The sequence below is a fragment of the Anomalospiza imberbis genome, chromosome 4 (genome assembly GCF_031753505.1).
Source record: "Anomalospiza imberbis isolate Cuckoo-Finch-1a 21T00152 chromosome 4, ASM3175350v1, whole genome shotgun sequence".
Lineage (NCBI taxonomy): Eukaryota > Metazoa > Chordata > Aves > Passeriformes > Viduidae > Anomalospiza > Anomalospiza imberbis.
In genome coordinates this window covers 71,767,643-72,894,124 of record NC_089684.1, presented here as the reverse complement: position 1 = coordinate 72,894,124, position 1,126,482 = coordinate 71,767,643, and the positions used below count along the sequence as shown (strand labels likewise).

Below are 1,126,482 nucleotides of genomic sequence, written 5' to 3'. Positions count from 1 at the left end.
TGACCTCCCAGTTCTCCTCCAAAACCCTCCGTAAATTCGGGTGATGTGCTTCCATAAACTTTCCATCCAGGTTCCCACGCCTCCTTCACCGTGGTGCTCTGGTCCCTCACCACCATTCCCTGCTGCTTCCCCCAGCTCTAATCCCCACGGCCCGGCGAGTGACCCTGTTTTAGGGAGCCAAGCAGCAGAGCCTGGCTCCTTCATCTTTATGATGTTAAGTGAGCATCATTTTTCACTGCCTCCATTTCATGCATGGAGTACCTGAGACACAAAATGTGAAGTGACATCTTCAGGTTCCCCAGTAATCAACTGACCAATGGAGTAGGGACAGCTTCCCTTCCCTTCCCTTCCCTTCCCTTCCCTTCCCTTCCCTTCCCTTCCCTTCCCTTCCCTTCCCTTCCCTTCCCTTCCCTTCCCTTCCCTTCCCTTCCCTTCCCTTCCCTTCCCTTCCCTGGCTCCCTGGATGACTCAGGGATGACCAGGACACTTTCCCCACCCCTCCCAGGCAGTGCTTTTGGATATTTGCCGAGAGAGCTTTTTCCCACTGCTGGCTCAGATATTTTCACTGAACAGGTATTTGAATGGTCTGGGAAGTTTGTATTTTTTCCCGCTGGAGCTGTTCAGGGTTCTTAACTTGCATTTCCTCGTGGCATCACCTCATTAATCCTTCCTGCAAAGGAACTGCACACTTTTATTTTTCAGGAGTAAAACAGAGAAGGGAAATAATTCATACAGCCATTTGTAGGTGCTATATATCAAACAGAAAAAGTCAAGAAAGTACTTTTTATTTTCTTTTTTCCTTTTTTTTTCTTCCCACTTGGCAAATCAAAAGGAAAGTGTGATCCTTGGCCTTCCTCCCCGGCCTTCCTCTCCTTTTGAAAGCTTCTACCATGTTCCAGTCTGGAACTATCCATTTAACAGTCCTCTGCCAGAATTGAAAAGTTGTAAACACATGAATGTCTCTAGCAACTGTATTTCACACCCAAAATGAGCTACTCTGTGGGGAAAAAGAAAATGTTAATAAAGCCTCATTTGGAGTAAAGAACATTGCTCTGGAGCTGGGTTTTTTGATTTCTTTAAGAAGAGTATGATTATGTTTAAGCAAATTTCAAGCTGAAATTGCACTGAGCTGCAGTTGAAACATCAACTGGGAAACTGGGGAAATGATTGGATTTTTCTGCTTATTATTATTTTTAATTATTTTGCAGATTCTTTTCAGTGTTCTATTTTTGAAGTGGCTGTTTGTCCAGGGAAAAAAAAATCACTGGAACATATGTGAGTTTTAGTGGGGTTTTTAACAAATGAAAAAAATATTTTCCTTGGAAAATGTCTTTGCCTCCCTCAGGAATGAGGAATTCTGGTGCTCTTGGACCAAAGGAGGTGACCTGAGCCACATCACATCGAGGAGGGGATGGGTTTAGCTCAGTGTCCCACCTCACACGAGAGAGCTGGCATGTGAGGACTTGCTTTCCCTGGCTCTGTCTTGTCCCTTCTTGAGGTCTGAGCAGTAGGAAATCCTTCCTTTTGGTCAAACCAGGGAAGCTGCATGGAATTCCTGCATGCTCACAGCCACAGCCGGAGGAACAGCATGGAGACTGCCTTGGTGTCACCTCTTGGGCTGAGCACAAGCTGCAGCCTCCCCTCTGGACAAGGGGAGGCTGCCAAGGAATCAGTGCAATGAAAGCATCATTTCTTCCTAAGTCTGAAGAGGAAGAAAAGAAATGGGAGGTTTGGGGACGTGGAAAGTCCAGGCACAGACAACCCCCACCGGCCGTCCCAGCAGGGAGGCATTTCCTGCCTTCTGTAATTACTCGTGGGACAACCAGGACAGACAAGAGTTGCACTGGGAAAAGCTGCCCAGAAAAGATCCTACAGATCCTGTGGGGAGAGAGGAACCATTGTTCCCTGCTGCCTCATTCATCAGAGCTGGGCTCTCTCCTCCTCCTCTCCAGGGTGGGTGCTGGGATGAGTGAAGTAAAGCCTCTCCTTCCAACCCCCAAAAGGCACCTGCTCCCTTTCTGTGCAAATGAGTCAAGGTATTGATCAGTCAGCTGGAAAAATATCCCATTGGTGCTCCTGTTAGACCTATCCCAAAAAGCTGCTCCCCAGAGCTCCAGACAACAGATTTAGCAAAGGCAATGAAAGAAAGGATTGTTTGGGTAGGTCCATGGAGAAATCACTGGGCAGAGAAAGAAAATAAAATATGCTGATTAAAAGAAATGCACTTGTGAGAGTGAAACTGGTCCCACTGGAAACTGAGGACAATTTGGAGTGTGCTCTCGAGTCAGGTCGCTGTGCAGGACCCTGCCATGCACAATGCCATGGCAGGAGATGGTCCCCAACTCCCAAACCAGCCGTGGGAGCAAGGCAAGAGAGCTGCAGTGCCACTTTCCATGGGCGGTGAGGTGACAGCTGAGAGCAGCCACCCTCTTCTGACCTGGAGAAGCTGCTGGGACCTGCACCCCCCTCCTGCTGGGACCTGCATCCCCTGCTGGGACCTGCATCCTGCTCCTGGGATCTGCATCCCCCTGCTGGGACCTGCATCCCCCTCCTGCTGGGATGTGCATCCCCTGCTCTGGGACCTGCATCCCCTGCTCTGGGACCTGCATCCCCCTCCTGGGACCTGCATCCCCCCTCTCCTGGGACCTGCATCCCTCTCCTGGGACCTGCATCCCTCTCCTAGGACCTGCATCCCCTGCTCTGGGACCTGCATCCCCCTCCTGGGACCTGCATCCCCCTCCTGGGACCTGCATCCCCCCTCTCCTGGGACCTGCATCCCCTGCTGCTCGGGCCCCAGCTCACCTGATCTGCAGCACCTCTCTGGTCAGGTGGTGTTGCTCCTGATTGAAGGAGGGGCAGGAGGAGGGTCCTGGCTCTGGCCTGTCAGCTGTTTGTGAGGGTGGAGGAGCTGTGAACTGAAACCTGGGGGTTGTGTTCAGGAACTTATCCTCTTGCTCCTCTTTATTGCTTGCAGATGTGTTCTTATGGGACCCTCTCATTGCTGAACTTCTGGAACACTTCAGCCTCTGAAACTGGACTGAGTGGAGGGTAGGAGAGTTGCTTGTTAGCATTTAGGATCAAATAAAACCAAAGCAAGCCCCAGTAACTGCAGCTGCTGTGAAACCTTTTCAGGAATATCTTCATTCTCCCAAGGACCCTGGAGGGTCCCAGCACCTGAAGGGTGTGTAAACTCACTGCCAGGCAGGTTTGACTTGCCATGGCTTGCAATAATTTTGATGTTTCCAAATGGAAAAGGGAATTTGAGTGGTGTAATGACCCCAATTTCCCTGTACTCTTGATATATTCATTCAGGGGATACCTCAAAAGGACAAAATGGAAGCTGGACAGACACTGTCCAGAAATGAAGGAAGAATCATGGTTCATACCCAGTTTTGTGTTTGCCTTGGTGTCTGTAAAATCCCTTAGAAAAAAATCAATGTGACAGCTTTGCTTTCTGTAATATGAACCACCGAAGACGGTGGAAAATGCAAAGTGCGCTGAGAAAGAAAATGTGCTGAGAAATGAGAATTATAGATTCACGGGATGGTTCAGGGTGGAAGGGCCCTTAAAGCCCATCCTGTTCCAGCCCCTGACACCTTCCAGTGTCCCAGAGCACTCCAAGCCCCGTCCAGCCTGGCCTTGAACACCTGATTTGTTTAAGATTTGCCATAACAATTTTGGCTCCCAAGATGGAAATTAAGTTCCAATGAAAAACCTCCATGAAATGTAGCAGGAGCTGAATATCTCACAGAAGACCTCAAGATACAGGATGACATAGTACAGAATCTGAAGTCACGAACCTGCAAGTGAACGTTTCCTTGAAAAGGGCCCTCATAAACCCTTTCTCTGCCAGATGGAATTCCCAGTGAGCCAGGGCAGGATGAACTGGCCTTGGGCACACGTGGACTGGGGGGAGCATCTCTGCTGACATGGAAACGCTGGAGGCACCACGCCCAGGTGCAGGATGTGCTTTAAAGCACCTGAGCCTCTGAAAAATCAAACCACCCACTGCTGGAGGCTTCCTGCTCATCAGCCCTTGTGAAGCGGGGAGGAGGAAGGACTATTTTGGGGAACATCCCTGGGCTAGACAGGACCAGCAGCATGCTGTCCCTGCCAGGGTGTGACACCGTGTCTGGTCCAGCTCCCAGTTCCTGAGATGGAACCACTTCTAAATCCACTTAAGATGTGCTAACAGCCCTGTCAACAGCAGCTCGCCAAGCTGTGTGGCTTTCTCTGGGCTGCAGTAGCCTTGGTAACTCTCAGGGAAAAAAATAACCTAATTTTCTCTTTCATCCATAAGCTGAACCCTTTAATTTGCTTTCAAGTGAATTAAACATAAGCCTCCATTTTTCTAATTCCTTTGTCCTAATTTAAAAGTACTGACATTTATCAAAGGAGTTTTCTGGATTCCCCATTTGCAGCTCATTGTTTTAGTATTTTTTAAATAAACCAGCGACTGTTTTTTTTATTGCTGAAATGCTTTCCTTCCCTCCTCCTTTTGTTAATAACAAGGGGATATTGTTCTCAATCCTAAACTTTCTCTAATGACCTGGAGAGCAGCCTGTGTCCTGCTGCATTATCCAGGTGCTCATAACTGGCTCATAACTGAGATTTGCCATCATTGTCCTGGGTAATGCAGGAGCATCCTCGAGGGCACAGAGCCTCGTTCAGCTGTCCCCAGGGCACTTCCACCCCTCGGTATTGAACACCCAGTGACCCACAGTTCATCCCACGGAGGTATGAGAGGTACCAGGTGCTGGAGAACAGCCCCAGCGTTATGAAAACAGTGATACAGCAGCACCAACCTGATTGCATTTCCAGAAACAGCAGCTGCTTGAACAACTTTCACCCTGAAATGTGGGTTTGGCACCCTTGTTCCTTTCTGAAAGGGAAATTTCACTTGTTCTGTGTCTGCACATCACCCACATTGAAACCGTCCTCTCGGAGTCAAGAGGAGCATAAGCACAGCACAAAATACAGCACAAAATACAGCACAAAATACAGCCTGGGGCAAAGGATCACCTGCCCCGTGCTGGGAGAGCCTCCTGCAAAGCCTGAGCATTTGCTTTCACACTTGTTTTTCTTTTGGGGTGGCTGGGATGGTCTCGAGGCTGATGGACAGCCCTGGGGAGCAGAGCCCTCTGTTTGTCCTCTGCCTGGAGGGCTGTCGCCGGAAACATTTCCCACACGGCTGTGCTGGCACTCCCAGAGCTCTGCTGGAAGGACAAGGGGACGAAGTGCACCCATCAGGAGATGACAGCTCTTCTGCAGACAGCGTTATTCATTCCAGCACCAGGCTGTTTTTCAGTGGCTCGTGACAAATCTCCATTTCCCCTCAGAATTATGGGTTGTATTTTCCTTTGCTTTCTGACCCTGATAGCCCTTCCACCATGCATTAAGTTATCTCAGAGCATCTGATCTCCCGTCAGTGTTAATCTTGGGTCTGGGCGTTTGGGGAGGAATGATGGGAAGTGTTTAGCACAGACCCAATTCCACAGCCTTTCGTGACTTGGTCCAGTCAAGGTCAGCTCCAGAGGCTTGCACTCTGCCAGCATTCCTGTCTGCTTGGAGACCTCCCTGCCTGCGCTGAGGGCTAAGGAGATCACCATTAAAACCAAGATTGGCTAAAACAGAATTATACTTTGAAAACCTGGGGAACGTAGGGGTGTACTTGGCTCAGGAAGGGGACTAGGTGTCAGCAGAAGTTACTTTGGATGTGGGGAGGAATGAAATTGAAAGCAATTTTAAACTATGATTTTCTCATCTTTTTGCTGGGATTTGGAAGTATTTCCATAAAAGCTTCTCCCTCTTCTGCCTGGCCCAGCGTGGGGCACAGCCTTCCCCTCCTGCAGGCACTGAGCCTTCCCCGTGCCGAGCCTTGCCGCGGTGCCTCTGCCCTGGCTGGAATGACAAATGGACTTAGAGCTGTCTGGTACTGGAACTGCTCTCAGGGGAGGGGTTAAAACTGGGACTAAAGGCAGCTGCCCCAGCAAGGAGCTCGTTCCATAAAGTGGGAAAATGGAGCTTAGAGCAAACCTGGAATGACAGAATCCTCCAGGATGGAAAATCGCTCTGAGCCCATCCAGCCCAATCACTCCCAGCCCTGCCAGGGCCACCACTGCCCCATGTCCCCAAGTGCCACAGCCCCAGGGCTTTGAAATCCCTCTGGGACGGGCACTCCAAACCTCCCTGGGCACTGCCAAGGCCTGATCCCCCTTTCCATGGGGAAATTCCTGCTGATGCCCACCCTGGGGCTCCCCTGGCCCAGCCTGAGGCCGTTCCCTCTCCTCCTGTCCCTGTTCCCTGGAGCACAGCCCGACCCCCCCGGCTGTCCCCTCCTGGCAGGAGCTGTGCAGAGCCACAAGGTCCCCCCTGAGCCTCCTTTGCTCCAGGCTGAGCCCCTTCCCAGCTCCCTCAGGAACTCTCCAGCCCCTTCCCAGCTCCCTCAGGAACTCTCCAGCCCCTTCCCAGCTCCCTCAGGAACTCTCCAGCCCCTTCCCAGCTCCCTCAGCCACTCCTGGGGCTCCAAACCCTTCCCCAAATTTCCTGATTTCCACTGGCAGTAGCTTGGGTGCAGCCCCTCAGTGCAGAGGAGTGGAAGAAGAGCTGAGCATGGGACCTTTGATTTCCCTCTGATTTCCCTCTGATTTCTATTATTGCATTGCTCCTGAATCCATCTCAGTTGCCTATTGTGAGGAATTGAACTTTAAAAGGAAAAATCAGCACGTTGTTTTTCAGTGAACGTCTGTCCTTCATTCCCTGGTGGACATTTTCTGTTGAGATGCTTACAAATAAGAAAGTTTTCTTTATAGACTTAGAAAATACCCTTTTAAAAGTAAAGTAAGGTTTCAGTCTCTTCTGGCAGCAATTAAGAATACAGGGTATTGTGCCTTTGAAAATTGAGCCTCTTATTTAACTGTCTAAATAGAGATTTCATTTTCCTGCTTTTGGCACCTAAGCTTGAAAATTTTCTTCTTACAGATGAAAACAGAACATTATAGAAATTGAGTCTGTGGCATTTTTATTCTGCTTTGTGAGGGAGAAAAAAAATGAGGAAGATAATTTATCAGTATTTGCACCTCTATTGTAACCCCTTTGAACCAAAATCCCTCATAAATGTCAGCTCTGGATCACTCTGGATATACCAAAGAGGCTGATTTTAGTGCAGACCCAGAGCAGCCAACCCATGGAAGCGGGCAGGAGCTGCCCGAGCTGTTTCCCCCAGCTCCTGTTCCCGGGAGCCGTCAGCACAGCTGTGCAGCACATTGGGAGCAATAAATGAGGAAAGGCCTCTAAGATCAGCCAGCCCAGCCACCCCAGCACTGCCACCTCTGCCCCACGTCCCCAACTGCCACATCCTCAGGGCTGGGAAATCCCTCCGGGGACCTCAGGGGTCTTCTCCAACCTCACAGGTTCTGTGGATTCCTCCTCCCACTATGGAGTCCCCAGTGCTTTGGAGCAGGCTCTAACTCTTCCTCCAGATGTGCCCAGCAAGGAGCTGATCTCCAGATGTGCCCATGGTGCTGATCTCCAGATGTGCCCAGCAAGGAGCTGATCTCCAGATGTGCCCAGCAAGGAGCTGATCTCCAGATGTGGCCAGGGTGCTGATCTCCAAATGTGCCCAGCAAGGAGCTGATCTCCAGATGTGCCCAGGGTGCTGATCTCCAGGTGTGCCCAGCAAGGAGCTGATCTCCAGGTGTGCCCAGCAAGGAGCTGATCTCCAGATGTGCTCAGATGTGCTGAACTCAGGGGGGTCTTCAGACACCCCTGGAGCTGGGTTAGCAAGGCAAGCGCAGGCAGCACCGTGGTGTGGCCCCCCTGTGCATCCCCTCAGCCTCTCGCCTCCATCTCCGTGCACCCCAGGGCACTTCTTTCATGGCAAAGGAATGTTTGGGCTCTGCTGACACCACGGGGTGCAGGCTGGAGGAGCAGTGGCCCCTCAGGGGCTCTCACTGCACCGTGGTTCCAGGGTCCCCCCTTCCAGGCAGGGGTTTGCTCCAGGGCTGGTGAAGGGGGTGGTGTGGGGTGGGACTGGGGGTTACAGGAGCCAGGGAGGGTGACAGTGGCAGTGGCAGTGGCAGTGGCAGTGGGAAAACAGGGATGGGGCTGCCGCTGGTAAATGTGCTCCCCAGCAGGGATGCATTGCTGTGTCTGTGTGCTGTGTTGGGTTTTATTCCTCAGGGCCGATTTAATGAAGAAAACTCCAGCATGGAAAAGGAAATGCAAGCGCGGAGGGAGATGCCTCTGGTGCTGGAGGAGGATGAGGTGGTCCTCAGAAGTGTTTCCGTGGCTGTGGTTATTGGACAGGCCGTGGAATGCGGGGTTGCCAAAACCCTTGGAGGTTCCAGCGGCTGGTGCCTCTTCCCAGCCGAGCTTTCCTGAACGGGGAACACCCTTCCCTGGAGCTGCCTGGAAAATCCGCCTGTTCCCAGAGCCAAGGCTCCCATAGCCGGCGAATCCCTGTAATTACCATAATCTGCTGTCGATTAGATCGGATAGCTCTGTTATCACTGTTAATAACAACTAATTAGTGAGGCTGTCACAGGGAGTGCTTCTGTAAGGGAAGGGTTTTGTCCTTAACTTCTCCTAAAGGCTCTGTTTTACATCCTAGGGACGTCTGGCTTCAAGGGCACTCAGTGACTTCCAGTCCCTTGCACTGTAGTGGAAATACTCCCTAAAACTGCCAGCAGGGCAGGAAAACAGGAGCTGGGATGGAAAATGCAGCAGGGTGCAGGCAGCCCTGGAGAGATGCAGGGCAGGTGGAGGAGGAAGGGTTGAGAAGGTGGAATAAAAGGGCAAAGAATTATCTCTTCTTCACAAAGCTGCTCCCAGCTGGAATGGCTGGAGCTGGAGCAAGGCAGGTTTAGGTTGGATTTTAGGGAAATGGTCTTCCCCCAGAGGGTGCTGGCACTGCCCAGGCTCCCCAGGGAATGGGCACGGCCCCGAGGCTGCCAGAGCTCCAGGAGCCTTGGGACAGCACTGCCAGGGATGCCCAGGGTGGGATTCTGGGGGTCTGGGCAGGGACAGGGGCTGGGCTGGGTGACTCTGGTGGGTCCCTCCCAACTCAGGATAATCCATGGTTCTGTGCTAAGTTCAAAACTCCCTTCACATCTCAAAAGAATCCTATGAGTTCCTCCATGGCTCAAACCCTCCATAAACTAGAGCTGCTTTGTCAGGAGAGGAGAGCATTGGAAAGGAGCTGGTTGCTCATCCCGTGTCCTGGCATGGGTGACTTTGCAACGGGAGACCTCAGGAGCTCCCCTGAGTTTTGGTTTGGGGTTCACACTCTCAGTACTGCTGCAGCAGGGGCAGGGGTTAAGATGTTGAAGATGCTTAGAGGAAAAGGTAGCAAATAAATATACCCTTGGATCCTTTTCCTTCATGTAAAAGAAGATAATTAGGGTCTGCTTCGTGTCACGGCTGGATGAGACGTGGCCCTCTCCTCTCACAAGCCGTTATTGAGATAGAAGCAAGACTACCAAAATAAAACTCCTTCCATGCTCTGATCCCTGCCGAACCAGCCCCTTTGCTCCTGAGAAGCAAAACCGCTCCAGGATCCATCAGCGGTGCTTATCGGCTGGAACTCCCCCTTATCAACGGCCTCAATCGCCCTGGCAGTGAGTGCCTTTGCTTTCCAGTGTTTGATAAATAATCCAAATCTTCACGGTCTCTCTTTTAATTCGAGCAGCAGCAATGTCGTGGGGTGATGGACAGTCCCGTGAGGACCTTGCTGGGGTGGTCCCACGCTGCTGGCAGGCTCAGAGGCGACTCTGGCTCACTTTGTGCTCGGCCGCTGCCACTCCCGGGAGCTTGGCATCTGGGCTCATCTCTAAGACAAAAGAAGGGCTGGTCCTAAAAGCTTCCTTAATGGATGTTTGGTACTTTGCAAAGGAAAATGGTTGTGTTAAAGATGCCACAGGGGATGAGCTTTGGTTCTGTCCTTTAATCTTCCTCCTTTCCCCCTGCCCTTAAATCTGCTGCCGGCTGTCACCTGCAGGCGACATTCTGCCTCCCAGGCCGGAGAGGGAGCAGTGTCTCATCGCGGAAGGTACATTTTGTAACGCTCAAAGCACTGGCCTAGCGTCCCTCCCTTTGCTTTGGCACGCGGGGATTGACCTCCTCGGAGCCCTCACTGCTGCGCCCACAGCCTGCCTCAGTTTCCCCGGCTGAAAAACGAGTAGTGCTCGGGAGAGGTGCCAGGGACCTGAGAATTACTTGGGGGTAAGAAACCACGACATGGAACGTGCTTCTGCAGGAACACAAACACGTGTTCTGTGCTCGTTTATAAACCCTTTTCCTTCCCAGGACTCGTGGTCCACGTTCCCGTCACACATCTCTGGGGCAGCACACGCACGTGTCTGTGGGAGAGGCAGATGTTGGCAGTGCCTGTGCCTGCTGAGACAAGTGGCAGCAAGGAGCCCCATGGCCAGGAGTGTTCCCTGCTCCCACAGCTCCGGGGTGTGCCCGGGGTGTGCCCGGGGTGTGTCGAAGGTCTGCCCGGGGTGCGCCTGGGGTGTGCCCGGGGTGTGTCTAAGGTGTGCCTGGCGTGCGCCGGGGGATGTGCCTGGGGTGTGCCTGCCCTGGCAAACACAAGGCTGGAACTCCAAACACGTGTCAGGCTGATTGCTGGGGACAGGCACTGACATTTCCCTCCGAGTGAGAGGGGAGGAGCAGGGGGTTTAGGGTTCAGCTCCTCTTGTCCCAGGTTATGTCCGCATCTGCTCCCATGAGCTGTGTCTTCCTAGCTCCCCTGGCTCTGAAGAGCAGCAGCTGGGTGTGGTGTTATATTTTACAGCTGGGAGCAGGGACCTCCATGCAGACAGCCACGGGCTGGCCATGGGGCTGTCCCCTGGCTCTGCAAGGGCTGCTGATCTCTGTGCAGGACTGATCTCTGTGCTAGACTCTGATCTCTGTGCTGGACTGATCTCTGTGCTAGGCTGATCTCTGTGCTAGGCTGATCTCTGTGCTGGACTGATCTCTGTGCAGGACTGATCTCTGTGCTAGGCTGATCTCTGTGCTGGACTGATCTCTGTGCTAGGCTTATCTCTGTGCTAGGCTGATCTCTGTGCTGGACTCTGATCTCTGTGCTGGACTGATCTCTGTGCTGGACTGATCTCTGTGCTAGGCTTATCTCTGTGCTAGGCTGATCTCTGTGCTGGACTGATCTCTGTGCTGGACTGATCTGTGTGCTAGGCTGATCTCTGTACTGGACTGATCTCTGTGCTGGACTGATCTCTGTGCTAGGCTGATCTCTGTGCTGGACTGATCTCTGTGCTAGGCTGATCTGTGTGCTAGGCTGATCTCTGTGCTGGACTGATCTCTGTGCTGGACTGATCTCTGTACTGGACTGATCTCTGTACTGGACTCTGATCTCTGTGCTGGACTGATCTCTGTGCTAAGCTCTGATCTATGTGCTGGACTCGTGCCCATCACAAGTCAGCAGCAGCAATGTTTGGTGTCCAGGGCTGTCTGTCCTTCTCCTGCGGGGCAACCCCCTCTGCAGGAGCTGTGTCAGAGGTGTTTCACTGGTTCTGGTCTCAGCCTCACAACACCAGGTCCTGCAAACATGAACAAGGCTGTTATATGACCTGCCCACACAGGGCTGGGACGAGGTAGTGGCTTTGACAGAAATGGAGATTTCACAGAATCACAGAACAGTTTGGCTTGGGAGGGACCTCAAAGAGCACCTTGTTCCACCCCCTGCCGTGGGCAGGGAACCTTCCACCGGAAAGTACAAGGCCACGGCTCCATGGGAGCTGGTTTCCAGCATGCATTTACATTTTTACAGAAACCCCTTCCAAAAACCAGCAGCCCAGACTGCTGTCTCTGTTGCTAATGCACAAATCAGGAGGGGCTGGATCGTGCTGGCATTTCTGCCCCGAGCAGACAGGCAGATGTTCCAGCTGCAGAGTCAGCAGCAGCAGCCAAAGCTGTGCCCGAGGGAGGGGAGATTTCCTGGGGTGAAGAGCTCCTCCATGCACACTTTCAGTCGCAGGCTACAAAGAGAGAGCTTTCAGGTACTGATTTGATGCCATCAGGTGCCCGATTTTCCATCTGCCAGGCGTGGACAGCCGAGTGTTGTGTCTGTGGTTGCACAGGCTTTCAGGATGCTGCCAAGGACTCTGAAACTCGAGAGCTCCCCGGGGCTGCCTCCTCTCCTCTGATCCCGGGGCCAGGCACATGCTACAGCTGCACTTATGGCCAGGGAAGAGCTGGCCCCACTGCTGGAACCAGGCATGGAGCAAAGGCACAGGGATGGCATCTCCAGCTGCACCCACAGAGTCCCGTGGGACCAGAGCTGGGCTCACACCCTGCAGATCACTGCAGGAGAGGGGTTTCAGACTGACAGAGCAGGGTTAGGTGGGATAGCAGGACAGCTTCTTCCCTGGGATGGTGTGAGGCCCCGGCACAGGGTGCCCAGAGCAGCTGTAGCTGCCCCTGGATCCCTGGCAGTGCCCAAGGACAGGCTGGACACTGGGGCTGGGAGCTCCTGGGACAGTGGGAGGAGTCCCTGCCATGGCAGGGGTAGCACTGGTGGATCATTAAAGTCCCTTCCAACTCAAACTGTTCTATGATTCTGTAATCCCAGAAGTCCTACATGATGCTCAGGTGGGTCCTTTGTGGGGAACAGCTGGGAGCTGTGGGGCCTGGAGGCCGTGCTGGCGTGGGAAGGTGCCTCAGCAGCAGGGTGAGGAGCACTGCAAGCCCAGCTCAGCCCCGTGCTGGGAACAGATTCATTTACTTTGGACTCAGTCGAAGGTTGGACTGGATGATCTTGGAGGTCCTGTCCAGCCTTAGGAATTCTGTGATTCTCTTTAACCAAGTCTTGGGATGGTACAATCCAGCAGGGAACTGAGTTCCATTCTCATTTGGATCATCTGCACCTGAGGTCTTGGTAGGACTGGGTCTCTGCCTGGCCCCCAGTCAACCCAGTCTGACTCTCCTGGGCTGGGACATGCTGGAGCCAACCCACAAAACCATCCCAGAGCAGACAGCCTTCCTGTGCACGTTCCTCCTGTCACACACCTGTCCTCCCTTTCACTAGCCAGCAGTGAAAAACCAAATTTCAGAAGGAAATTCACTGCACAAGTTGGATTTGTCCTGATGGAATGTTCTGGCACCTTTGATGCTCTTTGAAGCATCATTGCAGGAGAGGAGGGAGGTGTTTCCAGCAGAATTCAGATCCAAGCTTCAAATCAAGTTACATTTCAAAGTGCTCAGATCTTGTCTTGGATTAGGAGGAATTTGGGTCTGCCCTTAGCAGCTGTCTCAACAATTTGGAGAATTCTGCACCAGAAATTGGTATCGATTTCAAACAGATTTTTCACACCTCTCCAGGGCCTTGATGTTGGTGCCATCTATTGATTCATTATCTCAGAGGGTGTAAGAACAGCCCAGATGAAGGTTTGAACTGAAACTTTTGAGACCACTTCCAAGTTCTCTAAGATATTCCAAGACATTGACCTTACCAGCCTTTAAGGTGGATATGGTTAGCAAATGTTTTGTTCTTTCCTGAAAACAGAGATAAAATCAAAACAGAAGAGCTTCTGTTCTTTCAAGGATAAAAAAAAAAATCAACCTTTCACTGAACCCAGTGTATAGTGAGGTTTTGGCAAAAAAAGCTTCCCCAGGTTCAATCTTCAATGAGCAATGCATTTTCAAAGGAAGCAGACACTTTCCACACACACCAAAAAGAAAAAGAAAAAAAAAAAAAAAAAAAAAGAAGTAAACTGTTCCATTCCCCTCAGTCCACTTAGAAATGATATAATTGTATATATTTTAGCAGCTTTCCCCTGGATACACTGCCACTTTTTAACTTACTAAATCACTTTCCAGGAGAAATACTGCCAAACTCTGCTTTTCTTAAATCCTCACTGCACAGGCTTCTTCCTCCGGAGTCAAGGGATCAGAGGATGGACGGATGGATGGATGATGGATGGATGGATGGATGGATGATGGATGGATGGATGGATGGATGGATGGATGGATGGATAGATGGATGGATGGATGGATAGATGGATGGATGGATGGATGGATGGATGATGATGGATGGATGGAGGGATGGATGATGGATGATGGATGGATGGATGGACGGAGGGATGGATGATGGATGGATGGATGGATGGATGGATGGATGATGGATGGATGATGGATGGATGGATGGATGGATGGATGGATAGATGGATGGATGGATGGATAGATGGATGGATGGATGGATGGATGGATGATGGATGGATGGATGGATGGATGATGGATGGATGATGGATGGATGGATGGATGGATGGATGGATAGATGGATGGATGGATGGATGGATGGATGGATGGATGGATGATGATGGATGGATGGATGATGGATGGATGGATGGATGGATGGATGGATGGATGATGGATGGATGATGGATGATGGATGGATGGATGGATGGATGATGGATGGATGGATGGATGGATGGATGGATGATGGATGGATGGATGGATGGATGATGATGGATGGATGATGGATGGATGGATGGATGGATGGATGATGGATGGATGGATGGATGGATGGATGGATGGATGATGGATGGATGGATGATGATGGATGGATGATGGATGGATGGATGGATGGATGGAGGGATAGATGGATGGATGGATGATGGATGATGGAGGGATGGATGGATGGATGGATGGATGATGGATGGATGGATGAATGGAGGGATGGATGGATGGATGGATGGATGAATGGATGGATGATGGATGGATGGATGAATGGATGGATGATGGATGGATGGATGAATGGAGGGATGGATGGATGGATGGATGGATGAATGGATGGATGATGGATGGATGGATGGATGGATGGATGAATAGATGGATGATGGATGATGGATGGATGGATGATGGATGATGGATGGATGATGGATGGATGGATGGATGGATGGATGGATGGATGAATGGATGGATGATGGATGATGGATGGATGGATGGATGGATGGATGGATGATGGATGATGGATGGATGGATGATGGATGGATGGATGATGGATGATGGATGATGGATGATGGATGGATGGATGGATGGATGGATGGATGATGGATGGATGGATGGATGACGGATGTCAGAGCTGCTTCCATTCACCGTTAGGTGCCCAGGGCATGGCACTCCAGATCCCTCCTCTGGCACAGAACACTTCCCACACTTCTGCCAAGCCTGTGCACAGGTCTGTTCCTTTGCTGACTTTTAAGCCTTAAGCTGAGGGAGCTCAGGGCTGGATGGGATCTTGGGAATAAGGAATTCCTGGCTGGGAGGGTGGGGAGGGGCTGCGCTGGAATTCCCAGAGCAGCTGTGGCTGCCCTTGGATCCCTGGCAGTGCCCAAGTCCAGGCTGGACATCAGGCTGGGAGCAGCCTGGGACTGTGGGAGGTGTCCCTGCCATGGCAGGGGTAGAACAAGAGCATTTTTTAAGTCCCTTCCAAGCCAAACCATCGTGTGATTCCCTGCCCTTGTGATCCCTCTGACTGCAGCACATGCCTGTGCCCTGTATCCTCTCCCGCAGTGTGACTTGTGGTGTGACTCCTTCAGAGAGCACTTTCCATTTTATTAGAGGAGATACTTCCATTTCATTAACCAGGACATTCTCTGAGTTTGTTTTGTTTAAAACCACAGCATGCTAGACCTTGCTCTGTGCTCTCCAGTTGGTGTTTCCAATAAACACTCCAAAAGTGAGGGAGAGCATTATTATCCAGGCCTTTATTCTCTCCCATTTACTCTCACAGCTTTTAAATTACATGTTGTGTGGCTTTCCTCCAGGGAAGCACTGGAGGATGTTCTTTGCTTCCCCTGACAATTATAATATATCCCCTTGTAGTTCATCTCCCGCTGGGCTGGGCCACAGGCACAGCTTCCTAGCCCAGGAGTTCATCAGACGTGGTGATTTTCCACCTGCTCCAGGAGGCCAGGCAAATTTGGGGATGGATGTCCACAGAGGAGCTGCAGTTATTTTCTCTCCCCTGTACTTCTAAAGATCCTTTTGTGCTTGAAAGGGAAGGTGCTCTGCTCTCCCCCTGCTCATCCTGTGGCACCATTCAGCGGAGTCTGACAGGACAAGGGGGAATGGCTTCAGCTGGAGGAGGGGAGATTTAGGTTGGATATTAGGGAGAGATTTTTCCCTCTGTGGGGAAGAACCCTGGCACAGGGCACCCAGAGCAGCTGTGGCTGCCCTGGATCCCTGGCAGTGTCCCAGGCCAGGCTGGACATTGGGGCTGGGAGCAGCCTGGGACAGTAGGAGGTGTCCCTGCCATGGCAGGGGTGGGATGGGATCATCTTTAGGGTCCCTTCCATCCCAAACCCTTCCATAATTTGATGACTCTCCACTCCAGACTCTGTACTCTGGACTAATTGTGGTTCTCATCAGAAACTCTGGTTCCTCTGACAAGGACCTTCCTTCTGCTTAATTCTTCCTCTGGTTGGAGCCTTGTCCAGCTCCCTGCTCCAGTGGAAAAGGCATGAGGTGGGAAAGGCAGGAGATGATGGGAAAGGCAGGAGATGCTCCCATGTGCAGCACAGGCTACACGGCCCTGGCGTGGGAGCCCCTTTGCCCTGCAGTGGTGTTGGAGGAAGGTTTCCTACAGCAAACAAGTTGCTTGTCCTGAGTCTGTAGCAGTGCCAGCTGGCCCCAGATGGCTCACATCTCCTATTTATCTGATTTTATGCTGCCTGACCTCCATCTCCCTCCCCCATTTCTGGAAAACAATAAATCAGGATTCAGTGTTGCCTGTATAATGAGCACTAGGCCTGATTTCTTGGCTGGGGTCAGTGGCTGTGCATCCCCCAGCTCTGCTGGAGCCCAGGGTGAGCACCAGCCCCTTCCCCCTGCCCTTCCTGGTCCTCCCTGTGAGCCTGTGAAATGAAATGTTTGTGGGAAAAGATGTCTCTCTTTTCCTCCTTCTCTGTGACAGACAATACAGGAGAGCAATTTTCCCAAAGTGTTCTCTAGAACAGCACAGAGTATGGATTGATTAGTTTGCAACTTTTTTTCATGGTGCAGCTGCCCAGAAATCAGGCTGAGAGCAGGGGTGGGACTGTGCAGCTCACAGCCTCGGTGAAGAGAATTGCTGCCTGCTTAGCTGCTCTTTCCTCCAAAGATCTTCTCTTGCTGTGCTGTCCCTCTGGTCCTGCAGAAGAAACTGTTTCCCTAGGCCGTTGTTTTGGTTGATTTTTATTCATTTTTTCTCTTTTTTGTATCTGTATGTGGTGAGGGCAAGGTGTGGAGTGTGGTTTCAATGCCAAGGTGACAGACAGAGAATAGAGGACTCTCCAGGGAACCCAAACATATGAGGAAAGGAGATCCCAGGCTGTTCAAATTTCAGTGCTAACAGCCCCAACACGTGTCAGGGTCTACAGGGGAGATTCACTGTGGAGTTTTGCGCTGGAAATCTTCTCTTTCCACCTTTGCACCAGCACAGCTGGGAGCCAGCAGCTCCCTGTTGGTGTGCTGGGGAGGTGTTTGCACCATCATCTCCCAATGGCAATGTGCTGCCTTGGACGTGCTCCACCTCTAGGGAACTGTCAGAGAATCCCAGGGTTTGGGTGGGAAGGATCTCAGAGATCCTCCAGTGCCACCCCTGCCATGGCAGGGACACCTCCCACAGTCCCAGGCTGCTCCAACTCCAGTGTCCAGCCTGGCCTTGGGCACTGCCAGGGATCCAGGGGCAGCCACAGCTGCTCTGGGCACCTGTGCCAGGGCCTCACACCCTGACAGGGAACAATTCCTAATTCCCAGTGTCCCATCCAGCCCTGCCCTCTGGCAGTGGGAGCCGTTCCCTGTGTCCTGCATTCCAGCCTCTTGTAAAAAAAGTCTCTCTGCTTTGAAGGTGGCTGAAAAGAAATGTTTTCAGGAGTTTCTGGGAGAAGGAGGAAAGGGAAGAGCAGAAAGAGGCAGAAATAACCGCAGTCCTTCAGGAGACAGGCAGTGGGGGATGTGTGGCTGTGGCAGCCTGGGGTGGACAACAGGGACACGCTGCAGGTCACGGGAATCTGCAAGGCAGGGGCTCCACGTCCACCACTGACACGGGGCCACAGTTCAAACCTTCTGGCCTTTTGTTTGTAGCAGTTTTTGGATGGGGCTGCCCAGCAGATTCCGGGCCAGCCCCTGCAGGAGGAGTTGCAGATCTGACCAGGAAACAGAAACAATTCAACAGCTCCTGTGGGGAGAGGCACACAGAGCCTGCAGCTCCGGGATGGGCTGGGGCGGGATCGTGGGACGGGATGATGGGATGGGATGGGGTGGGATAGGATGGGATGGTGGGATGGGATAATGGGATGGGATAACGGGATGGGATGGTGGGATAATGGGATAACGGGATGGGATGGTGGGATAATGGGATAATGGGATGGGATGGGATAATGGGATAATGGGATGGGATAATGGGATGGGATAATGGGATGGGATGGGATGGGATGGGATGGGATAATGGCATGGCATGGCATGGCACGGCATGGCATGGCATGGCACGGCACGGCATGGCACGGCATGGCACGGCATGGCACGGCATGGCACAGCGTGGCATGGGGTGCTATTGGCAGGGATGATGCTCAGGGATGATGCTCAGGGAGCTGATGTGAGCTGAGATTTCCCCCCGGTGCTTCTCCTGCTCTGGAAGGGAGCAGGGTGGCCATGCCTGGAGCCCACTCATTGCAGCCAGCCCGGGGCTCTGTCCTCATCCTTCCCACAGCCAGCCCCTCGTCCCAGGGCTCTCTCCAGCCCTGTCCATCTCCCAAGCACAGATGTGCTTCCAGCTACATCCCCAGTGGATCTGAGACCTGCCAGCATGCAGGAAACTGCTCAGAAGTTCAGAAGGAATTTATTTTTTTCTCACATCTTCATGTTTTCAATTACTCTCTATAAGCACAGACTATTTATAATCAGGAGAAGGTGATCAACCCACGCCCCCAGGAGATGCAGCCTGGTTCAGAGCAAGGTTCAGAGCTTGTGAATAATTTTTTTCAGGCCCCTGATTTTACTGGAATCAATGAAAAACAACTAAAGTAAGTCAAGCCCAACTATTTCCCCTCTTATTTTCAGAGAAATGAAAAAAGATGGAAAAAAGATCTTTTGGGGTCAACCCAAAATATTTCCCTTTTCCTGCTAATTAAATTTTTTACTTAATTTTCAAGTTTTTAAAAATAACCAGGCCCGCTATGAAAGAAATTCCACTTTCAGATGACAAATGGAAGCTGAAAGGTTTTGCTTTGAAAGTGCTCTGGTGTTTCTGATGTGAAACATAAGACAGGTTGAAAAGAAATATTTTGACATTACACTTCCATCATCACCTTACTTTCATTTTCAGTTCAAACCATCAGCTACCCTCAGCCCATATTCTCCAGTAACCCACAGCCCCCACCCCTCCACTTCTAGCTGAATTCACTCCCAGTGAAAAATGCTCCACAGGTCTCTAGACAGCGTCTGGTCCCAGCTGGTCAACGACTGCTTTTAATTTCTGCTGTCTTCCCTTGGATTTTGCTGGTCACCAGCAATGGCAAGGACAGCTGTAATTTGGGGGTTGCAGCCCAAAATGAGAGGCAGAAGACTCTCATTAGGCCATAAAGAGATCCCAAAGACATTATTTTGTGGCACTTGGTGTCTGAACACGAGCCCACGGGTGGGCCATGCCCAGCACGTCATTCCCAGTGATTTGAGGCTGAAGGATACTGCTAGGAGTAAGAATTTTCCAGCAGCAGAGGACCTTACCTCTAGCACTGGGATTTCCCAGGCCATGAGGAAGTGTATCTTTGTTAGTCCTGGCCTTGCAATGGCCCCAGGTTTTCTCAGCTCGCACTTTAAATGAGCTGTGATCAATTAAAAGCTCTGCTCACTGCTTACCCAAAGAACATATAAATCTTCAGAGTCTGCTTTTCCCTTCTGGACTGCCTTTGGAAGACTGAAAATAAATCCAGTGCCATTTCTAAATATTTTCTGTCTCTGTGTTCCCAAGCTCAGATGAGTCTGACGGCTCTGGAAGCTGCAAGGAAAGAACCAGAGCAGACCAGAAATCGTGGGAGAAAATTTTCACCTCTTAGCACCTTTGAAGGGAAAATATTCCTTCTGGTTTTCTTCTGATTTTAGACAAGTGTGGGCTTTTGGGGGGACCAACGGGAGGGTTCCAGCACTGTTACTGTTGAAATCCAGCTGTAAAGACACAAGGAAACATCACACTCACCTGAGAAGGTTTGAACTCTGTACAGGAGGTCCAGAAACATCCATGGAGCAGGTTCAAATTCACTTTGAAGGCTGGGGGATAGGATTCTCCTGCCTGGGAGTGCATCTTCCTGATGGGTGGCTCCAAACAAAAGCTGCTGGGCGGACAAGATGGAGCTTGCCCAGCAGTTTTCCTTCCATGGCACATCCAGGACCACACTCTCCCAGCATCCCAGGCTGTCAGGGAGGTGCTTTGGAAAACGTCCCACATGCACTTAACCCAAATCAATCTGTGCTGGACTGCCTTCCTCGTGTTAATCGAGTCACTGGAGACGTGGAGCCAAATGTGGGGCACGGCCTGTGCTCGCCAGGGAGGGAAGGACATTCTTCTTTCTCTCAGGATGTTTGAATAGAGGAGTACAGAGGAAAGAAAGAGAAAACAATTTCTATTTTTGTTCTTTGTTTTTCTTATGTGGAATGTGTTTGGAGAATTGTTTACCTGGGGTGATTGCTTGGTTGGATTCTGGTGAGGATTGTTTGAGCTGATGGCCAATCCAACCCACCTGTGGCTGCACTCCCAGAGAGGGTCAGGAGTTGTGAGGAGTTAGATATGGTAGTTAGAAAAAGCAGGTTTGTAGTTGTAGTATCTTCCATTATATAGTATACTAATGTATTATAGCAGAGTTATAATAAAGAAATCATTCAGCCTTGTGAACTGGAGTCACACATCAGCATTTCTTCCCACCGGCTCCACCGGCATTTACAATACCTGCCCTTGCCAGACAGCCCTCCCTGGCACTGCTGGGTGCTCCAGGGCTGCAGGCCTGGTGATGCCAGGGCCCTTTCCAGCCTGAATGATTCCAGGACCCCTGGGTTTGGAGCAGCCCCCATGGCTGCCCAGGCAGTGCTGTCCCCACACCAGCTGTGCTGTCTGGGGTTGGGACTCCCCACCAGGAGGAAATGCACCCAGGAATTTCTGCCCTCCTCTGACCCAGGCTTCAGAGGCACCCACAGCCCCGAGGGCTGCCCCTCAGGCAGAGGGTGAAACCCTTTCCTTTGCAGACAAGGATTGTCTTCTGAAGCTCAGAACAAGTTGTTGCTCCTCCACTTAGATCCTCATCTTGTTGGTGCCCCTATTTTTGAGAGCTGCTGGACTCCCAGAATTATGGAAGTATGGGATGGTTTGTGTTGGAAGGGGCCTTAGATATCTCCTACTTCCAACCCCTTCCACCGTCCCAGGCTGCTCCAACCCCAATGTCCAACCTGGCCTTGGGCACTGCCAGGGATCCAGGGGCAGCCACAGCTGCTCTGTGCCAGGGCCTCCCCACCCTCACAGCCAATAATTTCTTCCTAATGTCCAATCTAAATCTACTCTCCTTAAGTTCAAAGCCATTCCCTGTGTCCTGTCCCTGCAGGCCTTGTCCCCAGTCCCTCTCCAGCTCTCCTGGAGCCCCTCCAGGCCCTTCAAGGGGCTCTGAGCTCTGCCTGGAGCCTTCCCTTCTCCAGGGGAACATTCCCAGCTCTCCCAGAGCAGCGGGGCTCCGGCCCAAAATCCTAGGCCATAATAAGAACAGTAGTGTCCTGTTTTCAGGGTAACTCTGCTGGTCAGGATCCTACCCCAGACCCCACCCAGGCCAGTCAAGGAGAATTGCTTGATTTACATCAGTTGATAATCCCAACTGGTGTCTAAAAGCAGAGGAAAGAGGCAAAGTTCCATAAAACCAGAGCTGGATGCCTGGAAAACCCATTAAAAACCCTCAAACTACAATGGATAATGAATCCTTCGTTGGCCGTAATGTCTGCGTAACCCAGTGGGCAGCTGACATCACATTTATCTTCCAAATGTTACCTCTGGTCCCTTAAAACACATTATCAGCACAGATTTGTGTTGCTGGAGAACTGGAAACATAAACAGTGCAATTAAAATCTTTATCAGTCAGACAATGCTGGGGAATTGAAGCCCTGAGCTGAGCCCGTCCATCTCCAGCGATGGCCCCGAAGATGCCCTGCAGGAACAGCTCTGCGAGGCAGCCTGGAAAACACAGTGCTTGTGCTGCTGGCCAGTTAATTGTGGGTTACAGCGGCTTTTTGTCGTTGTTGTGGTGCTGGTTTGGGTTTTTTCTCTTTCCCTCAGCACTGGAAATTCATTAGTCACAGGGGCGGGAGGTTAAACGGCACTGCGTGCAGAGCGTGGTTTATTTTAGGTTGCACAAGCTTCACAGAATTTCTGCCTAATGCTTTTGCATTCTCTCCTGCCCTCTCCTCCTCCTTTCCATTATTCTTGTCAGTCTAACAACTAACAAGACTGATCTCAGTGCTTCCTGATCCCTGCTCCCCCTCTCAGCTCTGCCTTTACAGTTCTTTTCATTGTAACGCAGCTGAACAGAAAAGATTCAGAGGCACAAAGGCTCGGAGGGATTTGCTTCCAGGCAGTGTGCCCCGAGGCACAGGTGTCTGTGTCCTTGAAACCTCACCCACACTGAGGAAATGTGGGATCTCAAACTGCCCTTCCAACCCATGCACCCACTGCCCGTGCTGCACCTCTGCCTGGCACTGGGGTTCATCCCCTGGCAGTGCAGGAGTTAGCGGGGGCAGCAGGTCCCACCAGATGGCATCTGACCCCTGGTGCCTCTTTCACAGCAGAATTGTGGTCTTGGCTCTGCATTTGTATTCTTGTTGCTTTTTTTGTGAGCCTCACAGTGATGTTGGTGTGTCCTTCCTTCCTATGCACCCTGTAATTATGTTCATTTGGATTCACAGCATTTCAGGTCTTCAAAACTTAAAATCTCTGAGACTTTAAATGGGTGCTCACATCTCCATCCAAATTAGCCGCCCACCTCCATTCCCGATCCAGGCAGCAAAATGGATATTTCAGGAATGGCTTGTCCCATCCTGAGTAAACTCCTAAACCAAACCGGGTGCCTCACAGCCTGTTTGTCTCCCTGGAGCACCAAAGGAGCCCAGGGCACTGCCTCTGCTGGAGCTGCAGACCTGAGTCAGAAAAATCCCAGACTGCTTTGGGTGGGAAGGGACCTCAAAGCCCACCCAGTGCCACCCTGCCATGGTAGGGACACCTCCCACTGCCCCAGGCTGCTCCCAGCCCCAGTGTCCAGCCTGGCCTTGGATTCCAGGAACGGGGCATCAACAAACACCTGTTGTTGTTGTCCCCTCTCTATGGTGATTTACACCAACCAACATCCTCACCTCGGGGCATGGAAAGGACTCAGAGAAATTCGAGTTTTTGTTTTACAGCAGGAATAACTATTTGGCATAAATTAACCTGGGTGACCACAAGCCATGGACATTCTCCTCTGGAAAATGTTCTTGAGGAAGCAAACTGGGGAGGGAGATGGATGGGAGAACAGTTAGAGGCCAGCCATGCACTCCATCAAGCCTAAAGGAATGAGCTGTCATAGGGATATATGGGGAGAGGGACACTGCTCAGTAAATTAAGGCCCTGCCAGCCCTTGACTCCACTCCAAAGTGCTAATTGGAAAGCCTTCAGCTCCTGCTGTCCCCAGAGAGCCGTGTCTCCATCCCGCCTGCCCTCCCAGCTCAGCTCGGAGACGTCAGCCCTGCTGCTCGGGCTTTTCCCGGAGCAGCCTCAGGAGGGTGAGGACAGAGGAAATGTGTGTTCTTTGCTTCGCCACGGCTCTTCTGGGCTCTGCCAGGCCTGAGTGGGAGCACCCAGAGGAAAGGCTGCTCCTTGGCTGGTGGCAGGGCTGTGTCTCACCACAGAAGTTGTGCCACTGGGTCACACTGGAGGTGCTGGTGGTGGCTGGTGGCAGAGTTACGCCTGGGAGAGAGGCTTTGGCCTCATTACACCTATGGAATAAACACTGAAATTTCACTCTCTTAATTACAGCTCTAACTGATTCCACTGTTACTGATTAAGTACCAATTATGCAGATTTACTGCAGCCTGTGGCATTGTCTGCATCCAGCATCTGACGGCCCAGAATTGCTCCTATTAACCATTAAGGTGATATCTGAGATACTGCTCCTTCTTGATTAACTGGCAGGGGAAGCTCGGCTACGGGCAGGAAAGGCCTGACTTTCTAACAGTGGCTACTTTGATAGTTGGATCCATCTTGGTCCATAAAATCTTCTTGTTTCCTTCAGAGGACACTGAAATCTTTGACACAGGGTGGGTGCAGTCCCAAGCCTGTTTGAGTGTAGCAATCCATCAGAGCTGGGCCTGGAGAGGTCATTACTGCTCCACTTACTCTGCACTCCCTTGGAGAGAGAGAAACCACTTGCACTCTCTTCTGTGGGAGACACAAAAACTTGGCAATGTGCATTTTTATATCATTTCAGAATGGAAATGCACAGGTGCTCTGGAGTTATTGGAAAGGCTCTCCCTCCCCGGAGGTAAAATGTGATCACCTTGTTCAAGCCTGGCCAAGAAATGCAGACAAATCCTGTGCCTCTTCCAAGAGAGCCCCAAGAGCTACAATTGCCTGAAGAAATTGGGAGTACAGCTCTTCGCCATGACCCAGTAGTAACAATTGAAGAATATTTTCCTCTCAGTTCAGACCCATCTCATCTGTAGCTTTGAGCAATCTAAAGTTTTCTTACCAAGTTATTGTAATTCCACCATTTTGAAACGCTTTCCCTGTGGCCTCTTAGAAAACGAGCATTTTTGGTACCTCAGCGTTCATCGAAATAAGAGAGAGAGATTTTCATGCTGTACAAGAGAGGCATGGGGACAAAGCCACCCCCGTGGGATGGGCACAGACAGGAGTGGGGAAAGCATCCACTCACACGTGAGGCTGTGCCAGAGTGCCCAGCTGCTCAAAGGGATGTTGGATTAACAGGGACCGGGTTGCTTGGCTCTGCTGCTGAGGAGAGGGGTAAACAGTGCTCCAGAGAACAGAGGGAGAGCGCTGCTGCTGCTGCTGCTGCTGCTGTGCAACAGCAGGGAGGGCTGGGGAGAGGCAGCTGAACGCCACTGCAGAGTGCTCTGAGCTCACAGCACCTTCACAGGGAGGCATTCAGCCCTTCTGCAAGGTCTGGCAGTAAGTGAAGAGAGCTGAAGGAAAGGAAGGGTGAGCTGAGCCCTTCAGGGTGTCTCAAGCACCAAACTCCAGAATTGCTGGGACCCTGGAAATGACCTCCAGGTGACAACCACCATAAAATATACACTAATCAGACTAATAAATTAGAGATAATCAAGGTAGCCTCAAAAATCTTCCATGACATCTGTGAAGCTACTCCTGGTTTTCACCCTGGAGTAGAAGGATCAGACCCAAACCCTGCAAAGCTGAGCTGTGCAGCTGTGCCCATCACACACATCCCAACAGAAGGAAGGTACATCCTCTGACCAGGGACAGGACCAGGGAATGCTGGAGCTGGGCCAGGGAGGGTCAGGCTGGATAAAAGGAAAGGTTCTTCCTCCAGAAGGTGCTGGCACTGCCCAGGCTCCCCAAGGAATGGGCACGGCCCCGAGGTTGCCAGAGCTCCAGGAGCGCTGCCAGGGATGCCCAGGTTGGGATTTTGGGGGTCTGGGCAGGGCCTGGGGTTGGATTTGATGATCCCTGTGGATCCCTTTCAGCTCAGAATACTCTGTGATTCTCTGCAGACAAACCTCACCCCGGACCATCTGTGTCTTGTCACAGTTCTCAACACAGCAACATCTCAGAACAGCATCTTTGGCTGCCCCTTGGTCCCTGAGCTGCTGCCATCCCAGCCCCGGGGTCAGCACGGTGACAAGCTGCTGTCACCACTGGGCTGCAGATGCAGAGCCTGGCTGGGTGTGAAGCTGGACAGCCCCCCCTGCTCAGCACGGCCCAGGGGGCTCTGCAGGGCTGGGGGCTCTGCAGGGCTGGGGGCTCTGCAGGGCTGGGGCTCTGGGGGCTCTGCAGGGCTGGGGCTTAGCGTGAGGCACATCCCACTCCTGGACAGCCACGCTGCTGCTGGGCCTGGGACATCACCCGGCTGGCCCCTGACTGAGTACTACACTTGGCTTTTAATTACTGCTGCAATTAGCACTGGTTTCTTGGCTCCCTTCCGTGCAGCCTTGCAGGGAGCAGCAGCTCTGCAGCCGCTGCTGTGGGCTCGCCGTGCAGGAGGGGACGTGCCCACAGCTCCAGGGCGGTGGAGACAAGGAGGAGAAATGAGCTGGCATGAGAACCAAGGAAAGTGGTAGAAGTGCCAAGGAGCCTGTTCAGGGACCCAAAGTGACTTGAGAGAGCTGGGCAGCCTTTGTGCAGCTGCTCACATTTCACCTGAACACAGGGACAGGGATAAAATCACAGAATCGGAGAACAGTTTGGGTGGAAGGAACTTTTATAGGTCACCTAATCCAACTTCCTTGCCATGCACAGGGACATCTTCAGCTAAACCAGGTTGCTCAGAGCCCTGTCCAGCCTCACCTGGAATGTTTGCAGGGGTGGGGCAGCCACCACCACACTGGGCCAATGGCTGCAGTGTTTTATCACCCTCACTGTAAAAACTTCTGAAGAGCTGATCTAAACTGACCTCGTTTTGTGTAAAGCCATCACGCCTTGTCCAGTCAGTGTGTGCTGGAAAGCACTGCCCATTGCTCTCACTAGCAGCTCTGTGATGATGCAGTCTCAGGGTTTGTTCCCTCCCCTGGGAAGAGGAGTTCAGACCTCCCCTTTTGGGAAGGTCTGATGTCCATGAAGGTCTCAGAGGAGTGCTGCTGCCAAAGCCACAGCCCAGGCAGGGGTGGGATGCCATGCCATGCCATGCCATGCCATGCCATGCCATGCCATGCCATGACATGCCATGCCATCCACGCCATGCCATGCCATGCCATCCATGCCATGCCATGCCATGCCATCCATGCCATGCCATGCCATCCATGCCATGCCATCCACGCCATGCCATCCATGCCATGCCATCCATGCCATGCCATGCCGTGCCATGCCATGCCATGCCATCCACGCCATGCCATGCCGTGCCATGCCATGCCATGCTATGCCATCCATGCCATGCCATGCTATGCCATCCACACCATGCCATGCCATGCCATCCATGCCATGCCATCCAGGCCATGCCATGCTATGCCATCCACGCCATGCCATGCCATGCCATCCACGCCATGCCATGCCATGACATCCATGCCATGCCATGCCATGCCATGCCATGCCATGCCATGCCATGCCATGCCATGCCATCCACACCATGCCATGCCGTGCCATGCCATCCATGCCATGCCATCCAGGCCATGCCATGCTATGCCATCCACGCCATGCCATGCCATGCCATGCCATCCACGCCATGCCATGCCATGCCATCCACACCATGCCATGCCGTGCCATGCCATGCCATGCTATGCCATCCATGCCATGCCCTGCTATGCCATCCACACCATGCCATGCCATGCCATCCATGCCATGCCATGCCATGCCATGCCACGCCATGCCATGCCATGCCATCCACGCCATGCCATCCACGCCATGCCATGCCATGCCATGCCATGCCATCCCATCCATGCCAAGCCATGCCATGCCATGCCATCCACGCCATGCCATGCCATGCCATGCCATTCATGCCATGCCATGCCATGCCATGCCATGACATCCACACCATGCCATGCCATGCCATGCCATTCATGCCATGCCATGCCATGCCATGCCATGCCATGCCATGCTATCCATGCCATGCCATGCCATGCCATGCCATGCCATGCCATGCCACCCCTGCCTGGGCTTTGGCACCCAGCCTGGGCAGTCAGGCAGTGCTGATGCACCGAGTGCTGCTCCCAAGGCCCCGAGGGGACGTGGACTCAGATCCCCCAAACCATGGCCCCAGGCCTCAGCAGGCTGTGGAGGAGGAGCATCCTTGGCTATCTTCCTCTGTTTTCGTGCTGAGGACCTTCCCAGGCTTTCTGGGCTCTGTCCAGATCTTCTCTGCCATTGCCCAGGGCTGCTCCTGGGTGGTCCTTGCCCAAAACCAGTCCCAAAACTGGGGCTACAGAGGCTCCTGCAGGAAAACACGGCCTTGTGCAAGGGCTGTCTGCAAACACAGCCCTGCAGAAACTTTGCCCTCAGCCCTGAGAAGGTCCAAAGCTGTGACACTAATCACTGTCACCAGGTCAGCTATGCCAAAAATGCGATTTACACCGCGAAACACGTGAGAGCCTGAAGTGGGCAGTGCTGTGGGTGGGACACCTTTCCACTGCCAGTGATTTATCAGCTCCCACCTGCACCCTGTTTGTTAGGATTTAAGAACTGCTGCTCCACTCAGTACTGACCACAGCCTGGTGCTGACCACAGCCTGGTGCTGACCACAGCCTGGTAGTGACCACAGCCTTGTGCTGAACACAGCCTTGTGCTGAACACAGCCTTGTGCTGACCAGAGCCTTGGTCACGGGACCCAGGCTGTCCCTCAGATCTTCTTCGTGACAGATCTGACTCTGAGGCTTTACTGCCATTTCCTAGATGTGTCCTGCAGCACATAAAGGGTTACTGTGCAGCCAAGGAGCTCGTGGTGGGGCAAGGGCAGACAGGGAAAGCATTAATCACGAGGAAAAATGTGAGGAATGTCACCCTCTGCAAAATCAAGCCCTTGTTATCAGTTTGAAAGATGACCATTCTCGGGAGGCCTGGGGTGTGCTTCCTGCCCAGTCCTCCATCAAGCCAGCACCAGTGGCACCTCTGTCCCTGGGACTGGGCACTCCCACAGCCCTTGTCACCCTCCAGGACAGGTCAGAGACCTCCCTGCCCCTCAGTTGTCCTGGGACCCTGCAGGAACGGGCAGCCTCAAAGAGCAGGGTCACAGCACGGCAGGGAAAGCACCAGCATGGTGGGAGGGCTGGCTTCTGCAGGGACTGGGGACACTGGGAACAGGGAACACTGTGGAGAGTGAGGAGAGAGTGCTGGCTCCGTGCAGGAGAAGAAGAGAAGAGAAGAGAAGAGAAGAGAAGAGAAGAGAAGAGAAGAGAAGAGAAGAGAAGAGAAGAGAAGAGAAGAGAAGAGAAGAGAAGAGAAGAGAAGAGAAGAGAAGAGAAGAGAAGAGAAGGCAGAGCAATGATGAGGAGCTGGGTGGGGTTGTGGGGCAGCTCCCGTGGGAAGGAACAGAGTTCCCAAGGGCCAGAGGAAGGTCACACCAGTAATGTGCTTCTGAGTCAGTTCCAAAGCCTTCTGTTCCCTGAAATCCAACCAGGTCTCCCTTATCTGAATTAGTTTAGTTCGTGGTTGGACGGGAGCATCCCTGCAATACAAGCAGCTACAGCAACAAGGACAATACAGGTGTCCTCATATGAAAGAAGGATAACCCTGAACAATTCCAGGCATGCAGAGGACCTTGAAAGGGCCCAGAATCACAGAACTGTTTGGGTGGCAGGGGCTTTTAAAGGCCATCCAACTCACCCCCTTGTCATGGGCAGGGACAGCTTCCACTGAACCAGCCTGGCCTTGGGCACTGCCAGGGGTGGGGCAGGCACTTGTTGTCAGTAGGAACAGAAATGACACAGTTTCCAGTACATTCCACATTCCACCTGGAATTCCAGTCAGTTCTACACCTCTGTCCCACATGTCCAAACACAACCTCAGATCTGTTCCTCCTGAGAGCTGCAGCTCTTGCAGCCCACCAAGGGCTCCTGTTGTGGTGGCTGCTGCAGGTTTCCCTGCAGGAGGTTAAGGAAGGACATCTACAAGGGAAGCTCTCCCTGTGGCCATGTTTCTGTCCATTCCAACTGCTGGAGAGCAAAAATCCATCCCCTGTCTGGAGGTGTGGTGTTCAGTGCTCTGGGTGAGCACCGAGCAGAGGCAGCTCAGGCTGGACAGGGCCGGGAGCAGCCTGGGGCAGTGGGAGGTGTCCCTGCCATGGCAGCGGTGGCACTGGATGGTCCCTCCCAACCCAAACCATTCCATGGCTCTGTGCAGTGCTCTGATTCCTTCTCTGCACTCACCATCAGGTGGCAGAAGGAGCTCCTCACTCTCCGAGGTCCCTTTTCACAGAGGGGACAGGGAGAGATGCTGCATTTGCTGCTGGAAAGGTTTTTCCTGGTGGGAGCTTCACCCAGTTCCACAATTTCTACAAAACACTTGTTATAGCGCTGAGGATAAAGGTGTTTGAAAAGCCAAACTGTGTCCCCTGGCTCCTTTGAGGCCACACAAGTCCCAACTTGTAAATGAAGAAATTGAGACACAGATTTTGGAATCATGGAATGGTTTGGGTTGGAGGGACCTTAAAGCCCATCCAGTGCCACCCCTGCCATGGGCAGGGACACCTCCCACTGCAGCAGGATGCTCCAGGCCCTGCCCCGCCTGGCCTGGAATGGTTCCAGGGGTGGGCATCCTCTTCCATGCCTGTCATCCAAGCTCTTGGAGCACTTTGTTCCTCTGTGGACTTCGGTGAAGCCAACATTTGTTTTGCAACAGCAGAGACTTTTACAGCCAGAGACACGAGGGCAGAAATGCAGCATTGTTCTGGTGTGGACCCTGAATCCCAGCCCCAGGCTGGTGATGTGGGGATTTATGCACCTTCCACACGTGGGAGATCAGGGATGACTATTCCCAGGACAGTTCCCTTGAAATAGCACCAACCTATGTGTGAAGCTGGCAGCAAAGAAATTACCTTCAAGGATTGGAAAAGGCTGAGACACAAACATCTCCATCCTTGGGGGCTTTCAGGACCAGCCTGGACAAAGCCCTGACCAGGCTGGTCTGATCCTGTAACTGAGCCTGCTTTGGACAGGAGGTTGGGCTGGGAAAGTCCTGAGGCCCCTTCCTGCAAACAAACCTGTGACCCTGTGTGTCACGAGCACAAAAACCTCCCTGTGGCCTCTCTGCTCCGAGCACAGCTCTGAGCAGAACCTGGAGAGCCTTTCCCTGCTCCACGTCCTGCTGGGCCAAGCATGGAGTCTTTGAGGAGCCATTGGCTGCTGGGCTGAGCGAGCCGAGGATGAGTGCTGCACAACGTTTGGTCTGGTGGGAGAAGCTGATGTGGGTTGGTTTCCTTTCTCACCAGGAAAATCACTATAGCTGGAAGCATGCAAAGAAAATGGAAAGGGCTCCCCAAAGCTGATGATTTACTTTGTGGATTAATATAATTACAGATTTTTTTTTTTTCAGAGAGAATTTTACATCTTCACTCCTTTATGAGAGAGATTTGCCATAAAAAAACAAGTGTGAAGTCAAAGGAACAAAGGCTTGTCTGTTCTGATTTATCCAAGTGGAATTGGGCTTGGAGCATTGCACAACTGGTCAGTTTTTCTTGTGTGGTATTGCAAACATTTTGATATTTATTCTGTGTGGATTGTTTGTGATATTGGACCACTTTAGTGAAATTACCATGCAAAAACATTGACTGTGTGAATTTTCAAATTGTGATGCTTTCCAACTGCACAGATCTTCTGTATTCAGTGACCCCAAATGGCCAAAAGCAGCTTTCACATCTCATTGGGAATCACAGTGATCCAGAACTGAGAAAAATTGATGAGAAAATTGATTTTAACTGAATTTCAGTGGAGAATAATCCAAAGAAGCATTCTCCTTTTGCACTGGCACTCCCCTCTGGGTCTGCCAGCTCCTCTTGGAAGTGTTTATTCCCAGGTTTGCTTTATGTGCTACCCTTTTCACCTCTACAGAAGCTCAAGGGACATCTGACATTCCCTTGTGTTGCCTGAGCCAAATCCCACCACCCTGAAGATAATTTTTTTACCTTCTTCAATCCAAATGTTCTTCAATGTATTGATTTTCTGCACTTCATTCAAGAGAAGACCAGATGTCAACACCAGGGAAATCCTTCAGAAGGTGAAACTTCCCGCTCTTGAATCCTCATTAATTAACTTTCCCTTTTGTCTTCCTCCCCACACCTGATTTAGTAACTGGGCACTGAAGGATGAAACTCCTGCCAGTCCTGTTGTGATGGGTCCCAGGCTGTGATGGGGCCATGAAGCCCCATCCTGGTCCTGAGTTCCACCAGGCTGGCATCAGGGCAGGAGATTTTGAAGCCTGCAGAGAGGACTTGGACCTGCCCATTTTATCCTGTGGTTCTGGCTCAGCCAGCCCTGGGTGCCTGGAGCAGAGGACCCAGCTCCTCTTTGTGGGTTCCAGTGCTGCTCTCACCCGCAGCCTGAGGGCCAGGAGCTTCCCAGAACACGGCAGGAGTTGAGGAACCTGGAGAAATTTGTGTAAACCTGGCTGCATTTCTGCAGGATCTAGGCTCCTGGGTTCCTCTGGCTCCCTTTGAAGGTTTCAGCCTCTAACAAATTAATTGCAAAACATCATTTAAAGCACCCTACAGCCCACCCTCAGCAGAGGTCACAGGATGTCTGTCACTGCAGCAGCTGAGGATCTGACCCAAGGACAATTTGCTTTGTTTCGGGGAAAAATTCCTTCCTGAGCACTTCAAACAGCCGAGCCCTGGGCTTTAAATCCACTCAATTACCTCCGGCACAAGCATCCCTCAGCCACAGAGCAGCCTTAGAAAAGGTGCAGGAAAAGTTCCCCGAGTCCAAAATGAATTTCAAGAAGCCAGGGCTGCAGAGCAGATCATTAGACTCACTGCTGCGTTGCCTCATTCCTGCCATAGCTTTTGCACTTTCCAGCAGCTGCTTCTGTCGGGGGAGACACCTCCATCCCCAGCAGGGCTGCAGGACAGAAATTTGGACAGCCAGCCCTGCCTGTGTGACCAGCCTGCTGTGCCCTAATTGCAATCTGCCATCCCGGGCAAACGGGCTGATTTGTTCACATAAAGACAGCCCTGAAAGCAGCTGGCCCCAGATGGAAATGATTCTGCCTCCAAAGCCGCTGTGGAAGCTGCAATTTGTGCCCGTCGCTGAGTTTTATTAAAAGCTCCCCTGGACTCCCTCGTATCGTTATCAGAGCAGGCTCTGGGGCACTTCTCCTGCAGAGCCAGCAGAGCTGCCTCAGAGCTGGAACAAGCAGCGGGTTTGGGGAAGGTTCAGCAGGGTTTGGGAAAGCTAAAGGCACGCTCACAGGCTGCTGCTTTAGAACAGCTCTCACACAGATCAGCTGCTTGCCTGAACAGCTCTTATTCCAGATTTGGGGATTAAATCCCCACCAGCCGTGCCTCAGTGGACTCGTCCCAGGAGAGCCTGTACCTGCACCATCAGAATTACAGAGTCATCAGGGCTGTGAGCTCTAACATTGGGACAGCCAACAACACGAGGATGAGGTGCTCAGAGACAGGGGCTGCCCCTTGGCACTGAGGGTTAGGGTTGGCCTTGATCTCCGGGGGTTTTCCAGCCTTGATGATTCTGATTCTCAGGTTCTCCCTGACAGCCTCATCCCGTGACTGATCCCTGCCATCCCCCAGTGCCGAGGGATCCCAGGTCTGATCTCTGCTTTGCACATCCTCTCATCCCCTCCCTACTCCTGTCTGCCTTCTTTTTCTTTCTCCCTTGGTGGTGTTTTCTCTCATCTGCCCTTCAATTTTCCCTTCATCTTCCTGTTCCACATCTCATAAAGCTTTTGTCAGTAAATGGTGACTGCTCAGGTAACTACTACAAAATAAAGCTTTGGAAAAACATCTGAACTCTGTCTTGGGGACAGCAAAGAAACTTCTGAGTATTCCAATTTACCCTTGAGCCAAAAATAAAGAAGCCTGCAGATGCAAGAGCTGGTATTTTCTTCATTGCGGGGCACAGACCCTGGAGGGACTGGAGGTCTGATCCCACCCCAGATAGGAAATGTGCTCAAGTTATACAGGCTCCACCACGCAGCTCTGCCCCTGTGCCCTTCCCCGAGGGATCTCATGGATCCAGGGGGGTGAAAGCCACGGAGAGGAAAGGGGGTGCTGAGGTGACTGGCCAGAAATGCACAATTCCAGTTCCTGACAGCTCTTCCCGGTGCGGGGTGCTGGGGTGGTGCTGGAGGACGTGCCCACAGGGCCATGTGCCACATCTGCACGTTTCTGATCAGCTCCTTGGCCTCTGGCTTGCTCTTGTCACCCTCTCCCACAGCCCTGAGGGATGTTTGTTACCCCTGGAGCTCTGGCTGTAGGATCCGTGCGGGGAGCACTGGGGAGGATCCAACACTGGGCACACGGATGGGACAGCTCTGGTCTGGACGTTTGGGCTGTGGCAGAATGACAATGCCAGTGCCCAGCTGTGCCAGAGGAGCCTGGCAGGAGCTGCGGCTCTGATGGCAGATGGCAGGAGGGGTCATTAACAATTAACGGGCCCGGGCAGGTAATGAGCAGGATGGAGCTGCGGTGGGGCCAGGTCCCTGTCCCAACACTTCCTGTACCCACATCCATCCCTGCCACCTCCCTGTGCCCATCCACCCCTGTTCCCACATCCACCCCTGTACCCATCCACCCCTGTGCCTGCATCCGCCCCTGTGCCCACATCCATTCCCTCTCACCACCCTGTGCCCACATCCACCCCTGTGCCCATCCATCCCTGTGCCCACATCCACCCCTGTGCCCATTCATCCCTGTGCCCATCCACCCCTGTGCCCATCCATCCCTGTACCCATCCACCCCTGTGCCCACATCCACCCCTGTGCCCATCCATCCCTGTGCCCACATCCACCCCTGTGCCCATCCATCCCTGTGCCCACATCCACCCCTGTGCCCATCCATCCCTGTGCCCATCCATCCCTGTGCCCACATCCACCCCTGTGCCCATCCATCCCTGTGCCCATCCATCCCTGTGCCCACATCCACCCCTGTGCCCATTCATCCCTGTGCCCATCCATCCCTGTGCCCACATCCGCCCCTGTGCCCATCCATCCCTGTGCCCATCCATCCCTGTACCCATCCATCCCTGTGCCCACATCCACCCCTGTGCCCATCCATCCCTGTGCCCACATCCACCCCTGTGCCCATCCATCCCTGTGCCCATCCATCCCTGTGCCCACATCCACCCCTGTGCCCATTCATCCCTGTGCCCATCCATCCCTGTGCCCACATCCACCCCTGTGCCAATTCATCCCTGTGCCCATCCATCCCTGTGCCCATCCATCCCTGTGCCCACATCCACCCCTGTGCCCACATCCACCCCTGTACCCATCCATCCCTGTGCCCACATCCGCCCCTGTGCCCATTCATCCCTGTGCCCATCCATCCCTGTGCCCACATCCACCCCTGTGCCCATCCATCCCTGTGCCCACATCCACCCCTGTGCCCATTCATCCCTGTGCCCATTCATCCCTGTGCCCATCCATCCCTGTGCCCACATCCACCCCTGTGCCCATTCATCCCTGTGCCCATTCATCCCTGTACCCATCCATCCCTGTGCCCACATCCACCCCTGTGCCCATTCATCCCTGTGCCCACATCCGCCCCTGTGCCCATCCATCCCTGTGCCCATCCATCCCTGTGCCCACATCCACCCCTGTTCCCACATCCACCCCTGTACCCATCCATCCCTGTGCCCACATCCACCCCTGTACCCATCCATCCCTGTGCCCACATCCACCCCTATGCCCACATCCGCCCCTGTGCCCATTCATCCCTGTACCCATCCATCCCTGTGCCCACATCCACCCCTGTGCCCATTCATCCCTGTGCCCATCCATCCCTGTGCCCACATCCGCCCCTGTGCCCATTCATCCCTGTACCCATCCATCCCTGTGCCCACATCCACCCCTGTGCCCATTCATCCCTGTGCCCATCCATCCCTGTGCCCACATCCATCCCTGTACCCACATCCATTCCCTCTCACCTCCCTGTGCCCATCCACCCCTGTGCCCATCCATCCCTGTGCCCACACCCGTCCCTGTTCCCTCCCTCTCTGCCTGGCACGGGGAGTGCCCTTCCTTCTCCCGAGCACGGGTGGAGTGGCCGTGCTTGGCTCCCGCCGCTGGCGGAGCCAATTAGCGCTAATTGGGCGGCACCGGGGGCGCACACTGCGGGCAGGAGGGGTGGGCACTCCGAGGCTTGGCAGGTTTCTTTCTTCCTCTGCTTGAAAATGCAGAAATGCGTGCGAGGGCTGCGACTTCCAGCAGGACGTTTTCTCAGGATGGGACTTTTATTCCAGCAATAAATAAATAAATACCAAACTCTCCCGATGAGCCACTGAGTGGAGAAGCTGTGCTCAGAGGAGGAGAGGTGCAGATTGATGCCTCGCATTTCCCATGGAGCAACAAGGAAACCTTTGGAGTGCCAAAAATAAGTGAGAAGCTCTTAGATTAGACAACATTATTTAGCCCTCAGACTCACAGGACTGGATTTCACCCCTCCAGCATTTGAGATGGTTCTGTCTTCTCCTCCCGTCAATGTGTGTGTCATTCCATTTCCTGGGGAAGGACGTTAGAGATCTGGGTGCATATGTCTTGTTTTGTGCATTGTCATTATTTTTATTGCCATCACACCAGTGTTCTGACCTCCAGTGCCTCTCCATTGCTCTAAGCACGTCCCAGATTTATGTGCTGCACATGGAAGTGCTTTGTTCTGCAGCCCCTGTGGCCCAGATGGCCGCGTTGTGATGGGCTGTGAAGTTTAGGGGCGCTCGGGGAGCTCCAGCAACTTTTGTGCCGTTGCATTCTAAACTCTCCCGTGGTAACCTTCACAGCCCTGACTGCCAGGTTTGAGTGGCACGGTGCCTGCGCACAGCAGACTCAAACTTCCTGGTGTTTGTTTAAGGAAGAAGCTCCAGATTCACGGAGTGCCCCTGGCGATGCAGGAGCGCCGCAGGGGCAGCTCTAGAGCAGGGCTGCTCATCCTACACGTGGCTTAGACAAGGTATTTCCAAGCTGCATTTCATCCCCTGGTGCTGGGATCTTGATAGGAGGGGGAATGATTGCACAGGTGATGGGGACGCTGATGGGGAAATAGCTGGGATGTAAAACTCCTTGTTTGAAACCCATCTGCAACAGCAAAGACAAATTGCAAACCTGCCTGAAAAAGCAGGTTGGTTATTGATAAAGAGGCGAGAGGGGATTCCCAGGAACTGTGAACAGACACAGCACAAATCAACCTCCCAGTGCTGAGCTGCAGGGGAGGCTAAAAAATCCACTAACAAATTTTGGAACTGGAAATTGCAGAATTGATGAAGTAACGTGGAGTAAATGATGGGTCCCTTTCTAAAGAAAAGGGGAAAGTGCTGGGAAGGATCTGCTGTGAGGGAAGGAACTCACGTCTCTCTGCCTCTTCTTTGGCCAGCCCAGGTGCTTTAAAAGATGCTTCCTGCTTTTTCAACAGCTGTGGGAAGAATGATGGCATCCTGTATCCAGGCATGTGCAATCCAGCCAAGCTCAGGAATTCAGGATGACTGCACGAGTGGCACCCCCTTCCAGACTGCTGAAAGTAAAGGGAAAGAAAGAAACTCTAAAGCAAGAATAAAAAAGCAAATGTCACAAAAAAAAAAAAAAAAAAAAACAAACAAAAAAAAAACCAACCAACCAAACAAAAAAAGCAGTCATTGAAAAAGAAGAGTGATTCTGGCAATTGTAACTGCAACTAATGGAACAAGTATTGAGCAAAATAAATTCCTACACAGTGGATAAAGAAAGGGAGACCAGCTGAAACCCACAAGCATATGCCCAAGTACATAAAGAGTAAATCTCAGCAGAGAAATTTGTTGCCTATTTTTAGCTGAAACTATTAGTGGATAAAGAGTTTCTGTTTGGATTTTATTAAAACCCTTACAGCCCTGCTCTCAGGATGAATTCAAATTCGTGTTGCTCGGCCAAGCTGCAATGGAGGGAAACTGGGGTGTGAAATGAAACTGGGGTTCAGCATCCCCGAGCCTTGCAGAGGCACAGAACGGCCCTGGGGACAAGAAGGGGGTGAGGGAGACCAGGGACAGCAAGGATGAGTCCTGGGGTTCAGAGAAGGGCACATCCTCACAGGAATGTGCCAGGCTGCTGGGGAAGAGATAAATGGGGGTCCAGCTCCTTTGTGTAGCTCCTGCTGAAGCCCCTGGGACACTCCTGCTCCTTTTCCAGCCCTGAAGGGAAGCCCTGCTGTCCCTGGAGGGAAGGGAAGTCCTGCTGCACCCCAGCACAGCTCTCAGGCCCTCCCAGCCCTCCCAGCTCTCCCCGTCCCAGCACAGCCACGCTGTCAGTGTGAGCAAACCCGCGGGCAGTGATTTCCCTGGGCTGGCATCCCCAGCCCTGCTCTGCTTCCAGCCCCACCTCGGGGCACTGCTGGGATGTTGGGAAGCTCCAGGGGTCTCAGCCAGGCTGTGCTCAGTGCCTGGGGGTGAGCTCTGCCTGCCTGCACTGCTGGGCTGCCCCTTTCCATGTGAGCCCATGCTCCTGGAGCAGCTGAGGGGCTCGGGCAGGGCTCACCCCACCCCAAACAAGGGATCAGTCATCATCCCAGTGACTCCCCCAAACCCAGAGCACGTGGAGACACCTGCCCCTCCTGCTGGTTCATCTCGTGGTCTCTCACCCTGTGAGCTGGGACAGTCCTCCAGGTGAGGCCATCAAAGTCCTGTGTCCTGGGTGTCCCAGAGTCCCGTGTCCCCTGTGCTGCCAGCCAGAGCTCCACAGGTGTGTCAGACACCCCAGGGCTTCTCAAGGGACACCAGACACCTTTCCATGGGCAGCTCAACCTCAATTCTGCTGATTTCTCTGTAGATGCCTTGGTTTCCTCCAGGCTATAAATGTGCTGGATTCCTTGTAGAGAATCACAGGATCAGTGAGGTTGAAAAAGAGCTCCAGGATCATCCACCCATGCAAGGAAACACCCCCACGCCCACCAAACCATCTGACAAAGGGCCAGACCCTCTCACTTCTCAAACCCTGCCAGGGATGGTGACTCCCCCCTGCCCTGGGAGCCCGTTCCAAGCCTGGCCACTCTTCCAGCAGGGAAGAGTTCCTGCTGTCCATCCTGAGCCTCCCCTGGTGCAGCCTGAGCCAAGTCGGGGGTCCTGTCACCAACCCCCCTCGGGCTGCTCCCCAGCTCCGGCTTTCCTGAGGAGCTTTCCCCAGGGCCCTGAGGGGAAGCAGCACTGCCAGCAGCTCTCCCTGTCACTCCAGCAGGGACCCAGGATGGACGCACGGGGCACACGGAGAGATTAAAAGCAGAGGCTCCAAGTCAGAGACGTTTTAAAAATGTGTGTGCTCAAGTAAAGGACTTTTTAATGTTTTAATAACAAATATTACAAGATATTTTTCTCCATGCCCAGTGCCTGCTGAGCCATCATGCTGAGCCTGTATTTATGGCACTGTAAAGCACAATGAAGGCAGCAGCACTAGGAATACTAATAGCCTCCAGTTTATTACACTAAGGCTGAGTGCTTCATTTTAATTGCATGGAAACATTTAATTTGTTAGATGAGGTGTCATGTAGTTTTCCTCAGGCACCAGTAACTCATATCCACACTGGGACAATCGAACAATCTAAGGGAGGCTTTAAAATTAAATGGATTTTACTATTTCTTACCTTGTTGGGGTGTGTGGGTGGCCAGACTCTTGGACCTTGTAGAATTAAAATATTTTTTACTCTTTTTTGGAAGACTTGGTTGGGGTAACCCAGCCCAAAGGCACAAAGCATTTGGTGTCCCCATCTCTCCACATGGCCCGAGGAGGTTCCTGCCTGTCCCTGGTGCCTGAACCTGCTGGTGTGGCCAACCAGGGGCCCTTGGCTGCAGCCAGGGAGACCCATTTTGGGGTGGGAAGGGTGGAATTCAGAGCACAGCTGATCAGTGGGCTGGTTGTGGGGCTGCGTTTGGGTTTTGTTGGCACGGGGCTGCAACACAGGCTAGGGTTTGTGTTCCTGCTGAGCTCCCCCAGAGCCGAGGCCTTTCCTGCCCCTGGGGCCACTCTGGGGAGGGGACAAGGCCAGGACTGGGGATCCTGACTGACCCAAGGGACGTTCCAGACCTTGTGATGTCATTGTCAGCATGTAAAGAGGGGGAAGAAGGAGCAGGGGGAGACATTTGGAGTGATGGGGTTTGTGCCCCCAGGTGACAGCTCGGTGGGAAGGGCCCTGCTCTCCTGGAGGTGCTGAGCACCTGCCATTGGGAAGGGGTCTCTTCATTCCTTGTTATCCTTTGCTTGTGTTTGTGGTTTTTGTGTTCCCTGTTAAACTGCCTTTACCTCAGCCTGCCAGTTCTCCAGCTTTTACCCTCCTGATTCTCCTGGTCCCTGGTGGGAGTGAGGGAGGGGCTGCGAGGGGCTGGGGCTGCTGGGTCACACCTGCACACCCTGTCCTGCCTCCCCTCAGCCTCCCCAGCACTGTTCTGAGCAGTTATGGTGGCAACACCTAAGGAGAGAAAGGGAAAGAAAACCCAACTGAGCAGGAATGGGTTTCACAGAATCAGGGAATCATGGAATGGGTTGGGAGGGACCTTAAATCCCATCCCATTCCACCCCTGCCATGGCAGGGACACCTCCCACTGTCCCAGGGTGCCCCAAGCCCCAGGGGCAGCCACAGCTGCTCTGGGCAGCAGAGGAACAGTGACATTAAAAGACAGAGTCCAGTTAATGTTCTAAAGTGATACCAGACCAGGACGTGACAGAAAAACGGGCATTTTGTGAAAAGAATTCATTCAAGAAATAAAAAGGAAGGTTGCCAGTGCGTCCCATGTGGCAAAGGAGCAGAGGAAAATGAGGGTTGTTTGGAAGGAGTTTGGAGCTGGAGGTTGTTTGGAGCTGGTTCTATCAAAGCAAGGATGGCAGCTGCTTTCCTCTGCACACACACGTGCCCAAACAGGGATGGTGAGCGTGGAGCAGTGCCTGAGTCAGCACAGTTTCATTTAGGGGCTGCAGCTCAGCCTGGGATTCATCCTCACGTGCTGATCCCACATGTTGGGCCAGCGGCGTTAAAAAGCTTCCTAATGGAAGTGCAAAGTGATGGGTAAGTGCACGAGAGGTAAGGCTGCAAGAGCTCTGCAAAGCCAGTGGTAAATACCTTATCACTGCAGGTTTGCAGGGAGATAGGACTTATCTAAGATATGCTGCAGCTCAGCTCCCACTTTATGGGCTCAGTGCTGTCATGTCCGTGCTATGGAAGAATAATTCTCCCAGCAGGAATTACTGGGGAAGAGGAATATTATGCAGAAGAGGAGACTCTGCTGTCCTTAATATCCACATTATGGCCTTGGAGGCAGCGAGGAGCTGCCGTGGCAATGAGCAAACAGAGCAGCGGCACACACGGGGGAAGCCATGTGTTAGTGACAAATGTCCTGGCCAAGTCCCACCACTTCCAGTTACTCTGGGCCTTTGGAAAGGCAGGATTGGGAGGGAGGAGAGGCCCTGGCACAGGTGCTCAGAGCAGCTGTGGCTGCCCTGGATCCCTGGCAGTGTCCCAGGCCAGGCTGGACACTGGGGCTGGAGCAGCCTGGGACAGTGGGAGGTGTCCCTGCCATGGCAGGGGTGGCACTGGAGGGTCTTTAAGGTCCCTTCCATCCCAAACCATTCCATGACTCTGTGAGGACTTGCACATGACAAAAACCATGAGGCCAGTGGTGTAAAAACAGGGGATGCATAAGAAATTCTCATCCTGTGGTCACATTGCCTCAAAAGAAGAGAGTCACTGGGAGGGGGTGAGGAAGGATTTTTGCACCACTAAAGGTGTTGCAGTAAGAGCTGAGAAAGCTGAGAAGGGCTTCTCCATCAGCAGCTGCTGGAACAAACCTCTTCCAAAGTGTCAGTGACTGTTTTTCGAGTGTGCATTTCCTGGGGATGCTCCTGGCTACAGAATCTAGAGCTGCACAAAGGGGCTGCCCAGGCAGCAGCCAGGCTGGCCCCGGGCTGGGGATCTGGTTGGATTTGGGAGGCTAAACGAGGCCCTGTATGTGGATGGCAGTGGGCTCCCAGTCACTGCTCCCACACCCAGAGTGACAGCTCATGCTGAGCTGTGCGCAGATTCTGGGAACTTCTACTCCGATTTTGGAATTGCCCCAAAAACCCAATTTCAAATTTATCTTCTGACTTGAAGCATGACCTTTATGATGTCCCCTCTCTGCAGTACTGGCTGAGGATCTCTGCCCCTGTCCTGTAGGATGTGAGCACAGGAGCTCCTGCAGGCACCAAAAATTCCTCTGGTGCTGCCCAAGCAGGCCCGACCATGGGAAGGAAGGAGCTGGCAGCCCAGAGGCACCAGGGATGGGACTGAAGTCAGCTGGAGATGCATTGTCCCACTTACCTCTCCTGGAGGCCCCAGCTCCCAATCCTCAGGTCTGTCCCTGCTTTCAGACTCCTGAAAGTGACAGAAAGGCCAAGAACATTCACAAGGTCATCACTGAATAATTGTGAATAATCAGCAACCCTGGGAAAATCACGGGTCACTGGCAGGGAACTGAGGAGCAGAAAGAGACAAAAAAAAGAGTTGGAATTAATTATTTCCCAGACATTTATCACTACTTTATTGTTGCTAAAATGAATATCAGGTGATGAATTATTGTTCATGAACAGCCCAGAAAAAACTCAGTAGCCAACAATTTGTAATTTCTACACCTCTAGAAAGCCGTGACTCTGAGCAATGACACACTAAATCCTTCACTGCTGCCAAAGGAACGTTGTCCTGTTCCTTCTCCCCACTCGTGTTCCTGCTGTCCAGCTGCAGCTCCTGGGCTCTCTGGGATCTCATTTGGCTCCTCAGCTCAGCAGAAACCAGCAATTTTCTGATCTCCTCAGATGACAGAACTTACTTGGCTTTCAGATGTTATATTCCATCACGAAACAGAAGGATGCTCTGAGACAAGCACTGTGTCCTTCACTGCTGCTGTCCCAGGTTAGTTTTGGCCAGGGCAGGCTGTTGGACTGCGGGGTCATTCTGGGTGAAGTCAGAGCAGAGTCCTGTCCACCAAACTCCTGGGACAGGAGGCCCCTTCCAGCTCCAGGTTCCTCCCACACCAGCCCCGAGGAGCCCCTCAGGTCCTTGAGGGAGTGCAGTGGTGCCAGGCACAGGGCAAAGGATCCTCCTGTTATCCCAGCAGAGGGCACAGGATCCTCCTGTTATCCCAGCAGAGGGCACAGGATCCTCCTGTTATCCCAGCACAGGATCCTCCTGTTATCCCAGCACAGGGCACAGGATCCTCCTGTTATCCCAGCAGAGGGCACAGGATCCTCCTGTTATCCCAGCACAGGATCCTCCTGTTATCCCAGCACAGGGCACAGGATCCTCCTGTAATCCCAGCACGGGATCCTCCTGTTATCCCAGCAGAGGGCACAGGATCCTCCTGTAATCCCAGCAGAGGGCACAGGATCCTCCTGTAATCCCAGCACAGGATCCTCCTGTTATCCCAGCACGGGATCCTCCTGTTATCCCAGCACAGGATCCTCCTGTTATCCCAGCAGAGGGCACAGGATCCTCCTGTTATCCCAGCACAGGATCCTCCTGTAATCCCAGCACGGGATCCTCCTGTAATCCCAGCAGAGGGCACAGGATCCTCCTGTAATCCCAGCAGAGGGCACAGGATCCTCCTGTAATCCCAGCAGAGGGCACAGGATCCTCCTGTAATCCCAGCACAGGGCACAGGATCCTCCTGTAATCCCAGCAGAGGGCACAGGATCCTCCTGTAATCCCAGCACAGGGCACAGGATCCTCCTGTAATCCCAGCACAGGGCACAGGATCCTCCTGTAATCCCAGCACAGGGCACAGGATCCTCCTGTAATCCCAGCACGGGATCCTCCTGTTATCCCAGTAGTGTGGCATCTCTGTTATCCCAGAGCTCTGTCAGTGGATCTCTCTGTTATCCCAGGGCTCTGGCAGTGGATCTCTGTTATCCCAGGGCTCTGGCAGTGGATCTCTGTTATCCCAGGGCAGTGGCAGTGGATCTCTCTGTTATCCCAGGGCTGTGGCAGTGGATCTCTCTGTTATCCCAGGCACAGAAGACACACAGGCTGTTCATCAGGATCTGGAGTGTCAGGACAAGGGGGAAAGGAGTCAAACTGAAGGAGGGTGGATTTTGATTGGATACTGGGCAGGAATTGTTCCCTGGGAGGGTGTGAGGCCCTGGCACAGGTGCCCAGGGTAGCTGGGGCTGTCCCTGGATCCCTGGCAGTGCCCAAGGCCGGGTTGGACACTGGGGCTTGGAGCAGCCTGGAACAGTGGGAGGTGTCCCTGCCATGGCAGGGGTGGCACTGGGTGGGCTCTGAGGTCCCTCCTGACCCAAACCATTCTGGGATTCTCTTTATGAATCTCACTATGGGCATCTAATTCCATAACTCTTGACCAAACTAATTTGTAGCTGTCCTCTTAGCAATTAATGAATTTATAATAGAAGAATAATTTTCCTCTTTATGCGAAAACCAGCATGTTCAGATGGGGGGGGCGGGGAGGCTCTTTTTTCTGAGGGAAAGACAAAGGTGCTTTGTGCCTGATTTGAATTTCAGACAAACATTTAACAGATCACTTTGCTTTCCCAAACCACAGTGCAAGCTCTAAGAGCAGCTAAATTGCTATAAATTAAAGTTAAATGTCAAAAAGGCAAAGATGTGCAGGAATGCAGGAGACTATCTCGGTGCAATCGGGGTTGTTACTGAGCTGCTTTTATCCACTTTGCTTGCATAGAGTTAAGTGCTCTTCCTGGAAAAGGGGACTTTTTTTTCCTGTCTATTTTTATGTAAGGCCCAACCCCCAGTTCCACTGAAATAGGACGTCATAATTTCTCATTTTCAAATATCATCAGGGAAAGAATTGTGATTGTCCACTCATTGTGCTTATCATTTCAGTGGAGTTCTGCAGCCTGTTCTTGGTGAAATGCCATCCCTTGGCTAGAGCAGGCATCACCCTGCTCAGTAAAAGAGAAATTAAGGTGCCATTTCTACCTGTGCTGAGTCGTTGGCCTCTGTGGGAGGGGAGTAATGAAATCCCCGCTTCTTCTGACACTTTAAATAGAAAATAGAAGGGGAAATGCAGTGTGAGGTCGGTGTGACAGACAAGAAAACAAGGCTCAGTGTTCCAACAGCAATGCATGGCTCCAGCAAGGCCAGGCTGCCCTGGGCCTGCCCGCTGTGCCCAGCTGTCCCCAGCCCCAGTGTCCCCACCCTGCAGGGCCCCGAGCTGGCTGTGCACGGAGCAGGGGACGTGTCCCCAGCGCTGCCCTGCCCTGCAGAGCCCTGCTCTGAGCCCGCAGTGTCCCCAGCCCAGGGCACCTCTCAGCAGGGCTGCTCTCGGGGAAGGGGCTCGCTCTGCAGCGCAGCACGGGCTGTGGAACGGGGAAAGCAAAGTCTGCCCTGCTGGCTTTGGGGGTCCTGCCTGTCGCCTAACCCTGGGTGCCCTTCTGCAGCAACGGCACCCCAGCCCACGGCCGGGAGAGGCACCACAGGGAAGAGGCTGCAACTGGAGCAGCTCAGAGCAAGGGATTTCATCACAGGGGTGGAAAAACTGACACAGGGTGCACAGAGAAGCTGCGGCTGCCCCATCCCTGCACACATCCAGGGTCAGGCTGGGCTCTGAGCACCCTGGGCTACTGGAAGGTGCCGCGGGCCATGGCAGGGGGTTGGACAGACGGCTTGTAAAGGTCCCTCCAGTCAAGTCCAGTGCAGTCCAATCCAGTCCAATCCAGTCCAGTCCAGTCCAGTGCAGTCCAGTCCAGTCCAGTCCAGTCCAGTCCAATCCAATCCAATCCAGTCCAGTCCAATCCAGTCCAGTCTAATCCAATCCAGTCCAATCCAATCCAGTCCAGTCCAATCCAATCCAATCCAATCCAGTCCAGTCCAATTCAATCCAGTCTAGTCCAATCCAGTCCAGTCCAATCCAATCCAATCCAATCCAATCCAGTCCAGTCCAGTCCAGTCCAGTCCAGTCCAATCTAATCCAGTCCAGTCCAGTCCAATCCAGACCAGTCCAATCCAGTCCAGTCCAGTCCAATCCAGTCCAGTCCAGTCCAATCCAATCCAATCCAGTCCAGTCCAGTCCAATCCAGTCCAGTCCAATCCAGTCCAGTCCAGTCCAGTCCAATCCAGTCCAGTCCAATCCAATCCAATCCAATCCAATCCAGTCCAGTCCAATCCAGTCCAGTCCAATCCAGTCCAGTCCAGTCCAGTCCAATCCAGTCCAATCCAGTCCAGTCCAGTCCAGTCCAGTCCAATCCAATCAAATCCAGTCCAGTCCAGTCCAGTCCAGTCCAGTCCAATCCAGTCCAGTCCAGTCCAGTCCAATCCAGTCCAGTCCAGTCCAGTCCAGTCCAATCCAATCCAATCCAGTCCAATCTAATCCAGTCCAGTCCAGTCCAGTCCAATCCAATCCAATCCAGTCCAGTCCAGTCCAATCCAATCCAGTCCAATCCAATCCAATCCAGTCCAATCCAATCCAATCCAGTCCAGTCCAATCCAATCCAGTCCAATCCAGTCCAGTCCAGTCCAATCCAATCCATTCCAGTCCAGTCCAATCCAGTCCAGTCCAATCCAATCCAGTCCAGTCCAGTCCAGTCCTGTCCAGTCCAATCCAATCCAATCCAGTCCAATCCAATCCAATCCAATCCAGTCCAGTCCAGTCCAATCCAATCCAATCCAATCCAGTCCAATCCAGTCCAGTCCAGTCCAGTCCAATCCAATCCAGTCCAGTCCAGTCCAGTCCAATCCAATCCAATCCAATCCAGTCCAGTCCAGTCCAGTCCAGTCCTGTCCAGTCCAATCCAATCCAGTCCAGTCCAGTCCAGTCCAGTCCAATCCAATCCAGTCCAATCCAGTCCAGTCCAGTCCAGTCCAAACCATGATTGTCTGACTGTACAGGGCAGGCACTGCTGTTTTAGCATTCCCGTGTGGGGCAGAGCAGGCAGAGGCAGTGGCAGCCCCGTGTCACTGACCCTTGTCACTGCTCCCGAGGCTGCCCTGAGCCCTGAGCCTTGCTGCACGTTCACAGCTGTGACCTGGGCTCACACAGGGCTGCCTGCTTTGGGCAGGGTTTGGAAACCCCAGGAAGGACAAAAGCTGTGCACAGGAACCGTGTGGGGTGTGAGGCCTGCTCCTGGCTCTGGGACAGGACAAACCCTGGGTGAAAGCTCCCTGCCAGGGCTCAGGGTGAGCCAACACGGCAGGAGGATTCCTCCCAGAGAATCCTGGATCTCACACTTTGGGCTCTCACCTGATGGGAGTGTCTCTGCAAATGTTCGGTGAAGGATGTGCTTATTTTTCCAGGTTGGACTCCTAAGGAAATCAGCCCTTTGTAACTGAAATATCTGCCTGGCTGTCTTAGTCCACCTTCTTAACTTTTGAACCTGCTGACAAACCACAGACAATTTTTCTGTCCCGAAGACCTTCATCTTCTGCAATGTTTATGAAGAAATGTACCTGGGTTAAACACACTCTGGTGCTGCCACTGCTCTCCACCCTCTTTGCCCCCACCCTTCAGGGGTTTGTGGCATCAACAGGAGCCCAGGAGCCCCTGCAGGCTGAGCAGTGCCAGCCCAGGCAGGGCTGCCCCAGTGCCTTGGCCATCTCTGTGGCTCCACAGCCTCTCCTGAGGAAGCAGCTTTGCCTCAGTTTCTCCCTAGCTGCACTTGCACATCCTTTGACTTTGCTGTAAGGGTTTAAATGAACCCTTTGGATGAGCCAAAAAGCCTCCCGAGGTAGTCAAGAACAAACTGCTGCTCCCAAACTTCACGTTCTGCCTGGCAGTGGCGATGTCTGTGCCATCCCACAAGGAGGAGGGTCCCTACTGGGTTCCTTGGGCAATCCTAAACTGAAAGGCCCAACATGGGGTCTGCAGAGGGGACCAGGAGCTTCCTCTGCACTTCCCACAGGCTCGTTTGATGTGTTCAGGATCCCTGTTCCAACCCCAAATCAAACCTCTATTAAAAATCCCCTGGAAGAGCAACTTCCCTTGCTCTGTACCCTCTCCTTCTCCAGTGCCTCAGTTTCCTCCCAGCACCTTCAATCTCTGCTCAGGATGTGCCCCAAGTCCAGTCTGGAGATTTGTTTCAGGATGCTGCCTCCAGGACTGATTTTCCTGCAGGAAAAGGTGGGGGTGGGAGTGTGGGGTTTTTGGTTTTCCCACTGTGTGCCTCCATGTGCCCTGGGCTGGTCCAGCTCCCTGCACCAGCCCTGCCCAAGCTCTCTGCATCCCCAGGGACCTCAGACCTCTGTGGGCAGAAGCCAAAAGGAAAACAGTGCAGAGGAAATGTGCTCCTGTGCAGCAGCAGCAGGTTGATTTATGAGCCAGTCATCCATGACATGAAGGCTCACGAAGTTCAGAAATCGCTGGCCCGAGAGTTTGGAGGCCGAGGAGGTGGGGGCTGCATCCAGCTCACAAAGGGACACAGACTGGGACAAGGACCCTGCCAGCTCCGTGGGCAGCTGAGCCGGGGCAGTGCCTGCAGGACTGCTCCTGGCAGCTCCTCCCTCCTGCCCTGGCAGAGTGCTGTGCTGCTTTCAGCACTTCGAACCTTCGTGCTTTTCATTGCAGAATTGCCATTTTTGCATTTACCTGCTTCTTCCAGAAACAAAAATAAATACTGTTCCCCCTATACATGCATACATGAATATATATATATAAATATATGCACTCACACACACATATATGTTACACCTCATAAAATTCCCAGAGAAGCCTCCAGCAGGATTGATTGAAACAGGCAATTTCGTAGAAAGCTGCAAAGTTCTTCCCTGAATCAGTGAGTCATGATGCCCTATAAAGCACGCACTAAAACGTCATAATGACCTACTGCTATTATTTCTTCCTTAAATCTTCCCGGGGAGAGGAGCAGGAGTTTGCAGAGGGAGGGCAGGAGGGGCTGAGCTGGAAGGCTCTGCTTCGCTCACAGCCCCATGGTTTGGGCTCAGGGGGGAGGCAGGACATCTGTCTGTGGCCACTTGGTCACTTGGTTGCACTGCTAGGAACAGAACAGCTCAGCTCTCAGCAGCCTTTGACGTTCAGCTCATCATTTCACTGGCTCAGAGGGGAGGAGGTGTCGTGGGGGAGAGCAGGACCTGCCCCAGCCCAGAGCCCCCAGGCCTGGGCTGATCCCAAGGAAAGGTGGGAATTGTGTCCCCGTGTCCCCCAGGTGAGAGCCCACCTGCAGAGCTGCCCCAGCCCTGGGGCCAGCAGCAGGAGGACGTGGAGCTGCTGGAGAGAGCCCAGAGGAGGCCCCGGAGCTGCTCCAGGGCTGGAGCCAGGCTGGGAGAGCTGGGAATGTTCCCCTGGAGAAGGGAAGGCTCCAGGCAGAGCTCAGAGCCCCTTGCAGGGCCTGGAGGGGCTCCAGGAGAGCTGGAGAGGGACTGGGGACAAGGGACAGAGGGACAGGCTGGAATTCCCAGAGCAGCTGTGGCTGCCCCTGGATCCCTGGCAGTGCCCAAGGCCAGGCTGGACACTGGGGCTTGGAGCAGCCTGGGGCAGTGGGAGGTGTCCCTGCCATGGCAGGGATGGAATGAGGTGACTCTGAAGTCCTGTCCACCCCAAACCATTCCACGATTCCGCGGTTCAGACTAGGGAAGAGACAACTGAGGGAAAAGCAATTCCCACCTAAGCCTGCCCTCGGGCAGTGGGAGCCCATTGTCCCTGTGCTGCCCCTGGCCACAGGCACAGCCCCTTCCTGCTGCCCACACCGGGCATCTGCCCCTGGCCACAGGCACAGCCCCTTCCTGCTGCCCACACCGGGCATCTGCCCCTGGCCACAGGCACAGCCCCTTCCTGCTGCCCACACCGGGCATCTGCCCCTGGCCACCGGCACAGCCCCTTCCTGCTGCCCACACCGGGCATCTGCCCCTGGCCACAGGCACAGCCCCTTCCTGCTGCCCACACCGGGCATCTGCCCCTGGCCACAGGCACAGCCCCTTCCTGCTGCCCACACCGGGCATCTGCCCCTGGCCACCGGCACAGCCCCTTCCTGCTGCCCACACCGGGCATCTGCCCCTGGCCACAGGCACAGCCCCTTCCTGCTGCCCACACCGGGCATCTGCCCCTGGCCACAGGCACAGCCCCTTCCTGCTGCCCACACCGGGCATCTGCCCCTGGCCACCGGCACAGCCCCTTCCTGCTGCCCACACCGGGCATCTGCCCCTGGCCACCGGCACAGCCCCTTCCTGCTGCCCACACCGGGCATCTGCCCCTGGCCACAGGCACAGCCCCTTCCTGCTGCCCACACCGGGCATCTGCCCCTGGCCACAGGCACAGCCCCTTCCTGCTGCCCACACCGGGCATCTGCCCCTGGCCACAGGCACAGCCCCTTCCTGCTGCCCACACCGGGCATCTGCCCCTGGCCACAGGCACAGCCCCTTCCTGCTGCCCACACCGGGCATCTGCCCGCTCCCAGTCTGGCATTCCGGCTGCCACCGGTCCAGGCACGGACGCCGTGATCCCCGAGGCAGCCCGGGCAGGGCAGGGGACTGGGGAGCCTGTTGCGGGTTCTCAGGGGGTGCTCTGTGGGTGCACCCGTCGTTCTGGACCGTCCCGGGTCCATGCCTGGGCTCTGTGTGGGTTTTTATGAGCAGACACAGCACGTTCAGCAGGACTGACACCACAGATGTGCAGAGCCATGCAGGAGCATAGATGTCACTGGGATGAGACACAAGGACACAGGGACGATGGAAGCCCTGCGATATGGAAGATGAATAGCATCCAGACAATTTATTTTTTAACTTAATTTTTGGTGTCCAGATCCAGTTATTGACTTCCTAGCATGAGAGAGCAGACTGAAGTCCGTGACGTGCGGGTACTCGTGATGCTGCCAGTTAAACACGTTTGTGAGTCTTTGCAGGACTAAAGGCTCCAGAAGCACAAGAAATTTATCAATACAGATATAATAATTTAAAAAATTTCTTTCAAGACCTTCCCCTCCCCCCCAAATAAAATGCTCTACTGGTTTGTTTGTTTTATTTTTGATCAAACTCTGGTTTTGTTGTCAGCATTGCTGAACGTCTTGAATTTCCTTTGATGGGATTGAAAAGCTGTTTCCAAAAGGAAAAAAAAAAAAAGACAGAAAAACTTTCCAGTGCTGCCTTCTTTATTCCTGACTTAATTACACAGTAAACAAAGCAGATTTATTTCTGAGCACACCTGTATTATTTCTGGAGAGCTGTTGAGCATCTGTGAAATGAACAGATTGTCTCCTCTTTTTCAATAAAGAAGCCCCGAAGCAGAGCACGCAGGGCTCCTGTGTGTCATCATCCACAAGGCAGCAGCTCCTCTGTTCGGATCCAGCTCTTCAAACTCTTCTCCAGGGGCAGGAACGGCACCAGGAGACGCGAGCGGGACGAGGCTGTGTCTCAGGGCTTTTCATTGCGGCAGTCAGGAGTTCTGACTGAAACGGGGCGCTCGGGGAGCTCGGGTACATCCTCTGCTGTCTGATGGCTTGGAGATCACAGCCACAGGATGCCAGGCTGGCTCAGCATCGTCATTGGACACGAAATGAGTATACAGAACCTTGGTGAGTTTAAAGGAGAAAAAGAGAGTGTCTTATTTGAACATTTGCTATTTATAGAATTTTAAAGGTGACCGTGGATTGGAGGATGGAATTACCACCTCCCCAACCACACTGGTCTAAAGATCAATTAATCATTTCTCTCTACTCACAGAGAAATATGTAAACTATTCTATTTCTACATGAAACTGTGTGGGAACTCTGACTCTCAAATGTGTAAACACTATCAGAAGGCTAAAGAAGTTTGATGAGAACTTTAACGCTTTCAAAAGAACTATAAAAGAAAACACTTTTAAAAAACAGGGCAACAGCTCAGGTGGGAGGGAGCACAGCTGTCACCTGGTGCCACCTCTGTGCTCCAGCAGCGCCATCCCAGAGCTCAGGGCACAGCAGGGTGTGCTCACAGCCCTGCAATGTCCCCAGGCAGGGACACCCCACAGCCTCTGCTCCATCTGCCCAGGGCTGGCACTGCCCAGGGCAGGAGCTCTGCCTCCTGGGCAGGGGCAGCTCCTGGGCTCAGGCCCTGCCCGGGGCTCTGGGGCCATCGCTGGGCCTGGAGCAGAGAGCAGAGCCTGGAACTACTCTGCTCTCCCTGCACACAGGGACAGACAGGGACAGACTGGGACAGACAGACAGACTGGGACAGACTGGGACAGACAGACTGGGACAAACAGGGACAGACTGGGACACACATGGACAGACAGGGACACACAGGGACAGACTGACACAGCCAGGGACACACAGGGACAGACGGGGGACACAGGGACAGACAGACAGGGACACACGGGGACAGCCAGGGCTGAGGCCCCTCTCACTGGGGCTCCTCTCCCGGCTGAGCAGCCCCGGCTCCCCCAGCCTGTCCATGACCATGCAGAGGATGAACCTCTGGGCCTCAGCAATAAAAAGGCTCTCAGCTGCCCAGCTGGGTGTTTTCATTAAGTCCAAATGAGTTTAATGCATTCACAGTTTAATATATTGAAGATGCTCCCTTTGGTTGAAATTATCAAATTATCAAAAGCTGTAGTCCAAGAAAAAGATGTGCAGACAGACACAGGGAGGAGGGAGGCAGCACAGCTGCCTGAGCTGAATGCCTTCAGGAAACCAGGTCCAGAACAGGGGCATGCTGCTGCACTTGGGCCATGGCAGGGACACCTCCCACTGTCCCAGGCTGCTCCCAGCCCCGGTGTCCAGCCTGGCCTTGGGCACTGCCAGGGACAGGGAGAACATCCATGATGAAATCCTTTCCAGCCCCTCACTAGCACTCATCAAACACAATCAGCTGTACACTGTCCAGCTGATGATGAAGCTCATCACCATGGGGATTTACAGCACAGGAGCTCTTTAGGGCGCTGAATTTGGCCATCACTGTTTGGGTCAAGTAATTTTTAACTTCTGCACCAGCAAAAGACTCTCTAGAGCTTTATTGTCCCTTCCTCCCCATCAGAGCTGCTGATGATGTGAGGAAGAGCACTTTACGTGGGCTGGTGCCAGGTCAGCCCGAGCAGTCTGCTCCTCCACAAAGGCAGGCTCGTGGGTGCAGGAGGATGAGGCAGAAATGCAGCAAAGAGTTAAAGGACATGAAAGCCCTTCCAGCACAGCTTAGTGCACACAGGCAGAGCAATTGGGAAGCGAGCACATTACTGCCTGAGTGAGTGACCCGGAACGTCATCATGACACATCACTATTGTTCCCCTGCAGAATATTTCCTTTGGGAGTGAAATGAGTGAGGAACGAGTTCCCAAACGGTTGCTAACAAGGAAAAAAAAAAAAAAAAAGAATTGGGGAAGGGGAGAATAAAAGGGAGAAAGGAGCCCAGAAAGGCTTCACAGGCTAAGAGCAAATTACTCTGCAATTCAGCGAGCGATTTCATGGACATGCTGCAGGGATAATGCATTCTGAGTGGCTAGAATTTCATTTAATTCCACTTCATTGTTGAGCATCTTTTCCAGTGGTTTTATGACTGAACACTGTGTGCCCATTTTCCTTGTTCCTAATCTGGCTTTTTGACAGTCACAGTGGATAGACGTGTTCGTGTTTGTTTGTGTGACGCCCCTTCTGTCCTGAGACACGAGCACTGAAAGGAAAATGTTCCCAAATGAACCTTAATTTCTCCACAATTACTGTTTAGGCTGGTGACTGAAGGTTTTTGTCTCTGCTGTGCTTCCAGGCTGTCAGTCACTCATGGATCAATTAATTGATCCACCAATCCATTTTTCTACCTTGCAGAAATGCCTGCAGCTGTCTCCAGTGACCGAGGGGGCACAAAGCTCTGAGGACCTCAGCTCAATGGCATGTGCACTGCTCCAGAAGGAGCTCTGGGACAGCCTGGCTGGAAATCGGGGGGATCTCTCCGTTTTCTGTAGCTTCCTCATGAAGCCAGAAGAAACCTCAAGTACTCTGGGCACATTAACAGAGTTATTGAATGGTTTGGGTTGGAAAGGACCTTAAAAACTGTCTGTTCCCCCTGCCATGGCAGGGACACCTCCCACTGTCCCAGGCTGCTCCAGCCCCAGTGTCCAACCTGGCCTGGGACACTGCCAGGGATCCAGGGGCAGCCCCAGCTGCTCTGGGCACCCTGTGCCAGGGCCTCACACCCTGCCAGGGAGCAATTCCCAATTCCCAAGATCCCATCCAGCCTTGCCCTCTGGCAGTGGGAGCCATTCCCTGTGTCCTGTCCCTCCAGGCCCTTGTAAGGAGTGCAATTTTCTGGACCAGTCCTGGACCATTTGTATCTGCCATAGTGCCACCAGCTGGAAACATCAAATTATTCCATTTTTGTAGCCTTTTTGTTTTATTCTCTTCTCTTTCTGTGGTGGCTGGATCAACCTGGTTTCCTTGGCAATAGCAGTGTGACAGCAAAATTGTCCCAAGTTATTTTTCTCTTGGATTAGTTCCATCTTTGGAAGGTCTTTTTCTTACAGAGAAGGACGGGGAGCTTCTTGGAACATGTTAATTCCTATTTGCTTCCCAAAAAGTCATCTTTGGGAATTAAACTGCCCCTCTTCCCTTGGCTGTGGGCTGTCCGTGCTGGGGGAGCGACGGCTGGAGAGGAGCAGTGCCATCACAGGGCTGCTGTCCCTCCAGGAGGGAGCGGCCACGGAGACAGGACAATGCTCAGGTCTGTCTGGATGAGACATTTCTCATGCAACTGGGGATAATTGAGTGTTTTCTTGTGCAGCCCCATCTGCCCGTGGCCACTGTTCTCTCCTGCTTTATAATTAGCTCTTGCACTGTTGCAAGGACTGATTTGTCATTCTGTCTTTGTACCATTTCCAGCTCTGATACAAAGCACATCTCCATGTAAAACCACGATTTGCAGATCAAGTGAAAGGACAGCCTGACCTAAAATCCCATCTTGGCCCCGTGGTAAAACGAAGGCAACAATTACAAATAAAAGGACAACAGAGGAAGAACAGAACTGGGAAGATGGTAATTAGCACAAATGAGAAGCTGTGAAATTCAAATAGTTCGCCCAGAAAACTAAAGGCATCAAGGAAAGTCCCAGGAATGAAGAATTGTAGAGCATGGTAAAACCACAAGGGATCTCAGCAATGACATTTGGCTCTTTGGTGGTGGAGGAGAAGAAAGTAATAACCTGTTCTCCAGCCTCAGTATGTTCTCACCTTCCTCTCCCAGTTTTAAAATTAAAATAAGATTTATTTGTATTTCATAAATATGATTGGGAATAATTACCAAGGACGATATTAAGAAAATACTGGGAATGAGTTTGTTTAAAAATTATTAGGTCATTTTAATGCACTTACAATGTTGGCTGAGGGGGAGTCTGCACAGGAATGTAGGAAACCCCACGTGGCTCAACAAGATCTTGTTCTGTGAGTAAATCTATTACTGGCCATGACAGGGACAGGAAGGATTTTACACAGACAATTTCAAAGGTACCCGTGGAGATTTAAAGAATGCAGTCTGTGTTAGGGAATAGGGTTAAGGGGTCTTGGCAAGCAAGCAGAGCACCAGAAATTCCACCGAGGGGCTGCAGCAAACACATCGACAGAGACCCCAGAGAAAATGAGGAGGGAGCTGAAATTAGGAAAGGAGAAACATCTGCTTCAATGAGACACCACTGGGACTGAGATGATGCACCAGCCAGTTGGCTGCTGTCAGCTTTAAAAAGGAATTTGGGGAAGGATCAGAAGAGAGTCCAAAAAAAAATGTGTAAGAAAAACTACTGGAGATCTGGAGAAAGTGCCTTGCACTGAGACTTTCACATCCAGTATGCTTATAAAAGAAAGTTTATAAAAGAAAAAAAAAAAAAAAAGAAGATGGAGAGGTGACTAATTTGATTAAAGTGTGTAAGTACTTTCATAGGGAGAGAATTGTGGTTAGCAAAGTAGTCTTTAATCTTGTGGAGAAAGGAATATTTATGACTGGAAGTGGAATCCTGTCATATTCAAATAGAAATAATTTTAACAGAGTGATGGGCCAGGTGAAGGCAGTGCCATGGAAAGTGCTGCATCTCTCTGCTGCTGAAGGATTTCAAATCAGGACTGAATTTCTTCCTCAAAGAGTCACTTTTGATTTCAGCCTTTCAGTCTGTTGCTAGCCAGCTAAATGCAGTAACAAATCGGAGGTCACGTGGAATGGTCAGCGGTCCTCGGAGCCTGGAAGCACACCAACAGCACCGTGCTCCAGGGTTTGGCTGTTCCCTGGAACTCTGAGGTGTCAGGACTGGGCTCAGGTGCTCCCCTCCCAGCCACCCTCTCTGACCTCTGTGTGTCACATCCAAGAGCCTGGCCAGAGCGGGGACATCTCAGCTGAGGGAACTGCATTGCTCAGCCTCGGGAAGAGAAGCTTGGGGTGATCTTACTGCAGCCTTTCAGTGCCTGAGGAGGAGCTACCAGAGAGACACCTTGGGCAAGGGGACAGGACAGGCGGGAATTGCTTCAGAGTGACAGAGAGAAGCTTTAGAGGAGATATTGGGCAGGAATTGTTCCCTTGGAGGGTGTGAGGCCCTGGCACAGGGTGCCCAGAGCAGCTGTGGCTGCCCCTGGATCCCTGGCAGTGCCCAAGGCCAGGCTGGACACTGGGGCTGGAGCAGCCTGGGACAGTGGGAAGTGTCCCTGCCATGGCAGGGGTGCCACTGGGTGGGATTTAAGGACCTTTCCAACCCAAACCATTCTCTGATTCACTGATAAAAAACAACCTGACAAGCTGCATTGAGTGGTCTGGCCCACTTCATCCAGCGTGGCCTTTGTCATTCCTGGGGCTTGGGGGACAGCCCAGAGGATTTTCCCTCGACGAGATGGCTTTGATGGAAGGACACCCAATGGCACCTTTCCCAGGACATAAATTCTGCACGGGTGTGAGCACAGCTCTGCCCCAGGGGCTGAGGCTCCGAGGGCTGCTACACCAGGGTGGGGATGTGAAGGTCGTGAAGGGCAAAGGTGGAAATGGAAAACTGTTCCTGCCCTGCTGGCAGAGTTTGGAGGAGGTGTCCAAGCAAGTGGCAGTCAGAGGACACGTGGTGTGCTTCCCGGCACTCTCGGGAGAGCCCCTGGGAGCCCCACGGCCCCTCGGAGTCCTGTTCCAGCCCTGCTCACCCCAGGAGGCTGAACCCAGCACAGAGGGGGAGCCGAGCTGCCAGCTGGGACCTGGAGCTGCCTGCATCCACGATGTGAGTGTCATCTCACTGAAGCAGAAAATAGGAACGTGTTGAGCCATCACGTGGCCTCCTGCAAAGATTGAAGTGCTACCAGGGGTTTCTATTTGTGTGCATCTCCTCATTTCCTAATTATCATGTTTTCCCCCCGGTCCTTTCAGCAACAAATAAATAAATACCTAAATGTTCCCATGCCTGGAATAAGAGCTGGAGCGTCTCTTTAGCCCACAGCCCTTCTCTGGAATCCACAAGGCTCGGGCTGGCACCGGTGACCATGGTTTGAATTAAAAATATGTAGAAGGGAATTTAAAATCACTGGGCCAGATCATCAGCTGCTGCAAGTCAGTGAAGACCAGCTAAAGCCAACACAACCACAATTATTTCGATTAAGCAGTGAGATCTGACTGTATGCAAAAGAAGCCATGCCCATCCTCACTCATACCTCCGAGCTCTCACTATTTGCTGTCCTCTGCAGTAAGAGAGGTTAATTATCATCATCTGGAAGCACTGGGGTGAAATTAAATAAAGCAGAATTTAGGAGGCATGTCAGGAGCTGTAGCTCTGCTAGCACAGCATATTCTCACCAGGAAAGGGAGGGATGGCTGATCACCTGGGTCAGGGAAACGTGGGGTGCTCAAAGGGCTGGGAAAGATGCTGCAAGGAGCAGCACCTCTCCATCCTGGGAAGGAGATCTGGGATCTAGATGAGCTGCTCCAGTTCTTTGATCCCTTGTTTCTGAGTGATCGCATTTCCCAGTGGGAGTGCTGAGCAGGGCACAGGCTATCTGAATTATTATCCAAGCAAACACTCTCATTCTCAAAATCTGGGAAGTTTTCCAGCTTAATTAACATTAACATTTGTTTTCACGAAGCCGTCTGTCAATGTGCCACCAGAAGCACTAAATATGAGCTCTGAGCACACACACGGGTAGGTAGCAATCCAGGTGGAGCATGGAGCTTCATCTCCCAGCTTTGTTCCTTACAAGGTTTGTTCTCCTCTGCTCTGTAAATCATCCCCTCCTCGAGCTGCAGCAGCCTCTCCCTCGACACGTGGTCTCATTGGAAGCTAATGACCAAACATGCTGTAACATCCTCGCCTCAGCTGCACCCAGACACCAGCCCTGATTGCCTCGTGCTGGTACTGGTACAGGTGCTGGTGCTGGTACTGGTACTGGTACTGGTGCTGGTACTGGTGCTGGTACTGGTGCTGGCGCTGGCGCTGGCGCCGGCACTGGCTAGAAAGGCAAGGCAAAAGGAAGATGGATTTCACGTGGCATTCTGTCCCAGTTCTCCTGCCAGATCTGTTCAAATGCAGATTTCTTATATATCACAGAATCCTAGAATGGTTTAGGTTTAGAATGGTTTAGAAGGAATTTTAAATCCCACCCAGTGCCACCCCTGCCAGGGCAGGGACACCTCCCACCGTCCCAGGCTGCTCCCAGCCCCAATGTCCAACCTGGCCTGGGGCACTGCCAGGGATCCAGGGGCAGCCACAGCTGCTCTGGGCACCCTGTGCCAGGGCCTCCCCATCCTGCGCAGTGAATGCACAGGGATTAATTCTTCATCTTCTTGGGGTCTTTTTTCCCTTGGCCACCTTTGGTGACAATCAGTACTCAAGGGACGGTGAGACAGTGACTGAGTCCACTGCAGAAGGGGGCTGAGATTGGCCAGGTGGAGGAACAGGGACACAAAGTGGGACAGGTCACAGCTGTGGAAAATGACACCAGGATTTCCAGTGCTGACACAGTCACAGCCCCACCCTCAGAGCTGACATGGCTGCACATCCGTTGGGCAATTTCCTGCATCCCCCTGGAGAAGCTTTAACCTTGTCCGAATGACACACCGACACTGGCCTCACCCCCCAGGACAGCCTCCAAATGTTGTGGCTGGATGGGGCTCCAGGCAGCCTGGGGCACTGGGAGGTGTCCCTGCCCACGGCAGGGGCTGCAGCTGGGTGGGTTTTAAGGTCCCTTCCAACCCAACCCCTTCTGTGACCCTGTGATTCTGTTTCTCCCCTGAACGAGCTGCTCCTGGGGAAGCTGTATGAGACAGATTCTTCCCCATCTCTGAGCCTGCTCCACCTTCTCTTTGCTCTGTTTAAAAGGCCAATTCATTTCTTCTGTCCCCAGCAACAAATAGGGTCTTCCTCATTGCTGGGTGTATGGTCTGAATCCTGGACCACACCCGATCCCTTCCCCTGGTTCACCTGAGCCCAGCAGAAACCTCCCACAGATCCCAAGGGTTTGGCACGTGATTTCAAGGTCAGAGTTCCTCCAGTTCCTCGGAGTCAACCTCTCCCTTCTGCTTGAGCCTCCCATGTGGAAAAGGCCCCACAATAACTTGGTCCCAGCCGTGGCTGTGGCAGGAAAGGGCAGAGTGAAGAGCTCAGGCACAGGCATGGGGCATTGCCTTGGGTGGTCTCCCTCACCTGGGCCAGGTGAGTCACACCTGTGCAGGCTGGGAGCTCTGAGCCCATTTCCATGTGGAGGAGGTGGCTCCTCTGGGGCCCCGAGCCTGGGGCTGGGCTGGGAGCGGGGCTGCCCCTCCATCCTCTGCTTGGCAACAGAAGGAAAGGTTGGCATGGCAACTTCTTCTGACGAGGGAAAGGTTGTTCGAAAGGGACTGGGATCAGCTGTTGTCTTGTCCACTGAGAGAGGGACAAGAAGGAGCGCAGCTTAATTTGAATTAAAAAAGCCCGTCGGGGCTGTGAGTGCTCAGTGTTCCACAGGGAAGCGTGGCACCAGGCTGGCGGGGAGGCCACAGTTTCCTCACGGCAGCGTTTGACGTGTGGGCAGGATAAAGCTGCCAGGGCTGCTCTAGATTCACTCAACCCCGCCAGTGCAGAGCCTTGAGTGGGGCCTTGTCTGGATGCTATTTCGGCTTCAAGGGCTCCTCAGGACCTTGAGCTCTTCTCTCTTTGCATCAGCACACAAGAATCTCTTCATTTCCCAGCTGTTCCCTGGCTCTGCCATGCTGCTGTCAGAGGCCATCAGATCTCTGCACTCACACGTCCTGCCCCCTGCTCTAACGCCCTGCCCTGTCTTATTGCCCCACTTCTGCCTTTGTTCTTCAAATTCCCGAAGAACAGCTCGGCTAGTCCCAGTTTTCCTAGCTGAATCCTCCTCATTCCAAGGAATCACAGAATCACAGAGTCACACACAGAGTCACAGAGCCAGAGAATCATAGAATGGTTTGGGTTGGAAGGGACCTTAGGGATCATCCAGTTCCAGCCCCCTCAATGTCCGCTAGGTCAGGAGTTTACCAGCTCCTAAATCAAACCAGGAGCCATCTCTCGTGCACGCAATCCGTCCTTCTTTCTCCTCCTCCTACAGGACATCCTGCAATTACCAGCCTGAACTACACTGGCTGGCTGCTCTTGGAACCTGAAATATTTCTACCTCACAGTTCCAAATTTGGGATTAGAAATGAATCTTTGGGGCAAGATAAGAGATGACAGCTGAAGGATCCCACCCTTAGTGAACACATACTGATAGATGGGATTCTTAGGGAATTTTAACTCTTCTCCATCAGTTTGAAATCTCTGGGGCTCTGAATTCACCTTGCCTCTGTCTTTCAGCTACAATATCCAGAGTGAACAGCAATTATCCAGAAAAAGAGGGATCATCTCCCTGCAGCTGCAGGGCACTCCTGGTGTTGAATGCATTCCAAATGAACACAAAGAAATGTGGAAAACAAGTCAGGGACACTCTGGCAACTGAATTCACCCCAGCACAGGCCTCCCTTGTGCCCTGTTCTGTGAGCTGAGCTCTGTTTGAAATCCCATTAATCTGGAGAACATCCTTACACTGGGGGTTTAGATTTGGGGTCCTTTGCAACTGCCCCTGGACACTCCATGCCTTTTCTTAGCCCATTGTTCCACCTGTTCTCAGTCCATCTGGGGCTCCCTGGGTGAGGCGGGGTCTGCTGTGCTGGTTCTGAAAGCAGAAATTCTGAGAGATCTCAGCCTGGCCTCAGGGGCACTTCTGGGCCAAAGAACGGAGAACAGCAGATTTTGGAATGAAATTCCTTTGGACACCTCCGTGGGGCCAGGAGGAACCTCACACTGAAAACATCAGGCCACAAGGAAAAATAGGAAAAGTAACCATGAAGAATTTCCACTGGAGGTTTAGACTTTAACAAGCACAACGTTGGTAGCAGCTGTTTCCAGTAGGACAAAGAAAGGATCAGGATGGTGCTTGCTTTGGGGAAGGAAGGCAGAATTCATGGAATCACAGAATGGTCTGGGTTGAGAGCAACCTTGGAGATCACCTAGTTCCAACCCCTGCCATTCCAACGTATTATTTAACTTCCCCTTGTTAAAAAAAGTAAAACAAAACCCACAAAACCACAAGGCAGAATCTCGATCTCCCCACAAAATAAATAATAGAAACAAGCAAACCTCAAACCTCTCTGATCCCAGCACAGAATCTCAGCCTGCTACACTGTTGGATTTAAATATCAAGAATATTCAGTGCATCAATAACAAAATATAATCCATGTTATTTCATCTGACAATGCACAGAGGACAAAAATAGAAAGGCCCGCTCCATTAAGCTTTGCATCTCCAACTGCACTGAAATTATAATCAACAGCTTCTTCAGGGCAGGGGGGGAACAAAGGAAGGCAGAAGGAAAAAAAGTACATGTTGGGGTTTTTTTTCCCCATGTCACTTAGAAGAATACATTTCCAGCCCATTTCTACCCCCCTGCACACGGTGCTTTGCTGAATTCGGGGGTCTTGGCCAAACCCTCTCATTTTGCAGCGCTGCACTGGAGCTGCAAGCCAGGAGCAGGAATGCAGCACAGCACCCACAGCTCCCTGTGATCCACTCCCCTGCCCTGCCTGTGCCAGCTCCCCGGGGGCAGAGCAGCCGCAGGGAAAGCCTGGGCTCAATCCCACACAGCCCCAGCCGTGGGCCAGGAGGGCTCAGCGTGGGAGGTGTTAGGACAGGTGCAGGGCGCAGGGCCCTGACCTCCAGCCTGATCTCTGCACTGACCCTTCAGGTCTCCCCTCTCCTTCTGAGGCCAGGGTAAGATGTCACTGGTCCCTTCTGGTGGCTTTCCAGGGAGATTTTCAGTGTCCGCAGAGTATTTCCATCTTCTGCTATTTTTGGTTTTTTTGTTTTTTCTACTAGCCAGAAATGGTTGAGTCACCATTTTAAAAGACAAAATTTTGTGAAAAATCAAACCAATGAACCAACAAACAGAGAGTTTGCAATGACAATTTTATTAGTTTTTCCTGGCATGATCTCACCCCTGGGATGTAGAAAACAGGAGCTAACTTCTCTGAGCAAAGCAAACTAGAAAAGTTTAGAGAAATCAGTTGCTCCATGCTGCTTTCTTTGGAGCGTGTCTATAATCCCCAAACTCCTTCTCCAGGTTCCCCAGGTTCCCTGCAGCTACAGAATCTGAGTCCTGTTATTACTTTTTTTTTTCATCATTGATTTATGTAAATTAAATAGGAAGAAATACCAGCACTCCAGCCAAAAAGAGAAATGCCTCTTTTACAGGCTTAATATTTCACACCGAATATTCATCCTTCCCTGTGAGCAACTTCTTTCTCGGCCTCTCACATTATATTTTTACCGATAGCATTAAATGCTGAATGTAGGCAATATCTTTGATATATGGACAATTTACAACACACACAGAGAGCCTTGACAAGACTCTTTTTCCCTTCTTTATCATCTTGTTCATAAATTCCAGCTGCTCCAGGCAGGGGCTCAGCGAGGAGGGCTCAGGCCGTGAGCGTGGCCCGGGTGTGACAGAGAGCCAGGGCAGCTGCACAGACCTCCTGGGCACACTGAGGCACCTTCCCTGGCACCTGGGGCTTGTTTGCAGCCTCACAGGGCAGTTGGAACTTTTTGCAGTGTCCTCCTGAGCGCTTTTCTTTTTTGGGGCCGGGGATCAGGGTGGGGGAAGGAACTGGGATGAACTGGTGCAGGAGCAGCCACACCAAAGGCTCCTCCAGCCCAGCCGCAGCCACAGACTCCTGTAGCTGGTGACAGACAGCAGCTGCCACCTGAGGAGACCTCAGGAAGGTTCTCAGGGACTGGGGGACTTTGCTGTGCTCCAAGGACAGCCCTGACAAGCTGCTGCTCCTTGTGCCACCAATCTGGGATGGCTGCAGTCCATTGCAAGCCCAGCCTCGCATGTCCTGTCCCCCTTTTCCCCATTTACACCCCATGTACACCACAGGCAAGTGCCAGACGTGCCTGTGCAGAATGAGCAGAGCTGACAACTTTCCTCCAGCACCAGAACAAGGAGAGCTGTGGGCTCTGTCAGGCTGATGCAGGAGAGGACGGGGCTGTGTCCCTGAGTGACCCCAGAGTGCTCAGCCAGGGCTGGAGGTGTCTCCAGCATTCCAGCAGTGCCCAAAACGCTTGGACACAGAGCTGGGACTGACTCTGAGGTCTCTCCACTTGAGGGTGGTGCTGGTGGAGCCCTCCTGGCCTGTCTCCTCCAGCTCCCTCCGAGTTCAGCACAGAGGCCATGGGCAGAGGACACAGAGGGGGAGCTTAACCTTCCTACGAGGGTGAGGAGGGAGCGTGCTCCCCTCCACTTCAGAGGGGAAAAGCACCTGGAAAGAACTGAAATGGCTGAAAGCCAAGGAGGAGAGGGACAGATCAATTTTGAGTTTCCTCCTGCTCCTCCTATTCCTCATTCTTCTTCTTCTTTTTTCCTTGGGCTCTCGAGCAGCCCGGCCTTGTGGAAGGTGTCCCATGGCAGGGGGTTGAAAGCAGATGAGCTTTAAGTCCCTTCCAGTCCACACCACTCCGTGATTCTCTGATTCCCTGACTGAAACCCTCCCCAGGGTGGCAGTAGCAGCAGAATGAGCACTCAGCAATTGCCACCAGGCGCGGGGTGCTGGCAATGGGGCTCCAGAGGCCGAGTCCCGGTGTGTGAACTGAAAACACCTGGAATTTTGTTCTGAAACGCTCAGCCTGCCCTGCGTGGCTGCTGCTCTGGAAATGCAGCCCTCTCAGCTGGCAGTGTCCCAGCACACAGGGCAGGGCCCACAACGGTGGCACAGCTCCGCAGGCTGCTCCTGGCGCCTGGAAAAGGCCCTGTCCTGTCCTGGACAGGGGACACACAGCTTCCATGCCTGCCCAGCTGGGTTGCAGCTTTTGGTCACAGCCTGTTCCTAGAGGATCATTTCAGAAGACAGCACTACATGTGTTGGTGGTAAATTGTTTAGTGCTGAATTAATCTCACTCTTCATGCATCTGTAGTCATTTTCTGCTGGCTGTAAGCAGCATTTCTGTGCATAATTGTGTATTACCCCCCGGGGCCAGTTACAAACAGAGCTCCTGTTTAAAACAGAGCTGTTAATCTGCTTGCCTTTTTTTGTTTTTCAAGTTGCAGGTCAATGCACACCTGTTATAAAACATCTGTACGGAATCCCAGCAGCCCCTCCGTGCTCTCTGAAGGCCTGGGTCCTGCCTGGCTCCTGGATCACAGTTCTGGAGCTGTTGTGGATTAGGATAAACACAATGTCAACACTGACATCTTTGGCACAGACTTTCCTACAAAACAATTGCCTGATTGCTCCGTGTCTAAACCTCCTTCCACATGGCTGCTCCCACGGATGGATGATCTGCCCCCAGCCGGGCCCAGAGTCCTCCTGTGCAGGTGAAATGCTCAGGCAAAGGGAGCCCGCAGCCCTTTGCTGGTTAATGAAGATGCACTGGTGTCAAGCAGCTAAGAATGGTGGTGCTCACACTGAGGGCTGGAGCTGCAGGAAAGGAGGAACTTTCCTCTCTTGTTCCCAGCCCCTGCTGGGTCCTTCAGGGTCCCAGGGTCTATCACCTTGTTTCCAACCTGAGCCTGGAGCAGGAATATCCTCTCTAAGAACTTCATACTTTTCCACCAGAAATGAATGCTTGGTAGCCAAAAATCTGGGGCATGCAGCACTGAACAGCGTGATAGAAAAAACTCAGGTTTTTTTCCCCCACTGTGTATCAAACCCTAAAGTGAATCCATAACACTCTGGGCTTTCTTCCCTGGGACCACAGCTGCCAAGCTGCTTCATCGCCTGCCACCCACACAGGGCTTTCTCTGAGCTCCAGATCCCGTGCCAAAGCAGGCAGTGGACAAACACAGTCACAAAATCACAGGATGTCTGGGCTGGAAGGGACCTTAGAGATAACCATGGGCAGGGACCCCTCCCACTGTCCCAGGCTGCTCCAAGCCCCAAGTCCAACCTGGCCTTGGGCACTGCCAGGGATCCAGGGTGCCACAGCTGCTCTGGGCAAAAGCCACAAAGGGCCCTTGAATGTGTAACTTGTCCATCTGGTGCCTTCCACGATGAAGACACTTTTTAATGTTTCATCTGTAGGAAAGGGATCCTTCAGCACAGAACTCCCCTGGGCTGTAGACTGCACTTGATGGTCAGAGTCGCCTGGAGTTCACAAATTTAACTCCAAAAGGGCAAATACAGAGCTTGTTACCACGGAAAATGTTGCCTCCAATTCCTTGACCCTTCTCACAGCCCCATGGGTGCTTCTGCTTCCCCTCTCCCCTGCCGGCCTCATGTTCTGGCATGAGCCAGAAGCATGAATTCATTCAGAAGCAAAAGACTTTAATTCCATTAGTGCTAAAATCCCTTGTAGAGGCAAACCCAGTAGACAAAAGAGGAGCTGAGGATTGGGAAGTCGGGATCAGCCTTCGTGGTGACTCATGGGACTCATGACAACACATCAGTGCACAATAAAATGTCACACCATGAAAAATCCTCATTGTCTGGCCATAAATCCTTCTCCCAGCTGGATTGTCTCCCCATCTTCTGCCCTGCTAAAGGCCAGGAGCTGCTGAGGCTCACTCGGAGAGGTCCCTGGACCATGTGCACTGCAGGAAGGGAGCCAATACCCTCCGTGCTGGGGCTCTGGTGGGATCCGGGGTGGCATTTCTGTGGAGCTGGAGCTGGCACTCGCAGTGTCCCGCAATGGAGAGGCACAGCAGGTGCCTGACTCCACGGTACAGCTGAGGAGCACGAGGAGGGCTCTGCACTCACTGCCCCTGCTGGGCTCAGCGCTCTGCTGGTGTTCCATGGGAGCATGGAGCAGCTGGAGCAGCAGCTGGAGCAGGGAGCTCCTGGGGCTGGAGTGTCCTGGCCTTGGGCACTCACAGAGGACACAGAAGGACACACAGAGGACACAGACGTCCCTCCCTGGGCTCCTTGGGTGGCTGCTGCAGCACAGAAGGTCCCTGTTCCTCTCCAGTTGTGCTCCCAGGCAGGCCGGTTTGGGAAGGGGGTGCTGAGACACCAGAGCTGTGCTGTGGCCTGCAATGGCCTGGGATCAGCATTCCCTGGGCATCTGCAGATCCAGCACCTCGGCTTCAGCACGAACTGCAGCGGGTCCTTGTGGCCCATCCCGAGCCACAGCAGAAAAGTCACCTGGGAGTTGGTTTTCCTTGCAGGAGAGAGGGAAAGGTGGTGGGAACGTGGCCATTCCCGTCCTCGGAGCAAAGAACGAGGCCAGTGCTGAGAGGGACACTGTTACTGGAGAGAGGCACACTGTCACTGGAGAGAGGGACACTGTCACATGGAGAAAGGGACACTGTCACTGGAGAGAGGGACACTGTCACTGGAGAGAGGCACACTGTCACTGGTGAGAGGCACACTGTCACATGGAGAGAGGGACACTGTCACTGGAGAGAGGGACACTGTCACATGGAGAGAGGGACACTGTCACATGGAGAAAGGGACACTGTCACATGGAGAGAGGGACACTGTCACTGGAGAAAGGGACACTGTCACATGGAGAGAGGGACACTGTCACATGGAGAAAGGGACACTGTCACATGGAGAAAGGGACACTGTCACTGGAGAAAGGGACACTGTCACATGGAGAGAGGGACACTGTCACATGGAGAGAGGGACACTGTCACTGGAGAAAGGGACACCGTTACTGGTGAGAGGCACACTGTCACATGGAGAGAGGGACACTGTCACATGGAGAGAGGGACACTGTCACATGGAGAGAGGGACACTGTCACATGGAGAAAGGGACACTGTCACATGGAGAGAGGGACACTGTCACATGGAGAAAGGGACACCGTTACTGGTGAGAGGCACACTGTCACATGGAGAGAGGGACACTGTCACATGGAGAAAGGGACACTGTCACATGGAGAGAGGGACACTGTCACTGGTGAGAGGCACACTGTCACATGGAGAGAGGGACACTGTCACTGGAGAAAGGGACACTGTCACATGGAGAAAGGGACACTGTCACTGGTGAGAGGCACATTGTCACTGGAGAGAGGCACACTGTCACTGGAGAGAGGCACACTGTCACTGGAGAGAGGGACACTGTCACATGGAGAAAGGGACACTGTCTCTGGTGACAGGGACACTGTCACATGGAGAGAGGGACACCGTCACTGGTGACAGGGACACTGTCACTGGTGAGACAGACACTGCCACGTGGTGGGAACTGGACTCCAAGGCCACAGCAGGACATGGCCTCAGCCCCACTGCTGCCTGGCACAGCCACGTTGCAGAGCGCACAGGGGTCTCTCAAACATCGTCATCAGGCCAGGGGCTGTCTCCCCGGGCACAAAACCATCTTCCTCCCTGCGGAGATGTGTGGTGGGACTGGCCAGGTGTCCCCAGGCTGTGCCTCCACGCTGGACAGAAGCACAGCTGCTTGCAGCCACAGCAGCAGCCGCTCTTGGCTCTACAGGCACCGCTATGAAGAAGCAGCGGCCAGGCTGGCAGCACAGCCCTTCTCTCTGGGGTCCTGGACACTGCCACGGAGTTTGCCGTGACCAAAGGAGGTTGTGTGCAAGGAAATCCTTTGGGACTGCTGCCTGCAGGCAGCGAGATTCTTCTTCTCCCACTGAAATCACCCGAAGCTTTTTCACTGCCATGGTAGAAGCCAGGATCAGGCCATGAAAAACAAATTTTTCCTTTGGATGATTTGAGCCTAAGTAAAAACTGCTTTATTCCATCCCTGTGGGGTGAAGAGCCCCAACTCCATCTGGGGTGCTGGAAGAGATTGCATTTCCATTTCACGGAGAAACCATCCTAAAATAGTCCAGGGAACAACTGCAGCATGGGGAATTCCCATCTCAGCCCAGATGTTTCTCATACTCAGCCCTTGCTCTGGCTGCCTGGTGGCATTCAGCTGCCCAGGAGCTTTCCATCTTGTGCTTGGATGAACACGTCATTGCCCATCTGAATGCCTGGTAGCCAAAACCTTGGGACGTGCAGCACTGAACAGTGGGATGGAACAACCTTCACCTGCTGCAAGCTCCTGGTCATGCCTCTAGTGAGGACAGATGTGACCTGTCCAGCTGTTTTGGGACAGGGCTCCCCAAAACACCCACACACAGACCCAGAGGTCAGAGCTAAACAGAGCTGCTGCTTTTTTATTTCATCCACCAAATAAAACTGATGTTCTACAACTGCTTCCCACCGTTCCCACAGTGGAAGAATCACCTGGTCTGTGTTGAGCGGATCATTCTTGAAACCAGCCTTGGACCTTGCAGTCACACAGGGGCTCAGGAGGGCATTTTCACCCCATTTCAGTGTGCTGCAGAAAACCTTTAGATTTATGTGGCACGAGAATGAAATGTCTCCTTTTGTGCCTGGTCTTCATTGCATTTGTGATATGAAGAAGTGACTTCATGGTGATTTCTGTCTCAAGCGACATTTTTCTTTCCTGTGCACATGGCAGGAGCCAAGTGGGATCTCCAGACTTTAAGGTGCATTGTGAGCTGACTTTGCTGAAGGATTTTGTCTCCCAAAACGCAAAAGACTTTTCTTTCCTGCCTGAGCTATGTGATGCTCTGTGAGAATCAAGGGCTGATTGTGCTGTGGTGCAGTTCAGGAGCAAGGTCAAGAGCCCAGAGAGGGCAGTGGGCAAAGCAGCATCCTCAGGAATGTGTCCAATGACCAAACACAGATCATCAGAGGACGTGGCTTCCAGCAGAAGGCTGGGAAACATGGCAATGAGCTCCAGATAAAGCATCTTCATTTGGGAATTGAAGTGGACTGAAATTCCCGAAGCCAAACACTGGCATATCTGGGTTTCTGGGAATTACTAGGATGAAGAAAAATTTGGAGTGGCAATGCTTTTGACCCAGTTTGCAGGAGAAAGCCAGTGTTGGTCTTTTCCTGGGGAGGGGAAGGAATTCTCCATTCTTTTCTGCTGAAAGGAGCCTTGACACTTCAGAATGGGTGCAGGATCCCTCAGTTTCTGAAGAGGGGGTCTGTAAGCACTGGCAGTGGAGGCTTGGAGCATTTGTCCCCCAGGGTTGCCCTTCCTCCACTCCTTTTGTTCTCCTGCCTCTGAAAATTCAGAGCCTGACTGCAGCTCCCAGCCAGCTGATCTCCTTATCCCTCTGCACCACAATCTGAAGAGCTCTCACTTCAGATTCGTGTTCCCGAGCAGGTCCTCGCAGACAGTGATAAATCACCCCTTCACCCTTGTTCACACACCGGCAGCACGGCCTCCCACCCTCAGGTGTGTCCTCCCCGCTCCTGCCGTCCCCACCCACACACCTGCCGCTGCTGGGGCTCTGCCCAAGCTGTGTCCAGGGACAGAGCTTCCTTCAGGAGCAGAGGGAGCTGAGCTGTGTCCAGGGACAGAGCTTCCTTCAGGAGCAGAGGGAGCTGAGCTGTGTCCAGGGACAGAGCTTCCTTCAGGAGCAGAGGGACCTGAGCTGTGTCCAGGGACAGAGCTTCCTTCAGGAGCAGAGGGACGTGAGCTGTGTCCAGGGACAGAGCTTCCTTCAGGAGCAGAGGGACCTGAGCTGTGTCCAGGGACAGAGCTTCCTTCAGGAGCAGAGGGACCTGAGCTGTGTCCAGGGAAAAGCTTCCTTCAGGAGCAGAGGGACCTGAGCTGTGTCCAGGGAAAAGCTTCCTTCAGGAGCAGAGGGACCTGAGCTGTGTCCAGGGAAAAGCTTCCTTCAGGAGCAGAGGGACCTGAGCTGTGTCCAGGGAAAAGCTTCCTTCAGGAGCAGAGGGACCTGAGCTGTGTCCAGGGAAAAGCTTCCTTCAGGAGCAGAGGGACCTGAGCTGTGTCCAGGGAAAAGCTTCCTTCAGGAGCAGAGGCAGAGGGAACTGAGCCCAGCCAGGGCCCTGTGCCCCCGGGTGTCCCTGGGCTGCTGCTGCTGCTCCCAGCTGCCAGCACACATTGCCTGGGTGCTGCTTCTCCTCACATTCAGTGTAAGATCCTCCACCATTCCTCTCCAAGTCCCACTCATCTCTCCCTTCTCCAAAAGGGCACCTAAAACTCTCCTCTCCCTCTCCCTCTCCCTCTCCCTCTCCCTCTCCCTCTCCCTCTCCCTCTCCCTCTCCCTCTCCCTCTCCCATCCTCTCTCCCTCTCCCGTCCTCTCTCCTCCAGACACACTGCCTGGAAGGGCCCAAGGGTGTTGGAGTGATGAGGGTGACAAGGTTGATGCAGTGATTGCACTGGGATGGGAAGAGTTGATTCTATTTCATGGCAGGAGAGGTGGTCTAGAAGATCCCTTGGGTCCTAATTTCTGAGCTGGTGTGAGATTCCAGCCCTTAGTCAATACAGAGATGGAAGGGAGCCCTGGGAAGGGGTAGAGACCTTCCCCTGGCACTGTGGAGAAACCTGACAGGTTTCTGCCTCACTCAATGTGCCCTGGAGTAATTTCTGGCAGTTGTCCTGCCCTGGTGGCACATCCTCTCCCTTTTCTCTGGCCCAAGCTCACAGGAGTGTGTCGCCCTGATTTTTTAAGGTTTTCTAAAGCCTTCTGAGTTTACATTCTTGTAGCAAACTTTCTCACACACTTTCTGTAAACAACCTATTGTTTTGCATTCCTTCATAGAGGCGGGGAAATTTAATGGACTGGCAGTTTGTCCAGTGTTGTTGGAGAGGTGGCACGTTCACCCTCCAATCCACTGGCACCTTTGGAGAACTAGAAATTATTGTAGTCAGAGGAAATAAATTAGTCTCTTAATCGTGACCAAAGCTGAGTGCAACGTTTTTCCTTGTGTCCTCTGGTGATAGGAGTGAGCTCCAGACAAGCCTTACAGCCGTTCCTCTGTCCCTGCTCCTCCCCTCCTGCTGCCAGGGCTGGGCAGCAGCACCCCCGGGTACCTGATCCGTCGTGTCCCAAGGACCACGGAACGCTGCAGACACGCGGTTTGGCAGGCACACAGTTTGTGGTGATTGGCAGCGGGGCTGGCCCAGCCCCATCCCCAGTGGTGCAGCTGTGAGGAGCAGGTGAGCAGCACTGACAGCGATGGCACACGGAGTGCCCAGGTGTGCTGGGCAACCTCACAGGGCACAGAGGGCACACAGGGCAGGGCGGGAACGGGAGGTGATGGAAGGCTGGGCTGGAGAACAGGAGGGGCAGATACTTCACAGAATCACTGGGCTGGAAGAGACCTTCAGGATCATCGAGTCCAGCCCAGCCCCAGCACCTGAACTCAACCCTGGCACCCAGTGCCACATCCAGGCTTTGTTAAACACACCCAGGGATGGGGACTCCTCCACCTCCCCAGGCAGCCATTCCAGAACTTTATCACCTTTCTGTAAATAACTTTTTCCTAATTCCCAGCCTCTATTTCCCTTGGTGCAGCTCGAGGCTGTGCCCTCTGGTTCTGTCAGTTCCTGGAGACAGAGCCCAGCCCCAGCTGCCCACAGCCACCTTTCAGGAGCTCTGGAGAGTGCTGAGGTCACCCCCGAGTCTCCTTCTCTCCAGGCTGAGCACCCCCAGCTCCCCCAGCCGTTCCTCACAGGGTTTGTGTTCCCAGCCCCTCTCCAGCCTCGTTGTCCCCTCTGGATGAGCTCAAACATCTCAAAGTCCTTCCCAAACTGAGGGCACAGCACTGGGCACAGCCCTCGAGGTGTGCCCTCAGCAGTGCCCAGTGCAGGGGCGGAATGACCTCCCTGCTCATTCCTGAAGCTTTCTGAAGTGGAAATGATGTTGCTCTGCATGGGTTGAAGCTTTCTGGTATTGTCTGGTGATACTCTGGGTATCGTGGCCGTCTCAGCTGTGACAGAACGTGGTGAGAGCTGGGACCAGAGGCTGCCAGAGAGCAAAGTGCTCTTCGGGGAGATGAAGCTGTTCCACTTCCCCATTCCAGCTGACAGCTGGAGCAGAGCCAGGACAGCAGTGTGTTGGTGTGTGTCTGCATTCCAGGCGGGCTCTGACACACTCCATCAGTGTTAGCTCTGCCCACGGAGGAGAAAGGTCCCTTTCAGTCTGAGGAAGGACTGATCCGAGTGCACAGGACTTGGTGGGGATGAACGAAGGAAAAAAGTGGTGCTTGGGAAAGGGAAAAGGCTGCTTTGTGTCTGGGCTGGGAGCAGCAGCAAAGGCAGCCTGTCAGCTTCAATGAGCAGCTTCATTCGGAGGGAACTGTTTATGGCTCCTTCTAATTGCTGTAATATTCCTGCCACTGCCACAATGCTTTTTGAGCTGCTTCACTTGCTCTGACAAATCAGCTGCCAGGAGGAGAGAAAACAGTGAAGTAAATAATGTAAGCAATGAAGGAAAGGGTGACTGATCCTGCTGATCTCCCTGCTCTGCTCTCTGCTGCCAGCAAGGTCCAAATGGCACACAGGGACTGGCCCATCCCACCAAGAACTGGCCCTGTAACCTCCAGCTGTGGCCACTCTGCTGGCTCACTCCCATGCAGTGCATCTCTAGGTTAATCACAGAATCAGGGAGTCACTGGGGTTGGAAAAGACCTCCAAGGTCATTGAGTCCAACCTGTGACTGATCCTTACCTTGTGAAGCAGCCCAGAGCACCGAGTGCCACATCCAGGTGTTCCTGGGACACCTCCAGGGATGGGGACTCCAAACCTCCCTGGGCAGCCCCTGCCAGTGCCCATTCGACCCCTTTCCGTAGGAAATCCTGCTGATGCCCACCCTGGGGCTCCCCTGGCCCAGCCTGAGGCCGTTCCCTCTCCTCCTGTCCCTGTTCCCTGGAGCACAGCCCGACCCCCCCGGCTGTCCCCTCCTGGCAGGAGCTGTGCAGAGCCACAAGGTCCCCCCTGAGTCTCCTTTGCTCCAGGCTGAGCCCCTTCCCAGCTCCCTCAGCCCCTCCTGGGGTTCTAGACCCTTCCCCAGCTCTGTAGTCACACTGAGCTCTCCCAGCTGTGCACTGTCCCTGGGATTCCCACATTCCTACAGGATGTGGTCCTGGGGAAAATAAACTCGTGTTCACTGCCAAAATCTCCTTCCTAATTTATCAATGTTCAAAAGAGAGTTTCTGAAAATCTAGGGGCTCATTTTAGGTGTCTAAAGCTATCTTTCCTCAGTTTGGAAATCCAAATTCCACAAACTTGTAGTTGGTGGGGCTCAGTGTCTTGGATTAGTAATCTCTGAGGCATGGATGGATGTCTCCATGAAATATCCGTGGACTGGGGGGACGGATGTGTGTGAACCCTTCGTTGGGACAGCAGTGAACCAGCAGATCACAGCAGCAGCGGGCCAGCTGCCCCATCAGCTTGGCTACTGGTTTAACAGCACCATAAAATATTTCCAGTCCATGGTTGGATAGCTGGGAGACAAAAAAAGAACATCTTCCTTCTTCCCAATACCTGGAGACTGTTGGATGCTCAAGAGTATCATCCCTTCATCCTCAGAAAGAAACTTTTCAGTCCCCAAACCTTTGAAGAAAATTGCAAATCCATTTCTTATTATTCAAGACTGCAGAAAAGATTTGTTCTGTTGAGATTTGATGGGAAGAGCTCTCAGGAAGCACACGGGGCTCTCATCACTCCGACCACACTGACTGGAGAGTGTGGTGGCAGTAAAAAGCCTTTGAACTCCCCGCTGCTAATTAGACTTGTTTGGCCTATTGTGCTTAACGAGGGTATTGTCTGCAAATTGCTGCCGGTGGCCTTTTATCTCGCAGCAAGGATAAAGTGCCTTTCCTGAGGCACGGGTGGAAGCGTTGACACCGTCTGATGTCTCTGCAGGTGGAATCCTGAGGGTTCGGCTGGACGCAGCCTTGGGGCACAGCACGGGAGCAGAAGGGATGTCAAGAACCCAAACACCGTGGAGTTCTTACAGCGTTCATTCCCTTTTCCCTCCTCCCTTTTTGGAGCCAAGGGGAGCGGGGTTTTGGAGGTCAAGCCCTTTGGGAAATCCCAGCTCCGGAGCTGAGGAAGCAGCTGCCTCCTCCTTTAAAGGCTCCGAGGTTCAAGGCTGTTGTCCCCAAAGGGCACGGGGTCCAGGACCAGTCATTCCCATTTTCCCTGCGCGTCCCAGCCTCTGGTTGAGCTGGGACAGGACAGCATAAGAGGAGGGATGTCTCCCTGCCCTGAAACTCTGATCCTTGTCCCGATCAGAGCTCCTGTGACTGCAATCCCGCCTGTGCCAGGTGCTGGTGACATTTTCAGGGATCTGAACTTCTCTTCAGCCTCATGGGCAATGAGGTTTGGGCTGCCCCAGCCCGAGCCAGGGAGACTGCACGTGCCACCAGCTGAGCCGATCCCTTCTGGCCCGCCTGGCATCCAGCAGCAAGAGATGCACATCCCAGATGTGTTCTGGGCAGACCTGGTGGGACAAGGCACGGGAGTGCCCTAAGGAGAGCTGAGGATGGATACTGTGATGGAACAGCTGGAGTGCAGTGTCAGGGGACAGCACACATCTCCCACTTCCCATGGACAATAACAGCCTGGCACTGGGGGGTGAACACCCCAGAGCCCCCTGTCCCCTGCCCAGAGGGCCAGGCCTGGCAGGGACAGCCCCTGGCAGGGACAGCCCCTGGCACAGAGAGTGGTGAACACCCCAGAGCCCCCTGTCCCCTGCCCAGAGGCCAGCTCTGTGGTGAGCTGCTCCTTCCAGGCACGGAAACAACTCGTGGCTCTGGGTCGCTCCTGTGCCTGCTGCTGCCACTCGTGGAGTGGGACAGGGAACTCCTGGGAGGTCCCTGCACCCCAGGACAAGGAAAGGCAAAGCCCAAGGTGTCTGTGGTCTCTGCTGGTGGTGCAGGAAGAGAGGACCTGAGGATTCTTTTGTCTCTGCAATGCAGTTCTTGATCTGGAATTGAATCCCACCCTCCCTCCCTTCAGCTGAGCAAGTAGGGGGTGTGTCAAAACTTTTAAAAAGAGGGGAAGAGTCAGATGGAGGAAGTTAATGCTGCTTGTCTTTCTGAAAATATGGCTCAGCCTGGGAATGAAGGGAAGGATTGTTTGGGTGCCTGCAACCCAAGGCACTGCATGGAGTGTGGCACAAACACTCCTTTTAATGCCAGACATGACCCGGCCTCTCACCCCTCTGTCCCACAGCGGGGGTGACATTTCAGGCCAGTGTGTGACAGAGATCCCTCTGTGACCACAGTGCTCGGTCACAGGAGCACAGAACACAGGAACTGAACAGAGGAACACACACAGGAGCACAGAAACACAGGAACAGACAGAACACAGGAGCACAGAACACAGGAACAGAGGAATACAGAACACAGGAGCACAGATCATGGAACACAAACACAGGAACATAATACAGAACACAGGAACAGAGAACACGGGAACAGGACAGAGGAACACACACAGGAGCACAGAAACACAGGAGTACAGGAGCACAGAACACAGGAACGGGACAGAGGAACACACACAGGAGCACAGAACACAGGAACAGAACACGGGAACGGGGCAGAGGAACACACACAGGAGCACAGAACACAGGAACAGAACATGGGAATGGGGCAGAGGAACACACACAGGAGCACAGCAACACAGGAATACAGGAGCACAGAACACAGGAACAGAGAACACGGGAACGGGACAGAGGAACACACACAGGAGCACAGCAACACAGGAACAGAACACGGGAACGGGACAGAGGAACACACACAGGAGCACAGCAACACAGGAGTACAGGAGCACAGAACACAGGAACGGGACAGAGGAACACACACAGGAGCACAGCAACACAGGAATACAGGAGCACAGAACACAGGAAGAGTGAACACAGGACACACAGAATACAGAACACAGAACATCCACCCTGCAGCACCCAGAGCTCCCTGTGAGGCCTCAGCTGCACAGGCACTGGGGAAACGCTGCTGCTGCTGCTGCTGTGGCTGCAAGCTTCCCCCACGGCCACACACAGCTCATCGGTCATTTGATCACTGCCGCATATTCTTTTTACTCTCTCCCTGAGAGGTGCTGAGATCAGGAGCAGCATTCAGGTGTTATTTCCTCCCCAAAGCCAGCGGGGATCAGGCTGGGCTGAGCGAGGCCCTGCAGCCCTCAGCTGGGGCTGCTGGAGGCTCTGCAGACACCAGGGACACCAGCAGTGTCCCCCCTGTCCCCAGTTGTCCCCAGTCCCTGTGGGACCCTTCCTGCAGCCTCCTTGCAGCCACGGTGAGGGCTGGGAGCTGCTGGACCCCAGCTGGGCCACAGGGCCTGGGGCACAGGGAATAGGGATGCCTTGTGAGGCTGCCCTGGAGCAGAGGCTGGGCAGAGTTACAGGATAAAGCAGGGATTTATCAAAAGGATCTCCTCCATGGATCCACCTTGGGCAGCACCAGAGCCCAGCCAGGGCTGCACCCAAGATGAACCCAAATGGTCCCAAAATGCACGAGCGCTCCCGGGGGCTCTCGCTGTGATCAGCTCTGCTCCATTGGCACTTTGGAGTTCATTGTCCCATTCCAGCTTTAGCCCATGCAGTCCCATCCTGCTTGTTTTTCTCTCTCCAGCCCACCTTGTTTGTGCTCCTGGGCTGAGATTTGGATCATTTGTCCTTGGTCCCCAGCTGGAGAAGGAATTGTTTTGTCTTCCTGCTCTGTGCAGAGAGCTCACCATCCCACAATATGAAACCCAGACCCACACACTAAAGCAGCACAGAATCTGAAAAAAAATAAAAGCTAAAACCTGAGGCATCAATAGCAATGTTTTGCCTTGGAAAGGACCGTCAAATCACCTGGATTCCAACTGTCTGCCATGGCAGGGACACTGCCACTGTCCCAGGCTGCTCCAAAGCCCATCCAGCCTGGCCCTGGACACTGCCAGGGATCCTGGAGCTTATCTGGGCACCCTGAGCCAGGGCCTTACACCCTCCCAGGGAGCAAATCCCTCCCAATATCCCATGGAACCCTCTCCTGTCTTTGATAGGACTCACGCTCCAGAGAACTGATGGTGTAGTTATTAAGAGCCCAGTTGGAGAATCTCTCTTGGAAGGTTTCACCTATCCAGCAGTAGAACAGCATTAAATAAAATAAACAAGTGGAAAAATTGGCATTTCTGTCCTGGGGTAAGTTCTGATGTTTCCTGTTTTGAGTCAGAACACAAACCTAAGTTTTAAAGAAAACTAAGTAATTTTTTTTTTAAGGAGCAAAACTCCTATTTACTTTTTTCCCCCCATAGAAATAACAAAATGTTTCACCTCAGCCTCTTCTTCAGTGAAGTGAAAACATCTGACAGGTCAGAATTGAAGTTCTGGGATTGTTGGTTGGAACAGCCCCAAATGCCACTCCTGTCACCCACTTGTCATGGTTCCAGGACTGGGCTTCTCAGCCCATTTTTTACGTTTACCTGTGGTTGGGTTCATGTCACCTTGTCACAGGGCAAGCAGTCAATGCCCAGGTGTGTGTCCGTGTGTCCATGCAGAACTCCTTCCTCTCATCTGGGCGTTTTACATACATTCCCATACATTTCCATACCCTAATATCCCAGGGATATTTTACATACATTCACTTTTGGCCATGGATTTTCACATTCAGATCAAGCCAAATCCAATTCCTCTGAGTACATCCCAGACAAAGTCCTGTAGAACCACATGGGAATTTTATAGCTGGAAGTGATTTACAAAATCGGAGTGGGTTTGATTTCCTGTCCTTTCCAGCTGCCCTGGCTGCCACTGGAGTGCTGCCAGCCCTGAAACATGCAGACATCAAGAGCTGCTCAGAGTTTGAGGCATTGTGTGTCCTTTTCCACGGGGGATGCAGGCACAGGCGGAGGAGGCAGACAATGAGCTGAGGGAAAGCCTTGGGAGGGTGAAGGAGGGCTCCTGGCTGGGCCCTGGCTCTGGGCACTCGTTGGACTGCTCATGGACTGTTCCTTCTCCCTCCGGGGATTTACTCACTAAAAGGAATTGCTGGCAGTTCTCTCACCACACTTACTTGTTAAAATAGGCTGAGCTATAAATATTTACCTTCCTTTTTATTGCATCTGAGGAATTTCCAGCTCTCTGCAAATGTGGATGTTTATCCATAAGAGCACAGTACATCCAGGGTGCTCTCAGCTCACCCAGCCCTGTCCCTGGCTGGCCCAGATGACCCCGGAATCTGGGCCTTTATGGTTCAGCTCTCATTGAGAACTCAGCAGCTGTGCCTGGGAGGGGGGACTGCGGCTGTAGATGCCCAGAGCAGGGCTGGAGATGTCTCCAAACCCCAGGGGACGAGAGGCACCAAACTTTAACTCACTGCTGAGCGCTGGAGGAGCTGGAGCTGCTGCTGCAGGAGCAGGAGCTGAGAGCACAGAGGATCTGTGCCCTGGCTGGGCACAGCATCTCTGAGTACTGTGGGGATGCCACTGCCTGCGGGGCTCGTGGACGTGGACTCACACAGTCATGGAATGCTTCGGCTTGGAAGGACCTCAGAGCCCACCCAGTGCCACCCCTGCCATGGCAGGGACACCTCCCACGGTCCCAGCTGGATCCAACCCCAGTGTCCAACCTGGCCGTGGGCACTGCCAGGGATCCAGGGCAGCCACAGCTGCTCTGGGAATTCCAGCCTGTCCCTCTGTCCCTTGTCCCCAGTCCCTCTCCAGCTCTCCTGGAGCCCCTCCAGGCCCTGCCAGGGCCTCTGAGCTCTGCCTGGAGCCTTCCCTTCTCCAGGGGAACATTCCCAGCTCTCCCAGCCTGGCTCCAGCCCTGGAGCAGCTCCAGGGCCTCCTCTGGGCTCTCTCCACAGCTCCAGGTTCTCCTGATGCTGTGCTCCCGGAGCTGTGCTCCACGAACCCAGCTGTGTATTTCCAAATCCATGCTTTCCTCAGTCCCAGCCCTGAAGGCACCGCTGTGGTGCGTGCAGGAATGGGCTGTTATGTGGGATTGTGGCAGGGGGGCAGGAGAACAAGAGGAGGGTGTTTTTTTGGGAAAGCTCACTGATGTTGGAACAAATCAGAGTCTTGATGCTCCTTCCCTGCTTTGCAAAGCGATTACTCTGCTTTAGAACCATTTGTTCTCCTTTGATTTGTCTCCAGCCTTGCTTTGGGGGGGAACTTTATGGAATTTTACTGCCTCATATAACACTTATCGCTGGCAATCAATATTGATTTTAACATAATGTTTTGTTTTAAGACTCCTTTTGTTGTTTTGCATTCATTCTGCATGTTAATAAGGTTTATAAAATCCATGATATTTTCTCCTTTCGTGAAATCTTATTGGGATAATTACCCTGCTCTGCTGACAGATCGTTGTGCCTGAATTATATAAAGAGCACCACTGTTATCTGCTTTCCTTTCATCTCGTGAGGGATGCTCTCCCACCTTGATGTGGTGTGTGTGTGTGAATGCAGAGTAAATACTGACAAACTGCTCCTCTGCAACCTTATTTACTTCTAGTCCTCCTGGAGAAGAAACTCCCAAATACCACCCTGTGGTTCCAGCAGTGGGACCTTTGCTGGAAGCAGGAAATCCAGCCAGTGAGAAGGGATAATGGCCAAGCCTTGGGGCCAGGGAGGCGCAGGGATGTGTGATCCACACCAGCAGAGCGCAGAAACCTCTGCCCAGCTCTGCAGTGAGAGGGAAGTGTCCTGGGAAAGCCCTTCCTGCTGAAGGCTCTGTCACGGGGTGATGTCCAGGAGTCCTTGATCCTTCTGCTTTCTGGCTGTGCCTGGGACACAGAGCACTCTGATGCTCTCCTGCCTTGCTCATGCACGAGTTGGGCTCCAAGTCCAGTGATGTCTCTTCACTTTTGGGATCACTAAATCACAGCTGTGGGGGTGTCCCAGCCCTGCACTGTGCCCCCCTCTCTCCTGTGTGGGACCCCAGGGTGTTTCCCAGGCTCCTTTCCAGGAGCTGGACAAGACAAGTCCCCTCACATCTGCCCTGGAGGGATGCTGAAGCAGGAACCCAAGACCTGGAGCTGTTTGAGACCTGCACTCAGTTCTCAAAGCCATGGGAGGGAAAGGGAAGGCTGGGAGACCTGAGGTCCTTTCCAGCCCTAGTGGTCCTGTGGTTCTGTGCATGGCAGTGAGCAGGGATGATCCCAGAAAGTGGACGGTTACAGGATGAGATGGAAAAGCAAGAGCAGGACTGTGTCTGACAGCCTAAAGGCTGACCCTAATTAACATCATGGAAAGAGAACTCCCTGGGCCGGGAGCTGGCTGCTCACTGTGGCAGGATGGATTTGTCAAACTCTGAATTATTTCTTCTTTCTCTCCTTTCTCGGGGTTGATGCCTCCAGACAATCATCTCCCTATGAATCAGACTACCAAAGTCATTGCTCCTGGGAATCTCTCCTGCAAATGCAGAGCACAGAAAAGATTTGGCTTTCTTCTCATCTTCCTCAGACCCCCCACCCCCTACAAATTCTCCCTGTGCTCTGTCACAGAGTGCACTGAACCCACAGACAGCTGTGATTCCCGAGCTCCCAGAGACACAGCGAGGTAGAAATGTAATAGATAAAACTGTCCTGCTTTTGGATAATCCCCAGCAAACAGCACTTTCCTTAATCCCTCACAGGATGCCGTATTGTGTGTCTGGGCTTTAGCTGCTGTTCCCAGGCATTTGCTCCTCAGTTATTAAGCACGGATCACTGGTAAGTGGCTGGTCCTGCAGAAAACAGCCCCACGAGAGCAGCACTGGCACCACACAGCCCAGGGCTTTCCAGATGTGACGGGGCAGAGCTGAGCACCTCTCTGGGACCAGTCTGGCAGCCTGGGCTCCCTTGCCAAGGCTCCAGTTTGCCTCTGCCGTGCTGGGCAGCACCAGCCACAATCAGGAATGAAGCAAACTGGCTGCAAGTTAAATCCAGCTGGGAATCGGTCACCAGTGGTGTCCACCAGGGCTCAGAACCAGGGCCAGTTCTGTTTGACATCTGTCAAGGGAGCCGAGGGCACCCTCAGTCGGTTTGTGGATCTGCTGGAGAGCAGAAGGTCTGCAGAGGGGTCTGGGCTGAGGCCAGCAGGGTGAGGCTCAGCACAGCCCCGAGTCCTGCCGCTGGCTCACAGCAAGCCCTGCAGCTCCAGGCTGGGGCACAGCGCTGGGAAAGGCCCTGGGCTGCTCTGACAGCAGCTGGACAGCAGCCCAGGTGGGCAACAGGCCACTGGCCCCTGGGCTGACCAGGAGCAGTGTCCAGCAGGGAAAGGAAGGGACTGTCCCCCTGTGCTGGCACTGCTGGGGGCACACCTCGAGTGCTGTGTCCGGTTCTGAGTTCAGGAAGGACCCGGAGGGGCTGGAGCGTGGCCAGGGCAGGGAACGGAGCTGGGAAGGGGCTGGAGAATTCCTGAGGGAGCTGGGAAGGGGCTCAGCCTGGAGCAAAGGAGGCTCGGGGGGGACCTTGTGGCTCTGCACAACTTGAGTGACACACCCTGCTCCTTGGGGGACACACCCTGCTCTCTAGAGGACACACCCTGCTCCTTGGGGGACACACCCTCTTCCTTGGGGGACACACCCTGCTCCTTGAATGACACACCCTGCTCCTTGTGTGACACATCCTGCTCCTTGGGGGACACACCCTGCTCTCTAGGGGACACACCCTGCTCCTTGGGAGACACACCCCGCAGAGCACCTGGGCTTTAGGGACAGCACGTGGCTCCTGTGGTGCTGTTTCCCAGCCCCCATTACTGGATGGTTCAAGTGACAGGCGTTCACCAAGTTCTTCTCCAACGGGGAGACAGAACAATCCGGAAGGTTCTGCTGCCTGCTCCACAGAGCCAGGTCCAGAGGAACCCTGGCAGGCAGGAGAAAGCGGCCAACAGGAACCTCAGGAAGGTCATCAGGAGAGGCCAAAGTGCCACCCGTGGGGAGGAACGAGCCCTGGCACCAGAATGTGCAGGAGGCCACCCAGCTGTGCAGGAGCGGGCCTGGGGGCTGGAGGGCACGCAGGGGACCCTGAGCCAGCAGCGCTGGAGGCACAGGGTGCCTGGGCTGACACAAAGCAGGGCCAGCAGGTCAGGGAGGGCACCCTGCCCCTCTGCACAGCTCTGCTGGGGCCTCACCTGCAGCCCTGACCTGGGACCAGTTCAGCTCCCCAGGACCACACAGACCCAGACCTCGGTGTCTTGAAGAACAGACAGGATTTGGAAAATTCCCCAGGTGTGAGGACAGCTGGAAGCCAGGCAGTGCTTCTCTGGGATTTCCATTTCTCCTGGGACAATGCGGACAATTTTTCATCTACGTTGCAGGGGATGGCTGTTGGGAGGGAGCCCACAGTGTGTGATCACTTCTCTGGAGCTGGAGGGAAGTGTGATTGTGGAAAACGCAGGAACCAAGGTGGTCCAAGAGCAGGAACCAGACAAATCCCACTCTCAACCCAACACAAGCCCACATCCCAGTGGAAGTCTGTCCCTCAGCCAGGAACTGAAACTGTCCCCTCTACCCTTAGGAACACAAAAAACCAACATTTTAAAAAGCCCTCCCTCTTCTTGGAGCTGAAAATGTGCCAGTTTGTGTGTGCCAGCCACGATTTCAACTTCTCCCCTCAGTGGCTGGAAAGTGCTAATATTTTTGGCTCTGTCCCAGCTGACCTGACCTTGCTGACATCCTACATCCCATGAAAACCCTCCTGCAGATCTACACTGCTGATAGTGCCAGAAAAAAGCCTGGAAGGGGAAGGAGGAGAGCGATGAGGAGGGAAGAGAAAGGAATGATTAAACAAAGCAATAGCCAGGCACCCACATAAAAATCTATCTGGGTGATGAAGCTGCAATAAATGTGGCACATCAGAGCTTCCGTATAAATGGTCAGGGTAAAATATATTTTTATAGATATGAAAGAGTAGTTTAAAAATTACTCTGAACCCACCTCCCTCCCCCAACAAAAGAAGAAAAAATTGTCCAAAGTGTAGCAGGCTATTGATTTTTTATAAGTCAGGGACAAATTTATTGGAGAGAAAAGTTCATTATTTAGTAATCCCACAGCTCAATCTGCTCTGCTGGCCATTAACCCTCAACAGCTCCCATGATAAACTCCCCGTGAACTCTCCATGTGCTGCCTCAATGAGCTGCAGATGGATTTTGCTGAGGGCCCGTGCACCTTGCCTGGATGTTCATTGTGGTTTTGCTGACACAGGGCTCAGCTTCTGGGGCGCAGAGCAGTGTCCCTGCCCACCCTGGCTGCCCCCAGCCCCTGCCAAGCCCCCTCACTCCTCCATCCCCCCTGTGTCTCCCCTCTGTGCTGACTGGGAAATAAAGGCTGAGGGCCACTTGCAGATGCATTAATTGCACTGACTCCCTTGATTTCCCCCCACTTCTTAATTGAATTGATATCAGCAATTCCTGAAGTACAAATATGTGGGAAAAGGAGCTTTTCCATAATTATCTTGGCACCACTGGTGCTTGGTGGCCTTGTGAGTGCCGTTGCATAGGTAAATCCGAGTGTGTGCAGCTGCACACTGTTCAGTTACTCTGAACTTACACAGCAGTGCAAGGCTCCGTAGTAGGGTGATGTTGCAGCTCAGTGCAAGAGCCCCAGTATTTTTCTGACCCTGTTCTATATTTCAAATAACATGGGAAATGCTGTGCCACAAGACTCAGGGCAAAATAACATTAAACACTACTTTTCTTATCCAATGACATTTTCTATCCACCTTGCACAGATGGAAAGCTCTGCTGTGGGGAAAGGTTTGCTGGGAATAAGGCACGAGAAGCAGAATTATAAAAAATCGTGCTGTGAAATCATGAGGGGAGGTAAAATCTATTTGCCTTGTATGTGAAATCTATCTTGGTAAGTCATTTGATAGAGTAGATGAATTGCTCATTGGAGGCAGCTGGAAACACAGAGTGTGAAGGAAAGAAATAATTGAAACCAGCCCTCGTCAACATCGAGGGGGAGGGAAATGATGTGCTCGGGAAAGGTCCTGATCACGTGGTGACCGCAGGCAGGTCACAAAGCTCAGGGCAGCTGGTGGAAAAGCAGCTATTGCTGCACTTACCCTTCGCTGTCACTCCGTAAATCGGGGCTCGTTGGGCATTCCCACTTCCCAGGGACTCCAGGCACTGATCCCCCCCGGGACTGATGGAGCTGCTTTTGCCCAGAGCCAGGAACGCAGCACCCGAGAGCAGGACACAGGTGTGCAGATAAACGGTCATTAATTAATTGAGTCACAGCTAATGACTGAGTGCAGGCTGTGTCAGGAGCAGAGCTTGCAGCAGGATCTCACCGTGTGTCTGGTGCTTGAGCGGTGTAATTTATTAATTAGTGCTGATGGGTTTTGGGGGTGCACAGGAGCAGCACTCAGCGCTCCCCGAGGGGCAGGACAGTTGCCAGCTGCACAAAAGCCACCTGAACCAGGTGGGATAAGCAGAGTTCAGAACAGGGTATTCCTGGGCTTGTGCTTCGGCAGGCACCAGCAGCCCACCCAGGGGCTCTCTGGATGAGGTTATTCCCGTTATCCCAGCTCCATGCACCCAGAGGATGAGCCATGGGGAAGAAGCTACAGCCTGAGTGATCACACTGTTTCCAGGAATAAAAATGTACAGTCAGAAGGGACACCTTATGCTTTAGGGGGCCAACCATAGGATCAGGAAGAGGTGAGAAATTTATTTTGTAACTAATATGAAATGACAGAGCCCCAGAATGGTTTGGAAGGAGCCTTAAAGCCCGTCTGGTTCACCCCCTGCCATGGGCAGGAACGCCTGGCTCCAAGCCCTGTCCAACCTGGCCTTGAATGTGTCTTAAAAATGCATCATGTCCACCGTCCCTGGAGACCCAGAGTTTAAAAGTCGCATTTCTGAGGAGGTTCAGACTTTTCCTCCCTGCACTAAGGAAGCAGGGATTTGGGGCAGGAAAGGTAAGAAATGCCCATTAATGGGGAATTTTCCAGTCTGGGGACATGCATGTCACAACACACAGAAGACCTTGCAGGTCTGTCAGGTGAGTAGATCAAGAGGGTGTAAAAACCTTTCTGTCCCTCTCACCTTGCCTGGTGTGGAGGGCAAGGGAACCCAAGAGGACCAGAGGGAAACTGCCACCAAATAAAACACCACCACCAAATGGCCTCTGTGCTTTAATAAAGCATCTTGTCATGTGTGCAAACAAATCACTCCCCCAGGGCGCTGAACTCACCTCCTAAACACCTGCCCAGAGGTCTCTCAGGTGTAAAAACTAGCAGGGCTCGGTGTTGGGAGGTCATTTATTTATGTGCTGGTGAATTCTGAGCCGTGTACAACAAAAGCCTGTGGGAAAAGTGATTCTGAGCAGGTCTTTGAGCTCTCTCTGTGCCAGAATTCTGTGGTTCTGCTGAGGGCAGTGCTTCACACAGCCAACACCCCCAGGGAGACCAAAACCACCGAAAGGGGCTGGGAAACAGCGCAGCCCAGCCTGATCCCCTCGGGGGCTGCAGGGAGGGCAGGAGTGCCCCGGGGGGACACAGGGACAGGGACCTTCCTGCCCCGGGCCATCCCAGCAGCCCCTTACTGTGGGAGTCCAGGACACCCCTCTGGCTGCCCTGGCTGTCTCCAGACCCTGGCAGGGGGCTCAGAGACCCTGGCACCAAGTCAAAAACAGCTGTGGCTTCCATTCTAGCCTGTGGAAAAAGCTGTCAACTCTGTGTGAGGAATTACAAGCCACAAGGGTTTGAGTAGTGTGGTAGTTGAGTTAACACAGGGTGGAAAATAGAATTTTGGGTTTTTAGAATGGGGTTCAGCAGGTCAAGATGGAGGGATTTGGGCATGTCCTGGCCTTCTTCTCCTTCTCCTTGCCCTCCATGTCTCGCTGTGATGGTGACACTTTTCTATTGGTTTAAGGCACACACACACTATCCAACATAAATGACAGATATTGGCACGTTGTTGTAAACACGGCACACGGAGTTTTTGGTATAAAATGTGAACACCACCCTGAGGGCAGACAGAATGCCATGGCCGACCTGCTGGACAGAGCTCAGCAGGGCAGAGACAGAATGTTCTGGATAAGAGAAAATGAACAACCTTGAGAAGCCGACCCTGCGGAACCAGACTCCTCCTCTGGCTGCATGGGCTGGGAAACGAGGACTTTTACACTCTTGGGGTCGTCCCAACACCCAGACCCCGAGACCTTACAGCCTTGGGATGGGATGGGATGGGATGGGATGGGATGGGATGGGATGGGATGGGAGACCTGATGCCTGCCTGAGAGCTGGTAAAAAGCAAAGAGCTCTGGGCTGTAGCTGCTGTTTCAGCTAACTCCAAGGCAGAAGCAGGTAAAACAAGGGGAGGAATTCAGTCTGGCTGCAAAAGTGAGGAGCACTGGGACTGGATTTTCCTAAAAGCAGTGTTTTTTTCCTGGCAAAGCTCTTGGTTATGCCTCAGCCTCACCACGGCCAGCTGTTCTTTTCTCTGCACCCACAGCACCAACACAAGTCCCTCTCCAAAGGCTTGGATGCAGCCTTGGATCCGGGAGGCTCCGCAGCATCCCGGGGTGCAGGGACAGCCTTTGACATCAGCGAGGTGACACCGGGGCTGGGCCAGGCCCCCCCGGCTGTGCCCTAGCTCGACAAGTTAACAGAGCTTTGCCAATCTGCAGAGACATGCCAGACTCCAGGACTGAGCAGGGTTTATCCAGGTCATTTCCTTCCCAGCCTGCCAGGGGCCGGCACAGCTTTTCCTCTGCCGGCAGCGCTGCCCACATTTGCAGCTGTCTCCCAGGAGTAAGGCAAAAACTTTCCAATCCTCCCTGTGCTTCCAGGGTCAGGGAGATGAAAAGGACTCCTGAAAAGTGCCCAGGAATGAGGAAAAGGGAACAGAAAGCTGGTTTTGGGAGGACTTGGGCTGAAGAGGCTTCAAAAGAAGAAATCTCTTTACCTTTAGGGCTTTTGGAAATAAAAAGAGTACACAAAACTCTTTTATGGGGGGACTTCGGTTTTTGAGTTTTTCAAGTAAGAATCTGTTTGTTTTTTGGTCTTTTGGGCAGACTTTTGGATTTCTTTCACTTTTGAACTGGAGACTGTATCATCCAATAGTTGGAGTGGATCCTGGGCATGTTTTAGAGAGGAGTAAGACACATCATATCTTTACCTAAAGGAGACACTTGATCATCAACCAAATTAATGTAATAATATCTCAACATTTGCACAACAAGATGTGTCTTGGTTAAGCCAGGCCAAGAGCAGTTGTGAGGCCAGGGGACCTTTTCACTCCATGCAGGTTCAGCCCCAGGGCCTGGGAGAGGTTCAGCTTGGTTGGGGAACACATTCCCCCAGTCCAGGACACAATTCTGTGCTGGTGGAAGCCTTTACCAGCCCCCAGCGTGTTTCAGTTTTTGAGGAATAAACAAATCAGCACAGCTGTGTCTCACAGGAGCTGACTGGCAGCCTTTAAATCTCCTTCAATGGCAGCGAGGGAGCTGAGCTTAAATGGCACAAAAAGCCAAGATTTGTGGTCCTTGCAAGACTTGTGATTTATTGCCCAGAGACACAGAAAAGACTTTTTTTCATCCCACTCCTTATTAAGTTCCTCCATTGACTGCTCGTTAAATTTTGCCTGGGAATTGCTCAGAATAAACACTTAAATCTCCAACAGAATATTGAATAACATCTTTCCAAGAAGCATAAATAAAGCAGATCCAGGTCTGCAGCCATCTGCGTGCAGTCACAAAGTGTTTGTGCTTCGAGCCCTGGTCCCGTGAACTTCACGATGTCATTTGTTTGGAGATGCATCAGACACCAGAGTTCCTCCTGAAGCCACCAGCGCTGGCTCAAAGTGGAGATGACAGTGATGGTTTGTGACTGACGGCCCTGCAGGGCAGGACAGGCTGTGGCTGGAACGAAGGAGTTTGTGGTTACTTGTCTCTGTTTATTGACAGACAGACAAAGGGCCAGAGAACGCTGATCCCCAGGGCGGATGGATTGTGGAGAGATGGAATTCGGTGTTTTACTGCAGCTCCCGCTCCAGACATCCCCCAGCTCTGCTCTTCAGCCTCCCTCGAAGAGCTCCCATTTCCATCAAAGAGCTCCCATCCCCACCCAAGAGCTCCCATTTCCACCAACCAGATCCCATTCCCACCAAACAGATCCCATTCCCACCCAAGAGCTCCCATTCCCATGGCACCCGAGGCTCCCTCCCAAGGCCTCCGCACAGCTTCCAGCAGGACACACGGACAGAGCACAGACATCCTCCAGGGCCATGGCCCGGGCAGGAAGGGCCCAGAGAGCCTCCAAAAGCCCAGCAAGGGCTGAACAGAGAAGGCTTGTGAAGAAATCAAGAGATGCAACACCGTGTGTTATAATGGAGAGACCTTTACTCCTGAAAACCCTGGCCTGGCTGCCCGGGGCAGGGCTGGAGTGCCCATCCCTGAGGGATTTCACAGCCCTGTGGATGTGGCACTTGGGGACAAGGGACAGTGGTGGCAGTGCTGGGGATGGTTGGACTCGATGATCTCAGAGAGCTTCTCCAACCTCAATTTTTCTGTATTTCTGTGACTCCAGAGACCTCTTGGAGAAGGAGGCAGGAATGGGATGGTGAAGGACATCCCCCAGCAGTGCCCCTCGTCCCTGGGTGAGGGTTCCCCTGTGCAGGGAGCAGCGAGCTGAGCATCTCTGCCTTTAACTGGGACATTGGGAGGTGTCCCTGCCCATGGCAGGGCTGGCACTGGATGGGCTTTGAGGTCCCTTCCATTCCAGACAATCCTGGAATTCCATGATGATCCTCCAGACTAGCCCGGTACTACTGCAAAACAAAGAGTTAAACAAGAAAGGAAGGACTTGGCAGCAGAAATGCATTATATTGACTGTATTTGTGTGGAAATGCAGAGATGTGCGTTGTGGGTTTGCACCCACAACCTTTGAACAGATTTTAGCTCATGAAGTGTCTCAAAAATCCCTTAAAGTGTCTCAAAATCCTGTGTCATGGCTGTCAGGGAAATGGAGAGACTTTTCCTCCTCCTCTTCCTCCTCCTCCTCCTCCTCCCAGCAGGGCTGTGCTGGGCAGTCACCAGCACTGGGATCTGGCTGCTCCAGTGTGGGGGCTCATCCCAGCATCCCCCCTGGCACCCCTGCTTCTTACTGGGGAGGGAATGTCAGGGGCATTGCTGGACCCGGCTGCTGGGGCCAGGCCTGGGAAGAATTCACAGCTCTGTCTGTGTGATTTCTAGTGGACAGTCTAGAACGTTCCGTGACAAAACCTCGGCTATTTTTGATCATCATTTGCTGCTGTCAGCAGGCTGGCTCTGTGTGGGTGGGTGTTACAGAAAGGACAAAAATCACTCCGCTCTCCCCATGGTTTTTCCCAGTTTGTGATTTTCCCTGGTTTATTTTAGTTTCCTTTTGACATATCAATCCTAGTTTATGGGGGGAAAAAACGCAGAAAAATAAATATTTTCACCTTTCCATGATGTTTTTTGGCTGACTGCAGTGCTGGAGGTGGTGTGGTCTGGGACTGACTGCTTTGCACGGAGGGTGCAGAGGGAAAACTTCATCCTCCCCTTCCCACTGCAAGAGTCCCAAAGTGTGAACAAGGGACAGTCACCTCTGCCAAGCCCCACCACCATTCACAGAGGGCTCCTGTTGTTGTCTGGTTGGCTGAAGGTGAGTTTCAGGAAATTTCCTGCATTTGATAACGCTTCTGCACTTTGATCCTCATGAGCACACTGGTTTGGGAGGCATTTGTAGGACCACACCAAGGCAACCCAAAGGAAATCCTTCAGGAAACTGTTCCAGGTTTCTGGGGCACTTTCAAATGAGGATTTCCACATCAGTACCTTTAAATTCCAGGAAGGCTGTTGAGGAAGGGAGTAATTTGAATTTTCACTCATGGCTAATTATAGATGGAGTGAGCTGAAGAGAAGATGTTGAATGAAGATCATGGAATGGGTTGGGTTGGAAGGGACCTTAAAGCCCATCCAGTGTCCCCCCTGCCATGGGCAGGGACACCTCCACTGTCCCAGGCTGCTTCAGCTCTGTCCAGCCTGGCCTTGGACACTGCCAGGGGCAGCCACAGCTGCCCTGGATCCCTGTGCCAGGGCCTGCCCACCCTCCCAGCCAGGAATTCCTTCCAATATCCCATCCACCCCTGCCCTCTGGCAGTGGGAAGCCATTCCCTGTGTCCTGGAACTACAGAGATGAGAGAGGGTGGTCAGGAAAGGATTGAAGGTGAGGAGGGGTTTCTCAGACTCATGGAAAAAGAGTGTGGGATAATCCATACCCATCTCATTTCAGGGGAAGATGTTCTGCGCTCCAGCTCCCAGAGATGGATTTCCCACCCTTCCTCCGAGACCTTTGCTCTACCTTCAACTTTGTCTACTCCAAAGCCCTGAAATAAGTGTTTTCCCACACGCTTTCCCAAGAACACTTCCTGCTTCTGCGAGCTCTGGCTCCAGCTCAGCCAAAAGATGATGTGAGCAGCTTTCCTGGTGCTGGGCTCTTCCAGCCTCTGCTCCTCCTGCTGCATGGGATGGAGCAGCAAAGGGGAAACGCAGACTGGGGAAGAGAAGGGAAGCTGGGGAGTATCTCCAAAGCTCAAAGCTGATTTTAAAAATGTTTGGGTTTGAGTCCTGGGCACCCATTCAGGATGGCTCTGCTCTTGTTTGGATGGGGTGGCCCCTCTGTGTTTGTTGGGATCAGTGCACTAATGAAGGCTGGAAGGGAAACAAATGCAAGAACAAATGCTGGGAAAGCCTTTTATGCATCTAATGACACTTAATTTCCATAGTAAATGCCTAATGCTTAACGAGTGTTTTATTCTTTCCCAATTTACATATTTATCGTTAACTTTGGTGGCTGCTCCTGAGTAATTAGCCGTCTGTTAAAAAGGAGCCTGTGAACTTTCCAACCACATGCTCATCCCAGTGGTGGGGAAAAAAACCCAAACAAACCTTGGGCACTTCTTTTAGAGAAACATTTGATTACAGGTTGTTGAAAGAAAGTCGGGGGGAAAAAAAGAGAAGGGTTTTGCATAATGAATAAAACACAAGGGAGAAAAAACTGGGACAAAATTACACTGGGACTCAATGTGAAGGGAATTTCCCAGTCAGGAGAGTATTTGCCAGTCCCTCTGGGGAAAGGTCCCAAACTGCCCAGCCACTGCAACACACCAGTTGTGGGGCGTGCTGGAGTCGTGTTCATGCACATTTTCCAAAACCAGAAAGGGCAGAAGCCCTGGAATTCAAGATCTTTCCCCATCAAAAGGCAGGGAAATATCTGAGAGCAGGACAGTGGCCCAGAGAAATCACCAGAGCAATCAGAGAGGGGGGTGTCCCTGGCCATAAATCCTGGCAGAAAATCGTAGCATCAAACCTTTTTATTTTGCTGTGAATAAATAAAAATGAAAATTAAGAGTTAAAACTAAGTGTAGAGAGAATCCTTTGGAGAGATATTTGCTGAAACACACCCTGAACATTCCTGCTGATAACAGCATTCAGGAAAGGCCAGCTCTGTGCCTTGGAGCCAGCTTGAGTTCCAGGCAGATATTAACCAAGCCATTCGTGGTGCTGGCCCATAACCTTGGTACCAAACACCATAATTGGCTGTTTAACCTTTATCTTGATCACATAAACTGCTCCTGCTCTTCTTTTTCCCAAGATTTGCCTGTGGCTGAAGTCTGCAGAAAATGGCAAATTCAATTTGTATGCATGTGTATAATGTTTGCATGTGCATTTAGGCCAGGGGCCGTCACCCAGCATCAGATCAATGAACCAGAGCCCTCTGAACTCCTGCTATCAGCACTGGTAAGAGCAGAGGCAGCTGATGGAATCAGAGCCCTCTGAACTGCTATCAGCACTGGTATCTGCAGAGGCAGCTGATGGAATCAGAGCCCTCTGAACTGCTATCAGCACTGATATCTGCAGAGGCAGCTGATGGAATCAGAGCCCTCTGAACTGCTATCAGCACTGCTATCAGCAGAGGCAGCTGATGGAATCAGAGCCCTCCGAACTGCTATCAGCACTGCTATCAGCAGAGGCAGCTGATGGAATCAGAGCCCTCTGAGCTGTTATCAGCCCTGATATCTGCAGAGGCAGCTGATGGAATCAGAGCCCTCCGAACTGCTATCAGCACTGATATCTGCAGAGGCAGCTGATGGAATCAGAGCCCTCTGAACTGCTATCAGCACTGCTATCAGCAGAGGCAGCTGATGGTTGCCGAGTTCCCCACTCAGTGCCCATTCCCAGTGTCGGTCCCTAGCTGAGGCTGGTCCAGGTGTTGAGGTCCTGCCTGGATTCCTGCCATGGACCAAAGGCTCTGAGGGACTGGACAGACCTGTCCCTGGAGCCATCCTGTTTCCAGGAGAAGGGCAGGGGTTGCTGTGACCTCATGTTACAGAGGTGAGGCACGCTGTTCTGAGGAAAGGCTCAGGTTTATTCCCAATCCCACTGTACAGAGCTTTATAAATATATCATGCCTATCGCTAATTGCTCAGCAATGGGCTGTACCCTGTAATGATTGGTCAGTGCTGGCAAGTGTCTGGGTTTAGATTTTGTTTGCATTTCTTCTCTTTGATGGTTTAGAATAGTTTATATAGGTGCAAGTAACAGTCTCGGTCCCAGAATTCTTTCTCAGGGAAACAGGTTGTTATTCACTGTTATAGGATTCCATTTTCCTGAAAGGTTGACAGATTTCTCACAGGTACCGTTGAATCAAGTTAGATTCAGTCTGGGAGGCTTTAAGAGGCCTGCTGTTTAGCCACCACAGGCAAGGAGCTCCTGCTAAGGGTCAGGAGATCCCCCAAGGTGGATTTTGACTTCTTGAGAACCCCCCTTGGCCACCGTGTCCAGCCATCGCCCCCGGGGTGGGTGTGACCCTGAGCAGGCTCAGACACTGCTGATTCCAGCACCTCCGTGGCTCCAGTGCTTGGAAAAATCCCTTGGTGTTCCTCCCAAGGCTCCTGGCACCCCCTGGGCCTGCCACAGAGCTGAATGACAGCAGGAGCTCCTGTATTCATCCCAATAGTCACAGAGACATGGAACCAGGCAATCCCAGAATGGGTTGGGTCGCAATGGACCTTCAAGACCATCTCATCCCACAGCCCAGAGCAGCTGGGGCTGCCCCTGGATCCCTGGCAGTGCCCCAGGCCAGGTTGGACACTGGGGCTGGGAGCAGCCTGGGACAGTGGGAGGTGTCCCTGCCATGGCAGGGGTGGCCCTGGGTGGGCTTTAAGTTCCCACCCAACCCAAGCCAACCCATCCCATGGCTCTGTGGTGAGAGCACAGCTCAGAGAGGGAACAGGAGCCTTTGCCTCAGCGGAGCAGAGAAGCTCCTGCAGTGACAGCACCACTCACATTTCCCAGACTTTGCAGTTTGCCACATTCTGGGGTCTTTAAGTTGGTAACTTCACAAAAAAAGGAGAAGTTGAGGAAAGTACAAATGAGTTTTACCTCGATTTTAATGACTATAATTTTCTCTTGTAACGGTAATTTCAGTAATTAATGGCTGCATTCTTCTATTGTTGCAGTATTTGGAGATGACACAAAATGAGCAAGTGTTTTTGTGTCAGTGACAAAAGGAGAAGATTAGCTGGTGAATGCTGATAGGAAATGTTTGGTGGGAGGAATAAGCAAGGAAGGACTGATAACAAGTTTGGTGGCATTGTTTCTTTGCTGTATTATCTCTATTTTACTGCGAGGGAACTGCAGCAAGAACAATGATCTGATGGGAGCCTGAAAACCCCCTCCTCCTCCAAGGAGCTGGGTGGTTCCAGTACCTGGATGGACACTGGGACAGTTACACCCAAAAAGTGCTGTCACAGCTGGGACTGTGGCACTGGGCTGATTTAAAAGGTCTCAGCTCAAACCTTGGCCTTTCCCAGATTTTACAGCAGATCAGTCAAACTCTTGTCCTGTGTTTAGTGGAGAGAACAGTCCCTTCTTTCCTGGTTCCATGAGAGGCCCCCAGAAAGGCCGTGCTGTCCTTGTGCTTTGACAAATCTTGGTCAATGGAATCTCACCACAGTTGAGTTTTTTGTGGTTTGTGGGGTTGTTTTTTTTAAATTTCAAATGAAATCTCCAACATATTTTGATAGTAAGAATACTAATAACAGTTAATAACAGTACTCATATGTGTCAGCTCCTGGGATTCCTGCCCAGAGGTGCAGGAATGATGTGTCCCGTGGCAGGCTGCATTTCCCAGGGGATTTACCTGGAATAAGTGGTGCTGTGAAGGCAGGGCTGAGCAGGGAGCTGTCCCCTGGCCACTCTGCTCACACAGAACCGACTGCCCCAAGGGCTCTGCCCTCCAAAGTGTCCCTGAGCCCCTGTGGGTGAGCACCCTCTGCACCCCGGGCTTGGCACTGCTGGTGTTCCCAGCCTACATTAGCTCATCTCCACAGAACATCTCCTGACCTGGGTTCTGAGGGCAGGGGTGCAATGAAATCCATACTTCAGCCGCAACCTTCACAGGAAAACACACATTACTTCATACATCCCTGCTCCCAGGATGGAGCCATCGGCTCACAGCCCCCCTCTGGAAGCACAGTGAGGTTTATTTTGTGATTAATGTATTCACCTCTGCATTTCACTGGGCGAGGTTGAGTTTCACATGGTGACAGTCGGGATTTTCCCCTCTTTTTCCTGCCAGCTGATTTCTCATTGTTCAGCGCCCTCCACTCGTTCTTTGCCAGCGAGGGAGGATGTTCATGACTGTGTAATCTCTGTCCCTTCTCTTGGACCAGGGACTTGACTCAAGGCTTTTTGTACCTGCCCTTGATGCTGCTTAGTCCCAGCTGCAGTGTCTGCCCCTGCCAGGCTGACCTGTCCCAAAGGTCACAGGAGCTGGGCACACAGAGGGGCCAGGGCTTTGGCTCCAGACATGGCAAAGAGAAGCATTTGAGCACTGCTTTCACACCAGAGCTTTTTCCAGGGCTCAGAGACCAGCCTCAGCTGGTGACTTAGAAATTACCCATGGGGTTACCTTAAAAATAGGTCCTTTGCTTTGGTTTGAGGGATGTGAATCCCTGAAATCCCCGATGTCTCCTTATTGAGGAGGCTGATCTGTGCTTTGCCTTTGCCAAAGTGTTTTTTGTGTGGCCGTGCTCACCCTGCAGCTGCTGGGATGGAGATGTCCCTGCAAAACCCAACCTTGGGACGGCAGCTGAGGAGGTGGCATGGCTGAGGTGCCACCAAGGAGGCAGAGCCTGGCACAGCCCCTCCTCTGACCTGGTCACTGGGCAGGGATTTGCGGAGCAGCTCTCCCTGGCTGGAGAGGAGCGGAAGCCTCTGCTCCATCCTTCCACATTCCGGGTTTTGGCCACTCCACGGGGAGCATTTGGTTCAGCACAGGAGGGCCACAGGGACTGTGTCACATCCAGCCAGGTGTGTCACCTGCCAGGAGTTCTTCCCAGTGCTGGCCACGCTCCACTCCTGACTGAGAAACCCATCCTGGCTCCCAGCAGCACCTGCTGGCTGCCTCCTCCACACTCACTGCTGGTCACGGTGGAGGAGCCCTCAGGTCTGCTCCAGTCAGTTCACCTGGTTGGCTTGACTCACAGGCCCTGCTCTTCCTCCTCCAGGGCAGGAACCCGGCTGCTCCCTTCCAAAAACTCTGAGCAGCAGCTGCACTCCAGCCTCCAGGCTCCTCACGGGCCAGGAGAGCTCTGCCTGCCCTGGGCTCTCCTTGCTTGGCCTCCCCATTACCCTGGGGCCCAGCTCTGAGTTCGAGATTGACCAGATGGAAAACAGTCATTGATTGTGGCATCTTCTGCTGGAGACAGGATTCCATGGACCCAGGAACAGGATACTTGGCTTGCACCAAGAGGGGAATTTGAGGTGAGAGGAGGAGACTGCACATTTTAACTCCAGAGCTGATTTATCCCATCCTTTCTGCACTACAAAAACTTCCTTCTGCTAACCAGAGCTTGTTCTTCCCCTTGGAATGGTGAGGTTGGAAGTCCAAGCCAGAGAGTGGTGACGTTACTTAAATATTGCTTCCATCTGGGTTTCCCCTTAGGACCGCAGAGCCATGGAATGGGCTAGGTTGGAAGGGCCATTAAAGGTCATCCCACACCTTCCCCTACCCCAGCCTGGCCTGGGACACTGCCAGGGGCTGGGGTGGCTCTGGGTTGGCAGCAGCAGGAAGGGAAAGGTGCCCCTTGTCTTTCATTGCCAGGGATGTTCCCTCATTTCCCCGGCCCGGGGTCTCCATCCTGCTCTGCTGGAAATGCTCAGGAAGGGCCTCACACTCAACTCTTGTGTGGCTCAGAGCAGCACCTTGGAGACAGAGCGGGCGGGGCAGCAGTGGGAGGGAGCAGCAGGAGAGGGGAGAGGCAGGAATTCCTTCCTGCAGAATCCTGCAGGGTCCAACACCACCAAGAACCACCTGGGCAAGGTGTAAATGTGGGGGGTGGTCCTGGGGGGGCACAGAACCTCTATGAGCCTCACAGAACCCGTGTAAACCTCACAGAACCTCTGTGTGCCTCACAGAACCTATGTAAGCCTGATAGAACCTCTGTAAACCTGATAGAACCTCAGCGATCCTCACTGAACCCCTGTAAACCTCACAGAACCTGTGTAAATCTCACAGAACCTCTGTGAGCCTCACAGAACCTGTGTAAGACTGATAGAACCTCTGTGAACCTCACAGGACCCCTGTGAACCTCACAGAACCCCTGTAAATCTCACAGAACCCCAGTGAACCGCACAGAACCTGTGTAAACCTCACAGAACCCCTGTAAATATCATAAAACCTCTGTAAACATCACAGAACCCCTGTGAACCTCACAGAAACTGTGTGAACCTCACAGAACATCCGTGAACCTCAGAGAACCCCTGTGAACCTCACAGAACATCCGTGAACCTCACAGAACATCCATGAACCTCACAGAACCCCTGTGAACCTCACAGAACATCCGTGAACCTCACAGAACATCCATGAACCTCACAGAACATCCGTGAACCTCACAGAACACCTGTGAACCTCACAGAACATCCGTGAACCTCACAGAACATCCATGAACCTCACAGAACATCCGTGAACCTCACAGAACCCCTGTGAACCTCACAGAACATCCGTGAACCTCACAGAACATCCGTGAACCTCACAGAACCCCTGTGAACCTCACAGAACATCCATGAACCTCACAGAACATCCGTGAACCTCACAGAACACCTGTGAACCTCACAGAACATCCGTGAACCTCACAGAACCCCTGTGAACCTCACAGAACATCCGTGAACCTCACAGAACACCTGTGAACCTCACAGAACATCCGTGAACCTCACAGAACACCTGTGAACCTCACAGAACATCCGTGAACCTCACAGAACATCCATGAACCTCACAGAACATCCGTGAACCTCACAGAACCCCTGTGAACCTCACAGAACATCCGTGAACCTCACAGAACATCCGTGAACCTCAGAGAACCCCTGTGAACCTCACAGAACATCCATGAACCTCACAGAACATCCGTGAACCTCACAGAACATCCGTGAACCTCACAGAACATCCGTGAACCTCACAGAACATCCGTGAACCTCACAGAACCCCTGTGAACCTCACAGAACATCCGTGAACCTCACAGAACCCCTGTGAACCTCACAGAACATCCGTGAACCTCACAGAACCCCTGTGAACCTCACAGAACCCCTGTGAACCTCACAGAACATCCGTGAACCTCACAGAACATCCGTGAACCTCACAGAACCCCTGTGAACCTCACAGAACATCCGTGAACCTCACAGAACATCCGTGAACCTCAGAGAACCCCTGTGAACCTCACAGAACATCCGTGAACCTCACAGAACCCCTGTGAACCTCACAGAACATCCGTGAACCTCACAGAACATCCGTGAACCTCAGAGAACCCCTGTGAACCTCACAGAACATCCGTGAACCTCACAGAACATCCGTGAACCTCAGAGAACCCCTGTGAACCTCACAGAACATCCGTGAACCTCACAGAACATCTGTGAACCTCACAGAACATCCATGAACCTCACAGAACACCTGTGAACCTCACAGAACATCCGTGAATCTCACAGAACATCCGTGAACCTCACAGAACATCCGTGAACCTCACAGAACATCCGTGAACCTCACAGAACCCCTGTGAACCTCACAGAACATCCGTGAACCTCACAGAACATCCGTGAACCTCACAGAACCCCTGTGAACCTCACAGAACCCCTGTGAACCTCACAGAACATCCGTGAACCTCACAGAACATCCGTGAATCTCACAGAACATCCGTGAACCTCACAGAACATCCGTGAACCTCACAGAACATCCATGAACCTCACAGAACATCCGTGAACCTCACAGAACCCCTGTGAACCTCACAGAACATCCGTGAACCTCACAGAACCCCTGTGAACCTCACAGAACATCCGTGAACCTCACAGAACATCCGTGAACCTCAGAGAACCCCTGTGAACCTCACAGAACATCCGTGAACCTCACAGAACATCCGTGAACCTCAGAGAACCCCTGTGAACCTCACAGAACATCCGTGAACCTCACAGAACATCTGTGAACCTCACAGAACATCCGTGAACCTCACAGAACATCCGTGAACCTCAGAGAACCCCTGTGAACCTCACAGAACATCCGTGAACCTCACAGAACCCCTGTGAACCTCACAGAACATCCGTGAACCTCACAGAACATCCGTGAACCTCACAGAACATCCATGAACCTCACAGAACATCCGTGAACCTCACAGAACATCCGTGAATCTCACAGAACATCCATGAACCTCACAGAACATCCGTGAATCTCACAGAACATCCGTGAACCTCACAGAACATCCGTGAACCTCACAGAACCCCTGTGAACCTCACAGAACATCCGTGAACCTCACAGAACCGCTGTGAACCTCACAGAACCCCTGTGAACCTCACAGAACATCCGTGAACCTCAGAGAACCCCTGTGAACCTCACAGAACATCCGTGAACCTCACAGAACATCCGTGAACCTCACAGAACCCCTGTGAACCTCACAGAACATCCGTGAACCTCACAGAACATCCATGAACCTCACAGAACATCCGTGAATCTCACAGAACATCCGTGAACCTCACAGAACATCCGTGAACCTCACAGAACATCCGTGAACCTCACAGAACATCCGTGAACCTCACAGAACACCTGTGAACCTCACAGAACATCCGTGAACCTCACAGAACATCCATGAACCTCACAGAACCCCTGTGAACCTCACAGAACATCCGTGAACCTCACAGAACATCCGTGAACCTCACAGAACATCCGTGAACCTCAGAGAACCCCTGTGAACCTCACAGAACATCCGTGAACCTCACAGAACATCCGTGAACCTCACAGAACCCCTGTGAACCTCACAGAACATCCGTGAACCTCACAGAACATCCATGAACCTCACAGAACATCCGTGAACCTCACAGAACACCTGTGAACCTCACAGAACATCCGTGAACCTCACAGAACATCCGTGAACCTCAGAGAACCCCTGTGAACCTCACAGAACATCCGTGAACCTCACAGAACATCCGTGAACCTCACAGAACATCCGTGAACCTCACAGAACCCCTGTGAACCTCACAGAACATCCGTGAACCTCACAGAACCCCTGTGAACCTCACAGAACATCCGTGAACCTCACAGAACATCCGTGAATCTCACAGAACCCCTGTGAACCTCACAGAACATCCGTGAACCTCACAGAACATCCGTGAACCGCACAGAACATCCGTGAACCTCACAGAACCCCTGTGAACCTCACAGAACCCCTGTGAACCTCACAGAACATCCATGAACCTCACAGAACATCCGTGAACCTCACAGAACCCCTGTGAACCTCACAGAACCCCTGTGAACCTCACAGAACATCCATGAACCTCACAGAACATCCGTGAATCTCACAGAACATCCGTGAACCTCACAGAACATCCAGGAACCTCACAGAACATCCGTGAACCTCACAGAACACCTGTGAACCTCACAGAACATCCGTGAACCTCACAGAACATCCATGAACCTCACAGAACCCCTGTGAACCTCACAGAACATCCGTGAACCTCACAGAACATCCGTGAACCTCACAGAACATCCGTGAACCTCAGAGAACCCCTGTGAACCTCACAGAACATCCGTGAACCTCACAGAACATCCGTGAACCTCACAGAACCCCTGTGAACCTCACAGAACATCCGTGAACCTCACAGAACATCCATGAACCTCACAGAACATCCGTGAACCTCACAGAACACCTGTGAACCTCACAGAACATCCGTGAACCTCACAGAACATCCATGAACCTCACAGAACCCCTGTGAACCTCACAGAACATCCGTGAACCTCACAGAACATCCGTGAACCTCACAGAACATCCGTGAACCTCACAGAACATCCGTGAACCTCAGAGAACCCCTGTGAACCTCACAGAACATCCGTGAACCTCACAGAACATCCGTGAACCTCACAGAACATCCATGAACCTCACAGAACATCCGTGAACCTCACAGAACCCCTGTGAACCTCACAGAACATCCGTGAACCTCACAGAACATCCGTGAACCTCAGAGAACCCCTGTGAACCTCACAGAACATCCGTGAACCTCACAGAACATCCGTGAACCTCAGAGAACCCCTGTGAACCTCACAGAACATCCGTGAACCTCACAGAACATCTGTGAACCTCACAGAACATCCGTGAACCTCACAGAACATCCGTGAACCTCAGAGAACCCCTGTGAACCTCACAGAACATCCGTGAACCTCACAGAACATCCGTGAACCTCAGAGAACCCCTGTGAACCTCACAGAACATCCGTGAACCTCACAGAACATCTGTGAACCTCACAGAACATCCATGAACCTCACAGAACATCCGTGAATCTCACAGAACATCCATGAACCTCACAGAACATCCGTGAACCTCACAGAACATCCGTGAACCTCACAGAACATCCGTGAACCTCACAGAACCCCTGTGAACCTCACAGAACATCCGTGAACCGCACAGAACATCCGTGAACCTCACAGAACCCCTGTGAACCTCACAGAACATCCGTGAACCTCACAGAACATCCGTGAACCTCACAGAACCCCTGTGAACCTCACAGAACCCCTGTGAACCTCACAGAACATCCGTGAACCTCACAGAACCCCTGTGAACCTCACAGAACCCCTGTGAACCTCACAGAACATCCGTGAACCTCAGAGAACCCCTGTGAACCTCACAGAACATCCGTGAACCTCACAGAACATCCGTGAACCTCACAGAACCCCTGTGAACCTCACAGAACATCCGTGAACCTCACAGAACATCCATGAACCTCACAGAACATCCGTGAATCTCACAGAACATCCGTGAACCTCACAGAACATCCAGGAACCTCACAGAACATCCGTGAACCTCACAGAACCCCTGTGAACCTCACAGAACCTCTGCAAGAGTGGTCCCAGGCCAGGGCTGGTTTAAGCAAACGCTTCCCTCCCCTCTCCTGTCCTAGGCCTTTGCAAAGGAAGTGTGAAATCATCTTGCACACCCGGTCTGGAGCACAGAGCCCCAGGGTTCAGCTGAGGAGCCCGGGGTGTGGCGTGGAGAGGGGCAGGATGGGCACTGCTGGGAGCCTGGAGAAGGAGGGGATGAATCCAGAGCCATTTCCATCCCACAGTGGCACTGCAACTGCAGCTCCCCGTGGCAGCCATGGGAGAAAAATGTGGGGGTGTAGTCCCAGCTTTTAAAAACTGTTCTGTTCTCCCACAAACAAAATACGGAAAAAACCCTAAATAATGCGCTTGATTGTGAGTTGAGCCAAACCTGTAATAAACCCTTAGTTGTCTCTGCTTTTTCTAAAAATACAAGCTAATAGAGGTCAAATTTGAAATATCACTTCAAACCTCCAAAAAGGAAGGATTTTGTGCTGAAATTAGAAATCAAAATCCATTTCACATCCTTCCCAAAAAAATTCCCATCTTCGCCGTGTGCTTTTAACCAAAATGTTTTGCTAAGCCCAGCCAGAATGAACAAGCATTTCTGGTCAGCCTGAATAGATTTTATTCCTTTTCATCCAGGAAGATAAAATATTCTACCAAATGTATTCATTTATTTATTATGCATTTTGGCTGTAAATACAAATGCTGCTTTATGCCCACCAAAAAGCACAAGCTATCATTTAAAAAAAAAATGTTTATATTAACACTGGAAGTTGGGCGTAGTGCCTAGCAGAGAAAAGAATGTCAATTACCCACACAAATAGCTTTCCAAATCTCCCAGTGCTGCTTTCTGCATGAGCAGTTCGATTCAGAGAAATTAGAGATGGGAAAAGATCTTATTAGAGCTTCTCATCTCCATCTCTGCTCGCAAAGCTTTGTCCCCCACTGGGTGTTTTCCAGTTAGGTTTGCCCAGCCTGGATTTTAAATGATGGGGGTCTCTGGGGTAGCCTGGATTTTTTTTTTCCCCCTACAAATATATCTTCATTAGCAAGCAGAAATAGTGAAATTCTGCTCTGAAAAACCTTGACTCAGAGCCAGGTGTCAGTAAAAAGTCTCTCACCTGCAGTCAAGGTGCAGAAACTGCGAGCCAGCAGAGCCTGGCCTTGGCTTTGCAGCCCCAAAGGCCTGGAGATGATGTCCCCACCATCCCTGCGTGGCTTGTCAGGGCTAGGATGGACAAGGATGATGTCCCCACCATCCCTGGGTGGCCTGTCAGGGCTGGGATGGACAAGGATGATGTCCCCACCATCCCTGGGTGGCCTGGCAGGGACAGGGATGGACAGGTTTGGGTTGCTGCTCTTCCTCCAAACTCTTTTCCCTCTGCTTTGTTAGTGCTGAAAATGCTCTCCTGGTGTCACGGGGTTCCATCCAGGGGCTCCCTGTCCCTCTCCTTGTCCCTGCCCTGTCCCATCCTTGTCCTATCCCTGTCTTGTCCATGTCTGTGCCCTGCCCTGTCCCTGTCCCTGCCCAGCCCTGTGGGGCTCAGGGGCTCTGGGTGTCTGTGGGAGGTTCTGCCCCACCAGGGGCTGGGCTCTGACCCCTGCTGAGCTTCCCACGGAGCACGGGTACCATGGACACCACAGACACCATGGACACCATGGGTACCACAGACACCATGGACACCACCGACACCATGGAAACCACAGGCAACATGGGCACCATGGACACCACAGGCAACATGGGCACCATGGACATCATGGGCACCATGGACAACACAGGCACCACAGACACCATGGATACCACAGACACCATGGACACCATGGGCACCATGGACATCACGGGCACCACGGACACCATGGACACCACAGGCACCACGGGCACCATGGACAACTCAGGCGCCATGGACCATGGACAACACAGACACCATGGACACCATGGACACCACAGGCACCACAGACACCATGGACACCACAGACACCATGGACACCACAGGAACCACAGACACCATGGACACCACAGACACCATGGACACCATGGACACCACAGGCACCACAGACACGATGGACACCACAGACACCATGGACACCACAGGAACCACAGACACCATGGACACCACGGGCATCATGGACACCATGGGCACCATGGACAACTCAGGCGCCATGGACACCACAGGCACCACGGGCACCATGGACACCACAGGCACCATGGACACTATGGACACCACAGACACCATGGACACCACGGGCACCGCAGGCACCATGGGCACCATGGACAACTCAGGTGCCATGGACACTATGGACACCACAGACACCATGGGCACCGCAGGCACCATGGGCACCATGGACACCACAGGCACCATGGACACTATGGACACCACAGACACCATGGGCACCGCAGGCACCATGGGCACCATGGACACCACTGACACCATGGGCAGGATGGACACCACAGCCCCATGGACACCATGGACACCACAGCCCCATGGACACCAGAGCCCCATGGACACCATGGACACTGTGGACACCACCGACACCACAGTCCCATGGGGCTCCTTGAGAAGGATGAGGACCTGATTAGCATTGAAGACAGAGGGATCAGTAACCAGTAGGAAACCAGATACCAAGAGCTGTGTAACCTGGGACCAGTGAGCACTGAACCAATGGACTTCCCTGGGTCTTGGCTGTATAAATGTGGACCTTATCTGTGTGATCAGAGTGATCTCCTGGGGCAGGCCTTTATCTGTGTGATCACAGGGATCTGATCTCCTGGGGCAGGCCCTTATCTGTGTGATCACAGGGATCTCCTCCTCTCCAGACACAGCAGCAGCAGCTGTGACAAAGAAGATTTCCTAGGCATGGTTTCTCATTTGGGCCCACACTCAGCAATTCCGCTGCTGCTTTCATGCAGATTTCAGGGAATCATGGAAGCATTTGGGTTGGAAGGGACCTTTAAAGGGCATCTAGACCAAGTCCCTGCAATGAGCAGCAGCATTCTCACCTGGACCAGGCTGCTCAGAGCCACATCCAACCTGACCTTGAATGTTTCCAGGGATGGGGCGGCCTCAGCTTCTCTGGGCCAGTGTTTCACCACCTCATTGTAAAAACGTCCTCCTCATATCTAATCTAAATGGATAACGAGTTTAACCATCCCCCTTGCCCTGTCCCAGCAGGCCCTGCTGGAAGGTTCCTCCCAGGTGTTCCCCACAGGAGGGGGTTGTGCTTCAGGGGCACGGAGGATCCTGAAGCCCTGGTCCCTGCCAGAAGTGTTGGACCCCAGAGACACCAGAACTGCCCAGCTGCCCCAGTTCAGGGCCCCTCAAGCTGCTTGGGGGTCAGCTGAGACCCTTCGGTTACAGAGTCTGTGCACCTGAACACCATCCCTGGCCCCACAGGTGCCTCCTGCTCTGGGCTGGAGCTCCAGAGCAGGACACCAGAGCAGTGCCAGGCCTGTGAAGAGCCAGTGGGAACTCCTGCCAGGCTGGGGAGTCTGAACCCAGCTCTGCCAGGGGCAACAACCTCATTTTGGGGAGGCAACGTTTGTCAAGTCCCTCACGAGCTCAGCTGAGCCCTGCTGCTTCCCCTGCCTTCTGCAAGAGCGTGTCCAAAAGCCACTCTGGGAGCTGAGCTGGGCTAGCTCAGTACCACCACTCGAGATGTTCATTCTGGGTTTAAGGCCCATTTGTCCTGCCTCCCTTTCTTGGCTGGGGCTGGCTGGGAGTGCAGGAAGCCCATCCTGGTGTGGGGACCCCTGTCAGCCTCGCTGGAACCATCTCACCAGTGCTCACAAGAGGATTTGAGAGGCCTTTTCAAAGCTCAGTCCCTCTGCGAGTGTAAGTCGTTCATACAAAGAGCCCTGTGAAGTGTCTCTGGTTGATCCTGTCAGAGGTGCAGGCTCCCATCACCCTGGGGTGGGCACCCAGCTCTGCTGCAGCCTCCCCAGGCGTTTGTGGGTGCAGCAGGGTCCATCCTTCCGTGGCTCGGTGGGTCCCAGCCGAGCCCCGCTCAGCCCATGCACGTCTCTAACAGGGATGCTCTGGCTTTGCCCGTGTGCCACATGCCCTGCCCTTCACTGCTCTGCAAACCATGCCGTGTGCCCAGCCCGGCCCTGCTGCACCCCCAGTCCGTGCCTGGCCCTTCCCCAGCGAGTGTGACAGCTCTGTCACAGCGGGCATCTGCTCCTGCAGCTCCTGCAGCTCCTGCAGCTCCTGCAGCTCCTGCAGCTCCTGCAGCTCCAGTTACCCAGCGAGCTGTGACAGTGACTGGCAGAGAGCTGGAGCCCTGCCCGGCCCGCCAGGCACCTCAGCACCACCTGTCTGCCCTGGCACCTCTGGGACAGGGGCTGCTTGGGGTCACTGCAGAGCCCTGGGGCTGTTTGGGGTCACTGGGGCTGTTTGGGGTCACTGCAGAGCCATGGGGCTGTTTGGGGTCACTGGGGCTGTTTGGGGTCACTGCAGAGCCATGGGGCTGTTTGGGGTCACTGCAGAGCCCTGGGGCTGCTCGGGGTCACTGGGGCTGCTCGGGGTCACTGCAGAGCCCTGGAGCTGTTTGGGGTCACTGCAGAGCCCTGGGGCTGTTTGGGGTCACTGGGGCTGTTTGGGGTCACTGCAGACCCTGGGGCTGTTTGGGGTCACTGGGGCTGTTTGGGGTCACTGGGGCTGTTTGGGGTCACTGCAGAGCCCTGGAGCTGTTTGGGGTCACTGCAGGCCCTGGGGCTGTTTGGGGTCACTGGGGCTGTTTGGGGTCACTGGGGCTGTTTGGGGTCACTGCAGACCCTGGGGCTGTTTGGGGTCACTGGGGCTGTTTGGGGTCACTGCAGACCCTGGGGCTGTTTGGGGTCACTGGGGCTGTTTGGGGTCACTGCAGACCCTGGGGCTGTTTGGGGTCACTGCAGACCCTGGGGCTGTTTGGGGTCACTGGGGCTGTTTGGGGTCACTGCAGAGCCCTGGGGCTGTTTGGGGTCACTGGGGCTGTTTGGGGTCACTGCAGACCCTGGGGCTGTTTGGGGTCACTGGGGCTGTTTGGGGTCACTGGGGCTGTTTGGGGTCCCTGCAGACCCTGGGGCTGTTTGGGGTCCCTGCAGACCCTGGGGCTGTTTGGGGTCACTGGGGCTGTTTGGGGTCACTGCAGACCCTGGGGCTGTTTGGGGTCACTGGGGCTGTTTGGGGTCCCTGCAGACCCTGGGGCTGTTTGGGGTCACTGGGGCTGTTTGGGGTCACTGCAGGCCCTGGGGCTGTTGGGGTCACTGCGGGCCCTGCTGCACTCAGAGCCAGAGGCTTGGGAGGCTCCATCAGCCGGGCTCTGGGGTCACAGGGCCCCACTGGGCAGATCTCACAAGGGGACGCTGACAGAACCCCCAGCAGCTGGTCCAGTCCCTAACCCCACACGTGCCCTGCCCTGGTCCCCAGCCCTGCAGGACCCAGCAGTGTCCCCTCGGTGAGCACACTGTCCCTTCCCCCAGGCTGGCCTCGGCCAGGACCCAGCTTTCCTGGAGCGAGGGGAGCCTGCAGAGCGTCTGTGCCCCAGAGCCACAGCAAACGCCGCGGATCCAGCCCTGGCACCCATTCCAGGCTCCGTCACCTTCCTGCTGGGAAACCTGGGGCAATCCGCCCCTTCTCTTCCCTCCCAGCACCTACTGTGGCACAGACACACCTTGGGGAACCTCTGGGGGCTCTTCTGGAAGTGGAAGATGAGTCCCAGGCTCCTCAGAGATTCCAATTATTTTCTCCTCACCCCGAGAAAAGAACTGTACAGAGGCTCAGGGACGGGATATTGCAGCCAGCTGCCCTGGGCTCCAGAGTGGCTCCTTCTCTAGAGGGTCATTGCTGTGTCTCTGAGTGTCCCATGGCCCTGTGACACCTGGCCAGGTGGAAAAGCAAATGTGTCATTTCCCACCCCCGATCATCTTTCCCTAATGTCCCATTTATTTACCATTGTTTTATTCCTCTCCAATTAATTCCTATCCCTCACTTGATTTCACTTTTTAATTCTCTTATTCCTTTTTAATAACTTACAGTCTTGCTAAATGACTGAGGAACTCAGGGATAGGAGTATTATTTTTTTTAATAATCCATTTTATTGCTGCTCCTCATTTCACATTCACCTGCTGTACTCTGATGTAACCCAGGAGTGGATTTTCCCATTTGCAGCCCCTGCTCACAGCCAAGATTCATAAATCTGAGAAGGAAAATGAAAATAGCAATAATAATAACAATGATAATAATAGTAATAACAACCACAAGAGTAGATAAAGCTGGAGCAGCCTGAAGGCAGGGAAGTGTCTGTGAACACCAGCGCTGAGAGCTGAGGTTGGCCATGGATTGATCCAGAGGTTTGTAAATGTGAACATCCTCCACTGCACTCTGGAGCAGAATTTATTCATCACATCCCAGGCACCTGAGCTCTTCTGCACCACGGAGTCCTGCAGGAGCTGCTGGCAGAGACCTGGGGCAGTGCCCGAGGGTCTGCCAGGACGTGGAAATCAGGGATTGGGCCTGTGGCACCACATGGGGCAGAGATGTGGGGACTTCCAACTACCCAGCCTCATCCAAGCCTTCATCCTCCTCCAACAGCAGCCAGGGCCAGCCAGGCCAGCTCTGGGGTGGCAGCAGGGCCGGGGCAGTGCCCGTCCCTGTGCCGGCACTGCTGGGGCACCTCCAGTGCTGGGGCAGCTCTGGAGAGCCCTGGAGGGGCTGGAGCGTGGCCAGGGCAGGGAACGGAGCTGGGAAGGGGCTGGAGAATTCCTGAGGGAGCTGGGAAGGGGCTGGAGAGTTCCTGAGGGAGCTGGGAAGGAGCTGGAGAGTTCCTGAGGGAGCTGGGAAGGGGCTGGAGAGTTCCTGAGGGAGCTGGGAAGGGGCTGGAGAGTTCCTGAGGGAGCTGGGAAGGAGCTGGAGAGTTCCTGAGGGAGCTGGGAAGGGGCTCAGCCTGGAGCAAAGGAGGCTCAGGGGGGACCTTGTGGCTCTGCACAGCTCCTGCCAGGAGGGGACAGCCGGGGGGGTCGGGCTCTGCTCCAGGGAACAGGAACAGGAGGAGAGGGAACGGCCTCAGGGGAGCCTCGGGGTGGGCACTGGGGACATTCCTCATGGGAAGGGCTGCCCAGCCCTGGCACAGCTGCCCAGGGCAGGGCTGGAGTCCCCATCCCCACAGGGATTTCAAAGCTGTGTGGATGTGGCCCTTGGGGACATGGACAGTGGTGGCCCTGGCAGTGCTGGGGGTGGTTGGACTCGATCTCAGAGGGCTTTTCCAACCTCCGTGATTCCATGATTCTGGCTCTATAAAACATCTTGCAAATGCCTGCACTGACCTCCAGGCGAGGGGACAAACCTCAGCACGGCGATGTCACCAGCCCACAGACAGCCAGACCCACACCTGGGGGATTTCTCCCTCCCAGCACAGCTCAGAACAGACAGAGCTCAGCTCCTGCCGGCTCTGCTGCCCTGGAGCACCTTTGCAGCTGCTCTGAGCACTGCTGGACATCCCTTCCCTTCTCCTCGCAGGGTTACCACCTGGGTGGGAAGGAGCCTGCGAACATTCCTGAGGGCACGGCAGGTTTTTATGGCTGCTGTTATTATGCCCATTATTCTACTCAAACGTGGTTATTGGCTCATTAGTATTTAAATCAGCTGATAACACAGCGAGAGATATTCCTCCTGCCAGAGCCGGCCCCGCAGGCCGGGGTTATAATGGGGCCAGCTGATGCCATTTGTGGCCACCAAGCTGGGATTTTAGCCCGCACAAGTGGCGGGGCAGGGCCGTGCCTGGGGGGACATTTGCATTTTGCCGGCACGAAGGGAGGGCTAGGAGCTGGGAATGAGCTGGGAGGGGGCAGCACCCGCGGACTGTCGGCTTTGTGGCCGGGGCAGCCCTGGGGCAGCGCCAGGAGCACGGCAGGAAGGGCTGCGAGCAGCTCTTTGAGGGTGGATAATGAGCCACGCGGCGCAGGGCTGCTAAAAGCGGGGCAGAGGGAGAGGTGGGGGTGTTTAGGGCTGGGCAGACGGAGAAGGGGCTCGTTCTCTCCCTCCCTGTACTTCCACACCCTTTATTTAGACACTTGATTTGGCCCTTTGTGAGGAGGAAAGAGAACAGCAAATTACAGACTCCCACTGGAGAGCTGCCTTGTGAATTTGCCACCTTTTGTGCGGGCTGAAGGACTTTCAGGTCTTTACCTTAGAAATGAGAATTGAGCCTCGTTTTTGTGCCTGCAGGCTGCTGCAGCCCCGGGCGGGGTGTCCTTGCAGCGATGGGTGCCACAGGTCGGGCAGAGCTGCTTCCATGTGCAGGTGGGATGGGAGCTCTGACAGGGGGTCCGCCCATGGTTTATGGTGAGACCTTTGGGAAGGGGGACCCTGTAGGGCCTCTTCCCATCCCTTCCCTGAGCCCCTCTGGCAGCACGGCAGGACCTTCCCCCCTTGTTCTGTCGGGCAGATGTGGCCTCGTGGGCTCCCCGTCTCCAGGGCTGGAGGTCCCAACAGAATTTGGTGTCTGAGGGAGTTCTGGGATTGGACCCAGTAAAGGCAGAGATGCTCAGCTCGCTGCTCCCTGCACAGGGGAACCCTCACCCAGGGACGAGGGGCACTGCTGGGGGATGTCCTTCACCATCCCGTTCCTGCCTCCTTCTCCAAGAGGTCTCTGGAGTCACAGAAGTACAGAGGTACAGAAGTACAGAAATAAATACAGACATACAGAAATACAGAAATAAATACAGACATACAGAAATATGGAGGCACAGAAATACAGAACCATTGGAAAGGCCCTCGAAGGTCGCCAAGTCCGACCTCCCCCAGCAGTGCCAAGGCCAGCACTGCCCCGTGTCCCCACGTGCCACATCTGCACGTTCTGGGTGCCCGCAGGGATGGGGGCAGCCCTGCCCTGGGCAGCTGGGCCAGGCCGTGCCGGTGTGATAAGCACGTACCAAATGTGACAGCAGGGAGTGGGATGAGCAGGGTGAATGACCTGGGGGTGGTTTTGCTCTCCCCAGGATCCTGGCCGCGGCTGTGTCACCAGCAGAGCCCTCCCTGTGCCGCGCCTGGGGGCAGCTGGGGCACACGGAGAGGAGAGGCCACGGCCACAGCCCCGGAGCAGCCCCGAAGGAGCCAGAGGTGAATCTCACTGCCCTGCACAGGAGACATCTCTGCACCAGTCCAGAGGAACATAAACCCATCCCGAGAAAAAGCAGCCATCAGTTACCCCGCTGGAAAGCTCTGCGTTTCCATAAGAAAGGCTCCTGCTCCTCCTGATTCCTCGGATTCTATTTGCAGCCTTTTCTCTGCTCTGGGAAATAAGCTGTTCCGTTTTAATTGGCAGAATTGCAGAAATAACTTGTTTAAATGCATTTTGGGCTCAGAATAAAACCCAAAGAATAGAACAAAATTAAAAATGCAGCATTACCCCTGTCCCCCCTTTTCAAATCAGAAAAAAATATATTTCCGGATGCACAGTGATAGGATATTATTCTTTTCCTATCTCAGAGGAAAGGTTTCAGCTTGTTGCTTCCCTCCCCTCATTTTAACTGTACAGTAATCATCGCATTTTTGCTAAATTTTGAAATGGAGCAGCACTGGAAAATGAAAATGAAAAATCAAATTATTCCACGTGACAAAATTATTACAATTGAACTGCTGTGCCTGTTCAGAATAATTTTTTTTTAATGGGGAAAAAAATCCTCTAAGTGGCTTTTGATCAAATGGCTGGAGAACTGGTTGCTGAGATCTTTGCTCGGGCCAAATCTCCATTTTCGATATAATCAGCTGTTTGACCCGGCACCGTTCCACGTGCTGGAGCCGCCCTCGTGCCCCGGGTCCCTGGGAAGGTTCGGGAAGGAACCTGCCCGGCGGGATGTGCCGTTCCTGGGCCTTTCCGTGCTCCTTTGCTGTTCTCACATCGTCTGGGAGACAAGCGCCTCCCGTCAGCGGGACCCCTGCGGGGACAGCGGGGACAGCGGGACCCCTGCGGGGACAGCGGGGACAGCGGGACCCCTGCGGGGACAGCGGGACCCCTGCGGGGACAGCGGGACCCCTGCGGGGACAGCGGGGACAGAGGGAACCCTGTGGGGACAGGGGGGACAGCGGGAGCCCTGCGGGGACAGCGGGGACAGCAGGACCCCTGCGGGGACAGCGGGACCCCTGCGGGGACAGCGGGACCCCTGCGGGGACAGCGGGGACAGCGGGAGCCCTGCGGGGACAGCGGGGACAGCGGGACCCCTGCGGGGACAGCGGGAACCCTGCGGGGACAGCGGGGACAGCGGGGACAGCGGGGACAGCGGAAACTCTGTGGGGACAGCGGGGACAGCGGGACCCCTATGGGGACAGCGGGGACAGCGGGAGCCCTGTGGGGACAGCGGGGACAGCGGGAGCCCTGCGGGGACAGCGGAACCCCTGTGGGGACAGCGGGGACAGCGGGAACTCTGTGGGGACAGCGGGAACCCTGCGGGGACAGCGGGGACAGCGGGAGCCCTGTGGGGACAGCGGGGACAGCGGGAACTCTGTGGGGACAGCGGGACCCCTGCGGGGACAGCGGGACCCCTGTGGGGACAGCGGGGACAGCGGGAACTCTGTGGGGACAGCGGGGACAGCGGGAACTCTGTGGGGACAGCGGGAACCCTGCGGGGACAGCGGGGACAGCGGGAGCCCTGTGGGGACAGCGGGGACAGCGGGACCCCTGCGGGGACAGCGGAACCCCTGTGGGGACAGCGGGGACAGCGGGACCCCTGCGGGGACAGCGGGGACAGCAGGACCCCTGCGGGGACAGCGGGACCCCTGTGGGGACAGCGGGGACAGCGGGAGCCCTGCGGGGACAGCGGGGACAGCGGGGACAGCGGGAGCCCTGTGGGGACAGCGGGGACAGCGGGAGCCCTGTGGGGACAGCGGGGACAGCGGGGACAGCAGGACCCCTGCGGGGACAGCGGGACCCCTGCGGGGACAGCGGGGACAGCGGGACCCCTGCGGGGACAACGGGGACAGCGGGACCCCTGCGGGGACAACGGGGACAGAGGGAACCCTGTGGGGACAGCGGGGACAGCGGGAACTCTGTGGGGACAGCGGGGACAGCGGGAGCCCTGCGGGGACAGCGGGGACAGCGGGAGCCCTGCGGGGACAGAGGGAACCCTGTGGGGACAGCGGGACCTCTGCAGGGACAGCGGGGACAGCGAGAACCCTGGGGGGGACAGCGAGAACCCTGGGGGGACAGCGGGAACCCTGGGTTCGCTTCTCGGGTTCGATTCCCGGTTTCGGTTCCCGTGAGCCGTGCTGCTGCTCTCAGCACGTGGAGGGAGGGCTGGGACACTCGGATATCCAGGACATCCAGGGCACCCAGACACCCAGGACACCCGGGACACCCAGGATACTCAGGACACTCGGGGCACCCGGGACACCCAGGATACTCAGGACACTCGGGGCACCCGGGACACCCGGGACACCCGGGACACCCGGGACACCCAGGACACCCGGGACACCCAGGCCGGAGCTGCCCAGCCTCGCTGACCCTCCCGGCCAGCCCCAGGACAGGGGCACAGCGGGGGCTGCAGATGGGTCACGGGAGGAGTGCTCCGGGGACCTGGGGACAGGCGGGGACAGCCCAGAGGGACGGGACAGAGCGTGGGGGGCCCGGAGCCCCCCGGAGCCCCACAGGGAAGGAGCTCGTTTGTCAACAGCAGCCTCTGATCGCCCCATTCCTGCGGAAGATAAAATGGGCAAAGTAATGGGTATTTACTCTTCTCCGCTCGTGTACACAACAAAATTGTGTTTCTTTTAATGGGAGCTCCGTGCTAATTGCCGTCATTAACAGAGTGGGGCTTTAAGCTGCACAACGTCTCTCTCCCAGGCTGCGTGTGATGCGCCGCCTCTCTGCTCTCAGCTCTCTCCCAGATGCCCCTCCTTGGACAGGATCTGAGCCTGTCGCCCTGGGCCACCCTCCCCAGAAGCCTTTCTGGCGTCCCCCCGCAGCCTCCCCAGCGCCGGGCGTGCCCGCAGCTCCGCGGGGAGCGGAGGACGCCGGTGCGCTCCCGGACGGAGCTGCCGCCGATGCGGGTCTGTCTGTCTGTCTGTCTGTCTGTCTGTCAGCGGCGGCACGTCCTGCCAGCAGCATATGCCACGGCAGATGGCACCGGCTCCAGCCAGCGAGGCGGGGACATCACTGCAGAGCTGCCCTGCCTGCACAGAGCCGCGATGTTGTGGGGACGGGCTGGAGATGAAGCGGGAGAAGGAGCAAGAACGGGAAATGAGCTGAACTCCGAGTGCCTCCATCGTCCAGAACCTGCCCAGGGCAGCTGGAGCGAGGCCAGGGCAGGGAACGGAGCTGGGAAGGGGCTGGAGAGTTCCTGAGGGAGCTGGGAAGGGGCTGGAGAGTTCCTGAGGGAGCTGGGAAGGGGCTGGAGAGTTCCTGAGGGAGCTGGGAAGGGGCTGGAGAGTTCCTGAGGGAGCTGGGAAGGGGCTGGAGAGTTCCTGAGGGAGCTGGGAAGGGGCTCAGCCTGGAGCAAAGGAGGCTCAGGGGGGACCTTGTGGCTCTGCACAGCTCCTGCCAGGAGGGGACAGCCGGGGGGATCGGGCTGTGCTCCAGGGAACAGGGACAGGAGGAGAGGGAACGGCCTCAGGGGAGCCTCGGGGTGGGCACCAGGAAGGTCTGGAGCCAAACTTCCCTCAGGTTGCAGTGTGGAGAGGGATCATTAGCATTCTCCACCAGCCGGGCAGAGGTTGGACGCTGATCTCACAATAGTTCAGTGCATCCAATTTACAATGCAATTACATTTTAATAAGCTGTGACCCCTGGGCCGGGACCTGCCACCTGCCACCGAGATGCAGCACTGACCCAGCCTCGCCCACGGGGGATGTGCTGCAGCCCGGGAGGGGACAGTGCCTGGGTTTGTGTTTATATGAAATATAACCTGTGCTGACGTCCAGCCTGGCAGTAGCCTGACTCAACTTCCCTCAGCTCTGATACAGGTCTCGGTCCTGGCCTTGGGAAGATGCTGCAGAGCCTTGGAAAGTCCTTTGGCTCCTCTCCCTCCAGCCTGGCAGGGAAATGAGCCTCCTTGGGATAAGGGAAAAGTGAGAAAAAACAAAATGTTACACACCCTCATCTGTCCCTGCGCTGAGCTGGGCTGAGAGCAGCTCCAAGGGGCTTCACCCTTCACAGCTCTGACTGCTGCAAGCATTAAAAAAGAAATAAAAAATCATCCATAATCCCCAATGACAAATTCCAGAGAGGGTCAGATTCCTTTCTAAGGATGAACCGAGGGGTTTTATGATCACACTGCCTTATTACACACGGCTCCCTGTAGTGTCACACGCATCCTAAGAACCAATTTGCTGTGTAACTCGCTCTCTCCAGCAACATTAGGAGCAAAATAACTTCTAAATATCCTTTCACAGCCAGAACTGCTGCTTTTGTGGTAAACCTTTGCCTGGTGGCATTCAGGAAACTCATCCTCGCAGAAGGGCCAGAGCATCCAAGCAGTGCTGAGGAGGGAAGAGGGGTTTTGTGGCCTTTTCCTGGGAATAAAGGCTGAATGCCTCATTTATTTTGTGATGGGAAAGTGCTCGGAGCCTCTGAGCCTGCTGGCTGCAGCAAAGGTGGCATGAGGCTCCTGCTTGAGTTTTGACAAGTGACTTCCATCTGCAGTAGAGTCTCTGGCTTAAAGGCAGAGAGCCAGTTGGTCCCCTTCCCTCTTCCCATCCCCCTCTCCCTTTCTTCTTTCCTCTTTCCCCTCCACCTTTTTTCTTTCCCCTTTCCCATCCCCCTTCCCTTTTCTCATCCCCCCTCTCCCTTTTCCCCTTTTCCCTCCCCCTTCTGCCCGTTTGGAGGTTTTCTTCCAAATTTGCCCTAAACCTCAGGACACTTCCCCTTCCCCAGGTACTTCATGGAGCAAATTCACTTCTTCTGGGAACAAGCCACGAGGTCCACACTGGAGAGAAGTGATGGGAGCAGCAGGGAAGGCAAGAGCAGGCGGGAGGCACCGGGCACCTCATCCCAGTGACCTTTATTTCCACGGTGCAGCCCCACACGTGGCGCTTGGCAGTTGATTTTGCTTCAAAGGGGGACAGTTGGTGTATGGGGAAAGGGGATTTTCTTCCTGGGGTCTCCTGTGCCAGGAGGGAGCTGTGGAGCAGCGACTCGGAGCCTGTAAGGATCCGTTTCACCTCCCTTTGTATTCCCTCCCTTTGGCTTTATTTATTTGTTTTATCTCCAGTTTCCTTTCTTATGGAGCTCTCAGCCTCCTCTTTCTTCCTTTTCTTCCTTCTTTTCTAATTCATGCCTTCAAAGACACCTTTGGCAGAGAGGGGAGACAATCCCAGGGAAATTTCCTTCTTTATTTCCAGGCTTGTTCAGAAAAGAAGAGGGAGTGGGGAGAGAGAAACCCCAGCACGAAAACCCCTGGAAAGCTGCTCCTGCTGCTTCTGGGAATGGCAGGGGAGCCTTATCTGGCCTTGCACACAAGGCAGGAGAGCCCGAGCCTTGTGGAGTGCAATAAGGAACACAGCGCCTAATGGAAAAATCATTTGCTTGTAGCATTTAATTAAACATGTAAATTTATGAACGGCCCTGAAATCATCAAATTAAAAGGCAGAGCTGTCATGAATTTTGATTCTGTTTCCTCCACGGGCTTTCCCTCCATCATCCCCCCCTCGCTCTGCCTTTAACCAGAGGTGGCACCTGGGGACGGCCGAGTGTGTCCTGGGGGTGTCCTGGGGGTGTCCTGGGGGTGTCCCCGGTTGTGACGCACACCCAGGCTGCTTTGTTCCCTGCACTCCCGAGGGAATGACTTCCTGCTGCTGCTCCAAGGAGCGGGTTTGTGCTCCTTCCCTGCAGGGCAAGCAGGGAGCAGGGGCACCCAGGCTGCCACTGCCTCACCCGCAGCCTGGGTGGGGGCAGCACGTCCCTGGAGATCGGGTACAGCCACTCTCCCTGGCAGTTCCAGGGTCCCCACACCTGCCCACCCGCGGTGCCATCCTGCACCTGGAGGCTGAACTGGGACACTGGCATCGTGGCACAAGGAGCGCTTTCCCGAGGCTGGCACTGCTCACTGGGAATCTCTGGCCACCCCCAAGTGCCACCGCCCCCCTCAGGGCTGGGGTGCGGGGGGTGACCTTGTCACAGCCAGCTGATGAGTTTGGCCTGTCTGCTTTGCAGCTGACCAGGCAGAGCCTGGAGCTGCCTCCCCCTTCCCATGCCCAGCTCAGCTTTTGGGTTGGATGCCTGGCCTTGGGGTGAACAATCCCCACTGATCCTTTCAGCCTTGCACAGTCCCAGCTGGTGCAGAGCAGCAAAGGCTCTTTCCCAGCCCAAACTTCACTTTTCTCTGTCCTCACCTCTGACTGGTCCCTGCCAGGCCTGCACTGGGTGTTCAGAGGGCAGAGCAGAATTGGTTTTCCCGGCTCAGTGCAGGGATAGATGAGGGTATGTAGCATTTTGGGGAGTTCACCCTGTCCCTGTGCAGGGACAGCAGAGCCCCGTGGCAGCAGAAATGGGTACTGAGCTCCAGGGGAAAGAATATCAGGGAGAAGGAGCAAACTGGGTAACCGAAGGTGGATTTAGTGAGGAAAGGGCCGATGTGCTGGGGTTTGTACAAGGCAGCAGTGAGATGGATTCATCCATCAATCCACGGCCATGGCTTTGTCCATCACAGCCAGCCTTGCAGAGAACACAGGGCTGTGAGCATTTTAATGCCTTTTTACTGCAGTCCAGTCTCAGCTGGGGTGGCACCTGTGCCTGTAAGGTGGCCTCAGTCCCCCAGACATCCTCAGCCCCCACAGCAGGGCCACCTCTGCGTGTGCATTGTGAGCTAGCAGTGAGGAATATCTGGAGATTTGGGCAGGTTCCTTTAAAAGTCCTCAGTTTCCTTAAAAACCCCTCAGTGAGTGGCTGCAGGACATCCCTGCAGCAGGTGCCTCAGCACTTGCAGCTCTGGGATGCAAAGACAATCCCAGGCCAGGGGGTCTCCGCTGTCCCGAGAGCGAAGCTGAGCCCACGCTTCACCTGTGTGCCCAGAAAAGGCTGGATTGCTTCTCCTGCCTTGCCAGGCTGGGTCGGATCTGCAGTGAGCAGGTCAGGAGGTGCACAGTCCCTCCCGGTGCGGCCCTGGCAGCTGGGACACGGAGGGAGCACAGCCCCGGAGGGAGGGACAGCCCTCGCCCTCTGCTCCCAGCTGGAAGCCGGAGATGCTCCAGCGGATTCCCAGCTGCATGGTACCCTCCGGTTCCCCTTCAGCTTGTTTGCACACCTGGCTGAGGCAGGGAGGAGGAAAGTGTCCTGGGAAGCACAGGGACACATTTATCCTGCCGAGCGGCTGCCCTGACACTCTGGAGAGCAGCGAGTGGGAAGGGGCGTCCTGTCCTCCTGCTCACTCCTGTCCCTGCCTCTCCAGAGACCAGCAGAGCTCCAGCTGTGCAAATGAAACCAAGAGACTTAATAACGTTTTAATGCACGCTCTTAGCATTGAGGGTTGTTTTTCCCCTCCTTGCTTTCCCTTTGATGGTGATAAATGAAGGGGATGTCATTTGCTTGTACAGCTGCGAGGCCGGGCCTTTGGAGAGGGACGGAGGAAGAGGGAGATTATTTTATCAGGGACTTGAAAAGGCATGGAGCAGTACCAGGGGTGTGCTGGTTCCTGGAGACTCCAATCAGTCACTGTCCCACCTGGCAGCCCTCTCAGCAGCGAGGGAAGTCTTCATGGGATGAAGAGCCCTCCTGGGATGAAAGCTCACTGCCCGCGATCCCAGCCTGACCCGAGCTGCTTGGGGCAATGTGGAGAACACAAAGCTGCTCAGGAGCATCTGCCAGGGGGCAACTGTGCCCCCCAGGTGGGCAACTGTGCCCCCCAGGGCCAGGAGCCTTGGCCTCCACATGCTCCTGAGCTCTGGGAGAGGCGAAGGACAGGAGAGGCTACAGGAGGCGGCTGTGGAGCAGAGCTCAGCACCGCCTGCTGCAGTGAGCGCAGAGCAGGCACCAGGGTGGCCAGAGGGATGGAGCAGCTCTGCTGGGAGGAAAGGCTGGCATTGTTCACGTGAGTTTGTGGGCAGCTCTCTGACGGCTCCCCTGACAGGGGGAAACCCTCTTGAAGCAGTTCTTTGATAGGAAAAGCAGACACACAGGACTTTTTCGGTCTTCAGGTTTTTTGCACACCGAGCCCAGCAAGCGCTCGCTGCCCTGCGTGGGCAGAGTCTGTGTGAGGAGTGATTGCATCCCCCCGCCAAATGAAACACCCTCACGCACTCAGCCTGTCCTTCCCCCTGCACAGCCCGTTCTCTCTCCGAGCCCTTGCTGGCTCTGTTTGTTTGGAGAGTTCCCGGCTCGGTGTTCAGCACACGCAGGCTCAGCACACCCGGCCAGGACAGGCTCTGTTAGGCCGAGCAGGCAGAGAGATGTCCGCAGGCTCAGCCCCGGAGCTGCGTCTCAGCATCCCTGTGTCACACCTGTCACATTCCCATGTCACACCTGTCACATTCCTGTGCCACACCTGTCACATTCCCGCCCGTGTCATACCTGTCACATTCCCGTGTCACACCTGTCACATCCCCGTGTCATACCTGTCAGATTCCCATGTCACACCTGTCACATTCCCGTGCTGTACCTGTCACATTCCCGTGTCATACCTGTCACATTCCCATGTCACACCTGTCACATTCCCGTGTCATACCTGTCACATTCCTGTGCCACACCTGTCACATTCCCGCCCGTGTCATACCTGTCACATTCCCGTGTCACACCTGTCACATTCCCGCCCGTGTCATACCTGTCACATTCCCGTGTCACACCTGTCACATTCCCGTGCTGTACCTGTCACATTCCCGTGCTGTACCTGTCACATTCCCTGTTGTACCTGTCACATTCCCGTGACACACCTGTCACATTCCCGTGTCACACCTGTCACATTCCCGTGCTGTACCTGTCACATTCCCGTGCTGTACCTGTCACATTCCCGTGTCACACCTGTCACATTCCCGTGCTGTACCTGTCACATTCCCTGTTGTACCTGTCACATTCCCGTGTCACACCTGTCACATTCCCCTGCTGTACCTGTCACATTCCATGCTGTACCTGTCACATTCCTGTGCTGTACCTGTCACATTCCCGTGCTGTACCTGTCACATTCCATGCTGTACCTGTCACATTCCTGTGCTGTACCTGTCACATTCCCATGCTGTACCTGTCACATTCCCTGTTGTACCTGTCACATTCCTGTGCTGTACCTGTCACATTCCATGCTGTACCTGTCACATTCCCGTGCTGTACCTGTCACATTCCCTGTTGTACCTGTCACATTCCATGCTGTACCTGTCACATTCCCATGCTGTACCTGTCACATTCCCGTGTCACACCTGTCACATTCCCGTGCTGTACCTGTCACATTCCCTGTTGTACCTGTCACATTCCATGCTGTACCTGTCACATTCCCATGCTGTACCTGTCACATTCCCGTGCTGTACCTGTCACATTCCCGTGTCACACCTGTCACATTCCCGTGCTGTACCTGTCACATTCCCATGCTGTACCTGTCACATTCCCGTGCTGTACCTGTCACATTCCCGTGTCACACCTGTCACATTCCCGTGCTGTACCTGTCACATTCCATGCTGTACCTGTCACATTCCCGTGCTGTACCTGTCACATTCCATGCTGTACCTGTCACATTCCTGTGCTGTACCTGTCACATTCCCATGCTGTACCTGTCACATTCCCTGTTGTACCTGTCACATTCCCGTGCTGTACCTGTCACATTCCATGCTGTACCTGTCACATTCCTGTGCTGTACCTGTCACATTCCCATGCTGTACCTGTCACATTCCCTGTTGTACCTGTCACATTCCATGCTGTACCTGTCACATTCCATGCTGTACCTGTCACATTCCCGTGCTGTACCTGTCACATTCCCTGTTGTACCTGTCACATTCCATGCTGTACCTGTCACATTCCCATGCTGTACCTGTCACATTCCCGTGTCACACCTGTCACATTCCCGTGCTGTACCTGTCACATTCCCGTGTCACACCTGTCACATTCCCGTGCTGTACCTGTCACATTCCCTGGTGTACCTGTCACACCCCACGGGTGGCTCCAGCCCCACAGGGACCCCGGGACGTGCTGTTCTGGGGAAATGCTCCCAGTTGTGACTGAGGCACGGGGGAACAGGGAGGGCACCTGTCCCTGTCTGCCTCGGGCCCTGTGAGCCACCAAAAGGGGCAAAAACTCCTTTGAGGGCTGCAAGGATGTCCCAGGCAGGGGCTCTGCCAGGATCCACTGCAGCCATTAAAACCAGGCTGGGGGAAAGCCAGGAGAGACCGGGAACAGCCCGAGGGGCTGCAGCATGAGCAGGAGAGACCGGGATCAGGAGAGATCAGGATCAGGAGAGACCAGGAACAGCCCGAGGGGCTGCAGCATGAGCAGGAGAGACCGGGATCAGGAGAGACCAGGATCAGGAGAGACCAGGAACAGCCCGAGGGGCTGCAGCATGAGCAGAAGAGACCAGGATCAGGAGAGACCAGGATCAGAGGAGTCCAGGATCAGGAGAGACTGGGATCAGGAGAGACCAGGAACAGCCCGAGGGGCTGCAGCATGAGCAGGAGAGACCGGGATCAGGAGAGACCAGGATCAGAGGAGTCCAGGATCAGGAGAGACTGGGATCAGGAGAGACCAGGAACAGCCCGAGGGGCTGCAGGCTTACCCCGGGTCAGATCAGCTGAGGACAGCTGTTAGTCTGGGCTTGGTGCAGGGCAAACAGCTCCGTGCACCTCATGGCCAGGAGCCAGATCAGCAGGGACCTGCCAGGCAATGCCCTGGGGAGCCACCCAGCTCCTCTGCCCCGAATTCTTCCCATCTAGAGCCTGTTCTTCTCTTTTGCTCCATTCCGTGAAGCCCCCTCAGCTCCTGCTTTGGTTGCCAGAGCAGAAATGCTAAAGCCAGGCCTGGGGGAGCAGGGAGGGGGAGGATGTGGTGAAGGGCAGGGTCCGGGGACACCTCAGGGTGGCACAGGGGTGTTGGGGAAGTCACAGAGGGGTCACAGCCCCAGAGGGGCACACAGGGGGAGCTGAGGAGGGGGATGAGGGTGGGACTGAGGAAACCCCTGGTTCAGCCAAACCTCCTCTCCAAACCTCTGCCAGCCTTCATCAGCTCCCCTCAGCCTTCAGAACAGCTTAGTGTGGAAACAACCAAGCTGGGACGAATTTTTCCCTCTTTCTACTTTTTGTGCAGAGCTGCCAAGGCTGCTTGGAGCTGCAGACCCTTCCCAAAATGAGAGTAAGTGTGATGTGTGCTGAAAACAAGTCCTTCCTTGCAGGCTGGCTTTGTCCTAGCTAAGCTAAGCTTAACAGCTACTAAATGTTAGAACTGCTCCCCTGCAAGTTTTGGGAGACCAAGCACCACTTTTCCTCTGGGAGCTGAGGCAATAAATGTCAAAACCCTCCACAGTTCCCTAAGTGCTGAAGGCGTTTGCTGCCACACTCCACCCTGCTTCCAAACCCAGTTCTGAAGTCACCTGTTTTCAATGTGGTCTCCTAATTCTGGAACCTGCGCTACACTGGCTTACTTAAAAAAAAAAATCACCTTTCTTTTACATCCTTTTCTCACAAAAAAAAAAAAAAAAAAAAAAAAAGGCTTTCACTGCTTCCAGCAAAGAGAAGGTGGCAGAGAGTTTCTAATTCTGAAGCTGTCAGCTCCTTTGTTTCTGTGGCAGCTGGAGCAAGGCAGAGTGACAAGGATCTGGGAGGCAGTGTGGCTGAAAGCTGTGTCTGAGCCAGCAGTTTCTACTTGGTAATAATATTTATAATTGGTTGGCTCTTATTAGAGGGAGGCAGAAAGAAAATCAAAAGGTTGAAAGTCTTGTCTGGAGATTCTAACATTGTTGAGTGCCAAGCAATCTTCCATCATGGGGGGCTTTTATTGAGGAGAGGAGAGGAGAGGAGAGGAGAGGAGAGGAGAGGAGAGGAGAGGAGAGGAGAGGAGAGGAGAGGAGAGGAGAGGAGAGGAGAGGAGAGGAGAGGAGAGGAGAGGAGAGGAGAGGAGAGGAGAGGAGAGGAGAGGAGAGGAGAGGAGAGGAGAGGAGAGGAGAGGAGAGGAGAGGAGAGGAGAGGAGAGGAGAGGAGAGGAGAGGAGAGGAGAGGAGAGGAGAGGAGAGGAGAGGAGAGGAGAGGAGAGGAGGAGCTGCTGGGTGAGAATGGAATGGGTTCACTGTTTGGTTCCTTGCCCTCCTTTTCAGCATCCTGCTCCTGCCAGGCCAGGCTGGTTCAAAGCCCAGAGCATTGCTCTGAACTGAGCAGGAGTCCCTGGGCCCAGCCCCAGAATTGTGTTGTCACACAGGGAAACGGGGCCAGCGCTCCCGGGTGGGTCAGGGAGGAAGGGCATCAAAGGGAGCTGTGCCAGTGGGGAGCCTGGCAGGCACAAAAGGCTCCCTCTGAAGGTATTTTGGGAGATCAAGGGTACCCGGAGTGCTGCACTCCTCAGCAGCAGAGCATCCTTTGTGTGCCCAGCTCTGCCCCACCTGCCTCGCAGTGCTGCACACGAGCTGGGACAGTGACCTTGTCCCTGCCAGCCCTGTGACACACTGCACCTGATACTGAAACGACAGAACGGCCATGGGGAAGAACTGGGGATGGGTAAAGGTTTTGTAGAGCCAGACCTCTGGAAAGGGAAGTGGAGGGCTCACACCCGAGGCAGGAGCGTCTCCACCCCAGTTCTGGGGGCGCAGCAGCACAGGGGGCAGGGTGGGCCCAACCCCCTCAGCCAGGGCACTCTGCTGCTCCAAGGCTTTGCCCTCCGGCTCTGGAGCTGCTGGGGATGCAGGACATGGATGGTCACACATGGAGAATAATCAGCAACACTCATTTCCCATGGAAAGCTGGCTGGGAACTGACCCTGAGCTGGCTCTGCTTGAGTCCCCCCGGCACAGGAGCACAGACACGTCCCTGCCCTCGCCTTGGCACCCTGGAATCCTTCCACTGCCAGAGCAGCCTCTCCCTTCGGGACAGGAGCTGCCCCCGTGGCTTTGTGCAGCAGGAGGTGCCTGCTCAGGGCACTGCCCCACGCTGTTCAGAAGCACCTGTGAATTTCCAGGGAGGTCAGGAAGGCTCTGTGCAGGGCAGGGCTCTTGCTGTCCAGGTGCACGAGCCTGGCCGTGAAGCTGCAGCCATTCCCACAGACAGCTGCTGGGATTGGCCTTCAGGCTTCCTCCTGCTGCTTCCCCATGTCCTCACGGCCCCAGTGCCTCGCTGGTGCCTCTGTCTGCTCCCCCAGCCCTGCTGAGGACCTGCATGAGGGCCTGAGCGGGGATCCAGGCTGCCACAGCACCCGCCCCTCCTGGCCCAGGTGGAAAGGGGACCGTGTCTGCACCTTTCTGTCTCCAGAACCCTCCTGCTTGCTTGCTTCCAGCTCCTGCGTCAGGATCCTGGTTTACTACCCACCCATGCCGTGTAGAGCCAGGAGGAATCTGTGCCCTGCAGGGGCAGAGCCAGAGCAGGGTCCCCGTGCTGCTCCCACTGAGCTGGCATGTCCTGTGGGAGGGCCCAGAGACCACCACGAGGAATGAAAACCACAATTGACCCAGAGACCACCACGAGGAATGACAAACCATGATCAACCCCAGAGATCACCACGAGGAATGAAAACCACAACTGACCCAGAGATCACCACGAGGAATGAAAACCACAACTGACCCAGAGATCACCACGAGGAATGACAAACCATGATCAACCCCAGAGATCACCACGAGGAATGAAAACCACAACTGACCCAGAGATCACAACAAGGAATGAAAACCATGGCTGACCCAGAGATCACCACGAGGAATGAAAACCACAATTGACCCAGAGATCACCACGAGGAATGAAAACCACAACTGACCCAGAGATCACCACGAGGAATGACAAACCGTGATCAACCCCAGAGATCACCACGAGGAATGAAAACCACAACTGACCCAGAGATCACCACGAGGAGTGAAAACCACAACTGACCCAGAGATCACCACGAGGAATGAAAACCACAACTGACCCAGAGATCACCACGAGGAATGAAAAACAGAGATCACCACAAGGAATGACAAACCGTTATTGATCCAGAGATCACCACGAGGAATGACAAACCGTTATTGATCCAGAGATCACAACGAGGAATGACAAACCATGATTACCCCAGAGACCACCACGAGGAATGACAAACCATGATTACCCCAGAGACCACCACGAGGAATGACAAACCATGATTACCCCAGAGATCACAAAACTATGATTGACCCAGAGATCAGAACGAGGAATGAAAACCACGACTAGGATGAGTCACATCTCATCTGCAAGTTTATGGTGTTGGGACACCCAGGGAGAGACACAACCTTGGCAAAGCATCTGAATCAAACAGGACTTTGCACCTGCCCTGCCACTGTCACGGGTATTTGAGTGTCCCCTCTGCACACCTGGCCACACCTGACCACACCCATGGCCACACCCACACCCACTGCAGCCTCCCCTTTCCCTTACACCATCCTAGCTTTTCCCAGGCCACTCCAGCTGGTCCTGTGCCCTGGATCCCAGAGTGGGGGTGCCAAGAGGAGCCAGCAGTGCAGGAGGGAGGGCTGGGGACCCTCCAGGGCTCCGAAGTGTCACAGCTGAGGGGGACAGGGCCTTCCTGCCCTGCCTGGAGCTGGAGCAGGGCTGTGGGGCTGAATCCAGCCCCGGCTGGGACCTGGATCTGGGCCTGGATCAGGCAGGGTTGGCCCTTCCTGCCCCTGTGGCACGGTGAGGACAAAGGGAGGGCTCAGCCAGCTACCCAAGGATGGCTCTGGCAGCTGCTCGGCCTCAAAGCAATGAAGGTCCCTCTCTCTGCTCTGGGTGAACTCTGACTTCTGCATTGACAGGAGGGAGTCTCAGTTTCCCCTTCAGCCAGAGCAGCCTGAAATAGCTGGCAGTGATCTGGCTCTCCCCAGGCTCCCTCAGGAATGGCAGCGCTGCTTTTGCACCGCCACCAGTGGCTCTGCCCGTGGCTCTCCCAAGGGCTGTGTCCTCCAGAAACCCCGGGAGGGGAGGAGGAGGGAGGGCTTTGGTTTTTAACTTTGCTGGAGCCCCCCAGAGGCTGTGCTGACACAGGTTTTCTGGAGAAGTCCTCCCAAAATCCTGAGCAGACCAAATGAGTTTTGTCCTGCTCCTTCGTAGTGTTACAGTATAAAGCCAAAACTGTTTTCCTCTCTGCTGGAAGGAATTATTTCCTAATTATATATGAGGAAGAAATCCTTCTCTGTGAGGGTGGGCAGGCCCTGGCACAGGTGCCCAGAGCAGCTGTGGCTGCCCCTGGATCCCTGGCAGTGCCCAGGGCCAGGCTGGACACTGGGGCTGGGAGCAGCCTGGGACAGTGGGAGGTGTCCCTGCCATGGCAGGGGTGGCACTGGGTGGGATTTATGGTCTCTTCCCACCCAGACCATTCTGGGATACTAAATAAAGCCATAAAGCCCCACTCCCAGCCCTACAGAGAGGAGCAGCACCTTCCAGAACAAATGGCAGGACACTGGGGATGTCCTGTAGGAACTGCTGCTCCCTTCTGGAACCCCTCCCTCCCACCCCTCCTGTCTCTGCCTCCCAGCAGAGGGGAGTCTGTGCTGGAGCTGGAAATGAGTCCAAGATGCATGGAGCCCGCGGGGAATGAACTCCAGCACAGCACAGGCTCTTTGATGGGTGCAGCCACCCCCCGAGCAGCTCTGGGTCAGCTCTCCACAGGCAGAGGGAAAGGTCCCTTCCCAAAGCCTGAGGCAAAGCAATTGAAGGATTCAAGCATTTAAGAGATTTTCTGCAAAGATTTTCACTTCGATTGACCTTTAAAAGGCCAATTCTGAGGCCTTTGTGGCTAAAGCTGATCAGTGGGGGACACCATTAGCACTTATTTACTTTCTTTTCTTTTATTTATTTTTTTACCCCATGGTTTCCCAAAATGACTCTTCAAACTCCCCAATCCCAGCCTCACATGAACCACATGGACAAAAGCAGTCAGTGACTCAGGAGCTGATGTTTTCACTCCGTGTGCCCCCAGTGCAGCTCCCCTCCATCCCCTCAGCCTCAGACAAAAAGATCCCTGCCCAGCGTCCCTTTCCCAGCCCAGCTCACACCCAGCGCTGCTGGATCCAAACCCCGGCCCTGGAGCACAGGGCTCGTGGCTCCCTGTGGCCAGAGCAGCTCAGGACATGCCAGGAGCGCTGTCCTGGGGGTGTCCTGAGGGTGTCCTGGGGTGGCGTCCCCTCCTCAGGGGAAGGGACTGCAGGGCAGGAGCAGCTGGCACCTCTCGCTGCAGCATTTCAGGGATTTGTCATGGCAGCACATTAAACTTCTTGAAGCTTCCCAAACCCTCCAGCACCCAGGGCTAATCCAGCTAATTCCACATGGCATGAATTAAGGTACAGGAAAATAGGTGGATTCCATCCATCCATCCATCCATCCATCCATCCATCCATCCATCCATCCATCCATCCATCATCCATCCACCATCCATCCATCATCCATCCATCCATCCCTCCATCCATTCATCCATCCATCCATCCATCCATCCCTCCATCCATCCCTCCATCCATCATCCATCCATCATCCATCCATCCATCCATCCATCCATCCCTCCATCCATCCATCCATCCATCCATCCATCCATCCATCCATCCATCCCTCCCTCCATCCATCCATCCATCCATCCATCCATCCATCCATCCATCCATCCATCCATCATCCATCCATCATCCATCCATCATCCACCCATCCATCCATCCCTCCATCCATCCATCATCCATCCATCATCCATCCATCCATCCATCCCTCCATCCATCCATCCATCCATCCATCCATCCATCCCTCCATCCATCATCCATCCATCCATCCATCCATCCACAAGAAGTATCGTTCTGTGATAAACACCAAGGGCCAGCCCGAGACCGGACCCTTCCTGGTTCCCAGGAGGAGTTGCTGGTTGTCCCCGATACCTGAGCGGGATGGCAGCCCTGCTGTGCTGCAGCAGAGCCACAGCTCCATCCTGAGCTCCGTGTGCTTCCGTGTGCCTCTGAGAGCCACCTGCACATGCCTGCCAGCCCTGGCACTGGCCAGGGCAGGAACCATCTGGTCCCCGAGGGAAGATCGCTCCTGCCGGCTCTGTAGGGCCGGGAATTCCATGCCAGCAGCTCTCTGGTCCTTCTTCCCATCCATCTCCATGAGCATCGTGGCCTTGCAATCACCCTCATACTGGTCAGCACTGTCAGCCTGTGTATTTATACCTGAATTAGAATTACATCAAAATATATACAGTATCTACATAAATAGACATAGAAATATACATATTTATATATAAAGCCGAGGGAAAGATTCCTTCCTTAGAGCCTAAAATGCTCCCTAAGGAGCTACTCCCATCCTGCTGGTCTGCTCGCGTTGTACCTCTGCTAATGAATTAAGGATTTTGTAAGCTGAAAGGGCAGAAGTGTTGGCACCAAGTAAATCACCTTATCTTCCCCAGCTGAGAGCACAGACAACAGGTGAGCTGTGGAAAATCATACAAAAGATGTATTGATTTCTCTTTTTTTAATTCCTTTTCCCACTTTCCCACCTCCCAGCTGGTGCCAACGAGGAGATAAGAGCTGCCAGGACTTCTGAAGGGATGAGTCACCTTCTTTCAAGCCTCTGGGGCTTGACTTTAAAAAATCAGCGAAAGAAAAGCCTCAGCCAAGAGAAAACAAGTGTCAACGGGAGAAAAGGCTCCCCAGAGTGCAAGCTGGAGCTCCAGCAGTGAGGGGTGCGAGGGAGATGTCCTGAGGGGAGCAGAGGGAACGGAGCAGTTCCGTGTGCAGGGGGTTAAAGCCTGGCTCTGTCCCAGGCTCCTGCTCCATCCCAGGCTCACAGATCCCCTGCACACCCCCTGAGCCTGAATTTTGGCAGCCTGAAGGGTCAGGGCAGGAAGCACAGCCAGCCCTGGCTCAGTGCCCAGGCAACAGCAGCTGGGTGTTTCCTGCCCTGGGTCAGGGGGAAAACGTCCCAGCTGGAGCATCCCTGCGGCGTGGGACAGCCTGGCCGTGGGGTCAGGGTCCAGCAGGAGAGGTGCCTGAGGAGTGTGGAGCTCGTGTCCCGTGGCAAGAGGGGCAGGCAGCTGTGGCAGGGCTGCTGGCAGAGGGCAGGGAAGGACGTTGGTTCCATCGGCTCCCTCGGCTCCCTTGGCTCCCTTTGCCTTCACCCGCGGTCGCTCCGCAGCCCCTGGGCACCGCTCGGCGGCAGGGCCTGACTCACAGGGGCTCTGAGGAAGCCTTTTCCCTCTCCCAGGGCCCTGGTGACTCACGGGGCCGTGGGCACCCAGGCTCCCTGCCCTGCTTTCCCCTCGGGAAGGGCAAGGGAAGGATGCTGCCTTGGGCCCGTATCCTCCAGCCCAGCACTGCACCCAGATCTGCGCTCGTTGGCCCTTTCCCTGCAGGCTCAGCAGTCCCAGCTGCTTTGGACCATTCTGCTGCCACTTCCTCACGAGTCTCCTCTCATTTCCCTCAACAGCTGCCCAAAGCAAGTGCTGGATATGATCAGTCCTTGCTCCAAATCACCCGACGCTGCTGGAGCCCTGGAGGTCCAGCCTCGTCTCCCGTTGTCTGTCCTTGACATTCCCAGCCCCGCAGCCTCCCGGGGTCAGGGCATCCAGCACGTCTTTGCTCGGGGATTTTGCCTGTGTGTGTGGAAGTGTGGATGTCCTGACATGGCTCCAAGCTGTGACACTTCCACCCTTCCCAAGAGCTGTGCAGCACTGGATGGGATCAGCCTGGATGGGATCAGCCTGGTTGGGATCAGCCTTCCCAGGTGTCCCACCCCTCCCAGGAGCCACTGGATGGGGTCAGATGGCACCAGCCTCCCCAGGTAAACCCCAGCAAACTCAGTGCCTTCATCTCTCCTTGTGCAGGACGTGGCACCAGGAGTTCTCTACCTAACTCGTGGAATCTCCTGGGCTGGGAGGGCCCCAGGAGGCTCATCCAGTGCAGCTCCTGCCCTGCACAGGCACCCCAGCAACCCCAGGCTGTCCTGTCCAAACGCTGCTGGGAACACTGAGCCCCAGAGCCAGCAGATTTAGGACAGCCATTGTACACTGGGAATCTTCTGCCCCACAGACGTGCCAGCATTTCAGGCTGTGGTTTCATGGGAGACTCCAAAGCACAGAATGGAAATCCTTGAACAGAGGGACAGACAGAGGGAAAGCTCTGCAGCTTCAGGGGCTGCTCCCGTCCCCAGGTTCGGATCTAAATAAAATACACTGAGGCAGAGCCTCAATCACACATTTCCTAGCAGTGCTCATTATCACAGCATCAGAGTATGTCACAACCCATTAATTAACTAATCTTCCTGTCCTTTGAGTACATTATCCCTACTTAAAAATGGAGATTTGAGGTTCAGAGAGATTAAAACCCAAAGTTTCCAGGAATGCTGATTGCTCTGTACTGCACATGATGGGAGTGCTAAGCAAAGCACATCAGGGGTGCTGCCTCCTTCCCCTTCTGTGGTACCAATTATTCTATTTCCCATTTCTCCCCCTTTCCACTTTTCTTTCTGACCCTTTTTTTTTTTACATTCACCTTTTTGCCTGCATTAGGTCTCTTAGACAAACCTCCCCCAACATCCCCTGTCCTCCTGGCATTTGTGGCCCTTAGGCTTGAGCTTGAACGGGGGGATGTGGCAGGTCCGGGTGGACCCAGGGCCAGCAGTGGTCACAGCTGTGACCTGCGGGTGACCTGCTGAGCTCTCACTGCTGCTGAGGCACTTCTCTCTCTTCATAGTGGCATCCCTCAGTCCTGGATCAGACATCTCTGTTGGTTGTTTAAAACCCTTGGCATTTAAACTATCCCAGGGTGCAGCAGAGAGAAGGGAAGAGGAGAAGCTGGCAGCTCTGGCTCCGAGCACAGTGAGCAGAAGGGGCAGCACAGGTGAGCCCAGTGCAGCCCTGCTGGGATGGCTCTGAGCACTGCTCTGAACCCCCTGCCCCATCTCAGGCTCCCCACAGCTGGCCCTGGTGCATCTCCTCACAGGCTGGGTGCTGCAAGCCAAAATCTTCCTCCCTGCATACCTCTGGAGAGCTGTCCCCACCTTAGGAAAAGCAGCCTGAGAGATGGCAATGCCATGTCCCAGAAAATGCCCAGAGTTCAGAAGCGACCCTCTCCACGTGTGCCTGTTTGTCGGACCCCCTGCCCCACCAAAGACAAGGGAAATCCCCCGGAGCAGTCTGACCCTGGGCTGGGAAATGAGCCCCCAAGTGCTGTGTGCCAGCAGAACTGCCCCAGTTATCCAAACACCCCTCCCCAGGTGATTTTACATCCCAGGGAGGTGGTGTTATCCAACAGCAATCATCAGCTAAACAGCTTCAATTGCCTATGAAATGGAGAAATTCCCAAATGGGAGTGCAATCTGGGAAGCACTTTCTGATGGATGTTTAATGGGAATATTGACTATCTAGGCTTTTCTGCCTAATCAGTGCAGTGGATTTATGTGAATGTTCATTGTTCAGCCCTCAGTGTCATCAGGCAGCTCTGCCTTGATTATGGTGATTGATTCTGCTCTGCTGCTGTCCGTAACAGCCTTGAGCTGGTTCAATTACCTCTCAGCTCCCTCCCCAAAAAATCACCTGCATTTGGGACTTCATAGATTTTTCAGAAGAGCATGAAAAAATCCATCAGGATCATTTTCTCCGACCTGGCCCCGGAGCTTTGTGCACTAATCCCCACCTCAGCTCCACTAACAGGGATCAAAGGAGAATCCCTGCGTTTGAACCGCGCCCGGCCCGGCGCTGGGGAGCACGGCATGGCCTGGCTGCTGTGCCACCAGCAATCCCCTCCCTGCCTAAAGCAGGCACCTCGTCCTGCTCTGATCCTCCTGGCTCCAGCTCCCAGCCGCTCTCTCTTGTTACACTTCTGTCTGCAGGGCCAGAAATCCTCTGACTTCGATTTCTGCTCGCCTTAGTCTCTCCTTAATCCTCTCTTTGTTAAGCTAAACACACCAAGATCCCGGAGCTTCTCGCAATAAGCAGGTTTCCAATCCTTTAAGCATTTGCTTGGCTCTTCCCTCCACCCTCCCCAGTCACCTGTTGATCCCAGCCTGGACAGAGCCTTCCTGCAGCAGAGCTCTGCCAGCAGCAGGGCGATCCAGCCTCCCTTTTCCACTAAAACATCCCTTGTTTGTAAGGCCAAGGATGCCCCAAGCCCGTTTAGTCCCAGGAGCTCCTGGTCAGCCGTGGGAACTTGTGCAGCTTCTGCTCCTTGGAAAAGGCTCTGGAAGCATGGCCAGAGCCCAGAGCTGAGCCCACGTGCTGCCCAGACTCTCGGGGGGTCTGACACCTTCTGTGACAGCTCCTGCTCCGTGGCTCCACTGCCTCTGGTCCCTCCCACACGCTGCATGGGCTATGGCCAGGGGAAACGGCCTCAGGTGGCACCAGGGATGGCTTAGGGTGGATATTAGGAAAACTCCTTCGTGCAAAGGGTGGGCAGGGATTGGAACAGAGTGTCCCGTGCTGGAGTCACCATCCCTGGAGATGTCCCAAAGCCTTTGGACGTGGCACCTGGGGACAGTGGTGAACACGGTGGGTTCAGGGCTTGACTTGGGGATCTCAAAGGTGATTTCCAACCTTTAGGATTCATGGAGTGACAGGACAAGAGGGATGGCTTTAAACTGGAAAAGAGTAGGTGGGAAAAAAAAATCTTTATTGTGAGGGTGTGAGGCCCTGGGTGGAATTCTCAGAGCAGCTGTGGCTGCCCCTGGATCCCTGGCAGTGCCCAAGGCCAGGCTGGACACTGGGGCTTGGAGCAGCCTGGGACAGTGGGAGGTGTCCCTGCCATGGCAGGGGTGGCACTGGATGGGATTTGAGGTCACTTCCAACCCAAACCATTCCATGATTCTCCATCTGCTGGGCCATCTAAATGCCTCTCCAGACCCAGAAATGTTTTAAGATGGGTAAGTGCCTCTAAACTGGACTCCCACCTTTGGGCTTTTCTCTCCCACGAAGACCAGCCCAGCAGTGACCTCACGGTCCCGGAGCAGCTCCCGGTGCTGTGCAGAGCCACACTTGTCCAGACTGGGTCCCACAGAGACCTGTCCTCATAAAACTCCGTATCACAGTCAGGCAGCCTCTGCTGAATTCCTCTTTTCCAGTGAGTACATGTGGCTACACAGGATCCTGCTCCCCAGCTGACCCTTGTCCCTGTCACCCCGGGCTGGCACAGCCTTCAGAGAGTTAAACCTCTTGCAAAAGCACATTTCCCTGCCAAGGCTGGCTCTGGCAGCGGGTGCCAGTGCTCCCATTGAGCTGTCACACACCAGATGAGACCCTCTCCCGCAGCACTGCCAACGTCCTGCTTTCCTGAGTGTTCAGAGCTCTCAGTCCTTGGCACGCATTTGACACCTTCCTGTCTCCAAAGGAATGTGGGCCAGAGCCTCGCCGTGGATGGAGAGGAGAGGGGGAGTTTTTGATGCAGAAATATCCCTGGATGGATGGCCCAGCTGAACTGGAAATCTGGGCACCAGGGAATGGCTCAAACACAGCTCTCAGCCTGGGTTTGAGCACAGTTACACACAGGGATGGTCCCCAGGCTTCCAGCCAGTGATCCTTCATGGAATCGTGGAATCATGCAATGGGTTGGGTGGAAAGGGACCTCCAAGCCCACCCAGTGCCACCCCTGCCATGGAGGGACACCTCCCACTGTCCCAGGCTGCTCCAAGTCCCGTCCAGCCTGGCCTGGGACACTGCCAGGGCTGGGAAATGCTCTTTACTTCCCCAGAATCCATGGCAATCCAACAGAATGTAACGACCAGAACCCATCTTTTTACCACCTGAAACATTGGTGCTCTTGTTTTCTTCTTGATTTCAAGAAGCTCCAAGATTTAAAGGAAAATCAGCTCCAAGGTGAGGCTCACAGATCAAATTTTGGCACCTGAAATTCAGGAACGCCCCTTAAACTGCTGCAAAGTCCCCTCAGGCACTGGAGGGATGTCAGCACCCTCAGGAGAGACGAGCTCAGGCTGGGATCATTCAGCCTGGCTCCTTTCAGTCTTTTCCAGGTGGATGTGTCCCTGCTGTGGGGCCTGGGACCGGATGGTGTTTGAGGTCCCTGTCAGCCCAGCCCGTTCCATGGTTCTGTGAGATGTCCCTCAGCAGCTGAGGGGTGTAAGGCGGGCTCAGCAGATGGAACCTTTTCCACATCCCCCTTCCCTGTCCGGACAGGACCCATTTTCCTGCCTGTGTCTGATGAGGAGTCAGGCAAATCTTCTTCTCCTCAGTGGCTGGATTTGGGAAAGAGTTAAAAAACATGGCTCTGTCTCAGGCTGCCCATGTGATTTTTTAACAAGTTTTATCAGGCCAGAGATTTCAAAGAGCTCAGTTCCTGTTAGAAACACCAAAAAAAAAAAAAAAAAAAGAGCCAGATTTGTTCCTGACCACGAGGCATCTGGCAAGTCCTGCTGTGACATGAAGAGACAGACCTTCAAAGGGGCTGGTGGAGATCCAGCCCTTCCTCACCCCAGGGCTTCTCTCCCTTCATCCAAAAGCAGAAAGCAGCTTCAGATCACCGAGGTGTTCTGAGACCAGATTGACAAACATCCCCTGCAATCCTTGTCAGTGGAGGAAGGAAAGCAGATGAGAGATTTGGCTGGACAGATGGAGAGATTTTCCACTTCTCTGTTACAGTCCTTGTAGCGATGGCAAAAGGATTTTGTTCTGAGCAGAAAACATTGAAAGAAATATTCCCCCCAGCATTTCCCTTTAGGTTCTGGGAGAACTTGGCAGCAGCAGGACAAAGGCTGTCCTGAGCACAATGCCAGCATGCAGCCCCTGGTGTCCCAGCCCAGCAGTGTGCATGCATTTCCCAGCCTCAGAACGCTTCTTCCCAAGGAACGTTCCCCGTCCCCTTCACTCCCTGTGCCTTCACCCTGCTGACACCCAGCTCAGCGAGGTTTCTGCTCTTGGGACCTCCACAGGGAGACTTTGTCCTGTTGTTGTGGTCCTGACATGGTCAAGTCACCTCCGGGGCATGACAAGGCAGCCCTTGGGCATCAGGAGATCATCCCACAGCGTGCCAAGTCTGCTCCTCTCCCTGAGTGGTGTGGCAAGAGGAAAGGACCTGTCTCACCAAGCAAAAAATTGCCTTGCAAGGCCCCTGCTAAGCTGAGCTTGGGGTTGATGAAGTGTGGAAGAGTGACCAAAACCCACGCTGTGTCCGAGATCTGCTGAGGAGCTGTGATTTCACAAGTGAAAAACTGCTTTAACTCATTTTTAAAGAAATGCTGAGAAGCCCGAGGAGCTGATCCGTGCTGTGGAAAGACAGGTTTTACACCCAGAGAGGTACAGATGCCTGTAGTTCAGACCTCCCAGTGCTGCCCACTACCAGAGCTTACCTGCAGCAACTTCTAACTCTGCAAAGCTCCGATCAGATAATCCCAACATTCCCACACAGGCTGCTTTACCTTGGCTTGACCTCACCCTCAGCACCCGCCCCGCTGTTTGCAGAGCGAGGTTAAAGGAGCATCTCCGGGATTGCCTGGATCCATCCATCTCCCTGCAACAGGGAGTCAAGGGGAAAGCAGAGTGGGACCAGCTGCTGGAGCTGGCTCGGGGTGTGCAGTGGGGGGGAGGCAGATTGCCCAGCCAGCCTGTCCCAGATTTGTGCTTTACAGCCTGAGCTCTGCTGCTGCTGCTTGTGGCAGGTTTTCTTTCAGCTGAGACAGACATGGAGGGCACGAGCAGAGTCCTGTGGTGTTGGTAACCCTGCTGCTGGCACAGCACTGCTCCTCTCCTGGCTCTGGAGGGCTTCACCTTTTAATGCCAAACCCCAGCTCCAGGTCTGGGCACATCTGAAATGGCTTCATCTCCTCTGAGCTGGCTGGGGGTCAGGAGCTGGGGAGCCAGGTGTGCCGCGTGCTGGGATGGGGCTTGTGGCAAGGTGGGGGGTGCACTGGGACCCCGAGCAGAGGAGGGTGTGGGTGTCCCTGCTCTGCACAAGCCCCGCCAGCAGCTGCTGCTGGAAGCTGGATTTTCTCCCAGTGCCTGTCACCTTCTGTCCTTGTGTCACACTGGCACACGGCTCCTCTGAGGGTGTTCTGCCATCCCCGTGAGCCTGGTCCTAAACCCTGCCTGCTTTGGGCTCTTCCACACACTCTGCATCCAAATGTGTGGATCTCAAAGCTGCTGCTGCTGCTTTTCTGCCCCCATTCCCTGTTTTCCATCTCATTCCAACTCCCTGCAGCGTTTCACTGCTCTGTTCCCCAGAGCAGCTGTGGCTGCCCCTGGATCCCTGGCAGTGCCCAAGGCCAAGCTGGACAGGGCCTGGAGCAGCCTGGGATGGTGGAAGGTGTCCCTGCCCTGGCAGGGGCAGCACTGGGCAGTCTTTAGCCCTCCCAGCCCAAACCATTCTGGGATTCTGGGATTCAGCTTCCAGTTCTGCACATCAGAGCATCTGCCTGCTCTGCTAAACAGGGATAAGAGTTTTGCCAAAGCCTAGTGAATATTTCTCCTAAGCCTTCAGCATCCTGACACTCACACCACCATTATTTATGCTGCAGAGTGGAAAGGCAGGCAGGATTTTAATGGAAACATCCTCTAATCCATCTGCACGAGCATTTCCAGCTCTGTACTTTTCGGCAGCCCAGCTCTCCCTACCACGGACAGCCCAACACTCAGCACCTCCCACGCTGAGGCTGAGAGCCAGAATAACTCTCCCAGATGGCCAAATGCCAAGGAAGAGGGTATTTGTAATGGGAAGGGAGAGGAAAAACTGCTCCTGTCAGGAGCAATCCGGCTGCCCTTCCCATCCCCGGCGAGCAGCCACGCTCAGGTGAGCCCGGGAGGAAGGGGCTGCTGCTGCCTGCCAGGCGTGATTCCTGCCTCCCTCAGTGGGACAGCTGCCGGGAAGGACAGCAGGACACGGCCCCGGAGCTGCCAGATAACCTGTGCTGCAGCAGGGCGCAGGGAGGGGTGCTGCTCGGGGTGCAGGAGCTGCACTTCCAGCCGGGGCCGCCTGGGATCACGAGGCGTTTGGTCCAGAAGAATCCAGAGGTTATCCAGCCTGTGAGCAGATCCTCAGGGGTGTAAGCAGCCAAACATCCCAGGAAATCCAGAGACTCTCGCTGAGCTTTAGCCCAAGCAAAGCCCCTCAGAACTCGGCAGAGAAGAGTGCCCTGCCCCAGGTCATATCCCAGCTCTGCCCAGCACAGGGGGAATCACTTCTTCAGATGCCAGAGAGCAGAGACCCAGAGCCCGCTGAGAGAACCAGCGATTTGATAAGTGTTGAAACACGCTGTCCCCTGAAAGGAAATGGGAAAACCACGAGACTGTGGAGAAGCAGGACGGGATTCCTACGGGGGGAGCTTGCTTTGTGAGGAGAGGGTTTCTGTCAGCAGCCAGCCAGAAGCTCAGCGGTTCCACTCTGGACCAGTAGTCCTTGTCCTTCAGAGGTCTCCCTGTAATGGAGAAGGAGTCACTTAAAATAACATTAGGGCAGCGACAACAGCACCAATTTGCCTGATAAAGCCTTTATCCTAATCTTGACAGGAGCTGACAATTGGTGTCATTCCGAGTTAGCAGCGCTGAGCTGCAGCCCAAGTCCTGCTGGAAGCTCTGAGCTGCAGCTCCTGGAGGGATTTACCGCGTTGGAAGCTTGTGCAAAACACAGAAACTCTGTTTTCCCAGTCTTGCTTTTCCAGAGTCCCTGGCAGAAGAATTGGATATTGGGCAGGAATTGTTCCCTGGCAGGGTGGGCAGGCCCTGGCACAGGGTGCCCAGAGCAGCTGGGGCTGCCCCTGGATCCCTGGCAGTGTCCCAGGCCAGGCTGGACACTGGGGCTGGAGCAGCCTGGGACAGTGGGAGGTGTCCCTGCCATGGCAGGGGTGAATTAAATTGTCTTTGGGGTCCTTTGCAACCCAAACCCTCCTGAGGTTCTGTGCAAAGCCAGGTGGATGTGCATCCACGGGGACACAGAGGGAACACAGGGCCCCAGGAGGGACCTGCTCTGCCAAGGAGCCTCTGCAGGTTCCTGTGATGTGAAACACGGCCCTGTTTGTGTTGTCCCCCCACCTCTGTGTGCCATCCATCCCTTTGCAGGTAGACAGCTGAAAGTGGGTCAGATTCATCTAAGTGTGGACAAATGAGTCCCGCTCCGAGTGCCAGCTCCTGTCATGTGCAATTCCCCCTCGTCCCCGCTCTGCCTCGCCCAGAGCCGGTGCGCAGCCTGCAGACACGGCTGTTCTCCCTGAACTGCCTGGTTTTCACTCGCCTCTTCTGCTCTCACTGGGCATGCTGCAGACAGGCAGCTGCCCAGGGAAGGGCCTGGCTGGTGTCCACAGGCTGCAGCAGCTGAGCCACAGGAGCCTGCCACTTCTGCAGGGTCTCCAGCCCAAGGGGCAGCGCGGTGGGAGCGAGCCCCAGCGTGGCTCCCGGAGGCTCCTCTCAGCTCCACGGGCCAGGTGTGGCCCCCGCTCCTCATGGTCCTGCCTGGCAGGAGCCCAGATGTGCCAGGGCAGCTGGGAATTAAAACACCACAAGAGTTCGGGTTGGAAGGGCTGCGGGAGGTGGCCCTACCCCTGCAGGGGCTGGAACTGCTTGGGTTTAAGGTCCCTTCTGACCGAGCCCGTGTGGGGTTTTCTGCTTCTGTGACCTTTAAAGCCCAGCGTGACAGCGGCAGGGGGAGGGAAGGGATTTGGGAGGCAGACCCAGCCACAGGAGAGCCTGTGCCACCTGCCCCAGCTGCAGCAGGAGGGGACAGTGGCCACCCCGAGGTGGCAGGATCTCTGCAGGGCTGGGGGCAGCCCTGGCGTGCAAAGCAGCCTTTGCCAGGACCCCCAGCCCAGGGTGTCCCAGCCCAGGGCACGGGGTGCCCTCCCCTCCCCGGGATGGAGGCAGGAGAGGCTCCAGGGCTGCTCTGGGGCACCAAACACGGGGGGAAGGAGAAGGGGAAGGGAGGGGATGGGAGGGGAGGGGTGCCACCTGTCCCACTCAAGGCAGGTGCTGATATCAGCACCACACCCCCCCAGAGGGACAGGGAACACCCTGCAGGGCTCCCCTCACACCTGTGCCTCACCTCTGGGCAGCAAAAGGAGCAGCATTGCCCCCATCACCCTCTCAGAACCTCCTGTGCTGCTGAATGTCCCCACCTTGGCTTGTCCTCTGCTGAATGTCCCCACCCTGGCTTGTCCTCTGCTGCAATATCTAGTTCTGCAGCTCTGCCACCCTCTGCCCAGCCCGCCTCCTCCTCAGGCCCACAAAACAACACCAAGGGCTCATTTTTGCTGTGACATTTTCAGGCATTTTGCTGCCAGTGGAGACTGAAAAGTGACCAGCACAGATTTAATTGTGCTGGTGGGCTGCTCTTACATCAAGGCCTGAGTTCTCTTCACAATGAGCCTCTAAAGGCTCTGTGGGAGGCACAGCGGGCTCAGCAAAGGGCACTTAAAAGCTCAGGGCCCACTCCCCAATTATGGTAAGGAGGGGCAGCATCTGGGCCGGCAGGGCTGCTGCTCAGGAGGCTTCTCCCGGCTCACCGTGGCTTTGCTCTGAACTGCCCCTCGAGCCCTGCGGGTGGATGCTGTGCAGGACAGGGGCTCCTGCTCCCCAGGGTTTCATGGCAGCTGCTTTCTGCCTCTGCCCTGAGCTCTCCTCCTGCCGTCATTCAGGCGATGCTCTAACTGCAGGAGCAGGTGATGGTCACCTGTCCTCTCCAAAGGGCACAAATGGGACGTGATGCTGCTCCATCTCCCTCGCCCCCAAACTGGCATTTAGGAACTAAAGCAGGGGTGCGTTTGAGTCTGAAAAGGTCTTTTCACTCAACGAGGCCCAAGCAGATCCTGTGCTGAGAAATCAGTGCCACAGCAATAACAAAAACACGAGAGCCACCATCCTCTCCCAAATCACCAGCTTAAGGTTAAAGTCTTTGTGCAAAGACCCAGAGTGTGTGTTGCTCATCAGTCTGCTCATATTTAAGTTGCTTGAGGGCTCACTTTTCAGCTTTCCTCCATAATTACAAGAGTTTTCACAAATTAATTACAGAGAGGAAAGGAAAAAAAAAAAAAAGCATAATCATGTTAAGTGCTGGAAGTGGGTGCTGAAATATTCCTGATGAACTCTGCTGCCAGTTGAGGGCTCCTCTAAGGGTTTGGACAGAAGGAACTTATGCCCAAACGTAAATTCATGTCCAGCACAGCTTTTGGATCCCTCTTTTCCTTGGGGTGATCTCTGTCTTGTGGCAGAGACCTTTGCACACGTCCCATGTGCAGACACAAGCCCTGGAATTTGGAAAACTGTTTGTTGTCCTGGAGCTTTCCCTGTGTTCACGAGCCAGGGGATCCATCCTGCCCTTTGGTGGTGCCTGGCCCAGGGACACCCACCCACCCCTGGGCTCCCGCCGCAGCTCAGTGTCCTCACACACCTGTGGGCTTGTGGCACCTGCAGTGGTAATTCACCTGTCGAATGTCATGATCATTCCCAAGCAAATTCAGAGCCTGGGGAGGGCCTGGCGGTGCTGTGGGCATGGCTGCTCCGTCAGCAGCCCAGGTTGCAGGGCTGGGGAGCCCCAGGATCCTTCTGGAAACCACTGGGGACACAGAGGGGACACGGCCGGGAGCACCCTCATCCCTGGGCCAGAGCACACTGACCCCACAGCTCCCCTTCCCTTCCCTGGGCCAGAGCACACTGACCCCAGAGCTCCCCTTCCCTTCCCTTCCCTTCCCTTCCCTTCCCTTCCCTTCCCTTCCCTTCCCTTCCCTTCCCTTCCCTTCCCTTCCCTTCCCTTCCCTTCCCTTCCCTTCCCTTCCCTTCCCTTCCCTTCCCTTCCCTTCCCTTCCCTTCCCTTCCCTTCCCTTCCCTTCCCTTCCCTTCCCTTCCCTTCCCTTCCCTTCCCTTCCCTTCCCTTCCCTTCCCTTCCCTTCCCTTCCCTTCCCTTCCCTTCCCTGGGACACACAGGGACACAGGGACACACAGACACAGGGACACACAGACAGACACACAGACACACGGACACACAGACACATGGACACACAGACACACACACACACACACACACACACACACACGGACACACAGACACAGGGACACACACACAGACACACAGACACACAGACACACACACACACACACACACATGGACACACACACAGACACACAGGGACACACAGACACATGGACACACACACAGACACACAGACACACACAGACACACACATGGACACACAGACACATGGACACACAGACACAGGGACACACACAGAGGCACACCCACACCCCCTCCACATCTCCCTCTCTTACTGAAGGTGTTTTCCAAGCCCTGCAGGGCCGAGGGAAGAGCCCAGGGCAGGGAAGGCTGGGCACGCTCAGGGAGCGCACGCCAAAGCCTTCGTGGAAGGCTGCAAGGAGCTGGGCTGGCACGCAGGGAGGAGGGAAGGACGGAGGGTGGGCTGCAGAGTCACCCCTGCCCCCGGGAAACGCTCTGCTCCAGGGCACGTTCCGCTCGGGTCATTGCGTGCAACAATCTGGGTTCCAGGCACCCAGCAGCCAAGTGATGGAGCCCCATCTTTTCCTGGGGAGGCTCTGTGTGAGATCCCCGAGCAGCCCTGCCCAGCACCGGGCTGCTCACAGCAGAGCTGCTTTTCCAGCCTGGCACATTTTCCACGCAGGAAAGGGACTCAAAGCCTTGGCTGACCTCAGCTTCTGCCAACAGGTGGGAGACGTGCCCAAGGGATCCACGAGCTCCCACTGTGACCCTCAGTGACCCACAAGGAAGCACCGAGGCCACCGCCAAGGTGGAGGCCACAGGAGAACCAGAGCCTGGCAGAACATCCTGCAGACACAGGGCAGCCCGGGGAGACAGGAGGACAGCAGCAATCCCTGGGCAGGGCAATCTGGGTGGGCAGAGGTATGTAAATGAGATATGGGGATTAAATTCGTTATCCAGAGGGTGTGATGCCCTGGCACAGGTGCCCAGAGCAGCTGGGGCTGCCCCTGGATCCCTGGCAGTGTCCCAGGCCAGGCTGGACACTGGGCTCGGAGCAGCCTGGGGCAGTGGGAGGTGTCCCTGCCATGGCAGGGGAGAATCTGGGTGGGCTTTGAGGTCCCTTCCCACCCAAACCATCCCATGATCCTGTAGCGCTGTCCAAGGTGTCACCAGCACAGGCTCCCAGCGTGATGGTGATGTGAGGATGGTGATGGTGATGAAGATGGTGTGAGCTTTCCATGCCAAGGCAGGGCTTTTGCAAGGAGAGGCCCAGCCATGCCAGGGAATGCAGCAGCAGGGTCACAGTGCCAGGGCCGTGCCCCCTGTGCTGGACAAAGGAGATTCACAGGGAACTCTGTCACCGAGAGCGAGAACAGAGAGGGCAGTGATGGGGACGTGGGAATGCGCCCAGGGCCTGGCAGCTCAGGCTGGGCTGATGTCAGAGGAAGGCTGAGGGTGGCTGGGGCATGCAGTGAGAGCCCTCATTAAGGGCAGAAATGTGGCACCACTTGTCAGCTGTCAGACAGAGAGAGAACGAGATCCTGAGGGCAGAGGTTGGAGCAAAACAAAAATCAAAGCAGAAATTACAGGCAGCTGCTCTTTCCCTGGCAAGGGCACACAACTGTGGATCAGATTCCACAGAATTCACAGAACCACCAGGTTGGAAGAGACCTTCAGGATCATCGAGTCCAGCCCAGCCCCAGCACCTGAACTCAACCCTGGCACCCAGTGCCACATCCAGGCTTTGTTAAACACCCCCAGGGATGGGGACTCCACCACCTCCCCGGGCAGCCATTCCAGAACTTTATCACCTTTCTGTAAATAACTTTTTCCTAATTCCCAGCCTCTATTTCCCTTGGTGCAGCTCGAGGCTGTGCCCTCTGGTTCTGTCAGTTCCTGGAGACAGAGCCCAGCCCCAGCTGCCCACAGCCACCTTTCAGGAGCTCTGGAGAGTGCTGAGGTCACCCCCGAGTCTCCTTCTCTCCAGGCTGAGCACCCCCAGCTCCCCCAGCCGTTCCTCACAGGGTTTGTGTTCCCAGCCCCTCTCCAGCCTCGTTGTCCCCTCTGGATGAGCTCAAACATCTCAAAGTCCTTCCCAAACTGAGGGGCCAGCACTGGGCACAGCCCTCGAGGTGTGCCCTCAGCAGTGCCCAGTGCAGGGGCAGAGTAACCTCCCTGCTCCTGCTGGCCACACCATTCCTGGTACGGGCCAGGAGCCATTGGCCTTCTTGGCCACCAGGGCTCACTGCTGGCTCCTGTTCAGTGGCTGGGCTGGATGTGCAAGGATGGGCTGGATGTCCCTGCCCAGGGCAGGGGGACTGGGATGATCTTTGAGGTCTCTTCCAACCCAACCCGCTCTGGGAGTCCGTGATCCCTGGAAGACCATTCCCAGTATCCCCCGGCTCTCAGTGCTCTCGTGAACAGTTTGGACACCTCCGGAGAGCTTTTAAATGCAATTTATTTTCCCTTCAGATGAAGCCAGGATTGAATACTGGAAGGAGAGGAGAAGGTTGGGGAGGAGCAAGGGGTGCATCCCGAACAAATCCCTGCTGGCTCTGGTTGTTATGTGGAGTTGGGCTGCATCTGTCACATCTGATTAGATTGTGTTGTCCTTTTTTATCTCCCTGATCTATGCTATGATTCTTCTGGTTTTATGTGACATTTCCTTGGCAATAGAACTGCTTGGATTAGATATTCAGAGTGTTTCCCTCACCATAAAATATCCAAATTGCAAAGGGTTATTTATTTGCACAGTTATGTTTTGCTTTGTCTTTTTGTTTATTTTTAATGTTGCTTTTTTATGCCTTTTTTTGTGTTCTGGTGCTGCTTGTAAAGAGGATCCATGTGGCTTTTTGCATTAAAAATGTCATTGAGTTAAACTTAGAGCAGGGCTACCAAGTTTGTACTTGGGCAAGGACATATTTGGATTTTGATGTTCCAGGAACTGTGTCTCCCTTTTCTTGGCCTGGTGTCAGTAATTCCAGTAAATTCACAGAGTCTTTTTAGAGAACCATGGAATGTTTGGCTTTGAAGGGACCTTAAAAATCACCTCAAGCAGGGACACCTTCCACTAGACCAGGTGCCCAGCCTGGCCTTGGACACTTGCAGGGATGGGGCAGCCAGATGCTCTGGGCACCCTGTGCCAGGGCCTTTTAGGTCAAAACGTTCAGGGGAGGAAAAATCCCACCCAAAATGAGCATTGTCCACCCCTGACTCTGCTGCAAGGTCCCTGGGCTCTATCGTGACTTGAGAAAAAACAGCTGGGAATGGTGACAGACAGCAGGGGCTGCTGTTCTCAGCCTGACACCTCCAGGGGCTGCTGTTCTCCAACCTGTGACACCTCCAGGGGCTGCTGTTCTCAGCCTGACACCTCCAGGGGCTGCTGTTCTCCAACCTGTGACACCTCCAGGAGCTGCTGTTCTCCAACCTGTGACACCTCCAGGGGCTGCTGTTCTCCAACCTGTGACACCTCCAGGGGCTGCTGTTCTCCAACCTGTGACACCTCCAGGGGCTGCTGTTCTCCAACCTGTGACACCTCCAGGGGCTGCTGTTCTCAGCCTGACACCTCCAGGGGCTGCTGTTCTCCAACCTGTGACACCTCCAGGGGCTGCTGTTCTCCAACCTGTGACACCTCCAGGGGCTGCTGTTCTCCAACCTGTGACACCTCCAGGGGCTGCTGTTCTCCAACCTGTGACACCTCCAGGGGCTGCTGTTCTCAGCCTGACACCTCCAGGGGCTGCTGTTCTCCAACCTGTGACACCTCCAGGGGCTGCTGTTCTCCAACCTGTGACACCTCCAGGGGCTGCTGTTCTCCAACCTGTAACACCTCCAGGAGCTGCTGTTCCCCAGCCTGACACCTCCAGGGGCTGCTGTTCTCCAAATTGTGACATCTCCAGGGGCTGGTGTTCTCCAAGGGATGGTGTTCTCCAATCTGTGACTCCTCCAGGGGCTGATGTTCCCCAAGCTCTGATCTCTCCAGGGGCTGATCTTCTCCAAACTGTGATCTCTCCAGGGGCTGGTGTTCTCCAGGCTGTGATACCTCCATGACTCAGCAGTTCTGGACTGCTGGATCTCCAGGACATTCCATGGTTCCATGGCTTCACACATGGTCCTTTCCCCCCAGCACAGGCATTGCCTCCTCCTGCTCTCCATGTCCCCAGCACCCCCCTGAGTGTCAGGGACACTTCACCCTGCTGTAGTGGCCCAGCTCCTGGCCAGCTCTGTCCGTGGCTGTCACCCCTGGAGTATGAGTTACCCTCATCCCACCAGCAGAGACCTCCACCACTGTTCCTCTGAGATCCCCCTCATCCCCAGTTTGTGTTTCTGGGTTCCTGCAGGCTCCTCTGTCCCTGGCACGTTGTGAAGGCTCACACAGCCTGCCACAAGGCCAGTGCTGGGCAGGGCTGAGCTGAGCAGCACAGCTGGGGTTTGGTGTCCGTGGGATCCTGTGGGACTGCTGGCAAAGCCCTCCAGCCCCAGGAAACAGCCTGGCTCAGCTAAACTCGGCTCACAAACCACCAAGGAGGAGTTCATCCCTGCCAGGGGCAGAGGGCTGGGATGGGTGATCTCTGGGGTCCCTTCCAACCCAAACCACGCTGAGCTTCTGTGTGGCTTCTGGGGGTGCTGCTGAGGTCCACATTCCTGCAGAGAGCAGCTCAGCTGCAGGAGCCCAGCAGGGGAGGAGGTGACATCCCTTCCCTGTCCCGTGGCCCATGGCAGGCCAGCTCGAGGGCTGCTGGGGACCAGGAAGTGAAGGGTGTCAGGAGAATGGTGGGACAAGTGTCCCCACTGTCCCTGTCTCTCACACCCCCAGGACCAAACACTGCCCTGTGGGTGACGCCTGGCAGTTCCCTCCACGGGCCTGACCGCAGCCCACCAGACCTGGTCACAGCTCTGTGCCAGCAGAACCTTTGCCCATTTTCTTCCAGGATCAGCAGGGATGAAAGTGCCCTGTTAAACACCAACTTTGTGCCTGCGTGTGCATGCGCTCAGAAGATAAATATAATCCCTGGGACCGAGTGGCTAATAAAGTCCTTTCTGGAGTCTGCTGATTATCCCCACGGAGGTGAATCCATGCTGATGAATTAGCAATGGATTGTTGGAGTAGTCCTGGGTCCTGTCTGCTGAGACAATTTTCCTGCTGAGGTAACAAGTGTTTGCCAAGCCAAACATCCAACAGCCTCATCTTTGTCTCTTTGTGTGCAAGAGAACAATTCCCAGCTCCCTCACCAACCCCTGGCCATGGCGAGGGGATGGCCGAAAGGCTGAGCTGGTTTGAGTGCCTGGAAAGAGCGGCTGGGTAAAGATTTTCATCTCAGCTGGAGCACAAGGCACGTTAAACAAACCCCAGCAGTGATGGGCAGAGCCCTCGGGGCCAGCCCTGTCCCTGCTCTTGTCCAAGGACACCTTGGGCCTGAGCTCAGAGATGTCACCTGGGCTCTGGACAGGTGACAGGGACATAACGACAGCCGCGGTGTTGGCAACCCCGTAACACCACCAGGGAGCCCCCGGCCCGTGTGGGACAAACCTCTGGGAGCAGAGCAGGAACCACGTCTGAGAAGCAAGGGCTGAGCCCTGCAGCGCTCAGACTGTTCACGGCAGGGAGCTGGGGGCACACAGCCAGCCCCGGGGGGACCGGACAGCAGGGACAGGGACAGGGACAGGGACAGGGACAGGGACAGCAGGGACAGGACAGCAGGGACAGGGACAGGGACAGGGACAGGGACAGCAGGGACAGGACAGCAGGGATGGGGACAGGACAGCAGGGACAGGACAGCAGGGACAGGGACAGCAGGGACAGCAGGGACAGGACAGCAGGGACAGGGACAGGGACAGCAGGGACAGGACAGCAGGGACAGCAGGGACAGGGACAGGACAGCAGGGATGGGGACAGGACAGCAGGGACAGCAGGGACAGCAGGGACAGGACAGCAGGGACAGGGACAGGGACAGCAGGGACAGGGACAGGGACAGCAGGGACAGGACAGCAGGGACAGGTCAGCAGGGACAGCAGGGACAGGGACAGGCACAGGACAGCAGGGACAGGGACAGCAGGGACAGGGACAGCAGGGCCAGCAGGGACAGGACAGCAGGGACAGGGACAGGGACAGCAGGGACAGGACAGCAGGGACAGGACAGCAGGGACAGCAGGGACAGGGACAGGGACAGGACAGCAGGGACAGGTCAGCAGGGACAGCAGGGACAGGGACAGGCACAGGACAGCAGGGACAGGGACAGCAGGGACAGGGACAGCAGGGACAGGGACAGGACAGCAGGGACAGGGACAGCAGGGCCAGCAGGGACAGGACAGCAGGGACAGGGCCAGGGACAGGGACAGGACAGCAGGGACAGGGCCAGGGACAGGGACAGGACAGCAGGGCCAGCAGGGACAGGGCCAGCAGGGACAGGGCCAGGAGCAGCAGGGCAGGGAAGGAGCTGCAGACGAGTTTGGCAGCGCAGCACATCCCTGCAAAGCCATGCAGAGCAGCAGCAGAGCCGGGGCTGCCCCGCTCCTGCTCCCACGCAGGGCTGCAATGAATGTTCTGCCCCAGGACTGGACACACCCCGCAGCTCCCGGGATGAGCAGGGCAAGGGGAATTCAAACCCTTCCCACTGGAAAGCCCCTTCCTGAGCCCTGCCTGGCCCTGAGCTCACCACCCGGCTGTTCAGTGGCTCTTGTGGGTGACTTACGGAAATGGTATTTTACAGACAGGATTTTTCTCCACTTAACAAATTCTTTGCCTTTGTATGGCCCTAAACCAATGCTGAATCCACACAGTCTCTCTTGTCGTTCCAAAGGATGCTTAAAGCTTTCCAGGCTGCACCCCAAAACCTCACTGCTGTCACCGGGGCTGCCAGGCTTGAAGGGCTGTGCCAGGTGTGAGCACCTGGGCCTGTCCCCAGCCAAGGGTTCCCCGGGCTGGTGACAGCCTGGGCTCACTGCTCAGGTCTGCCTGAGTGCCACATTCCCCCCTGGCACTTCCCCAGCCCAGTTCCCTGGGCTGGAGCCAGAGAAGGCTCCCTGAAACAGGAGGCCACGTGAGAAGACAAAGGATGGAGCACACGGTGTGGGGCAGAGCTGTGGAACAGCTCTGGGAGTGCTCCATGATCCGTTTTCCCACTCTGGATGTCGCCAGGCTGGCTGTGGAAGGACAGCGAGCCAGGGTGTCCCAGCCCTGAGCCGGGGCATGCAGCATTCCCTGCTAGCCCAGGGCTGTGGCAGCATTTGCATTTAGATGGGAACAGTTATGAACTCAAACAGCCTTTTGGCACCACAGCTGCGGCTCACAGCTGCTCCTTGATGGAAAAAGGTCCCTTCTGGTGGTCACACCTCCACGGGGCACTGCAGTCCTTGGGTGTCTTCCCCCCTTCCTCCAAATAAAAGCGTGGGCTGGAGGTGCCAGACAGCACAAAATTCCCTGTGCAATTCCCCTTTCCTCACTCCAGTCTCAGCTCTGACAGATGGGGGGGAGGGGGAGACTGCCCCCAGCCCCTGGCCAGGAGCCTTTCTGTGTGAGGGGGGCTCCAGGCAGGGGCTGAACGAGACCCAGGACAGGGCAGTGCTGTACATCATCCACAGGGGCACAGCTTCCCTGGGCTGCAGGCACAGAATGCTTTGGAACCCTAAAGACAATTTAATCCCACCCCTGCCACGGCAGGGACACCTTCCACTGTCCCAGGCTGCCCCAACCCCAGTGTCCAGCCTGGCCTTGGGCACTGCCAGGGGTCCAGGGGCAGCCCCAGCTGCTCTGGGCACCTGTGCCAGGGCCTCACACCCTCCCAGCCAGGAATTCCTTCCCAAAATCCCATCTAAGCCTGCAGTGGAAGCCACTCCTGTCTCTCCAGATTTCTTGTGCCAGTCCTGGTGCAATCCCCCCTGGATCTCCCTCCGTGCAGGGACCCTTCAGCTCAGACACCCCTGGACGTCCCAAATGCCACCACACATCTGCCTGTCAGGACACGAGGCAAGCCCTTAACAAACACCCCCTGGGTCCAGCTGAGCCTGGGTGAGCTCCCGAGGGAGCAGAACTCCCAGATTCCCTGGACTACCCCGACCACTCCAGCAAAGTCCCTAACCCATGCCTTGCCCTGACAGATGGACACCTCTGCAAGGACAGACATGCTGGGGTGTGAACCTGGAGCTGAATCTCCCCTGGAGAGCTTTTGACATGAAAGAAAATGAAATGATCAGTTTAAACACTCTCTGTACGACCACAGAATTGTTTAGGTTGGAAAAGACCTCAAAGCCTGAGTCCAGCCATTCACTGCCAGGACCCAGCAGCACCAACAGCCTTTGTGCAGCACCTGGGGTGGCCTTGGTGGCTTTGTGACTGGGGGGACGCAGAGACAGCCTCAGGAAGGGCAGCTCAGACCCCCCGGTCACCCATCCCTCCCTTGGTGCCAGTGCTGGGACATCCCACTGATGCTCTGCCAGCTCTGGGGCTCCACAGGACCCCAGGGTCACTGTCCTCGCCCCTAAAGGGCCAGCCCCGTGCAGCTGAAAGGTTTTCTGCTGAATCTCAGGATGGAGGGAGCCCCCACTGCCCACTCCTGGAGCTGGGGGAGGGATAGAAGCCAAGCATCCCACACAGGACTTGAGCAGGGACACGGATCCTGTGGTTCCCTCTGCAGGAAGTGCCCCCTGCCCCTTGCAGATCCACTGCTGATTTGTTTACCAAGCCAATTTCAACACTAATATTAACCAGTATTAGGCTCTTGACAGGGATGGGTTTTTCCCCTTCAGTGGTGAAATTGGATGTGAATTTTGAATTTTCCAGTCAATTGAGCAAGCTGAGCACTGGTGATGCAACAGGCCCTGTAACGTGTGCGTGTTTTATTCCATTTTTCCTTGAGGGGTCTGTATCAGAACAGACACAAGGAAAGGATGAAAAGAATGGGAGATACTGTAAATTACAGGATCAGTCCTTAGGGGATTCTGAAATCATTTCCAGGTTATTTTCCTTTGCATCCTGGGTTATCCCAGGGTCCCTCTAAGCAGTGGTATTCCTGTCATTTCAAACCTGTCAGGACTGAGGGCTGGGAGGCAAAAGGGCTCAGACAGAACTGGAGGAGCAGAGTTAGTTGGAAATGGGACCCTTGCTCAGCAGCAGCCACCAGGAAATGGCCGTTCTGGGATGGAAATTTCAGTCTTTCCCATGAAACCAGGAGTCCTGGGTCAGGCTTCGGAGCTCGGGAGCAGTCCTGGAAATCCTGGATTTAGGAGGGGTCATGGCAAACCTGGAGCTCAGACCTGAACTGGGGTAACCCCTCTCCAAACACGAGCCTGTTTGGCCACTTTCCACGGAGCCAGCCCCATGCCAAGGAGCCCTCCAGCAGCAGTGGATGTTCCCCCGTGACAAACCCCATCCACACCCCCTGGAGCAGGACTCCAGCAGCCCCAGGGTGAGGAGCAGCCCAGGGCTGGTCCTCGCCTGGCCCTGCAGAGCTCCAGCAGCACAGGCCGGCAGCAGGGAGCTGGCCTGGCTCTGAGCAGGCTGTAAATCTGCCTTTGGGCAGCCAGGCTTTATTCACCATATGCTCCTTCCCCACACGGCGTGCTTCCTGCGAGGCAGGATTTGCAGCAGGAGCAGCCTGGGGAGCAGCAGATGGGCACGAGCAGCAGACAGGACGGGCACAGCTCTGCCAGGGCTCAGAGCTCCTCACCCTGCTCAGGACTCCTTCCTCCACTGTGCGCTTCAGCTTCCAGCCCAAATGTGAGCCAGGTGTGACCAGCACTGGCAGAGTGCAGAGGAAAGTTGTTTTCCTCTGCCCAGAACAGTGTGACAGTCCCCACCTCTTGGGGTCCGAATGTTGGGATGACCCCAAGAGTGCAAAAGTCCTCGTTGCCCAGCCCGTGCAGCCAGAGGAGGAGTCTGAGTGCACAGGGTTGTCTTCTCAAGGTTGTTCATTTTCCCTTATCCAGAACATTCTGTCTCTGCCCTGCTGAGCTCTGTCCAGCAGGTCGGCCATGGCATTCTGTCTGCCCTCAGGGCGGTGTTCACATTTTATACCCAAAACTCCGTGTGCCATGTTTACAACAACGTGCCAATATCTGTCATTTATGTTGGACAGTGTGTCTGTACCTTAAACCAACAGAAAAGTGTCACCATCACAGCGAGACATGGAGGGCAAGGAGAAGGAGAAGAAGGTCAGGACACGCCCAAATTCCTCCATCTTGTACCCCCTGAACCCCATTCTAAAAACCCAAAATTCTACTTTTCCACCCTGTGTTAACTCAACTACCACACTACTCAAACCCTTGTGGCTTGCAATTCCTCACACAGAGTTGGCAGCTTTTTCCACGGGCTAAAATTGAAGCCACAGCTGTTTTTGACTTGGTGCCAAGGTCTCTGAGTCCCCTGCCAGGGTCTGGAGATAGCCAGGGCAGCCAGAGGGATGTCCTGGACTCCCACACCCAGCCTGATCAGGGCTTTGCAGGAGCTCTGCTTTGGGATGTCCCTACAACAGACAGGGGCTGATTTCCTATTTTGAACCAGACTTTTGATGCCCAAGGAGCGATTGTGACTGAAAGGCTGCCCTCAGGTTTCGCATTTCTTTCTGTCCTCGTGATAGAACCGGGACTTTAGGATTTCCAGTCTCCCCAGTTCCCTCCTGCCTCACTCTGGCCATTCAGGATAGGCTCCCAGCTCAGACATTTTCCCCCTTCCCTTGCAAGGGTTAACAGTGAATCACCTGTGAGTTCACAATAAATCACCTGTGAGCTGGAGGCTCTCACTCCCAGAACCTGTTCCGAGGGGCCTGCTGCCAGAGCTGGAACACGTTTGTGTGCCAGCTCCCAGGCATGTCCCGGGGATCCGGAGTCACGGCGAATTTGCTGTGCTCCTGCAGGGCTGGCAGCGAGCGCTCACCCCGGCTGTGCAGCAAAGGTCCCGCTCCCAGCCGGGCTGCAGCAGGGACACGCTCATTTCCCAGCTCACGCGGGGTGTCATCGCTTTATTAAACCCCAGACAGGCCTGACACCTTGGTGACAGAATATAATTTCCCTAACCAAGTGTCTTGACACCAAAAATTAGGCTAAATTGCATTATTTTAAAGGAGCAGATGGGAATGCTAAACATTTGCCCAGGGAAAAGCTCGGACTGCCACAGCCCACGGTGCCAGCACGGGGCTCCTGCTGGGCCCTTCAGCCAGGGCAGGAGCTGCAGGCAAAGCCCATCCTCGTGTTCCTTCCCGAGGAGCAGCCTGGCTCCTTCCCAAGCCAGCCGGGGGGTGCTGGGGACGAGGGCAGGTTTGCAGCATCCCGGGATCATGGAGGCTGGACAATCCCTCCAAGGCCACCCAGTCCCAGCTGTGCCCGATCCCCCCGTGTCCCCAGACCAGGGTGTCACACCCAGGCTTCCCTGGCACCTCCAGGGATGAGCACTCCAACCTCCCCAGGCAGCCCCTGCCATGGCCTGAGCCCCCTTCCATGGGGAGTCCCTGAGGAAACGGGGACACAGCAGCTGTGCACACGGGAAGGGAAGGGAAGGTGACAAATCTCTGTCACCCCTGCAGGTCCCAGCAGAGGCACAGCCGAGGGAAGGACACCAGGCCAGAGGTGGAATCCCTGCCCAGGGCTCTCTGCCACCCCTGGCTCTGAGGCTCCTTTGCCAGCTGGGCTCTCCACACCCAGAGCTGCCCAGGCCAGCTCTGACCCCAGCCAGGCTGCACTGGAGCACTGCTGAGCTCCAGAACCTGGGAAAGCCCCCGAGTTTGCCAAACCTGCCTCAGTCTGCCCTGGAGCTGCTTGGAGCTGGCTCCAGCGAGGAGCAGTGGCAGTGACACCCATGCTGACACTCCAGGACTTCCCCTGGACAGCGAGGCTGTCACAGCTTGGATTTTACAGTGGCACTTCTTGGGATGCTTTCCAAACGGTCAATGTGCCTTTGAATTTGGGCTCCATATCCAACTGTCACATCCACACTTTGGAGAAGGATGACACATTTGACCCTCTGAACACTCTCTTGTTCCATGTCCAAGGTTCCTCATCCCTGATCTGAAACACCACCAACAGGAAGTCTCTGCACAAATCAAACCACCCAAAAACTCCGGGTAATTTCTATAAATGCAAACCCAAGTGCAAAATGGAACAGATTGGGCAATTTCTGCACACTCAGGAAACAGAAATGCAAGGAGTTTTTAAGAAACAGTTGGGGAGAAAGCAATCAAAAAGACAACATCAACAACAACAACAAAAAAAGAGATGTAGATGTGGGAAAAAAATTGGTGTGCTGGAAATGGCAGCGTTTAGCTGGAAAGGAGCCCCCCAGGAGAGCAAACAGATAATGCTGAGGGAGGAGGAGATGGGGAAGCAGCAACAGAGAGGGAAAGCAGCAAAGAGGCTGAGCTGGGGGAAGAGAGTGAGAGCCACGGAAGCAGCAGAGAGAGCACAAACCATCGTTAATTAGGGGAGCAAACAGAAATAATGAGCAGCAAATTGCAGGGAGCTTTGGCAATTAGCAGCACGGGATGCACTGCTCCTGCACAGGCAGGCTCCAGCACAGCCTCCCCTGCAGGGAGCTGGGCTCGGGTGCTCTGCAGGACACCAGGGCAGGGTGGGCACTGCTGGCACAGCTGGCACAGCTGGCACAGCTGTGTCACCAGAGGGGACAGCTGGGCAACACAAAGAGGCTGAAGAATGTGGGTGGCAAAGGATTTCAGGGGAGCACTCCAGTTTGATAATGCTGAGTAAGGTATGTGTGCATCTGATGTGCTGGGAAGGAATTCCTGGCTGGGAGGGTGGGCAGGGGCTGGGCTGGAATTCCCAGAGCAGCTGGGGCTGCCCCTGGATCCCTGGCAGTGCTCAAGGCCAGGTTGGACACTGGGGCTGGGAGCAGCCTGGGACAGTGGGAGGTGTCCCCATGGCAGGGGTGGCACTGGCTGGGATTTGAGGTCCCTCCGACCCAACTCAAGGCATCCCAGGATTCTGGAATTCCAAGCACACCTGTGCCAGGTCAGTCAGCTCTGGGTGCTGGTGCTCACCATCAGCTCAGCTGCGTTTGAGGGTGCTGCAGGACCTTGCTTCTGTCCCAGCTGCCTGGGGCGATCCCAGCCCCAAGGCTGAGCCTGGCCTGCCTGGAAGGCAGAGGGGCTGTCCCTTCCCTTCCTGCCCCAAGAGGGAACTCCCAGCAAAGGGAATCCCTGGGGGTTGAGAGTGGCTGAGCACAGCTCCCCGGGGGGGTTTAACCCACTGACCTCCGAGCCCACCCTTGGACATCTCCAGGGGTCATCCAAGGGTCTGAGTCCCACTGCAGGATTTGGAATCAGAGGACAGGTCAGGTTGGGAAAGCCCTCTAAGCTCACCAAGTCCAACCATTCCCAGCACTGGCAGGGCCACCACTGACCCTGTCCCGAAGTGCCACATCCACTGGGCTTTGAATTTCCCCCAGGGATGGGCACTCCAGCCCTGCCCCAGGCAGCTGGGCCAGGGATGGGCAGCAATTTTGGCAAAAGAAATGTTTCCCAGTATGTATCGTAAACCTTCCCTGGTGCAACTTGAGGTCATTTCCTCATGGAGAGGGAAGCCAGGCCCCTGATTCCTGAGTGCCTGGCAATCTTGGAGCCAGCAGGAATGCAAATCCTTCCTGTGCTCCTGCCAGTCCCTGAGCAGAATAACCAACTCAGCCTCTCCCTCTCAGCTGACGCCTCCCAGGTGTGCCCAGCCGGTCAAACACCAGCAGAGGTCCCTGGAAGAGCCAGGTGAGATCCTGCCCTGGTGCAGGGAGCAGTGCAGGGAGCAGTGCAGGGAGCAGTGCAGGGAGCAGGGATCCTGCCCTGGTGCAGGGAGCAGTGCAGGGAGCAGGGATCCTGCCCTGGTGCAGGGAGCAGTGCAGGGAGCAGGGATCCTGCCCTGGTGCAGGGAGCAGTGCAGGGAGCAGGGATCCTGCCCTGGTGCAGGGAGCAGTGCAGGGAGCAGGGATCCTGCCCTGGTGCAGGGAGCAGTGCAGGGAGCAGTGCAGGGAGCAGGGATCCTGCCCTGGTGCAGGGAGCAGTGCAGGGAGCAGGGATCCTGCCCTGGTGCAGGGAGCAGTGCAGGGAGCAGGGATCCTGCCCTGGTGCAGGGAGCAGTGCAGGGAGCAGTGCAGGGAGCAGGGATCCTGCCCTGGTGCAGGGAGCAGTGCAGGGAGCATAGCCTGCTCAGGTCCATCCCTGCGGTGTCACTGCCGTGGGGGCAGCAGGAGATGGCTCTGGACAGGAGAATCCCCTCCCAGGGCAGTTCCAGAGGCCCCATCTGGGAGGTAAATGGGGGAAGGGAAGGGCTGGGGGTGAAAGGGAGGGGGAAAACCAGAGCCTGGAGCATGAACAGAGCAGGGAACAGGCAGGGGGCAGTGCCAGGGGTGGGACCTGCTGAGCCCGGACAGGGGGCTGGACACAGGGCTGGACATGGGACTGGACACAGCTGGACATGGAGCTGGTCACAGAGGTGGACACAGAGCTGGACACAGAGCCTGAACACAGGGCTGGACACCGAGATAGACACAGGGCTGGACACTGAGATGGACACAGAACTGGACACAGCACGGGACCAGCTGCTCCAGAGGGGCAGCTGGGATTTACAGGGGGAAGGCAGCAAATGGCAGAGGGTTTTTAGCAGGCCTGGGCACAGAAATGACCTAAGGAGCCTAAATCTGTTCTGGAGTACATCTGGGCACCTGCATTGGTTTTTCATTCATATTTCCAAGCTCTTTTTCCCAACTGTCAGCAGTGCAGGCACAGGCCATGGAACAACCTTTAGCTCCTGCAGAGCTGAAGGAAAATAAACCAAACAAATCAAAGAGTCCTCTTGAAACCCATTGGGCTGGGACACAACTGAGTGAAATATTTATGACAGAGTTCCTCCATCAAAAGGGCAAGAGGAAAACATGAGCTGAAGCAATGGGTAAGGAGCAGAGGAAGGATCTGTCAGTCTGGTGGAGCCAAATAGAATTTCAGATGCAAACACACAGGTGTTTGAAAACATCTCGGTGTGATTTTGTTTGCTTGGGAGAGCTCTCCTATTTCATCTTTTCTTGTTCTTGTGCTTGGAATTATTGAAGTGTCCAGGACAATTCTTGTAAGTCAAATACGAGTCCTATGCCTTTCACTTCCTCAAAGAAACATTTTCACCAGTTAAAAATGAGGGGAATTCAACTCAGGCCCAGCTGAAGGCACATCTTATTGTCTGTAAATCTTGGCAAAACACAAAGCTTTCCATTTGAAGCTCAATTCTATTTTTTTATCGGTATTATTCTGGGGGAACAGTGGAAACCCCACTTCTGCCTGTTAGCCCATGGACCTGGGAAATAATTCCTCCTGCAGAACCAGAGCACCCCTGACAGTGAGAACCCTCCCACGCTGGAGAGCAGAATCTGAACCTCACGTCTGTGCCAGGTATTTATTGGTTACCATCCTTTGTTTTACCTCCTTAGCTGACTTTTCTCCTGCTCCTCTCTCACAGGTGCCATTCATTTCTCAGTGAAACATTTCATTCAGGAGCAATGAATTCTTTTTTTGGGATAAATGGCTGTCACTGTCTCCTCTCAGCAGCAATTAAAGCTCTCAGCATCCCAGGTGATGAGCAGTTCGTGCCTCTTGTCACGGGTAACAAGTCCTTCTGGGGAAGGAGCTGACTGAAATTCCACTGCCAGGAGCCAGAGCCAGCTCCTGGATCCTCCCAGGGAAAGGCACTGGGATCCCCCAGCCCGCTGTTCCTGGGCTGCAGAGACTGATGCCTTAGGATTTTAGCTTTTATATTTTCATATGTTGTAACCCTGCCATTCTTTAGTGCGTAACTCTGAACTCCACACACCGTGTGAGCTGCTGCCTCCCCATTTTGGGCAGACACAACAATTCCTCTCCAGGCCTGGGAACCAAGGACACCTCACTGCCTCAGCCCAGAGATGGAAACAAAAGTGAGCTGGGGGCAGCAAACTTGGGGTAAATGACTTCATGGCCTGAAGCTGGAATTGGAAGATGAACCCCAATATGCAAATGGACCAAAGTTATAAAAGTGTGCAAACCCGTGACCTGTGGTCCATTTTTTGGGTGTAGTCCCCGGGGCCTGGGAATGGACTGGCCACATTCCCTTCAGGATCACCCCTCCATGCAGCACGGAGCCCCAGCCTGGCACAAACCCCTCATGCCCTCTGCCCCTCACTCTGCCTGTGGGGGAGCATCCCCCGGAGCTTGGGATGCAGGGACCCCCCTCCTTGTTCCCATTCCAGTTCAGTTCCTTATTCTCATTCCCATTCAGCTCCTCGTTCTCATTCCCGTTCTCATTCCCGTTCAGCTCCTCATTTCCATTCCCATTCATCTCCTCATTCCCATTCCCATTGCCGTTCTGTTCCTCATTCCCATTCCCGTTCAGCTCCTCATTCTCATTCCCATTCAGCTCCTTGTTCTCGTTCCCATTCCATTCCTCGTTCCCTCCTATTCCTGTTCTGTTCCTCATTCCCATTCCCATTCAGCTCCTCGTTCTCATTCCCGTTCCCATTCCCGTTCCCATTCCCGTTCCCATTCCCATTCCCATTCCCATTCAGCTCCTCATTCCCATTCCCTTTCCCATTCCCATTCAGCTCCTCATTCCCATTCCTGTTCCCATTCCTATTCCCATTCCTATTCAGCTCCTCATTCCCATTCCCATTCCCATTCCCGTTCCCATTCAGCTCCTCATTCCCATTCCCGTTCCCATTCCCATTCAGCTCCTTGTTCCCATTCAGGTCCTCATTCCCATTCCCTTTCCCATTCCCATTCAGCTCCTCATTCCCATTCCCATTCCCATTCCCATTCCCGTTCCCATTCAGCTCCTCATTCCCATTCCCGTTCCCGTTCCCGTTCAGCTGCACATGCTGAAGAAGCAGAGCCTGGCCCTGGCAGTGGATCCCTTCCAAAGCAGTCAGAGCACAATAAAACCCTCCCAGTACGGAGGGGCCAAAGCCGGGAGCTGTTGCCTTTATTTGCATCGTTGTTGATCCCGAGCAGCGGAGCACTGATGTGGCTGTGCTTTCACTGCACAGGCACAGGAGATGTTGAGTTGCATCCTTGAGAGCAGGAAGATTAGGCCCAATTACACATTGGCTGCTCTCCCCGTCCACAGCTCCCGTTCCAGCTGTGCTGGAATTGCAGAGCTGCCCTGGCAGTCACTGGAGGTGGCAGTTGTCAGCACTGATGGGTCACCAGGCCAGAGCCACCTGCACGGGACGGGGCACGGCTCTGCCACGGAGGGGCAGAGGGGTTCTGTGCAGGGGTGTGCGGTGGGTGAGGAACGCCACGGCTCACCCTCACAGTTAAAGGATAAACACTCTGTGTATGTTAAGAGAATTTCTGTAGATGTATAGTTACGTTTCCCCTCCCCCTTGTGAAGCGATACACGGAATAAATAAATAAATAGACTCCACGACCTGGGGTAGTTGTGAAGTGGGTATGTATTGTCAGCGCCCAGCACAGGTGAGATACCTTTCTGAAAACCTGTGCCCCGAGCCTCGGTCCGACCCACGCCTTTATTCCCAAAGGTGTTCCATATGCAACACATTACCCAACCTGCCATGCACATTCAGCCCCTGGCCCCGCCTGGCCTCGCCTCTCATGCTAAATAGGTCCACGCCCTTCTGGGCACGCGTGGTTTGCTGTGGTGGTCGTGCGGGGGTCTCTCGGTGGTCGTGAGGCTGAAGATTGTGGTCTTCCTTATGACTGAACTTTTGAACTTTTCCTCTCTGCACGTGTGCTTTTGGTCCTTTGGTGCTTATCTTGAGTCCGTCTTTTGGTCTTGACAGGCTTGGAGACAGAGGAACTTCTTTATCTGGGTTCTTTGCCTCCTCTGGTATTGTTCTTTATGCAAGAAGCTTCAGAGATTTGCATTTTCCTACACCCTTTGTACCATGGCAGAGGTTTCTTAAGTAAAAGGTTAAAATTCAACACATAACTCTACGAGCTAAAATTTAAATGCTTAATTCACTTTGTTAACTCAAGTGAACTCCAAAAATCTCTATTTCACTTGCGCTGTTACCAGGGGATGCCCTCAGCGGTCAGCACATTTGGGAGGGTTGGCTTGTTCCTGTGGCAGTGCCTGACCTCCAACCAAGCCGTGAGGAGGGGATCTCCAGGACTGGACAGCGACGAAGACGACGATTGACAAGGCTTTGGGAGGGGTTAGAGTATAAAAGGCAGAAAAGCCATTGTGTGGGTGAGCACATGGTGACTGAATCCTTTGCTCCTGGTGCTGTATTATTTTCTTTATTCAGTCTTCTGTTGTATTTTTGATAAGGTTTTGATAAACCTTCTAAATGTTCTGGAAGTGAGTGTCATTTCTCACAGGTGGAGCAGATGGAAGTTCACCCGGCCCACGAGGGCTCGTCCCCATTCCCTGGGCCACGTCCCCAGGGAGGCCACACAAAACAGGGAGGTGCCACACACCCCAAGGGGAGCATCCAGCTCCACATCCCGGACTTCCAGCCCTGGGGGGACAAACCCAGCACATTTCCTCCCTCAAACCAGCCGTGAGCTTCACAAATCACAGCCCGCCCCTCCTTCCCTCCTTCCTTGCCGTGCCTGGCCTCAGACAGCCCAGACTAAGCAGTTCCCTTGCCAGGGACACAATTCTAGTGCCCCTTGGGCTGTCTGGAGTCTGGGCTGGCGTCGGCAAAGGGCCAGAGGAGGAGGAGGAGGAGGAGGAGGAGGAAGGGTCAGGAAGGGAGGGAGAAGGGGAAGAAGAGAGAAGTGAGCAAAGCATTGTGCACTAGAGCAGGCAACAGCTGCTGCTGTGGAATACGGGTGGAAAGGAGCCAGCACGAGGGATGGATCTTGCTCTCTGGCCTTCCCACATGGAGGGAAGAAGGAACCATTGGTGGAGGGTCTGGGAAAGAAAATTAAAGTCCAGGTGGTGAGGCTGGGTGAGGGCAGCCTGCATCAACCTGGCAAAGGCGGCACCTGGTCTTGCTCAGCTTCCTAAGGAAAACAAATCCTCTGCCCTCCTGAAATGCTGTTTTGGGGTGCTGGGGGGACAGGCTGGGATCCACACACGGCCTGGAGCTGGGCAGTGACAGAGGGGGCTGGATGCACTCAGGATTTGGGGCTCAGGGGTCTATTTGGGTGGAAATCTGTGCTGCGTCCATCACCTTTCTCACCCCTCCAGGCTGGATATCTGTGCCCAGGCAGGTGGGGATTGCTCGGGTGACACCATCCTGCCTGCGCACAGGAAACACCAGGGATGACTCCCCATCCCTGGAAATGCTCCAGGCCAGGGTGGATGGGGCTTGCACAAACCTGGGATAGGGGAAGGTGTCCCTGCCCATGGCAGGGGGTGGCACTGGGTGGGCTCTAAGGTCCCTTCCAATCCATTCTCTGAATCCATGATTCCCTGGGCAAGCTGGGACGGTGGCCCCTCACCCCACCTGTGCAGGGGCTGAGCTCTCCTGGGGCATGGGACCCCCCTCAGCAATCTGCTCCTCCATCTCTCTGCTGATTCCTTCCACAGAGAACCTTTCCCTCTTCCCCTGCAGCCCCCAGCCTGGGTGGAAGGAGATGTCCTGCTGTATAACCAGCATTTCCCTGCCCACACACCGGGGATCTCTTGCTCCCAGCAGGGCAGAACAGAATCTCAGTCCTCTCCAGCCTTCCAGGTGATGTCTTTAAGCTCCTGTCCCCCCAGTCAGAAAGGGGGCTTTGCTGAACAGCTGCTGCTCCTTCCACACCTCATCTGCTCGGAGATCATCCCTTGGGATGCACAAGGACAACCAGGGAAGGGGCCCAGCCAGCCGGGTTTGGGGAAGGCCCTGAGAGGCTGGAGTGAGGCCAGGGCAGGGAAGAAGAGTAGATAAAGCTGGAGCAGCCTGAAGGCAGGGAAGTGTCTGTGAACACCAGCACTGAGAGCTGAGGTTGGCCATGGATTGATCCAGAGGTTTGTAAATGTGAACATCCTCCACTGCACTCTGGAGCAGAATTTATTCATCACATCCCAGGCACCTGAGCTCTTCTGCACCACGGAGTCCTGCAGGAGCTGCTGGCAGAGACCTGGGGCAGTGCCCGAGGGTCTGCCAGGACGTGGAAATCAGGGATTGGGCCTGTGGCACCACATGGGGCAGAGATGTGGGGACTTCCAACTACCCAGCCTCATCCAAGCCTTCATCCTCCTCCAACAGCAGCCAGGGCCAGCCAGGCCAGCTCTGGGGTGGCAGCAGGGCCAGGGCAGTGCCCGTCCCTGTGCTGGCACTGCTGGGGCACCTCCAGTGCTGGGGCAGCTCTGGAGAGCCCTGGAGGGGCTGGAGCGTGGCCAGGGCAGGGAACGGAGCTGGGAAGGGGCTGGAGAGTTCCTGAGGGAGCTGGGAAGGGGCTGGAGAGTTCCTGAGGGAGCTGGGAAGGGGCTGGAGAATTCCTGAGGGAGCTGGGAAGGGGCTGGAGAGTTCCTGAGGGAGCTGGGAAGGGGCTGGAGAGTTCCTGAGGGAGCTGGGAAGGGGCTGGAGAGTTCCTGAGGGAGCTGGGAAGGGGCTCAGCCTGGAGCAAAGGAGGCTCAGGGGGGACCTTGTGGCTCTGCACAGCTCCTGCCAGGAGGGGACAGCCGGAGGGGTCGGGCTGTGCTCCAGGGAACAGGGACAGGAGGAGAGGGAACGGCCTCAGGGGAGCCTCGGGGTGGGCACTGGGAACATTCCTACATGGAAAGGGTGGTCAGGCCTTGGCAGTGCCCAGGGAGGTTTGGGGTGCCCACCCCCGAGGGATTTCAGAGCCCTGTGCTGTGGCACTGGGGGACGTGGGGCACTGCTGAGGCAACACTGGGCTCAATGTTTGGCTCAGAGGGATTTTCCAACCAAACCAATTCCATGTTTCTCTTTACTCTTCTCCTTCCACAATTTGCCCACAAGCTTCTCTCCATGCCTCTCTCTGTGTCCTCCAGAGGTTCCTCACCTACATATTCCTGGGACTTGTGGTTTTCTACAGATCTGATTTTTAAAGGCCAGGTTTTCCTAAATCCATCCCGTGGTCCAGCTGCACCCACTTGTCACAGACAGGTTCACCTCCCCCTCCTCCCTCAGGTACCAGCTTGGCCTCTGTCCCTTCTTCTGCCACCGTGGCACCCCAGGGAGGTAGGAAATAAAAGGAAATCCAGGCACATTCTCCATTTTCCCTCCTCAGTTTGATCCTGTCTGAGTTGCCATTTTTCAAACATCCTGCAACACCAGAAGGAAATCAATTTTCCAGGGGTGAGACCTGGATTTCTCTGCTGCGTCCACTCTTTGTTCCACGCTGTCAGGAGAAGCCAAGGAGATTTCAGGGCTCTTTGTGGCTCCTTTCCAGCCACATCCTGCCAGGGTTACTTCACTTTTCACTCCGCAGCCCGGGGGAACCGAGCTGTCACCAATTAACACCCTTTTCTCACACTTCTCCTGACGGCAGGAAAAGCAGGAACAGACACCGTGGGTTTGTTTTCCCTGTGCAAACAGAGAAACTCTCCCAGCTCAGCCCCACCACGGCTGAGCGAATGGATCTGTTTTCCACAATGGCCACAGAAAAACTGGAAGTGCAACCAGAAACTCCCTCAGCGAGGAGGCCCGGAGGCAAGGACCAGCTTCAGTTCCACACCAAATCAGCTTCCTCATCATAAAAAATAACAGTAGGGTGGCACTTATGGGATGCTGTGAGTGTTCCGAGGGCCTCCATCCATCGAGGAAAATATTCCCAACAGGGGAGGAACCCGCACCAGCCATGGAGGGGCCTGGGGGTGCAGAGGGAGCTGCTGGGTGCCCCAGGCTGGGGTGGGAGCACGGGAACCCTCCGGTGGAACAGGGAAGGGCACGGCCTGGAGGAGGAGGGAAGGCTTTGGAGAAGGGATGGGGATGAGAAGTCCATGGCTTTGAGGAGGAGCCAACAGCTGTGACAGGCGTTGTCCTGGCTGGGGGGAACATTTGGGGGCTAACGGGACCTGGAGAGCTGCCATGGCTTTAACCCCCAGCTGGGCAGTGCCCACAGCTGTGCCCAGCAGGCACAGCTGCACCTCTCCGGAAATCATGGAATATCCTGCGCTGGAAGGGACCCACGGGGATCATCAGCCCAGCTCCTGCCCAGGCCACCCAGCAACCCCGCCCCGTGCCCCAAGCACAGCTCAGTGGGAGCCAGTGGGCTCTGGGTGCGGCAGGAAAATCGCCTTTTCCTCCGGACCAGAGCTGGGGGTTTGCAAAGGGTTCTCTTCTGGCTGGCTTTCTGGGATCCTGTCCTCCAGCATCCGCCCGGGAAAAGGAGCCTGGCTGCTGAGTCTGGCTGAGTTCCACCCCGAGCACCTTCTGCCCCTGCCCAGGTGTGCACACCTGGCTCAGAGATCACAGACAGGACCAGGAAATCCCAGCAGGGCTCGTGGGGCAGCATTTCTGCACCTCGGCGTGGCAGCAGCCATGGGCATCCTGGGCCAGGGGAGCTGCTGAGAAAAGCTCTGTGATTAAGTGATTGAACTGAAAAAAACCTTCCTTTGGACCTATCCCAAAGCTGTACTTTTCCATTTTTCACTGGCAAATCATTGCAACAAAATAAACCCATTTTGTTTATGTGGGAACTTCTTCCCATTTAAAATAAATACTTTTGTGTTTCAAGCTGAAGTGAAACAAGGGAAATATTGCTTCAAACAGAGACATCAAATGGGTTTTTTGGGGGAAAAAAGGTAAATTGAAGCTTTTGTCTTTCAAAATTGTCTGGTTTGGTTATTTCAACCCAAACAAGGGACTGAGATTGATATAAAACCACAGCATGTTGCAGGTGACCTGAAAGTGGATCTGCCAGTGTAAAAAGTTCCAGGTGAAAATGTTTTCCTGGCTCCACAACAATTGGTTCCTGAGCAGAATTAGGATTTAAAGCCTGGGCCACACAGTTTATTCCACTCCCCCCAAACCCAGTGCAATCCTCTTGGAACACGACGGGGGAGGAGGAGAAGGGGGGCAGGGAAATCTGCAGGGGAAAGAAAGGAGCAGATACAGAAGGCTCTGCTATCCACTTAACTTGAAAATGAGGAAGAAAGCGGGTTGGAACAGGACAATTAGAGCCCGAGAATCACAGACCTTTCCAAAACGGAGAGACAGCAGGGGGAATTAATGGACAGAAATGCAACCCAGTAATTAATTGATAAATGGCATTAGAGAGTTTTCTAAAGAAGGAGAGGCCAACGTGACTTATCTTCCCCGAGGCAGGAGACAATTTCTCCCTCCTTTCACCTTGCAGATAAGGACAGAGAAGGGGGAATCTTCCCTTTGGAGGCTCAGGAGGAATCTGGAAGGTGAAGACAAAAGCAGAAGGCCCCAGCTGCAGCCCAGGGGCAGTGAGGGAGGAGCAGCTGCAGCCTGGAACCACCCCATGGAGCAATTCCTCCTGCAGGGATGGGGCAAAGGGGGGGAAATGGAGCAAATCCTGCAGCAGAGGCAGCGGGGTCACACCTGTAGGAAGAGAGGGACCCGGGCTGGGCTCGCCCTCCCGGGCACTGGGGCAGCTCTGCAGCGGGGAGAGCACGTCCTGTCCTGAGAGCAGCTGCCCTGGACCATGGGCTCCCCTGGGCAGGGCAAAGGCAGCTCTGGGCTCTCCAGCTGCCCCCGGGCAGCTGCCAGCTGTCCCCCGTGCCTGGCCCAGCCACGGAGCTGCTGTCACCTCCTGAGATGTCCCACCAGTGCCTCTGGCCCCAGAGGTGCCCAGCGGTGCAGAAATGATTTTTTCAAGGCTGAATAAGCCCAATAACTGAGACACTTCCCTCCTGCCCTGCCAGACCCTCGGTGCTACCAGCCACGCTGGAGCCCTAAGGAGGATCCCCTGGGATGGGAACAGAAATCCCAGAGGTGGAGTGCCACCGCTCCTGTCACAGCCAGGGCTCAGCCAGGGCTCAGCTCAGTCACCTGGATCAGGTGCTCTGTGTCATCCCAAAGGTGAGCAGGACCCCTCCCACTGTCCCAGGTGCTCCAAGCCCTGTCCAGCCTGGCCTTGGGCAGTGCCAGGGATCCAGGGGCAGCCCCAGCTGCTGTGGGCACCTGTGCCAGGGCCTCACACCCTCACAGGGAACAATTCCTGCCCAATTTCCAACCTAAACCTTCCTTCTTTTACTTGAGGCAATTCCCCCTTGATTTTCCCTCCCTGCCCTTGCCAAAGGCCCCTCTCCTGGTCTCTTGCAGCCCCTCTAGGTCCTGGAAGGTGCTGGCAGGAGTCCCCAGAGCCTTCTCTCCTGCAGGCTGGAGAAGAGAGCCTGGCTTCTCGGCTCCCAGGCCCGCTGGGCGGCTCTCCGTTCCTCTCATGAACAAAGGAGCAATTCCCAGGCAGGCAGTCTGGGAGGATGTGCACAGCAGCCCCTGGAGCAGGTCACCCCTCATCCAGGGACAGCTGAAATCGTGCACAGGGCACTTGTGGCTCGGCTGGCCCCGCCACGGCTCCTGAGCTCTGTCCAGAGCACAGCCCTGTCATTTAGATTCCATTAAAGCAAAACTCCTGTCCATGCTGGGGAGGGAAGGGAGAGGAGGGGGACTTGGTGTCCTTGAGGCTGTGCAGTCTCACGGAATGACAGGAGGCAGAGCGAGGCACAGCTGCCCCCAAACCCATCCCGTGGTGTGAGAGCTCAGCACTGATCCAGGAGCCCAGCCCTGCTCCCCCAAACCCATCCCGTGGTGTGAGAGCTCAGCTGAGCTCCAGGAGCCCAGCCCTGCTCCCCCAAACCCATCCCGTGGTGTGAGAGCTCAGCACTTTTCAGGAGCCCAGCCCTGCTCCCCCAAACCCATCCCGTGGTGTGAGAGCTCAGCACTTTTCAGGAGCCCAGCCCTGCTCCCCCAAACCCATCCCGTGGTGTGAGAGCTCAGCTGAGCTCCAGGAGCCCAGCCCTGCTCCCCCAAACCCATCCCGTGGGGTGAGAGCTCAGCTGAGCTCCAGGAGCCCAGCCCTGCTCCCCCAGCCTGCAGAGCCCAGGGCAGCGCTGGCACTAAACTCATTCCAGCATTCAGCATTTCTAATTATATCACTTCTAAACCTGCTCAGGCTTCCTCCACCAGCCAGGGCCTGGAGGGGCTCCAGGAGAGCTGGAGAGGGACTGGGGACAAGGGACAGAGGGACAGGACCCAGGGAATGGCTCCCACTGGGAAAGGGGAGATTGGGCTGGGATCTTGGCAAGGAATTCCTGGCTGGGAGGGTGGGGAGGGGCTGGGCTGGAATTCCCAGAGCAGCTGTGGGTGCCCCTGGATCCCTGGCAGTGTCCCAGGCCAGGTTGGACACTGGGATTGGATCCATCTGGGACAGTGGGAGGTGTCCCTGCCCAGGGATTGGTGGCACTGGGTGGGGTTTGAGGTCCTTTCCCACCCAACCATTCCCTGATCCCATGAAAGGGGCAGGAGCAGCTGGATGTGTGGGGCTGCCCAGGCACAGCTGTGCAGGTCCTGCAGCAGATCCCAGCTGGAATCACCAGAGCTCCATCCATCCGCAGGCCAGGGCCCGTTCCGAGCCAGGCAGGGACGCTCCAGTCCCAGAGAGCACCGAGGGGCTCGAGGCTCAGGGGAGCAGATCCTGCAGCATTGTGGGGGTGTCACTCAGCCCCGTGCCTGCCGCTCGCTGCCAGGGCTGTCACAGTCCGTGGCTGCTTTGCTTTTATCATCAGCTGCCACGTCGGGGCTGGCTCCGAGCCGAGCCGCGGGGGGATCGCAGGCACGGCTGCCTCGATTGGCGCTGTGCTTGGAAACCTTCCTGCATCTTCTTCAAACTCATTCTCCTTTGCTTCTGCTTAGAAAGGGGAAGGGAGGAAAAGCACACAACAAAATAAAACCCAGAAAGAGCTCCAGCCAAGGGAACATCAAAGGAACTGAGCTGTTTTCGGCGCTGCTGTAAAAAAGAAAATCATGCAAAGACAAACTGCACGAGTGATGATAATAAAGTGCCTGGGAACAGAGCCCTGCAGAGGGCTTGACTCAGGCCTGAGATGTTTGCAGCACAAAAGCTTCACATGTGCTCAGTCCTCCCGGGAAAGGCTCTGCTGAGGAGCCAGGAATGGTTTGGAGCTCAAAGAATGACTAAGCTTTGTCTTACAGCCACGGCTTTTCTTCCTGCAAAGGGCAGCCAGGGGCACAAACCCCAACAGAACGGAGCAGAAGGGAAAACAGCGGAAAAAACCCACCTGGATTTGTGAGATGGGGAGCAAATGAGGCTGAGGTTCACTCAGCCAAGTCAGCAGAGTGGCCTTTGGTCACCTGAGGTCCAGCTGAGAGCAGGTCCCTCCTGTCACACAGGGGTGGCACCTGGAGCCTGTCCTGTGTGTGTGAGCTGCTGGATTCACCCAGCCTGACCCATCCCAGGGCACGCTCCCCCAGCACAGGCTCCACGCACCCGGCCCTGGGGATAACTGATGGCGTCAGCTGATGGAGCCCTGCACACCCTCGCTGCCACTGTGCCACGTGCTGTCCTGCACTGTCACCTCTGCCCTGCTGCTTCCTGCCCCGCTCCTGCCAGCACAGCCCTGCTGTGAGTGCAGGCGGCTGAGCCCACACCTGCTGGGAACCAGCCCCAGTCTGGATCCCGTTCAGATGGGGACAACCTGTCAGGAGCCATTGCTCAAGGACAAAGGGTGGTGCTTTCAGCAAGCCCCAGTCCCTGGCTACTCACAGCTGTCCCCGGCAAGCCCCTCGCAGTTTGGCAGCAGCAGCCACTGGGGAGAGGGCCCAGGAAAGAGCTCTGAGATGTTTCTGGGGACAGTAATTTGGTTTGTCTTTGCTAATTAGGCCAGAAGAGCTCCCCCTTCAATTATAAACCTCATCTGCTGGCAGGATCTCGACAGCTGGTCTGGAGCCACATTGTGGGATTTCCACCCCACTTCTACATTCCCAAACTTCCTCATTTTCTTCTTGGGAATGGTTTGGTTTGATTCTCTCTGGATGGGATTCTGAGCAGCCTGGTCCAGTGGAAGGTGTTGAGCTCCCCTGGTGCTGCTGGAACGGGAATGTCCCGGAGCTCTCCTCATAGGAATGTCCCCGAGCTCCCCTGGTGCTGCTGGAACCGGAATGTCCCCAAGCTCTCCTCACAGGAATGTCCCCGAGCTCCCCTGGTGCTGCTGGAACAGGAATGTCCCGGAGCTCTCCTCACAGGAATGTCCCCGAGCTCCCCTGGTGCTGCTGGAACGGGAATGTCCCGGAGCTCTCCTCACAGGAATGTCCCCGAGCTCCCCTGGTGCTGCTGGAACGGGAATGTCCCCAAGCTCTCCTCACAGGAATGTCCCCGAGCTCCCCTGGTGCTGCTGGAACGGGAATGTCCCCAAGCTCTCCTCACAGGAATGTCCCTAAGCTCCCCTGGTGCTGCTGGAACAGGAATGTCCCGGAGCTCTCCTCACAGGAATGTCCCCGAGCTCCCCTGGTGCTGCTGGAACGGGAATGTCCCGGAGCTCTCCTCACAGGAATGTCCCTAAGCTCCCCTGGTGCTGCTGGAACAGGAATGTCCCGGAGCTCTCCTCACAGGAATGTCCCCGAAATCCCCTGGTGCTGCTGGAATGGGAATGTCCCCAAGCTCTCCTCACAGGAATGTCCCCAAAATCCCCTGGTGCTGCTGGAACGGGAATGTCCCCGAGCTCTCCTCGTGTGCTGGCACAGAAATGTCCCCGAGCTCACGTCACGGGAGTGTCCCCGAGCTCCCCTCACAGCTCTGGGGCACGGAAGGCGCTCCTTTGGGAGCCCTGGCAGTCAGGAGATCAGGCACGGCCTGGGGGCAGCACCTCGGGCTCTGGCACCTCAGCTCTGCCCAGCTCCTCGGGCTCTGACATGTGCTCTGTGCCATCACAAAGGGATTTTTCTCCTGCTCTCCGTGCCCACGGAGGAGCTGATGCAGAGAGCTCCAACCCAGCTGTGCCTTGTAATTCCATTTTTGATGGGCCCGTCCGTGGCTCGAGGAGGGAGCTGCCAGCCCTGCATGGCAGGGATGGCTGGAGAGAGCAATCCCCTCCTGCCAAAGCCACACGCAGCAGAAAGCGAGAACAGGAGCGGAGGGTGACGAATGGCCCAAGTTCCCCGGCTGCAGGAGCCTCTTCATTAACCGCTCCACTGCTTTTCCCCGTTCCTCTTTGATTTTCTTCCTGTGGCTCTGTGCATGTGGCTGCCTGCCTGCAGCTCCGTGTGCCCAGGATGTGCTGCCTGCCTGGGGCTGGGTGCTCCCGCTCCAGGTGTCCGTCCCCCTCACCTCCTCCAGCCCAGGATGCTGCAGGAAGGGAGAAAAATAAAAGGGAAGAGGAAATTAAAAATAAAGGAAAAGAAGGATGAGAAAATAAAAGGAATTGTTCAGAAATCATTTGGCAGCACGCTCAGGCACGGGGTGGGGTTGTTGGCGTGTCCTGCACAGGGCAGCAGTTGGGCTGGATGATCCTGCATGATCCAACTCTGGATATTCCGTGGTTTTACAGCCCACATCAGCAACGTCACCTTGTCCTGCACCCGGGGGACAGAGCCTGCCTGGGCCAGGACGCCACAGCAAACTGGGCAAACTGGGGCAGCTCCCAGCTCGGGCTCTGGGGAGCCAGGAGGAAACTTCTTGTCCCGAGGTGCTTCCCAGAGTGCCCAGCAGAGCCTCAGCTGCTGCAGCTCCCCGGGACCACCGGGACCCCCCTGTCCCCCATCACCTGGCCCTGCTCCGTGCCCCTCCTCAGCCCTGGCACACCCTGAGGCTGGCAGAGGGCCCTGGGGTGGGTCAGCGCAGGTGGGACAGGAGGACTGGAGACTCCGTTTGACATCTGAGGGGAGCCAAGGCCTGGAAAAGGGGAATCAAGGTGTGGAGAGGGGAACCAAGGCAGGGAGACAGAGACAACATCTGCCTGAGATAGAGGAGATCCTAAAGAGCTTCAGTGGTGGGGGACAGAGACCCCTGAACGGCCAGGGAGGTGCAGGCACAGAATCCTGGAATGGTTTGGGTGGGAAGGGACCTCACATCCCACCCAGTGCCACCCCTGCCATGGCAGGGACACCTCCCACTGTCCCAGATGGATCCAGCCCCAATGTCCAACCTGGCCTGGGACACTGCCAGGGATCCAGGGACAGCCACAGCTGCTCTGGGAATTCCAGCCCAGCCCCTCCCCACCTCCCAGCCAGGAATTCCTTGCCAAGATCCCAGCCCAATCTCCCCTTTCCCAGTGGGAGCCATTCCCTGGGTCCTGTCCCTCTGTCCCTTGTCCCCAGTCCCTCTCCAGCTCTCCTGGAGCCCCTCCAGGCCCTGCAAGGGGCTCTGAGCTCTGCCTGGAGCCTTCCGTTCTCCAGGGGAACACTCCCAGCTCTGCCTGCACTTGATGAAAGAAGGGTCCGCAGAGACGAGCCGGCAGCCCAGGGCAGCTGAGGATTTTAGTGGGTTTGTAAATGCCGGGGCAGGGGAGAAGGCTCAAGCAGGAAAGCCGCACTTGAGGAGCCGGTCCCCGGCAGTCCCAGCAAGCCCGAGGAGGCTGAGCAGAGCATCCGTGGCCATCTGCTGCCATCTAGAGCCACCCGGGCACCCGGACGGCTCCCGGAGCCACGGCCCAAGCCCTGGCCGGCCGGCGGGGGTGCGGCCGCAGGGACACAGCCGCTGCACCCCTGGCACCGCCCGCTCCGCAGAGAGCCGGGCCGCAGCCCTGACCCATGGGACAGAGTCCCTGGGAGACAGGGACAGAGCCCCACACCCCTGCCCGAGCAGGGAGCCAGCCGGGAGCCCAGGGACGGCAGCTGGGCCGGGCTGGGATGGGGATGGGCTGGGGATGGGATGGGATGGGATGGGATGGGATGGGGATGGGGATGGGGATGGGGATGGGGATGGGATGGGGATGGGGATGGGATGGGGATGGGGATGGGGATGGGGATGGGATGGGATGGGATGGGGATGGGATGGGATGGGATGGGATGGGATGGGATGGGATGGGATGGGATGGGGATTGGGATGGGGATGGGGATGGGCCGGGCTGGGATGGGCAGAGCCCCGGGCCAGCCCTGCTGTGCAGCAGCCCTGATGCACAAAGGGGGCTCTGCCCACCCCTCCCCAGCCTGAAGAGCTCAGCCTGAGCCCCCAGATCCAGTGTGACAGAGTGACCCAGCGTGACAGTGTGACCCAGTGTGACAATGTGATCCAGTGTGGCAGAGTGTGACAGTGTAACAGAGTGGCCCAGTGTGACACAGTGTGACCCAGAGTGACAGAGTGTGACCCAGCCCAGAGCTCTGAGTGCCACATCCAGGCCTTCCTTGGACACCTCCAGGGATGGGCACCCCACCACTGCCCGGGCAGCCCCTTCCAGGGCCTGACCAGCCCTTCCATGGAGAAATTCCTCCTGGAAGTGCTGCAGGGAAGACCCAGGCACCAGACCAACAACTTCAAAACAAAGCCCGAGGTTAAGGACAGCTTGGGTTAAGGCAGCCTCACCCACAAGCAGCAGCCACCTGTTCTGTGGTACTGGGGACAATGGAACACCAGAGCAGCTGCCCGAGGGCTCTCCCTGAACCTACAGCATGGCTGGACACGTCCCAGGAGGGTTTCTCCCAGCTCAGATGGGATCTGACAGGTCACACCCAGCTGGATCCCAGGTTTGCGGGACCCTGGGATCTGCTTGCTGTGGTGTGGGCAGAGCCCAGGAGATCCCCTGGTGTCTGAAGGCTCAGGGGACAGGGAGCAAGAAAAGATCCAGAGGAGCCAGGGGACTTTTCAAAGTCTTTGTTGTCATCTCAGACCCTGATCGAGCCGCAGGTCAAGTCACAGGAAAGTGGCACAAACTGTGCAGGTCAACAGCACCTTGGACGGAGGGTTGGGAGGCCCTGCCAAGAATCCCTTTGTCAAACCTCACAACAGCCCTGTGAGGTAGGAAACACCCCCGACGGGGGACTGAGGCACAGAGAAATGCAGTGGCTTGGCCAAGGCTTGGGACAAGCCAGTGGCACGGGCAGGAGTTTTCCTGCTCTTGTTCCCCGCTCCTGGCTCCTTCCCCTTGGAGTGTGAGTGGCTCCTGGAGCCTCTGCTGGGCTTGGCCCAGGAGCAGGGAACAGGCAACGTTGTGAGGGCTCCCGAGCCTCTCAAAAGCACCCTGGGAAGCAGCTGCCACCAGCACTTGGGGCATTCAAACCTTCCCAGACAGTTTCTCCTTCCAGGTGACCCCAGGATCGTCACCGCTTTTCCTTGTGCAATCGGGCAGGAGGTCAGGAGGAGCCTGAGAACTTGGATCCTTCATGGAAATGTCCCAGCACCGCATGGCCCAGCCCAAACTGGGCACCAGGTTTCTGTCCTGGCAGACGTCCCCCCAGGACGATGCCCAGTGCAGAGCTGCAGCGGCAGCGGCTGGGGGCTCGCAGGCCTGGAGGAGGAGGAGGAGGAGGAGGAGGAGGAGGAGGTAGCTGCAAGGACATCATGTTGTCACCAGCATCTTCCGTCGGTGGGGACGGTCACTTCCCCCAGTCACCCCATCCCAGCCCGTGTGCAATGTCACAAGAACTGAAGCTGGGAGGGAAATCGGGCAGGAAGCAGTGCCAAGAGCTGTGGTGGGATCTCTGTCATGGAAGCCCCACCTGCAACCAGCCCCTGGTCCAGCCGTGGTACCGATGTCCCCTCTCCACCCCACCACTACAGTTTGTGTGCTGAATACAAATTCTGTCTTACAAAAATAGTCCTCTGGTATCAAAAGGGTTACTAAAACAAGAGGAACAGGAGAGCCCTGTGGCCACAGCAGTGCAAATCAGGAGAGCCAGCTCAGGAAGGGTGGGTCAGGTGTCCTGGGATTGTCACTTCTTTGAGGAGAAGGAGGTGGATTGGACTTTGATGGCTGGGACTGGCCTGGAGCAAGAGGAAACAGAAAGGAGACAACTGGTTTGAGTGCAGGCACCCACCAGCTCCACCAGCACCTTCCCCAGCTCAGGAGCTCCTCCATGGACACGGCCCCGAGTGTGGCTGTCAGGAGTGGATCCCCTGAGGCCCCGCTGCCCCACACTCAGAGGAGTCAGCAGTGCAGCAGAGCTGGGAGCAGGAGTGGCACTCTAAAGGACTTGGACTTTATCTCCCAACTCCGAACTGCAAAACCCACATCCTCCATTCCCTGGGGCACAGGTGCCCTTGCTGGGGTGCCCAGAGGGACCATGTCCTGCTCATCCAGGAGCCCCTGGGAAGGTGGATTGATCCTCATCTCCCAGCCCAGTGCTTGCCCAAAGCCACCCCACCACAGGGCTCTATAAATGTCCTCTACTCACCTCTGAGGTGGCATCGGTCTGCAGGAGGAAGATGAGAGAGCATCAGCATCCGTCCCTTCAGTCCCTCATCCCCAGCAGCCCCAAGAGGTCCCTCCAGGCTCTGGGCTGGGAGGCCAGGGGCACTCCCAAGGGGTGGCATCTCCCTCCCTTGGCACCTTCCACCACCCTGGCCACCCTCTGCCACCCTTGGCCACTCCATGGAGTGGTGGCTGCAGCCCTTTGGGGTGTCCCTCCCGCGGGACCCCCAGTGCCCCCCAGCTGCACCCCAGCTCTGGGGACACCCAGCTCCTCCCTGCTCACTTGAACGGCCTCGTGGGGTGGCTCGAGCCACGCGTGCCCGCCACGCTGAGGTTGGTAGGAGGGACCATGACCAGCAGGGTCTGTCCGTGGGCAGGGGGCAGCTCCTTGGCCAGGAGGGGACTCCCCGGCAGCGGCCGGCGCGGGGGTTGGTGCTTTGGGACCACCTGGGATCACACAGGGCACAGGCACAGACAAAGCCCTTAGAGGAACATCCAGGGAGCCCCTACAAACCTCCCTCCCCCTGCAGAGCTGAGATGCTGCGAAGCACAGAACGCCAAAAAAAACCCCAAAAACCCCAAAAAACCTTAAAACACCCTCAGATGTGACGTGCTTCCTGCAATGTTAGCACAGGTCCAGCCTCAGGGGCTGAGACAGCTCCTCAGCAGAGCCCAGCCCGAGCCCAGGAGCCTCCCTGGGTCCGGAGGGACAGAGCCAGCAGAGCTCACCTGTGGGCTCCTCACGGGGCTGCAGGGAAGAGGTTTCCTCGGAGGAGGCAGCTTGGCCTGGGAGGCGCCGGCTTTGGTGGGGACCAGGGGAGATTTGCTGGCTGGGGGAGGGGGCCTGGCGGGTTTGGGGTCTCTGGGGCGGGGGGGGATGGAGTGGGGAGCCGGGCGAAGGGGGTGCACGACGTTGACGGGCTGAGAGCCGGGCGGGGCAGCGCCGGGTTTGGGGAGGAACGCGGTCCGTGGGCCCTGCTGCGGGGAGAGAAGGAGAAAAGCACAGCTGGGGGAACATCCTTGGGCTGCCTTCTCCTGGGTGCTGAGCAGCAGATGTCCCCTCCAGGCCTGGGCTCCAGGGAGCTGCAGGACAACTGGCACCACCTTCTGGGACCACCACTCGCACCATCCCACCCAAAAGCTGAACGTGTTCAGTGGTGAACCTGGCAGCGTTGATGGCTGGATTTGATGGTCTTAGATATGGACATTAGAGGGCATTCCCAGCCTTCCTGATTCTGTTGGTTCTGTGTTTGCTCCTCACTGATCCATGGGAACACACAGGCATGAGAAAGGTGCTGGAGACCCAGAGCAGGGTCAGCTCTGCTGAATCCACACCAGATTTCCAGCAGATGGGAGACATCCAAAAAACCTGAATTCTACCTAAATTCAGCCCTGGTGCCCAAAAAGCACCAATGCAGGTTAAAAGTTAAAAATTCACTGAAGTGTGGTACAGGATAAATAAAATAACTGGAAAATGAGGGAATAACCAAATGAAGGAATAACCAAACCTGCAGGAGCCAAGAGCAATGACCCGAGAGGGAAGAACAGGACACCATGAATCAAACTACAAAGCCAAAGATCAACTTTGTTGGAATTTTGGGCTCATTATCATCAGAAAATACCACAACCCACCCTCCCTCAACACAGGGCTGTGATCATCCCTCACTCCCATCTATCCCTTTTCCATATGGGAAATTTCCCAGTGGAGGCTCTTGGTGATCACCAGGGGAGTTTGAGCTCAACAAACTCAGTTTTAGGAGGGATGAGCAGACATGAGGCAGGACCAGCACAGGGCACCAGGGCTTGCCCAGTGCCTGGGAGCAGATGTGATATCCACAGGCTTCACATCCCAGCAGGGAATCAGACCTGGCAGCTGAGTTATCCCTAACCTTAGCGAGTTATCACTGACCTTAGTGGGGTGGCTGGAGGCTGAAATGTTCCTCAGGGTGAAAGCAGCTTTGGGATGGGCACTGCTCGACTTCCGACCCATGGATTTGCTCCTGCCGGGAATCAGGGACATGGCAAAATAAAGCAACCAGGGGAGCACCAGCTGCCTCATAAACAGTGCCCTGTCTCAATTAACTCCTCATTAACAGCCAGTCCTCTCTGCTGGGGAGAAGGGGTGGTCAGTGTGGGACAGGGATGGTCAGTGTGGGATAGGGATGGTCAGTCTGGGATAGGGATGGTCAGTGTGGGACAGGGGTGGTCAGTGTGGGACAGGGATGGTCAGTGTGGGACAGGGATGGTCAGTCTAGGATAGGGATGGTCAGTCTGGGATAGGGATGATCAGTGTGGGACAGGGGTGGTCAGTGTGGGACAGGGATGGTCAGTCTGGGATAGGGATGATCAGTGTGGGACAGGGGTGGTCAGTGTGGGACAGGGATGGTCAGTGTGGGACAGGGGTGGTCAGTGTGGGACAGGGGTGGTCAGTGTGGGACAGGGATGATCAGTGTGGGACAGGGGTGGTCAGTGTGGGACAGGGATGATCAGTGTGGGACAGCGATGGTCAGCGTGGGACAGCGATGGTCAGTGTGGGACAGGGATGGTCAGTCTGGGATAGGGATGATCAGTGTGGGACAGCGATGGTCAGTCTGGGATAGGGACGGTCAAGTGTGGGACGGGGGTGGTCAGTCTGGGACAGGGGTGGTCAGTGTGGGACGGGGGTGGTCAGTCTGGGACAGGGATGGTCAGTGTGGGACAGGGGTGGTCAGTGTGGGACAGGGATGATCAGTGTGGGACAGGGATGGTCAGTGTGGGACAGGGATGGTCAGTCTAGGACAGGGATGGTCAGTGTGGGACAGCGATGGTCAGTCTGGGATAGGGACGGTCAGTCTGGGACAGGGGTGGTCAGTCTGGGACAGGGATGGTCAGTGTGGGACAGGGATGGTCAGTGTGGGACGGGGGTGGTCAGTCTGGGACAGCGATGGTCAGTGTGGGATAGGGATGGTCAGTGTGGGACAGGGATGATCAGTGTGGGACAGGGATGATCAGTGTGGGACGGGGGTGGTCAGTGTGGGACAGGGATGGTCAGTGTGGGACAGGGATGATCAGTGTGGGACGGGGGTGGTCAGTGTGGGACAGGGATGGTCAGTGTGGGACAGGGATGATCAGTGTGGGACGGGGGTGGTCAGTGTGGGACAGGGATGGTCAGTGTGGGACGGGGGTGGTCAGTGTGGGACAGGGATGGTCAGTGTGGGACAGGGATGATCAGTGTGGGACGGGGGTGGTCAGTATGGGACAGGGATGGTCAGTGTGGGACAGGGATGGTCAGTGTGGGACAGGGATGGTCAGTGTGGGACAGCGATGGTCAGTGTGGGACAGGGATGGTTAGTGTGGGACAGCGATGGTCAGTGTGGGACAGGGGTGGTCAGTGTGGGACAGGGATGGTCAGTGTGGGACAGGGATGGTCAGTCTGGGACAGGGATGGTCAGTCTGGGATAGGGATGGTCAGTGTGGGACAGGGATGGTCAGTGTGGGACAGGGATGGTCAGTGTGGGACAGCGATGGTCAGTGTGGGACAGGGATGGTCAGTCTGGGATAGGGATGGTCAGTGTGGGACAGGGATGGTCAGTCTGGGGTAGGGATGGTCAGTGTGGGACAGGGATGGTCAGTGTGGGACAGGGATGGTCAGTCTGGGACAGGGATGGTCAGTGTGGGACAGGGATGGTCAGTCTGGGACAGGGGTGGTCAGTGTGGGACAGGGATGGTCAGTCTGGGACAGGGGTGGTCAATCTGGGACAGGGATGGTCAGTGTGGGACAGGGATGGTCAGTGTGGGACAGGGATGGTCAGTCTGGGATAGGGATGATCAGTCTGGGACAGGGGTGGTCAGTCTGGGATAGGGATGATCAGTCTGGGACAGGGGTGGTCAGTCTGGGACAGGGATGGTCAGTGTGGGACAGGGATGGTCAGTCTGGGATAGGGATGGTCAGTGTGGGACAGGGGTGGTCAGTCTGGGACAGGGGTGGTCAGTGTGGGACAGGGGTGGTCAGTCTGGGACAGGGATGGTCAGTGTGGGACAGGGGTGGTCAGTCTGCGATGGGCAACCTTCAAGGAATGAGAATTCTCCTTGACACCAGGCCACCTCCACCCCTCCCTGGGACTGTCCTGTTTGGAGGACCATCCATGTGCTGGGCTCCAGGACCCGCTGAGAGCCTTGGGTTTCCAGGACAAAGCTGCTGAGACCCCAGAGCAGGTCTCACTGCGGAGCAGGGTCTGTGCAGCTCTCCGGCCCCTGCCCGGCTGGGTGAAGCAGGTCCCAGACTGCACTGGGTGCTCAGGAGAGGAGGGCTTGCCCCACACACCTGCAGGCCCCCCTGAGCCTGGTCTCCTCGATGCACCTGCTGAGCAGGGAGTTCTCCTGCCGGTACCAGTAGTAGATGCTCAGCACCAGGGCGGGCAGCAGGAACAGGAAGATGACGACGAGGGCGATCGCGACGGACTCGTGGTCTGGCAGGGGAAGCACAGGGACACGTGAGGGGCTGGGACAGCCACCGGCCTCTGGCCTGGCTCGATGGACGTGGTGACCCCATCTGCCCATTCCTGGTCAGCCGAGCTGGAGACATCCCTGCTGCTCCCACCTCCAGGAAGGGAACGGGCCCTCAGTGGCCTCTGATGGCAATGGGTGGCCACCAACCAGCCAGAGCTGGGCACAGACGGTGGGGCTGCCTGGAGAGGCCCCACGCAGCCCCTCTGGAAGCACCCAACCCTCCCTTGGCACCTCAGGGCACCGGGGACAAGCTGTGACTCACTGTGGCTCTGCACGGGGCCACTGTCCACGCTGCCACCCAGGCCCGGCTTCTCGCAGAACGGGGGGGCCCAGCCGGGCTCACAGTGACAGTTCTTGTTGCTGTTGCAGACCTGGGGACACAGGAGAGGCTTGGACACCAGCAGGGATGTGTGGCAATGATGGTCCATAGGGCAGGAATGAACAGATGGTGACACAAATCTTCACCCTGACAATGCTCCCCCTTGGACATCACAGGATCCTGGAATGGTTTGGGTGGGAAGGACCTCAGAGCCCACCCAGTGCCACCCCTGCCATGGCAGTGACACCTCCCACTGTCCCAGGCTGCTCCCAGCCCTGTCCAACCTGGCCTGGGACACTGCCAGGGATCCAGGGACAGCCACAGCTGCTCTGGGCACCTGTGCCAGGGCCTGCCCACCCTGCCAGGGAACAATTTCTGCCCAGTATCCCATCTACATCTCTTCTTTCAGTTTGAAGCCATTCCCCATGTCCTGTCACTATCTGCCCATGTAAAAATCACTCTCCCTCTTTTTTATAAGCCCCTTTTAGTGCAGAAGATCTCTCCTGAACCTTCTCGTCTCCAGGCTGACCAGCTCCAGCTCTGAGAGCCTTAACCATGCTGGGCAGAACAAAGGGTAGCTGTGGATGTTTTACCTGTCACAAAAGGGTAAATCACAAAAGGACAGATGTTTTATCTGTCACATCCATAACCCAGCAGGAGTTCCCACAGCAGTTCCTGTTGCCTCATCTGACAAAGCCCTGCACTCCACAGAGCTCAAACCTCTGAAACCTTTCAGCTTTGGAGAGCTGAACTGAGAACTTTGGTGTCTCCTCCCACTCCCTGAACAATTTCCCTGCCTTTCTGCCGTCCCAGTTCTCCTTCCAACTCTTGTTTGGTTCTCAGGGGGACCAGGCAGCTGCTCTGAGCTCCAAACACTCTCCAGCTCAAATCAGACCCTGATCCAAGTTTTGCAGATGGTCCTTGCACCACAAACAATCTTCTTCCTCTCACTTGGACACGGGTGAGCCAAGGTCCCAGCCCAGCCCCACCTGGAGCTGCGGCACGGGACAGGCCTGAAAGGCACAAATGCCCTGGGTCACAGGGCCCATCCCCGCGGGAGACGTTTGGTCTGACTCCAAGCCTGCCCCTCATCCCTGCTTTGCCAGCAGCGGCTCACCCCGTGGCCGTGGCAGCGGGACACGCACTTCTCCAGCTCAAACAGGGACGCGTTCTGGCACCGGCGGTCCTTGCACACCTGGGAGGGACACGAGGGGCTGCGGTCAGAGAGGGACCCGGGAGCGGGGACTGCTGGGGGTTCTCCAAAGGATTTGACTGTTGGAAAATGCGGGGTGGTGAAATTGCATGGTTCCAGCCAAGGGATTCCACTCCCAGTCCCTATCCAGGGCCCAGCCACCACCACTCCCAGCCCACCTGCCAGCTCCTGGAGAAACCATTTCCCATTTGGCCCTAAAACCCAGGCACTGGCCAAAATAAACAATGCTGGATTTCAAAACCGGCCATATTTCCTCATGAAAATGTCACTGTTTTGGCCTTCCCAAAGAAAATTTCACTGTTAAAGTGCCAAACAGGTGAAGGCTGCGTCTCCACAGCCAACTCTCTCTGGAACACATCCCTCTTCCCTGTCCTCCACCAGCCTCTGCCCTTTCTCAGCTCAACTGGCCCTCTCCAAAGTCCTTGAGGTGCAGGGGCTGCAGAGACCAATGCCCAGTTAGCACTGGATTTGTCACGTTGATTCCTGGCAGAGATCTCCTGTTTCCTCTGGGAAGCAGTCTTCTCACAGGAGGAAGCCTCATCCATCAAATCCTGGGGCAATTCCCACTGGGGTTGCTCCACTCTGAACCGATTTGGTGAAGAAGCTTGGAGGGCACAGAGAACAATTTGGTGGCCTAAACACGACTGCACACCTGGTGATGCCCACAAATGCCCCGGGTGAGGAGAACCTGGTGGCCTACAAACACCTGGTGGCAGCAGCTGAGGTGTCACCGAGACAACGTCTGCAGGTGGGGAAGGAACCGCTCCCAGGGCCTGGCCGAGACGCAGGGCACACCCTGGAGCTGGGTCAGAGCCCAGAGAAGGTGCCCAGGGCAGGAAGGGGCACTCACCATGCCATCTCCGCACTTGGTGCCCGTCAGGACCAGCCCGGGGTCGGACAGGTCCTCCTGGTCGTCCTTGGCACTGTAGACGAAGGTGCCCCGGCACTTGACCTCGCGGCCCTTGAAGCGGATCGTGGTGTCGATGGACACCGTGTTGGTGCCCTGCGGCTTCTTGGCAGAGCTCTGGCACTGGATCTTCCCACACATGGCATCCCTGCAGCGGGCACGGCCGAGGGGAGCTGGGACAGGGGGACAGCGGCCCCCCAGCCCCACCATCCCACACCCGTGGGGTCATTCCCACTGCCTTTATGGCCACGCTGGAGAGGCTCAGCAGGTAAATCATGGACAGCACAGAAACGATGGGGGGATACAGCCAGGGGAGGAGAGGCTCTAACATCCCTGGAATCACTGGGAACACCGGAGAGCACACACTCCCTGAACAGCATCTCCGCCTGGCACTGCCTTTGATTTCCCATCAGGCTGGGCTGGGAGCTGCTCGTGGTGGGACAACAGGATCACAGGATGGCTTGGGCTGGAAAACCCCTCGAGATCACCCAGTCCCAGCTCCCAGCAGCGATGGGGACAGAGCCCGGGAGGACCTGGTGGCTTCCTCAGTACAAAACAGGGCTGCCCCAAGGGCTGATGCCTGAGGCTGAGGCAGGGCCCTCCCCGTGGCGTGGCAGGGGTGGCAGGAGCAGCCGTGGGTGCGGGAGGGGACACGGGGGACACCGCCAGCGCTGCGCCCACCTCTTGTCACACTTGACGTAGCGGCCCTGGCTGTCCTTGCCGCAGTTGCCGTAGGTGTTCCCGGCCATGTTCACGTCCTGGAAACAGGCGTCGGGCGCCGGCCACGCTCCTGCACACAGGGAGAGCTCTGGGCACGGCGGGCAGCAGGCAGGGGCCCCAGGCAGGAGCAGCAGGGGATGCCCATGCAGGGACCCCGAGAGCAGGAGCAGCAGGGGATGCTTATGCAGAAAACACCGTGGAAAGGTCTCCCAAGAGCTGCTGCTGTGTGTGCCAGGACAGGGACAGGAGGGATTAAATCCCCATTTTTCTGGAGTCTTGTGGAGGATTTTGGTCAGAGAATGGTTTGGGTTGGAAGAGACCTTAAACCCACTTGGTGCTACCCCTGCCATGGCAGGGACACCTCCCACTGTCCCAGGCTGCTCCAAGCCCAGTGTCCAGCCTGGCCTGGGACATCCAGGGGGTCCAGGGCAGCCCCAGCTGCTCTGGGCACCTGTGCCAGGGCCTCCATGCAGCACCCCCAGCCCCACGGGCAGGGCCCCGGGGACCCCCAGGCTGGTGCTGCGAGGGGAGGGGTTCAGGCGGGGCCGGGACTGACCTGGCCCCCAGAGCTGCACGCACTGCTGCTGGTGGGTCATGCACATGCCGTTGCTGCAGTAGGCCTCGCCGCGGGCGCAGGAGGAGCCGTCCAGCAGGTACACGTTGGCCGGGCAGTACGGGGAGGCGCCCGTGCAGAATTCCGGCAGGTCGCAGGAGCCCGCGGCTTCCCGGCACATGGTCCCGGCCACCTTCAGCTGCAGGGGGACACGGGACATCGGCATACACTGGGGACAGGCGGCACTGGCGGTGCCTCCTGGCACAGCTGGCGGCTGCCACATCTGGCAGGTCCCTGGGAGGCTCTGGGGGCTGGCAGGGTACAGGGACACACTCCTCAGCTGGACCTCGGCCACCAAGCTGCCAGAGGGAGTTCTCCTGGAGACGGGGTTTGGAAAAGGGCCTGGAGGGACAGGACACAGGGAATGGCTCCCACTGCCATGGGGCAGGGCTGGATGGGATATTGGGAATTAGGAATTGTTCCCAGGCAGGGTGTGAGGCCCTGGCACAGGGTGCCCAGAGCAGCTGGGGCTGCCCCTGGATCCCTGGCAGTGCCCAAGGCCAGAATGGACATTGGGCTTGGAGCAGCCTGGGACAGTGGGAGGTGTCCCTGCCATGGCAGGGTGGCACTGGGTGGGCTTTGAGGTCCCTTCCAGCCCAGCCCATTCCATGATTCTCCTGCAGACACGAGGTTACACACAAACCCTGCTCACCGGGCACAGGGAGCGTGTCCTTACGGACAAACAGCACGGGAGCCCCAAGGGAACAGCAGGGCCGGGTCTGGATCTCATCCCATGGGCACGGGGTGGGCAGGCTGGGGTCTCACCTTGCAGCTGTGGCAGCAGTCGCCGTGGGCACACTGGGCCCCCTCCTTGAGCGTGCAGTTGTGAGCGTTGCAGCAGGGGTTGGTGCATTCCTGCATGGAGAGGACAGCTCCGTGGGCAGCGGCTCCATCCCCCCAGCGCTGCCCCAGCCCCTTCTCCACCCAGCCCACCACTGCCCTTCTCATCCTGCAAGTGGGGAAACTGAGGCACAGAGGGCAGGGGGAAGTCAAGGAGAAAGTTGGGACTGGGATAAATGGACTCAGGAAGGTGGGACTGGGAAAAGCCCTTGGGATGGAATCCCTGTGGTGACAGCAAACGCTTCCCTTGGAAATGCCCTATGCAGGAATTCCCTCAGCTGAGGTGGGCTGCAGGAGGACCCCTCTGTGCCTCCACCTCCCAGGAGTGTCCCTCTGTCCCTCACCCCCCAGGAGTGTCCGTCCCTCTGTCCCTCACCTCCCAGGAGGGTCACACTGCCCCTCACCTCTCAGGAGCACCCCCTGTCCCTGCGTGTCCCAGGAGCACCCCCTGTCCCTGCGTGTCCCAGGAGCACCCCCTGTACCTCCACCTCCCCGCAGTCACAGTCCTCTCCCTCCTCCCGGAAGCCGTTGCCGCATTTCCGTGCCACCACCAGGTCCTTGGTGTCGGGCAGGTTGAAGAGGCACATTCCCCCTCCCTTCTGGAAGTAGTTCTCCAGCTGCCTCTTGCTGCAAGAGCTGAACACGCGGGGGAAGGGGTGCCTGTGTGGGACACAGCGGGAGCGCAGGGAAGGGGGGAGCAGGGCCGGGAGAAGGTGGGAAATCAGTGAGAACTGGGAATTCAGGCCACGGACAAACCGGCACAAACCCTCCCAAGAGCAGATTCCCCACTGTTCACTGAGGCCAGGAACATCTGCCACCCCAGCTGGCACAGCCAGACCAACAGCCAGGGGACAGTTGTGAACCCCAAATCCTCAGGAACGGGATGGGGGGCAGGCAGAGCCTCTGTCCATCACCCCTGGGACATCAACCCCCCCTGCACCCCTCCTGAGGCTGGCACCCCCCAGGTGCGAGCCCCAGCCCGCAGATGCCAGCTCAGCACTGCTGCAGATGTCACCTCTGCCCTGGGACACCGCAGAGCCCCCCGAGCCACCCACAGGGCAGGTCCCCACACCTGCAGGGCCCTCTGCTCCCCACCCAGCCCACAGCAAACCCCTTCCTGTTCTCACTGAACCACAGCAGGAAACACCACCTGCGCCACTGAAACACCCCACAGCTGAGATGGGTGAGAATCACTTAAAATTAGAGAAATATGGAAAAGAAACACCAAAAAGAACCCAGAGAGCAGAAAAAAATAAAAGTCATAGCCTACAATGTGTAGGAACTCAGTAAGGAACTGAGGGACAGAAGAAACACTCATTTTCTACAGAACCTCTGAGCAAGATTCTTCTCTAATTTCACCTTCTGTGGGGTTTCAGTGGTTTATGAAGAAGAAGGAAGCACTTCCTCCTTCTTCGAAACAGTTTCATTTCCTCTTAAAGCTGAAAAATATTTTCCTATCAGGACATCTCATTCTCAAGATGACTCAGAGGACATTTTATAAAAGTGGTTTTGAAATCTCTTGAGCTGAAGGAAACCTGTAAGTGCCTGTGGGTCATGGAGGCTGAGCAAGCCAAGGTACCCTATATGTATTTATATATATTCAATACATGGCTGTGCAAACAGGGACAGGCTGAACACAGTCAGAAATGTGCTTTTCCCCACCACAATCCGCCCAGGCAGAGGTTAAATCCTGTGGGATCAACGCCAGGGTCTGGCAGCCCTGAAACCACAAGTGGGGTCCCACTGCTCCTTCCTAATTGGAAGAGCAGGTGGGTTCAAACAACGGGGAAAACCGGCTGCTTTTCTTCAGGGCAGGCATATCTGGGATGAGTGTGAACTCAGGAGGTGGAAAACCCAAAGGGGGAAGGACTCTGGAAAGGAAACTGGCACCAACCACACGGATTATGAAACCCACCCAGTGCCACCCCTGCCATGGCAGGGACACCTCCCACTGTCCCAGCTGGATCCAGCCCCAATGTCCAACCTGGCCTGGGACACTGCCAGGGATCCAGGGACAGCCACAGCTGCTCTGGGAATTCCAGCCCAGCCCCTCCCCACCCTCCCAGCCAGGAATTCCTTGCCAAGATCCCAGCCCAATCTCCCCTTTCCCAGTGGGAGCCATTCCCTGGGTCCTGTCCCTCTGTCCCTTGTCCCCAGTCCCTCTCCAGCTCTCCTGGAGCCCCTCCAGGCCCTGCAAGGGGCTCTGAGCTCTGCCTGGAGCCTTCCCTTCTCCAGGGGAACATTCCCAGCTCTCCCAACCTGTTCCCAGAGCAGAGGTGACAACATTCCGTGCCCGCTCCCACCCGCACACAGCACCACAGCCCGCTGGGGCTTTGGGGACACTCCCAGGGCACTGGGGACACAGCCCAGGGCCAGCACCGCTCACCCCGTGGCTGCTGCCATGACACAGCCGCCCTGCTCCGGGGTGGCCTCCACGCAGCAGCCCTTGGTGTCGTGGACCATGCCGAAGTTGTGGCCGATCTCGTGGGCCATGGTGGCGGCGGCTCCGATGGGCTGCTCCGCGTGGTCCTGCCCAGGGAGGGACGTGTCACCACAGCCACCAGCGAGGGACAGGGCTGACCCAGAGCAGGGAGTGGGGCTGGGCACGTGGAGGGACCACACAGCCCCAGGATGCAGCTGGGTGCCATGGCAGGAGGGGTTGGAGGAAGGGTCGTGGCAGCAGGGGGGTTTGGTCTCCTGATAGTCCCGTGTGGGACTGGTGGGAAGCTCTTGGCTGGAGCCAACTGCTTAAAACCCAGGACACATCCCAAGCCCCAGGAACATGGGTGCCCCCCACCACTCTTCCCAGGGATCAAGGGTCACCAAGGCCACCGTGACCAGCCCATCATGCCCAGGGCCACCATCAGGAGGAGGAGAAGTTATCTGGGCAGAGATGACCCCAGAAATCCAGAGAACAGAAGCAGGGAACAGGCAGGGGCTCCTCAGCACGAGGGACAGGAGCAGCACAGGAGATCCCAGCACTGCTGCCAGCGGGGAGCTGGGGGTGGGAGATCTTTGGCAGCCCCTTCTCACCCCCTGTGCCAGCACCTGAGGGGGTCAGGAGCTACAGCATCATCCAGCATCGTCCCCCACCTTCGGGCTGCACCCCAACCCCACGCCCAGCCTCAGGGGCTGCTGGCCCAACCTCAGGGGCTGCTCCTCCAACCCCAAGGAGAAGTCCACCAGGCCGGGGTGGCACAGGGACCCCCAGCCGCCCTTACCACGCTGACCCCTCCGGAGTTATCGGTGCTGCACATCCCCTCCAGCGGGGCCATTCCGATGGTGGTGCCCCCAAAGGTCTTCCCTCTGCCCGGGCAGGAGAACAGGGGCCACTTCAGCACTGGGGGGGTCAGGAGTGCCCAGCCCCAGCTGGGAGCCCCCGCCCGGTGTCCCCAGCCCAGGGACCCACGTCAGCAGCTGGGCGTTGTCGTGCTTCTTGCGCGCCCTCAGCGACTTCTTCCACTGCAGGAAGGCCCAGAGCGTGGCGTTGGCGTCGCTGCTCACCGCGCACTGGTCCCGCTCCGTCCACACCTCCAGCCCGATCAGGGCCACCTTGATGTTCAGCAGCCTGTAAAACTGCAGGGGGGCACAGGTGGAGGGCGTGGGCACTGGGATTCCCTGGGCACCCTCCCTCCCTGGTGTGGCGTTACCGCCGGTGGGCTGTCACCCTGTTCTGTTGAAAGTTTTAAAGTTCTTCTGAGAGCTTTCTATACCTTCTAGTGTTTACATATTTCTAGTAGAATTCTCACACACTGTCATGTAAATAATAATTGTTTTACATTCCTCTTTGCGAGAAGAGAAATTTGATAAACTGTTAGTTTAATCAGTGTAGTTAGAGAAGTAGCAATTTCATCCTCCAATCCACTGTCACTTTTAGAATTCTATATATTACAAGATCAAAAACAAAGTTCCCTCCTGTTACTCTTTTCCCCTCTTTTCCACCCAGAGTACGTGTGTCAGTTATTTTGTGTCGCAGCGCGACAGTGGCTCTTCAGGTTTCCCTCCGGCTGTGTGGCTCCAGAACACACCCGACCCACATCCACCTGCAAGGATGGGCTCCACAGGCACAGGTGTGGGCACAGGAGCCAGTCAGGGTGGACGAGGACATTCAGTGACAACACCTCAGTGTGTCCCTTCTTAGCCAAAGATGATCCCAGGCAGGGGCCAGCGAACGCTTCCCTGCTGAGCTCGGCCCACGGGTGACAAAGCCCTTCCCACCACGTGCTCAGAGAACTCCTGAACTCCTTCATGGGTGGCCAAGCCCTGGCACAGCTGCCCAGGAGAGGGGTGGAGTCCCCATCCCTGAAGGGATTTAAAGTCACGTGCATGTGGCACTTGGGGACAGGCTCAGTGGCGGCCTTGGCAGTGCTGGGGAGCGATCGGACTCGAAGGACTTAAAGACCCTTTCTGACCTTAACGATTCCATAATTCTGTGATTCCTTGCCCTGGTGACATGGGGACAGTCCCTGAGGGCCACACAAGGGCCTGGCAGGTCCCTCACCTTGTCCACGTAGTTTGCGATCTCCATGATGCGCTGCTTGGTGTGGCCCAGGTTGAGGTTCTGGTTCCTGTACTGGAGAGAGATGAGGATGGGGAAGGGTCATGGGGTAAATCCAGGGTGAAGACAGAGAGGGACCCTGGTTTTCTGGCCCCCCAGCACTCACCAGGGTGTGATCAGCAACGATGAAGAGCTCCATGTACTTCATGGTCCTCCAGGCATCCCTCCTGGCCTGCAGGCAGACACAGGGCTCAGCAAAGAGGGGCAGCCCTTGGCTCTGGGCACCCTCCGGACACCACAGAGCTGCTCAGGAGGGACAGCTGAGAGGGGAAACTGAGGCCCAAGGTGACAGAGAACATGTGGGTGGCTCCAAATGACCTCACGTCATATCCCACACCGTAAGATGCAGCACCAAGACCCAAGCCAAGCATCCTCTGGGGTCTCCTGCCCAAACTCAAGCCACGCAAGCCACCCACACAGATGCTCCCACCCCACCTGCCTTCCCAGCTGCCGGGCACATGGGAGCTGTCAGCAGTGCCAAGATCCCCTCCCAGCCCTCTGCCTGTCCCCAGACAGATCCTGCATGGATTTACCCATGAGAATTTACCTCTGAGGAGTTACCCAAGTGGGTTCATCCATGAGGATTCACCCGTGAGGATTCACCCATGAGGATTCACCCGTGAGGATTCACCCCCGAGGATTCACCCGTGAGGATTTACCCGTGGGTGCTGTGGCTGGAAGAGCTGGGCGATGCCAGCGATGGAGCTGCCCAGGTCCTGGCCGTGCCCACAGGTGCCTCCCGGCATGGGCAGGTGCTCTGCTCGCTGGATGAGGTGGAGGCCTGGCTCAGGGGTCCCCAGGGGGCTCAGGTAGTAGCTGGTGTTGCTGCTCAGCACTATGAGGCCCCTGGGAATGGGAACAGCCCCGATGGCTCCCGTGGTGCTTCCGCCCGGGCTCCCCCAGCCCAGAGGCCCCACAAACCCGTGGCACATCAGCCTGGTCCGTACCCGAGCTGGGAGCAGGGACAAGAGCTGGAGATCTCTGCCCAAACAGCCCCAGGGACAAATAAACCCTGGGCAGCAAAACCTCCCCCCTTCAGAGCACGGAGCAAAGCTCGGTCTGGGACAGCTGCTCTGGGGTGCAGGGACTTGGCCCCCCAGGGATAAAATTCCAGGGAATAAGCTCATGCTGCCAGAAATATGGTCCCTGCCCCAGCCTGCCCAGTCCTGGGGCTGGGTGAAGGGTGGGAAAAGGACAAGATGGGAGCCATGGGAAAATCAGTCCCATGAACCATTTGGAGTGCGGCTAGCAGGAGCACTGGTGCTGCTCCAGGTGGTCCCAAAGGGGATCCCTGCAGAGAGAGGGAGCAGTGGATCCATCCCACCTTTTGTCAGCTCCACAACCCACCGACCCTGCCTTCCTCTAATCCCAATTCCCCCCATACCCTGCTCCTTCCTCCATTCCCTACTCCTTCCTTCCCCCATTCCCTTTTCTTTCCCTCATTCCCTGTTCCCCATTCCCCATTCCCCCATTCCCTGTCCCCCATTCTGTTTCCCCATTCCCTGTTCCCCCATTCCATATTCCCCATTCCCTGTTCCCCCATTCTGTATTCCCCCATTCCCCGTTCCCCCATTCCCTGTTCCCCCATTCCCTTTTCCTTCCCCCATTCCCCGTTCCCCATTCCCTGTTCCCCATTCCCCATTCCCTGTTCCCCCATTCCCTGCTCCCCTATTCCCTTTTCCTTCCCCCATTCCCTATTCCCCATTCCCTGTCCCCCATACCGTATTCCCGAGCAGGTGCTGAGTACGACCCAGGAGCGGCGGTGGCCGCGGACGTGGCCGTGGTAGTGACAGTGCTCCTGGAGAGAGACAGGGAAGGGACCTTCCTGAGCGGGCTGGGAGCGGGCTGGGACCCGCCTGCTGCTCCCAGAAAAGCACCCTATTCCATCTCCCCCATTCCATCTCCCCCATTCCATCTCCCCCATTCCATCTCCCTTCTCCCTTCCCTTCTCCGTTTCCTTCTCCGTTTCCCAGCCAGGCGAGCGGTGTCCCCGCACCGGGAGCGGGAGGAGCCGGGGTCAGCCCGGGACACCGCCCGGCGCCCGGCGCGGCGCTGGCACGGTGAGAGGAGGCCGGCGGGGCCATGGGGGCCGGTGTGCGGTGTTTTGGGGCCGGTGTGCGGTGTTTTGGGGCCGGTGTGCGGTGTTTTGGGGCCGAGGCGCTGTCCCGGGGCCAGCAGCCGCAGGAGCCGAGTGCCGCCGCGTTCCCGCTGCCGCCGGGAAGCTGCCGGGGAAAGTCCCCCGCCCCCGGGACGGTGCGGCTCCGTCCCGAGTGCCCAAACCCCGAAAGGCGGAGGGGAGCGCCCCGGCACCCACCGTGTGGTTGGGGGTCTCCGTCACGGGCTGTCCCTGCTCGCTGTAGTGCGTCTCCGTGTAGCCCGGGGCCAGCAGCCTGCGGGGGAGAGCGGCGACAGGAGCCGGCAGCTGCTCCAGGGCTCCCGGCACAGCAACGCACCGAACCGCTGAGCCGGGCCCGGCGGGGCCACCCGCACATCCCCTGAGCCGGGCTGAGCCACCCGCACATCCCCTGAGCCCCCTGAACCACCCACACATCCCCTGAGCCCCCTGAACCATCCGCACATCCCCTGAGCCCCCTGAACCACCCACACATCCCCTGAGCCCCCTGAACCATCCACACATCCCCTGAGCCCCCTGAACCGGGCTGGGCCACCCGCACATCCCCTGAGCCCCCTGAACCATCCACACATCCCCTGAGCCCCCTGAACCACCCGCACATCCCCTGAGCCCCCTGAACCACCCGCACACCCCCTGAGCCCCCTGAGCCATCCACACATCCCCTGAGCCCCCTGAACCACCTGCACATCCCCTGAGCCCCCTGAACCACCCACACATCCCCTGAGCCCCCTGAACCATCCACACATCCCCTGAGCCCCCTGAACCGGGCTGGGCCACCCGCACATCCCCTGAGCCCCCTGAACCATCCACACATCCCCTGAGCCCCCTGAACCGGGCTGGGCCACCCACACATCCCCTGAGCCCCCTGAACCATCCACACATCCCCTGAGCCCCCTGAACCACCCGCACATCCCCTGAGCCGGGCTGAGCCACCCGCACATCCCCTGAGCCCCCTGAACCATCCACACATCCCCTGAGCCCCCTGAACCACTCGCACATCCCCTGAGCCCCCTGAACCACCCACACATCCCCTGAGCCCCCTGAACCATCCACACATCCCCTGAGCCCCCTGAACCACCCGCACATCCCCTGAGCCCCCTGAACCATCCACACATCCCCTGAGCCCCCTGAGCCACCCGCACATCCCCTGAGCCCCCTGAACCATCCACACATCCCCTGAGCCCCCTGAGCCACCCGCACATCCCCTGAGCCCCCTGAACCATCCACACATCCCCTGAGCCCCCTGAACCATCCACACATCCCCTGAGCCCCCTGAACCGGGCTGGGCCACCCACACATCCCCTGAGCCCCCTGAACCATCCACACATCCCCTGAGCCCCCTGAGCCACCCGCACATCCCCTGAGCCCCCTGAACCATCCGCACATCCCCTGAGCCCCCTGAACCACCCGCACATCCCCTGAGCACCCTGAACCATCCACACATCCCCTGAGCCCCCTGAGACACCCACACATCCCCTGAGCCCCCTGAACCACCCACACATCTCCTGAGCCCCCTGAACCGGGCTGGGCCACCCACACATCCCCTGAGCCCCCTGAACCATCCACACATCCCCTGAGCCCCCTGAACCATCCACACATCCCCTGAGCCCCCTGAACCGGGCTGGGCCACCCACACATCCCCTGAGCCCCCTGAACCATCCACACATCCCCTGAGCCCCCTGAACCACCCGCACATCCCCTGAGCCCCCTGAACCATCCACACATCCCCTGAGCCCCCTGAGCCATCCACACATCCCCTGAGCCCCCTGAGCCACCCGCACATCCCCTGAGCCCCCTGAACCGGGCTGGGCCACCCACACATCCCCTGAGCCCCCTGAACCATCCACACATCCCCTGAGCCCCCTGAACCATCCACACATCCCCTGAGCCCCCTGAACCACCCACACATCCCCTGAGCCCCCTGAACCATCCACACATCCCCTGAGCCCCCTGAACCATCCACACATCCCCTGAGCCCCCTGAACCATCCACACATCCCCTGAGCCCCCTGAACCATCCACACATCCCCTGAACCACCTGCACATCCCCTGAGCCCCCCTGAACCAAGCTGAGCCATCCACACACCCCCTGAGCCCCTGTCACTGCTGTGACCCCAACCAGAGGCTGCCCATGGCCAGCAGGGACAGGGATGGCAGCAGGGACAGTCCAACGTCCTCGGCAAGGACGGGGTGCCAAAACCGGGGTGCCCAAACTGCCCTGGGGTGCTGCTCTGGGATGGGGCAGTCCGGCTGCCCACCCACTCCCTCCCAGGGACCCTGGGGACCACCTTGTCCCAGCAGTGACAAACAGCCAGGGGGGTGACAAACAGCCAGGGGGGTGACAGCTTCTCCACAGGGACCAAGCCCCAGGGATAAAGCCCCAGGGAGGGGCATCCTGCTGGGGGCCAGCCCAGCTGGGGCCCTGGGAGGTTTGGAGTCTTTGACACTGCCCTGGACACATCACTGCACTCCCAGCACAGCGAGGGGGACGCTCCAGAGGCAACATCCAACAAAGGGGGCGTGGGGACCCCAAAAATATTGAGGTGACTGTGAGAGAGCTCAGGCTGCTTTTAGGAAGCTGCACCCCTGCCTTTACCCTCTGCCTCAGCTTCCCCCAGCTATGGCCACCTCCTCCCGGGGCTGGTCCAGGCATGACTCGACCCATGCCATGCCATCCCATGCCATCCCATGCCATCCCATGCCATCCCATGCCATCCCATGCCATCCCATCCCTTCCTGCTGCAGGGAAGAGCCAGAACCAAGCTGACAGCTGGAGAGCACGTGGGGTGGGGAGCTGGGGGGTTAGGCTGGAGTGAGCCCAGGGGTGACAGGAGAGAGAGGAGAAGGAGAAGGAGACGATGAAGATGATGAAAACGAAAAAGAAGAAAAAGGCAAAAAATATGAAGAAGACGAAAAAGAAGACGAAAAAGAAGACGAAATAGAAGATGAAAAAGAAGACGAAAAAGAAAAAGAAAAAGAAGATGAAAAAGAAGACGAAAAAGAAGACGAAAAAGATGGGTTTTCCTGCATTGCCCAGATCTGTGTGGCCTTGCCCAGATCCCAGGGTGATGGGTATCTGCTGGAAGCCTGCAGTCCCCAGGGGATGGCAGGGCACCCCTGGGGTAGCAGGGCCCCGTGGGGATGGCAGGGCCCCGTGGGGATGGCAGGTCCCAGGGGATGGCAGGTCCTCATGGGATGGCAGGGCACCCCTGGGGTGGCAGGGCCCCGTGGGGATGGCAGGTCCCATGGGATGGCAGGTCCTCATGGGATGGCAGGTCCCAGGGGATGGCAGGTCCTCATGGGATGGCAGGTCCCAGGGGATGGCAGGTCCTCATGGGATGGCAGGGCACCCCTGGGGTGGCAGGGCCCCGTGGAAGGACAGCACCCCTGCAGGGGCTCAGCCACCCAGAGAAGGACAAAAGGGCCAGGTTTCCCCTGCGCTCAGTTTAGCTCTCGGTTTTGGGGTTTGGCCCCGTCCCAAAGGTTAAATTCTGCAGAAGAGAGAAGACAGCAGCGCTCCCAGAATAGCCCTCCCGCCTCTCGCTTTCTGCTTTGCAGCCAGCGTGGCCCCAGAAATGTCACTGTGGGCACGTCTGTGGCTTCCCAGCCTCCTGTGAGCGGGTGCTGGCACCAGGGACTGCAGTCACAGCTCAGACAGGAGACAGCAGCTCAGTCTGGCTCCTGCCAGGGACACGTGGGGGCTGGCAAGGCAAGGGCCTGGCCAGCGCGGGGACACGGGGACAGGGTGGGGACAGGGACGGCACAGGTGGGCTGAGGACACGGGAAAGGCAAATCCCCCGGCCATGCCCAGGGAACGGGGCTGGGATGGCTGAGCCGGCCACATCCCAGGCTGAGCCCAGAGCACGGAATGTCCCCTCCAGGCAGGGCAGAGGCCCTGGGGAAGGGAGGGCAGGATGAGCCTTCTCCACCAAACAGGGCGAGGAAACACGCCCAGGATGCTCCTGGAGACCGAGCAGATCCCCCAGTGCCAGGAGAAAGATCTGAGGTCTAGCCCGGCCTCAATGGCCCAGGGGCTCACGGGGCTGAGGCAGCAGTTTGGATGTCCCCACGCTGTGTCCCCACGCTGTCCCCGCAGCCAGTCCTGGGTGCTGTGGACTGCTCTGGGTGCTCAGGTCCCCTTTGTGCCACCATCCCCCAGCTCACGCAGAGCTCACCCTCCTGCCCCCAGAGCCCCCAGAGCCCCCCGGGCTGCCCCTCTCCCTCCTGCCCCCTCTCCAGCAGGGCAGAGTGGCACCGAGCTGAGCCAGGGGCAGCAGAGGACACTCCAGGGTGGCCTGGAGCACACCAGAGCCAGGGCTAAGCTCTGCTCATCAGCTTTCAACCCCACCACCAACCCCAGTGCCCACAGCCCTCAAATGTGCAGAGGGACCCCCAGTTCCCCTTCCTGCACACCAGAAGCTCCCCTGCTGCCACTGGGGGCCCTGGGGGACACCGTGGGGGCTGGGTTTGGACCCCAACAGCAGCAGGAACGGGATTCTGCCAGGACCAGCCTCCCACAGCTGCTGGGGAGAGGCAGCAGCAGAAGCAGAGGGGTCAGCTGTGCCCTGCTCACCACGGGGACACAAACCCACCAAGGGACAGAGAACGGGGGCTGCCCCGGCCCTGCAAGTGTCCAAGGCCAGGCTGAACAGGGCCTGGAGCAGGTCCCAGGGGATGGCAGGTCCCTGCCATGGGTGTCCCTGCCCATGACAGGGGTGGCACTGCATCTTCAAGGTCCCTGCCAACCCAAAGCACTCTGGGATTCTGTAGAATGCCACGAGGTCTCAGGCAGAGGGACAAGGAGGCAGGGCAGATGGACACAAGTTCTGTCCTTGTCCCAGGGCTGGGTGAGTGGCACAGGGGACAGGTGCTGCTGCTGCCACCTGCATCCAAACTGAACCAGGGAAGGAGCCCAGAAAGAGGTGACCAAGGTGGCAAAAGGAGCATTTCAGCCCAAATGGAGCCACACCGGGCTGTCCCTTCCCCTGCTGGACAGGGTGGCCACAACACTGCCAGTCCAGGTGGGGCCCTGGCAGGGATCCCCAGTGTCCCCTCCCAGTCCCAGCCCTGACACTCACTGGTTCCTCTCCAGCACCAGCACGAGCTCTTTGCCCTCGGCCGTCACAGCCACCTCTGCCCGGGCAGGTGCCGGCACCTGCAGGGAAAGGAGGGAACGGGGTCAGCAAAGATCCCAGTGCCAGAACCTTCCTCTGCTCCCAGCTCCAGGGGCATCCCCGCCTCTCCTCCCTGCGTCTGCTCCACCCACTGCGCCCCTGCCACGGGGAAGGTGATCTCCGTGAATTCCCAGCCAGCAGGGATAACAGAGCATTCACAGGACATTCGGGGATGAGGCAGCAAGTCCCAACTCTGCTGGCAGCTTCCCCAGGGAAAGGCAGCCAGGGAGAGCAGGACGGGACCCGGGACGAGGAGCGGCGCCAGGAGCATCCTGAGCAGGGCCTCTGTGTGCTCCACCCACCGCGGCTCTGCCTCCCTGCAGAGGCTGATCCAGGGAAAGGGGCCTCAGCCCTGGGAGGGTCGGTACCCACGTGCACCCTGGGGGGGATGGAAATCACCACCAACGCCCCGGGCACCGGATGAGGGCCGTTAAAAATACCTCAGAATAGCGGGCAGAGAAAGGAAACACTGACTCAGCTTCCCCAGGATGCCGGTGGTTTTACTCATTCCCTCTCTTCGGAGGGAGTTCAGTGGAAACCTGGCTTTGGATCCAGTCCAGCTCGGCCCAGCTGTGTGTGACAGGACGGGCCAGAGCCCCGAAGTGCTGCCCTTCCCTGTGTCCCCACACCCGTGCCCAGCGCTGGCGACACCGAAGGCATGGCCCTGCCTGCTGGCCACGGCCTGGACTGGCCCTGAGGTCCCCTCAGTCTGTCCCCACCCATGAGGCACACAGGGAGCCCAGGGGGCTGCCAGCCCCACGGGCCCCCATCACCTGGCCATGGCCACGGGCCTGGTGTGGTTTTCCCGGCTCTGGAGGGAAAGGGGACAGAGGAAGGAGCTGTCCCCACCAGGCCCCGGCTCTGGCTGCTCTTGGCATCACAACTCTGCAGCTGGAACACAAGGAACGCAACAGGGAGGGGGCAGAGCCGGGTGATTCACGGCTTGGGATGAAACAGAGGTTAAATCCCATTTCCCTAATTCCTATGGAGCTGGCTGTGCTGTTGCTCCTTCTGCAGCCCAGCCCCCCACCACACACCCTGGGTATGGGGGAGACCGGGGGAGCCCCGGCCGGACAGCCCCAGGGGACCCTCACCCTGAACTCGGGACAAAGCGTTTCGGGGTGCAGAGCAGCATTTTGGGGTGCCAGCACTGCTGCCCCAGCGCTGGGGTTTGTGCTCCCAGGGTGCAGCTCCGGCACATCCACCCCAAAGGCAGCTCCAGGGCTGGGCATCCCAGAAAGCTGCTCAGACTGCCCGTGGGGTGGCTGTGCTCCGAGGAGCCCCGCGGGGCCGGGCTCAGTTCCAGGGGACAGCGAGGTGCTGCTCCCGCCAGGCGGGATGCGGGAATGGAGCCGGGATAGAGCCGGGATGGAGCCGGAAAACGGGGATGGAGCCGGGATAGAGCCGGGATGGAGCCGGAAAACGGGGATGGAGCCGGGAATGGAGTCAGGATGGAGCCGGGAACGAGGATGGAGCCGGGAATGGAGTCAGGATGGAGCCGGGAACGAGGATGGAGCCGGGATGGAGCCGGGAATGGAGTCAGGATGGAGCCGGGAACGAGAATGGAGCCGGGATGGAGCCGGGAATGGAGTCAGGATGGAGCCGGGAACGAGGATGGAGCCGGGATGGAGCCGGGAATGGAGTCAGGATGGAGCCGGGAACGAGGATGGAGCCGGGATGGAGCCGGGAAACGGGGATGGAGCCGGGGATGGGGATGGAGCCGGGACGGGGATGGAGCCGGGGATGGGGATGGAGCCGGGGATGGGGATGGAGCCGGGAAACGGGGATGGAACCGGGACGGGGATGGAGCCGGGGATTGGGATGGAACCGGGACGGGGATGGAGCCGGGGATTGGGATGGAACCGGGACGGGGATGGAGCCGGGCATTGGGATGGAGCCGGGACGGGGATGGAGCCGGGGATTGGGATGGAACCGGGATGGGGATGGAGCCGGGCATTGGGATGGAGCCGGGGATGGGGATGGAGCCGGGAAACGGGGATGGAGCTGCAGCCGGGCTGGCTGAGCCCCGCTCCGCCCCCGGCCCCGTCTGCCCAGCTCCAAAAAAGGCGAGCAGCCACAGCGCCCTAAGAAAACAGCCCCAGAGCAGAGGGAGGCGAGGCCCCGGCTCCGACACTTCCCGGCGAGGCCCCCCGGGCCGGCCGCGGCCGCGGCAGGGCCCCGGTGCCCGGCCCGACCGGGGCCCCGCGGAGCCGCCAGGCAGCCGGGCAGGGGCTCCATCCCCTCCTCCGGCGGCGCTGGGAACAGGCGGTATTTTTGGAACATGATCTTGTACAAACATCGCTCTCTGGCCAAACATGGTCTGTACATTTTTCTTGCCGTTTCCCTCCTTTCCCCCGCCTCTTGCCCTCCCTTTTTTTTTTCTCCCCGTCTCTGATCTCCCCAGCGCCCGCTCCCTGCAGCCCTCTCCTCCTCCTCCTCCTCCCCAAGTCCCGGCCGGCTCCTTCCCGGTTTAGAATTCCCCAGCAATTACTCCCTGCCTCGACTCGAGAGCCGTTACTGGCAAAATGCTCTTTCCCAGCTGCCGTCTTAAAGGGACACGTGCGTGTCCAGGGTTCTCCCGGCACTGGCAGCTCCCATCCCATCTCCCGGGCTGCCAAAGGCTGGAAAACAAACGGCTGCTGGTGGGACGTGCTTCCCCTCCCCGTGAGGGGATGCACCACAAGCTCTCCTCTTCCCCGTGCCTCAGTTTCCTCTGAGAGCTCCTGGACGGACAGTGGGGAGCAGGGGATGGATCCTGGCTGCAGCTGGGACGGGCCCAGCGCAGCTCCTGGAGGGATCAGCAGCAGTAAAAATAGGGAAAGAGGAATGTGGGCAGCACTTGTGCCAGGCAGGGGTCCAGCACCAGCTCTGAGGCCAGGCAAGGTGACTGCACTGATTGAACACTGCTCCTCGTGCCTCGGGCGTGCCAGGGAGCTGGGCCCCAGCACTCCTGCCCGGATCTGCACTGGGAACGATCCAGGATCAGCTCCTTCCTGTGCTCCAGCATCTTCCAGTTCCAATATCATCCTCGGCTCCAGCATCATTCCAAGGCCCAGCATCATCCTGGATTCCAGGATTCCCAACTCCAGCATCATCCTGGATTCCAGAACATTCCCAGCATCATCCCAGGTTCCAATATCGTCCCTGGTTCCAGCATCATTCCAAGGCCCAGCATCCTCCAGGGCTCCAGCATCACCCCAGGTTCCAATATCAGCCTGGGCTGAAGCAATTTATCAGGTGTCAGCATCATCCCAAGGTCCAGCATCATCCTGGATTCCAGGATTCCTAACTCCAGCATCATCCTGGATTCCAGGACATTCCCAACTCCAGCATCACGCCAGGTTCCAATACCATCCCAGGCTCCAGCATCATCCCGGGCTCTGCCATTGTCTCAGGCTCCAGCATCATCCCAAACTGCAGCACAATCCTGTGCTCCAGCACTGTCCTGGGCTCCAGCACATTCCAAGCTCCAGCAACATCCCAAACATCAGCATCATCCCAGGCTCCGATGTAATCCCACGCTTCAGCATCACCCCAGCACATTCCAAGCTCCAGCATCATTCAAGGCTCCAGCATCACGCCAGGCTCCAGCATCATCATCCTGGGCTCCAGCACATCCCAAGATCCAGCATCATCATCCTGGGCTCCACCACCTCCCAGGCTCCAGCATCCTCCTGGGTCCCAGCAGCCCTCACAGGTTCCAGCATCGTCCTGGGCTCCAGCCCCTTGCCAGGCTCCTCTTGCTCCCCCATCTCCTTCCTCCAGCCCCCACGGACAGAGCGCCCCAGTCCTTGCCGAGGCTGCAGGCAGCACCTTCTCTCAGCCCTGGCTGCAGGTGCAGGTGGGGGCCCCCGTCCAGGACATCCCAGCACAGCCAGTCCCACAGGGGCTGGAATGATGGAATTGCAGCTGGGATGACTCTGCCCTGGCCAGGCCCCAGCCCGTGGCTGGCCCAGGGACCCTCCAGGTCCAGCTCGAGTCTGGATTTATTTTTCACTCCATTGATGGGAAAAACCCCAAGGCTCTTTGCAGAGGGCCAAGGGGGTTGAGCTGCTCTTCCCCATTTCCCCACAGCTCCCGGCCATCCTGCTCATCCAGGCTGCCTCCATCCCTGCTGGGAAGCTCCTGCTCCAGGAGAGTGGCTCAGGGAGCACCAAGTTCCCCAGGAAATCACCCAAGCCAAGTCCCAGAGCTCGGCTCCATCTGCTGAGACAGCTCCCACACGTCCCGAGCCCCTGTGGAAGCTCCCAGAGCCCGGATGTGACGGGGAGGACACGTGAGGGATGGAGGTTACCAGGAGATGCTCCGTGGAGGAGTTGATGATGGGATTTGCAGCTGCTGGAGCAGCTGGGCCGTGCCAGGGCCTCCCCAGGCAGGCGGGTGCCAGCGCCGAGCCTGGAGGAGCACGGCCAGGGGATTCAGCACTCGGCCAGCACCGGCGGCAGCACCCATGGACGAGCCTCTGGCTCTGCCTGCTGCTCTCTGGAAAAGCATCCCTGGGAGTCAGGAATGAGGGCAGCAGGCCCTGCAGGCAGGGACAGGGCTTGGGCTGGTTCACAGCAAACCTGGCAGGGTTTGCTCAGTGCAGCCACACCCGGCACAGGGAAAGGGAAAAGGGGAAAAGAAGGGGAAAAAGGAAAGGGGGAAAAGAGGGGGAAAAGAGGGGGAAAAGGGGGAAAATGGAAAAGAAGGGGGGAAAGGGGGAAAAGGGAAAAGAAGGGGGAAAAGGAAAAGGGGGAAAAAGGGAAACGGGGAAAAGAGGGGGGAAAAGGGAAAAGAAGGGGAAAAGGGAGCAGGGCAGGGAAGTGCCCTTGGCACCTGCGGCACACCCCAAACCACCTTGGGCAGCCTGATCCTCCTCTCCCCTCTCCTCCCCTCCTGCTCCAGGGCAGGGCCGGGACCTCCCCGCGGTGTGCAGAGAGCCCGGAGGGGCCGAGGACGGGAGTCCCCCCCCCGACAGCACGGAGTGCTCCAGCTCGCAGGAGTGCTCCAGCTCGCAGCCCGTTCAGCAGGGAGGAGGAAGGGAATGGCCACCCCGGGACAGGGAGACACCTCCCGAGGTGTGAGGGGAGGCAGTGGGTGGAAGGAAGCTCCATCGGTGCCAAGGGCTGTCCCTGCACAGGGATGGGATGCCAGAGGCCTGGATGGAAGCTGAGGAGCTCCTGTGCCTGGGCACTCCTCGGCCCTCAAGATCCCAGAAGGGTTTGGAATGGAAGAGACCTTCAAGAGCATCTCATCCCACCCCTGCCATGGCAGGGACACCTCCCAGTGCCCCAGGCTGCTCCCAGCCCCAGTGTCCAGCCTGGCCCTGGGCACTGCCAGGGATCCAGGGGCAGCCCCAGCTGCTCTGGGCACCTGTGCCAGGGCCTCACACCCTCCCAGCCAGGAACTGCTTGCCAATATCCCATGCAGCCCTGCCCTCTGGCAGTGGGAAGCCATTGCAGCAAGAGACCCGCACCTGGGAGAAAGCAATTCCAAGGGGAAGGGAAAGAGGCAGGGGGGAGCCCCAGGGCTGAGCAGGCTCCGCGGTGGGACAGGGCACTCCCCTCCCCCAGGGCTGCACGCCGGGGGATGCCCAGGGCAGAGGGCTGGGTACCACCCCATTTCCGTCTCCGGAGGGCTGGGAAAGCCCCGCGTCAGCCCGGGCAGCCTTTGCCCCCCGCCCCCGGGCAGGAGCAGGAGGAGCAGGCTGCGGGCAGCTCCCGCCCGGCCAGCGCTGCCGCGGGAGCGGTTTGCAGCCCGGGTCCCCACGGCCTCTCCCGAATGACTTCCACGCGTGCCGGGAGCGCGGGGAGCTCGGCCCGAACAACGGCAGGGAAGGGGGCAGGGGGCAGGGGGCAGGGGGCAGGGCCACCCAGCGCTGCCCGCCCGCACACGATGGCACCGCGGGGCCACCGGCACCCTCCTGCCGCTGGCCCGACCTCGCTGCGGGGGGACGGGAGACACGGCGATGTCCCCAGGGGGCGTGGGACACCCGGAGCATCCCAGCGCCGCACGAGGAGCAGCCCCGGGGCAGGGATGCAGGAGCCCGGGGGTCACCGGGCTGGAAGCCACCATCCCGCGGGCTGGGATGCTGCCTCCGGGCAGAGCGGGCTGCTGGCCTCCCCACGGACGTGTTTATTTCCAGCATCTTTGCTGGAGGGCAGGAGGAGACGGGGTGGGGACACAACGGACTCAATTGATCCTGAAACTAGGAGCGTCAGCAGTAGCGGGGCAAAAGGGCCGGGGTGGGGCTCTGCCCCGTCCCCTGCCTGGCTGCCCCATCCCTCCCCCACAGAGCCTCCCCGCTGCAGCACCGAGCACGGCCCTCTCCCCTCCTTCCCCTGCCGGGAACAGGAGGCTCCTTGTTCCAGCCTGGCTGGGGCTGCAGGCACGGCAGATGCCAGCAAACACGGCGGGACCTGCGCGGCCACCCCGGAGCCCCCCGGGCTCCGCAGCCCCCGGAATGCCCCGGCTGCGGTTGGCACCCCCTGGGGCTCCGGGGCGTTGGCAGGAGCAGAAATAAACCTGCCCTGCCGTGTGTTCCCATCTCAAATGGCTTCCAGCTTAAATATAGACGGAGCCGGGGCTGCCCGCCGGGGAGGGGACATTTCTCCAGGGAGGGGACATTTCTCCAGGGAGGGGACATTTCTCCAGGCCGAGCACAGCACCCACTCGGGCCCCTCAGCTCCTGCAGGAGCAGCCAGCCCAGGTTCCCCTGGAAAAGGCACGGCCCGGCCCCTGGAAGAGCCAGGGCAGCACAAACCCCCCTCCCGAGCCCAGCTGGCTCCGCCTTTGGCATCTCCTGGAGCAAGGAGGGCTGGCTTGGACCATCTCAGGTGAGATGCCACCAGAGGCCCCTCCCAGCAGAGTCTTCTCAGCTCTGCTCCCAAGCAGAGCAGCCCCTCGGAGCCGTCTGAATCAGAGCTGGAAGGGCTGGACCTGCCCAAAGGAGCCCCCAGCCCCTCCCGGAGGGCAAGGGGCCAAGCCCCGGCCAGGGTGGCCACAGGCACTTCATCCAGGGATGTGGGGACAGCAGGGGTGGCAGGGAGGGGGTGACAGCCCTGGGAGGAGCCGTCCTCTGCTCCCTGCAGGGCAGAGATCTGGCAGCACTTTCCCTTGGCTGCTCCTCCGATCCCAGCCAAACCAGGAGCTGACAGATCACCTCCGGCTCCTCTCTCCGAGCTCTCCAGCTCCCTTCCACTCACCCTGCAGCTCCTGGCCATCCTCCTCCTGCCCAGCACTCATTAACACCATGTTTAATTAACTCACAGCTGCATCCTCTGCTTTTCCTCTTCATCACCTGAGGGTGGTGATGGATCCTGAAACTCCCCAGTCTGCCCAGGGATCCTGAAATCCACCCCCTGCTCTTAGATCCTGAAATCCACACCCTGCCCGTGGATCCTGAAATCCACCCCCTGCTCATAGATCCTGAAATCCACACCCTGCCCATGGATCCTGAAATCCACACCCTGCCCATGGATCTGAAATTCCAGACCCTGCTCATAGATCCTGAAATCCACACCCTGCCCATGGATCTGAAATTCCAGACCCTGCCCATGGATCTGAAATCCACACCCTGCCCATGGATCTGAAATTCCAGACCCTGCCCATGGATCTGAAATCCACACCCTTTCCATGGATCTGAAATTCCACACCCTGCCCATGGATCCTGCAGCTCCACACCCTGCCCATGGATCTGAAATTCCAGACCCTGCCCATGGATCTGAAATCCACACCCTGCCCATGGATCTGAAATTCCACACCCTGCCCATGGATCCTGCAGCTCCACACCCTGCTCAGGAACCCTGAAATCCACACCCTGCCCATGGATCCTGAAATCCACACCCTGCCCATGGATCTGAAATTCCACACCCTGCCCATGGATCCTGCAGCTCCACACCCTGCTCAGGAACCCTGAAATCCACACCCTGCCCATGGATCCTGAAATCCACACCCTGCCCATGGATCCTGAAATCCACACCCTGCCCATGGATCTGAAATTCCACACCCTGCCCATGGATCCTGAAATCCACACCCTGCCCATGGATCTGAAATTCCAGACCCTGCCCATGGATCTGAAATCCACACCCTGCCCATGGATCCTGAAATCCACACCCTGCCCATGGATCCTGCAGGCTCACGGCCTCCATGGTGTCCCACCAGGAGGACTCTGGGCAGAGGAGGGAGCTGGAGCAGCTGTGCCCTTACCTGCTCCTGCAGGCTGACGGCTCTCCGGGCACGGCCCCCCAGGAGCCAGTGTGGGGTGACCCGTTCTCCGAGGGACAGTGGCCCTGGGGAAGAGAAGACCTGCTGAACAGACCCTGTGAGAGCACAGGGAACTTGGGAAGGGACAGAGCTGAGCACCAGCATCCAGAGCCTCCTCTCGGGTGTTTCAGGGCATGCACACCAGCACAAAGGCAGTGTCACCCCCTCCCCAGCCCAGCCCCTCACCTCTGGCTCAGCCTTCATCCTGGAAGGCTCCCAGGAGCACTGCTCCCCCCCAGGTCCCAGAACAGGGGCCTAAATCCCCTGAATCTCCACGCTGGAGAAGCAGCTGGCATGTGGGAGATGTGGCTGCTCTGGATCCCTGGGATGTCCCAGGCCAGGCTGGACACTGGGGCTGGGAGCAGCCTGGGACAGCAGGAGGTGCCCCTGCCATGGCAGGGGTGGCCCTGGAGGGGCTTGGAGGTCCCTTCCAACCCAAACTGCTCCATGGCTCTGTGATTTGGGGGAAGTGTGGTTCCATCGCCCCAAATCCAGCCACGCCCTTTGCAGCCAGGGCTGGGCTGGGCAGGAGCAGGAGCAGGGACAGGGACAGGAGCAGGGACAGGAGCAGGGACAGGAGCAGGGACAGTGACAGGGACAGGAGCAGGGGCAGGAGCAGGGGCAGGGACAGGAGCAGGGACAGGGACAGGAGCAGGAGCAGGGACAGGGACAGGAGCAGGAGCAGGGACAGGGACAGGGACAGGAGCAGGGACAGGAGCAGGGACAGGGACAGGAGCAGGGACAGGGACAGGGGTAGAGAGCAGGGACAGGAGCAGGAGCAGGGACAGGAGCAGGAGCAGGGAGCAGGGACAGGAGCAGGGGAGCTGGGAGGGCTGTGGCTCGTCAGGGTTTGTCTGAGCTATCCCAGCCCCCCCAGGCAGGCAGCACAAGCCATTCCTTGGCTCCAGACAAGGCGGACAGACTTTCTAAGATTATTTCTTTCCTAAACAATGTGGCTGGATTTGACTGCAGCACAGGGAGCAGCCACTGATGACTTAAGCCTGGATGACAACAGAACAAAAAATTAAAATCTGAAGCTGCTGCAGAGAGGGGACGAGGCTGAACAAAAATGTCAAGGGTTGGGCCACCTTGCCAAGCCAAATGTTGTCAGGGAGGGCTTGGATGGAATTATCTTCCCCAGCGAAGTTATTTACTCAGAGAGTGGAATAGCAGGGCTCGGGGCTCTGTGATTTTATAGGCTTGTTTGGGTTCCTGCAGAGATCCAGGGCTTTGGCTCGAGGGAAGATGAAGTTATTGAAAAGACAAAAGGAAAACAAAGGTGGAGTTATGGGCTGGGAACTGCTGCTGGAGCTTTTTGGGATCAGGTCACCCCGCCCGGCCACCTTTGTCCCCCGGGAGGGCCCGGCACTATCGCCAGAGGTATTTAATCAGTTCCATTAAATACAGCATGGAATCAGATTCCAGGAATAGCTGCAGATAAGGGGTGGCACCATCCCAGCTTCCTTCTCCTCACCTCCTCCCAAAGCGGGAGCCAAGCCCTCCACCCCAGCCACACACGAGCTCATTTTCCGTGGGGAAACTGAGGCACGGAGTCAGCCACGCCGGGGGAGCAGCTCCGGTGGGGTTTGGTGCCCTACCACTTCAGAGCAAAGGAATAAATCCCACTCTCTTGAATTCCCACAGGGAGGAGGGCAGGGAGCTGCTGCCGGCCCCGGCCCCAGCTCTCTCCCACGCCGGCTGCGGAGAGGATGGGACACGAGGGGCGGCTCTGCTGGGCTGGGCTTCGGGCCACGTCCCAAAAATCCCTCAGCGAGGAGATTTAAGAGACAAGATTTAAGTTAACGATAGTTTAAATTTCCCACTGTTTTGTTTGTAGTTTTTGCTGGGAATCTGAGAGACTCGGAGCACGAGACGGGGCCTCCAAAATCTAACTCAAATAAACCCAAATGTAGCACAGAAAGGGTTTCCCACACCCCCTCCCCTTCCCTTGATTTCCTGGAAAACACTCGTTCCAGCCCTTTTTGGGAACGTTGTGGGGAGCAGCGCTGCTTTGGCGTTTGGGATGTTGGCACCCCGAGCTGTGGGGCTGGGGGAGCCCCGAAGGAGCCCTGCAGAGCCCGGGATCCCACTGGAGCGGGCAGCTTTCCCTTCTCCTCTCTTTATCCAGGCAGAGTTTTGGCCCCACCGCCCTCCCTGCTCCTCTCCCAGCTGCACGGCTCCCTTGGAGTAGCTGGAAAACTTCTCTGAGCAGCAGCCGAGAGCCCAGCAAAGCTCGGAAGTGAAAAAAAAAAATAATAACAAAAAATGTGCTCTGGGTAGAGAAACATCGGCTCTGACTTGGAATGGTTGGGGAAGGAAATAGGGATGAGGAAGAGGCTGCAGGCGGCCGAAGGGAAACTGGCACCCCCCTCTCCTCCTCCGGCTCCCATTTAAAACGTGATAGGAGCCTCTGGGGAAAATCTGTATTTCCTCACTAATGGAACGAGCCACGTTTCACGGCGAAACCCGCAGGGCAGCCCAAACCCCGAGCTCCTTCCCGAGAGTCACGGGCGGGAGCTGCCACGGCACCGGGGCTCTGAGCCGGCCCGGAGCTCCGGGGGTGAGAGCCGGCCCCGTCCCTGTGCCGGGGGTGCCGGACCCCAGCCCATCCCTCCCCGGCCAGCGGGACCCTGCGGGGCCGCGCCGAGCGCGGAGCGCCGGGACGGCGGCGGAGCCGCGGAGCGCGGGGTCTGGGGGCTGCCGGGGGCACGGGGGAGCGAGCGCAGCCAGAGCCCCCATCCCATCCCATCCCATCCCATCCCCACTGCTATCCCATCCCATCCCCACCGCTATCCCATCCCATCCCATCCCACCGCTATCCCATCCCACCCCATCCCCACCCCGCGCCCCCAGCCCCCCTTACCTGCCGGCCCCGCCCGTCCCCGCGGGGGGAGCCCCAGCAGGACCCCCAGGAGGGCGAGGCGGAGCCCCCAGCCCTTGGCCGAGCCCCGGCGGGGCCCGGGGGGGCCCGGCCCGGCCATGCCGCCGCTCCCGGGCTGTCACCGCCCCGACTCGGCGCCTCAGGCCCGACCTCCTCCTCTTTATGCCGTCGGGTCCCTCCCCCGCCGCGGAGCCCCGAGCGCGGCCGGCCCGGCCGGGGGGCGGCGGGGAGGGGGCGGCTTTGTTCGCCCTTATTTATTGCTGTGTTTCTTGGCCCGGCCCGGCCGCTTAATGAGAACCAGACCCGCGGCTCGGCGGCTCCCAGGCTTCCCCCGCCTGCCGCGGCTCCATCCATCATCTGTCATCCATCCATCCATCCATCCATCCATCCATCCATCCATCCATCCATCCATCCACCATCAATCCATCCATCATCCATCCATCCATCCATCCATCATCAATCCATCCATCCATCATCCATCCATCCATCCATCCCTCCATCCATCCATCCATCCATCCACCATCCATCCATCCCTCCATCCCTCCATTATCCATCCATCCATCCATCCACCCATCATCCATCCATCCACCCATCAACCATCATCCATCCATCATCCATCCATCATCCATCCATCCACCATCAATCCATCCATCATCCATCCATTATCCATCCATCCATCCATCCACCCATCATCCATCCATCCACCCATCAACCATCATCCATCCATCATCCATCCATCCATCATCCATTCATCCAGCCATCCATCATCCATACCTCCATCATCCATCCATCCATCATCCATCCATCCATCCATCATCCATCCATCCAACCATCCGTCCATCCATCCGTCCATCATCCATCCATCCATCATCCATCATCCATCCATCCATCCATCCGTCCGTCCATCCATCCATCCATCATCCATCCATCATCCATCTATCCATCATCCATCCATCCATCCATCCATCCATCCATCATCCATCTATCCATCATCCATCCATCCATCCATCTATCCATCATCCATCCATCCATCCATCCATCATCCATCATCCATCCATCCATCCATCAATCCATCATCCATCATCCATCCATCCATCATCCATCCATCTATCATCCATCATCCATCATCCATCCATCCATCATCCATCCATCCAACCATCCGTCCATCCATCCATCCATCCGTCCATCCATCCATCCATCCATCCATCCATCCGTCCATCATCCATCCATCCATCCCCACCACCGCTTCCCCCTCTTTCCTGCCTGAGGAAAGCCCACAGGCTGCCTGCACAAGGAGACAGGGAAAAGTGATTAAAGCAATTAAATAACTCCACATTTCCCACCCCTGAGACTCCTCTGTGATCCTCAATCTGCTCCACAGTTGTTGTTATTGTTAATATTAATTATATTGATTATTAACATCAGTATTTTATATTAATTAATAACATTACTTAATGCTATTAATTGTAGAATCACAGAAGGGTCTGAGTGGAAGGGACCTTAAAGCCCAGCCAGTGCCACCCCTGCCATGGGCAGGGACACCCCCACTGTCCCAGGCTGCTCCAGCCTGGCCTTGCTCACTTCCAGGGATGGGTTTTATTGACATCATCAACCCAGAGCCATCGGAGCAGGAGCAGGGAGCGTGGGGAAGAGGGAGTGAGTGCTCACTTCCCTTCCTGCAGCCACGCCCAGCCCCTCGGGGAGCTTCCCTGGGGCCAGCCAACTCTGCCTGCCACATCCATGCAAGGATTCATCAATAGTTATTAAAATCCCAACAGCAATATTGATTAACGGTAGTAATTAAAGCCTTGGAAATGATTTTATCCTGACAACGGGGACAGCTTCCAGGCCCCCTACGCAGAGTGCTGCAGGGACCTCTGGCCCAAGGTGGCTCTGGGGACCTTGGGGAAGGCACAGGGGACTTTCCTGGGGTTTCCTGCACAAAAGACAAATGGACAGAGCAGAGCCGTGGCAGCAGCAGTCAGAGCCCTGCTGGCACCAAACACGTTGGGGTGCTGTGAGCGGGGCCCTCGGGTGCACCCCGCAGGTGCAAACACCTGGATGGAGGTGGGGGCTTCCCCAGCACCTGCGAGCCCCCACGGCCCCCAGCCCTCCCCAGCTGGGTCAGTGGCACTGAGCTGCCCCTCCTGCCACCACGAGCCCTCCCCAAGCACCTTGGGGAGCCTCTGGGGAGAAATTCCTCCCTGTGAGGGGCTGAGGCCCTGGCACAGGTGCCCAGAGCAGCTGTGGCTGCCCTGGATCCCTGGCAGTGCCCAAGGCCAGGCTGGACACTGGGGCTGGAGCACTGGGACAGTGGGAGGTGTCCCTGCCGTGGCAGGGGTGGCACTGGATGGGATTCCATGGACTTCTGCCTTTCCTGGGCCCCTCTGCACAGCCACAGGTCCCCCTGAAGCTTCAACCCACCCTGCAGGTCCTGCCAGCTCCAGGAGAGGACACATGAGAGGACAAATGCTCCAAAACCCAGTCCCTGCCAAGAGGGACTGTGGAAGTGTGGTGGGAACCTGAGGGCACGGCTGGGAATCAGCAGCCTGGCACAAATGGGACAGATCCCAGGGCACAGACGGGACAGATCCCAGGACACAGACAGGACAGATCCCAGGGCACAGATCAGGACAGATTCCAGGGCACAGACAGGACAGATCCCAAGGCACAGACAGGACAGATCCCAGGGCACAGATCAGGACAGATCCCAGGGCACAGACGGGAGAGATCCCAAGGCACAGACAGGACAGATCCCAAGGCACAGACGGGACAGATCCCAGGGCACAGACGGGACAGATCCCAGGGCACAGACAGGACAGATCTCAGGGCACAAACGGGACAAATCCCAGGGCACAGATCAGGACAGATCCCAGGGCACAGATCAGGACAGATCCCAGGGCACAAACGGGACACATCCCAGGGCACAGATCAGGACAGATCCCAGGGCACAGACAGGACAGATTCCAGGGCACAAATGGCACAGATCCCAGGGCACAGATCAGGACAGATCCCAGGGCACAGACAGGACAGATCCCAGGGCACAAACGGGACAGATCCCAGGACACAGATCAGGACTGATCCCAGGGCACAGATCAGGACTGATCCCAGGGCACAGATCAGGACAGATCCCAGGGCACAGACAGGACAGATCCCAGGGCACAAACGGGACAGATCCCAGGGCACAAACGGGACAAATCCCAGGACACAGGACAGATCCCAGGGCACAGACAGGACAGATCCCAGGACACAGATCAGGACAGATCCCAGGACACAGATCAGGACTGATCCCAGGGCACAGATCAGGACTGATCCCAGGACACAAACGGGACAGACAAAAATGGGATAGATCCCAGAACACAGACAGGACAGATCCCAAGGCACAGATCAGGACTGATCCCAAGGCACAGATCAGGACACATCCCAGGACACAGATCAGGACTGATCCCAGGGCACAGATGGGACACATCCCAGGACACAGACGGGACCGGTGTCCCCAGCAGAGCGTGGCCTCGCTGCTCCTCCCCAGAGTGGGACAGTTCTCCTCGCCCTCCCCTCCGGCGGGCAGGAGTGCCCCTGCCTCCCACCAGGAATGTCAGCCGGCTGTGGGGCCTGGCCAAGCCGGGCTGGGAGCAGCAGCTGGGGCTGGGCAGAGTTATAAAAGGCCTTTTTGTGGGCAGGAGCCGGCGCTGGCCCCTGGCCCCTGTCACCAGCACAGGCGGCAGCTGCACCCAGCCCGGGACAGGGGAGTGAGCCCAGGGCAGAGGGGAGTGCTGGGAGAACCCAGAGCTGGAATCACCCAGAGCTGGGAGCACCCAGAGCTGGGAGCACCCAGAGCTGGAATCACCCAGAACTGGGGTCACCCAGAGCTGGAATCACCCAGAGCTGGGAGCACCCAGAGCTGGGAGCACCCAGAGCTGGAATCACCCAGAGCTGGGGTCACCCAGAGCTGGGAGCACCCAGAGCTGGAATCACCCAGAGCTGGGAGCACCCAGAGCTGGGAGCACCCAGAGCTGGAATCACCCAGAGCTGGGAGCACCCAGAGCTGGAATCACCCAGAACTGGGGTCACCCAGAGCTGGGCTCACCCAGAGCTGGGGTCACCCAGAGCTGGGAGCACCCAGAGCTGGGAGCACCCAGAGCTGGAATCACCCAGAGCTGGGAGCACCCAGAGCTGGGGTCACCCAGAGCTGGGGTCACCCAGAGCTGGGAGCACCCAGAGCTGGAATCACCCAGAGCTGGGAGCACCCAGAGCTGGGAGCACCCAGAGCTGGGAGCACCCAGAGCTGGGAGCACCCAGAGCTGGAATCACCCAGAGCTGGGAGCACCCAGAGCTGGGAGCACCCAGAGCTGGAATCACCCAGAGCTGGGAGCACCCAGAGCTGGGAGCACCCAGAGCTGGGCTCACCCAGAGCTGGGAGCACCCAGAGCTGGAATCACCCAGAGCTGGGGTCACCCAGAGCTGGGAGCACCCAGAGCTGGAATCACCCAGAGCTGGGAGCACCCAGAGCTGGAATCACCCAGAGCTGGGAGCACCCAGAGCTGGAATCACCCAGAGCTGGGAGCACCCAGAGCTGGAATCACCCAGAGCTGGGGTCACCCAGAGCCTGGGGTCACCCAGGGCCTGCGGTCACCCAGGGCCTGGGGTCACCCAGAGCCTGGGGTCACCCAGGGCCTGGGGTCACCCAGAGCTGGAATCACCCAGAGCTGGGAGCATCCAGAGCTGGGAGCACCCAGAGCTGGGGTCACCCAGAGCTGGAATCACCCAGAGCTGGGGTCACCCAGAGCTGGGAGCACCCAGAGCTGGGGTCACCCAGAGCTGGGAGCACCCAGGGCCTGGGGTCACAGACAGGAGAGGCCCCGGGGCTCTGGCTGCAGGGCTGCTCCCCCTCCCAGGCACTCCCTGTCCCCAGCACAAGGACATGGGCACGGGAGGGTGACCCTGGGCAGCCACAGCCTGGGCCTTCCTCAGCTCAAGCTCCATCACCCCTAACGTGGCACAGGTCCCTCTGCGAGGGACGCCCTCAGGTGTGACAGTCACAGAATCAGGGCATCGTTGGGGTGGGAAAAGATCTCCAGGATCACCAAGTCCAAGCTGTGCCTCATCCCCTCCTTTGCACCAGCCCAGAGCTCTGGGTGCCACCTCCAGGGATGGGGACTCCACCATTGCCTTGGGAAGACCCTTCCCAAGAACTTTTCCATGAGGAAATTTTCCCAATAGCCAACCAACACCCCGAGGCTCCCCTGAGGCCGTTCCCTCTCCTCCTGTCCCTGTTCCCTGGATTTGAGAAGCCCCTTCTCCCTAGGAAGGCTCTCACAAGTGTCCTCATCCCCCTGGAATCTGAGCTCCTTCCAGGAGCATTAATCAGCGTGGCTTCCATTTGTCACGCCGAGGTCGCTCACCCTCCCGCAGGGTCCCATTTGGCCGGGAGAATTCACTTTATCTGCTGATGTAGGGAGAAAAATATTACTAAAAGCTTGACTTTAAACCTTGCTCGTGTGAAAGAGCCGGGCCTTTCCCGTTTCCAGCCAGATTCCCGCCCCAGGCTGAATTCCTGCCCCCGGCCAGCGCTGACTTCAGCTGGCCCCAAGAGCAGTCACGGGCTCATGAAGGCAGCACAAAGGAAACAATATATTAAAATCTGCTTCACTGGATTAAAGTGGGATCTGCACTAATGAACAGCCAGTCAGGAAGTCATGTCTTCCTCAGGGAATTGTTTCAGGAAAAGTGAATTATAATCCAGGATGCACTCACGGAAAGAACGGGATGGACTTTGGGGTGGGCTGATGTAAATAAAGCCCATAATCCATCTAATTTTAGGTGCCAGTGCAGGGGGTGGGCCTGCATGGTCTTTAAGGTCCCTTGCAATCCAAACCATCCTGGAATTCTGGAAGTGGTTTCCTCACCTGCTTTGGCACAAATCCTTCATCTTCTCTCCAAAGCCTTCCTGTGGTGCTCTCAGTGACAAAACAAATGGGCCAAGAGAAATCCTGGGAAGAGTCCCCAGCAGGCACCCACGGCAGACAGGCCACGTCCAGGCAGAGGGACAGACTGGGGAACCTCCTTTCCCAAGAAAATCGGGCACCTGAGCCGTGTTTCACATCATCACTGCAATGCATTGCCATGGAAACCCTCCCAGAGCCCAGCAACCACAGACGAGCCCCAGACACCCACCCAAGCCCCAGAGACCCTGGTGGAAGAGGGGTTCTCCAGGGGAGGGGTTCCAAAACCCCCAAACCAGCTGGAGAGGGGTTCCAAAAACCCCCAAACCAGCTGGAGAGGGATTCCAAAACTCCCAAACCAGCTGGAGAGGGGTTCCAAAACACCCAAACCAGCTGGAGAGGGATTCCAAAACACCCAAACCAGCTGGAGAGGGGTTCCAAAACACCCAAACCAGCTGGAGAGGGATTCCAAAACACCCAAACCAGCTGGAGAAGGGTTCCAAAACACCCAAACCAGCTGGAGAGGGGTTCCAAAACCCCCAAACCAACTGGAGAGGGGTTCCAAAAACCCCTAAACCAGCTGGAGAGGGGTTCTCCAGGGGAGGGGTTCCAAAACCCCCAAACCAGCTGGAGAGGGGTTCCAAAAACCCCCAAACCAGCTGGAGAGGGGTTCCAAAACACCCAAACCAGCTGGAGAGGGGTTCTCCATGGGAGGGGTTCCAAAAACCCCAAACCAGCTGGAGAGGGGTTCCAAAACACCCAAACCAACTGGAGAGGGGTTCCAAAACCCCCAAACCAGCTGGAGAGGGATTACAAAAACTCCCAAACCAGCTGGAGAGGGATTACAAAACACCCAAACCAGCTGGAGAGGGGTTCTCCAGGGGAGCGGTTCCAAAACCCCCAAACCAGCTGGAGAGGGGTTCTCCAGGGGAGCGGTTCCAAAACCCCCAAACCAGCTGGAGAGGGGTTCTCCAGGGGAGGGGTTCCAAAACACCCAAACCAGCTGGAGAGGGGTTCCAAAACCCCCAAACCAGCTGGAGAGGGGTTCTCCAGGGGAGGGGTTCCAAAACCCCCAAACCAGCTGGAAAGGGGTTCTCCATAGGAAGGACTCCAAAAACCCCCACAGGGCTGCCCCCACAGAGGAGGATCAGGGCTGATTCCCTCGGGATGGAATTTACAGCACAAAGGAAGAAGCGGAAGGTGCTTCTGAAGGGAAAAAAAGCCTCTCATTTTAAAATAAAGCACATTTCAAGGCAAAAGGTGGATTTTTACACCTCTTTTCCATCTCATCCAGGAGGTTTCCCAGCTGCAGGTCAGGCTGTGGACACACGTGTCCTACACAGCAATCCCTGGGGGGTGCTGCTGATCAAAGGACAATTCTGAATAGCTGAGAACACAAATCTCTCGACAGCATAGGAAAAACCCAGTCCTGCCCTAATTCCACTTCCAGAGCTCTGCTGAACTTACCCTAAAAGTCTCTGTGTCCAGTAGATTTGGAGGGGATGACTCCACTCTGGAATCAGCACAAGGCAAGCACAATTTCCTGAGTTTTTGGAAAGCAGCTTGGCGTGCTGGGAGCTGTGCCTGCAAATGTCACCAGCCTCCTTCCCCAGAGCTGTAAACACTGGCAGCTCTGCATCGCCAGGAGCTCCAGCCCACCTGAGAGCAGGGCCAGATCCCCATGGAGACACCAGGGCAGGCTGGATGGGATCACCCCCACCCGCAGCTCTGGGGGGAAATTTCATCACCCAAAGGTTTGTCCAGCCTGGCACAGCCCTGGAGCCCCCATCCTCGGAGGGATTTCACAGCCCTGTGCTTGTGGCACGGCTCAGGAGTGGCCCTGGCAGTGCTGGGGGAACGCTGGGCTTGATCTCAGAGGGATTTTGGAGCAGCAAGGCCCCCAAGCTCCCTTTGTGTCTCCTCACTGAAAGTCAAAAGCACAAATAAGCAGCTGAGTGGCCTTGAACGAGCTCCCAGTGAGGCAGGATCTCGTTAGGGCTCCAGCTCCCCCAGTCTCTTGTCCCAGGGAACAAATCTGTCCCTGTGTGCTCAGGAATCCACCAGAGCCTCAGCCCCTGCAGCCTCAGCACCTTTTGCTTCATTTCCAGCCACAGTAAAATTCCAAAGGCAAGGCAGCAATTCCATTCCACCTGATCCCAGGGCAGGGGAAGGAGCAAATTCCAGCTCAGGGCCAGGCTGGACAGGGCAGGGGGTGGCACTGGGTCCCTTCAACCCAAACCAGGCTGATACTGTGATAAACAGGTAAAATTGGATTTGGGGAGGTGGGAAGGTCTGGGAAGATGAGCCACAGTCTGAGCTGATTTATCCCAGCCATGGGATGGTGTTATTTGTAATCTGCACTTTAACTTCCATTTCTGAGACCAGACCAGATCAGGGAATCCTGCAATGGTTTGGGTTAAAGGGACCCTAAATCCCATCCAGAGTCACCCTGCTATGGCAGGGACACCTCCCACTGTCCCAGGTGGATCCAACCTGGCCTGGGACACTGCCAGGGATCCAGGGACAGCCACAGCTGCTCTGGGAATTCCAGCCCAGCCCCTCCCCACCCTCCCAGCCAGGAATTCCTTGCCAAGATCCCAGCCCAATCTCCCCTTTCCCAGTGGGAGCCATTCCCTGGGTCCCGTCCCTCTGTCCCTTGTCCCTTGTCCCTCTCCAGCTCTCCTGGAGCCCCTCCAGGCCCTGGAGGGTCTCTCCAGAACCTTCCCCCTCCAGTGGTGCCCAGCCCTCCCAGCACTGGGTGTTCCCTCCCAGCTGTTTCTGAGCTGAATTGCCACACACATCTGAGGCAGAGAACATAGGAAGCCACAGCTCACACCCTCTCTGCTTTCCTCAGATGTCTTTTCCTGTTTATCCATCCCATGAACTGCTCAGTGATGGTCCGACGAAACTGAGACTTGAGCACTTCACAAACCTCATCTGTCCCCTGCATCTTCTCAGTGATGCTGGCCCAGGGCACAGCAGGGACCCTGGCAGGACAAACCATCTAAAAAAGGGGATGCTCCCAGGAAGGCCTGAAAGCTCCCACCATCACCACAAGTGTCTCTGCTCAGCCCCTCCTGGTCCCCACACAAACACAGCTGCAACAGTTATTACAACTCAGCTGCTTTATTGAAGTACAAAACACAACAAGTGAATTTTCTACACGGAGACAGGAATTTAAAAAATTTAAAATAATCCTCGTTAAAACCCATTGAAAATAAATATATAAAACTGCTATTCCAATCAGGGAGTTATAAATATATTACGAACCAAGTTTTTCCAGATTCTGTTTCCTCTGCAAGCGCCTAACACCACTATAAAACCCCAGCTATTTATTTAAACCCCTGACACTCCCCCCAGATCACTGTTCTTACGCAGGGCAGGATCGAGCAGTACAGAAGTGGCCCAGGAGCACGACGTGGGGCTGCAGAAGCCTTCCCTGCCCTCTCCCTGTGCCAGCACGTGCTGCTGTGTGTGCTCAGCCCAGCCTGGCTCAGGTCCTCCCGTCAGCTCCAGGTCACCTTCTTCCCCAGGACACAGCTGGTGACTTTCTGAGGGAAAGACAGAGGGACACAGGTGAGTTTTAGTGCTCTGGAAACTAAAATTGCTGAGCACAGGTTCTCTGCACAGATTGTCAGGGAATCCCGGAGGGGTTTGGCTGGGAAGGGCCCTTCAAGCCCACCCAGTGCCACCCCTGCCATGGCAGGGACACCTCCCCCCGTCCCAATGTCCAGCCTGGCATCAAGGGGCAATAAACACCCCAGAATGGGAATTGCAACTGCAATATAAGTTATAAAATAATTCGTGCTAAATGAAATTAAAACCCACAGCATCCTGTGTACTAAAACCAGTGCCGGGCGACAAGCAAGCTAAGTGTTAGAAATCCAAAACACCAGGAAGACACTGTCCCCAGAGATGTCTATTCCAAGGGATTTGTCCTCTGACCAGACCCCAGCTGGAGGCATTTCTGATGGGCATCAGCAGCAGCAACAGACCAAGTGATAGAGATTCAAACACCAGGAAGACACTGTCCCCAGAGATGGCTATTCCAAGGGATTTCTCTGGTCTGACTAGAGCCCAGCAGGAGGCATTCTGATAGGCATCAGCAGAAGCTTATCCCGGAGATTTTCACCTGACAGGATTCCAGGAAAGCCCGATGACATGCTAAAGGAGATCCCCTTCCAAAGCTCGAGGGACTGCATAGAAATGGACCCCTTAGGACTGAGCCTCGGAGAGCCACGGGGACTTTGGTGCCACAGAGGCCAAGTCCCGGGTCTCCCCGACACCGATCGCCTGGCTCAGAGTGGAATCGTTGGTTTTCTTTTTTTTTCCCAAATTTACACTTTGATCATGTAATAACTTCCTTTAATGATTGCATCGGAGCATTCAGGTGTAACATAAACCCCCAGGACAATTGAGGCAGCCCAGCAGCTGCTCCCTGGGAACACCAGGATGTCCCTGTGGAGGCTGCAGTGGGATGGCCAGGGCCAGGCCAGAGACTGTCCCCGGAACGGGCTGGGACCATTCCCCAGCAGGAGGAAGAGGCTCCTGGAGCACGTGTGCCCAGCTGGGATGGCTCGGGAGAGGCCTCAGGAGAGCAGCAGAGCTCCAGGCAGAGCCCAGCCAGGCTGGGGGTACAGAGAGTGCCTTCACGTCAACCCGTGCAGCTGTGGTTATGAAACGTGTGGAGCACGGCCACGGGACACCGACAGAGATGAGCTCCAGTAAACAACCGAGGAAAGCATGGAAGAAGGCTTTTGAGCCAATCTTTTGTTGGCAAATAACAATTACAAGCCTTAAGCTGGTTTGTGATAAGGACTTCTGAATTATAACCTTAGAATGTTGCTTAGCACTAAGGATTTCAAACTGCAGCTTTAGAATGTACAAAGGATTGAAACAGAAAGGAAGGGACCCTATCCCAAGCTCCTGGAGAAGGAAGATGGACATCAAGATTGCTGATTAGTGACTTCAAAAGGGGAAGCTGGACATCACTACCATAGATTAATGGTCCCAGAAAACAGAAGTTGGAGCCCACCATCTGGACACGCATCCTGGGATGCACACAACAGGGTACAGAAACTGGAAAGGAACCAAACATCACCATCACAGATTTACGATCCTGGAGTATAGAATTGTGAGGTTAAAGGTAGAAATGGAAACTGCCAAAGGCTCACGTGGAAACTGGGAAAAGCTGATGAATATGCATGAATATGATCCCTAAACACCAGCAAGCCCAACAAGCGGCGTGCAGTCGGAGGGGAGAACCCCCACCACTGCACCCAGCGCTGTCTTTGCTCATGCCTTACCATATTAACTAATAAATTGAATGGCTGCTTGATCTACTGGCTGAGTCAAGCTCCTCATTCCTAACAAAGGGAAATCTGCACGCCCCTGAGAGCAGCACAGGCCAGGCAAAGCCCCCCCGAAGGAGCTGGAGACGCCTGGTGGGCCCGTGAAGAGCCAGGGCACAGCAGAGCCAACACACAGCACCGCTCTGGGAGCCCTGGCTGTGCCCGCAGGGTGTGCCGGGTCCCTGCAGCCCCCAGCAGGCAGGCAGGGACTCCAGAAGGTTCCCCCAGAGGCTCCCAGGCCGGCTGCTTCCCCCGTGGGGCAGTGACAGCTCGTGGTGCGCCAGCCTCGGGCAGCACATCCCCAAACCTGCGGGAAATCCAGGTTTACTCCTCAGGGCCGGGCTCTGCCTCACGGGGTACAGGAGTCATCCACCACCCGCTGCTCCCGTTCACTCTAATTTACTGGAATCACTAACTCACTCCACCTCGTGGAAAAGCCTCAGTAATGGACGAATCAAACTCGGAAAATCCATTTCTGCTTCACTGGGCTGAACGTTCTGACTGCTGCTGCCATCAGACCAGAATCGGTTCCCACTACAGAGTGCAAAATTCCAGGGCACTCCCCGTCCCCTGATCTGACTGGGATGATTTTATGCTCTATTTGAAATTAAAAGCACTAAAGCAAAGGGCTGCTGGGACAGAACATCAGCCCAGATCCACGTGCACCTCGTGACAAAAATAACTTTGCTACCTTAATAAAGAGAAGTATTGAACAATGTCAGAGATTAAGAATGTCTGTGCACTCCAGCCCAGGGATTTTTATGGCTCCAGTTCTAGGTGGGCCCATGTTGTTTCCCCCTCAGGATCATTCTCGCTCAGTGCCAAAAAACTTATTATTTTTCTCTTTCCCCTCAGTGAGCTGCCCCAAACTGTCACAGAAATGCCTTGGGAGCAGCCCTGACAGCCCCTCACTTCCCAGAGCCCTGCAGGGATATTTGCACTCTGCTTCACTAAAGGGAACCAGATTTTGTTCATATAGATTCACTAACTTGGGGTCTTGTTTTCAGTCAAATAAACTCAGCTGCATCTCCTCCCTCAGCCTGGACACTGAGATTGTCCCTCACTGGCAGTGTCCCAGGCCAGGCTGGACACTGGGGCTTGGGGCAGCCTGGGACAGTGGGAGCTGTCCCTGCCATGGCAGGGCTGGGATGGGATTTATTCATTCATTGCTTCCTTTCCCAAAATTTAATCATACCCTGTGAGCCCTCAAAGCCTTGGGGAAGGGGCTGGAGAGTTCCTGAGGGAGCTGGGAAGGGGCTCAGCCTGGAGCAAAGGAGGCTCAGGGGGGACCTTGTGGCTCTGCACAGCTCCTGCCAGGAGGGGACAGCCGGGGGGCTGTGCTCCAGGGAACAGGGACAGGAGGAGAGGGAACGGCCTCAGGGGAGCCTCGGGGTGGGCATCAGCAGCAATTTCCCCATGGAAAGGGGGGGTCAGGCCTTGGAAGTGCCCAGGGAGGTTTGGGGTGCCCATCCCTGTGGCCCCTGGGGACATGGGCAGTGGTGGGGATGGTTGGACTGGGTGGGCTCAGAGGGGTTTTCCATCCTGAGTGACTCCGTGGCTCTGGTTTTTGGGACAGGCCCGTGGTGGTCAGGGCACCCAGGGGCTGTGCCCAGCCCCACACGGAGCTGTGCCTCCCTGTGCCATGTTTTCCCTGGAAAAATGCCAAAGGAGCTGCTCCCTGCAGGCTCACTGGGGCTCCTCAGGGACAGCAGAGCAGCTCTGCCCCTGCTGCTCCACACCAGCCCTTCCCAGCACTGGCACAGATCCCTGCAGCAGCCTGGGCCAGGGGGATCCTTCAGTGCCACAGCCCCATCCCACACCTCATGGAGCCCCTGCAGCAGCTCCTTCCTCCCTTCCTTCCTTCCCCCAAAGCTCTTGTCTCATTTCTGGAGTCATTCCACAAAATCTGTGGTTTGTTTTTCAGGCACACTCAAGAAACTGGTGCTCTCAGCCCATCCTCACCAAACCATTCCCTGATTTACAGCAGCTTTTCTGCACCAGCACGGAGAACTAAAGCATTGGAATTCTTTACTGCCATGAATCATCACCTCCCTTCCAATCAAACCCATATTTATCTGCAAAAGTTCTGATCCTATTTCCTCCCTGCTCCCAGCCCACTCTGCCACTCCAAGTCAGTGACTGCCAGAACTCATTAATTCATCAGATTTTACTGTACCAGCATCTGGAATTCTCAGACCAGGGAAGAAAATTGTCCTGAAAATACCCTGCCCAAGTATAGCAACAAATTAAAGTCTTTCTAGTGGTAAATCCCCCAAATTAAAGTAGGAAGATGTCTTGCAGAATACATTAGAAGTGCTGACTTCCAAAATCCAATGACTGCTGTTCCCAACAAATACCCAAGCCTATTATTCCAGCTCTGGAATACTCCAGGAAAGGAGTTGTTCCAGCCAGGAGTTTAACACTAAAACTGAAGTGCATGTTTAAGATCCAGAGTTTAAAGAAAAAGCCAGTTTTAGTTTCAGTGCTTGTCCATGCTCAGGGACACTGGTTTATCCCTCAGCTTCCCAGACAGGGGTCCTGGCTGAGCAGGGCCAGTGCTGGACAAACAGAAACTGCTGGAATCCTCAGAGGTAACCTTCCACCAGGACTGCAAGGTTTAGACTGGATAAATTAAGGATGACTCCAGGCTTTGTTAGGCACAGCTGGGAAGTTGGCTGGGAATTCCCTGAGCCAAATCCATCCACAGCCAGGGCACAGGAGAGCAAACCCAGCAGCCTCAAGGACACTTGTCCTTCCTGGGATGTGCTCCAAGACCCCTCTGTTCCACCCCAGGCCCTGCACAAGCCCAGTTTTGTAGAGCTGAGCACTCCCAGCTTTGCAGGGCTGAGCACTCCCAGCTTTGCAGGGCTGAGCACTCCCAGCTTTGCAGGGCTGAGCACTCAGTTTTGTAGGGCTGAGCATTCCCAGCTTTGCAGGGCTGAGCACTCCCAGCTTTGCAGGGCTGAGCACTCCCAGCTTTGCAGGGCTGAGCATTCCCAGCTTTGCGGGCTGAGCACTCCCAGTTTTGTGGGCTGAGCACTCCCAGCTTTGTAGAGCTGAGCATTCCCAGTTTTGTAGAGCTGAGCACTCAGTTTTGTAGGGCTGAGCACTCCCAGCTTTGCAGGGCTGAGCATTCCCAGTTTTGTAGGGCTGAGCACTCACAGTTTTGTGGGCTGAGCACTCCCAGCTTTGTAGAGCTGAGCATTCCCAGTTTTGTGAGCTGAGCACTCCCAGCTTTGCAGGGCTGAGCACTCCCAGCTTTGCAGGGCTGAGCACTCCCAGTTTTGTAGAGCTGAGCACTCCCAGCTTTGCAGGGCTGAGCACTCCCAGCTTTGCAGGGCTGAGCACTCCCAGTTTTGTAGAGCTGAGCACTCCCAGCTTTGCAGGGCTGAGCATTCCCAGCTTTGCAGGGCTGAGCATTCCCAGCTTTGTGAGCTGAGCATTCCCAGTTTTGTAGGGCTGAGCACTCACAGTTTTGTAGGGCTGAGCACTCACAGTTTTGTAGAGCTGAGCACTCACAGTTTTGTAGGGCTGAGCACTCACAGTTTTGCAGGGCTGAGCACTCCCAGCTTTGCAGGGCTGAGCATTCCCAGTTTTGTAGAGCTGAGCACTCCCAGTTTTGTAGAGCTGAGCATTCACAGTTTTGTAGAGCTGAGCACTCCCAGTTTTGTAGAGCTGAGCACTCACAGTTTTGTAGAGCTGTGCCCTCAGGCGGTAGGAGCTGTACTCCAGCCTCCTCTGCTCCTCCTCCCTCTTCCTCCTCACCTCGGGGAGCTGCTCGTACATCCTGGCGGGAGAGGGAAGGCAAAACCAGCGGTTTGAAACTGGCTGACACTAAAAACCACAGCTGTTGTACACAAGGAGAAATATTATAACAGAAAAGCCCTATAAAATATGGTTTAGGCCCTTTAGCTAAACCAGCAGCTAGCTTGTAAGTTCTTATGTGAAAAAAAATTACCATGAGAATCAAGTTTGCATAACAACTTGTAAAAAAAAGTAATAACAAAAGAGCTGTCCTAGGAGAATCTACAGAGACAAAATGTAAACACCTGAAGAAAAAAAGTCTGAACACATAGACACATAAGCACCTTCTAAGCAATAAACTGAGTGTTAAGAAGGTTACTAACCAGTTAGAGCCAAACATGTCTTTAAAAACTGTATAAATATGAGCTTTATTTATGTATATTTATTTCTATATTTATATTATTTCTATATTTGTATATTTGCTTTATTTATTTATTTAAATATGAGCTTCTTTCTTCCTGCATGAAGAAACTGAGTCCCGTCTGCTTTACTGCAACACACACCCTCTGCTTTATCCCCACATCCCTAGGGGCTGCTGGCCAAGCACATCCCTGACAAAACACAAAAAACACAACAAAATGTGTTTGCAGTTTGCTGGTGTCCCACTGTGGAATCCACAGCAGCACTGAGCCTGGGAATTCCTGGCCCTGGCACCCCTGCCCTGGCACACCTGCCCTGGCCCTGGCACACCTCCCTTTCCCCTGGAACACCTCTCCTGCCCCTGGCACACCTCTCCTGGCCCTGGCACACCTCTCCTGGCCCTGGCACACCCCTCCCCTGGCCCTGGAACACCTCTCCTGCCCCTGGCACACCCCTCCCCTGGCCCTGGAACACCTCTCCTGCCCCTGGCACACCTCCCCTGGCCCTAGCACACCTCCCTTTCCCCTGGAACACCTCTCCTGCCCCTGGCACCCCTCTCCTGGCCCTGGAACACCTCCCCTGGCCCTGGAACACCTCTCCTGCCCCTGGCACACCTCTCCTGCCCCTGGCACACCTCTCCTGCCCCTGGCACCCCTCTCCTGCCCCTGGCACACCTCTCCTGGCCCTGGAACACCTCCCTTGCCCCTGGAACACCTCCCTTGGCCCTGGAACACCTCCCTGGCCCTGGAACACCTCCCTGGCCCTGGAACACCTCCCTTGCCCCTGGAACACCCCTCCCCTGGCCCTGGCACCCCTCCCCTGGCCCTGGCACCCCTCCCCAGAGCAGCACCTGTAGCTCTGCCCTGCTGTGGTGACCCAGCTGGAGCTCAGTGTCCCCCGTGCCCCCAGGCCAGGACACCCTCCAGCCACGGCAGGAGTTCAGCACAGCAACCACCTCGCTGGAGCTTTTTAGGCATTCCCAAAATTTCAGTGCTTTCAGTAGTGTTGCCCTGCCTTGTCTTCTCCTGTGCTGATGCTTCCCCAAGTTTTCCTTCAATGCTGGAATGGTTTGGGTTGGAAGGACCTCAAAGCCCATCCAGTGCCACCCCTGCCATGGCAGGGACACCTTCCCCAGACACCCTAAGAATACTCTTAAATGCTAAAAGTCATTCAAATGTATGATGAAAAGTCATTAAAATCCTTAAAAACCACCAAGGGGTTGTTTTATGCATTGGGTGCTGCAGTAGGTGTTCTGTGGATCACAGAGAAACCGAGGTTGGCAGAAACCTCCGGAGGCCACCAAGCTCCTGCTCAAAGCAGGGCTCATTCCAAGGCTGGATCAGGCTGCTCAGGCCTCATCCCACCAGGCTGTGATTATTTCCAAGGCTCTGCCACCTCTGTGGGTCCTGGCCCAGCACTTCCCCTTCCGTTCACAGCAAAATTCAGCAGCAGTGCACTCCCCTTTTCTATTTTCCCTTCCCACGCCCTCTGCAGCACAGCTGCTCCAGAGGGTAAATCCCTGTGAGTGTGCTGGGCATTGCAGAGATGAATTCCTGCAGTCAGAAATAAGACAAACCCCATCCTAAGGTGGTTTTTCCAAGGGTAAAACTCTCTGTATTCCCTTGGGGTGATTATTTCTATAGAAAGCCTCTTCCTTTGGGGAAATGCTGCCTCACGGCTGCCCAATTACCCACTTTGTTAATTTGTGAGCTTCCTCAGATGCTCCAGGGTCCCCCAGCCCATTCCCTCTCCACGTGGCACCCAGTTTGCTGTGGATGGCTGACACTGCAGCACAATCCTCAGCTTTAGCTACAGAAATGATTTTCCAAAATTATTTTGCTTCTTGGAACTTCTACGTAGGACATTTCTCCCTCTGCTAAGGCACCTGCATTTTTCACTGGAAAAGCTGAATTATTTGCACACCCAGTTCTTTGACTGCAGACAGGATTCAAAGCTCTTCCCTACCCAGGGTACTGATCCACCTGAAATAAAATTCCCTGAGCTTTACCTTTTAGATCTTTGAAACATTTCATGCTTGGGAATTGCTCTTCTTTTTTCTTTCATCAGGAAACCTGAACGGAAAATTTTGACATAAGGGAACAATGAACGAGTTTGTTACTGCAACAATGTGAGTCCTTTGTAAGTTTTACAGAAGTTTTTACAAAAACCTCTTTATAAGATCTTACAGACAACAGGGTTAAGTAACTGTAATGCCTTTAGGAGAAATAAATAATAAATAAATAAATATGTTTGGAGTTTTTCATGAACGGGACGGGACTGCTGGGTATGTTCCTTGAGCCTTACTGCAGCATCAGCCTCATGACATGGTTGAGACAATTGAAAGACAGCAACAGCTCATGTGCTGCCAGCAGCAGCCAAAGATTTGTCACAGAGCATTTATAAAACTTCCCAGCCAAGAGCACATTGCTAAAGCTCACAGACAGTTGTTCTAGCCAGTCACTACAAGCACACGTACACCTGCTGCACACAATGCCTGCTAGCATGCTTTCTAGTACAACACACAACGCTGCATTATTTTTTAAAACTTAGAAGCTTAAAACCTTCTACCATCGTGCTAAGCATATTTTCCTGCAGTCTTAAGGTCTATCTTAGCCAAGTCTAAAACTCAAGCTATTGTTTCATGTCCTTGCTTGCTGTACTATTGTAACTTTTCTACTTTTGGACTTTGCAGCTAGTTCTAATTTCTCTGCTCTTTCTGTTTCTAAGGCCTGCTTTCCCAGTTTTCTGAAAATCTTACCTTTACAATTCCTCACATTTCCCCCTCTCAGTACAACCACAAAGAAACTCTCTTAACTTTGTTGCTTATTGACTGCCTTGTGTTACATAGCTCTACTATAATAGCTATTTCTTTTTGCTCGTTTGAATCGCCTCTCTTGCTTGCTCTAAGCGTTGCTATTTTACACCACAGCAACTTTAATGCTGCAAAAGATCTGGTCTGTTCAAAGGATGAAAGTCAAATCCAGTAGTAGTTACTATTTGCTGTTCTAATAAGTCTCGTCTGTTCCAAGGCCTTAATTCAAAGCCTGCATCGATGTCTGCACTTGCATCCACTGCCTCTGTAAGATCTTGAGAACTTTCTGTGATTCCATTTCCTGAAATCTGCACTGCAAGAAGCGCGCAAAGCTAGCCAGCACCAGCGTCAACACTCGATTTCACTCCGTACTCCATTTCACACTTCCTACCTCCACTATTTCCACAAATAAATACACCCTGAAGCACAATGCGGAGTTCACTCAACCAGAGAACTCAAAGCAGACCCCTGAAGTACCTCGGCTGGACACCGGGTGATTTGCGGTCCTGCAGTCCTTTCTCCTCCCTGCAGGCTGCAGCAGCTGTTGGGGTGGCAGCAGCTGCTCCCTCTGGGGTGGCAGTTTGTCCCCCTGGGGTGGCAGCAGTTTGTCCCTCTGGGCCTTGTGGAGCCTCCTCTCCTCGCGGAGCAGCCGCAGGTGCCGCAGGCGCTGGCCCGAGCGCGAGATGAAATCGGGGCGGTGCAGGGCCAGGGCCTCCTGAGGGGACACAAACAGACCCTGCCTGGCCAAGCTGGGGCTGGCAGCTGCAGGGGAGCCCCAGAACATCCACCACGAACCCCAAAGCATGGGAAAAATCCCATCACAACACTGGGTATCACATAAAACTCCTGTTCTTAACGCTGGGTATGTGCCCGGAGGCCAGCAGCCTCTGAGCCTCTGGTTTCCCAGTGTGGAAATCAGCTGGCCAGAAAGGAAAAAACCCTAAAATAGTATGAAAGAATAATAAAAACTCCTTTTGATCTGATACAGTGTACACATCAGTACTGTTTCTGCGTGGAAGCAAGTGGTGGGACGTTCTGTCAGCTCCATCCCCCTGGCTCCCAGAGCCAAGGGTTCAATCCCTGTAGTATCAGACCAAGCCAAATACTGGGGGAATAACTTCAGTATTCTGGGAAAGCCAGATTGCCACGAGCATCCCATGGTTTGGCCCCTGTGGAGGCCCCAGCAGTGCCTGGGTGCAGGGTGGCCTCACCTGCAGCGTGAGCTTGCCCAGGGGCTGCCCCAGCCCCCTGCCAGCCCCCGCTCCCTGGCCCGGGCTGGGCTGCTCCTCCCAGTTCTTCTCCCGCAGGGGCTCTCTCCAAGGCTTCGTGCTGCTCCAGGGCTCAAACCAGGCTGGCCCAGGGCCAGGAGTGGCACTGCACTGGTTTTCTTTCCTCCATTCACATTCCAAGCCCTCTGCTGGGACGAGCCACGGAGTCCCTGTTAGAAGGGCACAGAAGAGAAAGAAGATTTGAGGCAATTCCTGTGCCTGTTGTCCATCCCAAGCCATGGTCCTTTATTCCTGCAGGAATCCCAGAGGCTGAGGGGACAACAAAGAGCTGGGAGGGGACACAGCCAGGAGAGGTGATGCCAGCTGACCCAAGGGGGATCCCAGATCATGGTCAGGAGACAGCTGAGGGAAGAGGAAGGGGAGCACTTGGAATGATGGTGCTTTGACCTCCCAAGTCACATCAGGCACAGTGGAGCTCTCCTGGGGATGGGAAAGTGGGTAGGGCCTCTCTAGGGTCCCTCCAGTGTCTACAAGGGTTCCAAGGAGGCTGCAGAAGGACCTGGGACAAGGGGAAACGGTCTGAAGCTAAAGGAGGGCAGGCTGACAGCAGACATGGGGAAGGAACTGTTCCCTGGGAGGGGCTGAGGCCCTGGCACAGGTGCCCAGAGCAGCTGGGGCTGCCCCTGGATCCCTGGCAGTGTCCCAGGCCAGGCTGGACACTGGGGCTGGGAGCTCCTGGCACAGTGGGAGGTGTCCCTGCCATGGCAGGGGTGGCACTGGGTGGGATTTAAGATCCCTTCCAACCCAACCCACTCCAGGATTCTCCAAGTGGAGAATGAATGCCTTGTCTGGCTGTGCTCGTGTGGCTTTTCCTTTCCCTATTATCCTGTCTCTATCCCAATCCAGTGGTCTCTCCCCCCTGCCCCACATCCCGTGGGAAGGGAAGGACCAGGGGGCTCAGGTGCAGCTGGGGTTTAACCACAGCAGTGCCAACGCTGCAGCAAGCCCTCACTGCAGCTCAGTTCCAGGGGAATTTCTGTAGGAAACACCTTGGGCACGTTCAAGAGAACTCCTCCCCCAGGTGCCCCAATACCAGCAAATCTTTATCAAACGCCACTTTTGAAAGGCCCGGAATTGTTCATTTTCCAGGTTTCTCTCCATGGAAAGAACAGCTGTTTACCAGCAATCACAGATTTTTAAGGAGCCTTTCTGCTGGCCTAAGCCTTGTGGCTCTTCATCCATGTTTTGGAAGACCACATGTTTTCCATCTCCCAGATGTTCGACACGTCTCTAGGAATTCAGTTACTCACAGCTTACACACACAATGATGTGAAAACATCAGCTGGGATTCTGAGCATATATTCTGAATTTTCTAAATTAAACTCTTATGAGAGAGAATGATCAGTCCCCACAACAAAACAGAGATGAGTAAGGGAAATATTTTTAAACATTTAATTGTGACGTTGTGAATAGTGGCAGGAATTTAAGAGACAAAAAAATTTAAGAGACCAAAACTAAAGTTACAGGAGATGGATGGACAACCAGAGAGCTCTCTGCACGAGAACTGAAAAGAACTAACTGATAAATAAATACACATAAACCTATTGCAAAACTTAATGCATATGCAACAGGCTAAGGGACAAAAAGGAAGTTCAGACTCTCAAAGCGCACGCATACCTTTAGAAATGACTCTGCCTGTGCCCAGTGCTATACTAAACACACCACTTCTCAACTTTAATTAGCTGAAGAGTCATCTGTCCTTACCCCAGTGTGTGTGCTGGGCTCTCCTGGCTCCCGCCCTTTGGCACGAGATGCTCTTGGGGAAGGTCGTGTCCACCACCACCACGGACCACAGCCCTGTCCTGGGTGTCCCCAGCCCTGTCCTGGTTGTCCCCAGCCCTGTCCCAGGTGTCCCCAGCCCTGTCCTGGGTGTCCCTAGCCCTGTCCCAGGTGTCCCCAGCCCTGTCCTGGGTGTCCCCAGCCCTGCTGTGAGTGTCCCCAGCCCTGTCCTGGGTGTCCCCAGCCCTGCTGTGAGTGTCCCCAGCCCTGTCCTGGGTGTCCCCAGCCCTGCCCCGGGTGTCCACAGCCCTGACCCGGGTGTCCACAGCCCTGACCCGGGTGTCCCCAGCCCTGTCCTGGGTGTCCCCAGCCCTGTCCCGGGTGTCCCCAGCCCTGCCCCGGGTGTCCCCAGACCTGCTGTGAGTGTCCCCAGCCCTGTCCTGGGTGTCCCCAGCCCTGTCCCAGGTGTCCCCAGCCCTGCTGTGAGTGTCCCCAGCCCTGCCCTGGGTGTCCCCAGCCCTGCTGTGAGTGTCCCCAGCCCTGTCCTGGGTATCCCCAGCCCTGCCCCGGGTGTCCCCAGCCCTGCCCCGGGTGTCCCCAGCCCTGCCCTGGGTGTCCCGAGCCCTGCTGCGAGTGTCCCCAGCCCTGTCCTGGGTATCCCCAGCCCTGTCCTGGGTGTCCCCAGCCCTGTCCTGGGTGTCCCCGGCCCTGTCCTGGGTGTCCCCAGCCCTGCCCCGGGTGTCCCCAGCCCTGTCCTGGGTGTCCCCAGCCCTGCTGTGAGTATTCCCAGCCCTGTCCCGGGTGTCCCCAGCCCTGCCATGGGTGTCCCCAGCCCTGTCCCGGGTGTCCCCAGCCCTGCTGTGAGTATTCCCAGCCCTGTCCTGGGTGTCCCCAGCCCTGCCGTGGGTGTCCCCAGCCCTGCCCTGGGTGTCCCCAGCCCTGCCCCGGGTGTCCCCAGCCCTGTCCTGGGTGTCCCCAGCCCTGTCCCGGGTGTCTCCAGCCCTGTCCTTGGTGTCCCCAGCCCTGCCCCGGGTGTCCCCAGCCCTGTCCCGGGTGTCCCCAGCCCTGCTGTGGGTGTCCCCAGTCCTGTCCTGGGTGTCCCCAGCCCTGTCCCGGGTGTCCCCAGCCCTGCTGTGGGTGTCCCCAGTCCTGTCCTGGGTGTCCCCAGCCCTGACCGGGGTGTCCCCAGCCCTGACCGGGGTGTCCCCAGCCCTGCTGTGAGTGTCCCCAGCCCTGCCCTGGGTGTCCCCAGCCCTGTCCCGGGTGTCCCCAGCCCTGCCCCGGGTGTCCCCAGCCCTGCCCCGGGTGCTGACCTTGCTGGAAGCGCAGCCTGCTCCTCCTGGTCCGTGTGTCCGTCAGGAGCCTGCCCGGCTGTGCCCAGGGCTGCTGCCAGGCTCGGCCCTGGCCCGGCCCCGGGGGCTCCCGCAGCTGCTGGCTGCTCCTGGGCGTGGGGAAGGTCACCCCAACATCCCGGGTGTTCTTCCTGGTGGCACTGCTGACGATCTCCAGGTCTCCTGGAATGGACACCAAGCAGGGACGTCTCACTGCCCTGTGCCAGGGCAGGGAATGACCCCACTCCCGCTCAGAGTGAAGAATCACGAGCTTCACCCACCTCCAACGGTCCAAACCTTTCACATTGCCACTTCCCCAAACCAAGGAGAGTTTCCAGTGGCTGGGGATGGTTACTGCATGTTAATCTGTGTGAAATTAAAACCAAATACCCCAAGCAAAGTATACATTTATCTGGGGGTGGGAATTCAACTGGAATTAACTCTGCCCTATGAAAATCCTTCCCTGATTCAATCCGCTTGCACACAAGAAGTAATAAATAAATAATTGCTGTATCTGATGAATAAAACAGGGCCATTACTCAATGTGATGATGGGGAGTTGGCGTGGAAATGAAAGCAATGAAGAAACTGCTAATTGCCACCAGAAAAAGCCCAACTGCAGAACTGCACCAGGCCAGGAGCAGCTCGGGACTGAAATAGAATTTAACACCCAAAATATTCCCAGGAAGAGAGCACAGAACACTGCAGTTGCCTTCTGAAATAGCATATGCCTACAAAACCCATTCTGGGAGGAACAGATGCCTTGGGGAAAAAAACAATAGATTAAAAAAGGCAGCTCACCTTTGCCATTGAAATGGAGCAGAAGCCGAGGTTAATAAACTTACAAGAGAGAAAACTGGTTTTTAAAGCAGCCCAAGAATGGCAATTGAACAGCTCATGTTCACTGGACACATCACCCTCCCCTGACAGCACCCGAAGTGAATTTGGAGGGTGCTGCCTGTACAGACACCAGGAACACCCAGACTGTGGAGAACGGGTTCCAAAGACAGGAGAGGCAGGAGGAGCCCAGGGAAGTGTGGAATTCAGGGCCTCACCTGCCTGGATCCCTTTGTTCAGCATCCGTGCCCGTCGCTTGCTGCTGAGGGCAGAGCTGGGCCCCCAGGAACTGCTGCTGGCACAGGTGGAATCCGAGGAAAAGGGGATGGTGCTCTGAAAAACAGGCAAGAGAACAGAAATTCCTGAAATTCCAAGCAAAATGAGCAGCAAACAGGATTTAAACAGGAAAGAGTCGTTGCTTTTCTGTTGCCCTGATTTTTTAAGGTTTTCTAAAGCCTTCTGAGTTTACATTCTTGTAGCAAACTTTCTCACACACTTTCTGTAAACAACCTATTGTTTTGCATTCCTTCACAGAGGCGGGGAAATTTGATGTACTGGCAGTTTGTCCAGTGTTGTTGGAGAGGTGGCACGTTCACCCTCCAATCCACTGGCACCTTTGGAGAACTAGAAATGCTGGAGTTAGAAAAATAAACTTGGCTTTTTACCTTAACAATAGCAACAGCTCGCGTCCTACAGTAACACTTTTCCCTTGTTGTACCTCGGTTCTGGTGCTGTTAATGCTGAGCCCAGGCTGATCTGTCCCACCGCTCTCACAAAACCCAGCCCTGCTCCACCCTGTGCACTTCCAGCAGCCCCGCTTGGTACATCATTAAAAAGCACATTATTTACATCAGAAAAGCACATTACTTCTGCGGGAAGAGCTCACTGGCATCAGAGTCAGGACAGCTCTGGGCATCCTCCAACCCCACTTGGGGCTGTTCAGCTGAAGGCAGAGCTCAGAGCCCTTGCAGGGCCTGGAGGGGCTCCAGGAGAGCTGCAGAGGGACTGGGGACAAGGGACAGGACCCAGGGAACGGCTTCCACTGCCAGAGCACAGGGATGGATGGGAATTTGGAACTGTTCCCTGGGAGGGTGGGGAGGCACCTGGAATTCTCAGCTCTTTAAAGAAAAAATGTCCACAACCAGCCAGACAAAACAATGTACACATTTTTACAAGACCAACAGCAGGGAAACTCCGAGAATTGTATGGATCCTTGCCCAGGGATGTCCTGGCTGGAATTTGCATCAGAAAGGTGTTCCCCTTTCGAAGCAGGGGAAGCTCCCTCACCACAGAGTCCCCCAGGTGGGAGAAATTAAACTCCATAAATCCAAGAAACAGGAGGGACGAGGGGAGTGTCACACCTTCATTCACACCAAGCCAGGTGTGAAAGCTGCAGGGCTGGACACAGCTTGGAGATCACACATGAACTGCAGTTAATAAAGCCATCAAAAAGCAGGAATGCTGGCCCGAGCCTTGGCTCTGTGCAGCACAGGAGGGCTGGGGCTTTACTAACACCAGTGACCTGGCAGCACCTCCAGGCTCCCCACACACCCTGAGAGTCCTGCAGCTCCCCCGAGCTCCAGCTCCAGTCACACAACCGCAGTCAGGAGCCTGGAGAAAATTAACTGGTGTCCTGTGAGTAACCCCCAACAGCAGCCACCATGGAAGCGCAGAGGCCTCCTCTTTATTCCCCGTTACTGCAGCTCTTTCACCCCAAACAAAACTTCACTTCAGTACTAGGAGGAGGCAATTTTGGCTCTCATAAACCTGTTTTTCTTTAATCTGCTGTAACTATCTCAGCTCCAGGAGAGGCACAGATGCCGGGATATGGCTTCTCTTTCAGATAATAGAACATGCGAACATTTGAATCCTGAACGTGTGAATTTGAATTACGTGCTCGGCAAAAATGTGCAAAACCAGGGAGAAAAACCCCGAAATATCCCGAAATATCCCCTTCCCCTGCACGTGCCGCGCTGAACAGCAGCAGCCAGCAGCCTGGGCAGTGCCAGGAATGCTCCTGTTTGGATGGAATGTTCCCTGCTCCCCAGATGGCAGCTCCGGAGGGACGGGGAGGAAAACCTGGGGTGGCTCTGGAGCTGGAAACACAGAAAGCTGGAAGCAGGTTTTCTGGAAGCAGAGCTGACAATGGGCTGCCAGAAAGCTGAGCTCCCAATGCAGCATTCCCACCAGGACTGGGGCAGGGATCTCTCTGGGAGCTGGGCTCCTGCTGGGAACGGAGATCTGCCTCGGAACCAGACATCTGCACTAAAAGCACAAATAAATCTTGACTTTTCCTCAGCTAAACAGCCCAGAAGTGACCAAAATCAGAATTTCAAATTAAATTTGCTATTTTGCCATCTATTTTCTCTCACTCCTTATTTGAGGAGGGTCACGTGTGTCCTCAGATGGGTTTTTAAAAGAGTGTTTCACCAGCAGATAAAAAATGTGAGTTTCTAAAGCCATGGGGGTTCAATGAGCCTTTAAAGGGTTTATTCCCCATCGCATTCGTTCCATTTGTCATCTCACAGGTGATTTAACAGGTAAAAAAAAAATCAGATTTGGGTTTAAGGTTCAACAGACCCTGAAAAATTCATCTTGTGACTGGAACATGGAATAAAATCATCTTCTAAATTCTACAAGCGTGCCAGAAATGTTGCATCCTAATGCTGGTGCTCTCGCTAATAGTCTTAATATTGCAAAGTTCAGGACAGTTTTATTTAACCTTCAAATAAATGTTATGAATAAAAATATTAAATAAAATAATTTTAAACCATTCTTCACCTTCAAAAAGATTGTTTCTCCCCCAGATTTGTTTCATTATTTGCATTATTTCTCATTATTTCATCATTCATTGGCTTATTTGACAAACAGACTTGGGAGTTGTTTCTACAAAATAAAATAGCTAATTTAAATTAAATTTGGTAGAAATGATGTCAGTTCCACTTTCATCTGGAAATACAAAAAAGCAAAGAAGTAATTCAATATTCCTCACTTGCTCTGTGCTTTCCAGCATTCCTGCGTACCACAGAACCCCCAAACTCTGTAATTCCCTACTAAAATCACCAAATCCAGGCTGAGTCCCTCTTTAAGAACATTTCCATTTCTCCTGCCAAGGGCAACAGCCAACTTCACCTGAAGGAATTATTCCCTCCCCTTTCATACATCTGCACTGCAGAGTTCTCATCTGGAACTCCCAGCTCTTTAAAGAAAAAATGTCCACAACCAGCCAGACAAAACAATGTACACATTTTTACAAGACCAACAGCAGGGAAACTCCAAGAATTGTATGGATCCTTGCCCAGGGATGTCCTGGCTGGAATCTGCATCAGATTCACAAGGTTGGGCACTGCCCAAGGCAGAGCCTGCAGGTACGGGGAGGAGCAGCATCCGTCCCCAAGGGAATGAAGCAAGGAAAGGCAGCAAGGGAATGTCCCCAAGGGAATGAAGCAAGGAAAGGCAGCAAGGGAATGTCCCCAAGGGAATGAAGACAAGGAAAGCCAGCAAGGGAATGTCCCCAAGGGAATGAAGACAAGGAAAGCCAGCAAGGGAATGTCCCCAAGGGAATGAAGCAAGGAAAGCAAGCCCAAAGCGAGCCAGCTGGGGTTTTGCCAGCCTGAGCCACTGCCCTGGCTCCTGCAGACTCATTCCTCGGCCGGGGCTGCTCCCAGGGAAGGCAGAAGCCTCCCCTGCACACAGGTTCTCAGCGAGTGCCCGCTCCCGGAGCCGGGCACAGCGGAACTCCCGTGGGGAAGGTGCAGGGCTCGGGGAGCTCTTACCTGGCTCTTGCCGAGACTCTGAGCAGCTCCCTGGGGACGTCCCGCAGCCCCTGCTCCTCCGCTCTCTTCATGCCACTCCTCGGAGCGGCTCTTCTGCTGGCTGATGGCACGGTAGAGCCGGGCCAGCCTCGGGGACAGCCTCGGGGACAGCTGTGGGGACAGCTGTGGGGACAGCTGTGGGGCCGAGCTCGGGCTGTCCGTGCCTGGAGCCAGCCCCAGCCTGTGCTGTCCGAAGGCCCGGAGCAGCCTGGCCGTGTCGATGGTGGACAGGGACAGGGAGCTGCCGTCCCCGGAGGCAGGAGAGGTGTCCGGCCACGCCGAGCCGCTGCAGCTGCTGGGCTCTCCGCTCAGCCTGGACTCCGAGGAGCTGTCACTCGGGATTCCCGGGTGCTGCTGCTCCTCCGGAGCCCTGCTCAGGTGCTGGCTCACCCGGTGGCCCGGCCCGGCTGCCCTGAGCTGCCCCGGGCTGCTGCTGCCACGGCTCACCCGCGGCCCCCGTCCCACTCGCGCTCCCTCCGGCTCCGCGCTGCGCCCAGACCTGGCTCTTCCTGCCAGCCCAGCTCCTGGCTGCTCCCTCGCCCGCCTCTCCTCCTCGGGAGTCTTCTCCCCAGCTGCTGGGGCCGCCAGGGCGTGCCTGACAGGGTTCTGCAGGAGCCTGGCCAGCCGATCCAGGCGCTGCACGAGGGACAGCTGGCCGCTGCGGCCGAGCTGCTGCTCTCTGCCCTGGCGCTGCAGGAAGCTCGCCCACAGCTCGTCCAGGCTGCCCCCGGCACAGCCCCTGTGCCGCGGCGCCTTCGCCGCGCTCTCATCCAGGCGAGCTGTGCTTCCCCGAGGCCCAGGACCGCTGCCGGCAGCCCCGTTCCCCAAGGACGCCCTGGCACCCGGCTCCTCGCTCCCGCTGTCGTCGGCCTCTGCAGCGAGGGCACAGAAGCGCCGCGCCGTGTCCCGGGGGGCAGCCCCCGAGGAGGGCGCGCCGTGCCCAGCTCCGTGCCAGGAGGGCGCCCTGGCATCCCAGCAGCTCTCCCCGGCGGGCGCACGGACGCCGCGGCAGCGCTCTGCACGCCTGGAGCCGTCGGGCAGCTCTGCAAGACAGAAAACACCGGAATGTTTTGTTGCTCTGCTCGACGCGGAGGATTTTCATCCCACAACACGGCAGAGGGTTAAAAGCAGGGTCGCCGAGCCCACTCCTGAACGCGGTGAACCTGGAGATGCGGTCTGAGCATCATTAAAGTCACATAAACAAATATTTTCTATCTTTTGCCACATGGAATCCAAGAGAATATTCCATCCAAGTGAATCTGGGGAGGACTCTAATTCCACCTCAGGGAACTGCCCCGACCAACCCTGAACTGAGCCTTTGTTTGGTCATGGAAGGGACCCCAAAGCCCATCCAGTGCCACGGGCAGGGACAGCTCCCACTGTCCCAGGGTGCTCCAATTCCCATCCAGCCTGGCCCTGGACACGGCAGGGATGGGGATGCCCTGGCCATCCGTGAAACACACACAGCACGGATGTTTTGGACCACTCTCCAAAACTGCTTTAAAGTGATTTTTGATATAACGTAAAGACTGTCAAGTTTTAAAATGTGTTTTGTGTTTTCTGTAGAAAGGACTGGGTGGTTGGATCTCCTCTCTTCCCAGCCCAGGGGCTGTGGTGGAACACAGAGATCACGGATGCTGCAGCCAGGCCCAGCCTCACTGACTCTGGGAGTGCAGGAATTTTTCTTCCCATACAAGGGCAATGTTTATAAACTTGTGTAAGAGGCTTCCTCCACATCCTCCTGACAAATGAGATCAGGCTTGGGAATGCCAGGCAGAACTTTGCTATTCCTGGCTTTTTAGAAAGTTACCAAGAAATGGAAGGAATGTAAACAGGCAAAAAATAAAAATAAGTTTGTATAGAGAAACTTTTTTTTTAAAAAAAATACATAACTTGCATAATTTTAAGCTCTAGACAAGCTCTGTGGGTAGAGGTAATCTTTTATTAGATCATCTAAAAATACAGTTGAAGAAGTCAGGGAAGATTTAAGACATGCAAGTCTTTCTTCTGAAAGCTACTTTAAAGTTCCAGTTGCACTGCTTTCACAAAAGATTCTTTCTCCTTACAGTTCTTTTCTTACCTGGGCCTTTAGACTATCACAGCAATAAAAAAATTGTTAGGAGATAATTTTATATTAACACTTTTGTTCCCTTCTCATTTTTATCTGGGTTATTGATGCTGCAGCCTTACGTAGTCATTGAAATTTTCCTCTGCAAATAAAAATTGTCTTCTGGAAACACCAAAATCTCTCCAGTCTGAGAGGAAAAGTTGCAAAGAAAAAGACCCCATGTGAAGTGAAAAATGAAAATAATCAGATGGAAACCCTATCAACACAACAGGACAAAGTCCTGACAGGAACCGTCAGCGCAGCAGCTGCTGCAGGAGAGATGCAGCACACGGAACGGCCAGGCTCCAGCATCCGTGAGCAGGGATGGAAACCCAGCAGCAGCCACTCACAGGCACAGCCTGAGCTGGACAAAGCGACCATGAGGATTGTGTGCCACACACAGAGCCAGCGTGGCACCCAGGGCTGGGCCCAGCCGGACGCCCTGGGGCAGCAGCCTGAGCAACCACAGCCTGGAGAGCAACACTGACCTTCCTCCTCCTCCTGAGCAACCACAGCCCGGAGAGCAACACTGACCTTCCTCCTCCTCAGCAACCACAGCCTGGAGAGCAACACTGACCTTCCTCCTCCTCCTGAGCAACCACAGCCCGGAGAGCAACACTGACCTTCCTCCTCCTCAGCAACCACAGCCTGGAGAGCAACACTGACCTTCCTCCTCCTCCTCCTGAGCAACCACAGCCCGGAGAGCAACACTGACCTTCCTCCTCCTCCTGAGCAACCACAGCCTGGAGAGCAACACTGACCTTCCTCCTCCTCAGCAACCACAGCCCGGAGAGCAACACTGACCTTCCTCCTCCTCCTCAGCAACCACAGCCTGGAGAGCAAACCCTGACCTTCCTCCTCCTCCTGAGCAACCACAGCCTGGAGAGCAAACCCTGACCTTCCTCCTCCTCAGCAACCACAGCCTGGAGAGCAGACCCTGACCTTCCTCCTCCTCCTGAGCAACCACAGCCTGGAGAGCAAACCCTGACCTTCCTCCTCCTTCTCCTCAGCAACCACAGCCTGGAGAGCAACACTGACCTTCCTCCTCCTCCTCAGCAACCACAGCCTGGAGAGCAAACCCTGACCTTCCTCCTCCTCCTGAGCAACCACAGCCCGGAGAGCAACACTGACCTTCCTCCTCCTCAGCAACCACAGCCTGGAGAGCAAACCCTGACCTTCCTCCTCCTCCTGAGCAACCACAGCCTGGAGAGCAAACCCTGACCTTCCTCCTCCTCCTGAGCAACCACAGCCTGGAGAGCAACACTGACCTTCCTCCTCCTCCTGAGCAACCACAGCCTGGAGAGCAAACCCTGACCTTCCTCCTCCTCAGCAACCACAGCCTGGAGAGCAGACCCTGACCTTCCTCCTCCTCAGCAACCACAGCCTGGAGAGCAAACCCTGACCTTCCTCCTCCTCCTCAGCAACCACAGCCTGGAGAGCAAACCCTGACCTTCCTCCTCCTCCTGAGCAACCACAGCCCGGAGAGCAAACCCTGACCTTCCTCCTCCTCCTGAGCAACCACAGCCCGGAGAGCAAACCCTGACCTTCCTCCTCCTCCTGAGCAACCACAGCCCGGAGAGCAACACTGACCTTCCTCCTCCTCCTCAGCAACCACAGCCTGGAGAGCAGACCCTGACCCTCCTCCTCCTCCTGAGCAACCACAGCCTGGAGAGCAGACCCTGACCTTCCTCCTCCTCCTGAGCAACCACAGCCTGGAGAGCAGACCCTGACCTTCCTCCTCCCAGGCAGCTCCTCCAGACAGGCAGGGCAGGGGCAGGGCAGGGACAGGGACAGGGCAGGGACACAGGACAGGGTCAGGGACAGCAGCACACCGAGCTGCAGCTCGGGGACGTGCGGGGCACAGAGGAACCTGATGTGACATCCCAGGACAGTCCCAGCCCAGCCCAGGGAATCCCAGCCACAGGGGGTTCCTGACAACTCCTGGAGACACAGGAATGCCAGCAAATACCGATGGCCAAGTTTTCCATGGAATCCTGCAATGGCTTGGGTTGGAGGGATCTGAAATCCCATCCAGTGCCACCCCTGCCATGGGCAGAGACACCTGCCACTGTCCCAGGCTGCTCCAGCCCTGTGCAGCCTGGCCTGGGACACTCCAGGGATGCAGAGTCTAGAGGCTCCCAGGGAAACCTGGATTTTATCAGTCAGGGAGAAGCAGAAAGGCAGGAGGAGAAAACAAAGTCAAATTTACCATTTTTGGCAGACTGTCAGCAATGCCACCAGAACCATGGATCCTGAATGTCAAATCTTTTGCTCTGACTTCCTTCACGTGTATGAACACACAGAAACAATTACAAAATCAAATCCACATTCTAATTACCTGAAGACTGTTCCAGCGGCGTCCTGTGCTCCTCAGGCCAGGCCAGCTTAGGCCCGTGAGCATGGATTGTCCCTCTGTGCTGGGCAGCTGCCCTGGCTGCAGGGGGATCACCCCCCACACCCAGCACTCGGGCCAGGATCCCTGCAGGAGCATCCTCTGAGCCTGCACAGAGAGAGCAGTGAGTGCAAAGGAAGAGCAGACACAGAAATGCCACAATTCACCAGCACTCAGGAGCCCTGGCAGTGCCCAGGCCAGGCTGGACAGGGCTGGGAGCACCGGGGACAGTGGGAGGTGTCCCTGCCACAGCAGGGTGGAAAGGGATGGTCTTTAAGGTCCTCCCAACCAAACCATTCCGTGACTCATGAGCCTATCCCTGTCTCAAGGTTAGAAACCTTGAGCTGTCCCCACCAATTTCTCATCCTTGCCAGCCCCACCTGGCTACATCCCATGGACTTCCTGCACTCAGCTCCCTCAGCTGCCTCCCTGAGCTGAGCCCTGAGTGCAGCAGGGACTGGGGAAAAACAAAATGTATTTTTCCATCCTGCTGTATGTTTTCCTAGAACCTTGTGCTGCTTCATTTGCATAGTGAATTTTTATATATGGCATCGTCATTTCTGCAAAACAACAGATTTGTATCACATTTGTTTCTCTCGTTTTGGACACGTTTCCCCAGATAAACCTGAAAAAGGTCAAGAGCAGGGACACCTAAACCATGGCCAGCACAATTTGTGGCTGCAGTGACTGATCTGGGCACTTTTGGCACTGTTGGATCAGCCTGATCCCTTGGTTCACCACTGCTGGAATTCAGGAACTGGACATCTCTAAGATGAGTTTCATCTACAGACAAAACTTTCAATATTAAAAAGCTCTGAGTGGAACCAACCTGCAAATAAAACCTGTGATAACCTGTAATAAAAACCTGTAATAAACCCAGTGGTCTGTTCTTTCCAGGAAAAGCGGCAGAGATCTGAAAGGATCCCAAGTGAGCAGCAATTCCCAGAGGAAAGCAAGGGATGTAAACATGAGTTCTGCTCCTTTTCACTGCCAGAAAGGGGCAGAAACCCCCCTTGCAGCCCAGAGGAGGAGAGCAGAGCCTGCAGGCAGGAGCTGCCACATGGTCACAGATAATTCAGCACAGGATGGCAGCCAGCCTGACAGAGGGTGCAGTACCTGAGCGGGAGCTGGCTGTGCTGGCCTCGGGCTCCCCTGGGGACACGGTGGCTCCTGCTTTCTGGAAGGGCACATAGTACATGCCAGAGCTTCCCGAGGGCTTGTAGGGCAGCAGCAGGGGCTGGGCTGGGGGGGCAAGGCAAACAGTGAGCAGGAGCCAGGCTGGAAACCCCTCATGCGACAGGGCAGGGCCTGGGCAGGCTGCTCAAGCCTGAGGAATACCCTGTTCCTTAGCCAAATGGATTGCTATTTCATTAGCTAAATTCAATTAATTGAATTTTTTAATCCCCACCCACAGGTAGAAGGTTACCATCCCTCACCTGGAAAAACAGCTTCACCTGTTCACTATTAAAACTGTGATCAGGGTGGCAAACAGTGACTTACAGAAAGATTTCCTGTAGCCACCGAGATCCAGCTGATCCCAGTTTGAGGGAATCATTTTAAAGGAGCAGGGATTTGTCCCTCAAGTCAATAAAAGCAACAACAGAGCCCCAGCCCGGTACCAAACACCACTGGGGTGGGAAACCCTGTGAACATCCACGTCCCTCTGCTGACAGATGCCCCAAACCCTGCACAGTTCTCTGTTTTATTCTATTTAAAGCAGCAAGGTGCAGATTTCCCCCTGATTTTTTGGTGTTATCTTGACTAGAGAGTAAATCAGTAATCAGATCCAGCTCTCACTGAACTCCAAGTGAATCAAATGGAATCATCTACACACCAACACCAGGAAATATTCTCCAACCACACCTGGACATGATTGATTCAGTTCTAGAGAAACCTGAACTGAATCCCAACTCTATCCACACAAATCCCTCCTGACAGGGCTGAAAAACCCAAGTTTAAGGGTGGGGTTTCTCCTCTCATATGAGCAACTTCAAATATCCCAATTATCTCAAGGATGCTATTTCCACAGAAAAGCTGGGTTTGGTTTTGGGCTTTCACATTTATCAACACAAATTCAAGTGCACAGACACCCAGAAGACAGGAATTTGCCCACCTGGCTGCCTTGGGAAGGGGGGAATCTCCTTGTGGGATGGAGCTGTGATCCCAGGAGCTTCAGGGGCACTGGGGAGCGATGGCTGCTGGGCAGGGCTTCCCCCCTCCTGGGGATCAACAGGGATTTCTGCAGGACCTTCCGTGGTGATCTGGGTGGCAGCATCACAAGTCCTCGTGCCAGGTTTTGCAGCAGGGGCAGAGCTGGGGGTGCCCTGTGCACCCTGAGCCCCCGAGCCCCGGAGCTGGGCTCTGGCCCTGCCCTGCAGCAGCAGCTCCTGCCTGGGGGACGGCACCCGGCTGGGATCTGCTGGGGCCACTGGCTCAGCTGAGCTGGGATCCTCTGCAATACCCTCAGCAGGAGGGAATTTAGGAACACCTTCCACTGAAGCCTCTGGAGCTGCTTTTAAAGTCACTGCCTCAGCCTTCCCGCGAGGTTTGTCCCACACCTGGATCCCGCTGCCAGCACTCCTGACCCTGGAGGGGAGGGTGATGTGCACACAGCTCAGGAACCTCCTCACTGGTGACAAGGGAGCCCCAGGCGTGGTGGATAAAGCCTCATGTGCAGGGAAAGGGTCAGCAGGACCCAGCTGCTCCCTCACAGGCTCTTCTGGCACGAGAGGTGGCTCATCAGGGCTGTTCCTGCCCTCTGCCAGCACCTCACCAGGGCCCTTCAGCACAGCCCTGTGTGCAGCGGGACCTGGGCCCCGTGAGCTCTCGGGGAGCTGAGAGTGGCCAGCTGGGATCTGCCTCTGCTGGGTGTGGCCAGCTGGGATCTGCCTCTGCTGGCCAGCTGGGATCTGCTCCTGCTGGGTGTGGCCAGGTGGGATCTGCTCCTGCTGGGTGTGGCCAGCTGGGATCTGCCTCTGCTGGGTGTGGCCAGCTGGGATCTGCTCCTGCTGGGTGTGGGCGGCTGGGATCTGCTCCTGCTGGCCAGCTGGGATCTGCCTCTGCTGGCCAGGTGGGATCTGCTCCTGCTGGGTGTGGCCAGGTGGGATCTGCCTCTGCTGGCCAGGTGGGATCTGCTCCTGCTGGGTGTGGCCAGGTGGGATCTGCCTCTGCTGGCCAGGTGGGATCTGCTCCTGCTGGGTGTGGCCAGGTGGGATCTGCCTCTGCTGGGTGTGGCCAGCTGGGATCTGCCTCTGCTGGCCAGGTGGGATCTGCCTCTGCTGGGTGTGGCCAGCTGGGATCTGCTCCTGTTGGCCAGGTGGGATCTGCTCCTGCTGGGTGTGGCCAGCTGGGATCTGCTCCTGCTGGGTGTGGCCAGCTGGGATCTGCCTCTGCTGGGTGTGGCCAGCTGGGATCTGCTCCTGCTGGGTGTGGGCGGCTGGGATCTGCTCCTGCTGGCCAGCTGGGATCTGCTCCTGCTGGCCAGGTGGGATCTGCTCCTGTTGGCCAGGTGGGATCTGCTCCTGCTGGGTGTGGCCAGCTGGGATCTGCTCCTGCTGGGTGTGGCCAGCTGGGATCTGCTCCTGCTGGCCAGCTGGGATCTGCTCCTGCTGGCCAGGTGGGATCTGCTCCTGCTGGGTGTGGCCAGCTGGGATCTGCCCCTGCTGGGATGGGCTCAGAGCGGGGTGCTCCATGGATGCCCGTGTCTCCTGGCTGACCCCCGAGCTGCAGCCGAGCCCCCCGGCCGTGGCACTCCGTGTGTCCCCCTCGGGCACACCTGCAGGCACACACGGGGGCTGCTCTGCACTCAGGCTCTGTCTCTTCCCAGCGTGGATGCTCCCAGGCTGCTGGGCTGTTTCCTGAGGAGCTGCAGGGCCAGGAGGAACCTCAGCAGCAGCACCAAAGGCAGCCAGCACGGGGCTGGGGGGACCGCCCTGTCTGACAGCTCTGGCCCAGGGCTCTGTGCCCAGCCTCTCCTCCCCAGGCAGGATCCCCCCCAGCCCGGCCCTGGCCAGGCTCTGGGAGCACAGGCTGATGGAGGAGCTCGGCTTGCCCGGCTCCCCCCAGCCCTGCCCCAGCTCCAGGGCTGGCAGGGACAGCTCCCCGTGGGCACGGGGGGCAGCTGCAGGGCTCCCTGCACTGGGATCCCGTGCCAGAGGGGCACGGAGCTCTGCCATGGCACTGGGGTGCCCAACGGCCAGGGGCTGGTGGTGCACTTGCAGCTCAGCAGCACTGCAGGGCTTCAGCTGCACGTCCTGCAGCTCAGCAGCACGGCAGGGCTTCAGCTGCACGTCCTGCAGCTCAGCAGCACGGCAGGGCTTCAGCTGCACGTCCTGCAGCTCAGCAGCACGGCAGGGCTTCAGCTGCACGTCCTGCAGCTCAGCAGCACGGCAGGGCTTCAGCTGCACGTCCTGCAGCTCAGCAGCACGGCAGGGCTTCAGCTGCACGTCCTGCAGCTCAGCAGCACGGCAGGGCTTCAGCTGCACGGCCTGCAGCTCAGCAGCACGGCAGGGCTTCAGCTGCACGTCCTGCAGCAGGGAGCAGTCCCAGGGATCAGCTCTAGGCAGTGGAGCTGCTGGTGGGGAGCTGGGCTGGAGGAGCTCCCGAGTCCTGGAGAGCTGTCCATGAGTCCTGGCGAGCTGTCCATGAGTCCTGGAGAGCTGTCCCTGCCTGTCCCTGGGACACCTGGCAGCCTGGACACGCTCCAGGTCCTGCTCCTGCTTCCTCAGATACTCAGAGGCTGCTTCCAACCCACAGAGCCAGGGATCCTGAAAAACAGCACAGTTCAGGGGGGTGAAGTGGAGAACATCCCACCCTGGCCAAACCTGGACAGGAGAAGCCAAAGATGAGAGCTGTCACCAAGCAAGAGTTTGTCATCAGGCAGGGAGGGAACCCAGCTGGTAAGGAATTAATTAAGCTTTATCCTGTTGAAGTGCCAAGTGACCATCCCCAGGCATTTCCCAGGGCCAGTGCCGGTCCCAGCCCACGGGAGGGGCTGCCCTGGAGCACAGCAGCAGCAGCACTCACCTGAGCTGAGATCTCCTCACCTGATCTGCCCTGACTGAACAGAGCCATCCCAGAGCTGTTCCCAGCCCTGGCAGGGGAGACTGGCCTGGGATCTTGGCAAGGAATTCCTGGCTGGGAGGGTGGGCAGGGGCTGGGCTGGAATTCCCAGAGCAGCTGTGGCTGCCCCTGGATCCCTGGCAGTGTCCCAGGCCAGGCTGGACACTGGGAGCAGCCTGGGGCAGTGGGAGCTGTCCCTGCCCCTGCACACCCCGTGCCAGGAGCAGCAGCTCTGCCACCACTGCCCCTCAGGTCTGCTCCATGGGGCATCTGGGGCAGGACAGGACACACACACAGTTCCGTGGGGATCAGCCCTCCCATCCCCAGGTCCCCACGTGTGTGGGGTTCAGGCCACCACCCTCCTGTGCACAGAACTTCTGCAGTGGCCTCAAGCTGCACCAGAGGACGTTTAGAAAGGATCTTAGGAAAATTTCTCCCTGGAAAGGGCTCCCGGGCATTGGAACAGGGAACTGGTGGTGTCACCATCCCTGGAATTGCACAAAAATGTGTGCATGAGGCACTTGAGATACTCTGGTGCTAAACACAGTGGTGCAGGTTGATGGTTGGACTTGAAGATCTTGGAAGCCTTTTCCAACCTGAATGATTCCATGATTCCAACCATCACCATAAATCTATTCATTCAAGTGCAACCCAGAATTCCAACACTTCCACTGAAGAGAGTAAATCTGAGATAAATGTGCTGCCATGGAGATGGGCCAGATAAGCTGAATTAGAGAAAAAAGACACAAAAATCTGGGTTATATTTGCTTTTTCCTACTGGTTGGGCCAACTGTGGAAGCAGCAGAGTGTATTCCAGTCATGAAGCACCACGGGTCCCTGGGTGATTACATCCCCATCAACCACTGGGAATTTGGCAACAAAAAGCAGTGGGAAGCACTTTTGGTGTAAAGCAAACATACAAGCAAGTATTTCACAAGAGCTTTCCCAGCCTTTCTCCATCCCAGATATCCTGACAGCAGCAACTACTCCAGCAGGGCCTGGATCACTACCCCACTTTTCTATCCCTTTATGGATCTTAAGGCAACAAATGGGTTTATCTGGCATTTCCTCCAGCCAGGGGGGCCTGTGGAAGAGCACAGGGCCAGGGGCAGAGCTGTGCCAGCACAGGGATGATCCCAAGCCTTCTCCTCCCTGCACCACGTGCCAGTTCAACGGCCTGAGGTAATCCAGAGCAACTCCCACCAGCGAGAGCAGGCACAGAAGTTGTGATAAACTCATCTTCCCAAGCCTTTCACATGTTTTATTGTGCCTGTTATGTGTCATCCTTCCAAAAAAGCTCCCTGTGCCATATGATCCACAGGAGCCTGCAGAGCAAATTTAGAGCTACAACTCCGTGAACTTCCTGGAGAAGCGAGAAAGCTCAAGGAGTGGAAAAGTACAGCAGGGAGTGGAGGAAAACACTGCACCAAGGGGGAAGGACTCACAGGGAAGGGAAGAGGGAGCATCTGGCACCCTAAAATAAGGTGGGGAGATCAGGTCCTCAGTTTAGGAGGAAAATCCTGAGGGTGAAGATGCTGGAATTGTGTTTACATCCAACAGCAGCTCCAAACCTGCCATGGCAGGGACACCTCCCACTGTCCCAGCTGGATCCAACCCCAATGTCCAACCTGGCCTTGGACACTGCCAGGGATCCAGGGGCAGCCACAGCTGCTCTGGGAATTCCAGCCCAGCCCCTCCCCACCCTCCCAGCCAGGAATTCCTTGCCAAGATCCCAGCCCAATCTCCCCTTTCCCAGTGGGAGCCATTCCCTGGGTCCTGTCCCTCTGTTCCTTGTCCCCAGTCCCTCTCCAGCTCTCCTGGAGCCCCTCCAGGGACTCTGAGGATTCCCTGGTTTTTTCCCTTCTCCAGGGGAACATTCCCAGCTCTCCCAGCCTGCTCATGTTGACTGTTCCAGGGGTTTTGAGCACTCCAGGCCATGTTTGTAACCCCTTGCTGTGCCCACCCCAGGCTCCTCCTGGACCCTCTGCTCAGGCAGACGTGGGAAACCCACAGGACTTTCCCTGCCTGTGGCAAACGGCTCCCAGAGACCCTCAACTGCCTCAAAAGGTGGAAAATCTTCCCAAGAACACATCCCAGAGAACTTCCCCAGGGTCCTGCTCCCTTCTCTGCCCTCAGAGTTCACACACTTCCCGTGGCAAACAAGAAAATGCCAAGAAAATCCAGTGGCACCTGAACTCCTGGAGCTGTCACCTCTGAGAAGGAGAGGCAGAGGCTGACCATTCCCAAAGAACATCCAGCAAACCTGCCCCACGGGCACTACACAGAGATCCTGCTGGAGGAGTTGTTTGCTTGAGCTGTAGGAACAGCTTGTCTTCCTCAGTCTTAAAAGTTTAGGAGAAGGAAAATGTCTTTTCCTAATCTCTGTTCTCTTCTTTTTAAGTCCATGCATGGCACTTTGGCTCTAAAACTTCCACCCTTGTTGTACACAGCCGTTCCCATCACATTTACAGCAGAATATTTTGCCTGGCTGTGTTTTTTTCCGTGCAATAGTTCTGAACAATCTGTATTTTTCAGTGACAGTGTTTGTCTTGGAGGGAAAAGTACATTTATCTTAAGTACAATAAAAAAAACCCCAGTGACCTTCACTCTGCAAATTCAAACCTTTTTTTTATCTCAATTTAAAAACATTGCAGTGCAAAAGTATTTTCGAGATCAAAGCACGAGGTGCTGTGGTTGAACTAAAGCAATTCCTCGGGAGCTTGGTTTGCCACATTCTGGTGAATTTCTGCTTACCCTAAATGGGGATAAAACAATCCCCAGCTGACACTGAGTCACTGAAAGGTAAAATCAGGGTTCCACACTGCACAGTGTTCATTTCAGGGACAAAGCTGTGACCAAGCAAAATCTAAATGCTGGGGGGGGGAAAAAGCTTTGATGCCTCTGGTTTTGTATTTGTGTTTTGTTTCTCTGTTTTAAGAAATCTGAAATTTAAGAAATGTGAAGTTCTAAAATATAAAATAATATTTATAATACTATTATATAGTAAATGTTTTATATTAAATATAATATATAACATTAAATTATATATTAAATTATATATATTATATATTCTATAAAAGGTATTATCGCATATTTATAATTTATTTATATAATAATTATTAATAAAATAGTCACTTTCTTTTTCCCCAGCTGCCCAGAGATTCCACCAGTCCAGGAACACCTGGGAAGTCTGGCCTGAGGGCTTTTGGGAGCTGCTGTGTCTCCTCCCAGCACTGCTGCTCCAGAGAGGCTCTGAACACAGAGCACTCCTAAAGCACTGACTGTCACTCCTGCTAATGCAGGGCTTTTAATTAAAACAAACAAACCAACCCTGCCGCTTTTCCCGGGAGGCAGGCGGGCTGCAGGAGAAAACAGGAAAAAAATCAAGGGAAAAAAATAAAGAGGAAGCTCTTCCTAAAGCTCAGGGCACTTGGCTGAACCACCCGTCCCCAAAAACCTTGCCCTAATCACCCTGGAGAGCAGAGCAGTGCCAGAAATGGCATTTAAAGTGAACACAAAGGTAACACCCGCCTGCTCAGACAAACTGCAGCCCAGACATGCGTTTTGTAATGAACTAGAAACACTCCAGAGGAGATGCCCCAACCAGGGCAGCTCCAGGGCACGTTCCCCCAGACAGTCAGAGCTGCAGAGCCTGAACCTCCTCAGCCCTGAGCCCGCCCCAGCCCAGCACAGACACCCCCACGCTCCCACAGACCCTTCCCAGCTCTGCTGGAGAGCATCCTGCGACCAGCACTCCCTGACTGCCCAGCATCCCCCCTGCAGGAGCCTGGAGCCCCCCTTCCCTTCCCTTCCCTTCCCTTCCCTTCCCTTCCCTTCCCTTCCCTTCCCTTCCCTTCCCTTCCCTTCCCTTCCCTTCCCTTCCCTTCCCTTCCCTTCCCTTCCCTTCCCTTCCCTTCCCTTCCCTTCCCTTCCCTTCCCTTTTGAGTTTCAAAGTTCTTCTACAAGTTCCTATGCCTTTTACATATTTCAGCTGAGTTTTCTCACACTGCTCCTATAAATAATGATTGTTTTGCTTTCTTCTTTGTGGGTGGAGAATTGACGGACTGTTGGTTTGGCCAGTGTGGTTGGAGAGGTGGCAGTTTCACCCTCCAATCCACTGTCACTTTTGCTACTCTATATATACTGGAGTCAGAAAATAAAGTTCACTGGTTTAAGTTATTTTTCTTTCCTTTTGCATCTGTTTCTGTGAGTTATTTCGTGTTGCAGTGTGGCGCTGCCCTGCCCTCTGCCCCAGCACGGGGGCAGTCCCAGCTCCCCCCCGCCCCAGGAGCCCCCCAAACCCAGCTCCTGTGGGAGTGCCACAAACACTGCCAGTGCCCCAGGGTGCCCCGTGCACAGCCAGCTCCGGCCACACCGGGAGGAGTCTCCCAGGCACCACCAGCACCTGCACAGGCATTCTGTGCAAGGCATTCCTCCAGCCAACCCAGAGCCAGGAGCTTTGGGCACTTTCCCACAGCAACACCAGTTCTCCTCCCACACCCCTGTCCTTCACGCCTTCCTCTGGGACATCTGCAGCTGAGTGCCACCTCCAGGGCCCAACCACCCCAAACCGCCTGGGAAAAGCAGAAGAATCCCCTAAACCCCCCCCAGGGCAGGGGCAGCAGCGTTCCCCCGACCTGAGCTGCTTTGTACCTCGGCTTGTGCAGGTTTCCTGGGCTCTGGGAGCAGCTCTGCCTCGATTCCCTCCATCCCGAGCTGGGTCTCTTCATCCCAGTCTGGCCCACACTCCTGGGACTGGCTGGCCAGTTTCAGCTTCACCCAGGCTGCCAAAAACACAAAGCAGCAGAGCTTTCCTTTCCCATGTCATGTACAAGAACAGTTTTTAACTTGAAGTCAAAGCTGTGCGTTTCTGCTTGGCCCAGCTGAGAGAACAAAGACCACACCAAATTCAGAGCTCCTGGAATGAATGACCAGGAATACAATGGCAAATGGCTCCTTGAATGGTTTCTTTGGAGAGATGGATGCAAGACTCCTTCCCGGTTCTGTCATCCTCACAGTCTCAGGCACAAGTCAGAGCTCACTCAAACAATCCCTTCCCACAGTCCTGACTTAAAAACTGTGTGGACAAAACGATCCCTTACAGTGATATCAGGAAAATAAGCTTTTCAAACTGGAAAAGCCCAATTCTACCCAATTCTGTCACAGCACAGAAGATTCCCCAGGGTCCTGCTCCCTTCTCTGCCCTCAGAGTTCACACACTTCCCGTGGCAAACAAGAAAATGCCAAGAAAATCCAGTGGCACCTGAACTCCGGGAGCTGTCACCTCTGAGAAGGAGAGGCAGAGGATGACCATTCCCAAAGAACATCCAGCAAACCTGCCCCACGGGCACTACACAGAGATCCTGCTGGAAGTCAGAAGATCCCTGGGAAGTGTCCCTCACTGAAGCCCTGTCCATCAAAGCTTCTCATTCTCATACACTACACAACAAATAAATATAATCAATATAATCCCCTTCAGGCAGGGAGCGGCCTCATCCCATCACTTCTCAGCAACCCCTGATGTGCCAAAGCCAGCCCAGGACATGCCAAAGCCACACCAGGACGTGCCAAACCCACCCAGGACGTACCAAACCCACCCAGGATGTACCAAACCCACCCAGGACGTACCAAACCCACCCAGAACGTACAAAACCCACCCAGAACGTACCAAACCCACCCAGGATGTACCAAACCGACCCAGGATGTACCAAACCCACCCAGAACGTACCAAACCCACCCAGGATGTACCAAACCCACCCAGGACGTACCAAACCCACCCAGAACGTACCAAACCCACCCAGGATGTACCAAACCCACCAAGGACGTGCCAAAGCCAGCCCAGGCGTTCTCACCTCGGATCTTCCTCTCGTGCTCCTCAGCACTCCTCAGGAGGTGGCTGGCAGGGATCCCAGGGGAGGCAGTGCCCAGGAGGCTGCGGACACGGGCTGCCAGGGAGTCACCGCTGCTGCTGCCGCTGCCCGCCCGGCTCCTGGCACTGCCAGCCCCGGGCAGGCTGCTCTGGAACCCCCCCGGGGCACTGCCAGCCCCGGGCAGGCTGCTCTGGAACCCCCCCGGGGCACTGCCAGCCCCGGGCAGGCTGCTCTGGAACCCCCCCAGGGCACTGCCAGCCCCGGGCAGGCTGCTCTGGAACCCCCCCAAGGCACTGCCAGCCCCGGGCAGGCTGCTCTGGAACCCCCCCGGGGCACTGCCAGCCCCGGGCAGGCTGCTCTGGAACCCCCCCAAGGCACTGCCAGCCCCGGGCAGGCTGCTCTGGAACCCCCCCAAGGCACTGCCAGCCCCGGGCAGGCTGCTCTGGAACCCCCCCAGGGCACTGCCAGCCCCAGGCAGGCTGCTCTGGAACCCTCCCGGGGCACTGCCAGCCCCGGGCAGGCTGCTCTGGAACCCCCCCGGGGCACTGCCAGCCCCGGGCAGGCTGCTCTGGAACCCCCCCAGGGCACTGCCAGCCCCGGGCAGGCTGCTCTGGAACCCCCCCCGGGCACTGCCCAGCTGCCAGGAGCGCCCAGGGCTCCGCAGCAGGCTCCTGACACGGGCGCTGAGGGAATCCCCACTGCTGCTGTCCTCGCTGCCCCCCGTCCCTGCTGCCCTCCCAGGCTGGGACAGGGAGCCCCGGGAGCCCCCCAGGCCAGCAGGGACGCTGCCCAGGGGCTGCCGGGGAGGAGCGTGGCCCAGCTCGGGAGCGGTGCCCGCGCTCAGGCGGCTGCTGGCACCGCTCCGTGCCAGCCCCACAGGGGCAGCCTGGCTCCTGCCCGGGGTCACGCCGCTGCACCCTTCTGGCTCCGACCTCCCCGTGGATCTCCCCGTCCCTGGCTCCGGGGCCATTCCCCTCAGCCCTTCCCTGCGCTGGGAACCGACAGCCAGAGGATGTCCCCATGGCAGCTGGCGGCTGGCAGGACGCAGAGGATGCATCCCCAGCCCCTGTCCCTGCGCACCCCTCTGGGTCACGGCCTCATCCCACGACAGTCTGTTCTGCAGCTCAGGGATCCGCTCCTGGCCCAACCTGGCATCCTTGGGATCCTCCTCCGTCCCACCCAGCCCCGGGGGAGACTCGCCCGGCTCTCTGCAGGAGGCCGTGGGCCGGGCAGGACGGCCCCGGCTGGCAGAGAGACCCTCTGCCTGTGCCAGCAGCTCCCGGAGCTCCTGCAGGGCCCCAGGTGCCATCAGGGAATGCCCTCCCTGCCCCTGGCTGCTGTCACTTCCCCCACCAGAGCTCTGGGATGCTCTGTCCAGCTCCAGGTCACTCCCAGCCCCGGACAAAGCCCCCACAGCCCATCCCTGCCCGCTGCTGCCCCAGCTCCTGGACTCGGGGGCAGCAAGGGCACCCCGAGCCCTTCTGCCCCCAACGCGGGGACCCCCGCCCGAGGAGCAGCCGGGCACGTCCTGCTCTGCCCCAGCAGCTCCAGGGGACACCTCTGCACCCCGGGCTGGGCCACCTGGGGCAGCCACCTCCAGCTGGGGGCCTGGCACAGCGCCCTGGCTGGCTGGGTGCTCCCCAGAGAGCCTGGGGGAGCTGGGACAGAGCTCCCAGGGGGACAGCAGCTCCTGCTCCGAGCCAGCCTGGGAGCCCACGGCCAGGGACACGCTCAGGGGGGACACATCCGAGCCAGCCTGGGAGCCCACGGCCAGGGACACGCTCAGGGGGGACACATCCGAGCCAAAGCTTGCCTGGGACATCTCAAAGGCTGGCAGCAATGCACCTGCAAAGGAACAGAACACAAATCAGCATCTGGAGGCTCCAGAACCCAGGAAACGTCCCTTCCTGTGCTGCAGGGCACACAAAGGGAGGGAAGAACTGGGAAATATTTAAGGTGTGTTCTTAGGATGAGACCTGGACCAAGCTTTCCATGAGAACTGTCTCCTGAAAGAAATCTCAGGAGTACTTCAGATAAATATCAAACAAAATACAAACTTATCAGAGAATTATGGAATATCTTGAGTTGGACGGGATCATCCATCCAGCCCCTGGCCCTGCACAATCCCACCCTGTGCATCCCCAGGAGCAGTGGCTAAACCCTCCTGGAGCTCTGGCAGGGCTGGGTGTTACGAAGCTATGCTAATTTGGATAATGATGATGATGATGATGATGGGGGTATGGATTTAGGAACAAATCTGGTCAGTTACAAAAACACTGACAGCATTTCGTCACACTGAACACACCAAGAAGTGCCAGAATGCAGAAGAAACCAAGCATTATTCCTCTCCCAAGAAGAAAAAGTCTGGTCCCATTCCCTCAATTCCCTCAGTCCCAAGGTACGAACCACTTCCTTCTGAAGGACTCTTGGAAAAGGGAAATAAAGGGAGTGAAGGAAGGCCCCGGCACGCCGAGGGTTTCACACCTTCTGTGCCAAAAAGCACCGACGCCCAGGAAAACACGACATCGACCCGAGACCCCAGAGAAAGCTTCCAGAATGGAATGATACAACTCAGCTTAGGAGGGTATCGTTTAAATAAAGCACCCAACTCCACAGAGCAAAAAAACTCGGAACTGAGAGTTTTAGCAATATGTAGTAAACTTTTACATAAATCATAAAAATGTATAATAAAGTTTTAGTAATATATAGTAATTACAGTATTATGTAGTATTATAAGCAAATTATATAGTAATTTTGTATATATATTAGTATATATTTTAGTATATATATTATACTATATTAGTACATATATTATATTAGTATATATTAGTATATATATTAGCATAGATTAGTGTATATACTACATTTGTATTATAACACTATATTAGTATATATATTATATTAGTATATATCATAATACTATATAACTACAGTATTACAAGCAAACTATATAGTGTTATATAGTATTTAGTCATATATATAAACAAAATAAGGTTTCAAACAGTAACTAATCCTTCTTCACAAGTTTAAGTAATATCAGGTAAATAAATTTAAAAGTCCAGACTACAATCCACGAATAATTAGTTATTAATAACAACCTAACCCAACAATTATTATTTATTAACTAATTATAATTATAATTAGTTATATAATAATATATGATTTATTATTAATAGTATTATCTATATAATAATATTATAATTTCATGTAATATAGTATATACTAATATATAGCAATTATAATTAGTTATATAATAATATATATCACATATTATTATTATTTATATAACAATATAATAATAATGTCATGTAATAGAGTATATAATAATATTATATAGTAATGATATATAACCATTATAATTAGTTATTAATAATAACATAACCCAATAATTATTATTTCTTAACTAATTATAATTAGCGATACATATAATATTTATAATTAATTGTATAGTAATATATAACATATTAGTAATATTATTGGATCTATAGTAATATAACCTAATACTGTAATGCAGTGCTAATGTTACACAGCACTAATATACAATTATAATTAAACCCCGCCCCCCCCGGAGCCCCCATACCCTGAGCCTGCGGGGGGACCCTGGCCAGGGTGTGCAGGGGGGGCTGCAGGCTCCTGAGCTGCCAGGGGGAGAACTCCAGCTCCCGCAGGGGCCCGCGGGGCACGAAGGGCGCCAGGATGGTGCCGGGGGACTGCTCGATGCCCAGGTTCCGCAGGTACACCTGGGGAAACAGGAGACGTCACCCCTCGGGGCAGGGATGGACCCAGAGCCCTCCTGCCCCACGCTGGGCACCCAGCCGTGAGCACTGGGCTCCCAGGGACCTGAGCTCCAGCCTCAGCTGCTGGAAACCCCATTTCCCCTCAAACTCAAACACAAAGTCAAACCCAAACAGAAACACACACACAAAGTCAAACACACACTCAAACTCAAACACACACTCAAACTCAAACACACACTCAAACTCAATCTCAATCTCAAACACAAGCACATACACAAACTCAAACACACAAAAACAAACTCAAACACACACACAAACTCAAACAGAAACACACACACAAACACAAAGTCAAACACACACTCAAACACACACTCAAACAATCTCAATCTCAAACACAAACACACACTCAAACACAAACTCAAACACACAAAAACAAACTCAAACACACACTCAAACTCAAACATAAACACACAAACACAAACTCAAACTCAAACACAAACTCAAACACACAAAAACAAACTCAAACACACACACAAAGTCAAACACAAAAACACAAACTCAAACACAAACACAAACTCACACACACAAACTCAAACACACAAGAACAAACTCAAACACAAACTCAAACACACAAACTCAAACTCAAACACACAAACACAAACTCAAACACACAAACTCAAACACAAACACAAACTCAAACACAAACTCAAACACACAAACAAACTCAAACACAAACACAAACTCACACACACAAACTCAAACACAAACTCAAACACAAACACCCAAAAACAAGCTCAAACACAAAAACAAATTCAAACACAAACACACAAAAACAAACTCAAACACAAACTCAAACACACACACAAACTCAAACTCGAACACGAACCCAGACTCAAACTCACACCCAAACCCACACCCAAACCCAAACTCAAACACAAAGGTTTGGGTTCAAAGCCTTCTCCCTCTCCAGACAGCTGCTGCTCTGGAAACACTGGCAGGCTCGGGAATTCCAGGCAGCAGCAGGGAAGCTCCACATTTTTTAGGACAAGTTTGGCCAAATCTTCTGGGCAAATAGCTGGGAGCACTTTTGTCAGAGCTGGTTTACACACAGATGTTATATGCAAGAAAAAAAACAGCCAAAATTTTCCATGACTTCATCACCTGTAGGGCAAATTAATTTCAACTCATCCCCTCTATGTCCTAAACTAGCCAGGAAAATGAAATAAATTACCTTACACATCATAGCCAGCTCCATTTCCTATGACTTTATTACAAACTTCCACATTAACAGCTGGGGAAGTGACCTGATCTCCTTTACCTTCCAGAGATTTATGGGAGCAGCATTGCTCAGAACTAGGCTGGAGAGCGTGTAATTATAGCCAGGAGCAGAAGTCATCTCCCTGGCTCATGAATTTCATTTCCAACACCCTCCCTCCAATATTTATATTTGTTTCACCACGGGGTTTGCAAAGACAACAGAGGGAAAAGAGCTTCCAGAGCACATTCCCGAAGACCTGGGGATTACGGAGTCATCTTGTGCGAGGAGCAGCCTCTTACTCAGAGGACAGTTCCGTGTTTGTCGTGACCATAAATCTGCATCTCATCTGCTCCACCACTCCCAGCTGTTAATGCCCTGAAGGTGCTGCACAGTGCTCTCCCCTGGCTCCAGCCCCAGCCAGGGAGGAACCTGCATCAGCCAGGCAGGACAGAGAGGAGGGAAGGGATGAAGAGGCTCTGAAGGTCCTTCAGGAGGAACACATCAAGAATTCAGAACTGGGGCCTCAGAAACGGGAACAAAGTGAAAAAGCAGAGTGAGAAAATCACAGCAAAAGAAGAAATTTCATTTCCAGGGAGTCGGGTTGGGTTTGCTGCTCCTGCAGAGCTGGGGGGGAGCTCAGCTCCCCTCACTCAGCACCTGAACCTCACGTTTGGACAAGGAGAGCCTGACCTTTGAGAAAGCCACCAACTGTCCCTTCTCTCTCCTCCTGCTCCCCTGATGTCACATTAAGCCTTTTTCTGACCCAGAGATGGGGCAACTGAGAGGTGTTTAAAGCCTTTTACTGCATTTTCAGTCTCATGAGAAGGGTGAGACAATACAGATGTTATAATTCACACCATCACAATCAGAAGTTACTATTTCCTAATTACAATATAAGTGTTTCTTGGCCTATCAGCTTTAGCCACCCCATGCTGTAAATGCCTTAAAGCCAGTCATCCAAAATTACCCCTTGTGGGTCCCACTGCAAAGCATCTTTCAGAGTTCTGTTTCTCCAGAGTATCTAGTTTTATTTGTGAGGCCATCCTTTGAAAGTTGTTTCCAGCTCCACTTCTCTCCCAGCAATGTCTGTCCCATTCCATGGCACGTGTAAGTCAGCATTTCTTATCTCAAGGTTTGCACACTGTGTGAGCCTTCTGCCAGGCTTTGAGAACTCTCTCATATTATTTGAGAATTCTCTCATATAAATCCATTTCCCACACCCTGACACTCAGCTACCCCTGGGAAAGACAAGAGACCTTTCCCCTATCCAACCCTGTCTTTGTCCATGCTAAATGTTACTAAAAGTTATTTTTCCACCTCTATTTAAGCTAAGCTGAACCAGCAGCATGGATGAAATTCACTGTAGCACAACCCTGTGCAAAATCATTTGTTTTGGCTTTGTATTGATTAGATCCTCTCCTAAAAGAGCAGTGGGGCAAAATGGAAAAGTGAAAAACAAATGGAAAACTCTGAAGAACGGAAAACTCTGAAAAAAACATATAACTGAAAAAAAAAGGATAATTCTGGGAAAAGAAATGGTTAACTCTGGGAAAAAAAAATTGCTAATTCTGGAACCAGAGTTTGAATCAGAACCAAACTTACCGGGATCCTTTCTTCAATATCCAGCTCTTCTTTCTTGGGAGTCTCCAGTGCTGCTCCAGGGGGGATGGGGCTGCTCCCTCCTGCACTGGGGCAGGGCCTGGGCACCACCAGGGCCCCCTGAGGCTCCCCAGGACCAACAGGACAACTCAACCTCTCCAAGGAAATGGCTCCTAAGCCGTCCAGGATATCGTCACCACTGGGAATACTGAGGCTGAGGGACTGATCTCCCTTCTGCTCACAATCCTGGTGCTCATCAGCTGCGGAGCTCCCGTCCTTTTTAAGGCGCTGAGCAACACTGGACACAAGCACACCTGGGGCTGAGCTTCGCCTCGTGGTGCTCTGCACATCTTCAGCACGAGATCTGGAAGCCACCTTTTGCGTGGTGGAGCTGCCAGAGCCACCCAGAGCAGGAGTGCCCTGCCCTGGGGTCCCTCCAGCCAGGGCTCTGCTCCTGCTGCAAACGCTCACGGCGCTCTCGGACTGGGATCTGCTCAGAGCCGGGGCGAGCAGCAGCGCTGGGGCGGGGAAATGCAAACTCCCCAGAGATCCCGTCCTCCTGCAGGCAGGAGCAGCACAGCCCTCGGCATCTCCGAGGCTGCTCTGGACTGATAAAACACAGCTCCGCGCCCTGGGAGGGGCACCGGAGGCTTTCCTTGCAGGAGGAAATCCACCTGGGACACGTGAGCTGGTGGCATCAGGACCCTGCTGTGGCTGGCCCACGTTCCAGGCTCCCATCTTCTCCAGGAAGCCCAGCGAGGGGAAGGACTGGATCCTGCCAGGGCGGGGGGACTCCAGCTGCAGGGACTCCAGACGTGCACAGGTTTCTTCCACAGCTCTCCGGGAAGGCTGCTGCTCCCCAGGGGATCCAGGGCCAGGGGACTCCCCTGGGGCCGCTTCATTGCAACAGGAAGGAGAGGCCTGGAGGTCCGAAGGGATCCCCGGGACTCCAGCGCGCCCTTCTGCCTCCGCAGCTTTCTTGAGGAACGCCCCTGGAGTGGACTGGAAGTCGGGATGAGCCAGGTGCAGGGAGAAGGAGCCCTCACCTCCCAGACTGAAGGAAGGGGAGATCTCTGTGGCTTTGTGTCCCCTCTCGATGGAGCAGTCGGAGGCAGTCAGCTCACCCCTGCTCCCCGCGGGCTCTGCCCGCCCTGGGGAATGCCCAGGGCACGGGGCAGCGTCCTGGGGCTGGCTGGGTGGCACAGCAGGGACCAGCCTCCCTGCTGGCTGCTGCTGGGCCAGGAGAGCTCCCTGCAGCTCCCGAGGAGCAGCCGTGAGCCCCAGCCCCTGGGAGCCCCTGAGCTGCACCCCACGCTCCTGCAGCGCTCCTCCGCCTGCCTCGGAAGCTGCCGCACAGAGAACACCTCGAGCACCCGAGTCTGCAGCACGGCCTTTCCTCAGGACATCACAGAAATCATCTGGCAAACCAAGCTCAGGCACCTTCTTTCCTTTTTCCAGCTTCTCCAGGGCTCCTGCTCCACTCCCAGCCACTTTCACCTTGTCCTGCTGCATCCCCCTTTCACTTTTCTCTGAGAATTTGGTCAGTGCAGTTCTATAGGAGGAGTTTCCCGAGGAGGAAGAGGAGGAGGAGGAGGAGGATTCCTCCTGCCCTGGGGACTCCTCGTTCCCCTCTGACAGCTCAGAGCCAGCAGCTGGGCCATCGCTGTCCTGGGAGCAGTGACCACAGGAGCGGTCAGAGGAGTGTCCATCCTTCCCAGCTGCGCTCCAGGGCTGCTCCAGCCCCTTCCCCAGCCCCTCCTCTGGAGCTGGGGGTGCTGGATCCCCCCTGCCCCGGGGGCCCGGTGCCTCCTGCTGGGTGCCACTGTCCCCACTGTGCCCCCGGCTGCCCAGGGGCTCCCCAGACTCGGGAGCAGCTCCAGGACCCGCCTGTCCCACGGGCTGGGAGTGCTGGGATGGACTGGGAAGGGCTGGGCCCCTCAGGGAGGCACTGCCATGGACGTGGGGAGGCTCTGAATGCTCCAGGGATGCTCCAGAAACATCCGGGATTCCCCTGCAAGAAAAGTGAATTTCTGATCATTTCCTTTATTTCAGCATCTCTGGTTTAAATCGGAGGCAAAAGAACTTCAGTGACAACTGGGGGTTAGCAATATTCACACAAATACCCATAAATGCATCCCCTAAAGGGGCAAAACCTGAAGGAATGCAAAGAAATAGCAGAATCTCCTATAAAACAAAGGCTCAAAAACAATATAATAATAATAATATCAATTTTTACTTAGCATGACAATATTTTTCAACCTGTTTAGGACTGAAACATTTTTTACTGACAGGCTGCAATTAGTTACACAAATAAATAAAATTAGCTAAGTAAAATATGCAGCATGTACTTACACTATCTCAGCTTGCCTGTGATTTTTTTCTTATAAATCACCTAATTCAGTTCATGATATCAATTATTTTTTAAAGGACATAAAAGCAGCCAGGTCTCAGATAAGCAACAAATTCCTATCAAGTTCTAATTCTCATATTGGGGATTGCTTAATTAGTAGTTCTTTTATATTAAACATACCATCAAATCCTAATAAATATTACTCCATGCAAGCAGAGCACCCCGAAATGAAGGTGACCAAGCCTTTTACTGGAACAGCTTTCTTTATGCATTTTAACCCCAAATTTGTACTGTAAATTACACTCATGGCTTCAGCACATACAAACCACAACACTGTCCAGGTATGCTTTACTCCTGTAGACACAGAAACCTGATCTTTGCCCCCAAAACTTCATGAAGTTTATTCCAGAGTCTAAGACGGTGAAGAGGGTGGAGTTCTTAATTTTCCCATTTTCCCCAGGTACCTCAGCATGACAAGCTCAGAAGAGCCTGGTCCTGCTCTTCCCTTGCTCAAACTCTTCTGAAGGCAAAATCCAGAGGTGCCTTCTCTCCACACACCCCCCAAACCCCCCATTTCTGAGCCCAGACCCTGCCATTATCCATTACCCAGTGCAGAACCAGCCAGGGGAAAGGAACAGCCCCAGGAACCCCATCCCACCTCAGGGGAAGGAAATCCATCTGGGATCCCTGCAGGAACGTCTCAGCCAGGGCTGGGCTCAGCAGCAGGGGCAGGCAGGGGGAGAATCTGCTCTCCTGGACATCTGGGAGAGAGAAAACACCAGCAGGGCACTGAGAGCTGGCAGCAAGCCTCACAGCCCCAAGACACCCAAAGATCCCGGCCCCACATCCCCAAAGATCCCGGTGCCACATCCCCAAAGATCCCGGCCCCACATCCCCAAAGGTCCCGGCCCCACATCCCCAAAGATCCCGGCCCCACATCCCCAAAGATCCCGGCGCTACATCCCCACATCCCCAAAGATCCCGGCGCTACATCCCCACATCCCCAAAGATCCCAGCGCCACATCCCCAAAGATCCCGGCCTCACAGTCCCAAAGATCCGGGCCCCACATCCCCAAAGATCCCGGCCCCACATCCCCACATCCCCAAAGATCCCGGCCCCACATCCCCAAAGGTCCCGGCCCCACATCCCCAAAGGTCCCGGCCCCACATCCCCAAGCACCCTGGCGCCACATCCCCAAAGATCCCAGCCTCACAGTCCCAAAGATCCCGGCCCCACATCCCCAAAGACCCGGGCCCCACGTCCCCACGCACCCCAGCCCCACATCCCACAGACCCCCGCTGCAGGGAAGGGGAGGGAACCCCACTCCTAAATCCCTGGAGCCTCCTCCCTCCGGGATTAAATTCAGCTTTCTCAGCCTGTACCAAACCCAGGTCTCCAACCCCTGGCACTGCCATCCCAAACTTATCCCAAATTTCCTTCTGTGCCATCCCCACCCCGCCGCAGCCCAGCCAGCACCTCCCTGCTGGTTTCCAGCTGGGATCACATAGGATTTGATCCCATCACCTCTCACTGTACAACCCAGGACCCCACAGGTGCCTTCCCTGCTCTGTTTTCCGTTAACCCTGGCTCCAGCAAAGGCTCTGTGCCATTGTTTTCCTGAGGGATTCAAGCTGAAGTAATAATCAAACCCAGCAGAGTGATGGTTGCTGCAGCAATTTTAGTTTCTATCCTACATTTCTTTGCTCTTTGGGGTACTTGGTGGTTTTTTTTCCAGTTCATTGCTTACAAAAACAAATGCAAATTGTTCATACCACGAGAATAAAACAACTCTAATATATATGGAATTATCTGTGGGGTTTAGAGATAACTGTATGCTTGGGGGGGGGGTTTCCTTTTTTGAACTCTAAACTGGTGTCTGAGAAGTGTAAATAACTACAGACATGTCTGAGGGGTGCAGAACAATACTCCCAGTATTCTAAGCAAGCCTTTATTTTTAAAGGGAAAGAGCTATTTGTGGTCAAGGGAGTGACTTCCTAACCCAGAAATGCCATTTATTTAATTTAGGCTCATTAGTTTCCAACCACTCAGACAAGCCACAGTCTGCAGCACTTAGAGGAGCACAATCACATCAGAAAAATGAGCATTTCACACAAAAAAATCCAGTTTTCATTCCATCAGCTCCAGCCCAAGGCACCTCCACCCACACTGCATCACCTGACCAGGGGCAGCCAACCACAAGGCAACCTTGCCTATTAATTTTTAACCTAATACTTGCAATTAACATTTTTTAATTACTTTAGAAATCTAGGTAGTGAGAGGATACTCAGCCAGATAGAATAACTGAATTTGCAATACAAAATATGTCTAAAGTGCTTTTTTGGAGGCTTAGAGAAAGGAAATGAGCTTAAAAACTAGGTGTAAATAGCTATTCCTGAGCATTGTGACAGCAGGAGGAATCCCAGAGGGCTCAATCCACGCTGGAAAGCAGAGCTGGATGGCAAAATTAATCCTGACACACGTGGAAATGTGAAAAAGGAGAGGAGCAAACGGCAGCGCAGAGGGAGCCGAGCCAAGGAAGGAAGTACCAAGGTCAGGAAAACTCGTTTGTAACTCAGCAGCTCCTCAGAGCCCTGCTCCAGCACCAGCACAGCCAAAGTGGGGTTAAACGGGGCAGCCCTGATGGGAGCAGTGGGACTGGGGCAGTGATGGGAACAGTGGGATTGGGGCAGAGGTGGGAACAGTGGGACTGGGGCAGAGGTGGGAACAGGGGAGCAGAGATGGGAGCAGTGGGACTGGGGCAGTGATGGGAACAGTGGGATTGGGGCAGTGATGGGAACAGGGGAGCAGAGATGGGAACAGGGGAGCAGAGATGGGAACAGTGGGATTGGGGCAGAGGTGGGAACAGGGGAGCAGAGATGGGAACAGTGGGACTGGGGCAGAGGTGGGAACAGTGGGATTGGGGCAGAGGTGGGAACAGTGGGACTGGGGCAGTGATGGGAACAGTGGGACTGGGGCAGTGATGGGAACAGGGGAGCAGAGATGGGAGCAGTGGGACTGGGGCAGAGGTGGGAACAGGGGAGCAGAGATGGGAACAGTGGGAGTGGGGCAGAGGTGGGAGCAGTGGGACTGGGGCAGAGGTGGGAACAGGGGAGCAGAGATGGGAACAGTGGGAGCAGTGATGGGAACAGTGGGATTGGGGCAGTGATGGGAACAGTGGGATTGGGGCAGTGATGGGAACAGGGGAGCAGAGATGGGAGCAGTGGGACTGGGGCAGTGATGGGAACAGGGGAGCAGAGATGGGAACAGTGGGACTGGGGCAGGGGTGGGAACAGTGGGATTGGGGCAGTGATGGGAACAGTGGGATTGGGGCAGTGATGGGAACAGTGGGACTGGGGCAGTGATGGGATTGGGGCAGTGATGGGAACAGTGGGATTGGGGCAGGGAGGGGATTGGGATTGGGGCAGTGAAGGGATTGGGGCAGAGGTGGGAACAGTGGGATTGGGGCAGAGATGGGATTGGGTCAGTGATGGGATCTAATCACTCTGAATCCTGATTTAAAACCAGGAGCAGGAGCCTGGGCTGATGTCCCACACGCTCCCCTCAAACACACAGAGAACGGAGGGGTTTGTTCAGGGCTGGCACGGACAGAGCCTGCCCTTTCCATTCCCAATTCCCAGCAACTGACTGGGAGCACACAGGATTTCCAGGGCCTTTGGCCCACCTGGCACACGTTTCCTCCAGGAATTTGTCCCTGTTACGCTTGGGAATACTGAGCAGATTCATCTGCATACAGAATTGCATTAAGGATGCAAACCAGTGTTTTTTAAGAAACACTAAGCAAGTTGGAATCTGAGCTCTCTCAGCTCTGTCAGATGGACTTTTCCCCCTCCCAAATCTTGTTTTCTATTTAAAATGGCATTAGTGAGCAAATAATAATAATTGCAGTTATCAAATCAGACTTGTCAGCTCCCATCATGACACACTTCATGTGGCAGAACTGGCACCTTATTTTTAGTCATGCAAGAAAGGAGGAAAACAAGCCTTTCTGATTCCAGCTTAACTTCTCCACTTTGAATGAAAATGTATTTTCAAGCTAAATTGAAAAGCAGGAGTGATTAAAGAAAAGGTTTTTCCACACACAAAATAAAAAAAATAGGGTGTGCTTTGCAAATGAAGAAACAAAGAGGACTAAGGGAGGGAGCAGAAAATAACTGGGGAAAAAAGCTGTCAAAAGCAGATGTTGCCAATCTTTTGTGTACATGGATCAATAAAGAAGATGTGCATACACACACCCCATAAATCACAACATTTGGCTGATAAATGAGTGCTTTCAGCTCTGTTATACCAACAAAAACCTAAGTGCCACTCGACATTTGTTTTAAGGAACTCAAACAGATGAAAAAGTGACTGAACATTCCCCATGAGCAGGGAACTCTCACGGCACCGAGGCCCCTCAAAGCCATTCCTTCCCTGCCCTACAGGGAACTCCAGAAACCCCAAACTCCTCCAGAGAAGCTCGAGGATGAGGCAGGGATTTGCCAGGCCACAAAATACTCAGTGCAGACCTTCAGCAGAGGGCAGGGAGGGGAGGGCAGTGTCCCAGGCCAGGCTGGGCACTGGGAGCACCCTGGGATGGTGGGAGGTGTCCCTGCCACGGATGGGGGGGCCCTGGATGGGCTTTGAGCCCCTCCAACCCAAACCATTCCTGTCCCAACCCATTCCCAACCCAAACCATCCCCAGCTCAACCATTCCCAACCCAACCCATTCCCAAGCCAAACCATCCCCAGCTCAACCATTCCCAACCCAACCCATTCCCAACCCAAACCATCCCCAGCTCAACCTTCCCCAGCCCAAGCCATTCCCAACCCAAACCATCCCCAGCTCAACCATTCCCAACCCAACCCATTCCCAACCCAAACCATCCCCAGCTCAACCTTCCCCAGCCCAACCCATTCCCAACCCAAACCATCCCCAGCTCAACCATTCCCAACCCAACCCATTCCCAACCCAAACCATCCCCAGCTCAACCTTCCCCAGCCCAAGCCATTCCCAGCTCAACCATTCCCAACCCAACCCATTCCCAACCCAAACCATCCCCAGCTCAACCATTCCCAAGCCAAACCATCCCCAGCTCAACCTTCCCCAGCCCAAGCCATTCCCCTCAGCCAGAGCAGCCTGAGGGGATGCAGCAGGAACCAGCAGGACAAGGAAAATCACTCATTTCAGGATCAGACCTCACACACCAAACACCTGCAGAGCTGTGCCCTCACACTGGGATCCCTCACCTGCTCCCTGGCTTCTCCCATGACTACTCCAGTTTTGCCATGTGGCAGGGATCTGCTGGGGCTGACAGCTCCACCTTCCCCAGGGATTCCAGGGATCTGCTGGGGCTGACAGCTCCACCTTCCCCAGGGATTCCAGGGATCTGCTGGGGCTGACAGCTCCACCTTCCCCAGGGATTCCAGGGATCTGCTGGGGCTGACAGCTCCACCTTCCCAGGGGTTCCCCTCAGAACTGGGGTGGTGAGAGCTGGCTTGAAGCAGCAGATGATGACAGGGCCAGGAGAGCAGGGTGAGGGAAAAAAGGGACAGGAAAAGGAAAGGAAGAGGCAGGAAAGTTGAGATTTCCAGCAGCCACGCTCTCCATGGAAATGCACCCTTGCAGCTCGCTCCCTGCAGTGGAGAGGCACCTCAAGGAGCTCAATAAAGAGCATTTCACAGGGCTACAGACCTCATTTGGTGATTATATAACAGAATCAGCTATTCTATAAACCCCAAACACAGCCCTGTCCCAGGCTCTCCCTCCTTTGGCTTTTCCACCTCTCACAGCACACAAACCTCCTGTCTGCCAGTGCCTGCCTTTCCTCTGGGGACAGAAATCCTGGGGCACATTTGGGATGCTCAGGAGGGACCCTGGGGCACATTTGGGGTGCCCAGGAGGGATCCTACAGAAGGCACATTTGGGATGCTCAGGGTGGATCCTGGGGCAGGCACATTTGGGATGCTCAGGAGGGACCCTGGGGCACATTTGGGGTGCTCAGGACAGGTCCTGGAGCACATCTGAGATGCCCAGGAGGGACCCTGGGGCACATTTGGGGTGCCCAGGAGGGACCCTGGTGCAGGTACATTTGGGATGCCCAGGAGGGACCCTGGGGCACATTTGGGGTGCCCAGGAGGGACCCTGGGGCACATTTGGGGTGCCCAGGAGGGCTCAGGTCGCTGTGCTCAGCCTGAGGCAGGCCTGGAGCAGCAGCCTGGGCTGGAAGCAGGCAGTGACGTCGGTGCTGCTGTCCCCGAGCTCCTCGTGCCAAAACTGGGATTCTTCCTGCTGTCACTCTGAAGGCCAAAAGCCTCCTCAGAGGAGTTCAGCAGGCAGGCAAAGCTGGGCCTGTGACTTGTTCTCCCAGCCTGCTGACAAGTCTGAATGCCACCGTCAAGCTGCCATTTGGGGGATAAAAAAGGAAGGCAAAACAAAAACAAAGCCCAGGCTCTGTCAAGCTGTTCCACGGAGCAGCAGGAGCACTTGAGTACAACTGTCATTGTCACTCCTCCCCTCCTGACATGAAATCCAAGACACTTTTTGAGGAGGAGAAGAGAAATAAGTGAGTATTGCAGCTATGGCTTCCTTCCCCCTCGCCTCTCCTCCCGTACCTGGGGATTCAGAGCACACACAAAGCCTGCAGCACATCTCTGGAGAGCAGCAGATGAAACAGCAGAGGAGAGGCTTCTCACAGCTTTTAGCACACCACAGAGCCTTCTGCTTGCTCCCTAATTCCAGCTGCACTGGAAACATAAAGCTGGACAAATATCAAGAAGTTTTCCTTGATTAAATGGCTTCCAGTTGTGCAAACAGCAACGCTGGGGGAAAGGGCTGTAAAACACCTGAAACCAGGAATCCTGCCCAGAAGATGGGCAGGGACAAGGCACGGCCAGCCCTCCACTTTCCAAGATCTCTCCTGAACCTCACTTTCCTTCAAACATGGGGATTTGTTCACTATCCACCAGCTCCCTGTGATGCACACGCAGCTTTTAACCACCACGCTGCCTGCAGACCCAACTCTGAGGCACCCCAGGATGGCTTCCATTCCATGAAGGAGAAAAGCCCTCCAAAACCATCTCCCAGGTAGCTGCAGATGTTCGGCTGGCAGCAGCTCCCTGGTGCTGTGAATGAACTCAGCCATGAGCAGCCTGTGCTGTGCCCCCTCTCCCTGTCCCCTCAGTGCCTGCCCTGCTTGTGTGAAACAAACCTGGCAGGAGGTGCCAACAGGAACCTTTGGATCCACAAGTTACCAAAAGCCAATTTAATCCCTGCAGGAAATGTTACAGGAGACACCAGGGACGGCCCTCAGGGTGACACCCACAGTGGCAGGGACTGAGCCTCAGAGGCTTTGGGATGAAGCAGAATCCACCCAAGATGTTCCTTCTCCTCTCGCAGGCTCCTTCACCAAGGATGGAGCAAAATCATCTCGAAAACTGATGAAAATCACCAAGAACTTTGCATTAAAAAAAATAAAAGTCAAATTCATAAACCCCTCAGGAGCTGCGAGGAGGGAATCCCCAAGGCAATTTTAAGTCCATGCCCTTCAAGGGGTGTTTAACTCCCAAACAAAACCCCAGAAGCAGCTGCACACAGGCAAGTGGCACGGGGAATGGCAAATGGCACAGCTGAACCTGCAGTTAACTGTAAGCACAGAAGGTTTGTGTAAAAATATCACAGCTGTATTTGCTGCCTCTCAGTAATTGTGTTTGTTTGCGAAGAAACACCACCGGTGCAGGGACAGGCACCTTCATCCACCAACTCCAGGCACCTGGAAAGGCGAGTCACCAAAGGAATATCCTCGTGGGCACGGGAACTGCTGGCTCTGCAGAGGGGTCAGTGCAAGAAGAAGCACCCTGGGCTGAGAAACTGCATTTTCAGCTTGTGTTGGACCAGGATGCTCTGGCTCCAGGGGGAAATGAATGCAACCAAGGAAGCACAAAGGTGAAATATTAAATGCTGGAGTTTCTCAAGCCTTCTCTGACCGACCTGCTGGGATGGGGTGTGAGGAGGAGCAGAGGGGCAGGGACCTTGGCTGGAGTCAGTGTCAGAGCTGGAAGTCTCAGCAGCAGCAACAGGAACTGCACCCAAACCCAAGGGTAGCAATGAGGAACAAAAACCACGGAATGGCCCGGGTGGAAGGGGTTTTAAAGATACTTCAAAGCTATTTCGTTCCTCCCCCTGCCATGGACACCTTCCCTGGCCAGCCTGGCCTTGGGCACTGCCAGGGGTGCAAGCTGCACTCAGGTCCCTTCTGAACTCCACCGGAAAACACGGCAAAGGAGGAAACCTGCCACAAAAGGAACCTGCTCATGGCAGAAGACCCAGGGAAGGCACTCAAACCCTGCACCTCATCTTGAGGAGGCTTGGACAACAGCACCACATCAAGTACCCTTTGCAAAGCCCATTTCTCACAGGAGTAAGGCCAAATGCAGGCTGGGGTTGACTGAGCAGTGCAACACTCCTCGTGCGGCAACCCCTTTGCACATACCCAGCGGGGAGGCAGGGGCTGGAGCTCCAGAAGCTTCTGCTGAGGGCAGCAGCCCTTCCTCCAGCGTGGGCAGCTCGGACAGGTCCCTCCTGGCACAGCTCAGGCCCAGCTTTGTGTCCCAGGAGCAGCTGCTCTCCAGCTCTGCTACCAGCCAGAACCACGGCTCCTGGGGAGGAAACAGTGCCCCATCATCATCATCATCATCATCATCTTCATCAACCACGGCTCCTGGGGAGGAAACAGTGCCCCATCATCATCATCATCATCATCATCATCATCATCAACTACGGCTCCTGGGGAGGAAACAGTGCCCCATCATCATCATCATCATCTTCATCATCATCATCATCATCATCATCAACAACCACGGCTCCTGGGGAGGAAACAGTGCCCCATCATCATCATCATCCTCATCATCAACCACGGCTCCTAGGGGAGGAAACAGTGCCCCATCATCATCATCATCATCATCATCATCATCATAAACTACGGCTCCTAGGGGAGGAAACAGTGCCCCATCATCATCATCATCATCATCATCATCATCATCATCCACAGCTCCTGGGGAGGAAACACTGCTCCATCACCATCATCATCCACAGCTCCTGGGGAGGAAACACTGCTCCATCACCATCATCATCCACAGCTCCTGGGGAGGAAACACTGCTCCATCACCATCATCATCCACAGCTCCTAGGGGAGGAAACACTGCTCCATCACCATCATCATCCACAGCTCCTAGGGGAGGAAACACTGCTCCATCATCATCATCATCCACAGCTCCTGGGGAGGAAACACTGCTCCATCACCATCATCATCCACAGCTCCTAGGGGAGGAAACACTGCTCCATCACCATCATCATCCACAGCTCCTGGGGAGGAAACACTGCTCCATCACCATCATCATCCACAGCTCCTGGGGAGGAAACACTGCTCCATCATCATCATCATCACCTGTGAGACTGAGACAAGCAACCACTGACTCTGAACGGGTTTCCTACACCAACACTCAGCTGGAGTGTGAAAGGCCCAAGAGTCATTAATGATGGCAGGAAGTCATTAATGACGGCAGGAAGTCATTAATGATGGCAGGAAGTCATTAATGATGGCAGGAAGTCATTAATGATGGCAGGAGGTCCTCAATGACGGCAGGAGGTCATGGAAGTCGTCAATGACAGCTCCCAGGATCTCTGGGAGCCCAGCACTGCCCTGCTGCAGCTGCTCTGCCTTTGGAGGCACTGCCAGGGGCTGCAGCTCCTCTCTGCTGCTGTACCAGCCAGAACTTTGGCACTGGCAGCTGGAAATCCAGCTCTCTTCTTCAGACCAGGCTGATAACGCTCAGCCTTTCCACACCTGAGGGCTGAGGGAATTCTCAGAGCAATTCAACCTTTGGCAGCACATCCAGCACACCAGGTGTGGGAAATGGATTTTTTTTTTCTGTTCAAGAGAGAGGGGGAAATGGATTTGTAGAGTTCTCAAAGCCTGGCAGAAGGCTCACACAGTGTGCAAACCTTGAGATAAGAAATGCTGACTTACACGTGCCATGGAATGGGACAGACATTGCTGGGAGAGAAGTGGAGCTGGAAACAACTTTCAAAGGATGGCCTCACAAATAAAACTAGATACTCTGGAGAAACAGAACTCTGAAAGATGCTTTGCAGTGGGGCCCACAAGGGGTAATTTTGGATGACTGGCTTTAAGGCATTTACAGCATGGGGTGGCTAAAGCTGATAGGCCAAGAAAGGCTTAGTGTGTATTGTAATTAGGAAATAGTTGCTGATAATAATTGTAACATCTGTATTTTCTCACCCTTCTCATGAGACTGAAAATGGAATAAAAGGCTTTAAACACCTCTCAGTTGCCCCATCTCTGGGTCAGAAAAAGGCTTAATCCAACACCAGGTAGCAGGGGAAGCTGCCCTGAGCTCAGGGAAATTCCTGCCCTCTGGCAGCCTGGGGAGCCAGCACTGAACAGCTTTTCTGAACACCCAGAGCCAGCAGGCTCTCACCCATGGACCATCCCCGGGCAAGCAGCAGCTCTGGGACACAGAAACGTGGCAGGAACGGAGCTGGCAGCCTGAAAACCCCTGGAGACAAGCACTGGGGAATGTCAGGGAGGCTGAAGTGACGTGGGGACAGCAGAAGCCAAGGCTGCCAGGCTGAAGAGGATGTCCCAGAACGACTGAGAGAACACAGAACACAGAGCTGTGCCAAGGGAAATGCAACTCAAAATCCAGCCTTTCAGCCTGCTCTCCTGCAATGTGAGCCTTCCCTCCCAGAGGAGCTGACCTGTCACCTGGCTCTGCTCCACCCTGAGGCACTGCAAAGCTGGGGGATGGCAGTAACAGCTGAAGGTGTGTTAAAATCTATCTCAAAACTGCTCCTCCATACTGGAATTCAGCAAGGTGAGTCCACTCTTGGCCATTTGCTAATGCAATTTTGTTTCCCAATACAAAACATCTGAAAAAAAAGAAACTAGAGCCATCACAAATGAACCTTCACCCACCTTCCTTTTTCCTTTTTCTCCAAGTTCCAATGCACCTGGTGTTGAAAAATGCCATAAACCCCATCATCTGAGCAGGTTTCTTCTGCCCACAGAATCATATTTTAGTCTTTTAGCAAAGTATTTCTGTATAGAATGAAAAAATAATAGTGACAATTCACTATCAACTGCAAGAATATTTCTGGGAGAGGGAATTTCATTTCAACAATGAAATGGGCAAGTGGGGATGGAACAGGATTACAGAAGAATAAGGAGCTGAGCTTCTACTTCAGGCAATTTCTTCTCCAGAAACATTCCCTCTTCACTCCCTCTTCCGAACACCCCTCTGCACTTCCAGCTTCCCAAAGCCACCCAGCTCCCAGCAGGATTTGGAAGAGGCTGGGCCAGCCCTGTTTTGGGGAAGCAGAGCCAACCGAGTGCAGATTTCTCTGCAGAAGTGCTGAGGAAATGCTAATGAAAGAGTCCCTCCACACAGCCAGCTCCAGAGCACTGCTCCACCCCAGGGAGCTCCCAGAGGCTCTGGGTCAGCAGCAGCAGGAGCAGGAGGGCTCCAGGCAGCTCCAGAGCAGCCCTGGGAGCTCACAGCCCCTCCCTGCCCGGACCCAGGCAGCACCAACACCCACCCTGCTCTCCCAGGCACAGAGCAGCACCAGCACAGCTGTCCCCGAGCCCTCTGAGCCACCAGGACGCACACCGGCCATGGAACGCCCCAAAATCCCACTTCCCTCTGCCACCAGGATGCACAGTGTTCCAAAATCCCATTTCCCTCTGCCAACAGGACACACACCGTCCATGGAACGCCCCAAAATCCCATTTATCTCTGCCACCAGGACGCACACTGTCCATGGAATGCTCCAAAATCCCATTTATCTCTGCCACCAGGACGCACACTGTCCATGGAATGCTCCAAAATCCCATTTATCTCTGCCACCAGGACGCACACTGTCCATGGAACGCCCCAAAATCCCATTTCCCTCTGCCACCAGGATGCACAATGTTCCAAAATCCCATTTCCCTCTGCCACCAGGACACACACTGTCCATGGAACGCCCCAAAATCCCATTTCCCTCTGCCACCAGGACACACACTGTCCATGGAACGCTCCAAAATCCCATTTCCCTCTGCCACCAGGATGCACACCGGCCATGGAACGCCCCAAAATCCCATTTCCCTCTGCCACCAGGATGCACAATGTTCCAAAATCCCATTTCCCTCTGCCACCAGGATGCACACTGTCCATGGAATGCCCCAAAATCCCATTTCCCTCTGCCACCAGGACTCACACCGTCCATGGAACGCCCCAAAATCCCATTTCCCTCTGCCACCAGGACGTACACTGTCCATGGAACGCTCCAAAATCCCATTTCCCTCTGCCACCAGGACGCACACCGCACACTGTCCATGGAACACCCCAAAATCCCATTTCCCTCTGCCAACAGGATGCACACTGTCCATGGAACGCCCCAAAATCCCACTTTTCTCTGCCACCAGGATGCACACTCTCCATGGAATGCCCCAAAATCCCATTTATCTCTGCCACCAGGATGCACAATGCCCCAAATTCCCATTTCCCTCTGCCACCAGGATGCACACTGTCCATGGAACGCCCCAAAATCCCATTTCCCTCTGCCAACAGGACACACACTGTCCATGGAACACCCCAAAATCCCATTTCCCTCTGCCCACACGTGGTGAGGGACAAACACAGAGAACAGCCAGGAGCCAAGGGCTCTCCAGCTGGAGTGAGCAGGTGAAATCAGACCTGCAATAAACGTCTGTATCACCATCAGGGAATGGGTGCCTGCTGCAGGAGCTGATCCCAGCAGGAGCTGATCCCAGCAGGTGCTGTCGCTGCCAAAGCCCCATGAACATGAAGGGGTCTGCACCCGACTGCAGACACAGGATGTTTATGGAGCTAATTCCTGATCAATCAGAATTCAGAAGGGTTTGCAGCATGCACCTCACAGGTCTAAGCAGGAAATACCCTTGTTTTTGTTTAAGGAAGGAGAAAACACAGAGGATGACTGAGAATACAAAACACTCCAGCTCCATCCAGGTTTGTCAATTCCCATTTCCACCTCAGTTTGTCACCATTTCTTATCCAAATGCCCCCAAAGTCCAGAACTGCCTGCAATGCTCCTGGGGGTGGCAGGGGAAGAGGGCTGGTTTGGGGCTGGGTGGTGGAAGGGAGATAAAGATAAATAAAGAAAGGAATGCATCTGTAATTAGTCAGGAATTCTCCAGGGCACCACGGTCCACAGAAAGCACCTGCAGCATTACACCCAAAAACTGCATGTGAAAGGAAACTTCACCATCAATTCTGACCCTAAAAAACCAGCACCCAACGAGCCAAAAGCTCTAAAATCAGGGAGCGAGCCCAGCACCCCAGCCTGGAGCAGCCACCTGCAAACATCAGCAGAAGCAGCAGCTCCCCCAGCCCAGTGTGGGTATCCAAACTGATCAGCCCTTGGACACGTCACGGGAACCGTGCCCATGGTCCCCAGACTGGTTTAGTCACTGGCAGGGACTGGGACAAGGGACAGAGGGACAGGACTCAGGGAATGGCTCCCACTGGGAAAGGGGAGACTGGGCTGGGATCTTGGCAAGGAATTCCTGGCTGGGAGGGTGGGCAGGGGCTGGGCTGGAATTCCCAGAGCAGCTGTGGCTGTCCCTGGACCCCTGGCAGTGTCCAAGGCCAGGCTGGACATTGGGGTTGGATCCACCTGGGACAGTGGGAGGTGTCCCTGCCATGGCACGGGTGGCACTGGGTGGGATTTAGGGTCCCTTCCACCCAAACCATTCTGGGATTCTACAGCACCAATGTATTCCATAAAATCATCCCAGGAAGAAGCTAAAGCTCCTTTGGCATTTACTCTTCCAACATTTCCTTCAAAGAAAGCAAAGTGCCAAGTTTTACCCAAGCTTTGCCTTCATCCAGCCCTGCATTCATCCCAAGGGGATGCTCTGCAGAGGAGCAAAAGCCACGCTTGAGCCACTGAAGTAAGAGGATCATGGAACCCTCGATCCCTGAGGCTGGAAAAGCTCTCCTGTGCCCAATGCCCCCCTGTCCCCAGCCCAGAGCTCTGAGTGCCACCTCCAGCCCTTCCCTGGACACCTCCAGGGATGGGGGCTCCACCAGAACCTCAAGCAACGCTCGTCCCCTCCTGGACACTTCCCACCCAGCCTCAGCTGTGCTTTCCCAAGCTCCAGGGGCAGCTCCCTGGATAAAGCAGCCAGGAATAATCCCTGCTTTGCAGGGGCCTGCCAGGGGAGCAGCAGCACACTCTGCTGCCTTATTCCAGCTTTAATCCCCATTCCAGAGAGCACCACTGAGGAAACAACCTGGGTAAGAAGTTGCCCCATGGTAGCACTGGGTGTACCAGGGCCCACAGCGAGGCAGCTGCAAGCAGGAGGAAAGACTTACTAAACCAGTGTAATCATCTCTGAGGGCTCCCACATAATTTAAATCCAATGAAGAAAATTTAACAACGTTTTTCCTCCTGAAATTCAATACGTGGCTTCTGCTGCTAAATACATAAAGAGGGGTAAAGACAGAAATAAACTGAACAACTACAGCCACCCCCACAGCACACAGTGCCATGAATTAGAGCTGGAAAAGCAGCTCTGAACCCAGGCTGCAGTTCAGGGACAGAAATATTAATGTTATGGGTTTTGAACTACTGCCAACGTCCAGGTTAGTCCTCCTCATGTTATTCTGCCCCACAGACCTCTGAAAATACCCCACAGCAGAACAAAGCAAAAACCCAGGGAGAGAAGGGAAGGGGATCTCCCCAGGTGAGTGATGGCAAGGACCTGATCTGCCAGGACATCAGAAACTCTGATTCCTGCCTGCACCCGAGTGCAGCCCCAGCCCAGCCCCATTAACCCCACAGGCACACGTGCCTCCAACACTGCCAGGGACTGAGCCCAGCACTGCCTGGGCAGCCTGCCCCAGCCTGACAACCCTTTCTGGGAAGGAATCTTCCCCAATTTCCAACCCACACCTGCCCTGGCACCGCCTGGAGCTGCTCCCTCCTCCCTGGTGTTTGCCACACGGGACGCTCCAGCTGCTCTGCACTTGGCCATTGCTTCCTGCCCAAACTGAACGAGGCAGGAACTTCAGTCTGGGTAAGCTGCCTTGGGAAGCCCAGGGATTGCTGCACAAAAGCAGATCAGAATTTGCCCATCTGCTGGTGGTGGTGCCGTGGTGGCAGCAGGGGATGGGTGGTTTGGGTCTGGAGAGCACTGCGGGCACCCCAGTCATGGCTGGAGCGAGGTACAGCTTCAGCAGGTTGAGTACCAGAGTTAGTATCAGCACAAATCAGAGCTCAGTGAAGCTAAACGAACCTTTCCAGCCTGGCCTGGCTTTTCCCTGGCCCCTAGTGCAGTGAGAGCCCGGGGCCACTGGGAGTCAGCAGCCACTGCTGCAGGGCAGGGACAGGGACAAACAGGAACTCACCTGGCAACCAGGGATCCGCTGGGAGCACCAGGGATCCAGCTGGGAGCACCAGGGATCCAGCTGGGAGCACCAGGGATCTGCCTGGAACACCAGGGATCCGCCTGGGAGCACCAGGGATCTGCCTGGAACACCAGGGATCTGCCTGGAACACCAGGGATCCGCCTGGGAGCACCAGGGATCCAGCTGGGAGCACCAGGGATCTGCCTGGGGACACCAGGGATCCAGCTGGGAGCACCAGGGATCCTCCTGGGAGCACCAGGGATCCTCCTGGGAGCACCAGGGATCCAGCTGGAACACCAGGGATCCAGCTGGGAGCACCAGGGATCCAGCTGGAACACCAGGGATCCAGCTGGGAGCACCAGGGATCCAGCTGGGAGCACCAGGGATCCAGCTGGAACACCAGGGATCCAGCTGGAACACCAGGGATCCAGCTGGGAGCACCAGGGATCCAGCTGGGAGCACCAGGGATCCAGCTGCTCTGCCCCGGGGACTGCAGACCTGCAGGTCCCACCCCTGTGCACCTGCAGGACCCCTCCTCTGCCTTCTCCAAGCCCGGCTGTGGCAGGGAAGCAGCACTGCCTCCTCCTCCTCCTGCCAGCCCAGCCTCGTGCCCTCTGTGCCCGCCCTGCCTGCCCCGGGGCTCCCCCAGCTCAGGCCACCCTGCTGGCCTGTCCCTTGTCCCAAACAGGAGGCAGGGATGCTCCCCTCCAGCTGCCAGTGCTGCTCTGGTGGATGCAGCCTGAGGCAGAGGGGCACTGCCGCCTCCCCCTGAGCTCAGGTGCCAGGATTTCACCCCTGGGGAGCAAGGCTCTGCACTCCCCACGGCCAAAGCCCAGGGCTGCTCCGGGGCCGTCACTCCAGCTGGCCAGTCCCTGTGAACGGCAGCCCTGCCCTCCAGCCTGGCACTGTCCCCAGCTGTCCCCCAGAGCCCAGCACAACCCCCTGGCACTGCCCAGCACCGGCCCACGGGCTGGGCCAGCGCTACAGGACCTGGGGCTTGGAGCAGCTGGCCACGCTGCCCTTCCTGGAAAAGACCCCAACATCTCCTGTCCTGCAGTGACCCCAACATCTCCTGTCCTGCAGTGACCACAGACATCTCCTGTCCTGCAGTGACCCCAACATCCCCTGTCCTGCAGTGACCACAGACATCTCCTGTCCTGCAGTGACCCCAACATCCCCTGTCCTGCAGTGACCCCAACATCTCCTGTCCTGCAGTGACCCCAACATCTCCTGTCCTGCAGTGACCCCAACATCCCCTGTCCTGCAGTGACCCCAACATCTCCTGTCCTGCAGTGACCCCAACATCCCCTGTCCTGCAGTGACCCCAACATCTCCTGTCCTGCAGTGACCCCAACATCTCCTGTCCTGCAGCGACCCCAACATCTCCTGTCCTGCAGTGACCACAGACATCTCCTGTCCTGCAGTGACCACAGACATCTCCTGTCCTGCAGTGACCCCAACATCTCCTGTCCTGCAGTGACCACAGACATCTCCTGTCCTGCAGTGACCCCAGACATCTCCTGTCCTGCAGTGACCACAGACATCTCCTGTCCTGCAGTGACCCCAACATCTCCTGTCCTGCAGTGACCCCAACATCCCCTGTCCTGCAGTGACCCCAACTTCTCCTGTCCTGCAGTGACCCCAACATCTCCTGTCCTGCAGTGACCACAGACATCTCCTGTCCTGTAGTGACCCCAACATCTCCTGTCCTGCAGTGACCACAGACATCTCCTGTCCTGTAGTGACCCCAACATCCCCTGTCCTGCAGTGACCCCAGACATCTCCTGTCCTGCAGTGACCACAGACATCTCCTGTCCTGCAGTGACCACAGACATCTCCTGTCCTGCAGTGACCCCAACATCTCCTGTCCTGCAGTGACCACAGACATCTCCTGTCCTGCAGTGACCCCAACATCCCCTGTCCTGCAGTGACCCCAGACATCTCCTGTCCTGCAGTGACCCCAACATCTCCTGTCCTGCAGTGACCCCAACTTCTCCTGTCCTGCAGTGACCCCAACATCTCCCACTCATCACCACCTTCCAAAGAGCACTGAGAGGCCTTTTGTGACACCAGCCATCCCAGCACCCCCAGACACACCAGCCCAGCCCTGTCCCTGGGCTCCATCCCTGCCCAGCCCTGTCCCTGGGCTCCGTCCCTGCCCAGCCCTGTCCCTGGGCTCCGTCCCTGCCCAGCCCTGTCCCTGGGCTCCGTCCAGTTTATCCCAGCTCCCTTTCCAGAGCCTCCACCCCACGTCACCCCGAACTCCTCTCCAGGCACACAGGGCAGGGAGGAACATTTCGAAGCACTGTGGGGTTACCTCACTTCTGTCCAACTGAAGCTGCATTCCTCCTTCTGTCCATTCTGAACTGCTTATTTTGGGTTTCATGCAGCAGCTCAGTCAGAAGGGGCCTTGAAGGATCAGCTGCTTCAGCCTCCTGTGGGAAGGGAGCCCAGCTCCCAAGGAGAAGCACACAGCAGAGGTAACAGTGCTGCAGCACCCATGGCTGATAACCAAAGCCAGGAACTTCCCTCCACCATCAGCCCCTTCCTGGCTCGCTGCAAACCAAATTTAGAGTCACCCAGGGCAGCTTTGCCATCAGGTTTCCATTCCTGTGCAAAGCCCCCTTAACTGCCTGCTGCCCAAATCTCACCTCCAACATGAACATTTAACAGCATTTCTGAGTTACTTCATGGAGTGAGAAACCACCCCTCCTTCACAGGCTCAGCTTTGGACCACCGAAAAAGCCCTGACTATCCCCTGATCTTTCATTTATGCTTTATTTAAACCATAACTACAAGAGCTGCATTTTGCATCCCACTGTCCTGGGATGTTTTTAGGAAAAATGCTCGTTCCTATGTCTTTTCCACCACTGAAATAAAAGGTACCTCTGTCAGCAGGCACCTTAGTTTGCTACTCCTACTTACCTTCAAAAAAGAAAAAGCAGAAAGTAAAATTTCAAGGAATTATGGACATTCTGGCACGTAGCCACCATTTTGCAGCATTTAAGAATGAAAACCAGAAACCTGATCCTCCTGGGCCTCATTTGTCACACTCAGGTTTAGCTAAATGTAGAATCAAAAACTTGTTAGGGCAGGGCTTAAATCATCCTCAGCATCAAAAGTAAACTGAGAGAGGAAACGGCCAAAGCTGATAAAGGTAGAAATGGTATAAGCAGTCAGGAGCCTCATTCTGTGGGCTGCAGAATTCCTCCCCCTGTTACACTCTGATGCCCAGAACACCTTTAAATTACCATAAACTGGGACATCACTCTCAGCCTCTCCTCAGCCGGCAAAAGCTTGAGGGAAGTGTTGAGAAGTTTTTTAAGCCAATTTGAACCCCAGTCCACTGCAAATCTGTGCTGGCTTCTGTCACAGCGTGTGACAAAATACCCCAGAGGCCAGGACAGGTGAGCAGGGCACAGCAGCACAGGTGACTCCTGATTGCTGCTGGGCTTGGTCCTTTGGATACCCCTGGGAAACTCCAGCCTGAAGCTCCCAACAGAGGAGACTTTCTGCAGCGAGCTGAAATCATCCCAGAATGAACAGGAGGGCACAGCAGAGGTGTCAGAGCAGCCACCCTGGGCAGCAGAGGCTGCTCTGGCTGCACCTGCAGCCCCAGGGGAGCAGCAGGGCTCAGCTCCAGCTGGGATTGCCAGGGCTCAGCTCGGGTTGTCAGAGCAGCACTCACAGCCAGGGCAAAACAAACACACAGGGGACAACGGCCACCAGGGAACAGCAGCACCTGGCACCCAAAACGGCCCAAAGAAACTGGCCTGGGCTGAGCAGGACCGAGTGACACAGAACCAGGAGGGGAACTCACTGCTCTACACCACCACAGCCTGGAACCCCGGTGCCTGGGGAACTGCCCTGTAGCAGCACTCACAGCAAGGTCATTTCTGTTTAAATGCATGGCAGAGCAAGCAGCAGTGCAAGACCCAGCCCTGCTGCCCAGTGGCAAGCTGTCCTTCCTGAAAATTCCCTTTAAATGCATGGCAGAGCAAGCAGCAGTGCAAGACCCAGCCCTGCTGCCCTTCCTGAGGACGCCCAGGGAGCCTCCTGCTGCAGAAGGCTGATGCAAGCTGCACTAAGCCTCCACTGAGCTCCATGGCCATCAAAGTCACACTTGCCTTTAGGATGTCCCACTTATTCCCATGGCTGTTCCCATCCTCTGTTCCAGCTTTTGTTACTTGTCCTGGTAAGACTGAACCTGCACCGGCCTGTCCTTCCTCCAGGGAATGCTTCCAGAAGTTGATAAGGCATCTACCTCAGGTTTCCACGTGGCTGCTGCACCTCTGAGCCCCTTCCTGGCTCTGGGGCTGTCACACCTTGGGACTTTTCCCTCTGAGAGCAGGGGGACAGCTACCACCAAGTGCCAGAACACTGCACCACCACAGCAAGGACCTGCCCAATGCTCCCACAAGGTGCCAGCTCAGCAGGACACTGGTTCCTGCATGGCTGTGATGGGACACCATTCCCAGAGATCTCCTCCCAGCTTCCAGCAGGGATCAGAGCACAGCTGAGTGCACAGAGCCCTCCACGGAGAAAAGAAGGCTCCAGGGAGACCTCCTGCACCTCCCAGTACTTAAAGGTGGCCTTTAAAAAAGAACAACAACTTTTTACACTGGCAGATACTGAAAAGACAAGGGGGAAGTGATGTGAATTAAAAGCTGGGAGATGTAGATGAAACTTTGGGAATAAATCTTTCCCTGGCAGGCAGGCAGGCCCTGGCACAGCCGGGGCTGCCCCTGGACCCCTGGCAGGATGGAGACTGAGGTCGGAGCAGCCCGGGCAGCGGGAGGTGTCCCTGCCACGGCAGGGGTGGCTCTGGGTGGGATCGGAGGGGATCCCGTGCTGTGATTCCATGAGCGCAGCCCTGCCCCGCTCTCCGCAGTCAGCGACTCCGCCAGCTGCACCCCCCTGTCCGCGGGGCAGCACCCGGCCCCGGGGAACCGAGCAGCTCACAGCGGTTCAATTAGGTATAAACAATCAGCACAAAGCCGAACACACCGCCTTCTCCAACACAGCGGGGGAGTCCGCAGCCAGCGGGACTCTCCCGGGACAGAGCGGGGCACGGAGGGACCGGGAGGAGCACGGAGGGACCGGGGGGGAGCACGGAGGGGACCGGGGGGGAGCACGGAGGGGACCGGGGGGGAGCACGGAGGGGACCGGGGGGGGAGCACGGAGGGGACCGGGGGGGGAGCACGGAGGGACCGGGGGGGAGCACGGAGGGGACCGGGGGGGGAGCACGGAGGGGACCGGGGGGGAGCACGGAGGGGACCGGGGGGGGAGCACGGAGGGGACCGGGGGGGGAGCACGGAGGGGACCGGGGGGGAGCACGGAGGGGACCGGGGGGGGAGCACGGAGGGGACCGGGGGGGGAGCACGGAGGGGACCGGGGGGGAGCACGGAGGGGACCGGGGGGGGAGCACGGAGGGGACCGGGGGGGAGCACGGAGGGGACCGGGGGGGGAGCACGGAGGGGACCGGGGGGGGAGCACGGAGGGACCGGGGCGGCCTCGGGCCCTGCTGGGGAGCCGGGAAAGGCTCGGGCCAACCCCTTTATCGGGGCGGTAGTGACCCCTTAAGAGCCCTTTGACGGGGCAGGAGGTGACACCGGCCGGCGGCCCCAGCCCCAGCAGGGTGAGGACCCAGCGGACACGGGGACACACATACACACACAGAGGGACACACGGACACACATACACACACGGACACACATACACACGTGCACACCCAGAGGGACACACACATACATACGTACACACACACACGCAACGGCTCCGGTCGGTGAGCGGCTGCTCCCGCCCGCCCGACCCCATGCTCACCTGCGCCTGCTGCTCCTCCTGCGGCTGCCGGCCGTGCTCCATGGCGGCGGGCCGGGCCGGGCCGGGCCGGGCCGTGTGTCCCCGCCGGTGTCCGTGTGTCCCGCCTGTGTCCGTGTGTCCCGGCCTGTGTCCGTGTGTCCCGCCTGTGTCCGTGTGTCCCGTCTGTGTCCGTGTGTCCCCGTCTGTGTCCGTGTGTCCCGTCTGTGTCCGTGTGTCCCGCCGGTGTCCGTGTGTCCCCGGCTGTGTCCGTGTGTCCCGCCTCTGTCCGTGTGTCCCGCCTGTGTCCGTGTGTCCCGCCTCTGTCCGTGTGTCCCGCTCTCCGCCGGGGCCGCGCGGTCGCCAGGCTCTCGCGCCCGCCCCGCGCGCGCACGCGCCGGGGCCGCCCCCTCCCCGCGCCGCCATTGGTCAGCGAGGGGGAGGGGCCGGGGCGCGAGCCCCCGCCTCCCGCGCGCCGATTGGCGGGCGGGGAGCGGCGGGGCGGGGCTGCGGGGGCGCGCGCGCGCGCGGGTTTTGGCGGGCAGCGGAAAGGGCCCGGATGGAGCGGGGGGCGGGGCCGGCGGGGACCGAGAGGGAGCGTGAGGGACCGAGAGGGAACCGTGAGGGACCGAGAGGGACCGTGAGGGAGCGTGAGGGAGCGTGAGGGAACCGTGGGGCCGGAGCGGAGCGGAGCTGCCCTGCCCTGCCCTACCGGGGCACGGAGAGCTCCCGCTGCCCGGGGAGCTGCGCCCAGCCCGGCCGGGACACTGCCAGCGATCCGGGGGCAGCCGCCGCCGCCGCCAACCTGTGCCAGGAAAAGCTCCCCCGTCATATCCGCTCTAACGGGATCGCAGGAGCGCTGGGGCGGGAGAAGCGCTCCGCCCCACCGAGTCCCAGCTGTGGCCGATCCCACCGTGCCACCAGCCCAGAGCTGTGAGTGCCACCTCCAGCCCTTCCCCGGACACCTCCCGGGATGGGCACTCCGGGCTCGGCCCCTGCCAACATGCAGTCACCCCTCCTGAGAATAAACCCTTCCTGATGTTTGTCCCCCTGTCCTAACCCTGCCCTCTGGCACCGGGAGCCATTCCCTGGGTCCTGTCCCTCCGTCCCTTGTCCCCAGTCCCTCTCCAGCCCTCCCGGAGCCCCTTGGTGCTGGGTGGACACTGAAGTCCCACATCAGGCGTTTTGAGGCAGCCCCGGTGAGGGCAGGAAGTGAGTGGGATTTTCCTACGTGGGAATTCCATTCAACGCGGCCCAGCCCTCCAGCAGGAGTGCGGGTCCCTGGTGGTCGGTCAGGAACCACTGCCCAGCGGGTTGGAAGCACAGACTCCAAGTCTGGGGAGATGCTCCGTAGTCTGGGCAGGTGGGGAAGATGGGCAGAACCTCTCCATGGACACCTTTAGAGCTGTGTGTCAGTCCTGCATGGCTTCCTGATCCCTGACATCCTCCATGGCTTCCTGATCCCTGACATCCTCCATGGCTTCCTGATCTCTGACATCCTCCATGGCTTCCTCATCCATGAAATCCTCCATATACCTGATCCCTGATATCCTCCATGGCTTCCTGATCCATGAAATCCTCCATAATTCCTGATCCTTGTCATCCTGCATTGCTTCCTGATCCCTGAAATCCTCCATAATTCCTGATCCCTGAAATCCTCCATAACTCCTGATCCCTGAAATCCTCCATAATTCCCGATCCCTGCCATCCTGCATTGCTTCCTGATCCCTACAATCCTGCATCTCTTCCTCATCCCTGAAATCCTCTGTACTTCCAGATCCCTGCCATCCCCCATGGCTTCCCTTCAGGTGCCCAGAGGGAAGGAGGAGCTCTGCCTTCCCCTGACTCAGCCTGATCCACACCCTGCTCCAGTGGGAGGTGTCCCTGCCCGTGACAAGGGGCTTGGGGCTGGATGGATTTTAGGGTCCCTTCATCCCAAGCCATGCCATGGTTCCCTGATTTGTGATATTGCTCTCCCTGAGGCAGTCACTCGCTGGTTACCATTCCGTGTTTCAGCTGGTGCCAGCAAGACCACAGGAGGAATTTCCAGTTAAAACCAGGATTTTGATTTCTTTCCTATGGCATTTGGCTGCCCTGAAGCTCAGGGCAGGTGACAGCTGAGGTAGCAGGGGCAGCTTGGTGACCTGACACTGCCAGCCATGCCTGGGGCAGGGACAGGAGCCCCTGGGCCATGGGCTGTGACACTGCCAGCCCCAGAGCAGGGACAGGAGCCCCTGGGCCATGGGCTGTGACACTGCCAGCCATGCCTGGGGCAGGGACAGGAGCCCCAAAGCCATGGGCTGTGACACTGCCAGCCCCAGAGCAGGGACAGGAGCCCCAAAGCCATGGGCTGTGACACTGCCAGCCCTGCCTGGAGAAGGGACAGGAGCCCCAAAGCCATGGGCTGTGACACTGCCAGCCCCAGAGCAGGGACAGGAGCCCCAAAGCCATGGGCTGTGACACTGCCAGCCCTGCCTGGAGAAGGGACAGGAGCCCCAAAGCCATGGGCTGTGACACTGCCAGCCCCAGAGCAGGGACAGGAGCCCCAAAGCCATGGGCTGTGACACTGCCAGCCCTGCCTGGAGAAGGGACAGGAGCCCCAAAGCCATGGGCTGTGACACTGCCAGCCCCAGAGCAGGGACAGGAGCCCCAGAGCCATGGGCTGTGACACTGCCAGCCCCAGAGCAGTGACAGGAGCCCCAGAGCCATGGGCTGTGACACTGCCAGCCCCAGAGCAGGGACAGGAGCCCCAAAGCCATGGGCTGTGACACTGCCAGCCCCAGAGCAGGGACAGGAGCCCTGGGCCATGGGCTGTGACACTGCCAGCCCTGCCTGGAGCAGGGACAGGAGCCCTGGGCCATGGGCTGTGACACTGCCAGCCCTGCCTGGAGCAGGGACAGGAGCCCCAAAGCCATGGGCTGTGACACTGCCAGCCCTGCCTGGAGAAGGGACAGGAGCCCCAAAGCCATGGGCTGTGACACTGCCAGCCCTGCCTGGGGCAGGGACAGGAGCCCCAGAGCCATGGGCTGTGACACTGCCAGCCCCAGAGCAGTGACAGGAGCCCTGGGCCATGGGCTGTGACACTGCCAGCCCCAGAGCAGTGACAGGAGCCCCAGAGCCATGGGCTGTGACACTGCCAGCCCCAGAGCAGGGACAGGAGCCCCAAAGCCATGGGCTGTGACACTGCCAGCCCCAGAGCAGGGACAGGAGCCCCAAAGCCATGGGCTGTGACACTGCCAGCCCTGCCTGGAGAAGGGACAGGAGCCCCAAAGCCATGGGCTGTGACACTGCCAGCCCCAGAGCAGGGACAGGAGCCCCAAAGCCATGGGCTGTGACACTGCCAGCCCTGCCTGGAGAAGGGACAGGAGCCCCAAAGCCATGGGCTGTGACACTGCCAGCCCCAGAGCAGGGACAGGAGCCCCAGAGCCATGGGCTGTGACACTGCCAGCCCCAGAGCAGTGACAGGAGCCCCAGAGCCATGGGCTGTGACACTGCCAGCCCCAGAGCAGGGACAGGAGCCCCAAAGCCATGGGCTGTGACACTGCCAGCCCCAGAGCAGGGACAGGAGCCCTGGGCCATGGGCTGTGACACTGCCAGCCCCAGAGCAGGGACAGGAGCCCTGGGCCATGGGCTGTGACACTGCCAGCCCTGCCTGGAGCAGGGACAGGAGCCCCAAAGCCATGGGCTGTGACACTGCCAGCCCCAGAGCAGGGACAGGAGCCCCAAAGCCATGGGCTGTGACACTGCCAGCCCCAGAGCAGGGACAGGAGCCCCAAAGCCATGGGCTGTGACACTGCCAGCCCCAGAGCAGGGTCAGGAGCCCCTGGGCCATGGGCTGTGACACTGCCAGCCCCAGAGCAGGGACAGGAGCCCCAAAGCCATGGGCTGTGACACTGCCAGCCCCAGAGCAGGGACAGGAGCCCCAAAGCCATGGGCTGTGACACTGCCAGCCCCAGAGCAGGGACAGGAGCCCCAAAGCCATGGGCTGTGACACTGCCAGCCCCAGAGCAGGGACAGGAGCCCCAAAGCCATGGGCTGTGACACTGCCAGCCCCAGAGCAGGGACAGGAGCCCCAAAGCCATGGGCTGTGACACTGCCAGCCCCAGAGCAGGGACAGGAGCCCCAAAGCCATGGGCTGTGACACTGCCAGCCCCAGAGCAGGGACAGGAGCCCCAAAGCCATGGGCTGTGACACTGCCAGCCCCAGAGCAGGGACAGGAGCCCCAGAGCCATGGGCTGTGACACTGCCAGCCCCAGAGCAGGGACAGGAGCCCCAGAGCCATGGGCTGTGACACTGCCAGCCATGCCTGGGGCAGGGACAGGAGCCCCAAAGCCATGGGCTGTGACACTGCCAGCCCCAGAGCAGGGACAGGAGCCCCAAAGCCATGGGCTGTGACACTGCCAGCCCCGGGCAGGGTCAGGGGCCCCGGGCCGTGCAGGTTCCAGTGGCAGCGGCTCTGTCACTCTCTCCGGTCCCCAAGCTCCATCTCAGCAGCTGACCTCTCCTGCTGAGGTATCCGCTGTGCATCCAGCTGTGCCCACGGGTCAGCCCCGGCCTGCCAGCTCTCTGCCCACACAATCAATAGCTGCACCAGTTTGCGCCCTCCACGAGCAGGGGAGCTGAAGTAACTGGAAGATAAAGGTCCTTCCACAGCATTTCCTTCTCCTGAGGTCTTTATTCTGCTCAGAGCAGCTATCTGCCCTGGATCCAGCAGAACATCTCCCAGAAGGCAGCGTCTGCACTGGCTGTGCAGTGATTTGGGTGTTATTTTTCAGCACTAGATAAGTGTGAATGCTCAAATACAGCAAGGCAAACATTCCTTAAAATAATTAAGCTCAAATACAGCAAGGCAAACATTCCTTAAAATAATTAAGCTGCTGACAAGAAAATACGGCTTGATATTCAGTCCCATCTCCTGTTCCAAATCCAATTAAATGTGTTCGGCTCAGCCTGTCCCGGTGCTTGTTTATCCACATCCTTAAAAACCGTCCCCTCGGAAGTGATGGGAGAGGCTAGAGGGAGCAGCACCCATGGGGGTCACCGGCCGGGGGAGAGGAGAGGCAGCGATCCCGCTGCAAATCCCGCTGGGAGAGGCGGCAACCCCACGCTTTATCCCCCTGGCAGGCCGAGGAGGGCTGTGCTGCGTGCCAGCGCCGCTTGGAGCAGCTGAGCGCAGCTGTGGTGCTGAGAACAGCTCCGAATGTCACCTGGCAGCAGCCTGCCAAGCGCTGCCGGTGACTGAAGGGCTCCTCTCGTCACACAAGCCCGAAATTCTGTCACTGCCTTTATTTTTAGCAATTCACAGGCAGGGAGGGGAGGAGGAAGGGTTGGCTGAATGTTTATCGCTCGCACATCACACAGGAAGCTGTTCACATTTTTATTAATTGACTAACAATATCCAGAGACTTACTCAGGCTGAGATGGAATATGCTCAAATCCTTTCCAGTAAAATGTCACTTGATATGAAAATGGCAGAGGAATTTTTAGAAAGGCCATCGCTGGGGAAGATTCTTGGAGAGAGAAGAACCTGCCTTCCCCCAAAACTCTGTCAACCTCAGGGGCTTTTAAAGGTGACATGTAGTATATTAAAATACAGGGATTGATTAATGTGCTAATTGCAGGGGAGAATATAAAATACAATCGTGACTTCAAATACCTTGGAAAAAAGGAATGCTTGAACATTAGGCCGTGGCTGGTGCCAGTGACATGTTAATTGCCAAGTTTTCAACGTGAGGATTTCTAAGCTCCACGGTGGTTGGAAACTCATCATTACTGGGATCTGATCAACAGGATTCCTCAGCTGCTCTGGAAAACAAACCTCAGCTGGTTTAGTGTCCGTGTATCTCAGTATCAGGTAACTTAGGAACATTTACACCTGACCGAGCTTTTTCCCCTGCTTTGTGATTGAAAAAATAGATGTGGTTCCACGTGAGAGATCCAGGTAACCTCTACATCCAGCTCCCGTTAAAAAAATGGAGAGGAAGAGGCAAGTGAGGGGAGATGAAGTGTGTCAGGAGGGCGGGCAGTGAGGAGCCAGCGAGTGCTGGCACAGCAGCAGTGATGAGGCAGGAGATTCAATTAGCGAGGGGCAGGGGGAGTTCCCAGCTGAAGGAGGAGCTGGGTGTGTATTACCCGTGCTCACTCTGGGGCTGCAGGACACGAAACCAGGAATTAGGAGAGGATGCTGCTGACAGGCAGAGCTCCTGAGCAGAGCGCAGGCTCGGGGAGGAAAAAGCAGAAAAAAGGGAACGAAAGCATGAATGGGGAGGCTGTGCTCCGTGCTGGGAACGCTGGGACACAGCAGCACAGGGCAGCCCGGCCTGGGGAGGATTCCAGGCAAGCTGGGAGCACATCCTTCCCTGGCTGCCTGCAGCAGCAGCAGCAAAGTGCCCTGCTTGCTGCAGTCCGAAGGCTGCAGGGTTTATTGGCTGATTTCAGCTAAATCACATTGAGGGATAAACGGAATCTGGGCTTAGCTGAGGTTTCTGAGCCGAAAAGAGCAAATCGGGATTAAACCAGGAAAACAGTTTAATGGGATAGACTGACCTGAGGAGCTGGGCTCAGCATCCCTCCACTGGCTCACCCTGGGGAATTGAAGGGGCAATGGCAGCTGCCTGGCAGTCCATAGCAGGGGATAGGATCATGGAGTGGTTTGGGGTGGAAAAGACCTTAAAAACCACCCAGTGCCACCCCTGCCATGGCAGGGACACCTCCCACTGCCCCAGGCTGCTCCAAGCCCTGTCCAGCCAGGGGGAAAGTGACTCAGAGGGTGCAGTCTGTGAGGGGACACAGCTCCTTCCAGTGAGCCCAGAAGGTGCCCAGGAAAATCACCCACCTGCTTTAGCTACTCTGGTAAGATGCCCAAAATTAGGGTAAATAGACACAGCTCTTGGGAAGCTGGATCTAGAGAAAGCTTGGGATTCCTTCGTGTGAATGGTGTGTGAGTTGTTTAAAATTTTATTCCATGTGCAGTGATGATAGCCCTGTATTGGCAAGGCCTGGACCTGGGGGGAAAACACCCTCCAGGAGGGGCCTGGGGATAAACAGGGAGCCTAAGAGAGAGAGCAAGAGGACACATCCCCAAATGAAGCTTTACCCTGAGGGCCAGCAGGCTCCGGGTGCAGTCTGGGGTGTGAAAGTGTGTCCTGGTTTGTCAAACCAGGACAAAGTGTCAGCTGGGATGGGAGAAGGAACTCCAGCACTCTCCTGGGTAATGCTGAGCCCCGATTCCAGACAAAAGGGGAACTCTGGCGCTCCTCCTGTGACCCAAAGTGAGCTGGGAGCTGCTCTGAAACAGCTGGCCTGACATCCAGCACAGCCCCTGCCACAGCTTCGGGACAGGTGTCTTGACTCATGTCTTATGCAATCCCTCTCCTCCCCAGGAAGCGAGAAGGAACCGATTAAATCTGCCCACACAGCGTCTCTAATGCCTGAGCTGAAAGTGGTGGGGAAGTATGATGGATATATGAATCCCTTCCCCAGGTTTTCGGGCAAATCAGGGGAAAAGTTCCTTCAAAAAATGTACAGCTAATTATGGATTTTCCAGCTGCGATAATGTTTGAAGGTCTAAGTCTTTAATTAAATCAGAGGTTTACGAGTGAACATTCCTGGTAGGAGTCTGTAGGGAGTAGCCTTTGAATTGGTAAATCAGCTCCTGAATAAACCAGTTGTCAAGCTGAAACGCTGCGTTCCCTGAGTTCTGTGCTAAGTTTAAACAAGAAAATAACTGAATTTCGTGGAGATGAAAAATGGCAGTGCTGGGAACTGGAGATTTTCTCTCACCCTCAGGTGCTGTGTAGCTCCTGCAGAACATTTTCTGTCTGTGCCACCCCATCAGTTGCTGCCACTGCTCCAGCAGTGGAATACTTTGTGCTCCATCAGCCCCTGCTCTCTGTGCTGCCCCAGCTGCCACAGACACATCCACGGCCCCTGATCCCCTGGGAGGGTGGGCAGGCCCTGGCACAGGTGCCCAGAGCAGCTGGGGCTGCCCCTGGATCCCTGGCAGTGCCCAAGGCCAGGCTGGACGGAGCTTGGAGCACCCTGGCACAGTGGAAAGTGTCCCTGCCATGGCAGGGGTGGCCCTGGATGGTGTTTGAAGTCTCTTCCAACCCAAACCATTGCATGATTCTTTAATTGTACTGGAGCATTTCAGGCACTTCAGACCCAGATGTGCCAGGACTGCCCACGTCCTCAGTCTGACCTCCCTGATCCAGCCTGCAGCAGCATCAGGGCTCTGGGCTGGGCCTGGGGAAGCCACAGCATCTGTTTTCTATCTCTTTTATAGCTCTTTTATACCTGTTTTCTATCTGTTTTATACCTGTTTTATATCTGTTTTATTGTTTAATGCCTGGAACATTGACAAGTGTTGAGTTTCCAGCGTGTTCTTCCCTCACAGCCTGACCAGGCCGCCCGTCACTCCTGTGCCCTGGTGGCGCTCAGAGCTGCAGAGCACACTTTGGGCTGAGTTCCCTGAGTTCTGGAGCCAGCTGCTCTCTGTCCTCACTGACCGTCAGCCCACGGGCAGCGTGTCCATAATGGCCATTGAGCAGCGTGTCCATAATGGCCACATCAGCAGTGTGGCTTCTGTGCTCAGCCTTCTCCCCTCTGCCTCGTGCCCTCTCTTGGGCCCCTTCTACCTCTGACTGCCCTGTCCTTCTCCGAGTGTCCCAGTCGCAGCTCAGCCCTGGAAGCTCTGCTCCATGTCCCGTGCTGAGAACGTAGCTGGATTGGAGCACGGAGCTATGGAAAGTTCAATCCCCCGAGCACAGACTAATCCGAATGTGGCTGTGTGAGCTCTCTTTGTAATCTGTGGGGGAAAAAGCAGAGTCTTTTAGGGCATGAGTCAGCTAATCTGTTTTAGTCTCTATTTTGGGAGGAGATGAAGCATGTCCTCAAATTCGCTGTTCTTCTCTGTTGACTTCAAAGAGAGCCCAACGTGACTTGCTGGAATGGAGGTGTCTGTGCAAGGAAAGTCTATCTTTGGGCAGATGGATCTCACATTGAAGGGGAAGGGTGACTTCATCCATCATCTATGCATTCTTTTGAGGGATCCACTCAATTTCAAGCTCTGCTTCCTGGCTGAGGCACTGCTCACTCCTCGGGGTCCCTTTCTTTGCTCTGCTTCTTGCCAAGGACAGGATCTCAACTACAACTCCCAAGGATTTATGGACAACATCTGTCTGGTGACCCTTCCCTGCCCTCCAGTGCCTCCCACTCTTCTCCTCCTGATGTGAGAGTTTCCTGATGCTCCCACCCTTCCCTCAAGCACCTCACACCGTCTCCTCGGCTCTCCCGTTCATCCCTTCCCTGCTCTGCCCCACAGCCCATCCGTGACCGAGAATTTCTCCTCACAGTCACACTTAGGTTCTCTCATGGCCAAAGGCCTCCACTCTGAGCCCCACCTGACCCCTCCATTCCTGCCCCAGCCTCCTGTCTCCCCTCCAAGCTCCCTGAGCACAGGGAACATTGCTGCCACACGCTGAGGAGTTCCAGGGCTTGGCAAATCCACCTGCATCAGACTGCTCAGGACTTTGTCCAGTGAAGTTCTGAGTACCTCCAAGGACGGACATACCAAGCCTGTCCAGGATTCTTCCAGTTCCCGTCCCTTCCAGGAGCTAAGGAATGCTCATTCCAGAGTCCCTCATGAAAGTTAAATCAATAAAAGATTAAAAAGTTAAATCTCAAAACCAGCTTCATCCTCACCTTCCTTGAGCTGTGAGTCACTTCCAGAGCTTGAAGTCTTGTCCTTCTCTGGAATCTTCTTTTTCTCAAGTGCCTCCTTAGGGCAGATGCCTTCGGTGTGGGCTTTGGAGGATTTTCTCTCCCCTTTAGGAGCTGGAAGAGAGCTGGACCTGCCCAGGCCGTGTGTGCTGGGACCCAGACCCCCCAGGCCTGGGCTGATCCCAAAGGAAAGGGGGGAATTGTGTCCCTGTGCCCCTCAGGTGAGAGCCCACCTGCAGAGCTGCCCCAGCCCTGGGGCCAGCAGCAGGAGGACGTGGAGCTGCTGGAGAGAGCCCAGAGGAGGTCCCGGAGCTGCTCCAGGGCTGGAGCCAGGCTGGGAGAGCTGGGAATGTTCCCCTGGAGAAGGGAAGGCTCCAGGCAGAGCTCAGAGCCCCTGGCAGGGCCTGGAGGGGCTCCAGGAGAGCTGGAGAGGGACTGGGGACAAGGGACAGAGGGACAGGACTCAGGGAATGGCTCCCACTGGGAAAGGGGAGATTGGGCTGGGATCTTGGCAAGGAATTCCTGGCTGGGAGGGTGGGGAGGGGCTGGGCTGGAATTGCCAGAGCAGCTGTGGCTGCCCCTGGATCCCTGGCAGTGCCCAAGGCCAGGCTGGACACTGGGGCTGGGAGCAGGCTGGCATGGTGGCAGGTTGGCAGAGGGTTGGAAGTGCCTGGTCCTTGGGGTGCCTTCCATCAGCCCTTCCCTGGTTCCCCAGCAGCCCCAGGCTCTGCTCTGCTCCCCCCGTTCCCTCCGTGCTGCTCCAGCCCCTCCTGCCCTTCCCCAGTCCCCGCTGTGCTGCCATTCCTGCAGGAGTCCCGGGGAGCAGAGCTGCCTGCCCTCCCCGTCCCCTCCCTGCTCCATCTGTCCGGGCCCATCTGTTCTGCTCCTCTGTGAGACACAGACTGTGCTTTTTCCTTCTGGCCCTGAGCAGCCAGGGCTGCAGCCTGGCCTGGCCGGGAGCTAACGGGCACCTTCATGAGGAAATCCAGTAAAGAAACCATTATTTTATATCATTTCTACAGAAATGAGAGTTCCTCTCATCGAACCCGCCCCAGTGGGGGCCTGCATGAGAAAGAAGAGAAGCCTTGGATTTGTCCAAGACTTGACCTCCCCAAATCCTCCCCAGCGTAACGAGTGACTACCTCAGTTTTAACCATCTGATCATGCTGAAATTGCCAAAGTTATAATTATAAACCTCCAAAGTAAGAGCAATAACGTGCAACTGGAGCTCATTTTCAGACTTGGCTGAGAAAAGGCTGTAACCAGACTGAGCAATTTTAATTTAGGTAAATTAAGGGTTTAAATTTAGCCTGGTAACTAAAATCCCACAAATCACAAACCATCGCCCTGTGTTAATTGCATGAGTATCCTCTTACTATTTCTTGGTTTCTGACCAGTCAGAAAATCCTCATCCCAGTATTAGTCATGGATGTCTGGGAACTTGTAATATTTTACATTGTGTTTCTTTCTTTCTTCATGGAAAGGTATTTTATTGCTTTACTCTTAAAGTACAGTACAGGGCTATTTTGGGGCAGAAACCTTTAAAATTAACTGAGTTTTTATACTTTGTAAAAATGAGACCTACCTGAGGAACTATTTCAGTGCTCATTCTTCAATTTAGTACTGAGTACCTGAAGCAGCAAAAGATTTTGCTCTTAATCATACTAATGAACTTGATTATTTTAGGAACCCAGGCTGCCAAGCAGGTTATCTATTTCAGTCTGTGACTGCATCACAAATTAACAGAGCAATTAAAGCAAACGTGGAGCCAATAACAAATGTGTGAAGGGTTTCACAGCTGGGGTGAGTGGGTGGGCAGGGGCTCTGCTGTGAGAGCAGCAGAGTCCCAGGAAGGGGTTTCAGAGGAACCAGTTGTCCCATTTGGTCATTCCCAGTGCAGGAACGAAGGAGATGGGATTTCCTTGCACAGAAGTTAGACTTGTGAGATGCTTTCTACATGGACTATTTCTTTTATTCTCTCTTGAAGGGGTAATGGCTTTAAACTGAAAGAGGGAAGGTTTAAATGGGATATTGGGAAGGAATTCCTCTTGTGAGGGGCTGAGGCCCTGGCACAGGTGCCCAGAGCAGCTGGGGCTGCCCCTGGATCCCTGGCAGTGCCCAGGGCCAGGCTGGACACTGGGACTGGGAGCAGCCTGGGGCAGTGGGAGGTGTCCCTGCCATGGCAGGGGTGGCCCTGGGTGGGCTCTGAGGTCCCTCCCAAGCCAGGCCATTCCCCAATGCAATAATTAGGAAGAGTTCCTGTGGCTCCCACAGTGGGAATGCAGGGGAAGCTGCTCCCTAAAGCTTGGTTTGGTGGTGAAGCAAAACTTCCCAGGACTTTTGAACAGCCAAAGTCCCTGGAGAGGTGACTGTCCCCATCCCAGACCGGAGCCGCTCCTCGTCCCGGGCTGTGGTGGGTAAGTGAATAACAAAACCTCCTCCTCCCCTTGGACAGCGCTCAGCACTCTGCTGCTGGCCGGGACTTTACAGCCACAAGACATAAATATTGACTTTATTGTTGGATTTCTCTGGAGTTAATCTGTATCCAAAATGTAAAACATTTCTGGCATACGTACCCATAAATATGGAATCATGGAATGGTTTGGGTTGGAAGGGACCTTAAATCCCCTTAAAGGCACAGCTGCTCTGGGCACCCTGTGCCAGGGGCTGCCCACCCTCCCGGGGAACAATTCCTGCCCAGTATCCCATCCATCCCTGCCCCCTGGCAGTTCACGCTCACGAATTCCACCCAGCTCTCCTGGCAGAGTCCCCTGGGCTCTGCAGACATCGGCGTCTCCTGCAGCTCAGAGCCCAGAGCAGGGAGCCTGAGCTGTGCTCTTCCTGCCCACAGGGCAGCACCCACCTGTATCCCTCAGGCAGCATTTACGTGGCAGTTCCAGTGACCCTCCAACATCTCCAGAAGGTAAGAGAGGAAATCATCCTCCTCCACCACAGCAGTTCCCAGCTGTAATGAAGGAATTCCTGCTGGGGAATGGGGAATGGGGAATGTTCCCATGGCAGTTTCCTCCTCACAGCCCCAGCTCCCCTGGAGCTCTGCCCGAGCCCAGAGCCTGCAGGGCTGGGGGCAGGGATCTCCAGGCCTCAGCCATCCTTGTTCTAAACCATTCCTGCCCATCTCACGCCTCAGATGGATCCCAGAGTTTTCCACCTGGGCTCTGAGCTGCCCAGGAAGAGCTGGGTTACTCACCCGTGCCAGAGAGGTGATGAGCGCTCCTAGCACTCCGTGCTGGGCTGCCAACCTTGAGCTGAAGGGTGATGAAAGAAAGATGAGAGGAAAGGAAATGTGAGATGATTGATAAAAATATAATTCCGCCGATAATTCCATCTGTCAGACTAATAACTCGCTCGTAATTTTTTTTAATAATAATTACTCCTGCTTACATAACAGCTCCTATACATGGCTTTTAAAGTCGTTTGTAAGTATTAATTAAAGCCCAAAGCAGCTGTGTGAGGCAGGTGGGAATTCTCATCCCCTCTCCCTGTCACCACTCCCGCGTTCCACAGGCAGGGAAGCCGGCAGGGCTGGCTGCAGGTGAAATGCAGATTGCACCCAAAAGCCAGGCCCAGATCCCAGTTTGGCCATCCCCACCCAGCGGCACTTTGGCTGTGCTGCCCCAGCCTTTCCGTGCTCTCCCTTTGATACAGAAACCAATCTAAAATGGGGACTGATTTTAAAAGTGCATTTCATTTCTCTCCTGCCTGTTCCCATCCCAGGCTGGGACTTCCACACCCCTGTCAGAGCTGCCAGCGGGAAGCCGTGGTGGGGACGTGTGCTCTGAGTGTGGGGGTGTGAACCAACACCTGGCAGGTGTCACCTGTCCGTCCTCATCCCTGGGCTGCCGCAGAGCGCCTGGGCTCGGCTCCCTTGGAAACCAGGCTCAGGTGCCTGCACCCCTCTGCTGCTCGCCCTCCACACCTGAAAGGAACAGAGCAATACCTGGGAGCCTTGGGCAGCTTCAGCCACGGCCACGAAGATGAGGAGGAGTGATGGACAAAGATGGGACGTTCAGCTGGAGCACAGGAGACTGAGGGCAGAGCTCAGCGCGGCAGCTCCCACCTCTGGGACAGGGACAGGGAACGCTGGAGCTGGGCCAGGGAGGGTCAGGCTGGATAAAAGGAAAGGTTCTTCTTTCCCAGAGGGTGCTGGCACTGCCCAGGGTGCTAGGCACGGCCCCGAGGCTGCCAGAGCTCCAGGAGCCTTTGGACAGCGCTGCCAGGGGTGCCCAGGGTGGGATTTTGGGTGTCTGGGCAGGGCCTGCGGTGGCACTGGATGATCCCTGTGGGACTCTCCCAGCTGAGGATTTTCTATCATTTTATAACCCAAATGTTGTGAATGTCCCGAGCATGGGAAGATTTTTGTAGAGTCTCTTAATGAGAGCCCTAGGAGTTTTCAGGGGACCCAAGTCAGAGCTGCAGCTCTGCAGGACCTCAGACTTCCCTGGTCTCCCTAGCACTGCCCCCTGTTCACTGCCCTGTCCATCCCCACCTGCCTGGGCTGACATTCTCTCATCTCCCAGACAATTCCTTATGTGAGAAGTTGCCCTTTCCACCCCCATCTCCTTCTCAGCCCCTCTTTCCCTCCGTTGCCCTTTTCCCTCTTGGGTTCCCGTTCCCTGAGGTGCCCACGATGTGCCAGCCCCAACCCGAGCTCTCTGGCAGTGACTAAAGGGGCTGAGCTCTGAGTCACTGCTCCTGGCTCAGCTCGGATCCAGCACCACGTCACTGCTGGATCAGTTACAGCAGGAATTCCAGGAGCTGTGTCCCCTCGGTGGCTTTTCCAGCTGCCATTTTTGGCTACGGGATCACCTGGGATGTGCCAGTGGAAAATCAGCTCTGCTAGCCTGAGTGCTGTGGGTGTACGGGACTTTTCAGCAATTCTGTCACCAGGGTTTCTGTGCCTTCCCACCTGTGAGGGAAGATGCCCTTGGCTGACCTGCTTGTCATCCACCCTGCTGGGATTTTAGAAGCTCTTTTGAAAATCCCTGTGACCTGAATTTGGGGGTTTCTGTAGCAGAACAAAGCCCAGGTCTGGAAGAGCCTGGAATCCCGGGAATTACCTGGAAAGGAGAAGTCCCTGCCCTTTGGGACCTTTCCCTGCTGCAATGGAGCTGAGCCATAAGGGTCACAATGTCCAAGGGACAGAGCAGGGCAGGCAGGGACCAGCGCAGCTGCACAGAGGGGGCTGTGCCCTTCAGGGAGTCCCAGGATGCCTGGGTGGGAAGGGACCCTAAATCCCACCCAGTGCCACCCCTGCCATGGGGACACCTCCCACTGTCCCAGGCTGCTCCGAGCCCAGTGTCCAGCCCGGCCCTGGGCACTGCCAGGGATCCAGGGACAGCCCCAGCTGCTCTGGGAATTCCAGCCCAGCTTCTCCCCACCCTCCCACAGAACCTCACAGAACCACCAGGTTGGAAGAGACCTTCAGAATCATTAAGTCCAGCCCAGCCCCAACACCTGAACTCAACCCTGGCACCCAGTGCCACATCCAGGCTTTGTTAAACACACCCAGGGATGGGGACTCCACCACCTCCCCGGGCAGCCATTCCAGAACTTTATCACCTTTCTGTAAATAACTTTTTCCTAATTCCCAGCCTCTATTTCCCTTGGTGCAGCTCGAGGCTGTGCCCTCTGGTTCTGTCAGTTCCTGGAGACAGAGCCCAGCCCCAGCTGGCCACAGCCACCTTTCAGGAGCTCTGGAGAGTGCTGAGGTCACCCCCGAGTCTCCTTCTCTCCAGCCTGAGCACCCCCAGCTCCCCCAGCCGTTCCTCACAGGGTTTGTGTTCCCAGCCCCTCTCCAGCCTCGTTGTCCGCTCTGGATGAGCTCAAACATCTCAAAGTCCTTCCCAAACTGAGGGCACAGCACTGGGCACAGTTCCAGCCAGGAATTCCTTGCCAAGATCCCAGCCCAATCTCCCCTTTCCCAGTGGGAGCCATTCCCTGGGTCCTGTCCCTCTGTCCCTTGTCCCCAGTCCCTCTCCTGCTCTCCTGGAGCCCCTCCAGGCCCTGCAAAGCCCCAGTCCTGCTGGTACAGAAGGGAAATGTTTGCAGTGATGTTTCCTGGATGTGAGGCTGATTTGTTGTGCCCTGTATGGACAGCCTGCTGCTGGCTCCTCCTGCTCCAGCTGCTCATTAAGGCATCCTGGCTTTTCCCTTTTCCAACACCTCCTTCCAGCTCCTCAGAACTTTTGCCACACTAGAATTGTTTGGACAAGTATTTTCTGGGACAAAGTTCCTCCACACCTGATATTTTGTGTAACGTTTTTGATAAAAGGGTTCAGTGGTTTTTCAGGAACGAAAGGAGGAGGAAATGAATGTTGTTTTGCCAAATTAGAAAATGTTTTGGAGTGCTCTCTAATGTGGACACCTATCCCAGGAAAATCCAGCTGAACATCTTTGGAAAACCTGGCTTTTCTCCTTGCTCACCCGGTCCAGTGGCAGGTGTCCCTGCCACGGCAGGGGTCAGGATGAGATGGGCATTTAGGTCCCTTCCAAGCCAAGCCATCCCGTTACTCCCCAGGACTGAAGCGTGGTGATTCTGTGATAACGCCAGCAAACACAGGCGTCCTGCACTGAGCACAAAAGGCTCTGAACATCCCTGGGGAGCCACAGCCTCAGCGTGGCTCTTCCAGGGAAGGTAACTCAGCACCAGCCAGCTCCCTGAGTCAGCTCCTCCGTGCCAGATGGCTCCAGGGCCTGCCTTGGCCCTCTGATTCTGAGGAAATGAGAATGTATTCCCTGTTTTCCATGACCTTAACCATGACAAAGGGGAAGTGAAACCTGGCAGTTAACAAACGTTCCAGGCTCGGCTCAGGCAGGAGCCTGACACCTGGAAAGCAGCCCAGCATTTTGTGGAGCGCACAGAGAACCAGCAAACATTGTCCATCGCCTCATTCCCGAGTGCAGGGAGAGGCTGCAGTCACCAGGAGAAAATGCCCACTCACCACCTCCGCTGTCACTCCTTCAAAGCCTTGCACCACGGGAAGGTCACAGCAGCGCCAGCAAAATGTGACCTCATTTCATCTCCTGCAAACCAGGCACGTGTCTTCCTTGGAAATCCTCGAGCTTCCAGTGCTTCCTGGGATTTACAGCTTTTATGATCAGTGTTTGAAGATGAAGTCAAAAAAGTGAGGGAAAACAAGAAGAAAATGCCATGTGGATGTAAAAATAGAAAATACTTAAATGTACTGTACCAGAACCGGTTGTTTCAGAGCTAAGAGTAAATAGTCATGAGCATATTCAGACCCTGAGGACACAGGGATTATGCCTTGGACAAAGCAGGAAATTCAGAAAATGGGTATTTCCTGAGAAATCAACTGTATTTCTTCCACTGGGAAAAGAGGAAAGGAGAATTTCCACCAGTCAGTCACCGAGGAAACACAACTGTGCACAGCACCAAATGTCTGTGTGTGTGAAGTCAGAGGCAGCGCAGCATCATCCTAGGTGGTCAGGGCTGGAATGGATGGTGGACATCACCCAGATGTTCAGCCAGGTCCTTTCCCCTTAGGAGTGAGCATGGTCAGCCAGGTCCTTTCCCTTTGTGGAGTGAGGATGGTCAGCCAGGTCCTTTCCCCTTAGGAGTGAGGATGGTCAGCCAGGTCCTTTCCCTTTGTGGAGTGAGGATGGTCAGCCAGGTCCTTTCCCTTTGTGGAGTGAGCATGGTCAGCCAGGTCCTTTCCCTTTGTGGAGTGAGGATGGTCAGCCAGGTCCTTTCCCTTTGTGGAGTGAGCATGGTCAGCCAGGTCCTTTCCCTTTGTGGAGTGAGGATGGTCAGCCAGGTCCTTTCCCTTTGTGGAGTGAGGATGTTCAGCCAGGTCCTTTCCCCTTAGGAGTGAGGATGGTCAGCCAGGTCCTTTCCCTTTGTGGAGTGAGGATGGTCAGCCAGGTCCTTTCCCCTTAGGAGTGAGGATGGTCAGCCAGGTCCTTTCCCCTTAGGAGTGAGGATGGTCAGCCAGGTCCTTTCCCCTTAGGAGTGAGCATGGTCAGCCAGGTCCTTTCCCCTTAGGAGTGAGGATGGTCAGCCAGGTCCTTTCCCCTTAGGAGTGAGGATGGTCAGCCAGGTCCTTTCCCTTTGTGAACTGAGGATGGTCAGCCAGGTCCTTTCCCTTTGTGAACTGAGGATGTTCAGCCAGGTCCTTTCCCTTTGTGAACTGAGGATGGTCAGCCAGGTCCTTTCCCTTTGTGGAGTGAGGATGGTCAGCCAGGTCCTTTCCCCTTAGGAGTGAGGATGGTCAGCCAGGTCCTTTCCCTTTGTGGAGTGAGGATGGTCAGCCAGGTCCTTTCCCCTTAGGAGTGAGGATGGTCAGCCAGGTCCTTTCCCTTTGTGGAGTGAGGATGGTCAGCCAGGTCCTTTCCCTTTGTGGAGTGAGGATGGTCAGCCAGGTCCTTTCCCCTTAGGAGTGAGCATGGTCAGCCAGGTCCTTTCCCTTTGTGGAGTGAGCATGGTCAGCCAGGTCCTTTCCCTTTGTGGAGTGAGCATGGTCAGCCAGGTCCTTTCCCCTTAGGGGTGAGGATGGTCAGCCAGGTCCTTTCCCCTGGAGGACCAAGGCACATCCAGGAGCGAGACAGTCCTGATTTCATCAGCAGAGCGCTCGGGGCGGGTCCTGCCCTGCTGGGGAGAGTGATCCCAGCGGCCCTGGGATCAGCCCTTGCACTGGAGCTGAAATCCCTGCAGGAAAGGGCATTCCCAGTGCGGTGGGACACATGCACTGTGCCACTGAGCTGGCTGGCTGTGTCCCAGGATCCTGACACCCCCCACAGCTCCCAGCCACCCTGGTGCTCAGGGATGCAGAGGAGCAGAGGGATGGGGCAGGGCCTGGCCAGGATTCCCTGCATCAGGAGCTGGGATGGAGCCAGAGCATGGGAGAGACACGAGCCAGGACTTCCAGAGGATTTCCCAGTTCAGATAAAGCCTCTGTTTGCCACAGAGGGACTGCCTAACCCAGATTCTGGGAATCACAACAGCCAGGGCTGAGGGCGAGCTCTGCTCCCAGACCTGAGAGCAGAAAGCATTTTAAAAATGGGAAATACAATTCTTTTCTTTCTAAGCAGACCCAGCAATCTGGGGAGTCGCCTTTGTGTTACCTGAACGCTTTGGGTCCACAGCTCTGACTGAATCCTCGTTTCTGGGTATTTCCCTGTCTGTAAGGGAGGGAAATGTTTGTTTTTCACAGAGAGTCATTGATTTGGTGATTTTTCCCTGGGCAAAGGTTCAAAGGGCCAGCACTAATAAAGGTGATCAAGCTTTAGAAGTGTCTCCCCTCAGGAGCATCGCTTTTTATTTTTATTTATCTATTGTCCCAGAATTCCTTGAAGCAGACTCAGCTCCTTCTCCTGTTTATTTTTAGTTGTGAACTGGAGCAGGGAAGGAGAAATCAGCGTGAGTTGAGCCTGCATCTGTCATCCCTGGCTGTCCCATCACCCCAGACCCGTGTCTGTGTCCTGCCTGCATCCAGCAGCTCCTCCAGCGGCCACATCCCACTTTCCCCAGGACAGCAGTGGCACAAGGGAGCTCAAAGAAGGAGCTTTACAGCATCAACAGGCTCCAGCACTGCCCTTAATCCAGCGCCAGGTTCTCCTGCCTGGGGTTTCAACGGAGACACACTGTGCTTCGTGCTAATTCTGTTTATTTGTGTTGGGCAGAGGGCAGCGAGGGCCAGGCCCTGCTCTGTCCTTGTGGGGTGACCCAGGAGTCCCCCTGAAATCCTTGCAACCCAGGAGTCCCCCTGGAGCCACCCAGCCTTTGAGCTCTGGGCACAAAGCAGGGGGACAAGAGCATTCCCTTCTCCCTCCTGGAGATCTGATCGGGGCTTGGAGCTCCGGGTCTGCCCGGAGAGGAGAGTCCTGGAGAGCACCTGGGAGCAAACCTGTGCTGTGCCATGGTCTGCTGGGAGCTGGAGAGCTCCTGAGGGAGCTGGGAAGGGGCTGGAGAGTTCCTGAGGGAGCTGGGAAGGGGCTGGAGAGTTCCTGAGGGAGCTGGGAAGGGGCTGGAGAGTTCCTGAGGGAGCTGGGAAGGGGCTGGAGAGTTCCTGAGGGAGCTGGGAAGGGGCTGGAGAGCTCCTGAGGGAGCTGGGAAGGGGCTGGAGAGTTCCTGAGGGAGCTGGGAAGGGGCTGGAGAGCTCCTGAGGGAGCTGGGAAGGGGCTGGAGAGTTCCTGAGGGAGCTGGGAAGGGGCTGGAGAGTTCCTGAGGGAGCTGGGAAGGGGCTGGAGAGTTCCTGAGGGAGCTGGGAAGGGGCTGGAGAGTTCCTGAGGGAGCTGGCAAGGGGCTGGAGAGTTCCTGAGGGAGCTGGGAAGGGGCTCAGCCTGGAGCAAAGGAGGCTCAGGGGGGACCTTGTGGCTCTGCACAGCTCCTGCCAGGAGGGGACAGCCGGGGGGGTCGGGCTGTGCTCCAGGGAACAGGGACGGGAGGAGAGGGAACGGCCTCAGGGGAGCCTCGGGGTGGACACCAGCAGGAATTTTCTATGGAAAGGGTGGTCAGGCCTTGGGATTGCCCAGGACAGGGCTGGAGTCCCCATCCCCGGGGGGATTTCGCACCCTGTGGATGTAGCCCTTGGGGACATGGGGCAGTGGTGGCAGTGCTGGGGGACTCCACAGTCTTGGGGGGCTCTTCCAACAGAAACATTCCCATGATTCCAGCCCCAGAGCCCGGAGGGTGCTCAGTGTGTGAGCACAGCAGGAGGAGCTGGAGCAGCCCAGGGACATCTCCTTGTCCCAGCACCGCAGGGATGGGGACAGGTCCTGGAGCAGGGTCCGTCACTCCGAGTCCAGCTGAGGACAGATCCAGCCACCTTCCTCACCCCATGGGACTGTGGGGTAAGAAATGCCCTCTGGCATTTACACTTCCAGCTTTTCCGCTCTCCCCGGGCTTGGGCAGCCCAGTGGAGTGAGAGGGGAAATTCTGCTCCTCTCGTGGCTGAACTACAGAACAGATTTAATTTGTGTTCATTTACGTCCCACACTAGAGCTCAGAGTTTTCCTAATTACACACCAAAGCAGCTCATTTGAGGAGTTCCATGAATGTCCCTGCACTCCCAACCTTTGGCATGAATATCATTGAGTTTTGTTAACATAATTAATGCTGAAGAAAAGGACTGCTCCTGGATTCTGGAGTTGAGTCAGGATCACAACACTGCAGCCACAAGCAATCAGTCAGGGCTGGCTGGAGGACCTGCCGTGGTTAGCAGCCTTCAGATTTGGAGGAGGAATTGATGGCACAGAGCTGCCTTCGGAGCCTGATGGGTTTATTGCATGGAGAGCAGAGTTAATAAATCTCCCTGCTGCTCTGATTAACGATTCTGGAGAGCGTCTCTCCGCATTCTTGGAAGCTTTCCTGAAAAGGAGCAATGAGCTGGTCAGGGAAGCAAATAACTCTCACAAATGAAAAGCTGTTGGATAAATTCATTTCCGAGCGGGGCCAGGTGCGTGTTCCCTCCTTGTGGTCCTGGGGGGGTCCATGGGCACCACGGAAACGGTGCTTGGCATGTTCAGGGGCGTTCTGACCAGCCTGCAGGACCTGGCACATCCCCCTCGAGTCTGTGCAGGAGCTTCCTGCTCATTCCCAGGCCGACCTCGGTTCCCAGTAATCCCCGTGGGCACTGGAAAACTGGGTGTGGAAACTGGATGGCTGCCCGGGCAAGGTGGGGACAAAGCCACCTGGAGGCTTTTTCCTGTCCCAGGGTGAGGAAAGGGCTCCTCCCCGTCTGGCCAGCTCAGCTTTTGTGCCCTGTCCCTCGCCAGGGGCTGATTCCGATGGTTCCTTAAGGAACTCCTTGATCTGATTGTGGGGCTGGCCTTGGCGTCTCGCCCTGTGTGAGTGTCCCTGAGCACCTCGGTGTCCCCGCACACCTGGGCCATCCCTGCACACCTCGGTGTCCCAAACACCTCAGTGTCCCCGCACACCTCATTGTCCCTGAGCACCTCCATGTCCCCGCACCCCTGGGCCATCCCTGCACACATCATTGTCCCCACACCCCTGGGCCATCCCAGCACACCTCAGTGTCCCCAAAACGCCTCTGCCATCCCAACACACCTGTGCCATCCCCTCACACCTCATTGTCCCCACACACCGGTGCCACCCCAGCACTTCTCACCTTCTCTCCTGGCAGCCCCAGGGCCCCGAGCCCCTGCCTGCCCCAAAAGCCCTGCCCCAAAAGCGATGCCCAGCTGGGTCCTGCCCCAAAAGCCCTGCCCCAAAAGCCGTGCCCAGCTGGGTCCTGTCCCAAAAGCCCTGCCCCAAAAGCCGTGCCCAGCTGGGTCCTGCCCCAAAAGCCCTGCCCCAAAAGCCGTGCCCAGCTGGGTCCTGCCCCAAAAGCCCTGCCCCAAAAGCCGTGCCCAGCTGGGTCCTGTCCGATGGGGCCGAGCAGGAGGAGGCAGGGAGGACACACAGCCCTGGTGGTTTGCATCCACGGGGGGCACTGGGGTGCCTGCAGCTAATTAGGAGCCTAACGAGGCCCAGGGCTCGCTGGGGAGCTTCAGCTGAAAACTAAAAAATTAAAGTTCAGTGTTTTGCTCCGGGCTTTTTCTAAATAAAGCAGTCCAGTGATTTGGTTAAAAACATGGTTTATTTAAAAATATGCACAATTTGTTTAGAGGTGATTAAAACCAGCGTGAGATAAATGAAGAAAGACCTATTTGGGGCTCAATGAATCATTTCATTCAATCTGAAAGTCATGGAAATGCTTGCAGCTTCCCAGTCATTCCATCAAGGCACACAAACTCTTAGGATAAAAGGTGGTCTTAGAAAGAAGGTGAGAAAACGGTCCCCTCCAGTTTCTGACTTTGCTGGAGCCAGATCCTGGCGTTGCTGGGAGCCCTGGCCTCGGCCCCGTGCTCGCCCTGGGCCGGTCCATCGTCCTGCCCTGACGGCTGTGTGCAAAACCACACAGAAACCAGCGGGGTTAGGGTGTGTGGGGAAGGAGCAGCCCCGCTCCTGCTCCCTCTGGCTGCTGCCAGGGCTGCCACAATTAGCGCCGTGCCTTTAGTCTGGGCTGGCATTTGCTTATTTGGGGGGCAGCAGGGATTATTTCTGACTGGTGCCTGTTTTTAGGAGCGCTGCCTTGCCAAGCTGCTCTGCCATTCCTGTAGTCAGTGTCACTCCAGAACTGCAGGCTGCAGCCACATTTCAGGGGTTTTACCCCAAAATCAGCGCTTGGGGTAAGAAAGCAAGCACGCAGGAGCAGGAATCCGTGAATTGCAGGGGCAGGGAGAGCTGTGGTGGCCAGCAGAGCGCCCGGAGGATGTGCAGAGGTGCAGCAACCTAAAACCAGGAGGGAGATAACCATCCAGCCTGGCCTGCGCCTGGCCCGGGCTCTGAAATTCCAGCCTCGTGGCCAGCAATTAAAAATAAAGAGCCCCTTTTGGCAGGCATTCCACAGAGCCTCACGTGCTGAATCTGCTGAGGCTGCCCGGGCACGCCTGAGGAAAATCCTCCCTGGACAAACCCCTGGAGCGTCCCTCCCCCTGCCCAGGGCTGGGGACAGCGGGAGGGGGCCGTGAGCCCCCGGGCCAGCTCTGCAGCGTGTCTCCCGTGCCCTGGAGCATCCTCTGCAGCACCAGCAGCAGCACCGGGGAGCCGCTGGGCCTGGGCCAGTTGCCATGGCAATGCCGAGCTCTGCCTTCTTCTGGAAGTTCCCCGGGAAGGGGAGACGGATGGAGCAGGAGAGGGAGGGCAGGGAGACGAGATCCGCACTCCAGAGGGATGGATGGGATCTTGGGAATAAGGAATTCCTGGCTGGGAGGGTGGGGAGGGGCTGGGCTGGAATTCCCAGAGCAGCTGGGGCTGCCCCTGGATCCCTGGCAGTGCCCGAGGCCAGGCTGGACCCTGGGGTTGGAGCAGCCTGGGGCAGTGGGAGCTGTCCCTGCCCCACTGGATGGGGTTTAATGTCCCTTCCCAGCCCAAATCATTCTGGGATTCTCCGATCCAGTGTCCCATCCCTGAGCTCTCCGTGGCCACCCCAGCAGGAATCACTGTCACCGTGTGCCACCCAGCCCCTGGGACATCCATGGCCAGCTCCCAGAGCTTGGAAAGCTGCTCCTTCCCTTCTCCATCCCGAGACCTGGCAGAGGCAGCTCTGGGTGCTCACTGAAGGGTTTGGGCTCTGGGCCTGGCTTTGGTGTGGCTTCGGTGGGGGTGGCACAAAGGAGATGCTTCTGGGAGGCGGGAAGGGAATTCCAGGGTTGGGTGCAGCCCCCAGACAGCAGCTGCTGAGCCGTGGGTGCTGCAGGGCCCCTTTGGGTGCCCTCCCCTGCCCCTCGTGCCACGGGGGGGATCAGCAGCACTTCCACGGGAGATTCCTTTAAAATCCCTTTGAAACAGAATAAAATTCCTTTAAAATGCCATCGGCTGCTCCGCCCCCTCTGCAGAGCAAACCTGGGCAGGGGCAGAGATTCCAAGGGACGCTGTTCCACGAGGGATGGACGTGCTGGGGAGGTGGGAAGTGCCGGGGGTTGCTGTCTTTCCCTCAGCTTCCAGGGCCAAAAACCACTTTGGAATTCCAGCAGCATCCTCTGGAATACTGAGGAGCAGCGGCTCAGAGCCAACAGAGCTTGTCTTGTCCGTGGGAGAAGCCTTGGAGGGGCTGCGTGTTCCAGCAGGGAATCTCCCAGCTCTGCCCAGCAGCACAGAGGGGTTCTGCTGCCCAGGAGGGGGGCACTGAGCAGCCTGGATCCAGCACACACCCACGGCTCGGAGGCTCTTCTGAACCTGCAGGGCTGGGAACGCTCCAAAGGCACAGAAACAGGGATTTCTTCACACCTAAAACCTGCATCACCCCCCAGCACAGGAGATGGAGAGTGCTCCAAGAGGAGTCAGTGGGAAGATGCCCTGAGGAGCACTGAATGTGGGGCATGGGGTGCCCGAGCCATGAACATTCAAGCCTGGGGAAAACATCTGGGATTTACACCTTTCCCCAGCTGCCTGTGGGCTCTGGGCACACGGCCCCGAGTTTGGGTGCCAACCCTCAGCCCATCCCTTTGGAAAAATGAATTCCAGTCTCACATCAGCACTGCCCATCTCTGCCCCTGCCTGGGGCTCACGTTCCAGTGGGAAAAGCTATTCCAGAGCTTCCCCCGGCTCCTCTCTGACTCGTGGCAAGGCAAGGTGGGAGAAAGAGGATGATTCTCCTCCTTTCCATGGTAGATTCTCCCTTAAGCAGGGCTGGGAGTCCTGGGAGCATCCAACCCCTGCCAAAACCTGCCGGGTTATAACCAAGCCAGGCCTCCAAAGATGAAAACCGGGGGAGAAACCAGACAGAGCCAAGAACTGGGGCTGGATTTCCATGCTGGAGCCCTGGCTGGCAGCACGGACGGGAACTGGAAGGGAAGAAGGCTGCTGTGCCATTGCAATGGGGTGGTGGCAGCACAAAGGTGACCCTGGGGCCCAGCTGGCCCCGCTCCGGGCCAGCAGGAGCAGCGAGGAGCTGGCCAGGCAGGACCCGGAGGTGGGCAGGAGCCCAGGGCGGGCGGGCGGTGCCAGCCGGGTGCAGATGGCCGCACCGGGGGAGCCCGTGGAGCGTTCGGGGGGGCTGGAGCCGCCTGAGCCCCTGGAAAGCCCAGAGACCCCCAACTCCATCTGGGGCACAGCCAGCCCCTGCTCTGGGGGCGTTCTGCTGCCCCACGGACGCTCCCAGCTCAAGGCAGGAGCCCAAATCCCTGTGCCCGGCTGGCCTGGGCTGGGAGCTGCCCCACGGACACCGAGGAGCTGCCCCACGGACACCGAGGAGCTGCCCCATGGACAGCGAGGAGCTGCCCCACGGACACCGGGGAGCTGCCCCACGGACAGCGAGGAGCTGCCCCACGGACAGCGAGGAGCTGCCCCATGGACACGGGGGAGCTGCCCCACGGACAGCGAGGAGCTGCCCCATGGACACGGGGGAGCTGCCCCACGGACACGGGGGAGCTGCCCCACGGACACCGGGGAGCTGCCCCAGCGCTTCCCACACCCAACCACCTCGGCCAAAGCCTCCTGCAGCATCTCCGGGGCCGGGGAAAGAGAGGGAACCCCAAAAGCCCGGCAGAGCCCGAGCCTGGTCCCCCGGGGTGGGAGCGGCGAGGGGAGCTGGACACGGCACGGATTTCCTCCTGCTCCTTGTGACGACACAATTCCCCCCAGGAAGGCAGGCCCGCCTCCTCTGCAGCCAGGAGCCCCTTCTGGCACGGGGATGCGGTGCCAGCGCCCGAGCCAGCCTTGGCTCGGCCGCGGTCACGTTTGCCCGTTACCTCATGCGTGGTGTCACCTCCACGGCCACCCCGCTCCCGTCCCAGAGGGTCACTCCAAACTGGCTCGGGGCTTGTCATAAAAAGCATAACATAAAAAGCTGTTCGACAGAAGTCTCTGTTTATGTCGGGTTTAAAGGATGAAAGCATTCATCCAGGGGAGCTGGGGACACCAGGCTGGGCCTCTGCAGCCACTCCTGCACAGGTTGATAAACCACACAATGGTGGTTGATTTTCTCCCCTGGGCAGCTGAGCCACTGCCACTATTTCAGGACCAGCTGTGAGGGTGAGGGGAGGTTTATGAGAGCTGCCCCTGTGGCTGTGGCAGGGAGGCTCCCATGGTGCTGTCCCAAAGGGGGGACAGTGTTTTCTGTGGAAGGGGAGCTGCTGGCAGCAGAGCTATCCCAGGGTGTGCATGGCAAAGACCCAGACTGGAGATCCTGCACATCCTCTGGCGTCCCTGACAGGCCACACGGGCACAGCCAAATCAGCCAGAGTGCTCGAGGCCTGCTGGCCCCAGTGGTGCAGCCAAGGAGAGGTGGGGAAGAGATCCAGGACCCCCAGGTCCATCCCTCTCAGCAGGCCGGGCTTGTCTTCAGGGGCCACAGGGGAATATTTCCAACCTGGCCACCATCCTGGTCCCCATGATGTCCTGAAGCTCCAAATTCCAGGGTCACTGAGCACTGCAGGGTGAAGTTTTGCCTTCAGTTTACTGAAACCCATGGTCTGGCCATTGCCCTGGGCTCCCCTCATCTCCTGTGAGGAGCCAAACGGGGAATGATGGGATGCCACTGAACACTTCCACTCTCTGGTCATTGCCTGCATCTCTCCATCCCCTCTTTTATTTCCAGCCCGACCCTCGACCCTCGGGGCTCTCTCTTCTCTCTCTCTTCTCATTCCCTGAATGCCCAGGGGGGGTTCGTTCCTCCTTGCCTCTGTGCCGGGGCTCTGGGTGCGATTGCAGAGGCAGCAGCTACCCCCAGTGAGGGGAGGTGCTGCGAGACACAAATCCCGGGGATCTGCCCAAGGTGAGGCCGTGACTCATCCTGGAGCCAGGAATAGCTCGGGAGCAGAGCCCTTCACCTGCTGCTGCCGGCTGGGCCCCGGGCACGGCCCTGGCCATGGGCACAGCCCCAGCACACCTGGGGCACAGCCCCAGCACATCTGGCCTGCCAGCAGGGCTGGGAGCACTTGGAGGCAGGAAACACGCATTTCGGGAGGCCAGGGAGGGGCCCCTCCTCTTCTCCAGCTCCTCCGCATGCACAGCCCCCCTCCTGCACGCCGAGCTCACCTGAGCTGCTGTGTGCTGTAGAAACAGCGGGTTTGCACCCCAAATACTTGTCTGAACATCCTTCACCGCGGGTTTGAGCCCAGCAGCCAAAATGCTCGGAGCAAACCTTCCCCTCCCCACCCCGACCGTGCCGGAGGCCGGTGACAACCCGCTCCCCACAGCATCCCTGCCTGTCCAGGAGCGGCTCCAAGGCAATGCTGAAATCTCCGAGCAGCCGAGCAGGGCAGGCAGCACGGCCAGGCCGGCTCCCCGCAGAGCCTTCGCCCCGGCAGGGCTGAGGATGCTCGGGGGCGGAGGCGCTGCCAGGATCCCTCCCGATCCTGCCGAGCCCGCTCGGAAAGCTTGCCCCTGGGAGCCGGTGGGGTTTGCAGCACGGATCTGCCTTCCGCAGCCCATCTCGAGCCTGCCTCACGCCAGGCTGGGTGGGAGCCCTGCGCTGGGATGGCTGAGCGCTGGAGGGAGGCAGCTCCTCACAGCCTTTGCCTTCTCCTCCCGGCCGCTCGCTCTGCCGCAGGAGGAGCCGGCATCCACCCCCCGCTCCGCATCCCGCAGCCGCGACAGGCCGGCACAAAGTATCGCAAAATCCGGCCGGGAGAGGAGCGGAGGGGAGGGAAGGGGGGAGGAAGAGCAAGTCCGGCACCTTTGGCGCTTCTAGAAGGAGCAAGAGCAACAAAAGGGGGAAAAAATAGCACAGGGCGAAGGAGAGCCTGGGGAGATGCAAATCCGAGAGAGGAGCAGCCCACGGTGGGACAGGAGCCAAGGCTGCGGAGCAAGGGCCGGAGCCGCGGGGATGCCCCGCAGCCTCCCCGAAACCGGGGCAAAGCAAAGGCTGCGAGCGCAGGCTCCTTCCTGCGCACCCGGGGCTTGCACACGCGTGTGCACACCCGCCTGGGGCCGCGGCTGCGGGAGGGGATGCTGGGCGCACCGAGCAGCAGAGATTTGTTAAAAATATCGCGATTATTAGTTAAAAAGAGAGAAGGAAGGGGGGGAAATGAAAAACAGAGCGAGAGAAAGGGGGGAGGGGAGGAGGGAAGGGAGAGGGAAGGGGCATCGCGTCACGGGAGAGATTTCCTTATTGGGACTCCCTAGCCTACATCCTGAGTCCATATATGGGCATTTACGTCACGGCAGCCTCACTGGGGACTCCAGAAATGGCTGCGGCGGAAGGTCGGAGCAGCCCCGCTCCCGCTATAAAGGGGGCGGCGGGGAGGGAGCGCCGGGTGTCCGCTCGGGCTGCGCCGCCGCCGGGCCCTGCCTGCCCCCCCCGCCCCGGCCCTGCCCCCGCAGCGCCCCCGCAGCGCCCGGGGCCCCCGCCCCAGCACCCCCCGCACTGCCCCAAGCACCCCAGAGCATCACCTGGAGGGTCCCCGGCACCTGCCCCGAGCATCCCTCGGACGAGTCCGGGCTCCCCGAGCGTGGCCCGGCTCATCCCCGAGCATCGCTCGGATCGGTGCGGGCACCCCGAGCGTTCCCAGCTCATCCCGGGCTCGCCCCGAGCATCCCCGGGCTCGCCTGCAGCATCTCCCGCCTCGGCCCTGAGCATCCACCGGCTCTCCCTGGGCATTCCCCGGCTCATCCCGAGCGCCTCCCGGCTCTCCCCGAGCATCCCCGGCTCGTGCCAGCCCTGCCCCCCTGCTCCGGCCGCGGCTCCAGGGAAGATGCTCAACGTTATGGATTTCTCCTGCCCGGATCCGCTTTACTCCAAGTACGAGGAGAGCTGCGAGATGAAAACCGGAGACCTGCAGGGCTTGGGGCAGCCTGAGCAGCAACTTCTGGCAGAGGCCGATTTCCTTGGAGGTAAGGGCGGGCGGGAGCCGGGCAGGGATGAGGGACCCCGCTGGGAATGATCGCTGCATCCAGGAATCGGGAACCTTCCCCTCCTCCGCCCTCAGCCCCGGCCTGGCGGTTCAGCAGTCCCCGCTAGCTCAGGGCGGGGGTCCTGAGGGTCCCGCTGGGGGAGGGGGATGAATCCCAGGGCTCCCTGTGCGGTTTCAGGGATGGAGACCTCGCAGTGACGCAACAGCTCCCGCTGCTCCCTGCATCCCGCCCCCCAGCCCCGCATCCCTCCAGCCCTCTCACCACCGTCTCCTCTGTTTCCCAGGTGAGCTGCTGGGTGTCCCCGGCAGCGGCGGGGCCGTGGATTACTCCCTGCTGGGCAGCCAGCCCTCCCCTTCCCTCAGCTACACCGGCAGCTTCTTCATCAAGGCGGTACCGGAGCACCCGCAGGACCAGGAATCCCTCTTCAACCTGATGTCAGGGATCCTGGGCATCTCCCCCTTCGCTTCCCCCGAGGGCCACCAGAGGCACCTGGACGCTCTTTACCCCTGTCCCGAGGTGGCTCAGAGCCAGCTGGACCTGTACTCGTCGTGCCAGCCCGAGATGAACGGATCCAGTCCAGCCCCGTTCCCGGAGCCGGGCTACGGCGCCTTCGCCGCGGCCGAGGGCGCTCAGCCCCTGCAGGCGCAGCCCGCGCTGGGAAACACCTCCCAGTGCTTCTTCCAGCCCAAGCTCCTGGACAGCAAGCAGGACATCAAGCTGTCCTCGGGCTCCCCGACCCTGGACAAGTTCAAATCCACCTGTGCCCAGTGGGAGCCCATCTCCCAGCAGCACCAGGCCTACTTGCCCGCTGGCTTCCACTCTCCCGAAGGCTTCCCGGCCGCCGAGAGCGGCCAGGGGCTGTTCCACCCGCTGGGCTCCAAGATGGAGAGCGTCTTGTCCGTCAGCTGCCAGCCGGAGCTCGGCAGCCTGGCAGAGGACGCCGCCTGCTTTGGAACCCATCTGGGCTTCGGCTGCGAGCCAGAGAACTTCTCAGCCCGCGGGGACTTCGCCGACAGCAAGATCCACAACATCGCCGCGCCGTTAATGCCGGACTTCGACGCCTCCCTGGCCCAGCCCGAGGTCCTGCCGGGCCTGATGGGCTCCGCCGAGCTCCTCCATCCTCACCCCTCTCCTTCCGTGCCCCCCACGGACTTTCTGGGCCACCCCACGCCCTCCTCGCTGCCCTCCCTGCTGCCCGCCAACCCTCCCGCGCTGGCCGAGCCCAAGAAGAAGACGCGGCGCAGCAAGTGCTCCTCCAAGTGCTTCTGCCCCAAGCCCCACGAGAAGGCGTTCGCCTGCCCCGTGGAGAACTGCATCCGCAGCTTCGCCCGCTCCGACGAGCTCAACCGGCACCTGCGCATCCACACGGGCCACAAGCCCTTCCAGTGCCGCATCTGCCTGCGCAACTTCAGCCGCAGCGACCACCTCACCACGCACATCCGCACCCACACGGGCGAGAAGCCCTTCTCCTGCGACACCTGCGGCCGCCGCTTCGCCCGCAGCGACGAGAAGAAGCGCCACAGCAAGGTGCACCTCAAGCAGAAAGCCCGGACCGAGGAGAAGCTCAAGGGCTTGGGGTTCTTCTCGGTGGGGCTCTCCTTCGGGACACTCTGAACCTCCGGCCGGAGCGCTGGCAGGCGGCGTTTCCCGAGGTCCCCCGAGCGTCTCGCGGGAGAGCCGGGGTGGGAGCTCCCTCCCGGGTGGCCCCGGAGGAGAGGCGGCGGCGGAGCAGCAGAGCGCCCCGCGGGAGGCGAGGCGATGCCGCGGGGCCGCTCCCTGCGGGGATGGCGTGGGGCAGCCCCGGCCGGCCGGAGCCATCTCCGCACCGCGGGGACTGAGCCACCTCACAGCTCCTGTTGCGAGGAGGGGGAAGGAGAGCCCGTGTACAGACAGAAATCACCACCCAGGTGGGTGTTGTGGACACTCGGCGTTCGTGGCGCCCGGCTGTGATTTCCCAAGCCAGCACTTCGCAGGATGTTCCTGCCTGGAGATTTCCCGGCCCGCACGGTCGGGGCTGCGGCTGCTCCCGTCCTTTCTCCCCAGGGAGAGAGACCCCACCGGGCTCTGGCAACTGGTGCTGACAGGCCCTTGGGAAAGGTGATTTCATTATTATTATTATTATTATTATTATTATTATTATTATGTTTGTAAAAAGAAAAGGCCTCTATCAGGAATATTTCAAATTTGTGTCTATTTTTCTAATTAAAGATTTGAGCCGATCCAAGCCCTCGCTGAGGTTGCTTTCTGCCTTTCCATCCTGTATTTCCGTTGGCTTTTTGACCTCTGCTGCTGCATTTTGGGAAAAAAGGTGCTTCCATAATTAGCAGGGCAAAAAAAAAATCCATCCGTGCAGAAAGCTCCTGAGCATCCCCAAACCCCAGGTGGGAGCTCATCCCAGGAGGAGTGTTTCATCCCGGGGCAGAGCAGGGATGCCTGCTCCTGTGCTGGGCCTCCCTCCAAACACAGGATGTGGCTCTGGTTTGTTCTGATGGGATCTGCCCCTCTCCTGTGGGGACCCCAAAGCCCAGCCCAGAGCCCCCATTCCAGGATCCTGGTTCCCAGTGCGATGTGGATGTCCCCTCCCACAGCTCACCCTCAGGAAATGGGATGAGGTCCCCGTTCCCCATTTCCAGCCTGGCTCAGCCCCAGGGTTGGAGAGATCCAGGCAGGATGGGGACCCCTGCACAAAGACAGGCTGTTTACTCCCTCCCTTTTGGGATTTTAGATGGCAGAGGGATGCTGGTTCCCCTCTCCTGGGAATGGCCGGGGGCTGGATGGCACAGGAGACGCTGCTGCAGCCAGGAATGTCCCTCCCATGGAAGAACCTCCCTCTTCTGGTGGTTAAAAATCAGTCACAATCACGAAATCCCAAAATCTCATCCTTCCAGGGGAGATGCTTTGGTCTCCTTAATCAGGAGAAGGTGCCTGTGGCAATGGGGGCGGCAGGGCCAGGGCCATTGTCATGGATGCTCAGGTGATTTAGGGGCATGCTCCTTTGCTGGCAGAGGCAGGGAAGGGGCACAGCTGCAATCTGCTCTTTCCTTTTCTGATGGATTTTGTCCCCTCCGGTAGCCCTGGAGGGGGGGATCTGGCCCCCAGCCATATTATGAAGGAGACAAGGGTAACCCTGTCTTATTCCCTCATGCCCCTCAGCCCTTTGTCAACATGTGGGCTGGAGCATTCTGGCCCTAAACACCTGTAATCCCAGCAAATCCAGGCTCCCAGTAATCCCAGCAAATCCAGTGTCCCAGGAATCCCAGTAGAACCCAGTGTGCCAGCAGAATCCAGTGTCCCAGGTGTCCCAGCAGAACCCAGTGCCCCAGGTGTCCCAGCAGAACCCAGGGTCCCGGGTGTCCCCGAGGAATCCGAGCTTGGAGAGGCTGGTCCAGCTGTCCCGAGCAGAACCCGAGGGTGTGGAAGCCCTGTGGAGTTGGGGTGGGAAGCTGGGCAGGGCATGGGGGGTTGGTAGCAGAGATGGGATGTGGGAAGGGGCCAGGAGGAAACCTGTCTGAGGGGAAAATCCTAAATTTCCCCTCAGATGTGTCCCTAAAATTTCACACCCCGATAGCACCCACGGGTGCTCGTGACCCTTGGGTGAACCCTCCCAGCGTGTGGGAGCCTAATCCTGAGCCAGGACCACACCAAGGGGTGCAGGTGACCCCGGACACCCAGGAAAACCTTTTCTGGGGGGGGAAAGGTTCTTCTGGGGGGACAGCCCAGCTTTTGTGGTCAATAAGGACCCCAGGTTTCCTTTGGGGAGGGCCTGGGTTGCCCCTCTCTGGGGGATGCCAGATCCCGCCGGGCAGCAGAGCCGAGCTCTCCCTGCACCGCTGGCCATGAATGATGCAGGAGGCCTTGATTAATACCCCTCAGGAAACCGTCAATAATTGATGTGAGCCTGGAAGCTCTGCAGAGGCACCGCTCCAGCCTTGGCCCTCTGCTCCTCTGGCCAGCGCTGCCAGGGAGGAGGGAGGGATGGGACGCACCCCAGAGCCTCCCCACAGCCCCCCTATAGCCTCCCCACAGCCACTCCACAGCCATCCCACAGCTGCCCACCCCATGCCCACCCCGCAGAGAGGAAACACGGCAGTGCTGGATGCCTTTGGCACGGGCACCAGGCTGAGGGGCTCAGGAGCTGGATCGGGATCGAGCCAGGCTTAAACCAGAGCGCTCAGGGACCATCTGGGGATCGAGGCAGGGCCCAAACCTGGATGCTCAGGGGTTCAGTCAGGACCAAGGCAGGGATTAACCAGGGCAGCCTTGGGCCAGGTCAGGACCAAGGTGGGAACCAGCCCAGGGTGATCTGCGACTGGACTGGGACCAGAGCAGGGGTCGTGGGGACCACCCGGGGACCAGACCGGGGCATTCTGGTACCAGAGCAGGACCAAGCTGGGAACCAAGCCAGGGTACTGGGCGACTGGACCGGGATCAAGCCAGGGATTAAGCCAGGATGATCAGGTTCCAGCTCAGGACCCAGCCAGGGACCAAGGCAGGGTGTCAGGGACTGGAGCAGGACCAGGGCAGGGACACAGCCAGCGTGCTCAGGGACACAATCAGGACTGAGACAGAATGCTCGGGGACTCAAATGGGATCAAGCCAGGGATGAAGCCAGGATGACAGGGACTGTCCTGGGACCAAGCCCATGTCCTGGCACCTGTGTGTCCAGCCCGGGACGGGGCAGAAGCAGCGCAGGTGCCCAGGCTGGGCACACGCCCAGCACTACAATCCCCGGGGAGGATTCTCCGGGGGATCCCGGCCAGGAGCTGCCAGGGGCGGTGGGGACAAGGGGGTCTGGGCCCGGGGGCTGCCATGGCAGCCGTGTTCGTGGGGAGACAGGCAGAGGGAGCTGTGCGGGAAGAACCGGCGGCGAGGCAGCCCCGGCTCCGGCTGCAGGGGAGGAGGCGGCTGCCGGCGCTCGCCCTCCGCCCTCCTCCATCCCTGCATCCCTCCCTCGCTCGCCATGCTGAGCCCGCGCTGAGCCCCAGCGCCCCGGGGACCGCCATCCCCAGGGTGCCCAGAACCGCCACCCTCACACCCCGCCGGGGCCTTCAGCCTCGGCCTCCTTCCTTCCTCCTCCCCCGCCTCCTCCTCCTCCTCCCCCCACCCCGCAGCCACCACCCTCCCTCCCTCCCTCCCTCCCTCCTTCCCCAGGGCCTGCCTGGCATGGAGGTGCTGGCCGCGGGGAGCCGGGTGCTTCCCGCGGGCTGCATCCCTCGTGCCCCGCATCCCTGTGCCCGCATCCCCCGTGCCCCACATCCCCCCGCCCCGGCACAGCCCTGAGCCGCTCGGCAGCCGCCTCCTTTGTGCGGCGGAGCGGCTGTGCGGGCTCCGTCCCCCTCCGCACCCCCCGGCTCGGGGGTGGCCCGCGGGCGAGCGGGAGAGATGCTGCCCTCGCCGGAGGAGCCCAGCGCGGGAGGTCGGCAGCCCGAAGCAGGTATGGGGCGGCAGGGGATGGGATAGAGCGCGGATGGTGCCCTGGGAGGCGGCCGCTTGTCCCCAGGATGCTCCTCACCCAGGGCCCCCGGGAGCGGGGGGACGCAGCGGGGACAAAGCCGCTGCCAGGATGTGAGGACGGACCCGCCGCTCCCTGCTCCAGGGGCTGGGGGGCAAAAAATTCATCCGGATTTTCATGCCCACCTCCCCCGAGCCCTCTATGCCTCGGCCCCAGCCGTCATCGCCCACCACGGTGCTCCCACCCCGCTGGAGCGCCGGGGAAGGATGGGACCAGCGAGGCGGGCATCAGCCTACACCCCGGCATCACCCTCCACCCTGGCATCACCCTCCATCCCGGCATCACCCCCCATCCCGGCATCACCCTCCACCCTGGCATCACCCTCCACCCTGGCATCACCCTCCACCCTGGCATCACCCTCCACCCTGGCATCAGCCTGCACCCCGGCATCACCCTGCACCCTGGCATCACCCTCCATCCCGGCATCACCCTCCACCCTGGCATCACCCCCCATCCCGGCATCAGCCTACACCCCGGCATCACCCTGCACCCTGGCATCACCCTGCACCCCGGCATCACCCTCCACCCCGGCATCACCCTGCACCCCGGCATCACCCTCCACCCCGGCATCACCCCCCATCCGGCATCACCCTGCACCCTGGCATCACCCTCCATCCCGACATCACCCTGCACCCCGGCATCACCCCCCATCCGGCATCACCCTGCACCCCGCAGCAGCCCCCACCAGCTCTCCTCTCCATCCCCCCTCCCTCTCCAGCCAAGCAGGGGAGCTGCCTGCCGCTGGTGTTTTTTGGTGGGTGGGTGGGCAGAAGAACGTTAGACAATGCGAAGGAAGGCTCCATGATGGATCGCAGGTGGCGGCGCTGGAGCAGCCCGGGGATGCTGCAATCCCGGCGGTCGGCAGTGTTTCCCGGCTCCGGATGCCTGTGGGTTTTATTAGCGTAGTAATGGCTCCACGAACCATTCCCTCAAATCCTGCTTGTTGCCGTGGAGATGGGAGTGAGGAGAGGTTTGCGGCCGAGGTAGGACCTGCCCAGGACAAGGAGCGGGCTCCGTGTGCTTCCTGATCCACCTGGGCCAGATCCTGCCTTGGATTTCGGCTGGGAAATTCGGGCTGAGGCTGCTCGGGCACCTCGGGAGTCGTGGGCAGGGATCCAGGCCTGAGGCACCACGGCACGATTCCCCATCCCTGCGCTGGAAAAGCGCTTTCTCATCCCCCCGGCAGCGGCCGAAGTTGCCGGACGTGCTTTGTGCTTGCCGCGGTTCGGGTTCCGGCCAGGCCGAGCCGGCGGTCGCCCAGGTGGGGTTGGTGTGGGAGGGTGTGCTTGGTAACGACCCCAAAATGCAGCCAAGCGGGTCACAAACCCTCCCGGCTCATCCTGGGTTTATTTCTGGCGTGGATTTCTTGCCGTTGCTGATTTTTCCCTTAAAAAATGGTTTCCCAGCCTCGTGGCCTGGTTGTCCCTCTGAGGGGATGCTGAGCCACCAGGGATGCTGCCCTGGGGACCAGCAGGGATGGATGGAGGTTCCGTGGCAGTTCAGGGCTCACCAAGTGGTGGTTATGGGATGCAGGAGGGCTCTGAGGGCTTTTAGGGTGGTGGGAAGAGCCCTTTGTGGGATATTGCAGAGGGATGAGCAGGGGACACTCCCACACATGGGTGCCCTCAGTAAAAGCATGGCCGTTTTCAAGTTTGAATGACAAATGAATGAAAAATGAAAGTATTGTGCCCTGAGGTGTGTTTGAGCCCTCGAGGCTGGAGGGGACCTCGGCAGCCTCCCAGGGTGGGTTTTCACTGGTTTATCCCATTTCACAAGGGTGGGGTTTCCCCCAGTGATGCTGTGGAGGATTTAGTGAGTGGGGAATGAATCAGGTCCCACAGGGGCCCTCGTCCACCCAGGCAGGAGAGGCCACCGTGTCCCCTGCACTGGACAGCCCAGGGATGAATGAGCACTCTTGGGATGAATCCCTTTCCAGGATTCATGGGCTGATCCAGCAGGAGTGGCTTGGCCTTCTCTTGGAGGGAGATCCCAGCACCTGCTCCTGGTGTCGGGCACGGGGATGGTCCCGGCCCTTGGGGACCCCTGATGCTGCAAGAGAGCAAAAGGGTCACCCCTGCCACCTCCTGTGACAAGCTCAGGGTGGAGGGGGGGAGATTCCCATGGGATGTGCACCTTCCTGGTGGCTGTGCTTCCCCAGATGGCTGTGAACCTTCCCAAGGGGTGGGAGGTCTTCCCAGCCGTTACGGATCTTCCCAAGGGTTCGTAGAACCATGGGATCATTCAGGTTGGAAAAGCCCTCTGAGATCATCGAATCCAGGAGCTGTGGAACTTCCCAAGGGCTGTGCAGCTTTCCAAAAGCTGTGGAGCTTCCCAAAAGCTGTGGGTCTTCACGAGGGTTGGGGAACTTCCCATTGGCTCTGGAGCTTCCCAGGGCTCTGCACATTCCCAGGGCTCTGCACCCTCTTTAGCACCATGTGCCCTTCCAAGGGATGCACGAGGGTGGGAAGAACACGGGAGGGTGGGAAGGAGGCACAGAGGGCACCCAGAAGAAGGACCAAGGAGAGATTTTTGGGGACCCCCCAACCCCCATATCGCTGACCCCCATCTCTTCCAGCGCCCGGCGCCGCTCGATGCTGACGCCCCCCCAGGACTGCCGGATCCCCCCCGTTCCATCCCGGGCCGTCCCCACGCCATGTCCCAGTGGAGCCGCCACCCCTCTGCCGGGGGCTCCCCGGCCAGCCCCGCGCGTCCCCGGAGCCTCGGCGCCGCGCCATGAGCGGGGCCCCGCGCGCGCCCCGCGCCGGGGAGCAGAGCTGAGGGATGGCCTCGCTGGACCTGCCCTACCGGTGCCCGCGCTGCGGCGAGCACAAGCGCTTCCGCAGCCTGTCCTCGCTGCGCGCGCACCTGGAGTACAACCACACCTATGAGACCCTCTACGTGCTCTCCAAGACCAACAGCATCTGCGACGCCGCCGTGTTCCCGCTGGCCGCCGACGGGGCTCTGCTGACCCCGGCCGCCCGCAGGGACTACTTTGAGAGCACCTCCTTCCAGGGCAAGGACCAGCGCTTCTCCTGCGACCTGGTCCCCGCCGACGAGCTGGAGCCGGCCCCGTCCTCGTCGCCCTCGCCCCGCTATGTCCACGAGATCGAGATCCCGCTGACCGAGATCTTCACCCGGGGCAAGGCCGTGGCGCCTGCGCCCGTCCCGCCGGCCGCCATGGACTCGGCCTACGAGGAGGGCCTGGCCCGCCTCAAGATCCGCGCCTTCGAGAAGCTGGAGGTGGACAAGAGGCTGGAGAAGCTGACGGAGGAGGTGGAGCAGAAGATCGCCTCGCAGGTGGGCCGGCTCCAGGTGGAGCTGGACCGCAAGAGCTCGGAGCTGGAGAAGGCCAAGCAGGAGAGCCTGCGGCTGAGCCGGGAGAAGCAGGAGCTGGAGGACCGGGCGTCGGAGCTGTCCCGCCAGGTGGACGTCAGCGTGGAGATGCTGGCGTCCCTCAAGCAGGACCTGGTGCAGAAGGAGCAGGAGCTCACCCGGAAGCAGCAGTGAGTCCTTTGTCCCTGTCCCAGCTGTGGGGTGGGAGGAAAGGGGTGCCTGGCAGTGAGTCCTGGAGAACCTGTGGCTGATCCATCCCTGGAGGGGTTCAAGGCCAGGTTGGACAGGGTTTGGAGCAGTGGGGAATAGTGGAAGTTGTCCCTGCCCATGGTAGGGGATGGAATGAGAAGAGCTTTGGGGTCTCTTCCAATCCAAACAATTCCATGAGTCCAGAGGAGCCCAAGACCACCAAGCCCTCAGGGCCAGGGCTCAGGCACAGCCCCTTGGTGATGGCCATCAGCATCCTCCCTTATCAGGTTCTGCATCTTCCCCACCCACTCAGTGTCCACACAGACCTGGGCCCCTCCATGGCTGGGTCATGGCGAGACAGACCATGTCCCAGGTGGGCCACCAGTGCTCCCAGGACATGGCCGGGCTGGGGATCACCGAGCCACAGACTGGTTGGGGTTGAAGGAACCTCAAATCCCACCTCGTTGCCACCCCCTGCCGTGGCTGTGCTAAATTCCAGGTTTTTCTCCCAGAGGGAGGGTGGGGCAGCCCGAGCAGTGCCACCTCCATTTGCTGTTAAGCATGTGGCACTGCCATCCTCATTTCCACCCCATATTCCCCACTCAGCACCCCCTGCCCACCCCAAGGCTGCTCCTGAGCTTCCCTCCAGTCCAGCGCTGGGTCATTCTGCCCATTGGTGCTGTCCAAGCAAACCAGACCTCGCTGCTAAGGAGTTTGAGCAAATCTGGAGGGGCTCGAGTCTGTGAGGAGTTTGTGGGGGACAGGCATGGCTGTGCTGGGCTGGGAGCACCGCTGGGATTTCTGAAGGAATCGCTTTGATTCCCATCATCCTCTGCACGTTTGTGAATGACTTTGACTCCAAAATAATGACCTGGCTCAGAAACTGGGCTCCCAGGATGGGGGATGGCCTGGGTGAGGAGCAGGGTGACCCTGGGGCTAAATAAGGACACCCCCAGGTGTGGGGGCACGTTTGTGGGACAGGCAATGAGGGGTTTGGGGGCTGCCTCGTGGGTGTTGTTCAGGGACAGCTTGGGGATGTGTGGTGAGGGAATTAAGGACACCAGCATGGATGAGTCTGGAGCAGGGCCTGGAGACAGCTCGGCAGGGTAAATAGAGGGTCAAATGTCTCTTGGTGGAACCTGGGCAATGTTACCACCTAAAACCCTGGGTTTATGCCCCAAAACTGCCTCCTGGACCTCCCATTCCTTAGAGAAACCCTCCCACCCCTCAACCATCCCCATCAGTCCCCAGACTCCTCCACCCCAAGGGACAAAATCCCTTGTGAGGTTGCAGGAAGAGCATGGGAAGCGCTGGTGGTGGGAGAAGGTTTTCTCCTGGACGTGAGGAAGTCATCAGAAATCATTTTAATCAGCAAAGCCTTCCCTGAAAACATTGTGGGGACATTTCCCAGCCCTGCCAGCTCCAAGACACCATGACACCATGTCCTCCTGGGAGACCTTTGGCTCCTGGGCTCTGTTTCCTCTGCCAGGAGTGTTTTTCCACCCAGTCTATGGGAATGAGAGGGAGGCAGGTGATAACCATCAGCATCACCTTACAGCTGCTGCCCAGCTCCACATTTGCCTTCCAAATCCCCTGGGGCCCCTTCTAGGATCCTTCCCAGAGCATCCCCAGAGCTCCCAGGCTCTGCCTGCAAGCAGCAGGTGGGGGAGAAATTAACTGATAATTAATTGGTGATTAATTGGTAATTGATAGCCAGCAGTGGGAATTATGTCACTAAGAGCTGCCCCCTCCTTTTCCTTCGTGCTTCTGAGCAGATCATTGTGTCCAGGTGTCCGAGGTCAGTGTGCACGGTCAGGTTTGGTGTCCAGGTGTGCACAGCCAGGGCTCTGAGGTCAGGTGTGTGTGGTTGTGTTTCTCTGGTCAGCTTGGTGTGTCTGGGTGTGCCTGGTCCAGTGTCCGGGGTCAGGTGTGCCCCAGACAGGCGTGCAAAGCTGGGTTTGTGCCTCTCCAGGGGTTCCTGGATGCTGAGGGCAGGTGTGTGCAGCTCTGTGGGTGTGTGTGCACCACCAGCAGTGCAGGTGTGAGCAGCTCTGCCTGTGCCTGGGGTGTGTTCACGTGGATGCTCGTGGGGCTGTGGAATGGTTTGGGTGGGAAGGGACCTTAAAGCCCCTCCAGTGCCACCCCTGCCATGGCAGGGACACCTCCCACTGTCCCAGGCTGCTCCAGCCCAGTGTCCAACCTGACCTTGGGCACCGCCAGGGATCCAGGGGCAGCCACAGCTGCTCTGGGCACCCTGTGCCAGGGCCTGCCCACCCTCCTGATGCTGCCTGTCCGTGCATGCTGGTTGTGCCAATGCTCTGTGTGTGTGCCACATGCCACGCTCTGTGTGTGTGCCATGCTGAGTGTTGTGCTCTCCTGGGGCCGTGTGGGGCACCCAGGTGTGCAGGACAGGGCTCTGTGTGTGTGTGTGTGTGCCATGCTGAGTGCTGGGTTTGTGCTGTCCTGGGGCCGTGTGGGGCACCCAGGTGTGCAGGACAGGGCTCTGTGTGTGTGTGTGTGTGCCATGCTGAGTGCTGGGTTTGTGCTGTCCTGGGGCCGTGTGGGGCACCCAGGTGTGCAGGACAGGGCTCTGTGTGTGTGTGTGCCATGCTGAGTGCTGGGTTTGTGCTGTCCTGGGGCCGTGTGGGGCACCCAGGTGTGCAGGACAGGGCTCTGTGTGTGTGTGTGCCATGCTGAGTGCTGGGTTTGTGCTGTCCTGGGGCCGTGTGGGGCACCCAGGTGTGCAGGACAGGGCTCTGTGTGTGTGTGTGCCTGTCCATGTGTGCCTGTCCGTGTGTGTGTGCCATGCTCTGTGTGTGTGTGTGTACCTGGTGCACACCTGGGTGTTCCTGGAGCAGGTTGGTGTGCAGGGGTGTGGTGGCCACGTGTGTTTGGGCCGTGTGGCCTCACCGGTGTGTCTGTGCCGGTGTCCGTGTGTGCTTCCCTGGTTTTTGGGGAGCGGATGAGGACAGCGGGTGTTTGTGCTGGGCTGGGGTCAGCTCAGGTCACAGAGCTACTGTCACACATTTTGGGGGAAACAGCCCTGCTGCAGCCTCAGAGCTCTGGCGCACCTGCTAATTAATGTGTTAATGAGGGAGCCGGGGCCCTGCAACCATCGGGCTGAGCAGGGCTTAAGGATGTCACTGCCATCCTCCTCCCTCACGCTGTCACACCATCATCATCCTCTCCCCTCTGCTCCATCGTGCTCAGGAGCCTGACTCCAGTCCTGGCAGTGATGGATGAGGTGCTGGCGATGTCACCTCACCCCTAAAACAAGGTGGCAACACCCCCCTGCACGCTGGGAGCATCCCTTCATCCCTGTCCTGCCCGAACCCATCCCTGGGGCCACCTGGGCTGGCACAGACCCAGACCAGGCTGAGGCTGGAACAATCCAGGTGTGCTCGGGCGTGTCCCAGCCGGACACAGGGCTGGAGGGGACGGGTAGGCAGCCCTGGGGTGTCACCGCGGGTCCCTGTGCCAGGGAGGTGCTGCAGATCGACCAGTTCCTGAAGGAGACGGCGGCGCGCGAGGCCAACGCCAAGGTGCGGCTGCAGCACTTCATCGAGGAGCTGCTGGACCGCGCCGACCGCGCCGAGAAGCAGCTCCAGATCATCAGCAGCAGCTGCGGCACCACCCCCAACGGCAGCCTGGGACGCTGCGGCACCCCGGCCACCAAGGCCATCGCCAGAGCGGTACCTCTGCGGGCACAGGCACGGCACGGCTTCGGGAGTGCGCCCGGGGCTGCGGGAGTGCGCCCGGGGCTGCGGGAATGCGCCCGGGGCTGCGGGAATTCACCCGGGGCTTCGGGAATTCACCCTCTGCTTCGGGAATTCACCCTCTGCTTCGGGAGTGCGCCCGGGGCTGCGAGAATTCACCCTCTGCTTCGGGAATTCACCCTCTGCTTCGAGAATTCACCCTCTGCTTCGGGAGTGCGCCCGGGGCTTCGGGAATTCACCCTCTGCTTCGAGAATTCACCCTCTGCTTCGGGAGTGCGCCCGGGGCTTCGGGGATTCACCCTCTGCTTCGGGAGTGCGCCCGGGGCTTCGGGGATTCACCCTCTGCTTCGGGAATTCACCCGGGGCTTCAGGAATGTGCCCGGGGCTTCGGGGATTCACCCTCTTCTTCGGGAATTCACCCTCTGCTTCGGGAATGCGCCTGGGGCTTCCCTAATGCAGCCCCGGCTTCAGGAGCGCGACCCGGCTCTCTGCAGGGCCGAGCGGGGCGGTGCAGGGTCCTCATCTCCTTCCCAACGGAATGGGGAATCCTGGGTGGGGGTCCCAAAGAGAAGTTGTTTCTCCGTGGGGCGGTGCTCCCGTGGCGCTGGGTGATGCTGGAGGTGCTGCTCTGCATCCCGCTGGGTGAGGGCGTCCCCCCAAAACGCAGCTGGCGCCGGTGGGGTAGCGGGGTGCTCTCCCTGGGCCGCACCGTGCACACGCTGGGTCGTGCCACGTTGGCTCCTCTTGTCCCCTGTCCCTGCAGAGAGAGCGGCACCCGGGGCCGGGGGTAGCCGTGCACGGTCCCTACGGCGTGTCCAACCAGCGCTCCTCCTCCAGCACCGGGTGAGTGCCCGGCCCTGCCGCCTCTCTGGGATTTTACCGGGATGACGGGAAGGGGATGCGAGCCCTGAGCCGGGACATCCCCGTCCCCAGGGCCTCGAGCCGGGCCAAGGCCGTGTCGCAGAGCTCGGGCTGCTACGACAGCGACAGCGCGGAGCCGTGTCCCACGGACGACACGGCCGAGGGACACCCGTACGCGGCGCGGGACGCGCGGGGCTCGGGGCTGCGCCGCCAGGCCATCCAGAACTGGCACCGCCGGCCCTACCGCAACAGCACCGAGGGCGAGGAGGGCGACGTGTCCGACGTGGGCTCCCGCACCACCGAGTCGGAGGCCGAGGGCTGGGAGCCGGAGGCGCCGGGATCCGCCGCGTCCCGACCCCCCGGCAGCTGCCGCCTGACGGGTGAGGGCACCGCGGGTTCTCCGGGCCGGGAGGCGGAGGGTGGGGCAGTTGGAAGCTGTGGCACGGGGATGCAGCTTCCCTTACCCGCTGCTCTCCCCGCGCGCCAGTGGCCACCGACGCTGGGTGTCCCACGGCCAGGCCCGAGGGGGCCGGGGGCAAGGTGTGCCGGCTGGAGCGGGGCAGCCCGGGCCACTCCAGCGAGGTCATCAGCCCCGAGATCCTCAAGATGCGGGCGGCTCTCTTCTGCATCTTCACCTACCTGGACACCAAGACCCTGCTGCGCGCAGCCGAGGTGTGCAAGGACTGGAAGTTCGTGGCCCGACACCCGGCCGTGTGGACACGGGTGCTGCTGGAGAACGCCAGGGTCTCCTCCAAGGTACTGGGGAGGGGGTGGCACCGCCTGGGACGCGGCCTTTCTTCCAGAAGGGCAAAGCTGGGTGAGCATCTCCCTGGTGGCCGGGATGGTTGTGCCATTACGGTCATGGGGGACACAGGTGGGCACTTGCTCCGCTGCTGGAGGTGCACAGGTGAATTCTGGAGGAGAAGAGGTCACGCAGGCACAGGTTTCCATGTGCTTTTGTGGTCACGCCCATGATTCTGTGGTCACGCCCATTAATTTGTGGCACATGCTCTGCTGTGGCCTAGTATGTGCATCTCCACACATTTCTGCCACGTGTGTGCACGGGGGTGGGTGGTCTGGGACGTGCTGGGGTGTCCCTTCCGGTGAGTGCCACCCCTGTGCCCCAGTTCCTGGCCATGCTGTCCCAGTGGTGCACCCAGATGCATTCCCTCACCCTCCAAAACCTGAAGCCGCGCCAGCGGGGCAAGAAGGAGAGCAAGGAGGATTACATGAAGAGCACACGGTGAGTCCCCGTGTCCCTCTGTCCCCGTGTCCCCCTCCCACAGACGGAGCTGCTGCTGCAGCTCCCTGAGCCCCAACACCCGTTTCCACGATGAACTCCAGGGCACGCTGGCCCCCGCTGTGGGATTTGGGTGTCCTGGAGCCACGGGTGCCCGTGGGACGTGTCACCCTGGTGGGCTGGCCACAGGGAGGGTGAGCATGGGCTCCTGTGCCTGACCCTGGCTCCCTCCTGGCAGGGGCTGCCTGGAAGCGGGGCTGGAGTCCCTGCTGAAGGCGACGGGCAGCAACCTGCTGATCCTGCGCATCTCGCACTGCCCCAACGTGCTGACCGACCGCTCGCTCTGGCTGGCCAGCTGCTACTGCCGGGCCCTGCAGGCCGTCACCTACCGGTAAGGACGGCCACCAGCGCCGCCACAGCACGGGGACGCGGCTGGGAGCACCCGCGGGCTGTGCCGAGACCGCCCCCGTTCCCTGGCGGAGCGCAGCCCACCCGCCCGCGTGCAAAGGACCTGCCCGGCCACGGCCTCGCCCCAGCGGCAGCCCCGGTGTCCCCAGGGCCAGCTGTCCCTGCAGCTCCCATCCCTGCCAGGTTGTTCCCATGCAGGTGATTCACTTCCAGCTCCACTCCCATCATCCCGTTGCTGATCTCATCCCGGCTGGAGGCATGACCGGGGTCTTGGCAAGGAGGCACCACTTTGTGGTAGAGAAGGGCGAGGTGGAGGTGCCCAGCGAGGTCCCACCTGGCTGTCACCCCCGCTGAATGATCCTAGTGGAGAGAAGAGGCTGGGGGTCGCTCTCTCCTGGGAGGGAGGAACAGCTCTGCCAAGGGAGAGCTAAGATTCAGCTTGGACACCTTGCCTGAGGTCAAGGACACAAGACTCATGATGATCCTGGAGGAGGTCACAGGTCCTGGAGGGCATCACTGGCCACTCTTTAGTTTTGGCTACCTGTGGAGACAGCATTGGCCTTCCCTCCACCCTCCAGGAGGATGATCCTTGCTCTGCTGCACCTGCAGACAACCACCTCAGCCTTGGTGTCTGTTCCACCTGGTCCTCATCCAGCCAGGACAGGGAATCCTCCAGGTGGGAAAGCACATCCAGCCACTCCCCTGGTGTGACCCCCGGGAGCTCAGAGCCGGCTCTGACCCACACCACGAGACAGGAGACAGCGCAGAGCTGCCAGGTTGAACTCCAAGGCTGCTCCTTTGGCTGTTCCAAGGGCAGCAGAGCGAGCCCGAGCACTCCTGGCACGTCCTGAGCTGTGCCTGTGGCTCACGCTCTGATTAACCTGCTGCTCTTGGCACCCTGCCCCAGCACACATGTGTGAGGCACTCGAGATAACACCCAGCCTTACTTTTAGGCTTGCCTGAAGTTCTCAAGTGGGACATTTAGACTTGGGAAGCGTGGCCTCTGTCCCTGGAAGGCTCCTGGTGGGGTGGCACAGCCTGGGGACTGTTTGGGCTGGTGGCATCAGGGTGATGCTCTCTGGCACCTCTCCTCGGAGCTGGGCTCCACCCCAGCTCACGACAAACCCACACCTGCCCCAGTCCCTGCCCGGGTCCCGCAGTGTCCCAGAGCCCTTCCTGGTACCTCCAAAGACACCAAGGAGGAGCCACGGCAAAGCCCTGCAGGGACATCTGGCCAAGAGCCACCTACAGCCACAGTGGCACAGCCACAGAGCAGGGAGAGGCCACCATGCAGCCCCTGCCCCTGGCTGGGGTGTCCCTCCCCCCCGGCACTGTCCCCATCCTGGCCAGGCAGGTGGCAAGGGACACCAAGCCAGTGTGACCTGCAGGGATGGGGACAGGTTCTGTCCCCTGCAGGGACACACGGCCTGGCAGTCTCAGCCAGTCACTTGTCACCTTGGCATGTGGAAGATGCACCTCCAGCCCCTTCCACGTTCAACCTCTCCTTCACCCCTCCTGCCCCTCTTCACCCCCAGAACCTTCCAGAACCTTCATCCCTCCTGCCCCTCTTCACCCCCAGAACCTTCCAGAACCTTCATCCCTCCTGCCCCTCTTCACCTCCAGAACCTTCCAGAACCTTCATCCCTCCTGCCCCTCTTCACCCCCAGAACCTTCCAGAACCTTCATCCCTCCTGCCCCTCTTCGCCCCCAGAACCTTCCAGAACCTTCATCCTTCCTGCCCCTCTTCACCTCCAGCCCCTTCCAGAACCTTTATCCCTCCTGCCCCTCTTCACCTCCAGAACCTTCCAGAACCTTCATCCCTCCTGCCCCTCTTCACCCCCAAAACCTTCCAGAACCTTCATCCTTCCTGCCCCTCTTCACCTCCAGCCCCTTCCAGAACCTTCATCCCTCCTGCCCCTCTTCACCCCCAAAACCTTCCAGAACCTTCATCCCTCCTGCCCCTCTTTGCCCCCAGCCCCAGCTGCTGCCCCTGCTGCCGTGCCCATCCACAGGCACCATTCCAGATGGGAATGCCTCCAGCCCGGAGCACAGGGCCCTGCCTGCTCCAGGGGCAGTCCCGGGCTGTAAACCATGGCCAGACCGATAGCTCTGGGTGCTCCAGGGAGCTCCTGGGGGGATGCAGAGCCAGCCCAGGGGTGGCACCGCTGCTGCCGGGGCCATCACGTGTCCCCTGTGTTGTTGCAGGAGCTCCACGGACCCTGTGGGCCACGAAGTGATCTGGGCCCTCGGAGCAGGCTGCAGGGACATCATCTCCCTGCAGGTCGCACCTCTGCATCCCTGGTAAGGCCTGGAACCACAGAATGGGCTGGGCGGGAAGGGACCCTACATCCCCTCCAGTGCCACCCCTGCCGTGGCAGGGACATGTCCCACTGTCCCAGGCTGCTCCAGCCCTGTCCAGCCTGGCCTGGAACACTGCCGGGGTGGAACTGGGTCACGAGGAGGCCACGCTGAGTGTGAGGGGCACCACTGAGCTGGAACGGAATGGGGTGCCAGAACCTGATTTGCTGTGGGGGACCTCGGTGGGATGGGCAGCAGTTCTGGAGCCCAGCCCTGGGACGGGAGCTCAGCCCATCCCTCCTTGTGCAAACTGGGAGCTGCTGGGTGTCTGCACCTCCGTGCTGAGCCAGGAATGTTCCAGGGAGGCTGCTCACAAGGAGATGAAAGGGATCTGCAGTGGGTCTGGGAGGTGGCACTGAACATCAAAGGCCTGTGTGAGCTCTCATTGCTCAGCAGCAGCCGCCCTGGAGGGCCTGGATGTGGTTGAAAGGGTGTCCCTGGTTAGGGGGGCCACAGCAGCTGCTCTCATTTTGGGAAAGCATTCTGGGGATGTGCTGGTGGAGTCTCATCTCCACCCCACAGTGCTTGGGTGCTCAGGAGCTGAGCAGGACACTCAGCTCTGTGCCTCAGGACAGTCTCCTGGGCGTTGTTCATGGCCTTGTCACCCCCAGGGGATGTCACCCGCAGGGGATGTCACCCCCAGGGGATGTCACCCCCTGTGTCACGGCCTGGCGGCTCCTGTCTGCCCTGGGGGAGCAGCACGTGCCACGTGGCTTCTCCACCTGAGAGGCCCAGGCCCTGCTGCTGCTTTGCTCCCTGCAAACAACAGAGTTCAGGGCCTGATTTGGGTCTCCAAGGCTGGAATGATTTGGGTTGGAAGAAACCTTCAACACTGTCCAGTGCCACCCCTGCCATGGCAGGGACACCTCCCACTGTCCGAGGCTGCTCCAGCCCCAGTGTCCAGCCTGGCCTGGGACACTGCCAGGGATCCAGGGGCAGCCCCAGCTGCTCTGGGCAAGGTTTGGGGTGCTGGGCACACGGAGCTGCCCTGTCCCAGTGGCAGCACAGCCTGGGGTGGTGCCCATGCGGGGACACCCCAGGGTGACGCCCGGGCTGGTGGGGTGGGAGAGCTCCCAGTGCACCCCGTCCCAGGGGTGCCTGGGGGGGCTGAGCGGCCGTGCCCCCCCAGCTGTTGCCCCTCGTGTCCCCAGCCAGCAGCCGACGCGCTTCAGCAACCGCTGCCTGCAGATGATCGGGCGCTGCTGGCCCCACCTGCGGGCACTGGGCGTCGGAGGGGCCGGCTGCGGCGTGCAGGGCCTGGCCTCCCTAGGTAGGCACTGCTCGGCTCACACTGCGGCTCTCTGGGCTTGGGAAGGGTCTCTGGGGCCACCCACCCACCCTGTGCCCAGTGCCCACCGTGTCCCCAGCCCAGCACTCGGGATCATGGGTCACTGGGCTTGGGAAGGATCTCTGGGGCCACCAACCCACCCTGTGCCCAGTGCCCACCGTGTCCCCAGCCCAGCACCCGGGACCACGGGTCACAGAACGGGTCCCTGGGCTTGGGAAGGATCTCTGGGACCACCAACCCACCCTGTGCCCAGTGCCCACCGTGTCCCCAGCCCAGCACTCAGGATCGCGGGTGACAGAACGGGTCACTGGGCATGGAAAAGGTCTCTGGGATTGCCAAGTCCACCATGTGCCCAATCCCCCTGTGTCACCAGCCTGGGGCCACTGAGTGCCACCTCCAGGCATTCCCTGGACACCTGCAGGGGTGGGGACTCCAGCCCTCCCCGGGCACCACTCCCTCCTCCTCTGATGGGACAAGGAGAGGGCAGGGAGATGCTCCCTGGGGTCTCCGTGGAGAAGCCCACCCATCCCAAGCTCCATAGGTGCTCCCTGCCCCCCTTGTGCCACCCATCCGTCCCAGCCCCCGTCCCCTGGGCTGCCCTGGTCCCTTCCCCGTGGTGCTGACGGCCGTGTCCCCGCAGCCCGGAACTGCATGAGGCTGCAGGTGCTGGAGCTGGACCACGTGGCCGAGATCAACCAGGAGGTGGCTGCCGAGGTGTGCCGGGAGGGCCTCAAGGGGCTGGAGATGCTGGTGCTGACGTCCACCCCGGTGACCCCCAAAGCCCTGCTGCACTTCAACAGTGAGTAGCGGTGCCAGGACCTGGCAGCCAGATCCACGGAGCACGGCAGCCTCCCAGCCCCACCCACGGGAGCTGCTGGCACTGGGAGGTGCTGGGAGCTCTGTTGGGGAAGAGGGGATCCAGGTTCCCCCACCAGGGACGGGCCGAGGAGAGCTGATCTTGCCTTGGGCCACGGGAAGGTCGGAGACGCTCCCTCCATGGTCCCCGGGGTAACCCAGGCCTCTGTGGCTGTGACACACCTGAGCCTGGGTCACGCCGCTGGCTGAAGTCAGTGGCCGGGGTGGGTGGTCCACAGCCTCAGGGGGGCCTGTCCTGGTGGCCACAGCTTGGGTGACCGTGGCTGGACCTGCTGGGAGCCCACCCCTGTGGATGGCAGAGGCAGGGTCCCCAAGGGAGCAGGAGGACACCATCCCACAGCCCGTGGTCCTCCCCGCAGAGACCCTGGCCAGGCCTCCTCCATCCTCAGGGTGAGGAGTCCCCACACCCAGGTGGCCTTGAGGAGCACAGGGTGGGATCTGGGGTCCCGGCTGGCCGTGGGGAGGCTCCCGTCCCCAGGTGAGGCGATCCAGGTGGTGTCTGTGCCCCCAGGTGTGTGCCGCAACCTGAAGTCCATCGTGGTGCAGGTGGGGATTGTAGACTACTTCAAGGAGCCCCACAGCCCCGAGGCCAGGAAGATGTTTGAAGAAATGGTGAACAAACTCCAGGTAAAGGACCCCAGTCCCAGCTCACACGAGTGTCACCAGCCCTGTGTCCTTGCCGTGGCAGGGATCAGAAATGCTCCCCCTCTCCCTCCCTTGCCTCTTTCCTTCCCAAGGCAGGGACTGGGGAGGATGTTCCCCCTCTCCATCCTCACCCCGTGTCTTCCCTGAGGCAGGGATTGGAGATATCCCACCATCCTTCCCTTGCCCTGTGTCCTTCCAGGGGCAGAGATTCCCTTCTCCCTTCCTCATCCCAAGGCAGGGATTTGAGGTGTTCCCCCCTCTCCCTCCCTTCCCCTGTGTCCTTCCCAAGGCAGGGGTTTGAGGAGTTCTTTGTGTTTCCCATTCCCTGTGCTTCCCTCACCCTGCATCCTTCCCATGGCAGGATTTGGGGCATTCCCCCTTTCCCTCCCTCACCCTGGCAGGATTTGGGGCATTCCCCCTTTCCCTCTCTCACCCTGGCAGGATTTGGGGCATTCCCCCTTTTCCTTTCTCACCCTGGCAGGATTTGGGGCATTCCCCCTTTCCCTCCCTCACCCTGGCAGGATTTGGGGGGCTCCCCCTTTCCCTCCCTCACCCTGGCAGGATTTGGGGCGTTCCCCCTTTCCCTCCCTCACCCTGGCAGGATTTGGGGCGTTCCCCCTTTCCCTCCCTCACCCTGGCAGGATTTGGGGCGTTCCCCCTTTCCCTCCCTCACCCTGGCAGGATTTGGGGCGTTCCCCCTTTCCCTCCCTCACCCTGGCAGGATTTGGGGCGTTCCCCCTTTCCCTCCCTCACCCTGGCAGGATTTGGGGGGCTCCCCCTTTCCCTCCCTCACCCTGGCAGGATTTGGGGCGTTCCCCCTTTCCCTCCCTCACCCTGGCAGGATTTGGGGTGTTCCCCCTTTCCCTCCCTCACCCTGGCAGGATTTGGGGGGCTCCCCCTTTCCCCCTCTCCCCACGGAGCAGTGGCCCTGCTGGCTCCCCCCAACCCCGCCGTCTGCTCCTCTTCCAGGCCCTGAGGAAAAGACCCGGCTTCTCCAAGATCTTACACATCAAGGTGGAAGGAGGCTGTTAGCCCTCCAGGGACCCCGGAGCACATTCCCCGCTCTGCCCGGCGGAGCCCGAGGCCCCCGAGACCAAACGCAGGCCGGGGCCGGGGCGGGGACCCCGGCTCAGCACCAGGAACCCCAAACTCTCGCAAGCCTTCGGGACCGGCGGCCGGGGCTGTCCCGGGGCCGCTCGCGGGCGAGAAGGTGCTACTGAAGGACCATTTTTGGCTGCCCCACGAGCCAGGGCTCTTTCCCAGGAGGGAAGACGGCTTTGAAGGCCAAGGACACGTGTTTGGGGGAGGCTGTTCCGCAGAACTCTGTCTGGGGGTCTCTGAGCGCCGGAGCATGGCCCGGCCCGGCCCGGGGGCTCTTGGCTGGGCTCGGCCCCCGCAGCCCCGGCCTGTCCGCGGGGTGGGGAGGGGCTGTTCTCCCCCGGCATTCCCGCAGGGTTTCCGCTCCTTTTCATTTGGGATTTGACAGAGGGGCAGCCAAACCCGGGGAAACGCTCCCAGAAACCAGCAGCCACCACAGCACAAGCCCAGGAGCAGAGCTGCACCCCGGGGGCGCTGGGAGCCAGAGGACACCAGGAGAGATGGGCGCTCTTCCAGAGGTCTCCAGCCTCACTTCCTCTCCACCAAAACCCTCCTGCCAAGGCAATAAACCATCTCCAAAATCCTCATCCACCAGGAAACGGGTCACGCTCCTGTCCCCACCATCCACACCCAGACTCCATCCGGGGTCAGTTGTCCCATGTGGAGAGAGAGACTGTCACGGGACACCCACGTTTGCCTTCCCAAGCAGCCTGAAGGAGAAGCCCTGGCCAGATTATCCTGAAATTATCCTGGGAAAAGCACCAACCAACAGCCCTGGCTGACCCTTATCTACAGCCACCATTTTCTAAATATGATTTTTCTTCTGAGTGTCCTCTGCCTGCAAGGACATCATCATCCCCAAAATATCCTTTTTCCATGGGAAAAGGCTTTGGAAAACATCCAGCAGGGTCAAGCATCTCCATCCTCCACCCTGGGGAGAAGGTACCAGGAGGTGCCCCTGGGACTGGGGACACCCATCAGAGCACTGCCAGCAGTGGGGACACCCCAGCCTTACCCACAGCCCCAGCCCCACGGGGCTGAGCGGAGAGGAAGCGACTGGAAAAGTGGATTTGGGGCTTTTCCCTCTTCTCTGGGCCAGCGCCGGAGGTTTTGGTGCCTGCTGGCCAGCATGGCTGTGAGGGGACACCTCGCAGAGCCCGTCCACTCCCCAGCCCTCCTGGAGCGATGGGCTCACGTGGAGCGGCCCTCGGGAGGGACCGGGCTGCAGATCCAGCACCACGTCCCTCACCTACGGCACAAGAGCTGCCGACCCCAGCTGGGGCTGCCACACAGCCCGTGGGGATCCCCAGAGCGAGGAAAATCACCCCCAAATGGCCGAGGCTGGTGTGGCTCTGGAGGCAGCTCCCACATTTCCAACCCCACCTCGAGACCCTTCAGCCACCCTTCATCCCACCTGCGCTGCCTGCTCCGAAACCGGGCCAGGGTTTTGTGGCCATGGCCCCTGTGGGAAGCAGCCCTGCTCCCCCTCCCATGCAGCTTTCCAGGAGAAGGCTGTCCCTGAATGCACAAAATGTGGGAGCCTGAAAAAGCCTGCGAGAAACTCCTGCACCCCCACGTCCCACGGATGAGCTCCCGGCAGCGGGACCAGCTCCCTGCCATGCCCACCGTGGGTTTACCTCCACCCCGGGGAGCCTGGGACACTCCTAATCCAGGGGCAAGAGGAGCAAGGGATGCCCCGACCAGCAAAAAACCACCCAGCAGAGCCACCAGCCCCGGGGACCATCCGGCCCCATGCAGGAGCGTGGCCCAGTGGAGATGGCACCACCTCAGTGCCGGGACTTGTGGAATTCCCTTAGAAACAAAAACAAAACAAAGTACGTATTTATTTCTATAAAGAGAAGAAGGAAAAAAAAAAAAAGATTTTAAAGGAAAATTATATACTCAGCATGTTTATACACTCTATGCTTAAAGACTCTCGTGGCCCAGAGTGGTGGCCCAAGCCTGGAGGAGGCTGCTCCGGGTTTGCCGGTGCCTGGAGCCTCTCCCGGCTCCTCGGGCCGTGGGGAAGGTCAGGATGAGGTGATGGAAAGAGGGGAGGTGCGAGGACTCTCAGAGAAGCCTTCTGTGCCAGCGGGGGCAGTGGCTGCGTGTGTGGGGACTCTGTGACATCCCCACCCCTCCGCTGGCCCCGGGGCTGTGGAAGTCACGGCAGGACCCTCACCTGGACTCGGTGCTTTGGTGCATCCCCAAGACCAGATCAAACTGCCACCTCTCCTTGGGGCATTCCCGAAAAACCCAGCTCAGCAAAGCCACCTTTTTCCAAAAATCCTCTGATGACACAAGACCTTGAGCGGGTTCGAGGATTAGAAGATGGAAAGTGGGGGTTTCTCCCTGTTTGGCTTGGGCTTGAATGGATCCCTTCCTCATCCTCCTCCTCGGCTGGGGATGGAGGCGGCTGGCACAGGGACAGGAGTGGTGGGAAGGAGGACCCTCCTGGAGGCTCCTAATTGCCCAGCTTGTTAACGAGCTCATTAAGGGCTCTGAAATGTCAGACGGATCCTGCCCCTGCTGCTTTCTGTGCCCCGTCCCGCAGGAGTGCGGCCCCCCAAGGCCCATTCCCACGGGAGCTCCGCCAGGGTCCATCCCCTGGCCCTGGATTCACCCCTGGCACACGGAGCCTCAGCCCCATTTCCTCTGGAAGTGATGGGAACGCCCAGAAATGCCGAATGTCCTGGGAAAGCCTTCAGACCACGCAGCGCGTTCAGCTCAGCCCCTGAGAAGTGCCAGAGGGGCTCTGCGATGACAATCCCAGTAAAGTCCACGGATCCGGGGACAGGGTTGGGGTCACGGCGATGGCCAGAGCTGGCAGGGCTGGATGGACGGTGGTTCCGAGCCTGGCTCCTGCAGGGCCAGTTCAGGGGAGATTTATTCCTCTGCTAAGGCGTTTTCCCAAAGTTCCCCCGTGGCTGACGTTGCCAGCATTCCCCTTCACGTGAGTTTGGGCGCTGGTCAGGGATCTCAAGAGGAACATCACCAAAGGCAGCTCGGGGACCAAAGCCATCCCAAATCCTGGTTCTGTGTCTCCCTCCTGCTGGATTTCACTCGTTCCCATCACTCCAAGCCCCAGGAGCTGTGGGGATCAGGGGCCTCCTCCTGCCTTATCCCTCTGCCTTGGGGCTCCAGGGTGTCAGGGACTGAGGGAAAAGGGACCCCCCGGCTGGCTCTGCCCCACGAGGATTTTAAACCTCTTTGTCCCTCTTCTTGCCATGTGTCCTGGTCCCTGCTGCCACCAAGGGCATGGCCATGGCAGGGGCTTGTCTGGATCCCCCAAAAGAGCCTGGATTTAGGGAAAACAGACCAAAAACAAACCCAGGAGAAGTGTTGGCAATGGCTCCTAAAGTGGTTAACAGATGTTTTCCTTCAGCTTTTAGGGGAGGTCCCAGCCCAAGAGCTGGAGCATTGCTTCAGCCTCATTTTGGGGTGAGAAACAGCAGGTTGGGGTGGAGCAAAAGCATTTGGGAATTGGTGCCAAATGAGAAAGTGCTTCAAAAGGGAAAAGATCCCAGGGAGCAGGGAGATTTTGGGAAGCAGAGGTGGTTTGTTGTGATTGAAGCATTGCAGGGTGTTGTGAGGTGGTGACGGACCTTTCCCATGAGCGGGAGGCAAAGTAATCCCTGGGGAGGGTGGGAGAGCACTGAGGAAAAGCTGCTGCTGCAGCGAGGAGGGAAAACTGCCCAAAAGCAAGGAAACAAAAAAGGAATTTTCTAATGCAGCCTCGGGATTGAGCCCCGTGGAGGGGAACGAGGCAGGTTGGGGCCGGGGACAAGTGGGTGCAATGGTGTGGGGCAGTTTTTGGGATGCAAGAGGTAATGCACAGTTGCTTTGAGATAATCAGAGGAGATAATCAGTGCAGAGAATAGAGATATATAAATCAGGAACTGGAATCATTCCCTACAGCCCTGGACGGCAGCGGTGTACAGCGACCTCCCCTCCCCAGAGGTTCCCGTGGCCTCCCAAGTTATTTTTTTACCTCTCTATAAATTTAGGTCTATTTTAGTCTTTCCGCAGCGATGTGCCAGTGTCTGGAGAACCAAACGTCCCCTTCTGCCCCCACCCCGTGGTCCCTTGACGCTAAACCGGGCCCTGGTGCGAGAGCTGCCGGAGCAGTTCTGGGGGCAGCGCAGGGATGGGGCAGGGCCGGAGCCGGGGCTCGGGGCAGCAGAACCGGCTCCGGCCAGCAGCCCGCGGGTTTAGCACTTTGGTCGGAACTCTCACCTGTAGACGCACTTTGATGTTGTTGCTTTGAAACTTTGGCAAGTGTAAACAATGTGTATTTAAAGAATTACAGAGGAACGAGCCCCAGCGAAGCGTGTAAAGAGCTATTTTATGATTCGGTGTTGAATAAAGACTCTGGAGATCGAGCTGGGTTTTCACTCTCCCGGGGGTCGCACTGGACCCACACCAGTGAGACCAGCTGCCGCTTGGGGCCTACTGGAAGTGTCCTCCTGACTCCCTCTGCAGGTCCCTGGGCTCCACTGGTCTGGCATCATGGGGCATGGCGACAAAGGGGGATACAGGGACCAAGGGGGGCAGCATGGGGGGAGCACTGAGGGGGGAGGCCCTGGCACAGGGGTCCCAGAGAAGCTGTGCCTGCCCCTGGGTTCCTGAAGTGTCCAAGGCCAGGCTGGATGGGGCTTGGAGCCCCCCGGGACAGTGGAAGGTGTCCCTGGCTGACCTTTATGGTCCCTTCTAACCCAAACCATCCCGTGATTCTGTATTTCTTTCACTGTCCTCCTCCTCCTCACTTGTAACCCACCAGACCCAAGTCTCCCCATGTTCTCCCAGCACCATTTTCCTCTCTGAGTCCCCCCAAATGCCTGGATCCATCCTTGGAGCCCCTTGGAGCTGCCACACAGCTGCTGCCCTGAACCTTCTTCCATGAAGCAAAATGGAAAATGAAAATGCCCCATTGAGCAGAAGCCAATTAAAATGTCACTGAGCAATATCGAAGAGTTTCAAGCACACACAGAGGTGCTCCATCCTAGGAGCACTCCTGCCAAGTGCCTGGAGTCTGCCCTGCTCTGCAGCACAGCACCTGCTTTGAAACGGGCCAAAAACCAGCCTGAAAGGCTCATTTTTAACCCTGGTGCAGAACGAAGTAGAGAACAGAGGACAAGCCCAATCTGCCACTGAGACAAACTCGTTTTATTGTGCTGGAGCCTGGCTTCAAACTGCCCAGCAGAACAAAACACAAACCAGTATAAATAGGCCCCAAAGCCCTCCCTGCGCTGCCTCCAGCCTGGGGGAGGGAATGGTCTGGAGGAGGGAAGCGTCCTGAGGAGGGAACACTCCCACGGAGAAAAGCTCCCAGGGAGGGAAGGCTCCTGAGGAGGGAATGGTGTGGAGGAGGGAAGGGTCCTGAGGAGGGAACACTCCTGGGGAGGGAATGGTCTGGAGGAGGGAAGGGTCCTGAGGAGGGAACACTCCCAGGGAGGGAAGGCTCCTGAGGAGGGAATGGTGTGGAGGAGGGAAGGGTCCTGAGGAGGGAACACTCCCGGGGAGGGAATGGTCTGGAGGAGGGAAGGGTCCTGAGGAGGGAACGCTCCCAAGGAGGGAATGCCCAGGCCAGTGAGGCAGCGCTGGGCAGGGCAGGGCAGCTCCAGGGCTGCAGCTGCCAGCGCCAGGAGCCGCTGGTGCCCGCGGCCAGCCCGGGGCTGCCGAGCCCTGGCAAGGGGAAGGAGCAGCCGCCGATTCCAGCGAGCACTCAGTGGTTGTGGGGCCGGGCCCGGCCGCGGCCGCGGGGAGCAGCGGCGGCGTCCACGGAGGAGCGGGGGTTGCGGATGGTCTCGTCCACGGACACGATGAGGCACGCGGCCTCCGAGGCGGCCGTCAGCGCGTTGATGCGCACCACGGCCGGCTCCCACACGCACGCCGAGAAATTGTCAGCTATGTCCTCGTTGGTCACGTCCACGCCGTACCACATCCCGCCCTGCGGGACAGAGGGACAGGATCAGTGCCATGTCCTGCCCTGGAGGACAGAGGGACAGGATCAGTGCCACATCCTGCCCTGCAGGACAGAGGGACAGGATCAGTGCCACATCCCGCCCTGCGGGACAGAGGGACAGGATCAGTGCCACATCCCGCCCTGCAGGACAGAGGGACAGGATCAGTGCCACATCCCGCTCTGGGGGACAGAGGGACAGAGGGACAGGATCAGTGCCACATCCTGCCCTGGAGGACAGAGGGACAGGATCAGTGCCACATCCCGCCCTGGAGGACAGAGGGACAGGATCAGTGCCACATCCCGCCCTGCGGGACAGAGGGACAGGATCAGTGCCACATCCCGCTCTGGGGGACAGAGGGACAGAGGGACAGGATCAGTGCCACATCCCGCCCTGCAGGACAGAGGGACAGGATCAGTGCCACATCCCGCCCTGCGGGACAGAGGGACAGGATCAGTGCCACATCCCGCCCTGGAGGACAGAGGGACAGGATCAGTGCCACATCCTGCCCTGGAGGACAGAGGGACAGGATCAGTGCCACATCCTGCCCTGGAGGACAGAGGGACAGGATCAGTGCCACATCCTGCCCTGGAGGACAGAGGGACAGGATCAGTGCCACATCCTGCCCTGGAGGACAGAGGGACAGGATCAGTGCCACATCCCGCTCTGGGGGACAGAGGGACAGAGGGACAGGATCAGTGCCACAACCCGCCCTGGAGGACAGAGGGACAGAGGGACAGGATCAGTGCCACATCCTGCCCTGGAGGACAGAGGGACAGGATCAGTGCCACAACCCGCTCTGGGGGACAGAGGGACAGAGGGACAGGATCAGTGCCACATCCTGCCCTGGAGGACAGAGGGACAGAGGGACAGGATCAGTGCCACATCCTGCCCTGCAGGACAGAGGGACAGGATCAGTGCCACATCCTGCCCTGGAGGACAGAGGGACAGGATCAGTGCCACAACCCGCTCTGGGGGACAGAGGGACAGAGGGACAGGATCAGTGCCACATCCTGCCCTGGAGGACAGAGGGACAGAGGGACAGGATCAGTGCCACATCCTGCCCTGCAGGACAGAGGGACAGGATCAGTGCCACATCCTGCCCTGCAGGACAGAGGGACAGGATCAGTGCCACATCCTGCCCTGCAGGACAGAGGGACAGGATCAGTTTCACATCCCACTCTGGGGGACAGAGGGACAGAGGGACAGGATCAGTGCCACATCCCGCTCTGGGGGACAGAGGGACAGGATCAGTGCCACATCCCGCTCTGGGGGACAGAGGGACAGGATCAGTGCCACATCCCGCCCTGCGGGACAGAGGGACAGGATCAGTGCCACATCCTGCCCTGCAGGACAGAGGGACAGGATCAGTGGCACATCCTGCCCTGCAGGACAGAGGGACAGGATCAGTGCCACATCCTGCCCTGGAGGACAGAGGGAGAGAGGCACAAAGGGATCAGCACCCCATCCCACCCTGTGACGACAGAGGGGACAAAGGGGACAGGGATTGGTCAGGGGCTGGGTGGGACTTGGGGCAAGCCTGGGAGGGAAGGCCAAGCAAGGTGAAGGGAGAGGCTGGAGCCTCCCTCACATTCTGCTGTGAAGGAAAACACAAAAAATCCAAACTGAGCTGTCTTTGCTTTCAGCCACCAGTGCCAGCGGTGCCTGATGAAGAGGAGGCTCCGTCCAGTTTAGGATCACAGAGTCACCGAGGCTGGAAAAGCCCTCCCAGACCATGCAGTCCAAGCTGTGCCTGATGCCCACCTTGTCCCCAGCCCAGAGCTCTGAGTGCCACCTCCAGAGATGGGGACTCCAAACCTCCTGGGGCAGCCCCTTCCATGAAGCTGCAGAAGCCTCACAGGCCTGACTCCCCCTCTGCTGCTGCCTCAGTGCCCAGGTTTTGCACCCTCATTTTGGGGCACTCCCCCGGCCCCACCACCAGAAGCAGGGTGAAACGTGCTGGGAGTGACAGAACCCAAGGGGCAACCTCCAAGCCCTGGAGCTGGGATCTCCACAAGAACAGCACTCAGGACCTTCAGCCTGCAGCTCCTGTGCAAAATGCTCAGCTCAGCCAACCCTGCACTCTGCTTCCTTTAACGTTTAACACAGCAGCTCCTTCCTGAGAAATGATGTGTTTTTAAGGAGCAAATCAGAACTCCCAGCTCAGGAAGTCACCTGACAGCTGGGATCAAAGGGAAAACAGCTCCTTTCCATTTATAGCAACCTGTGCCAGGCCCACAGCTGATGTGATATGAACATGGCGTTTCATCAAAGGGGACACGGCTCCAACACGGCTCAGCTGAGCTCCCCCAGCTCTGACAGGCTCCAGGAGGGAACTCGAGAGAGCAATCACACGCACTGCCTCTGGGATGCCCAGTGTCTTAGGCTGAAAGATGTGGCTGGGGGTGTGTATTCCACCTGTCAGGGGTGGGGCAGGTATCTGCTGTTCACTGGGCACTTTTCTTTATCTCTCCACAGCCAATCCTCCCTCCAGGAGATTTCTTCTGTTCATGGGCCTTTAATTATTAATTAACTTCTGTTCATAACCAGTGAGTGTCCCTGCACGGCTGAGAAAATTCCATCATCCCATGGGGAGATGCTCCACCCAGGGGAGGAGCCAAGCATTCCTACCTGGATCCAATCTGATATCATCTGGAGCCAAGCATTCCTACCTGGATACAATCTGATATCATCTGGAGCCAAGCATTCCTACCTGGATCCAATCTGATATAACCTGGAGCCAAGCATTCCTACCTGGATACAATCTGACCTTGGAACACCACAGCAGCCTTTGCCCACTGCATTCCCAGAGGAGCAGCTTTCTTCCCCACTGCATTCCCAGAGGAGCAGCTTTCTTCCCCACTGCATTCCCAGAGGAGCAGCTTTCTTCTCCACTGCATTCCCAGAGGAAGCCCAGGCCCATCCCCACCAGCCCTGGAGCTTCAGAGGAAAACTCCAGCCTTGTGCAGGATCCCTGCTCCAGCAGAAGCACAGCTGGCACTGCAGGAGGGCTGAGCCACCATGGGATGGGACTGCTGCCACCAGCCTGACCCACGGGCTGCCAGGGCTGCTCTGACTCTGGCAGCGTTGGTTTTGTTTGTTTGTACTATTGCATTTGTATTTTTAGTTTTCCTAGTAAAGAACTGTTATTCCTGTTCCCATACCTTTGCCTGACAGCCCCCTAATTTCATAATTATAATAACTGGGAGGGGTTTACATTTTCCATTTCAGGGGAGGCTCCTGCCTTCCCCAGCAGACACCTGGCTTCTCAAACCCAGAGAGCGGGCCCTACCTGGGCGTGCTTGGCTCGCAGCTTGTTGAGGATGTTGGTGGCGTCGAAGCCGGCGTTGTCGCAGAGCTGCCGGGGGATGATCTCCAGGGCCTTGGCGTAGGCGCCGATCAGCAGCTGCTGCTTGCCCGGGATGGTGCGCGAGTAGTCCCGCAGGAACTTGGAGAGCTCCATCTCGATGGCCCCGCCGCCCGCCACCACCGAGTCGTTCTGCAGGGACACGGCACAGCACAGGGGCTGTCAGGGCGCTGCAGGCACGGCAATCCAGAGCGCTGGCTGGCCACGGCAACCCACAGCCCTGCCAGCCCACAGCCCTGCCAGCCCATGGCAACCCACAGCCCTGCCAGCCCCAGCCCTGCCAGCCCATGGCAATCCACGGCCCTGCCAGCCCCAGCCCCAGCCCTGCCAGCCCGTGGCAATCCACAGCCCTGGTGCTGCTGTCCCTGGGACTGTCTGACAGCAGAGGCAGGGACATGCCAAGAACCTCCAGTGGCAGCTCCAGCAGCTCAGCCCAGCTGTGCACAGGATAAAGGGGGGTTTGGGGACACCACACCCAAAGGGAGGGATGGCAGCTCACAGCCAACTCGGGCCAGGGAAACATCCTCACTTCCATAAAGCGTCCAAAACTAAAGATAATGGCGGCAGCACCTTGCAGCTCAGTTCTGCTGCTTTTCCAGGAGAGAGATCAGGACGTTCTTTGTAAAAGTAACAGCTCCAAAACTCCTGATGTGCTTCTCCCCGCAGGACATGCAGCCTCAGAGCTGCTCTTAACCAGAAGCCCTTCCTACAGCGACACGTTTTTGTGTAACCCAGAAACAGCCAGAGCTTGGCAGCGTCACCCAGGATCAAACACACATCCAGAGAGCCCTTGGACTTCTCCTGGTGCCCCCGGCCAGCCCTCAGAGCCAGGGGACTGTCATGCCCTCAGACTGGGCACCAAGAGAGGGGCTCTATGGGCATGGACACACATGTGCCATCTCCTGAAGATGCGCCCAGCACAGCCAGGAAACCGTTCCCTTTAGGGGGAAGGATGGAGCAAGCACGAGGTGCAGCTGCACAGAAGTGCAGGCAGAACCCAGGCATGCCTGGAGAGCAGCTGCCAACGCTGCCAAAGGCACGCTGAGCCGGCCCAGGAACTGCACTTGAGCGAATCCACGAGATGTGCTCACTCTGCAGAGCCCCCAGCCAAGCCCTGCTGTGTGAGGAGGTTTCCAGCAGCTCTGGCCGTGCCAGGGCACAATGCCCTGGCAGGGCAGGTGGCAGGCTCACCTTGATGGCCCTCCTGACGATCATGATGGCGTCGTGCAGGGAGCGCTCCGTCTCCTCCATGAACTGCTCGGCGCCCCCGCGCAGGATGATGGTGCACGTCTTGGCCTTGGGGCAGCCCGTGAAGAAGTTGTACCTGCCACAGGGAGGGTGTGGGCATGCAGGAGCTGCCGCTGGCCAGGCAGCGTGGGAACAGAGCCGGCCCTGCACGCCTGGCAGCCCCAGCGGATCCTGGGCCGAGGAGGAGCAGAGCCAGGGAACACACGAGGGACGTTCCAGATAATCCAGGAAAATCCCTTCTCTTCCTGCTGCAGGGATCGCCCCGAACTGGTGCTCCCAGTTTGCACTTGGCAGCAGCCAGCCCCAAACAGGACTGCTCCTCCAGCAACTGGAAGGACCCCAGCATACTGTCCCCAGCTTCTCCTGCACTGACAGGGAAGTGTCAAGCTGGAACATCACAGAAGTGCCACAAGCCACCCCAAAATGTGGTGGTTTTCCATTACAAATTCAACAGTACCTCTGTGCTTTTTACAAGGCACTGCAGAATAAACGTATGTTTTTAAAAGCTTTTACAAGAGGTAGGATCTCAATGAAATCTTGCTCCTGCCCCCTCCCTAGCCTCAAAAAGCAGCTTCTGGCAACAATAAAATATACATTTTGTAACAACCTTGTTTCCATCTCAACAGTTTGAGAGATGTTGACCCTCCCAATGCTTTGATCCCACCTTTTCCACCTGCTACGAGAGGGCTTGCACAGCACCTCAGGTTTGCAGCTGGTGTTCTTACCTCTCTCCCCCAATCTGGGTCTCCTCAAAGAGCTCACAGCGGCCCAGCACATCATCGGACAGGGCATTGACACTGGTCTGGATGGATCCCCCACAGGCCTGCACGGAATGGGCACAAACACGGGATTACCACTGCTGACAACCCACACCGACCTCCCAGCAGGCTCCACTCCTCAGGGACAGCCCAGCTGTTGAGTTGGTGCAAACCCATCCTGCAGATTCAGGAAAACCCTTCTCCCTCCCTCCCCTCTCATGGACCCAGGCCAACTCTTGACAGTGAAATAAGCCTATGCAGCTTCAAGGTGCTGACTCAGAGGCTCCAGAGTCCAGGAGATACACAAAGAAAGCTCAGGGAAAAAACCACTCATGATGGAACAGGGAAAAACTCAGGAAAATAAACCTCTACTGAGGCAGTGATCAGATCTTTACAAATAACACCAGGCTGTCAGGGTGTGACTGCTCACCCACCACGGAACAGACTTGTCCTTTCAAACCCTTGTGAGGAGCAGTGAGATCAGCGTGCAGCTGCTGGGGACTGCCCAGCCTGGGGTGTCAGAACTGACTCCAAAGGCTTTCCTCCAAGCCAGGGGAGCTCACCATCATGGTCCTCTTGAGATCCTCGTCCGGGACGCGGCCGGCACAGAACATGTCCCTGTCTGCGAAGTACTGCGTGGCCACGTCCCCAATGGGGAGCTTGGACAGGACCACCTTGGCTCCTGACTTGTGGATCTTGTCCAGTTTGTCATACAGGATGTTCCACTCTGCATCCACGATGGCCTGGTAATCCTGGCAGGAGGACAGGGGACAGGTGTTCCTGTGCCGGGGCTGCCCCAGGTGCAGCCCTGGCCCAGAGCTGCTCCCGGCACTGCAGGCAGGAGGGCCCTGCTCCATGGCACTGCCCAAATGGCTGCTTCAACCCCAGGGGCTCCTGCAGCTCCCCAGGCACTGCTGGATGAGCTGTCCCTGCAAGGCCACTTGTTACACCTAAGGCAGTCACCCCAGAGCTGGTGGCTCAGCACAGCTGGGGCACAGTGACAGCTCACAAACGTGTCCTGACCCTGCTGCGCTTCCCAGAGTGCTGGACCCTCATTGCCACAGGGCAGCACAGCCCACCAGGTGTTTCCAAAGGTGAAGGATGGGCAGGAGGCAAACTCATTTATCATGGACTGGTTTGGGTAGGAAGGGACCTTTTAAAGGTCATCCAGTGCCACCCCTGCCATGGCAGGGACACCTCCCACTGTCCCAGATGGATCCAAGCCCAGTGTCCAACCTGGCCTGGGACACTGCCAGGGATCCAGGGGCAGCCACAGCAAATCTGGGAATTCCAGCCCAGCCCCTCCCCACCCTCCCAGCCAGGAATTCCTTGCCAAGATCCCAGCCCAATCTCCCCTTTCCCAGTGGAAGCCATTCCCTGTGTCCTGTCCCTCTGTCCCTTGTCCCCAGTCCCTCTCCAGCTCTCCTGGAGCCCCTCCAGGCCCTGCAAGGGGCTCTGAGCTCTGCCTGGAGCCTTCCCTTCTCCAGGGGAACATTCCCAGCTCTCCCAGCCTGGCTCCAGCCCTCTCAGCACCTCTGTGCCCTCCCATCTCATCCTTCCCCAGGGGATGGGCAGCCCCAGGGGTCACAGGGACGGGGAAGCAGGCCAGGCTCCCCTGTGGCTCTTACCTCCACCGTGTTGACTCTGACCTCGGCGTTGTCCTTCTCGGCTTTCAGCTCCAGCTCCACGTTGAGCAGGGCAATTTTGGGGGACTGGTACTTCTTGGGCTGCATCTCAAACCCAGCGTAGGAGAAGGTTTTCTTAAAGGCAACTCCAGCCACCAGCTGTGAGTCCTGGAACACAGGGATTTGCCTCAGGCTCAGCGCCCAAGGCTTTCTGCACAGGGTTAATAACAACTCCCACAGGACACTCCCTGCTTCCAGAGGCCTCATTTACCAAGCCTTCCCAGCACTGCCTCCTTTGATTAACCCACTTCTAGAGGAAATAAGCAGCAAGAATTTCTTTCAGCTCACAAGAGCAGCTTCCTCTCTATCCCTCAAAACTCCACAGCCAAGAATTCCTCACACAACCTTAAGATCAAGGAATGGAGCAATCAGTTCTCTCCCTGATCTCTTTCCCATTCCTCCCCTTTGAACTTTTGGGTATTTCTCATCCACAGCCCCACTGGAGGCTGGTTTTTGCTCTGTTTTCTCTTTCCAAGTTCCATCACCACCTCCTGGATTTTCTGCAGCAGGACAGCCCTGTCCAACACCATTCCCTGGCATGAGCTCCTTGATTTCCTGGGTGAATCTCTCTCCTGGGATCTGAATCTCTCTCCCACAGGGGCTGTCCCACAGCCAGGATCTCCTCCCACATATCCAGGTGCAGTCCCAGACATGAACGGGCTCTCCAGCACAGAGGCATAAACCACACATCCCACCTGCCCTGCCCACCACTAAATCAGCTCCATGAGGTCTGCCTTGCATTCTTCCCAACCCAGTAATCCTACATGCAACCAGGACTTTTGGATCCAGAAGTAGCGAAGACTTCCCACAGAAAAAATATTATTTGCAGAGAGATAAATGGAATTCTATCAGTAACAACTTTTGCTGCAGTGAGGTGAAGAGTGTATTTAGCTCAAAAACCAGAAAGAAAGAAACCCAGCCCTATCTGCCGAGCTTCCTCCTCACACCAACAGCTTTGTTCCACTTTGGGAATTCCCCAACAGGCACTTGTCAAACCAGGCTGCGCTTCTGCTAGAGCCAAGGCACGACCAGAGCTGGGATCTGTGTCCTCCACCCCCTCAGGAAGGCTCCAACACTTACTTCCAAAGCTCCTCCTTGCACCTTCTTTATCCCGATCATCTTGAGCTGCAACAAGTCATCCAGCATCATCACAGCATCTACAACCATCTTGGAGAAAAACTCCTTGCTCTGGGAGATGAGCTTGGAGCTCAGGGCTGTGGCTGCACACTTTTCCAGGAGACTCCTCTGCTCACTGCAGAAAGGGAAGGAAAGGAAAAACAAAGGTTTGGTCACCTTCCAGGTCTTTTCACAAGCCCCAAACACCATATGTGGCTTTGTAAATCACAGGTTTAGGGTGGAAAATAAGATCATTCAGTCCAGCACAGCCAAGGCCACCACTGCCCATGTCCCCAAGGGCCACATCCACAGGGCTCTGAAATCCCTCCAGGGATGGGGACTCCAGCCCTGCCCTTCCCATGAGGAATGTCCCCAGTGCCCATCCTGAGGCTCCCCTGAGGCCGTTCCCTCTCCTCCTGTCCCTGTTCCCTGGAGCACAGCCCGACCCCCCGGCTGTCCCCTCCTGGCAGGAGCTGTGCAGAGCCACAAGGTCCCCCTGAGCCTCCTTTGCTCCAGGCTGAGCCCCTTCCCAGCTCCCTCAGGAACTCTCCAGCCCCTTCCCAGCTCCCTCAGGAACTCTCCAGCTCCTTCCCAGCTCCCTCAGGAACTCTCCAGCCCCTTCCCAGCTCCCTCAGGAACTCTCCAGCCCCTTCCCAGCTCCCTCAGGAATTCTCCAGCCCCTTCCCAGCTCCGTTCCCTGCCCGGGCCACTCTCCAGCCCCTCAGGGTCTGTCTTGTCATGAGGAGCCCAAAATCCTCTCTGACAGGGGCAAAGATCAGCCCCCTCCTGCCAACGGGGAGAACAAGGCACAAATCCCAGACTGACAAATCTCAGTCTCCTTTTTTGAGCTCGAGCATCAGCCCAGCACTGACGAGGCTGACTGACTTTTATGCACCTAAAATCAGACAAGAGCAGGTGCTTTCCTTCATCCCAAGGCAGGAAGATGTTTCTGAAACCCCCTGAATGCAGCCCATTCCCTGCAGTACTAGCTCAGGTAGTGTATGTGCAGCAGTGGGTGACGCAGGGAGATGTGGATCCAGCTGCCAGGCTCTGTCCCCCAAGGGAACCACTCAGGACCACATTTGGGTTTTTTCCCAGCACTTTTTTAGAATTTGGTTTGGACAACCCATTTTGGTTTATTCAAGATGCTTATGAAGTTGAAATACTTCTAATTAACTGCAGGTATCTGTAAGGTCAAGTAGACAAGAGCTTAAAATCCAGGGAGAGAAGGAACTCCAGTGTTCTCACCTCAGCTGAGGGGATCACTGCTATGAGCTATCTACCTTGGTGTGTGACAGCTGAAAGGGGATCTGATCCTCAGGGAACTGCTGAGATTTAACACTGCCACTGACTGCAGCAAGAGAAAAAAAGAAATCAGGCCACTTATTTTGGTGCCCAGCTCCCTCCATGAGCACTGGGAGACACTGCCCTACATCATCCCTGCAGCCAAGTGGGAGCACAGCAGTGCCCCGGAGGAGCAGGAAATTCCAGAGAAACTGGGAATAACCCCCGTGTGGGGCTGCAGCTCCCTGGAGATGTCAGCCAGAGCCACAGAATTCGGGAGCACCCTCACAGCAGTCAGCTGGAGCTCAGAGCAGAACCAGGTCACCTCCAAGGGAAACTTACTCTTTATCCTCCTTCTTCACGGAGACAGCGATGTCTTTGATCTTGTTCACAGCCTGGCAAAAAGGCAACAGCTGGATTAATGATTTATGCTCCTGAGCTTGTGAGACCTCCAACCTCTCTCTTTGTATTTTATCTTTTGTTCTCTACTTCAACATCACTGAAGTTTCAAGTGTTTAAGTTATTCCACCCCTGTCAGAGCAGCAATTCCAAGGAATACACCAATATATGAGGAGTGGGAGGAGGCTCAGAGCTGCTCTGCTGTTTCTCTTTTCAGCAGAAACCCTGGGAATCAAAGGGCTACTGAGGAGTGAACCTCCAAAAATCAGCTTAATGGGATCAACAGGCTCCAGGAGACACACAGGTTACTAAGAAGCAGCAGAGAACAGGAGGAGCAGGAGAATGGGAAATGAGTTTTCCCATTTATTCCTTCTTCCTTGGAAAAAATCCCAAAGGAAGTGAGAGCACGCCAGAGGTACAGACTGGGAACAGCAGGCCTGGCACGGGAGAGGCAGTGCTGCTGGCAGGGAGGCAGCAGGAGATGGCTGCTGGCGCTCCCCACACCCGTTCCCCAGCGGGTATGCCCTGGCAGCGTGTCCCTGCCCGGGGAGGCTGGCACAGCTGGCCCCGGGAGCCGTGTCCCTGCGTGCCTCACCAGCTGCGTGGCCGTGCGGAAGGCGCGGATGATGATCTGGGGATGGAGCCCCTCCTCCACGTAGGGCTTCACCTGCTTCAGGAACTCGGCTGCCAGCAGGGTCACCGACGTGGTGCCATCACCCACCTGCAGGACAGGGGACACTGTGTCACCCCCACGCTGTGCCCCCCCCACTGCAGACACCACCTGAGAGCAGCTGCAAAACCTCCCCAGAGCTTCCAGGGAAACCAGAGCTCAGGATTTTCTCTGCTCACAGGTTTGTGGCTGAACTCCTCAGTGATTCAGAGCGGTCTGGGTGGGAAGGGACCTCAAAGCCCACCCAGTGCCACCTGCCATGGGCAGGGACACCTTCCACTACCTCAGGCTGCTCCAAGCCCCATCTAAACTCAGCTTGGGCACTCCTAGTGATGGGGCAGCCACAGCAAATCTGGGAACCCTGTGCCAGCCCCTGCCCACCTCCCAGCCAGGAATTCCTTCCCAAGATCCCAGCCCAATCTCCCCTTTCCCAGTGGGAGCCATTCCCTGGGTCCTGTCCCTCTGTCCCTTGTCCCCAGTCCCTCTCCAGCTCTCCTGGAGCCCCTCCAGGCCCTGCAAGGGGCTCTGAGCTCTGCCTGGAGCCTTCCCTTCTCCAGGGGAACACTCCCAGCTCTGCCAGCCTGGCTCCAGAGCAGGCAGAATGAACCCCAGCACTCCATGAGCAATTCCCAGCAGCTAACAGCAGGCCCAGGGCAGCACTGCCGCTCAGGCTGCTCCGTGTTCCCCTCCCAGGCACAGCCAGGCTCCCCTCCCACCTCAGCATCCTGGGATTTGGCGATGTCCACCAAGGTCTTCGCGGCCGGGTGGACAACGTCCAGCAGCTTCAGGATGGTGGCCCCGTCGTTGGAGATGGTGGCTTTGCCTGGGGTTCATGGAGAAAAGGAAGTTAAAGGCAGCTTTACACTAGCAGGGGTAAAGCTCTGTCTCTGGGGGCTCTCAGGAGATCTCAGCAGGTTCCTCTGCTCCACCAGAACTCAGTCCTGTCAGCCCATTTGTGGAGCAGGTTCAGTGAAATCGGTCTGAGAGCAGAACAACTTTCCACACCAACAAAGGTTTGGAATTCATTTCCCTCTTCTCAAAGGCCTCCCCAGACAGATAAAACCATATTCTAGTCTGACACTCTCAAGAAGTAAGAGCCTAGAAATCATATTAGTTATCATAAGAGAAATTTAAATCCAATTATCCTTTTGAACAAAGATTTATTACAGTTCCTACTTGTAACAGCTACTCCACCCTGTAACTTTTCACTCCACCCTTCAGTAACAAGAATAAATTATTATTATTATTATTATTATTATTATTATTATTATTACTTCATACCAGTCTTTTCAGAGTGATGGCAAAGCTCATCTCTAAATTACACACCAAATAAAAGATTACATATCAACCCAGGAACATCCACTGAACTCACACTCAGCCACAACTGCTGAGTAACTCCACAGGTATCAGGAGGAGAGGAAAACAAGCAGGATGGGACTGCACGGGCTAAAGCTGGAATGGGACAATGAACTCCAGTGTGCCAGTGGAGCAGAGCTGATCACAGTGAGAGCCCCCGGGAGCGCTCGTGCATTTTGGGACCATTTGGGTTCATCTTGGGTGCAGGCCTGGCTGGGCTCTGGTGCTGCCCAGGGTGGATCCATGAGGAGATCCTTTTAATAAATCCCTGCTTTGTTCTGTGACTCTGCCCAGCCTCTGCTCCAGGGCAGCCTCACAAGGCAGCACAACCCTCCTGACTCTGCATCTCCTCAGGTGCCCCTGGGGAGCAAGCAGGAATCCTCAGGCTGGACTGGCAACTGTCCTGCCTTCGACAGGGGACACCGAGGTGCCCCAGTGACACCGATTCAGAACTGAAGCTCTGCTGGGAGAGCCGAGCCTGGCACGGGCTGAGGCTGCTGAGCCTGAGGCCGATGCCAAAGCCGGGTTTAAGTGACTGTGAGAGACAGTCCGGAGTTCCCTTCCTTTGCCTCAGGGCCGTCACAAGCACCCTGCAGACCCTGACAGGAGCTCTGGCCTGGCCGAGGTGGTTGTTTGCCCAGTGACTGTCAGCAGGTGCACTCACCGTGCTCCTACAGAACGCTGCGTTCCTGCAGGCTGTGACCAGCGGTGGCTCGTCCCTGCGTGCCAGCACCCGCTCCACAGACCAAGGGGCTCTTCACCATGGCCCATCAATCTCGCCCACCCGGCCAGATGCCACTTGCTTTGGCTAAGGACTGTATCAACTGTAACTTTCTGGGAAGGCTTCGGTGCACCCTCATGGACCATGGCAAATCCACGTGGCTGGACCACTGAGGACCTCGTCTCAACGGTGGTAGCTGTGTTCCCCTTCCCCTCTTTTCTCTCTATCCTTTATTTCCTTTTCTGTCCCCTCTCTCTATCACATTTGCTGTTGGTACCACAATAAAGGTGCATCTGTTTGTTGTGACTAAACTGAGTCCCCTGCCGTTTGCCTTTTTGCACTTTTGGGACGGGTTAAGGAACCATCGCGTGGCACCGAGGCAGAGCGGGCGCGCCGTACCCACCCCGATCGTCCACGATGAGCTTGTCCATGCCGCGCGGGCCCAGCGTGGTGCGCACGGCCTCGGCGATCACCTGGCACGCGTTGATGTTGCTGACCAGCTGCGGGATGCCCTGCGAGGTGTCCGTGCCCTCCTTCAGCAGGATAACCGGCGTTGGCTGCGGGGAGGAGCACGGCACAGCTGTCACCCCAAGCCCAGGAGCCCGCACGGCAAACTCCCGACAGCCCAGAAGACACCGGTGTGCAGGAACAAGACCAAACACACAGGCTGGCTGCAATTCCTGCGCTCCACACCACCCAGCTGCTCTCCACGGCTCCCACAGCGCTGGGAGTTCACACAGCTGCTCCACCACAGGCTCGGGGACCACACAGGAACCGTCCCAAAAGTAACAGGGCTTTTTGGGGCAGCGGGGCCCACTGAGGTTCTGATCCGATGCTGGCCTGGAGCAGACAGAGCTTGCAGGAGCCACACAGACAGTGAGGAACCAAACAAGTCTGGGGGGCCAAAGCAGCAGAGCAGCTGTGGCTGCCCCTGGATCCCTGGAATGTCCCAGGCCAGGCGGGACGGGGCCTGGAGCAGCCTGGGACAGTGGGAGCTGTCACCATGGCAGGGGTGGCACTGGATGGGCCTCAAGGCCCCTTCCAACCCAAACCGCTCCATGAGTGCTGCAACCATCTCACAGGCAGAGCTCAGCAAAGCCCAAACACTGCCCAAATTTGGGATGTACTGCCTCGGAACAGCCAGGTCAGAGGCAGAACTAAACTGAACTAACTAATTAACTAACTAACTAACTAACGGCTGAAGCGTTCAGCAGGCACACAGCAGAACTAAGCTGTGCTCGCTGCTCTGAGGGGCCACGAGCACAAGACAAGGAGCTGCTGCAGGGGGTGACGGGCAGTGATGGGCACAGAGAACATCCTCGGGGTCAGGAGCACCTCTCCTATGAGGAGCTGGGCCTGCTTAGGATGGAGAAGGGAAGGCTGAGAGGGATCCCATCCTCCGTACAAACCTACCCGAGGCAGTGCCGAGAGGCTGGTGCCAGGCTGTTTCTGGGGGCGCCCAGTAACAGCGGGTAAATTAAAACACAAGTCCCACCTCAACATGAGGAAGAGCTTTCCATGGAGGGTGACAGAGCCCTGGCACAGCTGCCCAGGGAGGAAGGGCCTGGAGTGTCCCCCCTCCGGAGACATCCCACAGCCACCTGGACACGCTGCGGTGTCACCTGCTCCAGGTGACCCCGCGTGGGGAGGGGGGTGAACTGAGTGATCTCCAGCCCTGACCACTCTGTGATCCCTGAAACGGTTCTGTGGAAGAGAACGTACAGCTTTCCTCCACACCCAGCAGCGCAGGAGTCCCACCGGAAAAGGAACCGTTTGTCCCGGGGGAAATCAGCCCCATCCACCTCCCGCACCACCGCGGGGCTCGGAGCCGGAGGGGACGCGGCGCCGGGCTCGGGATGGCGCTCGGGGCTGCCCGCTCCCATCCCCTGCGGCCAGCGCGGCGCGGCTGCGGCGGGCGCGGCCGCGGCACAGCCCCGCTACCGCCAGGCCTGCGCGCTCCATCCCCGCCGGGGCGGCCCGGCCCGGCCCGCCGCAGCCGCCGGCTGGGGGCCGGCGGGGGCCCCGCGGGCCGGGCAGGGCGGCGGGACGCGGGGACGGCGGCGGATGGCGGCGGACGGCGGCGGATGGCGGCGGATGGCGGCGGACGGCCCGCGGCGCACTCACCATCATCGCGGCGGCGGCGGCGGCTCGCTCCCGGCCCCACAATGCACCGCGCGCGCCCAGAACCTTCCCGGGGGCGGGCCGCCGGCGGGAGCACTATTTGGCAGGGAGGGAAGAGGGCGCGCAGCGTGGGGAAAAGCGATGGAGCACTATTTGGCAGCGGACGCCGCGGTGACAGCAGGCGGCCCGCGCCGGCTCGCGCGTGATTGATGGCGGCGCAGACCAATAGGAAGGAGCGCGGTAAGCTCTTCCGCCAATGGGGAGCGCGGGGCGGGCCGGTGGGCGGGGCGTGGCGCAGCCATGCTGCCCTGGCTCTGGCTCTGGCTCTGCGTCTGCTGCTGCCCGGCCCGCGGTGAGTGAGGGGCGGAGGGAGGGACGGAGCGGGGACAGCGGCCGGGCCCGCGCCGCGACCACCCGGGCCCCGCACCCGCACCGCGCCCACGCCCCAGGCATCCCGGGCCGGCCGCCTCCCCGCTCGGCGCACCGCGATCCCGGTGTGTTTCCCCTCCCGGCACGCCGGCCCCGTTGCGGTTCCTCTCCTGTGTCTCTGTCCCGGTGTATTTATTTCCCCTCCCGGCACGCCGACCCCGTTGCGGCTCCCCTCCTGTGTCTCTGTCCCGGTGTATTTCCCCTCCCGGCACGCCGGCCCCGTTGCGGTTCCCCTGCTGTCTCTCTGTCCCGGTGTATTTCTCCTCCCGGCACGCCGGCCCCGTTGCGGTTCCGCTCCTGTGTCTCTGTCCCGGTGTATTTATTTCCCTTCCCGGCACGCCGGCCCCGTTGCGGTTCCCATCCTGTGTCTCTGTCCCGGTGTATTTCTCCTCCCGGCACGCCGGCCCCGTTGCGGTTCCGCTCCTGTGTCTCTGTCCCGGTGTATTTATTTCCCTTCCCGGCACGCCGGCCCCGTTGCGGTTCCCATCCTGTGTCTCTGTCCCGGTGTATTTCCCCTCCCGGCACGCCGGCCCCGTTGCGGTTCCTCTCCTGTGTCTCTGTCCCGGTGTATTTATTTCCCCTCCCGGCACGCCGGCCCCGTTGCGGTTCCGCTCCTGTGTCTCTGTCCCGGTGTATTTCCCCTCCCGGCACGCCGGCCCCGTTGCGGTTCCTCTCCTGTGTCTCTGTCCCGGTGTATTTATTTCCCCTCCCGGCACGCCGGCCCCGTTGCGGCTCCCCTCCTGTGTCTCTGTCCCGGTGTATTTATTTCCCCTCCCGGCACGCCGGCCCCGTTGCGGTTCCGCTCCTGTGTCTCTGTCCCGGTGTATTTCTCCTCCCGGCACGCCGGCCCCGTTGCGGTTCCGCTCCTGTGTCTCTGTCCCGGTGTATTTCCCTTCCCGGCACGCCGGCCCCGTTGCGGTTCCGCTCCTGTGTCTCTGTCCCGGTGTATTTCCCCTCCCGGCACGCCGGCCCCGTTGCGGTTCCTCTCCTGTGTCTCTGTCCCGGTGTATTTCCCCTCCCGGCACGCCGGCCCCGTTGCGGTTCCGCTCCTGTAGCCGTATGGGAGTACGGGGCCATTTCCCCTCGGTGCGCCCCCGCCTAATTGCGTTTCTCGTCCTACATCCCGGTCCGGGTGCGTTTCCCCTCCTGCATCCCAATCCTGGTGCAGTTCCCTCGGTGCACCTCGACCTAGTTGCACTCCCCCACCCAGCACCCCAGTGCAGCAGCATTTCCTGTCGGTGGGGTCTGAGCCCCTTGGATTTCCCTGTGATCCAGGTACATTTCCATTACTGCACCCCAGCTCCATTGCATTTCCTGCTGCATCCTAATCCAAGAGCATTTTCCCTCCCATTTGTGATCCTGGTGCGTTTCCCCTCTGTTCCCCTCGGTCTGGGTGCCCATCTCCCCTCTCCCCTCCATGATCCAGCAGCATTTTCCCCTTCCCCTCGAGCACCCCAATCCCGGTGCTTTTCCCGCCCCCATCCCCTCTCAGCCCCTGGGAGCTGCCACATCTGCCCTTGGAACACTCCAAAACCTTTGGGGAGCTTTGGGACCTGGGCCCAGCCAGGATTTGGCACTGCTGGAGGGCGTGTTCTGTCCCCCATGGTTCAGGAGTGATAACTGGGACTTTTCCCCTTTTTCAGGGATTTTGCCTTTAGTTTCCTTTACCTCAGCTCTGTTCTTTCGCCCCCAGGATTACGCATCCATGAATATTTGTACTTCCAAGTGCTGAGCCCTGGAGACATCCGCTACATCTTCACTGCCACCCCGGCCAAGGATTTCGGTGGCGTGTTTGTAAGTATTAAAAACTGAATTTGCCGCTTTGGGTCCCTCCATCCCAGTATTGCTCCTTGGTGGGACTCAGCGATTTGGGGCTTTATTAAAATGGAGCTCATTGCGCTTCCACAAGCATCCCTGGCCTCAGCAGGATTCCAGAGGCGGGGACTGGCCCCAGGGCTGGCTCCAAGCGTCATTGAACCTGGGAGCCCAAAATCTCCCCCAGAGCAGCCCCCACAGGGATGAGCAGGACGTGGCACAGCTGGGCAGGGCTGGGGAGGGGGAGCTCCATCCCCCCAGCTCACCCCTGCCTGTCTCCTCGGAGAACACAAGGTACGACCAGATCCACCTGGTCCCGGCGGATCCTCCGGAGGCCTGTGGAGAGCTGAACAATGGGGTCTTCATCCAGGACCAGATCGCCTTGGTGGAGAGGGGGTAGGTCTGGCAGCATGGCAGCTGCTGGGGGACCCTGCTGGGCAGGAGGGGAGCCCTGGCCCCATCTCCCCATCACTTCCAGATTCTTCCTGGGCTTTCCCCACATAGATAAACCGGGGAAATGCGAGGGTGTTCCTACCCTGGAGAACTGCATCTTGTATTTTTCAGCCTGTGGTAAGGTAGAAAAAATGCTGTCTGAGTTCAGATTGAGAGTAGGTTTAGATTAGACAGTGGCAAAGAACTCTGTGAGTGGTGAGGCCCTGGCACAGGTTGCCCAAAGAAATTCTGGATGCCTCATATCCCTGGAGATGTCCACGGCCAGATTGGACACTGGGGCTTGGAGCACCCTGGGATAGTGGAAGGTGTCCCTGCCATGGCAGGGGGTGGCACTGAATGGGCTTCAAGGTCTCTTCCAACCCAAACCATTCCAAGATTTTATTTCATTTGTTTTTTAGGAGTGTGGGTGGCTTGTACCTAAAGTACAGGCTCAGAGGAGCAGGGTTTGGAGGAGACAGTCCCTAGTTTGGGTGTGTCCAGGCCAGCTCGGGCAGGTGCAGGCTTTGGAGCTACCTGTGGCCACCCCAGGTAGGTCAGGGTGGTCCCTGTGCGCCGCAGGGGCTGCTCGTTCCTGTCCAAGACACGAGTGATCCAGGAGCACGGCGGGCGGGCCGTCATCATCGCCGACAACGCCTACGACAACGACAGCTTCTACATCGAGATGATCCAGGACAGCTCCCGGCGCACGGCCGACATCCCCGCGCTCTTCCTGCTGGGCAGGGACGGGTACGTGCCCGGGCTGCCTTCCCAGGCTGGGACGGCTCACGGGGACAGCGAGTGGCAGCCTTGTCCCTCACAGCAGGGAGGTCCCAGCGGTCAGCGTGGCCCTGCCAGGCTTTGGGAGCCACGCTTTGCATGGAGTCGGTCGTGGTTAACGGGCACTTTGAGCTGGGTTGTGGTTTGTGCTCGGGTCTGGCTCCGCTCTGCCAGCCCCGGCAGCTTGGGAACACCTGTCACCCTCCATGCCCCCAGGTACATGATCAGGCGCTCCCTGGAGCAGCACGGGCTCCCCTGGGCCGTCATCTCCATTCCTGTTAACGTCACCAGCATTCCCACCTACGAGATGATGCAGCCCCCCTGGACCTTCTGGTAGCAGCAAAAGGCTGCAGCGGATCAAGGACTTCTGGTGCACCCCAGGATCTTGCCCTAAGGACCAGGTTTGAGGAAAGGATCCCGACACGCTCCAGAGATCCCGCTGGATTCGGCGACAGGGAGATCTTTCTGCTGGCACTGGTGTGTGGCCAAGGGCAAGCACCAATGCCAGGGGGAACCTTGAGCCTGGCACCGACCTGCGACTGTGTGGGAGGGAGGTGAGGGCCCAGAGCAGGCCAGCACTTCCCAGGAAACATTTGACCTTGTGCTGCTGATTTGGAGGGATGAGGACTGGCAGGGATGGGGGGAGAGCGATACAGGCTTGTTCTGTACCAGCAGGGCTCACCCGATGTCTGTATATTTTTGTCTGAGCTAATGAAGTCTGAGTAAGTTTTAGAGAAAGGGAATTTCTCTTTTATTTCCAGCAATCAGCGGATGAAGGCATAAATCTCATCCTCAATTTTTTTCCTAGTAAAATTCTCCAAGTACCTCCTGCAGCTGGGGCAGGGCTCAGAGCCTCATGGGACAGCACAGCCTCTGGCAGCTGTCCCCAAGGGTGTGCTGGTCACAAATCCAGAGCCCACCCTTGCACAGGTGTCCCCTTGGCCCCACCTCGTGTCCCCACAGGAGCAGCCCCTGGGTCACAGCCCTGTCTGCACTCAGCAATACAAAGCACAGGTCCCCAGCTCTCACCAGTCTTGGTTTATTAGGAACACTGAAGGGGATGTGGCCCCGGGACGGCTGGGGACAAGCAGCAGGAGGCAGGGCTGGTGGTGATGGCAGTGCCACAGGTGTGCCACCCTCGGTCCCACAATCAGCTACCACAGACACAGCAGCAGGAAAGCAGCTCCCCAGAATCCATGGAGGAAGGAAATAACCCCAGGTGCATCCCTGACCTGCTGCCTGCCTGTCACTTGGAGCCGTTGTCCCTCCAGCGACATGGTCTGCACACAGGGACAGCACTGCGTGGTGTGGCCTTGAGGCTGGCAGCGTGGGATGGATGACAAGGGGATGTCCAGAGGGGCCACTCTGCACTGGCACATCTCCATGTGGGAGCACTGGGTGCAGGGAAGCACCCAGCACATGCTGCATCCCCGGGCACAGCCTCGTCCCACAGCTGGCTGGAGGGAGGGAAACTCCCTCCCTACAAAACCCAAAATGCCTTCTGGGTTTGGGATGACAGCCCAACCCACGTCAGCTCCCGGCCATTCTCCATCCCCACACGGTCCTGCAGTCACTGCCCGGGGCTCTGTGTCATGGGAAGGGTGGGCCGAGCTGGGAAGGAGGTGTCTGCAGGGTCAGCTCTGCTCTCCCTGCTGGACTCGAGCTCTGGGCCACTCTCCAAGGCATGCCCTGCAAGATCCTCCTGCCCTCACTGCTGGCTAAGGCATGGAATGGAGGATATATGAGGGCCCCAGCTCCATGGTGTGTAGATAGTGCTAATATAGACATTAAATAGTACCCTTGTGCACAGACACACGGACACACACACACACACATTCCCCTCGTCCCTGCAGGGTGGGAAGGACAAGCTCCTCCACATCCACAGCCTGCACAGACACAGCAGAGTGACCTCACAGGTGACCAGAGTGGTGTCCCAGGGGCTGGCTGGATCCCACTCTCCTCCAGCCTCCCCTGCGTGCACCAGCCAGCCCTACTGGGAACTGGGATGTGCTGGAGGGCCACTGGCTCACAGCTTGTCCTCACAGGGAGGACAGGGACAGCCTGACACACACACACACCACAGGGACAACACGGACAGGCGGGAGCAGGGCCTGCCTCCAGCTCCCGGCTGCCCCGCTCCGGCACCTACCCGACCCCACAACACAACCCTGTTCTAAATTAAAGCTGCTGCCTCTTGGAGGAGCCTCCAGGCCCTTCCCTTCCCATCCCATCCCATCCCTTCCCTCGCCTCTCGCCCGGGGCCAGGATCACACATCAGTCATCTCATCCTCCAGCTCTGCGTCGTCCGTCTCTCCTTCGCCCTCCTCCTCTTCGTCCGACGTCACGTCGGCGTCGTCGGCTTGCGCGAGGCACTTGGGACACGAGCAGGTAAACAAGTAGTTCTCCCTGGCAGGGGGGCAGGCAGGAGACAGAGGGATGGTGTGGAGACAGGTACAATCCCACACTGCTGCTGGGCAGGGGTCGGGAAGAGAGCAGCCAGGAAGGGGCTAAATGTGTCAGAGCCGGAGGAGTTTGGGGGCTCCATGCTGCCGGCTCAGGCAGGGTAAAGGTAGCCCAGGTGGAGAGGGGGATTTCTCAGCCCCACAGGGGAGATGGGACAGAGACAGTGACCCCCAGCAGGAGGCTCTACCCTTGAGGGACAGAGAAGGAAATGGAAGGGAATGCAGGTGTACACCTGCAGAGAGAGGGGGGAACTCAAATCCTTTGTCCCCAAGGCTACAGCACATTTCAAGGAGCTCGAAGCACCGCGTGCTGCACGCACCCCCTGCCGCGAGCCCACTGAAGCTCACAGCAGCCTGTGCACAGCCACAGCCCCAGGCACACACAGCCAGCCCCGGGGTGGGGATGCTGCCCTGATGGACTGTTTGGGGTGTCAAGGGGTGTGAGGGCTCCCCTAGGTAGCCCCTACCTGAGTATCTTGTTGCGGCTGTGTCTGCTGCGCTCCCTCTGACAGCAGTCTAAGTAACTGATGCAGATTTCCTGCCAGCAAACACAAATGGGTGGGGCTCAGAATCACTCCCCATGATCCCAAAGCAGCAGGATTTCTCCCAGTCCCTTGCAGAATCAGGCAGAACCAGGGGGTGTGGCAGCCCCTACATGGGATGGGGATTGAATTCCTCTGCCAAGATCATGCAGGACACAGGAGGTTTTGGGGCTGGGGTACATGGAGGATGTAGGGGACATGGGGATGATGCCAAGGTGTGATGTCACCTCAGGTCCACCCAGGCCCTGCTGTCTCACCTCTCCTGCTTCGATGTCCTCCAGAGCAGTGAGATGCAGGAGGAAGTTGTTTTCTGGAAAGGATGTCTCAGCATTGGGGATGCAGCTGTGGTTACCTACGGGCAATACAATCTCTGTTAAATGCCTAAGTGGCTCCTGGAACCACATCACATCTGAGTGCATCCAGGGCAGGACTGGCCATTCCACAGCTGGGCAAAATGCCAGGGAACACTGAGAGAGCAGTACCCACCACATCCACCCCATCCCATCCCACAGATGGCAAGCACAAACCCCTTTCTCCAGAGGAAGAGGTGAGCCAGTCTAGCACGGGACATTTCCCTCCTCACTACTGATTTTCCTCCCAGTCCTTGTGTTACTTACAGCAGCTCTGCAGCACGTAGAGCCCTGATCCCTCGCAGTTGAGGAACTCTCCCGACTCTGCAGCACAGAGAGAGGGGTTAGAGCTTTGCATGGTCCATTCCTGCTCTTCCACACACAAGCACGAAGGAATGCCCATCAACACGGAACACCCAGAGCCAGCACGGTCTGCGTGCTGCAGGGTGATTTCCCAAGAGCCTTTCCCTCCCCCTGGGAGGGGATGGAGGACAAAGATTCATATCCTGAGGCTGCCTGCCCTGTCCCTGCACTGCCAGAGCCTCACCCTTCTCAATGTCCTTGTAGAGCTGGTCGATGAAGGCGTCCAGCTCCTCCCGCTGCAGCATGGGCAGATCCAGCGCGTCGCACGCGTGCACCCACTGGCTCAGGGAGCTGGGGGGAAAAGGACACTGTCACAGCCCCACGGTGCTGCAGGGAGCAGTGGGACACTGTCACAGCCCCACGGTGCTGCAGGGAGCAGTGGGACACTGTCACAGCCCCACGGTGCTGCAGGGAGCAGTGGGACACTGTCACAGCCCCACGGTGCTGCAGGGAGCAGTGGGACACTGTCACAGCCCCACGGTGCTCTGGGGAGCAGTGGGACACTGTCACAGCCCCACGGTGCTGCAGGGAGCAGTGGGACACTGTCACAGCCCCACGGTGCTGCAGGGAGCAGTGGGACACTGTCACAGCCCCACGGTGCTGCAGGGAGCAGTGGGACACTGTCACAGCCCCACGGTGCTGCAGGGAGCAGTGGGACACTGTCACAGCCCCACGGTGCTCTGGGGAGCAGTGGGACACTGTCACAGCCCCACGGTGCTCTGGGGAGCAGTGGGACACTGTCACAGCCCCACGGTGCTCTGGGGAGCAGTGGGACACTGTCACAGCCCCACGGTGCTCTGGGGAGCAGTGGGACACTGTCACAGCCCCACGGTGCTGCGGGGAGCAGTGGGACACTGTCACAGCCCCACGGTGCTGCAGGGAGCAGTGGGACACTGTCACAGCCCCACGGTGCTCTGGGGAGCAGTGGGACACTGTCACAGCCCCACGGTGCTCTGGGGAGCAGTGGGACACTGTCACAGCCCCACGGTGCTGCAGGGAGCAGTGGGACACTGTCACAGCCCCACGGTGCTGCAGGGAGCAGTGGGACACTGTCACAGCCCCACGGTGCTGCAGGGAGCAGTGGGACACTGTCACAGCCCCACGGTGCTGCAGGGAGCAGTGGGACACTGTCACAGCCCCACGGTGCTCTGGGGAGCAGTGGGACACTGTCACAGCCCCACGGTGCTCTGGGGAGCAGTGGGACACTGTCACAGCCCCACGGTGCTGCAGGGAGCAGTGGGACACTGTCACAGCCCCACGGTGCTGCAGGGAGCAGTGGGACACTGTCACAGCCCCACGGTGCTCTGGGGAGCAGTGGGACACTGTCACAGCCCCACGGTGCTCTGGGGAGCAGTGGGACACTGTCACAGCCCCACGGTGCTCTGGGGAGCAGTGGGACACTGTCACAGCCCCACGGTGCTGCAGGGAGCAGTGGGACACTGTCACAGCCCCACGGTGCTCTGGGGAGCAGTGGGACACTGTCACAGCCCCACGGTGCTCTGGGGAGCAGTGGGACACTGTCACAGCCCCACGGTGCTGCAGGGAGCAGTGGGACACTGTCACAGCCCCACGGTGCTGCAGGGAGCAGTGGGACACTGTCACAGCCCCACGGTGCTGCAGGGAGCAGTGGGACACTGTCACAGCCCCACGGTGCTGCAGGGAGCAGTGGGACACTGTCACAGCCCCACGGTGCTCTGGGGAGCAGTGGGACACTGTCACAGCCCCACGGTGCTCTGGGGAGCAGTGGGACACTGTCACAGCCCCACGGTGCTGCAGGGAGCAGTGGGACACTGTCACAGCCCCACGGTGCTGCAGGGAGCAGTGGGACACTGTCACAGCCCCACGGTGCTGCAGGGAGCAGTGGGACACTGTCACAGCCCCACGGTGCTCTGGGGAGCAGTGGGACACTGTCACAGCCCCACGGTGCTCTGGGGAGCAGTGGGACACTGTCTCAGCCCCACGGTGCTCTGGGGAGCAGTGGGACACTGTCTCAGCCCCACGGTGCTCTCAGAAAGGACAGCAGGACATTTTTACGCTCCCATAGTGTTGTCAGCACACAGGGAGACCTCGCAGAGGAGATCCAAGGTGGCTCTGAGCAGCCAAGGTCTGGCAGAGGGATGTGAAAGGGTTGGACACAGCTAGGATGAAGTTTTTTTTAAGTGTGCCTCTGTGACCCCATGTCTTAAACCCAGCCATTCACATTCCACATCTCCACGAAGCCCCATTACCTGGTTCCTATGCCTTGGCCATTGGTCCCAACGAGGGCAAAGAGGGATCGAAAGCCTTCTGGAGTGAACCACTGCAGAAGGGACAGGACGAAGGAACTGAGGCCAGGCCAGCCTGCAGAGCACCTCGCTCTGCAATGCTTCGAATGCCACAGGGAGCTTTGGGGGAAGCAAGGAACGAGCAGAGTCCCAGGGGAAGCCCTGGCCAATGCTCCTGGGCTATGTGGGAGGCAGATCCACTCACCCTGCTGAGATATTCATCATAAAGGGCTTCGGTGAAGAGCAACCGCAGCAGCTCCAGCTGGCCCTGGCAGGACACAGAGCACGGTCAGGGTGAGGGTGCTGGGGGTGCCAGCCCTGGGCTGAGGCTGAGCCCAGCACAGGCCACAGCCTACGGAAGGACTCGGGCTGCCCGGCCTGTCCTGCACGGCTGGAGGCTGCTGCCCTCACAGCTGTGAAATCCACCCATTTCAGCAGCAAAAGCCACCTACTCAGCAGCTAAATATCACGCTGTCCCAGCCCACAGCAGGAACATCTCCCCCACAGGAAGGAGCAGCATATCCCCTGAAAGCATCCCAAGGCCAAAACCCTCTAAGCAGCCACTTCCTCACTGTCAGGGCCCTCCCTTTAAGCCTGGAGTTTCCAGTGTTTCCTATCCCCACTGTAATGAGGCTTTGGCATCTGTGGGCTCACAGACAAAGGCAGGAGAAGGAAGGCTCGAGACAATTTAAGAGCTGCTGGGTCTTACCTTAAATTTGTCCCCCAGCAGCTTGTGCACAATCTCCTCTTCTTCATTTGCTGTCTTGTTGCAGAACTGGGAGAAAGCCTTGATCCACCACTCCTTGTCTTTAGCCTGACAAAAGAATCGAGCAGAGGCATTGCACCAACACCACTTTCCTCCCCAGCCCAGAGAGAGGGAGGATTGTCAGAATAAATGCTGAGAAAGCCAGGCCAAGGAAACAGAGCCTTGGGAATAACATCCACAATGGGATAACAAAACCACCCACCGTACCTGTTTGATGGTGGCAACCATCCTGGCCATCAGCATGATGCTGGAAGTCTCTGGCGGGTAATGCATGTTTCTGTGGGATTAAAATGGAGAAGAGATGAGCAGATCAGGGCTGGCATGGGAATGAAAAGCTGGAGGGAGGCAGAGGCAGCTGCCATAGGTGTGGTCAGGCCTGCACTGATCCAGCACACCAAATGGTCAGCGCAGCATTGCTGTGTGGGGGTCCAGTGGAGAGAAACCTGCTCCACCCATACAAACAATCCCCCTCCATCCTGCTCACTCTGCTGGGGCTTGGGACAAGATTTGGGTCAGGGATGTTGCTCATCCCACTCTGGAACGATTTTTTTTTTAATGGACCCATGGGATGCTAGAAGGAGGATCTCCCAGAGGCTGGAGATCTGCAGGAGCACCAGAAAACTGCAGAAGTGAGGGGTGTGCATAGCTCAGCACTTTGTAGCTCTTTAGCGGGGGAAAAATAAGGAGTGCTCAGCTGTGTGTCCAAACCCTGGGGCTGCCAACACCACAACAGCCAACCAGGAGAAAGAGCTGGGCAGTGTCCCACGGCCACCCCCACCCTGCAGCCACCTTGTGCAGGGATGCACAGCAGGGAGCCGGCCCAGCAGAGCCACCTCCCTTGCCTGTGGAGCCACAGGCAGGTCGGGCCCTACCTCCATGCCTCCTGCAGCTTGTTGAGGGGGTGCGTGGGGTCGTCCCGGGACGGGCCGAGGCAGAGGACCTGGTGGTACTGCTCCAGAGCTGCCTGCCTGCATTCTGCACTGCAGTACGTCACCTAGAGCGAGGGGACAGCGCTGCCGTTGGCTGTGGCAGCAGGAAAAGGGGCTCCTAGATCCGGCTGAGCCAGCTGTGCCCCCTCCCCGACCAGCAGAGCCCTGGCTCTTTGGCCCACAGCATGGAAAGGCAGACAGCACAAGAGACCAGATGGATGGGAAGGACTCCAGATCCCAAGGAGAGCACGGTCCCTCCTGGCAGTCCCGTACCTGGCAGCGGGGACACTGCTGGTGCAGGTCTTTCCGGATGCTGCACTGCTCCGGGTGAGGCAGCACCAGGGAGCTCTTCCCCAGCAGGCGCTGGGCGTTCTCCTCCGCCGTCTCCAGCGCCCGCAGGCAGTGATCACAGGCTGTGGGGAGACAGGCAGGATGGGTGCGTGGGTGGAGGGATGGATGGATGGACGGAGGGATGGATGATGGATGGATGGATGGATGGATGGATGGATGGATGGATGGATGGAGGGATGGAGGGATGGAGGGATGGATGGATGGATGGATGGATGGATGATGGATGGATGGATGGATGGATGGACGGAGGAATGGATGATGGATGGATGGATGGATGGATGGATGGATGGATGATGGATGGATGGATGGATGGATGGACGGAGGAATGGATGATGGATGGATGGATGGATGGATGGATGGAGGGATGCATGGATGGAGGGATGGAGGAATGCCACAGGAAAGCCTTTGGAAAGGAAAGGGACCAGAACCCAGGGCAACCCAACACAACTGGTACCAACACCAGAGAGGAACAAGAGGATGGGGCTTGGAGCAACCTGGGCTGGGGCAAGGCATCCCTGCTCATGGCAGGGGTGGAATATTATCTTTAAGGCCCCTTCCAACCCAAACCCTTCCAAGATTCTATGGTGGCACCTGGCACATTCCTCCAGAGCTGATGGAAGTCACCATCCCTCAGATGACACCTGAACTTGTCAACAGTTTAGTGTGGAGGCAGAAAAGGCAGCAGGGCCACCTTCAGAGAGGCGCTAAGACAAACGCAAACCCTTCCCTTGGTACCTCTGCGGTCCCGCGGTCACCGCACCGGGACAGGCGACAGGGACGGGGACATGCCGCCAGCGCCAGCCGCTCACCTCGGTAGTTGTACAGGGCATTCCAGAGGAACTGGGATGACACCACCGGCCTCTCCACGAAGACTGTTTCCCCTTTGCGGATGTTTCTGGTGGCGAACAAGCCCTTTCCCTACCGAGGGACAACCGCGGCTCAGGGACGCGCCCGAAGCCGAGTCATACCCGGGAGCTGAGGGAATCCCTCCATCCCGAGGGGACCCTGCGGGCTTCTCCTCCCTCTGTCCCCCGGGCTGGGCGGGAAGGGAGGGACCCTCACGGAGGGCAGACCGCGGGCTGCTCACCTTGGCGCTGCTGATGAACCGCGCCTCCGCCGCAGCCCCGGCGTGTGGCCCCGCCGCGGCCGCCATCTTCGGGCGGCGACTTCCCCGCCCTGACCCGCCGGGCAGCGCCTCTTCCTCTTCCTCCTCCTCCTCCTCCTCCTCCTCCTCTTCCTCCTCCTCCGCCCCCGCCCCTGCGCCCCTCAGGAGCCCGCGCTCGCCATCGCCCCCCTCAGCCGCGGGGCGCGCGGGGGCCGGCGGCCATCTTGGCCCCCCTTCCTCCGCCGCTGGGCAGCGTCTGGAAACAGCGCCAAACCGCCCCAAAACACCGCCAAAACACCGCAAAACACCCCAAAACCGGGCCGGGGCGCTGCCGCTGCCACCCCAAATCGTACAGCAGTTTGCTGCCTCTCCCCAGTCAGTTATCGCTAGTTCATGGTGGAGGAACAGCCGGCACAGCCCTGTCAGGCAGGAGCACAAGTTCCCCCTCACATGAGGTCTGCCCTCGTGGAGGGAGGAGGCATCGCCCGCTGCCCTGCGCACCCTAAACCGGCCCGACTTCCTCCAAAAAAGCCTTCAAAACACGCTGCTGTGGCCACTCGCCACCTCCCGCCCGGGGGTCTGCAAAGCCTTAAAGCCCACGGACCTGCGTGTTTGGTTGTATTTGCTAATTCACAGCGCTGCGGCTCAGCGCGGCTCGTCGCTGGCCAGGCGGCGGGAGCGGGGTTGGGAGCTCGGGACGATTCCTTATTCGGGGCTTTGGGGAGTGATTTGGTGTCACTAGATGTCACTGTCGGCTCGTGGCGGGGACACGACACCGGTGATAAGGCGGCAGCTGCCACCTCCGTGCCCGGGCCGGCAGCTGGAGCATGGCCTCAGGACCGGCCGCTGAGCCACAGCGTGGCCGCAGGGCTGGCCTCTGCTCCGGCCAGCCGGCCGGGGGACAAGGGACGAACAGGCTGCCAGGGATCCCTGCCCGTGCCGGGGGATCCAGAGCCGGTGGAGCCGGCGCAGGCTGGGCTCCATCACACTGTGCCCATGGCAGGGACAAGGACAAGGCACAGGTGGGACAGTGCTGCCGTGACTCCTGTTGCCGTCACATCCTCAGCGATTCATGGAATATTTATGTGGGAAAAGCCACTAAGACAAAGGAGTCCAATGTTCCCTGACACTGCCAAGGCCACGACTGAGCCATGTCCCCAAGTGCCACATCCACAAGGCTTTGAAATCCCTCCAGGGATGGGGTTTCCACCACTGCAGCTGTGCCCGGGCTGCACAGCCCTGCCTGCGAATGAATTTTCCCCAACATCCAATATAAACCTCCCCTGTCACAACCCGAGGCCATTTCCTCAGAGATTTCTTCATGGAAACCGGTGGAATGGGCACTGGAAGGGGCTGCCCAGGGAGGTGGTGGAGACCCCATCCCCTGAGATGTCCAAGGAAGGCACTCAGAGCTCTGGGCTGGGGACGAGGGGGGATCGGGCACAGCTTGGGCTCGGTGACCTTGGAGGGATTTTCCAGCCTCAGTGATCCTGGGATTCCTCTCCTCCCGTCCCTGTTCCCTGGAGCACAGCCCGATCCCCCCGGCTGTCCCCTCCTGGCAGGAGCTGTGCAGAGCCACAAGGTCCCCCCTGAGCCTCCTTTGCTCCAGGCTGAGCCCCTTCCCAGCTCCCTCAGGAACTCTCCAGCCCCTTCCCAGCTCCCTCAGGAACTCTCCAGCCCCTTCCCAGCTCCCTCAGGAGCTCTCCAGCCCCTTCCCAGCTCCCTCAGGAGCTCTCCAGCCCCTTCCCAGCTCCCTCAGGAGCTCTCCAGCCCCTTCCCAGCTCCCTCAGGAGCTCTCCAGCCCCTTCCCAGCTCCCTCAGGAGCTCTCCTGCCCCTTCCCAGCTCCCTCAGGAACTCTCCAGCCCCTTCCCAGCTCCCTCAGGAATTCTCCTGCCCCTTCCCAGCTCCCTCAGGAACACTCCAGCCCCTTCCCAGCTCCCTCAGGAACTCTCCTGCCCCTTCCCAGCTCCGTTCCCTGCCCTGGCCACGCTCCAGCCCCTCAGGCTGGCAGAGCAGGAGCTGCAGAGAAGGTTTGCCACATCCACCTGCAGACTCAGGTTCTTGTTCTCCAGGAGCCTGAGCACCCCATACTCACCAGACATGACAGCTTTTAGTGAAAATGTAGTTTTATCTCGGGAGGGACCAGTGCAGAGACAGTAACTCCCTTAATCTACTTTGATAGAGGGTCATCAATCAATTGAAAAAAAGATCTTTAGTATGTATTTTGTCCAAAATAGTTTATTAAGAAAAAAACTCTCAAACTCTTTTGAGAAGGATTAACATACATTTGTCTTTTGGTTTGGTTTTTTTTTTTTTTTTTTTTGTTACTCATTTCAATTGAAAATTAAAGTGAGTACTTGGAAATTTTTCCATATGTTTTTTTGTTTTTACACTCATTCCATCTCTCTTTTTAAAATTAACTCCATTTTTATCAAGAGAAAAAGCAAATAAATAAGTGACACGTATTAAGGCAAAAAAAAAAGGTATTTCTATAAATAACAATATAAGAGTAAAGTGATATACAGTGTTCTAGGTCAGAAAGAGACAGAATAAATTATCCTGAGCTGATGGGCCGTGGTGGCTGCTGCCCTGGGCAGCCGTAGGAAGGCAAGGTGACAGCCTGAGTCCTTAGTCCTGTCCCCCCAAAGCCCTCCCTACCCCCAAAAATCCAGCTGTTAACCACATCGGGCTGCTCCAGATGTGCTCGGAGCGCTCCAGGTGCTGTGTCCCAGGGCACCTGCACGGATAATGAGGAGAGAACAGAGCAGCAGCTGTGTCTGGGCCACAGTGGCACATCTGGCCGCGGGGCAGGGGGCCGTCTGCTGCAGCAGCTGAGGGGTGGGAGCTGCTTTTTACTGCAGCCTCCAGCCCTGCACCTCGGCCAGCCCCGCAGCAGCTCCCTGCAGCAGCAGCTCGCTGCAGCAGCAGCACGCACACACCCTGGGCAAGGACAGCAGTGCCAGGGGACACACACCAGCAGGGGCTGGATCCAGGTCTGGGGAGCCCTGGAAAAGGCACAGATACAGCAAGGCACTGACAGGAGGAGGCACTTCTGCTCCAGGGCAGGCTCAGACCCTGCTCCTCAGGAGTCTGTGCGTGGCAGCACAGAGAAAGGGCTTCCCTGTCTGGGGTATTTTGGTTGTGATTGATCTGAACATCAAACATGGGAGTCAAGTTGAGAAGAAAAAGCCATCAGGGAGATTCTCCTCTTTCCTCCTTGGAGCACACAGCCACACATAAGTGACCCGGGCTGGTTCGAAATGTCCTTGTGCTCAGAGCCATCAGAAACAGATCCCATTGCCTGCCCAGCATCAGCGACTCTCTGATTGTCACCCCAGCTTCAGAGTAACCATCTGATTGTCACCCCCACACCAGAGAAACCAGCAGATTGTCACCCCAACATCAGAATCACCCTCTGGTTGTCACCCCAGTATCAGTCACTCTGATTCTAACCCAGCACCAGAGCCACCCTGATTGTCACCCCAGCCTCTCTGCTGGAAACTGTTTGTGTGTCCTGGTGCTCCATGAGCAAACAGGAGATCACCTGCCATCAAGAGATGAAGCCCCAGGAATTACAGCACTTGGCTACCAAGCAGCAGCCAGTGAAACTTGGGGGGTTCCTTCCAGCCAGCTGCAGTTCAGTCCTGTAGCTCCAGCTCTCAGATCAGTCTCACTTGGACCGAAGCAGCACAGACACATCCCCGGGCATCAAAAACCAGCCCAGCCTCCTCGGCTGCTCAAAGCTCCACGTCCACGGGGTCCTCCTCGTGCTCCTTGCTGTCGGTGGAGTCAGCACTCGCAGGCTGGATCACCCCGAACTGTGACAGCTTTGCTGCCTTCTGCTCCATGCTCTGCTTCCTCCACTTGATCCTCCGGTTCTGGAACCAGACTTTGACCTGGATGGGAAGTGGCACAACAGCTTAACCCAAAGGCTCCAGGAGCCCTTTTCCAATCCACGTGCTTCCGAGGTGGATATCCCCAAAAAACAGAGTTCCATAAAGTGGGGACGTGCATTATTCCCTCAGGGAATAGTGAGTGAGAATGGAAGGAGGTGAAACTACGGCAGGCAGAGCGGTGATGGGAAAGAATCAGGGGACAGAGGGAGGCAGCTGCACTGAGAGGGCTCTGGCCAGGGAAGTGAAGGAAGCAGCTCCCTAAGGAACCCCTGAACCCATCACCAAGACTGCAGTTGCCACAGGGCATGATGAGACTCCTGATAATTATCCCTTGTCCCCCCAGAACTGGCCTTGTTTTGCTCTCCCTTTTTCCCAGCTGAATTTAGATCCCACTGTGGAAGATCACCTGGCTCCTTCTTTCCACACTTTCCACACTAAACAAGCAATTTACTGTGGGAGGAGCAGGAACTCACACGGCAGAGCAGGGAAATAATTATATCCAGTGTCATAAAAGGACACTTGAAACAGTCTCCAGAGGATCATGACAATGCAGACGCAGCAACTAACCCAGCTGCAACTCTAAAGCACAGCAGGGTTGTGCTCCTGAATGCTTTTTGTTCCACTTCATGGATTCAGAAATCTTATCCAGAAACCATCCAAACTCCAGGCACATCTCTTCATCTGGCAGCAGGGTGTCCCACGGGTCACTTTGCACCATGTCCTCCTCCCACCACGCTTCCCAGTGGGACCATTGGCACAGAGCAGCCCCAGGATCAGTTCCACCAGCTCGGCTCCCCCATCCCTTACCTGGGTCTCTGTGAGATGCAGAGTTGCAGCCAGGTCCACCCTCTCCGTGCCCACCATGTACTGCTGCTTGAGGAACTCCTGCTCCAGCCGCTCCAGCTGCTCTGGTTTGAAGACCGTGCGGACTCTCTTCATCTTGCAGGGCCCCCCCGATCTCCAAGGCCCAGCAGGACCCAGAGGGTTGGTCCCGACACAGTGAGACAACTCCAGACCTGTGAGAAAGCAGCAAAAATTGAAGAGGTCTGCACTAAAGGAGCTGGGAGAAAGCACCAAACCCAGCAGCGATGTCCCTGCCCTGTCCCTACCCAGATAATCTCATCCAGGCTACTTTTCCCATGAAAAGCTGGAGTAGAAGAACTTTTGAGAGCCTGTTCTATGGTTTTACCCTCAGGGCCCACCAAGGACAGTCCTGGACGTGCAGCCAGACCCAAAGAAATCAGCACTCAGTGAGGTGGGCAGGATTTGACCTTTGCCTGCACAGGACCTTTGTAACAGCACAATAAATTGCATCAAGAGCTGCAGAACACAAAAATCCCACTTCTGTCTCAAGAACCCTGAATCGCAAATGTTCAAAGTTTGAGGGAGTTGACCCCAGACTGGCCCCTGGTTTTCCCCTTCCCTTGGCACACAGGCTCAGTGTCCAGGATGCAGCTCTCATGCAGGACCACATCCATCCTGCACTTCTGCTCCCCGTAGTAAAGTTCCCAGGGGTGGCGATGATTTAGCAGGACTAACAAGTGTATCTGACCCGTCTCCTCTCCTCTCCGTCTCCTCTCCAGCTGCGGCCTGAGGATAACCGTAATTAGCATAAATTAACATACAATCCAACACCAGCACTGCCACTGGCACCTGACTGAGAGCAGGTCTCCCCTTCCCCAGCCCCTCATCCTCCCTGATCCAGCTGAAGTCCCTGCTCACTGCTGTCTGGCTGCTCCTTGAAAACCCCTTCCCAGCCCAACCACCGTGAGTCCATGCCCAGGTGATTGCACTGGAGATCTCCTCCAGGGCTCCCAGCACAGCCTGAAGGGTTTAGGAGCCATAGGAGCCACGGGAGGCCAGCACTGATGGCTCCACGAGCACCAGATTCACTTTAACATAACCACTAATTACGACCAGTGGGATTTTCCCTGTGGAAAGCACTGGCAGGATCAGGCCATTAATGGTCCCCATCTCTGCTGTTCCAAATTATTGTGGCAAGCCAGGTTTCTCTAGCTTTTATGGAAATACTGCACATAATGATCCCCATTCACACCTGCCGCTGATCTCTCCTTTAATGACTGATCTTGTCAGGTTCTCCAGGCACAAACCTGCACCTTGACCTACTTTTTTTCATTAATTGGGTGTAAGTTCTGTGTGTGTTTAAGGATTTGTGGGACGGAGACCTGACAGCTTAACAGCCGTAATTGCACTTAAAACTATTTTCATCATTTAAATCTTTTCACCCATCACTTTTTGTTTCTATTTTAACGCTGGAATAATAGCAAGTGTAATTTCCACCATGAAACGCTGAGTGGAAATCGCTCTGCAAATTGTTTAACTGTGTTTTCATTCCTGGATGTTTGATATAATATAAAGATTAACACAATTCTGCAGATGCTGTCTCGTGAAAGAAATAATATATTAAATAGTTGTGCTAAGTACTTAATAAAAGATCAGCAAATGCTTTTGGGGCCTGCATATTGTAGCATTAGGATCAAATCTGGAGTTCCTTATACACAGGGAATTTGGGCTTGGCTGCAGGTTTTGCCTGGACAACAGCAAGATCACGCTCTGAATGCTAAAAAGGAATACTTAATTTCAAGAAAAATACTCTGAACAGAGATACTCTGTTAAAATCTCTTGATCGTTGTCCTTATAAAGTTCCAGTAAAAATAGATTCTGACAGATCAGGCAGTATCATCCATCACCACGGTGTAAATTTTACCCACGGATCAACAAAAACATTTTCCTTACATGCTTCTGCACTAAAAATATGAAGTTTTGGGGGCCAAATGCCGCAAAACACTTGACAGTTTCACTTCTGTGAGTGAAAAATTGCAGGGAAAGCCAAATTAGAGAGGGATGAGGGCAAATCTGGGAGAAGAGGGACCCACACAGCAGCAGAGATGAAGAAATTAATTTTGGGAGAGAGGCTTTGAGAAATGACAGCAGATTTTTGATTAAAACTCTGGCAGTGAAGTGCCTTCCTGATACATGAAAGGAGAAATAAATGCCAGTGTGTGCAAAGTCACCCATAAAATCTCGTGGAATCACGGACTGCTTTGGGTTGGAAAGCTCCTTAAAGATGGTCCAGTTCCAACCTCCAACACCTTCTGCTAGCCCAGGCACTGGAATACTGCTTTTAGCTCTGTCACTGTACTGTTACATCTATTCCAAGTTTCTGGCTCCATCTCAAATGCAAACAGTGAGTTTGGATATTCTGTACCAGGTTCTGGACTGGGGACCGAATCATGGATAAGTAAAATCCTGTAGCACCTTCAGGAATCAACCACAGGCTCTTTCTTTGTCAAACTGCTCAGAGACATCAGGCGTGTTAGAAACTGCCTCGCAATATAGAAAAAATTAACAAATAAACAAAAACCCCCACTTAAACCGTTCCTTTTTGGTCTCGCTCTATCGATCGCCTACAGAGGGGAAAAAAACTGCAAGGAAAGTTTTCCCTCTGCCTCGTCCCTGTCCCGCAGCCGCAGCCCAACGCTTCAGCTCGTTGGAATGAAACCACTCCGGCAGCGGGGACCGACGCGCTCTGGGGTGACCCCGACCCCGTTATTTGCCAGCGGGGCGGTGCCGGCGGGCCGGTCCCGCATCCCCGTCCCCGTGCGCGGCATCCCCGCTCCGCGCCCCGGCCCCGCTCCCGCCCGGCCGGACCCCGCTCACCTGCCCCGGGCCAGGGCCAGGGCCAGCCCCACGCGCCGGGCAGCGGCCCCAGCCCCGCCGCCGGGGCCGCCGCCGCCGGGGCCGGCCCGGCTGCGGGTGCCGCCGCGGGCCAGCGCGGGGCCGGCGGCCCGGGGCTCACGGAGGCGGCGGGGCCGCGGCGCGGCGGCTCCCGGGCGAGCAGCGCTTCGATGTGGAACGGGGTCTTGGGGGGCGGCGGCCCGGGCCGGGGGCGCGCCGGGCTCTGCAGCATGGCCGGGCCGGTGCGCCCGCCGCCGCCCCGGCCGCTTATATGGAGGGCGGGGGGGGCCGGGGACAGTCGCACTCCTATGCAAAGCGGCGGCGGGGGGGCGGCGGGGGCTGCACACACCCCGCTGGCCGCCAGCAACACCCCTGCCTACACCCCTGCTTCCCCACCGACACCCCTGCTTCCCTACCGACACCCCTGCTTCCCCACCGACACCCCTGCTTCCTCACCCACACCCCTGCTTCCCCACCGACACCCCTGCTTCCCCACCCACACCCCTGCTTCCCCACCGACGACCCACCGACACCCCTGCTTCCCTACCGACACCCCTGCTTCCCCACCGACACCCCTGCTTCCTCACCCACACCCCTGCTTCCCCACCGACGACCCACCGACACCCCTGCTTCCCTACTGACACCCCTGCTTTCCTACTGACACCCCACCGACACCCCTGCTTCTCTACTGACACCCCTGCTTCTCTACTGACACCCCACTGACACCCCTGCTTCTCTACTTGACACCCCTGCTTCTCTACTGACACCCCACTGACACCCCTGCTTCTCTACTTGACACCCCACTGACACCACACCGATGCCCCAGTCTCCACACAGACGCCTCTTCCTCCCCACCGACACTCCCATGGAAACCCTCCTTGCACTCAAGCTCCTCCACGGACACCCCTCTTTCCACACCAGCACCCCCATGGAGAGCCCTGCTTCCACAGTGACAGCCCCACGGATCCCCTGTTCCCAGGGACAGCCCCACAGTCACCCCACGTTCCATGGCAGCACTCCCACAGGTGCTGCTCCTTCCACCCTGGCACCCCATGGACACCCCTCTTTTCCTGCTGTCACCTCCAGTGTCACCTGCCCTGCATCTTCCCCTACAGTGACCTGCGCTCCTTGCTCATGGACCACCACTGGCACTCCGTCCTTCCCCAAGGATGCCCCATGGATAACGGTTCCTTCCTCATGGACCCCTACAGCAGCACCTGTTCCTTCCTCAGACATCCAAAACAACACCTGAACTCCTTCCCAATGGACACCTCACACCAGCACCAATCCCCTCCCCACGGACACCCACAGGGACACCCACATAACCCTCAGTCCCATTCCCAAAATTCCGTCTGAGATCCCCAGGCCTCACAGGAGCCCCCACAGCATCTCCTGGCCACACTCCTCAGGGTGCAGCCTACAGACCCCAGGCTGTGCCGGCACATCACATCGTGCCCCTGTGCCGAGGGGAATGTGTCTGTACCTGTCCAGGTGTGCCACAGTGTGTGGGGACATCCGGGACACGGGACAAGCACCTCAGGAGCTCGCACAGGATCCGAGGTCACCGTGTCCTGGGAATGGAACTGGCGCCATCCCTGTGTGACACCCTCGGAGCTGGGCACAGCCACATGGGCTGATGGGAGCTTCGAATGGCACAGACTCCTCTCTCAGGTGGGATTCCTGCTCAAATCCCACCAGATTCTCACTGGAAATTCACTCTGGTGTGTACAAACACAGAGAAACCCCGGAGTCTCCAGGTTAATATACACAGAGCAAAAATCCCCTGTGGTTTAATAACCTGGCATTAGCCATCCCTGCATGCACAGGCTCACGGGCCATATCCACTAAATCCTGCCTTAAACAGGGATTCATGCCATTTAAAGTTTCTTTTCCCTGCACAATGCATAGAAATAATTATAAAAATCTCTGTATTTTTGAGCATTTCAAAGCAGATGGGAATACACAGGCAGGATTATCCTGCTCACGAGGAAGCACCCTGGTGATGGCTACAAGATCCTCAGGGAGGAGGATGCCCACAGGACACAAAAGAGTCCCCAAAGTTTGCCTTTAAAACCCTTTTTTTCCTGCCTTTTAGCATCCTGTCTTCCCCAACAGCTTCCAAATAAGTGAATAAATACAGCTGCTGCTTTATTGCTCCTTATCCAAACAGGCAGCTCTGATCCCGCTGCCGTGGAACCACGGCCTTAATTGGAATCACACGTTCAAAGCTGGGCGAGTGCTGAAGCCTCTCCCCAAAAAAGTCACCTTGGGAAAAAAAAAAAAACATCCTTGGGGATTCACAGCTCCTGGCTTTGCTGGCACAGAGGGTGTGTGGGATTGAACATGGCTGTCATTAGATGAGGTTTAGGGTTATTAAAAGCTTATTAAATCAATTCATGATTTTTGCTCTTTCTACTAAGTCCTGACTGGTGCTGTGATTCCCAGGGAAAGCAATGTCAGAGCTGCTGCAGTTATTGAAGGATCTGTGTTGGGGTTTTTGGGATGGGCGAGCTGCAGGCAGGGCAGGGACGCTGATGGACCGCCCTGGCAGGATTGGTGGACAGACAGATGGACAGGGAGTCCCTGGGATGGACAGGGAGCTGCAGGGATGGACAGGGAGACACAGGGATGGACAGGGAGCTGCAGGGATGGACAGGGAGCTGCAGGGATGGACAGGGAGACACAGGGATGGACAGGGAGCAGCAGGGATGGACAGGGAGCAGCAGGGATGGACAGGGAGACACAGGGATGGACAGGGAGCTGCAGGGATGGACAGGCAGTAGATGGGATGGACAGGGAGCTGCAGGGATGGACAGGGAGCCGCAGGGATGGACAGGGAGCAGCTGGGATGGACAGGCAGTAGATGGGATGGACAGGGAGCCCTTGGGATGGACAGGGAGCCCTTGGGATGGACAGGGAGCTGCAGGGATGGACAGGGAGCTGCAGGGATGGACAGGGAGCAGCTGGGATGGACAGGGAGCTGCAGGGATGGACAGGGAACCCCTGGGATGGACAGGGAGCCCCTGGGATGGACAGGGAGCTGCAGGGATGGACAGGGAGCCCCTGGGATGGACAGAGAGCAGCAGGGATGGACAGGGAGCTGCAGGGATGGACAGGGAGCCCTTGGGATGGACAGAGAGCTGCAGGGATGGACAGGCAGCAGCTGGGATGGACAGGGAGCTACAGGGATGGACAGGGAGCCGCAGGGATGGACAGGGAGCAGCTGGGATGGACAGGGAGCTGCAGGGATGGACAGGGAGCCCTTGGGATGGACAGGGAGCCCCTGGGATGGACAGGGAGCTGCAGGGATGGACAGGGAGCTGCAGGGATGGACAGAGAACCCCTGGGATGGACAGGGAGCAGCAGGGATGGACAGGGAGCTGCAGGGATGGACAGGGAGCAGCTGGGAGGGACAGAGAACCCCTGGGATGGACAGGGAACCCCTGGGATGGACAGGGAGCTGCAGGGATGGACAAGGAGCCCTTGGGATGGACAGGGAGCCCCTGGGATGGACAGGGAGCTGCAGGGATGGACAGGGAGCTGCAGGGATGGACAGAGAACCCCTGGGATGGACAGGGAGCTGCAGGGATGGACAAGGAGCCCTTGGGATGGACAGGGAACCCCTGGGATGGACAGGGAGCCCCTGGGATGGACAGGGAGCTGCAGGGATGGACAGGGAGCTGCAGGGATGGACAGGGAGCTGCAGGGATGGACAAGGAGCCCTTGGGATGGACAGGGAGCCCTTGGGATGGACAGGGAGCCCCTGGGATGGACAGGGAGCTGCAGGGATGGACAGGGAGCCCCTGGGATGGACCAACAGATGTACAGCTGACTTTTCCCTTCCCTTCTCCCCCTCGGCTGCAGCCGGTGCCTAATGACGTGTCCTGTTTCCCATTAGTGCTGTGTGCTCAGCTAATGCATTTTGGTGGGAAAGCTGGAAATTTTCACCCGCTGGTAATGACTTGGGAAATGTAGCACCCAACAGCCAGGCAGGGCAGGGGGCTCCGGCCAGGACCCCCCACCTTCCCTGCCCACACCAGCTCCAAACACCGGCCCCAGACCCTCCAGAGAGGGGACATGAAAGGATGGGATCTGATCCTCTTTGGTTTTCTGCTGGTGGTTATTTTATTTATTTTATCCACTATATTCTATTCATTATATTTTATTCCCGTTTTGTTTTTCAAGAGTGTAGAAAATAAAAGGGGAAGGGGGGGGATCTCTTAGGGAGAATTTCTTAGAGAAGGGGTAAAAAAAATCCCAACAACAAAACAACAACCCAAAAAGCCCCCCAAAAAGCCCCCAGCCCTTTGTAAACATCCCCCCTGAGCAAAGGGAAGGAGGTGAAAAGCATTTCCTGATAACTCCATTAAAGAATGAGGCTGCATTAACATTCCAAGTCCCTCGACAAGAGATGAAAGTGGGGAACTCAGTTCAGCCTCTCCTGCTCCAGATGTTATTATGGGCTCCCTGAAAGGTTTTTTTATTTCTTTTTTTGCAAAGAGACAAAGATGTTGCCTACTTCAAACGGGGCTAATTGATGCTAATGACTATCAGATAGAGGGGGGGCCCTCTTTCCCCCTGCCAAAGGGAAAGAGAGAGCGCATTTTACAATCCCCCCATAGAAAACGCCCCACTCTTCAATCCAGGTTGGTGCTTTAGGGATTTTTGTTCCTCCCTGGCTGCTGCTTTCCCTCCTCCTCCTCATTCCCCCCCTCCCCGCTTCATCTTTTCTGTCCCCCTTCTTCTGGGCACCCCGCAGCTCTCACTTGTTTGCCCATGAGAAATTTCACACCTCGCCTCTGGCCGCTGAGGAGAGCCCGGCTCCATTTCCATCCCTCTCCCAGCCGCAAACCCATCCCAGCGGGGCCAGAGGGGTGGCGGAAATTTCCCCAAACCCACAGCAAGCACACGCGAAAACGTGACGGGGATTTGGTGCATCTGTAATCCGAGGCGTGAGTGCTCCTGCCAGAGGGGAAACACCGCCGGGATCGGGAGCATCCCTGCAGTCAGGGACACAGGATGGATCCCAGGCTCCCTGGAGTCAGGAGAGATGGATCCCAAGTTCCCTGAAATCAGGGGAGGATGGATCCCAGGCTCCCTGCAGTCAGGAGAGGATGGATCCCAGGCTCCCTGAAATCAGGGGAGGATGGATCCCAGGCTCCCTGCAGTCAGGAGAGGATGGATCCCAGGCTCCCTGAAATCAGGGGAGGATGGATCCCAGGTTCCCTGCAGTCAGGGAGAGAGGATGGATCCCAGGCTCCCTGCAGTCAGGGGAGGATGGATCCCAAGTTCCCTGCAATCAGGGGAGGATGGATCCCAGGCTCCCTGCAGTCAGGGACAGAGGATGGATCCCAGGCTCCCTGCAGTCAGGAGAGGATGTATCCCAGGTTCCCTGAAATCAGGGGAGGATGGATCTCAGGTTCCCTGCAGTCAGAGAGAGGATGGATCCCAGGTTCCCTGAAATCAGGGGAGGATGGATCCCAGGCTCCCTGCAGTCAGGGGAGGATGGATCCCAGGCTGTCCGTGCTGCTGAGCCAGGAGGGTGCTCCTGCTCATTGGAATAAACGGCCCAGCACCAACAGCCTGAGGGGGCGGAAATCCTGAGCTCGTGTCTTTTAATGAAAATTGCCTTAAAAATGGGATTCTGAGCACCAGGTTTTGGCCTGAGATTTTTGCAAAGGTTTCTCCCATGCTAATCCAAAGTGACAGTAAATAATAATCCATGAACCAGTAATGGGCAATTAGGAATGTTCTCGAACCCCATGGCTCCTTGAGCTGGTGATTTTCCCCTTTCCAAACCAGATCCCACCAAATCCTCTAGGAGAGTGGAATGGGGATCTCTCTTTGCAGGGGGAAGAGGAGCGTGGTTTTTTCTCCGAGGAGGACAATGGATGTGTTCCTATTCCTCCAGGATAGCGCCTAGAAAATAAAAATTCCTCTGGCTCACAGCAATAGCTGTGGGTGCACCGGGAGCACCTGGAGGTGGGTGCCAAGGAGCCACCCTGCCTCAGCTCTGTCACCCTCAGGCAGGCCCCGGGGAGCTGCAGGGAGCTGCAGACCGCGGTGCTGGAGCTGAGTGCTCCTGGTAAATCCCGTCTCTCCCGTTGCAGGAGGATCCAAGTCTCCTTCTGGATCCTCAGCACCTCGCAGGGTCCCACCAACAGCCCCAGACTGGGCAAGGACAGGAGCCCGGGTTCCAGGGGACAAGGGCAAGGCCACCCCCCAGGGACCCCGCCGGGTTCCGGTGTCAGAACAGCACGGGATGGACAGGACAATTTGGGGACATGCCAGTTTCACAGAAGAACGTCATCCCAAACGCTGGCCTGGACAGGAGTCTGTGCCGGTTCTCTCCATCCTTGTCACCTCATCTTGTCTCCTGCCTGTCAAACCTCCCCAGGCTGACTCAGCCTGTCCCAGGCCAGGCTGGACGCGGTTTGGGGCAGCCTGGGATAGTGGAGGGTGTCCCTGCCCACGGCAGGGGGTGGAACGAGATGGTCCTCAAGGTCCCTTCCAGCCCCAGCCGTTCCGTGATTCTGTGTTCATGCAATGGAAAATTCCCCCTGCAAACCCCCCGGCCCTCGGTTTGTGCTCGGGGGGAGGCAGGGACAGCAGCCCCCGGAGCCCAGCCCAGACAGCCAATACACACCCGAGCCGCCCCTCAGACACCGCTCCCCGGCTTCATTGTCAGGTTAATTTGGGATAATGGCCTGCAAAGCACCTCAGCCCCATCCAGGCCTCATTAGCACTTGATAATATCGAGCATCCTGAGGAATTAGGGCTTTTCCCCCTCCTCCGCAGCCGGGGCTGATTCATCACCCGGGCATGTCCAGGCAGGAGCCGCGGGCAGCCCCTGCAGCCGGGCGGGGCAGGACCGCATTCTGCCCCAGCTTTTCCCTGGGGACAAATCCCGGATCCCAGCGGGCTCGTTCCTGCGCGTCGCGCTCCTCGCTCCACATCTGGCCCCACAGCTCAGCCAGATGTGGAGCGAGGGAGCGGGGCGTGCTGCACCCCCGCCCCCCGCGGCTCCCTGGGGTCCCTTCCCACACCGCGCGCCTGGAGAGCGTGAGTTGGGCTGGATGACCTTTACATGAATTCCGTGATTCCATGGGGCTACATCCCGCTGACGGCAAAGCCTGGGAGAACCCCCAAAAATCAATTATCGCTCAAGACGCCCCGTGCTCCTCCCGTCACGCACAGCCCCGGAGCCCCTGCTCACAGGGGTTGCGATTCCAGGTGTCGAGAGCATCCCAAACCTGCGCATTTCAAATTAATTGGGAATTATAAACAAACTAAGCATTGAGGCGGCGCTGGGCCGGGCCTGAGTGCGCCATCAGCCCGCTGCTCCCTTCAATTATCTTTTTTTTCCCACATTGTTCTCTCCTAATGAGGAGACTAATGACCAAAGGATGGTTCATAAGTGGTTCCCAGACTCTCCTTGCCCAGGGCAAACACCGTCCACAATAGGATCACAAATTGTAGGGAGAAGCCACGGCTGATCACATCAGAAACGGTGCGGGGATTTATCTCTCGGCCTTAACAATAACAGTATGTTCTTAATCGCCACTCCAAAGGGACAACTGGCGGGGGATCTGCCCGGCCTCATCATTAAAAGCTGGCAGCATCTTTGCTAGCGCTGCCCCTTTGTTCATCTTGCATTATTCCAATGCTCCGGCCCCGTTAATTCCTCTCCATCTTATTAAATCAATAGAGATGGAGTGGGGGGAGGATGGGGCAGATCCAAGGCTCGGATCCGGCTCGGCTCTCCGCGGGGGAGCGGGCTGGGAGCGGGGTCACACCCGGCCCGGCCCCCGTGCGCCCGGGGCGGTGCTCACCCAGCTCCTGCGGCCGGGGAAACTGAGGCGCGGGAGCTTCACAGCCGAACTCGGCCCCAGGACGAGGTTTTAGCAGGGTTGGGAAGCGCTTTATCTGCCCGCCAGTCCCACACCTTCCGTCAGGACCCCTGAATTCATCCCACAGCATCAGCGCTCGCTTATGTAACGATTTAATCAGTTTTTACAATAAAATCAAAGCGATTTTATGCAAAGATGGTGCCAAGGTCACCCAAATTCATCCCACAGCAGCAGACATCACTTGATTGAATGATTTGTTCAGCTTTTACAATAAAATCACACCAGGCAGAGGAGGTCTGGTGCCAGGTTCCCCCCAGGGAATCCTGGCTCATCCATGCTGGGATGACAGTGCCACAGGGACAAGGGGGTTATTTTTTTGCCACAAACAGTTTAACAGTTTGCAAAGGGGGACATTGTGATATTTTTTTCTTTCCTCTTTTTCATAAGAGCTCATTTTACCAGAACTGCTTTAAAGCCAGGATTTTTAAACCCGGAGACTTTGGTCACAATGCTCACTCCAGAGGGGAATCCTCAGTTTGCCGGTTCCCCTGCTGCATTTCTAGGCAGGTCACTCCATTCCATCCTTACTGTCATGTATCCAGGAGAGTTTCATTTTAAATGTGATGCCTTTGCTCCCTGTACAAGGCAGCTTGGGGTAAATTCATCCCAGACAGTCTGGAAAATAGGGGAGGTAGTGGGATTTCCTCCCGTTGCTCATGATGTCTTTTTTATATTCCCACTGAAACCGAGCAGAGCCGCCCAGCAGCCTCGGGAAAGTCATTTGATGTTTCACCCGGGAATTAGCGGGGAGGGAGAAGCAGGGGAAATGCTCCCCGACCATTTAACAAGATTACACGAGGGGCTGGAGGCCGCAACACGCACGGCCGCCCCCGGCCCGGCCCGGGCTTTGCCTTGAACCTCTTCCCGCGGCTCCTGGTCCCTGCCGGCACCCCGGGCCTGCCTCGGGACACGCTAATCCCCTTGAGCGACCCCTCCAAACGGGGAACGGCGCTCCCAGCCCGGGGAAGGGGCGCGCCAGGTGCCGTAGAGCAGCCGGGGCACAGGACGGGAGTGCGGGGTGCCGCTGCTCCGAACGCCCCAAATGCGCAGCAGGAATCATCCCGGCAGCAAGGGGGGCAGGGGGGGCACCCCAAGAGCCTGAGCGCTCAGCCCCGCCTGGTTCTCCTCTCTCCGATCTCTCCACGCCAGTCCCATCCCATTCAGCCAGCCGGCCATTCGCACCTCTTCAGCAGCGCCCTGCATTCATCCCAATCACCCGCCCGTCCATCCGCCCCACTTGCGGTCCCGCGGGGAAACACCTCTCCCTGATCAGCCTTCACCCATCCCTGCCCGTCCCACGAGCCTCCCGCTTATCTCTGGAGCCGGGAGATTTGCCGGGAAGGGCTCAGCGCTGCATCTTTGGCAGATAACCTTTATCCCCTTAATAAAGCTGCTTAATTCTCACTTCCTTTTAATTATCTGTCACTGAAAGCCACCTCGGGTTTTGCAGACAGGTGAAAAGCCAGCGTCTTTCTGAGAGCCATGGCTTGGAAAGAGACTGGCAGGTCTTTGGGCTGCGGGGGCATTTGGGTAAGGACACACATCTCTTATTCTTTCTTTATTCTTCCTCTTTTATACACAAATTTCCTGGGGGATGAGACGACCGAGGCTCTGCCTCAAGTGGATCGATCCAGCCCGAGACCTTCCCAATGGTCTCTCTCCCTTATTTTCCACAGCGCCAAATCGCAGTGCCCAGCCCTGATCCCAATCCGCGGGCCCGGTGGAGCTGCCAGGAGCTGGGCTGAGCTGCAGACAGCAGGATCGGAGAGGAAGGAAACTGCATTCCTACCCCCTGCCCAGGCTGGCAGGGCCAGCCGGGATGAATCCAGCTTTTTCTGCAAGCCATCAACTCCATCCCATAATCGGGGACAGACCTGGGGGCTCGGCTCTCCTCATCCCCGCTGCAGCAGCAATCCCCGCTTTGTCCCGCACAGTCCCTTCCCCACCCCGAGGAACCTGGGCAGTCTTGGCCGCGAGGGAGAGAAGGGATGGCATTCCCTGTGACTCAGCCGTCCCGAGGGGGCAGAGCCATCCTGAGCCCTCAGGGGTTATCACCCCCCATGACAAAAACCTCCCGCTCGAATCCCGAGGTGCCAGAGGAATGTGATTTAATCCGTCTCATACACAAGTACATTTAAAAAACCCAGCAGTTTTAATTAAATCATTCCCGAGTCGGACATTCCCCGCAGGGGGGGCAGAGCCGGGCAGACCCTGCGGGAGCATCCCCGGAGCGGGGTCGGGTCCCCCACTGCTCCCGGGAGGAGCCCGGTCCTGAGCCCCGCCAGCTCCCGGGGGATTAAAGGTGTCCTGGGAACAACGAAACCGCCGCAATCAGCTCAGCCCCCGGCCGGGCGGGATTGAAACGGCCCCGTGAGCCCTCTTGTCTCGGGGCTGATTGTAATGAACCACCGGCATGCGAGATTAGCGCCTTAAACCCGCGCCCAGGCCGGGCTCCCGGCAGACATGTGAAGACATTAGCACAGTTTGGGCTCTTTGAGATGTGCCGGCTAATCCCTGCAACAGCCGGGACAAAGGGCAGCTTCTGTCACAGCGTCCCCTTCTCCTTGCACTGTCCCTCTCTCCTTGCACTGCCCCCTTCCTGCAATGTCCCCCTTCCCTGTATCGCCCCCCTCGCACACTCCCCCTCTCCTGGCACTGCCCCTTCTTATATTGCCCCCTTCTCCTGCAGCTTCCCCGTTTCCAGGCGTCATTCCCCTCCCCGTGCACCATCCCCTTCTCCTGATATTGTCCTCTCTCCCTGCACCATCCCCTTTTCCCTGCACCATCCCCTCTTCCCCGCATCACCCCCCTTCTTGCACTGATCCCTTCTCTTTGCACCATCCCCTTAACTGTCCCCCCTTTCCTGGACTGCCCCCCTGCCCTTGCCCCATGTTTCACACCTGCCCAAATAAATCCTGACCCTGAGGCTCTTCTTCCCCCAGCTCCAAACCCAGGCAGGACAAAGCCCAGCTCCAGGAGCTGGTACTGCCCAGCTGAGCACCCCATGTCCCCACTGCTGCTCTTCTCTGGGACATCCCAGGTACTCGCTTGCTTTGCACCCTTCAAGGAGCTCCCCAGCCTCCCACCTCTGGCTCATCTCATCCCCTGCTCAGTGTCCATCCCAAAACTGCTGGATTTGAAACCTCCACCTCTGCCTAAGCAGAGCCAAGCAATGAAAATCAAAGCCTGGCTAATCCTTGCCCAGCTGAGATGTCACCCCAGGAGCTCAGGTCAGAGCTCCCTCCAGCTCTGCCTCCAGGTGCATTTCCCTGCTGTCCTGGCTCTGGATCCCTGGAGAGGAAGGCAGCACTGGGATTTATGAGCTGTGGGCAGAGCAGGGTGTTGTGGTGAACAGATCCTCTCCAGGATTCAGGAGCATTACAGAGCCCCTGACACCTCTGGGATGAGCTGAGGCTGCAGTGGCTTCCACTCCCCCAGGTCAACTCCCAGGCAGAAGCCCTGCAAGAATGGGAGTTATTCCTGCAAAGATGAGCCCAAGAGTTGCATAAATAATTTATTTCACCCCCAAGCCCCAGGGGTGCCCTGTATATCCTGTATATATTAGATATTGCCAGCTATGATACATCCTATAATACACACAAAGGGCCCGTGGTGGCTCAGCTGCTCTTTGTCACAGTCTCTGCAGGGGCTGTCCCTGAGCCCGGGGACGAGGACGTGTCCTCCTGGCTGTCCCCTGACTCTGCTGGGAAGTCCTTGTCCTCCTCGTGGTGGCTCTGTGAGTCTGGGCTCCTCTGCGGGGTGCCCAGACCCATTTTGGCCAGTTTGGCTTGTTGCTGTTCCAGGCTTTGTTTCCTCCACTTGATCCTCCGGTTTTGGAACCAGACTTTCACCTTGGAAGCACAGAATCATGGAATTAAGTCTGGAAAGGTCACTGAGTCCAGCCATTAACCCAGCACCACCACGTTCACCACTGACCCCTGTGCCCAGGTGCCACACTCGTGTTTTTGAACGCTTCCAAGGATGGAGATTCCACCAATTCCCCTTGGGAAAGAGTCAAACTCGGCTTTCCAACCTGGCTGCTCCATGGCCCCCTGGGCTCAGGCAGCGTCCCCTCTATCCCTGACAGGATGGAAAACTGCTCCCTGCATCCCGGGAGCTGCACCTGCCAGTGCTGGAGGAGTCCAGCCCGAAGAGGGACACAAGCTCCTGGCTCTCAGACAGCCACACCGTGCCTCAGTTTCCCCACCAGTGATCCACCACCCTTTTAACGGAAACTCTGTGCAATCAGCAGCCCGGGGCTCCGTGCCAGGCTGAGGGACAGTCCCAGCTCCCTGGGGAAGCTCCCTGGAGCTGCTGGTGGCAGCGGGAGGGGAGGTGGGGCTCACCTGCTCCTCGGTGAGGCGCAGGGAGGAGGCGAGCAGGCAGCGCTCCTGCCCCACCAGGTACTGCTGCCGCGCAAACTCCTGCTCCAGCCGCGCCAGCTGCTCGCTGCTGAAGATGGTCCGGACCCGCTTGGCTTTGCCAGCCTTGGCTTTGAAGAGCGGGAAGCAGCACTTGGAGATCAGGAAGCCTGGAGGTGACACAGACAGGGGTCAGGGTGGAGAGGAGCCCTTGGAGGGGTCCCCTCTGGAGTGTCCTGGGGTCCTTCTTTCCTGGAGAGGCAGAAGGAATCTTCCCGTTTGGAGGTGTTCCCTTTAAAGAGGGTTTTTTCAGGAGGGCGCTGCGTTTCCTGAGGATCTTCTTGGAGAGGTGGACACAGATCCCTCATGGAAAAAAAATCCCTTTGAGGGAATTTCCCATGTAGAGGTGGAAGGAGCTCTCCCACATTTGGAGATGTCCCTTTTGGGGGTGTCCCAAGAGAGATGGGCGTGGATTCTCCTGGAAGAGATCCCTTTGGAGGAATTCCCCCTTGGAGAGGTGAAAGAACCCCATTAGCAGGTGGCCCCACGGGAGAGGTGGATTCAGGCCCCGTTTGGAGTCATTCCCGTGGGAGAAGTGGGCAGGACCCTCCCTGGAAGAAGCCCCCTTGAGAGGGGTCCCTGGGAGAGGCAGTCAAGGGTCCCCCCGGAAGGGATGGAAGGAGGTCCCCGCTTGGGGATATTCCCTCTGGAGAGGGGGCTGGGGATCCCTCGGAAGAGATCCCCGTGAATGATGGGATCCCCTGTTTGGAGAGGTGGCCAAAGGTCCCCCTTGGAACGGTGGGAGAGGGTCCCCATTTGGGGGTGTCTCCCTGGGGAGGAAGGTCCCCACGGCGGGGTGTCCCCCGGCAGAGGAGGATGCGGTCCCCGTGGGGAGAGGGGGTCTCTCCTGGGGGAGCAGGGAGGAGCCCCCATTGCGGGCGTCCCCGGGAGAGGCGGGCGGGGTCCCCGAGGGAGAAGGAGCCCCCTCGGGGGGCGGCCGGGGTCCCATGGCGGGTGTCCCCGAGCAGGGCAGGGTGGCGCTGCGGGCTCGGGGGAGCGGTACCTGTAGCCCCGAGGCGGGCGGCCCAGGCGGGGGGCACCCCGCAGGCGGGGGCGCAGAGCGGCGGCAGCGGCGGCCCCGGGGCCGGGGCGCAGCCCCAGGGGGGCGGCGGGGCCGGCGGGGGGGGCGAGGCCCGGCCCAGCAGCGCCGCGATGGTGAAGGAGCGGCCGGGGGGCGCGGGGGCCGGGGCCGGGGGCGGCATGGCGGGGCCGCGGGGCAGCGCCGCCCGCCCCTTTATAGGGCCCGGGGGCACCGGGGGCGGGACCGCGGCATCGCCCCTGCCCCGCCCGGCACCCGCTCCCTGTCCCCTCCTCGTCCCTCTGCCCGCCGTGGGCACGTCCCCTCGCCCTGCCCGCTGCTCCCCACCGCGTGTCCCCTCCGGTGCCCCAGCCCTCAGCGGGGATGTCCCACCGCGGTGCCCCCCCGATCTCGGTGGCGATGTCCCCCAGATCTCGATGACAGTGTCCCCCGCCATGTCCCCCTGCCCTTGACGGGGTGTTCCCCTGTGTTCCCCTGCCCCCCACTGGGATGTCCCCCCACCCCCGGGGCAGAGACCCCCCCCGTGTCCCCCCACAGGGTGACATTGGCCCTGAATTACTCAGTGGGACCACACAGGAACCCAGCGTCACCCCAAGGCCACCAGATTCCTGGGGCAGGGACTTGGGGTGCCCCTTGGCCCTCTGAGCTCTGTCCCCAGCCTGCACCCCCTGCACAGCTGCGTTTTGGGGGGTCAGGGTTAGGGTTAGGGTTAGCGAGGGGAGGGGAGCCCCAGGGACGTGCTGGTGGCAGCGGCAGAGGCGGGGGCTCTCCCCGCACCCCCCAGCTCGGCTGATGGGATTCAGATGGTCATTAGGGTCTGAGATTCTTAAAAATCCCGCAGCCTGTCCTAATGAGCTGGGAAAAGTCACACCTCGGCCGGCGCGGCGGGGGGCGGGCCGCTCAAAGCCTCCCCCGGGGCTCGGGGCTTTATTGGGAGGAAATGGGGCGCGGGGGAGCGGCCCGGGGCCACATCTGCGCCGCAGCAGCCCCCTCGCTCGGCTTTGCCGAGGGACAGGCCCCGAACCTGCTCCGGGCTGGGAATAACGCCGAGGATCGCTGGAAAAGCCATCAGGGGCTGTGCCCTGGCCGGGAGCACCCTCTGCTCTGCGGCCTCCCGGCACCTCGGGGATGGACGTGGGCACGGGCACCCCCAGACCCGCGGCACCGGGCACCCCCGGCCGGGAGCCTGCAGGTGGAAGCTCCCCAGGAGGGTCTGGACTCCAAAAAAGCCCAAAAATCCCGCGGTGGGCACCGCATTCCCTGGAGCAGCACAGGGACCCCCCCCACCGCCACCGCCACCGCCACTGCGGTGGGGGCAGAGATGAAAGGGTGGCAGATTTGGTGTTACCGAGTCTTAATGACGGCCTTGGAAAGATAAAAAGGCTGGAGGCCCTTGGTGGGCTCGGCTGTGTTTGGACAGGAGGTGCTTTCCCTTTTTTTATTCCCCTTTTCCTCTGCTCTGTTTGATGGAGCTCAGCAAACACCCCCGGAGCCCTCGCACAGCCGGCTGGTCCCGGGATGGGGGAGCTCAGCGTCCCTGAGCTGGGTGGGACGCTGGTGGCACCTGTGGGATCGGGATCCAGGTGACACGGGGCCAAAACGGGGATACTGGGACCCGGTGGTGCTTTGGGATCCGCGTGATCGGGAGCTGAAATGGGGATACTGGTGTCCAGCGGTGTTCGGGATCCGTGGGGCTGGGATCCAAAGGACTCGGGGTGAAGTGGAGGTGGAGGTAGCCGGCAGTTTTTTGGCTCAGTTCTTTTCCAGGTGGGACGGAAGGGAGGTGCTGCTGTGCAGACAAGGAGCAGGGAGAGCTGGAACTGGGGTCACTGCCCACAGAGCCGGTGTCTCCTTTCAGCAGGCCGGGGTCCAGACTCGTTAGCCCCGGGCCGGGTGTGCATTGCAGAGGGACGGGACGGAGCCTCCAGGGTCCCTGGGCAGGCTCAGGGTGATCCCAGAGCCCCGGGACCCCCTGAGGTTTGTGTCCATCCCCTGTCCTGCAGCATCCCTCTGTCCATCTGTCCACGTGTCCATCCCAGCTCCTGGAGCCTTTCACCCACAAAACCCCTTTGCCAGCCCTGCGCTGTGGGGCCAGGGACACCCCAGTTTGCCAGGAAAAGGGACATTTTCTACCAGTTCAGCCGAAATTACTGGAAAAAGGGAAGTGTTCGGATGCCCACTGCCATCAAGTGGCTGAGGAGGATCCACACCTGACCCTAGTCCTTTGTGGGATCGTTTTACCGGAGTTCCACATCCGCCCCCAAGAAAATCCTCTCTTTTTTCCCAGTTATTAAAGGTCTCACACCCGCATTTGGGATGCAGAGCAAAGCCCTCCCTTAAGCATGCTAAGATATGCAGCTCCACTTCTTCTCTCCAAAGACCTGACCCAGCTCCAGGGAGGATTTCCCAAGCAGGACTTGGATATGCACAGGTCACCCCAGCTGTTTGAGGGTGAAAATGCAGGAAAAATAAAGAAAAAAAACATTTTTTAAACCTTGGTAGATTTGCCTGACCTGAGAAACTCCTTGCACAGGAGATTTTGGAAGTTGGGAGCTCCAACAGAGGAATTCTGCCAATAATGACCTCCCTAGCTGAATGATATGGATTGATTGTGCCCCAGGTCCCAAACTGGGGTGTCCTGCAGCAGAGCTGAGCAGCTGGGTGCTGGGAAGGGGACCCTTGGGACTGGGACAGGTGCCTGCTGGGCTGGGTTGGATCACCCCAGGAATGGGATGGGTTTCCAGGGCTGGGATGGATCCTTCAGGAACTGAGGCAGCAGGGGTATGAAATGTTCAAAGCTTTTTCCATGCACCTGAAGGAAAAATGATGGTTTGGGTTTTTTTCTCCACAATCTTCCTCACTTGTGTTGTGAGGATTTGGAACTGTGGCTCTCCTGGGGTTCCTGTCCTGCCCTTCCCACTCTGCTTTGGTCCTGCTCCCTACCCAAACTCCTTTGGATGCTGATGGTGCCATAGGAGCCACTTCCAGAAAAAAAATTCTCTTTTTGGAGCATCTGGGTCCGAGTCCCAAAGGCACCTGGAGTGCTGATCCACAGGGATCCAGGGTCCCCAGCTAGCAGGGATCCCAGTTAGTGACAGTCCCAGTTAGGGAACATCCCAGCTGGTACCACTGCAGTCAGCTGCCAGCTCCCATCACCAACCACCCCAATTAACAGGCTGCTAATTACTGGGGATGCCAGTTAGGGCCGATCCTCGTGAGCGTATCCACAGACCCCAGTTATGGGGATCCCCGAGGATCCCGGCTGGGAGGGGCTGCAGGGCAGGGTCCCAAAACAGGATATCAGTGGGGTCCCAGTGAGGTCCCAGTCAGGTTCCGGTCAGGTCCCAGTGAGGTCCCGATCAGGTCCCGGTCAGGTCCCGGTCTGGTCCCAGTCAGGTCCCGGTCCGGTCCCAGTCCGGTCCCGGTCAGGTCCCGGCCAGGTCCCGGTCCGGTCCCGGCCAGGTCCCGGTCCGGTCCCGGTCAGGTCCCGGTCCGGTCCCAGTCAGGTCCCGGTCAGGTCCCGGTCCGGTCCCGGTCTGGTCCCGGTCAGGTCCCGGTCTGGTCCCGGTCAGGTCCCGGTCAGGTCCCAGTCTGGTCCCAGTCCGGTCCCAGTGAGGTCCCAGTCCGGTCCCGGTCTGGTCCCGGTGAGGCTCCCGCGGAGCCGTTCCCGCAGTGACCGCCAGAGGGCGATCCCAGACCGCTCTGGGCCCCGGCGGCACCGGCAGGGGACAGCGGGATGGGGACAGCGGGATGGGGACAGCGGGATGGGGACACTGAAATGGGACAGCGGGATGGGGACACTGGAATGGGACAGCGGGATGGGGACAGCGGGATGGGACAGCGGGATGGGGACAGCGGGATGGGGACACTGAAATGGGACAGCGGGATGGGGACACTGGAATGGGACAGCGGGATGGGGACAGCAGGATGGGGACAGCAGGATGGGGACACTGGAATGGGACAGAGGGATGGGGACAGTGGAATAGGACAGCGGGATGGGGACACTGGAATGGGACAGAGGGATGGGGACACGGAAATGGGACAGCAGGATGGGGACAGCGGGATGGGGACAGCGGGATGGGGACACTGAAATGGGACAGAGGGATGGGGACATTGGGATTGGGACAGCTGGAATGAGACAGAGGGATAGAGACAGAGGGATTGGGACAGGGGGTGGGCACAGGGAAATGGGACAGAGGAATAAAGACAGCAGGATGGGACTGAGCGATAGAGACAGCAGAATGGGACCGTGGGATGGGGACAGTGGGAGGGGACACACCAGAACAGGACACACCAGAGTGGGACACCCTGGGCTGGCACAGTGGGCTGGGATACGCCAGGGTGGGACATCAGGATGGGACAAACTGGGCTGGCACACACCAGGATGGACAGCGGGATGGGACACACCGGGGTGGCACACCCCGGTGCCAGGAGGTTTTTCCCAGGGTGTTTATCTCAGAGCTTTATCCCGATGGATAAAGGGGCGTTCTGAGCTGTCCCCTCTCCGTGCTTTGGTGCCACTGATCCGCACGAGCTCTGGCTGAGCCTTTGGGTGTCGATGTGGGACATGTCCCCACCACCCCGAGGGACAGCAGCAAGGGGGACCACGGGAAGGGGGAGATTTGTCCTTCACATGCTGATTTTGGGACAGCAGGAACAAACTGCTCCGACTTGCCCCTGGATCTGCCTCGGGGGGCTGCAGCATCCCCAGGGCCACCAGCCCCTCGGCGGGGCCCCCTTCTCCCGCCATCTGCCCCCCAAACGTGGGAGGTCAGCGCCCCTCCATCTGCCCAGCGGGAAAGTCACACGCGGTGTCATTGCCAAATCCAGAGGCGCCCGCGGAATTGATGGCGCCGGATTTCCACCCTGCTTTGTCAACAAGGCTCCTTGGCCTCCCGGGAGCCCCCTTAATCCCCCACACAATTGCAGTTTGCTGTGCAAACAGCGCGGGGGGGCTTTGCATGAGAAACGTGTCCTTTGGGGGGCTGCGGCCGTGGCGCCGCGCCGGGAGTGAATCCCGGCATCGCTAACGCGGGATTGAGGCGCTCCGGAACGGCGCCCCCGGCTCACCCCGGTCCCGCTGGGAACGGGGGGCCGCTCTCCCCACCTTGTTATCCATTGATTGACTTCTAGGAAGGGTAATAACACCCAGAGACTGATGCTCTGAATCCCGACCTGAGATCAAACGGAGCAAATTTTCCATGTGGGATCCGCTGGATAAATCCAGAGCGTCGATTTTGCCCCCTGGAAGGGCGGGTGAAGGGGACAGGGGGGCAAGGAGAAGGGAGAGGGGAGGGAGGAGCCTCCTGCCCTCCCCGCTCCGCCAAACAATCAGAATAAAAGCAAATTATTTCTCCCATTTCCCTTCCCGAGATGAGCGATAAAGCGTCCATCCCGAAAAGCGCCTGATAACGCTTTAATTTCACTGCGAGGCCTAAAAATGCCATTTCTACGCAAAGCAGGGCCCCGCTCTCCTCCCCGGCCAGCTTTTGATAAATGTTGGGTGATTTTTTCCTCCCCTTCTCTTGCCCATTCCCGGTACGCTTGGCGCAGGGGAAATGCCCCTGGAGCTACGAGCGCCGCACAATAAAGCAAAATCATATTTTAGTCAAAATAGGCAGACGGCGCTCGCAGCCAACTTTCAAATTAGCATTTTGAGGGCAAATATGCAGCAATTTGAGATAATGAGGCCTGATTATTCAATCCAATGAATGTTAAATAGGCAGCGAGGGCGCCCGCGCCTTATCTCCCCCGCTTTCCATTTATTTGACTTTAGTTTAGTTTTAATCGTTTCCCATTTGAACTCTTTATTTGTCTTGGCTCAGGCCCCTTCCCCCACAGCCCCGCTCCCCTCCGCTCCCTGCTTCCATTCCCGGGCATCCCGCGCTGCCAGCTGGGATTCTGCACCGCCAGCCCCTTCCCAATGGATCTGACCAAGTTTTGTATTCCAAGGAATTGGGGCTGGGGGAGCTTTGGGTGTTGCTGTCAGTCCCGGTCCGTGTGTCCGGTTTTGGGGGGGTGTTTTGATGGTGGTGGGAATATTTGCAGGGATGGGCATCCCTGGGGAAGAGATGCCATGGAACCGTGGAACATTTAGAGTTGGAAGGGGCTGAAAGGATCATCCAGTTCCATGGCAGGGACACCTCCCATGATCCCAGCTGGATCCAACCCCAGTGTCCAACCTGGCCTTGGACACTGCCAGGGATCCAGGGGCAGCCACAGCAAATCTGGCAATTCCAGCCCAGCCCCTGCCCACCTCCCAGCCAGGAATTCCTTGCCAAGATCCCAGCCCAATCTCCCCTTTCCCAGTGGGAGCCATTCCCTGGGTCCTGTCCCTCTGTCCCTTGTCCCCAGTCCCTCTCCAGCTCTCCTGGAGCCCCTCCAGGCCCTGCAAGGGGCTCTGAGCTCTGCCTGGAGCCTTCCCTTCTCCAGGGGAACATTCCCAGCTCTCCCAGCCTGGCTCCAGCCCTGGAGCAGCTCCGGGGCCTCCTCTGGGCTCTCTCCAGCAGCTCCACGTCCTCCTGCTGCTGGCCCCAGGGCTGGGGCAGCTCTGCAGGTGGGCTCTCACCTGGGGGGCACGGGGACACAATTCCCACCTTTCCTTTGGGATCAGCCCAGGCCTGGGGGGTTTTTGGGTCATTTCCAGCCTCTCCCACCTTCGAGGAGCTGCACTCCCTGCTCTGGCTTTTCCTTCTGCCCTTCCCTTCCCTGCAGCGCTGCCATCGCCCCCACCCCGGCTCTCGGCTGCACCCCAAAATGGATCCAAACACCCAAAGGGCCCTGGGAATGGGATCCCAGCCCTGGGAATGTGATCTCAGCCCCTGGAATGTGTTCCCAGCCTTGGGAATGGGATCCCAGCCTTGGGAATGTGATCTCAGCCCCTGGAATGTGATCCCAGCATTGGGAATAGGATCTCAGCCTTGGGAATAGGATCTCAGCCTTCCCAAGCAAAGCCTGGTTTGGCATCCCCAATCCCAATCCCAATCCCAATCCCAATCCCAATCCCAATCCCAATCCCAATCATCGTGCAGCTCCCAATGTTCCTGCAGCACTTTCCTTCTCTCCCATGAAAATCCCATCCCCAGGGAGGAGCAGCTCCAGGCTGGGAAGCTCCTGGGGTGAGCTTGGGATGGATATCTCCATCTCCATTGGGATGGAGAGTGAAATTTTGGACCAAAAGCATGGAAAAAGAGAAAAAAAGCCCGTGTATTTGTGTTCTTTTCCAGCTTCTGCCCGGGATGGGAGCTGGGTTTGTTGGGAATCCACATCCAGTGTTTTAGGGGAGCATCAGGGTGAGCTGGGGGAGGCAGATTCCATGGAGGAGGAAGAGGAGGAAGAAAAAATTAAATTAATCAAAAATTGAAGGACCAGTTAAAGTTGAAGGAGAAATGAAAGGAAAAAATGAAATTAAAATTGATGGGGAAAAAATTACAGCAGAAATTAAAGCCAAAGCAAAAAAAAAAAAAAAGATGTTAAAACAAAAATTAAATGCGAAGGAAAACTTGAAGCAAAAAAAAAAATTAAAGTTGGAGCAAGAATTAAAGGAAAATTTTACTCAGCCCAGGCTCGCTGAGGATGCTGCAAAGGATCCCTGTGTTCCCTTTGATTCCAGAGTGGAATAAAAAACACAGTAATTGATTTAGGGGTAATTAAAAACCCTCCTTATGCATCAAATGCAAAGGTGAGTGTGAAATCAAAGAGATGAATAAATAGGAGATAAATAAATAGGAGCAGGGCAGGGAAGGTGAAGGGAGATGGAAAAAAATCCCTGTTGTGGAGGTAAAAGATGGGAAGTGGCAGAGAGGAGGGGATATGCTGAGAGTAGAGATAATCAGAGCATAAAAAATGGGGAAAAACAATCAAAAGAAGGGAAAATCAAAAGCAGATGCTGAGGAGGGATAAGGGGCAGCCGCTGGAGCAGGAGCAGGCCCTGGACCGGAGGGATAATTGGATTTTAGTTCATCTCGGGGTGATAAGAAATCCCCCTGTCGGTTTTTTATTCCCGTGTGAAGCATATTTTAATGGGACATTTGAATACGGCTGGGGCAGCACGCCCCGGCAGAGAAAATCCAGGGGTTTCTGCAGTTCCTGCCTTTGCTTGGAGGCTTTTTGGGGTGAAATGTGGCTCTGCCTGCACTCGGCAGCTTCAGCCCCGTCAGCTGCCTTTGGGGCAAGCAGGAGCCCCAAAGGCAAGGGGACACGGGAATCACGGAATGATGGAGCTAGAAGGGATCCCAGAGCCTGCTGGGCATCCCCAAAAGAAAGGAAAGGGACATGAAATCACGGAATGGTGGGGCTGGAAGGGACCTCAGGGCCTGCTTGGTGTCCCCAAATGAAAAGGAAAGGGACACAAAATCACGGAATGGTGGGGCTGGAAGGGACCTCACGGCCTGCTGGGTGTCCCCAAAGGAAAGGAAAGGGACACAAAATCACGGAATGGTGGGGCTGGAAGGGATCTCAGAGCCTGCTGGGTGTCCCCAAAGGAAAGGAAAGGGACACGAAATCATGGAATGGTGGGGCTGGAATGGACATCAGAGCCTGCTGGATGTCCCCAAAGGCAAGGGAAGGGACACGAAATCATGGAATGGTGGAGCTGGAAGGGATCTCAGGGCCTGCTGGGTGTCCCCAAAGGAAAGGAAAGGGACAGGAAATCACGGAATGGTGGGGCTGGAATGGACATCAGAGCCTGCTGGGTGTCCTCTCTTGGTGTCCCCACTCAGTGGCCTCGCTCAGTGTCCCTTCGGGATGTCCCCTCTCTGTGTCCCCTCTGGGTGTCCCCTCTCTGTGTCCCCGCTCAGTGTCCCCTCTCGGTGCCCCTCTCAATGTCCCCTCCTGGTGTCCCCGCTCAGTGTCCCCGCTCAGTGTCCCTGCTCAGTGTCCCTGCTCAGTGTCCCCTCCTGGTGTCCCCGCTCAGTGTCCCTGCTCAGTGTCCCCTCTCAACGTCTCCTCTCAATGCTCAGTGTCCCCTCTCAACGTCTCCTCTCAATGCTCAGTGTCCCCTCCCTGTGTCCCCTCTCGGTGCCCCCCTCAGTGTCCCCTCCCGGTGTCCCCGCTCGTGTCCCTGCTCAGTGTCCCCGCTCAGTGTCCCCGCTCAGTGTCCCTGCTCAGTGTCCCCTCTCAACGTCTCCTCTCAATGCTCAGTGTCCCCTCCCTGTGTCCCCTCTCGGTGCCCCCCTCAGTGTCCCCTCCCGGTGTCCCCGCTCGTGTCCCCGCGCTGGAGCGGAACGGGCGCGCCGGGAGCGGTGGCGGCGGCGGCAGATGGCAGCGATAGGGCAGGGCCGGCACGGCCCCGCTGCCCCGGCCGCCCCTTATCGCGGCGGGATCGCCGCCCGCCCGGGCCTGACCTTGCTCCGGGCACGGAACGGCGGCGGGGCCGGAGCTGCGGGGGTTTAAGGGCGATGAACGGCGTTTAACGGGACATTGGCACGGGGGCCCCGGCCGCGCCGGGCCCGGCCTGGGAACGCTCCCCAGGCGGGAGGGGTGGGCGGGGGGAAGGCTGCGCCTGGCTCGGTGCCACCGGGGGTCCCCGTGGGGACACCGCGAAGCTGCTGCCGTGGGGGCCTGGCCACGGCAGAACGGCCCGGGGGGCTTCGGGAGCCGGGGGGACACACGCAGGTGCGGGGTGTGGGCAGGGCACACCTGGGCATGGGCACACCTGGGCATGGGCACACCTTGGCATGGGCACACCAGGGCATGGATACACCTGGGCATGGGCACACCTGGGCATGGATACACCTGGGCATGGGCACACTGGGCATGGATACACCTGGGCATGGATACACCTGGGCATGGGCACAACTGGGCATGGGCACACCTGGGCATGGATACACCTGGGCATGGATACACCTGGGAATGGATACACCTGGGCATGGATACACCTGGGCATGGATACACCTGGGAATGGACACACCTGGGCATGGGCACACCTGGGCATGGATACACCTGGGCATGGATACACCTGGGCATGGGCACACCTGGGCATGGACACACCTTGGCATGGATACACCTGGGCATGGGCACACTGGGCATGGACACACCTGGGCAGGGATACACCTGGGCATGGATACACCTGGGCATGGGCACACTGGGCATGGACACACCTGGGCATGGATACACCTGGGCATGGATACACCTGGGCATGGGCACACTGGGCATGGATACACCTGGGCATGGGCACACTGGGCATGGATACACCTGGGCATGGATACACCTGGGCATGGGCACACCTGGGCATGGATACACCTGGGCATGGGCACACTGGGCATGGATACACCTGGGCATGGGCACACCTGGGCATGGATACACCTGGGCATGGATACACCTGGGCATGGGCACACTGGGCATGGGCACGCCTGGGCATGGACACACCTGGGCATGGGCACACCTGGGCATGGATACACCTGAGCATGGATACACCTGGGCATGGACACACCTGGGAATGGATACATCTGAGCACAGACACACCTTGGCAAGGGCACACCTGGGCATGGATACACCTGGGCATGGACACACCCGGGCATGGATACACCTGAGCACAGACACACCTGGGCATGGACACACCTGGGCATGGGCACACCTGGGCATGGACACACCTGGGCATGGATACACCTGGGCATGGGCACACTGGGCATGGGCACACTGGGCATGGATACACCTGGGCATGGGCACACCTGGGCATGGGCACAATGGGCATGGGCACACCTGGGCATGGACACACCTGGGCATGGATACACCTGGGCATGGATACACCTGGGCATGGACACACCTGGGCATGGATACACCTGGGCATGGACACACCTGGGCATGGGCACACCTGGGCATGGACACACCTGGGCATGGATACACCTGGGCATGGACACACCTAGGCATGGGCACACTGGGCATGGGCACACCTGGGCATGGGCACACCTGGGCATGGATACACCTGGGCATGGGCACACCTGGGCATAGACACACCTGGGCATGGGCACACCTGGGCATGGATACACCTGGGCAGGGACACACCTGGGCATGGATACACTGGGCACGGACACACCTGGGCAGGGACACACCTGGGCAAGGACACACCTGAGCACAGACACACCTGGGCAGGGACACACCTGGGCAGGGACACACCTGGGCAAGGACACACCTGAGCACAGACACACCTGGGCAGGGACACACCTGGGCAGGGACACACCTGTGCTCGCACTCCTGTGGCTCTGAGGGACAGTCAGGCAGACACGCCGGGGATGCGGTGCCGGGGGTGTCCCGGGCCGTGGCGATGTGAGTGTCCCGGCTGTCACCGCAGGGGTGTGTCACCGCAGGGATGTCACCGCAGGGGTGTCACCGCAGGGGTGTCACCGCAGGGATGTCACCGCAGGGGTGTCACCGCAGGGGTGTCACCGCAGGGATGTCACCGCAGGGGTGTCACCTCAGGTGTGTCACCGCAGGTGTGTCACCGCAGGGATGTCACCGCAGGGGTGTCACCGCAGGGGTGTGTCCGCCCTGGTGTCACCTCAGGGGTGTCACCGCAGGGGTGTCACCGCAGGGGTGTCACCGCAGGGGTGTCACCGCAGGGGTGTGTCACCGCAGGTGTGTCACCTCAGGTGTGTCACCGCAGGTGTGTCACCGCAGGGATGTCACCGCAGGGGTGTCACCGCAGGGGTGTGTCCGCCCCGGTGTCACCTCAGGTGTGTCACCGCAGGGGTGTCACCGCAGGGGTGTGTCACCTCAGGTGTGTCACCGCAGGGGTGTCACCGCAGGGGTGTGTCACCTCAGGTGTGTCACCGCAGGTGTGTCACCTCAGGGGTGTGTCACCTCAGGGGTGTCACCGCAGGTGTGTCACCTCAGGTGTGTCACCGCAGGGGTGTCACCTCGGGGGTGTGGCCGCTCCGGGGCTGGGCGTAACCTCGGCCCCGCCCCCGCCCCGCCCCCGGCGCGCGCCCCGAGCCCCGCCCCCTCCCACCGCCCGGCGGGGCGGGGCCGGGGGCGGGGCCGGAGCGGGGCGGGGGCGGAGTCAAGGCGGGTGGGGCGCGGCGGGGCCGCTCGTGGGGCGTGGCTAAGGGGCGGGGGCGGGGCCGGCGCGCGGCGGGGCCGGTTGGGGCGGGGCTAAAGCCGGGCGGGGCGGCGGCAGAGCGCGCTGTGGGCGTGGTCATAGCGGCGCGGGGGCGTGGTCATAGCGGCGCGGGGGCGTGGTCATAGCGGCGCGGGGGCGTGGCCAGCGCCGTGGCGGGCGGGGCCGGCCCGGCCGGTGTCGCTCGCGCTGCGGCAGCGGCGGCTCCGGAGCGGGGCCCGGCCCGGCCCGGCCCGGCCGCTCCTCCCGGCCCGGCCATGGCGCTGCTGCGGGCGGCCGCGCTGCCCGCCGAGGGCTGCCCGGCCTGGCTGCCCACGCACGTCCAGGTGACGGTGGTGCGGGCCCGCGGGCTGCGCTGCAAGGGCGGCGGCGGCGGCGGCGGCAAAGGCAAAGCGGGCGGCAGCGACGCGTACACCGTGATCCAGCTGGGCCGCGAGAAGTACAGCACCTCGGTGGCCGAGAAGAGCGGCGGCAGTCCCGAGTGGAGGGAGGAATGTGCCTTCGAGCTGCCCCCCGAGCCCGGGGCCTGCCCGGGGCTGGTGCTCACCGTGATGCACCGGGCGCTCGTGGGCATGGACCGGTTCCTGGGCCAGGCCCTGGTGCCCCTGGAGCCCGCCCGGCAGCGCGGCCGCGAGCCCGACGAGCGGTGAGTGCGGGGCACGGGAGCGGCCCGGCCGGGGCCGGGGCTGGGGCTGGGGCTGGGGCTGCACCGGGCGGCCCTGGATGAGCAGCACGGGGGCCCAGGGTGGGCCCATGGACCCTCCCTGTGCCCGGGGGTTGGTGTCCTGGCGTCCTCGCGTGTCCCAGGGGGGTGTCACGGCGTCCCTGGGTACCCCTGGAGGGGCAGCGGGGTCGCTGTGTGCCCCAGGGTGGGCACACGCACACCCCAGTGCCCTGGCGTGGCTGTCAGTGGGTCGCTGTGTGCCCCAGGGTGGGCACACGCACACCCCAGTGCCCTGGCGTGGCTGTCAGTGGGTCGCTGTGTGCCCCAGGGTGGGCACACGCACACCCCAGTGCCCTGGCGTGGCTGTCAGTGGGTCGCTGTGTACCCCAGGGTGGGCACACGCACACCCCAGTGCCCTGGCGTGGCTGTCAGTGGGTCGCTGTGTGCCCCAGGGTGGGCACACGCACACCCCAGTGCCCTGGCGTGGCTGTCAGTGGGTCGCTGTGTGCCCCAGGGTGGGCACACGCACACCCCAGTGCCCTGGCGTGGCTGTCAGTGGGTCGCTGTGTGCCCCAGGGTGGGCACACGCACACCCCAGTGCCCTGGCGTGGCTGTCAGTGGGTCGCTGTGTGCCCCAGGGTGGGCACATGAACCCCCCCAGTGCCCTGGCGTGGCTGTCAGTGGGTCGCTGTGTGCCCCAGGGTGGGCACACGCACCCCCCAGTGCCCTGGCGTGGCTGTCAGTGGGTCGCTGTGTGCCCCAGGGTGGGCACATGAACCCCCCCAGTGCCCTGGCGTGGCTGTCAGTGGGTCGCTGTGTGCCCCAGGGTGGGCACACACACACCCCAGTGCCCTGGCGTGGCTGTCAGTGGGTCGCTGTGTGCCCCAGGGTGGGCACCGCGGGGTCCCTGTGTCCCCAGGACGGCTGCTGGAGGACGAAGGGCATCACCATGGCCACCCTAGGGACGTGCCACGGGGATTGGGGTGTGGCGGGTCCGGGCGTCCCCGGCCGGGCTTTCCGGGGGCTCCCGCACCGTCCGCGGGCCGTGCCTGCCGCAGGAAGGGTGGCACGGGGAGGGGTCCCGAGGCTGGGCTGGCCGTGTGACCCCGGGAGGACGCTGCGGGACTCGGGGCATCGCAGGGCCTGGGGGTGCTCCGGGAAGGACATGCCCGGAGGGGTGGGACAGCCCGGCTGCCAGGAGGGGGCTGTGGGCAGGGGGCCCTGCATCCCCCTGGAAGGGAGCGGTGCTGGACGAGGCAGCGGAGCATCCATCCGCCGCCCCGGGCACGGCACGGCCCGAGGTCCCTCTGCATCCCGGCAGGGCTCCGTCTCTCCTGGGAAGCCACAGCTGCACCTCGTGCTTTGTCCCCTGACGGCTGCGGCGGCTTTGCGGCCCCCGCGTTGTCACCTGCTTTGTGACGGAGGGTCCCCGGTTTGGGGGTCCAGATCCAGGGAATTGCCGAGCCGCCTCCTTCCCCAGGAGGGATCACACCCCTCAGAATGTTCCCGAGCCTTTGCCAAGCACAGAAGTGCAGGAATGCGCCCGGAATTCCTTTAGGGCAGGCGTTCCGGGGGCTTTGTTCCACGCGGAGCCGGCCGTGCCCCCGGGAGCGTGCCCCGCTCCCTGGCCCCCGGGCCCGGAGTTCTGCTGGCCTGCTGCCCGAAGCTGCGGGCTGCCAGAGCAGCCTGCCCCGCCTGCCGCCCGGCCCGGCGGCAGGAGGCCTTGGGACAGCTCTTGCGTGGAGAAACGCGGCTCCGCAGCCCCGGCAGGGCCGGGAGCAGGGATGGGAGCCGCGGGGACGCGGGCTGGCAGCTGCCCCGGCGTTTGTCCGGCTTTAGCACGCGAAACGCCGCCGGGCCGGGCCGGGCCGTGCCGGGAGCTGGGCCGGGGTCCCCGGGGCCTGGTGGAACACAGCCCCGGTGCGGGGCCTCGGGAGGGACGCGGCGTGTGGAACGGCCCCATGGTGTGGGGAGAGCCGTGCCCTCGGGAGAGGGGTGCTGGTGGAGCCGTGCAGAGCAGGAGCCCCGCCAAGCGCTGCTCCCGGCTCTTGGCGTCTCAGAGGTCTCGTCAGGGGCCGCTAATCCCACGGGAGCAATGTCCAGCCTGTGTCACCGCGTGACAGCGCTCCTGCAGCCAGGGCCGTCCGGGCTGCCAGGCTGGACATCCCCCAGGCTTGGAGGAGCCTTAGGGAGACCCTCCAGGGCCTGGAGGGGCTCCAGGAGAGCAGGAAAGGGACTGGGGACAAGGGACAGAGGGACAGGACCCAGGGAATGGCTCCCACTGGGAAAGGGGAGATTGGGCTGGGATCTTGGCAAGGAATTCCTGGCTGGGAGGGTGGGGAGGGGCTGGGCTGGAATTCCCAGATTTGCTGTGGCTGCCCCTGGATCCCTGGAGTGCCCAAGGCCAAGCTGGACATTGGGGCTGGGAGCAGCCTGGGACAGTGGGAGGGATGGAATGGGATGAGCTTCGAGGTCCCTTCCAGCCCAACCCCATTCCATGATTCTCTCATTTGCTGTCTGTCTCCCTCCCTTCCTGTAGCTTTGCTTGCATAACAAAAATTCACTTCCCCTCGTGGCAGTCAGGATCACAGGAGCTTTTAAAACTGGATTTTCACCCGTGGCCCCGAGCATGGAAATGAGCATGGAAAACACGAGGGAAGCTCTCACCCTGTGCCCTGCGGGTGGGTGGCACCTCTGCAGCCTGGAGGGGCCACACTGGTTTTTGGAGGAGAATCCCAGGAGCTGGAGCTTGTCCAGCCAGGTGGGAGAAGGATCAGGGGGAGCTCAGGGGGTTCTGGCTCTCTGGGAGCTTCCAGCCGGCTCCGACGTCTGGAAACAACTTTGGTCAGGAGGAAACTTTGAGTCCCAGATTAGAAAGAGCAAAACAAGCAGAGGCTCCCACCCTCGGGGCTGGCCCTGCTGAGCCAGGCCTGTGCTGGGGAGATAAGGGGGCTGTGGGGCTGAGGGGGAGATAAGGGGGCAGTGGGGCTGAGCCTCTGCCCCTCGCCTGCTTTGGGATCCCGTCCTCGCCCTGCTGCCAGCTGGAGTGGGAGCCTGCTCCAGCAGAGGATCCCTTGTCAGTGTGCTGACCTTGCTCTCATTTCCCTGCAGGTTTTTATTGCACAGAAACTTCACCAGTGATAATTGTTATCCTTGTTTTGGGCTGGGTGGAAAATGTTCCGTCAAACTTGGACTCTTCCCCGGGAAGGGGAGGCCGGGGGTGTTTCCGAGCTGCCTCGTGCTGCTCAGCCTGGGTCATTTCAGTGCTTTGCCAGGGGAAAATCGACTCCTGGAGTTGCACAAGAGCAGCCTGGGAGCTCTCATGGCCTTTTTGGGCATCCCAGGGTTTGTCCCACGCTCAGGCAGCTCCGGGGATCAGGCTTGGCAGGCAAAGCAAGCTCCGAGCATCATTTCCCCCTTTGCATGGAGCCTTTGTGCATGCAGAGAGCCCTGGGCAGGACCTCCTGCTCCTCACCTCCCTCCCCTGACCTGATCCTACACTTCCCTGTCCTGTGCTCAGTCTGCAAAGCCAGGATCCAGCCCAGGAAAAGAGGGATTTTTTGGGAACTCACCAGGCAGTTGCAGTTGCTTCTGCTTCCCAACATCCAGGAAATGCCCTTGGAGTCCCCCGTGGGGCTCATCCTGTGGGGTGGCAGCGAGCCAGGGACTGTCCCCTGCACACCCAGCCCATCAGCTGGCACCTGGGAAAGCTGGGAGGGCATCCAGAGAAACAGGGTTCCCTCCGAGACACCAGGCTGGCTTTGCATGGAATCAGAGAATCCCGGAGTGCTTTGGGTTGGAAGGATTGTAAAAGTCACCCAGTGGCACCCCTGCCGTGGCAGGGACACCTCCCACTGCCCCAGGCTGCTCCCAGCCCAGTGTCCAACCTGGCCTGGGACACTGCCAGGGATCCAGGGGCAGCCCCAGCTGGGAATGCTCTGGGAATTCCAGCCCAGCCCCTTCCCACCCTCCCAGGGAACAATTCCCAATTCCCAGTATCCCACCTGTCCCTGCCCTCTGCAGGTGGGATCCATTCCCTGTGTCCTGTCCGTGTCCCTCCAGCTCTTGTCCCCAGTCCCTCTCCAGTGGACTTGGAGACCTTTCCCTTGGCCCAGGAGTGGCATCCCCTGGGTGAGCAGCATGGCAGGGGCCACTGAGGGGGGACAGGAGGTGCCTGGGGACACCTGCAGGGCTGGACCTTGGATCTCCCTGCCTGGGAACCCCACACGCCCTTGATGTGCAGGGTGAGGGTGAGGCTGATGCTGATGGCGGGAGGAAGCAGCTAAGGTTCAAGGTTTCCTGGGCTGGCTAAAGCTAGCCCTTAGCTGCCGTTCCTTTGAAGAGCCATTTCCATTTGCCTTCTGTCCCAAGGATCTCCCATGGACAGGGGAAGGGTTGAAGGTGCAAGCACAGAGCTGCCAGGGCTTAAAGCCCAGGGTTTGCAGGGCTGGGCTCTGGGTGTGAGGGATTCAGCATTCCTGCCTCTGCTTTTCCTGCAGTGACTTGCACTCGCTCCCGACAGGGAACTCGGCTGGGGGAGTTCCCTCTGCAGAATTAGCTCAGCTCGGACTTCCCCAAAGCCCTTCCGTGCTGCACTTCCCTCTTGTGGTTCCTCTTCCTGCCCAGCTGTGGGACACCTGCTGCTGGGAGGGCTCGGGGGGGCTGCCAGGGCTGGGACTCTCCTCCCTCTCCACCAGCAAAGGACCTGTCCTTGGGCTGCCAAGCTTTGCCAGCCAAAGTCCTTGAGGCCACCAGGGCTCCTCTGCTCCGTGTGGTGATGGAGGAGCTCCTCCGGGGAAAGGGACAGGGAATTCCTTGGGTTTGGGAAGAGAAGAGCAGAGAAGGAGGTGTGAGCCCCAGCACACATGGGCAGGGAGGCTGGGAGGAGGAGAGGGCTCACCCAGAGGCTGTCCAAAGGGGCCCATGCTGCCCACCTGCTCAGTGTGTGGGACCTTGCAGGGGTGAGAAGCTCTCTCAGAGCCAAGGATGCTCCCAAATCCCTGCCACGGCTCCCTCACTGAGCCCCACACCAGGCACTTGTCCCTTGCTGGACTGGTGGGACCCATCCCGTCCCCTCCTTGCTGTGGCAAATGCTTCCCTGGCACTGTCCTCGTGTTCCCCCTGGCATGGACCCGCTCTCATCTCCTCCCCCAGCCCCGCTGGACCTCTGTCAGCCCAGGCTGTGCCTGTGCTGTGTCCCTGCCTCATTGAATGAAGATCAGGACATCATTAGCAGTGCAGTGGGGCTGTGGCAGCCTGCAGGCTCGGGGCTGTGCCATCTCCCTGCGACCTGGTGCTCGTTTTCATTCCCAGCCTGGCCTGGGCTCCTTGTGCCAGGGGAGATTGTCACACCCAGGCTGGAGCCCACCCTGCTCCCTGGGTAGCTGAGCCCAGGCCAAGTCCCTGCAGCTCTGTCCTTGGCTCGGCTGTGCTTAGGCCGAGGAGAGGGAGAGACCTTGCAGTGGGGCGGGGAGGAAACTGCTGCTGTGGGCTGGATTTGGGATGGGAGGTCTGCATCCAAGGGCAAAGAGCCCATTTCCCAGTGGGCAGAGTGCCCAGCGAGGCGGGTGAGGGTCTGTGAGGTGGCCAGGAGCACCAGGGAGCTCCTGGGGTGCCCTGAGCTGGGATGGTTGCGGCTGAAAACACAGCTCTGAGGCAGGAAACGCCCTGGAGTGTCGAAATGCTGCAGGGGAGGAGGGGCTGGTGCTGCCAAAAACTGGGTCAGGATGCTCTGCTGTGGGGGCACGGGGCACAGCCAGGGCTGGGATGGCATCTGTGGTGGCCAGGATGGGATGGCACCCATTGTGGCCAGGATGGGATAACGCCTTTGGTGACCAGCTGACCCCAGGCAAGCGTTTGCCCCGAGCTGGGAGACCGGGGCAGAGGCCCCAGGTGCTCCACAGGGTGTAATTTTGCTCCTACCTGCCCAGCTAAGCCCATTTTCACCCAGCTGCCATTGCTGGTTTAAGGAGTTTAAGGCCCTTGCCTTGCTCTCCTGCCGGACAACTCTGCTTTTCTTGGTTTTTAAGACATTTGAGCGGTCTGCTCCCAGCTGGGCTAATCTGGCACATTGGGTCTGGTGTGTCGGTGGCTGAGGGCGCTGCCCCATCACCCTCCACCATCTTACACGCCAAAAAGCTGCAGGCTTCTCGCTGTTTCACGTGGATTTTCCAGGGCCCTGAGTGCCTCCAGCTGCAGAAAGCCTGCAGCAGCTGGGCAGAGCCCTGAGTCCTGCTGGGGCAGCTGGTGCTGTGCTGTGCTGTGCTGAGCTCAGCTGTGCTCAGGAGCCTCCCGGGTGACTCCCTCCCTCCCTCCTGTCCCTCCAGAGCCTGGCTCAGCCTTTCCTGGCTGCCTGCTGAGCAGGAGAAGGGTGGGCTCTGCTCCCCTCCTTTTGGGAAACGCTCTTCCTGGTTCCTGGAGGAATCTGCTCGATGGTGGAGGAAAAGCTAGCATCCTCTCCAGTGCCAGGTGGAAATGGCCTTTGAGCCACTGCTGTGCCCCTCTCTGTCTGGGGCCTGTCAGAGCCTGTGCCTGACTGAGGTGTGCTCAGACCTACCCTGGAATTCTCCTGCTCCACCAGAAGCCTGCCTGGGACGTGGGGTTTGGCTTCCCAGCCCAGTGTTGGCTGTGGGAACTCCATCCCTGGAGCAGCATCCTGAGGGCTCCTCCCCAGCTCTGCATTTCCAGGGGGTCTCTTCCTGGACCAGTCCACCGAGGATAAAGCAGTGGAGCCTGCTGCTGGGCTCGGGATTCATTCCCTTTTCCCCTCTTTCATGTTTGACTCACTCCTGAGCACGGGTTGATGTGATGGATGAGCAATCCACGTGTGACCTATTCCCAGAGCGGGAGTAGCTGCTGCTTTAGGCTGTGTGGAGCCCTGGTGCCCCTGCCCTGGGTTTGGTGCCCCTGCCCTGAGGTTGGTGTCCCTGCCCTGGCACTGATGTCCCTGCCCTGGCACTGATGCTCCTGCCCTGGGGTTGGTGTCCCTTTGGAGAACAGGCATTCCCCAGCCTCTGGGTGCTGCTTCTGTGTGTTCACCTGCCATGCTGCCTCTCCCAGCTGGAAGTGGGAAGGATCCCCTGCAAAGGGTGTTTCTCCTGAGCTCCCTGTGCCCAGGAGGGGCTGCCAGGAGCAGCTGCTCCCATGGAGCCTGTGCAGCAGCTCCTGGTGCTCTGCAGTCTTGCAGAGTCAGCTCAGGGCTCGTGCTGGTTTAACTTTGGGCTCTTGTGCCCAGGGCAGGGGATCAGCAGCACTGCCAGTGTCACCTTGTCCCCTGCCTTGTGGTGTCCGGGCAGCTCAGGTCACTGGGTGCCCACGAGCGTGGTTTATTGGGAGGCAGCTGGGAGGACACAAAGCCTGGGTGCTGTGGAGTGTGAGCAGACAAATCCAGCTGAGGTGACCACGTCCTGACTCCTGCTCTTGCTGTCCCCACTCATAAATGTTCCACGCTGTTTTACAGCTCCATGAATCTTCCCTCCTTCCCTCTTCCCACCTGCCCATCCTGCGCTAGAGAAAAGCCTCAGATCCCAAAACAAAGTGTTTTGGGATGAAGCAACTGCCCGTGCTCCCATGCCAGCACCATCCTGGTGACTCAGAGCTCTTTTCCATCCCTGGTGTCTCTCCTGGTCCAAAAGCTGTCCCCTCCGTGCCATCCCCCTGCTTGTCTCTGACCGTGCCAGGGTGGGCCTTGTCCCATCCCTGGGCACAGCCACCAGCTGGGACACCAGCAGGGCTAGCTCTTCCCTGCTTTTCAGGCTGCTCCTGCCATCGAGTCCCACTGGAGTGACAACATCTCTGTTCCTGGCCTGCCAGTCCTGGCATGAGCCCAAGTGCCAGCCCGTGCTGGGATTTTCTCAGCTGGGCTCCTGGTTGTCCCATTGGGGCACCAGCACCATGCCCAGGGCTTCCTGCCCTTCCAGGCAGCTCCTGCTCTCCTCCGGAGCCCGTTGGAGGAGCAGGGCTGGGCTGTTGGGTTGTGTGAGGAACTGGAGTTGGTTCCTTCCAGCCTTGTTTGTGAGCACTTCTGGGAAGAACATTTGGAGAGATGAACTTCCCACCTCAGCTGCTCCATCCGCGGGGGAATCAGCCTGTGTTTATTTTCCATCTGTGCTTTTAGCAGCTCGCAGGGATCACCTGGCAGGATCAGCCATCCAAAACCAACACGGGAACCAGCCCTGCAGAAAAGCTTCCCAGCACTGGCGGGGGAAGCTGGGGCGGGAGCACGGAGCCAGACTAAAAAGCACAAAATTCCCCGGGGCTGGGTTGTTTTCCACCCTGTGCTTCCCCTCCCGGCTAGGTGAGCTTCCTCCTGGCCCCGCTGCCTCAGCTGCAGGCTCAGGGAAATGTCCCTGTGCTGGGCTCTCAGGGTGGCTTGTGCCAAGAGGAGCTGGCCTCTGTGTTTTCCCTGGATTGGTTCTCCATGCCCTGCCCTGCCCTGTCGCTGTAGCAGCACAAGGGATCCTTGATTTAAGCCTTGGGGCTCTTCTGGCCAGCCAGGCCGACCTTGCTGCAGGGATGAATCAGCAGGAAATGCCAGCCTGGAGCAGGCTGGGAAGAGCCTCTGGGCTGGGATGTGTCTGTGTCCCACTGCAGCTCCGAGCTGTGCAGGGCAGGAGGATTTCTGCTGCTTTAAGGTGAACCTGGCCTGCCCTGACAGTGCTCAGTGCTTTGGGGGAGCACCTGAAGTGGAAGTGCTCCAGAAATGCTCTAGCTGGGCCTCCTTCCCTGGGGCATCCCTGAACCCCACCAAGGAACTTCACTCCCCCAGGAAACTCCCTGCTGGCAAAGCACGGGGACAGTCAGAGAGGGAAACTGGAGGTGCTGGTGCCCAGGGTGTGCTGAGCAGGGCTGGTGGGACACAGGAGGTCCAGCTGAGCTGGAGCTTGGAGGGGAATCCTGGAGACCTCAACCACAGCCATCAAATGGCAAAGGTGGTCCTCCCTGGAATGACCCCTGTCCTCCCTGGAATAACCCATATCCTCCTGGAATAACCCATATCTGCTGGAATGACCCCTGTCCTCCTGGAATGACCCCTGTCCTCCTGGAATGACCCATATCTGCAGGAATGACCCATATCCTCCTGGAATAACCCATATCCTCCTGGAATGAGCCTAGTCCTGCTGGAAGTGGAGCAGGGTGGTGCCCTGGCCGCTCTGGCTCATGCTGCCTTGCTCTCCTGGTCTCATCCCAGTGTCCCTTGGCAATAATCCCGACCCAGTGGGCTGAGCTGGGACGGCCCCGGGGCTTCGGGGAGCTGCTGCTGGGGTGGGTGCTGTGGCTGCAGGAGCTGCTTGCTCCGGAGGGGATGTGCAAGGACCGGGGTGCCGGGGAACCTCGGCTCAGGGCTGGTGTCCCCTTCCTGCCCCTGGGGAAGGGAAGGTGCCTGCCCTGAGCAAATGCACCCCGTCCTCATCCTCCGCGGGGTCGCTCTCCTGCTCAGCCGCATTGCCGTGCTCCTGTTTCCCCTCGCCTCGGCCCGGGATGTTGCAGGGCGAGGACAGGGGTGGTTTGGGAGCCTGGAGCTGCGGCGGCTCCGTGTCTGCTCTCCGGGCCCGATCCTGCCCTGATCCTGGCAGCAGCATATGTGAAACAGAGCCCGGCTGCTGCCCCAGGCTGCCCCTGGCACTGCTCCCTTGCCGCGGGGAGCAGAGGCATTCACGGGGAGTGTGCGGGAGCTGGGCTCTGCTCGTGAGCCGCGGTGACCACATGCGTGTGCACAGCCCCACGGTGGGCTCTGCCACACTGGGACAGCCCAGGAACGGGAGCTGCAGAGCCCCGCGGCTCGGCTGCTTCCCGGGAGCCTCCCCGAGCCCCGGGGCCGCAGCAGCTCCCCTTGCCAGGCAGTTCCAGTTCTGGTGGAGGCTTCCTCTCTGCCCCGAGCCCCGGGGCCGCAGCAGCTCCCCTTGCCAGGCAGTTCCAGTTCTGGTGGAGGCTTCCTCTCTGCCCCGAGCCCCGGGGCCGCAGCAGCTCCCCTTGCCAGGCAGTTCCAGTTCTGGTGGAGGCTTCCTCTCTGCCCCGAGCCCCGGGGCCGCAGCAGCTCCCCTTGCCAGGCAGTTCCAGTTCTGGTGGAGGCTTCCTCTCTGCCCCGAGCCCCGGGGCCGCAGCAGCTCCCCTTGCCAGGCAGTTCCAGTTCTGGTGGAGGCTTCCTCTCTGCCCCGAGCCCCGGGGCCGCAGCAGCTCCCCTTGCCAGGCAGTTCCAGTTCTGGTGGAGGCTTCCTCTCTGCCCAGCTGGGGTGACTCGCTGCTTCCTTTCCCCCCAGCCCCGCCAGGCTGCTCCCCAGGCCCTTCCCTGTGCATGGATAACAGATGCTGGGGTCCCTCCCTCTGGGGATGCACCCCCAGCAGTGCTGGCTCTGTCCAGTGTCACAGGGAACAATAGACATTGGTTAGCAAAAGAGAATGTCCCCAGCCTGTGGCTTGTGCCTTCCATCTGGCTGGGGCTGCTCTCCCTGGAGGTGTCACCCTGGAGGTGTCACCCTGGAGGTGTCTCTGGGCTCTCCATTCCCTGGAGGTGTCCCATGGAGGTGTCCCTGGGCTCTCCATTCCCTGGAGGTGTCACCCTGGAGGTGTCTCTGGGCTCTCCATTCCCTGGAGGTGTCCCATGGATGTGTCACCCTGGAGGTGTCACCCTGGAGGTGTCCCTGGGCTCTCCATTCCCTGGATGTGTCACCCCAGAGGTGTCCCATGGATGTGTTCCATGGATGTGTCACCCCAGAGGTGTCCCATGGATGTGTTCCATGGATGTGTCACCCCAGAGGTGTCATGGACCTGTCCCATGAAGGTTTCCCATGGATGTGTCACCCGGAGGTGTCCGTGTGTCAGCAAGGACGTCAGCTGGCAGGGCAGGGGGCAGGAGCTGGGGGCAATGAGCAGCTCCTGGCGGAGCAGAGGGTGCTGATCCAGGAGGTTCCGTGCTCTGGGATGCACACTGCAGCTGTGGGGAGCAGCGGGGGGAGCACAGACCGGGACACATCTCCTCAGCTGGGAGCAGTCCTGCTCCTGCTCCCCAGCAAAGGCTCTGTGGGGCTGGGACCCCCCCAGACCTTGGGAGGGTCCCTCGGAGCGGGTGGCTGGAGGTGAGTGGCTTGTCCTGGGTGTCCTGTGCAGCGAGGGGCTGGATCCCAGCTGTGGCCTCCCACACCCCCCAGGAAGCAGATCCTTGTGGATCCTGGGGCTGGATGTGCTTGGCACAGCTCCCTCCACCCCCCTGCTCCAGAGCTGACTGATGTAACCCAGTTCTGCCCCTTCAGACCCAGAAAAGGGATTTTATGTTTGTTCTCCAGGTGTGTTGTCTATTCCCATGAAAACGTTGTGTCCCTCTCCAAGATGTGACCCTGGGTGGCCCCAGTCCAGAAGCCCCATCCCAGGATTCCCCCAGGGCAGCTCCTGGAAGGAATTTGGGAAACCGAGTGCTTCGGGATGGGGTTCCTGGTGAAAAGCTGCTGTGGGAGTTTGTGTGTTGCTGTCTGGGACTTGCTCCCTCCCCGATCCTGCTGTCCTGCTGCATCCCAGGAGTTTGCACCTCCTGTTTCCACTGGGGCTGATTCATAAAAAACCCAAGCACACGACATGGAGCAGCTGAATCCTCCCAAACCCTCGTCCTGTGTCATAAACCGAGAGCTCAGCCTAAAAATAGCCCCGTTGCTGTTGGAGGTGTAGCCCCGACTGTTGATGAGGTCTTGGGAGCCAAAAATAGCTCCTGAGCCCCAGCACCAGCAGAGGTTTTGCCTTGAACAGCTGCTTTTTGGAGCAGCTCAGGCTCAGCACCCCAATTCCCTTGGATGCTCCCAGGGACGGGAGGTGCTGGGGGCACATCCAGGCTGTTCCAGCTCCTCCTGGGGAGCTCCTGCCTTTCCCTGTGTGGATCCGCCCGGCTTCTCGCTGGTTTTTTCCACGGGATGATGTCAGGTACACAAGCTCCTTTCAGGAGTTCTTTCTTCTTCCTGTGCAGTGATTCAGCCCCCCAGGCTCTCTTCCCCAGCTGCCAGGCTGCTGCAGCCCTTCCCTCTTGAGCTGCTTCCAGCTCCTGCATTCCAGTGAAGAATGCACCGGGGCATGTTCCAGGCAGCCTTTTCCCCTCCAGTCCTCTGGGAAGTGTTCTCCTGCTGCACCTGCTGCTGCTCCCTGCCAGGGGTTCAGCTCCTTTTTCCATGGATTTTCTTTTTCCCCTGCCGGGATATTTTCAAGCTGGCAACCCGAGCACTGAAAGTTTTGCAGTGGGCATTGGATGGGGCTGGATAAGTGAGAGGTGGGAATAGGAGTGGATTCACTGGGATTTCATTCAGCAAATCCCAGGCACTGTCCCACCTGCCTTTTTATGGTGAAGGACCTGGGTGCTGCCAGCTGTGCTCCTGGGATATTTATCAGGGAATAAGGGCATTTTGTGCCCGCTTCGTGGGATCCCAAACTAGTTTGGGTTGGGAGGGACCTTAAAAGGCATCCAGTCCCACGGGCAGGGCCACCTCTCACTGTCCCAGCTCCTCCAAGGCCTGTCCAGCCTGGCCTGGGACATTTCCAGGGCGTTGTGTAGCGTTCCCAGCTCCTCCCTTCATCCAGGCTGTGATAACTTCCCTGGCAGAAATTCAGGAGCTCCTGGAGGACACAATTCCAGTGTTTTCCTCACCCTAGTGATTCCAGCACGGTCACACCTGCCTCTATCCCATCCCATCCCATCCCATCCCATCCCATCCCATCCCATCCCATCCCATCCCATCCCAATTTTCCTCCCCTAGTTTTTTTCTTCTCAGTGACTTCACTCTCCAGGTGGATGTAAGACAGCACTGGGATTTTTATTTTCTGGGAGATTGTTAATGAATGTCAGAAGTGTCTTCACCTCCCATTGCTCCCAGGAAGCACAACGTGGAGAAACAGGATCTGTCCCGAGCCTGCAGCTTTCCTTGGGCCTTGTTAAGGGGAATTTGAATCAGAAATTCATTTAATACTTGGGTCTGGGCAGGATCAGGGCTGTGGCTGTGCTGGTTCCTGCTCATCCTGCTGCAGCTGGACTGGCAGAGATGGGGCATCCCCTGGGGAGAGGGGGTGAAGTGATTTTTGGGAAGGAGCAGTTCCCCTGGGCCTGTGTTTGGTGCTGCCCCGTTGGCATGTGGGAATGGAGAACCAGGGGGTGGCTCTGGCCGTGTCTTTGCTCTGGTGTCCCCAATCCCAATCCCTGCTGGCAGGGATGCAGACCCCTCTCCCATGCCATTCCAGAGGCTGCTCCATGCCCTGCCAGCTGCCAGGCCATTCCCTGAGGGAGCATCAGCACCTAAAGGGAGGCTGGGGGTGTTTTTGCTGTGTGCAGTGAACGGTTTGGAGGCTTTTCCAATGTTCCCCCATATCCACAGGCAGCATTGGAGCAAAGTCTGTGTTCTGGGTCCTGTGTGGGGTGGGACAGTGGGAAGCATTCCCAGGAATCCTTTGGATTCAGTGGGAGCTTTGTGCTGGACATGGCCAATAGCTCCTTCTGGAGCTGCCACCATGAACCTGCTGTGGGAATGTGGGAATTGCCCCCAAATCCGCAACCTGGGAAGGGTGGGCTTGTGCTGGGTGGGGTTGGAACTGCTCTGGGATGCATCACCCTTTAAAGTACTTGATCCAAGGACACTTCCAGGCAGCCCTGAGCATCCTTGTTGGAGTGAGACACAGCAGGTCTGGCAGAAAGTTGATTTAAGGCGTGCTGTTGAGTTCCTCTGCCATTCTGGGTCAGTCTCTGCCGAGAGGATCCCTGAGTCACCGGCTCTGGGACATTCAGATCACGAGCACAAAGCGCCGGTGGCTTGGTCTCCTTCCAAGCACGGCTCCCAGCTTTGCCTGGAGTATCACAGTGGTGTCTGGCAGGGGTCAGTGAGGTGGTGTTTTCCAGGTTATTCAGTGGAAGGGCGGTGTTTGGGGTGAGGACAGGGATGGAGACAGAGCTGCAGGTGCACCAGGGAGGGGTCAGGTCCTGTGTCACCTCTGTGTGGGGTGTTTGTGTCTCTGACTTGGGGTTTAGGTGATATCTGGGACACGTGGCTTAGAATCCCAGCATCACTGAGGTTGGAAAAGCTCTCCTGGACCATCCAGTCCAAGCTGTGCCCAATCCCCAATGCCCAAAGCACTGAGTGCCACATCCACTCATTCCTTGGGCACCTCCAGGGATGGGGACTCCAAACTTCCCTGGGTAGTTCCAACATTTTCCAACCCCTTTCTTGGAGAAACTCGTGCTGGAGAGCCCTGGTGCTTCCTCCCAGCCAGCAGCATCTCCTCCAAGTTCTCCTGGCTTGTGGCTCTGGGAGATGACAGAGGGCCCTTTCCTTTTGTCTCCCCTCTGGCTGCAGGTGGCACAAGCTGCACTCCAAGGCTGGGAAGAAGGAGAAGGAGCGCGGTGAGATCCTGGTGAGCATCCAGTTCACACGGAACAGCCTCACGGCCAGCATGTTCGACCTGTCCATGAAGGACAAGCCGCGCTCGCCCTTCGGGAAGCTGAAGGACAAGGTGACAGGCAAGAAGAAGTACGACCTGGAGTCGGCCTCTGCCATCATCCCCAGCAGCATGGGAGCCCTGGACATGGAGGACGACTTCGAGCCCGGCGGCAAGAAGTCCAAAATCAAGGGCTTCTTCCTGAAGAACAAACTGCGCAAGTCGTCCCTGACGCAGTCCAGCACTTCCCTGGGCTCCGACAGCACCATCTCCTCTGCCAGCCTGAGCCTGGCAGCCAATGTCCCCGAGGTGGCCAAATCCCCGAGCAGACATGGCAGTCTGTCCACCGAGCACTCTGGTAAGAGGATCAGGGATAATCCCCCCCATGCTCCCCTTCCTTTCTTTGCAAGGGACTGCTGAGACCTCCTCGCAGCTCTGTTAGCTGACTGCTTACCCAGCACACAATCAGGGAATTGTGGAATTGGTTATTCCAGTTCCAGCAATGTGGAACCAGGAACGTGGAATTGGTTAGGTTGGAAAAGCCCTCCAGGACTGTGGAGTCCAACTGTTCCCTCGGCACTGCCAAGGCTACCGCTCACTGTGTCCCCAGGTGCTACAGCCACACAGCTTTGAAATCCCCCCAGGGCTGGGGACTCCAGCCCTGCCCTGGGCAGCTGTGCCAGGGCTGGGCAGCCCTTCCCATGAGGAATGTCCCCAGTGCCCACCCCGAGGCTCCCCTGAGGCCGTTCCCTCTCCTCCTGTCCCTGTTCCCTGGAGCACAGCCCGACCCCCCCGGCTGTCCCCTCCTGGCAGGAGCTGTGCAGAGCCACAAGGTCCCCCCTGAGCCTCCTTTGCTCCAGGATGTCACTAAGAGGTGACATCCTGCACAAACCCCCCAAGACCTTCTGTGTGCTGGCAACTGAGGTGTTCGCCAGAGCGGGAGGAACATCCCAGATTTTGCCTTTCCATGCCTGCACCACGAGCTCCCAGGATCTGAGGGTTCTTGAGCGCTGTTCCTTTCAGCCCCTTGGAGCAGTCCCAGCCAGGAGGGCCCTGCCTGTGCTGGGCTGGGCTGGGCTGGGCTGGGCTGGGCTGCTGGCCCTGCCCTGGGTCACTGTTCTCCCTAATGAGCCGCCTCCGGCTCGCAGGCAAAGCCCAAACGGGGCCGGCTCCGGTGATTAAAACAATCTGAGCTCTTGGCACTCCCAGGGCAGTCATTTACAAACAAAAAAGGCCCTTGTAGGGAATTAATTCTCCCTTGGAAACAAATACATCATTAAATGGTTCAGTTGGCTGAAGCAGCACATTGCCATGTTGGGTGGGAGTCCCTGGGGAGGCCTTGTGGCTTTCTCCTGGTGATGTTCCTGTGCTGGTTCCATCATCCTTGGGATGAGCCTTCCAGTTACTGGGAGCTTCCCTTCCCATGGCAGGGGGTTGGAGCTGGGTGATCTTTAAGGTCACTTCCAGCCCAAACCATTCCACGGCTCTGTGAAGGAAGCGGCATCTCCAGCTGGGAGGGGCGAGTAGCTGTCGGTTGTTTTCCTCGGGTCCCCCATGACTTTTACCCCCAAAAATCGGCAGTAGCCACGAGGTCATAGAATCACAGAATTGTTAAGGTTGGAAAAGATTTTTAAGATGATCAAATCCAACCCTCAAGGCAGTGGGAGGGAGGTGGAGGCACTGGACCCTCCTGGCTCATCACACCAAGCAGTGGCCCATCGCCTCTTGTTCAGTGCCAACTCATAAATCACGTGGAAGCTTTAAAACCCTTTAAGGAGCTTCTGAGGAGTTCCTTGCATTTATTATCAGGCTCAGATCGTCTCAGACAATGGGTTTGTCATCTTACAGAGCCTCCTCTCGGGCTGCTCCCCTGCTGTGCTCGGGGACAGTTTTGTGTCCCCTGTGTGGCCGCACAGCGGTGAGCTGTGCTTTGCATTTCCAAGAACTGAATGGTAATCCCGCGGCAGGGAGAAGGCCGGGGTGATTTCCCAGCTCTCTTTGGTGTCTGCAGGTGGAAGATAAGCATGGCCTCACCTGTCGTGTGCTTGCTCCCCGCAGTGAAAGAGCTGCTGGCCTCGCCGAAGCTGACCCACAAGAGAGCGTTCAGCGACGACGTGTCCCAGGTCAGCCCCGTGCTGGAGCCCAGAGCCCCGCAGAGCCCCAGGCCAAAGAAGGACCCCGTGTCCCGCTCGTCCCTGTGCATCAACGGCAGCCACGTGTACGGGGAGGAGGCAGCCCCCAGGAACCCGCCCGGCTCTGCCCCCCTGCCCGTGCCCCGCAGGCAGGACGAGGCTTTCGGCTTCGCCCCCCTGCACCCCGACCCCCACGAGGTGCCCTGGGGGCTGGGCGGCCTGGAGAGGGCCCAGCAGAGGGACGAGCCCAGGTTCATCCCGTCCCCTCCCAGCCTGGCCCTGCAGGAAGAGCTCAAGGTGTCCACCAAGGCCGTGACCCTCAGCAACCACCTGGGCAGGGCCAGGATGGAGGAGAGCCATCGCCTGGAGGGCAAACCCGCGCAGGCCGCGGCTCCCGTGGGCTCCTCCGCGGAGCCAGCCAAGGACAGAGCGCCCGAGGACGCCAGGAAGGAGGACAGGAAAGCCAAGGGAGGCTTCTTCCACCACGGGGGCACCCGGAGCGACGCGGGGGGCAAAGGCCAGGGGGACAGAGGGACCCCCGTCCACGCCTCGGCCGCGGGGGATGAGAGGAGTAAGAGCAGCGGCTGGTTTGGGTCCAAGGAGCCCAAAGAGTCCCCTCAGAAACCCAGGTCAGTGGAGGGGGGTGTGGAGGTCCAGGCTGGTGGTTCCTGCCCCAAATTCCCGTCTCCAGTGGCTCCTGGGTGCTCCTGGGAGTGCCCAGGCAAGGGCAGAGCAGGGAAATGCTTCCTTGCTCTTAAATGTCTCCAAGGGAAGGGGATTTTCCTGGATCCTCTCCTGGCTTCTGCCAGAAAGCACCTCTGCTGGATGTGGGATGTGTTTTCCTCTCAGGGAAGGAGGGATCCCCTCCATGGAGAGGTTTCCCTCTGCAGAGGTGAGGCTCAGTGTGGTCACACCAAGTGGTTCTGTGGCCTCAAAATACAGATTCATTATCCTTTCATGAGCTAAAAAAGCTTCCCTGGCAGTCAGGCTGGGATGTGGGATACTGGCGTTAGTAATCACATTCTTGTTATGAGCCCCACACCCCCCTGTAGTGTCTGGTCAGGGTGCAGCACTTTGGTTACGTGAGATATCATTCATATTCCCAAAGTAACTAATCCCAACCCTGCTCTTTCCTCTTCCCATCCCACCCAGCCTTCCCTTCTCCCAGTTACGAATCTCTAACTGTTCTCGCTTTGTGTGGTGATTCATCCCTCCAGATCCTCGGGGTTTGTGGTGTTTGTGCTGTTCCTGTGAGGAATTTATCACCCGTGTCCCCCCCCTGCAGCCCCTGGAGCTGAGCTGGCAGTCCAGAGGTCGAGGGTGGTGTCAGTGAGAGGCAGGAAGTGGGGTTAAAATCAGCCAGAGAAAACAACCAGCACTCAGAGCAGGGTCAGTCTGCAGCCTTGGTTCATTAGAGGGATTTTCTCATCTGGGCTGACTTTAACCTAATTTATTAAGCAAAGGATTTGAGTTCAGTCTGAGCCTCCTTTAATGAAGAGGGCACTCCTGGTTTATTCCACATAGCCTGGCTCCCACATGGGTTAAACTTGGGAAGGGACGAGCACATCCCTCAGCCTGGCTCCAGCACCAGCCCCAGAATTGCTCCTTTCCACAGGAAGGTGGCATGCCCGTGGTGGCCTTGAGGCAGAGCTGGGGACACTGGGACAGGCAGGAGCTGCTCCCCTGGGTCAGGAGCATCAGGAATATCCCATCCCACAAGGCTGGAGCTCAGTCCCACAGAGTCCATCACTGGCAAGGAGCAGGCAGGATGTGGGAGCTCTGCCCCATTCCAGCAGCAGGGGAGACAAGTGTGAGGTCTGGGGGCTGCAGTGCTGCATCCCCAGCATTCCCTATCCCTGGAAGTGTCCAAGGCCGGGTTGGATGAGGCTTGGAGCACCCTGGGATGGTGGAAGATCCGTGTCCGTGGCAGGGGTGGAATGGGATGGGCTGTAAGATCCCTTCCAACCCTCCCCATGCTTTGATTCTGTGATTCCCAGGAGACTCAAAGCCCTGGCAGTGGTTTGGTGTCACATCCCAGGGCAGGATTTGTGCATGAGCCTGAAGGACTCCGGTCTCTGCACCCTGTCCTTGAGGAAGGACAGAGTATTCCCACTCCAGATATTTCTTTTAATTTTTCTTTCTAATTTTGGGATAAGAAACCTGCTGGTTAAGGCCTAGAATAAAAAAGTCAAGGCTTAAAAATCCTGCTGCATCCAGGCAGTGACTCCACAAGTGCCTGAGGCAGCCAGGGAAGCAGGTGTGGGATGGGATGGGATGGGATGGGATGGGATGGGATGGGATGGGATGGGATGGGATGGGATGGGATGGGATGGGATGGAGCTGCCCTCGGCATCTCTCTCTGGGGCCTTTTCCTTGGGAAATGGGTGAGAAGCCAGCAGGTTTTCCCCTCCTGGCAGTCCTGGGAAGGAAGCAGGCAGGGATGTCAGATCTGGCTGGAATTCAGCTCCTTGTCCATCCAACCCAGTGGATAACCACCAGGAGTGCCCCTAAGCTGCTGCTTTCTGACAGCTCCCTGCCTCCCTGGACTCATTCCCAGCGTTGCTCCTTTCCCAGAGAGTTCCACTCCATGGGTTTGTTTAAATCCCCTTCAGTGCTCGCAGTTTAATCTCAAGCTCAGCCAGACGAGCTGCAGGGAGGGAATTCACAGCAGCCCTTTTGGCTGTTCAGGAACATCTGAGTGGGCTTTAAGTGCAGTTTGCAATTGAGAATGGGAAATAATGAGCTTCAGCTGGAGCAGGGGGGCTTGAGAGGAGGAGCTGGGAGAAGTGGCTCCTGGAGGATGGAGAGATGCTGGAGCTGCCTGCCTGGGAAGGGATTTCTCCCTCCCAGTGTCCAGGGATTTGGCACTGGGATAGCTGAGAACCTTTGGGGAACACTACAGGAATCATTTGGTGACCGAGCCTGATTGGCTGCAGAAAGGCCCTGTCCATCCTCACAGGGACAGGGTTTGTCTCTGCCCTGCTTTTCCCAGTGCTTCAGCTTTCCTGGCCATCCATTAGGACATCACTACCCATTTTAATTGTACAGAACTGATTTCTCTGATTGTATCCTGTTTCCTGACACTGAACAACCTCCTGGACCAAGCTGGTGATTCAGGTCAAAGCTGTGGAAGAGCTTTTAGGTCTTGGTGTCTTCAAAGTCCCAGAGGGCAGGGTCAGATGGGATCTTGGGAAGGAATTCCTGGCTGGGAGGAGGGGGAGGAGCTGGCACAGGTGTCCAGAGCAGCTGTGGCAGGTTGGACACCAGGGCTGGGAGCAGTCTGGGACAGTGGGAGGTGTCCCTGCCATGGCAGGGGTGGCACTGCAGGGGCTTTAAAGTTCCTTCCAGCCCAAACCATTCCAGGTTCTCTGGTCTCTGGGGGTTCTCTGATGCCCATTTTTGGCTGTTCAGGAGCAGTGTCACTCCTAGAGCTGAATTAACCCTTGCTCTGGAGAGAAGCAGCCTCTGAACTGAGCAGTTTTAAGTCTTGGCTTACTTGCAGAAAGGGCTTTTTCCCTCCTGCTCTCCTGACTCCGGATATTTCAGCTTCTGCCAGCAGCACCTTCTCACCTGTTTGGCCACTTGGATAGGCCAAGTTTAACCCAGAGCTGAATGTGGTGAGAAAGCATCAAAATCAGTCACTTTGCCAGCCCAGAAGCCTCAGCCTGTAATTAGTTAAAAGGTCTGTAGTTAGAAGGATGGTTTGAGTTTGCCTGCAGCAAAGCCCAGCCTGGCACAGCTCATCTTTACCCACTTGCTCTGCCAAACACACCCTTCCCAAAATAAGGAGCTGCTGTTTTGGGCTGGGTTTCACTTTATAAAGCTTTATAAAGAGGGTTTTGTTGTGTGCTGGGTGGGTTTTGCTGAGCCCTCGGTGTGGGAGCTGGCTCTGCAAAGCTGTCTCTGCTCTCACTGGGGACAGAACTGGGCATTTCTTATTTACACCCTGTTTTCTCCGATTCTTCTCAGGGAAGCAAAGGTCCCAAAGGCTCTGCTCATCATCCCTGGCTTTGCTAATCCCTGGGAGCTCCAGGCTTTGATTCTGGAGGGGATGGGAGCAGTAGGAAGATGGTGTTTGCTCTTTGGAGGCTGCATAAAAGCCTGGTTGGGGGTTGTTGTTTTGAATGTCAGTGGTTAAGGGTTGTGGTAAGGAAGAAGCTCAGCAGGTTTATTTGAGGCAAAGCCTGGGGCTGAAACAATCCTTTACATGTTTCCAGGGTTTCCTCCAATGTTATCAGAGCTCTGCAGCTCCTGCTTCCTGTGGAGAATCCTGATGATAAAATGGGGCTGCATCTTAGGCCTGGCAACAGGAGAAAGAGGAAATTGTGCTCTGTGCTATAAAAACAGGGGCATCAGTTCCATTTTCAGGTTCAAGCCCCTTCCCAGAGTCCTTACCCTTGGATCCAGCACTGAGGCCAAATATTGATGACTCAGTTCCTCCCTGTTCCTCATGTGCTCCTGAAAAGTGCCTTTGCTAAGGGCTGGGCATGGGTGGAGCAGAGCCCTTGGCCAGGCTGGCAGTGCTGGGATGGAGCATGGAGCCTGTGGCAGCCCCTCCAAAGGCAGCAGGACTCCGAGAGCAGAGCCTGGCAAGCTGCAGAGTTTGAGGAAGAGGGAGATGAAGGCCATGATGTGAAAGCAGGGCGTTGTGGCTAACAGGGATGAATCCGTGGGAGCCATCAGGGTCGTAGCTCTGGCACAGGGACTGTAGCCAGGAGAGTGCAGCTCTGCCCCTGCCTTGGAGCAGCCCCAGGGATGGGGTGGGATCAGTGAGAGGAGCCTGCAAGGCTGGAAAATGGCTCTTTGTGCTGCTGAGCCTACCTTTCCCAGGGGTGGGCACGAGGCAGGATGGGGAGCTGGATCCAGAGCTGGCACCAGCTCAGCCCTGATGTGCTTTGGAACCGTCCAGGAAAAGCACAGCCCCGCTCCCACTCCTCAAAGTGGGGACTGGGGCTTGAAGTTTGTATCTCCCTGGGTTCCTACTGCCCACACCTCTCCTATTTTTTGAAATTCCTGTGGTTTTGAGGGCAAATGTCTGTAAAGGAAGATTTATCCATTTGAATGGGGATGATGGACAGGTGAGGCCCAAGGGAAGAGCAAAGCGGTTATTGCACAGATAATTATTATAGATAATTTATGGATTGTTATAAGTGATTTATTAGAGAGAAGTCCAGTCCTTCCACCTCTGGAATTCCTATTTAAAACTCATTCCCTGACCCCTTCCCTCTGGTGCTCCCACCCTGTACAAAGATGTCCTGGGCTGCTGTTCCCATCCATTCCCAGCCGCCTCCTGCACAATTCCTGCCGTGCCAGCCCTGCTCATGCCGGTGGGAGGAGATTCCTGACCCCTGCCAGCTCTGAAGCTGCTGCAGGATGCTCCAGCACCTCAGCCTGTGCTTTTCCACCCAAGGGAGCCCTGTCCGTGGGAGAATGGGGCCAAGAGCAGCTTGGGAGTGGCACACATGGCACATCCCCGGATCCGGCCCTCCCAGGAGATTTCCCCTTGAGCTTCAGCACATCAGAGCTGGGTCCATCCCTGCCCTTCCCAAAGTGCTGCTTTTGCAGGCATGTGCTGTTCTCTCCAGGTGCTGCAGAGTCCCCCACGCTCCTGCAGCCAGGCTGGGCACTGCAGAGCCCTGCCCTCAGCCTGAGCTCCAGCCTGGGATCCGCAGGGAGAAACCTCCCTGTGCTGAACAAGCTGTTTCCAATAGACTTTTTCCATCAGGGGGTTGCTCAGCAATATTTTATTTCCCTTTTTTTTTTTTTTTTTTATTGCTGCGAGGCTCAAAGGCGTCTGTGAAGTGCTGCCAAACAAATAAATGAGGGCAGGGAGGTACCCGAGATTTATTTTGGCTGGCGGAGCTGTGTGCTGGGAATGGGAGGGGAAGGAGAAGGAGGAGGAGGAGGAGGAGGGTGAGTCAGCGTTTCAGTGCTGCACAGAGCTGCTTCCATCAGGCAAGTGTAGGTTTCCCTCTAGAGGAACCCGCCATGCTCCACTCCTGCTTTCACCCAGCACCTCCAGCATCCTCCTCCCTCAGGGAGAGCTTCCTTCCTCGGGGAGGGTGAGGAAGGGCCTTTTGGGGCAGAGCAGGGCTCCTGCCAGCGCCAGGCTGGCGGCCAAAGCAGGGATGTTCCTCCCAAGGAACGGGGTTGAACGGTGACGCTGCACTTTGAAATCCCAGTGGAAAGTCACAGATTCTCCAACGGCCTCAGGCTGTGCCACGGGAAGGTCAGGTCGGATATTGGGAAAATTTCTTCTTGTAAAGGTTTGTCCAGCCCTGGCACAGCTGCCCAGGGCAGGGGTGGAGTTCCATCCCTGGAATATCAGCAATATCAGCAGGTCCAGCACCTCATGAGCCCCACCAGCACTTTACAAGGCCTGGAGGGACAGGACCCAGGGCATGGCTCCCACTGGGAAAGGGGAGATTGGGCTGGGATCTTGACAAGGAATTCCTAGCTGGGAGGGTGGGCAGGGGCTGGGCTGGAATTCCCAGATTTGCTGTGGCTGCCCCTGGATCCCTGGCAGTGTCCCAGGCCAGGCTGGACACTGGGGCTGGGATCAGCCTGGGACAGTGGGAGGTGTCCCTGCCCATGGCAGGGGTGGCACTGGATGGGATTTAGGGTCCCTCCCAACCCAAACCATTCCATGATGACCTGGTGAATGAAGACAGGATCATCTCGGGGGTTTGAGGAAGCCTTGAAGCTGTTCCTGCAGCTGTGCAGGTGGGGATTGGTGCAATTCCAGGTGCCTGGGCAAGGGGCTGCTCTGGCATCAGCCGCCCCTGAGGAGGGAACTTCACCCACCCAGCTTCTGGCAGCTGGCACGGTCATTAGCAGCCAGTGCTCGTTAATCAGTGCAGCTGATTAATGCTCTGCAGCCTTTTGGAGCTGGAGCCCAGCAGAGCTGGATCAGGCCCTGGCTGCTCTTACTCAGCACAAAGGATGGATCTCGGTCTGGGGCAAACATGGAAGCAGTGCCAGCTGGACAAGCAGAGGTGGGGCAGGGCCGTGTGCCCCTTGCAGCCACCCTGGGATCATGGTGGTTGGACCTTGTCACCTTCCCGTGTCACCTTCCCGTGTCACCTTCCCTTTCCAGCTGGGAAGGAAAATTTGCCATGCTGTGCCCTGTTTAAATCTATTTGTGGACGTTGTGAACTCAACCAGCTGAGGGGTCAGGTGCTGAGCGGTGCTCTCCTCTTCTGGGGAGCTTAAATTCAAGGGGCATTAGGGAAAAAGGTCCAACCCTCTGCTGATCTCCAGGCTGGGAATACCAGGAGAGGTTTCTCTCCACGCAGAGTGGCTGCCAAGCTGGAGTGGTTTGTGCCTCAGGGTCCATCAGCTTCTCCCAGAACTTCTGGAGACTTTGAGTGCTCACGCAGAGCTCAAAAGCCCCGGGAGGGGCTGGGCTGCAGCTGCAGGGTGCAGGCTGTTCCCCCCTGGGCCAGGCAGAAGAGGCCACGGAGCAGGGTGGGACTGTGTGGGGACCAGGCTGGGCACGGCCACCACCGCTGCTTTGTGACAGCGGGAGAGGGCACCCGCGAGCTGGCTGTGCCCCAAAGGCAGCTGCAGCTTGGGTCGAGGCTTTTCTTTGTCCCTGGGTTGCCAGGTCTCTTCAGTGGTGTCCCACGGGTGCTGGAGCAGAGCTGGGAGTGTTCCCTGCCCCCAGACTGGCATGGGGGATTTTGGTGGCATGGATGGCTTCAGTGGGCACCTTTCCAAGGAGCTGCTCAGAGGAGGATGCGGGAAGGGGCTGTGGAGCTGCCAGGAGTGGGAGCAGGGGGTGCCCATGGTGCGGGCATCACTCCTGGGCCAAGGTGCTGCCAGCCCAGCGCCCTCTCTGCTTTGGGACCGACCAGCTGCACCATCACCAGCGTCAGCTTTTGCCTCAAGATGGCATTTTGTGCTTTAAAATGTGTCTGAGGCGTTTGGTGGATGCACAATAACATGGAAATGGTTATCCAAGCAACCTTGTGATTTTGCAATCCCTCCCAGCAGCTGGGCAGGGAAATCCCAGGGTGTAGCCCCAGGGCTGGACATACCCTGGGCACCTTGGCAAAGAAATTCATTTATTCCTTCCTCTTAAACCTCGCTGTGCCCAGAGCTGGCTGATCCATGCCCATATTTCTCCCCAGCCAAGACAGGAACTCTGTGGAGCTCTTTGGTGCAGGAGGCATCAATCCCATGGGATCTGTTATGGGGCAGGGCCAGGTGGCCCTGTCCTAGGGATGGGATTGCTCCTCCCAAGGGTGAGGCAAGGGGATGGGCCCAGGAGGAGGGAGCGTGGCAGTCAGAGCACCAGATGGATGTGGGGTGTCCATGCCACACCCCCTCTTTGTGATGTGGAAACCTCTGAGCCTGGTGAGCCTCCTCGGGGTGGAGTTGTTCCCAAAGGAAGATCTATGAAATCCCAAAGAAAGGACCCTCAGTCCTGCTTGAACAGGCAGCAGGGCGCTGTCAGCTTCACTTTCGGTGGGATTCTGAATTGCAGGTGTGCTGAATCCCTTCCATTTTGGGATCCCCCGTGGCGTTGAAGGCATCTCGGGATCTTGGGCAGCAGCGATGTGACAAGGGGCATGTGGGAGGCAGGGCAGAGTCCAGAGTGGGTCCAGGGCCCTGTCCTGGCCACGTGCTCCTTCCTGCTGGGATCTTGTTCTTCGGCCTCCCTCAGCCCTGTCCCTCCCTCCTGTGCAAGCGCGAGCTCCGTGTGTGCTCCCATCCTGGTCATGCTGGCAAACGGGTGAGGAGGCACTGGGGTGAACTGGGAAAGACTGCTCTGTGTGCCTGCACTGGTTCAAGTAACCCTGATCCAAGGGCCCGGGCTGCTCCTCGTGCTCCACCTGCCCTGGGTGCCACCAGCACCGGAACAAGCTCACCGGGCGAGTCCTTGGGCTGCAGGAGGTGGGGAGACCTCTCTGGCCTCTGGGTGTGCTGAGGCAGAGAGGGGAATGTGGAGGAGTGTCCTGGGAGCAGGGCTGCCCCTTCCTGGGTGTCGTGCATGCCCTTTCCACGCCGTGACTCCATAATCATTGCTCTGCCTAACAAGAGCCAGGCATGGATTTGGTCATTGCGCTGCTTGGAGCGGAGCGTCTGTGGTGTGTGTGGTGTGTGCTTCCAGCCTCCAGCCCTGTCACAGCATTAACCAGGAGGACTGTTCTGTCTTCCCTCCACAGCCTGGAAGTGTCTCCTCAGGTAGAAACCAGCTCAGATGCTCCTTCTCATTCTGCTCCCTGCTCCCCTGCCCCGTGCCCTGCTGCCCTTCCCGCTAGCATGCCGAGCTCTAACCTCCCTCCCGCTCCTGGAGACAGACAGGCCGGATGCTTGGCCCCCACCAACCCATTCCTCAACTCCCTGCAGAGCAATCCCTTCTTTGAGGAGCTCCTCGCTGACCAGGTACTAAATTCTCCTTCACCTACTCACTTTCTCTCTAGTTTCCCGCCTGGGCCGCGTGCTGCACCAGAGGTCGCTGGGAGCTTTTATTCCTCTGAGGATTGCAGTCCCTCTGCCTCCCCAAGGCAGGCAGACCCCGAGAGGGAGTCTCCAGCCCAAAGCGTTGGTGTCCCCGTGCCAGAAACCAGTCCCCCAGCACCGGGAGAGCTCCCTCCTGCCGACAGCGACCCCGCCGTCCCCCCGCTGCCCTCGGAGTGGGACGATACCTTCGATGCCTTTGCCACCAGCAGGCTCAAACCAGAGCGGAAGAAGGAGAACTTCTTTGCCTCGGTGGCAGCAGAGGGCATGGCTTTCATCGACGACCCCAGCAGAGCCAGCCCGACGGAGAGCTCAGCAGAGCCCCCCTGCCGGAAGGGCTCCAAAGTGTTCGAAAAGGCCGAGTCGCCCATCGGCGCTGAGATCCCTGCAGCTCTCCGCTCTTGGACAAATTTCTCCAGTTTAGACGTGGGGGCCAACCTGGTGAGCACCACCCAGGAGGCCACGGTGATCGAGGACGTGCTGAGCCCCGTGTCCGCGGGGTCCATGGCCCGGAGGAGGAAAAGCAGCACGCCCATGGTCTGGACAGCTGCGTTTGCCTCGGGCAAGCCCGGGGACACAGAGGCACCAACAGCAGCGAGGACTGAAAATAGCGCCAGGGAGGAGGGGGACAGCGGTGAGGAGGAGTCCTGCAGCACAGGGACGAACGGCTGGATGACCATAGCCACAGAAACCGCTGCTGACCCCTCGGAGAGCGCCCCGAGCGCGGCCGAGGAGTGCACGGCTCCCACGGGCCCCTTCGGCCCGCGCCCGCCCTTCCTGGGCGAGGCCACCTTTGAAGCCCAGAGCTCGTCCCGTGCTTCCACCTGTGCATTACCCAGGAGCTCCTTCCCCCCCGAGCTGGGCCCCGGCCCCGAGGCCCTGCCCGGCAGCACCGTGGTGGCCGTGCCCCCGCGGGTCCTCGGGGACGTGGCGGGGCGAAGGTTCCCTGAGCCGGGCGCGGAGCCCGGGGGCAGCCAGGAGGGCGCCTTCGACATCCGCAGCTCGGTGTTCCGGCTGCAGGCCAGCATGCGGCTGGAGGCCAGCGACGGCCTCCTGAAGTTCAGCTCCGACATCCGCGAGAGGCGCGTGGTGCTGTCCCCGTGGGCAGGGCCCCAGGGCCCCGAGGAGCCGGTGCCCGGCCTGGCGGTGCCGCCCCCCAAACCCCCCAGGCGGTTTGCAGCCACGGGCGCTGTGGGGGACAGCGAGGAGGAGGAGCCTGCTGGCACCCAGCAAGGCAAACAGGAGCCATGGGAAGACCCAGAGGGCCCAAGAGCAGAGATGGAATTGCCAAAGAGCCGTGGGAGCAGCGAGCCCGCCGTGCCAGCGCCTCCCAGCCTGCCTGCACCGGGAGCGGACGCCGCTGAAGTCGGGAGCGAGTTCCCGGCGTTTGAGGGTGCCAGAGCTGCTCCTGTGGACTCAGCGGCTGGCTTGGAGACAGGAGCCAGCCAGCTGGGGACAGGGGACACCTCTGTGGGGGAACACCCATCAGAGATGAATGAGACAGATGCGGCCGAGCAGTTTGAGACTTGCACATCCAAGTTCTCCCTGGAGGGACTGGACCAGTCGGGTGCTGAGGAGAGCTGGAGCCAGCCCCGTTTATCCCCTCAGGGGGCCACAGACGGTGCCAAGTGGGAAACGGCCTCCAAACAGGAGCTGTTTCCTGAGGAGATCAGTATTTCAGGACTAAACCCATCTTCTAAGCTAGACCTGGGCCAGCCAACCAGCTGGACAGCTCTGGAAGAGCGGGAGGCAGCTGGGCATCCACACCCACAGCCCCAAAGGTCAGAACGTGGGCAGAGTCCATCCCAGCTGGAGCTGGCATGCCAGGATGGTGAGGGGCGAGCAGGAGAGCAGCCTGAGCCCCGTGCCCCTCCCGAGGAGGCAGGGCAGGGCAGGACCCCTGCCAGCGAGGAGCCCGAGGGAAACTGGGCGGAGAGCAGGATAGACTTCAAGAAAGCTGATTTCTGGAAGGCAGATAGGGCAGTGGAGAGGCGCACACAGGGAGCTCCAGCCCTGAGAAATCCCTTTACCCTGGCGCTGAGCCCGAATTCCCCGAGCAATCCCTTCATGGAGAAGCCCCCAGCCCCTCTCCCTGTCCAAGCCGTGCTGCCCGAAAAGCTTGAGCAGGGCGACTTCAGCTTCCGCAGCCTGCAGGAGGAAGCCCCCGGGCACGGCTTGCAGCCCACTAACGCTACCCCCCTGCATGCCAGCCAGCCCCTGGCCTTCTCCACCCCTTTCCTCGTGGCTGCCACTAACCCCGAGCCGTGTGGCCCCCCCCGGCCCCCCGCGGGGGTCCCCGCCAGCCGCGCCGCCGCCCGGCCCTGCCCGTGCCCGCAGCCCGGGGACGCACAAGCTTCAGCGCTCCTGGTTCTGCCCAGGGAGACACGGCCGGCTGAGGAGCCCCTTGGCCAGCAGACGAGCAGGTGAGCACTGCGGGGAAGGCGAAGGGCGTGTGTGTGGGAGAGGTGAGCCCTGGCCCCTTCTGCTCCTGGCCCCTTCTCTCTGCTCCTGGCAGGGCTGCGCCCAGCTGGGCTGGCTCCATGCAGTGCTGCAGCTCCTGTTCCCTCACCTTCCCCTGGTCCCAGAGAGTCCAGCCCGAGCTCCTGGGAGCCTTGGCTCTCTGGGATGCTGGGGGGAGTGGCCACTGGTGTCCGCTGTGTTCCCTGGCCAGGGCAAAGGGTACCATGCACCCACGACCTGCCCCAGCTGGAAGTTCAGAGCTGCACCCACATTGCACCCAGTGCTGATTTTGGCTCCATCATCCTCCCCGTGCTTGCAGGAGAAATGCCTTTCCCGTGCCTGCCAGGAGAGCTTGTGGCTGTTTGTGCTCTCCTGAGCTCCCTCATGGCATGTGCACAGCTGCTGCCCCTGCCATCCATCCAGCTTTGGCTGCTTTCCTCTCAAGTGCCCGTTGGGTACTGAAAACCTTCTCTCCATAGCCAAAAAAAGAGTTTTTTCACCAGGGCGAAAGGCCCCTCTCCCCTCCCTCCTGCAGGATGCCCATTGGTGATGAGGCACGTGGGCTTTAGCCTTGAGGCTGATGGGAATGGGAAAGGTGGAAAGAAGGGGCCGTTCCTCCTCCCAGGTCAATCCTGGGTCTGTACAAACGGCCCAAAGCAAAGCTGGTGAGTTCAGGGCATGGAGTCTTGCTCTGTGTCCTTCAGTTCATCTCATTTTCCTGGTACTCCTTCCCCCGGTGTGCCTGGGCTCTGCCTGCCCAAGGGATTTACCAAGCTCCAGCAGGGATTTATTGATCAGCCTCACTGATCATGAGGCAAGTGGAGCTTCCTGGGGGCACCAAAATGGTGAAAATCCCATCTGACCCAAGAGCAAGATTGGTTGTAGCCCTGGGGAGAGGAAGGGATGGAGGATGGGGCCAGCAGAACTCACTGAGCTCCAGTCCTTCCACAAGGGGATCCCTTCTTGGGCTGAGCATGAGGTACAAAGTGATCTCAGGTGAGCAAAGACAACATCTGGCTGGGTCTGTCAGATGATATTTTTTCTTCTTATTTAAGCCAGATCCTCCAATCATTTTAAATTGGATTGTTCATCCACCAGCAGATAGCCTTCTTCAAAATTTGCAGGGATGCTGCATAGAAATATGGATTTTGATATGTTTCATGGAAAGAGAAGTGTCCTGCGATCCCAAAGGGATAACTGAGGCAGTGAGGGAAGTACAGGAGTCTCTGTGTTGGTAGTACCTGCTCGTGGTCATCCCCAGCCGTGCCTGTGTATCCATCCAGGCCTGGCTGGCTCCTGGGATGGAATGGGCTGGGATCCAAGAGCTGGATATCCTGGATATCAGTGCTGCCTTCTGTCGTGACACGTGGCCAGGAGCTCCTGAACTTCCCTGCTTGGGTTCCTCCAGCACATTTTGGAACCTGCTGTGACTGAAGAACCTCTGAAGAGTTCCTGAGGCCACTGGGGAAGGCTCTGAGGCTCTGAACTGCTTTATAGGACTGGTGAGATGTGAGAACTGTCCCAGGGTGAGGGAGGAAGGCTAGAAGGAATCTTTTCCCAGTCCCCATGGCCATGCTGCCCTTCCCAGGATCATCTCCTGTTGGAATCGCCAGAGGCACATAGATGAGGGAAAGGTGGTGGAAAAAAGGTGGAAGGAAAAAGGAAATACTTCAGATTTGGAATGGACATTAAGTCCTGGCTGGAACAAAAGTGTCTGCAGGTGAAGGGGAGAGGGTACCTGGTGTGGTGGGATGGTGAGAGTTTGGGGTGAGGGGGTTCAGACAGCTGGAAACTGGGAATGGGGTCCCATGGCCCCTTCCCAAGTGGCCAGAGGCTCTTTGGTCATCTTGTGTGGCTGCTGGGGCAGGGGAGCATCAGCTGCAACTCCCAGGTGTGTGGCGGGCCCTTTGCTGCTCCTGGGGATAGGGCAGGATGGTGCCTCCACTGCTGGGGATGTGTCACATCGCCGGGACAGGACAGACCGCAAGGACAGCCTGGGACTGTGCCTTGGGAGCTCCACTGCCTGGAGGAGTCCAGCAGCTGTGCAGCTCCTGCTCCACTGGAGCCCAGCAGCTGTGCAGCTCCTGCTCATCCACTGGAATCCAGCAGCCGTGCAGCTCCTGCTCCTCCACTAGAGTCCAGCAGCTGTGCAGCTCCTGCTCATCCACTGGAGTCCAGCAGCTGTGCAGCTCCTGCTCCTCCACTGGAATCCAGCAGCTGTGCAGCTCCTGCTCATCCACTGGAATCCAGCAGCTGTGCAGCTCCTGCTCCACTGGAGTCCAGCAGCTGTGCAGCTCCTGCTCCTCCACTGGAATCCAGCAGCTGTGCAGCTCCTGCTCCTCCACTGGAATCCAGCAGCTGTGCAGCTCCTGCCATTCCACTGGATGGAATCTAGCAGCTGTGCAGCTCCTGCTCCTCCACTGGAGTCCAGCAGCTGTGCAGCTCCTGCTCCACTGGAGTCCAGCAGCTGTGCAGCTCCTGCCCTTCCACTGGAATCCAGCAGCTGTGCAGCTCCTGCCCTTCCACTGGATGGAATCTAGCAGCTGTGCAGCTCCTCCTCCCTTAGATGTGGGGCTGGCCTGCATCTTGTGGCACTTGCAGGTGACAGGACTGGGGATGTCACAGGTCGCGAGGTGGTGGGACAGGCTGTGCCTCCCTCATGTCAAGAGTGCAGAGGATCACTGTGTTCTGAAAATGAGGCATCAGGTTAAGTCACCTCATCTTGGTGGTCTTCCTGGAGTGTCACCCTGAGATGTTCCACCTTGGCCTTAAGTTCCATCGTAACTCAGATCCACTTGGGATGCAGTTCTGGATTTGGAGCCGGTGAGCAGCTGATGCCACGCTCGAGTTGATGTTCAAGGACCAGGAGAGCAAACTGGTCCAGCTTCTTGGCAGGTCCACCAGACCTTCAGACCTGGCTGTGAGGTGTGAAGCTCCCCTTCTCCTCTGGAAGGACCATCCCAGGACAAACACAGCTCAAGGAATGTCTCCAGCTCTTGGATCCTCCCAGAGACAAGCGGAGGAGGCAGAGCCCTGCCTGCTCAGCTGAGCCCTGCATGCACCACCCTCAGTGGGAAGCAGTAGGATAATGATTTCTTTTCAAAAGTACCTTTTCCAGCCCTGCAGCAGTGACTGTTCCCACTAGCCATGGGGCTGGCAGCTGCATGTGACCACCCCTGGGTGGGAATATCCCCCTGCTTTCAAACACATCCAAGCATTCCCACTGGCCTCCCAGGGCAGCTTGGTCCCAGGGAGGTTCCCAGCCATGCTCTGGTTGTAGCCTCAGTGCTGGCTGTGGGCATGCACAAGGTGACAGTGACATTTGGGGCTCAGGCCTGGCTGTGATGAGTGGCCCTGGTGGCTCCCCCAGCCCCTCCTCACCCCTGTCCTGCGGTGTCCTGGTGGTTGTAGCTCCTGGTCAGGGTTTAGTCCCAGTGGGCAGTGCTGGAGCCTCATGTGCAGAACAGCAACTCCTCCAGCCCCTGGCACTGTCTGTGGCTCCCCCTTAGGGCTGTGGGATCCCTGTCCATCCTTTCCAGCTGCCCAGGAATCCTGGGCTCTGTCCTTGGGCTTGGACAGGGATCAGAGATCTGTCAGGGATCAGGGGATCAGGGATCTGTCCTTGTGCTGCCAAGGGATCAGAGAATCACAGAGTGTGCTGAGCTGGGAGAGACCCACCAGAGTCATCCATCCAACCCCAGGCCCTGCCCAGACACCCCAAAATCCCACCCTGTGCATCCCTGGCAGCGCTGTCCAAAGGCTCCTGGAGCTCTGGCAGCCTCGGGGCCGTGCCCATTCCCTGGGGAGCCTGGGCAGTGCCAGCACCCTCTGAGGGAAGAACCTTTCCTGATCTCCACCTAAACCTCTCCTGACACAGCTCCAGCATTCCCTAGTCCTGTCCCTGGTCACCAGAGGGAAGAGATCAGAGCTGCCCCTGTGCTGTCCCTTGGGATGAGCTGGTCCTTTGGCTTGTTGGAGCAGCTTGGTGGCTGCCAGTGCTGTCCCCTCCCAGCACACGGACAGCAGGAGGCATCATCGTGGTTGAAGAGGATTTCCACATCCTTGGTGTGTCCCGATCCCATCACCACGGCCGAGGCACGAGGACACAGCATGCTGGGACACACAGCTGGTGGGGTTGTCACCCGTGAGAGGCTTTGCAAAGCTGCCAGGTGAAGGTTTGGATGTTTCCATCCCAGTGGATGGAGGTTTGGATGTTTCCATCACAGTGGATGGAGGTTTGGATATTTCACTCCCAATGGATGGAAGTTTGGATGTTTCCATCCCAATGGATGGAGGTTTGGATGTTTCCATCCCAGTGGATGGAGGTTTGGATATTTCAATCCCAATGGATTGAAATTTTGATGTTTCCATCCCAATGGATGGAGGTTTGGATGTTTCCATCCCAATGGATGGATGTTTGAATATTTCCATCCCAAAGGATTGAAATTTGGATGTTTCCTTCCCAATGGATTGAAATTTGGATGTTTCCATCGCAATGGATGGATATTTGGATGTTTCCATCCCGAGGATGGATGTTTGGATGTTTCCATCCCAGAGGATGGATGTTTGGATGTTTCCATCCCAATGGATGGATGTTTGGACATTTCCATCCCAATGGACAGATATTTGGATGTTTCCATCCTAAGGATGGTGCACAGCTGTGCCTGCTCCTTGCAGGGAGGGAGCATCAGGTCACTTCTCTTTCCATCACACTGAGAAGGAAGTGGATTTTGTTCAAGCCCAGAAAGAACCTTTTTTTGGGTAAAAAGCGAGGCAGAAATAAATGAAAATCTAATTCCCCCTTAACTGGCTCCTCACCCTCCTTTTGGCCTCGTGGAGGGGGACAAATTCCGTGGTGGCTTTCAGGCAGGTGACATTCAACTCTTGGGCTGGAGCATCAGTGGTGACCCCAGACTAACCTGGGGGTCCCTGGGCAGCAAAGAGCTGCTCTGGGCAGTGGGTGCAGCAGGCTCTGATCACCCTGGAGCCGCGTTTGAACCCCTGGCAGCCGGGAGTTGTGACCCACGGCGTTCCCAGTGAGGATGGGCAGTGCAGGTGTGGGCACCAGGATCTCAGCCAAACACGTCTGCTGGGGCTCCTTCTCTCGTGTCTGGGTGGGAGCAGCTCCATGGGCTCTGCCCTGCCCTGCTGGCTCTCCTTGGAGCAGGAGAGCTTTGGGTGGCACAGACACCGGGGTTCAGCTGTTCCTCAGCCCCTGTAGAACGCCGTGGAGCGGGAGCAGCTGGGGGTGCTGATTGTCCCACCCTTGTTGCCCACAGCCCTCACCCCGTGAAGCCCCTGAGTGCTGCGCAGGAGGGCTCCAGCGAGAGGAAGCAGCAGCACAGGGCCAGCCTGAGCTCGGCCCTGAGCAATGGCCTGGAGAGGCTGAAGACAGTGACCACGAGCAGCGTCCAGCCCGTGGCCCCGGCCGGACAAAACCAGCCGGACAAAACCGACCCCAAGTTAAAGGTAGGAGGCTGTGCCAGACCTGCTCCAGGTGTGCTGCTGGCAGGGAGCTGCTGTGGGGGGAGGCAGAGCAGGGCCTGCCATGGGGTGGGTGAGGGTCCAGGCCTTGGGCTGCTCTGCCTCCCTTCTCCCATGGGCTCTGCACCTCCTCACCCCGGCCTTCTCCCATCACCTGCTTTGGTTTGGGGGTGGTGTTGTGCAGTGTGTGGGTGAATCACTGCTTATCGAATCCTGCAACAGTTTGGGTTGGAGGGGACCTTAAATCCCATCCAGAGCCACCCATGCCATGGCAGGGACACCTCCCACTGTCCCAGGCTGCTCCCAGCCCCTTCCAACCTGGTCTCCACAAGGTATGGAAGGTGGAAGGTGTAGTAGCTGTCTGAGTGATGCTCTGAAGGGTTCCTAATCCTGGCAGGGGGAAGGTCCCTCCTGGAGCTTTGCTGATCTGGATACACTCCAAACACTGCTGTGTTGGGGCCAGCAAAGCACCTGTGGCACCTCTGAGGACACAGAGGGTGTTCTGAGGGTGACCCCTCCATCTCTTTGTCCACTCCCATTCCATTTGCCTCCCCAGTGTCACATGGAAAATGCTGCTGGGGTTCACCTGATTGAAGGACAAGCACAACCCTGCGGGTCTCGGAAGCCTTGTGGGTGCTGCAGGGAGTTCAGCTGGTCCTTTATGAGCAGACAAGGGCTCTGTGAGTCCCCTGTGCTGCTCCTACCTCTCTAGTTTAGAAAGACAGACATGGAAAGCAGGAGTGCTCTGCCTGCATCCTGCAAACATTACCAGGAGCAGAAGTTTTAATTCCAGTCCCTGAATGTCCCTCTTGCTTCCCACCAGGACCCTGCCCAGCTGGACCAGTCAGCCAAGTATTACCACCTGACCCACGACGAGCTGATCCAGCTGCTGCTGCAGAAGGAGGGCGAGCTGAGCAAGAAGGAGGAGCACATCCACGAGCTGGAGAACTACATTGACCAGCTGCTGGTGCGCATCATGGAGCAGTCCCCCACCCTGCTGCAGATCCCGCTGGGCGGGGGCCAGGCCCCGTGAGCCAGCAGCACCCAGCACAGCTGTGCCCCAGTAACCACGCTGCCAACACCCCCGCACCCCTCCTCTCACCCGAGGGCTCCAGTGGCTTCTATTCCCAAAGTTAGCAGGAAGGGTTATCTGCTCCTTCCCAGCCCAAGCTTACCCCAGCTCGGCTCCAGGGAGCTGTAGGGTGGTGGGCTGCCAGCACCCTATGGGGAGGAGCAGAGCCCTCCCCACGAGGCAGGCGCCTCTGTAGGTTCCCATCGCTGTGACCAAGTGCCACCTCCCGGGCACTCCTGCTGCCAGAGCTTTAAGTGACCCCTGGACATCTGAGAGCTGGAAACCGTCTCCTCGTGACTTCATCCTGCTGCTGCTCCTCTGCCCACACTCCTCCTCCTCCTCTCTCCCCTGAGGGTGGTGTCCCTGGCTGCTGGATGGTGTTGGGCTGGTGGGTGACACCGGGGACACTGAGGCCCGGTGGGGCTCCCCCAGCACGTTCCTGACCAGAGCCTGTGGGACGCCCCTTCCCCTCGTGCCCCAGTTACCCCCAGTGAAGGGTGAAGAGCCAACTCCAGTTTGTGCCACTCCCTCACCACGCTTGTGGGAGATGCTTCACAAAGGGACAGCACCGGGCCTGGGCTGGTGTCGGAGCCTGGCGGGGCCACGCTGGCTCTGTCACAGCGCCAGTGCCAGGGTGACACTGCCTGGGTTCCTCATGGCTGGACTGGGAATATGGCAGAGGGAACATGGGATGGTGCCCCAGGAGTGCTGCAGGAGATCCTCTGCAGGCGCCACCCAGCAGGGGCTGCTGTGCCCTGGAGGGACTGAGGAGTGCAGAATCTACACTAAATTTCCACTCAGTATTCCAAGGAATGCCTGCTCACAGCTGCCCCGCCCTGCCTCTGCCTCATCTGTCCAGCACAGCCAGAAAATGCCCCCAGAGCAAGGCCCGGGGGGGATCTGACCCCTCTGCAGGCCCCCTGCGGGGTCAGGCACCCCAGACACTCCTGGCACAGCCCAGAATTCCCGAATCCTGGCAGGGCCCTCCCCGGCAGGGCAGTGCCCAGCCTGCTCCCCTGATCACATCCACACGCTGGGATCAGCTCTCCAGGGCAGTGCCCAGCCTCAGGGGCAGCTCTGTCCATTGCTGACCCCTGAGTGACCACCCAAAGTGTAGCAGCGTGAGACCGCGACTCTTTCCTTTGTTCCAGTTGTAAACTTGTCTATTGCAATTTTCATCAAATTCAGTATATGATCTCTTTTGGCGTGCCAATTTCCCTTTTTGTTTCCAATTTTGAAGTAATGTTTGGGGTGAGGGTAGTAAGCTGGCCAAGGCTACAGGGACCCCCTTGAAGGCGTGAGGGATCCCAGCCCATACTCAGTCTCCACAGATAAGGAACACTCCATTGGGCAGCACTTTGGGATGGAGTGAGGATGGAGAAAGTGTAGGACTGGTGTAATTGCACCAACTTGGAGGGGTATAATTTTTGTTCAGTGGGCTTACATCTTCCCTATGGGTAGACCTAACAAGTTCAAGGTGGGTCAAGCGTTGGTTGGGAGGTTGATGTTGAAGTTGGGCACAGTAATGAGCTTTGGAGGAACCCAACAACTCTAATCCTGGGGTTCCTCTGGTACTCGAGGTAGGGTCTTGGTCCACCCATCCCAAGCATCTGGCAGATTGGGTTTCTTATCTGTACATGGGTATTCATTTGCTGCTAAAGGAGCCCCTACCAGGCACATTGAGAGAGGGTTGTCCACGCTGCCCGTGGACAGGCATAGATTGTCTTGCTGTAAAGTCTTGGCCAGTGTGACCCAGATGTTCTGACTGGGCTGAGGGACAATCCATGCACCAGCTGATGAAAAGGTGAGGAGCATCCAAAATCCTGTCTGGAACATTGGGGATTCCCTGCCACCGGAGACATGTCAGGATACCTGGGGATGAGTCGATCTGTGAGTTTGAAAAAATGGATTTTTAGACTTGTATGACATTAATAGCCCCTCATATCTTCCCATCTTATCCCCTCAGTTTTCACTGAGTAGAAAAGGTGTGGGAAAACAAGAGGGGATAACAGTGCAACAAACTAAAGAGAGGTAGCAGTAAAACCAACTAAAGAAGGGTAACAGTGCGAAACAATGAGCGAATGAAACTCAACAGAGAGTCTTATCATCTTCTGGAGCAGTGCAGAATCATCTTCTGTGATGAACATCTGCATTTACACTCCTTTTCCTTCTCCACGCCACCCGAGCTTGATCTCTTTGCTGTCCCTGAGGTCCAGGAGGAGTGTGTCTGGATGCTGCATTTGGCAGTTCAATGTACGGCTTGGCATTCCTGCCTGGAATCCACCTTGGGCCAGATCCTGTAGATATGCAAGCATGACCTCTCCCCCAAGAAGCTAACTGAAATGGGGCCATTATTTGTTTGGATCCGGGGTCTTTGATCAGCACAGGGGGTTTCTCAGTGAGCTGGGCTCTGCTGGTGTTGGAGAAGTGCCTGATAATGGGAGGGTTTGGCTGTGTGAATGAATTATTGAGAAAGTTGATGACATAAAGAGCCTTACATAATCTTTCTACATTTGGTAGTGCTTCAACTCCCCCACGCTGCTGGTCAAGGTCTCTCTTGAGTGTACAGTGAGCTCTCTCTACAACAGATTGCCCTGTTGGTGAGTGGGGTATGCCAGTATGCTAATATCACCTCCCATTGATCTATCTAGGAAATGTTTGAAATTTCTGGAGGTGTAACCTGGACCATTACCTATTTTGATGCCTTAGGGAATGCCCAGGGTAGAAAACGCTAGGAGACAATGTTGGATGACATCTTTTGTCTCTCCTGCTGCGTGGGCTGATGCAAATGCAGCCCCAGAGAACGCATCTATGGACACATGAATGTATTTTTGTCTCCCAGAAGGTGCACAGTGTGTGACATCTGTTTGCCACAGCTGTAAACTTTCGAGGCCTCAGGGGTTAACCCCGGCCCCCGTGGAGGGCAAAGCAGACTCCTGGCAATTGGGGCAGGAGCCCACGATTGCTCTTGCCTGTTCACTTGTGATTTTAAACATCCAGACAAGGGCTGGCACATTTTGGTGGAAAAACTGATGGCTCAATTTAGCCTGATTGAAAATGTCTGGTAGGGTGGTCTGCACTGCCATGGCTAGGAGATCTGCTCTCTGGTTGCCCTCAGTAACTGGTCCTGGGAGGTCAGTGTGTGGCCTCACGTGCATAATGTGACATGGTTTCTCTCTGTGGGAGAGGAGGTATATTAATTTTGAGAGCAAGCGGTATAAATCTGGGTTTGGCACTTCCTTTAACAAAGAATGTTCTGCTCTTTCAGCTATGCCAGCAACATAGGCTGAATCAGTAACTAAATTTAAGGGTTGTTTGAACTTCTCAAAGGCTCTGACAACAGCTGCTAATTCTGCAATTTGTGGGGATCCTCGAAAAATTTGAACATCAGACTCCCACTTTTGAGTGTCAGAATTCTTCCATGTCATAACTGACTTGTGGGATCCCCCTGAACGATCAGAAAATACAGTCAATGCCTTTAGAGGAGTTTTACTTTTTAATTAATTTGGGACCAAATTAAAGCAAGCGTTAAATAGCTTATGTTTTGGTAGGTGGATGGAGATCTGGCCTGGCTGGCTGTCAAGAGTGAACTGGAGGTGTTCATTTGTTTGGAGCAAAGGCTCTAGACTGTTTGATGTCACTGGAAGATATATGCATGTGAACTCACACCCCACTAGGGTCCTGAGGCGAGCTCTGGCCTTTATGATAAGCTGGGCCATAAGCTCCTGGGGTGTTGTGATGGTCTTACTTGGTTTGTGTGATTGAAACACCCACTCTGTGATTAAGAGCTGATCTCCCAGAGTGGGGTCCCACTGGAAAATGAGCCCATGGAACTTGGGTGACTTACCCAGGATGACAAATTGGAAGAGCAGGGTAGGATCAGCGTGGTGGGCTTGTCTCGTGGAGAATGCTTCTGATACCTTGTGGATCACTACCTGGGCTTCTGCTGTGGTGGTTCGTGCGGAGTCAAGGTCATCAGGGCCTCTCAGAAGGTTGAAAAGGGGTGACAGGTCCTCAGTCCTGGTCCCTAGCAGTGTACGAACCTAGATGATGCTCACAGGGAGCTGGTGGATGTCTCTCAGGGTCCTCGGGTGTCCTTGATGGTGAGCTGCTGGGGTACGATGGTCTGCTTGCCGATTCGGAGTCCAAGGTAGGTCCATGGGCTGAATCTTCTCTGTAGCGATTTCAAATCCTGCTCCTTTGATGGCCTGAACAGTCTTTTTGAGAGCAGTCTCCACATAATAGTCTCAGTGCAAATTAGAATATCGTCCATGTAGTGAAAAATTATGGCATCAGGAAATTTTTCCCGAATGGGCGAGAGAACATGGGCAACGAACACTTGGCAGATGACTCATGAGTTTTTCATCCCCTGAGGAAGAACTTGCCATTGATACCTTTTTAGAGGGGCTTGTCTATTAATTGATGGCACAGGAAATGCAAACCCTGGGGCATCTCTAGAATGGAGTGGGATATTAAAAAACAATCCTTAATATTAATGACTGCCAATTTCAAATCTCTCAGGAGCATTGAAGGTGAGGGCAGGCCAGGCTGTAAAGACCCATGTCCTCAATGGCCTCGCTGACCTTTCTGATGTCTTGTAGGAGCCTCCACTTGTCTTCGCCCGGTTTGCAAATGACAAAGACAGGGGTGTTCCAAGGGTGAGTGGATGGTACCATGTGGCCCTTAGATAGCTGATCCTGCACTAGGGAATTCAAGCGCCTTCATTTTGAGTTCTGCCTGGGGCCACTGTTCCACCCAAATGGGATCATCCAATTTCCATGTGAGTGGTGAGGTGGGGCACTCTACAGTGGCCCCACGGGATTTCTACAGCTAGAGATCCTGTGGGTGTGAAGGGATTTTTAGTCTGGCTCCTCATTATAACAATAGGTCTGTGCCCCAAAAAATGACAGGTGCCTTTATCACAAAAGGTCTTTGTGGCAATTTGACCCTCGGGACCTTTAATAATAATTGATCTTTTACACCTTCTCCAATCCCAGAGATGACTCCATGGGCTGGCACAAGTTCCCAGCCCTGTGGCCACTTGGAGTGAGCAATGATGGTGACATCTGACCCGGTATCAGCCACACCTGGAAGAGAAACTTTGATACCTTTGTTAGACAAACTACACTCTATAGAGGTCTGTGTTGTCCTAGCATCTCTGCTCAAAAAACGAGAGGATTTTCTGGCAAAACATCAGCCCAGGTGGGTACAAGAAAAGCTTGAGAAATGGGTGTGCCCTTAGTCAGACGCCAGGGTGTATATACATACATATTACAGTCACAGTGATCTCATCCATTGGCCCCGCAGTCTGGACTTCTGTAAGTACATGTAACTCATTAACAGTGATTAAAACGTCTCTTGGCCCATCAGGAGGTCCAGGTTTGCCAGCTGGAATTCGGCAGATCACTTCATCCTCGGATTCAATAGAAAGGGCGCTCACCAGCGTTCGTGTCCCTGCCTGAAGGCATTGCTAGCGTCGGAGAGTCGGCTCCCTTCCTCACAGTCAGTGTTGCCACAGATGATTTCTCGGTGCCTCAGTGTTCTGAGATTGTGGGAAAAGAGGGACGAAATGGCTCAAAAGAAAGATCTTGCAGGAGTTTTGCTGAGTCAACCATCCCTCGAGGTCTTGAGGGTTGTCGTTTGGCCCCTGAGAAATTCCCCAGAAAACTGGGTTTTTTTCCCTTGGGGAACTGGAGCACTTGACTGCGACTTAAAATCCATTGGCTGGCCAGTGGAGACACTTTCAAAGGGCTAAGGAGAAGCCCTGTGGTCAGGGTGCCAATTTGTAGCAGCATGGGGTTTAGAGGGAGGAAGTTGCTACCTAATTCCCTAGAAACACCTTGTCTTGGTTTGAAAAGTCTGATAAGGAAGGCAGGAGCCTCCCTGAAATGGGAAATGTAAGAAGCTGTGGTTCTGCTGGAGCAGGGATCCTGGAGAAGGGTGGAGTTTTCCTCTGAAGCTCCAGGGCTGGTGTGGATGGGCCTGGGCTTCCTCTGGGAATGCAGTGGAGAAGAAAGCTGCTCCTCTGGGAATGCAGTGGGCAAAGGCTGCTGTGGTGTTCCAAGGTCAGATTGTATCCAGGCAGGAATGCTTGGCTCCAGATGATATCAGATTATATCCAGGTAGGAATGCTTGGCTCCAGATGATATCAGATTGGATCCAGGTAGGAATGCTTGGCTCCAGGTTATATCAGATTGGATCCAGGTAGGAATGCTTGGCTCCAGGTTATATCAGATTGGATCCAGGTAGGAATGCTTGGCTCCAGATGATATCAGATTGGATCCAGGTAGGAATGCTTGGCTCCTCCCCTGGGTGGAGCATCTCCCAATGGGATGATGGAATTTTATCAGTGTGACTCACTGGCCCATGAACAGAAGAGATCTCCTGGAGGGAGGATTGGTTGTTTAAGAGATAAAGAAAACTGCCCAGTGAACAGAAGATAACTGCCCCACCTCTGACAGATGAAAACAGAATACACAACTAAATCTTTCAATCTAAGACATGTCCTGTGTGAAGCTGCTTGCATAGGAATTCAGGCAAAGCAGTCAAGTCCACACACCACACTGACCATAGTTAGCTCAGCCAAGAGAGGCAACAAGGGCCTTTTGTATGATATAATTCCAGTGAGGTTTATTCCAGCACGCTGAGGGACAACCAGGGACAAAAGACGAGACCGTGTGGTGTGCATAATCTTAAGTGTGGGGTCAGCAGGCACTGACCTGAGGGCTCGGGGGCAGCACAAAGGGCAGGCAAGGCAGGCACCAGGGATACCACAACCAGTGAGGAAACAGGGAAAGGAGAAACCCCTAGAATTTGGAACATATTCCACACAAAGGACTCTGATTTACCTGGCTGAACTGGAGGTACTGTGGAAGGGGATAGGAAGGATATTGTTCACTCCCTCATCCTGCCAGGATTTTGGCTGGAGAAGGTGCCCGTGCAGGCAGAGGGGCAGTTGGAGTGGGATTTCAACATGAAAGGCATCTTCTCCCTCTTCTCTACCTCCCAAAGTCACTGTGTTCTTTTAAAACCTCCCTGCTCTTCTCTTTACTTGCTTCAGTGTAGACCATGACTTTGAAGAATGGTGCCTTTTGCCATAGGCCAGTAGCAGTTTCCTACCCCAAAAAGGCTCTGCAACCCAATTCTCAGTCCCACACAGCCTGCCTGGGACAGGTTCCTGCTCTGTTTTCCTTCTCATCCTAGAAAAGGGAGTTAATTGTCACCCACAGACAGCAGAGCCTCCCCACCACCTGTGCAGGTGCTCTGGCTCCTTCCAGGAGCTCTGCACAGCAGCTCAGTAGTGGGGGCAGAGATCAGGAGCTGACACAGCCGGGAAGGGCAGGCTGAGTATTCCAAGTTAAAATACAGCTGGAGACAGACAGAATTGGGTCTGGTCCTGTCCAGCCCTTGGACCACTGCACGAGGAGGAGGAGGACTTGTTCCCTGGGAGAAGAGCAGCCATGAACCTCGCACTCCTTCTGCCTCTCCCCTCGTGGCTTTGCACTGCTCCAGCTGCTCCTCCTGTGTTTCTGCTCCTCCTCCCTCTGTGTTTCTGTGGTGGGACGGGGTTGTCCAAGGGAAGGTGTTTCTCCCATTTCGGAAAGTGCCAGGAACCTCTGTGCCTGTAGGATCCGATCCCGTGGCCTGGCAGCCCGAGCCCCTCTCTGGGTGCCCACCTGTGTCCCCGTGAGCTGCAGGCAGTCAGGGAGGAGCTGTGGGCACTGGGAACGCAGCAGGGCACGGGAATGAGTGCTGGGAAAAGGGAGAGGAATTCCTCAGGCGGGCATTAACGGGGGAGGTGCAGAGCCAACATCTCCCACGGGAGCGAGGGCCCCTCTCTGGCTCCCACCCACACAAACATCCAGTTCTTGGCCCTGTGCCCCTGCAGGGACGGCTGTTGGTGCTCCCCACACAAGTGCCAATGTTTATATGGATCCCACGGCCCCTCCTTCCCACCTCTCCCTCCTCTCCCGTCGTGTCTCACCACCTCCCTCAGCCCCCTCTGCCTTAGTCAGCTCTGCCTTGTTTTGCTCCAAAAGCCTGAATGTTTTGCACTTGAATATAAAAAGTTACTCTCAGAGCTCAGCAGGTTGTACCAGGTGTGCAGCCCTGCCAGCAATAGGTGCTTCCACATCTCCTGTTCCCAGCAATCCCTGTTCCCTCCTTTCCTGCCTTTCCAGCAATAGGTGCTTCCACATTTCTTGCCTTTCTAGCAATACCTGTTCTGTTCCCTCATCTCCTGCCTTTCCAGCAATACTTGCTCCTCTCTTCTCCTGCCTTTCCAAGAATACGTGTTCCCTCACCTCCAGCCTTTCCAGCAATTCCTGTTCTATTCCTTCATCTCCTGCCTTTCCAGCAACGGGTGCTTCCATAGCTCCCACTTCCAGCAATATCTGCTCTTTCCATCTCCAGCCTTTCCAGGAATTCCTGTTCTCTCATCTCCTGCCTTTCCAGGAATTCCTGTTCCCTCATCTCCTGCCTTTCCAGCAATAGGTGCTTCCACACCTCTTGCCTTTCTAGCAATACCTGTTCTGTTCCCTCATCCCCTGCCCTTGCAGCAGTGGGTGTGCCCTATCTCCTGCCTCTCCAGCTGAACCTGCTCCCTCATCTCCCATCTGCAGCCATCCCTGCCCCTCCCAGCCCCAGGAGCCGAGGTGTGCAGGGGTCCCTTGCTGCTGGAGCTGAGTGGGGCTGCAGGAGCGTGGAGCAGTGATGGAGGCTCCGTGTCTGTCCTGCAGTGTTCAGCAGGTGCCTCCCTGTGCTTGGGAAAGGCGTCTGACAGATGCTCCTGTCTCTGTTCTCTGTTTCCCCACCCTGCTGGGCTGAAGATTTGGGGTTTCACCACACAGATTTTGTTCTGTGCCTAAGAGCATCACAGCAGCCCTGGAGTGAAGTCCGTAGTTTTGGTGTTTTAAACCTCCACATTCCCAAGGGAATTGTTCTGAGGACCTAAATGCTTCCTCAGAGAGGGAGGGGATGAGGAAGAGAATTGGGGAAATGTTCTCAAGTTGCCCATCTGGGATTTATCTCCGTGTTTAGTGACTGAATCGCCTATTCAGTAATTTATTTGGGATCCCGGGGCAGGAGCAGTGTTCCTGCTCTGTGTCCTGGCTGTGCCCTGAGCTCTGTCCCTCTCTGCTGAGCCCAGCACACCCCCAGGGTTTTCTGGGCCAGCAGCAGCTTCTCCCTGTTCTGTTTTAAACACAGCCATAACCATCCCTGTGCTTTTGCCTTTCTCCTGGAGTTTGTTTTTCCACGAGGCTGCAGCAGGGTGCTGTGCTCTGCCTTTGCTGCCAGCCCACAGCTGGGTTTTTGCTTCTCAAGAACTTTGGCCAATTTCTTTTCCCCTTGCCTGGTCCTCCTGGCCACGTGTGGGCCAGGAGAACCACCAAGGTTTATCCTCAAACTGGAACAAACCTGAGGGATGTGGGTTCTCCAGTGTGACGTAGACTCAGCCTAGTCTGTGAGGGAACCGCCGTGTTTGCTGTTAAAAACCTGGAAAAACGTCCCCAGGTGGGAGAAGTGTTGGGGTTTTTGGAATTGTTGGTTTCCCTGTTCTTCACGTCTGCAGGAAGTGGGTTCTGTGTGTCTCATGTTTTAAGAGCTGCAACTAATGTTTATAAAGAGCTTGTTATTTACGTTTTAAGCACTTTAAAAAAAAATAAAAGTTGTTCAAGCTGTTCCTAGACACTTCTGATTCATTGACAACAGCGTCTGTGCTGACGGCGCCTGGACACTGAGTGACATCCCTGTTTATCTGCTGCAGGAGGAGGAGGAGGAGGAGGAGAAGGGTGTCCAACTCCTCCAGCAGCTTTTCCACCTGCCCTGCCAGTCCCTGGGTGCTGTGCAGTGGGAATGCTGCAGGAACCTCGAGTTCCACCCCAAATCCCGCTCCTGGCTCAGGTGTGGGGCTCGTGAGGGTTTGGGATTCCTTCGGGTTTCCTGTGTTGTGCCCTGAGCAGCCACAGAGCGTGGCTGGGATGAGACCTGGGCTGGGCTGGGGGTCGGGGTGGGATTGGGGAATTCCTTCCTGGGAAGGGCAGGGCTGGAGTGCCCATCCCTGAGGGATTTCAGAGACCTGTGGATGTGGCACTTGGGGCAAGGGGCAGTGGTGGCAGTGCTGGGGATGGTTGGACTCAATCTCAGAGGGATTTTCCAGCCTGAACTATTCCATGATTCCCCCTGCACAGCAGGAAGTTGGAGCTGGGGCTGCATTCCTGAGGATTTGGGGAAAATCAGCAGCTGAGCAGGGCAGAGACCACAGGGCAGGGGGGAGGGAGGCAGAGAAAACGGAAGGGAAGGGAAGGGAAGGGAAGGGAAGGGAAGGGAAGGGAAGGGAAGGGAAGGGAAGGGAAGGGAAGGGAAGGGAAGGGAAGGGAAGGGAAGGGAAGGGAAGGGAAGGGAAGGGAAGGGAAGGGAAGGGAAGGGAAGGGAAGGGAAGGAAGAGGAATTGTCCCCATTGGTGCTCCCAGGAGCGCTGATGTTCCTCCCTGCCCCTTGCACTGACCCCAGACTCCTCCCCAGTTCTGGTTCCCCCATCCCTCCCACCTTTCCCCACTCAGCCCTTTTCCTTCCCAGCTCCCTCTTCTCTCTCCATTCAAGCCTTTTCCTTGAAGAACATGAGCTCCCCTGTAAATGGCTCTGCTGCTCCCACAGAGGAGCTCCCTGAGCTCTAATCCCGGTTTATTTTCCCTGCAGCTGGATGGACGGAGCCCCTGTGGAGCTGGGCTGTGTCCACGAACCCTGGAGGGCTCAGCAGGGAAGTGTTTGGGCTGTGGGCTGAGCTGGGACCCTGTGAAGGGGGATCCATCCTGGGACAGGCACCCGGGGCCGTCCCTGGGAGAGCTGGGCTCTGCGAGCTGGCCAAACAGAGGATTTCAAGCCCTTGATTCCTGCTGGAGCCCTGGCTCCATGGCCTGCCTGGAGCACAGAACAACTCCCAGCCCTGCTGCAGTGCCTGGGTTGCTGTTCCAAGCTGGAGTTTGCTCCCCAAAGCGAGTTTGCTCCAAATCTGGCTTTACAGATGGAGGCTGACAGAGAATGTTCTGTGACTTCGTCCCGCAGCCAGCCCGGCCCTGCCCCTGTTTGGGCGCCAAATGTTTTATCTCTTCGAGCCTGGGCGTACAGGCTCTCGTAGGCAAACATCACACCCTCGATAGCTCAGCTGCCTCCGCTGGCATAGAGCAGCAGGACGGCTCCTGTGGCAGTGTTGGAAACAGAAAAGTTTAATAAAAGGCAAAATAAAAAAGCTCTTTACAGAGAAAAACCGACCCGGGAAAAGAGGTTCTTGCTCCTGCTAAAAACTTCACAAAAGGCATTTATTTCTTTTGTTCTCTTCTTTTCCCAGGGAATTGCTTAGGTGGGACTTTTTGGCTTCTCTCCAATTGGCTGTCCTTAAGTTTGAGGTGAAGTCCCCATAGGACACATCCTATGAGGTGTCTTCTAACCAAATTGAGGAGAGAAACTTCTGGGCTTTTGTCCTTTTTAAGGAGACAAAGGGGAACTTGTTTACTCCATCAACGAGGGGCACATTCCTACATGGCCCCACACCCAGCTGTCTCCTGGGGGGGGCCTGGGACCCCAAAACTCCCTTGTGGGGTGGGGGGACCCTGGATGGGCACCAGCTGCCCCCCAAAGCTGCCCTCACTTCCCTCCTCAGCTGGGCAGGGAGAGAAAATACAACAAAAATCCCATTTGGGGGTGAGGGCAGGGAGAGATCCCTCAGAACCCACTGAAACGGGCACAATGGATGGAGGAAATCAGTTTAATTTATTAATCTAACTTATTGAAAATCAAACCAGAGCAGGACAATGAGAAATAAACTCCAGTCTTAAATCACCTTCCCCCCCACCCCTTCTTCCTTCCCAGCCCCAATTTCCTTCACGCTTCTCTCCCTCCTTCTTCCAAGTGGTGCAGGGGGACCGGGAATGGGGCTGTGCTCAGTCCCTCACACACTGTCACGGGCTTCTTCCTCCTCCTCCTCTTCCTCCTCCTCCTCCTCTTCCTCCTTCTTCTTCCTCCTTCTCACATTCTGCCCCTGCTCCAGTGTGGGCTTCCCTTGGGTTCAACCTCCTCCAGGGGCTTCTCATGGGGTCACAGCTCCTTCAAGGGTTCTTATGGGGTCACAGCTCTTTCAGGGGTTCTTTATGGGGTCACAGATCTTTCAGGGGCTTCTCATGGGGTCACAGCTCCTTCAGGGGTTCTTATGGGGTCACAGCTCCTTCAGGGGTTCTTTATGGGGTCACAGATCTTTCAAGGGCTTCTCATGGGGTCACAGCTCCTTCAGGGGTTCTTATGGGGTCACAGCTCCTTCAGGGGTTCTTTATGGGGTCACAGATCTTTCAGGGGCTTCTCATGGGGTCACAGCTCCTTCAGGGGTTCTTATGGGATCACAGCTCCTTCAGGGGTTCTTTATGGGGTCACATATCTTTCAGGGGCTTCTTATGGGGTCACAGCTCCTTCAGGGGTTCTTTATGGGGTCACAGATCTTTCAAGGGCTTCTTATGGGGTCACAGCTCCTTCAGGGGTTCTTATGGGGTCACAGCTCCTTCAGGGGTTCTTTATGGGGTCACAGATCTTTCAGGGGCTTCCCATGGGATCCCACCTCCTCCAGGGGCTCTTTATGGGGTCAGACCTCCTTCAGGGGCTTCCCTTGGTATCACATCTCCTTCAAGGGCTTCTTATAGGGTTCAGTCTCCTTCAGGGGCTTTTAATGGGGTTCAACCTCCTCCAGGGGCTCCTTATGGGACCACAGCTCCTTCAAGGGCTTCCCACAGGGGCACAGCCTCCTTCAGGGGCTCCTTTTGGGGTCATACCCCCTTTAGGGGCTTCCCTTGGAATCACAGATCCTTCAGGGGTTCTCATGAGATTCAGTCTCCTTCAAGGGATTTTATGGGGTCACAGCTCCTTCAGGAGCTACCCATGAGGCCACACCCCCTTTAGGGGCTTCCCTGGGGCTCACACGTCCTTCAGGGGTTCTCATGGGATTCAACCTCCTCCAGGGGCTCCTTATGGGGACAGACCTCCTTCAGGGGCTTCCCTTGGGCTCACACCTCCTTCAGGGGTTCTCATGGGATTCAACCTCCTCCAGGGGCTCCTTATGGGGACAGACCTCCTTCAGGGGCTTCCCTTGGTGTCACAGCTCCTTCAGGAGCTCCTTATGGGGTCACAGCTCCTTCAGAGGCTCCCCTTGGGGTTACACCCTCCAGGATCTCCTCACAGGAGCCCCCCTTGGAGCCCCCCCAAACCCCATTTCTGCATGAGCTCACACCATTGCTGGTGGGGGGTACCGCCCCCCAAACCAAAAATTGGAACAAGCCATGATTTTAGACTGGGGAAGCACCCCCCTCCTCCCCCAGAGCAGGGAAACACAAGTTGTCAGCCGGGAAGGATCTGCCGGGGCTGATATCAGCCAAAGAATTGATATTCTTTCTGGTATTTCACCAAAAAAGTGATAGTCTTATGTCACTCCAAATGGGCTCGGAGATAAACAGATTCTCTCCCCTCTGTTGTTACCAAACATTTCGTGTGTCAGCACCGGGACTGCAGCAGCGCCTGGCTCGGCTGCGGGAGGGAGGGAGGGGTTCCCAGGATCCGGGGCAGCTTCCATCCTCACCCCTGGGATCTGGGGCAGCTTCCATCCTCACCCCCGGGATCCGGGGCAGCTTCCATCCTCACCCCCGGGATCCGGGGCAGCTTCCATCCTCACCCCCGGGATCCGGGGCAGCTTCCATCCTCACCCCCGGGATCCGGGGCAGCTTCCATCCTCACCCCCGGGATCCGGGGCAGCTTCCATCCTCACCCCCGGGATCCGGGGCAGCTTCCATCCTCACCCCCGGGCTCCGGGGCAGCTTCCATCCTCACCCCCGGGCTCCGGGGCAGCTTCCATCCTCACCCCCGGGCTCCGGGGCAGCTTCCATCCACGCCCCTGGGATCTGGAGCAGCTTCCATCCTCACTCCTGGGATCCCGGGCAGCTTCCATCCTCACCCCCGGGATCCGGGGCAGCTTCCATCGTCACACAGATCCTGGCACGGAACCTGCGGGGAGCGGGGAGCAGCTCCCAAGCCTTTGGCAGGGCTGGGTTTGCGTTTATGGCTTTGTTTTCCCTGTGGAGACTGAGCTGGGGGAAGAGAAGGAGCCTGAGGGGGGCTGAGTTTGGGCTCACGGCTGAGTTTGGGGTCAGGGCTGAGTTTGGGGTCAGGACTGGGTTTGGGGTCAGGACTGGGTATGGGATCAGGGCTGAGTTTGGGGTCAGGACTGGGTATGGGATCAGGGCTGAGTTTGGGGTCAGGACTGGGTATGGGATCAGGGCTGAGTTTGGGATCAGGGCTGAGTTTGGGGTCAGGGCTGAGTTTGGGATCAGGGCTGAGTCTGGGGTCAGGGCTGGCCCTGCAGCTCCAGGGCTGTCCCTGCAGAGCTCGGGGGGCAGCTCGGAGCCTCCAGCAGCAAACCCCAAACTCCAGGAGCGGCAGGGCCGGGATGGGAGCAGGATCCTGCTCCTCATGCCCTGTCCCTGTCCCCCAGCCCGGCGGGGACACGGAGCTGTCACCCCGAGGCAGCAGCAAAGGCTCCGAGGAAAAGCAAACTGAAATGATAAAACACCATTCCCCTGCTCTTTCCTATTCCACTTTTCACCCCTCGGAGCCCCTTTTCCATCCCTTTCCCCTCCCAGAGCTGCAGATTTGGGGTTCACTGAACGGGACCAGTGCTGAGCTCGCCCAAAATCAGGAACTGCTTTTGCAGGTGGGAAGAAAAGAGGAAAGCAGGAACTGATGGGCTCTGCAGCCACGAGGCACAGCAGAACTTCCACAGCAAAACGGGACATTCACACTTTTCCCTGGGCGCCAAAAACACGGGATTCTTTTGTTTCAGGTGTATTTTTTAATCCTGCTCCTGGATTTCCACCGCTGCCTTTGCTTCTCCTGCACCAGCCCTGCCCTGCCTCCCTCCCGGCTCCAGCCGCATTCCCTCTGTTTGCTGTCCCCGTGCTCTTCCTGGGGAATTGATCCTAATCCTCCAAACAATTTCGCCGGCATTTGAAGGTCCGGACACTTCTTATCGCGCTAATCTGGGCGAGAGGATTCGGCGCAGGGCTCGGCGCGCCCGCGGTGCCCCGGCGACCTTGGCGTTATCTGCCCGGATCGGATCGTCCGCACAGCTCCGTGCCGCGTTCCGCATCGGCTCCTCAAAGGCCACCGCGACCGGAGGATCTGCAGTTCCACCACGAAACAGACTCCGGGAATTGCTGGGCTTGGGAAAAGCCTCCAGTCCGTGGTCCACTGACCGTGTCCCCCCGTGCCACAGGGGGCACTGAAATCCCCCCAGGGATGGCCACGCCGAACCTCCCTGGGCACTGCCAGTGCCTGAGCACCCTCTCCATGTAGGAATATTCCCAGTGCCCACCCCGAGGCTCCCCTGAGGCCGTTCCCTCTCCTCCTGTCCCTGTTCCCTGGAGCACAGCCCGACCCCCCCGGCTGTCCCCTCCTGGCAGGAGCTGTGCAGAGCCACAAGGTCCCCCCTGAGCCTCCTTTGCTCCAGGCTGAGCCCCTTCCCAGCTCCCTCAGGAGCTCTCCAGCCCCTTCCCAGCTCCCTCAGGAACCCTCCAGCCCCTTCCCAGCTCCCTCAGGAACCCTCCAGCCCCTTCCCAGCTCCCTCAGGAACTCTCCAGCCCCTTCCCAGCTCCCTCAGGAACTCTCCAGCCCCTTCCCAGCTCCCTCAGGAATTCTCCAGTCCCTTCCCAGCTCCCTTCCCTGCCCTGGCCACGCTCCAGCCCTTTCGTGTCCTTTTTGCCGTGGATGTCACTCAGCAGCACCGGAGATGGTGTTTCTGACGTGTCTGGGCTTTCACCATTGCAGGGTTAAGGTAAAACTCTCCTCTCCGTGTCCCGCTCCCAGCCCCCCCCCGCCGGATCCCCCCTTTCCCCGCTCGCTCCCGCGGGTCCCCGCGCCCCTGCCGGGACTACACTTCCCATGGTGCCCCGCGGCCAGCGCGCTCCCCATTGGCCGGCGGGGCCGGCGCGGCCCCGCCCCGGCGGTGCCCGGCGGACTCCATGTCCCGGCGTGCCCCGCGGCAGCTGCGGTTGGCCGCAGCCAATCAGCGCGGGGCCGGCCGGGGGGCGGGGCCCGGCGGCGGGGGAGGCTGTTTAAAGTGGCGCTTGCGGGATGGCGGAGCCGGCGGACTATCCCCCGTTCCAGCTGGGGAAGCCCCGCTTCGAGCAGGTACGGCCGGCGGCGGGAGGCGGCGGGGGGACACCGGGAGCGGCGGCGGGAGCCGCCCCCGCCCCGCGCGCGGCATCGCCCCCCCACCCCGCCGGCGGAGCCCCCCGCTCCGCTTCGCCCCGCCCCCCCGCGGTGCCGCGCGCTGATTGGCCCGCAGCCCCCGCGCCATTGGCCGGCCGAGCTGTCAGTCAGAGCCGCCGCCCCCTGCCCGCGGCGGGCCCCGCGCGCCCCTGTGGCGCGGGGCGCAGCGCGGCGGGCGCGGGGCCCGAGGGTCGCGGGTTCGAGCCCCGCGGGCGCGGCCCGGGGCGGCGGGGACGGGGCAGGGCGCCGGTGTCGCACGGCGCGGGCGGTTCCTTGCCCCGAGGGGCTGCTGCGGAGCGAATGGGCTCTGCCCGGGCTGCCTGGCAGGGCCAGAGCAGCTGCGGCACGGAGCGGGGCTCCCAGCAGCCGGGTGCGCTCCAGGCGGGCGCTTTGCCGGCCCCCCCAGGCAGTGCCCAGCCGTGGTGCCAAAGGATGGAGGGGCGCTTGTGACCAGCCTGGGCGATGTAGAGTACAGCAGGGGAGGAGGTTGTGACTGTCCTCCACCCCTGGCGTCTGGGGACGGGGCGAGCAGCCCGTGCCCAGTCACTCACCTGTCCCCAGGTGAGCAGCGCAGGTGCTCCTTGTGGACACCACCCAGTGTGGGTGTCGTGGTGGCTGACCAGAGAGGACTTCTTGTGCTTGTGGAACCATTCAGGCTGGTAGAAAGGCTCATAAAACCTCCGTCAGGCTCTCCTGAGCCGGGCAGGACCCCGTGGAGAAGCTGCTCCTTTCCCTGGGCGTGTGAGCGTGTCCCACCGGTGGGACAATCCCCGTGGAGCGACCATTCCCACCATCCACAGCAATCCAGACCCCCTGTTTACCCCAGTCTCACTGGACGGCTGTGCTTGGCTTGCCCCAGCCACCCCTTGGGCTGAGCTGTGCCTTTCCCTGGAAGCCGTTCCGTGGCGGATCTCCTGCCTCTCCCACAGCCCATCCCCTGCGGGGCTGGGAGCACCCTGGGACAGTGGAGGAGGCGTCCCTGCCCTCGGGAACGGGAAGGGCTTTGGGGTCCCACAGGCCACGGGGCACATCCTCAGAGCCACAGGGAGGGGGTGGCTCCCCTGGGAACCGGAGGGACGCTCCAGCTGGGCAGCTTTTTAATGAGGAGAAGGAGGAGGAGACGCTTCCTTCTCCCTTCTAGACACCACAGAGGATGGCAGGCAGGCTTGGCAGCGCCTCAGGCACGGAACCGGTGCGTTCCGCTCCTGAAGGAGCGGCTGGCGCTTGTGGCGGCCCTGAGGAAGCGTTCCAGGGGCTGTGGCAGGCTGCTCCTGCCTGCTGGGCCCGGAGCGGACGGATTCTTTGGGAGCGCTGTGCCAGGGGGCCGCTCGGAGCATGGCGAAGCAGCCCCTCTGTGCCTGAGGGGCGCAATCCCCGTCCTGCACGTTTCAGGGAGCTGTGGGAGGGGTTGTGGTGCTGCTGTCCCGTGGGCTCCATCCCACGTTCCCTGCTTTCTGCTGCTCCCTCTGCCCGAGGCCGGGCAGCCCGGGCTGGAAGCCAACAGCATTGTGGGGGCACACGGGAGGGCTGGGAATGTTTCCAGGCTTGATGGGTCCTGCATTGGCCCTGCTCTCTTTGGGATGCAGCACCACGCACATTCCCGCTCCCACCACGGCCTGGGAGAGCCCAGCCCCTGCATCCCTGTTCCAGGCTGTTCCATGGAGAGCCCAGCCCCTCCATCCCTGTTCCAGAACCCTCCATGGAGAGCCCAGCCCCTGCATCCCTGTTCCAGGCTGTTCCATGGAGAGCCCAGCCCCTCCATCCCTGTTCCAGGCTGTTCCATGGAGAGCCCAGCCCCTGCATCCCTGTTCCAGGCTGTTCCATGGAGAGCCCAGCCCCTCCATCCCTGTTCCAGACTGTTCCATGGAGAGCCCAGCCCCTCCATCCCTGTTCCAGACTGTTCCATGGAGAGCCCAGCCCCTCCATCCCTGTTCCAGACTGTTCCATGGAGAGCCCAGCCCCTGCATCCCTGTTCCAGGCTGTTCCATGGAGAGCCCAGCCCCTCCATCCCTGTTCCAGGCTGTTCCATGGAGAGCCCAGCCCCTCCATCCCTGTTCCAGAACCCTCCATGGAGAGCCCAGCCCCTCCATCCCTGTTCCAGAACCCTCCATGGAGAGCCCAGCCCCTGCATCCCTGTTCCAGGCTGTTCCATGGAGAGCCCAGCCCCTCCATCCCTGTTCCAGGCTGTTCCATGGAGAGCCCAGCCCCTCCATCCCTGTTCCAGGCTGTTCCATGGAGAGCCCAGCCCCTCCATCCCTGTTCCAGAACCCTCCATGGAGAGCCCAGCCCCTGCATCCCTGTTCCAGGCTGTTCCATGGAGAGCCCAGCCCCTCCATCCCTGCCCCAAGCTCTTCCAGTTCTTTATTTCCATCCCGACCTTGGTGTTTCCTTCCCGACTTGGCGCTGGAGGAGCCCCAGCGCGTTCCCGCGGGATCAGCGCTTCCCAAACCTTCCCTGCCGGGTGTTCTGTGCTTTCCCCACCCCTCCCTGCCTCTGCCTGCCCTTCCCAGGCTCCGTGCAGCTTTGGAGAGCTCGGCTTTAGCTGATCTCGGCTTTAGCTGAGCCTCCTCGTTGTTGAGGGCAGGATCGGGGAGCTGAAATCCCAAATTCCGGCCGTACGCAGGTGGGATGGCAGCTCTGGGGCTGTGCAGGGGGACAGGGGCTGGGACAGCCACAGGACACCCTCATCCCTGCCGGAGAACGAGGAGAACAAATTCCCAGTGCTGGGCTGGAGCAAAAGCCCCGGAGCATAGCCGGCCCCTGGGGAATTCCCTTCCCTGCCTGGGCCCAGCTCCGGGCAGAATCTGGGCCAGCAGGAGGGACAGCTCCGGCCCGGAGCAGCTCTGGAATCCCCGCTCCCTGCTCTCCTCCTCTCCAGCACGGTTCTGCCGAGTCACCTTTCCCAGCTCCCTGCCGGAAAGGCTCCGGCTCCCGCCGGGAACGGGGCTATTTTTAGGTGAAAGAAGAAATGAGGACGTTGGGCTGGAAAATGTGTGATAAGGGCTTAATTTTCTGACAAGTAGGACTAATTTGTTGGAAATACTCCCTTTTTCCCCCCTTCTTTATTTCCTTATTTTATTCCTTCTCCTTTGAGGGCTTGCTGGGCGCTCCCTTTCCCAAAGGCTGCTCCGGGTCCGTGCCTGGAGCCCAGACATTGATCCTGGCAAAATCCAGTGGGAGCTGTCCCTGCCCATGGCAGGGGTGGCACTGGAGGAGCTTTAAGGTCCCTTCCCACCCAAACCATGCCAGAATTCCATGTCTGAGATCAGCCTGCAGTGAGGTGGAGCTGCAGGAGATCAGGAGACGCCTCGGCTGCTGCTGGGGGTGAGGTTCTTGTTCAACAATCGGGATCCAGCTCCGCTCTCCTAAAGGGGTGTCCCTGTGGAGAAGGGACTGCCTTAAAACGGGGGGGAAGCACATGGAATCCCAGCCTGGTTTGGGTTGGGAGGGACCCTAAATCCCACCCAGTGCCACCCCTGCCATGGCAGGGACACCTCCCACTGTCCCAGGCTGCTCCAGCCCCAGTGTCCAGCCTGGCCTTGGGCACTGCCAGGGATCCAGGGACAGCCACAGCAAATCTGGGAATTCCAGCCCAGCCCCTCCCCACCCTCCCAGCCAGGAATTCCTTGCCAAGATCCCAGCCCAATCTCCCCTTTCCCAGTGGGAGCCATTCCCTGGGTCCTGTCCCTCTGTCCCTTGTCCCCAGCCCCTCTCCAGCTCTCCTGGAGCCCCTCCAGGGACTCTGAGGATTCCCTGGATTTTTCCCTTCTCCAGGGGAACATTCCCAGCTCTCCCAGCCTGGCTCCAGTTCTGTGGTCTCCTCTGGATTTATTCCAGCAGCTCCCCGTCCTCCTGCTGTTGCTTTTTTGCATCTCCATCACCCAGGACTGGATTTAAAGGGGAATTTGTTGTTCTGTGTCCCGTGTTACGGGTTTTAACCCCCAGCTCCTGTTCCTGAGAGGTTCCTGTGCCCTGTCCCGGCCCTGCCCGTGGTGCAGGAGCTTCTCCCATTGGAATCTTGGCTCCTTGACCCTGGAAAACCAAATTAAAGCCATCAAAGGGATCCCACAGTTTTAGCCCAAACTTGCAGTGGGCTGGACAAGCCCACAAATGACTCAAAGCCTTGTCACAGCCCCGTTGTTCAATGGCTTCAGTTGTCTTAATTTTGTTTGCTTTAGCTTAAATCTCTCCTAATTAATGTACAGCTGACATGAGCCTGGTTTTGAGCTCAACCCCACCCCAAGCCTGCACGCTTTCTGCTCTGGCTTAATGAAATCCTGTTTACAACCAGGCTGTAATTAAAGTGATGGAGTTGTCCGTGCCTCTGCTCTTCCCAGGGCTGCCCAGCACGGGCTCCTTGGAGTTCTTTTCCTCCTGGAGGTGATGAACACCTCGCTAGTGGCCCCTCACCTTCTCCCTGATCCCCGCAGTTGTTTCCTTGTGGTTTTTGGGATCAACTGGACCTTCAGGGCCCAGATCCAGGGTGCTTCCGAGCTGCCGTGCCCTGGGAGGGAATTAATATTCCCAACCACCTCCTGGTGCTCGCAGGCTGCCGGGAAGTGGTCCCAAAATAGCCCCGATTAATCACAGGAGATTGGTGATATTCTCTTTGCTCCCGGTTTACTACAGCAGCTGCTCCAGGAATTAAAGGGGGAAGGAGCCCAGGCATGGATATTTGGGAGAGGGAGGTCAGGGCTCGGTGCATGAGGGTGAGAGCAGGGCTGGAAAGGAGCCTGGGACACGGAGCTGCCTCCAGTCCTCAGGGAGGTTTGGGCTGAGCTGGCAGTGAGGGCACGGAGCTGTTCCTGTGTCCGGGGGCTGCGTCCTCTCATCCCACTCCCATCTCCTGACAGCTTTTGGTTTGCTGGATCACAGAATCCCAGCCTGGTTTGGGTTGGGAGGGTCCCTAAATCCCACCCAGTGCCACCCCTGCCATGGCAGGGACACCTCCCACTGTCCCAGGTGCTCCCAGCCCCAGTGTCCAACCTGGCCTTGGGCACTGCCAGGGATCCAGGGGCAGCCCCAGCTGCTCTGGGAATTCCAGCCCAGCCCTCCCCACCCTGCCAGGGAGAATTTCCCCCAGATTTCTGAATTATTTGGAATTGCTGGGGCTTTTTTTTGTTTGTTTGTTTGCTTGGATTTTTAAATCAGTTTTTGGGATTTTTCCTTTTGCCTTGTGTTTTGTGTGCAGCTCTGTGAGAACCAACCTTGAATTGAAAAAATTCATTTGGCTTCCAGTCAGGAGAATAAACTGGGAAGCAGGGCATGACCTGGATGATGGGATGCCAAGCAGCGAGGCAGCTTTCCACATCATCTGCAAGGGAAGCACGGCGTGCCAGGGCCGGGGAGCAGCAGCACAAAGGATGCCTGCAGTGCAGGAGCTGCAACCCGAGGCCGAGGCACTGCAGGGGAGAGGGAGCACCGGGGTGGAGAGGGGGCCCAAGGAGCCCTGGTGCCTCTGGGCTTGAGCCTGCCTCTGGGCTCTGGGCTTGAGCCTGCCTCCTGGCTTGAGCCTGGCTCTGGGCTTGAGCCTGGCTCTGGGCTTGAGCCTGCCTCTGGGTGAGGTGGAGCCCAAGGAGCTCTGGTGGCTCTGGGCTTGAGCCTGGCTCTGGCTCTGGCTTGAGCCTGGCTCTGGCTTGAGCCTGGCTCTGGGTGAGGTGGAGCCCAAGGAGCTCTGGTGGCTGTGGGCTTGAGCCTGCCTCTGGGCTTGAGCCTGCCTCTGGGCTTGAGCCTGCCTCTGGGCTTGGGCTTGAGCCTGGCTCTAGGTTTGAGCCTGGCTCTGGGTGAGGTGGAGCCCAAGGAGCCCTGGTGCCTCTGGGCTTGAGCCTGGCTCTGGGCTCTGGGTTTGAGCCTGGCTCTGGGCTCTGGGTTTGAGCCTGGCTCTGGGTTTGAGCCTAGCTCTAGGTTTGAGCCCGGCTCTGGGTTGAGCCTGGCTCTGGTTGAGTGGAGCCCAAGGAGCCCTGGTGGCTCTGGGTTGAGCCTGGCTCTGCATTTGAGCCTGGCTCTGGTTGAGTAGAGCCCTGGTGGTCTGGGCTTGAGCCTGGCTCTGGGTTGAGCCTGGCTCTGGATTTGAGCTTTGCTCTGAGTGAGTGGAACCCAAGGAGCCCTGGTGGTCTGGGCTTGAGCCTGGACCTGCGTTTGAGCCTGGCTCTGGTTGAGTGGAGCCCTGGTGGCTCTGGGTTGAGCCTGGCTCTGGATTTGAGCCTGGCTCTGGTTGAGTGGAGTCCTGGTGGTCTGGGCTCGAGCCTGGTCCTGCGTTTGAGCCTGGCCCTGGGTTTGAGCCTGGCTCTCAGAGGAGTCTTGGTGTGGGGAAATGAGGCCCTGACTCATCAGAGTTCCCCAAAACCTGCTCAGAGCCAGATTTCCTGCTGGTTTTGGGGTTGTCTGACCACAGGAGGGACAAGTTCAGGCAGCACCACCTCGAAACAAATCCCTCATTGCTTCCTGCCCTGGCACAGGAATTCCCAGAGCAGCTGGGGCTGCCCCTGGATCCCTGGGATGCCCCAGGCCAGGCTGGACACTGGGCTGGGAGCAGCCTGGGGCAGTGGGAGGTGTCCCTGCCGTGGCAGGGTGGCACTGGGTGGGATTTGAGGTCCTTTCCATCCCAACCATTCCCTGATTTCAGGATCTGGGCACCCTCAGCTCCCCAGGTGTGAGTCAGCAGCAGCAATGTGCAGGAGAGGGGCAGGGAATGTGAGACTGGGATAGCACCAGGGTGGGGCTGAGCTGCTCCAACCTGTCCTTAAGCTGGGCCTTGCTGAGCTTGGCCAGGCAGGAGCTCAGAGCCAGCCAAACCCTTCCCTGGGAGGTGGGACCAGCCTCCCGAGAGCCTGGGCAGCTGGGAAATGGGAACTGGTAATTCTGAATGACATTTCTGTGCTGCCCCTTGGAACCTGAGGTCTCCTTCCCCCTCCCTTGTCCTTCGCTGCTTGGTCCAGTGGGTGTAAAACACTGACGTTCCATTTCCTTCCATTGAATTCCATTGAATTCCATTCCGTTCCATTCCATTGAATTCCATTCCATTTCATTCCATTGGGGTTGCTTTTCTCAGTGTGGCACAGAGATAAAGGCAGTGGGGAAGTCAAGGCCACTCAGGTTTGGAATCCCCCCATCCTGCTGTTGATGGAGACAGCAATTCCAGCTGGTTGGCAGCAATTCCAGCTGGTTAGCAGTAATTCCAGCTGGTTAGCAGTAATTCCAGCTGGTTATCAGCGATTCCAGCTGGTTGGCAGCGATTCCAGCTGGTTAGCAGTAATTCCAGCTGGTTAGCAGCAATTCCAGCTGGTTATCAGCGATTCCAGCTGGTTGGCAGTAATTCCAGCTGGTTGGCAGCAATTCCAGCTGGTTATCAGTAATTCCAGCTGGTTGGCAGTAATTCCAGCTGGTTGGCAGCGATTCCAGCTGGTTAGCAGTAATTCCAGCTGGTTAGCAGTAATTCCAGCTGGTTGGCAGCGATTCCAGCTGGTTGGCAGCGATTCCAGCTGGTTAGCAGTAATTCCAGCTGGTTAGCAGCAATTCCAGCTGGTTATCAGCGATTCCAGCTGGTTGGCAGTAATTCCAGCTGGTTGGCAGCAATTCCAGCTGGTTATCAGCAATTCCAGCTGGTTGGCAGCGATTCCAGCTGGTTAGCAGTAATTCCAGCTGGTTAGCAGTAATTCCAGCTGGTTGGCAGCAATTCCAGCTGGTTGGCAGCAATTCCAGCTGGTTAGCAGCGATTCCAGCTGGTTGGCAGCAATTCCAGCTGGTTGGCAGCGATTCCAGCTGGTTATCAGCAATTCCAGCTGGTTGGCAGCAATTCCAGCTGGAATTGCTGGAATAGCAATTTTTGCTATTCCAGCAATTCCAGCTGGAATTAGCAGTAATTCCAGCTGGTTAGCAGTAATTCCAGCTGGTTAGCAGTAATTCCAGCTGGTTGGCAGCGATTCCAGCTGGTTGGCACTGATTCCAGCTGGTTGGCAGCGATTCCAAGTGTTCAGCAGCAATTCCCATGTTTGTTTGGCAGCAGTTCCAGCTGCCCTGGGTGCTGTGGGATGGGCAGTGGGCTGGGGCTGCTGCTCTGTGGGATCCTCAGGGCTGGATGAGTCAGGAATTGCTCAGTCCCCCCACCCCTGGCACGTGTTGGGGGGGTGCTGCCATCTGCAGGGATCCCAAACCCAAAATAAAAGGGAGGCAGCAAAATGTCAAGCTCAAAACTGCTCGAAAGTACCAGAATTAGCATTAATTAGATCCATGCTAATTAAAAACCGCTGTGCTTTTCCCCTGGAGTTGTGTGGAGCTGTTTTGTTCCATTGGGGGGGTTATTTTATTTCTTTTTTGGTGCAGAACGTGGAAGATTGACGGAGTTCTGTGAGGTCAGGTTGCAGTGGGTGGTCAGCAGTGTCCTGGACGGGGCCCTTGGAGAGGGATTCCTGCAGGAATCAGGGCTGGAGTCCCTGGAGGAGCAGGGAAGCAGCAGCAGCACGCTGTGGGAAGAGGTGCCAGCAGTGACTAAACGCCCTTCCCGCTGCTCCATCCACGCTCCAGGCCTTTATTTATAGCCCATCCCTGCAGAACGAACCAGCAGGAGATGGGCCACGTGGGGATGGAGAATTCCCAGGATCCCAGAGCTCATCCACAGCGATGTCCCTGGCCACGAGCCACGTCCCTGCTGGGCTCTGGGTGATGGGGCGAGGCCACCAGGCACAGAGGGGCCACGGGGCTGGGCTGCCCTGAGTCCACTCGGCCTGAGGCTCTGGAATTCACCTGCCTCTGACCCTGGCATCCAGCTGGTGCAGGAGTGATGGTGTTCATGCGTCCCAAGGGCTCCCAGTCCCTCAGTACTTCCTGCTCTGGTGCTTGGAGTTGGTACAAACTCCGCTGACATTTTTATTTTCGCTGTCTAAATGCTGAGTCATGTTTTCTCCTTGCCTCTGGAGCTGCCCTTGACCTTCCCCTGCTGTTTCACAGATCCTTTCCCCTCCTTTCAGACTCTTTCCCTGGCTCTGGAGGTGCTCAGGGTGGAGCCCTGAGCCGCCTGGGCTGGTTCTTGGTGGCACTTTGGGAACGATCCAGGCTGGCTGTGTGTTGTGTAGGGATGGAAAAGCTGAAAAGAGCCCGAAGAGGCTTTTGCTGGGAGCAAAAGGAGGGATCCAGAGACTCCTGGAGTGCTTGGGCTTTCCTGTCCCAAATTACCAGTAGATTACAGACTCCTGTGTTATTTATTTTCAAATTACAGACCTCCTGTGTTATTTATTTTCAGTTGATGCTTCATTCTGCAAAGGAAATAAACCCTGAAAGGCAGTTTCTCACTGAGGACGGTTTGTTTTTTTGTCTCCTGTTTTCCAGACTTCATTTTATGGCAGATTCAGGCACTTCCTGGACATCATCGACCCCCGCACTCTCTTTGTGACTGAGGTAATGTGTGCACACCTCTGTTTTGGACAGGGCTGGTTATTAGACAGCTGGAGATGAAAGGCAATCTCTCCTGTGAACAGCAGAAGTAATGAGCCCGTGTTTCCAGTGGGTTTGTGTCTCACAGGTGATTGATCGCCCCAAGGAGCGCTGTTAAATCTGGAACAGGAACTTGCCCGGCACCAGGCACCAGTGCATCCACACCCCCAGCTCCCTCTGCCACCTGAACTGGTTTTTTGGCAAAATTGCCACTGATTTTGTCTTTTCAGGAGGAAAACTCCTGCAGGTTTTCATGGCAAAAATGCAGCTGGGGGGATGAGAGAGCAAATTTGAATTCCATGGGGGAGTGAACGGGGTGGGTTGTGGCGCTGCTCTGCAGGGGCTGTACTCCAGAAGATCTTGGCTGTGGTTTTTCCTCAGTTCTTGCCCTGTTTGTAGCAGGATTTGGGGATCCTGCCCCTTTACTTCCATTTAGTCTTGTCCAGCTTTGCTGCAGCTCTGTGCTTCCATCAGATAATGACTGAGGCTGATGGGGAGCCCTGGGGAAGGAGCAGTTCTGCTCCTGCTCTGGAGCTCTGCCCTTTGGCCAGAAAACTTTGGAATTTCAGTGAAGGACAGCTGCTTTTCCCTTTTTATTGTACATTTCCCCAGTATCCACCCTGGACCTCCTGTCCCTGTTCCCTGGAGCAGTGCCCGAACACCCGGCTGTCCCCTCCTGGCAGGAGTTGTGTAGAGCCACAAGGGCCCCTTCCCAGCTCCCTCAGGAGCTCTCCAGCCCCTTCCCAGCTCCCTCAGGAGCTCTCCAGCCCCTTCCCAGCTCCCTCAGGAACTCTCCAGCCCCTTCCCAGCTCCCTCAGGAACTCTCCAGCCCCTTCCCAGCTCCCTCAGGAACTCTCCTGCCCCTTCCCAGCTCCCTCAGGAACTCTCCAGCCCCTTCCCAGCTCCCTCAGGAACTCTCCAGCCCCTTCCCAGCTCCCTCAGGAACTCTCCAGCCCCTTCCCAGCTCCCTCAGGAGCTCTCCAGCCCCTTCCCAGCTCCCTCAGCCCTCCTGGTGCTCCATTCCCTTCCCAGCACTTTTTAAGGGCTGAATCTCTCTGGCCCTGGGGGGAATTCTCCTGCTCGTGGCTCTCCACGGGTGCAGAGGGAGTTTGGGCTCCTGGGTGAGCTCTGAGCTCAGTTCCTGCTCTGAACCCCTTGGGGTGACCCCTGGCTCAGCCACTCACTTCTCCACCTTCCCCTGGTCACCTTTTCCAACCTTCCCAGGTTTTTGGGAGGCTGGGAAGGGTGTGGATTCAGAGGGATCAGCTGGTGTAACTTCATTTTTCCAGACAGCTTCTGATGAGGTTCTTTCAGGAAGGTCAAACCCAGAGAATAAAAAGAACAAAGTCTGAGCGGCCCAGTTTTATCCTGGGTCACAACTGAGCAGTTTTGGGTCCCAGAGTGAGCCTCAACAAAGCAGGCAGGTCTGGTGTGCATCTCTGGGGCTGGGAAGGACAGGGGGCTCAGGAATGGCCTGGGGGCATTGCAGGGAGGGAAATGCCCTGTGTCATTTCCTCTGGGGGTTTGAGTTCCATGGCAGGGATGCCTCGGGAGACCGGAACATCTCTGGTGACGTCCCCACGAGTTCCCTTTCCCCGGAGAAGTCTCTTGGCAAAGCAATCGCCCGGGTGACTTCTGGGGGCACAAAATCTGCTTTTTGCTCGCTCTGCTCCGTGTGTTTACAATAATTTGGGTGTGCAGATGTAGAGCTCCCAAGTGGTTTTGCTTTCCTTTGGTAAGTGAGGGGGCAAATGAAAGCCAGGAAGGGTTTGCTGGGCCCCAGCCGTGTGCAGGCAGCTCCTTCCCTCTGACAGATGGCTGCATCTCCCAGGCCCGGGGCTCCCAGGGAACAGACAAATCCCTGCTTGCCTCGGAGGAGCTTGGTGGAAAAAAAAAGAGGAGAGAAGTGAGATAGGCTCCTGTCTAACAGGAGTGGAGGTGAATCCCATGGAAAATGCTGGGAAGTGTGGCTGTTGTAAATGTAGGTGACTTTGGTGGGAAGAAATGATGATGTTTGATTTTAGTTTAGAAGGTTGAGTCATTTCTTTATTAGAACTATACTAAAATACATTAATATATTATTTAAAGGAGATATTAAAATTATACACTTATTTTTTCTAACTACCATATCTAACTAACCCACAACTCCTGACCCTCTCTCGAGAGTCTAGACACAGGTGGATTGGATTGATTATTAGGTTCAAACAATCTTTACTAGAATCTAATCAAGTAATTACTTCAGGTAAACAATTTTCTAAACACATTCCACATGGAAAAACAAGGAGCAGAAATAGCAATTGTTTTCTCTTTTTTTTCCTCTGTGCTCTTCTATGAAAGAATCCTGAGAGAGAGAAGAATGTCCCTGCCACATGTGGTGATGTTTAGTTTTTCTGCACCCTGTTTTTGGTGGCTGTGTGGGGAGCAGGGAGGGATGGAGGGGTCTCTCCCAGTGGGGGTCGGGATGACAGTGACACTCCTCCCTTACTCATGTAGCTTTCTATAAAGCAGATTCTGTTGCCCTGACTTTTAAAGGTGTTAAGTTTTCTTTTATAGGTATTCTGAAAGTGTTAAAGTTCTCATCAAACTTCTTTAGCCTTCTGATAGTGTTTACGTATTTGAGAGTCAGAGTCCCCACACAGTTTCATGTAGAAAAAGAATAGTTTACATATTTCTCTGTGGGTGGAGAGAAATGATTAATTGATCTTTAGACCAGTGTGGTTGGAGAGGTGGTAATTCCATCCTCCAATCCACGGTCACCTTTAAAATTCTATAAATACCAGATGTTTGAATAAAGCTAACTCTTTTTCTCCTTTAAGCTCACCAAACTTCTGTGTAGTCACTTTGTGCCCAAGAGCGACACAGGTTCTTATTCCAATTAGACACTTCCTCGTGTTCCAGGGGTCCTTGAGGAGGGAATCCTGGGGGATGGCACTGGGCTCTGCTCTACCTGTGCTTTTCTACCCCTGCCCCATGGACTGGGCACAGCTGAGGGCAGGGGGGCTGCAGCACGGCCCTGGCCTCGTGGCACTGCTGCAGTGTCACCCTGATTTTTTAAGGTTTTCTAAAGCCTTCTGGGTTTACATTCTTGTAGAGAGCTTTCTCACACACTTTCTGTAAACAACCTATTGTTTTGCATTCCTTCACAGAGGCGGGGGAATTTGATGGGCGGGCAGTTTGTCCAGTGTTGTTGGAGAGGTGGCACGTTCACCCTCCAATCCACGGGCACATTTGGAGAACTCGAAATGCTGGAGTCAGAGAAGATGAAGTAGTCTCTTTATCGAGACAGCAGCAACAGCTGGCGTCGTGCTTCCTGGTGTCCTGGAGTGACACTGCAGCCACCTCTGGGCACGAGGTCTGGGGCTGCTCCTTCACCCCTCACTGCCCCTCCAACGAAACCATCCCTGGGCACTGCACACGTGCAAACTCCTCCGGGAGGTGGGAAATGTCTCATGGCAGGGGTCAGTGCTGTCCCCAGGGTGGGGGTGCGGGGTGTGGGAGGCTCAAATGGTTGGAATGATGATTTTAATTGAGTGTAATGAAGAAGGTCCATGGAGGGATAGTGTGATCAGGTGGACTCAGCCCATCTGACACCAGCCTGGCCACACCGTTAACACTCTGTGGGGAGTGAGACTAATTCCTGGTGAGATCAGAACCCAGGAGAGCTCCGAGGGGCTGCCTGTTGTCTGCTTTTGCTCCGTCTCATTGTTCGGAGCCCGGATCTGCAGAGCATCTTGCATTCCCATATTTGGGGCTGAAATGGAAGCAGGATTAGATGTATGTTATTTATACGAGCCATACCTTCTTACTCAGCAGATTGACTGTCTGTGTTTATTCAGTGTCACATCTGCTGGCTCCACTCGAACAAAAAGTTTCTGGCTCCTCTTGTCTGTCACTGTGGATCCAATACAATGGGGCCAGCTGGAGTCGAGTCTGCCGTGCGTGTCATCCCGGGGAGCAGGGAGACACCACCCCAAACGGGGCTCTGGCCACAGCTGCATCCCCACGGCCACAGCTGGGCTGGAGGTGGAACCCGTGGAGCTCGGGGCACGCTGAGATCACGCCCAAAACGCCAGCGTGAGCCCAGAGTGACGGCCAGGCTGTCCCATCCGTGGGGGTCTCCAGAGCCCCGTGCCCGGCCCTGGGGCTGGGAGGAGTGGTGCTGCTGGCACGGGGACCTGCCGGGCTCTGTGTGCCACAGACGGGCTCTGCAGGCTGCTCCAGCCGCGTGCAGGCACCCGCTGGCAGCCGAGGGGACGCACGGCTGGGATCTGCCAGGCAGCGACAGCCCTGCAGCCAGGGGACGAGGTGACAGCTCAGGCCCGGGGGTGCACGGGGCTCTGCACGGGTGCAGGGGTCTGTGGGACCCAGCGGAGCTGGCCCTGTGCTGGCCATCAGCCCAGGGCTGGGGCTGATCTCCTGCTGGGGCTCTTCTTTCTCCTCCTGAGCACCAGCCCGGGGACAAGGAGGCTCGGGGGGAATTTCGGGCTCTGCACAACCCCCTGAAAGGTTGGAACCAGGTGGGACTTGGGGTCTGCTCCCAGGGAACAGGGACAGGAGGAGAGGGAACGGCCTCAGGGGAGCCTCGGGGTGGGCATCAGCAGGAATTTCCTCGTGGAAAGTGGGGTCAGGAATTGGGATTGCCCAGGGCAGGGGTGGAGTGCCCATCCCTGGAGGGATTTCGGAGCTCTGTGGATGTGGCACTTGGGGACATGGGGCAGTGGTGGCCCTGGCAGTGCTGGGGATGGTTGGATGGGTCTCAGAGGGCTTTTCCAGCCTGAGCAGTTCTGGGATTGTGTGGTTCTGTCTCTCACACTGCTCAGGGGCTGGGTGAGGGTGCAGCAGCTGGCAGGGCTTGTTCCATGCTCTCCTCTCCAGAAGGTCCTGCAGGTGCTGTCCTGGCCCCCAGTGACTCCAGTCTGTGCCCAGGAGCCCCTTGGCACAGGGCTGGAGGGCTTGGATCCAAACCCCACCAGAGATCCCATGGGTGGAGGCTCATCCCAGCTGTGGTGGCACATGCACAGCCAACCCCAGGCTGAGGGACCAGCCCTGGCCCATTCCCTGTCCCATCCCAGCTGGACTCCCAGCCCTGGCCCATTCCCTGCCCCTTTCAGAGCTGGACTCCCAGCCCTGGCCCATTCCCTGTCCCATCCCAGCTGGACTCCCAGCCCTGGCCCATTCCCTGTCCCATCCCAGCTGGACTCCCAGCCCTGGCCCATTCCCTGTCCCATCCCAGCTGGACTCCCAGCCCTGGCCCATTCCCTGTCCCATCCCAGCTGGAATCCCAGCCCTGGCCCATTCCCTGCCCCTTTCAGAGCTGGAATCCCAGCCCTGGCCCATTCCCTGCCCCTTTCAGAGCTGGAATCCCAGCCCTGGCCCATTCCCTGCCCCTTTCAGAGCTGGAATCCCAGCCCTGGCCCATTCCCTGTCCCATCCCAGCTGGAATCCCAGCCCTGGCCCATTCCCTGTCCCATCCCAGCTGGAATCCCAGCCCTGGCCCATTCCCTGCCCCTTTCAGAGCTGGAATCCCAGCCCTGGCCCATTCCCTGTCCCATCCCAGCTGGACTCCCAGCCCTGGCCCATTCCCTGCCCCTTTCAGAGCTGGAATCCCAGCCCTGTCCCATTCCCTGTCCCATCCCAGCTGGAATCCCAGCCCTGGCCCATTTCCTGTCCCATCCCAGCTGCAATCCCATTCCCTGTCCCACTCCCTGCCCATTCCCAGCTGGATGCCCAGCCCTGGTGTTTCCAGCTGTGCCGCCCGTGCCCAGGCTGTGCCGGGCGCTGTCCCGGCGCGGCTGCAGCTCGCTGGGTGCTGGCAGGGCTGAGCTCTGAGAACATCCCCGCTGCAGATGGTCTGTCTGGCACCCTATTGTGAGAGCTGAGACCCCAGCAGCCACCACTAGAAGTGCTCGAGGTTTTTTTCCTCTGAGGAAAGGGGGTAAGGAAGGAATGAGACACTCTGGGGAAAAAAAAAAAAAAAAAAACAAAAAAAACAAAAAAAAAAAAAAAAACAACCAACCAAAAAAACCGTGGCTGTGTTTTGTTGGTTTTTTTTTTCTTTTTAATCGGGGGTGCTGTAAAATCTCGAGTGACACTTCATCCCACAGACAGCAGCAGAGAAAGCAAGCAACGGCAAATATTGAAACAGTGGCACAACCTTGCAGACAGAGCTGGTTTTTGCTGTTGAAAGGAGCTGAAGTGTAGTCTCAGGCATGAGCAGCGATGGAGAGGCGCTGGTGGAGCTGGGAGTGCTTGGCTTTCGGAGCTGCTGCACGTGGCCAAGTTCGCTCCCGGCTTTTTCTTGGAGGTTCTGGTTAAAAGAACGTGCTTGACTTTTCCAGAAGGAGCAGGAGGCGACCCTCGGTTTTCCCTGAATCTGGAGGCTGGGGGTGCTTGCTGGAGGTGCCTGAGCAGCCCAGAGCTGCGTGACAGGATCTCCTGAGCTCGGTTTAGCACTTTGTTCACTTTCTCGTCCCGCTCAGGACCCACTGGCAGGGCTGGTGCAGCGCTCCTTTCCCTGCAGAAGCTCCCTGTTGGGGATATTACAATACATTTTTCACAGTTCTATTTTTTAAAAAGTATTTAGTCTTATTTGTAAAGCCATCTTTTGAAACTTATTTCTAGTTCTATTTTTCTCTCAGCAATGTCTGTCCTATTCTATATATTTTAAAGTTAGTATTTCTTATCTTAAGGTTTGCATACAGATGTATGTATTTTTTCTCTCAACAATGTCTGCCTTATTCTATATATTTTTTAAGTTAGTCTTTCTTATCCTAAAGTTTGCATACAGATGTATACGATGTGGACTTTCTGTTAAGTTTTGAACGTTTTTTTTTTTTTTTTTTCGTTTTTTACAAATCTGTTTCCCACAGTTCCCCTCTGTCCCCGCGGAGCTGGGAGAGGACATTTATGGAGACTGCGATTTTTAAAAGCCGGCCCGAGCTTTTTTGTTTGCTGTTTGTTACCATTCTAAACAAGATGGGATCTGGCCAGGGTTGTTATAGTAACTACTAAGATTTCCTCAAGAGAAGGGGGAAAAAACAGCAGCGGGCCCCATTCATGCCTTGCTGCAGCTCTCCATTCAGAGAGCTCTGGGAGAGGGGAGGTGATTTCAGTGATTTCAGAGATTTCAGGGACAAAACCACGTCCCCGTAATGAGCACAATTGTACAACACGTAATTATTTACATTGAATTGTGCATCATCGTATGTAGTTATATTTATTGACAGAAATAGTAGTTCGTGTGATGTGATGTAATGTAAATAATGGCTAGTGTGATATAATGCAATGTATGGAATAGATAAATAATATAATGATATAATATAGTATATAATAATATAATATGGTATAATAATGTAGTGTAGTTAATGTAATATATAATGTAATATAGTGTAATGCAATATAAGGTAATTAAATATATAAAATAAAATATAATATAATAGTATATGATAGTATATAATATAATAGTATATAATATTATATCATATTATATAATATATATAATATATATTATATATAGAATATATATTATATATATATTATATATTATATATATTTTATATATTATATATATTATATATTATATATTATACATAATGTAATGTAATATATAATGCATTATATGATATGATATGATATGATATGATGATATGATATAAGGAATAGAATAGAATAGAATAGAATATGTGGATCACCCTGGGACAGTGGGAGGTGTCCCTGCCCATCCAGGGGGAGATCCTTAAGGTCCTTTCCATGCCCAGCCATGCCAAGGTTCCATGGTGTGATGCCATGAGCACAAATGGCTCTCCAGGATGTGCTGCTGGCACTCCCCGGCTCTTTGCCAGCTCTGGAGGCAGGAGGCTGCTCCTCCCTGGAGCTGCAGGCTGGCAGCTTCCACCCTGGCATTCCCTGGTCCTGCACAGCTGCCCTTTCTTGCCGTTGCCCTGTTCCGTGTGTCTGGAATGTTTGCAGGACAAGAGTCGGTCACTAATCGCTGCTTCCAGGTTGGGCTTCCAAGGAAACAACCAAGTCCCCTTTGACTGGGCTGCAAGGGAGGGAAGGAGCTTCCCTGGATCCATGGATCCTGCATGTGAGCTCCTGATAGCCCGGGAACTCAGGATGGAGCCCGGGGAGGCACCCAGGGCTTGGAACCCTGGCTGCTGAGGATTTCAGGCTTTCTGGGCTGCCAGGCTCTGACCCCCAGGAGAACACTGCACTGACCTGGGGCCGTGGAGAAGGGTCCCAAAATGGAATGGTGGGACTGGCATTGTGGCTGTGGAGTTTGGATAGAAGTGTGTGATGTCACAGGGTGAAAACTCAGAGTTTAAGGGTTTGGAATGTAGTAATAGATATGGAGCAAGATGGAGCTTTTAGGGTGGAGGCTGCTCCTTCCTTCTCCTCCTTCCTTCTCCTCCTTCCTTCTCCTCCTTCCTTCTCCTCCTTCCTCCTTCTCCTCCCTCCTTCTCCTCCCTCCTTCTCCTCCCTCCTTCTCCTCCCTCCTTCTCCTCCCTCCTTCTCCTCCCTCCTTGTCCTTCCTCCTTGTCCTTCCTCCTTGTCCTTCCTCCTTGTCCTTCCTCCTTGTCCTTCCTCCTTCTCCTTCCTCCTTCCTCCTTCTCCTTCCTCCTTCTCCTTCCTCCTTCTCCTTCCTCCTTCTCCTTCCTCCTTCTCCTTCCTCCTTCTCCTTCCTCCTTCTCCTTCCTCCTTCTCCTTCCTCCTTCTCCTTCCTCCTTCTCCTTCCTCCTTCTCCTTCCTCCTTCTCCTTCCTCCTTCTCCTTCCTCCTTCTCCTTCCTCCTTCTCCTTCCTTCTCCTACCTTCTCCTTCCTTCTCCTCCTTCTCCTCCTTCTCCATGGGTTTGGGTGGTTTTGTGCAATTGGATATAAAAGTCCGCATTGCGGGCACGGGTGGTTGGATATTGGGTTAAAAGTGAAAATAATTGAGGTGTCATTGCTTAATTGGACAGTTCATCCTTAAAGGCCTTGCAGAGAGAGAGATGGGGCTCCATTTTTAGTTTGTTGGAGTGGAGTGCTGCAGAACTCAGGGTTTGTGAGCCTGTGACAGAGATAAGAGCTGATAAACATCTGAGTCTGAACACAAAACACCATCTCGTGATTTAATCCCGACCCTGGCAGAAAAGAAGCAAAGCCTCCACACCCAGGAGCCCCAGAGGAGCCGGCCACACCGGGCAGCTTTGGGGCCGATATCCCGTGTTTCTGCGGTGTCCTGTGGCAGCAGTGCAGGAAGAGCTGCCGAACGCAGGGAGCTGGGGCCGAAGTGTTGGGCCGAGGTGGGTGTCCCTCAGCTGGAGGAGGGACTTGGCAAAGTGCGGCTGGGGCTCAGACTTTTGGGAGCCACTGCTCAGCGCTGCCCCGCTTTCCACACACCTGGCTAAAGTTGAACCAACCCCATGGAAGCTGCTCTTGGAATCCTGCGTTCTTCCTCTTGAGCCTGGGCAAACCAAAGAATTGTTCTGGCTACTTCTGCCCTGCTGGGGTTTTCTACTTCAATAAATACATACACTCGATGGAAATATATATTATTTTAAGAAAAGATGTATCTGTTGATATGCATATGTGTGTATATTTTATATATTCTCTCTATAATGTAGCATGAATATAGTATCTATTATATGCACTATATATACTAAGTATAATAGATAATATAATATAATTCAATCCGACATTAAAAATTATATTTTTTATAATATATATGATATAATACTTATATATAAGTATATAATTGTATTTATATTATTAAATATAAACACAATAATATAATAATATATATAATATATTTAATTATATATAATATACTTATATTATGAATATAAATAGTAGTTAATATAATAAAATGCAATATATATAATAGATAAAGTAGGATAATATGTGGATAATTATAAGTATAATATAATTATAATGTATTATTATATTAATATAATAGAATTATAAAGAATAGCATTATATGTGGATATATTATATATATTATAAGTGGATATATTATTTATGGACGTATTATTTTAATAATATGGATATACTATTTATATGTGGATATGTATTATTTATTGTTATCTGTTGATATATTATATCCACATATAATAATAAAGATATGTTACATCTCTTTTATATTATTTATTTTTTATTATATTAACTATTATTTATTTATTTTGTCTATATTACATGGAATGATATGGAATGATATGGAATGGTATGATATGATATTATACTAATATTATATTATATGGAATTATATGGAATTATATGGAATTATATGGAATTATATGGAATTATATGGAATTATATTATATTATATTATATTATATTATATTATATTATATTTTATGGAATTATATTATATTATATGAATATATTATTTGTATTATATATAAATATATAATATGTGGAATATAACGTAACATAATTTAATGTAGTGTTATATAATGTAATATATTGTGATGTAATATAATATAGTATAATATAGTATGGTATAGTGTAATGTATGATATGATATTATATAACATGTAATATATAATATGTAATATGATGTAATATATAATATAATATAATATAATATAATATAATATAATATAATATGATGTAATATGATGTAATATGGTATAATATGGTATGATATGATATGATATGATATGATATAATATAATATCATATAATATCATATAATATAATATGATGTAATATAATATAATATAATATAATATAATATAATATAATATAATATAATATAATATAATATGATGTAATATGATATGATGTAATATGGTATAATATGGTATAATATGGTATAATATGGTATAATATGGTATAATATGGTATAATATGATATGGTATGATATGATATGATATGATATGATATGATATGATATTATATAATATAATATCATATCATATCATATCATATCATGACAGTGGAGCGCCCTGGGGCAGTGGTGGGTGTCCCGCTGTCCCTGCCCGTCCTGTGGTGGTCCTCGGTGCCTCCCCTGCCCAGGCTCCATGGGCCGGTGTCGCGGGAACGCCCCGGGCAGTCCGTGCTCCGGGCGTTCAGCTCCTGCTGTTCCCTTGCAGAGCCGCCTGAAGGAAGCCGTGCAGCTGCTGGAGGATTACAAACACGGCACTCTGCCCCCGGGAGTCACCGACAAAGAGGTCAGAGCGAAAAACTCTTCATTCCGCTTCTTCCTGCGGCTCGGTGGGGAGGGCGCTGCTGCAGGGCGCTTTTGGTGGTCCTGTGGTCAAATACCGACTGCTCACTCAACTAAAGGGAAGAAGGAGTCACTTTTTTGGGTGGATGGAAGCTTTTTGTCGCCCCTGTGCGTTCTTTAGCAGCAGCCGTGCGGCCTCAGCCCCTGTTGCTATTATTATTCCTGTGCAATAATTTCCACTTCTGCCCAGGTGCCACCCTCGTCTGGGCTGCACCAGCTGGAGCTGGAGCTGGAGCTGGAGCTGTGGCAGCTGCAGCGGGGCGTTCCTGCCCCGGGATGGGAGCAGGAGGCTGTGCAATGCTCACGGGGATTGGGGTTCCTGAGGAAAGCGTCGATTTTGGGTCCTTGGGACGGAGGGGTGGGCTGGGTGATCCCTCCAAGACCACATCAGTCCCGTTTCCTGGAGTTTTTCCCAATATTCCTCTGCACATGGAACTTGTGGAAGCAGCGATGAGGATTTCAGAGGAATCAAACTGCTTTGGAGTGTTTTACCTCCAGGTCAGTGCCATGAAACAAAAAATTGATGAATTTTTTGTGGGTGTTACCTCAAACTCTTCCCCATTCCTGTCCATGTGGAGACTCCTGACCGTGACACCAACCCAGGGGCTTTTTTTGTGGCTCTGTGTGTGCATCCAGCACAAAAGGAATCAGTTCTGTGTGATTTAATGTCCTATAAAGGTGAATTGATGTCAGGGCTGCCTGAGGGGATGTAAGGAGCAGCAGTTCCAGTGCACTCCCAAATAAACAGGGATGGAAGTGCTGGGGAGCTTTTCCCCCACACCCTGTAGGTCAAAAAGCCTCTTTTACCTTTTTTCCCCTGTTCACAAGTGACAATTCCTTCTCATCAAAGACAAATACAGGAGGTAAATGAAGGAAATTAAAATTCCTGTTCCCTTCAGAAAGGGGCAGCTGGTGTGGTAGGTGCTGTGCTGGGGAAGAGGAGCAGCTTCCACAAAAAATAAATAAATGGGAGATTGTCACGAGGCAGTGGCCTGCTGCTCTCCTGATGTCACTGTGCTCTTCCCAGCAGCATCTGATGGGAAGGAGAAGGGGTTGGGGAGAAGAAGGGACTGGGGAGGAGGGAGAGATTGGGAAGGAGAAGGATGGGAAGGAGAAGGGATTGGGAAGGAGGAAGGATAGGATGGAGAAGGAGCTAGGAAGGAGGAAGGATGGGAAGGAGCAGGGATGGGAAGGAGAAGGAGCTGGGAAGAAGGGAAAGATGGGAAGGAGAAGGGATGGGAAGGATGGGAAGGAGAAGGGACTGGGAAGGAGGGAAGGATGGGAAGGAGAAGGGATGGGAGGGGTGGGAAGGATGGGAGGGAGGGAGGCAGGAGTGAGGCAGCAGCAGTGACTCAGCCCCATCTGCCCGAGGCAGATGACACACAGCCTCTCTCGGTGACAAACCACGCAGACTTTTGACCTACATTTCACAGAGCGACAAAGCCAGGCTCTTGCCAGAGTTCATTCAGAATTCCAGTGGGGGAGAGGCAGCAGAGGCCTCCTGGGAGGAAACCCAGGTGAGGGAGGGGAAGGAAATGCTGGGAAAAGGCCTTTCCTGGGAAATGCCCTATGGTAAGGACAGTGGGTGTGGGGTGAAACTGTGCCCAGCTCCCTTTGGTGGCAGAGGGGTTGGGGTGGGATCTCAGCAAGAGCTGCTTGTGTTTAATAACTGCATTGATTAAACCAAAGCGCGGCAGGACCCGAGTGAGCACCTGCACCCCTGGAGTGTCCCGGGCCAGCTGGACAGGGATGGGAGCACCCTGGGACAGTGGGAAGTGTCCCTAAGGTCCCTCCAACCCAAACCATCCCAGGTTCCACGGGCAGGTCCCAGGCTGTGGGGCTGGAATGTTGTCCCAGGGTGCCACAGCCACTGCACGGGAGGTGAGGATGGAGGGACGGGCAGCCGGTGACCTCAGGGAGCCCGGGCTGCTGTGGGACACACAGAGCCACGGTTCTGGGGTGGCTGCAGCTGCCTTGGTGACCTGGGGAAGGATCCCTGGAGCAGCAGGGCTGGTCCTTCTGTGCCCCTGGGGCTGCCTGGGTCTGTGGAACAGGAGGGAAATTGGCCACTGGAGTCATGGAATTGTTCAGCTTGGAAGAGCCCTCTGAGATCAACCATTCCAGCCGTTCCCCAGCACTGCCACCACTGCCCCACGTCCCCAAGGGCCGCATCCACAGGGCTTGGAAATCCCTGCAGGGATGGGGACTCCAGCCCTGCCCTTCCCAGGATGGAATTCTCCCAATGGAATTCTGCCCTGAGGCTGTTCCCTCTCCTCCTGTTCCTGGGCCTCTCACTCCCATCGTCCCCACCCCAAATTTGATCCAAAGCCACCTGGAAAATGCATTTTTGCTTTCCTGGAGCTGAGACTGACAGATTTCCTCGCTTTTCCATGCACCACTCTCTGCAGGATGGGCTCTGGCTGAGAGGCAGTAACAATTTGCAGTTTTCTGGTGCTAATTTGGGGAAGGGGAGCTCTGGTGCTCTGGAGAGGAGCCTGGTTTGTGGCACACCTGCAGGGATTGGTGCTGGAATAAGGGACTGAGCCGCATCCTGTGTGACAGCCGAGCGTGCCACTCCTCTGCTGCACTGCTGAGGTGGCCACGCGTGGCAGGACACCGGCAGATGGAGGCAAATTTGATTTCTGACTGATTTTGGGGGGGTTTTACCCCTCTCTGCCTGGGATCTGAGCTGATCCCTTTGTGCCCCGTGGGCAAGGAGTGGATGTTGGAGCTGTGACCTGGGAACACGGCGTCTGAGCGAGGATAAATTGCGGTTATTGCTCGGCGGAAAGGCTGGGTGGCACTTCACTGATCTCGAGGCAGAATTGGCTTTATCTCCTTCAAGAACTGCTTCCTGCTTGGTTGCTTGAACCCCTCATGAGAGAAATGCTGCTCACTTTCAAAAATTCAAAAGCCTTAGTGAAACCTGATCAAAAATACAACAGAAGGCTGAAGGGAGGAAATATTCCGGCGCCGGGAGCAGAGGATTCTTTCCCACCATGTGCTCATGCACACAGTGCAGGTTTTGCCTTTAACTGAGAGCCAAGCTCCACGGGGCTGCCGTGTCCCGCTCAGAACCGCTGCCCCTGGGCACACAGAGCCCCCTGAGCGGGCTGAGCGAGAGCCACCATCCCCTCCAAGGCTCCCCAACCACCTGGGCAGGGCTTGGGCGCCTTAATTCTCCAAGAAGCCAACACTCCCCCCCTGAGGAAGCAGCTCGGAGATGAGGCAGACGAGTTGTTTTGACAGAGCTCTTCAGCAAGCTCCCGGCTGAGGCTCCCTGGTGGAGCAGCGTTTGACAGAGCTCGAATCCCTGCGCCTCTCATTCAGAAATCCACGGCGAGGGTGGCAGGAGCTGCAGCCTCCCAGCAGCTCTGCACAGTCCCTGGCGCCTGCTGAGATGGTTTCACCACATGAGGAGTGGAAAACACAGAGCCTAAAGCTATGTCACAGCAAGCAGCTCCTCCACACGCAGCTTCTTGACAGGGTTCTGGTGGAACCAGCCTTGCTCTGCTGCATTTCCCAGGCAGATTTTTCCAAATGAGCTGGAATGGAACAGTTATGGGCTATCTAAAGATAAAAAAACCTCTCAAGAGCTGCGATTGTGCTTGCAGCACTTGCCCAGGACCATCTCTGAGGCGGTTTCCAGAAGAAATGCTGGAGCACTGGACAGCAGCAGTGCCAGCTCCTGCAGCTCTGCCCCTTCCAAGCCTCTCCACCCTCCCAGAGGCTCCTGTTCTTCCTCCTGAACTGGATTTCACTGCTCAGGAAAGTGCCCATTAACTCAAGGTGGGAAAAAGCCATTTCTGGGGCCTCATTAGCAAAAATGAAGAATTGATCTCTCACCTGTCGATAGCTGCTGCACTGCTGAGAGCTCCTTATTGAGGGGGGCTGTGGGGCTTATTCCTACATTAGAAAGATGTTTTAAAAACAGGATTTTCAGCCTGCCTGTATCAATTATGTGCTCAGCAAAACAGCGGAGAAAGAGCTGCTTGATCAGTATTTATTCAGGGGAGCAAGAAAACACACTCCATTTCTTCAGCTGAGCTTATTTCCTCCAGTTTTTATTGAAATATTTAAAAGCCAGGCTTGTTTTTTTTATGAAATATGCAGCTGAGTGTTTGTTAAAATGCCCCCAACCCCAAACATTCTGTGCAGTGGGAATACCCCACACTGTCATTAATCTCCCTCTACAGCAGGCTCTTAGGATTTCCTAATTTTTCTTGAAATGAAAAGATATCTTTGCTAATTGCACCTGTTTGGGGTGGTTTGCTGCTCTCTTGGTTGTTTGGGTTAAATATTTGAGGAGGATTAGAGAAGATGTTCAGGGGAGAAAGCCCCTGATGGCCCTGGGGAGGTGAATTTGGGTGATGGAACTCGGTGGATCCAGGAATGTTTGATGGAAACAACATGTGTTTCCTAGCAGGGCTGAGAAGTTTTAGACATTTAGAATTTTTTGCTGTGGGAAGCGCCAGAGAATTTGTGGGGTTTGGTGAAATTCCTCCTCCCTGGTCCTGGGTGTCCCCCTGGGGCTCCTGCAGAGGGTGAGGTGCAGTGGCAGCTGCTGCTCCCTGCGTCCCCTCTCATCCCCCTGTCCCAAAAACAGGCCCCAGAGGAGGGTATGGGAGGAGGGAAAGGAAATGTGGAGGATTTGTGCTGATGGAGAAACTGCTCCAGCTGTCACTTATGCACCACCAGTTCTAGCTCTGCAGGTATTGATTCATGGAGTCATGGAATGGGTTGGGTGGGGAGGGACCTCAAATCCCACCCAGTGCCACCCCTGCCACGGCAGGGACACCTCCCGCTGTCCCAGGTGCTCCCAGCCCCAGTGTCCAACCTGGCCTGGGGCACTGCCAGGGATCCAGGGGCAGCCACAGCTGCTCTGGGAATTCCAGCCCAGCCCCTGCCCACCCTCCCAGCCAGGAATTCCTTGCCAAGATCCCAGCCCAATCTCCCCTTTCCCAGTGGGAGCCATTCCCTGTGTCCTGTCCCTCTGTCCCTTGTCCCCAGTCCCTCTCCAGCTCTTCTGGAGCCCCTTCAGGGACTCTGAGCTCTCCCTGGAATTTTCCCTTCTCCAGGGGAACATTCCCAGCTCTCCCAGCCTGGCTCCAGCCCTGGAGCAGCTCCTGGCCCTGTTATTGCCCTTCCAGAAAGATCCCTTCGTTCTTTGCGCTTTGTGCTCCTCATTTCACCATGGAATCCCTGAAGGTTTCCCTGGAAGGGACCTTAAGGATCACCCAGTGCCACCCCTGCCATGGCAGGGACACCTCCTGCTGTCCCAGGCTGCTCCTTTAATGGTCCCAGGGTACCTCAGCCAGAATTCCTCAGGGACTGGGAGTGGGATGTGCTGAGGGTCCCTCCCTGCCTTGGATGTCCCTTTGCTGGATGTCCCTGTCCCACATGTCCCTGCTGTCCTGTCCCTGTCCTGCTGTCCCTGTCCCCACTGTCCCTGTCCCCACTGTCCCTGTCCCCACTGTCCCTGTCCTGCTGTCCCTGTCCCCACTGTCCCTGTCCTGCTGTCCTGTCCCTGTCCCCACTGTCCCTGTCCCCACTGTCCCTGTCCCCACTGTCCCTGTCCCGCTGTCCCTGTCCCGCTGTCCCCTGCTGTGCCAGGCCCGTTCCCGCTGCCGCTCCGTGGCCGCTCCCGGGGCTGGCAGGATCTGTCCCCAGAGCCCCGGTGGCTGCTGCGAGTGGGAAGGTGCAAATGACACACACGAGGGCTCTGGGAGCCAATTTGCAGCAGAAGGTGGAGACTGTAACATATCCAATTCCAACTGCAGGCAGGGCGGGCAATTCCCAAAGTGCCTCCTGGAGGGAATCTCCGCTGGAGGGAAAAGTTTTCATTTCAGGCAGTGGCTTCTGCCCTGGAAGCAAGGGCTGTCAAACACCAGCCTGGTGAACAAGGACCACGAGCCAGCTTGCTTAAACGTGGCCTTTTCCCTGTTTTGGGAATGTTGGTGCCGGGTTTAGCCTCCAACCAAAAGGCTGTGCCAAATGCAGGGCGTAAGGATGTGGCTTTTGTCCCTTATCCCACTAATCTGTGGGGTTGCATCTGAGTCCTCTGAGTGCGTGAGTGCCTCTCCCACCCTGTCCCAGAGCCCAGCACAGACTGGGGGAGCAGACTGGTGCTGGCAGGGCAGCACTGGTGAAGGGTGAGGGAAGCAGCGCTCGGTGGCTACCAGCCCCAGAGGGACTGAAATCCCTCCTCTTCATGCCACAGCTGCTTCTCCTGGGGGGGGGTCTGTGCTCCAGAAAAACCCTTTGCAAGGCTGAGGAACCTGGGTGTGCTCAGGGCTTGGGCACCAAAGATCTGCCTTGGGAGGTTGGCAGGTGGGTATCAGCACTGGGGGGATTTCGTGATGAACTTCAGGTTTGTTCATCACTTCTTCCCCCGAAATACTTTCATTTTCTTAGCTAGAATTCCCTGCGGTCATTCCATGTCTGAACTGCTCTTCCTTCTCCTTGCAGGCTGAATTTTGGCCTCAGAAATTGGGGTAGGAAGAGCTGCTGAGCTCCTGGTTTCATGTCAGTGCTCCAAATCTTGCCCAGCAGCAGCCCAGGATGCTGGAAAGCTGCTGGAAATCGGCATCGGAGCCCGATTTCCCCACTCGCGGGTTCCCACCGCCCCACCCTGCAAGTGCAGCACCTCAAGGAGCAGTGGGGCGCAGTCCAAGGCGTGCAGAGTGGAGGTCCCTCAGCCCCCGTCCCTGTCCCCTTGCCGGGCTGGCTCCTCCCGGTGCTGCTGCCAGCAGAGAGAGGCAAAGAGCCACACGGCAGCGGCAGCGGCTGGGGGGCTCTGCAGGGGGAGAGCCGCTTTTCCCCTGCGAGCTTTGGAGTTTTTTAATGCCAGCGAGAGGTTTAAAGGCGCAGCTCGTTAATGAAATTGTGAGAAATGCTACTCGCTTGCAAAAAAAAAAAAAAACCTGAAAGGTTTATTAAAACCTGATCAAAAATACAACAGAAGACGGAATAGAGAAAATATTACAGCACTGGGAGCAAAGGATTTTTCCCACCATGTGCTCACCCACGTAATGGAGGTTTTGCCTTTTAACCCTTCAGCCCCTCCCAAAGTTCTGCCCATCGACTCCTTTTTGTGGTCCAGTGCTGGAGTTTACTTCCTTAAATCTTGATTGGCGGGCAGCTGTTGCCACAGTAACAAACCAAATGTCCTCCCAAACGTCCCGAACCCCGGCCCCCCCGATAACAATGCAACGGGGGTAAAACATAACTAGAAATCTGTAAAACTTCTCTCTTAATTCTCTATCGAACATATATACATAGAGATTTATAGACTTCTCTATTAATTCTCTATTAAACTTATATACATGTATATATTTCTCTCTAGAAATTCTATATTAAACATATATATAGACTTCTTTTTATTGTGTATTAAACATATATACATATATATAGACTTATCTCTATTAATCCTCTATTAAACATATACACATATATAGATTTATCTCTATTAATCCTCTATTAAACATATACACATATATAGATTTCTCTCTATTAATTCTCTATTAAATAGATACACATATATATACTTCTCTCTATTAATTCTCTATTAAATATATACACAGATATATAGATTTATCTCTATTAATTGTCTATTAAACATATATATATACCTATTAATTCTCTATTAAACGTATAAATACATATATATTTCTCTCTATTAATTCTCTATTAAATATATACACAGATATATAGATTTATCTCTATTAATTGTCTATTAAACATATATACATATATATTCCTCTCTATTAATTCTCTGTTGAACATATATACATGATATTTGCCTTTTAACTGCGCGAGTCGGCCATGGCATTCCTCATGTATCACAAAGCGCAGCTCATTAATGAACTGCAGCTCGTTAATGAGGGGCTGCCCTCGGTCTGGCAGAGGCGCTGCCTGTTCGTGTCTCCTGTTCGCCCCCGGAGTTCAGATGAGAGCTGGCACGGCTGTGCTCCGTGCCCAGACTATGGGGAGGGAGGTGTGAAGCCATGGCAGTGCCAGCAGTGCCACGGCTCTGCCTCCTTCTCCCGGCCATGTGTTCCCACCTCCCGAGCCTCGCACTGGCACAGCTGGCTGCTTCAGGGAGCTGAGCTTAATAAAAACTCGGCTCCCTTCCCCCTCTCCCCAAATTCTTCCTTTTCTGCCTCGCGTTTTCCTTGCTCTCCGTGCAGGGTGAGGGATGGGACGGGGGATCAGGGGTGGTGGGGCCGTGGTGCCCGAACAGGAGCCAGCTGGAGCTGCTGCAGGGGGGATGAAAGATAGAATTTTATCAAATTTCTATTTTTTTCTATTAAATTTCTATTCAGATACAATTTTTGTTGGTAAAGAATCAACAATAAACCTGAAGCGGAGGCTGGAAATTAATCCAGCCATCATAAAACCAGCAATAAGCACCCTGAGCTGCGGATCTCGGCTGGCTAAAATCCTTGTAGCCACCAGACACCGGGTTTAGGGTTTTTGATCCACCTCTCCCGCCTTGCTGTAGGATCATGGGCTGGAGAGGACCTGGGGAGGTCACGGCTCCCCGGATTTGCTGCTGGGATCCTGCCCGGTCATTTCGGTGGGTGTTCACCTGCACCTCCTGCCAAAATGCAAGAGCAGCGATTTGTGAGCGACCACGGGCGGCGACCCAGCTCCATCGCTTTGTACCCTCAGCTTCACCCCTCGGCATCAGGGGGAGAGGAAACAAAACGGGGGGAAATTCACAGCAAGCCCACCGCGGGCGACGTGCAGCAGGCAGCTCTCTGCAGAGGTCCCTTGGAGACAGACACTCGCTGTTCCCCAGCCAGCCCCTTCCTGCGCGTTGGCGGAGCCTGAACCGTGCTGTGTCACTTGTGCCTTCTCACTCCTCAGCCGCTCCAAATGCACTTCTGGCAACTCGCTGTTTTGAAACTGTTTCATTTCTCCCCCATTAGGATCGGTGAAGTGAAAAGAGGCTCAGCGGCTTAATGGGCACGTATTTATTGCTGTGTTCTTGCCTCAATCAGGTTAGCAGCGGGGAGAGCCGCTCACGCCGCCCCAGCCGCAGCAGAGGACAATGAATCCATCAGGGACTAAGAGCCTCCCTTTTGGGGAATAATGGCTTTTCCTGACAGTGTTGATGAAGAGCGAAGAGGTCCATTTGCAGTAAACTGTAATTTTTCCCCCCTCTGGTCTCCTGCAGGATGCGATAGACCCGGGATGTGTCCTTGTCCTGCTGCTCCCTTTTCTTGGCAGGAAAGTGCCCCTTTTTTGGCCAAGGGTTGGGCTTGGGTTTTCCACCCTCTGCCATGGGAATATTCTCGGTGTCACTGAGGTGAGTGGGGTTTAGGCATCACTGTAGGACAAAAGGCACGGGGGGAGCTGCAGATGCACCTCAAAGGAGCCTCCCTGGTCCCCGGGTGCTGCTCCTGCTGCTTCTCCTCAGCCACAGACCGGCTTGGTTTGGTCCCATCAGCTCGGGATTTAGGGAGCTCATCCCAAGTCAGGTTACAGAGCTGATTACATCTGCCAGCTTGGTGTGGCTAAAATGAGATGAAACAAATCTGATCTGCAGCAACCTGAGCTGGATTAAGGAGCCCAGGGAGGGGTTGGGCACCTCCAAAGGTGCCATCCAACCCAAACTACTCCATGATCCCAGTGGTATCCATGTCCTCCTCCAGCCCTGGTGCAAGGATGGTTTTCAGTGAATGATTCTCACTCTGCTGAAGCCTTTCCAGGAGAGTGCTGGGAGGATTAATTAGTTAATGTTTATTGAGTGCTGGGAGGCTGCACCGTGTTATTTCAGAGCTGATTTTATCCGTGGGGACTCGATTTTGGTTCCACCCACTCTTGGTTTGGGATCTGGCAGCAGCTCCTGGTGCTGGGAATCAGCAGGGCCGGGGCAGTGCCCGTCCCTGTGCTGGCACTGCTGGGGCACCTCCAGTGCTGGGGCAGCTCTGGAGAGCCCTGGAGGGGCTGGAGCATGGCCAGGGCAGGGAACGGAGCTGGGAAGGGGCTGGAGAGCTCCTGAGGGAGCTGGGAAGGGGCTGGAGAGTTCCTGAGGGAGCTGGGAAGGGGCTGGAGAGTTCCTGAGGGAGCTGGGAAGGGGCAGGAGAGTTCCTGAGGGAGCTGGGAAGGGGCTCAGCCTGGAGCAAAGGAGGCTCAGGGGGGACCTTGTGGCTCTGCACAGCTCCTGCCAGGAGGGGACAGCTGGGGGGGTCGGGCTGTGCTCCAGGGAACAGGGACGGGAGGAGAGGGAACGGCCTCAGGGGAGCCCCAGAGTGGGCATCAGCAGGAATTTCCTCATGGAAAGGGTGCTCAGGCACTGGAAGTGCCCAGGGAGGTTTGGAGTGTCCATCTCTAGAGGGATTTCAAAGCCCTGTGCATGTGGCACTTGGGGACGTCGGCAGTGGTGGCCCTGGCAGGGCTGGGGATGGTTGGGTGTGATTGTCTGAAATCTTTTCCAACCTGAACAATTCCCCGATTCTCTGATTCCACTCGGTGACTCAACAATGCTCAGAATAGCAAAGGAGTTTTGGCTCCCAGGAGGAGCCTCAGGTGCCCCTGTGCTGCCTCATTTCCATGTCAGGAGGGGCAGAAATGAACAGAGCCCTTTGAGATTTATCCCACTCGTGGGCTCCGTTGAGCTTTGTGTCCTGAAGAACCAAAACCTCCCTAATGCCGAGATTTTAGAAGCAAGGCTGTAAAAACTCCGCTGGGGAGATTTCCTGTGAGGAACAAGAAGAGCTATAGGATGGTGTTATCTGGTTTTCCAGGTTTATCAGGGATGCCAGACTGTTCCATATCTGTGAGCAGCTGGAGTTGGGCTGGTTTCCCCCCCCCTTATTTCAATCAATTAAACAACTGGGATTATTGGGGAAGCACATCTGGAGTGGAGGCTGCCCTCCCAAGGGCCAGGAAGGGAGATGGTGTGCTCCAGGAGAAGCTTTGCTGCATCCCACGTTCTGCAGCACCCAATATTTGGAATTCAGCGTGGGCTGGGTGATCCGAGCTGTGCTTTAATAAACCTCACAAGCCCCGGAGTGTGAAACCACTGGCAGCTCCTGACGGGGTGCAAACTCCAGGCTGTTACCTCGTTAAAATCTGCATTTCCTGGGTGCAGGCGGGGCCTGGTGGAAGGTGAGAACATCGCTGGTGGAGCAGGAAGGGAACGGCTTTTGAAATGGAACTGGCTGGACAGACGAAATCAATTAACTAAAAATACTCGTTTTTCAATGATCTCCTCTTCAGCCCTGTCCTTACAAAGGGGTTTTGTCGTGTAACGGGGCAAAGTCCAGCCCAGGCAGACCCCGCTGAAGGCTCTCTGCAGGACTTCAACCCCTGGGTTTTCCTTTCCACCTTGGGCTCATCTACCCCGTGACTCCTAATTAGTTCTTTGTCTATAACTGTGCCTCGTCATTACGAGTGGTTAATGAGTGATTAATCAATAAGGGCTTTTCTCCAGGCAGTTATTCCTGGCTTGGCATAGCTGGAGCAGGCACCCATGGATTTAGGATCAGTTCTCAAAGGGTGGCACCAGGTGCTTTTAAGATGAAGGAGGATTAGTTTGGAATAGAAATAAGGCAGGAGATTTTTATGGAGGGGGTGACAAATAAATTCCTGTCTCTGAGTGCAGGACTGTGGAATGTTCCCGTGTTTAATAGGCGGAGGCTCATCCATTAAGGAGAACTGGAACCCTCCGTGCTGTTTTTATAGTGACAGGTGTTGGTGAGGAGATTGGGGCTGGATGGATTCTTTAAATAAATTCTTTTTTTTTTTTTTTTAAGCTATCTCTAAGCTGCAATTCTGCAGCTAAATCAGGATTGCTAATGAATGTCCTGATAAGCAAAGATCACATCTATTCCTGAGATTTATTCCAGTCTCCATCTCCTCACCGCAGCTTTGGTTCTCTTCAGATTCTGGTGGTCTTTGAGACCCTGCCTTAAACATCATCATGGCATTTAAGGTGATGTTTCTGGATAACTGAACTCAGCGCTTGAGTTCATAAAATCCCAGAATGCTGGAATGGTTTGGTTGGGAGGGACCTTAAATGCCACCCAGAGCCACCCCTGCCATGGCAGGGACACCTCCCACTGTCCCAGTTGGATCCAACCCCAGTGTCCAACCTGGCCTGGGACACTGCCAGGGATCCAGGGGCAGCCCCAGCTGCTCTGGGAATTCCAGCCCAGCCCCTCCCCACCCTCCCAGCCAGGAATTCCTTGCCAAGATCCCAGCCCAATCTCCCCTTTCCCAGTGGGAGCCATTCCCTGGGTCCTGTCCCTCTGTCCCTTGTCCCAGTCCCTCTCCAGCTCTCCTGGAGCCCCTCCAGGCCCTGCAAGGGGCTCTGAGCTCTGCCTGGAGCCTTCCCTTCCCCAGGGGAACATTCCCAGCTCTCCTAGCCTTTCCTCCCAGCAGAGCTGCTCCAGCCCTGGGATTATCCTGGAGCCTCCTCTGGGCTCTCTCCAGCAGCTCCAGCTCCTCCCTGTGCTGGCACCCCCGGGCTCACGGCTTTAAAACTGCTACAGTGGTGACAAAGTGGTGACTCTTCCTCAGAAAAACTGTAGAAAAATCAGAATCCTGGAAAGGACAGGTGGGAATCTCTTCCATGAGTCCTGAAAAGACGGGTCTGAGACCACTTGTGAACAGCCTGGAGCTGATTCCTGCCCATCCATGAGGGACTGCTCCATGAAGCAGAGCCTGACCTGACCCGTGTGGTCTCCCCCTGCTCTGACCTAGGGGAGAGTTGCAGTGGCCACAGGCTGGAGAAAAGTGGCCACTCCTGCCTGCCTGGGTGGAGAGTGGAATGTTGGGATAACACTGCTCCAGCCCTCTGGTCTTCCCTGGTGCAATCCCACCCTTGAGCACCCAAAGCTGAACAGAAGCAAAGCCCCTGTGGGGCTCTGAGCCATCCAAGGGAAATGCTCCCTGGCAGGAGACTCTCTTGACCCAGGCTGGTCATTCCCAGCCATCCTGGACTGAAATCTAAAACCCAGCACGGATCTGGAGTGGTTCCCTGGGCTCCAGAGCAGATTTCCCAGCAGGGTGGATGAGGTGGGAGCGTGGCTGTTCCTCCAGGACAGCCGGAGAGGGCGGGAATGAAATCCCACCAAAACCAGAGACTGCTCTGCAAAGCAGCCCCGGGCTGGCAGGACTGTCAGGGAGCTGGAGCTGCTGGAAAACACTGCAGACAGAACAGGAATTAGAGGAGAAAGAAGTGAAAATGAGCTGGCAGAATCCTGAGGTGACTCATCAGGTGCATCTTGTGAAGTCTCTTTGGAGAAGTAATGAAACCGCGTGTTCTAACAATATTTGCACTGCAGCAGGGAAAGGCATAAATATTGGGATCAATTAATGAAATTAGAGAATTTGACCAAAAAAGCCCTCGTGCTGGCTCAGAAACCATCCCTCTTCCTTTTTGCTGGTGTCAGTGCCTGCAGTTGGAGAGGAAAATCCCACAGTTCTGTTTCCCACCCCGCACAAAGGGGATCTGGGCAGCTCTGGGGTCACTGGGATGTGCTGGGGAGGCGCCTGGAGCCCCAGGAATTCCCCCTGCGCCCTGTGGAAGTTCTCCAGCTGCTGGGCAGGCAGAGAGCTGCTGGCTGTTGGGCGTGGAGCCTCCTTCCCTTTGGGTTTTGGGATTCAGGATGGTCCTTCGTGTGTCCCAGCCTGTTTTCCACCAGGGAAAGGGGGAATGATGATTTCCTTGGGAAGGGAAGTTTTCCTCAGGACAGCTCCTGTGTGCATGTGACACTTAGATCTTCAGTTCCTCATCACAGGCAGAGGAGCTCATCACAGCCCTTCATTTTGGAGCATGGGATGAGCTGGGAGTGAAATTTGGGGTTGTTGGTATCAGTGGGTCAATTAATGCAATTTTTAGCAGATTAATTACCTTATTCCAACAGCATTTCAATGGATTTATATGTGGGACTGGCAACAAACCTGGGGTGAGGGACGAGGCTCAATAAACACCCTGAGCTCAGCAGGGTGAACACCTGATGTGCAGGCGGTGCCCCAGCACCTGGGTGGGTTTTGGTGGGGAAACCGTGAGCCAAAAAGAGCCATCACCATCCTGGGATGTGGCAGCAGCAGGAGCAGAACTCCCCAGGTTCTCCTGCCCCGGGATTGGCTCCGGCACAACTCTCCTTGGAATAATTCCCCTGGTTCCTGGCGGCCTCCACTCAAGAGGATGTTGACAAATTGGAGAGAAGTAAAGGAGCCACGAGGGTGGGGAGAGATTGGCAAAGGAGCCCTGCCAGGGAAGCAGCCAGGCTCCTGGCTCTCAGGAAATTTGTGGGTTTTTAAATGGAAATGGAGCTTAAAGGGTGGCTTTGCAGCTTCCTGAGGGGAGAACAAACCCAGACAGAGGTGCCGGGGCTGAACTCGAGTTTGTAACAGCAAAACCCAGCATCTGCTGGGACATTTCAGAGCCCTGGCTTCCCACGCCTCTCGGGAGCGATGCACATCAGCGTTTGGGTGCTCTGGAGGTGATAATTTGGGTTTAGGTGTCACTTGTGGAGGAAACCCCTCTGCCTTGGAGAAGGAAGGGTGAACCCTGGGGCTGTGTCTGTGCCACAGCGTCTCTGGGCTCGGTGTCTCCTCCTTGTCTGCTCCTGCACCTCTCAGAGGGTGTTTCCTCCTCCGACCCCACACTTGGAGACAGCTTCGGGGGTTTTGAAGCTGTCAGGAGGCAACAGTGAGGGTTTTAAACCAGATTTTTCCTCTCCGTGAGCATTTCTCGGTGCATTTAAAAACGAGAACTGGCGGCTGTTTATTCCACTTATTGGAAGGCCAGGGTTTATTTGAAGAGCTCCTCGTGTTCCCTGCAGGGCTTGCCCCACCTTTGTTCCCCAGCAGGGCTGGATTTCCGCAGGAAGCTCATCCAGGGAGAGGCTGTGCTAAATTTACCTTGAGATCAGCGTGCAGCAGAGAATTCGGGGCTTGTAAAGCTCTGAAGTCTGGCTGTTCTTGTTCTTTCTTCCCATTTAATAAAAGTTTAATGTTGTCTGTTGCTGGCCTCGCTGCCCACGCAGGTGTGAGAGAGCTCAGGTGTGTAAAGAGTCTTTAAATCCATCCTGGTGGGCTGCAGAAAATGAGATTTTTGTCCCAATCCCTTGTGTTTGTTTATAACAGCAGTTAAAAGATGAATATTTGGGATAAAGCTACACTGTTTTTTTTTTTTTTTTTTCCACAATTAATGTTCTCTTTTGTTTTTCCAGCTGTGGGGAGCTCAAAAAATCAAACAGGTAATACCCTTTTAAAAATATTTTCAAATTTCCGTATTATTTTCAAGTGTTGCTGCTTTTTCCTGTCCTCCCTCATTCCCTTTGCCAGTTGCTGTTTTGCCTTCCCATGGAAATGTAAATGCAGAGAACACTCTGCCACCAAAGAGCCTGATTTTTTTTTTTTTTATATATATTTATATATTTTGATGTCTTCATTTTCTCCTTCCTGTCTAGTCAAGAGCTTTCTTGTCTCCAGTTTTTTGCAAATAGTTTGACAGATCCTTGGGAACGTTTGTGCCTGTGCTGTACCTTCCTCCCTGCAGTCCCAGATCCCCTGGGAATGGATTTCTCCTTCCCAGTTAATTCCAGTGCAGCCTCCTGGGCTTGTCAGAAAATTTGGGGGAAAATGTGGCCGAAAATGGGCCCAGTGAGCTTTGCTGCTGTTGACGAGTAAAGCAGATTTCGGGTTTTTAGGGAGGTTGGGATCTCCAGAGGCACCAGGGCTGGCTGAGGAGCTGTGGGGGCACGTCAAGGCTGGAATTTCTGGAAAATCCAGGTCCTGTGTGGGGTTTTTTGGGTGTCCCTTGTGGAGACATCCAGGGACGGCTGGACCTGCCTGATGGTATCACAGCTCGTGCTGGAGCGGCGGGGAGAAGGTTCTGGAATGGGATCCACACCTGGAGATGGGGAGAAGGTTCTGGAATGGGATCCACACCTGGAGATGGGGAGAAGGTTCTGGGATGGGATCCACACCTGGAGATGGGGAGAAGGTTCTGGAATGGGATCCACACCTGGAGATGGGGAGAAGGTTCTGGAATGGGATCCACACCTGGAGATGGGGAGAAGGTTCTGGAATGGGATCCATACCTGGAGATGGGGAGAAGGTTCTGGAATGGGATCCACACCTGGAGATGGGGAGAAGGTTCTGGAATGGGATCCACACCTGGAGATGGGGAGAAGGTTCTGGAATGGGATCCATACCTGGAGATGGGGAGAAGGTTCTGGAATGGGATCCACACCTGGAGATGGGGAGAAGGTTCTGGAATGGGATCCACACCTGGAGATGGGGAGAAGATTCTGGGATGGGATCCACACCTGGAGATGGGGAGAAGGTTCTGGAATGGGATCCACACCTGGAGATGGGGAGAAGGTTCTGGAATGGGATCCACGCCTGGATATGGGGAGAAGGTTCTGGAATGGGATCCACACCTGTGGGGGGTAGAAGGTTCTGAACTGAATCCCCCCACTGTGCTTGGACCTTGGGGGTTTTGGGGTTTCTGCTGTGACCCCTTTGCTTTCCCTGCAGGATAAAGGGATTTTATCCCTGCAGAATAAAGGGGATTTTCTCCTCATCCTCCCCATCCCTCTGCCACAGCCAGGGCTTTTCCCGTTTTTCCTACCCAGGACATTTCAGCCTCAATGGAAGTGCTGGAAACAGGCAGGGACAGAAAATCATTTTCCTTTTCCCTCCTCAGCCTGCCTTTCCTGGGGCTCAGGTACAGCTGTGGGTGGCTTCTGGGGACACAGAGCCAAGAAAAAGCCACTCTTTGTATGTGAGGGTCAGTTATTTCCTCCTAAATGATTAATTGATGCTCTTGAATGTAAATTTTAAATTCAATTTCATTAATTACTGCAGGAGAGGGGAAAGCAGTGCTGGGGAGGGGTTTTGTGGGGGCTGCTGAGCCCAAACTGCCTTTGGTGAAAGCGGGGAGGGTCCCAGTTGGGGGGAATTCCAGGGACTCCGTGGTCGCAGGAGGGGTTTGGAGCGAGGGGCGGCTTTGCTGTGCCCTGTGCCCCCACGGTGACTCTTTGGTGACACTCTTCCAGGCCATCATCCACCCCGACACTAACGAGACCATCTTCATGCCTTTCCGAATGTCAGGTACGCTTCCTCCCGGCCATTTCTCTATTTCTCTTGGAATTTGGATAAAATACTGGGGGGGGGTGGTGGTGGGGAGTGTCTCCTCTTTTTGAATTGAGTCTTGTCAACATTTAGACCAAGATCAGGAAGGAATTCCAGCACCAAAATCCCTTTGCAGGTGAGGAGAATGAGGATCCTAAATTCCACTGTGAGATCTAGTGCTTAATATTCTCCTTTCCCTTTTTCTTTCCTCTTTCTTTTCCTTTTTCCTCTTTCTTTTTCCTCTTTCCTTTTTCCTTTTCCTTTTCTTTTCCCTTTCGTTTTCCTTCTTTTCCTCTTTCCTTTTTCCTTTCCCTTTTCCCTTTTCTTTCTCCTTTTCCTCTTTCCCTTTCCCCTTTCCTTTTCCCTCTTTCCTTTTCCTTTTCCTTTTCCTTTTCCTTTTCCTTTTCCTTTTCCTTTTTCCTTTTCCTTTTCCTTTTCCTTTTCCTTTTCCTTTTCCTCTTCCTCTTCCTTTTCCTTTTCCTCTTCCTTTTCCTTTTCCTTTTCCTTTTCCTTTTCCTTTTCCTTTCCCTTTCCCTTTCCCTTTCCCTTTCCCTTTCCCTTTCCTTTTCCTTTCCCTTTCCCTTTCCCTTTCCTTTTCCCTTTCCCTTTCTCTTTTCCTTCTCCTTTTCCCTCTTTCCTTTTCCCTCTTTCCTTTTTCCTTTTCCTTTTCCCCTTTTCCTTTTCTCCTTTTCCTTTTCCTTTTCCTTTTCCTTTTCCTTTTCCTTTCCTTTTTCCTTTTCCTTTCCCTTTCCCTTTTTCCTTTCCTTTTTTTTTCTCCTTTCTCTTTCCCTTCCTCATGGAGGTGACAGGCACTTCCTATTTTAACTGGACCCCAGCCAGAGCCTGTTCTGGCATTTTTGAGGGATCTGTCACTATTGGGAGCATTTTAATTTTGCAGTAAATGGCAAAACTTGCTGCCCACAACTTCAGGGGTGTAAAATACAGGTCAGCAGTGATCCATCCTCACTGGATGAAGAGGAGGGCACTGGGAGGGTTTATTCCCCAGGAAAGAATGGGATGATCCCTGTTTTTCCATGGGTTATGATATCTTATAGCCCCAGCACTGGGATTCTGGGGAGGATCATCTTCTCTGTGCCTTAATGAGCTGTTTAATGATTAAAAATTAAATTAAAAACCCTCTTTGGGGTTCCCCCCCATGCTCAGGTCCCCAGCTGCTCTTCTGGGAATGCCACTGCGGCCCTGGTGCTTTTCCAATAGATTTATTTAAACAAACAGGACCTTTCCATGGGTTTGGGTGCAACATCTTCACCTGATTTGGGCACAGGGAAAACTGTCAGGGCTGGGGGTTTGTGCTCAGTGCTTTGGGGGATGATGATGCTGAGGGTGAAGAGGGGGAGAGAAGCCAGGACCCTCTGCTTTGCTGCCTTGTCCTGTATTTGTCTTCCAAATTCTGCTTCCTCTCAGGTCTTTGCCCTTTTTGGTTGTAAATTGGATCCAGGAAGTGAATTCAGTAATATTGGGAAGAAGCTCTGAGACCTTCTCGTGGAAGTCAGAGAGATGAATTATAATTAGCACAGGAATTGGCAGCCGCAGCAGGGGGAAAATGTGAAGCGTCTGATTTTTGTGGTGCTCAATAAAATTTGAGGAAAAGACTTTGGAGAGCTTGAAAAGCAAATAAAGGATGGGAAAACCGGGAGGATGCTGCAGCTGTTGGCTGGAGCATCAGGTGGAGTTCTAGGATGTCCCAGGGTGGTGGCAGTGAGGGCACCTGGTTGTGCCAGGAGTCCCTAAACTGGGACATTAATTCAAATTCATTAATTTATTTTTTCCCCCCCATAGGTTACATCCCCTTTGGAACCCCCATCGTAAGTATTTGGTTGTGGGCAGCAGGAAATGATTTCTGAGCACAATTCTGCACACTCCAGCTCAGCTCCTCGTGCCATTCCCACCTTCCCCACTCCCTGTTGTTGAGGGGCTTTTATCAGTTAGTGTATTGAGGGTATTGATCGATTATCTGTCGGGTTATTGGCGAATGAACCCAACCTCTGTTTGAGGGTGTTTATCTGCTGTTGAGGTTATCTATCTGTTCGTATATTGATGTTATTTATCTATTCTATATGAGAATACTGATGAATTTTCCCAGCCTCTGGTTGAGGGTATTTATCTTTTATTAAGGGGGGTTTATCCATTAATACATTGTGGTTATTTATCTCCTATTTATGAGCTTATTTAGGAATTAACACAACCTCTGAGGTTATTTATTTATTACTGAGGTTATTTTTCTATCAATATATTGAGGTTATTTATCTGTTATTATATATTATATCTATTGAGGTTATTGATTAATTAATCCAACCCCTATTTGATGTTATTTATCTATTATCGAGGTTATTTATTTATTATTATATTGAGGTTATTTATCTGTTATCTATCAGGTTATTGATGAATTAACCCAGCCTCTGTTTGAGGTTATTTAGCTGCTATTGAGGTTATTTATTTATTCATATGGGGAGGTTATTTTGTATTAAATAGCAGGTTATTGATGAATTAACCCAGCCTCTGTTTGAGGTTAATTGTCTATTATCGAGGTTATTTCTCTATCAATATATTGAGGTTATTTATCTATTATCTATCAGGTTATTGATTAAGTAATCCAACCCCTATTTGAGGGTATTTATCTACTATTGAGGTTATTTTTCTATCAATATATTGAGGTTATTTTTTATTAAATATCAGCTTACTGATTAATTAACCCAGCCTCTGTTTGAGGTTAATTGTCTACTACTGAAGTTATTTATTGTTTAATATATTGAGGTCATTTATCTATCAGGTTATTGAGAATTAATCCAACCCCTACTCGAGGTTATTTATCTACTATTGAGGTTATTTATTTATTCATATGGAGAGGTTATTTTGTATTAAATATCAGGTTATTGATGAATTAACCCAGCCTCTGTTTGAGGTTATTTATCCATTTAACATCGTTCCCACAGCCTCTTTCAGCACCTTCATCTTTCCCTCTGCAAAGCTGAACTCGTTGCTGGCAAAATGCAACTCCTGCAACTCTCAGATTTCATTTTTGGACACTTTTATTTTGCATTTCTGTGGTTTAAGGGTCTCTTCCCAACGCGAGGAGCTCCAGCTCAGCCAGGCAGTGCTGTGTGCTCTCATTTGGGTTAATTAACCCAGAAAGATGAAGAGGAAAGGGGAAAGATGAAGGTGCTGAAGGAGGCTGTGGGAACGATGTTAAATGGATAAATAACCTCAAACAGAGGCTGGGTTAATTCATCAATAACCTGATATTTAATACAAAATAACGTCTCCATATGAATTGATAAATAACCTCAATGCTAGATAATTAAACAGAGGCTGGGTTAATTCATCAATAACCTGATATTTAATACAAAATAACGTCTCCATATGAATTAATAAATAACCTCAATGGTAGATAATTAAACAGAGGCTGGGTTAATTCATAATAACCTGATAGATAATAAAAAATAACGTCTCCGTATGAATAAATAAATAATCTCGATAGTAGATAAATAACCTCAAACAGAGGTTGGGTTAATTCATCAATAACCTGATATTTAATAAAAAAATAACCTCAATATATTAATAGATAAATAGCCTCAATAGTAGATAGATACCCTCACATAGAGGTTGGGTTAATTAACCTCCTGAGGTGTGGCTGAGGGGGATTTCTCCTTGTTTTGGGGAATTTTGGGAGTGTTTGGGTGCTCTCCATGGCCAAAGGCAGAAGGGAGAGGATTCTGCCTGTTCTCCTCCTGCTGAATCATCACCTCATCCAAACAGGAAGGATTAATTTAGCCCAGCTTTGTGGGAAACTGAGGCACAGTTTGCCCCCAAAAAATTGGAGTCAAGAGGCATTTTATCCTCAAAGCCACCAGCTCCTGGTTCAGCTTATTGGTTCATTAAAATGGTCGAAGGAGTGAAATACACTAAATTTAATCTCCTTAAACCCTGCGGCGCTCTAGGCCTGGCTCAGGGCTGCCACCCTCCCCAGAGGAGGCTGGTGACCCCAAGGGAGGGCATCAGTGGGGCTGCTGCTGTTTGTTGTGGTGGGCAAAGCTTCGGTGGGAACTTTGTGTGGGGCATTTTAAAAGAAAAGGTTAAACAAAAACGAGTTAACGATCAAATTGACAATGAAATCGGCCCCAATCCAGAGCTGTCAGAGGAGCCGAGAGCTGTCAGATGAGCCCAATTTCAGGAGCTGTAAAGGATAAACTGGAACCTCTTGTCATTTAGAAAAAAAAAAAAAAAAAAAAAAAACCCAAACGTTTCAAATGTTAAAATTAAAATGTAACATTTATGCCAATCGATCTGTGAAATTTAGTGACAAAATTGGCAGCCTGCTCCAGCATAAAAACAGTTTGAGTCTTGTATTCCACAAAGGGGGATGGGATTTCCTCAAGAGAGGCTCGGGCTGGGCCGTCCTTGTCCCCGAGGAGGATTTGTCCCTGTCCCCAGGTGGGATTTGGGGTCAGCCGGACGCCCCGAGCCGTGAGCGGGGTGGGGATGAGCAGTTTAGGGACACCCCCTCCCCGGGGTATCTCCCTCTGCAGCCCCTGCAGGATAATCCAGTCTGGGGCAGCTCATTGTGCAGGGGATTAAGGCTTTGGGGAAAGAATGGGATCCTGGCAGCAGCTCCCCTGACACCTCCAAATCCCAAATCCCGGGAACGTTCCTTCCCCCCGTGGCCCTGCCCTGGGCTTGGCCTCTCCATCCTTTCCGAGCCGGGTTTGGGGCTGAGCCCGCAGCAGGGAGGGACAGGCTGGGCTCTGTGTGAGTGTGCGGGGCTTGGCTTTGCCCTTTTCCCCATTTCCAGCCCGGGAGGGAGAGGATCCAGCCCCTGGAATTCTTGCCCTGCAAAGCAGCTGCTGGGCTGGAGCAGGCTGGTGTTTCCTCCTCTGGGGGGAAGATTTATCCACCTTTAGGAAATCCAGCCCAAAGCTGGCCTTGAGGGCAGAGTCCTGCTGCCACCACAGCTTTCAGCACCTGATGTCCCCCAGCCATCCAAAATCGGGGGCAGGGTGAGCTTCTAGGGAACCTCTGAAGAGCCAGGTGGGAATTTGGGGCTGCAGGCGACCGTCCCACCTCAGGCAGGATTTGGGGTTTGAGCTGGGGCCACTCAGAGCTCCCTGATGTCCACGGGGTGGCTTTGGGGCCACCAAGGGCCTTTCACACCCGATCACCAATTAAATTCTGTCGCTGACACTTCGCCAGTGTTTAGGAGCTCTTTTTAAATTTTTTTTTTTTATTTTGTTTTCCTTCTTAGTTATTTTTTCCCCTGACAGTAATTAAAAGTGAAATTGTACATTTCTTGACAGACTCTTGCACATATGGAGAGTTTGCATTTAAACGTGCCTCTTTCAGTCATACAGATTTTGGGTGCTCTTTTTTTTCTTTATTTATTTATTTTCCCGCCGGAATTTTCCCCCGGCGCTCAGCCCCAGCCTCTGTCTGGCCCTGTTCTTCCCCAGCCTCATCATCCCGCTGGTTTTGGGGCACCAGGGGTTAGGGTTAGGGTTAGGGTTAGGGGGGCTTCGTTTGGGGCTGCGTTAATTAATGCCAAGCTCCGCGTGGGGGAACGGAGCCGTAAATTAGTGGGAGCTGGCTCCGGGCCAGAGAACAAAGTCCCTGCAACTCCACGAGAGTGGGAGGAAAAGCTGGAGGAGGAGGAGGAGAAGGGAGAGGAGATGGGAATGGAACGAGGCCGCCCAAGCCCCGTCCCCCTTTTGTTTGGTGCCGTTTCTCCGCGTCCCCGGTGGAGATCCGCACGTGGGGATGGCCCCAGCTCAGCCCTGGGACAGGATTCCATTCCCTTCCTTCCCAAATTCCCGGGGATGAACTGAGAGGAAACACTGGGGAGGGTCTGGGGGTGGGGATGAGCTCATGGCTTTCGGAGGCACAAGTGGCCAGGGGATAAATGTACGGAGTTAAGGAGATGCTCAAGCTTTTAATTCCGTGTGGTTTTGCGACCAGAAAATGCCTCCATAACTGTGGGGTGTTTGGGGCACAGGGAGGGAGGGAAGGATGGCAGGGTTCTCTTATCCTGCCTGATTTCTGCTGGGAATTCTTTGTCCTGGCTGTGTTTGTTGGGCTGGCCCTTGGGATCCCCTTGCCTGCATCCCTTTCCTCTTCTTCAGCTTCTTATGGTCTAAACCAGGAAAAATTGGCCCTAAATCAGGAAAAATTGCCTGAAACCAAGAAAAATGGCCCTAAACCAAGAAAAAATGCCTTAAACCAGGAAAAATGACCCTAAAACAGGAAAAAATTGCCCTAAACCAGTAAAAACTGGCCCTAAAACAAGAAAAAAAACGGCTCTAAAACAGGAAAAATATTCTTAAAACAGGAAAATTGTCCCTAAAGCAGGAAAGATGGTCCTAAAAAAAGAAAACCCGCCTCAAACCAGGAAAAATTGACCTAAAACAAGAAAAACGGCTCTAAAACAGGAAAAATGTCCTTAAAACAGGAAAAATGTCCCTAAAGCAGGAAAGATGGTCCTAAAAAAAGAAAACCTGCCTCAAACCAGGAAAAATGGACCTAAAACAAGAAAAACTGCCTTAAAGTAGGAAAAATGGCCCTAAGGCAGGTATTTTGTGTGGCAGAGATGGGATTTGCAGAGCTGTGTCCCTGTGGTGCCCTGAGACACGGCCCAAGGACACCCCAGGCCCAGGACACACCTGTGTGGCCTCAGGTGCTGCGAGGGGTGACCTTGCAGGGCCTCTGGCATCCCAGTGCAGGCCCCAGCAGGGAACATCTGGCCAGATGTGCTGGGCCGGGCTGCCCCGAGCCTCGGGGGGACAGTGACATGCCAAAAAATGATTAATTAATTAAAATAAAATTGATTAAAATAAATCCCAGGCTTCCAAACAGGAACAAAGCGCTCCCAGGTGGCTCTGTTGTCCCCAGATGTTCCAGTGGGATTTTCTCCTGGTGCCCCAAGCAGGGAATGTGCCAAAGGAAAAGGAGAACCCCCCGTTCACTGCCAGTCATGACAGCTTTGAACTCCTGCCTCCGTGCAGGGTTTGTGCTTCCCTCCAGAAATACCTGGATTAGGGAATTGTTTGGGTTTTAATGGGATCTTTGGGCAGTGTCAGCTGCCAGGGGATTTTCAGGGTGTATCACGAGCAGTAATTAAAGGTGCACGGCTTCCAGGGGCAGCGACAGCAGCCAGTTCCACCCCTGGAAAATGGAAAGACAGGAGGCTGATAACGACTGGGATGACAAAAATAACGGGAATGAAATAAAGCCAGAAATGAGGATAATTTATTCAAGTCCCTGGAAATCATCTTGGCTGTTTGCATGCCTGGAAAAGCACGGAGAGCAAACCAGGGATGCTTTAATAATGAGAGAATCTCTCCTCTTGCAGGTTGTTGGTCTCCTCCTGCCCAACCAGACCCTGGCCTCCACTGTGTTTTGGCAGGTGAGGCTCCTTGGAAAGGGTGGGAATGTGGGGAGGTGTCTGGGTTTGAGAAGCCAGGTGTCTGCTGGGGAAGGCAGGAGCCTCCCCTGAAATGGAAAATGTAAACCCCTCCCAGTTATTATAATTATGAAATTAGGGGGCTGTCAGGCAAAGGTATGGGAACAGGAGTAACAGTTCTTTACTAGGAAAACTAAAAATACAAATGCAATAGTACAAACAAACAAAACCAACGCTGCCAGAGTCAGAGCAGCCCTGGCAGCCCGTGGGTCAGGGGGGTGGCAGCAGTCCCATCCCATGGTGGCTCAGCCCTCCTGCAGTGCCAGCTGTGCTTCTGCTGGAGCAGGGATCCTGCACAAGGCTGGAGTTTTCCTCTGAAGCTCCAGGGCTGGTGGGGATGGGCCTGGGCTTCCTCTGGGAATGCAGACGAGAAGAAAGCTGCTCCTCTGGGAATGCATTGGGGAAGAAAGCTGCTCCTCTGGGAATGCAGTGGGGAAGAAAGCTGCTCCTCAGGGAATGCAGTGGGGAAGAAAGCTGCTCCTCTGGGAATGCAGTGGGCAAAGGCTGCTGTGGTGTTCCAAGGTCAGATTGTATCCAGGTAGGAATGCTTGGCTCCAGGTTATATCAGATTGGATCCAGGTAGGAATGCTTGGCTCCAGGTTATATCAGATTGGATCCAGGTAGGAATGCTTGGCTCCAGATGATACCAGATTACATCCAGGTAGGAATGCTTGGCTCCAGATGATATCAGATTGTATCCAGGTAGGAATGCTTGGCTCCTCGCCTGGGTGGAGCATCTCCCCATGGGATGATGGAATTTTCTCAGCCATGCAGGGACACTCACTGGCCATGAACAGAAGTTAATTAATAATTAAAGGCCCATGAACAGAAGAGCTCTCCTGGAGGGAGGATTGGCTGTGGAGAGATAAAGAAAAGTGCCCAGTGAACAGCAGATACCTGCCCCACCCCTGACAGGTGGCAACAGAATACACACATATCCTACAAGGCTGTGCTTTAGGGACGGGATGTGCCTGGATGCATTCAGGGAAAGGCCTGCAAGGGGCTGGAAACAAATCTGGGCTCCCCTTTTCATCCCACACCTTCCTGTGCCATGTCAAGGAAGAGGCAGAACAGGCCAGAAGCAAAAATCAGCTTTTTGGAGCCGTTTTGTCTGGGTGTAAATGGTTCTTCCATGTGCACATCCATGGAGGTGTTGTCCCTAAACTCACCCATCTGCCTTTGGGAGGACAAGGAGTTGGGATTTTCCTTGGGGAAGGATGCTGGGAGGGCAGGGGATGATGAGAGGCCCTGTTGCCAGGAATTTTGGGAATAAGTGTGCATGGCAAAGCCCAGGACTCCTGCATTGAGTCTGCTACAGGAACTTTGGGGAAAAACAGTCTGTGTGTAGGGAGGTGCTGGTGTGATTTCCCGTTAAAATTCTGGGAATTAAGAGTAAGGGGAGGAAGCAGGCACGGGAAAGAGAGATCCATAGTAAACACACCACAAGTGCGATTCCGTTGCCAGCTGAAAGGAAGGAACGAGTTATTTTCAGCCTCCTTTCTATGGCAAATGTCTTTTTATTGTCTGCACCGTGAGTGGGGATGGAGCTGTGCAGTCAGGAAGGCTCTGAGCAGAGTGGGATCTGCCTGGAGCGTGGGGAAGGCGGCAGAGCCGGGGGCACGGCGGGACAGCCCTGCCTGGAATTGGGGTCTGGTGGGTTTGGCTGGGAGCTGTCCCAGAAGAGGAGAGGCTGGGGACATCCTGAGGCACTCAGGGCTTTGGGGGCCACTCACCTGCCCTGTTTTGGGACATCTGGGATGGAATCCCAGGCTGGTTTGGGTGGGAAGGGACCTTAAATCCCATCCCATTCCACCCCAGGTGGGCAAGGACACCTCCCACTATCCCAGGGTGCTCCAAGCCCCGTCCAGCCTGGCCTTGGACACATCCAGGGATTCATTTGGGGGCAGCCCCAAGTGCTCTGTTCCAGCCGGTTTAATGCCATGTGTGTCCATTAGCTGGGCCATCTGCTCATCTCCTGCTCCTCAGAAGCCTCCTGTGACCCTCTGGGAGCCTTTGGAGCTCAGGGAGTGCCTGCTGGAAAGGCACTGGGCTTCCTGCTGCATCCTGACTGCACATGGATTTGCCCAGGACACCAGAAGGATTTTCTTCCCATTAAGGGTGGTTGGATATTGGAAGGGGCTGCCCAGGGAGGTGGTGGAGTCCCCATCCCTGGAGATGTCCGAGGAAGGCTTGTGTTAAGGTGGTACGAAATAACTCACGCACTCACTCTAAAATCTAAAAGAAGAAAAAGCAGAAGTTTTATTTCTGACCTCACAATGTATAGAATTCCAAAAGTGACAGTGGATTGGAGGGTGAAACTGCCACCTCTCCAACCACACTGGCCAAACCAACAGTCCATCAATTCTCCGCCCACAAAGAAGAAAGCAAAACAATCATTATTTACATGAACATGCGTAAGAAGTCCAGCAGAAATATGTAAACATCAGAAGGCACAGAAAACTTTTAAAAGAACTCTTAAACTTTTAAAAGAACTATAAAACTTTTAAAAGAACAGGGCAACAGGCCTGGACATGGCACTCAGAGCTCTGGGCTGGGGACAAGGGGCGATCAGGCACAGCTTGGGCTCGGTGACTTTGGAGGGATTTTCCAGCCTCAAGGATCCTGGGATTCTGTGGGATTAAAACCCAACAGTGAGGGAGATGGGGCCAGGAGAGGAGTTGCCCATCCAGCATCCAGGGAAGCAGAGCTGCCCTCGGGGCAGTGGAATTTCCATCCCTCCATTTAAAGGGCATCAAATCAGAGCTAGGCCCTGCACCAGCGAGGTGCTGAGCTGGGAGCAGCCCCAAGGCAGATGAGATTTCCCTCAGAAGTGCCAGAAGGCCGGATTTTGTTGGGTTTGTGCTGATGTTGTGTCTCTCTGTCCCGCAGTGGTTGAACCAGAGCCACAACGCGTGTGTGAACTATGCAAACCGCAACGCGAGCAAGGTGAGCCAGCTGTCACCGTGAGGGTGGCCGTGACAAACCCCCCTGGTCCCTGGCTTCCATGACAAACCTCTCTGGTCCCTGACTCCAGGGTGAGGGTGACCATGACAAACCCCCCTGGTCACTGACTCCAGGGTGAAGGTGGCCATGACAAGCCCCCCTGGTCCCTGACTCCAGGGTGAAGGTGGCCATGACAAACCCCCCTGGTCCCTGATCCAGGGTGAAGGTGGCCATGACAAACCCCCCTGGGTCCCTGACTCCAGGCAGTGAGGGTGGTGTATTGTAAATGTAGGTGAACTTGGTGGGAAGAAATGATGCTGTTTGACTCTAGTTTAGAAGGTTGAATGATTTCTTTATTATAGCTATATTATAATACATTAATATATTATTTAAAAGAGCTATTAAAACTACATACCTACTTTTTCTAACGACCATATCTAATTAACTCACAACTCATGACCTTCTTTTCAAGAGTCTAAACACAGGTAGATCTAATTAGCCATCAAGCTCAAACGATCTTCACTAGAATTCAATTAAGTAATCACCCCAGGTAAACAATTCTCTAAACACATTCTACATAAGAAAAACAAAAAGTAAAAATAGAAATTGTTTTCTCTTTCTTCTCTCTGTGCTCCTCTATAAGAAAATCCCAAGAGAGAGAAGAATGTGCCTGCCACAGTGGTGAAAATGAAAAGGAGTGGGTTTGATGAAGTTGCCCAAAAAGAACTTTAATAACGTTCTTGTTGTTTAAAAAGAACAAACGTGGAGAAGTCGAGCACAGTACAAGGGGCAGGATCCAGAGACCCTGGACAAAGGGGAAGCAGCAATATATACACTTGGGGGTGGAAGCTTCTAGAACAATAACCATATAGTGAAACAAGCAACCAATCGGGGAGCAGGACTTGGTATAACATATAGGGGATACACAACAGGGCACAACCAATCGGGGAGCAGGACTTGGTATAACATACAAGGGATACGCAACAGGGCACAACCAATCGGGGAGCAGGACTTGGCATAACATACAGGGGATACGCAACAGGGCACAACCAATCAGGGAGCAGGACTTGGCATAACATATAGGGGATACGCAACAGGGCACAACCCGTCGGGGAGCAGGACTTGGTATAACATACAGGGGATACACAACAGGGCACAACCCGTCGGGGAGCAGGACTTGGTATAACATACAGGGGATACACAACAGGGCACAACCCGTCGGGGAGCAGGACTTGGTATAACATATAGGGGATACGCAACAGGGCACAACCCGTCAGGGAGCAGGACTTGGTATAACATATAGGGGATACGCAACAGGGCACAACCAATCGGGGAGCAGGACTTGGTATAACATATAGGGGATACGCAACAGGGCACAACCCGTCAGGGAGCAGGACTTGGTATAACATACAGGGGATACACAACAGGGCACAACCAATCAGGGAGCAGGACTTGGCATAACATATAGGGGATACACAACAGGGCACAACCAATCGGGGAGCAGGACTTGGCATAACATACAGGGGATACACAACAGGGCACAACCAATCAGGGAGCAGGACTTGGTATAACATACCGGGGATACACAACAGGGCACAACCAATCAGGGAGCAGGACTTGGCATAACATATAGGGGATACGCAACAGGGCACAACCCGTCGGGGAGCAGGACTTGGTATAACATATAGGGGATACACAACAGGGCACAACCAATCAGGGAGCAGGACTTGGCATAACATACAGGGGATACACAACAGGGCACAACCCGTCGGGGAGCAGGACTTGGGCAGCTCAGCATAACAACACTAAAGGCCTATGGGGGAGCTCTCAGGCGCGCCCTAAGTTAAACAAATGACTCCCAGGGCTTGAAACTCACGCCTGGCTCTTTTGGGGTAAAATCTGGCTGACTTTGAGTCACGGCCGGGCCAATTCCCACACACAGCCACGAGGCAGCTGTGGGCCTGCCCCAGGGCCTTCCCACATGGAAACACCAATCCTGCCTCTTCCCTGGCCATGAAAGCTCTGGGGTGGCCACTGGGGGATCTCTAGACTGGCCATTGTCCCATTTTTAAACTCAGTGTAACCAGCACAAGGATCTGGGAATCACTCCGGGCACAGAAATGAGGCTCAGGGCCCTGGAGCTGAACCAGTCCATGGTCCCAACTGGTCTGGAATGGTTTAACTGGGATCTGAAGGAGCACAGAGCAGAATGGTGCCTGGGTTGGGGAAGCAGGAGGAAGCTCCATGATCCCATCTCCCAAGGATTTTGCTCATGCTGGTGGCAGTGGGAAGTGCTGGGGCTGTCCCTGCTCCCTTCCTTGGTGGGGCTGTCCCTGCTCCATCCTTGTGGGGCTGTCCCTGCTCCCTTCCTTCTCCTCAGCCTCCATTCATCCCGTGTTGGGATGTGGGAAGCTGAGCTGGAATCCATCCAGCTCACTGAGAGAACATTTCACAAATAAAATATTAACTGTGGCGAGTTTGGGGTTCAGCACTGGAGGCTAGAAATGCTAATTTAGTACCATTTGCTGAATTTCACTCACATCCCTCCTTTGAGCTGCTATTATTATAATTTTCTGATGCCAATTAATTTTCCATTCCCTGTAACCTTGCTCAGGAGGCCACGATTTCCTCGCTCTTGCCTCTTGGGATGACAGCCCATGTGTCACAGAACAATATGACGAAATTAAACCTGTCTCTGCTCTGAAACAAATACACCAAAATAAACAAACAAACAAAAATGGGGAAAAAATTGGGTTGAATATTAATAACCGGAAGTTTGTTCATTGAAAATATGTTTTGTTTTTCTTTCCAAAGCCTTCTCCGACATCCAAGTTCATCCAGGGCTACTTGGGAGCTGTCATAAGTGCTGTCTCAATAGCAGTGGGTAACTCTTTATATCTCTGGATTTCATGACTAAGGAGCTGCCTGGGAGATGTTTTTTGGATTGCTGAGCATGTTTATATCTTCTAATTGACTCAACCCCGTCCTGATAACCAGCAAATGCTGTCACCTAGGATGTGGCTGGCCCTGCATGCACCAGCTTTCCAGCAGAACCAGAATCCAGCACCTCCTGCACTGTGCCTTGGCTGCTCTGTGAACTCCCACTCTCCCTCGTGCATTAATTGGTGGGGAATTAATTAACCAGGCTAATTTAGAGACCTCGAGGCTGCAGAGCCCTGGGTGGCAGGAGAGGAGAGGCAGAGTTCTGGAATGTTCTCCTGGGGATGGAATTACCTCTTCCCCTGTGGATGTGTTTCAAGCTGGAGCTGGAGTTCAGGTCACAGCGTGGAACTCTGGAATGAGTTGGGTGGGAAGGGACCTCAAATCCCACCCAGAGCCACCCCTGCCATGGGGACACCTCCCACTGTCCCAGGCTGCTCCAGCCCCAGTGTCCAACCCGGCCTTGGGCACTGCCAGGGATCCAGGGGCAGCCACAGCTGCTCTGGGAATTCCAGCCCAGCCCCTCCCCACCCTCCCAGCCAGGAATTCCTTGCCAAGATCCCAGCCCAATCTCCCCTTTCCCAGTGGGAGCCATTCCCTGTGTCCTGTCCCTCTGTCCCTTGTCCCCAGTCCCTCTCCAGCTCTCCTGGAGCCTCTCCAGGCCCTGCAAGGGGCTCTGAGCTCTGCCTGGAACCTTCCCTTCTCCAGGGGAACATTCCTAGCTCTCCCAGCCTGGCTCCAGCCCTGGAGCAGCTCCAGGGCCTCCTCTGCAGTTCTGTGTGAAATAATCTGTGAGAGAAGAGCTTTTAACATTCCTAAAATCAAGCTCCTGTGGCTTTTAATACATTCCCAGGAGCACAGGTTGATATCAGGAGCAGGATCAGCTCTTCCCAAAGGGACAGGAACAGTTTTGAGGAGCAACTTGGGAAAGTTATTCCTTACACTGGGGTTTCAAATAAACCCCAGACTGAGTGGTTGTACCTTTTCCTTTGGAACATTAAAGATCCACAGCAGTTGGTATTTTTCCCCAAGACATTTCCCCATTTTTTCAGGTCACAGAGAATTTAGTTTTGCTCCTTGTGCAGCTGCCAGACCATTTTCCAAAGGGTGTGGAGTTGTTGAAGTGCCTCGAGGCTTTGAGGGAAAACTCCATTTTACTGGGTACCCCTGTGCTGGATGGTTTGCCAGGTCTCAGTCTGTGTGCTGGGCACCGCTGCTCCAGTCCCCTCTGCTGTCCCTCACCTGCTCACGCCAGCCTGGCTCCCCTGAGCCCCCAGCCTGGCTCCCCTGAGCTCCCACCTCCATCACCCAGGAGCTGTGCCCACTTTTCCAGCTCAACTTTAACCCTAATCCCCATCCTAACAACCTCAACGCTTTGGTTTTCCATCCACAGCTTCCTGGGGAAGCGTGGGATGGTTTCCCTGAGCTCGTCAGTGCTTAGGCCAGCATTTTTGTCACCTTGTGACTCCCTGAGGTGACAGTCCCCAACTGGATGTGCTGCTGCCACTCACACCCCCCCTTCCAGCCCCGGCGCTGCTGATCCCGTGGTTTTGGCATTAATGCTCCTCTCCCTCTTGGAACAGGGGCAGATTAGAGGGGCAGGACACACGGACAAGGATCTTGGCAGAGCTTTGTCCCCCGAACAGCTGGGAGGCTTTGGTAAGGAACCCGTGGAGGGTGGAGGTGTCCGTGCTGGCAGGGCTTGGGAATCTGTCATTCCTTGGGCTGCTCAGAGCCTGCAGAGCAGCCGGAGCACCAGGGCAGCTCCAGAGTGCAGGAGGGGCCGTGGGGGTGCTGTGGGAAACACCCCTGTGCAAAGAGGCCCTGCGGGAAGCTCCCTGAGATGTGCAGGGAATAAAACTGGGGTGTTTCAGCCTTGTGCAAGCAGAGATCTCCCTGCAGGGGGGAGCTGCCGCCTCCTGGGCAGTGCCAGCGTGTGCCCCAGGCTGGCATCCCACCGGGATGCCCTGGGTGTGTGCAATAGTGCTGGCTCAGAGCTGTGGTGCTCGGGGGGTCAGAACAGTGCCCCAGGGAGAGCCAGGAGCTTTCTGTGGACCTGTGGATGGTCCAGGGTGGAGAAGGGCAAAAGCCTTATGAGGTTTTTCTCCTTCCTCATGTTGGGATGTTTTCTTCCACGTGGAGCATGAAGGACAAAAACCTTCAGGGGTTCTTCTTCTTTCTGATGTTTGGGAGGTTTTCCTCCACGTGGAGCTGAAGCGCAAAATGTTTTAGGGATTCTTCTTCTATCCTGTTGGATGTTGGAATGAGCTTTTCCTCCTCGTGAAATATAAGGGCAGCAGCCTTTAGAGGTTCTTCTCCTTTTGGATACTGGGATGTTTTTATCCACATGGAGCATGAAGGGCAAAAACCTTCACAGCTTCTTCTCCTTCCTGATGTTGGAAGGAGGTTTTCTTCCACGTGGAGTATGAGGGTAAAAAACATTCAGGGGTTCTTCTTCTATCCTGATGTTGGAAGGAGCTTTTCCTCCACATGGAACATGAAGGGCAGCAGCCTTTAGAGGTTCTTCTCCTTTTGGATGTTGGGATATTTTCTTCCTTGTGGAGCTGAAGGGCAAAAACCTTTAGGGGTTCTTCTATCCCTGATGTTGTAAGGAGCTTTTCCTCCATGCGAAATATGAAGGGCAAAAACCTTTAGGGGTTCTTCTATCCCTGATGTTGTAAGGAGCTTTTCCTCCATGCGAAATATGAAGGGCAAAAACCTTTAGGGGTTCTTCTATCCCTGATGTTGTAAGGAGCTTTTCCTCCACGTGAAACATGAAGGGCAGCAGCCTTTAGAGGTTCTCCTTCTGGATGTTGGGATGTTTTCTTCCACATGGAGCACAAAGGGCAGCAGCCTTTAGAGGTTCTTCTCCTTCTGGATGTTGGGATGTTTTTCTCCTCATGGAGCATGAAGGGCAAAAACCTTCACAGGTTCTTCTCCTTCCTGATGTTGGGATATTTTCTTCCACATGGAGCATGAAGGGCAAAAATCTTCAAGGATTCTCCTTTTATCCTGATGTTGGAAGGAGCTTTTCTTCCTTGTGAAATATGAAGGGCAAAAATCTTTAGGGGTTCTTCTATCCCTGATGTTGTAAGGAGCTTTTCCTCCATGCGAAATATGAAGGGCAAAAACCTTTAGGTGTTCTTCTATCCCTGATGTTGTAAGGAGCTTTTCCTCCGTGTGAAACATGAAGGGCAGCAGCCTTTAGAGGTTCTCTTCTGGATGCTGGGATGTTTTCCTCCACATGGAGCATGAAGAGCAGCATGTGAGGTTCTTCTTTAGAGGTTCTTCTCCTTCTGGATGTCGGGAGGTCTCCCTCCACGCAGAGCACGGAGAACAGCAGTCTTCACAGGTGTTTTTCCCTGATGTTGGAAGGAGGTTTTCTCCATGTGAAGGGCAGCAGCCTTTAGAGGTTCTTCTCCTCTCTGACGTTGGAAGAAAAGCTTCCCAGCGGAGCAGGGATGGCACAGGGGGTGTGCAGTGAGGTTTCTGTGTCCCCACAGACATCCCAGCTGGGAACACTCCTGAAGTTGTGTTGCTGTGTCCTGAAACCCCTCACAACTCCCACCAGCCTGGAGAAAGCCCTGCAGAGCAGGGAGGCTTTGGGATGTGGGGTCAGGCATTAGGGGGAGACCCTTCCCTGTCTGCAGGGGGAAAAGGGCCTGGAGAAGTCCCGAGAGGACAGAGCAGAGGGTTTGTGGCTGTGCCTCACCCTCCGTGTCCTCACACCAGGGGCAAGCACGCTGCTCCATCGGGGCTGGGTGAGCAGATTTTGACCTCATTGTCCTGCAGTTAAATGGGAAATATTTGCAAATATCCTGATCCTCTTCCGTTTATAGAGAGAGGGGAGTTGCTACAACCACAACTCCTGATTTTCAGCCCTACAGGGTGAGGAAATCAATATTCTTTTATTCCATATTTTTCTCCCCATATTTCCTTTTCTCTCCAACTCCCATTGCAACCCAGGTCACAGCACAGAGCTGTGCCAGGTCCAGAATTTCATCCCTTCTCTTGTGCATGACTCAGGTGAAGGAATCACTTGAAATAAGGTTGGGAAAGGTGTTTGGGCTGGAACAGATCCCAAATCCCATCCCATTCCACCCCTGCCATGGCAGGGACACCTCTCACTGTCCCAGGTGGATCCAAGCCCCAGTGTCCAACCTGGCCTTGGACATTCCGGAGATCCATACTGCAAATCTGGGAATTCCATCCTCTAACATCTCCATTTCTCTTTCAATGATTGTAGTTTATTTTAATCCCATTCTCCCACCACCAGCCTCTTTCCTGCCTTTTCTTTTGCTCCCTCATTTTACCGCTGCTCTGAAGAGTGATAATGTCATTTTTTTCCCCAAACAATTGAGTGGATTCCTGGGATTAGGCTCCAATTCCTGATATCTGGCTGCTGTTCATGCTGGTGGTGCATGAAGTGCAATTAACACCAGCTGGTTTTCCTAAACAAGGCAAACAAAGGCAGGGAGAAGTAAAAAGACTTGAGAAAGACCAAGCGTGTTTGAAATGTTTGGAATTTTTTATTCCCTCAGTATCCTAGTGCCAAGAGCTGCACAGATCAGGGGGCCTGTGATTAGACAGAAACTCTTTCCAGCTGACACACACACTCTTACTCTACTATTTTTCACAATTTAGAAGATTAAAAAAGCTGCGTGGAACCGATTTTATTGGCAAAAATTGCTTTGTAGATATTATAATTTTATATAGATAATAGTTATTAATAACAATTTTATTATTTCTATGTGGAAGTAGGTTTCTTTTGCCCAGGGAAATTGGGCAACCCCTGGAAGTGTCCAAGGGCAGCTTGGAGCACCCTGGCCCAGTGGAAGGTGTCCCTGCCATGGCAGGGGCGGATGAGAGGGGATTTAAGGTCCTTCCAACCCAACCCAACCCATTCCAGGATTTTCCGATTCCTAATTTCAGATCCCAACTCCATTTGCTCTGGCATTGCTGCTCCCTTTTGGTTCCGGCTCAGCTCTTCAGGACTTTGGCCTTTGACCAAACTTCTCTGTGGGTCAGAAGTGACTCTTGGGGCTGTGCTGAAAGGCCTGAAATTAAATCAGCCCCAGCCAAGGCCCGTGAGCAGCCTTTGCCTGTTTCCTGCATTGTCACTGCTGCTGGGACCTTTGGGTTGGTGGCTGGTGGGGTTAACCTGGGTTGACTCCTCTGGAACCCTCTGGGGTCATTCTTTGGGTCCCTCTGGACCTTCTCCTTGAAGCATCTCCCAGTTTTGCTGTGGGATTGGAGATTTCTCCATCAGCTTTTCAACTTTCCTGATCACAGCTTCAAGTTCTGCCAAGAGCAGCTCCAAATCCTGCTCCTTGTGCTGCTGGAGACCTTGTGGGAACCCTCCAAGGGGTTTTTCTCTCTCTGCCAGCACCTTCTGGCCACGTTTCCTGGCAGTTGTGCTTGGGTCAGCCCCAGCCCCTCCTTGTCCATCTGGTGCCACTCCGTGTGCCCTGGAGGGACCCTGGCCATGGCTGCTGTCCCCTCCCTGGGACAGGACGGGCTCTGATGGGCCCTGGCAGGGCACAGGGCCTGCAGCTCGTGGGAAATGGATTTGTAGAAAATTCATAAAGTTTGGCAGAAGGTTCACACAGTGCGTATTTGTGGCCCCAAGAGTCACTTCTGACCCACAGAGAAGTTTGGTCAAAGGCCAAAGTCCTGAAGAGCTGAGCCAGAACCAAAAGGGATCAGCAATGCCAGAGCAAATGGAGTTGGGATCTGAAATTAGGAATCGGAAAATCCTGGAATGGGTTGGGTTGGGTTGGGTTGGAAGGACCTTAAATCCCCTCTCATCCGCCCCTGCCATGGCAGGGACACCTTCCACTGGGCCAGGGTGCTCCAAGCTGCCCTTGGACACTTCCAGGGGTTGCCCAATTTCCCTGGGCAAAAGAAACCTAAACTTTGAAATTAGAAATACTGGTTTAGGAATGCCATGGAATAGGACAGACCTTGTTGAGAGAGAAATGGAATTAGAAACAAGTTTTAAAAGGTGGTTTTGTAAATAAGATTAGATGCTTTAGAGAAACAAAACTATGAAAGATGTATTGTAGTAAGACTTACGGGGTAATTTTAGATGATTAAGGTATTTACAGTATGGTGTAATAAAAGCTAATAGGTTAAAAAACTATTATAATATATTATGATTAAGAAATAGTTTCTGATAGTAATTATAATATCTGTGTTGTTTTACCATTCACATGAGACTAAAACTAGAATAAAATTTTTTAAAACTCCTCTTAGCTGCCCCATCTCTGAGTCAGAAAAGGGCTTAATGCAGCATAGCTCAGCCAGGAAACCCCTTGGTGACAGCCACGGTGACACTGAGCTTCCTGTGGGACAGGGCCTCAGCTGTCCCCCAAAAAAGGGAGCCCAGGCAGGTGTGAGCTCAGCCCCTCTGATGTGCAGGGCTGGGGCTTTGCCCCAGTTCCCAGGTTCCCTCCTTCCCCTCCTGCCCAGCACACCAGTGTTTGTCACTCCCAACAAGGTTTATTCCAGCGCAGGTTTGGGGTTTATGGGCCTGTCAGCACAGAGACAAGTAAATACTTGGTTCTCAGGCAGCAACCTGAGCTCAGTTCTGACAGAAGTAGGTGTTGTGTCTTCTTCTGGGTGAGAGGGAGCAGCAGTGCCACGTAACCATGGCTGCAGCCAGGTTTGGGGTGATCCCTGCACTTCCAGTGTCCCTGCTCAGCACCCCTATGTTCCTTTTCCTTCTCCTCACGGGGTTAAAATTCAGGTGATTAATGCCATTAATATGGCATTAATGATAATGGCATTTTGCTAATGACCCACCTTGGACTCACCACTGGCCCCTCACGGGAAGGTTTAAAGCAGCTCTTCATGGGCAGACCCAGAGCTCTTAATTTTGGAAGTGCTTTCTTGCTTCCTGACCCTAAATCCTGCCTCTGCACCAGCCACTGGAGGTGGGGAACAAAAGCAAAATCCCATTGCTGCCTGTGGGATTTCCTGCTGCTCTGGGCTATCCCAGTGGGCACCCCTGTGCCACGCTGGGCACTTACACCTGAGTGTGTTTAGAGCCAAACCCGGTGAAAGCTGGAGAGGAGCAGGAATGTTTGAGTGTCCTGGCCTGCTTGCATCCTGGGGCTGGAGCACCTGGAGCAGCTGAGGGAGCTGGGACAGGGGCTCAGCCAGCAATCCCATTCCGTCCCATTCCAGCAATCCCATTTCTTCCCTTTCCAGCAATCCCATTCCTTCCTATTCCATTAATCCCATTCCTTCCCTTTCCAGCAATCCCTTTCCTTCCCACGCCATCAATCCCATTCCTTCCCACACCATCAATCCCAATTCTTCCCTTTCCAGCAATCCCATTCCTTCCCACACCATCAATCCCATTCCTTCCCACACCATCAATCCCAATCCTTCCCTTTCCAGCAATCCCACTCCTTCCCTTTCCAGCAATCCCTTTCCTTCCCACATCATCAATCCCATTCCTTCCCACGCCATCAATCCCATACCTTCCCACACCATCAATCCCTTTCCTTCCCTTTCCATCAATCCCATTCCTTCCCACACCATCAATCCCATTCCTTCCCTTTCCAGCAGCCTTCCCGTACCGTGGGCTCCGCCGTCCCGGGGCTGCTCCTCCTTCCCCGCTCCCACGCTGACCTCTCACACACCATTTCTCGCTCTCCTCTCCAGGTGGAGGTGCCCCTGTGGATTTTTCCAATCCAGCTCCCTGTTCCCGATAATTGTCTGCGAGGCTGCGCTGACAGCCTGTGAATGGGGTGTGATGTCCATAATCAGCCGGGAGAGCTGGAGCCCTCCCACCGCCTCGGGTCTGTCCTGCTCGGGGCAGCCAGGAGACATCCAGGGGCTGGAGGAAGTCGGGAGAGGGATGAGAAGGGATGGAGCGTGGCCCGGCTCCCTCCTCCATGGGAGCAGGGGGAAAATCCCAGGGGATCCGCGGAGCTGGTGATCAACTTCTCATTTAAATGAAGTTTAATTTTGAAATGAAGTAATGCCTGGCTCTAAAGTCTGCATCTCTCTGCTCTGAAGCTGTTCCTGCACATCCCTTTCTCTGTTCATCCTCAGATCCCAGAAGGGAGTGGTTGGATCTCTCAGACTGGAAACTCAGCCTGGCAGTTCTGCCATGGAGCCCAGGAATCGCTGGAGCAGAGCAGCCATTCCCAAAGGCACAGCCTTGGCTGCAGTGGGGGACAAGGACATGGGGTTCTCTGGGAATGCTCCCAGTTCCCATCATCATCCTGTCCCTGCAGTTTGGAGCACCTGGCACCTGCTGGGTCCTGCCAAGCCCATCCCTGGGAGTGTCCCAGGCCAGGCTGGATGGGGCTTGGAGCAGCCTGGATGATGGAAGATGTCCAAGGCAGGGGGTTGGAAGTAGGTGATCCTTAAGGTTCCTCCCAACCCAGCTTGCTCTGGGATTCCATGATTGTCCCCTCCCAAACTCCATGTGCCTCTCTGCAGCATGGGAGGATCCTTAAGGTTCCTCCCAACCCAGCTTGCTCTGGGATTCCATGATTGTCCCCTCCCAAACTCCATGTGCCTCTCTGCAGCATTTTCTCTCTCATTCCACTGGGATGTCTCCATTTCCAGCAGGTTTGTTCTCATCCCTTCCTTTCCCTCTGCCCCAGCCCATCCCCACGATCCCAGCAGTGCTGCTGCCTCTGGACAGGATCCAGGTGCATGGAGAACTTGGTACGAGACAACACCCTCTTGTCTTGGGCATGGCCCCTCGTCCTCCTTGCTCCACCATCTCCCAAACCAAGTTTGTCATGTTCTCAGCATGAATCCCACTTTTCCCCAGCCTTGATCCAGACTACACCATTCTCTTCCCTTGAAGCATCCAGCTGTGGGGCTGCTGTGGTCATCCCTGCTGGAATTGTCTTCGGAGTGATGTTCCCTCCTTCCCTTACTCTTGCTCCTAAGTTCTTTCCCCACTTGGATCCTGATTGCTTTCCCTTCCCTTAGACTCTTCCATTCTGTTCTCCTTGGCTTGGGAAAGCTCCAGTTGGGAAAGAGCCCAGTTTTCCATCTCTCTGCCTCCATCTTCACCTCCCAGCCCTAATGAATGAGTTTTTTCCTTCCTTCTCCTAATGCTCTTTTCTCCAGCTTGGCTGAATGGGACTCATCAGATCCAATTAGTTCTAATCCAATCTGGTGACTGGGGGGATGAGGGATAACCTCCTTTGGAGCCAGTCCCTCTTTCCAAGTTGACTTTCCAGGTCCCTTGAACAGCCAGCTCCAGCTGCAGTGCTCAGGGATGCCCTGGATTTAAATCCCCTAAATCAGTGGAGATTTCTCCAGCACAGTCCATGAAGTCTGGAGAGTGGCTCAGCAACGTTTGGGTGGTGTCATCTACCAGCTAATGATCGCTGGACTCCTGAGATTCCTTTATTTTATAAAAACTCTCTCCCAATATGAAGTGAAATAACTCCTTGGATGGATTTACTGCTCTAGGCCAGGTTTAAGAGGTGTGGGCTTGGCCATTGCAAATATCAGGCATTCAAAACTATCTCTCAGGCTTCAAAAATCTTCATAAAAAGGCAAAAAAACAGGGATTATTTAAAAATTCCCCTGGTTTTAGAACTGGTGTCTTGGTAGAAACGTGGTCAGAACTTTGAGAGACAAGAAGGAGAACAAAAGAAATCAGAGACGTTGGTCTTTGACAGTAACTGATGGTTCTGCTTCAAAGCGCGGTGACGTCACAACGTTCTGCTGAGGGAATGTTGCCGATGCTGAAACAAAACGGGGAGCTAAAGAAATGGCAGGAATTCCTGGCACTGAGGAGGAGGGAGGGAGGAAGGGCAGAGTGCTGCCAGAGGCACAGCAGAGCCCTGGGTGAGCTTTCTCTCCCACTGATGGTGTTTGGTCCTGGTTTCGTGTTGAGGGATGTTAGGAAGTGTTGGTGTCACATATCCCTGGTGTCCAGCCATGTGTCCCTGTGTCCACTCGTGTGTCCCTGTGTCCAGCCGTGTGTCCCTGTGTCCAGCCATGTGTCCCTGTGTCCACTCATGTGTCCCTGTGTCCAGCCATGTGTCCCTGTGTCCCCCTGGCTCCCTCAGCCACACCAAGGGAGTGCTCTGGAGGAGGACACCTCAGCCAACCAGGCATTGGAAAAAGCTGGATTTGAGCTGGGTCACCGAATGGGAGTGTGCACCGTGGATAACTCCTCATCCCTGGCAGTGCCCAAGGCCGGGTTGGACACTGGGGCTTGGAGCAGCCTGGGACAGTGGGAGGTGTTCCTGCCTTGGATGTTCTTTAAGGTCCCTTCCCGCCCAAACCATTCTGGAATTCTGTCAAACTCTGGAGCAGGTTGCCCAGAGAAGCTGAGCTGCAAAGGGAGCCTTAGGGTAGGAGTAAGCAGCTTCAGGCTGTGCCAGGGAAGGTTTAGGCTGGTTATCAGGAAGAATTCCTTCACCAAGAGGTTGTCAAGCACAGCTGCCCAGGGCAGGGCTGGAGTCCCCATCCCTGCAGGGATTTCAAAGCCTTGTGGATGTGGCTCTTGGGGACATGGGGCAGTGGTGGCCCTGGCAATGCTGGGAATGGCTGGACTCGATCCTGGGGGGCTTTTCCAGCCTCAGTGATTCTGTGGTTGTGCCAGGTCGGGTGAGGTGAATCCCCCCCGGTTCTGTCTCACGTTTCCATCACCAGTGCTGCAGATCCTGTGCAGTGACTGGGTGATGGTCACAGCAATCAGCCTGGGGTTGCTCTTTAATGATGAATTTGCCTCAACAGTGTCCTTCGGCCAGTCCCAAGTAATTAAACTCATTAACATCTCCTTGATGACCCTTTTGCTTTGGTGGCCTGAGGTTCAGCAGTTCCTGCCCTGTTTACCCTCATCCCACCTCATGGCCTGTGGGAAGGAGTTCACAGATCAGCTACAGCCATTTCCAAACTGCAGAAAACAAACCCTCATTAGTTTCCTATATCCAGCCCGTGTGTTGAGGATTTGGGAGATGGGATTTAATCTCCAGCAACATTTAATTTCATGTTCCCAGCAGGAGGGTTGCTGTGAGTGGGAACTGAGTTCATCACATTAAATCTGGAAGTAAAATGCTTTTATTTCACTGGCCTCACAGTGGTGGCTCTCCCAGACTCAGCTTTTCTCTTTCAAAAGCTGCCGCTCTTCCACTTTATTGTCAAATCCTCCACCAAACCTCCAAGCAGGAGCTGCAAACCCTACAAAATTTGTCATGGACATAAGATTAACCATATCCAGACTAAATACCTGAATCCATGGGGCAGACCAGCAAAGCCAGGCTTAAAACTGGCTTCTCTTAAAGACACATATTTTAGACTGTGTTACAGTTTCTGGAGGTGTTCAGACTTTGAAAAGACTCATCCTAACAACTGGAAAACTAAAAAAAAAAAAAAAAAAAACTGAAATCATTCAGCAAATTTTGAGGGGGAAGAAGTTCAAGACAAACCCTCACTGCTGCCCAGACTAAGCAGAATCAGCACGGCTCTCTTGGACTCAGCTCTAGGGCTGTGTTCACTGAGGGCAAGAGGAGGAGTTCCTGCTTGGGGTCTGGGTGAAAACCTTGGGGAATATTTCCTGGGGCTGGAGAAGCAGCCCTGTGCTCATGCAGGGCTTTCCCAGCAGTTGTGCTCCTCCCCATCTTCCTCCCAGGCTCCGGCACGCCGGGATGTGCTGGGATGTGTATGTGTAATGTAGCAGCCTGCAAAATATGATCTCCCAGGCTTCTCTTTGTTTTTTAAACACCCCCCTCCAAAAAAAAAAAATTGCTGTTTTCTGGCAGCTTTTTGGTTTTGGCTGATTTTTTTTTTCTTTAATTTTGCTGCATTTTGGGCTCAAAATATTTCAGCCACACATTGCTCAAGGCTTCCATTTCCAGCTGAAAATTCCCAGGCTGGGGCTGTTGGGTTTAGTTTGTGCATTTGGGGTTTTTTTGTGGGGGATGAAAAAGAGAAAATATTGTGAGTAAGAGTAATTTAAAGACAGAAATCATTCCCCATGAATAGATTTGGTTAATTTTTAACCCCACATGCGCACGAAGCCAGTTTTGATGGAGATTCTCCCAACTTTCAGCGTTATCAATGTGAGGGTCACGAGGCAGCAACTCCTCTGGGCTGCTTCTGTGAACATCCACAACGACCCAGATCCACGAAAAACTATGGAGAGCTCTGCATTATTCAAGGGTTGGACAAGACAACAAAAATAAATCCATGGTTATAATAAACTTTACAGCCCAGATGTTGGCACTGGATGGGAAGAGTAGTCCAGACCCTTGGAGAAGGAATTAATTGTGTTGGGCCACCACCACCACTGAAATTTAGGGTTTTCCCAGCTAGCTGAGGACTGCCAGACCCAAGGATTTTGTGGTGGATGGGGAAGATGATGGTGAACTGGGCAAAAATCCAGCCAAGGGCAATTCCAGAAGGACTGGATGGTGTTGGAGTGGTTTCTGGCTTATCTTTTAGCTGGGAAGGGTTTAAACCCAATGGCTGGGTTCAACCTTCCATATAAACCCAGCACCTGGGTTCAATCCTTCATTTAAACCCAAGAGTTGAGTTCAACCCTTCATTTAAACCCAAGAGTTTGGTTTAATCCTTCATTTAAACCCAAGAGTTGAGTTCAACCCTTCATTTAAACCCAAGAGTTTGGTTTAATCCTTCATTTAAACCCAAAAGTTGGGTTCAACTCTTCATTTAAGCCCAGAGGTTGAGTTCAACCCTTGTTTTAAGCTCAACAATTAGATTTAACCTTGTATTGACTAAAGGGTTGAGCCCAACACAGCCAAACCCTGCAGCAGGGAGAGGTTTAGTTCTCAAACGTCTTTTCATGGGGAGGGACCCCAAACTATGCCATCTGCCCTGCTGCTGGTCATTAACTCTCTGCTTCTCTGGTTTGTTTTTCTCCATTCCAAGGTGGGCCTTAATGTTCTGATCCAGAGAGCAAACAAGTTTACCCCAGCCACTCGGCTCCTGATCCAGAGGTTCGTGCCATTCCCTGCTGTCGGTAAGGAAAAAATCTTTTTCTTTGTATTCCAAGTGGTGGCTGCAAACCTGCAGGTGGCCAGAAGCCACTGGGATGGACACAAGTCCTCCCTTCCTGCTAGTGTCCCCTCAGTGGTGGTCCCTGAGCTGGGGCAGGCAGGAATGGGACTCTGCAAAGCAGAATTTTGGCAGAAAAATGCTGCAAAGCTGCTGGTGAAGCCTCTTCAGGCTTTTTGAGCTGCACTTTGCACTCTGAGGCAGCTTCAGAAGCGATCAGCACTGAGTGGTCCTCGACCATTCCAACCTGGGAGCATTTCGTTTGCAAGATCTGGGTTGAGCTGTGTCAAATCTTCCAAGAAGCAGCAGCACTGTGGTTATTTTACAATAAAATGCAAAGAAATGGTTCTGCTCTGAATGTGCAGATTTCTGAGAGCCACAGGTTAAGAGCAGCCCCAGGTGTGTGCAGAACTGAGGCTGCTCCTGGCTCGGTGAGCATTTTATTGGGGTTTTATCAGCCCTGTGTTTGAGGGCAGGGATGCTCTGCACTCAGCCTTTGCTGGGCCTCTGGTTCCAACATCCAGCACGTGCTGAGTTATTTCAGCCTGGAAGAAATCACCGGTGGCTTTGGGGTAAATTTTTGTGTAAGCTTGTTTATTTACAAAGATGGTGCAAAAATTGCCCCAGCATGGAGGAAATCACTAAAAAACGGCATTTGCTCCCTGTTCCAGGTTCCTTTTTCAGACATATAATGCCAAATTTTCCTTTCAGGTTTTTCCTTTGCTGTGCAAGTGCCACATCCTCAGAGCTCTCCTGAGCCCCTTTGCCTGTGTGCTGCTCTCCCTTTCTCTGGCCTTTCTGCTCCTTTTTTAACTGGTTATTGTGTCCCTCCAGCCCTTAATTCCCGAGTTGCTGGATTTTTTTCCCCCCTCTTTTCTGCCACAAAAGCAGCTGCCTGTCCTGCCTGCAGAGCAGGGCGGGCAGGGATTGTGCCCTGGGGGTTGCACTGAGCATTTTCCTTGAACACCAGGGATCCGTGGGCATTGTTGTTGTTTTCCTGGGACTTTTCTGGGATCTGTTTTAGGAGGTTTCAGCTTTCCTTGGGTTTTTATAACCAGGAGAGCACGAGGGATGAGTTCCAGCCCCGGGAGGCAGCTCTGAGGGGTGTCTGAGTCAAAGACTCTCAGGAAATCCTTGCTGCAGGGTTGATCTGCTTTCTCACCAAGGTGTTTGTGTTGGCATTGATTGAGGACCCATAATTAATTTGTTTAGCCTGTAATTAATTCTCCAGCTAATGTTTTATTTGTCTTGCTTCGTTATGAGCCAGGACATTAGGGAACCTCCCACTAATTGCTGGTTTGTGGTTTGCAGACCTGGACAAAACCTCAATTAAGATGTGTCTCCCAGTTCCTTTTGAACGTCCAGCCCCCAGCAGAAAGGCAGAAATTCTCTATTTCTACATGAAAAGGCAAACACTGGGGTAAAGCTCTTGCTCCAAAAACCCCACGGATATGGGGTTGAGGGTTGTGGTGGATCTGGCAGTGATGGTCGAAGGTTGGACTTGATGATGTTAGAGGTCTTTTTCAGTGTTAATAATTCTGTGATTCTGTGAAATTAAAGAGTTTTCTCCATCCCTTCCTTGCCTCCCTCTGCACTGACCTCCAGAGCTGTGCTGGTTGGGGGCAGCTGGAAAACTGGAGGGACATCCAAGCTTGAGGCTCCCATCCCAAGTTACCACGGGAGGAGCAGCTGCTGCTGGGCTGGAAGGCAGCCCAAACTCCAGCAGGGATGTTCCTGAGGACTCCACGGAGCTCTGGGAAGCTGGGATGGGTGCTGGGGAAGGTCTTGGTGCCCTCAGAGAGGTCTGTGTCTTCTCCAGGCCGTGTGAAGGTTGTGTTTGCACAGCCAGTGAACGCCCATCTGCAGCAGCTCTGCCTGGAGGACACCAGTGCTGCTGGGTCCGGCCGTGCCCTCACCCCCCTCCACGGTTAATTTGTAGCAGCTGAAAACCCCAAATTGTCCAAAAAATCCCGCCCAGGACCAGGGGGTGGATCCGGGAAACCAAGCCAGGGGAGCAGCTCCTGGAGGTGGCCAAGGTCCTGCAGAGCCAGGGGCTGCCCCGCTGCAAAAGGGGCTTGGGATCAGGGTTGGGGCATCCTCGGGGGGTGAAGGGGTTCCATGGAAAAGCAGGGAAGGGAAGGAGGTCTTGGAGCCTGAGTTTGAGCAGGGAGGGGCTGGATCCTTTCTCAGAGGTGAGGAGGGGAAGGATCTCGGTGCCCAGGGGAGTTCAAGGAACCCAATTCACCCTTTTCTGCCCCAGAACTGGGTGTGAACAGCTGGCCCCGAGGCCAGGGTGTCACTGGTGAGGGTGTGCTTTATACTGGAGATGTTCATGGCTAAAAAACCTCAGAGAACCCCCAAATCCCATCCCAAACCTGATCTGGAGGAAATTGAAGCTGATGGGAAGATCCTCAATGGAGAGAAGAGAGAAGGAGGAAGGATTTCTTCTCCTTGGGCTTTTTTGTGTGTGTGTGGTAAAAATTAGGTGATGTCCAAGGACAGATTTAGAGTGTGGAAAGCACCCTTGGATAGAAAAAATCCCTACAAACACCCAGGAGTGGGGTGGTGCCTTGGTTTGGAGCCTGAGCCCAGTTTCCCCAGAGTGCTTTCAAAGCCACACTTTCCATTATCACAATTTCTTCCCAAATCCTGCAGATGACTTTGTCTGCACATATATTTATTTATTTCTTGCCCCCCCCCCCACCCTCGTGCATTTGAGACGTCCATGAAATCCAAGTTTAGCCATAATTAGCAGCGTTTCTGCTCTCTCAGAAAGCAGAAGGGGAGCGCTTACGTGAGCGGCTCCTCAGACAGACACGCTGGAAGCGGCTTTTGGGTTTGGGACCGGGTCAGGGAATCCAGAGCCTCGGGAAAGCATCTTGGGAGCGTCAGGGCTGGCCACCCCATCCTGAATCTGTCAGGAACTCTGTGCCAGGGCATCCCTGGCCAAAGCAGCTCTGCTGGGCTGTTTGATCTGCTCAGTTTTGATTGACAGCGAGAAGAACGGGGCGGGCGAGTGTTGAAAGTGAAGAAAAATCCAGGGGCTAAACTTTCTTTAAATGAAAGGCCTTGTTTTGTTTTTTATCTGGGATTCAGGAGCTGAAGGGTTGGGAACACGGATATTTTGATAGATGGGAAGAGTGGTCTGGTAGTTGGAATATTAAAGAGAGAGACAGAGTGTGCGTGTGTGTGTGTTCCTCTCCCTCTTGAGTGGAAGGAGCATTTGTCACCACAAATCATCCTTGATTGCACAGAGCTGCCTTCGGAGAGGGCTCACCCACCCACCACCCTCAAAAAATTAGACATTTGTTATATGACATGAATTGAGATTAATTAGCGAATATTAACCCATCAAGCAGTGCAGAAACACATTTTTGGAAGGCACTGGTACTTGCAGCAACAGTGGGTTTGTCTCAGTTCTGGGTGGAAAGTTTGCAGGGAAATGTGGTGTGGGGGGTGCGGGAAAATGCCACTTGATCAGCCCAAAAGTTTTGTGGGAATGAGCAGCTTTTCTCTGGGAGAAGTTGGGAAGTGCCTGAGCAAGGGGAGGGGCTGCACGTGCGAGGGTGGTGCTCAACCCCAGGTCTTGGTCAGAGTTGGGAGACAGAATGTGGGGCCATCTCGAGGCCTCAAAAGCCACAGGCTGGGCAAGGAGGAAGGATTAAAAGGTCCTGGTGGAGGGAGCCATTTTCCCCCTAAAATGTGTGAAATCATGGAATGGTTTGGGCTAAGGACCTAAAGACCATCTAGTTCCAACCACAGGCAAGGACACCTTGCACTAGACCTTCCCTTGTTGCCCCAGAGGAAAAAAATTGGTTATTATTCTGCTTGTGAAGTCCGTCTTTTTTTGGGGATCAGAGGAATTCACCTCAGCAGATCGAGGGAAGGAGATCTGGAGGGCTGTCAGGGCTAACAGAAGATGCCAGTGGGGATTGAGCAGGGCTGATCCTCCTGCCTTTCTCCTCCTCAGCCAGTGCCAACATCTGCAACGTGGTCCTGATGAGGCACACGGAGCTGGAGGAAGGAATCGATGTGTTGGACAATAATGGGAACATTGTCGGCTCTTCCAGAGTTGCTGCCAAACACGTGAGTACCGGGAGCTGGGAGAGCTGGGACACAGCTGATTCCAGGCCCAACACATCCCACAGCCTCTGGAATCCGTGGCTTTAGGAGCTGGGAATGGAGGAGATGCAGAGAACACGGATTTGTGTCCTGCAGGGAAATTTGGGGGCTGGCCCTGGTGGTTTGGAAGGGCACAGTGACAGGACAGATCCTATGCCTGGTGCTTCCACAGAAATTCCTTGTGGAATACCCAGCAAAGATCCCTCACACCTTTTCCCAAATGAGGAGGACTCAGGCTTGGAACTGAGCAGCTTTTCAACCCTTCCCTGCCAAACCTGCACTAAAAACTGCCACCCAGAGCTGGCTGAGGGCAGCCAGATGTTTTTAACCTCGTTTACAGCTGGTTTGCTTTCCCTGTAACCCACTCTGTGCCATCTGCCTGGAATTGTTCCCTTGCCATCCCTGGGTGCAGATCTGGCTCCTGAGCATCCCCTGAGCTGTTGTTTCCAAGTGGGCTCTCAGTGAGATGTGAAGCTGTGCTGAGCACACGCCCAGGCACAGGAGTTAATAATATAATGCTTGGCATTTCCCTCCCTCCTTCTGTCCAAGGCACTCCAGAGACAGCAATTAATGTACAGCTCTGCAGTCCTCGGCAGGAACGGGGAGATCTCGAATAGCTCTCCATATTGTTGGTTAACAGGGGGATTAAAACAATCTGGTGAAGGGCTCAGAGACACTTCTTGGAGCCAGTTTTCCTCACTTCCAGTAACTGGCTCCAGGACCCGCTTTCCCCTCTCCATCCTGGTGGTTGAAAGAGAAAAAATTAAGATTAAAAGTGAAGGCGCTGTGAGAGCGATGTAGGTGGAGCTTAAACATAAAATTTGGGAGTTCTGGGAACTTCTGCTCAGCTGCCATCCAATCCCAGCACTTCTTCCTGGATAGGTTAATCCTGGTTTTTCTCGTGTGAAATGTGGCAGATGCTCAGTGTGACACAGCTGTCCCTGTGTGAGGGTCTGTTGTGACATAAAATCATGGAATGCTTTGGGTGGAAGAGACCTTAAATCCCACCCAGTGTCACCAATCCATGGGCAGGTACACCTCCCACTGCCCCAGGTGGATCCAACCCCCCTGTCCAACTGCCAGGGATCCAGGGGCAGCCACAGCAAATCTGGGAATCCCAGCCCAGCCCCTGCCCACCCTCCCAGCCAGGAATTCCTTGCCAAGATCCCAGCCCAATCTCCCCTTTCCCAGTGGAAGCCATTCCCTGGGTCCTGTCCCTCTGTCCCTTGTCCCCAGTCCCTCTCCAGCTCTCCTGGAGCCCCTCCAGGCCATGGAAGATTTCTGGGCCTCAATAAATCCAAATCCTGCTTTGGTTGCTCCTTCTGGCGAGTCTGGCCAGGAAGGAAGAATCGGTGGAGGCACAATGTTGCTCAATGGTTGGGATTTTCCCAGGAGAGGAGAGCCCTGAGTGTCCCAAATCCCTGCAGGGAGTAAACCAGCAGTGGTGGAAAACAATTCCTGGAGCAGCAGCGGGGAGCTGCATCCCCAGCACGGGGCTGAGATCAAAGCTCAGCTCAGGCAGGAAGGGCTGCAAGTGCTGCTCGGCCCATGCTGGGATATTTCCCCTACAACATCTCCCCTGCATTTCCCTACAACATTTCCCTCCGACATTTCACCTACAACATTTCCCTCCGACATTTCACCTACAACATTTCCCTCTGACATTTCCCCTACAACATTTCTTCCACAATGTCTCCCCTACAACATTTCTCTACAACATTTCCCCCACAACATTCCCCTCCAACATTTCACCTACAACATTTCCCTACAATATTTCCCTACAACATCTTCCCTATAATGTTTCCCCACAACATTTCCCTACAACATTTCCCCCACAACATCTCACCCACAAAATTTCTCCCACAACATTTCCCTACATCTCTCCTACAACATCTCCCCTACATTTCCCCCACATCTCCCCTACAACAATTCCCCCACAACATCTCCCCCATAAAATTTCCCTCACAAAATTTCCCCCATAACATTTCCCCCACAACATTTCCCTACATCTCCCCTACAACATTTCCCCTACAATGTTTCCCCCACAACATTTCCCCTACATTTCCTGTACAACACTTCCCCTGCAACATCTCCCCTGCAACATTTTCCCCACAACATTTCCTCCACAAAATTTCCCCCACAACATTTCCTCCACAACATTTGCCTACCCCACAACATTTTCCCCACATCTCCCCCGCAAAATTTCCCTACAACATTTCCCCTACAGTATTTCCAAATTTCCCCCACACGTCCCCTACAACAGTTCCCAACAACATTTCCCTACAACATCTCCCCTACAACATTTCCTGTACAACATTTCCCTACAACATTTCCCCTACAACATTTTCTGTACAACATTTCCCCCATAACATCTCCCCCATATAATTTCCCCCACAACATTTCCCCCACAACATTTCCCCAACATCTCCCCTACAACATCTCCCCTCCAAGCTCTCCAGGCAGCGGTCCCACATCCTTTTCTCCCTGCAGGCAGCCCTGCGCTGTCTGTGTAGGAATGTTCTGGGATATTTGGACACTTTTGGTCCCCCCAGATGAAATCAGAGTGTGTCTCAGTTTATTCTGCTGGGTTTGTGACCCAGAACATTGTGACCAACCAGCCCCTGGCAGGGCTGGCAGTGTTGCTGCTGCTCTCATTCCCACCAGTGACATAAGTGACATTGCTCTCCCTCCCATGGGGAGTGAGGTGTGGCTTGGCCACGCTGCTGGAGGTGGTGGCAGCTCTGGAGCAGCCCTGGGACGTGGGGAGTGTGCCTGTCTGTGCCTGAAGGGTCTGAAGTCAACTCACAGATCTTAAACCTGGTTCCCAAAGGGCTCAGTCAGAGCTGAAAGCTCATTTTGGGGAAAAAATTCCCATCTCATTCCCATCAGTGACATGCACCAAGTGGAGTTCAGGCTCTGGCCAAGCTCTAGCCCTGCTCGGATGGGATGATTGACCATAAACCCAGATGTTTTCTGCATCAAAAAGTATTGAAGTTGCTTTGGCTTGGCAATTTGTCCCTCTGTACATGACGGCTGAACCTACTTTCAGAGTGAGCTTGGAGAATCATTATCCGGGCCTGATTTCCCAATTCTCTGCTGATTTGAGGTTGATCAGCTGCTGCAGACTCTGGGATGGCAGTTCAGTGCCATCAGCAGAGCCACCCCGAGCCCGGCAGGTCCGTCCTGGGGTTGTTTGGGATGTCTGGATGTGTTTGTTTGTGTTTGCTCTGCAGGCCCTGCTGGAAACAGCCCTGACCAGAGTGGTCCTGCCCATGCCTATACTGGTTCTACCTCCCATCATCATGTCCGTGCTGGAGAAGTGAGTCTGCCCCAGGGGAAGGGAGGGAAGGGCCTCAGAGGCTGCCAGGCATGGATATTTTATGGCATCATGGAATGGTTTGGGTTGGAAAGGTCCTCCAAGGTCATCGAGTCCAACTATTTTATGGAATCATGGAATGGTTTGGGTTGGAAAGGTCCTCCAAGGTCATCGAGTCCAACTATTTTATGGAATCATGGAATGGTTTGGGTTGGAAAGGTCCTCCAAGGTCATCGAGTCCAACTATTTTATGGCATCATGGAATGGTTTGGGTTGGAAAGGTCCTCCAAGGTCATCGAGTCCAACTATGTTATGGAATCACGGAATGGTTTGGGTTGGAAAGGTCCTCCAAGTCATCAAGTCCAACTATTTTATGGAATCATGGAATGGTTTGGGTTGGAAAGGTCCTCCAATGTCATCGAGTCCAACCATTTAATCAAATCATGGAATGGTTTGGGTTGGAAAGGTCCTCCAATGTCATCGAGTCCAACCATTTAATGGAATCATGGAATGGTTTGGGTTGGAAAGGTCCTCCAATGTCATCGAGTCCAACCATTTAATGGAATCATGGAATGGTTTGGGTTGGAAAGGTCCTCCAATGTCATCGAGTCCAACCATTTAATGGAATCATGGAATGGTTTGGGTTGGAAAGGTCCTCCAAGGTCACCAAGTCCAACCATCCCCGGCACTGCCACCACTGTCCCATGTCCCCCAGGGTCACATCCACAGGGCTTTTGTTGGATTATGTTTTATTCTGGTTTAGAGACGGGGTTTTAAAAACTTTTATGTTATTTTTAGTCTCATGTGAAGGGTGAGATAATACAGATGTTGTAAGTTTTGTTATTCCAATCAGAAGCTGATTATTTCTTAATTATAATACACTATAAGTGTTTCTTGGCTTGTTAGCTTTAGTTCCACTATGTTGTAAATGTTTTAGAGCTAATTATTTGAAATTGCCCCTTGTGGGTTTTACCACAATGTATCTTTTATAGTTCTATTTCTCTAAAGTATCTAGTCTTTTTTGAAAGATTATCTTTTGAAACTTGTTTCTAGTTTAATTTCTCTCAGAACAATTTCTCTCTTACTCCGTGGCATTTCCAAGTCAGCATTTCCTATCTCAAGCTTTGCACATAGATGCACACTGTGTGAGCCTCCCGTCAGGCTTTGAGAATTTTCTATAAATCCATTTCCCACAGGGCTTTGAAATCCCCCCAGGGATGGGGACTCCAGCCCTGCCCTGAGCAGCCCCTTCCAATGCTGAACAACCCTTTCCATGGAGGAATTTTCCCCGAATCCACCCTGTTCCCTCTTCTCCTGTCCCCGTTCCCTGGAGCACAGCTCGACCTCCCCGGCTGTCCCCTCCTGGCAGGAGCTGTGCAGAGCCACAGAGTCCCCCCCAATCCCCATTTCATCCACCAAATAGATTTTTTTTGCTAATTACATTTCCACGTCCCATCATTTAGGACCAATGTCCGCCTTGCTGAAGCTTGACATTGAGGTGATTATTTTAGCTCATCCCTGACAGCCCAGCAGTTTGAATAACCCCTCGTGGAAGGTCAGTGTGAGACAAAATCCCCTGAATTCTGTGGAAAACTGTCCCTGAGTTTTAGGAAGCATTAGAGATTAAAAGGGCTTGGCTGGTGTTCATTATCATGGAATCATGGAATTGTTTGGCTAGGAAGACACCTTAAAGACCATCTAATTCCAAGGAGGAGCAGATTCCATCCCCCCTAATTTTGTGCAAAACATTTGGCTTTTATTTCATTCTCCTTCTGGACAAAATCTCTGCAGCCTCTTCCCTGCTCCAAGTCCTTTGTCACCCACATGGTCCCCAAGCCAGGATTCACCTGCAGGATCTGCTGGGAATGTGCCTGGGAGTGGCTGTGCCTTACTCTGGAGTAGCTTACCCTGGAGTAATTTACTCAGGGCTTACTCCAGGTCGTGTGTAGGGACTGAGGCTTTGCACTGAGGTGGTTTTGTGTGTTCCCACTGGTTTAACTGGTTCCCATTTAACCATCCAACGAAAATCAACATCCAGGAGAAATTATTTTATTGCTTCAAATGATTTTATTGCTGGGTATGCACAGATAAAATCCTTTATGTGCAAAAATTTGGAGAAATTTGTAGAAAATTTCTCCTCTCGAAATTGATAAATTATTGTCTCCTGCAGGACACACTGAGGGCCCAGCCTGGGCCATCCCCAAGCTGAAATAAACCTGTCAGTAAAACTGGATTGGCACCTGGGGAGAAAATAAAACTGATGGTGAAATTTGCTCCATCCTTTGCAGCAAAATAAAACCAGTAAATCATTTCTTTGTCCTCGGAGGCATCATAAATCCTTGGATTGATACGAGTTTTGCTGAATGCACCTGTGCTCAGTGCAGGCCTTACTAAAACTGATTTTATCTGTGAACTTACAGGAGATTGCCCTCAAAAAAAAAAAAATCATCATCTTAACTTATTGAAAGCTTTAATTCACGTTTGTGAGAGAAAATTTTCCTTCTCACTGCCACAAAACTCCGTAGGTATAAAAATATCCGGGCTCTGCTTTTGCCTGCCTGAATTCTGCCCAGAGCTTTGTGCCTGCTTCATTTTCCATCAGATATCCTCGGATTCCTGGAAGGCTGGGAGTGAGAAGCAGCAGGGACGGGGAGTGAGGTGTGGCTTGGCCACGCTGCTGGAGGTGGTGGCAGCTCTGGAGCAGCCCTGGGATACGGGGAGTGTCCCTGTCTGTGCCTGAGGGGTCTGAAGTCAACTCACAGATCTTAAAACTGCTTCCCAAAGGGCTCAGTCAGAGCTGGAAGCTCACTTTGGGGAAAAAAACCCAAACCTTTGGAGCATTTGGGGAAAGTGTAACTTTACAAATTTAGTAGGATTTGAGTTCGAGGAGGGTGGTTTTAAAGGGGGTGAGATTCAGGCAGGCATTATCCCTTTATTTATAGAAATCCCTACAGGGGCTGTAGATGGGAAGGATGAAGGTGTCACTCTGGGATCAGGAACCACAATCTGGATCCTCCAGTGGATTTGCATTTGGGATTGTGGGGAAGGAGGGGATGATTCTTCCAATGGATTTGCATTTGGGATTGTGGGGAAGGAGGGGACGATTCTTCCAATGGATTTGCATTTGGGATTGTGGGGAAGGACAGGAGTGACTCCTCCGAGTATTTTGAATTTGGAAAAGTGGGGAAGGAAGGAACAATTCCTCCAACGGATTTGCATTTGGGATTGTGGGGAAGGAAGGGATGATTCCTCCCAGTTGTTTGAATTTGGGATGTGTGGAAGGAAGGGAACAATTCCTCCAGTGGCTTTACATTTGGGATTGTGGGAAGGAGGGGATGATTCTTCCAATGGATTTGAATTTGGGAAAGTGGGGAAGGAAGGAACAATTCCTCCAACGGATTTGCATTTGGGATTGTGGGGAAGGAAGGGAGTGACCCCTCCGAGTAGTTTGAATTTGGGATATGGGAAGGAGGGGACGATTCCTGTGCCCGGTGTGATCCCGGGAGCAGGTGGGTGATGGTGCTCAGCTGGGTGGGACTCCCACCCCTCCAGGGCCCAGCCCCTGCCCCCAGCAGGGTTTCAGATCCCAGGAATTCTCCCCACCTCGTCTGCACCTCGCTGCTCCCAAAGTTTATTTTAAGTGGCCAGTTCCCGGCCGCCGTCTCTCCACTCGGATCCAGGTCTTTCCTCTCTCCCAGCCATCTCTCCATCTGCATGTTTTAACTCCCCCAGCTGCCTCTCTCGTCTCTTGTGCCATTTTTTTCAGCTCTCTTGGCTCCTCTCGTCTCTTTGCCTGCTGTGTATTTTAACTCCCGGGGCCGCCTCTCTGCTCTCCAAGCAATTCCATGTTCCCTCCCACTGCCGCGCTCCCATTCTTCCCCATGTTTCATGCATTTCCTGCTGCTTGGACGCTCTGCTGGAGCAGTGAACATATAGAATCAATGTTTATTTTCAGCCTGCATATGCCACGCAGGGAACACGGTGTCAGTTATTCCGTGCAGATGTATTCTCATTGAGGTTTTATAAATAATATCCGCGCTGGCAACTTCAGACGCGGAAAAATATTGGTTTGGCGGTGTCTGAGGGATGAGGGCGACTGACAGTGGGAATTCTGCGGTGCCTCCGTGTCACACAGGTGTGGGGACAGCAGCATCCGCTGCGGGAAGTTGGGCTCTTCATCCCCGTGTCCCTTTATTCCCTTTATTCTGTGGATCCTTTGTTTGGTTGTTACGATGGAATTTGGGAGAGGGAGCTGTTTGCTCCCAGCCACCATGCAAGGCCTCTCCAGCAGCCCTCGTGCAGCTCCCTGCTCCCTGCAGAGCTGCAGCTGGTTTGTGTGGGGCAGGCCAGCTCTAAGTGCAGCCTCAGTCTGAGCTCTGTGGTGGGAGAGCCCAAATGTTTGGCTCCTGTGGTCTGGCCAAGAGCTGGAGAAGCTCAGTCCATCACCAGCACCTGCTGGGGACACTTTGGGGCATCTCTGAGCAGAGAGTGAGGAACCTGAGCTCTTCTTGCATCCTTATCTTGCCTTAAACCTCCTCTGTGCCCCTCAGAGAAGACCTTTCGGAGGGTCTGAAGCACAGAGCAGGGCTGAGGTTTCAAGAGCTCGGGAATGTCAGGATGCACTGGAGAAGGCCTTGGAGCTGGCTGGGCAGTGTCTATGGAAGAGACAAAGCTGGCAGTGGGCAGGAGCTGAGGGAGAAATGGGAGCAGAACAGTTGTGTCCACGGAAGAGGAGCATTTCTGCTCTTCTTCATCTCCAAATCCTCCTCGTGCAGCAGTTCCCTGGGCTGTTTTCCTGTAAATCCCATAAAATCGGGATGCTCTCAGGCTGGATCAGCACTGCAGAGCAGCTCTGGCTGAGCTGAATCAGTGGCACCAGGAAAAATGGATTTTCCTGGGGGCTGGCCAGTGCTGTGTGGTGCTGGAAGGGCATTTTCCTCTGATTGAGCCTCGTTTGTCACTGCACAACTGGGGTGAGGCAGGAGGCCTCCCTGGCCCTCGTGTCTGTGGGCTTTTCCTGCAGGTATCCCCCTGCCAGCGAGGGCAGGATGTTCCCACAGGTGCTCTTCCTCCGAAGGCCCCGTCCAGGCCAGCCCTCAGTGAAGTTTGTTTGGGCTCAGCAGCTGCCAGCAGTGACACCTTCAACTGCTGGGGCTGTTCCCAGAGTAAACACGGAAACTGCTCCTTTAATGGTGTCAATCAAGCACAAAAACCCCCCAGCCTCCCTCGTCTGGCATCTGCTGTGTCCTCTGGAGGGGCTCAGGGCTGGAGCTGTGGGGTGAGGACAGTGGTGGCCTGGCTGGGTGGGACAGCAGAGCTGCTGGTCGCTGGGGAGCTCAGATTTCTCAAAATGACCCAAAACGGGTGAAAAAAACTGGGGAACAGAGCGGAGAGGCCTGACAGGCTCAGCAGGACGGGGATCTGGGGATCCCAAACTTCCCTGGCGTTCCAGAGGGGTGTGTGAGGAGTCTGGGATCGCTCAGGATCCCTCAGGATCCCTCAGGATCCCGGCGCTCCCCGTGGCGGCGCCGGCGTCTCGCGGTGTCTGCGCTGCCTCTGAACCTGTTTACAGCAAACACCAGAGAAACCCCACAGAATCTGTCAGCTGGGAGACTTGGGTTCACTCCTGTCATGTTTAGTTTAGCATCTGACACCTCCTCCCAGACAAATACAGCCCTGGTTCAGTGCACCCGATAACTCCTTCGGAGTGCAGCGCCTGACTTCCATATGGAATAAATTACAGCACCTCCTGAAAAACGCCAGAGGCAGCTGCCAAATTATGCAAAATTTAAACCACTAATGAACACTGTGATGAAAGTTGAATGAAGGTGTATTTACAAGAGCTCCAACACTCTGTGTCTGTGCAGCAGATGCACTGTCTGTGTGTGTTTGTACCTACGGACACGGGAGCCGCAGGCTCGGCTGCCTCCGGTGCATCCTCGGCGCCCAGCTGAACATCCCCAGCCTCTTCCTGCCTCTCTCAGCACAAAAACACCACTGAAACCACCACGGCTGTAAAGGGAAATCGCAGGAGGAAGAGGCATTGCGGGGTTTGAAGGGGTAAAGGAACAAAGCTTGAAGAAAAAGAGAAAGAGGAGGAGGAAGTGTTGCAAAATTTCCTGTTCTTTGCCATCCGAAGGTCAGGGGACAAACATGGAGCAGCTATGAGACAGAGCAAAAGTGTTGGGTTATGAAACTGGGGACAATAAAATGAACATGGTAAAGGGGGCTTAGGAAAGGCTGGAGAGGGACTTTTCCCAAGACCAGGGACTGGAAGGACAAGGGGACATGGTCTCAAGTTGAGGTTTGGATCAGATCTTGGCAAGGAATTCCTGGCTGGGAGGGTGGGCAGGCCCTGGGCTGGAATTCCCAGAGCAGCCGTGGCTGCCCCTGGATCCCTGGAAGTGCCCAAGGCCAGGCTGGACACTGGGGCTTGGAGCAGCCTGGGACAGTGGGAGGTGTCTCTGATGGGCTTTAAGGTCCCTTCCAACCCCAACCATTCCATGATTCCACAATTCTCTTGTCCTCCTGCAGATTTCCAGGGTGAGACCTCTAGGTGCAAACTTTCCCGCCCCTTGTTGAATAATCTGAGCCAGGGTTTAATTCCAGAGCTGCTCCTGTCCTGTGCATGGGGTGAGGTCCCTAAAACTCCTGTTCTCCTGTGAAACAGCACCAATATTTCTGCAGGGTTCTGGTGGGGTGGGATGGGGTTTGCTCCTGTGAATAAATCAGGCTCCTTCCTCTGCTTTTTGAACATCTCTGGAGATGTTCAGTAATTCAGTTTTTAATATCTCTATTTTGAGTGTCTTTGAGATACTCAGATTGCATCTGGGCACAATCCTGAATTCTGCGCTCCAGGGGACCCTGCTCGAGCAGGGAGGTTGGGCTGGGTGACCTCCCTCCCAGCCTTACTCACCCTGGGATTTTTTAGGCTCCAGGAGATGCCAGAGTTGGGCTGTCGGGGGCTCTGAAGGTCCAGACCTCCCCATTCCCTGACCCAACCCTTTGGCAGAGCATGCAGGGCAGTGGTGTGAATTAAATCCCTCTTCACCACGTGGATATTAATTTTATTTCCACATGGATATTTTATTTTATTAATTTATTTTCAATCTGTGCTGATCCTCTGCAGTGAAACCCTTTGGAAGCTCCTCATCACTCCCCTCCAATGGGGGGTTAATGGGTGCAAAGAGGGATTTGCACTGCAGCTGACAGCTCACAAAATGCAATATTTAACTCCCCTTCCTCCCCAGCTCGGTGTCGGGAGCAGGGATCCCAGGGACAGGAGAAAACTGGACCTCTTGGCTCATTATGAGTCATTTATTCTGAACCACACAAATTCTCCAAGCTGAATCCCAATTAAGACATTACACTACATGTGTTAATTAGTCTGCTCTCCTTTTTAAATCGAGCCATAACTCTTCCTAATTAGGAGGTCGGGCCCTTGTAATTTGAACTGGCCTGGGCTGGAAGCACCCCTGGAAGTCACACCTGGGGGCTGGACCCGGGATCGTTTTAAATTGGTTGAGGTCTTACTTGGGTGATTATAAGGTCCCCGACAGGGCAGTAATTACAGAGGGTGCAGTTCCAAATTAAGATGTCAGGGCTGGTGTCAGCAGCGATGCCTTGGCCCTAAACTGAGCCCCGGGGAGGCTGCGAGGCTGCTGCTGCTGAGATTGTCCCAGCGAGGGCTCTCATGGATCACAGCAGCTTCAGCAGGACAAAAACCAGCTCCAGGATCTGCCCCCGTGCATCCAGGGATGATCACAGCTTATCCACGGCAGTCCTGGCACGGGGCAGGTGTTACAGGGTGTGGGGCAGGGCAGCTGCTGTCCTGCTGGGACAGGTCACCTGCTGTCCTGCTGGGACAGGTCACCTGCTCTCCTGCTGGGACAGGCCACATTTCCTGCTGGGACAGGCCACATTTCCTGCTGGGACAGGTGATCTGCTGTCCTGCTGGGACAGGTCACCTGCTGTCCTCCTTGGATGGGTCACCTGCTCTCCTGCTGGGACAGGTCACCTTTCCTGCTTGGATGGGTCACCTTTCCTGCTGGGACAGATCATGTTTCCTGCTTGGACAGGTGACTTTTCCTTCTTGGACAGGTCACTTTCCCTGCTCAGGTCACCTGCTGTCCTGCTGGGACAGGTGACCTGCTCTCCTGCTGGGACCAAGCCTTGCAGGCTTCTCTGGGAGTCTGTGAGATGCAGTCGTGCTCTGTGCAGCACAGAGCAGCTCAATATTGGAGAACAGAAGCTTGATTTTCACAGCACAAATTGACAGGATCAACTCTGTCTCGAGAGCTTATTAGTGAGGAGCTGAGATCCTGGAGGAGTTAAACTCTGGTGTTTGCTCTCCTCACGTCTCCCCAAGCTCCTGGAGATGAAGGCAGCTCTCAGGAAGGGTGAGGAGGCTGAGTGTGCCCAGACAGGAGCAGGGCATGAATTCCTTCTCACCAGATCCCCCAGGTGTGCCTGGAGCCAGCACTGGAGCAAGGGGCTGAGGTGACCTGGGGTCCAACCTGGCTGCAACCCCGAGCCAAGGCAGGGCAGGGGCAGCCCTGGGCTGGGAAGGGCTGGCTGGCACCTGGAAATGGTGCACTTTGGATTGGGAGTGGTTTCATCCCAGTGAAGTCACCACAGGGATGGATGATCAGGGCCTGGTGTCATCTCTTGTACCTTCCCTGGCCAAGGAGAGCTCCTGTGACCGCCCCAGGGGGAAGGAGATAATGGAATCATGGAATATCCTGAGCTGGATCCACAGGGATCACCCAGCCCAGCCCCAGGCCCTGCCCAGACCCCCAAAATCCCACCCTGTGCATCCCTGGCAGTGCTGTCCAAAGGCTCCTGGAGCTCTGGCAGCCTCGGGGCCGTGCCCATTCCCTGAGGAGCCTGGGCAGTGCCAGCACCCTCTGGGGGAAGAACCTTTCCCTAAAATCCAAACCTAAACCTGCCCTGGCCCAGCTCCAGATGCTCTCTGTGTCCTCAATAACCCAGCAGCAAATCCACTCCCTCTCCACATTGCTCATACACGCAGAACATTCCAGTAAAACCCCCTGTCCTGGTGTTGATTTAGATTCCCGTTTTTTTCAGTTGAATGATAGGGATCCTTTTTGTAAACGGCTCTGGAATAAATCCTTCACAAATGATATTTTCCCCTTTAACGTTGGTAAACTGCCTGAGGCCCCATATCCTGGAATATATTTAATCTACCAGCTTCTACCAGCCAAATGTTGTCCCAGTTTTCCGGTGTTAATTCCATCAGAAGGGTCACTTTTGGGTCATTGCCAGGACCTGACCTTGCAGGTATCTTCAGGAGTTTGCTGTTAACAAATCTTGAAGTCATAAACATCCCCCAGGAACAGGAAATGTTCAGACGTCCTTGTCACCCTCTGCAGGTGTTGGATTTTAACAAATTATGGGATTGTCAATGCTGTGGCTTTATTACCCCATTAATGAAGCTGTTTGTGCCTTCTCCAGTGGCTTTTCCAAAGCTCCCAGAGCTCCCAGTGCCTCTTCAGGACCTGATTTCCTTCTGCTCACTGGGCATCAGCTCCAGCCTACTGCAGGTGTCACCTGGGGCGGGGTCACCTCGTCTGCCTGACCCCGTGTGGGGTGGGTGGAACTGGAGCTGTGTGTGGGGGAAGTTGGTGGTGACCTGCTGAGGAAGAGGTGTCCACCCCTGGCAGTGCCTAAGGGCAGGCTGGACAGGGCTTGGAGGAGCCTGGCACGGGGGCAGGTGTCCCTGCCGAGGCAGGAGGAGGAATTGGATCATCTTTAAGGTTCTTTCCAAGCCAACCCATTCCATGATTCTCTGAGGGGACTGACAGCAGTGAGGAGAGGGGGGCCAGGTGAGCAGCAGTGTCCATCCAGGAATGTCCTGCACTCCCCTGTTGGGAAGGATGAACGTTTGACAGGGAGGTTTCACAGATACGTGTTCTTGGCAGAAAGCTCTCTGAATGTAGAGCCTGAGAGAGTTGGAATAGAGGTGGAAGCAAGTTTTGATATAAAAGAACAAGAGATGTGTAAATTGACAATTGCTGAGCCAGGACAATTACTGGACAACCAAGAAAGCAAAGGTTAAGTCGACATGGAAGGAGGTTTTATGACTAGAACAAAGGATGTGTTGGCCACAAACAAAAAGATGTTTTTTCCAAGCAGAAATAGGTCTTAGGAAAAGCAGAAAGATACCACAGGCAAACAAACATGCCGGTGTGGCAAGTAGAAAAAAGGTCTAAGAATTTTCCACTGCAAGAAAACTGAAAAACAACTTTAAGCTTAAACTGCAACATACTAACGCCTGTGGATGGATGGTACTGACCACAATATGGCAATGATGGTAGTTGTGATAGGCTACAGGTCATAGTAACGGGGTTGATTGGTTGTTCTGTTTTAAGATGCTCAGCAAAGAAAAGTATATAACGTCTTGTAACCAAAACTAAAGGGGCTTCAGGCTTGTCTGCAGCTGGAGCTGGCAGATTTAGCTGTGGCTCTGTCACCCACGACCCATGGCTGCTGTAACATCCTGGATACAATAAACTGCATTTTCAGGAGCCTCCTGAAGCCCCGTGCCTCTCATTCAGGCTCTCACTCTGCCCTGTCCCTGGAATGCTGTAACGGAGCCTTTCCCTTGCAGAACTTCGCTGCTGAGGTCCCGTCCCCGGATGATTCTCCCTGTCCAAAGCCTCGTGTGCCTCGCTGCCTTTGGCCTGGCCCTGCCCCTGGCCATCAGCCTCTTCCCGCAGATGTCCGAGGTCAGTGCGTGTCCGGGGGCTCTCGCAGGGGTGACAAACCACGGCCTCTTTGCCTTCCTGGGTATCTGCCCCACTCCTGTGGGTCCTCCTCCACTCCTGGATGCAGTTGGGTTTCTGCTCCTGCACTGGGCACCGCTGAGGCCACACCTTGAGGGCTGTGCCCAGCGCTGTGCCCTCAGTTTGGGAAGGACTTTGAGATGTTTGAGCTCATCCAGAGGGGACAACGAGGCTGGAGAGGGGCTGGGAACACAAACCCTGTGAGGAACGGCTGGGGGAGCTGGGGGTGCTCAGCCTGGAGAGAAGGAGACTCGGGGGTGACCTCAGCACTCTCCAGAGCTCCTGAAAGGTGGCTGTGGCCAGCTGGGGCTGGGCTCTGTCTCCAGGAACTGACAGAACCAGAGGGCACAGCCTCGAGCTGCACCAAGGGAAATAGAGGCTGGGAATTAGGAAAAAGTTATTTACAGAAAGGTGATAAAGTTCTGGAATGGCTGCCCGGGGAGGTGGTGGAGTCCCCATCCCTGGGGGTGTTTAACAAAGCCTGGATGTGGCACTGGGTGCCAGGGTTGAGTTCAGGTGTTGGGGCTGGGCTGGACTTGATGATTCTGAAGGTCTCTTCCAACCTGGTGGTTCTGTGAATTCTGTGAATATTTCTCTCCTGAACAGCGCGGCTTCAGGCAGGGGAAGGCCCCTCTCCCTCACACTGGGGTTTCCTTGGAGTTAAAATATTGAATCCAAGCTCTGTGCATGAGGCCAAGAGCCTGGACCACCATTTGAGGGGGATGTTCTTCCCCAGAGCCTCTCTGAAAGCTTTTGCTTTTTCATCTCCTGGGAAGGCCCAGCCTGGGGGTGAACAAAGGAAAACCAACCAAGGAAACAGGGAATCATCAATGCAGTCACTCAGACCAATTTAGTTGAACAAATTGCTTGGGTGGGTTTATTTTAAGCCTTTAATTTTGGTGATTGGAGCTTTTCCTGGTTCTAAAGCTGTGCATTTTTAGAGAAGGTCTCTATTCCTAAGGGAGAAAACCTATGTCAAACAAAGACTCTCTCACAAGGTTCTTTTCCTATCAGCTGGATCAGGGGTTTGTATCACTGTCTGCACGTGAATTCATATTTTGTCAGTCTTGATGGGTTTATCCATGACTTCCAGCCAGGGAATCTTGCTGTACACTTGTGTGCTGACTGACAAACACGTTGGGAATTCTATGTTGTCCTTCTTGCTGTCTCCAGGCTGAGAGAAAACTGTCCCTTCTCTCTAAGAACCTGAATTTATCTCAGTCTTGGAGCCTCTTGCTAAAAGACGTGTTTGCTGGAGCTTTAATGATTCATATGGCTCTTCCTTAAACTTTTTCTAATTAGTCAACATCGTTTTTGGAGCCCTTCCATCAGGAGCAGACACAGCATTGCAGTCAGAAGCTGCACAAGCCCCAGTTGCAGGAGCAATGTGATTTCCCTGCCTCTCCTGGGCTCTGTGCATCCCCAGAGCCTGGCAGTGCTTTTGGCAGGAGCTCAGCCTCAGCTCCAGACCATCAGCTCTGTGCCTGATCCCAAGTTCTGCTCCCAGGCTCGGCTTGGGAAAGGCTGAGGAGCACTGCCAGGTCTCGCACCTGCTGAAGGTAGAGCCTGGAGCACGTCCAGCCGGCCCGTGGGAAGGAGGCTGGGGCACACAGCATCCATTCTGCTCCTTTTCCAGGGAATCTGAGAGCTTTTAAGGCTGGAAAAGCCCTCTGAGATCAGCGAGTCCAAGTGCTCCCCCAGCACTGCCAGGGCCACCACTGACCCTGTCCCCAAGTGTCACATCCAAAGGGCTTTGAAACCCCTGCAGGGCTGGGGACTGCACCCCTGCCCAGGGCAGCACCTTCCAATGCCTGACCACCTTTTCCAGGAAGAATTCCTTCCTAATATCCAGTTTAAGCCTTCCCTGGTGTGCTTTTCCTGGAAATTTCCAGTTTCCTCCCTATTTCCAGGAAAAATCTTTCAGGGTAATCAGGGGAGCAAGACCACAGCAGGTACCACCAACCTCAGTTATCCCAAAGGAGACATTGCCACTGTTCCTCCAAGATCCTGGAATTCTAAAATGGTTTGGCTAGGAAGGACCTTAAAGACCCTCTCGTTTCCTGCCACGACCAGGGACACCTCCCACTGGAATTGTGGCTTTCTGGGTGACAGATAACTTCTCCTGTGCAGTATCTGATATTCCAGCAGGGAAAATCTCATTGATTTTAGCAGCTGAATGAATTCTAACCCACAGGGAAAATTCAGGACTGGTTTTTCTCCAGGGGATACTGGGATTGCAGGCTCCAAGCAGTCCTGGAAGCGACGGCGTTGTCGGGAGTGACCTTCTGAAGGCAGCTGAGATGTTCTCAGCAGCGTAAACATGAATCAGCTCTGATCAGGGATCAGACGGGATGACGTGCACTGCCCACGCACCCTGCCAGGGAAAAGGAGCCCTCCCAGAGCCTGCTTGAGCTCTGCCCGTGGGATCCAGCTCTGCTCCATGGGATGAGAGCCCTGCACAGCTGGATCCACATCTGCTCACACCGCAGGGTCAGGGCTCCACAGGCAGCCAGGGCTGATCAGTCACAGAACCCCAGACTGGTGGGGATCAGGGGGGACCCTAAATCCCATCCGGTGCCACCCCTGCCATGGGGACACCTCCCACTGCCCCAGGCTGCTCCCAGCCCCAGTGTCCAACCTGGCCTGGGGCACTGCCAGGGATCCAGGGGCAGCCACAGCAAATCTGGGAATTCCAGCCCAGCCCCTCCCCACCTCCCAGCCAGGAATTCCTTGCCAAGATCCCAGCCCAATCTTCCTTTTCCCAGTGGAAGCCATTCCCTGGGTCCTGTCCCTCTGTCCCTTGTCCCCAGTCCCTCTCCAGCTCTCCTGGAGCCTCTCCAGGCCCTGCAAGGGGCTCTGAGCTCTGCCTGGAGCCTTCCCTTCTCCAGGGGAACATTCCAGCTCTCCCAGCCTATTTTCCCATTATGTTGGCATTTTCTATAAACGTGTCAGTGTTTACACAGGACATTCCCCCTGTTCTCTTTGGAGGTTTCTGTGGGGATGCTCAAGGGAGCAAAGTGAGTGGTTTACCTGGACCAATCCCTCTGGATCCATTTCTGGATGGGAAATCCAAGTGACTTTGCAGGAAGTGCTCCTCAAAACCTGTGTATTTTTGGGTACTCATCACCAGACCCTGAACTTCAGCAGTTGGGCTCAATGACCTTGGAGTCTTTTCCAACCTGAATGATTCCATGATTCTGCCCTGTCAGATGAGGAATTTAGAGGTGTTTAAGCACTGATCTCTGTGGGAATGTCTTTGCTTTTCCCGTGGCCTCGGTCAGGGGCACAGCAGGACAGAACCACGCTGTTGTACCAAGCAACAAGGGGGAAAGAGACGTGTTCTGTTCCAAAAGCATGGCTGTGGTGTGAGCAGCAGCCCCTGCAGGAATTGTGAGTGAGCCAAGTTCTGCCCTTGATCACACCCTCACAACCTTTTGTGAGTCAGGGAGCAAACACAGAGGCTGATGCGTCACAGAGTGGTTGTTTTGGGCCAGGAGTTTGCGTGGCCACCTTTGATCCTCTCTCCTAATGGGGCTCAAACTCACAACTGGTTTTCCAGCAGAACTGAAGCCTTGCAATAGGTTTAATGAATTAATGCAGCCACCTTGTCCCATCAGCTGTAGCTGCTCCAGAGTTACTCCCATGTTACAACAACTCCAGTGAAATCAGAGCTCAGCTCTGGCTGCAAACAGAGGCACCAGTGTCAGGGAAAGGGAATTCTGGAGGTGAGCAACCTCCGCATGCTGGGAAGGTTAATGCACCCTGAGCCTTTTTTGGGCCCATATCCAGCCTAGCCAAGCCCTGGGTTTTGTAGGGATGAAATTCCACTTGGATTTCTGCAGCAGTGCTCCAGAATCACAGCTTGTTTCTGGCTATTATGGCTTTAAAGAGAACGTTATAAAAATAAACCCCTCGTATCAGCCACGAAACCATGGATCCTTGGGAATACTCACTCTGGGGCTGCTGAGAAACGTTCTTGTCATCCCAGGATAGTGTTAACTGTGGTACCTAAACCCATCAATATGCATTGAGTAATTCACTGCTGTTAAGTTTAGGAGAAACATGCAGTTAATGCATTTAGCCCACAACCTCCAACTGCCTCCCATGCCCCCCGGGGAATCTCTTCCCTCTCCCAATCCCGCAGCATCCCCACTGACAACTCCTACTCAGCTATGCACTGCCAATGGAAACAGCTGTGACAGCTCCAAACCGAAAATGGGACTTGTGCAAATGAAATTCAGTGTAGCAGCAGAAGAAAGAACCATGGGGTTGCTCCGCTGCTTCTCGGCCCCGTGGGCCCTGCTCCTCCAGAGCGTTCCTTCAGCAGATCCACCAGGAGCTCGTGTCACCCCGTGCCCAGTGGGAACGTGGGGATAAAGGTGGGTTGGGCCAGGTGAGAAATGGAGAAATGGAGCTGGAGAATGGCAGAGAAGCCTTCAGCCACCTGAGCACTCCCATCCTCACCTGGGGGAAGCTTAAAGGGTATTTTTAGGGTGATGCTCAATGCAAAGTGAGGCATCTTCCAGAATGAGGCTGATTTCAGCCTTTCCTTAAAAATAATCTTCCTTTTGGATCTCCAGGACAAGGGGAATAAACAGCCTAAAATCCAAGGCTGAGCTATTGTTTTCCAATCTGTTTTAGCCTTCATCTTGTTGGCAGGCTGCTTTAGAAAAGCAAAAGGTTAATGAGCCAATGTGCAGTGGGATTATTGCAGTAAAGATGACAGTGAACCAGTAATTACTAATTAGATGCAGTTTAACAGGAGGAACAAGTGAAATCTCCTCTTCACCAACTGTCAATAATTAGCAGATTTGGTGAGGTTGAAATGTGTCCACAGTTAAAAGGCTGATTTTTTAATGAAATGGCACTTGACAAAAGAGCTGTATGGAGGTCACAGCCATAGCCCTCGAGACGCTTCCCCATTCCATACTTAGGAGGGAAATCAGATGCAATCCAGCAGGGGGTCCCCATGGAACCATCTCTCCCTTGGGATTGCTTTGCACGGAGGGGGGAGGGGAGCAGGAGGGATTCTCTGCAGTAATTTTGTCCAAGTTGGATGAGAAGCCAGGGAAGGGATTTGCCAGCTGCCATGGGGAAAAATGTTTGAGAAGTGAGAAGTTCTGCTTTGCTTCTGGGGCTGGGGAACGGTTTCCTGGGAGTCTGGGAACCCTTGGGATGGAGGCTGGGCTTGGAAGGTGCTCCTCTCAGCAAAGAAGTGGCACGAGGTCCTGAAGGGCTGGCAGGAGGCTGGGAGCTCAGTGGGAAGTGTCTCCCAAAGACTGCAGGGGATTCAAGCTGTGCCTCAGAGATCGTTTCCTCCTGCTCTGCCGGTGGCTTCGGGAGCACCAAGAGGTTCATCTGAGGTTCCTCTCCTGAGTGCTGACCCAGCTTATCTTCTGGTTTATCTCCTGCCTTATCTTCTGGTTTATCTCCTGCCTTATCTTCTGGTTCATCTTCTTGCCTTTCCCTTGTTGACAAAGGCAAGAGTATCTTTGTTCTCCACGCGACCCTCAAATGAAGAGGTGGTCCCAGGGGGCTTCTTTAGTGCCCATGAAATGATTGATTTGAGCAGAACCCCCAGGATTTACATGACAGTGAGTGGCATAGTTCAAGTAGGACTTGAGGGAAAATATGAGCTATTTGGGACTGTGTTGAGCCCCTTTCCGGCCTTCAAATGAAGGGTGGTGGTGCCTAATGAGGTTTCTGGAGTTCCTTAGTGAGGATGGACTCATTCCTGTCGGAGGCTGGAGAATGAGTGACCCTTCCAGAGCATTGTGCTGCCCATGGCAGGGTGAAGTGGCAGGAGAGGAGGTGACATTTGGGGACAGCAGGTCCCAGAGGTTGCACAGAACTCCAGTGGAAGCTCCCAGCCCATCTTTGGTAGGAAATACTGGCCTAAGGAAGTCCTAAACTCCATCTGTACTTCCAACCCCAGCAGGATCCGAGCACGGCTTGGAGCACTGGCCATGGCCGGTGGATTGTCCCCATCCTCCTGGGAGCAGTTTGGGTTTCCCAGCTGATCCTGGAGGGTCCTGCTGCCAGGGAAGCTCCCAACAGATGAAGCCTCCCTTTGGATGGGGAGAGTTTGCCCCGGTGGGTGGACACAGGCTGTGTCATCCTGGTGTTCCTGGTTCCTCTGGATTCCCACAGCCACAGCCCTGCCTGGCCCACTGCAGGTGTTGAGATATGGGGTTAGCAATGAAGTTAGAAATCCATTTCAGATTCAGGCGAAGTGTGCTGCTTTGAATTGTTTAGAGTCTGTTGATTTGCTGTGCTTGTAAAAAACCTGTGCTCACAAAAGCCTGTAGCTCACAAAACTGCCTCCAACGAGGTGAAAGGAATGAGAACTTCCAAGCTAGAAGATAAGAAAGGCTCCTTAAACCTTGAAACAAGAACTAAACCAAAACTAAAGCTGCAGGAGACGGACAGACAACCAGAGATCTCTCTACATAAAGACTAATAAGAAATAAATATGTGTAAACCTATTGCAAAACTTAATGCATATGCAACAAATTAGGAGACAAAGAAAGAGTTTAGACTCTCGAAGGGTGCACATGCCTTTAAAAATTATTCCACTTGTGCCCAGCGCTGTAATAACCACACCACTTTTCAACTTTAATGAGTTGAAGAGTCATCTGCCCATACACCAGCGTTCAGAAGCTGTGCTGTGATGGTTTATCCTGGGATCTCTCAAGGCTGATAAGATTTATCTCAGCTGAGTTTTGACATCGGAGGACTGGGATCCTCCCCTGAAGGGAGTCAGGTGTCCCTGCTCCAGGACGGGCCTCAGGTAAGCGCTGGAGGGCAAAGATTTCCTCAGGCTTTGCTGCCGGAGTCACAGGTGAAGGGCACAGCTGTCACCTCATGGTTCTGATGGAACCACACCTGGACGTGGCGGGCTCTTGGCTGCAGGGATCTGCCCCAGCACCTGCAGTTTCTATCTCTGGCATCATCTCCACCCACAGAAACAGACCTGGAGCTGGATTTGCTTTAGAGCTTGCAAGGACAGGTCACCCTCCATGGGATAAACTCCAGGTCAGTGTGCCAGCAGAGCTTTTTGGGGAGCTCAGGTGCATTCAAGGCAAGGACAGAGGCAGGTTCAGGTGCTCCAAACCTCCTCAAGGCAGTTCCTGGGTGAAGGTATTCCCTAAGAACATGGGAAAGGATGCCAGGCTTAGTCCTGTCCTGCCCTTCCAGTGGTGCTTTGTCCTGAGCTGCTGATCCAGCATCCTCCAGCTCCTTCCTGCTTCAGGGAGGGCTTTGGGTCAGAGCCTGGTGCTTCTGCAGAGACCACACAACCCAAGCATTCCAGGCCCTGCACGGCTGGGACATTCCAGTCAGGAAAACTCCCAGATGCTCCTTTTTGTGTGGTAACTCCTGATTCCCGCCATGTGATGATGCTCTCTTAGGTTCTCCTTCTGGGATGGAGCAGATGCTGTGTCCTGGTAATTCCCTTCTGCCTGCTCCACCTGGTGGAATTCCAGCTGCAAATCCATGGTGGTGATGCCACAATAGCAGCACTTGCCTTGTCCCAGGGCCACCCCCATTTCCCAAACTCATTTGGAAGCTCTTCTCTGTGGTGCCCTTTGGATTCATGTCCTGGCACAACTGAAACTCCTCTTGACCAGGAGAGAAGGAACCAGTGTGGCAAAGCAAAGAACATTTCTGGACCGTGACACCTCCCATTTCCATGGGGCTTTTCACCCCCAATTCTTTCTCAAAATTGCAAAATCAAAGCATTTCCCTACCTGCTCCCCAGTGCTCTGGAGCTGGCAGATCTCAGTCCCTTCTTCTGGGAGCAAATGCCTCTCTAAAATCCTGGAATCATGGAATGGTTTGGGTTGGAGGCAACCTTAAAACTCATCTTGTTCCACCCCCTGGCATGGGCAGGGACACCTTCCACTACTCCAGGCTGCTCCCAGCCCCATCCAGCCTGGTTTTGGACACTTCCAGGGATGGGGCATTTCCAAGGGGAAGGGGAAGGCTCTGGCCTCCAGGGGCTCCTCCACCACTGCTCAGGAGCCCCTGGGCCACTTCAGGGTGGTTAAATTTCCACCTGCTCCGCCTGTTTGGGTGATTATTGGGCTCGGTGACACCTGAGGGCCAGGGAAGGTCAGGAGTGAGCAGAGCCCTGATGGCTGTGGGGGCTGTGCCTTTTTGTTCTCCCTCCCCTCCCTGTCCCGGAGCCTTTGATTTGTGACCCAGCTGGTTTTTGATGGCTGCTCCTGGGAGTGCTCCTTTGTTTCGCCACTCAAAGGTGCTGAACATTTTCCAGGGCCCTAAAACCCCAAGGTGGAGCAGCAGTGCTGGGCAGCAGGGCCTGAGCCGAGCTGTTCTTTGTGGTCAGCGGGGTGGGTGTGGGACCCTCTGGAGCGCCCAGGGGCTCCGGGGCGCTGTCAGACACGGGATCTGGTTTCATGTTTATACCCCTGGCCCTGGGAGACAGGTTCAAGTATGTAAACTATCCCCCTGCAAGCACAGGCTGCTGCAGGTGTGTGGGTGCTGGTGGGCATAAAAAAACATTCCTGACACCAGCTCTTTTGAGGAGTCTTCACCTCCTGATGGCTATAAGCCATTAGGAGTCAAAAGAAAGAGCTGACATCCGACAAGTCCGGATAAACAGCTAAACATTAACCCTTAAAGTGGCCCGAAAAACAGACTTAAAAGGCTTTTTGTGGAAAGAAGCCATTTTTTCGCAGGCCTGTTAATTGCTGTCTTTCTTCAGGACACCTTTCAGCAGCACCTACTGTAAACAGAGGGGCTCCTCCCCAGCGCTCCCCCCAGGATTCCTGCACTGCCCTGGCCATTCCTGGGCCCTCGGGTGGCTCCTGGGCTTTGCTGCTTTATTCTGGGCCTGAAAATCAAGTCCCTGCCCCTCTTCTGCCAGCCCACCCTGACCACCCCGGCCACTTGCTGGAAATCATGGAATACCCCGAGCTGGAATGAGGAATGATCCACAAGGATCACCGACTCCTGTCCCCACGCAGGAATCATTAAATCAGAAAAAACCTTTAACGCCATCATTCTTGGTCAGAAGCCTCTTTATCTGGTTCACCCCCCGATCTTCCCTGCCCGTCTCCTGCCTTGCCCCTCTCTTGTCGCACAGGGTTGGATTTGTCCTTTTTGGTGTATTTGCAGTTGTTTTGGCTCATCTGGAGCAGCTCTGACTACTCCAAGAGGTGCAGGATGCAAAGGAGGGGGATCAGTTGTCCAGACTTGCCTGCTTAGGGCTGAGAATGCCTTATTAATCACATCTCACATATATAATTATCTGTAATTGCTTTTTAAATTTCCTGTTCCTAGTGAGGCTGGTGGTCTGCAAGAGAAGGAAATGTGCTGGAGGTTGGGATCCTGAGGAATTTGCTGAGCTTCCTTAAAACACCAAGGGCATCCCTAAATCCCGCTCTTCCATCGTGCTCTTCCTCCTGAACAGCAGGAGAATTCAGAGGCCGATGTCTTCAGCAAAGAGCAGCAAATTCCTTCTTCCTTGACAGAGCTGCTTGAGGAATTCCTGCTGGAATGGACCTAAGAGCTCCTTTTCATCCAAAAGGAAGCTTTTTAATAATGTCCACATTCAAAAGTAGGATTTTTTTTTTACTTCCAAGAAAGGAGAAACTCTGGGTGTCTGTGTAGGTGCTTTTCATTCCAGCAAGGATCAGGAATCACAACTAAACTGCAATTTTGGGAGCTCTCAGGGCCATATTTGGAGTGGGCTGGTGACTTTTCCACCAATCCACTGGCTCAGATGTTCAAAAAAAAAAAAAAAAAAAAATCGGCATCCTGTAATGTGAGGGTTCTTCCAGGAAGCCACGGAGAAGTCTCTTCAACCCTCTCCTGAGGGAAAGGGCAAGGCCATGAGCCCTGAGGTCACCACACAGCTGCTTCTGCGCCAGCCTAAACCCTTTCTGGAGCTGCTGTGGAAATGAATTTATTGTGGCAAACTCAGGTTTACCCCATGGGCACCCATCCCACCCCCTCCCACGCTGAGCAAACCTCCAGAGCAGAGAGGAGAAGGTTCAGCTCCCCCAAAGGCCTTGGGTGTCTTCTCTCTCTGGAAGACAGACACAGGGAAGTTTTTCTGATCTTGCTATTTGAAATCTTAGGGTCTCAAAGCTTTTATTTGGGGGGGTTTTGGTGGTTTTGTTTTAACACCTGAGGTTTCTGGTGCTGTGGGCAACCCTCTGCTTTCCCAGAGGACCCAAACTCACAACTCTGCAATGACCTGGAGGTGGTGCCATGCTGGCTGTTGACCTTCCAAATTTTATAAAGCTGGAAGTGGTGAAAGTCTAAGAGCGCAGTGTTAGCCAAACCCCCCAAAAACCCCAAAGAAAGGCTTAGAATCCATAAGATTTCAAACAGCAAGACCAAGAAGTTCCTTGTGTCTGCCAGATGCCCCTGATGTCACCTTGAGGCGCCAGCAGGGTGCCTGTGGGGCAGTGGGAGGTGAGAGCAGGAGAGCTCCTGGGGGATGGTTTGGGGATGACCACGGGGCTGGAGCTGCTGTGCTCTGGGACAGGCTGGGACACGCAGGGAACGGGGGTCACCTGCCCCAGGTGTGGGGCTGTTGTCCCACCTGCTGCTCTCTTATCATCGCCGTTATCATCACTCATTCCAGAGACATCCTGGGAGGGCAGCTCCCTGCTCCAGCCACAAATCCACATTTCCCTTCCTTTTCCTTTCCCCAAATCCACATTTCCACATTTCCCTTCCCTTTCCTTTCCCCAGATCCACATTTCCACATTTCCCTTCCTTTTCCTTTCCACAAATCCACATTTCCACATTTCCCTTCCTTTTCCTTTCCCCAAATCCACATTTCCACATTTCCCTTCCTTTTCCTTTCCCCAAATCCACATTTCCCTTCCTTTTCCTTTCCACAAATCCACATTTCCACATTTCCCTTCCTTTTCCTTTCCCCAAATCCACATTTCCACATTTCCCTTCCTTTTCCTTTCCCCAGATCCACATTTCCACATTTCCCTTCCTTTTCCTTTCCCCAAATCCACATTTCCCTTCCTTTTCCTTTCCCCAAATCCACATTTCCACATTTCCCTTCCCTTTCCTTTCCCCAGATCCACATTTCCACATTTCCCTTCCTTTTCCTTTCCCCAAATCCACATTTCCACATTTCCCTTCCTTTTCCTTTCCCCAAATCCACATTTCCCTTCCTTTTCCTTTCCACAAATCCACATTTCCACATTTCCCTTCCTTTTCCTTTCCCCAGATCCACATTTCCCTTCCTTTTCCTTTCCCCAAATCCACATTTCCACATTTCCCTTCCTTTTCCTTTCCACATTTCCACATTTCCCTTCTTCCCACCTGATCAAATGCCGAGGTCTCTGCTGAGTGTTTTTCCTCAGAGAAGCTGTGCTGTGGTGATTCCCCAAAAGCGAGATTAAAAACTCCCACCCTTGATTGCAGAATCATGAAACTAGATTTGGAAAAGGCTTGAAAAATATTTGAAATTAGTTGGGAAAGACTCTTAAGGTTGTCAAGTCCAACCATTAGCCCAGCACCACCAAACCATAGAACTACAGGATTATTTAGGCTGGAAAAGACCTTTAAAATGATCAACTCCTGCCATAAAGCCAGCACTGCCCAACCCAGTGAAGTGGGGGAAGTTGCAATCCCACAGCTGCCCCAAAAATCCTGAAATGTGCTCTGCTTCAGGGCAATTGGTTGTTCCCATTTAGGCTGAGGGCAGGAACATCCCTGCTAAGCATCCCTGGCAAACAAAAAGTCTCCTGGAAATGGAAAACCTTCAAAACCACAACAGCCAAATATTCCAGAACAGCCAAACATTCCAGGACAAAAAAAAAATCTCCTGAACTTAATAACTCTCAAAAGGCAAAGCAACCAAATATTCCAGAACAGCCAAATATTCCAACTTTCCTCCATTTTTATTGTTTAAAGATAACTTTAATTTCAAGTTCTGGTGCTTTTTCTTTCCCCCTTGTCTGTGTCCAGCCCAGGGTGAGGCAGCAGCCCTGATCCAGCTCTGGTGGAAAAGTGCTGACCATGGGTCCTGTCACAGGCAGAGCATTTCCAGCTTTCCTCCCTTCTTTGGAACAATGAAAAGGAGTAAATTTGGGGTGTTTGGCTCCTGAGATTTATCCATTCCAGATTTTTCTGGTTTTTCTTTGCCATGAAGGCTCTGGCCACCAGCACCCACCTCCAGCTGCTGTAGGACAGGGTAGAAATGAGAGGATTTTTAAGGTCCCTTCCAAGCAAACCGTTTCATGGTTCTAATCTTGAGCTGTCAGGAGACTTTCCATGGTTTTGTGAAAAACATTTTGACTGAATACAACGATTTTTTATTATGAAAACTGAACATTTCTTTCAAAGACAGGGGGCAAAAAAACTTGAGAGAAACCTAAAATGAAGAGAACCGTTCTGGTCACCTCTTAAATTCAATTTTTATTATTAATTTGAAGGAAAACTTCACAAAATTCAGGTTTCTCTCAAAACTGTTTTCCCCCAACCCTGTGATTTGGGCAGAAAACTAAATATCAATAATTCATTAATCATTAATTTGTACTTCAGTCTTGAGAACCTCTCTCAACCACTGTATCCATCTTTGGGACACGCCGGGATTTCAGCTGGGTAGAAAAACTGGGAAGTTTTCAGAAAAGAGCTTTAACACCAACATTTCAGGCAACAATCTCCCTTGCTGAGGAGAACCACGAGTCACCATCCATGAGCAAGGGGCACCTTCCATGGGCACCTTCCATGAGCAAGGACACCTTCCATGGGCACCTTCCATGAGCAAGGACATCTTCCATGGGCACCTTCCATGAGCAAGGACATCTTTCATGGACACCTTCCATGGGCAGGGACACCTTCCATGGGCACCTTCCATGAGCAAGGACATCTTCCATGGGCACCTTCCATGAGCAAGGGGCACCTTCCATGGGCACCTTCCATGAGCAAGGACATCTTTCATGGACACCTTCCATGGGCAGGGACACCTTCCATGGACACCTTCCAAAGACAGGGACACCTTCCATGAGCAAGGACACCTTCCATGGACACCTTCCATGGGCAGGGACACCTTCCATGGACACCTTCCATGGTCAGGGACACTTCCATAGACAAGGACACCTCCCATGGACACCTTCCATGGACGCTTCCCATGGTCAGGGACACCTTCCATGAGCAAGGACACTTTCCATGGACACCTTTCATCGTCAGGGACATCTTCCATGGGCAGGGACACCTTCTATGGACACTTTCCATGGACACCTTCCATGGACACCTTCCATGGCCAGGGACACTTTCCACGGACACCTTCCACTAGGCCAGGTGCTCCAAGTCCCATAATCCGAGGGGAGCTGGTCAGTGACCTGAAATGCTGCTGAGAGCCTCACAAATCCATGGGACAGGATGGATCCATCCAGAGGGGCTGGGAGAGCTGGGGAAAGGAAGGACTCACGGAGACATTTCCCACCATTCATCAGCACTCCTGGATAACTGGGAAGGTCCCAGTTGACTGGGAATGCAAATGGGTGGGGCCCTCATGACAAGAAAGGGGCTGGAGAGTGGCCAGGGCAGAAAGGAGCTGGGAAGGGGCTGGAGAATTCCTGAGGGAGCTGGGAAGGGGCTCAGCCTGGAGCAAAGGAGGCTCAGGGGGGACCTTGTGGCTCTGCACAGCTCCTGCCAGGAGGGGACACCCGGGGGGGTCGGGCTGTGCTCCAGGGAACAGGGACAGGAGGAGAGGGAACGGCCTCAGGCTGGGCCTGGGGAGCCTCGGGGTGGGCATCAGCAGGAATTTCTCCATGGAAAGGGTGGTCAGGCCTTGGAAGTGTCCAGGGAGGTTTGGGGTGCTCATCCCTGGAGGGATTTCAAAGAATGTGTGGATGTGGCACTTGGGGACGTTTGGCAGTGCTGGCCCTGGCTGTGCTGGGGGATGGTTGGGCTTTGTGATCTCTGAGCTCCTTTCCAACCCTGAGCATTCCATGATTCCGTGGTGCCACAGCCCTTCCTACACCTGGTTGAGCTTCCCAAGGGTTCGGAGAGCCTGGCCCTGCCCTGGGCTCTGCCCTGGTGACCAAAGGCCTGGGAGGAGATGGCCCAGAGCTGCTGGAAGGGCCAGGAGACCCTTCCCAGGCTCCCAACGAGCCACCACCACCTCTCCCCGCTGGCAGCAGCAGAAGACACAGTGACCATGCTGGCCCTCCCTTCCCCCACCCTGGAGCAGCATCCGTCAGTCCCCATGACCCTCCCCCTCCCAAAATTGGCTGCTTTCTCCCTTCTTCTCCCCCCCCCTCCTTTTTTTTTTTTTTTTGGCTGAGTGATGAGCTGTATGCCAAATCCATCTGCTCCTGTCTCCCCTAGCTGCCTTCCATATCGTTCCAGGATCCCTGGCAGCGAGCCTAGACCTATCTCTCTCCCTGCACTCTCCGGAGCACATTCCTTTCTACACCTTTTCCCGAGCTGGGATAGAAATGAGTATCAACCCCAAACAAAAAGCATCTGCTTTCTGCCTGCTGCTGCCTCACCGGCCGCGCCTGCACGTTACACCCGTGTCAGCAGCCATGCAAAACACACACAACCCCCCGCTCGCACCCAGCCGGGAGCGGCTGCCGGGATTTGGGGCGCCGGGAGCTCCCCCGCGCCCGCTCCCGCGCCGGCTCCGCAGCACCAGCTGTGACCACCGCACCATTTGTTCCTCCAGCCCACGCCAGCACTCGGAGCCAGTTCTTTATCACCCCAATTAGCCTTGTCTGAGCTGATGAGAGGAGAGAGGCTTCCACTGCAAGGCAGGGATGGGGGGAAGAGAGCTGGAGAGCCGTGGGTACCCGGGAGGCGATTCCCAGCTTTGTTCCCTGGGAGGGATGGATTTCAGCGGGTCAGGGGCACCGGTGCTGGCACTGCTGCCATCCTGCCTGAGCTACCTGAGTGATGCTGGCCCAGGAACAGGTGCTTCATAAGGTTCAGGGCACAGAGTTTTTTGGGGTTTTCCCCCTTTTTCCCCTTGTGCTCTTGGCTGTCTGCCAGAGGGAAAGGATAATCCTCAGGCTTCACCTGCTCCCAGGGGCTGGGATGGGCTGTGGTTCATCCCAGCCATGTTTCTGGGTGAGCTGGGAGGTGCACCCTGGTGGTGTCTCCAGTGAGGATCTCCCTGGATCTATGGCAGAGCTTCCAGCGGCCTCACAGGGCGCTGAAGGAATTCCTGCTTCTCCCACGGCCTCATTGGAGAGCTTCACGTGTCAGATACCAAGCTGTCAGTGCAACCATCAGCCCCAAATCCTGGGGTTTGCCCCGAACAACCCCCTTGTAACACTGTCTGGGAGTGGTGCTTCCCACCCTGGGTCCCTCAGTGCTGCTCGGAGCTTCTGTCCCTCCTGGACTTCTGCTGGATTCATTCGTGAAGGCCCTTTCCCAGTAACACCCCAGTGCCATCATCCCAAATCCAGGAAGGGGATTCCTCCTTTGCCCTCGCACAGATAGAACTGGGAGGAAGAGGATGGACATGATTCAACCCCAGTCCCGTGGTGGGCAATGGTTTGAAGGGACAAAGTCCCCTGTGTGGGACAGTGGGACAGGTCCCATCACTGTAAGCCCAGCCTGCTCCTCAGTGCACCCTCCAAGGCCACCTCTCCTTCACAGGAGGCTTCCCAGCATGGCCGTGACCACGATCGGGGTCGTCTTGGCAGCTGAGACACCAAAATCTTGCCCAGGATCTGTGGTCTCCACATCTGTCACAATTCTGTGGCCAGTTGGCTGGGCAGGTCCGGGATTCTGGACAGCTGGAACAGCAAAACCCCAAAATGAGTGAAACTACACTTTCCAACAAAAAACACTAACAAGGGAGTCAAAGACTGGTGCACAGCAAGGTTGTGATTTAATGTTGTCTTGATACCTGTAACCCACCACCATCTCCCTATTCTTCTCCATCTGATTCCCATGTGGGAGGAGCAGGTTCCTCCTGATGGATTTCGGAGCAGCTTTCCCAATTTCCTGTACATTTTTCCCCCCTTGGAGCTCCTGAGTCTCTAGAGCAGATTTTAATCCCTCCTTGATTAAAGTCAGCCAGAAGGAGACCTGAAGAGAAGGCTCCAGTTCAACCAGTCACCCCCAGTTTCTCCAACATCTTCCCAGGCTTCGGGAAGGTGTTTGAGTTTGGTATCACAGCTCCAAACCAGTGTCTGTGACTGGCGGTGTCACAGGGGTCCCTGACTGGGTGCCCATCCTGCATGAGAACCATGGAATCGTTAAAATGGAAAAGCCCTCAGAGTCCATCCAGTCCAGCCATTCCCCCAGCACTGCCAAGGCCACCACTGACCATGTCCACAGGTGCCACATCCATGTGGTTTTTGAGCACTTCCACCTTAGGCATGAATTCCCAAGTCCTTCTGCTCAGTCACCAGAACTCTCCCACCTCCATCCCATCTCCCTGAACACACCTCAGACCCTTCTGTACAGCCTTGCAGTGGATGAAGAACCCATTCCCCATGCAGGGAAAGGAGCTGTTTCCCCCCCTGGACCAGGGGATGGAAGCTGGAATGATCTACAAACAATTATCTCATCTCTTCCTTCCACCAAGACAAGCTCAGCTCTGCCTAAACTATTCTTGATGGGTTCCCTGTAATTTGTGCTGAAAACTTCCCACCACAGACGCCCCACACCTTCCCCGAGCAGTCGGCTGCGATATTTTGCTCTTCCCACCAGGATACTCTTCCTGCTGTTCAGCTTGGATTGTGCTCGCTGCTTCTTGAATTGTGTCCCAAGAGAGCGTGAACACAACACCGCTCCTTCCTTCCCTCTCCCAGCCTGGTGCACATCCCCCCGCGCAGCCTCGCGCTTCCAGCTCGGCGCATCCCCGTCCCCAGCGCGCCCCGGGGCTTTCCGAGCACCGATCTGGGCTCCACCAGGGCAGCTGTGGCTTCCTTGGGGCTCCCAGTTCCCCAGACCCTTGGAGAGGGCAGGACTGGAGGGCCTCTCCGTTGGGTTTCTGTGGAGGCTCCCCAGGAGCAGGTTGGGTTTAAGCTGCCCCATTTCCCGAGCCCTGATGGATGGTCGGAGCTGACCCTCCCAGTTCCAGGTGGAATTCGTTTCAAAGCACTGAATCCCAGGGTCACTGAGGTTGGAAAAGCCCTCTCAGATGACAGAATCCACCCAGTGACCCATCCCCACCTTGGCACCAGCGTGGCATCACCCCATCCAGCCATTCCTTGAACCCCAGGCTGGCCACTCCCCTTCCCACCTGGATACTTTCCTTGCGGTGTTTGATCCCACCCAGCCCCAAAACCTCGGAGCTCTTCTGCGTGTCCCTGGCAGAAAAATCCCCACACAATGGGAGGAAAAGCTGCGTCAGAGGCAGGCAGAGCAGAGTTAATCCTCCCTCGAAAGGGATCCGTCGGATCCGGATCTCCTGCACCTTTCCCGGTGCTCTCCCGGCACAATGCTTCACTTTGTGCTGCAGCACTGAAGGGAATGGTGAAGTTGCTAATAATGGCACTAAAAGAAAATATGCTACATCTGTTATGGATAGCAGTACAAAATTAGCTGATCACACCTCTGACACCCAAGATGTCTTCACTTAAAATACTCGTTGGCTTTACTTTACATAATTTGCTGATTATATTTAAAAGAAATACAATTTTGCAATTACTGTTCTTTCTGGTGTGCTATCTATGCATCATTTTCTTTTTATGTTTATATATTTCTCCTTCATTAGTGCAGTCTGAAGGGTGATTAGATCCCTTCAAACATTTTACAGAGGTTAAACGTTGATTAAGATTTAATTATTACTGTAAATAGCTTGGAATGACATATGGTGCAAAAACCTGACATATGTGCATTTGAATAAATGAAGTGCTATTTCCCATGATGCTTCAGTAGCTGTTTAACAGCTTTGCTGAAGGGTTATGTTGCACCTCATGTTAAGATTGCTTTGATGTTATATTTTGTTGGGTTTTTGCAGCTGAAAGCTAAGAACAGTTTTTCCAGTTTTTAAAAACATTGAATATTTTAAATACCTAAATTGTTTTGCACAAATTTTTGCTAATTTGTCTAACTAGGTTAAACATTTTCAAAAGCATTTCGATTTTTAACGTGGGTTCCTCGCATTGTGTCAGCACCAGCGTGGGTTCAGTGTGTAGGATTTCAAAAATTCCAGGTTTTCCCAGGTGTCCTGGCCCGGCTGGGAGCGGGGTCTTTGCTCCCCGAGGGGACCGGGAGCGCCACGGATCCTTCCCGGAGATGCAGAGATTCCAAGTGGTTTCAGAGCAAGGGAAAGCTTCAGGAGAAGCTGGCGGAGGGAAAAAATTAGGAAAGGGATGGAGATTTCATGGAGATGGCGAAAGGGGCAGGAAGGGTTGGGCTGTGAGGGTGGAGCCCAGCGAGGCTCTTCCCTCCTGGCACCACCTGGGCTTCGCCAGGTCCGGCTTTGGGCTCCGGCTGGCTCCGAGCTGCAGGGAAAGGAAGGGATGCAAAGCTGGGATGGGTGGGATGCGTTGGAGCCTCAGACACTCTATAATTCATTGAGCACTGCCAGGCAGAGAACGTGCAGCGTTTCGTGCGCTGCAAACCCATCCAGCTCGGGGGGGCTGGGGACTGGAGCACGGCACACCAAACACCAGGAAAAGGCGTGATTGGCACGGAATGATTTCCATCCCCTCCTTCTCCTCGTTAATTGATCAATCCCTGGGTTCTCATCCCGCTCCTCTTTGCCTCCACAGATCGAGACGTCCCAGCTGGAGCCAGAGATCGCCATGGCCACCACCAGTAAGACTGTGGTCTACAACAAAGGGTTGTGAGTGGAAGAGGAGCATCCCAGCCCAGAAGGTCTGGGGAGGGAAGAGGGGAAGCTCCAGCCCCCGCCTGGAAGAAAGCAAACAACAACAAGAAGATGAAATAATAGAGCTCAGTGGTAGGAGCTGCTCCCGGCAGCCCGGGAGTGAATTAACACCTGCAGAGAACTGACACCTCACACCACTCAAAAAGATTAACAGTAAAAGTTTTAACTTAGCAACAGGAGCAGCAACTACAACAAATAAAATCACGTTGAACCACTGTAGAACTAGCTAACAAAACTCAGAATTACTGGCACTGCATGGAGGGAGTTCAGGGGTGAGCTCACGTGGTCAGAGCTGCCTGCACGACGCAGACGTCACATCTTGTGTCCGTGGGAGCTCAGTCTCCACTGCTGCTGCACAGCACCAGCTCTGTAGAGACCAAGGGGTGCGTGGATGTGATTGATCGGGGGATTGGGAGTGCCCACTGTTGATTTCCTGCTGATCCCACCCCAGCACGCGTGCGCTGAAGAGGATGTCCACATCCGTGTGCCCAGCGAAGGGCTCGGCTGTGCCCCTCCATCCCTCCTCCTCCTCCTCCTCCTGTAGACGCTGCTGGTGGCATCCTGCCCTTCACTGAGAGACTGGCTGGCCCTGGATCCCACCCCCTGGAATTCCACAGGGGCTTTTGCCTGGGTTTCAAGATCCTGGAAAGCCAAGGTGCCCACAGGTGGAGTGTTGGAGCAGAAATGATGCTGGAGCTGCTCTGTGCCTCTGCACAGCCCTGAGGGGGGTTTGTCCCAGCCAGCACCCTCTGACAGGGATGTTGCTAATCTGAGGTGGTTGGCTAAGCCACGCTTTGCTGAGCTGGTGTCTAAGGACAGGATGTGGTTTAAGTTTGGATCAATCCCCAGCTGGGCAGGCAGTTGGACAAGGATCATTGCAGGCCCCTTCCAACTGGAATTCCTCCTCTCCTCTCCTCTCCTCTCCTCTCCTCTCCTCTCCTCTCCTCTCCTCTCCTCTCCTCTCCTCTCCTCTCCTCTCCTCTCCTCTCCTCTCCTCTCCTCTCCTCTCCTCTCCTCTCCTCTCCTCTCCTCTCCTCTCCTCTCCTCTCCTCTCCTCTCCTCTCCTCTCCTCTCCTCTCCTCTCCTCTCCTCTCCTCTCCTCTCCTCTCCTCTCCTCTCTTTTCCTCCTTCTTTTTTTTTTCTCCTTCTCCCTTCTCTTCCTCTTCTCTCTCTTCCTCTTCTCTCCCCCATTTTTGCCAGCCCCTCCACCCAGCAAAGCCAACTCTGCCCAAGGCCTTGTGCGGCTGCAGACGAGGACCCAAAGCCAGGTCCTGGCAGCTGTGCTGAGCTGATGGCTGTGACACTGCAACTTCAGAGGGGACACTGCCCTCCGGGGACATCTGTCTGTCTGTCTGTCTGTCTGTCCCTTCAAGGGCTCTGCTTTGGGGTGGTTAAAGGGGAGGGCTGAGTCACCCCCACACTGCACCAAGTCAGGCCCTCCCTGGGTCTGGGGCCACGGTTTGGCTTTCTGGTATCTCACAAAATTCAACAAAAATTCACCCAAAATTCAACAAAAAATCACCCAAAATCCAACCCTGAGGGACTCCCTCAGGTTCATTGGGAGCGTGGCCACCAGCAGAACATTCCAGAGGCAGGATGTCCCTGCAGGACCCATGTCCCTGCGGGATCACCGAGGGGAGGGCACCGTGGTGCTGCTGGGGTGGCACAGGCTCTGATCCTTCAAATGCCCATTTCTTGTGGGGTTGGGGAGGCTGGGGGGAAGGGGAAACCAAATCACCACTGACACAGAATGTATTTGATGGATTTATTGCAATGCCTGGAAATGGGAGGCCTGAACCCCACCCCGGGTGGGGAGTCAGACCCACAGGAACGGGAGCCACACAGTGGGGCAGCTCAGGGCCACTGATTCTGCCCTGGCCTGGTGTAAATCAGGAGTAACAGCACAAAAGGGGTCGATGCTGTGGAATTACACACCAGCAGACAGGATAGGAGGGGCCAGCCCTTCGTAGGTGCTGTTCTGGGGCAGCTCCTGGTCCCAAACACTGCTGGAAACCCAGGGTGGGCCCCGCTCACCCTGGGGCTGTCCCTGGATTTACACCTGGCCAGGAAAGCTGGACTGGGCCCAGTGGAGATCCTTTAACGCTCTAGATGAGATGAATGTACATTCCAGAGGATGATCCCACCCCGGCTGGGATCTGGGAGCTGTCCTGGGGACATTTCCGTGGCCATGTGTCCTACTGGCAGCACCCTGGGGAGGGGAGAAGGGATGCTGGCAGCCCCCAAGCCTGGGCGAGCAGCTGTGAGCCTGGAACAGGCTCCTCCATGGGGCTGTGGGGTCTGGGGGTGCAGGTACCCCTGGCACCACATCCATGGCGGGGTGTGGAGCAGGGAAAGGCTCCTCTGAGGCTGAAATTCCCGTCTCACTGCCTTCCTCCTGCGGGGTGGGGAGCGGAGGCAGCTCTGGTGCTGACAGGGAGAAGGCTCCTGGCTCCGGTGCCTGTCTGGTGCAGCCTTCCCCCTTCCCCGTGGGTTCTGCTCCAAGCTTTCTCATCCCAGGCTTCTGTTTGGAGGAGGGGGAAGGAGGAAGGGACGGAGGCTGCGCTCTGCCACGAGATTGCGGAGAGGAGGGAGCGGTGATTTGGGTCTGTGGGTGATCGCAGAGCCGAGGTGTGGTGTCTGAGCTGGGGTTACCTGCAAGCAATTTCCAGTGGATGAAAGGAGGCTGGGCTTTGCTGCCATCAAGGAAAACCAGGGATTGATCACGTTCTGCCTTGGGAAAGAGCCGGCTCCCCATTTTCCCCGCCATGGGAGTGGGTGTGGGTGCTTTCCCTGCACACACATCACCCGCAGGGATCACCCCTCATTAGCAGGGGGTGCCCATCCCGCTAATGCAGTGATCATCAGTAGGGGCTGAATCAGCTCGGAGCAGAAACTCGGGATTTATTAAAGCCAGGCAGCTCCAGGGAATGCAGAGGGCCTGATCCTGCGGGAGGGGCTGGGGACCAGCTTGGGGATGTCAGAGGAGCTGTGCTGTGAGCGTGGCTCGGCTCAAAGGCAGCTGCTCCGTCAAACAAGTGACAATCAAAGGGCCTAAATGAGTCTGGATTTGTCGTCTGCCCGCACAAACCCCGTCAGACTTGTTTGGCTTTGTGTGGCAGCAAAATGGGACTCAGTCAGCTCGGCAGGGTTTGTGCTGAGGAATGAAACATCCCGGGCCTGAGTCAGGCATTCCCCAGGGTTACCTCCGCCAGCCTCTGGCAGCTTGGCAGCAGTGGTTGCTCCCAGATTTTGTCACAGTGTCACTCCAAATGTCGTGGCCCCTGCCCAAAATCTCCTGGGGGAGCTGGGGAGAGCCACCGGGTCCTGGGCTCAGTTCCCTTCTCCAGCCTCCTCTGGCAGCACAGACTCGTGGAATGGTTTGGGTTGGAAGGGACCTGGAATCTCATCCCATTCCAAACCCCTGCCAGGGGGGTTTCCCACCAGACCAGGGTGCTCCAAGCCCCATCCACAGTCCCTGCAGGTCTGGGCTGGGGAGGTGGTCCTGGAGACCCTGGGACTTGTCCCCACATCTCCCAAACCCGCGTGCATCCCCCTGGGACAGTCAGGACACTGCAGATCCCTCTCTGCTGCTCTTCCCCTCGCTGTCCCCGGCTTGGTGACGAGCAGGACGAGGGATTTACACAAGGAGCATGTTGTGGTGGCCCTGTGGACCCAAACGCTTGGGCAACCCAGAGTCCTTGGGCATGCCAACACGGGGACACCAAAGTCACGATGTCCCCAGCTGAACCCAACTGATGTGGTTCCAGCATCCCCACGAGGGCCGGGATTGAATTTGATCTCAAAGCAGCCTCAAACCTGACCCTCACGGATCTCCAAAGGCACTTCCACTGCCAGGCAGCTCAAGGCTGGGCTCCCTCCTGGAGCAGCCCCAGCACTGGATGCTCCTGGTCCCTGCCCTTGTGGTGGAAGCGATGGAGAGCATGGGAATGTCCCACATGGGAATGTCCCACATGGGAATGTCCCATATGGGGATGTCCCTCATGGGAATGTCCCTCATGGGAATGACCCTCGTGGGAATGTCCCTCGTGGGAATGTCCCACATGGGAATGTCCCACATGGGAATGTCCCATATGGGGATGTTCCACATGGGAATGTCCCACATGGGAATGTCCCATATGGGGATGTTCCACATGGGAATGTCCCTCATGGGAATGTCCCACATGGGAATGTCCCACATGGGAATGTCCCATATGGGGATGTTCCACATGGGAATGTCCCATATGGGGATGTCCCTCATGGGAATGTCCCTCATGGGAATGTCCCTCGTGGGAATGTCCCACATGGGAATGTTCCACATGGGAATGTCCCACATGGGAATGTTCCACATGGGAATGCCCTTCATGGGAATGCCCCATATGGGAAGGTCCCACCTGGGAATGTCCCACATGGGAATGTCCCACATGGGAATGTCCCACCTGAGGATGTCCCACCTGGGGATGTCCCATATGGGAATGCCCCACATGGGAATGTCCCACCTGGGAATGTCCCGCTCAGCCCTTCCAGCGGCACTGGGGCCGGGACACAGAGCCGGGAGAGCGGTGCCACGTTAGCGCTGGTTATTAGGACAGCAAACGGTGCCAGGAAGACTCCACAGCACAGCTAATGACAACATTCTGCACATTCACTTAATCACTAATTAATCTCCTAATGCACAAAACGGAGCCTTGGGTTTGCGGGAACAACCCCGAGCACTGGCATTCCCAATTTCCTGTAATTGGGGAAGGCAGGGAACGCGGAGCACGGAGCCTGCCGCTCACATCGAGCCGTTCACCTCGGCACAGAATAATAATGAGATGATCATCTCCCGGAGTATTTAATTAGAAATGTCGCACTTAATTGATTTCTTGGCTATGTTAATTAAGGAATAATGAGGACCAGGTTGCAGCAAAAGGTGCCAGCGGGAAGTTTTGAATGTCTCTCCTGGAGGGCGGGTCTGTTGGCTGCTCCCTGAGCTGGCCGGGGGACAGCCAGGGGACAAGCCCAGGGTGGTGTCACCCATGTCCCAAACCTTCCAGCCTGGGGTCAGCTCAGCTCCTTCCCTTTTTCCTTGTTGCTCTTTTTCCTGCTCCCCACCCTGGGGTGTGCCCAGGTCCTGGCAGGATGGGCAGGAGGTCTCCTGGCCAATGCTGGACCCTGCCACCCAGGGACAGGAGACGCTGGGACATCCCTAGCAATGCCACCTGGCTGAGGGATGTGCTGTCCCCTCCTCCTGGAGGGCTGGGATGGAGATCCAGAGCCTGGGATGGCCCTGGGAGGAGTGCGGGGGCTCCCGGGGTGTGTGAGACACCCCTGGGCAGAGCTCTGGGTACAGATCGGCTCCCCTGGGATGCTCTGAGGACATTCCCGGGCTGGCATGTGGAGTCCTGGTGCTGGTGGCCATCCCCTGCTCCAGCTGTGTCCCCAGGTCCCTTTAGGAAACACCACTTTGGGTTTTTCCCTCATTTTATGGCTTATTCCACACACGGCATCTCATCCTTTGATCTGAGCACACCCTGACAGCGAATCCCTCAGGAATGGCGAGGGGACAGCTGCCAGCACCAGCATCTTCCAGCGGGGTGGGCACCCCAGGGACACCCCAGGGACACCCTGGGACACCCTGAGACACCCCCAGGACACCCCAGTACACCCTGGGACACCCCTGGGACACCCCAGGCACACCCCTGGACACCCTGAGACAACCCTGGGACACCCCAGGACACCCCAGGCACACCCCTGGACACCCTGAGACACCCCTGGGATACCTTGGGACACCCCAGGACACCCTGAGACACCCCCAGGACACCCTGGGACACCCCTGGGACACCCCAGGACCCCCATGGCTCCGTCTCTTTTTAACGCCTCCGTAGCCGCCGCCCGCGACTCCCCGTGTAACACCCGGATGTGTCGGAATAAAAGAGGTCAAACACCTGCTGTGCTCCCAGCTCCATGTGGAATTTCAGTGGGAATGTTGGGGTGTAAAGGACAAGGTTATTATGGGCTGGTTTTCCAGGGAAGGAGCTGCTGGGGATGGGGATTTTCCTTGGAATGATTTTCCCTGGATGTAGGGAGGGGGCTTTCCGAACAGCAGGAATTATGAATTTTGTGTGTTTGTATATAATTATACATAAATAATTACAAAATCTGTATAATGCTAGAATATAAAAATATGTATAATTATAGGCATAATATATATAATTATCATCTAGTACATATAATAAAATATATAAGCCAATTGATATATTTTAAAATATGTAATTAGATATTATTATATATAATATAGGCCTCATAAAGCACAATCTATATTTTATATATACATATTACATACAAAATATACGGTGTGCATACTAATAAATATATATAAAATATAAATTATAAAATACAATATACACACTATATATGCATTTGTGGGTGTATGTTTTATTCATGTATATATATGTGTATATATGCTATATTTTATATATGATTTCATTTTATATTTTATATATAGTTATTTTACTTATATATATAATTTATATATATAGTTCATATATATAATTCATAATTATAATTATAATTATAATTATGATATGCGTTTTCCCCCAAATTCCAGGAAAACCTGGGAAGAACTCCTGACCTTTCTCCCCTGAGCTCCCCCCACCCCCAAGTCCCTCATGTCTGGAGGGTCCCGGTGGGGCCAGCCCTGGGCGTCCCATCCCTGCAGGGGACATTCCCGAGGGATCCGCAGAGAACTGGAGCAGTTCGGGAGCTCTCCCGACATTCAATCCCTGGGCAGGTGTGGAGCTGCCTTTCCTGGAGCTGCCACATGCACCTCCACACCTGTGGGACCCCCGGGGACACCCCACATTCCTGTCACACCTGTGGGACCCCCGGGGACACCCCACATGCCTGTCACACCTGTGGGACCCCCAGGGATACCCCCACTGACACCTCACATGCCTGTCACACCTGTGGGACCCTCGGGGACACCCCCAAGGACACCCCACATTCCTGTCACACCTGTGGGACCCTCGGGGACACCCCACATTCCTGTCACACCTGTGGGACCCTCGGGGACACCCCACATTCCTGTCACACCTGTGGGACCCTCGGGGACACCCCACATTCCTGTCACACCTGTGGGACCCCCGGGGACACCCCACATTCCTGTCACACCTGTGGGACCCCCGGGGACACCCCACATTCCTGTCACACCTGTGGGACCCCCGGGGACACCCCACATTCCTGTCACACCTGTGGGACCCCCGGGGACACCCCACATTCCTGTCACACCTGTGGGACCCCCGGGGACACCCCACAGGCCTGTCACACCTGTGGGACCCCCAAGGACACCCCACATTCCTGTCACACCTGTGGGACCCCCAGGGATACCCCCGGGGACACCCCACATTCCTGTCACACCTGTGGGACCCCCGGGGACACCCCACATGCCTGTCACACCTGTGGGACCCCCAGGGATACCCCCAAGGACACCCCACATTCCTGTCACACCTGTGGGACCCCCAGGGATACCCCCGGGGACACCCCACATTCCTGTCACACCTGTGGGACCCCCAGGGATACCCCCAAGGACACCCCACATTCCTGTCACACCTGTGGGACCCCCAGGGATACCCCCACGGACACCCCACATTCCTGTCACACCTGTGGGATCCCGAGGGGACATCCCTGTCCTCACCCACCGCCATGGAGCCCCCACACTCCGCTTGTTCCCTCGCTCCCCGTGCCTCCCAGTGCCTCCCAGTCGCCGTCCCACAGGGACACCGCTGTCCCCACCCTGGCCGCCCTCCCCTCAGGTATCCAGGTGAGTTTCCAGCACGTTTTTCGTTTATTTCCACGCAGTAACACTCACTACAGCTGCTACCTACGGAAGGGAACGCACGCACACGGGCACGGGAAGAAAGAATAAATTAAAAAGAAATCGTCATAAAAAACCCAAACGATGAAAACAACGGAGAAACCTGGGGAGGGGAGGGGGGTGTGAAATGGTGGGAAATGAGAATAAAAAGGCAAACGAAGAAGGGTTTGGAACATTGAGCCGCTGGTAGGACGTGGTGGTTGGATCTCACGGACTCCAGCGCCGAGGAGGATGCGCGGTCCCGGGGCCGCCCTGGCAGCCTCCTCTCCCTCCTCGGCTCGGCGGGGGCTCCCCGAAAGCCCCTCCGAGGGACGCCCCGGGCGGCGGGGGGGACGGGGACGGGGACGGGGTCGGGCCCCGCCCGGGCCGCGCCCCGAGGAAAGGCGGCGGGCGGCGGCGGCGGCGTGGGCGATGTCCCTACAGTCCGGTGGGTGCCGCCGCCTGTGTCCCCGCTTCCTGCCCCGGGCTCCTCTCCATGGTGGCCGCACCAGGAGCCTGTCCCTGCCTTAGTCGTTGGAGGTGACGTCGATGTCTTCTCCGCTCGACTGCTTGGTGGCGAGGCGCCATCGGTTGATGTGGTGCGAGCCCTTCTTCTTCTGGTCCGAGTCGGGGCCCTCCTCCTCCAGCTTCTGCCGTTTGTATTTCGTCCGCCTGTTCTGGAACCACACTTTCACCTGCGGCACAGGAGACAGCGGCTCGTGGGCTCCCGGCACGGCCGGCCCTGCACGGGCAGGAGGCTCGGGTTTCCCTGGCCAGACTCTCTCTGTCCCTATCCCAGTCCCTGTCCCTGTCCCTGTCCCTGTCCCCATCCCTATCCCTGCCCTGTCCCTGTCCCCGTCCCTGCCCCTGTCCCTGTTCCTATCCCTATCCCAGTCCCTGTCTCCATCCCTGTCCCTGTCCATGTCCCTGTTCCTATCCCTGTCCCTCTCCCAGTCCCTGTCCCTGTCCCTGTCCCCATCCCTCCAGGAGCGCTCCCACAGCCACCCCGCCCTGCCTCAGTTTCCCACGGCAAGGTGGGACACGGGGGACAGATGTGGTTGCTGCCAGCTCACGTCCCTGGAGAAACGCAGCGGGGCGAAGGACACTCGGTGACACCTCAGACACGGGACAGCAGCACGGGGGTGACACTCCTTACAGCACCCAGAGCCCATCAGCCCGAGCTGGGCTGGGCCTGGGTGGGCACCGCACGTGGGAGCAGCCAAAGCCAGCCCTGTTCCAGCTGTCACTGGTGCCAGGATGCCACTGGCACAGCGGCCGTGGCTCCAGCGACACTGGGATGACGCTCGGAGCCATCCCCACACCTCCAGCCAGGACTAAAGTCCAATTATCCATCAGGAATTGACCACACTGAGCTTTCAGGAGACCTTTTCTGCTCTCCTGGTGCCAAACTCTGCCCAGGAGCCCCGAGGGGCAGCGGAGTCTCCACCCCTGGGGACCCCACCCTCCTCACCTGCCAGAGGCCCAGGAGTCCGGGTCCAACCCCACAGTCCCACTGGGAGCGTGGGCTGGGCTGGGGCAGGGCCAGGATGGGCCAGGGAACAAGGCAGCACGGCCAGGGGGCAGCTGGGCATGCTGAGGGCACCCACACGGTCAGTGGGGCACGGAGGGATGCGGGATGGCACAGGCAGGGATGGGGGATGGCACAGGCAGGGATGGGGGGATATGGGATGGCACAGGCAGGGATTCAGGGATGCCAGGATGCAGGGATGCAGGGATGCAGGATGGGGAATGCCAGTGAGGAGGGATGCTGGTGGCAGTGGTGGGGGATGCAGGATGCTGCAGAAAGCAGAGTGGATGGGGCAAGAGATGTGGGATGCTGCAGGCAGGGCTATGGGACGCAGGATGCTGCGGGTGGGATGCAGGATGTTGCAGGCAGGGCTATGGGATGGGATGCAGGATGCTGCAGGCAGGGCTATGGGATGCAGGATGCTGCAGGCAGGGCTATGGGATGCAGGATGCAGCAGGTGGGATGCAGAATGTGGCAGCTGGGATGGCGAGGGGTGCTGCAGCTGGGATGCTGCAGGGAGCAGTGCTGGGTGCTGCAGGCAGGGATGGGGGGTGAGGGATGGCACTGGGGTGGGATGGGAGACTGCAGTGGGGTGGGATGGGGGATGGCAGTGGCATGGGACACTGCAGGCAGCGGTGCAGGATGTGGATGCTGCAGGTGGGATCCAGGATGCCCCAGGCGGGATGAGGATGCCCCAGGTGGGGTGAGGATGTCCCAGGCAGGATGAGGATGCCCACGGTGGGATGAGGTTGCCCCAGGCAGAATGAAGATGCCCCAGGCAGGATGAGGATGCCCCAGGCAGGGTGAGGATGCCCCAAGCAGGATGAAGATGCCCCAGGCAGGGTGAGGATGCCCACGGTGGGATGAGGATGCCCCAGGCAGGATGAAGATGCCCCAGGCAGGGTGAGGATGCCCCCGGCGGGTCGAGGATGCCCCCGGCGGGATAAGGATGCCCCAGGCAGGACGGAGATGCCCCAGGCAGGATGAAGATGCCCCAGGCAGGGTGAGGATGCCCACGGCGGGATGAGGATGCCCCAGGCAGGATGAAGATGCCTCAGGTGGGGTGAGGATGCCCCCGGCGGGATGAAGATGCCCACGGTGGGATGAGGTTGCCCCAGGCAGAATGAAGATGCCCCAGGCAGGATGAAGATGCCCCAGGCAGGGTGAGGATGCCCCAGGCAGGGTGAGGATGCCCCAAGCAGGATGAAGATGCCCCAGGCAGGGTGAGGATGCCCACGGTGGGATGAGGATGCCCCAGGCAGGATGAGGATGCCCCAGGCAGGACGGAGATGCCCCAGGCAGGATGAAGATGCCCCAGGTAGGGTGAGGATGCCCACGGCGGGATGAGGATGTCCCAGGCAGGATGAAGATGCCCCAGGCAGGGTGAGGATGCCCACGGCGGGATGAGGATGCCCCAGGCAGGATGAGGATGCCCCAGGCAGGGTGAGGATGCCCCAAGCAGGATGAAGATGCCCCAGGCAGGGTGAGGATGCCCACGGCGGGATGAGGATGCCCCAGGCAGGATGAAGATGCCCCAGGTGGGGTGAGGATGCCCCCGCGGGCTGGGTCGCTGCCTGGCTCCCAGGCCCACAGCACTAGGTGCCACTGCTCGGCCGCCGCTGCCAGCCCAGCCCAGAGCCCAGCCCGGGCTGAGCTTTCTCCCGCTGCAGCTGTTCCGGGTCCTGCAGCCGCTGGCACCGCTCGGCTGACCCCGGGACCATCGGCCCTTTTCCCCTGTCCTTCAGCACCGGCCACAGGCACCGCCTGCTCCCTGCTCTGGAGCCTTCCCACTGCAGCACAGGCCGGCATTCCTGTCCAGACCAGCATTCCCGTGCCAGACCAGCATTCCCATTCCAGACCGGCATTCCCATTCCAGGCCAGCATTCCCTTTCCAGACCGGGGTGGGAATGCTGGTCTGGAATGGGAATGCCAGCCCGGGATGGGAATGCTGGTCTGGAATGGGAATGCCAGCCCGGGATAGGAATGCTGGTCTGGAATGGGAATGCCAGCCCGGGATGGGAATGCCAGCCCGGGATGGGAATGCCAGACCAGTATTCCCATTCCAGGCTGGCATTCCCACCCCGGATCAGCATTCCCATCCCAGACCAGTATTCCCATCCTGGGTCAACATTCCCATCCCAGACCAGTATTCCCATCCCAGGTCAACATTCCCATCCCAGGCTGGCATTCCCATCCCAGGTCAGCATTCCCATCCCAGACCAGCATTCCCAGCTTGGGCCGGCATTCCCAGTTCTGGGGCCAGTATTCCCATTCCAGGCTGGCATTCCCACCCCGGATCAGCATTCCCATCCCAGACCAGCATTCCCATCCCAGGTCAACATTCCCGTCCTGTTCCAGCATTCCCATCCCAGACCAGCGTTCCCATTCCAGGCTGGCATTCCCAGTTCTGGGGCCGGCATTCCCATTCTGGGCCTGCATTCCCAGTTCGGGCCGGCATTCCCGGGAGCCACAGCCAGCCCAGCAGCAGCCCCTCACTTTCGGCTGTCCCGGCTCAGGAACGGCTCCTCCTGGCAGCGGGACGTGTCCTGCCCCCGCCCGGGCCACAACCCATTGCCTTTCCTACCTCTGGGGCATTCCCAGAACAATGCCGAGCTGGCGCCTTCCATTCAAGCGCCGCAGAGCACTTTGCAAACTTTAATTAAACCTCTGGGAGCAGGGAAGTTGCCTTATCCCTAAACTGTGGAAGGGGAACCAGGGCATAAAGCAATTAAATCTGCCTGAGCGCGACTGTGCCTGAGCAGGGCGGGAGAGCAGCGGCTCTGCCCGGCTCGGTTCGGCTCTGCCCGGCTCGGTTCGGCTCTGCCCGGCTCGGTTCGGCTCGGTTCGGCGCGGCACGGCCCGCTCCTGCGGGATTCCCGGCTGGGGAGCGGGGATGTTCCCAGGCTGGGGGAGCTCCCCGACCCGCCCGTGCCGCATCCCTCGCTCCAAAGGCCGCAGCCACGGTGGGAAAAGTGTGAGAAGCTCCCCGTGGGCACTGGGGATAAGCTGCCCCCTCACTCCGGGAGGAATTGCTTTAAATTCCGAGCCCGGGGTTTTATCCTTTCCCAAATTAACCCTTCTCATGCCGGGTGTTTGTGCATGCCAGGGTCCCAGCCCCGCCGTTCCCGGGGCTGGCTCTGTCCCCCTGGGTCACCTCCTGCCCCGAGCTCCTGCTGCAGGACAGGGATGGTCCCGGGATGGCTCCTGCATCCCTGTCCTGTCCCTAAGCTCAGCTCCCACCCGTGTTTACCTGCACATTCCCACCTGTGCCGTGCCCTGAGGGCCACCACGGCCACCGGGACATCCCGCTGTGCCCCGGGAATGCTGATGGCACCTGGGGAATCAGCGCTGGCCCGAAGGTGACATTGCCATCACCACACTGGGGACAATTAAAATCCACAAAGGCTGAGGGCACTGGGGTGGGTCTGGATGGGGACAGAGAGGGACAAGCCCTGGTGACACCGCCTGTGCTGGGTTGTCACCCAAAGTGCCACCACCCCCAGTGCCAGCGCTGCACCTCTGCCTGTTCCTGCTGTCCCTGCGGGGACTTTCCTCCTGAAAACACCCCAAAACTTCTCTGGTTTGTTTTTGGGGACAGTTCTCAAGGCAGGGGACAACTGCCAGCCTTGGGCTTCTCACAGGGCCACTCTACAGCTCTATCTGGGCATCTTTCTCCTCCTGTGATTCCCAGGCATTCGCTCTGTTAATTATTAATTATTAATTACAGCCAGCACCAAGCCCCTGGCCAGGGCTGCTCCATCCCTGCAGGGACAGCTCCAGGAGGGGACATTGGGATATCCAGGGACTCCATAATCACCCCAAGACCAGGAGGGGACACCAGGACATATGGAGACTCCATAACCACCCCAAACCTCCCTCTGCAGGAGCCAGGCAGAGGCCTCTGCTTTGGGAATGCAGATTTGAGACCCCAAGTGGGGTTTGCCCCACGAGCTGCCAGGGTAGGAGCGGCTCTGCTGGGAATTCTGGGCTCCATCACGCCAGAGGAATCCAGGGAAGCACCTTCCCAGCCCAGGCTGCTCCCATGGGAAGGAAAGTGACCTGGTGCCACCAGCGCTGGGCACGGCCAAGCCATGCCCAATGCAACAGGACACAGCACGGTGCCCCCAGCTCGTCCCAGTCCCAGCACACATCTCAGATCCCAGCCCGGCACAAAATCCTGGAGTACCACAGTGCCCAGGATCCCTGGTGATCCCAGAGACACCACAGTGCCCGGGATCCCTGCTGATCCCAGTGCCACCACAGTGCCCCGGATCCCTGCTGATCCCAGTGCAACCTCAGTGCCCGGGATCCCTGCTGATCCCAGAGACACCACAGTGCCCGGGATCCCTGCTGATCCCGGTGCCACCACAGTGCCCGGGATCCCTGCTGATCCCAGAGACACCACAGTGCCCAGGATCCCTGCTGATCCCAAAGCACCCACAGTGCCCGGGATCCCTGCTGATCCCAGTGCCACCACAGTGCCCCGGATCCCTGCTGATCCCAGTGCAACCTCAGTGCCCGGGATCCCTGCTGATCCCAGTGCCACCACAGTGCCCGGGATCCCTGCTGATCCCAGTGCCACCACAGTGCCTGGGATCCCTGCTGATCCCAGTGCCACCTCAGTGCCCGAGATCCCTGCTGATCCCAGAGACACCTCAGTGCCCGGGATCCCTGCTGATCCCAGTGCCACCACAGTGCCTGGGATCCCTGCTGATCCCAGAGACACCTCAGTGCCCGAGATCCCTGCTGATCCCAGAGACACCACAGTGCCCGGGATCCCTGCTGATCCCAGTGCCACCACAGTGCCCGGGATCCCTGCTGATCCCAGAGACACCACAGTGCCCGAGATCCCTGCTGATCCCAGTGCCACCTCAGTGCCCGGGATCCCTGCTGATCCCAGAGACACCTCAGTGCCCGAGATCCCTGCTGATCCCAGTGCCACCTCAGTGCCCGGGATCCCTGCTGATCCCCAAGCACCCACAGTGCCCAGGATCCCTGGTGATCCCAAAGCACCCACAGTGCCCGGGATCCCTGGTGATCCCAGTGCCACCTCAGTGCCCGGGATCCCTGCTGATCCCAGTGCCACCTCAGTGCCCGGGATCCCTGCTGATCCCAGTGCCACCTCAGTGCCCGGGATCCCTGCTGATCCCAGTGCCACCTCAGTGCCCGGGATCCCTGCTGATCCCAGTGCCACCTCAGTGCCCGGGATCCCTGCTGATCCCAGTGCCACCTCAGTGCCCGGGATCCCTGCTGATCCCAGTGCCACCACCCTGCCCAGAACCCCCCACTCAGCCCCAGCTCGATGCCACCTGGGTCACACCTCCGTGACCCCAGCACACCCAAACCCCCCTGATGGCTCCCCTTGCTCAGAGCATCCCACATTCCCTTTGGAGCCCTCCCTGCACCGTCCCCACCCTGATCCCATTTTTGGAACACCTGGATTTCCCTCAGGGCCCTGAGCTGCATCTTGTTCCCCCAGTCCCTTTGATTTTGCTGTTCCGGGCCTGTTGTTCCAATCTTACCCCGAAATAACGCGGCTTCTCAGTAGGAGAATGGCTGGGAAGGGGTTAAACAGCTGCACCATCCCCACCCCATATCCCAAGGCATTTCCTGATGCTGGGCAGGACCTGAACCCTTCTCACCTTCTCTGGGCTGCTCCAGGTGCTGCTCCCTGGCTGGGGGACCCGGAGCTGGCAGAGCCCGGAGGGAAAAACTCCCTTTTCCAGGGGGAAAAGCAGCTGGGAAAATAGGGCCAGGCACAGCCAGGAGCTGCAACCCGTCTGGGAATTGTTAAATCCATGAACAAATGGCAAAACCCTCCAAACTGTGGGTTCAGGTGTGGAGCCCCAGGTGAAAACACACCTGTGTCACACCAGGATGGGTGGCAGGGATAAAGCAGGCTGGTTTTCCGTGAAAATTTGATTCCATGCAGGGTTTATCACCGAATATTTAATTAATAATAATAATAATAATAATAATAATAGTAATAGTAATAATAGTAATAATAGTAATAATAGTAATAATAGTAATAATAGTAATAATATCCTGGGTTTGGCACAGCCACCGGCCCCTGCCTGTCCCACTCCTCCAATCCCAATACCTAAGTGTCTCCCATCCCTCAGCACACTGGGATTATTTCCCTCCAGGTAATTAAAACAGATTTTTCTTTTAAAAATGATTTTTCCCAAGCCACAGAACAGAAAGGAAAAACGTTTCCCTGCTGCCTGAAGCCCCGCAGCCGGGTGCTGTTCTCGGATGGATCCGTGGGGCCGCGAGAAGGACTGAGCCTTTCCCGGCCCTGCCGCTGCCTCTCGTGGTCCCTGCCAGCAGCAGCAGCTTCCCAAAATCATGGAAACACCACGCCACCAAATAGGCTGCAGCACACAAGAAATGAAAATTTAAAATATCTACGTGGCCTCTTTGCTCTCGGAAATCTCCCTGGGATTCGGGCTGGATGCCGCTGCTGCGTTTCCCCAATAAATGGCATTATTGCATTTAGGCTCCAGGCAATGCTGGAAAAGGCCAGGGAATGGCTAAGCTCCCCCTGGGGCATCCCACAGCTGCCCTTTCCACCCCGACAAGTTCCTGGCTGTTCTTTGACCTTTGGGTTTTGTCCTTTTTTTCCCTTTTTTCTCCATTCCAGCCCGGACAGGTGACGGGAGCAGCGGGAAGGGACCCGAGCCTGTGTCGGCGCTGAGCCCCGCGAGCCGCGGGCTGCGGGTCGGGACAGCATCACCCTCGGGATTCAAGCACCCTGGGGATTTTGGGGGCTCGGTCCCTGCTTCCCGACATCCACAGCTGCTCCTTCCCGCTGTCCCCGTGCCGGTGACATTTTCCTCCCAGGAACTTCCCGCTCCCAGGGACGCGTCTGGAGGTTTTGTTTGGCAGAGCCTGGGCAAGGATGAGCCAGGCGGGTACTGGGAACACCCACAGCTCCAGCTTTATTTCCCAACTAAATTTAAGCTTAAAAATTCAATTAATTCAGCACATAGGCCCAACCACCACACCAGAATCTGGGGAAAACTTTCTCCCTCTCCTCAGCTGCTGAATATCCTGGGAAATAAAACTCCTTCTCCTGGAGCATTTGGGAACAGCCGCTCACCGGGACACTGGGCTCGGATACACAGAGATGCTCAGCCCGAACTCCCGCATTTTCCCCCAGCTCTGTACACTTTTCCTTTCATCCTTGTGCTTCTCCTGGGTCTCCTTACATCTAAATTCCTGTGAAATGTCTGTTCTGATCACAAAAAGTCTCATCCAAAGCCAGCGCCCTTCAGCAGCACCGTCTCCACACCCATCCTGAATTCCGGGTGTTGGTGCACAGACCCGGAGCTGCTTGGCTCAGCCACGGTTTTCCAGCTTTCCAGGGAAGCCTTCAGGCTGCCGCTCCTTTCCTAACAGGATTTTTCAACCCATAAATTGCTCCCAGGGAAAACACCCCAAGCCAGCGAGAAACAACACCGGAAAGGCGCTCCGGAGAGTAGGACAACGCCAGAGCCGCATCCCCAGCCCCAAACCTGCCACAGCTTCTGGAACACGCAAAAGGTGCCACAAAAACCCCCAAACCCACCCCGAGGAGCCCCGGAACACCCGCAGGCTCAGGGGGTCCTGGGCAATCCCAGCTGGGGTTTCACACAGGAGCGCTGTGCGGGACTGGTGCCGCTGCCGGGCCGCTCCCAGGGCCGGGACAGGGTGGGACACGGTGGGACACGGTGGGACAGCCAGGTGGCAGTACCTGTGTCTCGGAGAGGCTGAGGCTGCTGGCCAGCTGCTTGCGCTCGGCGCCCACCACGTAGTGGTTCTTCTCGAAGGCCCTCTCCAGGCGCAGCAGCTGCGACGGGGAAAAGGCCGTGCGGATGCGCTTGGGCTTGCGGGCGAAGGGGCCGTGCAGCAGGAGGCTCTCCTGGGACACCTCGCTCCCTGCGGGCACACACAGAGCTCAGCACAGCAAACCCAGGCCCCCGGGACCCCCTCGGCAGGGCGGTGCTGGGGTGACTTCCTGGGCCTGTGACACGGGAAGGGCACAAAGGGGGAATTGCGGGGTATGGGGAGGATTCCCCACCCCAAAATCGCGGCGTTTGTGCCACGTTCTCCCTCTTGGATCCTCTTAGCCCCACGGTGGGGTTGGACGCGGCGCCAGAGGAAGGGGAAGGAGAGAGAAAGAAAGAATGGGAGGGAGAAGGGATGGATGGAGAGAGCAGCAGGAAGAGGAAAGAGAGGAAGAGAAGGTGGGAGGCAGAGAAAAAACTGAGAGAGAGAAAAAAAGAAATTATAAAATAGGAGAAAGACTAAGAAAGTGACAGGAAAAAATAGAGAAGGAAAACTGAGAAAGAAAAAAGTGGAGGGAAGAAAGAAAGAGGGAAGGGGACAAGGAAAGAGGGGAGTAAAGTGGGGAGAGCAATTTTTAAAAGAGTGAAAGAAAGAGAAAGAAAAAAATAAGGAAAAGAAAGTGAAAGGAGATGGAAAGAAAGAGACAAGAAGTGGGAAAGCAAAAAAAAAAAAAAAAGAAGAAGGAAAGAAGCAAAGAATAACGAACGAGAGCAGGAAAGTGCTAAAGCAAGCGAGAGAAACAAGGTAGAAAGAAACGAAAGCAAGGCAAGAAACAGAAAATTGAAGGCGGAGAGAGAAGGCAGGACAGAGGGACGGCTCGGGAGAGCGGCGGGCCGGGCTCGGGGGCTGTGGGGGACCCGGAGCCCCGCGCGGCCCCGGCCGGAGCCGCTCCCGGGGCCGAGGGGGCCGGGCCGGGCCCCCGGGCGCCGCCGGCAGCCGCCGCAATCCCCGGCGGAGCCCCGGGGACAAACGAGGGGTTGGTGCCGAGCAGATAAAACTAATCCGGGCTGCGGGACCCCCCGGCACCGCGGCGGGACAGAGGGGACGGCGGTGGAGGGGAAACGGAGAGGCAAAAAAAGAGGAAAAAAAAGGGAAAAAAACAGAGATTAAAAAAATAATTAAAAAAAAAAAAACATGGGAAAAAAAGGAAAGGAAAGGACTCAGCTAAAGAAAGGAAAAGGAAAAGAAAGAGGGTAGGAAGGAACGGAGAGAAAGAAAATAAAGATACGAGAAATAGAGACAGAATCAGAAAATTAAGAGAAAGAAACAAGGAACGAAAGAAAGAAAGAAAGAAAGAAAGAACGAAACAAGAAAAACAAGAAAGTGAGGAAAAGAAAGAGAAGGAAAGAAAGAGAAGAAAGAAATAAAGAGAAGAAAAGGAATCGAGAGAAAATCTACGGAACCAAGCAACATCTCTCTGCGCAGCCGAGATCCACCGCACCGAAATCCTTCCCTTCCTTCCCGGGAAGGAGAAAACCAAATTCCCGGCTCGGCTGCGCACGGAGGCGGCGGCGCCGGTCCCGTCCCCCGGAGCTCCGCGGTGCTCGGCCGGGACTCTGCGGTGCCGCCGCGCTCCGCGGCTCTGCCCGGCCCCGGCCCCGGCCCCGGGGCTGCGGGAGCGCTCCGGCCGCGGCTGTGCAACGGCACCGGCACCGGGCGTGCGGAGGCACCGGGCGCTCGGAGGCACCGGGCGCTCGGAGCCTCCGGGCGTGCGGAGGCACCGGCCCCGGTGTGGAGCGCCCGGGGCCCCGGCCGTGCGTGCGGGCACGGCAGCAACAGGTCCTGCCCGGCAGCCGGGCCCCCCGAGCCCCGGGAAGGAGCCCCGCGGCTCCGCAGCCCCCGGGGCCGCCGCCAGCCCTCGGCCCGCGCCCCCCGCGGCCCCCGCTCACCTTGGAAGCGGTGGCCGAAGAAGCGGTTCCGCAGCACCCAGGGGTAAAAGTTGAGCGGGTCGCGGTGCTGCGGCCCGAAGAAGGGGTGCGGGTGCGGCAGGGCCGAGCCCCCCAGCTGGGGGGGCCCGACGGGCAGCGCCGGGTGCCCCACGGCCTCGGGGAAGACGAGCTCGGCGCTGCCGTACAGGGCCCGGCCGGCGGCTCCCTGGAAGCCGGGGGCGAAGGCGGCGGCGTCGGCGGCGGCGGCGGGGCCGGGGTAGGCGAGGGCGGCGGGGCGCGGGGGGTCCTCGGGGCCCAGGGGGGTGTCCTTGCCCACCAGGGACTCGATGGTGAAGCAGCGCTTCGCAGACGGCTGGAACATGGTGTGAGCCGGGAGCGGGGGGGGGCCGGAGCGGGGCCGGTCCTGCGGGTGCGCGCGTGTGTGCGGTGTGTGTGTGTGTGCGTGTGCAAGAAACCTCCCCCTGGGCACGGCACACACACACGGACCCGCGCCCCGCACCCCTCCCTCCCTCCGCCCCCGCCCCGCCGCCCACCCGCGGGCGCCCACGCAGCCCCGAGCCCCGGGCGGCCGCTCCGCAGGCGGGCGGGACCTGCGGGGCCGGCCGGGGGCGGCCTCACCTGAGCCCCGGGCCCGGCGGGGAGGCCGGCGGAGGCAGGGCCGGGATGGGGAGGGCAGGGAATGCGGAGATTGGGATGCGATGGGATGGGATGGGATGGGATGCGATGGGATGCGATGGGATGCGATGGGATGCGATGGGATGCGATGGGATGCGATGCGATGGGATGCGATGGGATGGGATGCGATGGGATGCGATGGGATGCGATGCGATGGGATGCGATGGGATGCAGGGATGGGATGGGAGAACAGGGCCGGGATGAGGAGGGCAGGGGCAGGCAGGGGTGGGATGGGAGATCAGGGAATGTGGGAATAGGATGGGAGATCAGGGCCGGGATGGGAAAGGCAGGGAAGGTAAGGATGGGATGAAACTGGAGATCAGGGAATGTAGGAATGGGGTGGGATGGGAGAGCAGGGCCGGGGTGGGGAAGCCAGTGGAGGCAGAGCCGGGATGGAAGAGCAGGGGAAAGTAGGGATGGGATGGGAGAGCAGATCAAGGTAGGGATGGGTCGGGACAAGATGGGGAGGGCAGGGGAAGGCAGGGACGGGCAGCGGAGGAAGAGGAGGCAAGAGGAGGCAGGGCGGGGTAAGGACGGGCAGGAGAGGCAAAAGGAAGCAAGAGGAGGCCGGAGGAGGACAAGGGCAGCCAGGAAGAGTCAGAGGAGGCACGAGGAGGCCGGGTAGGCAGGGGAAGGCACGAGAGGTAGGACAGGCAGGGGAGGACAAGGAGAGGCAGGGGGAGGACAGGGGGAGATGGGGCAGGAAGGGGAGGCAGGGGCAGGCAGGGGAGGAAGGGGAGGCAGAGGAGGCAAAAGGACGCAGAGAGCGCCCGAAAAACTGGACTGGAGCCGCTCCCGCAGGCGCGCCGCGAAGTTGCGGCAGAGGGGCTCCGGCTGCGGGGGGGTTTCCCTCCGTCTTTTAAAAAAAAAAAAAAAAAGAAAAAAATCTTTTAAAAATTCCTCTTTTTTTCTTCTTATTTTGTTGGGGTTTTTTCCCTTTTTTTTCCCTTTTTTTTTTTCCTGTTTAAATAAATAAACCAGCCCTGCCCGCAGCGGCGGAGCGGAACTCCGGCCCGCGGGGGGAGGACAGGTGAAGCCTTCCCCACCGCTCCCGCCCCCCGCGCAAGCTCCGCTCCCCTCCGCGTGTCCCCTTCCAAAGGCAGGACCTTCCCCCGGCCGAAACCTCTTCCCACCGCTCCGATCGTGCGCCGGGAATGAAAAAAAAAAAAAAAAAAGAAAAAAGAAAGAAAGAAAGAAAACCAAAAAAAAAGCCAAAGCTCCCAAGAAGTGGCGATTTTGGCCCTTTTGCCCCGGCGCGGGGGGATGCGCGGGCGCGCAGCCCCTGCGCGGGCCGGTCCCGAGTTCACTCCGCAGTTTGGCTCTGCTCGGAGTTTTGTTGGCCCGCGGAGGCGGGGGCCAGCCCTCCCCTCCCGCACAAAGGGGGTTGAAAGTCTATTTTCCACTTGGCTGGATCGAAATACTCCGCGCGGGATCCTTCCCCCCGCGGAGAGGAGAGCGCTGCTGCGCGCCCGCGGGCTCTGCGCGGACACGCTCCCGCAAGAGGCTGCGGGAAGAAGGATGGGGGCAGGAAAGGCAAAATTACACGAAATCCCAGAGAAGTGAAAGCCTAAAAATGGAGCGAGAGCGTCGGCAAAGCTTTTATTTTATTTTTATTTTCATTTCCGCAAGAGAGAGAGAGAGGAAAAAAATAATCGACATTCAAAATATTTTATAAATAGATTTTAAAATATATATTTCCATTTATTTTTTTAATAGGAAAAGTGGAAATAAAGAAGAGGAGTTGGGTGAGAGAGCTGGTGGAGAGGGCAGCGGGGAACACCCGCGGAGGGACGGGGATGGTAAGGGAAGGGATGGGGAAGAAGCGGAAGGGACAGAGATGGGGAAGAAGGGAAAGGGATGGGATCGGGAAGGGGAAGGAGAAGGGGACACGGGGACAGCTCGGCTCAGTGGCGGAAACTGTGCCCTGCTCCGGACCGTTTGTGGAATTTCATTTAAATCAATTTAATCCAATTGCATTCAATTTGATTTCTTTTTTTCTCTTTGTGTTTTGTTTTGTTTTGTTTTTTTCCCCTCGACCTTTTCTCTGCCCCCGGGGCCGGCGGGGGGAGACGCGGCCCCGCCGGCCCTGCCCTGCGGCAGCCGCGGGTGCGGAGCGGGCGCTGCGGGATCCGCGGCCCCGGAGCGCGGCGCGGGGCCGGGATTTCGTTTCGTGCGGTTCTCCCTCATTTCAGCATCTTCTGAGGGAGAGAAACGGGAAAGGCGGCCGGGCTGCGGCTGCTCCCCGTGGGATCCCCGCCGCCGGCAGCTCCCCTCGGCGCCCCGGCTCCCGCGGAACATTTTCGGGGAGGGAGCGGCTTCGGTTTGGGGGTGAATCGCCCTCTCGGGAATTTACAAATCTTTCACCTGATTTTGGTTTTTTTCCCCCCAACTCGCCCGGCTGGTTTTCAGTCCCGGCTCAGTGTCCAGGCGAGGCTGCTCGGATGCTCCGAAGGGAACCGGGGAGCTAACACGCTGAAACCGACAGAGAACCCCAAATTTATCTTTAAATTTCTTTTCCCCCTCTGCTCCCAGGCCTGCTCCCAGCTCCAGGATAGCTCAAGCAGGATTTTTATCCCCTCGTGAATAAACCCGGACCTGCCGAGCGGGCGTCTTGCTCGGGCTGGAGGTGCCCCTGGCTTATCGAGAGGAAAACTTTATCCGCGGAATGCCCAGAGAGGGGAGCCGGGATGGATTCCGGCCGGATTCCAGGCGGGAGCGGCTCGGGGAAGGGGAAAAGCCATTTTCCTTTTATACCAAAGAGCCGCCGGGCGTGCGAGCGCAGCCGAGGGCCCGCAGGGGCCGGGCAGGGGCGGCTGCACCGGGCTCGGGGGTGCCGGGGGCGGACGGGGGGGTCTGGAAAACCCAACCGGGGCGTGCTGCAAGGAGCACATGAAAGGGAAGGGAAGGAGAGGGAAAGAGGGACAGGACGGGCACCGAACAGCGGCCGCAGGTTGGGGGTAGGGGGTCATTTCTGGGTGGCAGAGGCACAGCGAGGCCACCCCTGTGTCCGTGTCCATCGCACCCCCGGAGGCAGAGCCCGCCCGAGCCTGTCCCCGGAGCGGGACGGCGCCCCGGGCCGGCCCGGCAGGTGCTGTCCCTCGTTAATCGGTAACGCCGCCGCCCCGGCATCAAAGGGCACCGCGGGGAAAAGCGGCCCCGGGCCCGGAGCGTGGCCGCGGGCACGGCTCGGCCGCCACGTTAAAAGTTGACCAGACTTCAAAGCGCGGCTTCATTTCCTCCTCCGCTCTCCCAGCCGCTCGTTCTTCCCGTGGGCACGGCTCCGGCCCGGCCCGGTTCCTCCTCATCGGCCATCCAGGCAGCCCCGAGGGGGACAGGGGGAAACGGGGCCCATTTAGGGCTGGGTGGGTAACGAGGTCTTTTCCTGCTTCCTCGGCTTTGCTTTTCATTTATTTTTGACATTTTCTTCGGTTCAGGAATATTCTGGATTGGAATAAATCGTCCCTGAAGCCAGTGGCTTCCAGCAGGATATTCCTGTCACCTCCCCCAGTGTCCTTTAGTAGGGTGCTTTTGTCAACTGCTGCATGGAGGGATGGAGGGATGGATGATGGATGGATGGATGGATGGATGGATGGATGGACAGATAATGGATGGATGGATGGATGGATGGATGGATGATGGATGGATGATGGATGGATGGATGGATGGATGATGGATGGATGGTGGATGATGGATGGATGGATGGATGATGGATGGATGATAGATGATGGATGGATGGATGGATGATGGATGGATGGATGGACGGATAGATGGATGGATGGATGGATGGATGGATGGATGATGGATGATGGATGGATGGATGGATGGATGATGGATAGATGGATGGATGGAAGGATGGATGGATGGATGGATGGATGATGGATGGATGGATGGATGGATGATGGATGGATGGATGGAAGGATGGATGGATGGATGGATGATGGATGGATGGATGGATGATGGATGGATGGATGGATGGATGGATGGATGATGGTTGGATGGATGGATGATGGATGATGGATGGATGATGGATGGATGGATGATGGATGATGGATGATGGATGGATGATGGATGGATGGATGGATGATGGATGGATGGATGGATGGATGGATGGATGATGGTTGGATGGATGGATGATGGATGATGGATGGATGATGGATGGATGGATGATGGATGATGGATGGATGGATGGATGATGGATGGATGGATGGATGGATGGATGATGGATGGATGATGGATGATGGATGGATGATGGATGGATGGATGGATGGATGGATGGATGGATGGATGCATGACGGACTGATGGATGATGGATGATGGATGGATGATGGATGGATGATGGATGGATGGATGGATAGATGATGGATGGATGGATGGATGGATGACAGATGGATGGATGATAGATGTTTGGATGGACAAATGGATGGAGTTTATGGGATCAGACTGGGAATGGATCCCACCCTGAGTCTAGGAACAGGAAGCCACTCAGATCCCCCAGTTCTGGACTGGGAGAGGCCATTCCAGCAGGGAAAGAGGCTGCTGGTTTCCCACCCACCTCCACAGGCTCTCCATGGCTTTTCCATGGAGCTGCATCCCCCTCCCCTCTCCAAACCCTGCCCAGGTGAGGTGGGATCTGCTGTGACAGGTCTGGGGCACACTCAGGGATGGCACATCCTGAGGGCCCTTGGAGGGGACACAGCTGTGGCTCTGGTCACTCCAGCCCAGCAGTGACACAGGACAGGGACAGCTCTGGTCACCTCTCTCCTGCAGTGACACAAGACAGGGATTTTGGGAAAGCCATCCAAACCCCATTAGTGCAAAGTGCTGTGCCAAGTTTGGGCATTTGGGGACCTTCCCCTGACCTCATGCCTGACCCTGGGGACCCCGTGTCCCCTGCCTAGCTGTGATGAGCTGGTTGTCCCACAGCAAGGCCCATGGAAGGTTCTGGAACACCTGGATTGGGGCAGCATCAGCATCTCCTGCTGGTGACGGGACTGGTGACAGCAGCACTGGTGCCACGGGGACCTGCAGCACACATGGCTCCAGGGGTGGCACCACTGCCATGGGTGGCAGGCAGGGGACACGGCCCTCCCTGGGCTCCTGGAATCCCTGGAATCTCCGCAGCGAGGGTCCAGCCCAGCCCCCAACCCCAAGCCCACCTTGGTTTGCTGTGCTGGGCCCTGGGGTGGCAGCAGCAGTGGCAGTGTGGCAGCACCACAGTTGTGTGGCACTGCCATGTCCGTGTGGCACTGCCATGTCCGTGTGTCACTGCCATGTCCGTGTGTCACTGCCATGTCCCTGTGGCACTGCCATCGCCCTGTGGCACTGCCATGTCCGTGTGGCACTGCCATGTCCGTGTGGCACTGCCATGTCCGTGTGGCACTGCCATGTCCATGTGTCACTGCCATGTCCCTGTGTCACTGCCATGTCCGTGTGTCACTGCCATGTCCGTGTGGCACTGCCATGTCCGTGTGGCACTGCCATGTCCATGTGGCACTGCCATGTCCGTGTGTCACTGCCATGTCCGTGTGTCACTGCCATGTCCATGTGGCACTGCCATGGCCCTGTGGCACTGCCATGTCCGTGTGGCACTGCCATGTCCGTGTGGCACTGCCATCGCCCTGTGGCACTGCCATGTCCGTGTGGCACTGCCATGTCCGTGTGGCACTGCCATCGCCCTGTGGCACTGCCATGTCCGTGTGGCACTGCCATGTCCGTGTGTCACTGCCATGTCCCTGTGTCACTGCCATGTCCCTGTGTCACTGCCATGTCCATGTGTCACTGCCATGTCCATGTGTCACTGCCATGTCCGTGTGTCACTGCCATGTCCCTGTGTCACTGCCATGTCCATGTGTCACTGCCATGTCCGTGTGGCACTGCCATGTCCGTGTGGCACTGCCATGTCCGTGTGGCACTGCCATGTCCGTGTGGCACTGCCATGTCCGTGTGGCCCTGCCATGTCTGTGTGGCACTGCCATGTCCATGTGGCACTGCCATGTCCGTGTGTCACTGCCATGTCCGTGTGTCACTGCCATGTCTGTGTGTCACTGCCATGTCTGTGTGGCACTGCCATGTCCATGTGGCACTGCCATGTCTGTGTGTCACTGCCATGTCCGTGTGTCACTGCCATGTCCGTGTGGCACTGCCATGTCCGTGTGTCACTGCCATGTCCGTGTGTCACTGCCATGTCTGTGTGTCACTGCCATGTCTGTGTGGCACTGCCATGTCCATGTGGCACTGCCATGTCTGTGTGTCACTGCCATGTCCGTGTGTCACTGCCATGTCCGTGTGTCACTGCCATGTCTGTGTGTCACTGCCATGCCTGTGTGGCACTGCCATGTCCATGTGGCACTGCCATGTCCGTGTGGCACTGCCATGTCCGTGTGTCACTGCCATGTCCGTGTGGCACTGCCATGTCCGTGTGTCACTGCCATGTCCCTGTGTCACTGCCATGTCCGTGTGTCACTGCCATGTCCGTGTGTCACTGCCATGTCCGTGTGGCACTGCCATCGCCCTGTGGCACTGCCAGGGCCGTGTGTCACTGCCATGTCCGTGTGTCACTGCCATGTCTGTGTGTCACTGCCATCGTCCTGTGTCACTGCCATCACTCTGTGGCACTGCCATGTCCGTGTGACACTGCCATGTCCCTGTGTCACTGCCATGTCCGTGTGTCACTGCCATGTCTGTGTGTCACTGCCATGTCCCTGTGGCACTGCCATGGTTGTGCAGCACTGCAGTGGCCATGTGGCACTGCCAGGGCCGTGTGGCACTGCCAGGCCCTGCTGGGAGCAGACACCTCCCTCATCCCTGACCCTCTAAATCCCCTCGGGGTGCTGTGGAGAGCAGCTCCCTGCTCAGCACTGATTCCCGGGGCTGTTTGTGGGTTTATCCCACTGGCAGCTCCAAGTGGCACACAGTTTTTAGGGTCAGCCAGAGCTCCCCGGTGCTTTTGGGGTGAAGATTGGTGTCCCGGTTAATGTCCCAGCACCGAGCTCCCGCCAGGGCTATCAGGTGTCACCTCGGAAATGCTCATTCCAGCAAAACCGTCTTTCTGGGAGAGCCGGGGCAATCCCCCCACAGGAAATGACACATTCAGCCCCGGGGAGGCTGCGGGAGTTCCCCCGGGTGGCCCCGGAGCGTGACCCTCTCAGCCCCGCGGCTCCGCTCCAGCAGCCGGGGAAGAAACATTCCCTGCGAGCCTGCAGCCTGGCAGGGCCAGGAAACCACGGAGAGAGGAGCTGTGGCCACCGGGACCCCGGGAGAATCTCCCCAAAAGCCCCCGGGCACCTGGCAGTGTCACATCAGGGCGGATCAGCAGACCCGGCTGCCCTCCCCTCCCCAAAATCCCGTGAGACGGCACTGGGACACTGCACCGGCCACCTACAAATGTCACTTCTGGACACCAAACTTCCAGCAGAGCGAAACCACGGCTGGGAATTTTCCTGCTTTTCCACGTGGAGAAGTCCCCTGTTGGAAGCACCTGGGCATCTTCTATGGAAACACTGGGGCGGCTTTTCCTGTGGCACCCAGAAGAACCCGCCTAGAAATCACTCAGGCCGTCCCTTCCAGCTTTGGGGACACCTCGGGGACACCTCAGAGCAGCGGGTTAAAGCCGATCCTGGCGCGGAGCTGCCCCCACGCAGGAGGAAATGTGCTTTTCCAGGGGTGCTGCTGGGTTCTGGCGGATCCTGGTGGATCCTGCTGAATTCCCGTGATCTCCCCCAGCCCCAAACCTCCGAACCCACGGGTCTCCCTCCCTCTTCCCTCGGGGAGTGGTCGGAGGGGGCCCCTGGCTCAGTCATTTATTTATTTTGCCGGTGCCATATGAAAGGCAGCCCCGGGTGTTTCCATACGAGGAGGATAGGTGCTTCCAACACTGACATTCTCCAGGAGAAAAATAGGCAGGAAAGCTCCTGGCGCAGCAGTTTTATTGTGTTAATAAGTTTGGCGTCTATAAGCACCATATGTAAATGACTGCTATAGTGCCTTGCTGCCATTTAACATTATGTTGGGGAGGTGAGCGGGAGCCAAGTCTGCAGCTTTTCCATTAATACACCACGAGCTGCCAATTCCGGAGGGGGTTTTTTCCCTCTTTTTAAATTTTTTTTTCCTTTTTTTCAAAAATGGGAACGAGCGCGGCGCCAAAATGCTGCCTCGGACCCTTCCGCTGGGTGGGAAATGGGTAAATATTGTGTTCATTTAGCCCTGGAGGCAGCTCCAGAGCTTGGAGCTGCGCTGGGAAATCCCGGCTTGCTGAGTATCCCGATCCCTGGGAGCGGGGCTGAGGGATGGGCAGAGCTGCTGCCAGCGTGGGGCTGTGTTTGTGGGTTTATCCCACTGTGTTTCTGGGTTTATCCCACTGTGTTTTTGTGTTTATCCCACTGTGTTTGTGGGTTTATCCCTGCTCCCCCTTCCCCGACAAGCAGGGGAAAAAAAAAGAAGAAAAACAAGGGGGGAAAATTGAAATACAAAGCGCCGTGAGTTTCTTCCTCCTGCAAGGAATTTGCAGCGAATTTCTGTTGAATCAATGGCTCCGTGCAGTCATATGGATGGCAGGCTCCCAGCCATTATTAGTGTAAACAGATTTGTGAGCAGTATATTTAGCTGTTCCATATTGCTTTTAGGAAATGTGCACATTTCCATGGCACACACTCCCAGAGGGCCATACCCTGCCACGGCTCTGCAGGTGGGGACAGAGCCTCCCGAGCCTCCCGGGCTCCCCCAGCCTCTGCCCCAGCCGGGAGGGAGCCCCGAGCTGCCCGGAGGGGTTTGGGTGCCCTCCCTGTTGGCTGCTGGCTGTCCCACCTGCGGCTCACCTGGGAAACAGAGCTGGTGGGGACGGCCTGGCCGAGGCCACGCTGCTCCCTGCGGGTGGCAGAGCTGGCATGCGGCTCCTGGAGGAGGTGGTGGCAGCAGCAGCGCTCCTGGGGGGGGGTGCCCAGCGTGGATTTGGGGCTCCGGGGCACCCAGGCCTGCCCAGAGCTCTGTGGTGGGATGAGCTGGGTCAGTGCTCAGGCATCGCTGGGGGATCCTCATGGGCACTGCCAGGGTGGGGAGGAACCCGGGGAACGCTCTGGGATCCAGGTGACACAACCACCCACGGAATCCGCTGGAATCCAGGTGACGCAGGCATCCAGGGAACGCTCTGGGTGTTGGGATCCAGTCACCCAAGGATTGCTCTGGGATCCAGGTGACACAGCCACTCGGGGACTGTACCAGGATCCAGGTGACACAGACACCTAGGGATTGTGCCAGGATCCAGGTGACATAGCCACAAGGGGATTGTGCCAGGATCCAGGTGACACAGACATCCAGGGGACACTCTGGGATCCAGGTGACACAGCCACCCGGGGATTGTGCCGGGATCCAGGTGACACAGACATCCAGGGACTGCTCTGGGATCCAGGTGACACAGCCACCCGGGGATTGTGCCGGGATCCAGGTGACGCAGACATCCAGGGACTGCTCTGGGATCCAGGTGACACAGCCACCCGGGGATTGTGCCGGGATCCAGGTGACACAGACATCCAGGGGACACTCTGGGATCCAGGTGACACAGCCACCCGGGGATTGTGCCGGGATCCAGGTGACACAGACATCCAGGGACTGCTCTGGGATCCAGGTGACATAGCCACCCGGGGATTGTGTCGGGATCCAGGTGACGCAGACATCCAGGGACTGCTCTGGGATCCAGGTGACATAGCCACCCGGGGATTGTGCCGGGATCCAGGTGACATAGCCACCCGGGGATTGTGCCGGGATCCAGGTGACACAGACATGCAGGAACCCTTCTGGGACGCAGGTGACACAGCCACCCGCAGGCCATGGCAGGCGACACTTCCCCCAGGCACGGGACACAGCAGCCACATCCGTGCCGTGCCGGGAGGGCTCAGCTCCCTCCTGCTCCTCCCGAGTTCCCGGTCCCGGGAAAGCTCCCGCGGGCAGCGCCAGCCCCGAGCGGGCCGGGGTCAAACCCCGAACGTGCCAAAAGCGAGCCCAGCTCCCGGGGCAAGCCCGCGAGTCCTGTGGGATGGATCCTGTCCCCAGCATCCTTCCACGATTCCCGTTTCCCACAGGAGCCAGCGGGACCAGCCCCTCGCAGCCCCCCAAACCCGCCGCGGTCACCCCGATCCCGCTGGGCTCCGTGTGCCGGGACAGCGGGAATGTGGGCACGGCCCCCGTGCCAGGCAGGGGGCACGGAGCGGGCGGAGGGGCTTTGCTGCTTTCCCTTTGCCGCTTTCCCTTCGCTGCTTTCCCTTTCCCTCGCCAGCCCGCGTCCCGAAATAGCCGCGGGAGCGGCTGGCACGGCAGGCCCGGGAAAGGCTCGGCCAGCGGCTCTCCATGGCTACCCAGCCCCGGCGGAGGCATCCGGGCTCCGGGGGGAGATGCCGGCCCCTTTCATGCCGCAGAAAGCCGCGACATCAGGGCTCTGTTGTTGGATGTCACCGTCTCCCTCCCACCGGCGTGAAAAATCAATTAGGAAGAATTAGCGACGTGTCACCGGGGCTCGGGAGGGGACAATTGCGGGGCCCGTCCTGCGCATGGAGACGCGGCTTCGCCCCGGAGGAGCTGGCTCTGTGTCACCGCTCCCCCGGCTGTCCCCAGCGCCCTGGCACCGCTCCAGCCGCAAAGGCGGGATGCCCAGGCACCCAAATCCTTTGGGATGCGGATTCCCAGGCCGGGCACAGGGAGCTGCGGGTCACTGCAGCACTGCCTGCCTCGCTTGCTCCATCCCTGCGGGGGTTTGGCTGGATCGCGGCCCCAAGCCCTGCAGCATCCCTGGCTGGAGGTGCCATTCCCGCGGCTGCAGGGCTGGAATGGCTCTGTGGGAATGTCACTCGCACCGTGTCGCCTCTTTTCCCTCCTCTTTCCATGTGCGTGTGTATATATATAAACCAGAAAGGAAAAAAAAATCCCAAACTCTGATTAAAATCCCCCTTTTTTATTCACCTGCCCATCTTTCCTGTCTGCATCTCCCCTTCTATCCAAACTCATAATTAATCGCTCAAGGCAAAAGTAATGAATGTTAATTGGCCATCTGTACAAAGACTAATTAAAATCTACCATGCTGGGGATTAAAACATACCTATAGCAACTGCCTGAATTGAGAGCGAGACAGAGGAGAGATTGAGAAAACAGCTGAAAGGCTTGTGCAAAACGCAATCTCGCTTAGGTGTGAGATGAGTTGCAGCTCCGAGATCTGAGATGCTTTATTATTAAATTAAAAAAAAAAAAAAAAGACAACCAAAAAAACGGGGAGGGGGGAGGGTGGAGAAGAAACTTCTGAGCTGGGAGCTGGTTTAATGGGAAGAAAGGCCGCGGGGGATTTCAAAGGAGGAGTGACCCCAACATTTCGCGTCGCGTTTGGAGGAGGATAAAAACTGCCCGCTCCCCTCCCCTCCCGCAGGAAATATTCGGCGGCGTTTGCAGCTTTTTTGGGTTTGTGCTCGTGAATAAACCGCGCCGGGGAGCGGGAGCGGGGAAAGCAGCATTGCCTGGACTGGGGGTGAGGGATGGAGCAGGCGATGGGGCTGTGCCCGCTCTGCCCTCGGCCGCCCCGTTCCCTCCTTTGTCCCAAATCCGCGGCTTTTCAGCGAGGCCGCCCCTTTGTTGGGAGAGTTTGGAAGTTGCGGGAATATTCCCAAACGAAGAAGCGGCGCTGGCGGCTCCCTGAGCTGCTGTTCCTCCTCCTCCTCCTCCTCCTCCTCCTCCTCCTCGGGGCTGCGGCCCCACGAACCCCCCGGTCCCTGTGCAAGCCCCATCCCCCCGTGCTGCCGCCGAGCCGGCTCCGTCCCACCTGGCCCAGGTGTCCCCTCCGGCGCTGGTGACACCGCTGGAGGTGGCAGGAGGAGCGCAGGGCTGGAGGGGACGCCGGGGGATGCTGAGGGGTGACAGGGAGGCTGGACCCTCACTCCAAACGGGCTCAGGGCAGCTCCGGGATGTGCAAAACTCCGTTTTTGAGCTAAAAAAATCAGAACCAAACGCTCCGGCCACAGCCGGGGCTGTTTATGCTGGAAGTCACCGAGCTGCGGCTCCACCGCCTCGTGTCCCCGAGCAGCTGCAGGCCAGGGATGTCCCCATCCCTCCCCTGCATGTCCCAAACAACCCCTGTTGCACCCCAGATCTCCGGATCACACCCCAGGGGTGCGGGGTACCCCCGGGCAGCGCCCCCCATCCCTGCCGGGGTTTTCTGGGGTGAGCGGCGGGGGGGGGGGGGGGGCCCGGGCACCGCCCCCGGGAGCGGCGGGGCTTTGCAGCCGTGCCGGGAGCTCGGGGCTCTGCTCTTGTTTTCTCAGATTCGGCTGTGTTTACTCCCAACACGAGTGACCGCCGTGGCCCCATTACGGCGGCACTGACAGCTCGGCTGACGAGTGCGCTCGCGGCAGGAATGTGAATGCGCTCCCGGCCCCGAGCGCCGCTCGCTCCGCGCCCGGCCCGCGGGCACGGCCCGCCCGAGCAGCCCCGGGCAGGGGCAGGGAGACCGGCTGCGGTTCCCGCGGGATCCCGCTCGGCCGGGATCGCCCTTCCTGCCCGAGCTCGGAGCTGGCATCTTCCCGAGCCTGCCGGCATCGCAACAGGATGGGAATGACGGGAGTTCACTGGGATTATCAACACAGGAGGGACGGGCATGGTTTTCTCTCCCTTTCTGCCTGAACTCAGAGCTGAGGATCCTTCAGGGCCTCCCGGCATCCCAAAGTCCCTGGCAGGACAGGGATTCTCTGGGATTATCAGCACAGGAGGCATGTGCATGGTTTTCTCTCTCTTTCTGCCCAAACTCAGAGCTGGGATCTTCCTGAGCCTGCCAGGATCCCAAAAGGATGAGAATGATGGGAATTCACGGGGATTATCAGCACAGGAGGGACAGGCATGGTTTTCTCTCCCTTTCTGCCTGAACTCAGAGCTGAGGATCCTTCAGGGCCTCCTGGCATCCTAGAATGCCTGGCAGGACAGGGATTTGCTGGGATCATCCTGTGCTTAGGAAAGGGCTGAGCCACTGGCACAGGAGGGATGGGAGGGATAGGAGGGATGGGAGTTTTCTGCCTGAACTCAGAGCTGAGGATCCTTCAGGGCCTCCCGGCGTCCTAAAATCCCTGGCAGGACAGGGATTCGCTGGGATTATCAGCACAGGAGGAATGTGCATGGTTTTCTCTCCCTTTCTGCCCAAACTCAGAGCTGGGATCTTCCCGAGCCTGCCGGGATCCCAAAAAGATGGGAATGCCAAGGATTCTCTGGGATTGTCCTGTGCTCAGGAAGGGCTGAGCCGCCAGCACTCAGGGAAGGTTTCGAGGTGGAGGATGAGGAGTGCAGGTGTGCTGAGCTGGTGTTGGATTAAGTTGTTTTTTGTTTTTTTTTTTAATTTAGAGATGGGGAAATTGAGAGGTGTTTTAAAAAACTGCTGCCCAGGGCAAGAGGTTGGGACTGGAGGAGCTTTAAGGTCCATTCCAATCCAAACCATTCTGGGATTCCAGGAGCTTTAAGGTCCATTCCAACCCAAACCATTCTGGGATTCCAGGATTCAGGGAAGGAGGCTTGAAAGGCACCCGGCTGAGCAAGACAGAGCCTGGCTTTGGTGTGGCGTACAGAAAAACCAAGGGAAAACCAATTTCTGCAGCTTTTCCCATGGGATGGGGGTGGCTGTTGGTCTGCAGGGTCCACTCCAACCCCTGGTGGGATTGGTAGGTCCAGACCAGCTCCAGGAGTGATGCCAAAGTCAGGATCCAGCCCTAGTCCCAGTTTGGATCCAGCCCTAGGCCCAGCTCAGCTCCAGCCCCAAGCCCACTATGGGTCCAGCCCTAGTCCCAGCTTGGATCCAGCCTTAGGCCCAGCTCAGCTCCAGCCCAGCTAGGCTGCTGTGCCTGCACAGCCCAAGGTGGTTTAATTAATCACAGATCATTTCTGCAGTGCCTCCCCCTTAACCTCCACTGCAAGCTAACTAATTACTCATTAAGGCAGGGAAGCTCTCTGGGACAGGACACTCAGCACAGAGCTCTGCTCCCTGCTCTGGCCTGGGTTAATCTGTGAGCTCCTCGCTGGCCTCGTTACTCATTAATGTGGCCCTGACTCATCAAAGGCTTTGGGATGAGGGAACCTCAAGGATCCTCTTGTCCCATGGCAGGAACACCTTCCATGATCCCAGGTGGATCCAACCCCAGTGTTCAACCTGGCCTTGGACACTGCCAGGGATCCAGGGGCAGCCACAGCAAATCTGGGAATCCCAGCCCAGCCCCTGCCCACCCTCCCAGCCAGGAATTCCTTGCCAAGATCCCAGCCCAATCTCCCCTTTCCCAGTGGGAGCCATTCCCTGGGTCCTGTCCCTCTGTCCCTTGTCCCCAGTCCCTCTCCAGCTCTCCTGGAGCCCCTCCAGGCCCTGCAAGGAGCTCTGAGCTCAGCCTGGAGCCTTCCCTTCTCCAGGGGAACATTCCCAGCTCTCCCAGCCTGGCTCCAGCCCTGGAGCAGCTCCGGGGCCTCCTCTGGGCTCTCTCCAGCAGCTCCACGTCCTCCTGCTGCTGGCCCCAGGGCTGGGGCAGCTCTGCAGGTGGGCTCTCACCTGGGGGACAGAGCCCCTGCGCTGGAGCTGCTTCTCAGGCCACCAAAGCCAGGGGACAGCGAGGAGGGGACGTGGCTGAAAATGGGTCAGAGGGACAGGAGGGGATGTGCGGTGGCTTCAGGAGACTCTGTGAGGACCCTGCCAGCCGAGCAGAAAGGGGTTCGCTGTTCCAACGCTCTCCAGCTCAGTCCTGCACCTCCCAGCACAGCTCCAGGACGTCCCAAAACGCTCCCGACTCGTGCCTCTGCATGGTGGACGTGTCTGCAGGGGCAGATCCGGGGCCGTGCGGGATGGGGGTCCCTGTGTGGGCACTGCCAGCCCTTTCCCCCCGGGCGGGGGGAGCGGCTCCTTTACCTTTGGCCCCGGGCAAAGGCAGCGGCTGTTTGCCAGCCCGGAGCTGGGCACTCGGTGTCCCGGCCGGAACGGCCGAGCTCAGCACTTCTGGGCTCCGGGAAGCCAAGGTCGCCTTCCCCCCGCGCCGGGAGAGCGCTCGGAGGGGCTCCGGAGCTGAGCCGGGGCCAGCCGCGGCGGCCGCCCGGGCTGGGGAGCTCAGGGCCGAGCTGGCTTTCATCTGGGCGGCTCTGGGGGGATTTAGGGGCTCAGCCCCGCCCAGCCCTGCTCACGGCCAGGGAAACAAAACCCAGCCGCGGCTTTGGCTCCTGCCTGACCCGGCTCAGCCCACCCCGGCACGGGCACACAGGGCACAGTGTGTCCCCAGCGCGGGGAGGGGGCTCAGGAGGGTCCCCCGGGGACCTGGGGCTGCTCGGGTGGGCGATGTCACCCCAAAGCACTGCACAGAGCCCTCCCCTCGTGCCCCAAACTGCTCTGGAGGCCGTCACGGGGCTTTCTGTACCAGTTTTTAGGGATTTCAGCCGAGGAGGCACCTGCACAGCTCCTGCTGCAGCTTTATTTCCCTGTTCGGGGGGAAGGAAAAGGGAGGAGAGAGGGAAAAGGGATAAAATGCCCAGCACAGGGTTCTGCTGCAGGAGGCAGGGTGGCAAGCTGTGGAATTTGGGGGGAATCAGAACTGCCTGGGGGGACACCCCAGGGCTGGAGGGTTTTTGGGCTTGCAAGCTGCACTCGATTGCCAGCAGGGAGAGCAGAGTCCCTGGCTCTGTCCGGGACGCAGGAGAGGGTGGCTCATTTTGGGGTCACTCCCTGCAGGGCTCACCCCTAGCCCAGGACGCAGCGCTGCCCAAATCCCGTGGCTCCCCACGGGGACACGCGGATCCATTCGGACACACCTGCCCAGGTGAGCTGTGGGAATGAGGAGAGCTCTGGAGAGCTCCAAACTCCTTTACTTTCAACGCCCTTTTGTATTTCCCCTACTCGAGCCTCCGGCAAAGCCCTCGGCGCCGGGACGCGGAACCTCAATTACAAAACGAGTGTCCAAGGGATCGGTGCGGAGGCAGGAGGAGGAAGAGGAGAAGGAGGCTGGAATCCCGCTCCATCCCCTCCCGACATCCCGCTGCTTTCCCGGAGGCATTCCCGGGCTCCCCGCTCCAGCCGGGCTCTGTTCCCCGGTCTCGGGACGCCCTCAGCTGGTGACTGAAAATGTCGGGAAAGGAAAATAAAACTTCCATGGCACTTTGCCTTTCCATCGCGCAGCATCCACGGGGTCACGGGCTGGGAACGCCGGAATCCAGGGAATGTTGGGACCCGGAGAACCCTGGCACCCGCTGTGATGCTGGCACCCAGGGGATTAGAACCCTGAGTTCTGCAGCACTCCACTCCAACAAACTAAAAATGGAGCCCCATCTCTCTCTCTGCAAGGCCTTTAAGGATGAACTGTCCAATTAAGCAATGACACCTCAATTATTTTCACTTTTAACCCAATAACCGACCACCCGTGCCCGCAATGCGGAGTTTTATATCCAATTGCACAAAACCACCCAAACCCATGGAGAAGGAGGAAGAGAAGAAGGAGGGGAAGAAGGAAGGGAAGAGGGAGGGAAGAAGGAAGGGAAGAAGAAGGAGGTGAAGAAGAAGGAGCAGCCTCCACCCTAAAAGCTCCATCTTGCTCCATATCTATTACTACATTCCAAACCCTTAAACTCTGAGTTTTCACCCTGTGACATCACACACTTCTATCCAAACTCCACAGCCACAATCCCAGTCCCACCATTCCATTTTGGGACCCTTCTCCACGGCCCCAGGTCAGCGCAGTGTTCTCCTGGGGGTCAGAGCCTGGCAGCACAGAAAGCCTGAAATCTTCAGGGTTCCAACAGCCAGGGGATGCTGACACCCAGGGGATGCTGGTACCCAGAGGGATATTTGGGGATGTTGGAGCCCAGAGTGATGCAGGTTTCTGGAGGATGCTGGTACCCAGCAATGGTGACACCCAGGGGATGTCCCAAAAGCATCTCTGTCATTTCTCCCTGGGCAGAGCTCTGCTCCTGGAGTGGGAATCCCAAAGCCAGCACACCCCTGGGGTCGCAGAGCTGCACAGTGAAATGGGGACATTGAGGGGATGAAACCCCTAAAAATGGGAGAGCTGGGAATGTTCCCCTGGAGAAGGGAAGGCTCCAGGCTGAGCTCAGAGCCCCTTGCAGGGCCTGGAGGGGCTCCAGGAGAGCTGGAGAGGGACTGGGGACAAGGGACAGGACACAGGGAATGCCCAGAGGGCAGGAAGAGATGGGACCTTGGGATGCTCTGAGGTTATTTTATGCTGGGAGCCAGATCCCAAAAGAACATCCCTGCCCAAGAGGGGATGGAAAAACCCCCACGGATGCAGGTGAGGACGGGGGGGATATTTTAGCAGCAGCCAGCCCAGGGAGACTTCCTAGCCCCATAAACCCCAGCAGGAATCAAATCCTAGAACATTCCCAGTGCCACGGTTGGGAGCTGCAGAGGGATTTTTGCTAATGAGCATCCCAGGCAGGGAGGAAAGCTGAAAGCAGGCAGCAGGGCTGGCTGGGCAGGAGGGGTTTGGGAGCTTGGCAGGATTAAATGAACACAGAATGAATGAAAGGGCTCAGAGAGGGGAGGACACGGCTCCAGGAGGGAATTCTGGTGCCTTGCTGGGTGAAGCCAGTGCTTAAACCAGGATCCCCCTCCCTCCCTGGCAGGAATTCACCCACCCTCAAAGACACAGCAGAAAGCCCAGAGCAGACACGCTTCATGATTTTAATGATTTTGGAATCTTCATGACTGGAGAGCCAGGGGGACGGAATCTGAGCTGCAGGGTTGGGGTGGAGGGGGCACAGAGGGGCACTGGGCATTTCCAGGGCACACAGGGCTTCAAAACAACTTTTCTGCATCAGCTTTCCAGAGGAAAAGCCCCTGTGTGTCTGTGCCTGCTGGAATCTGAAGGGAAAATGACCAAAAAAACCCCACAGATAATTAAAAGGAAGGGGCTGAAGCCCCAAAGGCAGGTTTGGACCCAAAACCTGCAACGGGAGCAGGGCAGGAACTCAGGGCTGTGTCTTTGCTCCGGGTTCTGAGAGCTGCTGACCCCAGGCAGGCTCCCAAAATCCCCAACTCCTCCAAGGCCAGCTCCCTCTCCTGGTGGCTGCTGGTCTCGGTGGGGGAAGCAGCGGGAGAAGGAGGCTCTGCTGCGCCTCAACGCGGAATGCAGAGCAGCCCGGCCCGCAGGAGCGGCGGCAGCCCCGGTGAGCAGGGGACAGAGCCGGGCCCTGCGGGGACATCACCACCCCAGGGCCAGGAAGGGCTCCCTGGGGACCTGCTCCTGTGGGGCAAAGGGGACACACACGGGGACACAGCCCCGACCCTGCCGTGGCTTCTGCGGGGCTGGCAGAGCCCCCGTGTGCCAGGCACCCCTTGGCTCCCACGAACTCCTGAGTTTGACCCTTCCAGGGCCATTCCGTGGGGACAGCCACCTCTGCTCCCAAATGCCCGGCAGCTGAGGGATTCCAGCCCTGCCAGCGAGGGCTCAGCCCCAAAAGGGCACCAGGGCTGTTTATAAGGCACACAGAGCATCTTAAAACCTTCCCAAATGCCAGGTTGTGAGCAAGGTCCTGCTGGAGGCACCAGGAAAAGGCTCAGCTGGAAGCAAAGCAGGGAGGCAAAGGTGGAGGAGCTCAGATGTCAAAGAAATCCACGTGTGCTCCGGAGGGAAAGGAATCCTCCTGCAGGAGCCGGAGCAGCTTCTGGGCTGACACGGAGCTGTCGATGAGCTGCTCCTTCTCGTGCAGCCTCTGGAAGTGCTGGCGCATCCCAGCGTCTCCAGTCCTGGTCCGGGCCAGGAGCTGCATGTCCGTGTCCAGAGGCCCTGGGGAAAAGGACAAAATCACCACAGAAATCACTCAAGAAGAAAGGAAAATCCAGGAAAACCCTTGTTTTCCCCTCTGCTCCAGGGCTGGAGCCAGGCTGGGAGAGCTGGGAATGTTCCCCTGGAGAAGGGAAGGCTCCAGGCAGAGCTCAGAGCCCCTGGCAGGGCCTGGAGGGGCTCCAGGAGAGCTGGAGAGGGACTGGGGACAAGGGACAGAGGGACAGGACCCAGGGAATGGCTTCCACTGGGAAAGGGGAGATTGGGCTGGGATCTTGGCAAGGAATTCCTGGCTGGGAGGGTGGGGAGGGGCTGGGCTGGAATTCCCAGAGCAGCTGGGGCTGTCCCTGGATCCTTGGCAGTGCCCAAGGCCAGGTTGGACATTGGGGCTGGGAGCAGCATGGGGCAGTGGGAAGTGTCCCTGCCATGGATGGGATGGGATGGGATGGGATGGGATGGGATGGGATTTCAAGTCCCTTTCCCCCCAACCCAGGCTGGGATTCCATGATCCCGATGGAAAAGCTGGCTGGGAGATGCCCTTTGAGTCCAGCTGCCTCATCCGGCACGGGGAACTGGCCTCCCACTTCTGCTGCTGGGGGCTGCAGGGGCAGGAGCAGGGCTGGGCTGCAGGAATGCCCACTCCCAAAGGCAGGAGAAGGCGGACGAGCAGCAGGGAGCTGCTCTCCTCACCAGGGGCATAGTTGAGCACACGGACTCCGGGCTCCTCCAGCGCCAGCACGCGGAACATCATATCCCGGGCGGCCTTCCCGGAGCAGTACAGAGCCCAGCTCGGGAAGGGCTCCAGGGCACACAGGGAGGAGATGTTCACCACGGTCCTGCTGCAGCCCGGCCGTGCCCCAAAGGCCCTCAGGGCCGTGGAGGTCAGGCAGAGCGCCGAGCTGATGTTGAAGGAGAAGTAGGTGTTGATCTCCTCCAGGTCGGTGAGGTCCAGGAAGGATTTGGAGATGTCTCCCAAGGAGCCTGGGAATGGCAAATGTGGAATGGTTTGGGGTGGATGGGATCTTAAAGAACATCCTGTCAGCACCCTGCTGGCACCTCCACTGTCCCAGGGTGCTCCAAGCCCCAGTGTCCAGCCTGGCCTGGGACACTGGCAGAAAGATGGAAAAATGAGTTGTTACAGATGGGATCAAGGCCACAGCAGATCCCCCTGGCTGCCACGTTCCACACCCAACACTTCCAGAACTTTGGGGCCCAGCCCCTGCCGGGTCCCACAGCAGCCTGAGGAGCCCAGCCCAGCCCATTTGGGGTCACACTGACCCAGCAGTGACAGGGGACAGGGACCTGCCCTGCCACCCCTCTGCCAACGCAAACAGCTCCCAGCTTGGAGCACAATGTCCCCAAGGGCCACCACGGGCCCTCCTGCAGGTCCAAAATCCTGGAACCCCTACGGAACCCACGGGTGGTTTACAGCCACCATGGGTAAAAGGGCACCCAAGGCATGAAAGGCACGAGGAAGGACCCACAAGGTGGGGCTGGAAGTTTGTCTGAAGGTTTGGATTTGGGGAGCAGGGGGATGAGAAGGTGCAGGAGGGCAACCAGCTCTTCCTATGGCACAGCAAAACCCTGGGAGCAGCAAAGCACTGCCAGGGACCCTCCCGTTAATTCCCTTAATAAACCCACCCCGGGACAGGCTCCCCCGCCGCTCCTTTTCTCTTCTGGGTTATCTGCTGGCACCCCAAGCCCGGAGCGAGCCCCGGCTCAGCCGGAACCGCGCGGGGCTGACCCGGCTGCCCGGGGGGCGGATGGCAGCGGCTCGGGGAGGGGACAGGAGGGGACAGGAGGGGACAGGAGGGGACAGCCGTGTCGTACCGGCGTTGTTGACCAGGAGCAGGCGGCCGAAGGACGCGTCCTGCAGCAGCTCCCGCAGGGCAGCGCCCGCCCTCCGCAGCCCCTCCTCGCAGCCCAGGTCAGCGGCCACGCACTGCACCCGCAGCCCGCCGCTGCCGGCATCGCTCCCGGTGTCGCTGCCGGTGGCCCCGGCGCGCAGCTCGGCCGCCAGCTCGGCCAGCGCCGCCGCGGAGCGCGCCAGCAGCAGCAGCACGGAGCCGGGCCCGAGCTGCGGCGCCAGCAGCCGCGCCAGGCTGCGGCCGAAGCCGCGGGAAGCGCCGGTCACCACGCAGGCGGTGGCGGCCCAGCGCCCCGGTGCCGTTCCCGATGCCGTTCCCGTTCCCGGCGCCGTTCCCGTTCCCGGCGCCGTTCCCGGTGCCCGCTCCATCCCGGAACGCAGCGGAGGGGGCGTGGGAACGCGCCTGCCCACGTGACCCGCCCCATTCATGCCCCCGCCCGCCGGGTGAATGGCCGCTCGGAGCGCGCGCGCAGCGCCGCCGGCTCTGATTGGTCGGCGCCGGCGGGCGCGGCCCGCTGCGCGCTCGGGGGGCGTGGTCGGGGCGGGGCGCCCCCTCGCGGCCGCTGTGAGGGAGTGCGGCTTCCGTGAGGGGGCGGCGGGACCGGGACCGGGAATGGGAATGGGAATGGGACCAGGAACAGCAACGGCACCGGCATCGGAACCACCAGCGAGCGCCAACGGGACCAGGCCTGGTAATGTGGCTGCGTCCCTGCAGCGCCGGGCCCCGCCTGCCCGCAGCGCGGCCGCCCTCGGCCTTTCCCCCCGTTACGTTTTTTCGATGTACTTTTCAACATATTTTCCAAACATTTTTTTAATCAAAGTTTTAATGCTTTTTAAAATGTATATTTATATTTATTTTTACCCCTTTTATTGTGCCTGCCCAGACATATTTTCCGAATATTTTTTATCAAAATTTTAATGCTTTTAAAAAATATATATATATTTATATTCAATTTTTCCACCTTTTATTGTGCCTGCCCAGACATATTTTCCGAATATTTTTAATCAAAATTTTAATGCTTTTTAAAAAAAAATATATATTTATATTCAATTTTTCCACCTTTTATTGTGCCTGCCCAGACATATTTTCCGAATATTTTTAATCAAAATTTTAATGCTTTTTAAAATATATATATATTTATATTCAATTTTTCCACCTTTTATTGTGCCTGTCCAGACATATTTTTCGAATATTTTTAATCAAAATTTTAGTGCTTTTTAAAATTCATATTTATATTTAAACTTTTTTTGTTCCCTTTTATTGTGCCTGCCCAGCCTTGTCCCCACCTGCCTCTCCTGCAGGGCACCAAAGCCTTCCCTCCCCTTTTCCCTCTGCAATCCCCACTTTTGGCAGCCAGCCCTGGTACTTTCCTAGGGAGTCAAAGCCCGCTCTGATCACAAAAAGCCCTAAAATCCTTTCAAAAAATAAATACCTCTGCGCGTGAAGGTGCAGACGACTTTCAGGGAGGGTTTTTCCAAGGAATACCTGGTTTTTTATGGAACGAGCCGGCAGCAGGGCTTGGATTCCCAGCTGTTCAGTGCCAGGCCAGATGGTTCCAGGCAGGTAATGGAGTGGGATTTCACTCAATTAATTCCCTGGGCTGGAACCCTCCAGCACTCTAATAAAGCATTAAAAATTCATGGCATGGCAAAAACCCAAGAGCACTATTTGTTTTGCTAAAGCAAATCTTGCACATTCGGCGAAATTAAGATCATCAGCAGAAAAATAAGGCAGCAAATGTGTATTTTTTTCACAAGTCGCTTCTTGATGGCAGAACTTGCTTCAGTCACTGCCAGTTCCCCCCTTCCCACTTTGGCAGCTCCAAAGTGCATCCATCAGGATTGCTGCCCCCCTCCCCAGCCCGGCGCCCACACGGAGCTGGGCCAGCTGGAAATGGGCAGCGTTTGCTGGACTGTCCCTCCAGCAGCCCAGTTCTTCCATCAGGAGATTCCTGGTCCCTGCAGGTGTTCAGGGGACTTGGGATTGCCTTTGGAAGGTGTTCCTGCCCACGGTGGGAGTTTGGAGTGGGATGGGCTTTAAGGTGGCTTCCGACCCAAACCATTCTGTGGTTCTAAGCAGGAGAGGGAGGGTTTGGGAAGGAATTTATATTTTTAGCTGCTAAAAGTTGCTCCTGCTAAATTAAATTAAAAATCAGTGGGAGGGAGCTGGTGACCAAACGAGCCCAGAGCTGGAGCTGGAGACCAGAAAAATGATCATGGAATCCCAAAATAGTTTGGGTTGGAAGGGATCTTAAAGATCATCTCATCCCAGGGCAGGGACACCTTCTACTGTCCCAGGTGGCTCCAAGCCCAGTCCAGCCTGGCCTGGGACACTTCCAGGGATCCAGGGGCAGCCACAGCTGCTCTGGGAATCCCATTCCAGCCCCTCCCCACCCTGCCAGGACAGGTCAGTCTCTGAAATTGCCGAGGTTGCTGTGCATCCCTCCCCGCCGGCGCTGGGGGGACTCGGTGCGCTCCAAGCCCCGGCAGGGATTTGCTGCGGCTCGGCTCTGGTGGTGACAGGGACAGATGGCAGGGAATCCTCTGGTGCTGGGACAGCGCGGGGCAGATGGAGCTGGACCCGGACAGGGAATAGCAGGGAATCCACAGAACGCTTCCATCAGGGCTCGGGCTCGGGCTGTGGCTGGGGGGAGCAGCGCTTGGTGTCAGGGAATCACAGAGCCCTCAGGGCTGGAAAAGATCTCTGGGATCATGGAGTCCAGCCATCCCAGCGCTGCCCACGCCACCACTGCTCGTGTCCCCGAGGGCCACATCCGCAGGGCTTTGAAAGCCCTCCAGAGGTGGGGACCCCTGCCCTGCCCTGGGAAACTTCTGCCAGGGTTTGGTTGTGTCAGTGACATCGAAAATCCAGAGGGATCTGAGGGCAGCCCCTTCCAGAGGGAAACCCCATGCCAGGGCAGAGGGAACGCTGTGGAGCTGGCACTGTCCTGCAGCGACACTGCCCTGTGACACTGCCCTGCAGTGACACTGCCCTGTGACACTGCCCTGCAGTGACACTGCCCTGTGACACTGCCCTGTGACACTGCCCTGCTGTGACACTGTCCTGCAGCGACACTGTCCTGCTGTGACACTGCCCTGCAGTGACACTGCCCTGCAGTGACACTGCCCTGCTGTGACACTGCCCTGCAGTGACACTGCCCTGTGACACCAGCCTGCTGTGACACTGCCCTGCTGTGACACTGCCCTGTGACACTGCCCTGCAGTGACACTGCCCTGTGACACTGCCCTGCAGTGACACTGCCCTGTGACACTGCCCTGTGACACTGCCCTGCTGTGACACTGCCCTGCTGTGACACTGCCCTGTGACACTGCCCTGTGACACTGCCCTGCTGTGACACTGCCCTGCAGTGACACTGCCCTGTGACACTGCCCTGTGACACTGCCCTGCAGCGACACTGCCCTGTGACACTGCCCTGTGACACTGCCCTGCAGTGACACTGTCCTGCTGTGACACTGCCCTGTGACACTGCCCTGCTGTGACACTGCCCTGTGACACTGCCCTGCAGTGACACTGTCCTGTGACACTGCCCTGCTGTGACACTGCCCTGTGACACTGCCCTGCAGCGACACTGTCCTGTGACACTGCCCTGCAGTGACACTGTCCTGCTGTGACACTGCCCTGTGACACTGCCCTGCTGTGACACTGCCCTGTGACACTGCCCTGCAGTGACACTGTCCTGCTGTGACACTGCCCTGCAGTGACACTGCCCTGTGACACTGCCCTGTGACACTGCCCTGCAGTGACACTGCCCTGTGACACTGCCCTGCAGTGACACTGTCCTGCTGTGACACTGCCCTGCAGTGACACTGCCCTGCCGTGACACTGTCCTGCAGCGACACTGCCCTGTGACACTGCCCTGCTGTGACACTGCCCTGTGACACTGCCCTGTGACACTGCCCTGCAGTGACACTGCCCTGCCGTGACACTGTCCTGCAGCGACACTGCCCTGTGACACTGCCCTGCTGTGACACTGCCCTGTGACACTGCCCTGTGACACTGCCCTGCTGTGACACTGCCCTGTGACACTGCCCTGTGACACTGTCCTGCTGTGACACTGCCCTGCTGTGACACTGCCCTGCCGTGACACTGCCCTGTGACACTGCCCTGTGACACTGCCCTGTGACACTGCCCTGTGACACTGCCCTGCTGTGACACTGTCCTGCAGCGACACTGTCCTGCTGTGACACTGCCCTGCAGCGACACTGCCCTGCAGTGACACTGCCCTGCTGTGACACTGCCCTGTGACACTGCCCTGCAGCGACACTGCCCTGCAGCGACACTGCCCTGTGACACTGCCCTGCAGTGACACTGTCCTGTGACACTGCCCTGCTGTGACACTGCCCTGCTGTGACACTGCCCTGCAGTGACACTGCCCTGTGACACCAGCCTGCTGTGACACTGCCCTGCTGTGACACTGCCAGGGCTCCTTGGAGAGGAACCTCTGAATTCCTGGGGCACTGGACTGGCACTGACAGCTTCCAGGAGGAGCCCTGGGGATTTCTGTCCCTGCAGCAGGACAGGGCTGGCAGTTGTCACCTTGGCTGTTGTCACCTTGGCTGTTGTCACCATTGCCGCAGCTCCCGAGATGGCCCTGGCTGTTATCATGGCTATGGCTCCGCAGCAGGGCGGGGCTGGCAGTTGTCACCCTGGCTGTTGTCACCATTGCTCCCGAGGTGGCCCTGTCACTTGTCACCGTGGCCGCGGCTCCCAGCGCTGCAGGAAGGGTGGGTGTGGCCTCACTCCTGAGCTCCGCTGTTGGCTGGGTTGCCCGAAGGCCACCCCAGCTGTGGGACCCCATGGTGTCTGTCCCCACAGCTCATTGTGGCCCCTCCCGAGGACAGCCCGGCTCGGGCCATCCTGGCACGGCTGCATGCAGCTGGATTTCTGGCAGGGAGGAGAACGGGCTGGGCTGAGGCACAGCAGGATCCCCACTCCTGCAGCCGTGCTGAGCAGAGGAGCCTGCAGGGAGGAAATCTCTCAAATTTCGGGATGACGGGGGGATCTCCCTCCTACTCATAAACTGTGGCCCCTCCTTTGCCATCCTGCAGCCCAAGCACAGAATTCCCTGATGGAACAGCCCTCGGGTGGGATTCCACCTCTTAGGTCTTCAGATCCTGCCTCGATGGAGCTAAGCCGTTCTTGTGGGATTTGGGAGCATTTAGAGACCCCAGCACAGCTTGCCAAGAGATCTTCAGTCCAAATTTCCACCAGAGATCCCCGAGCTGCATTTAATGAGAGCAGAAACTCAGATTTGGAAAAGCCTTCACAAGCGTTTGTTTTAGTTAAGGTGTTAGGGCATGGGTTGGACTCGTTGGTCTTGATCTCTTCCAACCTCGTCATTCTGTGAATTCTGTGAATTCTGTGAATTCTGTGAATTCTGTGAAGGTTGAAGCCAGAACCCCGCGGCTGAAATCCATCTTCAGTCTGCCCAGATAATAATTTCCTGCAGCCAGATGAAAAAGTGGAAAAAAATCCATGAAGAAACAGAAGTTGTGATTTGGAGCATCCAGGTGTGTCCCAAAGAGGGATTTGGAGAATGCTACAAAAATATTAGGGTTTAAAATTGATTTCATTTCCTTAAGTGTAACACAGAGCAGGATTTTAACCACTGAGTGCTGTGGCTGGAAAATGTGGGTTTATCCTGCAGAAATACCTTGTGGAAGACTGCAATATTTGGAAGACTGGAATATTTTGTGGTTCTATGGATGAATCCACGTGAGGCCAACAAAGCCCAGGGGCGAGGGCACCTGCGGGGTGGGATCCCTGTGAATCCCGCTCTGGAATTCCGGTGCCATGCGGGTGGGTGGCACGGTGACAGGCGGCGCGGGGGAGCCGTGCCCTGCTCGGGGGTGGCAGCAGCAGCAGGAGCAGCCCCGGCCCCGCGGCTGCTCCATCCCAGCGCAGCTCTTTCCCTTCCCTTCTCTCGGAAAAGGGCGGCCGAGCCGCGGGATTCCCGCTGGCCGGGGCGGGATCGCGGTCCACGGGCAGCGCTGGGCAAAGCGCGGAGTGCGACGAGGGAGGGAGGGAGGGAGGGAGGGATGAGCCGCGGGCGGCTCTGCGGGAGCAGGGCTGTGTTTGTTCCCTGGGATTGCCCGCAGGGTGCTGAAGGTCAGCCCTGCAGCGGGAATCCGAGGAATCGCTGCTCCCCCCAGAGCAAACGGGAGCGGTGCCGGGGCTGAGGCAGCGCCGGGGCTGTCCCCGCGCCCGGCGTCCCGGGGTCTGCCTGCTCCCGTCGTCGTTTTGACAAAGACAATACAAAGCAGCGCGCTCCATCTTCAGAAGGCTTCCAGCTGTTTTTATTCTAGCATGCATGCTCGTTATACATTCTTACAAAGCTCGTAAGTTTACATTTTACTCATCGGTCAGGAAAGACAAACAAAGTGCTCATTGGAATAGGCAGCTGCAGGTTTCTCTTGTTTATCCTTCTTTCTTTCTGGGTTTATGTCAATGACCTTGGTAGGAAATTCTTTCAGGGGTAAACGTGCATCCTCTTATCAAACTCCTCTCTGGCTCACAGAAGTGGCTGTGAGACCTCTTCCACATGCTCCGGGAGGGAAAGCGAGCCCGGGGCGTGCCCAGCCTGGCTGGGAGCTGGGGGGTTGGTAAGGGCAGCAGGAAGAGCAGAAGGAGCTGGGGATGGAGGAGAGGAGCCGGGAAACAGCTCCAGGGCTCCAGCCCACATCCCAGAAGGAGTGCCCTGCCCAGGGAGATTCCCTGAGTGTCCCTGCAGGAAGGGTTTTCCAGGTGAACACCGTCTGGCCTTGTTTGATCCTTTCTTTGCACTGTTAATTCCCGGATTTGTGGCTAAACCCACGATTCCACTGGGAAATGTTTTCCTGAATGGCACTGCAGAGAGCAGATTGAAGCCTGGCTTGGCCTCGTGCCCACCTGTCACTGCTGGATGGAGGGGAGGAGAGCACGGAGCCACCTGGAAAATCCTGCAGGGAGAAGGGGAAAAGGAAGTAGAAAAGGCAGGAGATGTTGCAGGAGTTGACTAAACCACAGCACAAAATGAAACCCCCAAAAAAACGCAGCAAGCAAGAGGTTGTGCAGTTAAATACAAAAAAAAAAAAAAAGGAAATAAATTCTGATAATTGTGTTGCTCCAGGGATTCGAGACAGCTGTTCTTGGCTTTGGGAAGTCATGGACAGAGACTGATTGTTGAACCAGAAAGGAACTTGCACAGGAGGCTTCTCCAGCTCTCTGGCCCATCACATTGATTTTTTTAGGAAGTTTTGGCCCCTAGGGAAGTTCTGGAGGCCTGGAAAACACCAAGAGGTCAGTAATAAAAGAGGGAGATTTTAAAGCATTACCAGGCTGTTGTCAGCTCCATAAAACCCCATCATATGGAGCTTCATTAGGAGGAAATTAAGAGAACATAAAAGGGTTAATGGCAGCCAGGCAGGTTTAAGGCCAATAGAATCTGTCAGGCAAAGCCAATCTCATTTTTTAGGGTTATGAGCCATCTTTGCTACACCCGTGTTGGCCTTGCCCGATGATTTGATTAATAAATTCCAACAATACCCATTCAGCATGGTTATGGCAGTGACTGGGGAGAAGAAAGAAATAAATCAACTTGTGGACAGGCTCTCAAACGGGACAAAGTTTGTGTGGCAGCAAATAATGAGGACAAATCCCAGGCAGACGCCAGCAATGAATATTCATGTGAAGGTGACAAATGCTAGAGTCTGGGGACAAAGAGTGGAGCTTTTCTTACAGAATGGAACATTTTATCCTGAGCAGAGCTGGAGGTGGTGGTGGGGGATCAGCCGGACATGGGGCTGGGGTGACACTGTGGCCAGCAGGGCTGGCTGCTGGTGGCCACACAATGTCAGGGAGGAGCAGATGCATGGGGTTCCCTTTGGGCTTTGGTTTTGGGGACCATTTGATTTCTGTTCCTTGCTAACCCCGTCCTGGGCTCATCCTCAGCAGCACCAGGGGTTGAGGGAGGGGATTCTGTCCCTCTGCCCTGCCCAGGTGAGACCCCACCTGCACAGCTGCCCCAGCCCTGGGGAGGACGTGGAGCTGCTGAATCCAGGCCAGAGGAGGAACCCAAAGATGTTTTGAGGGTTAGAACAAAACATCTGAACATCAGAACACCTCTGTCCTGGAGCCAGGCTGGGAAAGATGGGGATGTTCACCTGGCGAGGAGGAGGATCCAGGGAAAACTTACTGCAGCATTCCAGTGCTATAAAAAACAGAGAGCAACTTTTTATACAGGCAGATAGTGGTAGGACAAGGGAAATCTCTCCTCTTTTTAAACTAAAAGAGGAGAGATTTAGGTGGGATCTTGGGAAGGAATTCCTGGCTGGGAGGGTGGGGAGGGGCTGGGCTGGAATTCCCAGAGCAGCTGCGGCTGCCCCTGGATCCCTGGCAGTGCCAAAGGCCAGGTTGGACACTGGGGTTGGAGCAGCCTGGGAGAGTGGGAAGTGTCCCTGCCATGGCAGGGGTGGCACTGGGTGGCATTTAAGGTCTTCCCAATCCAAACCATTCAGTGATTTTAAATTCCCACCTCTGTGCTCGAGCCCTTTGTACCACAATCTCCTGGGCTGAGCAGCCTCCTCGCAGCAGATCCAGTTCCTGAAATCCTCATTTGAGAGGACACGGGGCGAGCCCTCGGAACTGGACCCGGTCCTGGTGTCGGTCCCATCCTGTGATTAATCCCATCGCGGATCGTCACCACCGCTCCCTCCTGGCTGTTTGTTTAAAACTTAGCGATCCCAGGGAGAACCGCTGCCTGCAGGAGCATCGGCTCTGTCCCGACAGCACAAACCGCGCTCATTTCAGTGATAACAGCCATTGAGAACAATCCCCCAGCTGTCACCGCGGAGCTGCTGGGATTGGGTCCCCATGGGAATTCCATGGCATGGATTCCTATGGGCGCAGGCAGCTCCCGGCAGGGCTGAGCTCCAGAGCGGTCCCGTCACCGCTGGGCTGCTCCTCGCAGGGGGAATTCCTGCAGGGACTGTCCCCGTGCTGGGAGCTCCAGCCCCCCTTCCCAGGCACTGTCCTGTGCTGCCAGGGACACTGCTGGGAGCTCCAGCCCTCCTTCCCAGGCACTGTCCTGTGCTGCCAGGGGACATTGCTGGGAGCTCCAGCCCTCCTTCCCAGGCATTGTCCCTGTGCTGCCAGGGACATTGCTGGGAGCTCCAGCCCTCCTTCCCAGGCACTGTCCCTGTGCTGCCAGGGACACTGCTGGGAGCTCCAGCCCTCCTTCCAGGGATTGTCCTGTGCTGCCAGGGGACACTGCTGGGAGCTCCAGCCCTCCTTCCAGGGATTGTCCTGTGCTGCCAGGGGACATTGCTGGGAGCTCCAGCCCTCCTTCCCAGGGACTGTCCTGTGCTGCCAGGGACACTGCTGGGAGCTCCAGCCCTCCTTCCCAGGGACTGTCCCTGTGCTGCCAGGGGACATTGCTGGGAGCTCCAGCCCTCCTTCCAGGGATTGTCCTGTGCTGCCAGGGGACATTGCTGGGAGCTCCAGCCCCCCTTCCCAGGGTTTGTCCTGTGCTGCCAGGGACATTGCTGGGAGCTCCAGCCCCCCTTCCCAGGGTTTGTCCTGTGCTGCCAGGGGACATTGCTGGGAGCTCCAGCCCCCCTTCCCAGGCACTGTCCTGTGCTGCCAGGGACACTGCTGGGAGCTCCAGCCCTCCTTCCCAGGGACTGTCCTGTGCTGCCCACGGAGTCTCCAGAGGAGCTGTGAGGGCTCTGCAGCGCTTCCCTGGGAACAGCTCCCGATCCAGCCCCAGATCAGGATCCACCCTGTGATTTTCACCCCCATTCTTTCCACTGCCGATGTATCTCTTCGATTCTTGGTTCTAGGAAAGCTTCTGCATCACCAGAGGCAGGGACACTGGCAGAGGACACATTTCCTCCCTGGTGTCACATCCAAAGTGACACTGTGCTTGGGAAGCGGTGGGGAGAGTTGGTGAGCTCCACGTGAGCTGAGGGAGCACGATGGGCACTGGGGACATTCCTCATGGGAAGGGCAGGGCTGGAGTCCCCATCCCTGGGGGGATTTCAAAGCCCGGTGTCTGTGGCACTTGGGGACACGGTCAGTGAGTGGTGGCAGGGCTGGGGAGTGGTTGGACTCCACGATCCTAAAGGTCTTTTCCAACCTTAATGACTCTGAGCTTTCACCAGGCTCTCCTCGCTCCGTCTGTGTTGTTCCAGTCCTGGCGCCTCGTTCTGTGGAGTTCTTTTATCCCCTTCTCATTCCATTAAGTGACAATAGAAGTGTCCCTGCCCTTGGCAGGCAGGTTGGAGTGAGATGATCTTTAGGGTCCCTTCCAAGCCCTCCCATTCCATGACTCCTCGTTGTTGAAACCAGCAGCGTTCCACCTGCACAAGCAGCACTGAGGGAGGCCCAGGTGTGCTCACACAACTGGGGAGTTTTATTTATATCTCCGAAGGTGAAACAACAAAAGCAAAGGCAGGTGGTGTCACAGTCTGGGATTCCTGCTCTCCATCCCGCCGTGGCATTCCTGTGCAAGGACAGCACCTGATAAGGTGTGGTGGAAGGGGACATTCCAGCGCTGTTTTCCCAAGAAGCTGATAACAGGAACAACCAGCTGCCCCAAAGGGAGCCCCATCGGCAGCCAGGAGACCTTGGCACCCAGGGGTGTTCCTGCAGGACATCCTGCCGCTGTTTCTGGAGGAAGAACCGCTGTGTCCTTGCCTCCCGCAGCTCACGGGGATGCACCGCAGCCGGCAGGGGCTGGGACGGGCAGGAGCCAGCTGGAAGGCGGAGCGGTGTCTGCAGGAGCTTCCTTCTGCCGGGGAAGATGCGTGCTGATGTCCTTCCGAACAGTTCCGGGGGGAGACGATGGCTGGGAGCGGCTTTGAGATGGGGCTGAACGTCTCCAGCGACTTTGGGCAGCAGGTTTGTCACAGAGCCCGGACAGACTCCCGAAACCGACCAGTGGGAGCTCCTGAACTCTGGGGTTAATTTCAAGCCGCGGGTTTGTCACAGGGCCCGGACACTCCTGAAACTGACAAGTGGGACTTCCTGAACTCGAGTTAATTTCAAGCTTTGGAGTTAATTTCAAGGGCTTGTCACAGAGTCCGGACATCCTGGCTCCTGAAACAGACGGGGCTGCACAAGCGGGAGTTTCCGAACTTTGGGGTAGAACGCCGGGTTCAAGGGGGGATAGGGAGCAGGCGGCTGGGGAAGGCTGCACCTTCCTCAGCAGCGGGGAAAGGAGAGGGAACGCGCGGCCGGGAGCTTGGGATGGAAGGGAGGCTGAGCCCGCCGAAACCTCGAGAGAGAAAACCCCGCGGGCTGTGCCTGGTGAGCTCTCCTTTTATCCGAATAAAGCTGCACGACTCCTCTGTCTCCTTTATGGACACCGACTTTTCACAGCGGGATTTTCCATGCACTTTGGCACCGCAGTCACCTTTTCATCGTTTATGGGGCTGAGGGACAGGATGGGGCCGGAGGAGCAGGGGCTGCCTCTGCTCGGGGCAGGGACACAGGTTCTTTCTTTCCTGCTGGGGTGTCACAACGGTGTCACTGCCATGGGGCTGTGCCCTCTCCTGGGTACAACACGGGGACTGCCACGGGGCTGTGTCATTCACGGCGGTGTCCAAGCCGTGGGGCTCTGTCCTCTCAGGGGAGGACACGGGGCTGTGTCCCCTTCAGGAATACGACACCGACACCAGCCCCACTCAACCTCCCGCCGGCTCCCCATTCCCGGGGCCGCCCCGCTCCGTCCCTCCCTCCCTCCCTGGGCGGAGCGGCCGCGCAGGCCCGGCCCCGCTCCCGGACTACATCTCCCGTGGTTCCGCGCAGGCCCGGCCCCGCTCCCGGACTACATCTCCCGTGGTTCCGCGCAGGCCCGGCCCCGCTCCCGGACTACATCTCCCGAGGTTCCGCGCGGCCCGCGCCCCTCCCGCACTACCCGTCCCGCGGTGCCGCGCGCGGCGGAGCGGGGCCGAGCAGCCCCGGCGGTGCCGCTGCCGGCCGGGCCGCGCAGGTGGAGCGGCCGAAGATGGCGGAGCTGGAGAGCCTGGAGACGGCGGCGGAGCACGAGCGGATCCTGCGCGAGATCGAGAGCACGGACACGGCCTGCATCGGCCCCACGCTCAGGTGCGTGCCCCGCCCGGAGCCGCGGGGGGACCGCGGGGCGGGGGGAGCGGGCAGCCTGTGCGTCCGAGCTGCGGCTCCGCGGAGCTCGGGGTGACGGCGGCATGTCGGCAGGCAGGGCTGTGCCGGGGCTGCCCTGCGAACGCCGCTCGTGCCCTTTGTCAGCCTCTGTCACTTGGCCGCTCGCCGCCGCCGGTGGCCCCGGCGCGGACCCCTCGGGCTGCCCGGGCTCCTTTGTTCTCCGTGCAGCCCCTGCCCGCCGGGACAGCCCGGCTCCGTCCGCGGGGCTCGCCCCTTCCCTGCTCCGTCGCGTCCTTGCCGTCCCTTGCGTCCTCTTTGGCTCTTTTGGGGTTTTGCCGCTTTTGGGGCAGCGCGGCTTCGGCCCCAGTGCCCGGCGTGCTGGTGATCTCAGAGCTGCGTCCGGCGAGGAATCGCCCGATTCCCTAGAAAATGTTGTTTTAGCTCGGCTGCCCACGTCTGTGCCCTGCTCTGTCTCGCTGGACCAAGCCAGCATCGCTGCCCTGAGGTGCTGAGGTAATTCATCCATCCGCAGAATTCCTGCATCCTCCCCCGCCCTTCGAGTGGTGCCGAAGTTCTCCCGAGAACTTGGGGCGCTCCCGGGGGGTTCGCCGAGCAGGGGTGGGTGTGTGTGTGTGTTAGCCGGTGGCCTAGGGCCGCTCCGAGGGGATGCAGGGCATTTCCAGCTCCTCCCGGCCCCCCGATCCCCGGGAGCGTCCCGGGGATGCTCGGGTTAATCCGCAAACAGCGGCGTTCTCTCCGGGCTCAGCTTGCGGCCGGCCGGGAGGGGAATTCGGGGCTTCGCATCAGCCCCAGGTGGGGAGGGCTGCAGCGTCCCCTGCGCTTCTGTGCCTCCGTTTTCCCAAAGCCGCGCTTGGAGCCGCTCCCGGGGCCTCTTCCCAAAGCCGAGGCGCGCGGCTCTGGGATTTGCGGTGATGCTGCAGCGCTGGGGAGGGAAACTTGGGGATTTGTGGAGCAGCGGAGCTCTGGGGTCGCTGCAGCACTGCCCATTCCCTCGTTTATCTGGAATTCCCGCAGCTTTCTTCCTGGAGTTCTCCCGTGAAGCTTCTCGGGGTGAACTGAACAGTGGGAGACGTTGGGAGTGAGATTTATTGTTCTGCAAATACTGGTTTGGATGGGTGGCAGCTGCCAGGGTGAAGAGTGTGGGTGTTTTTATTTTTTTTTACCATTTCAGAAGACAAAAAGTACAGCTGATCTCGCTTCTGGATATTAAAGTTAGGCGAGGAGTTGGGTTTGATGTGGAGCTTTGCGTTTCCACAGGAGAAGCACTCGGAGTGTCGGGGCTGGGAGGGGTTTGGGTTTTATTCATTCACTGCTGCACGTGGGGACATTTAATTATAATTAATGTTCAGCAAGGACGGCGGGGTTAAACTGGCCCGGCTCGGGGTAAACACCAGAGGCAGGAAAAGAGGATGGTGGAAACTTTATTTTTTTTTTTTTTTTTTTTTTTTTTTTTTTTTATAAAAGGTGACTCATTTCTTGTGGGCATCATGGAATAATTGTGTGTCCAGGGGCCAGGCTGGCTTCCCTTCCAGGAACGGCATTCCCGGAGCTCAGCTCCGGGCCAGCCTGGAGTGCCCGGGGCTTGGGTTTGCAGAATTGGGTTTTCAGGCTCCTTTGGTTTGCAGAATTGGGCTTTTATTTATTCCTTTCATGTCCAGAATTGGGCTTTTATTGATTCCTTTGATTTCCAGAACTGGGTTTTTATTGGTGCAGAATTGGGTTTTTATCGGTTCCTGACTCCTTTGGTTTGCAGAATTGGGCTTTTATTGATTCCTTCAATGTCCAGAATTGGGCTTTTATTGGTTCCTGGGGTTTGCAGAATTGGGCTTAAACCCCTTTGGTGTGCAGAATTGTCATTTTATAGGTTCACAGTTGGGTTTTTATCAGTTCCTGACCCCTTTGGTGTGCAGAATTGTCATTTCATAGGTGCACAATTGGGTTTTAATCTGTTTCTGACCCCTTTGGTGTGCAGAATTGTCATTTCATAGGTGCACAATTGGGTTTTAATCGGTTCCTGACCCCTTTGGTCTGCAGAATTGTCATTTCATAGGTGCACAATTGGGTTTTTGAGTTCCTGACCCCTTTGGTTTGTGGAATTGTTGTTTTACAGGTTCAGAATTGGGTTTTTATCAGTTCCTGATCCCTTTGGTTTGCAGAATTGTCCTTTCATAGGTGCACAGTTGGGTTTTTATCGGTTCCTGACCCCTTTGGTTTGCAGAATTGGTATTTTATAGGTTCAGAATGGGGTTTTTATCGGTTCCTGACCCCTTTGGTGTGCAGAATTGTCATTTCATAGGTTCAGAATTGGGTTTTTATTGGTTCCTGACCCCTTTGGTGTGCAGAATTGTCATTTCATAGGTTCAGAATTGGGTTTTTATTGGTTCCTGACCCCTTTGGTTTGTGGAATTGTTGTTTTATAGGTTCAGAATTGGGTTTTTATCGGTTCCTGATCCCTTTGGTTTGCAGAATTGGTATTTTATAGGTTCAGAATTGGGTTTTTGAGTTCCTGACCCCTTTGGTTTGCGGAATTGTCATTTCATAGGTTCAGAATTGGGTTTTTATCGGTTCCTGATCCCTTTGGTTTGCAGAATTGGTATTTTATAGGTTCAGAATGGGGTTTTTATCGGTTCCTGACCCCTTTGGTGTGCAGAATTGTCATTTCATAGGTTCAGAATTGGGTTTTTATTGGTTCCTGACCCCTTTGGTGTGCAGAATTGTCATTTCATAGGTTCAGAATTGGGTTTTTATTGGTTCCTGACCCCTTTGGTGTGCAGAATTGTCATTTCATAGGTTCAGAATTGGGTTTTTATTGGTTCCTGACCCCTTTGGTGTGCAGAATTGTCATTTTATAGGTGCACAATTGGGTTTTTGAGTTCCTGACCCCTTTGGTTTGTGGAATTGTTGTTTTATAGGTTCAGAATTGGGTTTTTATCGGTTCCTGATCCCTTTGGTTTGCAGAATTGGTATTTTATAGGTTCAGAATTGGGTTTTTATTGGTTCCTGACCCCTTTGGTGTGCAGAATTGTCATTTTATAGGTGCACAATTGGGTTTTAATCGGTTCCTGACCCGTTTGGTTTGCAGAATTGGTATTTTATAGGTTCAGAATTGGGCTTTTGTGGGCTTCTGGCTCCTCGGGGTCATTCCTCGAAGGGCTCGGGTGGGAGCTGAGGGTCCAGCTCTTGATCTGTGTGGGTGGGTTCGGCTCCAGCCCAGCAGGGTGGCACATGCCAAGGGCACAAATTGCTGCCGGGGGGGATTCCTTGGGGTCCCTCCCAGCCCTGCAGCCCAGCCCTACTGGGGGCACTGGGGATGGGCACTGGGGGCACTGGGGATGGGCGCTGGGGGCACTGGGACCCGCTGGCCCAGGGCTCTGTGCCCTGTGCCAGGCTGTGGCACTGCAGGGGCACGGAGCTCGGGATGCTCCTGGAAGCAAAGGCAGGATCGGGATGCTTTCCTGCTCCCATCTCCTGCTCTCTCCCTGCTCCTGATTTTACACAGTGGTTCTGGGGCGTCCCTTGCTCCGGGTTTGGAAGATTCCTTTAATTCTGCAGGGTCAGAAAACCTTTTAGGGGAAGAGAAGCTGTAACTTAAAACCAGCTCTTGGCTGGCTGTGGCGCCCAAGTGCTCTCATTTTTCTTGTGTTTAATTGAAGTTTCTTGCTCTTTCTGTGCCCTTGAGCTGGGTTTTTTATTTTTATATATATAAAAAAATACATATTTCAAAATATATATTTAAAAATATATATTCATTTATATTTGTTTATTCATATATATTTACATGTATATTATATATATATTTATATATTTTTTAGTGTTTTTATTATTGTATATTGCAAAAAATATTTGAAAACCTTTTAGGGGAAGGGAAACTTGCTTAAGACCAGCTCTTGGCTGTCATACCCAAATGCTCTCATTTTTGTTGTGTTTAATTGAAGTTTCTTGCTCTTTCTGTGCCCTTGAGCTGGGTTTTGTATTTTTATATATATATGTTTTATATCTATATTTATATATAGATATTTATGGATACATATTCATAGATATATTTATATATATTTTAAACTATTTTTAGTATTGCATATGACAAAAAAAACGTTTGGTTTATTGTCAGTCAGTGCTGGCCTGTGATATTCTAGCTCAGGTCGCTGAGTGAGATGGCTCACAGTGAGCTTTTCCTATGGCACCCCAGAAAGTGGGGGCAAAACCTCGCCCCTTTTCCCTGGAATCCGAGGGCTGTCCCTGTAATATCTGAATTTAAAATCATTTCAGAGCGGTTAAAATCATTTCAGAGCGGTTAAAATCATTTCAGAGCTGGTTTTATTGCACCGGGGCACGCTTTGGTGTCCTTGCTCCCCTGTGCCGTGTCCTTCAGCCCCTGGTGTCACCTCCTGGCTCAGGTCCAGCCCGGAGTCAGTCACTTCCTAATGCTCTGTGCTGTGCGAAGCCTTGGGAAGCTGCTGCAGGGTTTTTGAGCAGCCTGTGATAAACCGGAGCGGTTTTTAATCAGCATTTGCTGCGTTAGAGCAGCCCTGGGAGGCCACGCCGGTACTTTCGTGTCTTCTCTCTGATTTAAATCACGTCAGGCTGCAGAACCCTCCTGCTGTTCCCCCGGAGCTGCTGTTCCAGCAGGGATTTCCTCGGTTCCAGCGGGAGTTGTTCCTTCCCCGGTGATTTCATTCCCCCGGGAGCTCAGGTGTGGCTCCTGTCCCTGCACCGTCTCTGGCTTCCCCTGCAGAGCCAGGTGCTGGGAAGGCTCAGGATTTATTTCCAGGTGATTCTTGTAATTCCCTGATTCCCTGGCTTTTTTTTTTTTTTTTTTTTTTTTTTTTTTTTTTTTTTTTTTTTTTTTGTCCTCTGGCAATGATTTTCAGGTGATTCTTGTAATTCCCTGCCTGATTCTGTGAATTTTGTGTCCCTTGGAAACAATTTCCAGGTGATTCTTGTTATTCCCTGCCTTTTTTTGCCCTCTTTAAATGATTTCCAGGTGATTCTTTTTATTCTCTGCCTGATTCCGTGGCTTTTTTGTCCTCTTCAAACGATTTCCAGGTGATTCTTGTATTTCCCTGCCTTCTGTGTCCTCTGGAAATGATTTCCAGGTGATTCTTTTTTGTCCTCTGGCAATGATTCCCAGGTGATTCTTGTTATTCCCTGCCTGATTCCGAGGCTTTTGTGTCCTCCGGCAATGATTTCCAGGTGATCCTTGTATTTCTTTGCTTGATTCTGTGAATTTTGTGTCCCCTGGAAATGATTTCCAGGGGATTCTTGTTATTCCTTGCCTGATTCTGTGGCTTTTTTGTCCCCTTCAAACGATTTCAGGGTGATTCTTGTTTTTCCCTGCCTTTTTTGTCCTCTTTAAACGATTTCCAGGTGATTCTTGCATTTCCCTGCCTGATTCTGTGAATTTTGTGTCCCCTGGGAACGATTTCCAGGTGATTCTTGCATTTCCCTGCCTGATTCTGTGAATTTTGTGTCCCCTGGGAACGATTTCCAGGTGATTCTTGTAATTCCCTGCCTGATCCCATGGCCTTTGTGTCCTGTGCAAACAGCTCCTCCCTGGCTTTTGTTCCCTCCCAGGTGTGTGTTTGCTTTCCAGGCTGTTCCTTGGTGCTCCAGGCTTTAGCAATCCTGTTTGGGCTGGTGCTTCCCAGTGCCCTGCAGGAAAATCAGGAATGTGGTAGCTCGGCTGGGGATGGATCAGCCAGAATTTCACCCAGAATCATGGAGATGTGGAACTCCGTGAAATAAAGATGTAACTGTGAGTTTGCAGGATCCGAGCAGTGAGAGGAGGCTCGGTGAGGTGTGAGCAGCTCCTGAGTGGATTGAAGCAGGGCTGGAATTAAGCTGAGCTCCCCAATTCCTGCCTCAGCCCCTCCAGGGTAGTGCCTGGCCTCGGTGTTTTCCATGAGCCATTCCAGCATCATTCCCTGCTCGGCACCTCCCTGTGTCCAGCTGAGGCAGAGGAGCTCCAGCTCCTCATTCCTGGATTTCTTTTAGGATGATGGGTCTTGTGTCTGGGATATTTGACAGATCCCGGGGGTTGGGATGGGAATCCCTGTAATTCCCAGATTTCCCTGTTCTCCCAGCCCTGCTGCGATTCCTGAAAGAATAGCAGGAGTTTTTCCTGGGGAATAATCAGTATTTATGGTCTGGACTGGTCTGGCTCGATGTGCGGAGCACTGGCGTCCATACCTCAAGGAATATCCTGAAATTACCCAGATTTTCTGGATAATTTCTCCTCACCTGAGGTTCTGTACACAGCTCTGAGATGGGGATCTCTGACAGGATTCCAGGGAATGCTGGAGTGGATTTGGGTGGGAAAGGTCCTTAAAGATGATCCTGTTCCCCCGCCTTCCACTGTCCCAGGGTGCTCCAGCCTGGCCTTGGGCACTGCCAGGGATGCAGGGGCAGCCCCAGCTTCTCTGGGAATTCCATCCCAGCCCCTCCCAGCCAGGAATTCTTGGCTCCTGAGCGGGCTGATGCTGTGGACAGGGAATGTTCTCTGGGTTATTTTCTCTGGTGTTGTCCAGTGGAGCTGAGGTGGAATTCTGGCAGTTCTGTTCCTGTGGCACCTGGGATTCTGGAGCTGAACTTGCAGAACTGAGGACAGGAACTCAGGGATGGAGCCCAGCAAGTCCTGGGATTCTTCCTCATCCCCTCTGAACTCCCAGCATCTCCTAAGCTGGAAGTTGTTTTACAGCTTTCTAAAAATCATCTTACCTTTACCGTTTCCCACAGTTGTGCCTGTGCCACAAGGATGGAAAAGTGACCCAAAAAGCTAGAGGAGGTGTGGCTGTGGGGTATCCCGGATTTCCAGCCCAGGCAGGAGCTGGCACAGAGGGATTTGGTGTGGCCAGAGCCAGGACTGAGGTTTGGTGGGTTTAGGAAAGTCCAGGAGGTTTGGGCAGACACAGACCTGGCTCATTCCTGCTCTGTGCTCGTGGGGGGAGGGATTTTTGTCCCTCTCTCCCACCTCCTGGGAGTTATTTTCCACCTGGATCTGCTCCCTCCACCTCAGACTGGGCTTGTTTGTGGCTTCCCAGTGTCTGGACTGGTGTGGGGCTCTGGGTTCCAGCTGTGCTGTCGCATCCCGAGCTCGGCTCTGGTCCTTCCCGAGCCTGTGGAGTTCTGGTTCCCCTGGACCAGCACGGAGCAGGAGCATCCCTGGAGCTCCTGGGCCGGAGCAGGGGTGGCCAGGCTGTCCCAGCCTGTCCTGGGGTGACACGGGGACAGCGGTCTGTGGTGCAGATGTGGAGAGGAGGGAGCACAGCCTGTGGATGAACGGCTTCCCTGTGTTATAAACGCCAATCACTCGTTTTAAAAATTTATAAAAGTTTACTAAAAATAAAATGAAAAAAATAATACAAGCATAGTAATAAAGATTAAACAATTAGAGTTAGGACAATTAAAGAGACAATAACAGCAAAAAGTTACAGCCCGGGCTGGGTACCTCTCTCTGGACAAAAGTGAGCCAGGAGAAGGACCCCGATAAAAAGAATTCCCTCCTTAAGAGGGGTAACCTGTTGCATACACAAATCACTTCATGAATATGCATATATTTATTTAAAACAAGAAGTTTGTCCGGTACTTGTTGAGGAATTCTTGTTAATCCCAGGCGCCTTGAAGTCTAAGTCGAGTTTGGAGAAGTTCGGTTTTTTGTTGATAAGGAGAGCCATAAATTCCTCTCCTCTGGAAGATTTAGGGGTTTTTTGTAATTGTTATCTCTGTGTGAAGAATTCCTTGATTATCTTCTTCTTCTCTTGAGCAAAACGAATACCACACACACATATTTTCTATTTTAATTACTGAAGCTTAATTTCAATTACAAAACTACATTTACTATATTATTAAAATGTTACTACAGCATAACTTTCCAACCTAGCATAATACATATCGTAAATATCTGCGTAGAGCCATACATTCTGCATTTTTCACAATCCTTCCTCTTTCTTTTTATAATTATTTTGGCTCGAGCAATATTTACTGCTTTCTAGTCTTCACTTTTCGTTCATTTTCTTCATAAATCAATCTAGCCTCTTGAAAGGGGTCTTCTATATTATTTTGTTTCTTTAATACCATAATCTTTTGCACCGTTTTTGTTGTATCTAATTTTTGATCCATGGTCACTAATTGCATGCCTTGAACTACACTGGTGATGAGTCGAATGAAACAGGGGATCAAACAAGGAAGGAATATTAGACCAGCTGTAGCGCATAACAGGAAGAAGCCTAGCTTTTTCCACCATTCTATTTCCAACACGTTATCTCACCAGCTAGTATTCAGTATTGGTATACAAATTGTCAAGTGAGATTGGTACAGGTTTAGGTGGTGGTGCTGGCTTAGCTTTTTTGTTTATCAATTGCTCTTTTACCAGATCCTGTGCTTTATTCCCAATAGCGTATGTGAAACAAATCCATTTTTCCCCTTTTGGGCATTCACTTCTCGCCCTGTTACCACTTATTCCTAAATTCTCAGTAATCCAGTACTTTTGTTCACTGTGCATGCAGTTTCCTAATCTGGATGGGTTATAACAGTGACTGTTGACATGAGTGTGCGAGATAAAAAAGGAGCCTCGGTGTCTTTCCATATACAGCTTCTGGTAACACCTGTAGCATGGCTTTGTCAATATCCCAAAAGGGAAAAGACAGAAAATGAGTGACAGAAAAAGGAGAGGTCCAGTATGGCTTATACTCCCACCTCCCATGCCTATGGGGTTGCAACCCACAGCAGGTGTATGTGATCTTCTTGGTGGCGATTATAGAGGCCAATCTGGTCTTGCCCTCTCTTCTTTTGTCACTTTCTCTTAGCTAATTTCCAGGCAAATCGTTTTTGACACTCCTTAACGGTGGTCTCCCACTGTTCCTCAGCTATTTCCCATTCAACAGGCACTAATAATTCCCATCCACAAAATAAAGTTATTATTTCAGTTGTTTCGAGCTCTGCTTGGATAGGGGATCTAGTTGACACTCGACACTTCTTGCAATGGGGGCGTCGCTTGTGTGAACTACAATACCAATTATTCCCACAATTCAAACATTTACATTTAACCCAACTAACATGCCCAGTATTTGGGTGAATCAAACAGGGTATATTACGTGGCACTGATTGAGGTTGTAATCCGCCCTCCTCTTTGTATAAATCACAGGCTAAGGCCAAAATACAGGAGTTTTTTTTTTTCCAAAACAGTCCTGATCCTCCTGTCTGTGGTGGCAGTATTCCTTCCCAAGGAGGGTACCGGGGGCACCTCAAAGTTTGTCCAGGCAGTATTTGAAACTACTGATGTAACTCGGTCTTACTTCCCAGTTAGGTGTGATCCTGTGTATATTTCTTGGATCATTCAGGTCTTCCCAGTTCATTACCACCCATTCCCCGTTAAAGAGTCAATTTTATATCACCCGGTTCAGATGTTATTGTTCACTCCTTAGGTTCTTCCACAGGTCCTTTGATTCTGCTGGCGTGGATCCACCCTCGTTCTCTGCTCCGCATCGCAGCCTTGGTCGTCAGCAATACCTGAAAAGGACCTTCCCATTGTGGAGTTAAAGATTGTTCTTTCCATGTTTTTACCAACACCCATTCCCCTGGATGAATATTATGGATTTTAAAGTCTAAAGGTGTGGTTTGGGGGATTATTCCTTTTAACCTTAAATTTTCAAGAGTTTTGGCAATAGTGTTCACATATTTTTTAACATTTTCTTCCCCTACCTCATGGGTAGCATTTTCATGTAGAGTAGTCAAAAAAGGTAATCCAAACATCATTTCATAAGGTGACACTCCCAGGTCTGACTTGGGTTGTGTTCGAATCCTCAGTAAGGCTAAAGGTAGTCATTGTACCCATGACATTCGGGTTTCAACTATTAATTTAGTTAAAGTTCTTTTTAAAGTTTGGTTCATTCTCTCTACTCGGCCAGAACTCTGTGGATGCCATGGGGTGTGTAATTCCCATTTTATCCCCAAGGTCTGAATTAATTGTTGTAACACTTTTGACGTAAAATGTGTTCCTCTGTCTGAGTCTATCCTATTAACCATTCCATATCTTGGAATAATCTGTTCCAAGAGGGTTTTACTTACCACGTTGGCTGTAGCCGTGGCAGTGGGAACTGCTTCCACCCAATGAGTTAGATGGTCTGCTATTACTAATAAATACTTCCATCTTTGAACTTGAGGGAGTTCAGTAAAATCTACTTGAATACTTTGAAATGGCTTAAGAGCTAATTCCCGACCTCCCAATGTGGTTTTTCTCATTACCTTTTTATTTATCCTTTGGCAAGTTATACATTTTTCAGTAACCTTCTTTGCTATCCCAAAAATCCCAATATACCCATAGTTCCTTAGAAAGTGATCACACAGAGCCTGAGTACCCCAATGAGTTTTTTGATGCATGTCTTCTAATATCCTTCTAGTAAGTATTTTATTAAGTAATTGTCTTCCATCAGGAAGTTTCTACTTCCCTGATTCATCTTGTAAACCTCCTATTTTTTTAAATTCTTTTTCCTCTGCTTCACTAAATTTTGGAATTTCCAATTTCTCCTCATTTGGAGTTAATATTAGCATAACTCTTTCAGTTCCATTTTCTGCCGCATCCTTAGCTTCCTGGTCTGCCAAATTATTTCCTCTTACTTCTGGAGTCACTCCCTTTTGGTGACTTTTAATATGTACTACAGCTATTTCTTCTGGTAATCTTAATGCTTCTAAAACCTCTAAAATGAGCCCCTCATGTACTAATCCTTTTCCCCTTGAATTAAGCAATCCTCTTTCTTCCCAAATTTTTCCAAAGGTATGTACTACTCCAAAGGCATACCTTGAATCAGTATATATAGTTCCCTTTTTGTGTGCTAAATATTCTAGTGCTCTTTTTAGAGCATATAATTCACAGGTTTGAGCTGACCAGTTTGAAGGTAATTTCCCCTTTTCAATGGTTTGCATGTTTTTCCCATCCACTACTGCATACCCTGACATTCTTTTTCCTTGTAGACACCTGGAGGAACCATCCACAAAAATTATCTCCCCTTCTGAAAGGGCTTGTTCTTCAAGATCTTCTCGAACCTTTGTTTGGTATTGAATAATTTCTAGACAATCATGTATTAGATTATCTGTTGGTTCCCCATATAAAAACTGAGCTGGATTTAAACTTCTGTTTACTTCTAGTGTTAAGTCATCACTGTCTATCAAGATTGCTTCATATTTTAACATCCTAGAGTCTGTCAACCATTTTTCAGCCTTTTGATTTAACACATTTCGTACTGCATGAGGTGTGCACACAATTAGTTTGCCCCCAAAAGTCAGTTTACGACTTTCTTCCACCAGGATTGCAGTAGCTGCTATAGCCTGAATACATACTGGCCAGCCATGACTCACTGGATCTAACATCTTTGATAAATAAGCCACTGGTCTCTTTACCCCCCCCCACTCCTGAACCAGAACTCCATGAGCCACCCCCTTTTCTGCATTCACATACAGATGAAAGGGTTTTTCTAGTGAAGGTAAGCTTAAAGCAGGTATTGAGGCCAGTTTTAACTTCAGTTCTCCTAATTTATCATCATCTTCCTTGGTCCATTTTATATCATCTCCCTCTGTTAATTTTTCATACAAAAACTTTACTGCCTGTGTGTATCCCTCAATCCATAATCTACAATATCCCAATAACCCAAGTAGTTTTCTGATCTCCCTCTTGGAAGAGGGAGGGGGAAGGGATAAAATTCCGGCAATTCTTTCTGGGTTAAGCTTCCGACTACCTTTACTTATTAAGTGTCCAAGATATTTTACCTCTGGTTCCACAAATTGCAGCTTTCCTTTTGACACCCTTAATCCTTTTTCTCCAAGAAAATTCAAAAGTTTTATAGTAGCCTCCCTGACTTCAGCTTCAACTTCCCCCGATAGTAAAAGATCATCCACATATTGGAGAATTTGTATCCCAGGGGGAGTGGGGAAAGCTTGTAATATTGTTTCTAAGGCTTGTCCAAATAAGTTTGGGGACTCTGTAAAGCCTTGTGGTAATTTCGTCCATCTTAATTGCTGCTTTCTTCCAGTTTGTGGATCCTCCCATTCAAAGGCAAAGATATCTCGGCTCTCTTTGGCTAATGGGCAAGCCCAAAAAGCATCTTTAAGATCCACCACACTAAACCACTGATGCTGGGGAGGGACCTTACTTAGGAGAGTATAGGGATTCGGTACCACTGGGTAGCGAGTCCGAGTTCTCTTGTTTACCTCCCTTAAATCTTGTACTAGTCTGTAACTCCCATCAGACTTCTTTACTGGGAGAATAGGGGTATTGTGAGGAGACATACAAGGTTCTAATGTCCCATCCTCTATTAGCCCTTCTATTACTGGCTTCAAACCTTCTCGTCCTTCTAATGAGATAGGATACTGACGCACACGTATGGGACAATCTTCTCTCTCAATTGTAACTTTTATAGGATCGATATTTAATCCTCCCCTATTTCCTTCACCAGCCCAAACTTCCTTTTTAATCTTCTTTTCATCCTCCTGGTCTAATTTTAGCACTTTAGCTGTCATCCTCCCATCTTCTGGTATAACTCCTATCCCTAATTTCACTTGAAAGTCTCGTCCCAATAAATTACTACCTGCTCCTGGGACTAACAAGACATCCCCCATCCAAAATCTAGTTTCTCCCTCCATTACCACATTTTTGATGACAGGAACAGTGAAACTCTCTCCTTTTGCTCCTGTTACTTTTACAGTATCTTTACTTACACTATAACCTTTTGGAATATTTAACAAACAGGTTCTTTCTGCTCCTGTATCTACTACAAATTCCAATTCTTCTTCTTGGGGACCTACTTTTAAAGTTATCACAGGCTCCAGATGGTATCTGTCCCCTAGAAAATAGAGCCTTTGACCCCCCTATTCTTCTTCTGTGCTCATCTCTTTGAAGATTTTCAGATCTTTTGCCCGCTTAGGACAGTCCTTCCTATAATGTCCTTCGCCCTGACAGTAAAAACAGACATTCCTAAAATGCTCCTGAGGTTTGGTTTGTATTGGGGTTTTATTCTTTTCTGTTCCTCTGTCTCTACGACCGTTAGGGGTAGAGTCTGTGTGGTTTTGATTTTTCTTGTACTTGTTTTCTCTCATGGTGACTGCCATAATTTTTGCCTTCAGTTTAGCTTTTTCTTCATCTCTCCGGACATAAACTTTCTGAGCTTCCTTTAATAAGTCATTTAATGGTTTATCATGCCAATCCTCAATTTTTTCTAATTTCTTTCTAATATCTGGCCAAGCATTCGTTACAAAGTTAATTCTTAACAAAGCTTTCCCCACATCAGTTTCAGGATCTATTCCTGAATATTGTTTTATATTTTTCCTAAGTCTGTCTAACCATTCAGTTGGGGTCTCTTCTTTCCCCTGCTGTGTCTCAAAAGCCTTTTTAGCATTTTGCCCTCGAGGTGCCGCCCCTTTTATTCCCTTGATTATTGTATTGCGATAGTCATTCATAAGTTTTCTCCCCTCCTCACTATTTTGACTCCACCCCGGAGGTTCAGTTGGCATTATGTCTTCTCCAGAGGGCCCCTGTGGATGTTCTTTATTCCAGGCTTTAATGCCTGCAACTCTTATAATTTCCCTTTCTTCCTGAGAAAATAATATCTTCATTATAGACTGCATTTCTTCCCAGGTATAAACGTTTGGACCTAAAAATTGGTCAAGTTGTTCAGCTGTGCCGATGGGATCCTCTAAAATCCCTTTGATTTCCTTTTTAAAATTTCTGACTTCGGAAGAAGTCAGGGGAGCATTCACAAATCCAATCCCACCCCCTCCCATCGGGACCTCTCTTAGTGGAAATAGACCAATTTCTTTATTCCAATGTTTTTCTGCAGCTTTATTTTCGTGTGGTGAGGAAAAATCAGGAGAAAGCTGCCTCCTAACTGCACCTCTAGTATTTTTATAAGGAGCATCTTCCAGGGACAGGGAGTTCCTTGGAGCCGGAGCTGCGGTTTCCAAGGGAACGGGACTCGGGGCCGGAAAGGCGGTGTGAGGAGGACATACCATAGAGGCCAGGTCCTCCAGAGGCGGAGCACGGGCGGGGTTTGCTGCCGGAGCTGCTGAAGGGGGCAGCATGTCCGGGGGATACCGGATGGGAGTGCGGTCAGCCTCCACGTGGCTCACGGCGGCTGGGCCGGCCGCTCCCGGCAGAGGCAAGGCAGCGGCAGCAGCGCCCAGTGTAGCCGGAACGGGCAAAGCCGCGGGGGATGGGGCCGAGAAAACCGCTGCGGGAGAAGCGGCCAGAGACGGGACAGCCGGGACTAACGGGAGCCCGCCGGGCGCGGCCAGCGAACCAGCCGCGGACAAACTGGGCAGGATGGGGGAGGGGGTCGGTCGGGCAGCCGCGAGCAGCGAGGCGGGGGCCGGTACCGAAGCGGCAGGCGGCGAAACAGGGACCGGGAGGGCCGCCGCAGGCAGCGGGGCGGGAGCCTGCAGAGCCGCCGCCGCGGGCACGGGAACCGGGGCAGGAACACGCGGCGAGCCGGAACCCGGGGTGGGCGCAGGCACCGGGACAGGCACCGGCACCGGGGCCGGCGGAGCTGAGGGGAGCAGCTCGCTGGGACCCAAAACCGGTGCTGGGGCCGCAGGCGGTGCAGGCGCGAATGGGAAGGGAGGAGGTAACATTTCTAAAGGATCCCATTCTTTTTCTTTTCCTTTTTTTTTCCTTTCTTGTTTTGTTTCGGGGATTTCTGATACCTTAAAGATTTTTACTTTCCTAAAATCCCCTGTCCAACACGTGGCATATTCTCTTTCTTCTGAATTAAACGGTTCCTTTGAGTTTACAAATACATTTAAAGCCTGACAAATCCATTTCTCAAAAGAACTATATCTAGGCCAATAAACGTGGTCAGATCTTATTTCCTTTGTTGGCCATTCAGGCATACAAAATTGTATCATCTTTACTTTGTTCTTTTTTTCTTGTACAAGGGTTTTTTTTTCCCTGTTGACTAACATAACTCCCAGGGGACTATCTTGGGGTATCTCTGTTGATAATTTCTTACTGGATTTCTGTCCCATTTTTCAAGATTTTATCTACTCACCCCCTGCCTCTGTTCCACCTTCCTCCCCCTACCCAAATACCACTTTTCCCTCGACTACACTCTCAAAAATAAAAAACCTCCTTTTTCTCTCACCACCCCTCAACACAACACACTTTCCTCCAAGGAACTACAACAAAGCTTAAAATAAACAATCTGCATTACGTATACTTTCATATGTCCCCATTCGCTCAAGTTTATTTTTCACTTACTCACACACACACAACAAAACAACCACAACAACAAGGTACCTTTTATTTTTCAACACACCTATTACACCTTTAGGTGTCCCTGGCCAGTCCCGGTGTTCTTGGATACCCCTCAATCCGGCTGCATTGTTACCAACCCCAGATTCTCTCGGGTGTACCCTCACTCCAGCAAAATTTTACTCAGTCCTGGGTGCTCTCGAAAATTAATATCTCAACCCAGCAGACTTTTATTCAACCCTGGGTGTTCTTGAAGATTAATCTCAACCCAGCAGACTTTTAATTCAACCCTGGGTGCTCTTGAGGATTAATATCTCAACCCAGCAGCAACCCTGGGTGCTCTTGAATATTAATCCCTCAACCCAGCCCATTCAATTCAACCTCCCCGGGGGGGATTCTCTCACTCTTTTATCATTCGCTTCGTCTCTGTACTGGCCGCTTTTCTCGCGAAAAAGACGGAAACGCAGCATAGGAGACTACTGCACTCACTTAGCAGGTCTGGGGTAACCAGCCCGCCTCTCATTCACACACATTCATCCCCCCCTTATCCACCCCATTCACACATTCATCCCAACAAATACTTACCTATCCGTTGTCCTTGGGTCTTTGTTCTTCGTGTACACTTTTGGTCTTAGGGGCTAATTACCGCGGTTTAGAAATTCTTTCCCTTTTCTTTGCTTTATTGTCTCTTTTTGTCCATCGGATCGTAACCTGCGGTCTGTGGTCACACTAGGGGAACAGAGCGAGACTGCCTAATCAGGGCAGGACGCGCCTTCTCACTCTAATTCTCCTACAGCACCCACAGCGGGGTATTAGGAACCATCCTCTGCTACCATTTGTTATAAACGCCAATCACTCGTTTTAAAAATTTATAAAAGTTTACTAAAAATAAAATGAAAAAAATAATACAAGCATAGTAATAAAGATTAAACAATTAGAGTTAGGACAATTAAAGAGACAATAACAGCAAAAAGTTACAGCCCGGGCTGGGTACCTCTCTCTGGACAAAAGTGAGCCAGGAGAAGGACCCCGATAAAAAGAATTCCCTCCTTAAGAGGGGTAACCTGTTGCATACACAAATCACTTCATGAATATGCATATATTTATTTAAAACAAGAAGTTTGTCCGGTACTTGTTGAGGAATTCTTGTTAATCCCAGGCGCCTTGAAGTCTAAGTCGAGTTTGGAGAAGTTCGGTTTTTTGTTGATAAGGAGAGCCATAAATTCCTCTCCTCTGGAAGATTTAGGGGTTTTTTGTAATTGTTATCTCTGTGTGAAGAATTCCTTGATTATCTTCTTCTTCTCTTGAGCAAAACGAATACCACACACACATATTTTCTATTTTAATTACTGAAGCTTAATTTCAATTACAAAACTACATTTACTATATTATTAAAATGTTACTACAGCATAACTTTCCAACCTAGCATAATACATATCGTAAATATCTGCGTAGAGCCATACATTCTGCATTTTTCACACCTGGCTTTGTCCCGGGGTGCTGAGGGAATTTCTGCTCCCTGCCGGGGCAGCCTTGCTGAGCTGTGTCCGTCAGCCCTGCTGGGGGACGGGAAGGAGAGCCTGGCCCAGCTTTGGGATGCAGGGATTTTCAAATCTTCCCTCGTGCCAGCACTCTGAAGTGTCTCCTGAGGGTCCCATCATGAGGGAAATCATCTCAGAGTCATCCCCAGCCTCTGTGAAGCCCCCTGAGGCTGCACGCCGAGCTCAAGGCTCCATGAATCCCATCCCCACCAGCCCCATCCCTTTTTTCCGGGCAGTAATTCATGGAATATCGACTCCCAGCGAAGGAGGAGCAGCAGAGGCTGTCTAGACACGGAGCCTGCAACAACTGTAAATTGTCTGCTCCTAAAAACCTCCCAGGATCTTTTGAAGGAGCTTTCAGCCCATTTGCCTGCCACCCACACAGGGAATCTGCGAAAAAAAAAAAAAAAAAAAAAATCCCAAATCCTGATTTTCCCTCCTTGGTGTGTCCAGAATTAAGTGGCTTCTAAAGGACAGTTCCTTGCAGTGCTGCTGGAATTGTGTTATTGTTCCCTTTGCCGGCTGGTGCTGTGCAGATCCCAAGTTTTTTAATGGGGAGGAAAAAATATCGGGAGTTTTTCCTGGGAAATAATCAGTATTTATGATCTGGACTAGCCTGGCTCAATGTGTGCAGCACGGTTATCTCTGTCTCAAGGAATATCCTTAAAAATCCCAGGTTTTATGGATAATTTCCCCTCACCAGTGCTGTGGTTCTGTACACAGCTCTGAGATGGGAATCCCTGTAATTCCCGTAATCCCTTTTCTCCCAGCCCTGCTGCAATTCCTGAAAAAAAAAATCAGGAGTTCTTCCTGGGAAATAATTGGCATTTATGACCTGGGCTGGTCAGGCTCGATGTGTTATCTCTGCCTGAAGGGATATCCTGAAATTTCCCGGATTTTGTGGATAATTTCTCCTCACCTGAGGTTCTGTACACAGCTCCGAGATGGGAATCCCTGCAATTCCCAGATTTCCCTTTTCTCCCAGCCCTGCTGCAATTCCTGGAAGAATATCAGGAGGTTTTAGTGGAAAATAATCAGCATTTAGGATCTGGACTGGTTTGGCTCAATGTGGAGCACTGGCATCCGTGCCTGAGGAGAAAACCTGAAATTATCCCAAGCTTGATGGATACTTTTTATGGATACCCTCACTGGTGCTGAGGTTCTGCAAACAGCTCCAAGCAGTGAATCCCTGTAATTCCCATAGCCCCTGTTCTCCCAGCCCTGCTGCAATTCCTGAAAAAAATAAGGAGTTTTTCCTGGAAAACAATTGGCATTTATGATCCAGACAGGTCTGTCTTAATTTGTTGGCTCTGCCTGAAGGGATATCCTGAAATTTCCCAGATTTTAGGGATTTTTTTCCCCTCACCTGAGGTTCTGTACACAGCTCTGAGATGGGAATCCCTGGAATTCCCATAACCCCTGTTCTCCCAGCCCTGCTGCAATTCCTGACAATAAGGAAACTCCAATATCAGGAGTTTTTCCTGGGAAATAATCGGCATTTATGACCTAGGCTGGTCAGGCTCGATGTGTTATCTCTGCCTGAAGGGATATCCTGAAATTTCCCAGATTTTATGGATAATTTCTCCTCACCTGAGGTTCTGTACACAGCTCTGAGATGGGAATCCCTGCAATTCCCAGATTTCCCTTTTCTCCCAGCCCTGCTGCATTTTCTCAGTGTTGGAGATGGAATTCTGTGCTTGGCTTTAAATGTTGATTATTTTTTATTTATATTGTGAATTTTATAGTAGTTTATTAAGAAGTTATAAAATGGTAATTATTTTTATGAGGGTTTTTAAGGCTAAACTGTTTAATTAAGAGATGATATTGGAATTATTTTTATTTTTAACTTAATTAATTATTTGAATTCTGCAATGCAGACTTTTTTGTTGAATTATAAAATATTACTTAAACTTGAGAAGGTGAAGAAGGAGGATTAGTTTTTGTTTTAGAACTTTTATTTTGTTTTATATATATTATTAAAATATAGATTATTGTTTTATAGATTTATTGTTAAAACATAAATAACAAACATAAAACATAATACATAATCAACATAAAACATAATAATATATAATATTATGATCTATTATATGTTATTATGTTTGTTATTTATTATTAAAATAATAGATAAAAATATTTTGTGGTATTATATACTTTTAATTCAATTATATATCATTATATATTATTATGTTTTATATATATTATTAAAATAATAGATAAAATATAAAAGTCGAATTTTTTTTATTTTGTGGTATTACATACTCTTAGTTCAATTATATATCATTATGTTTTATATATATTATTAAAATATTAAGTAAAATATAACATTCTAATTTTTAAATTTTGTGATATTTCATACTTTTAATTTAATGATATATTTTTATAGATTATGTTTTATATATATTATTAAAGATATATATGTAAATATAAGTTTTTATTTTGCGATATTACACACTTTAATTCAATTATATATTTGTAATTTCAGTATTATTGGTGAATTTGGGAAGTTTTTCCCATGGTTTTAGGTTAACGCAGTGTCCTCTCGGGGGTCAGAGGCTGTTGGTGTAGAGAGGCTCAACCTCGAGGGCTGTGCCCAGTGCTGTGCCCTCAGTTTGGGAAGGACTTTGAGATGTTTGAGCTCATCCAGAGGGGACAACGAGGCTGGAGAGGGGCTGGGAACACAAACCCTGTGAGGAACGGCTGGGGGAGCTGGGGGTGCTCAGCCTGGAGAGAAGGAGACTCGGGGGTGACCTCAGCACTCTCCAGAGCTCCTGAAAGGTGGCTGTGGCCAGCTGGGGCTGGGCTCTGTCTCCAGGAACTGACAGAACCAGAGGGCACAGCCTCGAGCTGCACCAAGGGAAATAGAGGCTGGGAATTAGGAAAAAGTTCTTTACAGAAAGGTGATAAAGTTCTGGAATGGCTGCCCGGGGAGGTGGTGGAGTCCCCATCCCTGGGGGTGTTTAACAAAGCCTGGATGTGGCACTGGGTGCCAGGGTTGAGTTCAGGTGCTGGGGCTGGGCTGGACTCGATGATCCTGAAGGTCTCTTCCAACCTGGTGGTTCTGTGAGGGCTCTGTGAGTGTTCTCTGAGGGCTTTGTCAGGCTCTCTGAGGGTTCTCTGAGGTTCTGAGAGCTCTGTGAATTCTGTGAGCGTACAAGATCCTCAGCCTGCCAGACTCCAGCAGAGATGTGGGAGCTTGGCTGCTGATTCCAGCTCAGGCCGAGCCTGGGGTGTTCCATGCACCCAGTCCATCCTCTCTGCCTTTTTGACCCGGTGATTTGAGGGATTTCTGTCCTTCTTTACCAGAAGTGGCCCCAGCTGGTGGCTCAGGCCAGGCTGTGGGATTTGTGTCCTAAAGGAGAGCCGAAGGACCTTGGGGAGGGCTGAGATTGCTCCATCTGCAGCAGGAAGGCCAGGCCCATCCATCATCCATCATCCATCATCCATCATCCATCATCCATCCATCCATCCATCCATCCATCCATCCATCCATCCATCCATCCATCCATCCATCATCCATCCCTGGGGACAGCGGGGGCAAGAGCTGGGCTGCAGTCTGTGATTTGCAGGGCTTTGGCAGAGATGGAGGAGAAAACCCAGGAATTCTCCTGCTCCCAAGCTTTCCTGGGTTCTCCTGCCTCGGGATGGAGGAGTGGGGCTGCTCCAGGGCCACACAGCAAACACAGCCAGGGCTTCCAGGGATCTCCAGGCTGTGCGTGGATCTTCCCAAGGATCCTTCCTGCCCCTCTGGAGCCCTTTCACTCGGGGTGATGAGTTCTGGAGTGCCTGCAGGGTTGGCAGGTGGTGCCTTTGCTTCCCAGGACCAGCTCTGGGCTGTCACGGAGGGCTAGGAGCAGCTCTAGGCTGTCACGGAGAGTTAGGAGCAGCTCTGGGCTGTCCCGGAGGGTTAGGAGCAGGTTTAGGCTGTCCCGGAGGGTTAGGAGCAGCTCTGGGCTGTCCCGGAGGGTTAGGAGCAGGTTTAGGCTGTCCCGGAGGGTTAGGAGCAGCTCTGGGCTGTCCCGGAGGGCTAGGAGCAGCTCTGGGCTGTCCCGGAGGGCTAGGACCAGCTCTGGGCTGTCCTGGAGGGCTAGGACCAGCTCTGGGCTGTCACAGAGGACCCAGGAGCAGCTCTGGGCTGTCCCAGATGACTGAGGAGCAGGTTTAGGCTGTCACAGAGGTTAGGACCAGCTCTAGGCTGTCCCAGAGGATTAGGAGGAATTTTAACTCTTTCATATTTTGGTTTTTTGCCTCCCAAGGCACAGGGTTTTACTGAATTCCAGTTTTTCTGCTGGCAGAGCCCTTGGGTGGCTCCTTGTCGCTGCTGCTGCTCTCGCTGCCTCTCCCCACTCAGCTCTGACCTTCCAGGGAAGGTTCTGGAAGGATCGCAGGGGTGGGATGCAGATTCCTCTGGAGGGGTGGGCAGGGGCACAGGGGCATTTCCTGCTTTGTGCTCCCTGCTCCTGCCGGCTGAGCTGAGCTGAGCTGGGAGCCTGCTGTTCCCCCTCCCCAGGGCCGCTTCCCTCGGTGCTCTGGGGTTTTGAGGGGTTTTTAAAAAGGGTTTGTCCCCTCTGAGCATCCCTCTGCCACTTCTGTCCCTTGGTCACCTGATCCTCCCTCAGTGCTGCCAGCTCCTCTGCAGCTCTTTGGCTTTGGAGCCGATCCAAGGGTTCTGTGTCCTCTGCAAAGTGTCAGCTCCATGTTCCTGCCCTCTGGAGAAGCACTGGGGAGCTCTGGGTTGGAGGAGCGGAGATTTATTGGCACATTTTATTTTGTTTTTTTGGAATTTTCACAATGCTTTCAACATTTGAGTGGATTTGGGTGTCCACATCCCCCTGGTTAACAAGTCTGGCTCCTTCCAAGGGTCCTGGTGAAGGAAATGTGGGAATGCCACCCAGAGAATCTCTTGTCTCCTTTGCTCCATTGTGCTTTTTACATATTTATTAACTATTCCATAAAAAAAAAAGTCCCTATTTCTACTTTGCCCAGTCATGTAGGGGAGTTTAAGGAGAACTCCCACTCCCTTGCTCTGGCAGCTTTCCTGCTCTTGATGTTTGAAGAAGCTCCTCATTATTCAGATATTAACTAATTAGCTCTTCACACAGCTCTGCTTCTGAATAATTTTAATTTTGCACGTGTGCTTAGCTGCAATCCAGCCTCTTGAATTTTCCAGGGTAGGAATTTTTTTGTCTTTTTATTCCTTGAACTTCTCCTCCACTGCTGTTTAACCCTGGTGAGGGGGGTGAACGTGTAAATTCTCTTTGCAGAGTTACCTCAGAGCACAGAAATGCCTTGGGAGCAGCTCTGCTGCCACCCACCAGGGTTTAATGCTTGGAGCTGCTCCTTTTGAATTCCCTTTTTGGGTAGGGACGGGCTGGAACCCCACGCTGCTGTAATTCCTGGGATCTGGGCTGCTAACAGCTTCAGCCCAAGCAGCTCTGGGTGTTTGGTCCCACGTTAACACCTCGCAGGGATGGAGGAGCAGCACTTCCCACTGCGGGGCAGCCTCTGGGAGGGAAATCCTTTGCAAAGCCAAACTGGAGCCTGAATCCTGGCACGGCTTTGGGATTGGGGATGGGGAGGGTGAGCTGCTGCAGGAGGTGGATTCTGGGAATCCCTTCCCTGGGAACCCGCAGGGGCTGCCAGGTGAGCAGCTGGGGACCTGAGGTGACACCGGGCTGCTCCCCTCAGCTGGAGGTGGTGCCCTGCAGCTTGGTCCTGTGCCCATCCCAAATCCAGGGTGGTGTCTGGGGGGCTGGGGTGTCCCTGTGTCCCTCTGGGATCTCTGCTGGGTGTGTGACACCCCTGGCACCTGGTGGCAGCAGGGCCAAGGCAGTGCCCGTCCCTGTGCTGGCACTGCTGGGGCACCTCCAGTGCTGGGGCAGCTCTGGAGAGCCCTGGAGGGGCTGGAGCGTGGCCAGGGCAGGGAACGGAGCTGGGAAGGGGCTGGAGAGCTCCTGAGGGAGCTGGGAAGGGGCTGGAGAATTCCTGAGGGAGCTGGGAAGGGGCTGGAGAGTTCCTGAGGGAGCTGGGAAGGGGCTGGAGAGTTCCTGCGGGAGCTGGGAAGGGGCTGGAGAGTTCCTGAGGGAGCTGGGAAGGGGCTGGAGAGTTCCTGAGGGAGCTGGGAAGGGGCTGGAGAGCTCCTGAGAGAGCTGGGAAGGGGCTGGAGAGTTCCTGAGGGAGCTGGGAAGGGGCTGGAGAGTTCCTGAGGGAGCTGGGAAGGGGCTGGAGAATTCCTGAGGGAGCTGGGAAGGGGCTGGAGAGTTCCTGAGGGAGCTGGGAAGGGGCTCAGCCTGGAGCAAAGGAGGCTCAGGGGGGACCTTGTGGCTCTGCACAGCTCCTGCCAGGAGGGGACAGCCGGGGGGGTCGGGCTGTGCTCCAGGGAACAGGGACAGGAGGAGAGGGAACGGCCTCAGGGGAGCCTCGGGGTGGGCACTGGGAACATTCCTCATGGAAAGGGCTGCCCAGCCCTGGCACAGCTGCCCAGGGAGGTTTGGTGTGCCCATCCCCGAGGGGTTTCAGAGCTCTGTGGCTGTGGCACCTGGGGACATGGGGCAGTGGTGGCCCTGGTGCTGCTGCATTTGGGGTTGAGCTGGATGATCTTGAAGGTCTTTCCAGCCTCAGGGATTGTGTCATTCCTGGGCGCCGCTGTCCAAACTCCCTGTCCTGCTCTCTGTGGGGTTGGGGAGCCACCAGAAGGGATTGTGCTGCCACCAGAGCTGTCCCTTGTCACCCCGGCGAGGGCAGGAGCTGCTCTGGGCTGGCCCCTCTGCTGGACACTGTCCCGTTTGAGGTGCTTCCACCCCCAGGGCCAGAATTCCCTGAAAAATCAGGATCCAGGAGCCCGGGCTTCGCAGGATTTCCTGTGGCTGTGCTTTCCAAAAGAACCTCCTTTCATAAATCTTCAGCTGCAGCTTTAAACGATTTGTGTGGACAAAGCTCTTGGCGACAGGGTGGCATTGTTGGAGCTGTCCTGTGCAGGGTCAGGAGCTGGAGTCAGCCTTTTTTCCTGACTTAGGGATGGGGTAACTGAGAGGTGTTTTAAAAAAATTATTCTAGTTTTAGTTACATTGGAAGGCTGAGATAATAGGGATAGGTAATAGATATGTCATGTAGTTATATATATATAAACTACAGATGTATATATATAATATATAGATAGATAATATATAGATCTATGGATAGATATACAGATAATAGATCTAGATTATCTAGATATAGATTATAATTATATATAGAGAATATATATTATATATCTATATTATATATAATAATGTATAATAATATGTATAGTATATGATAACATAATAGATATATAATGTAGTTAGAGATATATATCTATAGATAATACATAGATATATAAAAAATGTAGATATATATAGATATATCTAGAAATACTATATCTAGATTATATAGATATAGATAGATTATAATTATCTATATATAGATAATTATATAATATATATCTATATTTAGATAATATATATAGTTAATGGTCTATAATATAGCTATAATTTACACTATTACAATTAGAAACTATTTCTTAATTAAAATACACTATAAGCATTTCTTGGCTTATCAGCTTTTGCCCCACCATACTGCAAATGCTTTGAAGTTAATCATCTGAAATTAATTTTTGTGGGTCTTAATATAATGTAGTTTTTACAGTTTTATTTCTCTAAGGTATCTCGTTTTTTTTTTGTTTTGTTTTGTAAGGTCATCTTTTGAAACTTGTTTTTATTTCTATTTCTCCCTCAGCAATGTCTGTTTTATTCCTTGGCATTTCTATCAGCATTTCTGATCTCAGGGTTTGCATCCAGATGCACTCTGTGTGAGCCTCCTGTCAGGCTTTGAGAGTTCTCTACAAATCCATTTCCCACAGATGAGGAGCTGAATTTTTTGGTCCTTGTGGGTTTTTTCCAGCTCTGAGTGATTCCCTGATTTGTTGGGAATGCCCAGGCTGTGAGGATGCACGGTATGCCTGGCAGCTGCAGCTTCTTCTGTCTGCTTCCAAATCCATTTTGGTTTGGAAAACCATTTTGGTTAACTATTTGTTGTTACAAGGTTCTTTAAGGTTAAACTGTTTAATTAAGAAATTATATTTAAATTATTTTTACGTTTAACTCAATAACTAATCCCTCAAAGTCTGCAATGCCCACTTTTCTGTCCAATCACAAAATACCATCCAAACCCACAGAGAAGAGGGAAGAAGAACGTAAAGAGAAGGACTAGTCTCTGTCATCAAACGTCTATTTTGTTTCATATATATCATATTTTAAAACTTTAAACTCTAATTTCCTATTCTGTGATATTACACACTTCTAATCAAGTACACACTCATAATCTCAGTGGTATCAATTAATTTTGGAAGCCTTTTCCACGGCCTCAGGTCAAATGCAGTGTTCCCTTGGGGGTTCAGTCTGTCGGCATGGGGAGCCCGAGAGGGTCGGCACGGGGAGCCCGAGAGGGTCGGCACGGAGTGTCCAGGACGGTCAGGACAGGGAGCTGAGATGGTCAGCACAGGGAGCCCGTGACGGTCAGCATGGAGTGTCCAGGACGGTCAGGACAGGGAGCCTGAGATGGTCAGCACAGGGAGCCCGTGACGGTCAGCATGGAGTGTCCAGGACGGTCAGGACAGGGAGCTGAGATGGTCAGCACAGGGAGCCCGTGACGGTCAGCATGGAGTGTCCAGGACGGTCAGGACAGGGAGCTGAGATGGTCAGCACAGGGAGCCCGTGACGGTCAGCATGGAGTGTCCAGGACGGTCAGGACAGGGAGCTGAGATGGTCAGCACAGGGAGCCCGTGACGGTCAGCATGGAGTGTCCAGGACGGTCAGGACAGGGAGCTGAGATGGTCAGCACAGGGAGCCCGTGACGGTCAGCATGGAGTGTCCAGGACGGTCAGGACAGGGAGCCTGAGATGGTCAGCACAGGGAGTCCAAGATTCTCAGCATCCAGAGCTCCAACACGTTCCAGTAATGGGTTCAGCCCTGGTGGCCTCGGGGCTGCCAGGACAAACCCCCTGGGTGGTGCTTCTGGGACAGAGGGAGCAGCAGGGGAGGGAAGCTGGGGGTGAGGTCCCATTCCTGCTTTTTGGGTGCTTTTGGGATTTTAAAGTGCAGGCAGTGAAGGAAAGGTCCAGGTCTGCAGAGGGGATTTTGCTTCTTGAACTCCCAGATGGGTGGGGCTGGAAGGGACCTTAAAGAGCTCCATGCTCTGCCAGGGCAGGGAATGTCCCACAGCGGCCCAGGAATCCTGTGGGGCTTTTACTTGGGTTTATTAATTGGGTTTATTAATTTATCTTGGGTTTATTAATTTTCTTTTGCCTCAGCACTCGGCCAGGGCCAAGGATGTGGGGTGTGAAATGGGACCAGGGCTCAGCTCTGCCCTTGCTTTGTGTTTCAGGCTCACAAAAAACCAAACAAGTTCTCCTTAAAATCTGTCAGTGATGGGAAGAGATTTCCCAGGTTTTCCCATAAAAGCTTCACTGAGGAGCCAAGTGTTGGTTTCTTCTCTATTTTTTTTCCCCCACCATTCCAAAGGAGCAGAAAGGGACAGGATGAGGATGAGGAGGTTTTTTCCATATTCTGCTGAGTAGTGAAGAGCTCCAAAGTAGGAGAGGTTACTGGAAGTGGAGCAGCTCCAGGCAGGGTTTTGGGGAATGGATACAACTGCAGACTTGGCTGTGGTCTGGAATCCCAAGGGAATGTGAACTGGAGATAAAATCTCCTGGAAGGGTTGGAACAACATTTTTCAAGTGTTGCTGTGCAGGTGTGCACAGGAACGTGCTGCAGGATGTGGGGCTGGGGATGGAAAAGGTCCAGGAATGGGGATCTGGTGTGGGATTTAGGATGACCCAAAGCGTGCTCAAGTGTTGGAGTAGGACTGGAGGAACCTTGGGCCTTTTCAGTCCAGGGGGGATTTTCCTGCAGTCTTGGCTTGGAAACCAACGTGGTGGGATTCTCCTGCAGGAGGGAGGAGCTGCCTTTGGGAGAAATAGAAACTGTGTGCTCAGCTCCCTCAGAAAGGACAGAAAATCCCAGACTGACCCTTGAATCTTCCAGACTTCCCTGCTCAGGGTTGGCTTGGAGTGACCTTAACGTTCATTTCTTCCACCCCATCCATGGGCAGGGACAGCTCCCACTGTCCCAGGGGGCTCCAACCTGGCCGTGGGCACTGCCAGGGATCCAGGGGCAGCCACAGCTGTTCTGGCAATCCCAGCCCAGCCCCTCCCCACCCTCCCAGCCAGGAATTCCTTGCCAAGATCCCAGCCCAATCTCCCCTTTCCCAGTGGGAGCCATTCCCTGGGTCCTGTCCCTGCAGGCCTTGTCCCCAGTCCCTCTCCAGCTCTCCTGGAGCCCCTTCAGGGACTCTGAGGATTCCCTGGAGCCTTCCCTTCTCCAGGGGACGGTTCCCATCTCTCCCAGCTTGGCTCCAGAATCCTGGAATGGCTTGGGTTGGGAGGGACCTTAAATCCCATCCCATTCCCACCCCATTTGTGACTGGGGACACCTCCCACTGTCCCAGCTGGATCCAACCCCAGTGTCCAACCTGGCCTTGGGCACTGCCAGGGATCCAGGGGCAGCCCCAGCTACTCTGGGAATTCCATCCCATCCAGGAATTCCTTGCCAAGATCCCATCCATCCCTGCCATTCCCTGTGTCTTGTCCCCATCCTTGTCCCCAGTCCCTCTCCTCTTCCTCCTTGTCCCTGCAGTGAAATTGTCTTCAAACCAAGATTTGGGTTTGAATTTCTCCCTGACAAACCCAGCCCCAGATTCCTGCTCTCCACTGTCCCGTTTGTGTCTCCCCTGGGGAGCAGGGCTCCGAGAGCCCGTTTCCAGCTGGTGCCATGCCAGGGATTGAGCTGTGCCCGGCAAACCCGCCCAGGAATTCCAGAATAGGCCCTGGAAGGGAACTGGGGATGACACATCCCTGCGTTCCTGCGTTCTGTGCTTTTTATAAAATGCCTTCAGTATTATCCTGCAGCTCAAGGGGCGTCAAATCGGCCAAAAATAGTGGTGGTAGGAAAAACCCAGCGGTTGTTTGGGTCTGATGGCCATAAGATGTTGAGTTTTTAGACTTAGTCTTTGTTTCTGGATTTTATTTCTTCACCTAAATTTATGGCACTGTGAGTTAATATTAAATATTGTCTCCAGGGAAGCAAAATCTAATTTAATTCCTGTTTGAGTCTCCCTCATAATAGGAATCCATGCGAAATAACCTGGAAATAAAATTGTGTTTTGTTATTTTCCTTAAAATCATCTGTCTGTTGGAGATCTAGGTGAAGTTATGGCTTTTTAACATCAAATTCCAAGTCATTCTTGGAGCTGGGGTGTGGGGTGCAGCTTTGTTTTTTAGGTTTTCCCCCTTAATGGATCTTTGTGTCTTTCCCAGGACGAGCTTTAGGTCGTTAAGGTTAAGAGAGGAATCAGAATTATCTTTTTCTTTCTCCTTTTCAGTGCTGATGCTCAGATTTGGGTCTGCTCCAGAAGTTTGATGTGCAGGATGCTCTGTTAAATTCTGCTCCAAATTGGGCTCGTTGGGCAGGGCTTTAATTTTTATTGGAAACTCCAAGTAATAATGAGGTTAAAAGGGCAAAATATGAGAGGTGTTGGTGCTTCAGAGCCTGTTTTGCTCCATGACCATCCTCAAATTTTAGAGGGAATCAAAACAACCCCTGATTTAACTCTCCTTGGGGTTAAACTGTGGAGCAGAGGCTGCAGGCAGTGCCCAGCCAGGAAAATCAATAGAAGCTGGAAATAAAAGCAGGAAGTGCAAGTGGAGATCCAGCCTGGCTGGACTCGGTGATGCTGCTGTGGAAAATAACTTGGAATCAAACCAGGGAGAGAAAAGATCCCAAACAAAGAGTCCTGGTGGAACTGAGCATGGGGAGGGTGGTGTTGTTTCTTAATTAGGTGATGATTAATTAGGGAAATCCCCAAACTTGGTGTGTTCCAGCTGTTGTATCTAATATATACAGCAGACATCTATTTAAATGGAGATAAACTGTATATAATCCACGTAAAAATATAAATATATGCAATACACATCAAATTATAAAAATAGAAATATATAAGAAATGTAAAATATTGCTGTTAATGTAATAAACATTACATCAGCAGTGTAATGGGGGAGGATGGATTGGGAGCAGCCCTGGGAGAGGGATTTGGGGTGTTGTGGATGAGGCTGGAATGGCCCAGCCTGGACCCCCCGGGCCTGGGCTGATCCCAAAGTGTCCTGGTTTAGGTGATCCATAGGAAAATGAAAGACAAGGGCCTCCAGGAGAGCTGGAGAGGGACTGGGGACAAGGATGGAGGGACAGGACCCAGGGAATGGCTCCCACGGGGAAAGGGGAGATTGGGCTGGGATCTTGGCAAGGAATTCCTGGCTGGGAGGGTGGGCAGGGGCTGGGCTGGGATTCCCAGATTTGCTGTGGCTGCCCCTGGATCCCTGGCAGTGCCCACGGCTAGGCTGGATCCACCTGGGGCAGTGGGAGCTGTCCCTGCCCATGGATGGGGTGGGAATGGGGTGGGAATTAAGGTCCCTCCCAGTCCAAACCCTTCCATGGGTTCTGTCAGGTCCTTCTCTCCCCACTGCCTCTCTCCAGGGGGATTTCTCTGCTTCCAGCATCTCCTGGTGTTCCCTGTGTGTGATTCCCTGGAATGACTCTCCTGTTCCATGGCTCACGGAACAGCTCTGTGCTGGATTCCCAGGAATCCAGGGAATGATCCCATTCCGAGGCTGCTGGAGCTCCAGAGATGCCCGGGCAGGGCACCTGGACATTCCAGGATTCTGGTGTGGAATATGGAATTCTTCCCATCAGGGCATTCCAGGATTCTGGTGTGGAATATGGAATTCTTCCCTTTGGGGCATTCCAGGATTCTAGTGTGAAATAAGGAATTCTTCCCATGCTGCATTCCAGGATTCCTATTTGGAATGTGGAATTCTTCCCATTGTACATTCCAGGATTCCTGGATGGAATATGGAATTCTTCCCTTTGGGACATTCCAGGATTCCCATGTGGAATATGGAATTCTTCCCTTTGGGGCATTCCAGGATTCCTGTGTCAAATATGGAATTCTTCTCTTTGGGATATTCTGGTGTGGAATGTGGAATTCTTCCCTTTGGGGTATTCCAGCATTTCCATGTGGAATGTGGAATTCTTCCCATTGTACATTCCAGGATTCTCGTGTGAAATATGGAATTCTTCCTATTGCACATTCCAGGATTCCTATTTGGAATGTGGAATTCTTCCCTTTGGGACGTTCCAGGATTCCCATGTGGAATATGGAGTTCTTCTCATCAGGGTATTCCAGGATTCCCTGTGGAATTCAGTCCCTGGGAGCACAGACAGGTTCAGGGGATTTTGATGAGTTTTTATTTTTAGCAGTGAGGAATTCCAGGCATTTCCCTGCTCCTGGGGGTTGTTTCCTTTTCCGGGAGGGCTTTGGACTCCACGGCTCGGGCCTGGCTTATTTTAATTTATACATCTGTTTTTTAAATTTATACTGCTGATTTTTAATTTGTTCAATTGATTTTTAATTTATTCTACTGATTCTCTTAATTTACTCAACTGATTTTTAATTTATGCCGCTGAGATTTTAATTTATACAAATGGTTTTAGTCTCTGCTGATCGTTCATGTGGGGACTTTTCCTCCTCTTCTCCCTCCTGTTTTGGTTTTAATTTCTTTATTAGATGAATATTAATTAGGGTAATCTCCAAATGTGGCGTGTTCCAGCTGTTGTATCTAATATATATATAGAAAACATCTCTTTAAGTAGAGATAAACTGTATATATTCTACATAAAAATAGAAATTTACACGGTACACGTAAAATGATAAAAATAGAAATAGATAAGAAATGTAGACAAAAAATATAACGTGTAAGACATAAATATATATACACAGAGAATATAAAAATTGAATGTATAATACACATAACATGTATAAAAATAAATATGTAGAAAGATGACTACATCTATTACACATAAAATTATAATAATAAAATAAAATTATTATTTTATTCCTGGAGCCCCTTTAGGCCCTGAAATATGCTGGAATTTCCCCCGATATCCCCAGAGGTGATAATTGTACCTCTGCAATTAATGCCTGCTTGTCTGGTTTAATGACTGAGTTAATCACCGCTGTGCCCTTCCAAAGCTTTGGGTCATTCCTTAAATCCATTCCCCCTTTTCCCTAAATCCCTTTTCCCCCTTTTCCTTAAATCTCTTTTTCCCCTTTTCCCTAAACTCCATTCTCCCTTTCCCTAAATTCCTTTTCCCCTTTCCCCTATATCCCATTCTCCCTTTCCCCTATATCCCATTCTCCCTTTCCCCTATATCCCATTCTCCCTTTCCCCTATATCCCATTCTCCCTTTCCCCTATATCCCATTCTCCCTTTCCCCTATATCCCATTCTCCCTTTCCCCTATATCCCATTCTCCCTTTCCCCTATATCCCATTCTCCCTTTCCCCTAAACCCCATTCTCCCTTTTCCTTAAAGCCCTTTTTCCTAAACCCCATTCTCCCTTTTCCCTAAACTCCATTCTCCCTTTTTCCCTAAATTCCTTTTCCCCTTTCCCCTAAACCCCATTCTCCCTTTCCCTTAAATGCCTTTTCCCCCTTTTCCCTATATCCCGTTCTCCCTTTTCCCTATATCCCATTCTCCCTTTCCCCTAAACCCCATTCTCCCTTTTCCCTAAATGCCTTTTCCCCCTTTTTCCTAAACCCCATTCTCCCTTTTCCCCAAACCCCATTCTCCCTTTTCCCCAAACCCCATTCTCCCTAAACCCCATTCTCCCTTTCCCTAAATCCCCAAATCCCTTTTCCCTGCTCCAAGGCAGGGCAGGAAGGTGGGGCTGCGGAGCGCTCCGTGTCCCGATCCTATCAGCAGCCCTATTTTTACACATCCTGTGCCGGGGCCGGGGCTTTTTTGGGCTTTTTCCAGCTGGAAGCAGTGTCCCGTGGTGTTTTTCCCTTTGCCCACTTCCCAAACAGGAAAAGTCCCGAGTTTATTTTTTCCTCTGGAGGAGAGCTCCGGAGCTGCTCTGAAGGGCACTGTGTGTGACAGGCCAGGGGGGCAGAGGGACGGGATGTGGGATTTGGGGTTGGAATTCACAGCTTGTGGGATTCCCTCCACGTGGGATGGGGATTGGGGGTTGAATTCACAGGTTATGGGATTCCCTCCACGTGGGATGGGGATTGGGGGTTGAATTCACAGGTTATGGGATTCCCTCCACGTGGGATGGGGCTTGGGGGAATGAATTCCACAAATTATAGGATTCCTTCCACGTGAGATGGGATTTGGGGGAAGGGATTCACAGGTTTGTGGAATTCCCTCCATGTGGGATGTGCTTTGGGGGATGAATTCATAGGTTATGGGATTCCCTCCATCTGGGATGGGATTTGGGGAAGAAATTCACAGGTTTGTAGGATTTCATCCACATGGGATGGGGCTCAGGGGAATGTATCCACAGGTTTGTGGGATGGGGCTTTGGGGAATGAATTCCACAGGTTTGTGGGATGGGGCTTTGGGGAATGAATTCCACAGATTTGTGGGATTCCCTCGGTGTGAGATGGGACTTGGGGGAATGAATTCCACAGGTTTATAGGATTTCCTGCATGTGGGGTGGGGCTTTGGGGAGTGAATTCCACAGGTTATGGGATTCCCTCCACATGGGATGGGATTTGGGAGAAGGAATTCACAGCTTATGGGATTTCCCCCACATGGGATGGGACTTGGGGGAATGAATTCCACAGATTATAGGATTCCTTCCATGTAGGATGGGGCTTTGGGGGATGGATTCCACAGGTTTGTGGGATTCCCTCCACATGGGATAGAGCTTGGGGGAATGAATTCCACAGGTTTGTAGGATTTCCTCCACATGGGATGGGGCTCAGGGGAATGTATTCACAGGTTTGTGGGATTCCCTCTGCGTGAGATGGGACTTGGGGGAATGAATTCCACAAATTATAGCATTCCTTTCACGTGGGATGGGATTTGGGGGAAGGAATTCACAGGTTTGTAGGATTTCCTGCATGTGGGATGGGGCTTTGGGGAATGGATTCCACAGGTTTGTGGGATGGGGCTTGAGGGAATGAATTCCACAGGTTTGCAGGATTTCCTGCATGTGGGATGGGGCTTTGGGGAATGAATTCCACAGGTTTGTGGGATTCCCTCCACGTGGGATGGGGCTTGGGGGAATGAATTCCTTTGTGGATTCCCTCGGTGCAGGCTCCTGTCTGTGGCTGCCTGGGGATGACCTGGCTTTGGAAGCTGGTTTTGGGGGAAAACCCCGGGATAAGAGGGGTCGTTCCTGATGATGTGGTTGTGTTGAAATTCCCTTCTCTCGGGTGCTGGGATATCCCCAGGGAATTCCTAAAGCATCCACAGAGCAGATCCCGGTTCTCAGCACCCTTCGGGTGCCGCTCTCCCTGGCTGAAAGCCGAATTCCAGCCCATGAAAGGACCGTGTGCCCCTTTTGGGCCGGAGCAGGAATTCCTGGATGGTTTCAGGATGGTTCTCCTGGAAACGCCTGGAGCTGCTGATAAGGAGCAGCTCCAGAGCAGTTCCAGGGCTGGGGAGCAGCTCCAGGAGCTGGGGCTCGGGGCTGGAGGACACAAATTCCGGGCACAATTCCTTTGTTTTCCACGTGGTGTTGTTGTTGTGGGTTTTTTTTTCCCCCCTTCTCCTTAATTTTCCCTGTGGGGACCCTGAGGGCTTTGAAGGGAATTGGCTGCAGGCAGGAGATGTTGCCTTTTTAAAATTCCTTGTGCACTATCAGCTGGACACAGCAGCCTGAGCTTCCTGTGCTTGGGATCCGCCTGGGGACGGGAGCTGGGAGGGACAACCCTCCAGGAATCCTGGAGATCATGGGGTTAAAAAAAATTATTATATATCATTATTATATTCTCTATATAATGTATATAATATATATTAACAATATATCTATATATATAATTAAATATAAAATATAATATATAATTAGAATATATTATATTTACTATTTATGTTTTGTTTCTATTTTATTTTGTTTCATATTTTTGCTATATATTTACTGTATTTTACTATATTTATTTTACTATATTTATTTTACTATATTTATTTTACTATATTTATTTTACTATATTTATTTTACTATATTTATTTTACTATATTTATTTTACTATATTTATTTTACTATATTTATTTTACTATATTTATTTTACTATATTTATTTTACTATATTTATTTTACTATATTTTACTATATTTTACTATATTTTACTATATTTTACTATATTTTACTATATTTTACTATATTTTACTATATTTTACTATATTTTACTATATTTTACTATATTTTACTATATTTTACTATATTTTACTATATTTTACTATATTTTACTATATTTTACTATATTTTACTATATTTTACTATATTTTACTATATTTATTTTACTATATTTTACAGTCCTAAACTACAAGTTTTTCCCTTCGTGATATTACACAATTTTAACTAACTATACACTCGTAATTTTTGCATTATTAATTAACTGTGCAAGCTTCTTTTATGGTTTCGGGTCAAATGTAGTGTTTTCTTGGGAGTCAGAGCTTGTTTGTACAGAAAGTTAAAAATTCTCAGCATCTGGAACTCCAACAAGCTGCTTCCTGACTTTTGGCAGTGGTGATGTCGCTGTGCTAAACACCCCTGGAGTCGTAGTGTTGGTCCATGAAATGTGCTCCAAAAGGAGCTGGGGGAAGTTTGGGATGAGCCAAGGGGGAAGTTTGGGATGAGCCAAGGGGGAAATTTGGGATGAGCCAAGGGGGAAATTTGGGATGAGCCAAGGGGAAATTTGGGATGAGCCAAGGGAGAGGTTGGGAGGAGTCGGGGGGAGTTTGGGATGAGCCAAACTCAAACAAGGGGATTTAGGGAAAAGGTAGTTTGGGATGAACCAGGGAGAATTTGGGATGAGCCAAACTCAAACAAGGGGATTTAGGGAAAAGGGAGTTTGGGATGAGCCAGGGGGAATTTGGGAGGAGCCAAACTCAAACAAGGGGGTTTAGGGAAAAGGGAGTTTGGGATGAGCCAGGGGAATTTGGGAGGAGCCAAACTCAAACAAGGGGGTTTAGGGAAAAGGGAGTTTGGGATGAGCCAGGGGGAATTTGGGAGGAGCCAAACTCAAACAAGGGGGTTTAGGGAAAAGGGAGTTTGTGAGGAGCCAAGGGGGAGTTTGGCATGAACCTGGGGGAGTTTGGGATGAGCCAAGGGGGGAGTTTGGGAGGAGCCAAGGGGGAGTTTGAGATGAGCCAGGGGGAGTTTGGGATGCTGGCTGTGCGAGCTCACAGCAGTGGGGAGCAGCCGTGGGTTTGTTGGGATTTGTTTGGTGGATCCAGGTCTGGCTTTGGGGAGCTCTGGGTAAGGGATCCGGAGCCTGGGAGCTGCTGGGCTTGGGAGGGGTCAGAGCTCTGCCTGTGGAGGTGAAATGGTCCCTTCATTTAAAGGGGTCACAGCAGCAGCCCTGGGAGAGGGATTTGGGGTGTTGTGGATGGGGCTGGAATGGCCCAGCCCAGACCTGGGCAGATCCCAAAGGAAAGGTGGGAATTGTGTCCCTGTGCCCCTCAGGTGAGAGCCCATCTTGGCAAGGAATTCCTGGCGGGGAGGGGCTGGGCTGGAATTCCCAGATTTGCTGTGGCTGCCCTGGATCCCTGGGATGTCCCAGGCCAGGTTGGACACTGGGGCTGGGAGCACCTGGGATGGTGGGAGGTGTCCCTGCCATGGCAGGGGTGGCACTGGATGGGATTTGAGGTCCTTTCCCACCCAAACCATTCCATGATTCCATGAATCCAGTCCAGGGTTCCATCAATGATTTCATTCAGTGTTTAAACCCAACACTCCCTGCCTGTGGACACGGGCATATTTCCTCTTTATTTCCAGATCATGGGGTATTCTGAATTGGAAGGGACCTCAGGGATCAGTTCCTGCTCTTAAGTGACTCAGTCTGGGACTGAAGCCTCCAACCAGCCAAGCCCATCTCAAGCTCTAAAACTGCCCTAAATTACCTTTAATATCATTTATCTGTAATTCTTTGTCCCTAAGTCCTTCCAGGGTGGTCACAGCCCCCTGCATTCCCAACCCCTGGATGAGCCCAGCCTCCATCCATGGAGCAGCACTCCTCTGCCTGGGCTCCCTGGGGGAAAATTCAGTTGTTTTTTTGGGTTTGCTGCTGTTTGCAGAGGATTTGGGATTCCCTGGAGATGGAGGCTGTGGCAATTCCCAGCCTGTGCTGAGGACAAACTGCCTTTGGACTTGTGCTAGGAATTTTCAGCAGGAGTTTTTAATGAAGACTTCCAATGTTGAGGCTGTCTGGGCTCATAACAGCAGGGATAAATTGGAGTTAAAATCCTCTTGGATGCTCTTGGCACTCGTGGGACCTTCAAACCAATGAGGAAATCCTTTTTTCTTGGATACTTGGCACAACTGGATCAAATCCCAGCATTTCCTGCCACAGGCTGTGTTTAAAGACACTCAGACCTGGCTTTTAATGATTCCCATTTAATTTTGGATCTGTTTTGTGGCCAGTCAAGGCTATTAATTGCTCAGAATTAAGAGGTGGTTTGTGGGAAGCAGAAATAAACGTGGATGTGGCTGGCAGGGGTTCTCCTTACGGACGTGTCCTGCTGAGGGATGGAAGTGGGGCATCTGTCTGCTGGCAGGGATGCCAAAGAGAAGCAGGAATGGCTTTAGTTCCCTGTGGAGCAGCAGGGGAGGGATGGACGATCCAGGCTGGCAGTGCCAGGGGAGTTCTCCAGAGGGCATTGCAGGGAAGGGAAGGAATTCCTTTCCCATCCACACGGATTTATGTCCCGGGGTGAGCCCTGCCCTGGCATTTCTGTGCCCTTGGGGCTTCCCAGAGCTGCTCCGGGTGCCTGGGGGGGCTCGGGGTCATCCAGGGCCTCGGCAAGGGCTGGGGCTTGGTGAGCTCTGCGTGGATTTCACGGGATCGGGGATTGGCCGTGCCCCCTGGGGCTGGGGAGGGCTCAGCAGGGCGGGGTGAGCTCGGGGTTGGGTTGGGGATGGATTTGGCTGGGGTTGGGGATGGATTTGGGTTGGCTTGGAGTTGGATTTGGGGTTGCATTTGGGGTTATGTTGGAGTTGGATTTGGGGTTGCATTTGGGGTTATGTTGGAGTTGGATTTGGGGTTATGCTGGGGTTGGATTTGGGGTTGGATTTGGCGTTGTGCTGGGGATGGATTTGGGGTTGGATTTGGGATTATGTTTGGGTTGGATTTGGGGTTGTGCTGGGGTTGGAATTGGGGTTATTTGGGTTGAATTGCACTTGGATTTCCCTGGAACGAAGCCTTGGGGTGACCCAGACCTTGCTGTGCTCCATCCTGCTGTCCCTCCCAGCCCATTCCTGGGATCCAGAGTGAGTCTGGTGTGGGGCTCCTGGGATTTGGGTTCCTTTGTCCCCAGGGTGGAGGGGCTGCTTTGGGGCACTGGCACCTCACCTGTGGCACAGCTGGATCAAATCCCAGCATTTCCTGCCACGGGCTGTGTTTAAAGACTCTCAGACCTGGCTTTTCATTTTATTTTGTTATTATTATTATTACTCTTATTTTCATGTTGGCCCTGTTTTGTGGCCAGTCCAGGCTATTGATTGCTCAGAATTTAGAGGTGGAATTGCTCAGAATGAAGAGGCTGGAATTTTGTGCCTGGAGCAGGGGAGGACAGGGCTTTTGGGCCCTTCTGCACAGTTTGGATACAGGAATGTCCATCATGGAGACAGAGATGTCCTTGTGTTTTTGTCATGGAATGGTGGAATGGGTTGAGAGGGAAGGGACCCTAAATCCCATCCAATGATTTAGGGAGGCAGGGATGCTTCCCACTGTCCCAGGTGGCTCCAGATCCATCCAGCCTGGCCTGGGGCACTGCCAGGGATCCAGGGGCAGCCACAGCAAATCTGGGAATTCCAGCCCAGCCGCTCCCCACCCTCCCAGCCAGGAATTCCTTGCCAAGATCCCAGCCCAATCTCCCCTTTCCCAGTGGGAGCCATTCCCTGGGTCCTGTCCCTCTGTCCCTTGTCCCCAGTCCCTCTCCAGCTCTCCTGGAGCCCCTTCAGGGACTCTGAGCTCTGCCTGGAGCCTTCCCTTCTCCAGGGGAACATTCCCAGCTCTCCCAGCCTGGCTCCAGCCCTGGAGCAGCTCCAGAACCTCCTCTGGACTCCTTCCAACAAATCCACATTTTCCTTCCACAGCCCCTCCCGTGGGCTCTTCCCTTCAGGCTTTGGGTTTTGCTTTCCCGGAGCTGTGAGTCCGGACTGGAAACTTTAGGATTTCCTCTGGTGCCATCCAGCGGCAAAATCCGGGATCGGGGCCATTCCCGGGCTGAGCAGAGGAAATTGGGGAATAAAAGGACTTTGAAGGATGCTGCAAGCTTGGGATGTGCCGGGTGTGGGAAGGGCGGGACACGGGAATATCGGGAATAGGTTTTGTTGCTTTGTGAAGTGTGATCCAATCAATCTCCTCTTCCCATTTCGTCCCTGCCCTGATTAATCCCATGCACTGATTTCGTCAAGCAATTTTATTGCCAGGGTTTTTTCAATGAATTGCCAGTTAACTAGCTCCCACTTAGTTTTGGGGTGCTCAGGAGTTGTTGCTGCACCCCAGGATGGTTTTTCCAGCCTTGAATTCCCTGGATTCCCTCCTGCCCTATCCTTAGGGCATGGCCTTGCCCTTAGAGGCGTCCTGGGAGCAGCCCTTGATTTCCCAGAGCCACGTAAAGCTGCCCAAATCCTCTAAAAATAACATCCCAAAGCTTTAAAATGACACAAAAGTGATGAGGGGAAAAAAGGGCCAAGTTTAATGGGAGCCAAAACTGGGCTAATGAAGTTCTTTAATTAGATGAAGGCAATTAAGAGGGAGATGAGTCGAGCTGGGTGAGGAACAGAAGGGCTGAAATCTGGGCTGGGCTCAGTCTGAAGCCTAAACAAGCCCAGCCTTCGCTTCTCACTGGGCTTTTGCAGAACAGGTTGGGAACCAAAGTTATTTCCAGCACAAGCAGCTCCTTTTTGGGGGTTTGTGGGCAGAATTGGGAGCTCTGGGACCTCCTCTCTCGTTAACACAGCAATTCCTCATCAGCCTGCAGTGCTGGAACAGGTTGGGTCTGTGCTGGGGGTCACCCGAGCCTTGAAAACCCACAGGTGAGCAGGCCCCTCACTCAGGGCCATCCATGATGTTTTGCTGAGGTGTTTGCACATAAATCTTATTTATTTTCCCAGTTTTCCCTGTGCTGTCCCAGTGGGTGTGGGTGATTTTTTCTCCCCCAAACTCTTGGTTAAAATTATAAATTTTCTTTGTCCAGAATTCTTTGCCACTACATAAAAAAAAAAAAAAAGTGACCTTAAGTTCCCTGAGAGGAATGTAGTGATTTATTGGGAATGGAGAAATGGGAGGAGGAGGAGGGTGACAATTCCCATGGGATGGGGATGAAGGGAATTCCCCAGGGCTCCCAGCAGGCACTGGCCACTCTTTCCTGTGGCCTGGGGAAGGAAAAGGAGTGAAGTCCTTGGATCAGCTGCTCCCAAGGGTCTCCCCAGCACTTTTAGTGCAGTTGGGCCTTTCCCAGGGCATTTCCCCCTTTCCCTGTGCAGGTGGCAGCTGGAAAGGGGATTTTTTCCTTAGGGAGTCTCCTTGGAAAAGCAGCAGTGATGGAAAATCAGGATTAGGCCAGCCTGTCTCTGGTTTTCCCTGTTCTGAAGCTGTTTCCTTGTGGTGCTGTTTGACTGGGGGAATGGAGTGGATTTGGGTTCATGGAATTATAAACTGGTTTTTAGGCTGGAGAAGCCCTCTGGGATGGAGTCCAGCCTATCCAAGGTGGTTTGTCCAGCAGGGGATTTTTTAGCAGTATTTTCTGACTGGGATTTGCCTGCCCAGTGCTCTGGGCTTGGGATTTCCTTCCCATCCAAGCTCCCAGTGAAGGTGACATGGCTGGGGTTTCACAGCCTGGAAAAGTCCAAGTTCCACTGCAGGTCAGGCTGAGAATCCCCCAGAGCAGAGCAGCTGATCCCTGAGCTCCGTGTCCTGTCCCAAACCCCACAGCTGATCCCTGAGCTGTGTGTCCTGTCCCAAACCCCACAGCTGATCCCTGAGCTGTGTGTCCTGTCCCAAACCCCACAGCTGATCCCTGAGCTGTGTGTCCCGTCCCAAACCCCACAGCTGATCCCTGAGCTCCGTGTCCCGTCCCAAACCCCACAGCTGATCCCTGAGCTCCGTGTCCCGTCCCAAACCCCACAGCTGATCCCTGAGCTCCGTGTCCCGTCCCAAACCCCACAGCTGATCCCTGAGCTCCGTGTCCCGTCCCAAACCCCACAGCTGATCCCTGAGCTGTGTGTCCTGTCCCAAACCCCACAGCTGATCCCTGAGCTCTGTGTCCCGTCCCAAACCCCACAGCTGATCCCTGAGCTGTGTGTCCTGTCCCAAACCCCACAGCTGATCCCTGAGCTCCGTGTCCTGTCCCAAACCCCACAGCTGATCCCTGAGCTGTGTGTCCTGTCCCAAACCCCACAGCTGATCCCTGAGCTGTGTGTCCTGTCCCAAACCCCACAGCTGATCCCTGAGCTGTGTGTCCTGTCCCAAACCCCACAGCTGATCCCTGAGCTGTGTGTCCTGTCCCAAACCCCACAGCTGATCCCTGAGCTGTGTGTCCTGTCCCAAACCCCACAGCTGATCCCTGAGCTGTGTGTCCTGTCCCAAACCCCACAGCTGATCCCTGAGCTCTGTGTCCCATCCCAAACCCCACAGCTGATCCCTGAGCTGTGTGTCCCGTCCCAAACCCCACAGCTGATCCCTGAGCTCCGTGTCCTGTCCCAAACTCCACAGCTGATCCCTGAGCTCCGTGTCCTGTCCCAAACTCCACAGCTGATCCCTGAGCTCCGTGTCCTGTCCCAAACCCCACAGCTGATCCCTGAGCTGTGTGTCCCATCCCAAACCCCACAGCTGATCCCTGAGCTCTGTGTCCCATCCCAAACCCCACAGCTGATCCCTGAGCTGTGTGTCCCGTCCCAAACCCCACAGCTGATCCCTGAGCTGTGTGTCCCGTCCCAAACCCCACAGCTGATCCCTGAGCTGTGTGTCCTGTCCCAAACCCCACAGCTGATCCCTGAGCTGTGTGTCCCATCCCAAACCCCACAGCTGATCCCTGAGCTGTGTGTCCCGTCCCAAACCCCACAGCTGATCCCTGAGCTGTGTGTCCTGTCCCAAACCCCACAGCTGATCCCTGAGCTGTGTGTCCTGTCCCAAACCCCACAGCTGATCCCTGAGCTGTGTGTCCTGTCCTGTCCCCACCATGTATCCTGTCCCCAGACAGGGTGGGACCTTCAGCAGAACCTTTTTGGTGCTCTCCATCCCCATCCTCCCATTCCTGTGGCCCTGTGTCCCCCTGGTTTCCCCCCTTTTCCCCACAGCTGTCCACGTTCCGGCCCCATGTTCCCTTTGGGATCTGGAGCGTTGTTTTCAGGCTTTGTGAGGATGATTCATCCCTGCCTGAATGTTCCCCAGCTTGGCTGGGCTGGAATTTCTCTCGCCCGGGCCTTGGAGCATTCCTGTCCTACACATGGCTCAAATCAAGTGTCCTTCCAGCTTTTGTTCCCGGGAACTGTTCCCGTTGTCCTCCCAAAGAGGAGAGGCCACTTGGAAGCTCAGCTCTCCCCATCCTTCGTGGCCATCCTCTGCCATGGTGGCCACCTCTCCCCATCCTTCGTGTGTCCTCTGCTTTCCCTGGATTGGGGTTGTTCCCTCCATTCCTGGCCCTTCTGGAAGCTGGACTGGATTTGTTCAAGCTCTTCCTAATGGCTGGGAGCATCTGAAATTCCTTCTTTAATAGGGACGTTCTGGGTTGTTCCATTGGATTGTTCATTAGGGGAATTATCCCTCATTTCTTGGGAGTCTTGTCTGGCAGGGAAGAGCTGGATCCCATCCCGGAGGTGGCTGTGGCTTTGTGGGAGCTCTGTTTTCCCACTCATTTATGGTCTGAAAGTGCTTTCTTGTCATCCGTGAGCTCTTCAGGAGACTTTGGGATATTTATCCAGTACGGGTTTCCCAGAGCAGCTGTGGCTGCCTCAGGATCCCTGGGAGTGTCCAAGGCCAGCCTGGATGGGGCTTGGAGCCACCTGGGACAGTGGAGGTGTCCCTGCCTGTGGAATGAGATGATCCTTCAGATCCCTTCCGACCCCAACCACTCCATGATTTTAAGCCCTGATCTTGTGCCAGGGAGGGAAGTGGGGATGTGTCTGTTGCCATCAGTGAAAGTTGAGTTGGGTCCTCAGAAATCCTTGGAAAACCTGGCAGGATTTCAGACCTGGAGTCAGAGCCATCCGTTCTTTCAGCTCCTGAGTGAAATCAGGGGTGATCTGGTGAGGATCAGGGATTTTCCACAGAGCTCCAGCTCTTCTGGAGTTGAGACTGTGGAAAATTTTGGGATTTTGGGGACCTCCAGAAGCCACCTCCAAAATCCTGTCCCCACGTGAGCAGGTGTTTGGTCTCTGGAGCAGCAAACGCACTGAGGCTGCTCCTCCTCGGGGTCTTTCTGACTTATTCCTTGGGATGACCAAGTTTAAAGGGATTCCAGACCATTCCCTGGTGAGCCCTCCTGGATTTCAGCCCCTCTCACGGTCAGGAAACTCTATGCAATGTTTAAGCTGTTTCTCCTGGGCAATTTAAGCCCATTTCTGTTCTTCTCTTCAACAGACACAGACGTTTCCATGGGAATGTGAGTCCTGGCCTCCTCCGGTCCTCACGGATCCCAAACCCATTGCCTTTGAGTCCAGCTTTCCTCTCTGAGGACTTGGCTGTTAAAACACTCCTCTGATGAAGCTTTTGGGAAGTTTAATTGGAAAGTCATCATCCCCTGGTCCTGTGCATCCCAAATTTTGATTGGGCAGCTCCTGGGGATGTGGGGGAACACTGGCCTGGAGAAATGAGATGGTGGAGAACCACAGGAGGAGAGGAACACACAGGAAATCTTCTGCCATTCCCAGTTTTCTCTCTGGGGAAGCCCCAAAGTCACATGGGTTTTTGAGGATGTCACCTGCAGAACTTCTCTGCTTTTGGGACCATGACCTGAGTCTTCTCCAAGGGAACCAAAGGGATTCTCGTTCCTAAACCCCCCCACAGGGACTCAGCCATGGAACCCAATGTCCCTGGTGGTGCTGGATTGTCCTGTCTGGCCTCTCCCCACAGCACTGGTCCTCTCCAGATCCTGTGCCAGGCTGGGACGCCCAGAGAATTTCAGGACATGAATTCCAGCACCTGAACCCACCTCCAGGTCCTCTAATCCCAGACTGGGCTGGAAATGAGAGGGGTCCTGTGGCTGAGGAGACAAATGGGGTCAGGACATTCCTGTCCCTGCCTGGAGTCCCCTGCTGGGACCTCTCCTTCAGGAGCTGCTGCTGGGATTGCTCCTGGTCCTCTTGGATTAAACGAATCGAGGCTGTCCCGAGGTTTACCAGGATCACCTCGCTCTCCTTGGGTGCTGTGGGACAGCCCAGGCTGGATGAGGCTCTGGAAGGTGCCCCATGGGGACTGGCTGCTCTTTAGGGTCCCCTCCAATCCCAACCATCCTGGGAGAGGCCGTGAGGGCCGGGCAGGCACTCCTGGGGCCGGCAAGGAGGGATTTCCCCCAGCACAGCTGCATGGATCCATCTGCTGCTGGAGGCAGGAGCTTCCCAACAGGATGGATTGGCAGCCAGGAGCTGGATGGGGCCATCCCAGTGAACTTCTGCCCCGAGGGAGACCTCGGGCTGACCTCCATCCCAACCCAGGGAAGGAGCTGGAAGCTGCTGGGACAGGGATCTGGTGCCAGGCAGGTCTTGGCGTCCAGGTGTCAGGATGACCCCAAGAGTGCAAAAGTCCTCATTTCCCAGCCCGTGCAGCCAGAGGAGGAGTCTGGATGCGCAGGGTCGGCTTCTCAAGGTTGTTTATTCTCCCTTATCTAGAACATTCTGTCTCTGCCCTGCTGAGCTCTGTCCAGCAGGTCGGCCATGGCATTCTGTCTGCCCTCAGGGCGGTGTTCACATTTTATATTCAAAACTCCGTGTGCCATGTTTACAATAACGTGCCAATGTCTGTCATTTATGTTGGGCAGTGTGTCTGTACCTTAAACCAACAGAAAAGTGTCACCATCACAGCGAGACATGGAGGGCAAGGAGAAGGAGAAGAAGGCCAGGACATGCCCAAATCCCTCCATCTTGTACCCCCTGAACCCCATTCTAAAAACCCAAAATTCTACTTTTCCACCCTGTGTTAACTCAACTATCACACCACTCAAACCCTTGTGGCTTGCAATTCCTCACACAGAGTTGGCAGCTTTTTCCACGGGCTAAAATGGAAGCCACAGGTGTTTTGACTTCGTGCCAGGGCCTCCGAGCCCCCTGCCAGGGTCTCGAGCCAGCCAGGGCAGCCAGAGGGATGTCCTGGACTCCAACAGGCAGGGAGGCTGCTGCCGTCCTCTGCAAATCCCCGGGCGAGCAAATCCTCGGGTGAGTAAATAACGGGGTGAGTAAATCCCCAGGGAGCAAATACCCGGGTGAGCAAATGGGTGAGTAAATCCCCGGGTGAGCAAATCCCTGGATGAGCAAGTCCCTGGGCGAGCAAATCCCTGGATGCTGCTGGTGCTGTCCCGCTGCTCCGTCAGCGCGGTGCCCCAGGGTGGGTCTTGTGCCGGGTGTTCGGTGTCGGGCACGTCCCGACGATTTGTTGTGCCTCTGCTGGATGTTGTGACAACATTTCTTCCCAGCACAGCGGAGGGGGCGAGAGACCTCGAGCCAAGAATGCTCTGAAAAAAATCCAAATCCACTGGTTCAGACAATGCATAAGACAGCAGAAGGAGCTTTTATTGGGCAATAACACAGCGAGAATAGGCATTAAAACTGTTCTGTGGTAAAATAATCTGCTTAAAGCTGGGGTGGGCTGCGAGGGCAGGCTGGGATGTTTATGGGGATGAGGGTTCCTTCAGCTCCGGGCCAGCGGCACAGGGAGCACGTGGAGCTGCTGGAGGGAGTCCAGAGGAGGCCCCGGAGCTCTGGGAGTCGTCACCTGGAGGGGGTCAGGGATTGGGGCTGGAACTGCCTCCCTGGAGGTGACAGAGGCCCTGGATGTGGCTCTTGGGACAGGGTTTGTTGTGAGCACGATGGTGCCGGGTTATGGGGTGAGCTGGAGGATGTCCGAGGGCTTTTCCAGCCTTGCTCATTCCATGTTTTTATGGCAGGGGACTTTTCCCATGGCTCTGTTCTCCCCATGTTCTCCTCAGCCTTTTCCCTTCAAACCCAATTCCCTTGGTTTTTCATGGATCAGTAATTGAGGAGCTGTGGCTGGGGAGGACTTTGGGGTCTCTCCTTCCTCCTCTGATCCCTTTGGATTCCTGCTCCATTTCCTTGGACCTGTGCTGACCGTCATCCTCCTTGGCCTCTGGAATCACTCCCAGTTTCCCGCTGCCTTTGGCTGCTGCTTCCCAATCCTTGTGTCTCCTCAGCTTTGGTGGCACCGCCACCTTCCCTGAGCACCGCTGGCACCGGATTCCCCAGTTTCCTCCCCAAACCGCTGAGGAAAGCCAGGCCCAGCGCAAACCTGTGAGGAAGCCCTGCTGAAAAGCTCCTCCTGGCTGAGGCCAGACGAGCCCCGGGCCTTTGGGGTGGTTTTTGAGGAGCACTTGGATGTGGTTTGTGGGAATTCTCTGCGCTGCCTTCCTCCTGGAGCTGTGGGAATGCCGTTCCTGCCGTTCCTGACACCGAGGTGTTCCCAGCTGGAAAACCAGGATTGTTGTTGTTATTGCTATTATTACATTTATTTATTTATTTATTTATTTACAAAAATCAACTTTAGTGGTGCTCTCCTGCTTTGTTTTCCACCTATGTGCAGGTGGGATTAATGTTAGGATTCGTCTCCTTTCGTCTCCTTTCGTCTCCTTTCGTCTCCTTTCGTCCCCTTTCGTCCCCTTTCGTCCCCTTCCCCCTCCCTTCCCCCTCCCTTCCCCCTCCCTTCCCCCTCCCTTCCCCCTCCCTTCCCCCTCCCTTCCCCCTCCCTTCCTCCTCCCTTCCTCCTTCCTTTCCTTTCTCCTTCCTTCTTCCTTCCTTCCTTCTTCTTCATTATTATTATTATTGACAAAAACCAGCTTTAGTGATGCTCTCCTGCTCTGTTTTCCACCTGGCAATCATGGGCTGTCCCTGTTTTGTGGAATTTCACAAAGGTTGGAATGGTTTCTGCTGGCAGCTGGGAATTGGATGGGGAGGGAAATGTCCGTGAAAGAGGAGTGGGACAAATCCACGTGGGAATGATTTCAGTGCTGGTAGCGGCTCACAGTTGGGATTGAGGAGTTTATATCTGCCAGAAAGGACAAAAAATTGGATTTTCTTGGTCACCTGTGTGGGTGACAGGACACGGCAGAGTGGGCTTAGATTGTGTGTTTAAATTTTGAGCTTTAATTCTGAGCTGAAATTTTGGGCTTGGCCTTTAGTTTTGGGCTTTAATTCAGTTCTGGGCTTAAATTTGGAGCTTAAATTTGGAGCTTAAATTTTGAGCTTGATTTGGGATTTAAATTTTGGGGCTTGATTTTGGGCTTCAGTTCTGGGCCTTAATTCAATTCTGGGCTTAAATTTGGGATTTAAATGTTGAGCTTAAGTTTTGAGCTTGATTTTGGTCTTAGATTTCAGGTCTAAATTTTGGGTGTAAATTTTGGGCTTCCATTCTGGCCTTCAGTCAATTCTTGACTGATTGGCAGAATGAAAACAAGAAGTGAATTCTCCCCTCGCTTTGCCCCCCAGGTAAGCCGAGGTGTAACCCCCTCAGCAGGGAATTTTGGAGGTTCTTTTTGTTGATTTCTGCTGATGTCCCAGTTGGACAAACCTTGGAATCACGGGTTTAAGCTGCTGCCAGTTCCATCCTGAGCAGGCATTCATTTCCAGCCTTTCTTTGCCCTTTTTGCCACGGGGCTGTTGCACCGCTCTCGGAGTCGCTGTTGTTTTTGTGCCGTGCTCAGTAGTTAATTTGTTTATTACAAAAGTTAGACTGAGATTAAACAAACTGCTGATGCTTTTATGTCGCTTAATGGGAAGAAAATGCTTCGGAGGGGCTCAAACCACTACAGAAGTTTTAGAAAAGGGAAAAAAAAGAAGAAAGCTGGAGTCGGCAGCAGACTCAGGAATTTGTTCCTCTGTTAACTGGAAACAAAAGCCACTCGTGTTGCTGTCCCCAGCTTGTCCTCCCTGCGTTGTCCCCGAGCTCTTTCATTCCATCCCCGCAGATTTCCCCCCTCTGCACTTCCAGCTGAATTTGTTGAGGCTCCGTGTTGGGATGGGCTTGACTCAGCCCTGCCTGAGCCCTGTGCTCTGAGTGGTGGCATCAGGGGAGGGTTTGGGACCTCGCAGCCCTTCCAGGGCCACCCCTGGACACCTCCCGCTGTCCCAGGTGCTCCAAGCCCTGTCCAAGCTGCCCTTGGGCATTCCAGGGATGAGGAATCCCTGCCTGGAGCAGCCTGGCACAGTAGCAGGTGTCCCTGCCGTGGCAGGATGGGATGGGACCCCCACTGGATGGGATTTGGGGTCCCTTCCCCCCCAAAGCACCCTGGGGCTGTCCCCTCCTGCCCCTGGCCGTGTCTGAAGGACATTTCTGCCTGGGCTCGGTGTCTCTGGGGTTTTTCTGGGCTGTACCCCCCAGGTCTCCCCTCTTCCCCCAGTTTTGGCTGCCGTGGGTGGAGAAGTGGCCCCGGGGAGTGCTGAGGGCCTGGTGGGGCAGGATGGAGCTGAGGTGTTCAGCGCCCGCAGCCGGCGCTCCTCGCCTGCTGCCACCTGGAAAAGGGCAGGAGCACCTGAGGACCCGTGGTGGGGAGAGATGGGAATGTCCAGCTGGAGCAGAGCAAGCTGAGGGACACTCCCGGGAGCTGATGGCATCACAGCTCCCCTCTGGGACAGGGGCAGGAGCAGGCAGCTGGGCCAGGGCAGGCTGAGCTTGGATTTTAGGGAAAGGTTCTTCCCCCAGAGGGATTCCGCGGGTCTGGGCAGGGACTGGGGTTGGATGGACCATCCCTGTGGATCTCAGGTTATTCCATGGCTTTCTGCCCCCTGGCAGGGGTGGATTTTGGGGTATCCATTTTGGTATATGGATTTGGGCAATGCCAGGGGTGTGATCCATGATCCCTGTGGCTATTCCATGGCTCTCTGACCCGAGGCACAGGGTGGATTTTGGGGTGCCTGGAAATTCCAGGGGTGTGGTCCCTAATCCCTGTGGATATTCCATGATTTTCTGACCCCTGGCAGGGGTGGATTTGGGGGTGCCTGGCAATGCCAGGGGTTGGATGGGCAATCCCTGTGGATCTTGAGTTATTCCATGATTTTCTGCCCCCGGTACAGGGTGGATTTTGGGGTGCCTGTGCACGGTGTGGAGCTGGACAATCCCTGTGGATCTTGGGTTATTCCATGATTTTCTGCCCCCTGGCAGGGGTGGATTTTGAGGTACCTGGCAATGCCAGGGGCTGGATGGACAATCCCTGTGGATATTCCATGATTTTCTGCCTCCTGGCAGGGGTGGATTTTGGGGTGTCTGGAAATTCCAGGGTTGTGATCCCTGATCCCTGTGGATATTCCATGACTTTCTGCCTCCTGGCACAGCTGGATCTTTGTGTGGAGCTCCCCATCTCAGACTCCTGGCTGCTCCCTCTGCTCCAGCTTTGCTTTGTCCCTCTTTTGGGGGACAAACTTTGCAGGAGCTCCTGGCTGCACGTGGGAGCTCCCCATCCATTTGTGGCTTTCCTCGAAAGATTTTTTATTTTTTCCCGGTTTGACCTTTCAAAAAAAAAAAAAAAAAAGAAAAAGAAAAAAAACAAAAAACCAAAGAAACAACCCAAAACCCCGACAACCAAACCAAAAACGAAGTGGATTTTTAACGGGTGCTGAAATTGTGAAACTCAACAACCCAATCCAAGGAATTTCAAAGCCCTTTTCCCATAATTTCGCTTAGTGAGTGCACTGAAAAACTGTGAAGCAGAGGGATCTGTCAGTGAGCAGAGCTTCAGGGAAGAGCCACAGCCTGCTCTGGATTTAGCAGATCAGCGCATGTGGGACAGCCCCTCTTGCTCAGACTTTTTCGATCAAAAACCTTCTTGTGGAGCAGCTTTTCTGGCCAGCACTTTTTTTATGGCAAAGAAGGAAAAGACAAAAAAGCCTCCAGGATGGTTTTCTGTACTTCTGGCCCAGGCTGTTCTTAAAACCAGCTCAAGCAGCAGCCTAAACCGAGCTTAATTCTTGTTTTCTGCTGGACTAAACTCTTTTTTTGAACTTAGAGATGGGGGAACTGAGAGGTGTTTTAAACACTTTCATTTTAGTTGTAGTCTCAAATGAAGGGTGAGACAATACAGGTGTTCTAATTTACGTTACCACAAAGAGAAGCTGATTATTTCTTAATTACATTGAAGCATTTTTTAATGTATCAGCTTTTATTACACTGCACTATAAATACTTAAAAAGTAATAATCTAAAATCCTTAAAATACTTAAAAAATCTAAAATGCTTAAAAATAATCATCTAAAATCCTTAAAATGCTTAAAAAATCTAAAATACTTAAATAAAATCTAAAATACTTAAAAAATAATCATCTAAAATCCTTACTTAAAATACCTAAAATACTTAAATAAAACCTAAAATACTTAAAAAATAATCATCTAAAATCCTTAAAATGCTTAAAAAATCTGAAATACTTAAATAAAACCTAAAATACTTAAAAAATAATCATCTGAAATCCTTACTTAAAATACCTAAAATACTTAAATAAAACCTAAAATACTTAAAAAATAATAATCTGAAATCCTTACTTAAAATACCTAAAATACTTAAATAAAATCTAAAATATTTAAAAAATAATCATCTAAAATCCTTAAAATACTTAAAAAATCTAAAATACTTAAAAAAAAAATCTAAAATCCTTAAAATACTTAAAAATCTAAAATACAGGAGAGCTCAGGAGTGAAGAGCCAGGGCTGGATTTTCCTGGAAAAAGATCCTGGAGGAGCAGAGAGCTCAGAAGGGGAAGGGTCAGGGCTGGATTTTCCTGGAAAAAGATCCTGGAGGAGCAGGAGAGCTCAGGGGTGAAGAGCATCCCATCATGTGCTGTCTGACACCAAACTTTACTTTTTCCACACTGAAGTTTGGCTAAAAAGGAATAAAATAATAGAATTTCTACTAACCAAAGGGTTTTAATCATCAGACATTTATTTCTGAGCTTTGCCACCTCCAAAGGGAATTTTTCCTGGACATTTGAAATCATTTTGAGGTGGTTTCCCCCCCCACCCATTTTCAGATGCAAATCCCAAATCTGCCTTTGCACACGAGCACGTCGTTACTGCTGGGGGGTTCTTATTGCTCCAGTTTATCCCTGAATGCAAACACAACTTATCCACCTTGGGTTTTTTTATTGGAATTCTCATCTTTGAGCTGAGACCCCTCTGGAGTCCCTAGGACCCTGCTAGGAGGCCGTGCAGCGCTAGATGGCACTCGGGCTCCAAATTTCAGATTTCAGCAGCCAAAACTCCAGGAAACTTTTAAGGAAAACCCACCAGCATCACTGCAGTGCTGCTCTCCTGGAATCCGAGGAGGTCTTCTCTCTTTTCTCCGCCTTTAGAGCAAGCAGGAGAAGGCAGCAGCCTCCCCGTCACCTGCTCTGGCTGTCTGGGCTCTTTTACACTGAATTTAAAGAGGTTTTACAATTCTGGCATTTTTGTTTTGCCACTAGAGAATCTTTTACTGAAGCTGCAGAACCGAAGTGGCCTGAAAGAGCAGTAATTAAACAGTAATTAAATAATAGTATTAAATAGTAATTAAATATTAAATAGTGTTAGTAGCAGTATTATAGTTTTAGTATTGTAGTAGTAGTGATTATATATTAAATATTATTAAAATTAAATAGTAATTAGATTAAATAGTAATTATATTTTCTCGAGCTTTTAGCTCTGTCTTGGGATTTTTTTTCCTGTTTCTTGGAGGCCTGTGTGGGTTGCAGGGATGGGATTCTCCAAAGGGAAGAGCAGATCCCACTGCAGGAAAAAGGATTTCCTGTGTCCACCTGCATTCCTGGGCTTCTGGTTCTTTCTGGAGTGTTGCTCCTCGCTGCTGTGATTAAGGATTTTTTAATATTTTATTCTCACAGCTTGCTCAGCTCTGTCATTCCCATCTTTTTCTCTCCAAAGGCTGCCTGGAATCCTCTGTATCCCTAATTTGGCCCTAATATCCAACCCAAGCTCAAATCCATAAACCTCACTCCAAGCTTAAATCTTGGACTGGGAGGGAATTCAGGTTTACCTGAAACCCAAAACTTCTCAAAGGCAGGGCCAAGGGTGGGATTGCCACAATCCATTAAAAATCTCTGTATTTGCTGTAAAAAACCAGGAGAACAACCCCGGAATTCCCAGAGTGGGACTTGGTCACTCTGGGACCCAGGAAACATTTGAGGGATGGAAATTAGCTTTTAACTTCCATCCTTGTATTTGGTTTTAAGCTGAAGGAGGGCAGGGATGGATGGGATTTTGGGAAGGAATACCTGGCTGGGAGGGAGGGGCTGGGCTGGAATTCCCAGATTTGCTGTGGCTGCCCCTGGATCCCTGGCAGTGCCCAAGGCCAGGTTGGACATTGGGGCATGAATTCACCTGGGACAGTGGGAGGTGTCCTGCCCATGGAGGGGATGGGATGGGATTCAAGGTCGCTTCCAATGCAAACCATTCCAGGATTCTGGAGCCCCTCTGCTCTGGAGCCAGGCTGGGAGAGCTGGGAATGTTCCCCTGGAGAAGGGAAAGCTCCAGGGAACCCTCAGAGTCCCTGGAGGGGCTCCAGGAGAGCTGGAGAGGGGCTGGGGACAAGGGACAGAGGGACAGGACCCAGGGAATGGCTCCCACTGGGAAAGGGGAAATTGGGCTGGGATCTTGGCAAGGAATTCCTGGCTGGGAGGGTGGGGAGGGGCTGGGCTGGAATTCCCAGATTTGCTGTGGCTGCCCCTGGATCCCTGGGATGTCCAAGGCCAGGTTGGACACTGGGGCTGGGAGCACCTGAGATGGTGGCAGGTGTCCCTGCCATGGGATGTGATTGAAGATCCTTTCAATCCAAACAATTGTGAAATTCCATGATTCAACACGATAAAAGATGTCCCATCAATTGGATCTGGGTATCTTGGACTGAGGTGGCACCAGTCTCCAGCTCTGTTGTCTTTTATCAGCAGGGGTTAAAACTGGGTTGGCAAAATTTGGGGTGTGGAGGGAAGGGGATTTGGGCAGCTCTGGAGATCCTGCTTTCCATTGTCCCTTCTACCCTTGGAGCCCAAGGAGCATCCAGAGGATTCTCCAGGGGGGATTTCTGGGCAGGGGGATCAGAGATGGCTCAGCTCTAAAGCAAACCTTTGTTTCAGGTGCTCCTGGCCTGTTCTGGTCTCTGAGGGAACACAAAATGGTGGGGAAAGGAGAAAAAGGGTTGGACTGGAAACATTTTGGGCCTGGTTTGTCTCTCAGGGAACACCAAAATAGTGGGAAAAGGAAAAAAAAAAGTTGGAATAGAGACATTTCAGGCCTGGTTTGGGCTGTTCTGGTTTACCAGGGAACACCAGAATGGTGGAAAAAGGAAAAGAAGGCTTGGAATAGAAACATTTTAAAACCCAGTTTGATGTCTGGTTTACGAGCCTTTGTCCCAGGAGGGCATTTTTGGGGTCAGATCTTGGATATTCCTGGTAGATCCTGGGAATGCTGAGCTGGGAATGCTGAGCTGGTTTGTCCAGAGGGCGTTTTTGGGGTCAGTTTTGGATGTTCCCGTGTGAGGAACATTCCTGTTTGTTCCTTTTGGGGTCAGGTTTTGGATGTTCCTGGCAGCAGAGCTGGGGTTGCTGAGCTGGGTGTTCAGGGGGTGTTTTTGGGGTCAGATTTTGGATGTTCCTGGTAGATCCTGGCTCCAGAGGGCGTTTTTGGGGTGAGGTTTTGGATGTTCCTGGTGGATCCTGGCAGCAGAGCTGGGGATGCTGAGCTGGGAATGCTGAGCTGGCGTGTCCAGAGGGTGCTTTTGGGGTCAGATTTTGGATGTTCCTGCAGCTGAGGTGAGGACGCTGAACTGACCTGTCCAGAGGGCATTTTTGGGGTCGGGTTTTGGATGTTCCTGGGTGAGGAACATTCCTTTTTGTTCCTTTTGGGGTTGGGTTTTGGACGTTCCTGGTGGATCCCGGGAGCAGAGCTGGGGGTGCTGAGCTGACATGTCCAGAGGACATTTTTGGGGTCAGGTTCTGCATGTTCCTGGGTGAGGAACGTTTCTTTTTGTTCCTTTTGGGGTTGGGTTTTGGACGTTCCTGGTGGATCCTGGCAGCAGAGCCGGGGGTGCTGAGCTGGAGGTGCTGAGCCGGCTGTCCCTGCAGGTCCGTGTACGATGGCGAGGAGCACGGGCGCTTCATGGAGAAGTTGGAGGCGCGGATCCGCAACCACGACCGGGAGATCGAGAAGATGTGCAACTTCCACTACCAGGGCTTCGTGGACTCCATCACCGAGCTGCTCAAGGTCCGGGGCGAGGCCCAGAAACTCAAGGTGAGAGAAAATGCAGGCTGGGTGTCAGGAAAAAGTGTTTTACAGAAAGGGTTGATGCCTTGTGCAGGCTGCCCTGGAGCAGGGACTGGGCAGAGCTAAAGGATAAAGCAGGGATTCATTAAAAGGATCTCCTCCATGGATCCACCTTGGGCAGCACCAGAGCCCAGCCAGGGCTGCACCCAAGATGAACCCAAATGGTCCCAAAATGCACGAGCGCTCCCGGGGGCTCTCACTGTGATCAGCTCTGCTCCACTGGCACACTGGAGTTCATTGTCCCATTCCAGCTTTAGCCCATGCAGTCCCATCCTGCTTGTTTTTCTCTCTCCAGCCCCCGTTGTTTGTGCTCCTGGGCTGAGATTTGGATCATTTGTCCTTGGTGCCCAGCTGGAGAAGGAATTGTTTTGTCTCCCTGCTCTGTGCAGAGAGCTCACCATCCCACAATATGAAACCCAGACCCACACACTAAAGCAGCACAGAATCTGAAAAAAATAAAAGCCAAAACCTGAGGCATGAGGGTGATAAAGTTCTGGAATTCACTCTGGTGGTGGAGTCCCCATCCCTGGGGGTGTTTAACAAAGCCTGGATGTGGCACTGGGTGCCAGGGTTGAGTTCAGGTGCTGGGGCTGGGCTGGACTCGATGATCCTGAAGGTCTCTTCCAACCTGGTGGTTCTGTGGAAATCCTGCCCTGACACTGCCCTGGGCAGCTCTTTTTAGGTGGCCCCATCTCAGGCACTCTGGGATTCTCAGAACCACATCAATCTTCTCTCCTTTTATCCAGGACATTCCTATTAAAAAAAAAAATTATTTTAATTCTTCCCAGAGTAATGGGTTGGCCATCGAAAATTTAGCAATTATTTGGCCAAACTGGACCAGTGTGGTGCTTTAAAAGCACCAAGAAACTTAAAGCCAAGCCTGTTTTCATTAGGAAAAGTGCTTTTCCTCATGGATCTCATCCCAGTTTCTTGAGCTAAAATAAGTCTCGTGGCCTTTAAAACTGTGCAGAAAGCTGAGGGAAAGGTGGAATTACCCAGTTCTTTGAAAAGTGTTCAGTAATGTGTGGAAAAAGCCATTTGTAGGGTGAGAATTTGGAAGAGGGGCGGGAAGGAAACTGGAGAGGCTTCAGGAAAAGGGACCAGGAGGCTGGAGGTGCTTGGGGTCAGGTGGGCTTGGGGCTCAAGCTTGGTTCCTGTGCCTTAAAATACAAATATTCCAGATTTGGGGAGCACATGAGTGTCAAAACCTTCCTGCTTTTCCTCCACAAATCCAGGCGAGGTGGCTGGGCTGTCCCCTCCTGCAGGAACAAGGTGGGACCTGGCTTGGAAATCCAAAAACCCTCCCAGAAGAGTCACCTGGGGAATGGGGCTGAGTCGTGTGGCTCCCAAAAAGCTGTGGGTTGTCCCCAGGAAGCAGCTCAGGGAGGTTTTCTGGCTGGGTGGAGCCTGTCCTGGTGGGAAGGACCTTCCTGGGAATTGAGAAGGAACCTTCCTGGTGTTCAGGAGTGTGGGAGACTGGAAAAGCCGAAGCTCTAAATCACAGAATCTGTCAGAAAAAAGCAAATTTTGTGGAGAAAAGGGGAGAACTCGGAGTCAGGGTGCTGACTGCTGCTTTTAACACATTTATTTATTGATTTAAAGCTACCTGTGGCATTTCCCAGCAGGATTCTTACTTGACACATCCAAATCTCCATCCCAAAAAGGCGTTTCCTCTCGGGAGCACCTTCCTGAGGGATGTCCTGAGGAGAATTCATCCAGCAATTCATTGCAGGATGAATCCATTTGAATTACTATGAAATAAGTCTTTTTTTTCCCTTTTTAAATTTTTTTTTCAAGCCATTGTTTCCAGCCAAGAATTGCACATTGTTTGTTTGCTGGGAGCTGGTTCCCATTCTGCCACCAGCCCCTTTGTTGGTGGCTCACTGTGAAGTCCATCCCTGTCCCCTCAGGATCTCCCTTGATTTCCATGCCTATGTGATCCATAAAAACAGCACATGGCAAAAACATCCCCAGAAAGTCCTTTCTGAAACCCCGAGCCCTCTTTGTGAGGCTTTCCCCGGGGAATCATCTGTGGATCGAGCGCTGAGAGTGGGTTTGGTTCCAGCCATTCATCCTCCATTTGATCTCGGGCTTTGAACCCGTGAGGAGCCAGCGCTGGCAGCGGGGCCCTCGCTGCTCCCGTCCTCCTCTCGTGTGCTCCTGCCTCTGCTCTGGGGGCTTGGCTGCTGTTTTTTGCAGAAATGTCCTTTTTGCTGCTGTTTCAGCAGGACGTGGATGTGTCACCTTGGGTCGACGGGGCTCTCAGAGTGGCCCCGAGTGGACTAAAGCTGAGCAGAACCTCAGCCCTGAATTTCCTGTCCTCTCTGTGGGGAAAGAGGAATTTTATCTCTGCGTGGGGAATTTTATCTCCTTGAGCAGGAGTTCACAGAATCACAGAATCATGAGGTTGGAAGAGACCTCTAAGATTGAGCCCAACCTGTGCCCTGACACCTCAGCTAGACTGTAGCACCGAGTGCCATGTCCAGTCTGTTTTTAAACACCTCCAGAGATGCTGATTCCACCACCTCCCTGGGAAGACAATTCCAGAACTTTATTATTATATTTTCGGTGAAATATTATTCTTTTGGTGAAAGAATAATAAGAGTGAAGGAGTTGGCTGGACACAAGCCTTGGGTGGCCAGGTGGGCAAGAGGCCACTGGAGGCTCCGGGGTTGTGCCAGCTCTGGGGTGGCAGCAGGGCCAGGGCAGTGCCCGTCCCTGTGCCGGCACTGCTGGGGCACCTCCAGTGCTGGGGCAGCTCTGGAGAGCCCTGGAGGGGCTGGAGCGTGGCCAGGGCAGGGAACGGAGCTGGGAAGGGGCTGGAGAATTCCTGAGGGAGCTGGGAAGGGGCTGGAGAGTTCCTGAGGGAGCTGGCAAGGGGCTGGAGAGTTCCTGAGGGAGCTGGGAAGGGGCTCAGCCTGGAGCAAAGGAGGCTCAGGGGGGACCTTGTGGCTCTGCACAGCTCCTGCCAGGAGGGGACAGCCGGGGGGGTCGGGCTGTGCTCCAGGGAACAGGGACAGGAGGAGAGGGAACGGCCTCAGGGGAGCCTCGGGATGGGCAGCAGCAACAATTTCCTCATGGAAAGGGCTGTCCAAGCTGATGGAGGCCCTGTCCCTGGAGGGATTCCAGAGCCCTGTGGATGTGGCACTTGGGGACATGGGGCAGTGGTGGCCCTGGAGTGCTGGGGATGGTTGGGCTGATTGGTCTTCTCCAGCCATGATGATTTTGGGATTCTGTGATTTCCAGCTGCCCTGCTGTGGCTCAGCAAAGAGCTGCCATTACATGCACGCCATGGACAGAACGGTGGGATCTTGGGAAGGAATTCCTGGCTGGGAGGGTGGGGAGGGGCTGGGCTGGAATTCCCAGATTTGCTGTGGCTGCCCCTGGATCCCTGGGATGTCCAAGGCCAGGTTGGACACTGGGGCTGGGAGCAGCCTGGGGCAGTGGGAGGTGTCCCTGCCATGGATGGGATGGGATTTAAGGTTGCTTCCATCCCAAACATTCCATGATTCTCTCACTCATCCGTGCCATTCCTGGTGGATTTTTATCCCTCCTCACACAGTGCTGTCCCAGGTGGGGCTGTCCTTCCTTCTCCAGAGGGCTCAGCTCACCTGGCTGCCCAGTCCTTTTTAATGCTACAGCTTTTTGACCTGTCAGTCATCAAACAGAGATGATTCCTTCTTGACTTCATGGAATCCCAGGATCATTCAGGTTGGAAAATCCCTTGGGGCTCATTGAGTCCAACCACTCCCAGCACTGCCCAGGCCACCACTGCTCCATTTCCCCAAGTGCCACATCCATGACTTTAAATCCCTCAGGGATGGGGACTCCACCCCTGCCAGGGCTGGGCAGCACTTCTGGTGAAGGAATTTCCCCTCATGTGTAGGGAAGAGTGCTGGGAGCAGATTTTGGGATTCCAGCATGAAGGATGGCCCCGGTCACTGTCCCTTCCCTTTCCAGTGGGAGTCACCGACAGGGACACATCCAGAGGTGGCTCCATTCCCAGGATTCCTCTCCAGCCCCACCTTGCTGCTCTCTCCCAGCTTTTGCCCCTCTGGGATGATCCCAAGGACTCTCTGAGCCCCCTGCTCTCTGTTCCGGGGCTGTGGATGAAGGAACAGCTTGGCCATCCCACAAATCCCTGGAGTGCTCCCGCTGCCTCGTCCCTCCCGTGCCACCTGTCTGTCCCCCTCCGGATGTCTGGCCTGGCTTAGCAAAGCCCAGCTCTGCAAAGCCCAGCTTAGCTGCACGGGGTCTGTGTAAACAGTCACCCCTGTTTTTATCCAGGCCTGGAGACTCCAGGAACAATCCCAAACACGACCCCCTGCCCCCCAGAAACCTGGAGTGTGCAGGGATCTGCTCCATCCTTGCTTTTCCCTGGAGCTGGGATTGCTGTGTAATTTTAACAGCAAACCCCTCCAGCCCCGGCGTCACTTTAGGAGTGGTTTTAAATTACCCGACACGGATTCCTTTTTCCTGGTGGGATTTTCGGGATCTGAGCAAATCAAATAATCTTTGGAAGAGATGCTGGGCTCCCGCTCGTAAAAGCTCCATACATCATAAAGGAAATGAGCAGGTTTTGGGGAGGGCAGGGAGCCAGCAGAGCTGGAGCTACTGCAGCAGGGAGAGAGATGGGATGCAGATGCTGGAGGGGAAATCATGGATAACTCCTTTCTTCCATCCTGGGAAGTTTGGAAAGCGCCATGGCCGGTGTGGGAATGAAAGGGAACTCTGAGGTTGGGTGGTTCTGCTGCTGGAAGCACCACAAACCTTCCTGGTGAGGCTGGACCAGGGGGGAAATTGTGGCGGCCCAGGATCTTTTCCAGTAGGGAAAAAAGTGGCTCCTGAATCAATTTTGGATGAATCCAAACTCCCCTTCTGTCTGACCTGGTGAGCTCAAAAAGGACGGAGATTGTGGGATCATGGAATTGGTAAGGTTGGAGAAGTTGCTCAAGATCACAGAGTCAGAGGACAATGAGGTTGGAAGAGACCTCTAAGATCATCCAGTCCAACCTGTGCCCTGACACCTCAACTAGACTACAGCACCGAGTGCCTTGTCCAGTCTTTTTTTAAACACATCCAGAGATGCTGATTCCACCACCTCCCTGGGAAGACAATTCCAGTACTTCATTATTCTTTTGGTGAAAATTTTCTCCTAATATCCCACCTGTACCTTCCCTGACGCAGCTTGAGGCTGTGTCCTCTTGTTCTGTCAGTGCTGCCCGGTGGAAGAGACCGACCCCACCTGTCCACAGCCTCCCTTCAGGGAGTTGTGGAGAGCAATGAGGTCACCTCTGAGCCTCCTCTTCTCCAGGCTGAACAACCCCAGCTCCTCCAAAGGTTCCTCACAGGAATTGTGTTCCCAGCCCCTCGCCAGCCTTGTCGCCTCTTTAAGTTCAGCCCCCACCACGTTCCCACTAAAGCCCATTCCCAAGTGCCACATCCACAGGGTTTTGAACCCTTCCAGGGATGGAGAATCCACTGCCTCTTTGGACAGCCCCTTCCAATGCTGGGCAGCCCTTCCCATGAGGAATGTTCCCAGTGCCCACCCCGAGGCTCCCCTGAGGCCGTTCCCTCTCCTCCTGTCCCTGTTCCCTGGAGCACAGCCCGACCCCCCCGGCTGTCCCCTCCTGGCAGGAGCTGTGCAGAGCCACAAGGTCCCCCCTGAGCCTCCTTTGCTCCAGGCTGAGCCCCTTCCCAGCTCCCTCAGGAACTCTCCAGCCCCTTCCCAGCTCCCTCAGGAACTCTCCAGCCCCTTCCCAGCTCCCTCAGGAACTCTCCAGCCCCTTCCCAGCTCCCTCAGGAACTCTCCAGCCCCTTCCCAGCTCCCTCAGCTGTTCCCTGCTGGATTTCTGCTCCTGGATGGTTTTTACCTTCTCAATCCCCCTTGGAGCTTCTCCTGCTCCTCCATCCCCATCCTGCTGGAGGTTGGGAGAGCCCCATGTGCTATTCCTTCCCTGGAATGAAATTTATTAATAATCCCTCGTTTTCATGATTAATCCAAAGGAGGGAAAGCTCTTGGGTGGATCTGTGAGATCTCCCACTCCTGGAAATCTTTTGAGGGCTCTGTCTCCCAGCTCGTGGTGTTATCCAAGCTCTGGGAAAGGTTCTGCTTCCAGAAGGAGCAGAACTTTGGAAAACAGGCAGGAATTTGTTCCTAAAATGGGGCAGGAATGCAGCAGCAGCTCCCAATGTGGGGAGAGCCTGGATGAAAAAAAAAACCTCTTACAGGAATGAGCCTGGAAATGAACATTTCCAGCTTTAGGAGCTGCAGAAGGAGATTTTGGGCAGAAAATGGGGTTTTATGGCATAGAAATCTCAGAGTGACGTGAAATCTCAGAACTCTGAGCAGTCCTGCTGGAATTCCCTCAGGAATTGGCTGTGTTGCTGGAGATCTGGAGCTGGGAATGTTGGCTTGGAAGTTTGTGTTGGTTTTTCCAGCTGTCCCAGCCTGAACTCAGGAGAATTCCCAAAGTCCTCTTCCCACTCTTGGCTAAATAATGGGAGAACTCCTGATTTTCCATCCTGATGAGCCCCAAAATCCCCTTTGTTCTCCCGTGGGTCCCACTGGGGCTGGGAAGGGCTGGGCTCTTCCCACTCCAGGGAATCCTCAGCTTTGCCAAGTGGGAAATTTTCCAGCTCTGAGCCCCAGCTTGGTGGGATAATCCAGAAAAAATACAGAGTTTTTTATCCCAGGTATATAAAAATATCTTACACCAGGCAGGAGCAAGGATCCATCCAGAGGGAGATGAAGATCCCTAAGGAAATTTTATAAGGATTTCTGTAAATATAAATAATTATTTCTAGGGAAAGCTCCTGGTAAAGAATCCTTTCCTGCTGGGATATGAAGGAGTTAAAACCTAAATGGAATTGATTTGGTGATGGGGAAAGGAATTAATTCCTCCCTCACTCAGGTGAAAACTGGAGTTTTCCTAACTGGATCCATGAGAATGGCAGCATTTTGAGGCTTCCATGCCTCTGAATTAATTTCTGTTGCCTTTCTCTTTTCTCCAGCAGCAAAGAGGAAAATCCCTGGATTTGTCCCCCAGTGGCAGTGGCTGTTAACTCAGCCATAAACAGCTTTTCCATGGAATGGGAGCCGTGGGGAGGGATGGTGTTTATGGACACTTTGTTTTGGTGGGAAGAACATTGTCCTGATTTATGGGATGTGCTTTGTGCTTTTCCCAATATTCCCGCAGAACCAAGTGACAGACACCAACCGGAAGCTGCAGAACGAAGGGAAAGAAGTAAGTGATGGATCCAGACCTGGAATTACAGCCTGGACTGGTGTGGGAGGGAGAATTCCCTGTTCAGCCTGGCCTTGTATCCTTGGTTTTCCTGTGTCCACATCGCCAGGATTTTCTCTGGAACCTGAGCACTGAGAAATCCCTGTTGCTTTTGGGATGTGAGAATTCCCTGTCCAACCTGGCCTTGTGTCCTTGTTTTCCCCTTGTCCCTATCCCGAGTTTTTCTCTTGGAGTCTGAGCACTGAATAATCCCTGTTAGCTTTGGGCTGAGGAGAACTCCCTGTCCAACCTGGTGTTGTGTCCTTGTTTTTCCTTTTTCCACACCCCCAGGATTTTCTCCTGGAGCCTCAGCCCTGAGAAATCCCTGTTAACTTTGGGATGAAGAGAATTCCCTGTCCAAGCTGGCCTCGTATCTCTGTTTTCCCTGTGACACATCCTCAGGATTTCTTCTTGAAGCCTGAGCACTGAAAAATCCCTGTTACTTTTGGGATGTGAGAATTCCCTTTGTGGTTTTCCCTTTTCCACATCTCCAGGATTTCTCTTGGAGTCTAAGCACTGAATAATCCCTGATAACTTTGGGATGTGAGAATTCCCTGTCCAGCCTGGCCTTGTGTCCTTGTTTTCCCCTTTTCCCCATCCCCAGGATTTTCTTTGGAACCTAGGCACTGAGAAATCCCTCTTAACTTTAGGATGTGAGAATTCCCTCCTTGTATCCTTGGTTTTCGGTTTTCCACATCCCCAGGATTTCTCTTGGAGTCCGGACCTTGAATAATACTTTTTAGCTTTGGGATGTGAGAATTCCCCTTCCAACCTGGCCTTGTGTCCTTGGTTTTCCCATGTCCACATCCCAAGGTTTTCTTCTGGAGCCTCAGCCCTGAGAAATCCCTGTTAACTTTGGGATGAAGAGAATTCCCTGTCCAAGCTGGCCTTGTATCCTTGGTTTCCACTTGTCCCCATCCCAGATTTTTCTCTTGGAGTCTGAGCACTGAATAATCCCGGTTAGCTTTGGGATGTGAGAATTCCCCTTCCAACCTGGCCTTGTATCCCTGTTTTCCCTTTTCCACACCCCCAGGGTTTTCTCCTGAGCCTCATGAAATCCCTGTTAATTTTGGGACGAGGAGAATCCCCCGGGAGCGAGCGGCCACATCCTGCCTTTGAGAACCAAAAAACTTGGAAGAGATGCCTAAAACGGGAAGGGGAAATAACATTTTGGCATCCACAGGATGTGCTCCGAGGCCGCTTCGATGCCTTTGGTTTTGCTGCTCCCAGTTTGAAATCCGGGGAATTCAGGGAAGCTCCCCTTGCTGGAGCTGCCCCGATCCTGAGGTCACCGCTTATCAGAGCAGGGTTTGGGCTCGTGCTGCTCTTGGGGTGGACCCTAGGGGTGTTTGCTGATCCTAAGGGAGCCTTTCCCGTTTTTCCAGCTGCTCCTGGCCATGGAGGAGCTGAGGCAGTGCCGGCTGCAGCAGAGGAACATCTCGGCCACGGTGGATAAACTCACGCTGTGTCTCCCTGGTGAGGAACCTCCTCGTTTTTGGAGCTCTTTGGTGGAATTCCCAATTTTTTTTTCTTCCTTTCTGGAGCTGTTTGGATTCCCAGCTGTGCACTCCTGTCTCAGAGCTGTGTTTTCCTTCTCTTCCCAGTGCTGGAGATGTACAGCAAGCTGCGGGAGCAGATGAAATCCAAGAGGTAAATCTGGGCTGAGCTGGGGTTTTAGGGGAAAAGTCCAAGGAATTGTTTGGTGCTGGGCAATTTTAAGGAGAATCTCAGCAGTTCAAAACCAGCTTTTCCATGTTAAATTTCCTGGGTTTTGGCTGCTTTTCCTCACAGTCCTGCTCAGCCTCCTGTGGTACAGCTGAGAATGGGGATGTCAGCAGGTTCAGATTTTGGGAATGAAGGTGGATGTTCCTTGGTTTTTTATGGAAGCTCAATATTGTGCATGCAACCAAGGCGTGTTACCAACTGAATTTTATTCCATGAATGCCATAATCCAAATCTTAATCCAGTCTGAGAGATCCCAGGGAATATGGGGGGAATGCCAAGTGGGGGGGGGTGAAAGCTGGGAGAAAACCTCTTCTGCTGTAGAAATAATTCCTCAGAACTTGGTGCCTCGGGAATGCTGGGCTGTAAACCCAGGAGTTTCTCCACCCTGTGTCTGCTGGGATGAAAAATCTGGGATTTTGGCAGGAATCCTGGTTAGTTTGAGCACCACGGAGCGATTCTGGAGCCCTGGGGGTGGCAAAATGGGCATGGAGCAGCTGCTGAGGGGGGAAAAGCTGGCTGCAGCTGGGTGCCAGGCTGGAAAAGCAATCCCATCCCTGTTCTGGGATTTATTAATCAGAAATATATTTTAAAATTAAATTTATTTACTGTAAATAGGTTTATTTAATAGTATACTATGTAATATTTAATATATATTATTTATATTAATTAGTTATATATAAATATATATTTAGTTTTAAATATATAACAACACACCAGAATATTATGTTAATAAATGAAATAACATATTATATATAAAAGATACAAATATTTATTATCTATGATTTTATTATGTTATTAAACCCTCTTAATGCTTCCTGGGTTGTTCCTTTTTAATTATTTTTTCCTTTTGCCCAGAGCTGTGGTCAGGACAGGAGGATGGTCTTGAATCTTAGGTGGTTCCATATTCCAGTAAATGGCAAATCCTACGGATTCCCAGTTTCCAAAGGGAAAAGATGGGAGGGCATTTGAGAAAAATGAATTTCCCAGCTCAGTTTCCCATCTGAAATCTGCTTTTATGCAGAAAAGGAGGATCAAACTGAATTGGGCATGGCCAAAAATCAAAAGGAGTTCTTTATCCGTGGGATTCCTGCATTTTTAAAGGTATAAAATATTCATTTTGGGATGGAGAAAGGAGTTCCAGCATGGAGCAGGTCATGGATACAAGGGCTGATGGCAGAAATGGATCTGTTGGATCCCTAGTCTGGGATTTGGGTGCAGTGTTTTCCCCTCTCTGTAAATAAAATTGCTTTGGGTGGGAAGTGGTTTTGGTGGGGTTCAGGAGGTGGAAGGTGGGATCAGATCCTGGAATCCCCAGGGAAAGGGAGCTGAGCTTGCTCCTCCAGGGTCTTTGCAAGGCTGGCAGCAGCTCTTGGGTGTTAATTGATTAATCAATTAACGAGTTAGACGCTGGTTATCAGTCTGTAGGATTGATGGGATATTCCCAACTCCTTCTCCTGCTGGGGGCCACCTCCCCCGGGCTGGGGGAAGTGTCCCATGGAACGGGATGGGCTTGGAGACCCCATCCCACAGCAGCATCCCACCGGGGCTGCCTCGGCTTGGACAACCTCCAGCTCATCCACGTTCCAGGCACGGGGTGGAACTCAGCTGTGCCTTGAGTTTTAACTTCTTTTTGTTCGGGTTGGGATTAAAGGTATCAGATGGTATTTTTGGTTTGGACGTGGGTGTTTATTAGTTTTTATTTATATCACAGTCTCACAGACTTTGAGTTTTGTCGTGCTTTACGGTGACAAACTGAAAAATGGAGTTGTATCTCTCCCTCTACAAGGTCTTTGAAGGATAAACTGTTTAATTAAGAAATGCTACTTAAATTATTTTTACTTTTAACTCAATAATTAACTACTTGTTGTTTGTAATGAGGACTTTTTATTTATTTAATTATACAATACTACTTAAACTTATGAAGAAGAAGGTGAAGAAGGACTAGCTTTTGCATTAAAACTTTCATCTTGTTTTATATATATATTACCGTATTCTAAAACTTTAAATTCTAATTTTACTTTGTGATATTACACACTTCTATTTAAACTACACACTTAGACTTTCAGTTTTATTATTTAATTTTGGATGCTTTTTTAATGGCTTCAGGTTAAATGTAGTGTCTTTGTGGGGGTCAGTGCCTGTTAGCAGAGAAAGTCTAAAATTCTCAGTAACCAGGTGTCATTTAGGGAAGTGATGCAAAGCTGATAATGAAATTACTGATAATAAATTTTTCTCTATACCCTTTTAAGGTTTTGAGCCTGCTTTGCCTTTCTTCTAATCCTCCCTTGCAGCAGGAATTGGCCAGCACTGAACCCGCCACACTCCTTGGTGCATTGGGCTGGGAAATCTCAAAACTGGCGAAATCACGAATTGGTGAACCTAACCTGTGAAAATTCCCCCTGAGGTCCCCCTGATGGGGAGACTTTTAAAAAGTTCTGTGCTAGACTTGAGAGATGAACGGGACTTCTGGGTTTTTTTTTTTTTTGCTCTTCAGGTTGTTGCTTATTTTTTCTCTTATCTACATACCAGACTTAGCGTACAAAACGAAAGGCACTAAAAAAGTCACAAGACACAGGTTTAAATTTTTTAAAAGCTATTTTGCTCAATTAACTCTTAGGATGTATTTTATTTCTACCTTTCTACCATTAACTAATTATTTGTCTGCATCACTGCTCTTCCTAACCAGTCGCCCTGTGCCACCAACACTGCAGAAAATGGAGCAGGTGAAGAACAAGAAGGAGATCAGACAACGCCCAAAATCCTCCACCTTATCTCCCACCCACCTCCATACTAAAAACCCAAAACTCTTAAGTTTTTCACCTGTGGTAAACTATATTACTGTATTTCACACACTCGTGGATTCCGATTCATCCCCATGTCCTGGGAGCTTTCCCCATGGGTGAAGGTTAAAAGCAGTGTTGTGAGTTTGTGGGCCCCAAGTTGGGCAACTCCCTGGGGCCTCCCCTGGCAGGGGAGACCCTCCTGGAGCAGTTCTGTGTCAGGAACGAGAGACACATTGGACTTTTTTGGTCTTCAGCCTCTGTTTATTGTTATCTTATCAAAACTCCAGCACGCTGTCTGCACTAGACTCTGCATGCAGGACAAACAGCACAAAAATGGCTAACGACCTCGTGTTGCAAGCCCTTTTAAGTCTAATCAAAAATGAAGCTACCCAACTAAGAAGTGACACCTAAATTATTTTCCTTTCTAACACAATAACTGACCCCTAAAGACCCGCAATGCCAATTTTTCTACCCAATTACGAGATACCACCTAAACCCAAGAAGAAAGAGGATGAAGAAGAAAGAAAGGAACTCGAGACAAGACCCTATATCCTCCACCTTGAACCCATCTAGAACATACTAAAAATCCTAAAACCTAAATTTCTCACCCATGTGACATACTACACTACTCTCCACAATCTCTACAATCTGTGTCACACTTTTGTGGTTTCTGGTTCACCTTGAGGCTTTGGAAGTTTTCTCCATGATTGAGGGCCAAAGTCAGTGCTCCCTGGGGGTCAGGACACACCAGAGCAGACAGAGAAATATTCCCGGTGCCCTGGGTTTCCACACAGTGTTCTTCCGGGGATCTCAGGACAGGCAGAGAAATATTCCCTGTGCCCCGCGTTCCAGCACAAAACCACTAGACCAGGGTTCCACCAGGCTGCTCCTGACCTTTCCTGTGGCAGGGACATTCTTCTCTCTCTCAGGATTTTTTCATAGAGGAGTACAGAGGAAAGAAAGAGAAAACAGTTTCTATTTCTGCTCCTTGTTTTTCTCATGTGGAATGTGCCTGGACAATTGTTTACCTGATGTGATTGCTTGGTTGGATTCTGGTGAGGATTGTTTGAGCTGATGGCCAATCCAACCCACCTGTGGCTGGACTATCGTGAACAGGGTCACGAGTTGTGAGTGAGTTAGATATGGTAGTTAGGAAAGTAAGGATGTAGTTGTAGTATCTCCTTTAAATAGTATACTAATGTATTATAGCATAGTTATAATAAAGAAATCATTCAGCCTTGTGAACTGGAGTCACACATCAGCATTTCTTCCCACCGGCTCCACCTGCATTTACAATATTTCCCTGCTCCCCCAGGCACTACCCGGCCCTGAAGACCCTGGAGCACCTGGAGCACACCTTCCTGCCCCAGGTGAGCCACTACCGCTTCTGCAAGGTGATGGTGGACAACATCCCGCGGCTGCGCGAGGAGATCAAGGAGCTCTCCATGTCCGACCTCAAGGACTTCCTGGAGAGCATCCGCAAGCACTCGGACAAGATCGGAGAGACCGCCATGAAACAGGTGGGATTTGGGGCTGTTTGGTGGGAATCAAGATCACCATGACACAGGTGGGATTTGGGGACCTTTGGTGGGAAGCAAGATTGGAGAGATGGCCATGGAGCAGGTGGGATCTGAGGGTGTTTGGTGGGAATCAAGATTGGAGAGACGGCCATGAAACCGGTGGGATTTGGAGCCGTTTGGTGGGAATCGAAGCTGCCATGAAGCAGGTGGGATTTGGGACCCTTTGGTGGGAGTCAAGATTGGAGAGACAGCCATGAAGCAGGTGGGATCTGAGGGTGTTTGGTGGGAATCGAGGCCGCCATGAAACAGGTGGAATTTGGGGGCGCTTGGTGGGAATCAAGATTGGAGAGACCACCATGAAACCGGTGGGATGTGGGGCTGTTTAGTGGGAATCAAGATTGGAGAGACCACCATGAAACCGGTGGGATTTCGGGCTGTTTAGTGGGAATCAAGATTGGAGAGACCACCATGAAACCGGTGGGATGTGGGGCTGTTTAGTGGGAATCGAGACTGCCATGAAACCGGTGGGATTTAGGGCCATTTGGTGGGAATTGCCCATTTTTTGGGAAGAGGTTGGAGGTTCGCTTGTTGTGTGGAAGTTCTGCTTCTCCAAGCCAGGGCTGTGGGTTGAGTTTGGGATTCTCTTGCTGGGTGAGGAGTGGTTGTTCCTTCCCTGATTGCTCCTGGAGTTTTATCCTGGGTTTTAGGCTGTTGAGAAGTGAGGAGCCGTTGTGTCCTTGGCTTCTCCCAGCTGGAGTTTTCCGTGGTTTCGTGGCAGTCTGGGAGGTGCAGTTGGGGGTGGAACTGATGCCTTGTGCAGGCTGCCCTGGAGCAGAGGCTGGGCAGAGTTACAGGATAAAGCAGGGATTTATGGAAAGGATCTCCTCCATGGATCCACCTTGGGCAGCACCAGAGCCCAGCCAGGGCTGCACCCAAGATGAACCCAAATGGTCCCAAAATGCACGAGCGCTCCCGGGGGCTCTCACTGTGATCAGCTCTGCTCCATTGGCACGTTGGAGTTCATTGTCCCATTCCAGCTTTAGCCCGTGCAGTCCCATCCTGCTTGTTTTTCTCTCTCCAGCCCACGTTGTTTGTGCTCTTGGGCCTGAGGTTTGGATCATCTGTCCTTGGTGCCCAGCTGGAGAAGGAATTGTTTTGTCTCCCTGCTCTGTGCAGAGAGCTCACCATCCCATAATATGAAGCCGAGACCCACACACTAAAGCAGCACAGAATCTGAAAAATAGAAAAGCCAAACCTGAAGCATCACAGCTCCCCATAACTCCATTTCCCACTCGTATTTTCCACTTCCCTGCACAGGGAATTGGTGCTACTTGGAGACCTGGACACACTGGGCTGATTCCCCAGTTTTGGGATAAAAAAGCAAGGAGTTTGTGCACTGCAATTCCATTAATTTTGCATCCTAAACTGATTTTAAGTCCTGCCCAAACCTGGCTGGTGCCTCCCTTGCCTTTTCCAGTGGTTGTGTCTGTGAAGGATGAGCTGATGAACTGATCCTTCCTGGGTGTGCCTGAAATCAGGAATTACCTTTCCCTCTCCCACTATATATTTGGATTTCATCTCATCCCAGCTGGGAAGCAGGGCTGGGAGAGGCTCTGGAGTTGCTCTTCAGGAGGGTTTTGCAGCTTTGCTGGAATTCAGGAGCAGGGGCAGGGAGCTGTTCCTGCCAGGGGCACTGAGATCCTTCCCTGGTGGTGATGGATGCCTGGGATAGCTGAATTATGGGAAGGACTTGGCTGGAATTCTCCAGGAGCTGGTGGGATTTTGCTGTTGTGTTTGTGGGCAGAGAAAAATTAAATTTTGTGTCTTACAAACCCGAGCCTTTCTCTGAAACAGCCTGACTTTGGGAGTTTATGAATTAATTTAATTCCCTGTTTTTCAGTGCCTTTTTATCTTCCCAGCTGAGAGTTCAGCAAACTTTTTATTCAGATTAAACTTCCTGAAGGTGCAGAAACCCTTCCCAGTCCAGATGTGCATCCAGCTGTGCACGGGGCTGATGTCTGGGAGGGCTCCAGCTGCTGGATTTACCTGAGGCAGCAATTCCTAGAGCAGAACTCCCTATAAAAATTCTCCTTTAGTTCCTTGTGGAGGCAGAGCTTTGGGAAGATCCTTCCTTGGTCCCTGTGGCTGGGAAGGAACAGGAATTCCATTTCTTTTTGGTGTCCAATTAATGCAGTGAGCACTCCATGGAATTATTTACTCTTTTTTTATCCCCTCAAGGATATTTATCAATTTTAGGGACATCACAGGGTGGAGGTGTTGTCTGGCAGTTTCCAGTTCCATGTTCAGGTTTCTGGGAGGGGATTCCAATCTCCTGGCTCTGTGCTGATGGATGAGGAGGGATGTGGATTTTAGGTGAAAAATGTAAAGAAATTTCCATCATTTCAGCACCTGTTTTGCTCTTCAGGTTGGAGAAACTTCTATCATTTTGTTTCCAATCCACAGCACTGCTCTTCCCATCCCTCCTGCTCCTGTGGCTCCGTTCCTTCTTGTAGTGGTTTTGGTTTGCTAATTTGAAATTTTGCTGATTTTGAGATTTTTGGTTAGTGTACTAATGAGTGTGGTGTGTTTAGTGTTGGTTAATTACTAGTGTACTTGTTTTTGGCTGTGAGGTAGGATTAGGAGAAAAGTGAAGGAGGTTTAAAATTTTTAAAGGGCATAAAGAAAACTTTATTAAGAGGAACTAAAAGAAAAAGTAAAAAACATTAGAACAAAACCTTCAGAACACTTCTCTAAAAGCTTTACATCACTTCCATAAATGTCTCCCATACAAAACCAAAACACTTCTCCATCTCTCACTCTGAGGGAATCCTGTGGCTTCTCCTGGTGTTTTCCTCACTAATTCCAGCTCTTCCTCCTCCTCCTCCTCCTCCCAGTATTCCCAGCTGGAGAGCCTGGCCAGGCTCTGGGGGTGGTGGGACTTGGCTGCTCCTGCCCTGCCCAAATTCAGGGATGGGGGCAGCGAGCGGGAGCAGCCTGGAATGAGGGGTCACTAAAATTCCCTGGAAATAATGGGAGGGAAGTCGCTTCTTCATCCTGTGGGGGACAGAGCTGGGGAGCAGCTCGTGCAAGGTTTTCATGGAATGGGTTGGGATGGAAGGGACCTTGAGGATCATCCCATTCCTGTGGCCATGGCAGGGACACCTCCCACTGTCCCAGGTGATCCAAGCCCAATGTCCAGCCTGGCCTTGGGCACTGCCAGGGATCCAGGGGCAGCCACAGCAAATCTGGGAATTCCAGCCCAGCCCCTCCCCACCCTGCCAGCCAGGAATTCCTTGCCAAGATCCCAGCCCAATCTCCCCTTTCTCAGTGGAAGCCATTACCTGGGTCCTGTCCCTCTGTCCCTTGTCCCCAGTCCCTCTCCAGCTATCCTGGAGGCCCTTGTCTTTCATTTTCCTATGGATAAAAGAGGGAATTTTGCATCTTCCAGCTTCTCTAAATCCCAGCTTCCCACTGTTTTCTGGGAGCAGACTTCAGGAGGGTTTGTGGGAGCAGATTTAGCTCCAGGTTGGAGCCTGTGCTTCGGGGAGGGAGCTGCCTGTGCCCCTTCCCCTCGGAAAAGCCGATTTGGAGTGATCTGGAATCGGAGCGCGGTGCTGTGTCCTTCCCACAGCTCCATGGATGGGCAGCAGGAGCAGCTGGAGCTCCCAGCGTGGGGGTCACTCGGGGCAGGGTGTCCCTCCCAGTACCACCAGTATGGACGGCTGGGTGTTTTCCCTGGATGCGCTCAGAGCTCTGGAAAGGAGCGGAGCTGGCGGGAGGCCTGGAGAGCCGGGGAGCCGCGATTGGCAGCTCCGTGCATTCGGTTTAAATTAGGATCATATAAATTCCTTTAAAATTGTTTGATTTCACCAGCGGGAACGGAGGAGGCCTCGCTACAATGGGAGAGGAAATGGGGTTTTTGTAACATTACAAACGCGAGGCTGCCGCTGACAAGGGCTGAACATTTCATTTTGTGATAATCAGGAGGATCTGGCCGGCAGCGCTCGCAGCCGTGGCCGCGCTCCCGGGATCGGCACCGGGGGAGCTCCCAGCCCCTCCCGGGATGGACTCCGGGAAGCACTCCCGGGGTCTCACGCCGAGGAGCTCTCCCTGCCCTTCTTCCCTCCTGGGCTTTATCCCAGTCTGAGTTTTATTACCTGAATTCCGGGGGAATTCGCCGCGTTCCAAATCTCGTTGTTAATGACGGGGCCTGCAGCGGATGAAAGGAGCTGCACACGCTTGAACTCCGCTTGGACCTTGGCCCCGTGAACCTGCGTGTGTGTTTGGGTTTTGGTGGGGTTTTTTTTACAGGGCTCTGAGCTCCAGGCCTGAATTACATCCCATTAACACGTGCTGATATCCGGGCCGGCCTTTATTATCCCACTCCAGGCTGGAATGTGCCGGGCATGTGGAGGAGGCCACTGGGGATGGAGCTGCTGCGAGTGAGGGGCCAAAAACAACCCAGCCAAAAGGCAGCCGTGGATCCGGTGCTGGGGACAGCCAAAAGTGTCAGTGCTGCCTTTCCAGAGGGCAGGAAAAGCAGGAGTTTATGTACGGGAATCACTGGGATGCAGCAGCAGATCTGGGCTTGGATAGGTGGGAATCTGGGTTTGGACATGGGGAGTTGGGACAGGTTGATCCAGGATGGATTGGAACAGGTTGATCCAGAAGGAATTGGAATAGGTTGGTCCAGGATGAATTTGGACAGGTTAATCCAGGATGAATTGGGACAGGTTGATCCAGGATGGATTGGAACAGGTTGATCCAGGATGGATTGGGATAGGCTGATCCAGGATGAACTGGGACAGGCTGATCCAGGATGAACTGGGACAGGCTGATCCAGGATGAACTGGGACAGGCTGATCCAGGATGAACTGGGACAGGCTGATCCAGGATGGATTGGGACAGGCTGATCCAGGATGGATTGGGACAGGCTGATCCGGGATTAATTGGGACAGGCTGATCCAGGAGGAGTTGGAATAGGTTGATCTAGGATGAATTTGGGCAGTTTGGTCCAGCAGGAGGAGTTGGAACAGTTGGAATTCCAGCTGTGTGGGTGGAAGGTGATGTTTCATCCTCGTGCCAGCAGCTGGGGGTGTTTGTGTCCCCTCTGGGCTGCGCCACCTGAGGTTGGGTCAGTTCACGTTCCCTCCTTGGCAGCCAAAATCCCCCTGGAATGTGAGTGGATCGGGAAGGACCTTAAATCCCCCTCCAATTCCATCCTATCCACGCGCAGGGACACCTCCCACTATCCCAGGTGGATCCAACCCCCATGTCCAACCTGGCCTTGGGCACTGCCAGGGATCCAGGGGCAGCCACAGCTGCTCTGGAGAACCAATGGTGTTCTTTATATGTTTTCCAGCCTTAAGGTTTCTGGGATTATCTCCCCAAGGAACACATTTTGGTTGGTCAAAAATCATGGGAATGTCTGTATGGGAATGAAGGATTTGGGGAACACAATGGAAAACCTGGAACTGTGAGTTCAGGATGTTAAATCTGACATTCAAATGAAAAAAAAAAATGGACTTAGCAGGAAAAATTGGGAGAGTCTGCTGGAAAGTCTGCTGAATTCTTTGGGAAGACTCTTCCTTGGTCCCTGTGGCTGGGAAGGAACAGGAATTCCACAAAGTCCCATGAGAAAGGGCAGAAATAAGGGAAAAAAGGAATAATGGAATCATGGAATGTTTGGGATGGAAGGGAACCTTAAAAATTATCCAGTGCCACCCCTGCCGTGTCAGGGACACCTCCCAGTGTCCCAGGCTGCTCCCAGCCCCAGTGTCCAGCCTGGCCTGGGACATCCCAGGGATCCAGGGGCAGCCCCAGCTGCTCTGGATGACAAAAGCTGACGTGGACACCGAGGTGCTGCTGGGGTTTAGGTGGGAATGCAGAGCTGGCCATCAGCTGGAGAGGAGGAGGAGGTTCCTCAGAGCATGGATGAGCAGCAGCTCCACGGACAGAGATCCACGTGGGAAATCTGGGATGTAGATCCAGGTTTGGATCCCCTTCCTCGCCTCCCACCCCAGCCCTGCAGGTCAGAGATCACAGAGAGCCACGTGTGGGTCATCCCAAGTGCCTCCTCCACGGATCTCACGTGGCCTCTCGTGCCTGCAAAGATTCCAGAGTAACGTATGAATAAAATTCCAGAATAAAATCATCCCTGGATCCATGGAGCTGCTGCTGTCCAATGGCTTTTCCCCACTCTGGAAACTTCCAGCAGCTTGGGATCAAAATGCAGCTGGAATTAGGGAGAGAAAATCTCGTGGGTGGGCAGTGAAGGGAGAGATTGATTTGTTCTTTTCCCCAGTTAACTGGCCTGGAGCTGCTCACTGGCATTCCCTGGAAATGCTGGGATGGCTCCAGAGCCAGGCTTGGGGCAGCCAGCTGTGTCCTGCAGGATGTTGGGGATGTCTGGATTTCTGTGGAACCCTGAATTCCCTGGGTTTATAGTTGGGTTGAGGATGGAAGTTCCCGCCGGTGGTTTGCTCTGTGCTCCTGGTGGCTCTTCCAAGTGGAACTGGATTTAAAGTGGATTTTTCCCAGGAATCCAGGGAGTGGTTCCATGCGGAGTCCTGAGCATCTGTCGGTTGTTTTTGAATTTTAAACTCATTTTTGATGCATTGGCTCAGTCATAAAATGTGCCACCACGGTGCCTTCCTAAAGATTAATGAAAACTGGCATTTAAAAAAAATCTGGCTCGTGTTCAGGTGCTCTTACTCCTGCTCTGCCCAACATCCACGGAGAAAACAGGACGAACTCCAGCACCTGGAGCGTTTTTCCTTGGCAAACCCCAGGTGCAGTTTCAAGGCTGGATCCCAGGCTGGGATTTTGCAGCAGCCACTCCTGTCCTGCCCAGCAGCGCTGGCCCTGGGCCTCTGCTTTGCCATCAGCTCCAGCCTGGGGATCGTTGTGGGGTTTCTCCGAAAGGATGGTGGCAGGCTGGGATTGCACAGGCCATGGAGAGGCCTGGGGTTCCTGTGGAGCACAGAGGGTGGACATCAGGCAGCTTCAGGCTGGGGTGAGTCCAGGAGCACCTGAGGGTCCAGGGGGAGGGAATGGGGGATTGTTGGAACCCTGAGGATTTCAGGCTTTCTGTGCTGCCAGGCTCTGACCCCCAGGAGAACACTGCACTGACCTGGGGCCATGGAGAAGGGTCCCAAAATGGAATGGTGGGACTGGGATTGTGGCTGTGGAGTTTGGATAGAAGTGTGTGATGTCACAGGGTGAAAACTCAGAGTTTAAGGGTTTGGAATGTAGTAATAGATATGGAGCAAGATGGAGCTTTTAGGGTGGAGGCTTCTCCTCCTCCCTCTCCTCCTCCTTGTCCTCCTCCCTCTCCTCCTCCTTGTCCTCCTCCCTCTCCTCCTCCTTGTCCTCCTCCCTCTTCTCCTCCTTGTCCTCCTCCCTCTTCTCCTCCTTCTGGGGGAAGAGGCTGGGGGATGAGGAGGGGATGGGGGATGGGAAGGGCAGCAGAGCCCTCAGGGTGGGAAGATTTCCCAGCCTCATCCAGGAGCTGCTGCTCTGAACCCATCCCGAAGCTCCAGGTGAGGCTGATTCCTGGTCTCCAGTGGGAACATCTCCCACCCTGGGCAGGGATCCCATCCCATCCCACCCCAGGCTGTCCCCTTGGAAGTGGCTGCATCCAGGCTGTGGAACACAAGGCGCTTGGAGCCGTTTCCTGGGAATGCTGGGATCCCTGGGATGTGGCACGAGGTGATTCCAGCATTATTGGGACATCCTGGCCCTCCCTGGGTTCTGTTTAAACACAACCACATTTCCCCCACTTCCAGAGGCTTCCCAACACTCCAGCAGCCACAGGGACATTTCCCAGACTCCGGACACTGCCTGGTGGCCTTTTGCTGGCCCGGAACAGCGTTCCAAAAAGGCACTTTGGGTCGTGTTCCCAATGATCCTGACAATCCCAATGATCCTGATAATCCCTGGCACTTCTGGGCTCTGGGTGATGCTGGGCAGCGCAGCTGGAATCGTTCTGGGCTCAGCTGGATCCCGGTGCCTTTCCCGGGCAGGGAATGTCCCCTTGCTGGGTGTCACTGCTCCGGTGGCATTCCGTGTTTTCCAGAGGTCACAGAGCCCTGGCTGGGATCTGTGCTGTGCCCATGCCAAGGCTGGGCTCAGCTGGAGCCTCTGGAAGCTCCTGCTCGGCGGGGGCCGGGGTTTATCCTGCCCCAGGACTTCCAGAGTCACCCCTGGAGCTGAACTTCCCGCTGCTTCCAGCTCCCTTTCCGGGGCTTTGCCTTAACAAGTCAAAATAAGGCTGGTTATTAAAAGATGGGAGTTTTTTAGGCTTGGATGCAGTAGGAGAGCCTTTGGAAAGGGCGCTCTGGTGGCTGGGAGGATTTCCACAGCGGCATGGGGATAATGGGATGGGGGTTTCTGCTCCTGGGCAGGTTTGGGAAGGAGGAATTTGATTTTCCAGTCGAATTTAGGAACGAGACCTTCTTAATCTTCACTCCTGCTGCTCGTCTGCTTGGGATATTAAAGTCTTAGGAGAGGAAATGCATCCGTGGGGCTGGAGAGATGGGAAGGGACGTGGGCAGCTGCAGGCTGGGCTTGCAGGATTTTGGGAAGAGGCTCCCAGAACGCAGGGGATGCTGTGTCCCACTGGAGAAACGATGGATGGAGAGGTGTTACTGCCAGAGTTCTGAGTGTCTTGGTTTAAACCCTGTCAGAATTTAGGAGGTGCTCACAGCCATCCCCTTCCCCCTGGCAAGGAGGAGCTGGATGAACAGCAGGAATTCTGCCGGGCTCTGCCCTCGGCATCCTCTGCTTGACCTCCTGGAGAACCTCCTAGAGGAAAAGGGGGAGGAGATTTTTTTTTTTTGTTTTGCGCTGGATGAAAACCTCAGCCAGCTCTGGAAGCCCCTGCTATTTTTTCATTAAGCCTTGGCCCCAAAATGTGTTATTTTAAGAGTGTTGAGCAGCCCTCTCCGGGCAGGGGAGCCGTCGCTTGCCACTGGTGTTTGATCTGGAAGCTTTTTGAGACAAAATCTCCCCGAGCGTCTGCCCTGAGCCGGAGCCTCCGCTCCCGTCACCGCGTCCCGGATCCATCCAGGCCCGGAAAGGCCTCCAAGATCATCAAGTCCAACCTTTGAAGTTCGGGACTTCTGGGTTTTCTTCACTCCCTGGGCTCTGGAGATGAGGTGTGAGCAATCCCAGAGCCAGGAGGAGGTGGCATTTTGTGGGCTCTGTCACCGTGTGCCACCCCCTGCTCGCGCTCCGGGACCCCCAGTGGTACCAGGGATGTCTTGGGATGGGATGGGATGGGAGCTACAGGAAAAAGGAGCAGGAGGAGATGGGAGTGATCTGAGAACTGGGGAGGGTTTTTGAAGTGGCTCCTGGAGTGAAGTGCCAGGCCAGGAGCTTGAGGTTAAATGTGATCCCTCGGCGCCGTGGGAGCCGCCGTGGATGGGAAAAGCAACCGGGAACGTCTGGGAGTGCAGGACACATCTGGGGAGGTGCTGAGGGCTTTGTGCAGATCTCAGCAGGTTCTGCCCTTCCTCGTGCTTTCCCTCTGCTCCCTCCCACATCACAGAACTGCAGTGCAAATGTGCTTATTGTCATAAAAGGGCTTTTTATTCCCCGTTTCCTGGCGTTCTGGGAAGGTTTCACTGTTTATTTAACAGGAATTCTGTGCCTTTAAGTCTGTGTTGAAAATTTATACTCCATAGGAAGTTTATTAATAAATGGGCATCCCTCTCAATTCCTTTTATGACCTCAGAAATGAAACTGCTAAATCATGGCCTTTTTTATTTCAGCATCTGGGTGAGGAAGGGCCGTGGGGCCTGGGGGATCCCAGCAGTGGATCCACATTCCCTGGGCACAGAAAATCCAAAGTTTAACTACAGGGCAACCATGTGCTGGCCCAGCTTTTTGTGTGGTTGCCTTTTAGACCTTTTGAAAGTCTTGAAATCCAGAGATGCTCGAAATAAATCCTTTCCCTTACAATCATGGAATGGTTTGGGTTGGGAGGAGCCTTAAAGATCATCCAGTTCCAGCCTTCTGCTGTGAGCAGGGACAACTTCCACATGCCAGGGTGCTCCAAAGCAAATCCAGCCTGGCCTTGGACATCCTCCAACCCCTGTGTTAGAATTAATAATTAATAATAATTAATAATTAATAAATAGGCAAAGGGAAAGTGCCGAGTTGAAGCAGGAGCAGTCCTTGCTCCTTCCTTAGAGCCATCAGGAGATGCTGTTGTGTTTGTGGGATTTCAGCTGGGAAAGAGGAGCCCTGAACCTCCTTGCATTCAGCCTGGTCTGTGATTTTTGGGTTGGGCACTGTGATTTTTCCTGCTCTTGCTTCTCCTGGTTTCTGTTTGGAGGCTGGGAAGTTGCTCCCAGGGGCACCAGGATCCCGTGGCTCTGGGGCTGAGGCAGCTCAGACTGACCCCACAATAAACTCAATTTGTGCCTGGTTTGGCGTGGAGGAGCTCAGGGCTCTGGGCAGCACGGCCCTGCCAGGAGAGGTGATGGAATCACCTCAAAAATCTCTGGGAATGGCTCCCACCAGGATGCTGCTGCCCAGGATGATAAATTCAATAAAAATAATAAAAATGTGGCTGCTCATAAACCTTTTAAATGGACTGGGTTTTCCCAGCTTTCTCCTCTTAAAAATTCCACGGGTGGTTTTGGTAACAGGGAAGGGTTTGATCTCTCCGTGCTCTCCAGCTGGGCACTGCTCCTGCCCTGGGTCTCTGGAGATGTGGAGGAATATGAGGAGGTTTTGGGGGCATTCCTGGTGTCCCACAGACGTGGCGTTGGAATGGTTTGGGTGGGAAGGGACCTTAAATCCCGTCCCATTCCCGTGCCAAGGACTGTGCCAGGGAGCTCGGAGTCTCCAGGTCCTCCCTGGAGCTGCCAAACACGTGCTGGATGTGGCAAAATCCCGATGCTGTGCCAAGGCCTCAGCTGGGCACCCAAACTCCGTGTGCCACGCCCACCCCAAGCTGCCCCTGAGCTCAGATTTTGGCTTTTGGTCCAGGTGAGCAAAACATGATCCTTCCTGCGATGATGGACCTGAAAGCTCGTGCAGCAGGGTGCCAGTGGGACCAAAATCCCCTTTTGGGAACGTCGCTGCCCTGGAATTCCCAGGGAGCTTTGTCCAGCCCTTCCCTGGGCTGGGAGTGATCTGATCCCCAGGGAATTCACCCTGGGGCTGGAACCAGATGGAAAGGGGTCCATGCTGAGGTCTGGGCTTGTTCCAGCTGAGGTGCAGCGGTTCAGGTTTCAGGGAATGGTGGTTCCATTTTCAGGGAATGGTGGTTCCATTTTCAGGGAATGGTGGCTCTGTTTTCAGGGAATGGTGGCTCTGTTTTTAGGGAATGCTCATTCAATTGTCAGGGAATGGTGGCTCTGTTTTCAGGGAATGTAGTTCCATTTTCATGGAATGGTGGCTCTGTTTTCAGGGAATGGTGGCTCTGTTTTCAGGGAATGCTAATTCATTTGTCAGGGAATGGTGGTTCAGTTCTCAGCGAATGGTGGCTCTGTTTTCAGGGAACAGTGATATGGTTTTCAGGGAATGGTGGTTCTATTTCCAGGGAATGCTTATTCAATTTTCAGGGAATGGTGGCTCTGTTTTTAGGTAATGCTAATTCAGTTGTCAAGGAATGGTGGTTCTGTTTTCAGGGAATGGTGGTTCCATTTTCATGGAATAGTGGCTCCTGTTTTAGGGAATTCAATTGTCAGGGAATAGTGGCTCAGTTTTCAGGGAATGGCAGTTCTGTTTTCAGGGAATGGTGGCTCAGTTTTTGGGGAATGGTGGCTCAGTTTTTGGGGAATGGTGGCTCAGTTTTAAGGGAATGGTGGCTCAGTTTTCAGGGAATGGTGGCTCAGTTTTCAGGGAATGGCAGTTCTGTTTTCAGGGAACAATGGTTCGGTTTTCAGGGGCTGGTGGCTCCATTTTCAGGGAATGCTGGTTCATTTTTCAGGGAATGGTGGCTCTGCTTTCAGGGAATGGTGCCGAGCTGCCTGCCCTTCCCATGACACTCTGGGACAAATTGCAGCCAGGTGCTGCAGCAGCCCCCGAGGGGATCCAGCAGCAGCCCAAGGCTTGTCTTCCCTCCAAGGTTTTTTGCCAAACCCCCAGGTTCTGCTGCCAGGCTCAGGTCGTTTAAACCTCTCCACATATTCTTCCAATTCCCATCTATGGCAAATTTAGAACAGCTTTCATTTCAGGGAAAATGTCCTTCAGTTCCTGCAGGCCAGGAGGAACTGCTTTGTTCCCCTTTCCTGGTTTTTTGGAGCAGGACAGGTTCCTGTGGGGGCAGGGAGGAGATAGCTGGGACACCCTGGTGGCTTTGATTTGGGGTCTGCATCTGCTGCTCATCACTTTTGGTTCCTCAGGAAAGGCTGGGGTCCAGCAGGGTGAAGGAGCTCCAGCAGCAGGGATGTTCCCTGGTCCTGAGAGTTCCTACAGGGGAGAACCCCTGGCCCTGCAGTGATGCCAAGGGCAGATCCCAGTCTCCAGGTGCTCCAGGGAGCTGTGGGACCTTTGGTCTGTATCTGAAACGTTGGGTGGCTGGGACTTTGGGGAATGTTGAATATTTCACAGGAATACCTGTGAGCAACTTGCTGAGAGGAATCCCAGAATCCTGGTGTGCTTTGGGTTGGAAGGGGCCTTCAAGGCCATCCCATTCCATGGGCAGGGTCATCTTCCGCTATCCCAGAGTGCTCCAGCCTGGCCGTGTACACCTCCAGGGATGGAGCAACCACAGCTGCTCTGGGAATCTATTCCAGGGCCTCACCTGCCTCCAAGTGAAGAATTCCCTCAGTGTCCTCTTCCTCCTGCTGCTGCTGCTCCACATCAGCCTCTCCCAGGACTTCCCAGAAATGCACGGGCACAGGAGAACCTGGAGATCTCCGTGAGCAGAAATCCACTGGTAGAGGAGAACCTGGAGATCTCTGTGACCAGAAATCCACTGGCACTGGAAAAACTGGGGACGTCTTTGTGACCAGAAATTCCTTGGCAGAGGAGAACCTGGAGATCTCTGTGACCAGAAATCCTCTGGCACTGGAAAAACTGGAGCTCTCCATGGCAGAGGAAAAACTGGAGATCTCTTTGTGACCAGAAATACCTTGGCAGAGGAGAAGCTGGAGATCTCCATGACCAGAAATCCCTTGGTAGAGGAGAAGCTGGAAATCTCTGTGACCAGAAATGCACTGGCAGAGGAGAACCTGGAGCAGGAGAACCTGGAGGTCTCTTTGTGACCAGAAATTCCTTGGCAGAGGAGAACCTGGAGATCTCTGTGACCAGAAATACACTGGCACTGGAAAAACTGGAGCTCTCTGTGACCAGAAATCCATTGGTAGAGGAGAACCTGGAGCAGGAGGAGCTGGAGATCTCTTTGTGACCAGAAATGCTCTGGCACAGGAGGAGCTGGAGATCTCTTTGTGAGTTGAAGTGTTTTCCTTCAGGCTCGCTGGCGAGTGACACAAGTGGAACATGGAACTATTAATGAGCAGCACTGCAGGGAAAGGGAATTCGTGTCCTGTGGATCAAAGGAATTTGCTGGGTATTAATTCCATTTATTTACAAGTTCAGCTGCTTTGTAAACATCTCCTTGTCAGGCCGTTCCTGTTAACAGCGGCTGGGGCTGTTTTTAATAACCTTTTATTTGGAACAAAGCTGGCAGAAATGTTCTCTGCTTTCCTTCAGGGTTGGTGGCATTGCCTTCAAGCTTCCCTGGCCTCAGAGGCTGAGTTTTAACCCCTTGGTAGCAGCGGGATCCGCTCCAGACACGGAATATCTGGAAGCACTTGGCACAGCCTGCAGGAATCTGGTTTAGTTCTCGGAGCCCAGCATTTGACATGCAATTAAAAGGCTGCGAGCTTTGCTCACTCTTATAAATTTCTTTTGCAAGTGTGGCTGTTAAAGTGCACTTTTATCAGCCACCTGTGCCCGCTTGGCTGTTTTACAGAGGGGCACTGGCCCTGTAAATGGGAGTTTTCCACATGTCCCCTTTCAGGGGTTATTGAGGAGTGGGGCTGTTGGTGCAGCTGCAGCTGGGAGAGTTTGTGTTTGCAGCTACTGCAGGTCTCCTTTGGGAAGGGAGCTCGTGTGGGGCCAGGGATGCACACGTGGGGTGTTCCCAGTGGAGAACTGACTGGAAAAAGTACACAGGGAGAGGAGCTGTTCCTTGGGCTTCAGGAGCTGGACACAAACCTGGAAGGTTGGAGCAGCCTTGACCCTCCATGTGATCTGCTGGGAGGCATCTCATGGTCTGGAATGAAAAATACTAAGTGGGGCTGCTGGAGAGAGCCCAGAGGAGGTCATGGAAATGTTTCCAGGGCTGGAGCCCCTCTGCTCTGGAGCCAGCCTGGGAGAGCTGGGAATGTTCCCCTGGAGAAGGGAAGGCTCCAGGCAGAGCTCAGAGCCCCTTGCAGGGCCTGGAGGGGCTCCAGGAGAGCTGGAGAGGGGCTGGGGACAAGGGACAGAGGGACAGGACCCAGGGAACGGCTCCCACTGGGAAAGGGGAGATTGGGCTGGGATCTTGGCAAGGAATTCCTGGCTGGGAGGGTGGGGAGGGGCTGGGCTGGAATTCCCAGATTTGCTGTGGCTGCCCCTGGATCCCTGGCAGTGCCCAAGGCCAGGTTGGACACTGGGGCTGGGAGCACCTGGGACAGTGAGAGGTGTCCCTGCCATGGATAGGGTGGCGTTTAAGGTCCCTTTCCATCCCAACCCATTCCATGATTGTGCTGAACCCACCCTGCATGGTGCTGCTCAGCCCCGTGTGTTGCACTGGGACTTCAGCTGGGAGGACCCTCGGGGAACACGAGGTTTGGTTTGTAGGGCACAGCCAGGGGAGGTCTCGTTTAACCTCCTGCTCCCACTTTTAGGTCAGGCTTTTCTTGGGGTTTTGCCTCAAAACCTCCGTGGATGAGGCTGCAGAACCTCTGGGGGTTTTCAGTAAGGACCAGTCGTGTTTTGTTCCTGCATCTTCCTGGTGACCTCCCGTGGGGACGGAAGGTTCTTTCAGGAGCCTTTTCCTCTGGGATGCTCCAGCCCCTGAGCTCATCACGGGTGTCCCCCTGTCCTACCTCGGCAGTGCCATCCTTGTCCCAGGGGATCCCAGCTCTGTTCCATGGGGTCCTTGGGATGTGGTGATTTCACAGAACCATGGAATGCTTTGGGTGGAAGGGACCTCAAATCTCACCCATTCCCTCCCCAGCCATGGGCAGGGACACCTCCCACTGTCCCAGATGGATCCAAGCTGGCCTTGGGCACTGCCAGGGATCCAGGGCCTCTGGGAATTCCAGCCTGGCAGGGAGGAGTGAAGGACTCGTGGTGGGAGGCTCTGGGGTCTGGTGAAGGTGCTGAAGTCTCCTGTCCATGCCCTGAGCTTTGTGTGCAGGGCCCCAGACAGGGAGGTCCTTCTGTGAGATCACGGTCCTGGAATGCGGATTTATCCCATCCAGGGAGACTTGGATTAGCTCTTCCAGCAGCAGGGACAATAAAATTCCATCCCCCGGGGAGGGATGATGGGATTTATGGAGGGTGCACGTGGCCCAGCCCTGGCTCTGGCTCTTCCCTGTTTTACAGGAACCTCTGAAGTGTGGGAGCGCTCCCAGGTGTCCCCAGGTGCTGGGGCTCAGTCCTGCAGTTCCTGCGGGATTGTGGCCAAGGACTGGACACCACTGCAGGCACTCTCTGTCTTTATTCCATGAACCCCATCTTCCTCCTCTCCTGTTGCTCTCCAGGGATTTTCTCTGCAAAGCTCTGCCCACCTTGGAGTCTTTAAGGTTTAATTTTACACTGTGCTTTTATTTTATGTAGAAATAAGGACAGGATGAGTCAGCTAATTGGATTATTTCCCTCATTTTATCAGTTCTTGGCTTATGGAGCCTTAGTATCCCCACTGGGACTCCCCAGTTTGTTCCACATACCCCAAAGAGCTTTTTGGGAGACGTTTTCCCCTCAGAACTCCAGATTTTGGGTGCCACGTCCTCTCCCCTTCCCCTCCCCGGTACCAAACCCCACTCTGTGTGATGTGGTTTTTAAATCCCAATAATTTGCTCTGAGTCAGAGCCTTCCCGTCCCGAGCAGCCACGAGGCTGAGGAGAAGGAGCTTTTGTGCCTCGTAAAGCCCTGGGAACAGTTGCTGCTGATAAAATGTTGACAGACCCCCTTGCTCGCCGCTCCCCGTGGTGCCACTGCAGGGAAATGTCACCATGAGCCCGGCTGGGACAGCTTGTGTACAGCTGAGCTTTATCACAAACAAACAAGGCTTTGGAAGCCTCCAGTGATTCCCATTTCCCCCCCACCCCCCTTCCTCCAAGCATTTATTTGCTTTTCTCCCTTTTAAGCCGAATTTATGGCTTCCTGGCCCCGCCGATTTTTGATTGACTTAAAAAATCATCGTAAAAAAAGGGCCCTGTGTAGATGGAGCTGCTGAAATGCCTCCAAGGCGTTGTTTATAGGTCCATGTTCCCCCTCTGCCGAGGGAAAGTGAGGCTTTAATGCCTTCCACATTTCCTGGGCTCGGATACAGAGCACTGTGGCCTTTGGAGATGCTTTTTGCTGCTTTTCGGGATTCTGATGAAAATGTTGGCAGCCAGGGCCGGGATTCTGCCTCTCAAGGTGAGGCTGATGTGTCTGGAAGGCTCAGGAGTGGCTCTGGTGAGAGCTGGAGAGCTTCCAGAAGGTGCTGTTGGATGAGTCTCGCTCCGGAGGGAATGGGGGGTGAGAAAGGCCCAGTTTTTCCAGGCTGTACAAGCTCCAAGAGCAGGGAAACCTCAGAAACATCCCCTGGTCCCACCGTGGCTTACAAAGCCCCGTGGAGCTCCAGCCCTGTCCCACCATCCCCACAGGCAAGCAGGGAACACGTGGTGGGATGGAGATGGAGATGGAGCAGGGACATCTTGGTCACCTCGTCCCTGGACACCTCCAGGTTGTGTCCGTGGCTGAAGTTTGGGATGGAATTCCCACTCTTGGACACTTCTATTGCATTCCTGAGGGAATGGGGGTTGAGGCAAGCGGGGAACATGTTGTGGGATGGAGAGGGAGATGGAGCAGGGACATCTCGGTCACCTCGTCCCTGGACACCTCCAGGTTGTGTCCGTGGCTGAAGTTTGGCATGGAATTCCCGTTCCTGGACACTTCTGTTGCATTCCCAAGGGAATGGTGGTGTGTCAGGATCTGTGATATTCAGATACTCCCGAGATTGTGGAAAGTCTCTGTCTTTCAGCCCCGCTGCCAAAGGAGGAGTCGTAATTCGTCTGTGCTGGTTTTCAAGGCTGTTTATTCTTTCTTATCTACAATATTTTCTCTCTGACCTGCAGCAGGTCTGTCCTGCAGGACAGTGTGTGGGGCTCTGCCCTCAGTGGGATGTTACAAACATTATATACCAAAAACTACGTGTGCTATATTTACAATAACGTGCCAATACCCATCACCCGTGTTGAACAGTGTGTCCCCAGCCCAAACCAACAGAAAAATGCCAACACCACGGTGAAACATGGAGGGCATGAAGAAGAAGAAAAAGGACAAGGCACGCCCAGTTTCCTCCATCTTGCCTCCTTTGAACCCCTTATCCTTTATCTAGAATCCTAAAATTCTACTTTTGCACCCGTGCCACACTAATTGCTACTTATATCAAACACTCACAGCTTGTAATTCATCCTGAAAGATTGAAAACTCTTTTCCATGGACAGAGATCAGAGACAGTGTCTCTCGGGGCTCTGTGCAGGGGGGCTCCTGACCCCTTCCAGGGTCACAGACCTTCCAGGGCAGCCACAGGGATGCCCTGGATTCCCACAGTGGTGGAAAGAGCATTCAACCTTCTCCCCAGAGCCCACCAGTGCCTCATCCACCTCGTCCAAGCCCACCCCTCCGTTATTTATTTAATTATCCTTCTGCAGACACCTGGAATGGCTTTTGGGAACACGTCTGGTGTTCCTTTGTCCTTTCTCCTGCCCCATTCCCCCTGGGAGAGGCTTCCCAGTGAGTCCTGTCCTTGATGGGCATCCCGGTGTTCTCTGTGCTCAGGGCTACCAATACTGGACCAACCTGGCAGGTGCTGGGCTCCCCTTGGGTTTTTTCCAACCCCGTGGAATATTTAGGCATTGATCACAGTTTTATGTAGGAGACACTGCAGATTTTGCCCTCCTAAGAGGTTTTTTCCACCTTCTTCCCATTGTTGGGGGCTGTGGGGTGACCACAGGCTGCTCCTGCAGGGGACACAGGATGGACATGGACATCCAAGGACACGGATTTGGCACAAAGTGGAAGCAGCTGCTCACTTTGGCTCCAGAATTGTTCAATGTCTGATTTTTGATGTGGAAAATGGATTTTTCCTGTCCTGTCTCACCTGATGGTTCTTTGTGGGGGCAGCTCTGGAGTGATTTGGTGGAGATTTGTCAGTTGTGTGTCCCAGCTCAGCCTTGGAACATCCAGAGCAGGGATGGGACAGGTGAGGAGTCCCACGGCTCCTTTTCCATCCTGGCATCAACCTGAACCTGCAGAAAACCCCTTGGAACTGCAGGAATCCCTTGTTGATTTTTTGTTGATTTTTTTGTTGATTTTTTTTTTCTGTTAAGGTTGGGATTGAAAGTGTTTGAGATGGCATTTTGGTTTTGGATTTTATTATTTTTTATTTATATCATTGTCTTATAAGTTGTGAGTTTTACAGTATTTTACTAATAAGTTATAAAATGGCTCTGTGTTTATTTTGATAAGGTCTTTTAAGGAAAAACTATCTAATTAAGAAATGATACTTACGTTATTTTTATTTTTAACTTAATAACTAATTATTTATGTCTCATAATGTGGACTTTTTGGTCTAATTATAAAATATTACTTTAACTTGTGAAGAAGGGCTAGCTTCTGCTCTAAAACTTTAATCTTGTCTTATATATATTACTATATTTTAAAACTTTAACCTCTAAGTTTTTTTACTAGGTGATATTACACACTTCTATTCAAACTATACACTCATACTCCTATTGTTACCAATTAATTTTGGAAGCTTTTTTAATGCTCTCAGGTCAAATGCAGGGTTCTCTTGAGGGTCTGTGCCTTTCACAGACCTAAAGTCTAAAATTCTTAGCATCTAGGGTTCCAACAATCCCTTTTTTGCCTGATTTTCCTGGAGCAGGGGTGTGAGGGAGCTGCTGTGGCCGTGAGGGGTCAGCTTGGATCTTTGTGCTCCTGGTCAAAAAACATGGGATTTTCATTGGTCCTGGTGCCCCAATAACTCCTTGTTTGCATTCTAAAGGAAGGGGCAGGTGATAAATTCTGGGTTTGGGGCATAGCTTGGGTCCAGGCTCTGTTCTTGCTGTCCCAGGTTCGCTTTAGGAAGGCTGAAGGAGGATTCCTTATAGGCTGAGTGCGTCTCTAGTGTGGAAAGGTTGATAAAATCCATTTATGGGGTGAGCAGGCCTTTGGTAGGCTGGGCTTTGTAGGGGACTCTCCTTCACAGGGGCATCCAGGCTCTGCTGCTGGTGGCTCTGGTTTCCCTCTGTCCCCTTCCCACGTCATCAGGAGCAGAAGATTAAAAATAAAAAAGAGCAACCTGGGTCAAGTTCCTTAAAGGGCAGCAATTTCTTCGGTTAATCAGAGAACCGTGGAGTGGCTTGGGATGGAAGGGACCTTCAAGTTCATCCAGCGCAGGGACACCTCCCATGGACCAGGGTGCTCCACGCCCCAGTGTCCAACCTGGCCTTGGATCCCAGTTGATGTGGATCCCAGTTGATGTGGATCCCAGTTGATGTGGATCCCAGTTGATGTGGATCCCAGTTGATTTGGATCCCAGTTGATTTCGATTCCAGTTGTTTCAGTTGATTTGAATTCCAGTTGATGTGGATCCCAGTTGATGTGGATCCCAGTTGATGTGGATCCCAGTTGATGTGGATCCCAGTTGATGTGGATCCCAGTTGATTTCGATTCCAGTTGTTTCAGTTGTTTTGGATTCCAGCTGATTTGGATCCCAGTTGATTTGCTTTCCAGTTGTTTCAGTTGATTTGGATTCCAGTTGTTTCAGTTGATTTGGATCCCAGTTGATTTGGATTCCCGTTGTTTCAGTTGTTTTGGATCCCAGTTGATTTGGATCCCAGTTGATTTGGATTCCCGTTGTTTCAGTTGATTTGGATTCCAGTTGATTTGGATTCCACAGGTGCAGAAATAAAGAGAGGAAAGCCACAGAAATGCCCTTCTTGATGAGAGCTCTTCTCCCATCCTCTGGGCTCTCCTGCCATGGCCAAGGAGGTGACATCCAGCAGATCACAGGGGTGTCCTGGCCTGACGTGCAGCTGATTCCCGTGGCAGAGGCTTTATAAGGATTGAAGTTGGGTTTTGTTGGCTGTTCCTATCTGCCAGGCTCCAGTTGCTGTGATGTCGCTCCAAACCAGCGCAGGCAGCTCGTAAATCTGAGTTATCACTCAGTGCTCTGGGCTGAGGGCATGTTTTGTTTTGTTTTATTTTATTTTATTTTATTTTATTTTATTTTATTTTATTTTATTTTTCGATTTAATTTAATTTAATTATTTTATTTTATTTATTTACTTTATTTATTTTATTTTATTTATTTATCAATTTAATTAAATTATTTTATTTTATTTATTCATTTTATTAATTTATCTATTTAATTTAACTTTATTTTATTTTTATTTATTAATTTAATTTTATTTATTTATCGATTTTATTTAATACATTAATTAATTAATGAGTTGATTTTTGAAAAAAATTTGTTATATTTATTTATTTTGCACCATAGCTGTTCCTGAGGTGGTTTCTCCTTCCCTCCTGGTGGCTGTGAGAATCCAGCTCCTTTTCCCGTTGTTTTTCCACTCTCATCCAGGAGCTTTGCTCTTCCCTTGGCTCCCGTCACTCTGGATATTGCAGGATGAGGGAGCAGCCATGGAAGGGAAAAGGAAAAAGGAAGGGAAAGGAGCTGATGGTGTTGGTGCTGCAGCCCTGCTGGAGAGGCTGTCGGGCAGTTATTCCACAGGAGCGCATCCAGGGATTCCTGTGTGGATCCCAGCTCCTTCTCCATCCTGGGTTTCTTTGTGTGGCACAGATTTTTAATATAAAAATAAAATATATAAAAATAGATATATTTTTATACATGCATATGTGTATATGCAAGGGCGTGGAGGGACAGGGCACAGGGAATCATTTAAAATAGGGTTGGAAGATGTTTTCTGAAGGAATTCCTGGCTGGGAGGGTGGGGAGGCTTTGGAATGGAATTCCCAGAGCAGCTGCGGCTGGAAGTGATCCCTGGCAGTGCCCAAGGCCAGGTTGGCACTGGGGCATGGATCCACCTGGGACAGTGGGAGGTGTCCCTGCCCACAGCAAGGGGTTGAAGGGGATGATCCTTAATGTCCCTTCCCACTCAAACCATTCCATGATTTTTGTCAAGTTTCAAGAAATGTCCATTCTACTACTTAAAAAAAAATAAAAATTAACTGGTGGCCACTTTGTGGTGTAAAAGAACAAAAATCTGGTGTAGGGGTAAATCTGGGACTGAGACCGAGGTGTAGGAAATGCAACATCAGCTTTGGGGAGGAATTTGGGATAATTCCCTTTGAAGTGTCAGGTTTGGGGTGATTTGGTGGAGATTTGTCAGCTGTGTGTCCCAGCTCAGCCTTGGAACATCCAGAGCGGGGATGGGACAAGTGAGGAGTCCCACGGCTCCTTTTCCATCCTGGCATCAACCTGAACCTGCAGAAAACCCCTTGGAACTGCAGGAATCCCTCTTTGCCTGATTTTCCTGGAGCAGGAGCGTGAGGGAACTGCTGTGGCCGTGAGGGGTCAGCTTGGATCATTGTGCTCCTGGTCAAGAAATGTGGGATTTTCTTTGGTCCTGATTCCCCAGTAACTCCTCCTTGTTTGCATTCTAAATCCCTCCTTTAGGAATTCCAGCTGGGAAGGTCAGGTTTGTGTTCAGGAACAGAAAAATTCCCAAAGCTGAGCTGGAGGAGCCTGGCCGAGCTCGAGGCCTTGGCATTGGGGATGGGATTTGAGGTTATTCCCATGGGAGGTGCTTTGGCCACATTCCTGTGCTGGAAAAGAGGGATTTGGTCATCACAACCGAACAACTCTGATCCTGAGTGCACTTAAGAGTGTGAAAAATCAGATTTCACCCGGAATTTTCCTTTCTCTTGGGATTTAATTGCAGGGAAGGGGCTGTGGGGACGTTGGGGTGCGGGGCCTTTGGGAAGGGGTTGGGGAAAGCAGCTCGGGGTTGCCACTGCGTTATTAATTTGGTGTGTGCACGCTCTGGGGTTCCAAGGGCAGGCTCCCACTTCCAGCGTGTTCACTGTGGCTTTCCCAGGGTTTGACAGGCTGATCCAAGGCTTTAGCTCTTGGAAACCACTTCAGTGGGGCCTGGGAGCCATGGAGATTATCCAAGCTGGAGCAATCAATCCCTTATGTCCCGAACCGCTGGAGATCCAGGGCTGAGCTTCCCTTCACCGACTCCTCGGACTGAATCAACTCTTTTTTTGTAAAAACCAATTTTTAAATCACCCTTCCTTTTGAGTTACGGGCAGAGCGAAGGGGGCTGGGATTGGGAGACCTCGAGTTGGAGGCAGACTTGGGCTTTGTATTGGAGCCAGGATTTATTTTATTTTACACCATCCCATGGCTGTTCCTCAGGTGGTTTCTCCTTCCCTCCGGATGTCTGTGAGAATCCAGCTCCTTTTCCCGTTGTTTTTCCACTCTCATCCAGGAGCTTTGCTCTTCCCGTGGCTCCCATCACTCTGGATATTGCAGAATGAGGGAGCAGACATGAAAGGGGAGGAAAAGAAAAAGAAGAAAGAGAAGGAAAAGGGAAAGGAAAGGAAAGGAGAAAGGAAAAAGGAACTGATGGTGTTGGTGTTGCAATCACACAAATTCTCAGCCAGGTGGGGGGAAGGGGAGGGCAGGCCCTGCTGGGGGCTCAACACTTCCCAGGAATGAGCAAGGAAAGCAGGAAAGGCAGGAGTGTGTCCTGGGGGAATTCTCTGCTGTGGGGTGCAGGACATGGATGTGGCAGTCAAGGGGCTGTGGTGTCCCTCGTGTGGCCATTCCACGGGATTTGGCCACATTTGGGTTCTTGGGAGGCTGAATTCCAAGGGATCAGTGGGGAGGGGTTGGGTTTGAGCAGGAGTTGCTCTGCTGGAAGAGTGGTCAAGCTGTGGAGCAGCTCCTCAGGGAAGGATGGAGGCACCATCCCTGGAAGTGTTCAGGGACAAGTGGATGTGGCACTTGGGGATAGGGTTGAGTGGGGATGGGGTATTCGGTCAAAACCTGGACTCGATGATCTCAGAGGGCTTTCCCAACCTTTCTGATTCTGTGGGAAGCCCAGGGGAGCCTTTGGGACAGCTGTAGCTGAAGGAAATGAATGCAATAAGTTTGTTTTTGGCTGCTGGAGAACTATGGGATCTCTGGGCCTGCACTGCTGGGGCTTGTCCTGGACACCAAAATCCAGGAGTCAGGAGGCTCTGATCCTTCAGAAACTCCCTCAGCAGCTCCGATGGTCCCAAATCCCTCATTTCTTTCCTTCCCATCCCCAGGAACTGCATTAGAGCCTGGCTGAAGTGTGAGGTGTCACTTCCCTTCCAGGTTCCCTCGTCTTTCCCATCCCTGTGATCTCCGGAGGTGTAGCTCATCCTTTCCATCTTTTTTTGGGAAGAATGGAGCACGGCCACTTTCTCATTTAGATGAAAAAAAGCTTTATAGGGTTGTTTTTGTACAAAAAGTCTCCAGTTGGGGTTGGTAATCAGTGAGGGGCAGCCTTTTGTAGTGCCTGGGTAAATCTGTTCCAGCGCCACGAGCAGACGGGTGTTTACATTAGCGTGTTAATTCCTTATATTTGGGGAGTTCTGATCCATGGAAAAACAAAGTAATGAAAGGCTTTTTTTATTCTTTCCCCCCCCCCTCTTTCTCTCTCTCCATAAATTAGAAACATTCACTTTTAGGGAGAAAAAAAAAAAATTGTGAAGTTAAAGGCAAAATTATGGCATTTATTATCTTGAATTTCCATGACTGGTTAATTTTGCCTGTGTGTGGGTGGCTAAATAATCCTTCTGTTTCCGAAATCTTCCCGAGGAATTCTTTGTGAGTGCAGCGAGACAGACGCCCACTGTGGAGAGTTGAAATGGTCAAATCCCAAATCTCAAATCCCATCCTGGGGCCGGGCGGGCACCGGGGATGGCGGATCTGCAGCGGGGGCTGAAGAGATTCCTCATTTCCACAGGGTTAATCCCCGTGCTGCTGACATTTGGGAATTCCAAGTGGGGAAGGGGCAGGGGTGGAAGTTCTGTGGGATTGAGGCTACTGCTCATGCAGAGATGGCTCTGGAGCATCTTCCCTGGAGGTTTGGTGAGGGAACACCTGTGGGAATGCAAAGGAGCCTCCTGCCAATCCATAGAAAGGGATTTGGGACAATTGCTGGGTTTCTGCAACCCAAGTTACTCCCATTCCCACCTTCATCCCGCTCTCCTGGTGTAGCTTTTTATTCTGAGGTCTTTCAGAGCCCTCAGGACCTGCTTTGCTCTTTGCCCATCTGTGGTCCTGGAATCACGGAATGGGTTGGGATGGAAAGGACCCTTAATCCCAGCCAGTGCCACCCCATCCGTGGGCAGGGACACCTCCCACTGCCCCAGGTGGATCCCAGCCCCAGTGTCCAGTCTGGCCATGGGCACTGCCAGGGATCCAGGGGCAGCCACAGCAAATCTGGGAATTCCAGCCCAGCCCCTCCCCACCCTCCCAGCCAGGAATTCCTTGCCAAGATCCCAGCCCAATCTCCCCTTTCCCAGTGGGAGCCATTCCCTGGGTCCTGTCCCTCTCTCCCCAGTCCATCTCCAGCTCTCCTGGAGCCCCTCCAGGCCCTGCAAGGGGCTCTGAGCTCTGCCTGGAGCCTTCCCTTCTCCAGGGGAACATTCCCAGCTCTCCCAGCCTGGCTCCAGCCCTGGAGCAGCTCCGGGGTCTCCTCTGGGCTCTCTCCAGCAGCTCCACGTCCTCCTGCTGCTGGCCCCAGGGCTGGGGCAGCTCTGCAGGTGGGCTCTCACCTGGGGGACACAGGGACACAATTCCCACCTTTCCTTTGGGATCAGCCCAGGCCTGGGGTGTCTGGGCTGGGCCATTCCAGCCTCATCCAGAGCATCCCAAATCAGTCTCCCAAAGATCCTGGTCCCTCTGGAGCAGACCAGGAAGGGCCAACAACCAGCGGGACACCCAGGTTCCCCCTGCCAGCCCCATCTGGGCCTTGAACCTCCACAACCCCCTTGAGAGGTGCTTTGGAGCTGTTTCATTTTTTCATCCTGAGTTGAAGGAGCTGTGGCGGGGGCCACAAATGACATCCTCGATTTGGGATTTCATCCTGGCTCACACAATCCCCCGGGAAGGGTTCGCCCCAGCGCCTCGCGCGCGGCCCTTTTGAAAGCCGAGGCTTTTAGGGGTTGAACGTTGTGAATACCTTGGGCTCAGTGGCATATGCAGAACAAATGTGAATCAAACACAGAAATAATTCCTTCAGGAATGTTATTTATTGATGTGGGAGCGCAATACTACACTGTTTACAATAGAGAGTTAAGTGGGATTTGGGGTTTGCTGGGAAGTTGACAGCTTGCGGTCCCGAGCAAAATTTCTGCCTTTTGTGGGATGAAAGAAGAAAAGCTGTGCTCTTGAAATGGTTATTTAGAAATGATTGGGAAGTTTGTTCCCTTTCCAGGCGGGGGAGAGGCTGCCAGGCCTGCGGTCGCCGCAATGGTGAAATTTTGGATGTGAAAGAGCTCACAGAAGTCTGTTTGCATTAGAGTAACGAGATAAAGAACCTCGCGGGGCTGCCGGGGCGCGCCGGGGGACGCGGGCGGGAGCGGAGCCCGCCCGCTCCCTTTCTCACGGGTAAGGCTTGGGGTGGCTGAGGCTTGGAGCAGGGAATCACCCAGGAACGGAGCCCGTGGAGCTTGGGAAGGGGCTGGGGAATGAGACAGAGCTGTGGGAATGACCAGGCTCTGTCACCTCTCACTGGCTCTGTTGGGTTTTGGTGCCAGCGGGGTTTTTCGGGGCAGGTTTTTGTCCCATCCCCTCCTCGGTCCCCCTTGGAGGTTCCTGACCTGCAGCAGCAGCACCGGGAGGCTGGCAATGAAATCTGGGCCCAAGAGGAGGAAGTGACCTCCTCATGGATTCCCTTTTTCCATTCTCTGCCAGAGGCTTTTGCCATAAAAGTGCAAATTTGGTGCTGACACGGCTGCTGGGCTCTGCTGGCTGCCTGCTCCCTGGGATGAGGTGCAGGGAATGCTGTGCACTGTGGGCTGTCTGGGAATGCTGTCACATCCAGGTCCCAGTGCCTGATGTGTCCCTGTCCCTGCTCAGCCACAGTGAACCCAATCCTGCTCTGGGATGGGTGACATCCACCCCCCCTTCCTGCTTGTGGGTGGTGAAGTGGAGAAAAGCCTGGGATAGCTGGGAGGAATTCCCAGGGAATGACCTGGGATAACGTGTTTGGAGGTGTTTCCATGGAGTAAAAGCTGAGGAAGGGGCTCCAGGGGGTCCTGCAGCAGTTCATGGGCAATGAGGAGATTGATGGAGGCAGAGTTGGTCTTGTCCAGCAATTGAAGGACAATGCAGATGTTGACCCTGAGGGAGCCCAGAGTAGAATTCCTTGGTTTGGCACAAACCTGTGCTAATCCTTCCAGGTGCTGTGGGTTGTGTTTGGGATCCTTCTGGATCCTGCCATTCCTGCTGGATGGGAACGTGGCAGAGATCCCATGGGAGCAGCAGGATCCCGTAACCCTGGGCCACTTCTGACCAGAACCCGGAGTTTGTGGCCAAGGAGGTTGTCCAAGTGCTTGGACTTGGCAGGAAGGTCACGCTGTGGAACAGCTGCCCTTGGAGTTGGTTTTGTTGCACCCTCAGCTGTTGGGGTGCCTGTGATCCCTGTGGGTCCTTCCAGCTCGGGATATTCCATGGTTTTATGATCTGCTCCTCTCTCCTCTGGTGCTCATCAGCCACCACTGGTTTGTGGAGGTGACGTGGGATGGTGGCACGGGGACACATCACCATGGCTGAGGTTGGGGTGTGGGTGGTGTCACCTCTGCTCTGCTCAGGGCTGCTCAGAGCTGGGTCTGGTTATGGTGCTGCCCAGGGTTTGTAGGACACCAAAACCCTCTGAGGAAGGAAGTTTCCATCTCCAGTCCCACCAGGCTCTTCAGCTGCCGTGGCTTTGCTTGAGGCTGTGTTTGTTTGGGCCTTGAGATTTTGTACGAAATACCCTGAAATGGGGAAAACCCCACACGAGCAGAGGAGGGAAGGATTTGGGGTTGGGTTTGGGACCTGGCATTCCCTGTCCAGGGAATGCTCTGGGGCTGGGTTTGGGATGTGGATGTGCCCTGTGCAGGGAATGCTCTGGGGCTGGGTTTGGGATGTGGATGTGCCCTGTGCAGGGAATGCTCTGGGGCTGGGTTTGGGATGTGGATGTGCCCTGTGCAGGGAATGCTCTGGGGCTGGGCAGCGCCCTGGGATCACTCGGATCACCCAAATTTTGGGATCTTTGATCAGGAGTCTCTCACTGTGGTGTTCCCCACCTGTGGCCTGGGCCCCGAGGGCTCCCAGGCATGGAGGGGCAGTGCTGGCATCTCCTGCCCTGCTCTGGTGTCCCCTGGGGCAGGATGGTGTCCCTTGGGGCAGAGTGGTGTCCCCTGGAGGAGGATGGTGTCCCCTGGGGCAGGATGGTGTCCCCTGGGGCAGAGTGGTGTCCCCTTGGGCAGGATGGTGTCCCCTGGGGCAGGATGGTGTCCCCTGGGGCAGAGTGGTGTCCCCTTGGGCAGGATGGTGTCCCCTGGGGCAGAGTGGTGTCCCCTGGAGCAGGACGGTGTCCCCTGTCCCCTCTGGGCTCCCTGGCCCTCCACTCTGCAGGACCAGGGGCTCCTCCCGGGGTGCAGTGGCCATGCTGGTGGCCGTGCCAGCAGGGCCAGAGGGTGGCAGTGGCCAGGCCGGGCACAGGGCCTGGTGCCACCCTGTGCTGTGCCCTGGTGGCACCGCCAGCCTGGAGGGGTTCAGAAGCTCCTGCTGGTGGCACATCCAGCAGCACCGGGCCTGGCTGTCCCTGTGGTGTCCCTGTGCTGTCCCTGTGCTGTCCCTGCCGTGTCCCTGCTGTGTCTCCGCAGTGTCCCCGCACTGTCCCTGTGTTCTCCCCGCACTGTCCCCAAGGTGTCCCTGCAGTGTCCCCAAGGTGTCCCCTCGCTGTCCCCGTGGTGTCCCCAAGGTGTCCCCAAGGTGTCCCCAAGGTGTCCCCACGGTGTCCCCGCGGTGTCCCCGTGTTCTCCCCACACTGTCACTGTGGTGTCCCTGAGGTGTCCCCACGGTGTCCCTGCGTTCTCCCCGCACTGTCCCCAAGGTGTCCCTGCAGTGTCCCCGTGGTGTCCCCACGCTGTCCCCGTGGTGTCCCCACGCTGTCCCCGTGGTGTCCCCGTGCTGTCCCCAAGGTGTCCCCATGGTGTCCCCAAGGTGTCCCCACGGTGTCCCTGCGGTGTCCCCGTGTTCTCCCCACACTGTCACTGTGGTGTCCCTGAGGTGTCCCCACAGTGTCCCCGTGTTCTCCCCACACTGTCCCCAAGGCTGTCCCCGTGCTGTCCCCAAGGTGTCCCCGCGGTGGCCCCGGCTCCGCGGGGGCTCGGAGCGCCCGTAGAGCCGGGCAGGAGTTTGGGTGAGGTTGTGCAAGAGCTCTGCTGTCAGATGCCAACTATTTGTTTACTCCTCTCAAGATGCAGCATAATGAGTTTGTTTACGAGGCTGGGGCCGGAGCAGAAGGAACCCATTTGATGGTTTGGGGACATCAGCTCTCCAAGCACCGCTTGCACAACACAATGACCTGAGCAGCTTTTGCACCCTGGTTCTGCTAATTAGAACCCCCCCCGAACCTTCGTCTTCCAATCCCAAAGAATAATTGGATTTTCTCCTCGTTTGTTGTTGATCCCCTGTGAAATTCCTGCGGGTTGTTTTCAGGGATAATTTGGGGCAAGGCTGCGTGTTGTGGTGGCGTTCAAACTGTCCCTGTGTGGTCACTGAGGGGGTGACAACCTGCAGGATGGGTCCCAGAAGAGTTCGGGGCAGCTTCAGGGGTAAAGCAGAGCTCCTTGTGTTTCCTTTTAAATTCTGCAGTGCACAGCTGGGTGAAAAACACTTTTCCCTGGAATTCTGTGTTCTGTTGTTGTGCGATGGGAATAGGGGAATAACATGAGAGCAGAGTGCAGCTTTTATTTAGGGAGTGAGGGACACAGCCAGGGTGTGCTGCCTGCAGGGGCTGGGTCTGATCACTCCTGGCTGTGGCTTCAACAGGAGCTGGAAAATCCATCTAAAAGTTAGGTTTGGGATACTCCAGGGAGCACTGGAGGAGTTGAGCCCTGATGTTCCCCTGGCTCCTGCATCGTGGCATTCCCCTGTCAGCCACAACTTTCTGGGATCTCTTGGAGTTCTCAGGCTTGGTTTTCCTTGATGGAATTATCCAACTGGGATATCCATAACGGGACAGGTTTTCCAGGGAAGCTGTGGCTGCCTCTGCATCCCTGGAAGTGTCCAAGGCCAGGTTGGAGCACCCTGGGATAGTGGGAGGTGTCCCTGCCCATGGCTGGGGGGGTGGAATGAGATGATCCTTCAGGCCCCTTCCCACCCAAACCATTCCATGATTCCACGATTCCATGTACCAAGGGATTGTGATGGGCCTGGCAGCTGCTTGGTGTCACCTTCAGGTGACACTTGGGATCCTCCCACGGCGTCCTCTCCTTGTCCTGCTGCTCCCTGAAAACCCTGCAGGCTCTGAGCAGCTGACTCCTCATCCAAACCCTGCTGACCCCAGAAGTTTGGGAGTCTCGTGCTGATCCCTGATTTAGATCCCGAGCTGTGGCACGCTGAAATCTCCTGCCGTTGTTGTCTCGCCCTCGGCTCATCCCCTGCCTGTGGCTGTTCCAAACCTCCTCATCCCACTAAATGACCTTTCTGCCTCGGTCTGTTCCTGTTTCAGTCCTCGTGGGAAGAAGCCACAAAGGCAATCCTGGAGTTTTATCCCATTCCTCCTCCGATTTTTGTTGATTTCCATGATTTTTGGTGTGTGATAACGTTTGCCTCCTGTGGCCGCCTCTGAAACACAGAGATCTCCTCTAATCCCTGGAATTCCTGACTGGTGCAGGCTCCAGCTGCTCTATCCTGTTGTTCCAGGGAGGCTGGGCAGTGTCCTGGCAGTAGTGAGAGCCTGGAAAAGTGGGGATTACGGAGAGAGGATTCCCTGGTCTTGAGGAAATGAGAACTTTTCAGTTGTCCTTAGGTTATGGGAGAATGATGTGGATGGGGTCACCACCGGCCCCATGGCTGTTCCTGCCCTGAAGAGGAAAGGTTTAAACCTCAGAAATTATTCCTAGAGCCTGGAAAAGTGTTGGAATATTGCAGGGGGGTTTGGGAGGAGAAGAGGTGGGGGTCCCTGTTGGAAGAGCAACTTCGGAGGTGCTTCCATGAGGAAGCAGGAGAGACCCTGTCCCAGCCCAGGGATTTGGGTTGACTTCCAGGCAAAGGGTGGGAATTCTGGGATGGAGAGGGAGGGAGCAGTGGAAATCATGGAGAGAGAATTCCCTGGTGTTTGGGAAACGAGAGCTCAGGTGGTGGGAGAACAGGGATGAGTTCACCACCAGCTCCTGAGCTGTTTGTGCCCTGAATTTGAAAGGTTTAAACTTCAGAAATTATTCCTAGAGCCTGGAAAAGTGTTGGAATATTGCAGGAGGGTTTGGGAGGAGCAAAGGTGATTTGGGAAGGTCCCTGTTAGAAGAGAACCTTGGAAGGTGCTTCCATGAGGAAGCAGCTGCTGACCAAGAGCAGCAGGAGAGGCCCTGTCCCAGGGAACTGGATTTGGTTCCAGACAAATGGTGGGAATTCTGGGATGGAGAGGGAGGGAGCAGCAGTGCCGAGCTGTGTGAACACCACTTGGCTGCTCCCAATTCTTTTTTTGGGAGCTGGTGGCTGCTTCTGGTTTCAATCACGGCTCCGATTGCATAACTGGGAATGTTTTCCTGTTTTGATGTCTATTAAAATCCCAAATTGCTGCGAGCGACCCCGTGCACGGAGCACGGAGCTCCTGCCAGGGGCACTTACGTAACAATTCTGGATTTAGAGGTGAAACAGCCCCGTCCTTCTGGGCTTCTGCAAGGAAGAAATCCCAGCAGGAATTTCCAGACAAGGAGAGGTGGCAGACAAGGGAATGAGGAGTTGGGATTTAGGAAGGGCAAGGGCGAGGAAAGAGGCCAGAACAGAAGAAACCACGGTGGAGCAGAGTGAAATGAGACAGTGGGAAGGCTGCCGGGCGTTTTTAGGGAGCTGGGAGCTGTTCCTAAATCCCAGGGTCTGTATCTGCCTTGGCTCCCACAAAGGTAAATGGGTTCTAAATGAAAACCATTGCCGCTGCCTTGGATTTCTCTTGGAAAAGGAAGGATTGCTCTGTCCAAGGAAGGTTGTTCGTGCACCTTGTCTGGCTCCCTGCTGCTTCTGATGACTTCTGGTAGCTCAGACCTCTTAACTCCAGCTTGGAAAGCAACCCTATCTCCTGCTTTCCTGGGAATTTTACCCATCCTATTCCCTTTTTTCCCTGTCTTTGCACCATTTCCTCCATGCATCTCAGACCTTTAAAAGTTCTTATTGTGGTCCCGGAGTGAGAATTGAATTTCTTGGCATGGAAATTCTAACTCAGCCTTTTCTTGGAGCGGGCCCAGGCAGCTGGGAAGATTTGCTGCAGCCATCCCAGCAGCAGGAACTCCGTGCTGCAGGAATACCTGCAGCATTACCTGGGCATGGCCCTGGGGGAGCAGCTCAGGAGCTGCAGAGTTGGGGCAGAACCTCCTTAGGTTTTGGACCACGGGCTTGGAACTGGAACTGTGTCAGCAGAGCAGGCTGAAATCCTGGGACAGTGGTTGGATTGATGCTCTTGGAGGTCTTTTCCAGCTTTGATGATTCTGGGAAGGAGGTGAGGCCCCAAAGAGCATCTTGGAGGGTGGGATTTAGGGACATCCTCCTGCCCTTTGCTTCCCAGCCTGCAGCACCCCTGGCCCCGTGCTCTTTCCCCAGGGAGATTTGTGGCTGGAGCCGTTTTTGGGAACCTGGTGTGTGGGTGATGACAGCTGCAGGGAGTTATTCTGGAGGGACTGGGAATTCTACACCAGCCCTGACAAAAACCGTGTGGCCGGAGCAAAGGCCCCGGCGTCCTCCTGCAGCCTCAGCTCAGCCTCTCTTCCTCTGGAGGATTCCAGAAGGATAAAAAAAGAAGCTGCTCATTTAATTTCCTTCCTTGGAAGAGCCAAAACCAACAGTGTAAAACCAGACACATGGCAGGGGAAAAAAGCCTTTCCAAGGCCTCTCCCCCCCGGAGAAGGCCGGGATTGTTGACATTTTCCTCTGGGTTCCTGCTGCTGACCTTGGTGATCCCGAGCAGGAGCCAAATTAGCGGATGCCCCCGGCCCTGTTCCACATGTGTCCATCCTTGGGAAGCACCAGGGCTTTTTCCAGAGCAGCCTTTGGAATGACAGAGCCGGGGAAGAGCAGCTCCTGGCTGGGATCAGGGAGGAGCCCTTGGGAAGCGCATGGAAAATCAGGCCCTGAGTGATCCCAGGGTTTCTCCAGCATTCCTGTTGTTGGCCCAGATTTCTGGAGCTTCCTGGGGGATCCCTCAGCTCCTCCATGGAAGTGGCAGCCCCTGGGAGTGTCCTGGGTGTCCTTGGAGATGTGGAGGGCAGGAGGGATGGGCAGGAGGTGGATGTGCAGCCCCTGGGGTTGCTTTGGGAATGCTGCTGGAGCTTTGGTGTGGCTGAGGCTGGAAAAGCCCTCTGAGATCCTGGAGATCACGGAGTCCAACCACCCCCAGCACTGCCAGGGCCACCACTGCCCATGCCCCCAGGTGCCACATCCACAGGGCTTGAAATCCCTCCAGTAATGGGGACACCACCCCTGCCCTGTCCAGTTCCTTCCCATGAAGAAATTTTCCTTAATATCCAACCCAATCTCCTGCTGTGCTTTCCTTGTGTTGTGCCATTGTGGGAAAACCAAATTAATTTGGAAAACCGGCCTTGGAAATGAGGTGTTGACCTTGCTCAAGTCCATCAGGTGAAGTTGCCAAAAGGAAATGGCCTCAGGCTGGGCCAGGGGAGGCTCAGGTTGGACACCAGCAGGAATTTCCTCATGGAAAGGGTGGTCAGGCCTTGGAAGCACCCAGGGAGGTTTGGGGTGCCCATCCCTGGAGGTGTCCAAGGAATTCCTGGATGTGGCACTCAGTGGTGGGGATCAGGCATGGCTTGGACTGGGTGATCCTGGAGGGGTTTTCCAACCTCAGGGATTCTGGGATCTGAGCTGATCCTCAAGGACAACCTGAGCACCACCTCCCCAGGGATTGTGCTGAAATCTGGGAGTGTCCTCCTGGAAATCTGCTCCTCCTCCTCGTTCCTACCCTTGGCTCCTCCTCTGTTGGTGCTGCCAGGTGATTTTTGGGGTTAAAATCAAGTCTTGGGGAATTATGAGGATTTTTGGGAGCAGACACTGAGAGGGAATGTGCCAGAAGGTTTGGGAAGGGCAGAAGTCTGCAGAGAAGGGGCAGTGCTTGAACTGTCGATATCTGAGCTGCTTTCTCCTCTCTTTAGGTGTAAAAATGGCAGGTGAAGGGAAAAAGCGACATGTGAGGATGGAATTAGAGACAAGAGTGACTGGGCAGGAATAACTTTGGGAATTGGTGATGTTGATAAGGCTCAGCTTTGGCTCAGAACATTTTCTGAGATGTTTTCGAGAAAGGAAATCGTGTCAGAGCCTTCTCCTTGCTCCCAGGTGTGTCTGGAGTGTAGGGATGGAGCAGCAGCACCACTCCTGCAGTGCTCAAGTTCCATTCTTGGTCTCTCAGTGAATTAATTCTGTGTAATCTCAGGGGTTTGAAGGAGGAGTTGAGCTTAAACGAGGGTTTCAGGGTGGCTTTTGTGAGAATTCCTACTTTGCAACGTAAGGTGTGACTCACTGTTTGGTGCAGATTCTCTCTGATGAGGCTGATTTGCTCAGAACCCCAGTAATTTTGTTTAAAACTTCCTAATTTGGGGATTCCTGGTTGCTTCAAGCCCCATCCTACCTGGCCTAGGGCACTTCCAGGGATTGGAAGTCCACAAACTAAAAACAACTAAAATTAAAAATGAATTTCAAGTCAATTCAACCTTGGTAAAAATGGCTTTTTCGGAAGAAATCTCCATAAATCCTCTCTGATTTCTGACAAGGAGCCGCCATTGTCCAGAAATCCAATGAATGTCTGCATCAGAGGGGATAAAGTGGGAATAATTCAGCTGAGCAAATAATGCCTCTCCATAAAATGGCCTGGAATAACACACGGAGGACTGGAAAAACACAGCAGTGACCAAGGAAAACACCATCACATCCACATTAATTTTTCATTTTCGGTTCGGAGAGAAACCCTCGGTCACTATTAAAGTGTATTTTCAATTTTTATATTCTTTTTCATGCCCCGATCGAGCAAACCAGGCCTGTTGAGGAAAGACCTTCAGCGTGCCCGAGTCACCTTCAGGGGAAATCAAGCACATGCTCAAAGCTGGGTTTGCTCAGAGCTTGTTGCTGATCCCAGCATCCCAAATTCCCGAGCCTTGCTGGGAAGCTAAAGCTGAGATTTGGCATGGGCTGGAAAGTTTGTCATAGCAAACAGCCAGAACAGAGGAATTATTCCCCCAGTGTTGTTAAAATATGGAGGAATATTGTTTTAGGGAGAGCTTTTATTGCATTGTCTGCAGCCTGAGAAAGTCCAGAGCAGCGAAATCCGCCCGAAAGCCGTTTTGATGGAGCTGGAATTTTCTAATTCCTCGTGTCAGTGTGAGCGGGATATATGGAGTGCACACAGTGGGATTTTCAAAACAAGGTCCCTGGCAGCTTTAAATAATTATTGGGAATCAAGAAGAGATTAAACAGCCTTCCTTCCACCTCCCATCCTCATCCCTGCTCCCTTCCCTGGGCGGGCAGCGGGAATTGGGGGTGCCTCGGGAAGCTCCTGCTCAGCTCTTGGCCAGGGTTGGAGGATTCCAATTTTCTTCGTGGGTTTTTCTCACTTAGAGAACCCCCCTGGAATGGCTGCACTGGGGAGGTGTTTACAGGAACCCAGCCGGAGCTGTCAGAGGATGGGAAGCGGCAGCAGCCGCTGGATTTGGGAGCCCGGAGCTTCCCAAATTGAAATGTTACAGAGCTGCCGAGGAGCTGGGAGGGGAAGGGAGAGAGGAGACGGATATTTGGGAATATTTGGGAAGGGGAGTGTCCCGTGGATGGGATGGATGGATGGATTTCATTGTGCTGGCACCGTGGGGGGCATCCAGATCCTCGGGATGCTGGCAGCAGGAGGGGCTCCTGCTGCGTGGCATTCCCGCTGGGATTCACCAACCCCATGTCTGCAGGGAAAGTTCAGCCCCTGGCTTTGGGAGCAGGGGTGGCATTGCTGACAGGAGCCCTCACAGGGTCTGGGGTCACCATTCCTGCTTTTCCAAGGGGCTCATCCAGGGAATTCCATCATCCCGGGAACAGCCCTGTCTGGTCCACACAGAGTTTTTGGAGCAGTGTCAGGGCTTGGTGTTGCCTCTGCCTTTGACCTGGGATGCTGAAGGAAAACATTCCACAGGGAAAAGAGATCAAATCCAGGCTCGAGGGCGGCTCACGAGATCCATCCCGGAGGAGCAGCTGAAGCCACGGGGAGTCTCCTCATTCCGTGTTTTTTGGGAGCAGAATTCCCTGCGGGATCTCACTTCAAGGGGCATCCCTGTGTGTTTATGGTGCCACACACGGAGCCTCTTCCAGGCGCTTCCGAGGGCTGCAGCTGCCTTGGAAAAACAATTCCCTGTCTCTCCATCTCTGTTCTGTGGAAAGACATGAGCTGAGATGGGGAATTCTTCCCTCCAGCCCCAAATTCCAGGGATTTGCTCCCCTTCCCAATGTCCCCGCCGCCTCTGGCTGCGCAGGGAAAGGAGACTGAGGTGCTCTGCAGATTTTTGGCTCTCTGTGAATTTCCAGGCTGTCTGGCTGCCTTTTTTAGCCCAAAGGTTTGTGGGGTTTGTGTTCTCCCTGTTTTTCCCTCTTCCCCAGCTGTCAGTTCATCCCAGGCATTTCTCTGAGCTCACTTGGACGTTTCCCATCGCTCCGGAATGTGGAGTTTGGGGTGATGGAAACGTCTCCTGCTCCTTATCCAGGGAGCAGTGGATGAGTCCCCATCCTGGGAGATGAAGCATCTCTGGAATATCCTGGAGTTGCTGATTTTAGGGGTCTTTTCCAGCCTCAGGATTCTGTGAATCTCAGCTCTGCTTTTGCTCACGCAGGTGCAGCAGCTGAGCTCCTGCACTGAAGAATTCCCCCAACCCAGGAGCTCTCTCCCTAAAATGTTTTCCATGTGCAGCAGTGGGAAGCTTGGGCAGGATGTCCAGAGTTGGACCCACAAGGATCATGGAATTATGGAATGGCTTGGGGTGAGAGGGACTTCAAAGATCATCTCATTCCAACCCTCGCCATGAGGAGAACTCATGACAAGGATCATCAGTCCAGCTCCTGATCCTGACCCCAAAATCCCACCCTGTCCCTGGGAGCCTTGTCCAAGCACCCCTGGAGCTCTGGCAGCCTTGGGAATGTGCCCATTCCCTGGGAAGCCATTCCAGCTCCCACCAGACGTCCTTCCTGAAGAGTCCAGGAGAGCTTTGCAGAGCCTTTATCTCCAAACCTCCCTAGGGAGTCACTTTGGAAAGGCCTGGAGGTGTTTGGATGTGGGAGAGGTTCTGGGATAGAGCAGGACACAGTGGGAAGCACAAGGTGGAGCAGAGGGCTGGAATCTCCTAGGATTCCATCCTGGTTTTGCAGCTCTGCTGTTGATTTCAAACAGATCTGGGCCAGAGGAGGTCCCTGAGCCCGGGGAGCTGCCGGGGTGGGAGCTCAGCTCGTGTTTTCCACAGGGCTCCAGAGCTGCTCTCACGTGAAGCCGCTCTGGGAATGCAGAGATAAGAGAGCTGCGTCCATCAGATTGCAATCAGCTTTTATTCCTCCTCCTACTTCTCACTTCTGAAGTTGGGAACAAACCCAACTTTGTATCAGCGATGTTCCTAAAGGAGACTTCACTTCCCACTCTGCTATTTATAGAGGGCCCTTTCCTCGGGCATATGGAGAGCAGCTTGGTTTCCCCATCTCAGCAGCTCCTGTTTGATCTCCTGTGCATCTTCAGGGAAGGGGGATCAATAATTGATCCATTCAAGGTTGAACTGAGAGTTTAAAATGGCTCAGAGCTGGGTTGGATGGGGCTTGGAGTCCCCTGGGACAGTGGAAGGTGTCCCTGTCCATGGCAGGGGTGGCACGGCATGGGCTTTAAGGTCCTTCCCACCCAAACCGTTGTGGGATTCTCTGATTGCCACAGGCACATCCACGAGATGCTCAGCCAGTCCTTCTTCTCCTTTCTCCTTTCTCCTTTCTCCTTTCTCCTTTCTCCTTTCTCCTTTCTCCTTTCTCCTTTCTCCTTTCTCCTTTCTCCTTTCTCCTTTCTCCTTTCTCCCTTCTCCTTTCTCCCTTCTCCCTTCTCCTTTCTCATTCTCTTCCTCCTCCTCCTCCTCCACCTCCTCCTCCTACCGCCACTTCTCTCCCACTGGCACGCTCCAGTTCCAGGTTCTTGCCCTCCTTCACATGCCCTGGCCCAGCCTCAGGAATAACTTGGTGCTTCTCCAGCCACCCCTCATTTTCCTGATGTTCTGCTGCTAAACCTGCTCAGTCCAGTTAAACCAGGATGAATTAATATTAAATATAAAATCAAGAGCTGATCAAGGGATCTGAGTGTGCAGTAACTCCATGACATTGAAGTTCCTGTAAGATTCCTAATGGTTTAGGAGAGTCATTATTCCTCAAAAAGCCACCCTACCTGAACTAAAGGTCATGGGGAACTATAATCAGGATTATCCCATTTACATTCCCACTTTTACCCATGTACCAAATCCACCACTGCTGCAGCTCCCACTTGGTTTTTCAGCTCTCAGTAGTTTCTAACAGGTTTGGACTATATCCCAAGCCTGGCTTAAAAGAATTCCAGGACACCTCAAGTGACATTTGTTACCCTGTGAGTTGAGCAGCTCCATCTCCATGTTGTCCTTCTGAGAGAAAATGAGGAGCGTGCCAAGATCTTCCGTCGGCCCCAAATCCTTTCCATACTCCCTTGGCTGCATCTCAGCCTGTTCTTCTGCTGCCTTCTACAAGTGACCCAGTTTGGAAGAAGCTGAGGGACCCAAGAAAGTTCTCAGGATGAGAGGGAAGGGTTTGTGCTGACCTGGATCCCATTTTTGTGCTGGGAACTCCATGGAGCTCCATCTCCATGTTGTCCTGAGAGAAAATGAGGCACGTGCCAAGATTTCCATCGGCCCCACATCCTTTCCACACTCCCTTGGCTGCATCTCAGCCTGTTCTGCTGCCTTCCTTGAGTGACCCAGTTTGGAAGAAGCTGAAGGACCTAGAGAGGTTCTGGGGATGAGAGGGAAGGGATTGTGCTGACCTGGATCCCATTTTTGTGCCGGGAATTCCACGGAGCCAGGGTTCCATGAGATGACAGCTGTGACACCACTGTCACAAGCTTTGAAGTCTCTCCAAAACCTCCTTTCTTTGCCTGTTGCCTGCTCAGCGCCCTCGGCGAGTCCCGAGCTGGGGAAGTTTGGGCTGCGTTGGGATCAAAGCTGTGCTCGTGTTCCCTGCGAGTTTCAACACTCACCGGCTGCCCTGGCCAAGCTCGAGCTGTTCCCTTTCAGCACCCGCAGCTCCTGCTCCTTCCAGGGGTGATTAGGCACGGAGCTCGAGCGGAGCCGGCGCTGAGGAGCTCGTTTGAAGGACTGGGACAGGGTTTTACATAATCATCAGGAGTTGCTTTAATTAGGCTCAGCAAAATGTTTCAATTTTAGAGCGAAACGTTCCACTTTCTACTGCCCTGCTCAGAGTCACAGCTGAGATGTGAAGGAGCCGTGAAAGAATTCCAGAGGAGAAGGAGGTCATGGGGAGTGGCTTCAGAAGGACACATTTCCACCTCTGGAAGATCCCCAAATCTCCACTCACAGCTGCTCCTCAGCCAAGCACAGATCCCATCTCCCAGAATCCTAGGATGGTTTGGATTGGAGGGACCTTAAATCCCATCCCATCCCATCCCATCCCATCCCATCCCATCCCATCCCATCCCATCCCATCCCATCCCATCCCATCCCATCCCATCCCAGGAACACTTCCCAGTGTCTCAGGTGGATCCAAGCCCCAATGTCCAGCCTGGCCTTGGGCACTGCCAGGGATCCAGGGGCAGCCCCAGCTGCTCTGGGAATTCCAGCCCAGCCCCTCCCCACCCTCCCAGCCAGGAATTCCTTGCCAAGATCCCATCTCTCCCTGCCCTCTGGCAGTGGGAAGCCATTCTTCCCCTCTGATGTTTTAAGTATTTTGAGGGGTTAAAGACTCATGCTGTGAATTGGCCTTCACAATTCTGAAATGAATATTCAGAATTTTAGCCTAAATTATGAATATTTAGATGCAATTTCTTCACAGACAGAGTGCTGGAAGGGGCCCACAAGGATCATGGAAACCAGCTCTCATGGAACTGGGTCCGATGGTCCCATCCATTCCAGGGAATCATCAGTGCAATCAGGAAATGACCCACGTGAACGTTCTGTGCAGCTGCAGAGAGGAACATTTAATTAATTCCGAGGCAATTACCATGACGAGCTGGTCCAGCCCCGAACAGGGACATTTTCCCAGCTGCTCTGTGGAGGCCAGATGGGAACACAGGCTGTTATTAGGGCTTGGCTTGCCCCTCCTGAGGTTCCTGGCAGGTAATCAGTGTATTTTTCCCATTTGGAGGTTTGGATTTCGGCGTTCTGGGAATTAGGCCCACAGGGATGTCCAGGAGATGTTTCAGTGTGAATGGAAGCTCTCTTTTTTTTTTTTTTTTCCCACTAGGAAATATTCCTTTCCTTTGCCAAATACCAGGATGCAAATAGAAATCTCTGGGCTCTGCTTGGCAGCAGATGGAAAACTAAACCAGGCAGGAAGTTTTCCAGAACTTATTGTGGACTCTTGGGATTTGGTAAAGCCTGGTGTGGGTCACCTTGTTGCTGCCCTCCAGCACTGCTTCTCATAGGATGGTCAAGGTTGGAGAAGACCTCCAGGATCACACGGAATCATGGAATTAACTAGGCTGGAAAAGACCTCTGAGATGGTTGAGTCCAGCCTATGACCTCACAGCCCCTTGTCACCCAGGCCGTGGCACCAAGTGCCACACCATCCAGTCCACCCTCTGAGGTGACCCTTTGGTCACCTCCCGCTGTGCCCCAGCCCAGGGCTGAGGTTGTTGGCCATGGTGACCTGCACTGGTTCACTGGTTCTGAGGCTTTGTGCCACCAAAGCCAGGAGGGACCCGTTGCAAATAGTCCACGAGGTGCTGTCCTAACACCCCTCATCCTCTGTGCTCTGCAGGTCATGGATTCAGTTTGGGGTTTTTCTGCTCTTGATGAGGGGTTTGTTATGTGCACCTAATGAGGAGTTGCTCATGGACCTCATGGAAAGTTACCCGTGGACCTAATGAGGGCTCTGATCACCTGGAACTCTTGATACTGGTTGGTTTTATTTGTGTCTTCCCGATTTACCACTTGGATGTTTGCTGGGAACTGGCAGGATTTGGGATGAGGTGAGGCTGGGAGATAAACGGGGGCCAGAAACACCAAAACCTCAGAATTTTAGAAGGTGAAGGTCACTCACACTGGGTTCAGGAATTTATTTTACATCTGGTATCAAAGTTGGTGACGATGTCATTGGAGAAATTCCATCTTAGGTTGCCTCCCTGAGATCCTAAAAATCCGGTTAAAATGGAAATTCATTGATTTTTAGGGAATTGGCTCCCATCTCCTGGTGACCTGTGGTGGCTCAGGTGTCCCCTGGGTCGGACCCTCTGCTGGGGTGACAGGGAGGGACCTGCTCTGTTCTCATCCCTTATCCCAACCTGTGCAGGTCTCCAGGGAAAGGTTTGGGCTTCAGTGGGACTGTTGGAAAGAAGAAGGAAGCCCTTGCAGAGCTGAAGCCACTCCTCAGTCCTGTGCTTTCTGTAGGATTTCAGTGCCGTTCAGGAAGGTTTTATTTATTGGCTGTGAGGTGCTGCCGGAGCAGCCCTGGGAGCAGGGAATGAGGATAATTACCAGGAAATGATTCCCTGGCCTTCAGCAGGGCTGCGCTCCCTCTCTGGCTGCCGGTGCTGCAGTCTGGGAAGGGGAGCTCATTCCTGACCATTCCCAGGGAGGGGAGGGGCAGGATCGGGGTTTTCCCATATGGAGATCCGAGCGCTCCCCATGCCCAGGAGCTGCCTGGGATGGACGTGGATCAGAGGCCCTTGGGACCTCCTGGATGTTGGGTTTTTGTTGTAGGAAACCAGGATCAATAACAAACATGGGGCACTGAGATGCTCCCCTGAGACAGCTGCAAAGTACCTGATCCCAAAAAATGCTGTTTGCTGGCTTTGGAGCATCAGGAACGTGGAATATCCCAAATGTGGTTTGGGTGTGGCACAGCCTGTCAGCTGCAGACTTCCTGAGATTTTTTTTTCCAGTTTTTCAGGGGAAAAAAAAATTAATGGAGTGGCTTGGGTTGGAAGGGACCATAAATCCCATCTCATTCCACCCCTTGCCACAGGCAGGGACACCTCTGCTGTCCCAGAGTGCTCCATCCAACCTGGCCTCAAACACATCCAAAAATTCCCCTTTTAGAGGAAGAATCCAGGGAATCCCAGAGAGGTTTGGGTCAGAAGGGGCATTAAGGATCATCTCATCCCATGGGCAGGACACCTCCCACTGTCCCAGGTGGATCCAAACCCCAGTGTCCAGCCTGGCCTTGGACACTTCCAGGGATCCACAGGTTCCAGGGGCAGCCACAGCTTCTCTGGAAAAACCTCTTCCAGGATCCCTTGGAAGCACCTCATGGTACACAGAGTGTCTGGATAGGATGGAGATAAATAAGTTTTGATGTGAAATCAGTTCCAATGGATTTAGGATGTCCAAAAGGAAAGGATTTTCTTATGGCCAAAATCCATACGGGAACAGAGGGAGCTGCTTTCCTCTCTCACCTTTGTTGGGAGTGAATTTTATTTAAAATTATAATTTTTACTTAAGTCTTTTGCCCTTTCCTCCTGAGCTGCTGCACCTTTCAGGATGTGGAATGGAACAGTTCAGGAAAAAGATTCCAAGGGAGCCACGTCCTGAGCAATCCCTCTGGAACGACCTCGTGGCAGGTGTTGGTTTGGCCCCACCTGCAGAACTTCAGGCCACAGAACGTTCACCTTTGGGCACTGGGGTTTGTGCAGGGGTTGTCCTCACCTTGCTGGAACTGGACAAAGATTGGAATCTTTATAGGTGTTGGAAACAGGATTTGTGGAGCTTGAGGGATTTATTTGATTTATCAAAGAAGAGGGTTTTGGTTTGTGTTTAGAGAACGCTGACTGTAGCCACTGTTTAAAACAAGCAGCCAGGGGCTGAGGAGCTGAAGGTCAAAGCTGGGTCAGGGTTTGGGAGTGGAGTGAAGACCTCCAGGGATGATCCATCCAGGCTTGTGGTGGCCATTGCATCATCCCTGGAGAGCCTCCGCAATGCCAATGAGTCATTTTCTCTAAAACCCAAAGTTCCAACCACAGCCCCTGACCTCGAGGTGGGCATTCATCAGTGGCCAGCTCCTCGTCTGCATTGTTTGGGATCCAGCACTACCTGAGCTCCCTGATCCTAAAGCCTCACGTAGGAACAGCGGATTCAAACTTGTTTTTCTTCTTGTGGCGAAGACCAAATTTCAAAAGCCGAGAGGAGTTGAAAGGGAAGGGAAGCTGAGCTCCAGCTGGGGCAGCCAAGGATTTGGGAGCTGTGATTTGGGCTCTGATAACGCTCCTTGTGTGGCCCTGGGTGAGCAGTTAATCCAGGGGTGCCTCCCTGTGCCAAGTTGTCCAGGAGCTCAGCGCTCCCGCTGGATCCAGGCGTTTTTAACAGGCCGTTAATGGAAATAGGGAATAATTGCCGGCTTTTTATGGATATTTTGTTTATGACGAAGGGTGGCTGTTTAAAGGGGAGATGCCCATTTTCCAGACCTCCTTCATTTCACTCCTGGGAGATGTTTCTGACTCTTCCAAAGAGGATTTTTCTTGACTCGCGGCCACGGCTGCGGTGCTCGGTGCCGCCAAGTTCAATGTTCTCCTGGATGGAATAAAACGTGTTTATGGATTTTGATGAAACTTGGAAATTCTTGGAGTGCTGAACTTGCTGTGTTACGGGAAAAGGAATCAAGCTCTGACTCACGGAGGAGCTTGACCCTGGGGGAGAGGGTGGCCTTGGACACCAGGGCTTGGCTGAGTCGGAAAGTGTTTTTTGGTTGTCTCGGGCATGGATTTATTTTGGGAATGATCCCATGGCTGGTATCAGCTGGGGCCATGAAGGATGAGACGTGGCCTCGGTGCCCCTCTCTGAATTTTTGCTCTTTGTTCCTCTGTATATTTACATTTTTTCCCTCACCAAACCATTTCCAGGGTTAAGGGTTCTCTGTCTGTTCTCACTCCAGACCGAGGTGTTTGGGCAGCTTGAAAAGCACAAGATTTTTTACAGGAAAATTCACTTTAAACGAGAAGATTTCAGTGTTCACAAAGTCTGAGAGTTCAGCACGCTGAGCCCAGCCAGGGCCCTGCAGTGTCAGTTCTGTGCTCTGGGTTTGCTCCAGGGGCAGAAACAACTCAAGGTGGAGCAATGATGATTTTCTCATCTCTAGGCCTTGAAACTCTGGCATTTCATGGAATTATGGAATGGGTTGGGTTGGGAGGGACCTTAAATCCCATCCAGAGCCACCCCATCCATAGGGGCACCTCCCACTGCCCCAGGCTGCTCCCAGCCCCAATGTCCAGCCTGGCCTTGGGCACTGCCAGGGATCCAGGGGCAGGCGCAGCTGCTCTGGGAATTCCAGCCCAGCCCCTCCCCACCCTCCCAGCCAGGAATTCCTTGCCAAGATCCCAGCCCAATCTCCCCTTTCCCAGTGGGAGCCATTCCCTGGGTCCTGTCCCTCTGTTCCTTGTCCCCAGTCCCTCTCCAGCTCTCCTGGAGCCCCTCCAGGCCCTGCCAGGGGCTCTGAGCTCTGCCTGGAGCCTTCCCTTCTCCAGGGGAACATTCCCAGCTCTCCCAGCCTGGCTCCAGCCCTGGAGCAGCTCCGGGGCCTCCTCTGGGTTCTCTCCAGCAGCTCCACGTCCTCCTGCTGCTGGCCCCAGGGCTGGGGCAGCTCTGCAGGTGGGCTCTCACCTGGGGGACACAGGGACACAATTCCCACCTTTCCTTTGGGATCAGCCCAGGGTACAGAGGAGTCTGGGCTGGGCCATTCCAGCCTCAACCAGAAGACCCCAAATCCTCCTCCTAGCTCATCTCAATCCCTTCTCCTCCCAGCCTGGATTTGTTGCCCTGACCTCGGTGCAGGACATTGCACTTGTCCTTGTCCCTCATGTCCAGCCCAGTCCTGCCAGATGTGGAATTCTGGGTTTAATTTCCCTTTTCTTGCTACCTTCAATTGTACAAATTCCTTAATCCCATGTTATTGTCAGCTTTCTGCCCTCTTTGCTTCCCCTTTTCAGGAATTTTCCTTGCCTCTCTGCTCTCTGTCTTTCTGCTTTGTTGCTGTTCCCTCTTTTATTGATGTTTATTTATTCCCTTCATTCCCTAAAGGATTGCAGATTCAATCAGTGGAAAATAATTGCCCGGATATTCTTCAGTCTCCTGCTCTCTCCAAGTGTTCAGGTACTTTGCACTGGTCACTAATTCCCTCTCCTGGAGAATAACCTGGACCTAATTCCCAAGTTTTTGGCTTTCTCTGGCCTCCTGGGGTTGATTTGGTGGCACTAAACTGTGAATCTGAGGACTTACACCTCACTAACCTTTGCTGTACTTATAAATCAGCTTCCCAATGGAAAAATCTCCCAGTTTTCCAGTCTGGGCATCTGCTGGGGTTTGAAACGAGAGGTTTTCCAGCAAACTTCTGAGATTTGGATGTCAGAACCGAGTCCAGCCTTTCAGGTGCAGTCACACCAACATTTCCGTGGTTGTACACCTGACCTGGACAATCTGCTCATCCAAAATGTGATTTAGCTGCCACTGGATTGCAATCCAAAGGGATCTGTGATCTCCGCGGCTGTGATTCCATGACCTCTCTCAGCTGTTCACAAAAGTGAGATTTTTTTCCAGTTTTTCAAGGGGGAAAAAAATAGTGGAATCCCTGAGTGTTTTGGGTTGGAAGGGGCCATAAATCCCATCTCATTCCACCCCTTGCCACGGGCAGGGACACCTCTACTGTCCCAGAGTGCTCCATCCAAGCTGGCCTTGAACACATCCAAAAATTCCCCTTTTAGAGGAAGAATCCATTGGATTGTTTCAATGTTCCCAAAAAAGAAATCAAGGATAAACTTTACCAGCCCATTATTTCTCCGTGCATCTCTTGCTTCCCATATCAGCCCCTGCACATCCTAACACCAGATTTCCCTTTGTCAGCCCGAGTTTTTCCCTTTATTCCATTTGTCATGTCCCCTTTTTCTTTTTTCCTTGTTTTTTTATGGCCTCTTTGACTCCCATCTGCGCCAGGTTTGCCTTTTAACCAGCGTGGCCGCCCCGCTCAGTTGTGGGATTGTGGCTTCTGGAGCATCTCGTTAAAATGTTCTTAAACAATTTTCAATTAGGCTTCATATTTTTCTGATTACGTTCTTTCTCCCCACTGATTTGCCTCCTAATTATTTTCAGCTTGATGGAACTGGTCCTCTTTAAGATGTGTGGATGTTGTGTTTGTGTGGAATATTGGTGGCGCTGGTTTATTCCTAATTTTTATATATTTATATTTATTTTTGCACAGTTGTGATCAAGTCATGGTTATTTGAGTTTTGGCTGTCAAAAAAAAGAGTGGAGAAAAGGTGGCTGCTGGTTGTAAAATTGAATTTTTCCAAGTGGGCACTGGCCCAGGGGGTGCTGATTTCAGGGTTTGTGGTATTTAGGGGATGGTGGTTCTGGAGTGAAGGGGTAAAGTCTCCAAGCCTTTGATGTCTGGAGAACCTCAGCTCCTGCTGAACTTGGTGGGGTTTGTTTGATCAGACAATTATGGGATGGTCTGGTGCAAAGGGACCTTAAAGATCATCTGGTTCCACAGGCAGGGACACCTCCCACTGCCCCAGGTGGTTCCAAGTCCCAGTATCCAACCTGGCATTGGACACTGCCAGGGATCCAGGGGCAGTCACAGCAAATCTGGGAATCTGTGCCAGGGCCTCACCTCCCTCAGAGGGAAGGATTTCCCCTTAATATCCCATCTTAACACAGCCACAGAATCCTGGGATCCCTGAGGTTGGAAAAGCCCTCCAGGATCATCGAGTCCAAGCTGTGCCTGATCCCCACCTTGGCACTGAGTCCAGGAATTCCTTGGACACCTCCAGGGATGCCAAATCCAAACCTCCTGGGCACTTCCAAGGCCTGACCACCCTTTCCATGGATAAATCTTCACAGGTGTCCTGGTTTCCTGCGAGTGAACTGGAAAAAGGGAGGAAAACCAAGTTCCTGAGGAAGGTGAGGGCAGCACCTCTTCAGGCTGGGCCAAGTCCCACCAGGGTCACCTGGAGACCTCTCCTCCTGTGACTTCACAGAGCCAGGGAACCAAACTGGGATGGCTGTTGAGGTGGAGCGAGCAGGGAAAGGCCATGTGGGAGAACCACCCATGGGAGAAATGGATTTGTAAAGAATTCTCAAAACCCAACAGAAAACCTCACGCAGTCTTGTACATCTGCATGCAAACACTGAGAAGAGGTGTGCTGAATTAGGAAGGCCATGGAACAGAGATGACATTGTTGAGAGAGAGCTTGAACTAGAAACGAGTTCTAACACGTTTCAAAAGGTGGCCTTGCAAAAAGATAAGATATTTTGGAGAATTAGAACTGTGAAAGATGCATTGTAGCAGGACCACGTGGGGTAGAAATATTGGTGATTGGTGTTAGGAGTGTTTTAGCAGCATCGTGTGGCAAAAGGTAACAGGCTGAAAAACATTTATAAGGTGTTGTAATCAGGAAATGGGCTGGCTTCTGATGGAATGGAGTTGAGTTTTACGTCTCTTACCTCTCACCCTTCATCGAGACTGATAATGGAATGAAACCTTTTAAAATACCTCTCAGTCTCTGGAAGAGCTGGGAAAACGAACACACCCACAGGAGAGAGACCTGGACCTGCCTCCCACCGGGAGAAGCACCCAGATGTCTCCTCCACCATCCCGGCCCCAGCGAGGTGTCCCGCGCCTCTTACTGGGATTGTGCTCCCCAGAGACCTCCAGGCTGAGCTCTCCCGAGCCTGGGGGCTGTGCTGGGACGCCGGGAGGGGCGGGATGATCCCGCGTTACCCCCGGGATGACCTTTCCCCGGAGCGGGATGGAAGCCATCAGCGCCGACGTCGCTGCGCAGCAGTGGGGCCGCATCTGCAGCTGCTTAATGACCCCTCCACACAATGTGCTGCTCGGGGTCATCTGGTTCCAGTTTCACCAGAAACAGAAGGAAATGTTGGGAACATACTTCCCTACATCCAGTTTCACTTGTTGTGGATGCTTGGAATACTTTGGAACCCACATCTTTGGGGTTTCCAGGAGGGGGTTTGGCCGGCGAGCCCCGGCGACCATTTGAGATTGGGGGTTTTTTTTGATTCCAGAAGTGCCCTGGAGGTTGCATTGTAGGGCCTTTTCCGTATGCAAAACATAAAAGTGCTGCTTTTTTTCAAATTATAACCATATTTTTCATTAAAATCGGTTGGAGTCCCAATAAACAATCGACTCCGAAAAATTTTCCAAATGTTCTCTGCAGCACCGTTTCTATTTTTAATTATTTTTTAAAAAACTGAGGGTTTTTTCTTAAAAAAAAAAACACAAAAAAACAAAAAACACAGCTTGGCTTAGAATTTAAAGAAGCCATCTAGTAAATCATGAAAAGTGCACATATATAGCTCCTTATTACAATATAATTAAAACCTACTGCACATGGAGTGTCAGAATCCCTCTGTCGCCGTGTCCGATGGCTTCTCGCGTTTGCCTTATCGTGGGAACTCCTCCTGTCTGCTCCCAATGCTTCCCAAGGCCTCTCCCAGCCTGTTTGTACATTTGTTTTATATAAATTGAGTGCTCTGATCCTATAGAGCGGGATGTGAAAAACTCTTCAAAGCGGGAGCAGCAGAAATTCCTTTTTTCTGGGCAGAGTTTCCATCCCCATCATTCCATGGGGTTGTAATTTTTTTTTATTTTATTGGGAATTTCATTGTTTTATTCTTACCTGGTGCGATCTTTATTTGCTGTCCTAAAAGCCCAACCCACAACTAAGAACAAAACCCCCGAGTTTTGCATCAAAATCTGTAATTTTTGGTTTATACAAAGCAAGTAAAGGTGCCTCGGTTAAATATTTAGGGTTAAAGTTTTTTATTGTGAGCTGGAGGTTGAGGAATATTTCAGGATATTTCTGCAATGCCAAGTGTCCAAGGAAAATCATCCTTTAGGGAAAGAACCAGGTGTTGGGGCAAAGAGTGGTGATGGGGAACCTGCTCCTGGTGCAAAGAAAAACTGGATGAGAGGAGAAAATGTGGAGTTTATTAATTTTTGTTCTGCTTTCATGTTTTCCATGGATCGTTGCAGTGTCTGCTCAGCTTGGGATGAGCCAGGGAATGAGTTTCACTGATCTAAACCTGGCAGGTGGGATGGAAGGTGAGATGTCCAGGTTTTGGCTTCAAAGTGGAAAAAAAAAAGGTTTAGATGGGATCTTGGGAAGGAATTCCTGGCTGGGAGGGTGGCGAGGGGCTGGGCTGGAATTCACAGAGCAGCTGTGGCTGCCCCTGGATCCATGGCAGTGTCCCAGGCCAGGTGGGACATAGGAGCTTGGATCCACCGGGATCATGGAAGGTGTCCCTGCCCATGGCAGGGGTGGCACTGGACAGGATTTAAGGTCCCTTCCCCCGTTGACTGTTCCAGGATTCCCTGTAGATGTTGACTGGGAGGATATCCATGTTGGCCCTCTGTCAGAGGCAGATCTGAGCTGGTGGAGTTGGGAATTTTCCTGCCTGGATCTTCCCAGAGCCCTTGGCTAGGAGCAGCTGCTGCTGTGGGGGCAGAGCTTTGTCCCAGCCGGGTCCCACGTGGTTCAGGCCATCCCCTCCGCCAGCGGAGCCATTCCAGCTCTCCTGGGGGCTGGCCTGGCCAGGCAGAGCGTGCCCAAGCCAAGGAATTCCTGGAGCTGGTGGCCAGCACTGGCGCCTCAGTGACATCCTCACCACGTAAATCTCTGCCGTGCTTCCGAGGGCAGGGTGAGGGCAGGAAGGGAAATCGCTGGAGTCAGAGCTTGTTCTGCTCCCAGTGACCCCTCCCAGCCCTTGGTGGGATAGATCCGTGGATTTGTTTGGCTTTTCGGCTGCTCCTGTGCAGTTCTGGTGTGGGAAGGTGTGAAAACCTTTGGAAATGTCAGTTTTCCGTGGATGTTTGGGATGGGCAGTTACGGATGGGAAGTTCCTGCTGGATTTTAACAAGGTTTCATTTTTCCTGAGGGACAGGGATGGCAAAGTGGGAATCTTGGGCTGAGTCCTCAGGAGCACACAACCTATTCCAAAAGAGACCAGAAAGTTGGGTTTGGGTCTCTTTGATTATAAATTGTGGCTTTAATCAGCTCATTAAGTGTCTGTAATTATCAACAGATACTAATTATGACTCACGAGGGTCTGGCACAATCCATTTTGGTTCTGCTGAGGCCCAAAGCTCCTTTTTTCCGGGAGAGTTTTGGGATTGGCACTGAAGGCTCTGCAGAACCTCTCATCCCTCTGAACCCCCTGCCGGTCTGTCGGAATTTCTCCTCTGTCCCTGGACTCTCCCCATCTCTCCTGGAGGGTGTTTGGAATTGAGGTGCCACCTGCAGCTTTAGACAGGCTGAGCTGCCAGGGCTGGGAGGGGGTGGGAGGAATTTTGCTTCTCTGTTGAGAAGACAATCGTTCCCCGTGGTGATCCCAGCGCTCGGCGTTATCTTCCCGTGGCTCTGTAAATCCTGGGAGTGTGACAGGACCTCCCACCAGGATGGCAGCGGTTCCAGAGCCGCGGCAGGGCCGTTGCTGGTGGCTCCCTCAGAAGATGAATGGTTTTCTGAAGTTTGCCTGAGCAACAGCTCAGTGCCTTGTTAGGCTCCGAAGTGCCTTAACTCCGTTCCCTTTTTCCTTTCATTGTTTCCCTCTGGAGTTCCCCCTTTGCAGTGGGCAGATCTTGCCAAACTCGGGATGGAATCTCTGCTGAAAGCCCCCCAGAAGAGCAAAGCCCCGCTTTGCTGAGCTGGGAGGAACCTGGGATGACTTTTCTGGTGAGATTGGGATCTCTTTCAGCACATCCTCACTCCTTGTGCCGAGTCCTTAATCGTGCCTGGCTGGGGAGCCTGAGGAATTTGGTAGGAACATCATGGATGCTCCGAACCCTTTCACATTTTTACTGTTGACTTCTGTAGGGAACGAGCATCCATCAAGGCGAGGAGGATTTGTCATTGTTCCCCGAAAAAAGGGCAGTGGCATTGTTAAAGCCCAATGGGAACCCTTTGGAACGAGGAGCCTCCAGGGAGAAATGCAAATTTATATTGAGTTTCAGGACAGACATTGCCCAGAAGTCCCTTTTAAATCAGAAGATGGAAAGATTGTTTTATCTTTGGTAACTCTTTCCAGAGGACCTACAAAGCCGAGGCCATGAGCCACAGCTTTTGGGGTGAGGAGCGGCAGTCACTTGCTTTCCGGGACTTCGTGGTGGGGCTGGGAGTTGATCCCAAGGCGTGGGCACGGGGCCCCTTTGGTCAGTGGGATTGGCCATTTGGAGTGGCAGTTGCCACCTTTTCTGGAGGGAAGAAGGGATGAAAGGAGTTTTATGTGGCTATTGAGGACGTTTATTGATCCCAGATATGGTGGCTCCAGGATTGTGGGAAAACAGGCTCCCTTTATGGCAGGAGTAAATTGTGGGGAATTGCTTCACTGGTCAGCCCATGAAGGGCTGGCTTGGGGCATGGGAATGGTTTTGGTCATGGATCAGATCAAATCCCCCCTGCTGGGCCCCTTCTCCTGCTTCCAGATCTGTTCTCAATACAGACCACAGGAGTTGTTTACCAGAGTCTGCCACGGCTTGTGTTAAACTGCCCCATGGGGTCCCAGTATCCCATCAAACTCCATCCCAGTTTGCCCACAGGCAGGCAAACTCCAGTCCTGAAACTTCCCAGTCAGGAGATCCAGAGCAGGGATTGCTGTACCCTCATAAACAGGGGCAGATTTTATGGCAGGGCCCTTTGTGAGGGACAAGGGCTGAGGGCTCGACCGGCAGGGATGTTGACTTAAATGAGATTTAAAGAGTAACTTCCTCAAAACGAGGGTGGTAAATCCCTGGATTTACCAGAGCGGGGTGGATGCCCCATCCCTGGAAACATTCCAGGCCAGGTTGGACAGGATGTGATTCAGTGGAAGATGTCTCTGCCCGTGGCAGGGTTTGGACTGAAGGACCTTTGTAGGTCCCTTCCAGCCCAGCCCAGTTTGGGATTCTATGAATTAAGGAATTTTTCCAAATTTTCTCAAGACCATCTTCTCCAGAGCATGATATTCCAACATCTAACTGGACATTTTGACCATGTTTTTAGAGGTCCTGAATTCCTGGGATAACGATGGTGTTTGACCGTTCCTCCTGGAGCTGTTGTGTGAGGGATATGGATGAATCCCATTTCTCCTTCCTCTGGAATTCACACACTTGTTGAGATATTTCTTCTACTCAGCATTTTAGGTCTTTCCTGATTTTTATTCGCCTTCCAGTCCCAAATTCCCTTGTCTCCAGAGGAGATCTCACATCCTCAGCGTGGCTTTTCTGTCCCTCCCGATGAAAGCCCAGATCCTTCCTCTCCTTCCAGGGCTTCCCCTGGTGGCCTCTGTGTCCTCCTGAGCTCCAGCTCCCATTCCTGGCTGTCCCCACAACCACCCAGGCCCTGGTGGCAGCTGATGTGTGGATTCACTTCTGCACCACTCCACATTCCCACTTTTCCCTCTCTCCAGGTCTCTCCGTTTCCTTAGGCCAGGCCTAACCCTGCTCAGGGAATTGCTCCTTAAGCCAGGCTTTTTCTGGTGCCCTCAGGAGAGTTCATTGATCTCTTCCCTCAGCAGCCCCTGCCGAGCACCAGGACACTCAGTTTTCTTTCTGTTCCACATTTCCCACTCTGGAATTTGAATTTCCTCCCCCTGTGAGGAGAGCAGCCAACTTCCCTTCCACTCCTTGCGGTGCCGCATCCCAGGGTCATTTTTAAACCTGGATTTACTCCAGCTCATGGCTCCAGGCTGGGCAGGGCAGGAGCTGCCGTGGAGGGGCAGGAATCCTGTCTGGTGTCCCAAGGGATGCTTGGAAGAAGGCTTAGGAGCAGCATTCCATGTTCCTTGGGAGTGGTGAGGGGACAGTGTCCTTCCACAGGCTCTTCTTCCTCTTGGGAATAATTTTCTTCCTCTTGGGAATCTTCTTCTGAATCTTTGGAATCTTCAGAATCTTCTTCTTGGGAATCTTGTTCTTGTTCTTCTTTGAAATCTTCCTCTTCGAATGTTCTGAATGTTCTTCTGAATCTTCTTTGGAATCTTCTTGGGAATCATCTTATTCTTTGAAATCTTCTTCTTTGGAATATTCTTCCTCTTCTTGGGAATCATCATCATCATCATCATCTTCTTTAGAGCCTTCTTTTTCTCCTTTGGAATTGTCTTTTTCTTCTTTGAAAGCTTCTTTTTGGAATGTTCTTCTTTTTCTTCTGCTGCTTCTACTTCTTGGAAATTTTCTTCTTTACAATCTTGACTTTCCCAGTTGCAAGCGAATTGTCCTGTGTTTTCTTTTCCAGGATAGGGAGTTGCAGGAATTCTTTGCTGGGATCTGTGTAGGATTTTGTTCCCGTCCCACTCTGGTGTTTCTCCTCTTGGCTCACAAAAATTACATTTTGGGATCCTCCTGCAGTGAGGGTGAGCTGCAAACCGCTCCTTGGAAAGGGAGCTATCCATGAAATCCTGGGGGTGAAATCCTGGTTCCAGGAAGTGCTTGCCTTAAACACCAAAGGGAACCATTGGGAAGATGAGTTTTCTTTCATATCTATGGGGTGAAGGTCTCTTTGTAAAGATTTTGAGGAAGCTTTTCTCTTGGGAATAGACTGAGGGAGGGTTCCTAAAATCAGGGAAGGGATCCATGGGAATGGTAGAAATGGAATTGTTGGAAGATTTTATCATCAGGGCTAAAGATACAAAAGAGTGAGGGAAAATCTTGGTCTGTGGAGTGCTGAGGAGAACTTTTTTAGTCTTTGGAAAAATATGGGATCCAGTTAGAGAAGCAGGGATTTGTTTCTTCTCTCCCTCACAGGGAACAATTCCTAATTCCCAATATCCCATCCATCCCTGCCCTCTGGCAGTGGGAGCCATTCCATGTGTCCTGTCCCTCTGTCCCTTGTCTCCAGTCCCTCTCCAGCTCTCCTGGAGCCCCTCCAGGCCCTGCAACGGTCTCTGAGCTCCGCCTGGAGCCTTCCCTTCTCCAGGGGAACATTCCCAGCTCTCCCATCCTGGCTCCTGAGCACAGGGGCTTCAGAATCCCGGAATGGTTTGAGTTCCCATTCCACCCCATCCATGTTCAGGGACACCTCCCACTATCCCAGGGTGCTCCAAGACCTTGGTAAAGTTCTTGAAGTCTCCTATAGAATTCCACGAGCTCTTTTCCTACTCTTCCAACATTTAACTGTACCCATCCTTGCTCCTCCTTTCCTGGAGGCGCAACAAGAACCAAAGCCTGATTTCCAAGGTGCACTTGGAAAGTCCATTATTTCCCACATCCCGTGGGTTTTTTTCCCTAAATCCAGGTATCCAAAAGGCTCCCCAAGCTTTATATTTCAACTTTCAGGAAGAAAGAGCCGGCCGAGAATCCCCCTGATCATTCTGGGCTGGCTGCTGTGGCACGGTGGGATTTTATAAAGTGTTTTTTAAAGGATGGCTGGAAAAGGGAAAGCTCCCAGACGTTTTCCTGCTGCTCCCTCGGCGTTCGGGGCCGAGCAGGACCTCAATTAGTGGGGCAGTAACGAGGCAGTGTCTGCATCCTCCGCCGCTTGGCCCGAGCCGGAGCCTTGCACTTCATCATTCCTAACTCGTTGCAGTAGCTCCACAAAGTCCTCACAAATCTTTGGAGCTGAGCAAGAAATTAGGAGCACATTTTTGGTGTTTCCTCGCATGGCAGCTGTGCTGGGAGCTCCTTATTTTTCATTAGTGTCAGACTCGGCAGCTCCAGGAGCTCTCAGGCTCCGGGCTTGGGACAGGGGCATCATCCACGGCCAGATTTTCCTGAATATCCCTCTGGGACTGTGGAAAACCTGTGGTTCCACTCACAAGGAAGGGAAAAAGGGCTTTATAAACCCTGCAGGACAAAACTCTTGAGGTTCCCAACCTTTTGAAGCACCCAAACCCCCATCACCTTAAAGCAGGAGGGATTTGGGAACAGGGAATGAGGCTGGAATGTGGAGCCAGCCCTGAAATGAGCTCCAAGGCTTTGGGATGAAATCCTGGTTAATATTTCTTCAGTGCTTTCTCTTGAAGCATCTCCAAAGTGTTTGAAGAACATTATTAAGAGTTTGGGAGAAGGGAGGATCTCTCTTTTCCACTCCACTTGGAAAGGGAAGAAAAAGGCAGCTTGGAATTTATTTGGAGGATGAGGAGGCTCCAGGTCCTTGAAGATTTTTCTGATTATTTGCAGAAGCAAATCTTTGGTGTTGTTCTGGCAGGGGCTCTCCCAGTCACTGTGTTGGGGGAAAAGAAAGGACATTTTTAGGTGGGATTGTTCCCTGCATCCATTCCTGGGAGCTCTGGGCAATTCCAGCAGTGCTGCATGTGCATTGGGATGAGGCAGGAAGGTGGTTTTGGGGCTTCCTGCAGTTTCCTTCTGTCATTTTCTTACTCAGCTGTCACCTGATTGCCTAAAGTGTTCCGAATTCTGTGGTTCTGAGGTGAACAGGGAACAAATACCCCGGTAAAATCCCCAGGAGTTGGGGGAACTCTTTCCTCTCCCAGTAAGGAATGAAATTGAGGATGCTGAATGTAGGAATTCAGTGGAGCTCAGGTTTTTTGGTTCCCTTTGATCCCAGCTCTGACAAAGAGTTTGGGGGTTGTTCCTGCCCTTGGGAGCTGTGGGTGGAGCTCACACATTGGCAGGTGAATGTTGGGTTTTCCCTTTTCCCCTTTTTCCCCCATTTCCTGCAATTGCTGCCATCTCTGCCCCTTGTCCCATCCCATGGAGTTCCTCTGTCCTTGCTGCAAGCCAGGTTGTCCTGCAGTGAGGAGCAGTTCCCAGGAGGAATTTGGGACATCCACAATGTCCAGGTCAGCCAGGAGCCGTGGATGGAGCTGTTCCAGGCTGCCCCAGAACCTGTGCTCTGGACACATCCCTGTCCCTGCAGTGGCTGTGGGTCAGCAAAGGCAGCTGGGATTTCACTGGAAAAAATTCCACTGAAGCTGATGGAAAACCATCAGGGTTGGGTGTGCTGACCTTGACTGACCTTGTTCTTTTATCTCACGTGTTCCTGGGGATCCAAAGGTATCCCAGAATGGATTGGGATGGAAGGGACCTTAAAACTCATCAATTCCACCCCATCCATGGCAGGGACACCTCCCACTGTCCCAGGTGGATCCAGCTCCAGTGTCCAGCCTGGCCTGGGACACTGCCAGGGATCCAGGGGCAGCCACAGCAAATCTGGGAATTCCAGCCCAGCCCCTGCCCACCCTCCCAGTCAGGAATTCCTTGCCAAGATCCCAGCCCAATCTCCCCTTTCCCAGTGGAAGCCATTCCCTGGGTCCTGTCCCTCTGTCCCTTGTCCCCAGTCCCTCTCCAGCTCTCCTGGAGCCCCTCCAGGCCCTGCAAGGGGCTCTGAGCTCTGCCTGGAGCCTTCCCTTCTCCAGGGGAACATTCCCAGCTCTCCCAGCCTGGCTCCAGCCCTGGAGCAGCTCCGGGGCCTCCTCTGAGTTCTCTCCAGCAGCTCCACGTCCTCCTGCTGCTGGCCCCAGGGCTGGGGCAGCTCTGCAGGTGGGCTCTCACCTGAGGGGCACAGGGACACAATTCCCACCTTTCCTTTGGGATCAGCCCAGGGTACAGAGGAGTCTGGGCTGGGCCATTCCAGCCCCATCCAGAACATCCCAAATCCCTCTGCCAGGGCTGCTCCCAGTCCCTGCCTTCCCCGTGCAGCCTGGATTTGTGCTGGGATTGCCCTGACCCTGGTGCAGCTCCAGCCCCTGCCCTGGCTGAACCTCGTGGTCTTTTACTCGCCCACCTCTGAGGGTTTCACGTTCTGCTCCCAAACCTTTTCCCACCTGGATTTATCCATTTCCTTGGATCAAGGCAGTGCTGGAGCCTCTGAGCTCTTTGTGGGGTCACGTTCACACCTTGTGAAAAGCAGGTGCAGCCCCATTAACTCCAGATGGAGGCAGAGCAGTCAAAACCCTTTAGAATTTTGTCCTTCGGCTTCCCTTCCCAACCCCATCCTGCAGGGAGAGGAGAATTCCCTGTAAAAAAAGGGATTTTTTCCCTGTTCCAGTAGCAGGTGGAGTTGGTCACCTGGAAAAGGGGATGGCTCCATAAAGCTGCTCATTCCCGAGGGCTGGGCAGGGATGCCACACGTGTGGGACTCCAGGAAGACCTCCCAGCTCCACTTTTCCCTTTTAAAGGGCCCATAAATGAAAATTGGAAAGGGCTGGAGGGGAGGTGTGAGATTTTTCTGGGGTTTTTTATTTGCAGAGTTACGTTTTTTATCCTTAATAGATTTATAATACGCAGCTCCCTTGATTTGTTTCCATAAAATTAACCAGTAAATTTCAAATGGAAAAAATCCCCTAATAGGAACCACCTTGGCCAAGGCTGAAATGTTGCTGTGTTCAGGAAAGGTGGACCAGGGCATTTTTCCCTCTGCCAGGTTTTCTCCTGGAGTGCCACATGTTGGAGGGATATAAAACTTTTACTAACGAGAACTTGGAGGAATTCTGACTTTCTAATTGCCCTTTTTAAATTTTTTTTTTTCCTGGTACAATCTGCTGTTTATTTTGGGCTCTTAAAAATTGGGATTGTAATTTGGAAGTCTGGGAGTTTCAAACCTCGGGCAAGGAGGGATGGGAAGGATCCAGACTGGTGGCCAGGGAAGGGCTGGGGGTGGCTTTGCTGATTCTTCTTGGAATTTGCATCCTGTGAATCCTGTCCTTGGCAGTGGGGTTGGGATCATTTGGTTTTGCTTCTTTTAATATTTTTGAAGTTATTTTTGAGGCAGGATTTTGTGTCAGCATCCACAGAATAAGGCCAGGCTGTTCCTGCTGGGAGTGTCCTTGGTGTGTTGAGATGAAGGATTTTGGTCACAGGTGGGACTGGAGGATCTAGGAGGGCTTTTCCAATCCTTTTTAAGGATTATGGGATTCTGGGATCTACCTAAATCCTGACTTATTGCTGGTTGGGATGTTCATGGAGTGGGTTGGGTGGGAAGGGACCTTAAATCCCATCCACTGCCACCCCCTCCCACTAATCCCAGGTGGATCCAACCAATCTCCCCTTTCCCAGTGGAAGCTGACCTTGACCTTGGACATCCAAAGGTATCCCAGAATCCCAGAATGGATTGGGATGGAAGGGTCCTTAAAATCATCAACTCCATCCCATCCATGGGCAGGGACACCTCCCACTGTCCCAGGTGGATCCAGCCCCAGTGTCCAACCTGGCCTTGAACACTTCCAGGGGCAGCCACAGCAAATCTGGGAATTCAGCCCAGCCCCTGCCCACCCTCCCAGCCAGGAATTCCTTGCCAAGATCCCAGCCCAATCTCCCCTTTCCCAGTGGGAGCCATTCCCTGGGTCCTGTCCCTCTGTCCCTTGTCCCCAGTCCCTCTCCAGCTCTCCTGGAGCCCCTTCAGGGACTCTGAGGATTCCCTGGATTTTTCCCTTCTCCAGGTGGAGCAGTTTGTGTTGGAAGGGACCTCAAAGCCCATCCCATTGCAACCCAAACACTTCCCACTGTCCCAGGGTGCTCCAAGCCCCATCCAGCCTTTCCTTGGACACTCCCAGGGCAGCACAAACGGGAATTGTTTGGAATCCCGGGCAGCATAAATGGGAATTGTTGGGAATCCCGGGTAGCACAGACAGGAATTGTTGGGGTCCTGCTGCCACAGCGGTGCCCTTGTCCTGCCCAGGCAATCCTGACCTGTGAGATCCATGGAATTAGGCCTGGATTAAATCCTTTTTATGCATGGTGCTCATGCCTCAGTGTCCCAGAGGGAGATCCAGGCTCTGTCCTGTGGAGTTTTTGTTGCGTTGAGGATGGTCCTGGCTGGGCTGAGCTCAGGCTGAGCCTGCTTAAGCTGAGCCTGGGACCCTCCTGTGTGGTTGTGACAGGGGAAGAGGCCAGGGAGGGAAAGAAAAGGAAAATCTAACCCTTCCAGGGCTTTTTTTCATGGCTAAAACGCTCTTTGTAGTTTCCCCACACGCCTTTAGAGGGCAGATCACGTCCAGGGAATAACGGATTTGAGACGAGTTTGATGTTCCTGGTGGTGGATTCGTAAGGTTGGAGCACTCAGAACGTGGAGAGACTTTTTTTTTTTTTTAAAGCATAATTTGAATTCTGCAATAACTTGTGGTGCTTTCAAGGGTGACCATGAAGTGAATTTACAGCAGTGAGATGAGATCGGGTTTTGATTTATCACTGCGGACTTAAAATCTTTTTAGGCTCAGTCCTAAAAATTGTGGTGTGAGTGAAATATTAGTGATGGATACAGGGAGAAAAATCCTGGGAACATACTGTGGGAGAGGAGAATTATGTAATGTGTTGACTAAGTTCATTTTTATGTTAAAAAAGACCACAAAAAGTGGTTTCAGTTGGGAGAGTTGGTTTTGGAGAGCAGTGCTGAGTGCTGAATGTATAATTTCATTTTTCTGTGCCGTAATCTCTTCTCTAAATCCCCAACCCTCACGCCCCAGCGCTTAGGAAAAAAATGTATTTATCAACAGAATATTTTGCATTATCAGAGGGATCTTTGTGAAGTGAAGGCAGGAAAATGAAATTGAAGCTCTTCTGTAAAGTTGAAACTTTTCATATTGGGATTAAATATTCCTTACAGTCACCGTGCTGGGGGAGGCAGGGCCTGGCTAATTCTGTGATTAATTAAAACCAGCACTAACCAAATAATGTTCTGCTTTCTTCTGCTGCTCCCCGAAGCTCAGGGATCCTGGGGAAGATGATTATTCCTGAAAAAGCCATTTTGTTCTCCCCCAGCTGAGCTGCTCTTTGTGGCTCAGCCCCGTTGGCAGCTGCTTTGTGGGTTTCTCATCAAAAAAACCAGAGGGGTTATTCCCAAACAGAATGAAAAGGGCTTTGTTCCAACAAGGATTTATCCAATTTTTTTTTAAATAGTATTTTTAAAAATCTCCTGAAGGTGGAGGTGCTGCTGCTCCTGGGATGTGCAGGATGTGTGGGGGTTCTTTGGGTTTTAGGGTTCAGCCTTTCGCTGTGATCCTTGCCCAGATTCCTCCTAAGGTTTTGGTGGAAAAGGGAAAAAGGACTGGCGTGATCCATCGGGGTCTGTGCACGGCATTTGGCTCTGTCCCACACAGCGTCCCTGTCTGCAGGCTGGACAGACAGGGAGGGACAGATGGACACGGGGACGTTCTGGGTGGTCGCTCCCAAAGAGCTGGGACAGAACCTCAGCAAGCTCAGCAGGGCAAGGGCTGGAGTTGCACCAGGGTCAGGGCAACCCCAGCACAAATCCAGGCTGCATGGGGAAGGAAAGGACTGGGAGCAGCTCCGGGAGAGGGATTTGGGGTGTTGTGGGTGAGGCTGGAATGGAACCCCCCCAGGCCTGGGCTGATCCCAAAGGAAAGGTGGGAATTGTGTCCCTGTGCCCCTCAGGTGAGAGCCCACCTGCAGAGCTGCCCCAGCCCTGGGGCCAGCAGCAGGAGGACGTGGAGCTGCTGGAGAGAGCCCAGAGGAGGCCCCGGAGCTGCTCCAGGGCTGGAGCCAGGCTGGGAGAGCTGGGAATGTTCCCCTGGAGAAGGGAAGGCTCCAGGCAGAGCTCAGAGCCCCTTGCAGGGCCTGGAGGGGCTCCAGGAGAGCTGGAGAGGGACTGGGGACAAGGGACAGAGGGACAGGACCCAGGGAATGGCTTCTACTGGGAAAGGGGAGATTGGGCTGGGATCTTGGCAAGGAATTCCTGGCTGGGAGGGTGGGGAGGGGCTGGGCTGGAATTGCCAGATTTGCTGGGGCTGCCCCTGGATCCCTGGCAGTGTCCTAGGCCAGGCTGGACACTGGGGCTGGGAGCATCTGGGGGAGTGGGAGGCGGAACAAGGTGGTTTTTAAGGTTCCCTTCCCACCCAACCCATTCCATGAGGATTTCACTTTGGTCCCTAGCTCCGAAGCACACAGCACTTCGGGGCAGCAGCCGTGGCCTATCTCTGGAAGAACATTCCTGTGCCATGGAAAACAGGATCTTGGGGATGTCAGGGCAACCTTAGTCAGGCAGGTTCTTCCCAGACTCAAGGAACATTCCAGATCCCATCTCTGTCCCTCAGTTACCGAACGAGTTCCCGGATCCCAGCATGGAACGTGACCCGCTGGGATCCTGTTATCCCAGATTTCTGCGGGAATGGCTGAGGATATTCTGCCTGCAGGGCTGGGATCTGAGTTAGACCCAAAGGATCTCTGCAGCTCTTCCCAGATCTCCCTTAAACACTTACAGGCTGTCCCGTGGAAAAGCCAAAATCCTCTTTTGTCCAGGACTGACCACACTGGGCTTTTCCTGGGATTTACTGAGGCCTGTTGTTCCAGGAGAATCGGGACCATCCCAGGGAGGTGCTCTGACCATGGCCAGTCCCTCAGAATCCTTCAAAAACCCAGCCCAGGCTGATAAATGGGAACAAAAGCAGAATCTTGAAAGGAACCTTATCTCCAAATGCCAGAGCCAGGGAGGGGGTGTGGAGCAGAACTTTGGGAACTCCCACGGACAGCGGGATACCAGGATTCCATCCCAGGCCAGGCCAGGGGAACTCCCTGGGGAACTTTGTGAGGTCAAGGAAAAATGGAGCATCCATGAGTGATAATTCCTGTCTGCTCCGTGGCTGAGGGAGCAGCTCCTGCTGCAGTTGCTGCCATGGAAAACAGGGATAACAGGCAGGCTGTTCCTCAGGAAAGGAGCAGCTTCCCAGCTGGTGGGAAGGGAAAATGGGAGGAAAACCGTTGGGAAATGTTGGAATCAGGCTGCTCAAACTCGTGGCTGGAGTGAGAGCCCTGTGTGGTGTCGGAGCTCGGGCAGGGGCAGCTCCACGCTGAGCACACTCAGATGGTTTTTCCAGAATTCCCCCTGGACCAAACCCTGGAAAGTCCAGCCCAACACCTTCCCCCTTTAGTGAGATCTAATCCATGGCTGCTTTTATCCTGAATATCCAGAGGGGTGAGGGTCTCACCTTCCCTGGGCAAGGACAGAGGTGGGGACAACACCTGGAGAGTCCCCAGGGGTTTTGAGGAGCTCCTGGAGCTGGGATTATTCCCATGCTGGGGCTGGAATTTCACTGGGTGCCTTTGGGTTGAGGAGCAGCTTTCCTGGTGCCCCAGGCTCGCTCCAAGCCCCAGAGCTGCACTGGGGGAGCCCAAGGAAGGGCAGGGAAAGGCTGGGAGCACCCTGGGATAGTGGATGGTGTCCCTGCCCTGGGAAGGGCTGGAATGGGATGAGCTTTTCCAACCCGAACCGCTCTGTGATTCCATGAACTGCCCAATTTTGTAATTCTGCAATTCTCTGGTAGAATGTCCTTAAGTCAAAGCCTGAATTTTTCCCTTTAATCCCCACTCTCCTCTCCAGCTTCATTCCCTTTTCCTCTATTTTTTTTTTCCTGAGGAAACAAAGCCTTTTGCCTGGATTTCTCCTTTTTAACAGTTTCACTGGGGAAAAAAAAAACCATCCCCAAACCCCAAACCCTGTTCCCTGTGCCATGCCTTGCTAGTCAGGGAGCGTGCTGGAACAAAGCCCAGCTTGGAAAACAATCCCAATTCCCTGAGAGAGCTCCCAAGGGCAGGCCCTGCACGCTTGGGTGCTCCTGAGTCATTCCAGACCCTCTCACCTGTGACCAGCTTTGGTTGTGATTCCTCTGCTGCTCCCTCTCTTACTCAGGGCTTTGCTTGGGTCCCAGTTAAGAGTGAGGAGAGGTTAGAGGGACGTGTGAGAGTTTCCAGTGGAGCTTTTAGTCATGGTTGTGCCTCCTTGGGCAGGGTTAAACCAGCCCCGAGGTCACAGCAGCTCCCAGGGTGGGGGATTTCATCCAGGGGTGCCCCCGGCTGGAAAAGGAATTTTAAATGGTTGGTAGAAGAAAATCAAAGAATCCCAGTTCCATCTTACTTCGGATAAATTGCAAACCATTTTTCTGCCCAAGAGCTCGGGCTGCTGGAGCAGAGCCCCGAGCTGTGGAGTTGTCAGGCCAAGGACTTTCATGTGTTTGAAATTCCCTGTGGAACACCCATCCTCCTCCTCCTCCTCCTGCTGCCTTCGGTGCCCTGAGCTCATTCTCGGCTCCTCCGCCGTGTAAATGTGATAAATAAACTTTGTAATCGCACCACTGAGCTGCCTTTGAAGCTGCCCGCAGATCTGGATCCCACAGAAGTGTAAATCAACACTTCGGCCATAAAGGGCTCCTTAAAAAGTGGCTTTTTTTGCGCAGCTGACCCGGAGGCTGTGGTTGCCCAAGGCTTTTTATCAGTCCTTGTGTGATAAATTTCTCCCTGGAAGGGAGAGTCTGGATCATTCCCTTCTCGCAGTGCTGGGCTGAGCAGCCTCCCCCAAAACAGCTGAGGTTTAACTGGTTTTGTGTGAAAAGCTGAATTAACCCAATTACTGAATGAACTCTGAGGACGTAAATATGGCTGAGCTCATCCCATGGGTTTAATCCCATCCATGGGCAGGGACAGCTCCCACCCACTGTCCAACCTGGCCTTGGGCACTGCCAGGGATCCAGGGGCAGCCACAGCAAATCTGGGAATTCCAGCCCAGCCCCTCCCCACCCTCCCAGCCAGGAATTCCTTGCCAAGATCCCAGCCCAATCTCCCCTTTCCCAGTAGAAGCCATTCCCTGGGTCCTGTCCCTCTGTCCCTTGTCCCCAGTCCCTCTCCAGCTCTCCTGGAGCCCCTCCAGGCCCTGCAAGGGGCTCTGAGCTCTGCCTGGAATTTTCCCTTCTCCAGGGGAACATTCCCAGCTCTCCCAGCCTGGCTCCAGAGCAGAGGGGCTCCAGAATCCTGGAATGGTTTGTGTTGGAAAGGACCTCAAATCCCATCTAATTCCAACCTCAACACCTTCTCCTGTTCCCGGGTGCTCCAAGCCCCAGTGTCCAGCCAGGCCTTGGACACTTCCAGGGATCCAGGGCAGCACAAACAGGAATTATTGGGTATCCAGTTGGCTCCTGCTGCCACAGTGGTGCCCTTGTCCTCACCAGGGAATATTGAACTGTGAAATCTGTGGAATTAGGTCTGGATTAAAGCCAGGTTGGGAAAAGGAGCAGGGGATGAGGGTAAATAATGGGGTGAGAGCAAAGTGAAGGGGGAATTGCATTTTCCTCATCACACACTCGATGCCAAAAACTTGTGTTTGAGGAGAATTGATGTTTGGGAAAATCAGAGCCGAGGTGGATTTTTGCTCTGGATGGGCTGAGGTGGAAAAGACTTTTCAGGGAATGAGGAGTGGGGGGGGTTGAGGCTGAGTCTGTGCAGGGCACTGGGGAGAACAAACCCATCCAATGCTGCATTTCCAAACTCCTTTTATTTAATGACCTGGAATGGAGTTCAAAAAAACCCTCCCATTGTTGGGCCTCGTTTCCTGAGCCCAGGGAGAACTTTGTCAGCCAAACCTCCAACAAATTGTCTGCTCTGATAACGAGTTAGCACTGGGAACGGGAGAGGCTGAGCCCCTCCTCGTCCCGACAGCGCCGGCTCCGCGGGCAAACTCAAAGCAGGAGCTGTGGCCGTGTGTTGAGTTTACACCTTGCAATAATAATCCCTGCTTTTATCTGATCCCAGGGGGATTTTATAACTTTGGAATGGCTCTCTGGCAGGGCTCCAGCCCTACTGTCATTTTTTATTAACGTTCTTTTTTTCCTACCCCTGTAGCCAGTCGGCTTTGCTGAGTTTTTTTTTTTTTTTCCCTTCTTTTCTTTCCTAAGATTGCTTAAGGAATATGTATCCCATTCCTAGGGATTTTGGGAAATGATATTTGAAAATTCGGTGTCTCAGCCCATTAGAGGGCTCTGTAAAACCATCACAGCAGGAACTAATCAAAACTACCAAAGCCAGCCTTTAAATCATCGCTCCCTTTAAATCACCAGCCCCTTCTCCCCGGGCCTTATCTCGTGTCTCATCAGGAAAAACCTAATTAGATTCTGCTCAAAAGTAAATATTGGTGGATGGAGGTGAGGGGAGGTGAGACTCAAGTGTTTGCAAAGGGGTGTGGAAAACAAGGTGAAGTTACAGAAATAACAATATTGGAGTTTTAAAGGAGCTCCTTTCTCCTGGACGTGGTGAAACAGCTTTTCCTTAGGGTGGCTCTGGAGGCAGGGCCTGGTGGAGTCCCTGGCCTGCTCTGGGAATGATCCCGTGGCATTGAGAATGACTCCATGGTGTGGGGAATGAGTCCATTGTGTTTGGAATGAATCCATGGCATTGGGAATGATCCCATGGCATTGGGAATGACTCCATGGTGCTGGGAATGAGTCCATGGCATTGGGAATGATCCCATGGCATTGGGAATGACTCCATGGTGCTGGGAATGAGTCCATGGCATTGGGAATGATCCCATGGCATTGGGAATGACTCCATGGTGCTGGGAATGAGTCCATGGTGTTGTGAATGAGTCCATGGCAATGGGAATGACTCCATGGTGCTGGGAATGAGTCCATGGTGTTGGGAATGATTCCATGGCATTGGGAATGATCCCATGGCATTGGGAATGACCCCATGATGTTGGGAATGAGTCCATTGTGTTTGGAATGACTCCATGGCATTGGGAATGAGTCCATGGCATTGGGAATGAGTCCATGGCATTGGAAATGATTCCATGGCATTGGGAGTGATCCCACGACTTTAGGAATGACTCCATGGAATTGGGAATGATCCCATGTTGCTGGGAATGATCCCATGGTGCTGGGAATGATCCCATGGCGTTGGGAATGATCCCATGGTGTTGGGAATGCCTCCATGGTTCTGGGGTGCAGGTTTGTGGCCGGGTTTATTCGATCTCAAGGAGTTGAGCTGCTTTGAAAAACCCAACTCTGAAAAATTCAACTGCAAAAAATTCAGCTCCGGCTCACTTGGGTTGGTTTGGTTGGGCTGGGTCCGTTTGGTTGTGAGGGGTGAGGAAGGTGGAGTTGTTGTTCACACGCTTGTGGGAGTTTTTTGGGATGGATCCTGGAATGCTGAGGGATGTCCTTCCTGTTGAGGGCTTTGAATCCCAGGATGGTTTGGGTTGGAAGGGACCTTAAAAATCATCCCATCCTACCCCTGCCTGAGCAGGGACACCTTCCACTATCCCAGGTTGCTCCAAGCCCTGTCCAACCTGGCCTTGGACACTGCCAGGGATGAGGAGTCCACACCTCTCTGGGAATTTTAGGGTTTGAAGAGAAACCCCCAAAGCCTCGACCTGCAGGGTCGAGCCCTTGATTGAAACGATGTGCAGGAGACAGGAGTTACATCATCAAATAATCCCAGGATGGTTTGGGTGGGAAGGGCCCTTAAATCCCATCCCATTCCACCCTCTGCCATGGGAAGGGACACCTCCCACTGTCCCAGGTCTCCTAAAAGTCTTCTGGACTGCCTGATGACAACCTCAGTCCACAAACGTGGGCCACTGACACGGGCCTGGCCCTGGAGGTGGAAAGGTGCCTTTGCTTGTCCTACCAGCCAGTCTGCAAAGAGAATTCCTGTCAGGAGCTGGGAATTCTGCCCTGATGGAGTAATGGGGGTGCTCCTGGTCTCCCAGGAGCTGTGATGAGGGAAGTGGCTGTGCTTGGAGGAAACTTCACCTCCACGATCCCAACGCTTTGTGTTTGATTCCTTCAAGCAACATCAGCTGTGACCAGGCCTTGGCTCTCCTGCCTTTTTATGTTCCCATGGAGCAGAGCGAGCCAGGATTGATGGTCCTGGAGAACAGAGGCAATTCCACAGGATAACCCCAAAGTAACCTCACTCTCATGGAAACCCCACACCAAAAGGTGGGGGGATTTTGGATTGGATTTGTCATCTCCTGAGGGCTTTGGGCTTCCCTCAGCCCCACTTCCGTCTGTTTTCCGAGAGCACCCTGGGTGTCACCCATCCTTTGATGTGGGACCTCTTCCCTTTGTGGGGAACAGAACCCCCAAACCCCCCAGTGCTCCTCTGCAGGTCGGGTTTGATCCTTCCTGTGCCGCAGCAAATCCATGGAAGGGTTGATCTGCTGCACCCCAGCCTGGGGAGGTGCTGGGAATCAGCCGGGCATGGGAGCAGGGAGTTCCGTAGGAGAATCCTGAATTTCTCCGGAGCTGCTTCCTCTGGGTCTCCCCCCAGCTCTGCCTTTCCCTCACGGTGAAACCCAAACCTCACTGACTTCACGAAGCTGAAGAAAATATGATATTTCTCACTTCTGGGTCACCTCAGTCCAGATCGTTTCCTGCCGGGAGCAGGGGGTTGGGAATGCCCTCGTGGAGATGGAAAAGCCATTCCCGTTCCTCCTGGCGTGTGCAGGGCCTGGCTCCAGGATCACTCCTTCATTCCAGGCTCGGGGCACTCCCGGTCCTGCTGCAGTGGGAATGTGCTCATCACAGGTCGGGATTTGGCTCCGGTGTTCCCAGAAAGGGAAGAGAACAAAGCTCTACTGACTGAATGCGAGGCTCCAGGGATTTTCCAGAGGCAGAAATCCCTGGAAAATCTTGTTCAATTTAAAACTCCCCCCACAAAAATCCTGAAAGGTGAAGATTCCTCAAGGTCTGAGTTGCTCCTGGTGGGCTGGAAACCTTTTGTGCCTTTGGGAGCATCCTCTGGCTGCTTTTTAGGATATTTGGGAGTTGAGACATACAAATTTTTCCCATTTTTTTCCATCCAGAGAGCGGGGAGGCCCTGGCACAGGTTGCCCAGATTTTCTGTGGCTGCCCCTGGATCCCTGGCAGTGTCCAAGGCCAGGTTGGACACTGGGGCTTGGAGCAGCCTGGGATAGTGGAAGGTGTTTTTGGGGGTGGAATGGGATGGGCTTCATGGTCACTTCTAACCCAAACTATTCCTGCATTCTGTGATTTTCTCAGCAGGTGCTTGGAGTTCAATCCAGGTCAAAACTCTTGCTTTGATAAATCAGTTTATTTGCATTAAAAATGCAAAATCAAAGCTTGGGGGGTAAATTCCATGTGGGGCTCCTTGTCCTGGAGCGATGCTGGAGGGACAGATTTCCTTGATTTCGAAATAACTGGAATTTATGAGGTCTTATCAACTTTTGGTTTGGATCTTATCTATATTGACACCTGGCCATGTCTTGCTGTGCTCACACACAGGGAAGATTAATCCCTGTTGGAAAACAGAGGTGGGACCAAGGTCAGTGATCCTCGGAGGGCACTTCAGTGGATCCTTGATGACACCAGTTCCGTGTCCAGGCTGAAATCCCACGTGTTTCATGCCGAGGGCTGGGGCAGAGGAGTCCAGGGCTGGCAGCAGCATCCTCCAGCTCGTTATCCCTGACTTCCCTCTCCCATGACCGCCTGTGCGCTCCGGGCCCGCTCCGCCCTGCTTAACGATCCGTGTCCAGCTCAGGGCTTCATCCAAAACTTCTCCTTTTCCCACTCTTTGATTCTCCGCTCTGCAGAAGGAGAAGGATTACATAAAGTGGAGGGTTTAATGAGTGCACTGGGCTTGCTTTTGGGGGAATTTCCAGTGGATTCAGGGTTATAACTTCATTAGGCCGGCCTCGGTTGGGAAACTCATGGCAGCGCTGGGCGGGCCCGAGCCCCAACCCTTTGTTGTGTTCTCTTCTGAAGGACCAGGCGCTCCCGCCCCTTTTTGAAGTCCTAATTCCCTTTATGGGATGTTGCAAGGCCTTTCTATAGAGTGCTGCCTCTGAAGTCCGAAAATCCTGGTGCCAAAAACGCCCCTTTCCCCAACGGCTTCGCGTCCTGACATCGGGAGCAAACTTTGTCCTGGGCAGTGTCCACCCAGACCTTTCCCTCTGGGGCTTCGTTGCAAAAATTCCCATTGTTGGGATTCATCCCCGAAGAGACTTTTTAAAGGGATGGGGTTGGGAGTCTCCTGGCTCAGCTGGGAGGAGCACTCGGAGTAAATAAACTCCAGGGCTACTCCTGCTTTCCAACCACTAGAGGTCAAGGTTGTGCTGTGGGATAACACATCCCACAAGGATTCACATCCCGATCCAAGGATTCACTTCTGTTCCCACTGCAGCCGCCTCCAGGGGCAGCTTTGTACACAGAATTTTATAGATTACCCAGCTCATTAATTAGTTCAGAGCTGACTGTGTGTGCTCGGGGTGAGGAGCACTTTGAGGTGGATTTTCCAAGGAATGGGATGTCCGTGCCTGGATTTTCCAAGGAGCAGGGTTTTCATGCCATGCTTGGATTTCAATATTCTTCAGATGTAGGAGTTACTCCAGTGCTCGGTCCCTAGTGGGGTTGTGCTTCCCAAGGGGAGATTCCAAAGTGACTTTGAGGCTGGCAAAAATCAAAGCTGCTCCTGAATTATTTTTGGTGGGATGTTAAAACTTCCAAGTTTTGAAAAGGAAATAATCCGGGAGGTTTGCACACAGATTAAGCACACTTTGTGTTCTCTGCAGTTCAGGTAGCAAAAGTAATAATTAGCGTATTTTAATAGTAATTAAGAATGTTTTCATTCTCCCTCGGTGTTGCTGACAGCTGGATCTCCAACAGGTTTAATGGTTTTCCTGCTTCCTTCTAAATCCAGGCTGCCACGTTCCCGTAGGGAAGGTCTTCTGCCACCTCAGAGAATCCTGGAATTCCAGAATGTCCAGGAGTTACCTGGGCTTGTGGAAAGTGTCCTTGCCCATGGAATGAGAGGATCCTGAAGATCCTGTCTGTGATTCCATGATTCCCACACACCTTTCTCCTGATACATAAAAAAAATCCACAGCATAATATGGGGAAGAATCCTCTAAATCTGTGTCTAAATCCGTATAAATTCCAGGTTTTCTGAGTGTTTATTTTCCAGTTACACCAGCACGCAAACCCACGTGTCCAGCACCACCACATCCATGGGATTGGCCTTTTTTCCCTGGTTTTGGCTGGGATTTGGCCCTGGAGACCCCTTGTGTGTTCGTGCTGTTCCCATTCCTTGCCCTTGGGTTTGAACTCGGTCAACTCCTGAACAAGTGGGGCTGAGCCACTTTTCCTGTCGATTATTGTGCTCCATATCAAAGGAAAAACAATGGAATCTTTGCAGGAGGGCACAGTGTGACCTCAGCTGCCAGACAACCCCAAAACCCCTGGAATAACTCCGCGTGTTCCCACCCCTCCATCCCGCTGCTTCCAGCACGTTTTCCTTGAGCACCTTTTACAGCTCGTTCCGCACATCAACAATGTGCAATTAAACCCTCCTGGGCTCCCACAAAAATGCTTTCAGGAACCTCTGGGGTCCAGATGTGGAATGTTTTGTGCCTTTCCAGGGCTGGAAAAGAGGAACAAATCCAGCGGTTCAGGAGGTCCCTGAGCGCGGCCTGTGACAGTCACCACATGGCCCGCGGGCGAATATTGCTGCAGCTGGGCCGTAAACGGATCAATGTGGCAGCACGGGGGCCGGGGCGTTGGGATTTGGAAAGAGTCAGGAGCGTGCTTGGATTGTTGCATAATCCCCGGCCTGCTTTGCAAATGGATTTGGGAATATCTGGGCTGGGGAAAAGGCGACGTGTCGGAATTCCGCCGAGCGCGTGGCGCCTTCGGCCTCCTTTGTCCCCTCTCAGGGCTGGCTGCGCCTCGTGCCTGAAAACCAAATTAAATCCCGGGTGAAATCTGTGTTTCCTCCTAGGCACAGCAGCAGAGGAACCTGGACAACATCGTGTCCCAGCAGCCCAGGATTAGTGGGGGGAAGAAATCCAAGAAGGAATTCAGCGCCAGCTCCGAGCTGGAGGTGAAGAACACCAGCCCCATGTCGGAGCAGGATTCGGGGATCCTGGATGTGGAGGATGAGGATGAGGAGGAAGAGGTAAACACCAGACCAGGGACACTGGGCAGTGTGGGGTGGCTGTGGTGTCTCCAGGGGTTTGCTCCTTACTCATGGGGGAGTCCTGAAGGTGCAGAATAGACTGGAGAACGTGGGATGTGTCTCCAAATTTGGTTGTTTTGTGTTTTTATCTCTATTCCCATTACTGGGCTCAGCAGAGAGGCCAAGGATTGGGAACTGCCCACCCCAGTCCGGTGCTGCTGGAGAACATCCATCCCTCATGGAAACATTGCTCCATAATCTGATTTTTGGCCTTTTCCTTTGTCCTGGTTTGTCTTTGGATAAGGGGTTGTGTCAGGATGGGAGTTGGAAATTTGAATTCCTTGATGTGCTCCCTTCTTTCCTTCCCTTCCCTTCCCTTCCTGCTGCTGCTTCCTGGGACCTGGCAGAGGGTTTTGGGAACCACAAACCAAAACCTGGGGATGCTGTTGGTTTTTCCTTCCTCCCAGCACTGCTTCAGCTGGGATTTGGGATGTTTCCCATGGAATAGAGCCCCGTGTCTCAGGAAAGGCAGCTCAGAGATCCAGACCTGCAGTGCAGGATTTGGGGGGTTGAGCCTTTGGATGTGTCCATCATTCTTTGGGATGCGGCCGTGTCCTGGAGTTTCTGGGAAGTCCTGTTTGCCCCTCTGGGTGCTTTGTCTAGTTTGTTGAAGCCTCTTTTGTCAGGCAAATGATCTTTTCAGCTACAGCCAGTCCCTGGGCTGGGGGTGTTTGTCACCCTGACCATGACAGCCCCTGAGCAGCCAGGGAGGGGACCAAGGACAAGCTGGAAATTTGAAGTCGGGGTTGTTCAAGTGGTTCTGGGCTTTCTGTTTTCTCCTGGCAAATGCATTCCCTCCTTTCCACAGCTACTGTGATCCAAAGCAGAGTGAGGTCACACCTTCCTCCACGGGCATGGAATTGTGGGGTCTGCCCTGAGCCCTCCTGGGCCCTGCTCTGGGACCCTCTGGGTGGGCTCCACATTCCTACATCAGCATGGAATGAGGCTCCAGGGCTGGAGCCCCGCTGCTCTGGAGCCAGGCTGGGAGAGCTGGGAATGTTCCCCTGGAGAAGGGAAGGCTCCAGGCAGAGCTCAGAGCCCCTTGCAGGGCCTGGAGGGGCTCCAGGAGAGCTGGAGAGGGACTGGGGACAAGGGACAGAGGGACAGGACCCAGGGAATGGCTTCCACTGGGAAAGGGGAGATTGGGCTGGGATCTTGGCAAGGAATTCCTGGCTGGGAGGGTGGGGAGGGGCTGGGCTGGAATTCCCAGATTTGCTGTGGCTGCCCCTGGATCCCTGGCAGTGCCCAAGGCCAGGTTGGACTTTGGTGCTTGGATCCACCTGAGACAGTGTGAGGTGTCCCTGCCCATGGATAGGGTGGGATGGGATTAAGGGTCCTTTAAGGAACCATGATTCCATGGTTCTGGCGTATCTCAGGCAGGTGAATCCCACCTGTTGGTGTGGTGGCACTTTGGTGACCTCACAGGAGGTGGCCCTGCAGCTGGGGATGGGCAGGGGGGGCTGTCCTGTCCTGGTCCCGGTCCCAGGAGGGGCAGTGGCCGCTGTCCGTGGTGATGAAGCACAGTGAGGATGGGGCAGCAGCCACGGGACCCCCGGGTGCACCTGGCAGGTGTCCTGGAGGAGATCCCATGGAGGAGCCCCCATGGATGAGATCCCCTGAAGGAGATCCCATGGAGGAGATCCCATGGAGGAACCCCTATGGAGGAGCCCCCATGGATGAGATCCCATGGAGGAACCCCCATGGAGGAGATCCCATGGATGGATCCCATGAAGGAGCTCCCATGGAGGAGCTCCCATGGATGGATCGCATGGAGGAGCTCCCATGGCGGAGGGAAAAGCGAGCGGTTTGTTCCTGATCAGCTTTGACTTTCCTGTGTTCCCTCCTCGTAGAATCAGGGAATCTCCTGAATGGAAAGGGGTCCACAGGGATCATCCATCCAACCCCAGGCCCTGCCCAGACTCCCCAAAATCCTTCCCTGTGCATCCCTGGCAGCGCTGTCCAAAGGCTCCTGGAGCTCTGGCTGCCTCGGGGCCATGCCCATTCCCTAGGGAGCCTGGGCAGTGCCAGCACTGAACCTTTCCTGATCTCCAGCCTGACCTGCCCTGGAACAGGTCCAGGCATTCCCTGTCCCTGGGTCACAAGAGTGAATCCTCCTGGAGATTTGTCCTTTTTGGAAAGAAAATTATTTATTTATTCGCCAAAAACATATCTCGGGTAGAAATGGAGCCATTCCAGTTTTGGGCTCCGCATGAGAAGAGAGACCTGGAGGGGCTGGAGCGTGCCCAGGGCCAGGGAACAGAGTTGGGAAGGGGCTGGAGAATTCCTGAGGGAGCTAGGAAGGGGCTCAGCCTGGAGAAGAGGAGGCTCAGGGGGGACTCTGAGCTCTCCCTGGAGCTTTCCCTTCTCTAGATGAACATTCCCAGCTCTCCCAGCCTGGCTCCAGCTCCCTGATGTCCCTTGGGTTGTCTCCAGCAGCTCCAGATCCTTTTCCTGATGACTCCAAAGCTGGATTGGAGTAGAGCCGTCGCTGGTGGCAGCAGTGGAGTTTTAGGGACAATTCCTGTTTGTGTCACCTGCAGCCCCCCCGGTCCCTGCCCTGTCCTGCAGTGGAGCCTCTGCGGGTTCTGTGTCCTGTCCCGTGTCCCTCTGCCCCAGCCCATCCAGGCATTTCCATCAATGGGACTCCGGGATGGTTCCCAAATCCCCGGATTTGGCTCCTCTGGAATTCCTGGTGTTCCGGTCTGGAGGCTTTTTATCCTCACTGAGGGACAGAACACGTGCTCGTGTCCTGCTTTTCCACCAAAACCCACCAAGGATCCGAGATCCAAACCCTCCTATCCTAAATTAACCCTCACATCCCAAATTAACCCTCACATCCCAAATTAACCCTCCTATCCCAAATTAACCCTCATATCCCAAAATTAACACTTCTATCCCAAATTAACCCTCCTATCCCAAATTAATCCTCCAATCCCAAATTAACCCTCCTATCCCAAATTAAGCCTCCAATCCCAAATTAACCCTCCCATCCCAAATTATCCAATCCCAGAGCAAACTTCCCTAAACGCTGAGCCATCCCTGTGCTGGTGGCAGCCAGGGCTGCACGTTTCCATGGAAAACTCACCTTCCAGGGGTTAAAAGTGCTGCAGGGATTGTTGAACCCCACTTGCAGGAGGGCTTTGGGTGTTTCCAGAGCCCTGCCCCGCTCCCAGCTCTGGGAACGTGCCTGCTGCAGGATTTGGGAATGGGATTGGGAGGTTGATGTTGTGTGGACTGGGAAATTTTGGGACAAGATGAATAAATCCTTTGTTCTGGAAATCAAGAGGCATAAAACCCCGAGACTGGGCTGGAGGGGGTGTCAGGGGAGCCATCAGTCCTGGCCTGGGGCAGCCCGAGCTCCCGTGGCATGAGCACGTCCCAAAAATCAGGGATTTATGGATTGTTGGGAGCGCTGGCAGTGCAGCTCTGGCTCGGGAAATGCAGGCACTTCTTCAGGGCTAAATTCAGTGAATTTTTAGATGTGTCTGAGTATTGAAGTATCAGATAAACACTTGAATTTGTGAATGTGAGACAGGGTCATTGTGTGATGTGTTAATCCAGGCAGAGGGAGAATTTCATGGAATCATGGAACGGCTTGGGATGGAAGGGATCTTAAAAATCATCAATTCCACCCCTGCTGTGGGCAGGGACACCTCCCACTGTCCCAGGTGACCCCAACCTGGCCTCGGACACTGCCAGGGATCCAGGGACGGCCACAGCTGCTCTGGGAATTCCAGCCCAGCCCCTCCCCACCCTCCCAGCCAGGGACATTAAAGGAGGGACATTAAAGCCCATCCTGAGATAATCCAGGATGGGATTCCCACACCTGCACCCTCAGGCACTGCCTCTGGAGCTGCTCTTGGAGCAGCCCGGGATGGTGGAAGTGTCCATCACAATGGGATGGGGTTCAGCGTCCCTCCCATCCCAAGCCAGTCTGGGATCCTGGGATCCCTCGTTTCAGCTCCATCAGGAACCTCTGCAGTGCTGAGGCCCGATTTTCCTTGCATGGAGGAGATTCTTTCGCTCCAGTTCCACATCAGAGAGGAGTTTATCCCACAGAATCCCATCCCATTGCAGCCCTGCCATGGCCAAGGACACTCCCACCATCCTGGGCTGCTCCAAGAGCAGCTCCAGAGGCAGAAGCTGGAGGTGCAGATGTGGGAATCCCATCCTGGACCATCTCAGCGTCCCCCCATTAGGATCCCTCCCGTCCCAAACCAGTCTGGGATCCTGGGATCCCCCATTTCAGCTCCAGCCAGGACTCTCTGCAGTGCTGAGATCTGATTTTCCATGCATGGAGGGGATTCTTTCACTCCAGCTCCACATCAGAGAGGAGTTTATCCCACAAAATCCTCCGGGTACAGAGGTGGGAATCCCATCCTGGATCATCTCAGGGTCCCCCCATTAGGATCCCTCCCATCCCAAACCAGTCTGGGATCCTGGGATCCCCCGTTACAGCTCCAGCCAGGACCCTCTGCAGCCCCCAGGACTGATTTCCCTCACCCCTGCGATCCTTTAACAGCTCCATTCCCACCCCACGGAGGAGTTTACCCCCAGTCCCAGTTTTCCCTCCCCATCCCTGCTGAGGAGTCTCCAGGACCCTGCCCGGGCGCTTCGGGGTTGGAAATCCTCCCCGAGCCCCGAGCTGCCCTTTCCTCACCCCAGCTCCCTGCCAGCCTCGTTAAAACCCAAAAACAACAGCATTCCCAGGGCTGTCCATGGGGCCTTTCATCCCTGCCTCTCGTCCCACCCCGTGCCAACAGAACGCTCCCTTTTCCCGGGATTTTGGGTGCCGGAGCTTTCAGCCCGGGCCAAGGAGCGCCGAGGGAACATCTCCAAAGGACACAAAATGCAAATTCCCCCTCTGATCCCACCCATCCCAAATTCCCTTCCTCGTCCCCGTCCCGGAGCCTCCCTGGCGCCTCTTCCCGAGGGGAAAAACCGGGAAAAATCAAACCCAAATGGAGCTTTCAGGCAAATCGAACGTGAAATCCAAAGAATGAACTGGGGTTTTTGCCTGCTTTTTGCCTTTTTTCCCACTTTTTGTTGCATGAGGAGCGGCAGGGCTGGTGCCAGGATCCGTTGGATTCTGGGCTTGGAATGAGTCCGAGCGTTCCGTGGGATTTCAGTGGCGCAAAACTGACATTAAAGGACATTTGCCTGCTTCCAAGCCCTGGAAAATCAGAATATCTGGGGAGACCCCAGGAATTAAATGGATTTTTCCATACCTGGAATCTTGGCTTTGCCCTGGACCCACTGGTGTTGGAGCTCCTCTCATCTAGAAATGATGTTTTGGTGTGATAAACTTATTTAAATGTGATTTTTTTTAGAGTTATATTCACCCAAAAGTGATTTTTTAGAGTGGAATTTAGTTCTATTTGAATTTTTTAGAGTTATATTCACCTAAAAGTGATTTTTTTAGAGTGGAATTTATTTATATTTGAATTTTTTAGAGTTGCACTCCCCTAAAAATGACTTTTTTTGGGAGTTACACTTTTATATATGTGATTTTTTTTATAGTTTCATATGCCTAAATGTGATTTTTGAGAGTGGAATTTCTTTATATTTGACGTTTTTAGAGTTGTACTCAACTAAAAGTGATTTTTTTGGAGTGACTCATTTAATATTAGCATTTTTTAGATCTACACTCACCTAAAAGTGATTTTTTTGGTGTTTCCCTGATAGAGATGTGATTTTTTTATAGTTTCATTCACCTAAATTTGAGTTCTTAGAGTGGCATTAATTTTTATGAGATTTTTTTAGAGCTGAACTCACCTAAATGTGAATTTTAGAGTGCAATTCAGTTCTATTTGAATTTTTAAGAGTTATATTCACCTAAATGTGATTTTTTTAGAGTGGATTTTATTCAAGTTGGAGTTTTTTAGATCTACACTCACCTAAAAGTGACTTTTTTGGAGTTACACTGATTTAGGTGTGATTTTTTTAGAGTTTCATTTTCCTAAATGTGATATTTTTTTTAGGATGGGATTTATTAAAATTTGAATTTTTTAGAGTGTCACTCACCTAAAAGTGACATTTTGGAGTGACAGCAGTCTATATAATTCTTGATAAAATATTTTGATAAATTAGATTTTTAACATAAATTTTGATAAAACAAATACTATTTATACGATTTTTTATAATTCCATTTACCCAAATGTGTTTTTTTAGAGTGACATTCATTTATATTTGATTTTTTTTTAAGATTTCACTTCTCTCCATGTTTCACTTATCCATATTTATTTTTTTTTTCAGTTATCCTTATTTATCCATGAATTTTCAGGAGCTACACTCACCTGGATGGGATTTTTTAGACTGACACTTATTTAAATTTAATTTTTTTAGAGCTACACGCCCCTAAATTTTTTGGAGGGACTTTCATCTATATTTGTTTTTTTTTTTTTAGGACTTCAGTTGTCTCTCTTGCCCATATTTAGATTTTTTGCAGTTCTACTTATTTATAAATGAAATTTTTGAGTTGCACTCACCTAGATGGGATTTTTAGTGGCATTTATTTAAATTTTATTTTTTTAATAATTTCATTCAACTAAATGTGATGATTTTTTGGAACGACAAACTTATTTAGATGTGATTTTTTTTTAGGATTTTACTTGTCTGTCTGTCATATTTTAGAATTCCACATACCCACATTTGGATTTTTTGCAGTTCTATTTATTTATAAGTGAAATTTTTGAGTTGCACTCACTAGATGGGATTTTTAGTGACATTTATTGAAATTAAATTTTTTTTCATAGTTTCATTTACCTAAATGTGATTTTTTGGAGTGACAAACTTATTTAAATGTGATTTTTTAATAGGATTTTACTTGTCTGTCTGTGATATTTTAGTGCTCCACTTACCCATAATTAAATTTTTTGCAGTTTTACTTCCTCACACATGGATTTTTGGTGAGTTTCCCATGCTTTTCATGGATTTTCTCCCTGGTTTAGGTGCCTGGAGCCCAGGATTTGGTGGATTTCTCCCCGGTCTATCGATGCCTCCACATCTACTCCGTCCTGGTGAGTGAATCTGGGATTTTTCTACCTTGGGGAATTCCATGGATCTGCCCCTCCGTCCTTTATCCTGGGATGTGCATCGCTGAGCGAGGGAAAAAGCCAGGGATGGACGGATTTGGGGAAAACCTGTAGAATTCCTTCATGCAGGGCACAGAAATGCAAAGGGAGTTTTCTCCTGCTGTCACAAATCCGTAATTTTTAATGTGTTTCTATTTCTTAGTTGTTGGGTTTGCCTCCAAGAATTGCTCTTTGGATGCAGGAATTCTGTTGTTCCATGGGAATGGAGGAGTTTGGGGCAGGGACTGGCTGGATTCTGACACTGTTTGCTCCAAGGAAAATGAATTATTCTGTGGGAATGGGAGAGTTTGCGCAGGAATTGGTTGGATTCTGATGCCATTTCCTCCAGGAATCCTTTGGATCCATTAACTTCGTTATTCTATGGAAATGGGGAAGTTTTGGAGTGGGATTGGTTGGATTCTGACCTTGTTTTCTCCAAGAATTCCTCTTTGGATCCAGTAATTCCATTATTCCTTGGGAATGGAGGAGTTTTTGGACAGGAACTTGTTGGATTCTGATGCTGTTTGCTCCAAGAATTCCTCTTTTGATGCAGTAATTTCATTTTTCCATGGAAATGGGAGAATTTTGGGGTGGAGTTGGTTGGGTTCTGATACTGTTTTCTCCAACAATACTTTTTTTGGATGCAGTATTTTCAATATTCCATGGAAATGGATGAGTTTTGGGCAGGAATTGGTTGGATTCTCTGATACCATTTTCTCCAGGAATCCTTTGGATTAATTAACTTAGTTATTCTATGGAAATGGGAGAGTTTTGGAGTGGGATTGGTTGGATTCTGACCTTGTTTCCTCCAAGATTTCCTCTTTGGATCCAGTAATTCCATTATTCCTTGGAAATGGAGGAGTTTTTGGGCAGGGATTGGCTAGATTCTGATGCTGTTTCCTCCAAGAATTCCTCTTTGGATTCATTAATTTTGTTATTCTGTGGGAAAGGGAGAGTTTTGGGCAGGACTTGGTTGGATTCTCTGATACCATTTTCTCCAAGGATTCTTTGGATTCAGTAACTTCGTTATTCCATACAAATGGAGGAGTTTTGGGGGAGAAATTGTTTGAATTCTGATGTTATTTTCTCCAAGAATACTTTTTTGGAACGCAGCAATTTTGTTATTCCCTGAAAAAATGGGAGAGTTTGGGGCAGGAGGTGGTAAGATTCTGATTCTGTTTTCTCCAAGAATTTTTCTTTGGCCACAGTTAATTTTGTTTTCCATGGAAATGGAGGAGTTTTGGGGTGGAATTCCTCAGAAATGGATCGTTTGCTGCACCTTGGAGACCTTCACTGCCCTGCCAGCTCCGTCTGACAGGAGCAGCTTTGCTGCCATCCCCAAATCCACTCTTGCCCGGATCACTCTGAGATTCCTGAGGGAAAAATTCCTGCAGATTGTGCCAGGAATTTGTTTTTTGACTGAAAATGGTTCCTTGGAGCCATCCTAGAGAGCTCCTGTTTCCACAGGCTGGCTCCTGGGAATTCTGCGTACATTGATTTTTTAAAATATTAATTTCTAAGGAAGGCAGATAAGGAACCTTTGGAGCACATCCTCCAACTTTGAACTGGGAATTTTTTGGATGCTTCCAGCAGCATCCAAGCCTTGAATCTCCTGATCCAAAGGACTTGTGGAGCCTCATCCCTATCTAGGGATGTTTGGAGCTCACCCTCCAACTCTGAATTTCAAGGATGTTTCCAGGAGCATGGAAGCCTTGGATCTGCCATTACAAGGAATTTATGGAGTCTCATCCCCTTTCCCGGGCCTTTGGATCTCAGCCTCCAAGCCTGAATTTCAGGGAAGCATCCGAGCCTTGAATTTCTTGATCCAAAAAGTTTGTGGAGTCTCATCCCTTTTTAGGGACGTTTGAAACTCATGCTCCAACTCTGGGTTTCAGGGATGCTTCCAGCAGCATCTGGGCCTTGACTGTGCCATTCCAAGGAAGTGCATCCCTTTTCCTGGGCCTTGGGAGCTCACCCTCCAGATTTTAATTTTGGGGATGCATCCGAGCCTTGAATCTCCTGATCCAAGGAACCTGTGGAGCCTCATCCTTTTCTAGGGACGTTTGGAGCTCACCCTCCAACTCTGAATTTCGAGGATGTTTCGAGGAGCATGGAAGCCCTGAATCTGCTATTCGAAGGAACTTACGGCATCTCATCCCTTTTCCAGGGCCTTTGGAGCTCACCCTCCCACTCTGAATTTCAGGGAAGCATCTGAGCCTTGAGTCTCCTGATCCAAGGAACCTGTGGAGCCTCATCCCTTTCTAGGGACATCTGGAGCTCACCTTCCAACTTGGAATTTCAGGGATGTTTCGAGGAGCACCCAAGCCCTGAATCTGCCATTACGAGGAACCTATGGAGTCTCTTCCCTTTTCCTGGGCCTTGGGAGATCACCCTCCAAATTTTAATTTTGGGGATGCATCCGAGCCATAAATCTCCTGATCCAAGGAACCTGTGGAGCCTCGTCCCTTTCTAGGGAAATTCGGAGCTCACCCTCCAACTCTGAATTTCAGGGATGTTTCGAGGAGCACCCAAACCCTGAATCTGCCATTATGAGGAACCTATGGAGTCTCTTCCCTTTTCCAGGGCCTTGGGAGCTCACCCTCCAAGTCTGAATTTCAGGGAAGCATCCAAGCCTTGAATCTCCTGATCCACAGAACCTGTGGAGCCTCGTCCCTTTTTAGGGACCTTTGGAACTCATTCTCCAACTCTGGGTTTCAGGGATGCTTCCAGCAGCATCTGGGCCTTGACTGTGCCATCCCAAGGAACCTGCATCCCTTTTCCAGGGCCGTTGGAGCCCAGGAGCTGTTGTGGGGCTCTTCCCCTGTGGTTGGGCAACCCAAATGCCAGGCAGGAGATGAAAGGAGCTCTGTGTTGCCAGCTTTCCTCCCTTGCCAGCCTGGAGAGGGAATTGTTTCCCAGTTCCCGGCGTCTCCAGCGATCCACACGAGTTTGCTGAAGGAAAAGAACTGTCAGAAACCCCGTTCCTATAAAACATCTTTTTGTGCCCCTCATCTGTTCATAATTAGGTCATTTGGCCACATTGCCGTGAGATTTTCTTGGAATGAGAAGTTTCCCTCCCCAGAATGTGTGGCTGTGTTTATCTTGGAGGAGTATCCCAGTTCTCCAGGCAGAGCTGGGAGCTGGAGCAGGAGTTTGTTAATTGGGAATTAGGAGGGAGCTGAAAGGCTGGGGGTGTGGCTGAAAGTGCCACTTTATTTGGGGAAACTTCAGGCAGAAACATGGATCATGGAGACGGGGTTGGGAATCCCATTGGAGGAGCAGCCAGGCCTCGGTTTGACACGAGGGTGTGAGTTTGATATGGATTTGATATGGATTTGGTATGGGTTTAATACAGGTTTATTATGGATTTAAATTGGATTTAATATGGACTTAATTTGGACTGAATTTGGATTTATTATGGATTTGCTGGTGTGATTGTCCACAAAGGTGTTCTGAGGAGGGTCAGCAGCTTCTGCTGGTGGATGGGGCAGTTTTGAACATTCCAAATGGTTGCATTCCAAGGATTTCAAGGCCAAGACATGGAATTGCTTTGCTTCACATAACAGAAATGGGCTTGTTTCTGCATTGGGGATTTTTTTTTGTCTTGCTGCTTCACTTTTGAATCAGAATGAGGGATTGATCCTTAGAAATGTGTTGGGGGAAGCAACAGATCCATGGGATGGATCTGGGTGGGATTGCCTCCTTCTAGAGGTGGGAATGGTGCAGGGGACTGGGTGGTGGTGTCCCTACAAGGGACAGGGGGGAGCATGGGATGGGATGAGAGGGAATGGCCAGGGGAGGTTTAGGTCAGGTATTGGGAAAATTTCTTTGTGGAAAGGTTTTCCAGCAGTTCCCATCCCTGCAGGGACGTGGCCCTTGTGCTGCCTTGTGAGGCTGCCCTGGAGCAGAGGCTGGGCAGAGTCACAGAATAAAACAGGGATTCATTAAAAGGATCTCCTCTGGATCCACCTTGGGCAGCACCAGAGCCCAGCCAGGGCTGCACCCAAGATGAACCCAAATGGTCCCAAAATGCACGAGCGCTCCCGGGGGCTCTCACTGTGATCAGCTCTGCTCCATTGGCACATTGCAGTTCATTGTCCCATTCCAGCTTTAGCCCGTGCAGTCCCATCCTGCTTGTTTTTCTCTCCCCAGCCCACGTTGTTTGTGCTCCTGGGCTGAGATTTGGATCATCTGTCCTTGGTCCCCAGCTGGAGAAGGAATTGTTTTGTCTCCCTCCTTTCTAATGAGAGCTCATCATCCCATAATATGAAGCTCAGAAATGCACACTAAAGCAGCACAGAATGTGAAAAATAGAAAAGCTGAAACCTGAGGCATCGCTTGGGGACACAGGACAGGGCTGGGGATGGTTGGATTCAGTCCCAGAGGATTTTTCCAAACTCAGGGATTCCGTGGAGAGGTTCAAGCAGGGCAGGAGTTCAGAGCCAGCAGCTCTGTCCCCACCCTGAGCTGGGACCAGCCCCTGCTCCCATTCCTGTGCCTGCTCCCATTCCTCCTGTTCATCCCCAGCCCAGACCCTACCAACAGGAATGCAAGCTAACAACGAGCAGAAATCAGAGCTGAGCTCTAGGGAAGGTGTTTTAGGGAGCCAGGAGCAGGATACAAAACTCCCTGAGCAGCAAATTGCCCTTTTGCTGACCTGAGCCTGAGTCCTGGCCTGGCTTTCTAGGCCCAGCTCGGGTGGAGCCATGTCAGAGATCCTGCACAGCATCGAGGGAACGGCCCCAGCAGTGTCAGACGGAAGGATCATAATGTAATAGTTCCCCAAAACTCCCAATATTTGTCATTTACAATGGCGTTATCTCAGAGCTTGGCCTGCAGTTAAAAAGGCCCACGTTGAATAAACATTGAGATATTTATTATTTTTAGTGAAATCGACCTTCCAGTCACCTCGGTTTTATGGCTGCGCTGCTTATAAATTCCCAAAGGATTATTTGCAAACTCCTGCTCCTATCTGGCAGCCTTATCAGCAGGGCAGGAGTTCACATATTGTACCGGGGGGTCAGCCCGCGGTCATGGGCTTCCAGAGGGGGCCAGGCACCTGTAAATCCTGCAAATCCTTCCCTCGGCAACCAAGGCGAAGGACAACATCCAACAGGCATGGAGACTTTTCCAGGAAACGCTGAACTTTGGCAGGAAGGGCAGAGCAGGGGGAAAGAAAGTGAAGGAAGGTCAGGCGGGGGTTAATTGAGAGCTGGACCTTGGCGTGGTGGCGGCTGCGGGGTAGGACAGGCTCTCCTGGGATGTTTTATGGGATTGTTCATCCCAATTTTTCCTGGGGAGGAAGGAGCTGCCTAAGGGAGAGATGGGAGTGGGGAGGGTTTGGATTTCTGAAGATATCAAACAAAACATCCCAAAATCTTCAGGGTGCCTCCATCCCAAACCAGTCCAGGAATCTCTGAACAATTTAAGGAGAGGGACTGGCAGCAAGTCTAAGATGGGACTTTCGTGGTCAGGTGGGCAATGTCTGGCCTGGTTTGAGCTGACCCTGAGCCCTAAGCCCAGCCCAGGTTCTGTTCAGCCATTTCAGGCTCTCCTGGGATGTTTTATGGGATTGTTCATCCCAATTCCTTTCCTGGAGGGGAAGGAGCTGCCTAAGGGAGAGATGGGAGTGGGGAGGGTTTGGATTTCTGAAGATATTAAACAAAACATCCCAACATCTTCAGGGTGCCTCCATCCCAAACCAGCCTGGGAATTTATGAATTTAAGAAGAAATTGGGGATTTAAGAAGGGGAGCCAAATCCAAAGATGGGAATTTCGTGGTCAGGTGGGCAATGCCTGGCCTGGTTTGAGCTGACCCTGAGCCCTAAGCCCAGCCCAGGCCGAGCTCAGCAGCCCTGCCTATCTCAGGCCATTCACCTGCAGCCTGGGCTGGTGGCATCAGCTCCATCCCTCCTGGCAGAGGAGCCGTGGAAAACGGCAATATTGTGACCTAAAGAACAAACCCAGAACGTGATTTCACCGTTGACGGGTCGATCTTTTATGTTGCCTCTGACCAAAGTCTGTGTAATGCTGGGGCTGCTTTGATCGATATCCAAAATAAAGGAGGAGAGGTGAGGCCTGGGCCAGCTGGTTTATCTGCAGGAGCATCTCAGCAGCTGCTGGGTGCCTTGGATTTCCAGGCCAAGACATGGGATGGCTTCGCTTTACACAACAGAAAATGAAAAGCAGTTCTGTGTTTCATGTTTCCCCTAAGCTGCAAGCGAGGCAGAAAGCAAAGAGTGAACCCAAAGCAGAAAGGAATGAAAAAAAAAAAAAAAAGGCAAAAAAACTCAAGGCAGAGTGGGCTGCACTGAAGGTGCTCCCAAAAAGTTGTCAGGAGGCAGCTGAGGGTGATTTAAGTCCCTTAAAGTCTTCCCCGAGCGGGGCTGGTGCCTGTTAGCGCTCATTTAGGCTCTGCCTCGGCGGGGTGGGTTTTTTTAGCTCTGTGCTAATTGCTTCCCAATTACTTTGAGGTTCTTCACATGTTCCTGAAGACACTGGGATCGACACTCCCAGCTCTTTGATCCCAGCTACAAAGGGGTCATTTTAGGGGAAAGAACAAGTGTCCAAAAACAGAGGCAACAAGGCAGAAAGAAAAAGGGAGCGGATTCTGAGGTAAAAACAGCCTTAAAAACTGGAGCTGCTGAAGGATTTCTGGAGAATCCAGAGCTGGATAATTTAGATAAATGGGAGCTGACAGGGATTTACTATAAATTTGTCCTATCTCACCACTGACATTTTTATCTATGCCACCTCTCCCCCAACCCTCGAGCTGCTTTGATGCACAAAATGCATTAAAAAGGTAAAAAAAAAGAAAAGTACAGTTAATAATAGCCCCCCTATTTTACTGCAAACAATCGGCGTAGGAATATCTTGTCAGGGTGGATAGTCTGTATCCTTTTGGAACAGCTCTCCTTGGGAATTTTAGGGGAGGACAAGTTTTGTATCTTCTAGTGCCCAGCCAGCACAGCCTTGGGAAGAGAAACAAGGTTTTCTTTTGGGATTATCACTGGAATCACTTGCTGCAGGAGCTGCTCAGGGGTCCCTGGGCTCAAGGTGAACCTGTGGAATTCCCACCTGGAGCAGATTCCATTGGAAATGGGGGATCCCGTGGATCCTGGCTCTCCCAGACCTGCACTGAAATAATTTTAATTCCTCTCACAGGCGTGATGCTGCTGGTGCTGCCTGCCCGAATCCTCCTTTTCCTGCTTTTTCGGGATGGGATTGGGAAGGGGGGCTCAGCTCGTCTGTGGGGTTGGGGCTCCCACTCCCTCCCCACCCTCCTGGGGGCTCAGCATCCCCACCAAAAATATTTGTGCTTTGCAGAGGGTGCAAAACAATTTAAATTCTCCTTTAGGAACCACAGCTCCAACAATGAGAGCCACCCAGCCCTGCCTTTCAGATGAAACCAAACCTTTTTTCTCTTTGTAGCACCACTTGTTCCTTTTATTCCACAGTGCAACACAAACCCCACCATGGAAACTCTGTGGTTCCTCAGTTTCAGAGCTGGGGCTTGTCGAGTTTTCCTTGAGAACTCGAAAACTTTTTTTTTAATTTTTTAATTTTTTTTTTTTTTTTTGGAAAGGAGCAGGGCACACAGAGTGGAAAAAAAAAATATCCCTCTCTGGTGACTCCTTGTTCATCTCAGGCACTTTGCAGCCTGTCCCATGGCCGTGTCCTGGCATTTCTCAGCGTCTGGTGCCTGGTGCGGGGAGATAGCTGTAAACAGAGCTCTGAGATCATAGGGGAAGGCTGGGGGGAGCCACTTTGTGCACGGCATTGATAAGGCCACAGGAAAAGCCATTAGAGCGGGCCGGTGTCAGTGACCTGTGATAACCACCCTGTCCTACGTGCTAATGGAGCCTGGCCCGCGCCGGGCCCTGGTGGCAGCGGATTGAACTTTGGGAATTGTCACAATTGTCACAGCGCTCCTTTAACCCCCTGACCTCCTTTTTTTTTTTTTTTTATTTTTTTTTTTCTCCCCCGGGAGAAAAGCGCTTGGCTGCGATCAAAGCGGCGGTGGAGAAATCAGTGTTGGTTCGGGGCCGGCCTGATAGGATCACAGGGCTTGAAATATTCCCCTTGGAAAACAGACATGGAAAAGGGGGGGAAAAAAATAAAAAAAACCACCCTGAGCCAGGGAGGTTTTCCTGCAATAGCCTGGATGCAGACTCCTCGTCAGCTGAGGGGAGGGGGAGCAGCAGCAGCGCTTTCCCAGGGCTGGGAATATCCTGGGGGTTTGGATTTAGGGCTGGTTTCATCCCCTCAATCCCATCCCGCTCTCAGTGGCCAGCCCTGTTTGCCCCGACTGGGGGAAACTGATGGAATGTGTTTGGTGGCCCATGGGATCACTCCCTGGGGAGGGATCTGGGGGGTTTCTGGTCTGACCTCCTGGAATGAGGGATAGGTGGGATCTTGGGAGAGAATTCCTGGCTGGGAGGGTGGAGAGAGGCTGGGCTGGAATTCCCAGAGCAGCTGTGGCTGCCCCTGGATCCCTGGCAGTGCCCAAGGCCAGGCTGGACACTGGGGCTGGGAGCAGACTGGGACAGTGGGAGGTGTCCCTGCCATGGATGGGGCTGGGCTGGATGAGCTCTCAGGTCCCTTCCCAGCCAAACCATTCCGTGATTCCATGGAAGCAGCTCTGAGATCAGCCCAGGCTGTTCAGGGATTTATCCCATCTTGTGTTGAAAACCTCCAAGACTACAGAACCTCTCTGAGAACTTGTCCTGTCCTGCCCTTGTCCCCTGTGCCGGCACTGCTGGGGCACCTCCAGTGCTGGGGCAGCTCTGGAGAGCCCTGGAGGGGCTGGAGCGTGGCCAGGGCAGGGAACGGAGCTGGGAAGGGGCTGGAGAGTTCCTGAGGGAGCTGGGAAGGGGCTAGAGAGTTCCTGAGGGAGCTGGGAAGGGGCTGGAGAGCTCCTGAGGGAGCTGGGAAGGGGCTGGAGAGTTCCTGAGGGAGCTGGGAAGGGGCTGGAGAGTTCCTGAGGGAGCTGGGAAGGGGCTGGAGAGTTCCTGAGGGAGCTGGGAAGGGGCTGGAGAATTCCTGAGGGAGCTGGGAAGGGGCTCAGCCTGGAGCAAAGGAGGCTCAGGGGGGACCTTGTGGCTCTGCACAGCTCCTGCCAGGAGGGGACAGCCGGGGGGTCGGGCTGTGCTCCAGGGAACAGGAACAGGAGGAGAGGGAACGGCCTCAGGGGAGCCTCAGGATGGGCACTGGGGACATTCCTCATGGGAAGGCCTTGGAAGTGCCCAGGGCAGGGGTGGCATCCCCATTCCTGGCAGGATTTCAGAGCCCTGTGGATGTAGCACTGGGGGACACTGGGCAGTGGTGGCCTTGCCTGTGCTGGGGATGGTCAGACCCGATGATCTTAAAGACCTTTTCCAATCTTTTCCAATCATTCCATGATCCTGTGACTTTTCCCTTTTGGTTGGAGTCACTGAGGAGCTCCTGGCAGTTCCCTGTGGCTCCTCCAGGTCACTGCCCCCGGAGTGGAGCCGGACATGTCCCAGGACAGGCCCTGCCGTGGTCCCCGTGGTCCCCAGCTCCATTTGGGGTGACTCCCTGAGCTCCTTGATCCCAACCCTCTGGAACTGACCACCCCACTCATTATTTATTTATCCAACTGTGCCTCATCCATACAGGGACATCCACGTTTAGGTTGGGAATATTGTGGAAAAGAAATATTTTAAGAATTAAAAGAATTAAAGTCTGGTTAAGGTTAGGGACACCCTCTTCTTTCCCAGGATCCCCAAATCCTGCTGTGCCAGCACATCATTGGCATAACTCCTGCTTAAATATATCCTGGTTCTCCCCACTCCCCTTCTCCTCCATTCTCCTGGAATTCTGTCCCAGGTGGACTCAGCTCAGGGACTGAAAGTTCTGGAATTCTTCCCATCATTTTTTCAGCCTTTACTGCAGCATTCACCTTTTCCCACTCGATTCCAAGGTATTTTTGAAGGAATTTTAGCCACTCTGGAGCTGCTGGATGCAGGGAGCTCCAAGGCCATGGGGATTTTGTTGGGAATGTTCACCTTGTTCAGGGTCCAGCTGAGTTCCAGCCCCGCTCCTCGCATTGTGCAGGCGTGGGAAGGCTCTTCCCAAGATTTGCTGTTTCCGGGCTTTGGGGCTCAGGAGGGTCCCAGGAATGTTTGGAAAACGCCTCAGTTGCCCCAGAGGACTCTGTGGTGGTGTCCAGAAGGGAGATATCGCAAAAATAACAAGTGATAGGGGCGGAAGTGAAGTGATTTGGAAGGAATTTCCCTGGAGAACGTTTGTGTTCTAAGGTAAAACTCAGTTTAGCACAAAGGGAAATGGTGAATTCCCACTCTTTTCCCATCCTCTGGTTGTGGATTCAAACCATAAAGGAATGGTTTGTGTTGAAGGAACCTTCAATCCCATCTAATCCCAATGGCAGGGGCACCCAATTCAGATTGGAACAGCTCGTGGAAAAGTTGGTCCAAGTCTAAATTTGCTGAATTTGAAGTAAAATCAGGAATCTCCAAGCCCTTTCCATGTAAAATTTGAAGCTCTCCAAGGCTGGAGGCTGCCCAGCCTCTCTGCTCCAACATTTGACCACCCTCTGTGGAATTTTTTTCCCATTTCATTGATTTTAATTCCTCCTTTTGCATTTTGTCCCTTGCTCTGTTTTGCTGAGTGTTTCCAAGAAGATCCTGGGTCCATCTGTTCTGGAATCCAGGATTGGATGTGCTTCCTCAGCCTTCTCCCTCCTCTCCTTCCCCAGCTGGCCCAGTCCCACTGAACTGATGCTGATATTCCACATTTAGGGCTTATTTTGACTCCTAAAAATGAACCAAAGCCTCTCTCTGTGCCACTTCTTGGGGACATTGGAAGACCCAAATCCGACCCTGGTGAGCAGTTCCAGTTTTTCCTGATTATCCCTGAAATTTGAGGTCTTGCCCATAGTGGCGTTGGCTCCAGCTGTGGGAATCATGGGAAAATGACAGGAATAGGGCATGAAGGGAAGGAAAGCTGGGAGGGTTCTGTCCCTCTTTGTGGGAAATGAGGATGTGTCAGCCAGGAACTCCGAGATTGCAAGGGGAGACTTCGGACCATCAAATCATGGAATTGTTGAGGTTGGAAAAGCCCTCTGAGGTCACCCAGTCCAGCCCTGCCAGGGCCACTGCTGTCCCATGTCCCCAAGTGACACGTCCACAGGGCTTGGAAATCCCTGCAGGGATGGGGACTCCAGCCCTGCCAGAGCTGGGCAGCCCTTTCCATGAGGAATTTCCTCAAATTTTCATCCTAAACCTCCCATGGCATAGCTGCTTCCATTCTCCTGTTGTTCCCTGGGAGCAGATCCTGACCCTCCCCGGCTGTCCCCTCCTGCCAGGGACTTGTGCAGAGCCACAGGGTCCTCCCTGAGCCTCTTCTCCAGGCTGAGCACTCCTGGAAGATCCTTGGGCTCAGCTCAGCTGAGCTCAGCCTATCCCTGAACCTCCATCCATAAATAAACCCTGGGGGATTCTCCTGTGCAGCCCAGAAACTCCAGCCTTTATTTTATTTTTTGGGAGGGGGTTTGTGGGGGCCTCTGGAGCTGTAAATCCACACTGCCTCTGTTCCATCCCTCTCCAGCAGGGCTCGGAGCCCAGCTGCAGCCGCTGTTTTCCTGCTCTTTATGTTTCTCATCCTAAAGCCCTATAAGCACCGGGAGCTGGGAAATGATTCCCATCCTGTTTGCAATAAATCCCTGGTTTTATGAAGGGTCCCGAAGCCGGCTGGACACGAATTCTCCACATGTTTACAAATATTTGTGCAGGAAAAAAGGGTGAGCAACGTCCAGGACGGGCTTCTGACGCATATTCCCCCCTGTTTCAGTCCTTTGTTCAGGAAAACCTGGAAGCCAGGCTGGATCTGCACAATGAACAAACGCTGCCGTTGCATTCCGGGAGCAGCCAGAGCAGCGGGGAATGGGAGAAACTCCCACAAAAAAAGGGGTTTCGGGGTTGTGTTGTGTGGAAAGGGATGGGAAAGCTCCGAAATCGCTGTACACAAAGGTTGGGGATGTTCCCAAGGGCGGCGCTGCCCTCGCAGAGGGTTTTCCGTGGATCCTTTGGAATCCACGGGGTTTGGCTGTGGAGAAAAGCAGCTCTTTTATGGTTTGAAGGTGGGAGCTGGAGGTCTGGGGGACTTCTGATCTTCAGGTTTCACCTTTTTGTGGGGGCTGAATCATCTCCTCGCAGCCTCGGCGCGGCCCACGGGGGCTGTGTGGGGAGCAGGGGTTTGGCTCTTCCCTTAAATCCCCTCTCCCGACTCCGTCTTGCCCCGGCCGTGGTTGTGGTGTGGGATTGAAACCCCATGGAATCCTTCAGGATACGAACTTGTTGGGAAAACCAGAGGCTTGAAAAGCTGCTCCTGTTGCATCTTGTCATGGTTTCAGGTATTAACCAAAGGACAAGGGCGGATCTGTGTAAAAACTCTTTATTGGGATGCTCCAGGACGTGTTTTCCACAGGTGTTGGGTGGGAAGGTTCATCTCAGTTTTGTTTCTAGACTCTGGAAGTGCTCACAGCCAGGTTGGACGGGGCTTGGAGAAACTTTGGGTAATGGAAGGTGTCCCTGCCCACGGCAGGGAGTGGAACTGGATGGTCTTCAAGGTTTCTTCCAGCCCAAGCCATTCCGTGGTCCCTGGAGCACATCCAGAAGCTCCATAGGGAAGGTGTCCCCATCCTCACAGCACCACGGATGAAGGTTGGAGGGAAGCTCTGGAGATCACCATGTCCAGCTCCCCACGGAGCTGCAGGAGGTTCTCAGGTCTGTGTCCCACTGGGACAGAGCTCCACAGCTTCTCTGGGCAGCCTGTCCCAGTGGTAGGAATTCCTGTGGGAATTCCTTTATTTCAGCTTGTCCTGAGCAGGGTCTGGCTCTGCTGTCTCAGCTTTCCCTTTGGTGCCTGTCCCTCAGAGTGATGGAGGCGCCCAAGGAGGGGCTGGACGTGGCCCTGGGGGCCGTGGTGGAGTTCGGTCCGGTTGGACTCGATCCAGGGGCCTTTTCCACCCTAATTATTCTCACGTTCCTGGAACTCCCAGAATCCATCCAGCTCTTCCTGCAGCTCGGCTGTGACCTCGGCTCTGCTGCCGAAGGTGCTCTCCAGCCAATCCAGGATCCGCTGGTACCTGGAGATCTCCCCCAGCTGCCTCAGCCCGGCCTCGGTCAGCCGGGCCACCCTGACCCTGCGCTGGGCCAGCTCCGTGCTGTCCCCAGGGTCCCCTGCCCGGCCCTGCGTGACCGTGGCTGTCCCTGGGCTGCCGTGGCCGCTGGCTGGGGCCCTGCTCCGGCCAGGAGCAGCCAGGGGTGCTGCCAGCGCAGGGGGTAGTGGCTGGTGGCTGGTGCCGGGGTCACGTGCGGGCCGGGCAGGAGCTGTCACCTCCTGGGCCAGCCTGGCGTGGGGCACGGCCACCTGCAGGGGACAGAGGGCGAGTGAGGTTGGCCCTGGCTGCTGTTGTGGCTCCTGGCCTGGGGAAGGTGTTGGGTGCCATCTCCAGGGGTCTCCCAAGGGCTCCGTGGTGGCTCCCAGTGTCCCACGGGCTCTCCGGGCTGGGTGGCCCTGGCAGCCTCATCCCACGGGGGGACTAGCCCTGGATGCCCTGTGTCCCACTGCCCCTGTGTGCCACCTTCAGCTGCCTGTGTCCCACCTGTGGTTTGTTCCTGTGTCCCACCTGTACCTGTGTCTCACCTTTGCCTGCCACTGTCCCACCTGCCATTCCCTGTGTCCCATCTCTGGTTGTTCCCCATGTCCCACCTATGGTTTTTTCCCTATGTCCCATCTCCGGTTGTTCCCCATGTCCCACCTGTGGTTTTTTCCCTGTGTCCCGTCTCTGGTTGTTCCCTGTGTCCCACCTGCGGTTCCCGTGTCCCACTTGTGGCTCCCTGTGTCCCACTTGTTTAGTTGCCTGTGTCCCACCTGTACCTGTGTCCCACCTGTGGTGGTTTCCTTGTGTCCCATCTCTGGCTGCCCGTGTCCCACTTGTTATTCCCAGTGTCCCACCTGAAGGTCCCTATATCCCACTTGTGGCTCTCTATGTCCCACCTGAAATTCCCTGTGTCCCCACCTGTTATTCCCTGTGTCCCACCTGTGATTCCCCCATGTCCCACCCGTTATTCCCTGGGTCCCACCTGCAGGCAGGAGGAGCTGTGGGGAGCAGTCCTTGGCCCATCCCATCCCATCCCATCCCATCCCATCCCATCCCTCCCTGTGTCCCCTCCTGTCCCCTCCCTCACCTGGCCCCTTCTCTGGGGGGTCGCCTGCCCCTTCCTGGGCTGGGATTTGGGATTTGCCTTCTCCGCCATCTCCGTGATCCTGAGCCTCAGAGGGCTTGGGGGATCCTCTGAGGGATCCCGGGAAGTGCGGCCTCCTGAGGGAGGGGTGTTCCTGGCAGTGTCCCCAAGGTCACAAAGGGCTCTGGGCACGGCACAACCCCGTGTCACAAAGGGCCCTGGGACACCACGACAACCAGGGGACTGTCTGGCTCCAGCTGGAACTGGTTGGAATTGGATGGAACTGGATGGAGATGGTTGGGACAAGCCCAGGGGCAGCCACAGCTGCTCTGGACACCCTGTGCCAGGGCCTTCCCCACCCTCCCAGCCAGGAATTCCTTGCAAGATCCCAGCCCAATCTCCCCTTTCCCAGTGGAAGCCATTCCCTGGGTCCTGTCCCTCTGTCCCTTGTCCCCAGTCCCTCTCCAGCTCTCCTGGAGCCCCTCCAGGCCCTGCAAGGGGCTCTGAGCTCTGCCTGGAGCCTTCCCTTCTCCAGGGGAACATTCCCAGCTCTCCCAGCCTGGCTCCAGCCCTGGAGCAGCTCCGGGGCCTCCTCTGGGCTCTCTCCAGCAGCTCCACGTCCTCCTGCTGCTGGCCCCAGGGCTGGGGCAGCTCTGCAGGTGGGCTCTCACCTGAGGGGCACAGGGACACAATTCCCACCTTTCCTTTGGGATCAGCCCTGGGCTCGAGGGGCTCTGGGCTGGGACATTCCAGCCTCATCCACAACACCCCAAATCCCTCTCCCAGGGCTGGTCTCCATCCCTTCTTTCTCCTCCCAGCCTGGATTTGTGCTGGGATTGCCCTGACCCTGGTGCCAGACCTCCCACTTGGTTTTTTGACCTTTCTGAGGTTCCCACTGTCCCACCTGTCCGGGTCTTTCTGGATGTCCTATCCCTGCCAGAGCCCTCTCATTCCGTGGCCATTCCCCTCCCAACATCCAGGATGTGCTTTCCACTCCCCAGGGTGTGACCTGTGTGCCTCTGTGGGCTCCGCAGCATCCCTTTGTCTGGAGTTTTCTGTTTGGACCAGTTTTACAGATTATTGCCTCAAAACGGGGGCACAACCCGAGCTGGAGAAGGGCTGCTAGGACCTGACTTCTGTCCCGGTACAGAGGGTGCAGCTCAAGCTGGGTGTGCTCGGAACAGGAGGTTTATTTACGAGTTTATCCTGTTTTTATTTCTCCCTGCTCCCTGAGCGTTCCCCCCTTGTTCTGCCAGGGGAGAACACAATAATAAAGATGCAAATGTGATTTTTCCAACCCAAACATTTCACGGCGGAGCTGTGGGAGTGAGCTGAGGCTCCTGCCTGGGACAGGAGGAAAACAAAGGGCTTTGACCTCACATCATCCCATGGAAACTTCCACATTTCGGGATCTTTTTGGTTCTTGGGGAGCCTAAACCCCACGGCACTGTGGAAAAAGGGAGGGATTTGGTGCAGGTTGTGTTCTCTTCCTTACATTTTCCTTCCTCCTCCCTCTGGACATGCCTTTCATCCTCCTCAAGGACTCATCCTGCTTTTCCCCTAATTGGAGGATATTTTTCTTTGCCCCTCATGGATGGGAGCCCTGACCAGAGCTGATAACTCTGGGGGTTGGATCCTCCCTTGCCAGGCTGGTGAGCGATTCCCACCACTCCCTTCCCTCCTTCCCGGAGCCCGCACACCGAGCTTTCCCCACCAGCAGTGTCCTCCAGGGCTTTTCCACACGGTGGCCTCGCATGGAAGACCCTGTGGGGCTCATCCTGAATCTGTTTGTTTCCCTGGCAGCTCGTTCCTGATAAAGTTTTAATGGATTTTTAAATTTATCATGAAACAGGCACGGGGTCGGCATCACGCTCCGCTCATTTTTACACCAGAGAGCGTCGGGGTGGGATTTTCCTTGGGGAGGGAGAAGTGGAGGAGGAAGGCACATCCAGGTGTGTTCAGCCTTGCAGGGCTCCTGGGATGGCAGGAGACCTAAAACCCAACGTGAAAACGTTGGGTGCTGCTGCTGGGGATAACGAGGAAATCTCTGTCGACATCATCACTTTGTGACTTCTCCAAAGCCTGGCTCCGGCAGGGGAGGGAGAGGCCGGAGCGGGAACGGCTCCGCAGAGTTTTCCAGATGAAAAACACAGGCTACTTGTTCAGCCCGTGGAGTTTAGGTCAGCTGGAGTTATGGGAAACAGATGATGGCCGGTGCCGGGCCAGGCTCTGACAGATCCCCCATTGTTGAGCGCCGGGATTCTCCGGAGCGGTGCCGGGCGCGGGGCTCGGCCAGGCCCAGCCTCCCCCCAGAGCTGCAGGAGGGGCTGGAGCTCCAGATCCAAGGATTTGGGTCCCTTGGGGGGATTGCACTGAGGGAAAGGCTGGGTGAAAGAACTCGGGAGGTTTCTGCTCTAGGTATTCAATCCCGGCTCCCGGGAATCCTTAGGGGGAAGTTCCCTGGGAACAGCTTGGATCTTGTGTGGTGAAGGTGTTTTTGAGGGGTGCTGGAGTCATGGAATGGGTTGGGTGGGAAGGGCCTTAAATCCCATCCCCATCCCATTCCATGGGAAGGGACACCTCCCACTATCCCAGGCTGCTCTAAGCCCCAGTGTCCAACCTGGCCTTGGGCACTGCCAGGGATCCAGGGGCAGCCACAGCTGCTCTGGGAATCCCAGCCCAGCCCCTCCCCACCCTCCCAGCCAGGAATTCCTTACCAAGATCCCAGCCCAATCTCCCCTTTCCCAGTGGGAGCCATTCCCTGGGTCCTGTCCCTCTGTCCCTTGTCCCCAGTCCCTCTCCAGCTCTCCTGGAGCCCCTTTAGGAAGCTGCTATCACCCTTTTTAGGATCTTTCTTCTGGAATCAGTGCCCCTTTCCTTGGGAATCTCTTGGCCTCTGGAATGCAGGGGCTTAATCCTGGGTAACCCCAAGCAGGATCAGCGAGGGGCTGAGCTTTTCTGTCATTGCAGCATCTGAAAGATTCAACCTTCCCTGGGCAGCCCAGGAGCTCCTTGCCCTTTCCTCATGAGGATTTTAGGCCCAGCTCATTCCCATGGGGAAATCTGGGAGCAGGGAGAGGTGATCAGGGTGGGACAGGTGGGTCTGGGGATGCTCGGGATGCTGGGAAGTTTTCAGCAGGAATGAAGGTGATGTGGAAAAGCCTTTTCGTGGCAGGAGAATGCTCTGGGTCTGTCCTTGGAGCAGTGAGAGGAGAAGGCTCTGGAACATCCCTTGGAGATCAGTGAGAGGAGAAGGCTCTGGAACATCCCTTGGAGAGCAGTGACAGGAGAAGGCTCTGGAACATCCCTTGGAGCAGTGACAGGAGAAGGCTCTGGAACACTCCTTGGAGCAGGGACAGGATCTGGAACATTCCTTGGAGCAGGGACAGGAGAAGGGTCTGGAACATTCCTTGGAGCAGTGGCAGAATCTGTTCTATTTGGGAAGGGCTGGATCTGTGCCTGGTCCTGCTCATCTCCATAAACTCTGGACACATCCACTGTTGCTTGATGGATTTTTTTCAGCTGAAAACAAAATCCACACCATGGAAAATTGGGAAAAGCAACGGATCTTTGACTGGTCCCCCGTGTCCCTGCCCTGCCAGGGACCCTCCGCTGGTTGCTGCCCCTCACGGATAACCCGAGGCCTCTGGATCTTGTGAGAAGCTTTGTTCCTGTGCTTTTCCTGCCCTCTGGAGCAGCAGTGGCTTGTCGGAGTCCAGGACACCCCTCTGGCTGCCCTGGCTGGCTCCAGACCCTGGCGGGGGCTCGGAGACCCTGGCACAAAGTCAAAAACACCTGTGGCTTCGATTTTAGCCCGTGGAAAAAGCTGCCAACTCTGTGTGAGGAATTGCAAGCCACAAGGGTTTGAGTGGTGTGATATTTGAGTTAACACAGGGTGGAAAAGTAGAATTTTGGGATTTTTAAGATAAGGGGTTCAGGGGACAAGATGGAGGGATTTGGGCATGTCCTGACCTTCTTCTCTGTTTTCTTGTCCTCCATGTCTTGCTGTGATGGTGGCACTTTTCTGTTGGTTTAAGGTAGAGATTCTCTGTCTAACACAGGTGATGGGAATTGGTGAAGAAATTGTAAACACACCACACGTAGTTTTGAGTATATAATGTGGGAGCCGCCCAGGACTCGAGGCCAGACTGCCATGGCTTCTGTACTAGGTGGACCATGGCAGGTCAGAGAGAGAACATACGGATAAGAAGAAATAAACAACCTCGAAAACACAATCGGACACATTCCAGACTCCTTCTTCGGCTGCCGGGCTGGGGGAACAAGGACTTTCACACTGTTGGGGTCTGGCCAGCGGACCCTGACAGTGGCTGGGAAAGCTGGAGCTGTCACCCCAGAGAGGTTTCATGTCCCTCCGGCCTGGCCCAGCTCTTCCTGAGCCCTTCCTCCCTCCAGCCATTCAAAAGGGAAAGTTGGAACATCCCAAAAGGCCCCCGAGGGAAATCCTGGGGAGGATTGGAGCTGCTCTGTTCCTGCTGGATGAACAAACCTCTCTGGATTCCAGAGAATTGGGGTGATAGATCCAAACTCCATGTTTTAAAGGATGGCCATGTGTCCAGTGTTGATCCAAGCAAAGTTGTCTTTAACTGGGATGAAGGGATGGGAAATCCATCTTGGATTGGGCAGCACTCCTGGCTTGGGCTAATTTGAGGAAAAGCTCTTCTGGCTGAGCGGAAGAACAAAAGGAACGATCCAGACTGAACCCCTGCCCTTGTTAATGAACTGAGCAGCACCAAGGACATGGAATTTCCTTCCTGATATTCTGGGGAAAACACATCCCTGTGCACGCTGGAACCTCTGAAATGGCATTGAAGTGGAATTCGCATCTTGGATTGCTCGGAAGATCTGCTGTGGCCACTTGTGTGTCATGTTAGAACTTCCTTCAGCCTGAAAATCTCTAAAATTCCCTGCGTTTGGAGGTTTGTGCCTCCACACAGACACTTTCCTTGCAGCTGGGATGCCAGAGCTTGGCCTGGATTGGGACAGACCAGGTCAGAAAATAGGGAATGGTGTCAGTCCCAGGGAATGGTGTGCTCCCAGGGTGAGGGGAGCAGCCTCAGGCTGGAATATTGGGAAGAATTTCCCCATGGAAAGGGTGGTCAGGCATTGGAACTGCCCAGGGAGGTTTGCAGTCCTCATTCCTGGAGGGATTTAAAATCCATATGGATGTGGCACTTGGGGACAGGGGTGGCCGTGGCAGTGCTGGGGATGGTCAGACTCGATGATCTCAGAAGGTTTTTCCAACCTTAGTGATTCCATGATCCCAGAAGAGGCTGGAATTTGATCCTGGTGGGCCCTGGCCAGCAGAATCTCCTGTTCCAGGGTGTTCCTTGTGCCCTGAGGATGAGGAGCCTTCATTCCCATCTGCTCCACCAGCAGGGCTCTGCTGTGTCCAGGAGTTCTGCATTTCCTTGGAGAGCTTCTCTCCTTGTTCCTTCCCAGAAAATGCTCTGCCCTGGGATCCTGGAGATCCTGGATCTACTGTGTCTCCTCCCAGTTCTGCTCTCAAAGGTGGGAAACTTTCTCTCAGAAGCTCATCCTTGGTTTTTCCAATGGTTAAATTCTTAGCAGGGAAAGGAACTTGGAAGGGACAACTGCTGTCCCTTCTCTCCGTGCAGAGCTCCCTGGAATCTGTGGGGCTCTGGAAAAAAGGGAGATGGGAGAAGTTCTTGGAACCAGGAAAAAGAGAAATGGGAGAAGATCTTGGAACCAGGAAAAAAGGAAATTGGAGAATATCTTGGAACCAGGAAAAGAGAAATGGGAGAAGTTCTTGGAACCAGGTCTGCTGAGTGTGATGTCACTCTAAAAATTCCATGGAAGGTAGGAGTGGACAGGAGCATCCCTGTGTTTCAGGCATGGAGATCCTGATGTTCTCTCTGTCTTCATCCATGGAATTCCTGCTGGGCTGGAGCATGGAGCATCCATTCTCCATCCCACCCTCCCCCTCTGCTGGTGCTTGGGAAGGGATCAGGCTCTGTATGGGTGGAATTCCTTCCAGAGCTGCGTTTTGGAGTCTGCCAGGGCCCCACAAAGTCTCTGCAGGCTCCAAAATTCACTTTTTTGGTGGCACAGGGAGACCTGCGGCCCAGCCAGGGCCGAGCTGCCAATCCCTCTGTGTCCTGCAGTTTTCAGTTTTCCATGGGCTCCCTCTGGCTTTGAAGATCAGAGCACCTGAGCTGGAGTTTTTTGGGGTTATCCAGGGTGTGGGGGGAGCGCCAGATTTGGGGCTGGTTTGCAGCTTTTTGGGGCTTCAACTCCTCTGAACCAGAGCGAGTCACTGATGTCAGCTCTGTTGCACCAATGGGATTTTTGTGAGGAGAATATGGAATTCAGAGGGTTGTTTTCATCACCATGGAGTCCTGGAATGGTTTGGGTGGGAAGGGACCTTAAAGCTCATGCAGTTCCACGGGCAGGAACACCTCCCACTGTCCCAGCTGGATCCAGCCCCAGTGTCCAGCCTGGCCTTGGGCACTGCCAGGGATCCAGGGGCAGCCACAGCAAATCTGGGAATTCCAGCCCAGCCCCTGCCCACCCTTCCAGCCAGGAATTCCTTGCCAAGATCCCAGCCCAATCTCCCCTTTCCCAGTGGGAGCCATTCCCTGGGTCCTGTCCCTCTGTCCCTTGTCCCCAGTCCCTCTCCAGCTCTCCTGGAGCCCCTTCAGGGACTCTGAGCTCTCCCTGGAATTTTCCCTTCTCCAGGGGAACATTCCCAGCTCTCCCAGCCTGGCTCCAGAGCAGAGGGGCTCCAGCCCTGGAGTCTCCTCTGGGCTCTCTCCAGCAGCTCCACGTCCTCCTGCTGCTGGCCCCAGGGCTGGGGCAGCTCTGCAGGTGGGCTCTCACCTGAGGGGCACAGGGACACAATTCCCACCTTTCCTTTGGGATCAGCTCAGGCCTGGTTAGATCCATTCCCGTGATTTTCCAGGGCTCCCCGCCTATTCTGCTCCTGCCCCTGTTCTCCCTGAGTTGTTGACAAAGTTCTTGTGGGCACCAGCAGTTTACACAACGCAGGAACCTTTGGATAAACCTATGGAACAAAATCCATCCAAGGCTATTCCAACCTGTCCTGTGGCTTGGGGCGTCCTCACTCCAGGATTTGCTGAGAACAATGCTGGAAAAGCTGGAATTCCCTGTCCAGGCCATTGTTGTGTCATTTTTCAGCAGCACCTGGGCTGGTGCTGGCTCTGCTGGGTGTTCCTGCCGGGACAAACGGGGATTTATGGATTTGTGCTGCAGGCAGAGTGGGGGCTGGCTCCTGACGGCTCCTGGGCACCCTCTGCTCTGCCTCAGAGGCCTCCTGGCTTTGTCTGGTAGAGAAATTCCATTTTCTGCTCTTGATTTTCAGTGAAATGAGGTTCAAACTGTTGTTTGCAGAGCAGGGGTTGCTGCTTGTTGCGTCCTGGGAAGGTTTGGTTTTCCCGGTTTTATCCAGGTGGGTGAATGGGAATGAGCTGGAAGCACTGGTGGCATTTGGAAGAAGGTTTCTATCCCAACGTGAGGAATTGAAAAGCACTATTCCCAGATAAAGTGGGAATAAAGTGCCTTGCATGCCTTTTCCCTGCAGTACCAAGGAATAGAAAACCCTATTTATTTATTTTTGATATTTATTTTCAAGAGTGGATCAACTCTCGATTCCATCCTTGGAGGTTAATGGGGGGCATTGGAGCCCTGCTTGGACCTTGGGATCAGAACTGGCTCCAGGGGTGTCTGCTCTGGAATTTGGAGACAGGAGCTCCCTGACCCTTCCACCAGCCTCAACAGGCAGTTCTGGCAATTTTATTTCCTCCAGGCTTTCTTTTTTCCCCTCAAATCCTCAAATCCTCGGTTTTCCATCATGCTGCCAGTGGCAGTTTTCTGTCATGGGTGGCTTTGTCCTGCAAAAGAGAGGAGAAACCCTGATCATGTCCAAAATTTGTCTGTCTACTCCTGCTCCCCACATTCCGGCTGTTGCTTTCATGGTGATTCCCTGGAAAGAAGGGAGAAATCCTGTTATTTTTTTCCTCTCCTCTACAGCAGCAGGTCAGAAGGAGCATGGGATGGGGAGCTGGGGAACACCAGGATCTCTCTGAATTCCTTGGATTTAAGTGAGGAGAGTGAATTCCTCCCCTCCATATCACACAGGCTGTAAAAATGTCCTATTTCTCAGCCAATTGGGGTTTCCTGCTTTTGGGAAAAGTGGAGCATTTGGAAAAGGGACTGAAGTGGGAGGAATCCTGGAATGGTTTAGGTTTGAAGGGATCTCAACTCCAGCCTTCCCATCCCTCGGATCCATCTGAGCCCTTTGCACCCCTGGTTTGGGATGGAAACTCCTCCTTTGCTGTCCCGACCCTGGCTCAGAGGTTGGGTTAATTAATGCTTAATTAGGAGCTGGGAAGGCTCTGGCAGGACCTGGCTGCTCCAAAATCCCTTTGGGAAGGCATTCCACGGATTGACGCTGGATTCCCAAAGCCAGGCTCGTTACTCAGGCTGTTTTCCCTCTTCCAGGCTGCTGGAGCTGCCCTCTTTAGGGCTGCTCCCTAATCAGATTTGTCAGGATCCGTGGGGACAGGGACAGGACGGGACAGGAACGGGACAGGACGGGACAGGACAGGGACAGGACGGGAAGGACCTTCCCGGGTCACTGCAGGGCCACGCTCCGTGGCCACACCAACAAACACAGGTGGCCCTGGCCAAGGAGCTGAGCCCTGGCCAGGGTGTGGGGAACCTGTCCCAGGTGTGGGGTGATCCCAAAACTCCGGGATACCCCAAACCCCTCATGCCTTGCCTCATCCCTGCCCCGCTCTCCCAATTTCCCCCCAATTTCCCAATTTCCACGGGATGTGCTGCCGGCCTCGAACATTAGAGGGCATCTCCTCCTCACGCTTTCATTTGTTATTTATTTTTGGTGTGTTTTGTTTTACTGCAGTGGGGCCTGTCCTTAAAAAGCCAGGAGAGCCTTTTCCCTGCTGTGCAGAGCAGCCAGATGGGAAGTGCAATATCCCGCTGCCCCTCATTACCGGGCCCTCGGAAAAGCTCCCCCCTTCCCACATGTGACCATATTAAAGTGGCCTTTGCAGCGTTTTCCCCCATATAAAACTGTCTTCACTCCTGCGGCCCAGGAGTTAAAAGGGAACTCCAGCTGCAGGCAGGAGGCTGAAATTAAAGGCTTTGCCCTGGACTAAATGGAAAATGGATATTGCTTCCCATATCCAGGGCTGGGAACAATGGAGCTGCGGCTCCGGCCGGGGTAATGGCCTGCTTTGCTGGGAGGAAGGAGCAGAGAGGAAGGGGGAAAAGGGGGAATCTCACCTTTTTCCCTTGTGGTTAACTCTTCCATAGCCGGTGGGGAGTGGGAGAAGCTGAGCCAGGAGCCTGGGCTGAGCGGTGCCTTTTGCAGCAGAGCTGAGACAAAGCATCCGGCATCTTCCCCTGGAAAGAACAGGGTTTGAAACCTTTACCCCTGGAGAAAATGGGGTTTGAAACCATTCCCCTGGAAAGAACAGGGTTTCAAACCTTTACCCCTGGAGAAAATGGGGTTTGAAACCATTGCCCTGGAAAGAACAGGGTTTGAAACCTTTACCCCTGGAGAAAATGGGGTTTGAAACCATTGCCCTGGAAAGAACAGGGTTTGAAATCTTTACCCCTGGAGAAAATGGGGTTTGAAACCATTCCCCACGGAGAGAACGGGGTTTGAATCCATTCCCTCTGGAGAAAATGGGGTTTGAAACCATTCCCCATGGGATTTGAAACCATTCCCCCTGGAGAGAAAATGGAGTTTGAAACAATTCCCCCCAGAGAAAATGGAGTTTGAAACCATTCCCCCCAAAGAAAATGGGGTTTGAAACCATTCCCCCCAAAGAAAATGGGGTTTGAAACAATTCCCCATGGGATTTGAAACAATTACCCCTGGAGAGAACAGGGTTTGAAACCGTTTCCTGATATATTGGTGTCCGTATGCTCCCTGTTTTCCCTGTGCTCCTTGTCCACGTGTTCCCTGTTGTCCCGAGCAGGCCTGGCCAGGAGCTCGGGCTCAGTGGGTCTGGAGAGGTCATTGGATCTGTTGGACCCAGATTTCAGACTTCCCCCCCTGCCCCGCCCCTTTCTTTTTCTTTATAAATTTTTGTTGCTTTCCAAGTTTGCTTTAAATGAACTTAGCCAAGCCAAGGATGGGAGAGAGGGAAGGGAGAGTTGGATCTTCCAGGTGAGGTTTCTGAGGCCCTGCCTGGTTCTGATCTGGCTTAAAAGGGACCTTAAATCCCATCCAGTGCCACTTCCACTGCCCCAGGCTGCTCCAAGCCCTGTCCAACCTGGCCTTGGACACTTCTGGGATGGGGAACCACCACCTGTCCTGACCTCTGGAGACTACTCTCCTTTGGGATCACCTTTGCTTGTGCTTCTTGGCCTCCTTCCTCTTCACCAGGTCCCAAAGAATTTATTTTTAAGTGCATGACTCTGAGCCCATTAAATCAGGAGGGAACCAAGCCCTGAAGCACCCGAAATGCAAAATTCCCCCTGAAACTTGGAATTTACTGCTTGAAGAGGGAGCGGGTGGCTGCTGCTTTTTCCAGGACACAGGTCGAGGTCAGGGCTGGGTGGAGGAGACCAAATCCTGCCCGGCTGGCAGCAGAGGCCTCTTCCAGCCACTCTCTCTTCCCCCCACGCAATTCCTACTCCACTTCATCTCCGTGTTTTCGGTATCGAGGGGGTGTTTACAGTCAACAAACAGGAGCCTCGTTTTTGATCCCAGCTTTCCCTGGCGAGCACCTGCGAGCGCGTCCATGCGCTCCGTGAGATTTGTTGGGAATATTTACATTTTCCAAGCGGAGCATCTGCTCGGGAGTCGGACTCTTTGTGCCTCATTAGTGGCTACCGGGCTTCTCTTATCTGCACAGATCTCCGGGGCATGTCAGGATGATTTTTCTGAGCTGCTTTTCTTGGCAGCTCTTTCCTCACGGGTGGGAAGCTCCTGGTGTTTGGTGAAGTGCTGGACCCTAAAACGAACCCTGCCTGTTTCAGCTGATTTTGGGGTGAAAAAATGGTGATTCGTAAGGTTTTAAAGCTCCTGTGCTGCTTTTGGTAAGATGTGTCCCATCCAAGCTGCTGCGCTGAGCTGTTGAGCAATTGGGGTTGGGTTTGGGGTATTTCCATGGAATTCCAGGGTTATGAGGGGGGAGTAGGGATGGGATCCAGGTTGGACTGAGTGGGTTTTTAGCATGAATGTGGTGTTTGGCACTTGCAGGCAAATTAAAATGGAGCCCTGAGCTGGGGCTGTCTCAGGCAGGTGAGGGTGACACAGCCCAGGGCTCTGCTGATGGTGTGAGGGGAAGGAAATCCTGATTTTTGTTGGAAAGAGACTGGAATTGCCTAAACCGTGACTAAAACCCCTCAGAAATAGGATTTTGGCCCCAGATTTGGCCTTTCCTCCTCCCAGAACATGGGAGAGGGTTGGTGGTCAGGGCACTTGGAGCCCAGGCTGGGAGATGAGTGCTGTGTGGGACCCTCAGAGGCTCCAGAGCTCTGTGCAGCCTGGGGTGAAGGGATGGGGCCACCATCTCCCAGGATGGGGCCACCTGGGTGGGAAGGGACTTCAGGAGGGCTCCAATCCAACCTCTTGCCTGGAGCTGGGAGATCAGACCGAGTTTCTCAGGGATTTGTCCAGCCTGACCTGGAAGGGTTCCAAGGATGGGTTCTGGGATCCAGCTTTGTGAATTTCTTTCTGCTGCTTCGTGGAATCATGGGATATTCTGGGTTGGAAGGGACTCACAAGGATCCAGCTCTGGAGGGAAGCATCCAGGGATCAAAACCCACAGCTTGGTGTTATCAACACCCTGCTCCAACCAATCTCAGGGATTTTTATTGTTCTCCTTGTGGAAAAAAAAACTTCCTGTCTACCCAAAATGCCCATCTTTATCCACAGAATAACTCCCAAACCACTGGTCCCCAGTTTGTGAGGGGTTCAGGGTTCCTCCCTTTCCATGAGGGATGTTTGGAATTTGTCCTTTTGGATGTCACTGTGTTGGGTTGTTCCTCCAGCCTGCTCGGACCTCTCCAGGCATTGGCCCTGCTTTGAGTCTGTCAAGTTTTCACCAAATTTGGGGACATAAAGTGGAGAGACCTTGTCCAGGGCTCCTGCAGGTCTTTGGTGAGGATATGGAGGGAGCAGGTCCCAGAATTCCTGTTAATCCCAATCCCACTGGTCGTGGGCCTCATGGAAGCCTTTGCTGGTTGTCCCAGGCCAGGCTGGACACTGGGGTTGGATCCACCTGGGACAGTGGGGGGTGTCCCTGCCATGGCAGAGGTGGCACTGGGTGGGATTTGAGGTCCCTTCCAACCCAAACCATTCCATGATTCCACGATTTTAGTGGTGTTACATTGATAAATCCAGGTGGGTGCTGGGTTTAGGATTCTCCAAGCATGGAATTACAGCCGGGTTCATCCCTGATTATTTAAACCAGAGCTGCGGGGATGGGACTGAGCTGCTCTGTGGGTGGGGGGTACAAAAACCTCCTCCAGTGGATGTAAAATTGGGCTGTTCTGGTGAATTTGGGCTGTGTCCATGGATTCTGTGGATTGATTTCTCTGGTGTCAGTAGATCCACACTAAACTGGCACAACCTGGGGTTTCCCAGGAGGAATCTTCTCAGCAGATCTTGCAGCACATCCCCGTCCTTGCTGTCGTTGTGATGGGATTTTAATGGAAGAGCTCAGAGGATTCACTGATTTTTAGGGAATGATTAATGATGTTCCAAATGAGAAGGGTTTGGGATGGCTCAGGCAGTAATATCCCATGCGAATGTTGGGTTATGGATACCCTGTCTTATCCAGGTAGGAAATATGTGAAGTGCACAAGGTGCATTTCTGCTGCCGACTGAGGAGAAATTGTGCTCCAAACCATTGTCATCCAAATTCCCAAAGTCCCATCTCCCTGGGCATTTTAATTATTCCTGGAGAATAAAACCAGGAGCACATTTTTCCTGGTGTAATCCCAGCTCACTTGGCTCTCAGCTCCGCGCTGCTCCCGAATCCCGAAACATTTTTGGGTTTATTCAGCTGCTGTTTTTGCTTTCTTGTGATTATCCTCTGTTTTCCCTTCTGTGGTGTTCATCCCCGCTCGTAATTATCCCCCTCTCCCTGCCAACTCTGTGAACTCCGGGGCTAATTTGAGCAGGAGAGTTCTGCCCGGTAATTTTACAAATATGAGGCGTTATTGAGGGTTTTTCCTGGACCGGTGATTACAAGGAATGGGTCCTTTGGGAGCCAGGATTCCTTTGGATTCCTCTGCTCCCTCGGAGGGGTTGGGAGCTGGGTGAAACTGGAATGAAAGCTGAATGGAAAAGGAGCAGCTCCTCTGCCCAGCAGCAGTGCTGGGTTCCGTGGAATCGCTGAGGTTGGAAAAGCCCTCCAGGATTGAATCCAGCTGTTCCAAGGCCACCACTGACCGTGTCCCCAAGTGCCACATCCACAGGCATGGGGACTCCAAACATCCCTGGGTGCTGCCAATGCTTGACCACCCTTCCCATGAAGGAATTTTCCCAAATATCCAACCTAAATTTTCCCAACAGGCTGTTTCCTCCTGTTCTCTCCCTCAAACTGTGAGAGAGGATCAGCCCTAAAACACAAATCCCACCTGGAGTTTCAGCTGGGGAGCCCAAAAAACTCAGGATCTTGTGGTTGGCTCTGGAATATTCTTGGTCTGGTTGATGTGTTCGTTTGGTTTTTTGCTTTTTTGGGTTTTTTATCCAGAGGGAAACAGGATTCAGGCATGGAATTCAGAGGAGTAATGGATTATCTGGAGACCTGAGAAGCTGAATAGTGCTAAACAGATCAAACGTGGGAAACTGGGTGGTCTGAGCTCAAACTGCCACGAAGAGGAAGAAATATTTTCCATTTGGAGGAGAATGTAATATGGCAGCAATGGGAATATCTGAGGAGATGAGGGAGGAATGCACTTAGGAGAAAGGGATGGAACTGAGAGGATGAAAAATGGGAGCAGGGTCACGAGAGGGGTTGTGGGGAGGACAAGGTTTTTGTTGGAGGAACCTCTTGTGAGAGAGTCCCTGATTCCTGAGGCAGCCAAAAATGGCTCAGGAAAGAGAACCCGGGGAGCAGTGCCGTGAGGAGATGGGTTTGGTCGCACTGGCAGGTCCCTGGGCCATAAATTTTGGGAAAACTGTTAAAATGTGAATAGGATTCTCTGATTTTCTTTTTGGGAATGGTTTCAAAGGCCTTTGCTGCTCCTTCCCTTCTGCTGCAGCTCCCTTTGCTGGGTTGGAACGAGGAGGTGGCACCCAAAACCTTCCGAGGCTGAGGAGAATCCAGCCAAGGATGGGAGTCAGGTTGTTGTGGGGCCTTCCTGCGGCATCTCCAGCCCAGCTCCAGTCACTTCTGCTTCTCCTGCACGTGGAAAACACATTTTTCCTCTGGAAGAGACTCCAAAGTAACTTTAACTTGCAGAGATTGCGGTGAAGCCTGGTCCAGGTGCTTCACCTTCCTCAGAGCCATCGGTAAAACTGGCATGGAGACCTGGCCTGGGGTTTGTCCCCGTGGGGAAGGAGCTGAGTAGTAGGGTTGGGAATTTTGGTTCCTGTGCTTCCCTGAGCCCCAGGACCTGGGGAGCTTCCCCATCCTATGGTGCTCCCGAGGAGCTGGTGGGGAAAATCCCCCATGGGAATAGTGGGGAGCTGCTGGAGAGAGCCCAGAGGAGACTCCAGGGCTGGAGCCCCTGTGCTCTGGAGCCAGGCTGAGAGAGCTGGGAATGTTCCCCTGGAGAAGGGAAGGCTCCAGGCAGAGCTCAGAGCCCCTTGCAGGGCCTGGAGGGGCTCCAGGAGAGCTGGAGAGGGACTGGGGACAAGGGACAGAGGGACAGGACCCAGGGAATGGCTCCCACTGGGAAAGGGGAGATTGGGCTGGGATCTTGGCAAGGAATTCCTGGCTGGGAGGGTGGCGATGGGGCTGGGCTGGAATTGCCAGATTTGCTGTGGCTGCCCCTGGATCCCTGGCAGTGTCCCAGGCCAGGCTGGACACTGGGGCTTGGAGCAACCTGGGGTAGTGGGAGGTGTCCCTGCCCATGGATGGGGTGGAATGAGGAGATCTTTCAGCTCCTGATCCCACCCAAACCAGTCTGGAATTCTGTGGAGTTGGTTGGACACGGCCATGGTGGTACAGTGGAAGTGCAGCCGGGTGTGGGGTGTCTCCTTGTCCTTTCTTTCCTGAGGGAAAGTGTGGATGAGCAGGCAGGGTCCTGGAGCTGGGGGGTGAGGGATGATCCCAGCTCTGCCTGGACCTGGTGCAGTCTCAGCAGAAACCTCCAAAATCTGCTCCTAAAACTGGCCTGAGGCCTCCTGCTCCTGATGGGCTGCTCTCGGAGAGTCCGACGAGTCCTTGAGGCCACCACAAAACACCGGGGAAATGGCAGCTTCTGCCAGTCCAGTGGCGAATTCATTACTCATTAATTTTGGGGGGATGTTGCACCATGTACGGGGGGTTTGGTGTGAGTGTCCAGCCATGGTGCTGCTGGTGGTGGCTCAGCCTCGCTGTGCTCCTGCCTCTGATGGTGCCGCACGTTCGTTTATTAAATAAATGCTTGAAAAAACACCTTCAGTTTTAAACTGGCCCCAAAATCCAATTATTTAAGTAATTTCCTTCAGCTAAATGAGTGGCTTCACTCCAAGGTGTCAGTGATGCCACCAGGGCTGGGTTGATGAGGGTGGAGATGGTCAGGGGGGTTTGTGCTGCTCGGGGAGGTTTGGAGAGCCAAGGCCCAGCAGAGTTTAATAATCTAAATATAACAATCTATTTAGATTTAATAATGTAAATAATTTAAACCAATCCCTTTGGTTTGGTCCCTCAGTGGTGGGGTGGGTGTGGGACAATCCCTTTTTCCTTGGTTTTCCTGTGGTGGCGAGGACATGGACAACACCAGGATCCTGAGAATCACCAAACTTCAGGCCCTGGAGAGGGGCTCAAAGGGAGGTCAGTGCTCCCCACTTGGAATTTATCACTTATTAACTTCAGGCACCACCTAATCCTGTCTCTTGGTTTGATAAAATGGTAATAATCCTCCTCTTCCTGTAGATCCCTGATTTGTGCCTCGGGATCCTTCCCTTTCCTGAGGGAAACAGCTTTTGGGAGTGTTGGGAAGACCTGACAGGGAAATGTTGATTCACAATTTCCATTTCTAAAATCTCTCTTAAAATACCAAATTTCTCGTAGATTCAAGTTGGTCCTGAACCTGATTACAGGGGAGAAGCTGGGATTTGTGATCCAGGGGGGCTGGATGTGCCCGGCATGGATCGGGAGCTGCTCATCCTGAGCCCTCCTGAGACTCAGCCAGGACAAAAAGCAGAATTCAAGGACAAAATCCACGTTATGAATCTCCACATCCCCTTGCAGTGCACCTGCACAGCGGCAAGGAGGTTTTGGGGATAGATTTGAGCACTTAAAAGGTTTTTAAAATGGATTTTAGGACCTAAGAAGCTTTTGGGGGATGGATTTTTGCATGTAAGAAAGTTTTGAGGATGGATTTTAGGACCTTAGAAGGTTTAGGGGATGGATTATAGGACCTTAAAAGGTTTGGGGATGGATTTGAATACATAAGAAGATTTTTGGGGATGGCTTTTTCTACCTACGAAGGTTTTGGAGATGGATTTTTCTACCTAAGAAAGTTTTGAGGATGGATTTGAGCACTTAAGAAGGTTTTGGGGATGGATTTGAGCACCTAAGATGGTTTTGGGGATGGATTTTAGGATCTTAGAAGATTTTGGGGATGGATTTGAGCACCTAAGAAGGTTTTTTGGACAGATTTTAGCACCTAGAATGGTTTTTTGGATGGATTTTTACACCTTTGGGAAGGGTAGAATTAGGTGGGAGAGCTCTGGGCACATCCCTGGGCTGATTCCTGCCGGAGCCTGGAGCTGCACTTGGAAAAAACAAGGAGCAAGTCAGGCTATGGCTCCTCACAAGCCCTTGGAAGCTGAGGGCATCCTGAGGCAGCCTGGTTGTATAATGCCACAACAGCTGGAGAATCATTAAATTACCATCAGGTTTTGCTTTTAATTAATTTATTTTCTGGAGAGGAGCAGGTTGACAGCTGGTGCCTCGCTCAGGTGATATTTGTTGTTGCATGTTGTTTGTTTTGTGAATTCTAAATGAGGTGCAGTTGGGTTGGTTTTATATATATTTTTTCTCTCTCTCTCTCCCTTGGCTCCAAACAGTTCAAAGGGAGACGTTGTCCCTTCCCTGAGATGTTTGTGATCCAATTTCAGACAGAAAACAGGGCGGGTGTGGAGGAGGGAGGATGGGCAGGGATGAAACATCCAGGGCTGGATGGCCCGAGGGCCGGGGCGGGGGGTGAGCGTTGGAGCACATCCTTGGATTCTGAGCATCTCCAGGATGGGGATGCTGAGCTGGAGCCTGGTTTGGTGCAAAAACCACCCCAGAGCCCAGCCCAGGGGTGATGGCCATGGAAAGGGTTCAGCTGTGGGGATGGAAATCCTCTGGACACTCAGAGCCACAGCCAAGTTGGGGAAAAGGAGCTCCAGAGTTTATGTCTCCCAATGCTAAGGGAGTGGTCCCGTGAAATGCTGTACCCCAAACAGATTCTGGAATGCTGTACCCCAAACACATTCTGGAATGCTGCACCCCAAACACATTCTGGAATGCTGTACCCCAAACACATTCTGGAATGCTGTACCCCAAACAGATTCTGGAATGCTGTACCCCAAACACATTCTGGAATTCACAGAATCCCAGGAGGGCTTGGTTGGAGGGACCTTTAAGGGCCATCCATGGGTAGGGATTCCTCAGCTATCCCAGGGTGCTCCAAGCCCTGTCCATCCTGGCCTTTCATTCCCCCTGTTTGTGTCTTTGGTGTCTTTTGGCCCCCCATTCTCTTTGCCGGCGCCATCACTGGTTGTTTTGTTTCATGGATCAATAAAGCCAATATTTGTCCAAATTATGGACAAAGCAGCTAGAAAGCAGCTGGACACATCCCTCTGTATCCCAGGAACTGGGCATGGAGCGTTCCTGTACCTGAGCAGTCGGGGTTGGACTCGGTGTTTTCAGATAAACTATTTATACTCTGATACTTCAATGGAATTTTGGAGGAAAGTTCCACATTTGTGCAGGAGGGACACAAGGTTGGACACTGAATGTCCCAGCTGGGGGTGGCAGCAGGGCCAGGGCAGTGCCCTTGTCCCCTGTGCCGGCACTGCTGGGGCACCTCCAGAGCTGGGGCAGCTCTGGAGAGCCCTGGAGGGGATGGAGCGTGGCCAGGGCAGGGAACGGAGCTGGGAAGGGGCTGGAGAGTTCCTGAGGGAGCTGGGAAGGGGCTGGAGAGTTCCTGAGGGAGCTGGGAAGGGGCTCAGCCTGGAGCAAAGGAGGCTCAGGGGGGACCTTGTGGCTCTGCACAGCTCCTGCCAGGAGGGGACAGCCGGGGGGATCGGGCTGTGCTCCAGGGAACAGGGACAGGAGGAGAGGGAATGGCCTCAGGGGAGCCTCGGGGTGGGCACCAGCAGGAATTTCCCCTTGGAAAGGGGGGTCAGGCCTTGGCAGTGCCCAGGGAGGTTTGGAATCTCCATCCCTGGGGGATTTCTGAGCCCTGTGGCACTGGGGGACGTGGGGCAGTGCTGGTCATGGTTGGACTCACACATCTCAGAGGGCTTTTCCAACCTCAGCGATTCCATGATTTACATTCCCAAGTGACCTCTTCCTGCACATCCTGACGGCTGGAATGACCCTTTCCTGTTTTCCAGGGAGCCCGGGAGACCTTTGAGAGCTACTACAGGAAGCAGAGGAGAAAACAAGCACGGCTGGTGCTGCAGCCTCCCTCCAACATGGTCAGTTTGTCCTGGAATGTCATCCCTGGGCTCCCTCTGCCCCTGGCTCATCCCTAAAATCCCCCCCTTGCCCTCGGCCACCTGGGCTTTAACCTCTGCTCCCTCTCTCTTTGTTGCAGCACGAAACTTTAGATGGCTACAGGAAGTATTTCAATCAAATTGTAGGGTAGGTGTTCCTTTTATACACGGCCCTGCCAAAAATGGGTGCCCTGGGCTGCTGGGGAGCCCAAAAAAAAACACCACGGGAGAGGAGGGAATGTTGTTATTTTTGGTGGTCCTCGAAGCCAAAACAGGACAAAAAAAAAAAAGAAACAACAACAAAAAAAATTGGTTTGTGCTTTTTAAGTGTTGTAAAGTGAATTTTATCCGCTTTGCTGTGTCACTGGGGGGAGTGGGGAGGGACCTGCCAGCTCCTGTAGCAGCCTCTGAATTTCTGTGGATTTCTGGGAATTTCTGTGGATTTCCACAAATTTATGTGGATTTCTCTGGATTTCTGGGAATTTCTGAGAATTTCTGGGAATTTCTGGGGATTTCCAGTAATTTCTGTGGATTTCTCTGGATTTCTGTGGATTTCTCTGGATTTCTGTGAATTTCATGGAATTTCTGTGGATTTTTGAATTTGAGGATAAATGATCCCTGTGGATTATGTGCCTCTTCTTGCCCCGCTAATGACATGAATGGGCCCTCTGCCTTGATGATTCTGGAATGTTGAATAATTAATTTTTAATTATTTTCCTGCTGAAGGAGGTGATTCTCTACTCCCCAGAGCTGCTTTTTTTGTCACGCTCAAATTTGAACAAAAATCTTCCCAAACTGAGCTCCCAGAGGAGAATTCCAAAGGCTGCTGGTCCATAAAAATTGGATAGGATTTGTTCTTTCTTCAGCTAATAATGAGAATAATTTCAACACCTAATTACGGCCACCACAAATTCCACGTGTGCCGCTCCCCTCGTGCAGCTCCCTGCTCCTGGCCTGGATTTCCTTGGAGAAAAAACACCTGGAAATTCATGTGTCACCATTTAAAATGCCCACTCTCGCCCTCCTTCCCTGAAAAAACACTTTATTTTGGAGCAGCAGAGTTGATAAACTGGAGATTGGAGCAAATGGATTGCCTGGAAATGGCTGGGAGCACGTGGTGAGCTGGGTGGGAGAGAGGAATTTCCCTGGAGTTCAGGCATTTTTCCCTGCACTTCCAGCAGTTTTCCCTGCACTTAAAGCAGTTTTCCCTGCAGATAAAGGGTTTTTCCCTGCACTTAAAGCATTTTTCCCTGCAGATAAAGCAGTTTTCCCTGCAGATAAAGAGTTTTTCCCTTCAGATAAAGTGTTTTTCCCTGCAGATAAAGCAGTTTTCCCTGCAGATAAAGCGTTTTTCCCTGCAGATAAAGCAGTTTTCCCTGCAGATAAAGGGTTTTTCTCTGCAGATAAAGCGTTTTTCCCTGCAGATAAAGCAGTTTTCCCTGCAGATAAAGGGTTTTTCCCTGCAGATAAAGCGTTTTTCCCTGCAGATAAAGCAGTTTTCCCTGCAGTCAGAGCGTTTTCCCCGGTTGTGATGGGATTGCTGCTGGCTGGAGCAGACTTTATTCCGTGGTTCTTGTGGGAATAACGAGGTGGAGAACTCGTGGAGGGGGAATTCTGCCTTTGTGTACACTCAGAGCGGCACCAGGAGGGTTTCAACTCCCTCCTCCAACCCAGTGAAATTAAAAATGAGGGAAAATAAAGTGCTTGGAGCTGCCTGGATTTGACAGATCCCTCAAATCCGGAGCCTGTGGGCGCTCCACCCTCACCCGAGGGGTCCCGGGGATGCCCTTTGACCCCTCAGATTTGAAGTTTTGGTGGCGTTTTCTGCATTTCAGGTTTTTTGTGGTGGAGGACCACATCCTGCACACGACCCAGGGCCTGGTCAATCGGGCCTATATTGATGAGCTGTGGGAGATGGCCCTGTCCAAAACCATCGCGGCCCTGAGGACCCACTCCGTGAGTAAAAGCCCGGCAGAGCTCAGCTGTTGCTTGACTGTCCTTGACGTGCTGCAATTCTGCCTTTTTTTTTTTTTTTTTTCCCCCTCGGGATTCTTTGTTTTCCCTCTTTTCCAATGAGTGTTTAAAAGAGCGACACAGACACGCAGATAATTCTCTTTCTCCGGCTTTTTTAGCCTCTTGGTTGACTGCATTTCCCTGCCAAACTCGATATTTTGAGGCGTAAAATGGTGGTTTTGTGTTTTCATCATTATTTCATTCAGAATTTTTGAGAAGCAGCAGCAGAGGGAGATGGTTTGTCCCAAAAAAATGGGGGCGGGGGGGAAACATCTTTTTGGCACACCAAAGCATGACCTTGTTTGGTGCAGAACCAGAGTATCCCAAGGTGGTCTGGGTTGGAAGGAACCTTAGAGTTCATCTTGATCCCTTAAATTTCATGGCTGAGAAATGGGCTGGAAAATGGGCTGAGATATGGGCTGAAAATGGGCTGAGAAATGGGCTGAAAATGGGCTGGAAGGAGGCTGAGAAATGGGCTGAAAAACAAAATCCAGGGAGACAGAACCCCAGGAGAGAGCCAGGAGCACCTTGGGTGAAAATATGGGAAGAGATGGACACGAACACCAGGCTTGGAGCATCCTGGTGCAGTGGAAGGAGGTGGAACCAGATGGGTTTGAAGGTCCTTTCCACCCCACACCATTCCATGGCTCTTCCTGGAGCTGGATCTCTCTGGGATGAGGGACCCCAGAAGTTTCCTGGTGTTCTTCATCCCCATCCAGGTGACTGGAAAGTAGATTTTTTTCCCCAAAAACTGGGGGGGTTAAAGTGTCTTTTTGGCACACAGGACCAGAGAATCCCAGAGTGGTTTGGGTTGGAAGAGACCTTAGAGATCGTCTTGATCCCTTAAATTTCATGGCTGGAAAATGGGCTGGAAGTAGGCTGTGAAATGGGCTGAAAAACCAAATCCAGAGAGACAAAATCCCTGGAGAGAGCCAGGAGCACCTTGGGTGGGAAGAGGTGGACACGGATCTCTGTGATGGACCTGGATCTCTCTGGGATGAGGGACCCCAGAAGATTCCTGGTGTTCTCCATCCCCATCCAGGTGACTGCGAAGCTGCCTCCTTCCCCCCGAGCTCCTGTGCTACCAGAGGGGATAAACACCAACCCCCCCCCAGGCTGTAAACCTGTGTTTGTTTTTGTTTCGAGTGGGATTTTCTCCGAGCTGGAAGCAGGAGGCTGAGCCAGGCCCAGCCACGGGGTTTTTTTGGTGTTCCCAGCTTTGTTGCCACGCAGGTTGTTTCAAGTGGTGCCAAAAGGAACGCACGGAGTGGCTGCCAGGGGAGGCTTTGTCAGCCATCACGAAACATTCCGTGATTCCCCAGCCTTGTGGCCACCACCATTTGCTCTGAGCACTCCCAGTTCAACCAGTGCCCTGCATCCCAAACTGGGATTTGAGGGAGGGTCTCACCTTGCTGAGGTTATTTCGATCCTTCCAAGGCAGACAAATTTATCCGTGGATTTTCTTCCTCGCCGCAGACAGGGACATCTTTAATCACTTGTGATGCTTCAGGGCATTATCTTTCTTCCTGACTCTCCTTTTTGGACAGGGAGATGGAAAACGTGTGTCTCCCAGTCCTTCCCGCTGATTAATGGAGCCGTTCCTCCTGGAGTTTCCAGCGAGCTCTAAACCCCACTCCCTTTCCAGCCTGGGATCACTGATTCTATATTTGGGCAGCCTCTGTCTCAAACTTCACATTTTTCAGCACGGGGAGGCAATTTTGGCTGCTCTTGGGAAGCCTGGGGGGGGGACTGGGGCGGCTCAGGGGACGCTGAGCTGTGTCTGGGGGGTTTGGAGCAGGATGAATCCCCGTGTTGGAGCTGGAACCCAGCGTGTTTTCCCCCAGCCCAGGCCGTGGACGCCTGGCTGAGATGCTTCATTACCGTCAGACACAACACGGTAAATTTTAAATGAGAGGCGCTGTCCTCGTCCCGCGGTGACAACGCCGTGGGAGCCATCTCCTCTCGCTGCCCAGCAGCTCCTGGGCAGTTTTAGACACACCTCAGGTATCTCTGGGGCAGCCCAAAGCCTTCTCCAGCCCGGAGAGCAGAGACACTCTTATCAGCCCTGCCCCGTGCAGCCCTCGCGGGCTGGGGGTGAAGCTGCTGCTCCTGGGCAGTTCTTATCAGTGTTCAGGGTTTGGGGGTCAGGGCTCAGGGCAGGGGTTGGGCTGTGCCACGCAGTCACGGCTGTGCTTTCCTCTCTGCCCTCCTCTCCAGTCCTACTGCTCCGACCCCAGCCTGGTGTTGGACCTGAAGAACCTCATTGTGCTCTTCGCCGACACGCTCCAGGTATGTGGGGCCTCTCCTGGTGCTCCCAGCTTGTCCAGCAGTGCCTGAGCTGGGCTGGCCAAGCTCCTTTTTTGGCATTTCTGGGCATGGATCACCGGAGGGACAGCCTGGTTTGGTCTGTGCAGGGACCAAGTTTGGCCACCTCAGCCAGCCCTTGGGCCTGGGACAGCTCTGGGTGCTGCTCCCTGGGTCAGTCACCCCTAAACCCCTCCAGCTGCACCAGGGGTGGTGCTAGAGGAGGATTTGCCCCTGTTAAACACAGACAGAGATCCCCAGCTGCCTGCTGGTGGCTTCATTCCCTTCCCTGCTGCTCTGCAGGGCTACGGCTTCCCCGTGAACCAGCTCTTCGACATGCTGCTGGAGATCCAGGACCAGTACAGCGAGACCCTGCTGAAGAAATGGGCAGGGGTGTTCAGGTGAGAGGCTCCCAAAGAACCTCCTGGCACACCTCTCACTGAGGGGCTCTGGCCCCTGCGTGGAAGCTTTTGAGGGATGAATTGTAGAATCATGGGACGGGTTGGGTGGGAAGGGACCGTAAAGCCCACCCAGGGCCACCCCTGCCATGGAGCTGCTGGAATAAATCCAGAGGAGACCCCAGAGCTGCTCCAGGGCAGAAGTCAGGCTGGGAGAGCTGAGAATGTTCCCCTGGAGAAGGGAAAAATCCAGGGAATCCTCAGAGTTCCTGGAGGGGCTCCAGGAGAGCTGGAGAGGGACTGGGGACAAGGCCTGCAGGGACAGGACCCAGGGAATGGCTCCCACTGGGAAAGGGGAGATTGGGCTGGGATCTTGGCAAGGAATTCCTGGCTGGGAGAGTGGGCAGGGGCTGCGCTGGAATTGCCAGATTTTCTGTGGCTGCCCCTGGATCCCTGGCAGTGCCCAAGGCCAGGTTGGACATTGGGGCTTGGATCCACCTGGGACAGTGTCAGGTGTCCCTGCCATGACAGGGTGGCACTGGGTGGATTTTAGGGTCTCTTCCCACACAAACCATTCCATGGTTCTGTGCCCTCGCTCCATCACTGAGCTGTGCCTGCTTTGGGCTGTCCCTGGCTGCTGCTGCAGGAATTTGGGATTACACCTTAGCCCGGCACCAGCCCCTGGGAATCTCTTGGCCCAGCAGGAAAACTTTCCCCTCACAGTTGTCTCCCTAACTCTTCTTTTCTTTTCCCAGAAATATCCTTGACTCGGATAACTACAGCCCCATCCCGGTGTCAAATGAAGAAGTTTATAGGAAAATCGTTGGACAGTTCCCATTCCAGGATGCTGAACTTGAAAAGGTAAATCTTGGAATGGGGAGAATGGCCTGGCCTGGCTGCTGGGGAAGGAGAACCCCAGACCTTTTGTGGGCATTGAAAGGATCAAAAAAAACCCTAAATCATGCCCCCAACCGAAATTAACAATAAAAGAGAAAGGAAAACAATAGGAAAGAACAAATACTCCTCCCATGGGGTGCATTTCTCCTGGTGTGGGTGAGGGAAGTGGGATTTGTGTTCCTCTCAGAGTGTTCTGTCACACAGGTAGAAATATCCACTTCCAGTGGCATTTTATTCCCATTTTTTTGGACCCTGGGATTGACCTTTTTTGGTTTTAGTCTCATATTTAGAGAAAAAGAGCTCAAAAAAGTGGTGGATCTTGGCCTTCGCGCGAGCGTGTGCTTGGAAAACCAAAGTGTATCCAGATGTCCCCTCAATCATAAATCCTGCCTGGCCCTGTGCTCCACACCTGGCAGGCAGCAAGTCCAGCCCTGGTGATCCCAGTCAAGGGTTCAGATTTCTGTCTCCTGCCCCAAAATTCAGTCCTGGGGTTCAGCTGCTCCCTGCGCCTCCCAGCTCTGAGTGCGGGGAGTAAAAACTGGAAAAATTTGGTGTTGGAAAATCTGTTTGCTCCTGGTTTTTGGGGTCGTTGGGCAGCACCTGGGGGAGGTGAGCAGGAAAACACCTCGTGCATGTAGGGGGAGGGATTCCAGTTGTTCCCAAGGAGCAAGGGGAAGGGAGTTGGGAGAGGGAATGAGAGAATGGCCCCAAAGCCCCTCCTGCTCCAGGTGCCGTTTGTGATTACCTGCTCTCCCCCTTGGCTGGAGTGTTGATAAAATCCAGGATAAATCCCAGAATTGCTTTGCCTGCCTGGAAGAACCCTCCCTGCTGTCCCTGCTCTCCCTCTGGAGTTCTCTCCCATGTTTTCCAGCAACCCTTCCCAAAGAAGTTCCCCTTCTCGGAGTTCGTACCCAAGGTTTACAGCCAGATCAAGGAGTTCATCTACGCCTGCCTCAAGTTCTCCGAGGACCTGCACCTCAGGTGGGAAACGTGCACTGAGAGAGCTCAGCTGAATTAAAATATGGACCCTCACCCTTTGGATGGAGCCTGTCCAGGCTGGAAGTGGCTCTGGAGCAGTGGGATTCTGGCTGGCAACGTCTTCTCCTGTAGGGCGAGATCCCAGGATGGTTTGGGTTGGGAGGAACTTTGGGGATCATCTCCAGACCCATCCAAGGACACCTTCCACAGTGCTCCAAGCCTCCTCCAGCCTGGCCTTGGACACTTCCAGGGAATTCCACACTCCCAGGACAATCCCAGTTGGGGCTGTTTCCTCCGAGACGTTTCTGCGTCGTTCTTTTAGTAAATAAATGAACGTGGGTGTCTGGAGAAAGGCTGTGATGGCCACTTGTCACCAGGGCCTGCTGGAACATCTCTGATCCCCCCAGGCCTCCCCTCACTGCTCCCCAAGGAATGGGAATCCCGTGGTTCCATGAAAGTGTTTTCAGGAAGATTCTGAGGGCTGGATTTTTGGTCAGGAATGAGTTTCAGCTGCTGGTTTCGTGCTTTTGTTGTTCTTGTTTCTTCGGGGAGTTTACATACAAATAATGTGACCTTTTTTTTTTTTTTTTTTTTTTTAAAGCCTGCAAAATATTCCATGTGTTTACCCTCCCTGCTCCATCCCGGGGTGCTTTGATGCTCGTTTCACCCATGTGTACGTGTGTGAGACTGAAAACCAGCAGGGTCTGCCAGGAGCTGCGAGCTGGGGCTTTGCTTTTGCATCAGCAGCGTTCGCAGCTCGGGAGAGGTTTAGAGTCGAAGGACAAGAGTTTGGCTGGAAGGATTCATCCTCCTTCCCTTCCCTGGACAAACACAAGGCTGGATTGGGGTGGGGGGAGTTCCACCTCCTTGGGAGCTTCATATCCTGGCCATGACCTGACACTGGAGCTGCTGGAGAGAGCCCAGGGACAGCCCCGGTGCTGCTCCAGGGCTGGAGGCCCTCTGGAGCCAGGCTGGGAGAGCTGGGAATGTTCCCCTGGAGAAGGGAGAAATCCAGGGAATTCTCAGAGTCCCTGGAGGGGGTCCAGGAGAGTTGGAGAGGGACTGGGAACAAGGGACAGAGGGACAGGACTCAGGGAATGGCTTCCACTGGGAAAGGGGAGATTGGGCTGGGATCTTGGCAAGGAATTCCTGGCTGGGAGGGTGGGGAGGGGCTGGGCTGGAATTCCCAGATTTGCTGTGGCTGCCCCTGGATCCCTGGCAGTGCCCAAGGCCAGGTTGGACACCTGGGATCATGGAAGGTGTCCCTGGAGTTGGATCCAAATGGGATTTAAGGTCTCTTCCCACCCAGCCCATCCCATGCATGCCCCGTGGCTCCTGTGGAGCTGGGACAGCTCTGGGTACTCAGCAGCCATTCCAGTGCCTGCCCCAGGCTCTCCAGGATTTTCCTGCTCTCCTTGGAGCCAGGAGTGCCCATTTGGAGAGGCCCTTTCTCCGCTCAGGGAGCTCAGGGGTTTCTCCCCCATGTTCCACCTCAGCTTTGCAGTGGTGGCAGCTCCTCCTCTCTCTGGTGGCTCCCAGGGCCCTTAACCCCGGGGTCACCGTGGCCCCTCTCCCTTTGCAGAGCCCACCGCCCGTGGGTGCTGCTCCCCAGCCCTTCCCATGGCCGGGGTGATTGGCTCTGTCCCCGTGGGTCCCTCCTGGGGCTCCCTCCGGACCCGTTATTAAAATTCCTTTCCACACTGGATTTTCCAGCCCTTTCGGAGCAGCGGGGGGAGGGGAGCCCTGCTCCGGCTCTCAGAGCCAAACATTTGGAATATTTCTCTGCAAACCCCTGTTGACACTTTCTTCATTTCACCCTGACAGCTTGAATTAGGTTTTATTAGGAAGCTTGGCTACAAAGCCAGCAGCCAGTTCCCTTTTCTCTTCCCTTTCTTTTTTTCCCTGGCCTTGTCATTTACGGAGCACCCCGGAGTGCTGGGGGTCAGCCCGTCACTCACAGGGGCCTGGAGGTCACCGCAGCTGCCACGGGATCCGGGACAGGAGCTGTCATTATCCCAGACAGTTCCCTTCAAGCCTTTTCCTGCACAGCACAGCCCGTGGCAGAAAGTGGAGCTCCCATTTTATTTTCTTCCCCCTCACCCCCCGCCCCCCGCTAATTATTTTGTTAAAGCAGCTCCTTGTATTTGTTGGATGGGAGGGTTCTCCTTTATGTAGGAGTTATTTCACTTGAGGAAAGTTTGGAGCTCCGGGTGGGTTTGTAGGGCTTGGGATTTTAATTATTGGCACTATTAATTGGATTAGAGCAGGAAAACTTCTTTTATCTCCTCAGCACTTTCGCCTTTTTACACGTTGAGTTCATCGGGTTGTCTTTAAAAGTACCCCCTTGTTTTTTCCAGTGGAATTTCCCATTGGAAAATAGGGAGTATCTCTGGAAAACAGTGGGTGGAAGGATGATCAGGTCTAATCCACCAAGGCTTGGGTTTGGGTTGGGTTTTTTGCAAACAAAGCCTCAGTCCTGGAAGAACTTGGGATACAAAGGGCAGGGACACCTTCCACTATCACAGGCTGCTCCAAAACCCATCCAGCCTGGCCTTGGATACTTCCAGGGAACCAGAGGCAGCCACAGCAAATTTGGGAACTCCACTCCAGGGCCTCACTGCCCTCCCAGCCAGGAATTCCTTCCCAAGACCCCATCCAACCCATTCCCACCCCCAACTTGCAGCATCCCAACATCCCCCACCTATCTCTCGGGATAACTTCAAGGTTGGCTTTTGTTTCCCACGTCAATCCCAGCTTTGTGACGTGGCCCCTCTGTCAGGTGGAGCAGGAGAAGGAGCCAAAGGTCAGGGGCTCGATTTACCGGGAGGATCAGAGTTACATCCCAGCCTTCCCGTTGGGAATTCCCTCTCCTGCCCCTCACTGCAGGAGACAATTCCCGGTGCTGTCATGGCTAATCCAGAGCCAAGCACAGATCCAAGGAGACTTTGGCAGGGGGGTTTGGCAAAACCTCCCGGAGAAAGGAGAGGTGGCACCGTGAGCACCTCAGAGGAGACAAACCCTCAAATTCCAGCAGTGCCGCTGTTCCAGACACCTGGGAAAGGGCAGGAATGGGGTGCAGGAGTTTCCAGTCTGGTGTTCCAGGGCTGGAGCCAGGCTGGGAGAGCTGGGAATCTTCTCCTGGAGAAGGAAAGGCTCCAGGCAGAGCTCAGAGCCCCTTGCAGGGCCTGGAGGGGCTCCCGGAGAGCTGGAGAGGGACTGGGGACAAGGGACAGAGGGACAGGACCCAGGGAATGGCTCCCACTGGGAAAGGGGAGATTGGGCTGGGATCTTGGCAAGGAATTCCTGGCTGGGAGGGTGGGGAGGGGCTGGGCTGGAATTCCCAGATTTGCTGTGGCTGCCCCTGGATCCCTGGCAGTGTCCCAGGCCAGGCTGGACACTGGGGCTGGGATCCACCTGGGACAGTGGGAGATGTCCCTGCCCATGGATGGGGTTGGGAATGGCATGGGCTTTAAAGTCTCTTCCCACCCAAACTATTCTGGGAGATGGCAGCTGTGCTGTGCTGAGGAGCCCCTGTGTGGAAATCCAGGGATCATTGGAAGTGTGTCCTTCTAAACCCATTCCCTGTGACCTCACTCACTCCTGCTACTTTTCCCGTTTCCTTTTAAGATCCCTTCCAGCCCAGACCATTCCGTGGTTCTGTAATTTTGTCTGAAATCCCGGGAAGGGCTGAGAGGGGAATTTTGGGGGGGTTTGATCTGGGGTTTCACCATTGGAGAGCTTTTCCCTTGTACTGAACATGCAAATCCCCAGTGCTGGGGGTAGGGTTGTTCTGATGCCATGGGCAGCTCTTCCTTGGGCTGGACCAGCCCCTCATGGATGGGAGGCTGAGGAATGTGGGATTTGCAGGTGTTAATTCACCTTTCCTCCTGGAACATGGATAAAAAGGCCTGAATTTGTTGTGTTTTGATGCATTTCAAACTTCTGCTCCTGTGAGCGCTGCCTGACTGCTCAAGGGTGAGGCAGGGGAGAGTTGGGAAGGAGGATGAGAATTCCCAGGGATTTTTTTTCTGTGGAGCATCTTGGAAAAAAAAAAAAAGATGCTCCATGCCCATTTCTCAGCCATGAAATTTAAGGGATCAAGATGATCTCTACAGTCCCCTCCAACCCAAACCACTCTGGGATTCTCTGGTTCTGCCTCAAACAAGCAAATTTAAAATTGCTCTTTAAATTTTACTTCACAGCTCCACGGAAGTCGATGACATGATCAGAAAATCCACAAATCTGCTGCTGACCCGGACCCTGAGCAACTGTTTACAGAACGTCATCAAGAGGAAAAACGTTGGACTGACAGAGGTGGGATGTGGATTCCCTTGGGAATGGAGCCATGGCACACAGGGAATGGCTTCCCTCTGTCAGAGGGCAGGGATTGATGGGATCTTGGCAAGGAATTCCTGGCTAGGAGGGCAGGGAGGGGCTGGGCTGGAATTCCCAGATTTGCTGTGGCTGCCCCTGGATCCTTGGTAGTGCCCAAGGCCAGGCTGGACACTGGGGCTTGGCTCCACCTGGGATAGCAGGAGGTGTTGGGGTTGGAATTTGATCATCTTTGAGGTCCCTTCCAAGCCAAACCATTCCTGGATTTTTTGATTCCAGGGCAGCGTGACAGGAGGTCCCTTGGAGCTCCTTCAGGCACTTTTAGAGGTGCTGGTTTGGAGCATTCCATGAAATATTTGCCTGGAAAACTGCTCAGAGTTGTTGTACAAAGCGAGGAACTTTAGCTTGTAGGAAATGAAGAGATTTCTTTGCTATTGGTTGTGAATTTTGCCCTCTACATCTGGGGCAATGTTACGTATCTGAGTTAGTCACAGGACTTCAGGGAGGACCAGAGAGGTTCCAAGAGGGAAATGTGAGGGAATGGGAGAGCAATCCTCGTTTTCTGGTGATGTTTGAGTGTTTTCAGCACATTGCTGCAGCTCAAACCCTAATTTGGGATTTTCTTTCCGTGGTCCATTCTTTGTTTTGTACAAGATCAGGTTTCTGATGATTTTAATCCATGTAAATCTGCAGGTCCCCAGGACAGGTGGGACCTCTGGGTATTAAACAAGGTGTTACTAATTGCTGGTACTAAACAAGGAGTTACTAATTGTTTACTTAATTATTGCTGCCTTGCATTGTATCAACCAAGGCTTTCCCTTCCTAACTTCTCGTTTCTACCAGACATCCCACAGCTTCTCTGGACACCCAGTTCCAGTTCTGCACCTTTCCAGTGTCTCTTCTCCTTCCCCGTGTCCAGGCTGAACCTCCCAAGGTGTCACCACCACCCTTCTGATGTCACCAGCACCAGTGCTAGGATCTTTGTGGTGCCACTTCACAATTTCTGCACCTGCACCTTTGAAATCACTGATGAATCCAATCTCCTTCAGATCTGGGAGCGTTTCCAAGCCCTTCCTGCACGGGAGGTGGCTCCAGACAGCCCCACCACACTCCAGCAATGAAATGACACCAACCCAGGGTGTTCTGCTGCCCCGGGGGCTGGCAGAGATCTGCTCACCCCACACCTGCCAGAGCCAAGCCTCGTGGTTCCTTTGTTCAGGGCCCGTGTGATGCTGCTCGGTGTCACTCAAGTTTGGGTTATTTTTTGGGTTCAGTGGCAGCCAGGAGCCTCCTGATGTGTCCTGGCAGTTTTTTGGGGAGCCCTGAGTGACAGCTCAATGTAGGAAAGTCCTCAAAAAGAAAAAAATCACCTCCCGTGGTATTAGTGGCTGTCATGGGAAATGCTTCCCCCCCAGAATTATCTTGGATTTAGGTGTTGTTAAAGGAGGAGAGACTGGAGCCTGTAGCAAAGCTCAGGGTGTTTGCACAGCGTCAACTTTTCACGCCAGGATTGCATGGGATTGGCATCCCTTCCCCTGGCACGGCCCTGGCAGCGGGGCTGGAACCCTTCTTTGCCTTCCCAGCTGGTGCAGATCATCATCAACACCACCCATCTGGAGAAATCCTGCAAGTTCCTGGAGGAGTTCATCACCAACATCACCAACGTCCTGCCCGAAACCGTCCACACCACCAAGCTCTACGGGACCACCACCTTCAAGGTGAGCAGGGCGGGGGTCCCACCCCTGCGTGGGTGCTGGGAGGGATCTGCTGCAGGAGGCCTCAGGGGCAGCTGGGCTGAGCCCGAGGATAATTCCGTCCTGTTCTGGGGAGGTTGCGCCATCGCTTTGGGTTTGTCCTTCGGAGCGTTGCTCCTGTTGAGATCGTGGGAGGTTTGTGTCCTTAATTTACAGCCCTAATTAGCTAAAGGATTAAGGAGATCTTGAACAAAAGCCTGATAATTTATTTCTTATTTAAATAAATCCTCACTTTGCTGTTGGAGTACTGTGTCACAGACACCAGGTTGCTCTTCCATCCAGGAGAAAGATTTCCAGAATTTATATTTCTCCATCTTTCCACTCCTTTTAGCATTATCCCCTAAAAATCAGGGCTGACAGAAACTCCCAGATTTTCCAGCCTTTAAATCCCACTCCAGGAGTGCTCACGCAGGTGCTTTATATAGCATCTGGATGGGTCAAGTGTGGCGTGTCTGAGTTGTGTCCCGTGGAGATCCAGAGGTGGGAACAGCAGGAATGGGTTTGGTGAGGCTTTGCCTTGGGGTGACTCAGTCTCGTGTCCCCATGGAAGTCCATCCTGGCTTTATGCACCTGTTTGGGCTGAAGCTGAGTGTCCTGCCCTTGTTCTGGCAGGGAGGTTCCTGAACCCCAGCCCTGCGCTGGGTTAGGTGGAGTTTCCATAGGGGATGTTCCTCTCCCTTCTCAGAGTCACGGGATATTCTGAGCTGTAGGAACCCACAGGGATCATCAACTCTGGACCAGCCCATCCAGGGGTGGAACCACAACCTCGGTGTTACCAACACCAGGATCCCACCACTGGAGCCAGCCTCTCTCCCATCTCCTCTGGATTTGTCCTCACATCACATGAGGGGCAGAATCCAGCTTGGTCCTGCCCACCACAGCCTCTGGTGGTCCCTGTCCCACCACAGCCTGGTGGTCCCTGTCCCACCAGCCTGAGCCTGCACCAGCCTCGTGGTTGCTGCCCTGAGCTTTAGGATTGTGTCAAATCCCAGTGTAAAGTTGGGTAGAGCTCCCACCCTGTTAGAGGGTGGTGTGGAGCCCCCATCCCATGTAGGATTTTGGTGGTGTGGAGCCCCCATCCCATGTAGGATTTTGGTGGTGTGGAGCCCCCATCCCATGTAGGATTTTGGTGGTGTGGAGCCCCCATCCCATGTAGGATTTTGGTGGTTTGGAGTACCCATCCCATGTAGGATTTTGGTGGTGTGGAGCCCCCATCCCATGTAGGATTTTGGTGGTGTGGAGCCCCCATCCCATGTAGGATTTTGGTGGTTTGGAGCACCCATCCCATGTAGGATTTTGGTGGTGTGGAGCCCCCATCCCATGTAGGATTTTGGTGGTGTGGAGCCGCCATCCCATGTAGGATTTTGGTGGTGTGGAGCCCCCATCCCATGTAGGATTTTGGTGGTTTGGAGCACCCATCCCATGTAGGATTTTGGTGGTGTGGAGCCCCCATCCCATGTAGGATTTTGCTGGTTTGAAGCCCCCATCCCATGTAGGATTTTGGTGGTGTGGAGCCCCCATCCCATGTAGGATTTTGGTGGTGTGGAGCCCCCATCCCATGTAGGATTTTGGTGGTGTGGAGCCCCCATCCCATGTAGGATTTTGGTGGTGTGGAGCCCCCATCCCATGTAGGATTTTGGTGGTTTGGAGCCCCCATCCCATGTAGGATTTTGGTGGTTTGGAGCACCCATCCCATGTAGGATTTTGGTGGTGTGGAGCCCCCATCCCATGTAGGACTTTGCTGGTTTGAAGCCCCCATCCCATGTAGGATTTTGGTGGTGTGGAGCCCCCATCCCATGTAGGATTTTGGTGGTGTGGAGCCCCCATCCCATGTAGGATTTTTCTGGTTTGAAGCCCCCATCCCATGTAGGATTTTGGTGGTGTGGAGCCCCCACCCCATGCAGGGTCTCTGTGGTGTGGAGCCCCCATCCCATGTAGGATTTTGCCCCCATCCCACATACTGTCTCGTTCCCAGGACGCCCGGCACGCCGCCGAGGAGGAGATCTACACCAATCTCAACCAGAAGATCGACCAGTTCCTGCAGCTGGCCGACTACGACTGGATGGCCCCGGAGCCGGGCAGCCGGGCCAGCGACTACCTGGTGGATCTCATCGGCTTCCTGCGCAGCACCTTCGCCGTCTTCACCCACCTCCCGGTGAGCCTTCCCTCCCTCCTGCTCCAGGCTCCTGTGGGAGCTCCAGCGTGATGGGCTGTGGTGGAAACAGGGCCTGGTGCTGCTGGAGGATGTAGGAAAAATTCTGTTTTTAAAGGAAGGTGTTTCACGTGTCTCCACAAGCTGGGCTTCAGTAGGACTCTCCCAATTATTTGCAGGTCTAGTTTTGTGGGATTGAGTTTCTATCCCAGCCCACCATGTGCCAGCAGGATCGTAATTTATTCCCCACCTGTATTTTAGATATTTTAACTTCCAGTTAATGCTCATCCAGGATTTTTTTTCCCAGAAAATCCAGCCTATGGGCGCGTTACTGGAACTACAGCTGCATTTCCAAGTGTTTGTCAAGTCCCTGATGCCTCCCATCCCAATATTGCTCCCTTGGAAGGCACCATATGTTTCTTTCTTCTCTCTGCTGTCTAAAGTCCCTGTGTTTATGCTGCTGTTGCCATCAGAAATGTGCTTTATGCTGCTTTTTGCAGTTGGCTGAGTGGTGTCTCATTGGTAGGAAAAATCCAATCACCAGGGAGATTCCTTTTTTGCTCCAGCAGCTTTTTTTCCTCCTCTAAATGAGATTTGTTTTGAGCTGTGTGGATACACTCTCGGGAGGAGCTGGGATCAGCAGGTATTTTGAAACAGCAAATCCCCTGAACTCTGTGGTTCTTCTAAAAGCAATTTCAGATCTTTCTTTCTTTACAAAACTGGGATTTATTTGCTGCTTTCATGAGCTGGGAGTAAACAGGAAGGGAAGATTTAATATTCCCCAGTGGCAGCTTCCTTCATTCTGTTTGTGCCCTGGGATTCTCCTCTGGAAGGAGGTCCCACCCTCCAGAGCTGTTTTGGGAGGTGTCACACCCCCAGACTGAGCTGGCTCGTGTCTTTGGGCATCCCCCATCCCAGCAGGAAGATCTGGGAGCAGGGGGAGCTCTGGCTGATTTGCTGTGGGGGAGAAGCCCCCAGAAGGGGACTGGAAGTGGCTTCCCTGCTTCTCTGCACCTGTGTTGAGGAGAAGTGGCTTCCTCAGCTCTGTTATCAGTGGGACAAACTGTTAAATGAACTTATAAATGAAGTGTTGAGCAGAGAGGTGGGGAGGACTTGGATCCATCTCCCCAGCCGGGTTTGTCCCAAATGTCCCCAAGCAGGTGTCCTGTGGCAGGTGCCTTCTGGAGCCAGGAGATGCTGGAAATGGGTGGATTTCTCCAGAAAAAAAGGAGCTGTGGGTTGGTTTAGCACCTGGAGGCTTCCACCCATCACGCTGGGAACACTCAGGAGCCAGTAATGGAATTTGACAGGGAGATTGGTCTCTGCAGCAGAGCATGAAGCAGCAGAGATGAGCTGAGGGGGGGATGCCGCAGTGATTTATGAGGTGGGCCAGGAGTGATTTATCTTCCTTAAATATTAATGTTTCCTTTTGGAGCCAGTCAGGGTTGGTTTGGAGCCTGGGAGGACCTGAATTGGTCTAAAAAGCACCAGGATGGATCGAGGCAGCCTTTTGTCTTCCAGAACTGGGTTAGAAAAGCCTCAGCTGAGGAGAAGTTTGGGTTTGCTGGGCAGCCCCTGAGCTCCAGAGCCTCCCCAAAGCCTGGGGAGATAGGGGAGGCACCTCAGCTTGGTTTGGGCAGCTGCAGGTCTGGTTCAAAGCTTTGTGGGAGCTGCAGGTTTGGGATTTTTTAATATTGATTGGAGTTTTTCCCTTATGTTGCTGTTGGATCACCCAAACTGTGGGTGAGAGCAAGCAAGGAAGGACCAGGCTGCATCCCAAAGGCCTCCACATCCTTTGGTGTCAAGGTTTTTCAGCCCTGTAGGGTTCAGGGAATTTTTCCAGTGGCTGATTTAGGAGCACACTGAAATTCCTGGGCTTTGCTACTGAAGTACAGGAGATAAAGGTGTTGTCCAATGCCATGAAAAAAAACGATGGAGGTGTTTGTTAAAGCACCAAAAATGTGAGATGAGCGTCAGTTGGGGAAGGAAAGAGCGAGGGGGGTGAAGGAACATTCCCAAAAGGGTGAATTCCAGCTCTAGAAGGAAATTCAGGGTTCTGGTGACAAGGTGGAGCTGATCCAAACCCACCCCAACCCATCAGCACGAGAGGTGTGATGGGAAATAAAGCAGGACAGTTTTGGGGTCTGAGAGGAGCTGCTGCCCTGTTTGGGATGAGTTTTCAGCCTGGTCCTATAAAATCCAGGATTTCCACACTGCCACTAGCTCCAGGACTGTGCCCCGTCCTGGGGTGAGGTGTCCTTGGAGCACCTTCATTCCTGTGTGCAACACCTCCCATTCCTGTTCTCCTGCCCGGTTTGGAAATGCCCCCATCTTCCAGAGCTGATTCCTACTGAATTTATGGGATTTTGGCCAAGCGAGAAGTGTTCCCCTGGTGTTGGAAGGTGCAGTTTTGTTGCTCCCCTGCCTTTTGTCCCAGCTGGAATGACACCTCCACCTGCCCATCAGGGAACCTCAGCCCGGGCATGTCGGAGTTCCTGGGCTAAAATTCCACCTCCAAAAAGCCCCATCAGGGAAAAAAACGGAGCCCAAAGTCCTGAGGCTGCAGAAATGCACCGTGACGGGGCTGAGTAATCCCATTGTCCCGACGGAGCTGCAGGAAAACCTCTGCGGGGTCACGTCTCCAGCTGGCCCCAGGGCAGCTCAAGTGGCCCTGGAATATCCTTGGGACTCAGCATTGGAGAGGGGCTGAAGAGGAGCTGAAAGGAATCTGAGCTGGGATTCGGGATTAGGGTTTATGTTTCCCTCTTTAGGCTGAATTTTTCCTGTGTTTCTTGGGAATCCCAGAATTATTGTGTTGAACAGTTTGGATTTAAAGGTCACCCGCTCCAAGCCCCTGCAGTAAGCAGGGACATCTTCAACTGGATCAGGTTGTCCAGAGCCATGGCCTTGGATTTTTCCAAGGGTGAGGCCTCCACCATTTCTCTGGGCATCCAGCAAAAATAACCCAGCCCAAAATCCTGGCTAAAGTCTCTTTTTTTGTCTCTTTTTTCTAGGTCTCGAGCAGGAATTTGAGTCCTTAGTTTTTCCTTTGGAGTAGGCATTGTAGGAGATGATGGAAACTGGGATACTGGGAATTGCTGGGATTTATTTGTACGTTGCAGTTTTCTGGGGGACATCTTCAACTGGATCAGGTTGTCCAGAGCCACAGCCTTGGATTTTTGCAGGGATGAGGCCTCCACCACCTCTGTGGGCTCCTAGTTCAAGCAGCAAAACTGACCCAGCCCCAAATCCTGATTTATAACCTAAAGGGTCTCCATTTTCTCTGGAGCTCAGGCAGGAATTTGAGTCTCTAATTTTTCCTTTGGAGTCGGCATTGTGGGAGATGATGGAAACCACTTGATACTGGGAATTCCTGGGATTTATTTGCACATTGCAGTTTTCTGGGGGACATCTTCAACTGGGTCAAGTTGTCCAGAGCCATGGCCTTGGATTTTTCCAGGGATGAGGCCTCAACCACCCCTGTGGTCACCTGGCAGGAATAACCCAAAAATAATCCCAAAATCCTGCCTGGTGCAGCGGTCCAAAGAGCCTCCACTTTTTCTAGACCTTGCAATCCCAGATTTTTCCTTTGGAGTAGGCATTGTGGGAGATGATGAAAACCACTTGATTTTGGGAATTCCTGGAATTTATTTGCACGTTGCAGTTTTCTGGGGGACTGAGCCCTCACCAGTGCCGTGGGGACAGTGTGTGCCGGGGGGCAGGAAAAGTTCACGGAGAACTTCCCGGGGTTTTGGTGCATGCCAGTGCTGCATGAAACGGTCATGGTGGTTTGGAGCCACAATTCCAGAATGCTGCACTAAGTGCCCAAAAATGTCTCTGAGCAAATAAAACGCTGATGGGAATCAAAGCATAATTAACATTTGGCTCCCGAGGCCGCCCTCTTCCTGCGTTAACCAGGGAGAGTCGGTTCCTGCTGCTGCTGCTGCTGTGGAGCTCATTAATATGGGATGCTCGGGTCTCCTTTAAAAGAAAAACCTCTTTTTTTAAGGGTAAAAAAAAAAAAAAAAAAAAAAGAAATTTTAGTACAAAAAGTATTTTAGGCCTTAAAAAAAAAAAGGTGGTTTCTGGTTTTCAGCAAGCAAAGGGCCACGGCCTCCAAAAATGAACATTTCCAGCCTAAGACTTTGCAAAGAATGACTGAAAAAGCCTTTTGTCTTTGATGGCTGATTGTTGTTTTTATTTCTTGTTGGACAAGTTAATGTAAATGGCATTGACAGGGCTACTCCAAACACACTGATTTGTTGACATTAAGCTCCTCAGAGATGGAGGGTTGTGTCAACACCTCCCCTGAACTGTCAGGTTAACAAAGCAAGGATGTTTTCTTGGGGGAGGGGAGCGGGGCTGGGGGAAGGGGGGGGTGTTTTGTTTTTATTTTCAGTTTCCTTTAATCCTCTGTTAGTCTTGTATCTCGATAACCTCCTTTGGAAGGGAATCAGGGCAGGTCAAGAGGTGAGGCTGACCTGGGAAGGGGAAGCAATCTTTCAGCGATCCAACAAATCCAACCTCTGCCGTTGAGCACTTCAGTGTGAACCCACTGCAGAGGGGTTTTTTTTTCCCCTATTTTTTTTTCCCTTTTCTGCTTATTTTTGCCAGATGGCAGGCACAGATTTCAGCTGGAGCCGTGATGGTTTTTTGCCTTCTCTTGGCATCTCTTCCCCCCTTGCAAACGAATGGCCCCGGCAGCTCTTGCTCTGGTAGAAAGAGCTTTGCAAGTGTTTATTTTCTTTCCAAAGAGAACGATTGCCTGTGTTTTTATTTGAAAAGTCAAATCCCTCTGGAATATTTATAAGCCAAGGCCCTGTGCATGGAAGCGAAATGCCATGAACTTTGCACCAACCACAGCCTCGGCCGCGTTGGGAGGGACCCAAGTGGAAAATAACCATCAGGAAAACATCTCAGGAACACCAGAGTCACCTCTGGGTTTGCACAAGTCCAGTCTGTGCTTAAATAACTCCCCTGGCCTTTGGAAGAGCCGAGCAAGCCCTGCTGGAGCTGATCCCAGCTGTCACTCCCAGGGTTTGAGATCCATCACCTCTTGCAGGTGGGATTGCTGAGGAACAGGGATGGGGACGTGCAGAGCAGACAGGAGAACTGGAGAGGGACCTGGGACTAGGGATGGAGGGACAGGACACAGGGAATGGCTTCCACTAGGAAAGGGGAGATTGGGCTGGGATCTTGGCAAGTAATTCCTTGCTGGGAGGGTGGGGAGGGGCTGGGCTGGAATTGCCAGATTTGCTGTGGCTGCCCCTGGAACCCTGGCAGTGTCCAAGGCCAGACTGGACACTGGGGCTTGGATCCACCTGGGGCAGTGAGAGATGTTTGAATCAGGATGCTCTTTAAGGTCCCTTCCAACCCAACTCATTCCAGGAATCTGTGACAGAATGACAACAAAACTGCTCTTGTGGCACTTTATTCTCCTCCTCCTTCTTCTCCTCCAAGCAGCTCCCAGGAGCCTCTATTTTGCTTTCCCAATCCTTTGCCAGTGTGGGAGGCGCCGTTGGAGCGTTGTGGGGGTTGTGGGCACCTCTGATGACCTTTGGGCTCCTTTCTGCCTTTGTCCTGTTGCTCTGCTCTGTTCTGCCTTTGACCCTGACCTCCTGTGTTGTCCTCTGTAGGGGCAGGTAGATGTCCACTCTACCATGTCGGTGAGTACCGGACGCTGTGTCCTGCGCCTTGGCTCTGCTCCGCTCACACCTCCAGGCTCGGGGGGGAGTTGAACCAGAAAAGGTCCTTTGTGTCAGCCAGGAGGAAAGGAAAAGATGGATTGAAAGTTGAGATCGATGAGATAAATAATTCTGGGATAAATCGAAGAGCAAAGGAAAGGGTTTCCTTCCCAGTGGGTCACTAAATTGTTGGTTTCAGTGCATTGAAATGGCTCCTTTTATCACCCTGGAATACCTAAACCTCCAGGGAATTAGGGGGAATGCTTGATATTAGGGAAACCTGGATTCTCACACTCTGCTCCCAAGATAAAAGATGCTTGTAAAATCCATGCTTCTTGTTCAGAGAAATTCCCCATGGGGATTCCAGCTGGAAATTCCTCCTAGTCTGAGGGACTGGTGCACTAAGCCTTCCCTCAGACTGGAGTGGAAATGTCCAAAGCCAGGCTGTATGGGGCTTGGAGCAACCTGGGATGGTGGAGGGTGTCCCTGCCATAGCAGGGAGTGGGACTGGATCATCTTTAAGGTCCCTTCCATCCCAAACCACTCTAGGATTCCATGGTTTTGTCCAGAAAACAATGCGGATTCTTGACATGTGCCATCTCCCAGAATCAGTTTGGATTTGGCCAGTTAGCACCAAAATAAAGCCAAGGAGACTCTCAGACCTTCCTTCTGGTTCAGCAACCCCCTGTGATTGTTGTCATCTCTGCTTGTTCCATGTGCGGGAGGAAAACCCACGGCATTTCCAGGGATAGACGGCAAACAAAGTGCTCTGCAGCCACCTTGTTTCCTCTATTCCCACGGCTGCAAACCCAGGCCCGTGGGAGCAAAACCAGGCTGGGAATTTTGTGGGGTTGTCACACTCAGAGCCTGGACCCTGCTTCTGCTTTCCAGCCTGTATTCCCTGCTCTTCATGGGAATCCCAACCGATATTCCCTGCTCCGGTGGGATGCTTGTGCCCCTTTCCTTGGAAACTGAGCCTGGCTAAGCCTGGACTATTTGCAGGCTCTGGGCTCCTGGGGGGTTTCTAAGTTGACGCCGAAGCCTCAAATCAACGCCAGCTCCTGGAGAGAGGGAGCCTTGTTAAAGCAATCCCAGGCCGGCTTCCATCAAAGCCGCAGAGCAGCCGGGATGCTCCAGGCATTCCCTGCAGCCAGGGGTTTCCAGGAGCCGTGTTGGATGTCAGGCATCCTCCGTCCTGTCCTCAGGGTGTAGCCCAAGAGGGAGAGATGCAAAAAGCCCTTTTCCCTCTGGCTTTTCCAGGCTTGGAGCTTTTTAGAAGCCAGATGTATTTATTTCTTTAATTGGATCCAGTGCCTAGACAGCTCTGGAGTCAGCTTCCTATGGAGAGGGGGGCATTACTTTCATTAAGGTAAATCAATGGAAAATAATACCTGGAGCTCCCCTGGAAAGGGTCAGGGATGGAGTAATCCCTTTATATGGAGGGGCTTTGCCAGCCTGCTCTTAGTCAGGCTTGTTCTTAACAGCAGCAAATCCCAGTTTTCCTTCCTTTTATCCCTCCTAATTTTCTGTTCTCTGCCTAGTTGGGATTAATTGGCGGGAATAAATCACGGAAGAGGGGGGAAGAATAAAAATGGGATTGCGCAAAGTAGCAGGACAAAGGAGGAATTCTAGGAGAGTTTAATTTGTCTGGTGGGAAGTTGTTGTGGCTAATCCTGGAAGTTTAAAAGGTAAAAAAAGTGGGATGCAGACATGGATAGGGCATGAGCATCATCCAGAATCTTCTGTGTCTGGGGCTTTCCACTCCAGAGGTGATCCAAGTCTTTTAGGGGATTGCTTGGCCTGAATGAATGTTCAGCAAAATTCCTGTAAAACAGGGGTGCCGTGAAGGGGAGAGGATGGACTGGTGGCTGGAGCAGCCCATTCCTGGTTTCCCAAATGCCTCCAGAATCCCAAATATTTGTCAGGATTGAGGGGTTGAAACAGGAGCTGGTGGTGCTTTAAAACAAGGAGCAGAGTGTCCAAATCCCATGGATTTGGTAGTGCTGGATGGGGCAGGCTGACCCCTGATTTACCCAGGAGCTCTGTAAACTCGTGTCTGGCTAAACTGAGTTATCTGGAATGCCAAGGTTTCCTTGTCTGCTTTCAGCAGTTGGAAAATTAATGGAAGCCAAAGTGCCCGGTCCCATAAATCCTTTAAACCAGGGCGTACTTCTGAGGGAACAATACTTCTGTAGGTATTGTTCCCTCTGTGGAGTCACCTCGGCATGGTTGGCTTGGAATTTTGTTTTCCAAAGTGGGCTTGAGGAAGCTGTTGGATGCTTTCTCTTGCCTGCACCTCCTTCCATAAGGAATGTGTGGCACAGGGAATCTGGCAGCTGAAATTCCAGCCCTGTTGTATGGAATCCAAACATGCCTTCTCCTTCCTGTTCCAGAGCCTCAGCCTGGACCTTCCGAAAATCCTACCAGGAGATGAAGTTTGGGTTGGGATTCTTCTGCTCTTTAGGAAATTTACAGGAAATCATAGGATTTGCAATTTCCTGCTTTCCTCTTGTTTCATCCACTGCTCTTCCAAGGGCTCTTAAGTTGGGAATGTGGAAAGGGACATGCATGAACATCTTCCAAAGCTCTCCACACCTTCCTTAACCCATCCATGGGAGGAGCCCCAGCTGACCTGGGGGAGCCCAAACCTTTGGGGGGTCCCTGTGCAGGGGAGGGTGAGTTGAGGGTGCTCAGAGAACTTGGGTGCTTGGGATCGTCGCTTGGAGCCACCAGCCATGGCTGATGCCACCAGTGTGGGTAAAGATGATTTCGTGACCATCACAGGGTCCCTTTCCACAAATGTTTTCCCTGGATCTTACAGCCTTGGGTAGATGGAATAACAGGAGTGGGAAAATGTCTCAAAGTGCAGATCCCTGTGGAGTTCTCATCATCCTCTGGAGTTTTTTGTTGGGTTTTCTGAAGAGCAAGAAATCAGAAGAACCTGAAGGGTTAATGGAAAACCAATCACTAATTCCTACAGCTTTCCCCATCTCTCAGTTTCATCCATCTTCTGCCTGGTTTTTAGCTATAACACCTCAATTTTGAAATGGAAATCTAAGCTATAATTCAGATTTTGGGAAAAGACAAAATGAGCTGAAGGTTCGGACACCGCTTCTGTTGGTCACTGGGGTCTGCTTGGAAAAACCTCTTGGACTGAGCTTTGCTGGCTCATGGAGTAGCAATGGAGTGGGTGGGTTGGGATTTGTCCTTGGAGCTCATCCTTTTTTCCAGTCTGTTCACCATCTGGGCCGCAGTGGGGCAGTGGTTGCGTCTCCTCCAGGCCCCACGCGTCACCCCCATGTGCCGAGCCTTCCCCCGGCATCCCAGTGGGCGGGAATCTGCGTAAATGGGGGATCTGGAGCATCCCTGTGTGTGCAGAGGGTGAGGAACCCCCGGGGTTGCTGTCCCAAAGGGAGGATGAGCGCTCCAGACTTCTGGATCTTTCCTTTTTTCTCCGACATCAAATTATAATTACAAAATTATTTTGGGAAGATGGAGCGATTCAAGTCCCTCTCTTTTAAGTTTTCCTGCTGCCGTAATTGGCAGCTTTGCCCCGATAAATCAGCAGAAACAAACGTGGTTCTTGCTCTTCATAAGCAAGGGAAAAAATAAAAAAAGAATCTGTATTTAATCAACTTTTTGTTTCCAAGATGGCAGCTGCTTTGTATTTAATGGAAAATCAAGCTCTTCCCAATGGAAAGAATGTTATTCCCAAAGCGAATACAAAAGAAAATAAAACCCACAAAAGAGGAGGATGAAATATGTCCATATTTTTTTTTTAACTTTTTTTTTCTTGGTCTCGTTCGTTCCAGTTTGGAGCCGCGCGCTCCGATCACGGCCGGGCCACGGCTCTGCTTTCCATCAAAGAACTGGGAAAGTCTTGGATCCTGGGAACGGGGACCAGGAGAGAGCCTTGGGAAACATGAATATGACCAAAAAATGAAGGCTACTTCATGTTCCTTGTGTACCTTTTGGCTCTGGGGAGATTTACATGGAATATTGGGAAGGAATTCTTCCCTGTGAGGGTGGTGAGGCCCTGGAATGGAATTCCCGGATTTGCTGTGGCTGCCCCTGGATCCCTGGCAGTGTCCAAGGCCAGGTTGGACACTGGGCCTTGGATCCACCTGGGATAGTGGGAGGAGTCCTGCCTGTGGCATGGTGGGAATGGATGGGATTTAAGGTCTCTTCCCACCCAAACCATTCCAGGATTCTGTGATTTTGATGCCAGTCTCAACTTCCAGCCTGGTGGGACAGTTGGGATCTGGTGGTTCTGTGGTTATTGAGTGCCTGCAGCTAGACCCAGTGGCAAACCAGGATAAAGGCTGTAATTCCTAGAATAATTCCTAGAATATTTCCTGGCTATTCCTAGAGTATTTCCTGGAGTTTCTCAGGGTGTGATGTTGTCCTTCCATGCCAAACCTGGATTAGCAGGAATTTTTCCCACCCGTGACTGGTGTGGAGGTCCTTGGAGAGATCCTGCAGCATCACAGGAGGCCAGAGAGCAGCTGGATGTTCCAGCTCATTTTGGATGATCCAGGCTCTGCACCCAACAATTTCCATGTTCTTGACTCCCAAAAAACATTTAATTAAAAATGCCCTGCCCTGCCTTTGGATGTTGAACAAGTAAAAAGACGGAGATCGTGGAATCTTCTGTTTCCATGGATTTTTGCATACGGTGTGTGTCCAAATTTCCCCCAGCAGCTTCCCAGCGTTGCTGCAAACCCTGGAGCTTCCAGAGGAGATCTCTGCCCACTTTGGGCTCTTTGGGGCTCCAAAGGAGCTGCCCCGTGCTGGGCTGTGGCAGCCGCATCCCAGGGTGCTTCCCCTCCCCGCCCCCTGCCTCTCCTTCTATTTATTTATTTTCCTATTTAACAAAAATCATGAAGCAGAAGTCACTCGTTGGCTCTGACAGAGGGACAAACTGTGTGTTCCTGTGCCTGCTCGTATCCCAGAGCCTCCGATATCCCAAATCCCATGATTTCCCGTGGTTCCAACCTCCTTGAGTTGTGCTTTTGCTGTTGGGCGTTTTTGCTTCTGCTTCTCAGGCTTCTCATGATTCCAAAACCTCTTGATTCCTTCAGAGGAAGAACCTTTCCATGGAGCTGGTTACTCCACAAACTATTAAAGACCCAAAAAAAGCCCCAAACCAAATAAAACAGCATTAAATATTTTTAATGAAAGCCCCTTTCAGCCCTGTCTGCGGGAGCTGGTTGTGACCGTCACCCCCAGTGTGATTTCCCTCTTCCCTGAGCTTCCCCCAGCTCCAGCCAAAATACTTCCAGCTGTTGACCTTGGGCATCTTGGGCACAGCCAAGGTTTTCTTCCTCTTTTATTGGAATGTCAGGGATTTGTATCGGGCTGCAGTGGCTGGTTTATTTTTGGTGTGGTGAGGATAATTGCTGGATTTGCTTTTCTCTTTTTTTGCTTTGTTGTTGTTGTTGTTGTTGTTGTTTGTCTGGTTGTCCCTGAGCTTCTGGTGGGAGTTCAGTTCTGCCATGTGTTGGTCCCGCTGCCGGATCCTGTTTTCCCAAAATATCATCAAGGTGGGGAATGTTTGCCTCTGGCAAAGTACACCCCGTGGAGTTTTCTCCACACCTCTGGAATGCAGCCACTGAAACGGGGTCAGCTTCCGCAGGAATTTGGGAGAGATCCCAGGTCAGGCAGGGAATGGGGCCTTCCAGGTTGGTTGGAGCTGCTCCACCTTTGGAGCTTTCCTGTTGAGTTGGTCTTTGCAGGAGACAAATTCTGCTTGGAATTGGGTTAATTGGTGCTGCTCTCCATAGGCTTTCCATGGTGAACCTGAGATCTTCCATGGGATGTTGTCTCCTGAACTGGAATAGGGGTGGTCAAAGCCAAGGCCAAAAGCCCAGTTTTACTCAGGAAAAGCTCCAGTGGGGAATCTGTGTTGGAATCTGATGATTTGCTGATGGCACCAAGGGCTCTTCCATGGGTGACCCAAGGTTCATCCCTCCCAGAGCATCCATCCTCCTCCCAAACCAACAGCTCCAGTTTGTGGCATCATTTCTGGAATGGCAGATCCTGGGCAGAAGAGGCCTCTCCATTCCTGGGAAATCAGGGCATGGAAACCTCTCCCAGCTGGGAGTGGATGCTGGGGCTGTTGGAAGGGATGTTGCTGTCAGGGTGACATTGGCCATTCCATGTGTCCCAATGTGGGTGGAATCCAAAACGCCTTCCCAAAGAAATGTGTGTGCAGACATCACCTCTCTTTTCTTGAGTCTGTGCATCAGGAGCTCCAAGGCTTGGAGGATCCCATGGGATTCTCCTCAGCCTTGGGCCAGCAGGATGCTGAGGAGCATCAGGAGCTCCAAGGCTGAGGATAATCCCATAGCTCCCAAGGCTGAGGAGCATCCCATTGGTCCAAGGCTCGGAGTATTCATGGATCCAAGGCTGAGGAGCATTCCATGGCTCCAAGACTGAGGAACATCCTGTTGGTCCAAGGCTTAGGAGCATCCCATGGCTCCAAGATTGAGGAACATTCCATTGGTCCAAGGCTGAGGAACATCCCATTGGTCCAAAGTTGAGGAGCATCCCATGGGTCCAAGGCTGACGATCATCCTGTTGATCCAAGGCTGAGGAGCATCTCGTTGGTCCAAGGCTGAGGAATATACCATGGATCCAAAGCTGAGGAGCATCCCACTGATCCACAGCTGAGGAATATCCCTTCCTCCAGCAGCCATTCCCATGTGCCCAGGAGCCCTGACCCACAAGCCAACTTTGGCTGGAAGGTTCCTCTCCTTCTTCTTTTCCTTGGCAAATCCCAAACCCACGTGAACGTCACCTCCTAACTTGGCTCCAGCCCCTTTTTCCAGCTCCATAAATCCACACAGTGGCTCCACTGTTCAGCTCCTGGGATGACTCCATGGAGCCAGAGATCAAATCCGGGTCTGCCAGTGGCTGAAGTCACTCAGGGCCCATTAGTGGTCACATGTCAGCCACCCCTCATGCCCCACGTGTGTCACGTCAACGCGGAGTGACAGAGCCCGGGCCACAGGTGGAAACCAGGAATTGCTCCGCTCCTGTCCTCCTTCCATTAAAAAAAAAAAATTAGCGACAAAAAAGGGATTTGTTCCTAATGAGTCTGCTGCAAAGCTGAGTAAATAGAATTAATGAATTGAGAGTTTTTTGATACCTGCTGGATTTGTTTGGGACGCAGCCGCAGAGGTTGGTGTGGCCACGGTGGTGATTGGTGCCAGCTGAGCTCCAGCCTTGAGGGGACATCTTTGGAGGCTACCAAGCTCACCAGGGGTGGCATTGGCAACCAACCAGATGCATCAGTGGGGCTTTGGGTGTCCTTGCTTGGGCTTGTCCCTTGTTTCTTTGGACCTCTTTGTCCTGAAGACCCATTTCTTTGCAGGATCTTGAGTGCAGACCCACAGCTTTCGGATTGTCTTTTTTTTTTCTTTTTTTTTGGTAGGGGTTTTGTTTGGTTTTGTGTGGTTTCTTAAACTAAAACAAAGCTGAAAACACCCAAAACAAACCAGAAAAAAAAAATCCAACCAAAAATCTCCATGAAAACCCACTTGATCCAGTTGAAAATTGACTTTTGGGCAATTAATGAAAGGTTTATTTTTTAAGTAAACCTCTTAAAAATATTTTTTAAAATTGCAGGTGCTCGTCGTTCATTTGTTTTGACGCTTAGGGAAGCGTTTGTGCTTTTGGGTGATGGTTTGGGGTTTTTCTGCCACCTTCAGTGAGTGCAGAACTGTTGTTTAAAAAAAAAAACAAAAAACGGCAAATCAGGACAGGACAGGCAAGGCAGGAAAAATTTCCAGGGCTGATTTACTGAATTTGCCCCCAGTTTAGGGGGATCTGAGGCAGCCAGGCGATCCAGAAGCTACTGGAGCAGGAGATGAGCCCTGGGAGGTCTGCACGGTCTGAAGTCTCCATCTGTGGCCACAGAGAGAGGATCCACTGGGATTATCCTGGGGTTTGTGCTACCAAACAATTGCTCATTATTTCCCCATCACGTTTCCATCCTCTGCAAAACATCCCAGTGCTGCCTTATGGATTGGGAAAGTCAGGAAATTCAGTGTTGAAATTACGGGGACAACTTGTGGTGTTTATAGAAAATTGTACATTTAATACCAAAGAATTCCCGATTTTTGGCCCGCTTTTCTGCTGTCTGAAGTCCCTGGATTTTGCACGTCTAAATATCCTTAATCGCATCAATCCTGATGCTTGTTGCGGGCGAAGAAGGAATTCTGCTGGTAGCTAAAAAAATAATTGGAAACTCTGAGAGCACTTGGAGCCTGTCAGGCTTTGTTTTCCATGGAAATGCTGCGTTAATTCCTCGGAGAGCTGCTGGGAGGGTTCTCCGTGCTACAGCAGGAGTTGGGTTTGGATTTCAGGGACCACATCCCACCTGGTTTGGGCCAGGGGAAGTGCAGGAAGCACCAACAGGTGGAAAGAAGCTGTGCCTGCCCTTGGACCCCTGGAAGTGCCCAAGGATTGGCTGGACAGGGCTTGGAGCACCCTGGGATAGTGGGAGGTGTCCCAGGGTGCTCCAGGGGTGCACCTGGGTGGACCTGGGCGATCTTCGGGGTCCAACCCAACCCATTCCACGATTCCCTGGCAGCCAGAGGTGCTCCTGCCGGGTGGTGGGGACTGGCAGCGCGCTCCTGATTGCACGTTAAGATTAATGGGTATTTATTTGAACAACCATTCCATTTCAGTAGCTCTTAATGAGTCCTTTGATAGCGAGTTCCTTAATTAACAAGGCAGCCTCTTGGCGTTTCCTCTCCCTAATTGGTAACAGATTGGCCGTGTCTAAACAAACGCTCCCGGCAGCGGGGCCGGCTCCGGAGCCTCCGTGCGGCCCTTCCCCACCTGGGAACCCAGAGCCTTCCCTCTCTGCCCAGGGGTGGCATCTGGATGGAAAGAGAGGATTTCCTAGCTGATCTCCTCAAATAGGATGGACACTGGGCTTTGGGACTGCCCAGGGAGGTTTGGAGGTGCCAGCTGGACATGGCACTCAGTGCTCAGGATGGGGGCAAGGTGTGGCTCGGTCACAGACTGGACTCGGTGATCCTGGAGGGCTTTTCCAGCCTCAGTGATCCTGTAGTGGTGTGTTCTGGTAGGAGCCCCTTGGCTGCATCTCTGGGAGAGCTTTGGAGCTTGGCTTCTCCCTTTCAGTGCTTGGAATGGCCACAGGGAACCTTCTGGATCCTTCCTGTGGGTCCAGAGGGATCCTGGGTGGCACAGGGAGGACAGTGTCACTTTGAGAGGCGCCATGGCAACCCCGAGGTTCCATCAGGAGCTGTGGACAGAGGGATTCATTGGCAGGAATGAGCCACAAAACAATAAATCCGTGGATTTTGGTGTGATAACACCCACCCTTGGAATGGCTTTGTTTGACTAGGTTGGACCAAGGAGAGGTTTGGGCATCTTGGCCACGGAGATCTGTCAACTTTCACCTGTGATCCCTCTTCTTCCCAGTGCAAATCCAGGTTTTGATGGGATTTGCAAAGGTCTTGAGCAGTGAGTGACCCCACAGAGCTGTTCCTGGGATTGCTAAGGGTGGTTTGAAGCCCTTCAGTTTTCTGCCACGTTGGTAAATGAGCACTGGTGCTTTTGAGGTGTTTGTTTTCCCCTTTTCCCTGCAGAGAGCTCAGCTCAGGGTTGCATTCCTGCTCTTTGCTCCCTGTCCAGATCTCATCCCATCCTTTGGACAAATTGTTCCTGAGCTGGAGGGACCAGCGTGTCCGGGCATTCACTCTCTCCTGACCAGAAACGTGCCCAGGGCAGGTGTGGGACACCCTTTGTGTACCTCCACAGGTTGATCTGACCCCTGCTTGGGGTGTAACGGGGTTGTTGCTCTGAAATTTTAGTCAGTAGGGACAGAAAAACCTTCCTGGGGCTTTTCCTTCGTGTGGTGTGGGAAAGGAGGGCATCCAGTGGGACCTGGGCAGGCTGGAGAGGTGAGCAGGGGGGAAGCTCATGAAGTTCATCTTGAGGGGTGTTCCCCTGGAGAAATTCTTCCTGAAACCCAGACAGGGCCAGAGCTGGGCTGGAGCCGCTCTGGGGAGCAGGATCAGGACGTCACCGGTGATTGCTCAGGGCGCTGGCACCGGGACAGCCTTTGGGAGTGCCCCCACTTCTGCCACACTCCCGAAAATCATCAGGGAATTAGTGCGGGGCCGGAGCCGTCCCGGCTGAGCGCGGCGGCTCCTCTGAGCGAGGCTCCCCACCGCGATGACACCTTGGAGCTTCCCGCTCCGTGCCAAGGCACAAGTCCCGGCACCGCCGCCGAGGGTGGGGCGGGCCACGATTTTGGGAGGGTAACCATTTCGGGAGGGTTGGGGTGGGTAACGATTTTGGGAGGGCTGGGGCTGTGGCAAACACGTCCCTGCCGCACTCGGCTCTGCGTGTTCCGGGCGAGGTGAGTCCGGCTCTTCCAGCGCTGCAGGAAAACTAAAAAAAAAAAAAAAAAAAAAAACAGAAAAAAAAAAACCTAAAAAAATGCCGTGAAGTGAAACTCCGTTGTAAATAAGCTCCGCAGAGCCAAGGTGGGCATCTGTGGCAGGAGGATGTGCTCGATTCCTGCCAGCCTGAGCCGTTCCAAGTGGGAATACAAACAACCTTCAGCTGCAGCAGCAGCTTATTAGTGCTGATATATCAGCGGCCGCACGCTCGTTTGTCTCCTGTCAGCAGCAGCTGCTTATCCAGCAGATTTCCCGCTGTATTCCCGGGGAAATGGCCTGAAATTGATGTTCACAAGCCACGGCTGACTTTATAAGGAGCTGCTGTAACTCACGGAGCGCAGGGGTGAGGCAGGAAAGGATTAAGTTGGGTCTTATTTATAAGGAGTGAAACCCATAAATTCTGGGAGGGTTTTAAATCTCGGTGCCCAGGGCAGGAGCTGCTGCTCATCCCTGGTGGTACCTTCTGTTCTCTGAGCAGACATTTAACACCGTGATTGAAACTCCTGTGGCATCTCCGAGTTCTCTGATAATAAATATAAGGGGGGAAAAAGGGATTCAGGCTTAAAAAGCAGAAAAAAAAAATTCCATATACTTTTGCTTTTCTTCAGATAATGCTGGATCTAAACTGTGAGGCATCCATGTGTTCTGTGAGAGGGAAAACTGGGTATTTTTTAAAGAAAAGATTTTTAGGTGTTTAAACCCTCAAGAATAATGGAAATAAAAGGTCATGTTCTCAGCTGGCCTGAGAGGATTCAGGTTCAGAGTGAGGACAGTGGACATTTGCACCTGAAACAGTTTTAGGCCTGGCCTAATCCTGTGTGGAAAAGGCAGAAGGAGGGAAGGCTGAGCCAGAAGCTGCTTCTGGGCTTGTTTGGATCTCCTTTGCCATCTCTGCAACAAGTCCTGAGGTAACATTCCCGTAAGGAACATCTTGAAGTACCCCTTCCATTCAGGGAAGCCTCTCAGAATTGTGGTGCTGCCAAGCCCTGATGATGAAATTGCTTTTCCCATCCCATTTTCCCCATCTTAGACTTAATTATTTGACATTTCATCTCACTTGCTTGCTCATTTTCACTTGCTCATGGTGTGACTTCTCAGTCACTCTCTCCTGACCAGAAATTGGTGCCCAGGGCAGGTGTGGGTCACCCTTCAGGTGCCTTCACAGGTTGATCTGACCCCTGCTTGGGGTGTAACGGGATTATCCCTCTGAAATTTTGGTCAGTAGGGACAGAAAAACCTTCCTGGGGTTTTTCCTTTGTGTGGTGTGGGAAAGGAAGGCGTGCAGTGGGACCCGGGCAGGCTGGAGAGGTGGGGAGGGGGGAAGCTCATGAAGTTCATCTTGAGGGGTGTTCCCCTGGAGAAGGGAAGGCTCCAGGGAATCCTCAGAGTCCCTGGAGGGGCTCCAGGAGAGCTGGAGAGGGACTGGGGACAAGGGACAGAGGGACAGGACCCAGGGAATGGCTTCCACTGGGAAAGGGGAGATTGGGCTGGGATCTTGGCAAGGAATTCCCAGCTGGGAGGGTGGGGAGGGGCTGGGCTGGAATTCCCAGATTTGCTGTGGCTGCCCTGGATCCCTGACAGTGCCCAAAGCCAGGTTGGACACTGGGGCTGGGAGCAGCCTGGGACAGTGGGAGGTGTCCCTGCCCATGGATGGGGTGAAATAGGATGGGATTTAAGATCCAACCCATTCCATGGTTCACCTGGTGGTGGGAACCTCCAAGGCTTCTCCAAGGGTTACAACCCTCTGTAAATTCCCACTGATGTGGACCGTGAGCTACTCCAGGGATTTTCTCCTGCTCCTCCAGGAAGGGTCAGGTATCCTCTCCCCTGTCCTCAGCAGGGTCCCAGGTCTTGGCTGCAGAGCTTTGATTTCCCATCCTCTGCTTCCATCTGGGACATCCCAATGCCACATGGAGGGGTTGAGAGCACTTGGAATGTCCAGCTGGAGCAGAGGAGGCTCAGGGGAAGCTCATCGGGATTTGCTCCTCCCGAGGGGCAGCTGTGACAGGGACAGGACCCCGGGAATGCCTGGAACTGGGCCAGGACAGCCTCAGGCTGGAGTTCAGAGAAAGGTTCCTCATCCAGAGGGTGCTGGGCACTGCCCAGGCTCCCGAGGGAACGGGCAGAGGCTGCCAGAGCTCCAAGAGCATTTGGACCTTGCTCGCATGGACAGGGTGGGATTGTTGGGGGGGTCTGTGCAGGGCCAGGGTTTGGATCCACGATCCTGTGGGTCCCTCCCAACTCAGGATATTCCCTATTTCTGTCAAAACTCCTCGGCCACAGCAAAAACTCGAGTGTCTTTTGGAAGTAATGAAGAAAAATCACAGCCGGGCAGCACCGTACTTCCCGCAGCTTTCAGAAATGAGCAATTGGCACGAGCGGGGTTTTAAATAACCCAGCGTGTCAGAAAAGCACAAACAAATGATGGAAAGCAAAGAAAAAACCCCAGAGCTCTGCTAAACTTTATGGTTGCCATGCTTCATCTTCATTTTGGTGCAGGTGTTTGTTGGGAGGTGAGTGATGGACGCTCCGGAGCCTGGGAGCGGCGGTGAGCTGGAGATGGAGCACCCTGCCCTGCAACGCATGGCTCGGCTCCTTTTTTAAATAAAAAACCCATTTTCCCCTCCTGCTGAAGATGGATGTGGCCTGAAGATCCAAACCAACTTTGCAGAGCTGGGAGAAAACCCTTCCCAGCACAGGCATCAAACATTGCCGTGCCGCGACAACAAAACCAGCGATGCCGAGCTGGAAACGCGGCATAAACTCCGTGTTTAATCCCAGTTTAAACACAGCTTGTAAAGCGCGTCTAAGAGTCGGTGAGAGCTCCTAAGCCACGCCTTGGTGTCAGGAAAGTGTGTTAAGAGTCTTTTGTGAGTGTTTGAGAAGATAATCTCCTGCTGGAGCTGTTTTCAGGGCAGCACCATGATCCAAAACCTCCCTCGGGGTGTTGCACATGCAGGCATCGGGAGCGTTCCCTGTGGTGTCAGCCTGAGGGTTTGGGCAAAATTGTCTTGTCCCAAAGGATTGCCCCATTTTTATGGGTTTAATTCCTATTCCAGACCCACCTGCCATAGAGAGAGCTATGGGAGTGGGTGGGAATGTCCAAGGTCAGGTTGGATAGCGCTTGGAGCAACCCGGGACACTGGGAGGTGTCCCTGGCCATGGAATGAGATGGGCTTTAGGGTCCCTTCCCACCCAAACATTCCATGATTCCCTGATAATCAATGGGATGCACCCTGATAATCAATGTCTCCTCGCGTTAGGACACGACGAGAACACTTTGAGCTCTGAGCACCCTAAAGCTGTCCTGGACTGGAGCTTCTCCAGCTGCACCCAACAAGGCCTAACCCTTCCCTCAGCCATGGGCACTTCCAGAGGGGATTCCCCTGGGAGATGGTTGTGACCTTGAGCGCTATGGGAAGATCCCATCACAGATGGGACATGCTGCTGAGGAAGCTGGGTTGGTCTAGAGAAGTTCTGTGCTGGTGGCTTACTGAGGAGGTTTGACTGAACTGGGGAAGTTCTTTGGTGGCTTTAACTGAGGAGGTTTGGTTGTGCTAGAGAAGTTCTCTGGTAGCTTTAACTGAGGAGATTTGGCTGAGCTGGAGAAGTTCTCTGGTGGCTATACTGAGGAGGTTTGAGCTGGAGAAGTTCTCTGGTGGCTTTACTGAGGCAGTTAGGGCTGCTCTGGAGAAGTTCTCTGGTGGCTTTAACTGAGAAGGTTTGGCTGCTCTGGAGGAGTTCTCTGGTGGCTTTAACTGAGGAAGTTTGGCTGAGCTGGAGAAGTTCCGTGCTGGTGGCTTTCTGTGCCGGTGTCCCTGACGCGTGTCCGTCTGTCCTGCAGGGGAAGGTGGCCCAGACCGCCTGCATGTCGGCCTGCAAGCACCTCTCGACGTCGCTGCTGCAGCTGCTGATGGAGGCCGAGGTGAGGCAGCTGACGCTGGGGGCCCTGCACCAGTTCAACCTGGACGTGGAGGAGTGCGAACGTAAGAGCCCAAACCACCCCTGTCCTTGTCTTTGTCCTTGGCTTGGTCATGGATCCAGGGGGATTCCTGCTCTGCCTCAGGCTTGGGGTTTTGTGAAGATTTAAATCAAGGTGGTCCACACTTAAAATGGGACTTTGGCCCACAAGTTTTAGGGGTGGTGGATCAGCTCTGTTTATAAAATGAGTTATTTATTGACCAGACAGGAGAAAAGGTTTTAATCAAAGTTACTACAGAGTATAAACCAAAAAGAATTATTAGTGCACTGCATGAAATTATGCATGACAATAAGGTATTTATATTTGTATTTGTATTTGTATTTATACTTATATTTATACTGGCAAAAGAAATGGGATAGGTTAGGAATCAAAAGGAATAGGATAGATGAAGAATCAAAAGAATGGGATACATTAGGAATCAAAAGGAATAGGGTAGATCAGGAATCAAATGGAATAGGGCAGATTAGGAATCAAATGGAACCTCCCACCAAAATGACCGTGGTGTACACAGAGTCCTTTCCCTCAGCCTCCAGAGGAGTTACGCCAAAGCAGCATCCCCAGTTTGGGGTAAAACCCTACAGTGCTGCTGTGCCCCTTGGTGTTTGGGGTCCCAGGTCAGGGGTGTGGCAATGCCAAGGTCTGGGGGTGGTGGGTGCTCACGGAGCTCACCCAGAGCATCTTCAGCACATAGGATTCCAAGAGATCCAAGTTTTGCTCCTCCTTTTCCTCTTCAATGCTGCCTTGATGCTCTCCAGGCCATCCCTGCTTTTTGGGATGGAGTATTTTAAAACCAGGAGGGATTGGAGTACATGAATCAAAAATCAGTTTATTTATGACTCTTTCTGAGAAGCTGGGGCTGCCCCATCCCTGGAAGTGTCCAAGGCAGGGTTGGATGGGGCTTGGGGGCATCTGAAGGAGTTGATATTCTTCACCAGTTCTGACCCTCTCCCAGCCTCAGCCCTTTGTCCTCTGCAGGGAATTTTGTCCTTGAAGTGACCTCTGTGCCAAGTCAGAGTGATGGAGAGGAGGTGTCTTGTGACAAAGGGACAGCAGCTCCTCAGGGGAGCAGTGTCATGGTGCCACCCCCAGGGATCTGCTCCCAAACCTGCTCCTTTTGGGTCTTCAGGTGCCCACCTGAATTAGGGCTGGAATTCTCTGGTTGCCCTCAAGTTGCTGCCTGTCCTGCTCAGTGAAAGGGTTGAAAACCAGAGCCCAAAGCAGACAAAATGCTCTTTTTAATCCTGGTTTTGGAATTAAAGTAAGGCAGAGCTTTACACCCCTGCACAGGATCCTCTTCCCTCTGAGGGAGATGGGTTTGTTGGGATTCATCCTGGGATGGATTCGTGATCGTGGTGGTTGAGAGCCCAGAGCTTGATAGGGCTCCTAAAGAACCCAGGTGATCTTTGATTTTAGGGGATTTTAGGGATTTTTTCCCCCCCAAATATCCACATTTTGGCTTTCCTGGTTGAGGTGGAGATTGGGATGTCTAATGTTATCACAGAATCCTGGAATTCTTTGGGTGGGAAGGGACCTTACAGCCCATCCAGGGACACTTCCCACTATCCCAGGGTGCTCCAAGCCCCATCCAGGCAGGCCTTGGACACTTCCAGGGATCCAGGGGAGTGACTCGGTGACATCAGCTGTTGGTTTCATCGTCCCCTGGCACTTCCCATTACCAAGACAAGTTCTTCCACCCTTTATCCAACATTTTCCTGACCAGATTTTGTTTCAGATTCCCCCATCTACACTGAGATTAAATTTACTGCTGGCAACAATCCCCCAGTAGGAATTGTGCTGTTTCCAACACGGGTTTTTCCATTTTTTTTTTAACATCCACTTGCCATTTTCCAGCCCTCAGCTGACCAGCCTGGGAGAAGGATCCCAATTTAATGATTCCCACCCGGATCCTGCAGCTGCCCCATAACTCACAAAGCAATGCCTGATTTTCCTCCCGGCGCTGCCTCGATCCCCGAATTCCTGACTCTCATTTGTGTCCCCTCAGCGCCTCGGGAACAGCTGTGCTCCCATGGGTGTCTGCTGAGGGACAGGCACCGGAGCTGGCAATAATGTGAAGCGTTTGTCATCCCTAAGAATTCCCTGGTTTCTTTTGGCTGCAAACGCTCCAAACGCGGCAGTTTTCCGCCCCATCCGTAACATGGATCACGCAGCAGCAACTCTTCCCTAAAAGCTGCTGCTGCTGCCAAGGAAGACGGATGGGATTTCACAGCAGGTTGGAAAGCACAATTCCTTAAATTTCGGGTGTTTGGGGAGCCTGATCCAGCAGCACTCAGACATCCCGGAGCAGGTGACGCCGACCTGGCAGCAGGGTCAGGGACCTGTCCCCAGCCCTGTCCCGAGGTGCCACCGGAGCAGGGAATGGAGATGGATGCTGGAGCTGGAGCCTCTCCATCCATCACTGTCAGTCCTGAACAGACAAAATCCTTCTCCTTTCCAGCAGCAAAACCGTGCCCCTCATCCCCATGGGTCTGTCTGGTGCCTCTGCTGTGCCTGGAAATCACTTTAATTTGGTTATTTTGGAGCACAAATCCATCAAGGTTTGAATTTTGGGATGAGCCAGTTCCAAGAGGGAAGTGATGTATTCAGAAAATAAGCTTCAGTTTGCAAGGTTGGGGTTTATTCTTGGGTTTTTTGGTGATTTTTTAAATCTTTTTTGTACCTGAAAGCACAGGTGTGAATCTCAGCATCCTCCCCGTACCAGTTCATGCCTCTACCTCTGTCCTCTTCCTCCCCCCAAATTCCCAAACCTTGCCAAATCCAGCAGTTTTGTCTTGCATTTATACATTAAAATAGGATTTTATGTCTTTTTGGAGCACTTCCAGTGAGTGCCATGATGAGGGAATGGGGCTGCAGAGTTTTGATGCTGGAATCTATTAAGGTTTTGTTTGTGAATGCTGAAAAAATAACCTGGTTAAAAGAGAGGTGAGATGAGTTAAGGACATTTTTTTATTGCATATTAGGTGTAGTTTGAAGGTGGTGAAGATAATTTTCTCTGTGTTAGAAGCAGATCCAATATGCATTAGAAGGAAATCTGTTTATAAACTAAATTGACATCAGGAGAGATGAAAAATGTGGGGGTTTTGACTTAAGACACTGCTAAATTTATTCTCCTGATTTTTGGGTTCATAAAATATTTCCTGATTCATAACCAGTTTGCTGTCCCATAAAAAGGGGAGTGGCTGCTGGACCAGGGAGGTGCAAGTCCAGGTGGCCAAGGGGGATTCTCAGGTGAGAGCCCACCTGCAGAGCTGCCCCAGCCCTGGGGCCAGCAGCAGGAGGACGTGGAGCTGCTGGAGAGAGCCCAGAGGAGGCCCCGGAGCTGCTCCAGGGCTGGAGCCAGGCTGGGAGAGCTGGGAATGTTCCCCTGGAGAAGGGAAGGCTCCAGGCAGAGCTCAGAGCCCCTTGCAGGGCCTGGAGGGGCTCCAGGAGAGCTGGAGAGGGACTGGGGACAAGGGACAGAGGGACAGGACCCAGGGAATGGCTTCCACTGGGAGAGGGGAGATTGGGCTGGGATCTTGGCAAGGAATTCCTGGGCGGGAGGATGGGGAGGGGCTGGGCTGGAATTGCCAGATTTGCTGTGGCTGCCCCTGGATCCCTGGCAGTGTCCAAGACCAGGTTGGACATTGGGGTTGGATCCAGCTGGAACAGTGGGAGCTGTCCCTGCCCATGGATGAGGTGGGGTGAAGATGCTCTTTAAGGTCCTTTCCCACCCAATCCAGCCTGGGATTCTGGGATTTTGCCATTCTGTGGTGCTTGGCAGAAAGATGAAGTTGTGATGGGATCCCTCACCTGCTCTTTAAATCTCCCCCTTCCTTAAATCTGTGGGGTTTTTTTGGTGTGCTCAAAGCACAGAAAATGCAGTTTATTCATTTTTATTAATTTTCTGATCTTCCAAAAGGAAGCTGTTTTCAGACTGAGGAGAAGCAGTGAATTAAACAGACACCAAGGGCCAGATCTTCCATATTTTCCTCATGTTGATATCCCATAATCAGCAGCATTTTTGGTGTGAAAGAGGAGAAAAGAGCAGAACAGCCAAGTTGTAAAAATCCTTTTACGTTGCTTGTGATGGGAGAAACCTGGAGGAAATCCGAGCTGTTTTCCATGGCTTGCTCCTGGTGAGACCACGGAGTGTCCAGCTGGACAAATCCTGGAGGAGACGCAGAGTGCTGAGTGGTCAGGGAGAACATCCTCTGGTGTTCCCAGCAGGAAGGTGTTTCCCAAGATGCTTGGAAGTGTTTGGGAGCAGCCTTCCATGGATTTGAGGGCTTGGGTGGCACGAGTGACTCCAGGGAAGGAGAATTATGTTTCAGTCTAGGAGACACTTCTGGGTTAAAGTGAAGGAAAAAAAAAACCAACCCTGGAGAGGGGAAAAAATCCCAAAGATTTTTTGGGAACCTGTAAATTTTCTTTTTTTTCAGAAAAGAAATTTTCTTTTTTCGGAAGGTTTCTTGTCTCCCAGAATGCATCCATAATCCAAGATTTAACAATGCACTGGGATTTTTGAACTCCTACATGCCCCACTCTGCTCTTTTCGAACTGATAAATCCATAGAGAATTACAAAATTTGATAAATACATAATTTTTCCCATCTCCCCTCTGCCTCAGACATAGTGGGAATCAAATGGAACAACCCAGATTTGGAGATGACAGACGGAAAATCCGAAAGAAATGGGGCTGTTCTCGCTCCTAGGAAGTGTTTCCCATCTCCATAACGGGTTCCAGCAGTGGTTGAGGGGTTTTTACAATCCTCGGATCATAAAATGAGCAATCCCATAATCTCCAAACTCTTTTAACTGCTGCTTTATGGGAAATGAAAATAGACCTAGAAATTTATATTTCAAATTCCGTTAAACACCCTATTTTTAGTCGGCCCCTCTCCCAGGGATCAGCCAGGCGCACACCCAGATGTCTCTGCTGGGTTGAGGATTCTCCATCCCAACAGATTGTCCCAAAATGTGCCCACATGGATTCCAGCACAGCCCTTCCACACCTCCTTCCTGGCTGCCTTACTGGGCTTGTGGGAATTTGTCATGTGGAAATCCTGGGATTTAGGGGAAGTGCCGGGGTTTGTCCGTGATGTTGGAGTCATCCTCTCCCTTGGCATGATCCTAAGGACTCCCAGGTGTTCTTCCAACCTGTGATCCGTCAGCTGCTGGAGTTAGGATATCCCTAACTGGTGTCAGTCCTGCGGCAGTGCACCAGGAAAAACCTGGATTTGGGGGAAAAAATGGGAACATTGTAGTGGAGAGATGGGAGGGTTTAAGCAGAACGGATCAGGAGAGGAATGTCCACCCCACAGGGGCTGATCTCTTGATGTGCCACGGGTCCTGGGGTCAGGTTTGGGCACCTCCCGACAAGACAGACCTGGAGGGGATGGAGCATGCCCAGGGCAGGGAACGGAGCTGGGAAGGGGCTGGAGAATTCCTGAGGGAGCTGGGAAAGGGGCTCAGCCTGGAGCAAAGGAGGCTCAGGGGGGACCTTGTGGCTCTGCACAACTCCTGCCAGGAGAGGACAACCAGGGGGGTTGGGCTGTGCTCCAGGGAACAGGGACAGGGCACAGGGAATGGCTTCCCACTGCCAGAGGGCAGGGATGGACGGGATATTGGGAAGGAATTCCTGGCTGGGAGGGTGGGGAGGCCCTGGCACAGGTTTCCTAGAGAAGCTGTGGCTGCCCCTGGATCTCTGGAAGGCAAAGCTGGACCCCCAGCCTGGCCTTGGACACTTCCAGGGATGGAAATTCCACAGCCTCTTGAGCTGATGGTGGGATGAGCACGGTTCACATTTGCTGGTGTTGGTGTTTAATGATGTGAGAACTTCGCATCTGCCAGGACACATCCACTGCACACCTTGGGTTCGGGTCTGGGAACCTGTGGAGATCCGTGACCCGACTCTTATGGATTGAGCCAGTCCTATGGATTCTGTTCCAAGTTTCTTGGCACGCATCTCCAACGTCCTTCTAAAGAGCTTGAAAAACATCTCGTGGTCAGCCCCTGAGGAGTCCCTCCCTGGGGCTGTGGGTGCTCCTCAGCCCTGCCAGTGTCCCATGATGGGGACCACTCCTTTCTCTGCAGTGACAGCACTCCAGGCCCATCTTTGTTCCATCAGAGGAATGTTTGATGGGGAGGGAGAGACGTTTTTCTTTAATCTGACCCAGTTCAGAGTGTTTTGGGTAACTCCTCCCTCTTCCCACAGCTCTCTGAAACTACCCAGATGGGAATGAGCTCTGAGAGTTTGGGCTGTAATGGGGAACAGCTTCAGAGCAGGGTTGTGTGGGAATGGTGTGGGAGAAGGAGAAGCTCAGTATGGAAACGGGGTGAAGAAGGAGCTCAATGTGGGAATTGAGATCTTCTCTCTGTTCCTCTTGCCTTGATTCCTCCCCAGCATTTCTCACTTTTTCCCACCTGTGAGCTTCTCCAGAGTCCATGCATGGATTTGTTCTTCAGCCTCAGTGTCCTCAAGGTGTCACTTTGTTCTTGGGGATACGGAACAGGAGGTCCCATCACTTGGCTTTTCCAGGATGGCCTTCCAAGGGTTTATCCAAGGATGTCCCATCACTTGGCTTTTCCAGGATGGCCTTCCAAGGGTTTATCCAAGGATGTCCCATCACTTGGCTTTTCCAGGATGGCCTTCCAAGGCTTTATCCAAGGAGGTCCCATCACTTGGCTTTTCCAGAATGGCCTTCCAAGGCTTTATCCAAGGAGGCCCCATCACTTGGCTTTTCCAGGATGGCCTTCCAAGGCTTTATCCAAGGAAGATGACTTCAAGATCTCCATCCTTCCTTGATGAATCCTGAGATGATCAATTACCCAGATGTTATCTGTGGCCACAAGCAGATTGGTCCACGTTCCCTTCCCTGGGACCAGCTTCAGCCTCCATCCCGGAGGTGCCATCACAAATCCTGTGAAGTTCAGAGGAAATCTCACCCTCAAATGATGTTTTTGAGGGATGAAGTCACCGGCTGGGTCCATTTTTACCACTCCATGCAAGGCCCTGTCCCCGTGTGCGCAGCTGCGCCAGGGGCACAGGGAGATCCCCCCGTTGGCTGTAATTAATTAATTTACAGTGGATGTCTCTTTTCTGCCGTGCCTTTGAACTCTTTATTCTTTGTCCATTGTAAAGGGCTTAACGGTTCCTGTTCCTTGATTCTTTCATCAGTGAAATGTTTTGGAAGAGAGGTTGGAGTCCCCCTGTGACCTGCCCTGGGTGGCCCAAGCCTGTAGACCTTGCAAAGACATTACTTTTTTGGCCTGAACACAAACCCCTCAAACCTTTAGCCTGGCTAAATGCTTTGTACAAACAGCCGCATACTGATCTGCTCTATTCTGCGGTGATTTTCTGCTCAAGGGGCTGCTCTGTAGGTTGCTTGCTATGTTTGCCACTTGCCTTGGTCGTGAAGACAGTACAATAAACGAATCCGACAGTACTGAGGCCAACACTGCGCTCGGTTGTTCCGAGGAAATTATCCTGAAATCTGCTTGAAGAGATTAAACCCAAGAAGAACTGGCTGTGTCTCTCCTCTAAAGCTCCGCTCTCGTCTTTGTTTCTCTTTTTTTGCTCCGAGACTTTGTTCATTCCTCCTTCAGAATGGGTTGGTGGCATTGGTATGTAAAGTGTGACCTGCGATTACAGGAGGTGCAGCTCCTTCTCCAGCAGCCCAGGGGAAGCATTGCATTCATTCCTCTGCAGCTTTTCCGAGTGTCTGGGCCAAATTCCTGTTCTCGTTTCTTCTGGGATATGAAAAATATCAGCTCTTACATCTTTTCTTCTTTGACACAAAGAATATCAGCTCCTACATTATTTCTTCTGGAACACAAAGAATATCAGCTTATCAGAATATCACAAAGAATATTTCTTCTTGGACACAGAGAATATCAGCTCCCACATTATTTCTTCTGGAACACAAAGAATATCAGCTCCTATATAATTTCTTCTGGGACACAGAGAATATCAGCTTGGATGTCAATCATGGAATCCCAGAACTGTAGGATTTGGGTTGGAAAGGACCTTAAAGATCATCTCATTCTAGCCATGGGTCAGGTCACCTTTCTCTAGAAGGTTCCAGAGCATTGTTAATTCAGTATTTTGGTGAAAATTGCAGCTTAAATCAGAGTTGGCTCCATGTGCAACCATCCTAAATTTTAAAGGGCAGGGTCACTCCATACCTCTCCCAGCCTTCCTCCAGTAGGTTCCTTAGGAATCACTGGTTGGTTTGGGATGGAAAAGACCTTAAAAGCCATCCAGTTCAGGATGGAAAATACCTTAAAAGCCATCCAGTTCCAACCTTTCCATGGACAGGGAACTGTGGGCAGAGACAGCTAAAGGTGAGCTGAAAAGGAGCAGCCATGTCCTGGGATGAAATCTCTCTTGGGATGAAATCTCTCTTGAGATGAAATCTCTTTTGGGATGAAGTCTGTCTTGGGATAAAAACTGTTTTGGGATGAAATCTGCCTTGGGATGAAATCTGGCTTGGAATGGAATCTGTCTTGGGTTTCTCACAAGCAGCCGACAGCGGTGATAAATCCACCAGCCTTGTGAGGATATTCACAATCACAGGCATTTTCTCATGAGGATTTAAGTTCATGCTTTGGGGAAGATCTTAAATTTCCCAACTCCGTGTGTGCTCCTAAGTAGATGCTAAACAGCTGTGAGGCCCTTGATCCAAAATAGAAACTCGCTTTCCTCACAGTCCTTCCAGGCTTTCTTTTCCAGGACTTCTCCAAGTGTAATCAGGAACATGAGATCACCCCATCCTTGGAGGGTAGGACATCGTGGTTGGGTTCCTCAACCCAGGGACATCTCCAGCCCTGAGCCACCCAGAGGAGTTTCACCTCTTGAGAAGGTGCTCAAGCCCCATTTCTCACTTCTAAACATTTTTAGTTTCTCAGGTATTGTGCTTTTCCAAAGTGCTTTAGGATTGATGTGGCTTTCGGGATAATTGTTCCAGATGGGACAGTGGGGTGTAGAGGGGTTGTGTAAAGATGATTTATCCCTTGCAGATCACAGTCAGAGGGTTTGTGTGGATCGTCCCTCCCTGCTGGCTCAGGCAAGCTGCAGTCAAATTTTATAGTAAACCTACATTAAAATGTTTTTGCAGTTAGAATTAATTAAAACAGCTTTTGAGGGACACATGTGAAGTCACTTTGGGCTCTTTGCACCCGGAGTATTGCGGGATTGGTCAATGGAATTGGCTGGAGCTGAGCAGCTCTGATCTCAAGGAATCATGGAATGGTTTGGGATGGAGAGGCCTTCAAGATCATCCAGTCCCATGTTCTGCCATGGGCAGGGACACCTTCCATTGTCTCAGGGTGCTCCAAGTCCCCATGTCCAACCTAGCCTGGGACTTTACCAGGGATCCAGGGATTGCCTCGCTTCCTTCCTAACATTTCTCACTTTTCCCCACCTGTGAGCTTCTCCAGAACTCCAGACAGCCACAGCTTCTCTGGGCATGCCAGGGCCTGCCCACCCTCCCAGGGAAGGGGAAGAACTTCCTCCTGCTCATCCCTGTCCAGTCCCATCCTGTGCAAAACTCCAAAAGCATGACCATGGATGGTTCCCACTGACTTTGGTTTGTGCTTTTTCTATCCAAAATCTAAATATGAACCATCACGTCCATAATTTCTGGTTTTATTTGTTTATTGCTCCTTTTGACTCATAACTTCAGACAAAAGCAATGATTTCCCAGCCGTGTTTGCTCTTGTCCTGCAGCGGTTGTCACTTGAGTGATCACTGCAAAGATGAGCGATGGTTTCAATCTCAAAGCTCTTCTGGCATCTGAGACTATTAAAAAGCAGAGCTTGAGAAGTGTCCCCTGTGCCCCTGGAGGTGCCTGTGTCTGGCTTGAAGGATGTTCTCCATCCCAAGGTTTTAATGGAAGGTGGAGCAAGGGAGCTGATTAATAACCCTGCTTTGCTTCCCCGAAATGAGGCAGTTGAGGGACAGGACTGAGTCCTGGTGTTTCACTCATTAATCTCTTCTTGTTAGAGCCAAGGGGCTGCTCCGTGATTGGGCTGCTCCAGGAAAGCTTTGGAAATGGGAGTGTGATGATTTATGTTCCTGATTTTGTGGCCTTGGCTTGGAAATAGGAAAACTTTTGGGAGGACAAGTGTTCAAGGCAAAGACCACCTGACATGAAATCGCTTTGTCCATTGGTGCCTCTGACTAGTCATGGAGACAAAAGGCAAAATCGTCCTTCCATATTGCCCAGCCATCCCTAATCCTCATCTTTGTGGAGCTTTAGGAGCTGTTGGAGGTTTCCTGTAGGGTGAAAACCAGGATAGATGTGCGATAATGGGCCATGTAATTGAAAAATCTGTATTTGGTGTATATTTTCCCTCCTCTCTCCCTTTTTCCCATCACACCTGGCTTCATCCCAATAAATATTTCATTCCTCCAGCACCTCCAGTGCCTGCAGGAGCCACGCAACTCAACCCCAGGCAGGTGCTCCCCCTCGAGCCTTTGGTGGCGTTGAGCTGTGGCCTCACAACTCAGGTTCCCTCAGTGCCGAGAGGTTGTGAGGAGAGCGGAGATGAAGCTGTAACTGCAGAGGGTGAAAATGAAGTGAAGTTGGGCAGAACCAACCTCAAAAGACACCCTGGGATGCATGCAGGCGTCGGCTTCGTGAGCATTCCCAAGGAAAAGCTGCTAAATGCCGTGGAAGAACCAAGGTCCTCTAGCATGGATCCATTCAAGCCGCTCCAGCGGTTTTAGGTTCGGTTTAAAGAATGGATTAGGAGAAAAATGAACGACCAAAGTATGAAATTTTGGCCAGATTAGGTTGGAAGGAGATAAATGTGGCCTTGGAAATATTCTCTTTGCTTTAGAAGCCAACGTTATTCAGTTGTCAGATGTCTTCATCCACCAGAAATAAAAATGCCACCCAATGGCCGCGGTTCTCCGCGTTTGGGCTGACCAAGAGGCGCCATCACCAGATCATGCAAATAATCTGCTCCCTGATAATTAATGACGCAGCCGGGCATATTTTTTTGATGAATGCTCATGGAGCCTGGTGACAGGCGTGAAATTAGAAAATTCCTTCAGCGCCCTAAAATATAAATAGCTTTCGGAACTGAAAAGAGTTTCACAGCTGAAGATTTTATTGTGTTGAGAGGAAAAACTTTTCCACCCCCATCCCCCCCTTTCTTCTGGGCGAGTTGTTTGTCCGTTCACAAAACAAATACTCTGAAGCCCAGTGCGGCTCATGGGAATAAATTTCAGGTCGAATTAGTACAGTTTCCTTGCTGTCAGGACGGTGGAATTAATGGTGTTTTGATGACACGAATTTTGAAGGGCGAACAAAGACGCTGAAGGGAGGGAGACATGACTCCTTAGAAGCGCGGTCCTCCTCTCCCCCAGCCTCTCTTGTCTTCCCTGTCATCCGTCTGCCAATCTCCCTGTCCATGGTTAGTTAAAGGCGCTTTTTATCCTCTTTTCTTTCCCACAGAGTTTGCCAGATCCGGCCCAGTGCCTGGGTTCCAAGGGGACACGCTGCAGTTGGCCTTCATCGACTTGAGACAAGTAAGTCTTTGTGTTTTTGTTTTTTGTTTTGCTTTTAAGATGTGTGACTGAAGACCATCAGGTCTTAAGGGAAGGGAGAGGAGGGGAAACGGCGTCAGTGATTTACGCCAGAGACCTATATTTCCCCCCTCCTCCTCCTCTCGTCGTTCGAAGCCACCTCCTTACCGAGCGTTCCTGGAGATGGTGGAGGTGAAAAGGGCTGGTGGAAGGGGGCGAGGAAGAAAGGCAGGCCTGACCCTGGCCAACGGGGCCATTGTGCTGCCGTTGGCTTCTGCGGCCACGGTGCGGAGGGACCGCGACGGCTCCGCGGCCGGTGCCGAGCAGGTGCTGGGAACAGAGAGAGCAGTGATGCAGAGCCCGCCCGCCTTGGGGACCTTTGTTCCCAGAGAATGCCCACGGAGGCGTTTGCGAGGGCGGAGGAATTTGCATTCCCCTGTGTCCGTGCCCGTTTGTGTCCCTCAATGTGTCCCTCTCTGTGTCCCTCTGCGGCTCGGCCACCCCCCCGCCCCGGTCCCCTCTTCCGCAGATGCTCCCCGGCCAGGAATGACAAAGTGGCTCTTGGGGAAGATGGTTGGGGAAGGCTCCACCCATCGGTGGCCACCTCTGGAGGGGGCCCCGTTGGAGCCAAGTTGACCATAGCAGGTACTGAGGCCTTTGTGGGGCTTGGCAGCCAATTTTGGGAAAAGGGCCATTCTGGGGAGTCATTTGTTTGGGGAGAAATGGGCATTATGGATACACTAGGCTGGGGGGAAAAGTGAGGTGGTCCTGTCATCTCTTGGCACTGAAGATGGATGGGTTGGAGAGAAAGTCTGAATGAAGTAAGACTCAATGACTGATGCTTCTCTCCTATTAAAACAATCTTTTTTTGTCTGTTAAACCCCCCTGGCTTTGTCCCTGCTGCCATCATGATGCAGTGCCTCTTGTTCGCGGGGTTGACGTAGTTTGCATTCTGAAAACTTTCGGGTGCCGAGGGTATTTCTTAAATCTGCATAATCCCTTGTATCGATGATCTTGCCCCTGCCTCTGATTCGTGCTGGAGCTGCTTTCAACCCGCCAGGGTTTGAGAACTCCTCAGAATCCAATTGATGTGCGGGGAGCCATCTGTCATCCCATGACGCTTCTGTTAACTTTAATAACATCAGGACGCCGCTTTTCGGGCCCAGGCCCGCCAGGAACTGCCAAATTGGTTTGCAAAACGGTCCCAGCAGCTCCATGGGAGAGGTGTGTGTTATCACCAGGCTGTGTTGACACTTTTATCTTCATTAGCTCCTTGAAGCTTTATTGACTGCGGCGCTCGACGCGCCCGCGGCCTCCTGGGTGTGAGGAAATGTGGAGGCCCTGGGCCTTTTCAAAGCACCAGGCCGTGAATGTGGGGATTTTGGAGACGGAACCTGAGGCTCTTGGAAGAGTGAAACACCTGAAAATGGCTCGGTGAGGCCGAGCCAGTGAAACATTCGTGTGGTTCGTGAGCGCAAAACGCAGCCAAAGCGACCCAGCTTGGGTGAGGAGGAGGAGGAGGAGGAGGAGGAGGAGGAGGAGGAGGAGCAGGAGCCTCCTCAGTCCTTCCTCCTCTGTCCAATGGGTGTCCTTGGACATGGAGGTTTCATCTTTGTTCCAAGAGGTGATCCCAGGTTTTGTTCTTGCATTTAAAAGCGCAGCACCTCTGAATCTCAAGGCCAGGTTGGACAAGGATTGGAGGACCTCGGGACAGTGGGAGGTGCCCCTGCCCATGGCAGGGGGTGGGACTGGATGGGCTTTGAGATCCCTTCCCACCCAAACCTTTCCAGGATTCTGTGAATATGCAAGGAGAAAGGGGAGATAGAGGTGCCAGGTGAGGATGGGCAGTCCTGGATCTCCTGGGTAATGGATGATGATTGATGAGGGGAAAATCAAGGTGTTGTACAGATAATGGAGAAGAGCTGACCCATCCCTGACTTATCCAGTAGCATGGAAAGATGAGGCAGTTCCCCCTCCCTGCTCCTGTCGATGACCTGACCTGGTGGCATGTTGGAATGTGTCACCAGACCCCATCCAAGCAAGGCTCTGGTGGTTGCTCTGTGGCCACCAGACCTCCAACGCTCCCAGCACTTCTTGTTGGACTGCAGCTCCAGCTGGGAGCAGGGAGAGGTGGGAAGGTCATGGATGAAGGGTTTTGATTGTTCTTCAAGTTGTCTTGATTTTTTTCCTGTTGCAGTTGGCATTCTTTCTCCTTTAAACCATGAAGTTAAACTGAAGTAGAGTAGATTAAGTGGGATATTGGGAAGGAATTCCTCTCTGTGAGGGTGGGGAGGGACTGGGATGGAGCCCAAGGCCTCCCAGAGCAGCTGGGTCCCTGGAGGTGTCCGAGGCCAGGTTGGACATTGAGGCTTGGATAGTGTAAGATGTCCCTGTCCATGGCTGGAGATGAAGTGAGATGAGATTTAAGGTCCCTTCCAACTCAAACCATTCCATGATTCTGTGGAATGTCACCACAATGCTGATTTAAATTGAATGACCCAGGGAGGAAAAATGACTGGGCAAGAATTCACCAAAGTAGGGAAATTAAAGAGGTTTCCCTTCCCAGCATAGTTCAGTAGGAGCTGCTGCAGAACATTTGTAAATCCGAGAAAATTTTCACTGTAATAGGGGATGATTAAGGGAATGACCGAAATTTATAAAGTATGAAGTGATAGGAAAATGTGGTGACTTGGTTTGTGCCTTGGTGCAGATTATTGTAATGGGAAATAAACCCTAAGAAGATGTCACTTTTTAAAGGCATCAGAGTTTGTCCTTGTTCAGAGCAGCAGACTCAAGTTTTGTACATCAAAATCCTGGTTTTCCCCTCGTGCCCAAGGAAATCAGGAGCAATTCCATCCCTGACTGGAAAAGAGTTGAGCCCAGAGAATCAAAATCACTATTTTGAGCAGGCAGAAATGTAAAATGGGGCTTGATTTCCTATTCTGGGACAATTCAAAATCCATAAATACACTTAATGAAGTCATAAAGGAAACCAACTCCCATCTCAAGTCCTTCTGCAGGAGTGAGACTCAAATATTTAAGGTTTTACAAGAAAGGAATATTTGCTTTTCCCCCTTCCAGTTTAAACGTTGCTCTTACACACTCAGTGCTGTATTTTAGAAATCTGAAAAAAAATTTAGTCCCATGAATAACCTTGCTGAAATTTGAAATAATCAGCTCCTCTGGATCTTCACCAAACACCCCTGAATGCCCAAACACCACTGGAGATCTCCAGGTGCTCTCAGGTCATTCCCAAGCCCACATGTGGAATCATTCCCTGTTTTGCCCACAGCGGGAAGTGTTTTAACTTTTGTTTTTCATGGGTTTGTTGTGAGGACGTTGGTGCAAGAGGAGGGTTTTGTGCTGCTCTCTGAGGTCCCTGCAATCCCTGGCCACGCCGATCTCTCCTAGAAGCCAGATCAGCACTCGTGGCCGCCTTCCAAGGAAAATCTGTCTCCAGCACTTGAGGAATTCCACTCTGGGCTCCAGGGAGGGAATGTACTCAGTGATGAGAGCTCCCTCCTCCCAGCCTTTTATCCTGTCCAGTGAGTTGTAAATCCTGAGTGCTGAGCTTCCTCTGCAGGTGCCAGCCTGAGCTCTGAGGGAAGTTTGGACCAAGGCAGGTGGGAACCCACCTGGACTGAGGCACCTGGATGTCCAAGGGGTGGGGACAGGGAGGTTCCACTCCTCACCCCCAGCATTGTTCTGCTTTTCTTTATGCAGACTTGGTGGGTTTGAGTTTCAGCATCAGCTCCTCAAACCTCGTCAGTGGGGTTAAGACAGGCAAAGTCAGGCTTAGGTGGGATCTTGGGGAAGAATTCCTGGCTGGGAGGGTGGGGAGGGGCTGGGCTGGAATTCCCAGATTTGCTGTGGCTGCCCCTGTATCCCTGGCAGTGCCCAAGGCCAGGCTGGACATTGGAGTTTGGAGCACCCTGGGATAGTGAGAGGTGTCCCTTTAAGGTCCCATCCAACACAACCCATTCCATGACTCTGCTTGTCCCATGGGAACTGCTTTGTGTGTTTTCCCTGTGTTAGGATCCAGCTGTGGTTATTGTGGGATCCTGCTGGACCCTGGCCAGCTGGGAATGGGAAGTCTCCCTCTAATGTGTTCATTTTTCTCTTATTAGCCCTGATAGAGACGCTTAATGAAAGAATGATCCCCTCAGGAACACAATTCCCTTCCATCCCTGCTCTGTGATGGAATCATGGAATGGTTTGGAAGGGAAGAGACCTTAAATCCCATCCCATTCCACCCCTGCCATGGCAGGGACACCTCCTACTATCCCAGGCTGCTCCAAGCCCCAGTGTCCAACCTGGCCTGGGACACTTCCAGGGATATCCCTAACTTCTCCCAGGTTTCCTGTCTCTCCTGTGCAGTCACCAGATGTTCCCGTTTTCTCCAGCCCTACACCTTTTTATCTAAAAATAAGAACCAAATAGAGGAGCAAAGCTGCAGCGTGAGCTCATCCCTGAGCCTCACATTCCAGAAGCCTGGATTCCTGGGCTCCGTGCCTGGCTTTAAGGAACCACCTGCTCCCTTGGAGGGAGCAGCCAGTGTGAGGTCACTCCGGGAACTCCAGTTGTGCTGGAACGGTGGGCTTCCAGCCTGGCTTCTTATCAAATACCAGCTGATAAATCAGGTGTTGGGAACCCCCTCTGGCTGGGTTGTTGGCTGCTCTAAGGGCACTGGGAGGCCTGGAACTGTGTCCTTGTGTCAGGCACTGGAACAGCTCCCCAGGGAATGGGCACATTCCCGAGGCTGCCGGAGCTCCAGGAGCATTGGGACAACGCTCTCAGGGGTGCCCAGAATGGGATTTTGTCCCAGGGGTTGGACTCAATTTTGGTGGATCTCTTTCCACTCAAGACCTCCCATGAGATGTATCCCTGTCTCCTACTGCTTCCATGAGCTCCGGGGCTTCCGTCCCCAGGTGGTGGCTGAGGGAAAGGCCTTGGGAACTGGGGCTGAAGGTCCCCTTGGTGTGACACTGGTGGCCCTGGCCACTGCTCAGCTCTGTCACCATTTTGGTGGTGGGAAGGTGGAGCCACTCCCTCCAATCACTCCATGGCAGCATCCAGGATGCCCTGAAGGTTCATTCCCACCAGGCAGGGAGCTCTGGGTGTTTTTTTTAACTTGTTTTTGTATCTTACAGCTAAATGTGGCTCCCCAGCCCTGCAAAGTCAGGAGATGTGTGGGGAGCAGAGCAAAAACAAGACTTTGGGTGAGCCCAGAGCCCTCCTGCTCAGCAAACTGGTTTGGCTGATCCTTCCCAGCTGGTTTTGCTGGGAGATAGAGCAGGAGCTGAGAACCACACGGAGGGGATGATCAATTAACCAAACTCTCCCGCCGAGGTGTCTCCTCCCGCATGTCCCTGCTTGTGTCTCCAGGGTTTCTGCTGGGAGAGCAGCTCCCACGGCTTTGTTGCCACGTTAGTCACTGGATGCAGGAGGGCAGGGATGAAAAGGTGACTCACGAGGGGTTTTCAGCTCGTTTCAGTCGCTGTTTTTCATCTCCAAATTGTTCTGTTGGCTCCAGCCCCCCTCCCCCACTGCCTTGCCTGGCCTCAGCCTCAGAGCTCGAGTTCTGAGCTGAACTCTGAATTCCAGTTCTTGGAATTCTCTCGCTCTGCTATGGCCAAAGAGGGATCTGAGCGCTGGGCTTTGTCCAGGGAAGCTGTGGCTGCCCCTGGATCTCTGGGAGTGTGCCAGGCCAGGCTGGACACTGGGGCTTGGATCCCCCTGAGGCAGTGGGAGGTGTCCCTGCCCGTGCCAGAGGGTTGGAACGGGATGATCTCCATGGTCCCCAACCCAGCCCGTTCCAGGATTTTGAGAAGCCAGGTTGTACTTTTGGGTTTCTGCTCACCTTCAGTGTTTAGGGCTCTTTGCAGGGGAAGTTTTTACCATGGAAAGACAACATTTGCATTTTGCATCTTTTTTACTTTATAATCAGCACAGAATCACTCAGGCTAGGAAGCACCTCCAAGATCATCAACCAACCATCAACCTCTCCCATTCCCCCTGTTTTCCTGCATCCTTCACTCCTGTGGGTCCTGTCCTTGCTTAACAACCGTTGAATTCTTTCACCACTTTTTCTGTGGCCTCTGCCACATTGTCCTGTCCAGCCCGGTGATCCATAGCCCTTTTCCAGCTCTGCATCCCTGCCCGCAGCTCCCAAACGTGCCAAGGGAAATGCTGAATTCCAGAATTCCGTTATTATTTCCTGGCAAATACCTGGAGCACTCAGGAAACAGAGGTGTGAAGACACAGGTTCCAGTGTCAGCCCTAATTCCTCATTTCCCAGCAAGGAGAGGTTGGAGCTGGTTGGATCATCACCCTTAAATCCAGGATTTTGCTGTTCAGATCCTATCTCCAGGCTCTTAACTACTTCAGTGGCTCCTCTCCAAGTTCCTTACACCGACTGATATCTCCTGGGTCATTTATCCAGCGTTATTAATCACCTTCATTAAGGTGGTGCCCACAGGCCATCGAAAAGTGCCCGTTTTGCTGCTTCTTGTGCAAACACGAAGCCCTGAAGAGTCTGAGGAGATAATGGAGAGCAGCAAGGGCAGGTGCTTGACTTCCAGCTGAGCTAATTACTGCTAATTAAAGGATATTTTGTTTCCTAACACCCCTGAGTGTGATGGAGGCTTCTCTAGGCATCCGTAACCACATCAGCTTCCCAGAAGTTGTTGTTGTTATTCTTCTTAATATTAATATTATCGCCTTCATCCTCTGTCCCACCTCTCTACTTCCAGAAACCCAAATTACCTTGGCTTTCCTAAATGCCAGGTTGCCTGGGGAAGCCAAAGCTGCAGTTAATTCCTGGTGGACCTCAGGGGTGGCTGAGTGTCCTCTCCAAGGTCATCGGCAAGGGGAAGTCAATAATTTCGTTAGCACAAAGAAAACACCTCAACATTGGATTTCTCTCTCCAGAAATGCCTGGATTCATGTTCTCAATCCATAATTGGAATTAATTTACCTTTGAAAATCTGTGATGTTGCAGATTTATTGAGTTAAAGGGCTTAACAACCCTTTCCAGGAAGAAATCTTCCCCAATACTCAACCTGAACCTCCCGTGGCACAACTTGAGGCTGTTTCCTCTTTTCCTGTTGCTTTGTCACTTAGGAGAAGGGACCATTCCCTGTTAAAGTATTGTCTCCAACCCTCTCCCACCCCATGGCTCCCTAAAAACACTTGGGAGAGGTGAAGAAACAGAAAGGAGATGGAGGGAAACCAAAATTATCAAGCCCAAACCCACAGGTGTTCAATGAGAGGCCCTTTCTTGGCTTTATCCTGCCCCCAATACCACCTGATCCTTGTGCCTCAGTGTTCACCTGTGACCCCCAGGCAGTGACATCAAAATGAGGTGTTTTCCCTGGAAAACCAACTGGATCTGGGTCAAAACCTGTCCCAGGGTAGCTGGGAGACATCTAAGAACTAGCAAGAGATATTAGGGAACTCTTTTGGGACCTCCTGAAGTTCAGGCCGAGCTCCAACCCACAGCCCTGCTCTTCCAGGTGTCCCACACCTCTGGCACTGCTCACCCTTCCCGGAATTCCCATTGGGAACGCTGCTCCACGTTAGAGGCCCACCAGAGATGAGCTGTAAATCCATTTTTCCTGCCCCCAGCATGGATCCACGTGCTCAGCCATGGGTTGTTGGGCAGGCACTGCCCGGGGAGCCAGCAGGGATCCCTCGGGCTGCGGCCAGCCCGGCGCTCCAGGAAGAACATTCCAGAGCCTTGGCCAAACCACTCTGTTTCTTCTTTGTCAGGCTCAGGGCACTGTTTTTTTTTTTTTTTTTGTTGTTTTTTTTTCCCAGTGCCCAAATCCCAACAGTGTTGGAGAAGGGTGCATGGAGTGGTTTATTTGTTTTTAAATCAGCGTTAACTGCCTGACTCACAAAGGGAAGGATCCTCCAAAGTTTGGGCTGGAAATCCAAGCTGCCTGTCGCTGTGCTCTGCGGAAAAGGGATGGGAAGAGGGCAGGAAACACAAAAGCAGGAGCTCAGAGCAGATTTAGAGCCTTAACTCTGATTTTTCCTGCCTTGGTGGGTTTAAACTGGTCTTAGTGTTGCTTTAAACCCAGCCTTTTGTGGTTCAATCCCATTAAAATCACACAGACCCCTCTCCCCTTCGGCTGCTCAGGCTCCGAGGCCATCACTCTCCATCCAGGAGGGATGCAGTGGCATGGGGAGGACTTAAAAGTGCCTGGATGCTCCCTGGAGCCTCCAAACAAAAAAAACCCTGGAGTGCAAACATGTCCTGTTAGCACTTCTGGGCAGCGGGGAGCGCTGCCGGGGTTTTTGGGCGCTGGGAATTGTGGAGCCTGTCGACACTCGGCCCTCTGGAACAATAAAAGCAAACAAACAATCAAATCCTCTGTCACTGGGAGCCTTCCAGACAAAGGGAATAAAGGGAGGAAATGAGGAGCTGGAGAGTGAGGAGCGGGGTTTGGGACCTCGTGGTTGGGTGTTGAATTCTTCGGGATGCCGTGTGGGCAGGGCACGGGGCGGGTGTGGGTGTCGGGGCAGGAGGTGGTGAGGTGGGAGAGACCTTTCCCACATTAATCACAGAATCAGGGAATGGTTTGGATTGGAAGGGACCCCAAGGGTCCTCTCATTCCCTGCCATGGGCAGGGACACCTTCCACCATCCCAGGGCGCTCCAACCTGGCCTTGGGCACTTCCGGGGTGAGGAGTGGCTCCAGCCTGGTCTGGTGGAATTTTATGGCAAAACAAGGAGCCACTCCCAGGGACTCCATGGAGAACCTCATCCCAAGGGACCTTGCACTGAGCCAGGAACGTGTTTCCGTTGGGTTTTATTCCTCCAAGACTCAGCTGGAGCCTCTGGCTCCTCCTGAACACCCTCTGGCTGCCCCTGGCCCACCTTCCCTGGAGCGGGGCCGTTCTCTGGGAGCCGGGATCTCCTTCCCGAGATTCCTTCCCTGTAACTGCAGTCTCTCATCCAGCTGGGAAAACAGACACCGGCGGAGTTGCAGGGCCCACATGCCCTTTATCCCGCAGATTGAGGCGGGACTGACGGGAACAGAGGGGACCAGAGGTGGGTGCCCTTCACCTCCACACCCCCAGCTGGGAAACCAAACCCACCCCAGTGATCCGGGAGCTGCCACTCCTGGGGGATGAGGAGGAGCTGTCCATAAAGGAGCTTTTATGGAGCTGCCTTTCATTCATCCAACCTTCACCTGCTGCCATGTGAGGTTCCCCCCCGGGAGCTCCTGTTGCTGCCGGGTTTCCCTGGAATGGGATCCCCCAGCCGGATCGTGGTGGGTGGTCAGGGAAGTTGTGCAGAGCTCTCGTGCCTTTGAAGCCGTAGGGAAACTTTATCCCAGTGCATCCCTGTCATTCTTCTCCTTGTGACCTCTCGCGGGCAGCTGGATCATTTCAGAGCAGGGAAATGTTAGCTCCTGGAAAAGCTTGGGGTGTTCTGCCAGCCAAGGAGTCAACTTCCTGGGATAACACCATGGGATGAGGGACAGGACTGCTGGGGCTCTTCCCCATCAAGGTGACTTTGACTGCGAGGCCTGTGGCCACCGTGTCCCTCAGGAATGAGGGATTAATTCCCTCCCAGACACACAATCCCAGAGCAATCTGTTCTTGGAGTCTCCCATTGATTTTTTTCCCCTTCGATTCGAGGAGTACAAATACTGAGCGGCGTTTATGGAGCGCTGGACACGTGGATTAGGAGGGAAATCGATGAGATAAGGTCAGTGAGGAACGGCAGGGGAGGAGAGGAGAGGGAGATCAACCTCTTCGTACCTCAAGGGGTGGAGAGAAACTGTGGGAATGACGATGTGAGAGTCCATCGGAGAGCAGATCACTTGGAATAGGTTCAGAATTGGGATTAAGGTGATTTTAATGTCGTATTCCAGCCCAGAATTCCCGGGTCACTCGAGGTGAAGGTGCTGCACATTCCACCCTTCCCAGATGTCATTTCATTGATGGGTTGACAGCAAGGTGGCACTGTATAGCCAGGAACATTGCGTCGGGATCGATTCCAACCTTCCCATTGGATTCACGGAATCACAGGATGGTTTTTCAATTAATTAGCTCCCCGCCATCCCAGGATAAAAATGGTCATTTCCATTCCTGGAGGTTCTGCTGATTCCAGGGCGTGTGGGCTTGGATTAGCTGCCGTTAAATGCATAAATGGGTTATTTTTAGGCTGGGTCTGCTAGGAGAGTTTCGAGGTTGATCTGGTGAGAGTGGGAAGTTCTGTGCTCTAAATCCATTTCAGTGTTTAAGTGCAGATTTCCTGTAGGATTCCTATAGGAGAAAGGGTTGTCAAGCATTGGAACAAAACTCCCAAGGGCGGTGGGTGGAGTCCCCATCCCTGGGGGGCATTTCAAAGCCCTGCAGATGTGGCACTTGGGGACATGGTCAGTGGTGGCCTGGGCAGTGCTGGGGAGGAGTTGGACTCGATCTTGGAGGGCTTTTCCAGCCCAGATGATCCCGTGATTGCCCAGGTGTGTCAATGCTGCCGTCAGAGAGGCCCGGAGGTGTCCCAGCTGTCCACGAAGGATGAGTAGATGGGACACAGGTTTCCAGGGGATTTGTGTCCCACTGGAGCAGCAGCTGGTGGATGTTTTTCGGGGCCTGAAATGGCGCCAGCCCCTTGGCTGGAGGAGCGGGGCCGCTGGCTGTGAGTGACAGGTGGGTAATCGGATGTGTGTCCGCATCTGTCTGTCCTGACGGAGGGGAGCTGTGCGGTCACAGCGCTGCTCCCAGGGGAAGGACGGGAGCTGAGGAGGGGTTTGTTCCAGTCCAGCTGTGCAGAGCCAGCTTCACTTCCCAGCTTTAAATGCGCTTCTGCCGTTTCGGGGATTTGGGGTTTGGGAATATGGTCTCCAAAAGGCCGTTCCTGTGGGGGCAGAGAGGAAATGGGCAGGTGGGGGTCAGGATCTGCTCCCTGTGGGACAGGACAAGAGGACACAGCCTCAGGATGTGCCAGGGACCTGAATGTCCCGTTTGGGCTGGATTTTAGGGAGAATTTATTAACAGAAAAGGTTTTCCAGCACTGGCACAGAGGTGGAGTCCCCACCCCGGGAGGAATTTCAAAGCTCTGTGGATGTGGCACTTGGGGGCATGGGGCAGTGGTGGCCTTGGCAGAGCTGAGTGTCAATGATCTGAGGGGACTTTTCCAGCCTCAGTAATTCCATGATTCTGTGTTTCTTCACACCTGAAATGAGCCAACCAGGAATGTCCTGGACTGAGCTTCTGTCCTTCAGGTTGACTTTGCATCCTGCCCTTTGATAAACACAACGCTTCAGCCTGGAAATGGAACAAATTCACCAAAGCATCACAGATTTAACAAGATTAGAAAGATTTTTTTTTTTTAAACAAGATTAGAAATCCGGAGTGCAATTTGGACTAAATATTGGCACAAGTACCCTCATTATTCCGTTTTTCGACAAATCCTCAACAGCTCCATGGTGGGACCAGCCAAGTTCCAAGAAGGCTCCATGTGCTGGGTGCACAGGGAGGAGGGGAGCAATTAGCCTAATGGGTTTTAATTGCAGAATCATGGAATCATTTAGGTTGGAAAAGACCTCTGGGATCATCGGGCCCAGCCTTTAATTGATGAAGATGGAGGTGGTCTGACCACCAGAGCAGAGAGGGGGTGCTGGCTGCTGTGGGGTTTGCAGGGGGATTGGGGTGAAGCTGTGAGGCTGACCAGAGGGAGGACGCGTTCCTTGGGACCAGGAGGAGTTCCTGAGCTCCAGGACTGTCCAGGCAATGTGGAGGGAGAGAAGATCAGGAAAGGGCTGCAGTCCCAGGAGCGGCTGAAGGCAGGGATGGATAGGATTTTGTGAAGGAATTCCTGGCTGGGCTGGAACTCCCAGATTTGTTCTGGCTGCCCCTGGATCCCTGGCAGTGTCCAAAGCCAGGTTTGATGCTGGGGCTTGGATCCACCTGGAACGGTGGGAGGTGTCCCTGCCTATGGGATGGGGTGGACATGAGGTGATTTTAAGGTCCCTTCCAGCCCAAATGATTCCATGATTCCATAATTCCACAATTCCGTCATTAATCCCATCCCAGATAGAAGAAAGTCCTGGCCTTTCCCTTCTCCAGGGATGTTGTGGCTCCAACTCTTTGCAGAGCACTGGGATGAACTTCCCACTGCTTTGAGAATTTTCTTGCTTTGAAGCCAAACGAGTCCCAAAAATGCTGCAGTTTGGAGTCCCTGGGAAAAGCAGCACATGGCATGGATTTGGTGCAGGAATGATAGGGAGGTCCTCATGTTTATTCCCCGATTCCCATCTGTGTCCGAGGGAGGAAGGTTTTGAGGAGACTTTGGAGTTGTTTTGGCTCAAGTTTGAAAATACTGCTGTGAGAATTCATTCCCAGCGCTGAGAGCTGTGCACCAGCTCTGACTTACAAAAAACAAATAAATACTGGAATAGTTGGTGTTAACTGGCCCATAAAAAAATAAATAAATACTGGAATAGTTGGTGTTAAATGGCCCAACTTCCTTGACCCAGCTCGTGTTTTCTGGATAATCCGTGGGGATGGCAGCGGTTGGGTCCTGTGAGTCACCCCGAGCCTTCCTCTTGCTTGAGCAAACCCTGACTTCCCTAAATAGGATAATTCAGCTCCCTGGCTCCGTTCGTGTCTTTTCTGATTAATTGGTCAAAATTTGGGCTTGGTTTGGCCAGACAGAGATTTTGTTTGTGGTGCTTAATCGGGGTTTGTGTGTTTTGGGGTGAGAGCTCTTGTGAGCAGCGCTTTAATTCCTGTGATTTTCGTTTGGGGTTTTTTATTTGGGATCTTCCCACGAATCCAGGCCAGGCTGGGTGAACTCGGAGCAGCCTGGTCGAGTGGAAGGGTCCCTGCCTGTGGTCTTTTCCAGCTCAAACTCTTCTGTGATCCCATAAAGTGCTGCGTGCTGGGCTGGGGTGGGGCTGGGAGTTCCTGGCGTTGGAAATTCCAGTTGCCGCAGATCCGTGAATTTTATTTAAAGCCCTTGTGTGTGTTTTCAGCACGGGCTGGAGCCTGATGTGCTGAACACCATAAAACAAAGTCTGCCTTTTGTCTCGCGTGGTGTCAGACAGACAGACAGACAGACAGGGCAGGAGCTGTAGGTGTGACCGAGGTTGTTGGCATCTCCCCATCCTCCTGTTCGCAGCCTCCGTGGAAGCGCAAACACTCCCCCGATCTAATCTCGTTAAATGTTCCCGGCTGTAATCCCTTAATTTGGCTGCTGACATGAGGGCTGCCGATGGGGAAACGAGGCGGGGATGGGCACTGACAGCCACGGGAGATTGGGATCTTTTGTTGCACAGATCAAGCGAACCTGAGAGCTCCTGAGCCCTGCCGGGTTGTGCCCGTAACCAGAAATAGTCCCCGCAAATGAGTCACGGCTCCAAGCCACGCAGGGAACAGAAACCCTGCTGCAAATGCCTCGGTTTGTTCCCATCTTGAGCTGTTGTCGGCCTCTGGGGGATCCAGCAGCTCGGGAATCCACAGCTGGACTGGTCCCAGTTGGGGTGTCCGGCCTGGAGAGGGGAAGGCTCCCGGGAGAGCTCCCTGCAGCTCTTCAGTGCCCAGAGGGGATTGAAGGGAAAGAGGGAGAGGCTTCCCACACGGGCAGGACACGAGGGAAGTGTTCTAAAGGAAAAGAGCAGAGGTTTAGGTGGGATCTTGGGAAGGAATTCCTGGCTGGGAGGATGAGGAGAGGCTGGGATGGAATACCCAGATTTGCTGTGGCTGCCCCTGGATCCCTGGCAGTTTCCCAGGCCAGGTTGGACACTGGGGCTTGGATGCACCTAAGACGGCAGGAGGTGTCCCTGCCCAGGGCAGGGGTGGCACTGGATCATCTTTTAAGTCCCTTCCAACCCAAACCATTCCATGATCTTGAATATCTTTCCCAACCTCAATGATTCTGTGATCCTCCGTGCTGTAAAGAAACCAAAAAATGTCTTTTCTCCCTTTAATTTGCGGCGACTTGGAAGCCGAGTGGACAAAGTCTGTTCTTGCTCTGCTCCTCTTAATGCTTAAAACCTGGAGGGGGGAGGGAATCCTGCCTGGAATGCAGCCCCTGTGCGGGATCGCTTTTCCAAAGTGCTTGAAAACAATCACTTCTGCAGGAGCGGGGGCTCGCTTGAACAGCCAGTTCTGTCCTGGAGACGAACATTCCGGGATGCCAGAGGAAAACAGCGGGGCTGGAATTCGCCTCGTGTTTGAGGTTAGCTCCAGAGGAGTTTTCAGCCGGGGTGGTTTTATATAGCAGCTCTCGGTGGAAACAGTTTGTCTGTCATATTTTTAGGTTCAGGGATTTCTTGGAGGTCACCCCAAGTTCACGCTCCTTTCCCTCCTGCCCCGATGGAGGTGGGAATTCATGTTTGGAGTGACTAGGGTCCAAACCTGCTGTCAGACCTCGTCCCTCTGGCTGGCTGTGGCAGCAGGTTCATGGGATGAGGGTGCACGGCTCCATCCCCAGTTTGGGGGAAATTCTGCTCCTGTTTGATCCCTGTGGAACTCAGAATCCCAAATTGGTTTGGGATGGAAAGGACCATAAATTCCATCCCGCCCCCTGCCATGGGCAGGGACACCTCCTGCTATCCCAGGTTGCTCTAAGCCCCATCCAGCCTGGCCTTAGACACTTCCAGGGGTGAGGAGTTCACAATCTCTCTGCCAGGACCTCGGCACCCTCACAGGGAGGAATTCCTTCCCAAAATCCCATCTAACCCTGCCCTCCGTCTGTTTAAAGCCATAATTTTGGCCATTTAATTATCCCTCTGCCTTTCAGCCACTCGAAACTCCTTCCAAAGGGCCCTTAATAGAAAGCAGAGAAGCCTCCAGCACAAATTTCTCTCCAGTAGCACATTTTTCCTATAGATTATCCTTTAATTTTCATAGACGGCAATGTTCTGCTGCTGTAAGGAGAGAGCAGAGCCCGTGTGGGGCTGCGTGCATAAAAACGTATGGAGTTACCGACTTTTCCAAGAGGAAAAGGTGATGTCATGGGCTGTGGAAAGAATATTTTTTATATTCCTGCTCCCATCTGATCACGCTTAGGATATAAATAGTGGGGAAAGGCACAAGGCAGTGAAATGAAACCCACTCTGGGAAGGCTCCCCGGAGCTCCGTGCTGGGGTCGGGCAGGGCTGGATCCATCCAGGGGTGTTTTCCAGCACATTAACAGCAGCGTGTGGAGCCATCTGTCACGGCTTGGAGGTGGCCAAGCCAGTCAGCAGCTCGTTAGGCAGGGCCAGGAGTAAAAAATAGCCCAGAAAATCAGGGTATAATGGGAGAAGGGGAGACTGGAGGAAGCAGAGTCCGTGCAGTGCTGTAATTTACTCCCTCGTTTGCTGCTGCTTCCCATCAGCTTTTCCCACTGGGAGAGCTGGGAATATTCCCCTGGAGAAGGGAAGGCTCCAGGCAGAGCTCAGAGCCCCTTGCAGGGCCTGGAGGGGCTCCAGGAGAGCTGGAGAGGGACTGGGGACAAGGGACAGAGGGACAGGACCCAGGGAATGGCTTCCACTGGGAAAGGGGAGATTGGGCTGGGATCTTGGCAAGGAATTCCTGGCTGGGAGGGTGGGGAGGGGCTGGGCTGGAATTCCCAGATTTGCTGTGGCTGCCCCTGGATCCCTGGCAGTGTCCAAGGCCAGGTTGGACATTGGGGTTGGATCCACCTGGGATAGTTGGAGGTGTCCCTGTGTGTGGGATCAGGATGATCTTGAAGGTCTCTCCATCCCAAACCATGCCTTGATTCCATGATTCATGGATTTTTTTCCTGGTTTGCTCAAGCACCAGCTCTGTATCTCCCGAGGCTGAATTGCCTCCTTGCCTGGGGAAGTGAAATGGGAAAGAAATGAGTGGTGAAAATGTGAACTGGGAAGGGTTTGGTTGAATTCCCTCATCTCTCCTGTGGGATTTGCTGCATTCCAGCCCCCAGAGCTTTGCTCCAAGGGAATCCTCACATTCTGCACTCGAGTGACTCCAGTTATTGACTGACACGAGTTGGATTTGCTTCGTTTTTCACTGGGCATCCCAAATCCCAGTCCAAGCTGGTGTCTGGGGACGGGACAGTTCAGTGAGGGAATCTTTCCCTGAATTTTGAAGCTGTGGAGCCAATCCAGCCATTGCAGGATTTTGGGGAATAATTATTGCTCGCTCTGAAGTTGCAGATCTCATCCCCAGGTGAGATGTGGATGAGAAAGGGAAGGAAATTCCCGCAGGGGTTTTGTTGCTTGACACTTCAGGTGAAGAGCAGAGAGATTTCTGCTGGGGTTTCTCCTGCCCCATGGAATTTGGGCATTCCCTCCCATCCCACCTGGAATCAGGGTGATGGGATTCACACTCCAGGTCTGACTGGAGCAGGGCAGGGAGTTTGGGCAGGAATTGAGCCTGGAATTGCAGCTTTGGGATTGCTGATCGGCCTGAAGGACGGGAGCCAAGTGTTGGCACAACGTGCCACGAGTGGAAACCATTCAGATCCAGGGCTGGGAAGCTCCTTTGGATTCCCTGAGGGATCTGTCTGCTGAGTTTAAATAATTTGGGGTGTTTTTCCCTTAAATAAACCTTTTAATTCTCCTTTAATCAGAACCTGAGACCTCCTCCAGCCTGGGAAGGGGCAGGAGGGACCCCAGCAGTTCCAGGCAGGAGCGGGGTTCCCTTTGTGCTGCTTTCTGTGGAACATGTGGAATGCAGGTTCTGTCAGGAATTCCCTCAGGAATATATCCAGGAAGGTTTTCCCAGCTCCACATCCTGGGGAAGGCCGAATGTGGTGGCAGTGAGCACCAACAATGGTGGACTTTGATCTTGGCTTAAAGATGGGGGCCTGGAATGGAAAATCCAGGTGGGAATTTCCAAAAGGAGCCAGTGACAGCTTTTTTTTGAAGTTTTGGGCAGAATCTGGCCCTTGATATTAATTAAATTCCTGGTGGTTTATGTTTAGCTGCATTTAACTTCTACTGTAGTTGGGAATGCCGGGATATTTTCCCAATTCCAAGCAGATTCCAATACTTTTGAGCAAGCAGAATCATCTCTCTCTGTTCATATTTGCCCTTGTTTTGTCTTTTTTATCACATTCTTCCCCCAAATCTCTCCTTTCCTTACTCATGCCTGCCTCATCCCATTCCATTTGCAATTTCTGGAGTTTCTTGAGAAGCAGGAAAGAAGCAGATCCAAGATTCAGTGAGATTCTTAGGGTGGGATATCTGACATACCTCCGTTTTCTTTGGGAAAAATAAATATTCCAGAAGATGCCCATGAAGAGTATTGGCCACAAAGAGCCCTTGGACCTCTCTCCTGAGCAGGACTCAAGACCCAGACAGACCAGGTTCCTCAGGACCTTCTCCAGACACTCCCCAACCTCTGGGACTCCTTTCCCACCTTTTTTTTCCCACTGGGAAATGGCGTTTTTCCCCTGCATTTTCGCCAATCACTTTGAGAAGGTTCTGGGCCTTTTCTTTGCTCTGGAGTTGCCTTTAGGTTGGAAGGTCCCAAAAATCAACCTCAGAAACTTCAGCTTTTGGTTTGGGACCATTGTGGTCCTGAAAATGTAATTTTTAAATGATTGGATTGTATTTTATTTTATTTTTTTAATTGAGAAGGTTCCACCTGCTCAGTTTCTCACAGAACCATGGAATGGGTTGGGTTGGAAGGGACCTTCAAGCTCATCCCATTCCAAGCCCCCCTGCAAGGGTCACCTCCCACTATCCCAGGTTGCTCCAGGGATGGGATCCATCTGCTCCTGAGGGTCGTTTTGAAGATTTGTGTTGGCTTTGGGTTGAAACGTTTGGGAAAACATTCCAACCCTGCTGGTTGGCCAAGCTTTTCCTTCTCGTCTCAAGGAAGTGTCTCAGGATGAGCTTCCACCTGGTGTGCAGGTCCAGAACCCTGAAAAATGCATCACCGGTGTTCCTGATAATTAATTCTGGAAAGCAGAGGCTGCTCTTCTCCCGATATGCCATTGCTCCCATCCTTCAGACGTTCCCAAATCTCTGACCCCGGCCATGGCAGCACCGCCAGGCTGGAATGTGAACCATGGAGCAGGAAAGTCCCGTGTTCCAGTCCCCGGAGCAGAGCCCGGCCCGAGGACTCTGCCAAAGCCACTAATGGGATCCAGGCTCCTGGGATTGGGATGGAGCTGGCGGGAATGATGCTCCACACTTGGCCACAGCTCCCGTGCCTCAGTTGCCTCCTGTCCTCCATGAAAACTGTGGATCTTTGTGGATGTTGAGAGAAAGCCAGGCAGTAATCGGGGGGAAAAAAAGGTGTTTTTTTCCTTTTAATGAGTGAAACTTCTCCTTGTGAACTCCTGTGGCACTGGAAACTCCTCTTCTAAAACACACTTGAAAATTTGGGATGGAAAAGGGTCATTTTGGCTGCTGATGGCCAACAACTCCTGGAGTGTGCTGGGTGGTTTGCACGGAGCAGCAGAGCTGGGATTATTGCTCCTGTCAGCTTGGGATAAATGGAAAACACACGGATGGATGGAGGCTGGAGCTGGAGCTGACAACGAGCTGAGTGATCGGCCCCAAAACCGGCACAGAGCTCGTTAGAGCCGTCGCTTTTATTTGGGTTTTTATTCCCAGATTTTCCACTGTCTTTTCGGGAAGCTGTTTGCGGCTGCCACGGCAGCTGAGGAGCCCTTCAGAAACGTGGCCAAACACTCCAGCAAAACCAGCTCTGACTCCTCAGAATTCCTGGGAGCTCCGTGCCCGGATGTCACAGGCAGGAGCAGCTCTAATAACCTACAAATGAGATTTGGGTTTTTAAGTAGATTACGCTGAAGGGATTTTTTTCCCCCCATTTTTTTTGGGTTTTTTTTTTGGGTAAATGATAGGGTTGCAATCGGATCTTTTGATGAAATCAGCTTTTCGGGGGGTGGGGAAGGATTGGATGCAGCAGCCTGGCTCCGGCACGGGAGCTTAAATCTGTCTTCCATCAAAAAGGCTGGAAATTACTCTGTGTGTGATGGCATTCGGATTTCATGGACATGAGTCCATCCCATGGGAGTGCTGCTGCCTCTGGAGAGGCTTCTGTGGAACTCCAAGCCCCAAATGACCCTTGGGAAGGAATTCCTGGCTGGAAGCGTGGGCAGGCCCTGGCACAGGGTGCCCAGAGAAGCTGTGGCTGCCCCTTGGTCCCTGGAATTGTCCCAGATTCCAGCGGTGCTGCAGGTGCAGCCCTGGCAAAGGGCAGGAATGTGGTCAAGAGGTTCCAGTCGGATATTCCAGGGTTCTGGAGCCCCTCTGCTCTGCAGCCAGGCTGGGAGAGCTGGGAATGTTCCCCTGGAGAAGGGAAGGCTCCAGGCAGAGCTCAGAGCCCCTTGCAGGGCCTGGAGGGGCTCCAGGAGAGCTGGAGAGGGACTGGGGACAAGGGACAGAGGGACAGGACCCAGGGAATGGCTTCCACTGGGAAAGGGGAGATTGGGCTGGGATCTTGGCAAGGAATTCCTGGCTGGGAGGGTGGGGAGGGGCTGGGCTGGAATTCCCAGATTTGCTGTGGCTGCCCCTGGATCCCTGGCAGTGTCCAAGACCAGGTTGGACACTGGGGCTTGGATCCAGCTGGGGCAGTGGGAGGTGTCCCTGCCATGGGTGGGGTGGGAATGAAGGAAACAAATAGTTTTTAAGATCCCTTCCTTCTCAAAGCATTCCGTGATTCCCTGATTCTATAACCCCTGGGAGCTGAGCTTTGGAGCAGGACTGGGGCAGCTGGAGATGCCACCATGAGGATCAGGGAAAAGCAGGATCTGGGAGGTGGCCTAGGCTCCCAGAGCCCTCCCAGCACCACCCCATGCTCACTTCACACAAGATGTCACACCACTACTGCCACCCTCTTGGCTTGGGAAGAATCCCAGCAATCCCGGGAGTGTGGTGTTTTTCCAAGGAAAGTGCAGCACCACCAGGCTGCCTTCCAGGGGAACCAACACCCTTGGGAATGCCGCGTTGAAAACACAGGAGAAACGCCGGATCGGTTGGAGGGTTTGTTTTGGAGATAGCATCTCCCACCCCGCATCCTCCACCTCTGCTCCGGCTCTCCTCGCCTGTGGCTGGGGCAATGAGGAGCTCTCCTGTGCTTCCCAAATTTCCCTGTAATGCCACATTCATCCTGCCTGGGCTGGAGCCTCTATCAACATGTTTGGGTCACTCTGGCCGTTTTTATAGTGACATAATCAAATTTGTCAATATTAAACGATGTTTTCCTGTCGCCTTTCAAGGTGTGAACAGCATCTCGAGAGAGATGACCTCAGGAGCAGTTTCCTTCTGCCAGAATTCATCCTGAAGCCTAAATTTGTTTTTATGACATCTTAAATTAGGCTGGAACTAAGCTAAACCCCAGCTCATTTAGCTGATCATTTTAAAGCTGTGAGTTTTGCCTTAAAAGTGAGTAAATTAAAGTGGCTTTGTGTCACTCTCATGATTTTGGCGACCTCAGTGGCCTTGTTTTCCTCTGGCTTCCATGTCCTGAGTCAGGGAAGTGTTTTCCAAGGCATGGGTCCTTAGCCTGGAGGAGAGGAGGCTTCAGGGAGATCTTTCTTCTGCGTGTGAAGGGAGAGTTCTTCTCCAACAAGGCTGGAGAAGAACTTTTCCAAGGAGAAGCAGGAATGGCTTTAAGGTGAAAGGGTGGAGATTTAGACTGAGGGAATTCCTGGCTGTGAGGGTGAGGAGGCCCTGGAACAGAATTCCCAGATTTGCTGTGGCTGCCCCCCCTGGATTCCTGGGAGTGTCCAAGGCCAGGCTGGACACCAGGGCTTGGATCCACCTGGGACAGTGGGAGGTGTCCCTGCCCATAGGATGAGGTGGGTCAATGTGATCTTCCAGGTCCCTTCAAACCCATCCCATTCCATGATTCTGCAACATGTCAGCAGTTAGAGCTGCTTCCTGTGAGTTTTTCCCATGTAATTGCTGGAAAAAAGGGTAAAAAAAGGAGTGCTGAGACAAAGAACGTGAATTTTTGGAGGAACCTCTTGGCATCAGACTTTTGGGACTCTCGGAGGTTCTCAGCCAACACCTCAGAGCTTGACCACGTCTCTGCGGGGGTCGAACACGTTCACCTTGACCAGAACCATCCGGTTGCACCGTGGAATGCTGTTCCCGGGGGATCCAAGCCCCTTGCCATCAATTCTGCTTCAGCGAGGACGGTTTTCCTTGACACCTCATCAAGCGATATTTCCTCGCTGCCGCTCCGACTCCCAGCTGTCATCCCAGAGCTGTGGGATTTTTCCCGAGCGCGGTGCCGGTGGAGCCGAGGCGACTGTGGTTTGGTTGTAGCTTTGGGCTAAACTAAGCCAGATGTTATGGCCCTTTTTTTTTGAAGTCGTTCCTCCTTCTCCCCGTCGCTCCGTGCGCATTCCTTTCATTGCTGGAGCTTTTCGGAGAATCTCTGCTCCTGCAGGGAATCCTGGCCGGTGTTAATCCGTTACTTCTGGGCATTCCAGGAGAATGGAAATCCAGCTGTAATTTGCAGCAAACGACAATGCTGGGTTTGGGGTGAAGAGTCGGGAGAGCCACGGCCAACCCAGGTCCCGTGGCAGAGCCGAGTGGAAGAAACGATGGGGGAACCTCCTTCAAGCTCGTTTCCAAGAGTTCTCCCAGCAGTGCTTGGGAGAGGGAAGGAAGGGAATTTCCACAGATAATTTTGGGAGTTGGGAAGCTCCAGGGTTGGATGATACTGGGCAAGTTTTGCCCTTGATTTTTGTAGAGCTGTTGGAGGGCGTGTCCTACCTCGTGGGATTTGAGGCTTTATTCGATTTCATCCATTGATCTCTGGTTCAGATTTTAAAAAATAAGCCCCAAAAAACTCCACAGCCACATAAATTGATAGGGAAATACCACAATGAGGCCAGTTTTGCCAACCAGTACATTTGAATTTCGTGATAACTCTAAACATGGGAAGAAACATATTCACCTGTGAGCAGAGAACTGCGAGTCTCAACCCTGCTCCAAACCCACCAGAATTGCTCAAGAAAATTCCTTAAGAAGTTCCTGGTTTTCTTTCAGAGAAAATGCAAAGCATGGAGTGGTTCTTACTTATTGGTTCTATATTTTTTTATTATTGCAGTTATTTTTTATGATGAATAATGTAATTATTATTATTATTAGAACCTATTTCAGTTTTTGAGCTTGAGTCTCAGTACTGTAGCCTGAGCCTCATGGCCTCTGAATTTTTTTGGAAAAGCAATGAGTTAAAAATCTCTGTCTTTCCAGACGCCCTCGTTTTGTCTCAGGGCTGCAGTTTTTAGGGAGTTGGTGTTAATTGCTGAATAATCTCCGTGACATTGATGATGAGTGACAACGCAATTACGCTGCTGGAGCTGCTCTGCTGAGGAATTTGGCTGCAGAAGTTGCCTGTGGTTCCCACAGGTGAAACCCTTACCTCATTTCACCAGAATTTGATTGTCTGGTGAAGGTTAAGCCAAGAAGGAGAAGCTGAACAATCTGTTCTGGTTGGAGCAAAACGAGGGGATGAAGCAAAGCTGGGATTTGTGGAAGACCGGTCGTGTCCTTCCCGTGGTCCAGCCCAGCATCAGCATTGAACAGAATCTGAAAAACTTTGGGGTGGAAGGGACCCTAAAGTCCATCCAGAGCCACCCCTGCCATGACAGGGACACCTCCCACTGTCCCAGGTGGATCCAGCCCCAGTGTCCAACCTGGCCTGGGACACTGCCAGGGATCCAAGGGCAGCCACAGCAAATCTGGGAATTCCAGCCCAGCCCCTCCCCACCCTCCCAGCCAGGAATTCCTTGCAAGATCCCAGCCCAACCTCCCCTTTCCCAGTGGGAGCCATTCCCTGGGTCCTGTCCCTCTGTCCCTTGTTCCCAGTCCCTCTCCAGCTCTCCTGGAGCCCCTTCAGGCCCTGCAAGGGGCTCTGAGCTCTGCCTGGAGCCTTTCCTTCTCCAGGGGAACATTCCCAGCTCTCCCAGCCTGGCTCCAGCCCTGGAGCAGCTCCGGGGCCTCCTCTGGGCTCTCTCCAGCAGCTCCACGTCCTCCTGCTGCTGGCCCCAGGGCTGGGGCATCCTTGGTTTGAATCAAATTTACAAATAAGCAGCCCCCAGCAATTCCAGCCCCGAGATCCATACCCCAGTCTGTGTGTGTGTGTCTGTGGCAGAACGGTGACCTCGGTTCCTCGGTTTTAAACCCCCCAGATCCATTTTTCTGTGTCAACCTGTTCCCCATGTTTTAAACCATCTTTTGACGTGGGTTTGTGACACTCGGTCACAACTGGAGCTGTCTGGTTGGTCACGGGGTGATGGAAGTGCTCCATCAGACAAGTTCACAGCCAGGATTTACTCCCCTGCAGTAAAATCCTCAGGACCACTAAGCTGGGTTTAAACACCGAGGAGATCTATGGGCCTTGTCCTCTGGTGAGATGAGAGTTACTCCCAGTGATAAACTTTGCCTGGTCAGGCGCTGCATTTGTGATGTGTTTAGAAGTGTTTCTCTCCCAGCTTTCACTCAGGAGTGTCTCAGATCATTAAAAACACAAATTAAACTTCCAGGCAGCCCTGCCTGAGAGGGAGAGGAAGCTTTGTGCTGGTTTTACAGCCTGGCAGCTCACAAGTTGATGGTGTTTTAGAGCAGCAGAGCTCCTCCATCTCAATCCCCACCACACCGGCTGGCACTCTGCTCCATGCCTTGCAGTTTGGAGGTTTAAATAGGATTTACAAGCAGGTCATGGAGCAAATGGAGGATTCTTTTCACCTGAAGTGATGGCAGAGGCCTCTCCTGACTCCTAGGCTGGGTTTCAAGCTGGGGCAGCCCTCTCCCGACTCAGATGTTGGATGTCGGGCCTGGACTGAGGTGTGAGGCCAGGCTTTGTTGGCAGGCTGGAGCTGTAACCTGATTAATCTGAGCAGGTAGAGAGGAACACGATCCATCAGCAGCACCGCTGGCAGCACAGCCAGGCCGGCAGGGAATTTTTCATCAGGGCCCCTCCGAGAGGAGGTGTACGTTACCGAGGGGGAAGAAAGGAGAGAACCTAAGCCAGGCTTTCATCCGCGGGGATATTGCCTAACCCACGAGGAATCCTTTCATCAATAAATTACAAGAAGAATGGGAAAGTTTCGAAAGATCTGCCTGTTAGCGCGCTCTCATCTGGCAAATTTAAGGAGCATTACATTTTGGCCTGGGCCGCCTTGCAGGAGCACGGAGGTGAGAACAGGCAGCCCCGGGAAGGTGAGACCGCGCCGCGTGCGGCGAGGCCGGGAACGGAGCATCCGTCAGCGGAGAGCTGAGGAGGCGAACGCGCCGTGACCGCTAAGCCGGGATTGAATGACGGCAGGAAAAACCCAGCAGGCGCCTTTTGTTCCCCCACCTGGCCGCCGGCCACGCCGCGGATCCTCCCTTGGAAGGGTGGCCGTGGCAGAGCTGACATCTGGGCGGCTTTGTGACAGCTCCCGCCTGGCGCCCGCGGGGATCCCCAGCCCCGAGCCAGCCCCGGGCCTGCCGCGGATTTATCCCTCAGGAGTGACCCGAGCGCATTCTGAGGTGGCAGGGGTTGAAATGCTCGTCTCGGCTCGGGTTTAAATGCTCGTCTCGGGTTTAAAAATGCTCCTGGCTTCAGTTTCTCGTAAGGTCCGTGTGACAGTGAAGAACAAAAGAGGTTTTAGCACCTTTCCAGGAAGGTGTTGGGGCACGCTGTGGGTGCATTGAGCAAGAGCCGCGGTTCCTGGAGGGATTTTCTCCGGTCTCAGGGCAGCAAAGTGGCTCCAGGATTGCACCCCCATGTCCCTGTCCCTCGTCCCACGCTCCCTCGCTTGTGTCAACTGGCACAGGCGCAAGAACTAAGTCAGAACAGAAAGCAGAAGAATTCCGGGCCTGATCGAACTCCCGTGGTTTTTACGGGGTGGAAACTTCCCCAGAAATGCAGATTTCCAAAGGCCTCTTGCTGTCGACGTGTTTTTGTTGCTGGCTTTTCAGGAATTCTGCACCACGAGTCGCCTGCTGCTGCTGACAATTGGGCAAATGGTTTTAGTGGCAATGAAAGGGGTCGTTTGTGAGGGGTGATGAGCAGGGAGCAAACCAGAGCCGGGATTTACAATCTGTTAGCTCCCATCCTGCCCTAATTTCCTCGTGTTTACTGCGTGCAAAGAGTTTTCCAAGTCCAACCTCAAGCACGCTGGCTTTTCCAGCAGGCTGCACCAGCATGGGGAGCCTCGGCTCTTGAGTTTTGGGTGCCTTGTGTTCATGGAATCATGAAATCATGGAGTCACGGTCTGGTTTGGGTTGGAAGGGACCTCAAAATCATCTGATTCCGTGGGCAGGGCCAGCTGCCCCACACTGCATGGTAAATGGGGGTTGGACCCTCTCGGATCCCCCTGTCCACCTCTTCATGAACTTCCAGACTGTTTTCCTCCAGCTATGCAGTCTGTGCCCAGCAGAACTTCTCCAGGGACAGTCATCCCATAGCCAGAGTCATTCCATGGTAGCAGCTGGAGAAAATCCCCCCACAAAGCAAATTTCCTGTGACCCACCAACCTGAAGCTCACAAACCCTGAGTTTTCCTACGTCCCAGCCTGGCTTCCCACAGGAGAGAGAAAATTTCAGACCTTTCCCTGCAGAATCTGCTCTCCGCCTGGATGTTGGCAAAGAATGGATGGCTGGGAGCCTTCCTAATAAATTCTGTTTTTCCAAAGCAATGAGGCCTTGCTGCAGAGCGAGCTGCTGAAATACAGCCTGGAGGAATCGCTGGTGTCAGCTTGGAGTAGCTCTGGATCATTGTGAAGGACGAGAGACAGGAGGAATTTTAGGTTTTTCAGTGTTTTGACTGGCAGGTTTTGCTTCATCTTGATCCTGACCATTGCAACCCCAGTAATTGATGCTGCAGGAATCCGTGATTCATATCCCAGTGTCCCTTTCTCGCACGAGAAGGAAAATGTTTCTACCATACATTAAAAGCTTTTAGGGGTCTTTAGGCTGGATTCCTTCAGAGCTTCTCTTCCAGAGGCATCCCAAATCTCCTACCAGCCCCAAATCAGAAAGTTCAGTTGGTAAAATCTTCAAAAGGCATAAATCCACTCTTTGCCCTACATTTCAAGCGAGAATATCCAGGAGAATTTATGGAGTGGTGCGTGGGGTGGATTCCTCTGGATCTTCCATTGCAGGGGATTTGTTTATCAGATCCCTGAATTCATCACTCAGATCTTTGGTTTCTGGGGGTTATGATCCTCCAGTTCCTTACAAACACAGAAAAACAGGGCTCTTCCCCTGGCTTTGGATTTGGTCTGTTGCTGTTGCCTTGGGAAGGTCATTTCACCCTCCTCAAACCTCGGCTCACCTCAAGGTGAGGAAGCTCAGTGGTGTGTGACCAAGTCCTCCTGAGACCTCCAGCAGACCAAATGAGCTTTATCCCCATCCTTTATACTTTTATAGGATAAATCCATATCTGTTTCCCAGGGATAATTTCCTAATTATATACTGGGAAGGAATTCTTGGTTGTAAGTGTGGGGAGGGTCTGGGATGGAATTCCCAGAGAAGCTGTGGCTGCCCCTGGATCCCTGGAAGTGCCTAAGGCCAGGTTGGAGCACCGTGGGATAATGGGAGATGTCCCTGCCCATGGCACGGGTGGGACTGGATGGGATTTGAAGTCCTTTCCAACCCAAACCATTCCATGATCCTAAATGTCCTTTCCAGCCTCCATCCAGTCTTGCGGGGTTCGCCAGCCACGCGCGGATTTGGGGTCACGGGCGGCTCCACCAGCACGTCTTTGGTGCTGACCTTGTGGGGCAAGAGCGTGACGGGATCAGCAAAGCCACAGACGTGCTGGGGCAAAGGGAAGGAGGAAGACAGAGATCCCTTATCAGACAAATCCTGCCTCGGAGGTGCTTCCAACTGTTTGGAGCGGAGCCAAGCTCATCTTCGGAGCTCCGCTGCCAAAATTCCCACAAGGACTTATCTGATCCGCGGGGAAAGGGAGCAGCCTCCAGTGCTTCCCGCATGGTGGGGTGTCTCAGAGGGGAGTCTGGGCTGGGCTCACACCTGCCTGCGGGAGAGGGGAAGCCAAAAACAGGAGCCAACCATTTTTTTTGGAGCGCAAATCCTCCGTGGGTCGGCTGCAGCTCGGGCTGTGCCGACCACGGAGTCTGGGGCCGCTGGCCCAGGTGTTCTGAGCTTGGATTATGGGTTTGTGGTTGGGTAATCAAATATCAGATCAGGGACACCTTGGTGGTGGCAGTTCCTGGAGCGTCCAAGGGTGTTCCTTGGGTTTGTTGTGTGCTGAAGTTTCCTTGGTTTGCTGGTGGGGATAAGAACAAGGATGGTTGTGGAATCATGGAATGCTTTGGGTTAGAAAGGGGTTAAAGGCCATCTGTGCCTGCAGCGAGCCAGGACAGCGTCAGTGTGCTCACAGCCTTGTGCAACCTGACAATGGAAGTTTCCAGGGATGGAGGATGGAAAGGAATTCCATAAAATAACTCTCCAAGTTGAGAGGGACCCCCAAAAATTCTCCCACCTGCTCCAAAACCCCACCGACCAAACCAAAGCTTGGGTGATTTCCTGTATTTCATTTTATCTCCTGAGATGACCCAAATCAGCCTGGCTTTGGTTGCAGCTCAGTGAGCGCGGCAGGGGATGGGCTGGGAGCGACCGTGAACATTGGGAGACAGGAATTCCTGACCTCACCGAAGGGGCACATCCATGCCCAGGTGATGAGAGCCAGGCTGCTGAGCCAGGAGAGAAAACAGCGTTTTATGAGTCAAACATTGTGTTTGGGGGAGCAAACCTCAACCTCACATCTCCCCTCGTGCTCAGATGGCAGCTGATGAAAAATCCAGGTATTACTCACCAGATTTTATCAACCTTCCACCCCTGAAGGGCCCCCAGATACCATCACCACCTTCAGTGTTCGCACGTTTTAATTTTGGGGCAGCCTGTGGTCTTGTTGGGAGATGTCAGCGCTCTGCCTTTCGGAGTCTGCCCACAAAAAAAAAAAACCCAATAAATGAAAAAATGGTAAAAAAAAAAATTAAATTCTGGAGAGAAAGAAGTGGCAGGAGGTTCCTAACGAGGGTTTTGCTTGCCCCTGTTCCCTCTGAGCTCTTCAGGGTCTGATCAGATCTGGTACCTTCCTATCTCAAGCCGACCTGGTGGGTTTTGACAGCTTCAAAACACTCATTGAACTTTATCAGGCAGAGATTTTCAGATGGAACCTGGGCTCTACCATGGTCTGGTGCCAGGAACCAGCACAATTTCTGTTTCCTCTGCTGCCAGCTCCAGGGTTTTCTGATTTAATTTGGGAGAACAGTGACAGCACGGTTCTGTCCTGGCCATAGTGAGATGGGAAAATAATCCTGGCTGGAATAAAACTGGAATAACTGGTGAGCTTCACTCTCTGGCAGCTCAGGAGGGTCTGCCAGGTGTTCTCCATCTCTTGGTGGGGAGAAGGAGACTGGAGCTGGCTCTCCTGGTTGAGCTCTTCCATCTCCTGGAGGAGCAGAGTGGGCTCTTCTGGAAGATGGCTCTGATGTGGATCCCTCTGCTCAATCCATGTGTAATTCCTGGTTCAATGGTTGGACTTGGTGATCCAGAAGGTCTTTTCCATCCTAAATGATTCTGTGGAGCCGTGGTCGGCCGGAGCTCAGATTAATTAACTTAAAGGATTAAAGGATTACTTGGTTAGGGCTTCCTTGCATCCGAGGAGGGACGTGTGAGCCCCATGCTGCAGGAAAAACTGCAGCTGCTCTCTAGGAAATGGGGAAAATATGAGGAATGCTCTCCTGGGAAAACTGGACGTGGATTATTGCCCACCAAGAGATGGGCAACGCTTTGGGATAGCCACGACCAGGACCAGAGTGAGCCATTGACCCTCAAATTAGAGAATATCAGCTGCTAATAAAGAAAAATGTCCAATTTGTCAACAATTCCGTAATTTTTACTTTTTATTCCACCATCTTGAGGCACTTCCAGGGGAGAGACCGTAAGGCCGGAGGACACAAAGTGCTCCAGGGATTTAGGCTGAGCCGAAGACTTGGCTTTTCCTCACTGCTCTGTCGGTGAGCAAAGAGCGGGATCAGCCGAACGTGTTCCCTGTGTTTTCTTTCCCGAAGCTCCAAACCCATTCAAATCCCCCCTTCAGCAGCTCAGGGTATTTTTTACCAAGGACTGTCATTCCTGACTGAACGAATTTTTTTTTTTTTTTTAATTTCTTTTTTTTTTTTTTTTCCTTGAAAATCCAAATCAATTCCGCCCGGAGCCTCCTCATGCCGGGAGCTCTTCCATTAATATCAGATGGGGAAGGCGGGCCAGGCCCTGAAAGTGGATATAGTTTGCATTTGAAGGAAGGTTTTGTGTATGAAACTGAGAAATGCGTCCCAGTCTGACACCGGTGATTGATTGCAGCTCTGCTAAAGATTAGCCAGACGTTTTAAGCACCGCAATTATTCATCTGTTCTGAGCTGGATCTATATTTAAACTGGGCCTAACAACGGGCGGACGCCGGGTTCTGCTCCCGCACAGGCCCCGCGCCGGAGCGGGGAGGGAAAAGGCGACTTTTGGGGTTGATTACTGCATTTTTCCACGGCTTTTTGGTGCCGTGGGAGTCTCCGGCACAGCCAGCCCCGTGCACACATGATGTCAATTAGGGTTGAGCCAGCCTTGGCAACACAAGGACGGGGTGGGACATGGCCAGGGAGGACAGGGGGGACCAGGAGGGATCGTGGGGAGCAGTTTGTGGCCAGGGTCTTCGTCAAAGAGCTCCCGGTAACACCAGCAACCCCCAGGGCCTCGTGGGGAGTCTGGACCCAGTGGTGTTTGCGAAGTGTTTTGGGATCAATGGGTTGAGGCTGTAGGATAAAAACATTTGGGTTTTTGCTTTCCCTGCTGTTGGTGGAGTCAGAAACCCAAGCCAGGAGTTCGTTGAGGTATTTCTGGTGATGTCTGTGGGTGGGCGAAGGGATAATGGTGCAACTTGCTGCTCCACCAGTGCAGAAACCAACCTAAGGTGATGTCATCTCGGTGCCATTGTGCCTTTCAGTGACACATCTTGAGCCAGAGAGCCTCAGTTTCCACCTGGAAACACTCAAGGACACCTTGCAAACCCCAACATTGCCCCTCTTTTCCAGCTTTTATCATGGAATCATGGAATGGGTTGGGTGGGAGGAGACCTTAAATCCCATCCCATTCCCACCCCATTCCATGGGCAGGGACAACTATCATTGTCCCAGGTGGATCCAAGCCCCAGTGTCCAACCTGGCCTGGGACACTGCCAGGGATCCAGGGGCAGCCACAGCAAATCTGGCAATTCCAGCCCAGCCCCTCCCCACCCTCCCAGGCAGGAATTCCTTGCCAAGATCCCAGCCCAATCTCCCCTTTCCCAGTGGAAGCCATTCCTTGGGTCCTGTCCCTCTGTCCCTTGTTCCCAGTCCCTCTCCAGCTCTCCTGGTGCCCCTCCAGGCCCTGCAAGGGGCTCTGAGCTCTGCCTGGAGCCTTCCCTTCTCCAGGGGAACATTCCCAGCTCTCCCAGCCTGGCTCCATGCGAATTTTCCATTCCCTGAATTTTTTTGGTTGATCAGCTCTGCCTCAGGACCCAGCAATGCTCCCCGCAGTCCTTTCCGTGCTCTGATTTCCCATCAGTGGGAGCAAGCAAACCCTGGCTCATGGATTTTGTTCGTGTTAAGGGTTATCCCAGAGATTTTTTAGGCAAAAACAATGGATTTGAGTCTCTGGATGACTTCTGAGGGGTCTGGGAAAGGTAACTCAGACAGCCAAGCCTCTTGCCAACAAACCTCCATCAATTATTGACTCCGCTCCTCTCGCTGCCGGGTTTGGAGAGCTCCGCAGATCAAAGGGAGCCTGGGACCCCTTGGCTTGGGAAGAGGGGCCGAGATGCTGCTGGAAAATCCAGCCTTGTGATGTGTTTCCTTTCGGGAAGGCTGGAGGACAGCACAGTCACGGATCCAGGATGGCGGTGCAGCGATTACTTGTATTCATCACCTGTGGATATTCGCAGCTCGCGGCCAACATGGAAACTCCCAGTGTTCCCTCAAAAAAACACAGCTTTTCCCTCTTTCCTGGTGTTTTCTGGTGCCTTGGGAATCCCCAAATTCACTGAAACCTGCCAGGTAGATGAGGATGAGGATGATGAAGATGAGGATGAGGACAGATGTGGCAAACTCAAGGCGCAACGTGGCCATGAAAGGTTTCCTTGCTTCCTTGCCCCATTCCCACTCTGCCAGTGGAATTCCTTGATGGAATTGATGGCACAGTTGAGTACAGGTGATGTTTTTTGATTCAGAGACACGGAGATGTGTTGTTTTGATCCCGTTGTGGGATGATTTATCCCTCCGGAGCGCTGCAGCTGTTCGGGCTCTGGAGGAGTTTGGCTTCACGTGCTCTCACATCTCGTAGTTTGCAATATTAATAATCCTCCCTGCTCCTCAGTGGAATTCCTTTCTTTTCCTTTTTTTTTTTTTCCCCTCAAATAACCAATTGTTTGGGAATGAGAAACCCTGCAAAATTATTGATGGGTGTCCCAGAGCATCATGCTCCCACCATGGGTTTGGAAAGGGGGGAATGAAGACAAAAATGGATGGAAAAGAGGAATGTGAGGCAAGAGAGCTACTTTAGTATTAATAAGTATTAATGAGCTGCAAAGGTCATTAAGTCACAGGAAGGGGATGGGAGCACCCAGGAATCTTTTTTGGGAATTATTCCTGCTCCATGATAATGCCCTCAGCTGTAGGGATTGCCCTGTGCTGTCCCTGGGAAAAAAAAAAAAGGGAGGAGAAAGAAGAAAAATTGGGAAAAAAAAAACAGGAAAAGGGAGAGAGAAATAAGAAAATAGGGGGAAAGAGAAAAATTGGGAGGGGAAAAAAAGTAAAAGAAGGGGGAAATGAAAAAAGGGTAGAATGAAAAGGGAAAAGGAAGGGGGAAAAGGATAAAAATGGGGGAAATGAAAAATGGGAGTGGAAAGGAAAAGGGGGAGAAATGAGAAAGGGGGAATGGAAAAAGGCAAAAGGTAAGGAAAAAAGGGAGATAAAAATGAGGGAAAGAAGAAAAGGAGAGGAGAAGGAAAAAGGGGGGAAGGAAAAAAAAAGAAAAAAGGGGAAAGAAAAAGGAGAAAAACAAGACAAAAAGGGGGGAAATAGAAAAAAGGGAAAAGGGAGAAAAAGGAAAAATTAAGGAAAGAAAAAAGGGACAGAAAAAGCAAAGGGGGGGAAGGAAAATCAAGATATAAAGGAAAATAGAAAATAGAATGCAGGTGATTAAAAAAGACCCTCCAAAATATGAAAAAAAAAAAAACATAAGAGGGAGGAAAAAAGAAGGAGAAAACAGGGAAAAATTTGATGATTCTGAAGTTCGCTGCCATCCCAAATCATTCCACGATCCTCTGAACCAGGCAGGAGATGTTTGGCACCTTTTTGCCCACGGTACCCAAGGCAGTGCACAAACCCCATCCCTGTATTTGTCCCTATAAATCCTCGTATTTTTCCCTATAAATCCCTGTATTTTTTCCCTACAAATCCCTATATTTTTCCCTCTAAACCCCTGTGATTTTCCCTCTAAACAAACCCCTGGGAGGGAGCTGCCAGCAGGAGCTTTGCTCCACGTGTTCCTTTGGCTCTGGGAAGGGGACAAGTGGAATTTATGATGCCGAGAGCCCCCATTGTCAGGATTTCCAAATCCCACATGTGCTGGCCTTGGAAAGAGTTGGTTTTGTTCCTGCAATTAAAGCACCACAGAAATATCCAACGGATGAGGTGCTCCAGGCTCCACGGATCACGGAACCCGGCCTTGCAGGCGTTGATGAACTGGTTTTTGCTAGGCTGGGGTTTGGATTTTCGGGGTTTTAAAGCTGCTGTAGGTTTGTGGTTGGGGTTGGGGTTTGGTTCTGGGCACCTGCTAAGGAATGGGAGTGGCGGCCCTGAACTCTGCCTGGCCCCGGAGCTTTGCTGACAGAAATTTCGGCTTCCCAGATAAAAGGGAGGGAGAAAAATTCTAAAAAGTGAAGCAGGTGAGGTCAGGTGGAGGTGAAAAAAGGCTGAAAAGTGGGAATGGGGTTGGGATAAACCCCATGTTGGCTCAGGAACAGCAGAGAAGTGTGGCCCAGATGTTCTTAGTCCAAAAAAAAAAAAAAAAAAAGGGAAAAGAACTATTTAAGAAGTGAGGATGAGAAAAAAAATTAGGAATACAGAGGTGAGACCCTCCAAGGGAAAGGTTTCATGTTTGCTGTGGAGCCAACTTGAAATTCCCATTCCAGGATTCCATGAATCAAAGGGAAACATCAACCACCACCAGTCTGTATCCATGAGGGGGAAGGAGCTGGGAAACTGAGCTGGAATTTGCTCCATGGCCATATTGGGTTGTCCCAGCATTGGGTGTCTCAGGGCAGGCCTGGCACCCTGACACTGCTCTGAGGTGCCAGAAAATTTCCAGGGAAAAACCAAGAAAATTTCCAGGGGAAAAAAGCCCATCTCTGGAAGGGTTATTTATGCCCTAAAGCAGTGCTTGATAATCTTTTAAAAATCCATTTACAGAGCTGAGGAGAATGAAGAGATTTATTTATATAAAGTTATTCAGGTGTTCTGCTGCAAAATTCCCAGTTTTTATATATTCCTAAATATTCCAGAAAACTAAAGCAGGCTTGAAGTGATTTGTTCCAAGTCCCATCAACTCCAGTTGAGGCCTCTGATGATAAACTGTCGAAAAATCCGGGGTTTTGTGGTTTATCCTTAAAAATCTTTGGAAAACACGTATTTCCAATCCTTATCTACGCATTGGAGAGGTTTAGGGTGAAGTTTTCCTGGAAATTGACTTTTAAATATGGATTTTCTCTGTTATTTTGGGTGGGAGCTGTGGGTGGGATTGTTGGTGGGAGTTGCGGGTGAGTGGTGAGAGCCCGGTGATCCCATGGGATGCTCCATGAGGCTACCTCGCCACAAAAGCTCCTGGATTGAGACTTGGATCCGCCTTGTGGGGCTTCCTCAGCAGGAGGTGGGACCCAAAGTCTCCACGTCTTTGTACAAGGGTGCAAATGTATTGATTCTGTGCTAGGTTTTGATTTTAGGGGAAATTTCTCCGCGAAAAAGGTTCTCCAGCCTGGGGCAGTGGTGGATTCAAAATCCTTGGGGATGTGGCACTTAGGAATGTAGTTTAATGGTGGGATTGGCAGTTCTGGGGAACTCGATGGTCTTAAAAATCTTTTCCGACCTCAACGATTCAATAATTCTCTGATTCTGTCTCTGTTAGGACCAAATCCTTTGGATTTCCTCCAATAATCCCCTTTTGCCCTGTGTCAAGGAGGATGTTTTGTATGGAAAGAGGATTTTGCAGTTGAATTAGCAAGATTTCCTTAAAAAAGTCAAAAAGAGAGCCTGCTATCTTTTGGAGGCCCCCTTTGAAGGTTTTATGGATCTGGTGCCTTGAGCTTAGTTTGTGCTGGATGAGCTCCTCTTCCAAGTGCTGGAAAAGAGGCACTTTTTGGTTTTTCCCGTGGAATTCAAATCCCTGGGAATGGCTGAGTAACCAACCCAACCACAGCAGGGATACGAGGGGTGCGGGGAGGTCCCTCTGATGGAAGATGTTCCTCACTGTGCCACTTGAGCCATCACAAGGTGACAATTCTTGACCACCCTGGCCTTCACCAGAGCTCTGCCACAGCATTAATTGGTTTTAATTCCAGCAGGAATTCCCTGCTCCTCCCTGGAGTGGGGGTGAGGGTGGTGTGATGTTAGGCTGGAATTCCCAGGGAAGCTGTGGCTGCCCCTGGATCCCCGGCAGTGCCCAAGGCCAGGTTGGACACTGGGGCTGGGAGCAGCCTGGGACAGTGGGAGGTGTCCCTGCACATGGAATGGGGTGGCACTGGATCATTTTTAAGGTTCCCGTCCAACCCAAACATTCCATGACTCCATTATTCCCTTTTTTCCTTATTTCTGCCCTTTCTCAGCAGACTGTCCTAATGTTTCCCTCTAAGTCACTTTTATTTTTCATTTGAATGTCATATTTAATATCCTGACTTCCAGGTTTTCCACTGTGTTCCCCAAATCCTTCATTCCCACACAAACATTCCCACAGTTTTTGACCAACCAGAAGGTGTTCCCTGGAGAGATAATCCCAGAATTCATAAGGTTGGAAAAGGACTTAAGGAACACCGTTGGTTATCCAGATTTGCTGTGGCTGCCCCTGGATCCCTGGCAGTGCCCAAGCCCAGGTTGGACATTGGGGTTGGATCCACCTGGGATAGTGGGAGCTGTCCCTGCCCATGGATGGGGTGGAATTGCATGGGCTTTAGGTCTCTTCCAACCCAAACTATTCCATTATTCCATATTATCTTCCACAGGGAGGACTTTAAGTCTTCTGGAAGTTCTAAACCCAATCCCCTTTTCTCCAGAGCTATGGGAAATGTCCCTGCCTTTGCTGTTGATTCCTTGCCCCATCCAAGCCACAACCTGGCTCCTGATCCTCTTTTCCAACTTCCAAATCCCATGGCTCCTCTTCTCCTGCTGCTTTTGTCCTGTCTGGGTCACAGTTTGTTGGACACTTCCCCATCCCTCCATCCTCACGTTCCCTCTCCGTCCCCAGCCATGGCTCCACTCTCTGAGCACCCGGAGAGGGAAATAAATCGTGCAGAAAGAACTTCCCTGCCCCTGAACTCCCCCTGGATCCCCTCCTGCCTGGGATATAATTAATGCTGCCATTGTTCTCCTCGGTTTGTATATTTAGATGGCCTTTTTGTTTAAAGTTGATTCCTCGCTGCTCCTTGGAATATCTCCCCGGGGAGGGAAATGGATGATATTCCAACAGCGGCTCAGCCACAATATGCACTAAATAAACACACTGGCTAAAAAACGCCATAAAGGCCCCTTTGTCCTGGTGGACGGCAAAAAACGGGGGGGAAAAATCTCTCCCAGAAGGATGGTGGGGAGTGAAACTAATCTGGGAGATCACCCATGCTCCGATTGTCCCGGGAAGTGCCCTAAATTAAACACTTCCACCCTTCAGCGCTCACCTCGAGCGTCACTCGGCTGGAGGGGATGGGCTGGAGGATTCCCAGGAGCAGCCAGGAGCGTTGGGATAATGGGCTGCACACGGATATCGATTAAATGACAGCTCTGCCTCCTCACAACATTGATCTTGGCTTTGGGCTCGGCCCGGCGGGGGCTCGGCTCAGTTATCTCAGTTTAATGATCGGGTTTCCATCTCTGCTGTGAAAGTCATTTGTATTCCAGAGGCTTTGGAGCGGGGAGAGCAGAGGGGGGAACGGCAGCACCCAGCGATGCGCGGGGAAGGCTGAGAGTCCTCCCGGATGGGTCTCTGATCCGTGATGGGCAGGAAAGGAACTCAAATCCTGATTTTTGGAGGGGATCCCCAGTGCTTTAACCCCCAGGTGATCTGGTCTTCACCTACACATGGAGCTGAATCCCAAGGTTTGCAGCTCCCTGGAGTCAGTGGAAGCTCCATCAGCATGAGCCTGGTTATGTTTTTTTAATTTCTCCTTTCACATTGTTCTGTTTTTATTCTTTAATTTTTCCTTGACCTGGCTCTATCTTAAATTTTTAATTCCTCCTTGATCTTATTTTAGGTTTTTAATTTTTTTATTTTAATTTTTATTTTTTATGTTAATTTTTTAATTTATCCTTGACCTGGTTTTATTTTATTTTTTTTTAGTTTCTCCTTGACCCTGTTATGTTTTAATTTTTTAATTTCTCTTTGGCCTGACATTATTTTAATATTTAAATTTTTCCTTGACCTGGTTCTACTTTAATTTTTTTAGTTTCTCCTTGACCTTGTTCTGTTTTAATTTTTTAATTTCTCCTTGGCCTCCTGGTGAGAATGGACTCATTTCATGGTGCTGTTACGTGGTGACAAGCTTGTTGAGCTGGTGTCACATGGTGGCACTTCCATCAGGGAAGCTCTTGGAACCTTATCAACCTCGGGGACTCATCCTGAGGAGGAGCAATCTCCATTAATTATTAATAATTGGGTAAAACAACCCCATGAATGAGTGCAGAAGTCCTGCATCCCGTCAGGCACGAGACAATGCTGATTTTGGGATGCAGGTTCAGCACTGGGTTAATGGATCCGGGTCTGGAGTTATCTCGGGAATGTCCTTTTGGTGTTTGGGGTACTGGGAAATGAGCTCAGAGGAAAATCTGAGACAGGGATAAAAATGCTGGGTTTGATAAAAATATTGGCTTTGATAAAAATATTGGGTTTGAATTACAGCAAAATCTGCTGGGCCAAAGGGGTCATTAAATCAAGATGGGTTTTCAGGGATGGTGAGTTAGGGAAAGTCTGGGAAGGGTGAGAAATGGGGAGTTTGGGAATGCCTGGGAAGGCTTTGGAATGGCGAGTTGGGAATGGTGAGCCGGGAATGGCTGGGAAGGGTGAGGGATGACGAGTTGGGACTGGCTGGGAAGGTTTGGAATGGTGAGTTTGGGAATGGATGGGAAGAGTGAGGAATGGCAAGTTGGGAATGCCTGGTAAGGGTGAGGAATGGTGAGTTGGGAATGGCTGGGAAGGGTAAGGAATGGGGAGCTGGGAATGGCTGGGAAGGCTTTGGAATGGTGAGTTGGGAATGCTTGGGAATGCTGCAGAGGAGGAAAGTGTCTGAGGGAGGAGGTGAGGAGGGAATTGTTGAATGGAGCTGCAGGGAAGCACCCCTGGGATGGGGTTTGCTGTTGCTGTCCTTGTAAAGAACCCAAATTTTGCAGGATTTGGATCCGAACTTTGAAAAACCGTGATCGTCTCTCAGCATTCCATGGGGAAAACAGTTTTAATTTTTCGGGTCTCTCTGCAGGCCATGGGAATGGTGCTCCCAAGGAGTTAATAAGGTTAAATGGGATTTAAAAAAAAATATTTTAGGAAGATTCTGGATGATTTCAGGCCCCATACCTTGGTAATGTGTGGAATTGTTAGCCGGGACCATTTGTGCCTCAGTTGTCCATGTGGATGCCGATTTTTTGTCTTTCCGCCTTTATTAAGCCCTTAAATTTTGGAGGTATTTGGGATGGATATAGGGACAGATATGGAGATATATGGATATTTAGATATAAATAGATACAGGTAAATGTAAACCTTGATTTCGGCTGTTTATGGGCTGTTGTGTCTCAATCTCACTGCAGGGTCGCTAGGGAAATATTTCTCTTCTTCCCATCTCCTTCTCCATCTCCATCATCTCCATCCCCTCCATCCCCATCCCTTATTTTTCTCCTCTTTCTTCAGCAATTGCTGAATTTTCTTTTTTTTTTTTTCAATTTTTAATTATTTTTTCTTTTTTTTTTCATTATTTTTCATGAATTTTCCAATTTTTTCCCCATTATTTTATTCCTCAGCAGAGGAGAGCCCAGTTACACAAGTTTCCTCTTCTCCAGTGTGGAAGGTACTGAATCAGCTGGGAAAAAAAAAGCTGGAATGTAACTGTGGTCCTGGAAGAGGGGATGGATGATGATGGTTGAACTTGGGAGGCTTAGGATGGGAAAACCTCTCTGGGAATTTGAAAGCCTCGTAATTCATACTTCCCACTGCCCCAGGCTGCTCCAAGCCCCAATGTCCAGCCTGGCCTGGGACACTGCCAGGGATCCAGGGGCAGCCACAGCAAATCTGGCAATTCCAGCCCAGCCCCTTCCCATCCTCCCAGCCAGGAATTCCTTGCCAAGATCCCAGCCCAATCTCCCCTTTCCCAGTGGGAGCCATTCCCTGGGTCCTGTCCCTCTGTCCCTTGTCCCCAGTCCCTCTCCAGCTCTCCTGGAGCCCCTCCAGGCCCTGCAAGGGGCTCTGAGCTCTGCCTGGAGCCTTCCCTTCTCCAGGGGAACATTCCCAGCTCTCCCAGCCTGGCTCCACTCTTCCTGACCCTTCTCTGGACTCCCTCCAGCAGTTCCGTGTCCTTCCTGTGTTGGGGACATCAGACCTGGGCACGGAATTCCAGGTGGGATCTCAGGAGAGCGGGATAATCCCATCCTGGTGGGAGTTTTCCAGCAGACACGGTGGGCTGGTGCCACTGCTCACGGACTTCCTTCCCAAACCCCATTCCAATGGATATCCAAAATCCAGCTGGGAACACCATTCCGCTTTCCCTCCCCCGCCCCACCAGCATCCAAACTTCAGCCTCATCCCCACATCCAACCCGGCACTTTTGAGGAATTTCAGTGGCTCCTAAAAACCCAAACCCCCTTTTTGGGCCGTGCTTTTGGAAGGTAATTCCAGGGAAAAGGGCCAGGCTCCGTGGGCTCTGCGTGCTGGTAGCTCCGTTGAGGTGGAATGCGCTGAACCGGAATGTTCCGCGCTCCTGGAGCCTTTCCTCGCGGCCAGCGCCAGAGATTCCTGATTAATAAGGAAAACAGGATGGCTTCCTCCCTCCGAGGGGCAGGGATTAGAAAAATTAAGCAACAGGGCTGAGGAAAAGCCTGGAGGGAAAGAGCAGAGTGATAACAAAGGAGAGGAAAGGAAGAATAATAAGTGTGAATCCCAAAAAACAGTAGGGAGGGAAGTGGTTTCCAAGAGGCAGAGGGAGCCGGGTTGGAGAAGCACTGGATTGTTGAAGATGCACAGTGGATTTGCTGGGCGTCTTTTTCAATCTGTTTTCCAATTTTTTTCCAATATTTTTCAGTATTTTTCAATGCTTTTCACAATTTTTATAATATTTTAATTTTTTTTCTAATACTTTTTCAGTATTTTTCAATATTTTTTCAATGCTTTTCAATATTTTACAATATTTTAATTTTTTTTCAAATTTGTTTGTTATGTTTTGTTCTCCAATATTTTTCTATTTTTTTTTTCAGTATTTTTCAATATTTTTTCAGTATTTTCCTACATATTTTAAAATATCTGGAGTGAGAAACGTCGCTGTCCTGGGAATGACATCTGTAGGGAGTCTGGTCTCATTTCCTTCCCTTTCTCCTTCTTCTCCTTCTCCTTCTCCTCCTTCTCCTCCTTCTTCTCCTTCTCCTTCTCCTTCTCCTTCTCCTTCTCCTTCTCCTTCTCCTTCTCCTTCTCCTTCTCCTTCTCCTTCTCCTTCTCCTTCTCCTTCTCCTTCTCCTTCTCCTTCTCCTTCTCCTTCTCCTTCTTCTCCTTCTCCTTCTCCTCCTTCTCCTTCTCCTCCTTCTCCTTCTCCTTCTCCTTCTCCTTCTCCTTCTCCTTCTCCTTCTCCTTCTCCTTCTCCTTCTCCTTCTCCTTCTCCTTCTCCTTCCCTCCCCTTCCCATTTGGATTTCAGGGAAAGGATTGACCCTTTTAGGTATTATACCAAATCAAAAATATCCGGGAAAGCCTCATTTTCCCGAGGAATTAATCTATAAAGGAAGGAGCTGGGAAGGCTGGAGAGTGACTTATCCACCAGATCCACATTTCACCTGAAAATCAGGGAATCATTGGGTTGGGAAAGCCCTCCGAGGCCACCAAATCCAACTTTGGGACCGCGAGGGCTCGGGATGGGCAGCCGGGAGCCAGGGGGACGAGGGAGGGAGGGATGCATGGAAGGAGTTTATGAATTCCATGAAGACCAAAGTCATTCCCAGAGGAATTCCGACTCTGTTTCTGGCAGGAGATCCCAGTTTCCCGCCCGCCCCGCGTCCCTGCCGCCTCAGCCCCGTCGCCCTCCCCGAGCGTTCTTCCCTTTCCAAATGTCCTTCCCTAATGAAACAGAAACACATGGAGGCTTTTCTGCCCGAATTCCAGGTTAATTTGAAAAAGGCCGTTTCCATCAGACGTTCTGTACACAAAGGGCTCCGCGTTGCGACTGCAGAAAATTCAATTGTAAACTCCCAGCTGAGGCCTTGGGGGGCAGAGAAACGGGAGACGGGAGCCGGGCCCTCTTCCCGGCTCCACCGGGAGCCTGGCAGGGAGCAGGGAAGATTCCTTGCCTTCAGCTTCCATAAAACTCAAAGGATGGCTCGGATCCTTGTCCTGATCCCTGACTCCAGACTTGCTCAGATTCCGAGTGGTTTCTCTCAGACAAATTAGGGATTTTGTCTTTTTTTTTTTCTGCTGATTTCAAGGGAGTTGTTCTTAAAAAAAAAAAAAGCATTAAAAATGGGATTCATCCAGTTTCTGATCCTGGATTTTAATTACTGCTAATTGTTGCAATAAATCTGTCTCAGTGGCTGAGGCTGCAGCTGTGGCAACAAGTCCAGGTAGAGCAGCACCTTCTCAGTTCTCTGAAGGAGCTGGATTCTAATTCCTTAAACCTGCGGGGATCTGTGTGAGAAGGGACTGGGAGCAGCCCTGGCAGAGGGATTTGGGGTGTTCTGGATGAGGCTGGAATGTCCCAGCCCAGACACCCCAGCCCTGGGCTGATCCCAAAGGAAAGGTGGGAATTGTGTCCCTGTGCCCCTCAGGTGAGAGCCCACCTGCAGAGCTGCCCCAGCCCTGGGGCCAGCAGCAGGAGGACGTGGAGCTGCTGGAGAGAGCCCAGAGGAGGCCTCGGAGCTGCTCCAGGGCTGGAGCCAGCCTGGGAGAGCTGGGAATGTTCCCCTGGAGAAAGGAAGGCTCCAGGCAGAGCTCAGAGCCCCTTGCAGGGCCTGGAGGGGCTCCAGGAGAGCTGGAGAGGGACTGGGGACAAGGGACAGAGGGACAGGACACAGGGAATGGCTTCCACTGGGAAAGGGGAGATTGGGCTGGGATCTTGGCAAGGAATTCCTGGCTGGGAGGGTGGGCAGGGGCTGGGCTAGAATTCCCAGATTTGCTGTGGCTGCCCCTGGATCCCTGGCAGTGCCCAAGGCCAGGTTGGATCCACCTGGGACAGTGGGAGGTGTCCCTGCCATGGCAGGGGTGGGATTTATGGTCCCTCCCAACCCAAACCATTCCATGATTCCATGATTCCACGTAATAAAATACATAATGTCTAATGAGTTTATAAGATAATAAACCGCATAAACAACATTATCTAATATTACGTCTAACCATGTACAGTTCTATATAATTGTTACATATAACACAGTACAACCAATCTAATTTAATCCCGTATCCAGCCAAATCCTTTCCAAAGGAAATGGACACCCAGGCTCACATGGCCTGGGAGCTTTGCCCCTGCTTTTCCCTCTCAGCTCCTCCCAGCACTTCTGGAATTCACTGCAATCCCACCAAGGGTGGAGGGTTCTTAAATTACTCCCAGTTCCATGGAAATTGGAGAGGAGGGGAAGTCCAGCCTTGCCCCTGGAGAGGGGCTCATGCCTCGTTACTCCACAAGAATCCATCAGGAAGGGAGTTCCCAGATGGGACGAGGTTCAGATGGGATAAGGTTGGCCCATCCCTGGATCAGGGATTGATCACGAGATAGAAATTCGGATTAAACCACAATTTAGTGCTCACTGAGCACTTCTCTGTCTCAGGGCTTCAGGGCTTGGTGGCTTTTAGGAGCCCTAGGATGACTCTGGAAATCACTTAATTCCCATGGGCTCTAATTAATTTATTTCTTAATGAAGCTGCTGATTTTCAGCACCTCTGAGATCAGGTCTGGGTTTTATTTGCTCATCTTCATTGCTCGGGTTTTATTTCCTCTTCTTTTTGCATTTCCTGGGCTGCTTTTGCTCCTCTTTATTTCCTGGAGCATTTCAGGGCTCGGCTCACCCGGAGCAGCTCCGTCCCTGCACCTGAGTGGTTCTCTGGGATGCCAGGGAAGTGAATCCAGGTGGGAATCAGGCTCTGCTCCTGGGGAACGAGGGACACAACAAGGAGAAACGGCCTCAAGTTGTACTGGGGAGCTTTAGGCTGGAATTAGGGAAATTTCTTCACGGAAAGGGTGGTCAAGCCCATGGAAGTGATGGGATGTCCATTCTGGAGGGATCCAGATCCAAAGCCCTGGGGATGTGGCACTGGAGACATGGAGCAGTGGTGGTCTTGGCAGTGCAGGGAGTGGTTGGACTCCATGGTCTGAAGGATCTTTTCCAACCTTTTTCTGTGATTTTAAAGCAGCTTTGCTTTTCCCTCCTGCCCATCCTATCATTTCCCTGCTGCTTTCAGCATCAGGCCAAGCAGAGGATTAGAATCCCATTGGATTCCCATTTCCACTGACATCTCCTCCACAAGGATTTTCCCTTTTCCTTTGCATTTTTCCTAAACTCGGCATTCCCGTTGATCAGCCGTACAATCAATTCTTTAAATATTCTTTATTTCCTGCCTTTCCTGGAGGCTTTTTTTTTCCCAGCCGAGGGCTGGGGTTTAGGTGGGCAGAGGAGCTGCCAATGCCTCGTTGGAAAGCAGGGAAATGCAGGAGGTCACGGAGCCACGGCCTAAATAAGTGATGGGATGTCATGAAAAATTCCTCTTGGAGCACAAGGAGAGTTCAGCACCTGCCAGGAGATTGCTTGGCTTTTATTTATTTTTAATTTTCCCTCTCTTTTTGAATTCCCTCTGTATTTTATTCATGTTTCTGTCTGGGCAGGCTCAGGGGGTTTTGGGCCTGTGCAGAAAACAGGGATTTTTTTAAAGGAAAAAAGAGTATCAGACACAGAGAAGGGAGGCACAAAGCTGGAAGAAAAGCGGGAGAAAGCAGGAATGAGAAATGAGGCTGGGAGAGAGCCTCGTTAGCAGCAAGGAGGGATGAGAGCAGGATAAAACAGGAATTTCTCCACTCCATGGAGTTTTCAGAGGTGCAGGAAGCTCCGTGCATCCAACTAACCCTGGGATTGGCTTTTTGGGATATCCCAGCTGGATCTGCTGGAGGTGGGAAGTGGATCCCAGCAGAGCTCCAGGATCTCCAAATCTCCCAGGCTCACTCAGGGGTGGGAGCAACCCTGCCCAGTGGGAATCGTGGTATCCCTGGTATGGGAAATAGAACCAATGGAGCCTCTGGGGTGGATGGAATTCCATTCCACAGGGGTCAGGAGATGGGAAGGGGCTGGGGTAGAGGCAGCCAGGCAGACTCTTCCTTTTGACTGTGAGTTTGTGGGATAAGAGGCCTCTCTCCTATGCTTTTCCAATGTGCTCTGATCCCGCTCCTTCCTTGTGCCTGAATTTATGGATATCCAGGTGTTGTATCCATGTAGCCTTTGATAGGGTCACTCCTGCATCCAATGGCTCTGATGGATCCTTTCCCTTTCCCTTTCCATTTCCCTTCCCCCTTCCCCTTTTTCCCCTTTTTCCCCTTTTCCACTTTTCCCCTTTTCCCTTTTCCCCCTTTTCCCCTTTTTCCCCTTTTCCCCTTTTCCTTCCTCCTTTTCCCTTTCCCTTTTTCCTTCTTCCTTTTCCCTTTCCCCTTTCCCTTTTTCCTTTCCCTGCCATTCTATTCCATTCCTGGAACTCTGGAATTGCTCCTGTCCTGTGGCATCCCATCCAGAGGTTGAAAAGCTACCAAAATCACCACCAGAAGTTCCTCTTCCCTGGACAGTGACCCTTGGAATTGGGGTTGGGATCTCTGAGTCCTGGGGGAAGAATTTAATGAGGATTCAACATCTTAAAAACACGGAGAGAGTGGTTTGGAATGGCAGCTGGAAAACCAGTGGAAAACCAGTGCCAGGCTCGTGAATCCTTGATGGTTTTACTGCAGATTTTGCCATCCCCCATCCCAGCTCCTTTCTCTGGGAGCAGCTTCTGACTGTAACTTTAATCCTGCTTTTTTTTATTTCCTGAAATAATTCTTTTTTTTTTTTTTTTTTTTTTGTCTTTTTGTGACTAACAATGACCTCAGCTGTTTGTTTAAGGAGTTCATAACCCCTCAGAAATGTTCCGACAACCCCAAGGAAGTTTCCAAGGAACCCTTGGGTTGGGAGCCTCTGGCATCCATCGGGGCTTCTGCTTTATGTTCCTATCAAACAATAATGAAATTAAAAGGGAAGGAGAAAATAAACACATTTTGGGGTAAATAAAGACAAATTTATTTGTCTCCAACACCGCTGTTGGAGCTCAGGGAAGGGCCAGCAGACGGCTTGGCCCGGCCGCTGCTCCTCCCTGCCAGGAAAATGCGCTGGGAAGAGGGGGATGAGGCAACGGGACCACGATGGAAACACACAGGACCCGGTTTGGGTGGAAAATGCACTGAAAAGGGGGTTTGCCTTAGCCAGGCTGCTTAGGCTGGGCTTAAAGTTAAGCTGGGCTTAGTTTAGGCTGAATTAACTGAGGTCCCGTGAGCTGGACAAATCATGGAGGGGCTTTGGTGGGTTTGGGTGTTTTGTCCATCAGTGGGTGAAGGAGGTGGGAGTTGGTGGCTCTGTCAGACCTGGAACTGGGAGTTTGGTGCCCAAATCCCAGTGGCAGATCCCTGATTCCAGTGCCCAAATCCAGGTGGCAGATCCCACACTCTGGTACCCAAATCCAGTTGTCAGATGAGGGTTCCATGGATGAGTTTGGATCTGCTTTGGCAAATCCTCCTCCTCTGAAATTCTGTCTACAACAAATTTCTTTGGGTTTTTTTTTCATTACTATTAATTTTATTTCCTGTCTTCTCTTTTCCCCCTTTTTTCCTTTTCCTTTCTTAATTTTTAATTTATTTTCCCTTTCCTTTTCCCTTATTTCCTTCTTTTTCCTCCCTTCATTTCCGTGTTTCCTTTTCTTGTTGCTTTCTTCCTTTTTTGGTTTTTAATTTTTCTTTTTTGTTTTTCCTTCTTCCTTTTCCTTCTTGCTTTTCTTCTACCTTTTACCTTCCTTTTTCTTTCTTTTCCCTTCTTTCTTTTTACCTTTTCTTTCTTTTCTCTTCTTTTTACTTTTTTTTTCTTTTCCCTTCTTTCTTTTTACTTTCTTTTTTCCTTTCTTTTCCCCCATTTCCTTTATTTTCACTTTTCTCCCTTTCCCCCCATTCCACACTTACTCCAACCTCCCCAGAGCAGTTTTCTCCCGTTTCAAATTCCCCAAAATTCTGGAAAACACCTTCCTTGGAGATGCTGCTGATCTTTGGGGCAGGAGGAGCATCAGATTTAGGGAACACGTGTGGAACCTTTCCATAATCAGGACAGCAATTTTGGTGCCATTTTTTGGCAACCCCAAACTATCCCTTTCCAGCCCCATTAAAACCCTTTAAGTGCATTTTTAACCCCAAAAGGGACTTTTTGTTTTTCCCCCATCACCGCCCTGCTGTCGAATTCCCCAATCCCAGGACTCCACTCTCCTTTTCCCCCTGGGAATCGCTCCGGAATGGGGTGACAACTCCTGGTGCACATCCTAAACCATCTCTTCCCGGGATTTCTGCCCTGGAAGTGGCCGCACAGGGAATTCTGCGGCCTCTCCCGGCTGCTCCAGCTCTTGGCACCCAAAGTTCCCTTTGTTTGTACCTTTCCAGGGCTGTGACAATGAGCGCGGGGCCGTCCAGGGGTTACTGTGACACTCCAAGGAAAAAGCCTTGGCTTTTGTTTCCCAGAGGTTCTTGGGTTGCTTTTATCTCCAGCAAATATCCATAAATCCTGCCGGGGCTCCCCGTGCCCAGGGCTGTCTGGCGGATGCAGCCACGGGATCAAATCCTGCCTCAGCTCCTGCTCAGCATCATTTTAATCCCAGGAATGTGTGTCCTGCAGGATTCGGGGCTTGTAATTAATTAGGAGCCAGATTTGGGTCATCCAGAAGCTTTTCCAAGTTGCCAAAAGTGTGGCATGTTCTCCGCTGGAGTTTCTGGCTCCACGCTTTTGTTCCCTGCAAATTCCAAATCCCTGAGATGGTTTGGATCCACCAAAAAGGGAACAGGTTCAGATTAACTCAGGGCTTTCTCCACAGGAGGAGGTTTGTGGAGGGGGAAGGAGGCTGGCCATGCTCCCAGGCAGACCTGAAGTGAGTGGGAATGTTAAATCCTCCTCTTTTACCAAGGAATCATGGAATGGGTTGGGTGGCAAAGGACCTTAAAGAACCTGGTTCCACCCCATTCCTCACCTTCCCCATCCCAGCGTGCTCCAAGCCTGGCCTGGGACACTTCCACTTTGGGAAACCTTTTCCAGGAGCTGGGAAGGGGCTGGAGAATTCCTGAGGGAGCTGGGAAGGGACTGGAGAATTCCTGAGGGAGCTGGGAAGGGGCTGGAGAGCTCCTGAGGGAGCTGGGAAGGGGCAGAAGAGTTCCTGAGGGAGCTGGGAAGGGGCTGGAGAGTTCCTGAGGGAGCTGGGAAGGGGCTGGAGAGCTCCTGAGGGAGCTGGGAAGGGGCTGGAGAGTTCCTGAGGGAGCTGGGAAGGGGCTGGAGAGTTCCTGAGGGAGCTGGGAAGGGGCTCAGCCTGGAGCAAAGGAGGCTCAGGGGGGACCTTGTGGCTCTGCACAGCTCCTGCCAGGAGGGGACAGCCGGGGGGGTCGGGCTGTGCTCCAGGGAACAGGGACAGGAGGAGAGGGAACGGCCTCAGGGGAGCCTCGGGGTGGGCATTGGGAATATTCCTATATGGAAAGGGTGCTCAGGCACTGGCAATGCCCAGGGAGGTTTGGAGTTCCCATCCCTGAGGGGATTTCAAAGCCCTGTGCATGTGGCACTTGGGGACAGGGGTCAGTGGTGGCCTTGTCACCCACCCGTCCCAAATCCCCTTCTCCTGGCGTGTCCATCCAAGATGCTCTCACCTCTTCCAAGGATTTATTTTCTATTTCAGTTTATATTTGTCCCCCTGTGCCACCCATCCCAGGGGACACTCTGGTGGTTCCTCCTTCACTCTGAGCACCCTAGGGACCTTCAGGCCACCTCCAACAGGTCCTGCTGCCTCAACCCCTGCCCCTAACAAACAATCGAGAAGCCTTTAATTAGCAAAGCCACATTTCTGGAAGCAGAAAAGGGTCACAGAGCCGCCGGACCACCCGCGGGTTCCCACATCCCACAGGTGTTTGACTCCTTGGAGCAAGGAGACCCAATCCTTTTGTTTCCAATAAAAAAAACCCCACGGAGAAGCAGTTCCAGGGCTGAGGCTGCCTCCTGCAAAGCCGGGCCAGGGCTGTGCCGTGTGCTTTGTGTTTACAGTGCAGCTTAAAGAAATAAGCATCAGTTACATAGGGGGGAAAAATGAGAACGCTCTCAAATTGGACCCCAGGGCAAGGCTGGCCGAGAACAATGGATCTGCTAAACAAAACCTCTGAGGGAAAGGAGGAAGTTATCAGGAAAAGCAGGGATGTATTAGCTTAGTTTCTTCGAAAAAAAAAAAAAAAAAAAAAAAGAGACAAAAAAAAAAGAGGGAGGCATTCCAAGCACTTGAACTTGAGCGGATCCATTTCGCCGCCCAGACGTTCTCCCCTGGCGCGGCCGAGTGACCCCGGCCGGCGTCGGCGAGCGCGGAGCTCTCCCGTTCCCTCCGTGGCAGCTGGGACAGGAGCAGGAGGAGGAGGAGAAGGAGGAGGAGGAGGAGGCAGCCGCTGCTGCCTCCCGTCACGCGTCCGTCCTGGAATAGAGACGGGAGGACGGCGCTGGGATGCGTCGCTCGGTGGGAAGAGGGCAGCCAGAGTTTAGGAGGCCACGGCCTGCGGACGGTTTCCTGCTGGGCGAAGGGACCCACGGGCTCCTGGAGCACCGTGTCCCACAGCATTCCTGCTTTTTCCTGGGTTTTTTTTTGGGTGGGAAGCAGTGCAAGCCCTCCATGGGTCATTCCATGGCTGCTCCCGCTGGATTTGCCATGTATTCCATGCACAGGGAACAGCACAGGAGCTGCTTCATCTCCTGCTTATTCCCAGCTTTTCCATGGCCAACCCGCGCTGGGGAGCACTTCCACCAGTCCCCAGCCCGAGGAGGGCGGGAGGAAGCGCTGCTAATCCTCATCAAATGTATAAATTTATGGCCCCGTGGTGCTGCAATGTTTAATCAGGGCTCCGTGACTGTGCCGTGCTCCGGGTACAAGTTCAGTGCAAGGTGAATCTTGGCTGAGATAATCTGGAAGTTCAGCCGGAGGTGAAGGCAGCGGCGGCTCCTCACAGCCTGCCCGGGGTGAGCAAGAGGTCACCTCCTTTTCTTTTTTTTTTTTTTTTTTTTTTTTCCTTTTTTATTTTTTAGCCCCTTTTTTAACATGTAAACACAAGAAAAAAATGCAACTTCCCAGAGGATTTGGCATCAGCTGAGCGGCAACAGGGAAGAGAAGCGTGGAGCGCTTGGCCCCGTGGGGCACGGGGAGGTGATGCCAGTGGTTTTGGGGGATATCAGGAGAGGTTTGGTTCAAACAGCACAAATCTCACGGGGTGTTGACACCAGGGAAAGGAGGAATCCTCAGGATTTGATGCTCACCCATCCCTGTTCCCGGCTGCTGGTGGGATCCCTCAAAGGGAAAATGCCCTGGATGGAGGGCTGGGTGTCCCAGCCCGGTGCTGGTGGCACTTGCTGGGCTCTGTCTGTCCCAAAAGATGGCTCGGTGTCACCTGCTCCCTGCAGGTGCCTGGGCTTCTGCTGGTGGGCAGCACTGACCCCTCCCGGCCCCAAAGCTCTCCGGCTGCTCCGTCGATCAGTTGGGAATGCTCCCTCCTGGAAAAGTGGTGTTAGAGCGATTTTTTTTCCCTTTTTGGGATGATTTTTTACCAACTGTGCAATGCTGGAGGTGTTTCCTATAGGTTTATTTGGACAGCTCCTGATTTCTCCCCTCTGAACCCCCTTTCCTGTTTTAAGGGGTTTTGTGCTTTTTTTGTGCTCATGGTCACTCTTCCCTGACTAAAGGATCCTCTGCTGCTGAAATATTGGAATTTTCCACATTATTCCCTAATGTTTTCTTTGGAGCCACTGATTTGCATGCAGGCAGGGAAACCCAGAAGGCCGTGAACACCTGGAATACAGCAGTGGAAAAGGAATTCTGTGTTAATGGGATACCTGAGCACGGAGCCATCAACTCCCAACCATGGAGCTTTTCCAAAATCCACCTTCTCCTCCCTGAAACACCTTCAAAACAGCCTCTAAGGAGTAGCTACAACTGTGTACATACACAAGTATATAGATATATTTATGTATAGATATATATCTATGTATATCTCACACTTGCAGGGATTTTTTTTTTCAGGTTATTCCAAAAGTGCATTCCAAAGAAAACATGCATATGAATTATGGTGTATTCCTTTCCCTTTATAAAGAGTTGGTACAAGATGCTGATTTCTAATCCTAAAATCAGGAGGAACATAGTACTGCAAGTACTCATGCTCGTGAGAGTGGGCAAGATGCTAGCCCATCCAAAGAAAAAAGCATGGAATAAATCAGAAATAACTACATTAATTTGGGATAAAATAATTAGAACATAAAGATAAAATAATTATAAGATAAAGATAATTAGAAGATAAAGAGTATTAATATTATATCAATATTATCGACGCCCTGAGTGCTTTCCAAACATCACATTCCGAATTTCTCCCCTGCGGTGTCAGATGATGATCCCTTAGGATTTATCCGGCCCCATCCTTGCTGGGTGCAGCTCCACCAGAACCCGATCAGGGGGATGCTGCTACAGGAGCCATCTTTGCCTGGGGAATGAATCCCCCTTTGTGACGCTTCAATGGAAAAGACAAGTGTTATTCAATAGTGGAATTCCCTGTGGAACGCTCTTCCGAGCCTCTTTCATTCCTCCTGGCTCCCACCCAGTATTGTCGCTGTGTGTGCTGTCGGAGGGTCCGGAGGGTGGGAATCTGCCCGGCTCCAGGCCCAGCCTTCCCTGCAAACTCCTGAACCTGCCTGGAGAATGGGATGAGCCGAAGGGGTTATTTTTAGGAGTGCAAATTGGGTACTAAATCCAGCAGTTCCGCTTGCTTTTGTTCCCGTGGCCGTTCATAAAATTCCCCAGTCCGGGTGTTATATCACTGGGAATGACTTGATCCTGAAACGTTTAAATCCCAGGGGTTTTGCACCAAATCGTTTTCAGGTCTTGTGTGTTTTTATTTTCCATGGGCTGCACCATGGGTGAGAGAAACTCGGGATTTCCCTAGAATTTAGCGGAGCTTTCCCTGCAGGCAAGGATCCAGTGGGTGACTAAAGCCAGGCCTTGAGCACAGCCTGGGGGGACTTTCCAGGGCTGTCACCCCTGTCACATGTGGTGCTGATCCTCAGCGTCTCCACCAGACAGCCCTTTCCAGGAAGGAATCTTCCCAATATCCAACCTGCCACAACTTGAGGCTTTTCCATCTCCTTCTGTCCCTGTTCCCTGGGACAAGATCCCAAATCCCCACCCTGGCTGTCCCCTCCTGTCAGGGAGTTTTCACAAGGTCCCCCCTGATCCCTCTTTTCTCCAGGCTGAGCCCCTTTCCCAGCTCCCTCAGCCAGTCTTGGGGCTCAGAAACACAAATTTTCTGTGGTAAAATCCTGCAAAGTTTTTTAATGAGACCCTTGGAAGAAATTCCTTCGGGAAGAGGAGAAAAGTCAACTGCGTATAATTCCAGTGTGGCTTCAAAGCAGGTGGAAAGCCAGAGGTGGAAAGCCAGAGGTTTTCCTCCTAATAAACAATGAATGTTCACAGATGGAAAACCAGGAGATCTCTCTGTGCAAAAAAGCTTTGTGGAGCCCTTTCCCTGGAAACCTGGGCTATCAGGAATAGAAGAACCTATAAACAGGCAATAATGTGAAGCTGAAAATAATCCAGACTGGACAGATTTGGGTTTTGTTGGTCTCAAACCTCTCTTGGTTACAAACTGTCCTGGCTGCCATAAATCCTTCCAGATTCCTCTCCTGTTTTGTTTTGGTTTGGTTTGTTGGTTTTTTTTTTTTTTTTTTTCCCCAGGAACTGTTTGACTTTTGCAGATAGAAAGAGAAAAAAAAGTTAAATTGCTGCTTTTAACTTGCAAGATCAACCCAGTTAAATGTGAGGTGAGGAGCTTGGAATTGGTTCTTCTCTCTCCAGGAGGACATCCCTGGGTGGGACATCCCAGGAGACCTGGAGCAGTCACTTGGGGTGGTTGTGTCTCACGGAGAGGTCCAAGCAGGACTCCTGGATCTGTATTAATTCCCAGAAATCCACGTAATTAGGGGAGCACCTAAATTAAGATTTTCCTTCTCTTTGCTCTGTGTGTTAATCCCTTTCCTTGTCCATCACCAATTCCCTGCGCATGCTCTCCAACCCCTCACCCCAAGGACAACCAATTCCCAGAGCAAATCCTGCTTTCCAGTGAAACCAGTGACAAATCCGCTCCTGTTTTCACTTAGGTCACGATTTCCCCCTCCGTGCTTTTCACAAATTCAACAACAAACATCATGTTCCAATTCCCGGTGCCTTTTCTTTTTGGGAACGCTATTGTCCAAACCCCACGTCTTCCCAGGGGTTGGAATATTTCTATCTCTTTCAGTATTCCTTTCCCACGAGGCGTAATTGAAACCTCCCCAAAATAAATTATTTGGACCGTGCTTGTCCGTGGCTGCTGCTTGCTGGAAGCTCCTTGGGATCTTTGTAATCCGTGACAATTCCCTGCTGGATGGTGGAAGGGGCTGCTCCACCAGTGGTGGGATGGGTTATGGACGTGGACAAACTGGGAATTACCACTGGTTTTCTGTAGATTTGTGTCTTCCGTGGAAGTCCCCAGCAGGACTGGGTGTCACCACTGTTTTCTGATCCCACTGGAGCACCTTGTCCCGTCCTCCAGGTGGGACACAGGTGCGGCCTCTCGTTGTCACCTCTCCTGAGGAGCTGTGGTGTTCAGTCAGGGAAAGGAGCTTTTTAAAGGAAATTTCTCCCGAGGTTTAGAAGGTCAAGGTGTGATCTCGTACGAATCAAACTGGTTTGTGGAAGGTGTTGAATCAAAGGTTGTTCATTCTAGGTCCAAAAAAAACCTGGGAAGAGGAACATCAGACTGCGGCTGTGAGGATAAGGAGGGATAATGGAGCTTTTGAGAGTTGTTTTCACCTTGGATCTGAAAATATTTCCTCCTTCTTCCATGGAAAACCAGAGTGGACACTCAGGGACATGACCCAGCTCATGGACGTGGCCCTCAGCAGGGTTCAGGGCAGGAATGCTGCTTCCAGCTGGGAAAACACCCAATCTGACTGAATTCATGCTTCTCCATGCCCTGGAGACATAAAACTCATCACAAAATCTTGGCCATAACCACGTGGCATTGCTGTGACTCCCATGGGGATCTGAGTGTCCCCAAAATCCCACCACAAGGAAGACTTTGCCCCACCTTGACCCAGCTGAGTGTGCTTGCAGAAACAAAGACTGAATTCCCTAACTTAGGCTTTTGTTGAAGGAAAGGTTTAGTTCTTTATGGAATGTTTCCCATCAACCCTGGCACCATCTGATCTGCTGGGATGGTGCTGGCGGAGGAAAGTCCTCTTCAATCCAATGTGGTGGAATCCAAATCCATCCAATCCCACCAAATCCATCTCGGTGCTCCGCCTTGTCCCTGGGAGGAAATCTGGTGGTGGACCAGAGGGAAGTTTTTTTCTGGGATGGAATCACACAACCACCCTGGTTAGGAGGAACCTTGAGGGCTCGTCTGGTCCAACCTGGTGTGGGGAAGGAATGGATGGAAGGAGCCCTGTCCCATGCATCCCAAAAACCTCCAGTAGTGGGGTCTCCACCACATCCAGGGGAAGTTGTCCCAGTGGAAGATGGGTCTCACTCCAAGGAATTTTTTTCTTGTGTGGAGGTCAAACCTTTCCTGTGGCACCTTGGAGCCTTTGCTCCTTGTCTTCTCCATGGGGTTCCTTGTGAAGAGGCATCTTCCTCCTCCTGGTAGCCACCCCTAAAGGACTGGAAAACCACAATGAGGGGATGTCTCCTATGCAAACAAATCCTGCCCCTTTTCCTGGGAAAACTGGCACATTCCCATGGGAATTTCTTGCCGGTCAGGAGCTTTTGGTGCAATTCCCTGTTGGGGGATGCTGGGCCAGATGGGGCAGTCAGGGGCTCATCCCTGGGAGCGCCCAAGGCCAGGCTGGACACTGGGGCTTGGAGCCACCTGGGATAGTGGGAAGTGTCCCTGCCCATGGGGTTGGATCTGGGTGGGCTTTGAGGTCCCTTCCCACCCAAACCATTCCATGATTCCATGACTGTGACACGGCTGTGAGCGTGCGAACGCCGGTGGTGGCTTAGATCTGGTTCCAGGAGCTCTGGCAGGGCTTGCAAACCGTGTTTGGAGTCAGTTTGGATTCACATTCCAGTGCTCCTGGCTTGGCCGGGAGGATTCCATCCAGATTCCACGCTGTCGTCAGACAGAACAAACTGTCCCTGCTCTCCTTCCCATCTGGAGGGGGATGCAGAGCCCAACCACGGCCTGGTCTCCTCCTGCAGGGACCTTCCAGCCATCTTCGCCCTCTGCTTGAGGTGCGAGGCATAAAAATCTGTCTGCTTGGATAAAAAGGACGTTTTGGAAGAGTCTGAGGCGGTGACGTTGCAAGGGGGGTGAAAAGGAAGTGGTTTTGAGGTAGAACTGGTGGTTGGATTTGATGATGTGAAAGGTCTTTTCCAGTTTAAATGATTCTGTGATGATTCCATGAAATGGGGGGAAAGTTCTTCCTAGGGGAACCTGGGACAGGGCTGGGAACTGGCTCCCAGTTTAATTCTTTCATTCCAGCATTTCCTTCTCTTGAATTCTACACTTCAATTTGAATACAACCTCAATTTTAGTACTTTTTAATACATTTTTTCCTTGCATTTTTCTCAAACCATCCTCCCTTCTCAGTTTTTATAAAGCTGTACCTGCACCTCTCCCTGCTCCTCCTCAAGGTGTTCCTGATCCCTGGGAAGCTGCAGTTCCCCAGCCCCGAGCACATCTGCAGCTTCCTGATCTTATCCCACTCCCACATCACTGTGGTGAAAGCTCCTCTTAATTTTTCCCTCTTCTTTTTTCCCTTTCCCTCCTCTCCTTTTCCTTCTCCCCCCAACCCCCCAGTGGATGTGCTGTCGAGTTTGATTTATGGCCTTGAAAGGGAGACTCCAGTTTAAAGAATTAATGGTATTTGCATATTTGATTTGGAAACTCCCCCGGCAGCCCCGCGCCGCCGGCTCTTTTTTCCTTTTCCCTTTTTTTTCCTTTCCCCTCGGCCCGTTCAGATTTAGCAGCAGAGGTGAAAAGTTGAAGCAGTAAAACCAATAAAACCACATTTATGTGACAGATAAATCGTCAGGAGGCAGCTCTCCCCGAGCTTTTGGGCTTCTTTCTGCAGGACCTCTCCCCTCCGGAGCGCGACCCGCAGCCGGGCCAGGAGCGCCGGCAGCCGGGGCCAAAGGTGCTGGCCCCGGCCGTCCGCGGAGCTGCAGAGCCAAAAAAGATGGATGTGGGCAAAGAGTTGGAAAATACACAGCCCATCCGTCACTGTCGGGAGCCACCTGGGGGTGGTCTGGCTCTGCAAGTGCTCCGGGAAGGTCCAGGCTGAGGTGGGAGTGCTGGGAGTCACGGAATCAATAAGGTTGGAAAAGCGCTCGGAGATTGAGTCCAGCCTTTCTTCAGCACAGGCAAGGCCACTGCTGACCCATGTCCTCAAGTGGATCCTTCAAATCCTTCCAGGGACAGGGCCTCCATCAGCTTGGACAGCCCTTTCCATGAGGAATGTCCCTAGTGCCCACCCGAGGCTCCCCTGAGGCCGTTCCCTCTCCTCCTGTCCCTGTTCCCTGGAGCACAGCCCGACCCCCCCAGCTGTCCCCTCCTGGCAGGAGCTGTGCAGAGCCACAAGGTCCCCCCTGAGCCTCCTTTGCTCCAGGCTGAGCCCCTTCCCAGCTCCCTCAGGAACTCTCCAGCCCCTTCCCAGCTCCCTCAGGAACTCTCCAGCCCCTTCCCAGCTCCATTCCCTGCCCTGGCTATGCTCCATCCCCTCCAGGGCTCTCCAGAGCCCTGGAGGTGCCCCAGCAGTCCCAGCACAGGGACAGGCACTGCCCTGGCCCTGCTGCCACCCCAGAGCTGGCACAGCCCAGGTGCCCTTGGCCTTCTTGGCCACCTGGACACACCTGGTCTCATGTGGAGCTGCTGTCGATGGTTCGGGGTCAGTGGAGTTTCTCTGGCAGTGGGAGCCATTCCCTGGGTTCTGTCCCTCCAGGCCTTGTCCCCAGTCCCTCTCCAGCTCTCCTGGAGCCCCTCCAGGCCCTGCAAGGGGCTCTGAGCTCTGCCTGGAGCCTTCCCTTCTCCAGGGGAACATTCCCAGCTCTCCCAGTCTGGCTCCAGAGCAGAGGGGCTCCAGCCCTGGAGTAGCTCCATGTCCCTTTGAGCTCCTGCACTGCTCCCAAGCCTCTGCCAGAACAACTCCCAGTGTTTTAATTCCATGTTCTCCAAACCCCTTCCTAATCCTCACTTTTTTATTTCCTTTCTTCCTTCATCCCTTTCCTCCTTACTCTTTATTCCCCCTCCCCACGAACGGCTACCTGGCCTCTGGATGCTCCGGCCGCCGCGCACTTTCCATGGCAAGAACTCGTTCAGGCTTTGTTTGGGATTTGCCTGAGGCACGTTCAGCCTCCCGGGGGCCACCAGCAAGAGGTCTTTGGCGCGTTGTGGGGGTTCCCTTTGAGCCTGTACAACCATGCGACTCCTCCCAGCAGCCGCCAAACCCCGCGGAAGCGTTTTGGCCCCGGCGCTCAGCCTGAAAAGCGCCTGTGAAATCATATTTAAGGTTGTCTCTCTCGAAGGTGCCCCCTTGGAAAAACCTCCCGCCAATGATGTTCAGCTCGGGTTTGTAGTTCAACACAAAGGCCCCGCCGGACAAAGCCGAGCGGGACCCGGGCTGGAAAAGCCCTCTTAGGTCCCGGCTAATCCATCCCCCCCGCCAGCCCGGGGGATTGTTCCCGACAGCTTGTTTTCCTTGCCCTGACCTACATAGTCAAAAAGAATCTTGTTGCACATTTTTGTTTTGTATCTGGAGGTCTCGGAGGAGCTAAATCCCCTTCTTGGCAGGGCAGGATGCGTTGTTAAACAGCGCCGGGGCCTCCAGGAAAACCATGGAGACGCGGGGACAATGAGGCCTCTATGGGCCCCGCTTGGCCGCAGGACGGACCCGGCCTCTCCCAGCCCTGGTGGTGGGCACCGGGACGCGCCGAGCGGGCGATGAAGACGTCCACGCGCTTGGCAGCCTGTCCCCAAATAGAGCGGTCACAGCGGCGCTCCAAGACGGGATCTTTGGGAGGGGGGAACGGCAGGAGCTCTTTAATTAACCTGCTGTGGATGGGGCAGAGGTGAAGGCGGCATCCCGGGAGTCCTGGGCCGTGCCGCCGTGGGTGGGTGGGGAAGCCAAGTCCTCGTTGAGGTGAGGAGATCCATGTGTGGGGACGGCAGGGGAGCGCCTGGTTTTTAAGGAAAACAAGGATGGGAATGGTGTGGGAAGAGGCCGTTGGACTGTGTCCTCATGAGTGGGTGGAGAAGTCAAGTCCTTATTGAGATGAGAACATCCATATGTGAGGTGAGCATGGCAACTCCTGCTTTTTTAAGGAAAATAAGGATAGGAATGGTGTGGGAAGAGGGCATTTAGGGAAGCTGGGTGGTTAGGGAACATCCCTAGCCCATGGGTCAGGGATGGATGTGGAAATGCTGGGGGATGGTTTGATTTGGTGACCTTGGAGGGCTCTTCCAACTGGAATAATTCCATGATACACAGCAAATTCGTGCCCTCATGGGTGGGTGAAGAGGCCAAGTCCCCACTGAGGTGAGGAGATCCTCAGTGAGGAGGGCATGGCAGCTCCCGGTTTTTAAGGAAAACAAGGATGGGAACGGTGTGGGAAGAGGATATTTGGGCGACCTGGGCTGTCGTTTGCCCATCCCTCACCTGGCTGGGAGGAGCGGGGTCGTTTGTGGACACGAAGGGCTGCAGGTGGGAATTTTGGCGGTCTGGGACCGTCACGGATGGCCGAGTTAATCCCTTTTCCTTCCCCTGCTGCCAAGGCCTGGTGGTTTCTCTTACCAACGTCTGGAAAGCACCTGGGACTCCCAGCTCCGGCAGCTGCACTCACCCAGAATAACCCCCCGAGCTCCTCAGGGCATTGGAGACACTTTCAGAGCACTTGGAGGGTGTTGGGATGGACCCAGGGTGATGAGAAATCCGTGGGGAATGCTTAGAACGACGCTGGAGGTTGTCTGGGGACAGAACAAGTTTGTGGTGACTTTGAGCCCAAAAGTTTCCTCCTGCCGTAGCTGAGAGTGTCAGGACACTGGGGTTGTCTGTCACCCACGTCCTCGAGGTGCCTCGGACCTCAAATCCCCAAAATTAGGGATCAGAGAGCAGGAATGCTCAATGGCTAAATTAATACAGCCCTGCATTAACCAATGTTAAATATTCCTAAATTAATAATGAAGTACAACCAAGTGAATGATGAAACGTTAACAGAATAATACTAAACAAATTAATAAAGCCTGCATTCATTTTTTATGGATAACTCCACCTGCCCAGGACCTCTGCCAGCTTCCAGGGAAACACCTGCTCCCTTTTCCAGCTTTTTCAAACCCCGTTTTTTTTCCTTTCCAGCTCCTGGATCTGTTCATCCAATGGGATTGGTCGACATATTTGGCCGACTACGGACAGCCCACGTGCAAGTACCTTCGTGTGAACCCCACCACAGCCCTCATCCTGCTGGAAAAGTGAGTGTGGCCCCCGAATCCTGGGAGAATCTCCACCCCCATCGTGCTCTAGCAGCTCTTTCCATCCCTGTGAGCAAAGATCTCGGCCCTGGGTGGACAGAGGGAACTCAGATGGAAAAACCCCATTCCATCCCGTTGACCCGAATCCCACACTATCCAAATCCAATGGCTTGGCTGCAGGTCCTTCTTTTTATTGGCTCTTAAGCAGAGTTTTCCTTGCTCTACCAGAAAATTCCACTGTAAAGATGAACCTCCAGCTCCAAAATCCTTTAAAACGTGCTGGGCTGCAGGCAGGAGTGGCTATCCCGAATTTTTCAGTGTTTGGGAGGCATTTGGGCAATGCCATGAACAACTTTTGGTTGGGCAGTTGGACCACGTCATTGCAGGTTCCCTTCCACCTGAGAATATTCTATTTTATCCCATTCTGTTTCTGTATTTCTGTATTTATATTTATTTTTATTTCTAAATTTCTATTTTCATTTCTATTTCTATATTTTGAATTGTATTTATGTATTTCTGTTTATATTTTGGTACCTCTATTTCTATTTGCTTCTATATTTATTTGTATTTCTGTGTTTTTATTTCCATTTATTTCTATATTTCTATAGCTCTTTATTTATATTTCTATGTATTCATTTTAAAATTTATTTGTATTTCTGTATTTTATTTCTGTTTCTGTATTTTTATTTCTATTTCTATGTTTCTATTTCTATATTTTTATTTCTACTTATTTCTATAGTTCTATTTATTTCTGGTTTTATTTCTATTTCTGTATTTTTATTCCTACATTTCTGTATTTCTGCATTTCTGTATTTCTATATTTCTATAGTTCTATAGTTCTATTTCTTTCTGCTTTTGTTTCTATTTCTATATTTTATTTCTATATTTTATTTCCTATTTATTTCTGTTTCTGCATTTTGATCTATATTTCTACATTTTCATATTTCTATATTTCTGTATTTCCATATTTCTATATTACTATATTTCTATATTTCTATACTTCTATATTTCTACATTTCTATTTATTTCTATATTTTTATCTCCATTTCTTTCTATTTCTACACATCCCTACATTTTCATTTCCATCTCTTTCTATTCTCGTTTATTCCTCTTCCCGTTTTTCCCACGGGGTTCCCGGAGAGCCCCAATCCCGATCCCATGGGGCCAGAGGAGCCTCTGGGGCTCCCTCAATCCATCCTTTGAGGGCCGTAGTTCATATGCTCCGCACGGCTCCATCCCAAATCCTGGAGCGGTGCCGGGAACAGCGCCCGGGGCTCCGGGGTGGCTCCTGGGGGGCTGTGCCAGTCCTGCGGGCCAGCAGCGAGCCGGGAACGCTGCAGGATTTGCCGCAGGCCCCAGGAAAAGCGGGATTTGCTTTGCCTGTCACCCCTGCCCGTGGTGGGTCTCCCAGATGATCTCCGCTGGTCCAGCTCCAAGCTGGCTTGGGAAGGATCCACTCTGCTCCTGCTCCCGGCAGACCTCCCAGGTCGTTTTCCAGCTGGTGGGACAGAGAACGAGCCAAAAAGTGGGAGTTTGGCGTCTTCCGAGCAGCTCCTGGCACAGGCGCTGCACTGCTGGGTCCTGCATGGAGGGGATCCTCGTGGAAACATGGAATAGTTTGGGTGGGAAAAGGACCTTAAAGCCCATCCACATCCATGGCCAGGACATCTCCCACTATCCCAGGCTGCTCCAAGCCCCGTCCAACCTGGCCTTGGACACTTCCAGGGATCCTGGGGCCTTGAATGTTCTTCTGGAAGCGTGGCCCCAACCCTAAACTCATCACCCCCTCCTCAAGGAGAAGGAGAGACCCCAAATCACCTCGAAGTGCTCCCCATGCTCTGATTCCATGGTTAATCCAAATCCAGCTGCATCCCTGGAAGTGTCCAAGGCCGGATTGGATGGGGCTTGGAGTATCCTGGGACAGTGGTGGCATGGGGGTGGCACTGGATGGGCTTTAAAGGTCCCTTCCAACACTAATTATTCCCTGAATCTCTGATTCTGTGAGTGACCTTGGGGTGTTTGTGAACTTCGGGGTTCCCCCTGTGTCATCATAGTCCAGCTCCTCTCCACCAGAGGAGAAGAACGGATGTCACGGCACCTCAGGACACCCCGAGGGCACCAGTGAGGGACACGGAGACTAAGCTGGGTTTAAAAGGACGTTTACACCTCGTGGCGTTGTTTTTATACTGGTATTTTATGGGCTGTGTTATCCCTGGGTTATTCAGGGCTGTGGGTCAGGGATGGGTGTGGAAATGCCAGGGGATGGTTGGATTTGGTGACCTTGGAGGGCTCTTCCAGCCGGAATAATTCTGTGATACACAGCGAATCCGTGACCCAGCGTCCAAGATGTGAAAGTGAGAGGTTTACTCAGAGCTAACAGTAAAATGCTAAAATAATGGGACGCCCAAAATCTGGGAGATCGGCCATGCAGTATCTGGAAGAGCCGGGGAATTGAGGCAGGCAGTGAGCTGGGATCATGGCAGAGGCTGGGAAGGCAGTGGGACATCAGGAGAGCAGCTGCACACTCAGTGGTGGTAAAATGGCACCAAACCCCAGCCTGGCTCATTTCATAAAGTCATAAAATCATGGAATGGACTGGGTTAGAAGGAACCTGAAGGATCATCCCATTCCCACCCCATCCGTGGGCAGGGACACCTCCCACTGTCCCAGGTGGATCCAAGCCCCAGTGTCCAACCTAGCCTTGGGCACTGCCAGGGATCCAGGGGCAGCCACAGCAAATCTGGGAATTCCAGCCCAGCCCCTCCCCACCTTCCCAGCCAGGAATTCCTTGCCAAGATCCCAGCCCAAACTCCCCTATCCCAGTAGGAGCCATTCCATAGGTCCTGTCCCTCTGTCCCTTGTCCCCAGTCCCTCTCCAGCTCTCCTGGAGCCCCTCCAGGCCCTTCAAGGGGCTCTGAGCTCTGCCTGGAGCCTTCCCTTCTCCAGGGGAACATTCCCAGCTCTCCCAGAGCAGAGGAGCTCCAGAATTCTCGAATGGATTGGGGTGGAAGGAACCTTAAGGATCATCCCATTCCCATCCCATCCATGGGCAGGGACACCTCCCACTGTCCCAGGCTGCTCCAAGCCCCAGTGTCCAGCCTGGCCTTGGACACTGCCAGGGATCCCCTCTGAGGGTCTCTGTCCATCCCCCACGAGCTCTCCCGAGGCTCCTCACTCCGGGCACACCCACTGCCTCCCATCCCGCCCGGAATTCCGGGGGGAATTCTGAGCTGGGCCGGCTCAGCCTGTAACCTGTTCTCCTGGTTATCTCTGTCCCTTATCACCGCGGTGTCTCTCTCTCCCAGGATATCCCGGGTGTAAGTATGCGCTCGCTCGGGCTTTCACCCTCACCTGGCAGGGCCCCGATTGTCCGCTCTCAATGGAGCCCGAAACGCTGGAATTGCAAAGTGCCTCTGGAGCGGGGCCCTGCGCAACCCGATCCTCCCAAATGCACTAATTAGAGCTAAAAGAGGAGCTTTTACCCCGCTGCTTTCTTCCCCTCCCGGATTAATTGAGACAAAGCTCGGCTCTCTCCGAGGTGGTGTTTGTTGACAGGGGTGGGGACAGAGCCGAGCTCGCCTTTCCCTTCCTTTCACTCCTAATCCTGGGACCGGCTTCCAAACCCGCGGTTATCCCGAGGCTCTGCTCGGAGAAATAGACCTGGGGAGCTGCAGAGCCCATCTCGAATCCTGCAGGATTTTCTGTCCTGCAGGCAGCTTAATTAATTAATAATATTTAATGTCTCAGTGCTTGCACCTTCACGTGGTGTCTGGAGATCCCAGCAGCTCCCAGATGTTCCCAGACCTTTCCAGATCCATCTCTGTGGGTTTTGTTAATGGCGTTCCCAGTTATCCCAAAGTTCTGCTCAGGGAAAAAAAACCTGTCGAGCTGCCCAGCCCAACCTGAATCCTGCAGGATTCTGTGTCCTGTAGGCAGCTTAAATTATTAATAATAGTTAATAGCTCAGTGCTTGCACCTTCACGTGGTGTCTGGAAATTCCAGCAGCTCCCAGACTTCACCAGATCCACCTCTGTCGGTTTGTCATGGGCGCTCCCAGTTATCCCAAAACTCTTCTCAGGGAAAAAAAACCCATGGATCTGCACAGCCCAACCCGAATCCTGCAGGATTTTCTGTCCTGTAGGCAGCTTAATTAATTAATAATAGTTAATAGCTCAGTGCTTGCCCTTCACATGGTGTCTGGAGATCCCAGCAGCTCCCAGATGGTCCCAAACTTTTCCAGATCCACTTCTGTGGGTTTGTTTGGGGATCAGGGCTCCAGCTGCAATCCCTTTCCATCCTGATCCAGAGGCTTATCCATCCAGCTCCTTACCAGTCACCCCAGTGCTCCCCAAGGTTTTCTTGCACGGAATGTGTGCTGATTCCAAAACATTTCATGGACCTGAGCAGATCCCTTGGGGTGGGAAATGGCCCCAGAGGTGCCGGGATGGAAAAGCTCCAAATTCCCGGTGTGTGGAAGGGCTGGGAAGATCTTTCCAAAGGTACAGATCAACTTCCAGCACCTCTGATGTCCCTCTGGATCCCAGGAGAGCTCCCAGCCTTCCTGGGGAAGGGCTTGGAGACCTCCTGGAGCTGTTTGGAGCTCCAGGAGAGGATAATTAACCCCAAATCCATGATAGCAGGACCTGGGTGACTCCAAACTCCCCTTCCCGCTGGCACAATCACTCCCTGGTTCTCCTGGAGGAGCAGCTGCCAACCTGTTCCAGCTGAGAAATAGGGAAAAACAAACAAATCCCGATTTTTGATGGCTGGAAGTGCTCCAAGCTCTCCTGTTCCTGTTGGGAGAGCAGCTCCATCTCTGGTAACCCCAGTAAATTCCCCTTTGGATAAAGTTGCTATCCTGGATTCCAGTTCCAAGCCTGGTGTTTTTGGGAACACTTCAGATTCCCTGTGGCTCTTCCTAGGAAGCTGAAGCCTGGGAAACTTTGGATGTTTGTTTGCGTTCCGGAAGTTTGGAGAGGTTGGGGTTGTGCTCAGTTGACTCCAGACCCTCGGGATGATCCAGTGCCAGCTTCCCACGGATCATCAGCACCGTGTCCTTGTCACTTCAATGCTTCCTTTAGGTCCCCACAGCCAAAAACTGGGATTATGGGATGCATCCAAAGCCCTCAGCCTCTGCCAGATCTGATTTACCCAGAAAATCTTTTACAAATTGGGATAATTCGGAATTGCCGAGCCCCAGCAGGTTGGATTTTGGGAGGTTGTGGCTTCAGAAGCTGCTGGAAGGTTGATCCTGGCGGGACTTTTTTCCCTTCCCAGCACCTTTGGGAAGTGTCCCAAGCCCTGTTCCCCCCAAAATATGGATCTGGGAATGCAGGAGTGCATGACACCCCCCCCTCCAGCTTTGTCCTCATCCCACCTCCTGCTCTGCTGGGCTCTGGATTTATGGAGACCTCCTGAAGACGCTGTGCTCCTTCCAAACAGCTGGATTCCTTCCTGGAATGGAAATTATTCCATGTTATATTTAATATAAATTATATAAATTTATATAATTTATATTTTTTTATTCATTGGGGAAAATGGGATAGTGGACGGTGCCCCTGCCCAGGGCAGCGGGTTGGAAATGGATGGGATTTGAGGTCCCTTCCAACCCAAACATTCCGTGATTCCCTGGAACATTTTTTAAAATTTAAATTCACAACTCCAGACCTTCCCAGCCTCCCCTAAAGCTGCATCTCGTGCATGCAAGTTTTAAGTAAAAAGCTTTAATTCTGTGGATTCCGTGCTGATTTTCAAATTTCCTCCTCAAATTCCATCGCCGCCGCAGAAGGTGACATGGGGGTGGAAAATTCCCTGTTTGGAAGAGGGAGGATTTAGAATTTCCTGCATTTGGGAATTAGGGAGAGACCCTAAAGTGGTGTTGATTTGGATTAAAGGGGTTTAAAGCAAAAACGCCTGAAAATGTAAAAAAAAAAAAATTGGTGTAGAGCCTGGAAATTCTGTGTCCTCCTCTCTGAGCGCTGGATGTTCCCAATCCCTGTTCCATAACCTGTTTGTGCTCTATGCAGGATGCGGGGCACCAGCAGGAAAAACAACGTTTTCAACAAGGAAAAACAAGTGGGAATTGGGAGACCCTAGAGTGGCGTTGGTTGGGATCAGAGGGATTTAAGCCTGAAAAATGCCCCAAAAATTGGTGTAGAGGCTTGAAATTCCATGTGCTCGTCCCTGAGCGCTGGACATTCCCAATCCCTCTTCCATAACCTGTTTGTGCTCTGTGCAGGATGCGGGACACCAGCAGGAAAAACAACGTTTTTCCCAATTCTGGAAAAACAAGTGGGAATTGGGAGACCCCAAAGTGGTGTTGATTGGCATTGGAGAGATTTAAAGCCTGAAAAATTGATGAAGAGCCTGGAAATTCCATGTCCTCCTCTCAGACCACTGAACATTCCCAATCCCTGTTCCACAACCTGTTTGTGCTCCGTGCAGGATGCGGGACACCAGCAGGAAAAATGTTTTCACCCAATTCTGGAAAAATGAGTGGAAACTGGGGAGACCCCAAAGTGGCGTTGGTTGGGATTAGAGGGATTTAAGCTTGAAAAATGCCCCAAAAATTGGTGTCGAGGCTTGAAATTCCACGTGCTCATCCCTGAGCGCTGGACATTCCCAATCCCTGTTCCATAACCTGTTTGTACTCCGTGCAGGATGCGGGACACCAGCAGGAAAAACAACGTTTTTGCCCAATTCCGGAAAAACGAGCGGGACAAGCAGAAGTTGATCGACACCGTGGCCAAGCAGCTGCGCGGCCTCATCAACAGCCACCACTCCTGAGGAGCTCGGGATCTCCTTCCCGCAGCCTGGACTTCGGGAATCTCGTTGGGAGAGAAGATTTGTATTTTTTTATTCGCCTGGAAAGTCTCCGCGGAGCCTCCCCCCGACGGCAAAGCCCTCCCGGCGGAACAATCCCGGGAAAAGAGGTGGTGGCAGGAGTCTCCTGGATAAACTCCTATTTTCAGGGGTTTAGGAAGTGATGGGAATTCTTGGAGCCTGGGAGAAGTTCACACCCGGACTGGGTTGTTGGTTTTGTTTTTTGGGGTTTTTTTTTGTCAAAGCCAAAATGAAGGCATCATCCTGCCTTCCTTTTGTTAATTTATTCCCTTGGAAAACTAAGAAATCTGGGAAGAGCCGTGGGTTCTCTGGGCAGGGGGAAGAGGGTCACCCTGAGTGTGTCCTGTGGTTTGGATTTAGGTAGGAAAAAGGGATTGCCCAAGATTTTTATTCTCCTCTTTTCCCCCTCCACGGGCTGATTTCCATGTTAGAGTGAAAATCCCTGGAACTGTGACCCTTTCCCACATGTCCATAACCATCAATGAGCTCCATTCCGGGACCTGCCAGAGACTGTGGGATCATGGAGAAGGGTTTGTAGCAGCCACCTTGATTAGATTTGGGAAGGGACAGCTGAAGGATAATCTGGGAATGTGTCCTGTGGCAGCGCTCCAGGGCTGGGATGCTGCTGGACACATCTATGGATGGGGAGCAGGAAGGGATGGATGCTCCACAGGGATGGCGGGAAGGCACACTGGGATCTCCTGGTGTCCAGGAGGGGTTTTTCCCTCTCTTTTCCCTGCTGGTGTCCCATCCTCCCTCTCCTCCTGATGGTTCCATGGGGAAAACTTCCCTGGGAACTTTTGGAGCTGGACCAGCGGGAATCTCCTGGAGCAGTGGGAGATTCCCCGTGGAGCAGTGCTGCTCCAAAGTGCCTGTGGATAAAATTCCCCCTGTTCCAAAGGTCCCCAGAAATCCTCTGCTCAAACCAGGTGGCCACCAACAGGATTTAATCCCAGGATTCCAGTTCCAGAGGGGAATTTTTGCCCTTCTCATCTTGTCACCCTTTTGCCTCTAATTCCTCACATTATCCAGCCACGTTCCCAAGCCCTCAAAGGGAATTCCTGGTGGTTGTTGCAGCCCTGAACTGCCGCTCCTGTGCCCGTTCCCAACCCTCTGGATGCACTAATCCAGAGGTTTTACCTACCCACCTTGCTCCTGAGCAATATTTTGGGGTTGGTTTTCATATGGGGAAGGTTCCTTTAGCTCAATCCCAAAATTAAACGGGAACTCGGTCAGGAATGACCCCCTGGAGCTCTTGGGCTGTCCCAGCCATCTCCAGCTACAGGGACCAAGGGATTGTTTTCATGAATAAGAGGGAAAATATGTAATTCCTTGGTTTTGGAGGGGGATCGGGGGTTCCTTGTGAACTCCTCCTGGAGGTATGTGAAGAGAAATGACGGGAAAAGCAGCAGGTGAAGGAAAGTTGGAGTCAGTGTGGCCAGAAAGGGATCGGCTTTGGAAATAACCCAGAGGGACAAGGGATGGGAATTCTGGGAGTGGGATGGAGAAGGAGCAGAAACCCTAGGACACAGGGAAGGGATTTTATGCTGCCATCCTGAAATTCCATTTTCCCCTCCTATATTTCACTCCATGAGGTATTCCCACAAAAAATCCCCAACACAGCCAAGGCAAGGTCTCGTTTCCCAGGCAGCTCCCACCCTTCCCAAATCCACGCTGGGCTCTCCTTCCCATCTCCCTGAGCTGTAATTCCAGGAGCAGCGACCTGGGATGGGCATCCTTGCTCCTTCAGGTTCCTTTTGGAAAAACCAGGATTGGGATGCTCCAAACCGGCTCCTGGCACTCAGGATTTGCTGCTGGGAAAGTCAAATCCGGCCAAGGGAGAGATTCTGGGAGTTCTTGATCTCGGGAGGTCAAGAGCCGGAACCGCAAGTCAGAGCCCGGGATGAAAAATGGGATTTTGGGACTCTGGTCCCAATTAACTTTTTGTTCGAAGAGATGTTCCATCACTTCCAAACAAAATTAATCTTTTAAACAGATTTCCCCCCCCCCAAAAAAAAGCCCTGGAAGACATCCCAGATCCCTTCTCAGTCTCTTCCTAATGATGGGTGTCCTCCGACACGGATGGAATTGCTTAGGAGGGAAAAGTCACTGCAGGGAATTTAAAAAGGGGATGGGAAACAGGGGCAGGACCCAAATCCAAGATTTCCAGCTTTCCAGAATAAATAATGCTGCTCTCACACCTCGCTCCACATCCATTGAACATTCCTTAGTGGATTTTATTTTTTAAGAAAAGGAAATTGGATTATCCCATAATTTTTCGCAGCTCTAGCAAATATATTCCAGCACCAGTGGGAAAAAAAATTTATTAAAACCCAAATTTGGCTTCCCAAGAAGCCTCTTTCCTACTTCAGGAGTTGTCAGGCATTCCAGGAGTTGGGAATAATCCCATAAAAGATGTCCAGAGTGGGAATTTGTAGCCCAACCCATCCATAGGAGGTTCTCCCTGAGCCATCAGCACCTGGGACGTGGGAAAGGAGGGGTTTTCCTGGGATTTTTTTGGGTATTCCTGGGGCTGGAGTTCTGGAGTTCAAGCCAGATGCTGCCAGTGATTTTTGCACTTTGTTCCAGATCCAATCCCAGCTCCCTGTCGGATGGGGACAGGAGGAGTTGGGATGATGCTGTTTTGGGATTGGCTGCTTTGGGGAAGGTGGAATTTTGGACAGGAGCTGTGGGAAGTGTCGTGGTGGCCCCAAAGTCCTTGGAAGTGAGGCTGGGATGGAGCTGCTGTCATGTCCCTCATGCCGAAGTTTTGAGATCAAATTCCAACCAGAATCCAAATCCCAGGCAGAGATTCCTCACCCTTGGGTGTCTCCTGCCTCCACCGTGCTTTTCCCGTTAGTTCTGTGTTGGGTTTGGAGCTTTTTAGGGCCTTGGAGGGGGTTGGAGCATCCAAACACTGTCCCACACTCCGGTTGGATTCGTGTCCCATCTCTGGGTGCCGCAGGATTTTTGGGAACTCTATCCTGTTTTTCCTACAGCTCCACGGGGCTGGAGACCCCTTGTATCCCCCACCCCCCCCCCCCCCCGCACAATTCCATATTTATCCCACTGCTGGCAGCTCCAAGGGAACACAAATCCAATAAATCCCATCCCAAATGACTCTGGGATGATCCCAGCTCTGCTGTCCTCTGGGAACGCCGTGGATCGGCAGGAAATGACCCGGACACACTGGGATTGGCTGGGATTCACCCCAAAAATACCGGAATGGAGGCGGGGAGCTCGGGGGGGTTGCTTTACCCCCAAAGCTGCTGCTCCAATCTCCAGCCTCTCTCTTGCCCCCAGGGCTGGATTTGGGAAGCTTTTCCCAGAGCTGGGATCCATCCCCACCTGCAGCTTCCTGAAAATTCCATGGGAAGCTCTGGAATCCTGTCCTATCCAAGCTGCTCCCTGCCTTGGCTCATCCCTCAGATTCTGTTTTGCCAGGAAAACCCCCCACACTCCCATCCCACGTCCCATCCCTCCCTGTCCGCCTGGATTGCCTTTTCCCGTTGATTTTGGGGTGGAAGGACCTGATTTTGGGAACCGAGGTGGTGAAAACAGCTTTTTTTGCACAAGTCGTTGCACAATAAGGGGAAAATTTAGCAAATTAGTTTTAACTTTAAAGGGAATTTTGTTGTTGGTTTGGTTTGTTTGTTTTTTTTTTTTTCCCTTAAAACTCGCTAGCAGAGCTACTGATTCCAAGAGGAAAAAGAGCTGGAATGGTTGGAGAAAGGACTGCATGGTTTACAGGTTCAATTCTGTTAGAAATTAGCATGTTGGACATTTATCCTGGTGTAATTCCAATTAAACAAATACAGCATTTAACTGTTTCATTAATGCCTCATCTGGCTCTCTGCATCCCTGGGGAAAAACCTGACCCCTAAATCCCATAAAGGATAAAATTCCACATCCCCTTTGGACACCTGGCTGCTGTTAACACCCAGGTTTATGGGGGATCCAAGGGGAAGAAAATCCCTGGATGAGCGTTGGATTCCACCTTCCCTCATTGCCCTGAGCAGAAGCCAAGTTTTGCCAAAATTTGGGGGGATTCTAATTAGTTTCTATCAAAAAATTCCTCCCTGGGAAGGTGGGGAGGGGCTGGGATGGAATTCCCAGAGCAGCTGTGGCTGCCCCTGGATCCCTGGAAGTTTCCAAGGCCAGGTTGGACATTGGGGCTTGGATCCACCTGGGACAGTGGGAATTGTCTCTGCCCATGGAATTGGCTGGGATTTAAGGTCCCTTTTCCACCCAAACCACTCCAGGATTCTGGAGATGGGGAGATTTCACGGAATGGCTCAAGCAGATGATGTGGGGTTTGTGTAGGATGAAGGATTTAGGGGATATCCATGGGATGGCAAAGATTCCTGGATGGTTTATATTCCATGAATTCCTCTAAATCCCTTTTTTTAAGCCCTTTATCCCTGCTGGTTTCTGGCAGATCCTGGCACGGGGATTCCCAGGTGTTATTTCGGAACAGTGGGAAGGAAAATGTTCCCTGGAATTGTTGGGGACTCCATCTCTGCCAGGGGCCTTTCTCCACAGGAGAGGGAAAAAAGAGGGTGGTAATCTACCGGATTTCACCAGGTTATTCCTGGGCATTTCCTGGTAATGGAAAAAAGGGGAAAATTCCATCTCCTCCCACGGCAGGTCCAGGGAGGACCCAAAACTGCAGGAAACCCCCCAGTGCCAGGGTGAAGGACTTTTGTGTCACCCCCATCCCCTTTTCCTGGTGAATTTTGGGATGCTCCAGGTGGGAGATGGAGATGTGGGGATAGGATGTGGTCCAGCACCGTGGGACCCCGGTGGGAGAGGGTGGGAAGGGATCTCAGATCATCCTGCATCAGTGGATCCTGGACCTTCCTGGATCAGAGGATCTCAGATCACCCTGGATCAGTGGATCTCAGACCTTCCTGGATCAGAGGATCCTGGACTGTCCTGGATCAGTGGATCTTGGATCATCCTGGATCAATGTATCTCAAACCTTCTGGATCAGAGGATCTCGGACCTTCCCGGTTCAGGGATCAGGGCGTGCAGCACGGGTGGATTTTGGGGCACGGATTTGGGGTGCTGCAGTGGCACCGATGTCCCCCTGGGTGTGGCCAGGCCCCGAATCGGTGCCCGGAGCGGGGCCAAACCTCAGCAGGGCCCCGTGGCTCCCCAGGGTCCCCTGGGCTGGCTCTGCCACCAGCGCTGTCACCCCTCGTGTCCTCGCTGTCACCCCTTGTGTCCTCCCAGCCCTGAGCCGCCATTCCAGCCCCAGGGATGCGTTGCCAGCCCAGTTTTCACCAAATCATGGAATCAGGGAATATCCTGGTGGGAAGGGACCCACAGGGATCACCCAGCCTCACTCCTGGCCCTGCCCAGGACACCCCAACCACCCCACAAGCCACCCCAAGCAGGGAGGTTTTCCTTTCCTCCTGGTTTTCCCTGATCCAGGCAAGACAAACGTTTTCCAGCAGCTGCTCCCAAGCGTTCCTTTCCAGATGCCTCTGTCCCTTCTTGCCTCGACCTTGATTCACCTCCTATCCTCCTTCCCGGTGGGATCGGGAAGTGGAGCTGCCAGGTGAGTCTGACTCCTCCAGGTGGGATTTGCCTCCTCCAGGGAGCCCCAGGAACGCAGCAGGAGAAGGTTTGGGATGTCGAGAGATGCCCTCGCCCACCTGTGGGGTGGCTTTCCCATCATGTGCCACGGGCAGGGCTGTCCTGGACTAAAATAGGGCAGGGATGGCTGGGATCTTGGGAAGGAATTCCTGCCCAGGAGGGTGGGGAGGGGCTGGGATGGAATTCCCAAATTTGCTGTGGCTGCCCCTGGATCCCTGGCAGTGCCCAAGGCCAGGTTGGACACTGGGGCTTGGATCCACCTGGGACAGTGGGAGGCGTCACTGCCCATGGATGGGGTGGGAATGGGATGGAATTTAATCTCCTTTCCAAACCGTTCTGTAATTCCACGATTTCTTCTGCCATGGCTCCGAAAACACCTGCAGTGGAAGGGATGGACAGGTGGCCGCTGGACCAGGACCACCAGGGCTCCCAGGAGCGAGGAGTCCGAGGCAGAGGCGGCAGCAGGAAGCTGATAAGCCCCAGCTGTCACCACTTGCCCGCAGAACCCGGCAGAAGGAGGCTGTGGGAGCAGATAAATGCGAGAGGGGAGAGGAGCAGATCTGAGATAGGCTGGATCGTGATAAGGAGCGAGATAAGGCCGAGATAAGGCAGGGAGGGCTGGATGGGGTCCAGCAGGAACCAGCACGGAGCGTGACGTGCAGGGTGAGAAATGCGGGCACGGGAGGTGGAGCAGCCGCATCCGGGGTGGGAAACCGGGTCACGGGAATGCCGGGGGAGGGTGAGGATGGTCCAGCCAGGTGGCACCAAAATGAGGGTGATGGTGGGGGGGAAATCAGGATTGGGATAAACAGGACTTTCTTCCTTCCCTCCCCGGTGTTTCCCGGCGCATCCCAGGTGGGAAGACAGGAGACAGGAATCCCCCCTCCATGCCCCATCCCGCGCCCCACGTGGCTCCAGCCGCGCTAATTGCATTCCGTGGGGCACTAATTGGATGATTGGATCAAAGGCGGGAGCCCATCCATATCTGCCCGGCCCTGGATGCGATTATCCGGGAGGAGGCATCGATCACCGCCGCCCCTCCCTGACCCAGCGGGGCCCGCGCAGGTACCGAGCCCGCGCTGGTGGCGCCCAAATGGGATTTGCTCCCGAAAGGTTAAAGGAAGGCGGCGGATGACAAATGACGGCGGTGCCGCGTCTGCCGGGCGCTCATTCATCTCCCGGGATGGAGGGGCCGCCCCGGGATGCGGGCGCTGCCTGCGGGGACCATCGCTCACTGTCACCGGGACGTGTGAAGTGTTAAAGACCCCCCGGCGGGGCACGGGGCGCTCGTTTGTATTCATTAGCCACCGGCTGCAGATGTCGGCTGCGGCTCGGAGGAGGCACCGAGCCGCTCCTCGGCTCCCCGGCGGGTCTCGGGGAAGCGGTGGCACCTCGTGTCTGCTCGCCTGGTGGCCCCGGGGACTTGCTGTCCCCGTGGTCGTGTTTGTCCTCCAGCAGCACCCCTGGAAAAGCCATCCCGAGGGGCCAGGCGGGTGCGGGGAGGTCCTGGGACACCTGGAGTGAGCCCGGAATTCCCTTTTCCCTCTCTTTAGGCTCGATGTGGTGGCCCCGGCGCTGTGCAGGGCTGACGGGATGCTCCATCCCCACAACAGGAACGGGAGACAGCAGAAATCTGTGGGAGCAGCTGCTGACTCAGCACCCCTGGGTTGGAGCTGTGGCTGCTGGAGGCGGAAATTCCCGGCTGGAATTTCCTAGGTGGAAATTTCCTTTCTTCTTCTCCTTCTTTGGGAATGTTAGTGCCAAAATCCCTGGCTGAGGGCAGCCTTTGGCTCCTCTCCTCCTCACATCCTCGGCTCTGACCTTTCCCTCGGCCCCACCGGGCTCTTCCCAGCCCCAGCCGTGGGTTTTCCAGGCAGGGCCTGGTGTGTGACTGGATCTCCAGGCATGCTCCTGCTCCCGGCTGTCTGCTGCAGGACAGGAGCAGCCTCCAGGCTGTCCTGTCGGGACAGGTCTTCCCTCTTCTCCCACCTCTGGCTCTTCCCCTTCTCCACAGGATCGTGATTCAGAGCAGAAGGAACCCACAGAAAGAGGGGAGAGTGGCTTTTGGGTGAATATCCTTAACATTGCCCACTCTGAGGGATGAACCCTCTGCCAAGGAATGGCTGCTCCTCCCTCAGCATTCCCAACCCGCCTGAATCTGGGGTTTTCCCTTGCTGGGATGCAGCTTTGGGGTTTTTGAGGCAGTGGGATTCACTTTATAGGGAGTGATCATAGGAACCTCAGGTTTATTACCCAAATTAGCTTTTTTGGTGGGAATCAGACACCCCTGCCTGGGCTGGGAAGAAGAAAATCCTGACTGGCGTTCCCAGGGATTGGGATGTGAGCGAACTTTATCCTGGTCTTCTCCTGCCCTTGGCTCCACTGGAATAGGAGACAGCAGAAATTTGTGGGAAGAGCCTGAGCAGCTGCTGCCTCAGTGCCCCTGGAGTGGAACTGTGGCTGTTTGAGGCAGAAATTCCCAGCTGGAATTTCCTAGGTGGAAAATTCCTTTCTTCTGGCCCCGGCATTGCAGCCTGGGCTGTGAAACCCTTCCAGTGCCTCTTTTTGGGAACAGACTGGGATAAATCTGGGATAAATCCCCTTAAATCCATCTGTTCCAAGGGCAGGATATAGGGAAAAGTTGGAAAAAATGGGATTTTGGGGCAGAGCATGATCCAAGAGCCTGAGAACCTGAGCTGAGCATTCCCTGAGTGTCCATGATGCCCAACCCCATCCCCTTCCCTGCTCGGAGAGACCCTGCTCCAAGGAATCTTCCTTTCTATGGAAAGGCAATACCTTGAGGGATGTAAAACCCCAATGGGGAATTCAGTCCTTGCTGGGATTGGTTGGGAATTTTGCTGTTTGATGGGGCCAAACCCCGTGTCCAGCTGGGGGTTGATGAGGTGATCCGAGTGTCCTGGCCCCTGGAGTTTGGATCCCTTTGGATCGTCCGTGGCTCAGCTGATGGGGAAGGTCCATCTCGGGAGGGATCTCGGCAGCATTCCCAGGCTGCATCCCTCAGGTGCCTGAGCTTGGGAAGCACAGCAATTCCCAGGGGGAAGGGTGGCTGCAGCCAGCTGGGGGTGGAAGATGCACCTTTGTTTTCTTCATGGAATCATGGAATGGTTTGGGTTGGAAGTGCCCTTAAAGCCCAACTCATCCCAAACCCGTGGCAGGGACAACTTCCGCCATCCTAGTGTGTTCCAAGCCCCATCCAACCTTTTGTTTCCCAGGGCCTGGATTCACCTCATCCATCTCCAGCATCCCTGGCAGTGTCCAAGGCCAGGCTGGAGGTGCTTGGAGCACCTGGGATAGTGGGAGGTGTCTCTGCCATGGCAGGGGTGGGAATGGGATGGGATTTAAAGTCCCTTCCATCCCAAACCATTCCATGATTCCATGGTTGGGAAAAGGCAGCTCCCGACAGAGGGGATGCAGCTCCTGCTCATCCCTAAGGGAATGCTGGGCACACACGGCTTTCAAGGCCATCTCCCGGACATTTCGGCACCAAAACTTCCCCGTGGCCACCAACACAGGCAGAAAATCCCCAGGAACGAAAAACCCCGGGCGGGATCCCGCCCATCCAGACCCCGAGAGTGGTGGAGTCGCAGCTTTCCCGCCCAGCTCCGGTGCTCCCTGGACTCGGGAGAGGTTTGGGAGCTCTGCCTGCAGGAGACCAGAGCAGCCCGGGGCCTGCGGGGACACGCAGGGGTCGATAGGATCTGGCTGGGGTCTGGCTCCCAGGTGCTGGAAGGAGGCTTGGGATGAGAAGATCTTTCAGGTCCTTTCCACCCCAAACCTGAATTCCGTGACTCATCCTCCTCTGGTTTCATTGGAAACCCATCCCAGGCTTGGACACGGAGCAGGGAATGTGTCAGGGCTGGCCTTGTGGGGTTACCGGGGCGAGATTTCCCCAGCCCAAACCCTCAGCCCTGACCCTGTTTCACACCTGCTCGGCTAATTCCCAGCCTTGGGATGCTTTCCTGGGGATGGGCTGGAGCAAAAGCCCCGGGGCTGTGTCTATCCCAGCAAATTAAGCAGTTCCAGGGTTCAGACACCGATTATCCTCACAGTTTAATTATTAAATTATTGCCCAGGTGATTCTCGGGCACGGCTCCGGACTGTGCCTGGAGCATTCCTGAGGGGCAGGATGGATTTGGCTCCCTGTTTTTGTGGAGGTCATCCAGTGGGTGAAGGTTTGGCCTCACCAGGTGTCCTCGGGGCTGGAGGATGATCCCAGACTCTTCCATGACCCATGAAGACGTGCCATGGCTAGCCAGGCTCAGCTTTCCCAAACTCAGGTCTTCCCAGCTTGGATTGTTTCCAAACGTGCAGCCCCAAATTCCTAAGGGAGAGTCATTAATTCTAATTACAAATATTAATTTGCATTATTTAATTTTTTTTTCCTTTTTAAATTTCCAGAAGGCTTCTTTTTGCTGATTAAGGCTGTGCCTGGAGCAGCTGGGATTGTCACCAGGGAGGGGCTCCATTCCTGGAGCAAAGACAGGGAGAATCCCTCTTTTTTTGAGAATCCCCCAGTTTTTCTGACTGATTTCCACCTGGGAAAGGAGAGTTTGGAGCAGCCTGGTCTAGGGGAAGGCGTCCATGCCCATGGATGATCTGTGAGGTCCTCCCAGCACAAACCATTCCATGAAAACTGATTCCTTCCCAAAACTGTGATCCCACGGTTCCTGTGTCAGCTGGCACTGGAAAAACCTCCATCGTTATCCCAACCTCCATCGTTATCCCAACCTCTCCTCCCCTCCCAGCGCCCTCCTGCTCCCTTGGCACTTTTGATCCGCCCCGTCTGCCCGGGAGTGCGATGGGCGGGGGAGATTTGCATGCTGGAATTCCAACCAGGAAGTTCCCCGGTGCGGGAGGGGACGGATTCCTCCCCTGCTTTGGGGTTTGTTGGGATTTTATTTGTTTTTCCGGTCGTCTGGGGGACAGCCTTGCGTTGTTTCCCCTTCCAAAGGCGCTACTGGAAAGCAGGTGAAGGTGACGTGGGACATCCATGACCCTGGGGTGACCCTGCCCGCGTTCCCAGATGGATAAGCCTGTGACTAAGCACATCCTGGCTTTCCTGAGACACACCCAGCAGCTTGGATCCTTCCTAAATGTTATTTTCTAGCCTCTCTCTCCCCACCCTCCTGGGGAAATTCCTCCCAAGGAAAGCTGAGGGTGTCTGGGGGCGACGCTGAGGGAATCACCAAAAACGATGGAATAGGGAAGGTGTGAGCTGGGAATGCTCCAATCATCCTATTTATTTGGTGCCAGGGATCCCACATTTTAGGCTGTGGTGCTGGAGCCAGTCTGGAATTGGGCTACTGGGAGACCAGAGGTGCCTGGGAATGGTGGCCAGGGAGGGAAGATCTGAAATTCTGCAGTGGTTGGGTGAGGAAAACATTTCCCAGTGGCTTCCAAATCCATCACAGTCTTCTGGAATGTTCTCTGTGCCCATCAGGAATTGGCTGGAATGGGGTCCAGAGAGGTTGGGATTGAGGAGGATGGGCTGGGGGTGTTGGGGCCGCAGCATCCCCAAGGTTGGGCAACCAACAGGAGGGGGCTGGGCTGGAGCAGGGCCTGCCCAGGGATCCTTGCACAGGTTGGGAATGGGCTGGAAGCTCCTCCAAAATCCATCCCAAATCATCCTGATCCTGCTGAGCACAGGCAGGAGCCGGTCAGATCCTCCGTTTTGGGGTCAGGAGGTGGTGGCAGCTGCTGCCTGGTGGGAAGTTGGGATTCCAATCCATGAACAAGTGGCTTTAAATGTCTCCTTTGGGGTTTTCTGCATTTTTGGATCAAACCCAGCTCTTCCCAAAACTGGGGACAGTTCATGGATCAGCTCTCATTCCCACCTCTACACGTGGGTGTCCCCCAGCAGAAATTCTCCCTTCCCAAAACCAGGAACTGAGCAGTTAGCTGCACCTCTCGTGAAACCTGTGGCTCTCTGGCTGAGATCGGCCATGAGGCCCCTCCAGTCTCAGCTCAGTGACAAAAATGAGGCCCCTTCTGTCCCCTCTGAAGGGGTTCCAGCCCCTTCTGTCCCCTCTGAGGGGGTTCCAGCCAGGCTCCGGCCAGGATTCAGCTCCCAGATTTTCCCACCTAAACATGGAGGGGCAATTCGGGCAGCTCAGTGCCTGGGAGCCCACCTGGCCCCCAGCTGTTGTTCCAGGAGGATGGAATTCTCCAGGAGGCACTGAGTTCTTGCAGTCATGGACAGTCCTGGGATTGCTGAGGTTGGAAAAACCCTCCAGCATCATCCAGTCCAAGCCATGCCCAATCCCCACCTTGGCACTGAGTACCACATCCAGGAATTCCTTGGACACCTCCAGGGGTGGGCAGTCCAAACTTCCCTGGGCGCTTCCAAGGCCTGAGCACCCTTTCCATGAGGAAATTCCTGCTGATGTCCAAGCGGAGACAATGTTCCCTGGTCCCATGCCCAGGAGCGGTGCTGACCCCAGGTGTGGGACGCTGCTGGGGTGGCCCCCGTGGGCTGGGGCTGAAGGTCACTCGTGGTCAGGGAGCTGCTCCCAGCTCTTTGTGCGGTCAGCAAAGCAAAGCCCCTGTTCAAACAGGCTCCTCCTTGGGCAAACAGGGAATGGGAAGGAGCAAACCCTGGGGAGGGAGCAGCAGTGAGGCCCCCGGGGGATGTGGTGAATAGCCTCAATCTCTGGGCGAAGGATTCATCCTGAGGTCTCCTCATCTGGAATGTCTGAGGCTCATTTGGGGGTTTATTCAGGCTGAGGATGTTTAAAGGGGGCGACACCCTCGGTTATCCCACACCAGCGCCCCACTTGTTCCTTAAAATCCTCATTTCCCTTCGTGTCCTCATTCTGGGATATTCCTTGCAGGAAAATGGGTTGGCCTCCTAGAAAAGCTCCCAATTTCCCTTCCTGTCCTCAATCCAGGATATTCCATGCAGGAAAGTGGGGATTTTCTCCTAAAAATCTCCTGGTTCCTCTTCCCATCCTCAATCTGGGATACCCCATGCAGGATAATGGGTTTTGCCTTGGCAGTGCTGGGGCCGTGGTTGGGCTCGATGATCTGGGAGATGTTTCCACCCAAAGGGTTCTGTGATTCCACCACTGAGTGGTGGGGTGGAACCTCTCCCCAGCCTTGTGTCCCTGCCCGTTGTCCATCCCTCCTTCCTCGTGTCCGGCACAGGCACAAACCTCCTCATTTCCATCAATCCCAGATGTGCGGAATATCCCGAGCTGGGAGGGACCCGTGGGGATCATCCATCCAACCCCAGGCCCTGCACCAGCACCCCAAAGTCCCACCCCAGGCATCCCTGGCAGCGCTGTCCAAATGCTCCTGCAGCTCTGGAATTCCCATTCCCTGGGGAGCCTGGGCAGTGCCCAGCACCCTCTGGATGAGGAGCCTTTCCCTGAAATCCAGCCTAAACCTCCCAGACCCAGCTCCAGCCTGTGAAAATCATGTAGAGTCCTCGTGTGTCCTCTGGGACCTTCTGCAGCTCCAATCGCCAGGGCAGGTGAGAAAAAAAGGAGTTTTTTGTTTTTTTGTTTGTTCTCTCCCATTTCTCAGGCCCCGAGGTGAGGCTTTAGCTACAGGAAGGACTTTTTGTTGCGATTTGGACATTTTCAGGTCTGGGGACCTTTGTGAGCCCAGAGCAGAGCCCAAATCCGGCCAAGGATGGCTGAGTAAGACTTAACGATATTGTTTGGGTAATTAGACAAAAAAAGGTCCTTGCCAGGCACCAGGAGGGGTGGGAAGGGCAGAGCTGATGTGGTTGTTAATCCCATAAACCAGGGAAAATCCAGGCAATAACTCCTTTGGGAGCAGCCTGTAAAATGCTGGGAGAGCAGCACTGCTCCCAATCCATCATTTTTAGTGCCAAAATTCCCTGCTGGATTTGTTTGCTCCTCTCCAGGGGGCACTTGCTGCTGGGGACAGGGCTGAGGGGTCACCCCTGGCTCCACACTTCTGTCACCTCAGCTCGGCTGGAGCCTGGAGTGTGGCTGAGGGTGCCAAAATGAAATCAAGGGGGAAAAACACTGGAGAAAAATGATCCCAAGGGTATGATGAGAAGAAATAACACCCAATTCCCTCATTCTTGGGAAGCTGGTGCTCTGAGGACCCCAGATCCTGCTTCCTCCTCTAATTGTGGGTGAGGGGTTTATCCCACACAGCTTTAGATCCCTGGAATCTTCCCAGAGCTGGAAGATAAGTGGTGACTCTCCCACCTGGGATTCACCTGTGGGGTTTTGGGTGGCTGAGTCAGGGTGAGGGGACTGAGGAAGCCGGGACAGGTGAAATGTCCGTATCCAGCCAGAAGAAATGTTTGGGAATCTTGGTGTCTTCCCAGAGAATGTCCTGGCTCAGCCAGGGATTTTCCCAGTCTCCACTCCCTTTTCCAAACCCAGAGTGGATCAGCCAAGTTCATCCCTCCTTATCTTTCTTTCTGCCATGAATTTGGGCTGTGCCGGGCCACGAGGCACTTCCAGGAGATCCGTCCCATCCCGAGGCACAGTCACTTCTGCGGGAGGATGGCTCCTGCCCCTCTGAGCCCTAGGTCTCGGGAGGAGATGCCTCCATCTCCGAGAGTTCCAGGGAATCCCAAAGAGCCATCCTGTAGCAGATGCCTCGTTTATGGATCCACACAGGTGGGATGGACCCCCGCCCCAGCAGCAGTGGGGTCCCAGTGTCACTTTTCCGTTGGGATTCCTCAAAGTTGTTGTCGCCTTCCAGGTGACATCACTTAGATGCCAAGAGAACTCCTCTGGATAGGCACTGTGAGAATTTTCCAGGAGATGCTGATGGTTTTTGGAAGGAATTTGTAACCTCTGGTTGTTCCATGACCCCAGGAGCATCTCCCAGGAATGTCCTTCATGGGAAGAGGCAGGACAGTGTCCAGGGAGGATGTGGGACATCTCTGAGGACAGCAGCAGCTGGATCTGTCCCTCAGCAGCCCAGCGAGGTTTGGAAGGGATTTGAGGGGAGTTTCCACGTGTTACTGGGAGGAAACCTCGGGAAGGGCAGGGAGGATGAAGTGCCTTTCCCAAAACTATCTCCCTTATCCAGAATGGGACCTCTAAACAGGCAGTGCAAGTTGGGAATGTGGGGATTTGGGATAGGGGCTGCGCTTTGGGGCCAGAGCTTCTTTCATCCCTTTAAGATCCTTCAGCCACAGATCATGGAATCATGGAATGTGCTGAGTGGGAAGGGACCCCAGGGATTGAGTCCAACTCCTGGCCCTGCCCAGGATCATTCCCAAGTCTCCCATTCCACCTTCTGCCTGTCTGGCAGGGCTCCTCATCTTTCATCTCCCTCCCTGATGGGATCTCCTGGCATTCATTTGTTTTTTCCTTGTCTCTCCCCACTGCTCTCTCGGAGCTCTGCTTCCATGAAGGAGCAGAGGGAAAGGAAATCCCCCCCAAAATCCCATTTTCCCTCTGCCCAGGGCAGGTGCTGAGTGGGATCCCAACACTCTGCTCGGGTGTGTGGGCCGGGAATCCAGGGAAAAAGGAACAGTAGCTTTTTCTCTCCCTGGCGACGCCGACGTGGTGATCAGAGGAGCTGGCCAGAGTCCTAATGAAGATAAATGAGTATTCCCACTCCTCCAACTCTTCCAGCTTTTATTGATGGGCTGTGGGGTGAAAGGCGAGGGCCGGAATGTTCATTCCAGCCGACGTCATGGGCTGGGGTGGAGGGGAAGGTGCAGGGAAACGCGCCTGGTGCCGGGAAGTTCCTTCACAGTGAGCACGCTCCAAGGCTTTACAAGGCTTTCTCCATTCCTTCCCCATCCATCACTTCCCGGGATCCCTTTGTAAATGCAAATTGCACTTTGATAGGAATAATGCACTGAGCCCCATTAGTGTCGGGTAATGGGGAGGGTGATTTTAACGCCATCCTTCTTCAAACAAGGCACTGAGGAGCTTCTCTGGGGCTGTGTATCAAAAACCCATCTGGGACCGGGCTCCTCCCATCCCCAGCCTTGGCAGGACCTGGGATGGTTTTTATTTTGGGGCTCAGGACTCTGGGATGTTATTTATTTGGGATCGAGGCTCTGGGGTATTTTGTACCTGGGGCTCGGGATTCCTTTGGTTTGGGGTCGGGGATTTGTGGGGCAGCCCGAGGGTTTGGCCCCGTTAATGAGAGCTCGGAGTTCGCCCCCTTCGACCTGGTCCTAGGACAAGGAGTTGATGGCTTTAAACTGGAACTGGGGAGATTTGGATTGGATTTCTTCCCTGGGGAGGAAGAAATCCAATCCCAGGGGAGGAATTCTTCCCTGTCAGGGCGGGGAGGGGCTGGGATGGAAATCCCAAATTTGCTTTGGCTGCCCCTGGATCCCTGGAAGTGTCCAAGGCCAGGTTGGACATTGGGGCTTGGATCCACCTGGGACAGTGGGAGGTGTCCCTGCCCATGGAAAGTGATGTGAATGGGATAGTCCTTAAAGTCCCTTCCCACCCAAACCATTCCAGGATTCTGGGGCCCCTCTGCTCTGGGAGAGCTGGGAATGTTCCCCTGGAGAAGGGAAGGCTCCAGGCAGAACTCGGAGCCCCTTGCAGGGCCTGGAGGGGCTCCAGGAGAGCTGGAGAGAGACTGGGGACAAGGGACAGAGGGACAGGACCCAGGGAATGGCTCCCACTGGGAAAGGGGAGATTGGGCTGGGATCTTGGCAAGGAATTCCTGGCTGGGAGGGTGGGGAGGGGCTGGGCTGGAATTCCCAGATTTGCTGTGGCTGCCCCTGGATCCCTGGCAGTGCCCAAGGCACCCTGGGACAGTGGGAGCTGTCCCTGCCCATGGAAGGGCTTTAAGATCCCTTCCCACCCAAACCATTCCATGATTCCATGGCAAGTCTGTCCCAGACTGGAATGCCTGGATCATGGAATGGTGGCATAACCTGCTTCCTTCCCAGTTTTCCATGTGGGGAAGGACCAGCTGGGATTTTAGGGGGCTGAGATCCCTCATCCCCCAGATCTGTTCCTTCCCAGGCTCTCCCAGGTGCTCCCAGCAGGAAGGAGCTGGCTCAATCCCAGCTCAATCCATCTCCCATGGGATGGGGGCCTCGGGATGTGCAGAACAGCCCCTCAGATCCCTGGGATGTTCCTGCACCACCAAACGGATTTTTCTCATGTCCAGCCTGAGCTCTCCCTCCCAGGGAGAGCAGCAGCAGCTCCAGCGCTGAAATCGGTTAAAGCTGCTGTAAAATTTCAGAAAAAAGGAACATTTGAAGGCACTGAGATCCCCCTACACACTCACACTTTGGGAGGTCAGAAAAAAGTGGCTTTGAAGTGCTTAAAAACAAATCTGGGGCCTCGTTCGTCCTCATTAATGAGATATTTAACCAGGCCCTTTTAATAACTTTTTGAGGCCTGTGCCAAGTGAAAAAAAAAAAAAAAAAAAACAAACACATTTTCTGCTTAAAAGACCTTGAGTTTGGTCTCTTTGCTGATTAAAAGACCACTATGCTCCATGCCTTTTCCCACCTTAATCCCTAAATCCTTGCCTTTTCTTCCCGGTGTCATCATCACATTCCCTCGGAGCAGCTTCTCCGTGGGCATCACCAGGATTTGTGCCAGTGAGGTCAAGGAAAAGAGGTGACTTCTGTCACCTCTCCCCGGTTTTCCACGGGGCTTCCATGCGGGATTTAATCAATCCTGGAGAAATCAGTCCCGCTGGATCCCTTTCCCTACCTGTTTGGGTGTGAATTATTCCTGGGCTGAAGCGGATTTTCTCCAGGAAGAACTGAAATCAAAAACATCCTGGAGCGTCAATCCGCAGCTCCTTCCCAAAGGATGGCCCCAAAGGTGTGGCCCTCCGGCACCTTCCCAGTGGAGCTGGAATATTTAGAGCCAGTCAGGAACATCTGAGCAAGTCCCAGCGTGGCTCTTCTGAACTCCGGGGTGGGAACCACCGATTCTGGGGGTCCTTGACTCCCAAAATGAAGGATTTGGGAGGGAAAAGTCCTTTCATAAATCAAGCGTGGAGAACAAAGGAAGGGAACATGGAAAGCAGAGCAGGGACTTCCCTGTTTCTTGAGGAGCAGAAGAAGAGGGATGGGGATGGCAGTGTCGTTAAAGTGAAATCCCGACTGGAACGACAAAAGGAAAAGAAATTAAAGCCAGATTTGTCCCCCTGGGCCAGAGGAAGGAGGATCCCGTTGGATTTGTTTCTCCTTTCTTGTTTCCTTCAAAGCCAGGAGATCAATTGTGGGCCTTAATGAGAACCGTCTCGTGCCAGAGGTGGACAATGGAGCGGGACAGGGACATCCCAGGGATTTTACAGCAGCTTGGAGCATTGGGATACATCCCTGGAAGTGCCAGCCCATCCTTGGGAGTGCCAGCCCATCGTCTCTGGGCTTTGTGAGTATCCCGGTGCTGAGCCCGAGCGGGGAGCACTGGTGGCAATTCTCAGCTTCATCTCAGGGGATGAAGTGTGTGTGGGTCCATCCTTGGTCCCACACCTATGTTGGGATCTGGAAACTGGGGATCAGGATCTGGTTTTAAATCCCCCATCACTGGGCTGTGGTGCTTTGTGAGTATCCCGGCGCTGAGCCCGAGCAGGGAGCGCCGGCGGCAATTCCCATCCCTGATCCTGGATCTGGGAAAGCATCTCGGCCCTCCTGGAGGCCCTGGGGGAGACAGGAATAGCCTCAGGGCTACAGGGATGGCCTCATGGAGTCGGGAACTGCCTCACAGTAATGGGGATGGTCTCAGGGAGATGGGAATGGCCTCAAGGAAATGGAGATGGCCTCAGGGAGATGGGAATGGCCTCAGGGCCACAGGGATGGCCTCATGGAGTTGGGAAGAGCCTCATGGTAATGGGGATGGCCTCGGGAAGCAGACACTCAATTCATGGCTACATCGAGGCCCCATCTCCCACGCCAAGGCAAGAAGGACACAACGGGGGATAAAATTCCCGATCATCCTGGGAATCATCCCCATCTCCCGCTCCATGGGCAGCAGCAGGAACTGGGAGAACCTGGACAAGTCCTGGTGCAGCAGAGCCTCCCAAATCTGCGCAGAGCCGCCTCTTCCGAGGCCTCCGCACCGGACCCTGGGGATGAATCTTCTTTCAGAGCGAATTCTTTGCTCTGTCACCCGATCGGCCTTGATCCTGGAGCTCCAGCCGGAAAGAGGGACCTTTCAGGGCAGGTGAGGGGGAGGGCTCTGCTAATCACCTCGGGCTCTTAATGAATGCAAATGAGCTCTGGCCAAGGGGGTTTGTGCTAGGAGGAGCAGGTACCTCCTCATTCCCAAATGTTAACAACTTCCTGCCCAGATCCCTGGAAATCTCTGGGCAAAAGATTCATCCTGAGGTCTCTTCATCTGGAATGTCTGAGGCTCATTTGGGGGTTTATTCAGGCTGAGGATGTTTAAAGGGGGCAACACCCTCGGTTATCCCACACCAGCGCCCCACTTATTCCTTAAAATCCTCATTTCCCTTCGTGTCCTCAATCTGGGATATTCCTTGCAGGAAAATGGGTTGGCCTCCTAGAAAAGCTCCCAATTTCCCTTCCTGTCCTCAATCCAGGATATTCCATGCAGGAAAGTGGGGATTTTCTCCAAAAAATCTCCTGGTTCCTCTTCCCATCCTCAATCTGGGGTATCCCATGCAGGATAATGGGTTTTGCCTTGTAGAAATCCTGAAAATGGCTCAAATTAAATACAAATTTTTTTTCCTGAATTTTAACTGTGAGCATGGATCAATTTTGATTTTAAGGAAATTTTCCAAAAAAGAAATTAAGTTTCTGTGATTTTTCTTTAAAGGAAAGGAAGTTTCTGTGAGTTTTCCTAAAAAGAACAGAAATTTCTGAGTTTTCTGAAAAGGAAGGGAAGTTTCTGTGAGTTTTCCTGAAAGGAAAACTAAACTCTGTGAGAGGAATGGGAAAACCTCCCTGGAATTTGGTGATCCTGAGGATGACCTGGAGAAACCTTTCCTGTGTGTTTCGGGATGTGGAGAAATAATTGGAGCCAGCATCACCCAGGAGTGATATCCCAATTTATTCCATGGATTTCCATGGGGCTGTTGTGTTTCCTTGGATCCAAGAGGCCCCAGCAGTGGTTTGGAAGATCCAGAGTGGTTCTGTTGGAAACGGGATGAAGGATTTTGGGAAGGGAAGGAACGGAGCCACGGTGCTTTCAGCTTCATTCCCCATCCTTAAGGGAAGTGGAAAATTCCCCCAAACTTCCCAAAACTTCCAGGAAAAATTTGATCTGGAAAACTCTTTTCTTCCTCTTACCCAATCCCTTCCTCACTCACAAACTTCCCTCACTTTTTCTGGGAATGGAGAAGAAAATCCCTTCTTGCTTTGATAAAAATCCCACTTATTCCATATGGAACAGGCTCCCATCCTTCCCAATCCCACTTTTCTGGGCCACCTCTTGTCCTCAGGGTGACATCCTTGCTCCAGGGCCTCATTCCAGAGCTTTTTCCCTGTTTTTAAGGCTCCTTGGTCTGTGGGGTGGGTGGGGGTTCCCTCACCCAGGATAGGCCCAAAATTCTGGCTGTTTGAGCCAGAAAATGGGAATTTTAAAAAGATCACAAAGGGAAAAGTGGAATTTCAGGAGTTCTTGAGGAAAGAGGAGCCCGGGGCTGGTGTCCAAGGGCACCGAGCCCTTTGCTTCGGCAGCAAATCCCACCTGGAATTTCCTCTGGATGAGGTTGGCATTTGGGGCCTGGTTCCTCTCCTTTCTTTCCTCCTCCCTTTTCCCTGTTTTCCAAATGTGTTCAGCAAGGAAAACTGTTGGGATTCAGTTGGATGAGAGGGGAGCCATGGGCAGGTGAAAAAGGCTCGGCCCCGGCCTTGAATCCATGCTCCACAAACACTCTTGGGATTTAAAACCGCTTTTCCCAAGGATTTTGTGATGAGTTGGGAAGAGGGACGGGAGCAGAGAGGTGGAAGGGAGCAGGTGGGAATCTCTAGCACAGGGAAAAGGAGGGAAATTTAGGATAATGGGATAAATCACAGCCCTCTTCTCAGGGAGAAAATCCTGGATTTGGAGAGAGCAAACATTGGAATATTCCCATTCTGTGGGTCCTTAGAGTTGCCTCCTTATCCAGGTTTTATATTCAAATATTTGGGATATAAATAATGTTTTAACCACAAGTCCAAAATCCCATTTTTAAAAATATCCATGGATATTTTATCCATGGATTTCCCCATCTTGCATTCCCTGGAATTTTGTGTTGGGATGAAGGGAGAAAGTTCCCTAGGATTTATTTTCCTTCCGGAGCGGGGGAAAATGGTTCTCATTATGCCTTTGGAATTTTCTCCATGGCCTGGAGAAGAGTGGAGGCTGGAATCTCACAAACCCCTCACATCCCGCATTTTTGGGGGATTTATTGGTATATCCAGGCCAGGGAAAAGCTGGATGGGTTGGAAAAAGGGTTGAAATTTGGGAGGATGATTTGCTGGTAGCAGATTTTTTTTTAAAAAGGAAGATTGTTCAGAAAACCAGGATAAATCCCAGGCAGTGGTGGCAGGTTGGGATTTAAAGGAGATTTTTTGGGGGGGATGTTTGGCAGAGAAAGGGAGATAAAATAAATTATATTAACTAAATATTTTTTTTTTTTTTTTAACGGGATACTCAGGAAAAGGATCTCTTCTTCCTGAGGAGACTTCCAAACTAAGAGACCTTAAGAAAAATCTCTGGATACCTGGGATTATTTGCAGAAAATATTCCCAGTTCCATCACTGCTCATCCAACCCAGATGTGAGAGGAAAATCCTGCCAAATTCTTCTAACTGGGGAAAAAAAAAAGGGAACAGAAGCTCAAAACTTTCCCTGTGCAGCCCCCATGGGGATTTCTGCTGGGAATTTGGGATTTGGGATGCTCCAAGGGGATTGTTGCCTTGGGATTGGGTTTGGAGGAGGAATTGAAGGAATTTGGGGAGGAAAGAGGTTGAGTGGCCACAAATTGCAGGAAAAGGGATTGGGAATGGGGATAAATTGGGTTGGGCTCCATTTATTGTGAAGCCCCAAACCAGAATTAAACCCCCTGGAGTAAAATTCCACTGAAAACCAGCAGGAAAATCCCATTTTTAGAGGGATTTCTTTGGATTTGGGTTGGGTTTTCCCTGGAGCATCTTCCTGAGGGCCCATCCGGAGTTGGGGTCGGAGCAGCCCCAGCCCGGCCACTTTTGGATTTGTAAGAGATCAAAAGTTGAGTTTTGGGGTTTTAGTGGGGTTTTGGTGGGATTTTAATGGGATTTTAGTGGGGTTTTTCCACGGCTCTGCTGCGTCCCCCCTCTGGCGGCACCTGGAGCGCGCCCAAGGCGCGTCCGTGCTCCTCTGGAAAAGGCGGATGCACAAAAAGGGGGAATATCAAAATGATCTCGTTTCTGTCTCTCCTCGGTCTCCTATGGAACAAAGGACAGATGGGAACAAGAAAGGAAGGAAAAAAGCATCACCTGTTCCCATCCAGTCCTGGAGCGATCCGGTCATTATCTCGGAGCTTCACATTTCCAAAGGGGCTTCATTTTCCTTTGAAACACTGGCATTTTGTTAAAAAAAAAAAAAAACAAAACAAAAAAGAAAAAAAAACCCACAAAAACCAGGAAAAAATCTGAATTTAGTCATTCTGACCCCCCACCCCTGCAATCCAAAGGGATTTTCCATGCTTTTCCCCACAGCCCCGAGTTTAACACCTGGGAAAAGAAAGTAGGAAGGAAATCCAAGGGAAAGAGAAAGAAAGGCCCCCCCCCAAGGGCGGCTTTTCCCCGATCTGCATCCGACAAAAGCCTTTGGTTTTCTGTCATTCTTTTCATTTCCTTGCTGGCTCCCCCAGTTGTCAAAGCCCTCAAGAAAATGCACTTTAGCTCTTTGTCCCCAAATGTAATTTGATAAACTCCAGGCAGAAACATTTGGGTTTCGGAAGCTTTTCAGAAAAAAAAAAAAAAAAAAAAAGAGGAGAAAAAGGGGGCGAAAAAAAAAAGAGGGTGGAAGAAGGGGAAAAGGGGGGAAAAATAAGAGGGCAAAAGGGGAAAGTAAGAGGGTGGAAAAGGAAAAAATAAGAGGGGGAAAAGAGAAAAATAGAGTGGGAAAAATGAGAGAAAATAGGGGGGAAAAGAAGAAAAATGAGGGGGGAATGGAGAAGAAAGTAGGGGGAAATGATCAAATAATGAAAGGGAAAAAGAAGATAAAGGATAAAAAGAAAAATGAAAAGAAGGGAGAAATGAGGGGGAAATAAGAAAAAAGGTGATGAGGGAGAAAAAGAAGACTAAAAAGAAGGGAGAAAATGAAGGGGAAAATGAGGGGAAATAAGGAAAAAAAAGAAAAAATAGATAAAGGGGGGAAAGAAGGAAAAGAAGGGACAAAATGAGGGGGAAAAAAAGAAAGAAAAAAGGGATAAAGAAGAATAAATAAAATAAGGGACAAAAGTTAGGGAGGAGAAAGGGGAAAATAATTTAAAAATAAGAAAAAGAAGAGGGGAAGAAAGAAGGAAAAGAAGAGAGAAAAAAAAAAGAAGGAAAAGGAGAGGGAAAAAAAAAAAGGGAAAAGGAAGGAAAACGCCCAGGAGGGGTAAAAGTATGGGAGCCCCTACTGAAGAGTCTTTTGGAGCCTTTGGAATTTAAAAAGCGGGATTTTGGGAGCGGGGTGATGGAGCCAAGGCCGGAGTCCTGGGGAGGGAAGCTTGACATTGTCATCATCCCTAAATCCTTGGGAATCCTCATTTTCCAGTGGCACTTTCCCCCCTGTGGGCGGGGACCACCGTGGCTCCCACGCTATAAAACGCTCCAGGTTTTCCCGGGAGTGGGAAGCGGCCGCCGGGGCCAACTTGGACTTGGAGGTTGGGTAAGTGGCGAAAATAAACTTGGATTTTCTTCCCAGGGATTTTTCCAGATGGGGGTTAGGGGTTTGGGTTGCTGCCGCATCCAATCGCGCCCGAAATCCTGGAATATCCGTGGCACTTCCCGTGGCATTTCCCAAGGGGGTGGTTGTTGTTTGTTCATCCAGAGGGTAGGAAAAGCGGTGATGACAATTCCCAAATTTCGGTGCAGGGATGGAAAGGCGCCTGGTTTGAAAAATATTTCAGGAAGCAAAGCCCTAAACCAGGAATGAGGGCCTATTCCCAGCTGTGGGAAGTGGTGGAATTCTGCTTCCAGCGGGAGAAGTGGCTCCCAAAACCCTGGCAGAGTTTTGGGGGGGAAAAGAGCAAAATTGAGGAAGGAGCAAAAATTGATTGGGAAGTTTGGGGGGGGTAAGGGGAAAAAATTGGAATTTGGCTGCAAAGAATTCCAGTGGGGAGCTTGGGTGCAAAAAAAATCCAGCTGGAAGTTTGGCTGCAAAAAAAATTCAGGTTGAAAGTTTGGATGCAAAAATTCCTAGTTGAGGGTTTGGATGAAAAAAAAATTGCAGTTGGATTATTTGGGAGCAAAAATTCAATACAATTGGAGGATGAGTTAACAAATGAAATATTTTTGGATATACATCCCTGAGATTGTGGAAGTTGTCCCTGCCCAGGGCACAGGGTGGGAATGGGATATTTAAGGTCACTTCCAATCTGGAATTCCCTGAGTTTCATGTCAGGGTAGGGGTGGGTTTTCCCTGCTCCTCATTATCAGCCTGGAAGGGGCAGTGGTTCAGTTGCAAAGGGGCTGGAGCTGGGATTCCCCTGGAATGTAAAATTCCCTGGATTCTGCCCTCCTGAGCTTCACCTCTGCAGGTGGATGAGAGCGGGAAAGGAGCTTGTGGTGCATCCCTATTGTTAAATCAGCTCTGAAGCTGTTGATTAATATTAATTAATGGAAATAAACCCCACAATCAAAGCGAAAAAACGGGATCAACATTCCTAATGGATCATTATCAGGAAATCCCAGCCGGGAAATTAGAGATATTTGGATGAACTGGGGAGTTTTTAAATTAAATTTTTGAAATTACATATGGGATGAGGTAAAAAAAAAAAAAAAAGTCATGGAGTGAGACACCAAAATTGAAAATTCCACCTCTGCCTTCCAAGTTTTTCCCAGTTTCCCCTTTGGGAATGTTTTGCCTGGATGGAGAAAGGGGGAATTGGGGTGTGGGAGAAAAAAAAAAAAGGGGGATAGGATGTGAGGAAACCTCGGAGAAGGAGAAAAATAAATGATGATTTTAGAAGGGATTTTGTGAAAGGAAAAAACTAAAAAAGGAATTAAAAAGGAATATTACCTGGAAGCGCCTCTGGAATTTTCTCGGGGAATCCAATCTGTCTGCGCGGCCGAGGGGGTGCAGCTGCCTGTGCCAGGGACCGGAAAACAGGGAGGGAATATTCCCACCGGGAGGTTTTGTGTGCAGGGAGAGACTCAAGCACCTCTTTTGGGATGACCTGGGGAGGCAGAGCTTCCCCAAGTTCCCTGGGAATGAGGATATCCCAGGAATGCTGCTCCGGGTGCAACCTCCGGGACTCTCTGCTGCTCTCTCCAGCTGGAATTGAACAGCACTGGGATTTTCAGGAGCTGCATGGAGAGCATTGCCCACTCCTGGCATGGGAAATCCCAGGAAATTTGGGGAAAAAAGGGAATTTTGGTGTTTTATGGCCCAGGCAGAGGGAGACCCTGGAGGGAGCTTTTCCTCCAGGACAGAAATTCCCTGTTTTTCCCAAGGTAAGAATTCAGGGTCTCGTTTGTGTTGCAAAATTGGACTCCAAGGTCCAACCCCGTGGGAAAAGCAGGATTGAACCCCGGGATTTGGGAGTGGCTCAGCCCCAAACCTATCCTGGGGGGATGAGATCCCGGCATTCCCATTCCCGATGGGAAATCTGGTGGTGCCATCGCTCCTCTCCTCTCTGGAATTGTCGCTCTCCCGGTGATTTCTCCACCCCATTTGCGATTTCACGGCCTCTTGGCTTTGTTTGGGGATGATAAAATTCCCCAGGCTCCAGGAAAAATTGGGAATGCCGCAGCTGCATCCCACGGACCCAGCTTGAGCTCCGGGTCCGACCTTGGAAAAGCCTGGATTTACCTCCAGAGGGTGGAGATCTGCTCCAAGAAAAACCCTTTTAACCCCACAAATAAAATTTTTTAGGCTTCCCCACTTTCTCCTTGAATTTCTGGTAGTAGGAAAAGAAATATTAGACATTTCCATAAAATTCTTATGGAATTCCATGCCGGTGGCTCATTCCTGCCCCTTTCCCTACTCCTTGGAAGGGCTTTTCCACACACTTGGAAAGACTCTGGGACAGGAATTCTGCTGCTTTGGGGAGGCCAAGAGCATCCCAGGGATGGATTGGATTTTTCCATGGAAAAGGAAGGAGGAGGGAAGGCCTCCTTGCTGGGAATTCCAGGGGGTGTTTTCCACTGGGGTCAGGGATCATTTTAGGAAGGAGTTTTGGGAAGGCGTTTCCCAAGTGAGGTGCTTGGAGCAGGATTTTTGGGAAGGTGCTTTGGGGAGGCGCTTCAGGAAGTGTTGGTAAGGTTTTTGGGGAAGGCATTTTAGGAAGGCGTGAGGTGCCTGGATCAGGTGTTTTGGGAACAATCTTTGGGAACAGTTTTTGGGAAAATGATTTGGGATGGTGTTTTGGGAAGGTGCATTGGGAGAGTATGAGGTGCTTTGGGAAGATCCTTTTGGGAGTCACTTTGGCTAAGAATTTTGGGAAGGGGCTTCAGGAAGATGCTTTGGGAAGGTGTTTTGGGAAGCTGTCTAGGGAAGGGGAGTTGGGACAGCGTGAGGTGCTCTGGGGGCCACTTGGGGCAAATATTTTGGGAAGACGCTACAGGAAGGGACTCTGAAAAAGTATTTGGGGAAGGTTTTTAGGGAATGTTTTTCAGGAAGGTGCTTTGGGATGGGGAGATTTGCGCGAGAGATTCAGGAAGCTGCTTTGGGAAGGTTTTTTGGAATGTTTTTCGGGAAGGCTTTGCGGGATGGGGAGATTTGCGTGAGAGATTCAGGAAGCTGCTTTGGGAAGGTTTTTTGGGAATGTTTTTCGGGAAGGCTTTGCGGGATGGGGAGATTTGCGTGAGAGATTCAGGAAGCTGCTTTGGGAAGGTTTTTTGGGAATGTTTTTCGGGAAGGCTTTGCGGGATGGGGAGATTTGCGTGAGAGATTCAGGAAGCTGCTTTGGGAAGGTTTTTTGGGAATGTTTTTCGGGAAGGCTTTGCGGGATGGGGAGATTTGCGCGAGAGATTCAGGAAGCTGCTTTGGGAAGGTTTTTCGGGAATGTTTTTCGGGAAGGCTTTGCGGGATGGGGAGATTTGCGTGAGAGATTCAGGAAGCTGCTTTGGGAAGGTTTTTTGGGAAGGTGTTTCGGGAAGATGCTTCGGAGAAGCGACTGGGGCCGAGCCCAGGGACACCCAGCGGGGAGGAGGGGGCGGGACAGGGAGGGGACAGGGGAGGGGACAGGGAGGGGACACGGCCACCTCCACCTGCCGCCTCCTGCAGTGCCCGCGGCCGCCACCGGGTGGGGCCGTAGGGCCGGGAGTGAGCGGCGGCGGCGGCGGGGGCGCGGGGCCCGCCCGGGCTCGGGGGGGCTCCGGGCCCGGGATGCGCCAGCCCCGGGAAGGGATCCCCGCTCCAGAGTGGGGGGGGGATCCCAGCCCGAGGGGACGGGAGTGGGGAGAGGAAGAGTCCCCGCGCCGGGATGCGCCGTGGTGGTGCCGGGAATTCCCATGGGATGTGATTGGGGGGGGGGGTCGGGGAGGGGAGGGTCTCTCTCCCCGGGAATGGGGTGCGGGGCGGGGTATCCTTGGCGCTGGTGACCCCAAGGAGGCGGGAATTGGGATGCTTCGGGGGGACCCCGCCCCGCGGGGGATGCGGGGAAGGGGCTCCAGCCTGGCTCCCCCCCGGGGTCACCCCAAAAATAAAAGGGGTGAGGGGACACCCCCGCCCCCTCTTCCCTGCGCTCCCACCGGGAACAGAGCGGACCCAGGCGGGGAGGGGCGAGGAGGGGGCGCAGGGGAAGGGGGGAACTCAAAGAACTTTTGTTTTTCCTGTAATCTGAAGCAAATGCGTGGCTGCGAGCGGGCGGCCCCGGTACCTGCTGCCATCCCCGCGGGGGGAAAGGGAATTTTATGGGGGTTGGAGCCTCCTGGACAATGGGGACACCCCTGGGAAAAGCGGCGTCACCCAGCCTGGCCTGGGAAGCAGCGGGGAGGGGGAGTAGGAAAATCCAACCCCCCCCCCCCCCCCAATAAAATAAAACAGAGCAAGACCCCAAAATGTGGTGGGGGCACTGAGGAAATCATTGCGAGGTTCATTATCACTGGTAATTAGGGGAGGATGTTAGGATTATTGCAAAGGGAGAAATAATTGAGGGGCTCATTGCAAGGGGGCAGACCCTGGTGGGGGCCAATTCTGTAATGGGGTAAATCTGGGAAATAATGGGAAAAGGAGGGGGGTCAGGATCATCAAAGGGGGAAGGAAATTATTCCCAGGAGGAAATGGTGGAAGGGGAACATCAATAGACAGGGAGAAAATATTGGGGAGGGGGGGAAAAAATCAATTATTGGGATGAATGAAAGTCAGGTGTGGGGGGAAAGCTGTGCCTGAGTGGGGGCAGAGAGGGAAATCACGGACAGGGAAAAATAATTAGGGGATAAACTGGGGGGGAGGGTCATTGAAAAGGGGGAATTGATTGGGGGAAATCCTGTGGGGAAGAAATTTTTGCAGGGGGGGAAGCGTTAAAGGTTAAATATTGGGGGGAGCGAAGAGGGGGCATTGGGTCTTAAATATGGGGGAGAGGGGATGGTGGGCGGGAAATTAGTGAAGGGTTAAATATGGGGGGGAATCACTATGGGGGAAATATCAGGGATTAATCATCGGGGAAATGATCGAGGGTTAAGTTTGGGGGGGGATCATCACGAGGGGGAGTCAGGGTTAAACAGTGGGGGGGTTGTGGCGAGGGGGGAAATGATGAAGGCGTTAAAAGGGGGGGATTTTTGCGAGGGCAAAAATCGAGCGTTGAGTGTTGGCGGGGCAATCAATGATTAAATATTGGGGGGACAATCAATGATTAAATGTTGGAGGGATCTTGTTTTAGGAGAAATAACCAAGGATTAAACACTGGGGGGGTTGTGGCGAGGGCGGGATCATCTAGGGGTTAAATGGGGGGGGGGGGGGGGAATTTTTGCCAGGAGAAAATGATCGAGGGTTAAATATTGGGGGGGGGGGGACAAATCAAGGATTAAATAATGGGGGGAAAACCAAGGATTAAAAGGGGGGGGAGGTTGAGGCAAGGGGGAAATATCAAGGATTAAAGATTGGGGGGACAACCCCGAGGGGATCCCTGGGGGGGTTGTGGCAAAGGGAAAAGGATCAGGGATTAAATATTGGGGGGACAACCCCGAGGGGATCCCTGGGGAGGTTGTGGCAAAGGGAAAAGGATCAGGGATTAAATATTGGGGGGATAATCCCGAGGGGATCCCTGGGGGGGTTGTGGCAAAGGGAAAAGGAGCAGGGATTAAATATTGGGGGGATAATCCCGAGGGGATCCCTGGGGGGGTTGTGGCAAGGGGGAAACCGTCTCGGGTTGAATACTGAGGAGACCATCCCGGATTAAATATCGGGGGGACCCTTGCCTGGGGGGTCCCTGCGGGGGGCTGAGGGTGGAGGGGGAAGCCTCCCGGTGCCAGCAGCGCCTCGCCGAGGGTGAAGGCGGGCGGGGGTCCGGCGGGGCTGAGCCGCGCTCGTCTCTCCGCAGGCCGGCGGCGGCGAAGGAGCAGCGGCGGCAGCGGGAGGAGGAGGAGGAGGAGAAGAGGAGGAGAAAGAGCAGCAGGAGGAGGAGGAGGATGAGGCCGAGCAGAGCGGCGTGACCGAGCCGCGGGCTCCGCGCCAGGGCTCGCACGCTCCAGCGCCGCGTCCCCCGGGCCGGCCCGGCCCCCCCGAGCCTCTGAAGTGCGGGTGGGGGCGCGGGGGGAGCAGCGGCGCTGGCGGCCGGCCCAGCCCCGGCTTCCCCGCCTCTATATAAACACACATTTGACTTTCTTTTGCCTCAAAGCGAACAGTGCAGAGGGGCTTTGCCCAGCAGCCCTGCCTCCTTTTTTTTTTTTTTTTTTTTTTTTTTTTTTTTTTTTTTTTTTTTTTCCCCTTCCCCTCTCCCTCTCTCTCTCTTCTCTTCCTCCTCCTTACAGAAGTCTGGTGAAAAGTCTGGGGCTCCCAAATAAGCGGCGTCGCGAGAGATCTGTATTTATAGGGAGATATTTATATATATGTAGAGATAGAGCTATAAACCGAACCGGCTCGCTGCGTGTGTGTAGATACATATATACAGCTCTTTCATTCTTCCATCTCTCCAGCTCGTGGCTGAATTATTTTAAGATTTTTTTGAACTTTTTTTCCTCTTAAATCTCGCTCCTTTCCCCCCCATTTTTTTACCTTTTTTCCCCCCTTTCCTTTCTATTTCTTTTTCACTTCTTCCTTTTTTTTTTCCCCCCTTCCTTCTGGTGTGTGTGGCTTTGCCTTGCAAGCGAGCGAGAGCCAGAGCATCTGCAGTTGGACTTTTTGGGGTCTTTTTTTTTTTTTTTTCCGCCACTCCAGTTTTTTTTTTCTTCTTTTTTCTTCCTCTTTTTTTTCTTTTTTTTTTTTTTTTTTTTTGCTAATTTTTACCCTCGCCTTTTTCCCTCCTCATCACCCCCACCCCATTTTTGCGGAGGGCGCTGCTTTTCCTATTTTATTTTTCCCCTTTCCCCTCTCATTCCGTGCGCGCGTGGTGCTTTTTCTCCGTGTCACTCTGTCAAGTTTACCCCAAACAAGCCCAAACTTCGCAGCGAGGGGCAGAGCAACCACAGCTTTTTCCCCCCACCTAATTTTTTTTTTTTTTTTTAATTTTCCCTCCTTTCCCCCTCTTTCCCCTCGCCGCTTCCCCAACCTGCCAGCGCAGAGGGGGCCCCCCTCGCCCCAGGACCCCCCAGGCAGCGCCGAGCGGGCGCTCCGCACTCGCCGTCTCTCCGCGCGTGTGTGTGGGTGCGAGCGCGGTGCCTGTCAAGGGGCTGTTTCTCTCCCCACCCTCCTCCTCCTCCCTTCTTTCCAAATATGCTTTTTGCAAGTTTTGATCTCGTCTCGGCACTGGCTACCCTCGCCGCGTGCTTGGTGTCACTGACTTTGCTGCTGGCCGTGTCCCAACAGCTGTGGCAGCTCCGCTGGGCTGCCACCCGCGACAAAACCTGCAAGCTACCAATCCCCAAAGGCTCCATGGGATTCCCTTTAATCGGAGAGACCTTCCACTGGCTCCTGCAGGTAAGGAGGATTCCCTGCTTCCCTGCTCTCTTCTCTGGAAGCTGGGTTGGGACCGGTTTTTTTTTTTGGGTTTTTTTTTTTTTTTTTTGAATCGGTATTTTTTAGGGTGTTTTTAGGGCTTTTTCTCGCTGTATTTTTTTTCCCCCCCGTCTTCTTTCCCTTCCGATTGCATCATGCTTCTCGGCGAGCTGGGGAGGGAGAGCCGGAGCCGGGGGAGCGGCGGTGGCCGCGGGGGCACCGAGGGAGCGCGGCCGGGCTGGGCTCGCCCCGCGCCGCGCTCCCGGCCGGGCTCGCCGGGGCTGCCCGGGCTCGGCATCGCCCCTGCGCTGCCCACCCCCTTCTCTTCCTCCCCTCCTCAGCCTCAATTCTTGCCAAAACCTGAAATCCGTAGCGCCGGAGCCGCGGGAGGAGGCGGCCCGGGGTGGATGCGGGGGCTCCGCCGCTCGTGTCCCCCCCCGAGCCGCGGCTCCGTCCCCGTCCCTTCCCCGCTCCCGGCGCTGCTCCCGTCCCGGCTCCCGCGGCGGGGGAAGCCCGCCGAGGTAATCGGGAGATTAACCCGGGATTAACCTCGCTAAACGCCCAACAGCGGCGGGCGGAGCGGGATCCCCCCGCACCGCGGGGCGGCTGCCAAAAAATCGGGGGGAAAGGGGAAAAATCCCACAGGAGGAGAGAGGCAGGAGGCGGCCGGGGGGTGCCCGGCTCCGCGGGGAGCCGCGGGCCGGGCTCGGGGCACCCCGAGGCTCGCAGCATCCCGGGAGGGAACCCCCGAGGCGAAGCCGCGCCAGGGTTTCCCCCTCTCTCCTCCCAGCAGCAAAAAGGGAAAAAAAAAAAAAAATTAATTATAGTAATCAAAGGAGGATGCTCCCGCCCTTCATCGCCGCAGCCCGCGGCGGGGCAGGACAGCCCGGTCCCGGCGGGGACAGCGGCGGCGTCCCCCGGTGTCGTCGTCCCCCCCCCCGCCGCCGCCACCGCCGGGGAAGCCCCGCCACGGCGGCCCCGCTCCGCCGCCCGCCCCCGGCGCCGAAGGGGTTAACGGCACGCTCTCAATAGGGCTTTATTTTTTAAAGAAATTTATCAGATTTTTACAGGGGGACCAGAAAAGGGTTCTCGCTTTTCCACAGGCTCCGTCCAAACAGAGTCCAGGGCTAAAAATACAAAAATTTTGTATAAATTGGACTCCATTCGCAACTTGTGCCGCATAAAGGTGCTCTTTGTGCTGCCCTGGAAATGGTGTACAAATAACTCTTTATTAATGCCACAAAAAGGACTTTAATTATATTTGCGCAGATCAAGAAACAGGGTCACCTGAACATCTGAACCTCACAACCGCGCTTTTGTTTCAAAATAAACACCCGCGCTCCCAGCCCGGCGGCGCGGCCGCGGCGCTCGCAGCGCCTCTCCCCGCTCGCCAGGGGGGTTTTTTTGGGGGGACCCCCCCGCTATCGCTGCGGCTCCGTCCGCCTCTCCGCCGACAAAAGCCCCTGGAGCATGTGGGAAAGTTATTAAAGTCCCTGAAATCTGGAGATTTACTTAGGCAAAGCGCTGCCTTCCTCGGGTAAAATCAGCCTGAGCGAGGAGGGAGGGGAGAAAAAAAAGGGGGAAAAAAAAGAAAAAAAAAAAAGAGAGACAAAAAGCGAGGGGGGAAAATAGGGGGGAGGGTGTGAAGGAGGGGAAAAAAAGGTGGGGGAAATGAGAAGAAATAGGAATATGTTTAAAAGTGACAGGGGAGGTAAAGGGAGAAGTAAAAGGGAGGAGGGAGGAAGGGGGGGAAGGAAGGCACCGACCCCCGCCGGGCTGCGGGAAGAGCGGGCGGGCTGGACACGGGGTGACCCTAATCCCCCCCCCCCCAAAATTCTGCCCCAATTCCCACCGCGGGCGTAACCCCGCGACCGTGCCAACCCCGCGACACCCCCGCAGGGCTCCTGCTTCCAGTCCTCGCGGCGGGAGAAGTACGGGAACGTGTTCAAGACGCACTTGCTGGGGCGGCCGCTGGTGCGGGTGACGGGCGCGGAGAACGTGCGCAAGATCTTGATGGGGGAGCACCACCTGGTGAGCACCGAGTGGCCGCGGAGCACGCGGATGCTGCTGGGCCCCAACACCGTGGCCAACTCCATCGGCGACATCCACCGCCACAAGAGGAAGGTCGGTGTCCCCGCTTTTTCCCCCTCCTTTCCTCGCCCTTTCCCTTTTTCCCCCCGTTTTTCCTTCCCCTTTCCTTTTTGCCTCCCGTTTTTCCTCGCCCTTTCCTTTTTTTCCCCGTTTTTCCTTGCCCTTTCCTGTTTTCCCCCTTCCTTTCCTCGCCCTTTCCTTTTTTCCCCTTGTTTTTCCTCCCCCTTTCTTCCCCCCGCCCCGTTTTTCCTCACCCTTTCCTTTTTCCCCCTCCTTTCCTTGCCCTTACTTATTCCTCCCCCACCTTCTCCCCCTCCATTTCTTTCATTTTATTCCCTTTTTCCCCCCTTTATCCCCTTTTCCCCTCTGATCCTTTGAGGAATTTCAAGGTGGATCGGGGTGGGGGGGGTGGGGGGGACACGCGTGTCGCCCCAAGCCCCCCGCGATGGGGACACGCGTGACGGGCGGCGGGGAGGGGTCTTAAAAAGGGCGATGTGGATCGAGGGGGGGCGCCCACGGATTGTCACCCCCCCACCCGAACTGCAGGGACACCCCGAGGAGCTTTTGGTGGAGGGGGTGGTGCTGAGAACTTCCTGGGATTTCAGGGAATTTGGGATGAAGGTGGGGGTTCTGGGTTGAAGCGGTGGCTGGGGGGGGGCTGAGAGCTTTTTGTGTCCCCCTGAGGTGACACCCCCAGGGCAGCTGGTTTGGGGGTGCTCAGACCCCTTTGTTTCACCCTGAGGTGACACCCCCAGGGTAGAAAATTTGGGGTGCTGGGACCCCTTTTGTGTCCCCCTGAGGTGACATCCCTACAGTAGCCAGTTTGGGGGTGCAGAGCCCCTTTTTGTCCCCCTGAGGTGACACCCCCGGGACAGCTGGTTTGGGGGTGCTGGGATCCCTTTTGTGTCCCCCTGAGGTGACACCCCCGGGCCAGCTGGTTTGGGGGTGCTGGGATCCCTTTTGTGTCCCCCTGAGGTGACACCCCCGGGCCAGCTGGTTTGGGGGTGCTGGGATCCCTTTTGTGTCCCCCTGAGGTGACACCCCCCCCTCAGAACCCCAGCGTGCTTTGGGGTGCTGAGCCCCAGCAGAGGTGGGGACGGTCCCCGTGTAGGGTTGGTGGCAGCGGTGCCGTGGCTGTCACACCCCATCCTCCATGGGCTCTTCCCCAGCTGGATCTGGGCTGGGAATGATTAGGGATGAAGCGCGGGGGGGTGTCCCCCACCACAGCACTGGTGACACTGCTGGGGACACGAGGCCGTCCCCATCCCTGCCGCAAGGCCGGCTCCCCGCTCCAGCAGCGTTTCCTCTTTTGGAGGCTGTAAAACCCCTTCCAAACCTCCGAAAATTCCTTCCCTCTTTTCTCCTGGGGGAGATGGCGGGAAAGCAAACAGCACATGACACCCGTTAGTCACAGTTTTTAGGAGTGACACCACAAAAAAAGCTGTGTCTGTCCCTGCCCCAAACCAGGGCCAGCTCAGCCCCTCCAGTTCTGGGGTTTTTCCTTAAAAATGGAGATGTTTTTCCAACCAAGGAGGATGGTGATGGGGCTGCCTCCATCGAGGAGGAAAATTGGTTTATTCCCTATCCAAGGAGAGTTTATTCCCCATCCAGGCCAGGTTTATTCCCTATCCAAGGAAGGTTTAATCCCTATCCAAGGAGGGTTAGGTGGGATCAGGCAGAGATCTGCAGGTGTCTCTGTGCCCATTCCCTGCTCCTTTCACCCTCCTGCACCTCTGGATTATTTTCTGCTCATCTAAACTGGCCTTTTCTTGCCTGCATAAAACCACGGAATTCCGGCCTCGGGAGCAGGCACAGGGGAGTGTGGGTTATGGGGTCATGGAAAAGGGAGGCCTGACCTCTGTGGGATCCTGGTGGGTTTGGGATTGGCACCAGGGCTGGGCTGGGCGATGCCAGCACCACAAACCCGGCAGAGGTTTCCTCTCTCCTCCACGGCTCTTCCTGGTGTTCTCACTCCCAGGTTTTTCCTACTGGGAAAAACCACATGGCCAACCCGAAACTCTGAAACCCGAAGCTTTTGGGATGTTCTCGGTCCTAAAGATCTCCACTGTGCTCCTCAAAACGCTTTTTGCATCCTGATTGGATGTTGGGTGTTAGGAAGGAATTGTGCCCTATGAGGGTGGGGAGGGGCTGGGATGGAATTCCCAGATTTGCTGTGGCTGCCCCTGGATCCCTGGCAGTGCCCAAGGCCAGGCTGGGATGGGATTTGGAGCGCCCTGGGGCAGTGGGAGCTGTCCCTGGCCATGACAGGGAGTGGAATTGATGATCTTCAAGGTCCCTTCCAACTCAAGCCATTCCACAATTCCATGATTTTTGGCATCACTTGTGATTCCAAGCCGACAAGGATCCCAATTCTTAATTCATTCCTAAATCCCAATTAACGTCTAAATCCTAATTCCTGCATCAGGGGTGGCCAAAAGCCTCCCAAGCTCAGGTATTCCAGCAAAACCCTGTCCCAGGATAACCCTGGCTCCTCCTCCCACTCCTTGCTGCTCTTTGAGATCCCACAAACTCTTTTCCTGGGATCTGGGACACTCTGGGAGTTAATCCTTTTTAAGTTTTCCCTTTCATCAGCTGGAGATTGAGTCCAGCATGCCCAGCTCTGGAATTCAGGCATTTTAGCCTCGTTTTTTCACTCCATCTCCTGCTGATCACCGCTTTTGGGAGCCAAGCACCTCCCACCTCACCCACCCTGGGCTGATCCCGATTTAGGGAATCCTCTTCTCCCTAAAAACCCATCCCCGAGCTGCGCATGGAGATAAACTGAGCCTGCCTCTAATGGGGTTAAAATTGATCATTCTGCTCATATCAGGATTCCCAGGACCAGATTAAAGCTCGTTCCTTCAGGTGAGGCCTCTCCGGAGCTCGTTAATCCCAATTTTTTCTTGTTCCACGGCTCCAACTTCCAGCTCTCCCCACCCTGAAACTTGGAGAGCTCTCAGGAGAAAGGATTTAGACCTAGGGTGAGCTTAAATCTTAAACCAAGCCCGAGTTCTCCTCTTGACCTGCCAGGGAAGCAAGGAGAGAGCTTGGAAAAGGCAGAATTTCCCACGGAATCTCCCAATTTCCACAGTGAGGGCACTGCTCTTGAGAGGTTCATTGAGTGATTTGGAGCAGTTGGAAGCTCCATGGAGAGAGGATTTCCTGGAAAATCTCTTTGGTGGATGATGACCCAGGATTTCCCCGCATTGCGGGGTTTTCTGGTGTTCAGTGACATCTCGGATTCTGGGATTTGCTTCGTCTCTGAGCTCGAGCCTTCTCTTGTCCCTTCCCGATTTCCTGATCCTGCCATAAATTGAGGCGGGATTCCTCTCCTGGCGCAGGATTTTGGCCAAAATGAGGAAAAGCAGAGCGTGGAACCCATCTCTGCTGCCCTTCCAACCATTTGGGATCATCTCCAGCTCTTGTCCAAGGCCAGAAATCCCCCTCACCTTCCCCAAACCCCACGGAGCTGCATTTATTTCCAGCAGCTCCTCTTCCAGCATTCCCTGGCAGGCGATCCGTGGTCTCCAGATTGTCACCGGGATGTGGAGATGAGCTCCAAACCCAACATGTTCTTGCAGGAGGGTTCTGGGATTCTGCCAGGGATCAGCTGCTTGGTGGAGCTTTCCAAGGAATTTCAGCTCCTTGGTGGAATTCCGGGATCAACGAATTCCCACTGGATCTGCTGGAGGACGTTTGGATGGGATCAGGGATAGGGTGGGATGATCCAGGTTTTGGAGCTCTTCTCTCTTTCCTGTTTCCATGTCCCAGCTGTTTTTCAGGATCTTTATGGATTCATTATCCCGTTCCATATAGAATATCCAGAAGTATTGATCCTGTAGGTGTTGGTAAAGGATCCTGGGATGCAGGAGGTGCTCAGGAGGACCCCAATCCTAACCCTATGGAAGCTCTCTGCCTTTTCCCATCCCAAACTTATCAAATTACCCCTCCAGGAGTCTGTCAAAATTCCTATAAATTCCCTGTTTTGGTCAATGAACTCTCCAGTTACAGAGAAGGAATTGCAGGATATGGAATCAGCTTGGGGCAGGGATGGAAGGCTGGGAATAGAGAATTCCTGCGGCAGGGAATGCAGATGTCACTGGCATTGAAAATTCCTATAAATTGAGGAAAACGTCCCTGTTTTGGGAAATGAGCTCTCCGGTTACAGAGAGGGTTTGGAGTCAGCCTGGAGCTGGGATGAGGGGCAGGATGGAGGGCTGGGAACGGGGAAAATTCCTGTGCCATGGAATGGCTTCATTGCAGATGTCCCTGGTGCTGGCTCTGGCCTTGGCCTCGGACAGAGCTGGGTGACCAGAGAAGTTTACAAGGAATAAACAACAGCAGCTCCAAACTCCTCTTCCATTTTCTGGGATATTTATCCCAGCCAGGCTGTTCCTGCTGCTGGATCACAGAGTTTCTGTTGATGTTGGAGAAGGATCTGGGCCACCCCTGCTGGAGCCAGAGCTCCACAGTGGAATTTTTGTCTGGAATCACCTCCAGGTTCCTCACGGGAGTGATCTTGGCGGCTGAGCAGGGTCTTTGCTCCGGGTTTTTGGTGGCAGATCCCCGTCCCTGCCCACCCCGTGAGAAATGAATGTCATCCCTTGGGATTGGAGCTCCTGCTGGAACTCCCTGAGAAGGGTTGGTGGGATCATTCCAGCTCCTGCTCCATGCTCCAGTGGTCTCCCCATCCCGCTCTGGTCCCACCCTGGATCTCTCCTCCATCCTTGTCCAATCTGATCCCACCTTGTCCTTGTCAACCTCTTCAAATCCCATTTCCACCTAGAAAACCCCAGATTTTGGGAGCATCGATTCTGGGGTGAAAGGAGCCGTAATGAGGGCAGAACAAACCCGATCTTAGGGATCCTGCAGCCTCTGCTTTCACGGGATCCAATTCCAGTGAGAAGCTGGAATTCAGCACTCCTGTGCCTGCGAGGGATCCTGGTGGAGAAGGAAATGGGAATTGGGAATGACCAGGACATGGCCTTCAGGGTTTAGGTCAAGTCTGAGCAGCGCCCAGGGCCAGGAAGGAGATTCCCAGGATCCACAGGGAAAGGTGGGATCAGACTTTCCTCGGGATCACCCAGCTTGGCAGGAGAGGGCTGGACTCATCTTCCAGCAGAGCCATCCCGAAATAGGCACAGCCAGCTGAGAAAAAAAAAAAAAAAAGAATTAAAAAGGCAAAGATGGAATAAAATAAAAGCAATCCATGGGATTGCTGGGGAGACATCCAGAGATTCCAGGAGGGAGCAGCAGGGAGTGGAGCGGGCCCTGGTTTGTCTCAGTGTCCAAAGCTCCATCGCTCATTAACACACCGCAATTAATGCTCTGCCTCCGAGGCACGCAAGTGTTGAGCTCATTAGCACCGAGTGGAAAGGTCCGAGGCTTTCATATCGTTTGCGAGGGGATTAGGAACACAAAAGGGGCCATAAATTTACAGCCAAATATAAACCAGCTGCCGCGGGCTCGGCTGGGGGGGAGGGAAGGATCGGGATCGGGATGGGGGAGAGGGCTGGAGGAGGAAGGAGGGATGGGAGGTGGCAGGAATGGATCTTTTCCTACAAAAAACCTCGACCGAAGTGGTTAAGAGGGTTTTTTTTTTTTAGGGTTTTTAGGATTTTTTTTTTTCATGTCTATCCAACCCTCCCAGCCTGTTCCATGTGCCTGTGTTGGAAAAGAAACCATCCCAATTCATCAGAGCCAGCTCCCAAAATTATATCAAACAGGCTGAATTCCAGCTGCCACCAGCCCCAGCCCCTTCTCCATGCCCTGGGAGACTTAATGCAAGGGCAGGAGACTTAATGCAAGGGCAAAAGCCTCTGGAACAGGGAAAATTTTCCATGGATGGAGAATGGCTCCTGTTCCCACGCTGGGGGAAGAATTCCTGGGCTGGGTTGGCTCCTTGACTTTACACCAAGCAGTGCTGTCATCTCCAGGGGTGTAAATCCAGAGTAATTTCAATTAGTTTAATCAGTTTTAATCCAAGGGATTAAAAAAAATTGCCACTTTTAATCCAAAGGATTAAAAAAAAAAAGCCAAATGGAGGAGCTCCTGCCAAAACACAAATTTGGGGGGATTTCATGGTGCCTTCCAGCCCAAAACTCCCCACGAGCTCCGAGTCCGCTGTGCTGGCGGAGCAGGATTGCGGCTGCGGGATACCCTGGGAGCTGGACATCCCCAAAATTGGATTTTCCACCTTCCCGTGCCATCCAGGGTGGGAGCTTTTTGTTGTCCTGGGAGGCACGGAGAAGGTGAAGGCCCTTCTTGGGCAGCAACTGGGTGGAACTGCCATCCAGGCTCCACTTCCAGAGGGATGGGGAGTTAATCCCAGGGATGTGAGGGACCAGGAGTGAATCCCAGGGATGTCAGGGAGTCAGGATCCATCCTGCACCGTTGTTTTTTCCATCCATCCTCCCAAGCAGCTCAGCAGCTCAAGGAACCTCCTCAGTTGTGGCTTGCGACATTCCACTTATCCCTCTGGTGGTAACGGAGCTCTCCGTCATTTTCCAGGTGGAATTTTTCCCATTAAATCTCTCTCAGCTGCTGGTTCTCCAGCTTCCTTCTCCTTGTAGGGTGGCCTTAAGCTGGGATCACCTTGTGGGGTCACCTCAGCCCCTGCCACCTCCTCCCTGGAGGAGCTTTAATCCTCACCTGGTCTGCAGGAGCTCCTCAGGTGTTTGCTCATTCCGTGGAGATCTTGCAATCCTCAGAATTTCCTTGGAGGAATCCCTTTTCCAAGATTTTTCTCCCTTATTCCTGCCACGAGATCATGCATGCTCTGGAGGGGGTTTTTATTCCTTCGGGATGAAGTGGCTGCACCGTGGATTGGGAATTTGCCACTCATCCCCTCCTGAGCATGGCCACCTCTTGCTCTTCTCTGTTCCCATTTCCTGGAATTCCTGGCAGGACCGAGAACTGGTTTATTTTTAAGGCTGGCTTTGTCTCTAGGAGAATCCCTGTTCTGGGTTACTTAAATCCATAAGGATCCTTCCCTTTTGTCCTCTCTCCATGTTCCAGGAAAGCACATCGGCTCAGTAAAAACTGGGATTTTCCTCCTAATATTTCACTTCCACTGGTTCCCTGGAAAAGCTGTTCTCCTCCTCCTTGACTCCAGGGAATCCTTCATGCCCACACCACAGGCAGAGATCCATCACCAGTCGGGATAGCCCATCCCAGGGGTCGGAATTAGGTCTTCAAGGTCTCTTCCAACCCAAACTGTTCCATCATTCCCTGAGCAATGAGAGCTCCGACTGTGCCCGCTGAGTTTGTGGGATTCTCCTTCCCCAGGCTCCAACCACAGGGATCCCAGCAGGATCCCGGCCAGCTGATCCCACCTTTCTGATCCCTTTTCTCTGGACACAGCTCCCATTGCTTTCCTGTGACATCCATGGACGTGGGATCGCTCTCCCGCCTTGAGGAGCATAAGGTGAATTTTATTCTCCTTTTTCTCCATAAATAAAGAGGGAGAGGACACTTGGAGCAGCATTCCCAAGCTGATGAATCCCAGTGCCTTTTGGTATCTCCATAAATTTGGCCGAGAAGCTGAAATTTCTTGATGGAATTTTGCTGGGGATGGAATTTTTGGGAGACTGAGGCAGTTTTGCAGAGGGGCTGCTGAGGCAGGTCCTGCTTGGTCCTGGCTCTCCCCCACAGCCCCTTTAACAATTCAGCCTTGAAAATTCGGGATTTAAAGCAGGGCCTTAAAGGGTTTGGGGTCAAAATCCTCCCATGCCATGGTGGGGATTTGTAGGAGGGATTCTTGAACATGGAGATTTTTGAGTTGTGGGGAAATGCAGATCTTGCACTTAATTTTATTCTGAACCTGACTGGAAATGCTGGAGTTTCTTATAATTTTTTTTTTTTTTTTTTTTAATATGGAAAAATCACAGGTAGGGACAACCCTCAAAGATGCATCATGACATGACCCAAGGATCCGAAATGATCCTTCCATTTTTCCCAGCAGATTTTTTTGGGGGGGAATCATGTGAATTTCAGTGCAAGAGCCTTTGGCAAAGGCATGTCATTCCTTTTAGCCTGGAGGCTCCAGCTCCTATTCCCAGACTTCTTTGGAGGCTGGAGCGTTCACGAGAGCCTGGATTCCTCCAGGATGGAGCCTTCCATGTGCCTCATTTTCCACAGGAAAAAGGGGAGAAAAGGAATCAGTTCTTTGCTGTGTGCAAAGGCTGAACCTTTTATAAGCAGAATGTCCAGGCAGGAATGGGATTTTTTTGGAATTTTCTCTCCTTTTGTGGTGCCTTTCCAACTTTTTTGCTGTGTTTTCCTTTTGTTCATGCTCCCAGTACCAGGACGGCCTCTTGCTCATGAACCACCTCCAAAAATATCCCAGTTTCCAAGCCCGCTGGAGCATGGGAATGGGCTCTGGAGAGGGGCAGACATCCAGGATAATGTGGTGATGGGACAGGGCTGGGACAAACACAGCCAGGTCTTTGGAAATGTGGGAAGAATTAGGACAAATCCAGGTTGAGATGTTGCTTTGGATGCTTCCCGACGTCTCCTGTCAGCCAAACCTCTAGCAGGTGCCAAATTGGTTCCTGAAAACATTTCCAGGCTCATCCCGCTTCACTTTGGTCGGGCCAGCGGCTCTCGGCTGGATGGGATGCAGGTGGCTGATCCCAAAATTTCAGTTTTCCCCCTGGAGGGGAGGAACAGAAAGCTCCGTTCCCTCTTTTGGGAGTATGTGCCAGGTGGGAGCAAGGGGCCTGCAAATCACAGATGGCAAAAGGCAGGGATTGGTGCTGGTGCTTGGAGTGGGAAGGAGAAAGCCACGGAAAATGTGGTCCCCCACACCCCAACCATGCGTGGAATCACTGTTGGAGCTCACAGAATTCCCTTAAATTCCCTCTCCTTGGCCATGGATTAAGGATGGGGCCTAGGGTGTTCTCCAGCTGGGAGTGGGGGCACTTTGCTGTCACGTGTAGCTGGAGCTGAGGTGCTGGGAAGACATTTTCTGCCTTTGGAAAACCATAAATCCTTAAATATCCTTTTCCATGCGAGGGGGAGTGGGAAGGTTCCAGCCGGGCTCGCTGGGTGGTGGGGTCTCCGTCGGTGTGGGTGTATGGTGGAAATGAGCACCCTTGGGTGGAGCAAATTCCCAGATTTGGCTCTTTTGGGACATACCCTGATGTGGAAAAACTCTTTCCAGCGTCCCCAAAAAATCCTGACCCTTGTGGCTGGGTGCCACCGCAGCCGGGCTGTGGCATCTCAGGGTTCACAAAGCTGAGCTTAGAGATGATTTTGCCTCTTGGCAGCTCTGTAACAACTTTTTCTTGCCCCGATTCTCCTCGGCTTTGCGTGGATTCGCTCCTGGAGCAGCCGAGCCACTCGGCTCGACTTCACTAGAGGGCGCAGGAATTTTAGGCTAGGAACGCGCCGGGGTTCGTCGGGGAAAGTTGGCTGCCTTCTCCTCCTTTTTAATCAACTGGAAAGATGCAGGGTTGAACTGGAGGTGACTGGAAGGGGATCCAGACTTGTGTCTGGCCGGGGAAGGATCTGCTGACATGTGGGATTAGGCGGTGCGAGCGCAGCGGCGGCGGCCGGGACGGAGCAGCGCGGCCGGGGCTTGGGCCGTGGTTGGGAGCTCCAGGGAGCAGCCAGCTGGAGGAGCCTCCTGGCACGAGGAGAGATCCCAAAATTGCAGAGAAAGAACAAAATCCCCCTCACCCCCAAGCGCTTAACTTCCCCCTTGTCAGGTTTGTGCTGATCCCTTAGGGAGGAGTTTGGTTTTCTCTTCCAAAGGATCCCCGCTTCTGTTCACACCAATCCTTAGGACAGGATCTTTCCTCTTGGGAGCCTGTCTTGATCCGGGGGTGTGGATCCAGCCCCCCGCACCACGGCAGCTGTTTTGGGACCAGAGGCACATCTGGGACTGTGTCCTTTCTTTAGGGCGCGGGGGTCCCCAGGTGCTTCTCCTGTGGGAGATGCCAGGGAAGAACGAGGCCAGAAGCCCCCAAAGGCCACCTCCAGTGGGATGGTGGCTCCCAGCAGGGACATAGACCCGGTGCTCCTAAAGCAGAGTTGTCCCCTCATTGGCCCTGCTTCCGGATGGGGAAACTGAGGCATGGGAAACGTTTCGGGACATTCAGTGGGAGCCTCTGTCCTTATTCCAAGCTCCTCAGCATGGATGAAGGGCAGGTGAGAGCTGGATGGGGACACAGCAGTGTCCCTTCACCGGCCCCACCGAGGTGGTCTTGTCCCATCCCTGTGGAAGAGCTCATGGATCCTGGCTCTGCATCAAACCCGGTGTCCTGCTCATGCACAAAAGAACCGTCCCTTCCCACACCCTTCCCACCTTCCCCATTCCCTTCCTACCTTCCCCACTCCCTTCCCACCTTCCCCACGCAGCCGAGGGTCTCGGCTTTACCCTCTCCAGCTTTTCCTGCCCGAGCAGCTGTTTTTTTTCCAGCAGAAAATGCCTGAACGCCGCTGCCTTTCCCGGCTCTGGATGCAGGCAGGAGGCGGCCGCCGCCGCCCCGTCCCGCGCCCTCGCCGTGCTCTCGCTCCCTGCTGTTCATTCATTCATTCATTGATTCCTCCTCTCATTCATTCATGCCTCGGCTCCGTGCGGCCATCCAGGGATGGCTCCATGTCCCCAGGCTCGGATTCCCTTCCCTATCCATCCTCCCCTCCCGGGATATCCGCGGGCGGCTCAGCGCCGGGCCCGCCGTGCGCTGAGTTTTTACTGGGGGCTCAACCTGGGGCGCTGTGAAGCGGCTCTTGTGGAGGCTCCGGAGCCTCCTGCCCGGAGCTGCCAGGGGACAGAGGTGTTTTTTCACCAAACAAACTCCCAGGGAACGCCGGGCATTAGCAATGAGGGGTCGCAGCCAGGAAAATATTACCTTTCCCTTGGAGTGCTGACTGCGGAGGAAATTCTCACATTTACAGCTCCGGCGAGCCCGGCGCTCATGGAAAAGAGGGGGTGGCTTTGATTTCGCTCCTCTCTCGGTGGGTTGATAACTTGGCAGCCCCCCCACCTCGCCTCCATTCCCGCCGGGAAACGGCCACCGGTGGAGGCTCCGGCGTGCAGCTCCCTCCTTGGAATCCTGGTTTAATTGGATTTTCCTGGAGGCCTGCGGTGCGTGTGCGTCCTGCCCCGTGCGTGTGTGTAGGTTAATAAAAAATAAACAAACAGCACTTTCCCCCCTTGCTCGGGGAGGGATGCGGCGGGAATGCCGAATGAAAGCGCTGCTGTGCTGGGAAGGGACATTCCTGGCATTGCTGAGCTCCTCGCGCGGGCCCTGGCCCAAATTGGAGGAAAAAAAATTGGAGTAAGGAGCCGTTAGCGTGGGGGACCTGGGGAGGCCCAGTCCTGCTCACTGTTTACTCGCAGAGCTTAAATTAACGCTGGCTGCTGACATCAGGAATTTTTTTTCCCTGGTTTCCCAAGGAAATGAGCCGAGGGCGATCGCGGCCTCTGCGTACGTGCAGAGGCTCTTCCCCGCTTGAACCCCTGTCGGAGTTCAGCCAGATTCCACAGAGATCCTAAAGGCTCCAAAATAATTATTTTGCTTCGTTTTGCATCCATTAAAAAAAAAAAAAAGCAAAGGTGGTGAAGAGATGGGAGGAATTGTCAGTGCTTCCCGTTGGGAGAGTTGTGTTTTCCCGTTGTGTCTGTGTTGGACGCTGGAGAATCCCTGTGGAAAAGGTGCACTAGTGACACCCAAACCATGGGATGAACAGAGCTGGGATACTTTGGACACGGAAAGCCGGCTCTGTCCATCCTGCCACACCTGGGATGAAGGAATTCCTCCCATCCCTGGTTTGCTCTGTTATTCCCGGTTGCTTGTCATGGTCATGGTGGGAATCTCGGGGAGGAGCTGGTGTTTCTGGCATCTTTTTTAGGAACTGGATGAAGAGATTGGAATGGCAACAGCTCCCTGTAGGAAACCTTGGAGAAGGCCAGGGGTGCTATGGCTGTAGACAAACCTCTCCTTGCTGTTTTCCGTAGGTTTTCTCCAAGATTTTCAGCCATGAGGCTCTGGAGAGTTATCTCCCCAAGATCCAGCTGGTGATCAAGGACACCCTGCGGGCCTGGAGCAGCAACCCCGAGCCCATCAACGTGTACCACGAGGCGCAGAAGCTGACGTTCCGCATGGCCATCCGTGTCCTGCTGGGCTTCCGCATCCCCGACGAGGAGCTCAGCCGCCTCTTCGAGGTCTACCAGCAGTTCGTGGAGAACGTCTTCTCCTTGCCTGTGGATCTGCCCTTCAGTGGCTACAGGAGGGTGAGATTTGGGCCGGGTTCTCTACGCTGATAATGCCAATTAATTAATGGGTGGTGATTAATCCACGCCTTTCGCCGCTCTTGGTGGGATTTCTCATTCTCTGACCTCAAGGAGTCCATTTTGGGCCACAATTCCTGATTTAGTGGAGAAGGCAGAGGAAAACATGTTCCTTGGTGGTTGGAATGGTTTGACAACAGGAAATAGTCAGGACTTGCCCAGATTTAATTCATGTTTTTCCTCATTTGGCAATTTGCCTGTGTTTTTTAGTCCGTGGGACCCTTCTCCTTTTAATTCCCTCCTGTTCTTGGAGTGAAACAGGTCCTTGTAATTCCGGGAAATAAAACAGATCCTTGTAATTCCCAAAACTAAAACAGGTCCTTCTAATTCCTGGAGTATTCCAGTTTTTTTTCTGATGAATGATGCAAAATGAAAACATATCAAAAAGTAGACATAAAACCTTTTTTTCTTTTTCCATGGGGAATTTTGATAACAGAAATACAGGGGTTCAAAATTAATTTTTGTGATATCCCTGCATTTTCTTTTTAATTGCTCTTTGCCCATGGGAACGATTCCATCCCCTCGGAGCCCAGAATCATTCCCAGCAGCAGGTTAGCCCCAAGCAGCTGCACTCCCATAGGAATTGCTTTACTGGGACCAGGTGATCAAATTGCTCGGGAAGAGGATTCTTTGGAATGAATGGGCTTTCCTTTGAGACACAATTTTCCCAGGGATTTCCATGCATCCCAGGAGGAGCCGGGGGCTGTGAACTGGTGCTGGACAGGGGCTCCCAGCCCAGACCCATCATTTACACCTAGGTGTTGATTACTCCTCCTGTGATCTCCCCCACCCTGGCTTTACTCCTCCTGCCCAGGGGACACCTCCAGCATCTTCACACCCTTCTTTGAGCCTCTGCTTTTATGGCTTGAACCTGTCCTGAGCTGCACGTCTGCAGCTCCTGGGATGGGCAAGGTGCTGCTGGTGGCGTGGTCTGAGCACTTCCTGCTCCACAGGGAATCCGGGCCCGGGAGACACTGCAGAAAGGGCTGGAAAAAGCCATCCAGGAGAAGCTGCAGAACACGCAGGGCAAGGACTACGCCGACGCCCTGGACATCCTGATAGAGAGCGGGAAGGAGCACGGCAAGGAGCTGACCATGCAGGAGCTGAAGGTAAAGCTCTTCCCTGGGGCCACCTTGGGGTTGTTCTGCTTGGGGCAGGGATTTCCTGAAGGGAAAAGCGAGGGATGCTCCAGGGAGGAATTGTTGGGGCAGACCTGAGAGCTGGGGGACCATGATGTGTTGGTGGATCCAAACCAGTTGCCTTATTAATTTGCTGGTTGTGCCCAGCCCTTTCTATGAAGCGTTCCATGGAATCATTAAGCTTGGAAAAGGCTTCCAAGATCATCAAGGCCAGCCTCCATCCCCACTAAACCAGACCACAAAACTCCACATCCACTCGGTTTTTGAACATTTTCAGGGATGGTGGCTCCATCACCGTCCCAGGCAGCCTCTTCCAATGCTCAGCCCCTCTTCCAGGAAAAAAAACTTTTCCTGATATCCAACCTGAACCTCCCTGGTCATAACAGAAGCCTTGATCAGCTCTAACCCATGACCTTTCCACTTCTCCTGGTGCCTCCTCTGCAGGGCACAGGAGCCCCTCAGCAGGTTCTTATCTGCAGCTGGGTCATGGCATGCCAAGAGCCATCTCCTGGGCTTTTTTTCTCTGATCCTCAGACGTTCTGTGTGAAGCTCCTCGTGGTGGCTGTCCAAGGAGTGAACTTCCAGTTAAACGTGACCAGGCTGTGTCTGCCCCATCCCTGGAAGTGTCCAAGACCATTAACAATGGACACAAACTCTGCCCAGATTCCCCTCATCCATCCTGGTTGGTGGGAAATCACCCAGGAGAATCCATCTCCCTTTGGAGGCCACATTCCATTTTTCCCTCTCCCAGCTTTGTAATGTGATCCTTCCTCAGGTCACTTTGCATCTTAAGCTGTTTTTCTGGGGAGAATCTGTGGCTGCTCCATCCCTGGGAGCACCCAAGGCCAGGTTGGACAGGGCTTGGAGCACCTTGGGACAGTGGGAGATGTCCCTGGGGTTGGAACAAGGTGATCCTTAACTTCCATCCAACCCAAACCATCCCACGATTCTGAGGCCAGGCTGGAAAGCTTTTGGGGAGAAGAGCACCCCGTGGCACCTTGACGTGATGAGGTTGGTGGCCCCTCTGCCCCACCCCTGTGTCTCACCCCGGCTCCTCTCCCGCCCCCCAGGATGGCACCCTGGAGCTCATCTTCGCCGCCTATGCCACCACGGCCAGCGCCAGCACCTCCCTGATCATGCAGCTCCTCAAACACCCACGGGTGCTGGAGAAGCTGCGGGAGGAGCTGCGGAGCAAAGGGATCCTCCACAACGGCTGCATCTGTGAGGGCTCCCTGCGCCTGGACAACATCAGCGGCCTCCAGTACCTGGACTGCGTCATCAAGGAGGTTCTCCGGCTCTTCACCCCCATCTCCGGGGGGTACCGGACGGTGCTGCAGACCTTCGAGCTGGACGTGAGTAGTGCTGCACCCTGAGCTCCCCAAAACAGCCCAGCTCTCTTGAGCCTGGCTTAGAGGAGACCTCTGAGGGAACAAAATGAAGTCCTGCCTAATTAAGTCCTTCTCCCAGTGGTGGGGTAAAGGGACGCAGCCTTAAGCTGCAGCAGGGGAAGTTTAGGCTGGATATTAGGGAAAAAAATTCTTCCCAGAAAGAGTGGTTGGGCATTGGAATGGGGTGAGGTGGTGGAGTCACCATCCCTGGAGGGGTTTAAGCCTGGATGTGGCACTCAGTGCCACGGTTTAGTGGATGAGGCGGTGTTAGCTCACAGCTTGGACTTGGTGATCTCAAAGGCTTTTCCAGCCTAATTAATTCTGAGATTCTGGCAATGGGATTTTCTCCAGATCCAGCAGCGATGGGATGTGGAGCAAGGGATGCGTGGAGCTGTCAAAGAGCAGACGGGTGTGATGCTTCAAAGCCCAGCTCGTGACAGTGACGCCAAATTCTGAGCTGGGGTGTGACAGGGGAAAGGTTTACGGCAAAGGGCATCTCCAGGCTGCCGGATGACAGGCGGATTAGTCACCACCATGGCTGGAATTTCCTCCCAGCAAAACAGAATCTCGGGAGCTGCCTTGTCACTGTAAATCCTCCTAATGCAGTGGTTTGAGTCAGAGACCTTTTAAAGTGCTCAGGGGATGATAAATCCACCCAATTTCTCATCGCCCAGGCCCCGACGTGGGTGTTGGGTGTGTGGTGCTGACAGGCGGCGGGGTGTGGGATGCTGTGGGATGCTGTGGGATCCTCTGGGATGCTCTGGGAAGGGCCGGCTGATGCGTGGGGCACGGCATGGGAGAAGCTGCTTCCCCTGCTCAGCACCACGGGGTTCCTGGTAAGCAGCTCCTGCCAGTGACCACAAAGCAAATAAATGGATGGATCATCCCACGAATCCTTGGGATGGAGGGAGCAACAAAGCCAGGATTCGCATCTCTTTGTGCTATGCTTTCTGGGTCTCCTTTAAATCTGCATCACACTTGAGGGATAAACCCAAAAGAAATGGGAATTAGCAGGGAAAACTGTGAGGGTGGTGCGGCCTGGCACAAATTGCCCAAGTATTGTGGATGCCACATCCCTGGAAGTGTTCAAGCTTGGATGGGGCTTGGAGCACCCTGGGGTAATGGAAGGTGTCCCTGCCCATGGAGGCAGGACAGCATCAGTTGAGGGTCCCTCCCAACCCAAACCATTCCATGGAAACAAAATTCCTTTACCTCGTCCCCCTGCTCCTGCTCCCTCTCCAGCAGGATTGACCCACTCTGCTCTCCTCTCTGCCCCTTCCCGCCTCTCCACAGGGTTTCCAAATCCCCAAGGGCTGGAGCGTGATGTACAGCATCCGGGACACCCACGACACCGCCCCCGTCTTCAAGGACGTGGACGTCTTTGACCCCGACCGCTTCGGGCAGGGCCGGAGCGAAGACAAGGACGGCAGGTTCCACTACCTCCCCTTCGGAGGAGGCGTACGGACCTGTCTGGGGAAGCACCTGGCCAAGCTTTTCCTTAAGGCTCTGGCCATCGAGCTGGCCAGCACCAGCCGCTTCGAGCTGGCCACCAGGACTTTCCCGAGAATCACCCTGGTGCCCGTGGTCCACCCGGTTGACGGACTCAAGGTCAAATTCTTCGGACTGGATTCCAACCAGAACGAGATCCTGACGGGCACAGACGCCATGCTGGGGGCCACCGTGTAGAGCCCGCGCTGGTGGCACCAGGGACGGGCGGCCGGGGGATGCAGGGGTGGGGTGGGGGCGAGGGGATGGACAGGAGGGGAGGAGAGAGGGATGAGGAGCCTCTCCACGGCGCTCACCTCCGGATCGGGACTGCTTTTCCAGCAGGGAAGCTGCTGAAAGTGTTTTGCTCTTCCCGCGGGATGCGGAGAAGGTCGGGGCAGCGGCGTCTTGTTTCGTCGGGGAGGAGGAAGATCTGCAAAAGCTGAGTCGAGCTGGGATGGCCGACCATACACAGTATCTAATTATTATAAATATATATATATAAATATCTATAAAACACTTCTGCTGCCAGGAGGAGAAGGCCCGACTGCGGGAAAGGCTTGGGAATCAGCTGAGGATCTGAGGTCTGGTGTCCCGGGGCAGCTCTGGGGTGACCTCTGACCTTTTGTTTTTAACAGTGTTAAATTAGCTGGTGATAACAGTGTTTTTATGTTTTTTGAGGTGGTTTTTTGTTTGTTTGTTTGTTTTTTAAATTTGTTTGGTTGTATTGTTTATTCCGGGGCGTTGGAGCCTTTCCTTTGCCGGGGGGAGACAACGCTGCCCATTCCCAGCCCCTCTCCCGCTGGTGCCGGGGCAGGCTGGGGAGGAGGAGGAGGAGGGGTCATTTTGCTTCCCAAAAAACCCCTCCTGTGGTGTCTTGCCCGGGGCTGAGTCATCCCTGAGGCCTCGGGAGAGGCAGAGTTGCATTTTCCAAGATGTTTTGGGGCTCTGGGGAGGGGGATGCCTTTTTTTTTTGTCTCGTTGAGTTTCCTGCTGCTGCTACACGGCCTGTGAGCACCCCCTCCTCCACAGCCCCCCGCCAGCCCTGGGCACAGGCACCCGACTTTGGGGACATTTCGGTGCCTTTGCTGTCCCCTCAAGGTGCTGGCACCAGCCCCCGACCCCAGCACGGCTCTGGGGGCACCTGGGGGCGCCGGGGCTGCTCCTGCCAGGGGCATTTGCATTAAAAGTGATCTCTCGAATTAAGCCAATGCACGCATTTGTTTGTCTCGTGTTTGGGGTTTTTTGGCAACGGGAGAGCTCAGCAGGAAGGAGAGGGCTCCGTGTCAGCTTCCATCCCGCATCCCAGGAGAATTCCAGAGCCTCTCCAGCACAAGCCAGCAGCCACCGAGAGGTATCTTGCCTTCCATTTGCTGGGGGTGTTATTTAATTTTGGTTTTCTGCATGCAGGAGGCGTCTGGGTTGAGGTGGAGATCTGGGGGGTTGTGCTGGGAGGGTGTGGAGCAAAAGCTCCCCAAGTACCTGGGCAGGTGTTGGGTTCCAACCAGAGCCAAACACCAGATTGGGAGATCCCTCTGTGACTTGGGGCAGCTTTTCCAGCCCATCCAGCCCCACTTCTGTCCCATCCCAAACCTCTGAGGTGGAACGGACAGCACGAGGAGGCCAAGAGTGGTGACGGGCACCGATCCCACACTGGCAGGGGCAGCTTGGCTTTCAGCTCCACAGGGGTCCAGAGAAGTCTGGGGGCTTGGAATAGGGAAGGAGAAGGGGCAGGTGTGGCTCACCAGGTGACTTTGCAGGTTGTGCCTTTGCCTCTTTGGCAAGAGGTGCCTCTTGGGAAGGTGGCGGGAAGTGTGAAGTGAGCGGAGGCGAGGCCGCCTTGGCCGGCGCGGCGCTGGTGGGGGCAAGGAGGAGGGAGGCAGGTTTGGAGCCAAGGGAAGCACTTGAGGTTGGAATGCCGTCAGCCAAGCTGCCAAAAATCCCCCCAGAGCATCCCAGGGGGTGGTGGTCCCTCCCACCAGGGTGCACAGCTTGATTTAAGCTGGAATAAAATTCCTGATCTTCTGGGATTCCCCATTCCCATTCCGATCCCGGCCTTATTCCTGGGTGGTGACCAACATGCCAAACCCCACAGGAAGCTCTCAGGAGCCCTGGAGCAGAGGCTCAGAGTTTTCCAGCCTGGAATTTTTAAATGGAACACCACTAGCTCAGGCCCTGTTGGGATTCCAGGTGCTTCCTTGTCCCTGATGGAGAGAAAACGTTCCCAAAAGGAGCTGAGTGGAAATCCAAATCCCAAAGGGCAAAGGAGAACACAAACCTGGATGTGGTGGGAATGGGAGTCTCCCAGGGACAAACGTCCCGGGAGAGGCGCCAGACACAGGGAGGTGTCCATGGTTTTTGTAGGACTTGGGAATGGGGATGGAAGGTGGATGAGCTGTAGGGTGAGAGCCCAATGGGTGCCCTCCAGGAGCCCCCTGTTTCCATCTGGGATGTGTGCTTGGAGGTCAGTGGGCTGGGAAAGGGAAAAGCTGGAGAGGGGGACAGACAGCCAGGATGGAAGGTCTGGTTAAAGACAAATCCCTCGGATAGATGGGCAAAATCTCTTGGGTAGACTTTTCTGGAAGGGCTCCATCCCTCTTTTCACGGGGAATCAGGGAAGGGTTTTTCCCTGAAATTTCAATTTTAACTTCCAATGTCGTTCCAAAGTGAGAACCAAACCTGCTCTGGAGTGAGTTTTGATGGGAATGGGAGCTGCAGCCATCCCTGAAATTCCATTAACATCCCATGGATATACAGTGTTTGTGTGTGGGAGTATTTAATCCAGGCTGAAGTAAGCCAGGCTTTGTTGTTCCAGTCCTAACTAATATAACTTGACTAAAAAATAAAGTTGCTGCAGTGGGTTTGCAGAATAAAGCACTTTGAATCTCAGATTTTTTTTTAATTAGCACAGTCCAATTTGCTATAATATTATTTTATACACAAGTTTTTTTTTTGGTCTGTCTTTATAAACTATTATAAGTGCTATTTTTGTTATAATTCAAAAATAGATATTTAGGATAAAGTTGTGCTGTTAAATATTTGTTATTTAGTAAAAAATATGATTTTTTTTTCCTCTATTGTAAACGTCGTCTGGGAAAAAACATTAATGTTTTATTCTATTTGTTTTTAATATTAAAAAAAAAAGGGATAAAAGCACTTGTGGGGGTTTTTCGTTCGGGAGTTGGTGCCATGTGCGGTTGTGTTGCAGTCATGTGGGTTTTAATATGTACAGAATATTCTGTGTCCCATATTAAAATGAATGTTGTGTATTTTGTGATCCCAAAATAAAACAAAACAAAAAAAAAACACCCATCCCTGTGGCTCCTTTCTAGAATTCCAGAATAAAAAGGGGTTTGAGCTCCCAGGTTTTGGTCTCGTGTTGCAGCTGCTGCTCCTTTGAGGGCCTGGTGGCCTCCGGGTTTCAGGGAGAACCATCCCAAAAATTGGGATGAAGTGGGATTTTGGCTCCATGGCCAAGGTGAACCCTGGTTGGTATGGACACAAAGAGAGGAAATTCCACTTAAAAATAAAATAAATTATGGGGATGATGGTCAAGTCCATGAATTGAGATGTCCAGAGACTGGGAATCTCTGTCCCTGGAGATTGGACACAGTCCTGAGCCACCTGTTGTCCAAGGTGAATCCTGGCTGACAGGGAATCCAGTACAGGAAATTCCACTTCAAAATACAAAAAAAACCCCATAAGATTAAATATTTTTATGGGGAGGATGGTCAAGTGTTGGATCAAGATGTCCAGAGATTTGGAGTCTCCATCTCTGCAGACTGGATATGGTCCTGAGGACCCAGACCAAGGTGAGCCCTGGCTGATATGAATCCAAATACAGGAAATTCCAAAAGAAAATACAAATAAAAAAAATTAAATTTATGGGGAGGATGGTCGAAATTTGGATCAAGTGGGAGATGATTGGAGTCTCCATCCTTGGAGACTGGACTTGGACCTGAGCTACCTGTTCAAGATGAATCCTGGCTGATATGGATCCAAATATAGGAAATTCTAAAAAAAAATAGAATAAAATAAAACAAAACAAAATAGAATAAAACAAAATAAAATAATTAAAATAAAAACTTTTTATGGGGAGGATTGTCAAAATTCAGATCAAGCGGGAGAGATTTGGAGTCTCCATCCCTGGAGATGGGATGCGGTCCTGAGGACCTGGACTAAGGTGAAACCTGGCTGATACTGATCCAAATACAGGAAACTCCACAATAAAAATAAAATAAAATAATAAATTTTTTATGGTCAAGCGTTGAAATAAGTGGGATAGGTTTGGAATCTCCCTCCCTGAAGACTGGACATGGACCTGAGCAAGGTGCCACAGCTCCAAGGTCCAACCCATCCCAAGGTTTTTGGGAGCTCCAGGACTCCCCGTTTCTGCCCAGAGTTTTCTTCTCTTCCCAGGAGGAGAAAGGAGGGAAGGGAACGCAAATATTCCAGCTGTGTGTGCATCCTGCTCCCTGTTGCTGTTTTTTTCAGGAATTGCTCCCTATGGAATTGGCACAGGAGAACACCATGGGTGAAGGAACAAGCACCAAAGTGTCGAGTGCCTGGGGTGGAGCAGAGGGGGCAGGACACGATTCCCAAGGCAGGACACGAGAATTCTTTAATTATTTACAAATCTATTTCTCACTTTTTTTTTTTTTTTGGCTATTTATAAGATTTTATTCCATTATCAGTCTTGATGAAGGGTGAGACATAAGAGATGTAAAACTCAACGCTATTCTATCAAAAACCAATTTATTTCTTACTTACAATGCTTTATAGATATTTTTCAACTTATTAACTTTTCCTACACAATACTACTATTACTTTTAGTACTAATCACCAATATTTTCCCCTCACGTAATCCTACTACAATACATCTTTTACAATTCTAATTCTCTCAAATACCTAATATTTTTACAAAGTTATGTTTTAAAACTTATTAAAACTTGTTTCTGGTTCAATCGCTCTCTCAACAATATCACCTCTATTCCACAACCTTCCTGAATCAGCACACCTCATCTCAATATTTACATACAAATATACAAAACTAAAAAAAAAAAAAAAATCCTAAAAATAAAATCCTACAAAAATCCTAAAAAATCCTACAAAACTTTAAAAATTCTTCACAAATCTATTTCTCACATCCAAGGTGGGAATGACCCCCGTGATGAGCACCAGGTGATCATCATGTCCCGTTTGGGTTCCAGGGAGACTGCCTCCACCTCCCCATCAAATACGGGAGTTTTCTGGGGAGCTGGGGCTGCTGTGAGGTTTTAAAACCAATAATATTTTAAGCCATCAATATTTTAAGAAGTTCTGGCCCCGGCTGGTGGGAGAAGAAGAGCTTTGGATGATGAGATGTGCCAGCTCCTGGTGGGAGCCGCAGCTGCAGCCGCTCCGGAGCGGAGCCGGGGCGGGCTGGGAGTGCTTAGGGTAATTAGGCAATTAGTGAAGTAATTGGCTTCTGTCTCCTTCCTTTTTCCCCATAAATAGAGCCCTGACGGAGCCCTGGCCACGGTGGGAGCGGTGGAGAACAGGATGTTGCTTCCAGCGATGACATCCTAAGGCAAGTGCGGGAATGAATAGAGCTTTGGCTGGAAAATGTGACCGTGAAACCCCAGCCCGGGTCCCTTCGGAGCAGCCCGGGGCTCCGAGGCTCCTCTCCCTCCCTTCAGAGCTTTGTGACCGCTCTTTCCCTGCTTCGGGATGTGTCCTGCCAACGCGGATTTTGCCGGCTCTGTCCTGGCTGGGGCCAAACTCCACCCTTGGGTCGTGCTCATCGCTACTCCTGTCCCCTTCCCAGCCCGGGGTGGCACCTCCCTGTCCTTTCTGTCCCGTCCAAACCCCACAAACCCCGTCTGTCACCTCTGTCCGAGCAGGGGAGGTCATTTCCTTTTGGGATTTCTTCGTTCCCCTGACTTTGCTTGAGTTTATTTATAATTTATCGGTATTTATGGCTGTCAGCGATGAGCTGCACCACCCCTGGAGTGGATTGAGGTGTCTCGCTGTGCTCCAACAGAAGCAGGGAGAGGTTTTTTGTTTTTTGGGATGGCCTCACGGGAGCAGCTGAATCCCGGCTCAGGTCCCTCGGACTCCGTGTTCTTTCCACTCGGCGCCGGCTCCGGGGCTCACGTTACTCCCTTGGTTTTTAACTCGAGCTGAACTCTTGGAAAGTTTCTTTTTAAAGGTTGTGTGTGAGAGAGCACAGGAAAGGTGTGTGAATGCAACCAGGGATTTTTATTTTTTCCCCCTGTTTTCATCTCTTTTTATTTTTTTTTCTCCTTCTGAACACAAAAGGGAATTTTGGCTCCAGCAAAATCAAATGGGACTCTGGAGTGGCCTTCTGTCCTCTTAAAATGTGGATTTAACTTGAAAATCTCCAGGCTCAGGCCATTCCAAGGTAGAGCTGAGTTAAAAGTTGAGCTAAAATCCTGCAGTGTCCTTAAATAACATTTACAGGAATTGTAGAAAGGAGAGAAATGGGAGAAAGGGGTGGATTTCCAGGTGGTTTCTTGGTGTCATTTTTCTCCAGAATATTTTAGGAGCCCTGGTGGACCCTGTGCTCTGGTCTTGGCTGGAATTAAAACATGGAAGGTGCCTTGGAATAAAATAAAATCGAATAAAACAGAATATTCTAGAAGGGAAAAATCCAGGCAGAGCTCAGAGCCCCTTGCAGGGCCTGGAGGGGCTCCAGGAGAGCTGGAGAGGGACTGGGGACAAGGGACAGAGGGACAGGACCCAGGGAATGGCTCCCACTGGGAAAGGGGAGATTGGGCTGGGATCTTGGCAAGGAATTCCTGGCTGGGAGGGTGGGGAGGGGCTGGGCTGGAATTCCCAGATTTGCTGTGGCTGTCCCTGGATCCCTGGCAGTGTCCAAGGCCAGGTTGGACACTGGGGTTGGATCCACCTGGGAGGTGTCCCTGCCATGGATGGGATGGGATTTGAGGTCCCTTCCCACCCAAATCATTCCATGGAGCATTCACCTCCCCCTATTTTTAGACTCCTGGGGTGAAAGGAGCTCAGAATTCTCCGTACATCCAATTCCCTGCTGACATCCTGAGAAAAACTGGATGAAACCCTAAAATAGATCCTAATAAATTTTCCAAAGTGTTGGGGCAATAATTCAGAGTACCTGGATGGCCTCAGTATTCGATCTAGACTTTTAAAAATGATAAACTGTGACAGCAAACAGGATGTAAAGTGCTGGAATGGCAAATGGATTTCTGGCAAATATTCCCTCTTCAAGGTCTCCTCCTGTGCTCTGAATGAAGAATTTTGATTTTATCCCAGGCTACAAATGAAAATTTCCTTTTGCAAGAGATGATTACACCAAAATCCTCACTTGCAGCATCTCCCTGGTCATTTATTTAACAGCTGCTGTGGGATTTTTGATGGGGTAAAACACAAATGAGAAAGGTTTGCATGGGAAAATGTGGGAAAGGGAGGGTCAGGGAAGCTTGGAGGCCGTGGCTGGGGTCTCGGTGGATTTGTGTGGGTTTTTTTTGGAAATAATCTGCAGCGGAGAGACCCAAAATTAGGGAATGAGGGGTGGGTTAGGCTACAACATCTCAGTGAGGCTTCACATTTGTTCCTGGGGGTGGTTTAACAGGAGGTTCCTGAGGTTTTCATGGAATCATCCTCATAAAAACATGGAATGAGTTGGGAGGCACCTTAAAAATCCCCTAATTCCAGCTGCCCCTGCCACAGGGAGGAATGCCATTGATTTTCCATGTGAAAACCAGGAATTGGTCCTTCCATGCTGGCTTGAGCTTGAGCTTCCCAGAGACCGGGAAGATCTGAGAGGTTGCAAGGCCAGGTCCTCAATGGAGACCTCGGGAAAGGTCTTGGTCAGTGTGGAATTCCCAAACATGGAGAGGTGATGTGACATTCCCTTAAGGTAAAGAATCCTGGAATATCCTGAACAGGAAGGGATCCACAGGGATCATGGATACGACTCCTTCCCTGGGACATTCCCAGCAATCCCACCCTGTCCATGGGGGCATTTTCCAAACACTCCTGGAGCTCTGGCAGCCTTGGGAATGTAGCCATTCCCTGGGGAGCTGTTCCAGTGCCCCACCACCCTCTGAATGAGGAATATTTTCCTGATTTCCAACCTAACCCACCCTGGAGCAGCTCCAGGCATTCCCTGATCCCTGTCACAGGGAACAGAGATGGGAGCTGCAGATCCCAGTGGATCTCCTCCAGCTGAACATTCCATGTGCCCTCATCCACTCCTCACATGGCTCCTCCAGACCCTTTCCCATCCTCCTGGCCCTCCTTTGGAAGTTCTCCAAGAGTTCTGGACCTTTCTTGGATGGCGGTGCCCAAAGCTGCCCCAGAGCAGAACAGGACAATCCCCTTCACTGGCCGCATCCTTGAATCCCCCACTTATCCCTGGGACTTCAAACCTCAGAGTTCCCTGAGAATTCCAGGCAGCAGCTTAAACCCTCACACTGAGAAAATTCCCTTTCAGTAGTCAAAAATTCTCTTTCAGTAGTTGAAACTTCCCTTTCAATAATCAAACCCCATCATCCAAACGACCTTCCCAGCATCTTCCAGTTCGCGTTTCAATTCCATGTCCTCCTCCAGCACTGGACAAAGTCAATGGATATCTTTTTTACCGGTGCTGGAAGCTGGATCAGGCCTTTCCACGCTTTTTTTCCCCCCATTATGAATGTAGATGGGATCTGTATTTGTGTATATTTGCCCTGAGGTATCAAGTTGGAGCGTTTGTTATGGAATGAAAGCTCCTTTTCCAGGGTGAGGAGCAGTTTTCTCTGGCATGGGAGCCGTGTTTAGTCTACATTCCCAGATCCCGTTTCCTTGAACAATATTTGCCCAATTATGGCTTCAGGGATTCGCTTGGCTCGGGATGGAAAGGTGATTTTTGGGACGTGCTTGGCAGGGATTGCAGGGAATGACCCCAAACAAGTGGGATGTGCTCCTTGCATATCTGTGAAATGTAGGAGCGCCTCTGGTGTCCCGCTGTAGTGAATTCCTGCCTCTGAGCACCGTCGGGAATGTGCAGGGAGGGAAAGGGAATATCCTGGGATCTGTGAATGTCAGCCCACGTGGGCACTTATATCAGTGATGGTGTCCAGCAGGATCCGGGAGGGATTGTCCCTCTGTGCCAGGCACTGCTGAGGCCACACCTTGAGGGTTGTGTCCGGTCCTGGGCCACTCAGTGCAGGACATGGAGGGGCTGGAGCGTGTCCAGGGCAGGGAACGGAGCTGGGAAGGGGCTGGAGAGTTCCTGAGGGAGCTGGGAAGGGGCTGGAGAGTTCCTGAGGGAGCTGGGAAGGGGCTGGAGAGTTCCTGAGGGAGCTGGGAAGGGGCTGGAGAGTTCCTGAGGGAGCTGGGAAGGGGCTCAGCCTGGAGCAAAGGAGGCTCAGGGGGGACCTTGTGGCTCTGCACAGCTCCTGCCAGGAGGGGACAGCCAGGGGGGTCGGGCTGTGCTCCAGGGAACAGGGACAGGAGGAGAGGGAACAGCCTCAGGGGAGCCTCAGGGGGGGCATCAGCAGGAATTTCCTCATGGAAAGGGTGGTTAGGCCTTGGAAGTGCCCAGGGAGGTTTGGGGTGCCCATGCCTGGAGGTGTCCAAGGAATTCCTGGATGTGGCATTCAGTCCCGAGGTGGGGAGCGGGCATGGCTTGGATTCGATGATCCTGGCAGGATTTTCCAATCTCAGTGATCCTGGGATTCTGTGGCTTTTGAGGTTGGACCAGATAATCCCCTTCCAACCCAAATTATTCCAAGAAAGCTTGGAAAAAATAGGGGAGGTAGAGATGGAAACCTTTCCTAACCGAACTTTAGGCCAGGTCTAGGAGTTGGTTGGGAGGTCCTGGCCTGGTGAAGCACCAGGATTATTCCATAGCCCCCAGGTAAATCCAGGTGGGATGTGTGTCCCACACAATTCCCGTGTGGAAGAAACATTTTCCCACATAAATGTACATTTGTGTTGGGCTAAAAGAGATCCATCCCTGATCCCGGGAAAACAGTGGAGTTTATCCACACAAAGCTAGGGATGGCTCAGAACCCAGCAAGGGAGATGGGAAAGGGGAGCAGCTCCCAAATAAACTCAGTTTGGAGGGAATAACTGGATAATTTGGAGTGGAAGGGACCTGCAGTGATCCCCTCGTCTGCCCAGGAAGGGACAATCCATCTGAAGTGGGATCTTCTCTCCCAGCACTGTGGTCTGGAAAGCACTTGGGAAGGAGGGAAAAGGTTGGAAAAGTGAGGGATTGGGAAGCACCGGCAGCGCAGTGGGTTAAGCCTGGCTCGCTCCAAGGGCTGGGCTTTGACCACAAAGCCTCATCCCAGTCCCAGGGGAGGATGTCGTGGGTGTCCTGGGCTCCTGTCACGTCATGGGGTCGGACACTCCGGCGTTTCCCATTCCAAAGCTCCGCCTCTGGCTGAGCCAGAGCTTCTCTTGCTGGAGTTTATTTAAACCCAGGAGCACCAGAATGGCTTTTGCAGGAGCCTCATTAAGCCATTATTGCGTCTATTAATAAAGCAGAACATTTCCTCTGCTGGACATTCATCCCTGGGTGGATGTGCTCCATGGGGCGGGAAAGGGGCCTCTGGACAAATCTGGAGTGAGGAAATTGATGGATCAGGTTACTCCAAGAAAATTAACCAGTGTTTGTCCACAGAAAAGCGGGAAAATGGATCTGGAGAGCCCCCATAGCCGTCCTGCTGTTCGAGATGGGGGAAGCTGATTTATAGGGAAGGCCCTTGGGATCAATTAATTAAGGATTACAGGATTTGGAATGTTGGAATTGTCTGAGCCACTCCTGGAGTCTCAGCAAGAGCTGTTATCAGGTACTGCTGATAAGGCTCTGGAGGCCCCAGGGGGAATTAATTAATGTCTTTGTTCCACTCATCCCCAAAATTCCCCATCTCCTGTGGATCATTATCCCACCCCAAAATTCCCCATCTCCTGTGGATCATTGTTCCACTGATTCCCAAAATCCCCCATCTCCTGTGGGTTGTTGTCCCTTCCCGGGCAGCTGATGGGGTGAGGTGACCACTGCAGGTCCCTTCCACCCTGAGTTATCCAATTATTTCCTCCAAACTGAGTTTATTTGGGAACTGCTCCCCTTTCCCACCTCTCCTGCGGGGTTCTGAGCTATCCCTAGCTTTGTGTGGATGTTTTCCTGGGATCAGGGATGGATCCGGGTTAGCCTTCTACCTGTGTTTTGCCTTGCCGTAGGCATTCCACAGAAGCTTCCCAGGGAAAATTCCCATCTTGAGGAAATCAGGAGAATCCATTGCTTTCCCTGCTTCATCCCCCTCTTGGTTTGTTCCACTTGGAATTTTTCTGACTCACAGACATTCATTCCTGCTCTGCCTTTTGCCACTGGGATCTGGATTTCACTTCCTGGGAAAGAGTTTGTGGGATGGGATCAAGCCAGATCCCGTTTTTTGATAAATTGAGCAAAAATTATCGAGCTGCCTCAGGAATAATTTCTCCGTGTTTTCCCAAGAATCATTCCTTAACTTATCTTCCTTTTAAAAATCTGGGATACAAACTCTGCCCAGATTTCCTTCATCCATCCTGGCGGTGGGGCAACCACCAAGGAGAATCCATCTGCCTCCAAAATCAACCTTTGGAGATCCCATTCTGTTTTTCCTTCTTCCAGCCTTGTGATGTGACCCATCCTCATGGTCTGAAATCTTGGAGGAGATCTGAAATCTTTGGAGAAGCTGTTTTTTGGGAGATTTTGTGGCTGCCTCATCCCTGGGAGTGTCTAAGGTCAGGCTGGATGGGGTTTGGAGAAACCTGGGATGGTGGGATGTGTCCTATGACAGGGGGTGGGATAAGCTGGGCTTTAATCCTTCCAATCAAAGACATTCCATGTTCCATGTGTCCAACACCTCGGTTTAGTCACGAGAGCTGTGAGAATTCAGATTGCTCCAAGTTTCCCTGAGTTCCTTACTTTATTTTAAGGGAAAACCTCTCCAAGTCATCTTAAAACCAGGTTTTAGTGTTGCCATGAAATCCAAGGCTGCCCAAGCTTGGATCCCCCGAGCTGGGCTGTGGCTGTGTGGCTTTGGTGGTTCTGGGAATGCCATTCCAACCTGGAATCCCACACAGGCACAGGTGTGGGATCAAAGATGCCATGGGAGCTCTTGGATCACCCATTTTCTCCTGGCAGACCAAGAGCAGCTGCAGGTCGGGGCTTTGAGGATGGCTTTGCCCATCTGAGGCTCCACAAGTGACCTTGACCGTGGAGGTTGGGAAAAATGGGACAAACTTCCTGGCACCAGGAGCTAGAGGATTTTTCAGAGGGAAAATGTGAATGATTGGAAGGGATTAGAGGGCTCAATCACCTTTCCCATGGGAAAAGGTTGGGAGAGCTGGGAATGTTCCCCTGGAGAAGGGAAGGCTCCAGGCTGAGCTGAGAGCCCCTTGCAGGGCCTGGAGGGGCTCCAGGAGAGCTGGAGAGGGACTGGGGACAAGGGACAGAGGGACAGGACCCAGGGAATGGCTCCCACTGGGAAAGGGGAGATTGGGCTGGGATCTTGGCAAGGAATTCCTGGCTGGGAGGGTGGGCAGGGGCTGGGCTGGAATTCCCAGATTTGCTGTGGCTGTCCCTGGATCCCTGGCAGTGTCCAAGGCCAGGTTGGACACTGGGGTTGGATCCACCTGGGAGGTGTCCCTGCCATGGCAGGGCATGGAATGGGGTCTAAATTTAAGGTCCTTTGTAACCCAAACCATTCCATGATTCCATGAAATTATCCCCAAGTCTGAGGTGTTTGTAGGATCTGGTCCTTCTCTGGGTGGCCCAATCCCACTTCCTCCAGGAAGGGATGAGCTTGGGCCATTAGGAAACATTCCAGCCCACTTCCAGCCAGGGTTTCCTGACCCTCCATGCTCTCTCTGAAGTTCTATGCAGATAATTCCAAGGAGGGTCCAGCATCCTGCAGGGAGCTGCTTTAGGAATGTCAGCAGTGGGCAGGGAACGTGGCTCCCAAAAATGCCATTTGGGATTTTTTGGAAGCCATGTTCCTGCAGGTGTGAGGATGCAGCCAGAGGACATGATCCTGCTGGAAAAATTCCTGTAGGTCCCTCTAGAGCAGTGGTTGTACTTTGGAATCATGGAATGGTTTGGATTCGAGCAACTTTAAGCCCATCCACTTCCACCCAGGGACAGCTCCCACTATCCCAGGTGGCTCCAAGTCCCAATGTCCAACCTGGCCTTGGACACTGCCAGGGATCCAGGAGCAGCCACAGCAAATCTGGGAATTCCATTCCAAGGTCTCCCCACCCTCCAGCACTGATAAATCCCAGGATTGAGACTGAAAGGGAATTTCATCCTGTTCCATGTCTTCTTTGGGAATGTTAGTGCCAGGGCCGAGTGTGCTGGTGTCAGTGCTGGGGCAAGGAGAGGATCCTGGATCAGGATTCCCCCATCCCACGCTTTTTTGTTTGTTTTTTTTTTTTTTTTTTGTTTGTTTGTTTTTTTTTTTTTTTTTTTGGTTTTTTTTTTTTGGAGAGACACCTTCCCAAGGTAAGCTTGTAATGTGGGGATGGGGAGAGGAAGTTTTAGGATGTTTCCCTGTGGGATGAATTTCTTTGCTGCTGTGAATCCAAGTGCAAGGGAGCAGGGGCTGCCCAGCCCCATACCGCTGGGATGTGGGATCATGGAATGGGCTGAAGGAGCTGTTGGGAATGTGAGGGTGGGAAGGGCGCACCTGACGCTGGATACAGGTGTGAACATGGCTTTTTGGGATGTTACTGAATCCCAATCCCGACTGCCCCCATCCAAGAGTTCTTGGAGCCAGATCCTGGTGCTGGGCATCGGGATCCAGCACATTCCATGGCTGTGCTGCCTTGCTGCCCTCTGCAGGTCCGGTGTCTGGGCTCAGCCCATCCCGTATCCCAGGGAAACAGCCCTGGCCTGGCTCAGGCCACTCCCCCCCATCCTGGCATCCCAAAATAACCGTGCTCTGCTTCAGCTCCTGCCATCCCAGCATCCCAAAATAACCACACTCTTCTGCAGCTCCCTCCATCCCAGCATCCCAAAATAACCGCGCTCTGCTGCAGCCAGACTCCGAGGGCAGCCGGGCACTGGAGCAGCAGCCAGAGCCAGCTGTGCCAAAGGGCGCCCACAGCATTCCCGGGCAGTTTTTCCATGGCTTTTCACCGCTGGATGAGCACGTGGGATGGATGTGAGTCAGCCCAGGAGTGGCTGTGGATGAGGAGGTGCCTGGGAGATGCTTCCTGAAGGAATCTGTGCTGGGTGGGAGAGCGTGGAGGGATTCAAGGATGCAGGAGCTTGTCCAGCTGCAAAAATTCCCTCCAGTTCCTTGGAAAAACCCAGTTCTCTGTGTAATTATCACTGCAGGCAATTCCCAGTGTTGTTTGGGAAGTTTTTCCATGCACAGACTGGACCTGGAGCTTTCTCTTCCTCTCTTCCCTCTCTCTGCTGGGTAAATCCAGGTCCCTGCTCCCACTCCACTCTCCCTTTTCCTTCCCAGGAAATCTCTCCTGGCCCAAGATCCCGAGCTGGAATTTGGGCTGGTTCAGAAAATCCACCCTTCCATCTGATCCCGACCCAGGCTCTGACCCGGAACAGCAGGAATCTAGACTTGGAGCTCCAGGATATTTCTTAGCTCCACTTCCAGAGGCTGTGATTGGATAGGATCCAGAGGAGTCCAAATAAAATTCCAGGGGAAGCTTGGGTTCTGCAGGCACTGAGGAAATCCAAACCTTAAAAAGAAGGGAAAAACTTGAAACCTTCCCCACCCCCAGGTTCTCCAACACTTCATTTTCCTGGGCAGGGTTTGGATTTGGCATCCAATGAATCTCCAAACACCCCAAAATCCACGAGTTCTGCAATTCCACAAGGCCTTTTCCCTGGGAATTTGGAAACACCTTGTTAGAGAAAGGAGCTTTGCAATTATCCCAAGTGTCCAAATGGAAAAATTGAGCTCAGCTGGGGCTTTGCCAAGGTTATCCCGACAGTGGCAGGGTGGGAACGAGGTGGCAAAGGCACTTCCCAGAAAATCCGAATTTAAGTGAGAGGCAGGATCGCTCTGAGATTTCCAGGAACAATCCCAGCTCCACCCCTGCTTCCCAGAGCTGCCTTTTACAAAATTCCACAGCACCTGAGTAGCTCCAAGGTGGGAAAATCTGGGATGAAACCCGACTGTGACAACCACAGCTCTGGATAGTGGGAACGCCTCAGAGCTGGAAGTTGTTTTGGGCTCCACTGGGATGGGAAAATCCCACTTTGAGGATTGGGGAATTCCATCTTCCAGGACCTGGAGTCCTGCATTGGTTCCTGGGGTTGCACGGATCACGTTTTCCTTTTCATGGGAATTTTTGGTGGCTGAGTATCAAAGCTCTGCTCGGCAGGCCGTGGATTTCCTCTGGAGGAATTCCCACTGGAGGGATTCCCACTGGGAATGTGGGAGGCGGCACCCGAGGCTAAACAGGAGGAGCAGATGGGTCAGCAGAAGGAGAAGCAGGAGAAGGAATTGGTTTGTGATTCCTTCACACACCAAACAGCAGAAAATATGGGAATTTTAGGTCATGGCTGAAAAAAGGAGTCAGCAGGGTGGAAAAGCGGCTGGAATTTGTTGTAGATTGGGTCAAGGTGGGAAAAAAACAGGAGAAAGGACTTTTTTGTGGAGAAATCGTCACGATTTTGGTTCCCTGCCTTGTGTTCCTGTGTGTGCTTCCCTGGGCTTGGGAAAAGCATGGATTCCATCCTGGGACACACTGGTGGATCTGATCCTCCAAGCTGGTGGTTGAGGAATTCTGAATTCCCAAACTTCTCCAGGGTATTTGGAGCTGATGGATGGAATCAAAGTCCCCAAAATTCCCTAGTTTGTCTTGTTGGAGGCTTTGCTGGTGCCTCTACACGGTGGGTGTCAGCTCCTGCTCGGATCTGGGGAGATTCTGTTAATCCAAGGGAGATGGGAAGCAAATAAGCACCAAAAAACTAATTAAATTAATAATTCATTAATTTTAATTAATTTCTCCACCTCCAAGAGAGGACGCAGCTGCCGAAAGGAGGGACAGAGCCTGAAATGCCGGTTCTGGAGCGGAGGATTTGGGATGAAGGATGAGTTTGCTATGCAAACAGTTTCGGAGGGAATTCTAAGGGCAATTTCAGCTTCCTGGTACCTTTGCCCAGGTAAGAGGTCGCTGGAATCCCAGCAGCAGGCACGGGGATTGGATTGGAACCAGATGTCAGGAAGTGCAAGCTCCAAATGTGTGGAAGGGCCCCCCGGCCATGGCGGTGCAGCCCGAACAAGGGGTCATTCACCGAGCAATTATCGGCATCCCGCAGCTTTGGGCCTCAAAATACGGGAATCGACCTCCGGGAGCTTTCCTGGGAATTCCAGGAAGATCTAGCTGGGATGAATGGATCTCCGGTTGACTCTGGAAATGCTCCTGAGAAGGTTTTGCCTCAAGGCACAGCTTGGGGGAAAAAACCAATAATTGGGAAGAGAGGCCAGGATCTCTCCCTGTCCCTCAGCTCCCACTGGAGATTCCATGGATCGTGTTTTCCAAGTTTTCCCTTGGGAGCTGTTGGATCATCCAGGCACGATTCTGAGGTTGTTCAGTCCAAGACTGCTTCAGGTGTTTAAAATGGATTGGGGGACTCTGGAATACAGATTCCATAAGTTATCTGGGAGTTGTGGTTGGAGCAGGGATACCCGGGTGGGATTTTCTGGCCTGGCTTTTGTAGGAGGTCGGAGTCTTTGGATTTAAGGACTTTTTGGTGCTCTTACAATCATTGAAATGACCATGGAAATTGACATTGTTTTTCCTCTTGTTATCCCACATTGCTCCAATTTATATCAGCTTGGTCCAAAGGACCATGAGGGTGGGTTTGGGAGAGATTCTCCCATTTATTTTCATGGATAAACCTTCAAGAATAATGGTAAAAAAACGGTTTTGAGGCTGGGATTGTGGCTTATGGTTTTTAATTTTTTTTTCCAGTTTTCTTTTCTTCTCCACTTTTCTGCTCCAAAGAAAGCCTCCCGAAAAGTCACCAGTCATTCCTGGAAGTGTCCAAGGCCAGGCTGGATAAGCTTGGAGCAACCTGGGATAGTGGAAAATGTCCCTGCCCATGGCAGGATGTGACACTAGATGGGCTTTAAGGTCCCTTTCCATCCAAACCATTCCAGGATTCTGGAGCCAGGCTGGGAGAGCTGGGAATGTTCCCCTGGAGAAGGGAAGGCTCCAGGCAGAGCTCAGAGCCCCTTGCAGGGTCTGGAGGGGCTCCAGGAGAGCTGGAGAGGGACTGGGGACAAGGGACAGAGGGACAGGACCCAGGGAATGGCTCCCACTGGGAAAGGGGAGATTGGGCTGGGATCTTGGCAAGGAATTCCTGGCTGGCAGGGTGGGGAGGGGCTGGGCTGGAATTCCTGGATTTGCTGTGGCTGTCCCTGGATCCCTGGCAGTGCCCAAGGCCAGGTTGGACATTGGGGCTTGGATGCACCTGGGACAGTGGGAGGTGTCCCTGCCCATGGATCAGGGGGCATGGGATGGGACTTAAGGTACTTCCCACCCAAACCATTCCATGTTTCCATGATCTTACACAAGACCAGTTTTCCAAGCTCAAGATGATCCAATACTTGGCTTCTTTTCTGACTGCATCCCTTGACTTTTCCACACTCCTGATTTCCTGCAGGAGAAGGAAGGTCAGGATACAACTCATCCCATGGAGACGAGCTTATCCCAGTGACTATTTGGGAACCACTAGCTCCAGCTGCTGAGCACTCCCCAGTGGATAAATCCCACTGTGGGGTAGGAGAAGATCTCCCAGTCCCTGCCTGATGCCCCAAGAAGTCTCCATGAAGCTGTTCCCAGCTCCCAGGGTCCATGGAAGCTGCTCCATAAGGAACAGGACACACCTGGAGGGAGCTGGTTTTCATTGGAGCCTCCATTTACAGGTGTGGATATGGAAAATGTTCCCTCAGGATCCATGGAAGGAGGGTTTGTTGGGCCTCACGGGAGTGGAGCAGCAGGAGTTTGGATCAGCCCCTTTTTGAGGGAAAATATTCTTGAGGTTTGTGGTGGGGAAGGTGGGTGTTTAAACCTGGATCAGATCCTCACTCCCTGCCTGATCTCCACAGCCCTGGAATGTGTCACACCTGGCAAGGTGAGGGGTTGGATTCCCACCTTGTTCCCAGTTGGATTTAGGGAGGTGAGTGAATGTCCAGCTGAAGGGGTCCCTTATTCATTCTTTAACTAAACTCCAAAAAAGAGCAAATTCCCTCAGGTTTCCCAAAATACTGCAGGCTCTGAGGATCCTGCAGCAGGATTTAGAATGGTGGGATTGGAGGGAGTATCTGGAACAGGGGGACACCCTTTTCTTCCCTCCTCTTCTTCCGAGTGTCACTGAGTGGAAAAGTCCAAAGGCGTTTGTCTTTCCAACCACTCACTTAATGGGATTGGAATGACTTCGGAACTGTTCCTCTCCAACCAAAAATAACCCCAAACATTCCCCGTTCTCCCCACCCCTCCCAGGCCTCATGACTTTAAAAGGATTTGTGCCTTGAGAAAACAAACCCGCATGAATTCCCATCGGTGGAGACCATTCCAAAGGTCTGCGTCTCCTCCTCCCTGCTCCACGGAAAACCACGGCCTTGGCCAGGGCTGGAAGAGGAGCCATTCATAAGTTTGATTTCCCAAATGGAATCCCGAGGAATGCTCTCAGTCATTTCTAAATGAGCTCCGTGGGGATTCTGCTCCTGGCATGTGCCAGGTTATCCATGGAGAGCCAGAGAATGTCCTTGGCATGTTTTTGGGATGATCATGTAACCAGGGGATGTCTGGGAAGGGGATGGTCTCAGCAGTGGGATAATCCACCTCTGGAAATTCCCAGTTTCCCCAGATTTTTCCACTTAGTGCTTGGGAGAGAGATTTTAAAGCAGGAGATGCTGCCTCACCTTTTTCTCCCGGAAGTGGGGTTTGAAAGGATGGTTTGGGGGACTGGAATGGCTTTGGAACAACTTGAGGAAGGAAAGGATGGCTTTGGGAATTCATTGGGGCTAGAAAGGGTGGATTTTGGATTTCATTGGGGTTTGAAAAGATGGCTTTTGGAATCCCTTGAGGGTTAGAAAGGATGGGTTTTGGAATCCCTTGAGGGTTAGAAAGGATGGGTTTCGGAATTCCTTTGGGTTTGAGAGGATGGCTTTGGGAATTCATTGAGGCTGGAGAGAATGGCCTTTGGAATTTATTTGGGTTGGAAAAGGTGGATTTTGGGTTTCATTTGGGTTTGCAAGGATAGCTTTTGGAATTCCTTAAGTGTTAAAAGAGTCAGAAATGAGGCTTTCCATGGATTAAAAGGGTTATTTTCTGCCTGAGCATAGAAATCCTTCCCTTGTTTGGTTTTCCTGAAAATGTTGGCAGAGAAGTGCCCAAAACTCTTCTCATTGGTGGGTTTTGTTTTGGAGAATCCCAGAATGGTTTGGATTGGGAAAGACCTTAAAGATCCTTTAGATCCAAATCCATGGGTTGTTTATTGTTCTGTGATTTGTAATTGTTAAAATGGTGCTGATTTTCTTCCATTCTTCTTTGGCACTCCGGGGTTTTATTGGGATTTTGGTGATAAAATGAGAGCAGAAACAGATTTTTTGTTTTTTGAGAAATAACATTTTTTGGGGGGACAGGCAGAAGGGAAAACCATTTTCAACTCCAAAATTATCCCAAATTCCAAGTTCTACTGATAAAATTCTGGTGTTACCTTGTACAGATGAGCACAATGGTTGTGGATTCTCAGCACCTTGTTCTACAACAGGCTGGGAAAATTTTCCTGCTTTTTTTTTGACTGGAGCTGCCTCACCTTCCTCTGTCTGAGTGGTCCCATAATTTATGACTTAATTTAGGAGCAGGACTTTTCCTGGAGTTTCCTGTGCCCACAGAGCAAACTTTGTCTAAGGAATCCTTGTGCTCCTCCAGCACCGCAAACCCGGATGGACAGGGAGAGGGAAACACCATGGAATTCCCTGGGAAATCCTCTGGAGATGAGTGGGGAGTGCTGACACACCAGAAGAAATTGGAAAAGCAAATCCTGTGGTATCCACCACATGGAGGGAAGAACCATGTAGAGTTTAACGAGGGAATCAGAACATGGGAATAGCTTTTCCAATCTGGTTTTAATCCTGGGGAATCCAGGATAGGAAGAAGGAGGCCTGTTCATCATGTGTCTGGATAGAAATGTTTCTGATCTTGGAATGCCCGTGTGGAGCTTTATTTCCCATAATTGCGCACCAAGACACGTTTGATGCTGTAATTCCCGATGCTCCTTGGCAGCCAGAGGATATTTCCCACCAATTTGTTTTTCCTACATGATCGGGAGAGCACCTCCAACTCTTCCTCCCCTCCCTGCTCCAGCCTGGGCTGTTTCAGCTTGCAGAAATAAGGAATGAAGCCAAGTTATGCTCCCAGTTCCAGAGCTTCTCCTAAAACATGGATCCTTCCAAGAGCTTGTCCTAAAACATCGATCCCCTCCCAGAGTTTCTCCTAAAACAGTGGATCCCTTCTGGAATTTCTCCTAGAACATGGATGCCTTGTTCCAGCTACATGTGCAGATGTCCTTCCTCTGAATTCCCGTGGCACAGCATTCCCAACAGTATTTATTTTCCTGGATTCTCTCAGGGGTCAACTACGATACTCCAAAATCCAGTGTTTTGGACCACGAGGTCTCCATTATTGGAGATCATGGCCTAAGAGCCCCCCCTTGCTAAACCAGGCCAGAACCTCTCATTATCCGAGAGTTTGGCCTAAATTTGGATGGATTTGGAGTCTTCTGGAGAAGAGTTTTCCTGGTCAATGCAGGGATAATGTAGGATACAGGATAGAAAGGAACAGTTCTTTATTCCTCCAGTGCTAAAAAAGGTCTGGATTGGCTGGGGAGTCATAAAATCATGGAATGGTTTGGGTTGGAAGGGATCTTAAAGCCCTGTCATGGATAGGGACACCTCCCATTATCCAAGGTGGATCCAACCTGGCCTTGGGCACTGCCAGGGATCCAGGGGCAGCCACAGCAAATCCGGGAATTCCAGCCCAGCCCCTCTCCACCCTCCCAGCTAGGAATTCCTTGCCAAGATCCCAGCCCAATCTCCCCTTTCCCACTGAGAAGCCGTTCCCTGTGTCCTGTCCCTGCAGGCCCCTGTAGGAAGCCCCTCTCCATCCCAGATCCAGTAAACCTCTCCTGGAACTGGAACCAGCCTGGAGAGGGACCCCTGGGCAGCTGCTGCTCGTTGACCTCATGGTGAGCAGTATTTTGGGAGGATGGTTGAGATGATGCAACAAGAAATCTTGGGATGAGGGAGGAATATTCCCAAACTGGTGGCTGGGAGGGGGATTGGATGAGTTAGAGCTAAAGATGCTGTAAGGATGCAGACAAAAAACATGGAATTCCTGCTTAAATGTATAGGAATGTCTCTTCTTCCTTTTCTCCAAGCAGATAAATCCTTTATCTTGAAGTTTTGGTGACTAGAACTTCCAGGATCTTCTGTTGGATGTCCTGATGCTCCTCTGGCTGGAGAAGAGAGACTTGCAGTGGGGTAATTATTCCAAAGGACTTGGATATGCAAAAAAGCCTTAAAATTGCTCTTTTCTCTCCTAAATTCTGTAAAGCCAAGGTCAGAAATGTGGTGCTGATCCCCTTGGAGAATCCGTCTTAGAGAGTGAAGATTGGGATTTGGGAATGGAATTCCCTCTCCACTGGTTCTTCAGGAAGCCAAATATCCCAGCCTGGGTTTCCTTTGAGACTTCTAAAGGGAGGTGAGGTAAATCCCACTTTTAATACCTTCATCCTCTTCCATGAGACTGAGCTTCCGAGGTCTTCCACCACATCACTTTCTCCTGGATTTGCCTTGGATCTATCCACCTTTTCTCCAGCTTTTTGACAGTCTGTATCCAGTATTTCAGTCTCTGCCTTGTCAGGGGTTTCTGTGCTGTAATAATGCTTCTTTTATCCTATTTTCCGTCATTTTTTAAGGAAATTAAGCTGATCTTCTTCCCCATTTAAATATTCAAGCCCTCAAAAAGAAAAAAAAATAACAACCCCAAAAACCAAATGAAACTTGGTCCTCATGTAATATTCAAGTCCTCAAAACTCATTGTCTTTCTGCTCTTTAGGGATGGTGGATTTTCCCTGTTTTCTGCGTGTTCTGCTGGATTTTATTCCCTAAAAATTCCATTGGAGATGGAGCACTCAGCAGCTGGACAATCCTGCCCTCCTTCTCACTTTGCCATCCCCTGTGACCTCAGGAGCTGCCATCAACTGATGGGCTAGGCAGCAGATCCCACCAAACATCGTATCCCACTGGAATAACAGCTCCCAGCTCCCTCCTAGTCCCAATCCAAATCCCGATGCAGGGGGTGCGGGGTTTATTCTTGCAGCAGAAGATGCTCCACCTCCGGGCTGTGCCACACGAACTCCAGCGCCACGTGGAAGTTTTGGTTCTTCCTGGAAAAGAGCCTCTTTGATGAGCAGAATTCCTCATTTTGTGAGGCGGTCAGGCCCATTTCCCATGGAAAACATGGACTGACAGTGGCTGCCGGTGCAATTATCGGTGGGGTGGAGCAGTGCCACCTGGGATAATTTTATCCAAATTCCAGTGGGGTGTCTGATCCCAGGCTCTTTCTCCAGGCCCTCCAGCAGCTGAATCACCTAATCTGGCTCAGACATCTGGCTCCCAGCATGATGATTGCTTGGAATTGCCAGCCTGTCTCCGGTGACTGGGGAAAAGGAGTGGGGATTCATCCGGAGGCAGAGCTATCCCAGTGAAATCACCTCTCCCAGTAAAACGTTGGCACGGCCTTCCCAGGGCTTGCTCCAAAGCATTGTTCCCCTTCAGGACACTCATGAGTCACAGTCTGTGGAGTTTTGGGATGAATCCTCAAGACAAAATTCCAATATCCCCTCCCAGCCCTTTCCCTTTATCCAGAAAGGTGGTTAGGCTTGGCCTAAGTTCATAGGACAGCATTTGCTAGACTGGTCCCAATTTTCCAGCTATCCACAGGCTTTGATCCATGAGCCCTGTGCATCATCCCAGCTGGAAATGGACGTGGTTTTCCCTCAGCAAATCCCTTGGGAGCCAGGGGAGTTGGAACGGAAGCTGTCCATGGAGTGAGGATGGAAATGCCACTGGGATTCCTGATCCTGTCCTGGGAGCTGGGCTGGACAGGCAGAGCTGATGGGAAAACTCCTGGAAATTGCCCCAGAGCTGGGCCAGGAAACGCTGACCTGCTGCAGGGATCTCCAGGATCCATGGTCTCATTCCAGGTGTGTGGGAATGGGAGGTTATTCCATGCCTGGATAACGGGTAGCTCATTAACAGCCCCTGCCTGTGTCACAGCTCTCTGAAAAACTCCAGCTTGGATAAGGCAGAGATGAATTTCTCCAATGAATCCATGGAAAAAGAAGAGGGAGACGTGAGCTGAATGTGGATAAAAGGGAAAGGAAGGAGGTGGAGAGGGTGATTCCCACAGGGATTATCCATGCAGTGCCACTTGTAGATGACTCCAGCCCCGTCCTAATGTCATCTTCGGGATCATCCCATCAGGAAGGGGGTGTGGAAGGCTTGGAGTTACCCTAAAATTACTTTTAATTCCTGCTTGACCCTGCATTCCTCCATTTTCACGGAATAAGAGCAAGGGAATGAAAAGCATGGAATAAAAAAACATGGAATAAAAAGCAGGCAATAAAAGCAAGGAGACCAGAATAGCACTGAAATTACAGCTGGAATTATGAACTGCCGAAGCAGCCAAGGATTTAGAAGCTCTTAATAACAAAAAAAACCCAAATAATTGCATTTTGGGACCTGCTAATTTGTAATGGGGAGAGAAAAGGACAAGTAAAACAAATTAGAGTTTATAGTCAATTAATTATTTGCTTTAATAAGAAATAGGATTAAGTAGGGAGGTTCTGCCAGGGTAGAAAATGTGTCTGCCTGGAATTCTCCTGTGAAACATTTGGAATGAACGGAGCTGAAAGGATTTTACAGGAATCTGCTGGTTCATCCTTGGGGCTCTTTGTTCCCCATTGCATTTCATTGAGTCCTGGAGGGGCTCTAACGTGGCTAATCATTAATTAGCGGTTAATAATTAATTAGCATCAATTTGGTTCTGTTGTAAATGGGGGTTTTTTTTGGAACTGTTTTTTCTTTAAGGGATGACAAATCTCGTTATGGATGAAGGGAAGTGGGAACATCTTTGGGTTGGATTGATTGGATTTTGGACTTCTTTTCCAAGTCCGCAGATGGAGCTGCGGCTGCAGGGCCTGGCAGCAAAATGGAGGAGTGTCAAGATATTTGGGAACACCATAAAATCATGGAATGCTTTGAAATGGATGGGATAGGGCAGGGACACCTCCCACTGTCCCAGGTGGATTCAAGCCCCAGTGTCCAACCTGGCCTTGGACACTGCCAGGGATCCAGGGACAGCCACAGCAAATCTGGGAATTCCAGCCCAGCCCCTCCCCACCCTCCCAGCCAGGAATTCCTTGCCAGCATCCCAGCCCAATCTCCCCTTTCCCAGTAGGAGCCATTCCCTGGGTCCTGTCCCTCTGTCCCTTGTCCCCAGTCCCTCTCCAGCTCTCCTGGAGCCCCTTTAGGGAGTCTGCGGTTTCCCTGGATTTTTCCCTTCTCCAGGGGAATATTCCCAGCTTTCCCAGCCTAGTGACAGAGCAGAGGAGCTCCAGAATCCTGGAATGGGATTTGGTGGGAAGGGGCCTTAAATCCCATCCCATTCTCACCCCATCCATGGGCAGGGACACCTCCCATTATCCCAGCTGGATCCACGCCCCAAAGTCCAACCTGGTCTTGGGCACTCCCAGAGATCCAAGGGCAGCCACAGCAAATCTGAGAATTCCATCCCAGCCCCTCCTCACCCTCACTGGGAAGAATTTCTTCCCAAATCTCATCTAAATTTCTCCTCTTTCAGTTTAAAGTCATTTCTCCTTGTCTTATCCCTACCTTCCCAGGCAAAAAGAGGGATATTTGGGTACCGCAGAATTCCCTTCATCCCACCTCAAATCCTGTGCATGGAGCTGGGAAGTCCCCAGGTGTGCTGTGCTTTGAGGACCTTTGGGAAGAGCTTCTATCCCATCTCTTTTTCGTGTGTCCAGGACTGGCTCTCAATTACTGGAGCATTTGGGATATTTGCATTCTCCACAGTCCCTGGTGGGAACAGCAGAGCCATCCCCAGCACGGAGGAGACATGGATTTGGATCTAGATCCAGACTGAGGAACTTTAATCTCCCTCTCTGATGGGCCGAGCTGAGATCTCCGAGTTGAGGAGTCCCAAAAGGCTTCAGATGGAGCCCAAAAGTCCGGGACAAGGCATTCCGAGGGAGACCAAGGCCAGCTGGAACGGGCCCAGGGGAGAGTAGCAGAAATGATCAGAGGTCCAGCAAACATGACCTCCAGGGAAGGACGGAAAGAATTGGGATTGTTTAGTCTGGAGGGGAGATGAGTGCAGAGGGATTTGCTGGGAGTGTGTAAAAGGGGACTGGGCAAAAGAGGAGGAGAACCTGCTCCTGGAGCCCACTGCAGACAAAATGTTGGGATCCAAATCCAGGAGCGGGACATTGGTGTGGGACAGGAGGAGAAGGTTGGTCCTGGTGAGGGGTGGAGTGGATCCCAAGATGGAGAAAAATAGACTAAAAGGCCTGTAAAACCCTTTTTTTTTTTTTTTTTTTTTTTCTGGATTTGGTTGGAGTTTGATCCTGCTCCTGTGCCTCCTGGGTGGGAACACGGGATGGAAGTCGTGGTTGGAAAACCTTAAAAGAAATGAGCAGGAGGAGGAATACTAAGGCAGGAATATTTTGTCCTGTGCAGAGCAAAACCAAACATCTCCAGGTCCTTTGGGAGTCCAGAGCAATGGGAAGGTTCCCCCATGGTCACATCTTGGTAGGTAAAGGAGAAGGAAGGATGGAGTGGGAAAATCCATTCCCTGGGGAGCTCCAAGGCCTTCTCTCTGTGATTATTCCCACTATTCTCCATTTTGGGTGGAAACCTCACAGGGAACTGGGAAAATCCATTCCCTGGTGAGCTCCAAGGCCTTCTCTCCAGGATTAACCCCATAATTCCCCTCTGATTTGGGTGGAAAACCTCACAGGGAGCTGGACTTTGGAGATGTTCCTGAGTCTAATCCTAAAACCTCTTTTACTCAGCATTTTCTGGACTTCTTCCTGGGAATGTGCCCAGTTTGGGGCTCTCCCAGTATCCCTGAACTGGGGACGGTGGTGGGGCCTGGAGAAGGTGCTGGGGAGGGTGAGGAGGACACAAGGGGATCCTTGGAGACCTTTTAGGATAAGCCTGGAAAAGCCCTGAGCAACCTGCTCTAATCTGACACTGCTTGGAACACCAGGATGAACTGGAGACTTATGGAGTTCCCTTCCAGCCCGGATTATTCCAGGATTCCAGAATTCCCAGCTGTCTGTATCTGTCATAACCCTTGAGGCCAAGGATTGCTGTCACCAGGATGGATTGGAGGGAGATCCTCAAGGAAAAATGGATGAAAATTGGCTCTACTCATATCAATGGGGTTCTCGTTTTCTAATTTTTATTTTATTTTATTCCTATTATATTTTATTCAATTTTTCCTCTATTTTATTTTCCCTCTATTTCTCCCCTTTCCCCCCCTATTATTTTCTCTTTTTTATTTTTCTCTTTATTTTTTCCTATTTAATTTTCCTCTTTTTTATTGTTTTCCTCTTTTATTTTTTTTGTTTGAATTTTTTCTAATTTTTATTTTATTTTTTTATATTTTCTCCTTTATTTTCATTTTATTTTATTTTACTTTATCTTATTCCTATTTTATTCCTATTTTACTTTGGTTTGTTTTTTCCCCAGTTTTTGCTGTTGATCTTTTTTTATTCCCTTCTGTTTCTTTGTTTGGATTCATTTCCCCAAGCTCCGGTATGCTCCAGGCCCTGGCATGGATTTTGAGGCCATAAATTACTTTTTACGGCCAGTTTGAACCTCAGGCCAGGCCTTCAGGTGGGATAATCCATGGTGCATCCCGGATGTTGGAAAATCCCTGATAATCAAGATCCACGACGCTATTCCCACATTTTTCCAGGAATTGGGATGACTTCGGCATCCAAACTCCTGGGCACAGAAAAATTCTGGCGGTGAAAATTCCTATCACTGTTCCCCAAAATTCCCAGCTTCATATCCAAATGTTCCCTCATTTCCAGGTGCATTGGAGAGAAGGGAGAAGGGGAGGAACTCGTTTTTCACACCCTCACGGAGCGACTGCTGGCATAGAGGGCAATCCTGACATCCCAAGGAATTCTGGATGCTCCATCCCCAGAAGAGTCCAAGGTCAGGGTGGGTAAAGCTCAGAGCATGCTGGGGTAGTGGGAGGTGTCCCTCATGGAATGAGATGATCCTTAAATTCCCTTCCAACCCAAACCATTCTGTGATTCCATGAGTCCATGCTCGGGTTTTCCCGGATTTGGGCAGCCCGTGCTCCCTGAACCCCTTCCCATGGTCGAGACGTTGTTCTTCCTGCAGGGAACACCCTGCGCGGATCCAATCCATCCCCACCCCAAGGATCATTCCCAAGAGCACTCCAGACCATTCTTAAACATCTCCAGGAGCAGGATTCCCACCCCAACTCTGGGGGAGGACAGATGTTCCCCAGTCCTCGAGGCTGGAATGTTTCCCCTGATGGCCAGTGCTCATTTTCCATTCCTTAATCCCATTTTGTGATTCCTGGTTATTCCCCAGTTGGTCTGACCCAAGCAATCCCTCCCTCTCCCGGATATTTCTGTCTATCCATAGACAGTTGTCCTCCTTCCCTGTCTTCCAGCCAAACTATCCATATTTAGCTCCTCCAGCTTTTCTCCTCATAAGTCCATCCTTCCAGCCACTTCATTTTGTCCCACTTGGACTAATCTCCAAGAATTCCAGTGCTGCCGAGGTGACCAGGGGCACATCAAATCCCCCGAGAAAAGCTTTATTTATGGGAAAATCCCTCTTTTTTTTTTTTTTTTAGGGGGTGGAAACGGTGTTCCCCATGAGACCTGGCTCGTGTCATCCAAATATTCCATGGAATGCAGGCACTGGGAACAGCCAAGGAGTGATGTCCTGCTGGGTTATATTTCGTCAATGTCATGGAGAGATACTGGGAGGTGAGGAGGGAGGGTTGGGCCCAGGAAAAGCAGGGATAAAGGAACCCAAAAATTCCCCATCAAATGGCACAATCTGGCCATGTCCTGATGGAGAAAAATCCCAGACTGCCTTTTCCATTTCCTTTGGGATCCTTTCACTGTCGAAAAACAGAGGAAGTTTCCTTCTGCATCCTCTTGTCCTGAGCCAAGGCCAGCACTCACCTAATTTTCTTTGGCTGCTTTGAAGTGTTTGCTAATCCAGGGCAGAGAAAACCTTCTCCAAGATTTCCTAAAAAAGTAGGAAGAACAAACTTAGGGAGAGAAACTGTGTATTCCCATCCCTGGAAGTGTCCAAGCCAGGTTGGACGCTGGGGCTTGGATCAAACTGGGATTGTGGGAGGTGTCCCTGTCCATGGAATGGGATGGGATTTAATCCCCTCCAGTCCCAAACCATCCCACTCCATGTTTCCATGAAAAACAGGTTTTCAGCACATCCAAACGATCCTGTGTCACTCCAAACTCTTGGTTTCTGCGCAGATAAATGAAACGCCAAGGAGCAGAGGGTGATTATGGCTCTGGGGAGCTGGAATTGCTCCTTTTCCAAGCTTTCCAAACTCTTTTTACTCCCCAGGGAATGGGCATGGCCCCAAGGCTGCCAGAGCTCCAGGAGCACATGGACAACATTCCCAGGGATGCCCAGGGTGGGATTGTTGGGGGGTCTGGGCAGGGAAGGATCCATGATCCTTGTGATTATTCCCATCAGGATATTCCATGATCTCCCCATACCACTGTGAGTGGGCAGAGGCTTGAAGCCTTGAGCAGATTAAGAAATTCCCTGTTTCTGGAGCAACCCTGAGCTTCCTCCATATGAATTCCAAGTGCGGAATGGCTTTAAATCATGGCAAAGCTCACGTAGCCGAAACAGCTTTGTCCCAAAACTGCAGCTTTTTTGTAGCTCAACCCATCTGAAAATTCCTCTTCAGATTTAGAACAAAACCTCTCATTTTGCTCCTCCAACATGGTTTAAAAATAGGGAAACAACGGCCTCTCCTAAAAATAGGGAGACAAACATTTTCCAAAACAAAAAAAAAAAAAAAACCAAAAAAAAAAAAAAACCCAAAAAACACTTTTTAAAATTCCTATCTATTTTTGATGACCAGGCCCTGACTCAGCAAGAAATTTCTCCTTTGTGCACATCCCATCTTTATTATCATCTCCTCCTGCTTCCAAAGAATTGGCTCTTGGGTCCAGACAGTGGGAATTTGGGAAATACTGAGGGAGCAGGAGGAGGAAAAGGAAAGCTGGGATGGAAAGGAGATGCATGTCACTGGGAAATACCTGTGGAATGGTTTAACCTCCACTGGGAATTAATCCACAGTGGGATGGGGGAGGGAAAAGGTGGGAAAACTCATGGGTTGATATAAAGATGGATAGGGGAAGGAAAATCCACATGGAAAAAAGAAAACAAGGAGTTAATTCCCAGCTTTTCATCCCAGGCAGGTGTTTGCCCATCCCTGAGAAAACCTGACTCCATCCCATGAATGATGACCTGGGAAGACAAAATGGTGTCACTTGGAATGCCCCCACATTCCTTCTTTTCCCCCAGGTTTATCTGCTGACGGTGGTGTCCCATGTTCTGGAATATCCCCATGGTCACGGCTGTGGCCCTTCCCAGCTCCTGCTGCATTCCCGACCTCTTCCTTGGCATGAGGAGCAGGAAAGACCTTGGATCTGTGAAAGCACTTCCCAAAAATAATGGAACCATCCCTGTGTTTCCAACACCAAACCCAGCCCAAATCCCAAACACAGCCCCACTCCAGCTCCTGGGTGGAATATTTACTCCAGACCAGCCAAGCTGGCACATCCTGAGCTCCGCTTTCCTCCAAGGATGCAGCTGGGAGGCAGGAGGAGGTGGGATAACATCAGCTCCCTGTGGGAGCCAGTGCTGCCAAGAACAAAAATCCTGGGAGCTCTCCCAGATGGAGACCCCATTCCATGGGCTGGATACAAGCCTGTGTTGTTCCTCTCCCACCCACTGGAGTGGAGCAGATGGATTTGAGCTCCTGTGGGACTCCTGGATAATCTGGCAGGAGCAAGGAGTGAAAAAGTGGGATTTAGCTCTTCCAAGGAAACTTTGCTTCTTCCTGGCACAGACACATCCGTGGGCATGGAGTGATAGGACAAGTGGGAATGGCTCCAAGCTGGAAGAGGATGGATGTAGATGGGATCTTGGGAAGGAATTGTTCCCTGTGAGGGTGGGGAGGGGCTGGGCTGGAATTCCCAGATTTGCTGTGGCTACCCCTGGATCCCTGGCAGTTTCCAAGGCCAGGTTGGACACTGGGGCTGGATCCACCTGGGACAGTGGGAGGTGTCCCTTCCCATGGCAGGGGTGCGAATGGGATGAATTTTCCAGTCCTTTTCAACCCTAACCATTCCATGATTCCATGAATGTCAGGATAAGGTGTTTATCTGAGCCTGGCCCAGTTTTGGGATGAAGGAGGACAATTCCCACATCACAGAGACGAGGATAAAGAATGGATCGAACTCTGACCTTCTCATCAAGCTGATGACCAAACAATGGAAGTTTTCTTTCCCTTTTTCCCTGGAAACAAAGGGAAAACTCTATCCCAGATTACTCCTTTTCCTTCCACCTTTCCCCTGACATTTATTTGTCCTTCCCAGGATTTTTTTGCAGTGCCCAGTCACTCTGGAATTTTTAATTTGGGATAAAGCGGCCATAAGTGCATTTCCGAGGAAGAAGAATTGTGGGTTTCTGGAAACTCCTTCTGGCACGAGGAGTGTGGGTCGGGAATTATAAAATGGATCTAGATCAAGTCTGGGGAGGTGTTTTGGTGTGGTCATGTGAGCAGAGGTATGGAGACTGGGAAGACTATGTTATTTTTTCCAGCTTTTAGGTCTTCCTTCAGCATCTGCTGCTAGCTGGGCCTGGACACAAGGCGAGGATTTAGTTGGAATTTTGGATTAACCCTGATCATGGATTTACAGATGGATTCTGCTCCTATCCCTGCCCATCCCACTTTCCCAGAGGAATATTTGAGCCACGGATTTGCCTTTGGGCTCTCCATGAGAACGTGGTGCATTTCAAGCGTCTCCTGAAGCCCAAATCCTCCACAGGGAGGGTTTTTTTGGGAGAATTTGCAGCATTCCCAGTAACATCTCTGTTTCTTTGAGCATTTATTGCAAGTCCAGGGATTTTCTGGGTGCTCCAGGAAATTCTCGATACTCCAAATTCTTCTAATAACAACTGGACATGGCATTTTCTGCTGGGGTTTAATTGATTATGGTGGTGCTGGCTCAAAGGTTGGATTTGATCATCTTGGAGACCTTTTCCAGCTTTGCTGATTCCATTCTGTGATTCTATGGAGGTCCAGCTCAGGTAAGCAGTGTCCAGGATATTCCCTGCGGAATTCCAGGATGATTTTATCCATGTTTTTAATCCCTCCACTACAATATCCACCTCGTTGAGGCAAAACACACCAGAAAACCCCGTCAGTGTCCCAGAATTCCTTCTGAGCCAGTTTTGATCCTGTTTTTTTTGTCCCGGTGTTCCAGCTACTGTGGAAGCCCCAAGGAATAAATAGGATTCAAATAATAAATAATAAATAACAGCTCCTGAAATTTGTGGCATTTCCACTTATTTCCTGCTTTTACGCTGCTTTAATCCCTCTCCCCACCCTTTCTCCCGTGCTCTGTAAAAATAGAATTCTGAGCTTCAAGCCTGGGAAAATCCAAACCCCTCCCTGCATTCCCACTTCAGCACCAGCAGTTCCCACAAATTGGAGATTTCCCTCCCTCCCCCACGACTTTTCTCCCTTTTTCTTTTTTCAGTTTTGGTTTTTTGGTTCTGTTTTCTTTTGGTTTTTCTTTTTTTTTTTTTTTTCAGACCAGGCAGGAATTGGGAGGTTCAGGGTGAATTGGGGTTGGAAAGGAAGGGAGCGAGGAAGCAAATGGAAAAAAAATCCACCACAGAGCAGCCACAGCATTCTTCCCCACTCCAGCTTTTCCTTGAACTGGATACACTCCCTCTTTCTTTAATAGGGAACAAATTTCCAAGGCTCAACGGGAAAGTTTGGATGCAACATTTTTCTTACAGGTCACTGCCAGCTCACACTCCAGAACTTTTTATTTTGTTGTCCACACTTCCTTTTTCCCCTTTTTTTTACTCTTCCTTTCTATAATTTTTTCCCCCTTCACCTCATTTTTTTAGGTGGGAGTGGGGCCTGAATGTGGTGGCATCCAGGGATCAGTGATGTCCTGCTGATGTCGCCTGTGGCTCCTGGGGGACAAGGAATTGTCCCTTGCTTGGCTGTTGCACAGCTTGGACACATCTCTGGTACAGGGTAGGAAATGAGGAGTTAGGAACTGGGAATGAGGTGCTGGAACTGGAAAATGAGGAGTTTGGAACAGGTTTGAGCTGTTGGAACTGGGAAATAGGGAGTTTGGAACTGGGAAATAGGGGATTTAAAATGGGGAATGAGCTACTGGAACTGGGAAATGACAAGTTTGGAAGTGTGCTTGAGCTGTTGGAACGGGCAAATGAGTTTGGAACTGGGAATGAGACTTGGAACTGGAAAATGAGGAGTTTGGAAGGGGTTTGAGCTGTTGGAACTGGAAAATGGGGAGTTTGGAGCAGTGAATGAGCTGTTGGAACTGGAAAATGAGGAGTTTGGAACTGGAAATGAGACACTGGAACTGGAAAATCAGAAATTTGGAACTGGGAATGAGCTGCTGGAACTGAAAATTGCTCAGGTGATGTGTGAATATCCCAGTGACAAATCCCATCAAAGCTCTGATGTTCCTGGACAGCTCAGGGCTAATTTTATCCTCCCGGCATATTTTCCATGAAAAGCAAAGCTTTGGAGAGTGGGAGAGGCAGGAATGGACATCCAGACATCACCACACTGAGACTGGGGCAGCTGAAAACTCCTTACTGGGACTTTCCTCCTTCCTGATGGAGCTGTTCTTCCCGACCCTTCCCAACAAATTCCCAGCCCTGGAGCTGAGCTGCCCAGGAAGGTTTGGACACTTGGCTTGTCTGGAGCTCAAGTCAAGCCCTACCTTGACCACCTTGGCCCAAATTCCTGATGTTCAGCCAGGTTCTTTTCAGCCTGGCCCAGGGTGCTCCAGTCCCGCTTCCCTGCCCAAAACTAGGGATGGTTTCCAGCCCTGGCCAGAGACAGCACTCGGAGTGCCCAAAGCTGCTCTAGAGGGTGAAACTGGACCAGACTGGGACAACTGGGAATGTTCTGGGAGCAGGCAGGGGAAAGGCTTTGTCAGGGGAGCCAAAAAAACAGGGAAGTCCTTTTTCCCAGTTTTCTGTGAAATTGTGGCAGCTTCTGGGGCTGGGTTGGAACAGGAGGTGCCTCCTCAGATTCCTTCCTCCTCCTCCTCTCTGCAGTGCTGCAATCCAGTGGTTTTCCCATTCCTCTTTCCCCCTTCTTTATTCCCTCTTCCCGAGGATCCAAAAATGCCTTGGAGCACCTCCACCCCGCAGGAGATGATGCTGAGCCCAACCTCCCCTTACACGTGGGGTCCCTTCTGTGTCCCACATCCCCTGGCTCCTCCTGAAGCATCCCAGGAGTTAATTGGCCACGGAGATAACGAGCTGCCCTGCTCCTGCTGCTGCCACTGCTGCTGGAGGATGTTTGATGGGATTTATCCCCGATTTTATTTTTTTTTTTTTTTTTGGAAGCTGGGCCGAGGGTGGGGGCTGACAGCAGAATGAGGCCCTTGAAGGGCGATTTTAGGGGAAAATAATTGTATTCATGTGTCCCGCAGGCCACTCGTGACATCCCAAAGCGAGGTCAAGGGTGCTCGAGGCAGAGACAAGAGGCTGCTCTTGCTCACAGTCATTTCCCAGTGGTGTCAACAGCTCGTTATGGGGCCAGGCCTGACGACTGCTGGACTTTGGGATGGGTGACTCATCCCCTTTGCTTCCAGAGCCATTTTTATCCAGGATCATGGCCTGACTAAGCCACAGAAATCTTCCCTGCCTCTTCCCAGGAGTGGGACACAGCAGCGCCGGGCCCAGCAGGAGAAAAGAAAAAGGTTTTTAAGTGAGGTATGGCTGGTGGTGTCCTCTGTGAGGGACAGCCTTCACTTCTAGCTGGTTTTGGGACTTTGGTGGGGGGATTTTGGCTTTTTGAAGTGTCCCTTTTTCCACTGGCCAGGCCTCAGGATTGCGACAATCCGGCTTTTGTAGTCCTGCGGATCCTGCTGGACATGGCGCCATTGCAGGCCAGAAATTCCTGGGCCTGGCATCCAAATATTCCACAAATTTTTTTTCCCAACAGGTGAAGTTTTTGACTGAGCCTGGTTGCTGCAGAGGCCCCTTGTCCCATCAGCCAGGAACGTGGAAATCTTGTAATGGTGGATTTTGGGGAAGGGGAGGTGGATAAAATTAAAATGAAAGTCAGGTCCAATTAAAATCAGGTTAGATCAGATGTCAGGAAGAGCTTCACTCAGAGGGTGAGGAGGGGCTGGGATGGAATTCCCAGAGCAACTGTGGCTGCCCCTGGATCCCTGGAAGTGTCCAAGGCCAGACTGGATACTGGGGCTTGGATCCACCTGGGATAGGGGAATGTGTCCCTGCCCATGGCAGGGGTAGCACTGGATGAACTTTATTTTTCAAACTTTTCTATGATTCCATGAAATTTCTTTCCAGCTAAATTTTCAGTGAAATTCCTCCATTCTGATGGAATCACACCACTGGAAAGTCAAATATGAGATACTCGAGTACCTCTTTCCCCTCAAGGGCTCTGCTGACAGCCCCTGTGGAACGTCTGGTTTCATCTGTAAATTCAGTTTCAGGCTCTCTCAATTAATTTGGTAATTCATTCATGGAATTATCGGATATCTCCAGTGGGGAGGGTTCCATCAAAGAGTTGGGAAGGCCACAAGGTGGACATGTGTGTGTGTCCCCTCCTCCAAACCATGCCAGGCAGCAGCCTTGGGCTGAGGTGACTTCGTTCCTTCAGGATCTTTCCACCTCCAATCCATGAGCTGTGGGTGAGTAACTCCATCCAAGGTTTCCACTTTGGGCAGACATTCCTGGGAAAAGGGTGGAAAGGAGGGATAAAACCTCTGTGAGATGGTGGATCCCAAACCAGGGAGTAAGAGGTGTCCAAGGCTTGGTTGGATGGGGCTTGGAACAACCTGGGATAGTGGGAGGTATCCGAGGGTTGGAATGGGATGGGATGAGATTTATGGTCCCTTCACAACAAACTATCCCATGATTCCATTATTTAACCCAGCAGCCAGATTCCCTCATTCCTTGCCCGGTGTCCTAAGCACTGGATCACACAGTTCCCATTGTTGACTCGTCGGAATAACCTGGTGGAGCCAACAGGGTTGTGCTCGGCTCCTGCCCTTCCCTCCAGGCATGAATCCGAGCCTTGCCCTTGGCTCTGGGGTGTATCCATGAGGATGAGCTCAGTTTCCACTCTGAGGCACAGCCGGAGCCGAGCTGGGCAGGATTTGTGTCCCTGTGGCTGGAGAGGGAGCGTGTCCTCCTCCCACCAGGGAGCACCGCCGGCAGCCAGGACAAGGATGGACTCTTGGCAGAGACGAGGAAATTCTGCTTTCCAGTAGCAAAAGGTCGGGACACAGCACGAACGTGGCTCATCCTGTCCCAGCAGGGAAAAGCTTTTTATGGAATGGCCCTCTCCTTCTTTTCTCGGGAGAAAAAGCCTTTTAGAACACCCCGATGGCAGGAGGCAGAAGTGGGAGATTCCGGACATTTTTCGCTGAGCCTCTCCAGGGAATCCTTTGGAAGCAGGGAGCTGGTTCCAGCCTCCTGCTGTCCCAAATCCCATGTCAGCAAGCTTGGGGTGACCTCTCAGTGACACCGGGCCCTCTCTCAAAGCCACAGGCCTAAAAAAGGAAGAGCTGTTCCTTCTCCTTCCTCCTCTCTGTCACTGTGGAGCGCCAAGCCGGCAATGCCAAACAACATCCTGGCCTTCCAAGAAAACCAGGCCCAGCCACCTTAGCAGGGAACAATGGGGAACACTGAGGACACAGCCACAAGAGCTGGCTGTGGTTAACCTCGCTCCAACCCCAGGAAATTCCAGCAAACCCTAAAACAAATCCGATGGCCACGACTGTTTGCTCCCCGGGGAAGCAGGGAATAGAATCCAGAGCTCCCAGGAGGGGAGGAGGAGACGGGGGGTGGCCACTGGTTGTCCTGCTTTGGTTCCGTGGGGGCTGAGCTGGAGATGGGGCTTACGGAGTCACAGGCAGGGAGAAAGCAGGACTTTGGCACTGATTTGCTGCGGAAATGCCGCATTCCATGGATCCATAGGGCTGTGCAAGGTGGTTGGAGCCTCCTGAGGGAGAATGAGCTTACCTGGAGCTAAGGGTCAGTGATTCCCAAGGGTTTTCTGTCCCTACTCCTCGTCATTTGGGCAACACCCAAGCAGGGCCATGGATTGAAGGACTCCCAGGTGGGAGTCTCAGGCTGGAGTGCTTGTGTGGAGACAAGTGGGAATGGCTCCAAAAACAGGAGGTGTGGGTGGGATCTTGGGAAGGAATTCATGGCTGGGAGGGTGGGGAGGGGCTGGGCTGGAATTCCCAGATTTGCTGTGGCTGCCCCTGGATCCCTGGCTGTGCCCAAGGCCATGGTGGATCCACTGGGGATGGTGGGAGGTGTCCCTGCCATGGATGGCAGGGGTGAATGGGATAGGATTTAAGGTCTCTTCGCACCCAAACCATTCCATGATTCCATAATTCCATGTACTTCAGGCCACTGATGATCCCTGTCCATGTCTCTTCATTCCAAATCATGGAATTATTAAGCTTGGAGAGCCACCTCTGAGATGGCCACCACTAACCCACATCCTCAAGTGCCACATTCCCATGCTTTTTGAACACTTCCAGGCAGGGTGAGTCCATCACTTCCCTGGGGTTGTTCCAATGCTGGAAAACCCTTTCTGTAAAAAAAAAAAAAAAAAAAAAAAAAATTCCCAATATCCAACCTGAACCTTCCAGGGCAAAACCTAGGGCCACTTCCTCTCGTTCTGTCACTTGTTCCAGGGAGAGGAGGCTGGATCCTCAGGGATTTTGGATGACACCCAGAGACCTGGAGTGGTGGAAGCAGGGATCAGTACAGCAAAAAGAAGGATCTAGGCTGGAGTCGGCATCCAAAGGTGACGGATGGATCCATCCATGTCCAAGGAATGCCTGGACAAGGCACTCACTCAGTGCTCCGGGCTGGGGACAAGGTGGGCATCGGTCACAGCTTGGACTTGCTGACCCTGGAGGGCTTTTCCAACCTGAATAATTCCTTGATCTCCATAAATTTCCAAGCCTTGTGGATCCTGCTACCCAGAGACCTCCATGGATTCTTTGTGGAGAAGATTCCAGTTGCATTTTTGATCTTATTATGACTTGTGCCGATTTTGTGGATTCTTTTTTTGGTCGACGAGAAGAGGAGGAGGCAGCAGGAATCACCTTTGCAGTGCAGGGATTTGGGAATGACCTCACCATAAAATTCACCTGGCTGGAGCAACTTGGAGCTCGAGGCACTTCCAAATCCTTGGAATAGGTGGAGCATAGCCAGCTCAGCTGTTTTTCAGGGAAAACCAAAATTTAATGAGCCTGGATGCAAGGAAAGAAGGGAGTGGCCAAGGAGCAATTCCTTAAAAAGAAGAGAATATTTTTCCCCCTGGCCACTGCCAAGTCACATCTTCTGCCATTTCCTGATGACAATTTTCCAGCCCTGCTATCCCAAGAAATTATCAAGGGAATAACAAGTTCTCCCCACAAACTGAATTACACAAAGCAAATCCCTCTGGATCAGGAGATGTGGAACAGGACGAGCAGGTCCGAGCTGGATTTCGCTGAGCTTTTGTCTTCCAGGTGTCCCTTCCTTGCAGGTAAAGCTCCAACCCAGCACAGGTGAGACTGTCTCATTAGCAGCAGCTAATTAGGGCAGACCTCGGGTGCAATTAATTAATGTGGGGGATGAGCAGCCTTGTTTTTAAAGGGATTTATTAAGAAAGAATAAATTTATTTGCAGCTGTGTGGGGTGTTTTTTTTTTTAATCCAGGAGAGCTGAGTCAGGGATGGGGATGATTGCAGCAGCTGATTAAGGTAAGGATGGAGATTTTTGTGCTGTGTGAGGGTTTTTTCCCACATGAAGGAACAAAAAGTTGAGTAAACTATTGTTAATTTGCCTTTGAGAAAGTTGGAATTGTTTACTGTATGGTAAAAATCACAAAGGAAAACACTTGGAAATTTGGATTCCTGGAAGATTTGGGCTCTGCTCCCTTTCATTCCTTGTCAAAGAAGATTGAAATAGTCCTGGAACTCCTTTTCCTTTAGTGTTTCTCTGGAAAATATTGATTGAAACAAGGTGTTCATTGTGGAGCTCCTGCTGGTGAATCAGGAGGGGCCTGATCCAGGATGGAGCTGGTTCTTAGGCTCAGATTAGCAGAGCTTGGCTTAGAGGTCATCAGGGCACAGCTTCCCTGTGTGATTCATGGAGAGGTTTCCGAACACCTCTTATCTCATGTGAGCTCCAATCACCACCCTGTTTGTCCTTCCTGCCCTTTCCACGTTGATGAAAAGCTTCCAAGGGCTGGATAATGGTGGGATAATGGGATCCTGGAGTCACGGCTGGCCGAGGCAAACATTTCCTGCTGAACTCAGCTTGGCCAATAATTCCGCTTGGCTTGGGGCTTTCACCCGTGCTAATCTTTGCTCTGAATCATCCTGGGCAGGAACTCCCTGATGTTTGGGATCTCCAAGGAGGTGGCCAGGGCTAATCTGGGAGTGAGGTAAAGTTCAGCTTTGTGAGTCACCCATTGTTCCCAAGGTCAGGATTAAGCCTGGCAGATGTCACTCGCCCGGAGGTCCCTCGGGAGGTGACTCAGGGCTTCTTGTCTAAGCCCCACTTCAAAGGCAGCTTTGGCAACGTCCTGGGACCAGACACCACCAAACACCAAATGTGCAGCTGAAGCAAAACCAACTTCAGGGAGATTTTGGGATAAGCCACAGCTTTGCAGCATTCAGAATCCATTTAGGAAAACTCTGGGTCTCTTCCCCTGAACGCTGACCTCGGTCAATGTTGGAAAGGGGTTTCCCCTGCCCCTCTGGGATGTTGGGTGACCTAAAATTCAACATAACCATGGCCTGATCACTGCCACATAAAAGTGTTGGGATAAAGAAGGGAACTGGGCTCCTTGGAGATTTCTTGGGAGGCTTGGAAAAGCTGGAAACATAACATTATGGAATGGTTTGGAAAGAACCTTAAATCTCATCTAGTTCCAAACCCTTTCACTACAAGCCTTCCACTATCCCAGGTGGATCCAAGCCCCAGTGTCCAACCTGGCCTTGGGCACTACCAGGGATCCAGGGGCAGCCACAGCAAATCTGGGAATTCCAGCCCAGCCCCTGCCCACCCTCCCAGCCAGGAATTCCTTGCCAAGATCCCAGCCCAATCTCCCCTTTCCCAGTGGGAAGCCATTCCTTGGGTCCTGTCCCTCTGTCCCTTGTCCCCAGTCCCTCTCCAGCTCTCCTGGAGTCCCTCCAGGCCCTGCCAGGGGCTCTGAGGATTCCCTGGAATTTTTCCTTTCTCCAGGTGAACATTTCCAGCTCTCCCAGCCTGGCTCCAGAGCAGAGGGGCTTCAGAATCCTGGGATGATTTGGGTGGGGATCACCTCATTCCACTCCATCCACATGCAGGGACACCTCCCAGTATCCCAGGGTGTTCCAAGCTCCAATGTCCAACCTGGCCTTGGACACTGCCAGGGACGCAGGAGCAGCCACAGCAAATCTGGATTTATCAAATCTGCTCTCATCCTGTGGATCAAGACCACAGATATGGCTTGGCCTTGGTACCTGAGGGCTTTAATTTATTTCCTGACACAACAGATGGGCAAATCCATGGGCAAAACTTCCCAGGAACCAGTGGCCCTTCCTGTGGGGCTAGGACAAACATTGGCAGGAGGTGACAAAGCCCAGAGGCACGTGCGGTGCGGGGAAGGGCTTTGGGAGCTGCCTCCTGACTCATTCCAAACGCCACGAGCCCTCGGCAGGGTCAAAAGTTGAAGGATTTTTCTCCTTTGTTTGCCACCTCTGTGGCCCAGGTGGGAGCGGGATTTTCGGGAATCTGGGAATCCTCCCTGGAGGTGCAGGCACCAGGAAAGCCAGGCTGCTTTGTTGTGTTTCCTGACTAAACCAACACAGCTGACAGCGATCCCTGCACAGTTCAGCAGCTCTGAAAGGCAGCAGAAGGCTGGGCCTTAATCCCTTGAGCCTTTCATGCCTTGGAAAAGCCGGATATTTTTCCTCTTGTCATGGTTGGAGTGAGTCGGAGGTTCCTCCTTTCCAAGGTGCAGCCCCACAGCTCCAAAAGTCACAGCCCGGGGCTCTGTCTGTCCTTGAGGGATGCCTGAGCTGCCTCTTCCCTCTGGGGGCTGGGATTGAGGAGCAGAGCCGGGATCTGTTATTCTGGTTCCATGCTGATCCATCCCTGCTGAATCCTAGCAGGGCTTTCTCTCAGAATCCAGATAAAATTTTATCCCTCTTGGATGATCCTCCCCCAGCCCCATGGGGATTTAGGGGAGTGAGGCCTTTTAGGCTGTAGTTCCTGGACTAGGAAAGAGGAAAGTTCTTGGAATTCTGCAGAGGCCAAGGAACCTGGATCTGTTATCCTGGTGCTGAAAAATCCTTGCTGGATCCCTGTGAGGCTCAAAATCCTGGTTTCCCTCAATATCCAGCTAAAATCTTCCGATTTGAGCCACCCCAGCCCCATGGGGATTTAGGGGTGTGAGGCCTTTTTGGGCTGCAGTTCCTAGACTAGGAAAGAAGAAAATTCTTGGAATTCTGCAGAGGCCAAGGAGCCTGGATATGTTACCCTGGTTCCATGATGAACAATCCCTGCTGGATCCCTGTGGTGTTTTCCCTCAAAATCCAGCTAAAATTTTACCCCTCCTGGGTGATCCACCCCAGCCCCATGTGGATTTAAGGGTGTGAGACCTTTTAGGCTGCAGTTCCTGGATTAGGAAAGAGGAAAATTCTTGGAGTTCTGCAGAGGCCAAGGAGCTCTGCATGAGGGAATCACCTCCCAAACTTTGGCATGAAGTTGGAAAACATTGGATTGCTGCTCCAGGCTTTTCCACAGTGTCCTCAGGTGGGACCTGGGATGGGATTTGCTGGTCCTGCCTTGCCCTTTCTCCAGCAGGGAACAACCATCAGCTGAATTTTTCCATGGAATCCACAGGCACAGGTTGGGCTCAAACTGCCCCTGGCAGAGCCTCCATCCTCGTGCCTGGCCGCTGTCACCCATGGACATGGAATTACCTGGGAAAACAAGAGGTTTTCCTCATTTTTAATCAATTTTATCCTATCCCAATCCTGGCTATGACTCCAAGCAGCTCACTGCTGGAAAGGAGTGGGAATTTCAATGCCCACTCTTTTCTTCAGAAACACTTGGAAGCTTGACTGAAGATGCTGTGAATCCCCTTGCATTGCATCCCATCCCAAATTTTTCCCTCTCCTTTCCAGACTTCTGAAATTATTCTGAGAGCTTGGAATATCAGCTCTTCCCACATTCCCATCCTTTCCTGGCACTGCTTGTGCAGAGCCGCTGCGAAGGAGCTCTGAAGGAATCACAATTCCTTTTCACAACAGCTGGGCTCGAGTTGGTTTTGACCTGGAGGGTTTAAACTCATTAATTAAAAGCTTTAGACCTGGATTAAACAAGGGGGATAATTCCCAGCTGGGATATGGACAACCCCACAGTCAGCATGAAGAGAAATTCCAGAAGACATTAGCTCAGGGAATTTTGTGCTGCTTCATGAGGAAAACTCTGCCTTTCCCCCTTGTCTTGTTTTTTCCTTTCATCTCCCAATCCTTCCAAGTGTCTTCCAGTGCTCAGAACTTTGGGAATTGTTCTGACGACCTCGATGTCTTCCCTGCATTTCTCTTCTCCAGCCCAAGTGAGGAGCTGGATTTTGGAAGTGTCTCCTTGGTTGTTTTCCTGACAGGTGCCACCATTCCCTTCTGGAGCCACTTTTTAGGAAGAAGGGAATACTTTTCCAAAGCAGCTTATTGAAACTCTGGATTAATTGTATTTGCTCCTGTAGTTAATAGACTCCTTCCATTTTTTGAGGATTCTGGCCCTGCCAGTAAATATTCCACATTCCTTAAACCCTGAACAAGGAGCTTCAATGGCTTAATGGCTGGGAAAATTCTTCTTTCTGTATTTTTTCCTTTTATTTAAATGGAGGCTGAGGAGGAAGCTGGAGATCCTTGAGAGGTTTCTGTGAAACCGCCCCTGTCACTTCACATTCTTGGCATTTTTCCGTGTTGTTGGAATTGTGTCCAGGTAACGTCACCTCCCTCAGAGGTGAAGTTCCCTGGAAGGGATCAGTTTTCCCTCTGAAAATACTTCTGGAATGACCTCACCCGTTGTACTGTGGGAATAGGAAGTTGTGCTCCTAAGATGCCACACAGCAACAATTCCCAATCCTTCTCTGGGCTGCTCTTCATTCCAAGAATTTAATCCACATCTGCTCTTTTCCCTTTGTCTCCCGGCTGTTCAGATCCCAAGTTTGCTGATGCTCCTGGGGTATTCTTTTCCAGAGCCATGGGATATTCTTTTCCAGAGCAATAATGGCATTGACAATACCCAAGGATTTTACCAGCATCTGGAATTTGGATACTTTGGAAATGGATCTGAAACCTCCCCTGACTTCCACACTTGGAATCTGCTCTTTTTCCACTACTTAGAGGTTTCTGCTTGGTATTCATGGATCACAATGTTGTATCCCCCAAATTCTCAAAATAAATCATGTGACTGGACCCAAAGTGTGGGAAATGTCCAAAATGTGGACGTGACCCTGGAATTCTTGGGGTTGAGCAGGCTGGAGATGAGGAGGGGAAAATCAACCCAAAGAGTGACCAAGATTCCAAATATTTTCATTCCATCTAAAACAAAAGTTTTGGGGCTTCTTTTGGATTCCTGGAGTAAACGAAATGCAGACTCGGGATTGGGTCCTGAGGAAAATATGGATGCTTCCACTTCTGTGTCATGGCTGGATAACCAAGGAACCCTTCTGTGGTTGTGGGGGGAAAAAAGGAATTTTTTCCCTACATCCCAAGAAATGAGGTGATCCCAGAAAATGCAGCCAGCCCAGTTTTGAATGGACTTCCTAATTAATGGATTGCTTCTGGAAAAGCTGGGAAGCAGATCCCACTTTTCCATCAGTAAGAGGAGGAGGAACTAGAGCAATGATGGTCATCTTGCATCCATCCATTTTTAGGGATGTGGGAAACTGGAGTGGGAGCGCCTATCCCAGTATTCCAGCATTTTAAGGGAGCTTGGAAAAAGGAGGGAGAGGGACAGGACCCAGGGAATGGCTTCCCACTGGGAAAGGGGAGATTGGGCTGGGATCTTGGCAAAGAATTCCTGGCTGGGAGAGTGGGAAGGGGCTGGGCTGGAATTCCCAGATTTGCTGTGGCTGCCCCTGGATCCCTGGTAGTGCCCAAGGCCAGGTTGGACACTGGGGCTTGGATCCACCTGGGATAGTGGAAGGGAAAGCCCATTGGAATTTCAGATTCCCAAACCTGCCAGAGGTTTGGGACACTCCCAAGCACAGGGCAAGGATTCTTGGATCTGTCCTGATGCAGGACCTGGAGTTGGGCTTGGATCCTTTTGGGACACTTCCATCTCAGGATATCTTACAATTCCACGGATTTTGTGTTTACCACTCCTCCCAAAGGGCATCTCCCTGGTTTGGATGAAATTCATCCAGTGGGATCTGCTGGAAGGGATGTGGGGACACTGGGAATGTCCCCCCTGCATGGAGCCAAGCTGGAGTGCGAATCCAGCATGGCAACATTGGGACGGGGAGCAATTTTGTCAGGACTTGTCAAGGCAGAGCTGGGATCTCACCCTAAGCTCCTCGTGCCAGAATCCACCCTAAACAATCTGGGGAGAAAAAGTGGGATCCTGCCTGATTTGTATCCCCATTCCCTGCGGATGAGAGAAGAGCTGGATCACACTCCTGGGAGGTTTCCTGGGTTAATCTGAAATATTCCAGGAGAACAGCCTGGGAAAGGCATGAAAAGGTCAAAGTTCAAGCACTGCCTCACCTGAGCAGCTTCCTGCCAAATCCAGGGCTGTGCCAGAGTCACGGATTGAAGGATTTGCCTCTGGTTACTCACGAAAGGCGGGAGAAGGGGAGGAGAAGAGGAAGGAAAGGAGCAGGGAATAAACCTGCCCTGGCAAATATCCTGGAATGCACTGCCAGGTGCCTGACTCATTCTCCTGGTTGGATTTAGGCTTCAGAGGCCTCTGCTCCTGGGATTTGAGTGGGAATTGGTGCCATGGGGCCTCTCTGTGGCACTGGGACAAACTGTTCCTTTGTCGCCAACCCCAATCCTTCCCCCTCACCAAAAAACTCCACCTGTAGCTCCATGATTTTCTTTTCCCTGCTCCAGGAGCCCTCCAGGAGTGGCTCCAGCAGGGATGGGGACCCAGGAGACCGCTCAAGGCTGCTTTTCCCAGCCAGGGGTGTTTGAGGTGAGCACAAAATTTTGGATGAATTAAGTTCCTATCCCAGATTTTGTGTTGGGATCGCGTCTGGTGGCCTTGGGATGGGGGAGGTGATATCTGGCACGTGCCAGGGAAATCTGGGAATGGGCAACATTTATCATTCCCAATGTGGAATATGCCTGTGTGGAGAGGTTTTATCTCCGACCTGGCTGGGTGTGACCAGAAACCCCTCCAGTCCCCTTGGTGGCATTCCCAGCCCAGCCGGAGGGTTGAGACCCCAGGAAAAGGTAGAATCAGTACTGGTGAGCGGGATTTGAGACCAGGAATTGATGGTGCTGCTGGAGGAGATTCCGAAGAGGGAAGGGATGCTGGGAGCTGCTGGAGACAGGCTGGGATGGAGCTCCCAAATCCTCCAGGAACTCCAGGGATCTATCCCAGCTGGGTTTGGGGACAATGCAACCATTCTGAGCTAAATTCCAGTTTTTTATGGTCCTGTCCTCCCTCCCTGCTGTTTGTTCCGCAGGAGAAACCCCAGAAAAAGGTGGAATTGGGACTGGTGAGCAGGATTTGAGACCAGGAATTGATGATACTGCCGGAGGAGATTCCAGAGAGGGAAGGGATTCTGGGAGCTGCTGGAGACAGGCTGGGATAGAGCTGTAGATCCATCACCTGCTCCCAAATCCTCTGGGAACTCCAGTCTCTCCCTAGGGTGCCTCCACAGGCTCTCCCACAAGGAGATCTTTCCCTGTTTCTACCTCTGTCTGCCAGGGAAACATTTGTGCGGAATTCCAGGAGCATCAATCCCATCTCCAAAATCGCTCACTGCAGTTCCTTACCAGTTCCCCCAGCTCCAGTCCTGGAACTCAGCTGGGAATTTCCTGCAGGATTCTCTGAGAATTCTCCATGGAATAAGGACAACCACCCCAGGACCTGATTGATGGGGTCTGTCCCTGCCCTCCACAACTGGAAAGGAATAGAGGAATTTTTGGGAACTGGTGGTCTTTGCATGTGGCCAAAGTGTCTCTGGTGGTGGCCAGAATTCCTGACTATCCAAAATGGGATCTAGTTTCCTTCAGCAATCTCCCAACAGGACAAAGAGAGGCACTGAGGACACAATTCCTGCTTTATATCTAGGTGTGTTTTCTTTCCCTTTCCATCCAGCATGGAGCCAAGCAGGAAAAAGCCACAAAACTCCATCAAGGGCTGCTAATTTTAGAGATGGCAACTCTGGCAGGAGATATGTGGGAATGTTTTGGGATAGAATCTCAGCATGAATCTTGTTCAGCCTGGAGAAGGGGAAAATCCAGGGAATTCTCAGAGTCCCTGAAGGGAAGGCTCCAGAAGAGCTGGAGAGGGACTGGGGACAAGGGACAGAGGGACAGGACCCAGGCAATGGCTTCCACTGGGAAAGGGGAGATTGGGCTGGGATCTTGGCAAGGAATTCCTGGCTGGGAGGGTGGGGAGGGGCTGGTCTGGAATTCCCGGATTTGCTGTGGCTGCCCCTGGATCCCTGGCAGTGCCCAAGGCCAGGTTGGACAGTGGGGTTGGATACAGCTGGGACTGTGGGAGGTGTCCCTGCCCATGGATGGGGTAGGATTTAAGGTCCTTTCCCACCCAACCCATTCCATGATGCTGGAGCCCCTCTGCCTTGGGAGAGCTGGGAATATTCCCCTGGAGAAGGGAAGGCTCCAGGCAGAACTCAGAGCCCCTTGCAGGGCCTGAAGGGGCTCCAGGAGAGCTGGAGATGGACTGGGGACAAGGGACAGGGGGACAGGATCCAGGGAATGGCTTCCACTGGGAAAGGGGAGATCTGAATGGAATACTGGGAAGGAATTCTGATGGACTTCAAGGTGCCTGGAGAACTTTCATGAGCTGATTCCTTCAGGATCTCTCTGCTCCCGGTGGATTATAATTTCCAGGGATATCTTCTTCCCTTTGAGTTCCAAACTGGGCTCCTTCCTGCTCCTCCCCACCTCTTCTAAGGTGTTCCTTGCTCCTGGGTTCCTGAGTAGCCCAAATCAACATTTCCATAGCTCAGAAGTTCTTCCTCTTCCCTGTTCCAGGTCACAGAGCAGCTTTTCCTGAACTGGGACTTCTGGTCCTGGATCCAGCCTTTCCCTTGGAATGTTGAACCAGTGGGATCCTGCCAGCAGTTCCTCCTGGAGCTGTGCAAATCCCTGATTTCTTGGGGTTCCCCCACAATGTTCACTGGGAAATGGGATCATCTTTAAGCTCAGTCTGCTTTAAACTCAAGTTTAGCCCCAAAATTCCGTTTCAAGCAGAGAGATTGGAGTGAAAAATAGGGAAAAAATAATCTAGGCAAATCCTGATTCCTTAAAATATTTTCAAGCTTTGGGTGGAAAATATTTCTTGAGTCTGCAAATATTTTTGGTGGGCCCAAAACCCAGAATTTTTTGAAGATTCTTTTCCCTCAGGGAATGAATTATTCATCCCAAATCTCCCATGCTGTGTCAGGATCCAGCTCCTGGTCCTGACCCGAGCCAGGGATGTCTGAATTTCCTTAAATTCCCTCTTCCTGCACAGATGCCATTTATCCCAGGAAAGCTGAAAATGCTTGGAATACTCACCCACCTTGGCCATGTTTGAACCCAAAACCTGAATATTTTGGCTCCCGATATTTGCTCAAGGAATAACAGAAACATCCAGAGCTTCTCTTGTGGTTTTCTCCCGTTGCAGTGCGAATTTCCTCTCCTTTTGCCTGAGCTGCCTCTGGAAACCCAGGGATGATCCTGGATCTCATCCTAACTGCTCAGGAATGTTGATGTAGGAAAGACCGGAGCTTTCGAGGCAGATCCTAAACCTTGAGTTCCTTTACCTGACCTTTTCCACTTGGATGAATTCCCCCATTTGGCCTCGGGATGACTCTCAGGTTTGTTACATCTGTCTGGGCCACATTTGGATTTTTTTTGGGATGAAGTCACTCATCCATGGAATTCTGGGATTTTCTGTTTAAACTCAGGGCATGTTCTTTGCCATGGAGTGTGTTACATTGTTAAATCTCTTCTTTTTTTGGGAAGTAGGGGTTTTTATCAATGAAATGTCATTAGTTTTTGAGAATTTTAATTCCCATGTGGTTACGCATGCATGTTTACTTTGGGAAACATCCAGAATTCCAACAAATTCCTAATAGAAAATATTTGCAGACTCAGAGAATATTTTCCACCCAAAGCCTGAGAATATTTTTAAGGGATTGGGATTTTCTTTTTTTCCCAAAGAAAACAAATCCAGTTATTCCTGTAGCGGGACTGGGGATTCTTCCTGAGACTGCCATGGGATGAGATAAAGAAACACATGCAGGGTGGGGTTTCCAATGCAAACCATTCCATGATTCCATGATTCCATGTTTGGAAAAAGTGGTTTCCCCAAGGAATTTCCAGTTCCAAGCACAGAGGGGCTGTGAGCCATCCCAAGACTTTCTCCTCCAATCTCCAACCTCCCACCTTTTCCCAAAGATGTTTTTCAAGGTAAACACGTACGTGCCACCACGTGGAAATTAAAATTCCCCCAAACTGTCGACATTTCACAGATAAAAACCCCGGCATCCCAAAAGAGAAGAGATTTAACAATGCAACACACTCCATGGCAAAGAACATGAGTTTAAAACATCTCATGGACGCTTTGGGAAAATATGGGAGATTGAAGGAGAAAGTTTTGGGATGGCTCACAGCCCCTCTGTGCTTGGAACTGGAAATACCTTGGGGAAACCACTTTTTCCAAACATGGAGTCATGGAGTCGTGGAGTCATGGAGTCATAGAATTGTAGAGTCATGGAATTATTGCATCATGGAATCATGGAAGATGCTCCATGTCTTCCAAACACAGAGTCGTGGAGTCGTGGAATCATGGATTTATGGAATTATGGAGTCATGGAATCAGGGAATGGTTTGCATTGGAAACCCCACTCTGCGTGTGTTTCTTTATCTCATCCCATGACAATCTCAGGAGGAATCCCCAATCCCACAACAGGAATAATTGGATTTGTTTTCTTTGGAAAAACCTGAAAAATTTGGAATATTTTGATTTGAAATCCTCTGGCTGGAGATTGATTTTGATCTTTAAATTGGTCACTTTTTTCCTGCCCTTCATTCCATGTCTAGATATAATCCCTAACCCCTTCAATTCCTTCATATTATTCCAGAATATGTCAGGAACACCCCGATAAAGATAAAACACTCCCAAAATTTTAATATTTCCAAGAAAAAACTAAAAAAAAAATCTTAAAATCTCACAAAAGGGAGAGAAAAACAAACTCGTGGCCTTCCCTTGGAAAATCCAATTTCCTGTTCCCTCCAATATTAGGAGCACCCAAAAAAATCCCACCCCTCATCCCAGTCCATAAATCAAAGGGAGTCAACTCTTTTTAGGGTGGGAATTGGATTTTTCTATGGAAAAACCTTGGATTTAGGGAAAAAAAAATCCTCTCTAAAAGATGGTCCTGGTTTTCTCCAGGCTCCTTTTTTTCTTTCCTTGGAGTGAGGCTTGGAGCCAGGTTATCTTTCCTTAGGAAAGAGGAGAGGGATTGTAGGAATTCCCAATTTTTGAGCACTGGCAGATGTAACCTGGGATGAACTTTTGAAATGCTGGATGAGGTAGACAAAAATCTGGATTCTGGTGTTCAAAATTAAAAAAATAAAAAATATAAATGAAGGTTTTTTAAAAGCTTTTCCAGTTCTAGATCCATGATTTCAGATATGGGAAGGGAAGGGAAGCAAAACTTCAAATTCCCACCGGGGGTAAATTGTGAGGAGAAAATGACCTAAAATATGGAAAACTTGGGTTTTTTTTTTAGTTTTCCCAGTCATAGATCCATTATTTTACATGTTGGAAGGGAAGGAAACTTGGGAATTCCTACTTGGGATAAATGTGGGGAGAAAACTAAAAAAAGAGGGAAATTTTCCAGCTCTTTTCTCCTGAATCCCAGAAAATTCCACTGTTCTTGGTGCCTGAATGGCAGCTCAAACCTCTCTTCCGTATGGATGGGATAGAGGCCGATTTTCTTGCGTGGAATTGGAATGAGAGGGGTTTGTGTCCCTCCCTCACCCCCTCCCTCACCATTCCCTGGAAAACCCAGATCCCATCTTTGTAACTTACCCTTTCCTGAGCCATTTTTGGAGCTAACATTATTAGTGTCGGGATAATTGGAGACATTCCAGCTCCAGAATTCCAGGAGACAGGAGTTTGCTTAGCCCTGGGCTTCAGGCAGCTGAAGATTCCCACATGGAATGGGAGATGAGGATCCCAAACTTCCTTGAGGTGAGGAATTCCATTTGCGTTACAAAGCCTTCTCTATCCCAATTTCCTTTTGGGATTTCCATGGTTTGGGACATGGTTTGTTGTTCATGGTGGCCTCTCCAGGTAACCAGATTCCCCAAGGATGCTAATCCCAGCTTGAAATTCCTCATGGGCATGAGAGGAACAGGGAGATCCTGGAGCCAAGGGGAATTTGGTGTGGGGAAATCGGAGCTGCTCCCTCCTGCCTTGGCGGGATCCTCCAAAGTTCATCTCCTGGGAGACTGAGAAACTGGGATGGGCTGTTGGGATTATCCAGGATTGGTTTTCCCAGGAAAGGCTTCCCTTGGGTTTGGGATCAGCCCTCTGGGGGTGCTGAGTTCCCCTCTCCTTGAGAGGCCAGAACTGAAGGATCAGGATTGGGATTGGGGCTCTGGGGGTGCTGTGTTCCCCTCAACATTGAGAAATTAGGATTGGGATTGGGATCGGGGCTCTGGGGGTGCCATGTTCCCCTCAACATTGAAGGTTTGGGATTGGGATTGGGATTGGGATGGGGGCTCTGGGGGTGTCGTGTTCCCCTCAGCATTGAAGGACTGGGATTGGGATCAGGGCCCTGGGGATGCCGAGTTCCTCCTCTCCTAATGAGGCCAGCACTGAAGGAATGGGATTGGGAATGGGATCAGCCTTCTGGGAATGCCAAATTCCCTTCTCCTTGTGAGGCCAAAATTGAAGGAATGGGATTGGGACTGGGGCTGTGGGGGTGCTAAATCCCCCTCAGCACTGAAGGATTGCAATGGGGATCAGCCTTCTGGGGGTGCGTAGTTCCCCTCAGAAGTGAAGGACTGGGAGTGGGATTGGGAATGGGATCAAGGCTCTGGGTATGCTGAGTTCCCCTCTCCTAATGGGGCCAGCACTGAGGGATTGGGAATGGGATCAGCCCTCTGGGGGTGCTGAATTCCCCTCAGCATTGAAGGATTGGGGTTGAGGTTCTGGGGTTCTGGAGGTGTCGTGTTCCCCTCAGAGGTGAAGGATTGGGATCAAGATCAGGGTTCTGGGGATGCTGAGTTCCCATCTCCTTGTGAGACCAGCCCTGAAAGAGCAGGATTGGGATTGGGATTGGGATCCCTCTGGAGTCAGGTGCTCCCAGCACCTCTCCCAGCTGGATCAGCTTCACCAGCTCAGAGAGGGAGTCTTTTTTTCCTTCCCAGTTCCTGGAGCTGCCAACCAAGAGGGAAAATCAGGAGGGGAATGGGAGGGGGGAAAAGCTGGCTGGGAGGGAGCTCTTCCCTAACCAATTCCACCTGTTCCGTGCTCCCAGACTCACTCCAATTTCTGCCCAGCTGGATTTTTACTTTCCACTCTGCCTCAGAGGCTCCTCCAAGAATTAAATTCCTTTCCCAGCCTCCTCCTTGCAGCGGGAGCAGCTGATTAGTGGCTGCCCCTATTTAATTTTCCTTTCTGGGCTAATTATTCTTCTTGATGGTCCATTTATCGGGCTCGTTTCCCTTTGTTTTTTGCTCTGGGATGCTTTTCCAAGGAAGGGAGGAAGGGTAAATAAAAACCAGACAAGCCAAGGAGATGCAATTCCATCCTTGTTGTTCCTTATTTATATGAACTCTGAATTCTTGGGCCATCCCTTTCTAAAATAAGCCAATTTGCCCTAAATTTTGGTGGGATTTTATCCCTTTATTTGGTCATTCCCTGTGTTTTTTACATAGGTAGGACTTGAGCATTACCTGGCCTGAATTCCAGTGTTTCACTGGCTCTGCTGGAATGTCTGATCCCATGGATTTATCACAGTCCTGTTGTGTCCCCAAAGTCTCAAACTCACCAGGTAAGAACTCTGATAACAAAATGTCTCTGTTGGGGAATTCTTACCTGGAGAGCAGGATGTTATCCAGGGATGGACAGAATGCTTTTCCCTCTCCCTTGCCAAGGTGTATCCAGGGATTGAACCACCCAAAAAGCCTCTTTTTTCCTTAAAAATTTGTACCTCTAAGGGCAAATGTGTCCAAAGTGTAAGATTTTGCACCCAGGAATTGAGGGGTGGTTCTGGGATCGAATTTAATGTCACAGTGTCCTATTTGGGAAAAATCCATGTAAAAATGGATCTTTTCCTTCCCTGATAATTCTGGCTCAGCATAGCTGAGGTTTCCAGGTGTTTTCCTGTGTTGTGAGGAGCCAAACTCATGGAAAAGGCCATGGAATCATAACCCTGCATGCCCTTGGTTCCTCTGACCTGGAACAGGGATCCCAAAATTTCATAAATCAAAAACATTTTCCATTATCCATGATGTCTTCCAATTTCACGGCTCCTTGGAATCCCCTTGGCAAAAGCTGGGAATTTTTCATGGGTCATCCATGCTGTGAACTCCCTATCCCTGGAAGTGTCCAAGGCCAGGTTGGATGGGGCCTGGAGCAAAGTGGGATCCAGCCCAGGATGCAAATCCTATGGGAACAGCGTTGGAATTCACACCAGTAAATCCTCTGTCTCTGGGCATTTAGGGAATAAACTGGGTGGACAGTTTGACCATGGATTATCCATGGAACAGGAACACAACCTGAATTTCAGGGAATCTTGGAGGAGCTTCAGCTCTGGTGAGGATCCTTTGGAAATCAAAAAAAATACCTCTTTTCCCTTGTGGTATGAACAATATTCCTTTGGATTTTTTCCTTGTTCTACAGAGTTTTGGAATCTGCGGAGCAGGAGTGTAAGGCCGGGTGTCCTGCTCAGCTTGGAGAACCCAAAATTCCCAAAGTAATGGGTGGGAATGGTTTCCATCGGGATGCTCCAGGCTGGAGCTCTTTATCCATGTGCCACATGGACCCATGGCTGCTTCCCTGGAAGCAGGGAAGAATCTGGAATCATGGATCCACATAATGGGACTCAGCCTGAACCTTCCTGGAAAAAAGAGCCAACTTTTTGTTTAGCCATTAAGAAGGGGAAAAAAAAATATCCAAGAAGCTGTTTTGTTCCGGAAACTTCTGGGCACATTAAGCGAAACCAGATCCCAGAGGGTGGGGGAAGAGAGGGATACAGGAAAGCAATCAAATCCTACTGGAGGAATTCCTCCTTTCTTGAAGAACATAAACCAGGAGCAGAATGTAAACAACCCTCCATATGTCCCTTGTAAATCAGGAGCAACGGGAATGAATTCCCAGCAGGAACGGGACATTGGGAATATTCGGCTGGGGAGTCCTTTTGAGGTTTTGTTCTTCTTGATGGATTTAATTTGGAATTTGTCTTTCTTTTCTCTCCTCTTCCTGCTCCCCCAGGATGAACCAGGAGCCGAACTCTCCCAAGAGGTGTCTGGAGTAATTCCAATGTATTAATTAGGCAGGGCTGGAGCACAGGGATTAATGAGGGCTGATAATGGTCCCTCAATCAGGAGATGGTTTGGGCAAAGGCTGGATTCTCCTCCTGGGTCCATTGGTCACCTGTGCTGTCCATTGTTTGAGCTGGGAAGTTCATTCCTGATTTATTTAGATTCTGAGGAGCAATCCCTCTTTAAACTCTCCTTGAAATACATTCTACAGCTGGAAAATGATTTTAAAAGGCTCCAAGCAACTCCATTTATCCTTGAGAAAAGCTCCTTTCCCTCCAAATCCTTTTCCTAACTGAGGGGGAAAAAATATGGGCACAGGACTTTTAAACCCAGCAATTCCAGAATGGGATTGGGTTAGATAGGACTTTGGAGATCATCTCATTCCAGCCCCTTCCATGGGCAGGGAATCTTCCACTATCCCATGTTGCTCCAAGCCCTGTCCAGCCTGGTCTTGGACATTTCCAGGACTGGGAAGTCCACAACATCTTGGCATCCTGTGCCAGGTGAGTTGAAAACTGACAGAGAATCCATGGATTTTTTGGTGCAAAGAGGATTCCAAGGGATGGAAGAGGCCAAGTTCGATGCCCTTCTCCAAAAATCTCCACCTGCTTCTTCCCAGCCACTGGGCTGTATGGAGCTGGATATGAGCTTGGAGCTGAATCCTGGGAATCAGGATGGGCTTGGCTTCCAGATGGATCTATCCAAGATAGATGCTTTCTCCTAAGGGTGATAACAGGAAATTTCCAGGAAAACTTCCACCATTTTTGTCCTTTCCTTCTGTTTGTTTCCATGCTGCAAGATCCCAGCTGGACCCAGTTATTCCAGGATATTCATTGATCTGTGAGCACAGCTGGGCCTGGATCTCTGATCAAAATGCAAATTAATAACCTGGACTATTCAATGCCTACAAAGGGCAAACTGAACTTTAAACATGTCCTAAAGATTAAGGCTGGAGAAGAAAATACCTTTTTTTTTTTTTTCCATGTTAAAAAAAACAAAGGCCTCTCCTGTTGTTGTTGGGAAAATGAGGGATCTAAGGGGCAAACCCAGCCTCTGGAAAACTCCAGGACTTCACCTCATCCCCATTCCAAAACCACCTCCTGGAGGATTTAACCGGGGAGCTGGGCTCATTTCCATACTCCCATCTCTCCCCCTAAAATCCTAAATTTGCAGTAATTTATAAAACTCACAATTAGCGCTGACCCTTTCCCATATCAGGGACCTGATTCCAGCCTGGAATCCCCCCCCACACCTCTCCTGTTTGGGATCACTCCCCGCTCAAGGCGAGCCTAAAACTTCAAGCAGATTTGGAGAGACTTTCTGCAAGCCCTGCCTGCCCTTCTCATGCCAGCTCTGACCCCGGTGTTCCTGATGGGAATGTGCCTGAGCTGAAAGGCTGGGTGGGAAGCGGGATCAGGAGGGGCTCCTCAGCCTCAGCTCCTGTGGAGCTCCAAAGGTCGTTTTTCCCTCCCGGGCTGCCGGAGTGTGACAGGCTGTGGGTGGAATCCGAGCTCCTGCTGCTCTCAGACGAGAGGTTTGAACAGCAGGGATGAAGGAAATCGGGATTCTCCTTGCTCATCACCAGGATAGAGCCACTGGGGATTGCTCCAGAGCCTGTGGAAGCAGCTTTGGTCCTGTCCGTGCTGTGGCACTGACCTGACCTGGAAAAATTTGGGAGGTGTGGATTTGCAGCCCAGCTGGGACCAGTGGGAGCCAGGGGACGATTGCCCTAATCGTGGAATTGTTGAGGTTGGAAAATCCTCCAGCATCATCAAGTCCAACCTGGGACTGATGCCCACCTCGGCACTGAGTGCCACATCCAGGAATTCCTAGGACACCTCCAGGGATGGGGACTCCAAACCTCTTTGGGCACTTCTAAGGCCTGACCACCCTTCCCATGAGGAAATTCCTGCTGATGTCCAACCTGAGCCTCTCCTGGGACAGCTTGAGGCCATTCCCTTCTATCCTGTTATTCCCTGGAAGCAGATCCCAACTCCCATCTGGCTCCAACCTTTCAGGGAGTTGTGCAGAGCCATAAGGTCCTTCTGGATCCTCCTTTTCTCCAGGCTCAGCCCCTTTCCAGCTCCCTCAGGAATTCTCCATCCCCTTCCCAGCTCCGTTCCCTTCCCTGGCCATGTTCCAGCCCCTCTGTGTCCCTCCTAGGGCTGTGCAAGAGCTCAGGAAGGATCTCCTGGCTCCCTGTCCAAGCCAGCAGTGCCCAAGGTTTTATCCGCACCTGGAATCGGATCTGTCCCATGGAAATCTCCTCCAGCAGCACAGGAGGAATTCCAGTCCCTTGGAGAAATGTGGGAACAAGCCAGGTGGGTTGTCCTGGGATCTTCCAGCTGTCTGAGGAAGCAAATCTCAGTTCTGGGGTCACAACCTCTCCCTGGATGTGTCCTGGCCCCAAATTGGAATTTCCCTTGAGCCAGGACACATCTCCAGAAGCCTGGAGCACCCTCTGGCTTTGCTGCTTGGGCAGGTCCATGCACAACTTCCAGGTTTTCCAAAGCATGGATCAGCTCTGCTGTGGAGCTGATCCAGCAAATCAAGGGCCTGTGTTAATCCTGTCCCTGCTAATCCAGGTCTGGAAAAGCTGGGAATTGTGGTTCAGAGACAGAGGAGCCACCTGGATTGGGGCCTGCTGGAGGGTGTCCATGTGCCTCATCCCGGAGGGAATAAACCCTCCTGAGCTCCTCAGCAGCTTTGGGATCACAGGATTGGGATGGAGCTGGACCTGAACATTCCAGCCTGAACTGGGACAAACTGGGATGTCCCAGCTTGGGTTTCATGGAAGTGGCTTCCCCAGGGAGTTTCCTGTTTGTTCCTTCAAGGAGGCATCTTCCCACAAGGAACATCCCATCCAGCACATTTGGGAGCTAATGGGATGATCCCATTGTTTGGTTTTCTTCCCTTAATTAAAACACACAAATTGCGGCACCAAAAAAGTGGAAAAAATCAAAGTAAATAACCCAGAAACCATTTGTTTTATTTAATTTCTCTGTCTTCTGGAACAATCTCCAGGGAAATAAAGGAAGCTCCAAAAAAAAGGGGGGGAACAATGTCCGTGTGGAGGCCACGGGTTCCCATAAATGGACTTTGGAAGGAGAGGATGGGAAAGAAAAAAGGGATTGAGATCCTGATAAATGAGGGCTGAGACTGGGAGGGCTGGAGATGCTCCACAGGGAGCTTCCAGCTGGATCCCCTCTGTGGGAATGGGAGGGAGGGAAAATGAGGATTTCGGAAGGTGCCTGCCCTCAGTTCTTGGCTGAGGAACACAGGAAAGGGGAATGGATGTGGCCACATGGGAAGAGCCATGGAAAACAGGCCAGGAGCATTATGGATGTGGAATTTGAGGGGTTTCACATGGTTTGTGCTATCCTGCCCAGTCCAGGGGTGTGGAGAGGATGGAATTCTCCTTCTGGAAGTGGAAGGGGTCCTGGCTTGGTCTGGGAGGCAGAATCCTGCTCTGCCATCCCCTTCCCTGGAGAAGGCATCACTCTTCCCAGGTTTCTGGCAGAAAATTCCCAACCCTTCCCAGTCTCAGGAATGTGGCTGTGGCTCCCATCATTCCCATCCAACATTCCATGGAAAGGGAATCAGGTCGATGGCTCTGCTTCCCTTTCTTGCCATTCCCACCTCGGTACCCTCCCCATATCCCTCTGCACATTCCCAAGGGTGGGAATGATCTGGGAGAGCTCCTCGCCTCGTGTGGGACCCTCTGCTTGCCCCTTGTCCTGGGGGCTTGGGACAATTCCTTTGGATTTTTCAAGGGAGTGAGTGAGTCTGGAATTCCTGGCCTGAAACTCCCAGTGTTTTCGTCCACGTGCTTATTTATTATCTATATTTTATTATTGATATCTATTATCTATTTTATTATCTATTTAATATCTAGAATTTATTTACTTATATTTTATTTAAATTTTACTTAAATTTTAGTTTTTATTTTATTATTTATTTTATTTTTATTGATTTTTATATTTTATAGTTATATTTAATTTAAATTTTATTATATTAATTATTTCTATGATTTATTCTTATTATTTATTATTTTATTAGGTATTATTTATTTACCTCACATTGTTTCTTTTTCATTAATTAGCTATTATAACAATTTGCCAACTATAAAATCATAAAATCACAAAATCATGGAATGATTTGGGTTGGAAGGGACCTTAAGGATCATCTCCTTCCAATTCCCTGCCTTGGCCATGGAACCTTCCACTAAAAAATCCAAGGAAAAAACTTAAAATATGGATTTGCCAAAGGAAATGGGGGAAGTCGGGAATGAGAGGCTGGATTTGGGATACTTTCAATTTGTTTTTAATCCTAACTTGTTTTGGAGAACCCAAAAATCCTCAACAAAACCCCCAATTTCTTTGGGAAAAAGAAATTGAGGAAACAAAGCAGTTCAGGACAATTTCTGATTCCAAAAATCCAATATTTGGAGACAAATCCCTTCCTGATTTTTGCCCGAATGAGGAATCCCAAAAATCCAGTATTTGGAGACATCCCACAGCAGGGAAAAGACATTTGGTCAGGGCTTGGTTTGGAAAAAAAACAAACAAATCCCCAAAATTCCATAAAAGTTCCCCAAAATTCATTATCCAGGAGCTCCTAACGAGCAGAAAATGAGCAGAATGAGATGTTCTCGTCGAGCTGTAGGACTGGTCCTACAAAATGAGGAAAGGAGGGATGAGGGGAATATGGGATGATGGGGATTTTTACAGGAAGGAGATGGCAGCTGGAGGAACGCTCCCGATCCAGCTGGGGTAGAGCGGGAAGGACACGGAGCAGAGCGAGGGAAAACAACCCCAAGCACCACCCCTGTTTTGTTTCCCATTATTGCTCTAATTCCAGCCTAATTGGAAACGGCCTGGATGTGTTTAGGAACACGAGGAACATCTGGATCTCATTGGAAGAGCTCCGCTTTTCCAAGTGGCGCCTTCCATTTTCATCCCAGGCCAAAGATTCCCACATCACGACTTGTCCTCTTTCTTTCTCTCCTTTTCTTTTTTTTCCTTTGGTTTGGTTTGTCTTTTTTTTTAAAATGTTTTATTTTTTTCCCTTCCTTTCCAGCAAATGAGAGGTTGAACTTTCGACTCCGTGGAAAACAGTTGGAGAGAAACCCTGAGAAATCCCGGGAGAGCCATTGAGCCTTTCTTCCCATTATCCCGCTTGATTCCTTGCTGCTCCTCGGTTCTTTCAATCCAGCCTGGAGCTGTTTCGTGCTGGTGGCATGAAGGGAAAAACGGGAAGGCACAAGAGGAGGGGGAAAAATTGGGAAAAAGAAAACAAATAGGGAAGAAGAGTTTGTGAGGTCAGACGTGGAGAAACAAAGACAATTCCATGGAAAAGTGTCCTTGAGCTGGACCAGGAGTTGAGATTTGCCAAACGGATGGATCCACACAAATATTCCATGATTTTCTATTCTGATCCCAGCTCCTTTAGTAAGTTCTCCTGAAGGCCCAGAGTTATCCAAGGTCATGGAAAGGGCTCTCCTTGGGGGCTTTTACCAGGATTCCTAAGGATTTTCTTCCATGTTCTCGTGATTGTGTTTCCTCACATTCCAAAGGCAGAGCCATCGGATTTCTCCGTCATCCAAGGAAGCTGAGGGTGGTTTTGCTGGGAGAACCAAGTCCTGGTCCCACCTGGGCAGATGGCTGGAAATTCCCCTTGTTGGTGGAAGCCAAACAAAGCCATTTCTGGGATCAGAACACATTCCCAGATTCCTGCATTCCTCCCTCTTCCCAAGCCCATCTTCAGGAGTTCTGGCTTTCCCAAATGGAACAGCAAGGAAGGAGCCTGAGATCCAAGATCTCCTTGTGGATTACACCACAGGGCAAATCCCAGTTCTCTTCCAGTGTCTCCAGCACTCCTTTGGATTTGGAAAGTTGTGGGATTGTCTCCCATTGGGAATTCTGGAGGAGAGGGGAGACAATAAAGGGATTGTAGGAATCTTCACCTCCTCAGCCGGGAGATGAGTGGAAAACTCCCAAATCCCCACCCTTTGGAGAAGAGGGGCTCATAGGAAGAGGGAGGAAAGCTGGGAATGTGTCTTGATCCCAGAAATGGCTTTGGCTTCCATCCACAAGGGGAATTCCCAGCCATCCATCCAGGTGGGATTAGGACTTGGTTCTCCCAGCAAACCCATCCTCAGCTTCCTTGGATGATGGAGAAATCCGATGGCTCTGCCTTTGGAATGTGAGGAAACACAATCACGAGAACATGGAAGAAAATCCTTAGGAATCCCGGCAGAAACTCCCAAGGAGAGCGCTTTCCATGACCTTGGATAACTCTGGACCTGCAGAAGAACTTCCTAGAGGAGCTGGGACCAGAACAGAAAATCATGGAATGCTGGACGTTGGAAAAATACCTCCAAGGTCACCAGGTCCAATCACCAACCCATGTCCCCAAGGGTCCCTCTCCAAAGGTTCTGTTGGAGGTGGGAATTGGAAGAATCCCAATGTTAAGGAAAATACAGGGAATAGATAAAATCATGGATCTGATCCTCCAAAGGAACGCCAAAAGAAATCAAGTTGGATAAGAAAATCCAAGGTAAGAAGTTGTTAGTGGAATTATCTTGCCATTAATTAATGCCATTTTAAGAAAAAAAGGAAGTATTTTATTAATTTTAAAATAAAAGCCTTGAGGGTTTTTCCCTCTTAAATTCCTCCCCCTTTTTAAAAAGAAAAACATAAAGTAATTTAAGTAAAACTCCTATAGCTGCATTTTAATATAATCCCATAGAATTTTATTATATATATTTATGTTTATATATATATATTTTGTTTTCATAATGTATTATATATAATTATAATTATTACAATTATGTGATTATAATTGTAAATAATAATAAATGCTATTTACAATTATAATTACATAATTGTAATAATTATAATTATATATAAAATAAATTATGATTATAATTATATAATTGTACCTATACTTTTATTTATAATTATAGTTTATTTATAATTAATCTATCTTTATTATTTATGATTATTGTATTCATAAAACTTTATTATATCCATACAAATATGATGGTTTTATAGAGATACTTCATATTTTAGAAAGCTAAAATTAATATAATATTTTTATTAATGAAATTGATGTTAAATAATAAAATTATATTTTATTAGTTTAATGAATAGTTTATTAATAATTTAATTATAAAAGTTTTAGGGACAATAATGAAGGATTTGCCTAACTGGTCTTAGCCTGGCTTCCTCTTGCCTTGGAAAATTTTTATTCCTGGAAAAATTCTTGGAATTTTGGAAGAAACCAGTGAGTGATGGATGAAGAATTTCCTCCAGGTGATTTTATATTGTAGGGAGCGCTGACCATTCCCAAACCATGTATTCCTGGAATCACCGAGGCTGGAAAAGGCCTCAGGACCTGCGGGTCCAAGCAGGGCTGCGAGGAGATGGAGGTGGAGCAGAGATCCCACTTTTCCAGCTTCTCCCAAAGGCATTCCTGGGAAAAAGGGACCTTGCAGGGATCAGCTTTTCCCACTGGCCAAAGGATTCTCCAGGATGTTCCCGTGGCAGGATCCAAATGGGAGCTGGATCGGGGGGACGGAAGGGGATGGGAGAAGCTGCAGCTCCTAATCCCGGGATTTATCCAAGAGGCTGATGCTCCACATTCCCATTTTCCAAGGATTTTCTCCTGTTTTCCCTTGGGAGCAGAACAAACCCAACACCCTCAGAAACCGCTAGGAATTTTTCTCTCCAAAAAGAGAGTTCAAGGAATTCCTGCGTTATTCTGTGGGATTTAAATAATATTTTATTATGTTATAGAATCTTTCAGAATATTTTATAATATTTATATCTTACATATATTTTATATATAATATGTTAATTATATTTATATTTCTATTATTGATCTTATAATATTTCATATTATATTATATTATATTATATTATATTATATTATATTATATTATATTATATTTTTTAGAATATTTTATTTTATTTTGTTTATAGGCAATATTAATATTTATATGTATAAGAATTATATTTACATTATTAATATTTGTATATTCTATATATTTATGATACAATGATTTAATAAATATAATAACATATAATAATGTAAAAATATTATGATTTTATAATTTTATGTTATAATATATATTACATTACATTATATATTTCTCCCTATGTTATGGAAGGTGTTCCTGGCATCCCATAATGCCCTGAAATCCTTCCAAAATCCCATTTTTATTTTCTTTTCCCCAAATCCTTCTGAGCACAGCTGCCTCCAAGAATTCCTTCTCTTCCTTCCCAGATCAAAGGAGCTCCTGTTTTTGTTGTAATTAAGGTGCTTCATTACCGATTAATTGCAACACAAACAGGGCAGGCTTTGATCTCCAAAGGGAGATTTGCCTGGAATGACTGGAAAAGGCAAAGAAAAGGAAATCAGGGAATACTTCCATGACTCGATCCTGACAGCCTGAGTCACGTTGCCTGATGAATTCATGGAAAATTATCAGAATTATTCCTCTGGAATTTCAGTAACACAAATAAAGCAAGACCCCAGAAATCTAAAATACGATCCTGGAGTTTTTTACGTATTTTCTGAAATTTATCTTCCCCAGTTCTTTCCCTGGAATGTCTAGGCTTCCATGAAAAAGCTCTGGAATTGTGGCAAGTCCAGAAAAGCTAGGAATTCTTTTGGCAGAGGTTTGCCAAGCATTTTTTTTTTTTGGAACCTCCTGGCCAAAATATGGTGCTGAGAGGTGCCCTAAGTAAGCTGTTCCAAGGAAAAATTCCAACTGTTTTCATCTTCCTGTTGCCCCTTGAATGGCAAATCCTGTCCCAAAAATCATGGACCCCTCCACTGGACACTTTTATGGAATAAATCAGGTAAAATTGAAGTGTTAAAGGCTTTTTTTTTTTTTTTTTTTTTTTAAGGATTAAAGGAGCCCAAATGTTTAAAATAATTTAAGAAGTGATTAGAGCTGAGCCCAAAGTCCAGCCTAGGGAAAGAACTGGATGTGGAATGTTGGGATAAGTGGGATTCACTGGGGTGGGCAGCTCCTGGAGTATCCAAAGCCAAGCCAGAGATGTCCCTGGAACAATCTGGGATAAGTCTTGCCCTTAATATTGAATCTGAACATGGCTCAGTTTGCTGGGCTGAGCTTTTTGGGTCTCTCCTAAATCTTCCAGTGACAGATTCCCAGTGTTCCCATCCCTGTGGAATACAGGAGTCAATCAATCTAGAGGCATCCTGGAGCTCCTAGGGAGCATCCAAGGTCCTGAGATGCTGCTTCCCTTGAAATTATGGAATGGTTTGGGTGGGATCTCCAAGATGATCCAGTTCCACCCCTTGCCATGGGTGAGGACCCCCTCTGGAATGTGTGGGATCCCAGAGTCCAGGAATCAGGATGAGGGTGAGGCCCTGGCATGGGTATTCCCAAAGAAACCGTGGCTGGAAGCGTCCAAGGTTGGTCAGGGCTTGGAGCCACCTGGGATGGTGGAAGGTTGGGGCTGGATCAATTTAAGGTCCCTTCCAACCCAAACCATTCCGTAATTCCTTGATTCTCCAACCATAAATTATCAGAGAAATCTCCAAGAGACCAGTGGATAAAACACTATTTACCAGACTCTGGCTTTTCCTGGAGAAGCAGCTGGAGCCAGGGTGACCTTCAATGTCTTCTGTGACCTGGATTCTTCAAGAGGAAGTGACTCTGATCTTCTCTGGGAACGTGGGAGACCATGCTGGGTGAACTTGAATCCAGGTTTATCACCCACCTTTAGTCCTCCACAGTGGCCTAAAGGCTGGACTGGGTGGATTTAGACCCTTCCAGCATTTCCAGAATATTCTGGAGCACCCCAGGAGCCTCATCCACCTTCCAGACTGAAACATCTCATGGATTAAAAAAATTCCTCCCTCCCATTCTGCTCCGGATGCAATTCCAGCTCAGCAGAGCAGCCAGTTGGCTCCTGGATCTTCCACCTGGCTGGGACCTGTGTCACAGGTTCTCTTCCAAAAATATCCCGGTGGCTTCTCTTCCTGGTGAAGAAGTTCACCACATTTCCTAGGAGTCCTTCTGGTCGGGAGCAATTCCCACCCAACTGAGTCGCACTTTCGGCTTCGTTGCCTCAGCGCTGGTTGTGTAACCCCTTGGCAGAATTCCTGGTCATTTGTAACTTTTTGTCTCCATATTTTGATAGGAAAAATAGCTCAAAGGCACTGTTAATAAATCCCTTTGTCCTTGGCATTCCCTGTGTCCCGTGCTCCATCCACACTGGAAATCGCTGGAGGAATCGTGGCCCTCTGGTCTCGTGGCGATATCCCAGATCCAGAGATTGGGTGAAACCTGGGAGAAGAGGAAAACTGACATTCCCTAAGGATTGAGCAAGACTTTGCCTCACCTGGACATAGGATTTGTGCTTCATCCAGCTTTTCAATGGAAGGTTGCTTTTCATTGCACCTTTCCTGGTCTCCTCTGTGTTCTCCTCGTGACAAACTGGAAACTACAGGAGGAAAAAAGGGAAAATTTGCATCCCTCTTCTCACTTCCGGAATGAGAACATTTCCCAGAGCTCCCTCTCCTTTCCCTGAAACCTTGGCATGGAGCAAGACTCTGACCTGGAAGCAATGCCATGGAGAGCCCTTCCTCAGAAAGAATTACTTTGATTTTGGCCTTGGAACTCAGCCTTTCCTCACCTTCTCCTCCCATCTCCTGATGGGACAAATGGAGTCCAAGTCATAAGAGAGATCCATGAAAAAGTAACATGATAAGCCAAAAGCTTGGCATTCCAGCCAGGAATGTTTTCCAGTGTTCTTTTGGGGTGCTCACCCCGGGAATTAGTTGTTTGATGATCTGATTTTTGATTTTCCATGAGGGACTTGTTATTTTCTTGGAGTAAGTCCCCCAAGAAAGCCCCTGCATGGATGATGTTCCTCTGATTCCTGACTTGGAGCAGCAAAAACAATGTCTCCCTGGAAAACCGAACACTGTGGCAAAGCTTTCCCTGGATTTTCAACTCCTTAGACACAGGGAGCTACAAATCCTGGATATTTACCTGGATCTCCCTCTTCCCTTAACCTTTGGCTCCCAGAAATTTTAAACTCAAGCCCAGACCTTGCTTTGTAGGCTCATGAACTTGCTGCAAGTGCAGAAGATCAGGTGATGGAATTGTCCTCGGAATGCTCATGGAATTTTTTGCTTTCCTTTCAAGATGCACTTCCCAGAACCAAATGATTTTTTTGGGAATATTTCTTTTTCAGGGAATCTTATCCCAGACACAGAGGAGAAAACACAACCCCAAAAATTCTCATCTGGGAAGTGGCAAAAAACCAGGGGGGGAGGGAAGGGAAGGGAAGGGAAGGGAAGGGAAGGGAAGGGAAGGGAAGGGAAGGGAAGGGAAGGGAAGGGAAGGGAAGGGAAGGGAAGGGAAGGGAAGGGAAGGGAAGGGAAGGGAAGGGAAGGAACCCTCCATAGGAAAGCTCAGGACACTTCCTGCCTGGAACATGGATCCATCCTCATCCCTTTTCCCTCTTTTCTATGGGATGAACCACACAAAACCTCAAGCTCTTAAGATACCTGGAAACATTCCTGGTCTGTGCCATGGAGGTTGAACATTGCCTCAATCCAGGTTTTTTTTTTTTTTTTTTAGGAAGGAAGCAGACCTTGACATTCACCCTTTCCCCTGGATTTCTCCTCTTTTTCCAGGGAATCCCCTGTTGGCAGGATTTGATGGCACTCTAGAGAGTCTTTTCTGGATTTAATCTGTAGAAAAAGACTTTTGTTTCTCCACTTGTCAGGAAGCAGCAGGAGCAGGGTTAAATCCCAGCAGGCCTCCTGCTCCCTGACTTGGCCCTGACTGGAAGGGCCTGGAGGCTGAAACAAAGCAACCCCAAAAAAATGGGAAAAACAACTTTTGTTTCCAAATAAACAAATTCCCTCTGCCCTCAGGTGTGGGACTCCATTAATCCTCCCTCCTCTGCCAAGGCCTGGGCTCCATGTGGAGTCCCTGGCTCAGGAAGAATTTGAGGGATGCTCCAAGCCCTGAGGAAGGTGGGGAGTGATCCCACCCTCCCTTCCATGCCCTTTTCCAGGCCATCTGTCCTTTCTCCCGTGCTCCCAAAGGATTTTTGGTTGTTCTGTTGCTGTTTTTCCTCAGCCCAGCCACACTGGAGCTCTGCCTCTGGATCCTGCTGGGGTTTTAATGGATCTTGGGAAGCTGGGACCTGTGGGGCTCACACAAAGGCTCTGCTGGAGCAGGGAGAGCTGGGATGGGGCTGCCAAGGCTAATGGGAGCTTTCCTGGACCCACATTCCAACCAGGATATAGCAAGGATGGTGCCTAAATTCCCCTTTCCATGAACAGCCTGGCTGCAGTGATCCTGCTCCTTTTCCCATCCTGATCCCTGGTGCTGCACCCGTTTGGTTTCTTTGGATCCAGGATCACCTCGGGTTTAATTTTGGGGTGATCATCCTGAGTGTCCTTCCCAGAATCCCAGATCAGTTTGAGTGGGAAGAGACCTTAAATCCCATCCTGTTCCATGGGTAGGGACACCTCCCACTATCCCAGGTGGATCCCCAGTGTCCAACCTGGCCTTGGACACTGCCAGGGATCCAGGGGCAGCCACAGCTGCTCTGGGAATTCCAGCCCAACTCCTCCCCACCCTCAGAGGGAGAAATTTCTTCTGGATATCCCAGCCATCCCTGCCCCCCGGCAGTTTAAATTCCTTTCTTGGACATGATAGCAATAAACCAGGGATTTTTAACCCCCAAGATTCCCAGAACATGGAAAATGCATTCGCATCATCCACTCACGGGAATTAACGCACCAGATATTTTGGGATATTTTTTTAACACAGCTGTGCTCGTTTTCAGGTGAAGTTCAGATGTCACTTCCTGCAAAGACATCAAACTTCCCAGAATCCTGGGATCACTGAAGCTGGAAAAGTCCTCCAGGATCATCCAGGCAAACCTGGGACCAATCCCCACCTTGGCATTTTGTGCCACATCCAGGAATTCCTTGGACATCTCCAGGGATGGGGCCTCCAAATCTCCCTGGTCACCTTCAATGCCTGACCACCCTTTCCATGGAGAAATTCCTTGAATTTACCTTGTTTTCCAGCCCTTTCCCCACGTTTTTTGCTCTCTGTATGTCCCATTTCCACTTTGGGACAACTCTTATTTCACCTTCTCCTCCTTGACATGTGTCTGGATTCCTGCTGGACCTGAAATCCTTCCCACACCTGCCAACACCCAGGAGCTTCTTCCAGATCCAAGCATTTCCCTTTTAGTGGGAAAAGGGAATCCTGAGGATATCATCTGTCCACAAAACCTGTAAAAAGCAATGGATGGGTGGAAAAAAATCCAGACATAAATCAGTGCTTCCTCCAAGGGAAAGCTCAGGACTTTTCCAGCCTCACTCACCAGCTAGCTGCAAACACGGACCCATCCTTATCACCTTTCCCTCATTTCTCCAGGATGAGATGAAAGACAAAATGAGGCCACACAAATTCCAAACCCCAAGCTCTGGAGACACCTGGAAACCTTCCTGGTCTGTGCCATGGAGGATGAAGCTTTGCCTCAATCCAGGGGTTTTTTTTTGGGAAGAAACCAGGCCTTGCACTTTTGCCCTTTCCTCTGGATTTCTCCCCCTTTTTCCAGGGAATCCCCTGTTGACATTAATAATATTTATTTGCAGGTGGTAAAAGCTGAGTAAGGACCTTCAGGCTGGATTGGGGATGAGTAAGTGGAAAATCCCTGAATTTCAGCCCGGGATTTGCTCACCTTTCAGGAGAGGAACTCCTGCCAGCTCAATTTTCCTGTTTAATGGAGCAGCAGGACAACTCCAGCTCCCTGCAGCAGGGGAAATCATAAGGGAAATGTGCTTGAAATGTGCTTTGGGATTGAGATTGCTGCAGGTGACTCAAAACACTTAATAGATATTAATTAGTTAATTATTTAACTCACGCTGGCCACCTAATTGGTCAGTTTGGAGTGTCTGTGTGGAAGCTGAGGAATGAAATGAGATTCCCAAACTGCTCCAGGATGGGAGCCAAGATGCCACGACAGCATTGGAATCCTCTCCTGTGGTGCCATGGAAGGTGTTGGGATAATGAAATTCCTGGAGCAGGCTGGGATATGGGCTATTTTGATTTGTTGTGTCATCCAAGAGAAAGGATTTTTGCTTTGACTTGAAAACCCTTGGGACAGGAATGGTGTCCTTGTGTCTTCTTCTAGGACACCAATCCCGGTTGGCTTTGTGCTCCTAAACCAAAAAATGGGGAAGATTAGGGAGATTGAGATGGGATTTTGGGAAGGAATTCCTGGCTGGGAGGGTGGGCAGGGGCTGGGCTGGAATTCCCAGATTTGTTGTGGCTGCCCCTGGATCCTTGGGAATGTCCAAGGCCAGGTTGGAGACTGGGGCATGGATCCACCTGGGACAGTGGGAGGTGTCCCTGCCCATGGGATGTTGGACTGGATGATCTTTGAGGCCATTCCAACCCAAACCATTCCACAATTCCATGATAAATGGTTTTTCCAGAGGTGTTGTCAGGAGTGGGAAGGGATTTCGGTGCCGAGAGAAACCCACAAGTCAAGGCAGGGCAGGTGAAGAAGGAGTTGTCCCAAACATGCAGCGAGCAAAGAATGTGAGGAAAGGGGTGAAAAACAAGGAGAGTTCCCGGCTCCGGCTGGGGAAGGATCTGGGGGAAGTGGAGGAGGTGTGGAATTGTGATGAAAGGGGTGTGGAGGCGCGGGGTGTGGGAGGCAGAGCAATGCCAGAGGCCTCGGAGCATTGGGCAATCCGTGCGGGAGAAAGGGCAGGATGTGGTGCCAGGTCAAGGACAACAGGAGGAAAGGGAAAAAGTGGAATATTTCTCCCTCATTTCTCACCTCTCCCTGCAAGGAATCATCCAGGAAATGCCGAACAGGACACAAGGCTGAAAATCCAAACCAAGGAAAAACAGCAAAGAGGCCGCAGGAATCCTGAGGGATTCTTTCTCCAAGGACGCTCATTCCCTCAGGGAATACTTGAATTGCAACAAAATAAAATAAATACATTTTAAAAATACATATATATATATATATATATATATATATATATATATATATTAAATTCAGGTCCATTATTTCAGCTGCTTGGGGTAATTAATTCCTTTTTTGTTTTTTTAAGTCAGAGGAATGAAACAAAAACCAAGCAAACTGATGGAATTTTCCTGCCTGGGATTTTATTCCCCTTCTGAAATTTAATTATGCGAATATGTTTATAGCTGAAAACCTCCTGTAATTCCTCTCGGTCAAAGGATGAAATCCATTTGTCCTGAAAGGGAATTTTAGGAGTTTGGGTGGTTGAGAAACTCTGTTTTACCTTGTGTTTGGTTCAAACCCACCCCTTGTTTATTTCCCAAATCAACAACTCATGGATTTAAGAGCACTTGGATGACCAGAGTTGTGTCTGGATGAAATGTGAAGCCTCATTTTTGATTTAAGAGCTGAGCAAGTCCCATCTTGCCCAAATTAGAGCAATTATGGCCCATCTAAACCGACCATCCTGCTTTGGATTACGCTGGAAATATTCCTAGGAGGGGCTGTCTCCCTCAGTGGCTCCGCACCTGGAATCAATGAGCTTCCCAAACAATGTCAGGCCAGGCTGATCCAACTGCAGCCTCTCCAAAATGGGGGATATTGGAGCACAGAACTCACAGAATCACCAGGTTGGGAGAGACTTTAAAGACCATCGAGTCCAGCCCAGCCCCAACACCTGAACTCAACCCTGGCACCCAGTGCCACATCCAGGCTTTGTTAAACTCACCCAGGGATGGGGACTCCACCACCTCCCCGGGCAGCCATTCCAGAACTTTATCACCTTTCTGTAAATAACTTTTTCCTAATTCCCAGCCTCTATTTCCCTTGGTGCAGCTCGAGGCTGTGCCCTCTGGTTCTGTCAGTTCCTGGAGACAGAGCCCAGCCCCAGCTGGCCACAGCCACCTTTCAGGAGCTCTGGAGAGTGCTGAGGTCACCCCCGAGTCTCCTTCTCTCCCGGCTGAGCACCCCCAGCTCCCCCAGCCGTTCCTCACAGGGTTTGTGTTCCCAGCCCCTCTCCAGCCTCGTTGTCCCCTCTGGATGAGCTCAAACATCTCAAAGTCCTTCCCAAACTGAGGGCACAGCACTCGAGGTGCAGGCTCCTTCCAGGCTGTTCCTCCTCCTGGAACGATGGAATAATGGAGGGAACGAAGGGAAGAGGTTTGCTTAAAGCACTGTCCCTGACTCACATTCCAAGGAGGAATGGGACCGGGCAATGGGAAGAGATGTCGGGGATTTATGTGCCTTGAGATCCCAGCTGGAATTCCTGAAACCTTTTAGGAAAGTTAAGGAAACATAAATTTTTGCATTGTCCCTCAAAGGATTAAGCAAGGCACCCTTTTATCTTCCTGGAATGACATTCCCTAATCCCAGGAGGACTCCAGGGCCCAGAAAGTCTCAGCCTGGTGATTTCTGGGATAAACAAATTGTGTAGCCCTAAACCCCGAGGAATGCCAGGAAAACCCCCATGTGACTGCCAAGAGACTCCAAACTGGACCCAGAATCTGGGAATACACAGCCAAACAACCTGGATATCCAACGTGTCTCAAATCCCAAGAAAAGCTGGAACCTGGTGGAAAAGCTGAGAGTCCCTTGGAGGCTCAGTAAATAAATGATAAATATTTGATAATTTTGTGGGAATGGGTCTGACCCCCTCCCAGCATGGACAATCAGTGACTTCCACCCCAAATTTCCCCCATTTACAATATTCCAAATTAGTGGATTTGCATGTTGCAAAAAAATATGGAGACATCTTCATATTCCATGTCCACAATTCCCATCAGTGGGGTGGAGCTGGTGGATCCAGGAATTTTTCCTACAGCCAGAGGATCTCTAAGAGCCAAAGACTGATCCAGGGTCTTCTCCTGGCCTTTGGTCCTAAATCCCCACCTGAGCAAAGCTTTGGATCATCTCCAAACCCAATACAAAAATTTTTCAGGGATAACACCACAAAGCAAGTGGGAGACCCAGGGAAAAACGGATTCTCCTGGGAAGGAAGGATTGTTCCAAAGTGGATGATCCTCAAAGTCCTTCCAATCAAAACTTCCTGTGCTTTCTTCCAGCTTTGCTCCAGTAATGTCCAAGGAGGAGGATCCCAGCATGGATTTTGGGATCCCGTCTGGAGGACAGGGATTAACTCGGAGGCCTCCTGAGATAGCCCTGCTGGCAAAACTTCCCAATTCCAGTCTCTCTCAGGGTCTCCATCTGACACCTGGACAGCCTTGGCCATAAGACTAACACCAATTATCCCATTCCAGCAGATCCAGGAGTGGATTTCTCTGGGATGATGCCTTGGAAGTCTGGGCTGCTCCATCTTCCACAAACACACATGGATACAAACACAAGGTTCCCTCTCTTCCCTCAGCCCTTGGAATGTGTCCATGGCTCTGGGATGGACCTGAAAACTCCTCTGGGAGTGAGGGAACCACAATTCCCTGTGAGGGAATAACCCGGAGCTGGTTATGCTATAGATTGGATAAAATAAAATAAAATAAAATAAAATAAAATAAAATAAAATAAAATAAAATAAAATAAAAAAATAGGATTTAAAAAAATGAAAATGTGGAATTCCACAGGGAATTTGTGGCTTGGTTCCAGAGTGCACTGCTGGTCTCCTGGTTCAGAAGATCCAGAGCAGAAAGGGAAGGGTCCCCAAACCCAAGGGGATGAAAGGAAAGAGTCCCCAAACCTGAGGTGATTCCAAGCCTGAAGAGCTTTGGGGTGAAGAACTTGTGAAGTAAATTCTGTCTGGGAATGGAACAGAGGTCTGGACAAAGTTGTCCTGGAGAAGATGGATGAAGAAAGGACCATCATTTATCACCATCATAATCATAATTTATCACTGTCATCCTCATCATTATCTCATCTCCTACCCCTCTGTCAGCAGCTCAAACCAAAGCCGTTGGGATTTTTCCCCGTGTCAGGAGTTTAAGAGCTCATTGTCCCAAAAGAATGGGAGAGTTGACAGGGACAACAAAGTTCCAGAGGGTGGATCCATCCCAGACTGTGGGAAAAAAAAAAAAAAAAGGGAAAATCAATCCCGTTGTGTCCTGGATCCCAATCTTGAAATTTTCTCAGCCTAAATTCAAACCCTGAGTGACAGTGATCATTCCCTGCTCATCCCAAATGTCCACGTGTGCTCAGGGACTTTCAGACCCTCTGGGACACCTCAAAAGGGCTGGAAAAAAAAAAGGATCAACAGCTGGGACAAGTGATTCCCACCCTTCCCTATCCACAGGGATGGAATCACCAACTGGGAATTTGTATCCACAAATAAACAGGGAAACACAGCACTGAGGGTTCTCCTGACGCCCCTCTGATGTCTCCAGGAAGAATCAGTCTGGATCTTAGAGCTGATGGAATCTCCAGGGATGGAGGGTTGAGAGGAGCTGGCTCAGATGATCCTTATGGATCTCTTGCAGCTCTGGATATTCCATAATTCCATGATTCCCGTTGGTATTTGCTATCAGGTTTGGCCACTGGGGTTGTCCTCAGCTCCTGAGTTCTGAATCCCAAATGCTGGAGTGCAGAGCCTCTCCCGGAGATTGGAGGGAAAAGGAAAAGCTGCCAGAGGAAACCAGAGGGATGAACTTTTGCCATTGATATGTTATCTGTGTGTGATCCCAAATTCAGGAGGGAATGTAGGGACACACAGTAATCCTCCAGGGAGAAGGACGAAAACAGAGAAACACTAAATAAGGGAGAAGAAATCCAAGGGGACACAGAGATCACTCACTCCTGGAGATCCCCGGATTAATGGAAAATCATCCTGGATTAATAGAAATACTTTTTCTTTAAAAGTAAAAGTAAAAAGTAAAGGAAAAAGGAAAAAGGAAAAAGGAAAAAGGAAAAAGGAAAAAGGAAAAAGTAAAGAAAAATCATCCTGGATTAACAGAAATAAAAAAAAAATTTAAGTAAAAGTAAAAAGTAAAACACCTTATTTTTTTATATGGGAATTTGTATTCAATTTTTTTAGCCAACTGGGCCCATTAAGAGGGAATGTCATCTCCTAAATTGCTGGGAGCTGATCCCTAAAATCCTGATGGTGAGGGAGCTCCACACCTGGGCTGTGAAAAACCTCCCAAGGTGACAAATCCTGTCCCCACCCTCCCCCTCTCCTTCTTCCACTCTTTCTGAAGTGCCCCGTGATTCCCACAGCAGAATTCCAGGATAATTCCTTCAGGAGAAAGTCCAGGAGGGAATTTCAATCTCATTCTGGAACTCCCGCCTGGAATTCCTCCAGGCCATCCCATTAACTTCCAAGACAAGGAGAAACCAAATGGATCTTGGAGCACAAGCAGTGCCAGGACCCTCCCTGGATTCCTTGTCCATTCTCTTCCCAATCCGGATTTTCCATCCAAGGTTTCTTCTTCCATCCACTTTGGACACAGGGAAAAACTCAAATCCTTCCTTCTTTTATCCTTAAAAGCAGTTTCATTTCCCTTCTCCAAATAAACAATTCTATAAATCAATAATTTTATAAATCAATTTTTGTCCCCAGACAGGAATTTTTTCACCCAAATATTCCAGATGTTTTTTTTTTCCTCTAGATAAGTTTATAAATATATCCTATGCCTATTATTTTATTGCATTATTTAATTTATGGGATTTTTATTTATCATTCAGTTGTTTTATTGTCCTGACACTGCCCCGAAGTTTCCCCTTCCTAAGGATTGGATTTATTTAATTATTTAATGAATAAATTATTTAACTGAATATTTGTTTAATTATTTAATTATTTAATTGAATAATTATTTTAAAAGTAAGGTTTTCTGGACGTTGACTAAAATCCATGGGCAGACTAAAAATCCATGGATTTTCCATGGATAATCCAGGTGGTGATGGATCCACTGAAAACCAATGGATCCTCTAAAATCAATGGATTTTTTCCACCTGGCTGCTCACAGGGAAAAGAGAAAAAAAAGCCCCGGGATTAGCTTTTCTGCATCCCTAAAAAGCACAAAATATGGGAAAAAAAGTGGGATTGACTATGGAAAAAGATCAAATCCCAAGCACCCAACCGATCCTGCTGAACATCTCCCAAGCCTTTGGATAATGAGAGCAGCCATCCTCACCCTCCAACTTATAATTGCTGGAGGAGTGTCCCCTGAGATAATTAACGAGGGAGCTTTAATTAAGGGCCCGGAATAACAAGGCTCAAAACAACTCCAGCAGCTGTGGGGAGGGAATCAAATCCTATCCATAAATACATGGAGAAAGGAATGAGGCTGCAGGAATGGCAGCTGATTCCAGAGGGTGAGGATCTTCCCCCATCCGTGTCCTGTCATTGGGCGCCCTGAAATCACCCAGCATCAAAGGAGCAGGGCCGGAAGGTGGTGGATGCCGCTTCCCCATAATTGTCTGGAAAACGAGGCCAGCCATTGTGTGTGAAACATCCCAAGGCGGGAAGGTCGATCCTGGAAAAAGTGGGGGTGTCCAGGAGCCAGGCAAGGCAGCATTCCCAAAAAACTGGCGTTGGACAGGTGATTCCCTCCCATCCTGCCTGGACACCGCGGTTCATTCCCAGATTGCCAAAGGGTCGCCCTGAGACCAAGATCCCAAATGGAGCCCAATTCATCCCAGGGGCAAAAAATCCATTGGAATTGAGTGGAAAAGGAAGAAGCAGCCACTGAGCCCAGGGAGGGTTTAGCCAAGGGAAGATTGGGAAGATTTTTCCAGGAAAACACCGAATTTCATTCCTGGATTGTCAAAGGGCTGCCCTTCAACCAGGATCCCAAACAGAGCCTGAGGAATTGGCTCATCCCAGAGGAAAAAAGCCCTTTGGAATTGAGAGAAAAAGGAGGAAACAGCCACTGAGGCCAGGAGGATTTAGCCAAGGGAAGGCTCAGGGAGAAAGGGTGGATTTATCCAAGAAAAGGCCTGGCTGGGCTTTTGCTGGGAATCTGGGGCAAGGGAATTCCAAATCCACTGGAACTGAGTGGAAAAGGAGGAAGCAGCCACTGAGCCCAGGGAGGGTTTAGCCAAGGGAAGAATGGGAAGATTTAACCAGGAAAGCACTGAATTTCATTCCCGGATTGCCGAAGGGTCGCCCTGCAGCCGGGATCCCAAACAGAGCCTGAGGGATTGGCTCATCCCAGAGGAAAAAAATTCCTTTGGAATTGAGAGAAAAAGGAGGAAACAGCCACTGAGGCCAGGAGGATTTAGCCAATGGGAGGATAAGTAAAAACAGGAGTATTTATGCAGGAAAAGGCCTGGCTGAGGTTTTGCTGGGAATTTGGGGGCAGAGGGAATGTAGGGGTAAGGGAATTCCAAATCCATTGGAATTTTCTGGACTGCAAAAGGAGGAAACAGCCACTGAGGCCAGGGAGAGTTTAACCAAGGGAATGGTGAGGGAGAACAGGAGGATTTGTCCAGGAAAAGGCCTGGCTGGTGTTTTGCTGGGAATTTGGGGGCAGAGGGAACAGTAGCACCTTGGATTTGCTGTCTCTGTGACATTCCAGAGGCATAAAAGGGTGAGGAATTCTCCGCGGATACAGAAATTCGGTAAAAAAATCCATTTTCCTTCTCCCAGCACTTCCCAGCCCAGCACATCCCAGATTTTGGGGGCTCCAATTGGCTCCCCCATCCCCTGCACACACAACACAGGACACTTTTCCATGCTGGAATCTGCTTTTCTATCCCTGCTTTGAACGGTTTTCCAATAACAGCACTTCCACAGCTTCCCACATGGATCTCCAATCCTGTCCTGCTCCCCTGACCTGGAATGACCTTTGTGGGAGCAGAGCTTGTTCCAGGCTCATGGACACCATTCCTGGGGTGCATGTGCATCCTCCACCATTCCTGCTTCCACATGGAAGAATGATGGGATTGGCTGGAATCTGAAGAGGAAATCTGCAGGAAAAGCCAGTGGTGGATCTGGCTGTTTTGGACTTTGGACTCGATTCTAGAGGGGTTTTCCGACCTAAAAGATGCTGGGATTTAACACGTGTGCTGCTGGAGGCTCATTCCAAGCCTGGCAGCCTGGAGATTCCATGGCTTTTCTTTTTTTCTTTTTTTTTTTTTTTTTTTTTTTTTTTTTTTTGTATTTTTCCAGGAGGAATGTTCCCATTTCTGGCCGGGCTTCAGCTCCTCTGTCTGCTCCCGCTGCAATTTTGTTTGGAGATGTTCCTCCTGTTCCCCTGGGATGTTCCCAACTAGTCCAGACAAAGCTCAGGACAGGGCCATGAGCACGTAGGGGGAGAGGGATGCAGCAAATTCCTTAATGAGCTTTTTCCCAGCCCTAATTCCTGCGATCCCATGACTTCACCTCCCAAACGAGCTGTTGCTTCATCCCGCTGGCACAGGATGATTCCCGAGTTCCACACCATCCACGGGAGGGGAGCACCCCCTTCCCTCCATTCCTGCTCTGGAAAAATGATTTATGATCCATCAGGGTGAAAAGGGGCAAACACAAATGTCAGGAATTATAAATTGTGATTAAATTCCTGCTCCCAAAAATTCCCCCCTTTGAGTTTGGGAATTGTTTTCATGGAAAGATAAAATCCCCAGGAATAACCCCAAATACCAGGCTCCTTGAGGCAACTCCTTAGCATTGTTTTATAAATGAACTTAATATTCCTGGGAAAAAGTTGAAAGGGCTTATCCATCCCCTTTTATTTTTTAATGGGAAAACACCCAGCACCAATTTCCCAACATCCAATGATTAGGATTATTAATAACTCCCATTTATGGAGAAGCTTTGATCCCAGAGCTTGGCACAAAAAATTGTGGGGATTTGCAGAGCCAGCAGCTCAGCAAAGCCCAGCTTATCCATCCTCCCATCACCCACAGCAGCACAAATCCCAAAAAAATGCTGGGATATTCATCCCTAATTCTTATCTCGTTAACAACTGGATAATCACCTCATCCACTCCTAAAAAATCAACAGTGCAGCAGCTCCAGAAAGTAATTGGATGCATCCCAAATTACAGGAGCAGGGGGTGGGGGGTGTTGTTTGGATTTGGGGTTTCGCTTTTCCAGGCTTTCATGGGATCAGTGGAATTGGAGCCGAGCCAGGGATCCCACACCCACTCTTGCAAAATCCTCACTTGGAATTATTGCAGAAGCGGCAAAAATTGGGGTTTCTGCCTCATCCAGGGATTCTACTCTAGTGTCACCCAAAGGTGTCCCTGTGCTGCTCCAGGAGCAGTGATCCAGGGAAAAAGGGGGACAAGAAGGGTTGGGAGGTTCCCTGAAGTCAACACAATGAAATTACCGGTTTAGGTGAAGTGACACCCCTTTCTTTGGCTTTTTTGGCCACACAGATCTTGACATAAAATCATGGATTGGGTGGGAAGGGACCATAAATCCCATCCCATCCCATCCCATCCCATCCCATCCCATCCATGGGCAGGCATACCTCCCAGTATCCCAGGTGGATCCAAGCCCCAGTGTCCAACCTGGCCTTGGATGCTGCCAGGGATCCAGGGGCAGCCACAGCAAATCTGGGAATTCCAGCCCAGCCCCTCCCCACCCTCCCAGCCAGGAATTCCTTGCCAAAATCCCAGCCCAATCTCCCCTTCCCCAGTGGAAGCCATTCCCTGGGTCCTGTCCCTCTGTCCCTTGTCCCCAGTCCCTCTCCAGCTCTCCTGGAGCCCCTTCAGGGACTCTGAGGATTCCCTGGATTTTTCCCTTCTCCAGGGAAACATTCCCAGTTTTCCCAGCCTGGCTCTAGAGCAGAGGGCCTCCAAAATCCTGGGATCAGTGGCTCCAACATCACATGGGATAAGAGGGACTTTGGTTCAAGACACAGAACTGCCCCCTCCAGCCCTGTCCATGAGAAACAGCAGTATGGGGATGGGGATGTTCCTGGAATGGGGTTTGGAGTGAAGTTCATGGAATTTCTGCTCCTTTAGGCCAGGTTTAACTGCAGAAAGCTTCGGAAGTCCTGATCCACCACAGAATTCCAGGATCCAAACATGGCTTGGACACCCTCGGGTGCCCCCAGACCAGGCTGGATTTAAATTCAAGCCTAACTTGACCTGGGCAGAGGCTGGGTCTGACTCACAGAGGCCAAGATTAAGGCTGGAGCTGCCGCTCTCCCGCCTCCCACACCCTGCCCGAGCTACTCTGATCCTTATCTCCGGCTCCTGCGGCTCCTTGATCCCTGGAAAATCACCCTCACCCCCAAAAAAATAAAGTTCCGTGATATCCCTCCCCAAACAAACCGGAACGGCGGGTCTGGAGGAAACAGGGATGAGGATCCTTGGAGGATGGACAGGAGGGATGGACAGGGCAGGAGGAGGTGAAAAGTGGGAATAAAGGAGCAGGAGACGGGGATGTGTGCCCACATCCCTGGGAATGAGGCGGCAACAGTCGGATGAGGGGAACTGACCCCGGAATTCCACCCTGGATGTGGCCAGGAGAAAATCTGGGATGAGGAGGAGAGCATGGAAAGGGCAAAGGAAACAGGGATGGTGAGGAAGAGGATGATCCCATCACTGCTCCCTCCTTGGGATGAGGAATCCGGGGTTGGAATTTCAATGCGAGCGATCGATGGGAGGGGAAAAAAGAGATAAGGGAAAAAAGAATGATTGCCAGGAAGGGGCGAGGGAGCCATCGCTGCTGGGGGTTTTCGGGAATGATTTCGACAGGATCAGGAATGACGCAGGGAAAGCTCATCCCACCCCAGGGCAAGGAGCTGGACTGAGTGACCTCTGGGTTTCCCTCCCACTCCCAATTCCTATGGTTTGGGGAATTCTTGGAGCTGTCTGAGCCCCTCATCCCAGAAAAACCCCACTCTGTGCTGGGCTGTGGATCTGAGGAAGGCACAACCCACCCGGACACCAGAATGTGGATCTGGAGCAGATCCATGATCCCACCGGGATTTTTGTCTGGCTTGGTGTTCATGGGCTCAGGGCATTCCTGAAGAAATGAAGAATTCCCTGATCCAGGGGATCCCAGCACTACAAGCCCTCCCAAACCCAAACAAGCCCCACCTCCACTCCCTCAGTCCCACTTTTTATGGGAATAACAACAAACTTTCAGGAAAAAATCCTTGTTTTGGAAAAACACTGCAGAAAACTGGAATGTTATGGGGGATTTTTTTGTATTCTATGGGATTTCCGGGGATTTTTCCCCCTAAATTCATTATTCACCTTTTATATCAATAATTTTTTTGTATTTCTATTTCCAGAAAGGAATTTCTCCATTTCCTTCCTCTGGAGAGGAGCCAGACAGATAAGGAACGGGAAGCTGCTTTTTCCCAACCTCCTGGGCCAGGTCTTGGAATTTGCCAAGCAAATTCCACTGTTCTCCCGAGGATCCCAATTTTCACCCGTTTGGGATGACAGAGCCGGAATGATTCAGATCCTATCCCTGATCTCAGCTGTGCCTCTCCCACCAACAGAGCTCCGGAATCCCGGCCAAATTCCAATCGGTGTTAATTACCTTCCATCTCCTGAAATTCCCCTGAAGGTTTCCATGGATCCCTCCCCGCTTCCTGCCCGGACCTGTTGTGGAGTGTGGATCCATCCCAAATTTTATGGCTCCCCAGACGGAGGAAAAGGGATTGGGAATCCTCGTTATCCAGAAGGGGCATTTCCAGAGTTACCTAAAAAATGAAATTAAAAATGGGGAAAAAGGTGGATTTTCCATGGATGAAATAAACCAATCCCTCATTCCATGATTTCCTGGGAGCGCTGCAATTCCGGGTGAATCCGCTGGATCCCAAAGCAGTTTGGCATCATTTGGGATACAGACGCCAAATTTTAGCAGGATTGGGTCAATTTATCCTTCCCCAAACCGTGCCCGATCCAAATCCATCCTGCCCAGAGTTTAGGGATATAAATATGGATTTAATATGGAAAATATGGATTTTGGGGGATATAAATTAGATTTAGATTTGAAATATCAAAACTTCCAACGTCTTTGCAGGAATTCCCCCACAATTTCTGGTTTGGATTCTCCAGTTCTGTAGGAATTTGATATTTCAGGTCCTTGGACAATTAAAGAGGCTGAAAGAATGAAATAATAGGAATGAAATTATAAAAATTATTACATTTAAATAATTATAATAATTAATTTGAATAAAAATAATATAATATCTAATTATATATATTATTGATAATTATAATAAGAATTAGTTTCAATAAAAATAAATAAAAATATATACAATACATAGCATATAAAAAGAAAATTATATGTATACAAATGTAACATTAACATAAACTTATATATAATATATAACATAAATAGAAAAATATTATTAGCAAAATAATAAAAATATAACTAATAATATATATAACATATATAATGGATATAAAATGTAAATGATAGAATAAGATAAATAGTAAAATATAAATAATAGAAATAAAATAATAGAAATATAAATAATAATATATATATTCTATATTCTATATCGATACAAAAAATCAAATAACATAAATGAAACAGTACAATTATAAATAATAACATATAAAATATATTGGATCTAAAATATAAATCATAGAATCAAAATAATAAAAATATAAATAATATATTAAAGATACCATATAGAAAATAAAATAGAAAATAATATAAATTAAATAATAAAGCTATAAATAGAAACATATAAAACACATTTGATATAAAATATAAATAATATAAAATTAAAATATAATAATGTATGAAAATAGATATAAAACATGAATAATAGAAATAATAGAAATACAGTAAGAAAAGTTAAATAATAACATATCAAATATATTCTGGATAAAATAGAAATAATAGAAATATAATCGAAAATTATAAATACTACTATACAAAGATTTATATAACAGAAACAAGAAAATGTTATAAAATAATAAAATTATTATTGAACTTGACTGCAAGCCCAGTCCCTTGAGCACAGAGCCAACAACGCTGCTGGAATTATTCCAAATTATTAGTGAACTAATAATTATATTAATAATAATTATTAGTGAACCTCTTCCTTTTAGGACCTGTCAGGGCACACACTACCAACTTCCCCCATTTATTCCCAATTTCCCCTGGGTTTATTTCCCGCCTGGAGCTTTCCTGCCAGCTTTCCTCCCTGTGTCCAATTTGATCTTCCAGATGTGCTGGGAGGGATTAAGGAGAGGTTTAAAAATAAGCCCAGGCTCAGGATTATCCTGAATCCAAGTCAGGAGCTCCTCATGGACCATGGATTTTCCTAGGAAAGGAAAAAAAGAAAAAAAAAGGGAAAAAAAGGGGGGAAAAAAAGGAAAGGAAAAAGAAAGGAAAATGAAAAGGAAAAAAAGGAAAAGGAAAAGGAAAAGGGAAAAGGGAAAAGGGAAAAGGGAAAAGGGAAAAGGGAAAAGGGAAAGGAAATTTTAACAATTGGGAATGCTCATCCTGGAAAAGAGAAGCTTCAGGGTTACCAAACTGGGGCCTTCCAGGACCTGAAGGGGACATGAACCAGGAATTCCTGGATTTCCCTGTTCCCAGTGCTTTCCAAGCCCTCCATGCAAACTAAACCCAGTCTGGAAGATTTTTCCAGGTGTCTGCACCTCGGGATTTAATGGGATGGGGCAGGTTTTCCCTGCTGTTGGTCCCACTCCTCCAGGTGATGTCAGGAGAGGCCCTGATCCCTCAAAAATTCCCTGCAGAGACAAAAATCTGGGGCTGCACTTGGCTCTTCCCAACCCTTCCTGAGATATTTTTTACCTCCAAAGGATGCAGATCCTTGCCTGTTCCCAGATTTTTGGATCCCACACCTGGGAGAGGAAAGAGCCAGAGGAAACCCAAAGGTTTCTGTGGAAGGAGCTGCTTTTTCCCTCTTTTGGGGGATTTTTCTGACACTGGGATGGGGTGACAGCTCTGCTTCTCCTCAGGTGTCTCCTAGAAGGAAAAATATCCCAGCTTCTGTAAATCCAAGGAGTAATTCCTAGTTTTATTATTTAGACGCTTCATGGACATCAGGTACAGAAATTAATTTAGGATTACATTCCTACTTGTGATCCCCGGTCCTGGCGTTAATCCAGAAGGAAAACAGGAGCCACTCCAGGTTCAATCCCTCAAATTCAGGAGAAAAAACTAAACGTGGTGCTCAGTGCTGGGTGTGGGGGCATCTATGGCCTGCCAAGGACAAGGAATCATGGAATGGCTTGGGTTGGAAGGACCTCAAAGATGATTTCATTCCAACCCCAACACCTCCCACTGTCCCAGGTGGATCCAAGCCCCAGTGTCCAGCCTGGCCTTGGACACTCCCAGGGATCCAGGGGCAGCTTCTCTAGGAATTCCATTCCAGGGCCTCACAGGGAGGAATTCCTTCCCAACATCCCATCCAAATCCCTCCTCATTCCATTTCAAACCATTCCCTGCTGTCCTATCTGCCGCAATCCTTCCCAAAAAATTCACGGTTCCCCCATACCAAGGGCAGAGCCCGGAGCTCAGGGGTGACCCTGGCGTGACCAGCACCAACTTTAACGGTGGAATTCCCATGGGAAGCAGCGGAAAAACACGGATCGAGGTCACACAGGGAGGCTAACCTCACCAGAATTCCCAACCAGTGCCAAATCTCCAATGTCCAACAGTCAGGATGTGGCAAGTCCCTGATTTACCCCGAGCAGGAGAAGAACTCCACACATTTTTCAGAAGAGCAGCACCCACTACCAGCATTCCTTGGCTTTGTCCCAAAGCAGGAGGGACCTGGAGCTGTAAATCCCAAGGCGGATTTGGGTTTTTTTAAGGCAGGGATTACAAATTGGTTGGGATAAACACTTTCCTTTTTTTGGGGGGAGGTCTGGAGGTTTTTTTGGGATTTTTTTTCTTCTTTTTTTTTTTTTTGTTTGTTTGTTTTTGGTTGGTTTGTTTGGATTTTTTGTTTGTTTGTTTGGTTTTGGAGTTTTATTTTTCTTTTCTTTTTTTTTTTTTTTCCTTTTTTCCAAGAATGCCTGGAGGGACAGGAGCACTCCAGGAGATCCAATCTTTCCAGCACGGAGCCATCTGTCATTGAGATAAACACCCCAACTATTTATGACCCCATCCAGCAACCAGAAAAATTAGTCAGGGATTCAATCAATTTAATCTTTCATTTAAAAAGCGCTTAATGAGCTTCCCCCGAGTGATGAGAAATGTGTTGAAACCTGAAAAAAAAAAAAGGGTGGGGGGGAATTTTCCCTGGTTCCCCATGGATTGGGATGGAGGAAAGCTGGGAATTTCTGGGAATTGGGAGGTTTAAAGGGTTTCACCCAGTCCCTGGTGGCTCCAAGTCACTGCTGGCATGGAATGAATCCCAAGGGTGGCATTCTCACCCTGGCTGGTTTGGCAATGCCAAAGATCCCACTGGGAGAGCACCCATGAGATTGCTCAGAAAAATCCTGGAATAACGTGTGGAATTAGTGGCAGAATGGCTGGCAGTGAAATCTCAGGTCAAAACTTGCAATTCCCAGGTGGAATCCCAGCAAAGGTTTTGGGATTCCACCTGTTGGTGCTTCAGAACATCTGCACAGCATTGGGGGTGTGGGACAATCCTGGAATTTGGGGTTGGGTTGGAATGGACCTTAAGGATCATCACATTCCAACCCCATGCCATGGGCAGGGACACCTCCCACCAGGCCAGGATCCTTCTTCCAGGAATTTCTGAGGAAAACTGTCCAGGCTGGGAAGATGAGGGTCCCAGCCAGACTTGCATACTCCCAGCTGGAATTCCTTGGGATCAGAAGAGGGAATGCATTTAAAGTGAAAAAAAGTGGATTTAAGGTAAATATTATGAAGGAATTCCAAGGTGGGAGGGTGGAGAGGGGCTGGAATGGAATTCCCAGATTTGCTGTGGCTGCCCCTGGATCCCTGGCAGTTTCCAAGGCCAAGGTTGGACATTAGGGTTTGGAGCATCCTGGGAGATCATCTTCCAACCCAAACAATTCTATGATTCCCTGATTCTACCATGCAAGTGTCTGTATGTGCCAGAACATCCCGCAGGAATTCTCTCCTCCTGGGGCTTGGAGAAGCCAGAACCAGCGCTGAACCCCCCAAAGAAACCTTGAGTCGAACCAAAACTGTGCCAGCCCCTCCCCACCCTCCCAGCCAGGAATTCCTTGCCAAGATCCCAGCCCAATCTCCCCTTTCCCAGTGGGAGCCATTCCCTGGGTCCTGTCCCTGCAGGCCTTGTCCCCAGTCCCTCTCCAGCTCTCCTGGAGCCCCTTCAGGCCCTGCAAGGGGCTCTGAGCTCTCCCTGGATTTGTCCTAGCCCAGGCACCACCAGGTCCTGTCCTGCCCCTGCCAATCCCATCTCCTGCTCCCGATCCTGCCCAGAACCGGCTTGGCTGCTGCCACACCCCCGCCGCAAACCCAGGGCCAAAAGGTCACCACAGGGTGATGGCTGAATTTTGGGCACCCTGGGAGGTGCCACCACCTCCAGGAGCACCAAGGGAAGGAGGGCAAGGAGCAAAGTGACCCCAATGAGCCAAAAGCTTGGCCCTGCTCCAGGGAGCCTCCCTGCCACATCCGTGTCCCATGGTTTGTGATGTCCTTGGATCCCTGGAAGTGTCCAAGGCCAGGTTGGACATTGGGGTTTGGATCCAACTGGGATAGGGGATGGTGTTGGGGTTGGAATGGGACGGGCTTTGAGGTCCCTTCCAACACAAACTGTTCCACCTGGAGAAAGGAAAAATCCAGGGTATCCTCAGAGTCCCTAAAAGGGCTCCAAGAGAGCTGGAGAGGGACTGGGGACAAGGCCTGCAGGGACAGGACCCAGGAAATGGCTCCCACTGGGAAAGGGGAGATTGGGCTGGGATCTTGGCAAGGAATTCCTGGCTGGGAGGGTGGGCAGGGGCTGGGCTGGAATTGCCAGATTTGCTGTGACTGCCCCTGGATCCCTGGCCATGCCTAAGGCCAGGTTGGACATTGGGGCTTGGATCCACCTGGGATAGTGGGAGGTGTCCATGGATGGGGTGGGATGGAATGGGTTTTAAGGTCCCTAAGGTCCCGCTTAAACCATCCCGGGATTCTTGTATTCCTTGAACAGATCCTTGGGACCATCCCAAGCTGCTTCCTGCGGTCAGGATCAAGGATAACGTGGATCAGCCACCGCCGGGAGGTCACAGCCGAGTCACCGCCACAGATCTGCAGGTCCTGCCCTTCCCCGGGATCGCGTTTTGTTATCTCCGATCTTATCTCGCAGCTCCCAACCCTCGCGCAGATCAAAGGAACAACGCGGCTCCCGCTGCCAGGAGCGGCCGGGATGTTTATCCAGGTAAAAGGTGGGAATTGTCATTCCAAGGCCAGCTCCTGTCAAACCTCCGCCCCCGAGCTCATTAAGGAACAGGAATCGGGAGCTGCATTCCAGCCCGGCCTCGGCTCCCGCTTCCGTTTACGGGAGGGAAAAGTAAAAGTTTAATTGCTTTGTTTATCTCCGGTGCCACCTGCGGCTCCTTCCGCACCGAACACCCTCCTGCGCCGGGGAGCCGCTCCCCAAAAACACCAAAAGCTGGGAGAAAGGCGGATTTGGGTATGGATGGCTGGGGATCCACCTTCCCTATCTGCAGCAGATCCCCAAAAACACCAAGAGCAGAGGGAAAGGTGGATTTAGGGACGGACTCCTCAAAAACAGCATAAGCAAAGTGAAAGATTGATTTAGGGGCGGATTCCCCCCACCAGGAGCAGAGGGAAAGGTGTATTTAGGGACAGATACTCCCAAAAACACCAAAAGCAGAGGGAAAGGTGGATTTAGGGATGGACTCACAAAAAACAGCATAAGCAAAGGGAAAAGTGGATTTAGAGATGGATTTCCCAAAACATCAAAAGCAGGGAGAAAGGTGAATTTAGGGACGGACTCCTCCCAGGGATGGACTCCCTCAAAACACCAGGAACAGAGGGAAAGGTGAATTTAGGGGCGGATAGCTGGGATTCGCCTTCCCTGTCTGCAGCAGGGGGAATTTTCCCAAGGAGAGGGGCGGGAAATCCTTTTCCCTCTTCCCTGAAACCCCTGTCAGCACCACGGGCACCTCCTGCCTCAGCAACGTCCCTGTCACCCCAAACCCCCTCTGCCCCTAAACCCCCTCTTGTTACTAGAGGACACCCTCTGTCACCCCCCTTTGTGCCCCTAAACCCTCTCTCTTCACCCCCTTTGCGCCCCTAAACCCCCTCTCCTCCCCTTTATGTCCCTGAACCCCCTCTCCTCCCCTTTATGTCCCTGAACCCCCTCGCCTCCCCCCTTTATGCCCCTAAACACCGTCTGTCATCCCCCTGTGCCCCTAAACCCCCTCTCTTTCCCCTTTATGTCCCTAAACCCCCTCGCCTCCCCCTTTGTGTCCTTAAACCCCCTCTGTCACCCCCTGTCCCCCACGGCACATCCCGGTCCCATCCGGAGCCCCGGATCCGCGATTTCCATGGAGAGCGGCACGGAGCCGATCCCGGGCTGTGCCAGACTCGGCGGCACCGCCGGCCCCGGGGGGGTCGCGCCCCCATCTCGGCAGCTCCAGACTGCCCAGAGTCCCCCCGGCTGACCCCCCTGCCCCGCCCAAGAGGTTTGGGATCCCGCCGGCCCCGTAAATCAGCAGAGCTGTGGGGCCGAGACTCCCAGTTCCCGGTTTTTCGCAGAGGATTGGCGATTCTGGGAGCGGGAAGAGCTCGCGGTGCCTGGAGGAGGCTGGAGAGGGAATTTTCCTGAAATTCCCCTTTTTGAGACAAGGGGAGAGGGATTGAAGTGGAAGGAGGGAAGATGTAAGGTGGGATTTTGGCAAGGAATTCCTGGCTGGGAGGGTGGGAAGGGGCTGGGCTGGAATTCCCAGATTTACTGTGGCTGCCCCTGGATCCCTGGCAGTGTCCAAGGCTAGGTTGGACACTGGGGCTTGGAGCAGCCTGGGGTAGTGTGAGATTTCCTTGCACACAGACGGGGTGGAGTAAAAGGATCCTTAAGATCCTTTCCCACCCAAACCGTTCCACGATTCCCTGAATCCCAGTTCCATCCCTGTTTTCTCATTTGCTCCCTGCACCAGCACCACAGGACAGGAATCCCCATCAACAAGAAAAGCAGGGATTTAAAGACACTTTTGAGGGAAAGAAACAACTTTATAAAACCTGGAGAGTGCCCTGACAGTGACATTTCCCACAACAAAAGCACTCGGCCTCGGTGTCTCCTCCCTGACCTTTCCAAACCCCAAAATTTGCTTGCCCTGGAAATCAGGAGCCCGATCCCACTCTGGCACGGCCCTGGACTTGCAAATCCTATGTTGTTTGGGCTTCCTCTCCCAGTGCATAAAAAATTTACGGCCGGGTGGAGCCGCCCCGATGGCTTCATTCCTTTCCTTTGCTGACAGACGTCCATAAAACCCGACCTGGCTCCTGATTTTTTTCCAGCACAAATGCACAGGGAATAAAATCTAAGCCGTGAGGAGACACTGCCCAGCCTGCCGAGTGCCACGGATGAAATCAGGTCTGGGTTGTGATTGTTGTCATTATTCTTTTAATTATTTGCTGCTCCTGAAGTGAAAAGGGGAGCTGCAGCTGAGGAAGTAGAGAATTCCCAGAATCCCAGGATGGTTTGGGCTGGAAGGGACTTAAAGCTCATCCTATTCCAGCCTCATCCATGGGTAGGGACCCTGGGTGCTCCAGCCTGGCCTTGGACACTGCCAGGGATCCAGGGAATCCACAGGAAATCTGGAAATTCCATTTCAGGGTCTCCTCCCCTTTACAGGGAACAACTAACCCTCAAATCCCATTTAACACAATCCCAGAATCCCGGGATCACTGAGGAAAAGACAAAAGACTTCCAGGATCATCGAGTCCAATCCCCACCTTGTCCCCAGCCCAGAGCCCTGAGTGCCATGTCCAGGAATTCCTTGCTTGGACACCTCCAGGGATGGGGACTGAGAATGATCCACAGAAAATACCCTAAAAAAGGACTGTCCACAGCAAAATATCTTAATAAAGGATGATCCACAAAAAAAAAAAAAAAAAAAAAAAACTAAAAAAACTAAAAAAAAAAAACTTAAAAAAGGATGATCCACAGAAAAATAGCCTAAAAAAGGATGATCCACATAAAAATATTTTAATAAAGGTTGATCCATAGAAAAATATCTTAAAAAAGGATATTCCACCATATCTTAAAAAAGGATGGTCACAGAAGAATATCCTACAAGAAGGATGGCCCACAGCAAATGAGGAGATGCACCAGAAGAAAACTTCCCCAAATTTCTCCTTTGGCCCCTAAATGTGAGTGGATTTTTGTGTGGCGCATTCCAAGGATACATTTCTGGGGCAGAACTCTGCACAGGACATTTCTCCCACAGAATCCCAGAATATCCCGAGTGGGAAGGACTCCCCAGGGATCATCCAGCCCAAATCCCTCCCATTCCCGAGTGCTGCCTAAACCTCCTGAACTCTCTCTGATGCTTCCACACATCCCAAGGACACAAATTTGGAGTTTGGGCACCACGGGCGTTTAGAGAGTGATCAAACCCACCTCGAGCTGTGGGAAAGCTTTGCAAGAAACCATCAAAGAGAGGGGAAAAAAAAAAGAGGGAAAAAAGAAAAAATCCTTGGGGAAGTCAGCCCCCTCCGAGGTCAGCTCTTGCGTCAGGTCTTTGTCTCACTCACTCTCCCTATCTGATGCATCTCAGGGTGGGTCCCAGCCTCCCTGGGCCTCAAACCCGCGGAGTTCCCTGGACTCAGCATTCCCTGGAGGCACCGGGGTCAAGGCACGTTCCAACATGAGGCCCAGAACTCACGCAGAGCAAGGCCTGGCTTCTGTGGGCTCGGGTCTATCCAAACCAGGGTCTGCTGTCACCCCGGAGCTCTCGCATTCCTGACTTCCCGATTCCCAAAGACTCTCCCAACCCTCATTCCTGCCTGGCCAGGCTCCTCCTGCTGCTGAAGGAGGTGACCCTGAGGTCCTGTTGTCCCCAAAGCCGTGTCCTCCAGCAGCAGAGCTGGGTTCTGGAGGACTTTGGAAGGCAAGGTCACCTCCAAGCAGGAGGAAATAATTCCAGAACAAATCCAGTACAGCTTGTCTGGTGCTGGGAATCATGGAATAGTTTGGGATGTGAAGGATCTTTGAGGCTCCTCCAGTCCAACCCCTCTGCAGGGACATCTCCCACCAGATCAGGCAGCTCGGAGCCACATCCAGGCTGGCCTTGGATGTTTCCAGAGATGGGACGGACGCCACCACTCTAAGGGACATTGCCCAGGGGTTTTCCACCCTCACTGGAAAGAAATTATTCCTTATTTTTTCTGAATCAACCTTTTTTTTTTCATTAAAAACCTTCCCTGTTGTCCTCCCCCGCTGATGGCACCAGGAGCCAGAAAAGTTCCTGGGGAGCTCTGGAATTTTCCTGATTTCTCAGTTCCTGAGGGGCTTTTCCTCTTTCCCAAGCTGTTCCCAAAGCCCTGGGAGCCCCAGTTTAGCTGCAAAGACCCCACTCAGAGAGCTCTGAGTGGATTGTGGCCTTCCAGGACCTGAAGGGAAACAATGGGAAAGATGGAGAAAGACTTTGGACAAGGCCTGCAGGGACAGGACCCAGGGAATGGCTTCCACTGGGAAAGGGGAGATTGGGTTGGGATCTTGGCAAGGAATTCCTGGCTGGGAGGGTGGGGAGGGGCTGGGCTGGAATTCCCAGATTTGCTGTGGCTGCCCCTGGATCCCTGGCAGTGCCCAAGGCCAGGCTGGACACTGGGCTTGGAGCAGCCTGGGACAGTGGGAGCTGTCCCTGCCCATGGAATGGGGCTGGAACAGCAGAGGCTTAAATATCCATTCCACCCAAACCGTTCCATGGTTCCCTTTCTCTTCTCCATCCTCTCCTCCCTTGCCCCAGCACCAGCAGGATTTCTGTTTGCTCTTAAACCTCAGATTATTTCCTGGGGTTCCAATTCCAGCAAAAAATTCCGGGGTTTTGACCCCTGATCCAGATTTTTCCCCACTGAAAGCCTGGAAGAGGGAAAGCAACGTGGGGACCTCTCTGCCAGCTTGATCCAATTTCAGGTACAGCTCAGACAGGGATGAGTCAGAGCCAGGGAGAGCTCGAATTCCAAAGGGTCACGGAAAAGCAAGGGAGATGAATCCAGAAATTATTAAATATGACCCCCCTGGGGGGTTTTAACCAACTCACAGCTACTGGGTGGTACAAACACCGTTCCCAAATCCACTGGGAGGGGCCAGGAGCAAGACCTGGCTTAAGTTCCACAAGTCCTTTCCTACTTATCCTACAACGTGTCCACGCTGTGTGTGTGGAGATAAAAGGCTGTGAATCCCTCCCCGGTGTTTCCATGGAACGATATTCCTGACAGATAGATCATGGACACCACCACATTGAACCTGACTCAGATTCCCAGATCCAGTGTGGTGGGAGATGGGATTTGTTCCACGTGGAGTGGGAATATGGGCCTCCTCCAGTATCCAGCCCCCCGGCACTAATTCTGGAATTCCGGAGGTTTTCTTAAGGACACAAAACCGCCCTTAGCAATTCCAAGTTTCTCAAATCTTGGGATTACTCATTTTCCTGGAACAGGTGAAGCCCAGGGCTAAGCGTTCACCTGCAGGGGAGTTCAGCAGTGACACATTCTCGATCCAGCTGCAAACAGGGAAAGGGAAGATTCCCACCTGGCTCAGGGAACTCACCTGGGAATGTGACTCAGCCCAGCAGCTGGATCTGAGCAAGCCCCAGACCCACACACGCAGGTGGCTCCAGGAGCCTCAGCTCCGAGTCTCGAAAGCTTCTCCCATTTCCCTAAAATCCTGCAGAATTCCAGGAGCTTATTCCAAAACCTACACCCCAAATCCTCATTCAAGATCTCCATGCCTTGCCCTGCACAGCTCTGGACCCCACACCGGGTGCTCCCTTTCATTCCCATGGGATTCCACTCAGGAGTTTTCCACTGTTTTGCCACTCGGAGGTTTCGGGTGGCCCCGGGCCAAAATCAGGGAGAGTTTCACCTGCACAGGTGGGAGGAGGTGAGAGAGATTCCAGCCCAGCCGAAGGGCCTGTTCCCAGATGGATCACCCCAAAATCCTCCTCCAGCTCCCGAGGGGAAAAGGAGGTGGAAAATCCCACCGCTGCCCCAAAACCAGGGAGGGAAGCTCTTGGCAAAGATGAAGGGAGCCAAGGAATGGGAGCACTGGGATTGCTCGAGTGGCTGAAGGTTTGTTGGGATGCAGGATGAGGAATTGTCCCATTCCCTGCCGTGTCCGCTCATTCCTCAGCCATCAGGAAAACTCCAGGTCCTTTTCCATATTTTCTAAAAAACACTTCTTTTGGTTAGTGCTGGAATTTAAACTTCCTCCAAACTAAGAGGAGACACTGCAGGACAAGCACAGGACAAAAATTCCCTGGCTACCTTTTCCCAGCTTTTGGCCATCCACAGCCTAAGGAATCCTGATGGAGATCAGAGAGGGACCACAGTGTGTGATCACAGGATTATCATGGAACGGTTTGAGTGGGAAGGGATCTTAAAGCCCATCCATGGGCAGGCACACCTCCCACTGTCCCAGGTGGATCCAAGCCCCAATGTCCAACCTGGCCTTGGACACTGCCAGGGATCCAGAGGCAGCCACAGCAAATCTGGGAATTCCAGCCCAGCTCCTCCCCACCCTCCCAGCCAGGAATTCCTTGCCAAGATCCCAGCCCAATCTCCCCTTTCCCAGTGGGAGCCATTCCCTGGGTCCCATCCCTTCTGCTGTCCTGCCTCTGCTGACTCCAGGGATTTGACATCTGTCTGGCATCGCCTGGGTAACAAAAACAGCCAGGAAGTTTGGGTTGGACTGGGAATATCTGTGTTCTGGATAAATAAAGGAGGAGCAGCTGGCAATGCTGACACCAGGATGGACAAGGAGGGGCTGAAACAGGTTAAGAGGGAGGGAAAAATCCCAAGAAACGTGGAAGAGAAAAATGTACACATTTTCTGTCTTCTCTTTCAGTAAATAATGAGAATAATTAAAAAAAAAAAAAAACCCAAACAGGTAGTTCAGGAAACTTGAAATTTGGGTTTGTACATTTTAACCCTTTCAAAGCATAAATTGAATCTGATATTGTGCAACTCAACCATCCAGACCAGCCCAAATCCAGACCAGCCCAAATCCAGACCAGTTCAGGTCTGGACCCTAAATGGCACCAGGACCTGATTCTTCTGCTCTGCAGACAAAAGGATTAAAAATAAGCCCAAATAACCCAACCTCTTTCATTTTTCAAGTGGAAAAATTAATAAGGGAAAATAATTTCATGGAGACCACAGAGAGAAGTTGAAGTAAATCCTTAATTCCAATTCTTAAAATTCAGCCCTTGCAAAAGATCGTAATTTAATTTAAAAGATTCATCTGAAATTGACGAATTAAGCAGGAAAAAGCTGACTTGGGAAAGGGGACAAGGAAAGTGTCATTTATTTCATTCTATTTTCCCAACCCATAATCAGGAATATTTTTGATCCCATGGACTAAAACCATTTCTTGAGAGGAAGATTTTGAACCTAAAAATTCCCATTTCTCTTCAATCCCATTGCCCTAAATTTCAGGCTTGGTTTAAAACCAAAACCAGCCCAGGTTTTGTTTTCAGGCTCAGTATAAAAGATATCAAAACCTCTCAAAGGTGTTCCCAGGAGCCTTTAAGAAGATGAGAGATATATTTTTATCCTCTCGCCTGGGACACTTCCAGACCTGGAAAAACTTGTTCCGAGTGAAAAATGAGGAGGGCGGATTTGTTGCCAGGAAAACATGGCCAAAATAAAACCCACCCAAGACTTCCACAGGGGCTTCAAAGCCCGGATTCATCCCAGTTCTCCACTGAGGGATGATTTTCATCCTCTTCCTGCAGAATTCCTCAAGCCAGCACTGGGATTCTCCATGGGATTCCTCCTGTGGGTCCCAGCTCCCTTCCCCAGCATGGAATGGGCACGTTGGGAGTGCTAGAGGGGGCATTTGTCACCTTCTCCTCAGAGGGAACTTTTGCCCGGGGTGCAGATGTTCAGCTTGGGCTGGGCCGGGTGTTTTCCAGTGGGTTCTAGTCCCTTTTGGCTTCTCCCATTTAACAAACTGGTGTTAAACCAGTTCACAGCAGGTGTGGCTCCAGCAAGGAATTCCTCTGGCTGTGGGAAAGTCGCGCGGAGAAACAGTTTTGGGGTGGCGTGTCCAGGCATGCAGGAAGCCTGTCCCCAATGTCCCATGGAAGTGGCAGATCCAGGATTGCCTCATCCCGAGCAGCACCCGGTGGGACCCAAGGAAAGCTCTGGAACCGCAGAAGAGCAGCCAATGGATTGGGAAGAATTGGGAGACTCCCTGGCAAGGAGGTGATGGGAGAATCTTCCATGGAAGGCCCAGGATCTTCCTGGTTTGGGGTCTTCCACATATCTTTTCCCAACTCTCTTCCTGGGCAAATCCTTGACAGTTCCCTCAGCTCCAGAGGATTGAAGAATCCAAGAAATCATTATTCCCAGAATCCCTGACGGTTCCCTCAGCTCTAGAGGATTGAAGAATCCAAGAAATAGTCATTCCCAGAATCCCTGCTGGTTCCCTCAGCTCCAGAGGATTGAAGACTCCAAGAAATGATCATTCCCAGAATCGCCACTTCACTCTCATCCCTGCTCCACCATCCAGGTGTCAAACACGGGAAGGAAATCTCTCCAGGACCATCTTCTCCCAGTATCCAGGACCGATGCACAGCTCAGAAAGGCTGGACAGCTCTGGTTGTCCTAATCCCGAGGGTCTTGGATTCCAACAGATTGTGAGATCCAACTCATTCTCCTCCTCCATCCCTCAGTTTGGATATTTCAAACGCTAAATCATTTCCCAATGGAGAACAGAAATAATCCAAAATCCAGCCCTTCTGTCCCCCAACAGATGATAAACCTCTCAGGATGAGGAGTTTGTGTTTCTCTAGCCCCAAACACAACAAGGCCATGACCAGGGAATCATGGAATGGTTTGGGATGGAAGGGACCCTGAAGACCATCTCATTCCAACCCCTGCTATGGGTACGGACGCCGTCCACTAGAGCTGAAATTAGGACATTCTATGTGATCCATGATGGAACCTCCGGACACTCCCAAAATACAGATGAAATATTTATTGATCTCCTTCCAGGATCTGGAGGGGCCTCCAGGGAGGATGGAGACAGGATCTTTGTCAGGAATTGTAGAGGTGGGACAAGAGGGAATGGTGTCCCACTGACAGAGATGGGATGGTTTAGACAGGATCTTGGCAAGGAATTCCTGGCTGGGAGGGTGGGCAGGGGCTGGGCTGGAATTCCCAGATTTTCTGTGGCTGCCCCTGGATCCCTGGCAGTGCCCAAGGCCAGGTTGGACATTGGGGCTTGGAGCAGCCTGGGACAGTGGGAGGTGTCCCTGCCAATGGATGGGATGGGATGGGATTTAACATCCCTTCCACCCCAAACAATTCCATGGCCCTACATCCTTTCAGTGCCTGATCCACTGCCTTGACACATCCCAAGATCACCTTGTCCATCCCTCACGGACATTCTTGGCCTTGGAACCAACTCTCCACCCTGACTAAAGCTGCAGAAAAAGCTGGTGTGGCCAGGAGTAGAAATTTAGTCACTGCAAACCGTCAGATCCTGCAACCACTGATTTCCAGGTGCTGATTTTCCCTTTAAATCCACAAAATTCCCTTTAAATCTGACTCCACCAGGAAACACCTCCACAACAGCACTTGGCTGGTGGCCAAGTGTCCACCTGGTGCTAAAAGTCCAACTCATCCCAGACCTACAGCCTAAAATCCATCAGGCACAGGTGAGATTGGGGTGATCCCCACAGCCTCACTGAGGACCTGGCACCTCTTTTGTCCCTCCCGTGGTCCCGGGAAGCCAAACGAGTTCCTCGGGAATCTCAGCGCTCCTGGGCTATGCAGAGCTGCTGCTTTGATGTCCTCAATTCCCTGCACTCAGCACCCGTGTCCTGATCCCAGCTGGAGCAGAACAGCGCTCGGAGGTGGGATCCTCACTGGAGGTTTTGCAACAAGCAGCTCCCTTTCTGCAGCTTAAGCTCTTTTGTGCTCTCTGCTAAGCCGGGTTTAAATCTCCAGCCACTCTCTGCTCCCCGGGCTCAAAGGTGGAGCTGCTCCACACATTAAATTACAAGGGTTGGACCTGAAAGGTGTCACAGATCTGCTCCCAGCAATCCTTTGTCCCCCTGAGCCAAAGGGATTCCATGGAAGGGAACCTCCCTCTGCTCCTGGAATGAGCTCCATGACCTGTCCTTGAACCTTCAGAGCAAAAATTCCTGCGAAATTCCCGCCTCCAGAAAGCAGCTGTAGAGTTATAAAATAGTTCAGTTTGGAGGGACCTTGAAGGTCTTCGACTTCCACCCCACTCCATGGGAAGGGACTCCTTCTCCTATCCCAGGTTATTCCAAGCCCCATCCAGCCTGGCCTTGGACACTTCCAGGGATCCAGGAGCAGCCACAACTTCCCTGGTTGTGCTGAATCCCCTTTCCCAAAAATCCCTTTTATTACGTATTTTTCCTCCTCATGTTCTCCATTCCTGCAGGGATACAGGGACACCAATCTCTACGGGATTTTAAGATGTCAAAATCCCTGCTTTTGAAGGAAAAACTCCTTTTTTCCCTGCGGCAGACAAAGAACCCCCCTTGTGCCAATGTCAGGTGTGCAGACAACCCTCTTAAATCCAGGTGGGTTTCGGGGATTTCCCACAGCTATTCCAGGACAAACAAAAGCTGCGACAGCGGGAAAACCTCCGAGAAGCTGAAGCACAGGGGGGACAAGGAAGCACCGGGAGCTCCGGGACGGGGCTGGGACCCGCCGGGTCCGTGCCAGCGCTGTCCATGGTACCGAGAGCCGCGGGGGCTGCTGCAGGCCTGAGCTCCCTTCCCAGGATTCCCAAAGTGAAGGAGAAGGTGGATGGCACCTTCGTTGGGAAGCGCACGGGCTGCTGGGATTTCCCGGAGTTGAGTGCTTGGCTCTCAGGCAACCGTAATTCCTGAATCCTGGAATGGGATGGGTTGGAAGGGAGTTTAAAATTCATCCAGTGCCAACCCCATACATAGGCAGGGGCACCTCCCACTGTCCCAGGCTGCTCCAAGCCCCAGTGTCCAGCCTGGCCTTGGGCACTGCCAGGGATCCAGGGGCAGCCACAGAAAATCTGGGAATTCCAGCCCAGCCCCTGCCCACCCTCCCAGCCAGGAATTCCTTGCCAAGATCCCAGCCCAATCTCCCCTTTCCCAGTGGGAGCCATTCCCTGGGTCCTGTCCCTCTGTCCCTTGTCCCCAGTCCCTCTCCAGCTCTCCTGGAGCCCCTTCAGGCCCTGCAAGGGGCTCTGAGCTCTTCCTGGAATTTTCCCTTCTCCAGGTGGAACAAGCTGTTGAATTCTCACCAGGATCTGCTCTGGGGGCCTTAAAAATGAAATAAATTTCTGAAACAACCCAAACCATAAAAATTGTCATTAAGAGCTTTGTTTCAGGGCAAAAGGCAAGGCGGCTTTCCTGGAAAAGCCTGAAAAATGACCATTCCCATTAAATGACCGCACTTCCCACACACAGGAAGCTGGAGCTGCTTCGGGAACATCCGCGAATCTTTGCTGAATTCTCAGTGGGGAATTATTAAATATTTGAACTGGGAGTGAGGATGGTGCCATAAAACGGCCGAGGTCTCTGAGGCCAGCAAGGGAGAGCTGAGGGGAGCAGTCCCCAAGGATAACAACCCTAACCCTGTCCCTCCAGGAAGGGCCGCGGGACATCTGGATTATCCCAGGAGAGCCAGACCAGGAACTCCCCACCCCAAAGGAAGATTCCCAGAGGACAAGGAGAGGCAAGGGCAGATCTGAAGATATCTTAATCTTCCCTCATTTCTGTGCAAATCCTCTTTAGGACATGATGTCCCTGAATCCCTGGAAGTGTCCAAGGTCAGGCTGGACAGGGCCTGGATCCACCTGGGATAGTGGAAGGTGACCCATGATAGGGGTGGGGCTGGATGAGCTATAAGGTCTCTCCCAACCCAATCCATGATCCCACTTTACACGAGACAAACACACTCTGGTCACTCAGGAGTCTCTGGAGAGCTGGAAAAAAATCCCAGGTCTTCTGGATCCCCAAATTCCTATAAATTACCCCAAAACCTTCCCTTCTTTACCTTTGCCACAGCCAAACCTTCATCTCCAAGCAGCTCCCAGTCAAACTGGTCCAACAATCAGATCCCAAAGGTGTTCCCAGATCTTTCTGGAGGCTGAGGAAGGACGGTCATGGATCTCCAATGCTCCCAGCCCACAGTCAGTGTCCAGAACCACATCCACCACTTTTCCAGGTCCCAGTTCATACCCCAAAACCTCTTCAAACCAAACCACAGCTCTCCCAGTCCTGCTGTTTTGGGTGCTTTCCCCAAAGATTCCACCTGGGGTTTCCCAGTTTTATCCCCCACCCTCACAGCCAGAAATTCCTTCCCGATATCCTATCTCTCCCTGCCCTCTGGCAGTGGGAAGCCATTCCCTGTGTCCTGTTCCTCCATCCCTTGTCCAAAATTTCTCTCCAGCTCTCCTGCAGCTCCTTCAGGCCCTGCAAGGCCATAAGGAGATCACCCCAAACTTCTCCTCTCCAGGCTGGTCATTTCCAACTCACCCAGCCTCTCCTCCCAGCAGAGCTGCTCCATCCCTCTGACCTCCCTGGTGCCTCCTCTGGATCTCTCTAGCAGCTTCACATCCTTCCTGTGCCAAAGCCAGACAGATCCCAGTCCAACAAACCACGGCAAAGCTTCGCTTTAAACCCAAAACCAGCTTAAATCAATAGGAGTTGGACGTGAAAACAAGCCTAAAAATGAGGTAAGTGTCCACAGCGTGTTTTCCACCTGTTTTCCTAAATTGCCACATGTTTCTTGTGGAGCCAAAGCTTCATTTACGTGACCCTGGGCAAATCCCAGCACCTCCCTCTGCTTTGTGTTTCCCAAACGAGAGGGGAGAGTGCTGCACCCGCTCTTGGGAAGTGCTCCGGGATTTATGGAGGAGGAGGGCGACATGAAATGGGGTAAGGAGGAATTATTTCACCTCAACATTCCCCCCCAAAAATAAAAAAAATAGGTCGAGCTCTCCACTCTTTTACTGGCATTTTGTGACTTAGCAGAAGCAAGGGTTTAGGGACCAATAAAAGCCGAGTTCAAGCGTTCTCAGCTCATTACACATTTTCCCAATGTCTTTGCAGACGCAATTAAAGCAAAGCACCCTAAAATTAACTGGTTTCCAACACTGGAAACCTTTATTTCCTCCCTTCCCTGTCTAATTAGTGCCGTGCAGTCCAAAGGGAGCAGAACTCCAATTTGTAAGTGAAACTAGGCCGAGATTAAAACCACACTCGGCAATAATGGCCCGGTACTCCTGTAATGCCTCCTGCCTTCAAAGGGCCAAGCCAGGCTGAGCTCATTAATTCTCACAGGTTGGTAATTTGGGGTTATTAACCTCGGTTTACAGCCAGATCCTACAGAGGTGGAAGTGATTTGCCCACAGGCACTGACTCAATGCTCAGGACCCTACCAGGACTTGGGGGAGTGCCGGGGGATTTGGGGATCCTCCGGGATTCCAGAGAGGAGCTCAGTGCTGGCAGGGCAGGAGAGGGATCCTAAGGGATTTCAGGTCAGCGATAAAGCTTTTAAAACCAAAATTCTGGTTTTAAAACCAGAGGGGGATGTGGGAGCACCAAGCTTAGTGGGAGTTGTGCAAGAGCCTCTCCTTGCTCGCCATTCCTAAAGCCAGGAATATCAAAGCTTTCCTGTTTGGTGGATTTTCCTGCCAGGCTCCAGGCCCTGCTGCTTTCCAAGGGGCCTCTCCAGAGGCTGGCTGCCTTTGGAGACTGCCAGGATAAATCACCAGGAAGAACACTCCCCCACGAGGGTCTGCACGGCCAAATCCGGCGTGTTTATCCATGGATGTCCAACATTTCACTCTCACACCCTGGCTCACCTGCTGTGTCACCCCGGGGGCACCAAAATCCATGGAAAACCTCAATTTTTTGTGAAAATTCCCAATCCCAAAGCATCAGGACAGGGTCAGAGGTGTCTCAGTCCATGTCCTGTGTCCCTGCCTGGTGACACCACTGAAGCTTCATTCATGGGTGTTTCCATCCCGTGCTCCACATTCCTGTAATTTCCATAATTATTTCCATATGCAGATTCCCATAATGAGCAAGACTAGGAGGCAAAACTCCTGCAAGTGCTTCCCAAATAACAACTGAAATGCCAGCAAGCATTCCCTGGATCTGGGAAACCCCATCCTCCAAATCCTGCCTGCCCTTCCTGACAGCAGAGCGGGAGAGGTGCTCACGCCCCTTTTTTTTCCTGAAGAAACTCCTCATCAAGGGAAAAAAAAATTAAAAATCCATCAAATCCAAGCCTGAAGCTCCAGAGGGCAAGAGCGAGCATGACTCCAGAGCCTTGGGATTGGGACACTCCCCTGGGAGTGGGGAGACCTGAATTCCAGTTGCCAGCACCAGGGGTTGTTTCATTTCCCGAACATCAACAGTCCTTGGAGCAGGAGCTGGAGCTCTGGCTGCTCCACCGGCTCCCAGGTGAATTTCCCGGAGCGCCAACACAGCCAGCCTTGCTTGTTCTTTCTTGCTGACCCACTGAATCCCAGTTTTCCCTCTGCCAGGTGGGATGGCTTTCCCAAAATAGGGAAAACAAGGGTGCAAGGAGGCACCTGCCACCACCAGGGTGAACAAGGGTGCAAGGTGGCTCCAGGCAGGAGATGTGGCTTGGCCCTTTCCTGGGGGAAAAGGGACCTGAGCCCACATTTTCGACGTGCTGGGGCTGGTGAGGGGAACTGCTGACAGCGGGAGAATCCCAGTACCCTCATGGGGATGCCAGCACTTTTTGGGATCAAAAGGGTTTCCATGCTCCACATGCTGCCCTTGCCTTAAAGTCCAGGGCTACGAAGGTTTAGGAGCACTCTGGAAGGGGAAAATTATCAAGGCTGTCACAACGACACAAAAATCGGGATGATTCCACTCTTCTCCAGGCATTTGCAACATCATTTCCAGCCCATGGATGTTCAGTTGCCCCTTCCATGGCTTTCCAGGAGCACGATGGGAAGTGGTGGGGAGAGATCGGAGATGTTCCACTTCTCCATCCCTCAGAAGATGGCAAGAGAGAGGAGAGGGGTTGGGGTACCCCAAACACCTCTGGCCACCCGCCCTGACCTCCAGCATGAGCTGCTGGAAACCGATCCCGAGGCACAGGAGCAAATCCTTCTCCTCCAGGGGGCCGCAGACTCCAGAATTTTTTGGGATGGGTGGATTATTTAGGGAACTGTGGACTGTGTGAACACCCCAAAAAGGTTCTCAGAGTGTGAGGAGGGAAAGGCAGGCACAGTCTCACACACACCTCACACCCACACACCTCCAAATATTCCTTTCTCACACCCCCGGACCAATCCATCTCCCACAGGGACACTATCACGGCATCGGGATCTCATTCCCAAATCCTCTCCCTCTCCCAGCCACGTGCACAACACTTACCCAGTCTTCTGCCCAAATGTTGGCTCAGGTCCCTTTCCTCAGCAGGTTCATCTCCCTGGATCCATCCAAGCAGACTTTGGAAGACCCTAGAATAGTCCCAAGGGAATTGAATCAGAGGAACAAGCTCAGAGTGAAAATGAGCAGACCAGACAAACCCTGCAACCTGGGTGGATGCAACAGGAGAAACCTTGGAAGGATATTTTGGGAATAACAATACAGATTGAAGTGCGGGGACTCTCCCATGCACGTGGCCACCATTCCTGCATGGATGGCAGAGAAGCTGATCCGTGGAAGTCCCCCAGGTTCTCAGTCCTGCGGGGCTGTTTCCCAATTTTCCAGCTTGGGATGGGAGTTCAAACCTTGCTGCAGAGCCCAAGGAAACCAAAATTCCTGCCAGGACACAGCTCCTAGCCCAGGAGCTAAAGCCTCTCTTCCAGCCTCCCTCCTCTCCAGAGCTCCACAGGGTTTGGGAGCTTCCCAGTGTCCTGGAGCTCCTTCTTACCCTTGTTCCCAAGGCACCATTCCGGTGGAATGAGAAACAAGAGGAAACCCCAAACATGCTCTGAGCAATTCCCATGGAAGTGGGGATTAAATTCCCTTTCTTTTTGAGAAGGAGGGCTCAGGGTGACAAGTGTGACCCTCCCCCTCAACAGTGGGATCCACTCCTCTGGCACCAATCCCAGCGCTATTTTCCCTTCAGGCTGTTTTGGGAAGTAGGAATTTGGTATCTGGGATCATCAGGTGTACAACAGACCCTCAATCACATTCCTCACTTTGTGCCAGCAGAAAACTTCCCAAAATTCTGCCAGAGCAACCATTGCAGGGCAAGGGCAAGGACAAGGCCAGGTTTCCCTAATCCAGCTCTCCATACAAGCCCCACATTCTGTGGGATGAGACATTCCATGAGGATAATCCCCGTCGGCAAGAGCCCTGCTCCCAAAGGAGAGAGTCATATCCCAAAAATACCTTGCTCCTTCCTAACAGGAGGTAGAAATTCTTCCAAACTGGGAATGTGACTGGGAACAGAGGGACCTGAACCCAAAAATTTATTTAATTTCAAATAAGGAAGAGACAGGGAGATCCCTAAATCCAACTGCACCCGTGCTGAATGTTCATCCTAGGGCTTTTCCTACGTGCCCCATTTCCACATGGAATAACAGCAGGAACACAGCACCCTCTGGACATATTCCCAAAAGAGTAGGATGGATTCAGACCTCCTAGACTCTGGGAGGGAAGCCTGGAAAAAACAACCCCAAACTCTCCATCTGACACTACCGGAGTTCCCAAACTGCTGAGGAGATTCCAAATGTGGATTTTCCCAACCTTTGCCACCACGGACCACAAGTCCTGGCTGATATTTTTCACCGCAGGATGAGAGTGGTCCTCTGCTTCCCAAATCCCAGGTTTTCCCTACCAGCTCCTGCTGAAACTTTTGGGAACACCTCCCACGAACAAATCCACTCATTCCTGTCTCTCTAATCATCAGCCTGCTTCCCAAATCCTAGGCTTTCCCGACCAGCTCCTGATGAAACCTTTGGGAACATCTACAAACAAAGCCACTCATTCCTGTCTCTCTAATTATCAGCCTGCTTCCCAAATCCCAAATTTTCCCTACCAGCTCCTGCTGAATCTTTTGGGAGCACCTCCCAGGAACAAATCCACACACTCCCAACTCCTACACCCCCTCCCTCCACCCCCTTTTTGTGATGTTTTCCTCCCAGTCCCACGGTTTGCCAAGGGCCCCGCCCCTCCCTGGCTAATTGATTTCTCGGGAATCGCAACGGGAGCTCGGCACGTTGGATCCCGTTCCCTCTCCCTCCCCTTTTCCCAAGCCGCGCTGGGGGAGCGGAAAATGCCTCCCCGCTTATCAGGCTCCTGCCCCAGCTGTGTTCCATGTGGGGAAGGGAACCGCACGCGAGATAAGAGATAAGGGCCGTGCCCAGGGAGAACAGGCACAACCCCAAACCTGGGAGAGCCCTCCCGGCTCGGGGTTATCGGCTCCTCATTCCTCGGGAATTCGGGAACAGCTCCTCTTCCCAGGAGTCCCTCAGGGGGACCTGCCCCGTGCGGTGACACCGCAGGCAGGTTCAGAGCAGGAGGAAGGAGCAGGGTGCTGGAGGTTGGTTTATTTGGGTTTTTGGGTGTGTTTGTGGCTGGGATGGTAGGGGTGTCCAACCCCACCACAGAGCGCATCCCAAAGGTTTGGAACAGTCCCCTGAGGTGCCTGCCAGCTCTAGGTGTCCTCTGGAATGTTCAAATCATCAACCACCACCATCCAAACCATCTCAACCATCCAAACCGTCCACCACCACCATCCAAACCATCAACCACCATCCAAACCATCAGCCATCACTGTCTAAGCATCAACCACCACCACCTGAACCATCTTCCACCACCATCCAAACCATCAACCACTATCCAACCATCCATTACCACCATCCAAACCATCCATCACCACCATTCAAACCATCAACCACCACCATCTCAACCATCTACCACCACCCAAACCATCCATCACCACTTCATCCAGGACCCACCACCATCCAAACCATCCACCACCACCATCTCAACCACCCATGGCTAAGCAAAGCACCCCTAGGTCATGGTCCTCGTCATCCCAACTCCACCAGCTTCTTCCTGCCTCTCTGTGGGCTGAGCATCCTGTGGGATGAAGCCAGGCACAGCTGGAAGCCAGGCACAGCTGGTAGGGTGACTGGCTCCAGATGTTGCTCCCTGTGCTCTGCACGGATTAATCTCTCCCAGGTTTGGATCTCACCTCCATCCAAGCCTGGCAAACACCTCCTCAAGCCCTCCTAGTGTGCTGGAAAATCAGCTCCCTGCCAGTCCTCAGGTGTTCCTGAGGGATCCAAATCCCTTTAGATTTAAAACAGGGGGGAAAAATGGAATTAACTCAAACAGGAAGCCACGAGGGACCTGGAGGAGCCCAGGCCAAGCCCTCCATGGGATGGACTCCCATGGCTGGACGAAGGTATCCAGAATTCCTGTGAATTGTTTCCGAGGAGGCTCCCGCGGGAGGTCCTGGTTCCGGGGAGGAATAAATAACTCTGGATGTGTTACTCAGAGATGGGCAGGGTTCCAAGGCTCTGGTTGGGGCACAGCAGCTGCTGCTGCTTCCCTCACCTTCTCCTTGCTGGTGTTCCCTGATCCATCCCTTCCCTGGCAGGGGAAAGGTGCCTCCAAGCCCTCCTTGTTTGCTGAAGAAAAAAAAAAAAAGAAGAAAATAAAATAAACAAACTGCTTTTCAGAGTGAGGGGAAAATAAATTATGAGAGTTTTCTCCTCTCTTACTTTGGGGCAAGATTTCTAAACAAGGCCATGACCTTGAAATAAAAATCATGGAATTGGTTTGGCTTGGGAGGGACCTTAAAGCTCATCTCATTCCAGCTCCTGCAATTGGCAGGGACACCACCCACTAAACCAGGCTGCTCAAATCTAAAACCCAATCTTTTCTAGATCTAAATCCAGATCTCTCCTTTCTGAGAAGACCTCATGCAGCAAAGTTGTCTCAGCGATCTGGGCTTGGTGTCCCGGTGCTGTTCCCTTGGGATGGGATGTACCCAGCACTGGGATCCATCCAAACCCCACTGCTCCTTCCCTGCTGCCATGGAACGAGGCCATGAAAAGAAAAAGATGGATCTTGGAGGCCAGGATGTCCCAGGAACAACGTGTGGATCACACAGAGGTTCATGGAATCACTGGGGTTGGAAAAGCCTTCCAATGTCATCACGTCCAGCCTGTGCCCAATCCCCACCCTGGTACTGAGTGCCACATCCAGGAATTCCTTGGACACCTCCAGGGATGGGGACTTCAAACCTCCCTGGGCATTCCCAGTGCTTCCCAAGCCTTTCCATGAGGAAATTCCTGCTGGTGTCCACCCTGAGCCTCCCCTGGCCCAGCCTGAGGCCGTTCCCTCTCCTCCTGTCCCTGTTCCCTGGGAGCAGAGCCCGACTCCCCCAGCTGTCCCCTCCTGGCAGGAGATTCCTGGAATTCATCTATTCCTGTGCCAGACCAAGAGCTTGTTCTCCTGAAGACTGACCCACCCTCCCCCAAAAAAAGAAGGGAAGATCTGGTGATGAAGCAGAGCAACTTTCCATTGCCAGATCCCTCCCTAAAACCAGGAAAATGAGTTTTCCATCCTCAGCTGAGGAAAGAAATTGAGTGAGGCTCATCTCAGTGACTCGGCCCTGCTCCGAGCAGGAAAAGCCACAGCAATTTCACGGAGTCTGTTTGGAGCCTGGTAAACCAGCTGGGAGACACAACACATAGAGCCTCTTATCTTTCTTCTCAAAAAAACCCGATCTCGGAACCTTCAGAGCCTCCCACCAGTGCCAGGAGCAACAAGGCAGAGCCTCAGAGCAGAGACAGAGACCCAGCTCTAAAAAAAAAAAGTTCATTTTGGGCTCCAATCCCTGCCAGTTCTGTGGGATTTTAGCACCTCCGGAGCCTTTTTGAAGCCAAGCCAGAGGCAGCAGTTGCTGCTGTGGGAATGGGACCAAGGAAGTTGTGTCTGCTCCATGTGGATGAGTCAGAGCAGCTCCAGGAGAAAGGAGAAATCAGGAATCATCTCCTGGAACCTTGGCAGAAGCCAGGTCTGGTGGCCAAGGCCTGGTGGGGAGAGCCCCGGGCAAAGGGCTGTTCCCAGTTCAGGAGGACCTGGAAAAGTCCTTTCAATCCCCGAAATTAAAGGATGAGGGTTTGCAGGGAGACCCAACATGGCCATGATGAGCTAAAAGGAAAATGTCCCCAAAGAAGAGGGATTTTGGCCATGGAGAGAGTCCAGAGGAGGCCTTGGAGCTGCTTCCAGGATTCTGGAGCCCCTCTGCTCTGGAGCCAGGCTGGGACAGCTGGAAATGTTCCCCTGGAGAAAGGAAAAATCCAGGGAAACCTCAGAGTCCCTAAAGGGGCTCCAGGAGAGCTGGAGAGGGACTGGGGACAAGGCCTGCAGGGACAGGACCCAGGGAATGGCTCCCACTGGGAAAGGGGAGATTGGGCTGGGATCTTGGCAAGGAATTCCTGGTTGGGAGGGTGGGCAGGGTCTGGGCTGGAATTCCCAGATTTGCTGTGGCTGCCCCTGGATCCCTGGGAATGCCCAAGGCCAGCCTGGACACTGGGGCTTGGATCCACCTGGGACAGTGGGAGGTGTCCCTGCCTCGTAATTGGAGGGCAGAGCTGAAGGAATGTTGGAAATGGAAACCCTACCGTGGCTTTTTTTGGATCTCTGGGACCAGATACTCATCCCAAATCCATGTCCAGCCAGGACAGATCCCGTGGAGGCTTCCCAGGACAAGCCTGTTGCTGCTGATGTGGGATTGGATCCCCTGGAGCTGCTCTGCCCCAGCTCCAGCAGCGCTTCAGAGCCACCCTTGCTTTTCTGACCTTTTTTTCCCTGATATTTCCACGTATCCCAAAATAGCAGGAGTAGGAATGACAGCAAACAGATCTGGCATTTAATGAGTTCCTCGATGAGGAGCCCTTGAGCCCTCGGATCTTCCAGCAGGTTCTGGTCTGTCAGGATTTATCTGCTCATCTATTTTCAGGCTTTTTCTTGGACTCTTTCCTGTAAAATTCACATTTCAAGGCCCTGAATCTCCACTTCTCGCTGACTTGGGGTTGCAAAAATCAGGCCCCAGAAATGGGTGGTAATCACAAATTAATTCCTATACATCCAGCAGACCCAGGTGCTTCCCCAGGATCAGCAAAGGCTCTGGCATCATCCTTCAGGAAGGCAGGAAACCCTGAGGAACTCGGGTGGAGGTGCAGAAATTCCATTTTCCTTCAAGATTCCCATCCAGGCCTTGGAAGAAGGAGATGCTGCATCCCAAATTTTTGGCTGCTCTGCTGAGGACAAGCCACTGTCCCAGCTGTGCCAGAAAATGGGACAGCAATGATTCCTGACAGGCTTGAAAAAGTGGAAGTAATCTGCAAATCCCAAACGATTCACCTTTGAACATGACTTTTCCCTGGATTTGTCCCACCGTAATCACAGACCCGCTTTTTCCCACTGTCTCTACACGAATCCAGAATCTGGATGCTCCAGAGAGAGGGAATATCCTAATTTTTCCTTTTTTAAACACCTGCAGGAGTTCAAATCCATCCTCAGAGCTCTTTTCCATCAGCACAAGCCAGCATGGAACGACTCCACATCCTTGGCCTGAATCCCAGCTGGCAAAAAGCAGGAAAATTTCCTGGTATTGGAGACCAGCTAAGGGCCTGGCCCCAAAACCACAAAATCCCAAAAAAATGGTGACTTTTTCTTCAAGAAAAGATTCCCAGGGGTGCCTCTGCCTGTTCATGGTTGAGAAATGGATCCGTGTCAATCTGGGATGATTGTTTTCCCCTCTTTTTTAAAATTCAATCCCTGAATGAAACCCCCAGGAATCAGATGACAAATCCTAATGCTCATCACGAGGCGGCTCCAAATCCTCTGGATCCCCGCAGGGAACAATCCCCCACAACCCCGAGAGCCCAAAAATGAGGAAATCTCCTGCCCTGGGCCTGGTGGAGTGAGGGATGAGGGAAAATCCATTTCCAACATGGAAATTTTATGGATAATTTACGGGGATATGCCCAGCCAGAAAGGGTTTTTACCTTCAGTGAAGGAATAAAAAACCCAAGACATTGAAATATTGAAAAAAAATGAGGGGAAAAAGGAAAAACACCTGGATATTTTGAGCATCTCAAGGAAAATATTCCTTAAAAAACATAAGAGTAGGAAACCCTAAATTTTCCAGGGAGAAACAGCCGGAGCTGTTCCAGGGAGGGTCAGGCTGGATATCAGGAAAAGATTCCTCTTCCAGAGGATGGTGGGGCACTGGAACATCTTTCCAGGGAATAGGCATATTTCCAAGGCTGCCAGAGCTCTAGGAACTTTTGGAAAATGTTCCCAGGGACAGGGTGGGATTGTTGGGATCATCCTGGGCAGGGAAGGAGTTGGATCCATGATCCCTTCCTGCTGAGGATATTCCATGGTTCTAAGAGAATGTAAATCCTACAATATTCCCAAAATCCCTGGGAAGTTCTCCCAGGACACTTCCGTTGGCTAAACTGGATTTTGGACTCTCAACCCCCATTCCTCCAGGCACAAGAAAACCTTTCCAAACCAAAAAATTCCTCCTCCTCCTCCAGAGGCAAATCCAGCTCCAAGCCCAGAGAGGATCCAGAACAGCTCAGCTGAATTTCTCCAGGACAATTTGTCCTTGGAGATATCCCAGACTCCAGGGTGGAAATTCCCCAAATCCCATCTGTCCCAGGATTTAAAACTCATCCCCATTTCACCTCTGGGTGCTTTGTCCTCGCCGCAGCCACCCTGGCTGAGGAAATTCCTGCTGTTTACAAGGATTTGGATCCACCTTATCTGCTTTTAATCCCGAGCTTTCCCAGAGCTTCCCAGGCTCCATTGCCTTCCCTAAGAAGTCCAAACTTGTCCTCCCCCACTACCAGAAATTTATGTTTTCCTCGGGATAATCGTTAAGAAACGGGTGTTGGATCATGGACAGACCCCACTGGGTGGAAAAATGTTTGGCTGAGTCACGGGAGCCACGTGAGCAACACCCGAGAAGGAAATTGCCACAACGCCTCTTAATATTATTTATTTTATATATTTAAAAAAATATTTATATATATATTTGTATATATATTTAATATATTTTTGTAGATATATTTATATGTAGTGTATGTATAATATATATTATTTTTATATATACATTAATATATATTTCTATATTTATATAGACTATTATATATAGAAAATTTATAAATATGTTTTATATATAAATATATATTTATATACATTTTAATACTTATATATATTTATATTAGTATTTATTTATTCTTTCCTTTATTAATTTATTATTTCTATTAATTTCTTGGCTACATTTTTTTTTTTTTTTAACTGGGGATGAATTTTCATCCCATTTCTTGCCAGGGTCAGGGTCACAAATTTAACCTGAACTTTTGGCCAAAAACCGGGTTTATTGAAATAACCCTTGAAGGTCAAAGCACTGGGATTTTCTGGGCTTAATTTTCCAATTAAAAGAAATTTTGAAACAATATTTGAATTAAGATAATTTTTTTTCAGTTGTGTTCACCCAGAAATGGTTCCAGTCCTGTTTTTGAGATAAAATTATATTTGAGAATATTGGTTTTAAAAAATTACAGCTCTTAACTCACTTCCAGCCACCCCCCATTGTTCATACTTGTGAACAACTCTTCCATTTCCCAACTTTTCCAACACAAACCTTTCCAAGGAATAGTAAAGAAAATTCCTGAGCCCGAACTTTGCTCTGTCCCTACATCAGGGACAAGTTGGTGGCCAGGACTTTTCCAAATAAAACAATTCCATTATTCCATGATTTTGGCTCCCAAATGTTTTAAACACATCAACTGAAAAAAAAAGGGAATTGATAAGGGAAAGAAATAATGGAAAAATCCTTCATTTTTACCATGGAATGATTTGGGGAAAGACCTTAAAGATTGAATCCCAATCCCCAGTGTCTCCAGATATTCCAAATTCTAATTCTAGGATACATAAAAAATAAAAATAGCTCCAACTATACCTCACAGTTAGATTTTGTGGATTTCTGAGGTATCCCGAAGTTTCTTTGTCCTTTTGGAAGGAATTGGCTCCATGGTTCAAAGTCAGAGGGACATTTTTGGGACATTGGTGACCTTGGAAAACAGGAAATTTGGTCCCTGCACCAGCAAAGCAGGAACATCAGGGAGAGGAGATGCTTCCGACAAATCTTGGAAAACACATCCCAGCATCCCAGACTGGAACAGAAATCCCATTTTTTTGTGCTTTCCCTGGGGTGGGATTCACCTGCACCAACCCTTGGGTGGCTACAGGGTCACAACTGCCCTGGTCCAGCCACACCTCAGATCCTGGGGACAATTTGGGGTGACAAGAAACACCCAGAGGGGCTGGAGCATGTCCAGGGCAGGGAACGGAGCTGGGAAGGAGCTGGAGAATTCCTGAGGGAGCTGGAAAGGGGCTCAGCCTGGAGAAAAGGAGGATCCAAAGGGACCTTGTGGCTCTGCACAACTCCCTGAAAGGTTGAAACCAGGTGGGAGTTGGGATCTGATCCCAGGGAAAAACAGGACGAGAGGCCTAAAGCCAGGGGAGGCTCAGGTTGGACATTGGGAAAATTCCTTCATGGAATAGGGTGGTCAGGCCTTGAAAGTGCCCTGGGAAGTTTGGAGTGCCCATTCCTGGAGGGATTTAAAATCCATGTGGATGTGGCATTTGGGGACAGGGGTCAGTGGTGGCCTTGGCCATGCTGCTTGGACTCCATGGTCCCAGAGGGCTTTCCCAACTAAAACAATTCCATTATTCCACGATTTTGTTGCTTTCCAACCTCCTCTCTTCACACCCTGAGGAGCGTCCTTGGGGCTTCCAGGCCTGTCTGCACCCCAAAGATTTCGAAGCTAGAATTCCACCACTGGCTGAGCTTCCCTAATCCCGAGCTGCCAGAAAGGCCAACCCCACCCTCATCCCATCCCTGTCCCTGCCAGATCCTTGGAATCCTCCTGGCCATGGGATGGCTCTGAGGGATTGACTGAAAAACACCCAAAATCCAGCAATGAAACCCTGGATGAACCTGGGAATGGGGAATGGGAGAGCTGGGAGATGCTGGAGCGGGAAAGGGCAGCAGCACCTGGATGAGCTGAGGGAAGTTGGGAAAGGCTGAGATATTGCAGAGTTTTTCTGGGGTAGAGTCACTGATATCCCTCCAAAATCAGGGCAGGAATTAAGCCTGGCTTTGGATAATCTTCAATTTTTGGATGATCTTCAATAATCAGGTTTGAGATCTGGAAGGAGCCATGGTTGCTTCATCCCAGAGCTTTAAAATTCCTCTCAGAACCCAAATTTGGCTTTAATCCACCTCTTTTTAATCCATGAGGAATAACGAGCAGGAAAATTGTGGCTCTCTGGGAAAAGGACAGATTTCCATTATTATATTTTAATTGTTTTATAATTACTTTATAATAATATTATTAATATTTTAATATAATTAAATAATAGTACTAGGATTAAAATATTTTAACAGTATTTTTTAAAATAGGAAGTTCCTTTCCCAAATCATTCCATGATAAAAGTGATAGATTTTCCATCATTATTATGTTATTTTCTTCCCTTATGCAATTCTCTTCTTTAGTTGATGAGTTTTTTTAGTTGTATTTTAAAATATTTTAAAATATTTACAATTAAAATGAAAAATTTAAAAAAATCTTTGAAAAATTTAAAAGATATTAAAATTTCAAGACGTGTCTCCCAAAACATTTCCGCCTTTTTTTTTTTTGGGGAACATAATGGAAAATTTCCTTTGGAATAGAGGGAAATCTTCACACAGCTCCACCAAGCTGTGGGAAAAGTGAAAAAGAGGAGTCAAATTTTAATCCAAATTAATTTTTCCAACCTCTTTGTGCAATTCCCTCACCTTTATCCCAGTTAATGCCTCCAGAATTCCAAGCCCAGTTAAGGGCACCTCATCAAAGCTTTTCAGACAATCCCTGATGGATTTTAAGATGGGAAAGGCAGGGATTTGGTGATGAAATTACTGTTCAAAGGAGATTTTAATCCTTACCCATCACTCCCAGGCTCCCCTATTTTTGGATTATTCCGCTGTTGGAATTTGCCTTTGGTGTCCCGGAGAGCGGCACCCACAAAGAAACACAGGAATTTTTATCCCTGGGGAAAAGCAGGAGCTGATCCTGTGTGCCCTGTCAGGATTACATTCCAGTGAAGTCAAATTTCCACCTGAGGCCAAAATCATTTCCCAAGCTGCCCCATTCCAGAGGAATCCACGGAGAGGCTGCAAGTTTGGTTTGGAAAACGGATGGCAAAGCCAGCAGCAGCTCCGCAAGGGAATGTTCCCTGCTTGGTGGAACATGCTGGAATTCTCCTCTTGGATCCTGGGGACCTGAAACCTCTTGCTCAACATGGGAGTTGTGGGGAATGGGCAAGGAATATTGATGGATTGAATGGATTTAAACATCTTCCCTTGCCCCAGGAAGGGTGGAAGGGCTCTGGATCTGCTGAACGTGGTTGCCCAGAGAAGTTATGGCTGCAAAATCCATGGAATTCTCCAAGGTCAGGTTGGACATTGGGGTTTGGAGCAGCCTGGGATACTGGAAGGTGTCCCTGAACATGGATGGGATGGGAATGGATGGGATTTAGGGTCACTTCCAAATCAAACCGGTCCAGGATTCTGGAGCCCCTCTGCTCTAGGAGAGCTGGGAATGTTCCCTGGAGAAGGAACAAATCCAGGGAAACCGCAGAGTCCCTAAAGGGGCTCCAGGAGAGCTGGAGAGGGACTGGGGACAAGGCCTGCAGGGGCAGGACCCAGGGAATGGCTCCCACTGGGAAAGGGGAGATTGGGCTGGGATCTTGGCAAGGAATTCCTGGCTGGAAGGATGGGCAGGGGCTGGGCTGGAATTCCCAGATTTTCTGTGGCTGCCCCTGGATCCCTGGCAGTGTCCAAGGCCAGGTTGGACACTGGGGCTTGGAGCAGCCTGGGATAGTGGGAGGTGTCCCTGCCCATGGGTGGGGTGGGATTGGATGGAATTTAAGGTCACTTCCAACCCAAACCATTCCATATTCCCATAAGTCTTGGCATTCCTGGGACTGGAGGCAGGAAGGCCAAAGGAAAGAGGAGTTGGAAATGCTCTTGGACTTGCGAGTGGCTCTCCAGACAGGGAAGAAGAGGAGAGCATTCCCAGATTTATTTCTGCCGGCACACACAGGATTTACTCCCACCTGGCTCCCTTTCAGGTGCCATAAATCGGGCCCAGCTATCTTTTCCCAGATTGTCTTCCTGGATTTATCAGGAAGGAGTTTATGGATCAGAGCCTCTTTTTTGTTCCAGTCCCTCTTTCCCAGGAGCCGAAGGACCAGCCTGGGCCCCGGGCTGTGTTTATAAATTTGTGGATGGGTTCCATTAATGGAATCTGATTTATGACCCAAATAAGAGACTTCATCAATTTTCCTCTGGACCTCTCTCCGTGGGACATAAATTATCCTGTTGCTACTGGGTTTGGATTTCTAAGTGGATTTATCGGAGCAGGGACTTTGCTCATTTGTTTTACAGCTCGGCTTGTCTGTGGAATAAATATCCTTTGGAAGTTTTTCTCCCTCATGGAAAATACAGGCTGATATTCCAAGGAGCCACCTCGCTCACTGCTTTGCCAGGACATTTGGGGTTCCTGTCCTAAAGTGTCCTGTCTGCAGGACATGGGTCACTGGAAGAGATCCATTTAGACCATCTCCAGCCCCAAAATATGGAAAAATGCAGGCCTGTGGATTTCTTTTTGGAATCCTTTGGCTTCTCCCTGCTCCTGGCGCTGGAGGGTGCCTCCTTCTCCTGCTCTGGCATCTCCTGGGGTGGGTGGAAAGAGAGTCCTTGGCTGCTCTGCTCCAGCAGATCTGTCCCACAAACAATTCCCTGCCTCACCAACTCCTCGTCTCCCAGAACATCCAAGTTTTCCTCAAAGACCTACAGCTTCTATGGATAAGGCTGTGAGAGACCTTGGAATGGGGTGAGGAGCTTTCCTTGTCCCAGGACAGGAGGGAAACCAGGCACAGTCCTTGCAGTGGGATCACTGAGGTTGGAAAATCCCTGAAGGATCATCCAGTCCAAGCTGGGACCGATCCCCACCTCAGCACTGAATGCCACATCTGGGAATTCCTTGGAAACCTCCAGGGACAGGGATTCCAAAACTCCCTGGGTGCTTCCAAGGCCTGACCACCCCTTCCATGGGGAAATTCCTGCTGATGTCCACCCTGCCCCTCCCCTGGCACAGCCTGAGGCCCTTCCCTCTTATCCTGTTATTCCCTGGGAACAGATCCCAACTCCCACCTGGTCCCAACATTTCAGGGAGTTGTGCAGAGCCACAAGGTCCCCCCTGAGCCTCCTTTTCTCTAGGCCTTTCCAGCTCCCTCAGGAATTCTCTAGCCCCTTCCCAGCTCTGTTCCTTTTCCTGGACACACTCCAGCCCCTCCGTGTCCCGAATGGAGTGACCCAGAGCTGGACACGGAATTCCAGGTGTGGCACAGAGGGAAGGGCAGAGCTGCTCCTCCCTCCCTCCCTCGCTCGCTCCTTCCCTGGGGATGTGACACGGGACAACCTCTGGACTCGTTCCCAGCCCTACCTGTGCACGTGGGGCCGCGGGAGGTGACGCAAGGCCAGGATTATCCAGCTTTTCCCGCTGTCTCCTCCCGCTGTCCATGCCCTGAACCCCTGCCCGGAACACTTTCTTCTGGAACTCATTTCTGGAGCCTCCCAAAACCCGGCCAAAGGCTCGCCTGCTTCTTGTTGTTGTTGCTGCTGCTGTTTTCGCCCGGAGCCGGGAGCACAATTCCATGAACCGGGAGCGCAGGCTCCCAGGAATGCAGAGCGTTACGACACCGCGCCGCAGAGACCGGGGCTATTTACATAATAGATGAGAAAGCCCGGCCAATTAGCTGACAAAGGCAAGGGCGTGCTCGCAGGGCAATCAGAGTTCACACTCATTAACAGCAAGCCATCAAGAGCTCGCCTCCAAATGCGCGTGGAGGAGGAGGAGGAGGATGAGCGCGGAGGAGAGGGACACGGTGACATTGCCGAGGGCACAGGGACGTGCCCTCCCCAGCCGGGTCTCCAGGGCGGGATGATTCCCAGATCCTGGATGGGGGATGGGGAATAGGGGCAGCTCCTTTGGGATCAGAGCGCTGGAGCAGCAGCTCAGATCTCTCTGTCCCTTTATCCCTCACCCATTCCCACCTGCAAATCTAGGACAGTGGGATCAGCTGCTGGGGAATGGGAGAAATTCCTTTGGGATCAGGGCTCTGGAGCAGCAGCTCAGCTCTCTATGACCCTTTATCCCTCACCCATTCCTACCTGGAGATCTGGGACAGTGGGATCAGCTGCTGGGGAATGGGGGAAATTCCTTTGGGATCAGAGCACTGGAGCAGCAGCCCATCTCTCTGTGACCCTTTATTCCTCACCAATTCCCACCTGGAAGTCAGGACAATGGGATCAGCTGCTGAGGAATTCACTCCGGAGTTTGGTGTGGAATGGAAGGAAATGGTTGGAATCGGGTTATTCCCAGGAATGGGCACCAACCCTGTGCCCAAAACCAGGCACTGGGATTTTGTACCCTCCCAGTCCATGCACCCATTCCCAGCTCATTCCCGGTTGCTCCAACCATTTCCTTCCATTCCACACCGAGCTTCGGAGTGAATTCCTGAACAGCTGATCCCATTTTCTGGGAGTGCTGGATGGGAATGGGTGAGGGACAAAGGGAAGGAGCATGGAATGGGCACCAAAGACAGGGCCCTGCAGTGCCAGATCCCAGTCCGGAGTATCCAATGGGAAGATTCCAGCCCAAAATCCAACATGGGAAGGGATGCACGGACAGCAAGGGTACAAAATTCCAGGGAATCCTTGGATGGGGACCCTCCCTGAAGGCACCAGCTCAGGCTGTGGTGGTGTCACTGCACCACAATTCAGTGACTTCAAGGAATCAAACTTTGGGATCCTGCTGGGGATAATCTAGGATTGAGCAGGGATCCCAACGGGATAACCATGGGATCAGTGGGGAGTCTGGGGTGGAATAAATAATTCCAGAGCAAATTCCCAGTGGTGAGAGAGGGAAATTCCCTGGTGTTTGCTTTGGATTGCCTTTGGATCATCCCTCCATTACCTCCAGAATTCTGGTGGCTGCTCCGAGCACGCTTGGGGTGAAAGGGCAGCTCCTGCTCAATGGGGCCCCAGTCACCGCCTAATTAAGTTAATTTGTTAATTGGCAGAGTTAGTCAGGGCAGGAGCGCCACCTGCCGAAGCCGCCGGCCCCTCCCCTCGCTCCAGGTTTCCAAAAAATTCCAAAGGGCTTTGGCAGGAAGGGGACACACCTGGTGTTCTCCAGGTCTCCATCCTCTGGGAATGCCATTGGCCTCGGCACCAGGATGAGCTGCATCCCGTGCACCTCCTGAGCATCCTGGGATTGTGGAAGGTGTCCCTGTCCTTGGAATGAGATGACCCAGCCAAGGGACCCTCTCCCAATCCTGAGATTTCCTCCAGAATTCCTAGATTTAGCTCCTATTTTTTTTTCAGATTTGTAGCTTGAAAGAACTCATTTCATTTCAGATTTCTTCCTGTTCCAATCACGATTTTCCCCCTCTTCTTTTGATGTTTTTTCCTCCTTTTTCTTCTTTTCCAAAACTTGAGTTTTTTCATGCCATCCCCTAAACCCAACAGCTGGGATTTTATGGAAAGAACGTGGAAAATTGTAAATTCCCAGTAAAACCAACAAAGTCAGCAGCACTGGGGGTTCCTCCCCTCCTTTCATTCTGATCCATAGGATGAGGGGATTGGTGGGATCCAGCTGCTGGCTGGGATTGGGACAGATCCTTAAAAACACACAAAATTCCCAGGATTTGGGGTCTCCCTAAGCACAGACACCGGTGTCTGTGGGGAGGTATCATTTGCCCTGGCTGCTTTTTTTAGGGCTTTTTGTAGGATTTCCCCACCCTCCACCAGGTAGAACAAATCCGCTCTGGATCTCCTGGTCCCTCCCCTTTCCGAAGGAAAGAAAACAATCACGGAATGGCCGTTTTCCCAGGACATGCCCTTCCTTGACCCACCCGGCCGAGGAAGTTCATACTCATAGAGTCCTTTAAAAATCTGGGATTCATGGCAGTGCCGGCCCCTTCTGGGGCCTCCTGTTCTGCACGGATCACCCTCATTAGCGAGGGAAAGTGGGATAAACGGAACAGGCTGCGCTCCTGGTGCCATTCCCAATGCTTCCTCTTGGAAGTCCCCACGATTCCGACGGATCCTTCCAAGCCGCCTGGTTGGTGACCGCTGCGGATTAGGGAAAGGCCAGGGATGCAGCGTCCCCACAGTTCATCCCTGGGGTGTTTTCTGTAAGGAATTACTGCTTTTTTGGGAGCTTTGGGGAGGCTGTTTCTAACACCACCCCCAGAATTCCCTCCAAATTTGTCCTTGGAGGAAGAGGTTCTTTGGAAGCTCTGGAGCAAAGCTTGGGAGCTGCCCGATCTCCACTGGGAATGTGGAAGGAATCGGGAATTGTTCGGAGCTGTAGCTGTAAACAGATGTTGCTTTAAGGGATCCCGGGCAGCTCTTCCTTCCAGGGATGAAGGAAAACAAGGATTCATCCCAAAATCAGCACTTTCCATGGGACTCAGGCTTTCCATGGGACATAACAGCCCCAAACCTATGATTTTTAGCACCAAAATCTAATTTATTTGTGTTTAAATAACAGGGGCGGGGAAGGATCTGGGAGGAGCTGGAGTCATTTATTTGCTGTTTTTCCTGGTAAAAACGTGGATTGGGAATGACAAAGCCTGATGGATGCTTGCTGGGCATCTGAACAATGAGAGAACATCCAGAGGGAGGCTGGAGGCAAATCATGGGTTTATTCCTAAATTTTTCGTGCAGGAACAGGGAAAAACAGCCCCGATCTGTCCAGACAACAGAGCCTTCCTCTTCCTCCTCCTCCTCCTTATTCCCAAACCACAGGACCTCAGGGAAAAATTAAACTTCCTTAATGGATCCTTTTCCACAGCCTTCACCTTTTCAACTTGGAAAAAACATTTTCGGGGCTAAATTCCCGGGTTTTCCAAGGTTTTCCAGTGGTGGGGATGGAGCTACAGGAAGCAGGGAAGGCGTTTCTCCTGGGGAATGGGAGAGCACGGCTTAGGGGGCTGGAAGCGCCCAGGAATCCTGGGAATTGTCCCCGTGGACGGAGGTGGGGATGGGATTTCAGAGGATTCCTGGCACGGGTGACCCTGGAGAAATCCCCAAGGCCACCATGATCCCATTTGGAGCCCCACCAGCAATTCCTTCCGTTTGGAATGGTTTTGGAAATCAGGGACGCAATTCCCGGCACCCCTCTTCTCCCTGCAGGATCCTGGGCCAATCCCTGTTTTTCTCAGTGAATGGGCTGTAAATTACCCTAAATGTGGGTAAAATATTCCCTTGGTTTCATTCATGCCCTGGAGGGGCCGGGATGTGCTGTTTTTCCAGAGCGGGAGGAGTTTGGGACACGGCTGGGACAAAATAGGGAACAAATTGTTAAAAATTTGGGACAAAACTGGGACAAAACTGGGACAATTTTTTATCTTTCGTGACACAGAGTCTGTTCCTGTTTAGTGCAGCTGGGTCTAAAATCAGGGAACTGGGAATTTTGTTTTATCGGGAAAAAGGGAGAAAAAACGAGGAGGGAAAAAAAGACATTAAGGGAAAACCTCACAGAGTCCATCACTGGAAAATGGAAAAAAAAAAAAAAAAAAAAAAAGGAAAGGGGGAAAGGGAAAAGAGGGAGAAAAAGGGAAAGAAAAAAGGGATAAAAGGGAACATGGGGAAAAGGAATAAAGCAAAGAAGGAGAAAAAATAAAATATTTAAAAGGGGAAAGGGGGAAGAAGGGGGGAAAGGAAAAAAGAAAAAAAGGGGGAAGGGGGGAAAAGAGGGGGCTAAGGGGAGGAAAAAAGGGGAAAAGGGGAGGAAAAGGAGGAAATGAGAAAAAAGGGAAAAGGAAAAAAAGAGAAATAAAAAAGAAAAAGGGAAAAAAGGGGGAAAGAGAAAAAAAGAAAAAAGAGAAAAGGGGAAAAGGAGACAAAAGGGAAAAGAAAAAAAAATAAAGGGGGGAAAAAGAAAAAATTAGGGGAAAATAAAAAAAATGAAAAAATAGGAAAATGAGAAAAAAGCGGAAAAGAAGGGGGAAAGGGGAAGAAAAGGAGAAAAAAAGGGCAAAAGGGGGGAGATAAGGAGGGTAAAAGAGAGGGAAAAGGAAAGAAAAGGGGAAAAGCCGCTTTTTTCTGCCCGCAGCACACGGAGCTCTCCCTCCCGTCGCTTCCCCCTTTCCCGGGGTCGGGAATGAGCCGGCCGTGATTCATGGCTCGGGACGCGGCGGTGGCGGGGAGGATCCGCTCCGAGTCCCGGGAGCGGAGCCCCGGGAGCGGTGGGAAGGAGGTGGGAGCTGAGGTAACGTCTGGAGAGCTCCGGGCAGCTCCTCAATCTCCGTTCTCAGGGAAAGACAGGAGCTCCCTGGAGATCCCACGGGCTCCGCTCCCTCTCTCCTCCCGGGCACGCTCGAGATGCGCCCGCTGCTCCCTCCCGGCTCTCCGAGCATCCTCCGGCATTCCCGGCTTTTTCCCTCCTCCGGCAGCCGGGATCATCCAGGCACATAATGGGAGCTTTGTCCGAGCCCCGGACTAAACCTTGCCGCTGTTTTTTTCCTGGAGGGAGGGGTTGGTTCCAGGCATCCCCAGGGGGCAGCGGGATTTTGGGAAGGGGCTGCAAGGGAAGGGAAGGGGAGGGGTTAAAGGGTTTGTGCGGCCTCAGCTGCGGCAAAAATCCTGAGGAACTTCCTCCTCATCCGGGGATCCCGGGAAGTGTCCAAGGCTGGGTTGGGCGGGATTTGGAAAAACCTGAGATAGTGGAAGGTGCCCATGGATGGGGTGGAATGGGATGGGATTTAGGGTCACTCCCACTCCATCCCATTCCATGATTCTGCTCTGGAGCCAGGCTGGGAGAGCTGGGAATGTTCCCCTGGAGAAGGGAAAAATCCAGGGAATCCTCAGAGTCCCTACAAGTGCTCCAGGAGAGCTGGAGAGGGACTGGGGACAAGGCCTGCAGGGACAGGACCCAGGGAATGGCTTCCACTGGGAGAGGGGAGATTGGACTGGGATCTTGGCAAGGAATTCCTGGCTGGGAAGGTGGGCAGGGGCTGGGCTGGAATTCTCAGATTTGCTGTGGCTGCCCCTGAATCCCTGGCAGTGCCCAAGGCCAGGTTGAACACTGGGGCTTGGATCCACCTGGGATAGTGGGAGGTGTCCCTACCCATGGAGGTGGTGGAACAGGATCACCTTAAGCTCTTTCCAACCGAAACTGTTCCATGATTCCATGAAAAACATGGAAAAGTCTGGACTGCTGAAAGCTAGAGATCCCAATCCGGGCCCTGCTGTGTCACTCCCGTTCCTGAACATCGGTGCTGGGGATCCTGATTTCCTGGATATGGAGAGGTTGGGCTGATCCCTGCTGGGCTTCTCTGGTCCCGTCTCTCCCACGGAGCTTCCCGGGGCTGAGTCTGTGTTGGGACGTGGGAACGGGGCCAAAACTTTGAGATGGAGGAACAGCTGGATAAGGAATGTGGAATATCCTCAGAGTAAGTTCAGTTTGGGGATCTTTGTGGGATGCATGAAAGAAAATGGGATTATGGAAGGTGGAAGAATGGGAAGAAGGATTCTGGGAATGGGGCCGGCAGGATACTGGGATGAGGAGGCATTGGGAGGAATCCCCAGTTTTGGGGTGGGATTTGTGACTGGTTTGGCTCAGAATTCCCACTGGAGTTTGAGGGATGTGGATAAAAGAAGTTTTGGGATGTGATAGCCTGGAAAAAAGGGGGACATTGAGCACATGCATTTTCCTGCTGCCTCTTTGGGACAATCCTGGTGGAAGTTTTGGACAGAGGATGGAGCCAAGCCAGGGAAAATTAATGGGCATTACCTGTGGAAAAGCTTGGGAGGGTGGGAAAGGCAGAATATCCCTGCGTATAAAAGAGAAACAGGATGCATCGAGCAGGGATCCTGGAATTCCACACAAAACACCCTGGAACAAGCCAAATTCCCAAAAATTCCTGGGAACGAGCTCCTCTTTTCTGGGGGGGTTCATTTGATTTTGCACAAATCCATCACACCTCGCCCCTTCCATTCCCTGGGAATGTTGGACTGGGGAAGATGGAGCGCTCCCGGGGGGATTTTTCCAGGGAGATTATTTTAACAAGCACTTTTGTAGCCGGAAATCAGGGAATTTAACCTAACAAGGAACTACTGGGCCGGGGGGACGAATAAATCTCCTTCCCACCTCTTAATTTTCCAGCCTACGGAAAAGCGGCGTTGGAGTCCAAAGGAGAGGTGACCCCCAAGGCCATCCCTCATTTTGACACATCCATGCCTTGGCCCCTGCCTGAACCCTGTCCTGAAATCCAGGGAAAAAAATCCAGGAAACGGCTCCCTTTTGTGCCCAGATCCTAGCCCTGTGTGGCAGGAACGTGCCGTTCCTCCCACCAAACTCCAGGTTTTTCAGGGAAAAAGGGAGTTTGGGGAGGTTCTCACCCAAAACAGGGATGTTTTCCATGTTTTCCACCCAACTCTAGGTTTTTCAGGGGAAAAGGGAGTTTGGGGAGGTTCTTACACCAAACAGGGATGTTTTCCACGTTTTCCTTGTGTGGCATGGGTTTGTTTCCTTGAAGTGCTCAGGGATTGGATCCAGTCAAATTCCACACTGGAATTTTTGGGATTTTTCCTTTTTCCAAGGAAAGAGCAAGGTGGGAATGCGTCCAGTTTGGGAGGATTGGGAAGGAGTTTCTCAGCTGGGAGAAAAAGGGAAAAATGCCCCTCAGAAATCCAGCTGTGTGGATAACGCTGGATTCTTGGGGACTTTTCCAACTAAAGAGTAAGCCAGGAATACTTCCACTTTTGGAAGATTTGGAAGGAATTTCTCAACTGGGAGAAAAAGGAAAGAGGAAAATGACCCTCAAAAATCCAGATGTGTGGATAACAGTGGAATTCTGGGGATTTTTCCTTTTCCAAGGAAAGAGGAAGCCGGGAATACTTCCACTCTGGGAAGATTTGGAAGGAATTTCTCAACTGAGAGACAAAGGAAAAGGAAAAATACCCCTCATAAATCCAACTGCATCCTAGGCTGAACATGGATAATGCTGGAATTTTGGGGATTTTCCTTTACCAAAGAGCAAACCGGGACTGCTTCTACTTTGGAAGGATTGGGAAGGAATTTCTCAAGCAGGAAACAAAGGAGAGGGAAAAATGCCCCTCAAAAATCCAACTGCATCCCAGGCCAGCAGCAGATAAGGCCGGAATTCTGACTTTCATCTTGGAGCAGTGAGGAAAAGAAAGCAGAGCTTTCCACAGGAGTTAAAAATAAAGCCCAGAGCCTGGATAGGACCAATGGGATGAAGGAGCCGGGAATGGGATGGATTAACTCCCACTTGAGGCATCTCCCTGATGCTGTCCATGGATTCCAGGTGGGATTCCAGGCTGTGATTCCAATGGCAAGAGGAGGATTTAATTCCAGTTATTCCATCTGGAGCCATCCCATGGAAAGATGGGAAGCAGGAGAAGGAATTTTGAGTGCCATTCTTGATTTATCCCTCTTATCTAGAAATCAAAGGAGCAGTGATACTGTTCATTCCAGAATTCCAGGGAAAGAAATTTTGGGGTAAAACCTCAGATCCCTGAGATTTTTCCATGATTTCCACCTGTTTGGGGTCAGGGCTGTGTTTTTGGGAAGATTTTGGAGTGCCTTGGAAGTTGAAAGTGCTCAGTTCCCTCATCCCAGGGAATTTCATTCCCTAAGGTCCAAGTTATCCCTTTTGTTGTTCCAAAGGTTTGGAATTCCGTGGAGACATGTTTTCCCCCTTTGCAGGGGCGTGACTCCCCAGAGCTTCCCTTGGATTCTTATGGGAAAAGCTTGGAATTTGCCTGGAATTCTTCCATTAAATCTGTTCCCTTTTCCTGAAAATAAATAAATAAGGAATAATTTGAGATAAATTGGGATGAAATGGTTTTGTTTAAACAAAAATGTCTCGGTTTTTGTGATTATCCCCCATTTTCTGGGATTTTGTTCCTTTAAAAAATTCCATTTAGTTTTTTGGGGGGAAGGTTTATCCTTCTCCCTGTTTTAATAAACGAGAGTCAAGTTTCAATCAGGAAAATCCTTAGGAAGGAAGGAGAAATTTCCAACATGAAATTCCAAAGTTGAGGTTGGAAAAGCTGTCCCTCATCCAAGAGGCCCAAAAAGGATTTCTCCCATTCCTCAAATGAGATTTTCCTTCATTCCTGAATTTCTTCACTCCCCTTAGACCCCCAAAGAGCTGAGAAACCTTGGAAAAGTGGCCTAAATGTCCTTTGGGATGAGCTCCTGGCCTGCATGGGAAAAAATTCCATATTTTTCCAGTGGAGGTGACAGAAATCACCTTGGTTTCCCTTAAAATATTCCCTCGGGATTGAGTTTGGCTGCGTTCTTCCTTGTGTCCAAGAGAAAGTTGTCTGTTTTCCAGCTTTTTCCAGCTTTTCCTTTGCTCCATGATTTGTTTTGTCCCCAAGATGGAGCTGGAACCCACAATTGTTTGGGATCCATCCAGGAAATCCTGTGGAATGTCCTGAAAGGACCAGTCAATTTTTAGAGAGAAGAAGAGGTGGGAAAACCAGGAATTCAAGAGACACCAAACCCTCCATGCTGGTCCAAAGGAAAGATTTGGTTCCATGATCCCGGAATTATGGAGTTGTTAAGGGTGGAAAAACCCTCTGGGATTGAGTCCAAGGCCACCACTGATCTCTTTCCCCAATGTTCCACCTGGATTTCAATCTCTCTGGGAATGAGGATTCCACCCCTGCCCTGGGATCCTTTTCCAATGCTTGAGAACAATTTCCATTAAGAAATATTCCCAAATAGCCAACCTAAAACCCTCCTGGCTGGAATATTCCCACTTTTTTCTGTCTTGCTGGAATAAAACGTCATGGCCAAGGTGCTGAAGCTGAAGCTCAGCTCCCAGCTGGAATTAAACAACAAATGAGGTTGGGATTTCCTCCATTCCCATTTTTCCTGCCCTTTTCAGGAATGGTCATCCAGGAAAAGAAGTGTAGCTGCTTCATCTCCTTCTCTTTGCATGGAATTTCATAGGAAAAGTGGGATGGGAACCAGCATGGGACATGAAGATTTGTGTGTCTCCAGCAGGGATCTCTCCATCTCTGGAATGTGTCATTTCCAAAAACCCAGAAGGGCATTTTTAGACAAAAAAGAAAAAAAAAAAAAATCCACATTTTTTGGTCTCCTTACACTCAAAATTCAGCCAAAAACAACGGAGTTTACCCTCATTTTTCCTGCTTCCCAACAAAAAGTTCCCTCCAAAGCCTTCCTTCCCATCGTTCTCCGGCTGCTTCTCCCGCCAATTTCCATGGCTTCCTTTCCACATCCATTCCCTGACATCCTGTTTGTTGCTTTTGGCTCCCAGGGCCGGGATTCGTTGGGAATTACAATGGAGTCTCTGTTCCTGGGGTGGTTGTGGAGTTGCCTTCAACGAATTCCAAGAGCCGTCGGAATCTGTTCATCCCTCTTTTTAAAAAAAAATTCAAATGTAAATAAATTCAAAGGAAAATAATTATTCCCGGGATTTATTTGACAGTTCGGATTTCCTGACACCCAGTGAGGCCGGAGCTCTCAGTTCCAAATCTTTCTTGGATATGGATGCATATTGATGGAAAAACTGGCTCCAGGCACCCCCACATGGAGAAAATTCCCACTGGAAAATGCTCCAAACCTGTCCCCAGAAGCTGGAAATGTCTCTTGCCATGAAAAGGCTTCTCCATCTTAGGGAATCCTGTTTTCCTTAAAAAAATTACCATTTGGTTCCCAGAAATAATTCCATCTCTCCCATCCAGAACCCACCATTTTCACTGGGTGAATCCTGTGGAATTCCCAGATCCTTTTGGGCTCATTTTGGGTTTTGAGCGGGTTGGACCCACCGTGGAAGGAATCATAAATTTCTTCTGCCTCAGAATATTGGGAAAGAGTTTTGTATTTATTTTGGAATCATGGAATTATTTTGGAAAAGAGACTCCAGGACCATCAAGCCCAAAGGTCAGCCCACCAAACCCTGTCCCCAAGCCCATCCAAGATTTCTAGGGGTCCAAGATTCCCACAGCTTCCTGGGCAGCCTTTCCCATGGCTTTCCAAGCCTTTTGGTGAAGAAATATTCCCAAAAATCCAACCTTCCATGGCTTTCCAACCCTTTTGGTGAAGAAATATTCCTGAAAAATCCAACATGAATCTCCCCTTGTGCCACTTGAGGCTGTTTCCCATTATCCTGTCACTTGTTCCCTGGGAATTCTTGGATTTGTTTTTCCCAGGAATTCACCAACCAGAGTCAGCCTGGTGGTCCTGGAGATCTTCATGGAATCGATGAGGAATTGTTCCCAAGGCAGAACTGGAGAGCTTGGATGAGACCTCTAGCTGGTTTTCTGCTGGAAGAAGGTCTGGAATGTGGTTTTGGAGGTGGAGATGATCAAAAAACAGGGAAAAACCTCTGGGAAAAATCCCTTTTCCCACTTAGGAACTGAGGGAGTGTCCCAAATCCAACCCACCTGGAAAAGCAGAACTTGGAGCACAGGTCTGTGGATTTATATTCCAGCCCTGCAAGAGGTTTCACAGAAAATTTGTGGATTCCTCATCCCTGGAAGTGCCCAAGGCCAGTCTGGAGCAGCCTGGGGTAGTGGGAGGTGTCCCCATGGATGGGGATGGGCTTTGAGGTCATTTCATGATCCTGGAAAATATTCCACCTGCTTCTTATGTGGATTTTCCATGGAAGAGCTCCAAAAAAAAAACGGGAATTTGGTTGGGAGATGGCAGCGAGGGACTGGAATGGACTGAAATGAGGAGGAGAAGGGAGAGGAAAGCTCTTGTCTGGGAAAAACTGCTCCAAAATTTGGGATAACTGCTCAAAAATTTGGGAGAACTGCTCAATAATTTGGGATAACTGCTCAATAACTTAGGATGACTGTTCAAAAATTTGGGATAACTGCTTAAAAATTTGGGATCACTCCCCTCTCAGGATGCTTTCAGGTGAAAATATTTCACTGAGGTGAAAATCCCATTCCCCCTTTTTCTTTCCTCAAAAATCCACCTTTCAGAGATTTCTTATCCTCTAATTCCAAGTGGGAATGGTCCAGACCCCACCAAAAAAAAAAAAAAAAAAAAAAAAAAAGGATTTTTCACTGCTCCTGCAACCTCCGCTTGGCCAAAGAAGTTTCAGGCTGGGACTGGGATGGAATCATGGAATTCTGGAATGGGTTGGCTTGGGTTGGGTTGGCTTGGGAGGGATCTTCAGGATCACCCACCCAGGGGCCGGGACACTTTCCACTATCCCTGGTTTTTCCAAGCCCTTTCCAGAGGCTGGGAATGGGATGTCTGTGGCTCTGCTAAACTGGGAATTCCCTGCCCGGTTTTTATTGGATTTAAGCAGGGGAGAATTCCCAGAAATTCCCTCCATAGCAAACGTAATAAAGATTTGCTTCCCCCCATCCATGGATTTATCAAAGGAAAATTGTGGTGGGATCCCAACTCCTCCCCAGCTTCCAGCGCCTTCCTAAAATTCCAATTTAATTTCTTTTTTTAGGCATAACAAACTTATCCCTTGGGAATGTTTTTATCCCTACAGGGAGCAAGACCAGTCCTAAGCCGAGCCATTCCCAGTCAGGCTGGATAATGCCAGGAGACAGGGAAAACCTCGGGAAGATGACACATACCCAAAGAAAATCCCTATGAAGGAGCCAATCCTGTTTTTCCTTGCTGGAATCAGAGGGACCACAGGGGAACCAAAGTGTAAGGAGAATTCTGGGATCTGTTGTGACGCCAAATTCCCCCTGGAAATGAGCAGAAATCACCATTCCCTAAAAATCAGTGCTTTTTCCAGGTGTTTTCCTGACTGGAATCAGCTCCAGACTGAAGTACTTTTAGGAGTTTTCAGGACAAAATTCCCCCTTTTTTGGGTGTTGTGGAATTTTTTTTTTTTTTTTTTTTTTTGGTCTTTAATTATTTGGATTTTGGGGAGAGTAAAAACTCCCCTCTTTTCCATAAATTCAAAGGAATTCTGAAATTTAAAAAATTCTAGTGGATGCCACTTTTTTGCCTGAGAACCCACCAAAATCCCGGGATTTGAGGCAGAGATTAAAAGAAGGAATCAAAGATTTAAGGAATAAAGAGAGCCGAGAAGGAGGAAAAATTCCATCTCCCTCCCCAAACCTGTGTTTTACAAAGTTTTTCTGTTTTCTGCAGATCTGGAGGGAAATAATCTGCCAAAAAAATTGGGAAAGGAGCAGGTGACGAAGAGCTCTGTCAGTGGGAAGAGCCTCCAGTGATCCAGGGCCCTTCCAAAGGAATCAGCGTCATTCCAGCTCCTCTCCCCACTGATTTCTTGGAGCTTTGTGCTTTGGAAATGTCACCGGAGCTGCCCAGGGTTGATTTTCTGGGAAAGGTCACCCTGGTGCTCCATCAAAAAGTGCCTTTTGCTTTTTATTCTGGAAAAAAAGTGGAAATCTTGAGTTGTCGTGACTGGGAAAAGAAATCGTTGGTGGTTTAGAACAATTATTTGGGAATTCTCACCCTTCAGAGTGGAGTTTTCCAGGTTGCCAGGCTTGGATGAGCTCCTGCCTTCACTTGTCCAACTGGACAAAATTCCTTTGGATCCTAAAATGTTGGGAAGGAACTCCGGGAAAGCGCTGATCCCTGGGAAACTGCTCCAAGCCTTTTTTTGCCCAATCCCAAACAATGGGAAGAGAAAAGGAAACTTTCCCAGAGCATCCAACAACTCTGGGAATGTTCCATCCCTCCTTCCAAACAGACCTTTAGACTTGGATGTGGGATTGCACAAAGACATGGAAAAGCAGGAAAATCCATGGCTGGCACAAAAAAGGAATTTGTGAAAGGACTTCCCTGAGTTTCCTCCAGGAGAAATCCAAGGTGGAATGTGAATTCCCTGGGGAAGCTGCCAGGCACAGGAATTTTTGGTTCAATGTGGTGCCAGAAGAATCCAGAATTTTTTCTACAATTTTAGCAGCTCAGGGAATTCTCTCAGTGTCACCAATTAACTCATCCAAAAAAAAAAAAAAAAATAAAAAAAATTTAAAAAGTCAGAACTCCTAAATTTCTAATTCTTAATTCAGTTTTCCCTCAAAATTCCACTCGATTCGGAATTTTCTTCTCATTTTAATTTTAAAAATTTCAAATCCATCCGAATTCCACAATTCAGACCCAGAATAAAACTTTTTTTTTTTCATTTTGGTTGTCCAAAAAAAAAAAAAAAATAAAAGAAAGCTGTGGCTCAGGAATTCAAAAAAAAATTCCTGATTTGTCCGGAATTTCCAGTAAAAAATTGATTGTTCCCAGGTCAAATCCAGATCGTGAAGGATTCCAGAGGTCAAATATTTGTCCAAGCCATGACTCCAAAAAACAGGGAGCAGATTTTTCCTAATACGGGAAGCACCGGGATCAAGTTTCCTCCAAAGCGCCCAAACTTGGTCCTAACTTCATCCAAAAAATCCTCGGCCATCCAAATAAACAAGGAAAACACCAGAGCCGAAGGAAAAGTGTTCAGTGAATCCCACACTTTGGGACCATGTTCCAAGGACAGTTTTCCAAGGACAAGGCTCAGCCACAAGAATTATGGGATGACAGATGACATTCCCTGTCCAGTGCTGGGCAGGAATTCAGACTCCAAAAAGAAAAAAAAAAAAAAAAAAAAAAAAAAAGAATTTTTTTGCTCTGGTGTTAAACTGAAAATATTGCAATGCCTTTGGAAGTTCTCCTGCCAAGACTTAGTTTAATCGGAAAAGTCCTTTCCAGACAAATCCTGCCCAGAATTCCAAGGTTAATAAATCAGCAGCACAACTGGAATCTAGGCTAGGCTGGGAGTTTTCCAAAAAACCTGGAATATTCTGCAGTGGGAATTCAGATCCTGCCATGGTGGAATCAATCCATCCCGTTCTTTCTTCATTCCCATCTCCCAGGTCATGGATTTTCCTCCTCACTCCAGGAAATCCTGGGATAGATCATTCCCTGCCTCCATGCTGGGATCTGTAGCTGGGCAGGAATTGTTGATGGAAAAGTGAGGAGAACATTCCCAGCTCCCAAATCCAGAGGCTGCGGAGCTCCAGGGAATTTGGGACCAGATTCCTTGGCTGGATCCCAACCAGAGGAGCCATCCTGGGTTTTCCAAACCCTTCTTGCTCCCCCACCAGATTCCTGAAGGATCATCCATGAGAATCCAACGGCACCTGAAGGATGAGGCCTGGGAGAGTTTTATTCCAGAGGTTCTGGAGGGTTTTTTTGCCTCTTATTGGCTTTTTTATCTTTAATTAATTGGGGGTTTTGTTTTTAGTTAATTGGGGTTTTTATCTTTAACTGTCTTTTTTTTTCCTAGTTGATTGGTTTTTTTGGTCTTTAATTAATTGGGGGTTTTGCCTTTAATTATTGGCTTTTTTTTTTAATTAACCCTTTTTCCTTGTGCTTTGAGGTGGGGCCCAATCCCAGCTGAGAAAATGAGGGAATTAATCCAATTTATCCAGCTCTAATTAATCCCGGTTTTCCTCAGGATAAGTGGGAAGAAGCACTTTGTCCCCCTCATTAATCACAGCTCCCATTCCACACAAATTCCCTAAAGTCTCCCCAGGACCTGAAAAAAACATGGAAAACCCAAAAAATATTAAATATGGGATTTTATTTTTGTCTGATTTGTTGGGATTTTTAATCCCAAAAAAATCTCAAAGCAAAGGAGAGATAATTCCCAAAAAACCCAGCTCCTGTTTGTAGGATCTGGCTCTTGGTTCTTCCTGTTCTTCTGGAATTCTGTGGTGCTCCTGGTAGGAGAGGGGTGTTCCAGATCCTGACATTCCAGCCACACTTCCAGGAATTAAATCTGCCTTGGGAGAAACCCTTTTAGGATGCTCCATTCCAGGATGAAAGGGATAAAATCTGGGATTAAAATTAATAATAAAATTATTATAAGTAATAGGTAATTATGGAATGGATTTAATATTAAATAATCCAAACTATCTATCTTATTTCTGGCAAGAAGCTGGAAAAACCTTGGGCACCGCATGCAGCCTGGATGAGAAATGAGGCTTCAGCAGAATTCCCTCATTTTCAGATTAAGGAATTTTTAGGGATTTCTCCAGTTCCTTGAACCAGGTTTCTCTGAGGGCCAAGAACTCTGGGAAAAAAGGGACAGGGAAATTCCCTCATGCATTTCCTGACAAAATTAAATTATTAATTCCCAGAGGATTTGTCATTCACAATCCTTTTTGGTGGGAATGGTCCTTTGATCCCTGAGCAGGATTTGGGATTGGACAGGGAAGGGAGGAAAGGATTTACAGCTGTGGCCCCTTTCCCCATAAAGTTATCCCAAAGGACTTGGCTCATCCCATAAAAATCCTGGATACCCAGCTTAGAGCTGAGGCGGCAGAGCCAGGTTCACACTTTGGAATCTGGTGCCAAATATCCATGAATCCATGCGGAATCCGTCCATTTCCTTTACCATGACGTGGCTCCCAGGGAACAGATCACTGCCAGCAAAATCCTCCAACAATCCCAAAAAACACGGAAAAAATCCAGACAAAACTGCTGCTGATCTAGAGAGGAAGGTCTGGTGTTCCCAATTACCCTGTGCTTCCCTGAAAACCCAGGGATCATCACCCGCGAATCCTGCAATGAAGGATGTCGTGGTTGTGGCTGGGATTGCAGATGGGTCCCCTGGGAGCCATGGAATTGTCACCAGGATTGAAATTTGTCACTGGGATTGTCCCTGCTCCTGTTCCTGGGAAAAACTCCAAGTATTCCTGAGCTGGAGACTGGACATCTCCTTTATTCCTTTTGGTGATGGATTTGTTAATTCCAGTTGCAGCTGGAGCTGGGATTAAAGGCCTGGCTTTGACAGGAAAACCTGGATCCCTGAAATTCCCCAGGAACCCCCAGGGGAGGACACAGGGTCCCTCCAGCCTGCCCGAGGATATTCCCTAAGAATTCTCCCTGGATAACTCCAGCCACACCGATTCCACCATAGGATTTCCAGAGGGTTGAAAACAAAGGATAATTTATGTCCCAGTGGAGCCAGAAGCGAATTCCAGAGGCCTGGAGGTGGCGGAGGGAGCCGCCAGTGTGGAGACTTAATTGCAATTAACCCCCGGCTTCAGCACACAGCTCATGGATTGCCGGAAATTATGGTTCCCAAGGGTTTCCATTGGGAAACATCATTGGGAAATCCAATCCAAGAGTCTGGGATGGAAAACTCCGGCTCTGCGCCCCCCTCCACCATGGCTCCGTGGCTGAATTCTATAATTTCTCTTCTGAGTGGGGTTGGATTCATTGGGAAAACAGCCCTAGGAGGCTCTCCTGCCTTCCCATGGAATTCCAGCCTTTCCTGGTCTCCTGGCTTCCCTCTGTCCTGCCAGCATGGATCTGCACAGGGATAATCCCAGCTGGCTCCTCTTGCAGTGTCAGGGAATCCTGGAATGGGTTGGATTGAAGAGATTTTAAGGATCATCCCATTCCAACCCCATCCATGGGCAGGGACACCTCCCACTATTCCAGGTGGATCCAAGTCCCAGTGTCCAGCCTGGCCTGGGAGACTGCCAGGGATCCAGAGGCAGCCACAGCAAATCTGGGAATTCCAGCCCAGCCCCTCCCCACCCTCCCAGGCAGGAATTCCTTCCCAAGATCCCACCTCTCCCTGACCTCTAGCAGTGGGAAGCCATTCCCTGTGTCCTGCCAAAATTCCCTCTCCATCCCATTTGTTCTGCAGGTGACACCAACTTCTGAACAGGCAAGCAGGACAATCCCAGCCTTCCCTGGAATCTCCTGACAGGAGCTCTGCCAGCTTTGCAATTCCCACGGGAATTGTCGCCGTATTCCAAATCTAGAAAGCCGCGATTGCTTATTTAGAGCTGATTATTGGAAGCAGATTTATTAGGGATTAACGAGGGGGACGTGGGAATGATAAAACCTCTCGCTAATCTTCAGGATGGTTTTGATAATCCTCGAAAACCAGGAATTGCAGCCCAGAAAAATCCTTATCCAATAAATCCGATGGGAGGGGGTTTAATAGGACAGTTATCGTATGTTTAAATATCAACTGATTATTAGGAACACATTCCTTGAAAATTATCCCTGTCCCAGATCCTTATCTCTGCCACCACGGGATAAAACAAACACAGATGTTTACCCAACCAACTGGGAGTGGATTTGAAAGGATATCTTGGTTTATTATCCCTGTTTTTTTCAGGGAATGCCGCAGAGCGTCTCTGTTTGCTCCCCATTCCTGACATATCCCGGAGGTTTTTCATTCCTGCTTCACGTGGGGCTCAGCCAGCACGGAATCAACAAAACAATCAGGATCATCAGAATCCTGGATCGGGTTTTTATGGCACCCCCCAGCCCCGGCTCTCTGGCTGTTCCATAAACAAGGAAACTGGAGAGCACTAAAACATCCCTGGAAAAAAAAGGGGAAAAAAAGCCAGGCAGAGTTCAAAACCAGCAGCATCCCACGGAATTAAAGGAAAACAACCACGCGTGCTTGGGATGAAAGTTTTCCAAGCCTCTCTGGGAAGCAAAACAAGGCAAAATCCCTGTTTTTTGCTGATCCAGCTGAGAGGCAGCAGGAGAGGAGGGAATTTCAGGCTGCACAGGATGGAGCGTCTGCCTGGCTCCCTTGGGTCTGATCCCGAATTCCTGGAGCAAAGCCAAGGCTCTGGGAGATGAGGATGAATCCAAGAATCAGCGGGATTTTAGCTGGGATGTTGTGGGGGTGCCTTGCTCCCGAATCCTGGCAGGGAGAGCATTGGGAATGCTGTGGATATTCCAAAGAGGTGCCCAGTTCTTGCATGCCCTGGCTTCCTCACTTCCCTGATCCACATCCCCTCCTGGCTCCCAGGACCCCTTCCCAATCCCCAATTTCCCCAAATCCCCTCTTCCCAAACACTTCACTCAAACTGGGAAGAGAATGAAGATCAGAGGTTCCACCTTGATCCGGGTGTAATTCACTGATCTGTGGGAAAGGTTTTCTCTTCCTGCTGGTTGGAAAAGAATGGGATGCACAAGGCAGAATTATTATTATTATTATTATTATTAACAACATTATTAATATTATTAGTGTTACTAATATTTTTATTATTATCCAGCTGTGTTCCTTCTTCAGATTCCATTTGGAAAACTCCCAGGAAATGCTCCTAAGTTTTAGCTGTGGGGGTCTCTGCTCCAAGAGAGAGAGGGTGGATCCATGGATCTGTGCCTTGGATTTTGGATGCTCAGGAGCTCCCTGGAGGCTGGGATGGGATTTCAAGGAGGGACAACTCCTCTATGGAAGTGCTGGGAGGGACTTTGGACAGGGAATGATCATGGGATCATGGAATGGTTTGGGGTGGGAGGGACCTTAAATCCCATCCATTCCCACCCTGTGCCAAGGGCAGGGATGGCTCCCACTAACCCAGGGTGCTCCAGCCTGGCCTTGGACAATTCCAGGGATGGGAATTCCAGGGATGGGGATGGGAGGGGAACCTTCCCCTTCCCCTTCCCCTTCCCCTTCCCCTTCCCCTTCCCCTTCCCCTTCCCCTTCCCTTCCCTTCCCTTCCTTTCCCTTCCCTTCCATTTTCCCTTCCCTTTTCCCTTCCCTTCCTTTCCCTTCTCCCTTTCCTTCCCTTTCCCCCCTTTTTTTTTTCCTTTTTTTTTTTAACTTCTCTCTTTCCCTTGTGCTCCAGGACAAGGAGCTACTGGACTCCAATCCTGTCGCAATTCCCCTTTCCCACCCTCTTTGGAATTATCCCATTCTCACCTCCAACATCTGAATAATTTCTGTCCCAAGGATCTGAAGGGTGTGAATCCCACATTTCATTAACTCCCAGACTGATCATGGAGATGGAAAGAACACTTCTGATGTCACCTCTTGGATCCCACAGGAGTAATCCCACATTTTTCCTTCCCTTTTTATTCTCTGCTGCTCTGTCCAGCTCCAACCAAGCTCTTCCCAGAGTTTCCCTGGGGGATCTGTCGCATCCTTGTGTTTCTCACTGTCAGGAAACACTTCCTGAGATTCAGCCGAAATTTTCCTTTTCCTTAAATTCATTCCGTTTCCACCCCTCCCCTGACAGATTCACCCTGGACAAACTCTTCTCACTGGGATTTCAGACCCTTCATGGATTTGGTCATTCCGAGTGAATTTAGGAATCCAGACTTCTGCAGCCTGGATTTGTTTTGGGAAGCCCCATTGCGATATCCAGGAACATCAGGCTCATCCCTCGTTACAGCCCTGGGAAGGCCCTTAAGGTCACGAGGTCCCCATTAATGTCCCCATTCTCCCAAAACCCTGGAAACCCAAAATCCAAAGGTGTTGAATGTCCGGTGCAGAACAAAACAGGATTGCAGGAATATTTTATGGACTCCAGTTTATGACCCTCAGAGTTTTCCCAAATGCCTTTTCCAGCCCTTCCATCCCAAATGTCCAACCTGGACTTGGACACTGCCAGGGATCCAGGGGCAGCCACAGCAAATCTGGGAATTCCAGCCCAGCCCCTCCCCACCCTCCCAGCCAGGAATTCCTTGCCAAGATCCCAGCCCAATCTCCCCTCTCCCAGTGGGAGCCATTCCCTGGGTCCTGTCCCTGCAGGCCTTGTCCCCAGTCCCTCTCCAGCTCTCCTGGAGCCCCTTTAGGGACTCTGAGGATTCCCTGGATTTTTCCCTTCTCCAGGGAAACATTCCCAGCTCTCCTAGCCTGGCTCCAGAGCAGAGGGGCTCCAGAGTCCCAGAATGGTTTGGGTTGGAAGGGACCTTAAAGCCCATCCCATTCCCACCCTTTCCATGGTCAGGGACACCTCCCACTGTCCCGGGTGTGTCCAAGCCCCAATGTCCAATCTGGCCTTGGACACTTCCAAGGATGGAGCACAATGCCACAAATTCCCCTGGATTCCCCCTTGCTCATTCCAGAGGCAGACCAGCCCCTGGAATTGTGTGGGGCAGATCTGAGGTGCCCAGATTTCCCAGATTTCTCCATGTGGGAATAAACAAAAACAACTCAAGGCTGACTTTCCTTGGTCTGGCCTTGGGGTGGGGCTTGGAGGATGTTTTGTTCTGAGCTGCAAAAACAAGCCGTACGTAACCAAGCCGAGCAAACCTGGTGGATACCTGGGAAAATCCCCAAGGATCCAGTTCCAGAGAAGTTTCTTCCACAATCGTGGAATTTATTACCCCTTGTTTGCCACCACGCAAAAAATTAGTAACAATGATCATAAAAATAATCAGGAATTGCTCACATCGTCCCCAGAGCTTCCTGAATTTCTGTCAGAATTTCCAGGAAATTCTGGGCAATTCCAGGGGCTGAGTAACATCCACAACATTCCGTGGCACCAGGTCCAAGGTCGGAAGTTGTTTCTAACAGCTCTTGGACAGAGAAGTTTTGTGACAACAAATAAATTCATTGCCACGGCTGACACTGATATTCCCGTGGTTTTGAAAAGGTTGGGAATCAGGAACATGATCCTGGAGGGCTTTTCCAACATTAATGATCCAGCAATTCCATGATTTTGTTAGATTGTAATTGTTTGATTTCATTTTCAGTGGATTATTAGTTAGATTTCTCTCCAAGCGGATCCACAAATATCCCAAAGGGTGTTTTTCCCCTAATACCCCTAATTAGTCTTGGACAAGGGATCTAAAGGAGGAATATAAGGAAGATCCGGAATTCCCTTGCATGGAATGCACCAATTAATTACCATCCATTGACTGAGAAATTTAAGAGTCCAACACTGATCAGCATCCCAAGATTCCTGGTTTCCCTAAAGGCCCTTTCTCCACAAGGATTTCACCAGGTTTTTCATCATCCATGGATCCAGAGCTGTCATTTCCAAGAGCAAAATTTAACCTCAGGGCTTCTCCAGGTGCCACTTTTCCCAAATTCTTCCACAGGAATGCATGTAAACTCCATCTAAATCCATCTCCCAGCAATGGATCCTTCTCCCCATCCCTACAGATCATCCAAGCCTAAGGGACCGGATGCACCTGATTCCAAGGTGTTTATTGTTCCCAGGGTGGAGAATCCCTAAAACTGAGAGATTGGCTCTTGGAGAATCTGTAGAATTGAGGGATTAGCTCTTGGAGTATCCCTGCAATTGAGGGATTGGTTCTTGGAATATCCCTAAAAATGAGGGATTGGCTCCCAAAGTCCCAGTTCCACCAGCAGGGAGAATAAGAGGCTTCTAAGTGAGATCCCAAAAACCAGTTTAGCGACTTAGGGACAAAGGATCCACTTGGGATTGGCACAAAAAGCACACACAGGGCAGGGAAAATCCCTCAACACCAGGACAAATTCTTCCCTGTGAGGATGGGGAGGCCACAGCACAGATTCCCAGAAAAACTTGGTGCCACATCCAGAGAGCTGAGTGCCACATCCAGGAGTTCCTGGGATGCCTCCAGGGATGGGGACTCCACCATTCCCCTTGTAATTCCCATGCCTGACCACCCTTTCCATGGAAAATTCCTGCTGATGTCCAGCCTGAGCCTCCTCTGGCACAGCCTGGGGCCATTCCCTCTTTTCCTGTTGTTCCCTGGGAGCAGATCTCAAATCCCCCATGGCTGCCCCTTCCTATCAGGGAATTTCAGAGATGGAAAAGATCCCTGTGGATCCTCCTCTTCTCCAGACTGAGCCCCTTCCCCAGCTCCCTCAGGAATTCTCCATCCCCTTCCTTGCTTCATTCCCTTCCCTGGCCACCCTCCAGCTCCTCCATGTCCTGCCACCCGGCAGAGAATTCCAAGCAGTGCCCAGCACACAAATTAATTTTATTTGTGTTAAATGCTTTTAATTGGATGAAAATAAATAAACCAGATCCGGTGAAAAGTAGTTTTTCCTTTACCCATCCAAGTTTTGAAGGGATTTGTGTCCTATCTGCCTGCAATTCCCACACGAAAATAGAATTCCTTTGAATTTCTGGGAATTGCCCCTTTTCCTTGCTTAAATTGGGGAATCTTGAGCTTTTCCTTGCTACTGATAGCATTAAACTGAATTTCCCTTAGAATTTCCAGGAAACTGGAATGGTGAATCCTCTGCCAGCACCCTTCCAAATCCATGGATTTCGCCGCTCTTCCAGGACCTCCCCTCCTGGATATTGTTGCCCATGTCCAGCACAACAAAGCCTGACTCAGGAGGGGGAAATCCCTCCTTTTTCCCAGAGGGCCCCTTTGGAGGCTGCCGCTCTGTCTGGCCATGGAGACCCGCTTCCTGACCATTCCATGGAAAGTTTCCTCCGCTCCTTTTCGGCTCATTGCTCCTGGATAACAATTCAGGTTTATAAATAGGGTTGGAGCAGGGAAATTCCACCTGAAAGCAGCGGGAACGAGCTGGAATCGGAGTGAGGTCCTGGAGAGAGGCCCCCTCCCTCCCTGCTGGATCACGGGAGAGTTTGGGATGCTGAGGATCGCAGTGCCTCTTCTAAAATCCAAGGAGTTCTTTGGGAAATGGAGGTGTTTGCTCCCTGCCTGCTGCTGGAGGGAAGTGGCTCTTCTGCCAATGCTGTGGAGGAATTTAGACTGGGAATGGAAAAACATCCATAAAATATCCATAAAATATAAATATCCATTTTATATATATATATATAAATATCCATACAATATAAATATTCATAAAATACAAATATTATCTGTCAAATATATTTGTCTCACAGGAGCTTCTGGTGGGAAGAGGTTAAAATGGAACACTGATCCAAGGAAAAATGGCATTGTGAAGGCCAGTTCCAAGAAATTGCAAAGGTTTCCCAGATTTGGTGTGGCTGCCCCTGGATCCCCGGAAGTGTCCAAAGCCAGGTTGGATTATTGGGGATTGGAGAAACCTGGGATAGGGAGAGGTGTCCCTGAACATGGAATTGGAGGAGCTTTAAGATCCTTTCCCACGCAAAATATTCCAGGATTCTGGAGCACTCTTTCCCTTCCCAAATGGATTCAACTCTGTATTCCAGTGGATGCAGATCCCACTGGGATCCAGGGACACCTGGCAGAGAGATCCAAAGTTTCATTATTAGGATCCTGTCTAACTGTGCAAGCTGTTTTTGTTCCCAAAAATTTCCTGGAGCATGGCTGGGATAAAGCCTGATCCACAAAGACTTTATCTTCCCTGCTCCTAAATAACCGGGGTATTCCAGAGGTTCCTTCTTATGGGATTTAAGACACATTTGGGAATCTTATCCCTGCTTATGGCAGGGGTTTTGGATTATTTGACCTCTAAAGTTCACTTCCGACCCATATTATTCCATGATTTTGTGACGAATGCATCAAAATAATTCAGGGATTTCTGTGCCGGGGCTCTCCCTCTCTCCCAAATTCCTGCGGAAGGACTGGGCTGCATCCACATCCCTATTTTTAGGTTATGGATTCATCCCACCTCTCCCAGTTCTTGTCTGAAATGCTTAAATTGGTGCTTGGCTCTCCCAGATTTTCCTGATGGATGGAGCAGGGATTGGGCACCTCCAGAAAACAATTTTGGGATTCAAAAACAGGGAGCACGCTGGGCTTTCAGAATCTCATCCATCACCTCAGACTTTTTCCAGAAAAAAAAAAGCCAGTTTGGATGCTGAGTTCCAGCACATTTTGATCCCAGTGCATCCCAATTTTGTGTTTTATTTGGGACAAAAAACAAAGGGACGCTCCAATTTCCCAAGGAACCCAAGGACACTTTTTGTCCCAGTGCACATTCCGGAGGGCTGGATTACACCCTGGAGAAGGCACAGGAGGCCTGGGATTCTCCCAGATCCAGGAAAGCAGAGAAAAGAGAGCAGGAATCTGTTCCGTGTGTGGCCTCTGGAGTTCTCTCCTCCAGGAAAACTGTGGCACCAAACCCAAGCCCAAGCCCGGGGCTCAGCACCAGGAATTCAGGAGTTCTCCTTGACCATGCTTTGGCCTGGGATGAGCAGCTTCCACGCAATTCCTTTCCATTTCCCCCCCACATCCGCAAAAAAAGAAAAAAAAAAATCAGAAAAAAAATCCTTCCCCCATCTGGCGGATTAAATGTTTAGGAGGGAATCCAAGCTCGGCTGAAAGCGGTGGCGAAGCTCCCAGCATTTCACCGGGAAAAAATTTCCAAGTACTAAGTGCTCCGGAGCTTTGAAAGGGAAATTTTGGAGGCTTTCAGCTACTGCCCAAAAAATAGGAGAGGCCTGGGCAAATACGTGGATCTGCTGCTATCTCGGAGCGATCTCCCTTCATCTTTCCTTTGAAAGTTGGATGTGGATTGGAACCAAAGCCGCAAATCAGAACATTCCTGAATTTTCAGGAACGTTTTGATCTCCAGGCTGGATCTGCAGTGGGAAATGTGCTTTATCTTGATAACCCAGGGCAAACCAAATCCTACATCTGGGGATTTTGGGAAGTGGAGAGGGTCTGCATTGAAGTTTTCCAGTGGGAATCTAAAGTTCAGCTCATCCCCACGTTCTGTTTGGATCCTTATCTGTCCATCAACATCAGGGTGAAATGTGGGATCTCTGTAGGGAGACAGGCAGAACAACTCAGGGACTATTGGGAATTTCCAAAAACGTAGCTGAGAATGGGAAGTGTTGCCAGAGAAAGGCCTGGATTTGCTGGACATGAGCCTTTTCCTTCCACTGGGAATTCCTTCAGGATCAGCAAATAACCACATTAAAGGTTAACAGCCACTTAAACACACTCCAGAATCTGATGGATTTTAATTAATCACCATCCCCAGCATTCCCTAATTCCCATGGTGTCCGTGGGCAGAGAGTATCACCCAGTGGCAGATAAAATTCCTGCTGTTATCCTGGGGGAAAAAAAAAAATCAGTGACAGGCCTGGAACTGGGAATGCTGGGACTTCAAAGTCTCTTTTTCTGGCTGAACCAACATTTTTTTAGCCGTGTTTTTTTTTTTTTTATTTTTTGTTTTGTTTTGTTTTGGTTTTTTTTTTTTTTTTTTAAGTGATAACAGGCGAAAGGATAAGGAATGATCCATGTGTTTTCCTGCCTCCCATCCGTGGCCTTTGGCCCTCCCAAGACCTCCCTCACGCTCCTGGCTGTGCCTGGGGTGAGGATTTATTGTGGAATTCCTGGGCCAGGGCAGGCCGGGGGATATTTTGGGAGCCAGGCCTGGCTGACAAGTCCTGACAAGGCCAAGCTTCGAGTGCAGACATCAGCCATGACTCAACAGGATGTGCTGGGCCTAAGCCAGGCTTAGGCCACTGTTCCTGGCCTTAAGCCAGGCCTAGTCCACTGTTCCTGGCCTTCTGAATCATTCATGGAAAAAAAAAAAAGGGATTAAAGAAAAGCCATCCCTCTGTTGCCAGTGTTTTCCATCTGTTTTTAACTTGGGGATGGCCTTTGGAAGGTAGGAGAGGTTTTTGTTGGGATTTAACTCCACAAACATCTTGGAATACACACGGCAGCGCAGCTGGCTCCGGGATTTGGAGGTTTGGCTACTGGGATGGTTTTTGGGAAGCAGGCAAGGAGAAAAGGCTCCGTGAAAGTGGTGTGGGTGTGGTGAAGGGGGATTTTGGGACCTGGGAGGGCTCTGTCTCAGAGTAAAAAGGTGTTTCCTTCCTCAGGAAGGTTTTCCACGTTCCTCTCAGGAATGCAAGAGTTAAAGCAGTGTCATTGCTGCTCCTGGGTTGCCACCAGCAGGAAAACACTTTGGGAATTTACCCGGTGCCAAGGTGCGGCCTGGAGAGTTTCTGGCTGCTCCATCCCTGGAAATGTCCAAGGATAGGCCTTGGAACAGCCTGGGATAGTGAGTGGCATCCCTGTCCGTGGAAGAAGGGCTGGAATGGGATGATCTTTAAGGTCCCTTCCCACCTAAACCATTCCATGACTCCATGTTTTGCCCCGGGTGACTTCCTGCAACCCCCCACCCTCACACAGGGAATCTTTCCAGCTTTTCCCTGCCCAGCCAATATTTGGATATTCTCCCTGTCCAGCCTGATACTTTTCAGTGGAAAGGAATTTTTCCCTGCAAATGAGCATTTCCTTTGGATCAGAGGAGATTCCTTGCAGGAAAAGAACCATTTATTAACAGATGGATCACACAGAATCCAAACACGAAGTAGAATTCACATTATTATGTCAAAACCCATCCAGGTAAAGTGAAGGAAACTTGGGAATGATGTTGTTATTCCACCTGGAATATCAGCCCTCCACAGAGGCTGGATTGCTCTGCTCATTTTGAGCAGATTTTTTTTTTAGGAGAGGCCACAGAACCTGGAAAATTTGGGAGCCAAATTTGTGCCTCTCTCCCTTCCTGGCCCAGGCAGTGAATCCATAGCCAAGCAGTAAAAACCTGGATGGAAAAAGCAGGGAATATTTCAAGGAATCACGTGCAGGGACTGTTTTTGAGGAAGATTCATTGCCTGGATAAATCTCAGCTGGAGAAGAACTCTGGATCTTTGGAGGGAGAAATGATGGATTACAAATTGATCCCAAATTAAGAAATTCCTGCTGCTGTATAGAAAAAGGATTAGGAAAATATCCTTCCAGTGGCATTAAATAGTTCAGGATTGGCTAAGCTGAGGCAAGAATTTATGGATAAACTGGAGATTTCCCTTGGAACACGAGTGGGATGATCAAAGAGATGCTACAGAAGTAAAACTTGGATGAATCCAGAGAAACTGGTGAAGGAAAAGCCAATTGAAGACTTGGAATTTATCAGGAATTACATGGAGAAAGGAAATAGTTTAAGTTCAAAAGTTTTCCAAAGGAAATTTAGGTTGGAATTTAGGTTCACCTTCCTGAGGTGAAGAAGGCAAAGCTCCTTTGGGAAGAGAAGTTGGAATCTCCATCACACCAGGCTTTAGGAGGATGCTGGATCTACCAAAAGTATCCAAATAAAAATGGAAGGACAAACTGGAAGTTCCGCTAGAATTCTTTTGCACTGCTGATTCCGAGGGACAATCCCAGGGAAATGGGCATTCCCGGGCAGCCAAGTGCTGTCCCTGCCACCCTTCCTGGAAGAAATTTTCCAAGGAAAAGTCACAGGAAGACCGAGATGTCCTTGAAGTTCTCATTTGTTTTCATTTTGCAACCAAAACCTGACACCCGCCAGGGGAATTTCCCTCTGCCTCTCCTTGGCTCGGGATGAGAAACATTTCTCCAAATTTTTTTACTTCTTCTTCCCCTTTTTTCCCTTTTTTTTCTCCCTTTTTTTTTTTTTTTTTTTTTAATGTTTCCCTTGGGAAGCCATGGGGAATCCAGGCCATATTTTGGGGAGCTCCAGGAAATTGCCAGTGACTCAGGAGAAGGCAGAACATTTCAGCCCCTCACTGCCACATTTTCCACCCTCGGAGCCATGGAGTGCCGGAAATCCAGGGAAATTTTGGAAAGGATGGAAAAAAATGACAAATACCTGGTGAACTTCTGGCTGGCCTGGCACTAAAACCAGTCGAGGACAGGTCAAGCCAGCTCTGGACAGCCAGATCCCAGCTGGATTTTCAGGAAAATATGGATGTGGAGCCTTCCATGGATTGAGCCTTCCTTGGTTGCTCCATTGTGTCTTGAGGAAAAAAAAAATCCAAGATAATATCCAAGAGGAAGAACCTCTCCCATTTCTGGAGGAAGCCACTGGATCCTGAGAAAATCCAGTTGTTCCTCTGTTTTTCCATCTCCATGAATCTCCCCTGCCTTGGGAAAAATCTCTGTAGCCAAAGGGGGCGACTGGAAATGCCAGGAGAAGGGAATATTTTATCTTGTGGATAAAACTCCTACTCTCAGGTGTTGGAAGACATCTCTGGCACATGGAAAAGGGATCTGATCTCCCAATGGATACCTGGGAAGTGGATCCTGGACTGATCCACCTCTGTCCAAGCGCATCCCAGGTATTCGGCTCTATGTCTTCGCTTCCAAGGAATTCCTGGATCCCTGTGTGGGGGTAGGATCCAATCCCAGACTTTGGATCACATCCCTGCTGGCCAGGAGAACCTTGAAATGCCAGGAGAGACTGGGATGGGAACAATCCGGGAGCCGGGATGCAAAGTTTTCCCGGCTGGGTGATTTAGAGGAGCAGATCCTAAGGTGGGGGTGACAGCAGGGTCTCCATGGGATGTGCCACCAACTCAGGACAATCCAGAAGTGCAGGGAACTGGAATTCTAGGCAGGACTTCCAGAGCCTGGTGCATGGATATTCCCACCTCCAAACCGGACTTTTCCAACAGGCAGGAAAAGCAAAGCCTGTCCTGGCCACCAGTGTGTGACCTCGGCGTGACCAATTCCACCAAGGACATGGTGGGGAGCTCCACATCTCCCTTTTTCCTTCTTTTCCTGCCCTTCCTTTTTTTATTTTTTTTTTTTTTTCTCCTTTATAAATAGAACTCGCTGCCTTTATGCCAATAAAAACCAGGAAAATTTCAGGCTGTTCCCTGTAATTCCAAACCTGCCCAGGGTTGAAATTGTCCCAGTAGGGTCATGAACTCTTTTCCATACATCCCAGGCCTCTATTTTTAACCTGGAGCTGGCACTCAGATATTTCCACTGCTGTTCCAAGAGGAAAATCGGGAACAGAAAATCAACTAAAACTTCAGTGCTGTCACACATTCCCAAGAAATCCAGGTCAAGGTGTGACACTCAATCTGGAACAGGGAAAAGCAGGATGGCCTGTAAAGGATTTAAGAATCATGGAATAGGTTGGGTGGGAAGGGAATTAAAAATTATCCAGTTCCAACCCCATCCATGGCAGGGACTCCTCCCACTATGCCAGGCTGCTCCCAGCCCCAGTGTCCAACCTGGCCTTGGACACTACCAGGGATCCAGGAACAGCCACAGCAAATCTGGGAATCCCAGCCCAGCCCCTCCCCACCCTCCCAGCCAGGAATTCCTTGCCAAGATCCCAGCCCAATCTCCCCTTTCCCAGTGGGAGCCATTCCCTGGGTCCTGTCCCTGCAGACCTTATCCCCAGTCCCTCTCCGGCTCTCCTGGAACCCCTTCAGGCCCTGCAAGGGGCTCTGTGGATTCCCTGGAATTTTTCCTTTCTGCAGGGGAACATTCCCAGCTCTCCCAACCTGGCCCCAGAACAGCTCCACGGATGGGGTCTCCACCTCTGTCCTGGGCAAGTCTGCCAGGCCTTGAGATCCCTTTCCATGAAGAAATTTTCCCCAATATCCAAACTAAACTTCCCTTGGTCCAGCTCAAGGCCGTTTCCTCTCACCCTGTCCCTGTCCCTGGGCCAGGTCCATCCCACCCGGAACAATCTGGAAGTTGGGAGCCAAGGAAGGAAATCTTTGTAGCTTTTCCAGGGAATGCTGTTCCCAAGACCCTTTGGCCCAAAAGCTCGTGGCCACAGGGACTTCCCAAGATTCATCAGGAGGGCTGAACTTCCACCCATGTGTCCAACCAGGACAAAGCCCATGTGCAAAGGCAATAAAAGCAGCTTTGGAGGCATATTCTTTCCTTTCCAGCTCCACACCCTGCTTGACTCATCCCGATCCATACCCATTCCCTCTTTTCCTCCAGGAGATGACTCCAAAGGCAGTTTTCTGGGCCAACATCTGGAGCTTGGTGGCCACATGAAGGCCGGGACCTGCTGGAGCCATCATGTCCCAGCATCTGGAGAGCTACTTAGTCCAAGGTCAGAGGCCTGGAAAAGTTTTTATCCAGAAAAAAGTGCCAGAATCTCCCTTGGGAACCAGGGGTATCTACAAGAACTTTCCTGTTTCTCCATTTTTCCCTGGATTAGCAAATCTAAGGAGCTGAAGTTGTGACTTCTTCCTTGGAATAGGAGCAATGTTAAGGCACAAAATTATGGAATAGGAGGAACATAAACTCATGGATTGGCTGGAATGTGGTTTATTCCCTCAGCCCTTGAGCCATTGGGATGAGGGGAATGCAAGGAGGATGGAGCAGGAAAGAAGGGAAGTGTTTTTCCAGGAGCTCTGTAGGAAAAGTGTCCATGGGAAGGTTTTGATGGATGAAGGGATTTTCCTTCCATTAACAGCCAGTGATCCGAGGAGAGAATCTCGGATTCCAGGGAATTCCCAGAATCTCCCTGACCATGGTTGGGATCTCCTCAGCTCCCACCTCGGAGCACAAACCTTTCATCCCTGCTAACCTTCCCGAGGGAAACGGCCAGATGAGATCCATGTTTGGGAATAGGTGGCATTCCTGCTCCAGGTACCAACTTCCACAATATTCCAGGTGGGATTCCTGGCTTTGCCAGTGGCTCACAATTGTGTCAACCCCCCCCACCCACCCCGTGCCTCAGTTTACCATCTCTAAAATGGGGACATAAACCCAGTTCTTCCTGGGTGGGCTCTCCCTGTGCCACAGATTTGGGATATTTTGTTATTTGATGGCAACAGCAGCCAGGATGGGGAAGTTCTTTCCATGGAAGCTGAAGGAAATTCCTTGCAGTGTCCAGAAATAACACCTGCAGTGTCCGTTTCATGCCACTTTCAGGGGAGAAATCCTGGGAATGCTCAACATTTCGGATATCAAACCTAGGGAAAAGGAGCAGGGAAAGGTGGCAGCTTTCCCTTCTTTATTCCTGACCTCGGCTCTGCTCTGATGAGTCACCGGAGTGAGTCATGGGCAGTGGTTCATCCATGGCATTTTCCCCCTTTCCTGGAATTTGTGCCATGAACTCCTCCGGCCTCCTCCGAATTGGTTTCAGTTTTACTGAGAGGAGGGAAGACTTGGTCCAAATTCCACAAATTTTAGGGATCCTGGGAGTTGTCTGAAGGGGAATTCTGAGGGGATTTTGTGCATCCCTTCTGTCCAAGTGCTTCCTTTCCCTTTTCCTCTGGTTCCTTGTCCCTCAGATCTCCCACCCCACGGATTTTGCTCCAATAACATCTGAACTTCTTGGTTTCTTTGGATCACTCCAGGACACTTTGGATACAGGTGATGAAGGCTTGGAGCTCATTCCTGTAGCTGCGGAAAAGGCATCATGGATGAAGGGCTGGAATTACACAAGCATGATGGCATTCCAAATTCCAGGTTTAAAAGGGATTTCCACTTTGTCTTATCCTTAGGAAAGGGATTGTCCCTCTGTGCCAGGTGCACCTGGAATTCCATGTCCAGCTCTGGGCCCCTCAATTCATGGAGGGGCTGGAATGTTTCCAGGGGGTAGGAATGGATCTGGGAAGGGGCTGAAGAATTTCTGAGGGAGCTGGGGAAGGGGCTCAGCCTGGAGAAGAGGAGGATCCACAGGGATCTTTTCCATCTCTGAAATCCCCTGACAGGAAGGGGCAGCCAGGGGGGATTCGGGATCTGCTCCCAGGGAACAACAGGAAAAGAGGGAATGGCCCCAGGCTGTGCCAGAGGAGGCTCAGGCTGGACATCAGCAGGAATTTTCCATGGAAAGGGTGGTCAGGCATGGGAATTACAAGGGGAATGGTGGAGTCCCCATCCCTGGAGGCATCCCAGGAACTCCTGGATGTGGCACTCAGCTCTCTGGATGTGGCACCAAGTTTTTCTGGGAATCTGTGCTGTGGCCTCCCCATCCTCACAGGGAAGAATTTGTCCTGGTGTTGAGGGATTTTCCCTGCCCTGTGTGTGCTTTTTGTGCCAATCCCAAGTGGATCCTTTGTCCCTAAGTCGCTAAACTGGTTTTTGGGATCTCACTTAGAAGCCTCTTATTCTCCCTGCTGGTGGAACTGGGACTTTGGGAGCCAATCCCTCATTTTTAGGGATATTCCAAGAACCAATCCCTCAATTCTAAGGATTCTCCAAGAGTCAATCCCTTAATTTTTGGGATTATCCAAGAGCCAGTCCCTCAATTCCAGAGATTTTCCGTGAGTATCTCCAGGTTCTCTCTGAAATTCCCTGTCAGGAGGGTGCAGCCAGGTGGGAATGGTCTCTTCTCCCAGCCATTCCTGGATTTATTTATCCACTCCTGGAGCTGGAAATCTTCCCCTTGGAGCACAGTCCTCACTTTTGCTGAGGACTCTGTTCCAGGAATGGGAGCACCAGGATTTCTTTTTTTTTCTCCTATGGGATGCATGAGGACAAGAGACCCCCAAATCCTGGCTGTTTTCCAGAGAATTCCTGAGTTTATTCCCGATGCCAGTCTGGTCAGTGAAAGGACAACCTGGAATTGGCTTGGAAAACAAGAAGGAAAGAAAGGATTGGATTCCCAGACCTAGCTGGCTCCTGTCAGGACAGTGGAAGTTTTTCCATCTTTCCCAGGAAATATCAAAAATAAAATGTGCTTCTAAAAATGGTTCGTTGGGATTTGAGATTCTTTGGGTCAAGGAAAATCCTGGATCCGCATCTATTTTTTGGGGTTAATGAGGTCATGAAGGGGATGTGTTGATTCTCCTCTCATTCCCTAAATTTGCGTTCACAAGGGGGAATGGCTTCCCAAGGAAGGGATAGATGGGATGTTGGGAAGGAACCATCCTGTCCCTGTTCCCTGGGAATAAATCCCAACTCCCACCAGCTCCTCTCTCCTGCCAGGGAATTGTGGAGAACCAGAAGTTCCTTTTCTGCAGCCTGACCCATGGAAACACTTCAGCCATGGGAAAACCTCTGGAAAGCACATCTTGGGATCCATTTCCCCTTGGATTGGGATCCCTCACCCAGAACAAGGCAAGTTTAAGCAGTCTGGACTAACAAAGACCAGGATCAGCCCTCAGCACACCCAAAAATCTGGGTCCTGCAAGGGCAAAGTTCATAGAGAGAGCAAAGCACAGTGTCAATCTCATTCCCAGTTTATCCCAGAAATCCTGCTTTTCCTGAATTCCTGGCTCTGGCCCTGCCTCCTGCCAGCTGAAAACTCTGGTTTGCTTTAGGATGACCCAAACCACCCCAGGGACAGCTTTTTTTGTGGCTCTCCAGACACTTTCCTTCTCTGAAGTTGCCTCAGCTTCGCTTCCCTTCCCATGACAAGTGTCGGATTCACTGCTCTGGTTGGGAAATGTGGGAGAGGAAACCCAGTCCAGCTCTTTTTCCAGTGGTTTGGGGCACAGATACCTTGGATCCAAGCCATGGGCTTGTTGAGCAACCCTGGGCGAGTGACAGAGGCAAAATTCGCCGGGGAAATGAGGTTTGCCTGCACCCCATGGAGGTCCTGCAGCCCAGCTGTGGGAGTGAGGTTGGAAATTTGGGATTTGTGGGATTCAGGAGGGGAAGGAGACTCATCCCTGGGCTTTCTGGTACAGACTGGTCCATAACCACCGTGGTCAGGCCCTACACTCAGGGCTGGATTGTCAGAATCTCTATCGCAAAATCCTTGCTCTGGGCATGACCTTGACTCATCCCTTGTGGTTTCCTGAAGGGAAAGGGACAGCTCGGATCCTGGAATTCTGACAGGTCTCCCACCAAGGAGTTTCTGCAGCCCTGTGGGTGTTGCATGTCCTGGGAGAAGATCCAAATGTAGGGAAAAAGCAGGAAAGTGGACTGGGGATATCCAGAAAGATCAGGTTGGAGGATTGGCTTGGGCAACGTGGTGTGTCCACACCTGTGCCTGGTGTGGACTGGGAAGGAATGTCTGAATTTTTTCCCTTAAAAGAGAAATCAGGAATAACCATTTTCCTTCCAAAGGGAGCCTGGACAATCATGGACCAGGACTCTGGAGTGATGCACAAGATGAACAGAAAATCATGGAATGGTTTCGGTGGGAAGGAATCTTCAAGATCATCTGTTCTACCCTGACACCTCCCACTATCCCAGGTGGATCCAACCTGGCCTTGAACACTGCCAGGGATCCAGGGACAGCCACAGCAAATCTGGGAATTCCAGCCCAGCCCCTTCCCACCCTTCCAGCCATGAATTCCTTGCCAAGATCCCAGACCAATCTCCCCTTTCCCAGTGGGAGCTATTCCCTGGGTCCTGTCCCTCTGTCCCTTGTCCCCAGTCCATCTCCAGCTCTCCTGGAGCCCCTTCAGAGACTCTGAGGATTCCCTGGAATTTTTCCCTTCTCCAGGGGAACATTCCCATCTCATCCCCCAAAACACCAAGGATTCATCACCAAAACCTGCTGGAAATTCCTGCTGCTTTTCCTTCACCTTCCCACGTGTTCCAAAAATCCATATTTATTTTATCCCATGATAAGAAAAACACTCCTGAGCAATAAAAATTGGGAATAACATCCCTGAAGGAGCTTTGGTTCTGCTCCTAAAAATGTCTCCCTTCCAAAGCCTGCCCATTTTCATGGATCGCAACAATGATCCCAGGTCAAGATTTCCAAAGCAGGATTTTTTGGAGTCAGAAATTCCGGTCCAAGGCAAGAACGGAGGAAAGAATTCTGTTTTCTTAACCCCGACAAAGAGCAAATTTCCAAAGGCCAAAATTTCCCGGGAATTAGAAATCCTGAAATTTGGCTGGTATCACTTCCGAGTCTGGTAGCTGCAGTTGTGCCAAAATTTGGGAATAAATAGGATTTTTCCAGGCTGACTCATCCTGAATAAAAAAGCCACTGTGTGTAATCCAAAAATGAGGAGATTTGCCCTTTCCTGATAAATTATTGAGGAATTTTACCTGGGAGGAGTTGGATTTTCCATCCCTTTTTCCAAAAGTTCCCATCTTTTATTCTCACCTCCTAATGAGGTATTAATGAGCTGCTGGTGGTTTATTTAATTAAGGGCAAAACCATTAATGGGATGTGAAATCTTTACCGAGATCCAGGTTTTTTAATAAAAAGAGGGATGTGTTAAAGGATAAATAATTCCTGAAAATTTCCAGCTTGGAGCAGTCATTCCAACGCCATCCTCGGGCTGTTTGTGGCCATGGGATGGTGTTGGAGTTAATTTATGTTAATTCACCCACAAAATTGGAGAAGCTTGGGTGGATTTTTTTGGGTAATCAGCAGAAAATTCCCCTTTTTCCATAGTTTTGAGCCATTTTTCTTTTCATGAGGAATGGCTTGGGGAGAAAAATGGATCATGGGAAAAGATATATGGATTGAAATTCCTCAACCAGATTTATTTGCAAGTTTTGCTGGGAATTTATTTCCAAATTTCCAATTTCACCCTTTCATCCCTGACAGAACCTTCAGATCTCCTAAAATTCCTGATTTCCTGTTTTTCCAGGGGTTGACCAACAAATTAGGAGCCCCATTAAATGGTTCACCCACAAATGGAATTCTTTGGAAGGGCAGAGTGGGAAAAATCCATACCTGAAACCCAGCTGGAGTTTGGATCTGACTCCAAATTTGGAAAATTTGGGAATGTGAGAGCAGAAATTCCAGGAAGTTTTCCAACTGAGATTATTACTTTATTAGAACAAGCCTGCCTGTGTGGGACTAAAAATCCTGGTCACCAAAATATCCTGGAATTCCATGGATATTCCCTAATATCCACTCTGCCAGCTCCTTATCCAGCCGAAATTCCATGTTTACAAATAAATACCAATAATTAGGATTATTCCCCAATGAGATAAATGGTGGGACATGCCAAAATCCTGAAGTTTTCTGCTTTAATCCGTGGCATGTTGGATAGCTGGGAAGCTCCAATCCCCTCTCGTTCCCAGAAAAGCTTTTCTCAAATGGGAATCCTAGAAAAATCCGTGGAATTTGCGGATAGATAGAAGGAAATAAAGATTTTTCCATGATTTTGGCTTGAAGTTGATCTTCCACCTTTTCAACCCATCCCTAACTCACCTTTCCCAGTTTTCCCAGATCTCCAAACTTTAATCCCTCCAGGGATAGGGTATCCACACCCCCTCTGGAAAATCTCATCCAAAGGGATGGAGCGAGGTCATTCCCATCCTTTTAGTTGGTATTTGTGGCGATTCCTGAAAAAATCCCAAACCAACAGGATTTTTTCCTGATTTTCAGCTCTGGAGCCCTTGGCACAGAGGCTGGAACTGCTCTGCATTCCCATTTTCCTGCTGGAATCGAACAGGGATGGATTCTTCGGCCTCTCTCCCCTGGGTTTCCTCATGGAAAATCTGGCTTTAAATAACTGGTTAATGCAGGGAATCATTGATTGACTGGCAGTGGTTTCCTCTGGGGAAACCCAAAGAACTTTAGGATTCGGATCAATCCCAAGAACTTCGGGATTTGGATCAATCCTGCCCATCCCAGAGGAAAATCCACTGGCACATGGAGCTGATCAGTCTTTGCGAGGTTTTATTTTTAGGGATATTATCCTGATATTTTAAGGATTTCACGTCTCCCCCTCTAAAAACCAGGAACAGCACAGCTGACCTTTAGCAGGCTGTAAACCGATCCCTTTTCCCACTTTTCTCTTGGAGCCAAATGGCTCCGGGAGCCAAGGATGACCCAATCCCAGAAAAAAAAATGCGGCCTTTTAAACCTGACTTGTTGATAAGGAATTTCTGGGATGGATGAATGGGAATAAAGGACGGACGCGAGCCAGTGCTAAGCTCCAAAATTGGAATATAAACACAAAAAAATGGGGAAAAATCCGCCTGGAGGAGCCGCAGGGAAAAGGGTGGGATCCAAGATCCATAAAAGTGTGGTTTTCCAGGGGAGGCAGCTAAATATAAAAACCCTATGGAGAACTATAAATTCCTAATAAATGGGATTGAACTACTGGAGGGAAATCAGGCTGGGGAAAAGAGCAGGAAAGCTGGGAATGAGCTGAGAGGAGGACACAGCTCTTTGGGATGTGGATTTTGGGTTAGTCCAGAGCTGGATTTGGGCTCTGGATCAGGATTTGGGGAATGCTGTGAGAATTTAGGGTGTTCCTGTGGCTCGCAGAGGGAATCCCACAGATCCCAAGGAATAATTTTCCTCGGAGGGACATGAACCCACTGGGACCTGGAATTCCACTGGGACCCAGAATAAAGATTTGGGACCAGTTCCAAATGGATTTTCCTACTTTTCCCAGTCAAGATGGGATGAATGAATCACTGGATGAGCAATGGAATTGGTTTTGGGATTCTTTCTGCACCTGTTTTAAGGATAAACTGTGGCACATCTGGTTCTACCAATGATCCTGAAGTAGGGCTTTTTGGAATTTATCAGCACAACAGACAGACATTCCCAAATTCCAAATTTTTCCATTTCCTGAATGAATTCCAGATCTATAAATCCTGCAGCCTCTTTATTTTTCCCTTTTTTTCCAATTCTTTGGGCTGTTTTCCAGAGGTGGGAATAATTATTTGCCTTAAGCAGAGCACACCTTAAGTGTGGTTGAGCCCACACTTCCTAGAATTCCAGAATGTTGGAATGGGTTGGAAAGGACCTTAAAGATCATCTCATTCCATAGGCACGGACACCTCCCATTATTCCAGTTTGCTCCAGCCTGGCCTTGGACACTTCCAGTGAAATTTGCTGAAATTAGGAGGTAAAATCCTGTTTCCAGAGGGGCTGGAGGCTTCCAGTAGAATTGACATGGAAAAATGAGCTGGAATCAGTGGGATCTTCACTTTAGGTGGCACCTTTGGAATCCTTGTTTTCCTTCACTGGAGCTCCCATTTTCCCAGCTCTGGGATCAACAATTCCCGCTGCCGAGCCTGCCGGAGCTGGGTGAGAATTCCTGGCTCCTCTTCCCGGTGTTTTCCCAGGCAAACGAGTCTGGAGCAGGGAGCTCATTAACAGGGAGGCTCCGTGAGCCAGGAGTTCATTAAGGAAGGAATAATTGGGATCTTCCCAAGGCGGCTTTGCGCAAACAGCACCGGGAATGAAGGCAGGGAAAGGCCGGAACGGCGGGGCCGGCACGTCCCCGCTCCCGGATTTTGTAGGGAATCTTTGTTGGTGGTGACGATCCCGAGCTTGGCTCTTTCCGAGGACAAACGTCCGGGAGCGCTCGGTGACGTCACCATCAGCCCTGGCCTGGCTGTCACCTCCTGTCCCTGGGTGGCAGCCAAAAAACCGGGATGGGCATGGCCAGGAAAGGCCTCGTGGGACTCATTCCCAAGTTTTCCAAAGGAAAAATTCCCACCTCCCAAGATTTGTCCTGCATTCCCAAAAGCTGGATGGGATATCCGAAAAAAAAGGGGGAGTGGTTCATTCAGGGGGTCCTGGTCCCGTTACCCAGAAGCAGCCTGGAAAATGTTGTGGGATTTTTTACCAATATTTTATTTTTAATATAAATTATTTTTATAAATAAGATTAATTTTAATTTTATAAATATTTATTTTTACTGATAATTTTTTTTCTACAAATTTTAAATAACATTTAAATTACATTTAAATAAAATTCAGGCACAATCAATAATGTAATTTAAATAGAATTTCTGTGTAATTCAAAATTTAATTTTAATGTAATTTTAATATTGTTATAACTTTTAATATGTTTAAAATATAATTTTCAATATAATTTTACATTTTTGTATAATTCTGACTATAATGTAAATAAAATTTCAAATAAAATTTCAAATCAAATTTCAAATATAACTTCAAATATAATTAAAATATATCTTTATATAATATTTAGTTAATACTAAATATAATTCTAAATATAATTCTAAATATAATTTCAAATGTTATTTAAAATATGACTTAAATATATTCCTTATATATTTTAATTTTTTTAAATAACATTAGAATATATTTTTACATATTATTTTTGAATATAATTTTAAATGTAATTTAAAAATACAATTTAAGTATGATTCTTAATATATTTTTGATATAATGCAATGTAATTTTAAAGGGTTTTTGATCATTCTAAATGTAATTTAAGAGTAAAATTTTAAAACAATTCTTAACATATTTTCAGTATGATTTTCAATATATTTTATATAATTTAAAATGGAATTTGAAATAAAATTTTTAAATATATTTGTTGAATATATTTTAAATGCAATTTTATAATATATTTTAAATGTGATTCTTAATATACTTTAATCTATTTAAAAATGTATTTTTGAATGCCATTTTAAATGCAATTCTAAAATATATTTCAAACATATTTTAAAATATATTTTATATAACTCAAAATACTTTTTTTAATAGGATTAAAATTTTGAGGATTTACTTCCTTCCCTATCCCAGGTTGCTCCCAGCCCCAATGTCCAACCTGGCCTTGGACATTTCCAGGGATCCAGGGGCAGCCACAGCAAATCTGGGATCAGGGAATGGATAATCCCATCTGCCATAATCCCAAAAGCCAAATCCCTGCAGGAATTTCCCTGGCACCAATCCAGTCAGGATGAGCACGTCAGGTTCTCCAAGGAGCAACATTCCCGCTGCTCATCTGGAGCTTTGGCCTAAGAGGCCTCCTGGAATCTCAGCTTCATCTCCAACTCTTTTGTTGGAATATTTCTCCATCCAATCCACCTATTGTATTCTCTTTTCCCACTTTTCCATAATTTCCCAGTTCCCCCATTCCGTTAATTCCCAGATTCCCCTTCCAGCTGGAAGAGCCAAATCCCTGCAGGAATTTCCCTGGCCCCAATCTGGTCAGGATGAGCATGGCTGGTGCTCCAAGGAGCAACATTTCCGCTGCTCCCCCAGAGCCTCAGCCTAAGAGGCCTCCTGGAATCTCAGCTTTGTCTGGGAAGCTCCAATCCAACTCTTTTGTTTGAATATACATAAATAGAATTTTTTTTCCTGTGTGCACCTATTCCATCCTGGTTTTCCATAATTTTATCATGCCATCCATGTCCTTCTCCTGGAATTCCATTGTTCCCCGTGGATGAATCCACTGCTATTCCTGTTGTCGGTCCCTCGGTGATTCTGCACTATCGGATTTCCAGCTATTTTTGTTCCACCCAAGTTTAAGGTCACCCAAATTTTCCTGTGTATTTCTACACAAGACTGGATAACTTTTGGCCTCTGGAAAATGGGATAATCTTGAATCCCACCCTCTCCATCTGAGGCAAACATCAGTAGTGCAGCAGGATTTTCCTCCCCTCCTTTGGGAATGTCTGGAATTAGCTGGAGGAGAAACAACAGGTGAGGGGCAGTTTAGCTCCGATGAAAAAATATCCTGTTCCAAACTTGAATCAAAGCAGAGTAGGACAAATTCCAAAACTGTGAGGCCTCAAAATTCCCACCCCACCAGATCTCCCTTTGTTCATCTCCCAAAATTCCCCGCAAAAAATAACTCAAAAATTAAATGAAAGTGTTTGGATTATTTTTTCTCTCCAGCATAATATTTTTGGAGCAGAAAAGTTTTTGGTTTTGTTTTTTTTTTTTTTTTTTTTTTTTTTTATTTCATCTGGGAACAAACCCTTTAAGAATGAAAGTGTAGGATTTTCTGACTGAACTGGAATTTGGAGCTTTAAAAAGCTCTTCTTACACAGGTCTTTGTTGGAACATAGATTAGGAAAAGTCCAAGAATTCCAAGAAGTTCCACATCCCATGGAATTCCTGCTGGATGTGGTGCAATTTTTCTGGAATTCAGTGAAAACAAATCCTAAATAAATTCAGTGGAAGCTGAGCATCATTTCCTGATCACTATGGGAAGAAATTGTTGACCCTTCAAAAATTTTATCCTGATTGAGTCAATTTTCCCATTTCCAGAAATTTTTTACCGTTTGTTTCTCCAGGCCATACCAATCCAGGTGTTGCTGGAATTTTGGCTTTTGTTGGAGGCTCTGAACAATAAAATTCCAGAGTTTGGGCTCCGCCAGCTCAGCCAGAGGTGATGGGTGCATGATTCCAAAGGTTGGACACGTGACTGGAGCTCGGCCGTTCCAGAGTCTCAGCCAGGGACATTTCCAACATTCCCAGCCTGGGAATAACCCTGCCAGGGGACGTGGGAAGTAGGAACTGACTCCAGATAAGGCCCTGTTACCTTTTCCTGCTGTTTTCTTGGAACAAAGAGATCCATATATTCTGAACCCTTGACTTATCCCACTGTTTCCCGAGTTTTTTCCAACCACAAGATTTCCCTCAGTTCTGGGTTTGGTTTCTTCCCATCAATCTCTATTTTTTTTTTCCTTTTTAATTCTTTTTTTTTCCCATTTTAACTCTCACCCTTCCTTGCTCCTCTCTCATTCCCTCTCTCCCAAAAAAAATTTTAAAAAGGGAATTTTAATTCCAACTGGTCGCGCATGTCAAAGAGGCAGGAGCAGCTCCAAAGGCAATTTTTGGGGAGTTCATCCAGAGGTCAAGCTGCAGGACAAGGAAGAGGAAAAATTCTACCTAGGCCCTGCTGTGTCATCGTCATCCCACTTGGCCGGAGCAGGATGGGACCGGAACGGGTCAGGAATGTGTCTTTCCAAAGCCTCAGGATAAAAAGCCACCTCCGAGACTTGGTTTTGGCCATCAGAGTTTTGGGGTGGCCCAGGAGGAGAGGGAATGGGAAGGGCAGCCAGGAAGAGTGGAAAGGAGGGAATTCCAGATGGATGTAGCGGCTGTGGCTGTTCCAGGGGAACGTGGTGGGGCAGGGTGAGAGGGGGAAAGGGAAGGGCAAGATAGAGGGAACATTGGGATGGAGAAGATGGGTGACAAGGTGGAGGGGACAGCTGGGAATTAGTCTCTGATAGGCAGGAAAATGTGGAGATCCAAGGAATTTCCATGCTTGCTCCACAGGGTAAAAACTGGGATGTTCCCAGTTTCCATCAACTCATCAATGGATTGATGAAGTGCAGGTCAGCAAGGAGAGCGGTTCCCTCTCCAAGGAGCAGAAAAAACCATGGAGAGAATCTGGGAAAAGCCAGTGGCTCATGGAAGGGTGGAGAGTCTCACTTGGAAGAAACATCCAGGAAATTGTGGAACTGTGGAATGGTTGGGATGGAACCAATTCGCAACTCATCCCAACCCCAACACCTTCCACTGGTCCAGGTGGAGCCTGGCCTTGGACACTTCCAGGCCTCTGTTCCTGGTTAGTCCCATATCCAAGGAAAATATCCATTTTGTGGAATTTTTCCAGCTCCTTTCACCCCGTGTTGGTGGATGACATCAGTTATTCCATGTTCATCCAGGATGAAGCATTGTCTTCATGGATAATCCCCTCCCCAACTAGGAATTTAAATGTGACCATTCTGCATTTTAAGACCTTCTCCCAGTTTCTCCATGTTTTTACATCCAGGTTTTTCCCGGTTGCTCAGGACACCTGGCAGCTCCATCAGGAGGTGTTTTCCCGGCTGACAACACTCCAGCTCCAGTGGGAGGGCACACTTTGGAATGCTCATCCCATTTATTTTCCATGGAACTGCTTCGAGGGGGGCTCCAAATTTGGGTCTGGTAGGAAAGGAATAAAGCAGAATGAGTTTGTTCAGGATAGCTGGAATTCCAGAAGCGGATTTCAGTTCAGACCTCACCATCACCTTCTAATGGCCTTGGGATCACACCATTCCTTTGATCTCAGCCTCCTTCCAAACCTCTGGGAACGGCAGCTCATAAATCAGGGATAACAGGGATAAGCAGCCACACGCCCTCTGTCATTCCTCCCTAAATCCACTCTCCTTATTAAGCACGGAAAAGTTCTCGGACTTCCCACAGCACACGAGGGAAGCTCCGTGGAGACCCCTGGATTTCTTCTGGAGGAGCAAGAAGAGAAAGTGCAGGAGTTTTGGAATTTTTCTGCCTGCTATTAATAATAATAATAATAATAATAACCCATAAATTACTGGGATTTATGGAGGGGTCACCCAGAGTCTGGGCCGGGCTCTGGGAGAGGCTCCCGTGTGGGTGTGAGAACCTCTGGAAAAGGCCTCTGGAAACACTGAAGGAGACAGGAATTACATTTTTTTGGCAGAAAAGAGTCATCAGCTCCATATTAAAAAAAAAAAAAAAAAAAAAAGGAATAACTCCACCAAAATAGATCTGTGAAAAAAATAAATCCAAGGACTTTTTTCTTTTTTCTACAGACTCCAAAAATAAACCATTGGAAGGTCCAGAGTTTGCTTTTTTAAGGGTTTTTTCCTCCCCCATCCCTGGACGGTTGAACATCCAAGTTCTGGCAGTTTTCCTTAAAAAAAAAAGCTCTGGCTTTGTCCAAGCACTGATGGTAAAATGCAGAGGGAAAACTGGACGATTCCAGAACTTGGGAATGAGATCCATGGCCTTTGACCTGGACATTGTCACTTTATCCAGCCCAGCTCAGCACAGCTTGGGAAGGTGGTCCTGGCCTGTATTCCTTGGAAAGATGCCCCTGGAAAGACCTTCATGGAATAATGGAATTGTTTGGGTTGAAGGGACCTTAAAGATCATCATATTCAGACTCCGTGAGCACCTCCCACTGTCCCAGGTGGATCCAAGCCCCAATGTCCAACCTGGACTTGGACACTGCCAGGGATCCAGGGACAGCCACAGCAAATCTGGGAATTCCAGCCCAGCACCCTCCCCACCCTCCCAGCCAGGAATTCCTTGCCAAGATCCCAGCCCAATCTCCCCTTTCCCAGTGGGAGCCATTCCCTGGGTCCTGTCCCTCTGTCCCTTGTCCCCAGTCCCTCTCCAGCTCTCCTGGAGCCCCTCCAGGCCCTGCAAGGGGCTCTGAGCTCTGCCTGGAGCCTTCGCTTCTCCAGGGGAACATTCCCAGCTCTCCCAGCCTTGCTCTAGAGCACAGGGGCTCCAGAATCCTGGAATGTTGGGCTTGGAAGGGACCATAAATACCATCCCATTCCATCCCATCTCCAGTCAGAGACACCTCCCACTATCCCAGGTGGATCCAAGCCCCAATGTCCAACCTGGCCTTGGGTACTGCCAGGGATCCAGGAGCAGCCACAGCAAATCTGGGAATTCCAGCCCAGCCCCTCCCCACCCTCCCAGCCAGGAATTCCTTGCCAATATCCCATCTGTCCCTGCCCTCTGGCAGTGGGAATCCATTCCCTGTGTCCTGTCCCTCCAGGCCTTTGGAAATTGTCCCTCTCAATCTTTTTTGAGGCTCCCTTCAGGCAAGATCTCCTTGCAAGAGAGTGAGCGGCTTCTTTCCAACCACATCCCGCAATTCCCTCGCTGGGATGTCCCTGGAGCAGGAAGGGACATGGATTGAAGCAGTGGAGGCTGCTCCAGCAATTCCCAAAAAGCAGGAGCCAGCTGGAATTTCCCATCCCAAATTAAAGCTCACACAAATGGCCCTTGGGTGGGGAGATAGAGATTTAACCTTAGGGCTCCAAAGCCTGGCTTATAGAAAATTCAAGTTTTAAATCCTAAACCTTGGCCTTTCCAGACCTTTCATGCTCCCATAATCCAAGGATCAGCGCAAGGATCGCACTCTGGATAATGTGGAAAAGATGAACATATTAGGGACAGCGGGGGGCTGCATATTGTAAGGATGGAAGCCAAGGATCCGGAGCGGGAATAAAAGAAACCAGATAATAATTGAGGCGGAATTTTGCCAGCAGTGTTCCTTGGCAGGCTCCTGCCGTTTGGGATGGCGGGGTTCCCCTCACCTTCCCAAATCCCGTGGGATTTGTGGATGCGGAACAAGTCCTCTCCAGTCCTCCAGCTCTTCACTGTTTCCTCCTGCTGCTCCCGGCAGCTTTCCCGATGGCTTGGAACTCTCCAGGCACGCATCAGAGCTTCTATATTTGCTCTCAGCCTCTGCCAAGATCAGCATTCCCGCTCTATGGAAAAATATCCGTCAACCGGATATAAAGGAATGGTGTGAGGAAGCAGAGCTATGTCAAGGCAGCAGAAATACGTCGTAGAAAAAGGTTGGCATCTTTGATTTTTCCACCTGGCATTTTTCCCCCTCCTCCCCATCCAGATTATCCAGGATAATGCTCAGGATGCTTGGAAGTCTGCTGATTTTATCTGGAATTATTTCCACAGGCTGCTGGTGAGAGGGATGGGTTGGCTTGGGATAGATCCGGGTGCATTCTAGGGAAATATCTTGGGGTTCAGGTGCTTATCCAGGCTCTTCCACCTGATCCAAGCTCCAAGGACTGGAGTGGGTTGGGAAGGGATATGGCATTCCCAGGATGGTGACAAGGTGGGATCAGGCACAGCTTGGACTCGATGACCTCAGAGGGCTTTTCCAGCCTCTGTGATTCTGGGATTGTGGGATTTTCCTCCTCCTGACCGAACCCTGTGAAGTGCTGAGCACTGGAGCAACTCCGTGCACTGACGGAGCTGAAGGAACAGGGATGATCTCTGGGAATTCTTGAATCCCTCTGACGTCATTCCACATCCACTGAGAGCAGAGCACCAACAAGGGTGATGCAACATCAAGAAGCTGGAAAAAGGTTTAAACCGGGAGATTCATCCACATTCCTCTGCTCCAGCCCCTCCAAAATCCATTTGGATTCCCTAAAAATCAGCAGGACAATGGTGACACATGGAAGTCACTGGGAGGGACACAAGGAGAGTTGGCCGGAGTTTATCTGGAAGTGACACCCATTCCAAAGGGTAAATTCCAGTAAATTCCCCAAGTTTTGGGGTCTCCCAAAGCTCACTGGGACTTTAGGGTCATCATGAGGTGATTTGCAGTGGATCAGCCCCAGTGCAATCCCTGTGTCCACTTGGTATTCCTGTGGGAAGTGCAAAGGATCGGGAATCCACAACCATCCCATCCTTTCCTTGTTTAGACTTCCCCCTTCAGGAAAGGTCCATTTTTCCATAATTCTCACCCCAAATATCCTGCTAAACACACTCAGACACTCTGGCCACTTCCTTTGATCCCCAATTGATTTCTGCTGGGGGTCACAGAGAGTTGGATGCATCCAAGGGGCCGGGATGCAGATGGATGTTTTGGATTTCGGGTCGTAAAAGTTGGCCCCATTTCTTCTGGGGGCTGCGTGGAATTCCCAAGGTATCCAGGGCCCTTGGTCCATGGTGTTATTCCCATCTGGACTATGCGAAAATGGGAGAGACATCTCCCAACTGCAATTATCCCAAAATAAAATAGTATTAGTAGGGAAATGCTGTTTTGCTATCCAATGGCCTTGCTCTTCCTTCTGCAGTAGGAACGAGTCTCACGTTGGAAGTTTTTCTTTTTGTTTTCCCCTGTCCTTGGGTCCAATGTTACAAATACCCCACTTGTAAAAATTCCTCAGGGATTTTTCCATTAGTTTTTGACTCCGATTGGAGCTGTCACTGAACTGTCTACACAGGATTTTTTTCAACAATCTTTGAGGAAGGATTGCGATTAAGCCAAGCAGGAAACACGGATGGGGTTTAACCCCTCTGCCAGTGCCTGGGAATGGGACATCTTAATAATCATTGGAATAATCATGGAATTATGGAATGGTTTGGGTGGGAAAGGACCTTCAATCCCATCCAGTTCCAGCCCCATCCATGGGCAGGGACATTTTCCAGTGTCCCAGGCTGCTCCAATCCCCAGTGTCCAACCTGGCCTTGGACACTTCCAGGGATCCAGGAGCAGCCACAATCTCGCTGTTCCAGCTTTACCCAAATAATTTCACCCCTTTGGATATTTCATCCAAACCTTCTCTCCTCAGCTCCAGGCCATTCCCTTTATCCCGTCATTCCATGCCGTCCCTCTCCATCAAACAATCCCAGGTTTGGCCCCCTGGAAACTTCAGGAAAAGCTCATGGAGGAGGTGAAGTGAGGCTCTGGGAGGAGCAGCCGTGTTTGGAGAAGGGGAATGCCGAGTCCCATTCCCCGAGCCAGCGGTTGGAGCCAACGATCTGAGCGGGAGCGCTGACCCAGAGCCACCGTACAGAAGCTCTCCCTGAAAACCTGGCCCGGCTACTGAGGAAGTTCTTTCCCTTCTTCCTTTGGAGAATCTTAATGGATGAAGAGATTCCAGATGGCCGGCGGCCACCTGCCACTGGGATTAACAGTCCAGGCGGGATGCAAAGCCTTGGGAAGAGCGTTCCGCAATCGTTCCTGCACGCATGTGAGCCAATGGAGCTTGGATGGAGCTAAATCCTCACCTTATTACCTTTCTGGGAATTCGGGAAGCATTACCCAGCATCCTTCTCGCTGCAGCTCTGCCTTGAAAAACAATCCGGTTTGGAGCTCCATGTCCCCTCAAGTGCCTGTATTCCTAGGATTTCACTCGGAACGGCAACATTTGGAATCCATTATCCAATCATTAATTTCCTTCGCTTTTCCCCCCAGCTTTCATGCCTCACGCTGGATCCTGGCGCTCCGTGGTCCAGGCAGCTTCGCTCCATCAGTTTTCCTGCAGCTCCATCAGTTTTTCCTACTCCAGGAGCCTGGGTTTGCTTGGAGCACAGATCCAAAGGTGTGTCCCAGCTGGAAAGTCCCAGAACAAGACCCAGTTCTCCCAATTTTCCTACCCCAGGCTGGCCCCTGCCTCATCCATACCCCCAGAATTCCTAAAAAGTCCTACCTGAAGAGGATAGCATGGAAAGAAGAAACTCTGGGGGAAAAAAAGCCCTGGAAAGAAAACAAAGTTGTTTTTTTTTTTCCCCTCTAAAAATAGAAAGGAAGTTTATTCCTGGGGTTCTGGGGAGAAATCCTGGGGGATGAGAGTCAAGATCATAAAATCACAGAATCATGGAATTGGTTGGAAGGGAATTTTAAGATCATTTAATTCCACCCTCTGCCATGGACTGGGACACCTCCCACTATCCCAGGTGGATCCAACCTGGCCTTGAAGACTTCCAGGGATCCACGGCAGACACAGCTTTTTTGGGAATTCCATTCCAATGCCCTCCCCACCCTCAGAGGGAGGAAGTTTTCCCCAACTCTTATGGTTTTCACGATAATGTGCTCAGAGCCTGATCATCCCATCCCATCCCATCCCATCCCATCCCATCCCATCCCATCCCATCACATCCCATCCCATCCCGATATTCCACAAGGTGAATAAACTCCAAACCTTCCAGGAAAATCCAAACGTGCTTCCTCCATAGAATAAAGAGTTGGAATCTTCAGTTATCCAGGGGTGACATTTTCCCACAGTGGCTTTAAGGACAGAACCTTTTCTCTAGGCCTGGATTAGGGGACCAATCCAAACTTGGGGTCACTGGAATTCCAGCAGTGAGGTCATCTGTGGGTCAGTTGTGCCTGGAGTAGGTACAGACACCAAAATTGGGCCTGAAAAAAAAAGGGAACACAGAATTATCAACTCCAAATGGCCCCTATTGTAGGGATTTTACACTGTGTGGATCCCATTCCTAAAGGAGAGATGGAAGAGAGGGAAAGGGGAGGAATGGTGATCCTGCTGGAGGCCAACTGCCTGGAATTTTCTGGAACATCCAGCAGTTCCACATCAATGCCATGGTGGGTTTGAAGGCAATGCAGGAGCCAAATTACTTCCCAGGTGGAACAAAGGAAAAAAATTTAGAGATTTAGGGAAAATATTCCCTATCTAAATTAATCCAGAGTTAGGTACCATAGGAATTTGGTTGAATCCCATCCATGGTCTGCTGAAATATAGGAATAATTTTGAATTTCAAGGATTTTGCCATGAAAGCCCTTGGAAGTTTAGCTGGGCTGCAAATCTTGGCCTGAATTTAAGGAGACGCTGATTTGTGCATTTTGAGCATGAGGAAGCAAATGCACCATGGATTTATGGAAAAAATGGGATTGTGGGATGCAGGAGACTTGAGGGATCTCCTTGGATTTTCCACAGGGTCCCTGCAAAGCCTTTGGTTTTATCTGTCCTTGTGCAGGACATCTGTGGAAAGAATTTTTGTCCACTTTTGTTTCCCTGATGGAAAAAGGGTGGGAAAATTTTTGAAAGATTTGGGAATTCTTTTCCTCCTCATTGTTCTGGACTGCAAAATCCTGGAGACTTTTTGCCTGGGGGAGGGGGAAGAAGATCTATGGAATTCTGGATCCCTGGTTTCTGAGGACTCACAGGGTGAGAGAGGCAGGTTGGAGGCCTGGAAGGGGAAACTCCAAAAACAAGGGAATTTTCCATTTTCAAGGTCTAAAAAAATTCTTCAGGACCTGGAATATTTGCCACACAGACAGAATTCCTGAGCAAAGGAACAACAGCTACAATATCTTGGAATAACGGGATGAAACCTCTCTCCAGGTATATGAAAGGATCAGACGTTGAACCGCATTCTGCTGCTGCAGCTGCAGCGTAACAGAATCCTAAAGTTTTAGGGCCAGTGGAAATTAGGCTCCAAATTAAGCTTCCAATTCAATGGAATTCTTGGCAGAATTCCACGCGAGAGGTCATGAAATCAAGGATTGATGTAGTGCTGTCGGGAGGGAAAGGGCACAGCCGAATTTAAATCATATTTAGATTAAAAAGCCGGAGCATCAAAAATATTTTCCTTTGAGCTTTACAGCACAATTAAGAACAGTTTAAGCTTTCAGTCCTGGTGGCTTTCACTCAGGCCTGTGGTTAACCAGAGGCTGGAGATAAATTCCCATTCCCTTGGCTTGGGAATGCCATCGCCTTTGGGATGGAGAATTATCCCTTCCTCCAAACAGTCCCCTTATCTTCCAATCTGCGAATCGCAGGGGCTCCCACAGAAGGAAATCTTTTATTAAGCTTTTTATTTTCCTTTGCTGCAGGCAGCAGACTAAATAAACTCCGGCCTAGGCTTTGCGCGGTGTCTCTCCGTAGGCCGCATCCAAGAAATACAGACAATGCCGGTTTGCAGGAATGAAGGAATTTTAATAAAAACAACCCTGGTCCCCCCCTCCTTGTCAACTCCTTGGGCTGGATTGTCCTGAAGAATTTATTTCATTACTCTAAGTGCTGTTGACTTAGTGTTGGTTTCAGCACTTGGATTCTTGGATAGCCTGAATAAAATCCCATTTTCCAAGATAAATACATTATGCAAAGGATGACCTTCGTGCCTGCGCTGCTCCGGCTGCCGACTCTGGCTGCTTCCTCCTTCTGAGGGGCTCTCAGAGTTTGGGAGCTGGGTTTTGGGTCAGCTGGATGGAAGCCCCACAAGCAAGGGAGAGAGGGGGGGAAAATAAAAATTAGAAAAGCTGGAGCCCATTCCTGGTGAAGGCAGAGGCAGGGAAATGTCAGCTGGGATGGAGTGGAAGTGCAGATTCCATGGGTGTCCAAGGCTCCAAAGGTTTTCCCCTCTTAAAGGAGGGTTTTTGGACAGAAATAAGGCCCTGCTCTGCTGATTCCCTCAGAATGGAGCAGATACGAATGTCCAGGGAGATGGAAATTCCCAGGGGGATGGATTATCCATCCCTCAGAGGACAGAGGGAAAAGGGGGACCTGGGTTTTCTGGATGTAAGGAAAGGAGAGGAAGGACCTGGCCTGGGCGAGACTGGGGAGAACGTTGGGTTGGGCATCCCTGGAATTGCCTTTCCCAACTGGAATCGCTGAATGTTCCGATCACCTGTATCACAAGGCCTGAGCTCTGCCCCTCATGACATCACAAATCCAGGAAATATTGGAATAATTCATGATGGAAAAGCCCTCCAAGCCCAAGTCCAACCATTCCAAGCACTGCCCAGGCCACCATTGACCCATGTCCCCAAGTACCACATCCACATGGATTTTAATCCCTCCAGGAATGGGGACTCCACCCCTGGGAAACTTCTTCCAGGCCTAGACAACCCTTTCCAGGGAGAAATGTTCCCAAATATCCAACTTAAACCTCCCCTGGCACATTTGAGGCCATTTCTTCTTGTCCTAAATGACAAAACTATTCCTTAGTTCAGAGAATTTTGTGGGGTTTTTTTTAGGAAAAGCTCCCCTTGCCTGACACAAACCACTGCCTCTTCCCAATTGGTTTCCAATTTCTTTCATCCCAGGATTCCAGCCGATTTCTCCTTGATCCTAAGAGCTCCCAAACAATCTGGTGTCAGCTTCTGTCATCAAATCCCAACTATTCCAGGAAAACTCCAGGAGCTTCAGTTTCTCCTAATGAGCCTGAGGCTTAACGAGCCTCTAACTTGATATTCCTGTTAAATGAAAGAAGATGGTGAGGAGATGGCGGACAAGCAGGGAAAAAAATCAGGAATGCTTCCCAGTACGGCGTGGTTAAAAGGAGGAGCTGAAATCCTGGAATTTCTTCATTTCGAGTGACCACTTTTGATCTAGAATAGTAGCTGAGGGATGTGACTCCAGCTTTCCCAAATCCATGTGGGGATGGAAAATGACCCATCAGAGCAGCCTTTCCTCCTCCTTGTCTTCCCATCCCTGATCCTTTGTGACTCATGGCTTCCACCCATTCCAAAAAAACACTTTTCCTCATCCCTCCTTGGCCTTTCAATCCCATTTTCCCCAGTTTCCCCTATTTCCCAGAAAACAGAGTCTCTCAGTTGAGCTCAGCTTCTGGAACCTCGGCTTATTCGATCCAGCACAATTTTAGGAAGGAATAGGCATGGGAACGGAAGAGGATGATTGGATCCAACAGAAGAGCCGTGTCCAGTAAAAATTACAGGAAAAATAAGCGTGGGAAGGCAGAAGATGAATCAGATTTTGGCCTGGAAAGAAGCTTCCACCTCCTTTTTCGTCAGGAAAAAAGAGAGAATTTGGATAACTGGGAGCGGCCACCGGAATTTTAGTTCATGTCTTCCCGAAAGGAAGACCCTCAAATGAATCCTGGCAAACAAATTTAGCCCAAACAGAGGAGACGAGTTTCTATGGAATCACTGACGGCACTTTCTGGAAAAATTCATTTGTGCAGAGCCGTTTCCCACCCTGAAATCCCACCCAGAAAATGCTCCTCTGCCTAATTCCATGTTCTGAAAAATCCAATGTGTGCGGAGCAAGTTCCCACCCCAAAATCCCACCCAAAAAATGCTTCTTTGCTGAATTCCTCTGGAATCCGAGCAGTGTAGGTCGTGAATTTTTAGGCAAAGTTTTTCAAGGATAGGTTGGTCTCCTCCCAACTTGGAAGAGGTTCCAGCTTTTTGGAATCCTCACCTGCTTGGTTCTGCTCTCTCAGGTTCTACCAACTGCTGGGTGTGACTACTCAGGGTGTAACTCCTGGGTGTGGCTACAACCACTTCGGAGCTGGATATTGAGAGAGGAAAACTTGGAGCAGAAAGCCCCCAAAAACTGTTTCATGTCCTGACAGCAAAAAGGCAACAAAATTGTCTCTTGAAAAGCAGGAAAAATTATGGGGTTGACAAAAACGATCCATTGCTCCATCCAGGAGCAGCATTCCAGATCTTCTGACACAGATCCAGGATGTTCATTGACTTTGGTGGGGTCTCATGCTCTGAAATTTGGCAGATCCTTGGTGCTGGTCCAAAATTAACCCAGGGTGGGGATGGACAGCTGGAGCAGCCCTGGAAGAAGGATTTGGGGTGTTGTGGATGGGGCTGGAATGTCCCAGCCCAGACCCCAACACCCAGCCCAGGGCTGATCCTAAAGGAAAGGTGGGAATTGTGTTCCTGTGCCCCTCAGGTGAGAGCCCACCTGCAGAGCTGCCCCAGCCCTGGGGCCAGCAGCAGGAGGACGTGGAGCTGCTGGAGAGAACCCAGAGGAGGCCCCGGAGCTGCTCCAGGGCTGGAGCCAGGCTGGGAGAGCTGGGAATGTTCCCCTGGAGAAGGGAAGGCTCCAGGCAGAGCTCAGAGCCCCTTGCAGGGCCTGGAGGGGCTCCAGGAGAGCTGGAGATGGACTGGGGACAAGGGACAGAGGGACAGGACCCATGGAATGGCTCCTACTGGGATAGGGGAGTTTGGGCTGGGATCTTGGCAAGGAATTCCTGGCTGGGAGGGTGGGGAGGGTCTGGGCTGGAATTCCCAGATTTGCTGTGGCTGCCCCTGGATCCCTGGCAGTGCCCAAGGCCAGGTTGGACATTGGGGCTTGGATCCACCTGGGACAGTGGAAGGTGTCCCTGCCATGGTTGGGGTGGGATTGGATGATCTTTAAGGTCCCTTCCCACCCAACCCATTCCATGACTCCATGATTATTTCCCATGGATGTGGCAGGTCTGGACACCGTGCACTCTCTCCCCTAGTCACAGCGAATTTTATTCCCTCAGCAGTGCTGAAACCTTTTCTCATCTTTCCATTCCAAGTTTAATCTCTTCTATCCCGAATTTCACCTCTTTGGATCAGGCTAAGAAATTCCATCATGGGAATATTTCAGTATTCCAGATGTGACTCTTGTGACATATCCAGGGCTCATTCCTACCGGGATAATTATTCCCTCCTCTCCAAATCTTGGTGTATGTTCTGAGCTGAGCAAATTGTGCAGGAGCAGATTTTCCAAACAGCCATTCCCAAAGCTCTTTACCTCAGTTTCATTCCATAGCAGAGGTTTTTTTTTTGGGGGGGGATTGACATACAGGGATAACCAAGATATTCTGAAATTATCAACATTTTTCAGGCGCTTTCGCTTCAAAATTCCCAGTTCCTTTTAATTTTAAAACTTCATCTCAAACACTTCAGAAAAATTCAGTCCTTTTCTACAGAGCTTCCCAAAATGACAAATCCAAATCACTGGAATCTTCGGAATATATTGATTAATATGGACAACAACAAAATAAATTAAAAATCTCCAATTTGAGAAGATCAGGTGTCTTTTTCAAGGAGTTCTCCTGTTTAAAAGGAATGTTTTTCCCACAGGAATAATCATCCTGTGGGATGTCAAATCCAAACTGTACCCATTTGTCATTCCAGCCTTGTGGAGCTTGGATTTCCTCAGGAGAGCAGCAAACGAACGCTGTCACAAATGGGATTTTTCCCGCACAGAGGCCTCAGCAATTTCCACCCCTTTTTTCCACTAAATCCTTTCAAAATTCCAAAAGAATTTGCCCCAAACAGGAGAAGGGAAGGAAAAATCAGTCCTTCCTCAATCATCCACGAATATGTTCAAGTATCCAAACAGGTCTTCAGGTAGGAATGGCAAAATTCTGCTTTCAGGCATGGAATGAACTGGATAAGAACAATTTATGGAATTTTTATTCCACTTCCTGCTTGGATCCGCCCTTGCACGGAGACTTCTGGATCAGGATTTAGTTCAGAGCCCTTGAAGGCACCAGGGGAGACGTTGGAGGGAATCCCAGCTCTGACAGTTGTGCTGCCAAAGGGACAAGAGGTCTGGAATGACATCAACCTCCTGCTGTGGGATTTGTGTCCGTGGCTCCTCGGCTCCATGGCTCCCAAAAGTCCGGAGGGTTCTCAGAGACTCGCTGGAATCAGGGATGGAAAAGCCCCATCCCACTGAGTCGCTCGGTCCATCCGCTGACCCAGGGATTTTCCGGACTCTGCAGCCCCCGGGGGCTTTGTGCTGTCCCATTTTGGAAGCCCTCAAGTCAAGGGGCTTCCATCCTTCCACCACTCCCACTGGGAGACCATTCCAAAGCTCTGCACATTCCCTCAGAAATGTTTTGCTGAGAGTGCATCCAATATTTTTTTTTGTCTCCTCATTTCTTCTTGAGACCCTCGTCCTTGGAAATCCTTCTGCTCCCACCTCCATGGGTTTGGGATCAAGGGTGTCTCGGGATGTGTGGATGTCTGTATAAGGCTTGGTCATATTCCCCATGATCCATGACCTTGGAGCAGACAAAGGATATGGAGTGACTTCATTCCTTCCTTACAAATCTCTTCCGAGGGCTGGCCATGGTTGTGGGAAGCAGTGAGGGGCTTTTTTGGGAATGGCATTCCCAGGAGTCGGATGTTCTGCTAAAAAATCCTATGGAAAGAACCCCAGGCCTGTTCCCCTCTGTCCAGCAAAGTCCAGTGGCCAGACAGGGAATAAAATCCTGGATATGAAAGGAATCACCTCACAGTGATGACATTGAGAAAATGGAATTTATCAGAGATTCATGAAATATTTTGGGTTGGAAGGACCTTAAAGCCCATCCCATCCCACCCCATCCATGGGCAGGGACACCTCCCACTATCTCAGGTGCCTCCAAGCTCTGTCCGGCCTGGATTTGGACACTTCCAGGGAGACTTCCAATTTTATACTTAAGCTTTAATTCTCTTACAAGTTTCTCCTTTTCCTTCAGTTCCTTATTTTCTGGTGGGAAACCAATGAGGGTTGGGATGACCTCTTCTCCTTTTCCCACCAGGATCTGCAAGAAGGCTGCTGCCTGGATTTGCCGGGACAAAGAAACCTCTCAATTCCTCAACATCCCGCTTTTCCAGCGGCTTCTTGGGGCGGCCAAACTTCCCCAGCAAACATGGAAAAGGAATCATCTGTCGGAAAACGTTATCAGTGGAAATATCCGGAGCCATCGGAGATACATGGACACCTAATTTCCAAGTATTTCCTTGCGAGCTGAGCGACCAAATTCCTTTGGCATCTTCGGGAGCGATCTGAGCTCCGGAATGCAAAACCGCTCTCCAAGAAAGATTCGGGACACGGAGTTGGGACTTTCAGGCCGGGGCAGGGGAGTGGGGAACAGCCTGACACGGCTGTTTTCTTTTCCAATAACAGCCACCTCCCGCAGTTTTGGGATAAAGCCGGGGAATCCTGGGGTGCTGAGGGCCCGCGTGGAGCCCTGGCCCGGGAATTTTCTTGCTGGGAGCGTGAGTGGGCTGGAAGAAAAATACACAAGTGCTCCGGAGGAGTAAACGCTAAACAATCCTTAAAAAAACACTGGGGCTGCAGCCGTCCCCATGCTTCCCGAGGCCAGGCCGCCACAGGGAGCGGGATGAGAAGGATCCTGCGGCGGCTCCGGCCGGAGAAGGCAGGAGTGCCACGGCTTAGCAGGGAGAAGGAACTTGAGGAATGGGCGAAAGCTGTGAGGGATGCAACCATGGAAAGGGAATGTGCTGCTCCAGCCAAGTTCACTGCCAGGGCTGCCTGTGAGCTTCCAATGAAATCTCTCCCACTCAGAGAACAAGGATTTGGCTTTTTAATGGAATTTTGTTGTTTGTTGCCCCGGCTTTTTGACCTCCTGAATTCCACACCCCGCCCGCCCCCCCCCCACCTCCCCCCCACAGCTGGAGCATCGCTGGTGTTGCTCGGGATGCTGCCTGTGTCCTACCTGATCCGTGGGGCTGCCGGCTGCTTGGAACGTTTATTCCAGAGGTTGGAATGTGACACCAGAACCTGGGATACTGTGTGGGAATAGCTTCCCACCTGATTGCTCGCACAGAGGGACCCAGGATCAAAGACAACCTTCATCATCCTCTATGTGTTCCAGATCCCACTTTTCCTTGGGAACTCTGCCTATTCCTGAGGTTTTTCCCCTCACCATCCCCTTCCCGTGGCTGAGCCACTGCTGTGGCTATAGAAAATTCCTATAATTTTCCATTCTTTCACACTCTGAGATTTGTTTTCCAGCCTCATCATCACTGAGCTCATGAGCTGAGCCATCATTTTAGAGGAAAAATAGGGATGAGATGGAGAAGGAAATCCGTGTGCAGAGTTGGAGATGCTGATCCTCATCATCCCTGCTGGAATTCCTCGGGTTGGGAAGGAGCTTAAATCCCATTCCAACCCCATTCCATGGGCAGGGACACCTCCCACTATCCCAGGGTGCTCCAACCCCAATTTCCAACCAGGCCTTGGACACTTCCAGCCACAACTTCCTGGTATTCCCTCACTTCTTTATGGGATGGTTGTTGCAGAGGGTGACATTCCTGATTTCCAGGAAGATTTCCTGGACACTTAACCTCAGTTTCCAGCTTCAGGTTCACTCCTGAATCCTTTCCCTTTGTACTCATCCAATTATTACTCTGGAGTCAAAACTCACACTCCCACAATGGGAATTCCCAGGATTCCCATTCTTTTGGCTGTTGGAAGGTCTGGCACAACCTTCCCTTTTCCCAAATCTCCTGCTCTCACCCCAATTCCTCAGGTTTGGAAATCCAATTTGATCCCTTGCAACTCTCCTATTCCAAGCCCAATTCCTATCCAATTTTCCATATATCTCCCTACTTCTTCCATACCAGGAGCTACTTTTACAGGTTAATTCCTGATTTTCCAACCATTTTTCCCTTCTTTCTTTTCCCTCCTCGTTTTTGTTTGCCTCATTTCCTTGCTGATGGAATGTTGTGAGGAATTCCAGCTCTCCCAGTGGCTTGCCCTTCTTTTTCTCCCGAAACATTGTTCCAAGCATATTTTTAATCTGCTTATCCCTGAATTCCAACTAAGGCTGGAATCTTTCCCCTCGGAGCGTTCTTATTTGTTGCTTCCCGCTTGGAGTTTCCCACCTCCTTTTTCCTCCCTGACTTACCCTGGAATTACCTTTGTGTGCCCTTTCAGCTCCCTCACCCTCAGGAAAATCACTCCCAGTGCCCCTCCAGAATGGATTTTCCTGGTGTTTTCCCATATTTTCGTTCCCCTCCCAGCCCTTCCCTTGCTAGAATTTCTCCTGTGCCAAACTCCTTTCTCCCAGTTAATTATCCCTTTATCCCACGAGCCTACTATCCTGGAATTCTGCCAGGCTGCCTGATATTCCTGTTATTTGATTTTTTATTTTTTATTCCATGCTTTTCCTCACTGTTCTCTTTTCCCTCCTCTCACCTTCTGTTTTAACAATGCCGTGGGATCACGTTCTCCCAACTGGATTTTTTCCAAAAGACCAAAATTAAAGCAGAAATGTTCCAATGGCTGATTTTCCATCCTTTTTCTTTTTTTTTTTTCATCTCCAAGGAGAGGTGAAGTCTGGTCAGTTTTCCCAAGGTTCTCCTTGATGTTTCCCATTGATTATAAGTCCAGATGGGCAAGAATTCCAATGGCATCCCGGCCTTTATCTAAAATAGAGCGGAAGCAGGACCAGGGAATGATGGCACTACTGGGACACCTAAAATCCTGGGTTTGGTTCTGCGCTCCTTATGGAAAGAAGAACATGGAGAGGCTGGAGAGTGTCCAGGGAAGGGAATGGAGCTGGGAAGGGGGTGGAGAACTCCTCAGGGAGCAGGGAAAGGGGCTCAGCCTGGAGCAGTGAGAGGAGAAGGCTCTGGAACATTCCTTGGGGTGGTGACAGAAGGCTCTGGAATATTCCTGGGAGCAGGGACAGGAGAAGGCTCTGGAACTTTCCTCTGAGCAGTGGCAGGAGGAGGCTCTGGAACACTCCTTGGAGAGGTGGCAGGAGAAGTCTCTGGAACATTCCTTGGAGCAGTGGCAGGAGAAGGCTCTGGAACATTCCCGACCAACCTCACAGGGCACAGAGGGCACACAGGGCAGGGCGTGAATGTGAGGGGATGAAAGGCTGGGCTGGAGAACAGGAGGGGCAGATCCTCACAGCCTCCTGACACGTCTGGTGTCACCGTGTGTGGGGTGAAGCCTTCTGAAATTGTGCGGGGACACGCTGCGTGTCGTGGCCATCTCAACTGTGACACGTGCTGTGACCGGTTGGTTCAGCAGGGAAGTGCCTTTTCAGGCTCTCCTGGGATGTTTTATGGGATTGTTCATCCCAGTTCTTTTCCTGGGGAGGAAAGGGCTGCCTGAGGGAGAGATGTGAGTGGGGAGGGTTTGGATCTCTGCAGATCTGGGATAAAACATCCCAAAATCTTCACGGTGCCTCTATCCCAAACCAGTGAAAGGTTTAGAGGGGATGCTGGCAGCAAATCCAGGGATTTCAGGGTCAGCTGGGCAAGGTCTGGCCTGGTTTGAACTGACCCTGAGCCCTAAGACCAGCCCAGGTTCTGGTCAGCTATTTCAGGCTCTCCTGGGATGTTTTATGGGATTGTTCATCCCAATTCCTTTCCTGGGAAGGAAAGGGCTGCCTGAGGGAGAAATTGGAGGGGGGGAGGTTTGGATCTCTGGGATCTGAGATAAAACATCCCAAAATCTTCCGGGTGCCTCCATCCCAAACCAGCCTGGGAATTTATTAATGATTTAAGGAAGGGGACTGGCAGCAAATCAAAGGTGAGGATTTCAGGATCAGTTGGGTGAGGCCTGGCCTGGTTTGAGCAGATCCTAATCTCAGTTGTGGCAACTGGGGGTTGCTCTCTGTGGGATGCTCAAACCCTTCCGATGTTCTGTGGTGACACTCCGTGTGTCGCGGCTCTCTCGGCTGTGGCACCAACAATTTCGGATCTGTCCCCAGGGAATTACAGGATAAGAGGGAATGGCCTCAGGCTCTGCCAGGGGAGGCTCAGCATGGACATCAGCAGGAATTTCCTCATGGAAAGGGTGCTCAGGCCTTGGAAGCACCCAGGGAGGTTTGGAGTGCCCATCCCTGGAGGTGGGAATTCATGGATGCGGCACTCAGTGCCAAGGTGGGCATCAGGCACAACTTGGACTCGATGGCCTCAGAGGGCTTTTCCAACCCCAATATTCTCAGGATTCTTTGGCTATAATCCTTCTAGGGAAGGATGGAAGAAAATCCAAGAAAGGTTGTAATCCCTCTTTTTTTTTTTTTTTTTTTTTTTTTTTTTTTTTTTTTTTTTTTCCTTAGGCAATCATGGAAAGGGAAGGAAAAGGAGAAAATCCATGGAGCGGGAATGGAGCTGGGGACAGACATGGCCCAGGAGAGGCGGAAGGAGGGACAAAATCCATTCCAGCTTCTCCTGCCACAGGCCACTTTCCTCTCGATTATCCTAGAATCTCCTCCCATGTGTCCTGTAGTGGAGAGGCTCTGGCTGCTTCTTCCCAGCCTGGTATCTATAAACCTTAATCCCGGAATTCCAGGAGCAGTACTGGCCCGTTCCCAAAACATTTGAGGAAAAAATAGGATGCACAGAGGAGCTTGTAATCCCAGATTTCCCAGTTCCTGTGCATTCTTAGGGATGTCAGCTGGGAAGAGGATTCCTATTTCCTCTGAATTTTGGGGTTAATAATTCCATAGTCGTGTGTCCCTTTCAGAATCAGAGTTGGATGGGAATCCATAAAAAATGGGAGAAATTTGGTTTTCTTCTGCTTTTTTTTCCCACCAAAACCTCTCAAACCCTGTAATTTTCAACCAAAAAATATTAGGAAAAATGAGAATTTTTGTAATTTAATGATATTTAAAAGATTGAAAAGGAAGATTTATCCCATATCATCAAAATCCTGATCCCAATAATATTTTTAGGATGTGTCCTCCTATGATCTTTAAATGCCAATAAAATCAGAGAGGAATCTCTCCATAAAAATGAGGGATTTTGCTTACAACAAGTCTGGATTTTCCTTTAAAAAAACATAATTCCTTCAGTTGTGGGTTAAAAAAAAAAATTGGAAGTTTTTTCCTGGAGAGAAGGATGAATCCTTTAGAATTGCTTCCCCTGGGATGTGCCTCCTGCTCCATAGGCTGAGGCCTTTGCATTTAGGTTTGATGTCTTTCCAAAATTCCAGATAAACAAAGACAGGGATAAAACGCCAGGATAAGGTCATCCCATCCCCGGGAATCAGGGATGAGCATTTAATTGGCAATTAATGGGATTGGAAATAAAGACGTCGGATAGGACTAAATAAAATTCAAATATAAATAAACAGAGGCCCTTGGAATGACAGCAGGACTTGGAAGAACCCCAGTAATTAAATAATGGACATGGAATTTGCAAAGCAGCTCCTTTGGAAGACAGGAGAAGATGGGAAAGGTGGGATGATCCTGTTTCCTTTCATGGTTCCTCTCCTCATGGAGGGAAATCCCTAAAAACGCCCAGAGCTTTTTCCTTTGGAGATCTTTGGGATCCGACAGCTCCAGGAATCCTGAGCCCTGCTCCAGGGAATTGGGGCTGGATGAGCACCAGATTTAGTGATGGAGGGACAGTTCCATCCTCCCACTGCTCTGTCCCACCTGCCAGAGCCTCCAGAGCCAGTCTAGTCCTGGACACTAAAATAATGGATTCATGGAATGCCTTGGGTGGGAAGGGACCTCAAACTCATCCCATCCCACCCCATCCATGGGCAGGGACACCTCCCACTGTCCCAGGTGGATCCCTGCCAGGGATCCGGGGGCAGCCACAGCAAATCTGAGAATTCCAGCCCAGCCCCTCCCCACCCTCCCAGCCAGGAATTCCTTGCCAAGATCCCAGACCAATCTCCCCTTTCCCAGTGGAAGCCATTCCCTGGGTCCTGTCCCTGCAGGCCTTGTCCCCAGTCCCTCTCCAGCTCTCCTGGAGCTCCCTGGGATGGTGGAAAGCTTTCCTTGTCAGTGGGGTTGGAATGACAAGATCCTTAAACTTCCTTCCAACCCAACCCATTCCATGAATTTATGATTCCACAATTCCATGCCCTCAACCATCACCTGTGGAGCCAGGTCTCCATGTCTGTACGGTTTCCTACATGGAAAACCATCAGGGAATTACAGCCCCAGAGCCAGACAAGCTTCAGCAGCCTCTCCATAGAGTCCCAGATCCCAAATTTTCCTGCAGGATTCACATTCCCAGCTCAGATGAAGTTTAGGGCGCAGCTCCTTATCTGCCACCAGAGCACTGGGATTATCCTCCAGTTCCACATCCTGGCAGAGAGGGGAGATCAAGGATCACCTCTGGAATACATTCCCATTATCCTTTTCCTCCGACCTTTCCAGAACTCGGCTACCAGCCATGGTTCCCAAAACCCATCCCACTGGAATATCACGATCCCACTCTTTCCTGGCCTCATCCAACATTCCACTTTTCTCAGCCTTTCCCAGCATCCCACTTTTAACCCTTTCCCTGCTGTCATATCATTGAATCCCTCGGGCAGAACTCAGGCGTTGATCCCCCAATTCCAGGCACTTTTGTATTCCCAGGAATTCCATTCTGTTCCCTTTTGATGCTGCACTTCCTGGAGCAGGCAGGGAATGGTGGCCCTTTCCCAGACTGGGATCTGCTTCCCAGCTTTTCCCAGGCTGGCTAGGAGAAAGGAATGTCATCTTCTCCAAGCAGCTCCTAAATTCAAGTGGAGCTTCCCTCACTCGGAACCTCTGGAGTCATTCCAGAGGCACATCCTGACCTCTGAGCCTGGATGTCCAAGTGCTGTTTTCCATCCCAAAAAAGCCATGAAGAAACAGAATCCAATGATCCAGATAAAAATATCCACATGGAAAACTCCCTCTAAACCAAGAGAATCCATCCAGGGGGTTATCCCTGGCTTTTCCCCATGGGAAGAGGCCCAGCTGAATTCCCAGTTTGGTTTCTCTCCATGCTGATGTTTATCTTTGTATTGGTCCCCCCATCCCAACTTTCCTCATTGTAAGGAATTAACTCCCAAGCCCTGCCTGGATGTTACAAAATGCTTCGTGGTTTAGTGGATACATCTGGGAAAAAACCCAGAAATTCTTTGGAATATTTGCCAGAAAGATCCATCTAGGATGCTCGAAGGTTGAGTTTGGAGGTGGAGGAGGGAGGATGTAGCTCTGGATTTCACCTCGTGGGCCACAGAAATCTGGGATTAATGGATTATTTCCAAGGAATCTCTAAAGGTTTCAATCCTAGAAAAGCAATTTTGTCTTTGCTCCTTGGAGATTTCCATGAGAAAAATTCCCTCAGGGAGACACGGCTCCACTGGGACACATTTGGGGATCCAAAAGGATTAAAAACCTTGGGAATAAGGAGCCAGAAGGTGCTTCCAAAGCACTTTCCCAGGAAATACACCTGGAACAGCTTGGGCGGGATCCCCAAGGCTCCATTCTTCCTGGGATAGCTGGGATGGAGATCCCAAAGAGAATCCAGCTTTTCCAAAGCCACAGATCCAGTGGGAAGAAACTGGAAGTCTTTCCCTGAGCTGTGCCTAATTCCAAGCCCTCCGGGAAAGCCACAAGGATCCAATCGATGGCTGTGGGTCATTTTTCCATCGGGATCACCCACATCCTCTTTTTTTTTGCATCCCATCCTTGCTCTCTTCCAACTTTCTTTTGATGCTAAAAGAATCACCCAAAGACGAAGCAAATCCCTGGATTTTGAGTTCTTTCTCCTGAAGCTGAGGGGATTTTTCCCTTTGGTTTGGTTCTTTTTGAGGCACTTTCCGCCTGGCTCTTTTTCCCAAATCCCATTGGAATTGCCTGGCTATGGAGTGTGGGCCATTGCTGCCCTCTGCTGCGGGGAGTCAGAAGTTCCCAATCCTGGGATGAATCCAGGGGTGTCCCCTCCCCTTTTCCAGGATTTTGGATCTCCTCTCAGAAGATCTTCAGCACATGGAAAATGTCCGTGAGGTTTGTGCTGGGATAAAGGCAAGGAGAAACCCTGGAATTCGAGGTCTGGCTACTTATTCCCGAAGTTTTTAATCCTTTTGGATCCCCAAAGGTGCTCCAGTGGAGCTGCGACTCCCTGAGGGAATTTTCCTTATGGAAATCTCCAAGAAGCAAAGACAAAATTGCTTTTCTATGATTGAAACCTTCGGAGATTCCTTGGAAATAATCCATCAATCCCAGATTCCTATGAACCCATGGGGTGAAATCCAAAGCTTCATCCTCAACCTTCAAGCATCCCAGATGGATCTTTCTGGCAAATATTCCAAAGAATTTCTGGGTTTTTTATGTATCCACTAAACCACTAAATATTTGGTAAGAGATCATGAGATAATTAATCATAATTAATCACAGTTAATCAGAATTTATTTTACTGGGAATTTGCAGCACGGGGAAACTCACAGCATTTGTCATTCCTGGAAAAAATATTCAAGGAATTCAGAAGACGCCGTTTGCCTGGAATCTTCTGGAACATTTTAAAGAGACTAATTGGGAGCTGCATCACAGCCAACAGCAGCTCAGCATCCCTTTTCCAAGGAGCTTTTCCAAGGAAAAGAAGGGCATGATATCCCTGGATGAGGTCAGGAAATCACAGGGGCTCCAACCAGGAAGAACTCCCAGAGGAAAAGTAAGCCTGGATCAGGATAACCCAACCAGATGAAAACTCCAGTGCTGGAGATGTGACATTCCCACTCCTCGGGATCATCTGGAAAAGGGCTCAAGGGAGTTCATTTTTTCATGGATTTATTTGTTTTAAGGAGCTTTTCCATTAAAGTCCAAGTCTAGAAAGGACTCAAATGGAAGCTATTGAAAAGTCTGGATTTTAACAAACAGACTCCTCTGAGAAGCTGCTCCAAAGTTTTGGGCACAGATGTGGATCCAAATTGGGAAGAATCCAACAGTATTTTTGGGTGTGCCTCAGTTTCCCTCTGTCTGAGGGATGGATTTGGAACTAAAGCCCAGTTCTGGGCTTGCCTGGGCCTGGCTTAAGAGCTTTTTCCATGAAACTTCAGGCCTGGAAAGGATCCAGGTGGAAGCTGTGAAAAGTTGGGATTTTAACAAACAAACTCCTTGGAAAAGCTGCTCCAAAGTGCTGGGCACAGATGTGGATCCAAACTGGGAAGAATGCTTGGCTGTGCCTCAGTTTCCCTCTTTCAGAGGGATGGATTTGGAACTAAAGCCCATCCCTGGGCTTGACTGGGCCTGGCTTAAGAGCTGGGCTTTGTGATCTCCAAATTCAAGATTTCAACCTGGACCACATCTCGAATGGTTTTCCCACCTAGAATCAGCGCAAGATGGGGACATAACCCAAAATTCCTTTTTTTCCAGGTGAATTCACATCCCAAATTTTTATCCTTCTATCTCCTACTGGGATGTGGTCACTGCTCCCTGCAAACAGCTCAGAAAAGTTTTAATCCAAGGATTTTATTCCCTGGATTCTGACCTTTAATGGATCTGTAGTGCTTTCGGAGAAAACAGGAAAAAAAAAGTGCTCCTGGAGGGAAAAAAAAGTGAACTCCAAGGAAAAAAAAAATCCAGTATAAATATCAGAAGTGTAGAAAGAAATTAGGGAACTCTGGGATTTTTAGTTCCTTCCCAAGGAAATCCCCCATTTTTCCAATCCAAATGGACAAAAGGAATGTTTTTTTTTTTTCCTGGGAATTGGTGAGTTCAAAGCTCTGTTAATTAATGAAAATTAATTGGTTTCAGTGGGGTGTTGAAGGTAAGGGGGAGGTCGGATGTCTTTCCAGCAGCTGGAATGTTCTGTCCAACCCACCTTGGATCATCCTGAGTTATCCCATCTGTTCTTCCCCATAAAATCTCCCTCAGTGCATCCAGGCCTTTTCCTTCCCTACAATTTATCCCTTAAATTCATTACCATGAGGAATTTGGTTCTCATCAGGTTCTGCTCGGCTCCAGGGGGAAAGATTCCCTTGTTCTCCAGCTGTGACAGCATTCCAGTGTCCCTCTTTTTAGTGGGACATTCCAGGACTGGAGCTCCTCTGCCCTAGGAGAGCTGGGAACGTTCCCCTGGAGAAAGGAAAAATCCAGGGAATTCTCAGAGTACCTAAAGGGGCTCCAGGAGAGCTGGAGAGGGACTGGGGACAAGGCCTGCAGGGACAGGACCCAGGGAATGGCTCCCACTGGGAAAGGGGAGATTGGGCTGGGATCTTGGCAAGGAATTCCTGGCTGGGAGGGTGAGGAGGGGCTGGACTGGAATTCCCAGATTTGCTGTGGCTGTCCCTGGATCCCTGGCAGTGCCCAAGGCCAGGTTGGACACTGGGGCTTGGATCCATCTGAAACACTGGGAGGTGTCCCTGTTTTAATTCCCTTCTTTCCAAGGGTGAAACCCTTTCCCAATCCCACCAGAAGAACCCTCTGCTCCGCTTTGTCACCTCAGGAAAATCCCTCGTCCCCAAGCCAGACTCGGAAAAGCTTCAAAGGATCCCTGGAGACTGCAAGGCCACAAATTCCTCTGGAATGAAAAGACCAATGGAGCATCCCCAAACACCGAAGTCCAGACAGATTTGATGGATTCCATCCGTAGGGTTGCGCTTCCAAGTAATTTCCCTCACAACGCCATGGCCTGATCCTAACTGGGGCCAGCTTGAGCTGGCTCTGGACCCCCAGCTGGATTGCTACACCCAAAATTATTTCAGGGAATGCACAAACAATTCGGGAGCCTGGCTGGGGGTGCCACCAATTCCAGTGGCACTTAAAATCCGAGATATTTGGCTTTGGTGTTTGTGGCCAGAGGAGACTTGGGAAAGAGCTGTGGATTGGAATGTTCTGGTGGCTTTTCCCGCTGCCGAGACTGGCAGGAACCATTCCCGAAATACTGATGTCAGCTTGGTCCTGACCTCTCCTGCAAGATGAGGAAATAATTCCATGTTTTCTGTGGAAAAAGCTCTGTGAATACACAGAAAAAAAATCTCTGGGAATATGGCAAAAAAAGAGGGATGGCTCCTTTGGGTCCTGCCACCAGTCAGCACTCCTTAGAACCTCTGTGAGGGATTTGGGACAGGACAGGGATGACAATTCCAGTAAAGAGTTCTGTGTGAAAATCCACAGAGTGTGGAAAAGTGGGAATAAGGGGTTTGAGGGCTTTTCCAGAGTGACTGTGGATTCCTTATCCTTGGGAGTGTCCAAGGCCAGGTTGGACAATGGGATTGGATCTACCTGGGATAGTGGGAGCTGACCCTGCCCATGAATGGGGTGGGAATGGGATTGGATTTAAGGTCACTTCCAACTCAAACCATTCCAGGATTCTGGAGCCAGGCTGGGAGAGCTGGGAATGTTCCCCTGGAGAAGGGAAGGCTCCAGGCAGAGCTCAGAGCCCCTTGCAAGGCCTGGAGGGGCTCCAGGAGAGCTGGAGAGGGACTGGGGACAAGGGACAGAGGGACAGGACCCAGGGAATGGCTCCCACTGGGAGAGGGGAGATTGGGCTGGGATCTTGGCAAGGAATTCCTGGCTGGCAGGGTGGGGAGGGTGCTGGGCTGGAATTCCCAGATTTGCTGTGGCTGTCTGGATTTTCCCACTGTCCCAGGCTTGGATCCACCTGGGACAATGGGAAGTGTCCCTGCTTAGGGATGGGGTTGGAATGGAATGAGCTTTAAGGTCCTTTCCCACACAAAACATTCCATGTTCCCATGTTTTTCCCGTGTTTATATAAAACAGCATTCAAATGGATAAGTACTGAATCTGCTCAGCAAAGCCAGAATTCTCCAGGAAAGTCAAACATTCCCTTCACTGCTCCATTTCTCTAAGGAATTGCTGACAGCGCCACTGGTTCAGGGAACAAAATGATTCCCACATCCCTCCGATTACTGGGAAAAAAAGACTCATTGGCTCCCAGAAAGTGGAGTCAGGAGTTATCCCAGTGCATCCAGGTTTCCTTTGGCATGAACATTACCCAACCGGAGCGGGGCCACCAAGACCATGGCCAGAATAATTCCTTTGGGGTTGCGGCCTTTGAAGTGGCCGGGAATGTGCAAAACATCAAATCCAGGGTGGGGATTTTCCAGCCCACTCCCTGTGGATCCTCTTGTTGGCTCATCGGGAATGTTCCCAGAGGAGGGAAGGCTCCAGTGAGGAATTTTTTGGCCACAGAGCAGCCCAAAATTTCTGATTTCTCTGTCGCAGCAGGGACAAGAATCCCTGAAGGGAGAAGGTGGCAGGAGTTGTGTTGGCTCGGGTGATTCCCAGGATTTTTGTGGGCCTTGGGAAGAGGAAGGAAAAGGTGAAGGTGGCAGATTTTTCCTCCTCTGTGGGAGCGGGAGATCTTCCTGTGGGATTTAAGGGACCCACTATCCCTCTTGGAGCCAGGATAAATCCTCAGGATACTCGGGAGGTGCTGTCTTGGGGATCTGGGCAGCCTGGGCAGGGCTGGACAACCCTTTCCATGAAAAAAATTTCCTTAAAATCCAGCTTAAAGCAGGAGTTTAAACTTTGGCAGAGGCGTCAGATGGGACCACCACACCTGGAAGCACCACTGGGTTCACCGCTGGCACAGAATTCTGGGATCATTGAGGTTGGAATTCCGGGATCATTGAGTTTGGAATTCCAGGATCATCCAGTCCAAGCTGAGCGCGATCCCCACCTTGGCACTGAGTGCCACATCCAGGAATACCTTGGACACCCTCAGGGATGGGGACTCCAAATCTCCCTGGGTAATTCAATCCCTGACTGTCCCTTCCATGAGGAAATTCCTGCTGATGTCCACCCTGGTCTTCTCCTGGAAAAAAATCCTTCAGGGAAGAGATTTGTGGTAAAAATTCAATCATTTGGGCTGATTTCATTTGGATTGGAATCTTCACCCCCCTGGAATTCCTCGGGATGGAGGAACCATCTCAACCAGGAAAAACAGGACAATCCAAGAGTCATTTCTGCAGGAAAGGCAGAAGCCAACCTGCAGAAGCCAACCCTGTTTTTCCCGGGATAACACTGTGGGATGGTCAGTGAACATTTGGAATAAATATTAGGGGAAAATTTATAGATGGGAATGACTGTCAGGGATTGGAATGCCCAGGGCAGTGGTGGAATCCAAATCCCTGGAGTTGTCCAAAGAATTTATGGATGTGGTATTTGAGGAAAGATTTTTGGTGGATGCGGTGGGAATTGGGTAGGATTTGATGATTTTGGAGTCTTTTCCCAAATGTAACAATTCCAGGATTATTTAATTCTTACAGAAATGCAGATTTTGGTGGTATCTGCACCAGATTTGGGAATTGGACCCTGAAAGCAGATTTTAAATTTGTTTTTTAAATAAAAAACCACTCCCAAATTTCTGCTTTTTCCACCTTGGCGTATCCATGGGAAGATGTTCCTTGGCCCTTTGGAAAAAGTTTCCTCTAGCCGCAGGAATCCTGCGGCATTCCAACTGATCCAGAGCTTTAGCAGAACTTTTGGAGCCGGTTTTTCCCTAAAGTTTGTAACCTCTGGCACAATTCCAGGTTTTGGCTCTTCCTGCTGCACCAGGAAAGGCTTTGGCATGAGAAAAATCCTGGAAATATCCCAGCGAGCAGTCGTGGAAACTTGGCAATGTCGGGGCTGTCCCTGAGGCTGGTCCTGAGTGATTCCCACCCCCCCCCCCCACCCAATTCCAAGACCCTGCAGTGGTAACTTGCTCCAAACTCATTTTCCATGAGGAAAGAACAGTTTTCCATGAGGAATTTCCACCTCCCACAACAGAAGGAGGAATTTTCCAAGGCAAGGCACAGGAAGAAAGGGAATTTATCCCTCAGGTTCCATCTTTTTCCCTTTTACACAGAATTTTCCATGACAGGAAGGACCAGAGAGGAAAACAGAGGAATTTTTCCTCACCTAGAGATTTCCAAGCTTTCCTGGAGGTCTGGTTTTATCCAGATCCTGGAAGAGAGAAAAAATCCAGAAAAAGCCCTTTTTCAGGGAGATGTGATGGTCAGGGATTGGTTTCACCTGTTTGGAAAAACATTTTCCACCTCTGTGCCCTCTTCCAGGGTCAAATCCCAGAAAAAAAAAAACCTTTCTCTTTGCTTTTTCCACAAATTCCTATCCCCTCCGATGCCCTGAGCATCCCTTTCCCGGCTGGATTTTAAGGACAGCTGGAAAGAGCAAACAAAATCTCCTTTGGATGTTTGTGTCCTATAAATAAAGGCTTTTCCAAGCTGGAAGTGATCCCAGCAGGAACACTTTTCCCACTTGGATGCTGACCCCAAGGGAGGGAGATGTTCCAGTGGGGGTTTGGATTTTTTTGGGACAGGCCTCATCCAACTGCTCCCAGCAATTTTTTCCACGTTTCCCTTCTCCTTGGAGTGAATCTGTGGAAAAGATGGGAAGAGAAGGATTTCATTCCTCTGCTCCCGGGGGTCACTCCAGGGCAGCCAAAGGACACGATCCCGGGGTTGGTTGGGAAGGAATTCCCGGGGGCCCTCACACATGTGGGAGGCAGGGCCGGGGGCCACCGGCAGGGCAGCTCAGCTCGGGAATTGTTTGCTCTCCAAACAGCTCCACGTGGATGGCAGGGAGGGGTTGGGATCGGGATCCCAGGATCCTCTGGAGCAGAGAGGGGAATGCCATGAGGAGAAAGGGTTTTGGAAGGAAAACCTCCAAGGAGCTGCTCCTCATTCCCAAGGAGGGGAAGGATCCAGCCCCACTGCTCTCCCCATTTGTTCCAAGGTTGGGCTGGATGATATTCCAGGGTTTTTAAAGGATTCTGTGATTCCTCACTCCCTCGTCCCGCTTTCTTTCCTGGCCCTTCTCCACATTTTTTGGGAGAAATTCCTGTTTGGAAACCTCAAACCTTCCCCAAACCTGATTCTCCCCCTTTTTCCTGTCACAATTCCCAGACCTGCTGTTCCCCTTTTTTACTGCCCACAATTCCTAAATCAGTTATTCCCCGCTTTTTCCTGCTCAAAATTCCAAAACCGGCTGCTCCCCCTTTTTCACTTCCCACAATTCCCAAACAGGCTTCTCACCTTTTTCTTTGTCCCAATTCCCAAACCATTTTCTCCCTCTTTTCCCTGTCACAATTCCCAAAGCGGCTGCTCCCCCTTTTTTCCACAATTCCCTTTCTTCCTTCACATCTCCCCTTTAAATTTCTTCCCTCTCATTTTCTTTCCCTTTCCCATCCCCCAGTTTTTTCCAGAGTCTCCTTCTCCTCTCTGCCTTTCCCTTCCCTTCCCATCTTCTCCCTCTTTTAATTCCTCCCCCCTCACTTTTCTCTCCCTTTCCACACCTCCCAGATTTGATTTCATTTTTTTCCTGCATCTCCTTTCCCTCCCTTCTGCCTTTTCCTTCCTTTTCCCTCTCTCCTTCTGCTCCAGCTCTGCTGTGGATGGGGATGTTCAGCCTTTGGCTTCTTCCCAACAGCAAAAAAATGGGAAAAAATTCCTTTCTTGCCAAAAAAATCTTCCCTTTTTCAGGCTCAGCTGCACCCCCAGCACAGAAAAAAAGGGAGTGAGAACTTCCTAGATTTATTCCCTGTTCTGGGATCAGCTGGGCTGGAATTCAGCTGTTTTTATCACCTGGGGATGGGGCTGAGTTATTTCCATGGAATCCCAGCTGCTCTTCCTGGATCGGATCCTCCTCTCCAGGTCTGGCTGGCAGCTCCTTCCTTCACAAACTGCTGGGCACACAGAGCTGGTTTTCCTCCAAAAAAGCTTATTTTGGAATTTGTCTTCACCCAGTTTTGTGTGGAGCTCCGGAATAGCTGCGGTTCTGGTGCTCCAAAGTGGCTCCGAAAGTTCAAAGTGATTCCAAAAGCCGGGAAAAGGTTGGCTTGGCTTTAAAACCACTCCAGAAATGTTTGTGTGGAAACATCCCTCAAACTGCTCCGGGCTCCTCTGGCACTGCTTACCACAGGGAAGAAAACCATGGAATCATGGAATGCTTTGGGGGAGAAAGGACCTGAAACCCATCCCATTCCATGGGCAGGGACACCTCCCACTATCCCAGGTGGATCCAACCTGGCCTTGGGCACTGCCAGGGATCCAGGGGCAGCCACAGCAAATCTGGGAATTCCAGCCCAGCCCCTGCCCACCCTCCAGCCAGGAATTCCTTGCCAAGATCCCAGCCCAATCTCCCCTTTCCCAGTGGGAGCCATTCCCTGGGTCCTGTCCCTCCATCCAACCAAAAATTCCCTCTCCTTCCTTTTCCTGCTCCTCTTCAGGTCCTGGAAGGCCTCAGTGAGGTCATTCCTCAAGTCTGGCTCTTGTCCACAAATTTTTTGGAACCACAGAGGAAAATTCCAAGTCCAAAACTGCTTCTCTATTTCTCGCTTCCCTTCACTGCCCTCTCCGTGTCCTCCTTAACCTTTCCTCCCGTATTTTTTCCGGAATTGTCTGGATTTTTTGATCTTTCCATTTTTCTGGCCAATTCCTTTCCTGCTTTTCTACACCTGCTGTGGCAGTCACTCCGGCTCTGCATTTTTCCCATCACTCCATCACCTCCCGACGGAGATAAGGGGCTGTCAAAACATTGAGGAATCCCAGGATTTCTCACCAGCTCATTCCATTTAATCCCAGGGGTTTGTTGTTTTTTTTTTTTTTCCTAAGGAATTAACTTCCCAAAGCACAGGGATATCTTTGCTCCTCTGGTGGATTTTCCTCACATCTGGGTGGAAAGGTAGAAAAAAAGAGGGAGCTGAGGATCTGGAGCTAGATCCGTGGGCTCTTGGTTTTTAGGGATCCATGCTCCTGACTATCAGCAGCTGCCTTGATCCATGAGATTATTTTATCTTGGAATTCTTTCCAGTCATGATTCACCTTTTGGAAAAAATCACCTTTGATAACCTTTTCCCCTCTAAAAGAGAATCCTGGAGCTGGAAACTGCTGGGAATCTCATTCCTGGCTTATTTTCCTCACAAACCAACAGCTTCCCATCGGATTTTGGAATGCTGGGTGATGGTTTGGCTCCTGAGCTGCTGTGAGCCAAAATCCTGGATTTGGTTCATCCTCTCCAGGGCTGTTTTCCCTTGGAAGACTCTGTGGTGGCACCAAATAGGATAAAATCCATCATTTGGGATTTTTGAACATCCCAAAGGCTTTTCCTGGCCCACCAAAAAAAGGGATTTGGGCTAGAGTTAATTTTCCTCCAAGGAGCTGGAATTTGTTTGGGATTTGGGCTGGATTTGGCGTTGGGAAGACAGGGATGGTTCGGTTATTTCTGGGAAGAATTTCCATGGATCAGCCCAGGGCATGGGGGGTCCTGGGCTGGGTCCTGTCCGACCTCATCCACAACATCCCAAATCCTTTCCCACTGGTTCCAGGGGACATTGATGCCTTGGAGGTCTGGGAATAAAATTGTTATTCCTTGCAAACACTCCAAAGATTCAAATTTGTCCACCGTATCCCTCGGATTTTTGGAGGGAAATAAAATATTTCCTGGGAAGGAAATGTTTAAATGTTTTAATTTAAATTTTAATTCATTATTAATTGATGATTTTAATTTTAATTTTTGACCCTAAATTGGGCCCTGTCACTGAGGCTGGAAGTGTCACTTTCCCGGAGGGATGCATTGGGAAAGATCCCTGCTCCAATCCATCCCTGCTCCAATCCATCTTTCTTCCAATCTGTTCTTCTTCCAATCCATCCTCTTCCAATCCCTTTTCCATCTCTGCTCCAATTCCTCTTCCAATCCATCCCTCTTTTAACTGATCCAATCCATCCCTTCTCCAATCAATCCCTTTTCCAATCAATCCCTTTTCTAATCCCTTTTCCAGGCCATCCCTCCTCCAAACATCAGGAATTCCAAATATCAAAATTCCCATCTGATTCACCTTCCCAGCCCCGTCTCGAATTCCCTTCCCGTTTATTCTATTTCTGATATTCCCTAAGGACAATTTGCAGCAGCATCCTCTGTGTCCTCATCCCAGAATAACCTGCTGGAATCGGAGATCTCCTCCAATCCATCCTGGCAGCTCAAATCCATGGAATGACCTGGCTGTCGCATCCCGTTAGGATTTATTGAACCTGCAACCCGATACCTTTGATCTTGGCTTGCCCGGAACTGTCCAACATAATCCCACAAATTCCTTTGGAAGCACAGCCAGGGCCATGCCCTGGATGTTTTCCCAAGGAGTTTAGACAAGGAGGGCTCGTGGAATCCCAGGAATTAGAGATGAGGAAAGGATTTGTTGTTTTAACATTGGTTTGGACACAGAAGGGTAGATTCCAAATCCTGGCTGAGCACCAGGTGGGATGCAGGGACTCTGTCCCCCGGCATCAGGGAACCGAGCAGGGAAATTCCTTCTCTTCCATGGATTTGGGATGTGGAGGATGGAATTCTGTGCAATCAATGGGATCTTGGCAAGGAATTCCTGGCTGAGAGGGTGGGGAGGGACTGGATTGAATTCCCAGATTTGCAGTGGCTGCCCCTGGATCCCTGGGATTGTCCAAGGCCAGGTTGGATCCACCTGGGATAGTGAGAATTATCTCTGCCCATGGCTGGCATGGAAATAGGATGGGATTTAAGGCTGTGATTTGCAGGAAAACAGCAAAACTTTCCAGGTTTTAGCAATAAGTGGAAGTCATGGAATAAAGAATCATCAAAATCTGGGAACTCTGGGAACACGCCAGGGCTTGGAAGTGAAAGGAAGCTTTTCCTCTCTGGGAGGTTTTGGGACTGGAAATGAAGGAATTCCACTCAATTCTTGCTGAGCTAAAACCAGAATCCCTCTCGAATCTTCACCTAAATCCCATCTCTTTTCCCCCTGGAAGTTGCTCTCAGCACTGCCTGGATCCCAGATTTCCTCATGGAGTCAAAGATTTGGAACAAAGTCTCCAAGGATGGGTTTTCCTGGGTCATTCCAAAGGAGAACCCTGAATTTATCCCAGAGAATCGGGATGAAGGTGTAGGACCACAATCCCAATTCCCTGGAAAAGCTGAGCTGGGATTGTGAGGATTACTTCTGTTCAAAATTCCAATTATTTCTCTTTTTTCTTGTTAAAATTTGCCATCCCAAAACTCCAGCTAGCTCCAGAGCCCTCCTAGCTCCAATCAAGGGCAAGTCCATGGAAAATATCACCATATTTTCCCACTTTTTTCTTTGAGAAAACAATTCAGAGAGTTTAGAAGGAATTTAACCTCTTGGGAAAAAAAAATCACCATAAATGGGCCTGGAAAATCCCAGGAAAACATGAGAGGTTGGCCATGATGTTTTCCAGGGATTTTAAGAGGAGCAGAGGCCAAATCCCAACATATTTGCCAGAGCAGGAGCCAATATCCATCGGTGGAATGGGATATTCCCAGTGATCCTGGAAGGGAATATTAATATTATGATTCATTATTCCAGGTAGAAAGGCCTAATTATATATAATAATAATAATCATTATTATTATTATTGTTGTTGTTTTGTTGTTGTTGTTGTTGTTGTTGTTTTGTTGTTATCATTAAAATTACTATTATATTCTTAGAATTAGAATTAATATTATATTTTAGTAATAATGATAATAATAGAAATAGTAATATTTGATAATTAATGTTGATACTAATAGAATAGTAATAATAATAATAGATATAATAATAGCAATAATAATAATAGCAGAACTACATATAATGTTACCCATGATAATAGTAATAATTAGTAATAATAGTAATATTTATAAGAATGTTATCCATGGTTATCAATAATAATAATAATAATGTTATCTACAATAATTCCTTGTGTCCGGATGGGAATTGATGGGATCCATCCAGGATAAACTGGAATCTCCAATCCATGGATGACCGTATCCCTGTGTGCCAGAATTCCTGCATGAAGTCCAGGTAATTTGTCCAAAGCCAGGCTTTTGGTTTTTCTGGGATTCCTTCCCTGCCTGTCCCACACAAACCTCACTCTGACTAAGAGCATCCGGTTGCTGTGGTGGTTTAATCCACCTGAAATTCCCAGCTGGATGAGGTCGCTTTTTTGGGATCACATTTCCAAACATCCCTTTGTACCTGGTGACTCCATCAGGGCGGGGATGTCCGGCCCTCGATCCGTTTGGATTTGGACAAGGGACAGCCGGGTGACACCCGGATTGAACGATTCCAGGGATTTCCACCAGGATTTCTTGCCTTTGCTTTACTCCGGAGCACCAAAATTCCAAGTGATCCCAAATCTCCTTCCAGCAGCTCTCCAATTCCAACCCCACCTTCCCAAATTCTACCTATTTTACCCACCCCACAGCTGGATTCATATTCCTGCTGCTCTTTTCCGGGGAAAAGAAGAGCACACACAACCTTTGGATTGTTTGGGAGCTCTGCCCATTCCCAGACTTTCTTTGAGGAATGATTGATGTTCATGAAAGAGATTCCCACATCCAAAGGGGGAGCTCGACTGGATTCCAGGGAAAGAAGAATCAAAGCACTCTGGCCAGGGAGCGTTTCCAAAGGAAAATAATTCCAACCATGCCCTAAGCTGTTTTCCAGGAGCTAACTGTCCATGTTGGATGCAGCTGGAATTACGGATGTGGTCACCTCCCCTCAGCCCTTAGGAACACTGATATTCCCAGAAAACCTCGGGATACAGGGGTGTTGTATCCCATGGGAGTGAGGGCATGGAATGTTTTCCCATCACCTCCAGCCCGGGCAACGATTCCCAGGGAAAGGTGGGAAGTGACTTCATTTGGAGTGCATTTCCCACATTATCCGTGCCCACGGCCGGGATGTTGGCGCTGATTATTCCAGGCTGGAATTCGAACTCTCTGCTCTTTCTCACAAGCCTTGATAAGGAACCCAAATCTTATCACTCCAAAACCCTTGGAAAAGACTTTGCATGGATTAAATCCTGGTTTTCAGGTGAGGGAGGTGAAGCACAGAGAGGGGAAGTGATTCCCACAGGGAATTCCCATAACTTGCCCTCAGGAATTATCCACAGGGTGGATTTCTGGGAAGGAAAGGGAATTTCCATCCAATGGAATGCAGCTGCCAACGGCACGGATCCCAGGATTTATCCCTGATCAATCCATGTATTGATTAGAGATAAACAGCTGGAATTCAGAGCCCTTTCCTGCGATTCCCACAAAATTCAGCACTTCCAGCAAGATGTCAAAATCCACAGCTCATCC

General features: G+C 53.3%; 15 protein-coding genes and 7 long non-coding RNA genes across 29 annotated transcripts; 9 read left to right on the top strand and 13 right to left on the bottom strand.

The window, feature by feature from the left end:
- Window positions 1-59,385: 59,385 nt before the first annotated feature.
- LOC137473298 (uncharacterized) lies at window positions 59,386-238,455 on the bottom strand. Its single transcript, XR_010998679.1, has 4 exons — window positions 238,317-238,455; window positions 237,320-237,445; window positions 236,150-236,311; window positions 59,386-59,395 (listed from the first exon to the last, which is right to left on the bottom strand). It is a non-coding gene; the product is annotated as an uncharacterized lncRNA (long non-coding RNA).
- Window positions 171,427-204,597, bottom strand: ADAM33 (ADAM metallopeptidase domain 33). The gene is made up of 24 exons (XM_068189171.1): window positions 204,428-204,597; window positions 201,508-201,590; window positions 193,222-193,298; window positions 188,325-188,400; window positions 187,732-187,808; window positions 186,670-186,856; window positions 186,117-186,182; window positions 185,954-186,025; window positions 184,862-185,028; window positions 184,674-184,758; window positions 183,839-183,981; window positions 181,935-182,112; window positions 181,378-181,467; window positions 180,556-180,751; window positions 179,961-180,069; window positions 179,223-179,427; window positions 178,277-178,354; window positions 177,103-177,211; window positions 176,656-176,800; window positions 174,262-174,352; window positions 173,082-173,327; window positions 172,636-172,799; window positions 172,336-172,353; window positions 171,427-171,925 (listed from the first exon to the last, which is right to left on the bottom strand). The coding sequence occupies exons 1-24, from the start codon at window positions 204,543-204,545 to the stop codon at window positions 171,874-171,876; spliced, it is 2,832 nt and encodes a 943-aa protein (XP_068045272.1). The 5' UTR covers window positions 204,546-204,597; the 3' UTR covers window positions 171,427-171,873.
- ALMS1 (ALMS1 centrosome and basal body associated protein) lies at window positions 213,859-228,249 on the bottom strand. The gene is made up of 7 exons (XM_068189183.1): window positions 228,108-228,249; window positions 227,036-227,236; window positions 223,926-224,152; window positions 223,192-223,429; window positions 221,911-221,974; window positions 219,426-219,525; window positions 213,859-213,938 (listed from the first exon to the last, which is right to left on the bottom strand). The coding sequence occupies exons 1-7, from the start codon at window positions 228,130-228,132 to the stop codon at window positions 213,894-213,896; spliced, it is 900 nt and encodes a 299-aa protein (XP_068045284.1). The 5' UTR covers window positions 228,133-228,249; the 3' UTR covers window positions 213,859-213,893.
- Window positions 238,456-305,898: 67,443 nt separating the features above from the next.
- EGR4 (early growth response 4) lies at window positions 305,899-308,049 on the top strand. The gene is made up of 2 exons (XM_068189257.1): window positions 305,899-306,366; window positions 306,671-308,049. Exons 1-2 carry the CDS (start codon window positions 306,228-306,230, stop codon window positions 307,999-308,001), a joined length of 1,470 nt encoding a protein of 489 aa, XP_068045358.1. The 5' UTR covers window positions 305,899-306,227; the 3' UTR covers window positions 308,002-308,049.
- A 3,468-nt stretch (window positions 308,050-311,517) lies between these two features.
- Window positions 311,518-327,896, top strand: FBXO41 (F-box protein 41). The gene is made up of 13 exons (XM_068189170.1): window positions 311,518-311,821; window positions 314,475-315,402; window positions 318,903-319,131; window positions 319,901-319,980; window positions 320,071-320,378; window positions 320,486-320,754; window positions 321,126-321,241; window positions 321,477-321,629; window positions 323,852-323,947; window positions 325,156-325,274; window positions 325,933-326,091; window positions 326,680-326,795; window positions 327,783-327,896. Exons 2-13 carry the CDS (start codon window positions 314,681-314,683, stop codon window positions 327,843-327,845), a joined length of 2,430 nt encoding a protein of 809 aa, XP_068045271.1. The 5' UTR covers window positions 311,518-311,821; window positions 314,475-314,680; the 3' UTR covers window positions 327,846-327,896.
- A 5,160-nt stretch (window positions 327,897-333,056) lies between these two features.
- On the bottom strand, window positions 333,057-333,620 carry LOC137473300 (uncharacterized). Its single transcript, XR_010998682.1, has 2 exons — window positions 333,425-333,620; window positions 333,057-333,188 (listed from the first exon to the last, which is right to left on the bottom strand). It is a non-coding gene; the product is annotated as an uncharacterized lncRNA (long non-coding RNA).
- A 7-nt stretch (window positions 333,621-333,627) lies between these two features.
- On the bottom strand, window positions 333,628-348,700 carry CCT7 (chaperonin containing TCP1 subunit 7). The gene is made up of 12 exons (XM_068189180.1): window positions 348,603-348,700; window positions 346,882-347,035; window positions 345,118-345,224; window positions 344,327-344,452; window positions 343,675-343,727; window positions 342,013-342,184; window positions 340,876-341,040; window positions 339,811-339,999; window positions 339,215-339,312; window positions 338,433-338,565; window positions 337,167-337,373; window positions 333,628-333,861 (listed from the first exon to the last, which is right to left on the bottom strand). Exons 1-12 carry the CDS (start codon window positions 348,606-348,608, stop codon window positions 333,637-333,639), a joined length of 1,635 nt encoding a protein of 544 aa, XP_068045281.1. The 5' UTR covers window positions 348,609-348,700; the 3' UTR covers window positions 333,628-333,636.
- Window positions 348,701-348,831: 131 nt separating this feature from the next.
- PRADC1 (protease associated domain containing 1) lies at window positions 348,832-352,790 on the top strand. The gene is made up of 5 exons (XM_068189185.1): window positions 348,832-348,951; window positions 350,722-350,822; window positions 351,130-351,239; window positions 351,855-352,022; window positions 352,269-352,790. The coding sequence occupies exons 1-5, from the start codon at window positions 348,900-348,902 to the stop codon at window positions 352,387-352,389; spliced, it is 552 nt and encodes a 183-aa protein (XP_068045286.1). The 5' UTR covers window positions 348,832-348,899; the 3' UTR covers window positions 352,390-352,790.
- Window positions 352,791-353,077: 287 nt separating this feature from the next.
- Window positions 353,078-361,397, bottom strand: SMYD5 (SMYD family member 5). Its single transcript, XM_068189181.1, has 13 exons — window positions 361,167-361,397; window positions 360,889-360,997; window positions 360,002-360,141; window positions 359,672-359,793; window positions 359,007-359,076; window positions 358,743-358,847; window positions 358,239-358,301; window positions 357,998-358,068; window positions 355,954-356,060; window positions 355,674-355,730; window positions 355,314-355,408; window positions 354,982-355,052; window positions 353,078-354,458 (listed from the first exon to the last, which is right to left on the bottom strand). The coding sequence occupies exons 1-13, from the start codon at window positions 361,230-361,232 to the stop codon at window positions 354,320-354,322; spliced, it is 1,215 nt and encodes a 404-aa protein (XP_068045282.1). The 5' UTR covers window positions 361,233-361,397; the 3' UTR covers window positions 353,078-354,319.
- Window positions 361,398-364,518: 3,121 nt separating this feature from the next.
- On the bottom strand, window positions 364,519-366,434 carry LOC137473285 (homeobox protein not2-like). Its single transcript, XM_068189169.1, has 2 exons — window positions 365,889-366,434; window positions 364,519-365,081 (listed from the first exon to the last, which is right to left on the bottom strand). Exons 1-2 carry the CDS (start codon window positions 366,018-366,020, stop codon window positions 364,923-364,925), a joined length of 291 nt encoding a protein of 96 aa, XP_068045270.1. The 5' UTR covers window positions 366,021-366,434; the 3' UTR covers window positions 364,519-364,922.
- A 13,803-nt stretch (window positions 366,435-380,237) lies between these two features.
- Window positions 380,238-382,313, bottom strand: LOC137473502 (homeobox protein not2-like). Its single transcript, XM_068189256.1, has 3 exons — window positions 382,115-382,313; window positions 381,037-381,221; window positions 380,238-380,541 (listed from the first exon to the last, which is right to left on the bottom strand). The coding sequence occupies exons 1-3, from the start codon at window positions 382,311-382,313 to the stop codon at window positions 380,308-380,310; spliced, it is 618 nt and encodes a 205-aa protein (XP_068045357.1). The 3' UTR covers window positions 380,238-380,307.
- A 12,115-nt stretch (window positions 382,314-394,428) lies between these two features.
- RAB11FIP5 (RAB11 family interacting protein 5) lies at window positions 394,429-841,888 on the top strand. 3 transcript variants are annotated; one of them, XM_068189174.1, is made up of 7 exons: window positions 394,429-394,851; window positions 409,185-409,624; window positions 411,325-412,027; window positions 420,827-423,286; window positions 428,603-428,792; window positions 429,631-429,862; window positions 841,878-841,888. In XM_068189174.1, exons 1-6 carry the CDS (start codon window positions 394,463-394,465, stop codon window positions 429,838-429,840), a joined length of 4,392 nt encoding a protein of 1,463 aa, XP_068045275.1. In that variant the 5' UTR covers window positions 394,429-394,462; the 3' UTR covers window positions 429,841-429,862; window positions 841,878-841,888. The 3 variants fall into 3 exon arrangements, with proteins under 3 accessions (XP_068045275.1, XP_068045274.1, XP_068045273.1); XM_068189173.1 differs by lacking the exon at window positions 841,878-841,888 and adding an exon at window positions 566,304-566,318 and having other exon boundaries at window positions 429,631-429,870; XM_068189172.1 differs by lacking the exon at window positions 841,878-841,888 and having other exon boundaries at window positions 429,631-431,074.
- On the bottom strand, window positions 436,756-439,870 carry LOC137473299 (uncharacterized). Its single transcript, XR_010998680.1, has 2 exons — window positions 438,183-439,870; window positions 436,756-438,115 (listed from the first exon to the last, which is right to left on the bottom strand). It is a non-coding gene; the product is annotated as an uncharacterized lncRNA (long non-coding RNA).
- Window positions 445,914-547,421, top strand: SFXN5 (sideroflexin 5). Its single transcript, XM_068189182.1, is given in 15 exon segments — window positions 445,914-446,032; window positions 446,034-446,097; window positions 455,503-455,571; window positions 466,681-466,758; window positions 482,009-482,035; window positions 483,842-483,896; window positions 485,718-485,743; window positions 491,275-491,328; window positions 494,275-494,331; window positions 497,143-497,208; window positions 510,151-510,241; window positions 514,247-514,362; window positions 517,632-517,717; window positions 528,345-528,462; window positions 547,200-547,421. Coding segments are annotated over 15 exon segments (1,089 nt in total). The 5' UTR covers window positions 445,914-445,928; the 3' UTR covers window positions 547,278-547,421.
- On the bottom strand, window positions 555,571-566,921 carry LOC137473295 (homeobox protein EMX1-like). Its single transcript, XM_068189184.1, has 3 exons — window positions 566,400-566,921; window positions 564,416-564,600; window positions 555,571-555,847 (listed from the first exon to the last, which is right to left on the bottom strand). Exons 1-3 carry the CDS (start codon window positions 566,758-566,760, stop codon window positions 555,680-555,682), a joined length of 714 nt encoding a protein of 237 aa, XP_068045285.1. The 5' UTR covers window positions 566,761-566,921; the 3' UTR covers window positions 555,571-555,679.
- Window positions 585,537-588,098, bottom strand: SPR (sepiapterin reductase). The gene is made up of 3 exons (XM_068189255.1): window positions 587,678-588,098; window positions 586,538-586,828; window positions 585,537-585,850 (listed from the first exon to the last, which is right to left on the bottom strand). Exons 1-3 carry the CDS (start codon window positions 588,081-588,083, stop codon window positions 585,660-585,662), a joined length of 888 nt encoding a protein of 295 aa, XP_068045356.1. The 5' UTR covers window positions 588,084-588,098; the 3' UTR covers window positions 585,537-585,659.
- Window positions 599,681-890,551, top strand: EXOC6B (exocyst complex component 6B). 5 transcript variants are annotated; one of them, XM_068189175.1, is made up of 24 exons: window positions 599,681-599,820; window positions 653,033-653,198; window positions 660,431-660,478; window positions 661,903-661,993; window positions 662,122-662,167; window positions 666,341-666,545; window positions 711,252-711,323; window positions 736,630-736,806; window positions 743,817-743,885; window positions 776,916-776,999; window positions 777,119-777,165; window positions 778,853-778,973; window positions 781,248-781,319; window positions 781,638-781,735; window positions 782,488-782,593; window positions 783,501-783,610; window positions 787,810-787,921; window positions 789,523-789,657; window positions 791,669-791,848; window positions 797,482-797,511; window positions 811,816-811,957; window positions 823,412-823,485; window positions 881,591-881,703; window positions 888,363-890,551. In XM_068189175.1, exons 1-24 carry the CDS (start codon window positions 599,723-599,725, stop codon window positions 888,487-888,489), a joined length of 2,523 nt encoding a protein of 840 aa, XP_068045276.1. In that variant the 5' UTR covers window positions 599,681-599,722; the 3' UTR covers window positions 888,490-890,551. The 5 variants fall into 5 exon arrangements, with proteins under 5 accessions (XP_068045276.1, XP_068045278.1, XP_068045279.1 ...); XM_068189177.1 differs by lacking the exon at window positions 888,363-890,551 and adding an exon at window positions 887,942-888,041; XM_068189178.1 differs by lacking the exon at window positions 711,252-711,323.
- Window positions 679,822-680,408, top strand: LOC137473500 (uncharacterized). The gene is made up of 2 exons (XR_010998856.1): window positions 679,822-680,073; window positions 680,217-680,408. It is a non-coding gene; the product is annotated as an uncharacterized lncRNA (long non-coding RNA).
- LOC137473301 (uncharacterized) lies at window positions 875,408-877,762 on the bottom strand. Of its 2 annotated transcripts, none has more exons than XR_010998683.1 (2): window positions 876,817-877,762; window positions 875,408-876,213 (listed from the first exon to the last, which is right to left on the bottom strand). It is a non-coding gene; the product is annotated as an uncharacterized lncRNA (long non-coding RNA). The 2 variants fall into 2 exon arrangements; XR_010998684.1 differs by having other exon boundaries at window positions 875,408-876,169.
- Window positions 890,552-908,057: 17,506 nt separating the features above from the next.
- On the bottom strand, window positions 908,058-913,674 carry LOC137473284 (uncharacterized). The gene is made up of 3 exons (XR_010998675.1): window positions 913,262-913,674; window positions 910,525-910,607; window positions 908,058-908,196 (listed from the first exon to the last, which is right to left on the bottom strand). It is a non-coding gene; the product is annotated as an uncharacterized lncRNA (long non-coding RNA).
- Window positions 913,675-918,866: 5,192 nt separating this feature from the next.
- CYP26B1 (cytochrome P450 family 26 subfamily B member 1) lies at window positions 918,867-940,986 on the top strand. The gene is made up of 6 exons (XM_068189168.1): window positions 918,867-919,261; window positions 921,179-921,403; window positions 933,336-933,611; window positions 934,622-934,777; window positions 935,878-936,159; window positions 937,489-940,986. Exons 1-6 carry the CDS (start codon window positions 919,058-919,060, stop codon window positions 937,879-937,881), a joined length of 1,536 nt encoding a protein of 511 aa, XP_068045269.1. The 5' UTR covers window positions 918,867-919,057; the 3' UTR covers window positions 937,882-940,986.
- A 52,010-nt stretch (window positions 940,987-992,996) lies between these two features.
- LOC137473499 (uncharacterized) lies at window positions 992,997-996,175 on the top strand. The gene is made up of 2 exons (XR_010998855.1): window positions 992,997-993,201; window positions 995,960-996,175. It is a non-coding gene; the product is annotated as an uncharacterized lncRNA (long non-coding RNA).
- The last annotated feature ends 130,307 nt before the right edge of the window (window positions 996,176-1,126,482 follow it).

Coding starts and splice junctions, on each gene's coding strand:
- ADAM33 (XM_068189171.1), bottom strand. CDS start 204,545: ATGGCCGGGCCGGGCCCCCCCGGGCCCCGCCGGGGCTCGGCCAAGGGC. Junction 185,029..185,953: donor TCGCAAACTACGTGGACAAG/GTGAGGGACCTG, acceptor GCCCCCCTGCAG/TTTTACAGGCTGCTGAACAT. Junction 180,752..181,377: donor ACTGCTGCCACAGCTGCAAG/GTGAGACCCCAG, acceptor GTCCCCCTGCAG/CTGAAGGTGGCCGGGACCAT.
- ALMS1 (XM_068189183.1), bottom strand. CDS start 228,132: ATGCTGAACAAAGGGATCCAGGCAG. Junction 224,153..227,035: donor CAGGCTGCGCTTCCAGCAAG/GTCAGCACCCGG, acceptor CCCTTCTAACAG/GGACTCCGTGGCTCGTCCCA. Junction 213,939..219,425: donor GGGCACAGCTCTACAAAACT/GTGAGTGCTCAG, acceptor TCTTTCCCTCAG/AAAGTCACCAGCTGTGTCCT.
- EGR4 (XM_068189257.1), top strand. CDS start 306,228: ATGCTCAACGTTATGGATTTCTCCTGCCCGGATCCGCTTTACTCCAAG. Junction 306,367..306,670: donor AGAGGCCGATTTCCTTGGAG/GTAAGGGCGGGC, acceptor TCTGTTTCCCAG/GTGAGCTGCTGGGTGTCCCC.
- FBXO41 (XM_068189170.1), top strand. CDS start 314,681: ATGGCCTCGCTGGACCTGCCCTACCGGTGCCCGCGCTGCGGCGAGCAC. Junction 326,092..326,679: donor AGCCCTGCTGCACTTCAACA/GTGAGTAGCGGT, acceptor CTGTGCCCCCAG/GTGTGTGCCGCAACCTGAAG. Junction 326,796..327,782: donor AAATGGTGAACAAACTCCAG/GTAAAGGACCCC, acceptor CTCCTCTTCCAG/GCCCTGAGGAAAAGACCCGG.
- CCT7 (XM_068189180.1), bottom strand. Junction 344,453..345,117: donor CCAAATCCCAGGATGCTGAG/GTGGGAGGGGAG, acceptor CCTGTCCTGCAG/GTGGGTGATGGCACCACGTC. Junction 342,185..343,674: donor GTGAAGAAGGAGGATAAAGA/GTAAGTTTCCCT, acceptor CCCTTTCTGCAG/TGAGCAGAGGAGTCTCCTGG.
- PRADC1 (XM_068189185.1), top strand. CDS start 348,900: ATGCTGCCCTGGCTCTGGCTCTGGCTCTGCGTCTGCTGCTGCCCGGCC. Junction 350,823..351,129: donor AGGATTTCGGTGGCGTGTTT/GTAAGTATTAAA, acceptor GTCTCCTCGGAG/AACACAAGGTACGACCAGAT. Junction 352,023..352,268: donor TTCCTGCTGGGCAGGGACGG/GTACGTGCCCGG, acceptor CCATGCCCCCAG/GTACATGATCAGGCGCTCCC.
- SMYD5 (XM_068189181.1), bottom strand. CDS start 361,232: ATGGCGGCCGCGGCGGGGCCACACGCCGGGGCTGCGGCGGAGGCGCGG. Junction 358,069..358,238: donor ATGATGAATATCTCAGCAGG/GTGAGTGGATCT, acceptor TCCCTTCTGCAG/TGGTTCACTCCAGAAGGCTT. Junction 355,053..355,313: donor AGGACATCGAAGCAGGAGAG/GTGAGACAGCAG, acceptor GTTTGCTGGCAG/GAAATCTGCATCAGTTACTT.
- LOC137473285 (XM_068189169.1), bottom strand. CDS start 366,020: ATGAAGAGAGTCCGCACGGTCTTCAAACCAGAGCAGCTGGAGCGGCTG. Junction 365,082..365,888: donor TGCATCTCACAGAGACCCAG/GTAAGGGATGGG, acceptor CTTCCCATCCAG/GTCAAAGTCTGGTTCCAGAA.
- LOC137473502 (XM_068189256.1), bottom strand. CDS start 382,313: ATGCCGCCCCCGGCCCCGGCCCCCGCGCCCCCCGGCCGCTCCTTCACC. Junction 381,222..382,114: donor CGCCCGCCTCGGGGCTACAG/GTACCGCTCCCC, acceptor TGTCACCTCCAG/GCTTCCTGATCTCCAAGTGC. Junction 380,542..381,036: donor TGCGCCTCACCGAGGAGCAG/GTGAGCCCCACC, acceptor TGTGCTTCCAAG/GTGAAAGTCTGGTTCCAAAA.
- RAB11FIP5 (XM_068189174.1), top strand. CDS start 394,463: ATGGCGCTGCTGCGGGCGGCCGCGCTGCCCGCCGAGGGCTGCCCGGCC. Junction 409,625..411,324: donor TCTGTCCACCGAGCACTCTG/GTAAGAGGATCA, acceptor TGCTCCCCGCAG/TGAAAGAGCTGCTGGCCTCG. Junction 412,028..420,826: donor GAGTCCCCTCAGAAACCCAG/GTCAGTGGAGGG, acceptor CTTTCTCTCTAG/TTTCCCGCCTGGGCCGCGTG.
- LOC137473295 (XM_068189184.1), bottom strand. CDS start 566,760: ATGTTCCAGCCGTCTGCGAAGCGCTGCTTCACCATCGAGTCCCTGGTG. Junction 564,601..566,399: donor CTTCGGCCACCGCTTCCAAG/GTGAGCGGGGGC, acceptor GTGTGCCCGCAG/GGAGCGAGGTGTCCCAGGAG. Junction 555,848..564,415: donor TCAGCCTCTCCGAGACACAG/GTACTGCCACCT, acceptor CCTGTGCCGCAG/GTGAAAGTGTGGTTCCAGAA.
- SPR (XM_068189255.1), bottom strand. CDS start 588,083: ATGGAGCGGGCACCGGGAACGGCGCCGGGAACGGGAACGGCGCCGGGA. Junction 586,829..587,677: donor GCTCCTGGTCAACAACGCCG/GTACGACACGGC, acceptor TGCCATTCCCAG/GCTCCTTGGGAGACATCTCC. Junction 585,851..586,537: donor TGTGCTCAACTATGCCCCTG/GTGAGGAGAGCA, acceptor CCTTTTCCCCAG/GGCCTCTGGACACGGACATG.
- EXOC6B (XM_068189175.1), top strand. CDS start 599,723: ATGGCGGAGCTGGAGAGCCTGGAGACGGCGGCGGAGCACGAGCGGATC. Junction 777,166..778,852: donor TATTTCAATCAAATTGTAGG/GTAGGTGTTCCT, acceptor TCTGCATTTCAG/GTTTTTTGTGGTGGAGGACC. Junction 783,611..787,809: donor TCCGAGGACCTGCACCTCAG/GTGGGAAACGTG, acceptor TTTACTTCACAG/CTCCACGGAAGTCGATGACA.
- CYP26B1 (XM_068189168.1), top strand. CDS start 919,058: ATGCTTTTTGCAAGTTTTGATCTCGTCTCGGCACTGGCTACCCTCGCC. Junction 933,612..934,621: donor CCTTCAGTGGCTACAGGAGG/GTGAGATTTGGG, acceptor CCTGCTCCACAG/GGAATCCGGGCCCGGGAGAC. Junction 934,778..935,877: donor TGACCATGCAGGAGCTGAAG/GTAAAGCTCTTC, acceptor CCCGCCCCCCAG/GATGGCACCCTGGAGCTCAT.